This window comes from Bos indicus x Bos taurus, chromosome 15, assembly GCF_003369695.1.
Source record: "Bos indicus x Bos taurus breed Angus x Brahman F1 hybrid chromosome 15, Bos_hybrid_MaternalHap_v2.0, whole genome shotgun sequence".
Lineage (NCBI taxonomy): Eukaryota > Metazoa > Chordata > Mammalia > Artiodactyla > Bovidae > Bos > Bos indicus x Bos taurus.
Window position 1 is genome coordinate 67,246,382 of NC_040090.1, and position 1,153,433 is coordinate 68,399,814.

Genomic DNA, 1,153,433 nt, shown 5'->3' on the forward strand with positions numbered 1-1,153,433 from the left:
AAAGACAATTCCAGATCATCTTGAGACCAAGCCATACTTTATAAAATGGCACAACCAAGAATGCATGGCATTGTACTAGAAGTGAACTCTTTACTGTAATGTGTTCCCATTTGGTGATTAAGCCTGATAACCTCTCCCTACCCGTCTCTTTAACATACAGGTAAAACAATTCATTTGCCTTCTCTTATCTGACTCATTTTAACACCATGGTTTCAGCCCTCCATCACTGTATTTACTTCAACAACTAATGTAAAGGAAGGAGGTGCTTGTGATTTACAGCATTCATTTTTAGCTACTCTCATAGAAACCTTCAGTACAACCAAGAAACTGAACTACCCTTAAATAAACAATCATTCTCCATTGCCAAAATAACATCCTAGTCTTGATTTCAGTCCTCCCAGGCAGTCTGTTCATATGCTCCCCACCACTGCTCTAGTAATTGTCAGAACCAGGTGCCCCGTTTAGATTTTTGGCAGTGACCACTGTGTCAACGTCTTTTGTTCCCAGTCAGATTTGCTTTGTCTCTGTTCTATTACTTGAGTCTTAAATCCTTGTAATCTTTCTGTTTATTATAGTTCTTTGTCTTTGGTCAAATTATAGTTGATTTTTCTTGGTTTAAACGAAGCTGGCTTCTGAGAAACCTTTTGCTACCATGGCTTGATAACAGTTGTTCACTACTCCTAATTTGATTTTAGTACTTAGATTTCTATTTGTTCTTTAAATGGGAGAATATCTGGGATCACTTCAGTGAAGTGGAACTTCCTAAAGGCCTCCATGTCAGCCAGAAGACTTTGGTGATTATGGAACTTTTGAGGCAAGTTCCTGACTTCCAAATACTATTGGTATCTCTTTTGTTTCTGCAAGTTCCTGCTTCCACTATTGCTATCTCCTGATCAAAAGTGCCTGCTATATTAAAGGAATATGGCTATGAGCTTAGTATAGTTCCTTAGGTTCTAGATTCCATTTCTTTAACAATTTGTCACTAACTCCTTTTGTTTCCTGAACTCTCATCCAAGGCTTGTTTAATTACCTTACCCACCTCAACATCCTTGGGTCAGATTAGAACCAATTAACATTATTCTGGGCTTCCCAGGTGGCTCAGTGGTAAAGAATCTACCTGCCAATGCAGGAAACGTGGGTTAGATCCTTCAGTCAGGAAGATCCCATGGAGAAGCGAATGGCAACCCACTTCAGTATTCTTGCCTGGGAAATCCCATGGACAGAGGATCCTGGTGGGCTACAGTCCATGAGGTCACAAAGAGTCAGACAAAACTTAGCCACAACAACATGAAGCCACTGTCATGATACTATTTATAGTCATTGGACTATAAATTGGAAGAGCATTCAAAACTATGGAGGAATTTGTAATAGAAGCATAAGAAATCTGTCAGAGACTCATAAACCCCAAGCAATTATTTTCACAGGCATGGAAAACATTTTAACTTGAGATCATGGTCTACCTTTATTATTGCCTCAATAATTCAGTTTCACTAAGTTTCTTGTTTCATATGATTTTTCAAAGTTATTCCTATTATGTTTAGATTTCATGAAGAGTTCCATAATCAATGCTAATTATTAATTTCTCATTCTGAGAATGTCAACAGGTTTCTTAGAGATGTTGGAAAGATCTAGTTAAATTCTAGGTCTAGTTAACTTTCTACTAACCAACATGGTCCCTGAAGCTATGATTTCAAATTGGTTGAGAAAATGGTGACAGCCAATCATTTATGACACAAACTGAAACAACAAAAGAAAACAAGACAATTAATGCTGCTTGTCTTTTTTGGAAATTAATAATAAAGCATCTAAGCTTTCAAATAAGATTCTGGGTTCAGTTCAGTTCATTTGCTCAGTCGTGTCTGACTCTTTGCAACCCCATGGACTGCAGCACTCCAGGCCTCCCTGTCCATCACCAACTCCTGGAGTTCACTCAAACTCACGTCCATTGATTTGGTGATGCCATCCAGCCATCTCATCCTCTGTTGTCCCCTTCTCCTCCTGCCCCCAATCTCTCCCAGCATCAGAGTATTTTCCAATGAGTCAATTCTTTGCATGAGATGGCCAAAGTACTGGAGTTTCAGCTTTAGCATCATTCTTTCTAAAGAACACCCAGGACTGATCTCCTTTAGAATGGACTGGTTGGATCTCCTTGCAGTCCAAGGGACTCTTAAGAATCTTCTCCAACACCACAGTTCAAAAGCATCAGTTCTTCAGCACTCAGCTTTCTTCACAGTCCAACTTTCACATCCATACATGACCACTGGAAAAACCATAGCCTTGACCAGACGGACCTTTGTTGGCAAAGTAATGTCTCTGCTTTTAATACTCTGTCTAGTTTGGTCATAACTTTCCTTCCAAGGAGTAAGCGTCTTTTAATTTCATGGCTGCAATCACCATCTGCAGTGATTTTGGAGTCCAGAAAAATAAAGTCAGCCACTGTTTCCCCATCTATTTGCCATGAAGTGATGGGACTGGATGCCATGATCTTAGTTTTCTGAATGTTGAGCTTTAAGCCAACTTTTTCTCTCTCCTCTTTCACTTTCATCAAGAGGCTTTGTAGTTCCTCTTCACTTTCTGCCATAAGGGTGGTGTCATCTGCATATCTGAGGTTATTGATATTTCTCCCAACAATCTTGTTTCCAGCTTGTGAGACTCTGGGTACACTATATTTATTGAAGGTTTAAAGTTATACTGTGTAAATTATTTCTGCATGTGTTTGCTTAAGAAATGCAACATTTAAATAAAACATTTTTTCATTTATCATGTCTATATTTGAATCATAGCTTTGGATAGACTTTAAAATATCAGACATTTTCTCTGCAATGGTGTTCCTGAGCATAAAGATTGCAATTAGAAAAGAGGCAGAGCTTTGGGCTGGAGTCCTTCTTCTACTATTAATTATGTGATCTAGGAGAAGTTGCTTAACTTCGCTGAGCCTCAGATTCCATATTTGTCAAATTGAGGACATAAAATTTATTCCCAGGGTTGTGTTTTCTAGGATTAAATAATAAAGTATGTTAAGTATAATATTTGCTGCTGCTGCTGCTGCTAAGTTGCTTCAGTTGTGTCCGACTCTGTGCGACCCCATACACGGCAGTCCACAAGGCTCCCCCGTCCCTGGGATTCTCCAAGCAAGAACACTAAACTGGGTTGCCATTTCCTTCTCCAATGCATGAAAGTGAAGTCGCTCAGTCGTGTCCTTTAGCGACCCCATGGACTGCAGCCTACCAGGCTCCTCTGTCCATGGGATTTTCCAGGCAAGAGTACCAGAGTGGGGAGCCATTGCCTTCTCCTAAGTATAGTATTTAATACCTCACAAAAATGTAGCTGTAGATAGATATGTTTTAACTTATAAAACTGTGCCCTTTTATTCATATAAGAGCACAGACATGAATGTAAATCAGTCTTAAAAACTATTTCCTACTTAAATAGTTTATACAGTTTGTCTTTTAAGTTGCTTTATCTGTAAAATGAGATATGGAAATGTCAATAATTAGAATTATTTTAAGATAATTTTATGGTGTGTCATTGATCCTGTTCATAATGCCCATTGTCTTACTGTTCACACTGTTCTTTGAACCCAGGGTAGGAAAAGCTTGAGCTAAGAGGCTGGAAGAAGACTTGAGGCACTGTAGGAACAGCAGCACATTTATTCTCTCTTGGCTGGCATGGCAGCCATAATACAGCCTCTCTCTGGGCTGATGCAGCAGCTGTAACAGCAGCCATACAAAACCATAACATAACCATAATGTAGCCGTACCATAACCTCATATAACATAACCATGACGCTCCTCCAATGTAGCCTCCATGCAGCAGCCCCCAGGGCTTTTCAGTTGAAGCTTATGTATGCTTTCCAAACAAAAGTAGCCTGTGGCCAAGAGAGTACCTCATGATGGGCAAGCACTATGCTATAAGTGATCTCAGCTGTTACATAAGCATGCAGAGTTACTGTTTACAGAACATGGGGTGAGAGGGCATGAGAGCGTGGGGTGAGAGAACCTGACTGGTGCCATCTTGTTAATTTCCCCACATATGGGTTCTTTAATAATTTGATAATCTGAGCACTGTATCGTCTGTATCTTCTTGGTCCCTTGAACCTTATAAAATTACATTTCATCTGAAATAAAAATTCAAAATACATTAGAAACTTGACAGTTTGTTACTCTGGAACAGATTTTTAAGAGCTCTATGTTGATAATTTTCTTCAATGGTTAGAAGCAAGACTGCTTGTTAAGCAAGAAGATGGTTGGGTGCTGGCCCCAGAGATTTTGAAACAGACACTATAATTCACTGGGGTTCAGAGAAACTACTAAAACATATATTGATTTTAGCTGATTTATTATATCTAACGGGGTATGGACCTCGGTGTTTTTGCAAGTATTGCAGTGATTCTGATGCAACTAGTCTGAGGACCATCCTTTGAGACATAAGCTCAAGTGCAGGCCTCTGATGTGCAGTGTGCACAGCTTAGGTTATCTGGGAAAATGTGTTGGAATTCTACCTATCAAGTTAATCTCTACTCACATTTAGTATACCGGGGGTTTCATTATATCTGCATGTCTGATTGTCACATGTCACAGATTTTAAGAAGTGCTCTAAAAGAAGACATTAGAGTGGGAGTTCGCAGGCAGGGAGGCTGCCTCTGGCCCCTCCCTGCTTTGCTTTAAGCAAGACATGATTCTTGTGCCTGGCAGGCAGGGAAAGCCTTTTGGGATATTATGTATTTTTAGTGGAGAAAATATAACACAGTGCTGAATTTTGTCTTAGAGGAACCAATGAGGTTAGTTCTCATGGTTTATTGGGAGCACCAGAAGTGAGGTGGGCAAGGCAGTGTAGATTTTCCAGCATGTAGACAAGTTTTTCAATTCTCTGAGGTTTTTTTAAAATAAATACCAGATGAGCATACAATTATGTGTGAGATACTGACTATTATCATTAGCATTATTATATAACATGTTTGGACTCCTCTATGCTAGGCATTGCTGTATTAATAAATGCTTTAAAATATTACACGATTTAATCCTCAGTACACATCTGTAGTGGAGAAGGCAATGGCATCCCACTCCAGTACTCTTGCCTGGAGAATCCCATGGATGGAGGAGCCTAGTGGGCTGCAGTCTATGGGGTCGCTAAGAGTTGAAGACGACTGAGCTACTTCACTTTCTCTTTTCATTTTCATGCATTGGATAAGGAAATGGCAACTCACTCCAGTGTTCTTGCCTGGAGAATCCCAGGGATGGGGGAGCCTGGTGGGCTGCCGTCTCTGGGGTCGCACAGAGTCAGACACGACTGAAGTGACTTAGCAGCAGTTGCACACATTTGTAGATTGGTGTGAATGTAAGTAGCTGACATGAGGAGAATGAAGTGGAAGCAGATAAAATAACTTATGATTCCATGGTAAATGCTTATATAACCCCCAAACTATTTCTGCAAAATGGACAAGTGAGTTAGAAAACTGTAAATTCTCTGCAGTGAAGATGAAGATCATAATCTAAGCACAAATAACCAACAGAAAGTGGCAAAATGGATGCTCCTAATAAGAGGTCTCAGTCATCATGTAAGTAAAAGTTAAGGTCACCTAATCAGCTCTAGCAAGTCTCCCCAAAGTAGAACTGATTATAAAGATTATATGAAATATGGATTTATACCCAGGATAGTTAATGATGAAATTGCCCTCTCTGGGCAAGTATCTTTGTATTTTGGGGTCTTTGAGAGATTAATGATAGTATGAAGCCATTAAAGCAGGTAGACATTTTAAAATGAATTGTTTATATATTTTTAAGAGAAATTTTTTCTTGTAAAGACAAACATTACAGAAATTGTTTTATCATAACTTAAAAAAATCATAAATCCTACTCCTTTGGCCACTCTAAAGATTTTCCTGCACCCTGAATTATCTCTCTCTCTCTCTTTTTTTTACAACTTATTTTTGGCTGTGCTGGGTCTTTGTTGCTGCACTGGCTTTTCTCTAGCTGTGGTGAGTGGGCACTGCTCTCTAGTCACAGGTTTCAGTCTTCTCAGTGTGGTGACTTCTCTTTTTGCAGAGCACGGGTTCTAGGACATGAGGGCTTCAGTAGTTGAGGCATGTGGGCAAACTGTTGTGACTCCTGGGCTCTAGAGCACAGACTCACTAGTTGTGACCCATGGACTTAGTTGCTACACAGCACGTGGGATCTTCTTGAATCTGTGTCTCCTGCATTGGCAGGCAGATTCTTTGCCACTGAACCACTAGGAAAACCCTATATCTGTTATGTTTTTACTCTCTTCTACTTGAAAAATATGTTGCAGAAAAATATTCTGGAAGTAAGCAATTTTTCAGCATCAAGAATTAACCATTTTGTGGGGAAGGGGTGGTGGTGGGAGTTGGTCAATACTTTATAGCTAACATATTTTGCAATGGACCAAAACACAATCCTCCAAGCAGAATCTTATGTTTTGTATTACATATTAAAGACTGGCCCCTTTTCTTTTTTTATTACTTTTGCCTCTGTTACTGCATGGCAATACTTTCATCATATGACTTATAAAACTGCAAACTTTTCATTGAATTTTCATCACTATAGCAATGAATAATGCATTCAGTCCTCAAAATGTCACAATGAACATCAAGTGGTTTTAAATAATACGTTCTTGATGGAGTTTCAAGAAGCCAGCAATCCAAGGATGCAGCAGAGAAGGTGAAGTTTGGAAAGTAAATTTCGTATAAATTTGTCAGTTATCCAGGATTGATGAAATAAGTGGAGAGGAAAGACTGAGAAATAAAAATGTTTTTTAAAAATCAAAAATAGGAAAAAGAAAAAAGCAAAATGAACACACTTGTCACTAAGGACAGAGGGGGAAATACAGGAAGTAGAAAAAAACAGATGGTATGCAGTGGGGGGTAGATGGAGGAGGGGAAATTAGCAATCTCATAAGTGAAGTATAGGAATTGAATTTTTTTGAACTTCTTTTTTTGACTTGGCTGGGTCTTTGTTTCTGTGTGCAGATTTTCTCTAGTTGCAGTTCAGTTCAGTTCAGTCGCGTCCAACTCTTTGCGACCCCATGAACTGCAGCATGCCAGGCCTCCCTGTCCATCACCAACTCCTGGAGTCCACCCAAACCCATGTCTATTGAGTCAGTGATGCCATCCAATCATCTCATCCTCTGTCGTTCCCTTCTCCTCCTGCCCTCAATCCTTCCTAGCACCAGGGTCCTTTCAAATGAGTCAGCTCTTTGCATCAGATGGCCAAAGTATTGGAGTTTCAGCTTCAGCATCAGTCCTTCCAATGGACACCCAGGACTGATCTCCTTTAGGATGGACTGGTTGGATCTCCTTGCAGTCCAAGGGACTCTCAAGAGTCTCCTCCAACACCACAGTTCAAAAGCATCAATTCTTTGGCGCTCAGCTTTCTTTATAGTCCAACTCTCGCATCCATACATGACCACTGGAAAAACCATAGACTTGACTAGATGGACCTTGTTGGCAAAGTAATGTCTCTGCTTTTCAATATGCTGTCTAGGTTGGTCATAACTTTCCCTCCAAGGAGTAAGCATCTTTTAATTTCATGGCTGCAATCACCATCTGTAGTGATTTTGGAGCCCCCAAAAATAAAGTCAGTCACTATTTCCACTGTTTCCCCATCTATTTGCCATGAAGTGATGGGACTGGATGCCATGATCTTCGTTTTCTGAATGTTGAGCTTTAAGCGAACTTGTTCACTCTCCTTACACTTTCATCAAGAGGCTCTTTAGTTCTTCTTCACTTTCTGCCTTAAGGGTGGTGTCATCTGCATATCAGAGGTTATAGATATTTCTCCTGGCAATCTTGATTCCAGCTTGTGCTTCCTCCAGCCCAGCGTTTCTCATGATGTACTCTGCATATAAGTTAAATAAGCAGGCTGACAATATACTAGCTGCAGTAAGTGAGGGCTACTCTCTAGTTGCTGTGTGGAGGTTTCTCATTTAGTGGCTTTTCTTGTTAGTTGCCACGTGGCATGTGGGATCAAACCTATTTCCCAGGTGTTGGCAGGCATATTCTTAACCACTGGACCACCAGGGAAGTCCTAGGAATTGAATTTGAAGCTGTAGTGAAATCATATTTTGGAACCATAATAAATATTAACAATTTTCAAGGCTTTGGGAACATTTTCAGTGTTTTCTGAGTGAGGAATCTTGAATGAAATATAATAACTATTAGAATGCTACGTTTGAATATTTATTAGTTGATGAGAGTACTCTTCTTTCTAGCATCCTTTTCTCTTAGGTTTTGAGATAGACCATATTATGATAATACAGCCAAATGAAATTTTGAACCCCCAATGGAGCATGCTGTTAACTGTCTATCCAACAGATGTTCTCTTATTTTTTTCTTGCTATGCTATGCTAAGTCACTTCAGTTGTTTCCGACTCTGTGCGACCCCGTAGACGGCAGCCCACCAGGCTCCCCCGTTCCTGGGATTCTCCAGGCAAGAACACTGGAGTGGGTTGCCATTTCCCTCTCCAATGCATGAAAGTGAAAAGTGAAAGTGAAGTCGCTCAGTCGTGTCCGACTCCCAGCGACCCCATGGACTGCAGCCCAACATACTCCTCTGTCCATGGGATTTTCCAAGCAAGAGTACTGGAGTGGGGTGCCATTTTCTTGCTAATAGACTCCTAATTTTATTTTTCTCCAGATATAGTATCCAGGCCTCTTAATCTCAGGGAGTATGGGCCTCATACCAGCCCCTCAGAATTAATCATCACTAGCTTAAAGTAGTCATGGTAATTCCCCTCCCTTTAGCTAATGATTGGTCTGGAATAAGCATGTGTAATAAGAGTTTCCTATTGCTGATGTAAAAAATTATCACAAATTTGTTATTTCACTGTTACAAAGGCCAGAAGTTTGGGTTAGCTTGCTTGGTCTCTCTGCTGTGAGTTTTTTAAGGACAGAATCAAGGTGTTGACTGGCTGAGCTCTTATGAAAATGCTCTGGAAAGGGTCTGCTTCCACACTTTTCAGTTTGTTGGTAGAAACTAGTTCCTTGTGGTTGTAGGACTGAGGTCCCCATTTTCTTATTAGCTCATAGGAGCCTCTCTTCAGTCTTTGCAGATGGACCATTACATCTCAGAAAGTAGAAGTGTGTTGAATCCTTCACAGTTGAAACTTTTTTGACTTCTTCTGCTTGATCTCTTCTAGCTCCAGCTTTGGTAAATGTTTTGCTCTTAAGGAATCATGTTATATTGGGTCCCTGGATAATCTTCTTAAAGTTCTGCAAACTTTATTATATCTGCATATTCACAAGTTCCCAGGATTAGAGTGTGGATATCTCTGGGTGTCCATTATCATGCATAATATTATATGTAAGCCATATGTAGTCAAAGAAATGAGGGAGATTCCATTTCCTAGATGAAAAGATGGAGACTCGGCTTACTGTACCCAGCTAGAGATGCTAGTGTGTGGGGGAGGGTGGACAAGGTGTCTAGAGTGGCAGCAGCTACCTTGTAACCAGGGGACATCAAGAATGAAGATAAACTCAACATACTAAGGATGGTGGAGCAGGAGACTAGAAACCACCTAGATCCTCTTGATGATATTTTAGAATAGCAGAACCAGTGCCAGTGACTGCTTTTTGTCTGGATAGCTTGTCATTTGAGGAAAAATAACTATTTGTTTACAAGCAGTCATTTCAGTTTTCTGTCACTAGCAACTAAAAGCAATTCTAAATGACATGTTGCTCGTATCCCTAGTTTTTGGAACTCTGCTGTGGGACAGATCTCTACTTTACTACACTGTAAAATGTAGTAATTGACTAATCTGATTAAATTCATTTATACTATAATTTGTAATAAGGGTCTTCAGATTGTGGTGCCAATCTTAGCTTAACCTTGAGACTGTATTCAGGATTATGGAGTCCAGGAAAGAGGATCTAGGGGTCAGCAAACTACAGCCATGAGCCAAATCCTGCTGGCATAAGCCAGGCAGCTAAGAAGGGTTTTCATATTCTTGCTTTTGGCTGTGCCACATGGCATGTGGGATTCTCCCTGACCAGGGGTGGGACCTGTGCCCCTGCATTTGGAGGGTAAAGTCTTAACCACTGGACTAACAGGGAGGTCCAAAAGGTTTTCATATTCTTAAAGCATTTGTACTTGTGGCCCTCTCCCCGACCCCGCAACAACAACAGGAATATCTGACCAGAGACCATATGTGGCCACAAAGCTGAGAGTTTATTATATGGGCCTTTATGGAAAGATCATGCCAACCTCTGCACTAGTCTCACCTATCATGAAATTGAGAATGGGTTTTACTAAGGTAAGTTATTAAGTAAGCGTTTAATACCTTTGAAAAATTATTGTAAATCACTGTGTAAAGCTTTTGGCTCAGGTAAAAATGAATTCTATCTTCAAATTAGGTTTCTTTTCAGTTCAACATTTATTGAATTTCTGTTATTACAAGACTATGGAAGACACCGAAGTTATACAATGAATAAATCAGGGTCTTAATGTAGCTGGAAATCACTTCAGGGAGTAATCTCTGGGAAAAATGATCCATGCAATATTCTGAGCAAAAGATAAGGGCTTGTATAAAAAGTACTGAATAAAAAATTAAAAAAAAATTTATGGAAGGATAATTGCTTTACAATATTGTGCTGGTTTCTGCCATACATTAACATGAATCAACCACAGGTATACATATGTCCCTTCCGTCATAAACCTCCCTCCCACCTCCCATCCTATCCCACCCAGGTTGCCACAGCTCACTGAGTTGAGCTCTGTGTGTTACACAGCAGAGTCCCACTGGCTATCTGTTTTACATATGGTGAAGTATACGTTTCCATGCTATTCTCAATTCTCCCCACCTTCTGCTTCCCCACTGTGTCCACAAGTCTATTCTCTATGTCTGTATCTCCATTGCTGCCCTGCAAACAGGTTCATCCATACTATTGTTCTAGATTCCATATACATGCATTAATATACAATATTTATCTTTCTCTGACTTAGTTCACTCTATACAACAGGCTGTAGGTTCATCTACCTCACAAAGATTGGCTCAAATACATTCTTTTTACAGCTGAGTGATATTCCATTGTATATATGTACCACAACTTCTGTATCCATTCATCTGTTGAATGATATCTAGGTTGCTTCCATGTCCTAGTTATTGTAAAAAAAATGCTGAATGAACAGTGGGGTGCATGCATTTCTTTCAATTATGGTTTTTTCAGGGTATATGCCCAGTAATGTAATTGTTGGGTGATATGGTAGTTCTATAATTAGTTTTTTAAGGAATCTCCATACTGTTCTCCATAGTGGTTGTATCAGTTTACGTTTCCACCAGCAGTGCAAGGGGGTTCCCTTTTCTCCACACCCTCTCCAACATTTATTGTTTGTAGATTTTTAAATGATGTCCATTATGACTGTGTGTCACCTCATTGTGGTTTTGATTTGCATTTCTCTAATGATGAGTGATATTGAACATCTTTTCCTCTAATAGTTTTATAATTTTTGGCCCTACATTTAAATCTTGACTCCATTTTGAATTTATTTTCGTGTATGGTGTTAGACAGCATTCTAGTTTCATTCTGTTACATGTAGCTGTCCAGTTTTCCCAGTACCACTTTTTGGATTGGCTGTCTTTGAATGAAAATTTTTTTCTGTATTGGGTTTCTGTGACAGTCCAGTGGTTAGGACTTGGCACTTTCACTGCAGGGGCCTGGGGTTTGATCCCTGGTTGGGAAACTAAGATCCCTCATGCCATGAGGAGTGGCCAAAAAAAAAAAAAAAATATATATATATATATATATATATGTATCTACTTTTTTTTAAGGAGGAATGGATGGACAACAAGTGGTTGGAAATTTGGGTCTATAACTCAGGATCAGGAGGGTAGAAAAGGAATGAACAACCACTAATAGCTACTTTCTATTTGATAGTCAAATTGTTACATCAATCCCCATTGATTGAAATGGCAAATGTTATTTTGCAATTTCTACTTCAGGTCACACGCTCCAGTGTTCATATTGTTTTTACTAAATCAAACTGCCTCCTAAAGGGAAGAAAGGATTGAAGATAAAAATTAGGAGAAGATTCACAAATCTGTTGAAGAGGCAGACAGGGAGATTGTAGATAAAAGGGTCAAACACAAAACACGAAGGATTGCCTGCATTTAATCATGGAAAGAGAGAGAAGCTAGTGAAAAACTCTGAAAACAAGTGATCAAAAAGTGTAAAGAAAACTAGGAGTTGTTTCACAGAGGCTAAGAAATTCAAGTTTTAAAAGCTCCAGTACCATCAAGCAGAGTGGATATAGAGATGAAATAAACTGAAATTGGTTAGCAGGACATAATGTCATATTTTGTCCACTAGCTAGCTAGCTAGCTCTTCGGAGAAGGCAATGGCACCCCACTCTAGTACCCTTGCCTGAAAAATCCCAAGGACGGAGGAGCCTGGTGGGCTGCAGTCCATGGGGTCGCTAGGAGTTGGACATGACTGAGCGACTTCACTTTCACTTTTCACTTTCATGCACTGGAGAAGGAAATGGCAACACACTCCAGTGTTCTTGCCTGGAGAATCCCAGGGATGGGGGAGCCTGGTGGGCTGCTGTCTCTGGGGTCGCACAGAGTCAGACACGACTGAGGCGACTTAGCAGCAGCAGCAGCTAGCTCTTTACATTTAAATTAGTTAAAAAATCAAACTTAGTTCCTTAGTTGTACTAGCTACATTTGAAATGCTCAAAAGTCAGATGTCACTAGTGGGTAGCATACCAGGCAACTCAAGCCTTTGAGTCATCACAGAAAGTCCTAGTGGTATGTGCCTTTTGCTGTTGTTATTGTTTGTCTGTTTGAACATCCAGTAGAGCAGAAGCAAGAATGCAATGTGAAAATTGAACATGTTTTCTCTTATGCCCTCTACAGTAGTTTGCAAAGTGCAATATCAGCTTGATTTGGTATCTTTAGCTTGATGTTACCTCTTCCCTTTTGCTATTCAGTTTTAGCCTCACCCTCTTTTTTACTGGACTATCGCAGTGGCTGCCTATCTGCCTTTGCATCTTGTTCTTTCCTTTTAATTTTTTCTCCATATAAATCATTCATCCACTCAACAACACTCTTATTAATGCCACTTTTCCTGGGAAGCCAACCTAAGTTTTCTTGATAGTCCACTGTGGTATGGTGCAAATGGGGGCACCACATCAGCACCATAACCCACTCCAGTGCTCCTGCCTGGAGAATCCCAGGGACGGGGGAGCCTGGTGGGCGGCCGTCTATGGGGTCGCACAGAGTCGAACACGACTGAAGCGACTTAGCAGCAGCAGCAGCACCATAAGGAAGTAATTTCTTTTCTACTCCCAAGTTTCCTTCCCTGCACTTACACAGCTCATAATCAATGCAAGCAGAATGGTTATAATACATTCACATCACACAAATAACATTACAGCAGAAACAATAGCTAATCATCATCATCTCCTGGTATCTTTTATTTCTGATCTGTTACCAAATCTTTTCCCTTTTCACTTCAGCACTGCAATAGCCTGTACCTAGTCTTCTTTTAGTCTCTCTTCCTACCTCCCACCAGAAGCTCTGGTCATATTAGTCCCTTTCAGGGATCCCCTTAGGCCTACACAACAGAATGGTGTAAAGTCTTCCATTATATAGGACAACCCATCTTTCCTGTCTTACCTCCCTCAACATTCTTCCACACATCTTTCTGTGGTATTCATCATTTCCCGGACACCTTCATACATAGTCACCTCCCTCTCTCTTGTCCTTGCAAGTCATCTTTTAGACTCCAGAGTCCCCACCCATACCCCTAATAAGACTCAGGAAGAAAGATGCACGCAGTCCAAGGAGGAGGTGGGTACTAATCAGGGCCCGAGGGACACAAACCTGTTTGACCATGTCCATTTGGGAAGCTACTCCAAGTAAGCTGCACTCACAACGCTTACTACACCCCCTCAAAAGACAACGTAATTTTCACTGGACCGGACAGGAGGCAACTCAGTAATTAAACACTCTTGGCAGAGACAGTTTTAGCTAGGTTCTGGGAGGCGAAAGGGATTCTGGGAGCGCCGTTCATCGCCCACAAGGCTCATGGGAAATGTAGTGCAGTTTTTCTCCAACATGGCGGCGCCCGGGTGAGTTGTGTGAGAATATCCGTCTCGGTTTTCTGTGTTAGAGTGGGAGAACTTGGCGAAGGAGAGAGCTCTCGTTTGCTGAGAACCGCTCCTGAGCCAAGGTGGAGATTTGTGGTACTTCTTATTGGTCGGAACGAAGGCTGCATATCTCCGCTTTCCCTTGTTGCCTTTTCCGGTGTCCTGTTTCTGCCGCATGAGCTTCGGACCTCACCAGGGAGAGGAGGGATTGTCCGTGGGCAGTAGGGTGTCTGTGCGTTGAGTGGTTCTGTTAGAGTTTGAGGTGCATGTGCTCCCGTGGTGCCTGTGTCAGTCTTTTTGGAGGGTTTGGAGACAAGCGATTGTAATCTGGGGAGTATTGGTCTGTGGTGTTAGCTTGAGTTTTTCTGATTCCTGCCAGTGCAGTGACGAGAGTGTTGCTGGTGGTCTGCTGCTGCTGCTGCTAAGTCGCTTCAGTCGTGTCCGACTCTGTGCGACCCCACAGATGGCAGCCCACCAGACTCCGCCGTCCCTGGGATTCTCCAGGCAAGAACACTGGAGTGGGTTGCCGTATCTTCCTATGCCCTTTTTTTGAGTAATCCCTGAGACTCTTGTGCTTTTCGTAGTGTGAGCCAATAGTTTTGGCTGATTTCATTTAGCAAATATTTACTGTGTACTTTCTGAATGCCAGACACTCAAATTCTGTGCCTTCAATTAGGCGACAGCCTTCTGGGTGAACGCAGCACACAACAAAGTAGTTATAATATGATGTGAAAATGCAGGGATATAGTTGCACATCATATATTAATGAAAACATTGAAGAGGGCCACCAAACTCAATTCTGAAGAAGAGGTTTAGAACGTAAGATGGCAAATTCAGTAAGTTTAGGCTTACTCAGTAAGAGTTTATCGATTGGCTACTATGTGCTAGGTCCTGCTCTAGGTGCTGGGTGTTACAGGGTGAATAATACAGACAAAAATCTCTACTATCATTTTATTGTTGTTCAGTTGCTCAGTGGTGTCTGATTTTGCGACACCGTGGACTGCAGCATTCCTGGCTACCATGCCCTTCACTTTTGTATAAGTTTTGCTCAAACTCTTATACATTGAATCGATGATGCCATCCAACCATCTCATCCTCCGTTGTCCCCTTCTCCTCTTGCCCTCAGTCTTTGCCAGCATCAGGCTCTTTTCCAACGAGTCATCTTTGTTATAGCTTTTCTTCCATTTTAGTAAGTTAAAGGAGGAAAACAGAATAAACACATTAAAGAGGGCATTAAAAAAGATAGAGTAGTTGTTCTTCAAAGAATTAAAGTGAAGTGATATGACAAGTGATGGGGTCAGTTTTTGCTAATCATTTTTTCCCCCTTTTAAAATTGATAATGCAATTTGAATAGCTACTAAATTGAAAAGTTGCAAAAGAGGAGCTTTCACTCCTTCTCATTCCTGTACCCAGTCTACCTATTTTCCCTTCCTTGAGTCAACCCATATTACTGATAATGTGTATGTCCTAGAAATTTGTATGTGTAATTTGTATATCTGTACTATATACTTTATAGCCAAGCCTCAAATTGTTTCCAATCTTTGCTATTAATTTAATTTATGTACAAGCACAGGAACATTTGTCTATACTACTTGGTTCATTATAGGCTCTTATTCAAGGAGACCATAAGACATATATTATTATTTCCACTTAGGGCAGTATCCAATAGAATGTATTGGGGTTAAACTTTCTTACAGACCAGATGCGATCTCAAAATTCTTATTATCCTATGGGGAGTGTGCTTAGGCCAGACACAGCATGGCTAATATTCTCATAAAATAGTGACCTTGCTCTTGTCACATCCCATAACAGTCCCATAACATGGCAAGGCATGTGCACACCTTTGTGCAGTAGTGGAAATTCCTTGGCCAGGGAATTGGCCTTGTTAGAAAGGGGCCCCTCCAGGTCTCAGCAGCTGGTATCAGTCTTTTCCTTGTTAAGGGGACTCAGACCTGTCTTCACATGTAGTACTATTGCCTGACTGAGGGAAGAAGGGAAAGGGGATACCAGAAATGTGATTATGAGGCTCCATCTGCTGGTGACTCTTAGTGTCAGACTTAAAACAATGTATTCAGATTCTTTTCTTTCTCATTTCTTCCACTTTGCAGTCTTTGCTCATGTAACATATTTAGAAAAAAACTCTTAGTAGATTCATCCCCATTCTTCATTGCTGACTGCAAAAATGGTGATCTTGGAATGGAATGGCAATAAGATAATTCTTTGAGGCCCCCTCAGCTTTTCTTGGTCTTTAAACCAGTCTCATCTGGCTCTTCTGGAAATTAACAGTAATTTAGTAACAGACATATGTAGTCATTTAAGAAAGTTATGAAATTATGTCAGAGATAGCACAGCCAGACATTAGTTAAAATAGTGAAAACAGATTTTATTTAGGTAATTATGGACAGTAGGGGAAAGAGCTAAGCTCTGCTCCAATTTGTTTGTAAGTGCTTAGGGTGTGTGGGGTGCTCAGTAGAGTGAAAGTGAGAGTGTTAGTCTCTCAGTCCTGTGTGATTCTTTGTGACCGCATGGGCGGTAGCCCCGCAGGCGCCTCTGTCCATGGGATTCTTTAGGCAAGAATACTGGAATGGGTTGCCATTTCCGTCTCCAGGGGATCTTCCTGATGTACCAGCTCAGTAGAGTTGGTCAGTGGAAATGCACTTAGGCCACCTGTTTGTTAGCTGGCAGTTATCAAAGTTAGGATTCCATCCTGTCACAAAGACGGTCATAGAGGCCCTGTGCTTCCTGATGATTACATTTCAAAGGGGAAATTCCCTGCCAGTTCAGTGGTTAGGACTCCATGCTTTCATTGCTAAGGGTATGGGTTTAATCCCTGGTCAGGGAAATAAGATCTCACAAGCCACATGGTGCAGCCAAAAAAAAAAAAAAAGCACACCATAACAAACCCAAAATACATTTCAAAAGAATAACACTCAGGTCCTTGAGAGAAAAACTTCTGAATTGTAAGAGATACTGATACATGTTCACAACTGTAAGCTGTTTTTAATAAGTGCCTTAAAAAAAAGGAAGGTCAGAGGCATTGTTATGAGTTGCTAGAACAAATAGCAAAATTTCCTGGCAGCATTTTAAGTTTTCTCAGTCAAACATTTAAAAAAAAATACTTATTTTTAATTGATTGATGATTGGCATATAATATTGGTTTGATTTCTGTCATGCATCAACTTGAATTCACCTTAGGTGTACATATGTTGCCTCCTTCTTGAATCTCCCTCATGTCTCCCACCCATTTCCACCCCTCTAAGTTGTTACAGAGCCTCAGTTTGAGTTCCCTGAGTCATACAGCAAATTCCCACTGGTTATCTATTTACATACGTTAGTGTATATGCATCCATGCTGCTGCTGCTGCTGCTAAGTCACTTTAGTCGTGTCCGACTCTGTGCGACCCCATAGACGGCAGCCCACCAGGCTCCCCCGTCCCTGGGATTCTCCAGGCAAGAACACTGGAGTGGGTTGCCATTTCCTTCTCCAGTGCATGAAAGTGATAAGTGAAAGTGAAGTCGCTCGTTGTGTCTGACTCTTAGTGACTCCATGGACTACAGCCTACCAGGCTCATCCATCCATGGGATTTTCCAGGCAAGAGTACTGGAGTGGGTTCCCATTGCCTTCTCTGATGCATCCATGCTACTCTTTCCATTTATCTCACCCTCTTCCTCTTCTCCGCCACTCTTGTCCGTAAATCTGTTCTCTATGTCTGCATCTCCATCGCTGCTCTGTGAACGAGTTTGTTAGTACCATCCTTCTAGATTCCATATATATGCATTAATACAATATTTGTTTTTTTTTTCTTTCTGATTTACTTTGTATAATAGGCTCTAGGTTCATCCACCTCATTAGAACTGACTCAAATGTGTTTCTATTTATGGCTAAGTAGTATTCCATTGTATATAGGTACTGCAGCTTCTTTATCCATTCATCTGTTGATATACCTCTAGGTTCAGGCATTCATTTTAATGAGAAGCTGGGATCATCCTAAGATATGGCTTTATGCTACTATAAACCATGGTAGAGTTTGGTCACATTTTTTAGGGCAGGGTTTGGATGGAGTTATGTGCCACGAATAGGCACTCTTATTCCTATTTTATAGGTGAAGAAACCTAAGTACAGAAAAAACTTAGTAACTCACACAGGTTCATGATAGCTAATAAAGGGTAAAGCTGAGGTTTGAACTAGAACTTCGACCTCTAAACACTGTGTTATATTGTCTGAGGAGGCTGTGGGGAAACAAAAATATTTAATTTTTGTCATTAAAGAGCTCGTAGTCCAGTGGAAGGGGACAAACAGAACAAATAGTGCAGTGTTAAAAATGTATATTCAGCTATCTCCTTCTTGTCTAATGATGACTCCAGAAACTTTCTTTCTAACCCTATTTCTTCTCCTTTGCCACTTTATATTTTCACCTGCCAGCTAGATATTGAAACTGTGTATCTCACCAGTAATTCAAACGTATGATATCCTAAATCTGACTTATCACTTCCCCTTACTGATCTGCTCTTCCTGACCGTCCTCTGACTTTGCGGTCAGAATTGGGAATGATATTACTGTAGCCTCTCTGTCACTCACTCTGTCCTGTTAGTAAAGTCAAAGTGAAAGTAATAGGCACTCAGTCCGATCTCACTCTTTGTGACTCCGTGGACTGTAGCCCACCAGGCTCCTCTGTCCGTGGAATTCTCCAGACAAGAATACTGAAATGGGTAGACATTCGCTTCTCCAGGGGATCTTCCTGACCCAGGGATTGAACCCAGGTCTCCTGCAAGATTCTTTACTGTCTGAGCCACCAGTCCGATTCTTCTCTTCCTCGTGTCTGAGTAGTCATCACCGCCTATTGAGTAGTCATCACAGCCTAAAAAAACTTATCTTTTGCCCTCTCTCCCTGTTTGCCTTTTCCTTCTTTCTACAGCCTTTACCCTGGATGAGACACAGCATTTCTACTTCTTAAACTGGATTATTGCAAGTCCTCTTGCCTCTCATTTCCCTATTGTGCTGTCCAGCTCGCCTATTGTACTGGCCTTACCTCCTGTCTCATGTGCTACATGTATTATTTAAGCTGGATTACTGCCGTTTTGTCAGTAGTCTCAACATTTTTATTCTGTATATAAAAACTAATAGAGTTTTGACTCTTTAAGAGCCACTTTGAAATTATTTTATTTAAGTTCATAAGTTTATTTTGTTTGCTAGCTTTGAAGGCTTTCAAGTGGGTGAAGAGTGGAATTGGTGGGTCAGCCAGCATTCTCTCTTCTAAAAAATTATGTCGCTACTCAGTGTCTTTGCCAGACACATCCATTTCTGTTTTTAGCTTCTGTTCTTTATTGCCTCTCTGGATCCCTTCCCTTCCGTATGACTGTGTAATCTTCTTGTCCTGTGATACTCATCTCAAGTCCCCTTCTGTTTTGAAGTTCTCCCAAACTTTTCCAGTTAACATCAATCTTATCTTTTTTGTCTCTATATCACTCTTAAAGAACATTAACACTTAATTACTTAAAGATATGTCATATTCTTTCATTGTTTAATGTTTGTCTGTTTTCCTCAACTAACTTATAAACCTGTGTTGAAAGCATAAACCATGTATTGAATTTGTATGCTGTAGAGTGCTGAGTCCTTAAGTAGGCATGTGTGTGTTCACTCATCATTTGTTTATCCCTTTAACAAACTTTTATTGAGCACCTGCTATGTGTTGGCATTCCTGTTCTCCTGGAGTTTACATCCTGATGGAGGAATTAAGCCAACAAATTAAACATCACAAATTTTGTTAAATTCTGTATTTATTTTGCTATAAAACGGGCTTCTGTAATAAACATGGTGCAGGGAGCTGATTTGGATAGTGTGAAGACCTTTTGGGGAAAGCACTCAGGAACTACTTACTGATTGACATATCTTTAAAAAGTGAAAACATAATTCTATGGTTTCTTATACCTGTTATTTTGACAGTTATAGATACCAAATATTTAACATACAGAGTTTATAAAAATAATAAAATAAACACCTAAACCACCACCTAGCTTAAATACTTTTAATACTTCTGTGTGTCCCTTTCATATTGTAGTTCTCTCTTCTCCCCTGAAATAACTTCTCTCCTGTACTTTGTATTTATTATTTCCTTGCTTTTATGCTATATATGTATTTCTGAACAACATATGGCTTACTTTTGAATTTTGAACTTTATATAATGGAATCATACTGTATATTCTACTGTGAATTTTTTGTTTTGTTTCTTTTTTTTTCCTTTCCTAATATTGATGAAGGTAAAAGAGGAGAGTGAAAAAGCTGGCTTAAAACTCAACATTCAAAAAACTAAGATCATGGCGTCCAGTCCCTTCACTTCATGGCAAATAGATGGGAAAAAAGTGGAAACAGTGACAGCTTTTATTTTCTTGGGCTCCAAAATCACTGCACATGGTGACTGTAGCCATGAAATTGGAAGACACTTGCTCCTTGGAAGGAAAGCTATAACAAACCTAGACAGCATATTCAAAAGCAGAGACATCACTTTGCTGACAAAGGTCCATAAAGTCAAAGCTATGGTTTTTCCAGTAGTCATGTATGGATGTGAGAGTTGGAACACAAAGAAGGCTGAGTGCCAAAGAATTGATGCTTTTGGATTGTGATGCTGGAAAACACTGTTTAGAGTCCTTTGGACAGCAAGGAGATCAAACCAGTCAATCCTAAAGGAAATCAGCCCTGACTATTGAAAGAACTGATGCTGAAGCTGAAGCTCCAGTACTTTGGCCACCTGATGGAAAGAGCTGACTCATTGGAAAAGAACCTGATGCTGGGAAAGACTGAGGGCAGGAAGAGAAGGGGGCAGCAGAGGATGAGACGGTTGGATGGCATTACTGACTCAGTGGACATGAGTTTGAGCAAACGCCAGGAGAAAGTAAAGGACAGGGAAGCCTGGTGTGCTGCAGTCCATGAAGCTGCAAAGAGTAGGATACGACTTAGTGACTGAACAACAATAACAAGAACATGTGAGATTTGTCTGGCGCATTTTACTTATGACTTCATAAATAAAGAGATTGGATATGGGAAAACAGCCCACTTAATAGCACTAAAGCACGGACTGTTTTGTAGAACCTACCAGGGATGCTGTTAGATGTTCTTGCTTCTTTGTTACCTTCTTAAATATTCCTTTGTTGTCCATGCATCTGTTTGTTCTCACTTCTCTTGGTTGGTGAAAAGTATAGTAGGTGTTTAAAAATTGTCACATAGAAACATTTATAAAGTATAAAATACATGAACAGTATTATAACTATCCCTTTCTGATTCCTAAGATTGACATTTTGTCCTTTCTTTTTTCCCCCAGGATTGTCATGGATAGCAACCACCAAAGTAATTACAAACTCAGTAAAACTGAGAAGAAACTCTTAAGGAAACAAATTAAAGCCAGGCATACTTTGCTGAGACATGAAGGCATTGAGACAGTATCTTATGCTACTCAGGTAACCTAGAACTATTATTATAATTTGAATTTAAATGTATTGTCATGTTATTGTGTTCTAAGTAGCATTGTTAATAATTGCTCAGAGAAGAAGTTCCATCATGTGTTACAATCTCTGTTAAATGTGTGTATATATATATATATATATATATGATAGGAGCTTCTAACTTTCTGTTTTGGGACATAGCCTAGTATAGTTTGAATTTCCATTGATTGTGTTGTTTGAACTAGAGGAAACTGCAATTCTGCATTAATAACAATAACACCATATATCTATTTACAGTTTATAAAGCATACTTATATTCATTATTATATTTAATTTCCTAGAAGTCATTGTGAGATAGGTGAGAAAACTAAGGTTCTGAGAGGTTGTGATATGTCCATTGACATAAGGTGCTGAGTTGAAATCTAAAGCTAGATCTTTTGTACCCTAATGCAGTCTTCTTTCTTCTATTCCTAACTTCATCTCTATTATAAAGTATTTTGATTATATGCTGTGAAACATTTTTTTATTTATCAGATTTTATTTATAAAACCTTTTTATATTTCTGATGGGCAATGATTAAATGATATATATGTATGCATGTATACACACACACACACACACACACACACAACTCTTCCTGGGCTATGAATGAGGAGAAGTTAGCTTAACTCTTAGCTTCTCCACTCATTTGTACATGAGCAGTACCCTTTGACCTCAGCTTTCTTCATTTGTAAGGACATACTATTACATACCTTTTTATTACATTGGGTTGTTAGATTCTAAAGAGAACATGTGTATGATAGTACTTCCTAGTCATTGAAATACCATATGAGTATAAAGTATTCTTATGCTATTCGTTCTGATTGTAAAGATATAGGATAAGGATAGTAAGGGAACTTACTACTGAGGGCCAAAGACATACAGTTTAGAAGGTGAAGCTGAGATCAAAACTTGGATCTCTTGATTCTCAGACTAGTACTCTTCTGTCACTCTTGTTCTGTCTTCTGTGCTGCATCGCAGTTTAGGAATGAGTGGAGCTTTAGTATTAGCCCTGCTTAGATTTCTTTACATATTAGTAGCTTCAGGCTCACCCACCCGTGGTGTCCTTGCACAGTGTGCCTCACGCCCAGGCTCCTGTACTGTTCCCTCATGGTCACGGGCCTCCAGGTACTCCTGCTCCCGCTGCCTGTGCTGACGATGCTGGGTGGCTCGTGGGCTCCACAACCGATGAAATACAGTTTAATGTAATTAGGTAAGCTGCTTGTGGTGTGAGATGCGTTCCTGTGGCCTGGTTCTGCAGTGGAGAGCAGGAGCGCCAAGATGGGGCTGATAAGAAATGTGCTTTGCAGATGCAAAATCCTTATCAAACACTAAGCACTGAAGAAACAGTTGTAAGGCATCATCTAAAAACCAGCCTAGTGGAGGACTTTTCCTTTCCTGAAGAAGACCTTCGATAAAAGCACACACACACACACAAATTAATAACTTCAGATAATTTAAACCAAATCCCACAAAAAAGGATGGAGTAGATAATAGATTAGAATTAATATATATGCACACACTTACTGCCAAGAGCCACTGCGGCTGTGAGGCTTTCAGAAGATTAATGACATACTCTATTTTCATCAATTCTCAAGCATAACTGGCTTTTTTTCCCCTTACAGGGGTTGTGTAGAAAAGTAGTAAGAAAAGAAATGGGTTTCTTTGCTGCCTCTGAAACTTGTTTCTGGTTGAGATGAACTTCTCTTTTAGATCTTTAGAAGTTTTAACCTCATCTTCATGGCTCCCAAAGTGTCATTTTATTTGGACTTGATTATTTTTTTCTCCTCAGTACTTTTAAAGGAAGAGAAAACATTTGTAGAAGGACTTCCAATTATATATTATATATCTAGAGGAGAACAAATGCTTTTTTTACTATATGTCATAAATATAGATATCTTTGTGGACTTCCCGGTGGTAATAGTGGTAAAGAACCCGCCTGCCAGTACAGGAGTCTTAAGAGACGTAGGTTTGATCCCTGGGTCAGAAGATCCCTTGGAGGAGGCATGGCAATCCACTCCAGTGATCTTGCCTAGAGAACCTGTGGACAGAGGAGCCTGGCAGGCTGCAGTCCTTAGGGTTGCACAGAGTCACACATGACTAAAGCAACTTAGCACGCATGCACGTAGGTATCTTTGTACAATGTTATAGAGATTGTTAGGTTTTTCTAGAGCCATGGTCCTCAACCTATCAGGACTGAGATAACTTTAAAAAAATCTGAATTCTTTTCTTCATATTACTGGAAAAATTGCTTGACTGAACAACTGTTTATTAAAGTAAGCATTAATTGTATAGCCCACATGAAATAGTAAGTAAGTTCCTCCCTTCCTTCCCGCATTGCACTTGTTTTTGTGTGGTTTGACTTTAGCATTGCCCACAAATCACTTGGACAGCATTTCTGAGTACTGCTACTCCTCAGGTCACCTCTCACTGTCTTCCCCAATTCCTAGGTAGGGCTATGGATCCTTGTCAGTTACAAAACTTGTGTGTCCTTAGATTTGGGAATACTGGAAATATTTTTGTATTATGGCTACATATGACCAAAGCTATTCTGGTACTTTAATTTATAATCTCACTTAATGAATCCAGGATAAACCATCTGAGACTAAATTTTATACCATATTTTATAGTATTGTATTAGTATGTTTATTGTGTGTGTGTGTGTATATACTTACATGTTCTTTTGTCATTAAGTCCTGTTCAGCTCTTTTGAAACCCCATGGATGGTAGTCTGCCAGGCTCCTCTGTCCATGGGATTTCCCAGGCAATAATACTGGAGTGGGTTGACATTTCCTTCTCCAGGGCACCTTCCCCACCCAGGGATCAAACCTGTTTCTCCTACACTGCGGGTGGATTCTTTACCACTGAGCCACCGTACATATAAACTATTGGCTGCCCCATAACAGAGCAGAGTTTTACTTATTATCCAATTTTATAATAATTTCTTTTATATTCTTTTAAAACAAGGTTCTAGATATGAACCTTCTCATTTTATACATATGAAACTGATACATTATGTTCTAAACTCCAGCTTCATATAAATCAAGTGTTGGCAGACTACTGTCTTCAGGTCAAATCTGACTTGTTAGCTAAGAAAGAGTTTTACATTTTAAGGGTTGTTAAAAAATTACAACTAAATAGAGACTTAGTAGATGCTGAAGAGATCAAGAAGAGATGGAAAGAATACACAGAAGAATTGTACAAAAAAGATCTTGATGAACTGGATAAGTATGATAGTGTGATCAGTTACCCAGAGCCCAGGGCCAGATATTCTGGAGTGTGAAGTCAAGTGGGCCTTACTTAGGAAGCACTGCTGTTAAGAAAGCTAGTGGATGCGATGGAATTCTAGTAGCTGTTCACAACCCCAAAGGATGATGCTGTCAAAGTGCTGCACTCAATATATCAGCACATCTAGAAGACCCAGCAGTGGCTACAGGACTGGAAAAGGTCAATCCTCATTCCAGTCCCCAAGAAGGGTAGTACTAAAGAATGTTCAAACCATCAGACAGTTGCACTCATCTCCCATGCTAGTAAGGTTATGCTTAAAATCTTGCACACTGGGCTTCAGCAATACATGAACCAAGAACTTCCAGACGATCTACCTGGGTTTAGAAAGGGCATAGTAACCAGAGATCAAATTGCCAACACTCGCCTGATAATAGAGAAAGCAAGGGAATTCCAGAAAAACATCTATCTCTGTTTCATCAACTATACTAAAGCCTTTGACTGTGTGGATCATAACAAATTGTGGAAAGCTCTCAAAGAGATGGGAATACCAGACACATTTAACCTGTCTCCTGAGAAACCTTTCTGTGGGTCATGAAGCAACAGTTAGAACCCTGTACAGAACAACTGATTGGTTCAGAATTAAGAAAGTATGACAGGGCTGTCTGCTGTCACCCTGTTTATTTAACCTGTACGCTGAGCACATTATGAGAAATGCCAGGCTGGATGAGTTATAAGCTAGAATCAAGATAGGCGGGAGAAGCATCAACAATCTCAGTTACATGGATGATACCACTCTAGTGGCAAAAAGTGAAGAGGCACTAAAGAACCTCTTGATCAACCTCTTGATAAGGGTGAAGGAGGAGAGTGAAATAGCTAGCTTAAAACTAAATATTAATAATAAGATCACGGCATCCTGCCCTATTACTGCATGGAAAATAGAAGGGGAAAAGGTGGAAGTAGTGACAGATTTCCTTCTCTTGGGCTCTAAAATCACTGCAGATGGTAACTGCAGCCAAGAAATCAGAAGATGATTGCTTCTTGGCTGGAAAACTATGACAAACCTAGACAGTATATTGAAATGCAGACACATTACTCTGCTGACAAAAGGTTTGTAATAGTCAAGGCTGTGGTCTCCCCAGTGGTCATGCACAGTTGTGAGAGCTGGACTGTAAAGAAGGTAGAACATCAAAGAATTGATGCCTGCAAACTATGGTGCTAGAAAAGACTCCTGAAAGTCCCTTGGACGGCAAGGAGATCAAACCAGTTAATCTTAAGGGAAATCAACCCTGAATACACTTTGGAAGAACTGATGCTGAAGCTGAAGCTCCAGTATTTTGGTCAACTGGTGCAAACAGCCGACTCATTAGAAAAGTCCCTGATGCTTGGAAAAGATTGAGGGCAGAAGAAGAGGGTGTCAGAGAATGAGATGGCTGGATGTCAACACTGATGCAATGGACATGAACTTGGGCAAACTTCAGGAGATGATGAGGGACAGGGAGACCTGGCATGCTGCAGTCCCTGGGGTTGCAAAGAGTTGGACACAACTGGATGACTGAACAACAAAAAATAATTAATGGAACTATGTGACAGAGCCTTGTATGATCTGTGAAACCTAGAATATTTACTCTCTGGCATTTTTCAGAAAAGCTTTGCCAGTGTCTGGTGTAAATGATGAAACTGACGCGGGTAGGCCATTAGTTGTTTACTTTTGTTATGCTTCAGAATTTCAAGATCTTAACATGGTGAAGAATGTTTTTAAGTATAGAGACTATGAGGCTTCAAGCATCAGGATAAAAATAGGAGACCTCTTCCCCACCAAATTCCTTGAGTAAAGTTGAACAGGATTGCAAATGACAAGGAAGTAAGCATGATATTTTCAAAGAAAAAAAATTTAATTGCAAAATGACTGGATTATCCAGATACAGGAAACTTTTCCTAATTCGTATTCAATAGAACTCGTAGTTGTTTTTTTCTTTGAGCCAGTACCTTTACCTTTAGTTTTTAGTAAACATTGTATAATGGTTATATCAAAAAGTATAGATTCTGGAAACTGACAGAAGTAAATTTGAAATTCAACCCCAAACAATTACTACCTTAACCTCATTTTCTGATTTTTAGTTTCTTTCCATATGAAGTGGGGCTAATATTACCCACTTTGTAGGATTATTGTGAGGGCTTCTCAGGTTGTGCTAGTGATGAATCTACCTGCCAATGAAGGAGTTGCAGGGATGCAGGTTCAGTCCCTTGATTGGGAAGATCCCCTGAAGTATTCTTGCCTGGAAAACTCCATGGACAGAAGAGCTTGGTGGGCTATAGTCTGTGGGGCCACAAAGAGTCGATGTGACTGAGCACATACAAGATTGTTGTGAAGATTGTTTTAATGAAGATTGAGTATAAAAATATATAGCACAGTGTCTAGCCAAAAAGCAAGATTTATGTAAATCCTCGTTTCTTCTCCTCTCTACCTCTTCTTTCTGTTTCATTATGTTAAATTTATGAACAGTGAAAGTTATCTTTTAATTTGTGTTTATGGTCACTAAAAGGCTATTTAAAAATCAGTATCATTTACAATATTTTATTTTAAAATGTTATTTAAAAATAACAGGTTGATATCAACTGCTCATATTACTTTCTTTTTTTGTCTTTTTAGAGTCTGATTGTTGCCAATGGTGGTTTGGGTAATCAAGTGAGTAGGAACCAACTGCTTCCGGTTTTAGAGAAATGTGGATTGGTGGATGCTCTCTTAATGCCACCTAATAAACCCTACTCATGTGTAAGATACAAAACTGTAGAAGAATCCAAGAAAGCCTATGATACTCTCAGTGGTAAAGAAATAGTAGATGATTTAGGACAAAAGATCATCCTGTACTTGAATTTTGTGGAAAAAGGTATATCAGACAGGTATCTTTTTAAAAATGTTTTTGCTTTTGTGTGAGTTTTCTTTCATATCTAAGTCGAAAGTTTTAGTTATTGTGAAACAAAATAGGACATCCCATTTTGGGGTTAAGCAAACCCCTCTTTTTTTTAACATTCTTTAAACGCCTAGTATTGTATAGGTATGGGACTAGTAGTTGAAGGGAGATGATTGAGATACAGTTAATTATTTCTGAGGAGCTGGTCCCACCAAGCTAACAATATCTTTATTATATATGTTATTTATTTTGGAACCCTGCTGTCTAATTGTGTTTTTCAGTATTTATTGTTAAGGGTTCAGATTTATTTTACAATGTCTACCTAGAAGCTTTCAATTAATCACTTAGGAATTAATTGTGATCCAAATGATTGTGTGCCAAGGTTCACGATTATGGAGGAACAGCTTTAGCCACCAAAGATGCATGAAGCTTTATAGTGGTGATAGTCAGTTGAACTTTCTGTGTTGGTAGAAATATGTTTATATTTTATATCTGTGTTGTCCAGCATGATTCTGTGGATTTTAAAATTTGATTTTATTTAAATAAATTCAATTAACTAATTTAAATAAAAGTTTGACAGACTGCTTTACAAAATTGCTGTAGGGGTTATTCCATCTTTTCACCACTGACCCATGGAAATGAGATATGTTGAGATGAACTTTGATGTTTAAACATCTCATCTCCTGCTATTATATTCATTTGCTACCTGTTTAGGCAGTTAAACAGTTTTGTCTAGATAAGCTGTGGGTAAGTAAGTGAGTATATGTCAAAATGATGTTTTTTAAAATAAGACTCAAAGGAAACTTTAAATAACTCCATTAAAAATATGTTTTATAAGTTATAATTCTCAGTGTCTATATGTACTTAATTTTAAATCTGACTTAAGCTTTCAGATTTTGCAAAGCAGATTGTTTTCATATTTTGTTTTTGTGGTCAGTTTTTAAAAATTATATGGTTTAAGAATAAATCTTAATCAGAGAATATTATCATTGGGTTTTCCTCCAGCATGTTGAACAGTGTAAGAAATTGCATGAAATGAATTTTGGAATGGTTTTTATTTGAAATCCTATATTAGATCCAGAGACTTTCTTTTTTTTAAATTGAAGTATAGTTGACTTACAATGTTGTATTAGTTTCTGGTATATAGTGAGGTGATTCAGTTATATATATATGTGATATATTTTACACTATGGTTTATATGGGATATTGAATATAGTTTCCTGTGCTACACAGTAGGACCTTGTTGTGTATCCATTTTATATGCAGTAGCTTGCATCTGCTAACCCCAAACTCACAAACCATGCCTCTCCTACTTCCCTGCCCTTGGCAAGCAACCAAAAATCTGCTCCCTATATCTGTAAATCTGTTTCTGTTTTGTAAATAAGATCATATGTGTCATATTTTAGATTCCACATATAAGTGATATCATATGGTATTTGTCTCTCTCTTTCTCACTTACCTTAGTATGATAATCTGTGTTTCGATCCATGTTGCTACAGGTGGCATTCTTTCATTTTTTTATGGCTGAGTAGTATTCCATTATATATATATATGTGTGTGTGTGTGTACACATACATCTTCTTTATCCATTCATCTGTCCATGGGCATTAATGTTTCTTCCATGTCTTGGCTGTTGTAAATAATGCTACTGGGAACATTGGTGTGTGTGTATCTTTTTGAATTATAGTTTTGTCCAGATGTATGCCCAGGAGTGGAATTGCTGGGTCATATAGCAACTCTAGATTTTTGAGAAACCACCATACTGTTATTTCACATTTTTCTATTACTTGACCATAGAAGTAAAAATAAATATTTAAATTTTATATTAAGTATTTAGAATCTGGTTTGTTTATGGAGGGGCATACTGTAGATATGAGAAAACTTTCTTAGATTTAAAAAGTGGCCTGATCGTGTTCAAACAAAATACTTAAGTAAATACTGTTGTATTTGCTATTGGTAATTGCAGTGGATAAAATGTACCATGATTTTTATCTCAGCCTTAATTTTTGTATTTTTAATATGTTGTGTGCTGGGCTCCCTTTGGCAGCACACATACTGACATGTTATATGCCTTTCAACATTATGATTTCTAAAAATGAGGCTTAGAATGTTGACTGAAAAAACAAGTCACAACCTAGAAATTGACAGTTATGTTTTATTTGGTGGGAATGTTTAGGACTTCAAGCCCAGGAGACAGCATCTCAAGTAGTCCTGAGAAACTGCTTTGAGGCAGTGGGGGAAGCAGTCAAGTTATGTAGGAGTTTGCAATACAGTGGGGCAGGTAGTCTCAATGTCAAAGATTACTGTTAATTAGGGAAAATCATATATCTTTCAAGTTAAGGAATTTAACACTTTTCTAAGTTTAGAAATATGCAAGCGTCTGGGTATACTGAAATAATTTCTTCCATGTGAACCTCACCTATGTGGGGCCAGAATCCTGTTTCTTGACTTAAAAAAAAATTTAACTATTTTAATTGAAGAATAATTAACTTTACAGTATTGTGATGGTTTTTGCCATTCATCGACATGAGTCAGCTACAGGTGCACATATGTCTGCCAATCCTGAACCCCGCACTCATCTCCCTCCCTACCCCATCTCTCTGGGTTGTCCCAGAGCACTGACTGACTTTGGGTGCTCTGCTCCATGCATTGAACTTGCATGGTCATCTATTTTACATATGGTAATATACATGTTTCAGTGATATTCTCCCAAATTATCCCACTTTCACCTTCTCCCACAGAGTCCAAAAGTCTGTTCTTTACATCTGTGTCTCTTTTGCTGCCTTGTATATAGGATTGTCATTACCATCTTTGTAAATTCCATATATATGTGTTATTATACTGAATTGGTGTTTCTCTTTCTCACTTACTTCACTCTGTATGATAGATTCCAGTTTATCCACCTCATTAGAACTGACTCAAATGTCTTCCCTTTTATAGTTGCATAATATTCCATTGTGTTTATGTACCACAACTTCCATGCATCTGCCAATGGACACCTTGGTTGTTTTCATGTCCTACCTATTGTAAACAGTGCTGCAGTGAACATTGGGGTACATGTGTCTCTTTCAATTCTGGTTTTCTTGGTGTACATGCCCAGCAGTGGGATTGCTGGGTCATATGACAGTTCTATTTGCAGTTTTATAAGAAATCTCCATATGGTTCTCCATAATGGCTGTACCAGTATGCATTCCCACCAACAGTGTAAGAGAGTTCCCTTTACTCCACACCCTCTCCAACATTTATTGTTTGTAGACATTTTGTTGGTGGCCATTCTGACTGGCATGAGATGATACCTCATCATGGTTTTGATTTGCATTTCTCTAATAACGAGTGATGTTGAGCATCTTTTCACGTGTTTATTAGCCATCTGTATGTCTTCTTTGGAGAAATGTCTCTAGTTATTTGGCCATTTTTTGACTGGGTTATTTGTTTTTCTGGTATTGAGTTGCATGGGCTGCTTGTATATTTTGGAGATTAATTCTTTGTCAGTTGTTTCATTTGCTGTTATTTTCTTGTGAAGACTGCCTTTTCACATTGCTTATAGTTTCCTTTGTTTGCAAAAGCTTTTAAGTTTAATTAGGTTCCATTTGTTTATTTTTGTTTTATTTCCATTACTCTGGGAGTTGGGACATAGAGGATCTTCCTGTGGTTTAAGTGTTCTGTCTATATTTTCCACTAAAATTTTATAGTTTCTGGTGTTACATTTAGATCTTTAATCCATTTTGAAGTTATTTTTGTGTATGGCGTTCGAAAGTGTTCTAGTTTCATTCTTTTACACATGGTTGACCAATTTTCCCAGCACCACTTGCTAGAGAGACTGTCTTTTCTCAATTGTATGTTTTTGCCTCCTTTGTCAAAAATATAAGGTGTCCAGAGGTGCATGGATGTATCTCTGGGCTTTCTATTTTGTTCCATTGATCTATATTTCTGTCTTTGTGCCAATACCATACTGTGTTGATGACTGTAGCTTTGTAATATAGTCTGAATTCAGGCAGGTTGATTCCTCCAGTTCCATTCTTCTTTCTCAAGATTGCTTTGGCTCTTTGAGGTTTTTTGTGTTTCCATACAAACTGTGAAATTATTTGTTCTAGTTCTGTTGAAAATACCATTGGTAGCTTTATAGGAATTGCATTGAATCTATAGATTGCTTTGGGTAGTGTAGTTATTTTCACTACATTGATTCTTCCAATCACGAACATGGTATATTTCTCCATCTATTTGTGTCATCTTTGATTTCTTTCATCATTGTTTTATAGTTTTCTATATATAGGTCTTTTGTTTCTTCAGGTAAATTTATTCCTAAGTATTTTATTCTTTTCATTGCAATGGTGAATGGGATTGTTTCCTTAATTTCTCTTTCTGTTTTTTCATTGTTAGTGTATAGGAATTCAAGTGATATCTGTGTATTAATTTTATATCCTGCAACTTTACTATATTCATTGATTAACTCTAGTAATTTTCTGGTGGAGTCTTTAGGGTTTTCTATGTAGAGGATCATGTCATCTGCAAACAGTGAGAGTTTCACTTCTTTTCCAATTTGGATTCCTTCTATTTCTTCTTCTCTGATTGCTGTGGCTAGGCCTTCCAAAACTGTTGAAAAGTAGTTGTGAGAGTTGGCACCCTTTTTTCCTCATTTTAGAGAAAATCCTTGTAGTTTTTCACCATTGAGGATAATGTTCTCTGTGGGTTTGTCATATGTGGTTTTCATTATGTTGAGGTATGCTCCTTCTATTCCTGCTTTCTGCAGAGTTTTTTTTTTTTTTAATCATAAATGGGTTTCTCTGCATCTGTTGAAATAATCATATGGTTTTTATCTTTAATTGTGTTAATGTGGTGTATGACATTGATTTGTGAATATTGAAGAATCCTTGCATCCCTGAAACAAAGCCCGCTTGGTCATGATGTTTGATCTTTTAAATATGTTGGTGGATTCTATTTGGTAGAGTTTTGTTGAGGATTTTGCATCTATGTTCATCAGTGATATTAGCTTGGAGTTTGCTTCTATTTTTTTGTGTGTGGCATCTTTGTCTGGTTTTGGTATTAGAGTGATGGTGGCCTCATAGAATGAGTTTCGGAGTTTACCTTCCAATATTCTGGAAGAGTTTGAGTAGGATAGGTATTAGCTCTTTACATTTTTGGTAGAATTCACCTGTGAAGCCATCTGGTCCTAGGCTTTTGTTTGTTGGAAGATTTTTGATTACAGTTTCTATTTCCGTGCTTGTAATCGGTCTGTTCAGATTTTCTATTTCTTCCTGGTTCAGTTATGGAAGGTTATACTTTTCTAAGACTTTTGTCCATTTCTTCCAAGTTGTCCATTTTATTCACATATAGTTGATCATAGTAGTCTCTTATGATCTCTTGTATTTCTGTGTTGTCTGTTGTGATATCTCCATTTTTATTTCTAATTCTGTTGATTTGATTCTTCTTCCTTTTTTCATTGATGAGTCTGGCTTGTCTATTTTGTCTATTTTGTTTATTTTGTTTAACGGTTTGTCTATTTTGTTTATATTCTCAAAGAACCAGCTTTTAGTTTTGTTTATCTTTATTATAGTCCACTTCATTTCTTTTTCATTTATTTCTGCTCTGATTTTTATGATTTCTTTCCTTCTACTAACTTTGGGTTTTATTGTTGTTGTTGTTGTTGTTTTCTAGTTGCTTATGTGTAAAGTTAGGTTGTTTATTTGATGTTTCTCTTGTTTCTTGAGGTAGGCTTGTTTTGCTATGAACCTCCCTCTTAGCATTGCTTTTATTGAATCCCATAGGTTTTGGATTGTTATGTTTTCATTATCATTTGTTTCTATGCATATTTTGATTTCCTTTTTGATTTCTTCTATGATCTGTTGGTTATTCAGAAGCATGTTGTTTAGCTTCCTTATGTTTGTGTTTTTTATAGTTTTTTTTTCCTGTAGTTATTATCTAATGTTACTGCATTGTGATCAGAAAGGATGCTTGAAACAATTTCAAGTTTTTAAAATTTACCAAGACTAGATTTTAGGCCTAGGATATGATCTATCCTGGAGAATGTTCCGTGTGCACTTGAGAAAAAGGCAAAATCCATTGTTTTGGGGTGAAATGCCCTGTAGATATCAGTTAGGTCTAACTGGTCCATTGCATAGTTTGAAGCTTGTGTTTCCTTGCTAATTTTCTGTTTGGCTGATCTATCCATAGGTGTAAATGGGGTATTAAATTCCCCCACTATTATTGTGTTGCTGTTAATTTCCCCTTTCATACTTGTTAGCATTTGCCTTACATTATTGAAGTGCTCCTGTGTTCGGTGCATATATATTTATAATTGTTATATCTTTTTCTTGGATTAGTCCCTTGATCATTATGTAGTGTCCTTCTTTGTTCCTTGTCATGGTTTTTATTTCAAAGTCTATTTTATCTAATATGAGTATTGCTACTCCTGCTTTCTTTTGGTCTCCATTTGCATGAAATATCATCTTCCAGCCTCTCACTTTCAATCTGTATGTGTGCCTAGGTTTGATGTGGGTCTCTTGTCGATAGCATATATAGGGGTTTTGTTTTGTATCCATTTGGCTAGTCTTTGTCTCTTGGTTGGAGCATTTAACCCATTTATGTATAAGGTAAATTATTGATAAGTATGATCCCATTACCATTTACTTTGTTATTTTGGGTTCATTTTTATAAACCTCTGTGTTTTCTGTCTAGAGAAGATTCTTTAGCATTTGTTGAAGAGCTGGTTTGGTGGTGCTGAATTCTCTCAGCTTTTGCTTGTCTTTAAAGCTTTTGAATTCTCCTTCATATCTGAATGAGATCCATGCTGGGTAGAGTAATCTTGGTTGTAGGTTTTTCTCTTTCATCACTTTAAATATGCCCTGCCATTCCCTTCTAATCAGAAGAGTTTCTTTTGAAAGATCAGCTGTTATCCTTATGGGGATCCCCTTGTGTATGATTTATTGCTTCTCCCTTGCTGCTTTTAATATTTGGTCTTTGTGTATAATTTTTGTTAGTTTGATTAATATGTGTCTTGTGGTGTTTTGCCTTGGGTTCATCCTGTTTGGGATTCTCTGAGTTTTTTGGACTTGGTTGGCTATTTCCTTCCCCATTTTAGGGAAGTTTTCAACCATTATCTCCTCAAGTGCTTTCTCATGCCCTTTCTTTTTGTCTTCTTCTTCTTCTGGGACATGTATGATTCAGCTGTTGGGGCGTTTAACATTGTCCCAGTGGTCTCTGAGGTTGTCCTCATTTCTTTTTATTTTTCCCTCTCTTCTTAATTTATTTCCACCATTCTATCTTCCACCTCACTTTTCCTCTCTTCTGTCTCAGTTATTCTGCTGTTGGTTTCCTCCAGAGTGTTTTTAATCTTAGTTATTGCATTGTTCGTTATTGATTGACTCTTCTTTGTTTCTTCTAGATCCTCGTTAAACATTTCTTGCATCTTCTCGATCCTTGTCTCGTTTATTTATCTGTAACTCCATTTTGTTTACAAAACTTTGGATCATCTTTAATATAATTATCCCGAGTTCTTCTTCAGATAGACTCCCTGTTTACCTGTTTTGTGTTTGGTTTGGTGGGTTTTTATCATGTTTCTTCACCTGCTGGAGATTTCTGTGTTTTCATTTTGCTTAGCTTGCTGTGTTTGGGGTGCCCTTTCTGTAGTCTGGAAGGTTGTGGTTCCTCTTAATTGTGGAGTCTGCTCACTGTGGGTGGGGTTGGACCAGCAGCTTGTCAAGGTTTCTTGGGTGGGGGAACCTGTGTCTGTATTCTGGTGGTTGGAGCTGGATCTCTTCTCTCCAGAGTACCATGAGATGTTCAGTAGTAGTTTTGGGTTGTCTGTGGGTTTGGTATAGCTTTGGGCTGCCCATCTTTTAATGTTCAGGGTTGTGTTCCTATTTTGCTGGAGAATTAGTGTGGTGTCTTGAACTGAAACTTGCTGGCTTTTGGTGGAGCTTGGTTTCAGTGTAGGTATGGAGTCTTTAAGGTGGGCTCTTGTCTATTAATGTTCCCTGAGTCAGGAATTCTCTGATGTTCTAAAGTTCTGGAGTTGAGCCTCCTACCTCTGGGTTTTGTTCCCAATCTTACTGTAGCCTCACGACTTCTCCATCCATACAGCATAGAAGATAAAACCCCCAGGTTAGTGGTGAAACAACTATGAACAGCCAGAAACACACAGAGAGTTTCACAGAGTTGTAGAGAGAAAAGAGGAGGGAGATAGAGGTGACCAGGAGGAGAAAAGGGAAGAGACAAAAGTGGAGAGAGAAGTCAAGCCAGTAATAAAGTCCCTAAGTCCTCTCCACAGCTAAGAATACCCAGAGAAATTCACAGTTATATAGAGAAGAGAAAAGGGAGGAGGGTGATAGAGGTGACCAGGAGGAGAAAAGGGAAGAGTCAAAAGGGGAGAGAGCTATCAAGCCAGTAATCAAATCCCTGAGTGAAAATGGATATTGAAGATTAGATTCTTAAAGATAGAAAATTAATAATAAATATCAAAAAGCAAAGATTAAAAACTTAGACTAGAGGTTAAACTCCCAAAGATCCAATATAGAAAATATAAAATTGATCACAAAAATTAAAAAGATATTTTTTATCTTTTTATGGAATTTGTTTTTTAAAAAATAGTTTCTTTTTTTTTTAGAAAGGTGACAGTAGGCTATAAAAATGAAAGTTAAAGGAGTAATAAAGAATTCAAGTTTTCAAAAATTGAAAAGTGATAATAGTAAAAATACATGTAGGGATTTCTATGGAGCTGTTGCGGGCAATGTGGGTTCAGTTCTGTGTCAGATTGTGTTCTGGCTTGTACTTGTTCTCCAGGTCTATAGCTGCCCCCAAAATACACAGTATCAGCATTAACGTCAGGGTTTTAATTTGTTGCACCTGTCACTTCCAGGGTGGCTACCCCTTCTTTGTTTATTTTGGCTTGCTCTGTTTGCAAGTATCTTCAGTGTCTTAATTTCTGCCTTGACATGAGGGGGCGAAGATGGCCACTTATTTTGGCTCACTTGTTCAGTTGTGCTGTGGAGAGGGGGGAACATTGCAAACAAATACTGCTGGCATGTGTGGGCAATGCTCGCATTGGATGGACCACCCTGGGTTTGCCACAGCCCAAGGCGGAGTGTACTTTCCGGGTCCACAGTGCTCAGGCTCAGGGTGCTCCATGAGAGTCCTGTCCCAAGTGGATCCTGTGTTTTGTGCACTTCACAAGTCTAAGTCTCTCAGGTTCCTGGGTGCCCCACAAGGGCACAGGCCCAGATGGGGTGTCTGTTTAGTGCTCATCCCAGGTCCAAGCTGCTCAAGCGACCAGTGCTTGGCGAGCCCACGGTCCCAGGTGGGTCATGCATCTTACCCACCTCGCTAGTCCCTGCTGCTTGGTTTCCTGTGTGTGCCACGAGGGCCTAGTCCCATGTGTCCCGTGTGTCTCCTCTGGGAAGCTGATCTCAGGCTGTGACTCTCCTGGTGGATGTGGACCTTCCAGGATCCCAGGAAGATGTGGTTAGCTGGCAGCCTGTTTACAGCTTGGTGGAAGATGCAGTCTCTTGGGCCAACATTGCAGCGGCCCCTTGCCTTGCGACTCTGGCTGTCGCACACCTGCCTCTCTGCCTCCGGGGAGGGAGGGCTTCAAATAGCAGCTAGCTTCCTCTCCTTTGGTATTTGCTAGGATGCAGATGCAGTCTTTTGTTCTGTGAGTGCGCCAGGTGTTACCACGTGGCGTTAGAGCCTTTTGTAGGAAACATCCTTTTTTTTTTTTCATCTCTCTGGCGATCCCATAGTTTTGGTTGCTATGTCACATTAGCCTACTCAGATTGTTCGCAGGTCATCCAAACCTGGTATTTATCCTAAGGACTGATGATCCAGCCTGTGCCTCCCTGCCCAGCCCCCACTCACTGGTGGCAGATGTGAGTATCTGAGCCACTTCTCCACTGGTAGTTGTGGTTAGGCGTGTATTCTGTGGGTTTTCTTTTTTTTTTTCCAGTTATGCTGGTGGCTGAGACTCCACAGCTCCCCACTGACAGCCTGTGAAAGTATTTCCTATTGTGTGGAAGCTTTTCCTCCTTCACGACTCCCTCCCTGGGACAGGTCTCCATCTCTAAATCTTTTATCTTTGTTTTCATCTTTTATCTTTTGTCCTACCTCCTTGTGAAGACATTGGGCTACCTTTATGAGTGTCGGGTGTCCTTTGCCAGTGTTGAGAAGTTGTTTTGTGGAAGTTTCTCCATATTCAAATGATCTTTTGATGCATTTGTGGGGAAGAAAGTGGTCGCCCCATCCTGTTCCTCTGCCATCTTGGGACCACCCCCTGTTTCTTGATTTTATTATATCCTTAGTTCTTCATTCAACATAGGGAGTGGTGACAGCTGACAGTTGCTGTATTGAAGGCATTGTCCTCTCTTTTGGGTGCCCTCTGGGCTCAGCAGTTTCCATTTGGAGGCAAGAAATCACTGATGGTTTTTATATCCTTGATTACTGATATGGCAGGAAATACTCCCATTTCACAGTCTCTGCCCATGGTCGGAAATTTGACCAATATTTGAGAGACATTTCATGACTATTTTTTGTCGCATGGTACTTGGCGGATTATCCCAGATTGGACCAAAGTTCTTTCTTGTTGATATGCCACTTCTGGTAATTTCCAGATTAGACTCAGTTCAGTTCAGTTCAGTTGCTCAGTCCTGTCCGACTCTTTGCGACCCCATGAATCACAGCACGCCAGGCCTCCCTGTCCATCACCAACTCCCGGAGTTCACTCATACTCACGTCCATCAAGTTAGTGATGCCATCCAGCCATCTTATCCTCTGTCATCCCCTTCTCCTCCCGCCCCCAATCCCTCCCAGCATCAGGGTCTTTTCCAATGAGTCAACTCTTCGCATGAGGTGGCCAAAGTACTGGAGTTTCAGCTTTAGCATCATTCCTTCCAAAGAAATCCCAGGGCTGATCTCCTTCAGAATGGACTGGTTGGATCTCCTTGCAGTCCAAGGGACTCTCAAAGAGTCTTCTCCAACACCACAGTTAAAAAGCATCAATTCTTCAGCGCTCAGCTTTCTTCACTCTCCAACTCTCACATCCATACATGATCACTGGAAAAACCATAGCCTTGACTAGACGGACCTTTGTTGGCAAAGTAATGTCTCTGCTTTTCAGTATGCTATCTAGGTTGGTCATAACTTTTCTTCCAAGGAGTAAGAAGCGTCTTTTAATTTCATGGCTGCAGTCACCATCTGCAGTGATTTCGGAGCCCCCAAAAATAAAGTCTGACACTGTTTCCACTGTTTCCCCATCTATTTCCCATGAAGTGATGGGACCAGATGCCATGATCTTCGTTTTCTGAATATTGAGCTTTAAGCCAACTTTTTCACTCTCCACTTTCACTTTCATCAAGAGGTTTTTTAGTTCCTCTTCACTTTCTGCCATAAGGGTGGTGTCATCTGCAAATCTGAGGTTATTGATATTTCTCCCATCAATCTTGATTCCAGTTTGTGCTTCTTCCAGTCCAGCATTTCTTATGATGTACTCTGCATATAAGTTAAATAAGCAGGGTGACAATATACAGCCTTGACGTACTCCTTTTCCTATTTGGAACCAGTCTGTTGTTCCATGTCCAGTTCTAACTGTTGCTTCCTGACCTGCATATAGGTTTCTCAAGAGGCAGGTCAGGTGGTCTGGTATTCCCATCTCTTTCAGAATTTTCCACAGTTTATTGTGATCCACACAGTCGAAGGCTTTGGCATAGTCAATAAAGCAGAAATAGATGTTTTTCTGGAACTCTCTTGCTTTTTCGATGATCAGGCGGATGTTGGCATTTTGATCTCTGGTTCCTCTGCCTTTTTGAAAACCAGCTTGAACATCTGGAAGTTCATGGTTCAGGTATTGCTGAAGCCTGGCTTGGAGAATTTTGAGCATTACTTTACTAGCGTGTGAGATGAGTGCAACTGTGCGGTAGTTTGAGCATTCTTTGGCATTGCCTTTCTTTGAGATTGGAATGAAAACTGACCATTTCCAGTCCTGTGACCACTGCTGAGTTTTCCACATTTGCTGGCATATTGAGTGCAGCACTTTAACAGCATCATCTTTCAGGATTTGGAATAGCTCAACTGGAATTCCATTACCTCCACTAGCTCTGTTTGTAGTGATGCTTCCTAAGGCCCACTTGACTTCACATTCCAGGATGTCTGGCTCTAGATAAGTGGTCACACCATCGTGATTATCTGGGTCGTGAAGATCTTTTTTGTCCAGTTCTTCTGTGTATTCCTGCCACCTCTTCTTAATATCTTATGCTTCTGTTAGGTCCATACCATTTCTGTCCTTTATCGAGCCCATCTTTGCATAAAATGTTCCCTTGGTATCTCTAATTTTCTTGAAGAGATCTGTAGTCTTCCCCATTCTGTTGTTTTCCTCTATTTCTTTGCATTGATCCCTGAGGAAGGCTTTCTTAATCTCTTCTTGCTATTTTTTGGTACTCTGCATTCAGATGCTTATATCTTTCCTTTTCTCCTTTGCTTTTGGCTTCTCTTCTTTTCACAGCTATTTGTAAGGCCTCCTCAGACAGCCATTTTGCTTTTTTCGCATTTCTTTCCCATGGGCATGGTCTTGATCCCTGTCTCCTATACAATGTCACGAACCTCCGTCCATAGTTCATCAGGCACTCTATCTATCAGATCTAGTCCCTTAAATCTATTTCTCACTTCCACTGTATAATCATAAAGGATTTGATTTAGGTCAACCTGAATGGTCTGGTGGTTTTTCCCTACTTTCTTCAATTTAAGTCTGAATTTGGCAATAAGGAATTCATGATCTGAGCCACAGTCAGCTCCTGGTCTTGTTTTTGTTGACTGTGTAGAGCTTCTCCATCTTTGGCTGCAAAGAATATAATCAGTCTGATTTTGGTGTTGACCATCTGGTGATGTCCATGTGTAGAGTCTTCTCTTGTGTTGTTGGAAGAGGGTGTTTGCTATGACCAGTGCATTTTCTTGGCAAAACTCTGTTAGTCTTTGTCCTCCTTCATTCCGTATTCCAAGGCCAAATTTGCCTGTTACTCCAGGTGTTTCTTGACTTCCTACTTCTGCATTCCAGTCCCCTATAATGAAAAGGACATCTTTTTTGGGTGTTAGTTCTAAAAGGTCTTGTAGGTCTTCAGAGAACCGTTCAGCTTCTTCAGTATTACTTGTTGGGGCATAGACTGGGATTACTGTGATATTGAATGGTTTGCCTTGGAAACGAACAGAGATCATTCTTTCGTTTTTGAGATTGCATCCAGGTACTGCATTTTGGACTCTTTTGTTGACCACGATGGCTACTCCATTTCTTCTAAGGGATTCCTGCCCACAGTAGTAGATATAACGGTCATCTGAGTTAAATTCACCCATTCCAGTCCATTTGAGTTCGCTGATTCCTAGAATGTCCACGTGCACTCTTGCCATCTCCTGTTTGACCACTTCCAATTTGCCTTGATTCATGGACCTGACATTCCAGGTTCCTAGGCAATATTGCTGTTTACAGCATCGGACCTTGTTTCTATCACCAGTCACATCCACAACTGGGTATTGTTTTTGCTTTGGCTCCATCCCTTCATTCGTTCTGGGGTTATTTCTCCACTGATCTGCAGTAGCGTATTGGGCACCTATTGACCTAGGGAGTTCCTCTTTCGGTATCCTATCATTTTGCCTTTTCATACTGTTCATGGGATTCTCAAGGCAAGAATACTGAAGTAGTTTGCCATTCTCTTCTCCAGTGGACCATATTCTGTCAGACCTCTCCACCATGACCCACCCATCTTGGGTGGCCCCACGGGCATGGCTTAGTTTCATTGAGTTAGACAAGGCTATGGTCCTAGTGTGATCAGATTGACTAGTTTTCTGTGATTATGGTTTCAGTGTGTCTGCCTTCTGATGCCCTCTTGCAACACCTACCGACTTACTTGGGTTTCTCTTACCTTGGCGTGGGTTATCTCTTCATGGCTGCTGCAGCAAAGCGCATCTGCTGCTCCTTACCTTGGTATCTCCTCAGTGCTGCCCCTCCTGACCTTGAATGTGGAATAGCTCCTCTAGGCCCTCCTGTGCCTGTGCAGCCACCGCTCCTTGGTCCATGGGATTTTCCAGGCAAGAATACTGGAGTGGGCTGCCATTTCCTTCTCCAGGGGATCTTCCCAAGTTCGACCCAGGGATCGAACCTGGGTCTCCTGCATTGTAGACAGACTCTTTACTGTCTGAGCCACTGTGGTAGTAGATTAGACTCATTGACAGATAATAAAATATTCTCTGGATCCTCTATCTTTTAACCTATTAGGATCCACGAGATATTTTCCCTTGCCTGCTTCCTCCCACACCTAGAATCACACTATCACAATTATTGATGGCATATAGAACTACATTTTTGACCAGTTGCTTGAAGTTATGTAATCATCATTACATTTGTTGGATGCCTGGTCACATACTGTAAGAGACAAAAATATTATAAGTAATGTAGCTAGTAACATTGACAAAGTCATAGTGTAGCAGAGAGATAAAGATATAAACAATTTGGAAACAGAAAACAAGTTAAAGAACAAATTATTAGTATAACTAGTTGTAATCAAGTTGCAATACCATCAAGTCCATAGGAAGGCCAGCCGGAGAAGCCAAATCTTGGCAAGGTCGACTGAGCTTCTTCACTCACTTTTCACTTTCATGCATTGGAGAAGGAAATGGCAACCCACTCCGGTGTTCTTGCCTGGAGAATCCCAGGGACGGGGGAGCCTGGTGGGCTGTCATTTATGGGGTCACACAGAGTCGGACACAACAGAAGTGACTTAGCAGCAGCAGGCAGAGAGAATACTGAAAATGTTTTATCTTTATTTACAAAGGCATTCTTTATCAACTTGTAAGTCTCAGCATAAAAAAAAAGTTTATTTAAACAGATTGAAGTTAGTATGTTCTGAAGTCAAAGTTATTTATCACATTTATCAGTTCATTTAGTCCCATGTAATTGATTCCTTTTGATCTGTATGAAGTAAGCAGGTTTTCCATTACAGTTTGTAATTTGTTATACAATTTAGTAGCATCAAGCCTATCAGAAACACATTTTTTTTAAAGTTCTTTCTATGTCTTCTTGAAAATCTTTATTGTGTAAAAGCAGTATAAAATTATGATAGTCTGTAAAGGACAAAACTTAAAATAGCATGGTATAGAGTTGAGTACAATGTAATTAGGAAACTTGGATATTTCTGCAACATATAATATGTTAGTATAATCATTACAATTATGACTGATAACATTATATCAGGACATACCAGATGTTAGGGATGTCATATAAATTTTGGAATATCTGTATTAATGATATTTATCCATACATTACAACCTAAAGTTCATCTTCAATCACTTGAGAATGTTTTTGAGTTGGGGCTTCTCTGGTGGCTCAGATAGTAAAGAATCTGTGTAAAATGTGGGAGACCTGGGTTTAATCCCTGGGTTGGGAAGATAAAAATACCAAATAAACTTAGTTTAATATTCATCTCTGAGATGTCTCAAAGACGCTTCTTCAAAGTATCCATCCCAGAGTTAGCTGGAGACTAAAAGAGCTTTAGTTAGATTTTGATATTTGGGAAGTTTGTTAGAAATATCATAAAGGTTTTAAAACATAACAGGATCATAGGTCAATGAAATGATACCTATTCTTTTAACCAAAGTCACAAAAACTATTAAAAGAAAATAAATATAGATCATTTAAGGGTGCAGAAACTCACACAGTCTATTATAAAAGGAGTGTTTTAACAAATTAAATTCCAGTCCTGTCCTAGCTCACTTAAAGTCCATTTACTCAACAACTTCAGTCTAAATTTGGTTAATCCTGACTGTGTATAGAACTCTTTCCTCAGGGTTTGTTTCCACACTCTGTCATCACTTTCTGTATCCATCCTGTGTCTCATTTTCCATCCAAATAAAATTAACCAGCTCATATTTTTTTTTAATAAAATGTAATTCCATTTCTCATACCTTCGTTACTGAAATCATGCATTCTACTTCTTATTGTATACTGAAATGTTACTGTGTTATTCTTATTCACATTAACTACATGTTTAAATTAGAATCCTCAACTCTTAAAGCTTTGATTTTTAGTAAAGCTAACAAGCAATTATGAACTGTCTTTAAATTGAAAGTGAAAGTGAAGTGGCTCAGTCGTGTCAGACTCTTTTTGACCCCATGTACTATACAGTCCATGGAATTCTCCAGGCCAAAATACTGGAGTGGATAGCCTTTTGCTTCTACAGGGGATCTTCCCAACCCAGGGATTGAACCCAGGTCTCCCACATTGCCGGCAGATTCTTTACCAGCTGAGCCACAAGGGAAGCCCAAGAATACTGGAGTGGGTAGCCTATCCCTTCTCCAGCAGATCTTCCCAAACCAGGAATTGAACCAGGGTCTCCTGCATTCCAGGTGGATTCTTTACCAACTGAGCTATCAGGGAAGCATTCTATAAATTGGTGAGCATAAACACCAGTGATAATTTTTAAAAACATTTGTTTTCTTATAGAGAACATCTCAGGTGATATCAAACATTTTCAACAATATTTCCAACTACCTTAATTTTTCTATTAAGTAATTGATGTCTCAGTATCTTTTTAGCTATTTAATAAACTTTCATCACTTAATTTAACACAGTTCTAGAACTTTAAGTTACCAAATATCTGGAAAGATCATTTTAAGTAGATATTTCTAAAATGTAATTACATTGAAGTTTTTATACCAAAATTCTTATTTCATTTACTTTTACTTTAAAGTTATTTCATGTCAAGTTATTTTTCTTGCAAGAGATCTAGTAAGGTCTTATTTATTAAACCTAGGTTAGGTACAATCGTCTTCAGTTCAGTTCAGTTCAGTTCAGTCGCTCAGTCCTGTCTGACAATAATCTTAACATGTCTTAATTAGATCAACAATCTTAAGCATCAATATCAGATATCAGCCTAATAGTGAATATTTCTCAGTTCACATGAACCTGAAAATCATCTTTGCCATTTTAAATGTAAATGCTTTTTATTAAAATTAAGTATAACTCTTTATAGACTTAATTTTGATAGTACTTTCTAGAAGTAGAGATATCTCATATGTATAATGTGTACACAGACATAAACAGGCAAACTAGAGATCTCATGGCTTTACTAAAAGCTTAGATATGAACCACATATAACAATATAAACTTACTAGTTTACAAACAGAATACATTAAGATTGCTTGCTCAGATGACTAAGGCTTGTTATCTGTAAGTTTGGCCAAGGGAGCATTTCCAGTGGTTTGAATTTTAAAACTGCCATTTTTTCGCCTTTGTTTTAGGTTTTGTGTGCTTGAGTTAATTGGGCTCAGTCTCAGGTCCTTATGGCCTGTATTCACATTCTGGTTTTAGAGATTTGGAAGAGAAAGACAGTTGTTTTTAGCTCCACGAAGAACAGTTCTATCACCTAAAGTTACTGAAATCAGTGACAAGATTTTAATTGAACTGAAATGTATTTTACAAAATTCTGTGTTCTATAATTTTAGAATTTAATTTATCATGCCTTTAAAGGTTTGTATAAAACATTCAGCAAAGACTATTCTGAGTTTATGAGTTAAACTAAAGCAAAATCACTAGTTTTATATTAATTACCCCTTGCATGTTAGTTCCCAGTTTTTGCTTGTTTGTGTGGTTCAGGTAACTGCTGGTTAGTACATTCAGTTAGTATGTTCTTAGTGGTAATCTATATGCCTTGTCTTATAATACCATGCAGGGGAATTATTCCCCAATGGAACATGCCTATTTCACAGTTAATTTAAGCAAAAGAGATGTAACCATCTTGTATAAAGAAGGTTTTACCAAGCCAGGTTTTAACTTTAACTGTGTTTGCAGTGAAGAGCCCCCTCAATTTCCAGGGTGAGATTTTCTCCAATTTCCGATCAAGTAAACACTTGTAAGTTTTGTAACATACATTTGCCCAGCTAGGGTACTAGAACTTTGTCCTTACTTTTTCTTTTATTTTGAAACCTTTGTTTCCCATTTTGAAGTCAGTTTGTCAAGACAAAATTGCTAATGAGGATCATGTGGCAGACCAGCGTGTGCTGCTTGAAGGCTTACTCTTCTGGTTTTGCCTCAGAGTTGTTTCAGCCCCCTCTTATGTGCCTTGGGTATCCCAGTGAAGTATGACTTCCACAAGTGCTCAGATTGGGGAATGGCCCATTCTTATGCACGTCCCTGGTTGAGCAGATTGTTAATTATGTGAGTGGGTTTCCCTGTAGGTGCAGCCTCATGCACCTACAGACCTAGAGGTCTGCCTCTACCAGTCCTGCAAGTTTCTGTCACCTGAGAAAGCCATTGCTGGCTGGAAAGAAGAGTCCCTTTGGAGCTCAGAAGTTCTCATAAGATTTTTATTTTATTTTGAGCCACTCTGTTAAGGTAAACCAAATCAAGGAAAAACAACAAGTCAGTCTTACCCCTAATAACTCAGTCCTACCTTACTCAGTGTTTAACTGAGCAAAGTCTCTTAACTGAGGCTATCTACTCAGTATCCAAACTGAGCCTTCCCAGTGCCTTAACACTGAGGGTTCCCTGCTGGAGCAGAATCTTCCTAGTCCTCTGACTGAGGGTATCCCACCCTGTGTCTAAACTGAGCAGCCAGGTACACCTTGAAACCAAGTTTCGAGGATAACTTCTTCCCCCACTGAATAAAACTTAGGATCATCAGCCAATAATGGGAAATCCTAGAACCAGGAGAGACTCACCCAGATTCACCTGGACTGGCCGAGCAGGCTGATGGGCAAAGGAACCAAGGCTCTGGATCTCTGTAGCATCCAGGTGAAGAAGAGGAATCTGCTCTGGTTCCCTTGTCCATCAGCCAAGTGTCAACTAAAAAAACTAGTCACAGCCTGAAAGTAGAGAGTTTTCAGTGAGAATTCTTGGGACTTCAAGCCCAGGAGGCAGCATCTCAAGTAGCCCTCAAAGCTCTGCTTTGAGGAGGTGAGGGAAGCAGTCAGGTTATAGAAAAGTTTGCAACAAAGAGGGGCAGGTAGTCTGAACATAAAAGATTGTTAATTAAGGAAAACCAGGTATCTCAAGGGATTTAGTGCTTTTCTAAGTATGGGAAGATGCAAGCATCTGGGACTTATTTACTGAAATCCTTCTTTCTACAAACCTCATCTCTCTGGGGCAAGCATCCTGTTTCTTGATTTTGTTATATCCTTAGTTCCTTGTTCACTGTAGGGATTGCTAGCAGCTGATAGCTGGTGGATTGCAGGCATTGGGCGCCCTCCAGGCTCAGCAATTTATTATATTTGGAGACCCAAAATCGCTGATCACTGTGCCATCCTTGTTTACTGATACAGCAGGACATACTCCATTTCACAGGGGTTTTGTGAACTGGTAAAAGGCTAACTGAACAGAATTATTTGTCTATGAGAACTTTAAGTTTTGTATGTTGACTGTTTTAATTTTGTTTCCCACAGCACAGTGGAAAGAGTTGGGGCTTCAAGCCTTGCCTCCAGGTCTCAAAGTAATAGAAGAAATTATTTCTTCTGAGGATGAGAAAATGCTTTTGGAGAGTGTTAACTGGACAGAAGATACAGAAAATCAAAATTGTAAGTAAAACTTTAAATCTGATATTTAAAAGCTTCTGCAAAATGTCTTCTTCTCCTTTGGTTTATTAAATTCTGTTTCCTCAAAATTACTGAAAGTGCTCTGGATCCACTGTTAGGTAAGTCATACTAACAACTCTTAAGAGCATTAATAATAGATAGCTTTTATATATAGGTATCAATTTAAAACTCCAAATTGATGTATATTTATTAGCCAACATTTGTGGAGTTGACAGAGGTCCATCTTGTCAAAGCTATGGTTTTTCCAGTAGTCATGTTTTTCCAGAGCATCAAAGAATTGATGCTTTTGAACTGTGGTGTTGGAGAAGACTCTTGAGAGTCCCTTGGACTACCAGGAGATCAAATCATCAACCCTAAAGGATATCAGTCCTGAATATTCGTTGGAAGGACTGATGCCAAAGCTGAAGCTCCAATACTTTGGCTACCTGATGCAAAGAACTGACTCATTGGAAAAGACTGTGATGCTGGGAAAGATTGAAGGCAGGGGGAGGAGGGGATGACAGAGGATGCGATGGTTGGATGGCATCACCGACTCAAAGGACATAAGTTTGAGCGAGCTCCAGGAGTTGGTGATGAATAGGGAAACCTGACGTGCTGCGGTCCATGGGATTGCAAAGAATTGGACATGACTGAGCGACTGAACTGAACTGTAGAGCTAACATTAATAAGCTGTTTCACATACGTTTGGTTGTCTCTATTCATGGGTTCTGTATGCATGAATTCAATCAACTCTGGGTTGAAAAAATCTGAAAAAGAAGTAAAATTCTAGAAAGTTCCAAAAGGTAAAATATGTTGGCAGTTCATAATATATGAAAGTGAAGTTGCTCAGTTGTGTCCAACTCTTTGCAACTCCCTGGACTGTAGCCCACCAGGCTCCTCCGTCCATGGGATTCTCCAGGCAAGAATACTAGAGTGGGTTGCCATTTCCTTCTCTAGAGGATCTTCCCGACTCAGGAATCAAACCCAGGTCTCCCACATTGCGGGCAGATGCTTTAACCTCTGAGCCACCAGGGAAGCCCAACATATGTATCAGTTCAGTTCATCTCAGTCGCTCAGTCGTGTCCGACTCTTTGCGACCCCATGAATCACAGCACACCAGGTCTCCCTGTCCATCACCAACTCCCAGGGTTCACTCAAACTCATGTCCATCGAGTCGGTGATGCCATCCAGCCATCTCATCCTCTGTTGTCCCCTTTTCCTCCTGCTCCCAATCCCTCCCAGCATTAGAGTCTTTTCCAATGAGTCAACTGTTTGCATGAGGTGGCCAAAGTACTGTAGTTTCAGCTTAGCATCATTCCTTTGAAAGAACACCCAGGGCTGATCTCCTTCAGAATGGACTGGTTGGATCTCCTTGCAGTCCAAGGGACTCTCAAGAGTCTTCTCCAACACCACAGTTCGAAAGTATCAATTCTTTGGCACTCAGCTTTCTTCACAGTCCAACTCTCAAATCCATACATGACCAATGGAAAAACCATAGCCTTGACCTGATGGACCTTTGTTGGCAAAGTAATGTCTCTGCTTTTGAATATGCTATCTAGGTTGGTCATAACTTTCGATATACACAGATATATATTGTATATGCAACTGTTTTACATGTCATATCCATTGTACTAGGTATTGTAATAATCCAAAGATGATTTAAAGCATTCTGGAGGATGTAAAAGATATGTTTAGATTATACGCAAATGCTGCACGATTTTATGTAAGAGACTTAATCCTCCTTGGATTTTGGCAGTCACTCAGTCGTGTCTGACTCTTTGTGACCCCATGGACTGTAGCCCACCGGGCTCCTCCATCCATGGGATTCTGTAGGCAAGAATACTGGAGTGGGTTGCCATTTCCTTCTCCAGAGGATCTTCCCGACCCAGGGATCGAACCCAGGTCTCCCACATTGCGGTCAGATGCTTTAACCTCTAAGCCACCAGGGAAGCCCAGTGTATATATATATACACACATATATATTGTATATGCAACTGTTTTACATGTCATATACATTGTACTAGGTATTATAAGTAATCTAAAGATGATTTAAAGCATTCTGGAGGATGTGAAAGATATGTTTACTTTATATGCAAATGCTGCGCTATTTTATGTAAGAGACTTAATCCTCCTTGGATTTTGGCATCTGAGGGAACCAATTCCCCAAGGATACACAGGGACACATGTAAATTGTCTTATTTGGTTCTCTCTACTCTAAGGCAATTTTTACAATGAGAAATTAGCAGTTCAGTACTCTATGATTATAATGTAGTAAGAACGTCCTAGAGAAATTTACAAAGTAGTTACTCTGTTTCCAGATCATTAGCAGTCATGTGAGCGGCAGGGTATATGTTTAGCTTTTTCAAATTGATTGGGTGAAACCCTTAAAAGATTGTTTCTATTTTAGACTTAAAAGAATAGCAGATATGAAGTAGAATGTTCAATTTTACTGAAGACAATAGTTTAGCAGTTAACAAAAATTACCATTACTAAATTAATCCTTATTCATAAAGTTAACTTTGAAATATATGAAGGAATGAAGTTCTTTTTCTCCTAAATAGTTTACTTCTCTTGATACAGTTCAAAAATCCTTAAAACACAGAAGAGTAAAGCATTTTGGCTATGAATTCCACTATGAGAACAACAATGTAGATAAAGATAAGCCGTTACCTGGGGGTAAGTAATTGTTAGCAGACAATGAGATCTGGTTCAGGAAAAAATATATAATATTAGGATACCGTGGTTGAGATTATTTTTCATTTGTTATTTGTATGTTAACATATAAAACAGTTGATTAAATGTTAAGTCATTTAGATTAAATAGTGTAGTTTTGTGTTAAAAATGTTATACATACAAATAAAGCTAAATTTAATTTCTCTTGAGCACTATCCTTACTCCGATACACCTCTTCAGAAGTAATACAGTTAACAGTTTAGTGTATATTATTTCAATCTTTATAAATGAATTTACATCCAAATAACCTGTTTAAGTATATAGTTGTTAACATGTAGCAGTATATTGTATGTCATGAATTATATATTCATATATTGTCACATTATCACAGTATATGTTAGAGATCTTATACAGGTTTTCATTTTATTGAATATTCAGTAATTGCTTATTCAGTTAGTTTCCTTTTGCTAGATATTTAGGTTATTTCTAGCTTTTGGCTTTTACAAGTTGTGCTGCAGTAATATCTTTGTATACACCTCTTTATTTGTTAAGCAAGAGTTGCTCAAGGGAAATGAAACTGCTGGATTAGAATTCTGTCAAAGTTATGCTCACTTAAAAATGTCAGTAGACACTGACAGATTGCATCCTAAAAGAGCTATACCAACATTCTCTCACAAAGTGCTTACTTCCTTACCCCCTACCTCAGTTGCATGTGAAATATCACTTTTAACTTTATACCCAATTACTAGTGAGATTGGCCATTTTTATTTCCTTTTCTGTGAATTCTTTTTCATCTTCTTTGCTAGTTTTTTCTAATGAGTAGTCCAATCTAATAATAAGATTTTACCATATAATCTAGATATTAATCCTTTGGTAGATGTCTTTGTTGGAATTCAATTTATGTGTATTTTTATGACTTTCATCTTATTTAAGGATTTCCTTTGCCTCATGAAATAACATTTATGACCCCAATAAAAGTAACTTAGTTCTACTTTGAAAAACATGTTTTTTAAATGAATTAATTTCAAACAATTAAATTTAAAATAAATTAATAATTTAATAAGAAATTGGTCAGGCTAGTTTCCATATAATATAGTAAATTTTATAATTTTATTGCTACTTTAAAAAATACCAAAATTGTTGTCTGCAAAATTCTTTTGTATATTTTATTTGATAAAGTTAATAAAATAATTTTAAAAGGTTATTAAGTTTTGTTTTTATTTTCTTTTGCTTGTGAACTTACTGTTATGTTTGGATCTGACTACTAAACTAAACGCTGTGTGATTTTTATCACAGTGACTGTTTTTTTCATTCTTGGGTTAAACATGAAAAGTAAATAATTTAGTATGTTTCACTTTTATCATTACTGATTTCAGGTCTTCCTGACATTTGTGAAAGCATTTTAGAGAAATGGTTGAAGGAAGGATTCATTAAACATAAACCTGATCAATTGACTATAAACCAGTATGAACCTGGGCATGGTGAGTATTTCTTCTTTTACAATTCCAGTCATAAATTTCGTAATTTAGTGGGTTACATAGCTCCCTAAGATCAAAGATATTATTTTTTTGCTTAAATTTACTTTTAGAGTAATTTGCTTATGTCCATTACCTGTGTTGATTTTAATCCCTTTGCAATTTTACACTCAGTTTCTTGAGGAATTTGCATCTTAAGTGTAAACAGATTGACATGTTGTTATTTGTAATATTCTTTTGTTCCCCCCTCAGCATTGTTTTTTGGAGAGGAAGAAGATTTCTTTAAAAACAAAGAAAGCATGTAAAATGGAAGAAATCAAATAATGTATAGGTACCAAGAAGAAGGCTAATTAGTTAGATCATCTTGATCTTCTTATTCTTCTGTAGAGAATGTGGAAGATAATTCTAGGATGACATTTTAATGGAAAAATTTTAGGTTATTAACTTCTTTGCACTTGTCAGCATCTTCATCTGATATTTGTACTAATCAAATGATATTGAGGGCTTTATTAGTGACAAGTTATGGCATTTTTTTTCCCTCTGCATTTATCATGTTTTGTGATAGCTTAGTTTCCATTGGTCTATAAACTCCTTAAAGACAGGGATTGTGTCTTACTAGCTTTATATACTCTCACAATGTAGCAAAGTTTCTTTTAAGTAAGAGAGATACTCAGTCAATGTAGTTTCAGGGTGTATATTGTCACCCTGCTTATTTAACTTATATACAGAGTACACCATGTGAAATGCTGGACTGGATGAATCACAAATTGGAATCAAGATTGATGGGAGAAGTATCAATAATCTCAGTATGTAAATGGTACCACCCTAATGGCAGAAAGCAAAGAGGAACTAAAGAGCTTCTTGATGGAGGTGAAAGAGGAGAGTGAAAAAGCTGGCTTAAGCTCAATATTTGTAAAAAAGAGGATCATGGCATTCGGTCCCATCACTTCACAGTAAATAAATGGGGAAAAAATGGAAACAGTGGTAGACTTATTTTCTTGCATTCCAGAATCACTGTGGACGGTGACTGTAGCCATGAAATTAAAAGATACTTCCTTCTTGGAAGAAAAGCTATGACAAAACTAAACCACATATTGAAAAACATAGATATCACTTTGCCAGCAAAGGTTCATATAGTCAAAGCTATGGTTTTTTCCAGTAGTCATGTATGGATGTGAGAGCTGGACCATAAAGAAGGCTGAGTGCCAAAGAATTGATGCCTTCAAACTTTGGTGCTGGAGAAGACTCTTGAGAGTCCCTTGGACAGCAGGGATATCAAACCAGTCAATCCTAAAGGAAATCAACCCTGAATATTCATTGGGAGGACTGGTGCTGAAGCTGAAGCTCCATTACTTTGGCCACCTGATGAGAGGAACTGACTTGTTGAAAAAGACCTTGATGTTTGGAAAGATTGAAGGCAGGAGGAGAACAGGACAACAGAGGATGAGACAGTTGGGTGGCATCACCTACTCAGTGGACGTGAGTTTGAGCAAACTCTGGGAGATGGTGATGGACAGGAAAACCTGTCATTTTGCAGTCCATGGAGTAATAAAGAGATGGACATGACTTAGTGACTGAAAAACCACAGCAGTGTTGATTGAGAGACTCGTGAAAGAAGCCACATCTTAAATATTCATAAGATTAGTTTTCATGCCTGGCTGTTGTTTTTGTTCTACAAGTACTTGGGAATCCAGTATTCATAGGTCAGAATGACTTTGTTAGTTATCTTGGGATGAGATTTGGGAAATGCCCTGGTTAAGCAGTGACTCTCAAGTCTTGATTTTACAGTCAAGTCACAACGGTGCTTTAATGTAAAGTTATATTTTTAGTTTAGACCTAGTTTAATTTTCATACTGTTCATGGGATTCTCGTGGCAAAAATGCTGGAGTGGTTTGCCGTTCCCTCCTCCAGTGGACCACATTTTGTCAGAACTCTCCACTATGACCTGACATCTTGAGTGACCCTGCACAGAATGGCTCATAGCTTCATTGTATTACACAGTCACCTTCGCCACAACAAGGCTGTGATCCATGAAGGCTGTGATCTGGAAGAGGAGCCCCATGGGTCAGAAAGTGTCCATTATACTACTGGGGAAGAGTGGAGGTAATTGCTAATAGCTCCAGAAAGAATGAAGAAGCTGGGCCAAAGCAGAAATGACAGTTGTAGATATGTCTGGTGGTGAAAGTAAAGTCCAGTGCTGTAAAGAACAGTATTGCATAGGAACCTGGAATGTTAGGTCCTTGAATCAAGGTAAACTGGATGTGGTCATGCAGGAGATGGCAAGAGTGAACATCGACATCTTAGGAATTAGTGAATTTAAATGGGTGAGAGTGGGTGAATTTAATTCAGATGACCATTATATCTACTACTGTGGACAAGAATCCCTTAGAAGAAGTGGAGTAACCATCATCATCAACAGAAGGGTCTGAAATGCAGTACTTGGGTGCAAAACTGATCTTGGTTCTTTTCCAAGGCAAACCATTCAGTATCAGCAATCCAAATCTATGCCCCAACCACTAATACCGAAGAATCTGAAGTTGACTGGTTCTATGAAAACCTATAAGACCTTCTAGAACTAATACCAAAAAAAAAGGTGTCCTTTTCATTATAGAGGATTGGAATGCAAAAGTAGGAAGTCACATGATACCTGGATTAACAGGCAAGTTTGGCCTAGAAGTACAAAATGAAGCAGGGCAAAGGCTAACAGAGTTTTGCCAAGAGAATGCACTGGTCATAGCAAACACCCTCTTCCAGCAACACAAAAGATGAATATACATGTGGACATCACTAGATGCTCAATACCAAAATCAGATTGATTATATTGTTTGTAGCTGAAGATGGAGAAGCTCTATACAGTCAGCAGAAACAAGACCAGAAGCTGACTGTGGTTCAGATCATGAGCTCCTTATTGCAAAATTCAGGTTTAAATAGACGAAAGTAGGGAAAACCACTGGGCCATTCAGGTATAACCTAAATCAAATTCCTTATGATTATACAGTGGAGGTGATGAATAAATTCAAGGAGTTAGATCTGATAGAGTGCCTGAATAACTATGGACAGAGGTTCATAACATTGTACAGGAGGCCATCCCAAAAGTAAAGAAGTGCAAGAAGGCAAAGTGATTGTCTAAAGAGGCTTTACAAATAGCTGAGATGAGAAGAGAAGTGAAAGGCAATAGCCATCTGAATGCAGAGTTCCAGAGAATATCAAGGAGAGATAAGAAAGCCTTCGTAAGTGGACAATGCAAAGAAATAGAGGAAAACAATCAATAGGAAAGACTAGAGATCTCTTCAGGAAAATTGGGGATATCAAGGGAACATTTCATGCAAGGATGGGCACGACAAAGGACAAAAACTGAGGACCTAACAGAAGCAAAAGAGATTAAGAACAGGTGGCAAGAATACACAGAAAAAAAAAAAGTCTTAATGACCTTGATAACTACCTAGAGCCAGACATCCTGGAATGTGAAGTCAAGTGGCCTTGGGAAGCATTACTATGAACAAATCTAGTAAAGGTGATGGAATTCCAGCTAAGCTGTTTCAGATCCTAAACGATGATGCTGTTAAAGTTCTGCACATAGTATGTCAGCAAATTTGGTAAACTCAGCACTGGCCACAGTATTGGAAAATATCAGTTTTCATTCCAGTCCCAAAGAAGGACAATGCTAAAGCCAACTTCTGTACAGTTGCACACATTTCACACTTTGAGCAAGCTTGTGCTCAAAATCCTTTAGGCTAGGCTTCAGCAGTGTGTAAACCAAGAAATTCCAGATGTATAAGCTGGGTTTAGAAAAAACAGAGGAACCAGAGATCAAATTGCCAACATCCGTTGGATCATAAAGCAAGGGAGTTGCAGAATATCATCTACTTCTGCATTGACTACACTAAAGCCTTTGCCTTTGTGAATCACAAGAAACTGGAAAATTATTAAAGAGATAGTTTAATTTATCTCTGACCACCTTAATGGTCTCCTGAGAAACCGATATGCAAGTCAAGACACAAGAGTTAGAACAGACATGGAACAATGGCGTGGTTCAAAATTAGGAAAGGCTGTGTATTGCCACCCTGCTTATTTAACTTATATGCAGAGTACATTATACAAAATGCTAGGCTGGATGAAGCACAAGCTGGAAGTAAGATTACCGGGAGAAATATCAAGAACCTCAGATATGTAGATGATACCATGATAATGGCAGAAATTGAAGAGGAACTAACGAGCTTCTTGATGAGGGTGAAATAGAAGACTGAAAAAGCTGGCTTAAAACTCAATGTTCAAAAAGCTAAGATCATGGCATCTGTTCCCATCATGTCATTGAAAATAAAAGGGGAAAAGTAGAAACAGTGACAGACTATTTTCTTGGGCTCCAAAATCACCATGGACGGTGACTGCAGCCATGAAATTAAAAGATACTTGTTCCTTGGAAGGAAAGCTACGACAAACCTAAACAGTGTACTAAAAGCAGAGACATCACTTTGCCAACAAATGTCTATATGGTCAAAGTGTTGGTTTTCCTGTAGTCATGTATGGATGTGAGAGTTTGATCATAAAGAAGGCTGTGCACCAAGGATTTGATGCTTTCGATTGTGTGCTGCAGAAGGCTCTTGAGAGTCCCTTGGACTCCATGGAGATCAAAGCAGTAATCCTAAATGAAATCCATACTGAATATTCTTTGGAAGGACTGATGCTGAGAGTGAAGCTCCAGTACTTTGGCTACCAGATGGGAATAGCTGACTCTTTGGTAAACACCCTGATGCTGGGAATGTGTTGAAGCCAAAGAAGAAGGGAGCAGCAGAGAATGAGATGGTTAAATAGCATCACTAACTCAGTGGATATGAATTTGAGCAAACTCTGGGCATATTGAAGGACACGGAAGCCTGGCATGCTGCAGTCCACGGGGTCACAAAGAATTAGACATGGCTTAGAGACTCAACAACAGCAGCAACAACAAATTTAATTTTATTTACATTAATCTTAAATGTTTCCTTTACCTAAAATTATAGTAGATTCTTGTTTATCAAATGATGTTTTCACTATAATCCTTGAGGCTATATTTAGAGATGTCTTAAATGTACTAAAAAGAAAAGTGAAGTGACCTGTTACCCTATCTTCAATCTCAGGAATTCCTGCTCATATTGACACACATTCTGCTTTTGAGGATGAGATCATTTCTCTCAGTTTGGGATCAGAGGTAAATTTTCAAACACTTTTATTAGCTATCAGCAAATGTCTTACTTTATGCAATGCCCTTTTCATAGGATTTCTCACATTTCTCATTTCAGATGAATTAAGAGTTAAAAATGCAGTGTAAAGACACCATTAGTATTTAATTTCTTATAGAATGTGAAATTATCACAGTCTCTTCTTTTAGGTGTCCAGAGTTTTAGGTATCAGCTCACTAGATGGCAGGAAAGCCCGGTAATGGTACTTTTGTTAGGAAAAACCGAAATGGCCATTTTACAGTGATTTACTGTAGCAACATTGCCATCTAGTGGCTAAAGATAGTAACTGCAGTCTATAGATAAAACTAAAATGTGTCTGGAATTTTGATAAACTTGTTCACATATATTTAATGATTCAGTCCCATCAAAAACTTTGAACAGTAATGGGTAATGTTGTTTTCTTTACAAATAAAGAAGAGGTTCATGTTTATTCACTGATATATTTTTATAGTATAGTTGTACTTTATTTGATCTGCTATTTGAAAGTTGCTCAGTCATGTTCTACTCTTTGCGACCCCAGGGACTATACATATTCAGTCCATGGAATTCTCCAGGCCAGAATACTGGAGTAGGCCGCTTTGGCATTCTCCAGAGGATCTTTCCAACCCAGGAATTGAACCCAGGACTCCTGCATTGCAGGTGGATTCTTTACCAGCTGAGCCACAACAGAAGCCCTTAAACTGCTATAGAAGCTATCAAAAGCATGATTTAAAGCAATCCATGCAAACTGAAGCTCTGAGGCCTTCCCTCATAGCTCAGTTGGTAAAGAATCCGCCTGCAATGCAGGAGACCCCGATTCAATTCCTGGGTCAGGAAGATCTGCTAGAGAAGGGATAGACTATCCACTCCAGTATTCTCGAGTTTCCCTTGTGGCTCAGCTGGTAAAGAATCCGCCCACAATGTGGGAGACCTGGGTTCGATCCCTGGGTTGGGAAGATCCCCTGGAGAAGGGAAAGGCTACCCACTCCAGTATTCTGGCCTGGAGAATTCCAGGGACTATATAGTTCATGGGGTCGTAAAGAGTTGGACATGACTGAGCGATTTTCACTTTACTTCATGCAAACTGAAGATAGAGTTTTAGATAGAAATCAAAATTTCAAATCTAGAAGAGTCTTTTAAGTATGAGGTTGTTTCAAAATCTTATCTTGTTCCTGGATGTAAATACTGTTTTCTAGTATTTTTTGCATATGCTTAGTTCAGTTCAGATCAGTCGCTCAGTTGTGTCCGACTCTTTGCAACCCCATAGACTGCAGAAGGCCAGGCTTTCCTGTCCATCACCAACTCCCAGAGTTTACTCAAGCTCATGTCCATTGAGTCAGTGATGCCATCCAACCACCTCATCCTCTGTCATCCCCTTCTCCCGCCCTCAAGCTTTCCCAGCATCAGGGTCTTTTCAAATGAGTCAGTTCTTTGCATCATGTGGCCAAAGTATTGGAGTTTCAGCTTCAACATCAGTCCTTCGAGTGAATATTCAGGACTGATTTCCTTTAGGATGGACTGGTTGGATCTCCTTGCAGTCCAAGGGACTCTCAAGAGTCTTCTCCAACACCACAATTCAAAAGCATCAGTTCTTCAGTGCTCAGCTTTCTTTATAGTCCAACTCTCACATTCATACATGACTACTGGAAAAACCATAGCTTTGACTAGACAGACCTTTGTTGGGAAAGTAATGTCTGCTTTTTAATATGCTGTCTAGTTTGGTCATAACTTTTCTTCTAAGGAGCAAGTGTCTTGTAATTTCATGGCTGCAGTCACTATCTGTATTGATTTTGGAGCCCAAGAAAATAAAGTCTGTCACTGTTTTCACAGTTTCCCCATCTATTTTCCATGAATTAATGGAACCAGGTGCCATGATCTTAGTTTTCTGGATGTTGAGTTTTAAGCCAGCGTTTCATTCTCTTCTTTCAGTTTCATCAAGAGGCTCTTTAATTCTTCACTTTCTGCCATAAGGGTGGTGTCATCTGCATATGGGAGGTTATTGATACTTCTCCCAGCAATCTTGATTCCAGCTTGTGCTTCACCCAGCCGAGAGTTTCTCATGATGTACTCTGAATATAAGTTAAATAGGCAGGGTGACAATATACAGCCTTGACGTACTCCTTTTCCTATTTGGAAGCAGTCTGTTACTCCATTTGCTTGGCAACCCACTCCAGTACTCTTGCCTGGAAAATCCCATGGGTGGAGGAGCCTGGTAGGCTGCAATCCTTGGGGTCATGAAGAGTCGGACATGACTGAGCGACTTCACTTTCACTTTTCACTTGCATGCATTGGAGAAGGAAATGGCAACCCACTCCAGTGTTCATGCCTGGAGAATCCCAGGGACAGGGGGACCTGGTGGGCTGCCGTCTATGGGGTCACACAGGGTCAGACACGACTGAAGCGACTTAGCAGCATCGCTAAATTTTGCTTTGGCTTTTGAACTTTTGCTAAGCTTGTGTGATCATGTTGATACTGTGTCTATAGAGCTAGTGTATACGTTTGATAAGGCCAAACCATCTTATCCTCTCCACGTGTGGATTCTTACTAAGTGCTTTAAAAAGTAATGAGGACAGGAAGGGAAAAGAGCTCTTCTCTGTTTTGTTTATTTTCATTTTACCTCTTATCCTGGCTTGTAGCTTTAGGGGAACAGTAAAGAATATCTTTGTTTTTTCCTCCTAACTGTGTAACCAGTGTAGAAATGAAATAAAAGATAAATGAAAACAGAATGTCAGCAGCTGAGAAAACATGAAAGATAATGGCTTTGGATCTGTTGCCAACTGGATTTATTAATACTTCAACTCTGAATTAGAGTTAGATTTGAAAAGTAGAAGAAAGGGCTCATTGAAGCAGGTTTGGCTCTAGGCCAACCAATGAGCTGAGGTGTGCCTTCTCTGTGGAGAGTTGGAAGTAAAGAAATGGAGTAAAACAGGTCTTCCTATTACTTTCACTCTTATAGAAATTCTCTCCATTCCTACAGACATATAAAAAATGGGGCCTAAATATTCCTCCAACACCCTAAAAGGTGATTATATAGTTTTTAACGATAAGTTATAAAGAAGGGGAAAACTTGCCTCTAGTTGCAGTGAAAATCTACTGTAATCATTATCTCCATTTGGTGTCTCTGGAGTTACACACTTTTTCCTCTAGTGGAAAAAAAAAAAAAGTATAATTGCCTTACAGTATTAGTTTCAGTTATACAAGCCAGATTCAGACTTAAATTGAAGAAAGTGGGGAAAACCACTACACCATTCAGGTATGACCGAAATCAAATCCCTTATCACTATACAGTGGAAGTGAGAAATAGATTTAAGGGACTAGATTTGATAGACAGAGTGCCTGATAAACTATGGACAGAGGAGGTTCGTGACATTGTACAGGAGACAGGGAGCAAGACCATCCCCAAGAAAAAGAAATGCAAAAAAGCAAAGTGGCTGTCTGAGGAGGCCTTACAAGTAGCTGTGAAAAGAAGAGAAGCAAAAAGCAAAGGAGAAAAGGAAAGACATACCCATTTGAATGCAGAGTTCCAAAGAATAGCAAGGAGAGATAAGAAAGCCTTCCTTAGTGATCAATGCAAAGAAATAGAGGAAAACAATAGAATGGGAAAGACTAGAGATCTCTTCAAGAAAATTAGAGATACCAAGGGAACATTTCAGGCAAAGATGGGCTCAATAAAGGACAGAAATGTTATGGACCTAACAGAAGCAGAAGTTATTAAGAAGAGATGACAGGAATACACAGAAGAACTATACAAAAAGATCTTCATGACCCAGATAATCTCAAAGGTGTGATCACTCCCACTCACCTAGAGCTGGATATCCTGGAATGTGAAGTCAGGTTGGCCTTAGGAAGCATCACTACAAACAAAGCTAGTGGAGGTGATGGAATTCCAGTTGAGTTATTTCAAATTCTAAAAGAATGCTGTGAAAGTGCTGCACTCAATATGCCAGCAAATTTGGAAAACTCAGCAGTGGCCACAGGACTGGAAAAGGTCAGTTTTTATTCCAATCCCAAAGAAAGACAATGCCGAAGAATGCTCAAACTACCGCACAGTTGCACTCATCTCACACGCTAGTAAAGTAATGCTCAAAATTCTCCAAGCCAGGCTTCAGCAATACCTGAACCATGAACTTCCAGATGTTCAAGCTTGTTTTAGAAAAGGCAGAGGAACCAGAGATCAAATTGCCAGCATCCGCTGGATCATTGAAAAAGCAAGAGCATTCCAGAAAAACATCTATTTCTGCTTTATTGACTATGCCAAAGCCTTTGACTGTGTGGATCACAATAAACTGTGGAAAATTCTGAAAGAGATGGGAATACCAGACCACCTGACCTGCCTCTTGAGAAACCTGTATACAGGTCAGGAAGCAACAGTTAGAACTGGACATGGAACAACAGACTGGTTCCAAATAGGAAAAGGAGTACGTCAAGGCTGTGTATTGTTACCCTGTTTATTTAACTTATATGCAGAGTACATTATGAGAAATGCTGGGCTGGAGGAAGCAGAAGCAGGAATCAAGATTGCCGGGAGAAATATAAATAACCTCAGATACGCAGACAATACCACTCTTATGACAGAAAGTGAAGAAGAACTAAAAAGCCTCTTGATGAATGTGAAAGAGGAGAGTGAAAAAGCTGGCTTAAAACTCAACATTCAAAAAACAAAGATCATGGCATCAGTCCATCACTTCATGGTAAATAGATGGGGAAAAAATGGAAGCAGTGGTAGATTTTATTTTCTTAGACTCCAAAATCACTGTGGACAGTTACTGCAGCCATGAAATTAAAAGATGCTTGCCCTTGGAAGAAAAGCTTTGACAAACCTAGACAGCATATTAAAAAGCAGAGAAATCACTTTGCTGACAAAGGTCCATATAGTCAAAGCTGTGATTTTTTTCAGTAGTCATGTATGGATATGAGAGTTGTGCCGTAAATAATGCTAAGTGCTGAAGGATTGATGCTTTTGAATCTTTGGTGCTGGAGAAAGCTCTTGAGAGTTCCTTGGACAGCATGGAGATCAAATCAGTTAATTTTAAAGGAAATTAACCCTGAATATTCATTGGAAGGACTGATGCTGAAGCTGAAGCTCCATACTTTGGCCACCTGATATGAAGAGCCAACTCACTGGAAAAGACCATGATGCTAGGAAAGATTGAGGGCAGGAGAAGAGGGCGACAGAGGATAAGATGGTTGGATGGCATCACTGACTCAGTGGGCATGAGTTTGAGCAGACTCTGGAGATAGTGAAGGACAAGGAAGCCTGGTGTGCTGCAGTCCATGGGGTCACAAAGAGTGCTTAGTCACTTAGACTGAATAACAACAACAGTTCCCCCACTATTATTATTTTACTGTTGATTTCCCGTTTTGTGGTTGTTAGCATCTGCCTTATGTATTGAGGTGCTCCTATGTTGGGTGCAGAAACATTTATAATTGTTATATCTTCTTGGATTGATCCCTTGATCATTATGTAATATGGTTCTTTGTCTCTTGTAATATTCTTTATTTTAAAGTCTATTTTATCTGATATGAGTATTGCTACTCCAGCTTTCTTTTAATTTCCATTTGCATGGAATATCTGTTTCCGTCCCCTTCTTTCAGTCAATATGTGCCCCTAGGTCTGAAGTGGGTCACTTGTAGACAGCATATATAGGGTTTTGTTTGTATATCCATTTAGTTAGTTGTGTCTTTTGGTTGGAGCATTTAATCCATTTACATTTAAATTACTTATCAATATGTATGTTCCCCTTACCATTTTTTTAATTGTTTTGGTGGATCTTTTTCTTCTCTTGTGTTTTCTGCCGAGAGAAGTTCCTTTAGCATTTGTTGTAAAGCTGGTTTGGTGGTGCTGAATTCTCTTCTCTTTTGCTTTTCTGTGAAACTCTTGATTTCTGTGTTGAATCTAAATGAGATCCTCGCTGGGTAGAGTAATCTTGCTTTTAGGTTTTCCCCTTTCATCATTTTAAGTATATCCTGTCACTCCCTTCTGGTCTGTAGCTCCCAGGTAGGAGGCAAGGAAGGGAAACTGGTTTCTTGTGGTCTTTGATTTTAACTTTTCTTAAAGGTTGGAAACTAAGCAGTCATGTGTAATATAGGTGTGTGTGTGTGTGTGTGTGTGTGTGTGTGTGTTAGTCATTCATTCATGTCCAACTTTTTGTGACCTCGTGAACTATTGTCTACCAGGCTCCTTTGTCCATGGAATTCTCCAGGCAAGAATACTGGAGTGGGTTGCCATTCCCTTCTCTAGGGGATCTTCCCAACCCAGAACTTGAACCTGGGTCTCCTGAATTGCAGGCAGATTTTTTACCATCTGAGCAACCAGGGAATCCCATGTAGTATAGGTAGGAGATTTAAATTCCTCTGCTTTGGAAAAATATGGTATACCAGAAGGCTTCTCTTCTAGGTACTTTTCAGCTTAGGAAAGTATACTTTTGGGAGTATCATCTTTTGTAGAGTGACAAAAAGCTGTATTTATTTTACTAAAAATATACTGAGTTCCTCTTCACCCCAACAGTGGACTAATTATCTTATGATATGGTGGGATTCTGTATTTATAAATCCAGGGAACATGTTAACAGATATTTTTGTTATTGCTGTATTTTTTTGTAAATAATTTGTTTCAGTCTTGTATCTCTGCAGTTGTGTTTGTCTCTTCTTTTCTTTTTCTCCTTTTCTACTTGTCAGGATAAAACAGTAATCTGAGTTCTTGTTCACGGAGCCGAAGAATGAACTTTATAAACACGCAAATAGTCACACAGGCAGGGTTTTATTTTGAAGGAGAGAGAGAAATATAAAGCTCCCAGCATAGACACTGAGAGGGGGTGAAGTGCCCCAAAAGGGCATCAATTATAGCGGTTTATATCTTTACCAGTATTGATCTGTTCATTTTTGGTTGGCTCACATCCCTGATGTATATAATTTCTGACCAATTAGTTTGAAAGTCCCTATGTCTTCCAGTTTTGTTATTTTTATGACTTTTTAAAAAATTCCTCTGTCCTTGAGTTTTCTTAGACATTGGGTCACCATCCTGTGACTCTTTCTCATGACCCCACGCCATCATTTAAGGACCGGATAAGGACCAGAAGTATGGGCTAAGAGTTAATGGTCCATCTAGTGTTTTCCTATCTGATAAGTTGGTCAACAGTTACTGATTGTTCTGTCTTGAGTCTGGATATTTTGTGACCCTCCATGCCAGGGAGACTTTCCTCTGAATGCCTGGAATCTGGAACAACAAGTATAGCTTTAAGTCAGTGGAGCAAAATGTTTATATGGGAGAAGGAGTTGAAGTTAAAAAAATGAACTGAGGTCCTGGCCCTACAGTGACTACCTAACAATTTCTACCTCACAAATGTGGCAGACATGGCCATGATGAGGTATGTGGAATCCTTTGTGTGCTGTTTAAAATAAAAAGCAAACTTACTTACAAGTTGTTACTGAACCAAATTTGTATCTGCTTGCCTGAAAAGAGTAAAGCCAATCTGCTGACACTGTATTGTGGGGAGGAAGAGTGCAGCATTTTTTGTAAAGGCATCAATACAAGAAGAATGGGTGGCTTATGCTCTAAAACCCTGAAGTCTTCAAAGAGTCTCAGAAAATCTTTTTAAAAGGCAAGGTGAGGGAGGGGAGTGTCCCATGGTATGTGATCAGCTCTTGCAGAGTTCTCTGATTGATTGATGATAATCAGTCTTTAGGCACCAGAAGTTTGGGAGCTACATGTTCATAATCATCAAGTAGTTAATTTCTTCCTTTGGTGGTGGTTTTAGCATCTAAAAACTCAGGAAATATGTGTCAGATACTACTACCTAGGTACTACTGAGAGGAGCTAAAACAGAGGCTATGGGGAGAGGTCTGTCCCAGGAAAGCCCAATAGGGTCCTGCCCAGTTGCAGTTTGAATCCCATGGAAAAGTTAGTGCAACTACAGAAGATTTATATTTGGCAGGCTTCTTTGTAGTCTGCTAAATTCTCAGGCATGAAATATTTTCTCCAGCTAAATATATCCTCTCAGCTTTCTGCATTCTCTATGAATCACACATCATTCTTCATGTCTTATTGTCTCTTGTTGATATATCCTTAAGAGTTTCAAAAGGTTAAAGGTCTCAGCCTATTTTTAACCAATAAGGATCAGGATTAAATTTGTCTTCTTTCTCAGAAGTGCTCCCAGAGTGTTATATGTTTTCATTTTCCTGTTTAGCCAGCATGGAGGAGATCAGTGTCATGGACTTTTCGGTTATGCATCTGTCAACTTAAAAAATATTCAAAACCTATAAGTTGAGAGTTACGTTTTATTCTGTGGGAATTTTTAGGACTTCAAGTCTGGGAGACAGCATCTCAAGTAACCCTGAGAGAACTGGTCTGAGGAGGTAAAAGGGGGAGCGAAGTTTTGTAGCCAAAGGCAGTAGTCTGAACGTCAAAAGATTGTTAAAAAGAAAACCAGATATCCCAAGTTAAGGAATTTAATGCTTTTCTGTGTATGGGAAGATGCACGTGTCTGGGCTCACTGAAATCATTCCTATAATATGCATCTTGCTGTCCTGGGGTCAGTGTCCTGAGCTTTTTCACATCCTGAACTTCCATGGGGCTCATTGTAGGGAGTGGTTGCAGTCTGATAGCTGCTAGATCACAGGTTTCTTCTTCTTCCTGAGTGCCCCCAGAGCTTACCAGCCCACATTATTATTGTTCAGTTACTAAGAGATGTCTGACTTTTTGTGACCCATGGACTGCAGCACACCAGGTTTCTCTGTCCTCCAGTATTTCCCAGTGTTTGGTCAGATTCATGTCCATTGACTTGGTGATGCTTTCTAAGCACCTCATCCTTTGTCACTCCCTTCTTTTGTCTTCAGTCTTTCCAGCATCAGGGTCTTTTCCAATGAGTCACTGCAATTGCTGATGACTGTGACATCCTTGTTTACTGATTCAGCAGGAAATATTTCATTTCTCACATCTTATCTTTACTTCAGTAAATACTTGATAACTATGCAGTTTCCTTTCTGTTGTATTTGGTTGTGTTAAAGGTTTTATGAGAGCTGCATGTTTAGGGTTTTTTGTTTGCTTTGAACTAAATATTATCTTTAATCTTGCCCCATTGTTGCAGGAGAAGGGGGTGTGAGAAAACAGTCATGTCCCAGGTCTTGGGTGAGTTCCTGGGATGGCTGCCAAGTGAGGATTCTTGGCTTCATGTGGAAAAGAATTCTAGAGTGAGCCATAGTAAAGTAAAAGATCTTGTAGAGAGATAAACATTCCATAGACAGAATGTGGACACTCTCAGAAGGCAAGAATAAGATTTCAGGCTGTGGTGTATTTAGTTTATGGGCTGGGTAATTACATATGCTAAGAAGTAGGAGGACTGTTGTAACCGTTTGAGAGAAGGGGCAGAAGTTTCCAGGAGCTGGGCCACAGCCCACTTTTTGTCTTTTTATGGTCAACCTGGAACCTGTCATGGTGTCTGAGAATGTGTCATTTAGCATGCTAATGCACTGCAATAAAAGTATAATAAGGCTCAAGTGCTTTTGGAATTCGAATCTTCAGCCATCTTGGGCCACATTGGTTATAACCAGTTTTGTTGTATCCTCAATGGATGTGTCATTGTTATAGTGATTGTATCCTGTTGCCTTTCTTCCTGTCTTATCATGAGCTTGCTGCGAACTTGATCTTTATTGACTCAGAAAATAAAATATGTAAAACCGAAAAGAATAATTGGAAAAACTTCCAGTGGAGCAAAGCTGTCACAGGGCAGAATGATTCAGCAGTTGCTGGCAAGGATTGTTGATTGTGAATCCTTAATAAATATTTGAAAAAGTCTTTTTTTTTTTTTTTTCTTTCTTGGTCTTTAACAAGCAGTGTTTTCAGGAAACATTATAGATTTTATAATATTCCCTCCCTGTTGTTTGACCTGAGACCATGACAGGGAGGGAACACAGTCCTGCCCATCAACAGAAAATTGGCTTAAAGATTTACTGAGCATGGCCCCGCCCATCAGAACAAGTCCCAGTTTCCCCCACAGTCAGTCTCTCTGATCAGGAAGCTTTCATAAGCCTCTTATCCTTATCCATCAGGTGGCTGACAGAATGAAAACCAGAATCACAGAAAACTAATCAAACTGATCACATAGACCACAGCCTTGTCTAACTCAGTGCAACTATGAGCAATGCCATGTAGGGCCATCCAAGACGGACAGTTCATGGTAGAGAGTTTTGACAAAACATGGTCCACTGGAGAAGGCAATGGCAAACCACTTCAGTATTCTTGACTTGAGAACCCCATGAACAGTGTGAGAAAGCAAAAAGACAGGACACTGAAAGATTAGCTCCCCAGGTTGGTAGGTGCCCAATATGCTACTGGAGAAGAGTGGAGAAATAACTCCAGAAAGATTGAAGAGATGGAGCCAAAGCAAAAACAACATCCAGTTGTGGATGTGACTGGTGAAGGAAGTAAAGTCTGATGATGTAGAAAATAATATTGCATAGGAACCTGGAGTGTTAGGTCCATGAATCAAGGTAAATTACAAGTGGTCAGACAGGAGTTGGCAAGAGTGAACATCGACTTTAGAAATCAGTGAACTCAAATGGACTGGAATGGACGAATTTAACTCAGATGACCATTATATCTACTACTGTGGGCAAGAATCCCTTAGAAGAAATGGAATAGCCTCATAATCAACAAAAGAGTCTGAAATGCAGTACTTGGGTGCAATCTCAAAAATGACAGAATGATCTCTGTTTGTTTCCAAGGCAAACCATTCAATATCACAGTAATCCAAGTCCATGCCCCAACCAGTAGTGCTGAAGAAGCTGAAGTTGAATGGTTCTGTGAAGACCTACAATACCTTCTAGAACTAACACCCCAAAAAGATGTCCTTTTCATTGTAGGGGACTGGAATGCAAAAGGAGGAAGTCAATAGATATATGAAGTAACAGGCAAGTTTGGCCTTGGAGTACAAAATGAAGCAGGGCAAAGGCTAACAGAGTTTTGACAAGAGAACACACTGGTCATAGAAAATACCCTCTTCCAACAACACAAAAGGCGACTCTACACATGGACATCACCAGGTGGTCAATACCGAAATCTGATTGATTATATTCTTTGCAGCCAAAGATGGAGAAGCTCTATAGAGTCAGCAAAAACAAGAATGGGAGCTGACTGTGACTCAGATCATGAACTCCTTATTGCAGAGTTCAGACTTGAAGAAAGTATGGAAAACCACTACATCATTCAGGTATGACCTAAATCAAATCCCTTATAATTATACAGTGGAAGTGACAACTAGATTAAAGTGATTAGACCTGATAGAGTGCTTGAAGAACTATGGATGGAGGTTCGTGACATTGTACAGGAGGCAGTGATCAAGACCATCCCCAAGAAAAAGAAATGCAAAAAGGCAAAATGGTTGCCTGAGGAGGCCTTACAAATAGCTGAGAAAAGAAGAGAAGCAAAAGTCAAAGGAGAAAAGGAAAGATATACTCATCTGAATGCAGAGTTCCAAAGAATAGCAAGGAGAGACAAGAAAGCCTTCCTCAGTGATCAATGCAAAGAAATAGAGGAAAACAATAGAATGGAAGAGACTAGAGATCTCTTCAAGAAAATTAGAGATACCAAGGGAACATTTCATGCAAAGATGGGCTCAATAAAGGACAAAAATGGTATGGATCTAACAGAAGCAGAAGATATTAAGAGAGGAGGTAGCAAGAATACACAGAAAACTATACAAAAAAGATCTTCATGACCCAGATAACCAGGATGATATGATCATTCACCTAGAGCTAGACATCCTAGAATGCAAAGTCAAGTGGGCCTTAGGAAGCATCACTACAAACAAAGCTAGTGGAGGTGATGGAACTCCAATTGAGCTATTTCAAATCCTAAAAGACGATGCCGTGAAAGTGCTGCACTCAATATGTCAGCAAATTTGGAAAACTCAGCAGGGGCCACAGGACTGGAAAAGATCAGTTTTCATTCCAATCCCAAAGAAAGACAATGCCAAAGAATGTTCAAACTACTGTACAATTGGACTCATCTCACACGCTAGCAAAGTAATGCTCAAAATTTTTCAAGCCAGGCTTCAACAGTATGTGAACCGTGAACTCCCATATGTTCCAGCTCGATTTAGAAAAGGCAGAGGAACCAGAGATCAAGTTGCCAACTTCTGTTGAATCATCACAAAAGCAAGAGAGTTCCAGAAAAAGTCTACTTCTTCTTTATTGACTACACCCAAGCCTTTGTGTGGTTCACAACAAACTGTGGAAAATTCTTCAAGAGATGGGAATACCAGACCACCTTACCTGCCTCCTGAGAAATCTGTATGCAGGTCAAGAAGCAACAATTAGAACTGGAAATGGAACAACAGACTGGTTCCAAATTGGGAAAGGAGCATGTCAATGCTGTATATTGTCACCTTCCTTACTATTTAACTTCTATGCAGAGTACATCATGGGAAATGCCTGGCTGGATGTAGCACAAGCTGGAATCAAGATTGCTAGGAGAAATATCAATAACCTCATACGCAGATAACACCACCCTTATGGCAGAAAGTGAAGAAGAACTAAAGAGTCTCTTGATGAAAGTGAAAGAGGAGAGTGAAAAACTCGACTTAAAGCTCAGCATTCAGAAAACTAAGATCATGACATCCAGTCCCATCCCTTCATGGCAGATAGATGGGGAAACAATGGAAACAGCGACAGACTTTATTTTGGGGGGCTCCAAAATCACTGCAGATGGTGACTGCAGCCATCAAATTAAAATATACTTGTTCCTTGGAAGAAAAACTATGACAAACGTAGACAGCATATTAAAAAGCAGAGACATTACTTTGCTGACAAAGGTCCGTCTAGTCAAAGCTATCTTTTCTCCTGTTGTCATGTATGGATGTGAGAGTTGGACTATAAAGAAAGCGGAGTGCTGAAGAATTGATGCTTTGGAACTTTCATGTTGGAGAAGACTCTTTGAGAGTCCCCTGGACTGCAAAGAGATCAAACCAGTAAGTTCTAAGGCAAATCAGTCCTGAGTATTCATTGGAAGGGTGATGCTGAAGCTGAAACTCCAATACTTTGGCTACCTGATGCGAAGAACTGACTCTTTTGCAAAGACCCTGATGCTGGGAAAGATTGAGGGCAGGAGGAGAAGGGGTCGACAGAGGATGAGATGGCTGGATGGCGTCACTGACTCAATGGACATGGGTTTGAGCCAGCTCTGGGAGTTGGTGATGGACAGGGAAGCCTGGGGTTCTTCACTCCTTGGCTTTGCAGAGTCAGATGTGACTGAGCAACTGAACTGAAGTGATAAAACTGTAGAGTCTGAGTCTAGTATCTGATGATATTTTCCCATCAAGTGTTTTCACCCAGATTGATTTCATTCCTTTGAGTCATAGCTGATCATGTTTGTGTGTGCTCAGTGCTCAGTTGTGTCTGACTCTTTGCAACCATTTGGACTGTAGCCCTCCAGGCTCCTCTCTAGGGGTTTTTCCAGGCAAGAATCCTGGAGTGGGTTTCCATTTCCTCCTCCAGGGATCCTCCCAACCCAGGGATTTGACCCAGGGATGGAACCCACATCTCCTGTGTCTCTTGCATTGCAGGTAGATTCTTTACCACTGAGCCAAATTAATAATAATCTATTATTGTTTCTTTTTTGTGGACCTTAGTGTTTATTCAGAAAATTGAAGCCTATATGTATGTTTGCTTAAAAATGGGCTACAGTGGTACTTTTCTCCCCTTTTCCCAACATTTAATAATGAAATTTTTTAGACAGAAAAGTTGATCATATTATACAGTAAATCTGTATAAATTCACCACCTAGATACTACGGTTAACATTTTAATATATCTGCTTTATTAAATATCTGTCCATCTATTGATCCTCAGTCTGTCAGCCCATCTTCTGTTAGTTATACATTTCAGGGAAGTTTCAGGTTTCAGTACGTTTCATGTCCCAAACATAATTTATCTACAGTGTTTTTAAAATAGAATGCTTTTGGAGTGTGGAGAGTGCTTTATGGACTGTTTGAAATTATGTGTCATCATTTGGAATAGATAATTGGAAAACTAAATTCTATCATCATACTTTATTTTCTATACTTAATTTGAAAGGGCATATGAGAAAGTGAAAAAGAGTTTTTTAGACCAGTATTATTGTTGTTCAGTCGCTCACTCATGTACGACTCTTTGCAACCCCATGGACTAACATGCCAGAGTTCCCTGTCCTTCACTATCTCCTGGAGTTTGCTCAGACTCATGTCCCTTGAGTCAGTGATGCCATCCAACTGTCTCATCCTCTCTCACCCGCTTCTCTTCCTGCCCTCAATCTTTCCCAGCATCAAGGTCTTTTCCAGTGAGTTGGCTCTTTGCATCAAGTGGTCAAAGTGTTGGAGCTTCAGCTTCAGCATCAGTCCTTCCAGTGAATACTCAGGACTGATTTCCTTTAGGATTGAGTGGTTTGATCTCTGTGTTGTCCAAGGGACTCTCAGGAGTCTTCTCAGTACCACAGATTTGAAAACATTGATTCTTTGGCACTCAGCCTTCATGGTCCAACTCTCACATCCATATATGACTACTGGAAAAACCATAGCTTTGACTATGTGGACCTTTGTTGGCAAAGTGATGATTCTACTTTTTAATGCGCTGTCTAGGTTGGTCACAGCTTTTCTTTCAGGGAGCCAAATGTCTTTTAATTTCATGATAGTGATCACTCTCTGCAGTGATTTTGGAGCCCAAGGAAATAAATTCTGTCACTGTTTTCATTTTTTCTCTATCTGCTTGCCATGGAGTGATGGGACCGGATGCCATGATCTTCGTTTTCTGTTTTTCTTTTAGATCTTAGATTTTTGAATGTTGAGTTTTAATCCAGATTTCTCACTCTCCTCTTTCACACTTCATCAAGAGGCTCTTTAATTTTTCTTCACTTTCTGCCATTCGGGTGGTGTCATCAGCATATCTGAAGTTATTGATATTCCTCCCGGAAATCTTGATTCCAGCTTGTGCTTCATCCAGCCCAGCATTTTGCATGATGTACTCTGCACAGAAGTTAAATAAACTGGTGACAGTATGCAGCCTTGACATACTCCTTTCCCAATTTGGAACCAGTTCGTTTTTCCATGTCCAGTTGGTTCTAACTGTTGCTTCTTGACCCACATACAAGTTTCACAGGAGGCCGGTAGGATGGTCTGGTTTTCCCAATTCTTTAAGAATTTTCCACATGTTGTTGTGGAAAGTCAAAGGCTTTAGCATAGTCAATGAAGCAGAAGTAGATGTTTTTCTGAAATTCCCTTGCTTTTTCTATGATCCAATGGTTGTTGGCAATTTGATCTCTGGTTCCTCTGCCTTTTCTAAATCCAGCTTGTACATCTGGAAGTTCTTGGTTCACAGACTGTTGAAACCTAGCTTGAAGGATTTTGAGCATGATCTTGCTAGCATGTGAACTGAGTGCAACTGTGCAGAAGGGCAAGCCCTTCTTTGGAATTGGAATGAAAACTGACCTTTTCCAGTCCTGTGGCCACTGCTGAGTTTTCCAAATTTGTTGGTATATGGAGCGTAGCACTTTAATAGTATCATCTTTTAGGATTTGAAATAGCTCAACTGGAATTCCATCACCTCCCCTAGCTTTGTTTCTAGTGATGCTTCCTAAGGACTGCTTGACTTCATGCTCCAGGATGTCTGGCTGTTGGTGATTGATCACACCATCATGGTTATCTGGGTCATTAAGACTTTCTTGTACAGTTCTTCTGTGTTTTCTTGCTACCTCGTCTCAATATCTTCTGCTTCTATTAGATCCATACCATTTTTGTCCTTTATTGTGCTCATCTTTGCATGAAATGTTACCTTTATATCTCTAATTTTCTTGAAAAGATCTCTAGTCTTTCCCATCCCATTGTTTTGCCCTGTTTCTTTGCACTGATCACTTTAAAAGGCTTTCTTATTCTCTGTGTGCTATTCTTTGGACTCTGCATTCAGATGGGTGTATCTTTCCTTTTCTCTTTTGCCTTTCATTTCTCTGCTTTTTTCAGCTATTTGTAAGGCCTCCTCAAACAACCATTTTTGCTTTTTTTTTAAATTTTATTTTATTTTTAAACTTTACATAATTGTATTAGTTTTGCCAAATATCGAAATGAATCCGCCACAGGTATACATGTGTTCCCCATCCTGAACCCTGCTCCCTCCTCCCTCCTCATACCATCCCTCTGGGTCGTCCCAGTGCACCAGCCCCAAGTATCCAGTATCGTGCATTAGCCATTTTTGCTTTTTGCATTTTTTTTTCTCGGGGATGGTTTTGATCACTGCCTGCTGTACAGTGTTACGAACCTCCATCCATAGTTTTTCAGGCACTCTGTTTACCAGATCTAATCCCTTGAGTCTATTTGTCACTTCTACTGTATAGTCATAAGGTATTTGACTTAGGTCATACCTGAATGGCCTGGTGGTTTTCCCTGTTTTCTTCAATTTAAGTCTGAATTTTGCAATAAGGATCAATATAATTCTATATAATTTATGAAGAATTTTCATGTGTATCATCTGTTTTACCCAATATTATTATTATTAATAGGTATTAGTTACTAAATGCTTGCTTTGGTGCCTAGTGCTGTCCTAAATTTACCTCTGATGAAGGTATTATGCTAAATAATGTTCATCCCGCTGATACTAACTTGGCATATTTATTTTTCACATGGATTGATTTGTTCACTTAAATTTTTTTTAGCCCTTTGATGTGCCTTTTAAAAATTCACATTTAGAGATTTCCCTTGTGGTCCCATGGCTAAGATGGTACTCCAAATTCAAGAGCCCCAGGTTCAATTCCTGGTCAGGAAACTAGATCCCATGTACTGCAACTAAGACCCAGTGCAGCCAAATAAATAAATAAGAGAATATTTAAGTCTAAAATGTTGTGTCACTTTAAAGGAAAAATGAATTACATGAAAATCTGCATGTAATAGTTACTTCTCCTTAAATTGTTAATTGTTAATATTCTAAAATGGGCTTCCCACATGGCACTAGTGATAAAGAACCCACCTGCCAGTGCAAGAGATATAAGAGATACACGTTCAGTTCCTAAGTCAGGAAGATCCTCTGGAGGAAGGCATGGCAACCCACTGCAGTATTCTTGCCTGGAGAATCCCATGGACGAAGGAACCTGGCAGGCTACAGTCCAGAGAGTCACAAAAAGTTGGACATGACTGAAGTGACTTCGCATATCTGCATATGAATAATATCTACTGTTTTTGTACTTACAATGTACCAGATACTATGACAATCCTATAAAAATTGAGGAAACTGGACACAGAGGTGTTAAATAAGTTGTCCTGAATCATATGGCCAGTAAGTGAAAAAGCCAAGATATGAATGTTTCAGGTTCTAAGTCCTTGAATTTGACTACTAATGTTTTTCATAGTATGAATGCTTCTCTGACCACCTGCATCATAATTTCCTTAGGTAATTGTTAGAAATGCAGATTTCTGAGCCTTACTGTAGACCTACTTTTAGTCATTCAGTTGATTCTTATGTGCACTGAAGTTTGAGAACCACTGTGCTATGCTTTCCTATAAACATTACCATGTTTTAATCTCTATTAGCTTAGAAAGATAGAATCAGTGAATTGCTCTTATCTTTGGAGTGTATGACTTTTTGGGTTGATTGATCTTCATGCTTTTGCCTTTATTTCAAGATTGTCATGGATTTTAAGCACCCAGATGGTATGACAGTGCCAGTTATGCTGCCTTGTCGGAGTTTGCTGGTGATGACAGGAGAATCTAGATACCTTTGGACCCATGGGTATGTACTGAGATGACCCAGATGACAGGATACCTTTTGCCTTGTGGGAGTCTCATTCTTTTCTGAGCCACTGGAACCATGCCTCAGGCTTGCACATTGAGGCTTGCACATGTCCTGGCTTCCCCAGGGACATCTATGGCTTTTTAAAAAACTCTTTATTTTGAAAAAATATCAAATTTAAAGAAAAATTGTAAGCATAATATGGTGAATTCCCTTCACCTTTCACATAGGTTTACCAATTGTGAATATTCTGCTGTCTGTTTTCATTGCTGCCAAAATCTTGTCTCTATGTCCACTGCTGCTGCACAGAAATATGAAGAAAGAGTTTGGAAGAAATAGAAATCTGGCTTTAATCCTCAGCTTTTGAAGCTAAGGAGGGAGGATTGCTTGAGTCCCAGGAGTTCTGGGTAGTACACTATGCTGATCAGGTGTCTGCACTGTTTGTCATCACTTTTTTCTCTAATGTGTTATTGTTATTATTATTTTTGCTCAATCTTTGAGAGGAAGTTGCAGCTATGATGACCTTTTATCTTTACATGGTTCATTGCATATTTTTAAGGAGCATTAAGGAACATTGTCTGTATTAGGGGTTGGCAAACTATGGCTCTTGAGCTAACTTCAGCCCTTATTTTTACATAGCTCTTGATCTAAAAGTGGTTTTACATTTTTAAAGTGTTGTAAAGAACAAAAACAAAAAAGAATAGGTGATAGAGACTATAGATCACCTTCTATGCCTGAAATACATACTATCTGGTCTTGTTACAGAAAAAGTTTTCCAGCCCCTTATTCTACGAAACTGCAGTGTATGCCTCAAATTCAGGAAATTCAACATTGATCAAATGCTCTTATCAGGCTCATACAATCCATTTTTAAAATTTGCTAGTTGCAGTTTATACTACTGTCAAAGAAAACCAGACCTTGACAGTAGTTAGAGCAACAAAAACAGATTTTACTCAGGAACTGTTGGAATAAAGGAAGAGAGTATAGGGGTGGACTCAATTTCAAATGTAATAAGGAAAAATGGAGATTTATAGGCAGGGAGCCTGGGGTTGAGGGTAGGGCAGTGTGTATGGATAGAAAATTACTAACAAGAAACATCAGTAGGAAGGGAAAATTCTGGCTACAATAGGATTCTTCCTGAAGGCAGGCCACAGTGATCAGACATCACCTGGGGGAAAGATAGGTGTAAGGAATTTGGTCAGTTACCAAGGATGATCAGATAATGGAGGATAGTGGATTGTGGCTAAACTGACTTAACAGGATTCTTGCTAAAATGGGGCTCTAGACATGCCTAGGAGAAGGCAATGCACCCCACTCCAGTACTCTTGCCTGGAAAATCCCATGGACGGAGGAGCCTGGTGGGCTGCAGTCCATGGGGTCGCTAAGAGTCGGACACGACTGAAGTGACTTAGCAGAAGCAGCAGCAGCAGACATGCCTAAGGACAGGGCCTATTTGGGCTCAGAGTCACTTTAGTTCAGTAGCTCAGTCATGTCCAGCTCTTTGCAACCCGATGGACTGCAGCACGTCAGGTTTCCCTGTCCATCACCAACTCCCAGAGCTTGCTCAAACTCATGTGCATTGAGTCAGTGATGCCATCCAACCATCTTGTCCTCTGTCACCCCCTTCTGCCTTCAATATTTCCCAGCATCAGCATCTTTTCCAATGAGTCAGTTCTTTGCATAAGGTACCAAAGTATTGGAGCTTCAGCTTCAGCATCAGTCCTTCCAGTGAATATTCAAGACTGATTTCCTTTAGGATTGACTGGTTTGATCTCCTTGCAGTCCAAGGGACTCTCAAGAGTCTTCTCCAACACCACAGTTCAAAAGCATCATTTCTTTGGCACTCAGCTTTCTTTATGATCCAGCTCTCACATCCATACATGACAACTGGAAAAACTATAGCTTTGACTATATGGACCTTTGTTGGTGAAGTAATGTCTCTGTTTTTTAATATGCTGTCTAGGTTTGTCATAACTTTTCTTTCAAGGAGTAAGTGTCTTTTAATTTAATGGCTGCAGTCACCATCTGCAGTGATTTTGGAGCCCTTCAAGAAAATAAAGTCATTGTTTGCATTGTTTCCCCATCTATTTCCTATGAAGTGATGGGATCAGATGCCATGATCCTAGTTTTTTGAATGTTGAGTTTTAAGCCAGGTTTTTCATTCTCCTCTTTCAACTTCATCAAGAGGCAATTTAGTTCTTTTTCTCTTTCTGCCATAAGGGTGGTGTCATCTGCATATCAGAGGTTATTGATATTTTCCTGGAAAACTTGATTCCAGCTTGTGCTTCATTCTTCCAGCCCAGCATTTTGCATGATGTACTCTGCATATAAGTTAAATAAGCAAGGTGATAATATACAGCCTTAATGTACTCCTTTCCCAATTTTGAACCAGTTGGCTTTTCCATGTCTGGTTCTAAGTGTTGCTTCTTGATCTGCGTACAGATTTCTCAGGTGGCAGGTAAGGTGGTCTGGTGGTCTGGGCTCATAAGAACCTGCCAAAAGTTTGGTTGAGGAGAGTCTGTCAGTACCTCATGGTAAGTTTTCCATCTGATCTAGGATTTGATCCATGATCCTGAATTACATTTAGTTGTCAGTTCTCTTTAGCATTCTTTAATTTGAAGCAGTTTTTCAACTTTTTTTTGTCTTTTTGACATTTACACTTTTAAGAATGCCAGTTGTTTTACGTAATGACCCTGAGTTTTTTTAATTGAATCTAATGTAAATAAAATGAGTTATTAATTCTTGGCAGGAATAAATTCTCAGCCTTTTGAGGAGGAAGCATCATTCTGCTAAAATTTACATATATTGTCACTTAAAATACTGCTGAATTCCGAACTTATTAATGCTGCCCTGGTTGGAGATTTTTTTTTTTTGACTCATTTTTTAAAAATGCAGAGAAGTGAGCATTTAAATGAGTTTGTAACGTGTCCTAAATGAACCATAAAGACAGATAGCCTGATTTTGTGCACTAAGGATTACATTTGCCTGATTTTTTTTTTCATATCCATTTAAAATATTTTTCACTTTCAGCAATTGAAAATGGTGATGAGATCCAGCTTCCCTGTAATTTTGAAAATACTAAAGACAAAGGAGAAAAGGAAATATATATTAATCTGAATGTAGAGTTCCAAACAATAGCAAGGAGAGGTAAGGAAGCCTTCCTCAGCAATCAATGCAAAGAAATAGAAGAAAACAATAGAATGGGAAAGACTAGAGATCTTTTCAAGAAAATTAGAGATACAAAGGTAACATTTCATGCAAAGATGGGCACAATAAAGGACAGAAACAGTATGGACCTAGCAGAAGCAGAAGATATTAAGCAAAGGTGATAAGAATACACAGAAGTATACAAAAAAGATCTTAATGACCCAGATAACCAGGATGGTGTGATCACTCACCTAGAGCCAGGCATCCTGGAATATGAAATCAAGCGGGCCTTAGGAAGCATCACTACAAACAAAGCTAGTGGAGATGATGGAATTCTAGCTAAGCTATTTCAAATCCTAAAAGATGATACTGTTAAAGTGCTGCACTCCAACATAAGGAAGTGACTACAGGCTAGCCCACTGTCTCCACTATTGATTCAGCTCATCTCATTTGGGTCACCTCTAACTCCCTCCTCCCTCTTCTCTTCTCCATGTAACCCTGTGAACCTCTCTGAGTGACCCTCACAGTAGAGAAACTTTTCATCTTTAATGTAGATGTTTTATCAATGGTGCTGTATAGAAGGAGAAGTTTTGAAACTACTGTAAAAATAAGACCGATAACCAGAAGCAGGAGACTTAAGTCCAAACCCTGACTCCAGGGAACTCCTGACTCCAAGGAACATTAATTGACAGGAGCTCATCAAATGCCTCCATACCGACACTGAAACCAAGCACCACACAAGGGCCAATAAGTTCCAGGGCAAGACATACCAACAAATTCTCCAGCAACAAAGGAACACAGCCCTGAGCTTCAAGATACAGGCTGCCCAAAGTCACCCCAAAACTATAGACATCTCATAACTCATTACTGGACATTTCATTGCACTCCAGAGAGAAGAAATACAGCTCCACCCACCAGAACACTGAACAAGCTTCCCTAACCATGAAACCTTGACAAGCCACCTGTACAAACCCACACACAGTGAGGAAACGCCACAATAAAGAGAACTCCACAAACTGCCAGAATACAGAAAGGACACCCCAAACTCAGCAATTGAAACAAGATGAAGAGACAGAGGATACCCAGCAGATAAAGGAACAGGATAAATGCCCACCAAACCAAACAAAAGAGGAAGAGATAGGGAATCTACCTGATAAAGAATTCCGAATAATGATAGTGAAATTGATCCAAAATCTTGAAACTAAAATGGAATCACAGATAAATAGCCTGGAGACAAGGATTGAGAAGATGCAAGAAAGGTTTAACAAGGACCTAGAAGAAATAAAAGAGAGTCAATATATAATGAATAATGCAATAAGTGAAATTAAAAACACTCTGGAGGCAACAAATAGTAGAATAACAGAGGCAGAAGACAGGATTAGTGAATTAGAAGATAGAATGGTAGAAATAAATGAATCAGAGAGGATAAAAGAAAAACGAATTAAAAGAAATGAGGACAATCTCAGAGACCTCCAGGACAATATTAAACACTACAACATTCGAATCATAGGGGTTCCAGAAGAAGAAGACAAAAAGAAAGACCATGAGAAAATACTTGAGGAGATAATAGTAGAAAACTTCCCTAAAATGGGGAAGGAAATAATCACCCAAGTCCAAGAAACCCAGAGAGTCCCAAACAGGATAAACCCAAGGCGAAACACCCCAAGACACATATTAATCAAATTAACAAAGATCAAACACAAAGAACAAATATTAAAAGCAGCAAGGGAAAAACAACAAATAACACACAAGGGAATTCCCATAAGGATAACAGCTGATCTTTCAATAGAAACTCTTCAAGCCAGGAGGGAATGGCAAGACATACTTAAAATGATGAAAGAAAATAACCTACAGCCCAGATTATTGTACCCAGCAAGGATCTCATTCAAGTATGAAGGAGAAATCAAAAGCTTTTCAGACAAGCAAAAGCTGAGAGAATTCTGCACCACCAAACCAGCTCTCCAACAAATACTAAAGGATATTCTCTAGACAGGAAACACAAAAACGGTGTATAAACTCGAACCCAAAACAATAAAGTAAATGGCAACGGGATCATACTTATCAGTAATTCCCTTAAATGTAAATGGGTTGAATGCCCCAACCAAAAGACAAAGACTGGCTGAATGGATACAAAAACAAGACCCCTACATATGTTGTCTACAAGAGACCCACCTCAAAACAGGGGACACATACAGACTGAAAATGAAGGGCTGGAAAAAGATTTTCCATGCAAATAGGGACCAAAAGAAAGCAGGAGTAGCAATACTCATATCAGATAAAATAGACTTTAAAACAAAGGCTGTGAAAAGAGACAAAGAAGGTCACTACATAATGATCAAAGGATCAATCCAAGAAGAAGATATAACAATTATAAATATATATGCACCCAACACGGGAGCACCACAGTATGTAAGACAAATGCTAACAAGTATGAAAGGAGAAATTAACAATAACACAATAATAGTGGGAGACTTTAATACCCCACTTACACCTATGGATAGATCAACTAAACAGAAAATTAACAAGGAAACACAAACTTTAAATGATACAATAGACCAGTTAGACCTAATTGATATCTATAGGACATTTCATCCCAAAACAATGAATTTCACCTTTTTCTCAAGCGCACACGGAACCTTATCCAGGATAGATCACATCCTGGGCCATAAATCTAGCCTTGGTAAATTCAGAAAAATTGAAATTATTCCAAGCATCTTTTCTGACCACAATGCAGTAAGATTAGATGTCAATTACAGGAGAAAAACTATTAAAAATTCCAACATATGGAGGCTGCACAACACGCTGCTGAATAACCAACAAATCACAGAAGAAATCAAAAAAGAAATCAAAATTTGCATAGAAACGAATGAAAATGAAAACACAACAACCCAAAACCTGTGGGACACTGTAAAAGCAGTCCTAAGGGGAAAGTTCATGGCAATACAGGCATACCTCAAGAAACAAGAAAAAAGTCAAATAAATAACCTAACTCTACACCTAAAGCAACTAGAAAAGGAAGCAATGAAGAACCCCAGGGTTAGTAGAAGGAAAGAAATCTTAAAAATTAGAGCAGAAATAAATGCAAAAGAAACAAAAGAGACCATAGCAAAAATCAACAAAACCAAAAGCTGGTTCTTTGAAAGGATAAATAAAATTGACAAACCATTAGCCAGACTCATCAAGAAACAAAGGGAGAAAAATGAAATCAACCAAATTAGAAACGAAAATGGAGAGATCACAACAGACAACACAGAAATACAAAGGATCATAAGAGACTACTATCAACAATTATATGCCAATAAAATGGACAACGTGGAAGAAATGGACACATTCTTAGAAAAGTACAACTTTCCAAAACTGGACCAGGAAGAAATAGAAAATCTTAACAGACCCATCACAAGCATGGAAATTGAAACTGTAGTCAAAAATCTTCCAGCAAACAAAAGCCCCGGTCCAGACGGCTTCACAGCTGAATTCTACCAAAAATTTAGAGAAGAGCTAACACCTATCCTGCTCAAACTCTTCCAGAAAATTGCAGAGGAAGGTAAACTTCCAAACTCATTCTATGAGGCCACCATCACCCTAATACGAAAACCTGACAAAGATCCCACAAAAAAAGAAAACTACAGGCCAATATCACTGATGAACATAGATGCAAAAATCCTTAACAAAATTCTAGCAATCAGAATCCAACAACACATTAAAAAGATCATACACCATGATCAAGTGGGCTTTATCCCAGGGATGCAAGGATTCTTCAATATCCGCAAATCAATCAATGTAATACACCACATTAACAAATTGAAAAATAAAAACCATATGATTATCTCAATAGATGCAGAGAAAGCCTTTGACAAAATTCAACATCCATTTATGATAAAAACTCTCCAGAAAGCAGGAATAGAAGGAACATACCTCAACATAATAAAAGCTATATATGACAAACCCACAGCAAACATTATCCTCAATGGTGAAAAATTGAAAGCATTTCCTCTAAAGTCAGGAACAAGACAAGGGTGCCCACTTTCACCATTACTATTCAACATAGTTTTGGAAGTTTTGGCCACAGCAATCAGAGCAGAAAAAGAAATAAAAGGAATCCAAATTGGAAAAGAAGAAGTAAAACTCTCACTGTTTGCAGATGACATGATCCTCTACATAGAAAACCCTAAAGATTCCACCAGAAAATTACTAGAAATAATCAATGACTATAGTAAAGTTGCAGGATATAAAATCAACACACAGAAATCCCTTGCATTCCTATACACTAATAATGAGAAAACAGAAAGAGAAATTAAGGAAACAATTCCATTCACCATTGCAACGGAAAGAATAAAATGCTTAGGAATATATCTACCTAAAGAAACTAAAGACCTATATATAGAAAACTATAAAACACTGGTTGAAGAAATCAAAGAGGACACTAATAGATGGAGAAATATACCATGTTCATGGATTGGAAGAATCAATATAGTGAAAATGAGTATACTACCCAAAGCAATTTATAGATTCAACGCAATCCCTATCAAGCTACCAACAGTATTCTTCACAGAGCTAGAACAAATAATTTCACAATTTGTATGGAAATACAAAAAACCTCGAATAGCCAAAGCGATCTTGAGAAAGAAGAATGGAACTGGAGGAATCAACCTACCTGACTTCAGGCTCTACTACAAAGCCGCAGTTATCAAGACAGTATGGTACTGGCACAAAGACAGAAATATTGATCAATGGAATAAAACAGAAAGCCCAGAGATAAATCCACGCACATATGGACACCTTATCTTTGACAAAGGAGGCAAGAATATACAATGGCTTAAAGACAATCTCTTTAACAAGTGGTGCTGGGAAATCTGGTCAACCACTTGTAAAAGAATGAAACTGGACCACTCTCTAACACCATACAAAAAATAAACTCAAAATGGATTAAAGATCTCAACGTAAGACCAGAAACTATAAAACTCCTAGAGGAGAACATAGGCAAAACACTGTCCGACATACATCACAGCAGGATCCTCTATGACCCACCTCCCAGAATATTGGAAATAAAAGCAAAAATAAACAAATGGGACCTAATTAACCTTAAAAGCTTCTGCACATCAAAGGAAACTATTAGCAAGGTGAAAAGACAGCCTTCAGAATGGGAGAAAATAATAGCAAATGAAGCAACCGACAAACAACTAATCTCAAAAATATACAAGCAACTCCTACAGCTCAACTCCAGAAAAATAAACGACCCAATCAAAAAATGGGCCAAAGAAATAAATAGACATTTCTCCAAAGAAGACATACAGATGGCTAACAAACACATGAAAAGATGCTCAACATCACTCATTATCAGAGAAATGCAAATCAAAACCACTATGAGGTACCATTTCATACCAGTCAGAATGGCTGCGATCCAAAAGTCTACAAATAATAAATGCTGGAGAGGGTGTGGAGAAAAGGGAACCCTCTTACACTGTTGGTGGGAAAGCAAACTAGTACAGCCACTATGGAGAACAGTGTGGAGATTCCTTAAAAAACTGGAAATAGAACTGCATTATGATCCAGCAACCCCACTGCTGGGCATACACACTGAGGAAACCAGAAGAGAAAGAGACACGTGTACCCCAATGTTCATCGCAGCACTGTTTATAATAGCCAAGACATGGAAGCAACCTAGATGTCCATCAGCAGATGAATGGATAAGAAAGCGGTGGTACATATACACAATGGAGTATTACTCAGCCATTAAAAAGAATACATTTGAATCAGTTCTAATGAGGTGGATGAAACTGGAGCCTATTATACAGAGTGAAGTAAGCCAGAAGGAAAAACATAAATACAGTATACTAACGCATATATATGGAATTTAGAAAGATGGTAACAATAACCCGGTGTACGAGACAGCAAAAGAGACACTGATGTATAGAACAGTCTTATGGACTCTGTGGGAGAGGGAGAGGGTGGGAAGATTTGGGAGAATGGCAATGAAACATGTAAAATATCATGTAGGAAACGAGTTGCCAGTCCAGGTTCAATGCACGATGCTGGATGCTTGGGGCTGGTGCACTGGGACGGCCCAGAGGGATGGTATGGGGAGGGAGGAGGGAGGAGGGTTCGGGATGGGGAACACATGTATACCTGTGTCGGATTCATTTTGATATTTGGCAAAACTAATACAATTATTTAAAGTTTAAAAATAAAATAAAATTAGAAAAAAAATAAATAAATTTTAAAAAATGTATGGCAAAACCCACTACAATATTGTAAAGTAATTAGCCTGCAATTAAAATAAATAAATTAAAAAAAGAAAAATGTAAAGTGCTGCACTCCATATGCCAGCAAATTTGGAAAACTCAGCAGTGACCATAGGACTGGAAAAGGTCAGTTTTCATTCCAATCCTAAAGAAGAGCAATGCCAAGAATGTTCAATCTACTGCACAGTTGTACTCATGTCACATGCTAGCAAGCTCATGCTCAAAATCCTTCAAGCTAGGCTTCAACAGTATGTGAACGAAGACCTTCCAGATGTTCAGGTTGGATTTAGAAAAGACAGAGGAACCAGAGATCAAATTGCCAACATCCTTTGGATTATAGAAAGAGCAAGAGAGTTCCAGAAAAACATCTGCTTTATTGGCTACGCTAAAGCCTTTGACTGTGTGGATCACAACAACCTGTGGAAAATGTTAAAGAGATAGGAATACCACATTACCTGCCTCCTGAGAAATCTGTATGCAGGTCAAGAAGGACATGGAACAACAGACTGGTTCCAAATTGGGAAAGGAGTATGTCAAGACTGTACATTGTTACCCTGCTTATTTAACTTATATGCAGGGTACCCATGCAAAAATGCCTGGCTGGATGAAGCACAAGGTGGAATCAAGGTTTCTGGAAAAAATATCAATAACCTCAGAAATACAGATGATACTAGCCTTATTGCAGAAAGTGAAGAACTAAAGAGCATCTTGATGAAGTGTGAAAGAGGAGAGTGAAAAAGCTGGCTTAAAACTCAACATTCAAAAAACGAAGATTGTGGCATCCAGTCCCATCACTTCATGGCAAATAGATGGGGAAACAATGGAAACAATGACAGACTTTATTTTCTTGGGCTCCAAAATCACTGCAGATGGTGACTGTAGCCATTAAATTAAAAGACACTTGTTCCTTGGAAGAAAAGCTATGACAAACCTAGACAGCATATTAAAAAGCAGAGACATTACTTCACTGCCAAAGGTCCGTCTAGTCAAAGCTATAGTTTTTCCAGTAGTTGTGTATAGATGTGAGAGTTGGACCATTAAGAAAGCTGAGTGCCAAAGAATTGATCCTTTTGACCTGTGGCATTAGAGAAGACCCTTGAGTCCTTTGGACAGCAAGGAGATCAAACCAGTCACTCCTAAAGGATATCAGTCCTGAATATTCATTGGAAGAACTGATGCTGAAGGTGAAGCTCCAATACTTTGACCACTTGATGTGAAGAACTGACTCACTGTAAAGACCCTGATGATGGGAAAGATTGCAGGCAGGAGGAGAAGGGGATGTCAGAGGATGAGATGGTTGGATGGCATCACCAACTTGAAGGACATGAATTTGAGCAAGCTCTGGGAGTTGGTGACAGGGAATGCTGGTGTGCTGCAGTATATGTGGTTGCAAAGAGTCGGACATGACTGAGAGACTGAACTCCTGACCGAGCATTTGTATTTTTCAAAAAATTTCAAGATTTTTCTTATATGCATCTGGATTTTAAAAATTGATTACAGATTTTTCTATTAGATCCTAGTTTTGGTCATATAGAGTTCTGTTGTTTTTCTGTTGACCAGTCATGATACAATGGTATTAAGTGAGCAATAGTTACGTAACCACAAGAGTAAAAGATGTTTATCAGTTTTCACAATCAATAGCCAGAAAAAAAATAAAAGTTGCAATTGCAAACCATAATGCAAGCATGATTAACTTAACAATATAAAATAGTTGCATACAATTTGGGAGGGTCAAGCAGAGTAATGTGGTACGTGGAAGTGTATACATGCACATGTTTTCATCCACCCAGCCAGTCTGTATCTTTTGGTTGGTGCATGTAATCCATTTACATTTAAGGTATGTATCAATATGTATGATCCTATTACCATTTTCCTAATTGTTTTAGGTTTACTTTCTGCCAGTCTTTTCCTTCTCTTGTGTTTTCTTCCTAGAGAAATTCCTTTAGTGTTTGTTGTAAAGCTGGTTTGGTGATGCTGAATTCTTTTAACTGTTACTTGTCTGGAAAGTTTTGATTTCTCCATCAAATCTGAAGGAGAGTTTTGCTGGGTAGAGTATTCTTGGTTGTAGGTTCTTTTGTTTCTTCACTTTAAATATATCATGCCATTCCCTTCTGGCTTGTAGATTTTCTATTGAGGAATCAGCTGGTATCCTGATGGGAGTTCCCTTGTATGTTATTTGTCATTTTCCCCTTGTTGCTTTTAATATTTTATCTGTCTTTAATTTTTGTCTGTTTAATTACTGTGTGTCTCGGTGTTTCCTCCTTGGGTTTATCCTGTCTCTGTGTGTGTATGTATGTGTGTGTTAAGAAAAGAGAGAGAAGAAGGGAGAAAAGTGAAGGGAAGAGACAGTGATAGGAACAGAGGGAGACTGACCAAAGAAATGGTGTGTCAACTATTGGAAGGTTCCTTGGAATGTGAGTGGAAGGGAGAATTAATCAAAGAAGCACACTTAATGTACTAAAAATACATATAAACTCTAGAAATAAACTTTGAATTAAAAATATTTTGATCTGTGTTAAAAAGCATTAGAAAGCACCACTGAAGAAGACTGATTCACACAGCCAGTTCAAATACTTTTTTTTTTTGGCTGCACTGGGTCTTTGTTGGTTTTTGTGCAGACTTTCTCTAGTTGTGGTGAGGGGGGACTCCTCTTTGTTGCAGTGCTTGGACTATTTGTTGAGGTGGTTTTTCTTGTTGCAGAGCACAGGCTCTAGGTATGCAGGATTCAGTATTTGAAACTGGGCTTCAGTAGTTGTGGCACATGGGCCTAGTTGCTCTGAGGCATGTGGAATCCTCCTGTACCAAGTATCGAACTGTGTCTCCTGCACTGGCAGGTGGAGTCCTATCCACTATGCCACCAGGGAAGTCCCCAAACACTTTTAATTGGATATAGTTAAAGTTTACTGTTCTAGTTACTATGCACTAAAACAGAGATGGCAGACTGGCAGAACATGAGTCAGATATAGCAGTCAGACTGTTTAGCTGGGGCACTGGCAGTCAACATTGTAATTTTAAAAAATTGGTTGTATATGAATATCAGCAGCTTTTACATGATTCTGAATTTTCAGCTTCTTTTGAAAATTGAGAACATCTGAAAACATAAGACCACAGTATCTTTTGACAGCAGTAGCTGAGACTATCAATGGCCTTCTTTAGGTGCAACTATATTTTCAGGTTCTCTAAGGTTCCTACTGCTTTCTATGATTGCCTGCAGTATGACTGAGTATCAGTTGTCATTTATCACTGCGCTCATACTAATGTTTTTATCTTATAACAGAGTTAAATGAAAATTAATTATTTCTTAAACTTACATCTGTTTTAGAAGTGGGTGGGAAAGCTAGAAGGAATAGGAATGTGTGTTTTAAGAAAAATGGAAGAGAATGCTTAATTTTTTTGAAATGAAGACAGTTCCTATGTGTTTAATGGCAAACAGTGTATTTCTAAAGTCTACCTGCTTCACTCATTTATGTTATTAGACTAGCCTTGGGTTCAGTTAGTTCATGAATCTGTTTGAGCTCTCCTTTTAAATATTTTTGGAGCCCTTTGTGCTAGATACTGTCTGAAAGCTTTACATACATTAACTCATGTAACTGATATAATCACAGTGGAAAGTTTTTTTTCATGGTTTTGTCCACATTTTTAAAGGAAACTGGAGCATAAGGAGGTTCCATAACTTGTACAAAGTTACAAAACCAGTCAGGGACAGAGACAAGATCAGAGTCTGCCTTCAGGATCTACGCTCTTAACCATACTGTTACAGCTAAATTTGTTTGCTCCCTTTCATCTGAATTTATGCAGGTGCCTTGTAGCCTTCACACTTTTGTCAACTCTTAATGGAATAAATTTCATTTTCCTTTCCATTCACTTCTTTTTAACATATAGCTCAACTTTTTTGTTTGTTTGTTTCCTTTATGATGTATAAAGTTTTTTCTGATGACAATAGCCTGAAATAATTTCTCCCTTAACTCCTAAAGACTGTGTTGTCTCCTACTGGCTTGTGCTATCTTTTCTATCGTATTGAACTATCATTTAAATTTATAATAATGTTTTTATCTTTTTATTTAATGTTTTCCCAACTAGATTATAATTTGAGTACAGTGGAAAAAAATGTTCAGAGATACTTAAATAATTATTTTTAACATATAGATTGCCTATTCCCGAAAATCTGAGATTGGTTCCAAAAGCAGTAAGTACTGCTTGACCTTTGCCTAAGATTTAACTCTAGGCAACTGAAGTAGTTGACTTCAAAGAGCCATAATAGAGAACTATTTAGTACCTAAGAGAGAACTGCTAATAAGAGTTTCAAGATATTCATTGTTATAAAATAACTGAATTTTGTTCTTTGTTCAGCATTTTAGTTTCAATCATTTTCTGCTATCAGAGTAACAGTCATATAATTTCAGGCACTGTTTGTTTGTTTTTACTTCTAAAAAATTGCCGTTAGCATGAACTCTTTTAAATGAGCTGTTCTTACAACTTGTTTTATGAAGCTGGCACTATCCTGACACCAAAATTTGTCAAGGACATTACAAAAAAGGAAATTGCAGACCATTATCTCTCAGAGATAGTAAAAGTCTGTGACAAATTATTAGAAAACTCAAACCTACAATATATAAAAATGAAAATACATCAAGACTAAGTGGAATTTATCCCAGAGTTGCAAGATTGTTTAACAGTTGGAAATCAAAGAACAAAAGAGAAAAAATAATCATCTTGATTGATGCAGAAAATATATCTTGAAAGAATTTGGCATCCATTCATGATAAAAACTTGGCAAACCGAATAAGAAGAAAAGTTCTTAAGTGTGATTAAAGAGCATCTGTGAAAAACCCACGGGCAGTATCACAGTTAATAATAAAATATTGAATGCTTTTTCCTAAAATATTGAAAAGGCAGGGATTTTTGTTCTCATCACTTCTATTTAATATTATATTGGACATCTTAGTATGATAATACAAGAGAAAGCAATAAAAATCATATGTGATTGGGGGCTTCCGGTTTAAGATGGTGGAATGGAAGGGTGTGTACTGATCTCCTGCAAGATCACCAAAATCGCAACTGTTTTGAACTCTTGAACAGCCATCGACACCAAAAAAAGATACCCCACATCCAAAGACAAAGAAGAAGCCACAGTGAGATAGTAGGAGGAGCGCAATTGCGATAAAATCCAATCCCATACCCGCTGAGTGGACAACCCAAAAACTAGAGAACAATAACACTGAAGAAGTTCTCTGAGTGTTGTGAAGGTTCTGAGCCCCATGACAGGCTTTCCAGCTTGGGGATCTAACAAAGAATGGGAATCCCCAGAGAATCTGACCTTGAAGATCAGCGGAATTTGATTGTAGGACTTCCACAGGACTGGGGGAAACAGAGACTCCATTCTTTGAGGGCACAAAATTTTGCTTGCACCAAGACCCAGGGGAAAGGAGGAGTGACCTCACAGGAGACTGAGCCAGACCTACCTGCTAGTGTTAGGCAGTCTCCTGTGGAGGCATGGGTCAGCAAGGGCTCGCCACAAGGATGGTGGCACTGGTAGCAGCAGTCCTGGAAGATGTCCCTTGGTATAAGCCCTCTTGGAGGTCACCATTAACCCTACCATAGAGTTCATAGATCCCAGAGCTGGGTCACCTCAGGCCAAACAACCAACAGGGAGGGAGCAACAACCCCACCCATCAGCAGATAAATGGATTCTAGCTTTACTGAGCAAGACCCTGCCCACCAGAGCAAGACCCAGTTTTCCCCACTCAATCCCTCCATCAGGAAGCTTATACAAGCCGCATTTAGCATCATCTACTAGAGGGCAGATAAAAGAAGCAAGAAGAACCACAGTCTCAAAAGCATCACAGAAAGTTAATCAGGATGAAAAAGCAGAAAGTTATGTCCCACGTGAAGGGACAAGATAAAACACCTCAAAAAACTAAATGAAGTGGAGATAGGAAACCTTCCAGAAAAAGAAATCAGAATAATGATAGTAAAGATGATTCAGGATCTTGGTAACAAAATAGAGAAGATGTAAGAAGTGTTTACCAAAGACCTAGAAGCACTAAAGAACAAGCAGACAGAGATGAACAATAGATTAGAAGGAATCAATAGCAGAATAACTGAGGCAGAAGAATGCATAAGCGACCTGGAGAACAAAATGGTGTAAATCACTGCCACAGAACAGAATATAGGGGGAAAAAAAATGAAGACAGTCAAAGAGACTTCTGGGACAATGTTAAATGCATGAACATTTGCATTATAGGTGGAGTCCCAGAAGGAGAAGAGAGGGAAAGGACCAGAGATAATATTTGAAGAGATAATAACTGAAAACTTCCCCAATATGGGAAAGGAAACAGTCAGCCAAGTCCAGGAAGCACAGAGAGTCTCAGGCAGAATAATCTCAAAGAGGAACACACAAAGACACACAATAATCAAACTGACAAAAGTTAAAGACAAAATATTAAAACAACAAGGGAAAAAAATGACAAATAACATACAAGGGAACTTCCATAAGATTATCTGCTGATTTCTCAACAGAAACTCTGCAAGCCAGAAGGAAATGACATAATGTAAAGTGATGAAAGAGAAGAATCTATAACCAAGAATAGTCTCCCAGCAAGACTCTCCTTCAGATTTGATGGAAAAAATCAAAAGCTTTCCAGACAAGCAAAAGTTAAGAGAATTCAGTGTCACTAGACCAGCTTTACAACAAATGCTAAAGGAACTTCTCTAAGTAGAAAACACAAGAGAAGGAAAAGACCTATGCAAAATAAACCCAAAACAGTTAAGAAAATGGTAATAGGATCATGCTAAGTTGCTTCAGTCGTGTCCAACTCTGTGCGACCCCATAGACGGCAGCCCACCAGGCTCCCCTGTCCCTGGGATTCTCCAGGCAAGAACACTGGAGTGGGTTGCCAATGGATTAAATGTACCAACCAAAAGACATAGACTGGGCAGATGAGAACATGTACATGTATGTATTTCAACTTACCACATCACTCTACTTAACCCCCCAAATTATATGTAATTATTTTATATTGTTAGATTAATCATATTTCCTAATGATCTTTTATTTTTTGTCTGGCTATTGATTGTGAAAACTAATAAACATCTTTACTATTGTGATTATGTAACTATTATTCACTTAATACCATTGTATCATGATTGGTCAATAGAAGATAGTAGAATTCTATATCACCAAAGCTATCATTTAATAGAAAAATCTATTATCACTTTTAAAAATCCAGATGCATATCAGAATTATCTTAGAATTTTTTCATAAATACAAATGCCCAGGTTTTGCATTTTTTTTCCAGAGCTCCAGATGTGTTTCTAATGAGTAGCCATGTTTAAAAATAACTAGACTGTATGATGATCTTTTATCTTGTTTCACATTTTCTATTTCATATTCAATGCTCCCATTTCATTTAGTTTGTTTCCAACTTCTCCATCTCTTCTTTTTGATGTTCTTTCTCAAGCCTTTATCAAGCATAGTAGAAAAACCTTTGTATACATATATATATAGTATATATAAGATAATAGATACATTTTAGAAAACTTATGAATTTTTGCCTAGCTAAAAAATTTATGACATTTTGATTCCACTTGCTTAACTTAGTATGAATAGAATGCTAGGTTTCTAATTTTTAAAAAAATAGGCAACAAGCAACACAGGTTTATTGTGTAGTACAGGGAACTATAGTCAGTATCTTGTAAACCTATAATGGAAAAGAATCTGAAAATAATATATGTGTATATATATAACTGAATCACCTTGCTGTGCACTTGAAACACTGTAAGTCAACTATACTTCAATAAAATATATATATTAAGAAAAAAATATCATATGTATTTGAAAGGAAAAAAGTAAAACCCTTTGTGGATTGGAAAATTCTAGCATATCTGCAACAGTGGAAACAGTGGCTGACTTTATTTTTGGAGGCTCCCAAGTCCCTGCAGATGGTGACTGCAGCCATGAAATTAAAAGACACCTACTCCTTGGAAGAAAAGTTATGACCAACCTAGACAGCATGTTAAAAAGCAGAGATGTTACTTTGCCAACAAAGGTCCGTCTAGTCAAGGCTATGGTTTTTCCAGTGGTCATGTATGGATGTGAGAGTTGGACTGTAAAGAAAGCTGAGTGCTGAAGAATTGATGCTTTTGAACTGTGGTGTTGGAGAAGACTCTTGAGAGTCCCTTGGACTGCAGGGAGATCCAACCAGTCCATCCCAAAGGAAATCAGTCCTAAGTGTTCACTGGAAGGACTGATGTTGAAGCTGAAACTCCAATACTTTGGCCAACTGATGCGAAGAGCTGACTCATTTGAAAAGACCCTGATGCTCCGAAAGATTGAGGGCAGGAGGAGAAGGGGATGACAGAGGATAAGATGGTTGGATGGCATCACCAACTCAATGGACATGAGTTTGGGTAAACTCCAGGAGTTGGTGATGGACAGGGAGGCCTGGTGTGCTGCAGTCCATAGGGTCACAAAGAATCGGATACGACTGAGCAACTGAACTGAGCATATCTGAAACATAAGTACTAGAATTAATAACCAAATGTGGCATACAAGGCTGTAACATATAAGGTTGATAATCAAAAATTAATTTTTGGAGAGAGAAGTGAAATCATTTTTGAAACAGCATCAGGACTTTGTTACCAAAGCATACTTGGGTTCGCTTGCCCACACTCAGTAAAATCCAGTCTATTGACTTCAGATTGTGGTGAAGGAAATTGCAGCATTTATTGTTGGGTACTACACATGGAGTCTGGGACAGCTAGTTTTCAAAAAGCCTGAACTCCTCAGTGGGTTTCAGCAAAACATTTTTAAAGTCAGAGTGAGGGAGGGGTCTCCCAGGTTATGTGATGCATTTATGTACAGTTGTCTGATTGGTTGATGTCAGTGAAGTAAATGATGGTGTCACAGGGGTTAATTTTCATCCTTAGGCTCCAGTAGGTCTTGGGTGCTCATGGTCATCAAGTAGTTGATTTCCTTCATTTGGGAGGGGTTTTAGCATCTGTAAAACAATTAAGGAAATTCAAATCAGAAACTATTATCTAGGTACTTTAGAGAGGAGCTAAAAGCAAAGGATTCTTTACCAATTGAGCTATGAGGGAAGCAGAGGATGGGCTTCCCTCAAACCTAGTCAGTAAAGAATTTGCCTGCAATGCAGGAGACCTGGCTTTGATTCCTAGGTTGGGAAGATCCCCTGGAGAAGGAAGTGGCAACCCACTCCAGTATTCTTGCCTGGAGAACCCCATGGACAGAGGAGCCTAGCAGGCTATAGTCCACGGGGTCACAAGAGTCGGAGACGACTTAGTGACTAAACCATCAAGAGCAGAGGATATGGGGGAGGGATCTCTTGGGGAAGGCCAGGTAGGGTCCTGCTTGGTTACAACTTGTAAAATACTTCTTTTCTAATACTCTGAATTAATTAGTTTCAAAAGTAAACAGTTTCAAAAGATGTCAGCCCAGAAGTTCTGATTTTTTTTTTTTTTTTGCTAATCTATTTTTAATTGAAGGATAATTGCTTTACAGAATTTTGTTGTTTTCTGTCAGACATCAATAAGAGTCAGCCATAGGTACACCCTGTCCCCTCCCTCCCAAACCTCCTTCCTATCTCCCTCCCCATCCCACCCTTCTATATTGTCACAGAGCCCCTGTTTGAGTTCCAAGTCATACAGCAAATTCCCATTGGCTATTTTACATATGGTATTTTAAGTTTCCGTGTTACTCTCTCCATATGTTCATCTACATATGGAGTGGGTTGTATTAGTTTCAGATGTACAGCAACCTGATTCCATGTATATATTGCAAAATAGGCAAAACAGTAAGTCTAGTTAATATCCGCAACCACACAGTTAAACATTTTTTTCTTACACTGAAAACTTTTGTGATACACTGTCTTAGCTACTTTCAAGTATTCAAAATAGTATTATTAACTATAGATACCATTACAGCCAGAACTTATTTACTGTATTACTGGAAGTTGTCTTTTGACCACATTCACCTTCTTTTGTTCTATATATTGCATGTAAATGAGATCATATAGCATCTGTCAACTAATTTCACTTAGTGTAATTCCCAGTTGTTTTCATGTCTTGGCTATTGTAAATGCTTCAGTGAGCATAGGGGTACAGATGTCTTTTTCAATTAGTGTTTTTGTTTCCTTCAGGTAAATACCCAGAAGTGGAATTGCTGGATCCTATGGTAGTTCTATTTAACATTTTTTGAGAAATCTCCTTTCTGTTTTCCATAGGGATATACCAGTTTACATAATCACTGACATGTATAAGGATGGTCTTTTCTACACATAGTTGCCAACACTTGTTATTTTTTGTCATTTTTGTAATAGCCATTCTAATAAGCATGGACTGATCTCATTGTGACTTTGATTTGCATTTCACTGATTATTAGTAACATTGAGCTCCTTTTTATGTACGAGTTAGTCATTCTGTATGTTGTCTTTGAAAAAAGTATCTATTCAGATCTTCTGCCTGATTTTGAATGATTGTTTGGTTTTTGTTATTGTACTGTATGAGTTCTTAATTTTTTTTTTGCAGAGGCATATAGTTTGAACTATGGTCAGTTGTTTTCTATTTTCTCTTTAAACTAGAATTTGTGGATAATAAATTTCATCTTAACTTGATCATATTTTTGTCATGTTTGCTTTGTAAACTAGGTTTTATCTTTTACCCTTCCTATGATCTTTATGATCACTACCTCGAACTCTCTGTTGGGTTGATTGCTTGTCTCCACTTCATTTAGTTCTTCTTTTGGGCTTTTATCTTGTTCTTTCGTTTGGAATCTCTTCCTCTGTCACCTCTTTTTGCTTAAATTGCTGTTTTTGTGTCTATGTATTTTTTGGGTTACATTTCCCAATCTTAGAGAAGTGGTCTTATGTAAGAAGTATCCTGTGGGGCCCAGCAGAACACTCTCTTCTGGACACCAGAGCTATATGCTCCAGGGGTGCCCTCTGTGTGAACTGCTTGGTTCCTTCTGTGGGCAGTCTGCTAGGCATAGCTTGCCCCCAGCCTGGTTGTCTGTGAGGCCACACCCTGTGGGTAGCTGCCCTCTGTTGGTGGGTGGGGTTTGGTCCTGGCATGGCTGGCTGCATGTTGAGAATGGTCCTGGTGCTGGTGCCAGCCTGCTGGTGAGTGAGACAGGATCAGGAGGGAGCTGGCTATGGAGCCCTGGGAGGTGTGTGTAGGGGGGTGCGTGTAGTGCTAGTATTGGCCTGCTGGTAGGCAGGGCGGGTTCCTGACACAGCTGGCTGAAGAGCCCAAGGTATTCTGAAGTTGGTGTCTGCTCATTGGTGAGTAGAGCAGGGCCCTCAGGGTCCTGGACTGGTATCTGCCCACTGGTAGGTGGAGCTGAGTTCTGGGTTCTTTGGCTGTGGGGCCTGAGGGCCCTAGAGCTGGTGTTGGCCCTCTGGTGGGCAGGCCAGGGTCCTTGGGCTCCTGGGGCTAGTGCCACCAGCCAGTGAGTAGGGCCAGGTCCTGGGCCCTTTGGTGGGTGAGACAGGATCAGGCTCAGAGGTCCTATGACAGTTGTCCTGCTAGAGGATGGGGCTGTGTTCTCACTCAGCTACCTGCCAGGACTGGTTCATACTGGCTGGAGGGTAGGGGCAGGTCCCAGCCCTAATAAGCAAGAGAGAGGATTCCATAATGGTAGATGCCAGCACCAGTGTCCCCAAGGTAAGTACTAATTGCCTCTGCCTGTCTGGTAGGCTCTTCAAGATTGGTCAGTGGGTCTGACCCAGGCTCCTTTCAGATTGCTGCTTCTGTCCTGGGTCCTGAAGCATGTGAGACTCCCTGTAAGAGTGGAGTCTCTTATTTCCCTTAGCCCTCTGGCTTTCCAGAAATTAAGCCCTGCTGGCTTCCAAAGTCAAGTGTTCTGGGACCTCATCTTCCCCGTGTTGTACCTTCAGGTGGGGAGCCTGATGTGGGGCTCAGATCTCTGGGGTATGGATCCTGACTCTACCACATCTCTGCCCCTCTACCCATATCATTGTGGTTCCTGCTGTATGTCTTTAGTTGTAGATCTCTTCTGCTAATCTTCAGGCTGTTCTCATTGATAGTTGCTCTATACATAGTTGTAGTTTTGGTGTGCTGCTGGGAGGACGTGAGCCCAGGGTCTTCCTACTCCACCATCTTGGCCCCCACCAGTTCTTAATATATTTTGGATATTAACCCTTATCAGATATTTAATCTGCAAATATTTTCTCCCATTCCATAAGAATTCCCATGCCATAGGAATACCATAGGTTTCTTTTTCATTTTGTTAATGATTTCCTTTTGTTGTGCAGAAACTTTTTTGTTTGATGGAGTCCCACTTATTTTTTGTTCTGCTGCATTTGGGGAATCCAGTTCTAGGATCAGGCTGAGTGAACAGTGACCAAATGAAAATTGAAATACATCATATTATTTCATTCTAGGATCAAGCCCACTTTAGTTATATGGTTGATTTTTCTCTTTTCTAGGTGTGTAGTCAACATATTTGTTTCTTGATGTATCAACAACTTTAGTATAAAATTATGCTTTTTAAAAATCTGCTGACATCTTTCAGGCTTGGCACATTCTCTGTGAGCATGAAATCTACTTCTATAGGCATATAGCCTTGCTAAAGTAAATCAAGCATAAAACTTGGCTTCAAATGAGTTAAGTGTTAGGAGTAGATTTAACAAGAGATACACAACACATGTATGCTAAAAATCATGAAACATTACTAAGAGAAATTAAAGAAGGCCAAAATAAATGAAGAGATAAGAGATATCATAATCATGGATAGGAAACTTAATATTGTTAGATAGCAGTTATTCCCAGATTGGTCTAATGATTTAGTGTAATTCTAATCACAATCTTAAAAGGACTTTTTTTGTAGAAATTGATAAGCAGATCCCAAACCATGAACTTCCAGATGTTCAAGCTGGTTTTAGTAAAGGCAGAGGAACCAGGGATCAAATTGCCAACATCCGCTGGATCATCGAAAAAGCAAGAGAGTTCCAGAAAAACATCTACTTCTGCTTTATTGACTATGCCAAAGCCTTTGACTTTGTGGATCACAATAAACTGTGGAAAATTCTTCAAGAGATGGGAATACCAGACCACCTGACCTGCCTCTTGAGAAATTTGTATGCAGGTCAGGAAGCAACAGTTAGAACTGGACATGGAACAGACTGGTTCCAAATAGGAAAAGGAGTAGGTCAAGGCTGTATATTGTCACCCTGCTTATTTAACTTATATGCAGAGTACATCATGAGAAACGCTGGACTGGAAGAAGCACAAGCTGGAATCAAGATTGCTGGGAGAAATATCAATAACCTCAGATATGCAGATGACACCACCCTTATGGCAGAAAGTGAAGAGGAACTAAAAAGCCTCTTGATGAAAGTGAAAAAGGAGAGTGAAAAAGTTGGCTTAAAGCTCAACATTCAGAAAATGAAGATCATGGCATCTGTTCCCATCACTTCATGGGAAATAGATGGGGAAACAGTGGAAACAGTGTCAGACTTTATTATTTTGGGCTCGAAAATCACTGCAGATGGTGACTGCAGCCATGAAATTAAAAGACGCTTGCTCCTTGGAAGGAAAGTTATGACCAACCTAGATAACATATTCAAAAGCAGAGACATTACTTTGCCAACAAAGGTCCGTCTAGTCAAGGCTATGGTTTTTCCAGTGGTCATGTATGGATGTGAGATTTGGACTGTGAAGAAAGCTAAGCACCGAAGAATTGATGCTTTTGAACTGTGGTGTTGGAGAAGACTCCTGAGAGTTCCTTGCAAGGAGATCCAACCAGTCCATTCTAAAGGAGATCAGCCCTGGGTGTTCTTTGGAAGGAATGATGCTAAAGCTGAAACTCTAGTACTTTGGCCACCTCATGCGAAGTGTTGACTCATTGGAAAAGACTCTGATGCTGGGAGGGATTGGGGGCAGGAGGAGAAGGGGATGACAGAGGATGAGATGGCTGGATGGCATCACCAACTCGTTGGACGTGAGTTTGATTGAATTCCAGGAATTGGTGATAGACAGGGAGGCCTGGCGTGTTGCAGTTTATGGGGTCGCAAAGAGTCAGACACGACTGAGCAACTGAACTGAGCTGAAGATTTATCAGGAAATGTGAGTGATAGAGAATAACCAAAACAATCTTGAACATAGGAACAAGGTTGGAGGATTTATTCTACTTGATGTTTAAGATTTACTGTGTATAAAGCTACCTAATCAAAAGAGTATATTATTATTGTACAGATAAATCAGTGAGACAGAATATATTCATAGATGTAGTGTCAGCTGATTTTTGACAAATATGCCAATACAGTTCATTATGGAATGGAAAATTTTCAACAGATGGTGCTGGGAAAATCAGAGATCTGTGTGGAAATAGCATTAACCTTGATATGCCTCATGCCATTCACAAAAATTAATATGGGGTAGATCATAGATTTAAATGTAAACACAAATTATGAGCTGTCTAGAAGCCAATACAAGAGGATACTTTTGAAAATCTGAGGTAGGCAAAGTTTTTTTTTTCCCCCTTGAGAAAGATTTCAGAACACTAGAAGAAAAAGAAGACAAAATAACTGCATCCAAATTTAAAACTTCTGTTTATCAAAAGACAGCATCAAGAAAATGAAAAATCAATCTATACTTGGGGAAGAATATCCACAATACATGTATATAACAAAGGATTGGGCATAAGATCTGTTCAACAGATCCTTTACCAGAAGGATCTATGAATGGCTAAAAAGCACATGAAAAGAAATACAGTATCATTGGTCATCAGATAAATACAAATTATAACTACAGTTTCATATCAATTGCCACTTGCTAAAATTATTAAAATTTAAAACTTACATTGTTTTGGTGAGAATGTCAAGGAGCCTGAAACTCTCATATGCTGCTTGTGGGAGTGTAAAAGTCTGTGCAACCATTTTGGAAAACTGGTATTTTCTTACCCTCTGACCCAACAATCTCACTCTTAAGTATTTTCCCAGGAGTATAAAAGTATGTATCTGAAAAAAATGTATATAAGCTTTATTTTTAATAGTCCCAGACTGGGAATACTAAATATTAGTAAACAGGAGATTTTGGATAAATTGCAGCATGTTCATATAGTGACATTTTGCTCAGTGATTAAAGAAAAACATGCACTACTGAAACACAAAAAGCATGGCTCAATCTCCAAATTATGTGGAATGGGCAAAGCCAGAGAGAAGATAGTGCCAACTATATATGAAATTCAAGAATAGGCAAACTGTGCTGATGGAAACCAGGTTAGTGGTTGCTTTGATTGACTGGAAAAGGTCATGAGGGAGTTTCATGGGTAATTGGAAATATTCTACATCTTGATTGGGATGGTGGCTACATGGTTGTATACATTTGCCAAAATGCATGAACTATACACTTAAGATCTATGCATTTCACTCTATAAATTTAACTTTGAAAAGGCCATTGTTTTTTGACTTTTAGTAAGAATCATACCAAATGATTTCTTTTTTCTATTCAAAAACTTGATCTTGCTTCCAAGACTCCCTTTAAACTTTCTTAAAATTTACAATGGCTTGTACTTTTCTCTTTTTATTTTGCATCTTTGTTTTACTTATTGTATCTGTGTTAATCATATGCTTTTTTGTTCCATTATCTGTTGTTTTCTGATGTTGATGTCTTTGTCTCACAGCTAGATTTCACTTACTGAGAAAGATATATTAGAAATTCCAATGATATTTATGTATTTATGTATTTCTCCATTTAGATTTTTTTTTTTCATTTTTGGATTATATATTTTGAGGATGCCCTATTAGGTGCATACAAATATGTAGAATTTTTATGTTTTTTGTTGGATTGACCCTTTTATCATTATGAAATGTTCCTTTTTATCTCTATTAATACCAGTTGCCTTAAAGTCTACTTTCTGTAGACTTCCCTGGTGGCTCAGACAGTAAAGCATCTTTCTACAATGTGGGAGACCCAGGTTCGATCCCTGTGTTGGCAAGATCCCCTGGAGAAGGAAATGGCAATCTACTCCAGGACTATTGCCTGGAAAATCCCATGGACAGAGGAGCCTAGTAGGCTACAGCCCATGGGGTCGCAAAGAGTCAGACACAACTGAGCGACTTCACTTCACTTCATTTCACTTCTACTTTCTGTGATTAGTATAACTATACCACTTTTTCTCTGGCTTTGCTAAGTATATGCAAAATAATTGTTGTTTGTATGTTGTATTTTTTTTCTATCTGTTTTTCAACCATTCTCTTTCTTTATTATAAGGTGTATCTCTTGTAATCAGCATGTACTTGGATTTTTAAAAAAAATCCAATCTGAAATTGTTTGTTCTTTAATTGGATTTGAAGTCCTTTTACATTCAACATAATTACTGATAATTGGATTGAAATTTGCTATTTCCCTTTTGCCATCTGTTTCTTATTTTTTTTTCCTCTTGGCATTGATATTAATTAAACATTTGTTATTATTCTATTTTCTCCCTTGAATAGTTAGTTAACTGTAAATTCTTTTAATGATTACCCTGGAGATGATTTCCTAAGAGACAGGAGACTTCTATTTCTTTGTTTTTTCTACGATACAGTAATTCAGGGGATCCAATAAACATTTGCAACAAATTCTTGTAGATTTACTGTATTCTCTTAATGTTTTTAAAGGACCTGAAATATTTTTTATGAATACAATGTTAAATAAATTAACTGTTGTTTCTAGAATCACACCCAGAAAATTTGATACTGTTCAAGCATCCAAGGGTCACAAAAGTGGAATTATCACCAGTGATGTTGAAGACTTAACTTTAAACAAGAGGGGAATACGGACATCATTTACATTTAGGAAAGTGAGGCAAACACCTTGTAATTGTAGTAAGTATATAATTTGTTTCTACTGTAAATGGAGTAAATCTAGTTTGAAAATCTTTTTAAGTCCATCAGAACTGAGAAGAGCTTTATCTTAACTCCTGTAATGGCATTTACCATATTCTGCCTTGTATTGTACTTACTTATACTTTTCTTAACCACCCACATTAGAGTTTATATTTCTTGAGGGCAGGAACTGTATCTTACTCATCTTTATTTTCCTTAAACATAGTACTTGAGCATTATTGGATTCTAAATGTTTTATTTATTGTACTCATGGTTAAGAGGACTACAGTTTGGGGGCATTAAAGTATCACTGTACAAAAATAGATTTTTTCGTGAAACAGCTTATCACATTTTTAAATTACTTCTCATTAATGCAACAGGGAAATTTGAGGATGACAAATTGTTCTCTAATAAGTAGATAACTTTAGGGGGATAAAGAGTGGTTTGTCTTATTTGGAAAGGAGTGTTCAAAAACTTGTCAGGAGGATGTTGTTTTGTATTGTCTCTACAAGTACATCATTACCTGTTTTTCTTAGACTCAATAAATTAAAATCCCTTTTTGTTTTATAAGTAATGACAATGATGTTAAGATTCTTTTTACATTTTGGTGGTTTCAGTTATGGAAGGTATCTCAACAGGAGCTTTTGGACTTAGTTATCTTAAAATTATGTTTTAAATTAGAAATCCTTTTTATATGTGCATGATATTATTCTGTTAGGAAACTTGAAAGCTTCATTTTTGATATTGTCATGTTAGTGAAAAGCTTAAAATAGGTTTTAACAGATTTTTGTTTCTTCTGCTAAAAGTGGCAATGAAGACTTAAAATATCACAATTTTTTCATTGATTAAAAATGTTTATTTAGCATTTGATGAATGTCTAACACAGCCATAGATTTACAAGCTATAAAAAAGTAAAGCATGGCTCTGTACCCCAGGAACTTGAAGTCTAGTAGGAGAGAAAAGTTCGTTTTCTTATGCTACTATTTTTCTTGTTGTTAAGGACATTAACTAAGTAATTTTTATTTTTTAAGTTATAAAAGTATGATAACATTTACAGGAGACTTGGAAAATACAGAAAAAGTAATATATAGTTTTACAATATATTACAATTATTTTTAAGTAGATAAATCAAGATTTTTATTTGGAGTTTCATTATCAAACTCTCAAAAAATAATAGAATGAATGTACAGAAAAATAGAAGGATATAATAGACCTGAAAAGCATTATGAACCAGCTCAACAAAATTAAGGATTTATACAAATTTTCACACAGCAGCAGGGTACAAATTCTATTTAAGTTCCCATAGACTATGAACCAGGAGACATTAGAATATCCAGGGACGTAAAACAAGGTGTACAATTTTCATGATCACACACTAGCAAAGTAATGCTCAAAATTCTCCAAGCCAGGCTTCAACAGTAGTGAACTGAGAACTTCCAGATGTTCAAGCTGAATTTAAAAAAGGTAGAGGAACCAGAGATCAACTTGCCAACATCCTTTGGATCATCAAAAAAGCAAGAGAGTTCCAGAAAAACATCTACTTCTGCTTTATTGACTATGCCAAAGCCTTTGACTGTGTGGATCATAACAACCTGTGGAAAATTTTTAAAGAGATGGGAAGACCAGACCATCCTACCAGCCTGCTGTGAAACCTGTATGCAGGTCAAGAAGCAACAGTTAGAGGCAGACATTGAACAACGGACTGGTTCCAAATTGGGAAGGGAGCACGTCAAGACTGTATATTGTCACCTTACTTATTTAATTTCTGTGCAGAGTACATCATATGAAATGCTGGGCTGGATGAAGCACAAGCTGGCATCAAGATTTCTGGGAGAAATATTAATAACCTTGAATATGCAGATGACAGCACCCTTATAGCAGAGAGTGAAGAACTAAAGAGCCTCTTCATGAAGGTGAAAGGAGAGTGAAAAGGCTGGCTTAAAACTCAACATTCAGAAAACTAAGATCATGGCATCCGGTCCCATCACTTCATGGCAAATAGATGGGGAAACAGTGGAAACAGTGACTGACTTTATTTTTTTTGGGCTCCAAAATCACTACAGATGGTGACTGCAGCCATGAAATTAAAAGACGCTTACTCCTTGGAAGAAAAGCTGTGACCAACCTAGACAGCATATTAAAAAGCAGAGACATTACTTTGCCATCTAGTCATCTAGTCCATCAAAGCTATGGTTTTTCCAGTAGTCGTGTGTGTATGTGAGAGTTGGACTGTAAAGCAAGCTGAGCACTGAAAAATTGACGCTTTTGAACTGTGTTGTTGGGGAAGACTCTTGAGAGTCCCTTGGACTGCAAGGAGGTCCAACCAGTCCATCCTAAAGGAAATCAGTCCTGAACATCATTGAAACTGCCTCATTGGAAGAGACCCTGATGATGAGAAAGATTGAAGGCAGGAAGAGAAGGGGACGACAGAGGATGAGATGGTTTTATGGTATCACCAACTTGATGAACATGAGTTTGAGCAAGCACTTGGAGTTGGTGATTGACAGGGAAGCGTGACGTGTTGCAATTCATGGGATCTCAAAAAATCAGACACAACTGAGCTACTGAACTGAACTGAAAGGTTTTGAAATCATACAGAGTCTGTTATCACTGTGGAATTATGTTAGAAATCAATATAAAAAGATATTTGAAAATAACACGCATATTTTCAAGTGCAGTGTGACATTTACCAAGAGAGATCTTTTGCTAGCCATTGAAAGCCTCAGGAAGGTTAAAAGACTGAAAAAACACAGAGAGTGATTGCAGAGAAGAAAGCATTTAAGTGAGCAATTAATATCAATATGATAAATTAATATCAAGGATACTTAAAAATCTCCATGCATTTGGTAATTGTCTACTTTTAAATGATGGATGTATCTAAGAAGCCATAACAAGGAAAGTTGGAAAATATTTGTAACAGGATAAAAATGAAAGGAAAATTTATTTCATGCAGCTGAAGCTGCTCAGTGCAACTAAATACAATGTGGAATATTAGATAAGGTATGAAAACAAATAATGGACACTAGCATAAGTGAAATTTGAACAAAACCTGAACTTTAGTTACTAATACTGTATCATATGGTAATTTCCTTTTTTTTTTTTAACAACATAATATTTCTTTACTTTCAGAATTGGTTTAGAAGTTTCAGGCCTCAATTTTTTTTCAAATATTAATAAAATAATAAGCTTTTAAGACTTTCAACAGTAATACTAGATGCCAGAATAATTGGACCTATATAAAGTTTTGAGTGAATATAAATTAGAAATCTAGCATTCTATTCATACTTAGTCAAACAAATGGGACCAAAATGTCATAAATTTTTTAGCTAAGCAAAAATTTGTAAAGTTTCTAAAACGTATATATTATACTTACTATTTATGTATGTATATGTGTGTGTGTATAAAAGCTTTTCGACTATACTTGATAAAGGCCTGAGAAAGAACAACAAAAAAAGAGACCAAGAAATTGGAAAGCATAAACTAAATGAAATGGGAGCACTGAATTTATTAATTTAGTGTAAGGGATGGTGTAAGAAGCTCTGATTATTCAGTTTACAGATATTTTTTAAAAGTTCAAGGCCAACTTTTAGATACTTTTAGTCAAAATTTGTGGATTTAAGTGATCCTCCCTTTACCTAATTTAGATGTTCATAGTTTCCAAGAGAATACGATTTTTACCAAGACTAGTTGAAAGGAATTTGTATATTGTAGTGTAATTGTAATTCTGTTGTAACTGCCATACTAACCCATCTGTTGCCACATGTATGTTAGAGCCCTCAAAGTTTCTAGGGTTACTCTTTTCTTAAATGTCCACATAAAGTGTTTAGAGCCTCACTTTACTCATTAGTAGGGACTAGATAGTTCCACCCCCATTTAAGATTTGGCATCTTCTAGTTACATTTAGGGAAAATTCCTGAAGTCATCAATGCTATAGCCCAATTCTTTGCTGCCATATGATTTATATATATTGCTTTAAGTCTTGTCTGTGATTTCTGTGGGAACACTCCTTTTTCCTTTATTATCTAATATGCTGCTGCTAAGTCACTTCAGTCGTGTCCGACCCCATAGATGGCAGCCCACCAGGCTCCCCCGTCCCTGGGATTCTCCAGGCAAAAACACTGAAGTGGGTTGCCATTTCCTTCTCCAATGCATGAAAGTGAAAAGTGAAAGTGAAGTCGCTCAGTCGTGCCCGACTCTTCGCGACCCCATGGACTGCAGCCTACCAGGCTCCTCCGTCCATGGGATTTTCCAGGCAAGAGTACTGGAGTGGGGTGCCATTGCCTTCTCTGATTATCTAGTATACTACCCATAAAAAGATGTGTGTCACAGGCTGGCTGAAGATAAAGGGAATTTAGAGCATAGCAGAGAATAGGAAGAATTTGAAATGAATATTAGATGTTATTATAAAGAACAGGGAACAAATTCAAAATTAATTTGACATATTGTATTCTAAATTTCCTCAGTCACCGCATTTACTTTGTGTTCTTCTTATGATTTACCTTTTTTTTTGGAAGGAGGCAGCACAATGTAGTCATTGAGAATGTGGGTTTTGGAGTTTCCATTGCCTGGGTTCAAATCTTAACTTTGTAACTTACCATCTTTGTCACTTTAGTATCATTATTTAATGTTCTGTGTCAGTTTCCTCATCTGTAAAATGAATGTACTGGTTCCTACCTCACAGTGTTACTGTGAGACAATATATATAAACCACTTCAAATAGTATTCATTAAATCTTGTGATTATTACCAAATCACACACAGTTTCTAGGTCTGGTTCTTCTTCTGAGAGTATTAGGGTCCCCAGAACTCCTACTAAGACAAAACCCCTAAATCCTGTTAATTGCTAAATTTCTTCAGGTTAGGCCAGGCCCATCAAGATCCTTTCTTCAACAGGAGGACCCTTAATCCTAAGATGAAATAAGCATCTTCAATATAAGGCATGCAGAATTACAGTCATGTTTTGTTGCAGATGGATTTACCCCTTTTTATATTAGACCCTTCACATATATAACTGGTAAGAACTACTTTTTTAAAAATGATAAATAAGAACCTACTTATCCCTGGTCATCAAATGTGGATTGATTTGCCTTTTCTTTTGTGAAAGCAGTCATAACTTTATTATTCATTTGGATAAAAATAATGGTTTAGGGATTTCCCTGGCAATCCAGTGGTTAAGACTTTGCACTTCCAATGCAGGAGGCCTGGACTCGATCTCTGTTTGGGGGTCTAAGATCCCACATGGCATGGCCTAAAAATAAATAAATGGTTTATATTGCTTTATTTTTTTCATCAGGTTACCCTTTGGTCTGTGATAGCCAGATGAAGGAGACTCCTGCATCATTTCCAGAGAGTGATAAAGAAGCCTTACAACTGGAGCAAGATTATGTCCATCGGGTTTATGAGGAAATTGCTAGGCACTTCAGCAGCACGAGACACACCCCTTGGCCACATATAGTCGAGTTTTTGAAAGCTTTGCCAAGTGGTTCATTAGTTGCTGATATTGGATGTGGAAATGGAAAGTATCTTGGCATCAATAACGAGTTATATATGGCAAGTAATTACCTTTTCTGGCTTTATTTTTGCTTTATTTGTAAAGGTTATCACCTTCCTCATGTTATAATGCTGTGTTTTTAGGCCATTGCAGAAAATTTATAACAGGTTGAAAATTAATGAACACTCTTATTCTTTTTTATTCCCCTAGAAATTTAGAGGCATGCCATTATTTGTAGTTCCTTGGCTTTTTGTTCCCTTTAGATTATGCTTTCTAAGAAGATTACTTTATCAGTAAAACTATCTTATATAACTTTATAGGTTATAAAAAGGATTTTTATTTATAGGAAACATTTTCTTTGCTTAGTTCCTCATAAGAAGTATAAAGTAGATACTTTGATCCATCTTTAATAATTGAAGAAATTGAGTCTCACAGAGTTTTTATATTATTTCCTTGGTATTTTATTATTGGGCTTACCTGGTGGCTCAGACAGTGAAGAATTTGCCTGCAATGTGGAAGACCTGGGGTTTGATCCTTGGGTTGGGAAGATCCCCTGGAGGAAGGCATGGCAACCCACTCCAGTGTTCTTGCCTGGAGAATCCCCATGGACAGAGGAGCCTGGCAGGCTACTGTCCATGGGGTCGCAAAGAGTCAAACACGACTGAGCAACTAAGAAGAAGTGAAAGTCGCTCAGTTGTATCTGACTCTTTGCGACCCCATGGACTGTGTAGTTCATGGAATTCTCCAGGCCTGAATACTGGAGTGGGTAGCCTTTCCCTGTCTTAGAGGAGATAACTAGAACTTGAGCCCATGCCTTATGACTCCAAATCTAGTATTCTTTTACTCATAGTAGAAGAAAAGGTTAGTATTTATTGTCTTTCTGTTGAGAAAATTAAGCCTCAAGTAGATTAAAAATTTGACCAAGGTTATAGTGCTCTACCTAGGATTGAACCCACTTCTCTCTGATGCCAAAGTTTTCAGTTTTTACAATTTCCTTTTCTTAGGGATCACTTTTTTTCCCTGCTATGTTAGGAAGTAGGAAGTTCTCCGTGCATTAGTGTGTTGTTTGTAAATACTCCTGTCAGCACTACTCTCTGAGGACTGGAGCTTCCCTTTCTCAAAGTTAGGGAAGGAAGGACTAGAGTAAGGGGATTATGTAAGGGGAATGAGAGCAGTTCACTCATGGGCTGTTGTAGTATGTCAGATTGCTTGTAATCTTTACCTCATCCTAGATATTATACACCTACATAAAGAAAGAAAGGTAATACTGCAGTTGAGGAAAGGTAGACTTTCTTCATTAAGAGGCAGACAAAAGAATTGCTTTTCATAAAAATAAGACATAAGTATTCATATATTGCCATCATGCTTACAACTAAATTTTAGTTTATAAAGAATAAGGTCTTGTGAATTAACTTTGTTTATATTTAAGAGGAAATAGGTTTTAGATTTGTCACAGCTCTAACCATAGGTTCAAACAATATATCTTCTGATGTTTTAATCTTAAGGTACTGTCCAAAAATGTTTTTCAGTGAGTTCTGCTTTTACACTTTCTTTATGGTAACCTACGGCTTTATCTAGTCAGGTATCATTTGTGACAGTGAAACTAGGTTCAAGTCAGCCACACTGATTCAGTCACAGTATAACATTATCCTTTTACAGTCGAGACAAATGATTTCTTGATAATCTGAACGAAGAATCTAAAGCTGATTCAAGAAGGAATATATTCAGAAGAATTAGAAAATCATAAGTGCCCTCACTCTCCATTATCTGCATTCATTTCATCTGTGGCAGGCTGCATGTATTCTTTTCTTTCTGCTCTTCTATTGCCATTTTCTGACCTTAGAGAAGGCTCGGTAGATGTTGTTCATGAATGAATGAAAACTACTTGTCTGGCTTGGAGTTAAGGTTTTCATTATACAAGAAATGGAATTATGTATGATAAAAGAGAAACCTACTCTTTTAAGCTGCTGAGGCTCCAACCTGGATGGAGCAATGATATTTGAGTGTATTTTGAACAGCATCTTTGAGCATGAAAACACATGCGTTTCTTGACATTCATGAGACGATGTGACCTGAGACATTATTCTAAGTATTCAAATGTAGGATAGTCTCAAAATCTAAAAAAATTATTAGTGTCACTGTTTTATATATTTTCTAACAAAGTATATTTTTTAAATCCTAGCTTGGGTTCTCTTAGAAATAGTTTTATGAACAACTATTCATTTCTTTTAGAAGTAAATCTGTTCTTTTCCTATCTGAGGTATGCATGCACTTTTTCTTTTGCTATTTAACTCAAAAGTTCTATATTCTGGCTAAGAAACACTTCTTTTTCATACTTTTTCATTCTTAGCATCAGCATTAGCTGTTGGCTTTATTTTCAGAGTTAAAATTTACCAAAAAGATTTTATACCTTCAAGAAACTTATGGCCTTTATAATTGTACCAATAATAGATGAGATATGCATACCCAGAGCTTGGCCTAGCTTATTTACCAAGTGATGTTTTGTGCATTGTTCTTAAAGTACTTTTAGTCCAGATGTATTTCTTAGATAAATAATTAATATTTGGTATGAACTTTCTTGGTTGTTATAAATAGTTGAGATTGCAAATTTAATAAAATAATAATAATGTCAGGTATCTATAATGGTAAGAATTGAAGATATGATTATATAGGTTTCTTTTATACATTTCTGTTTTTGTTTGGCTTTGCTTTTTAACTGTTGACTGCCCAGTAAAGAAAGGAACAGAAAGGACCTAACAGTGTCAAGTACCTGCTGTGTGCTAAGTGCTATAATGGGGAAGTGGGAAAGCTGACACTTGATCAGGTTATGACATGCTCAGGATTACAAGGTGTCAGGACAAGTCTTAACCTCATTTCCAACTGTAGAGTTCATACTGTGTGGCATTCTAAGAAGAGAGATACCTTAGAGGCTAGCTATGGTGACAGCATCAGGCTGTTAGCTCAGACACAGCAGGGCTGTCTGATGTCCACTTACTTACACATAAAAGAAACTTATTAATGGTTTGTTGAATAGTGAGGAGCAAATCTGTGAATTCACCTTCAATTTCTTACATGAAATTGAAGAATACCACACCATATATATATATATGATGTGATCTATAATCTTGAAGGAAATGTGACAACCTCAAAATGCATGGTCTTTTAACTCAGTGGGGTACCCTAACTCAGAGTACGTTACATGGACTTCTCTTCATATCTAGAATTCAGGACAAGAATCTTGTGCATCCTTTGTTTCATATAGCAATAATAACTAACATTTGCATAGTGCTTTTATAGTTATTTAAATATTTAATATGAATCATTTCATTTGATTCTCATGCTAACCCTGAAAAGCAGGTATTTTTATAATGAGAAAACAGAGGCTCTGAGAGATTAGCTATTACTCAAGACAGAATTCAGATCAAGAGTTTAATATGATCTTTTCATTGTACTTTATGCCTTTGCTTATTTCTCTGCCCTTTAAACTATATGTTGACAATCTGATTTTCCTATAATTGCATGTTTTCTCAGTAGTTCTTAATATGCTATTTTTAAATTTTATTTTTTATTGAAGGATAATTGCTTTATAGGATTTTATTGTTTTCTGTCAAACCTCAATATTAATCAGCCATAGGAATACATTTATCCCTTACCTTTTGAATCTCCCTCCCATCTCCCGCCCCATTCCACCCCTCTAGGTTGATACAGAGCCCCTGTTTGAGTTTCCTGAGCCATACAGCAAATTCCTATTGGCTATCTATTTTACATATGGTAAGATAAGTTTCCATGTTACTGTTTCCATACATCTCACCTCCTTCCCTTCCCCCATGTCCATAAGTCTACTCTCTATGTCTGTTTCTCCACTTCTGTCCTATAAATAAATTCTTGAGTACCATTTTTCTAGATTTCATATATATGCATTAAAATACGATATTTATCTTTCTCTGACTCATTTCACTCTGTATAATAGGTTCTAGGTTCATCCACCTCATCAGAACTGACTCAAATGTGTTCCTTTTTATGGCTGAGTAATATTCCATTGTGTATGTGTACCACAACGTCTTATCCATTCATCTGTTGATGGACATATAGGTTGCTTCCATGTTCTAGCTATTGTAAGTAGTGCTGCAGTGAACAATGGGATACATGTGTCTTTTTCGATTTTGGTTTCCTCAGGGTATATGCCTAGGAGTGGGATTGCTGGTTTTATTCCTAGTTTTTTCAGGAATCTCCATACTGTCTTCCATAGTAGCTGTATCAATTTTTATTCCCACCAACAGTGCAAGAGCATTCCCTTTTCTCCACACCCACTCCACCGTTTATTGTTTGTAGACTTTTTGATGATGGCCATTCTGACCGGTATAAGGTGATATCTCATTGTAGTTTTGATTTGCATTTCTCTAATAATGAATGATGTTGAGCATCTTTTCATGTGTTTGTTAGCTATCTGTATGTTTTCTTTGGAGAAATGTCTGTTTAGGTCTTTTTCCCACTTTTTGATTGGGTTGTTTGTTTTTCTGGCATTGAGTTATATGAGCTGCTTGTATGTTTTGGACGTTAATCCTCTGTCAGTTTTTTCATTTGCTATTATTTTCTCCCATTCTGATGGTTGTCTTTTCACCTTGCTTATAGTTTCCTTTGCTATGCAAAAACTTTTAAGTTTAATCAGGTCCCACTTTTTTACTTTTGTTTTTATTTCTGTTACTCTAGGAGGTGGGTCATAGAGGATCTTGCTTTGATTTGTCATCAAGTGTTCTGCCTATGTTTTACTCTAAGAGTTTTGTAGTTTCTGTTTTTACATTTAGGTCTTTAATCCATTTTGAGTTTATCTTTGTGTATGGTGTTAGGAAGTGTTCTAATTTCATTCTTTTACATGTAGCTGTCCAGTTTTCCCAGCACCTTTTATTGAAGAGGCTGTCTTTGCCCCATTGTATGGTCTTGCTTCCTTTGTTGAAAATAAGGTATCCATAGGTGCATGGGTTTATTTCTGGGCTTTCTATCTTGTTCCATTGGTCTGTATTTCTGTTTTTGTGCCAGTACCATACTGTCTTGATGACTGTAGCTTTGTAGTATAATCTGATGTCAGGAAGATTGATTCCTCCAGCTGCATTCTCATGACTGCTTTGGCTATTTGGGGTCTTTTGTGTTTCCATATAAATTGTGAAGCATTTTGTTCTAGTTCTGTGAAAAATGCCATTGGTAATTTGATAGGGATCACATTGACTCTGTAGATTGAATTTGATAGTATAGTCATTTTCACAATATTGATTCTTCCTACCCAGGAACATGGAATATCTCTCCATCTGATTATGTCATCTTTGATTTCTTTCATTAGTGTCTTATAATTTTCTGTGTACAGTTCTTTTGTCTCCTTAGGTAAGTTTATTCCTAAATATTTAATTCTTTTTGTTGCAATGGTGAATGGCATTGATTCCTTAATTTCTCTGATTTTTCATTGTTAGTATATAGAGATGCAAGTGATTTCTGTGTATTGATTTTGTATCCCACAACTTTGCTAAACTCACTGATCAGCTCTAGTAATTTTCTGATACTATCTTTAGGATTTCCTATGTACAGTATCATGTCATCTGTAAACAGTGAGAGCTTAAATTCTTCTTTTCCAAACTGGATTCATTTTATTTCTTTTTCTTTTCTGATTGCTTTAGCTAGGACTTCCAGAACTATGTTGAATAATAGTAGTGAAAGTGGACACTCTTGTCTTGTTCCTGATCTTCGACTAGGGAATGCTTTCAGTTTTTCACCATTGAGAATAATGTTTGCTGTAGGCTTATCTTACATGGCCTTTACCAAGTTGAGGTAGATTCCTTCTATGCCCATTAGTTGAAGACGTTTATTCATAAATACACAGAAGAACTGTACAAAAAAGATTTTCACAACCCAGATAATCACGATGGTGTGATCACTGACCTAGAGCCAGACATCCTGGAATGTGAAGTCAAGGGGGCCTTAGAAAGCATCACCACGAACAAAGCTAGTGGAGGTGATGGAATTCCAGTTGAGCTATTTCAAATCCTGAAAGATGATGCTGTGAAAGTGCTGAACTTAATATGCCAGCAAATTTGGAAAACTCAGCAGTGGCCACAGGACTGGAATAGGTCAATTTTTATTCCAATCCCAAAGAAAGGCAATGCCAAAGAATGCTCAAACTACTGCACAATTGCACTCATCCCACACACTAGTAAAGTAATGCTCAAAATTCTCCAAGCCAGGCTTCAGCAATATGTGAACCATGAACTTCCAGTTGTTCAAGCTGGTTTTAGAAAAGCCAGAGGAACCAGAGATCAAATTGCCAACATCCGCTGGATCATGGAAAAAGCAAGAGAGTTCCAGAAAAACATCTATTTCTGCTTGATTGACTATGCCAAAGCCTTTGACTGTGTGGATCACAATAAACTGGAAACTTCTGAAAGAGATGGGAATACCAGACCACCTGATCTGCCTCTTGAGAAATCTGTATGCAGGTCAGGAAGCAACAGTTAGAACTGGACATGGAACAACAGACTGGTTCCAAATAGGAAAAGGAGTAGGTCAAGGCTGTATATTGTCACCCTGCTTATTTAACTTATATGCAGAGTACATCATGAGAAACGCTGGGCTGGAAGAAGCACAAGCTGGAATCAGGATTGCCGGGAGAAATATCAATAACCTCGGATATGCAGATGACACCATCCTTATGGCAGAAAGTGAAGAACTAAAAAGCCTCTTGATGAAGGTGAAAGAGGACAGTGAAAACTTTGGCTTAAAGCTCAACATTCAGAAAACGAAGATCATGGCATCTGGTCCCATCACTTCATGGCAAATAGATGGGGAAACAGTGGAAACAGTGTCAGACTTTATTTTTGGGGACTCTAAAATCACTGCAGATGGTGACTGCAGCCATGAAATTAAAAGATGCTTACTCCTTGGAAGAAAAGTTATGACCAACCTAGATAGCATATTGAAAAGCAGAGGCATTACTTTGCCAACAAAACTTCATCTAGTCAGGTTATGGTTTTTCCAGTGGTCATGTATGGATGTGAGAGTTGGACTGTGAAGAAAGCTGAGCGCTGAAGAATTGATGCTATTGAACTGTGGTGTTGGAGAAGACTCTTGAGAGTCCCTTGGACTGCAAGGAGATCCAACCAGTCCATTCTGAAGGAGATCAGCCCTGGGATTTCTTTGGAAGAAATGATGCTAAAGCTGAAACTCCAGTACCTTGGCCACCTCATGTGAAGACTTGACTCATTGGAAAAGACTCTGATGCTGGGAGGGGTTGGGGGCAGGAGGAGAAGGGGACGACAGAGGATGAGATGGCTGGATGGCATCACTGACTCGATGGATGTGAGTCTCAGTGAACTCCGGGAGTTGGTGATGGACAGTGAGGCCTGGCCTGCTGCAATTCATGGGGTCGCAAAGAGTTGGACATGACTGAGCGACTGAATTGAACTGAATTCATAAATGGGTGCTGAATTTTGTCAAAGGCTTTTTCTGCATCTATTTAGATTATCATATGGTTTTTATCTTTCAATTTGTTAATATGATGTATCACATTGATTGATTTGCATATATTGAAGAATCCTTGCGTTTCTGGAATAAACCCAACTCGATCATGGTGTATGATATGTTGCTGTTTTGATATGTTTTGATATGTTGCTGAATTCTGTTTGCTAAAATTTTGTTGAGGATTTTTGCATCTATGCTCATCAGTGATATTAGCCTGTAGTTTTCTTTTTTTTGTATTGTCTTTGTCTGGTTTTGGTATCACGGTGATGGTGTCCTCGTAGAATGAATTTGGAAGTGTTCCTTCCTCTGTAATCTTTTGGAAGAGTTTTAGAAGAATAGGCATTAGCACTTCTTTAAAGGTTTGATAGATTCTCCTGTGAAGCCATCCGGTCCTGGGCTTTTTTTGGGGGGGAGATTTTTGATCACAGTTTCAATTTCAGTGCTTGTAATTGTGTTTTTCATAATTTCGATTTCTTCCTGGTTCAGTCTTGGAAGATTGGACTTTTCTAAGAATCTGTCCATTTCTCCCAAACTATCCATTTTATTTGCATATAGTTGTTGCTGGGAAAGATTGAGAGCAGGAGGAGAAGGGGACGACAGAGAATGAGATGGTTGGATGGCATCACTGACACAATGGACATTGGTTTGGGTGGACTCTGGGAGTTGGTGATGGACAGGGAGGCCTGGCGTGCTGCGGTTCATGGGGTCACAAAGAGTCGGACACGACCAAGCAACTGAACTGAATAGTCTCTTGTAATCTTTGTATTTCTGCAATGTCTATTGTAACCTCTCCTTTTCATTTCTAATTTTGTTGATTTGATTCTTCTCTCTTTTTTTCTTGATGAAGGCTTGTCAATTTTGTTTATCTTCTCAAAGAACCAGCTTTTGGTTTTATTAATCTTTACTATTGTTTCTTTCTTTTTTTTCCCATTTATTTCTGCTCACATCTTTATGATTTCTTTCCTTCTACTAATTTTGAGGGTTTTTTGTTCTTCTTTTTCCAGTTGTTTTAGGTGTAAAGTTAGGTTGGCTCTTCAGTGTTTTTCTTGTTTCTTGAGGTAGGATTATATTTCTATAAACTTCCCTCTTAGAACTGCTTTTGCTGAGTCCCATAGGTTTTGAGTTGTCATGTTTTCATTGTTATTTGTTTCTAGAGTTAGTAGTGTTTGCTATGGATTAGATGTGAGGTCCCCCAGAGAATGAGGAGTCAGATGCCTGGCTTTATGTTCTGAGCAGCTAGATGGATAGTGCTGTCATCTTTAATGATCCTTGTCAGGTTGGTTTAGCCAGAATGCCCTGATGTTTCCTCTTAGTGATTTTTCATCCACAGTCCCCAACTCTTCTCTGGATCTCGTGGCTGACCATATGGAGAACAGCATCTGAAACTCAGACGTGGTACCTATCCTTCTAATTCATGCTGAGCCCAGTAGAGTGGAGATGGGAGAGGCTGGATGGTCTGTTCCTAGACTGTCCCCACCCCAAAACCAATTTCCCGGGGTGCCTGCCTTGGAAGGGACTGTAGGGACCCACACGCAGAAAACACTGCTTAGTTTGATATTTAAATCTGGCATACCAGAAATAACATTCCTTTTTCCTGCACCACAGTCTCTTAGTCTATGCTCACAAAATGCTGGCTTAACAAAAACTAAGGCAGATTACACAGAAAAGAACCACAGAACCAGTGGGAGCCAGACTTGAGAGGGTGGCTCATGTGCTCTATACTTTTAAGAAATAAAAACAATATAGGCACAACTCAGAAAATGGGTGAAGTAAAATATATTCCCTTATAATCCTAATGCCATAATAAACAAGTTTATTGTGAAGATATCCTTTTAGTGTTCTTTTCCTATATTTTGTTTAATGTAGTCATGAGTATGCATACAATTTGATAACTCAAATATATCACTTAATATTTCTGTCTTGATATGTAGTCTTATATAGTTCCTGGAGTTTATAATATTCTAAGACATGGCTATAACTTGACATTTGGTTGTATTCAGTTTGGAGCTACTAAATAACACTGTAGTGAACATGTATATTAAATACAAATGTGACGAGAGGAAGAACATGAATTTTTAGAGTGTAACAGACCTGGGTTTAAATCCCTGCACCCACTTTACTACTGCTCAACTTAGGGCAAATTACTTATATTCTTTGAGATGGAGTTTTCTCATCAGGAATATGGTAATAATAATATCTGACTCACAGTGTATTATCAGAGTTAAATACATTTTTTTATTGAAGTATAATTGCTTTATGATGTTATATTAATGTACCCCAGTGTTCACTGCAGCACTATTTACAATAGCCAAGACATGGAAGCAACCTAAATGTTCATTAACAGATGAAGGAAGATGTGGTATATATATCCAATGGAATAGTATGCAGCTATGAAAAGGAACGAAATTGGGTCATTTGTAGAGATGTGGATGGACCTGGAGTCTGTCATACAGAGTAAAGTAAGTCAGAAAAGAAAAACAAATATCATATATTAATGCATATATGTGGAATTTAGAAAAATAGTAGATTTGCAGAATAGGAATAGAGATGCAGACATAGATAATGAGCATGTAGACACAGTGGGTGGAGGCAGGGAAAGGGAGGGTGGGACGAATTGGGAAATTAGGACTGACATACATATATATATATATATATATACACACACACACACACTACTATGTGTAAAATAGATAATGGAAGGGTTAAGTACATTGTTTATTTGTGTGTTTTTTAAAAAAATTATGTTGGATTGTAGTTGATTTATAATGTTGTGGTAATTTCAGGTGTAAAGCAGAGTGATTCAGTTATTCATATACATATATCTATTCCTTTTCAGATTCTTTTCCCAATAGGTTATTACAGAGGATTGAGTAGATTTCTCTTGACTGTCTGTTTTATATATATTGAGAGTGTGTATCTGTTAATCCCAACCTCCTCAGTTATCCCTCCTTCCACATTTCCCTTTTGGTAATCATAAGTTTTTTTTCTAAGTCTATGAGTCTGTTTCTGTTTTGTAAATAAGTTTACTTGTATCATTTTTTTTTAATTTTTACATATACATGATATTATATTTAATAATATAATATATATATTTATCTTTCTTACTTCACTTAGTATGATAAACCTCTAGGTTCATTCATGTTGCCACAAATGGCATTATTTCATTTTTATGGCAGAGTAATATTATGTTGTGTGTGTGTGTATATATATGTATATACACACAAACATATTAATATGAGGGATTGCTGGATCATATAGTGGTTCTATTTTTATTTTTTTTAAATAACCGTTATACTCTTCTTGAAAGTGGCTATGCCAATTTACACTCCCAACAATAGTGGAGGAGAGTTCCCTTTCCTCCACACTCTAGCCTTTATTGTTCATAGACTTTTAATGATGGCCATTCTGACTGGTGTGAGGTGATACCTCATTATAGTTTTGATTTGTATTTCTCTGATTATTAGTGATGTTGACCATCTTTTCTTGTGCTTTTTGTCTATATGTATGGAAATGTCTACTTAGATTTTCTGCCCAATTTTTTTATTCAGTTGTTTGTTTTTTTGATGTTGAGCTGCCTGAGAGGTTTGTGTATTTTTGAGATATACAAAATATCTTGTCAGGATTTTTTTTTTTTGAGATATACAAAATACCTTGTTGGTTGCTTCATTTGCAAATATTTTCTCCCATTCTCTGAGTTGTCTTATTTTGTTTATGGTTTCCTTTATGTCCAAAAACTATTAAGTTTAATTAGGTCCCATTTGTTTATTTTTGTTTATTTGTTTGTTTGTTTTCATTATTCTTGGTGCTAGATCCAAAAAGATATGGCTGCAATTTATATCAAAGAGTGTTTTTGCCTGTTTTTGTGTGTGTGTGTATGTAAGAGTTTTATAGTATCTGGTTTTATATTTAGGTCTTTAATCCATTTTGAGTTTATTTAATTGTAGTAATCTGACACGACTAAGCAACTTCACTTTCACTTTTCACTTTTCACTTTCATGCATTGGAGAAGGAAAATGGCAACCCACTCCAGTGTTCTTGCCTGGAGAATCCCAGGGAAGGGGGAGCCTGGTGGGCTGCTGTCTGTGGGGTCGCACAGAGTCGGACACGACTGAAGCAACTTAGTAGCAGCAGCAGCAGCAGCAGCAGTCTCTTAGGATCCTTTGGATTTCTGTGGTATCAGTTGTGATTTTTTTTCCCATTTCTAATTTTATTGTTTTGAGTCCTTTCTCCTTTTTTCCTTGATATACCTGGCTAAAGGTTTATCAATTTTATCTTCTCAAAGAACCAGCTTTTACTTTCAATGATTTTTTTTCTCTGTCTTCATCTATTTCATTTATTCCTGCTCTCATCTGTATGATTTTTTTCCTTCCACTAACTTTGGTTTTGTTTGTTCTTCTTTCTCTAATTGCTTTAAGTGTAAGGTTAGGTTTATTTGAGATTTTTCTCTTTCTTGAAGTAAGACTATATGGCTGTAAACTTCCCTCTTAGAACTGCTTTTGCTGCCACCCATAGGTTTTGGATCTTTGTACTTTGTCTAGTTGCAGTGAGCAGGGGCTACTGTTCATTGCAGTGCACAGGCTTCTCATTGTGGTGGCTTATCTGGTTGCAGAGCACAGGCGCAAGGGCTTCAGTAGCTGTGGTGCATAGTCTTAGTTGCTTTGCAGCATGTAGGATCTTCCCAGACTAGGGATCGAACCCATGTCCCCTGCATTGGCAGGCAGATTCTTAACCACTGACCACCGGGGAAGTGCCTATTGGATGTTTCTTGTATCTTCTCAGTTTGTGCCTCCATTCTTTTTCAAGATCTTGGATCATTTTTACCATCATTACTCTGGACTCTTTTTTTGCTAGATTGCCTATTTCTCTACTTGTTTTTCTCGGTTTTCATCTTGTCCCTTCATCTGGAACATATTTCTCTGCCATCTCACTTTGTCTCACTTTTGTCAACTAGAAAAACATGCACAATGTGAGAATGCAAGTTAGGTTTTATTTGGGGCAAAATGAAGACTGCAGCTCCAGAAACGGTATCTCAGATAGCTGAGAAACTGCCCCAAATTGGTAGTGAAAGAAGCTCAATAGGGCTGCCCTGGTGGCTCAGACAGTAAAGCGTCTGCCTGCAAAGTGGGCAACCCGGGTTCGATTCCTGGGTCAGGAAGATAGCTCAATATATATAATTTTGGTGAAAGAGGAGTTCAGTGCAATCCAGTGCTTACCTTACAAAAGGTTTTCTGCTAGGCATGAGGAGGTGATGTCACCATGAAGGGATTTAGTGCTTTTCTAGATCTGAGGAGATAAGGATCATGAAATCAGTTCTGAAAATATCTATCTAAAGACTTGTTCGCCAGTTTCCTTGAAGCACAGAGTGCCTCACTCTCCACCCTGAATTCCCTTCAGGGCGTGAAAGTAAACAGCTGTAGCAACAGAGGATTCAGTCTCTCCAGAGGCAGATGACAAATGCCCTTTGCAAAGTGCCAATAGAGGACCCCCTCATGGTAATAAGTTTGACCATACTTTGGGAGGCATTTCATTACCATTCCATTCCACATTGCTAGGAAGACTCATTCCTAGTTCTGGAGAAGGCTACTCAGCGTGCTATTACTGGATTTAGGTCTTAATAGTCAAAGATCTCTAGACACTTGTCTTCTAGTTATGGTCCAGTTATGTCTTTTTCCAGTCCTTGCTGCAGGTTGTGAGGCATCTCATCTTTGTCAAAAGATTGATTACTGAGATAAGTCTCAGAAAAAAGCTTAGAATATCCTTTAATAATTCAGTTAAATTTTATATTCAGTTCAGTTCAGTTCAGTCGCTCAGTTGTGTCTGACTCTTTGCAACCCCATGAATCGCAGCACGCCAGGCTTCCCGGTCCATCACCAACTCCCAGAGTTGACTCAAACTAATGTCCTTTGAGTTGGTGATGCCATCCAGCCATCTCAGCCTCTGTCATCCCCTTCTCTCCCTGCCCTCAATCCCTCCCAGCATCAGAGTCTTTTCCAATGAGTCAGTTCATCACATGAGGTGGCCAAAGTGTTGGAGTTTCAGCTTCAGCATCAGTCCTTCCAGTGAACACCCAGGACTGATCTCCTTTAGAATGGACTGGTTGGATCTCCTTGCAGTCCAAGGGACTCTCAAGAGTCTTCTCCAACACCACAGTTCAGAAGCATCAATTCTTCGGCGCTCAGCTTTCTTCACAGTCCAACTCTCACATCCATACATGACCACTGGAAAAACCATAGTCTTGACTAGACGGACCTTTGTTGGCAAAGTAATGTCTCTGCATATGCTATCTAGGTTGGTTATAACTTTCCTTCCAAGGAGTAAGAGTCTTTTAATTTCATGGCTGCAGTCACCATCTGCAGTGATTTTGGAGCCCCCCCAAAATAATAAAGTCTGACACTGTTTCCACTGTTTCCCCATCTATTTCCCATGAAGTGATGGGACCAGATGCCATGATTTTAGTTTTCTGAATGTTGAGCTTTAAAACAACATTTTCACTCTCCTCTTTCACTTTCATCAAGGGGCTTTTTAGTTCCTCTTCACTTTCTGCCATAAGAGTGGTGTCATCTGCATATCCGAGGTTATTGATATTTCTCCCGGCAATCCTGATTCCAGCTTGTGCTTCTTCCAGCCCAGGGTTTCTCATGATGTACTCTGCATATAAGTTAAATAAGCAGGGTGACAATATATATTAGTATAGCATAACAACAAACAACTATCTAGGAAATGAGTCTTAGTAGATACAGACCTCAGTCGACAAACTGGGATTTAACATTCATCAAAATATCTTTTTCTCCCTAAAATTAACCTCGATTTTTACCAAATATAACTAAATTAAGATAAGTCTGTTTGCAAACTAAGCCTGGTTTCAATAAAACTGGCTTGGTGGTTTATATAACCATAACTATCATATATATATATATATATATATATTTTTTTTTTTTTTTTGCTTCACTGAAATTTTTATAAAGAGTCTCAGACTGAACTTAAAACTCTTAGGGCTAGGAAAGTCACACCAAGGGCTTATCACAGATTTTACCTAACAGATCTAGGTGAATTCTTCTCTTCTCCTGATCTGCAGAATTCCAAGATTTCTTTATATGGACCACTTACTGAGATAATTTTTCTAATTTATCTGAAAAAGCTACTGGAAACTTAGAGTTTCCAGTCTCTGGAGGGATAAGGTAGAGAGAAAAGGTAAAAATGTTTCAATTTTGCTTTCTTGTTGTTGTCTTTCAGTTCAGTTGCTCCTTCATGTCCAAGTCTTTGCAGTCCCATGGACTTATAACATGCCGGCCTTCCCTGACTTTCACTATCTTCCAGAGAATGCTCAGACTCTAGTACAGTGAGTTGCTGATGCCATCCAACCATCTCATCCTCTGTCACCCGCTTTTCCTCCTGCCCTCAATCTTTCCCAGCAATAGGGTCTTTTCCAGTGAGGTGGCTCTTCTCATCAGGTGGCCAGAGTATTGGAGCTTCAGGTTCAGCAGCACTTCTTCTAATGACTATTTAGAGTTGATTTCCTTTAGGATTATCTGGTTTGATCCCCTTACTGTCCATGGAAACCTCAAGAGTCTTCTCTAGCACCACAGTTCCAAAGCATTAATTCTTTGGCTCTCAGCCTTCTTTATGGTCCAGCTCTCACATCCAAATATCCCTACTGGAAAAAGCATAGCTTTGACTATACAGACTTTTGTCAATGAAGTGATGCCTCTCCTTTTTAATAGGCTGTCTAGTTTGTCATAGCTTTTCTTCCAAGGAGCAAGCATCTTTTAATTTCATAGCTTCAGTCAACATCTGCAGTGATTTGGAGCCCAAGAAAATAAAGTCTGTCACTGTTTCCACTGTTTTCCCATCATTTGCCATGAGGTGATGGGACTGGATGTCATGATCTTCATTTTTTAAATGTTGAGTTTTTTTTTGTTTGTTTGTTTTTTTTTAAGTTTTTTTTTTTCTTTAATAGAAAATTATTTAATTAGTATACATGTGTTCCCCATCCTGAACCCTCCTCCCTCCTCCCTCCCCACACCATCCCTCTGGGTCGTCCCAGTGCACCAGCCCCAAGCATCCAGCATCGTGCATTGAACCTGGACTGGCATCTCGTTTCATACATGACGTTTCACATGTTTCAATGCCATTCTCCCAAATCTTCGCACCCTCTCCCTCTCCCACAGAGTCCATAAGACTGTTCTATACATCAGTGTCTCTTTTGCTGTCTCGTATACAGGGTTATCGTTACCATCTTTCTAAATTCCATATATATGCGTTAGTATACTGTATTGGTGTTTTTCCTTCTGGCTTACTTCACTCTGTATAATAGGCTCCAGTTTCATCCACCTCATTAGAACTGATTCAAATGTATTCTTTTTAATGGCTGAGTAATACTCCATTGTGTATATGTACCACAGCTTTCTTATCCATTCATCTGCTGATGGACATCTAGGTTGCTTCCATGTCCTGGCTATTATAAACAGTGCTGCGATGAACATTGGGGTACACGTGTCTCTTTCCCTTCTGGTTTCCTCAGTGTGTATGCCCAGCAGTGGGATTGCTGGATCATAAGGCAGTTCTATTTCCAGTTTTTTAAGGAATCTCCACACTGTTCTCCATAGTGGCTGTACTAGTTTGCATTCCCACCAACAGTGTAAGAGGGTTCCCTTTTCTCCACACCCTCTCCAGCATTTATTATTTGTAGACTTTTGGATCGCAGCCATTCTGACTGGTGTGAAATGGTACCTCATAGTGGTTTTGATTTGCATTTCTCTGATAATGAGGGATGTTGAGCATCTTTTCATGTGTTTGTTAGCCATCTGTATGTCTTCTTTGGAGAAATGTCTATTTAGATCTTTGGCCCATTTTTTGATTGGGTCATTTATTTTTCTGGAGTTGAGCTGTAGGAGTTGCTTGTATATTTTTGAGATTAGTTGTTTGTCGGTTGCTTAATTTGCTATTATTTTCTCCCATTCTAAAGGCTGTATTTTCACCCTGCTAATAGTTTCCTTTGATGTGCAGAAGCTTTTAAGTTTAATTAGGTCCCATTTGTTTATTTTTACTTTTATTTCCAATATTCTGGGAGGTGGATCATAGAGGATCCTGCTGTGATGTATGTCAGAGAGTGTTTTGCCTATGTTCTCCTCTAGGAGTTTTATAGTTTCTGGTCTTATGTTGAGATCTTTAATCCATTTTGAGTTTATTTTTGTATATGGTGTTAGAAAGTGTTCTAGTTTCATTCTTTTACAAGTGGTTGACCAGATTTCCCAGCACCACTTGTTAAAGAGATTGTCTTTAATCCATTGTATATTCTTGCCTCCTTTGTCACAGATAAGGTGTCCATATGTGCGTGGATTTATCTCTGGGCTTTCTATTTTGTTCCATTGATCTATATTTCTGTCTTTGTGCCAGTACCGTACTGTCTTGATAACTGTGGCTTTGTAGTAGAGCCTGAAGTCAGGTAGGTTGATTCCTCCAGTTCCATTTTTCTTTCTCAAGATCGCTATTGGAAAATAAGAAGTAAAACCCTCACTATTTGCAGACGACATGATCCTCTACATAGAAAACCCTAAAGACTCCACCAGAAAATTACTAGAACTAATCAATGATTATAGTAAAGTTGCAGGATATAAAATCAACACACAGAAATCCCTTGCATTCCTATACACTAATAATGAGAAAACAGAAAGAGAAATTAAGGAAACAATTCCATTCACCATTGCAACGAAAAGAATAAAATACTTAGGAATATATCTACCTAAAGAAACTAAAGACCTATATATAGAAAACTATAAAACACTGGTGAAGGAAATCAAAGAGGACACTAATAGATGGAGAAATATACCATGTTCATGGATTGGAAGAATCAATATAGTGAAAATGAGTATACTACCCAAAGCAATTTATAGATACAATGCAATCCCTATCAAGCTACCAACAGTATTCTTCACAGAGCTAGAACAAATAATTTCACAATTTGTATGGAAATAAATGTTGAGTTTTAAGCCAGCTTTTTCACTCTCCTCTTTTGCCTTCATCAAGAGATTCTTTAGTTCCTCTTTGCTTTCTGCCATTAGCGTGATGTCATCTGCATATTGGAGGTTATTGGTATTTCTCCTGGCAGTCTTGATTCCATCCTGAGTTTCATTCAGGCTTACATTTTGCATGATGTACTCTGCATATAAGTTAAGTGAACAGGGTGACAATGTACAGCTTTGACATACTCCTTTCCCAATATTGAACCAGTTCATTGTTCCATGTCCAGTTCTACCTGTTGTTTCTTGACCTGCACACCAATTTATCAGAAGGCAGGTAAGGTGGTCTGATATTCCCATCTCTTTAAGAATTTTCCACTCTGTGTTTTGATCCACACCAGTCAGTGGCTTTACTGTACTCAGTAATGCAGAAGTAAATGTTCTTCTGTAATTTCCTTGTTTTATCTGTGATCCAGCAGATGTTGGCAATTTGATCTCTATGCTTTTTCTAAGTCCAGCTTGTACATCTGGAAGTTCTTGGCTCATGTACTGTTGAAGCCTAGCTTGAAGGATTTTGAGCATAATCATGCTAGCATGTGAAATGGGTGCAATTGTGTGATAGTTTGAACATTATTTGGCATTGCCCTTCTTTGGGATTGGAATGAAAACTGACATTTTCCAGTCCTGTGGTCACTGCTGAGTTTCCAAATTTGTTGGCATATTGAATACAGCACTTTAGCAGTATCATCTTTTAGGATTTGAAATAGCTCAACTGGAATTACATCACCTCCACTAGCTTTGTTCATAGTCATGCTTCCTAGGGCCCACTTGACTTCACACTCTAGGATATCTGGCTCAAGGTGAGTGATCACACCATCGTGGTTATCTGGGACATTAAAACCTTTTTGGTACAGTTCTTATGTGTATTCTTGCCACCTCTTCATAATCTTTTCTGCTTCTGTTTGGTCCATACCATTTCTGTCCTTTATGTGACCATCTTTTCATGATGGGCAATTGTCTCTTGTGTTGTTAGAAGAGGGTGTTTGCTATGACCAATGCATACTTTTGGCAAAACTCTGTAAGCCTTTGCCTGGCTTCATTTTGTACTCCAAGGCCAAACTTGCCTCTTACTCCAGGTATCTCTTGACTTAATCCTTTTGCATTCCAGTACCCTGTGATGAAAGAGGCATCTCTTTTTGGTATTAGTTCTAGAAGGTCTTGTAAGTCCTCATAGAACTGTTCAACTTAAGGTTCTTTGGCATTAGTGGTTGGGGCATGGACTTGGATTACTGTGGTAGAAATGGTTTGCTTTGGAAATGAATGGAGAACATTCTTTCATTTTTGAGATTGTACCCAAGTACTGCATTTTGGACTCTTGTTGACTATGAGGGCTACTCCATTTCCTCTAAGGGATTCTTGCTTACATGAAGAGATATAATGGTCATCTGAATTAGATTTGCCCATTCCTGTCCGTTTTAGTTCACTGATTGCTAAAATGGTGGTCATCTCTTTTTGACCACTTCCAATTTACCTTGATTCGTGGACCTAACATTCCAGGTTCCTATTGTAATATTGTTTATAGCATTGGACTTCACTTTCACACCAGTCACATACACACTGTGTGTTATTTTGGTTTTGACTCAGCTTCCCCATTCCTTCTGGAACTGTTTGTCTACTGTTCTCCAGTAGGATATTGGACACTTACTGACCTGGGTGGTTCATCTTTCAGTGTCATATCTTTTTGTCTTTCCATACTCTGCATGGGGTTCTCAAGGCAGGAGCCAAAATGGTTTGCCATTTTTCTCCAGTAGACCATGTTTTGTCAGAACTTTACACCATGACCTATTTATCTTGCTTGGGTGGCCCCCTTCAAGGCTTGGCTCATAGTTTCATTATGTTACACAAAGTTGTGATCCATGTGATCATTTTGGTTAGTTTTCTGTTATTGTGGTTTTCATTCTGTCTGCTTTCTGATGGAGGAGGATAAGAGGTTTATGCAAGCTTCCTGATGGAAGGGACTGGCTGTGAGGAAAACTGGTTCTTGCTCTAGTGGCAAAGCCATGCTCAGTAAATCTTTAATCCAGTTTTCTACTGATGGATGGGGTTGTGTTCCCTTCCTATAGTTTGGCCTCAGGTCAAATTACAGTAGGGATAATGGTGACCTCCTTCAAAAGGATTTATGCCAACATGCCATGCCCTTAGAATTGCTGCTGTCAATGCCCTGACTTGGCAGCAGGCCACTGTCAACCCAGTGCCTCTGCTGGGGACTCCCAAACACTGACAGGCAAGTCTGGGTCAGTCTCTTATGTGGTCACTGCTCCTTTCTCCTTGGCCCCAGTGTACACAATATTTTGTTTGTGCCCTCCAATAGTCTCTGTTTCCCCAGTCCTGTGGACATTTTATAATCAAATCCCACTCACCTTCAAAGTCAAATTCACTGGGGATTTTCAGTCCCTTTGTTGGATCTCCAGGTTGGGAAGTCTGTTGTGGGGCCTAGAACTTTTGCAGTAGTGCCAGAACTTCTTTGGTATAATTGTTCTCCAATTTGGGATTGCCCACCCTGTGGCTCTATGGTGGGGCTAATGGCAACCTCGTCCGGGAGGACTGATGCCACATGCCACACCTCTTAGGACTGCTGCTGCTAGAGTCCCTGTCCCCATGCCAGGCAACTGCTAACCCAGGCCTCCACAGGAGACCTTCAAACACTCACAGGCAGGTCTGGCTCAGTCTCTTGTTGGGGGTCACTGTTCCTTTCCTCGGTTCCTGTGTACACAAGGTTTTGTTTATACTTTCCAAGCTTCTCTGGTGGGTATGAGGTTTGATTTTAAATGCGATTGTGCCCCTCCTGCCATCTTGTTGCAGCTTCTCCTTTGCCCTTGGACGTAGGGTATCTTTTTTTTGTGGGTTCCAACATTCTCCTATCGATGATTGTTCAGCAGCTAGTCCTAATTTTGGTGTTCTCGCAGGAGAAGATGAGCACATACCCTTCTACTTGGACATCGTTGTGTAATGTAGATAGCTCAGCCTGAACTAGGTTGCCTCTGCATGCACCTGGAGGCAAGGCCTCAAGTTGTAAAAGTATAACTTACCAAATTACTCTTAAGTCATAATTAGTTTGAGGGGAAGGTTTTCCTTATACCTGGAAAACACAGTGCAAACCAGTAGTTTTTCAGATATAAACCATAAAAGTTATAAGCATATTCACCTGATCATTCTGTCCTTTTGTTAACCTTTGGGAAGCCATCAGATTTCCCATTAGAATCCTTTAATTTCTTACCTGGTTCAGCATTATGGTCTGAAAGTCAGACTTGTATTTATCCAAAAGTCCTTTCTATAAATCTTCTTGAGGAGGAAGCATTTTTGCAAAAACATCAAAATAAAACCTTAACTGTCTATAATGGCAAAAGACTTTGAAGGCACATTTAAAATCTGATTACAATGCAGTTGACAAAGAAACTTGGTTATGGCCATGACAACACTTTACTATTATAACTGGAATTATGACTGATAACATATTAACCAGGACATATCAGAATTTTAGGCACTCCATACAATTTCTAGGATAGCTGTATTAGTAACATTTACCATAGTATATAATCTGAGGTGATTTATTACTCACTCAACAATACTTTCCATGCAATTCAGCATACCAAATGAACCTAATTAAATATCTCTCTTTGGGATGTTTCGGGGTCCTCTGAAGCATCCCAAAGTTAGCCAGAAATCAAAAGAACTTTAATTAAAATTTGATATTTGGGAAACTTGTCAAAAAGTTTAAAATCACTTGATTAGATAAGATTAGTCATTGTGAGACCATACTTATTCCTTAACAAAAGTTACCAGAGATCTCAAAAGCAAATACAAATAATTTAAAGGCAAAGAAACTCATATCATCTGTTATCAATGTATATTTGATCATATGATTTGAAAATCATATGATCAAAAATGTCATTCAAAGAAAACTTTTCTCTGAACAGAAAGAAAAAGCCAAATCCAAGTCTTAGCTTACTCTCAAAAAGGTTCGTTTACCCAACTAAATTCAGTTCAGTCTTGGGAAATCCTGATTATGCATAACTCTTTTCAGTATTCTTTTATTTCTCACACTTTCTTTTACTGAAAACATAGCTTAGTTTCCTTACAGTTTTTTCTACATTGAGTTACTTGCCTTGTCAACAGATTTTTAACAGATAAGGTTTTATTTGACCACTAGTAAACCTAGGTGAAGAAGGCTGAACACCAAAGAATTTATGCTTTTGAACTGTGGTGTTGGAGAAGACTCTTGAGAGTCCCTTGGACTGCAAGGAGATCCAACCAGTCCATTCTGAAGGAGATCAGCCCTGGGATTTCTTTGGAAGGAATGATGCTGAAGCTGAAACTCCAGTACTTTGGCCACTTCATGCGAAGAGTTGACTCATTGGAAAAGACTCTGATGCTGGGAGGGATTGGGGCAGGAGGAGAAAGGGACGACAGAGGATGAGATGGCTGGATGGCATCACTGACTCGATGGACGTGAGTCTGGGTGAACTCTGGGAGTTGGTGATGGACAGGGAGGCCTGAGGTGCTGCAATTCATGGGGTCGCAAAGAGTCGGACACGACTGAGCGACTGAACTGGACTGAACTGAACTCCTTGGAAGGAAAGTTATGACCAACCTAGATAGTATATTTAAAAGCAGAGACATTACTTTGCCAACAAAGGTCCGTCTAGTCAAGGCTATGGTTTTTCCAGTGGTCATGTATTTCTGCTTTATTGACTATGCCAAAGCCTTTGACTGTGTGGATCACAGTAAGCTGTGGAAAATTCTGAAAGAGATGGGAATACCAGACCACCTGATCTGCCTCTTGAGAAATTTGTATGCAGGTCAGGAAGCAACAGTTAGAACTGGACATGGAACAACAGACTGGTTCCAAATAGGAAAAGGAGTATGTCAAGGCTATATATTGTCACCCTGCTTATTTAACTTATGTGCAGAGTACATCATGAGAAACCCTGGGCTGGAAGAAGCAGAAGCTGGAATCAAGATTGCCAGGAGAAATATCAATCACCTCAGATATGCAGATGACACCACCCTTACGGCAGAAAGTGAAGAGGAACTAAAAAGCCTCTTGATGAAAGTGAAAGTGGAGAGTGAAAAAGTTGGCTTAAAGCTCAACATTCAGAAAATGAAGATCATGACATCCCGTCCCATCACTTCATGGGAAATAGATGGGGAAACAGTGGAAACAGTGTCAGACTTTATTATTTTGGGCTCCAAAATCACTGCAGATGGTGACTGCAGCCATGAAATTAAAAGACGCTTACTCCTTGGAAGGAAAGTTATGACCAACCTAGATAGCATATTCAGGGAACACATGTATACCTGTGGCGGATTCATTTTGATATTTGGCAAAACTAATACAATTATGTAAAGTTTAAAAATTAAATTAAAAAAAAAAAAAGCAGAGACGTTACTTTGCCAACAAAGGTTCGTCTAGTCAAGGCTATGGTTTTTCCTGTGGTCATGTATGGATGTGAGAGTTGGACTGTGAAGAAGGCTAAGCGCCGAAGAATTGATGCTTTTGAACTGTGGTGTTGGAGAAGACTCTTGAGAGTCCCTTGTACTACAAGGAGATCCAACCAGTCCATTCTGAAGATCAGCCGTGGGATTTCTTTGGAAGGAATGATGCTGAAGCTGAAACTCCAGTACTTTGGCCACCTCATTCGAAGAGTTGACTCATTGGAAAAGACTCTGATGCTGGGAGAGATTGGGGCAGGAGGAGAAGGGGACGACAGAGGATGAGATGGCTGGATGGCATCACTGACTCGATGTACGTGAGTGTCAGTGAACTCTGGGAGTTGGTGATGGACAGGGAGGCCTGGCGTGCTGCAATTCATGGGGTTGCAAAAAGTTGGACACGACTGAGCTGAAACCTAGGTACAACAGGAATATTTATACTTAACATTGGTAACTTTAGACATATCTATATTAATCAAACCAACAAGCTTAAGCCACTTCAGTAGCAGATATCAATTCAGTACTGAATATCTCCCAGATCACAAGTCCTAAAACTTATCTTGGCCAGTTTTTTATATATTTAGATTTTATTTGTAAGTACTTACTTTCAAGTCAGTTCAAAATTCCTTTACCTGTTAACTTTTACATGAAGACTGAACCAGAAATCTCAGTGTTTTTTGTGTTTTTTTGCTTGTGTTCAAAAGGATTTTTCCCTACCACTGCCCCAACCCCTCTTTTTTTTTTTTTCCTGAGGGCTTGGGCACAGGAGAGAGAAATACCAATTGCTTTCATGGAAGCATAGTTGAAGGTCTCACAGTGTTCTAAAAATACCCTGGGTGTTTGGGGGGACTGTAAGATGGAACAAAGCTTTCCCATAACAAAGCTAGTCCAAAACGGAAAATCCCAGTGAACTTTCCACCACAAGCAGAACCTGAGTCAATAGGGAAGGATTCCCTGGTGTGGTCACATGTGAGCCCTGTCCTGTTATTTACCAAAGTCAACGTAAGTACCAACACATGTCAACAAACAAACATTAATACCAAGTATTAATTAGATCCTTAGTATTTCCCAATTCACATGAACCTGAAATCCATTTAGCTTAATTTCTCTTGGACTTAGCATTGTTTGATTTTGAAGTGCCTCCTTTTCTTTAAACCAATTAAATATAGCTCATTTACAAATTAACTTCAGCAACAATATCCAAATACAAAGACATACACTGAGATATACATATATCCAAATAGACACAACAAGAGATCTCATAACTTTGTTTTCCAAACTTAGGCATGAATCACATATCACAATATAAAACTCACTAGTTTATATGTAACAGTTGGAATAAGGACTTTTCCATTTTTTTTTTTTTTTCTCAGTTTCAAGAATTAGTAATGATCTAGACAAGTGTCCCGGAGGGCCATGGTCTCAAGGCAAAGGGAGAGAAAAGCATCTTTTCCTAGTAGGAAAATTTCAAAAAAGTTTTAGCCAATTTTCTCTGGAGTCTAAAGACTATTATGGGCACACTATCAAAAATTCTCTTTATATTTCTATGGTCCTAAATTTAGACTAGATAGTGCTCAAATCAGCCCTGATAACAAGGGCAACTAGTCCCATTGGGGACTGCCCCTCTGGGGAGATGAGAGGTCTTCGTTTGACCAGCCCCAGGCTGTTGATTTGGAAAAGGCAATGGCAACCCACTCCAGTACTCTTGCCTGGAAAATCCCATGGACGGAGGAGCCTGGTAGGCTGCAGTCCATAGGGTCGTGAAGAGTCTGACACGACTGAGCGACTTCGCTTTCACTTTTCACTTTCATGCATTGGAGGTGGCAACCCACTCCAGTGTCTTGCCTGGAGAGTCCTAGGACCGGTGGAGCCTGGTGGGCTGCTGTCTATGGGGTCGCACAGAGTCAGACATGACTGAAGCGACTTAGCAGAAGTAACAGCAGACTGCTGATTATAGGGGAAGAGTCCTGAAAGTAAGGCAACTTCAGTCCATTTACCCATCATAGAGATCTAATATTTTTAGGCCATTTTTCTTTGTCATTAGGTCAGAGCTATAGAACAAGTCATTTACAGTTTTTCCCAAGGGGTTCCCAGGTTGGTTGTGGAACCTTAGAGGAAGCATTTCCCATTTCAGCTCAAGCAGTTCATACTGGATGTCTGTGTGCTCAAACCAATCTTTGTGTTCAAACCAAAGTAACTAAAGCAAACCAGAACCTCACCAACTGGAAGTCACATTCCAAATAAAACAAATGGCAAAGAGATGCCTAGAAATCAAAAGCCAAATGGAATAAACAGCAATGTAATACCCCAAAATGAAAGCCGAAAGGCAAAAAAAATACCCCAAGAGGATCCCAAAGAGATACCCATAAGAAAAGCCAAATGTAGAGGGTGGGAAGATTTGGGAGAATGGCATTGAAACATGTAAAATATCATGTAAGAAACGAGTTGCCAGTCCAGGTTCGATGCATGATACTGGATGCTTGGGGCTAGTGCACTGGGACGACCCAGAGGGATGGTATGGGGAGGGAGGAGGGAGGAGAGTTCAGGATGGGGAACACATGTATACCTGTGGCGGATTCATTTTGATATTTGGCAAAACTAATACAATTATGTAAAGTTTAAAAATAAAATAAAATTAGGAAAAAAAAAAATGGGGCAAAAAAAAAAAAAAGAAAAGCCAAATGTGACTTCTCAGTCCTGCTAGATCTGTGACCTAGCAGAGTCAGTGCTAGCAGCCTTTTTTAGTTCTGATATAGTTTAAAGCAATTTCTTGTTGGTTTCCTGTGAAGTTCCTCTATTATTTCCTTTTCTAGAACCTTCTGATACTAAAGTAAGCATTCTATTCGGTGTGTTTGATTTTATGGACTGGCTTTTTCTAACTATGCATGCAAAATATCAATTTTGTAATATCAAAAGAACCTCAACTTTTTCGGTTGATGTCTCCTTCAGTATAATTTCCTCAATTAAGTAGTTACTTGCAAGTATATGTTTTGTGTGTTCATAACCCTGGCTGAAGTGTTAGAAGCTACTTTCTGATGCTCCTTCTTTCTAGGAGGCTGTATTTCCCATTTTAAGTTGAATGTGTTATGGATAAAATTCACTCTTCACTTTTATCCCAACAAATTCTATTAAGGCACCTGAATTGAGGAAGAGCCTTATGTCAGCCTCTTACCTAACTCAGCACAGACCACTCAATCTGCTACAACTGAACAACCTCAGTATCTTTCAACTGACCCTCCCCCAACCAGTACTTTTCCACTGGTGGATTTTTCCTGGTGTCTTTCAACCATCCCTCCCCCACCAAAATTTTTCAACTGGAGGGGTATTTCTTGGTATCTTACAACTGAGCCCCCTTAGCGTCTAGACCATGAGTGGGTATGTCTGAGTAGAGTTCAGCTGGCCGCCTCCCCCCAGTATGTTTCAACTGGGAGGGGCAGGTAACCTGCTCAACTGCCAAATAAAATTCAGTATCATCAACCAATACTGGAGATCAAAGAACCAGCGAAATTCATTTGGACTCCTTGAGGAAGCACATGGGCACAAGGGGCGGCTACCAAAGCTCTGCTTCCTTGTAGAGTGCAGGTGAAGGAGGGAAGTCCATCTGGGTTGCCTCACTGGTTGCCATAAGGGTTGACTAAAATATGATGCACAACATGAGAGGGCGAGTGAGGTTTTGTTTGGTGCAAAATGAGGACTGCAGCTTCAAAGACAGCATCTCAGCTAGCTCTGAGAAACTGTTCCAGAGTGGTGGTGGGGGAAGGTCAATGTATATGATTTTGGTGAAGGGAGAGTTCAGTGCAATCAAGTACTTATTTTACAAATGGTTTTCAGCTAGTTATGAGGACCTGATGCCAGCAGATGTTCAAATTACTGTAGTATTGTACTCATTCCACATGCTAGCTAGATTATGCTCAAAATCCTTCAAGCTAGGCTTCAGTAGTAGGTGAACTAAGAAATTCCAGATGTACAAGCTGGATTTAGAAAAGGCAGAGGAACTAGAGATCAAATTGCCAACTTCTGCTGGATCATAGAAAAAGCAAGAGAATTCCAGAAAAACATCTGCTTCACTGACTATGCTAAAGCCTTTGACTGTGTGGATCACAACAAACTGTGGAATATTCTTGAAGATATGGGAATACCAGACCACCTTACCTGCCTCCTGATCAACTTGTATGCAGGACAAGAAGCAACAGTTAGAACTGGACATGAAACAATGGACTGGTTTAAAATTGGGAAAGGAGTACATCAAGGCTGTATATTGTCACTCAGCTTATTTAACTTATACGCAGAGTACATCATATGAAATGCTGGGCTGGATGATTCACAAGCTGGAATCAGGATTGCTGAGAGAAATATCAATAATCTCAGATATGCAGATGGCACCACCTTCATGGCAGAAATCAAAGAGGAACTAAAGAGCCCCTTGATGAAGGTGAAAGAGGAAAGTGAAAAAGCTGGCTTAAAACTCAACATTCAAAAAACAAAGATCATGGCATCTGACTCCATCACTTCATGGCAAATAGGTAGGGGAAAAGTGGAAATTTTTCAGTGTCAGATTTCATTTTCTTGGACTCCAAAATCACTGTGGACAGTGACTGCACCCACGAAATTAAGACACTTGCTCTTTGGAAGAAAAGCTATGACAAACCTAGGCAGTGTATTAGAAACCAGAGACATTACTTTGCCAACAGAGGTCCATATAGTCAAAGTTATGGTTTTTCCAGTAGTCATGTATGGATGTGAGAGTTGGCCCATAAAGATGCTTGAGTGCCAAAGAATTGATGCTTTCGAACTGTGGTGGTGGAAAAGACTCTTCAGAGTCTCTTAGACAGCAAGGAGATCAAACCAGTCAATCCTGAAGGAAATCAATGTTGAATATTCATTGGAAGGACTGGTGCTGAAGCTGAAGCTGAAGCTCCAATTCTTTGGCCACTAGATGCAAAGAGCTAACTCGTTGAAAAAGACCTAATGCTGGAAAAGATTGAGGGCAGGAGAAGGAGGCAACAGAAGATCAGGCATCATCAACTCAATGGACATGAGTTTGAGCAAACTCAGGGAGATAGTGAAGGACAGGGATGCCTGGCATGCTGCAGTCCATGGGGTTGCAAAGAGTCAAAAACAACTTAAGTGACTGAACAACAACACCACCAACAATGTCACCATGTAGGGATTTAGTACTTTCTAAAATGAGGATATGTAAGGATTGGGATTGTGAAATCATTTCCTGAAAATATCTAACTATCTAAAGACCTGTTCTACCAGTTTCTTTGGAGCACTGAGTGCCTCACTCTCCACCCTGAACTCCCTTTAGTTCAGTTCAGTCGCTCAGTAGTGTCCAACTCTTTGTGACTCCATGGACTGCAACACACCAGGCCTCTCTGTCCATCACCGACTCCCGGAATCCACTCAAACTCATGTCCATTGAGTCGGTGATGCCATCCAACCATCTCATTCTCTGTCGTCCCCTTCTCCTCTCGCCTTCAATCTTTCCCAGCATCAGGGTCTTTTCAAATGAGTCAGCTCTTCGCATCAGGTGGCCAAAATATTGGAGTTTCAGCTCCAACATCCGTCCTTTCAGTGAACACCCAGGACTGATCTCCTTTAGGATGAATTGGTTCGATCTCCTTGCAGTCCAAGGGACTCTCAGAGTCTTGTCCAACACTGCAGTTCAAAAGCATCAATTCTTCGGCGCTCAGCTTTCTTTATAGTCCAACTCTCACATCCATACATGACTACTGGAAAAACCATAGCCTAGACTAGACGGACCTTTGTTGGCAAAGTAATGTCTCTTCTTTTTAATATGCTGTCTAGGTTGGTCATAACTTTCCTCCCAAGGAGTAAGCATCTTTTAATTTCATTTTTCGGCTTCCCTGGTGGCTCAGAGGTTAAAGCGTCTGCCTGGAATGTGGAAGACCCGAGTTTGATCCCTGGGTCGGGAAGATCCCCTGGAGAAGGAAATGGCAACTCACTCCAGGACTCTTGCCTGGAAAATCCCATGGAGGGAGGAGCCTGGTAGGCTACAGTCCATGGGGTCGCAAAGAGTCGGACACAACTCAGCAACTTCACTTTCACTTTCACTTTCATTTTTCAGGGTGTGTCAAACATTAGCAACTGCAGCAGCACAGGATTCAATCTCTGCAGAGGCAAATGCCCTTGGCACGCTCCAATTTGCAGTTGACACTTTCTGTGTTTGCAATCTCTATTCTGTGGGCTGCAGCATTGTAGACTGTAGGCTGCAGGATTGTAGGTGGATAAAGCTGGTCTAGAGGGTTATGTGAATTTCCTGGTTAGAGAGACTGGTACCTGCCCGCTGGTGGGTGGAGCTGGGTCTTGTTCTGCTGGGCTGGGCTGTGTCAAAAGATGTGTTTAAGAGGTGGTTGTGGGCTCAAGAAAACTTTTGGCAACTTGTCTGTTGATGGGTGGGTCTGTGTTTCCTCCCTTTTGGTTATATGGCCTGAGGCATCCCAGCCCTGGAGCCAGAGGCTATTGGGTGGGGCCAGGTCTTGGTGTCTCCAGGAGAGCTCACACCAGTTTGCTGGTACCTCTGCCACCTTCCCTGGTGGCTCAGATGGTAAAGCGTCTGTCTACAATGCGGGAGACCTGGGTTCGATCCCTGGGTCGGGAAGATTCCCTGGAGAAGGAAATAGCAACCCACTCCAGTACTCTTGCCTAGAAAATCCCATGGATGGAGGAGCCTGGTGCAGGCTACTGCCCACAGGGTTGCAAAGAGTCTGACCCGACTGAGCGACTTCACTTTCACTGCCACCAGGGTTTTTATCCCCGCAATGAGCCAGAGCCCTCCCTACCCCTACATATACACACTTGCCCCTGCAGCATACCCTCCAAGACAAACAGGTAGGTCTAGCATAGGCTCCTGCGAAGTCACCAAGTTCATGGGTCTTGGTGTGCATGAAACCTTGTGTGCCCCCTCCATACTGGAGTTTCTGTTTTCCCTAGTCCTCTGAAATTCCTTCAGTCAAACCCTGCTGGCCTTCAAAGCCAAATGCTCTGGGGCCTCCTCCTGATGCCAGGCTTGCAGACTGGGGAGCCTGATCTGGGGCTCAGAACTCTCAGTCCTGTGGGAGAAACTCTGTGATGTATTTTCCAGTTTGTGGGTTGCCCATTCAGTCGGAATGGAATTTGATTGTGTTGCAGATGCACTCTTCCTGCTGTCTCATTGTGGATTCTTCTTATCTTTGGATGTAGAATATCTTCTTTGTTGATTGTTGTTCAGCAGTTGGTAGTGATTTTCGTGTTTTCTTGAGAGTAGTTTGGTGTTTCTGTGAGAGGAGGTGAGCTCAAGTCCTTCTACTCTACCATCTTGTCACTCTCAAGAGTTAAGTACATTAATACAAAGAATGTGCTGTAACATATGGTAGATTTCATTAAAGACAGTTTCATTAGCCTGTTTACCTTTTTCCATACTTTGGATTATTTTCTTAGGATAAATTTTTCGAAGAATAAATATTGGGGTCAAAATTGTGAACATTTTTATCTTTCTTAAAAGATGGTTTGTAAAATTGCTTTTTAAACTAGGTCCAGCCAATTTGTATTAATGAATATGTTATGAGAGGAAGTTACATCACAGTGCTATTACTGTAGTATACTTCGGTTTTGAAATATTTTTGATACTTTAATGGAAGAAAAGTGAAACTTGATTTAGTTCTGTTATTAAGTTGAATGCTTTTTCCTTTTTATCAGTATCTTTAGAATTGAATATTTAATATTACGTTGATGATTTTAAAATTTTGAAAAACCTGTATGCAGGTCAAGAAGCAACAGAACCAGACATGGAACAAGAGACTGGTTCAAAACTGGGAAAGGAGTATGTCAAGGCTGTGTATTGTCACCCTGCTTATTTAATATATATGCAGGGTTCATCATGCGAAATCTTGGGCTGGATAAATCACAAGTTAGAATCAAGATTGCTGGGAGAAATGTCAACAATCTCAGATATGCAGATGATGCCACTCTAATGCCAGAAAATGAAGAGAAACTAAAGAGTCTCTTGTTCAGTCCCTAAGTCATGTCTGACTCTTTGAGATTCCCTGTCCTTCACTATCTCCCTGAGTTTGCTCAAATTCATGTCCATTGAGTCAGTGATGCTATCCAACCATCTCATCCTCTGTCACCCTCTTCTCTTGCCCTTAATCTTTCCCAGCATTGGGGTTCTTTTCCACTGGAAGGACCAATGCTGAAGCTCCAATATTTTTGCCACCTGATGCAGAGTGCTGACTCGTTAGAAAAGACCCTTATGCTGGAAAAGATTGAGAGCAGGTGGAGAAGGAGGCAACCGAAGATGAGATGGTTGGATGGCATCACTGACTCAATGGACATGAATTTGAGCAAACTCAGGGAGATAGTGAAGGACAAGGAAGCCTGGTGTACTGCAGTCCACAGGGTCACAAAGAGTTAGACACAACTGAGTGGTTGAACAAGAACAAAGCAAAATTGAAACATTTACCTTTTCTCTCTACCTGATCCTTCCAGAGATTGGAAACTTTTAGGTTTCCAGTAGCTTAACAAATAAGTCAGAAAAACTATCTTGCTAACTACATATCAAAATGAAGGACATAAAAGCATGGTGTGCTATAGTCATGGGGTCACAGAGTCAGACATGACTTGGCCACTGAACAACAACAAGGCCAATTATATATCTTACACAGGTAACAAGAGCAGTTAATTGGGAATTGTGCCACTGTTTTACTAAAGGACTCTTAGTACTTTTCCATCTTAAAATGTAATCAAAATGACATTACTATACTTTACTTCTAGCTTGGTACCTTTATTATACCTCAGGTATTAATGCAGCTGTGGGCTGGAATACTGAAGCTATTGAATGTTAATTAGAAATTGAGCAAATTCATATTAAGTATTACTGACATGGCAGTGTGACTTGACTCAGAAAGAATTCTTTTGATGAGAAGATTCATATCTTTATTCTCAGATGAACTGAGGGAATACTGATCCTTCAGCATTAATCAAAACTTATCACATCAAAAATTCCAATGAGTAAATTATAAACTTTATGTGGCTACCTCTGTTAGATGAAATCTACTTATATATACATCTCCTCTCTATTGTAGAGATTGGATTAAGAAGAAATATCTGGAGATAATCATTAGTGATTTTTTTTTAATCATTAGTGATTTAACTTTAACCTCCAGTTCCTTCCCTAGTTTATATGTGCACATTGCACGTGCATGCATGCACTTTCTCTTTTTTTCTCTTTCTTGTCTTTCTCTGTTTCTGTCACTCCCTCTATATCTGGTATCTTTAGAACAGCAAAGCTGTGTACAAAACAATAGCAAAACTAGAGAAAAGACAGGCAGTCCTAACCCACAGACACTTGCCACAGTACCAGACATATGCGTAAGGCATGTTAGGCCTCACCTGCTTGGGGAGATTAAAGGATGCTGTTAGCTGCCTTCACTGTTTTCATTGCCATAGAATGGTTTGGTTATACTAAAAAAATTAATTCAATTGCATTTTACAAATTTCAAATGCAACACTGTATTCTTGTCAGCTCAGTTTAGTTCAGTCACTCAGCTGTGTCCGACTCTTTGTGATTCCGTGGACTGCAGCATCCAGGCTTCCCTGTCCATCACCATTTCCCGGAGCTTGCTCAAACTCATGTCCATCAGTGATGCCATGTAACCATCTCATCCTCTGTTGTCCCCTTCTCCTCCTGCATTCAATCTTTCCCAGCATCAAGGTCTTTTGATGCATCAGTTCTTCATATCAGGTGGCCATAGTATTGGATTTCTGTGTCAGTATCACTCCTTCCAATGAATATTCAGGATAGATTTCTTTTAGGATTGACCAGTTTGATCTCCTTGCAGTCCAAGAGCTCTCAAGAATCTCCTTCAACACCACAGTTCAAAAGCATCAATTCTTTGGTGCTCAGCTTTCTTGAGATATACATATTTAGCAGAACAAGAATCAATGGCTTTAAAAAATGAAATAAGTTATTTAACTTTATTTAGGGTGATTTTATTTTATGATGGTGCATGTAATACATCTTGAAAGTATAAAGAAGCAGGATAAAGTAAGCCATCCTCATGACATCTGGGCCATTACTAAATAGTTTATATCCTAATAAGAGATACTTTGAACCTATTATTTGTAGCTCCCCCAAACGACTAAATGTCTTTATTTATGTCATAATTTCCATTTTAAAATGTGTGATATTGGACTTCTCTGGCAGTCAGTGGTTAATACTCCATGCTCCCACTTCATGGGGCACAGGTTTGATCCCTGGTCAGGGAACTAAGATCCACATGCCATGTGGCATGGCAAATAAAATAAGATAAAAAATAAAATATTACAAAAAAATTCAAGATTCTGAATGGTGATCAATTAGATGCCAATTGGAACTTCTCGTTTCCACCAATGGTATTTTTATTCTAGTCATTTGTTTTGATTCACTAATTTGAATTCTGTCTGGTATCTGTTAAAATAATAAATGCTCCCTTGTAAATTATATAAATGATTTTGTACTGGCTGTAAGAACTGATAATATCATAGTCTTAGACCCTTTCACAATGAATATGAAATCTGTCTAATAAGTTTATGGCATTTAAACAAGATGTTTTGTAATTCTTTATCTCTTACAGATTGGCTGTGATCATAGCCAAAACCTTGTGGACATTTGTAGAGAGAGGCAATATCAGGCCTTTGTCTGTGATGCTTTGGCAGTACCAATTCGCAGTGGATCTTGTGACGCTTGCATTTCCATTGCTGTTATTCACCATTTTGCTACAGCAGTAAGTATTGTCTTTTTTGCTCTAAAAACTTGTAACTAAGTGGCAGGAAGCAGGAACAAGATGGCGGAACAAGTTGGACATGGAGTACATCTCTCTGCACGGATACATCAGGAGTGCACCTTCAGACACAGAAGTGCTTGCAGAACACCAGCTGAGAGCAGACAGAGTACTTGACCACCAGAAAAGAATATATAGAACCACGCAGAACTCCATAGGATGAAGGAACTAGGGGGAAAAACAACTAGGGGGAAGAACTGGATCTGCCCTCAGCAGGTGGGGGAACTGAAGCAGGGTCCCCAAGCAGGGGACCCTGATGGTCCCCACATCAGGGCAATTGCTAGGTCCAACAGTTAAGGCTGAGAGTGAAGCAGCTGATCTGTGACAGCCTAAATGGAATGAGAATCAGACAGTCCTTGCTGCAGCCATATGTGCCCCGGACAGGGACGCAGGTCCCCTAGAAGCCGCAGCAGCTGGGAGCTGGAGTGTAAGGGTGCTGGAGGAATCCCAGGGCAAGGACTGCTATTAACTGTGTAGAGACGGACCAAGGGGACATGAGGGAGGAGATTGTGGTGGGACATGCCTGTGGAGAAAGCCAGGCAGCCATGGAAGCAAGATGATACTGCTGAGTCATGCATAGTGGATCAGTCACTGTAGCCTCTCTCTCCCCATACCCCAGCATTGGTAGCTGAACAATAGATAGGCTGGCCCATCAAGCACCTGACACGCAGAACAACAGAATAGGACCCCACCCAGGGTGCCCCTTTAAGTGCCTGACACGCCAGTCTACAGAGCAGGACCCCAGTTGGGGGGCCCGTCTATGTGCCTGATGCCACAAACAACAGAGAAGGACCCCAGGCAAGGACGCCCTCTAAGTGCCTGAAGGGGTGGAAATATGGAGAAAGACTAGCCAAAGAGGCCTTCTGATTGCCAACTACTAGAGGCTTGAAAAAAGACTCTGATAGGGGCATAACTCCTTCGGCTGAGGCAGTCTGTGTCCCTGCACACTTGGTGCCATCAGGGTCCCCTCAACCCAAGCAGCCATGCCACCTTCACACTTAATCCTCACTGGGACAGAGCTGCCACAGGCAAAAAAAGACTTGCGCCTGTGCACATGGGTTCTCTTCAGTTGTGTGCAACTCTTTGTGACCCTGTGGACTGTGGCCTGCCAGGCTTCTCTGTCAGGGAGGGGGTTCTCCAGGCAAGAATACTGGAGCGTATTGGCCAATACTGGTTGCCCTCCCTTCTAGAGCACTATATTTCCTGCTGCCTTAGCTGCCAACTCCCCTGAGTACCTGGTGCTGCCAGAACCCCTGCGACCCAAACAGCTGCACCACCTCCACTCCTGGCCCTCACAGGGGCAAAACCAAGTCCTTCAGGGAAGCCTCAGGAGCAAACCCCAGTGGATGACCCACATGCAGAGGTGGAAATAAAACCACAATTGAAACCCAGGGGCAGTGTGGAAGAAGACCCAAAACCTTCCCACCAGCTGTACCAGCTGCAGATTAAATCCACATGATCAACTAAGCAGACACTGTCTCTATAGAATATATAAAAGGACATTGAGAGCTCCCACAAAAGAAAATGTACTCATTCTGATAGCTGTGGACATTGGAGGCAAGAACACACAGGAGTGGGACCAGATTAGAGTCTGAGCTGTCCCCACAGCAGGTCCAGAGACCAGCACAGTGTTGGAGGGCATCCTAGGAGGTGAGGTGGACTGTGACTCCCAGTGAGGGAAAGGACTCTGACAGCAGTGACTCAGGAAAAACATTTATTATTCTACATTTTGACTTGTTCTTTAGTTTCTTTTGGATTTTTCCCCCTTTTCCTTTTTACCCCCTTTGTTGTAGTTGTCAGTTTTATTAGCACTGTGAGATCTAATTAAGCTTTTGAGTTTTTTTTAAATCACACTTTGTATTGCTGTTATAATAAACCTCTCCCTCTACATTGGTCTTTTGCAGTTCTGTGGAGTTTTCCTTTTTTTTCTCTCTCTTTTTTTATAATTTTAACTTAAAATTTTTTTAACCTATTATTTTTTCTATATTTATTCCTTTGTTTACTTTTCCTATCCTTTTCCCTTTGCAGTTAATCTTTAATGTATATAAATCTTTGTCTACCTCTATTTAACTTTGCATTTCTATTCTTTTCTTTCTTCCCTTTCTTTTTCTCACCATATTTGTTTTGTTTTCATTGCTTTATTCCCCAGTTGACATCTTGCTTTAGTTTTGTTTTCCAGTTTGTGCTTCAGTTAATTTTGTTCTTAACTGGTGGATATCATTTTTGGTTTCCTTTGTTTGCAGGGTCAGTCTATTGTACTTTATTTTTGTTGGACTGTTTTGAGTTTGCTTATGGGTATTTATGTGTATATTCCATTATTTTAATTATTATTTGCCTGATTTTGTAACTGCACTTGTCTGTAGATCATCTTTGGTTTCTTATGTTTGGGTATTTGTTTTAATCTCATTTAATGCCATAACAAACCACCTGTGGAATCTCCATTTCTGCCAAGAGATCAAGCCCTGAGCCTTTGGAGTGGGAGCACTGACTCCAAGACCCTAGGCCACCAGAGAACTCCTAATCCTAGGGAGTATCAAATAGTGAGAACTCCCACAAAGGAAACCACTTGAATACAAGACCCAGCATCACCCAACTACCAGTAGCACCCTGTGCAGGATGCCTCATCCAAACAACAAACAAGACAAAAATACAAACCCAATCATCAGGAGACAGGATTTCCACCTCACTCAGCCCTGCCCCATCAGAGGGGAAAAAAAAAAAAAAACTCAGCACAAATCTCACCCTTTAGGAAGCTTACACAGACCACTGCACCAGCCTTAAGAAGGCAGAAACCAAAAGGAAGAAAGAATTCAACCTTGAAGCTAGGGGAAAGGAGACCTCAAACACAGTAAGTTTGAAAAAAAAAAAAATGATGAAAAGGCAGAGAAATACTGCACAAATGAAGGAATAAACTAGAAACACAGAAGTCCATAAATGAAGAGGAAATAGGCAAACTACCTGAAAAAGAATTCAGAATAATGATAATAAAGATGATCAGAAACCTTGAAAATAGAATGGAGAAAATACAAGAATCAATTAACAAAGACCTAGAAGGATTAAAGAATAAACATACAGAGGCAAACAATACAATTAATGACATTAAAAATACTCTAAAAGGAATCAATAGCAGAATAAGTGAAGCAGAAGAATGGATCATTGAGCTGGAAGATAAAATGGTGGAAATAACTGCTGGAGAGAAGAATAAAGTAAAAGAATGAAAAGAATTGAGGCAGTTTCAGAGCGGAGAAGTACTCCTGCCTGGAGAATCCATGGATGGAGGAGCCTGGTAAGCTGTAGTCCATGGGGTCGCTAAGAGTCGGACATGACTGGGCGACTTCACTTTCACTTTTTACTTTCATGGATTGGAGAAGGAAATGGCAATCCACTCCAGTGTTCTTGCCTGGAGAATCCCAGGGATGGGGAAGCCTGGTGGGCTGCCGTCTATGAGGTTGCACAGAGTCGGACACGACTGAAGCGACTTAGCCAGCAGCAGCATCAGCAGCAGCAGTCTCAGAGACCTCTGGGATAATACTAAGTGGCAGGAAATGTTCATAGATTTCACTGACTTGGACTACATTTCAGCTTTTCCTTTCTTTCCATGTCATAAAGTGTACCCCAGTTTTGAAAGAAAGCCCGTGGACTGGAGATGAGCTACATGGGAGTTGTGCTTTCTTAAACAGAGATCTGTTGTGACTATGCTTTACTGCTGCGTATTTCTGCGTTTTTCCTGCCTGAGTCTTACTCATCTTTAAATGTCTTCCTCAAATACACAGAGTTGCAGAACTTGAGCTATAAGAGACTTTAAGAGATCAGCTGTAGGCCTCTTGAGGATTTGTTCTCTCTTCTCAGCCTCTGAGCTTCTTCTCTATTTCTGTTTCCCATCTTACTTCCTCAGCTGTTTCTCTCATTCCCAAGATCTGAGTTTCTATTTTTCTTCTTTTCATATTCTTTTCTTTTCAAAACTCAAGTATTTAACTGGTAGTGGTATGCTAATGTTTTTAATTAGTCACTATGCTTCTCATTTTAAAATAAGTGAATTTAATATTTTATAGGAAAAAAAATCTTATTACTCCTGAGTACTACTCATTTTCTCCTGATCTAAGCAGTAACATAGATTCCTCTGTGCTGGAGTTACTGGCACCTTAACTGAATTCAAAACAAAACAGAACACCTTCTGTGCCCATTATTGGAAAGAAAAAAAAATTTTTTTTCTATTTATCCTTTTACCCTCCTTGACTGCAGAACACAATTCTTCTTTTTTCCTTTTTTTTTTTTTATATAAGATTTGTCTTATGTTTGATTTTCTGTGCTGTCCATCTTAATTGAAAACAGTCCTGTAGTCAATCATATTTCCCATTTCCTCTCTGTATCTCTTTCTGGCTGATAAACAACAATACAGTTTTGTTTCTTTCTTGTTTTTTTCCACTAGGAGCGTAGAGTGGCAGCTCTCCAAGAACTTGTTCGACTCCTAAGACCTGGTGGGAAGGCACTCATCTATGTTTGGGCTATGGAGCAAGAATATAATAAGAAGAAGTCCAAGTATCTTAGAGAAAACAGAACTAGCCAAGGCATGAAAGAGGAAATCAGCAATGATGCATCAGTGCAAGAGTTGCTTGTGAAGCAGTTGCCTAATGTAGGCAATCAAGACTCAGCACACTCTGTCTCCTCCATAAATGACTTTCAAGATGGGGGATGTAATTCAAAGAATGTTGCTAATTCCAAGTTGCCTATTCATACTAACAGGACTTCTTTTCATTCTCAAGACTTACTGGTTCCCTGGCATTTTAAGGGAAATCCTGGTAAGGACAAGCGTGTTGAGCCATTTGGTCCATTAGGATCCCGTGACCCAGGTCCTGTGTTTCATCGTTATTACCATGTGTTTTGTGAGGGAGAATTGGAAGCTGCCTGCCGGACTTTGAATAATATCAGCATACTGCAAAGTTACTATGATCAGGGAAACTGGTGTGTAATTCTTCAAAAGGTCTGATTATCTCTATGAACATATTATATATAGGGAAGAAGTGCTCAGCGTTTTGTTTTTTTTTTAATGAGATTAAATTACCTATATTTTTTAATTAAAGAGAAAATGTGTGGAAAAGTATCAAAGGAGAGTGCCTGGGAGAAATTTGGAAGTAGAGACTAGTTAGAATATATTCAGTCTACTACTATTGCTGACATCACTTAATCCATGATGGAGGAACAGGGATGGTTTTTAAAGTAATTGAAGTAGTTCCTGAAATATTTGGGATCTTGGGGTAAGAGTACAGCATTTTGAAGATAAACTTTTGTTACAAAGTGTTGCTAAATGAACTAAATTATGTAGAATCTTAACGAAGTAATCACGTAACTTTTTATCAATAAAAAAATATTCCTGTTCAGTAGAAAATTGTCTGAAATTTTATCTGTGATTGTTAGCTCTGTAAAATCACAGATGATAACCACTCTGTCACTGCACTTTACTAGCACAGGCCTTGACACATCATAGGTACTCAGTAAAATTTTAGTCAGTTGGATAGTACCCATACATTAAGGTAGGGGTTTTCATCCAATAAAAGCTTACTGAAATTGTACAATGTACCAGTCACTATTTTAAGTTCTGGGAGGCGAACAGTGAACAAGAAAAATACAAAGTCGATGCCCTTGTTGAGCTTACATTCTAGAAGGAAAGACAGACAATAAACAATACAGGACACCTGGGTTTGATACCTGGTTCAGGAAAATGCCCTGGAGAAGGGAATGGCAACCCACACCAGTATTCTTGCCTAGAACATTCCATGGACAGAGGAGCCTGGTGGCCTACGTAGTCCATGGGGTCACAAGGCGTCCGACGTGACTGCGTGACTTCATAGTCGATTAGCAATGTTGTAATAGTTTCAGGTGAACAGTAAAGGGACTCAGCCATACATATGCCTATATCCATTCTCCCCCAAACCCCTCTGAGACCTATCCAGGCTAGCACATAACATTGAGCAGAGTTCCGTGTGCTATACATTAGGGTTTTGTTGGTTATCCATTTTAAGTATAGCAGTATGTACATGACCTTGCCAGAGTCCTAACTATCCCTTCCCCCTGGCAACCATGAGTTTGTTTTCCAACCCTGTGAGTCTCTTTTTGTTTTATAAGTTCATTTGTATTATTTCTTTTTAGACTCTACATGTAAGGGTTTTCATATGATATTTCTCCTTCTCTATCTGACTTACTTCACTCAATATGACACTCTCTAGATCCATCCATGTGGCTGCAAATGGCCTTATTTCATTCTTTTTAATGGCTGAGTAATATTCCATTGTGTGTATGTGTATATATATACCACGTTTACCCATTCCTCTGTCGATGGAATTCGCTACAGTGCAAGAACTTCCTTGGTATTATTGTTCTCCAGTTTGTGAGTGGCCTACCCTGCAGGTGTAGGATTTGATTTTATCGTAATTGTTTCCCTCCTACCATTTTGCTCTGGCTTCTCCTTTGTCATTTGATATGGGATATCTTTTTTTGGTGGGTTCCAGTGTCTTCCTCTCTGCCAGGTGGATTCTTTACAACACTGAGCCAGCAGGGAAGCCCTGCAGAAACAGTAGTGATCAATAACTCTTAGATGAGATATTGATTACCTTTGTCATGGAATTTCAGTACAAGATTATACATTTGCCCTTTAGATGAATTTGTAAGGTTCATGATATGAGAAGAAAGAATTACAGGCTAAAAATTTAGCCTTCTGATCTCTATGTCAGAAGCTTTATCTATCTTTTTTATACTTTAATAAAACTTTATTGTATAAAAAGCTCTGAGCAATCAAGCCGCATCACTGGCACTGGATCAATTTCCTCATCTCTGGAGGCCAAGAATCCCGGTATCTTTCACAGCTCATCACAGAAACATTTCAATACAAAAGAGATCCTTCCAGAACTAAGAGTCTTTTAGCAGTACAGAGCTATAGATTACAAAATGAAAATACATATGATCCCCCTAATTTGTGTGGCTTCACAGGTGGCTCTATGTGGGTCAGGAAGATCCCATGGAGGAGGGCATGGCAATCCACTCCAGTATTCTTGCCTGGAGAATACCATGGACAGAGGAGCCTGAAAGGCTACAGTATATAGGGTCGGACAGAGTGGGACACGAATGAAGTGACTTTGCACTCACACACCCTAATTTGTCAAGAAATAGCTGGAGCAACAGGCTAATTTGACACTGGAATACAGAATGAAGCAGGGCATAGGCTAACAGAGTTTTGCCAAGAGAACACACTGGTCATAGCAAACACCCTCTTCCAACAACACAAGAGATGACACTACACATGGACATAACCAGATGGTCAATATCAAAATCAGACTGATTATATTCTTTACAGCCAACGATGAAGAAGCTCTATACAGTCAGCAAAAACAAGACTGGGAGCTGACTGTGACTCAAATCATGAACTCCTTATTGCCAAATTCAGATTTCAGTTGAAGTAGGGAAAACCAATAGACCATTCAGGTATGACCTAAATCATATCCCTTACAATCACACAGTGGAAGTGACAAATAGATTCAATGGATTAGATCTGGTAGACAGAGTTCCTGAAAAACTGTGGACAGAAGTTGCTGACACTGTACAGGAAGCAGTGATCAAGATCATCCCCAAGAAAAAGAAATGTAAAAAGGCAAACTGGCTGTCTGAAGAGGGCTTACAAATAGCTATGAAAAGAAGAGAAGTGAAAGGCAAAGGAAAAAAGAAAAATATACCCTTTTGATGCAGAGTTCCAAAGAATAGGAAGGAGAGATAGGAAAGCCCTCCTCAGTGATCAATGAAAAGAAATAGAGGAAAACGAGAATATGAAAGACTAGAGATAGCTCCAAGGAAATTAGAGACACTAAGGGAACTTTTCACACTAAGATAGGCACAATAAAAGACGGAAATTGTATGGACCTAGCAGAAGTAGAAGATATTAAGAAGAGGTGGCAAGAATATACAGAAGAATTGTGCAAAAAAGACCTTCACAACCCCAGATAATCACCATGGTGTGATCACTCACCTAGAGCCAGACATCCTGGAATTCGAAGTCAAGTGGGTCTTAAAAGGTGTTTTCATTCCAATCCCAAAGAAAGGCAATGCCAAAGAATGCTCAAACTACCACACAATTGCACTTATCTCACACGTTAGCAATGTAATGCTAAAAATGCTCCAATCCAGGTCATGAGTAAATGAACCGTGAACTTCCAGATGTTCAAGCTGTACTTAGAGAAGGCAGAGGAACCAGAGATCAAAGTTCCAGCATCCCTTGGATCATCAGAAAAGGAAGAGAGTTCCATAAAAACATCTACCTCTGCTTAACTGACTACACCAAACCCTTTGACTGTGTGGAACACAACAAACTGTCTACAATTCTTCAAGAGATGGGAATACCAGAGCACCTGACCTGCCTCCTGAGAAATCTGTATGCAGGTCAAGAAGCAACAGTTAGACTTGGACATGGAATGACAGACTGGTTCCAAATTGGGAAAGGAGTAAGTCAAGGCTGTATATTATCATTCTCTTTATTTAACTGATATGCAGAGTACATCATGAGAAATGCTGGACTTGATGAAGCACAAGCTGGAATCAAGATTGCCGAGAGAAATATCAATCACCTCAGATATGCAGATGACACCACCCTTATGACAAAAAGCAAAGAGGAACTGAAGAGCCTCTTGATGAAGGAAAAAGAGAAAAAGCTGGCTTGAAACTGAACATTTAAAAAAACAAAGATCATGGCATATGGTCCCATCATTCCATAGCATATAGATAGGGAAACAGTGGAAAAAGTGAGAAACTTTATTATTTTGGACTCCAAAATCACTGCAGATTGTGACAGCAGCCAGGAAATTAAAATATGCTTGCTCCTAGGAAGAAAAGTTATGACCAACCTAGACAGCATATTAAAAAGCAGAGACATTACTTTGCCAACAAAGGTCCATATAGTCAAAGCTATGGTTTTTCCAGTAGTCATGTATGGATGTGAGAGTTGGACTGTAAAGAAAACTGAGCCCCAAAGAATTTATGCTTTTGAACTGTGGTGTTGGAGAAGGCTCTTGAGAGTCCCTTGGACAGCAAAGAGATCAAACCAGTCCATCCTAAAGGAAACCAGTCCTGAATATTCACTGGAAGGACTGATGCTGAAACTCCAATACTTTGGCCACCTGATGAGAAGAACTGACTCATCTGAATGACCCTGATGCTGGGAAAGACTGATGGTGGGAGGAGAAGGGGGTGACAGAGGATGAGAAGTTGGATAGCATGACCAACTCAATGGAGATGACTTTGAGTAATCCCTGGGAGTTGGTGAAGGACTGGGAGGTCTGGTGTGCTGCAGTCCATGTGTTCACAAACAGCTGGACACAACTGAGTAATTGAAGTGAACTGAACCCTAATTTGTTAGGAAATTATTGTCACAGACAATATGAGGAGGGCTGAAATATATGTGCAGGTACAAAATGAACAATGAAAGCAACAAATTTGCACACACCCCCCCCCCCAAACCCTCTGATAGGCAGAACAGATGGTAGACAGGTGAAACAGCAGATATATACAAACCTCTGTCATTCCTGAAGATGTGTTCAGTAAGTGAAGTCCATGGAAGGGCTTGTGTTTGAAGATGCAAGTTTGATGAAAAAGCTGCCTCTAGACATGCCTACACTAAGAAAAATCCCTACCTTGCCCCTGTCTAGATTCCACCACAAAAAAATGGGGTCAACTTCACTCTTCCTAACTAGACACTTGGAAACTGTAATAAAATGGAAGGAACGCAAAGGCAGCCCTGGTGCTCCCGCTCCCCAGGGTGTGATCCGAGCTCACCTGTCCTTCAGTCCAGCTGCCTTTCTGGCCAACAGGGATGCGACGGCTAATGGTAGGGCCACAGAGCTGTGTCTGCTCAAGTCAGGGTCACCCAAATGACCCACCTGAAAGGCTGAAGTCTGAGCCACAGACCACAGATCGAGTGTATGTCGTGAATGTTTGGAGTCTAGGACAACACATTTCCCACCAGAATGGTGGAACCTTGGACTTCAGTCATAGCCTGCTCTATTCTCCCCTCCCATTCATTTGGCAACACTCAACTGCCATCCCAGCCTTGAATCCAGCAGGCTGTTTCAGTCCCTGAGAGCCAGGCTGGCCTTGGGAACCTCTATTCAGGGGCAACGTCTGGATGATCCAGTGCACCCCTACAGGCTGGGTTACGGCTGTGCTGCACATCGGGAAGTGGATGACCACCTGCCAGGTCAGGAGGACAAGAGGCTGGTCCAGACGATGCCCTGGTGCCCGGCAAGTCTGCTTGAATTTCAGTTTCCCCATCTCTAAAAGTCAATGACCAGTTTTCCCAACACCATTTACTGAAGAGCTGTCTTTTTTTTTTTTCTCCATTGTGTGTTCCTTTTATATTTAATTCTGCATTTTAAGGAAAGATGGGATCCTAGCTGTTAGCCTAGCCCACCTTCACTGAAAACCTATCTATAACCCATATTAATGTCATTTTTTCAATTTTTAAACTATATTTTCAGGGTGTGAAATTCATTACAAAGTGTATTCTTATTACATACACCTTTTGGAGGGTGTTTGTGGTGTCTGCATTATGAACATATTTCCTCATTGCTATACAACTTCTGACAGATGATACTTGACACGTGTAATTATTATGTAGGGAACAGAAAATTGTACACATGACAACAGGGAAAAGTAGTGAATGTGATCAAAGAAGCTGTCATAGAAATGAATTTACCCTAGATTTACTTGGGCCTGGAGTGCTAGGCTAAAATGTAACACTCAGTTGTTGCCATTTTCGTCCATGAAATCCTTCTACTGTTTCATTGCAAATTAGGTCAAGTATTAAGAAAAGTACCACCAAAAAAAAAAAAAAAGTATGTAAGTCAGAGAAAGGCAAGTGTATGTTAATGCATGGTTGTGGAATCTAGAAAGATGTGACTGATGAACCTATCTGTAAGGCAGAGATGGAGACGCAGACATAGAGAACAGACTACAGACTTGTGGACACAGTGGGGGAAGAGAGGGTGGGACCAGTTGAGAGAACAGCTTGGAGACATATAAATGAGCTTACGTAAAACCAGAGCAAGTGGGAATTTGCTCTGTGACACAGGGAGCTCAACCTAGTGCTCTGTGACAACCTGGAGGGGTGGGATGGGCACGGAGAAGGGAGGGAGTTTCAGCAGGAAGGGGACATATGTATACCTGTAGCTGAGTCATGCTGATGTATGGCAGAAACCAACACAAGACTGTAAAGTAATTATTCTCCAATTAAAGAAATAAAAAGAAACACGATGTAGTAAACACAAAATTAAAAGCTATTGAGAAAGACAGGCCAGCTTGACTTTCTATCATAGAAAAACATTTCTGGTGTTAACAGCATTTTCACTGCTATGAATACATCTGAACAAGCTTTAAATAAACCCTTTAGACTGACCTTCATATAACATTACAGGAAACAAAAATTTACCTTTTTTTCTTTGAAGATAGTAAAAAGTGAAACTTTATGGCTATATTCTTTAATATCCATAAAAAACGATCAACTTCAGTTTAAATACTTTTTGCTTTATCAAACAAGGTATAAAATACTCAATTATACATATTTAAACATCATTATTTTTAAAATCAGTCATCTCTTCATACAGCATGTTTCCAATGCTTCCACAGTACCATAAATAACTATATCTCTGAAAAATCATGAACTTTGAAAAAATAACACACAAAACAACACAATTTATGCAGTAGGCCATCCTAATGAGGGATGGTGATCCTTGTCTCCTCTAGTGATTAGTGAGGCTGAGCATCTAAAACTTGGACATTTGTGTGTCTTTGGAGAAATGTCATCAACTTGAGAGTCCAGAAACAAATCCAAGCATCCATGGTCAACTCATCTGTGACAAAGAAGGGGAGAATATACAAATGGGAACAAGAAGGTGTCTTCAGTAAATGTCCATGGAAAAATCGGACAGCTACATCCAAAAAATTCTATTGGTTTTTATCTCATACCACCTGAATATCAGTGAAACACATCAACCCAAAGACCGATGTTACGAGATTTCTAGAAATAAGCATTGGTCGTAGGCTCCTTAACATGAGAGTCTCCTTCGCATTTGGCGGGCAGAAGCAGAAATGGGTCTCTCTTCAAGTAAGGGAAACAGGAAAACAAGGTACACCAATGGGTTTCCATCCAATTGAACAGCTTTGCAACAGAAAAGCTAAGCATTCACAAATCAAAAAAATAGTCAACTGAACATGAGAGACTACTTGCAAGTGATGTATCTGATAAGCGGTTCATATGTAAAATAGACTAAGAACAAACAGCACTCAAGTCTCCAAGAAAAAACACACCACCCTTGTCCCTTCCCCCAACACCAACTCCAACCTAAACCCTTTATCTTACTCTACTGCTACTGCTGCTACTGCTAAGTCATTTCAGTCGTGTCCGACTCTGTGCGACCCCATAGATGGCAGCCCACCAGGCTCCCCTGTCCCTGAGATTCTCCAGGCAAGACACTGATGTGGGTTGCCATTTCCTTCTCCAATGCATGAAAGTGAAAAGTGAAAGTGAAGTCGCTCAGTCGTGTCCAATTCTTTGCGACCCCATGGACTGCAGCCTACCAGGCTCCTCCATCCATGGGATTTTCCAGGCAAGAGTACTGGAGTGGGGTGCCACTGCCTTCTCCATTATCTCACTCTAGTTCAGTTCAGTTCAGTCGCACAGTTGTGTCCGACTCTTTGCGACCCCATGAATTGCAGCACACTAGGCCTCCCTGTCCATCACCAACTCCTGGAGTTCACTCAGACTCACGTCTATCGAGTCAGTGATGCCATCCAGCCATCTCATCCTCTGTCATCCGCTTCTCCTCCTGCCCCTAATCCCTCCCAACATCAGAGTCTTTTTCCAATGAGTCAACTCTTTGCATGAGGTGGCCAAAGTACTGGAGTTTCAGTTTTAGCATCATTCCTTCCAAAGAAATCCCAGGGCTGATCTCCTTCAGAATGGACTGGTTGGATCTCCTTGTAGTACAAGGGACTCTCAAGAGTCTTCTCCAACATCACAGTTCAAAAGGATCAATTCTTCGGCACTCAGCCTTCTTCACAGTCCAACTCTCACATCCATACATGACCACAGGAAAAACCATAGCCTTGACTAGACAGACCCTTGTTGGCAAAGTAATGTCTCTGCTTTTGAATATGCTATCTAGGTTGGTCATAACTTTCCTTCCAAGGAGTAAACGTCTTTTAATTTCATGGCTGCAGTCACCTAACCTGTCCCTAAAACCTATCCCTAAGCTAACAATATACATGTGCATTCAAAGGCATCCATCCATCCACAGGAGAGACAGAGAGAGAGAAAGAGGAAGACATAGGCTGAATTCAGAAAGGAAAAGAAAGAGAAACATCTAGAGAGAGACACTGAACAAAAGAGAGGAAATGAGTAGATTTTAGAGACTTTTCATATATCTATCTGGAAGTTAGAAGCAATGACAGTGTCCATCCACCCCAGAACGGGGAAAATGACCCAAGGTTATGAAAGTAAAAGACAAGAATGCAGGGAGCCATTATAAGCTCAGCCACCCACAGAAGCCGAGATGGGGCACTTGAACCAGAATCTCAGTGGAAAAAGAGGACCAGAAAGTTGGGCCCTCTTTTGTATAAGAGAAGGTGACCTTCGAGTCTTCTTTCAGTCCTCCATTGGGGGATCAGGGTCTCGAAATAGGCAGGAAGGGGAGTGCCTTTTCCTAGGTCCCAGAGCCCATCCAGGCCTGTTTCTGCCCCATTCTGTGCTAGGTCAGCCCTGTATTGAATCCTTCCTTTGGGAAGTCCCAGCGCACAAGCTCCATGTGATACCAGCCCCAGGTTGAAAGGCATGGAGGTCTTGTAGGCCGACAGTCCTAGGCAGTAGATGGGAGAATGACCCCCATTCTGCAGAAGGAGAGACTGGGGAAACACTGAGGGGCACATGGCTTGTCCAGAGCCACATCACAGATGAGAAGAAGGAGCCTGGTCTGAAAGCAGCTGTGTCCTCAGAGCTCAGGCCCTGGCTGCACCCAGGCCTTTCAAGGCTGTGGGGTGGGTGGTGTGGGTGTCACTGTGCCTGCACATGGCCTAAGAGGGTGGGTGAACAGTCAACCCAGAGGTTCCCATGGGGAACTTTGTTTAAGGGACCTTAGTAAGAACCCAGGAAATGATGTCACTTCCTGGCAACAGAACCCAACAGAACCCGGAACGTGGGTATCCAGGCCTCCACAGCAGAGAGGAGCCCCCAGCCAGATCGCTTGCTGCCAAGATGTTCTGCTGTTTGCCCCTGCCCAGAGGCCGGGGCCTCGGGAGAGCTCACAGGCAGAGTGTGTGGGAACGTGCTCAACGCTGGCTCAGGCTCCCCCCGAGAGGCCTCTGTCCCTTTGCCTGAAGGAAAAGGAAGGTAACACAGGAGCCCCAGGCCAGGCCAGGTCCCCTCTCCCATCCCATCCAGGTAACCCTGAGTCCTTTCCCTGTGTGCGTGGATGGGGGTTTCTTGGGCTGTGTCTGCCTCAAGCAAGCCCAAGCGGATGTGGGTCAGAAGCCTGTGGGCCAGTTGTGTCCACACCCCAGGGGAGAGCAGGCTAGGCAGGATGGGAAGAATTCAGGCAGGGCCGGCTGCTCAGGCTGACCTCACTCCCTCAGGTGGGTCTCCTTCCTCCTGGGTAGGTACCTGAGCAGACATATGTCTCTGCTGGGAGCAGAAGTTCGAGCGGGCAGAAGCAGCAGCCATACTGGCCAGGCCCAGCTTGGAAAACTCCAAGCAGGGCTGGCTGACGGTCATTATCATTGCAGAGCTTCCCACTGGATGTGGCCGATGAGGGGGACACCCTGTCCACCTCCCTGACGGAGGGGTTGGACCACCACCCCCCTGCCCGTGAGCCCCAGTGCAGGCTCCAGGTGAGTGTGCCCACGGAGGGGTCAGCCCAACTGGGAATGAAGAGGAAGCAGGGAAGGCTGTGGCCCAGACACCACCCAGGACACACCCTGGGGCCCAGTCTCAGGCTCCCACAAAGCTCAGCACATCCGGCTCCAACCCAGAGCCCAGAGAACCCCTGCCTCTGAGGCAGCAGGAGGACCTGGAGCCCAGCACGGCAGAGCACAGAGGTGAGGAGGCTGGCGCTGTGCATGTGAGGGTGTGGGGAGGGGCTGCTGAGCCACACAGGGAGGAGTCCCCTAGAGCTGTGGCTGGGCCTGAAGCAAAGGCTGGCCTCACACCACCCATCTTATAGACTGCAGAGAAGACTCCTATGCTGGGAATTCTTTGGGAATCTCTAGGAAGCTTTAGTGCCCAGTTAGGCACATGGCAAGGTTAGCCTATGGGCAAACTTTTCTCTTCTCCCAGGTCTAGCTCTGACCTTCAAATTCAACCAGGCTCCACTTCCAAGACCTGTCCCTACAGAGGTGGTTGCTACAGGTGCAGGACCCAGGGATCCACTGAGGGGAGATAGAGACCTGAGATTTCCCCTCCCAAAGACACCGGGCCAGCTGGGTACTGGCCAGCACCCTGAGAAGATCGGATCTCTGTGCCTGCAGGACCCCCAGCCCCAGGCACCGATGTCCCACCCCCTCAGAGAAAACCTCCACCTCCACCTGCACCTGTACCTGCTCGGGCTTTGGCAGAAGAACCCCTGTCCGGGGATGAGTTACCACCTCTGCAGGGAGAGCCTGCCCTGGCTCCTGCCCAAGACCCAGATGCCCATGATGACTCACCCACCCCTGCAGGGAGAATGGGCCCCCGCTCTGGACAGAGACCCAGATCCCTTTCTGGAAACACCTCGTCCAGGAGCACGGTTGGCTCTGCAGCGCCTCCATCCCTGTCTGATTCCCATGGTCGCCATCAACTCGCTCCCCACCCAGGGGAAATTGAGTTCCCTTCCCCTGAGCTTATTTTAATCTGGTTTGTGTTTAGTTTTCTTGTGAGGTTTTATTTTTTTTTATGGATTTATATATATTTTTCTGTTAAGTTTTTTTAAATAAATTTTACTTTAATTGATGCAATCTGGGAATCTTAAGGCCTTCACAAAGCTGTGTAACCATCACCAGTGTCTACATTTGGACCCTCTCATTCTATCCCCCCCACTTCTCAGCAAAGCTGGGATTCATGTCAAGCACTCCCTGTTCCTCCCTCCCCCACCTGACAGCATTTAGTCGTCTTCTTTCTCCATTTCTCCCCATTCTTTGGGTGTCCACAATCAATGCCAATCACTGAAATGACAGAAAACTGGATTTTTTTCTGACTGAAAGTGAAAGTTATAGTCGCTTAGTCTTGTTAGACTCTTTGCAACCCCATGGATTTTACAGTCCATGGATTATCTAGGCCAGAATACTGGAGTGGGTAGCTTTTCCCTTCTCCAGGGGATTTTTCTGACTCTCCACATATTGGAAGACTAAACTTGAGAATTCTTGTTTTTATTTCTTTTGAGGTAGTCTTTGGGTATCTGTAAGGACAGTGTAGGTACTTTCAAGATGTCATCTGCAAAACGAAGCCCTTTTGGCAAATGTGGTCAGAATCTCCTGGTAGGCATTGCTGTTGTGTGACATATCAGCCAGAAGGGAGATGCTGAGCTCTTTCTCTGGCACAAACAAATTCACAGAATAAGCCAAGAAAAAGAGCTGGAAAAACGAACCACACCAACAACAGAAAAGCAATCCTCATTGGACAAAGCTAGAGAAAACCCAACATCCTATAGCCCAAAAACCCTCTTGGAAATGAATGTTCAGTAAGGAAGAAAAGAAACATGTGAAGGTCCAAGGACAGGCCATGCCTGTGGCCAGTATAGTTTAGAGACAGTCTGACTGCTCAGATGAAGACACACGCCAGTGTATACCCTTTGCAGACAGCAGCGATGGTCATCACCGTGGTAAGTGTTTAGTCTGGTGACAACCTGCCCCGGGCACCACACAAGGGAGCAGACCTGGTTCTCTTCCTCTGCTCCCACACCACTCCCTCATGAAGGCAGCTCAGGTGCTTTTGGGACCTGCCTGCCTGTCTGGCTCATCCAGGAGCTGTGACCACCTCCAGGGTAGACTCCATCTTCCCTTCTCTGTGCACCGTGAACCTGCACACAGTGGGCCTTCAGAACCTCAAGAAACTCGCCCCAGTGCCACTATAACCAGAAGCCCCCCCAGGCATCAAAACGTTTGCCTGTAGAGTCACTTTGGCCCAAGCCCTAGTTCTGGACCCCTGGAGCCTACTACAGCCTTTACAGCATGAATAATCAGGTCCTTTATACACAGATTCCCAGCTGTCAGATCTGAGCTTTGGCTTCACAGTCAGCTCGGTCCCTCCCGTGGCAGCCAGGTGGGCCACAATGCAGGCAAAGGAGCTCATGAGCTGAGTTTCAAGGGAGGCATTGAAACGACAGCAGTGGATACAACCTGTTGCAAACTGAAGGAGGGTCCCCGCATGTCTCAGAAAAGGCCTCTAGTGTACAAGTGTGGAGGAGGGCCCCGATGGTGAAAGAGAAGAGGAAAGAGGCAAAGGGGCAAAGGCTCTTGGCCTCTGCTGTAGCAGCTGCAGTTGGTATCCTGTGAACAGTGGACAGCCAACGTGGTCACATGAGCATGACTCTAATTTCCTCACAAAGCAAGAGAAAGGGGGCAGGGTGTGGGAGTACCCGGAGGGTGTGGTTGGGTGGATGAAGGGAGATGCCCTTCCTCTCTTCAGTGCCAACTATAGTGCAAATGAGTCTCAGAGCTGCCAGATGGCAGTTACCAAGTCAGGTCCCCACAGCACCCAGTGGGCTGAGTGCCTTAGTCCCTGTCACACGAACAAGCCCCACCATGTGGCCTCCCTGAGTTCTAACAGCAGGATCTGGGGGGGTTGTCTGGCTACACACTTCCCTGCTATAGCTGAGTTACCCCCTTCTTAGAGCCCCAGTTTTGTCCTCTATAATAAGGACACTGATTGCCAGCTTAGCAGGTTGCTACCTTAATCCTGTGAAGACTCTTTAGGGTAATCCTACAATTAGTAGCTGGTCTTAAGAGATGTTGGGCTTCTCTGATACCTCAGCTGGTCTCCTGCATTGCAGGAGACCCCGGTACGATTCCTGGGTCAGGAATCCTGATCCGCTGCAGAAGGGACAGGCTACCCAGTCCAATATTCTTGGGCCTCCTTTATGGCTCAGCCGGTAAAGAATCTGCCTGCAATGCGGGAGACCTGGGTTTGATCTCTCGGTTTGGAAGATCCCCTGGAGAAGGGAAAGGCTGCCCACTCCAGTATTCTTGCCTGCAGAATTCCATGGATCATATAGTCTCTGGGGTCACAAAGAGTCGGACACGACTGAGGGACTTTTCACTTCACTTTCAAGAGATATCACCTGAATCCAGATTAGACTGGAGTCTCCCAGTTGTCATCTGGCATTTCTTCCCTGAAGCCAGCCAAAACCCACACACTAGCATTTCCAGGGTCTCCACTTAGCCCGCTGGACAGAAAACCCAGCGAGGTTCAAACAAGCTCACAGATAAGCAGGAGGACTCACAGGCAGAGGGCTTCCCTCACGTCTCAGGTGGAGCTCCGGGACCACAGCAGGAACCGGCACTCTCAACCCCTGGGCTCAGCAGCGCCCTCATCCTCAGGCTGGCGGCTGTGCCCTGACGGGAGCAAGAAGGTTACCAACCGCCCCAGGCCAACCTCACGCCCCTCCCACTGCTGTAGACTGACCTCACCGGCCCCGCCCCTTCCGGCAGAACGAGAGGTCCTCTTTCCCTTGATTCCAGCTCTGAGTCCGGGTCCTGGACGCCGTTTGGTCACCGCCCCAGTCCTGAGCCAATCAAGGTGGCCATGGAGGATGGGACACACTGATTGGACAGATCCAGGTCATGTGACCATACTCTCCAGGACACCTGTGAGCACCTCACCGTATGTCAGGGGTGAAGACAGTGCAATGCCCCAAGAGCAGGGCTGAGAATCCAGTTACTGTCTCCATGTGCTCAGTGTCCTGGGACCACCGTGTGCATCCTCTCTGCACACCGCTTCGTCCTCTGCAGACAAAATATTCATGACACACCTCTTCCCTTCCAAGCGCAGTTTCACGCACCCATATTCAAGGGAGCAAGGCCTCCTGTTTGAAGATAGGTTTGGGGATCCGCCTCCTAGCATCTAGGCTTCTTTTGTGTGTCATGTTAGAATAATTGATTCAGTCAAAAAAGACCCACGAGCACCACCGCATGCTGCTCTGTGTTTTCAGGATTATTGCCTGTTCTGAGTATTGGACATGGCCCCGGGGACCCTCATGCGGAGTGAATTTTGTCCAAGGAAGCACGTGAAACACTGAATCCCTGAATCACTTTGCTATACACCTTAAACTAACAAATCTTTAAAAATCCATAATACTTCAATTAAAAAGATATTCACTCATCAAAAATAGTTGTAAAATGTGTCAAGTTTTCAAGTGTTGGTTCTTAGTGTGTGTCTAAATGCTTTGGTGGTGTTTTGTGAGGCAGGGATCCAACTTACTTTCCCAATGGAGCAAAAATAGCCCAATGGGCCTCCTCTCTCCATTTACATATTAAGAAGCATTTTTCAAAATCCCAAGTAGCAAGGACTTCAGAGCTTTGGCAATTTGTGGAGCACCCCAGAAGCAGGGTTCCTTTTCTGTGTCTTCTCCTCGCATTTGGCCATTACCAGTTTCTAGTATACAGAAGTGCCATCAGAGGGTTCTCTGTAGTGAACCATGCATGTTTCTTTGAGGACAGGGAATGTGAGCACAGAGGAGGGGCTGAGTCCACAATGACCACCGACCATGCTGAGCAACCCCAACATTAAGTCTAATGTGATAAAATCACATCTTATAAGGGATTTATACCTTTAACATTGAGAACTCCTAAAACTGAACATAAACAACCTGTTCAGAACATGCGCAAAGAAGCTAAATAGACATTTGTCCAAAGACACACAAATGTCCAGCAAGTTAAAGATATTCAGCCTCACTAATCACTAGGGAAGTCAAGGATTGCCCTGCCCTGTCAGGATGGCACACTACATCAATTTTTGTTTTTTTGCGTTTATTTGTCACAGTTCACGATTTTATATATCTATAAAGTATAGTGGTGAGGAGAACAATATAGGGGTGGGGGGAGAAAAAATGTTATTATGGGAATATAGGAGATTAGGTGAAATCACGTATGAACCTTCTGAAAATTGTAGAGCAACTTGGAATTTAAAAAATCTTTCTATAAAAATATTAAGTACACTCTTAAGTATGATATTTATTTTTTTAAGTATTTGGTTTTGTCGAGTCTTAGTTGCTACATGTTGGATCTTCACTGCATTTTGCCAGACGACTTGCTGTGGTGCACAGACCCTCCAGTTTTGTCGTATTGCCTGCAGAGTGTACAGGCCTCAGTAGTTGTGGGGCATAGACCCAGTTGCTTAATGGCATGTGGGATTCCAGTTCCTGAGTCCCCTGAATTGCAAGGTGAACTCTCAACCACTGGGCCACCAGGGAAGTCCCTGGTTTCCATCTTGAGGTGATGAAAGTTTCTGAAATTACATAGTTTTATGGCTATTTTTGAATATAATAAAAGCCACTGAGTTGTAAGCTCTGGATGAATTACATGTTAATGTGAATTTTATCTCAATAGAGCTGTTACTTTAAGAGCCCCTTAAAAGCAGAAGAGCTTGTAGGACATCAAGGGAGGTAGAGCACAGGCCAGCTCCAAGAGATTTCGATGTTGCAATGCTGGATGACCCTGTTCTGTGAGGTCAGTGGGTAGGGGGCACCGAGGCATCCTCCTGGGCTGCACTAAGCGCAGGAATGTCTTGGTTTATTGAGTCTTGAGTTAATGCCTTTCACACATCATTCCCTTGAAAAAAAATTTTTTTTAACAAATCTATGGTTTGTAGCAGCCCTTTGTGGAGCAGGTCTATTGATATCAAAGATCCTTTTCTCAGACAAGATCCCTTCACAGTTTCTGGGGCACAAATCTTTCAGGGACACCATTCAACCTGCTTTCTATATAAAGTGACCCTCTTCTTCTAGGAACTGACTGAGGTCCCATATAAATTGGAACAACACCAGCCATGTGGGTGGGGTTCTGGGGAGAATGAGGACTCTGTGGGTTGGGGCTAGGGGCTAGGCTATGTCCAATCTTATCTTCTGGATTTTCACTCCAGTTCTGGGACCGGGTTGGCCTCACCACTGGGCTTCATTTTTATGCAGTCAGATTATCAGTTTTTGTGGCTTGTAGACTCTTCACATATTTGGAAAGGGCTTCCTAATCTGAGGATGTAATAATTGTTATCCCTTGGCTTCTACACAACTGTTTGTCTCTTGGCTTTTGGTTGCACACCTTTGGGCCAGCTGTAGGGTGTGTGTGTGTATAAAGTGTGAGACAAGAATATCTTTTCCTAGATGACTATCTAGTTTTCTCACTATCAGTCAAGAAAAGATCTCCCTTTCCCAAGCTATGTGAAATATTATGTTAATCTTCTGCTAAAATTATGCATTTTGGGGAGTCTGTATCTGGCTTTTTCATTGTTCTCTGCATCTCTCTGAGAATCCATGCATCAAGGCCAGTCCAAGGCACACGTGTCTTCACACTCCTGAGATCTCTGAATTGGGAGGCACCTAACAAGTCAGAACCTTAATAATTGGCAGTATTTTTAGTGGTGGTTCATGAGCCAGTAATGCACCTTGTACTACACAGTGGCCTGGCTTCTTCAACAAAATGGTAATAATCATGGCTTTAAAATCTGTCTCATCTCCTGGCAGGCCTTATCACACCTTATCACTTGACCTGATTTTTTTTCCCTCAGGCGTTTCCTGAGGTATTCTTGCTCAGTTTTCTGTGTGAAGCTTAGACTCAGTTTATCCTGAAAATCAGTCTGAATGTTATTTAATTAGGATTGCATTAGATGTTAGACTAATAAGAAGTGACATGTCTAACATTCAATCTGATCATTAAGTACACTGTATATCTTCACAATGATTCACGTACTTGCATGTGTGTAGATTTCTCCAGAAAGTGTTGAAGTTTCCTTTATGTTCCTTCTGTTAATACTGGACATCACACTGGAGATGCGGCATGAACAAAGTAGACACGAGTTCCTGTCCTTGGATTTTTGCCTACCTGTGATCATGAAGATATTCCCCTATGTCTTCTTTCAGGTTTTCTTACCTTCCCATTTAGATCCACTATTCACTTGGAACTGACTTTTGTTGGACTGATTTTATTCCATCTACACTGGCAGTTCAGAGAAGGCAATGGCAACCCACTCCAGTACTCTTGCCTGAAAAATCCCATGGAAGGAGGAGCCTGGTAGGCTGCAGTCCATGGGGTCGGTAGGATAGGACACGCCTGAGCGACTTCACTTTCACTTTTCACTTTCATGCATTGGAGAAGGAAATGGCAACCCACTCCAGTATTCTTGCCACGAGAATCCCAGTGATGGAGGAGCCTGTGGGCTGCCATCTATGGGGCCATACAGAGTCGGACATGACTGAAGCGACTTAGCGGCAGCAGTAGCAGCACATGGGCAGTTAAAAAAGCACCACTGACTTAAAATCCACTTCACTGCTGACTGGTACTAGTAGTGTAATAAAGCAAGTACTCATATATGGGTAAGACTAGATACATTTGAAAGACAGAATCAACTTTATTTTTCTTCCATTCATATCTTCGTATCTGGGGTTGATGGAAAGGAAGTAGCCAAGAATGACACTGGTGTTTGGGCCTGAGAAACAAGAAGCAGTGACAACTATGGGGGAGGGCCCCTGGAGGAACAGACGGGAAGTGACAAGTCACGGCTGTGGACCTGCCCGAGCTTGAGGCATCTCTTAGATATCAACATGAAGATGGGAGGTAGGCGAGTGGGGATGAAAGTAACAATTTATATCTCTGAGCACCATTCCCTTTAGAAAATTTAGATATTTGAAAGCAAAAAGTATTAACCCTCCATGTAGTCAAAAATTATGTGTACACTTTACAGTCAGCCCTCTGTAGCCTTAGTTTCACATCTGTGGATTCAAAAACCATGGGTCATGTCATAGTATATATTTATCAAAAAAAAATCCAGGTGTAAGAGGACCTGTGCAGTTCACACCTGTGTTGGTTAAGGGTTACTTATATATGTAATAGATGAATGTATCCATCACCCCAAATATTCTCTTGTCCTTTTCCCAACCACTTCAATCAACCCCAGGCAGCCAATAATCTGCTGATCTCCATAGATTAGATCTACTTTTCTAGGATTTCATACAGATTGGATCATGTATTTTCCTTTGTGTCTGACACCTATTGTTTGGCATAATAAGTTTTTGGTTGCTTTTTGTTTGTTTTTAAATTTCCTTAATTTATTTCTGTTAATGTCCAAGTCTTTTCCTTAAAAAGAAAGGTACCCATTCTTTATAAAGTTCATTAGAAATATATAGATAACATTTTGTTTATTTATGCTGTCTGTGATGTTTGTATTTTTTAATTTGGTTTTTATTTGGTTGCTCTGGGTCTCAGTTGTGGCACGTGGGATCTAGTTCCCTGACTAGTACAGGAATCTGGGTTCCCTGTATTGGGAGCACGGAATCTTCACCACTGGACCACCAGGGGAGCCCTGGATATTCATATTTTTATTTGTTCTTTCTTTTTCCTTATTTCTAATTGTGTTATAGTTATTTTACAATGCTGCATTAGTCTCTGCTGTAAAATGAGTGAATCATTTGTATGTGTACATATACACCCTCCCTGTTGATCCTCCTCCACCCCTCATTCCTCTTTAGCTCATCCAAGAGCACCAAGCTGAGCTTCCTGTGCTGCTCAGCAGCTTCCCACTAGCTAGCATTTTACACATGGTAATGTATATACGTCAAGGCTACTCTCTCAGTTCAACCCTTTCTTTCCCTCCTCTGCTGTGTCCATGAGTTCATTTTTTATGTTTATCTCTATTTCTGCTCTGTAAATAGATTCATCAGTATGATTTTTCTAGATTCTATATATACATATACATATTCTGTGCTTAGTTGCTCAGTCCTGTCTGAATCCTTGTGACCCCATGAACAGTAGGGTGCATGTGTCTTTTCAAATTACGGTTTTCTCAGGGTATTGCCAAGTAATGGGATTGCCGTGTCATAAGGTCCATTTTCAGATTTTTAAGGAACCTCCATACTGCCCTCCATAGTGGCTATATCAATGTACATTCCCAGCAAGAGCACAAGAGGCTTCCCTTTTCTCTATATCCTCTCCTGCATTGTTTGTAGATTTTTTGATGATGCCAATTGTGATTAGTGTGAGGTAATACCATATTTGTAGTTTTGATTTTCATGTCTCTAGTACTGACAGAATAGTGAGTGATGTTGAGCATCTTTTCATGGGTTTTTGGCCATCTGTATGTCTTCTTTGGAAGACATCAAAGTCTTCTTCTATGTTTCAGCCTCCATTGATCTTTACTTCTGTTCTTGTGCCACTGCCATACTGTCTTGATTACTGTAGCTTTGTGGTATAGTCTGAATTGAGGGAGGCTAATTGTTCCAGATTCATTTCTCATTCTTAAGATGCCTTTGGTTATTTCGGTTCTTTTGTGTTTCCATACAAACTGTAAAAATTTTTGTTCTAATTCTGTGAAAAATGCCATTGGTAACTTGACAGGGTTTGCATTGACTCTCTAGATCGCTTTGGGTAGTAGAGTCATTTTCACAATATTGATTCATTGAATCCAAGAACATGGTGTATCTCTCCATCTGTTTGTGTCATCTTTGATCTCTAAGCATAATGTTTTGATATTCAGAAATTTTAAATGTATCTGCATTTCATTCCTTTATTAAGCTACTTCTGCATTGTTCAGACATATATTGTTCATCTGTTGAACAACTGCTTCTTTCCCCACCAAGTTTTGGCTATTTTAAGTAAAACTATTATAAACAGTTTAGTTCAGTTCAGTTCAGTCGCTCAGTTATGTCTGACTCTTTGCGACCCCATGAATCACAGCACACCAGGCCTCCCTGTCCATCACCAACTCCCGGAGTTTACTCAAACTCATGTCTGTCCAGTCAGTGATGCCATCCAGCCATCGCATCCTCTGTCATCCCCTTCTCCTCCTGCCCCCAATCCCTCCCAGCATCAGACTCTTTTCCAGTGAGTCAACTCTTCGTATGAGGTGGCCAAAGTATTGGAGTTTCAGCTTTAGCATCAGTCCCTCCAATGAACACCCAGGACTGATCTCCTTTAGGATGGACTGGTTGCATCTCCTTGCAGTCCAAGGGACTCTCAAGAGTCTTCTCCAATACTACAATTCTAAAGCATCAATTCTTCAGTGCTCAGCTTTCTTCACAGTCCAACTCTCACATCCATACATGACCACTGCAACCTTAAAGCTCCCAAAAAACACTCTGATAGCTTTTCTTCTATTCATTGCAGCAATGCCTCTGGTTAAACATGTGATTTTTCTTAAAGAAATAGGGCATGAGCAACTTTTTGCTAAGAGCACAACTCACATAACTTCTAAGCATAATCAGAGTATTAACTAGGGTATACTACTTACCACACACAGAATATCTTGCTCAAGTGTTTTTTTCATGGAAGGATCTTGTTTGTCCAAAATGCTTTTTCACAATGCAGAAACTAAAGGGAAGCAAACTGTAGAGTCCCTTGGCCAGCGAGGAGATCAAACCAGTTAGTCCTAAAGGAAATCAACCCTGAATATCCATTGGAAGGATGATGCTAAAGCTGAAGCTCCAGTACTTTGGCCACCTGACGCGAAGAGCTGACTCATTGGAAAAGACCCTGATGCTGGGAAAGATTGAGGGCAAGAGAAGTGGGCAACAGAGGATGAGATGGTTGGAAGGACATGAGTTAGAAGGACTCAATGGAAATGAGTTTGAGCAAACTCTGGGAGACAGCGAAGGGCAGGGAAGCCTGGCATGCTGCGGCCCATGAGGTTGCAGAGTTAGGCATGACTTAACGACTGAACAACAAAATGCTGTATGTCAACTAGGAAATTGGGGTATGCATGAAAAAATCAGTTTTTTCCACCCATGAAAGCTAGGTAATTGTGTCCTCAAACCTGCCTGAAAAACACTCTGGTTGCTTGTCTTGTATCCAGTGTAGCAATTTCGCTGGTTAAACATGAATTTTCTTAAGGAAACAGGGTCTTGGCAACTCCTTGTTGCGAGCACACCTCATAGAACTCCTAGTTCTTACTAGAGTAGTAACTTGGGTATTCAACTCACCAAAAATTGAAAATGCTGCACACACAGGTTTCTTCACTGAAGGTTTAATGTGACACAGTTGTCTTTTCACAGCTTGGAAACTGCAGGGCAGGGAAACCGTCTATATGTTTGGAAATTGGGGTCTGCTGGAAAAAGCTGTGTTTTCCACCTGTGAAAGCTAGGTAGCCATGGCTTCAAAGCTCCCAGAAATAAAGCTTCCATGGCTTCTTGTCTTCTATTCATTTCAACAATGTCTCTGGTTAAACAAGTGAACTTTCTGAACTATACAGGTTGCTTGCAATTCACTAGGAGTACACCAAACAGAAATTCTAGGGCTAACTAGAGTAGTAATTCTGGAATGCCACTCACCACACACAGAATACAACCTACACATGATTCATCATGTAAGGATAAGTGTGCTTCCATTGCGGCTTTTCACAATGTTGAAACCAAATATGTTGTTTGTAATCTTGGAAACTGATGGCTACACACAAAAGCAGTATTTTCCATCTATGAAAGCTAATAGTTGCACCCTCAGAGTTGCCTGAAAAACACTGGTTCCTTGTCTTCTGTTCATTGCAACAATGTCTCTGGTTAAACATGTGTTTTATTAAAGAAACAAGGTGCTTGCAATTCCCTTGTAGGAACAGACATCATAGAACTCTTAGCATTACAAATAGTAGAACCTCAAGTACGCCCCTAACTACATACAGAATATCTACACAAGTGAGTTTCTTCATGTAATGGTTTAATGTGTCCCAGGTGTGTCTTTTCACTGATAGGAAACTATGAGTAAACGTGCTGTGTCAAGGGAAAATTGAAGCCTGTTGGTGGAACAAGTATTTTCCACCTTTGAAAGCTAGTTATATGTGGCAAGAAGCTCCTGGAAATCACTCCGTTTGCTTGTGTTCTATTCATTGCAGCAATATGAAATGAGTGAGTTTTCTGAAACAGGGTGTGTGCAACTAGAGATTAGTAGTACACCTCAAGAAAATCCACCTCAAGAAAATCCAAGGCCTAACCAGAGTAGGAACTTGATTATTCCACTCATCATACACAGAACATGCTTCTGCACACAAGTTTCCTCATGTGTCCCAAATGTGTCCTATTACAACTTGTAGACTACAGGAAAACTCACTATACATCAACTTGGAAATCAGGACCTGGAAGCAAAAGCAGTACTGTTTACCATGAAAGCTAGGTGACCGCGGCTAAAAGATGCCTGAAGAACACTCTGGTTGCTTGTCTTACATTCACTGCAGCAATGTCACTCATTAAACACGCAGGTTTTCTGAAAGAAATGAGATGCTTGCCACTTGTTGCTAGTAGTATATTTCTCAGGACTCCTAGGCGTAACCAGGGTAGTAACACAGGGTATGCCACTCCAAACACAGAAAACCTCATGCACACAAGTTTTTCTATTGAAGGATTTAATGTCCCCCAGTGGTGTCTTTTCACTACTCAGAAATACAGAGAAACATGCTAGGTATTATCTTGAATATTGCAGCATGCAGGGAAAACAGGATTCTCCACCTGTGAAAACTTCGTGGTTGTGGCCTCAAAGCTTCCTGTGAGAAACAATCTGGTTACTTGTCTTCTATTCATTGCAGCAATATCCCGATCAAAGAAGTTGAGTTTTCTGAGAGAAACAGGTTGCTTGCGACTGCTTGCAAGTGGAATAGCTCATAGAACTTCTGGGCCTAACCAGTGTAGTAACTTGGGTTTTCCAAACACCACACACAGAAAGCCTCACGCACAAAAATTTCTTCATGGAAGGTTCTGCTGCTGCTGCTGCTAAGACTCTCTGCGATCCCATAGATGGCAGCCCACCAGGCCCCACCGTCCCTGGGATTCTCTAGGCAAGAACACTGGAGTGGGTTGCCATTGCCTTCTCCGATGGAAGGTTCTAGCAGGTCCTAAATGTCTCTTGTCACATCTCAAAAATGACAGGGAAACACTCTGTGTGTTTATATGTAAATTTCAGCTTGAAGGCCAGAGCAATCTTTTTCATTATGAGAGCTAGGTGACCATGGCACAAAGCTGCCTGAAAAACACTCTGGTTGCTTGTCTGATATTCACTGCAGCAATGTTTCTGGTTACACAAGTAACTTTTCTGAGAGAAAAAGGTTACTTGGCAAACTCCTTACCTGTGTGGTACCCTCCACAGTACTCCTGGGCATAATCAGTGTAGTAACTCAAATATTACACTCACCACACCCAGAACACTCCAGGCACATAAGTTTCTTCATGGAAGCATTTAGGGTGTCCCAGTTGTGTCTTTCACAACTCAGATATACAGGGTAACATACTCTGTAAACTTGAAATTTGGGACTTGCAGCCACATTTTGTCTTTTTTACCTGCTACAGCTAGCTAGTTGTAGATTCAGAGCTGCCTGAAAAACATGCTAGTTGCTTGTCTTTTGTTCCTTGCAGCAATGACTCAGTTGAACAAGTAAGTTTTCTGAGAGGAACAAATAGTTTGCAATTCCTTACTAAAGCATACCTCACAGAACTCCTAGGCTTAACTCCTAGTAGTAACTCAAATATTCCGCTCACCACACATAGGAAACCCTGTGCATAAAAGTTTCCTCATGGAAGGGTCCAATGTGTCCTAAATGTTTTTTTTTTTTTATCACAATTTGGACTACAGGGACTTACTATGTGTCATGTTGGAAATTGCAACTTCTAGGCAAAAAGCAGTACTTTCCACCTGTGAAAGTTAGGTAGTGCCAGCTTCAGAGCTGCCTGAAAAACTCTGGTTCCTCATCTTCTATTCACCACAGCAGTGTCTCTGGTGTAACAGATGAGCTTCTGGAAAAAACACAAGATGTTTGCAGCTCTTCACTGGGAGACACCTCAAAGAACTCTGCCTAACAAGTGCATTAATGTGGATATTCCACTCACCAAACAGAGAATTTCATGCACACCAGTTTCTTCATGGAAGGGTTCATTGAGTCCCAGTTGTGTCTTCTTATAGGTCAAATGCATAAGGGAAACGTGGTGTGTGCTACCTTAAAGCTTGAGATCTTCAGTCAAAAGCAGTATTTTCCATCTGTGAAAGCTATGTAGTTGTGGCTTCAAGCTACATTGGTGGCTTGTCTGCTATTCATTGCAGAAATGTCTCGGTCAAACAAGTGTTCTAGAAAACCAAACAAAAGACCAGACTGCTTGTAACTTTTTTATAAGAGCACAACTAACAGAACTTCTAGTCTTAATCAGAGTAGTAAATTGGATATTCTAATCACCACACACAGATCACCCTGGGCACACATGTTTCTTCATGGATAGGTTCAGAGTATACTGTCTCCTCTTACAACAGGGAAAGAACAATGAAGCATGCTGTGTGTCAACTTGGAAATTGGGACTGCAGTCAATCGCAGTATTTTCTACTTGTGATAGCTGCTGCTAAGTTGCTCCAGTCGAGTCCGACTCTGTGCGACCCCATAGACGGCAGCCCACCAGGCTCCCCATCCCTGGATTCCCCAGGCAAGAACACTGGAGTGGGTTGCCATTTCCTTCTCCAATGCATGAAAATGAAAAGGGAAAGTGAAGTCGCTCAGTCGTGTCCGACTCTTAGCGACCCCATGGACTACAGCCTACCAGGCTCCTCCGTCCATGGGATTTTCCAGGCAAGAGTACTGGAGTGGGGTGTCATCACCTTCTTCGTGTGATAGCTAGGTAATCACAGTTTTGAAGCTGCCTCAAAAACACTCTGGTTGCTTGTTTCCTAGTCACTGCATGAATGTCTTTTGTTTAAAAGAGTCAGTTTTCTGAGAGAGAGACATAGCATGAACAAGTTTATCCATTGAAGGGTTGTGTCCCTACTGTGTCATTTCACAGCTCACACACACACACACACACACACACACACACACAGGAAAACATACTCTATCTTACCTTTAAATAAGCACCAAGAAAGGAGATCCTAAAAGAGTGTTTCCTTCAGGAAGCTCACTTATTTGACCAAAGAGTTAACTGCAGTGAAGAGAATCCAAGCAACCAAAGTGTTTTTCTTGCGGTTTTGAGAGGGCAACGTATTAGCTTTTAAGGGTGAACATATTGCTTTTGCCTTTAGACCTTAACTTCCTGGTTCACACAGGAATGTTTCCCTGCAGTTTCCCAGCACTGAAAAGACATGACTGGGACACAGTGAACATGTCCATGAGGTAACTTGTGCGTGCAAGTTGTTCTGTGGGTGGTGATGGGATATCCATCCTAGGCTGCTTTGGCCTGGGGATTCTGTGAAATAAGATCCTAGCAAGAAGTGGCAAGCACACTGTTCATTTCAGAGAACATACTTGGAGCAAAGAGTTTATTGCAGTGGAGAGAAGACAAGCAAGCATAGTGTTTTTCAAGTAGCTATTAAGGGTGAACTCTCAAGCTTCACAAGGGACAATAGTTAACTGTGAACACTATACCTGGGTTCACACACAAGATGTTTGCCTGCAGTTTCTGTGCAAGGTCGAAATACAAATGATGTATACACACTGAATTGCTCCATGAAATAAGTGGTGTTCACAGGTTGTTCTGCTTGTGTTGAGTAGATACCCACACTATGCATTCAAACCTAAGTGTTCTATTAAAAGAGCTCCTAGTAAGGAGATCCCAGCACAGTGTTCCTTTCAGAAAACTCCCTTGTTTGTGCCGAGAATTGACTATAGTGAAGAGGGAATCAGTACCCAAAGTGTTTTCTTAGATTGGTATGACAGTGAAACATTATAGCTTTTGCCAGGAGACCCAAATTACATTCGCATTCAGCATATTTCCTTACAATGTTCCAACACTGAAAATACACATTTGGGACAAACAGAAGCTTTCCATGAAGGAAGTTGTGGGAACTGGTTGTTCTCTGGGTTGTGAGTGGCACACCCATACAATGCATTTTGGACCTAGGTATTCTATTAGATGAGTTCCTAGTAAGGAGATCCAGGCACAGTGTTTCCATCAGAAAAGTCACTTGTTTCCAGCTAGAACTGAGTGTAGTGAAGAGAGAATCAACTTCCAAAGTGTTTTCCTAGGTGGGTTTGAGTGTGAAACATTCTAGATTTCACAGGATGAGAACATTGTTTTTGCAAAGACCCCAGTTGGCAGATTCACACTCAGCATATTACCCTGAAATATCTCAGCACTGAAAATGTATAATCATGACAAACTGAAACTGTCCATTAAGGAAATAGTGTGAACTGGTTATTCTCAGCGTGGTGAGTGGCATACCCATAATGCATTATGAACTTAGGTGTTCGATTAGATCCTAGAAAGGAGATCTAAGCACAGTGTTTTCTTCAGAAAAGTCACCTGATTATGCCAAGGATTGACTGTAGTGAAGACAGAATCAGCACACAAAGTGTTTTCCTGTGTGGGTTTGAGAGTGAAACAGTCTAGCTTTCGAAGGTGAGAACACTGTTCTTGCCAGAAGACCCCAATTGGCAGGTTCATATGCAGCATGTTTCCCCGCAGTGTCTGAGCACTGAAAATGCACACTCGAGATAAACTGAACCTTTCCAAGAAGGAAATTGTGTGAACTGGTTGTTTTCTGTGTCTTGAGAGGCATACCCATACAATACATTATGAACCTAGATGTTCTTTAGTTCTTACCCTAGTAAGGAGATCCAAGCACAGTGTTTCTGTCTGAAAAGTCAGCTGGTTGCACCACGAATTGACTGCAGTGAAGAGAGAAACAACACCCGAATAATTTTCTTAGGTGAGTTTGAGAGGGAAACACTCTAGCTTTAAAGGATGAAAGAAAGAAAGAAAGAAAGCCACTCAATTGTGTCTGACTTTTTGCGACCCCCTTTTTGGCCCATGGAATTTTCCAGGCATGGATACTAGAGTGGGTTGTCATTTCCTTCTCCAGGGTATCTTCCCAACCCCGGTACCAAACCCAGGTCTCCCACAACTGCAGGCAGATTCTTTATTGTCTGAGCCACCAGGGAAACCTAGAAAATGAGAACACTGTTTTTGCCTGCTGACCCCAATTCACATCAGGCATATTTCTCTGCAGTACCCAGCACTGAACACACGCACTGAACACACACACTTGGGACAAACTGAACCTTTCCATGAAGGAAGTTGTGTGAAACTGAAGTTGCTCACTTGTGTCTGACTCTTTGCAACTCCATGGACTGCAGCCTACCAGGCTCCTCTGTCCATGGGATTTTCCAGGCAAGAGTACTGGAGTGGGTTGCCATTTCCTTCTCCAGTTCTCTGTGTAATCAGTGGCATATCCATATAGCACATTATAAACCTAGGTGTTGGATTAGATGAGGTCATAGTAAGGAGATTGAAGCACAGTGTTTATTTCAGAAATGTCACTTGATTGCACCTAGAATCGACTGTTGTGAAGAAAGAATCAGCACCCACAGTGGTTTCCTTGGTGGGTCTGAGTGTGAAAAATTCTAGCTTTCCCAGGGTGAGAGCACTGTTTGTGCCAATAGACCCCAACTGGCAGGTTCACACCCAGCATATTCTCCAGGAATGTCCCAGAACTGAAAATGCACAGTTGGGACAAACTAAACCTTTCCATGAAGGAAGCTGTATGAATTGGTTGTTTTCCGGGTATGTGGCACATCCATACAATGCATTATGACCTAGGTGTTGTATTAGATGAGCTCCTAACAAGGAGATCAAAGCATATATTTTCTTTCAGAAAAGTCATTTTCTTTGAAAAGAATTGACTAGCGAAAAGCAAATCAGCACACATAGTGTTTTCTTGAGTGATTTTGAGATTGAAACATTTTGGCATTTGTAGGGTGAGAATACTGTTTGTGCCAGTGGACTGAAATTGGCAGATTCACAGCCAGCATGTTCCCTGCAGTGTCCCAGTACTGAAAATGCACACTCAGGATAACTGAACCTTCCATAAGGGTGGTTGTGTGAACTGATGATTCTCTGAGTCATTAGAGGCATGCCCATACAACACATTATAAACTTAGGTGTTCTATTACATGAGCTAGTAAGGAGATCCAAGCACTGTGTTTCCTTCAGAAAACTCACTTGCTTGCACCAAGAATTGATTGTAGTGAAGAAGAATCAGCATGCAAAGTGTTTTCATAAGTGGGTTTGAGAGTGAAACATTCTACTTTCACAGGGTGAGATCACTGTTTTTGCCAACAGACACCAATCAGCTTTTTCATGCCCAGCATATTTTCCTGCAGTGTCCAGCACTGAAAATGCACACTCGGGATAACTAAACTTTCCAAAAAAAGAAGTTGCGTGAACTGATGTTTCTCTGGGTTGTTAGACGCATACCCATACAGCACATTATAAACCTAGGTGTTCTAATACATGAGCTGCTAGTAAGGAGATCCAAGCATGGTATTTGCTTCAGAAAACTTGCTTGCACCAAGAATTGATTGTAGTGAAGACAGAGTCAGCACACAAAGAGTTTTTTTAAGTGGGTTTGAAAGTGAAACAGTATAGCTTTCACAGGGTGAGAACACTGTTTTTGCCAGCAGACTACAATTGGCAGATTCACACATTTTCAGCAATGTCTGAAAAATGCACACTCAGGACAAACTGAACTTTTCTATGAAGGAAGTTTTGGCTTCACAGGTGATTTCTACTAAAAATTTAGAAAAGAGATAACGCCTATCCTACTCAAACTCTTTCAGAGTATTGCAGAGGAAGGCAAACTCCCAAACTCATTCTAGGAGGCCACCGTCACCCTGATACCAAAACCAGACAAAAATGCCACAGAAAAAGAAAACTACAGGCCAGTATCACTGACGAACATAGACGCAAAAATCCTCAACAAAATTCTAGCAAACAGAATCCAGCAACATATTAAAAAGATCATACATCATGACCAAGTGGACTTTATTCTTGGGATGCAAGAATTCTTCAGTGTTCACAAATCAATCAATGTGATACACCATATTAACAAATTGAAAGCTAATAACCATGTTATCTCAATAGATGCAAAGAAAGTCTTTGACAAAATTCAATACCCATTTATGATAAAACCGTGCAAGAAAGCAGGCATAGAAGAAACACACCTCAACATAATAAAAGCCATATATGACAAACCCAGTGCAAACATTATCCTCAATGGCAAAAAATTAAAAACATTTCCTCTAAAATCAGGCACAAGGCAAGGATGCCCACTCTCACTGCTACTATTCAACATAGTTTTGGAAGTCCTAGCCACAGCAGTCAGAGAAGAAAAAGAAATAAAAGGAATCCAGGTTGGAAAAGAAGTAAAACTCTCACTGTTTGAAGATGACATGATCCTCTTCATAGAAACCTCAAAGCTACCATCAGAAAATTGCTAGAGATAATCAATGAATATAGTAAAGTTTCAGGATATAAAATTAATACACAGAAATCACTTGAATTCCTATATACTAGCAATGAAAAAACAGAAAGAGAAATCAAGGAAATAATTCCATTCTCCATTGCAATGAAAAGAATAAAATACTTAGGAATAAATTTGCCTAAAGGAACAAAAGACCTATATATTGAAAATTATAAAACACTGATGGGAGAAATCAAAGATAACAGAAATAGATGGAGAAATGTACCATGTTTGTGGATTGGAACAATCAGTATAGTGAAAATGAGTATACTACCTGAAGCAATCTATCAATTCAAAGCAATCCCTATCAAACTACCAATGATATTTTTCAAAGAACTAGAACAAATAATTTCACAGTTTGTATGGAAACACAAAAATCCTCGAATATCCAAAGCAATCTTGAGAAAGAAGAATGGAACTGGAGGAGTCAAGCTTCCTGACTTTAGACTACACTACAAAGCTACACTATAGTACTGGCACAAAGACAGAAATACAGATCAATGGGACAAAATAGAAAGTCCAGAGATAAATCCATGCAGCTATGGACAACTTCTCTGGTGCAGAGGTTAAAGTGTCTGCCTGCAATGTGGGAGACCTGGGTTCAATCCCTGGGTTGGGAAGATCCCCTGGAGAAGGAAATGGCAACCCACTCCAATATTCTTGCCTGGGGAATCCCATGGACAGAGGAGCTTGGTGGGCTACAGTCTACAGGTCACAAAGACATGACTGAGTGATTTCACTCCACATGGACAACTTCTCTTTGACAAAGGAAGCAAAAACATATGATGGAGAAAAGACAGTCTCTCTAACAAGTGGTGCTGGGAAAACTGGTCAACCAATTGTAAAAGAAACTAGAATACTTTCTAACACCATACGCAAAAATAAACTCAAAATGGATTAAAGATCTAAATGTAAGACCAGAAACTATAAAACTCTGAGAGGAAAACACAGGCAGAACACCCTCTGACATCAATCACAGCAAGATCCTCTATGACCTACCTTCTAGAGTAATGGAAATAAAAAACCAAATGAACAAACTGGACCTAATTAAACTTAGAAGCTTTTGCACAATGAAGGAAACTATAAGCAAGGTAAAAGGGCAGCCTTCAGGATGGGAGAAAATAATAACAAATGAAACAACTGACAAAGAGTTAATCTCCAAAACATACAAGCAGCTCATGCAGCTCAATGCCAGAAAAATGAACAACTCAATCTAAGTGAATAAAGAACTAAAAAGACATTTCTCCAAAGAAGACATACAGATGGCTAATAAACACATGAAAAATGCTCAACATCGCTCATTATTAGATAAATGCAAATCAAACCACAATGAGGAATCATCTCACACCAGTCAGAATGGCCACCATCAAAAAGTCTACAAACAACAAATGCTGAAGAAGGTGTTGGGAAAAGGGAACCCTTTTATACTGTTAGTGGGAATGCAAACTGTTACAGCCACGATGGAGAACAGTGTCTGTTCCTTTAAACTTCCTTTAAAAACTGGAACTAGAACTGCCATATGATTCAGCAATCCCACTGCTGGGCATATACACTGAGGAAACCAGAAATGAAAGACACACATGTACCCCAGTGTTTCACTGCAGCACTCTTTACAATAGCTAGGACATGGAAGAAACCTAAATGTCCATTGGCAGATGAATGGATAAGGAAGTACATATCCATAATGAAATATTACTCAGCTATAAAAAGGAATGAATTTGAGTCAGTTCTAATGAGTTGGATGAAACTGGAGTGTATTATACAAAGTGAAGTAAGTCAGAAAGAGAAACACCAATACTGTATATTTAGGCATATAAATGGAACTTAGAAAGACAGTAATGATGACCTTATATGCAAGGCAAAAAAAAGAGACACAGTGTAAAGAACAGACATTTGGACTATGTGGGAGGTGAAGGTGGGATGATTTGAGAGAATGGCATTGAAAGATTTATATTACCATATGTAAAATAGATGACCAGTGCAAGTTCAGCACAGGAAGCAGGGCATTCAAAGCCAGTGCTCTGGGACAACCCAGAGGAATACGGTTGGGAGAGAGGTGTGAGGGGGATTCAGGGTGGGGGAGACACATGTACACCTGTGGCTGATTCATGTCAATGTATGGCAAAAGCCATCACAATATTGTAAAGTAATTATCCTCCAATTAAAATAAATTAACTATATTCTTTAAAAAATTCAAATACCTCAATTTTACATATTTTAAATATTAGCAAAAATAGGAAATTGAAAGAACTTTGAATTTATAAAAAGGAGCTATGAAGAATAAAACATAAAATTAATACAGAAGTGTTAAGTCCCTTTGTAGAAGAATGGTAAAACCAGGTAAGAGAGGGAGGAACAGCAGAAAATGGGCAGCAAAGATCCAGGTGATTTCATTTATAGTGTACAATTATAGTAATTTTTAAAATTTGACTATATCACAGGGGAACTTTTTACTTTATCTTAATTTGCTTCAAGGTAAGTCTTCAACATCTACTCAGTGCACAGGTCAAGGATAGAGGCACGTACTTCATAAATAAATGTACATTCCTGCTAGTTTGAAGGAATGAAAGCCACTTAAAAAAAAAAAACAAAAAAACAAGGAAGATCATACACCAAGAGAAATTTTTTAAAATCTCTATCTTTACTTAAAAAAAACTGTATTATTATTAGAGTGAAAACCTTCAGTTTCTGAGCTTTAATTCTTGCCACCCCAGTTGTAGGAAGTTAAATGGTAGTTAGAATTGAAAGGACCTTTTCAGCTGTATCTCTTCTGAGTGAGAGCATCAACATATAACGTTTTATAGAGGTGGTATGTCAAAGTAATTGATTTTTAATGGACACCTACTGGGATTCTAAATACAATCCTACTTCACTTGCCTTAGGGGTAAAATTAAGATGCATAGAATTATATATTCAAAATAAACTTATCTATATTGCTGTCCTGTTATCATGAGAAGCCCTTTTTCTTAGGCATCCCACCTTGCCATGATGTTCAGAACAAAAGCTTTATGGGTAATTCTATATGCTGTGACCTACTCCATTTATGAGTAATGTTGATTGTTTTCTCATCCCTAAACTGCATAGACAGCAATAAACTCTTTCTAAAGTCCTTGTAACGAAACAATCCTTCAAGTATGCTAAGGCTGAATTTACTTTGCCACATTCTGATATGGTTGTCTCGTGGAGTTGGGGGAAAAGTGAGACTCTGCTGCAAGGAGGTAAATATTCTCTGCCAGTCATCCAGAGAGAAGATGGGGAACCTCAGAAAAGAAACTCTTATGTTTTTCTGGGCGTCAGTCTCTTTGTTTGAATATTTAAAAAATTGAATTACATATTGAGGGTATTTCTATGAAAAACTGAAGAGGTGATCTTCTGACTGGAGGACTAGATGAGAGGTGGACAGGGTGCCACAGAGTTCCTACCATTTGATTCCATTTATACGAAGGTCAAGACAGCTTAAATTAACATGCAGTGATAGTGGTCAGAGAAGTATTTATCCTAGGGTGAGTATTGCCTGGGAAGGGGCACAAAGAGCCTTCTGGGGTGCTGGCAATGTTCTATATCTTGATCTTCTTGAAAGTTTTACAAGTATGAACATATGTAAACACTGATAAAGCTTTAAATATTAAGATTTGTGTGCTTACTAAATGTTACATCTTAATACAAATAAAAAATGTTAAAATTGATGCCAGTAAAATAAAAAAAAAATCCCTTGAGACAAATGACAATGAAAGCACAGCCACACAAAATCTATGGGATGCAGCAAAAGCAGCTCTTAGAGGGAAGTTTATAGCAATACAAATCTTCCTCAAAAAACAAGAAAAGTCTCAAATAAACAACATAATCTGTGCTGTGCCAAGTTTGCTTCAGGCATGTCTGACTCTTTGCAACTCTATGGACCATAGCCTGCCAGGCTCCATGGGATTCTCCAAGCAAGAATAACCTACCACTTAGAAAAATTAGAAAAAAAAAAAAAAAAAAACTAGTCTAAATTCAGCACAAGGAAGGAAGCAATAAAGATCAGAGAGGAAATTAATAAAATAGAGATTAAAATACAGTAGGAAAACAATCAATAAAGCCAAGAGCTGGTTGTTTGAAAGGGTGAACAAAATTGACAAACTTCTACCCAGGATAACCAAGAATAAAAGTGAAAGAACCCAAATAAACAAAATAAGAAATGAAAAAGGAGACATAAAGCAGATACTGCAGACACGCAAAAAATGATAAGGTAATACTATCATTATACAACAACAAATTTGAGAACCTAGAAAAAATGGAAAGTTTCTAGAGACATACATCCCACCAAAACTGAATCAAGAAGAATTAGACAATTTGAACTATTGATCACTAGAAGTGAAATAGAATCTGTAAAAACAAAACACTCCCTAAAAACAAGTGTTTAGCACCAGATGGCTTCACAGGCAAATTCTACCAAACATAGAAAGAACTCATGCCAACCCTTATCAAATTCTTCAAAAAGTGTTGAGAAGGGAACACTCTCAAAGACATTCTATGTAGCCACAATTACCCTGATAAGAAAATCAGACAAAGACCACCACCAGAAAAAAAAAAAAAAATTGGAGGCCAATATTTTTGTCCACATAGAGGCAAAAATCCTCAACAACATATTAGAAAAATGAATCCAACAGCACATAAAAAGATTATACACCATGATGAAGTGAAATTCATCCCAAGATCATAAGGATGTTTCAACATATGCCAATCAATCAATGTGATACACCACATAAACAAAAGACAAAACCCACGTGATCATTTCAATAGATTCAGAAAAAGCATTTGACAAAATTCAACATCCATTCATGATAAACTCTTAACAAACTGAGTATACAGGGAACGTACCACAACATAATAAAGGCTATTGATGACAAACCCACAGCCAATATAATACTAAACTCAACTGAAAACATTATTTCTAAAAGCTGGAACAAGACAAGGTTGCCATTCTTACCTCTTCTATTCAATGTAGTTTTAGAAGTCCTAGTCACAGCAATTAGACAAGAAAAAGGAATAAAATGTATCCAAATTGGAAGGGAAGAGGTAACATTGTCACTATATGCTGATGACATAATACTACATACAGAAAACCTTAAGCATTCCACACAAAACTACAAGATTTAATAAATAAATTCATCAGTGTAGCAGGATATAAGATTAACATTCAGAAATCAGTTGAATTTATTTATACTACCAATTAGATATCAGAAATAGGATGTAAAAAATCTTTTAAAATTGTACCAAAATAAATAATACCTATGAATAAACCTGTCCAAGGACGTGAAAGACTTACAAACACTGAGAACTATGAAACATTAATAAGAAAATTAAAGAAAATTCAAATAAATGGAAAGCTATTCCTTGCTCTTGAATTGGAAGGCTTAAAATTGTTAAAATGGCAATACTATCCAATCTTCTGTGATAAACCATAGTGGAAAAGAATATTTATAATAAGAATGTATATATATATAAAAAAAGAATGTATATATGCGTAAAACTTAGTCACTTTGTTGTACAGAACAGATTGGCACAACATTGTAAATCAACTATACTTTTAAAATTTTTGGCCAATATAAGTAAATAAATACCCTATCTTGTGCTACCTCTTACTACCTCATATATTTCTGAAACAATTATGGATCAAAATTTCAAAATGAAATGTCATGTTATTCCTCATCTTCACTGAGAAACTGGGAATCCTGTATTTAAATTACTGAACATTCAAAATTTAATTTTCCTTCACACGTTTTCTGAGCATGCTAAGCTCTTAGATTCAACTTTTTAAATTCTCTGATCATGGTAATGTTAGTAGATGTTTTGTACTTACCAGCACCATGCTTCCCTCAAATAATGATATTGATAGTAATAATGAAGATAATAATAATGTTAAAAGATAAAGATGTAGGTGTTTACCTACAAGAAAGGAATGCATAAAAACAATGTGCTTGCATACATATGTTGCTTCAAAACAAATTCCTCAGCTGTTCCTTCCTACAGATTGTAAATGCTAACCTCTCCTGTATAGGTCCCAGAGATGCTATGGAAGATAAAACACCACCACTCAAATGCAAACAATTCCAGCACTGGATTAGGGAAGTGTTAAAAGGAAATCATCCTTTCTGGCCAACAGAAGTTATTGTTGTTGCTTTTGAGATCAGCATTTTACTGAAGTCAGTAAAGTCTAGACAATTCTGTGCTTAAATGAGGATCACAGACTGCACCCAGACTTTCTTAGAAACATATTTCTCTTTGTACACAGTGTTCTGGTGACAGGATGTTAAAATGTGAATTCATAAGGGAGTCATTTATACCAGTGTGCAGAACATTTGCTTTGAACAGAAAAAATGATCTCAGAGATCCTTTTGTCGCAAAGTATTTTCCAAACACCTCTTAGCAGACATGTTCCTAGTCTTCTGTATATAAAATTTTTGACACTTCCAGCCTCTTCTTTTAGTATGTCTCTAGAAACACTTGATCCTTCTCGTTCTCTTTGAAGCCCTACAGTTTAATCTGGTTTTAGAATATCAGATTCTTGTTTCAAACTAACATCTCATTGTTATTCTAGATTTCAGAGGAAAGCTTACACTTCAGTTTCTCAAATTTCTATAATTAAAAAGCTGATCTTTTGTCTTTCCTTCACATATCAATACATGTACTTACCAAGAAGCTGTGAAAATTTTAACAAAGAAATTATGAGTTCAAGCAAAACTAGTATGTTAAATTTTATTAATATTTCCATTTGTTTACATATACATAAAGGATAAGCTTTAGATAATAAAAATGCACATGTATCCAACAATCTTAGGATTAACTGAGATTCTGTCAGCATACATTTTTGTTCGATCACTATATTGTGCTATTTGAACTTTGTTAAACTGCCCTGAAGCACTTCAAGAAATTAAAAAATAATTGGAATCACCAAAAATTAAAAAAATAAAATCTGCATTAATATCAATAAAGTTTTAGGACTGAATATGTTGTATTGAGGGCTTCCTGGGCGGCTCGGCAGTAAAGAATCCGCCTATGATGCAGAAGATGCAGCAGACACTGTGGATTCAATCCCTGGGTCAGGAAGATTTCCAGGAGGAGTGTCAGGTTGTCAGGAGGGTATGACAACCCATTCCAGTGTTCTTGCTTTGGAGAATCCCATGGACAGAAGAGCCAGGCTGGCTACAGTCCATAGAGTTGCCCAGTGTCTGACATGACTGAAGCAACTGAGCATGCACACATATTGTATTTGACCTATTTATAATCTGGCTATGTTTGAGTGATGTGTATAGAAATTTGCTGTTAACTAAAATGTTTGATTAAATCATGTGATGTGAAAACAGCAGTGGTAGCTAAAATATTTAACAACCAGTAGAACACAGGCAATAACTCTTATCAGTCATAAAAAACCAGGTAGTACCATGCCACTCAGTTTCTATTATACTTCTTCCTGGAACTTTGACCTTTAACATTCCTCAGCTTTAATAGTAAGCCATCTCCTTTACTACCATGTTACTCATATTAGGCTCTACATATATTACTAAGTGGCACTATGTTTAAACATTTTTGGTGAAAACACTTTAGGATAGTGGAAGACATTTTATAGATCACAGAATGTACTTTGTTATATGTACAGCTATGTCATCCAGTAAATGAAATGTGTGTATAATTTATCAAATGACCTCTAAGTTTTGATATACCAATTAAATTTCCTAATTGAAAAATAAATCCAGAGAAATTAATCAATTTTTCTAACATACTTGAAAATGGATCTAGGATCTTAAGGTGAACTCAGTCTTAAAGTTCTATTTTTTTTTTCATTATATTATCCAGAAATAGAGCCTCATTAATTTCAACTTTGGCAGCAATTGTTTGTTGGGTATCTGCTTTGTGCCAAACACTGGGTGTTAGACACCAAAAAATAAAAATGAGAAAGCAGTTTCCTCTTGAAGCTACTGTGTATTTTGCAAACAAATTATACAATCATAACTCGGTGTGATAGATACTACTTCAGTTCAGTTCAGTTCAGTTCAGTCGCTCAGTCGTGTCCGACTTTCTGCGACCCCATGAATCGCAGCACGCCAGGCCTCCCTGTCCATCACCAACTCCCGGAGTTCACCCAGACTCATGTCCATCGACTCAGTGATGCCATCCAGCCATCTCATCCTCTGTCGTCCCTTTCTCCTCCTTCCCCCAATCCCTCCCAGCATCAGAGTCTTTTCCAATGAGTCAACTCTTCGCATGAGGTGGCCAAAGTACTGGAGTCTCAGCTTCAGCATCATTCCTTCCAAAGAAATCCCAGGGCTGATCTCCTTCAGAATGGACCGGTTGGATCTCCCTGCAGTCCAAGGGACTCTCAAGAGTCTTCTCCAACACCACAGCTCAAAAGCATCAACTCTTTGGTGCTCAGCCTTCTTCACAGTCCAACTCTCACATCCATACATGACCACAGGAAAAACCATAGGCTTGACTAGACGGACCTTTGTTGGCAAAGTAATGTCTCTGCTTTTGAATATGCTATCTAGGTTGGTCATAACTTTTCTTCCAAGGAGTAAGTGTCTTTTAATTTCATGACTGCAGTCACCATCTGCAGATTTTGCAGCCCCCCAAAATAAAGTCTGACACTGTTTTCCACTGTTTCCCCATCTATTTACCATGAAGTGATGGGACCAGATGCCATGATCTTTGTTTTCTGAATGTTGAGCTTTAAGCCAACTTTTTCACTCTCCTCTTTCACCTTCATCAAGAGGCTTTTTAGTTCCTCTTCACTTTCTGCCATAGAATGCATTAGATTTCACAAATCAGAGAAGTAAGGAAACCAGGATACCAGAATAGTATTTACTGCTCCTTATACCTAGGAATTGTATCCTACTCTTTTTTTATTTTTACCCTTAATACATTATTATTACTATATATTTTAAGCAATAAAATTATGCAGAGAATATACAAGGAATACCATGTGTTATTCCAACATTCAGCTTTATAAAATCTTATGATTTTTGCCCTATTCACTTTAAGATCATTCTAAGAGATAAAATATTAAACCATATAGGTAAAGTGACACGTTCTGGTTACCTATGCCTGACCATTTCCCTCACCAAATAGCCAATATTTTGATTTTTTTTTTTAATTCTATTTGCTTTACTTCTCAACTTACTACCTCAATTTCTTTTTAAAATATTTTATGGTTTATGTATTTTGGCTGCACTGTGTCTTAGTTGGAGCACATAGGAAGTTTTGTTGCTGTATGCAGGCTCAGTAGTTACAGCACAAGGGCTCTCCAGTTGTGGTGCGTGGGCTCTAGAGCACACAGGCTTGGTAATTGTGGTGCATGGGCTTAGGTGCCCCATGACGTGTGGGATCTTAGTTCCTCACCAGGGATTGAACGTGGATCCCTTACATTGCAAGGTGGATTCTTAACCACCAGACCACCAGGGAAGTCCTGTGAATTTTAGACTTAACCATATTGATACATGTAATTGTAGTTTTAGCTAATTAGAGTGAATATTGTATAACTATATGACACTTTATTTTTGAACATGTTCTGGGGCCTTTATATATGAATTTCTCCTGGATATAAACCTACATTTGAAATGGTTGGATTTAGGAGATGTGAATTCTAAACCTTTAATTTACCTTTATAGTGCTGTCAAATCTTGTTTTTTAAAATAACTTTAAAGTTTTGCCAGCATCTCGATTTGAAATGGAATATAATTGTTAGTATGCATTTCCATGATTAGTAGTGTTTTAATTCCCCTTTTAAATGTTTATTAGCTATTTGTATTTCTTCTTTTGAATTATTTCCTGCTTATCCTTTGTAGCTTTAGCACCTAACTTCATATTTGTCTGTCCATAAACATTACATTTTTAGATTTATTTGCTTTTGAACTTTATGTAACTAAAATAACACAATATAATTTTTTAAAACTTATTTCTTAGGTCAACATTATGTTTTAGAGATTTATCAATGTTGTACCATATTTATTTCAATAATTTTGCATACTTTGTTTTAGATCATTTTAGGAATATACAATAATTGCCAATCTTTCCATTGCTGATGAACATTTGGATAGTTTTAATTTTTTTTGCTTTAGAACAAGGCCTCAGTAAATAATCTTGAAACCTGACTTCTGGTACACATGGAAAAAAATTGCCTCAGGTATATATGCAATAGTGGAATTAATAGGTCATAAATTACAAGTATGTTGCATATATTCAGCTTTACTAAGTGATGCCAAATTGATTTTCAAAATAATTTTACTATTTTACATTCTCATCAGAAGTGGGAAAACACTTTCATTCCTTCACACACTCTAGCCATCACTTGATTTTGTTTGATTTTTAAACTCTGTTCATCTGAAGGTGGCAATGATGATACTCGGTGGTTTTGATTTGCATATCTCTGATTACTGATGAGGTTCAATATTCTTCATATGTTAAGTCAATTATACACTCTTCTGTGAAATTCCCTTCTTTTTGTTCATTGCTTATTAAGTAGTAAACTATTTTCTCACTTATTTGTAGGAGCTCTTTAATATATTCTGGAAATAAATGCTTTATTGGTTATATAATAAAATATGTTCTTTTGTTTGAGCTTGCTTTCCCATTTTCTTTATGGCTTTTAAAATGAACAGAATTTCATGTAGTTGAATATACCAGTATTTTTCTATATGACTTACACTTTCTGTGTCTCATTAAAAATTTCTTCCCTGGCCAGTAGCATCAAGATTGTCATTCTGTTCTTCTTTAGACATTGTAGAGTCTTCCCTTGTACATTTAAGTCTTTAAACCACCTGGGATGGATGCTTATGTTTTCTGAAATAGAGGGCTGACTTACTTTATATGTGAATGTTATAAGGATCACTAGGAAAAGATTTAAGAGTTTTAAATCATGAAAGTCAATGATATATGGGTCAAAGAACAAGCCATAATGGAATTTAACCAATGTTTAAAGCTAGAAGATGATAATCTTTTGGACTTTATAAAGATATATTTATGGCACCATGTGGTACAATTTCAAACCTATTTTATGAACTTGAAAAGAAAGTGTACTCTGTAACAACTTGGTAAAGGGTTACACAGGGTTAAGTGTATTATTAAAATATTCCATACACTTATGGATATTTTATCTGCTTGATCCATTAACTACTAAATGAAATATCTAAAAAAAATCTTTTGTTATAGTTGTTGATTTTCCTGTTTTACCTCCCTGTTTTGCCAATTTTGTTGGCATATCTGTCTGCATGATATGCCACTAAAATTGGGGATTAGGAATGCCAACCCTCTGTAGAGTAGAAAATATGCATATAATTTTATAGCTGGCCCTTTGTATTATTTTAATGTCATGATGTTCACTTAAAAATACTTTCATTACTTACAAAACCTCAGGTAAATCAATATCTAAATAAAAACCTCTAGCAATAACACAAGGATATAATCTTAAAGCACATAAGGATGTGTAAATGTCTTCCATATTATCTCTGATTAACATAGGCCAACTTATATGCTATTGTTGTTGAATATTCTGATTTTGCCATGTTTTATAACCCTCTAGTATTGTTATGATTGCTTTAAGTGGTCAATTTTTTTTTAATCCACATTTTTTGCTTTCTACTTTTTTTTTTTTTCCGCTTATTGTAGAGTCTCAAGTATGTTTCCTGGGCTTATTTTCCTCTCACTTGAAATACATCTTTTAGAATTTTTTCTTTCATAAAGTTCTACTAGAGACAAATTAGGACCATTTTTTTGTTGCCTTATTAAACATTTTTTATTTTGATGGAAGGATTCAAGAAGGCAGCATAGGAAGCCATTGAGCTCACATTTCAGGGACACACCAAATCTATACATACACATAGAGAAATTCCTCTTGAAGAAGACTTGAGGGCTGATTTAATAGCCACTACACATATAAGGATGATGTAGAAATGAGTAGGAAAGAGAGAGACAGAGTATCCATGGGAATCCCATCCCAATGCAGCAACCTACAGTAGAAAGGAAAGGAATATTGCTGAAGGGCCAGAGTACAGATTCACACTCTTTGGATCCAATAAAAACAAAATTAATTTTAAGGGTATCTAGAATGTAGGGGAAGGAAATTTTTTTTGCTAGACACACAAATTTGGTCAAATGAGTAGTGAACTGATGGAGTCTGCTCCAGAATTGGAAGCACCAGTAAGCATGATTGTTTGAGAGTTCCCCCCACTCCTAGTCTGCCCCTGATTAAGGTGTGATCCAGCCCAAGCAAACCTGCCAAGTTGGTCTCAGGTACAGCATTCCCCAAGGACTACCCCCAGCCTGGACCCAATCCAGCCTCAGTCCCTCCATGAAGGTGACACTGGCATTGTGCTCCCCAGGAGCTGCATCTAGGTTGCGCCTCCTCCTGCTCCAGCCACTCTGCCAAGGCATCTCAGCACAGCACCCCCCAGAACTGCCTTGGCCTATGCTGCTAGGCACAAGCAATTTACACAAAAAATGCTTCTACATAAGCTTTTAGACTACATAATCTTTTAGACTATGAGTAATGGTTATTTCACTTGATTAATAGGAACAAAATCCTAAAGTTAAACAAAATGAGGAGATTGAGAAATATGTTCCAAACTGAAGAACAATATAGAATTCCAGAAAAAAAAAAAAAAAACCCTAATGAAATGGGGATAAATTATTTACCTGACAAAGAGTTCAAAGAAATGGTCATAAAGATAGTCACCAAATATGGAAGTAGAATGTAGAAACTTAGTGAAAATTTCAGCAAAGATTTAGAAATTATGAGAATCAAACATAACTGAATAACACAATTCAAATATACTAGAGGAAATCATCAGCAGATTAGATAATAGAGAAGAATGGATATGCAATCTAGAAGATAAAATAGTGGAAACCGTCCAGTCAGAACAGCAAAAAGAAGATTTTTTTTTTTTAATAAAAGGTTTAAGGGATCTCTGGGACAACATCAAGGATATTAATATTTGCTTTGTAGGGTTACAGAAGGAGAAGAGAAAGAGTAAAGAACAGAAAACATACCTGAAGAAATAAAGGCTGAAACTTCCCCATTGTGGGGAAGGAAACATACATCCAGGTCCAGAAAGCACAAAATCAACTTGTTTCAAACAGGAAGCACAAACACAAACTTGTTTCAAATAAGACAAACCCAAAGAGATTCACACCAAGACATTCTATATTTAAGATAGCAAAAGTTAAAGAGAGAATCTTAAAAGAACCAAGAGAAAAACAACTAATCAAATACAAGGGAAACCCCATAAGACTATCAGCTCATTTCTCTACAGAAAATTTACAGATCAGTAGGGAGTAGCAGGATATATTTAAAGCTCTGAAAGTAAAAACAAGCAAAATACTTAAACCTAAAACACTCTATGCTTCAATCTTATTGTTCAGAATTGAAACAGAGATAAATTTTCCCAGGCAAGCCAAAGATAGAGAAACTCATTACCACTAAAATGGCCTTTTAAGAAACGTTAAAGGAGAAAATAAAAGGCCACACCACAGCTAGAAGTAAGAAAACATGTCAAAGGAAAAATCTTACTGGTAAGGGTAAATATACAGTAAAAGCAGTAGATCACCCACTTAAAAAGCTAGTTCGGTTCAGTTCAGTTCAGTTCAGTCGCTCAGTCGTGTCCAACTCTTTGCGACCCCATGAATCGCAGCACGCCAGGCCTCCCTGTCCATCACCAACTCCTGGAGTTCACTCAGACTCACGTCCATCGAGTCAGTGATGCCATCCAGCCATCTCATCTTCTGTAGTCCCCATTTCCTCCTGCCCCCAATCCCTCCCAGCATCAGAGCCTTTTCCAATGAGTCAACTCTTCGCATGAGGTGGTCAAAGTACTGGAGTTTCAGCTTTAGCATCATTGCTTCCAAAGAACACCCAGGACTGATCTCCTTTAGAATGGACTGGTTGGATCTCCTTGCAGTCCAAGGGACTCTCAAGAGTCTTCTCCAACACCACAGTTCAAAAGCATCAATTCTTTGGTGCTCAGCCTTCTTCACAGTCCAACTCTCACATCCATACATGACCACAGGAAAAACCATAGCCTTGACTAGATGGACCTTTGTTGGCAAAGTAATGTCTCTGCTTTTGAATATGCTATTTAGGTTGGTCATAACTTTCCTTCCAAAAAGTAAGCATCTTTTAGTTTCATGGCTACAGTCACCATCTGCAGTGATTTTGGAGCCCCCAAAAATAAAGTCTGACACTGTTTCCACTGTTTCCCCATCTATTTCCCATGAAGTGATGGGACCAGATGCCATGATATTTGTTTTCTGAATGTTGAGCTTTAAGCCAACTTTTTCACTCTCCTCTTTCACTTTCATCAAGAGGCTTTTTAGTTCCTCTTCACTTTCTGCCATAAGGGTGGTGTCATCTGCATATCTGAGGTTATTGATATTTCTCCCGGCAATCTTGATTCCAGCTTGTGCTTCTTCCAGCCCAGCGTTTCTCATGATGTACTCTGCATATAAGTTAAATAAGCAGGGTGACAATATACAGCCTTGATGTACTCCTTTTCCTATTTGGAACCAATTTGTTGTTCCGTGTCCAGTTCTAACTGTTGCTTCCTGACCTGCATATAGGCTTCTCAAGAGGCAGGTCAGATGGTCTGGTATTCCCATCTCTTTCAGAATTTTCCACAGTTTATTGTGATCCACACAGTCAAAGGCTTTGGCATAGTCGATAAAGCAGAAATCAATGTTTTTCTGGAACTCTCTTGCTTTTTGATGATCCAGTGGATGTTGGCAATTTGATCTCTGGTTCCTCTGCCTTTTCTAAAACCAACTTGAACATCTAAACTCAAAAAACAAAACTATCACAATCAACGATAAATACAGTAAGCAGTTAGGGGATACACAAAATAAAAATGCAAAATATGACATGAAAAACATAAAATAGGAAGGAGAGTAAAAATGTAGTACTTTTAGAATGCTTTTAAAATCAACTGACTATTGGAGAAAGATCAAGATGGCAGAGGAGTAGGAAGCAGAGTTCACCTTCTTTCACAGAAACATTGAAAATACATCAACAAGTGAAATGAGTCACACATAACAGCTTCTGAGCACTGACAGAAGACGTTAGATATATGAAACAACAAAAAAAACTCCTCATAACCGAGTAGGACAAAAGGAAAAAGAAACAGAAGGAATCATAATGGGGCCTGCACCTCAGGGAGGGAGCTGTAAAGCAGGAAAGTTTCCTGCACCTTGGTAAATTTCCTCACTGTCAGGGAGACAAGCCTGGACGAAGGGGAAGTTTGGAGCCCAAGAGGAGAGAATAGTAACCAGCCTGAGGAAGGCAAAACGGAGAGTAACCTGCACAGGAGGGCGGCACTGCCACCGAGTTCTCTCCAACCTGACACACGGCTCTGTTGGCTGGGATGTGGGTCAGGTCCTGAAGTTCAAGCTCCAGAGTTTAGGCCCAGGGAGAGGTGTGGAAACAGCTTGAAGAGGTCACACTGTGGCAACTGAGGGTGTACTTGGAAGAGAAACCTGTGCCTGCCAGACAGGTAAAGCAGCATTATTGGGAGGCAAACACAGAGCGGGAAGGGACCACCATAAAGTCTTCTTTCACTGAGCGCTGCCAGACAATAGGACACTGCCTACAGGTGCTCCAGGTGTGGGTGTGAGTCTTGGGCTTCAGAGGTGGGCACTGGCTGCTTCTTTCAAAACTGTGGGCAGAGGCCAGATAACCTCAATAATCCCACTGGCCAGAAAGGCTATGGACAGCTCCCACCAGTAGGAAATCCATCAGTGGGTGTCAGGATCTGCACCAGTGTCCCAGGAGGTGTGAATAGCTCTCACTACTAGGAAATCCTCCAGCCATTGCTGGGATCTTCCCTGCTGTCAAAGACAGGCATAGATAGCTCCTTCCACTAGGAAATCCACTGAGAGGAGGACCTGAAATCATAGCTGATTTCCAGAGGCTGTGTGCCTAAGGAAGAAGCGCTGAAATCTTTCCTCATTACTGCATGAACCATGGAAGTACACCTTCACCAACGGCTTCCTAAATTCAGGGTCTGCAAAACATCTGAAAGGACAACAAGTCGTCCTGCAGCTGGGACAGATCTTGCTTTAGCAGGTGGGGGCTTTGTGTGCAGGGACATACGGAGGGGGACAGGCCAGAGTCTGAGTCGCATCCATAGCTCCCACAGGGGGTCCAGGTGCATGACTACTGCAGTCCTGGGACCTGACCTCCGTGGATCTGCACCAGGGGCTTAATGAAAACAACGCTTATGAGACACCAGGGCCAACTGCAGGCCTACCCAGTTAAGTGGGACTGAGAGTGGTACCAACAACAGTATACTGTGTGAGCCTGCACAATGAGCAAAACGGGACACAACAGAGCACATTCACAGCTGAACAAATCTAGTGGAAGAATACACAGTGGTTTCTTTCCCAGTGAGAGTGCTACATCCCACCTACCTTGCACTGCAGATCAGAAACACAGCTAAGAAACAGATCTGAAGGCCTCTACTCAAATAACTAGGAAACAGATGCTGCCCCTCTCCGGGCAGTGACAACCACAGAGCAAAGGGGAGGCCCCATTCATTATCTAGTGCAGGCTCTGGTCACCACAAGACCAATCAAACCTCGTTTCAAGGGGATAGTGGCAAAGCCTCTGGACCAACATCATGCACCAGGGGAAGATACCAGAAGCAAGAGGAACTATGGTTCTGCAGCCTGCAGAAAGGAGAACACAAATACAGTAAGTTTCACAAAATGGGGCCAAAAGAAATATGTTGCAGAGGAAGGAGCAAGATAAAAAACCTATAAGAACAACTGAATGAGCAGAAGATAAGCAAGCTACCTGAAAAAGAATTCAGAGTAATTATAGCAAAGATAATCAAAGACCTCAGAAAAAGAATGGAGGCAAGAATCAAGAAGATAAATGAAATGTTTTAAAAGAACCTAGAACAAACAGAGATGAATAATACAATAACTGAAAAAAAAAAAAAAAAAAAACTAGAAGGAATCAGTAACAGAACAAAAGGCAGAAGAATGGATAAGTGAGCTGGAAGACAGAATGGCAGAAATCACTGCTGTGAAACAGAATAAAGAAAACAGAATGAAAAGAAACAAGGGCAGAATTAGAAAGCTCTGGGACAACATTAAATGCACCAACATTCAAATTAAAGGAGTCCCAGAAGAAGAAGAAAAAGAGGAAGGCTCTGAGAAAATATTTGAAGAGATTAAAGTCAAAAATGACCCTAACAAGGGAAAGGAGATAGTCACCCAAATCCAGAAAGCACAGTCTCATCCAGGATAAATGCAAAGAGGAATATGCCAATACACATATCTATCAAACTAAAAATATCAAATATAAAGAAAAATATTGAAAGCAACAAAGGAAAAGCAACAAGTAACATACAAGGCGATCCTCAAAAGGTTAACAGTTCAGCTGATTTTTCAGCAGAAACTGCAGGCCAGAAGGGAATGAGATGATAAATTCAAAGTAATGTAAAGAAAACAACAGAAAATTGAAAGAAAACTCAACCTTAAATGACACAATAGACCAGATGTTAATAGACCAGATGTTAATGGATGTAGACGGATATTTATAGGATATTCCATCCAAAAGAACACACTTCTCAATGGCACACAGAACATTCTCTGAGATAGATCACACCTTATGTCTCAAATCAAGCCTCAGTAAAATTTAAGAAAATTGAAATCATGTCAAACATTTTTTTTCTGATCACAACAATACGAGATAAGAAATCAGTTATAGGAAAAAACTGTAAAAAACACAAATACATGGAGGTTAAATAATATGAAATTAAATAACCAATGGATCAGGGAAGAAATCAAAGAAGAGATTTAAAAAACAATCTAGAGACAAATGTCAGTGAAAATATGACAATCAAAGACATATGGAATGCAGCAAAAGCAGCTGTAAGAGGGAACTTTATTTATAATGATACAATCTTACTTCAGAAAACAAGAAAACCCCCAAATGAACAACCTAACGTTACACATAAAGCAACTAGAGAAAGAAAAACTTGAAAAATTCTAAAGTTAAGAAGAAAATCATAAAGACCAGAGCAGATATAAATGAAATAGATATGAAGAAAACAATAGAAAAAAAATCAATGAAGCTAACTGGCTCATTGAGAAGATGAACAAAATTGGTTAAACTTCAGACTCATGAAAATGGGGGAAGAACTCAAATCAATACAACCATAAATGAAAAATGAGAAGTTACAATGGACATCACAGAAATACAAGGATCAGAAGAGACTACTGCAAGCAACTATATGCCAATAAAATGGACAGCCTGGAAGAAATGGACAAAATCTTAGAAAGATACTAACTTCCAAGATTGATAAAAGAATAATAAAAATTTGAACAGACAAATCACAAGTACTAAAATTGAAACTGTGATTAAAAATCTTCCAACCACCAAAAGTCCAGGATCAGATGGGTTCTCAGGTGAATTCTGTCAAATGTTTAGAGAAGAAGTATTACCTATCCTTCTAAAACTCTTCCAAAAACTTGCAGAGGAATAAAACATTCCCAAGCTCATTCTACAGGGCCACTATCACCCTGATACCATAACCAAACAAATATAGCACAAAAAAAGAAAATTGCAAGCTAATATCACTGATGAACAAGACACAAAAATCCTCCCAAAACACTAACAAACTGAATTCAACAACACATTAAAAGGCTTCTACACCAGGATCTCTTAGAATTTATCCCAGAAGTACAAGAATTCAATATATGAAAACCAATCAATATGATATATCATATTAACAAATTGAAGAATAAAAACCCTATGATCATCTGAATAGATGCAGAAAAAAACTTTAGACAAAGCTCAACACCAATTTATGACAGAAACTCTCAGACATTGGGCACAGAGGAAACTGATCTCAACATAATAAAGGCTATATATAACAAAACCATAGCAAACATCATTCTCAATGGTGCAAAACTGAAAACATTTCGTCTAAGAACAGGAACAAGAAAAGGATGCTTGTCACTCATGTCACTATTATTCAACATAATTTTTGTAGTCCTACCCACATAATCAAAGAAAAAAATAGAAGGAATCCAAATTGGAAAGAAACAGTAAAATATTCACTGTTTGCAGATGGCATGATACTATACATAGAAACTCTTAAAGACGCTACCAGAAAAGTACTAAAGCTCATCAATGAATTTGTTAAAGTTGCAGGGTACACAAAAATCTTTTGCATTTTTATGCACTAACAATGAAAGATCAGAAAGAGAAATTAAGGAAACAATCTCATTTATCATCACATCAAAAAGAATAAAATGCTGAGGAATAACCCACCTAAGGAGACAAAAAAACCCTGTATTCAATAAACTATAAGATACTGATGAAAAGTATCATGGATGGCACAAACAGATGGAGAGTTATACCATATTCTTCGATTGGAAGACTGAATATTGTGAAAATGAATATAGTATGTAAGGCAATTTACAGATTTAAGGCAATCCCAATCAAATTTGTGTTGTTGTTCAGTCGCTAAGTCATGTCCGACTCTTTGCAACCCCGTGAACTGCAGTACACCAGGCTAGTGTAAAGAGTGTCACTATCACATCCAGGCTAGACAGTCCATCACTGTCTCCCTGAGTCTGCTCAAACTCATGTCCATTGAGCCAGTGATACCACCCAACCATCTCATCCTCTGTTGCCCCCTTATGCTCTGGCCCTCATTTTTTCCCAGCATGAGGGCCTTTTTCAATGAGTCAGCTCTTCACATCAGGTGGCATTAGAGCTTCAGCTTCAGCATCAGTCCTGCCAATGAATATTCAGTGTTGATTTCCTTTAGGATTGACTGGTTTTTCTCCTTGCTGTCCAAGGGACTCTCAGGAGTCTTTTCCAGCACCGCAGTTTGAAAGTGTTAATTCGAACCTGGACTGGCGACTCGTTTCATATATGATATTGAGGCTGGTGCACTGGGACGACCCAGAGGGATGGTATGGGGAGGGAGGAGGGTTCAGGATGGGGAACACGTGTATACCTGTGGCAGATTCATGTTGATATATGGCAAAAGCAATACAATATTGTAAAGTTAAAAAATAAAATAAAATAAAATAAAGTAAAAAAAAAAAGTGTTAATTCTTTGGTGCTCAGCCTTCTTTTTGGTCCAACTCTCACATCCATACATGACTACTGGAACAATCATAGCTTTGACTATATATATGGACTTTCATTGGCAAAGTGAAGTCTCTGCTTTTTAAAACACTATTTAGGTGTGACATATGTGTTCTTCCAAGGAGCAAGTGTCTTTTAATGTCGTGGCCACAGTCACTGTCTGTAGTGATTTTGGAGCCAAAGAAAATGAAATCTGACACTGTTTCCACATTTTCCTTGTCTTTCTGGCATCAAATGATGTGACTGGATGCCATGATCTTAGTTTTTTGAATGCTGAGTTTTAAGCCAGGTTTTCCACTCTCCTCTTTCACCTTCATCAAGAGGCTTTTTAGTTCCTTTTCACTTTGTGCCGTTAAAGTGGTATCATCTGCATATCTGAGGTTGTTGATATTTCTCCCAGCAATCTTGATTTCAGCTTATCATTAATTTAGCCTGGTATTTCATATAATGTACTCAAGTTACCAATTGCATTTTTTCACAGAACTCAAGCAAAAAAGTTACCATTTGTATGGAAACATAAAAGACCTTGAATAGTGAAAGCAATCTTGAGAAAAATGAAACAACAGAGTGAGAGATGATAGGTTCTCTGACTTCAGATTGTACTACAAAGTGACAGTAATGTAAACAATATAGTACCTGCACAAAACAGAAATATAGATCAATAGAACAAGATAGAAAGTCCAGAGATAAACCCATGCACCTGTGGTCGCCTAATATACAGCAAAGGATGTAAGAATATACAATGGAGAAAAGACCGCCTCTCTAATAAGTGGTATAGAGAAAACTAGATGGCTACAGGTAAAAAAACATCTCGAACGTTATGCAACAAAAACAAACTGAAAATAAATTAAAGACCTAAATGTAAGCCCAGACCCTATAAAACTCTTAGAGGAAAATATAGGTAGAACACTCTCTTACATAAATCACAGCAAGATACTCTTTGACCACCTTCTAGAGTAATAAAAATTTTTTTAAAATGAATGGGATCTAATAATACTTACAAGCTTCTGCATAGCAAAGGAAACCAGAAATAAAACAAAAAGACAACCTCCAGGATAGGAGAAAATTTTTGCAAATGAAGAAACTGGCAAGGTATTAATCACCAAAATATACAAGTAACTCATGCAATTATATGCCAAAAGAAAACAAAGCAAAAAAACAAAAACAAACCAAAAAATCAAGAAATGGGCAGAAGATCTAATAGAGAAATGCAAATCAAAACTACAATGAGATATTACTTTACACCAGTCAGAATGGCCATCATCAAAATATCTGTGAACTAAAATGTTGGGAAGGGTGTTGAGAAAAGGAAATACTTCTACACTGTTGGTGGGAATGTAAATTGGTACAGTCAATTTGGAGAACAGTATAGAGGTTCCTTAAAACCTAAAAATAGAGCTACCATATTCCCCAGCAATCCCACTCCCTGGCATATACCCAGAGAAAACCATAATTCAAAAAGATACAGGCTGGAATATTGGAATATATTCATTGTGCCACTATTTGCAATAGCCAGGACATGGAAGCAACCTAATTGTCCATCAACAGAGAAAAGGATAAAGAAGATGTGGTACATATATACAATGGAATATTGTTCAACTATAAAAAGAAACACAATAATACCACTTGCAGTGACGTAGATGGGCCTGGACCTTGTCATACTGAATGAAGTAAGTCAGACACAGAAAGACAAATGTAACATGATATTGCTTATATGTGGACTCTAAAACAAATGAGCTTAGTTACAAAACAGAAGTAGAATCATAGATCTAGAAAACAAACTTATGGTTACCAGAGAAATAGGAAGTGAGGGATAAATGGAGAGATTGTGACATACACTACTACATATCTTTTTGTCCTTTTATGCAGTTCTTGAGATTCTCACAGCAAGTATACTGGGCTGCTTTGCCATTCCCTCCTCCAGCGGATCACATTTTGCCAGAAGTCTCTGCTATGACCCTTCTGTCTTAGGTGGCTGTACAGAGCATGGCTCATAGCTCCATTAAGTTATGCAAGCCCCTTTGCCACAAGGCAGTGATCCATTACACGCTGGAATCAAGATCGGTGGGAGAAACATCAACAACCTCAGATACGCAGATGATACCAATCTAATGGCAATGAAGGACAGAGACCCTGGTTCGATTCCTGAGTCTGGAAGATCCGCTGCAGAAGGGATAGGCTACACACTCTAGTATTCTTGGGCTTCCCCTGTGGCTCAGCTGGTAAAGAATCTGCCTGCAATGTGGGAGACCTGGGTTTGATCCCTGGGTTGGGAAGATCTTTTGGAGAATGGAAAGGCTACCACTCCAGTATTCTGGCCTGGAGAATTCCATGGACTGTATAGCCCATGGAGTCACAAAGAGTTGGACACGACTGAGCCACTTTCACTTTCACATAATAATAAAGGGGTCAATCCAACAGGACTATAAAACATTTGTAAATATCTATGTAGACAGATGTATAACCAACATGGAGCACCAGTATATATAAAGCAAATATTAACAGAATTCAATAAAAGTGGTGGACTTTAATACCCCAATTACATCAATGGATAGATAATCCAAACAGAAAAATCAATAAGGAAACACTGATATTAAACAATACACTAGCCTAGATGAAATTAAAAGAAAAAATAATATATAGAACTTTCTATTCATAAATAACAGAATACATATTCTTTTCAAGTATAAAAGAAACATTTCCAGGACAGGTCACATGTTATGTCACAAAACAAGACTCAATAAATTTATGAAGATTGAAATCATATCAAGCATCTTCTCTTTCCACACAATATGAAAGCAGAAATAAACTACAAGGAGAAAACTGGAAAAAAGACAGACACATGGAGAATAAACAATATGCAATTAAACAATCCGTGTGTCAATGAAGAAATCAAAGAGGGTATAAAAAATACTCTGAGATAAATGAATATGGAAATACAACATTCCAATATTTATGGGATACAGAAAATCCTAAGGATGAAGTTCATAGCAATAAAGGCTTACTTCATGAAACAAGAAAAATCGCAAATACACAACCTAAATATACATTTAAAGAAACTAGAGAAACAGGAAAATGTTAAACTTAAAGTTAGCAGAAGGAATAAAAATCAGAGGAAAAACAAACAAAAACAGAGACTAAAAAACAATGGAAAATATCAATAAAATAAAGAGTTGGTTCTTTGAAAAGATAAATAAAATCGACAAATTTTTAGCCAGACTTATCAGGGGAAAAAAAGAAAGCCAAAATAATAAAAATCATAAATAAAAGAGAAGAAATTACAAATGATGGCAGAGAAATACAAAGGATCATAAGACAGTACCATCAACAATTATATGCCAACAAATCAGACAACCTTGAAGAAATGCATAAATTCATGAAAAAATGGAATAAACCAATTATTAGTAACAAAACAGAATCAGTTAAACTTCAATACCCCAAAACAAAAGTGCAGGTCCAGAGGCTTCGTAGGTGAATTCTACCATATATTGAAAGAAGAATTAATATCTATCCTTCTCAAATTATTGCCAAAAATTGAAGAGAAAGAAACATTCCAAACTCATTTTATAAGGCCAGCATCACCCCTATATGAAAACCAAAGACATCATAAAAATATTAACGGCCAATATTCCTGATGAAAATAGATACAGAAATCCTCAATAACATATTAGCGAATTGAATTCAGCATTATATTAGTATTAAAATGATCACACAACATGATCAACTGGGATTCATTCTAAGAATGGAAGGATGTTTTAATATCAATAAATCAATCATGACATGCCTCATTAACAAAGCAAAGGATAAAATTATATGATCATTTCATTAGATGCAGAAAAAGCTTTTGACAAAATTCAACATCCATTATGACAAAAAAATCTCAAAATGCATATAGAAGGAAAATATCTCAATATAATAAAGGCTAAGATAATCACAATGGTGTGATCACTCACCTAGGGCCAGACATCCTGGAATGTGAAGTCAAGTGGGCCTTAGAAAGCATCACTACAAACAAAGCTAGAGGAGGTGATGGAATTCCAGTTGAGCTATTTCAAATCCTGAAAGATGAGGCTATGAAAGTGCTGCACTCAATATGCCAGCAAATTTGGAAAACTGAGCAGTGGTCACAGGACTGGAAAATGTCAGTTTTCATTCCAATCCCAAAGAAAGGCAATGCCAAAGAATGCTCAAACTACGGCACAATTGCACTCATCTCACACGCTAGTAAAGTAATGCTCAAAATTCCCCAAGCCAGGCTTCAGCAATATGTGAACAATGAACTTCCAGATGTTCAAGTTAATTTTAGAAAAGGCAGAGGAACCAGAGATCATATTGCCAACATCTGCTGGATCATGGAAAAAGCAAGAGAGTTCCAGAAAAACATCAATTTCTGCTTTATTGACTATGCCAAAGCCTTTGACTGTGTGGATCACAATCAACTGGAAAATTCTTTAAGAGATGGGAATACCAGACCACGTGACCTGCCTCTTGAGAAACCTCTATGCAGGTCAGGAAGCAATAGTTAGAACTGGACGTGGAACAACAGATTGGTTCCAAATAGGAAAAGGAGTACGTAAAGGCTGTATTGTCCCCCTGCTTATTTAACTTATATGCAGAGTACATTATGAGAAACGCTGGGCTGGAAGAAGCACAAGCTGGAATCAAGATTGCCAGGAGAAATATCAATAACCTCAGATATGCAGATGACACCACCCTTATGGCGAAAGTGAAGAGGAACTCAAAAGCCTCTTGATGAAAGTGAAAGTGGAGAGTGAAAAAGTTGGCTTAAAGCTCAACATTCAGAAAATGAAGATCATGGCATCTGGTCCCATCACTTCATGGGAAATAGACGGGGAAACAGTGGAAACAGTATCAGACTTTATTTTTTGGGGGCTCCAAAATCACTGCAGATGGTGACTGCAGCCATGAAATTAAAAGGCGCTTACTCCTTGGAAGGAAAGTTATGACCAACCTAGATAGCATATTCAAAAGCACAGACGTTACTTTGCTAACAAAGGTCCGTCTAGTCAAGGCTATGGTTTTTCCTGTGGTCATGTATGGATGTGAGAGTTGGACTGTGAAGAAAGCTGAGTGCCAAAGAATTGATGCTTTTGAACTGTGGTGTCGGAGAAGACTCTTGAGAGTCCCTTGGACTGCAAGGAGATGCAACCAGTCCATTCTGAAGGAGATCAGCCCTGGGATTTCTTTGGAAGGAAGGATGCTAAAGCTGAAACTCCAGTACTTTGGCCACCTCATGTGAAGAGTTGAATCACTGGAAGACTCTGATGCTGGGAGGGATTGGGGGCAGGAGGAGAAGGGGACGACAGAGGATGAGATGGCTGGATGGCATCACTGACTCGATGGACATGAGTCTGAGTGAACTCCGGGAGTTGGTGATGGACAGGGAGGCCTGGTGTGCTGTGATTCATGAGGTCGCAAAGAGTCGGACACGACTGAGAGACTAAACTGAAACAAACTGAACTGATACATGATAAATACACAGCTAACATAATCAATGGTGAAATGCTGAAATGATTTTCTTCTAAGATCAGGAAGACAAGGGTGCCTACTCTTGCTACTTTTATTCAACACAGAAATCCTGTGAGGTCTTCTAATTCCATCTTACATGCCCTTTTATTTTTATTTTACATTTTCATCTGTCTCTAAAGCATAATTTCCCTTAATTTCTTTATTCTATCTTCCATTTCACTATTCTTTCTTAAATTGTATTTTCTCTGCTGTTAGGCCTAATGATTGCTTTATTTTTCACCATTTTATTAGGAATTTCCATAAAATTTTCTTACCTTTAAATTGTGCTTGGTGTCTATTCTTACTGAAAAGCCTCTTAAATTTCTTAAAACATATTAAATATACGCATTTTATATTCTGTGTTACATTTATTCCTACATCTGAAAGGTTTTACAATATTAGTTACGCCTCTTTTTCGCCAGTTTCTATCTCATAATTTCTTATTTCCTTGCATATTTAGTTATTCTTATCTGTTAAATATTTACTTTTCTTGAAACTTATCTGATCAAATGTTTTTATGGTGACTCATTGTATCTCATTGTGCACACTCTTCCTTGAACCCAGGAGAGGCAAGGTGTGAGCTAACAGGCTGGAAGAAATTGTGAGGAGCCATAGGAACTGCAATACCCAGCTGTGGTTGTGACTGGTGATAGAAGCAAGGTCCAATGCTGTAAGGAGCAATATTGCATCGGAACCTGGAATGTCAGGTCCATGAATCAAAGCAAATTGGAAGTGGTCAAACAAGAGATGGCAAGAGTAAAGGTCGACATTCTAGGAATCAGCGAACTGAAATGGACTGGAATGGGTGAATTTAACTCAGATGACCATTATATCTACTACTGCGGGCAGGAATCCCTCAGAAGAAATGGAGTAGCCATCATGGTCAACACAAGAGTCTGAAATGCAGTACTTGGATGCAATCTCAAAAACGACAGAATGATCTCTGTTCGTTTCCAAGGCAAACCATTCAATATCACAGTAATCCAAGTTTATGCCCCAACCAGTAACACTGAAGAAGCTGAAGATGAATGGTTCTATGAAGACCTACAAGACCTTTTAGAACTAACACCCAAAAAAGATATCCTTTTCATTATAGGGGACTGGAATGCAAAAGTAGGAAGTCAAGAAACACCTGGAGTAACAGGCAAATTTGGCCTTGGAATAGGGAATGAAGCAGGGCAAAGACTAATAGAGTTTTGCCAAGAAAATGCACTGGTCATAACAAACACCCTCTTCCAACAACACCAGAGAAGACTCTATACGTGCACATCACCAGATGGTCAACGCCAAAATCAGACTGATTATATTCTTTGCAGCCACAGATGGAGAAGCTCTATACAGTCAGCAAAAGCAAGACCAGGAGCTGACTGTGCCTCAGACCATGAACTCCTTATTGCCAAATTCAGACTTAAATTGAAGAAAGTAGGGAAAACCACTAGACCATTCAGGCATGACCTAAATCAAATCCCTGATGATTATACAGTGGAAGTGAGAAATAGATTTAAGGGACTAGATCTGATAGATAGAGTGCCTGATGACCTATGGAATAAGGTTCGTGACATTGTACAGGAGACAGGGATCAAGACCATCCCCATGGAAAAGAAATGCAAAAAAGCAAAATGGCTGTCTTGGGAGGCCTTACAAATAGCTGTGAAAAGAAGAGAAGCAAAAAGCAAAGGAGAAAAGGAAAGATATAAACATCTGAATGCAGAGTTCCAAAGAAACCAAGAAGAGATAAGAAAGCCTTCTTCAGCGATCAATGCAAAGAAATAGAGGAAAACAACAGAATGGGAAAGACTAGAGATCTCTTCAAGAAAATCAGAGATACCAAAGGAACATTTCATGCAAAGATGGGCTGGATAAAGGACAGAAATGGTATGGACCTAACAGAAGCAGAAGGTATTAAGAAGAGATGGCAAAAATACACAGAAGAACTGTACAAAAAAGATCTTCACGACCCAGATAATCACGATGGTGTGATCACTGACCTAGAGCCAGACATCCTGGAATGTGAAGTCAAGTGGGCCTTAGAAAGCATCACTACAAACAAAGCTAGTGGAGGTGATGGAATTCCTGTTGAGCTATTCCAAATCCTGAAAGATGATGCTGTGAAAGTGCTGCACTCAATATGCCAGCAAATGTAGAAAACTCAGCAGTGGCCACAGGACTGGAAAAGGTCAGCTTTCATTCCAATCCCAAAGAAAGGCAATGCCAAAGAATGCTCAAACTACCGCACAATTGCACTCATCTCACACGCTAGTAAAGTAATGCTGAAAATTCTCCAAGCCAGGCTTCAGCAATATGTGAACCGTGAACTTCCTGATGTTCAAGCTGGTTTTAGAAAAGGCAGAGGAACCAGAGATCATATTGCCAACATCCGCTGGATCATCCAAAAAGCAAGAGAGTTCCAGAAAAACATTGATTTCTGCTTTATTGACTATGCCAAAGCCTTTGACTGTGTGGATCACAATCAACTGTGGGAAATTCTTCAAGAGATGGGAATACCAGACCACCTGACCTGCCTCTTGAGAAACCTCTATGCAGGTTAGGAAGCAATAGCTAGAACTGGACATGGAACAACAGACTGGTTCCAAATAGGAAAAGGAGTATGTCAAGGCTGTATATTGTCACCCTGATTATTTAACTTATATGCAGAGTACATCATGAGAATCGCTGGACTGGAAGAAACACAAGCTGGAATCAAGATAGCCATGAGAATTATCAATAACCTCAGGTATGCAGATGACACCACCCTTATGGCAGAAAGTGAAGAGGAACTCAAAAGCCTCTTGATGAAAGTGAAATTGTAGAGTGAAAAAGTTGGTTAAAGCTCAACATTCAGAAAACAAAGATCACGGCATTCGGTCCCATCACTTCATGGGAAATAGATGGGGAAACAGTGGAAACAGTGTCAGACTTTATTTTTCTGGGCTCCAAAATCACTGCAGATGGTGACTGCAGCCATGAAATAAAAAGACACTTACTCCTTGGAAGGAAAGTTATGACCAACCTAGATAACATATTCAAAAGCACAGACATTACTTTGCCAACAAATGTTTGTCTAGTCAAGGCTATGGTTTTTCCTGTGGTCATGTATGGATGTGAGAGTTGGACTGTGAAGAAGACTGAGTGCTGAAGAATTGATGCTTTTGAACTGAGGTGTTGGAGAAGACTCTTGAGAGTCCCTTGGACTGCAAGCAGATCCAACCAGTCCATTCTGAAGATCAGCCCTGGGATTTCTTTGGAAGGAATGATGCTGAAGCTGAAACTCCAGTACTTTGGCCACCTCATGGGAAGTGTTGACTCATTGGAAAAGACTCTGATATTGGGTGGAATTGGGGGCAAGAGGAGAAGGGGACGACAGAGGATGAGATGGCTGGATGGCATCACTGACTTGATGGACGTGAGTTTGAGTGAACTCCAGGAGTCAGTGATGGACAGAGAGGCCTGGCGTGCTGCGATTCATGGGGTTGCAAAGAGTCGGACATGACTGAGTGCTCTGATCTGATCTGATCTGAAAGCTATGTTAGGTTCAGTTCAGTTCAGTTCAGTTCAGTTGCTCAGTCGTGTCCTACTGTTTGTGACCCAATGAATCACAGCACACCAGGCCATCACCAACTCCCGGAGTTCACTCAAAGTCATGCCCATCGAGTCGGTGATGCCATCCAGCCATCTCATCCTCTGTCGTCCCCTTCTCCTCCTGCCCCCAATCCCTCCCATCATCAGAGTCTTTTCCAATGAGTCAACTCTTCACATGAGGTGGCCAAAGTACTGGAGTTTCAGCTTTAGCATCATTCCTTCCAATGAACACCCAGGACTGATCTCCTTTAGAATGGACTGGTTGGATCTCCTTGCAGTTCAAGGGACTCTCAAGAGTCTTCTCCAACACCACAGTTCAAAAGCATCAATTCTTTGGCGCTCAGCTTTCTTCACAGTCCAACTCTCACATCCATACATGACCACTGGAAAAACCATAGCCTTGACTAGATGGACCTTTGTTGGCAAAGTAATGTTTCTGCTTTTGAGTATGCTATCTAGGTTGGTCATAACTTTCCTTCCAAGGAGTAAGCATCATTTAATTTCATGGCTGCAATCACCATTAGATTAGCCCCAACCTAACCTCTTGGCTTTCAGGTGGAGCTTCTATATGCTTAGAGAATAACAGTAGCCCTAGGCCAAGTGAGTATCTTATGATGCATGTGCACAGTGCTATAAGTGTTCTCAGCTGTTACATAATCATTATTTACAAAACATGGGACAAGAGTGAGAGGCTGTGGGGCAAAAAGCCTGACCACACCATCTTGACTAATTTACCCTTTACCTACATATGGCAAATGCAAAGATAAATTCCCCTAGAAAGGTCTTCTGTTTGCTTCTCAGGTGCTTGGGATGCAGCCAGTCTGAAATGACACAAAAAGAATTCTTGCTTTAACATTATTTATTCAACCCATGTAGTGTCAGTTTGGCTCGCACACCAAGCAAGTCAAATGTAGTTATAATTGCTCAAAAGAGATTTTTATTTCCTCTTCCAATCAATACCAATGAATGAAACAGATGTTTTTGTTATTTTCTGGGTAGTAAGATCCAGCACGGGGAAGAAACCACATTTTAGCTTATCCTTACATTAAAAGGTATATATTTGCAGTTTGAGTTCATGGAGCAAGGGCAAGGCCCTGGATTCAAATTCTGCTCTCTAATGAAGATCATGGCATCCTGTCCCATCACTCCATGGTAAATAGATGGAGAAACAATGGAAACAGTGACAGACTTTATTTTCTTGGGCTCCAAAATTGCTGCAGATGGTGACTGCAGCCATGAAATTAAAAGATGCTTGCTCCTTGGAAGAAAAGCTATGCCAAACCTAGACAGTATATTAAAAAGCAGAGACATCACTTTGCTGTCAAAGGTCCATATAGTCAAAGCTATGGTTTTTCCAGTAGTCAGGTATGGATGTGAGAGTTGGACTATAAAGAAGGCTGAGCATCAAAGAATTGATGCTTTTGAACTGTGCTGTTGGAGAAGACTCTTGAGAGTCCCTTGGACTGCAAGGAGATCAAAACAGTCAATCCTAAAGGAGATCAATCCTGAATATTCATTGGAAGGACGGAAGTTGAAGCTCCAATACTTTGGGCACTTGATGCAAGGAGCTGACTCATTAGAAAAGACCAAGATGCTGGGAAAGATTAAAGGCAGGAGGAGAAGGGGTTGACAGAGGATGAGATGATGGATGGCATCACCAATTTGAGGGACATGAGTTTGAGCAAGCTCTGGGAGTTGGTGATGGATGGGGAAGCTTGGCATGCTTCAGTCCATGTGGTCGCAGAGTCAGACCTGACTGAGCGATTGAACTGAATGAACTGAATGATTTGTTGTTGTTATTCAGTTACTAAATTGTGTCTGACTTTTTCTGACCCCATGGACTGCAGTGTGCCAGGCTTACCTGTCCTTCACTATCTCCTGGAGTTTGTTCAAATTCATGTCCATAGAGTCTGTGATGCTATCAAAACATCTCATCCTCTGTCACCCTCTTCTCCTTTTGCCTTCAGTCTTTCCCAGCATTGAGTCTTTTCCAGTGAGTCAGCTCTTTGCATCAGGTGGCCAAAGTATTGGAGTTTCAGCTTCAGTATCAGTTCTTCCAATGAATATTCAGGGTTGATTTCCCTTAAGATTGATTGGTTTGATTTCCTTGCAGTCTAAGCGACTCTCCAAAGTTTTCTCCAGCAGCACAATTCAAAAGCATTAATTATTTGGTGCTCTGCCTTCTTTATTGTCCAACTCTCATATCAGTACACGACTACTGGTAAAGCAAAAACTTTGATGGGACCTTGGTCAGCAAAGTGATGTCTTTGCTTTTAATATGCTGTCTAGGTTTGTTTGTTATAGGTTTCCTTTCAAGGAGCAAGTTTCTTTTAATATTGTGGCTGCAATCACCATCTACAGTGATTTTAGAGCCCAAGAAAATAAAATCTGCCACTGCTTCTACTTTTTCCCCTTCTATTTGCCATGAAGTGATGGGACTGGATTTTAATTATTTGAATGTTGAGTTTTAAGCTCACTAATGATTCAAGTCTTCAACTCACAAATGTTCAGTTTCACAGGGCATAGCAAAGTGTTCAATAGGAAAGTTGGGTCTATTTAATAATATAATTTTATTTCATATGCATGTATGAATATTGTTATATATAAAATATATAAATATAGTACAAATAAAACAGCACTATTTTTTTAGTTTTTCAGAAGAAGGCCCAGGTACATAAACTGCTGTATTTCCAGAAGTTGAACAAGTCATTTCACTTTAGTATCTAGGGTAAAAGTTCTCTTTATATGAATTGGTAATATTGATTTCCATCATTGTCATTAATTACTTCAATATTTGGATCTATTTACATTTTACACTGTATTTTTTAACTACGCCTTTTTATTCTCTTTTCCTATTTCTTTATATTGATCTGTTTCTTTAATCCTTCTTCTCTCTTTTATTTCTTACTATTTATATTTGATAGTTTTACAAGTTATTTTCATTGCTATTGAATTTACCTTTAAATTTTAACAGAAATAAATAATGTAGAAAGTCTAATGTCAAACAACACACATCTTCCTTGCAAACAACATGACATCATTTACTCCCATCTTATGTCATTACTTCTTATAATCTTTCACCTGGATTTTAAAAATGTCTTGAATGCATTATAATTCATCTCTATTTATGTAGCCAATATTTGTTGGGATTTATCAACATATATATTTTTATCTTTGCTCCTTATTCTTTTTACATCTCAGAAAGTCTTTCTGAAATCCTTTCATTTAACATTATATTTTGAAGTCCCTCTTTTGATAAGTTCATATATCCTAATTCTTTAATTCTAAAGTCACAGTCTTCTTCACATTAAGTATGCTTTTTTATAGACTATAGAGAAATGCGGTATCTATCTAATTTTTTCCACTGAAGGAAATATATTTCCTTAGGTTGCTTTTAAATTATGCTCTTGTGTAAAATGGTTCCATTCTGTTAACTGAGATCAATAACACCCCCTTTTCCCTCCCCCGCCCCATTGTTTATTTGCTTTTTCTTGGTGACAATTTTCCCCCTTCTATGTTATAAAATTCTAGATTTGGCAATGCTTTATTATAAGGATTAATTTATTCTGGGTTGCAGGAACTGCAGAGATGTTTTGCATTTTCTTTTGATAGGCATACAAGGAGTCTCAGTGCAGCAGTACAGGAAAATTTTTTATAGTAGTTTAATTTAAAAATATTGTGATCTGTATTTATCAGTTCTTAGGATAAAATTTTGTCCCATGTGAACAATACTGAGACAGAAAAACTTCCAACATTCAACTTTCAAGCAGAAGGTGGATTTTTTTTTTTTTTTGGATTCACTTTTTTACTGACAGTGCAATCCCATGTGATTGCTGGCTTTATCCTTAGAGTATCCAATTCCCTATGGCCTATCCTTATATGCCTATTGGGTGTTAAACAGCTAAAGTCTCTTGTTTAAGGAGAGCCTCTTTGCTTAACCATCTCCTTGTTCCCCTCATACCACCATAGGCCTTCTGCACCCATGTAGGCAGACAGGGTAGGGGGTCTCCAGAGGAAGAGAACCAAAAATGACATCTTTTTTTGATGTAAAATAAGCCATTTTGGTCTAAACCCTTTGTGACCTAAGTGAAAAGAAGTGTTGGTTGCTCAGTCCTGTCTAAATCTTTGTAAGTCCATGGATTGTGGCCTGCCAGATCCTCTGTCCATGGAATTCTCCAGGCAAGAATACTGGAGTGGGTAGCTACTTCCTTCTGCAGGGGATCTTCCTGACCCAGGATCAAACCAAGGTCTCCCACACTGCAGGCAGATTCTTACTGTCTGAGCCACCAGAGAAGCCCTAAGCCTGACTACAAATGCCCGCTCTTGAACAGATTTTGGTAGTTAATGATCTTAAGGGAACACAGGAATGTAAGAACAGAGAAAAAGCAGTCAAACAATAGTGCAATGATAAAGCAGAACCCCTGATGGCTCAGTTGGTAAAGAAGCCTCCTGCAATGCAGGAGACCCAGGTTCAATCCCTGAATTGGGAAGATCCCCTGGAGAAGGAAATGGTAATCCACTCCAGTATTCCTGCCTGGAGAATCCCATGGACCTGACAGAGGAACCTGACAGGCTACACTTCATGGGGTTGCAAGGAGTCAGACATGACTGAGTGACTAAACAGCAAAGTAGAGTTTAGTTCCTCCTCAAGGGATATACCTAATAATATATATTTAAGTTCTGCAGGAACTAAGGCCCTCACCCACCAGCATGATGAAATAATGATGACCTTCCTAATGTCAATCAACTAAGACTTGGGCTTGGTCAACCTTGTCTTAGTTCTATACTGAATTCTCCTCCACTCAAGTCTCTTCATAAATATGCATGTACTCTTACCTTAAAACTCCAATATTGCTATTTGAGAAGATACTGCTTTGGGAGAGACCCCTGGTGTTCTTACTTGATGCAAGTAATAATCAATCATTTCTTCCCCCAGTCTTTGGCTCGGTTATATCTATTGGTCAAATGACTAAGGTGAACCCAGCTTTTGGGTAGCAGAATCAACTCAAATGTTTCTTTTATTTTCTAGTTCATCTTTTTGCTTTTTCACTAAATTATTAATTTTGTCCTTCATTTCTAGCTCTTTTTTAGAGGGGTGTTTTCAGGTTTTCTCCTCTATCACAGTGCTAGAGATACAGGTTTTCTCCCAATATTTTTCTGTAGAATTCCTACCTACCCTTCAGATCTCAGCTCATAAGTTACATCCTCAGTGATGTATGTTTTCATCCCTATCATGTGCTATCACAGTACACTGTAAGTCTTCCACTTCATATTATTTGCAATTTCTATTTATATATTGTACAGCTCCAATTAATCTTTGTGTCCCCTACAATCCATTATGTTGACACTCACACAGGCAGAGTTTGACTTCAGAGAATAGAAGTACAGTGCTCTCAGCATAGACACTGAGAGGGAGGAAAAGTGTCCTGAAACCACAGGAATCACAACAGTTTATATCTTTACCAATATTGACCTGTTCATTGTGGGTTGGCTCAGGGGTCCCTGACCAATGAGCTTAAAAATCAGCATGTCCAGCTTTTAAATTTTGTGGCTTTCTTTGATTTTCCAGTCCTTGGATTTCCCTAAGACTTTGAGTCTCCAGCACCTGACCTTTTCTCATGACCTCAGGCCATTGTTCAAGAACCAGATGTATATATATTTTTTTGAGTTAATGGCCCACCTGGTGTTTTTCCCCTTGATGAGTTGGATACCAGTTACTGATTGTCCTATTGTGGGTTCAACTGTTTTATGGCCTCCGGGCCAGGAAGGCATCCCTGTGAATGTCAAGGAACAGGAACAGGAAGTACCGCTGTAGTTTACTGGAGTGCTGGAGTGAGACACTTGTATGAAAAAATAGGTGGATATTGGAATTGAATTTTTAGGAGGAGAAACCCAGGCCTTATCTCCTACACGGATTACCTAATGACTTTCTATCTAAATAAGATAGGGTCATGGTATGGTGATTCAATGCCTGAGAAGACTTAGAAACTGGGGATCAAAAGAATACATAAAAATGGCAAGTTAAGCATTTTAAACTGATTGGTTAGAAATGACATATGTTAAGGACAAGAGCCAAACAAAATGTACAGATCAATACTAGTCAGGATGTAAATTGCTGTAAGTTCCGTCTTTTGGGGGCACTTTATCCCCTTTCAGTGTCTGTGCTGAGAGCTTTGTACTTTTCTTTATAAATTCTATTTGCTTGCTACTGTGAGTGTTTGTGTGTTCATGAAGTTCATTCTTTAGCTCCATGAACAAGAAGCCAGATTCCTATTTCAAAAGATCATTGGAAATGTAAGCCATCACCTCCTTTAAGGTGAAAACATCAGATAAATTACATGCTAAGATAAGGAAATTTATAACTTCTAAAAGAGCTTTGTCTTGTCATAACAAAGAGACATACTGTTCTTCTCATGTTGGGATTTAGCAAGAAGGATGGGAAAAAAGTTTTCTTTCCTTAGTGGAAATCTAGGCTGAGAGAAGCAAAATTGTCAAGCTGAATAGGAATGTTTTCTTAGTGTTTCCACTAATCACACAGCTGGGATTGGTCCCAGGTCTGTATGTTACCAAGTCCAAACTCGCTCTGCTCATCACACAATAGGTAAATAAATCTGAGAGATGAGGGTTTAAGACAAGGAAGGGACTTTATTTGGGGAGCTAGCTGACTGAGAAGATGGCAGGTTGGCACCTCAAAATAACCATACTGTCAGGGTCTCGATGCCAGGTTCTTTTGTAGAGTTAGAGAGAAAGAAGCAATGAGGAACTGAAATCAAAAGGCAGAATAGAGAGAGAGGGAGACAGTGGGGAAGTAAAATGAAAGGGTCTTCAGTCTTACAAAATTTCTTCAAGGGAATGGCCAGCCTTTAGAAGGGGTGTGCTAAGCTCTTCTATTCACAGGTGGACCGGGTCAGATTATCTCCCTATGAACTGAAAAAGGCACTTTAGTTTACAGTCAGACAGAGGGGAAGAGGCAATCTATTAAGTATGATTATAATAACAAAAGCAATGAAAAGCAAGTCAATAAAACAGTTTCCAACATGCAGTCAAAATTGGTTTCCTCTCTGCAACAGGCATAATTCCAAGTATCACATAATAAAAATAACTTGTGCTTACTTCTTTGCATATATGTTTCTGTGTGTGTGTGTGTGTGTGTGTGTTTGTATGCTGTCACTTTAGTAATGTTCAACTCTTTGTGATCCCAGGGACTGTAGCCCGCCAGGCTTCTCTGTCCATCAGATTCTCCAGGCAAGAATACTGGAGTTGGTTGCCATGCCCTCTTGCAGGGTATCTTCCAACCCATGTCTTATGCCTCCTGCATTGGCAGGTGGGCTCTTTACCACAAATGTTGAGGTAGAAATTGGTAGGCAGTCAGTGTGAGACTCTGAGACTTCTATCTTGTTTTCAATAAACATCTTACTCCATTAACCTAAAACCATATCTTTTGTCCCAAATTCCTGAAATGTGTCCTTGGTCTGATAAATGATCAGCACTCAGATCCCAGAAAAGGCAATAATTAACTTCTGTTCCTTATGCCTGATGGAAAAACAATTGGTGAGTATTAATCTTAATCTGATGCATTGTAAAATGGCCAAGGGGCATGAAAAAGGATGGCAACTTAATCCGAGGATTAAGAGAAGCCATAAAGATGTTAAGTTAAACACTGTGACCTTTAAACTGATTGGTTAGAAATAACATATTTTAAGGACAGGAGCCAACCAAAAATGTACAGATCAAGACTAGTAAGTAAATGTGCTGTGCTGTGCTTAGTTGTTCAGTCATGTCTGACTCTTTGTTACTCCATGGACTGTAGCCCACCTGTCTCCTCTGTCCATAGGGATTCTCCCAAACTGCTGTAGGTCCCGCCTTTTGGGGGGACACTTTACCCCCTCTCAGTGGCTATGCTGAGAGCTTTGTACTTTTCTTTTCTCTAAAATAAATCCTATTCACTTCCTACTGTGAGTATTTGTGTGTTCATGAGGTTCATTCTTCAGCTTCACAAACAAGAACTCAGATTCCCCCTTCAGTGCCACCTGGGAAGCCAGGTGTTTCTGTAATAATAATGATGATATTAATAAAAAAAATAATCAAATAAAGATGTTATGTTTCTATAAGGAACTTCAAATAAAAGGCATAAATTTAGATCTAAATTTAGTGAAGTGTTTCTGTATAACTCTCTATTTTGAGAATTGAAATCTTATGGGTATTGTCTTTTCATAATGGAAAATGTCCTGGGCTTAGCTTGAAGTCCAAAACTAAAAATACAAAAGTGTGTAAAACTTGAACGGTACTGAGATGGGGGATTTCTTACCTCCCTTGTTCTTCCAGTTATTGTAATTCTATTTAAAATAATGTAGGAACCCCTTTTTGGCACTTTGCATATACCAGATTTTCCTTTCAACTAGATCATGTGTCCCTTTTTGCATGCCTGGCACATATGCATTCCTCCTGAGGTATTTACATTATTTTCATCTTGTTATTTGATCATGGAAATGATGACATTTTGCAGTGGATCCTTTCTTGATTATCAGAGTTCACTCAACAGAAATCTGGGAGCCTGGTGGGAATCTGTGATCTGGTCAGTTGATGTCATTGGAGGATTTGCTTGAAGATATTAATCATTAATTTGTTTCGAGTATCTCTTTCCATGAGAATTAGAGAAATAAGACAACCCCACAGTTAATATCAAAAGCATGATTTCTAAAATATTTCAGCTGTTTTAAATAGAGAAACACTGTCTTAAGCTTAAGATGGTTAAGTTTCCCCTAAAAATAAGGTAATAAGTAATGTCACTCTAAAAAATTTATTGTGGCAGAAATATATAATTGTTCATCAAAATTAGTAGATACAAATTGGAGTGTATTTTCCATCCTATCTTGCTGTTAGGTATAACTGTGTAATTGAATTCATAGGCAGGAATGTAAATGAAAGTCATGTATACAGTTATAATGGCTAGCCTATAAAATCCTACCAGGCAAAACGACCATCAAACTGGGTCCCTGAATAACAGCGAGAAGCAGATTTACTATGACCTAGAACCTCTTCATAATGATATATGCAATACACATTTATGCTGATCGATCTTGGGCTGATAATGGCTCAACAAAGCAGTATTCATGCCAATTGTTTTATGGTTGAGGATGACACACTTTGTGCCATCCTACCTCAAAAATGCATATTGTGGGAGAGGGGCCTGGTGAAACTCCCTCAGCCTTGAAGTGTCTCTCTTATCTGATTAATAACTTTCTAACAGACATAAAACAGCCTGCTAAAAACTAGCAAGGGGGCACTTTTCTGTTCCCTTCTAATGTCTATGTCAGAAGCTTTCCCTATCGCTATTATACTTCAATGAAACCTTGCTACACAAAAGGCTAACCCACTCCAGTACTCTCGCCTGGAAAATCCCATGGACGGAGAAGCCTGGTGGGCTGCAGTCCATGGGGTCGCGAAGAGTCAGACACGACTGAGCGACTTCACTTTCACTTTTCACTTTCATGCATTGGAGAAGGAAATGGCAACCCACTCCAGTGTTCTTGCCTGGAGAATCCCAGGGACAGGGGAGCCTGGTGGGCTGCCGTCTATGGGGTCGCACAGAGTCGGACACAACTGAAGCAACTTAGCAGCAGCAGCAGCAGCAGCACACAAAAGGCTCCAAGTAGTCAAGCCTCGTCTGTGACCCTGGATGGAAATCCTCTCCTCTGGAGGTCACGAATCCTGGCATAACATAGAGTTTGCAGCAGCAATCTTTCATCTTGGAGGCTCCTCTGGGATCTTCAAGACAAGGTCAGGATGCTTGAAGCGCTAGTTCTTTGCTCTCCTAGTAAACACGTTTCCTGTTGGACTGTACTAACTCTACACTATGCCTGGCTCTGTAAAAGCAGCATGAGTGAGACGTGGAATTGGCCTGAAAGTGAGCACTGAGCCCTGCTTTGTGGTTTTGTGGTGCCTCATAATTGGAGAAGGCAATGGCAACCCACTCCAGTACTCTTGCCTGGAAAATCCCATAAACGGAGAAGCCTGGTGGGCTGCAGTCCATGGGGTCGCTAAGAGTCAGACACGACTGAGCGACTTCACTTTCACTTTTCACTTTCATGCATTGGAGAAGGAAATGGCAACCCACTCCAGTGTTCTTGCCTGGAGGATCCCAGGGATGGGGGAGCCTGGTGGGCTGCTGTCCATGGGGTCTCACAGAGTCGGACATGACTGAGGCGACTTTGCAGCAGCAGCAGCCAGTGCTAAGAGGCACCCAACGTCTTTGCAAGGGGAGTGGCCAGAAATGGGCAGTGTGTGGACTGAACTCTCCTTTCTCAGTCACCTTTTCCTGGTCTCTTTGACCACTTCATAACTGCCTGAGAAATTAGAACTACTAACCAAACCTGTTGGATCAGAGACTTTCAAGGGACTTCGATCCATGCTGCTGTTGTTTTATCACGCAGACAAGAGCATGTTTGGTAGCTAGGTGGAGCTCTAGCTCCAAGAACATCTCTCAGGCTAGAAGTTGCTCTCTGGGCTGCCTGCCTCAGGGGCTAGCGACCTGAATGTGAGTCTTTATCATGATAGAAGCACTGCTGGTGACCATGAGGTTTTTGAGGACATAGGTTGGGAGTCCCAGGATCTGGTCAGACTGGAAGTGCAGTGGCCCAGACTGGGACCATAACACAGCTAAAGGAAGATGGGATGAGTCATTTTGTCAGACGCACTCTTGAAGGGCTCAGGTGAGCATGTGCTAAGACTTTCAGATCAGATCAGTTGCTCAGTCATATCCGACTCTTTGCGACCCCATGAATCGCAGCACGCCAGGCCTCCCTGTCCATCACCAACTCCCGGAGTTCACTCAGACTCACGTCCATCGAGTCAGTGATGCCATCCAGCCATCTCATCCTCTGTCGTCCCCTTCTCCTCTTGCCCCCAATCCCTCCCAGCATCAGAGTCTTTTCCAATGAGTCAACTCTTCACTAAGACTTTAAACTATGCCAAATTGGCAAACATAGAACAGGAAGAGAAGGAATCACCTGGTAAATTCTGAGATAGACTTTGAGAAGCCCTTCACAGATTCACTGAGCTTGATCCCCAAAGTGAAGAGGGAAGAATGATCTTAAAGAATACGATTTCTCAGTCAGCTCCAGATACCCAGCGCAAGCTACTAAAACAGGCATATGGACCAAATCAGTCTTCAGATAGTCTGTTGCGACTAGCTCAGAGAGTTAATTCTGGCAGGGAATATGAGGAGAGGAAGGAAAGTCAGCGGAAGACCAAGGAACAGACTGAAGCCCTATTAATGGTGGTCAGAACTGTTCTGAGACAGCCTGAGAAAAGTGCCCAGAGGGACCCAGGTGGAAAGGGATGGATTTGCTATTACTGTGGAAAGGAGGGGCACCTCAAGTCGGATTGCCCTCAGGCTTCTAAGCCACTCCTGGGTCCATGTCCAGTCTGCAAAGGACCACACTGAGGGAGAGACTGCCCCCAGAGGTGTAGGCCACAGGGATTGGACTCTCAGGACAGTCAGGACTGAAGGTGGCTAGGGGTCCCCACACAAGCTTCTGTTCCTAATTATACCTGAGGAACCCCAGGTATTAATAACTGTGGGAGGAAAATCAGTTGATTTCCTTTTGGACACTGGGGCTACTTACTCTGTGATTATGGAAGCCCCTGGTCCACTTTCTCCCCAATCCACTACTGTAATGGGATGAGGCAAATGTTAGCATTTCAGTTGTCCTCTAAGCTGCAACTGGACTCTGTGCTGTTTTCACATGAGTTTCTGATCATGACAGAATGTCCCTCACCCCTTTTAGGGAGGGATATACTGAGCAAGTCCATGCCTCTATTTTCATGAATATGGAGGCTCCTCTTTCCCTCCCAGGAACTGAACAAAATGTAAATTCTAGAGTGTGGGTTGATGGAAAAACTGTGGGTTGAGCACAAAATGCTTTTCCTGTTGTTGCCAAGCTCAAAGACCCACACGTATTTCCATATCAAAAGCAGTATCTTCTAAAACCTGAGGTTAAGGAAGGGTTAAAACTTATCATTAAAACTTCAAAGGAACAGGGGCTATTAATTCTCTGTGAGGAGGCCTTACAAATAGCTGTGAAAAGAAGAGAAGTGAAAAGCAAAGGAGAAAAGGAAAGATATAAGCATCTGAATGCAGAGTTCCAAAGAAAAGCAAGGAGAGATAAGAAAGCCTTCCTCAGGGATCAGTGCAAAGAAATAGAAGAAAACAACAGAATGGGAAAGACTAGAGATCTCTTCAAGAGAATTAGAGATACCAAGGGAACATTTCATGCAAAGATGGGCTTGATAAAGGACAGAAATGGTATGGACCTAACTGAAACAGAAGATATTAAGAAGAGGTAGCAAGAATACACAGAAGAACTATACAAAAAAGATCTTCATGACCCAGATAACCATGATGGTGTGATCACTAAGCTAGAGCCAGACATCCTGGAGTGTGAAGTCAAGAGGGCCTTAGGAAGCATTACTATGAACAAAGCTAGTGGAGGTGATGGAATTCCAGAGTGTTTTCAAATCATAAAAGATGATGCTGTGAAAGTGCTGCACTCAATATGCCAGCAAATTTGGAAAACTCAGCAGTGGCCACAGGACTGGAAAAGGTCAGTTTTCGTTCCAATCCCAAAGAAAGGCAATGCCAAAGAATGCTCAGACTACCGCACAATTGCACTCATCTCACATTCTAGTAAAGTAATGCTAAAAAATCTCCAAGCCAGGCTTCAGCAATACATGAACCATGAACTTCCACATATTCAAGCTGGTTTTAGAAAAGGCAGAGGAACCAGAGATCAAATTGCCATCATCTGCTGGATCATTGAAAAAGCAAGGGAGTTCCAGAAAAGCATCTATTTCTTCTTTATTGACTATGCCAAAGCCTTTGACTGTGTGGATCACAATAAACTGGAAAATTCTGAAAGAGATGGGAATACCAGACCACCTGACCTGTCTCTTGAGAAATCTGTATGCAGGTCAGGAAGCAACAGTTAGAACTGGACATGAAACAACAGACTGGTTCCAAATAGGAAAAGGAGTACATCAAGCCTGTATATTATCACCATGCTTATTTAACTTATATGAAGAGTACATCATGATGAACACTGGGCTGGATGAAGCACAAGCTGGAATCAAGACTGCTGGGAGAAATATCAGTAACCTCAGATATGCAGATGACACCACCTTTATGGCAGAAAGTAAAGAAGAACTAAAGAGCCTCTTGATGAAAGTGAAAGAGGAGAGTGAAAAAGTTGGCTTAAAGCTCAACATTCAGAAAACGAAGATCATGGCATCTGTTCCCAGCACTTCATGGGAAATAGATGGGGAAACAGTAGAAACAGTGGCTCTTTATTTATTTTTTTGGCTCCAAAATCACTGCAGATGGTGACTGCAGCCATGAAATTAAAAGACGCTTACTCCTTAGAAGGAAAGTTATGACCAACCTAGACAGCATATTAAAAAACAGAGACATTACTTTGTCAACAAAGATCCATCTAGTCAAGGCTATGGTTTTTCCAGTAGTCATGTATGGATGTGAGAGTTGGACTATAAAGGAAGTTGAGTGCAGAGAATTGATGCTTTTGAACTGTGGTGTTGGAGAAGACTATTGAGAGTCCCCTGGACTCCCAGTTGAAGCTGAAACCGCAATACTTTGGCCATCTTATGTGAAGAGCAGACTCATTTGAAAAGACCCTGTTGCTGGGAAAGATTGAGGGCAGGAGGAGAAGGGCACGACAGAAGATGAGATGGTTGAATGACATCACTGACTCAATGGACATGAGTTTGGGTAAACTCTGGGAGTTGGTGATGGACAGGAAGGCCTGATGTGCTGCGGTACATGGGGTCGCAAAGAGTTGGTCGGATATGACTGAGTGACTGAAATGAACTGAGCTCAACAGTCCATGCAACGCTCCTATTTTGGGAATGAAAAATCAAATGATAAATGGAGACCAGTTCAAGATTGACAAATGTAACTGAGGCTGTGCCTCCTTTACACCCCCTCGTGCCTAATCCTTATACTCTACTGTCTGTAATTCCTGAATGAGCCAAATATTTTTCAGTAATTGATTTAAAAGATGCCTTCTATGCTATACCATTGACGAAGGGAAGACAATTTTTATTTGCCTTTGAAGACCCTATCCAGTCAGCTTCTCAGTTACCCTGGATAGTTTTGTCCCACAGGTTTGTGACAGCCCTCACTTCTTTGGACATAGTTTGTCAAGAGATCTACAAAACGTCAATAGCCCTGAGACAGTGGTGTTACAATACATAGATGATATCCTGCTCGGTGCTGAGACAGAGGAAGTTTGCTCAGAAGCCTCAGAAGACTGCCTAAACTTTTTGGCTGACTGCAACTATAAAGCATCAAGGGAAAAGGCTCAGCTTTGTCAACAATCTGTTAAATCAGATCAGATCAGATCAGACCAGTCACTCAGTCGTGTCCGACTCTCTGCAACCCCATGAATCGCAGCACGCCAGGCCTCCCTGACACAGTGAGGGACTCCTCAGACACACTGCTGAGACTATTCCAAAAGCTGAAAAAAAGTAGGCATTATCATTTCATGAGCAGTTAAAAAGGTCCAATGGAACCAGTATCAAGAGTGTAGTGTGCTCATCCTAGTGCATCTCAGAGAGAAGAAGCAGAAAACTTAGACCTCGACTTTACCGTTTCGAAGGCTGAAAGTCGCAAAATGTGGGTAGTTTTGGTTGGTAATTTCTTGGGTAGAACTGGTCATCCTTTATTCTACTCAGCAGGCTTCTTTCAGTCTTATAAACACCAACACCCGGAGTTCACTCAGACTCATGTCCATCGAGTCAGTGATGCCATCCAGCCATCTCATCCTCTGTCGTCCCCTTCTCCTCCTGCCCCCAACCCCTCCCAGCATCAGAGTCTTTTCCAATGAGTCAACTCTTCGCATGAGGTGGCCAAAGTACTGGAGTTTCAGCTTTAGCATCATTCCTTCCAAGGAAATCCCAGGGCTGATCTCCTTCAAATGGACTGGTTGGATCTCCTTGCAGTCCAAGGGACTCTCAAGAGTCTTCTCCAACACCACAGTTCAAAAGCATCAATTCTTCGGTGCTCAGCCTTCTTCACAGTCCAACTCTCACATCCATACATGACCACAGGAAAAACCATAGCCTTGACTAGACGAACCTTTGTTGGCAAAGTAATGTCTCTGCTTTTCAATATGCTATCTAGGTTGGTCTGGGCCTAAAAAGCTGAGCACTGAAAAATTGATGCTTTTGAACTGTAGTGTTGGAGAAGACTCTTGAGTGTCCCTTGGACTGCAAGGAGATCCAACTAGTCAATTCTAAAGGAAATCAGTCCTGAAAATTAATTGGAAGGAATGATGCTGAAGCTGAAACACCAATACTTTGGCCACCTGATGCAAAGAACTGACTCATTGGAAAAGACCCTGAATTTGGGAAAGATTGAAGAGAGGAGGAGAAAGGGACAACAAAGGATGAGATGGTTGAATGGTATCATTGACTCGATGGACATGAGTTTGAGTAAGCTCTCGGAGCTGGTGATGGAAGGGAGGCCTGGAGTGCTGCAGTCCGTGGGTCGCAGAGAGTCAGACACTACTGAGTGACTGAACTTTGTCACTGAAAGAAAAGTTATGGTCTGGGGAGTTATGGCACAACGCCGAGGGTCTCACCAACAACCTATAGGATACCTGAGTAGAGAATTAGACGTAGTGGCATATGGCTGGCCACACTGTCTAAGAGTAGTTTTTGCTATTGCTTTACTAGTACTGTAAGCTCTTAAGGTTATTGATGGGCCTGATAGTCTATATGGGCCTGCTTCTGTTGACTCCAAAATTCCTGAGTCTGCCATTTGAGTTTGATCCTTAAGGCCTTCCTGTCCTGGCCTCATTGCTCCACTGCATTCCATAATCAGTCTGATTGCTGGGTCTGTGGAGCACACCCTTCCTCATCAGAAGGCTTTCCATCATGGCCGTTTCCACTTCAGGGACAGGACTTTCTCCATGTCTGCAACCTTCACAAACAATTATATGTGATGCCTCTTTTTAACCTAATGACGTCAAACAATCCTAAAATGGACTGGTGATACAGTTTTTACCTTAACTATGGACATAATGTGACTTTTAACTTGGATTATACTTTGTCTTGGTTTAATGACTATTTTGCTACACATAAGAAGACAGATCTGATGGTTTTTTACCTAATGTTTATATAGGATGAGGTCATATGGCTAACTCCTGAAAAGGGACGCCTAATGTTTACCCCATATGCTGGGAACAAATAGAGCCATCCTCAGAAGTTGGCTGACAACTTAATTATAATGAAAGTGAAAGTGAAGTCGCTCAGTCATGTCCGACTCTTTGTGACCCCATGGACTGTAGCCTACAAGGCTTCTCCATCCATGGGATTTTCCAGGCAAGAATACTGGAGTGGGTTACCATTTCCTTCTCCAGGGGATCTTTCCGACCCAGGGTTCGAACCCGGGTGTCCTGCATTGGAGGCAGATGCTTTAACCTCAGAGCCACCAAGAAACAATTGGGGTTTTTGCCTCAAGAAATATGCAATGTAATCATTTCTGTGTTTTCTAACCCCAGTTCAGGTCCTCTTTTTGCCTGGCCAGGCACTGATTGGGACTGGATCCCTCAGTCACACTGGCTTGCTCCAAAAGGGACCTACTGGATATGTGGGGCTCTTACCTAAGGGTGTGGCTTCCCCCTAGCTGGTAGGAAGATGCACCCTAGGTCTAAATTTTAGTCATGGCTTCACATTTGCAGAGCCTCCAGAGAAGCCTGCTATTTTGCCACACCTTAGAACTCATTGGATAAGGTCTGTATTACACTGGTATGGTTATTTGGCTGCAATATTTGTTCCCTCCCTGGGAACTACAGAGGTTATGCTACGAGTTGATGCTCTAACTACTCAACAAGCCTTACGAGATTCTCAAAAAGCTATTTCAGCCCTTAATGCTGAACAAATACAAATTAGAAAGGTGGTTTTACAACAGACTGGCCTTAGATATTCTAACAGCCACACAAAGAGGAACTTGTGCCATTATTCATACCCAATGTTGTGCATATATACCGGGTAGCAGCACTAATGTTACTCACTTTACTAAACACATGAACACAATGATTCAGGCTATGGATAATCCTGAAGCTTCAGTTGCTTCACTTTGGGAGACGTTGACTAGTTCCACATGGTGGAAGACTATCTTAATTGCAATAATTCTGATTTTTCTGTTTTTGCTGTTCGCTCCCTGCATCTGTAACTGTGTAGCTGGATTTGTTTCTAGCTGCATGAAGGCTTTTAAATTACAAATTGTTGTCCAAACTCCAACAAGTGCCACAGCTTCTTCCAACTACTACTTAAGACCTCTGGATCAGAGACCCTCAATATGAGGGCTAGGAGAATATGTTGCCTCACCAATTTAGGCATGACACCCCTTATCAGCTCAGAGCCAGTTATGGGATGAGAAAGCCGCCCTTTCCCTAGGCAACATGATTCTCCTAAAAGAAAAAGGTGGAATGAGAGGGTAACAGGTAGGAAGGCCAGAGGTCCCCAAGAAGTAGGAGGAAGTAAACTGCAAGTGGAAGACTTTTTTTTCCTTCTCTGTTGATGAAACCAGTTCTGCCGAAGACTAACAGTTTTTTATTTTTTTTTCCTTTTCTCAAACCTTGGGCTGATAATGGCTCAACAAACCAATATTCATGTCAATTGTTTTATGGCCTGGGGAGACACACCTTGTACCATCCTATCTCAAAAATGCATATTGTGGGAGAGGGGTCTGGTGAAACTTCCTCAGCCTTGAGGTGCCTCTCTTATCTGATTAAGTTTTCTAACAGACATAAAACACCTTGCTAAAAACTAGCAAGAGGGCTTTGCTCAGATTAATGTCCATTGTGTCACTGATGCTATATACCCATCTCATCCCCTGCTACCTCTTTCTCATTTTGCCTTCAATCTTTCCCAGCATCAGGGTTTTTTCCAGTGAGTCAGCTCTTCACATTAAGTGGCCAAAGTATTGGAGCTTCAGCTTCAGCATCAGTCCTTCCAATGAATATTCAGGGTTGATTTTCTTTAGGATTGACTAGTTCTATCTCTTTGCAATCCTAGGGACTCTCAAGAGTCTTCTGCCAGCACCACAATTCAAAAGTGCCAATTCTTTGGCACTCAGCCTTCTTTATGGACCAACTCTCACATCCGTACATGATTACTGGAAAAACCATAGCTTTGACTATAGGAACCTTTGTCAGCAAAGTGATGTCTCTGCTTTTCTATATACTAAAGAACCCCAAACCCTGCCTCAGGGATTCACTGAGCTTCTTCCCTTCCATCATTTTTTTCTTTAAAGATTGTCATGGTTGAGCAGAATCCTTGGAGATGATTTCTGGAAATGAGTTCACCATCTCTCCAAGTTGCAGACTTTTCTGATTAAAGCATCTTTCCTTTCTATGGACACTTGCTCCTTAAATTATTGGATTTTGAGTGGCAAGCAGCCAAATAAGAATTTGGTAACATGGAGAGCCAGAATACTGTGTATTGGCTTCTTCATCTTGCATTTCATAAAGTACCAAGAGACGGAGTTAAGTTTAGGACAGAACTGTGTAGTTTGCACACAGAATTTGGAGAGGCTAATGACTTCTGCACTCAAAAACAAAATAAAGAAAAGAAAAATAGAAAAAAGAAAAAAGGAGATAGATTGGAAAAGAGTAAGACAAGACTGAAACAAGCATTGGAGACCCATAAAACTCCTCAGTTTACAGAGTCCTGTGGCAAAGATCAAATTAAGAGTACTGCCTTTCCTCTCAACCTTCCCTCTCAAGCCTTCTCTCCAGTACTGTGGACACTGAAGTTCTGGAAGATATTTAATAATTAAGGAGAGTTTTCATATTATAAAAATAATTAAAAATTGGCCTTGCCTGATGTTGTGTCAGTAGCATCATATTTAGTCATAATGATAACACATTGTGAACACTCCATTCACTCATTTACTGGTTCCCCATTCTTTCATTTACTATTCATTCATATTCTAAGTCATTGTCAGTCATGGTATGAAAAAATACACTAAGAAGGATCTATAGACTTGTCTGTTTTGGTATTGTTTATTGATTTAAATATTTTATAAGCGACAGTTTTGACTTATAAGGTAAATAAATGTTTGGTTTAAACAGAGAGTTTTGTAATGAATTATGTAAATATAACACACAACTGTTATTTCTACTTTGTTTTATAAGAATCCCAAATTTTTAATCACTGATTTTTCATATACAAATTTATCTTATTTTTCGGTCTGTAAATACAAAGACATTTTATATAATGAAACATACTATTTACATCATGCACGATTTAGAATAACTATAAATAAGCACAATCAAATGAATAAAAAGTGGTGTTACATCAAAAGCAAAGACGTTTAGAATCCTATAAGTGCTTACATACTTTTACACACACTAGTATTCTTAAACTTCTAGTGAAATGAGACATATTTCATCCTTTCAATCAGAAAGCTTCTCTAAACTTGTACTATTGAGTAAAGAAAAAATACCTTAAAATATAATATGAAACACCAAACTTTTAAAATTAATGCTACATGTTTAAAGGATGCAATCATCTTTAAAATTCAAAAATAGCTTGACATTTAAAAACATATGTAACTTAACCATGCCCTATGAATATATTAGTATATATCTTAGTATTATTTTATGACATTGCAATTTAAGTTTGTGATAACTAGCTTTTTAAAAGTAATGATTTTACAAATTATAATTTGATAATAAAATAGCAAATGGAAAATACTATTTACATTACAGGTCAAACAAAAAATTTAGACACATAAGATTATAGCAAATGAATTGGACAAAACATTAAAACAATTCTGTTATCTGGTTAAGTAAAACCTACCCCATGCAGAGGAACTGAATGAAGGCCTAGCACAATATACTCATGTGATTTTATTAAGTGGGTTGGGGAAACCTGTTTATATTTGTATAGCATTTGAATGTTTGATAGAAATGCATTGGCTACTTACACATTAAAATGAGCAGGCAGATTTTTGTTTATTTTGTTTTTATCTAAATACTGTTAGGGAAATGAAAACCTTTGGCTTGGTAAAATGGGTATTCACAGTTGAAGTGTCAGAATTCAGGTAGATTGATTTTGAAATGAAGAATGATATGTATTATTTCTGAAATACACTTAATTGTCTATGGCCATACCACCCTGAACATGCCCGATGTCTTCTAAAATGCACTTAATTGATAAATTTTAAAAGCATAATGAGACAGCTTTGTCACTTGATTACCAAAATTATAATGTGATTAAAGGCAGTTATAAAATTACAGTTTGTCCAAGGAAAACTTTTCAGGAAGTTTTTTTTTTTTTTTTTTTTAAAGAAAAGCTGTTAATTCAACTCTAAGAAAATCAAAAAGTGGTTTTGCCCATGAACTGTTTTTCTATTTGAACTTGACCTGACTTTCGTAGTAGTAATAAGCTGCCATTATTATGTGAATCAATTTCCACATAGTTGGAATAATTTTTGCTTATTTCTAAATAATAAAAGGAGACAATGACTAGTAGTTGTTATTTTTGCCAGTCTGGACCTTCAATATAAATTCAGTAAGAGGCAACAAAATAGAGGGAGAAAATGGGACTGTAGCTCACAGCTGTTCAAATGTCATCTTATATTTCATCTGTTTTCCTCAACCATATTTCTTCTATTTTTACATTCATTACTGAAAACATTTCCCTCAACAAATAAAAATGACAAAGATACTGAAGGTCATATTTCTTCCAAAAAAAAAAAAAAAGTATTAAGGTCAAGGTTTTCTTAACACTGAAAAATATAGGAAGAAAGAAATTTGCATTTTCATAGATGTCAATTTATATGGAAGCTGCCTATTTTTTCACAATTTCAAAATAAATAAATATCAATGTGGAATAAATAAAAATTGATTGACATAGAAATTCTTCCCTTTGAAGTTTTAAATTTTCTGAATTTTTCATACCCTTTCCTTTGACAGATTACCTGATTTGTTATAGTAGAAGATCCCTGAGGTGTTCAATGAAGTTCAAATGAGAAATAAATACCAAAATTCAAAGGTATTTGACTTACTGAAGCAAATCTTTCCAGAGAGAAAACATAGCTATATCATTTCTACATAATTTGCTGTTAATGAACACAAACAAATGTATGTCCCATAGAAAACTTATTAAAGAGCTTGAATGTAATATTAATACACAACAAAAAATTAATAAAATTTTCAGTTTTAGAGATTAAATATTTTTTAAATCTTGTTCAAGACTTGTTCAAATTATTGTGGTATTAGGGATATCTAAAATAGAAGAACATACTCTCTGTCTTTCTCATTATTCCTTTAAATGAGACGTTTTATTTCTTTTCCTTTATGAATCATATTATCTGCTAGAAATCACTGAATTTCCCTGGAAAAAAATGGTTTTGGATTGGGATTTGTAAATAATTGATCCCTCAATATAACTACCATAAAATGGTCCAACCTGTGTTTTTATACTTAAGATTATGGTAATTTGTTAATTCTAGTGAATAACTCAAAATGATGGTTATAAACAACTATCTGAATACATGCCAAAATTTAAAGGCATAGAGCTAAGAAATTTGGAATACATATTACTTTTTCAATACAGTAGACATGAAATTGATAGCAAACATTTTCAAACCCTCAAAAAAGAACCCAAACACCATACTATGTCAAACTGAGTTACAGAAGAGTATACAGGAAGCAAGACAGTGTATCCGTCATCTCTAGACAAAGAGCCAATAAAATCAAGTGGTACCTGGGAAGTCGTTTTTGAAAAAAAATTTCCCTATAGGTATAAGAAGCTTCTTTTCTATTTTTATCTTTAGCAGTGTGGTACCCAAGGAAAGATTTACCATTTGAAAACAAGAGGATTTTTTCAAATTAAGATGTTTGTAGGAGGAGATTGTCCAAAAAGGGTCACCCTGATATTTCTTGAAATCGTGTTAAAATTCAATAAAAGAAGAGCATTTTAAAAAGAAAACAAAAACTCATGTTTGTCTTAACTGATGAAATGTCATAGAAGCCAAGTTCCCAATTGTCTCAATCATTTCTATACCCAAGTGGTCTGTATCTGAACAGTCACCTTCTTTTCCTTATCTCATGAATTCACAAAGTGTCCCATCATGTGAAAGTGAAAAAGCAATCTCAACCATAATAATAAAATATTATTTTTCCCATACTTTGTAAGAAAAAGAAAAAAAGGAAGGAAGGAAGGAAGGAAGGGGTGAGAGGAAGAGGGAGGGATCAAAGGAAGGAAAGGAGGGAGGGAGAGATAGAAAAGAGAAGCTGGGGATGCTGACAAACTTGAGCCCAAATATTTTACCGCACATAACACCTATAGATACAGCCATTCATTTCACATTCATAACTAATCTTACTCAGAAGTAACATCAAACTCTACTGTTTATTCAAGTTAGAGCCACACTTGATATTTGGACTCTTGCATGGTTTCTTATCAGCATAAAGACTATGCTAATATTAAATTAGATCATAATGCAAATATTGATTACAGACATAGTACCAAATATTCCCAAATTCTGCACTGATGGGCACGTATAAAACAAGATTATTTCTTTCTTTAAATCTTTTTATTCTGATTAGCATATTTCCTGTTTCTTGATCAAAATTTTGACATGCTGAATTTCATGATATTCTGTTATGTATTAATAGTGTTTTAAAAATAAACTATAATCAGTTAGTCTTCCCATTTATCTTCAACTTTCTTCTAAGTTAAGAGGGTTGAGCTATTTAGGCAATTTAATGTAGGCAAAGTGATTTTTGTCTCTTGTAATCTTCTATGTAGGTGTCTTTTTTTTTTTTTGATTGCAGTCCAGCTGAAGTAAAATGGGATACTTCCTATAGTCAGATATTCATTTGCATTTTAGTAGGAGAATTTTTCTTTAGACAGGAAAAAAAAGTATCTTAAGGATTAAAAGAAAAAGCAATGAGTACCAACTGTTTCAGGTCACTGAATTGCATAACAACTGAAAGGGATGGATTTTATAATTGTCTGGTAACATACTTGAAACAAATTAAAAGGATAAGAATAATAATTTTGGCTACCATTCACTAGTAATTATCTTTGTACAACAAGAGCAAAAATATTTTTTTTTAATTCCTTGAATTATTGTAGATAATTATAGTCATCCAGTTTATCTATACGTGCTTTGCTAGAATGAAATCTAACATAAGAATAAATTTCTTATTCTTTTTTTTAAAATTTCTTATTCTTGATAACACTTTCTAGTCAAATAATACAAAAACAATTTATCTGAGACTTCAAGCCAATCTGATTTTAACCTGGTAATTTATATCAATAAAATTTGGAGAGGGAGGTTTCACGTTGATAACATCTGGCCAATCCAACATGGAGTTTTCTTTAACTATGGAGATTTGAACTAAAAAAAAGCTTAAAAATTTGGGGGGGGGGCAGATTTTAAATTATTTTACAGAAATAACTGGTGCAGATCATCCTAGTCTCAGGTATTATATATCATCTCATACTCTCCTGCCAGCCTTCAGCGATAGTGATATTGACCATAAAGGAAAGCTTCTTGGGAGTCAATAAAAATAGAATTGTTCTAGGAATTGAGATTTAATTAAGTATAGAAATGCATACCTTCTTGTTAGTCATAAAACATATAGAATAACATATTTATTGTTCAAAATTTTGAACATAAATTATTTTTCATTTAGATTTATTCTGAGAAGTTGAGATACTTTGCTCTAGATCCATATATAGATGAATGGGAATATAGTATACTTGCCTGTTACCCTTAACCCTCATATTATTAAAAACAGCTTATTATTTTAAGTAAAAGAATGTTGCCAAATTTACAAACCATAGCTCATTGCCAAAATTAATAACTTTGACTCATTTATGACATCTTCTACATCTTTCTTTCTTGCAACAAATGGAAAATGTAGAGAAAAAAATTGAAATGTGATTTGTAATTCTTTGTTATCTTTTTCTTTCTCAGTGCTGAAGCACTTCATACCTTTAGAAAACTTTCAAAAATCTTTAGCATTCTGAAATTTTGCTATAAGTAACCTGGCTTTCAAGACAGCAACTTTTTGTCCTAAATTATTTTTTTTTAACACAGGAAGCTCAACCTGGTGCTCTGTGACAACCTAGAGGGGTGGGATGGGGGCTTGGTGGGAGGGAGGGAGGTTCAAGAAGGAGACAATATATGTAAACTTATGGCTGATTTGTGTTGTTGTTCAGCAGAAACCAACACAATATTGTAAAGCAATTTTTCTCCACTTAAAAATAAATTTAAAAAACAGTCTAATAATTCTGATTAAAAATTGCTCAGGTTTGTTTCTTCCTTTTAAAATTTCAGTTCTAAACAAACTCTGCTTGAATTCACTAGCTTCATGTAAAGTGAAACATCTTGAAATGATGTTTAGAGACTATCTAACCCATTTAATTTTAAAAGACTGGGAGTACACCTTCATCTCTCCTTCAGAACATCATCAAATGTGAGGTAATTGTCTCCCCAGCTCCAGGACGCTGGAGCATCCCAGAATAAGATGGAAAGGCCTGGTGTCATAAAATCTTTTATCTCCTCTAAAGTTGATCACCTGTTTTGCTTGCAGCTAAAGCCCAATTTGAAAGCAATGTGAAGAAGAATATAGAATATAGTATAGATCCCCCAAGCCATTATATAGATGTAACTACACAGAATAAATATTTCCTTATCTTTGTGATTAGATTTTCCAACTAGGGAATGATATAACTTCTATAATGTCAGAACAACAACAACAAAAAATGAAGTACAAAATCAAATTGTATTCTTCTCTCTGAATGTTAGCTCAACCAGACTTGTTATAAAAGGAAAAAAAATATTTTGCTTTAGTATTACTTGAACACAAATAGTCTTTTGTGCTAATTTTCACAGGCTTTCTGTGATATACATCTGATCTGATCTGATCTGGTATTTTTTCTTCTTTGCTCCTCAAGTCCAGATATTCTGACACTTGCATTGATCTTAATCATCGTAACCAAAACTAGCTCTATGTACCACCTTCAGAGTCTCTATATATAGCTTTGTGAGCTTCTAATTCCAGTTTCACAGATGTGTGCCCCTGCTAAGAGGTTGTCACTACCTCCTAAGAAAACTGAAATTAGTTCATGAAGGATTTTTTTCTATTTTCTTTTTAAAATAAAAATGAGCAAATCATTTGGCTTTCACTAAACCACATGTGTCTATTATGAAAACTGCCTCCCTTTAGGAGTATGTAAACCTTCACAAAGAAAAAAATTCAATCTCTAACCAATCTCACCTAAGCTCCTGCTCATCCCAACCCTCCATCTGTCCCTGTGTACTGAGTCTGATGCCAGGCAGCAAAATGGGAAGAACTGTCTTCAAAAAAAGTAGGGAGTATGAGGAAACAATTTTGCAGAATTCTGATTTTATCCCAATTAATACATTACTGTTCTACTTGTTAATTACACTTAATAGCCCACAGTAAAAATTCATTTAGTAGAATCCCTTCTTTATCTCCAACTAGCCAAAAGGCCACAGAGGAAGATTAAATATAAACCAATTCCTTTATTTAAAAAATATATATCAAAAGAATTAGAAAAAAGCTGTTACTTAAGCTCACCATTTAGTTTTTCTTGTCTCTTCTGCTTTCAAATAATTAGCAATAGTACTTAAGTCTAACATTAAGAGTGGTCTGATCAGCAACTACATAACTGAGGAAATTAAATTCACTGTAATTTTTTAGTGGACTCAAATATTTTTATTATTTATTATCAAAAGCGTATTAAGGTATAAGCTTCCAATGATATACTAGAAGATGATCATCAAATGCTTTCTCAGTAGGAAAAAATAAACAACTTTCCCAGTGACTCAACACACCCTGTTTAATTTTTATAGGGGAATTTTATAAACTGTGTGTAGGAGGATGTTAATTTAAGCTTTGATGTTGGTAGTTGAAAGGTAAAATACTAGCAAGTTCACTCACGATTCCAATTGTGTTCAGATTCAAGATTATAAGGGAGTTTATCCATCTAGACAATAATAGAAGCTGTAATTAATGGACAGAGGAGCCTGGCAGGCTACAGTCCATGGGGTCACAACGAGTCAGACATGACTTAATGACTAAACAACATTCTTATTTAGAGGCTTAGGAATGGATTCTGACCTTATATGATTTTGCTAAATAATAATCAGATGATTAGAAGTACCTCAGTGTATCATAAATTTACCTGTTACTTTAATTGTAATCCTGATACATGATTCTAAATGAGGGAGGAACAATTTAACTACTAAAGGACTGATTATTATTAACCATGCTGTATCTGATTAAAATTATATTTTAAGAAAATAGAAATATGAATTAATCATTATTAAGCCTGTGAGATTTAGTGTAATTGTCAAATGAAAAGTACAGGCTATTTAAAATATAATTACACAATAATTTTCAGACATTTTAAAATTATACTACAGGTGAATTTCAACCAATCACATTCTGAAAGCCAAAATATTATTGTAGTTACTAAACATTCAGTATCACAGAAAACAGTGAAAATGACTCTTTAATCTTTCATCTTATCAGACCTAATAAAACCAATAGTTGAATTAATTACCTTATCCCAAGGTGTATCTATATTTTTGCCAAGCCTACACTCTCAATTAGTTCATCCAACCCATTCTATATTTTTGCTCATTTATCTATACTTAAATACGTCTATTTATTATATACTACAGAGATCTGAAAATCTGGGCACAAAACATTCACAATGCTTTCAGAGGAATAGAAATCATATTATGATAGATATCAATAATTATATATCAGAAACAATCTGATCAGAACATATCAATTACTTCATAGCATGTGTGTAAATGAAGAATTTATGAGAGAGATTAAGCATGTTACCTGCTCAGATAATTTTTTATCTATCCCTTGCTGCTCATTTTGCTGTAGTAGAATGGTGAATATCATTTAAAAGTCCACACTACTTATATTATTGCTTATGTAAGACATGTCTCTCTTTCCCTGAACTTGCATAGGAGTGCAAGTTTCATACATCATCATCATCATGGCTTAGATTATTGCTTAAAGGTTGTTATAAAATATTGCTAGGAAATAATTTTTAGATGAATGTATGATTCAATGTGAAAAGTACAGAGTGAGACTAAGCATCACGTTGGTGATGTTTTAGAACATAAAAACCAAAGCATTCAGAAGTAAGGCTGTTACTTTGACATTTACTTCTCTGTCCAAACATTCATAGTTCATATCTTGGTGGTAAGGGTCAGCAAATATTGTGATGCTCTCTGCACAGCTCTGGCAGTTTCTAAGAAAATCTTACTGTGTCTAGAATGCCTAATAGTGAGCAATATTAATCCCTCATGCTTATCAGTATTGACTTAAGTCTATAATAAATTTGAAGACTTATGCTCAAAAAGTGGACTATAAATTTGAAACCAAAGCTGAAAAATTAAAACTTGTGAAAGAAATAATGCTATGAAACCTGGAGCATTTGCTTTTCAAAATAACTACAAATAAAATAATATATTTCTATCTCAGTCAGCTTGTATTTATTCCTAGTAGTTGGGATTATTTGAATATTCTTCAATGATCCCCAAATCTGGCTGTATATTAGCATAACCTAGAGTGATTTTCTAAATACAGATTCCTAGGCCTTCAACCTGAAACCTACTGAATCCAAATCTTAAAGGTAAAGCCCAGTAATTTGTGTCCCTAAAATTTCCTCAGGTCTTCCTTCATAGCTCAGTTGGTACAGAATCTGCCCGTAATGCAGGAGACCTGGGTTCGATTCCTGGGTGGGGAAGATCCCCTGGAGAAGGAAATGGCAACCCACTCCAGTATTCTTGCCTGGAGACTCCCAAGGACAGAGGAGCCTGGCAGACTACAGTCTATGGGGTCACAAGAGTCGGACATGACTTAGTGACTAAACTACTACCACTACTAAAAGCTTCCTAAGGCAGTCAGACACTGCCAAGCGATGAGTTGAAACATTGAACAGGATCATTTCTTAGTAAGGATGGAACTGCCAATGAGGCACGTGGCTGAAGCTGTGGTCTGCGTGTCACAGCACAACAGAAATAAAGACACAGACTTGACTTCTCTATATCCCAAGTCCTTCCAACATGTCATTCCTTTTACTCATGTAATATCTACATTCAGTGCACACAAATGCACATTGTTTATTACTTTATAAAACTAAAACTATTCTATAACATAAGATTAGCTGTGATTCTTCCTGTTTAGAAATGTATCAATGACCTTTTATGAAAGGAAGAAGAAGGAAAAGAAGGAGCAATGACTTTTATGAAAGGAAAAAGGAACAAAAGAAGGAAGTAAACAGAAAGGTAACATAATACTCAGGCTTCAACTTTTTGAATCAAGTATAAGGAATTTTGCACACGGTCTCAAAATGCTCTGACAAAATTTATGTTAGTCTGTATATAACATCAGTGTCTGTTCTTCATTCAAGACCAGGAGGAGCGTGAAACTGAGTCCACAGCTGCAGTCAGTTTATCCATTTACAGTAAAATTTGTTCAATCATGTAAACACAGTTTATGTGCATGGTAAGTCAGCTGGTTGTAAATTAAGTGTATTCATATTAAGAGCAACTCTTAAAGAACCATCATGTAGAATGTAGTATGTTACACTTTAACAATTAAGCCTCTCGTGCATTGTGTTTTTCAGGTTACATCTAATAAGATATGCTCATAGAAGCCTCTGAAATGACATAATTTTTGTAGCTGAAGATCTGCTATAGTTTTCCAGTCACCAAGTTGTGTCCGACTCTGTTACCCCCATGAACTGTGGCATGCCAGGCTTCCCTGTCCTTCATTATCTCCCTGAGTTTGCTCAAACTCATATCCATTGAGTTAGTGATGCATCCAGCCATCTCATCCTCTGTTGCCCCTTCTCTTCTTGTCCTCAATCTTTCCCAGCATCAGGGTATAATCTAAGAGAAATACCCAGGCTATAGTATAGGGCTTAGGTCTTAGACTTGAATTTCTAGGTATTGTTGGCTGAAAGACATCTGGTGCCACCCAGAGCCTATTCAGAGCCACGTGTAATTCATTCTGAAGGAACATTTATTGAAATTGCACAAAGTGCTTAGAGCCAGATTGTATTTTGAAGAGAGCAGAGAAAGAAGCTACAGGTATAAGCAATGCTCCAGCTCAACTAAGAATGGTTAGTTCACTTGATATGTGCTTTGTTACTTGGGCCTGGAGTTTTGTGTATCTTCCAATCTGTCTAAAATAGGCATCTGCAACTGTTTCTATGGCCATGTTAGGTTCAGAGGTACAGAGAAAATGGGGTTTGATGGAACCAAACTTGACTTGGTAAGATGGTTTCCAATGACAGCATGGAGTAAGAGAGGATCTGGGCATGGGTTAAGTTGTGCTGAAAATGCATACAGACAAAAACCTACAAATAGAAGTTTTACTGTCTTCTCTAATAGTCCACAAACTTGCCTTGAGTTAGGAAGACAAGGAATCTTCAATAAATATATTTAATGACATTCATAATATTGAGCTCCCTCTTTATACCTCATGATATCAAATATACCATCTCAACTAATATCAGTATGATTCTGTAGAAAAAGACATCCTGGCAGTTTTCCAAATTCTCTGTGATTTTGTGTTCTCTATCCATCAATTTAATTTTGCTTTATTGCTATAACTCTTTGGAGGAATTTGCCAAATTAAGACTTGTGAATGAGATTTTGTTTAAGTTGTTCTATTTTGCTCCTGGAGAGACACACAACTTTGCACTTTGACACTAAAACGCTATGCTCCTGCTACTATTGTTACTAGATAAGAAAAGTGTGAGATATTGAGAATACATACTTGAAGCACTGGATCCCCCATAAACCCACTCTCAAGTCTTAGGCCATCAGTGCCTGTCTCAGAGTCACCATTGGTCATACACAGCTCACTGGATTTCACACATAATCAGACATTAAAAGGGAAATAAAAATATTTTAAATTTTTAAGAGAAGAGATGAGTATCAAGGCCGATTTTAGACAGTTGGACTAAACTGTTATCTAGAAGTTGTTTCTTCCTTCCCATCTCTACTCAACACTACACAGTCAAGAGTCCCAACTATATGTGTTCTTTAGGCATTGAGCATTATTCTTTTTATTATGGCTGTTACTTATTTATTAAGGTTCACAAAGCACATACTGTACAGTAGGTTTTGGGTACTTATGGGGGGTTTCCTGGCTTTGTTATATAACTCATTTATTTGTAAACAATGACATTCCATTAAAATCATATTGATGCCAACATGAAGGTTTGGTACTGATGGCTAGTCATAAAGTAACTTCTTCAAACCAGTTGCTTGAAAGAATACTGAAACAGAGGACTATAGGTGCCATTTTTTCCCTTAAAGTATCCCCTTTAGAGTGGGTAAAGCCATTTCCCCAATTTAATACCACGTGATTTCTAAAGGGACATTCATTTAAATTCCTTCCAATCTGCCACGCGAAAACACATGATGGATGTAATAGTTTGTCCATGCAAATACTGTAGAGATATTTGTCAAATGAAATACCAAATGCCACCCGTTATTACAATCACAATTGCTAATGGAGGATACATGTATTGTACTCTATAGGACACATAAAAATATAATGCTTTTTCACAGCCTCTAAATTCTATGATTGCAGCTAGAATGAATTGCCATTTTATACCATATTTTGCAAATACATATAGGAAGAGTGTAGCTACAATAAGTCAGCTGTACTAGGTTGGAAAAATGGTGATAGATCAGAATATTGCCTCAGACTATATCTTCAAAGATATATATTGTATGAAAAATGTAGTTTACATCCTGTTTGTGATATTGAATAGATCTCTGGCATATTCTTCATTGTGACATTTGTGACAACGTAAATAGCTACTTTTCTCTAAGTAAAATCATATAAACTAAGAAAGAGCTTATTCTTCTCACAAATTGAATATATACAATTCTTATCCCAAGCCCTATCAGCAACTACTAGATAATGAAGTAGATTGTCGAGGATGCTTTTAAAATATGCTTCCCACAGATAGTTTTAAGTATAGAGAAAATAACCATATGTTTAGAATAGTTGCTTAGACAAATCTTTACAAAAAGCAGAGAAATAGATCGGATGATTCTTGGAAGTCCCTTTCAGCCTTATGGTCACAAAACACATTGGTTATGATTAAAATACTTACAATTTACTATTTCACAATATGCTTTAAGTGACTGTGCAGAATAAGCATAAATGACTTCAGTGAGTTTGGTTCTTTCCGCATGCTCCTGCGCTATAAGAAAACCACTGGCATAGCTAAGGCATTTCCTAGTCTCAGCAGGAGGATTAAAGTGCTCCCAGAGCCTATTCTTTCTACACTGACTGTAAGCTTGCCCTCTATTCCCTATGGAAGAAGTGAGTTAATCTTCTATGCCACTAAAGAAATTATTTTGTGAGTAATTATTCATATGAGAGCACCTTGTCCTCTGCCTCCACAGCCTCCTATAAACACCCTGGCCTTCTTGCTCAGATGTGGTTAAAAACAGAGACTTAGATCCAAGGAATGGAGGGACAGGCAAGGATTCAGAGAGTTCAGGATCTAGGTCCTATCTCCACATGAAAAGTGTTACACTAGTGTCCTCTTGTGCTCCAAGGAGAGACAGAGTTCAATAATTATAAAAATGATAACCATTATAACAAATATTTTGCATATCTAAAAGTATTTCCTAGCTGTATACTTAGGGAGCTTGAAAACACTAATTAATCCTCACAGACTACATTGGACACTAGTTAATATATTCCTTAACTGAGTTATGTGATAAGCAAATCATAATGCAGTCAAAACCCTAAACAGAAAAATGTGTTTTATTTAGTAGACATAAGCTACCAATGAATATACTTACTGGAGTAAGAAATTGGCCACCACAAGGTTTCAAGGAAACAACACTTTCTAACTAATTAGACTGAAGAGAAACTTAGTTTTTATATCTGAACCAAATTAGGAAAATTGTGGACATACTGTGCTCCTAATTTCAGGGTGAGTCTGTAATAATATTTTCATGCATTGTTAATCCGAACATGCAGTGGAAGCCTATTTGTAACTACTGTGATTACTAAGTATGAAAGTTAGGCATACTTCAGTGTTAATGAAGGTGATTCACTGAACTTAAAAGTCACATCAAATAAACTATGGAAGAACAGTAAAACATCTCAAATTCATAAAGCACGTTTTCCCTTGTTTTTATTATGCAAGAATAAACAACATCCTTGGCAAAATAACCTACACTTCTTTCTCACTAATGCCAGTGTTTAGTAATTTATCCCCAAGTGTGGCAGTTAGCCTTTTGGAAGCATACATTGAAGAAGGTGACAGGGCAAGGGGAGAGTTACATGTCATTTAGTAGGATGCTGTTTATTATAATTTAGTATATTGTAAAAACTATGTATATTTAGAAGTGCTAAGTTGAAAGGGTCCAGTGTAGCAAAGCATTTTATTTTCACTGATATTTCTTAGAAAATAGCAAAAAGATCTTTAATCTTGGTTACAGATACATACGTTTGCTATTAGGAAATTCCATTTCCTTTGGATTCTGTGCTACATTAATGAAATCTAAAAGATATAATTACTAAGTAGATATACAATGCTTTCTTGGCATCTGAAATGCTAGGTTATGTTTAAGTCTAAGTGAAACTATATTTAACTTATAAGTTAGAATTATATAATGTATCAACTATACAGTAGCATATTCTGAAAAATCTAGTGCTGCATGAAATTATATAGAGGTATGTATAAAAATAGGTAATATCCCTAAAATATTTTGCAGTTACAGTTTTTCCTGCTGGGAAGTTTACCACACTGCCAAGATATATGTATGAAATGTCTGCTCAGAAAAACAAAATTAGAAAATATTCCTCTCATACCAACTCACTAAATGTAGGAATATATAATCAAAACTGGCTTTCAAAAGCAATACAAATATATAAAGATACCTATATGTGTGACAAACAAGAAAACATGGACTGTTGATTAGTTTTGAATGGGCCCCACATTTGTAATTAATTAAAATACATATATATGTATTATACATATATAATATATATATGACCTAAATCACTCATAAGAACGAATACATTGCCCCCTTGCTCTCCAGGTTTTTTATTGACAGTCATAACCCATCTTTTTCCAGGATTATTGCCTGACATAACAGAAATTCCACTGTTTGTTCTCAACAAAGCAGTGAAAGAGAAATCTCTCTCTTCATTCTCCTGTCATGACCCATGTTCTGGGCTTGTGCTTTTTGGAGGAGTCTTTGATCTGCAGCAGGTCTCAGAGGCTTGTCTCCCGGAGGAACATAGTGCCAATGTTGTAGGAAACCTTTTTTATTTTCGATGAAGAAAGAGAAGGCTTTGGCTGCTTAGGACCAGTTCTTACCTCCAGGAAATAGCAGATACCAGGGATTTCTTTTGGAAAGTTGTCTGGAAGCTCTTCACGGGACCGAGGAATGAATGTGAAACTTTCTTCTCGTTTTAATAATCTAAGAAGAAAATATATAATGTGAATCATATGGGCAGGAGAGATGAGAAAAAATGGACACAAACTTTAGAGAATCAGGAAGCCTATAAAAGACTGCATGCATGTGTGCTTAATAGTGTCTAACTCTTCGTTAGTGCGTGGACTGTAGTCCCCCAGGGTCTTCTGTTTATGGGATTTTCCAGGCAAGAATACTGGAGTCGGTTGCCATTTCCTCCTCCAGGGTGTCTTCCCAACCCAGGGATTGAACCTGTGTCTCCTGCATTGGCAGGCAGATTGTGTACTATTGAGCCACCTGGGAAGCCTGATAATAATGAATTAAAAAAGCAAAGTTGTTCCTGGTACTACTTGACAATATTTGTTCAAAGTTGATTTGATTTTTTGTTTAAAAGGCTAAAGAAACTGCATAATACATGTTTTTATTCAAACACGCAAGATTTACCCTTTCTGTTTTAAAAATCTGCCTAAAGTCTGGAACATTCCTTCAATGTTTTATAGACTCTGAATAAGCTTTAAATCCTATGTGTCATTCATATAAATCAAGTTTTTAGCTTTGTAGAACAGTCATAACTCAATGTGTCTGTGATATCTGGTTACTATTTTCTAGCAATACATATTTTGTAAACTTACCAGCATTTATTTGTCAAATAGATTGACTCTTCCAGTCATAAAGACAATTTTCTAGTATACTAATATTGGAGATTTATTCTTGACCAATTCTAGGAAAGGTTCAGTTTAATAGCCATACATAGACAAGTGTCCTAGCATTTCAATTTTAAAAATTATTTATTTATTTGACTGCATTTAGTGGGTCTTGGTTGCAGCACACACTGCGTCCTGCAGGATATTTCCTTGTGGTATGCAGACTCTCTAGTTGGGACATTCGGACTCCAAAGGAAATGGACCCAGTAGTTGCAGCTCACAGGCTTATTTGCTCCAGGGCATGTGGGATCTTAGTTCCTCAACTAGGGATCAAATCCACATCCCCTGCATTGTAGGCAGATTCATAACCACTGGACCACCAGGGAAGTCCCCAGCAATTCAATTTAATTCAACAACTCTTATGGGTTACAATTATTGCCCTAGAAAAGTATCCTAGATACTGTTGTGAATATAATGATAGGCAGAATACAACAACCTAAGAAGCTTCAAGTTTTGCCAACAGACAAAGACACAGAGAAAAAAGAAACAGAAAGTAAAAACTGAATAAGCAAAGAAAAGTCACAGTAATATAAAAGTAATATAACACAATAGACTAGGGACTTCCCTGGTGGTTCAGTGGTTAAGGATCTAGCTTCCAATGCAGAAGACACAGGTTTGATCCCTACTTGGGAAACTAAGATTCGGCATGCTGTGGGGAAACTAAACCTGCATGCCACAACTTCTGAGCCTGCCTGCCTCAACTAGAGAGGCTGCTCACTGCAAATACTGAATCACTCTGACGCTCATACCACAATGAGAGAGAAGCCCATGTGCTGCAACGAAGAGCCTGTGTGCTACAATGGAAGATCCTGCATGCCACAAAGATCCTAAGTGCCTCAACTAAGATTCAACACAGCCTATATATATATATTATACACACACACACACACACACACACACACACACGGGCTTCCCTTGTAGCTTGGGTGGTAAAGAACCTACCTGCAGTGCAGGAGACTCCCCTTCAATCCCTGGGTTGGCAAGAGCCCCTGGAAAAGGGAATGGCAACCCACTCCAGTAATCCTACCTGGAGAATTCCATGGACAGAGGAGGCTGGTGGGTTACGGTCCCTGGGGTCACAAAGAGTCAGACACGAATGAGCAACTAACACACACACACACACCAATTAATTAATTTAAAATGACCAAAAGGCTAGATGCCATAAAAAAGGTTAATCCACAAAGGTGTTGAAGTTCAGAGAGGGTTTACAGTGGGAGGGCTACTAAACTCTCATGAATGAAATGGTATTTAAAGAGAGGCAGAATTTCAACAAATGAACGTGGGGAACAACATAATCAGATTTAGATACAAGAAAATTATGATCAGGATCAACATGTTCCAATCATCGGATTTTATTTTAGAAGAGGTAAGAATGAGAGTTAAAGCTGAAGCAGTAGGTTAAGACAAACTTTAAAGTCTGGAGCTAAAACTTTAGACTTTATTTGGAGGCACAATAGAGCTAAACCTATCACCCTTTCCCTAAAAACAACTCATTTTCCTAAGACACGTAAATGTTAACAGGAGATTGAAGTTATGCAGGATAAGAGATAGATTGAGAAGAAAGGAATCATTGTGACAGGGAGAAGGCAAAGTCAAAAAAGCAGTTAGTGTGAGGAGAAGAAGCAATGTTTGAAAAATGTAAGATTATTACACAACAATAATAATCTTTATACTAAAGAGGGAAAAACCATGTCTTCTCAAATGTTTTTAATGGATAAAAATATTATTTGAAAACAATAGTTGGCAGTATTAAGAATTCTTAAAAAGTGAGCAATCTATATTCACTTTTATGAATGACAGGTGAAGTATTTTGTCTTGAAAAAGTATTTTTTTAAATATTTTATTCTTATTTGTTCAATTTATTTATTTACTTTAATTTTTATTTCACATAAAAATACACATATAGGGTATAGGTGATTTACAATGATACATTAAATTTAGGTGTATAACAAAGTGGTTCTTTTTCAGATTCTTTTCCCACATAGGTTACAATAGACTATTGAGTAAAATTCTCTGTGCTATAAGTAGGTCCTTGTTGATTACCTATTTTATATACGTAGTGTATATATGTTAAACTCCTAATGTACCAGTCTGCCTCATCACTATCCTTTGGTAACCATAAGATTGTTTTTGAAGTCTCTGATTCTGTTTCTGTTTTGCAGATAAATTCATTTGTATCTTTTGAGTCTACATAGAAGTGGTATCACCTAGATAGCATATTGAAAAGCAGAGGCATTACTTTGCCAACAAAGGTCTGTCTAGTCAAGGCTATGGTTTTCCCAGTGGTCATGTATGGATGTGAGAGTTAGACTGTGAAGAAAGCTGAGTGCTGAAGAATTGATACTTTTGAACTGTAGTGTTGGAGAAGACTCTTGAGAGTCCCCTGGACTGCAAGCAGATCCAACCAGTCCATTCTGAAGGAGATCAGCCCTGGGATTTCTTTGGAAGGAATGATGCTGAAGCTGAAACTCCAGTACTTTGGCCACCTCATGCGAAGAGTTGACTCATTGGAAAAGACTCTGATGCTGGGAGGGATTGGGGGCAGGAGGAGAAGGGGACGACAGAGAATAAGATGGCTGGATGGCATCACCAACTTGATGGATATGAGTTTGAGTGAACTCTGGGAGTTGGTGATAGACAGGGGCCCTGGTGTGCTGCAATCCATGGGGTTGCAAAGAGTCGGACACGACTGAGCAACTGAACTGAACTGAGAAGTGGTATCATATGATATTTTGTCTTTCTCTGCCGACTTCATTTTGTGATAATCTCTAGGCTCATCTATGTTGCAACAATTAGCAGTATTTCATTCTTTTATATGGCTCAGTAACATTGTATTTCATATATTTACCACATTTTTTTAATCCACTCATCTGTCAATGGACATTTAGGTTGCTTCCATGTCTAGGCTATTATAAACCATGCTGCAGTGTACACTGTGGTGCTTGTATCTTTTGAATTATGGTCTTCTCCAAATATATCCCCAGGGGTAAGGCACTGTTGGCACTGGAAGTAGAATCCAGACCTGTTAATTCCTAATAAAGTTTAGTCCTGTGGGCCCAGGAGGGCCAAGTGGAGCTACTCCATGTTCAAGGTCAGGAAGAGCAGCTGTGAGGAGATACCCCTAGTCCAAGGTAAGGACCAAGGGCTGCACTTTGCTGGAGAAGTTGTGAAGAGATGCCCCATGTCCAAGGTAAGAGAAATCCAAGTAAGACAGTAGGTGTTGCGAGAGGGCATCAGAGGGCAGACACACTGAAACCATAATCACAGAAAAATATTCAATCTGATCACATGGACCACAGCCTTGTCTAACTCAATGAAACTAAGCCATGCCGTGTAGCGCCACCCAAGGTGGGCGGGTCATGGTGGAGAGGGCTGACAGAATGTGGTCCACTGGAGAAGGGAATGGCAAACCACTTCAGTATTCTTGCCTTGAGAACCCCATGAACAGTATGAAAAGGCAAAATGACAGGATAATGAAAGAGGAACTCCCCAGGTCAGTAGGTGCCCAATATGCTACTGGAGATCAGTGGAGAAATAACTCCAGAAAGAATGAAGGGATGGAGCCAAAGCAAAAACAATACACAGTTGTGGGTGTGACTGGTGATAGAAGCAAGGTCTGATGTTGTAAAGAGCAATATTGCATAGGAACCTGGAATGTTAGGTCCAGGAATCTAGGTAAATTGGAAGTGGTCAAACAGGAGATGGCAAGAGTGAACGTCGACATTCTAGGAATCAGCGAACTCAAATGGACTGGAATGGGTGAATTTAACTCAGATGACCATTATTTCTACTACTGTGGGCAGGAATACCTCAGAAGAAATGGATAGCCATCATGGTCAACAAAAGAGTCTGAAATGCAATACTTGGATACAATCTCAACAATGAAAGAATGATCCCTGTTTGTTTCCAAGGCAAACCATTCAATATCACAGTAATCCAAGTCTATGCCCCAACCAATAACACTGAAGAAGCTGAAGTTGAATGGTTCTATGAAGACCTACAAGACCTTTTAGAACTAACACCCGAAAAAGATGTCCTTTTCATTATAAGGGACTGGAATGCAAAAGTAGGAAGTCAAGAAACATCTGCGGTAACAGGCAAATTTGGCCTTGGAATACGGAATGAAGCAGGGCAAAGCCAAAAGAGTTTTGCCAAGAGAACATACTGGTCATATCAAGCACCCTCTTCCAACAACACAAGAGAAGACTCTACACATGGACATCACCAGATGGTCAACACTGAAATCAGATTGATTATATTCTTTGCAGCCAAAGATGGAGAAGCTCTATACAGTCAACAAAAACAAGACCAGGAGCTGACTGTGGCTCAGAACATGAACTCCTTATTGCCAAATTCAGACTTAAATTGAAGAAAGTAGGGAAAACCACTAGACCATTCAGGCTGACCTAAATCAAATCCCTTATGATTATACAGTGGAAGTGAGAAATAGATTTAAGGGACTAGATCTGATAGAATGCCTGATGAACTATGGAATGAGGTTCATGACATTGTACAGGAGACAGGGATCAAGACCATCCCCATGGAAAAGAAATGCAAAAAAAGAAAATGCCTGTCTGGAGAGGCCTTACAAGTAGCTGTGAAAAGAAGTGAAGTGAAAAGCAAAGGAGAAAAGTAAAGATATAAGCATCTGAATGCAGAGTTCCAAAGAATAGCAAGGAGAGATAAGAAAGCCTTCCTCAGTGATCAGTGCAAAGAAATAAAGGAAAACAACAGAATGGGAAAGACTATAGATCTCTTCAAGAAAATTAGAGATACCAAGGGAACATTTCATGCAAAGTGGGCTTGATAAGGAGAAATGGTATGGACCTAAAAGAAGCAGAAGATTTTAAGAAGAGGTGGCAAGAATACACAGTAGAACTGTACAAAAAAGATCTTCATGACCAAGATAATCATGATGGTGTGATCACTCACCTAGAGCCAGACATCCTGGAATGTGAAGTCAAGTGGGCCTTAGAAAGCATCACTATGAACAAAGCTAGTGGAGGTGATGGAGTTCCAGTTGAGCTATTCCAAATCCTGAAAGATGATGCTGTGAAAGTGCTGCACTCAATATGCCAGCAAATTTGGAAAACTCAGCATTGGCCACAGGACTGGAAAAGGTCAGCTTTCATTCTGATCCCAAAGAAAGGCAATGCCAAAGAGTGCTCAAACTACTGCACAATTGCACTCATCTTATACGCTAGTAAAGTAATGCTCAAATTCTCCAAGCCAGGCTTCAGCAATATGTGAACCGTGAAGTTCCAGATGTTCAAGCTGGTTTTAGAAAAGGCAGAGGCACCAGAGATCAACTTGCCAACATCTGCTGGATCATCGAAAAAGCAAGAGAGTTCCAGAAAAGCATCTATTTCTGCTTTATTGAGTATGCCAAAGCCTTTGACTGTGGATCACAATAAACTGTGGAAAATTCTGAAAGAGATGGGAATACCAGACCACCTGACCTGCCTCTTGGAAGCAACAGTTAGAACTGGGCATGGAACAACAGACTGGTTCCAAATAGGAAAAGGAGTACGTCAAGGCTGTATATTGTGCCCCTGCTTATTTAACTTATATGCAGAGTACATCATGAGAAATGCTGGGCTGGAAGAAGCACAAGCTGGAATCAAGATTGCCAGGAGAAATATCAATCACCTCAGATATGCAGATGACACCACCCTTATGGCAGAAAGTGGAGAGGAACTAAAAAGGTTCTTGATGAAAGTGAAAGTGGAGAGTGAAAAAGTTGGCTTAAAGCTCAATACTCAGAAAACTAAGATCATGGCCCCATGGGACTGAGATCTACTCTCATCACTTCATTGGAAATAGATGGGGAAACAGTGGAAACAGTGTCAGACTTTATTTTTTGGGGCTCCACAATCACTGCAGATGGTGATTGCAGCCATGAAATTTAAAGACACTTACTCCTTGGAAGGAAAGTTAGGACTCCCTGGTGGCTCAGATGGTAAAGCCTCTGTCTACAATGCGGGAGACCAGGGTTCGATCCCTGGGTTGGGAAGATCCCCTGGAGAAGGAAATGGCAATCCACTCCAGGCCTATTGCCTGGAAAATCCCATGGACAGAGGAGCCTGGTATGCTACAGTCCATGGAGTCGCAAAGAGTCTGACACGACTGAGCGAATGAACTGAACTGAACTGAGATAGCATACTGAAAAGCAGAGACATTACTTTGCCAACAAAGTTCCGTCTAGTCAAAGCTATGGTTTTTCTAGTGGTCATGTATGGATGTCAGAGATGGACTGTGATAAAAGCTGAGCGCAAAGAATTGATTCTTTAGAACTGTGGTGTTGGAGAAGACTCTTGGAGTCCCTTGGACTGCAAACAGATCCAACCAGTCCATTTTAAAGAGATCAGTCCTGGGTGTTTTTTGGAAGGACTGATGCTGAGCTGAAACTCCAATACTTTGGCCTCCTCATGTGAAGAGGCCATTGGCAAAGACTCTGATGCTGGAAAGGATTGGGGGCAGGAGGAGTAGGGGACGACAGAGGATGAGATGGCTGGATGGCATCACTGACTCAATGGATATGAGTTTGAGTGAACTCCAGGAGTTGGTGATGGACAGGGAAGCCTGGCGTACTGCAATTCATGGGGCCGCAAAGAGTCATACACGACTGAGCGACTGAGCTGAACTGAACTGAAGACTAAAATATTTTTTCTTAAATAGTGTTATTGCAGTATAATTGACATATAGCACTGCATAAGTTTAAGGTGATCTGCTGTAATTACTTACACCATAAAGTAGCTACCACAATAAGTTTAGTGAGCATCTTATATATACATGCTCAGTTGCTTCAGTTGTGTCTGACTCTTTTTAAACCTATGGACTGTATCCCACCAGGCTTTTCTATCCATGGGATTCTCCAGGCAAGAATACTGGAGTAGGCAAGAATACTGGAGTAGATTGCCATGTCCTCCTCCAGGGGATCTTCTGGACCCAGGGATCAAACCTGCAGCTCCTGCATTGTAGGCAGATTCTTTATCATGAGCCACCAGGGAAGCCCAGTGAACATATCATAAACATACAAAATTAGAGAAAAAAAAATCCCTTTGATGAGAACTGAGGGTTTACTCTTAACAACTTTCAAATATAACATGCTGCTGCTGCTGCTGCTAAGTCGCTTCAGTCGTGTCCGACTCTGTGCGACCCCTGAGACGGCAGCCCACCAGGCTCGTCCGTCCCTGGGATTCTCCAGGCAAGAACACAGTCCTGTTAATTACATTTTTCGTGTTGTATCTTACATCTTCAGTACTTATTTATCTTATAACTTAGTTTGTCCATTTTGACTACATTCATCCCATTTCTGCTCCCTCCAACCCCTTCTGGTAACCACAAATCTGATCTCTTTTGCTATGTTTGTTTAGTTTTGAAGTATAGTAGATCTACAATATACTATTTTGTTTTCTGCTACACACAGTAGTGATTTGATATTCTATACATTTCAAAATAATCATCATGATAAGCTTAGTTACCATATGTCATCATATAAAGATATTACATAATTACTGAAATATTGCCCACACTGTACATTTGATAATCATAACTCATTTATTCTATAATGAGAACTTTGTTTCTCTTAATCTTCTTCAACTATTTCTCCTGCCCCCAACATCTTCCTCTCTAGTAACCATCTGTTTGTTCACAGTATCCATAATGCTGTTTTTGTTATGTTTGGCCACTTGTTTTGTTTTTTAGATTCCACACAAAAGTGAAATTATGCAGTATTTTCCTTTTCCTGTCTGACTTATTTCACATAGCATGATACCTTCTAGAGCCATCCATGTTGTCCCAAATGACAGGATTTCATTATTTTTTATAAATGGGTAATATTCCATTATATGCATATACCATATCTTCTTTATCTATTCATCTATCAATTGACACTTAGTTTGCTTTCATATTTTTGTCTTTGTTATAAAGTTGCAAGGAACATAGAGGTGTATATCTTTTCTTATTAGTGTTTTTGTTTTCTTTGGATAAACATCCAAGAGTGGAATTTGTGGGTCATATGATAGTTCTACTTTTAATTTCTTTTTCCATTGTAAAGTAGGATAATTGCTTTATAATATTGTGACGGCTTTTGTCACACATCATCATGAATCAGCCACAGGTATACATATGTTCCCTCCCTCTTGTATCCCCCTCCTATCTGCCTCTCCCACTCACCTCTATAGGAGTGACAGAGCACCAGCTTTGGGTTCCCTGTGTCAGGCAGCAAACTCCCACTTGCCACCTGTTTTACATTTGGTAATTTGTATGTTTCAATGCTATTCTCTCATATCATCCCAACCTCTTCTTCCTCCATTGTGTCCAAAAGTCTGTTCTTTATTTCTGTGTCACATTTGCTGCCCTGCACGTAGGATCATCAGTACTATCATTCTAGATTCCATGTGTATGCATTAATATATGACATTTGTCTTTCTCTTTCTGACTTATTTTGCTCTGTATTATAGGCTCTAGATTCATTCACCTCATTAGAACCGACTCAAATGCATTCCTCTTTATAGTTGACAACAGACTGGTTCCAAATAGGAAAAGGAGTACGTCAAGGCTGTATGTTGTCACCCTGCTTATTTAACTCATATGCAGAGTACATCATGAGAAAGGCTGGGCCGGAAGAAGCACAGGCTGGAATCAAGATTGCCAAGAGAAATATCAATAACCTCAGATATGTAGATGACACAACCCTATGGATGAAGTGAAGAGGAACTAAAAAGCCTCTTGATGAAAGTGAAAGTGGAGAGTGAAAAAGTTGGCTTAAAGCTCAACACTCAGAAAACTAAGATCATGGCATCTGGTCCCATCATTTCATGGGAAATAGATGGGGAAACAGTGGAAACAGTGGCAGACTTTATTTTTGGGGGCTCCAAAATCACTGCAGATGGTGATTGCAGCCATGAAATTAAAAGACGCTTACTCCTTGGAAGGAAAGTTATGACCAACCTAGATAGCATATTGAAAAGCAGAGACATTACTTTGCCAACAAATGTCTGTCTAGTCAAGGCTATGGTTTTTCCAGTGGTCATGTATGGATGTGAAAGTTGGACTGTGAAGAAAGCTGAGCGCTGAAGTATTGATGCTTTAGAACTGTGGTGTTGGAGAAGACTCTTAAGGGTCCCTTGGACTGCAAGCAGATCCAACCAGTCCATTCTAAAGGAGATCAGTCCTGGGTGTTCATTGGAAGAACTGATGCTAAAGCTCAAACTCCAGTACTTTGGCCACCTCATGCAAAGAGTTGACTCATTGGAAAAGACTCTGGTGCTGGGAGGGGTTGGGGGCAGGAGGAGAAGGGGACGACAGAGGATGAGATGGCTGGATGGCATCACTGACTTGATGGACATGAGTCTGAGTGAATTCCAGGAGTTGGTGATGGACAGGGAGGCCTGGCGTGCTGCAATTCATGGGGTCACAAAGAGTCGGATACGACTGAGCGACTGAACTGAACTGAACTGAACTGAACTGAATAGTCCATCATGTCTGTGTATCAAAACTGCCTCATACATTCATCTCCTGATGCACATCTAGGTTGCTTCCATGTCCTAGCTATTGTAAATAGTGTTCCAATGAACACTGGGGTATGTGTGTTTTTTTCAACTATGGTTACCTCAGGCTCTATGCCCAGTAGTGCAATTGCTGGGTCATATGGAGTTTTATTCCTAGTTTTTAAAGGAATATGCATACTCTTCTTCATAGTGGCTGCATCAATTTTCATTCTACCAACAGTGTAAGAGGGTTCCCTTTTCATCACACTCTCTCCAGCATTTATTGTTTGTATATTTTTAAATGATGGTCATTCTGACTGGTGTGAGGTGATACCTCATTGTAGTTTTGATTTGAATTTCTCTAATAGAGAGTGATATTGAGAATCTTTTCACTTGTTTACTAGCAATCTTCATGTCTTTGGAGAAATATCTGTTCAGGTCTTCTGCACACTTTTTTGATTGTGTTATTTTTCTTGTATTGAGTTGCATGAACTACTTGTATACTTTGGAGTTAATTCTATGTTTGTTGTTTCATTTGCTATTATCTTCTCCCATTCTGAGGATTGATTTCACCTTTCTCATAGTTACCTTTGTGTGAAAAACCTTTTTATTAGGTCCTTTTGTTTCTATTTCCATTCCTCTAGGAGTTGGGTCATAGATTCTCTTGCTGTGATTTATGTCAGAGAGTTTCTGCCTAGGTTTTATAGTTTCTGGTCTTACATTTAGGTCTTTAATCCATTTTGTATTTATTTCTGTGTATGGGGCATTAGGACATGTTCTAATTTCATTCTTTTGCACTTAGCTCACCAGTTTTCCCAGCACCACTTGTTGAAGAGACTGTCTTTTCTCTATTGTATGTTTTTGCCTCCTTTGTAAAAGATAATGTGTCCATGGCTGCATGGATTTATCTCTGGATTTTCTGTCTTGTTCTATTGGTCTATATTTATGTTTCTGTGCCAGTATCATACTATCTTAATAACTGTAGCTTTGTAGTATAGTCTGAAGTCAGGAAGGTTGATTGGAAGAGGTCAGTTTTCATTCCAGTCTCAAAGAAGGGCTATGCCAAAGAATACTCAAACGATCATATAATTGCACTCACTTCACATGCTTATAAGGTTATGCTCAAAATCCTTTAAGCTAGACTTCAACATATGTGAACTAAGAATGTACAATCTGGGTTTAGAAAAGGCAGAAGAGACAGAGATCAAATTGCCAACATTCATTGGATCATAGAAAAATCAAGGAAGTAACAGAAAAACATCTACTTCTGCCTAATTGACTAATTTAAAGTCTTTGACTATGTGGATGACAACAAATTGTGGAAAATTCTTAAGAGATGGGAATACCAAACCATCTTACCTATCTCCAGAGAAACCTGTATGCAGGTCAAGAAGCAATAGTTGGAACCAGGCATGGAACAATGTACTGTTTCCAAATTGGGAAAGGAGTATGACAAAGTTGTACATTGTCACTCTGCTTATCTAACTTATATGCAGTATACATCATGTGAAGTGCTAGGCTGGATGAATCACAAGCTGAATCAAGATTGCCAGGAGAAATATCAACACTCTCAGATATGCAGATGATACCACTCTGCTAAAGGAGAGTAAAGAGCTAAAGAGCTCCTTTAGGAGCTAAAGGAGGCTAAAGAGCTTCTTGCTGAGGGTGAAAGAGGAGAGTGAAAAAGCTAGTTTGAAACTCACATTAAAAAAACTAAGATCATGGCATTTGGTTTCATCACTTCATAACAAATAGAATGGGGAAAAGTAGAAGGAGTTACAGATTTTATTTTGGGGGGGCTCCAGAATCACTGTAGATGGTGACTGCAGCCAAGACATTAAAAGATACTTGCTCTTTGGAAAGAAAGCTACGACAAACATAGAAATCATGTTTAAAGGAGAAGACATCTTTTTCCTGACAAAGGCTTCTATAGTTGAAGCTATAGTCTCTCCAATAATTATGTAGAGATTTGAGAGTTGGCACATAAAGAAGACTGAGTGCCAAATAATTGATGCTTTTGAATTGTAGTGCTGGAGAAGATTCTTGAGATTTTCTTGAACAGCAAGGAGCTCAAACCAGTCAATCCTAAATGAAATCAACCCTGAATGTTGGAAGGACTGATGTTGAAACTGAAGCTCTGATACTTTGGCCACCTGATGTGAACAGCTGACTCACTGGAAAAGACCATAATGCTGGGAAAGATTGAAGGCAAAAGGAAAAAAGAGACAATGGAGGATGAGATGGTTAGACAGCATCACTGACTCAATGGAAATGCATTTGAGCCAAGTCCAAGATATAGTGAAGAACAGGGAACCCTTGCATGCTGGAGTCCATGGAGTCAAATGTGTCAGATATGACTTAGTGACTGAACAAAAACAAAGTTTAAAGGTGACTTCTCCCAATATATTCTATTTTCTTACCTTTAAAATGTATTCTCATAATAAAAATTATGGTCTTTGTTTGAAATTAAACTCCTTTGTTTTGTGAGGAATTGAAACATACTTATATACTTAATATAACAATCCAATATATTAATAATACAATATAAAATTTTGCAAATTCCTTTAAAGAGCAATGTGCATAAATGAGAAAAAGTGATAAACAGAAATTGACTTAGAAAAGTTTGATTACCTGCCAAATCTTGAATTTTGAAAGAAAAAAAATAAGTTCACAAAGCATTATTATTTTTAAAATTTAGTAAAAATGACATTACAATACATATAATAGCTATGTGATTTTGCCTAGTTAGCTCTGTTAGTTATTTCTTTAAAGATAATCATATGTTAGAAATTTCCTTCTATTCCCACAACCTCAGTCTTAGCTCAAGTCTGGAACTGTAATATTGTCTTTTAATAGTTATATTTCCTCTAGTTTTCCCTATTCCCTCCATGTGAAACATTACCTCTAAATAAGTTTTTCTTTCATCATGTTTCTTGTGGACTCAAATGTATGCAATGGGTCTCTAATAGCATATATCAAAGTTGAAAATAAAATAAATTCTCAGCCTTGCTAGATGTAGTTTATATTGGAATAATTTTAGATTTAGAGAAGTATTGAAAGGATAGTACAATGAGTTCCCCTATACTATTTACTCTGTTTTCCTAGTGTTAACATTTCACATAACTCTGGTATTTATTTGTCATAACTAAGAAATCAATTATAGTATGCTATTAATATTAACTGAACTGAAGGCATTATTTAGATTTTACTATTCTTCCACTAATATCCTTTTTATTTTCCATAATTTAGTGTACAATTTTTGGAAATAATATAGACCTGCTGATTTTTTTCTAACTCATGAGGAAACAGAAGACAAGATTATTCACATGTCTTACCTAGGGTCATAAACTAATTAGAAGCAGAAAATTAAGGTGAACTTGAGTTTCCTGATATTGATATTTTTTTGTTTACCCAATCACTTATTTAATCAGTCAGAAACAATTAAGGAATCTTCCAAACTACGGGTCACTTTGCATCTAATGTATTAGAAAAAAACATTTTTCCAGAAAAGTACACACAATAGTCTTGTATCACTGATCGTGTTTGTGACGCAGATTGCCTTGTTGTTTCTCACTGTGTGCACTGTTCACTGAATGCAGGGTTGGCAAGGCTTGAGCTAAGAGGCTGGAAGAAGACTTGAGGAGCTGTAGAAACTGCAGACATGTTTATTCTTTCACGGCTGGCTTGGCAGCCATAACACAGCCTCTCTCCTGGCTGACCCAGCAGCCATAGCAGCAGCCACAACATAACCTCATATAACATAACCATGATGCCGCTCCAATGAAGTCCTGATGCAGCAACAGCCAGGGCTTTCATGACCAAGTGAGTACATGACATGCATGAGCAGTGTTAGAAGTGATTTCAGCTGTTACACAACCATGCAAAGTCATTGTTTACAGAACATGGGCAAGAGGGCATGAGAGCATGGGGTGAGAGCATGACTAGCACCATCCTGTAATTTCCCCACAAATATGCTTAGAAAATATGTCAGGGAACTCATAAACACGCTAACCTTAATATTTACTTAAATAGTATACCATCACTCAATACCTTAACATACTGTATTTATCTATGTTCTACTTTAGATATTTAAATCAAATTTCACTTAATTGGTTTCATAGTCAAGAAATATTTAAAAATTTAGCTTAGACTTTTTAGCTTAAATGTGAACATCTAAAAAATTCTAAATAAATAATGTTATTTATTCGTTATTAATTGCAAAATAAACATTTACCACCCAGTCACCTACCATGGTGCCATTTTTAGTGAAGAAAAGAAAGATGTGCCTTCGATTTCCCTCTTACTTTAGAGGGAATTATGCTCAATTATTTTAGTAACTAATTTTCACTGCATAGTGATCTAGATAATATGAAGAATTTAGTAAACTTGGTATTATTTGTAAAGATATTTATGGCCAATAAAATAGCTAGTTTTTGTACTTCATTGAAATTCCTCTTTTGTGTGAAATTAATAGATGTCTGCCAAATTAGAGCTATTGACATGAAACCAACTCATGTCTTTAAACTCTGCCCCCTAAACTTGGTAATTAACTTTGTAGCATTACTGTCATGGGAAAAGAGAAACACCCTTCATACAGAGTAAAGAATGTGTCCTAATATAGCAATATTTCTGCATTCAATCTAGAGCCTTATGATATAGACCAAACCTATGCCAGTCAGTCAGACTATCATAAGAATGTCAAAATTGCAAGTCCCACTTTTCATTTCATATCTATGAAAAATTGTTGTTTAGTTGCTAAGTTGTGTCCTACTCTTTTGTGACCCAATGGACTATAGCTCATCAAGCTTCTTTATCTGTGGGATTTCCCAGGAAAGAATACTGGAGTGGATTGCCATTTCTCTCTCCAGGAGATCTTCCATACCCAGGAATTAAACCCATGTCTCCTGCACCGCAGGCAGATTCTTTACCACTGAGTCACCAGGGAAGCACTAGTTAGCCATTATTACATAATACTTACTTATATATTTTTGTATTGATTCTGACAACCATAAGCAATTAGACTTACAGAAGTGAACTAATATATATAACTTTTACTATAAAAATAATATAACATTATATTCTTATCCTCAAAGACTTCACTATTATTACCTTAACTGTGGTGGTAAATATATGGAATGATTGAGGTAGAATATTCCAAGTGTCAAAAAAGTCAACCAGATTGATTTTTTAAAATTAGGAAGCCTTATGATTTCCAATCTTCAGAATTATATTATCTGAGGAAATATGCTATTTGATACATCAAAGAGACAAAGGAAGAAAGAGCAAAATAAAAAATGTCCTTAAGTAGAATATCCCAATCAATTTTGCTCTGTGTGACTTTTATTGACACTTTTAAAAGGATAATGTGAATATTAGTCTTTGTAATTGAAAAAAAAATAGAAATATAATTCTTTATTTTTAAATTACTTAATTAATTTTAATTGGAGGTTAATTACAATATTGCGGTAGTTTTTGCATACATCGACATGAATCAGCCACGGGTGCACATGTGTCACCACATCCTGAACCCTCCTCCCATCTCCCTCCCCACCCCATCCAGAAATATAATTCTTGAGTCACAGCTTAATTTGTCATTTTGGAAACAGTATTGGCATTTGTATTTACTAATTTTTTTTTATTTTGTAAAATACAGTGTTTACTATCTTTGGTGCTTCTCTGAAGAATAAGATGATCAATAAAGTCACTTGAAAGACTTATAGGACAAGAAAATACCAGCCCAAATTAAAAAAAAAATATAGTCACTAGTGTGGATGAGCATTCTGATTTTTTAAAAACCAAACTCTATATATACTAGACAGAATTCTCTGAAGCCCTTTGAATGTATTTCCTCTTATTAAGTATCTATACTAAGAAGCATAGATATTTACAATAATATCTCATGCTTATGTAATAATAATATTGACAAGGAATAGAAGCAGATTTTCTATGTAGTGTTGCAAACCACTCCAGTATTCTTACCTGGAAAATTCCATGGACAGAAGAGCCTTGAGGGTTACAGCCCATGAGGTCCCCAAGAGTCAGACAAGACAGACACACACACTCAGTAACTATTAGCTTTCACATGCAAAGAAAAATATATCCAAGTAGGTTAATCTTTCTTCAGTTTTTCCATGCATATCTCAGTTTACTAGAAACATGCATTCCTCTAAATTGTAAAGTGAAATTCTGAATAGCCTATATTCACTGTGATTTTTGTTATATGCATTAAACACACAATGTTTTAGCATTACAAACAGAGATGGTTTTCTGTTTAATGTGAAAGCCAAGGCATTCTAATTCTGGTTCACTTAGCCACTACTGTATCCTGCTCCACTGTACATCACCTGATATGATGAGCTGTTTATATATCACTGGTTAGAAGGTAACTTGGTTTGAACTGAAAAAGGGGTCTCTCACAGTCATTGAAAAGAGGCATTCTGAAAAGTCTATGCTATGCTAAGTCACTTCAGTCATGTCCGACTCTGTGCGACCCCATAGACGGCAGCCCACCAGGCTCCCCCGTCCTTGGGATTCTCCAGGCAAGAACACTGGAGTGGGTTGCCATTTCCTTCTCCAATGCACGAAAGTGAAAAGTGAAAGGGAAGTCGCTCAGTCGTGTCCAACTCTTAGCGACCCCATGGATTGCAGCCTAACAGGCTCCTCCGTCCATGGGATTTTCCAGGCAAGAGTACTGGAGTGGGGTGCCATCGCCTTCTCCGGAAAAGTCTGTAAGCAGATCACTTGTAAAATATGAGAAAAGAAAAATGCTTAAAAGTTAAGGAAATTTTATATAAAGGAATTAAACAGTCTTTCTACATTATTAGTTTGCACTTAGTAAGGAAATACAATTGATTCTGCTCAGGCAAATAATTTGAGTATGAATACCATTTCAAAATTTGCTGAAAATGTCCCTAATATAAGGAATTATTTCAGTTTCATAGATCAGAAACATGATATTATAGACAATTGCTTGTAAAATGTGGATTATTTACAAATGTGAATCAGTGGGAATAAAGATGAGTGCAAACATAGCATCATTCAGAGAGAAATGAAAACATCAAGCATGAAAAATTCAATAAAAATTTCTTTTTGTCTAGAAATGAAACTGGCAATAAAGTGCTCTAGGTGAAAAAGAAATGATCCTTGAGCATTACTGCAGGCAACAAGATGACTCACACTCAGTCTAAAAAATAAATACTATGATATAAAAGTTACAGTCTTGATTTCAAAATCTTCATTCCTAGGTCAAAATGAATATTGAAGTAAACAATGCCTAATCATTCCAATTCTAGTAACCTAGAGGAAACTCAGTTATTTATATCACATGAAATGTAAGTAGCTTAAACTTATGTAATGATCATAGTGATCATGTCATGTTCATAGGAACATACTTTGTAATAATTAAAAATTAAAAAGAACCTAAGTGTTCATCAATACAGGAATAGATGACTAAAAACTGAAACACAGCACAGTCATACCCTGGAAAGTTGAAGCATGATTAAAATGATGAACTAGAGCTATATACGTCTCAGCAAGGATGGATGCTAAAACATGAAATTTTTAAAAAGGTCAAATGAAGGTTTATAGAGACATATCATTTATGCAAATTAAAATAAAATTCTATTGTTTATGGATACACACAAGAAAGTCAATGTATAAGACACTAGGCTTTGAAAGACACCAGATTCATTAGGGTATTTGTCACAAAGAAAGGAAGGAAAAATTTCAAAGGAAATGTCTTTATTTTTATTAAACAAGATTTGAAACAAATATAAATTCTCAAACCAGTGGTGAAATTATAGTATTATGTTATTCATTTTAAACTTAACACTTTAAAAATATTTCTAAAAGTGTTATTTTCATCAACTACTTAGACATTTCAGGCAAAATATATTTGGAGTGAATTACCCAGAAAATTATTTCAATTTATCATAATATGCAAAATATACACCCTTTCAAAGTTTATGGAATTATATAATCTTTCTAAAAATAAATGAATATAAACTTTTCTGAATGAGGAAAGGGGATCAAGATAGTAGTCTTGATCTTGTCTTACTCAACAGTAAGACATAGAGTTCACCTTTTCCCTCAGAAACATTGAAAATACATCTACAAGTGGAATAATTCACACAGAACAGCTACTGATAGTCAGCAGAAGACTTCACACATCCAGGAAAACAAGAAAACCTCCACATAACTGGGTAGGACAAAAGGAATCAGAACAGAGCTTGCACCCCAAGGATAGAGCTGTAAAGGAGGAAAGATCCCTCCTCCCTGGGAAGTCTTTCCATTAATGGGGAGATCAGCCTAAATAGACGGCGAGCTTCACAGCCTAACAGAAGAGAGCAGCAACAGGTTTATGGAAGGAAAAATGGAGAGTACCTTGAACAGAGATTCAGCACTTCTGCCCTTCAGTTCCCATCCTGAGACATTCCTCTGTCAGTACAGGTGGGGACCAAGTGCTGAAGCTCAGGATCTGGAGGTCAGATCCAGGGAAAGGACTAGGGTTAGATGTGTAGAAACAGTTTGAAGAGGTCAGGTTATGGAAACTGAGGGTATGATCTGAAGGAGCCTGGGCCTGCCAGAGAGGCAAGTCATCATTATTTTAAAAAAGGCTCACAAAGAGATGGGCAGGGCCACTATTATTGGGAAAAAAAAAAAAAAGGCTCATAAAGAGACGAGCAGGACCACCATACGTGCTTTTTTCCCTGTTAGCACTCCCAGGCAACAAGGCACCACCTATAGGGGCTCTAGGGGCAGGTGTGAGTCACTGCTGCCATCTTAGGCTCCAGAGGCAGGCACTGGCTGCCTCTATCAGACTTGTGAGTAGATGCCATGTCCTGCCCTCATTGTCCCAGGAGAGTCCATAGCTTCTGCCACTAGAAAATCCATGTCAGGGGTCAGGTGTCAGGTGTCAGGACCTGTGCCAGCTGCCCCTGGATGGTATGGATAGATTTCACAACTAAAAAAATCTGCAAAAAAAATGGGACCAGAGCTTCCTCCCATAGTCCCAGGATTATGTAGATAGCTCTTGCCACTAGGAAATCCATGAGCAGGAGCCAGGACTTGGCCCCACTGTCTAGGGAAGGGTTGCTGTACCTTAACACTGCATATCAAGGAGATAATGGCCAGCACATACTGAGGAAAGAGGCAGCAAGCATCCAAACTAAAAGCAGCCCCTTGATTCTGGAAAAGAGGACAGAGTAGAAGGATTTGAGCTCATTTCCTCTCAGAAAAATGCCAAAATCAAAACTTCTAAATAACCATCAATAAAAATAACTGGAACTAACCAAAAAGATATTTTACATTAAAAAACTAAGAAGCCACAACGAGATGAAAGGAGGGACACTTTCATGACATGATCAAATCTCATATGCACTGGGTGAGTGACCCATGAACCGGAAAAAAATATCACAGAGGTTCTCCCATAAAAATGAGAGTTCTGAGCCCCACATCAGGCTCCCCAGAGTGTGGCCGTAAGAACAATCATCTCCAAAGCATTTGGCTTTGAAGGCCAGTAGAAGTAGAGAACAGGAACTCCACAGGACTGGGAGAAACAAAGACTCTACACTTGGAGGGTAAAAACAAGGTTTTACATACACTGGAATCCAGCAAAAAATAGTAACTCCACAGGGGCCAGGGCTGTATCTTCATATGAAAATTGGAGGGTATCCTGGAGAGGTGGGGGTTGGCTGTGGCTAACTGGGGATGGGGGCTGTGAGGGGACAAAGACACTGGTGAAGGAAGTCCCAGAGAATAGTGATCACTGTGCTAGCACAAAGACCCAGCCCTAGCCAACATCCTGCAAGCTTCGGTACTAGAACACCTCACGGCACACAACCAGCAGGATAGGAGTACAGACCTGCTTATCAGCAGACAGGGTGCCTGAAGCCATATGGAGCTCACAGTTCAGTTCAGTAACTCAGTCGTGGCTGACTCTGAGACCCCATGAATCGCAGCATGCCTGGCCTCCCTGTCCATCACCAACTCCCGGAGTTCACCGAGACTCAAGTCCATCGAGTCAGTGATGCCATCCAGCCATCTCATCCTCTGTCGTCCCCTTCTCTTCCTGCCCCCAATCCCTCCCAGCATCAGTCTTTTCCAATGAGTCAACTCTTCACATGAAGTGGCCAAAATACTGGAGTTTCAGCTTTAGCATCATTTCTTCCAAAGAAATCCCAGGGCTGATCTCCTTCAGAATGGACTGGTTGGATCTCCTTGCAGTCCAAAGGACTCTCAAGAGTCCTCTCCAAAACACAGTTCAAAAGCATCAATTCTTCAGCACTCAGCTTTCTTCACAGTCGCACTCTCACATCCATATATGACCACAGGAAAAACCACAGCCTTGACTAGACGGACCTTTGTTGGCAAAGTAATGTCTCCTGCTTTTCAGTATGCTATATAGGTTGGTCATAACTTTTCTTCCAATGAGTAAGCATCTTATAATTTCATGGCTTCAGTCACCATTTGCAGTGATTTTGGAGCCCCCCAAAATAAAGTCTGACACTGTTCCACTGTTTCCCCATCTATTTTCCATGAAGTGATGGGACCAGATGCCATGATCTTCATTTTCTGAATGCTGAGCCTTAAGCCAACTTTTTCACTCTCCTCTTTCACTTTCATCAAGAGGCTTTTTAGTTCCTCTTCACTTTCTGCCATAAGGGTGGTGTCATCTGCAGATCTTAGGTGATTGATATTACTCCCAGCAATCTTGACTCCAGCTTGTGCTTCTTCCAGTCCAGCATTTCTCATGATGTACTCTGCATATAAATTAAATAAGCAGGGTGACAATATTCAGCCTTGATGTACTCCTTTTCCTATTTGGAACCAGTCTGTTGTTCCATGTCCAATTCTAACTGTTGCTTTCTACCTGCATATAGGTTTCTCAAGAGGCAGGTCAGGGGGTCTGGTATTCCCATTTCTCTCATAATTTTCCACAGTTTATTGTGATCCACACAGTCAAAGGCTTTGGCATAGTCAATAAAGCAGAAATAGATGTTTTTCTGGAACTCTCTTGCTTTTTCCATGATCCAGCGGATGTTGGCAATTTGATCTCTGTTTCCTCTGCCTTTTCTACAACCAGCTTGAACATCTGGAAGTTCATGGTTCATATATTGCTGAAGCCTGGCTTGGAGAATTTTGATCATTACTTTACTAGCATGTGAGATGAGTGCAATTGTGTGGTAGTTTGAGCATTCTTTGGCATTGCCTTTCTTTGGGATTGGAATGAAAACTGACATTTTCCAGTCCTGTGGCCACTGTGGAGTTTTCCAAATTTGCTGGCATATTGAGTGGAGCACTTTCACAGCATCATCTTTCAGGATTTGAAAGAGCTCAACTGGAATTCCATCACCCCCACTAGCTTTGTTCGTAGTGATGCTTTCTAAGGCCCACTTGACTTCACATTCCAGGATGTCTGGCTCTAGGTGAGTGATCGCACCATCGTGATTATCTTGGTTGTGAAGATCTTTTTTGTACAATTCTTCTGTGTATTCTTGCCACCTCTTCTTAATATCTTCTGTTTCTGTTAGGTCCATACCATTTCTGTCCTTTATCAAGCCCACCTTTGCATGAAGTTTTCCCTTGGTATTGAGAATGTAACAGGCAGGAAGGCCAGGGATCTCCAAACGGAGGAAATAGCCTGCAAGTGTCAGACATTTTTAGCTCTCTTAAGCGGCAGGACGAAACAAACTAGCAATATTTTTTCCTTCTCTATACAAATTTAAAAGGAGGTTTCTCTTAAAATACTGTGTTGCCATAATGACACCTGGTTTCACCTAGAGATAACCAATACATTTTTCTTAAGGAAATGTTTATCTTAAGATATGCTAATATACTATGCATTTACCCCCAAACTCTGTCTTCAAGTCGGTTCCGCCTCTTGGCTCAAAACCTACTTGACAAACCAGTATGTTATACTCAGATATTGTTACCCTAATCTATGTAAATGAAACTATTTGTATGGTGGTCTGCCCTTATTCAAGATTCAAGTTAATCATTTTATGGCCCATAATCCATTTTATGGATAAACCATTTGGTGCCAAGATTACCCCAAAATACATCTTATGGGCGAGGGGCCTGGTGCCATTCTGAATTTTAAGACATTCCTTTCTTTCATTAACAGACTGCTAATGACTATATAACATCCAGCTGAAGACTAGCAGGGGGGTACTCTTCTGCCCCCTTCTGATGCCTATGTCAGAAGCTTTCTCTATCTCCTTTATACTTTAATAAAACTTTATTACACAAAAGCTCTGAGCGATCAAGCCTTGTCTCTGGCCCCAGATTGAATTATTCTCCTCTGGGGGCCAAGAATCCTGGTGTCTTTGCGTGATTCAAAAACAACCTTTCAGTATCTCTAATTTTCTTGAAGAGGTCTCTAGTCTTTCCCATTCTGTTGTTTTCCTCTATTTCTTTGCATTGATCGCGAGGAAGGCTTTCTCATCTCTTCTTGCTATTCTTTGGAACTCGGCATTCAGATGTTTATATCTTTCCGATTCTCCTTTGCTTTTCACTTCTCCTCTTTTCACAGCTATTTGTAAGGCCTCCTCAGACAGCCATTTTGCTTTTTTGCATTTCTTTTCTATGGGGATGGTCTTGATCCCTGTGCCCTGTACAATGTCATGAACCTCCATCCATAGTTCATCAGGCACTCTATCAGATCTAGTCCCTTAAACCTATTTCTCATTTCCACTGTATAATCATAAGGTATTTGATTTAGGTCATATCTGAATGGTCCAGTGGTTTTCCCTACTTTCTTCAATTTAAGTCTGAATTTGCCAATAAGGAGTTCATGATCTGAGCCACAGTCAGCTCCTGGTCTTGTTTTTGTTGACTGTATAGAGCTTCTCTATCTTTGGCTGCAAAGAATATAATCAATCTGATTTCGGTGTTGACCATCTGGTGATGTCCATGTGTAGAGTCTTCTCTTGTGTTGTTGGAAGAGGGTGTTTGCTATGACCAGTGCATTTTCTTGGCAAAACTCTATTAGTCTTTGCCCTGCTTCATTCCATATTCCAAGACCAAATTTGCCTGTTACTCCAGGTGTTTCTTGACTTCGTATTTCTGCATTCCAGTCCCCTATAATGAAAAGGACATCTTTTTTGGGTGTTAGTTTTAAAAGGTCTTATAAGTCTTCATAGAACTGTTCAACTTCAGCTTCTTCAGCGTTACTGGCTAGGGCATAGAGTTAGATTACTGTGATATTGAATGGTTTGCCTTGGAAACGAACAGAGATCATTCTGTCATTTTTGAGATTGCATCCAAGTACTGCATTTCAGACTCTTTTGTTGACCATGATGGCTACTCCATTTCTTCTAAGGGATTCCTGCCTGCAGTAGTAGATATAATGGTCATCTGAGTTAAATTCACCCATTCCAGTCCATTTTAGTTCACTGATTCCTAGAATGTCAACGTTCACTCTTGCCATCTCTTGTTTGACCACTTCCAATTTGCCTTGATTCATGGACCTAACATTCCAGGTTCCTATGCAATATTGCTCTTTGCAGCATTGGACCTTGCTTCTACCACCAGTCACACCCACAACTGGGTATTGTTTTTGCTTTGGCTCCATCCCTGTATTCTTTCTGGAGTTATTTCTCCACTGATCTCCAGTAGCATATTGGGCACCTACTGACCTGGGGAGTTCCTCTTTCAGTATCCTGTCATTTTGCCTTTTCATACTGTTCATGGGGTTCTCAGGGCAAGAATACTGAAGTGGTTTGCCATTCCCTTCTCCAGTGGACCACATTCTGTCAGACCTCTCCACCATGACCAGCCCGTCTTGGGTGGCCCCACAGGGCATGGCTTAGTTTCATTGAGTTAGACAAGGCTGTGGTCTGCGTGATCAGATTGACTAGTTTTCTGTGATTATGGTTTCAGTGTGTCTGCCCTCTGACGCCCTCTTGCAACACCTACCATCTTACTTGGGTTTCTCTTACCTTGGACGTGGGGTATCTCTTCACGGCTCTTTCAGCAAAGTGCAGCCATTGCTCCTTACCTTGGATGAGGGGTATCTCCTCACTGCCACCCCTCCTGACCTTGAACGTGGAGTAGCTCCTCTAGGCCCTCCTGTGTCCGCTTACAGCCGCCTTTAAACATGTCCATTGACATGGCCCTGCCCACTAGATCAACCAGTGAGTGAGCAGGCAGCAGTCCCTCCCAACATGAAGCCGAAACAAGTCTCAGAACCAAAGTCACCCACCAGAGGGCAGATACCAGAAGCAAGAAGAACTATGACCCTTCAGCCAGAAAAAAGGAGAATACAAAAAAAGTTAGAGAAAATGAGATAGGAAAGAAGTAATTTGCAGACAAAGGGACAAGATGAAAACCCATAGGAACAACTAGGTGAAGAGGAAATAGGAAATCTCGGAAAGAATTTGGGCTAATGATAGTACAAATGGTCTAAGTTCTTAGAAAATGAATTGAGGCACAGATTGAAAAGTTACAAGGGTATTTAACAAAACATAGAAGATTAAAGAACAAACAAACGATGAACAATATAATATTGAAGTGAAAATATACTAGAACACTAGGAGAAAACAATAGCAGAATAATTGAGACAGAAGAATGAATAAGTGAGTTGGAAGACAGAATGGTTGAAATCACTGCCATGGAACAGAGTAAAGAAAAAAGAATGGAAAGAAATGAGGACAGTGTCAGAGATCTCTGGGACACCATTAAACACACCAATATTCACAATATAAGGCTCTCAGAAGGAGAAGAGAGAAAGGGTCAGAGAAAATATTTGAGGAGATTATAGTTGAAAACTTCCCTAACATGGGAAAGGAAAAAAATCACTGAAGTCCAAGAAGTACAGAGAATTCTATACAAGGAAAATCCAAGGAGGAACATGCCAAGACACATGTTAATCAAACTGGTAAAAAATTGTAGACCAAAAAAATAAATAAATAAAAAATAAATAATAATAAAATCAACAAGAGTGATGGATAACACATAGAGAAGGCATGAAGTGCTCCAGAAGCCTCAGTACTCCCTGAGTCATTGTCTGGGTGGTAGAGGAGGTTCTGTGAATGTGAACTGCCCTGATCTGCACCTGCATGGCCATGGAAGGGACCAAGAAGCACTCAGAGTGCCATTGCTTCTAGGCCCAGATCCCATCCAGGATTTTGTGGAAACCCCCACCCCCATTCCAGGCCTTCCACAAACTCCACAGTAACAGCCACAGCCACTTCATATGATTTAAGAGACCTGCACTCCTATACCGGAGAAGGCAATGGCACCCCACTCCAGTACTCCTGCCTGGAAAGTCCCATGGATGGAGGAGCCTGGAAGGCTGCAGTCCATGGGGTCCCTGAAGGTCGGACACGACTGAGTGACTTCACTTTCACTTTTCATTTTCATGCATTGGAGAAGGCAATGGGAACCCACTCCAGTGTTCTTGCCTGGAGAGTCCCAGGAACGGGGGAGCCTGGTGGGCTGCCGTCTATGGGGTCACACAGAGTCGGACACGATGGAAGTGATGCAGCAGCAGCAGCAGCAGCACTCTTATACCATATGGAGGAAAAAGCCAAAACTGAGTCCTGTCAATGTCACTGTGGGTACAGGACGCTAGTGCAAGGCCATGGCTGCAGTTCTTTGGGATGTACGTGGAATAACTGTAGGGTACTGCAGTGGGAGAGGTGAAGCTTTTTGATACTGGGGTAAGTAAAATTTCTCTTTTCAAAAGATGGAGTGGTTCACATTGACAGCTGAGTGGACCTTTCCTGCTACCCACCCAACAGAATTCTCCACCTTTCCTAGGGACAGAACCCTATTTCTGTACTAGGGCAGGAATTCATTGATATCAGGAAGGGAAGCCCTTACCCCAGTTTCAGGGACCAGCAAACCTATTTCCTTTTGCTAGGAGTTGGGAATTAGTTTGGGATAAGCATGGGATCCCTTCTGGCCAATGACAGGTACAGGGATGTTTTCTGTCTCGGGATAAAAAGCATCATTAGGAAAATTTTGGGCTTTCCTTATCCTTTCTTGTTTGGGGGATGTTTGTGTGAGGATATGATGCCTGAGCTCTATCAACCATCAGTCTTTCATCAACCATGATGAAAGCCCACATAAATAAAAAGCCAATTCTCTGAGGATGAAGTTCTGGAAGAAAAAACCTGATTTATGAAGCATCATTGAGCAGCTGAGCACCTTAAACAGTGCACATTGAACAGTGAGCACCTACTTTTGGGCTTTTTGTGTGTGTGTGAGAGAGAGAAAAAGCAAACCCACATATATGTAAATTACAGAGCCAGACATGAAAGTCTAGGACATTAAAGAAAAGCTGCATATATGGGGAGATTAGAAAGTGACAATGTATGCCCAGATAAAGGCTCAGGAAAGACCTGAGGAGATTTAAGCTTATGCTTCAACTGATTCTCAGCACAGAGATTCTACAACAACAAAAAAACAACAACAGCAAAAAATAAGAGAAAACTGAAAAACTTGGGGAAGGTTAAGAATCTTATTTCCAGATTTAACATATTATTAGACTCAGATATCTAGTGATTAACCACAAATTACAACACACACAAAGTTACAGAAAAGAATTGCCCATTTAAAGAAAAAATAAATCAACAATAAATCAACTTTGTCCCTGAAAAAGACCTAATGGCAGCCATACTAGACAAAGACTATAAAACATCTGGCTTAAAAATACTCAAAGAAATATAGGAAAGATGTGGAGAAAGTCAAGAAAACAATGCATAAACAAAACGGAAATATGAAAAAAGAGAAAACCTAAAGATAAAAGAAATTCTGGAACTGAAAATTACAATAACTGAAATGAAAAATTCACTAGAGGGATTCAAGTACAGATTTAAGCAGGCAAAGAGAGTCGTGAACTTGAAGATAGGGCAATGGAAAATTTCAAATTTGAAGAACAAGAGAGAAAAAGGGTTGAAGAAAAGCAAACAGAGCCTAAAGGACTTGTAGGAAATTAGTAAGAGGTTCAGTATATACATCATGAGAGGCCCTGAAGGCCAAGAGTTGGAGAAGGGGCAGAGAGGATATCTGAAGTAATAATGACTGAAAGCTTTCCAAATGTGGTGTCAAGACATGAATATACACATTCAAGAATCTCAATGAATTCCAAGTAAGATAAACTCAAAGAGATCCAGACTGAGACACATTATAATTAAGTTTTCAAAAGGCAGAGGCAAAGAGAGAGTCTTTAAAAATAGCAGGAGAAAAACAAAGAATTCCCTGCCAGTCCAGTGGTTGGGACTCTGCACTTTCACTGCCAAGGATGTGCGTTTGGTCCCTGGTCAGGGAGCTAGGATCCTGCTGACATGACAACTACCCATCCTCCCAAGGAACACACAAGAAAATAAAGAAACACATGACCCCACTATTAGCTATCTACAAGAGACCCACTTGAAATTCAAAGACATAATGACTCTTTGTGACCCCTTGGACTATAGCCTGCCATGCTCATCTGTCCATGGAATTTTGCAGGCAAGAACACTGGAGTGGGTTAGCATTCCCTTCTCTAGGGGATCTTCCAAACCCAGAGATTGAAACTAGGTCTTCTGCATTGCAGGCAGGTTCTTTACTTTGTGAGCCATCAGGGAATCCCTAACCAGGTTGAAAGTAACCAAAAGAAATCAGGAGTGACTTCACTAATATCAGACAAAATAGACTTTAAATCAGAAAAGGTTATGAGAGGCAAAGGACATTAAATACTAATAAAAGGTTCGATTTAGCAAGAAGATATAATAATTATAACATACATGTACCTAATGACAGACTATTAATACTTATAAAACAAACACTGACAGGATTAAAGGGAGAAATAAACAGTTCTAAAATCGTAATTGGAGATGTCAATACTCCACTCATAATAATGATAGAACAAGACAAAAGGTAAGTAAGGAAACAGAGGACTTAAACAACACAATAAACCAGCTAGAGTTAATAGACATATATAGAACACCACCCTACAACAACAGCATATACATTCTTCTCAACTATATATGTATCATTTTCCAGGATGGACTATATGTTAGGCATAACATTAAATCTCATTTTTTTTTTTTTTTTTTACTTTACAGCCGTCCATGTGGGATCTTGGTCCCCTGACCAGAAGTTGGGTCCTTTCCCACTGCAGTGGAAACTTGGCATCTTGACCACAGGACTGCAAGAGAATTCTCTGCTGCTGCTGCTGCTAAGTCGCTTCAGTTGTGTCCGACTCTGTGCGACCCCATAGACAGCAGCCCACCAGGCTCCCCTGTCTCTGGGATTCTCCAGGCAAGAACACTGGAGTGGGTTCCCATTGCCTTCTCCAATGCATGAAAGTGAAAAGTGAAAGTGAAGTCGCTCAGTCGTGTCCGACCCTCAGCGACCCCATGGACTGCAGCCTACCAGGCTCCTCTGTCCATGGGATTTGCCTGGGAGAGTACTGGAGTGGGTTGCCATCGTCTTCTCTGAGAGAAGTCTCTAAATAGATTTAAAACTATAGATATATGAAGTATCTTTCCTGATCCATGGAATAAAGTCAGAAAGTAATAACAAAAGGAAAATTATAAAATTCACAATATTGTAGAAATTGAACAACACATTTAAAAAAACCTGATAGATCAGAGAAGAAACCACAAGGGAGATTATAGAATACTTAGAGATAAATGTAAATGAAAATGCAGTATACTAAAATTTTGTGGATGCAGTGAATGTAGTACTAAGAGAAAATATTACAGCAGATTATTTATACATTAAAAAAATTTCAAATCAACAACCTAAGTTTACAACTTCAGGAACTAGAAAAAGAACAAACTAAACCCAAAGCTAGCAGAAGGAAGTAAATAATACAGATTGTGGCAAAGATAAACAAAATAGATAACAGGAAAATGATAGAGAAAATCACTGAAACCAAAAGTTGGTTCTTAGAAAAGACCAAGAATATTGACAAAACTTTAATTAGGTGAACTAAGAGAAAAAGAGAGAAGACTCAAATGACTAAAATCAGAAATGAGGGAGTTCCCTCCAGTCCAATGGTTAGGCCTTCATGCTTTCACTGCAGGGGACACAGGTTTGATCCCTGGATGGGGAAGTAGGATACTATAGACTATGGGGGGTGGCAAAAAATAATAAAACGAAATAAAATAAGAATTACTGCATATTCTACAGAAATGAAAAGCATGATAAGACAGTACTGTAAAAAATTGTACACCAAAAAACTGGATAACCTAGATGAAATGAATAAGTTCTTAGAAACACCAAACCTGGTAAGACTAAATCACAAGCTAATAGAAAATTTGAATAGACCTGCCTGTAACAAGTAAGGACACTAAATCAGTAATCAAAAATCTTTCAGCAAGCAGCACTGTTTACAATAGCGAAGACATGGATACAACCTAAGTATCCATTAAAAGATAAATGGTTTAAGATTATGTGGAATATATATATGATGGAAGAGAACTCAGCCATAAAAATAATGAAATATTGCCATTTGTAGCAACATGGATGGACCTAGAGAATATTATATTTGGTGAAGTAAGTCATCCAGAGAAAGACAAATATTATATATCCCTTATATGTGGAATTCTAAAAATAACACAAATGTATCTATATACAAAACAGAAATAAAATCACAGACATAGCAAACAAATTTATGTCTACCAAAGGAGAAAGGGTAGGAAGGACTAAATTGGGAGTGTGGGATTAACAGATACAAACTACTATACATAAAATAGATAAACAAGGACCTACTGTACAGCACAGGGAACTATATTCAATATCTTGTAATAACCTAATGGAAAATAATCTGAATTATATATGTGTACATATATACACAGTGAACTTTATGCACATTTTCAAAACTTTTCTATCAAAGGATACTATCAACAGAATAAAAGGGCAACCCACAGAATGGGATAAAATATTTACAAACCATATATCTGATAAAGGATTAATATCCAGATAATAGAGAGAACTCTGATAAGTTGATAATAAAATAAAACAACAAAAAACACTTAAAAAATGTGCAAAGAACTTGAATAGACATTTCTCCAAATAAGACAGACAAATCGCCAATAAGCACATAAAAAGATGCTCAACGTGAGATGCTCAATCATGCTGCTGCTGCTGCTGCTAGGTCGCTTCAGTAGTGTCCAACTCTGTGTGACCCCATAGACGGCAGCCCACCAGGCTCCCCCATCCCTAGGATTCTCCAGGCAAGAACACTGGAGTGGGTTGCCATTTCCTTCTCCAATACATGAAAGGGAAAAGTGAAAGTGAAGTCGCTCAGTCGTGTCCGACTCTAGCGACCCCATGGACCGCAGCCTACCAGGCTCCTCCATCCACGGGGTTTTCTAGGCAAAAGTACTGAAGTGAGGTGCCATTGCCTTCTCCGGCTCAAGCATGAGAGAAGTGCAAAATAAAACTATGAGATAACATTCCACACACATTAGGATGGCTGCTATCAAACAAACCCAGAACTATATGCCAATAAAATGGATAACTTGGAAGGAATGGATAAATTCTTAAAAAGGATGATCTTCCAAAATTGAACCAGGAAGAAATGGAAAATCTTAACACACCCTTTACAAGCATGGAAATTGAAACAATAGTCAAAAATCTTCCAACAAAATAAAGCCCAGGACCAGAGAACTTCACACGTGAATTCTACCAAAAATTTAGAGAACAGCTAACACCTCTCCTACTCAAACTCTTCCAGAAAATTGCAGAAGAAGGTAAACTACCAAACTTATTTTATGAGGCCACCATCACCTTAATACCAAAACCAGACAAAGATCCCACAAAAAAGGAAAACTACAGGCCAAGAACACTGATGAACATAGACGCAAAAATTCTCAACAAAATTATAGCAAACAGAATCCAGCAACATATTAAAAAGGTCATACATCATAACCAAGTGGGCTTTATCCCAGGGATGCAAGGATTCTTCAATATTCCCAAATCAATCAATGTGATACACCAGATTAACAAATTGAAAGATAAAAAACCATATGATTATCTCAATAGATGCAGAGAAAGCCTTTGACAAAATTCAGTATCCATTTATGATAAAAACCCTCCAGAAAGCAGGCACAAAAGGAACATACCTCAACATAATAAAAACCATATATGATAAACCCACAGCAAACATTATCTTCAATGGTGAAAAAGTGAAAGCATTTCCTCTAAAGTCAGGAACAAGATAAAGATGTCCAATCTCACCACTACTATTCAACATAGTTTTGGAAGTTTTAGTCACAACAATCAGAGAAGAAAAAGAAATAAAAGGAATCCAGATTGGAAAAGAAGTAAAACTCTTACTGTTTGCAGGTGACATAATCCTCTAAATAGAAAACCCTAAAGGCACCACCAGAAAATTATTAGAGCTAATCAATGAATATTTAAAGGTACAAAATTAATACACAGAAATCCATTGCATTCTAATATACTAATGATGAGAAAATAGAGAGAAATTAAGGAAACAATCCCATTCACCATTGCAGTGATAATAGCAACATACTTAGGAATAAATTTACCTAAAGAAACAAAAGCCTATATATAGAAAGCTATAAAACACTGATGAAAGAAATCAAAGATGACACAAATAGATGGATAAATATACCATGTTTATGCATCAGAAGAATCAATATAGTGAAAATGAGTATACTACCTAAAGCAATCTATAGATTCAATGTAATCCTTATCAAGCTACCAACGGTATTTTTCACAGAACTACAACAAATAACTTCACAATTTGTATGGAAACACAAGAACCCTCGAATAGGCAAAGCAATCTTGAGAAAGAAGAATGGAACTGGAGGAATCAACCTGCCTGACTTCAGGCTATACTACAAGGCTACAATCATCAAGACAGTATGGTACTGGCACAAAGACAGAAATATAGATCAGTGGAACAAAACAGAAAGCTCAGAGATAAATCCACGCTCCTATGGACACCTTGTCTTTGACAAAGAAGGCAAGAATATACAATGGAGAAAAGACAATCTCTTTAACAAGTGGTGTTGGGAAAACTGGTCAACCACTTGTAAAAGAATGAAACTAGAACACTTTCTAACACTAAACACAAAAATAAACTCAAAGCGGATTAAAGATCTCAATGTAAGACCAGAAACTATAAAACTCCTAGAGGAAAACATAGGCAAAACACTCTTTGATGTAAATCATAGCAGGATCCTCTATGACCCACTTTCCCAGAATATTGGAAATAAAAGCAAAAATAAACAAATGGGACCTAATTAAACTTAAAAGCTTTTGCACAACGAAGGAAACTATAAGCAAGGTGAAAAGACAGCCTTCTGCTCAACGTCACTCATTATGAGGGAAATTCAAATCAAAACTACAATGAGGTACCATCTCACACTGGTCAGAATGGCTGCCATTAAAAAGCCTACAAATAATAAATGTTGGAGAGGGTGTACTCTTACACTGTTGGTGGGAATGCAAACTAGTACAGCCACCATGGAGACAGTGTGGCGATTCCTTAAAAAACTGGAAATAGAACTGCCATACAACCCAGCAATCCCCCTGCTGGGCTTACACACCAAGGAAACCAGAATTAAAAAGAGACACGTGTACCCCAATGCTCATTGTAGCACTGTTTACAACGGCTAGGACATGGAAGCAACCTAGATGTCTATCGGCAGATGAATGGATAAGAAAGCTGTGGTACATATGCACAATGGGATATTAGTCAGCTATTAAAAAGAACACATTTGAGTTAGTGCTAATGAGGTGGGTGAAACTGGAGCCTATTACACAGAGTGAAGTAAGTCAGAAAGAAAAACATCTATGCAGTATATTAACACATACATATGGAATTTAGAAAGATGGTAATGATGACTCTATGTGCTAGACAGCAAAAATGACACAGATATAAAGAACAAACTTTTGGACTCTGTGGGAGAAGGCGAGGGTGGGATGATGTGAGAGAATAGCATTGAAACATGTATATTACCATATGTGAAATAGATGACCAGTCCAAGTTTGATGCATGCAACATGGCACTCAAAGCTGTTGCACTCGGATGATCAGGCGGATGAGATGGGGACGGAGTTGAGAGGGGGGTTTGGGATGAGGGGGACACATGTACACCCGTGGCTGATTCATGTTGATGTATAGCAAAAACCACCACAAAATTGTAAAGTAATTACCCTCCAATTAAAATAAATAAATTAAAAAAACCCAGAAAACACGTGTTGGTGAGAATGTGGAGCAATTAGAAACCTTGTGCACTATTGATGGGAAATTAAAATGGTACAGTCACTGGAAGACTGTATAGTGATTCCTAAAAACTTAAAAATAGAGTTACCATATGATCCATCAATTGAACTTCTGGATATATGCTCCAAAGAATCAAAAGCAGGGTCTAGAAGAGATACCACTGACAGGTGAATGAATAAGCAAAATATGGTATATGTGTAAAGTGAAATATTATTCAACTTTAAAGAAGGAAATTCTGCAATATGCTACAACATGGATAAACCTTGAGGACATCATGCTAAGTAAAATAAGGCTGTCACAAAAAGACAAAAACTGAATAATTCCACTTACACAAAGTACTTATAATCATCAAAATCATAACAGGAAGTAAGATAGTGGTTGCCTGGGGCTAGGTGGAGGGCAAAATGACATTTTGGTTTAATGGATATACAGTTTTACAAGACGAAAAGAGTTTTGGAAACAGATGGTGGTAATGGTTGTGCAACATTTTGAATGTATATGTAATACCACTGGAGTGTATACTTAATTGTTAAGATGGTAATTTTTATGTATACTTTACCACCATAAAAATGCCCAATGAAAGTGAAGATAATTTAAAAAAAAGGGAAGCCTAAAAAAAGGGAAGCCATACAAGGGAAGCCTAAAAAATCAGAATTTTTTAGCAGAAACTCTGCAGGCCAGAAGAGAGTGACATCATATATATAAAGTTGTAAAGAAGAAAACCTATATTCAAGAATACTCTACCAAGTAAGGCTCTGATTCAGATTCAAAGGAGAAATCAAAACTTCTTCAGACAGATAAAAGCTATCAGAATTCAGCACCACCAAACCAGCATTGCAACAAATCCTAAAGGAACTTCTCTAGCCAGAAAATAAAAAAACACAAATAGAATCAAGAAAATTATGTGTGGGGAAACTTATTGGGAAGGGCAAATATAAAGTATACGTGGGAATTCATTCACAGAAAAATATGATATCAAAAACAGCAATCATGAGAAGGGGAGAGTACAGATGCAGGAAATGCAGTGTAAACTAAGAGACCAGTAAGTTAAAACAATCTGGTATGTGTGTGTATGTATATATATATATATATATATATATATATAGACAAACACACACAAAAGAAAAAAAAGCAATCTAAACACATCACTAATGCTAGGCATCAAATCACAAGAAAACAAAAAAGGAAAAGAAAAAAGGCCTTTGAAAACCAATTCAAAACAAGTAGCAAAATAGCAATAAGAAAATTCATATTGACAATTACCTAATATATAAATGGATCAAATATTTCAACCAAATGTCAGACTGGCTGAATGGGTCCAAAAACACGAACCATATATATTCTATCTAAAAGAGACACACTTCAGATCTTAGGGACACATACAGACTGAAAGTGAGAAGATGGAAAGGGTATTCCATGAAAACAGAAATCAAAAGAAGGCTGGAATAACAATATTCATATAAGACAAAATAGACTTTAAGATAAAGAATGTTATAAGAGAAAAATAAGGATACTTCATAATGATCCAGGGATGAGTCTAGGAAGAAGATATACGAATTGTAAGTATATATGCACCCAACACAGGAACACCTCAATATATAAGGCAAACACTAACAGACATAGAAGGGCGGCGGCCAAGAGGAGATATCCCACGTCCGAGGTCATGGGCAGCGGCCGAGAGTACCAGACTGCGATGGCACAGGAACGGCCGAGAGGAGCTACCCCGCGTCGGAGGTCAGGGGCGGCGACGAGAGGAGTTACCCCGCGTCCGAGGTCAGGGACAGCATCCGGGAGAAGATACCCCAGGCCCCAAGCCTGAGGCCAGGGGCAGTGGCCGGGAAGACCAACCCCATGTCCACGGAGCTGTGGCTGCACGGGCGCAGGAGGGCCTAGAGGAGCTATCCCATGTTGAAGGTCAGGAAGGGTGGCAGTAAGGAGATAGCCCTCGTCCAAGGTAAGGAGCAATGGCTGCGCTTTGCTGGAACAGCCGTGAAGAGATACCCCACGCCCAAGGTAAGAGAAACCCAAATAAGATGGTAGGTGTTGCAAGAAGGCATCAGAGGGCAAACAGACTGAAACCATACTCACAGAAAACTAGTCAATCGAGAGGGAGGAGCCAAGATGGCGGAGAACTAGGACGGGGAGAACACTTTCTCCCCCACAAATTCATCAAAAGAGCATTTAAACGTCGAGTAAATTCCACAAAACAACTTCTGAATGCCGGCAGAGGACATCAGGCACCCAGAAAAGCAACCCAACTCTTCGAAAGGAGGTAGGAAAAAATATTAAAAACAAAAAAAAAGAGACAAAAGAGGGAGGGACAGAGTTCCGTCCCGGGAAGGGAATCTTAAAAAGAGAGAAGTTTCCAAACACCAGGAAACCTTCTCACTGCCGAATCTGTGCCGAGCTTTGGAAGCACAGAGGGCAACATAACAGGGAGAAAAAAATAAATAAACAATTAAAACTCGCAGATTGCGAGCCCTACGGTAACTCCCCCAGCGGAGAAGCAGCGCAGATGCCTGCATCCGCCATTAGCAAGCCGGGGCTGGGCAGGGAGGCGCGGCGTGGGCTGCATCGCTGAGAGTAAGAATCTGGCCTGAATACCCTGAGCGCTATCTGAGCGAAATAATTTGGGCTAGCAAACCAGACTGTGGGATATCTACCACGCAAAAAGCCAGCCCTAACCTAAGACCGCCAGGCCCGCGCACGGAACAAAGGATTGAACAGAGATAGCCAGCTGCAGATCTTCCCCCTCCGGTGACAGGCAGCCAGAGCCGGAAGGGGGCAATCGCAGCCCCAGAGAGACATTATCTATAAAACTGTAAGCAGGCTTCTTTGCTAACTAAAACTTCTTGGGGGTCTGGACGGTCAACATCTGCCTGAGAAGGTGCGCCGGTTTTACACCCAGATAACCGAGTGGTGGGGAGGCGATAAGTCGCAGCATTGGCACTCGCCAAACACCTCATCACCTGAGCTGCTCGGACCTGGGAAGAGCACAAAACGCAGGCCCAACTGAGTCTGCACCTCTGAGGACTACCCAAGTGCCTGAACCTGAGCGGCTTGGACCTGGGAGGTGCATGCAGCCCAGGGCCAGCCTCGGATTGTTCCCGGCGGAACAACCTAGAGTCCGAGCAGTGTGGACAGGGAGGCTACACGCGCTGTGAGCGGGGGCAGACCCAGGGTGGCTGAGGCACTGCGAGCCCACGCCAGTGTTATTTGTTTGCAGCATCCCTCCCTCCCTCCCCACAGCGCGACTGAACAAGTAAGCCTAAAAAAAAAAAAAAAAAGTGTCCTCCACCGTGCCCTTTGTGTCAGGGCGGAAACCAGATACTGAAGAGACTAGCAAACAGAAGAAGATATAACAGAGGGAAACGCCTTGGAAGCTACAGGCAATAGATCAAAACCCTGTGGTCACTACGGACTACATAGGAAGGGGCCTATAGATCTTGAGAAATATAAGTCTGACCAAGGAACTAGCCAAAAATGAACTGAACCCACAACACCCACAAAAAAACCCAAAAAAGTCCTAGATATATTTTTATTATTTTTACGATCATTCTTTCTTTTTTAATTAAAAAAATTTTTTGAGTCCTCTATTGTTCCTTTAATTTTCACTTTTATAACCTATTACTTTGCAAAAAAAAAAAAAAAAGACCCTATGTTTTTCTTCTTTAGCAAACTTCATATATATATATTTTATAATTTTTTCACCTTGTTTTTTGTTTGTTTGGTTTTTGTTTTTTTCTTCTTTTCTTTAACATTGTACTTTTGAAATTCCAAACTCTACTCTAGATTTTTAATTTTCGCTTTTTGGTATATGTTATCAATTTTGTACCTATAGTTTTTTTTTATATAATTTCTGTGACTTTTTTTTTTTCTTCTTCTTCTCTGTTTCTTTCTCTTCTTCTTTTATATAACATAGTATATCTGAAATTCCAAACTTTACTCTAGATTTTTAATTTATGCTTTTTGGTATTTGATATCAATTTTGTACCTGTATTTTCTTTATAATTTTTGTGACATTGTTCGTATTTGTTTGTTTGTTTTCTCTCTTTATTTTTCTTCTTCTTCTTTTTTTTTTTTTAACATTGTATTTTTGAAATTCCAATCTCTACTCTAGATTTTTAATTTTTGCTTTCTGGTATTAGTTATCAATTTTGTACCTGTACTTTCTTTATAATTTTTGCGACCTTGTTTGTTTTTGTTTGTTCGTTTTTTCTCTCTTTCTTTTCCTTCTTCTTTTCTTTAACATTGTATTTTTGAAATTCCAAACTCTACTCTAGATTTTTAATTTTTGCTTTCTGGTATTAGTTATCAATTTTGTACCTGTACTTTATAATTTTCGCGACCTTGTTTATTTTTGTTTGTTCGTTTTTTCTCTCTTTCTTTTCCTTCTTCTATTCTTTAACATCGTATTTTTGAAATTCCAAACTCTACTCTAGATTTTTAATTTTTGCTTTTATGTATTTGTTACCAATTTTGTACCTTTAAGGACCCAATCTTCAGGACCCATTTTTCACTAGGGAGTGAGATTACTGGCTTGACTGCTCTCTCTCCCTTTGGACTCTCCTTTTTCTCCACCAGGTCGCCTGTGTCTCCTCCCTAACCCGTCTCTACTCTACCCAACTCTGTGAATTTCTGTGTGTTCCACACGGTGGAGAACACTTAGGGAACTGATTACTGGCTGGATCTGTCTCCCTCCTTTTCATTCCCCCCTTTTATACTTCTGGCCACCTCTGTTACCTTCCTCCTTCTTCTCTTCTCTGTATAACCCCGTGAACATCTCTGAGTGGTCCAGTTGTGGAGTGCACACAAGGAAGTGACTACTGGCTAGCCCACTCTCTCCACTATTGATTCACCTCATCTCATTTGGGTCAACTCTAACTCCCTCCTCCCTCTTCTCTTCTCCATGTAACCCTGTGAACCTCTCTGAGTGACCCTCACTGTAGAGAAACTTTTCATCTTTAATGTAGATGTTTTATCAATGGTGCTGTATAGAAGGAGAAGTTTTGAAACTACTGTAAAAATAAGACCGATAACCGGAAGCAGGAGACTTAAGTCCAAACCCTGACTCCAGGGAACTCCTGACTCCAAGGAACATTAATTGACAGGAGCTCATCAAATGCCTCCATACCGACACTGAAATCAAGCACCACACAAGGGCCAATAAGTTCCAGGGCAAGACATACCAAGCAAATTCTCCAGCAACAAAGGAACACAGCCCTGAGCTTCAAGATACAGGCTGCCCAAAGTCACCCCAAAACTATAGACATCTCATAACTCATTACTGGACATTTCATTGCACTCCAGAGAGAAGAAATACAGCTCCACCCACCAGAACACCGACACAAGCTTCCCTAACCAGGAAACCTTGACAAGCCACCTGTACAAACCCACACACAGTGAAGAAATGCCACAATAAAGAGAACTCCACAAACTGCCAGAATACAGAAAGGACACCCCAAACTCAGCAACTGAAACAAGATGAAGAGACAGAGGAATACTCAGCAGATAAAGGAACAGGATAAATGCCCACCAAACCAAACAAAAGAGGAAGAGATAGGGAATCTACCTGATAAAGAATTCCGAATAATGATAGTGAAATTGATCCAAAATCTTGAAACTAAAATGGAATCACAGATAAATAGCCTGGAGACAAGGACTGAGAAGATGCAAGAAAGGTTTAACAAGGACCTAGAAGAAATAAAAAAGAGTCAATGTATAATGAATAATGCAATAAGTGAAATTAAAAACACTCTGGAGGCAACAAATAGTAGAATAACAGAGGCAGAAGACAGGATTAGTGAATTAGAAGATAGAATGGTAGAAATGAATCAGGATAAAAGAAAAACGAATTAAAAGAAATGAGGACAATCTCAGAGACCTCCAGGACAATATTAAACGCTACAACATTCGAATCATAGGGGTTCCAGAAGAAGAAGACAAAAAGAAAGACCATGAGAAAATACTTGAGGAGATAATAGTGGAAAACTTCCCTAAAATGGGGAAGGAAATAATCACCCAAGTCCAAGAAACCCAGAGAGTCCCAAACAGGATAAACCCAAGGAGAAACACCCCAAGACACATATTAATCAAATTAACAAAGATCAAACACAAAGAACAAATATTAAAAGCAGCAAGGGAAAAACAACAAATAACACACAAGGGAATTCCCATAAGGATAACAGCTGATCTTTCAATAGAAACTCTTCAAGCCAGGAGGGAATGGCAAGACATACTTAAAATGATGAAAGAAAATAACCTACAGCCCAGATTATTGTACCCAGCAAGGATCTCTTTCAAGTATGAAGGAGAAATCAAAAGCTTTTCAGACAAGCAAAAGCTGAGAGAATTCTGCACCACCAAACCAGCCCTCCAACAAATACTAAAGGATATTCTCTAGACAGGAAACACAAAAACGGTGTATAAACTCGAACCCAAAACAATAAAGTAAATGGCAACGGGATCATACTTATCAGTAATTACCTTAAACGTAAATGGGTTGAATGTCCCAACCAAAAGACAAAGACTGGCTGAATGGATACAAAAACAAGACCCCTACATATGTTGTCTACAAGAGACCCACCTCAAAACAGGGGACACATACAGACTGAAAGTGAAGGGCTGGAAAAAGATTTTTCATGCAAACAGGGACCAAAAGAAAGCAGGAGTAGCAATACTCATATCAGATAAAATAGACTTTAAAACAAAGGCTGTGAAAAGAGACAAAGAGGGTCACTACATAATGATCAAAGGATCAATCCAAGAAGAAGATATAACAATTATAAATATATATGCACCCAACACGGGAGCACCACAGTACGTAAGACAAATGCTAACAAGTATGAAAGGAGAAATTAACAATAACACAATAATAGTGGGAGACTTTAATACCCCACTTACACCTATGGATAGATCAACTAAACAGAAAATTAACAAGGAAACACAAACTGTAAATGATACAATAGACCAGTTAGACCTAATTGATATCTATAGGACATTTCATCCCAAAACAATGAATTTCACCTTTTTCTCAAGCGCACATGGAACCTTCTCCAGGATAGATCACATCCTGGGCCATAAAGCTAGCCTTGGTAAATTCAAAAAAATAGAAATCATTCCAAGCATCTTTTCTGACCACAATGCAGTAAGATTAGATCTCAATTACAGGAGAAAAACTATTAAAAATTCCAACATATGGAGGCTGAACAACACGCTGCTGAATAACCAACAAATCACAGAAGAAATCAAAAAAGAAATCAAAATTTGCATAGAAACGAATGAAAATGAAAACACAACAACCCAAAACCTGTGGGACACGGTAAAAGCAGTCCTAAGGGGAAAGTTCATAGCAATACAGGCACACCTCAAGAAACAAGAAAAAAGTCAAATAAATAACCTAACTCTACACCTAAAGCAACTAGAAAAGGAAGCAATGAAGAACCCCAGGGTTAGTAGAAGGAAAGAAATCTTAAAAATTAGAGCAGAAATAAATGCAAAAGAAACAAAAGAGACCATAGCAAAAATCAACAAAACCAAAAGCTGGTTCTTTGAAAGGATAAATAAAATTGGGCATACACACTGAGGAAACCAGAAGGGAAAGAGACACGTGTACCCCAATGTTCATCGCAGCACTGTTTATAATAGCCAAGACATGGAAGCAACCTAGATGTCCATCAGCAGATGAATGGATAAGAAAGCTGTGGTACATATACACAATGGAGTATTACTCAGCCATTAAAAAGAATACATTTGAATCAGTTCTAATGAGGTGGATGAAACTGGAGCCTATTATACAGAGTTAAGTAAGCTAGAAGGAAAAACATAAATACAGTATACTAACGCATATATATGGAATTTAGAAAGATGGTAACAATAACCCGGTGTACGAGACAGCAAAAGAGACACTGATGTATAGAACAGTCTTATGGACTCTGTGGGAGAGGGAGAGGGTGGGAAGATTTGGAAGAATGGCAATGAAACATGTAAAATATCATGTAGGAAACGAGTTGCCAGTCCAGGTTCGATGCACGATACTGGATGCTTGGGGCTGGTGCACTGGGACGGCCCAGAGGGATGGTATGGGGAGGGAGGAGGGAGGAGGGTTCGGGATGGGGAACACATGTATACCTGTGGCGGATTAATTTTGATATTTGGCAAAACTAATACAATTATGTAAAGTTTAAAAATAAAATAAAATTAGAAAAAAAAAAAAAGAAGAAGAAAAAAAAAAAAAAAAGAAAAAGAAAGCAACAGTTAGAACTGGACATGGAAAAACAGACTGGTTCCAAATAGGAAAAGGAGTACATCAAGGCTGTATATTGTCACCCTGCTTAGTTAACTTATATGTAGAGTACATCATGAGAAACACTGGGCTGGAGGAAGCACAAGCTGGAATCAAGATTGCCAGGAGAAATATCAATAACCTCAGATATGCAGATGACACCACCCTTATGGAAGAAAGTGAAGAGGAACTAAAGAGCCTCTTGATTAAGTGAAAGAGGAGAGTGAAAAAGTTGGCTTAAAACTCAACATTAAGAAAACTAAGATTGTAGCATCTGGTCCCATCACTTCATGGCAAATAGATGGAGAAACAATGGAAACAGTGACAGACTTTATTTTTGGAGGGCTCCAAAATCACTGCAGATGATGATTACAGTCATGAAATGAAAAGACGCTTGCTCCTTGGAAGGAAAGTTATGATCAACCTAGACAGCATATTAAAGAGCAGAGACATTACTTTGCCAACAAGGGTCCATCTAGTCAAAGGTATGATTTTTTCAGTAGTCATGTATGGATGTGAACGTTGGACTATAAGGAAAGCTTAGCACTGAGGAACTGATGCTTTTGGACTGTGATGTTGGAGAAGACTCTTGAGAGTCCCTTGGACTGCAAGGAGATCCAACCAGTCTATCCTAAAGGATATCAGTCCGGAATATTCATTGGAAGGACTGATGCTGAAGCTTCAACTCCAATACTTTGGCCACCTGATGCGAAGAACTGACTCATTGGAAAACCCCCTGATGCTGGGAAAGATTGAAGGTAGGAGGAGAAGGGGATGACAAAGGATGAGATTGTTGGATGGCATCACTGACTCGATGGACTTGAGTTTGAGCAAGCTCTGGGAGTTGCTGATGGACAGGGGTGCCTGGTGTGCTGCAGCCCATGGGGTCACAAGGAGTTGGACACGACCGGGTGACTGAACTGAATAATGATTATTATTATATTGCATAACTTAGAATTCCAGAGATAATTATAGCTTTAAGAGAGAAATGATCTAGAAACTCACTGAAACAATTTTTTCTCTTCTCTTACCCCTCTGTCTTTTATGGTTTCTATTCAACTTCAAGACTCTCCCCACTAATGATTTTTTAAAAGACGGCCACAATAGTTCAAGACTGTTTCAATACCAACTTAAAGAGAATGTCTGATGGCTCTTACATACGTCCTGGAATTCACACTTTCTCACTACCCTAATTGGGCCAAATATTAATCCTTGAACTAAACTTGATAGTCAGAAGGACGGGGTAAAGTGATGGGATAAAGTGAATTAGGACCCATCTCTGGAACTGAAAATGAGATGAGTCCTGCACAAACCTTATGCATAAAGTGAATTAAGCAAAGGAAAATTAGTGTATTATTGAAAGGAGATATAGGGAATAAATGTGAAAAAGACAATTAAAAAAAAAAAAAAAGAAAGAAAACTAGTCAATTTAATCACACTAGGACCACAGCCTTGTCTAACTCAATGAAACTAAGCCATGCCATGTGGTGCCATCTAAGGCAGGCGGGTCATGGTGGAGAGGGCTGACACAATGTGGTCCACTGGAGAAGGGAATGGCAAACCACTTCAGTATTCTTGCCTTGAGAACCCCATGAACAGTATGAAAAGGAAAAATGATAGGATACTGAAAGAGAAACTCCCCAGGTCAGTAGGTGCCCAATATGCTGCTGGAGATCAGAGGAGAAATAACTCCAGAAAGAATGAAGGGATGGAGCTAAAGCAAAAAGAATACCCAGCTGTGGATGTGACTGGTGATAGAAGCAAGGTCCGATGCTGTAAAGAGCAATATTGCTTAGGAACCTGGAATGTCAGGTTCATGAATCAAGGCAAATTGGAAGTGGTCAAACAAGAGCTGGCAAGAGTGAATGTCGACATTCTAGGAATCAGCGAACTGAAATGGTCTGGAATGGGTGAATTTAACTCAGATGACCATTATATCTACTACTGCAGGCAGGAATCCCTTAGGAGAAATGGAGTGGCCATCATGGTCAACAAAAGAGTCCGAAATGCAGTACTTGGATGCAATCTCAAAAATGACAGAATGATCTCTGTTCGTTTCCAAGGCAAACCATTCAATATCACAGTAATCCAAGTCTATGCTCCAACCAGTAACGCTGAAGAAGCTGAAGTTGAACGGTTCTATGAAGACCTACAAGACCTTTTAGAACTAACACCCAAAAAGGATGTCCTTTTCATTATAGGAGACTGGAATGCAAAAGTAGGAAGTTAAGAAACATCTGGAGTAACATGCAAATTTGGCCTTGGAATACGGAGTGAAGCAGGGCAGAGACTAACAGAGTTTTGCCCAAAAAATGCACTGGTCATAACAAACACCGTCTTCCAACAACACAAGAGAAGACTCTATACATGGACATCACCAGATGGTCAACACCGAAATCAGATTGATTATATTCTTTGCAGCCAAAGATGGAGAAGCTCTATACAGTCAGCAAAAACAAGACCAGGAGCTGTCTGTGGCTCAGACCATGAACTCCTTATTGCCAAATTCAGACTTAAATTGAAGAAAGTGGGGAAAACCAATATACCATTCAGGAATTACCTATATCAAATCCCTTATGATTATACAGTGGAAGTGAGAAATAAATTTAAGGGCCTAGATCTGATAGATAGAGAGCCTGGTGAACTATGGAATGAGGTTCGTGACACTGTACAGGGGACAGGGATAAAGACCATTCCCATGGAAAAGAAATGCAAAAAAGCAAAATGGCTGTCTGGGGAGGCCTTACAAATAGCTGTGAAAAGAAGAGAAGTGAAAAGCAAAGGAGAAAAGGAAAGATACAAACATCTGAATGCAGAGTTCCAAAGAATAGCAAGAAGAGATAAGAAAGCCTTCTTCAGCAATCAACGCACAGAAATAGAGGAAAACAACAGAATGGGAAAGACTAGAGATCTCTTCAAGAAAATCAGAGATACCAAAGGAACATTTCTTGCAAAGATGGGCTCTATAAAGGACAGAAATGGTATGGACCTAACAGAAGCAGAAGATATTAAGAAGAGGTGGCAAGAATACACAGAAGAACTGTACAAAAAAGATCTTCACGACCCAGATAATCACGATGGTGTGATTACTGACCTAGAGCCAGACATCCTGGAATGTGAGGTCAAGTGGGCCTTAGAAAGAATCACTAAGAACAAAGCTGGTGTAGGTGATGGAATTCCAGTTGAGCTATTCCAAATCCTGAAAGAGGATGCTGTGAAAGTGCTCCACTCAATATGCCAGCAAATTTGGAAAACTCAGCAGTGGCCATAGGACTGGAAAAGGTCAGTTTTCATTCCAATCCCAAAGAAAGGCAATGCCAAAGAATGCTCAAACTACCGCACAATTGCACTCATTTCACATGCTAGTAAAGTAATGCTCAAACTTCTCCAAGCCAGGCTTCAGCAGTACGTGAACCATGAACTTCCAGATATTCAAGCTGGTTTTAGAAAAGGCAGAGGAACCAGAGATCAAATTGCCAGCATCCGCTGGATCATCGAAAAAGCAAGAGAGTTCCAGAAAAACATTGATTTCTGCTTTATTGACTATGCCAACGCCTTTGACTGTGTGGATCACAATAAACTGTGGAAAATTCTGAAAGAGATGGGAATACCAGACCACCTGATCTGCCTCTTGAGAAATTTGTATGCAGGTAGGAAGCAACAGTTAGAACTGGACATGGAACAACAGACTGGTTCCAAATAGGAAAAGGAGAACATCAAGGCTGTATATGGTCACCCTGCTTATTTAACTTATATGCAGAGTACATCATGAGAAATGTTGGACTGGAAGAAACAGAAGCTGGAATCAAGATTGCTGGGAGAAATATCAATAACCTCAGATATGCAGATGATACCCCCCTTATGGCAGAAAGTGAAAAGGAACTAAAGAGCCTCTTGATGAAAGGGAAAGAGGGGAGTGAAAAAGTTGGCTTAAAGCTCAACATTCAGAAAACGAAGATCATGGCATCCGGTCCCATCACTTCATGGGAAATAGATGGGGAAACAGTGGAAACAGTGTCAGACTTTATTTTTCTGGGCTCCAAAATCACTACAGATGGTAACTGCAGCCATGAAATTAAAAGGCGCTTACTCCTTAGAAGGAAAGTTATGACCAACCTAGATGGCATATTCAAAAGCAGAAACATTACTTTGCCAACAAAGGTTCGTCTAGTCAAGGCTAAGGTTTTTTCTGTGGTCATGTATGGATGTGAGAGTTGGACTGTGAAGAAGGCTGAGCGCCAAAGAATTGATCCTTTTGAACTGTGGTGTTGGAGAAGACTTGAGAGTCCCTTGGATGGCAAGGAGATCAAACCAGTCCATTCTAAAGGAGATCAGCCCTGGGATTTCTTTGGAAGGAATGATGCTAAAGCTGAAACTCCAGTACTTTTGCCACCTCATGCAAAGAGTTGACTCATTGGAAAAGACTCTGATTCTGGGAGGGATTGGGGGCAAGAGGAGAAGGGGACGACAGAGGATGAATGGCTCGATGGCATGACTGACTCAATGGACGTGAGTCTGAGTGAACTCTGGGAGTTGGTGATGGACGGTGAGGCCTGGCGTGCTGCGATTCATGGGGTCTCAAAGAGTCAGACATGACTGAGTGACTGATCTGATCTGAACATAGAAGAAGAAATCAATAGTAATAATGTAATAGTAGGGGGCTTTAATATCCCCACTCACACCATGGGACAAATCATCATGAAAGAAAATCAATAAGGAAACCCAGGACTTAAATGACACATAGAGCAGATGGACTTAATATATATTATAGAATATCAATATGGACGTAGCTGAATACACTTTCTTCTCAAGTGCAAACTGGAACATTATCCAAGATAGATCACCTCTGGGACCATAAATCAAGCTTTGGTAAATTTAAGAAAACTAAACCATACCAAGTATCTTTTCTGACAATAAGCCTATGGAATTAGAAATCAATTACAGGAAAAAAAAAAAAAACAAAACTAAAAAACACAAACTCATGAAGGCTAAATAATATTTTACTAAACCACAAATGGATCATGGAAGGAATAAAAGAAAAATGAAAAAAAAATACACTGATGTATAGAACAGTCTTATGGACCCTGTGGGAGAGGGAGAGGGTGGGAAGATTTGGGAGAATGGCATTGAAACATGTAAAATATCATGTATGAAACGAGTTGCCAGTCCAGGTTCGATGCACGATACTGGATGCTTGGGGCTAGTGCACTGGGACGACCCAGAGGGATGGTATGGGGAGGGAGGAGGGAGGAGGGTTCAGGATGGGGAACACATGTATACCTGTGGCGGATTCATTTTTATATTTAGCAAAACTAATACAATTATGTAAAATTTAAAAATAAAATAAAATAAAAAAATAGTTCAAGACAAATGACAACAAAAACATGATAAATCAAAATGTGTGGGATACAGCAAATCAGCTCTAAAATGGAACTTGCTGCAGTAAAATTTTACTTCAGGAAATAAGAAATACTGCAAGTAAAGAAACTAAGCTTACATTGAGAGCAACTAGAGAAAGGAAACAAACAAAACCCAAAGGTAAGAGAAGGAAAGAAATCATAAAGATCAGAGCAGAAATAAATGAAACCGACATGAAGAAAATGATAGCAAAGATCAATGAAAATAAAAGCTAATTATATGAGAAAATATACAAAATTGATAAAAGTTTCATCAAACTTGAGAGTGTTAACAGCCTCGGTAGGGAGGTCAGAGGTACCCAAGAGGAAGGAGGAAATAAACTGCAAGTGGCAGATGTTTTTCCCTTCTCTATTTACAACACCTGGTTCCACCTGAACTTAACTTTTCTCAAACCTTGAGCTAACCAATGAGCTATTCTTTGGCATCACTGACTCGATGGACGTGAGTTTGAGTGAACTCCGGGAATTGGTGATGGACAGGGAGGCCTGGCATGCTGCGATTCATGGGGTTGCAAAGAGCTGGACATGACTGAGTGACTGAACTGAACTGATGTTGATGAAACTATGTATTTGCTTTGGAATCTACCTTTCTTCAAATCAGTTTTGCCTAAGACTACATTTTTTTCTTTTCTCAAACCTTGGGCTGATAATGGCTCAATGAACCAGTATTCATGTCAATTATTCAATGGCCAGGGATGACAGACCTTGTGCCATCCTATGTCAAAAATGCATATTGGCCCATTTTTTGATGGGGTCATTTATTTTTCTGGAGTTGAGCTGTAGGAGTTGCTTGTATATTTTTGAGATTAGTTGTCAGTTGCTTCATTTGCTATTATTTTCTCCCATTCTGAAGGCTGTCTTTCCACCTTGCTGATAGTTTCCTTTGATGTGCAGAAGCTTTTAAGGTTAATTAGGTCCCATTTGTTTATTTTTGCTTTTATTTCCAATATTCTGGGAGGTGGGTCATAGAGGATCCTGCTGTGATGTATGTCAGAGAGTGTTTTGCCTATGTTCTCCTCTAGGAGTTTTATAGTTTCTGGTCTTACGTTGAGATCTTTAATCCATTTTGAGTTTATTTTTGTGTATGGTGTTAGAAAGTGTTCTAGTTTCATTCTTTTACAAGTAGTTGACCAATTTTCCCAGCACCACTTGTTAAAGAGATTGTCTTTAATCCATTGTATATTCTTGCCTCCTTTGTCAAAGATAAGGTGTCCATATGTGCGTGGATTTATCTCTGGGCTTTCTATTTTGTTCCATTGATCTATATTTCTGTCTTTGTGCCAGTACCATACTGTCTTGATAACCGTGGTTTTGTATTTGAGCCTGAAGTCAGGTAGGTTGATTCCTCCAGTTCCATTCTTCTTTCTCAGGATCGCTTTGGCTATTCGAGGTTTTTTGTCTTTCCATACAAATTGTGAAATTATTTGTTCTAGCTCTGTGAAGAATACTGTTGGTAGCTTGATAGGGATTGCATTGAATCTATAAATTGCTTTGGGTAGTATACTCATTTTCACTATATTGATTCTTCCAATCCATGAACATGGTATATTTCTCCATCTATTAGTGTCCTCTTTGATTTCTTTCACCACTGTTTTATAGTTTTCTATATATAGGTCTTTAGTTTCTTTAGGTAGATATATTCCTAAGTATTTTATTCTTTCCGTTGCAATGGTGAATGGAATTGTTTCCTTAATTTCTCTTTCTGTTTTCTCATTATTAGTGTATAGGAATGCAAGGGATTTCTGTGTGTTGATTTTATATCCTGCAACTTTACTATAGTCATTGATTATTTCTAGTAATTTTCTGGTGGAGTCTTTAGGGTTTTCTATGTAGAGGATCATGTCATCTGCAAATAGTGAGTTTTACTTCTTCTTTTTCTGCTCTGATTGCTGGTGCCAAAACTTCCAAAACTATGTTGTATAGTAATGGTGAAAGTGGGCACCCTTGTCTTGTTCCTGACTTTAGAGGAAATGCTTTCAATTTTTCACCATTGAGGATAATGTTTGCTGTGGGTTTGTCATATATAGCTTTTATTATGTTGAGGTATGTTCCTTCTATTCCTACTTTCTGGAGTGTTTTTATCATAAATGGATGTTGAATTTTGTCAAAGGCTTTCTCTGCATCTATTGAGATAATCATATGGTTTTTATTTTTCAATTTGTTAATGTGGTGTATTACATTGATTGATTTGCAGATATTGAAGAATCCTTGCATCCCTGGGATAAAGCCCACTTGGTCATGGTGTATGATCTTTTTAATGTGTTGTTGGATTCTGATTGCTAGAATTTTGTTAAGGATTTTTGCATCTATGTTCATCAGTGATATTGGCCTGTAGTTTTCTTTTTTTGTGGGATCTTTGTCAGGTTTTGGTATTAGGGTGATGGTGGCCTCATAGAATGAGTTTGGAAGTTTACCTTCCTCTGCAATTTTCTGGAAGAGTTTGAGCAGGATAGGTGTTAGCTCTTCTCTAAATTTTTGGTAGAATTCAGCTGTGAAGCCATCTGGACCTGGGCTTTTGTTTGCTGGAAGATTTCTGATTACAGTTTCAATTTCCGTGCTTGTGATTTCTCCAAAGAAGACGTACAGCTGGCTAACAAACACATGAAAAGATGCTCAACATCACTCATTATCAGAGAAATGCAAATCAAGACCATTATGAGGTACCATTTCACACCAGTCAGAATGGCTGCGATCCAAAAGTCTACAAATAATAAATGTTGGAGAGGGTGTGGAGAAAAGGGAACCCTCTTACACTGTTGGTGGGAATGCAAACTAGTACAGCCACTATGGAGAAGAGTGTGGAGATTCCTTAAAAAACTGGAAATAGAACTGCCTTATGACCCAGCAATCCCACTGCTGGGCATACGCACTGAGGAAACCAGAAGGGAAAGAGACACGTGTACCCCAATGTTCATCGCAGCACTGTTTATAATAGCCAGGACATGGAAGCAACCTAGATGTCCATCAGCAGATGAATGGATAAGAAAGCTATAGTACATATACACAATGGAGTATTACTCAGCCATTAAAAAGAATTCATTTGAATCAGTTCTAATGAGGTGGATGAAACTGGAGCCTATTATACAGAGTGAAGTAAGCCAGAAAGAAAAACACCAATACAGTATACTAATGCATATATATGGGATTTAGAAAGATGATAACAATAACCCTGTGTATGAGACAGCAAAAGAGACACTGACGTATGGAACAGTCTTATGGACTCTGTGGGAGAGGGAGAAGGTGGGAAGATTTTGGCGAATGGCATTGAAACATGTAAAATATCATGTATGAAACGAGATGCCAGTCCAGGTTCGATGCACGATACTGGATGCTTGGGGCTGGTGCACTGGGACGACCCAGAGGGATGGTATGGGGAGGGAGGAGGGAGGAGGGTTCAGGATGGGGAGCACATGTACACCTGTGATGGATTCATTTTGATATTTGGCAAAACGAATACTATTATGTAAAGTTAAAAAAAAATGCATATTGTAGGGGAGGGGCCTGGTGAAACTCCCGTCAGTCTTGAGGTGTCTCTATTATCTGATTAGCAGCTTCATAACAGACATAAAATGCCTTACTAAAAACTTGCAAGAGGGCACTATTTCTGCTCCTTCTGATGTCTGTCAGAAGGTTTCCTTATCTCTATTATACTTTAATAAAACTTTGCTACACAAAAAGCTCCAAGCAGTCGAGTCTTGTATCTGGCCGCAGATGGAAGTCTTCTCCTTCAGAGTCATGAAGGAGAGGTCAGTATAGCACATGGCTCACAGTCACAACATTTCAGACTCATCAGGAAAAAGAGGGAGAAGATTCAAATCAATGAAATTAGAAATGAAAAAGGAGAAATTACAACTGACACCACAGACATACATAAGATCATAAGAGAATATTGCAGACAACAATAGACCAATAAAATGGACAACCTAGAAGCAATGAATAAATTTTTAGAAAGATACAACCTTGCAAGACTGAACCAGGAAGAAAGAGAAAATAAAAACAGACCAAACGTAAGTATTAATTGAAATTATGATTAAAAATCTTCCAAAAAGAAGTCTAGTGCCAGAGGCTTCACAGGTCAATTCTAGAAAATATTTGGAGAAAAGTTAACATCTATTCTTCTGAAACTCTTCCAAAAAATTGCAGAGGGAGAAACACACCCAATTTCAATCTAGTAGGCCACCACCACCCTGATACCAAAACCAGCGCTGCCGTAAAAAAGAAAATTACAGGCCAGAATCAATGATAAACATGGATACAAAAATCCTCAACAAAATACTAGCAAACATAATCCAAAAATGCATTAAAAGAATCATATACAATTACCAAGTGTATTACCCAGAGATTACCCAGGGATTCAGAGATCTTCAATATTCAAAAATCAGTCACTGTGATACACCAAATTAACAAACAAGGATAAAAACATATGATCATCTCAATAGATGCAGAAAAGCTACTGAGATATTTTACAACTATTTAAGGAAAAGTTCCCCAGATAGAGGGAATAAAGGGAATTTAACATAATAGAGGCCATATGAGACAAGAGATGGGAATACCAGACTAACCTGCCTCCTGGGAAATCTGTATGCAGGTCAAGAAACAACAGTTAGAACTGGACATGGAACAATAGAGTGGTTCCAAATAGGAAAAGGAGTACGTCCAGGCTGTATATTGTCACCCTGCTTATTTAACTTATATGCAGAGTGTATCACGTGAAATGCTGGTCTGAATGAAGCACAAGCTGGAATCAAGATTGCTGGGAGAAATATCAATAACCTCAGATATGCAGATAACCCCACTCTTATGGCAGAAAGCAAAGAAGAACTAAAGAGCTCCTTGATGAAAGTGAAAGAGGAGAGTGAAAAAGCTGGGTCAAAACTCAACTTTCAAATAATAAAGATCATGGCATCCGTTCCCATCACTTACGGCAAATAGATGGGAAAACAATGGAGACAGTGACAGACTTTAGTTTTTTGGGCTCCAAAACCACTGCAGATGGTGACTGTAGTCATGAAATCAAAAGTTGTTTGTTCCTTGGACGAAGAGCTATGACCAACCTAGACAGCATATTAAAAAGTAGAGACACTATTTGGTCAACAAAGGTCTGTCTAGTAAAAACTATTGTTTTCCAGTAGTCATGTATGGATATGAGAGTTGGACTATAAAGACAGCTGAATGCTGAAGAATTGATGCTTTTGAACTGTGGTGTTGGAGAAGACTCTTGAGAGTCCTTTGGACTACGAGGAAATCAAACCCAGTCAATCCTAAAGGAAAACAGTCCTGAATATTCATTGGAAGGACTGATGCTGAAGCTGAAGCTCCAACACTTTGGCACTTTATGTGAAGAACTGACTCATTGGAAAAGATGCTGATGCTGGGAAAGATTGAAGGCAGGAAGAGAAAGGGATGACAGAGGACAAGATGGTTGGATGACATCACTGACTCGACGGACATGAGTTTGAGTAAGCTCTGGGAGTTGGTGATGGACAGGGAAGCCAGGAGTACTACAGTCCATGGGGTTGCAAAGAGTCAGACACAACTGAGCAACTGAACTGAACTGAGACAAGCCCACTGCTAACATCCTTCTCAATCGTGAAATCCTGAAAGCATTCCCTCTAAGATGAAGAACAAGGCAAGTATGTCTATTGCCATGATTTTTATTTTATTTTTTTAAAGTTTTTTTAAATTAATTTTATTTTATTTTTAAACTTTACATAATTGTATTAGTTTTGCCAAATATCAAAATGAATCCGCCACAGGTGTACATGTGTTCCCCATCCTGAACCCTCGTCCCTCCTCCCTCCCCATACCATCCCTCTGGGTCGTCCCAGTGCACCAGCCCCAAGCATCCAGTATCGTGCATCGAACCTGGACTGGCATCTCGTTTCATACATGATATTTTACATGTTTCAATGCCATTCTCCCAAATCTTCCCAAAAAAGAGACACTGATGTATAGAAGAGTCTTATGATTTTTATTTAACATAGTTTTGAAAATCTTTGACACAGCAATCAGAAAAGAAATAGTAGAAATTCAAATTGAAAAAGAAGACGTAAAACTGTCACAGTTTGCAGATTTTTGTTGTTAAGTCGCTTAGTTGTGCAGGACTCTTTGCAACACGATGGACTGCAGCACGCCAGGCCTCTGTGTCCTTCACCATCTCCCAGAGATTGCTTAAACTCATGTCCATCGAGTCAGCGATGCCATCCAACCATCTCATCCTCTGTTGTCCCTGTCTCCGCCTGCCTTCAATCTTTCCCAACATCAGGGTCTTTTCCAGTGAGTTGGCTATTCTCATCAGGTGGGCAAAGTATTGGAAATTCAGCTTTAGCATCAGTCCTTCAGTGAATTTCAAAGGGTTGATTTCCTTTACGATTGGCTGGTTTGATCTTGCAGTTTAAGGAATTCTCAACAGTCTTCTCTACCACAGTTCAAAAGCATCAGTTCTTTGGTGCTCAGCCTTCTGTATTTCCCAGCTCTCACATCCATACATGACTGTTGGAAAACCATAGGTCTGGCTATAAGGAACTTAGTCAGCAAAGTAAGTCTCTGCTTTTTAATATTCTGTCTTGGTTTGTCATAGTTTTTCTTACAAGGAGCAGGCGTTCTTAAATTTCATGGCTGCAGTCACCATCCTCAGTGGTTTGGAAGCCCAAGAAAATAAAATATGTCATGCTTTCCACTGTTTCCCCACCTGTTTACCATGAATTAATGAGACTGGATGCCATAATCATAGTTTTTTTGAATGTGGAGTTTTAAGCCAGCTTTTTCACTCTCCTCTTTCACTTTCATCAAGAGACTCTTTTGTTCCTCTTTGATTTCTGCCATAAGGGTGATGCCATCTGCATATCTGACATTATTGATAGTTCTCTTGGCAATCTTGATTCCAGTTTGTGATTCATCCAGCCCAGCACTTCACATGATGTACTCTGCTGCTACTGATGCTAAGTCAATTCAGTCGTGTCCGACTCTGTGTGACCCCACAGATGGCAGCCCACCAGGCTCCACTATCCTGGGATTCTCCAGGCAAGAACACTGGAGTGGGTTGCCATTTCCTTCTCCAATGCATGAAAGTGAAAACTGAAAGTGAAGTCGCTCAGTCATGTCCGACTCTTCGCAGCCCCATGGACTGCAGCCTACCAGGCTCCTCCATCCATGGGATTTTCCAGACAAGAGTACTGGAGTGGGGTGCCATTGCCTTCTCCATTGATGTACTTTGCATGTAAGTTAAATAAGTAGGGTGACAATATATATGGTCCTGACATACTCCTTTCCCAGTTTGGAACTAGTCTGCTGTTCCATGACTAACTGTTGCCTCTTGACCTACATAAAGGTTTCTCAAGAGGCAGGTAAGGTGGTTTGGTATTCCCATCTCTTTAAGAATTTCCCAATTTGTTGTGATCCACACAATAAAAGGCTTTAGCATACATAGTCAATGAAGCAGAAGTTGATGCTTTTCTGGAATTCTGTTGTTTTTCCTATGATCCAATGTATGTTGGCAATAAGATCTCTGGTTCCTCACCTTCTCTAAATCCAGTTTGTACATCTGTAAGGTCTCGGAGGTTCACACACTGTTGAAGCCTAATTTGAAGGATTTTAAGCATGACCTTGCTAGCATGTGAAATGAGTGTAATTGGGTGGTAGACTGAGCATTCTTTGGCATTGCCCTTCTTTGGGATTGGAATGAAAACTGACCTTTTCTAGTCCCATGGCCACTGCTGAGTTTTCCAAATTTGCTGGCATATTGAGTGCAGTACTTTAACAGCATCACCTATTAGGATTGAAAGAGTTCACATGGAATACCATCACCCCCACTAGTTTTCTTTTAATGATGCTTCCTGAGGCCCACTTTAAATCTGGCTCTAAGTGGGTGATCACACCATCATGGTATCTGGATCATTAAGATCATTTTGTATAGTTCCGTGTATTCTTGCCACCATTTCTTAATATCTTCTGCTTAGTAAGGTTCATACCATTTCTGTCCTTTATTGTGTCCATCTTTGCATGAAATATTCCCTTGGTATCTCTAATTTTCTTGAAGACATCTCTTGTTATTGTTCAGTCTATCAGTCGTGTATGACTCTTTGTGACCCATGAACGGCTGGATGGCAGGCCTCCCTGTCCTTCACCATTTCCTGGAATTGGTTCAAACTTATGTCCATGGAGTCAGTGATGCTATTCAACCATCTGATTCTCTGTTGTCTCCTTCTCCTCCTGCCTTCAGTCTTTCCCAGCATCAGAGTCTCTTCCAATAAGTTGGCTCTTCACATCAGGTGGCTAAAGTATTGGAGCCTCAGCTTCCACATCATTCCTTCCAATGAATGTTCAGGGTTGGTTTCCTTTAGGAGTGACTGGTTTGATCTCCTTGCTGTCCAAGAGACTCTCAAGAGTCTTCTCCAGCACCACAGTTTGAAGGCATCAGTTCTTCAGTTCTCAGCCTTTCTTATTGTCCATCTCTCACATTTGTACATAAGTACTGAAAAAACAACAGCTTTGACTATATGGACCTTTGTAGGCAAAGTAATACCTCTGTTTTTTAATATGCTGTCTAGGTTTGTCATTGCTTTTTTCCCCAGGAAAATGCCTCTTCTAATTTCATGGCTGCAGTCTCCATCCACAGTGACTTTGAAGTCCAAGAAAATAAAGTCAGTCACTGTTACCATTATTTCTCCATCTATTTGCCATGAAGTGATGACATGATCTTCATGCTTTGAATGTTGAGTTTTAAGCCATTTTTTTCACTCTCCTCTTTCACCTTCATCAAGAGGTTCTCTAGTTCCTCTTCACTTCTGGCATAGAGAAGAGATCCCTGGTCCTTCCCATTCTATTGTTTTCCTCTATTTCTTCACGTCGTTCACTTAGGAAGGCTTTTTTTTTAATCTCTCCTTGCTCTTCTTTGGAACTCTGCATTCAGATGGGTCTATTTTTCCTTTCCTCCTTTGTCTTCCACTTCTCTTCTTTTCTCTGCTATTTGTTAGGTCTCTTCAGACAATCATTTTTGCATTTATTTTTCTTAGGGATGGTTTTGGTCACTGCCTCCTGTACATTATACTACATATAGAAAAATCTAGAGATGTTACCAGAAAACTACTAGTGCTTATCAATGAATTTGGTAAAGTTGCAGGATAAAAAGTTAAAACACAGACATCTATAGCATTTCTGCACACCAACAAAAGATTAGGCTCCCAAGGTGGCTCTGAGGTGAAGAATCTGCCTGCCAGTGCAGAAGCTGCAGGAAACATGTGCCTGGGGCCTGGGTCAGAAGGATTCCCTGGTAGAGGAAATGGCAACCCCCTCCAGTATTCTTGCCTGGAGAATCCCATGGGCAGAGGAACCTGACAGGCTACAGTCCATAGTGTTGCAAAGAATCAGATAGGACTGGGTAACTGCACACATGCATCAGCAAAAGATCAGAAAGATAGATTAAGGAAATGACCCTGTTTACCATTGCTTCAAAAAGAATAAGATACCTAGGAATAAAGCCATGTTAGCAAGCAAAAATCACTACTCTGAAAAGTATAAGATGCTGATAAAATAAATCAGAGATGACATAAGCAGATTTTCTTGGATTGGAAGAATCAATATTTTCAAAATGACTATAGCATCTGATGTAATCTATAAACTTAATAAAAATCCTTACCCAAACTCCAATGTCATTTTTCCTAGAACTAGAGGAATTAAAAAAAAAAAAGTTGAAAAAAAGACCCTAAATTGTCAAATCAACCCTGAAAAAGAAAAACAAAGTTGCAGAAATCAGACTTCTTGAATTCAGACTATACTACAAAGATACAATAATCAAAACAGTATGATACAGCACAAAAAAAAACATAAATATAGATGGATGGAATAGGATAAACATCCCAGAAATAAACTCACATCCCTATGGTAGTTAATCTATAACAAGGGAGGCTAGGATATACAACGGATAAGACAATCTTTCAGTAAATGGTTCTTGGAAAACATAGAAAAGTATGAAATTAGAGTATCACCTGACACTGTACAGAAAAATATACTTGAAATGGATTAAAAACTTAAATGTAAAGGCAGATACTATAAAACTCTTAGGGGAAAACATAGATGGAACACTCTTTGACTCTTTGACATAAATTGCAGCAAGATCTTTTCTGATCAATCTCTGATAGTAATGGGCTTCCCTTGTAGCTCATATGGTAAAGAATCTGCCTGCAATGCAGGAAACCCAGGTTTGATCTCTGGATTGGGAAGATCCCCTGGAGAAGGGAAAGGCAATCCACTCCAGTAGATCTTCCTGGAGAATACTATGGACAGAAGAGCCTGAGGGGGCTACAGTCCACCGGGTTGGAAAGAGTTGGACACTGCTGAGTGATTTTCACTGTGAGAGTAATTAAAATAAGAAAAAATATTTCAATGCTATTCTCCCAAATCTCCCCACCCCCTCCCTCTCCCACAGAGTCCATAAGACTGATCTATACATCGGAAATAAATAAATAAACAAATGGTACATCATTGAGCTTAAAAGCTTCTGCACCATAAAGGAAACTGTCAACAAAACAAAAGTATAACCTACAAAGTAGGGGAAAATATTTGCAAATGATATGACCAAGAAGGGATTAATCTCCAAAATATGTAAACAGCTCATGCAACTCTATGTCAATAAAACAAACAGCCCAAACAAAAAATGGGCAGAAAATCTAAAAAGTTTTTGGAAGAAGATATAGAGATGACAAAAAGGCACATGGAGAGATACTCAATATCCCTAATTATCAGAGGAACACAAAATTATAGCGAGTTGTCATCTCACACCTGTCAGAGTAGCCATCATCAAAAAGTCTACAAAGGGCAGAGTCAAGCTGGTACAGTAGGAGGATAAGAAGTTTATATCTCCTCACAATTAAAGCACCTACAAGTCACCTGTGGGTGACCTCAGATATCTAAGGGGATGGGAGGAATCTCTGCATGACCTAGTACAACATGAGGAGGATAAATATTTGAGATGTGAAAGTTCCAATACTCTTGAGGGGCAGATGGGGGCAGTGAGGGTTTTCCATGCTGGGAGGTGTCCACCCACAGTGCTGGGATCAACAGGGAAAGGGAGAGATCTTCAGAAGACTGGGGAATTGGAGAGGAACACAGTCACTGTCTCCCCTGCCTGGTCAGGTCCTGGCAACCCTACTGGGGTCCCGGGTGTGAATATCAGCCCTCTGTCCATACAGGTCCTGGGGGCTTGGGAATGATTTAGAGCTGGATAAATGGAGGCAGGAGAGGACCCAGAACCCCTGAAGGGCAGCAGGGGACTGAGAGTATCTCCCACACTTAGAGGAGCCACCCTACAGTGTGGGAATCAGTGGGGATGGTGAGAAACCTTCAGGGGATCAGAGACTGGAGGGGAACATGGCCAGTGTCTTCACTGCCCACTTGGCCCCAGCGAGTCTTCTAGGGACCTGGGCCTGAATCTACCTTCTGGGGACCCTTATGGCTATGTGGGTCCTGAGCTTAAGATTTGCTCCCTCAGGGCCTCTTTCAGCTGAGAGGGCCCCAGGTCTGAGCCCCACCTCTCTTCACTGCCAAGCCCTTTTTGGCTTTTATTTATTTTTGCTGTTGTGGTTCTGTTTTGCTTTGGCATTTTTCCTTTTTATTTTTTATAATATTTTTTCCATTTTTCTAATTTTATTTTTCGTTGTTGTAGTTCTGCTCCTTTTTGTTTGTTTCCTTTTCTTTTTAGTCACGTTGAGTGGCTTGTAGGATCTTGATTCCCAATCTGGGGATTGAGCCTGAGCTCCTGTAGTGGGAGTGCTGAGTCCAAATGGCTGGACTAACATAGAACCTCAGATCCTAGGGAATATTAATCAATGTGAGCACTCCCTAAAGACCTCACCTCAGCACTGGGACTGACTCTCCACAATTGCCTACAAACTAAAGTGTTGAAAGTCTTAGGAAAAACACCAGCAAGACAGGAACACAGCCCCAGTCATCAAAAGGACTGAATTAAATACACACACACACACACACACACACACACACACACACACATATGGTACAGACAAAGGAGAAGGTAAAAACTTACAAGACCAAATAAATGAAGAGGAAATAGGCAACCTGCCTGAAAAATAATTCAGAGTAATGATAGTAAAGATGATCCTAAATCTTGGAAATAAAATGGAGGCATAGACTGAGAAAATATAAGGAATATTTAATAAAAACCTAGAAGAACTAAAGAACAAACAGTAAATAACAACACAGTAACTGAAATGAAAAATACACTAGAAGGAATCAATAACAGAATAACTGAAGCATAAAAGCAAATAAGTGAGCTGGAAAATAAACTGGCAGAAATAACTGCCACAGAGCAGTTAAGCAGATAAAAGAATGATAAGAAATGAGGACAGTCTCAGAGACCACTGGGACAACAGAAAATGCACCAGTGTTTGAATTACAGAGGTCCCAGAAGAAGAGAACAAAAAGATTGGGTCTGAGAAAACATTTGAAGAGATTATAGATGAAAGCTTCCCTAAGATGGGAAAGCAAAAAACTCACTCAAGTCCAGGAAGTGCAGAGTCCCATACAGAACCCAAGGAGAAACAACCAAAGAAACATATTAATCAAATTGATAAAAAATTAAGCTCAAAGAAAAAAAATGTTAAAAGCATCAAGGGAAAAGCAACAACTAACACAAAAATGAATCCCCCAAAAGTTAGCAATTTCTCCACAGCAACTCTGCAGGTCAGAAGGGAGTGGTGTGATACATTTAAAGTGTGAAAAAAAAAAAAAATAAAGTGTGAAAAAGAAAAATCTACAATCAAGATTACTCCATCCATCTAGGATCTCATTCAGATTCGATGGAGAAATCAAAAGTTTCATAGGCAAGCAAAATCTAAAAGAATTCAGCATCATCAAACCAGCTTTACAACAAATGCTAAAGGCACTTCTCTAGGTGGGAAACACAAGACCCCCCAAAACAAATCCAAAACAAGTAAGAAAATGTTAATAAAAACATACATATGGATAATTAGCTTCAATGTAAATGGTTTAAATGCTCTAACTGGAAGACACACTGGCCAAATGGACATAAAAATGAGATCAGTATATATGCTGTCTACATGAGACCCAGTTCAGATCTAGGGACACAAAGAGATTGAAAATGAAGAGATGGAAAAAGGTATTCCATGCAAGTGGAAATCAAAAGAAAGCTGGAATATCAATATTTATATCAGACAAAATAGATTATGAAAAGAATGCTGTTACAAGAGTCAAGGAAGATGATATAACAATTGCAAATACTTATGCACACAACATAGGAATATATCAATACATAAGGAAAACACTAACAGCTATAAAAGGGGAAATCCAGAGTAACAAAATAATAGTTGAGGACTTCATATCCTACTTACACCAATGGACAGATCATTCAGACAGAAAATAAATAAGGAAACACAAGCCTTAAATAGCACAATAGATCAGATAAACTTAATGGATGTTTACAGGGCAATCCACCCAAAAGCGGCACAATACATTTTTCTCAAGTGTGCAAAGAACATCCTCCAGGATATATCACATTTTCGGTCAAAAATCAAGTGTTGGTAAGCTTAAGAAAACTGTAATCATATCAAATATCGTTTCTGACCACAATACTATGAGAATAGAAATCAATTACAAAAAACAGAACTATTAAAAAATAGAAATACATGGAGGCTAAAAGTATGCTACTAAGTAACCAAAAATTCACCAAAGATTTCAAAGGGGAAATTAAAAAAATAGAATAAAGTGACAAATAAAACATGATGACCCCAAACTTATGAGACACAGCAAAAGGGAAGCTGATAGCAATTCACTCCTACCTCAAAGGAAAAAAAAAAATAAGAAAAGAAAAGAAAATTAACAACCTAACTTTACACCTAAAGCAACTAGAGTAAAAAAGAACAAAAACAACATCAACAATAATAATAAAAGCAAACAAAACAAAACAAAACAAAACCCAAAGTTAGCAGAAAGAAATAAGTCATAAAGATCATAGTAGAAATAAGTGAAATAGAAATGAATAAAAGGATAATAAGACCTAACATAATAAATTAAATATATCTAAAAGTTGGTTTTCAAGAAAATAAAGAAAATTGACAAACAGTAGACAGATCATCAAAAAAAATAGAGAAAAGACCCAAGTCAGTTAAATCAGAAATGAAAAAGAAGTTACAACCGACACCACAGAAATATCTAGGATCATAAGAGGCTAATACAAGCCAATAAAATGGACAAACCTGAAGAAATGGACACATTCTTAGAAAGGTACAAACTTCTAAGACTGAACCAGGAAGAAACATAAAATATAAATAGACCAATTACAAGTAATGAGATTGAAACTCTAATTAAGAGTCTTCCAACAAACTAAAGTCTGAGACCAGATGGCTTCACAGGCAAAATCTATCAAATATTTAGAGAAGAGATATAACCTGTCCTCAAACTCATCTAAAAAATTGCAGAGGGAGGGTCACTACCAAACTCATTCTATGAGGCAATGATCATCCTGATAGGAAAATCAGACAAAGATATAACAAAAAAGAGAAAACTACAGATTAATAACACTGATGAACATAGATACAAAAATCCTCAACAAAATCCTAGGAAATAGAATCCAACAACACATTAAAAGGATCATACACCATGATCAAATGGGATTTATCCAGTGATTCAAGGATTCTTTAACATATGAAAATCAATCAATGTGATACACCATATTGATAAATTAAAGAATAAAACAATATGATCATCTCAATAGATGCAGAAAAAGTTTGGGGCAAAATTCAACACATATTTATGATAAAAACTCTCCAGCAATTGGGAATAGAAGGAACCTACTTCAACATAATAAAGGCCATATATGACAAACCACAGCAAATATCATTCTCAATGCTGAACAACTGAAAACATTTCCTCTAAGATCAGGAACAAGAGAAAGATGCTCACTCTTGCCACTCTTATTCGACATAATTTTGGAAGTCCTAGCCACAGCAACCAGAGGAGAAAAAAAGAAATAAAAAGAATACAAATTGGAAAAGAAATAAAAGTGGTACTGTTTGCAGATGACGTGAAACTATACATAGAATATCCTGAAGATGCCACTAGAAAACTACTAAAGCTAATTGGTGAATTGGCTAAAGTTGCAGGATGCAATATTAATGCACAGAAATCTCTTCCATTGCTATACATTAACAACAAAAGATTAGGAAAGGAAATTAAGGAAACAATCTTATTTACTATTACATCAAAAATAATAAAATACTGAGGAATAAACCTATGAGAGGGGGTAAAAGACCTTTACTAAGAAAACTATAAAACACTGATGAAAGAAATCAAAGACAACACAAAGAGATGAAGAAATATACTATGCTCTTGGATTGAAAGAATCAATATCATAAAAAGGACTATTACTACCCAAAGCAATATACAGATTTTAGTGCAATCTCTATAAAACTACCAATGGCATTTTTTCACAGAATTAGAGCAAAAATTTCACAATTTGAATGGAAACATAAGACCCCAAATAGCCAAAGCAATCTTGAGAAAGAAAATGAAGCTGGAGGAATCAGGCTCCATGACTTCAGACTATACTACAAAGTTACAATAATCAAGATTGTACAGTACTGTCACAAAAATAGAAATAGAGATCAATGGTACAGGATGGAAAACTCAGAGATAAACCCACATATCTAGGCTCACTTAATGTATGACAAAGGAGGCAAGACTATAGAATGGAGAAAAGACAGTTTTTTCAATAAGTAGAGCTAAGAAAATTGAACAGGTAAGAATGAAATTGGAACACTCCCTAACACTATACCCAAAAATAAATTAAAAATAAATTAAAAACCTAAATGGAAGACTGGACACTATCAAACTCTAGAGGTAAAGAAAGGAAAAACACTTTTGACACAAATCACAGCAAGATCTTTTTTGACCACCTCATAGAGTAATGAAAAAAAAAAGTGAAAATAAACAAATTGGACCTAATTAAACTTAAAAGCTTCTACACGGCAAAGGAAACCATAAATATGAAAAAGACAGACTTTAGTTATTTTGCAAACAAAATAACTGACAAAGGATTAATCTCCAAAATATACAAACAGCTCATGCAGCTCAATATCAAAACAACAAAAAACCCAATCAAAAAAATGGGCAGAAGACATAAGTAGACATTTCTACAAAGACGACATACAGATGGTCAGCAGCATGTGAAAAGATATTTGATATCACTAATTATTAGAGAAATGCAAATCAAAACTAAGGAAGTATCATCTCACACCATTTATAATGGTCATCACCAAAAATCTACAAACAATAGAGCTTCCCTGGTGGTTCAGTGGTAAAGAATTCACCTGCCAATGCAGGAGACATGGCTTGATCCCTGATCTAGGAAGAAACTAAGCCCATGCACCACACTACTGAGTCTGTGACCTAGAGCTCAGGAGCCACAACTACTAATCCCATGTGTCACAACTTCTGAGGCCCATGCATCCTAGAGCCTGTGCTCCACAGCAAGAGAAGCCACCTCAATGAGAAGCCCACATACAGCAACTAGAGAAAGTCCAGGCACAGCAACTAAGACCTAGCACAGCCAAAAATAAATTAAATTATTTAAAAAAAAGATATTGTGTTCTTACATTAAGATATTTAATCCATTTTGAGTTTATTTTTGAGTGTGGTGTTAGAAAGTGTTCTAGTTTCTTTTTTTTAATTTTTATTTATTTTTAAATTTTATTTTATTTTTTAACTTTACAATATTGTATTGGTTTTGCCATATATCAACATGAATCCGCCACAGGTATACACGTGTTCCCCATCCTGAACACTCCTCCCTCCTCCCTCCCCGTACCATCCCTCTGGGTTGTCCCAGTGCATTCTTTTACAAGTGGTTGACCAATTTTCCCAGCACCACTTGTTAAAGAGATTGTCTTTTCTCCACTGTATATTCATGTCTCCTTTGTCAAAGATAAAGTGTCCATAGGTGCGTGGATTTATCTCTGGGCTTTCTATTTTGTTCCATTGATCTATATTTCTGTCTTTGTGCCAGTACCATATTGTCTTGATGACTGTGACTTTGTAGTAGAGCCTGAAGTCAGGCAGGCTGATTCCTCCAGTTCCATTCTTCTTTCTCAAGATTGCTTGGGCTATTCGAGGTTTTTTGTCTTTCCATACAAATTGTGAAATTATTTGTTCTAGCTCTGTGAAGAATACCATTGGTAGCTTGATAGGGATTGCATTGAATCTATAGATTGCTTTGGGTAGTATACTCATTTTCACTATATTGATTCTTCCCATCCATGAACATGGTATATTTCTCCATCTATTAGTGTCTTCTTTGATTTCTTTCACCAGTGTTTTATAGTTTTCTATATATAGGTCTTTAGTTTCTTTAGGTAGATATTTTCCTAAGTATTTTATTCTTTTTGTTACAATGGTGAATGGAATTGTTTCCTTAATTTCTCTATTTTCTCATTATTAGTGTATAGGAATGCAAGGGATTTCTGTGTGTTGATTTTATATCCTGCAACTTTACTATATTCATTGATTAGTTCCAGTAATTTTCTGGTGGAGTTTTTACGGTTTTCTATGTAGAGGATCATGTCATCTGCAAACAGTGAGAGTTTTACTTCTTCTTTTCCAATTTGGATTCCTTTTATTTCTTTTTCTGCTCTGATTGCTGTGGCCAAAATTTCCAAAACTATGTTGAGTAGTAATGGTGAAAGTGAGCACCCTTGTCTTATTCCTGACTTTAGGGGAAATGCTTTCAATTTTTCACCACTGAGGATAATGTTTGCTGTGGGTTTGTCATATATAGCTTTTATTATGTTGAGGTATGTTCCTTCTATTCCTGCTTTCTGGAGAGTTTTTATCATAAATGGATGTTGAATTTTGTCAAAGGCTTTAAAGATCTAAATGTAAGACCAGAAACTAAAACTCCTAGAGGAGAACATAGGCAAACCACTCTCCGACATACATCACAGCAGGATCCTCTATGACCCACCTCCCAGAGTATTGGAAATAAAAGCAAAAATAAACAAATGGGACCTAATTAAAATTAAAAGCTTCTGCACAACAAAAGGAAACTATAAGCAAGGTGAAAAGACAGCCTTCAGAATGGGAGAAAATAATAGCAAATGAAGCAACTGACAAACAACTCATCTCAAAAATAAACAAGCAACTCCTGCAGCTCAATTCCAGAAAAATAAATGACCCAATCAAAAAATGGGCCAAAGAACTAAACAGACATTTCTCCAAAGAAGACAAACAGATGGCTAACAAACACATGAAAAGATGCTCAACATCACTCATTATCAGAGAAATGCAAATCAAAACCACAATGAGGTACCATTTCACGCCAGTCAGAATAGTTTCTATCCAAAAGTCTACAAGCAATAAATGCTGGAGAGGGTGTGGAGAAAAGGGAACCCTCTCACACTGTTGGTGGGAATGCAAACTAGTACAGCCACTATGGAGAACAGTGTGGAGATTCCTTAAAAAACTGGAAATAGAACTGCCTTATGACCCAGCAATCCCACTGCTGGGCATACACATCAAGGCAACCAGAATTGAAAGAGACACGTGTACCCCAATGTTCATCGCAGCACTGTTTATAATAGCCAGGACATGGAAGCAACCTAGACGTCCATCAGCAGATGAATGGATAAGAAAGCTGTGGCACATATACACAATGGAGTATTACTCAGCCATTAAAAAGAATACATTTGAATCAGTTCTAATGAGGTAGATGAAACTGGAGCCTATTATACAGAGTGAAGTAAGCCAGAAAGAAAAACACCAATACAGTATACTAATGCATACATATGGAATTTAGAAAGATGGTAACAATAACCCTGTATGCAAGACAGCAAAAGAGACACAGATGTATAGAACAGTCTTTTGGACTCTGTGGGAGAGGGAGAGGGTGGGATGATTTGGGAGAATGGCTTTGAAATATGTATAATATCATATATGAAATGAGTCACCAGTCCAGGTTCGATGCAGGATACTGGATGCTTGGGGTTGGTGCACTGGGTGACCCAGAAGGATGGTACGGGGAGGGAGAAGGGAGGAGGGTTCAAGATGGGGAACACAGGTATACCTGTGGTGGATTCATGTTGATATATGGCAAAACCAATACAATACTGTGAAGTTAAAAAATAAAATAAAATAAATTAAAAAAATAATAAAAATAAAAATAAAAGTCCCATATAACCCAGAAATCCATTCTTGGTTATATATTCTGATAAAACCACAATGCAAAAAGACACATGTATAACAATACTCATTGCAGCACTATTTGTAATAGGCAGGACATGGTGGCAGCCTAAATGGCCATCAACAGAAGATTGGATGAAGAAGATTTGTTACACATACACAATGGAATATTACTTAGCCATTTAAAGGAGCAAAATAGTGCCATTTTCAGAGATGTGGCTATACCTAGAGACTGTCATACAGAAGAAACAAGGCAAAGAGAGAGAAAAAAATATCATACATTAATGCATATATTTGGAATCTAGAAAACTAGTATCAGTTCAGTTCAGTTCAGTTGCTCAGTCTTGTCCAACTCTTTGTGACCCCATGAATCGCAGCATGCCAGGCCTCCCTGTCCAGCACCAACCCCCGGAGTTCACTGAGACTCACGTCCATCAAGTTAGTGATGCCATCCAGCCATCTTATCCTCTGTCATCCCCTTCTCCTCCTGCCCCCAATCACTCCCAGCATCAGAGTCTTTTCCAATGAGTCAACTCTTAGCATGAGGTGGCCAAAGTACTGGAGTTTCAGCTTTAGCATCATTCCTTCCAAAGAAATCCCAGGGCTGATCTCTTTCAGAATGGACTGGTTGCATCTCCTTGCAGTCCAAGGGACTCTCAAGAGTCTTCTCCAACACCACACTTCAAAAGCATCAATTTTTCAGTGCAAAGCCTTCTTCACAGTCCAACTCTCACATCCATACATGACCACTGGAAAAACCATAGCCTTGAGTAGATGGACCTTTGTTGGCAAAATAATGTCTCTGCTTTTAAATATGCTGTCTAGGTTGGTCATAACTTTTCTTCCAAGGAGTAAGTGTCTTTTAATTTCATGGCTGCAATCATTATCTGCAGTGATTTTCGAGTCCCCCAAAATAAAGTCTGACACTGTTTCCACTGTTTCCCCATCTATTTCCCATGAAGTGATGGGACCAGATGCCATGATCTTCGTTTTCTGAATGTTGAGCTTTAAGCCAACTTTTTCACTCTCCTCTTTCCCCTTCATCAAGAGGCTTTTTAGTTCCTCTTCACTTTCTGCCATAAGGGTGGTGTCATCTGCATATCTGAGGTTATTGATAATTCTCCCAGCAATCTTGATTCCAGCTTGTGCTTCATCCAGCCCAGCGTTTCTCATGATGTACTCTGCATATAAGTTAAATAGCAGGGTGAGAATATACAGCCTTGACGTACTCCTTTTCCTATTTGGAACCAGTCTGTTGGTCCATGTCTGGTTCTAACTGTTGCTTCCTGACTTGCATATAGGTTTCTCAAGAGGCAGGTCAGGTGATCTGGTATTCCCATCTCTTGAAGAATTTTCCACAGTTTATTGTGATCCACAGAGTCAAAGGCTTTGGCATAGTCAATAAAGCAGAAATAGATGTTTTTCTGGAACTCTCTTGCTTTTTCGATGATCCAGCAAATGTTGGCAATTTGATTTCTGGTTCCTCTGCCTTTTCTAAAACCAGCTTGAACATCAGGAAGTTCACTGTTCATGTATTGCTAAAGCCTGGCTTGGAGACTTTTGAGCATTACTTTACTAGTGTGTGAGATGAGTGCAATTGTGCAGTAGTTTGAGCATTCTTTGGTATTGCCTTTCTTTGGGATTGGAATGAAAACTGACCTTTTCCAGTCCTGTGACCACTGCTGAGTTTTTCAAATTTGTTGGCATATTGAGGGCAGCACTTTCACAGCATCATCTTTTAGAAATAGCTCACCTGGAATTCCATCACGTCTGCTAGCTTTGTCCATAGTGATGCTTCATAAGGCCCACTTGACTTCACATTCCAGGATGTCTGGCTCTAGGTGAGTGATCACACCATGGTGATTATCTTGGTCCATGAATCAAGGCAAATTGGAAGTGGTCAAACAAGAGATGGCAAGAGTGAACGTTGACATACTAGGAATCAGCTAACTAAAATGGACTGGAATGGGTGAATTTAACTCAGATGACCATTATGTCTACTACTGTGTGCAGGAATCCCTTAGAAAACTAGTATAGATGAACCTATTTGCAGGGCAGGATTAGAGATGCAGATGTTGAAAACAGACATGTGGATATAGGTGGAGAAGGTGATGGTGAGATCAATTGGGAGATTAAAAGAGACACATACACTTTACCATGTGTAAAATAGAGAGCTAGTGGGAACCTGCTCTGTAGCACAAGTTGCTTAGCTTGGTGCTCTGTGATGACCTAGATGGGTGGGTTGGGGAAGGAGTGGACAGGAGGTCCAAGAAGGAGGGGATATATATACCTATAGCTGATCTGATTCATTTTGTTGTACAGCAGAAACTAACACAGTATTGTAAAGCAACTATACTCCAATTAAAAGAATTTGTCAAAAAAATATACAAATAATGCTGGAGAGGGTATGGAGAAAAGGGAACCCTTCTATACTGTTGGTGAGAATGTAAATTGGTACAACCACTATGGAGAACAGTATGGAGGTTCCTCAAAAAGCTAAAAATAGAACTACCATAAGACCTAGCAATCTCACTTTTGGGCAAATATCCATAGAAAACCATAATCCAAAAGCATACATGCACCCCAATGTTCACTGCAGCAGTATTTACAAATAGCCATGTCATTGAAGTAAGCAAAATGTTCATCAACAGAGGAATGAATAAAGAGGTGGTACATAAGGTATACTTACATATGGAATCTAGTTTTTAAAAAGATACAAATAAACTTATTTACAGAACAGAAGCAGGCTTAATGATATTGAAAACAAACTTACAGTTATCAAATGGAAACGTGGGGCATGGGGGAACAAATCAGGAACTTGGGATGAACACATACACTATACTATATATAAGATAGATAACCAACAAGACATAGGAAACTCATAACCAGCAAGACACAGGAAACTATCAAATATTCTGTGATAACCTATATGAGAAAGAATCTAAAAAAGGATGAATATATTTATACATATAGCTGAATCACTTTGCTGTACATCTGAAACTAGCACAACACTGTAAACCAAGTATACTCCAATAAAATTAAAATGTTAAAAATTTTTTTTAAAAACTTGTCTGAAAATTTCAAAATAACCAGCCAATATTGGACACTTTACAGCATTTAATTCAGGAAGTACAATTGGAAATTTCCAGCTCTTAGGAGCTTAATACTTAGTTTTATTTCACAAATTCCTATTTGCTTTAACTTCAGTTTTATGTTTATATTTCCTCATAGGGAATGTCCCTGAAAAGTCCATCAGGCATTTCACTGTGAGTAAAATGGAAAGGGAAGTATACTCTATACCTGTGGATTCATAAGTCACCTATACTATGTGAAATAGAACAATTGTACATAGCTGAAGTGTAAATGGTATGTATAAAACCAAAAGAAAGCACAAATGTGCTTTCTGTATTAGTCACAAATACATCCATAATCTGAAAACCCAGTCAACTGAGATCATATACCTATATTTAGTGTTCTAGAAACGTATCAAGAACCAAAGTAAATTGTTTTTGATGGTTTCCAAGGTGGGGATAAAGGCTTCCCTGATAGTTCAGTTAGTAAAGAATCTGCCTGTAATGCAGGAGACCCTGCTTGATTCCTAGATTGGGAAGATCCGCTGAAGGGATAGGCTACCCACTCCAGCATTCTTGGGCTTCCTTTGAGGCTCAGCTGGTAAAGAATCTGCCTGCAATGCGGGAGACCAGGGTTCAATCCTTGGGTTGGGAAGATCCCCTGAGAAGGGAAAGTCTACCCACTCCAGTATTCTGGCCTGGAGAATTCCATGGACTGTATAGTCCATGGGGTCGCAAAGAGTTGGACATGTCTGAGCGACTTTCACTTTCAGATGAAAATGGGCTTCTCAGGTGGCCCTAGTGGTAAAGAACCCATCTTCCAATGCAGGGGACATAAAAGACATGGGTTTGATCCCTGGGTGGGGAAGATCCCCTGGAGAAGGGCATGACAACCCACTCCAATCTTTTGCCTGGAGAATCCCATGGACAGAGAAGCCTGGCAGGTTACAGTCCATAGGGTTGCAAAGAGTCAGACATGACTGAAGTGACTTAGCACGCAGCATGCAGATAAAAATGGATGTTAACAGTCACTGGTCCAACTGCTCTTCTAAAACATGGGAAGACAAGTTGAAACATCAAATAGTTTGGATTCTAGGATCTCAGTAATTAGCCACATTTCCATCAAGGAAATGAGAATGACTACTTCCTTTCAATCACTGGATTGGTGCCCTTCCTAATCTGTTCTCTTTTTTACAACCTTGGAAATCTTTTTAAAGTACAAATCTGGCCAAGTCACACCTATGCTTATAACTCTTCAATGTCTTTCTTTGCTCTTAGGGTTAAATTGAAACTTCTTAACATGTATTATAGCTTCAGTTGGTCTGATTTCAGTCTATCTCTTTCTTCATCCTTATTTTAGTCTACTCCTCCTCTTATTCTAATACTGTGTTCAGGGTTTCTTGACCTCAGTACTAGTCTATTGTAATAAAGTGTTTACTTTCATACATTTACCTTTTGATTTGTGGTCTCTTCCATGAAGATGGAGATCATATTTATGCTGTTTATTGTTGTAACATTAGTGCCTATCATAGTGCTTGGAATATTAAATAAAGTATTAGTAGAAATTACAAGATTTGGGACCAGTAGGAGACAGTATCTTTTACAGTCTACACAGATGGCAGCCCAATGTATTGATCTATGCCCCATTTATGTTTTTATCAGGGGGAAGTTATTGGAGGTGGGGCATATCATAATAGAATAAAACGTTTCAATGCTTACTATATTTGAAATGATTCAATTTTTTAGACATTATAGATCACCAAGTATCATTACAAACTTCCATCAATGTGATAAAGATTATGAAAATTTAAAGACAGCACCAAAATGCTCAGACTCTGTGTGACTTGTGGGGTTTCCTTTATTAGTTACATGTAAATAAAGCCAGCTAGAGCAATGACAGTTAAGCTTAGGGTATGAGCTCCTTGCATGGTTGATCCATTCTTTACACATCAGTTTTTAAATAATGGAGTTTCTGTAAATCTACACTGACTTATACAAACAGGAAACATAAATATTAGCTCCATGATGGGAAAAATCATAACCATGGTAAAAGGATATATGTTTGGGGGTTGATCTTCAGGAATTTTCCTTACCCTGTGGTCTAGAGCCCAAAGTACACAGATCTAGAGAAGCTTCAGATCAGTGCTGAAGCTTTTGAAGAGATTTAACATGGAAATCTTTGTGACATCATCTATATTATGCCCAAAATTGTGTCAGAAAAATTGGGAGAAACTGAAAAGAGGCAATACCCTTACATAAATACCCTAAAATGACATGTAGTTCTTAGGAAACATTTTCTTGCTTTTATATTTGTAATTTCTTCCCTTTCTCATGTGCTCCTCAGGAATCAGGAAATATTTATCTTTCATCTAAAAAAACTTAATTTCCTTTTATATAGATGTGGTATCAAAAATTTCAAAATACCACCATTTTGTTTCTTATTATAAACCAACATTTATTATATATATATTTAAGCTTTCTGCTCCTGGGATTTTTGCTGTTGTTGTTAACCTGAGTAAACGTGGTAGCCATGTTAATAAAAAATATCTTTGGCACTATTTCTACTTTACAGTTTTAAGAACGTGATATCTGAGTCATTTAAATCATGGAATTAGTGAAACAGTTTTTACACCAAAGCTTACTTAACATTGGTTTTCCCTTGTAGCTCAGCTAGTAAAGAATCCGCCTACAATGTGGCAGACCTGGGTTTGATCCCCGGGTTGGGAAGATCCCCCGGAGAAGGGAAAGGCTACCCACTCCAGTATTCTGGCCTGGAGAATTCCATGCACCATGCACTGTATAGTCCATGAGGTCGCAAAGAGTCAGACACGACTGAGTGACTTAAACACACAGACACACACACACATTACCTAACATTTAGCCAAAACCAATCAGGAGATATTCATACTGCTTTCTTAGTATAGAGATGTTTATCTTACCAATGCATTTGTTCACTAATTTGATAAATATTTATAGAGGGCTCATTATGTGCTAAAATTTTTTTAAGTTTTGGAGATATAGTGGTGAACAGACTTGGTCTCTGCCCATATGGAGCTTAATATCTAGTGGGTGAGATGACATCTACCAGGCACAAAATAAAGTTTATTTCAGCTGTCAAAATGTGTAGAGTTGTCAGATATGACCTTTAAGATAGATAAAGTTTGAAGTTTTACTCTGTACCCAGTATATATTTAGAGTCCCTATTTATATTCACTATCCAGAAAAATAAAAGAGACAAATATCTTTATATCCAAAGTCAAATGACTTTTATAAACATTGAGGAACATTTTGAAAGTATTAGAATTTCCAGTGTGATGCAGACTCTTAATATTTTCTCTCCTGTATTTTAAACAGGAATACCTAAGAAGGACAGAGACTGTGGGAAATGACAAACCTGATCTACCTCTCAATCAAGTCAAGTTTTCTGGGTCCTTTCTTAGGGTGCAATTTAAATTTTGTGTCGTAATATCTATCTTTCAGACTGGATGGATCTACTCATTATTAGAGAATAACAGGATCAAGAAAAAATAGAGTGTCACAAGTGACAGGCTATTAGCATTAGGCAATGGCAAAGAACACTTACTGGTAAGTGGTTGGGCTGACATTGATGCGTCGAGGGTGACTTCCTGATTCGAATTTGCTTGCCAGCGTGACATTATTTCCAAACAGGCAATATCGTGGCATTCTTACCCCAACAACTCCAGCCAGCACAGAGCCTGAGTGAATGCCTATCCTCATCTAAAAAAGAAAAGGAAAAAGAAAAAGGGTATGCTTATGTTTTCATTTGGTATGCAATTATTTTAATGAGAGGTTGTTACTGTTGTTCAGCTGCTAGGTCATGTCCAACTCTTTGTGACCCCATGGACTGCAGCATGCCAGTCTTCCCTGTCCTTCAACATCTCCCAGAGTTTGGTCAAACTCATGTCCACTGAGTCAGTGGTGCCATCCAACCATTTCACCCGCTCCTTCCCCTTAAGCTTTCCCAGAATCAGGGTCTTTTCCAGTGAGTTGGCCCTTTGCATCAGGTGACCAAAGTACTGGAACTTCAGCTTCAGCATCAGTCCTTCCAATGAATCTGAAAGGGTTGATTTCTTTTGAGATTGACTTGTTTGATCTCCTTCCTGTCCAAGGGACTCTCAAGAGTGCTCACAAGTGCTGCAACTTGAAAGCATCAATTCTTTGGTGCTCAGTCTTCTTTATGGTCCAACTCTCACAGCCACATATGACTACTGGAAAAGCCATAGCTTTAACTATGCAGACCTTTGTCGGCAAAATGATGTCTCTGCCTTTTAATACACTGTCTAGGTACTGCTGAACTATTAGACTCCTAGCTTCTCAAAGTCAGGAACTGGGGGTCTTAGTTATTTTTATCAGCCATATCTGGACTATTATACTATCAGTGAACACAGATGTTGTGGGAAAAAAATCAATGAATGGTTTATTATAAGAAAAAACACTACATTTAATTTTCTACATGAATCCAATTGTGTTTTATGTTAAATCAGGTTTATTTGTACCTAATATGCTCTAAATGTTCTCCCTCCAGTTATTCTCACATAAAACCTTCCTTTTTCCTTCATAGCGTTAAACATAATTGTAAATTAAATGTTTATATTTCTTTTTATCTGTTCATTTAAAATATTTTCATCTCTACTTTAGATTTCTATTTCTAAATTTACTAATCTTCTCTTTGTAAAACCTTATCTTTTGCTAATCACATCCAGTGCATTTTTCTTTTTAGATATTGAGATTTTCATTTCTCAACATTCAATTTGAACATTTAAAAAAATCTTTCAGGTGTCAAATTAATTTTTGAACATACAGAATACTAGTAAAATAACTGTTTTAATACTTTTGCCTACTAATTCTACCATAGGCTCCAGTTCTGTGTCAATTTTGATTGACAAATTTTTCTCATTATTATAGGCTATATTTTTCAGCTTTTCTGCCTAGTAATTTTTGGTTAGATAACATGAATTGACTTTGTTGAATGCTGGTTATTTTTATATTCTTATATATATATTTGAACTTTGTCCTTGGATGGGGTCAAGGTACTTGGAAACAGTTTTTCTTTTTTCTTCCAAGTCTTGCTTTTTAAAATTTGTTAGGCAAGTCATGAGCTGTGTTTCATGTGGGACTATTTCCCACTACTGAGGGGAGAACCTTCTGAGTATTATACCAAATGCATATGATTTATGAGGTTTTTCAGTCTTCCTGGTGGGATTAGTCATTTTTTCCAAGTCCTGTGTGAATTCTGGGAATTTTTTTCTTAATCTTTTCAGGTGTTTTTTCCCCACTGGGCTAAGGTAGTTTTGTCACATACAAACAATTATTGGTAATTTAAGGAACATATAGGAGGCCCATTGGAAGATCTCTGGTAGTCTCTGTGCAACTCTCTTAGTGGTACTCTGTCCATGAATTCTAGCTTTCTTGGTCTTCATAGACTCTCAGCTTCAACTCTTCAACTGGGGGAGTTTGTTGAGTTCCTCCTGATTTGTCTTTCCCTAAACAACTTGAACATACCCCCCAAAATATGCCAGGGAAATCATATGTTTCCTCTTGTTCTCTCGACTCTCAGGCATCACTGCCTTCCACTGCCTAATGTCCAACATCATGAAACTGTTCTTTTGTACATTTTGTCCATATTTTTAATTGTTGATGGTGGGAGTAAAAATGCAGCCCCTGTTTTTCCACATTTGGTGGAAGCAGAGATGAGACATATATTATTTTAGGAATGCAAGTTACCTTAAAAATTTAGCCTGTTTCTAATGAGAGATTGTCTATTTGGATTTAAAAGTTAAAAAAGGCAATTGTTAGCATAAGCTCTTATGCCTGACACAAAGTGAGGCTAAACAAACCAAAATGCTGGAGTTTGAAGCAGAGAAAGTTTTGTTGCTGAGTGATGCAAGGAGACAGGTAGCTCATGCTCCAAAAAAATTTCAAGGTCCACAAAATGTTTCAGCAAAGCATTTTTAAAAGTCAGGTGAAGGAGGGGGGTTGCCAGGTATGTGTATGTGATCAGTTCATGCAGAGTTCTCTGGCTGATGGTGAGGTAACAGGGTGGGGTCACAACAGTTAACATTATCAGGCACTAGGAGGCACAGCGCTATGTGTTCATGATCATGAAGTAGTTAACAGCTTCCATTTGGTGAGGGGCAGGGATTCATAATTGTGAAACCCAGGAAATGCACATCAAACATTATTATCTAGGTACCTCAGAGAGGACATGTGGGAAGGCCTGTCCCAGGAAAACCCCATAGGGTCCTGCTCAGTTATATAATGAATGGTAGTATTCCTTATCGGAGAAGGCAATGGCACCCCATTCCAGTACTCTCGCCTGGAAAATCCCATCGATAGAGGAGCCTGGTGAGCTGCAGTCCGTGGGGTCGCTAAGAGTTGGACACGACTGAGCGAATTCACTTTCACTTTTCACTTTCATGATTGGAGAAGGAAATGGCAACCTACTCCAGTGCTCTTGCCTGGAGAATCCCAGGGACAGAGGAGCCTGTTGGGCTGCCGTCTATGGGGTTGCACAGAGTCGGACATGACTGACGCGACTTAGCAGCAATATTCCTTATAAACAAGCATAAAGCACTGTTTTCTAATATTAGCAAGGCATTTTGACAAAATATTATTATATATCTTTGGGCTTCTATTTGCTTTCAGAGGGTTTATTATATTAAATTAATTTTAGGACTGCCTAAAAACATCCAGACCTTAAATATTGTTAAGTTATTGATAATTAAATGTTGACAAATAAAGATGTCAGGTTGGACCTTTGATCTTTTTAAGTGGAAAGACAGCAGAAATTATCAAGTAGACACATTGTACAGCCTCTATATTCTGTGTTTTTAGTCTCAGAAGAAGACTCTATACCTCAGATAAACTATATGGAAGGGTTATATGGTTTCACCTCTGCCTCATTTCAAAAGACCTGAAGCTGTTTCTTGTTTTAAAACCAAATTATCATAATGATAATTATTATAACCAAAAAAATACTGAAGACAAAACCCCCAGTATTCTTGAGAAAGGTTGCTGGAGAAATGGTAATTTTGAAAAACCCTTATCTCTTAGAAGACTACTATAAAATATGCACAAGAATATCAACAAACACAAAAATTGCTCAGATTCACTGTTTCTGTCACTATTTATAATGGAACAGGACTCAGAAAATTATTTACTCTTGGATGTAAGGAGATACCGTTAAGAACTTACAAGCTTAATCATAAGACTCTATTCATTATTTTATTTTTACTTTTCTAAACAACTTTTTGAGATTTCCTAGTAATTGTTATGTTATAAAGAAATCACTGATTGCCACATTCAGAATCTTCCAAAAGCATGTAGCAGGTAGGCAAAGTAGAGAGCTACTTTTAACTGGCAGTGAGGGATTTAGATTCATTTTGGCAAGATTAAACTTCAATTGGTTAACCATCAGTAACATTTGCATCCATCTAGTCAGTATACCCTAGTTAAAGAGGACTTCTTTGCACTAAACCAGTAGTTGTCAACTGGGGCCATCTGTGCCCCTCAGTAGACATTTGACAATGTCTGGAGAGTTTTTTTTTTTTTTTTTTTTTTCACAACCAGGATGGAGAACTACTGGCATCTTTTCAGTAGAGCTAGGACCTCCCTTGTGGCTCAGCTGGTAAAGAATCCTCCTGCAATGTAGGAGACCTGGGTTCGATCCCTGGGTTGGGAAGATCCCCTGGAGAAGGGAAAGGCTACCCACTCTAGTATTAGGGCCTGGAGAACTCCATGGACTGTATAGTCCATAGACATGACTGAGCTACTTTCACATTCACAGAGATTCCCAGGATACCTTCCTCATGTGAAAGAATTTTCCAGGCTAAAATAGCAATAGTGCTGAGATTGAGAAACCCTGCATTAAACAGATATACAATACATGCTTTAATAAGATCAGTGCTTTGGTGAATAACACTAGACTTCACTTTTTAGAGAAAGTTTATGAAAAAAATTGTGCTTGTCCTAGGGATTTATTGAAAAACACAATAACTTTAAGACCTATCTTGAAGTTAGGATATCTATTACTCAATCTTCCATACTTATATGAAGTGTATGAAATAATGCAAAACTTAGAAGTATATCAAAATTCCCAATAATCAAAAGGTCCAGTTATTTTCATTATACTCTACTGATTATTTGCCAAGGAACATAAACAACTGCATTTTAAGATAATATTTCTTTGAAAACTCTTAAAAAGAGAAGACTTAAATAGTTCAACCTCAGCTAGTCAAAACTGTTTTGATTTACTTAAGTAGGAATGTTTAGATTGGGAGGGCAGCACAGATCCATTAGTCTAGCTCCCTCAGTTTATAAATAAACTAAAGTCAAAAGAAGCACAATGAAAAGAACAAATTAGTGTTAGAACTAGCTATGGACCATAGGTTAGTTGACTCAGGGTTTAGTGCACTATAAAAAATACCCAAACTAAATATATATATATATATATATATTCTTGGGCTGTTTTTACAAGGCCTATCAGACCAAAGAAGACAGTAAAAAAAGAAAAAAAAAAAAAGATTTAAACTGGTTTGCCTACTTTACATACACAGAAGGACTAGCGCTTTACAATTGAAACTCAAAAAAAAAATGTTATACATTCATTAAATCCAGGATCAGAAGACTTCCACCCCTCTTCCATCCTTGTTCATGCTTGTGTGTGTGCTCAGTAGCTTCAGTCATGTCTGACTCTTTGCGACCCTACGGACTGTATCCTGCCAGGTTTCTCTGTCCATAGGAATTCTCCAGGCAAGAATACTGGAGTGGGCTGCCATGCCCTCCTCCAGGGGATCTTTCTGACCCAAGGATCAAACCTGCATCTATTATGTCTCCTGCATTTGCAGGTGGGTTCTTTACCACTAGTGCCACGTGGCTTCTCCACACTAAATTTTTCTAACTGGCCTACTCACCATATCCCCCAAATGCCTAGTATACCCATGCCTCTGAGTTTTTACTCATGTTAATAGCCTTACCTGAAATGCCATCCAGATGCTTTACTAGATACTCAGAGTATAAAGAAGAACCAAAAATGTATGTACCCTTTCTTCTGGGAGTTTTCATTTGAAGTAAAAGAGTAGCTAATTGAAATTATAGTAAATGCTAAACAATTGAAGTGTTTTTTTAAAAGCACTTAAAAAAAAGTTTTTTAAAAAAGAAGGCAGTATGTAGACAGTAGAGGGGTAGGGTAGACCAAGTCAGGGACATGAAATCGCCCTTAAATAATCTTTGAGCTTAGTGCTGAAGAAGGAATGATTTTGGCTACGTGGAAAGGGGTGGCAGAGTTGTACTTAGAGGAGTGGGAGGTAGAATGAAAATAACAGGCAAAGATCCTAAAACCTAAAGAGATTTGGTACATTTCAGCACTGAAGGAAGGCAATTCAATGTGGCTCTTGCTTAAAGAAAAAGTAAGAGAGAGAGACAGGGAATAAAGCTGAGAGACTATGCCTGGCAGATCATACAGAATAAGATTTCTCAGTCTTAGTTCTATTGACATTTTGGGTCAGATAATTCCTTTCAGGGAGAAGTTGTATTGTACATTATAGGATGCTAAGAGTCCCTGGCCTCTATCCATTAAATGCTAGCTGTAGGTCGAAAGCAGAGATTATGTTTGGGTAGTTTTGTTGAATAACCCAAAAGGTATAGACTTTATAAGCATTCCCAGTTCCATTATCTACTTAATAGTGGAAAGCATTCTCAAGCCAATAGCACTATGATTTTCTTTAGGCCATTTTCTTTCTCCTACTCCAGGTCCAGGAGTAGGCCCTGACTGGTAAGTGTGTGTCAGTCCTCCAGTGTTAGTAATTAGTTTAAATAATTAATTAAAAAAATTTAAATGGCATTTTAAGTGAGGTCATTAACACGAGTAAAAACACAGAGACATTGGATATACTAGGCAATTTGAGGATGTGGTGAGTAGGCCAGTCAGAAAGATTTAGTGTGGAGAAACATGAACAAATTTAAGCTAATGGGAGAGAGAATCTCAGAAATTATGGGAGAGCTACAAGAAGAGATCTCTTTTCCCCAAGACGGTGTGTAACACATTTTGAACAGAACACAGGGTTCCATTTTGGAACTATGATGCTGAGGCTTGGAGCTTCAGGGGGCCACCTTATGGAACCTGAGGAGGAAACTAACATGGAGTAGGCAAACCAAAGGGAACAAAAGAGAAATCAAAGTCATAGTAACATCATATTTTTAGTTGTCTCTAGCCTCAGGTGAAGTTAGTCCTACCTCTTAGCTTTTCAGTTATGAGTCAATGCATTCCTTAATTGTGTCATCTTTTTTATTCTGTCATTTGCAAAACAAGGACTCAAGTCTTTCTGTTCACTAGCTATGTGGTTTTAGTCAAGTTAACTAGCCTATCAAAAGTTATGTGTACAATAATAACCATAGTACCTTTTCAGAGGGGCTGCTGGCAAAATCAAATGAGGTAAACTATAAGACAACAGTAGGCACTGAAAAAAAATTTCCCTTTCCACACTTGGTGGTAGCCATTGCAAAACTTATGGTGTGAAGGATGAAGTCACGTGCTTATTTACAATTTAGTAAATAGATAGCAGTGGAGAAGACTCTTGGGAGTCCCTTGGGCAGCAAAGAGATCAAACCAATCAAACCTGAATATTCACTGGAAGAACTGATGCTGAAGCTGAAGCTCTAATACTTTGGCCACCTGATGCGAAGAGCCATCTCATTGGAAAAGACCCTGGTGCTGAGAGAGCTAACTTAGGCAGGTTGATAGGCAGTCCAGGGTCCTTTAAGGAGGAGGTGAAGATTCTCCCTTATGCTTTCCTTAAGCCTTGTGCAACAATGTATCTTGCCTGAGAGAACTGGCTTTTCTTTAGATCTGGGGCTAATGAATACACAGCAATCATACATGTTACTCATGGAAAATGCTTTTCTTACACCCCATTATGTTATGCTAAGTCACTTCAGTCGTGTCCGACTCTGTGTGACCCCATAGATGGCAGCCCACCAGGCTTCCCCGTCCCTGGGATTCTCCAGGCAAGAACACTGGAGTGGGTTGCCATTTCCTTCTCCAATGCATGAAAGTGAAAAGAGAAAGTGAAGTCACTCAGTCGTGTCCGACTCTTAGCGACCCCATGGACTGCAGCCTACCAGGCTCCTCTGTCCATGAGATTTTCCCGGCAAGAGTACTGGAGTGGGGTGCCATTGCCTTCTCCGTTACACCCCATTATGCTTTTCTTAATCTATGTTAATGATTATAATGGTAACAAATCTTGCCTGGAAACCTGCTTCTCAGCAACACAGTTATCCAGAACTCATTCCTTCTGGTTAATCTTGTACTAAAGTTGTCTCAGGATGTATGCCTTGGGAAAAGGTCTGGTGTAACTTTTATGACCTTGAGACTTTCTTTGTATCTATTCTCAGCAGCCAGTTGAAAATTATATAATGCCCTGCTTAAACTAGTGAGGTGGGTCCTCTCCTACGTGCTTCCAGTGCCTTTTACTGGAAGATTTCTCTATCCTTTTTCTCCTTAATGAAACTGTTACATGAAACTCTGAGTGACTGAGACCGCATCTCAGTGAATCCCTCTCCTTTGGAGACCATGAATACCGGCACCATTCACCATCAGCTATCAATGCTGGGAAAGATTGAAGGCAGGTGGAGACGAGGGCGACATGGTTGATGGCACCACAGAATCAATGGACAGGAGTTTGGGTCAACTCTGGGAGACGTGAAGGACAGGGAAGGCTGGAGTGCTGCGGTTCATGGGGTCACAAAGAGTTGGACATGACTGAGTGACTGAACAACACCAACAACAAATAGATTTACTAGTTCTGGAATGTCCAAGTGAAACTAAAATCATGATTAACATTATGCTCCTGAAATAGTCCTGCTTGAGCAAGACAAAATACTCAAATCAAAATAGAAAATATGCAGTAGAAAAAGAAGGAAAATTTCTAGCAGAAAATTGCCAGTTAACTGTTTACTGATGTATGCATTTAAGTATGGTCCTTAGATTTATGTGATTAAGATTTTTAGCTTTTAAAAGTGGCCAGATGGTGGAGTAGGAAGACTCTGAGGTCACATTTTCTCATGGGCACACCAAAATTACAGAGCAACTTATCCATGATAAGAAAGACCATTAATGGAAAAGATCGTGTACAACTAAAATATCAAGAAGGAACCACAACAAGACGAGTAGGAAGATCAGACACACAGAACAGTCAAGATCAATACCCCAAGTGGGCAACCCACAAATGAGAGGGTTGTTACATGGCAGAGGTTCTCCCCAAAGAGTAAGAAGTGTGAGCCTTACTCCAGGCTCCCCAGCCTGGGGGTCTTATACCAGGAATGACAAGCCACCAGAATATGTGGCTTCAAAGGTCGAATGGGCTTACTTTTGCAAAAGCCAGAGGGCTATGGAAAATGTAAATGCTACTCTTAAAGGGCACACATAAAATCTCACACACTCTGGGACCCAGAACAGGATCAGTAATTTGAAAAAAAGCCTGGTTCAGATCCACCTACTGATTGTGGAGAGAGGCACAAGGCAACTGGGTCTCACCTTAGGGACATGAACAAACAATGTGGCAGCAATTTGGGGGGATTCTTTCTCTGAGAAAAATGACGGTGCTGGCAAGCAGAATTTTGAGACGCTCCCTCTAGCTTCTTAGCATTAGGACCCAGCTCTGCCCACTAGCATGTCTGTACTAAGACTAGGATACCACAGGACAAGCAGCTACCTGGCCAGGGACAGAGGCCCTCCCATCAGCAGGGCACTGCCTTAAGACCCCCTGTACCCCCAGTCATTGTGGGACCCAGTCCTGCCACCAGCTGGCAGACAACTATTTCAAGACCACCAGGACCCTGCAGCTAGAGACTCTTAGACCAAGCTCTTCCCACTACTGGGCTAACACCAGTCACAAAATTCTCCTGGGACCAAGCCATACCTCTGCCTACCAGTGGACAGACACCAGCATCAAGACGACCACAATCCCACAACTTGCTGTGTCAGGACCTAGCCGATCCACTAGCAGGCTGAATCAGCTCACGGACCCCTTGGGTCCCAGTCTCATCTACCAGCAGGAGAAAACCAGCTCTGGGATAACCTTGGGCCCCACAATCCCTAGGATCCAGTCCTACCCATTAGCAGACTTACACCAGTTTGGGGACACCTGTGCTGCAGCCAGCTGTGTGGGAAATTGGCCCTGCCCAATACCAGGCTGACACGAGATCTGGATCTTCCAATTCCATAACCACCAATCTTGGAACCAAGGTCCACCCTCAAGTGGGCCAGAACTAACCCTGAGGCATCCCCAGGACCCTGTCACTAGCCGCTTTGTGACCTTACCCTGCCTGCCATGGGCTGGTAGCCACTGCAAAAGCAGAGCCCAGCAACTGACCAGAACAAGGCCAATCATGCCTACCAGACCATATACAGTAGTCAGCCAGTCACAGGAAAAGAATTTACATAGCCCACAAAGGGGGCACCCCTAGAGCATAGAGAATTGGTGACCAGAGGGGAGTGCACTGCTAAAGCACATAGAAAGTCTCCTACCATGGCCACTTCCCCAAGGTGGGAAAATGTTATCAACCTACTCAATATTAACACATAGAAATAAAAACAACAAATTAGGCAAAATGCGACAGCAGAGGATTATGATCCAAACAGAGGCACAAGATAAAGTCCCAGAACTAAGAGAAGCTGGATAAGCAATCTACCTTATAAAAAAAGGAATTACTGACCAATATCACTGATGATCATAGATGCCAAAAAAAAAATCAACAAAATGTTAGCATACAGAATTCAAGAAGACGACCCACCAAAAACAAGTGGGATTTATCCCAGGGATGCATGGATGGCTCAATATCTACAAATCAATCAATATGATATACCATATTAACAAATTGAAGAATAAAATCATATAATCATCTCAGCTGCAGAAAATTTTTTGACATAATTCAACATTCATTTATGATGATAAAAATTTTCAACAGAGTGGTTATTGAAGGACCATACCTCAACATAATAAAGATCAGGTATGACAAACCTATGGGTTTTCCAGGTGGTACTAGTGGTAAAGAATCCGCCTGCCAATGCAGGAGATGTAAGAGATGCAGGTTTGATCCCTGGGTAGGGAAGATCCCCTGGAAGAGGGTATGACAATCCACTCCAGTATTCTTTCCTGGAGAACCTGATGGACAGAGCCTGGCGGGCTACAATTCACAGGGTTGCAAAGAGTCAGACACTACTGAACCAACTGAGCACACACACATGACAAACCCATAGCCAACATCATACTCAACAGTGAAAAGATGAAAGTATTGCCTCTAAGATTAGGAATAAGACAAGGATGCCTATACTTGCCACTTTTATTCAACATACTATTAGAGCTTCTAGCAATAGCAATCAGTAAGATAAAGAAATAAAAGGATTCCAAATTGGAAAGGAAGATGTAAAACTATTATTGTTTGCAGATGATATAATAGTCTACATAGAAAATTCTAAAGATGCCACCAAAACCTATATAGCACTCATCAATGAATTCAGAAAAGTAACAGAAGATAAAATTAATGAAAATCTGTTGCATTTCTATGTTCTAAATCACATATCAGTGAAATTAAGAAAACAATCCTAGAGAGGAGGAGCCAAGATGGCGGAGGAGTAGGATGGGGAGAACACTTTCTCCCCCACAAATTCATCAAAAGAGCATTTAAATGTCGAGTAAATTTCACAAAACAACTTCTGAATGCCGGCAGAGGACATCAGGCACCCAGAAAAGCAACCCAACTCTTCGAAAGGAGGTAGGAAAAAATATTAAAGACAAAAAAAAGAGACAAAAGAGGGAGGGACGGAGTTCCATCCCAGGAAGGGAATCTTAAAAAGAGAGAAGTTTCCAAACACCAGGAAACCTTCTCACTGCCGAATCTGTGCCGAGCTTTGGAAGCACAGAGGGCAACATAACAGGGAGAAAAAATAAACAATTAAAACTCGCAGATTGCGAGCCCTACGGTAACTCCCCCAGCAGAGAAGCAGCGCAGACGCCTACATCCGCCATTAGCAAGCGGGGGCTGGGCAGTGAGGCGCGGCGTGGGCTGCATCGCTGAGAGTAAGAATCTGGCCTGAATACCCTGAGCGCTATCTGAGCGAAATAATTTGGGCTAGCAAACCAGACTGTGGGATATCTACCACGTGAAAAGCCAGCCCTAACCTAAGACCGCCAGGCCCGCGCACGGAACAAAGGACTGAACAGAGATAGCCGGCTGCAGACCTTCCCCCTCCGGTGACAGGCAGCCAGAGCCGGAAGGGGGCAATCGCAGCCCCAGAGAGACATTATCTATAAAACTGTAAGCAGGCTTCTTTGCTAACTAAAACTTCTTGGGGGTCTGGATGGTCAACATCTGCCTGAGAAGGTGCGCTGGTTTTACACCCAGATAACCAAGTGGCAGGGAGGCGATAAGTCGCAGCATTGGCGCTCGGCAAACACCTCATCACCTAAGCTGCTCGGACCTGGGAAGAGCACAAAACACAGGCCCAACTGAGTCTGCGCCTCTGAGGACTACCCAAGTGCCTGAACCTGAGCGGCTTGGACCTGGGAGGTGCATGCAGCCCAGGGCCAGCCTCGGATTGTTCCCGGCGGAACAACCTAGAGTCCGAGCAGTGTGGACAGGGAGGCTACACGCACCGTGAGCGGGGGCAGACCCAGGGTGGCTGAGGCACTGCGAGCCCACGCCAGTGTTATTTGTTTGCAGCATCCCTCCCTCCCTCCCCACAGCGCGACTGAACAAGTAAGCCTAAAAAAAAAAAAAAAAAAAAAAGTGTCCTCCACCGTGCCCTTTGTGTCAGGGCGGAAACCAGATACTGAAGAGACTAGCAAACAGAAGAAGATATAACAGAGGGAAACGCCTTGGAAGCTACAGGCAATAGATCAAAACCCTGTGGTCACTACGGACTACATAGGAAGGGGCCTATAGATCTTGAGAAATATAAGTCTGACCAAGGAACTAGCCAAAAATGAACTAAACCCACAACACCCACAAAAAAACCAAGAAAGTCCTAGATATATTTTTATTATTTTTATGATCATTCTTTTTAATTAAAAAAAATTTTTTTAAAGTCCTCTATTGTTCCTTTAATTTTCACTTTTATAACCTATTACTTTGCAAAAAAAAAAAAACCGACCCTATTTTTTTCTTCTTCAGCAAACTTCATATATATATATATTTTATAATTTTTTGACCTTGTTTTTTTTGTTTTTTGTTTTTGTTTTTTTCTTCTTTTCTTTAACATTGTATTTTTGAAATTCCAAATGCTACTCTAGATTTTTAATTTTCGCTTTTTGGTATATGTTATCAATTTTGTACCTATAGTTTTTTTTTTATATAATTTCTATGACTTTTTTTTTTCTTTTCTTCTTGTCTTCTTCTCTGTTTCTTTCTCTTCTTCTTTTATATAACATTGTATATCTGAAATTCCAAACACTACTCTAGATTTTTAATTTATGCTTTTTGGTATTTGATATAATTTTGTACCTGTATTTTCTTTATAATTTTTGTGACATTGTTTGTATTTGTTTGTTTGTTTTCTCTCCTTATTTTTCTTCTTCTTCTTTTTTTTAACATTGTATTTTTGAAATTCCAAACTCTACTCTAGATTTTTAATTTTTGCTTTCTGGTATTAGTTATCAATTTTGTACCTGTACTTTCTTTATAATTTTCACAACCTTGTTTGTTTTTGTTTGTTCATTTTTTCTCTCTTTCTTTTCCTTCTTCTTTTCTTTAACATTGTATTTTTGAAATTCCAAACTCTACTCTAGATTTTTAATTTTTGCTTTTTGGTATTACTTATCAATTTTGTACCTGTACTTTCTTTATAATTTTCGCGACCTTGTTTGTTTTTGTTTGTTCGTTTTTTTCTCTCTTTCTTTTCCTTCTTCTTTTCTTTAACATATTTTTGAAATTCCAAACTCTACTCTAGATTTTTAATTTTTGCTTTTATGTAATTGCTACCAATTTTGTACCTTTAAGGGCCCAATCTTCAGGACCCATTTTTCACTAGGGAGCGAGATTACTGGCTTGACTGCTCTCTCTCCCTTTGGACTCTCCTTTTTCTCCACCAGGTCGCCTGTGTATCCTCCCTAACCCCTCTCTACTCTACCCAACTCTGTGAATTTCTGTGTGTTTCAGACGGTGGAGAACACTTAGGGAACTGATTACTGGCTGGATCTGTCTCCCTCCTTTTCATTCCCCCCTTTTATCCTTCTGGCCACCTCTGTCACCTTGCTCCTTCTTCTCTTCTCTGTATAACTCCGTGAACATCTCTGAGTGGTCCAGTTGTGGAGTGCACATAAGGAAGTGACTACTGGCTAGCCCACTCTCTCCACTCTTGATTCACCTCATCTCATTTGGGTCACCTGTAACTCCCTCCTCCTTCTTCTCTTCTTCATGTAACCCTGTAAACCTCTCTGGGTGACCCTCACAGTAGAGAAACTTTTCATCTTTAATGTAGATGTTTTATCAGTGGTGCTGTATAGAAGGAGAAGTTTTGAAACTACTGTAAAAATAAGACCGATAACCGGAAGCAGGAGACTTAAGTCCAAACCCTGACTCCAGGGAACTCCTGACTCCAAGGAACATTAATTGACAGGAGCTCATCAAATGCCTCCATACCGACACTGAAACCAAGCACCACACAAGGGCCAATAAGTTCCAGGGCAAGACATACCAAGCAAATTCTCCAGCAACAAAGGAACACAGCCCTGAGCTTCAGACAGAGGCTGCCCAAAGTCACCCCCAAACTATAGACATCTCATAACTCATTACTGGACATTTCATTGCACTCCAGAGAGAAGAAATACAGCTCCACCCACCAGAACACCGACACAAGCTTCCCTAACCAGGAAACCTTGACAAGCCACCTGTACAAACCCACACACAGTGAGGAAACGCCACAATAAAGAGAACTCCACAAACTGCCAGAATACAGAAAGGACACCCCAAACTCAGCAATTTAAACAAGATGAAGAGACAGAGGAATACTCAGCAGATAAAGGAACAGGATAAATGCCCACCAAACCAAACAAAAGAGGAAGAGATAGGGAATCTACCTGATAAAGAATTCCGAATAATGATAGTGAAATTGATCCAAAATCTTGAAACTAAAATGGAATCACAGATAAATAGCTTGGAGACAAGGATTGAGAAGATGCAAGAAAGGTTTAACAAGGACCTAGAAGAAATAAAAAAGAGTCAATATATAATGAATAATGCAATAAATGAAATTAAAAACACTCTGGAGGCAACAAATAGTAGATTAACAGAGGCAGAAGATAGGATTAGTGAATTAGAAGATAGAATGGTAGAAATAAATGAATCAGAGAGGATAAAAGAAAAACGAACTAAAAGAAATGAGGACAATCTCAGAGAACTCCAGGACAATATTAAACGCTACAACATTCGAATCATAGGGGTTCCAGAAGAAGAAGACAAAAAGAAAGACCATGAGAAAATACTTGAGGAGATAATAGTGGAAAACTTCCCTAAAATGGGGAAGGAAATAATCACCCAAGTCCAAGAAACCCAGAGAGTCCCAAACAGGATAAACCCAAGGAGAAACACCCCAAGACACATATTAATCAAATTAACAAAGATCAAACACAAAGAACAAATATTAAAAGCAGCAAGGGAAAAACAACAAATAACACACAAGGGAATTCCCATAAGGATAACAGCTGATCTTTCAATAGAAACTCTTCAAGCCAGGAGGGAATGGCAAGACATACTTAAAATGATGAAAGAAAATAACCTACAGCCCAGATTATTGTATCCAGCAAGGATCTCATTCAAGTATGAAGGAGAAATCAAAAGCTTTTCAGACAAGCAAAAGCTGAGAGAATTCTGCACCACCAAACCAGCTCTCCAACAAATACTAAAGGATATTCTCTAGACAGGAAACACAAAAACGGTGTATAAACTCGAACCCAAAACAATAAAGTAAATGGGAACGGGATCATACTTATCGGTAATTACCTTAAACGTAAATGGGTTGAATGCCGCAACCAAAAGACAAAGACTGGCTGAATGGATACAAAAACAAGACCCCTACATATGTTGTCTACAAGAGACCCACCTCAAAATAGGGGACACATACAGACTGAAAGTGAAGGGCTGGAAAAAGTTTTTCCATGCAAATAGGGACCAAAAGAAAGCAGGAGTAGCAATACTCATATCAGATAAAATAGACTTTAAAACAAAGGCTGTGAAAAGAGACAAAGAAGGTCACTACATAATGATCAAAGGATCAATCCAAGAAGAAGATATAACAATTATAAATATATATGCACCCAACACGGGAGCACCACAGTACGTAAGACAAATGCTAACAAGTATGAAAGAAGAAATTAACAATAACACAATAATAGTGGAAGACTTTAATACCCCACTTACACCTATGGATAGATCAACTAAACAGAAAATTAACAAGGAAACACAAACTTTAAACGATACAATAGAACAGTTAGATCTAATTGATATCTATAGGACATTTCATCCCAAAACAATGAATTTCACCTTTTTCTCAAGCGCACATGGAACCTTCTCCAGGATAGATCACATCCTGGGCCATAAAGCTAGCCTTGGTAAATTCAAAAAAATAGAAATCATTCCAAGCATTTTTTCTGACCACAATGCAGTAAGATTAGATCTCAATTACAGGAGAAAAACTATTAAAAATTCCAACATATGGAGGCTGAACAACACGCTGCTGAATAACCAACAAATCACAGAAGAAATCAAAAAAGAAATCAAAATTTGCACAGAAACGAATGAAAATGAAAACACAACAACCCAAAACCTGTGGGACACGGTAAAAGCAGTCCTAAGGGGAAAGTTCATAGCAATACAGGCACACCTCAAGAAACAAGAAAAAAGTCAAATAAACAACCTAACTCTACACCTAAAGCAACTAGAAAAGGAAGAAATGAAGAACCCCAGGGTTAGTAGAAGGAAAGAAATCTTAAAAATTAGAGCAGAAATAAATGCAAAAGAAACAAAGAGACCATAGCAAAAATCAACAAAACCAAAAGCTGGTTCCTTGAAAGGATAAATAAAATTGACAAACCATTAGCCAGACTCATCAAGAAACAAAGGGAGAAAAATCAAATCAACAAAATTAGAAACGAAAATGGAGAGATCACAACAGACAACACAGAAATACAAAGGATCATAAGAGACTACTATCAACAATTATATGCCAATAAAATGGACAACGTGGAAGAAATGGACAAATTCTTAGAAAAGTACAACTTTCCAAAACTCGACCAGGAAGAAATAGAAAACCTTAACAGACCCATCACAAGCATGGAAATTGAAACTGTAATCAAAAATCTTCCAGCAACAAAAGCCCCAGTCCAGACGGCTTCACAGCTGAATTCTACCAAAAATTTAGAGAAGAGCTAACACCCATCCTGCTCAAACTCTTCCAGAAAATTGCAGAGGAAGGTAAACTTCCAAACTCATTCTATGAGGCCACCATCACCCTAATACCAAAACCTGACAAAGATCCCACAAAAAAAGAAAACTACAGGCCAATATCACTGATGAACATAGATGCAAAAATCCTTAACAAAATTCTAGCAATCAGAATCCAACAACACATTAAAAAGATCATAACCATGACCAAGTGGGCTTTATCCCAGGGATGCAAGGATTCTTCAATATCCGCAAATCAATGAATGTAATACACCACATTAACAAATTGAAAAATAAAAACCATATGATTATCTCAATAGATGCAGAGAAAGCCTTTGACAAAATTCAACATCCATTTATGATAAAAACTCTCCAGAAAGCAGGAATAGAAGGAACATACCTCAACATAATAAAAGCTATATATGACAAACCCACAGCAAACATTATCCTCAATGGTGAAAAATTGAAAGCATTTCCTCTAAAGTCAGGAATAAGACAAGGGTGCCCACTTTCACCATTACTATTCAACATAGTTTTGGAAGTTTTGGCCACAGCACTCAGAGCAGGAAAAGAAATAAAAGGAATCCAAATTGGAAAAGAAGAAGTAAAACTCTCACTATTTGCAGATGACATGATCCTCTACATAGAAAACCCTAAAGATTCCACCAGAAAATTACTAGAAATAATCAATGACTATAGTAAAGTTGCAGGATATAAAATCAACACACAGAAATCCCTTGCATTCCTATACACTAATAATGAGAAAACAGAAAGAGAAATTAAGGAAACAATTCCATTCACCATTGCAACAGAAAGAATAAAATACTTAGGAATATATCTACCTAAAGAAACTAAAGACCTATATATAGAAAACTATAAAACACTGCTGAAAGAAATCAAAGAGGACACTAATAGATGGAGAAATATACCATGTTCATGGATTGGAAGAATCAATATAGTGAAAATGAGTATACTACCCAAAGCAATTTATAGATTCAATGCAATCCCTATCAAGCTACCAACAGTATTCTTCACAGAGCTAGAACAAATAATTTCACAATTTGTATGGAAATACAAAAAACCTCGAATAGCCAAAGCGATCTTGAGAAAGAAGAATGGAACTGGAGGAATCAACCTACCTGACTTCAGGCTCTACTACAAAGCCACAGTTATCAAGACAGTATGGTACTGGCACAAAGACAGAAATGTAGATCAATGGAACAAAATAGAAAGCCCAGAGATAAATCCACGCACATATGGACACCTTATCTTTGACAAAGGAGGCAAGAATATACAATGGATTAAAGACAATCTCTTTAACAAGTGGTGCTGGGAAATCTGGTCAACCACTTGTAAAAGAATGAAACTGGACCACTTTCTAACACCATACACAAAAATAAACTCAAAATGGATTAAAGATCTCAACGTAAGACCAGAAACTATAAAACTCCTAGAGGAGAACATAGGCAAAACACTCTCTGACATACATCACAGCAGGATCCTCTATGACCCACCTCCCAGAATATTGGAAATAAAAGCAAAAATAAACAAATGGGACCTAATTAACTGTAAAAGCTTCTGCACATCAAAGGAAACTATCAGCAAGGTGAAAAGACAGCCTTCAGAATGGGAGAAAATAATAGCAAATGAAACAACCGACAAACAACTAATCTCAAAAATATACAAGCAACTCCTACAGCTCAACTCCAGAAAAATAAACGACCCAATCAAAAAATGGGCCAAAGAACTAAATAGACATTTCTCCAAAGAAGACATACAGACGGCTAACACATGAAAAGATGCTCAACATCACTCATTATCAGAGAAATGCAAATCAAAACCACTATGAGGTACCATTTCACACCAGTCAGAATGGCTGCGATCCAAAAGTCTACAAATAATAAATGCTGGAGAGGGTGTGGAGAAAAGGGAACCCTCTTACACTGTTGGTGGGAATGCAAACTAGTACAGCCACTATGGAGAACAGTGTGGAGATTCCTTAAAAAACTGGAAATAGAACTGCCTTATGATCCAGCAATCCCACTGCTGGGGATACACACTGAGGAAACCAGAAGGGAAAGAGACACGTGTACCCCAATGTTCATCGCAGCACTGTTTATAATAGCCAGGACATGGAAGCAACCTAGATGCCCATCAGCAGATGAATGGATAAGAAAGCGGTGGTACATATACACAATGGAGTATTACTCAGCCATTAAAAAGAATACATTTGAATGAGTTCTAATGAGGTGGATGAAACTGGAACCTATTATACAGAGTGAAGTAAGCCAGAAGGAAAAACATAAATACAGTATACTAACGCATATATATGGAATTTAGAAAGATGGTAACAATAACCCTGTGTAGGAGACAGCAAAAGAGACACTGATGTATAGAACAGTCTTATGGACTCTGTGGGAGAGGGAGAGGGTGGGAAGATTTGGGAGAATGGCATTGAAACATGTAAAATATCATGTAAGAAACGAGTTGCCAGTCCAGGTTCGATGCACGATACTGGATGCTTGGGGCTAGCGCACTGGGATGACCCAGAGGGTTGGTATGGGGAGGGAGGAGGGAGGAGGGTTCAGGATGGGGAACACATGTATACCTGTGGCGGATTAATTTTGATATTTGGCAAAACTAATACAATTATGTAAAGTTTAAAAATAAAATAAAATTAGAAAAAAAAATATAAAAAAACAAAAACAAAAGCAAACAAACAAACAAAAAAGAAAACAATCCTATATATAATTGCATTCAGTTCAGTCGCTCAATTGTGTCTGACTCTTTGCAACCCCATGGACTGCAGCATGCCAGGCTTCCCTGTCATGAATAAAATACCTAGGAACAAACCTAACCAAATACTCAGAAACTATGAGACCCTGATGAAAGAAACTGAGGAAGATACAAACAGATGGAAAGATATACCATATTCATGGATTGGAGGACTGAATATTGTCAAAATGATTATCCAAGCCAATTGGATAATACAGATCAATGCAATTCTTATCAAAACACTAATTGCATTTGTGGAAACACCAAAGGTTCTGAACAGCCAAAATTACTGTGTTGTGTGACAGGAGTTTGCATACTGTTATATATATATATATATATATATATATATATATGAGATATTCACTAAACTTACATGTTCACTAAATCATTACAGCATAATGATTTGACTTATGCTGTATCCTTTAAACTTATCAGTGCTGTATGTCAATTATATATAAATAAACTGGGAAAAAAGATTTCAAGCTATTGAAAAGTTTTTAATTGTTACAATAGTAAGGAGATTAAAATGATTATTCACATTCTTAGGTAAGATTGAGGAAAACAAGTACTTCATCCTTATACAAGAATTGGTTAACATTTATTTATTATAAAGTTTTATCATAAAATTGTCCTTTTACCCATAAAATCAGATTAATAAAACTTCCTTTTACATAGTTTTATCTTATTCTGTTGGTTGTAACAGTATATTTATGACAAGAAACAATCAATTAATGTTTTAAGTTCTAATTTCAAAAGCTCAGAATTCTTAGGAACAATGCTATCAACTCACATAATCTATGTAGCTTTTACAATTTCCTCTTGTTTCTCTGATGTGCAAGAAAATGGGGAAATATTCTCTTGTGACATTTTTTTCTTTTGTCAGTGGCCTCAGTCTCCAGTCTAGTGGTATCAACAAACAGCACTTACAGCAAAAGTCTTACTGGGTTCATTTTGATTATTACAGAGGTGCCAATCATAGATAAATTTCACTTTATAGGAAGTATTTGACCAAAAAGTGATTCTTATCACTGGTATGGTAACATACAATTTCTATATTTTAAATAGGTAGGATATTACCCTACGAATGGTGGATGGGACTGCAAACAATATTAGAGACTGCTGGGGGATATAGCAATACGGCTCAACTCACTACTGCCTACTTATAAGACATTAAATATGTATATGTGGTTATTTAAGTATGTATGATACCTGATAAAAGATTTAAATTTGCTCCAACTTGTAAGAGTATTTTATTAAGGCCTGTATGGATGTGAGAGTTGGACTGTGAAGAAAGCTGAGCACTGAAGAATTGATGCTTTTGAACTGTGGTGTTGGAGAAGACTCTTGAGAGTCCCTTGGACTGCAAGGAGATCCAACCAGTCCATTCTGAAGATCAGCCCTGGGATTTCTTTGGAAGGAATGATGCTAAAGCTGAAACTCCAGTACTTTGGCCACCTCATGCGAAGAGTTGACTCATTGGAAAAGACTCTGATGCTGGGAGGGATTGGGGGCAGGAGGAGAAGGGGATGACAGAGGATGAGATGGCTGGATGGCATCACTGACTCGATGGACGTGAGTCTCAGTGAACTCTGGGAGATGGTGATGGACAGGGAGGCCTGGCATGCTGCGATTCATGGGGCTGCAAAGAGTCAGACACGACTGAGCGACTGAACTGAACTGAAGTGCATAGAATCTTGTAGATTTCCTTGTGTAGCATGGTCATTTTGACAATACTGATTCTACCGATCCAAGAACACAGTATATATTTTTCCATGTGTTTGTGTCAGCATCTTACAGTTTTCAGGGTACAGGTCTTTTGCCCCCTTAGGTTTTTCCCTAGAAGTTTTATTCTTTTTGATGAGATGGTAAATGAGATTGTTTCCTTAATTTCTCTTTATAATTTTTTGTTGTTAGTATAGAAAAATAGAACAGATTTCTGGGTATTAATTTTTTTATCCTATGACTTTACAACATTCATTGATGAACTCTAATAGTTTTTGACAGCATGTTTAGGATTTCCTATGTATATTATCATGTCATCTGCAAACAGTGACAGTTTTCTTTCTCCCTTTCCAACTTGAACTCCTTTTATTTCTTTTTCTTCTCTGAGTAGTGTGGTTAGGACTTTCGAAACCATGTTGAGGAAAAGGGATGAGAGCGAACATCTTTCTCTTGGTCCCGAACTTAGAGGAAATGCTTTCAGCTTTTCATCATTGATCAAAAGCTTAGTTGTGGATTTTTCATGTAAGGCCTTTATTACATTGAGGTGTGTTCCTTCTAGGGCCTCCCAGGTGGTGGTGGTGGTGCTGCTAAGTCGCTTCAGTCGTGTCTGACTGTGCGACCCCATAGATGGCAGCCCACCAGGATGCCTCGTCCCTGGGATTCTCCAGGCAAGAACACTGGAGTGGGTTGCCATTTCCTTCTTCAATGCATGAAAATGAAAAGTGAAAGTGAAGTTGCTCAGTCGTGTCCGACTCCTAGCGACCCCATGGACTGCAGCCTACCAGGTTCCTCCGTCCATGGCATTTTTCCAGGCAAGAATACTGGAGTGGGGTACCATTGCCTTCTCCTCCAGGTGGTGCTAGTGGTAAAGAATCCACCTGCCAATAAAGGAGACCTAAGAGATGTGGGTTCGATCCCTGGGTCAGGAAGATCCCCTGGAGAAGGGCATGGCAACCCACTCCAGTATTCTTGTCTGGAGAATCCCATGGACAGAGGAACCTGGCAGGCTATAGTCCACCGGGTTGCAGAGAGTTGGACACGACTGAAGCGACATAGCACACATGCACGTGTTCCTTCTATTCCCACTTTCTGCAGAGTTTTTATCTTAAATGGGTGTTGAATTTTGTCAAAACCTTTTTCTGCATCTATTGAGATAATCATATGGTATTTATTCTTCATCTTGTTAACGTAATATATCACAATGATTGATTTGCAGATTTTGAAAAATCCTGGCTTCTCTGGGATAAATCTTACTTAATCATGGTGTGTGATCCTTTCAATATGTTGTTGGCTTTGGTTGGCTAGTATTTTGTTAAGGATTATTTCATCTATGTTCACCAGTGATATTGGCTTGTATTCTTTTTGTGTGGTATCTTTGTCTGGTTTTGGTATCAAGGTGATATTGGCCTCATAGAATGAGTTTGGCAGTTTATCTTCCTCTGCAATTTTCTGGAAGAGTTTGAGTAGGATAGGTGTTAGCTCTTCTCTAAATTTTTGGTAGAATTCACCTGTAAAGCCATCTGGTCCTGGGCTTTATTTTGTTGGAAGATTTTTGATTACTGTTTCAATTTCTGTGCTTGTGCTGGGTCCGTTAAGCTTTTCTATTTCCTCCTGGTTTAGTTCTGGGAGGTTATACTTTTCTAAGAATTCGTCCATTTCTTCCAAGTTGTCTACTGTATTGGCATATAGTTCTGGACTTCAGTCTTTTGGAAGTTTTTAAATCACAGATTCAATTTCAGTACTTCTAATTCATCTGTTCATAGTTTCTATGCCTTCCTGGTCCAGTCTTGGGAGAGTGTACCTTTCTAAGAATTTTTATATTTCTTCTATGTTTTCCATTTTATTGGCATAAAGTCACTTGCAGTAGTCTCTTATGGCCCTTTGTTTTTCTTTGGTGTCAGTTGTAACTTCTATGTTTTCATTTCTAATTTTATTGATTTTAGTCCTCTCCATTTTTTTTTTCTTGATGAAGCTAAAGGTTCATCAGCTTTATCTTTTCAAAGAACCAGCTTTTAGTTTCATTTATCATTTCTATTTTTTCTTACTCTATACTTCATTTATTAAAACAATCCAATCCAAAAATGGGCAAAAATTCTAAATAGACATTTCTCCAAAGAAGACATACAGATGGCCAAAAGGCACATGAAAAGATGCTCAACATTTCTAACTAGTAGAGAAATACAAATAAAAACTACAATGAGGTATACTACTTTGCACTTGTCAGAATGGCTATCCTCAAAAAGTCTACAAACAATGAATTCTGGAGAAGATGTGAAGAAAAGGGAACACTTGTCCACTGTTGGTATAATGTAAACTGATAAAACCATTACAGAGAAGAGTATGGACATTTCTTAAAAAACTAAAAAATAGAGCTACCATATGGCCCAGCAACTCTTGTGCATATATCTGGAGAAAATCATAACTTGAACAAATTCATGCACTCCAGTGTTCAGTGCAGGAGTATGTACAGTAGCCAAGACACGGAAGTAACTTAAATATGCATTGAAGGTGAATGGATAAAGATGTGGTATATTTATACAATGAAATTTTACTCAGTCATAAAAATAATGAAATAGTACCATTTGTAGCAGCATAAATGGACTATCATACTAAGTGAAATAAGCCATAGGAATACAAATATCATGATATAGCTTATATGTGGAATATAAAAATATATGAAATATAAAAAATGATACAAGTGAACTTACATACAAATACAGAAATAGACTCACAGACAAAACAAACAAAAGGGAGAAAATGAGGGGAGGGCTAATTTAGGAGATTCAGATTAACCTATACACAGTACCATATATAAAATAGACAACCAACCAGGACCTACCGTATAGTACAAACCATACTCAATATTTTGTAATAGCTTATAAGGGGTAAGAATCTGAAAAAAAAAAATATGCATAGCTGTCTAACTTTGCTGTACATTGACACTAATATATATACTGTATACCTAAAAAAAACTGCAAGGATATATTGTACAGAACAGGGAATATAGTCGATATTTTATAGATTTAAATGGGGTATTATCTATTAAAAAACCTTTTAATCACCATATTGTACACCTGAAACTAATACTGTAAACCAACTGTACTTCAATTAAAAAATAACAAATAACTATGAGGTACCATTTCACGCCAGTCAGAATGGCTGCAATCCAAAAGTCTACAAATAATAAATGCTGGAGAGGGTGTGGAGAAAAGGGAACCCTCTTACACTGTTGGTGGGAATGCAAACTAGTACAGCCACTATGGAGAACAGTGTGGAGATTCCTTAAAAAACTGGAAATAGAACTGCCTTATGATCCAGCAATCCCACTGCTGGGCATACACATTGAGGAAACCAGAAGGGAAAGAGACACGTGTACCCCAATGTTCATCGCAGCACTGTTTATAATAGCCAGGACATGGAAGCAACCTAGATGTCCATCAGCAGATGAATGGATAAGAAAGCTGTGGTACATATACACAATGGAGTATTACTCAGCCATTAAAAAGAATACATTTGAATCAGTTCTAATGAGATGGATGAAACTGGAGCCTATTATACAGAGTGAAGTAAGCCAGAAAGAAAAACACCAATACAGTATACTAACACATATATATGGAATTTAGAAAGATGGTAACAATAGCCCTGTGTATGAGACAGCAAAAGAGATACTGATGTATAGATCAGTCTTATGGACTCTGTGGGAGAGGGAGAGGGTGGGGAGATTTGGGAGAATGGCATTGAAACATGTATAATATCATGTAAGAAACGAGTTGCCAGTCCAGGTTCGATGCACGATACTGGATGCTTGGGGCTGGTGCACTGGGACAACCCAGAGGGAGGGTATGGGGAGGGAGGAGGGAGGAGGATTCAGGATGGGGAACACAGGTATACCTGTGGCGGATTCATTTTGATATTTGGCAAAACTAATACAATATTGTAAAGTTTAAAAATAAAATAAAATTAAAAAAAAAGAAAAACATATAAAAAAAGAAAATATTTTCCAAATCTCAATCTGAAAAAAAAAAAAAATAATAATGTTTTTAAAAATTTGAGATTCTCAGATGTACAAGGTAAAAATACAAATAGGTGGAATACTGAATCCTCACTTTAGGATGTTTAACTTCAACTTTCCCCCTTACTAAATATTTTAGGATTTGTTATAAAAAGTGGAATGGTACGTTGCATATTTTAACCTCTTTTTCCTTAGTGTCAGGAAAATATACAATTGCAAAAAAAGTAGAAACAATACCAGCAACAAAGGGCATTAATATTCTAAAACTTGGATATTCAGATCTTGATTGAGTTGATTATAAATACTAGATTATGTTAAAAAATGTTTGAGTAATTTTTCTAATTTCCATTGTACAACATTTGTTTACAATCCAGGAATATTAGTTGCATAAAGAATAACCCAGAATGTAGGATGATTTGTATAATATCCCAAAGCTACCCTGTAGCATTTCTAGGGTATCATCTGGGTGAGCAGTAATTTCTAACTTAGAATTCAGGTGTCAATTTATATGATAGTTCCCTGAACAGTTTAGTTGTGGGTCTAAAATATGGAAGAAGCTCATCAAAGATCATGATATATATAATAACACTGCCCATTTTAGATTGCCCTGAATGCCGTATATTTTGGTTTCTTCTCTGGGCCAATGAGATGGTGATTGAGGCAAGGATGGTAACAATTGCCATCAGAACTTGTTATTTCTTTAAAGTTTCAAAGAATCTTTTATACATTACATATTTCAGATTATATTTGAAACTGGCAGCTTGGCTGAAAAAATAAATAGAAGGCCAAAAAGTAAAATTAAAGTATAATTGATTTACAGTACCACGTTAATTTTGGGTGTACAGCAAAGTGATTCAGTTATACACACTTTTTTTTTTCAGATTATTTTCTATTATACGTTATTACAGGATATTGGATATAGTTCCCTGTGATATACAGTAAATCCTTGTTGTTTATCTATTTTATGTATAGCAGTTTTTATCTGTAAATCCCATTCTCCTAACATACCTCACCACTTTCCTTTCCCCTTTGGTATCCATAGGCTTGTTTTCCATGCCTATGAGTCTGTTCAGTTTTGTACACAGATTCATTTGTATTACTTTACAGATTCCACATATAAGTGATATCATATAATATTTACCTTTGTTTAACTTACTTAAGTAAGCATGATATTCTTTAGACCCATCATGTTGATACAAATTTCATTCTTTTTTACGGCTAAGTAACATACACATATATATGAATATATTTCACATCTTCTGAAGACAATTGTCTATTGATTGGCAATTGGGTTGTTTCCATGTCTTGGCTATTTTAAGTAGTGCTGCTATGAAAATTGGAGTATATGTGACTTTTTGAATTAGAGTTTTTGTCTTTGCTGGATATATGCACAGGAGTAGTTACAGGAGTTACTGGATCATATTACAGCTCTATCTTTAAATTTTAAAGAAATTTCCATTCTGTTTTCCACCCTGGCTACAACAATTTACATTCCCACCAACAGTGTAGGTGTTTTCCTCAATTATTGATTTATCTGGATGGTTTCCACGCTTTAGACTGAAGTTTAGAAGCCACTTCCTCCAGGAAGCCTCCCATTAGGAAGTTAGGTATCCCTGGTATGAACTTTATTCACTGCATTTCCTGTTCCCTAGGACACGACTGAGCGACTTCACTTTCACTTTTCACTTTCATGCATTGGAGAAGGCAATGGCAACCCACTCCAGTGTTCTTGCCTGGAGAATCCCAGGGACGGGGGAGCCTGGTGGGCTGCCGTCTTTGGGGTTGCACAGAGTCTGACACGACTGAAGCGACTTAGCAGCAGCAGCAGCTAATATATTTTAATTTTTTCCCTCTATCTGTGTCCTTTATGTAGTGCTAAGCTCTGAGAAAACAAGGATCCATGTCTTACTCACTGTTATATCCCCAGCACCTACCAGAAACTTCCTACATGTAATAGTGTCTCAACAAATATTGAAGTAAATATAAATGTAACCACTTTTTTTAAAACCTCAGAATATTTTGAATTGGATATTTGAAATATACTTTGTGTTCTTTATTCCTTTTCATAAAAGATATAATAAAAATACATTTAAGCAAAGAATAATTTGTCATAAACTTGCCTAAGGTGTTCCTCCATTCCCTTTCACTACTTTTTCTGTCAAATTAAAGAAAACACATTAACCAAACAAGCCAAATCAGGTTAAATGTGTGTGTCTGAGCAATTGCTCCTGCCCTGTGGGACCACCTAAGTATTTGCGTATTGAAATGCATCACTTTATACTAAAAAATGACTTGCTTTTTTCTTTTTTTTTTTTTTTACTAATACACTTAGCTAACTGAAATAACTTTTAAAATTGAAGTATTTGGCATAATTTTGATAACTGTAGGATATACATGTCTTCCTAAATACCTATTCACACAGATGTCATAATATTTTAGTGGGTAGTGTCAATAAGAGGTAGATATTGGCCTCATTTTGCTGTGTGCTTGGCTTCTGGTATACAGCTCTAACAGGCAACCCTTACATCATTGAGGTGAATGTCTGAAAATGTCTTAGAAAGTACCATACCATAACGAATATGTTCTCATTGAAAGGATTTACAAATATTTCAGAGTACTTTGACCAAATACTGAAAATGAAAAGATATTTATTATTTTATGAATCTAAAAAGTAGTTAATGACAGACATTAGCATGGTTAATGAGATGCCTGAATCACTAGTGGCTATCACAATGACAGCAGTGGCTCCTAGCTTCTTTTACCAGATCATTTTAGTCTACCTTTTATATAGCCATGCATGGACTGGGGAGCAAATAAAGAACACAAGAAGGAAAAGGAGGAAAATGCAAATAAAAACAAATCTTATCAAGTAAGATTCCCATTTTTTTCAATTCGTAGGAAAGGGCAGACCATGGATATCAAGAATTATAAGGACTTTTGATATGATTCAGAAAGCCATCAAGAATATTGGACTTGACCACGTCTATTTTGTTTATTGTGGTAACCTTATATCTTTTCCCAGTGCCTGGTAGAGAAATAAGTGATCAATAAATATAGATAAACTAGCAAAACTTACCTCTAAATGAATCACAGCCTTGTTATGGCACAGGGGCTTGCATAAATCAAGGAAGCTATGAGCCATGCCATGTAGGGTCACCCAAGACAGACAAGCTACAGTGAAAAGTTCTGGAAAAAATGTGACCTCTGGAGGAGGGAATGGCAAGCACTCCAGTATGCTTAGCAGGAGAACCACATGAACAGTATGAAAAGGCAAAAAGATATGATACTCAAAGTGGAGCCTCCCTGGTTGGAAGGTGTTCAATAAGCTACTTGGGGAGAGCAGAGGGTAATTACTAATAGCCTGTGAAAGAATGAAGAGGCTGGGTCAAAGCAGAAATGATGCTAAGTTGTGGATCTCTCTGGTTGTGAAAGTAAAGTCTGATGCTGTAAAGAACAACACTGCACAGGGACCTGGAATGTTACATCCATAAATCAAAGTAAATTGGACATGATTAAGCAGGAGATGGCAAGCATGAACATCGAGATCTTAGGAATCAGTGAACTAAAATGGACTGGAATGGACAAATTTATTCAGATAACCATTAAATCTATTACTGTGGGAAAGAACCCCTTAGAAAAACATGGAGTAGCTCTCATAGTCAACTGAAATGCAGTTGTTGTTGCTCAGTCCCTCAGTCATGTCAGACAATTTGTAACCCCATGGACTGCAGCACGCCAGGCTTCCCTGTTCTTCACTGTCTGCTGGAATTTGCGCAAATTCAAGTCCATTGAGTCAGTGATGCCATCCAGCCATCTCATGCTCTGTCACCCCCTTTTCCTCCTGCTCTCAATCCTTCCCAGCATCAGAGTCTTTTCCAATGAGTCGGTTCTTTGCATCTGGTGGCCTAAGTCTTGGAGCATTAGCTTCAGCAGCAGTCCTTCTGATGAAGATTCAGGGTTGATTTCCCTTAGGATTGACTGGTTTGATATCCTTGCTGTCCAAGGGACTCTCAAGAGTCTTCTGTAGCACCACAGTTTGAAAACATCAATTTTTGTGACCCTCAGCCTTCATTATGGTCCAACTCTCACATCCATACATGACAACTGGAAAAACCATATCTTTGACTATATAGACCTTTGTTGGCAAAGTGATGTCTTTGTTTTTTAATATGTTGTCTAGGTTTGTCATAGCATTTCTTCCAAGAAGCAAGAGACTTTTAATGTCATGGCTGCAGTCATCGTCCTGCTTGCCAAGTCGCTCAGTGGGTAAAGAATCCACCTGCAATTCAGGAGCCACAGGAGACACGGGTTCAACCCCCAGGTTAGGAAGATACTCTGAGGAAGGGCACAGCAACCCATTCCAGTATTCTTGCTTGAAGAACCCCATGGACAGAGGAGCCTGGCAGGGTATGGTCCATAGGGTCACAAAGAGTCGGACACCACTGAAATGACTGAGCACAGTCACTACCCACAGTGATTCTGGAGCCAAAGAAACTTAAGTCTGTCCCAGTTGGAATTCTCTTGCTTTTTGTATATCCAACAGATGCTGGCAATTGTATCTCTGGATCCTCTGCTTTTCCTAAATTCAGCTTGCACATCTGGAAGTTCTTGGTTCATGTACTGTTGAAGCCTAGCTTGAGGGATTTTAAGCATTACTTTGCTAGTCTGTGAGATAAGCACAATTGTGCAGTAGTTAGAGTACATCATGAGAAACGCTGGACTGGAAGAAACACAAGCTGGAATCAAGATTGCCGGGAGAAATATCAATAACCTCAGATATGCAGATGACACCACCCTTGTGGCAGAAAGTGAAGAGGAACTAAATAGCCTCTTGATAAAAGTGAAAATGGAGAGTGAAAAAGTTGGCTTAAAGCTCAACATTCAGAAAACGAAGATCATGGCATCCAGTCCCATCACTTCATGGGAAATAGATGGGGAAACAGTAGAAACAGTGGCAGACTTTATTTTTTTGGGCTCCAAAATCACTGCAGATGGTGACTGCAGCCATGAAATTAAAAGACGCTTACTCCTTGGAAGCAAAGTTATGACCAACCTAGATAGCATATTCAAAAGCAGAGACATTACTTTGCCAACAAATGTTTGTCTAGTCAAGGCTATGGTTTTTCCTGTGGTCATGTATGGATATGAGAGTTGGACTGTGAAGAAAGCTGAGCGCTGAAGAATTGATGCTTTTGAACTGTGGTGTTGGAGAAGACTCTTGAGAGTCCCTTGGACTGCAAGGAGATCCAACCAGTCCATTCTGAAGGAGATCAGCCCTGGGATTTCTTTGGAAGGAATGATGCTAAAGCCGAAACTCCAGTACTTTGGCCACCTCATGTGAAGAGTTGACTCACTGGAAAAGACTCTGATGCTGGGAGGGATTGGGGGCAGGAGGAGAAGGGGACGACAGAGGATGAGATAGCTGGATGGCATCACCGACTTGATGGACGTGAGTCTGAGTGAACTCCGGGAGTTGGTGATGGACAGGGAGGCCTGGTGTGCTGCAATTCATGGGGTCGCAGAGTCGGACACGACTGAGCGACTGAACTGAACTGAACTTGAACATTCTTTGGCTTTGCCCTTATTCGGGATTGGAATGAAAACTGACCTTTGCCAGTCCTGTGGCCACTGCTGAGTTTTCCAAGTTTGTGGGCATATTGAGTGCAGCACTTTCACAGCATTATATTTTAGGATCTTAAATAGCTCAGTTGGAATTACATCACCTCCACTAGCTTTGTTTGTAGTCATGCTTCCTAAGGCCCACTTGACTTCACACTCTAGTATGTCGGGCTCTAGGTGAGTGATCACACCACTGTGGTTACCTGGGTCAGAAAGACCCTCTTTGTACAGTTATTCCCTGTATTCTTGCCACCTCTTAATCTCTTCTGCTACTTTAGGTCCATACCATTTCTGTCCTTTATTGTGTTCGTCTTTGCATGAAATGTTTCCTTGGTATCTCTAATTTTCTGGAAGTGATCTCTGGTCTTTCCCATTCTATTGTTTTCCTCTATTTCTTTGCATTGTTCACTTAAGAAGGCTTTCTTATCTCTCCTTGCTATTCTTTGGAACTCTGCATTCAGATGGGTGTATCTTTCCTTTTCTCCTTTGACTTTTGCTTGTTTTCTCAGCTATTTCTAAGGCCGCCTCAGACAACCATTTTGTCTTGTAGCATTTCTTTTTCTTGGGGATGGTTTTGGTCACCACCTCCTGTACAATGTTATGAACCGACCTCCACAGTTCTTTAGGCACTCTATTAGCTCTAATTCCTTTAATCTATTTGTCACTTCCTCTGTATAATCATAAGGAATTTGAAAAGTAGTACTTCAGTGTAATCTCAAAAATAACAGAATGATCTTGATTCATTTCTAAGGCAACTATTCAGCATCATAGTAATGCAAGTCTATGCCCCAACCACTAATTCTGAGAAGCTGAAGTTGACTGGTTTATGAAGACCTATAAGACTTTCTAAAACGAACAGGAAGAAAAAGATGTCCTCTTCATCATAGGGGACTGGATGCAGCAGTTGGAAATCAAGAGATAGACACAATAACAGGAAAGTTTGGCCTTGGAGTACAAAACGAAGCAGGGCAAAGGCTAACAGAGCTTTGTGAAGAGAACACACTGATCATAGCAAACACCTTCTTCCAACAATACAAGAGACAACTCTACACATGGACATGACCAGATGGTCAATAGCAAAATCATACAGATTGATTATATACCTTGCAGCCGAAGTTAGAGAAGTTAAATATACTCAGCAAAAACAAGATCTGGATCTGATTTTGGCTCAGTCATGAGCACCTTATTTCAAAACAAGCCTTAAATTAGAAAAGTAGGGAAACCACTAGGCCTTTCAGGTATGACCTAAATCAGATTCCTTATGGAGGTGATGAAGAGATTCAAGGGACTAGATCTGGTAGACAGAGTGCCTGAAGAACTACGAATGGAGGTTCATCACATTGTCCAGGAGGTGGTGACCAAAACCATAAAAAGAAAAAGAAATGCAAGAAACCAAAGTGGTTGTCTAAGGAGGCTTTACAAAGAGCTGTGAAATGAAGAGAAGCAAAAAGCAACGGAGAAAGGGCAAGATATACCCAGTTGAATGCAGAGTTACAGAGAATAGCAAGGAGACATAAGAAGGCCTTCTTAAATGAACAGTGTCAAATAGAGGAAAACAATAAGTGGGAAGGACTAGAGATCTCTTCAAGTAAACTGAATATACCAAGGGAATATTTCATACAAGGGTCTGCATGATAAAGAACAGAAACAGCAAGGACTTAAGAGAAGCAGAAGAGATTAAGAACAGGTGGCAAGGATATACAAAAGAAATGTACAAAAAATTGTTAATGACCCAGATAACCATGATTGTGTGTCACTCATCAGACATCTGGAGTGTGAAGTCAAGTGGGCCTTAGGAAGTGATACTATGAGCAAAGCTAGCAGAGGAGATGGAATTCCAGTTGAGATATTTAAGATCCTAAAAGATGATGCTGTTAAAGTGATGAACTCAATAAGTCAGCAAATTTGGAAAACTCGGCAGTGGCCACAGGACTAGAAAAGCTCAGTTTTCATTCTAATCTGAAAGAAGGGCAATGCCAAAGAATGTTCATGCTACTATACAATTGTGCTCACTTCATGTGTTAGCAAGGTTAACTCAAAATCCTTCAAGCTAAGCTTCAGCAATATGTGAACTGAGAACATCCAGATGTATGGTTTGGATTTAGAAAAGGCAGTGTAATCAGAGATCAAATTGCCAACATTTGTTTGATCATGGGCAAAGCAAGGGAAAAGAGAAAAAACTTCTACTATGTTGACTACACTAAAGCCTTTGACTGTGTGGATCACAATAACCTATAGAAAATTCTTAAAGAGATAGGAATACCAGACCACCTTACCTATCTCCTGAGAAACCTGTATTCAGATCAAGAAGCACTAGTTAGAACCGGACATGGAACAACAGATTGGTTCCAAATTGGGAAAAGAGTACATAAAGGCTATATATTATCACCCTGCTTATTTAACATATATGCAGAGTCAGTTCAGTTAAGTACAGCCGCTCAGTCATGTCCAACTCTTTGCGACCCCATGGACTGCAGCACGCCAGGCCTCCCTGTACACCACCAACTTCCAGAGATTACTCAAACTCATGTCCATTGAGTTGGTGATGCCATCCAACCATATCATCCTCTGTTGTCCCCTTCTCCTCTTGCCTTCAATCTTTTCCAGCATCAGGGTCTTTTCAAATGAGTCAGCTCTTTGCATCAGGTCGCCAAAGTATTGGACTTTCAGCTTCAACATCATCCTTCCAATGAACATTCAGGACTGATTTCTTTTTGGATGGACTGGTTGGATCTCCTTGCAGTCCAAGGGACTCTCAAGAGTCTTCTCCAACACCACAGTTCAAAAGAATCAGTGCTCAGCTATCTTTATAGTCTGACTCTCACATCCACACATGGCCACTGGAAAAACCATAGCCTTGACTAGACGGACCTTTGTTGGCAAAGTAATGTCTCTGCTTTTTAATATGCTGTCTAGGTTGGTCATAACTTTTCTTTCAAGGAGTAAGCGTCTTTTAATTTCATGGCTGCAGTCACCATCTGCAGTGATTTTGGAGCCCCAAAAAATAAAGTCTGCCACTGTTTCCCCATCTATTTGACATGAAGTGATGAGGCTGGATGCCATGATCTTTGTTTTCTGAATGTTGAACTTTAAGCCAACTTCTTCATTCTCTTCTTTCACTTTCATCAAGAGGCTCGTTAGTCCTTCTTCACTTTCTGCCATAAGGGTGGTGTCATCTGCATATCTAAGGTTATTGATATTTCTTCCAGCAATCTAGATTCTAGCTTGTGCTTCATCCAGCCCAGCGTTTGTCATGACATACTCTGCATATAAGTTAAATAAGCAGGGTGACAATATACAGCCTTAACGTACTCTTTTTCCTATTTGGAACCAGTCTTTTGTTCCATGTCCAGTTCTAACTGCTGCTTCCTGACCTGCATACAGATTTCTCAAGAGGCAGGTCAGGTGGTCTGGTATTCCCATCTCTTTCAGAATTTTCCACAGTTTATTGTGATCCACATCGTCAAAGGCTTTGATATAGTCAATAAAACAGAAGTACATGCTTTTCTGGAACTCTCTTACTTTTACCATGATCCAATGGATGCTGGCAATTTGATCTCTGGTTCCTCTGCCTTTTCTAAAACCAGCTTGAACATCTGGAAGTTCATTTTTCACATATTGTCGAAGCCTGGCTTGGAGAATTTTGAGCATTACTTTGCTAGTGTGTAAGATGAATGCAGTTGTGTGGTAGTTGAACATTCTTTGGCATTGCCTTTCTTTGGGATTGGAATGAAAACTGACCTTTTCCAGTCCTGTGTCCACTGCTGAATTTTCCACATTTGCTGGGATATTGAGTGCAGCACTTCACAGCATCATCTTTTAGGATTTGAAATAGCACAACTGGAATTCCATCACCTCCACTAGCTTTGTTCGTAGTGATGCTTTCTAAGGCCCTCTTGACTTCACATTCCAGGATATCTGGCTGTATATAAGTGATCACACCATTGTGATTATCTGGGTTGTGAAGATCTTTTTTTGTACAGTCATTCTGTGTATTCTTGCCATCTCTTCTTAATATCTTCTGCTTCTGTTAGGTCCATACCTTTTCTGTCCTTTATCAAGCCCATCTTTGCATGAAATGTTCCCTTGGTATTTCTAATTTTCTTGAGGAGATCTTTAGTCTTTCCCATTCTATTGTTTTCCTCTATTTCTTTGCAGTGATCAGTGAGGAAGGCTTTCTTATCTCTCCTCGCTATTCTTTGGAAATCTGCATTCAAATGGGTATATCTTTCCTTTTCTCCTTTGCTTTTTGCTTCTCTTCTTCTCACAGTTATATGTAAGGGCTCCTCAGACAGCCATTTTACAATTTTGCATTTCTTTTTCTTGGGGATGGTCTTGCTCCCTGTCTCCTGTACAATGTCACGAACCTCCATTCACGGTTCATCAGACACTCTGTCTACATGAAGAGTACCTCACGCGAAATGCCAAGCTGGATGAAGCTCAAGTTGGAATCAAGATTACTGGGAGAATTATCAACAATATCAGACATGAAGTAAAACCACTCCAGTGGTAGAAAGTGAAGAGGAACTAAAGAACCTCTTGATGAGAGTGAAAGAGGAAAGTGAAAAAGCTGGCTGAAACCTCAACATTCAAGAAACTAAGATCATGGCATGAGGCCCATCACTTCATGGCAAATAGAAGGGGATAAAGTGGAAATAGTGGCCGGTTTTCTCTTTTTGGGCTCTATAATCACTGTGGATTGTGACAGCTGCCATGAAATTAAAATACACTTGCTCCTTGAAAGGAAAGCTATGACAAACCACACTAGTCAGCATATTTAAAAGCAGACTTCACTTTTCCAACAAAGGTCCGTATATTCAAAGCTATGGTTTCTCCTGTAGTCATGTACAAACGTAACAGATGGACCATAAGGAAGGCTCTGCCCTGAAGAATTGATGCTTTGGAATTGTAGTGCTGGAGAAGACTCTTGAGAGTCTCTTTGATCACAAGAAGATCAAACTGGTCAATCTTAAAGGAAATCAACCCTGATTATTCACTGGAAAAACTCATCCAATTCTGAAGCTTTGATACATTGGCCACCTGATACAAAGAGCCAACACATTGGAAAATACCCTGATGGTGGGAAGCATTGAAGGCAAAAGGAGAAGGGTGCAGCATAGGATGAGATTTGAGAGCATCACTGACTCAATGAACATGAATCTGAGGAAACTGGGAGATAGTGAAGGACAGAGTAGAATGGCATGCTGCAGTCCATGGATGTGCAAAGAATCAGACATGACTTAGCGACTGAATAGCAACAACAAAGCTAAACTCACACCGGCACACTGGCATGCCCTATTTCTGTGTTAGAATATTATGGGTTACTTTAGAAAGACCAGAAAGACTATATACTAAACAAGTTCTTAGTGGAAGTTGAGTGGTAATGCTGATGGAAAGGAGGGAACCTGTTAGAGAGATATGTAGGTGGCAAGTTGACAAGATTTGGTGGCTGGATGTAAGAAAAAATTAAAAAGAGACAAGGAAGGATGCTCAAAATGCTGGATTAGTGTGCTGTGTTGATGAATTGAAATAAGGGGTAAAAGAGAAAGTATAAGTTCTCTTTTGGTGGGACTAAGATGATAGTTAATTTTGGATGGGAGAGTTAAATATGAGTTAAATTTGATTTGGGAGATATCAGCTTTGAATTGGTTCTAGAAACCATGGCTGTGTCAGACTTACCAGCGTGTATAACATGGGGAAAAAAGAGTTGGGTGACATCACTCATTATCAGAGACATGCAAATCAAAGCGACTATGAGGTACCATTTCACGCCAGTCAGAATGGCTGCAATCCAAAGTCTACAAGCAATAAATGCTGGAGAGGGTGTGGAGAAAAGGGAACCCTCTTACACTGTTGGTGGGAATGCAAACTAGTACAGCCACTATGGAGAACAGTGTGGAGATTCCTTAAAAAACTGGAAATAGAACTGCCTTATGATCCAGCAATCCCACTGCTGGGCATACACACTGAGGAAACCAGAAGGGAAAGAGACACGTGTACCCCAATGTTCATCGCAGCACTGTTTATAATAGCCAGGACATGGAAGCAACCTAGATGTCCATCAGCAGATGAATGGATAAGAAAGCAATGATACATATACACAATGGAGTATTACTCAGCCATTAAAAAAATACATTTGAATCAGTTCTAATAAGGTGGATGAAACTGGAGCCTATTATACAGAGTGAAGTAAGCCAGAAAGAAAAACACCAATACAGTATACTAACGCATATATATGGAATTTAGAAAGATGGTAACAATAACCCTGTGTACGAGACAGCAAAAGAGAAACTGATGTATAGAACAGTCTTTTGGACTCTGTGGGAGAGGGAGAGGGTGGGAAGATTTGGGAGAATGGCATTGAAACATGTATAATATCATACATGAAATGAATCGCCAGTCTAGGTTTGATGCACGATGCTGGATGCTTGGGGCTGGTGTACTGGGATGACCCAGGGGGATGGTATGGGGAGGGAGGAGGGAGGAGGGCTCAGGATGGGGAGCACGTGTATACCTGTGGCGGATTCATGTTGATGTATGGCAAAACCAATACAATATTGTAAAGTTAAAAATAAAATTAAAAAAAAAAAAAAAAGAAGAGTTGGGTGAATAAGTTTGAAGAAAGTAAATATTTAAAAGATTCACAGTCAAACTGAAACAAAGGATCTGAAGACAAGTCAAGAGTCTGAAATTTTAAAGCAGACAGTAGAGTTTGTGGCACCCCACTCCAGTATTCTTGCCTGGAATATCCCATGGATGGAGGAGCCTGGTAGGCTGAAGTCCATGGGGTTGCTAAGAGTTGGACACGACTGAGCGAATTCACTTTCACTTTTCACTTTCATGATTGGAGAAGGAAATGGCAATCCACTCCAGTGTTCTTGCCTGGAGAATCCCAGGGATGGCGGAGCCTGGTGGGCTGCCATCTATGGGATCGCACAGAGTCGGACACGACTGAAGTGACTTAGCAGTAGAGTTTGTAGGCTAGAGCAAAATAGAGGGAATAAACCAGGACTTAGGAGACGCATAAAAACGTTATGAAGTTTTAGACAATGAAAAAAAAAAAAAGAGAGAGACCTCAATAGTAAAGCAAATCTGTTAGGACAATAGTCAGCCCCTTAGCAGAACCTAAGGATCTGGGGAAAGAAGAAAGTAGGTAGAAGGACATGCATGTTATGGTGAGTAAAGTCAGGGGCCTCTCCTAACAAGGAGAGACCAAATTCAAGAGACGTCCTGAGAGGAACAGTCCATCTTGAGAGCGTCTCTGCTCAGAGTCCTCTGAATCAGACTCATTGAGTCTGGCAAAAATAATCTATGTGCTTAGTTGCTCAGTCATGTCTGACTCTTGCTACCTCATAGACTGTAACGTGCCAGGTTCCTCTGTCCATGGGATTCTCCAGGCAAGAATACTGGATTGGGTTGTCATTTCCTTCTCCAGGGGATCTTCCTGACCCAGAAATAGAACCCAGGTCTCCTGCATTGCAGGCAGGAGAAAAATAATCTAGCCACTGGCATTTTTCCACATCAATAAGGCGAGCTTCCCTGGTAGCTCAGCTGGTGAAGAATCTGCCTGCAATTCAAGAGGCCCTGGTTGATTCCTGGGTCAGGAAAAGCCCCTGGAGGAGGGATAGGTTACCCACTCCAGTATTCTTTGTCTTTCCTGGTGGCTCAGATGGTAAAGAAACTGCCCGCAATGTGGGAGACCCGGGTTCAATCCCTGGGAGATATGGGTTCAGTCTCAGCGTTGGGAAGATCCCCTGGAGGAGGGCATGACAACCCGTTCCAGTATTCTTGCTTGGAGAATCCCCATGGACAGAAGAGCCTGGCAGGCTACAGTACATGGGGTTGCAAAGAGTCAGACATGACTGAGTGACTAAGCACAGCACAGCACAAGGTGAGAATATGCAATGGATGACATAAGCTTCTCAGTTTGATGGCCTTAATTTCCTGATCTTGGATGGAAACCACAGACATTCTTAATATCTGCTAATGCTAAGCTGCTAAGACACTTCAGTCATGTCCGACTCTGTGAGACCCCATAGACGTCAGCCCAGCAGGCTCCCCCATCCCTGGGATTCTCCAGGCAAGAACACTGGAGTGGGTTGCCAGTTCCTTCTCCAATGCATAAAAGTGAAAAGTGAAAGTGAAGTCGCTCAGTCGTGTCCAACTCAGCGACCCCATGGACTGCAGCCCACCAGGCTCCTCCGTCCATGGGATTATCCAGGCAAGAGTACTGGAGTGGGGTGCCATTGCCTTCTCCATCTTAATCTGGAGGGTTTGAAAAAATTTAAATCTACTGAACATAGTATTAAGGTCACCTTTTTGTAGTAATCCATTGCCCAGGTCATTTCAACATAATTCAACACAAAAAAGAAACCCATAAAATAGAAACAACTCATATTCAGAAACTGTGAACACTGGAACACTTAGGAAGTATCCTTTCAATTCAACCTCCTGTTTCTCTTTCTAAATAACTTCTCATCTCCATTTCTACTGTTTCAACCTTAGCTGGGGGATCTCATTCTCTCCTTGGACTATCACACTAATCTCCTAACTTGTCTATCTGTCTCTAGTCTAGTTCTTCTTCAGTCTTCCAACATGCAGCTGCAGATGGTACTGTCTAAAATATTTTAATACATTTACCCCAATAAGGTTTTTCCCAATTAGAATTTCTCAATGATTCTTAATTTCCTACTGCATAATATCCAGATCTCTTTGTAAGCACTTCATGATCCCTAATGGCCTGGCTCTTAGTCAATGTCCCATTTCATCTGACACTTCCAAATCTTTATAAATTTTGCTCTTAAAACACCAGATGCCTGTTGCTTTCTAAATTCATGGAATAATTTCACACTTCTGGGCTTTTGCACATGCTATTTCTTCTGTTTGTACTGTCTTCCTTACCTAAATCACCTGACAAACTCCTACTTAATCTATTAATTTTCAATACTCACTTCATATTCCCTCTTAATAAAAACTTCCCCGACACATTGCCTTTCAGCCTCCCACACTTCATCAGCCACAGTGATATTCTCTGCTATCTTGATATCTTTTACATTTCTTTATTTTAACATGCAATAATAGACTCTAAATTCTACTGAAGAGATGAAATGAAGAGGAAATATCTTTGGAAATCCAAACAAATCTTTAAAAAGCTCTGAATTCACAATGCCACAACATCAAAAAAGTTTTTCCCAAAATGCTTATCTAAGAATGAGACAATGCAACCCACGTGGATGTGCAGATGGTAAACAGTAATCTAAGCTCACTGACTAGATCCTTACATTGCAGCATGGGTGATTTAAATGCATCTCTTGGCAAAAACTTTTTTAGTCCAGTTGTGAATTGTTGATACTGTGAATGCAAATTTTACAAAATACCAAGGGCCAGTATTATAGCACTTTCTTGTTTATGCATTTCTCACCCCATATAAATCTACATCCTATGAGGAGGACACTATGTCTATTATTTTTTCTGTTAGAAATAGATTTTCAATAAGTATTAAAAGTATGAATCATAAACCTGAAATTCAGTTACACTATCTAAACAACTACAAAATGTTCATTCCCACCTTCCACGCTTTTGAGATTCACATTGTAACATCTTCCTACTTTAAAAATCTATGATTGCTAGAGGAAAAGATTTACTTCATTCAATAGTGAATTCTTTCACCTATGTATTCATTCACTCACCACATATTTGTCAATTTCTTACTATATGCTACACATTGTTCTATGTTTTGAGGATAGAGGAATATACACAGTAGATGAGGACTCTGCTTTTATGGTGCTTTCATTCTTATGGAGACACACAATAAGCAAATAAATAAAAATCCCATACTACCACAAATTTATATTATTTTAAATGCCTCTTTGTTCTTCTTTAAACTTGGTAATGACTTAGATATGGGGGCTGAAGTTAGCAAGGAAGAACTGGTGTGTCCTGCTCTTTATTGCTGCCACTACATGATACAGTCTTTGAGCTTTGCAATTTCAGAATTTGAAGATTTTTCAAAACTTTGTAGTTTTCTTAACCTGTTTGTATAAAAAGCACTGCCAAATGAATACCCAAAATAATTTTTCATTTATGTGGGCTGAAGGTATGACTTTGCAAATGAGCAACTTTGCCAGAAAACTGATGAGAGGTATATTTTAAAAGGTCTTAGTCTTATAATAGAGACCATGTCCTAACTGAGAAAACGGAAGGGAAAAATATACAGCTCTAGAGTGAAAACTGCTCTTTAGAAGTCAGTAAAATTTAATCAGAGACCATTTTCTGCAATGACATTTGTCAGCCTACTACTGAAAAATCAGTAAAGGAAAAAAAAAGATTCCTTCAATGACAAAAAACCTCTTTTTATAAATTCAGAAAATGTCATACCTGCCAAAGTTGTCACAATTAATTATGGCAGGCTAGGAAGATTAAAAATATCGTGAGTTTCTCATAATTACTCTCTCACTTGGAATAATTTCCCCTCTACATGTCCTTCAAGATCCAGCTTAGGGAACCCATCTTTTGTGAACTCCTTTTCTGAACCCTTTTCTCAAAACATTTACTCTTTCCTCAGTTACTAATGTACTTTTAGAAAGTTCCACTAATTCAAAGAATACATTGCACTTTAATTATATTTTATAAATGTTCCTCCTTGATTGTAATCTTCTTGAGTCCATGTATATCATAAATCTCCAGAAGTTATCTTTCTGCAGTAAATGGAATAAATAATTATAGTCTATTGTCTATATTTGCAAAAGTAAACATATTATTCTAAAGTGATTTTTTTTAAAGTCACTTTGAAAATGGCTAAATAACATTGCTTAATTAAGGTTATATATTTTTATATTTCTATTCTTCGATTTTATGTGGGTAAAATTAACTCCATAAGGCAACATATTTAGGCAATGATAATGACAAAGTATTTCCTTGAAGGAAAACAAATATGTTATCCCTAACAATAAAATACTTAATGGGATTGACAGCAAAAAACCATATTGGGAGCAGGAAATTCTGTAAGCTCTATATTTGGGATGACAACTTGTCTCACTACAGAAAGTAAGAAATGGCAAAAACTGGCTTATTTGTGAACAAGGCAAGTGGATACAGAAATAATTTTTAACTAAACCTAAGTGATAAGGAAGTCCAAGATAAGATAAAAAGACAGTAGAAAAAGGACAGGAAGAAAATACGGACTAGATTTTATAATAAAAATATCCTTACTTTCCCTTCCTCATTCATTTGCTACAAAATCATGTGTAGAAAATTGGTTCCTGAAAGACAAATAACATAGAAATGGAAAATTCAGATTTGGAAAAATCAGACAATTACAGTCTAAGATTATTTGCTATACTTTCTCTTAGCACTGTAATGCTTTCTGGAATATTTATTTTTTAGCAAAGTAACTTATGGGCTACCAAATGTATTTGTGATCAAGCTTGTCAAAAGGACTTATTTTCTAAATCAGTTAAAATTTAAAATTTCTAAATTTTAAACTGCTGGTCTGGGGGTAGGGACTGGGAGGAAGGTTCATGAGGGAGGGGATATATCTATATCTATATCTATATCTGATTTTCATTGATGTATGGCAGAGACCACTGCAAACTGTAAAGCAATTATCCCCCCCAAAAATAAATAAGCTGTTGGTCATAATCTTTGAGTGAGTTGTAAGATTTAGCATTGCTTTATTAATCTTTTAATTTTTCATATTTTATATATACAAATAAACACAAATGTGTGCTCTGTGTCAAATGCATTTGTTTTTTGTTGTTGTTTTGTAAAAAAATTGGGAGCTATCATATTAAAGAGCCTGAGTAATTTGACCATGTTTAATGGAAACATTTGAATTCCCTGAGGCAAGATTAACTCAAGGTATAAATGAACTAAATGAATGCTTATAACATGTTGACTGAAGAATATAAGCAATATTTCCTCAGGAATTTAACTCCTCAAATAGTGGCCAAAGCACCACACTCTTTCCTTAAAGTCTCATCATCAGTACTTGTTTTTTTCAGTTTTATGGAGATATAATTGACATATTGTGTATGTTTAAGGTGTACAATGTATTGACTTGCTACATCTTTAAATGCAAAATCATTACCACCATAGTTTTAGCTACCATTGACATCCCATCACATAGTTACTATTTCTTTTCTGTGATCAGCACATTTCAGATCTAAAAATTTGCCTTCAGTATTCATGGATCAATCAACCATGGACGAAAAATATTTGGAAAAATCTAATTTCAGAAAGTTTCAAATGGTAAAACTTGAATTTGCTATGTATCACTAAAATTAAAAAAAAAAAAAAAAAGCATTTACACTGTATGGTTGCCAGGAGGGAAGGATGGAGGGAAGGGACAGTTAGGGAGTTTGGGATGGACAAGTACACATTGCTTTATTTTAAATGGATAACCAACAAGAACCTGCTGTATAAACTCTGCTCAATGTTATGTGGCAGCCTGGGTGAAAGAGGAATTTATGGGATACATGTATGGATACATGTATTCAAAATGGATGCATGTATATTTATGGCTGAGTCCCTTTGTTATCACCTGAGACTTTGGCAAAATTGTGCATTAGCTATACTCCAGTATAAAATAAGAAGTTTAATTAAAAAGATAATATAAAATAAATAATCCAGTGATGATTTAAAGTATATGGGAGGATGTGCATAGGTTATATGCAAATAGTACATCATTTTATTAAGGGAATTGAACATCCAGAGATTTTATATACAAAGTGGGTCTTGGAAACAATCCCCTGCAGATACCCAGAAATAACTGTACTCTCTTGGAACATTTAAGTATATGATATAGTATTATTAGCAAAAGTCACCATGCTATATATTAGATCTCCATATGTTAATTTTATAACTGTAAGTCTCTACCTTTTGTGCAATATCTGCTCATTTCCATTAATGCTTCTTAAAGATTATTACAAAACTGCTTCAGATCATTTTAAAGAAATAATTTTTACCAAAATAAGATGAATTTTAAGTCTAGTTATGATATTGGCTATTTTATTAATAGTAGAATGAAGCCATAGAAAGACTGGCTTTGAGGGGATAAGAGGTACAGGGCATACATACCATGTCTTCCTAATGAGACAGCCAGTAAGTTGAGTGATGGGGGGCTAGCAATGGGCACTAACTGGGAAAGGAAGAGGAGCTTGGACAGGAAATATGGTCCTTAAAAGCAAGAAGGAAAGAGTAAGGATATAGGGCCAGGAGAAGGAAGACCTTGGCAGTGTGATGCCCAAACTTGAATACTCTAACTTCTGAATACTGAAATGTTTGGCTACAAGTAGTCTGTAGATTATAACTGTTCAGCCATAGTGAATAATTTTAGGAATGATAGATAACAATATATTAATCTCCCTCCACATTATTTCCTCTAGACAAATATACCAGAGTTCCCTTTTTATCTGTAAAACAACAGAAAAAAAAGACCAATATCAGTTAATAGGAAGTAATATTGTAGAGTGGTTTTCTAATGTGCTTTTTAAATAACTACTTTCTGAAGAACATAAAGCCAGTATATTATTACCCCCAGATAAAAATCAGAGTGGTTATGAATCACACAAGTTCACAAACCTAGCAATTACTGGAGCAAAACTAAAATCTGAGTTTTTGCACTCCAAATCCTTTGCACTTTGATTGCATTAACCTGCTTTTCCTTTTGAGAGCAAACAAACAAAAAAAGGTACATTTTGCTTACCTCATAGCTTTGCCTGTGGCCTGCTACAACTTTAGGACATACTAAGAATATCTTATAAACCTGTGTAAATGTTTTGTCCTTTGCTTATTCATTCTCTTTTACTACTGGTTGAAAAATACTGCATTTCATAGAATCAAAGACTCTGCAAATTACAAAATCCAAGGATTAATATTAATTTTGATTAAGAAGGAAAAAAAAATAAGCAATTGACCCACATATAATGCTCTCATATCTCTTAAAATGTCCTTTAACAATTACTTCGAGTTACTTAGCTAACTCTAAAAATCACATTTTTATCACATATTCTCTCAGTTCAGTTCAGTTGCTCAGTTGTGTCCAACTCTTTGCCACCCTATGGGCTATAGCACGTCAGGCTTCCCTGTCCATCACCAACTTGCGGAGCTTACTCAAACTCATGTCCATAGAGTCAGTGATGCCATCCAGCCATCTCATCCTCTGTTGTCCCCTTCTCCTGCCTTCAATCTTTCCCAGCATCAGGGTCTTTTCAAATGAGTCAGTTCTTCACATCAGGTGACCAAAGTATTAGAGTTTCAGCTTCAGCATCAGTCCTTCCAATGACTGACTTCCTTTAAGATTGACTGGTTTGATCTCCTTGAAGTTCAAGGGACTCTCAAGAATCTTCTCCAACACCACAGTTCAAAAGCATCAATTCTTCAGCACTCAGCTTTCTTTAGAGTCCAACTCACATCCATACATGACTACTGGAAAAACCATAGCTTTGACTAGATGGATGGTTGTTGGAAAAGTAATGTCTCTGTTTTTCAATATGCTGTCTAGATTGGTCATAGCTTTTCTTCCAAGGAGCAAGTGTCTTTTAATTTCATGGCTGCAGTCACCATCTGCAGTGATTTTGGAACCCAAGAAAATAAGTCTGTCACTGTTTCCATTGTTTCCCCATCCATTTGCTGTGAAGTGATGGACTGGATGCCATGATCTTCATTTTATGAATGTTGAGTTTTAAGCCAGCCTTTTCACTCTCCTCTTTCACTTTCATCAATAGGCTCTTATGTTCCTCTTCACTTTCTGCCATAAGGATGGTGTCATCTGCATATCTGAGGTTATTGATATTTCTCCTGGCAATCTTGATTCCAGTTTGTGCTTCATCCAGCCTTGCATTTCACATGATGTACTCGACAAGTTAAATAAGCAGGGTGACAATATACCGCCTTGATGTACTCCTTTCCCTATTTGGAACCAGTCTTTTGTTCCATGTCCAGTTCTAACTGTTGCTTCCTGACCTGCATATAGATTTCTCAGGAGGCAGGTCAGGTGGTCTGGTATTCTCATCTCTTGAAGAATTTTCCACAGTTTGTTGTGATCCACGCAGTCAAAGGATCTGGCACAGTCAATAAAGCAGAAGTAGTTGTTTTTCTGGAACTTTCTTGCTTTTATGATGAGCCAACGAAAAGAAGCCTGGTATGTGGCAGTTCATGGGGTGCAAAGAATTGCACAGGACTTTAAGACTGAACGGCAACAGTAAGGAGAGAAAGGTGTCATAAGGCATGTGATCAGTTCATGCACAACTCTTTGTTTTATTGATTGTGAGGAAACAGGGTGGTGCCACAGGGTTTAAATGAGTAATTTTTAAGCTCCAGTAGGCCTGGGTGCTATGTGTTTATGGTCATCACGTATTTAATATCTTCCATTTAGTGGGGGTTTTAGTGTCTCTGCAACAACTCAGTAAATGTGCACCAGATACTGTTATCTAGACTAAAGCAGAGGATATGGGAGATGGATCTATCCCAGGAAGGTCCGATAGGATCCTATTTGATTACATAAGTTCTTGCTTGATTTTGTTAATAGTAAGAGCAGATTGTATAATCTGAATAAAACCCTCTGTAGGTCAGGTCACAAGGCAAAGAACAACAACAAATGGGTGAAGATGAACCTGAGTAAAGGTGAGCACTAATTTGAGAGTGCTTTTCCATTATGACTTCTGACCTCAGAAGTGACTGAGAAGGTGAGAAAGTAAACAGTGCTTTTAAAACAGGGACAAAAATTAGAGTTCAATATTGCCAAGTGGGAGGCCCTAGTAAGAGCCTCCACACTTTGAGATTATTACCGGCAACACTAACATGGATAGAATAGGAAGATAAAATAATTAACTTAGAAACTCCATTAGGGAATTGTAGATAGGGACTCTTTGAGGCTTTGGGAGACCACATTCAGACTAATGATCACTCAAAAAAGATGGGAAAATTCTGAAACAATGTCAGCTTGCTTAACTCATAAAGCAAAAACAAGTCAAGTAAAACCAAAGTCAGATTGGCTTGCTTAACAATAAAATCAAGATAACTTGCTTAGCAACAAAACCATGCAACAGAAGCAAGAGGCATGTCCCAAAAACATAAGATAATGGTGGCATGGGGCCTACATTCTGCCCAGTGAGCTCAGTGAGTTTATAACCACCCGAACATGCTCTTTGGCCCCTAAAATATATTCTTAGCACAGTGCCCCGCAAACAATAAAATGATACTATAAAACAAGGCCTACGAACTGCCCAGTGGTATCATCAAGCTAATGACCCCCAAAACAAGCTCTGTGCACACACAAAAAAACAATCATTTATGGAAAGGTGAGTTTTCAAAATGAAAGACCTGAAAATATTTTTTCCAAAATGCTATGATAGTCCTGGCCTGACCATATAGGGACAAGTAAACTTCCCTGCCCTCCCTGGGGGAGGAACTGATGTTGCAAATGTGACATCTAGTCAAGAAAGACTAAGAAGTTATTCTCCCCCTTCCCTCTCTTCCTTGGATTATAAAATTGTAACCCATTGAGTACTCGGGGAAGTGCAACACTTGCCTGCCTGCTAGTAAACCTTACAAGCATCCTATCCTAATAAATCACTTCTTATCTATCACTTTGCCTCAAGCTGAATTTGTTTCTATGTTAAGACATAAAGGACTGTGGTGCTGGAGCTCTTTGGAGCTCTGAAAGTGACACCTAACAGCTTCAGCTAGTGACTATGGCAAGATTGTGGTAAGATAAGAAGGTCTGAGGTCTGGTCCTAGTAGGCCCATGGGATACCTCTGGCCAGGAGTTCCAGGGAAGATGCTCCACTGATGACAGTCCATTTCACTCCAGCCAGTCAACCCCAAATGCTTTGAGGCTCTGATTGGGTTCCTAGGTACAGGCCAGGGGAATGAAGATATGGATGTTTAAAGATATGGAACTGGAGGAACGATGGCAGTCTGTATGAGTTGCCATAGGAAAGTGGTATGGAAATATGGGAGGTATCTTAGTGCAAGTACAAGAGATAAGGGAAATGGCATATAGAAAGGAAGAAATTTCACTGTTTGGGATGCTTTGATCAGGTTTGAGTCCTGGCTACAAAGATACATAAAAAGGCAGTGGAACAGGTATGTTTGTGCACATCAAACAGCTAGCCCAGAATAAAGCCAGTTGCTGTATGATGTTGCAGGATTTAGCAATCTATAATCTTCTCTTTCACTCTGAGGTTTTCCTTCTACAGTAAGTTCTACATCTGTTTCTGTTCCATTTCTTTTCTTTTAATTCCAAGACCTGTATAATCACCAGAGTGTAACAATTCATTCTTCTTAGTTTGTCATGGAACCAGCTTATAGGACTTAAAGTACTTTTCCATAATTACTAGGAGTGCTCAATTGAGGAGGACCTACCAGGCTCCGATGTCAGTCTTTTCCTCCTTCTGGCTCTTGCAAATGTTAACTCTTTTATATCTGACTTGAAGCCAGAACAATTTCAGATTATTGTTGGCAGCTCTAGGAACATCTTCGGTATATTCATTAGTGCTAGAGCACTAACATCTGGTTGGGAGACTTCTTTGGAAGGGATACAATGTAAAGTCATAAGTGCAAGTCTTGATCAAATTACACACAAACAAAAATTTTGGCTAGTTCAGGAATCAGAGACATCTCCCCAGGTTTGGGTCTAAGATGGGTCAAACTGAATCAATCCCAGTTGACACCCCTCTGGGACATGTACTCCAAGATTGGAAAAAAATGTGAAAAGGAAAAAGCTTACCAGGGTATATAACCAGGTTTGGCTGCAATGTATGTAAATTAAAAAGAATACATTTGAATCAGTTCTATTGAGGTGGATGAAACTGGAGCCGATTATACAGAGTGAAGTAAACCAGAAAGAAAAACACCAATACAGTATATTAACTCATATATATGGAATTTAGAAAGATGGTAGTGATAACCCTGTATGCGAGACAGCAAAAGAGACACAGATGTATAGAACAGTCTTTTGGACTCCGTGGGAGAGGGAGAGGGTGGGATGATTTGGGAGAATGGCATTGTAACATGTATAATATCATATAAGAAATTAATCACCAGTCCAGTTCAATGCAGGATACAGGATGCTTGGGGCTGGTGCACTGGGATGACCCAGAGGGATGGTACGGGGAGGGAGGTGGGAGCGGAGGGGTTCAGGATTGGGAACATGTGTATACCCGTGGCGGATTCATGTTGATGTATGGCAAAACCAATACAATATTGTAATTAGCCTCCAATTAAAATAAATAAATTAAAAAAAAAAAAAGAAAGCCAAGAAAAGTGACCACTGAATGGGTCTCTAAATTGTACTACTATATTGTAATTAAATTTACAGTGTAGAAGGGAATGAAAATGGAGTGAAATACCATATGTTCAAATTTTTATGACCTTGCATTTGGAAACTGTAACAGGAAGAGAATAAAATATATGTGCAACCCAGAAAACTAATTTAAGGAAGGAATCAGAGAACATTTTAGCTGACACAGCTTATGGGGCCATGCAAACACCAGATCCCCCACAGAAAGAAGCTGCTGCTCTTGCAGCAGCAGCTGTCCTGGCAGGAGCCATTCCCCACCCTCCTGGAGAAGCTATTGTGCCAACAGAGGCTCCCACATCTTCAAGAGCTGCTACTCCTGTTGAAGCTAAAATCCCAGAGGAAACTGTACCCAACAGTGAGGAGAGGCCACCACCACATTCCAGAACTCCTTCTCTATATCCTGAGTTATCCAAGGGACCCTATCTCAGCCCAGTTCCACGCATAGTGGCCTAAGTTACCAGCCAACTGCCCGTACACTCTTGCCTCTGAGGGAAGTTCCAGATAGTAATCAAGGAACAATAAGAGTCCATGTGCCCTTTTTGATGTCTGATCTAAGGCTGGCAGAGGATAAATTGGGAAGTTTTTCTGAGGACCCTGAACTTTACTAAGCAGCTTACCAGGTTAATGAGATCCTTTGATCCTACTTGGGGAGATTTACAAATTTTAGTATTCCACTGCTGCATCCCAGATGAAAACAGCATATAATACTAGCAGCCAGAGCTCATCCTGACCAAATGGCAACTAGAGCCCAACAGGGACATGCAGTCTTTCATGTGGGGAATTACACCATCCCTGTGGCTGATCCACAGTGGAATTACCAGATAAATTCTATTGATAGGCACAGATGCAACCATATGACTAACTATTTGAAAGAAGGCATGAAGAAACTTACAGTAAAGTCTGTTAACTATGAGAAAGTAAAAGAAGTCCAGCAGGGACCAGATGAAAATCCAGCAGCTTTTGAAAGGAGATTAATGGAAGCTTTTAGAAAGTATACATACGTGGATCCATCGTCCTCCAAGGGACAGCCCCTTTGGCTATCTATTTCATAGCCCAATCTGCCCCAGATACCAGGTACAAAATTCAAAAGGAGACTTCTAGTCCCAGACACCTAGGAATGATTTGCTCTAATTGGTTTATTCAGCTTTCAATAACAGGGATATGACCAAAAAGGCTGAATGCATGCACAGAGATAAACAAAAGGCCCAAATGAGTGCAATGGATTTTGTCCACTCAGTCCACTCAGGGACCACCAAGGAGAGGCCAGGCTTTGTGGGCCAATCTGGTCATGGTGGGCCACAAGGCCCATGGATCCTAGACAAAATCAGTGTGCCCTGTGTGTATAAAACGGACGTTGGAGGAAAGACTGTGGTCAATACAGTCTTTGCAAACAGCTAAAACATTGGCAGAGGGAATGCCCCAGATGCCAGTAAGCAATGGGGGCCCCTTGGCCACTTAAAATTTCACAGTCAGAAGACTGACAGGATCCAAGATCAGAAGTGGCCCTGCCGAGAGATTCCTTCTACATAACTAATACCAAGCCTTGGGTTATCACTGAAGTGGAAGGCCACTTGATAGAATTTCTTGTAGACACTGATACAACCTTACCAGTCTTAACCCAAATGATTGGAAATCTTAGTGGTCATAAGGCATAAGTTATGAACGTATCAAGAAAAAGACAGGGGCACAGTTTCCTGGAAACCCTTGTGTGCAACATTAATGGCAACAACTTTTACATTCCTTTTTGTTTGTGCCTGAATGCCCTATCCCTTTAATAGGAAGAAATTTATTAATCAAGTTTGGGGCCACTCTGTTCTCAAAGGACAAGGAAAACTTATTCATCATCAAATGATTTAAACAGAGAATAAAAAGTAACAGACTGAGTCTACAATTGAGATAGAAATCTTAGCAAACCCTGAAGTTTAAAACACTGAGGTGCCAGGCTTAGCCAAAGACATTCAGCCAGTAGTTATCAGGCTAAGACCTGGATGGAAATATCCATGTAAAAAACAATATCCTTCAAAGCTAGAAGCCCCAGACAGAAATTTCTCTTGTAGTGAAGAAGTATGTTTCATATGGATTATTGGTACCCTGTCAGTCACCATGTAATACTCTGATATTACTCATTCTTAAAGCCCACTGAAGAATATTGATTTACACTAGACCCAAGGGCTATTAATGAAGCCGTGGAACCAATTTATCCTATTGTTCCTAATCTTTATACTACCCTGAATCAGATTCCAGGGGAAGCAAATTGGTTTATTGTGTTAGATTTAAAGGATTTTTTTTCTGTATCCCCTTGGCATAGGAATATCACTTCCTGTTTGTCTTTCAGCAGACAGACTTCAAAACAAAAAGAAACCTGACAATACACCTGGATCCGGCTTCCTCAAGGATTCAGGAACAGCCCACATATTTTTGGAAATGCTTTAGCACAAGATTTGAAAGGAATAAATTTATTGAACGGTCATTCTACAGTAATATGTAGGATTTTAAATAGCAAGTTCTTTTCATAGCAAATTCTTCAAAAAAAACACATCAAATTAAACTACTGTTAAGGCCCTAATTCATTGGTGGGAAAAGGGCTATTGGATATCAAAATCTAAAGCACAAATTTCTAAACAAAAGTACATTATCTAGGATGCATGCTTATTACAGGAAAAAAATATGTGGCTGTTGATAGAATAATATTAATTCAAAACTTGAAGCCAACCAAAAACAGTGAAACAGCTTACAGTCTTTTTGTGGGTGACTGAATATTATCGGATTTGGATTCCTGGCTATGGGTTAGATGTCAAACCACTGCTAAAAGCTAAAACAAAGCACAGAAACTGGTCCATTAAATCGGGGGAAAATAGAAGAACTGGTCTTTTACACTCTAAAGGAAAAATTACTATACTCCAGCTCTGGGGTTTCCTAATTTAGAAAAAAACTTTTTTTTTTTTTTCTGTTTGTAACTGAAGGTGGGGTTGCAGCTCCCCAGGATGTAGGCCCTACCTATAAACCTGTTGCATATCCATCTAAGGGTCTGGACCAAACAACAAGAGGATGGTCACCTTGCTTACAAGTGGTTGTAGCAACTGTCTTACTAGTAACTGAGGCTACTGAACTGACAGAGGGCAAGAGGATGACAGTATTCACACCCCATCGAGTAGTTTCAGTTTTACAAAAAAAGGGGACCACTGGATGACTGGAGGACACATCATTAAGACCTTGATTGTGCCCTTCTCTTGGACACGCCAGAAGTAAATTTAAAGGTATGCCAAATTTTAAACCCAGTGACTTTCCTCCCCAATCTACATATAGAAGGAGATGAGAAAGCTGCTTCATGACTGTATACAGCCTATTAAACAAATTTATTCTAGTAGACCTGACTTTTAAAAAGCTCCAGTTGATAATCCTGATGTTGAATGGTATACAGATGATGCAGTTTTATTGAAGAAGGAAAGAGAAAGGCAGGATATCCTGTAATGAGTGTTTATGACACTGTAAAATATGGACTTCTTCCCAAGTGGCTTTCTTCCCTCTTTCCAGAGGGCTGAACTTATAACATTAATTATGGCACTTAAACTGGCAAAGAGAAGAAAGCCACAATTTATACAGACACTGTTGTTGTTCAGTAGTTAACCCATGCCCAACTCTTCACAACCCCACAGGCTGCAGCATGCCAGACTTCCCTGTCCTTCACTATATCCCAGAGTTTGCTCAAATTTCGTGTCCATTGAGTTGGTGATGCCATCCAACAAATCTCATCTTCTATTCCCCCTTTTCCTCTTGCCCTTAATCTTGCCCAGCATCAAGGTCTTTTCCAATGAGTCAGCTCTTTGAATCAGGAGGCCAGAGCGTTGGAGTTTCACCTTTAGCATCAGACATTCCAATGCATATTCAAAGTTGATTTCCTTTAGAGTTGACTGGCTTGATGTTCTTACAGTCCAAGGGACTCTCAAGAGTCTTCTCCAGCACCACAATTCAAAAGCATCAATTCCTTAGTGCTCAGCCTTCCTTATGGTCCAATTCTCACATCCATACATGACCATCAGAAAAACTATAGTTTTGACTACATGGACTTTTGTCAGCCAAGTGAAGTCTTTGTTTTTTAATATGCTGTCTAGGTTGGTCATAGCTTTTCTTCCAAGGAGCAAGTGTCTTTTAATTTCATAGCTGCAGTCACCATCCACATTGATTTTGTGTGATAGGTTGCTTCAGTCATGTTTGAGTCTTTGTGACCCTGTGGACTGTAGCCCTGAACTGAATTGGACGGTAGCCCACCAAGCTCCTCTGTCCATGGGATTCTTCAGGCAAGAATACTACAGTGGGCTGCCATTCCCTTCTCCAGGGGATCCTTCTGACCCAGGGATTGAACTCACATCTTCTTAAGCTCCTGCACTGCAGGCAGATCCTTTACCACTGAGCCACAGGGAAGCCCACAGTTTCAGAACTGAAGAAAATAAAATTTGCTGCTCTTTCCACTTTTTTCCCCATATATTTGCCATGAATTGATGGGAATAGATGCCATGATCTTAGTTTCTTGAATGCTGAGTTTTAAGCCAGCTTTTTCATTGTCCTCTTTCACTTTCATTAAAAGGCTCTTTAGTTCCTTTATGTTTTCTGCCATTAGAGTGGTATGATCTACATATCTGAGGCTACTGATATTTCTTGCAGTAATCTTGATTTCAACTTGACTCAGCCAGCCTTGTATTTTGCATGATGTACTCTGCATATAAGTTCCATAAGCAGGGTGACCATATAGAGCCCTGATGTATTCCATTCCCAACTTTGAATTAGTCCATTGTTCCTTGACAGTATTAACTGTTGTTTATTGTCCTGCATACAGGAGACAGGTAAGGAGGTGTGGTACTCCCATCTCTTTAAGAATTTTCACAGTTTGTTGTGATCATCATATCTACTACTGTGGGCAGGAATTCCTTAGAACAAATGGAGTAGCCATCGTAGTCAACAAGAGTCTGAAATGCAGTACTTGGATGCAATCTCAAAAATGACAGAATGATCTCTGTTCATTTCCAAGGCAAGCCATTCAACATCATGGTAATTCAAGTCTATGCCCCAACCAGTAATGTTGAAGAAGCTGAAGTTGGACAGTTCTCTGAAGACCTACAAGACCTTTTAGAAATAACACCCAAAAAAGATGTCCTTTTCATTATAGGGGACTTGAATGCAAAAGTAGGAGGTCAAGAAACACCTGGAGTAACATGCAAATTTGCCCTTGGATTACAGAATGAAGCAGGGCAAAGACTAATAGAGTTCTGCCAAGAGAATGCATTGGTCATAACAAACACCCTCTTCCAACAACACAAGAGAATACTCTACACATGGACACTACCAGATGGCCAGCACTGAAATTAGATTGATTATATTCTTTGCAGCCGATGATGGAGAAGCTCTATACAGTCAGCACAAACAAGACTGGGAGCCTACTGTGGCTCAGATCATGAACTCATTGTTAAATTCAGACTTTAATTGAATAAAGTATGGAAAAACCACTAGACCATTCAGGTATGACCTAAATCAAATCCCTTATAATTATACAGTGGAAGTGAGAAATAGATTTAAGGGACAAGATCTGATAGACAAAGTACCTGATGCGCTATGGACGGAGGTTCATGACATTGTATAGGAGACAGGGAGCAAGACCATCCCCAAGAAAAAGAAATGCAAAAAGGCAAAATAACTGTTTGAGGAGGCCTTACAAATAGCTGTGAAAAGAAGAGAAGTGAAAAGCAAAGGAGAAAAGGAAAGATATAACCATCTGAATGCAGCGTTACAAAGAATAGCAAGGAGAGATAAGAAAGCCTTCCTCAGCGATCAATGCAAATAGGGGAAAGCAACAGAATGGGAAAGACTAGAGATCTCTTCAAGAAAATGAGAGATACCAAGGGAACATTTCATGCAAAGATGGGCTCGATAAAGGACAGAAATGGTATGGACACAAAGAAGCAGAAAATATTAAGAAGAGGTGGCAAGAATACACAGAAGAACTGTACAAAAAAGACCTTCACCATCCAGATTATCACAATGGTGTGATCATTCACCTAGAGCCAGACATCCTGGAGTGTGAAATCAAGTGGGCCTTAGGAAGCAGCACTCTGAACAAAGCTAGTGGAGGTGACGGAATTCCAGTTGAGCTATTTCAGATCCTAAAAGATGATGCTGTGAAAGTGCTGCACTCAATATGCCAGCAAATTTGGAAAACTCAGCAGTGGCCACAGGACTGGAAAAGGTCAGTTTTCATTCCAAACCCAAAGAAAGCCAATGCCAAAGAATGCTCAAACTACCACACAATTGCAATCATCTCACACACTAGTAATGATCAAAATTCTCCAAGCCAGGCTTCAGCAATATGTGAACCGTGAACTTCCAGATGTTCAAGCTGGTTTCAGAAAAGGCGGCGGAAACAGAGATCAAATTGCCAACATCTGCTGCATCATCGAAAAAGCAAGAGAGTTCCAGAAAAACATCTATTTCTGCTTTATTGAGTATGCCAAAGCCTTTGACTGGGTGGATCACAATAAACTGTGGAAAATCCTGAAGGAGATGGGAATACCAGACCACCTGACCTGCCTCTTGAGAAACCTGAATGCAGGTCAGGAAGCAACAGTTAGAACTGGACATGGAAAAACAGACTTGTTCCAAATAGGAAAGGAGTACGTCAAGGCTGTATATTGTCACCTTGCTTATTTAACTTATATGCAGAGAACATCACGAGAAACGCTGGGCTGGAGGAAGCACAATCTGGAATCAAGATTGTTGGGAGAAATATCAATAACCTCAGATATGCAAATTATACCACCCTTATGGCAGAAAGTGAAGAAGAACTAAAGAACCTGTTGATGAAAGTGAAAGGGGAGAGTGAAAAAGTTGGCTTAAAGCTCAACATTCAGAAAACTAAGATGATGGTAACCAGTCCAATCACTTCATGACAAATAGATGGGGAAACAGTGGAAACAGTGGCTGATTTTGTTTTTCTGGGCTCCAAAATCACTGCAGATGGCGACTATAGCCATGAAATTAAAAGACGCTTACTCCTCGGAAGGAAAGTTACGACCAGCCTAGATAGCATATTAAAAGGCAGAGACATTACTTTGCCAACAAAGGTCCATCTAGTCAAGGCTATGGTTTTTCCAGTGGTCATGTATGGATATGAGAGTTGGACTGTGAAGAAAGCTGAACATAGAAGACTTGATGCTTTTGAACTGTGGTGTTGGAGCAGACTCCTGAGAGTCCCTTGGACTGCAAGGAGATCCAACAAGTCCATCTAATGGAGATCAGTCCTGGGTGTTCATTGGAAGGACTAATATTGAAGCTGAAACTCCAGTACTTTGGGCACCTGATGGGAAGAGCTGATTCATTTGAAAAGACCCTGATGCTGGGAAAGATTGAGGGCAGGAGGAGAAGGGGATGACAGTGGATGAGATGGTTGGATGGCATCACCAACTCAATGGACATGAGTTTGGGTGAACTCCAGGAGTTGGTGATGGACAGGATGGCCTGGCGTGCTGCGGTTCATGGGGTTGCAAAGAGTTGGCCAGTCAAAGGCTTTAGTGTAGTCACTGAAGTAGATGTTTGGAATTCCCTTGGTTTTTGTATGATCCAACAAATGTTGGAAGTTGGATCTCTAGTCCTTTGTCTTTTCTAAACCCAGCTTGTCATTCTGGAATTGCTCGGTTCACCTACTGTTGAAGCCTAGCTTGAAGGATCCTGAGCATTTCCTTGACAGCATGTGAAATGAGCACAATTGTATGGTAGTTTCACCATTCTTTGGCATTGCATTTCTTTGAGATGGGAGTGAAAACTGACCTTTTCCAGGCCTGTTGTCACTACTGAGTTTTCCAAATTTGCTAACATATTGAGTTCAGCACTTTTACAGCTTCATCTTTTAGGGTCTGAAATAGCTAAGCTGGAATTGCATCACGTCTACTAGCTTTGTTGGTAGTAATGCTTCGTAGGGCCCATTCGGCTTCACATTCCAAGATGTCTGGCTCTAGATGAGTGACCACATCATCATGGCTATCTGGGTTAAGGCCTTTTTATGGATAGTTCTTCTGTGTATTCTTGCCACCTCTCAGTCTTTTCTGTTTCTGTTAGGTCTTTGCCATTTTTGTCCAATATTGTACTTATCTTTGTATGAAATGTTCCCTTGGTATTTCCAATTTTATTGAAGAGATCTCTATCTAGTCTTTCCCATTCTATTTTTTCCCTCTATTTCTTTGCATTGCTCACTTAATAAGGTTTCCCTTTCTCTCCTTGCTATTCTCTGGAACTCTGCATTCAGTAGCGTATATTTTCCCCTTTCTCCCATGGTTTTTGCTTCTCTTCTTTTCTCAACTATTTGTAAGGCCTCCTCAGTCAACCACTTTGCCTTTTTGCATTTCTTTTTCTTTTGGATCATTTTGGTCATCACCTTCTGTACAATGTTATCAATCTCAACCCATAGTAATTTAAGCAGTCTGTCTACCAGATCTAATCCCTCAAATCTATTTATCACCTCCACTGCATAATCATAAGGGATTTGTTTTGGGTCATACCTTAATGGCTTAGTTGCTTTCCCTATTTTCTTCAACTTAAATCTTAATTTTGAAATTAGGAGCTCGTGATCTGAGCCACAGTCAGCTCCAGTTCTCTCTTTTGGTGACCATATAGAACTTCTCCATCTTCATCTGCAAAGAGTATAATCAATCTTATTTCAGTGTTGACTATTTTGTGATATCCATGTGTAGAATCGTCTCTTCTGTTGTTAGAAGTGAGTGTTTGGTATGACCAGTGCATTCTTTTGTCAAGACTCTGTTAGCCTTTACCCTGCTTCATTTTGTACTCCAAGGTCAAACTTACCTGTTAGTCCAGTTATTTCTTAACTTCCTACTTTTGTATTCCAATCCCCTATCATGAAAAGGACAACTTTTTTTTTTTGGTGTTAGTTCTATAAGGTCTTGTCTTCATAGAACCATTCAACTCCAGCTTCTTCAGCATTAGTGGTTGGGGCACAGATTAGGATTACTGTGATAGTCAATGGTTTGCCTTGGAAATGAGCAGAGATCATTCTGTTGTTTTTGACACTGCACCCAAGTACTGCATTTCTGACTCTTTCTTCACTATGAGGGTACTCCAAATTTTTTAAGGGATTCTTTCCCACAGTAGTAGATATAATGGTAATATGAATTAAATTCTCCCATTCCCCTCCATTTTAGTTCACTGACTCCTACAATGTTGATGTTTACACTTGCCATCTCCTGCTTGACCATGTCAGGTTAACTTGATTCATACATAGGACATAACATTGCAGGTTCCTATGCAATATTGTTCTTTACAGTATTGGACTTTACTTTCACCACCAGATAGGTACACAACTAAGAGTCACTTGCACTTTGGCCTAGGCTCTTCATTCTTTCTGGAGCTTTTTCTCCACTCTTTCCTAGTAGCATACAGACTCTAAGTATTGCTTTTTGATTCTCCATGCTCATGTCACTATTTGGAGGGAAAGGCGCATGCAAAATGCTAAGAAGTCTCTTCTTAAGTATGAAAAGGAAATCCTTAAATTATTAAAGGCAGTATAGGATGCTAAAGAAATACTTGTGGTACACTGTAAGGGACACCAACCTCTAGCTTCTGGGTTAGAAAATGGAAAGGGAAATCATTGAGCTGATGAGAGACAAAGAGAGCAGCTTGTAAGTTAATAGACAGCATTCAGGCAGTTTTAAAATTCCCAAGCCTAGTAGAAGAAATGCTACAAACTTGCTACTCCAAGGAAGAGGAGGACTGGGCTAAAAGCAGAGGATTAATAAATCAAAGAGGATGAAAGTGAAAGTGAAGTCACTCAGTTGTGTCTGACTCTTTGAGACCCCATGGACACCAGGATCCTCTGTCCATGGGATTTTCTAGGCAAGAGTACTGGAGTGGGTTGCCATTTCCTTCTCCAAAATAAAAGAACTGTGATTCCACAAGTCCAACAGTAAAAACTAATTAAGGCTTTACACAAAACTTCCCATTATGAATATGAAGTTTTTGGAATTTGTTAATATATTTGTTTATGGGAAGGGAAATGAAGACTGTGGTGGCACAGATCACCAAATCATGTGACACCTACTTACAAAATAACCCTAAAACTTTGCCACTTTCCCCTGTATTAGTTAAACCTGTTCAACACAGAGGAAGCTATCTAGGAGAGGTTTGGCAGATTGATTCCACTCAAATGCCCAGGTCCCAAGGATATAAATATTTGTTATTGATGGTAGACACATTTACAAGTTGCATAAAGGCATTCCCTATATGAACTGAGTGGGCTTCAAAAGTAACAAAAAATTTACTTAAGGAAATAATCCCTTGCTTTGGTTTACCTCAATCTATACAAAGTGATAATGAGCCCACTTGACTGCCTAGATACTAAGTCACTTCAGTCATGTCTGACTCTTTGCAACCTATGGACTGTAGACCACCAGGCTCCCCTTTCCACAGGATTCTCTAGGCAAGAATACTGGAGTGGATTGCTATGCTGTCTTCCAGAGGATCTTCCTGACCCAGGAATTGAATCTGCGTCTCCTGTGCCTCCTATATTGCAGGTGGATTCTTTACCGCTGAGCCACCAAGGAAGCCCAAATGGCCTGCATATTTCTCTAAAATCACCCAACAAGTATATAAAACTTTAGAAGTAAGGTATTTCTTTCTTGCTGCACGGAGGTCCCAATCCTCAGGAAAAGTAGAAAAGATGAATGAGTTAGCTCACAGTGAAGTGAACTATAGCTGAATTATGCCAAGAGACTGGAGAAAAATGGGTCCAAGTATTAACAGTTTCTCTAATGAGAATAAGAGCAGCCTAAGGAATAACTAAAGGTCAGTCCCTATGAGTTAATGTATGGGAGAACTTTCTTAACAAATGACTTTGTGTTAAATGAAAAAGCAACTGTACTTAAAGATTATGCTATTAATCTAGGACAAGTACAATGGGCTCTAAAAATCATAGGAAAATATATTGTCAGATAAGACAGAGATTCATCAAAACACTGTTAACATCAATCCGAGAGATTGGGTTCTAATTAAAAGTTAGAAAGAGGGGTCATCCAATGATCAGTTATGACCAAGGTGGTTAGAAAAGGTCAACCTCCCAAGATTGAACCAGGAAGAAACAGAAATTATGAACTACCCAATTACAAACACTGAAATTGAAACAGTGATCAAAAATCTCCCCAAAAGACTTTAATGCCCATCTCACACCTATGGATAGATCAACCAAACAGAAAATTATCAAGGAAATACAAACTTTAAAGGATACTATGGACCAGTGAGATCTAATTGATCTCTATAGGACATTTCACCCCCAAACAATGAATTTCACCTTTTTCTCAAGTGGCACACGGAATATTCTCCAGGCTAGATCACAACCTGGGCCATAAATCTAGCTTTGGTAAATTCAAAAAAATTGAAATTATTTCAAGTATCTTTTCTGTTCATAATGTGGTAAGATTAGATGTCAATTATAGGAAAAAAGGATCTTCACAACCAAGATAATCACGATGGTGTGATCACTCACCTAGGGCCAAACATCCTGGAATGTGAAATCAAGCGGGCCTTAGAAAAAATGACTATGAACAAAGTTAGTGGAGGTGATGGAATTCCAGTTGAGCTATTTCAAATCCTGAAAGATGATGCTGTGAAAGTGCTGCCCTCAATATACCAGCAAATTTGGAAAACTCAGCAGTGGACACAGAACTGGAAAAGGTCAGTTTTCATTCCAATCCCAAAGAAAGGCAATGCCAAAGAATCCTCAAACTACTGCACAATTGCACTCATCTCACATGCTAGTAAAGTAATGATCAAAATTCTCCAAGCCAGGCTTTAGTAGTACGTGAACTGTGAACTTTCAGATATACAAGCTGGTTTTAGAAAAAGCACAGGAAACAGAGATCAAATTGCCAACATCTGCTGGATCATCAAAAAAGCAAGAGAGTTCCAGAAAAACATCTATTTCTGCTTTTTGACTATGCCAAAACCTTTGACTGTGTGGATCACAATAAACTGTGGAAAATTCTGAAAGAGATGGGAATATCAGACCATCTGACCTGCTTCTTGAGAAACCTGTATGCAGGTCAGGAAGCAACAGTTAGAACTGGACATGGAACAACAGACTGGTTCCAAATAGGAAAGGCTGTATATTGTCACCCTGTTTATTTAACTTTTATGCATAATCCATCATGAGAAATGCTGGGCTGGAGTAAGCACAGGCTGGAATCAAGATTGCTGGGAGAAATATCAATAACCTCAGATATGCAGATGACACCACCCTTATGGCAGAAAGTGAATAAGAACTAAAGAGCCTCTTGATGAAAGTTAGAGAGGAGAGTGAAAAAGTTGGCTTAAAGCTCAACATTCAGAAAACGAAGATCATGGCATCTGGTCCTATCATTTCATGGCAAAAAATGGAGAAACTGGCAGACTTTTTTTTCTGGGCTCCAAAATCAGTGCAGATGGTGAATTGCAGCCATGAAACTAAAAGACACTTACTTCTTGGAAGGAAAGTTATGACCAATCTAGACAGCATATTAAAAAGCAGAGACATAACTTTGTCAACAAAAGTCTGTCTAGTCAAGGCTGTGGTTTTTCCAGTGGTCATATATGGATGTGAGTGTTGGACTCTAAAGAAAGCTGAGCTCCGCAGAATTGATGCTTTTGAACTGTGGTGTTGGAGAAGACTCTTGGGAGTCCCTTGGACTGCAAGGAGATCCAACCAGTCCATCGTATAGGAGATCAGTCCTGGGTGTTCATTGGTGGGACTGATGTTGAAGCTGAAACTCTAATATTTTGGCCACCTGATGTGAAGAGCTGACTCATTTGAAAAGACCCTGATGCTGGGAAAGATTGAGGGCATGAGGAGCAGGGGACAACAGAGGATGAGATGGTTGGATGGCATTACTAACTCAATGGACATGGGTTTGGGTGGACTCTGGGAGTTGGTGATGGACAGGGATTTCTGGCGTACTGTGGTTCATGAGGTCTCAAGGAGTCGGACACGACTGAGCAATAGAAATGAACTGAACTGAAAGTCAGGAACAAGAAAAGGTGCCCATTCTCACCACTACTATTCAACAGAGTTTTGGAAGTTTTAGCCACAGCAATCAGAGAAGAAAAAGAAATAAAAGGAATCCAGACTGGAAAAAAAGAAGTAAAACCCTCACTGTTTGCAGATGACATGATCCTCTACATAGAAAACCCTAAAGACACAACCAGAAAATTACTAGAGCTAATCAATGAATACACTAAAGTTGCATGATATAAAATTAACACACAGAAATGCCTTGCATTCCTATACACTAACAGTTAGATAACAGAAAGAGAAATTAAGGAAACAATTTCATTCACCCTTGTGACGAAAAGAATCAAACACTTAGGAATACATCTACCTAAAGAAACAAAAGACCTACATATAGAAAGCTATAAAACATTAATGAAAGAAATCAAAGATGACACAAATAGATGGAGAAATATACCATGTTCATGAATCAGAAGAATCAATATAGTGAAAATGAGTATATTACCTAAAGCAATCTATAGATTCAACACAGTCCCTTTCAAGCTACCAATAGTATTTTTCAGAGAAATAGAACAAATTATTTCACAGTTTGTATGGAAATACAAAAAACCTTGAATAGCCAAAGCAATGTTGAGAAAGAAGAATGGAACTGGAGGAATCAACCTGCCTGACATCAGATATACAACAAAGCTACAGCCATCAAGACAGTATGGTACCGGCGCAAAGAAAGAAATATAGATCAATGGAACAAAACAGAAAGCCCAGAGATATGTCCATGCACCTAAGCACACCTTATCTTTGACAAAGGAGGCGAGAATATACAATGGAGAAGAGACAATGTCTTTAATAAGTGGTGCTGGGAAAACTGGTCAACCACTTTAAAAAAATGAAACTAGAACACTTTCTAACACCACACACAAAGAAACTCAAAATGAATTAAAAATCTAAATGTAACACCAGAAACTATAAAACTCCTAGAGGAAAACATAGGCAAAACACTCTCTGACATAAATCACAGCAGGATGCTCTATGACCCACCTCCCAGAGTAATTGAAATAAAAGCAAAAATATACAAATGGGACATAATTAAACGTAAAACCTTTTGCACAACGAAGGAAATTATAAGCAAGGTGAAAAGACAGCCTTCAGAATGGGAGAAAATAATAGCAAACAAAGCAACTGACAAAGAATTAATCTAAAAAAATATACAAGCAGATTCTCCAGCTCAATTCCAGAAAAATAAAAAACCCAACCAAAAAATGGGCCAAAGACCTAAACAGATATTTCTCCAGAGAAAACATAAAGATGGCTAACAAACACATGAAAAGATGCTCAACATCACTCATTATCAGAGAACTGCAAATCAAAATGTACCAGAATGAGGTACCAACTCACGCCAGTCAGAATGGCTGCTCTCAAAAAGTCTATGAACAATAAGTGCTGGAGATTGTGCAGAGAAAAGGAAACCCTCTTACACTGTTGGTGGGAATGCAAACTGGAGAACAGTGTGGAGATTCCTTAAAAAAGTGGAAATAGAACTGCCATACAACCCAGCAATCCCACTGCTGGGCATACACACCAAGGAAACCAGAACTGAAAGAGACATATGTATGTCAACATTCATTGCAAAGCAACCTAGAGGTTCATCGGCAGATGAATGGATAAGAAAGCTGTGGTACATATACACAATGGAATATTACTCAGCTATTAAAAAGACACATTTGAATCAGTTCTAATGAGATGGATGAAACTGGAGCCTATTTTACAGAGTGAAGTAAGTCAGAATGAATAACACCAATATAGTATGCATGCATGCATGCTAAGTTGCTTCAGTCGTGTCCGATTCTGTGCGACCCCATAGACAGCAGCCCACCAGGCTCCCCTGCCCCTGGGATTCTCCAGGCAAGAGTACTGGAGTGGGTTGCCATTTCCTTCTCCAATGCAGGAAAGTGAAAAGTGAAAATGAAGTCACTCAGTCGTGTCCAACTCTTAGTGACTCCATGGACTGCAGCCTACCAGGCTCCTCTGTCCATGGGATTTTCCAGGCAAGAGTACTGGAGTGGGCTGCCATTGCCTTCTCCCAACCAATATAGTATATTAATGCATATATATGGAATTTAGAAAGATGGTAACAATGTCCATATATGCAGGACAGCAAAAGAGAGACAGATATAAAGAAAAGACTTTTGGACTCTGTGGGAGAAGGTGAGGATGGGATGATTTGAGAGAATAGTAATGAAACATATATATTTCCATATGTGAAATAGATCACCAGTCCCAATTTGATGCTTGAAATAGGGCACTCAATGCCAGTGTGCTGACACATCCCTGAGAGATGGGATGGGGAGGGAGGTGGGAAGGGGTTCAGGATGGGGGACACGTGTACACCCATGGCTGATTCATGTCACCGTATGGCAAAAACCACTACAATATTATAAAGTAATTAGCCTCCATTTAAAATAAATAATTAAAAAAAAAAAACTCCCCAAAAATAAAAGCCCAGCATCAGATGGCTTCACTGGGGAATTCTATCAGACATTTAGAGAAGACTTAATGCCTATTTTTCTGAAACTCTTCCAAAAAGTTGCAGAGGAAGGAACACTTTCAAACTCATTCTACGAGGCCACAATCACCCTTATACCAAAACCAGGCAAAGACAATATGAAAAAAGAAAATTACATGCCAATATCACTGATGAACATAAATGCAAAAATCCTCAACAGAATTTTAGCAAACAGAATTCAACAACACATTAAAAAGCTGATACACCATGATCAAGTCAGGTTTATTCCAGGGATGCAAGGATTCTTCAATATATGCAAAGCAATCAATGTGATACACCATATCAACAAATTGAAAGATAAAAACCACATGATCATCTCAACAGATGCAGAAAAAGCCTTTGACAAAATTCAGCACCCATTTATGATAAAAGTGCTTCAAAAAATGGGCAAAGAAGCAACCTACCTCACTATAGTAAAGGCCATATATGATAAGCCTACAGAAAACATTATTCTTAATGGTGAAAAACTGAAAGCATTCTCCCTAAGATCAGGAGCAAGACAAGGGTGTCCACTCTCACCACTATTATTCAACATAATTTTGGAAGTCCTAGCTATGGCAATTAGAGAAGAAAAAGAAATAAAAGAAATCCAGATCAGAAAACAAGAAGTAAAACCCTCACTGTTTAAAGATGACATGATACTATACATATAAAATCCAAAAGAAACTATCAAAAAATTACTAGAGCTAATCACTGAATTCAGCAAAGTCGTAGGATACAAGGTCAATACACAAAAATCACTTGCATTCCTATATACCAGCAATGAAGAATCAGAAAGAGGAATTAAGGAATCAATACCATTCACCACTGGAACAAAAAGAATAAACCTACCTAAGGAGACAAAAGACCTGTATATAGAAAGCTATAAGACACTGATGAAAGAAATCCAAGATGATGTAAACAGATGGAGAGATATTCCATGTTCCTGGGTAGGAAGAATCAATATTGTGAAAATGACTATACTACCAAATGCAATCTACAGATTCAGTGAGATCTGTATCAAATTACCAAGTTCATTTTTTCACAGAACTAGAACAAAAAATTTCACAATTCATATGGAAACACAAAAGACACCGAATAGCCAAAGCAGTCTTGAGAAAGAATGGAGCTGGAGGAATCAACCTTCCTGACTTAAGACAATACTACAAAGCTACAGTCATCAAGACAGTATGGTACTGGCACAAAAACAGAAATATAGACCAATGGAAAAAGATAGAGAACCCAGAGATAAACCCATGCAGAGATGGGTACCTTATTTTTGACAAAAGAGGCAAGAATATACAGTGGGGCAAAGACAGTGTCTTCAACAAATGGTTCTGGAAAAACTGGACAGCTATGTGCAAAAGAATAAAATTAGATCACTACCTAACACCAAACACAAAGATAAACTCAAAATAGATTAAAGACTTAAATGTAAGATCAGTTCAGTTCAGTTCAGTCACTCAGTCATGTCCAACTCCTCATAACCCCATGGACTGCAGCACGTCAGGCCTCCCTGTCCATTGCCAACTTCCGGAGTTTACTCAAACTCATGCCCATTGAGTCGGTGATGCCACCCAACCATCTCATCCTCTGTCCAGAGACTATCTCTTAGAAGAGAACATATGCAGAACATTTGATGACAAATCACAGAAAGATTTTCTATGACCCACCTCCTAGAGTAGTGGAAATAAAAACAAAAATAAACAAATGGGACCTAATTAAACTTAAAAGTGTTCCATAGCAAAAGAAACTACAAACAAAGTGAAAAGACAAGCCTCAGAATGGGAGGAAATAATAACAAAGAAAACAACTGACAAATAATTTCCAAAATATACAAACAGTTCATACAACTAAATACCAGAAAAGCAAACAATCCAATGAAAAAGTAGGAAACGAACCTGAAAAGACATTTCTCGAAAGTAGACATACAAATGGCTAACAAGCACATGAAAAGATGTTCAACATCACTCGTTTTTAGAATGAAAATCAAAACTACATTGAGATACCACCTCACACCAGTCAGAATGGCCATCCTCAAAAAGTCTACAAACAATAAATGAGGAGAGGGTGTGGAGAAAAGGGAATACTTGCATTGCTGGTGTGAATGGAAACTGATACAGCCACTATGAAAGACAGCATGGAGATTCCTTAAAAAGCTAGGAATAAAACCACCATGTGACCCAGCAATCCCACTCCTAGGCATATAGCCTAAGGAATCCAAAATTGAAAGACATGTACCCCAATGTTCAATGAAGCACTATTTACAATAGCTAGAACATGGAAGCAACTTAGATGTCCATTGACAGATGAATGGATAAGGAAACTGTGTATATATGTACATATTTACAATGGAATACTACTGATCCAAAAAAAGGAACACATTTCAATCTGTTCTAATGAGGTGGATGAAAGTAGAGCCTATTATACAGAGTGAAGTAAGTCAGAAAGAGAAATATAAATACCATATACTGACACATATACATGGAATCTAAAGAGATGGCACTGATGAATTTATTTTCAGGGCAGCAATGGAGAAACAGATACAGAGAACAAACCTACGGACATGGGGGTAGGAAAGGAGGGAGAAGGGGAGCTGTATGGAGAGAGTAACATAGAAACTTAAAATACCACATGTAAAATAGATAGCCAATGGGAATTTGCTATACGACTCAGAGAACTCAAACAGGGGCTCTGTGACAGGCTAAAGGGTGGGATGGAGAGGTACAATAGGAGTTGTACCTATGGCTGATTCTTGTTGATGAATGACATAAAACCACAAAATTCTGTAAAGCAATTATCCTTCAATTAAAAAACTAAAAAAAATAAAAATAAAAAGTTATATTAACAAATCCCACTGCAATAAATAATAGAGGGATATTCTTCTTGGTCCACCTCTCTAGAGTTAAACCCTATAACTCAACCAACCAAAATGAGTGCACTTATTCTTATAAACCTGTTAACGATCTTAAGTTTCTGTTTAAAAGGCAATCATAGATGGGATATGCTGATCCTATCTAGGGAACCTACATGGATAAGTGATTTACTTACTCCTTGTTTTATTTATACCTCTCTTCTAGATATTGAGGTGTCACATTTGCTGGAAAAACATCGAAAAATCCCACTCTACAGCCTCCAAAACAGACAAATACTTAGTTAAAATTTCCATTTAAAAAATAAATAAATAAAAATTATAAGATGGTATATGATTATTAGCTTAGTTCACAATGTTGCTTCCATAAAAGCTGAAGAGAGTTCAAATGTTTTCCTACTCTGGGCTAAGTCTTATGCAGATTTTACTGATAACTCTAACTGCTGAATATGTGGTCAACTTCCCCTTTCCAGCAGCTCTGGATTGCCATGGTGGGTCTTCCAACTCCAGCATGCTGACTGGTTAGTTTTAAGACATTTAATTTTAGAAGAAAAAAATGCTAGTATGATCCTCCAAGAGAAAATCCATCACTTTATGGGATCACTTTTCCTGGCCTATAGCTTCCACCATATAAAATCCTGGACATTCTATGCATTTTTCATATAGTAAGACAGTTTCTCAGGCTCACTGGAAAGCCTACCCTAAAGTTAAAGACAAAACCAAAAGTCTATGGGCTGGAAATATATTCCAAATTTGGGACAGGTTTATTTGGCTCATTAGAGGATATGGTAGACTAAATGATAGAACTCTTTTTTGCTGGGAGCAGAAAGATCACTCTTGGATAAACAAAGAATATTTTACTAGAAATATGGGATGGTTACCTAGGGATGACTGTCACCACATCACAGTTCTAAGAGATAATGAATGGTTTAAAACAAACTGGGAAAGGAGGCTTAAAACACGCTCTAGGATTCTCTTGCGCCCAAGGACATATGTTAACTTCTTTGAGTCACTCTCCAGTCAACCTCCTTATGATGTGTGCTAGATGGACTTGCTCTGTCATTCAATAGTATGATCATTTAGCCAACATCCTTATGCCAGGACTAGGTTTTGAAAATGTAGTTCACATTGAGGCTCTAACAAAATTTATTCAAGGAGCCTTCCATGATAGAAATAATGCCAAATCCCTCTAAATGATGAAATGTCTCTAATGAGAAAAGCTGTTCTATAAAAGAGGATGGTCTTGGACATCATTACAGCTTCTTAGGGAGAGACCTGTGCTATCATCAAAACAAAATGTTTCTCTTTCATTCCAGATGAATCTATTAATGTATCTCAAATGTTAAAACATATGCACACACAAAAAATTGAGGCCTTACATAACCCATAACCCTCTTTCTGATTTGGGAACTGTTCTGGGAAAATGGCTTGGATCTCCAAAATCCTGATTACAATCTCTTTTGATGACCCTTCTAATGTGCACTGTTGTGTTTCTTTTGATCTGCATCTTTAACAGACTTATAAAATACTTACAGAGTGCTTATAGAAAAGATAATTTGAGTATTATAAACTGAATAAGTAAAATAGTATATTCTCTGGTAATATTTAAAATTAGAATTTTAGCCAATCAATTTTACACTTATTGATTCAAGGACATAACAAAATATTTGCAAGCAATTATAATTGATAATTCAAGTTCCTATTTCCTATCATGATAGGTGCCTCAATGGTGTGTAAAACCATATAAAATTTGTAATTTGTTTTTTTCAAAATTTGAGAAACTTGGGGAATTTTCCTTTGTCTTGAGCAAGTATTGCAACTCAAATAACTTAAATTTATAAAGCCTAAAAACTTAGATAGTTTGAAATAAACAGTCAACTGATCACATATAAGCTACTGTAACAATCAAACTTGTTTAATGAAAGATTCTTCCAATAAGTTTAGAAACATGCCCATGGAAACAAGTTAGTAGCCAAATCAAAATCAAATAAAAATGACAAAAAGCAACTCTAAACTTTGCAAATAATATAAATTAGTAATGAAGCTAAAATTGAGAGGGACAGAATAAAGAGACAAAGTAGGGTAATCTCACTAGGGGACTATAAGTAAAGGGAAAAAGTATGGGAGACTCCTGTAAGTTGAGCTTTACTCAAGAAAGCAGCTTTGTTTAACCACAAAACCAAGCAAGCTTGCTTAGCAACAAAGCATTCAGCAGACGCAAGAGACATGACCCAGAACAATAAAGTAATGTGACACAAAACCCACATTCTGCCTACAGAGCTCAGTAGTTAATGACCCCTAGGATATGCTCTCTGCACACATAAGAAACAAGACTTTATGGAAAGGTAATATTTCAAAGTAAAGATTCTTATTGTACTGAGACTTAAAATATTTTTTCCATAGTTCCATGATAGTTCAGGCTTGACCATCTAGGGCCAAGAAACTGGTGGAGTTGATGATAGAAGTGTGACATCTATCTACTTAAGAATAAAGAAGAAAGTGGTCTTTTCTCCTTCCCCACTTTCCCTTCGATTCTAAAACTGTAGCCCAGGTTCTCAGGTGCACCCTCTCATCCTCCACTTGTAAACATAACAAACATCCTATTCTAATAAATCACTTCTTATCTATCAGTTTACCTCTTGCTGAATTCTTTCTGTGCTGAGACATAAAGGACTAGAGCTCCTTGGAGCTCCCTGAAATGTCACTAAATGATTTCAAAATGATTAAGGGGATTTTAATATTTTGAATTCTCTGTTTGAATCCTTATTAAACCATTATTGGCATGCCCTCTTCTGATTTGATAAAGTAATTCATAGTCAGACCAGTTTTACATCCCCAAAAAGAAAATATGGATGAGCACACTGTAAAACTCTATTCCTTTGGTTTGGTTCTATAGTAATTTAAGTTTGCTTTGACAATGCTGCATCAATATAAACATTATATCTCCTATAAAAGAAAACCCAACATAGAAAAACAATCCCAAATGATAAATTTGCTGAGGTGGTAGCCTTGAAAATGTAAGATGTGATATCAGTTCAATCTGGAATGTGTATTTTTGCCATTTGCTTCACATTTGAGACATCATTCCTTTTTTTTGTTTGTTTTCCTGGCAGTGGTAGGAGTGTCAGTCACACGTGTAAATACTTCAATAATTACGTTGAGGGAACTTAAACTTAGATTTAAAAAAAATTATTGCTCCATGCTTTTCTGTTTTCACCATTGTTGGGAGTGGTTTGAAAACCGTTTCTCCACATTTAAAAAATTTCAAATGTAAACATACATGTACACATTTAGCGTGTGTTGTGCTAAGTCACTTTAGTCGTGTCCGACTCTTTGCAACCCTATGGACTGTGGCCTGCCAGGCTCCTCTGTCCATGGGATTCTCCAAGCAAGAATACTGTAGTGGGCTGCCATTTCCTCCTCCAGGGAATCTTCCTAACCCAGAGATTGAAACTGCGGCTTGTGCGGCTTCTGCATTGCAGGTGGATTCTTTATTGCTGAGCCACCAGGGAAGCCCCACACATTAAGCATAGTAATAAAATTAATAATTTTGCTATAATCTCTATATATTAATCTTCTTTATTGCATGCTCCTTCATCCAATCACTGTATTTCTTTCCCTAGAAGATAAGCAACATCTTGAATTTTGTATTAGTCATTTCTCACTTTCTACTTTCTCCATCAAGGTATTTCAAAATAACATATTTTTCATCTTTCTAGTTTCTAATTTTAATTCAATAGAATAATACTATAGCATTGTTTATAATACTATAAACAATACTATAGCATTTAGCCAGAAATCAAATTGCCAACATCTGTTGGATCATAAAGAAAGAGAATTCCAGAAAAACATTTACTTTTGCTTCATTAACTATGCTAAAGCCTTTGAGGGTGTAGATCACAACAAACTGGAAAATTCTTAAAGACAGGGGTACACCAGACCATCTTATCTGCCTCTTGCAAAACCTGTATGCAGGTCAAGAAGCAACAGTTAGAACCGGACTTGGAACAAAAAACTGGTTCCAAATTGGGAAAGGAGTATGTCAAGACTGTATATTGTCACCCTGCTTATTTCACTTCTATGTAGAGTTCAGTTCAGTTCAGTTTAGTTGCTCAGTCATATCCGACTCTTTGCAACCCCATGGATTGCATCACGCCAGGCCTCCCTGTCCATCACTAACTCCTGGAGTTTACACAAACTCATGTCCATTGAGTTGGCGATGCCATCCAACCATCTCATCCTCTGTTGTCCCCTTCTCCTCTATGTAGAGTACATCATGAGAAATACGGGGCTGGATGAAGCATAAGCTGGAATCAAGATTGCTATGTGCTGTATGCTGTGCTTAGCCGCTCAGTCATTTCTGACTCTTTGCAGCCCCATGGACTGTAGCCTGCCAGGCTCCTCTGTCCTTGGGGAGTCTCCAGACAAGAATACTGGAATGGGTTGCCATGCCCTCCTCCAGGGGATCTTCCCAACCCAGAGATCGAACCCAAGTCTTCCACATTGCAGGGCATTCTTGCAACCGTCTGAGCCACTGAGATTGTGGGGAGAAATATCAATAACCTCAGATATGCAGATTACACCACTCTTATGGCAGAAAGCAAAGAGGAATTAAAGAGTCTCTTGAAGGTGAGAGTGAAAAAGCTGGTTAAAAACTCAACATTCAAAAAATGAAGATCATGGCATCTGATCCCACCACTTCATGGCAAATAGATGGGGAAACAATGGAAACAGTGAGAGACTTTATTTTCTTGGGCTCCAAAATCACTGTGGACAGTGACTGCAACCATGAAATTAAAAGACGACTGCTCCTTGGAAGAAAAGCTATGCCAAACCTAGACAGTGTAGTAAAAGACAGAGACATTGCTTTGCTGACAAAGATCTATATAGTCAAAGCTATGATTTTTCCAGTAGTCATGTAAGGATGTGAGAGCTGGACAATCAAAAAAGCTAAGTGCCAAAGAATTGATGCTTTCTAAACTGTAGTGTTGGAGAAGACTCTTCAGAATCCCTTGTCAGCAAGGAGATCAAAACCTGTCAGTCCTGGAGGAAATCAACCCTGAATATTCATTGGAAGGACTGATGCTAAAGCTGAAGCTCCAGTACTTTGGCCACCTGATGCGAAGAGCTGACTCATTTGAAAAGACCCTGATGCTGGGAAAGATTGAAGGCAGGAGGAGAAGGGGATGACAGAGGCTGAGAGGTTGGATGGCATCATTGACTCAATGGACAAGAGTTTGAGCAAACTCTGGGAGATGGTGAAGGACAGAGAAGCCTGGTGTGCTGCAGTCAATGGAGTCACAAAGAGTCGGACATGACAAAGTGACTGAACGATGATGATTCTTCCATCACTTGCTTCCTTTGCACAATATTATGTTTTTGACATCCATCCATGTTGATGTTCAGTAGCTGAAGCCATTCTTTTTCCTTGCTGTAATAGTATACCGAGGTATAATGTATCATCGTTTATCCATTCTATTTTTAAATGGATATTTATCTCAAGACTCTTTGGGGCCTTTATGAAAGTATCATTGTGAATAATATTGTGTGTGACTTCTCCTGCATATGCACACCAACTTTCTTGGAGCAAACATTTGAGAGAGGGATTACTGGGTTGTAAGAAAGGCACAAGTTAAACTCTACTAGTTAATGCCAAGCAAATCATACCATTTATACTCCCACCAGGTTTGTATGAGACTTCCTGCTACTCCAATTCCTCAGCAATAAAGTCACTGTCAGACCTTCAAAGTTGTGCCAAACTCATATGTAGGAAAGCTACATTATAGTGTTATTAATATGTCTAATGTGAATGCTGATGAGATTAACCAATGATATTTTATTACTTTTATGTATTGCAAAAAATTATCCTAGCTGTGGTTAACTTTTCATTCTCTATAGGTGTTCTTTGTCAAACAGGAAGGTTTTAGTTTTAATGTAGTAAAATTTATCCATATTTTCTTTTATGGTTTGAAAGTTTTTGGCCTGCCTAGTTTCCAAAAAGTTCTCTGCTCTTATTCAAATTTCTAATTATATCATATTGTATGCAAATGTCAAATCATTATGTAGTACACCTGAAACTGACATGTTTATGTTAATTATAGTTTAGTAAATAAATCACTGAGTTTATAAATTCCTAATTATAAATTAATAATTGTATACTACAGCCTATAATATTTAATCCACCTGTAATTGACTTATGTGCATACACAGGAAGTAGGGATGCAATTACATATTTTTTAAACATGGATAACAAATTGGCCCCCAAACATTTATTGAATAGACCATCTTTTCCCTACTGATGAATGTCACTGTTGTCTTTTATCGTGTCCTCTTTTTCTCTCATGCACTACAGTCTCATCGTTGCTCAGTCACTCAGTTGTGCCTAACTCTTTGTGACCCCATGAACTGCAGCACACCAGTGAGAGGGTAACAGGCAGGAAGGCCAGGGGTCTCCAAATGGAGGAAATAGCCTGCAAGTGTCAGACATTTTTTATCTCTCTTAAGCGGCAGGAGGAAACAAACTAGCAATATTTTTTCCTTCTCTATACAAATTTAAAGGGAGGTTTCTCTTAAAATACTGTGTTGCCATAATGACACCTGGTTTCGCCTGAAGTTAGCTATTCTCGAGCCTAGAGATAACCAATGCCTTTTTCTTATGGAAAGGTTCATCTTAAGCTATGCTAATGTACTATGCCTTTACCCCAAACTCTGTCTCCAAGTCGGTTCACCTCTTGGCCCAGAACCTACTTGACAAACCAGTATGGATATTGTTCCCCTAATCTATGTAAATGAAACTATTTGTATGGTGGTCTGCCCTTCTTCAAGATTCAAGTTAATCATTTTATGGCCCAGGATAAACCATTTGGCGGCAAGATTATCCCAAAATGCATCTTACGGGTGAGGGGCCTGGTGCCATTCTGAATTTTAAGACATTCCTTTCTTTCATTAACAGACTGCTAGTGACTATATAACATCCAGCTGAAGACTAGCAGGGGGGTACTCTTCTGCCCCCTTCTGATGCCTATGTCAGAAGCTTTCTCTATCTCCTTTATACTTTAATAAAACTTTATTACACAAAAGCTCTGAGCGATCAAGCCTCGTCTCTGGCCCCGGATTGAATTCTTCTCCTCCAGGGGCCAAGAATCCCGGTGTACTCGCGTGATTCAACAGCAACCTTTCACCAGGCTTCCCTGTCCTTCACCATCTCCCAGAGCTTGCTCAAACTCATGTCCATTGAGTCAGTGATGCCATCCAACCTTCTCATCTTCTACCACCTGCTTCTCCTCTTGCCCTCAGTCTTTTTGAGCATCAGGGTCTTTTCAGATGAGTTGGCTCTTTGCATCAGGTGGCCAAAGTATTGGAGCTTCAGTTTCAACATCTGTCCTTCCAATGGATATTCAGGGTTGATCTCTGCTAGGATTGACTGGCTTGATCTCCTTGCTGTCTGAGGGACACTCAAGAGTCTTCTCCAGCACCACAGTTTGAAAGCATCAATTCAGTGCTCAGGCTTTTTTATGGTCCAACTCTCACATCCCTACATAACTAATGGAAAAACCATAGCTTTGACTACTGACCTTTGTCGATAAAGTGATGTCTCTGCCTTTTAATATGCTGTCTAGGTTTTCATAGATTTTCTTCCAAGGAGCAAGCAGTCTCACTAAGATATGTCTAGTTTTGTTAAAGTGTTTTGTATAGCAAAGGAAACCTTGGACAAAATGAAAAGACAATCTACTGAATGAAAGAAAATATTTGCATATAATATAATATAATATTTGAATATAATGATTGATAAGCAGTTAATGTATAAAATATATAAACAAAATATATAAACAGCTCATACAACTCAATGTCAAAAAATAAACAATTCAATTAAAAATGGGCAGAAAACTTGAACAGATACACTTCCATCAGGCATATGAAAAAAATGTTCAACATTCCTAGTCATTGGAAAAATGCAAGTTAGAACCACAGGGAGATACCACTTCATACCGGTCAGAATGGCTCTGATCAAAAAGACCACAATAACAAATGGTGAGGATGTTGAGAAAAGAGGACTGTTGTATACTGTTGATGGAAATGTGAATTTGTGTAGCAACTGTGTAAGACAGTTTGGAACTTACTCAAAAAATTAAAGATAGAAGTATCATATGACCCATCATTTCAACTCCTGGTTATATATAGCTAAAGAAAACCAGAACACTTATTTGAAAGGATATGTGCACCTCAGTGTTCATAGCAGCATTATTTACAATTATGAAGATATGGAAATATTCTAAGGGTCAATCAACAGATTGTGGTATATATATACTACAGAATACTACTCAGACATAAAAAAAAATGAATAAAATTTTGCCATTTGCTACAAAATGGATGGACCCAGAGGATATTATACTTAGTGGAATAAGTCATACAAATACTGTATGTTATTACTTGAATGTGAAATCTAAAAATTAAAACAAACTAGTGAATATAACAAAAAAGAAATAGACTCACAGACATAGAAAAAAAAAAAACAAACAACAACTATTGATTACCTGTGGGGAGAAGGAAGAAGGGAAGGGAAAAATAGGGATAGGGGAGTAAGAAGTACACATTACTATGTATTAAATAAGCTGTAAGGGTATAAAGTGGGCTTCCCAGATGGTGCTAGTGGTAAAGAACCCACATGCCAATGCAGGAGACATAGAGAAATGGATTCTAAGCCAGGGTCAGGAAGATCCCTGGAGGAGGGCATGGCAACCCATTCCAGTATTCTTGTCTGGAGAATCCCATGGACAGAAGAGCCTGGCGGGCTGTGGTCAATAGGGTTGCAAAGAATCTGACATGGCTGAAGCAACTTAGGACGCACAAGCATGCAAGGATATATTGTACAGCACAGGGTATATAGCCAATACCTTATAATAACTATAAGTGGAGCATAATCTGTAAAAATTGTGAATCATGTTATATACCTGAAAATAAGAAAATATTGCAAATCAACTGTATCTCAAAAAATATATACATATCCCATTATACACATTGCAGATGTATCATGAAATTAAGTACAAATGAAGTAAAACATTAAAAGTAAACTAAAATACTTTTTATTTAAAAAGTAAAAAAAACACATTAATGTAAAAAAAAGATATAGCTTTGAATTCCCATGATTTCTCTTTTGTAGAATTCTTTAAGATTACTGTGTCTGAGACCTGATTTGTGTCTTTCAATAATTCCAGAGAAATTTTCAAAAATATTTTCTCTATTATCTTCATGTGCAGGTAATTCCAACTGAACTTATAATGTCTCCTATATATTTTACATTCTTTTATTCATATTTCCCCATTTTTAATTCTCTGGACAAATTTATGTATATTTTCTTTAACTGTATCTAATCTGCTTCTAAACTAATCTACTGAGAGTATTTTTGTTTTGGTTTGCTTGATTTTTTATTTTTGTTTGTTTTGGTATAGTGTTGATTGCTTAGAAATTCTCTGGTTCATTTTCAAACCTAGCTTTTTCAGCCTTGGATTTTTAAGCTTCTCTTTATTTCTTTAATTATACTAAGTAATGTCATTTAGATTATGTACAATAATTTTGATATCTGACAACATTCCAGGTCTGTTCTCATCTCCTGTTTCTATTGGTTCTTACTCATAGCACTTTGCTTTCCTATGTGAGTGTGTGTGTTTTTCCCCCTTTGTTTTATTTTGCTTTGTATTTAGTATCAGGCATTCATTTTTCAGAGAACTTTATCTGTGGAAATTCTTTAAAGAGTGAATTAAGGTTGACTTTCCTTGTGGAGGGATAGTGTTTTCTAGTGTCCTGTTATTACTTCTAATGATAGAGCACTTTAATTCACCTCTTAAATTTTGTTTATATATATAACTATAATATATATATGTGTGTGTATATATATATATGTGTGTGTGTGTGTGTGTGTGTGTTCAGCAATATGCTTAGTAGTTTCCAAAAAGCTACTATTTGTAAACTATTTAACACTACATTTTAATAATTTTATTCAGAAGGGTCACTCAGGGTATCTACTTTGCCATAGTGCCAAACTAGAAATGTATTCATATTTTGAGGTGTTTTCTGTATTTTTTGACCCATCATTGATGAACTGTTATTAAAGAGATGGCTTGAATTCAAGGTTACTTTGCCAAATACGAATTTTGGTTTATACATATTCATAGTAAAAGTATTTCTGGGATCTATCAGGTGCTTTCAGAAATATAGCTGGGTGACTTTATCCATTCTCAGATGTAAATCCCAACTGCAGACAGCTATCAGCATCAAAAAGAGTACAATACACTGGAAACTACATTTTCCAGCTTTTGATGTTTCCTCAATCTTGGGCTTGTCAACCACAAGTTGGCACTTGCCACGGGCACTTGCCATCGACCTCTATGAGGACTGAATCATGTGCTGCTGCAGCTGCTGATTTTCAACACTCTCTGAAGAGTTCAGGGTGGAGAGGAGAAACGAAGCACTCTGTGCTCAGGGAAAAACTGACCAGCAGATCTTCAGATAGCTATATATTTTCAGGAGCTGATTTTATTAGCCCAATTCTTGTATCTCATCATATCTACAAAAGCACTAAATTCCTTCATGGTGATGATTGCTCCTTGTGACTAGCAGAAATCATCTGCCAAAAAATATGTGCTCAATTGCATGTATTCCCCCGTCACCAAAATCACATATATACTGACCTTTGTCCCTCCCTATTTGGAGCAGTTCCTCAGATCTATCTGAGGTGCTATATTCCAGTCTACAGTCCTCATTTTGCCTCAAATAAAACTAAACTCACAACTTTCATGTTGTGCTTTTTTTTTAAGTCTGAAGGTTCCAACGTTCAAGCTCTGAAACAAAAAACAATTCAAAAGTAACCCTGAGCCCTGAGCTTCATAAGAACACCTGTACACTATGCACAGGAAGTTGTCCAGGTCCTCCAATTTCTCGCTTCTTATTTCTTGTTCTATGGATTATCTCTCAGGACCAATTCTCATCGTTACCCTTCTTTAGTGGGGGTGAACTGTTCACTAACAGTGGGTTCCTTCCTAGGTTTAATCCTTTAACTTTTTTTCCCCCATGGTAATTTGTCTTCCTCACACTTTTTCCTATTCTGGGTGGGTCATATTTCATTTGTTCCTTTCCTGGATTTGTAAGTTATCTCTAGTAATCCCTCTTTCTTAAGCAACTGGCTTATCTAGATCTGTAAACTATAGTAAGTAGAATTCAGAATGGAATTTCTTGCCTTCTTCAGTTACAGGTGCATTACTATTCAAACAAAATTGTTGAGAGGCTTACCTGAATTGGTCTTCCATCAGGTGTCAACACCTCTTCTGAAAGTTCCATCATCTTCAGGGCCATCAGAGCAATGGGTTTAGCATGGCAAAGGCTTTTTCTGTGGAGCCCTGCAGCAACACAGTATGCATCACCTATTGTTTCCACCTGCAGCAATCAGACAGATTAAATGCAAATGTGTGATAATGAACCAAAACAGAAATATTATCTGTGATCACAAATGTTGCTGGAAAATATATCAGCAAAGCACCAGTAATTAAACAATTAGAAAACCTGAGTGTAATCATAGCAGAGTCAAATACTAACATCTAGAGCTGTTTGTTGATCAACATTATCACCATAGATGATCATTAAAACCAGAAACAACTAGAATATAAAATAATATCCCCCACAAAAATAGGATTGTCACTATTTTGCCTGGAAAATTTCCAAATAATGACATTTTACAAATACACTCTCATCTCCTCAAGCCTTCAAGTAGACCTTCACTGGAAAGTAATTCTCTGCAGTTTTTCCAAAATACTCCACACATTTCTTAGTATTAAAATTTTTTTTTAAATTGAAGTATAGTTGATTTACAATGTTGTGTTAATTTAAGGTATAACTATGTTTGATATCAGAGAAGGCAATGGCAACCCACTCCAGTACTCTTGCTTGGAAAATCCCATGGACGGAGGAGCCTGGTGGGCTGCAGTCCATGGGGTCGCTAGGAGTCGGACACGACTGAGCGACTTCACTTTCACTTTTCACTTTCATGCATTGGAGAAGGAAATGGCAACCCACTCCAGTGTCCTTGCCTGGAGAATCCCAGGGACGGGGGAGCCTGGTAGGCTGCCATCTATGGGGTCGCACAGAGTCGGACACGACTGAAGCAACTTAGCAGCAGCAGCATGTTTGATATATCTATAATTTACTGTCTAGCCTATTCTTCAGTTCAGTTCAGTCATTCAGTTGTGTCCTGCTCTTTGGGATCCCATGCTTAACTCTTAATAATTCTAACACTGAACACTTCTTGAATTCATACTCTCTACCATTAATAGCATCAACTGCTTAACACACTTTATTTCATTTAATCCTCACAAATATCCTAAGTGGAAGAATTAGTATTGGTTATATTCTAGAGATTACAAATTGAAGCACAGAAACCCCTCCATAATCTTACAATTAAAGAGTTTGCGGACACTGTCAAGAGTCTTTCCAGATCCTGTTGTAACTTTTTTAAATTTATTTTTTAATTGGAGGAAAGTTGCTGTATAATGTTGTGTTGGTTTCTGCCATACGTCAACATGAATCAGCCATAGGTATACACATGGGCTTTCCTGTAGCTTAGGTGGTAAAGAATTTGCCTGCAAGGCAGGAGACCTGGGTTCAATGCCTGGGTTGGGACGATCTCCTGGAGAAGGAAATGGCAACCCACTCCAGTATTCTTGCCTGAAGAATCCCATGGACAAAGAAGCCTGATGGGCTACAGTCTACAAGGTCGCACAGAGTCAGACATGACTAAGTGACAAACGCTACTACTACAACTATACATATGTCACTTCCCTCTTGATCTTCCCTTCCATCTTCCACCTCATCCCATCCCTCTAGGTTGTCCTAGAGCATCAGTTTGAGCTCCCTGAATCATATAGCGAATTCCTACTGGCTATCTATTTTACATATGGTAATGTATATATTTCAATGCTACTATCTCAATTCTTCCCAGCCTCTTTCCCATTCTGTGTCTGTAAGTGTGTTCTCTATGTCTGCATCTCTATTGCTGCCCTAGGAATAGGTTCATCAGTATCAGTTTTCTAAATTCCATATATATGCATTAATATACAATATTTGTTTTTCTCTTTTTGACCTACTTCACTCTGCGTAACAGGTTCTAGGTTTATCCACCTCACTAAAAGTGGCTCAAATTTGTTTTTTATAGATGAATAACACTCCATTGTATAAATGTATCACAACTTTTTTACCATTCATCTGTCAAAGGACATCTAGGTTGCTTCCATGTCCTGGCTACCGTAAATAGTACCGCAATGAACAGAGTACAGTTGACTTTTCAAGTTATGGTTTTGTCAGGGTATGTATCCAGTAGTGGGATTACTGGGTCATATGGTAGCTTTATTCCTAGTTTTTAAAGAAAATTCCATACTGTTCTCCATGGTGACTGTATTAATTTACATTCTTAACAGTGTGTTGAGATTCCTTTTTCTCCACATCCTTCCCAGCATTTATTATTTGTAGATATTTTGATTATGGCCCTTCTGACTGGTGTGAGGTGATACCTCATTGTAGCTTTGATTTGCTTTTCTCTAATAATAAGTGATGTTGAGCATCTTTTCATGTGTTTATTAGCCATCTGTATGTCTTCTTTGGGGAAATGTCTGTTTTAGTCTTCTGCCCATTTTTGATTGGATGGTTTTTCTGATTTTGAGTTGCATGAGCTTCTTCTATATTTTAGAGATTAAGTTTTTGTCAGCTATCTCATTTACAATTATTTTATCCCAATCTGAGGATTATCTTTCATCTTCTTTATGGTTTCCTTTGCTGTGCAAAAGCATTTAAGTTTAATCATGATCCATTTGTTTAGTTCTGTTTTTATTTCCATTACTCTAGGAGGTAGGTCAAAGATTTTTCTATGGCTGTGTCAAAGAGTGTTCTAAGTTTTCCTCTAAGAAAATTTTTATAATTTCTGGCATTACATTTAGGTCTTTAATCCATTGTGAATTTATTTTTGTGTATTGTGTTAGGAAGTGTTCTAATTTCTTTTTTTTAATTTTTAAAAATTATTATTATTATTTTTACTTTGCAATATTGTATTGGTTTTGCCATACATGTACACCTATCCTACTCAAACTCTTCCAGAAAATTGCAGAGGAAGGTAAACTTCCAAACTCATTCTATGAGGCCATCATCACCCTTTTTTTTTTTTTTTTTTATGTATAGCTATCCAGTTTTCCCAACACAGTTTATGGAGGAGACTGTCTTTTCTCCATGGGATATTCTTGCCTCCTTTGTCAAAGCCAAGGTGCTCAGAGATGTGTAGGTTTATCTTTGGGCTTTCTACTTTGTTCCATTGGTATATAGTTCTAGTTTTTTGTTTTTTTTTTTTCGCCAGTACCATACCATCTTGATGACTAACCTTGTAGTATAGTCTGAGGACAGGAAGATTGATTCCTCAAGCTCCATTCTTCATTCTCAAGATTGTTTGGGCTATTCAGGGTCTTTTGTGCTTCCATATAACAAATTTATTCATTTTTATGGCTTAGTAATATTCCATTGTACACATGTACCACAACTTCTCTAAACATTCATCTGTCAATGGACATCTAGATTGCTTCCATGTCCTAGCTATTGTAACTAGTGATGCAGTGAACACTGGGGTACATGTGCCACTTAGAATTGTGACTTTCAGGGTATAAGCTCAGTAGTGGGATTGCTAGGTCATATGGTATAATTATTCCTAGTTTTTAAAGGACTCTCCATAATGACTCTATCAGTTTACATTCCCACAAACAATGCAGAAAAGTTCCCTTTTGTCCACTTCCTCTCCAGCAATGACTGTTGGTATATTATTTGATGATGGCCATTCTAAATGGTGTGCTTAATCCTGATTTCATCATCCTCTGTGATTCTTAAATATTGTATTAAATCACGGTTAAAATTCCCCAAATTTCAAAGCATAGAACATGGTATAAAAGTTAGGAATAACTCATTTCTAGAGGAAAGTTTTCTAATTATCAAGGTAAATATGGTGACTAAATCCTAAAAAAATCTAATATTTTAATTAGAGCAAAGTGATGAAATATTGTATTAAACGTCCAGTTCCACTATCACCTTTTCTGTGAATCACTCCACGGCTCTTCCATTAGTTCATAGTAGCAAAACTAATCCTTTCTTTTACTTTCAACAACACTTTCCATACCTCTCTACTAGAGCTGTCATTAATCAATATGCATGTTTTAATCAATATGCATCAATGCATAATCAATATGTATCCCCAGCTACAAAATAAACTCAAAATGGATTAAAGACCTAAACATAAGGTCCTTAAGAAAAGGATCATGTATTTTAAATGTCTGTATTCATAGTGATCATCAATGTGTCTTAAATATAACTATTTAGTAAATATATACCAAAGATATACATAAATTTATTATATTTAACTATCAATATAATTAAAATAGTTCAGCTCAGTTCAGTCACTCAGTTGTGTCCAACTCTTTGTGACCATGTGTACTGCAGCATGCCAGGCTTCCCTGTCCATCACCCACTCCTGGAGCTTGCTCAAACTAATGTCCATTGAGTCAGTGATGCCATCAAACCATCTCATCCTCTCTCGTCCCCTTCTCCTCTTGCCTTCAATCTTTCCCAGAATCAGGGTCTTTTCCAATGAGTTAGTTCTTCGCATCCGGTGGCCAAAGTTATCAGAGCTTCAGCTTTAGCATCAGTCCTTCCAATGAATATTCAGGACTGGTTTCACTTAGGATTGACGGGTTTGCTCTCCTTGCAGTCCAAGGGAATCTCAAGAGTCTTCTCCCACGCTGCAGTTCAAAAGCATCCATCGTTTGTGCTCAGTTTTCTTTATGGTCCAACTCTCACATCCATACATGACTACTGGAAAAGCCATAGCTTTGACTAGATGGGCCTTTGTGGTAAAGTAATAAGCAATGTCTCTGCTTTTTAATATGCTGTCTAGGTTGGTCATAGCTTTTCTTCCAAGAAGCAAACATCTTTGAATTTCATGGCTGTAGTCACCACCTGCAGGATTTTGGAACCCAAGAAAATAAGGTCTCTCACTGTTTCCATTTTTTCCCCATCTATTTGCCATGAAGTGATGGGACTGGATGCCATGATCTTCATTTTTTGAATGTTGAGTTTTAAGCCAACTTTTTCACTCTCCTCTTTCACTTTCATCAAGAGAATCTTGAGTTCCTCTTTGCTCTCTGCCATAAGAGTGGTGTCATCTACATATTTGAGATTATTGATATTTATGCTGGCAATCTTGATTCCAGGTTGTGTTTTATCCAGCCTGGCATTTCACATGATGTACTCTGCATAGACTTTAAAGTCTTTGCATTGGAATTCCCTGGTGGCTCAGATGGTAAAACGTCTGCCCACAATGCAGGAGACTTGTGTTCAGCCCCTGGGTTGGGAAGATCCTTTGGAGAAGGAAATGGCAATCCACTCCAGTACGCTTGCCTAGAAAATCCCATGGATGGAGGAACATGGTAGGCTACACTCCATGGGGTCGCAAAGAGTAGGGCACGATTGAGCAACTTCACATCACTTTTAACTCTGCATAGAAGTTACATAAGAAGGGTGAAAATATACAGCCTTGACTTACTCCTTTCCCAATTTGGAACAAGTCTGTTGTTCCATGTCTAGTTCTAACTGTTGCTTCTTGACCTGCATACAGATTTCTCAGGAGGCAGGTAAGGTGGTCTGCTTTTCCTATTACTTTAAGCACTTTCCTCAGTTTTTTTGAGATCCACACAGTCAAAGGCTTTAGCATGGTCAATGAAGCAGAAGAAGATGTTCTGGAATTCTCTTGCTTTTTCTTTTTTTAAAACTAATTAATTTATTTTAATTGGAGGTTAATTAGTTTACAATATTGTCGTAGGTTTTTCCATACATCGACATGAATCAGCCATGGGTTTACATGTGTCTCCTCATCCTGAAGCCCCCTCCCATGTCCCTCCCCTTCCTATCCCTTTGTGTTGTCCCGGAGCACCAGCTTTGAGTGCCCTACTTCATGCATCAAACTTACATTGGTCATCTATTTTACATATCGTAATACACATGTTTCAATGCTATTCTCTCATATCTTCCCACCCTTGCCTTCTCCCACATAGTCCAAAAGTTGGTTCTTTACATCTGTGTCTCTTTTGCTGCCTTGCATATAGGAACACTGTTACCATCTTTCTAAATTCGATATACATGCGTTAATATACTGTACTGGTGTTTCCCTGACTTACTTCACTCTGTATAATAGACTCCAGTTTCATCCACCTCATTAGAACTGACTCAAATGCATTCTTTTTTTATAGCACAATAATATTCCAAAATGTATATGTACCACAACTTCTTTATCCATTCATCTGCCAATCTAGGTTTCTTCCATGTCCTAGGTATTGTAAACAGTGCTGCAATGAATATTGGGGTACATGTGTCTCTTTCAATCCTGGTTTCCTCAGTGTGTATGCCCAGCAATGGGATTGCTGGGTTGTATGGCAGGTCTGTTTCCAGTTTTTAAAGGAATCTCCATACTGTTCTCCATAGTGGCTGTACTAGTTTGAATTCCTACCAACAGTGTAAAAGGGCTCCCTTTTCTCCACACCTTCTCCAGTATTTATTGTTTGTAGATTTTTGATGGTGGCCATTCTGATCAGCATGAGATGATATCTCACTGTGGTTTTGATGTTGAGCATCATCAACATTTCATGTGTTTGTTAGCCATGTTGGTGATGGACAGGGAGGCCTGGCATGCTGCGATTCATGGGGTCGCAAAGAGTCAGACACGACTGAGCGACTGATCTGATCTGATCTGATCTGATGTCTTTTTCGGAGAAACGTCAGTTTAGTTCTTTGGTCCACATTTTGATTGGGTTGTTCGTTTTTCTGGTATTGAGCTGCATGAAATATCAATTAGGTCTAACTAGCCCATTGTATGATTTAAAGCTGTGTTTCCTTGCTACTTTTCTTTTTTGGTTGTTCTATCCATAGGTATGAGTGGGGTATTAAAGCCCCCACTAGTATTGTGTTACTGTTAATTTCCCCTGTCATACTTGTTAGCATTTACCTTACATATTGAGGTGCTCCTTTGTTAGGTTCATATATATTTATAATTGCTATATCTTCTTCTTCTATTGATCCTTTGATCATTATGTAGTGTTCTTCTCTGTCTCTTATCATAGTCTTTATTTCAAAGTCTATTTTATCCGATATAAGTATTGCTACTCCTGCTATCTTTTAGTCTCCAATTGCATGAAATATCTTATTCCATCCCCTTACTTTCAGTCTGTATATGTCCCTAGGTTTAAGGTGGGTCTCTTGCAGACAGCATATATAGTGATTTTATTTTTGTATCCATTTGGCCAGTCTTTGTCTTTTGGTTGCAGCATACAATCCATTTACATCTAAGGTAATTATTGATAAGTATGATCCCATTACCTTTTACTTTGTTGTTTTGGGTTCATTTTAATAAACCTTTTTTTGTGTGTGTTTCCTGTCTAGAAGAAATCTATTAGCATTTATTGAAGAGCTGGTTTGGTGGTGAAGCTTTTGTTTGTAAAGCTTTTGATTTCTCCTTCATATATGAATGATATACTTCCTGGGTAATCTTGGTTGTACATTTTTCTCTTTCATCACTTTAAGTATGTCCTGCCATTCCGTTCTGGCCTGAAGAGTTTCTATTAAAAGATCAGCTGTCATCCTTATGGGGATCCCCTTGTGTGTTTTTTCTTGCTTTTCCCTTGCTGCTTTTAATATCTGCTCTTTGTGCTTAATTTTTATTAGTTTGATTAATAAGGAAAGTTATGACTAACCTAGATAGCATATTAAAAAGCAGAGACACTACTTTGCCAACAAAGGTCCATCTAGTCAAGGCTATGGTTTTTCCAGTAGTCATGTATGGATGTGAGAGTTGGACTATAAAGAAAGCTGAGTGCTGAAGAATTGATGCTTTTGAACTGTAGTGTTGGAGAAGACTCTTGAGAGTCCCTTGGACTGCAACCAGTCTATCCTAAAGGAGATCAGTCCTGGGTGTTCTTTGGAAGGACTGATGTTGAAGCTGAAACTCCAATACTTTGGCCACCTCATGCGAAGAGTTGACTCACTGGAAAAGACCCTGATGCTGGGAGGCATTGGGGCAAGGAGGAGAAGGGGACGACAGAGGATGAGATGGTTGGATGGCATCACCGACTTCATGGACATGGGTTTGGGTAGGTTTCGGGAGTTGGTGATGGACAGGGAGGCCTGGCGTGCTGTGATTCATGGGGTCACAAAGAGTCGGACACGACTGAGTGAATGAACTGAACTGAACTGGGGTGCTTCACTTTGGGTTTATCCTGTTTGGGACACTCTAGATTTCTTGGACTTGGGTGGCTATTTCCTTCCCCATTTTAGGGAACTTTTGGACTATTATCTCCTCAAGTATTCTCTCATGCCCTTCCTTTTGGCCTTCTTCTGGTATCCCTATGATTTGTCTGTTGGGGCATTTAACATTGTCCCAGATGTCTCTGAGGTTGTCCTCATTTCTTTTAAATCTTTTTTCCTCTATGCTTCATTTATTTCTACTATTCTATCTTTCACCTCACTTATCCTTTCTTCTGCCTAGTTATTCTACTGTTGGTTCTCTCCAGAGTGCTTTTAGTCTCAATTTTTGCACTGTTCATTATTGATGGCCACTTCTTTATTTGTTTTAGGTTCTTGTTAAACATTTCTTGCATCTTCTCTATCTTTGTCTCTAGTCTATTTATCTGTAATTGCTTTTTGTCCTCAAGATTTGGATCATCTTTACTATGATCCAATTCTTTTTCAGGTAGACTCCATACCTCCTCCTATTTTGTTTGGTTTGGTGGTTTTTTATCATGTTCCTTCACCTGCTGAATATTTCTCTGTCTTTTCATTTTGTTTAGATTGCTGTGTTGAGGTGCCATTTCTGCAGGCTGGAAGTTCGTGGTTCCTCTTAGTTGTTGAGTCTGCTCCCTGTGGGTGGGGTTGGACCAGTGGCTTGTCAAGGTTTCCTGGCTGGGAGAAGTTGTGTCTGTACTCTGGTGGGTGTAGTTGGATCTTTTTTCTCTGGAGTACAATGAAGTGTCCAGTAGTGAGTTTGGGGTGTTTATGGGTTTTGCATGGCTTTGGGCAGCCCATCTTTTAATGTTCAGTGTTGTTTTCCTGTTTGGTGGTGCATAGGCGTGGTGTGTCTTGCACTGGAACTTGTTGGCTCGTAGATGGAGCTTGGTTTCAGTGTAGGTATGGAGACTTTTGGGTGCACTCATGTCTATTAAGTTCCCTGGAGTCTGGAGTTCTCTGATATTCTCAAGTTCTGGAGTTAAGCTTCTTGCCTCTGGATTTCAGCCCTTCTGTTACAGTAGCCTCAAGACTTCTCCATGCAGCACAGAAATAACTCTCCACATCCAGGAACATCCAGAGAAATTCACAGAGATACAAAGAAGAAAAGAGGGAGGGAGGAGATAGAGTGATCCAGAGGAGAAAAGGGAGAGTCTAAAGGGGAGAGAGCAATCAAGTTCAGTCGCTCAGGTGTGTCCAACTTTTTGAAACCCCCATGGACTGCAGCATGCCAGGCTTCCTTGTCTATCACCAACTTCCAAAGCTTACTCAAACTCATGCCCATCGAGTTGGTGATGCCATCCAGCCATCTCATCCTCTGTCATCCCCTTCTCCTCCTGCCTTCAATCTTTCCCAGCATCAGGGTCTTTTCCAGTGAGTCAGGTCTTCGCATCAGGTGGCCAAAGTATTGGAGTTTCAGCTCCAGCATCAGTCCTTCCAATGAATATTCAGGACTGATTTCCTTTAGGCTTAACTGGTTGGATCTCCTTGCAGGGACTCTCAAGAGTCGTCTCCAACACCACAGTTCAAAAGCATAAATTCTTCAGCACTCAGCTTTCTTTATAGTCCCACTCTCATATCCATACATGACTACTGGAAAAACCATAGCTTTGACTTGTTGGACCTTTGAGAGCAATCAAGCCAGTAATCAAATCCCTAAGTGAAAACGGATACTGAAGATTAGATTCTTAAAGGTACAAAATTGATAACAAATATAAAAAAGCAGAGATTAAAAACCTAGAATAGACATTAGAGTTTCAAAAATACAATATAAAAATACAAAACAAAACCGATCCCCCAAATTAAAATATATATATGGAATTGTTTTTTAAAAAACAGGGGTTTTTTGGAAAGGTAATAAATAGTAGGCTATAAAAATGAAAGTTAAAGGAGTATTAAAGAACTAAAATTTGTTGATGTATGGCAAAACCAATACAATATTGTAAAGTAATTAGCCTCTAATTAAAATAAATATTTTTCATTTTTTTTATTATTATAAAAAATAAAAAAGCCAGGAAAAAATAAATTTAAATTTAAAAAAAAGTTATGATAGTAAAAATATATCTAGAATTTCTTTGGAGATGCTGTGTGGTGTCAGTTCAGTATCAGTCCCTTGTTCAGGCTTGTACTTGTTCTCAAGGTGTATAGTTGCCCCTCAAATGCAGTCTCAACATCAACTGCAGTTTTAATCTCTTGTACCTGTCACTTTCAGAGAGGTCCCCCCTTCTTTCTTTATTTTGGCTTCTTCTGTTTGCAAGTCTCTTCAGTGTTAATTTCTGCTCTGACATGACGGGGTGAAGGTGGCCACTCATTTAGGCTCACTCGTTCAGTTGTGCTATGGAGAGAGACGGACACTACAAACAAATTCCACTGGCATGTGTGTGGAGTGCTCACATTGGATGGGCCACACTGTGTTTGCCACAGCCCGAGGCAGCATGAATTTCCTGGCTCCACACTGCTCAGGCTCCAGGGTGTTCTGCAATGGCACTGTCCCAAGTGGACCCTGTGTTTCATGTACTTCCCAGTCTAAGCCGCTCAGGTTCTTGGGTGTTCTGCAAGGGCACAGATCCAGATGGACTGTGGGTTTTGTGCCCTTCACAGGTCCAAACTGCTCAGGCAACCAGTTGCTTGGCAAGCGCGCTGTCCCAGGTGGGCCTTGCATCTTATGCACTTTCCAATCTTGGCGACTCAGTTTCCTGGGTGCACCATGAGGGCACAGTCCCAGGTGTGCCATGTATCTCCTCTGGGGAGCTGATCTCAGGCTGTGACACTCCTGGCAGATGAGAACCGTCCAGGATCCCAGGAAGATGTCATTATCAACTCGCAGCCTGCTCACAGTTTGGTGGAAGATGTGGTCTCTGGGGCCAAGATTGCAGGAGTCCCTTGCCTTCCATCTCTGGCTGTTGTGCACCTGCCTCTCTGCCTCTGGGGAGGGACGGCCGTAAATGGCAGTGGGCTTGCTCTCCTTTGGTATTCACTAGGGCATGCACAATCCTTCATTCTGTGAATGCACCAGGAGTCACCATCCTGTGTTAGAGTCTTCCACAGGAAAAGTCCTTTTGTGTGTGTGTGTCTCCGGTGATCCCACGGTTTGGGTTGCTATGGCACATGAGCCCTACAGATTATCCTCAGGGCATTCAAAGGTGGTCCTTATGCTAAGGACCAATGATGCAGCCCATACTTTCCTGTTCAGACCCCACTTGCTGTTGGCAGATGCAGGCATCTAAGCCACTTTTCTGCAAGTAGTTAAGGTTAGGTGCGTGTTCTGTATCCCCAGAACCCTGAGTTATGTTGCTCTCTGAGATACCAAGTCTCTCCACAGACACGCCTGTGAGAGGGTTTCCTACTGTGTGGAAACTTACTCCTCCTTCAAACTCCATTCCCAGGATAGGTCTCCATCTCTAAATCTTTTGTCTCTGTTTTTGTCTTTTATATTTTGTCCTACCTCCTTTTGAAGAGACTGGGCTGCCTTTCTGCGTGCCTGGTGTCCTCTGCCACCATTCAGAAGTTGTTTTGTGGAAGCGGCTCAACATTCACCTGATCTTTTGATGAATTTGTGGGGGAGAAAGTGGTCTACCCACACTATTCTCAACCATATTGGGAGCGCCTCTTCTCTTGCTTTTTCTATGATCCAGTAGATGCTAGCAATTTGATCTCTGGTTCCTCTGCCTTTTCTAAATGCAGCTTGAATATCTGGAATTTCTCAGTTCACATATTGTTGAAGCTTAGCTTGGAGAATTTTGAGCATTACTTTACTAGCATGTGAGATGAGTGAAATTGTGTGGTAGTTTGAACATTCTTTGGCATTGCCTTTCATTGAGGTTGGAATGAAAACTGACCTTTTCCAGTCCTGTGGCCACTGCTGAGTTTTCCAAATTTGCTGGCATATTGAGTGCAGCACTTTCACAGCATCATCTTTTAGGATTTGAAATAGCTCAGCTGGAATCCCATTACCTCCACTGGCTTTGTAGTGATGCTTCCTAAGGCCCGCTTGACTTCATACTCCAGGATATCTGGCTCTAGGTGAGTGGTCACACAATCATGGTTATCTGGGTCATTAAGATCTTTTTGGAGAGTTCTCTGTATTCTTGCCACCTCTTCTTAATATCTTCTGCTTCTTTTGGGTCCATGCTGTTTCTGTCCTTTATTGAGCCTATCTTTGCATGAAATGTTCCCTTGGTATCTCTAATTTTCTTGAAGAGATCTCTAGTCTTTCCCATTCTATTGTTTTCCTCCACTTCTTTGCATTGATCACTGAGGAAAGCTTTCTTATCTCTCCTTGCTATTCCTTTGAACTCTTCATTCATATGGCAAGGCTTTCTCCTTTGCCTTTCACATCTCTTCTTTTCTCAGCTATTTGTAAGACCTCCTCAGACAACCATTTTGCGTTTTTGCATTTCTTTTTCTTGGGCGTGGTTTTGATCACTGCCTCCTGTACAGTGTTATGAACCTCTGTCTATAGTTCTTCAGGCACTCTGTCTATCAGATCTAATCCCTTGAATCTATTTGTCACTCCTACTGTATAATCTCAAGGGATTTGATTTAGGTCATACTTGAGTGGTCTAGTGGTTTTCCCTACTTTCTTCAATTTAAGTCTGAATTTTCCAATAAGGAGTTCACCCGAGCCACACTCGGCTCCTGGTCTTGTGTTTACTGACTGTATCAAGCTCTCTGTCCTCAGCTACAAAGAATAAAATCATTCTGATTTCTGTATTGACCATCTAGTGATGCCTATGTGTAGAGTCATCTCTTGTGTTGTTGGAAGAGGGTGTTTACTATCACCAGTGCATTGTCTTGGCAAAACTCTGTTAGCTTTTGCCCTGCTTCGTTTTGTACTCCAGGACCAAACTTGCCTGTTACTCCAGGTATCTCTTGACTTCCTACTTTTGTATTCCAGTCTCCTATGATGAAATGGACATCTTTTTTTCGTTTTAGCCCTAGGAGGTCTTGTAGGTCTTCACAGAACCATCCAACATCAGCTTCTTCAGCATTAGTGGTTGGGGGCATAGACTAGGATTACTGTGATATTGAATGGTTTGCCTTGGAAATAAACAGAGATCATTTGGTTGCTTTTGAGATTACACTAAAGTATTGTATTTAGGACTCTTTTATTGACTATGCGAGCTACTCCATTTATTCTGAGGGATTCTTTCCCACAGTAGTAGATATAATGGTCACCTGAATTAAATTCGCCTATTCCAGTCCTATTCCTGTGAGTGGTGGCTGTGGCACAGGAGTGGCTAGCAGCAGTTGGGTGGTGCAAGAGCAGCGAGTGGCAGAGAGGAGATACCCCACGTCCAAGGTCAGGAGTGGTGGCCATGAGGACATACCCCATGTCCAAGGTAAAGAGCAGCAGCTGCACTTTGCTGGAGCAGTCGTGAAGAGATACCCCATGTCCAAGGTAAGAGAAACCCAAGTAAGAAGGTAGGCACTGAGAGAGGGCATCAAAGGGCAACTGGACTGAAACCACAATCACAGGAATCTAGCCAATCTGATCACATGGACCACAGCCTTGTCTAACTCAATGAAACTAAGCCATGCCTTGTGGGGCCACCCAAGATGCACAGGTCATGGTGGAGAGGTCTGACAATATGTGGTCCACTAGAGAAGGCAATGGGAAACCACTTCAGTATTCTTGCCTTGAGAAACCCATGAACAGTATGAAAAGGCAAAATGATAGGAAAATGAAAGAGGAACTCCCCAGGTCAGTAGGTGCCCAATATGCTACTGGAGATCAGTGGAGAAATAACTCCAGAAAGAATGAAGGGATGGAACCAAAGCAAAAACAACACCTGGTTGTGGATGTGACTACTGATAGAAGCAAAGGTCCGATGCTGTAAAGAGCAATATTGCATAGGAACCTGGAATGTTAGGTCCATGAATCAAGGTAAACTGGAAGTGGTCAAACAGGAGATGGCAAGAGTGAACATTGACATTTTAGGAATCAGAAAACTAAAATGGACTGGAATGGGTGAATTTAACTCAGTTGACCATTATATCTATTATTGTGGGCATGAATCCCTTAGAAGAAATGGAGTAGCCATCATGGTCAACAAAAGAGTCTGAAATGCAGTACTTGGTTGCAATCTCAAAAACGACAGAATGATCTCTGATCATTTCCAAGGCAAACCATTCAATATTATGGTAATCCAAGTCTATGCCCCAACCAGTAACGCTGAAGAAGCTGAAGTTGAACAGTTCTATGAAGACCTACAAGACTCTCTAGAACTAACACCCAAAAAAGATGTCCTTTTCATTATAGGAGACTGGAATGCAAAAGTAGGAAGTCAAGAAATACCTGGAGTAATAGGCAAATTTGGCCTTGGAGTTCAGAATCAAGTAGGGCAAAGGCTAATAGAGTTTTGCCAAGTGAACACAGCGGTCATAGCAAATACCCTCTTCTAACAACACAAGAGAAGACTCTACACATGGACATCACTAGATAGCCAACACAGAAATCAAATTGATTATATTCTTTGCAGCCAAAGATAGAGAAGCTCTGTACAGTCAGCAAAAACAAGGCCAGGAGCTGACTGTGGCTCAGATCATGAACTCCTTATTGCCAAATTACGACTGAAATTGAAGAAAGTAGGGAAAACCAATATACCATTCAGGTATGACCTAAATCAAATGCCTTGAGATTATACTGTGGGAGTGAGAAATAGGTTTAAGGGACTAGATCTGATAGACAGAGTGCCTGATGAGCTATGGAAAGAGGTTCATGACATTGTACAGGACACAGGGATCAAGGCCATTCCCAAGAAAAAGACATGTAAAAAAAGCCAAATGGCTATCTGAGTAGGCCTTATAAATAGCTAAGAAAAGAAGGGAAATGAACAGCAAAGGAGAAAAGTAAAGATACCCATTTGAATGCAGAGTTCCAAAGAATAGCAAGGAGAGAAAATAAAGCTTTCCTCAGCAATTAATGCAAAGAAATAGAGGAAAACAATAGAATGGGAAAGACTGGAGATCTCTTCACGGAAATTAGAGATAACAGGGGACCATTTTATGCAAAGATGGGCTCAATAAAGGACAGAAATTTTATGGACCTGACAGAAGCAGAAGATATTAAGAAGAGGCAGCAAGAATACACAGAAGAACTGTATAAAACAGGTCTTCACTACTGAGTTAATTACAGTGGTGTGATCACTCACCTAGAGCCAGACATCCTGGAATGTAAAGTCAAGTGGGTGGTATGAAGCATCACTACGAACAAAGCTAGTTGAAGTGATGGAATTCCAGTTGAGCTATTTCAAATCCTGAAAGATGATGCTGTGAAAGTGCTGCCACTCAATATACCAGCAAATTTGGAAAACTCAACCGTGGTCACAGGACTGGAAAAAGTCAGTTTTCATTCCTATCCCAAAGAAAGGCAAAGCCAAAGAATGCTCAGACTACTGCACAATTGCACTCATCTCACACGCTAGTAATGTAATGCTCAAAATTCTCCAAGCCAGGCTTCAGCAATATGTGAACCGTGAACTTCCAAATGTTGAAGCAGGTTTTCGAAAAGGCAGAGGAACCAGAGATCAAATTGCCAACATCTACTGGATCTTCGAAAAAGGAAGAGAGTTCCAGAAAAACATCTATTTCTGCTTTATTGACTATGCCAAAGCCTTTGACTGTGTGGATCACAATAAACTGTGGAAAATTCTGAAAGAGATGGGAATACCAGACCACCTGACCTGCCTCTTGAGAAATCTGTATGCAGGTCAGGAAGGAACAATTAGAACTGGACATGGAACAACAGACTGGTTCCAAATAGGTAGAGTATGTCAAGGCTGTGTATTGTCACCCTCTTATTCCGCTTATATGCAGAGTACATCATAAGAAATGCTGGGTTGGATGAAGCCCAAGCTGGAATCAAGATTGCTGGGAGAAATATCCATAACCTGAGAAATGCAGTTGACACGGCCCTTATGGCAGAAGATTAAGAAGAACTAAAGAGACTCTTGATGAACGTGAAAGAGGAGAGTGAAAAAGTTGGCTTAAAGCTCAACATTCAGAAAACTAAGATCATGGCATCCGGTCCCATCACTTCATGGCAAATAGATGGGGAAATAGTGGAAACATTGGCTGACTTTATTGTTTTGGGCTCCAAAATCATTGCAGATGGTGATTGCAGCCATGAAATTAAAAGACGCTTACTCCTTGGAAGAAAAGTTATGACCAACGTAGACAGCATATTAAAAAGCAGAGACACTACTTTGTCAACAAAGGTCTGTCTAGTCAAGGCTACAGTTTTTCCAGTAGTCATGTGTGGATGTGATAGTTGGACTATAGAGAAAGTTGAGCGCAAAAGAATTGATGCTTTTGAACTGTGGTGTTGGAGAAGACTCTTGAGAATCCCTTGGACTGCAAGGAGATTCAAGCAGTCCATCCTAAAGGAGATCAATCCTACATGTTCACTGGAAGGACTGTACTGAAACTCAAATACTTTGGCTACCTAATGCGAAGAGCTGACTCATTAGAAAAGACTGATGCTGGGAAAGATTGAGGGCAGGAGGAGAAGGGGACGACAGAGGATGAGATGGTTGGATGGCATCACCGACTCAATGGACATGAATCTGGGTAGGCTCTGGGAGTTGGTGATGGACAGGGAAACCTGGCGTGCTGCAGTTTATGAGGTCACAAAGAATTGGATACGATTGAGTGACTGAACTGAACTGATTCCAGTGCATTTTAGTTCACTGATTCCTAAAATGTCAACATTCACTCTTACCATCTCTTTTTTGACCACTTTCAATTTACCTTGATTCATGGTCCTAACATTCCAGGTTCCTATGCTATGTTGTTCTTTACAGCATCCTACTTTACTACCATCACCAGTCACTTCCACAACTGGGCACTTTTTTCGCTTCGGCTCAGCCTCCTCATTCTTTCTGGAGCTATTTCTCCATTCTAGTACCATATTGGGCACCTACCAACCTGGGGAATTCATCTTTCAGTATCATATCTTTTTGCCTTTTCATACTGTTCATGGAGTTCTCAAGGGAAGAATACTGAACTATTAAATATAATTAAAATAACAGAATTATAAATGTAAACCATAATGCATAATATAATTTTAAATGTATAACTATAAAATTTAAAAACAAAGTATAATTAATATAAGTTATTCCAATCATTTGCTCATTTGCTCCATTTATTTTATAAATACAAATTAGTCTTGTGTGCAGTGGTGATCTGGATATGATTAAAAATACCTCTAAATTACTGGAGGTGCTTCTATTATAATAAGAATTATAATATATTCTATTGGTAAGATTTAATTTTGCTGTTACCATTGTTTAGTCACTAACTGTGTCCTACTCTTTGAGACCCCATAGACTGTAGGTGCCAGGCTCCTCTGTTCATGGGATTTCCCAGGCAAGAATATTGGAATGGGTTGCCATTTCCTTCTCCAGGGGATCTTCTTGACCCTTAATAGGAATATATAGATTTCATATGAATACATCCTAACACTTTAACATTAAAAAGCTTATTGCATTAAATTCTATTACATATAAAGGAACATGAATCTCATGAAATAGGGATACCAAAATTATCACTTGATTTTCACAATCATTCAGGAAATATGCATAAAAAATGATTCAGATATCCTTGGACCTATCATGAATTTATGAATCTTCACTTCAAGATCCACTGTCTGATGCTAGAAAATGGAAATTAAGATTATATGATAAGAACAGAGAGATGATGCAGTGTGAGTCAGCAAAAGTTTTGTACTAAACACTAAAATACATTTCCACCAAAGAACTCTCACTGGGGAAGAGTGGCCATTTACCATTTTCCCTTAAAAACTCAATGTCTTTTGCTAACCCCCACATTTATCTCATACCTTTGTATTTCTATACAATTAAAAAACCTAGAATGCTGATAGTTATATAATTAGAAACTTGCTTCTGACTTTACAATATTAGAACATATAGGCAGTAAATTATTTGTATAAATTGAATTGCTCTCCAGTCATTCTGAACATGCATGTTCCTGGAGTATGATCTCTTCATGGAGTCTCTATCATCATCAAACTTATCAGCATCTAAATGTGTATTTCTAGAATTTTAACACAGGAATATATAAAGATTAGTAATAGTATGGATGAGATAGACTAATATGTTACAGAATGATATAACAAATCCAATGAAGTGCACAACATAAATATAAGAAATTCACATCAAAGTCAATATATGATCATGTAAGATTTCATAATATTTAGTTTCCAAATATTTAAAGTCACACTGGCTATCAGAAATAATAGGATCAAGAACTTGGTTTAAGATAGACATTAAAAGCCATATATTCAGATATGAAATTCTCAAAATTACTCTAAAAAGATTATTTATTTATTTATGGCCTTGCTGGGTCTTCATTGCTGCACACGGGCTTTCTCTAGTTCTGACAAGCGGGGTTTATGCTTCATAGTGGTGCTCAGGCTTCTCACTGCAGTGGTTTCTCTTGCTGTGGAGCACAGGCTCTATGTGTGTGGGCTTCAGCAGTTGCTGTCCACAGGCTTAGTTGCATGTGGCATCTTCCCGGAGCAGGGCTCAAACTCATGTCCTTTGCATTAGCAGGTGGATTCTTAATCACCAGGGAAGTCCCACAGTTATTCTTAGACACTCACCATAAAGAAAAAAAAAAATCTAAATGATGTTTCTTCATCATGCCAACCTAGGTAATGCTTCATTGTCAATACAACCTTCAAATCATAATGCACTAAAATAACAAAGGTTTATTTCTGATTGATGTTGCATATTCATGTGTGTTAAAGAAACGGGGAAGAGGAGAGAAATCCGGGGCTGCATTTCTTCACTCTAGAGATAATGCTAACAGAATTTCCTCATCTGAAGTTGGTTGACATGGCTGAAGAAAAGAGGTTCTGATTGTACACTAGCTCTTACAGTTTCCTCCCAAATGTGACAAATATAGCTTTCTCATGATTAATTCACAACAGTAAGTTATATGATGGCCATTTTTAACATAAGAAGATGGGGAAATGCAGCCAACCTTGTGCCCAGAGAAGGGTCAGAAATACTTGGTAACTAGTATTAATGAGAACATGAATGGATATGTAATCTTTTAAAAGTTTTCAAATAAACAGATGTATGTAAAGTGCAAGTAATACATCCTTGTGATGTTTTTCTTTCCTTGAAGATATATTTCGCATTTTCACCTGAAAATCTTGGATGAAACACCTCAGTAACTCAGCTTTCCATTAAAGCTCAATTCTTCTCTCCTCTTCCTTCACATCAGTCAGATCCACACAGGCTCAGCAGAATTGGATACTTATGAAAATTTTAGTGGATTCTCTTCAAAACAATGCCAACTTTGCTTTCACAAGGAACAGGGAAAGTGAAAGAATTATATACCAATTAACTTGATCTTTAGGCTTTTTTCTTGAGTTAAAGTTAAACAAGTAGACATTATAAACATATAAAAGCAGCAACAACAAAAACGGTTCAAATAGATGACTATGATCTGTATTCCTTTATAATTATCCCAGTCTTTCTTAATAGACACATCTAAAATAGTGCATCTCATTTACTTTCAGTATCTCTAACCTGTTCTTAAATGACATTAAATAAAAATAAAGATGACTAACCTAAGTTTGGAGATGGAAAAGATAGTGCTTATGCAAATGTCAGAAAAATCTTACATCCTTCTCTGAACATAAAAGAGAAGGCTTAAATACTAAAAATATTATATAACAACTGCTAGCCCACACATTATTATATTTGCTTTCATCAAATCTTAAATTCATCTATCTCAGTATATTTTCTCAACACTTTATAATCAAAGTCCCCACATTATTCCAGAAATAAAGATGATATAAATAAACTTCTTAGATTATATATTACATTATTTTAGCTTTAGATTAATTATTTAAAATAATTTCTTGAGACTTTCTTTTAGAATATCATCCCCAAGAATGTTCAAGTAATATCTGGGAAATTTCATGGAAATTTGGGCACAGTGGGGAGGAGAAAATGTCATTGGTAATTTGATAGGGATTGCACTGAATCTGAAGATTTCCTTGTGTAGTATAGTAACTTTGACAATATTGATTCTACCAATCCACAAACATGGTGTATCTTTCCATCTGTGTGTTCTCCTTCATCAGCATCTTATAATTATCAGAGTACAGGTCTTTATACCCTTAGGTAGATTTGTGCTGTGCTGTGCTAAGTCACTTCAGTCGTGTCTGACTCTATGTGGCCCTGTGGACTGTAGCCTTCCAGGCTCCTCTGTCCATGGGATTCTCCAGGCAAGAATACTGGCTTGCCATGCCCTCCTCCAGGGGTTCTTCCTGACCCAGATATAGAACTCACAGCTCCTGTGGCTACTGCACTGCAGCAAATTCTTCACTGTTGAGCCACTGGAAAAGCCCCAGGTAGATTTATTCCTATTTTATTATTTTTTATGTCATGATAAATGGGATTTTTCTTGAATTTTCTTTCTGATCTTTCATTATTTGTGTATATAAATGCAACAAATTTCTGTGTATGAGTTCAAGTAATTAAGTGATGAGTTCAAGTAATTTCCTGGTAGCATTTTTAAGACCTTCTATGTATAGTATGTCAATTGCAAACAGTGACAGTTTAACTTCTTTTCAATTTGGATTCCCTTTACTTCTTTTCTTCTCTGACTACTGAATCTTGGACTTTGAAAACTATGTTGAGCGACAGTGGTGAGAGTGGACATCCTTGTCTTCTTACTTAGAGGGGATGCTTTCAGCTTTTCACCACTGAGTATAATGTTAGCTGTAGGTCTGTTTTATATGGAGTTTTTCTTACATCGAGTTATGTTCCCTCTCACCCACTCCAGCATTCTTGCCTAGAGAATCCTGGCAGGCTACAGTCCATGGGGTCACAAAGAGTCAGACACGACTGAAGCAACTCAGCATGCATGCATGCATGTTCCTTCTATGTCCAGTTTCTGGAGAGCTTTTTTTTTTTTTTTAATTATAAATGCTGAGCTTTGTTTTGAGAAAGTTGGATGGCATCACTAACTCAATGGACATGAATTTTAGAAAGCTCCAGGAGATGGTGAAGGACAGAAAAGCCTGGCATGCTTCAGTTCATGGGTTCACAAAGAGACGGACATGACTGAGTGACTGAACAACAACTTCTGCCAGGTAACAGATAAGTTTTTATTCTCACCAGGTAACAGGTAAATTTTATGATTCTCAATGCTGAAGACTTCTGATGTATGATGTGAGTTAAAAATACATAAAATCTGCCCAGGTTTTTTTTAAGTGCCAATAAGCCTTCAGAGTGGAGGAAAGCAGTCCTATTCTGAACTCCAGCCATTCCCATATAACCCTCCTCTGACTCTCACCCTAATCATGGGGGTAAAATCTTCTCCAGATATTTCCTTATTTTTCAGAACTTTATATTAAAACCCCCAGCTGACCTCTCCTCAACCCTACATACACACACACACCAAATGCTTTGAGTCATGTGGCATAGTAGGTATTCAATGACCCAAAGTCTGTTATTAAACACATCCAAGTATGTTCATTGTGCATAATGGTTTAACAGTTCAAATGGACACAAGTTTAACTAAGGACTTACTGATAAAACTACTTCAAAAAACTCATTCGTTAAAAAATCTAATTATACTCATTTTGATTGGTATTTCTGACCCAAATACTACTTCTTTCAAGAATGCCTCGATAGTGCTCAAGTGATACAGCATATTGAAAAAGAGGTCATGGATATAAATAGAACAGTGATTAGCCTGGGAACTACTCCCAAAAGAGGGAAAATGGGTTCCAAATGCCTACCTAACAAAGAAAGCTCTTCTGATAAAACTCTTAGTAGATCTATTAATGCAAATTCCAGTTCCTGTTTAAGAATGTCAATCATGTGGAAAACAATATTGCCAAGCCTTAGACCATTTATCACAAGGGTTATTAAATATCTAGATATGCTAGGATATTCTATATAGATATAGATGGGCTTCCTTGATGGCTCAGTGATAAAGAATCTACCTACAATGCAGGAGACATGGATTTGGTCCCTGGGTTGGGAAGATCCCTTGGAGAAGGAAATGGCAACCCACTCCAGTATTCTTGCCTGGGAAATTCCATGGACAGAGGAAAAGCCTAGAAGCCTATAGATTATGAGGTTGCTAAAGTGTCAGCCATGACTTAGCAACTAAATAACTATGATAGATATAGATGACAGACAGATAGACAACTTTTTTTCTGGTCAAAATTTTCTTGTAAATCCTCAAGTTAGATGTGGCAACTGAAAATTTCTTTCTGCTACATAGTAGACGCTCCTGTAAGATCGTCATTAATATGGCTCTAATATCCTACCCTTACCCATCACTGTCATCCTAATTTATTCCATGCTTCAATTGATATGAATAACTCAATGTTCTTTGCAAACTTTTTGTACCCCCACCACCTACATTTATACCCAGTTATTTCTCTTCCTGGAATCCACACATTCACTGTTTATAACAATTGAGCCTATGATTTTTTAGAAAAGTTTTCCAGAGATTCCTGATTTATCAGAACTTTAAATGTGTCCCCAGAGAATAGTGAATGTCTGAAGGCAGTGGCACCCCACTCCAGTACTGTTGCCTGGAAAATCCCATGGATGGAGGAGCCTAGTGGGCTGCAGTCCATGGGGTTGCTAAGAGTCAGACAAGACTGAGCGACTTCACTTTCACTTTCCACTTTCATGCATTGGAGAAGGAAATGGCAGCCCACTCCAGTGTTCTTGCCTGGAGAATCCCATGGACGGAGAAGCCTGGTGGGCTGCAGTCCATGGGGTCACACAGAGTCGGACACAACTGAAGTGACTTAGCAACAGCAGCAGCTGTATTTTCAGTAAGTACATAATTAGTGCTAAATCATGTTAGTTGATGTCACAAAAGTGAATAGCTTCAAGATTTACTACAAAGCTACAGTAATTTGGACAAGATGGTATCAGTAAAAGGATACATAAATAGATCAGTTAAACAGAATAGAGTCTAGAAGCAGACCCAATAAATATAGTCCACTGATCTTCAACAAAGGGGCAAAGGAAACAATGGAGCAAAGATAGTGTCTTTAACAAATCGTGCTGTAACAACTGGACATCTACATACAAAAATATGAATCTATGGGCGGAGGAGCCTGGTAGGCTGCAGTCCATGGGGTCGCTAAGAGTTGGACACGACTGAGCGACTCCACTTTCACTTTTCACTTTCATGCATTAGAGAAGGAAATGGCAACCTACCCCAGTGTTCTTGCCTGGAGAATCAAGGGGACGGCAGAGCCTGGTGGGCTGCCGTCTATGGGGTCGCACAGAGTTGGACACGACTAAAGCGACTTAGCAGCAGCAGCAGCAGCAGACACCTATCAAAAAATTAACTAAAAATGGTGGGTAGATCTAAATGCAAAATAAAAACCTATGCAACTCCTAGAAGATTGCCGGGAGCCAGCATGAGGAACTCCGCTCGTGGCAAAGGTCATGAGGAAAGAGGCTTGGCATACACAAAGGCAGGATTGAGCCTCAGGAGTCCCCCTGGAAATTCTCGAGCATCTACCCCCAAAACCAGAGTCTGCCTACTTTACTGCTTTGTGCTCTCACCTACACCTCTGACTTTACGGGGGGCTGTCCCCCACCACGTCTCTCTGAAAAAGAGTTGCTGCTGCTACTGCTAAGTCGCTTCAGTCATGTCCGACTCTGTGCGACCCCATAGATGGCAGCCCACCAGGCTCCGCCATTACTGGGATTCTCCAGGCAAGAACACTGGAGTGGGTTGCCATTTCCTTCTCCAATGTATGAAAGTGAAAAGTGAAAGTGAAGTCGCTCAGTCGTGTCCGACTCCATCGACCCCAAGGACTGCAGCCTACCAGGCTCCTCCATCCATGGGATTTTCTAGGCAAGAGTACTGAAGTGGGGTGCCATTGCCTTTTCCAAGAGTTAACTTAGAGCTCCAGTTAATAATAATTCCTGGGCGTGAGAGTGTTTCAACCTACAAACTCCTCTGAAGGTTCTCTAGCCTGCCTGACAGGCTTGTCTGGCCAAATGTGATTGTTCACAGCCTCCCAACGGTGAGAGGCACGAGATGCTTGAAACCTTCTAAAAACAGGTTCTTTAGAGAAGTTAGAAAACTATTAGTATAGTATAGTGGGCTGATTAGAAATTGTACTGGTGAAGGGTTTTTTCATTTGTTGAGCCAATGTTTGCTGCTAAGTCTCCACATCCCCTGCCCTTATACACATTGATGAATATATAGAAGAAATAAGTATTAACCCTTGATATTAATCACATTAGACCTTAGGCTAACCAATTCTTTCCTTAATTAAAACCCACTGCATCCTCACCTTATAAGAATGTAACCATTCTGGTACCTTTGGAAGGTGGCTCTGTTTTAAGAATAATCACCCCTGGAGAAATAAGTGTTCTGGTTGACTGATCACTGTCACAAGGACAGGGTCATAAATTGTTAGCAGGCCCCCTGGCCAGAAGATGATGTAACACCCCTAAGACCTTTGTATACATTTGTATAAAGCACCTGACTTTAATAGAAGTCAGGACTGCTGACCCCGCGTGACTTTTGTATCACATCTCAGTGTATAAAAACAGACCCTGGAAAATAAAGAATGGGATCAGTTCCTCGAAAGACTGGTCTCCTCATGTCATTCTTTCTTTCACCTTCTGGCTGAATTCCCATCTGGAGAGCGGAGGCCCGCCAAGCCTACTAATTATGCCTGGGCTTCTAAGATCTCACCGGGGAGGCCTTAGTTTTTCCTCTCCCTCGGGAGAATGGGAAGACGCCTGTGGCCTATGTGGGTGGTGCAAACTTCTTGTCTTGAAGTTTTATTGGTTTTCTGCGTAAACCAAGTTATTCAGCCTCTTTTCTCCACTGAATTTTCCCACTGAGCTATCCTTATACTATTACTCTTTATATCTCTAATTAATATTTAATTAAAACTATTGTATCCAGTTTGCCAAAGCCGTCTCCCCTTCGAATTCCCTGGATCCACCGGGGCTGGACCCCGGCAGAAGATGACATAAGAGAAAAACTAGATGACCTTGGCTATGGTGATGCTTTTTTTGATAACACCACCAAAGATACAATCTATGAAAGAAAGAACTGATAAACTGGATTATATTAAAACTAAAAGTTTCTGTCCTTAGATAATGTCTAAAGAATTAGAGGACACATCACAGGGAGAAAATATTTGGGAAAACATATCCAATAAAGGATTATTATCTAAAACACTTAAATAGCTCAACAATAAAGAAAAAAATCCAGTGTAAAAATTAGCCTAAGACTATAATACACACTTCACAGAGAAGATATATAGATTGCAAATAAACGTATTAAAAGATGGTCCATATTATATATCATCAAAGTGAAAGTGAAGTCACTCAGTCGTTCTGACTCTGCAACTCTATCGACTGTAGCCTGCCAGGCTTCACTGTCCATGGGATTTTCCAGGCAAGAATACAGGAGTGGGTTGCCTTCTTCTCCAGATCTTCCTGACTCAGGGATATATCATCAGGGAAATGCAAATTTGAACACAGTGAGGTACCATTATAAACTTACTTGAATGATAAAAATCCCGAACACTGACTGATGGTGAGGATATGGAGCAACAGGAACTCAGTCATTGCTGGTGGAATTAAAAATGGTACAGCCTCTTTCCATTGGGAGAAATATCAATAACCTCAGACACACAGATGTGAAGAGGAACTACTCTTATTGCAGAAAGTGAATAAAAACTAAACAGCCTTTTGATGAAGGTGAACGAGGAGAGTGAAAAAGCTGGCTTAAAAGTCAACATTCAAAAAATGAAGATCATGGCATCCAGTCCCATCACTTCATGGCAAACAGATGGGGAAATAATGGAAACAGTGACAGACTTTATTTTCTTGGGCTTCTAAATCTCTGTGGAAGGTGACTACAGCCGTGAAATTAAAAGATGCTTGCTCCTTGGAAGAAAAGCTATGACAAATCTAGACAGTGTATTAAAAAGCAGAGACACTACCTTGCCAACAAAGTTCTGTCTTATCAAAGCTATGGTTTTTCCAGTAGTCATGCATGGATGTGAGATTTGGACCATAAAGAGGGCCTGAGCACTGAAGAATTGATGCTTTCGAACTGTGGTGCTGGAGAAGACTCTTGGACTGCAAGGAGATCAAACTAGTCAATCCTGGAGGAAATCAATCCTGAATATTCATTGGAAGGACTGATGCTAAAGCTGAAGCTCCAACACTTTGGCCATCTGATGCAAAGAGCCGACTCACTGGAAAAGACCCTGATGCTGGGAAAGATTGAAGGCAGGAGGAGAAGGGAATGACAGAGGACAAGATGGTTGGATGGCATCACTGACTCAATGGACATGAGTTTGAGATAATCCGGGAGATGGGGAAGGACAGGGAAGTCTGGCATGCTGCAGTCCATGTGGCTGCAAAGAGTCTGACATGACTGAGTGATGGAACAACAATAACAACAGCCTCTTTGGGAGACAGTTTGGTTCTTTCTTACACTACTATACAAATTCTTATGACACAATCTTTTCAGCAATCAGTATTTACCCAAAGAAGTTGAAAATAGATATCTGTGCAAAAATTTACATATGGAAGCAAGTGAGATATCCTTCAGTAGGTGAATAAATAAACAAACTGGTACATTCAGATCGAATCATGACAAGACAAAGGAATCCTAGATGCATGTAACTAAGTGAAACAAGTCAATCTGAAAGTTCTACGCACTATATGATTTCAACTATACAACATTCTGTGAAAGACAGAATTATGGAGACAACAAAATTGTGTTGCTGGAGGTTGAGAGAGATGAGTAGATGAAGCATAGAGGATTTTTACGGCAGTGGATATATTCTGTACAATACTATAATGATGTATATACATCATTACATATTTGCCCAAATCCATATAATGTACGTCAAAACTACCAACTTGGTGATGATGACATGTCAATGGGTTCATCCTTCGTCACTCATCATTCTAGTGAGTGATGTTTACAGTGTAGAACACTATGCATGTATAAGGGTACTGGTATAATAGGAAAGCTCTGTACCCTCCGCTCAGTTTTATTGTAAAGCTAAAACTACCCTAAAAAATAAAATCTTGTTTTAAGTGAATAGTGTAGACAAATTAGCAACTTCAATGGAAATACTCCACTAAGAATTTGATTTTTAAAAGATAATTAAACTTCTGTAAATCCTACCATCCTCAGATTATCTATGTAAATACTAGCTTTTATCCCCTCAAATTAAATACGGTTTTAAAAAAGACATTTTCCCCAAACTATCTTTCATGAGTCAAACTTGTCACTTCTAAATCCATCTTCATGCCATATCTTTTCTCAAAGTATTTGCAATCCTTCAATAGGATACCATCATTGCTTTTTTTAGAACCCCAATAAAACTTGGTTTCTCCATCTTTTATTCTGCATTCATTTGTGTTCATACTTTCTCTAATATCAAGGTGTCTAGACTGTTAAGTCTAATTTTGAAGGCAGAAACAATGCTTTAGTTATCTTTCATTTTTAAAATATTTTCCTATTTTATTTTTTACTATCAAGACCCTTTTCTTTTTTAGACTATTATTTTTATTGAAGCACAATTGCTTTACAATGTTGTATTAGTTTCTGCTGTACAAGGTAAATCAGCTATATGTATACACATATCCCCTTCTTCTTGAATCTCTCTCTGGCCCCATCCCCCATGCCACCCTTCTAGATCTTCACAGAGCAAAAAGCTGAGCTCCCTATGCTATAAAGCAGCTTTCCAGTCAGTTCAGTCAGTCAGTTCAGGGGCTCAGTCATGTCCAACTCCTTGCGATCCAATGGAATGCAGCACGCCAGGCCTCCATGTCCATCAGCAACTCTCGGAGTTTACTCAAATTCATGTCCGTTGAGTCAGTGATGCTGTCCAACCATCTCATCCTCTGTTGTCCCCTTCTCTTCCCGCCCTCAATCTTTCCCAGCATCAGGGTCTTTTCAAATGAGTCAGTTCTTAGCATCAGGTGGCCAAAGTATTGGAGCTTCAAAATCAGTCCTTCCAATGAATATTCAGGACTGATTTCCTTTAGGATGGACTGGTTGGATCTCCTTGAAGTCCAAGGGACTCTCAAGAGTCTTCTCCAACACCACAGTTCAAAAGCATCAATTCTTCGGCGCTCAGCCTTCTTCACAGTCCAACTCTCACAACAATACATGACTACTGGAAAAACCATAGCCTTGACTAGATGGACCTTTGTTGGCAAAGTAATGTCTCTGCTTTTTAATATGCTGTCTAGGTTGGTCATAACTTTCCTTCCAAGGAGTAAGCATCTTTTAATTTCATGGCTGCAGTCACCATCTGCAGTGATTTTGGAGCCCCCCCAAAATAAAGTCTGCCACTGTTTCCATTGTTTCCCCATCTATTTGCCATGAAGTGATGGGACCGGATGTCATGATCTTAGTTTCCTGAATTGTTGAGCTTTAAGCCAACTTTTTCACTCTCCTCTTTCACTTTCATCAAGAGACTCTTTAGGTCTTCACTTTCTGCCATAAGGGTGGTGTCATCTGCATATCTGAGGTTATTGATATTTCTTCTGGCAATCTTGATTCCAGCTTGAAGCACAACTTGTGCTTCATCCATCCCAGTGTATATCATGATGTACTCTGCATACGAGTTAAATAAGCAGGGTGACAATATGCAGCCTTGACGTACTCCTTTTCCTATTTGGAACCAGTCTGTTGTTCCATGTGCAATTCTAACTGTTGCTTCTTGACCTGCATACAGATTTCCCAGGAGGCAGGTCAGGTGGTCTGGTATTCCCATCTCTTTCAGAATTTTCCATAATTTGTGGTGATCCACACAGTCAAAGGCGTTGGCATAGTCAATAAAGCAGAAATAGATGTCTTTCTGGAATTTTCTTGCTTTTTCAATGATCCAATGGATGTTGGCAATTGGATCTCTGTTTCCTCTGCCTTTTCTAAATCCAGCTTGAACATCTGGAAGTTCACGGTTTGTGTACTGTTGAAGTCTGGCTTGGAGAATTTTGAGAATTACTTTACTAGAGTGTGAGATGAGTGCAACTGTGTGGTAGTTTGAGCATCCTTTGGCATTGCCTTTCTTTGGGATTGGGATGAAAACTGACCTTTTCCAGTCTTGTGCCACTGCTGAGTTTTCTAAACTTGCTGGCATATTGAGTACAGCACTTTCACAGCATCATCTTTTAGGATTTGAAATAGTTCAACTGGAATTCCATCACCTACACCGGCTTTGTTCTTAGTGATGCTTCCTAAGACCCATTTGACTTCACATTCCAGGATGTCTGGATCTAGGTGAGTGATCACACCATCATAATTATCTGGGTCGTGAAGATCTTTTTTGTACAGTTCTTCTGTGTATTCTTGCTACCTCTTCTTAGTATCTTCTGCTTCTGTTAGGTCCATATCATTTCTATCCTTTATTGAGCCCATCTTTGCATGAAATATTCCCTTTGTCTCTAATTTTATTCAAGAGATTTCTAGTCTTTCCCATTCTATTGTTTTCCTCTATTTCTTTGCACTGATCACTGAGGAAGGGTTTCTTATCTCTCTTTGCTATTCTTTGGAACTCTGCATTCAAAGGGGTATATTTTTCCTTTTCCCCTTTGCTTTTCACTTCTTTTCATTTCATGGCTATATGGTATGCCTCCTCAGACAGCCATCTTGCTTTTTTGCATTTCTTTTTCTTAGGGATGGTCTTGATCCCTGTCTCCTGTATCTCCACCCATGACCAGAATATTGGTTTAAAGATTTACTGAGCATGGCCCCACCCATCAGAAGAAGACCCAGTTTCCCCCTCAGCAGCTTCCCACTAGCTATCTATCTTGTGTATGGCAGTATATATATGTCAATCCCAATCTCCCAAATTGCCCCACCACCTTTCAACTAGTCTCTGGGTTCACATGTCTGTTCTCTACATCTTTGTCCCTTTTCCTGCCCTGCAAATAAGTTCATCTGTACCATTTTTCTAAATTAGTTTTAAGATATATTTTAAGTCCAATAGGGCCTAGCCCTTGCTAACATAATAGACATGTAGAGAATTATGATTGAGTCAAATTTCATTATAAATGCTTATAGGAAGAGCTAGGTCAACATAGACAATGTGTGAATTACCTTTCCAAGTCATAGTCATTGTCACATGGCTCTAAAACATTCATTCAATACAGTTTAAGCCTACATAATTCCAAAACAAGAACATATTCAGGTGACCAGGTGATTTGCATGAATGATGAAAGAGAAATACTTCCAATATTAAGTAGACAAAACTGACCACTTACTTCAAGGTTCCAGCACTGACTCTTGTACATGTCTAACCAGTCCAGGTAATGCTACCACCATCCTTCAACTGAATTATGGCATTAATATCCTTATATTCGACTACTTCCCACCCACCCCTCCCATACTATTGTTGAAGTGATTTCTTTTAAAGCACATCTACTTGGGTCACTCTTGTATTCAAGTCTTCAATGTTTTCACCTTGCTTTTATGACTAAGAACATAAACACTGAAATAGCTAAATTTCAGTAAATACCTATACATTCTACTTCCTACCTACTTCTATACATTTAGCTTGTCTTACTGTTCTCTCCGCTTTATGGCCCACTGCCTTATCACAGCGAAGGGACTTTCTTGACTCAATGGAGCTATGAGCAATGCCATGCAAGGCCACCCAAGGTAGACAGGTCATAGTGGAGAGTTCTGACAACTGTGGTTCACTGGAGGAGGAAATGGCAAGCCACTCCAGTATTCTTGCCACCAGAAACCCATGAGTGGTACAAAAAAGCAAAAAGGTACAGCAGATACAAAGATACAAAAGACACAAAAAGATACAAAAAGACATCAGCAGATGAGCCACCAGGTTGGAAAGTGTCCAATATGCTACTGGGGAAGAGCAGATGCAATTACTAATAGTCCCAGAAAGAATGAAGTGGTGGACAAAAGTGGAAATGATGCTCAGGTGTGGGTGTATCTAGCAGTGAAAGTAAAATCTGATGCTGTAAAGAACAATACTGCACAGGAACCTGGAATGTTAGGTCCATGAATGTGGTCAAGCAGGAAATGGCAAGAGTGAACATTGGCATCCTAGGAATCAGTGACTAAAATGGATGGGAAGGGGCAAATTTAACTCAGATGACCATTTTATCTACTACTATGGGCAGGAATTCCTTAGAAGAAGTGGAGGAGCCTTCATAGACAACAAAAGAGTCTGAATCCAGTACTTTGGTGCAGTCTTAAAAACGACAGAATGATTTCAGTTCATTTCCAAAGGAAACCACTCAACATCACAGTAATCCAGTCTATGCAGCAACCACTGATGATCAAGAAACTAAATTTAACCTGTTCTATCTGAAGCTGAAACTCTAGTACTTTGGCCACCTCATGCGAAGAGTTGACTTATTGGAAAAGACTCTGATGCTGGGAGGGATTGGGGGAAGGAGGAGAAGGGGACGACAGAGGATGAGATGGCTGGATGGCATCACTGACTCGATGGACGTGAGTCTGAGTGAACTCTGGGAGTTGGTGATGGACAGGGAGGCCTGGCGTGCTGCGATTCATGGGGTCGCAAAGAGTCGGACACGACTGAGCGACTGAACTGAACTGAACTGATGAAACCTATTAGACCTTCTAGTGGTGGTGGTAGTTTAGTCACCAAGTCATGTCTGACTCTCATGACTCCATGGACTATAGCCCATCAGGCTCTTCTGTCCATTGGATTTTCCAGGCTGGAGTGGGTTACCATTTTCTTCTTTTCTTCTGCAGGGGATCTTCCTGACCCAGAGAACCAACCCAGGTCACCTGTACTGCAGAAAGATACTTTAATGACTGAGCCACCAGGACTTTCTAGAACTAACACCAAAAAAAAAAAAAAAAAAAGATGTCCTTTTCATCATAGAGGATTGGAATGCAAAAGTAGGGGGCAAGTTTGGACTTGGAATACTAATGAAGCAAGCAAAAACTAACAGAATTTTGCCAAGAGAACACACTGGTCATAGCAAACACCCTCTTCCAACAACACAAAAGATGATTCTACACATGGACATCACCAGACGGTCACTACCAAAATCAGACTGATTATATTCTTTGCAGCTGAAGTTGAAGATACTCTTTACAGTCAGCAAAAACAAGACCTGGAGCTGACTGTGGCTCAGATCATCATCCTCTTTTGGCAAAATTCAGGCTTAAACTAAAGAATGTGGGGAAAACCACTAGGCCATTCAGGTATGAAGTGAAGTGAAGTGAATTCGCTCAGTCGTGTCCAACTCTTTGTGACCCCATGGACTGTAGCCTACCATGCTCCACCATCCATGGGATTTTTCAGGCAAGAGTATTGGAGTGGATTGCCATTTCCTTCTCCAGAGTACCTTCCTGACCCAGGGATCGAACCCAGGTCTCCTGCATTGTAGGCAGACGCTTTACCCTCTGAGCCACAAGGGAAGTTCAGGTATGACCTAAATTAAATCCCTTATGATTATACAGTACTAGTGACAAATAGCTTCAAGGGATTAGATCTTATAGATAGAGTATCTGAAGAACAATGGATGGAGATTTGTAACATTGTACAGGAAATGGTGACCAAAACCACCCCCAAGAAAAAGAAACGCAACAAGGCAAAAAGGGTTGTCTGAGGAGATCTTACAAATAGTGGCAAGAAAAGAAGAGAAATGAAAAGAGAAGAAAAGGAGACAAGGAAACAAATACCCATCTATATGCAGAGTTCCAAACAGTAGCAAGGAGAGGTAAGAAAACCTTCTTACGTGAACAATGCAAAGAAATAGAAGAAAACAATAGAATGGGAAAGACTAGAGATATCTTCAGAGAAGTAGAGATCAAGGGAACATTTCATGAAAAGATGGGCTTAATAAAGGACAGAAATGGTATGGGCCTAACACAAGCAGAAGAGATTAAAAAGAGGTGTCAAGAACACACGGACGAACTATACAAAATGATCTTAATCACTCAGATAGCCACAATGGTGTGATCACTCACCTAGAGCCAGATATCCTGGAGTATGAAATCAAGTGGGCCTTAGGAAGCATTACCACCAACAAAGATAGTGGAAGTGATTGAATTCCAGCTGAGCTATTTAAAATACTAAAAGATGACAGTGTTAAGGTGCTGCAATCAATATGTCAGCAAATTTGGAAAACTCAGCAGTGGCCACAGGCCACAGTCATTTTTCATTCCAATCCCAAAGAAGGGCAATACCAAAGAATGTTCAGATACTGCACAACTGCACTCATTTCATATGCTAGCAAGGTCATGCTCAAAATCCTTTAATGTGGCCGTCAACAGAATGTGAACTGAATTTCCAGATGTACAAGCTGGATTTAGAAAAGGCAAGAACCAGAGCTCAAATTGCCAAGATCCACTGGATCATAGAAAAAGCAAGGGCATTTCAGAAAATCATCTCCTTCTGTTTCACTGAGTAAACTAAAGCCTTTGACTGTGTGAATCAAAACAAACTGTGGAGAACTCTTAAAGAGATGGGAATATGAAACCACTTTATCTACCTCCTGAGATCTGTATGCAGGTTAAGAAGCAACAGTTAGAATTGGACATGGAACAAGGAACTGGCTCAAAATTGGGAAAGGGGTATGTCAGGCTGTATACTGTCACCCTGCTTATTTAACTTATATACAGAGAACATTATGCCAACTGCCAGGCTGGATGAAGCTCAAGCTGGAGTCTAGATTGCTTGAAGAAATATCAATAACCTCAGATATCCAGATGACATTATCCTAAAGGAGGAAAGTAAGGAGGAACTAAAGAGCCTCTTGCTGAAGGTGAAAAAGGAGAGTGAAACAGCTGGCTTAAAAGTCAACATTAAAAAAAACTAAGATCATGGCATCCGGTCCCATCACTTCATTGCAAACAGAAGGGGAGAAAGTGGAAACAATGACAGATTTTATTTTCTTGGTCCCAAAATCACTGTGGACAGTGACTGCAGCCATGAAAAGATGCTTTCTCCTTGGAAAGAAAACTATGACAAACCTAGACAGCATATTAAAAATCAGATACATCACTTGTTGACAAAGGTCAAAACTATGGTTTTTCTCGCAGTCATGTACAAATATGAGAGTTGGACCACAGAGAAGGCTGAACACCAAAGAATAGATGCTTTCAAACTGTGGTGCTGGAGAAGGCTCTGATGAATCCCTTGGAAAGCTAGGATTTCAAGCAAGCCAATCCTAACAGAAATAAACCCTGAATATTCATTATAAGGACTGATACTGAAGCTGAAGCTCCAATACTTTGTCCACCTGATGTGAAGCTTTGACTATTGGGAAAGACCCTGATGCTGGAAAAGACTGAAGGCAAAAGAAGAAGGTTGCAGCAGAGGATGAGATATTTAGATAGCATCACGAACTCAACGGACATGAATTTCAGAAAATTCTAGGACAGAAGAGCCTGGTGTGCTGCGGTCCATGGGGTCACAAAGATTCAGACACGATTCAGTGACTGAACACCAACAACAAGATGTAATAGTCCATCTAAAATCATCACAATATTGTTTTATCATTCACTTACTGTCTGACAAAAAATGTGACATAAATGGTATTTCTAAAGTCATTATATAACTACATGGTCCATTGGTTATACTGAGTGACATATGTACTACTTTGATGGTAAAATGAAAATAAAATTGTCCATAAATGGTGTGTGACCAGGAGCACTGTTTAGCAACAAAATAATGCAGAATGGAATGCCCTTCTCCAAGCAATATTTCTCTATCTCTGGGATAGTGTATTTTAAAGATCAGTCCTGTAAAATGACATTTTGTAACCAGGTTTTGGGCTTACTCTTCTGCACAACAGGAAGAGAATCCTTGGCTATGATTTAAGAGTTTTGGGGTTTTCTGAATAATAATCTAAAAGAGACTTCAGCTTCATATCAACAGAAGCATTGCCATCAAACAACAGTCAGCGTATCCTTTGCTGCTTTATGGACTGACATCAACTTTTCCTCCATGCTGGCATAATTTTGGTCTGGCATTTTCTTCCAGTACAACTTGTCTCGTCCACATTAAAAACCTGCTTGGTTAAATACACATCTTAATCAACAATTTCTCAAAGCATTTCAAGAATTCCTGAGCAGCCATCATATCTGCACTTTCTTCTTTGCTACTTACTTTTAATTTGTGAAGTTTGGCTCAAGCCTTAAGCCAATAAAACCAGTCATGGCTGGCATTAAAAAATGTTCCCTCTGATTCTTTGCCATGTTTATTCTTCAAGTCTTCATAAAGACTATTAGCTTTCTCTTGAATCAGTATTAAGCTGAGTGGGACTGATTGCTGATGCTGATTCTGCATCTGAGAACTTTCTCCATCTGCTCCATCATTTTTCCACATTTCATTGATATTATTTTCAACATCATTGGCACAGCAGACTTCACATGTTCCATGATCTTGTTCTTTAGAATCATGCCAATGGTTCAACAATTCATGCTATAAGAATGAGTGATGTCTACCATCTTTCTGCCTCACTTCACTCTCTCAATTATTTCACTTTTGTTTCCATTGTTATTGCTTGGTTCTTCTTAGCAGTACCAGCTATATCACCATTGCTATTACATTTGCTTTTTCACTTCCAGATACCTTGGGCTTGAAGTAAAGATACTATCCTACTGCACTCTATATACTACTGTCCAGTATAGTTCACAAAAGCCCAACCCCTTGTAGAGGATGCATGCTGATACAATGTATGCCAGACACATGAACTAACTTACATGACTGGACATGTGAACACAAATTCCCACCTTTGAAAGTTCACAATTTGAAGATTCATATGTAGGTGATGTACAGTACCAGTGGACAGCTCCTAGGGAGGAATATACAGTGGGATATGCGTGGAGACTAAACAAAATATCAGTGGGCTAACAATGAGATCAAAGAGGAGATCAGAAAATACTTCAAGACAAATGGCAATGAAAACACAACTGTACAAAATCTATGGACTTCAACAAAAGTAGTCCTAAGAGGCAAATTCATAGCAATACATGACTTCTTCAAAAAACAACCTAACCTACAATCCAAAGGATTATGAAAATAACAAATGATATTAATTCAGCAGGAAAAAATAATAAAGTTCAGTAAGGAAATAAATAAAATGGAGGAAAAAAAGCAGAAAAAATAAATTAAAAAGTATATAGAATAACAGAAATCAACCAATCAGAAAGCAGAGAGAAAGTTTAAAAAATGGAAGCAGCACATGAGACCTATGGGATAATATAAAGCATGGAATCTATACCAAGTAGGAATCCCAGAAAAAAGAACAAGAAAATGGAATAAAAAATGACCCAAAGTTGGCTATCCCCTATATACCAAAACCAGGCAAAGATACTACTAAAAAATTAAATATAGCCCCAAATCTTTGATGAATATAGATGAAAAAAGCCTCAATACAATATTAGCAAGCCAAATACAATAACACATAAAAAGGATTATACAGCATGATCAAACTGAATTCACTTCAGATCACAAGGATGGCTCAGTTCAGTTCAGTTCAGTTCAGTCGTTCAGTAGTGTCCGACTCTTTGCAACCCCATAAATCTCAGCACGCCAGGCCTCCCTGTCTGTCACCAACTCCCGGAGTTCACTCAGACTCAAGTCCATCGAGTCGGTGATGCCATCCAGCCATCTCATCCTCTTTCATCCCCTTCTCCTCCTGCCCCCAATCCCTCCCAGCATCAGAATCTTTTCCAATGAGTCAATTCGTTGCATGAGGTGGCCAAAGTACTGGAGTTTCAGCTTTAGCATCATTCCTTCCAAAGAAATCCCAGGGCTGATCTTCAGAATGGACTGGTTGGATCTCCTTGCAGTCCAAGGGACTCTCAAGAGTCTTCTCCAACACCACAGTTCAAAAGCATCAGTTCTTCGGCGCTCAGCCTTCTTCACAGTCCAACTCTCACATCCATACATGACCACTGGAAAAACCATAGCCTTGACTAGATGGACCTTTGTTGGCAAAGTAATGTCTCTGCTTTTCAATACGCTACAAGGATGGCTAAATATATGCAAATCAATAAATGTAGTACACCACATTAAGAAAAGACAAAAATCACAAGATCATCTCAATAGGTACAGAAAAAGCATTTGATAAAATTCAGTATCCATTCATGATAAAAATTGTCACCAAAGTGGGTACTGAGGGAACATATCTCAGCATAATAAAAGTCATTTATGACAAACCCATAGCCAACATAATACTCAACACTGAAAAACTAGAAGCCTTCCTGCTATATTCTGGAACCAAACAAGGATGCCATTCCCATCACTTCTATTCAACATAGTAGTGGATGTCTTAGCCAGAGGAATCGGACAGGGAAAAGAAATAAAAGATATCCAAATGTGAAGGGAAGAGCTAAAATTGTCAGTATATGTAGATGACATGATACGCTATATAGAAAACCTGAAAGACTCCACACAAAAATTCTTAGAACTGATAAATAAGTTAATCAATGTAGCATGATACAAGGTTAATATACAGAAATATTTTGCATTTCTTTGCACTACAATGAAATATTGGACTTCCCTGATAGCTCAGTTGGTAAAGAATCCACCTGCAATGTAGGAGACCCCGTTTGGATTCCTGGGTTGGGAAGATGCACTGGAGAAGGGATAGGCTAGCCACTCCAGTATTCTTGGGCTTCCCTGGTGGCTCAGCTGGTAGAGAACCCACCTGCAATATGAGAGACATGGGTTTGAACCCTGGGTTGGGAAGATCCCCTGGAGAAGGGAACAGCTACCCACTCCAGTATTCTGGCCTGGAGAATTCCATGGACTGTGTAGTCCATGGGGTTGCAAAGATTCAGACATGACTAAGCAGCTTTCACTTTCACAAAGAACATCAGAAAGTAAACAAAAAAGCTTAAAATAAGATCAAAAGTAAAATAGAATATCTAGGAGTACACCTGACCAAGGAGGTGAGAAACTGATATGCTGAGAACTATAAAACATATATAAAGGAAACTGAAGGTGATTCAAAGAAACAGAAAGATATCCAATACTCTTGGATTGGAAGATTTAATGTTATTAAAATGGCCATACTACCCAAAGAAATCTACAGATTTAAAGTGAACCTTATCAAATTACCCATGCAACTTTCACAAAAGTAGATCAAATAATCCTAAAATTTATATGCAACCCTAAAAGAACCAGGATTGCCAAAACAATACTGAGGAAAAAGAACAAAGCTGGATGAAGATCCTTCCAGACTCCAGACAATACTACAAAGCCACAGTAATCAAAACAATGTGGTATAAGTACAAAAACAGATGGATCAATGGAACAGACTAGAGAACCTAGAAATAAACCCACTCAATTAGTCTCCAACAGAGGTTAGAAAATACAATGGAGAATAGACAGTTTCTTCAACATGTGGTGTTGGGAAAACTGGGCAGCTACGGTTAGAACATTCTCTCATATTGTATAAAAAATAAATTCAAAATGGTTTAAAATTGTATATATAAGACATGATACCATAAAACTCCTATAAATGAACATAGGAAAAATGCTCTTCGAGATAAATCTTAGCAATATTTTCTCAGATCATTTTTCTGAGACAAAATAAATAGAAACAAAATTTAAAAATGAGGCCTAATCAAGAGGTTTTTTGTAATAGAGGAAACCATAAACAAAACAAAAAGACAGTCTACAGACTGGGACAAAATATTTGGAAACAATGTGACTGACAAAGTCTTTATTTCCAAATATATATATATATAGCTCATAGAACTATAAATATACATATATAAACAAACCAGTCAAAAAAAGCATGGAAGACCTAAATTGATTTCTCCAAAGAAGACATACAGATAACCACAACATTGCTACTTATTAGAGAAATGCAAATACTTATTAGATAAATGAAATCAAAACTACAGTGAGGTTTTATCACCTTTTACCTGTAAAAATGGACATCATCATTCAAATAATAAAAGCTGGAGAGAGAGTAGAAAAAACAAAACCCTGCTACACCGTTGGTGGGAATGTAAATTAGTGCAGCCACTATGGAAAACAGTCTGGAGGTTCCGTCAAAAACTAAAAATAGAGTTATCATATGATTCAGCAATCTCACTCCTGGACATATACCTGGGAAAGATAAGAACTCTTAATTCAAAAAGCAATGCACTCCAATAATCAGGAAATGGAAGCTACCCACTGTCCACCAACAGAGGAGTGGATAAAGAAAATTTGGCTTATATGCAGGATGGAATATGATGCCATCAAAAGAATGAAATATTAATACTATCATTTGTAGCAACATGGATGGAACTAGAGATTGTCTTACTGAGTGGGGTGAGTCAAAGATAAATAATATATGATATCATTTATATGTGGAATCTAAAACAATAACAGAAATTAACTTATTTACAAAACAGAAATTGACTCACATACCTGGCTTGGTTGATACATTCCTTTGCTGTGCAAACTATTTTAAGTTTAATCATTTGCTTATTTTTTGCTTTTGTTTCCATTACTCTAGTTGATGGATCTCAAAAAAATATATTGCTGAAATTTATGTCAAACAGTGTTTGATGTTTTTCCCTAGGAGTTTTATAGTATCTTGCCTTACATTTAAGAACTTAATCCATTTTGAGTTAACTTTTGTGTATGGTGTTAGAGAATGTTCTAATTTTATTCTCTTACTAGTAGCTGTCCAGCTTCCCCAGCACCACTTATTAAAGAGACTGTATTTTTTCTGTCATATATCCTTGCCTCCCTTGTCATAGATTCATTGACCAAAACTGTTGGAATTTACTTCTGGGTTCTGTATTCTGTTCCACTGATCAATTGTTTGTTTCTGTGCCAGTATCATACACTTTTGATGACTTTTGGAGTATAGTCTGAAGTTAGGGAGCTCAATTCCTCCAGCTCTGTTTTTCTTTCTCAAGATTATTTTGGCACACTGAGGTCTTTCGTATCTCTTGACATGAATTTTAAAATCATTTGTTCCAGTTTTGTAAAAAATGTCATTGGCATTTTGACAGGGATCATTTTAAATCTGTAGATTGCCTGGGATAGTACAGTCATTTTGACAATATTGATTCTTCCAACTCAAGAACATGATATATTTTTCTCTCTATCTCAGTTTCTTTTATCAGTGTTTTTTTATCAGTTTTCTGAGTGTGGGCCTTTTACCTCCTTAGGCAGATTTATTCCTAGGTATTTTATTCTTTTTGATGCAATCATAAATAGGGTTACTTCTTTAATTTCTCTTTCTGATATTTAACTGTTAGTGTAGAGAAATGTAACAGATTTATGTATATTAACTTTGTATAACTTTATCAAATTAATTGATGAGCTCTAGTAGTTTTCTAGTGGCCTCTTTAGAATTTTCTATGTATAGTATCATATCATCTGCAGACAGTAAAAGTTTTACTTCTTTTTCAATTTGGATTCCTTTTATTTCTTTTTCTTATATGGCTGTTGTGGCCAGAACTTCCAAAAATGTAAAAGTGGTGAGAGTGGACATCTTTGTCTTGTCTTGACCTTAAAGGAAATACTTCCATATTTTCACCATTGAGTATGATGTATGATATTAGATCTCGGGTTTTCATATGTGGCTTTTATCATGTTGAGGTATGTCCCCTCCTTGCTAATCTACTGAACAGGAAGAGATATTTTCAGATGATATGACCAATAAGGAGTTAATATCCAACATACACAAACATCTTATAAAGCTCAACATCAAAAATATTAGCAACTTGATAAAAATGGATGATCAACGAGCACATGAAAAGATGCTCAGTATTGCTAATCAACAGGGAAATGCAAATCAAAACCACAAGGAGATATCACCTCACAGAGGTCAGAATAGCTATCATTAAAAAGAAAACAAAATATAAAAGTTGGTGAGGATGCAGGGAATAGGGATCCCTCCTACACTATTCGTGGGAAAATATTGATAAATTGGTGCAGCCACTCTGCAGGTAAACTGGTACAGCAGTAGCCAATTTTGAGGTTTCTCAAAAAACAAAATATAGAATTACCATATGACCTAGGAATTCCACTCCTGGGTATACTTCAGAAAGAAACAAAAAGACTAATACAAAACGATGCTCCTAAAGTTCCTAGGAGCATTATTTATTATTTATAATTGCCAAGGAATGGAAGCAACCTAAAGTGTCCAACAACAGATGAATGGATAAAGAAGATGTGTTTTATGTAGACAATAGAACACTACTCAGTCATAAAAACAATCAAATTTTCCCATTTGCAATAACATGAATGGACTTAGCAGGCATTATTCCTAGTGAAATAAGTCAAGCAGAATAGAAAAATACTGTATGATATCACATATTGAAAATTAAAAATACAACAAATGCTTTAACATAAAAGAAGGAGACTTTTCATAGATATAAAGATTAAACTAGTGAACTAGTGGTTTATCAATAGGGACAGTGAAGGGGAGGGGGCATAATAGGGTTGAGGGTAAAAAAGCGTTTCCTGTGGTATTATATAAAGTCATGTGTATGAAAATTTTGAAAAATTGTAAAGCACTATAGAATTTAAAGAATCTTACATCCAATTTAAAAAAAAAAAAATTAAAAAACTGGCTCTGGTATCATTTTACCTTAAAATTTATCACTAAAATTTCATAAGAAAAAATGAATGTGAGTGAAAGTTGCTAGTCACACCCAACTCTTTTGTGACTCCATGAGCTCTACAGTCCATGGAATTCTCCAGCTGAAGGAAACAAGCATAGCAAATCAGTGATTTAGAAGGGAGAGACTGTGGTTGCAGAGCTTGTGCAGTAGTGCACAAAGTCTAGGGAATTCGCTGGCTACCCAGTGATTAATACTGTGTGCTATTACTGCTTCATGAGTTCAATCCCTGGTTGGGGAATTATGATCCTGCAAGTCAGGTGCCCCCCAAAATAAATAGTGTACACAGTGTGAAGGAAAAATAGTGCTGGAAATTCAGGACAATCTGCTTTATTTTCTGGCATTGACAATGATAGATTCATATGTCTCCATTTAGCATCAGACACTGGCTACTTCTACCATAAATTACATAAAAATAAAATATAAGAAAGTTAATTTATAAAAACTCGTATTTTATATATCAAGGCAAATCCCTCATACATATATCACATTGAATGTTTACTACTCAGAAGAGGCTTTCTAAAATATTTAACATTGGCTATGTATCACGCATAAGTAACCTCTAGTGGCTCAAGTGGTAAAGAATCTGCCTGCAGTGCAAGAGATCAGGGTTCAATCTGTGGTTTGGGAAGACCTCTTGAAGAAAGGTTTAATGAAACTAGTGAATATCTTTCCCTAAAGGAGATATACCTTAACAAAAACACCCTCTGGACCATAATATGAAACTAAAACGTAAAACAAGTTCTTTTTGAATCTGCTTATGTGAAGATCATACTATGAAGAGAAGTTTAGATGATGTAAAAAAGAAAATAAAAATCACTAGTTCAACTAGTTTGTTTTTACTAAAAGTAATGACTGTCCTTCATATTAAAAAAAAAAGTCATTTACTATGTAATCCATGCACAATGTAAAGTCACAGTTATTCATTAGATGGATGGAAAGCTGAATCACTCAAAATATTGCTATAATTTTAATAAATTAAAACCATAATTGTTTTAAATTATGACACATGACCCCCAATGTTCATTGCAGCACTATAAATATCATATATTAACACATATATATGGCATCTAGAAAACTGGGACTGATAAACCTATTTGCAGGGCAGAAATAGAGACTCTATAAACATAGAGAACAAACGTATGGACACAGTGCGGGAAGGAGAGGGTGGGGCAAATTGAGAGAGCAGCACTGAAATACATATATTACCATATAAAAAATAGATAGCTAATGAGAAGTTGCTGTATAACACAGGGAGCTGAATCTAGTGTTACACTGTGACAACCTAGAGGGATGGATGGAAGGCAGGTGGGAGGGAGATTCAAAGAGGGAGGGAACGTATATATACTTATGGCTGATTCATGCTGATATATGGCAGAAACCAACATAACATTGTAAAGCAATTATCTGCCATTTAAAAATAAAGAAAAAGAAATTAATAAGTAGCTCACCAAATCAGGCTAACAAATGGTGACCTGCACACATTTTCAAAACTCTTCCATCAAGTAACTTGGAAAATTAACATGCTTCCAATAAAAATCATTGGTTATTTGGACAATAGCTAGAACATTTATATGCATTTTTTTCAGAATGAAAAGGATCTCAATTAATTCTCAATGAAGTAGAAAATACTTAATATGTTAAGTAATTAATTATTACTTTATAAAGTAAATTATTAGTTTATAAAGTAAATTATTAGTTTATAAAGTAAATTATTACTTTAATTACATTAATAATTAATATGTTTTAACATATACTGCTGTTCCTTTTAACTACCAATATAAAATTTTTAGTTTATATTATAATCCTACTCTTTAAGGAAAATTAATTATGTGGTTAAAAGTTGCCAATATTTCAGCAAGCTTATTTTATCTTTTTGATAATAATGAATTTAGAAGATTAGTTCCATAGAATTTTTCCTTTCTGACAAATATATAAATCAACTCATAGCGAAAATTCACTCAAAGATCAGATATACTTGTATTCTGAATATTTCTAAATGAAAATTATCCATCACTTATTCTTGTTAAATAGAAAAATATATTGCATGCTTGTAATTTAATGAAGATGATAATTTACCACTAAAAATACTTTTATATAAACAACCAAATCCCATTACCTTATAAATATCCAAAAATCCACATTGGTGGTCGAATCTTGTGTACAGCTCATTCAGCATGCTGATGACTTGCATGGGGGTACACTGGGCACATATGGCCGTGAAGCCAACAATGTCTGAAAACAGCATGGTGACATCATCGAACTTTCTGGCCTGTACTTGCTGCCCTTGCCACAACTGCTGGGCTACATCACCAGGGAAAATGGAGTATAGAAGATCCACTGTTTTCTTTTTCTCTTCTTCCAGGGCCTGGTGAGTTCTTTCTAAAGTTGCTTTTAATTTATCCATCCTCTTCTTCAGCCCATCCTGGGCCTTTGCCTGCTCGCCAACCAAGATGACATCTCGAGTAGCATCATGGATAGGGATGTCCGAGAGATGTAGCCCTCGTCCCATAAGTTCATCCAACTTGTCCACACATGGAGAACCCAAGAATAAAATGGAATTTGATTCCGAGACATGGATCATTTGTCCTTTAACTTCCATCACCTGCAAAATTAACACGGAATTTTAGTCAGCACTCTTTACATAGTAGGTTCACAAAAATTAATTTATTATCAGATGGAGAAGAAGACTAAGAAATTAGCCTTACAGACTTTCTCCATATAGACAAATCTAAATGTGATTTGGGGCCAATGTAGAATTTATGATTCTAAATAGAAATATTTGCTATTGTTTCCCACTTGGCCACTTTCTTAAGACAATGATCAAATGAAAAGAGAGATCAATAAGAATTGAAACAGAAAACATTTTCATTCAAAATGAAATTGTACCCAGGTACATCATGAAACTGATTCACCAACCAGTTCAAAAACTTTCAATCTGCTTAGTAATAATAGAATTTGGATAATTCCACCTGTCAAAATACTAGATTTAATTGTCATTAAAATAAAACTCAGAAAATAAGTCCAGGAGACTACATGAATCCAAATAATTGTTTAGTCATATGTAAATCATTTTAAGGTCCATCTAATGAAGGCTATGGTTTTTCCAGTGGTCATGTATGGATATGAGAGTTGGACTGTGAAGAAAGCTGAGCGCCGAAGAATTGATGCTTTTGAACTGTAATGTTGGAGAAGACTCTTGAGAGTCCCTTGGACTGCAAGGAGATCCAACCAGTCCATCCTAAAGGAGATCGGTCCTGGGTGTTCATTGGAAGGACTGATGCTAAAGCTGAAACTACAATACTTTGGCCACCTCATGCAAAGAGTTGACTCATTGGAAAATACCCTGATGCTGGGAGGGATTGGGGGCAGGAGGAGAAGGGGATGACAGAGAATGAGATGGCTGGATGGCATCACCGACTCAATGGACATGAATTTGAATAAACTCCGGGAGTTGGTGATGGACAGGAAGGCCTGGCGTGCTGCGATTCATGGGGTTGCAATGAGTCGGACACGACTGAGCCACTGAACTGAAATGAAGTCATTTTTTTCATCTGTTGTAGTCCTATGAAAGTATATTGATTCTTGCATTGACTAGATTAGTTGATAATTCATTTGGACTTAAAAATAAAAATTTAAGCTAGATTTCATTAATAAGTATTAGCAGAAAATGACTACCAGTTAACTAGCATATTCAATATAAGCTAAAAGTAGCCCCCTCCCCCAAGTCAGGATAGTATTAAAGAAACCCAGCTAGTAAGATAAAAAATCTGAATACACTGTATTGGTGTTTTGCTTTCTGGCTCACTTCACTCTGTATAATAGACTCCAGTTTCATCCACCTCATTAGAACTGATTCAAATGTATTCTTTTTAATGGCTGAGTAACCAATACAATATTATAAAGTAATTAGCCTCCAATTAAAATAAATAAATTTAAATTAAAAAAATTAAAAAATTCTGAATATACAGTAATTTAAATCTATCCCTCCTTTCTGTGCTTTTTGGAGAATTTAGAGAATTGATGTTTAATGAAAAACTTCATGAACACTGGCTCATGTTATCTTAGCTTAATGCTCTAAGGAACCCTCAGAGGGGATGAACATCAGCAAGAAAGGAAGGGAGTCTTAGGCTATATTTATCCAAATACCCTTACTTGGGTTAAGATAGGATATTTCAGCACATCTCAAGCGGAAGCTAGTTGTCATTACCTGCAGAGAGTGCTAAGTGCTAAATTGCTTCAGTCGTGTCTGACTCTTTGCAACCCCATGGACTGTAGCCTGCCAGGCTCCTCTGTCCTCTGTCCTGGAGTGGGTTGCCATTTCCTCCTCCAGGGGATCTTCCAGACCCAGGGATCAAACCGATGTCTCTTATGTCTCCTGCACTGGCAGGTAGGTTTTTACCACTAGCGCCACCTGGGAACCCCTGAAGAGGACTGCTTACAAATTGACCAACTGAGACTGTGTATCAGTTTTATCTATGTCACTTTCTGCAACTACATGGAATGTGCTCAATAAATTTATTTTCTTTTGATCTTCATAGCATGAAGTATAGGTTAGTTGATGAAATTGGAGGCATAGAACAAATATGGGGTAAAACTACAGAGATTTTGTCTTCTAAGCCTGAAAATATTTTACTTTGTTCCACCTGCACCATTTACCACGATCTAGTCTATATAAGGCGGAGAAGGCAATGGCACCCCACTCCAGTACTCTTGCCTCGAAAATCCATGGACAGAGGAGCCTGGTAGGCTGCAGTCCATGGGGTCGCTAAGAGTCAGACACGACTGAGCGACTTCACTTTCACTTTTCACTTTCATGCATTGGAGAAGGAAATGGCAACCCACTCCAGTGTTCTTGCCTGGAGAATCCCAGGGACGGGGAAGCCTGGTGGGCTGCCGTCTCTGGGGTCACACTGAGTCGGACATGACTGAAGCGACTTAGCAGCAGCAGCAGCAGCAGCAGCAGCAGTCTATATAAGGAAAAAATGAATCCTTGCTTCATGTTATAAATTGTATGAAACAAAATGTTCACTTTTTATACAAAGTCTGCTAATGTTCAGTATTTCATTATTTTATATATAATTTATTCATTGAAGTGTTTATTGAGTGTTTTCTATTTATCAGTGCTGCCCTGGCTGATAACCATAAAAAGATAATACAAGGTTCCCCTTTTAAAAGATACCACACTATGGAAACAAGAGACACAACTATATAGCCCGTAGAATAGAATGAAGAAACATTTCAATTCCCTATTTAAGATAGGCTGTCAAAAACTGCAGGCTATGGTTTGAATACAAAGAATGCAATTGTCCTGAAAAGTATTTCCAGATTATTTCATATATGCTGGGTATGCTTTTTTTTTGGGGGGGGGGGGGGTTGTTAATGATTCATACTCATTAGACTATTAGAAGTGTAATAAAGAAGATACACAAAATGTACAACATCATAGCTTGAAAACTAGTATAATCATTTTTTTCTTAAGATTTAAGGTAAAAGCAAACCTCTGATGCTCATATAGTTAGACCTCCATCTGGTCTCTTTCTTTTCACATTTCTTTCTAATCATTTTCTTTTTCTTCTACATCTTGCTTTTTTCTCCCTTCTTCCCTTTGTTCTTTGGACTTAACTCTTTTGTTTTATTTTTCAAACATTCTTTCTTCATTTACTCTTTATCTCTCCTGCTTGCCTGGCTTTCTTTGTCATCACTGGTTACTTCATTTCCTTGTTGGTTTTTCATTTTTGTTTCTCTTTTTTCCCCTAGGTATTAACTTTCACATTTCCTATTATAAATTGACCTTTTTCTTTTCTGCCTTTGCTTCTACCTCTTTTTATTTAAAATATAAACCAGTATATGTATATAGGCATAAATAATATTATATATTATTTGCTATATGTAAAAAATATGTTTTTCTTTAACTTTCAAAGAAGCGAAATGGAATATATTATATTCCATCTAAAAAAACCCATAAATATATTCCCAATTTATATATGGCATAGTTCTTTTTTTTTTTGAAATTTATGACAGAATAAAATATTTTTATTTTTATTTTATTAATTAAAACAAATTTCTGACAGAATGAAATAATTAAAATAAAATATTTAATACTTAGATCACATGTTTTTCTCTTTTAACAATGCCATAGAAAGCTTAAGAAAATATTAAGTATAAGAACTTTACTCAGTTCTAAAGATGGAGTTGAGGTTAAGACAGTTATGGTCTCTGCCCTCATGGAGCTTATATTCTAACAGAGGGGATGATTTTATATATATATATATATATATATATATATTTTTTTTTTTTTTTTTTAAGAAATGGCAGGTTATGGAGGGCTGTGGGACCCTCTTGCTGTAGAACAATTAGATACATATTTTAAAAAATACTTATGAGTCATCTCTTAAGAGGCAAAGGTTTCCAAGTACATCCCCATATACACGCACTAGCAAAAGAAACAAATTAAAACAAGGCAAACAAACAAAAAGTGAAACCTTGATCTGAACCCCCAGTAGGAGCAGAGAGAAACCAGGCTGTCCTAAGAGTCATGTGGAAAGAACACTTTTATTGGAATTCTGAGACTTGGAACGTTTGTAAGATTAGAGAGCCTAGTGAGATTCTTTTTTTTTTTTTTTTTCCTAATTTTATTTTATTTTTAAACTTTACATAATTGTATTAGTTTTGCCAAATATCAAAATGAATCTGCCACAGGTATACATGTGTTCCCCATCCTGAACCCTCCTCCCTCCTCCCTCCCCATACCATCCCTCTGGGTCGTCCCAGTGCACTAGCCCCAAGCATCCAGTATCGTGCATCGAACCTGGACTGGCCACTCATTTCTTACATGATATTTTACATGTTTTAATGCCATTCTCCCAAATCTTCCCACCCTCTCCCTCTCCCTCTCCCGCAGAGTCCATAAGACTGTTCTATACATCAGTGTCTCTTTTGCTGTCTCGTACACCAGGTTATTGTTACCATCTTTCTAAATTCCATATATATGCGTTAGTATACTGTATTGATGTTTTTCCTTCTGGCTTACTTCACTCTGTATAATAGGCTCCAGTTTCATCCTAGTGAGATTCTTGACTTGAAGATTCATCCTCAGAATTAAAGAGGTCCTTAGTCAACTGGCACCTAAAACTTCCCCATCTTAGGCTCTCAAAACTCTCGATATGATTAAGCTCAAGCAATGAACAAAAGCAAATAATGAACACAAGATTTAGATGACAAAAACTGAGTGATGGGAATGTCAACTTCAGAATATACAGCAGCTATTTATTTACAAGTAAAGATACAATTTCAGAGAAAGATTAATGACAGAAATGATATGGACCTAACAGAAGCAGAAGATATTAAGAAGAGCTGGCAAGAATACACAGAAGAACTATCCAAAAAAATCTTAATGACCTAGATAACCACAATGGTGTCATCACTCAGCTAGAGCCAGACATCCTGGAATGTGAAGTCAAGTGGACCTTAGGAAGCATCACTATGAACAAAGCTAGTGGAGGTGATGGAATTCTAGTTGAGCTATTTCAAATCATAAAAGATGATGCTGTGAAAGTGTTGCACTAAATATGTCAGCAAATTTGGAAAATTCAGCAGTGGACACAGGACTGGAGAAGGTCAGTTTTCATTCCAATCCCAAAGAAAAGCAATGAATGCCAAAGAATGCTCAAACTACCGCACAACTGCACTCATCTCACACACTAGCAAAGTAATGCTCAAAATTCTCCAAGCCAGATTTCAATAGTACATGAACGATGAACTTCCAGATGTTCAACCTAGATTTAGAAGAGACAGAGGAACCAGAGATCCAATTGCCAACATCCGCTGGAACATTGAAAAAGCCAGAGAGTTCCAGAAAAACATCTATTTCTGCTTTATTGATTATGCTAAAGCCTTTGACTGTGTGGATCACAACAAACTGTGGAAAATTCTGAAAGAGATGGGAATATCAGACCACTTTACCTGTCTCCTGAGAAATCTATATGCAGGTCAGGAGGCAACAGTTAGAACTGGACATGGAACAATGGACTGATCCCAAATTGGGAAGGACTATGTCAAGGCTGTATATTGTCACCCTGCTTATTTAACTTATATGCAGAGTATATCATGCAAAATGCCAGGCTGATGAAGCACAAGCTGAAATCAAGATTGCTGGGAGAAATATCAAGAACTTCAGATATGCAGATAACACCATCCTTATGACAGAAAGCGAAGAGGAACTAAAGAGCCTATTGATGAAAGTGAAAAAGGACAGTGAAAAAGTTGACTTAAAACTCAACATTCAAAAAAACGAAAAGCATGGTATCTGGTCCCATCACTTTATGTAAAATAGATGGGGAAACCATGGAAACAGTGACAGAGTTTATTTTCTTGGACTCCAAAATCACTGCAGATTGTGACTGCAGCCATGAAATTAAAAGACGCTTGTTCCTTTTAAATTAAAAGCAAAGCTATATATCAACATGACTATAGCTTTACTTTTAATTTAAAAGGAGCAAGCGTCTTTTAATTTCATGGCAAAACCAATACAATATTGTAAAGTTAAAAAATTAAATTAAATTAAAAAAAATAAAAAATGACAAGCAAAAAAAAAAAAGAAAATTATTCTCCAGAAAAAAATAAAAATAAAAGCAAAGCTATGACAAACCTAGACAACATATTAAAAAGCAGAGACGCTACTTTGCTAAGAAAGGTGCATATAGTCAAAACTGTGGTTTTTCCAGAAGTCATGTATGGATGTTAGTGTTGGACCATAAAGAAGGCTGTGTGCCCAAGAATTGATGCTTTCGAATCTGTGGTGTTGAGAAGATTCCTGAGAGTCCCTTGGACAACAAAGATGTTAAACCACTCAATCCTAAAGGGAATCAGACTTTAATATTCATTGGAAAGACTGATGCTGGAACTGAAGCTCCAGTACTTTGGCCAGCTGATGCGAAGAGCTAAATGCTGAGAAAGATTGAAGGCAGGAGGAGAAGGGGGTAACAGAGGATGAGTTGGTTGAATGGCATCACCGACTGGATACCCATGAGTTTGAGCAAGCTCTGGGAGTTGGTGATGGATTGGGAAGCCTGGCAAGCTGCAGTCCATGGGGTTGCAGAGTTGAACATGACTGAGTGACTGAACTGAACTGAACAGAGAAAGATTAGCACCAAGAGACTATGAGGAAGGAGTAGGCAGTTAAAAACTTAGAACAGGTCATAATGTAAATGATAGTAGTATTTAACTCAAATAATTGTAATGAAATAATTACATACAGGCCTGTTTACCATATGGAGTGTGATATCTGTCACAAATGAGCCTTTGATAAATATTAGGTGACCTTACTGTGGGTTTTGAAACTACCTCAAGCCTTCTAAACCAGAACCCCTTGTTGTTGAACTCAGAAACTGATTTTTCTAAAAAATAAGGAGTACATATGATCCTGAAATTTCACTAGACAGGAATTATTGTCTCAAATGTCATCTTACACAATCTAATTGTAAATGAAGTATAAATAAAGAAAATAAGGGATGGAAAGGAAATACAGATTGCATGGAATAACAAACCAAGTTGGTAAAGGGTAAGGACTTGAACCAGAAATCTTGATATACACAGCCACAGTGTAGACTGTCAGAAAGAATATTTGGATAAAACAAAGAGTGAAATATGAAGTTCAGAGATGACTTAAAGCTCAGACAGGAACAAGACCACCAAATTCCCTATGAATATATCAATCAAAGGTAAATCACAAAACTGTTTCAACAAATGTTATAGACGGTTTTGTTTTAACAAGTTTATAAATGACTTTCCTTCATATCTGTGGAAACATTCAAGATGTACAAGGATCCATTACATTTTTTCATTGGCATGGTACTACATTTATGAGAGGAATTATGTAATTTTGTTATCCAATTTGGGTACTTGAGTCTCCCATAAATGTTTGCCAAAGGTCTGCTTGACAAATTCTATTTGTAACCCAATAATATCTCTTAACTGTCCCTTAGTTGGTACAACAAATAACATTTTCAAAATGCTTCCACAGACATTGCTGCATTTTGTCTTCTTGACAGTGTAAGCGGCACCCAAAGTTGCTATAATCGAGGTAGCTAAGACCAGGGAAGGTTGAGTAAGTTGCCAGAGATCACACAGTTGAGTTAGAGAGCCTTGAACTGCCTGACCCAGTGTTCTTTTCATACATAAGTAAAGAGCTGAAAGGAATGAGAGCTTTTGAAATTAAAAATGTTCAGAGTTTAAAGCCCAGTTTTACCACTTGCTGACTGAGTCACCATAGGTGGATCACATGGCCTCTCAGAGATCCAGTAACATCATCTGTAGTGATGTAATGTAATGATGGAATAAAGGTAATTTTATAGAACAGCATTAGGATAAAGTTTAAATGAAATAATATATATATAAAAGTTTAGCCTAATACCCACATTAGCATTCACTCAGTTTCTCTCAGTTATTATTGTTATTGTTATTAATCATTATGAAATAAGATAATGATGATTTGGTTGGTGCCAGAGAGATATTACAAATAGGAAATAATAATAATAATGAATAGGAAATATAATAAATAGGAAATAAACAATAATAATGCATCTCTTAAAAAATATCTAATATGATGTTAGAGAAATCATAGTTATATTTTATGAAGCTATATTACATAGGCATCGTTTACAAATTATTTTCAGTAACAGTGAAAAGCTATAAACAACTTTCATGTTTATAAATGCATTTCTACTTAAATGATTTATGATCTATCAGTTAAGAAAAAAGTTTCACAAACCATACAAAATGCTACAATAATTAAAATATCACAATGCAGGTGACTTTGAATTGGCAAAATGTCTCAGACATGCATTATCAGAATTTGTCTTGTAAACTTCCCCATGAACATGAACAATGTATAAGAATTCCTTGTCAAGACAATAGCATTTAGCTGAAGAAACATGCCCTGGAGGCTACCTATTATAGTGAAAAATGTAATAGCTATTGGAATATGGCAAGGGAAATATTCCAAGATGAGTAAAGGAAAATTCAAATCCCCAGAGAGAAAGAAGAGCATAGCATATTTAGGGCATTTATGAAGGACCAGTATGATTACACGGAGAAGGCAATGGCACCCCACTCCAGTACTCTTGCCTGGAAAATTGCATGGGCGGAGGAGCCTGGGAGGCTGCAGTCCATGGGGTCGCTAAGAGTTGGACATGACTGAGCGACATCACTTTCACTTTTCACTTTCATGCATGGGAGAAGGAAATGGCAACCCACTCTAGTATTCTTACCTGGAGAATCCCAGGGACGGTGGAGCCTGGTGGGTGGAGGCTGCCATCTATGGGGTCACACAGAGTCGGACACAACTGAAGCAACTTAGCAGCAGCAGCAGCAGTATGATTACAACAGAGAGCAAAGGGGCAATGACCAGGGTCTAGTGAGGTCAAGGCCGTACAACTGAGTTATGATAATTGCAATGTGAACCTACTCCTTATAATTCTCCAGTCCTCTCTACTCTTTCCTCTATTACCATGAGAGCCACATGTCAACGATGTGGGAAGCAGAAGAAGGAGCCTGGGTTCTAAAGTCTCTTTTGCAACAAGACTGCTCAAAAGACACCTAACCTGTCCCAGATCTACGATGTGAATAAGAAATATATTTTTACATAGTTAATGGACAGGGATTTGAAGATTCTTGTAGCAGTTAGCATTATTAATCTTGACTAACATACCAGTTCCTGGTAAAAGATCAGTTTCAGCCATCTCCATCACACATTTGCAATGTGGTCTAGACTTACACCTACGTCACACTAGGATCTTGGTGAAAAGAATCCACCGTGATTCTTTCCCATTCAACCCAATTACAGTCACCATCATTCTAATTAACACCATTCCCATTTACAATTCTATGAGACCAGTGAATTACGGATTGGTCCTGAGATCAACACACAGTTGAATCTTTAAGTGTGAATCTAAAGCTTTGCTTAAAGGACTGGTTGGTTTTATGCTTATCCAACTTGAATCATCATGAATTATAACTTCATACATTTTTTTATACTTGAAGCTAAATTACATGTGCATCTTAGATTCCAGTAACGTGATATCAAAACTTTTTAAGTATACTATAAATCATTTTTAAGTATACTGTAAATTATTTGAATGCCTTCTTAGACACAAATGTTCACAAACACTGTAGAAGTTAATACATTCATTTGGGGGGGATATTAAGGAGATATTCCTCCCCAAACTGAAAATCTTCAGTGTAAGTAATTTATTCCTTTTTTGATGTTTATTTTTAAATTTAAATATACCTGATTTAATTATATAAGGTATTAATTTCATTGAATATATAATATATACTCATATATATTAATTATATAATCATGATGGCATGATCACTGACCTAGAGCCAGACATCCTGGAATGTGAAGTCAAGTGGGCCTTAGAAAGCATCACTACAAACAAAGCTAGTGGAGGTGATGGAATTCCAGTTGAGCTATTTCAAATCCTGAAAGATGATGCTGGGAAAGTGCTCCACTCAATATGCCAGCAAATTTGGAAAACTCACAGTGGCCACAGGACTGGGAAAGGTCAGTTTTCATTCCAATCCCAAAGAAAGGCAATGCCAAAGAATGCTCAAACTACCACACAATTGCACTCATCTCACACACTAGTAAAGTAATGCTCAAAATTCTCCAAGCCAGGCTTCAGCAGTACATGAACCGTGAACTTCCAGATGTTCAAGCTGGTTTTAGAAAAGGCAGAGGAACCAGAGATCATATTGCCAACATCCGCTGGATCATGGAAAAAGCAAGAGAGTTCCAGAAAAACATATATTTCTGCTTTATTGACTATGCCAAAGTATTTGACTGTGTGGATCACAATAAACTGTGGAAAATTCTGAAAGAGATGGGAATACCAGACCACCTGACCTGCCTCTTGAGAAACCTATATGCAGGTCAGGAAGCAACAGTTAGAACTGGACATGGAACAACAGACTGGTTCCAAATAGGAAAAGGAGTACGTCAAGGCTGCATACTGTCACCCTGCTTATTTATCTTCTATGCAGAGTACATCATGAGAAACGCTGGTCTGGAAGAAGCACAAGCTGGAATCAAGATTGCCGGGAGAAATATCAATTACCTCAGATATGCAGATGACACCACCCTTATGGCAGAAAAGCCTCTTGATGAAAGTGAAAGTGGAGAGTGAAAAAGTTGGCTTAAACCTCAACATTCAGAAAACGAAGATCATGGCATCTGGTCCCATCACTTCATGGGAAATAGATGGGGAAACAGTGGAAACAGTGTCAGACTTTATTTTTTTGGGCTCCCAAATCACTGCAGATGGTGACTGCAGCCATGAAATTAAAAGACGCTTACTCCTTGGAAGGAAAGTTTTGACAAACCTAGATAGCATATTGAAAAGCAGAGACATTACTTTGCCAACAAAGGTCCATCTAGTCAAGGCTATGGTTTTTCCTTTGGTCGTGTATGGATGTGAAAGTTGGACTGTGAAGAAAGCTGAGCGCTGAAGAATTGATGCTTTTGAACTGTGTTGTTGGAGAAAACTCTTGAGCGTCCCTTGGACTGCAAGGAGATCCAACCAGTCCATTCTAAAGGAGATCAGCTCTGGGTGTTCTTTGGAAGGAATGATGCTAAAGCTGAAACTCCAGTATTTTGACCACCTCATGCGAAGAGTTGACTCACTGGAAAAGACTCTGATGCTCGGAAGGATTGGGAGCAGGAGGAAAAGGGGATGACAGAGGATGAGATTGTTGGATGGCATCACTGACTCAATGGATGTGAGTTTGAGTGAACTCCGGGAGTTGGTGATGGACAGGGAGGCCTGGCGTGCTGCAATTCATGGGGTCGCAAAGAGTTGGACACGACTGAGCAACTGAACTGAACTGAACTGAACCCAGCTTTTTTAAGTGTAAGAATGGAAACTGAAAAAAGTTAAGTGATGTGTTCAAGGTCTGTAGCTAAGGAAACAGAGATGGGACTACAACATGGGTGTTCTCATCTTAGGTTGTATACCCTACATATTTTCCTACATATTTCACTCTCACAATAAAAGGGACTTCTAAAAATTGTAATGAGTACTTGTGGTATTGGAAACCTTCAGGAAATTCTTCTATATCAGACTTAAGAATCTCTGCACTGTTATATAATATTTGCTTGAATGTTTTCCCGCTCTTCAGAAATAAATGGCATGACCAAACTGACTCCACGCTTTTAAAATGGAAATAGTAATTAAATCTACCTAATAATATTATTATTAAAATACATATTGTAAATGTTTACAAAGTACTCAAAATAGTCAACAATATATAATAAACAAGTATATGTTTAATTAAAACTGCCTGGCTTGCAGTTGCTATAAGTACTTTTAGGATTCTATAACTAATCATCTACTATTGTCCTACAGACAATTTAAGCTTTGATTACAACGAATAGAGGCTGTATTAGTTTTCTAGGGATGCTATAATAAATTAACACAGAATGAGTGGTTTGAACAACAGAGGTTTATTGTCTTAGCTCTGGAAACTAGAAGCCCAAGATCAAAGTGTTGGTGGGGCCAGGGCCTTCCCTCTCCTAGCTTTTGGCTGTGGCAGCATAAGTATAACATTCACATCGTGCTCTATATACATGTCTGTCTCTGTGAACCAATTTTCACATTTTATAAGGACATTAGTCAGAAAGTGGCCAAGGTGGCAGAGTAGAAAGACCCTGGTTCACCTCTTCTCATGAGCACACCAAAATCACTATTATGTTCAAAACAATCATTAGTTAAAATGATTGCAAGCTGTGAGAAAAAGTCTTTTAAAACTAAAGACATAAAGAAAAAACCACAATGCGATGAATAGGAGGGGTGGACTTGAGATACAATCAAATGCCATACCCCAAGGTGGGTGACACACAAGTTGGAGAATGATTATATTGCACAGGGTCTCTCACATGAATGCAAGTTCTAAGCTCCACATCAGACACCCTTGGACAATAGGTCCTGCACCAGGAGGATGATTACCAAGAGCATTTGGCTTTGAATTCCAGTGGAATTTAATTTTGAGAGTCCCAAAGGACTGGGAGAAATAGAGACTTCATTCTTAAAAGATATATACAAAATTTCATGCACACTGGGTCTTTGGGCCAAAGCAATAATTTAATAGGAGCCTGGGCCAGATAGAGCTTCTAGACTTGGAATGTCTTCAAGAGAAATGGTGGGGGAGGCTGTGGCTCATACAGGGGACATTAGACACTGGTGGAAACCATATTTGGGAACATGCTACCACAAAACACTACTACTGGTGGCTGCCATTGTGACTCATTAGGGCCCCAACCTGGCCATCCTGAAAAACCACAGGGACACAGTCCAGTCCCACTCATCAACAGAAAGGTTCTTAAAGACTTCCTGACCCCATAGCTACCTCTAGACATGCCCCTAGACATGGCCCTGACCACCAGAGAATCAAGACCAAGTCCCACCCACCAGTGGGCAGGCACTGACACTTCCCTCCTAGAATCCTGTATTAGACACTAGACCAGTCTCACTAAACAAAGAGCAGATATAAGATGCTACAAAACTATGATCTCACAACCTGAGAAACCAGCCCACTCACAGCAGGACAGACCCAACCCTGGGACCAGCTAGACATGGGCCCAGTGCACTAGCAGGCCAATGCAAGATTCAGAACACCATGGAGCAGATACCAAACTGTCAGGAACCATCACTCACCACCACCAACAATCTAAAATGAGCTCTGTGATCCCTGACTCCAGAGACCAGCTCTGCCTGCCAGTAGTCCGACATTAGCCCCAGGACCTGGTTTCGCCTGGCAGTGGCTGAGCAACAACCACAGAATTTTCAAGATCCTGACTCGGCCCAACAGGGACTTAGCACCAGCCCTGGGGCTCTACAGGGTTCTACAGCATCCAGCAGCATCCATACAAGGCAGGACCTGGCATTCCACCCGGCTAGGAGCAAATGAAGACTATTAGACCCCACATATTTAGCCTACCACAACAGAAGGACCCACAGCCCTCTCAAGGGGAATCCCTAGAGCATATAACCTGGTGACAGGAGGGGCGTGCACTGTTGGGAAATACAGGACATCTCCTGCTAAAGGCTTGTTTGCAAGGCTGAGAAAGGTGCCAATGTACCACATACATAAATATACAAATGGCAAATTATTAACAACAACAACAACAAAAAGCAGAAGGGTGCATATCAGATGAAGGAACAATATCAAATCCCTGAAGAAAAGCTAAGTGAAGTCAAGAGAGACAACCTATCTGAGAAAGTGTTCAAAGTAATGATCACAAAGATGATCAAAGAACTTGGGAGAAGTATGGATGCACACAGTGAGAAGTTAGAAGATTTAACAAAGAGTTAGGAAAATAAAAACAGACATGAAATGAAAATGAAAAATACAATAGAAGGAATCAAAATTAGACTAAATGATACAGAGGAACAGATCAGTGAGTGGAAGAAAAGTAGTGAAAATCACTGGTGCTGAAAAGAAAAAGAAAAAAAGAGTATGAAAAGAAACGAGAGCAGTTTAAGAGACCTCCAGGACAACATCTAGCCCACAATCACATTATAGGGGTCCCAGAGTTCAGCACCAGCAAACAAACTTTAGAACAAATTAAATACAAAAATTTCCAGGTGAAAAAGTCCGTAAATAGAGACAAGAAAATGTGAGATGAAAAAGCTCACGGGTAAAAGAAAACATACAGTAAAGTCAGGAAATCATCCACACACAAAGTGACTAGAGAATGAAAAAAGACAAAAGTGTAAAATCATGTATAGCCACAATAAGTAGTTAAAGAAAGAAAGAAAGTGAAGTCATTCAGTCATGTCTGACTCTTTGTGACCCCGTGGACTGTAGCCCACCAGGCTCCTCCGTCCATGGGATTCTCCAGGCAAGAATACTGGAGTGGGTTGCCATTTCTTTGTCCTGGGGATCTTCCGGACCCAGGGATCGAACCCAGGTTTCCTGCATTGCAGGCAGACAGTTTAACCTCTGAGCCACCAGGGACATATTCAAAATAATTGTGTGTAAATTATAATTTTAAAGTATCTAACGTATCTCAAAAACAGTAATTGTAAGGGGAGGACAGTATGAATGCAAGGTTTTTAAAATGCATTTGAAATTAAGAGAACAGTAACTTAATCATGTTTATATATAGATTGTTATACAAAGACCTCATTTCAGCTGCAAACCAAAACTGTATAATAGATACACCTTCAAAAAAAAAAAAAAAAAAATCCAAACCTGACAGTATAGATAGTCAACAAATCAGAAGAGAACAGAACAAAAGAAGAAAAGGGGGAAAAAGCTACAAAAACAAATCCAAAACTATTAACAAAATGACAATAGGAACATACATGTTGATAGTTACTTTATTTATTTATTTTTTTCAAGTTGTTTTCCTTTTTTTTTTAAGCTTTTTTTTGTGTGTTAAATTTTTTTTTTTTAACTTTACAATATTGTATTGGTTTTGCCATAGTTACGTTGAAGGTAAGCCAACTAAATGCTCCAACCAAAAGAAAGAGTATGGCTGAATGGATTAAAAAAAAAAAAATGACCTGCATATATGCTGCCTTGAAGAGAGTCACTTCAGATTTAGAGGCACATACAAACTGAAAGTGAGGGGATGGATGGAGAAAGGCATTCCATGCAAATGGAACCCTATAAAAGCCAAGACAGCAATATGTATACCAGACAAAATAAATGTTAAAATGAAGACTATTACAAGAGAAAATGAATGACACTATCTGGTGATCCAGGAATCAATCCATGAAGAAGATATAACAATTGTAAATATAAATGCACCAAAATATAGAACCTAAATATATAAGGCAAACATTACCAGACAAGAAAGAAATAACAGAGTAACACGATAACAGTTCAGTTCAGTTCAGTCGCTCATTTGTGTCCGACTCTAGGTGACCCCATGAATCCCAGCACGCCAGGCCTCCCTGTCCATCACCAACTCCCAGAGTTTTCTCAAACTCATGTCCATCAAGTCGGTGATGCCATCCAGCCATCTCATCCTCTGTTGTCCCCTTCTCCTCCTGCCCCAATCCCTCCCAGCTTCAGGGTCTTTTCCAATGAGTCAACTCTTCGCAGGAGGTGGCCAAAGTACTGGAGTTTCAGCTTTAGCATCATTTCTTCCAAAGAACACCCAGGACTGATCTCCTTTAGCATGGACTGGTTGGATCTCCTTGCAGTCCAAGGGACTCTCAGGAGTCTTCTCCAACACCACAGTTCAAAAGCATCATTCTTTGGCACTCAGTTTTCTTCACAGTCCAACTCTCACATCCATACATGACCACTGGAAAAACCATAGCCTTGACTGGACGGACCTTTGTTGGCAACGTAATATCTCTGCTTTTGAATATGCTATCTAGGTTGGTCATAACTTTCCTTCCAAAGCGTATTTTAATTTCATGGCTGCAATCACCATCTGCAGTGATTTGGGAGCCCAAAAAATAAAGTCTGACACTGTTTCCACTGTTTCCCCATCTATTTCCCATGAAGTGATGGGACCAGATGCCATGATCTTTGTTTTCTGAATGTTGAGCTTTAAGCCAACTTTTTCACTCTCCTCTTTCACTTTCATCAAGAGGCTTTTGAGTTCCTTTTCACTTTCTGCCATAAGGGTGGTGTCATCTGCATATCTGAGGTTATTGATATTTCTTCTGGCAATCTTGATTCCAGCTTGTGCTTCTTCCAGCCCAGCGTTTCTCATGATGTACTCTGCATAGAAGTTAAATAAGTAGGGTGACAATATACAGCCTTGACATACTCCTTTTCCTATTTGGAACCAGTCTGTTGTTCCATGTCCAGTTCTAACTGTTGCCTCTTGACCTGCATATAGGTTTCTCAAAAGGGAGGTCAGGTGGGCTGGTATTCCCATCTCTTGAAGATTTTCCCACAGTTTATTGTGATCCACACAGTCAAAGGCTTTGACATAGTCAAAAAGCAGAAATAGATGTTTTTCTGGAACTCTCTTGCTTTTTCGATGATCCAGCGGATGTTGGCAATTTGATCTCTGGTTCCTCTGCCTTTTCTAAAACCAGCTTGAACATCTGGAAGTTCACGGTTCATGCATTTCACTTCCTTAGTCAAGTTTATTCCTTTATGTAATTTTAAACAGGATTTTTTTTTTTACTTTTTCTTTCTGATTGATCGTTATTAGTATATAGAAATGCAACAGATTCCTGTATATAATCTTGTATCCTGCAACTTTGCAGAATTCACTTATTTGTTCTAATAATTTTGAGATGGAGATTTTAGGATTTTCATATAAAGTATTATCTGAAATAGTGACAATTTTATCTCTTCTCTTTGCATTTGGATACCTTATATTTTATTTTCCTGTCTGATTGCTGTGGCTAGGAATTCCAGTACTACATTAAATAGAAATGCTAAGAATGGGCATCCTTGACTTCTTCCTGGCCCATAAGTGGGAGGTAGGCAATCCACAGATGGGAGGATTACAAATGCAGAGTTTCTGCCCAAAAAGCAAGGTTTCTGAGTCCCAGACCAGGAGTTTCACACTGGAAAGATCAGCCCTGAGAAAGTTAGGCTTTGAAGGTGAGTGGCACTTACTTTCAGGAGCACCAGAGGACTATGGGAAACAGATGCTCCACTCTTAAAGGACACACACAAAATCTCACACACTCTGGGACCTAGGGTAGAAGCAGTAATTTAATGACAGCCAGGATCCTATCCACCTGCTCATCTTGGACAGTGTCCCAGAGAGTCAGGAGGTGACTGGACCTTATACCCTAGGGACATAGACACTGGTGGTAGCCAGTTTGGGGAAATTGTTTACCATAAAGTCACTGGTGCTGGAAACCACCATTTTGGAAGCATCCCTCTAGCTTATCCCTGGAGCCTAGCCCTGCCCATCAACATGTCTGCCCCGGTAAGTGGGACACCTCAGGCCAAGCAGCCAGCTCATAGGAAAACAGCACTGCTCAACAGCAGGCGAGCTATGTGAAGACCCCTGAGCCTACAGCTTCCTTGAGACACAGCCTTGTTCACCAGAGGGCCCAGGATACAGTTCTGAACACCAGGACACTGGGAATAGGTCGAGGACCCCAGGGCCCTTCAGGCAGAGACCCCCCACATCCATCTGTAGGCACCAGCCCAAGAACCCTAAGAGCCCTGGTCTTGCCCAGCAGCAGTCTAACATACCAACTCCAGAATGCCCAGGGGCCTGCAACCAGAGGTCTCCAGGACCTAGTTACCTGCAATAGAGAGCCAGGACTAGCCTAAGAACATGGCCTCATCCACCAGTGGGCTGGCACCAGCCTTGAGACCACTTTGGCCATGATCCCACCAACTAATAGATCAATACCAAGTCTGGGACATCTAAAGAACCTTAGGCAGCCACCCAGGGACCCTGTCTTACATGCCAGTGAACTGACACAAACTTCAGGAAACCACAGAACCCATAGCCAGCTGTGTCAGGAACCAGCTCCTCCTATCAGAGAGCTGACATCAGCTTTGCAACTTTCAGGGCCCTGCAGACAGAAACCAAATGATATGGATCTACAAACCAGTGATACAGCACTACACCCAAGATCCCTTGGGACTTATCCTTTATCACAACCAGGCCAACAACAGTCCTAGAATATGACTCCCATTCCAGGCCATGGCCCAACCCATCAGCAGGCCAATACCAGATCTGAGACACCTTGGACCTTTCAGCCAATGGTCCCAAGATTCAGCACCACTCACCAGTGAACTGACATGAGCTTTGGGACCACCCAGAAACTGTAGCAATCTGTGTCAAGAGCCAAAATTCCCAACAGCAGCCTGACAGTAGATCCAGGACTCCAGGCACCACAACCAACCACCTCAGAATCAAATCCAGTCACCAGTGGCCAGCCCTAGTCCCAGGACCATTCAGGAAGATGCAGCCATCCAACTTGTGACCTGGCCCCTCCTACCACTGTCTAGCTCTATACACACAAGGCAGGAGCTGGAAACCTACTAGAGCAGAGATCAGCCACACCTACCCTTCCACCCATGGTAGTCAGCCCAACACAGTGGAAGGACTCATGTAGCCTACATGGGCTACATGTAGGACACTCGCACAGCATATAGCCCTCATGACCAGAGAAGAGCGTGCTACTAAGACACACAGGAAATCTGTAATAAGCCACTTCTCCAAGGAAGTGATGTTGTAAGAAATGTAACCAACGTATCAAATATATAAACATAAAACAGCAAATTAGTCAAAATAAGGTAACAGGTAAATATGTTCCCAATGAAGGACCAAGGTAAAACCCCAGAAGAAGAACTAACTGAAGATAAGTGATCTACCCTATAAACAGTCTAAGGTAATAAACATCAAGATGTTTGAAGAATTCAGGAGAAGATTGAATAAAATGAGAAAATTTTAACAGAAAGTTAGAAAACAAAGGAAAAACTAAAGAAAAATACAGTAATTGAAGTTTTAAAAAAATAACTAGAAGAGAAATAGTCCAGTGAGTTAAAAGCAGAGTAATGTGAATCACTGAGTTAAATAGAAAAAAATAAAAATAGAATTTAAAAAATGAGGACAGTTTAAGAAATCTCTAAGACAATGCCAAATGTACTAACATTATAAGGGTCCGAGAAGAAGAGAGAATGGGGAAGAAAATATATTTGAAGACATAATAGCTGAGAATTTTCCTAACTTAGGAAATGCTTTCATAATAGCACCATTAGTGGAAAAAAATGTGTCTGCCAAGGAAATTCCTAAGAAAGATGCTTATTTGAACGTTTGATCCTTTAATGAAAATTCCACCTTATTGTAGTATTTGTTGTTGTTTAGTTGCTAAGTCATTTCCAACTCTTTGTGACCCCATGGCCTGTAGCCCACCAGGCTCCTCTGTCCATGGGACTTCCCAGGCAAGAAAGCTGGAGTGGGTAGCCATTTCCTTCTCCAGGGCATCTTCCCAATCCAGGGATATAATCTGAGTCCTGCAGTGTAGGCAGATTCCTTACCACTGAGCCACCAGGGAAGCCCCCAATTCCTATAGCCATCTCCAAACAGACAAAGCCCTAAAACTTGCCCGTGAGTCTACACAGAGTGCCAGTAGGGCCAAAGGGGACCTTCTGGAACAAAGTCAGTCCTTGATATATCTTAGCGTTTATTGGTGTTCCTAGATCTGCCCTTCTCCAAGCTCTACATCTGGAATAAATAAGTTCATTTGTATCTTTATTTTTCTGTTTTTAGATTCCAAATATGATAATATTTATCTTTCTATGTCTGACCTACTTCACTTGGTATGATATCTGCGGTTACATCCATGTTGCTGCAAGTGGCATTATTTCAGTCTTTTTAATGGCTAAATAATATCCCATTGTATATAAGGACCACACCTTCTTTATCCATTCATCTTTTCCATCTACGTTTTTGCATATAACATTATTTTCTTTATAATAGATGAGTAATATTCCATTGTTTATATGGAAAACATCTTTATTCACCCATCTGTGGATGGACATTAAGGTTATTTCCATTTCTGGGCTACTGAAAACAGTGTTTCAATGAACATTGGGGTGCATGTATCTTTTTAATTATGATTTTCTCTGGATACATGTCCAAATGTAGGATTGCTGGATTATATGGTATCTTTTAGTTTTTTTTTAAAGGAAACCCCATACTGTTCCATAGTGGGTGCACTGATTTTCATTCCTACAAACACTGGAGAAGAGTTCCCATTTCTCTACACACTTCCCAGCTTTTATTGTTGGAAGACTTTTTTATAGTAGGTATGATGACTGGTGTAGGGTGATTATCTTATAGCTTTGATTTGAATTCCTCTAATAATTAGCAATGCTGAGCATTTTTTCATTTGTCTCTTGGCCATCTGTAGGTCTTTTTATTTTCGAGAAATGTCTCTTTCAATCTTCTGTTCATTTTTTATTGTGTGGTTTGTTTCTCTTGATACAGAGAAAAATGAGCATCTGTCAATTATGGAGACTAAACTTTTGTTGGTCGCATCATTTGCAAATATTTACTCCAATTCTGTGAGTTGTCTTTTCATTTTGCTTATGGTTTCCTTTGCTATATAAAACATTCAAGTTCAATTAGGTCCCATTTGTTTTGTTTTTATTTCCATTATTTGGGGAGACAGATCAAAATGGATATAGCTGTAATTTGTGTTAAAGAGTATTCTGCCTATATTTTCCTTTAAGAGATAGAATCTGGTTTTACATTTACATCCATGTTGAGTCTTTTTTGTGTGGAATATTAAGGAATGTTATAATTTAATTTTTTTACACGCAGCTGTCTGGCTTTCCAAGCACTACTTATTCAAGAGACTATCTTTCCTCCATTTTCAATTCTCTTCTCCTTTGTTGTAAATTGACTGATCATAGGTGCCTGGGTTTATTTCTTGGCTTTACATCCTATTCCATTGATCTACATTTCTCTTTTTGTGTTGGTATAATACTATTTTGATGACTGTAGCTTTTATTTTTTAATATTCATTTATTCATAGATTTATATTATTTGGTTGTGACAGGTCCCAGTCACAGCATACGGATCCTGGTTGGGTCATCTGGCATCTTTAGCTGCAGTGTGTGGGCTCAGGAGTTGCAGTGCATAGGCACAATTACCCTTTGGAACAAGAGATTCCAATTCCTCCACCAGGGACTGAACACACATCCCTTGCATTGCAAAGTGGACTCCCAACCATTAGACCACCAGTGTAGCTTCATAGTATAAGCTGAAATCAAGGAGCCTGATTCCCACACCTCCATTTTTCTCTGTGAAGATTGCTTTGGCTATTTGGGTCTTTTGCATCTCCACACAAATTTTAAGACTTTTTCTTCTTGTTCTGCAAAAAATGACATTATTTTGATAGGGATCACATTGAATCTGTATAGGCCTTGGGTAGCTTTCAATTTAAGAATATGGCATATCTTTCCATCTGTTTGTGTCACATTTGATTCCTTTCATTAGCATTTTATGGCTTTTAGAGTACAGGTCTTTTGTTCCCTTAGGGAGCTACATTCCTAGATATTTTATTCATTTTAATGCAATGTTAATGAGATTAACTTATTTAATTTCTCCTTCTGGTCTTTTGTTGTTAGTGTATAGAAATGCAAAGGATTTCTGCGTATTAATTTTGTATCCTGCAACTTTACTGAATTCATCAATGAGCTCTAGTTTTCTGGTAGATCTTGTATCATATCACCTGCAAACAATTACACTTTTACTTCTTTTGCAATTTGGATTCTTTTTATGTCTTTGCTTCTATGATTGTTGAGTCTAGAACTTCCAAACTATGTTGAATAAAAGTGGCAAGAGTGGATACACTTATCTTGTTCTTGATCTTAGAGGAAATGCTTTCAGCTTTTCACCATTGAGTATGCTGTTAACTGTTAAGCAGGCCTTATATAGCATTTATTATGTTGACGGAGGTTCCCTGAATGCTCACTTTCTAGAGTTTTTAGTCATAAATGGGCATTGAGTTTTGTCAACAGTTTGTTCTGCACATGTTGAAATGACCATATGGCTTTTAATTCTTCAATTTGTTGATTTGGTGTATGAAACTGATTGATTTGTGAATATCATAAATCCTTCCATCACTGGGATGAAGCCCACTCAGTCATGACATATGATCCCTTTAACGTATTGCTGGATTTACATTGCTAGTATTTTGTTGAGGATTTTTGAGTCTATGTTCATCAGTATTATTGGTCTATAATTTTCTTTTCCCAGGGCATCATGGTCTGGTTTTGGTATCAGGGTGATGGTGACCTCATAGAAAAAGTCTGGGAGTATTCCTTTTAATGCAAGTTTTTAGAAAAGCTTGAGAAGGACAGTCTTATCTAATGTTTGATAGAATTCTTATGTGAAGCCATCAATTCCTCGACTTTTGCTTGTTGCGAAGGAAGATTTTTAATCACAGTTTCAATTTCAGTACTTGTTATTGGTCTGTTTATATTTTCTGTTTCTTCCTGGTTCAGTTTTGGGAGATTGTGCCTTTCTAAGGGCTTGTCCGTTTCTTCCAGGTTGTTCATTTTACTGGCATGCAGGTACCTCTAGTAGTCTTTTATGATCCTTTGTATTTCTGTGGTGTCAGCAGTAAGTTCCCCTTTTACACTTCTAATTTTATTGATTTGAGCCCTCTCCCTTCTTTTCTTAATGAGTCTGGATAAAGGTTTATCAATTTTGTTTATCTTTTCAAAAAAACCGAAGCTTTTAGTTTCATTGAATTTTCTATTATTTTTTTTTCACATCTACTTCATTTATTTCTACTCTGATCTTTATGAGTTTGTTCCTTCTGCTAACTTTAGGTTCTGTTTATTCTTTCTCTATTTGCTTTAGGTATGAGGTTAGGTGATATATTTTTTATTTTTCTTGTTTCTTGATGTAAGATTGTGTTGTTATAAACTTCTCTCTTAGATCTGTTTTTGGTGTGTTGCACAGGTTTTGGATCATCACGCTTTCATTTTCATATGTCTCTATATATTTTTTTATTTCTTCAGTGTTGTTTAGTAGCATATTGTTTAGCTTAAATGTGTTTGTTTTTTTATTTTTTCTTGTAGTTCATTTCTAAGCTCACAGCTTTGTGGTTGGAGAAGATGCTTAATATGATTTCAATTTTCTCAAATTTACTGAGGCTTGCTTTGTAGCCCAGCATGCAGTCAGTCCTGGAGAATGGTTCATGTACACTTCAGAAGAATGTGTATTCTGCTGCTGCTGCTTTTGGATAGAATGTCCTATAAATATCAAATAAGTCCATATGGTCCAATGTGTCATTAAAGGCCTTTGTTTCCCTGCTGATATTGTGTCTGGATGACCTGTTCATTGATGAAAGTGGGGTATTAAAATCCTCCAGTATTACTGTGTTACTGTTGAGTTTCCCTTTATGGCTCTTATTATTTGTCTTTTATACTGAGGTGCTTCTATTTTGGTTGAATATATATTTACAATTGTTATATAATCTTTTTGGTATGATGACTTGTGTCCTTCCCAGTCTATTCTTTCTGACATGAATGTTGCTAATCTAGCTTTCTTTTGATTTCCATTTGCATGAAGTACACTTTCCATCCCCTCACTGTCGGTCTGGATTTGTTCCTAAATCTAATCAGTGTATTTTATATACATATATTATGTGTATACACATATCTTTTAAACACAATACACACGAGCTTTGTTTCTGTATCCAACCAGCCGGTCTATGACTGTTTTTTGGAGCATTAGTATGTTTTTGTTTAAGTTAATTATTAATATGTATGTTTTTATCACCATTAATTGTTTTGGAATAGCTTTTGTATGGCTGTTTCTTCCCTTCCTCTTTTGTTCTCTATTTATTCCTGTTAATTGATGAATAACATTACTGCTATAACTGAATTCTTTTGTCTTTTTTGTGTGTGTATCTGTTGATTTTCAAGCATTTGTGATCTCTTACAGTTGCTGGTTTTGATATTGTATTTGTGTGTAGATGATTTCTTACCTTACTGTATGTTTTCTTTTACTGGTGCACTTTTCCATTTGTAATTTTTCCTATTTTTAATTGTGGCCTTATCTTTTCTGCTTAGAGAAGTTCCTTTAGCATTTGCTGTAGAGCTGTTTGGGTGTTCCTGAAATCTCTTAGTTTTTGCTTGTTGGTAAAGTCTTTGATTTCTCCATCAAGTCTGAATGAGTGCCTTGCTTGTTTAAAGAGGCATGGATGCAGGTTCTTCTGTTTCGTCACTTTAAATATACATTTCATTCCCTTCTGGTCTGCAGAATTCCTGCTGAGAAATTAGCTAATAACCTCACAGGAACTCCTTTTTGCATGCTATTTGTTACATTTCCTTTGTTGCTTTTAATATCTTTTTGTCTTTAAAAAATATTTTGATTATCATTTTGGCATGTTCCTCACTGAGTTTATCCTGCCTGGGTTTCTCTGTGCTTCCTAGACTTGAGTGACTGTTTCCTTTTATATGTTAGGGGAGTTTTCAGATATTATCTCTTTGAACATTTTCTCAGTTCTTTTCTCTCTCTTCTCCTTCTGGGAGACCTATAATGCAAATGTTGATGTATTCAATATTTATCCCAATGGTCTTTTTGCTGTCTTTATTTCTCTTCAGTATATTCTTTTTATTCTGTTCCATGGCATGGTTTCCACTATTCTGTCTTCCACATCACTTATCCATTCTGCCTCAGTTACTTTGCTATTTAATTCCTCCTAGTATACTTTTATGGAGAAGGCAATGGCAACCCACTCTAGTACTCTTGCCTGGAAAATCCCATGGACGGAGGAGCCTGGTAGGCTGCAGTCCATGGGGTCGTGAAGAGTCGAACACAACTGAGCAACTTCACTTTCACTTTTCACTTTTATGCATTGGAGGAGGAAATGGCAACCCACTCCAGTGTTCTTGCCTGGAGAATCCCAGGGATGGCAGGGCCTGGTGGGCTGCCGTCTATGGGGTTGCACAGAGTCAGACATGACTGAAGCGACTTAGCAGCAGCAGCAGTATACTTTTAATTTCAGTTATTTGATTGTTCAACTCTCTTCATTAGTTCTTGTAAGTGTATGTAAAACATTCCTAGTATCTTCTCAATTCTTGCCACCATTCTTTTTCTGAGATCTTCAATCATCTTCAGTTCAGTTCAGTTGCTCAGTCATATCCAACTATTTGTAACCTCATGGAGGTTGAAATAAGGCCTGCTTTTTAATACGCTGTCTAGGTTGGTCATAACTTTTCTTCCAAGGAGTAAGCGTCTTTTAATTTCATAGCTGCAATCACCACATTCAGAAATTTTGGAGCCCAGAAACATAAAGTCAGCCACTGTTTCCACTCTTTCCCCATCTATTTGCCATGAAGTGATGGGACCAGATGCCATGATCTTCGTTTTCTGAATGTTGAGCTTTAAGCCAACTTTTTCACTCTCCTCTTTCACTTTCATCAAGTGACTCTTTAGTTCCTCTTCACTTTCTGTCATAAGGGTGGTGTCATCTGCATATCTGAGGTTATTGATATTTCTCCCGGCAACCTTGATTCCAGCTTGTGCTTCCTCCAGCCCAGCATTTCTCTTGATGAACTCTGCATATAAGTTAAATAAGCAGGGTGACAAGATACAGCCTTGACGTACTCCTTTTCCTATTTGGACCGGTCTGTTGTTCCATGTCCAGTTCTAACTGTTGCTTCCTTACCTGCATACAGGTTTCTCAAGAGGCAGGTCAGGTAGTCTGGTATTCCCGTGTTTTTCAGAATTTTCCACAGCAGATGTTACTAATTTGATCTCTGGTTCCTCTGCCTTTTCTAAATCCAGTTTGTACATCTGGAAGTTCTTGGCTCATATACTGTTGAAGCCTAGCTTGGAGGATTTTGAGCATGCCCTTGTAGCATGTGAAATGAGTGAAACTGTGCAGTAGCTTGAACATTCTTTGGCATTTCCCTTCTTTGGTATTAGAATGAAAACTCACCTTTTCTCCTGTAGTTGTTCAGATTTCTCACCACCATGTTTTGAAGAGACTGTCTTTCCAAAATTGTGTATCTTGCCTCTTCTGCTATAGATTAATTGACCATAGGTGCATATATTTGGGGGCTTCCCAGGTGGCACTAGTGGGAAAGAACCTGCCTGCCAATGCAGAAGTCAAAAGAGATGCAGGTTCAGTCCCTGGGATGGGAAGATACCCTAGAAGAGGGCATGGGAACCCACTCCAATTTTCTTGCTTGGAGAATCCCATGGACAGAGGAGCCTGGTGGGCTACAGTCCATGGGGTTGGTTGCAAAGAGTTGCACACAACTGAGTGACTAACAGTTTCACTTTGTGTCTCCATAAAATTTTGAGATTTTTTTTTCTAGCTCTGTGAAATGCCATTGATAATTTGAAAGCGACTGCATTATATCTGTAGGCTGCAACCAGTCCACTCAAAAATGGACAGAAGACCTAAATACACATTTTTCCAAAGAAGACATACAGATAGCCAACAGGCACACTAAAAGATATTCTTGATCACTAAGTATTAGAGAAATGGAAACCAAAACTACAGTGAAATATCATCTCACACCACCCAGAATGGCTATCAACAGTAAATCCACAAACCATAAATGCTGAAGAGGCTGAATTCTACACTGTTGATGACAATGTAAATTGGTATAGATACCACGGAGAACAGTATGGAGGTTCCTTAAAAAGCTAAAAATAGAGTTAACATATTACCCTGCAATCTCACTCCTGGGCATTTATCTGGAGAAATACATGATGCTAAAGGATACATGCACCCAAATAGTCACTGCAGCACTGTTTATACTAGCCAAGACATGGAAGCAACCTAAATGTTCATCAACAGAGGAATGGATAAGGAAGATGCAGTACATATATATGATGGAATACTATTCAGCCATTAAAAAGAATAAAATAACATCATTTGCAGCAACATGGATGGACCTAGAGAATGTCACACAGAGTAAAGTAACTCAAAGTGAGCAGAAATATTTTATGACACCCTAAATGTGGACTCAAAAATAGAAATGTTACAAACAAACTTACTTACAAAATATACAGAGACTGACAGATTTAGAGAATGAACTTATGGTTGCCAAGGGTAAGGATAGGGGGAAAGGACAGTTAGGGAATCTGAGACGGACATGTGCATATTGCTACATTTAAAATGGATAATCAACAAGGACCTTGTTGAATTTTTTTTTTTCCCATGACAAATTAAAGTTTATATTATATCAGTGTGCTATGCTGTGCTTAGTCATTCAGTCGTGCCTGTAGCCCGCCAGGCTCCTCTGTCCATGAGGATTCTCCAGGCAAGAATACTGGGGTGGGTTGCCAAGCCCTTCTCCAGGGGATTTTCCCAATCCAGGGATCTAACCCAGGTCTCCTACATTACAGGCAGATTCTTTACTGCCTGAGCCACCAAGGAGGCCCATATATACCAGTAATACAAAGTAATTAAAAATAGCAAAAATTAAGAAATGAACAATCCAAAGAAACAGAGGACAACAATAAAATGGGAAAGACTAGAGATCTCTTAAAGGAAATTGAAGGTATCAAGAGAATATTTTTTGCAAGGACAGGAATGATCAAAGACAGAAACAGAAAGGACCTAACAGAAGCAGAAGAGATTAAGAAGAGGTGGCATGAATACACAGAAGAACTATACAATAAACGTCTTAATGACCAGTACAACCACATGGTATTGTGACTCACCTAGAGACAGATATCCAGGGATGTGAAGTCAAGTGGGCCTTAAGAAGCATTACTACAATCAAAGTTAGTGGAGGTGATGGAATTCCCGCTAGACTATTTAAAATACTATAATATAATGCCATGAGAGTGCTGCACACAATATGTCAGCAAATTTAGAAAACTCAGCAGTGGCCAAAGGATTGGAAAAGGTGAGTTTTCATTCCAGTCTCAAAGAAAGGCAGTGCCAAAGAATGTTCAATTACAGCATAATTGTGTGCAATCCATGTGCTAGTAAGGTTATGCTCTAAAACCTTCAAGGTAGACTTCAGCAGTACTTGAATCAGGAACTTGCAGATGTTCAATCTGGGTTTAGTAAAGGCAGAGGAACCGGGGATCAAATTGCCTACATTTGTTGCATCATAGAGAAAAGAAGAGAATTCCAGACAATACTTCTACTTCATTATGTATGCTAAAGCCTTTAATGATGTGGATTACAATAAACTGTGGAAAATTCTTAAAGTGATGAGAATATCAAACCACCTTGGTTGTCTCCTGAGAAACCTGTAAGCAGGTCAAGAAGCAACAGTTATAACCAGACACGGAACAATGGACTGGTTAAATATTAGGAAGAGAATACACTGTTACCCTGCTTATTTAACTCATATGCAAGCACATCATGCAAAATGCTGGCCTAAATGAATCACAAGCTAGAATCAGGATTGCTGGGAGAAATATCAACAACTTCAGATGTGCAGACGATAACACTCTAATGACAGAAAGTGAAGAGGAATTAAAGAGCCTCTTGATGAGGGTCAAAGCAGAGAGTAAAAAAGCTGACTTAAAATTCAACATTCAAAAAATTAAGATCATGGCATCTGGTCCCATCATTTCATGACAAATAGAAGGGGAAAAAGTGGCATCAGTGACAGACTTTATTTTCTTGGGCTCCAAAATCACTGCGGATGGTGACTACAGTTATGAAATAAAAAGATGCTTGCTTCTTGGAAGGAAAGCTATGACAAACCTAGACAGCATATGAGAAAACAGAGACATCACTTTGCCACAAAGGTTTGTATAGTCAAAGCTATGGTTTTTTCAGTAGTCATGTACAGATGTAAGAACTGGACCATAAAGAAGGCTGAGCACTGAAGAATTTATACTTTCAAATTGTTGTGCTGGAGAAGAATCTTTTATACAGCAAGGGGATCAAACCCATTAATCCTAAATGAAATAAATCCTGAATATTTATTGGAAGGCCTGATGTTGAATCTGAAGCTTGAATACTTTGGTACCTCATGCAAAGAGCTGAATCATTGGAAAAGACCTTGGTGCTGGGAAAGATTGAAGGCAAAAGGTATGGGGACAGTAGAGGATGAGATGGTTAGATAGGCTCACCAATTCACTGGCCACAGATTTGAGCAAACTCCAGGAGATAGTGAAGGACAAGGGAGCCTGGCATGCTCCAGTCCAGGGGGGTGGTAAAGTGTCCAACATGACTTAGTGACTGAACAACAACAACAATTATAAGTGGCACTAATAGACATATTTACAGGATCCAGAAAAAGGTCAGAACATGCTACACCAAGTTAGGCAACATGTTAGTTGCATTAGCCAAAGCTTAAGGTTGAAATGTTCCTAGAAGAACATGATTAATAGGTAAAATGACTGGAATTTTAAGTTTGGAGAATTAAAAGGTAAGAAGAGTCACCTTTAAATATCTGGGAAATGGATATATAAAATGAGGAGTAAGAAGAAAATTAAAGTAATGCAGTTGAAAATATTACCCATGTATAAACATCAGAGGCAGATCTTAGCAAAATATATAGGTAAAAATATCTGGCAATAAGCACTATTCAAAAGTATAATTGCTGTTTTGTGAACTCTGGATGTGATCATGGTATCTGGATTACCTGATTAAGTCTCAGCTCCTCAGAATGGCACATGCACAGATAAAAATAGCCTTTTGTGGTTTAGTCTTTACCATTTCATATCATGTCAATCTACTCATAATTCTTTAAATTTTCTGTGTTCTCTTCTTGTCTGTCTTTGAATATTACCTACTTTACTTGGCATACTCTTCACTGTTATTGTTCAAGGCATGTCTCAAATGTTATTCCTCAGAATGAATTTTCCAGCTTTCACCACATGTGTCAAGTATCCTACTCCAGAGTTGTTATAGCTTGAATATATACATCTATTTTACTCTTTGTTACAGGGTATTGTAATAGTCTGTTCACTTTATTCTTCTTTCCTACTAGATCATGGGCTTCGATGAGAAGAAGATGTTTTGATTCTATCTATCACTGATGTCCAACATAACACTTACTAGTTAATAGGTGATAAAAATATGCTGAATAAATTGTGTCAAGTGTATTCCCCTACTGAATAGAATGCTGTGTTTGAAAATTTTTAGGTGATCCTTAAAATCCAACAGAATGTAGCTTTTGTATATACAGTAGGATTGAATACAGAAACAAAATAGTCTAGGAATTTATTAATACAGAAATAGTAGGTATAAGTGTTGAGGAATAACATTAGTATACATGCAGATACCTGATATTAACTTAAAAGTGGTCTATTTATCCAAAAATAAAATGTTTGAATCTTCCTTTTGCTTATCCCTGTTATTGTCAAATACTTCAAAGCAGGGTAGTTCTGAATAGTCATCTATTGCATGTTGCTGTTGTTGAGTCACTGAGTTGTGTCTGACTCTGTGACCCCATGGACTACAGCATGTCAGACTTTCCTATAAACCACTGTCTCCCGGCGTTAACTCAAGTTCATGTCTATTGAGTTGGTGATGCTATCTGATCATCTCATCCTCTGTCACCCTCTTTTCCTGTTGCCTTCAATCTTTCCCAGAATCAGGATCTTTTCCAATGATTTGGCTCTATGCAGCATGTGGCCAAAATACTGTAGCTTCAGTTTTAGTCAGGATTGATTTCCTTTAGGACTGACTGGTTTGATTTCCTTGCAGTCCAGGGGACTCTCAAGAGTCTTCTGCAGCACCACCCAGCCTCCCTTATGGTCCAACTGTCAAACTATAGCTTTGTCTATACGGACCTTTGTTGGCACAGTGATGTCTCTGCTTTTTAATATGCTGTCGAGGTTTGCCATAGCTTTCCTTTCAAGAAGCAAGTGACTTCTAATTTCATGGCTATAATCACCAACCACAGTGACTTTAGAGCTCAATAAAAGAAAATCTGTCACTGCTTCCACTTTTCCCCCTTCTATTTGCCATGAAGTGATGGGACCAGATACTTTGATCTTATTTTTTTTTAATTTTGAGTTTTAAGCCAGTTTTTTCACTCTCCTCTTCACTCTGGAATAACCATATACTGCACAGCGATAGGCAAAGGGAGGGAAGATCCAAATTTTATATATATATATATGTATATATATATGTATATACATATACGTATGTATACATATATATATGTATATACACAAAAATTTATATATATATGAATTTGCTGTACATCTGAAACATTGTAAATCAACTTAACATCAATTTAAATAAATACATGAATAAACAAAAAAAATAGAATTCTATAGCCTTGACACAACTCTCCCAAAATCACAGAAATTTTAACTCCTTATCCAATTAACTATTTACTGTTTCCAGGTAAAAGTAGTAGTAATAATAAAAACCTTCAGTTAATATGCAATTAAAGTTAATTTTCAGGGGAGACCTTCAAGATGTAGAAGAACAGAATGGGGAGACTGCCTTCTCCCCCACAAATATATCATAAAAATCATCTGCATGGGGGACAATTCCCACAGAACATCTTCCGAATGTTGGTAAAGGATCCCAGATTTCCAGAAAGGCAAACCAATCTCCTTGCAATGAGACAGTGCAAAAGATAAAGACAAAATGGAAGACCAAGGAGCTCAGGACTGGGCCCTCGTCTGGGGGGAGAAAGTCATGAAGGAGGAATACTTTCTGCACACTAGAAAACCCCCTCACAGGTGAGGCCAGTGGGGGGCTTCAGAACCTCAGAGGGGAGCACAGTGAGCAGATGTTCTGAAAGCAAAATGGAGAAAATTCACCACAGAGATCACACCAAACAGCACTTCCCAACCAAGAAGAGGCTCACACACTCATGTCCACTCACAGTGAGATGGAGCTGGGTGCAGAGGCTAAGGCCTCTGGGGTCGGTCCTCAGGGAAAGGACCAAAACTGACTGCCATGAAGGTACTCTGAGGGGGATAATGTGACACTACAGAAGCAGCCCAAGGAAAACCCCGGGACCTCCAGAGAAGAAAAAGATAACTCCCACAGGGAGGCTCTAACGCTTTGCTCTAATTCACATGCTTACAGAACAAAGGACCCTGCCCTAATGAATGCTGAAAGGGGGCAAACTTTCTGCAGTCTATGGAGCCAAAGGCAGAGAAAAAGGTTGTAAGGCCAGAGGCGAAAGGAAGCGGACTGCTATGGTCCCAGCCCGAGATCACAACTACTGCCAAGCTGTGAGTGACTGCAGATCGCCACCCACATCTTCCTGGGGTCCTGAGTGTATCAGCTCTGCCAAGGGTGTCACAACCAGGACCGACTCGCCTGGGGAAGTGCAGGACTCACCTCAGGCTGAGGTGACCTCCTACAGAAACCAGCTGTGGTGAATACTCCCCATACACCCCTTGTGGCATCTGCTGTACTGCTCCCCTTTCCCAGCACAACTGAGCAAGATAGCCCTAAGAAGCGGCCACTTTTGCACCCTCGTGCCTGGGTGGAGAACAGAACACTGTAGAGACTTACAAATAGAAGCAGGCCCAAAACCAGAGTGAAATTCCAGGGGCTGCGTAAGCAAACAAAAGAAGGGGAAATGGCCAAAGAAGTAGCAGGTGCAAAGCTTTAATTTCTTGCCATTAGCCTGAGACTGTGTGCTTTAGGGGAAACTGTAGACTTTGAGAACAAGTACAAGTTGGAGCAAGGGAAGATCTAAGTTTGATCTGACCCACAATGCCTAAAACAGGTTTAGAGACCTTCTTGGATATATTGGAGGACTTTCTGAGTAGGTAAATCTGGAGCAGGAAAATGGAAAAATAATTTTGGCATTCCCCTCACTACCAGTCTATATATTGGAGAAGAAAATGGCAACCCACTCTGGTACTCTTGCCTGGAGAATCCCATGGATGGACCAGTCTATATATAGCCCTTCTTTATTCCCCCATTCCACTGTCCTAATATGGTTCTTTATTACCCTTTCAATTATTTTATAACCTATATTTTCCTTTAAAAACTATTTTAATATAAATTTATTTATTTTAATTGGAGGCTAATTACTATCGTAAAGTAAAAACTATTTTTAAATAAAATTCATGTTTTGTATTTTTGTTTTTGATTTTGTATTTTTGAGAGTTTGATTATTGATTATTGGAAAAGAATACTTTTCCCTTTTGACTCCCCTTCTTATTTTTTTCCCCACTTTTTAACTTCTTTCCCTCTTTTTTCCCCCTATATAAGGGTGTGAATCTCTATGGGTGTTTCTGACTGTTGAGAATTGTTTCACAATTAGTCTATGGGTTTTCTCTCCTATGCTGTGTGGTCTGTAAATTCTTGATGGTACAGTTAAGGGGTCAGGCCTGAATCCCGGAGGCAGGAGATGTGATGCAAGGACTTGGGACCACCAAAGAACTCCCAACTCCATGGAACATTTATAGTCTAAAGCCCTCCCAAAGGCCTCCATCTCAACACTAAGACCAAGATCCACCCAAAAGCCAACAAGTTCCAGTGCCAGGAGCCCCACATCAATCCTTCAAACAGGGACACAACTCTGCAAATTAGCAGACAGTCAGCTCAAAGCCATACCAAGCCAATGGGTACCCCATAATACACCACTAGACATGGCACTGCCCTCCAGGAAGATAAGACCTAGGTCCATCCATCAGAATGCAGGCACAAGTCCCCCCATCCAGGAAAACTTCACAAGGCACTGGCTCAACTCCACCCATAAGAGGCAGACTCCACAATTAAGAGGAACTACAACCTTCCAGCCTGAAGAAAGGAGACTCGAAACACAGTAAATTAAACAAAATGAAAATACAGAGAAGTATGCAGCAGATAAAGGAACATGGTAAAAAAACAAAAGATTAAACAAATGAAAAGGAAATAAGCAGTCTAACTGAAAAAGAATCCAGAGTAATGACAATAAAGATTACCCAAAATATTGAAGATAAAATGGAGGCATGGATAAATAGACTGGAGGCACAGATTGAGAAGATGCAAGAAATGTTTAACAAGCACCTAGAAGAATTAAAGAATAAACAGTGATGAACAATGCAATAACTGAGATTAAAAAGACACTGGAGGGAAGATGGTGGAGGAATAGTATGGGGAGACCACTTCCTCCCCTACAAATACATCAAAAGACGATTTGAATGTGGAGCAGTTCCTGCAAATCAACTTCTGAATGTTGGCAGAGGACACCAGACACTCGGAAAGGCATGTAGGAAAGGTGTACAGGGGTAGGTGTGTCCTATCCCTTTGAAAGGAGGTAGGACAAAAGATAAAAGACAAAAGGAGAGAGAAAGGATTTAGGGACAGAGACCCATCCTGAGGAGGGAGTCATGAAGGAAGAGAAGTTTCCACACAATAGGAAATCCTCTCATAGTTTGGGTCAGTGGGGAACTTTGGAATCTCAGAGGGCAACATTACCGAAAGAAAAAAAAATTACCACAGAATTCATGCAAACTGCAATTACAGCAGAGAAGCAACTCAGATGCTCACAGCCACCAGCAGTAAGTGGGGGCTGGGCATGGAGGCATGGGCTACATCAACGGTCCTTAGGGTAAGGACCAGGCTTGAATGCCCTGAGGGCAATCTGAGGGGGCTCATGTGACATAGGAACCCAAACCATTGAAACACCAGACAAATAAAGAAATACAAAGGACCTTTCCCTTGGGAAGGCTCTAATACCCCACAGTGACCCCTGGCACGCTCACAGAACAAAGGATCGCACCATAGCGAATACCAAAGGAAAGCAAGCCTGCTGCCATTTATGACCTTCCTCCACGGAGCCAGAGAGGCAGGTGTGTGACAGCCAGAGGTGAAAGGCAAGGGGCTGCTGCAATCGACCCCAGAGACTGCATCTCCTGCCAAGCTGTGAGCAGGCTGCCAGTCATTAACCATGTCTTCCTGGGATCCTGGACAGTTCACGTTGGCCAGGAATGTCACAACCTGAGACCAGCTCCCCTGAGAAGACACATGGCACACCTGAGACAGTGCCCTTGTGGCACACACAGAAAACTGAGCAGCTTGGGTCAGGGACATGCACAAGACTCAGGGCCCCCCTGGGACAGCATATTCGCCGAGTATCTGGTCACCTGAGCAATTATTTCTGCTAACCCTAACCAACATGTTACTGAAGAATAAAAAAGCAAATCAATATATGCCTAGAAACAAATGACAATGAAATCACAACAACTCAGAATGTTGGGATACCGTAAAAGCAGTGCTATGAAGGAAGTGTATAGCAATAGAAGCCTACCTCAAGAAACAAGAGGCACATCAAATAACCTAAATTTACACCTAAAGCAACTAGAAAAAGAAGTACCAAAACAACAACAACAACAACAACAACAACAAAACCAAAAAACAAAAAAAACCAATTTTAGTAGAAGGAAAGAAATCATGAAGATCAGAGCAGAAATAAAAAAGAAAAGAAAGAGACTATAGAAAAGAGCAGTAAAACCAAAAGTTGGTTCTATGAGAAGATAACCAAAATGGAAAAACCATTAGCCAGACTCATCAAGAAAAAGAAAACTCAAATCAATAAAAATTAGAAATGAAAAAGTTGAAGTTACAACAAAAAACACAGAAATACAAAAGATCATAAAAGACTACTATGAGCAACCATATCCCAATAAAATGTACAACCTGGAAGAAATGGACAAATTCTTAGAAAAGTATAAACTTCCAAAACTGTAAAGGGATGAAATAGGAAATATGAACAAACCAATCACAAAGATGGAAACTGAAACTGTAACCAAAAATCTTCCAACAAACAAAAGCCCAAGGCCACATGGCTTCACAGGTGAATTTTACCAAAAACTTAGAGAAGAGCTAATACCTATGCAGCTCAAACTCTTTCAGAAAATTGCAGAGAAAGGAAAACTCCCAAAGTCATTCTAAGGGGCTACCATCAACCTGATAACAAAACCAGACAAATATAACACCAAAAAAGAAAATTACAGGCTAGTATCACTGATGAATATAGATGCAAAATCCTCAACAGAATTCTAGCAAGCAGAATCCAACAACACATTAAAAAGATCATATGTAATGATCAAATGGGCTTTATTTCAGGGATACAGCCAATATACACAAATCAATCACTGATACACCATATGAACAAATTGAAATATAAAAACACTATGATCATCTCAATAGATGAAGAGAAAGTTTTAGAAAAAAAATTCAACACCAATTTCAATAAAAATTTTCCAGAAAGTATTCTTGCCTGGAAAATCCCATGGAGCCTGGTAGGTGACAATCTATAGCATCACAAAGAGTCAGAGATGACCAGAGTGACTTAAGCCAGCATACACTCCAGAAAGTAGGCATAAAAGAAACATACCTCAACATAATAAAAGCCATATATGACAAACCCACAGCAAATATTATTCTCAATGGTGAAAATCTGAAAGCATTTTCTCTAAAATTAGGAACAAGACATGGGTAACTCTTGCCTGTATTATTCAGCATAGGTTTGGAAGTCCTAGCCACAGCAATCAAAGTAGAAAAAGAAATAAAAGGAATCTAGATTGGAGAAAAAGAAATAAATCCCTATTTGCAAATGACATGATTATTTACATAGAAAATCCTAAAGATACCACCAGAAAATTACTAGTGCTAATCAATGAATATAATAAAGTCACAGGATATAAAATTAATACACAGATATCCCTTACACTCCTATACACTAACAATAAAAAATAAGAAAGAGAAATTAAGGAAACAATTACATTCACCACTACCACAGAAAGAATCAAGTACTTTGGAATAAACTTATCTAAAGAGACAAAAGTCCTATATTCAAGAAAACCAAAAGATGCTGATGAAAGAAATTACAGATGACAGAAACAGATGGAGAGATAATACCATGTTCTTGGATTGGAAGAATCAATATTGTGATAATGACTATACTACCCAAGCCTATGGCTGATTCATGTTGATGTTTGGCAGGAAACAACAAAATTCTGTAAAGCAATTATTCTTCAGTTAAATAAATCAATAAATTTTAAAAAAGAAAAAAGAAGCAATCTATAGATTCAACACAATCCCTATCAAACTATCAATGGTATTTTCCACAGAACTAGAAATATAATTTTACAATTTGTATGGAAACACAAAAGACCCCAAATAGCCAAACAATCTTGAGAAAGAAGGATGGAGCTGGAGGAATCAACTTTCCCAACTTCAGACTATACTACAAAGCTACAATCATCAAGACAGTATGATACTGTCACAAAACCAGAAATATAGACCAAAGGGATAAGATAGAAAGCCCAGGGATAAATTCACGCACCCATCGGCATCCTGTCTTTTAAAAAGGAGGTAAAAATATATAATGGAGAAAAGACTGTCTCTCCAATAAACAGTGCTGGGAAAACTGGGCAGCCACATGTAAAAGAATGAAATTAGACTACTTCCTAATACCATACACAAATGCAAACTAAAAATGGATTATAAACCTAAATGTAAGGCCAGAAAATATAAAATTCTCAGAGGAAAACATAGGCAGAATACTCTTTGACATAAATCCTCTATGACCTACCTCTAGAGTAATGGAAAGAAAAACAAAAAATAAACAAATGGGACCTAATTAAACTTAATAGCTTTTGCACAATGAAGGACTCTATAAACAAGGTGAAAAGACAACCCTGACAATGGAAGAAAATCATAGCAAATGAAACAACTGACAAAGAAATCATCTCCAAATTGTATAAGCAGCTCATGCAGCTCAATACCAGAAAAAGAAACAACCAAATCACAAAGTGGCAAGAGACCTGAACAGACATTTCTCCAAAGAAGACATACAGATGGCTAATAAACTCATGAAAAGTCAAAGTCAGCTTGCATCTTATATCTTTTGGGTGTCTCTCCTTGACACTCTTCCACATTCATCATTCTATTGCTCTTGCTGAGTTAGTTCCTTCATGCTCGCTTAGGACACTGTGCATATATTTATTCTTTCAGCAAATAAACATCTGCTGAGTAACTATCACTGTTATATCTTTAGTATAACCATCATATATACTGTAATTGATGCTTAAAAATCGGTTACTCATAGTGCTAGAAAGAATATAGATAGTATATTTCCCCATTTCTTTCATCCTTAACGCACTATATAGATATTAAGTAACTGATTAACCAATTCATTATTGGAAGTCTGCTTTACCTACAGTTCAACTAGATGACACATCCAGCACCCTGCTGTCATAGTTCCTTGACTTCATTTATTTCATTGACCTTCCTCTACTTACATGACATCAATTTAGACAGTATTATCCAGAGACAAAGATATCTTTAATCTCAAAATTTGAAATCTGTCTTACTTACCCATAAAACTCCAGCTGTCTCTCAACCACAAAACCTCCACTTAATTGTACAGTCCCTTGATTTCATGCTTTCCCCCAGACACCAAATTCTCCCTTGCTTCTTTTCCTTTATTATCCAGCTTGGACCTCATACCAATCTTTTCAATTCCTTTCATTTTCACTATTTATTCCCAATTTATCTCATCTTTATGTTGTGTCACATCTACCCAGTCATGGCAACTAGTTCAAGTTAATTTGTTTACAATGCTGGGTGCTACTGGGAGAAGAAAAGGTAGCCTGTGACAGAGATGTGGACTTTTAGCTTAAGTGGCAAGCCTCAAGACTAAAGTAAGACATCTCTCCATTCTAAGATATTCTAGGATAGTTACACTGAGTAAAAGCCACAGAATTAGACCCTTCAAGACAGAAGTAATTCCAGCCTTATATTGTCATTATTCCACTAGAGATTTTCAACTACTGCAATTCATAATGTCATTTTTATCTTTTGCTAGTAGGGCCAGAGTCCTACCTCGTTTTTCATCAGTCTCTGAAGGTTATTAACACAGTGATTCTGTATATAAATCACTTTAAAAGTTGCCTAAGGAAGCTTCTCTTTGAAGGGATAAATGAACAAATACATAATCACCTGTGCCTCACTAGTGTGTCCTGAGTCTAATTTGTCTAAAAATGTCTTTTAAAGATGCTGAGAATTAAAACTGATTCTGAATGAGAAATCTATTTTTATTGTACAGGCTTTGAATATAAATTCATCAACACATGCTGTCAGAAAAGTAGCACAATTGTTTTTATTTTCATTATCTTCTGCTTTTTTTTAAGGGCTGTATTTTTGTTTTATAGCCAACAGGTCTTTCTACCACCATCAGTATAATGATTTAGTAAATATTTAATTAATCATTTTTGGTTGCTGGATAGAATGGTTAAAGCAATTACTTCCTTCTCCCAAAAGAATAGTTAGAAAAACTCATTTCCTTGGTGTTATACTCTCTTTGATTGTTGGAAAAGCAACTGATTTCCTTTCCAATTTGGCATCATGATATATACTCCTACTTTGGCCCATTCCCTACTTTAAAACAACCTATTCTTGTAAGATTTACTGAAGACCAGGTAAGCTGTAGATAGTACAAAATGGTTATTCAAAACAGCAACAAAAGTTCTCTTCAAAAGTACAACTTATAAGGTTATACTTTAACTAAGTACTCTTCATTAAAAAAATATTGAAAACTTTCCACTGGATAAAAAGAAATTATGTGCAATGCAGTGTGCCTCTTCTTCACATAATATATATAAATTAAGTGAAAGCTGTATTCCATGAATGTCTTTTTATTGTCATACTTCTTGGCTTGCATTTTTCTATCTCTTATTCTTCTTGATCATTTAAAGTCATTTAACAATATTCTCAGGTAAAATATGCTTTAACTCCTGCCTCTCAGAAGATAATTGCATTTCATGGAAGGTTAGACATAGTATTTTTAGCATTTTTTTTTCTCTAGGATGAGCTTCCATGTGTTCAAAAAGACCCAGAAAGATACAAGGCTCAGAAAGAAGGCCAAATCAGTCAGCAAGTCATGGGCAGAAAGTAAATCACTTGGTCATAACAGATTCTCATAAGCTTCTGAGGAGGTATACATAGAATCTTGGTTTCCTAGTCTTGAAACTGTGTAAATCCAACCTATGTAGCAAGATCTCTCTAATTCTATTTCTAATGTCTCATAGCCCACTTCTGTAACAAGGAAAAATCCAGTACTAACACATTTATTACTTGTTATTGTAATAACTTGTTATTGTTATTATTACTAACACCCGAAAAAGACATCCTTTTCATTATAGGGAACTGGAAGGCAAAAGTAGGAAGTCAAGAAACACCTGGAGTAAAAGGCAAATTTGGCCTTGGAATATACAGGAATACACAGAAGAACTATACGGAATGAAGCAGGGCAAAGACTAATAGAGTCTTGCCAAGAAAATGCACTGGTCATAGCAAATACCCTGTTCCAACAACACAAGAGAAGACCCTACACATGGACATCACCAGATGGTCAACACTGAAATCAGATTGATTATATTCTTTGCAGCCAAAGATGGAGAAGCTCTATACAGTCAACAAAAACAAGACCAGGAGCTGACTGTGGCTCAGTTCATGAACGCCTTATTGCCAAATTCAGACTTAAGTTGAAGAAAGTAGGGAAAACCATTAGACCATTCAGGTATGACCTAAATCAAATCCTTTATGGTTATACGGTGGAAGTGAGAAATAGATTTAAGGGGCTAGATCTGAAAGACAAAGTGCCTGATGAACTATGGGCGGAGGTTCGTGACACTGTACAGGAGACAGGGATCAAGACCATCCCCATGGAAAAGAAATGCAAAAAAACCAAAATGGCTGTCTGAGGAGGCCTTACAAATAGCTGTGAAAAGAAGAGAAGTGAAAAGCAAAGTAGAAAAGAAAAGATATAAGCATCTGAATGCACGAAGAGATAAGAAAGCCTTTCTCAGCGATCAGTGCAAAGAAATAGAGGAAAACAACAGACTGAGAAAGACTAGAGATCTCTTCAAGAAAATTAGAGATACCAAGGGAACATTTCATGCAAAGATGGGCTCGATAAAGGACAGAAATGGTATGGACCTAACAGAAGCCGAAGATATTAAGAAGAGGTGGCAGGAATACACAGAAGAACTGTACAAAAAAGATCTTCATGACCAAGATAATCACAATGGTGTTATCACTCATCTAGAGCCAGACATTCTGGAATGTGAAGTTAAGTGGGCCTTAGAAAGCATTACTACGAACAAAGCTAGTGGAGGTGATGGAATTCCAGTTGAGCTATTTCAAATCTTGGAAGATGATGCTGTGAAAGTGCTGCACTCAGCATGCCAGCAAATTTGGAAAACTCAGCAGTGGCCACAGGACTGGAAAAGGTCAGTTTTCATTCCAATCCCAAAGAAAGGCAATGCCAAAGAATGCTCAAACTACTGCACAATTGCACTCATTTCACATGCTAGTAAAGTAATGCTCAAAATTCTCCAAGCCAGGCTTCAGCAATACATGAATCGCAAACTTCCAGATGTTCAAGCTGGTTTTATTTTATTTTATTTTAATTCTTTTTTTTCTTTTCTTCTTTTATTTTATTTAACTTTACAATATTGTATTGGTTTTGCCATATATCAAAATGAATCTGCCACAGGTATACATGTGTTCCCCATCCTGAAGCCTCCTCCATTCTCCCACCTCCCTCCTCCCTCCCCATACCATCCCTCTGGGTCATCCCAGTGCACCAGCCCCAAGCATCCAGTATCATGCATCAAACCTGGACTGGCAACTCGTTTCATATATCATATTATACATGTTTCAATGCCATTCTCCCAAATCATCCCACCCTCTCCCTCTGCCACAGAGTCCAAAAGACTGTTCTATACATCAGTGTCTCTTTTGCTGTCTCATATACAGGGTTATTGTTACCATCTTTCTAAATTCCATATATATGCGTTAGTATACTGTATTGGTGTTTTTCCTTCTGGCTTACTTCACTCTGTATAATAGGCTCCAGTTTCATCCACCTTATTAGAACTGATTCAAATGTATTCTTTTTAACGGCTGAGTAATACTCCATTGTGTATATGTACCACAGCTTTCTTATCCATTCATCTGCTAATGGACATCAAGGTGGTTTTAGAAAAGGCAGAGGTACCAGAGATCAAATTGCCAACATCCGCTGGATCATGGAAAAAACAAGAGAGTTCCAGAAAAGCATCTATTTCTGCTTTACTGACTATGTCAAACCTTTGACTGTGTGGATCACAATAAACTGTGGAAAATTCTGAAAGAAATGGGAATACCAGAGCACCTGACCTACCTCTTGAGAAATTTGTATGCAGGTCAGGAAGCAACAGTTAGAACTGGACATGGAACAACAGACTGGTTCCAAATAGGAAAAGGAGTACATCAAGGCTGTATATTGTCACCTTGCTTATTTAACTCATATGCAGAGTACATCATGAGAAACGTTGGACTGGAAGGAGCACAAGCTGGAATCAAGATTTCTGGGAGAAATATCAATAACCTCAGATATGCAGATGACACCACCCTTATGGCAGAAACTGAAGAGGAACTCAAAAGCCTCTTGATGAAAGTGAAAGAGGAGAGCGAACAAGTTGGCTTAAAGCTCGACATTCAGAAAATGAAGATCATGGCATCTGGTCCCATAATTTCATGGGAAATAGATGGGGAAACAGTGGAAACAGTGTCATACTTTATTTTGGGGGGCTCCAAAATCATTGCAGATGGTGACTGCAGCCATGAAATTAAAAGGCGCTTACTCCTTGGAAGAAAAGTTATGACCAACCTAGATAGCATGTTCAAAAGCAGAGATGTTACTTTGCCAACTAAGGTCCGTCTAGTCAGGGCTATGGTTTTTCCTGTGATCATGTATGGATGTGAGAGTTGGACTGTGAAGAAGGCTGAGCACCGAAGAATTGATCTTTTGAACTGTGGTGTTGGAGAAGACTCTTGAGAGTCCCTTGGACTGCAAGGAGATGCAACCAGTCCATTCTGAAGGAGATCAGCCCTGGGATTTCTTTGGAAGGAATGATGCTGAAGCTGAAACTCCAGTACTTTGGCCACCTCAGATGAAGAGTTGACTCACTGGAAAAGACTCTGATGCTGAAAGGGATTGGGGGCAGGAGGAGAAGGGGACGACAGAGAATCAGATGGCTGGATGGCATCACTGACTCGATGGACGTGAGTCTGGGTAAACTCCAGGAGTTGGTGATGGACAGGGAGGCCTGGCGTGCTGCAATTCATTGGGTCACAAAGACTCGAACATACTGAGGGACTGAACTGAACTGAACACATTTATTACAGGACCTTTGAAACCTGAAGAAATTTTAGACCAAGGATGAAACATCATTTTATTTTATTCAAGTGCTAAAATTTTTTTTTTAATTGAAATCTCTTCACATGTCCACAAAACTTCTGTATTTCTTCACTGCTGCTATCCAATAAAATCTGGTCATTTTTCAGTATCAGTAACTGATACTTTATACCTGTGACTTTGCATATTTGCTGAAAAGTGTCAAAAGAAACAGAAGTCTGTATTAAAGTTTCCTTAATGCGATAAAGCATATTAATTCTAAACACTGTGTAATTTATTATCTTCAGAGGATTTTTAATGAGGAGTTTATAATTTACAATAGAAAAAGTTACCAAATAAACTAGCTTGCATAAACTTTCATACTAAAAACACGTCACATAAATAAAAATCTCTTAATTTCTTAAACCCTCAATGCTATTGGATACATCTTCAATCACATGCCACAGTTACTTCAATTGTATTTTATATTCTATACATTCTCACCAAATTCATTAATTTTACCCACCTCAGACTGCCTCTTCTATTTGGAATCATCCCAGTTACGTAAAAATAAATTGTCACTTGAACTCCATTGCCATTAAATCTATCACTGTATATTTTGACCTGACTTTAAGGACACAATCTATGAATTAATTATCTGTGACCCCCAATTTATTTGTCTGTGATCCCGTGGAGCAGCAACTGCATGGTGCTGTAGCGACTGTGAGGAGATACTCCATGTCCAAGGGCAGAGAAGCCCCGGCAAGATGGTAGGAGAGGCAAAATCACATTTAAAATCAAATCTCATATCTGCCAGAGACACTCACAGGGCTCAAACATACCTTGTGTGCACCTGGACCCAGAGATCCCACAGAGACTGAGACAGACCTGTGTTTGGGTGTCTCCTGAGGAGGTATAGGTCAGCAGTGGACTGCTGTGGGGGCAGGGGCTCTGGGTGCAGTAGACCTGGGTATGGTATAAGCCTTCTTGAATGAGGTCGCCATTAACCCCACCACAGAGCCACCAGAACTTACACAGGTCTTGGGAGGGCACAAACAGAACCTTGTGTGCACCATGATGCAGGAGAAAAAAGCAGTGACCCCACAAGAGACTGACCCAGACATGCCCATGAGTGTCCAGGAGTCTCTGGTGGAGGCATAGGTTGGTGGTGGCCTGCTGCAGGGTTGGGGACACTGAGTGCAGCAGTGCATGCATGCAGACCTTTTGAAGGTCTTCATTACCTGCACCATAGTTTGATCTCATATCAAATAACAAGGAGGGACACACAGCCCCACCCTTCAACAGAAAATTGGCTTAAAGATTTACTGAGCATGGCTCTGCCCATCAGAACAAGACCCAGTTTCCACCTCAGTCAGTCTCTCCCATCAGGAAGCTTTCATAAGCCTCTTATCCTTCTCCATCAGAGGGCAGACAGACTGAAAACCACTGTTACAGTAAACTAACCAATCTGATCACATGGACCACAGCCTTATCTTACTCAATGAAACAATGAGCCATGCTGTGTACAGCCACCCAAGACGGATGAGTCATGGTGGAGAGGGCTGACAAAATGTGGTCCACTGGAGAAGGGAATGGAAAACCACTTCAGTATTCTTGCCTTGAGAACCCAAGGTACACTATGAAAAGGCAAAAAAGATAGGACACTGAAAAAATGATCTCCCCAGGTTGGTAGGTGCCTGGAGATCAGTGCGTGGTCGGTATGCTACTAGAGGTCAGTGGAGAACTAATTCCAGAAAGAATGAAGAGGTGGAGCCAAAGCAAAACACCACCCAGTTGTGGATGTGACCAGTGATGGAGGTAAAGTCCGATGTTGTAAAGAGCAATATTGCATAGGAACCTGGAATGTTAGGTCCATGAATCAAGAAATTGGAAGTGATCAAACAGGAGATGGCAAGAGTCAACGTCAACAGTTTAGGAATCAGTGAATTAAGATGGACTGGAATTGGTGAATTTAACAAGATGACCATTATATCTACACTGTGGACAAGAATCCCTTAGCAGAAATGGGGTAGCCATCACAGTCAACAAAAGAGTCCAAAATGCAGTACTTGGATGCAATCTCAAAAACAACAGAATGATCTCTGTTCATTTCCAAAGCAAACCATTCAGTATCACATTAATCCAAGTCTATGCCTCAACCAATAATGCTGAAGAAGCTGAAGCTGAACAGTTCTATGAAGACCTACAAGAACTACTAGAAATAACACCCCCAAAAGATGTTCTTTTAATTATAGGGGACTGGAATGAAAAAGTAGGAAGTCAAGAAACACCTGGAGTAACAGGCAAATTTGGCCTTGGAATACGGAATGAAGCAATGCAAAGGCTAACAGAGTTTTGCCAAGAGTACACACGGGTCAAGCAAACCCCTCTTCCAAAAACACAAGAGAAGACACTACACATGGACATCACCATATTGTCAATACTGAAATCAGATTGATTGTATTCTTTGCAGAAAAAGATGGAGAAGCTCTACACAGTTAGCAAAATCAAGACCAGGAGCTGACTGTGACTCAGATCATGAACTCCTTATTGCAAAATTCGGACTTAAATTGAAGAAAGTAGGGAAAACCAATAGACTTTTCAGGTATTACCTGAATCAAATCCCTTACGATTATACAGTGGAAGTGAAAAGTAGATTCAAGGGATTAGATCTGATAGAGTTCCTGAAGAAGTATGGATGGAGATTCATGACATTGTTCAGAAGGTGGTGATCAAGACCATCCCCAAGAAAAAGAAATGCAAAAAGGCAAAATGGTTGTCTGAGACGGCCTTATAAAGAGCTATGAAAGGAAGAGAAGTGTAAGGCAAAGGAGAAAAGGAAAGATATACCCATTTGAATGCAGAGTTCCAAAAAATAGAAATGAGATAAGAAAGTCTTCCTCAGTGATCAATGCAAAGAAATAGAGGAAAACAATAGAATGGGATAGACTACAGATCCCTTTAAGAAAATCAGAGATACCAAGGGGACTTTTCATACAAACATGGGCTCAATAAGGGCAAAATGGTATAGACCTAACAGAAGCAGAAGGTATTAAGAAGAGGTGGCAAGAATACACAGAAGAACTATACAAAAAAGATCTTCAGGACCCAGATAATTACGATGGTGTGATCACTCACCTAGAGCCAGACATCCTGGAATGCGAAGTCAAGTGGACCTTAGGAAGCATCACTATGAACAAAGCTAGTGGAGGTGATGGAATTCCAGTGGAGCTATTTCAAATCCTAAAAGATGATGCTGTGAAAGTGCTGCACTCAGCAGTGGTCACAGGATTAGAAAAGGTCAGTTTTCATTCCAATTCCTAAGAAAAGCAATGTCAAAGAATGTTCAAACTACTACACAATTGCACTCATCTCACACGCTAGCAAAGAAATGCTCAAAATTCTCCAAGCCAGGCTTCCACAGTACATGAACCATGAACTTCCAGATATTTAAGCTGGATTTAGAAAAGGCAGAGGAACCAGAGATCAAATTGCCAACATCTGTTGGATCAGCGAAAAAGCAAGAGAGTTCCAGAAACATATCTACTTCTGCTTTATTGACTATGCTAAAACCATTGACTGTGTGGATTACAACAAACTGTGAAAAATTCTGAAAGAGATCAGAATACCAGACCACCTGACCTGCCTCTTGAGAAATTTGTATGCAGGTCCAGAAGCAACAGTTAGAACTGGACATGGAACAACAGACTGGTTCCAAATAGGAAAATGAGTATGTGAAGGCTGTGTATTGTCACCTTGCTTATTTAACTTATATGCAGAGTACATCATGAGAAATGCTGGACTGGATGAAGAACAAGCTGAAATCAAGACTGCTCAGAGAAATACCAATAACCTCAGAAATGCAGATGATGCCACCTTTATGGCAGAGAGTGAAGAAGAATTAAAGAGTCTCTTGATGAAAGTGAAAGAGGAGAGTGAAAATGTTGGCTTAAAGCTCAACATTCAGAAAACTAAGATCATGGCATCTGGTCCCATCACATCCTGGCAAATAGATGGGGAAACAGTGGAAACAGTGGCAGACTTTTATTTTTGGGGCTCCAAAATCCTGCAGATGGTGATGGTAGCCATGAAATTAAAAGACGCTTACTCCTTGGAAGGAAGGTTATGACCAACCTAGACAGCATATTGAAAAGCAGAGATATTACTTTGTCTAGTCAAGGCTATGGTTTTTTCAGTAGTCATGTATGGATATGAGAGTTGTACTATAAAGAAAGCTGGGTGCTGAAGAATTGATGCTTTTGAACTGTGGTGTGGGAGAAGACTCTTGAGAGTCCCTTGGACTACAAGGAGATCCAACCAGTCCATCCTATAGGAGATCAGTCCTGGGTGTTCATTGGAATGACTGATGTTGAAGCTGAACCTGCAATACTTTGGCCACCTGATGTGAAGAGCTGATTCATTTGAAAAGACCCTGATGCTGGGAAAGATTGAGGGCAGGAAGAGAGGGGCCGACGAGGATGAGATGGTTGGATGGGCATCACTGACTCGATGGACCTGAGTTTGGGTGGACTCCGGGAGTTATTGAGGGACAGGGATGCCTGGCATGCTGCAGTTCATTGGGTCTCAAAGAGTTGGACACGACTGAGCGACTGAACTGAACTGAACTGAATTTGCTTCAGTCGTGTCCGCCTCTTTGAGACCCTATTGGCTGTAGCCCACCAGGCTCCTCCATCCATGTGATTTTCCAGGCCAAGAATACTGGAGTGGGTTGCCATTTCTTCCTCCAGGGATATTCCAAATCCAGGGATCAAACCTCTGTCTCTTATGTATTACATTGCTTCTCTACTCTTTAGGAAATTCAAGATTCTAATTCATTCTATAACTAATATTCACGACCTTACCCATCCACAGAAATTTACAATTTTAGCATTTATATTTATGCTTATGATCCACCTTGAATTAACTTTTGGTTTTTATTTGAGAAGAATGTCAAGATTAATTTTCTCCCCACATAAATAGCCAGTCACAGCAGTACTATTTTATTCAAAGTTCTTCTAATTATTAAATTGCTCTGTTTCCATTATCAAAAATATAATATGTTTGGGCCTATTTCTGATCTCTCAATTCTGTTTCATTGACCTTTTTATCTGTGGCAATTGCTATAACACACTTTACTAACTACAGCCACTTTATAATGTATTGAGTCTGGCATATTCTCCAACTTTATTCTTTTGCTTCCGGATGCTCTTGGCTATTCTAGGCATTTTGTATTTTCATAAAAACTTTAGAATCATCTTCTACAAAAAGTAACTGGATTTTGATTGGGATACTATAGATCAATGTGAGGAAACTGGCACCTATTCATTTATTGTTATTTATTTTCATGTTTCAATGGTTTGCTGGTAACATAGACTTGTCCATGGTGACACAGTAAATATTAACTAAAAATTTAAGGATATTTGACTAATATTAATTCTATCTCTCTGGGCTGTTAATATATTTACAGTCATCATCCTAGATATATGAAATTTAACTTTTATAATCATTTCTTGCTTTCAGACTTGCCAACTGAATACTGAGCTTACTTTTTTTTTTTCTTTCTTTCTTAATTGAGATAAGTCAGCTTTCCCAAGAATATTCACTTATCAAATGTTTCTTTCCAGAAAAGACCAGTAACAATATTTAATGGGTGCTTTAAAAATGGTCTTTTTGACATTTTGAGTATACAAGCCAAAACCAAATACATAATTTTAAAAGACCATTCCTGATATTCTCTGTAGAGCTGGGAACTAGCATTATACATATGATATAAGTATATTGGCTACATGGCATTGTTGAACTCAATATATACAAACTCTCACACAATAAAATACAAAGTAGCGTATTTTTTTAAAACTTCTTCAATATCTGGAAGAAAAGTTTCTGACAAATTCTCTTTATTATTTGTATCCCATAATATCTCTAAGCTCTAAGCCAAATGTGGCATCTACTGAAAAACAAAATTGTAAATTACAACATGAGACATATACTTTAAGGTGACTTAAGGTTTCTGGTGCAGAATACAAAGTGTTTGGAAGTTGTCACTCTTCCCTGACAACATGAAAAAAGCTGAACAAATGGAAAAATCAACAGTTCTGCTTAGATCCATGAAGCATGACATCATACGGCAAATTGCTGCTGTCAAAATTCAAGAGACAGGTAAATACAGAGAATCGTAACAAACCAGAGAAGAAACTCATAAATAGAAACTTCCACCAGAAGAAGTGCCAGAGTTGGAAAATTTGAACTATACTTGACAAATTGCTGGAGACTCAATCTGTTCAAGTCTGACTGATTAAAAACTATGGGGATGGGGTATGCAATTCAATCATGGGCAAGGGAAACATTTTGTGAGCTTTACCTTCTGAAGCTTTACTAGTTTCTCACAGTGAATATCAGAGGAAAATCCCTGGTGCTTTTAATTGGTAAGACGAAAGGGAGCCATTTTGAAACATACCAGAACATTCTGTTCTTTTTAACAAGGTTGACCCACAGGATAAGCTTTCACCTGAGCTTAGCCAAATGAGGTTTTACCAGAGCCTAAATGACCTGGGGAGAAGGGGAATACCCAACTCTAGACAGCTGTAACCTTCCTTGTGGAAAAAAGAGAATGTTTAACTCCTGTGTACTTGAATCATCCTGTCCTGCTAAGGGTAAAGTCAGGGAGACAGAAACTAAGAATTGTGAACTTCACAGTTCAGAGACACAGGTTCACTGAAAGACTGAGATACAATCATAGGAAGATAGAATGCTTCCTCTCTCATACGTTTCCATCACATTACTAAAAGTCTACTTACAGTGGTTCCTTTTATTCAGTGTACAATATCTGTATATCAAGGAAAAACTACAAGGCATACTGAAGGCAAAGAAATCATTATTTGAAGATGCAAAGCAGAAATCATAACCAGACTCAGATATGGCAGAGATTTTGGAATCATCAGGCAAGGGATTAAAAAAAAAAAAAAAAAACTATGATAAATATGCTGAGTGCTAATGGATAAAGTAGATGTCATGCAAGGCCACTACAGATGGTTATGTAAGCAGAGAGATAGAAATTTCAATAAAGAATGAAAAAGAAGTGCTAGATCAACAGAACTGTGACAGAAATGAAGAATGTCTTTGATGGACTTACTAATAGCTTTATTCAGCTTTATCCAAGAGCTGAGGGACAGCTACAAATAGTATAAAATACATGTAATTGGAATACAAGAAAGGGAAGAAACAGAAAAAGGGACAGAAGAAATATTGAAACAATAATAACTGAGAATTTATATCAAGCACAGATCCAGGAAGTTTAGAAAACACCAAAAGGATAAATGCCAAACAATGACACTTAGTCACATCATATTCAAACTACAGAAAAACAAAGATTAAAGAAAAAATCCTGAAAGAAGCCAGAGTGGGGGGAAGTTTTACCTATAAAGAAGCAAAGATAAGAAAAAGATTTGACTTCTCTCAAAAGAAGAGAAGAAACCACACAAGAAAGAAGAAAGGGCTTCCCAGGTGACTCAGATGATAAAGAACCTGCCCACAGTTCAGGATATCTGGGTTCAATTCCTAGATCAGGAGGATTCCCCCAGAGAAGGGAATGACAACCCCTCCAGTATTTTTGCCTGAAGAATTCCATGGACAGAGGAACCTGTCAGGCTATTGTCCATGGGATTGCAAAGAGTTGGATATAACTGAGTGACTAATATACACACATTCTCTCAGGAACCAGGCAAGAAAGAAGAAAGTGGAATAAAATATTTAAAGCACTGAGAGAAAAAAAATCCACTAACCAAGAATTCTGTGCCCTGCAGTGTTATCCTTCAGAACTGAAGGAAAAATAGACTTTCTCTCAGACAAAAATGGGAAACATATGGCCAGTAAATCATCCCTGTTAAAAGAAATCCTTTAGATAGAAGGCAACAAATATATGTCACAAACTTGGGTCTACATAAAGAAAGGAAAAAAATAACAGCAACATGTTTCCAATTTTGTATACTCATTACAGGTGAAATAAATAATAGCAATGACACAAGGAATGAGAGGAAAGAATGAGGAATATTTTGTTATTATAAAGTACTCATATTACCCTTGAGGCAATATAGAGTTATTTGAAAGTGAACTTGGGTTTGTTGTAAAAGAATATTGTAGACTCTAAAGCAGCCACTAAAATTTTCTTAAAACAAAAATAACTGCTATACTAAGAGACAAGAGTAAAATGAAATTACACAAAATGCCCTATTAAAGCAACAAAATGCAGAAAAAGACTGGAAGAAAAATATGAAGAATAAAGGCAACAAATAAATAACAGAAATAGATATAGTAAGTCCATTCTGAAGGAGATCAGCCCTGGGATTTCTTTGGAAGGAATGATGCACAAGCTGAAACTCTAGTACTTTGGCCACCTCATGCGAAGAGTTGACTCATTGGAAAAGACTCTGATGCTGGGAGCGATTGGGGGCAGGAGGAGAAGGGGACGACAGAGGATGAGATGGCTGGATAGCATTACTGACTCGATGGATGTGAGTCTGGGTGAACTCTGGGAGTTGGTGATGGACAGGGAGGCCTGGCGTGCTGCGATTCATGGGGTCGCCACGAGTTGGACACGACTGAGCGACTGAACTGAACTGAAGTATTAATCTAACCATGCTGTGCTTAGTCGCTCAGTTGTGTCTGACTCTTTGGGACCCCATGGACTGTAGCCCACCAGGCTCCTCTGTCCATGAGGGATAGAAGTGGGGTCTCCTGCATTGCAGGCGGATTCTTTACCAGCTGGGCTACCTGAGAAGCCCCAGTCTGACCATATCAACAGTCATTTTAAACATCAGTTCACTAATTAAAACATAAAGGTTGTCAGAATAGATAAAAAACTAAATCTGTGTGTTGTCTACAAGGAACTCACTTTAAATAGAAACATACTGAAGTAAATGAAGGAGAAACATACTGAGTTAACATTATTCAAAAGACAGTAGGAATAGCTCTATCAATTTCAGACAGAAGACTTCATAGCAAGTAAAATTATCAGAGATAAAGAGGGGGATTGCATTGTGATTAAGGGATCAGTTCCCTAAGAAGATATAACAATATTTAATATGTATGCACCTATCAAAAATATGTGAGGCAAAAACTAATAGAACAGTAAAGAGAAATAAATGAATCCACTATCATAGTTGGAGATCTCAAATTCCTCTATTAGAAATGGATTAATTCAGCAAGCAGGTTTGATAGGACATAGTTGAACTCAATAACACTATCAATCAACTAGACATAATTGATATCAATTGATTTCTTCATCCAACAACAGCAGAAAACATGTTTTTCTTAAGCTCACATGGAACATTCACATTCTGAGCCATAAGATACATCTTAACAAATTTAAAATAATGAAAATCACATGATGTCAGCTCTCAGACCTCTATGGAATTACACTAGAAATCAATTTCCAAATCAAATCAACTTGAAAATCTCCAAATGCTTGAAGATTCAACAAAACACTTCTAAATAACACATGAGACAAATGAAAACTCTCAAGAGAAATTTTAAAATATTTAAACTAAATGAATATGAAAATGCAACTTATCCAAATTTGTGGGATGCAAATAAAGCAGAGCATAGAGCAAATACATAGTATTGAATACAATGTATATATTAGAAAGGAAGAAAGATCTAAAATTAATAATCTAAGCCTTTAGTTTAGGAATCCATGAAATGAGGAGCTTATTAAATCCAGAGTTAGTATAAAAAATAAAAATTAGATAAAAAATTTAAATAAAAAATGAAATTGTAAAAAGGAAATCAATAGAGAATAATCAACAAAACCAAAATCTAGTCCTTTGAAATTATCAATAAAATAGATAAGGCTCTATCCAGGCTAAGAAGAAAAAGAGAGAGAATACAAATTATTTATATCGGAAATGAAAATGGAAGCATCACACAGTTCCATGGAAATTAAAAGGATAATACAGAAATACTATGCAAATTTCTATATTTGCATATTTGATAAGTGGTTCATTTCATAATGGATCAGTTCTTTAAACTTCAATTAGAAGAAATATGAAATCTATATGTATTAAAGATATAATGAATAATCTTTGAAAACAGAAAGCACCAAGCCCACCCAGATAAGTAACTGATAAATCCACCAAACATTTAACGGAAAAAAAAAACAATTCTCTACACTCTTGCAGGAGACAGAAGTAGAGAGAATACTATCTAATTCATTCCATGAAGCTGAAGTTCACTAACACCTCCGTATCAGAACTATACAAAAACATTACCAGAAAACTGTAGACCAATATCTCTCATGTTCACACATGCAAAAATCCTCAACAAAATATTAGCAAATTAAATATAAGAATGTATGGCAAGAATTACACACCCCAACCAAGTAGAATTTATAACAGGTATGTAAGCCAGGTTCAACATTTCAAAATCAATTAAAAGGCTACATACAAAGGGAAAAAAATTACATGTTCATATCAATAGATGCAAAAAAAATATTTGACAAAACCCAATATTATTCATGATAAAACTCTCAGCAAATGAGAAATGGAGAGAAATTTTCTCAACTTGACAAAAAAATATCTATAAACCCTTACAGCTAACATCATACTGGTGCAAAAAAGATTCTTTCCTTCTGAGACCAGGAACAAGGGATGCACAGCCCCTATCACCACCCTGTTTCAACATTGTACTGGAAGTCCCAGCTATATGAAATAAGAGAGGAGAAATAAATTAAAAATTATATGGATTAGAAATGAAATAAATCTATCTTTGTTCATAGATGAGAAAACTGTCTATGGAGAAAATAGAAAAGAATTGACCAAAAAACTCCTGAAACTAATCAGCAATTATAGCAAAGTGGCAGGATACAAGGTTATCTCACAAAAGCCAAACCCTTCCCTATTTACCAGTAATAAACAAATGGAATTCAAAATTAAAAACACCATACTTACACTGACACCTAAAAAATGAAATACTTATGTATAAATATTTTTAAAACATACAAGAATATATATGTAAAGTATATATATACATATGTAGTTAGATTTGTGAGGAAAACTAAAGAACTCTGATAAAATACATCAAAATAGAACTAAATAAATGGAGAGATATTCCATGTTTATGAGTAGGATAACTCAATATTGCCAAGATGTCAGTTCCTCCTGAGTTGAACTACAGATTCAATGCATTCCCAATCAAAATCCCAGCAAGTTATTGCTGACCAACAAAATGATTCTAAAGTTTCTATGGAGAGGGAAAAGGCCCAGAATAGTCAATACAATACTGAAGGAGACAAAAAGCTTTGGAAGATTGACACTACCCAACTTTAAGATTTACTATAAAGCTACAGTCATCAGGATAATAAGTTATAAAAGAAAAAAAACAATAAGCAACTTAAAAGTCAATCATAAGGCTACAAATAACCGATTTAAAAATTGGCCAATCCCTTAAGAGATATTTCTTTAATGAAGATGTACAAGTAGCAATTAAGTATATGAAAAGATGATCCACATCATATACCATCAAGGGAATGCAAATTGAAATTATTGATACAATGAGATTACCATACACCCATTTGTTGTTTTTTATTCACCAAATCGTGTTTGACTCTTTTGCAACTAGCCTAAATCCAGAACACTGACACTAAAAATACTAGTTAGATTTGTGAGGAAAACTAAAGAACTCTGATGTTGCACAACAGGAACTCTCACTTATTGCTCTTGGGACTACAAAATGGTACTATCTCTTTGGAATACACTTTGGTGGTTTCTTACATAAATAAAACATAATCTTGACACACACTGATCCCGCAAGCATATTCCTTGGTGTTTACTCAAAGAAGTTGAAAATGTATGTTCACACATAAGCCTGCACATGGATGATTATAGCAGCCTCTTTCATAATTGGCAAGCTGTAGATGCAACCAAGCTGTCCTTCTGCAGGCGAATGGATAATAAGCTGTACTTAATTCAGACAATTGAGAGTTAGTGCCAAAAATATATGAATTGTAAAGCCATGACAAGATGTGGAGAAACCTTAAAGGCTTATTACTAACTGAATGATGTCTATCTGAAAAGGCTACATACTGAAAATTCCAACTGCATGACGTTCTTGATAAATCAAAAGTATGGAGATAGTAAAAAGAGAAGTGGTTGCCAGGGTTTGCCAGGTTTTGGAGGGAGGGATGAATAAGTAGAGCATAGAGGACATTTAGTGCAGTGAAACTACTTTATATGGTCCTATAAATGTGGATGCATGTTGTTATGAATTTGTTAAAACTTACAGAACATGCAACATCTAGTGAGCCCTGTGAATGTGGGATAATGATGTGTCAAGGTAGGTTCATCAGTTATAACAAATGTACCTCTTTGATAAGGGATGCTGATAATGGGGAAGGCTATGCAAGTGTTGAGGCAGGAAGTATATGACAAATCAAGGTACCTTCACTTGGTTTTGCTGTGAACTTAAAAATGTTTTGAAAAAATAATGTGTTAATAAGGAAATACTTCAAGTCATGCATTTAATATGATCAGCACTTTTTAAAAATATAAGTTACATCTTAAAAAAATTTAAATGTATCATGCAATATGTATGTAATAAACACTTTGTAATGAATCCCTCAAAATGAGACATTTTTAAAAGAGGATACCAGGAAATATCATTAGAAAATATACAAACAACAACAAAAAAATGTGAATACATGACAAGGAAATTAATCTATACAATGGAAACCTGACTCATTCAAAATGTGTTTTTCAATACAATTAAACTAGCTTCCCTGGTGGCTCAGAGGTTAAAGCATCTGACTGGAATGCGGGAGACGGGGGTTCAATCCCTGGGTTGGCAATATCCCCTGGAGAGAAGAAAAATGGCAACCCACTCCAGTATTCTTGCCTGGAGAATCCCATGGAGGGAGGAGCCTGGTAGGGGTCACAAAGAGTTGGACACAACTGAGCGACTTCACTCTCACTTTTTCTTTCACATTTTCAAAGAGTTCGAATGAAACAAAATAATCTAGAAGAATATACTGTTAAATATAAAAGAGGAAGTGTCCTACATGTGGAAAATTTAGTATCAGCCTAAAGCATGCTGTTTCCATGGAGCAATACATAGAAGAAGAATGAGTGAATTTCATTTACTGTAAATTAATTCAGACAATTAAAGGACTTGTGCTCTGTCTAAATAATGTCAAATTAACAGTTATAGACAGTTAATTCAAGTAACCAGATGTTTAATCTCTTATATTAAAATCCATATTTTCCTCCCCATAGAGTTCAAATACGGTATTTGTGGACAATTCCATAAATATAGAATAACTAGGAGTACTTCTAGGAAAACTTTTAGATAATCTAGTAGACCTTCACCCCATAAAAATAATCATGTACCAAACTTTTTATATTAGTACTTCAGGGGGTTCAGGAAGCTCTTGAAATACATCTAAATTAAGAACCTATGTTGGGGGGTGGTCCCAAGATGGTGGAGGAACAGGAAAAGAGACCACTTTCTCCCTTGCAAATTCATCAAAAGATCATCTGTATCTGGAGCAACTCCCATAGAACAACTTCTGATCACTGGCATAGGATCCCAGATGCACAGAAAGGAAAAAAAAAATCTCCTCAGAATGAGGTAGGGCAAAGGATAAAGATGAAGAGGGAGACAAAGGATTTGGGGAATGAAAACTGTCTCCTGGGGAGGGAGTCGTAAAGAAGGAGAAGTTTCCACACAGTAGGAGACCTTCTCACAGCGAGGTCAGTGGGGACTTAAGGAACCTTAAGAGGAAGCATAACTGAGAAAATTCACCACAGAAATCATGCTGAATGGCAATTACCAGCTGAGAAGCTGCTTACATGTCCACGTCCACCTGAAGCAAGTGGGGGCTGGATGTGGAGGTGTGGGCTGCATCTTCAGTCCTCAGGGGAAGGACTGGGTTTGAACGCCATGAGGACACTCTGAGGGAGCTAATGGGACTTAGCACAGACAGAATGGGGGAAACCGTGGACTTGACAGAGAAACAAAGATTTCCCACGGAAAGGCCCTAACACCACACTCTGACTCCTGGCCTGCTCACAGAACAAAGGACTGTGCACTAGTGAATACTGAAGGGGAATGATCCAGCTGCCATTTATGGCCCCTGAGACAGAGAGGCAGGTGTGTGACAGCTGGAGGCAGAAGGCAAGGAGTTGCTGCAATCAGCTCCAGAGACTGCATCTGCAGCCAAGCTGTGAGTGGACTGCCAGTCACTACCCACGTCTTCCTGGGATCTTGGATGGCTCAGATCTTCCAGGAGTGTCACAGCCTGAGATCAGCTCCCTGAGGAGACACACGGCCCACCTGCAACTATCTCTTGTGGAACATTCAGGAGACTGAGCAGCTTGGACCTGGAAGGTGCACGCCCGCCTTGGCTGTGGCAACTCCCATGTGGTCCAGCCACTGCAAGTGCTCCTCACACATGCCAGCAGCATTTGCAGTGTCCTTACCTCTCCACAGCACAGGTGAGCAAGTGGGCCCAAATAAGTGGCCACTTTTGCTTCCTCGTGTCAGGGCAGAGGTCAGACACTGAAGAGAGACTCGCAACCAGAGGTGGCCAACATGAGCAAAGAAAAGAAAGGAGAACTGTCCCAGAAATGCAAGGTACAACAGATTCAAATCCTGCAGTTAAACTGAGACTGTGCACTTTAGGGGCAACTGGAGACTTCAAAAACACATACAAGCCAGAGAAGGGAATATCTGAGACTGATCTGACTCCACACTGCCCACAAGAGATCCAAAGACCTTCCTGGGTATATTGGAGGACCTTCTGAGGAGGCAACTAGATTGGAGCAGGAAAAAGAAGGAACATTCATCTCACTACCACCATATATAATTACATACTCTCCACCTCCTATAAATTTTTTTCTTTATTATTTTTTATTTCTATTAATTTTTATGAATTTTATTTTATATTACTTTCTTCCCCCTTTTTTTCTTTTTTCTCCTCATACTCTCTTAATATAGTTCTTTATATTTTTTATAGCCTACTTTTAAAAATATAGCCTACTTTTACAGTATACTAACGCATATATATGGAATTTAGAAAGATGGTAACAATAACCCGGTGTATGAGACAGCAAAAGAGACACTGATGTATAGAACAGTCTTATGGACTCTGTGGGAGAGGGAGAGGGTGGGAAGATTTGGGAGAATGGCATTGAAACATGTAAAATATCATGTAAGAAACGATTGCCAGTCCAGGTTCGATGCATGATACTGGATGCTTGGGGCTAGTGCACTGGGATGACCCAGACGGATGGTATGGGGAGGGAGGAGGGTTCAGGATGGGGAACATGTGTATACCTGTGGTGGATTCATTTTGATATTTGGCAAAACTAATACAATTATGTAAAATTTAAAAATAAAATAAAATTAAAAGTTTAAAAAAAGTACATTATTTTTAAAATAAATTCCATATTTTTCTATTTCTGTGTTTGATTCTGTGTTTTTATATTGTACTTTTGCTGGTGCTAATGGTAAAGAACCTGCCTGCCAATGCAACAGATGTAAGAGACATGAGTTTAATTCCTGGGTTTGGAAGATCCCTTGAAATGGGCATGGCAATCTATTCCAGTACTTTTGCATGGAGAATCTCATGGACAGAGGAGTCTGGTGGGCTATGGTCCACAGGGTCTCAAGAAGTCAGATACAACTGAAGCAACTTAGCATGTACTTTTGAGAGTCTAATTTTCCTTCTTTTTAAATTTTCACTTCTTGATGTCTTCTTATTAATTTTGTATCTTTAAGAGTCTAATTTTTAGTATCCATTTTCACTTAGGGATTTGATTATTGATCTGATTGCTCTCTTCCTTTATAACTCTTCCTTTTGTCCTCCTTGTCACTTCTCTGTCCTTCCTCCCTCTTCTCTTCTCTATATAACACTGTTAATCTCTTTGTGTGTTCCTGGATGTGGAGAGTTGTTTCACCACTAACCTAGGGATTTTTTCCTCTGTGATGTGTGGGCTGAGAAGTCTTGATGCTACTGTAAGAGGTCGGTACTGAAACCCAGAGGCAGAAGGCTCAACTGCAAGACTCCTGATCCCAGGGAACATTAATAGATGAAAGATCACCCAAAAGCCTCCATACATATACTAAGATCAACCTCTTCTAAGAGCCAGCAAGCTCAAGTGCAAGACACTATACACTAATCCTCCAGCAAAACAGGAATACAACTCTGAATATTAATAGACAGGCTGCCCAAAGTCATACCAAACCCATAGACACCCCAATGAATATAGTAAATTCAATGCTATAAAATTAATACACATAAATCCTCTGCATTCCTAAGCATTAACAATGAATAATCAGAAAGAGAAATTAAGGAAACAGTCCCATTCACTTTTGTGACAACAGCAAAAAATAAAATACTTAGGAACAAACGTACCTAAAGAGACAAAAGACCAATATACAGAAAACTATAAAACACTGATGAAAGAAATCAAAGATGACACAAATAGATGGAGAGATATACTATTTTTTCGATTGGAAGAATCAACATGGTCAAAATGAGTATACTACCAAAAGCAATCTATTGACTCAATGCAATCCTTATCAAACTATCAATGGTGTTTTTCACAGAACTAGAACAAATAATTTCACAGTTTGTATGGAAACACTAAAGACTATGAATATCTAAAGCAATCTTGAGAAAGAAGAGTGAGACTAGAGGAATAAACCTTCCCAACTTCAGACTACACTACAAAGCTACAGTCATCAAGACAGTGTGGTACTGGCACAAAGACAAAAATATAGATCAATGCAAGAAATTAGAAAGCCCAGAGATAAATACATGCTCCTGTAGACATCTTATCTTTTCCAAATGAGGTAAAAATATACAATGGATAAAAGACAGTCTTCAATAAGTGGTTCTGGGAAAACTGATCAACTACATGTAAAAGAATAAAACTAGAATACTATCTAACACCATACACAAAAATGAACTTGAAATGGATTAAATACCTAAATGTAAGAGCAGAAACTATAAAACTCTTAGAGGAAAACATAGGCAAAACACTCTCTGACATAATTCACACAAAATCTTCTATGACCCACTTCCCAGAGAATTGGAAGTAAAAACAAAATAAACAAATGGGACCTAATTAAACTTAAAAGCTTTTGCACAATTAAGGAAACTATAAACGTGGTAAACGGAGAAGGCAATGGCAACCCACTCCAGTTCTCTTGCCTGGAAAATCCCCGAGCCTGGTAGGCTGCAGTCCATGGGGTTGCTAAGAGTCAGACACAGCTGAGCGACTTCACTTTCACATTTCACTTTCATGCACTGGAGAAGGAAATGGCAACCCACTCCAGTGTTCTTGCCTGGAGAATTCCAGGGACGGAGAAGCCTGGTGGGCTACCGTCTATGGGGTCGCACAGAGTCGGACACGACTGACGTGACTCAGCAGCAGCAGCAGCAGCAAACATAGTAAAAAGACAGTCCTTAGAATGGGAGAAAATAATAGCAAGCAAAACAACTGACAAAGAATTTATCTCCACAATATATAAACAGCTCATGCAACTCAATACCTGAAAAATGAACAACCCAATCAAAAAGTGGGCAGAAGACCTAAACAGACATTTCTCAAAAGAAGACATACAGATGGCAAATAAACACATGAAAAGATGCTCAGCATTGCTCATCATTGCTGCTAAGTCTGCTGCTAAGTCACTTCAGTCATGTCCGACTCTGTGCGACCCCAGAGATGGCAGTTCACCAGGCTCCACCGTCCCTGGGATTCTCCAGGCAAGAACACTGGAGTGGGTTGCCATTTCCTTCTCCAATGCATGAAAGTGAAAAGTGAAAGTGAAGTCGCTCAGTCGTGCCCGACTCCCAGCGACCCCATGGACTGCAGCCTACCAGGCTCCTCCGTCCATGGGATTTTCCAGGCAAAAGTACTGGAGTGGGGTGCCATCGCCTTCTCCATGCTCATCATTAGAGAAACGCAAATAAAAACCACAAGGGAGTATCATCTCACACCATTCAGAAAGACCATCTCAAAAAGTTTACAAATGCTGGATAGGGAGTTGAGAAAAGGGGATGCAAACTGATATAAACACTATGGAGACCACTATGGAGATTCCTTAAAAAAAAAAATCTAGGAATAAAACTACCGTAAGACCCAATAGTCCCACTGTTGGACATATATGCCACGGAAACCCAACTGAAAAAACACATGTATCCCAATGTCCATTGCAGCACGATTACAATAGCTAGCACATGGAAGCAACCTAGATGTCCATAGCTAGATGAATGGATAAGGAAGTTGTGGTACATATATGTAATGTAATATTATCCAGCTATAAAAAGGAACACATTTGAGTCAGTTCTAGTGAGGTGGATGAAGACAGAGTCTATTATACAGAGTGAAGTAAGTCAGAAAGAGAAAGACAAATACTGTATATTAACTCATGTATACAGAATCTAAAAAGATGGTACCAATGATCTTACATACATACAGGGCAGCAAAGGAGACACACACATAAAGAACAGAGTTTTGGACTCAGTGGGAGGAGAAGGTGGGATGATTTGAGAGTGTAGCATTGAAACATATACATTACCATATGTAAAACAGATAACCAATGGAAGTTGTATGATGCAGGGCACCCAAAGCTGGTGCTGTGTGACAACCTGGAGGGACAGAGTGGGAAGGGAGGTGGGAGGAGGGCTCAGGATGAAGTAGACACATGTCTACCTATGGCCAATTCATACTGATTCATGGCAAAAACCATCACAATATTGTAAAGCAATTATCCTCCAATTAAAATAAATTAAAAAATAAAGGGCTTGTAAGATTAAAAAATTAAAAAATAAAATAAAATAAAAAAGGAAAGAAAGAAAAAATAATAAAGTGATTCAGAAGAAAATAAATAAATAAATAAAAATAAAGGGCTCACCAAAGTGGTATGAATGAATTCTATCAGGGTCCCATTACATCTCTTGGAGAGGTGGTTGGGACTTTTGCAATAAATGTGGAACAGTATAAAAAAAAAACAAAAGGAACCTATGATAAATGTAGTCAATTAATGTATGATATCTGGTAACTGATATAATGTTTTGACAAAAAACCAAGCATAACCAGCTATTAATCTATTAGCCATAATTGCAAGGCTCAATATGGCAAAGAAAGTAGTAATAAAATATCTATATTCAAATAAAAATATGATATCTCTCATAAATCAAAAGGACTGTGGTGTTTCTAAGAAACAATTTCTTTTTTGGATTATTTCTGAAAACATCTTAAACATCTCCAGTTTTTTTCTGCATTTTCCCACAGCACATTTTAAGAAAATGTATGAAGCTTCTTTTCATCAACATTGAAAAAAAAAATCATTATTTATTCTTACCTTTAATCAAAACACTGTGTAAGTAATATTTTTCCAAAAAGGTATTCTAATCCTTCTAAAAGACAAAACTGGAAATTTTAACATTAAAGAAAATAAATAAATATTCCAAGTGCTATGGAATTTAGGAACTTTTGAAACAAGAAATTTAGTTTAGATCAAACAGTTAAAGTAAAAAAGAGTACACCCTCTCTTTTCCTTGGATAAAGTAGGCCTAAAACTGTCATACTTAAAATATGTCCTCAAACACACAGGAATTTTATAAATCATGTCAGGGAACCCATAACATCAAAATTGTTTTTAAAAATAATATGAAGAATTAATTGTGTTTTTCACTGTGTTAACATTTTTACAAAGAGTGCAAAGGCAATGATGAATAAAACTGCCGGTACCTCAAAAAGGGAGTGTCTCCAAACTGTACCAGATGTCTGCAATTTTCCATTATAATCACGAGAGTATTTACATATATTTTTCTTATGAACCTATGCCTGGCAAAGAGTGTTCAAATATAAAAATTAATCCAACTTCCAACATGTGTCCAATGACATTCTGTCCTAAAATGCTGATTTCATTTTTAGAGTATAAACTTCCAAAGGAGAAAAATTAATTCTAATTTATTGTATAATATTAAATAGATGTGACAAAAGTCCCAAGAACAGGAGACTACTAAATAAATAATTAGAACACTCTTTGAAATTATAAAAAAATTCCATTACTGATTTCTGAAGCTTTTCACAGCCAGAGTCAATTTATTCTCTAATGCTGTTTGCTAAGTGGCTTCAGTTGTGTCTGACTCTTTGCAACTCCGTGGACTGCAGCCCTCCAGGTTCCTCTGTCCATGGGTTTCTCCAGGCAAAAATACTGGAGTGGGTTGCCATTTCCTCCTCGAGGGGATCTTCCTGACACAAGAATAGAATGCATGTTTCTTACATCTCCTGTACTGGTAGGTATTTTTTTTTTTCCAGTTTTCTAATTTTTTTTTAATTAAAAAAATTATTTATTTACTTTTTTACTTTACAATATTGTATTGGTTTTGCCATACATTGACATGAATCTGCCACAGGTGTACATGGGTTCCTCATCCTGAAGACCCCTCCCACCTCCCTCCCCATCCCATCCCTCTGGGTCATCCCAGTGCACCAGCCCCAAGCACCCTGTACCATGCATTGAACCTGGACTGGCGATTCATTTCACATGTGATAATTTACATGTTTCAATGCCATTCTCTGACATCATCCCACCCTCGCCCTCTCCCACAGAGTCCAAAAGACTGTTCTATACATCTGTGTCTCTTTTGCTGTCTCACATACAGGGTTATCATTTCCATCTTTCTAAATTCCATATATATGTGTTAGTATACTGTATTGGTATTTTTCTTTCCGGTTTATTTCACTCTGTATAATAGGCTCCAGTTTCATCCACCTCATTAGAACTGATTCAAATGTATTCTTTGTAATGGCTGAGTAATATTCCATTGTGTATATGTACCACAGCTTTCTTATTCATTCGTCTGCTGATGGACATCTAGGTTGCTTACATGTCCTGGCTATTATAAACAGTGCTGTGATGAACACTGGGGTACACGTGTCACCTAAAGAAATAAAAGACCTATATATAGAACACTATAAAACACTGGTGAAAGAAATCAAAAAGGACACAAATAGATGGAGAAATATATCGCTTTCATGGATCAGAAGAATCAATATAGTGAAAACGAATATACTACCCAAAACAATCTATAGATTCAATGCAATCCCTATCAAGCTACCAATGGTAGTTTTCAAATAACTAGAAAAAATAATTTCACAATATGTATGGAAATACAAAAAACCTTGAATAGCCAAAGCAATCTTGAGAAAGAAGAATGGAACTGGAGGAATCAACCTGCCTGACTTCAGTTTCTAATACAAAGCCACAGTAATCAAGACAGTATGGTACTGGCATAAAAACAGAAGTATAGATCAATGTAACAAAATAGAAAGCCCAGAGATAAATCCACGCACCTATGGATACCTTATCTTTGACAAAGGAGGCAAGAATATACAATGGAGAAAAGACAATCTCTTTAACAAGTGGTGCTGGGAAAACTGGTCAACCACTTATAAAATAATGAAATTAGAACACTTTCTAACACCATACACAAAAATAAACTCAACATGGATTAAAGATCTGAACATAAGACCAGAAACTATAAAACTCCTCAGTTAGTTCAGTTCAGTTCAGTCACTCAGTCGTGTCCGACTCTGCAACCCCAGGAATCGCAGCATACCAGGCCTCCCTGTCCACCACCAACTCCCGGAGTTCATTCAGGCTCACATCCATCGAGTCAGTGATGCCATCCAGACATCTCATCCTCTGTCGTCCCCTTCTCCTCCTGACCCCAATCCCTCCCAGCATCAGAGTCTTTTCCAATGAGTCAACTCTTCGCATGAGGTGGCCAAAGTACTAGAGTTTCAGCTTTACCATCATTCCTTCCAAAGAAATCCCAGGGTTGATCTCCTTCAGAATGGACTGGTTGCATCTCCTTGCAGTCCAAGGGACTCTCAAGAGTCTTCTCCAGCACCACAGTTCAAAGGCATCAATTCTTTGGCGCTCAGCCTTCTTCACAGTCCAACTCTCACATCCATATATGACCACTGGAAAAACCATAGTCTTGACTAGACAGACCTTTGTTGGCAAAGTAATGTCTCTGCTTTTGAATATGCTATCTAGGTTTATCATAACTTTCCTTCCAAGGAGTAAGCATCTTTTAATTTCATGGCTGCAGTCAACATCTGCAGTGATTTTGGAGCCTAAAAAAATAAAGTTTGACACTGTTTCCACTGTTTCCCCATCTATTTCCCATGAAGTGATGGGATCAGATGCCATGATCTTCATTTTCTGAATGTTGAGCTTTAAGCCAACTTGTTCACTCTCCTCTTTCACTTTCATCAATAGGCCTTTTAGTTCCTCTTCACTTTCTGCCATAAGGGTGGTGTCATCTGCATATCTGAGGTTATTGATATTTCTCCCAGCAATCTTGATTCCAGCTTGTGCTTCTTCCAGCCCAGCATTTCTCATGATGTACTCTGCATATAAGTTAAATAAGCAGGGTGACAATATACACCCTTGATGTACTCCTTTTCCTATTTGGAACCAATCTGTTGTTCCATGTCCAGTTCTAACTGTTGCCTCATAGGCAAAACACTCTCCAACATAAATCACAACAGGAACCTCTATGACCCACTTCCCAGTATATTGGGAAAAAAAAGCAAAAATAAACAAATGGGGCCTAATTAAAATTAAAAGCTTCTGCACAACAAAGGAAACTATAAGCAAGGTGAAAAGACAGCCTTCAGAATGGGAGAAAATAATAGCAAATGAAGCAATGGACAAAGAATTGATCTCAAAAATATACAAGCAACTCCTGCAGCTCAAATCCTGAAAAATAAATAACCCAATCAAAAAGTGGGCCAAAGAACCAAACAGACATTTCTCCAAAAAGACATACAGATCGCTATGAAACATATGAAAAGATGCTCAACATCACTCATTATCAGAGAAATTTAAATCAAAACCACAATGAGGTACCATTTCACGCCAGTTAGAATGGCTGCTATCTGAAAGTGTACAAGCAATAAATGCTGGAGAGGGTGTGGAGAAACTTACAAAGTTGGTGGGAATGCAAACTAGTACAGCCACTATGGTGAACAGTGTGGAGATACTTTAAATAATTGGAAGTAGAACTGCCATATGACCCAGCAATCCCACTGATGAGCATACACATCGAGGCAGGTATATTCTTAACCACAATATCCAGTTGTCTCAGTTCAGTTGTACTTCCTCCCTATCTTGATTCAATCTAACTTTGATGCTTAGTGAACTGTCTCTAGAGAAACAATAATATAGTAGTTCTTTGTATTACATTTCAGCTTACAGGATCTATTATGGCATTGCATTGTACCAAAATATAAAAGCAAGGCCACCAGTAATCCTATAGGATTTCCCATGGAGGCCAGTACATTTCTATTTACACTAAAGTATTTCTCTTGTAACTTTCTCAAAGTCAATTTGGATTTAATCATAACCAAAATTCCATTACAGACAAAACCATGAACCTTTCAACAGGGTTCATTTTAAACTAGCATATATTTCAGGCCCTGGTGGAAATTGTAACTAACTCCAAATGCAATAGAGGCTTTTATTTCTAGAGTAGCTAGATTGAAATTGCTGTGCTGTGTCCTTAATTGCTCAGTTCACGTCCAATTCTTGGCGATCTCATGGACTGTAGCCTGCCAGGCTCCTCTGTCCATGGGGATTCTCCAGGCAAGAATACTGGAGTGAGTTGCCATGTCCACCTCCAGGGGATCTTCCCAACCCAAGGATTGAACCCAGGTCTCCTGCATTGCAGGTGAATTCTTTACCATCTAAGCCACCAAGAAATTGCTAGATACCACTCAAATGAAGATTTGTGACTTTCCAGACTTATTTTCAGAGTTGTTTTAGGTTCACAGTAAAACTGAGTGGAAGACACAAAGATTTTCCTCATGTCGCCTGCCCCATGGATGCAGAGCATCCCCTGTTATTAGCATCCACTACCAAAGTGGTATATTTGTTATAACTGATGAACCTATATTGACACATCATAATAACTCACATCCATAGTTTCCATTACCATTCATTCTTGGCGTTGTGCATTCTATCGGTTTTGACAAATGCATAATTACATAGGCAATGATTATCATATCATACAAAGTAAATACTCTAAATACCCTTTGTGCTCTACCTATTTATCACTCCCTCCACCTCCCACCACCAAGCACTGGCAACCATTACTCTTTTTATTGTCTCCATAGCTTTGCTTTTTCCAGAATGTCATGCAGTTGGAATTGTTCAGTATGTAGCCTTTTCAGATAGACATCCTTCAGTTAGTAATACGTCTTTTTAAGGTTTCTCCATGTCTTGTCATGACTTTACAATTCATATCTTTTTGGTACTAACACTCAATTGTCTGAATTAAATACTACAGTTTATGGTCCATTCACCTGCAGAATGACATCTTGGTTGCTTCTACATTTTGCCAATTATGAAAGAGGCTGCTATAAACATCCATGTGCAGGCTTATGTGTGAATATACATTTTCAACTCCTTTGGGTAAACACCAGGGAATGTGATTGCAGGATCAGTGTGTGTCAAGATTATATTTATTTATGTAAGAAACCACCAAAGTGTCTTCCAAAGAGACAGTACCATTTTACATTCCCACTAGCAATAGGTGAGAACAGAATTTTTAAAATAAAAATTCTTATTATTGGTACTTCCCTACAAGTCCAGCGGTTAAGACTTCACCTTCCAGTTCCAGGGGTGAGAGCTGGATTCCTGGTTGGGGAGCTAAATCTTATGTGCCTTGTGGCCAAAAAATCAAAACATAAAACAAACAATATTGTAACAAATTCAATAAAGACTTTAAAAATGATCCACCTCAAAAAAAAAAAAAAAGATTCTGATTACGTATTTCATCTAAATAGCAAAGGAGACAAGGAAGTTGCCAAGGGTAGGGAAGGTACTAGAAAATGACAAAGGGCCTCTATTATACATTACTATAAAACTAGAGTCTGGTCACTAGTTTGACAATTATAGACAATTGGGTAAAATTGTCTTTAATTTCTTATAAGCACTTTTGTAAGGACATTTACAACACAGTACACCACAATTGTCAGATAATAATATAAAGATGACATAGTTAATGTGAAATTTTTCCTTAGAGAATAAAAAGCATTTTTCTAATTGAGCATTAGGCTCTTTATATTACCAACTCTAGCTAAATAATGGAAACTGAAGTAACCAGAATTATTTTCTTATTCAAGAAAATATTATAAAATCTTTACAGAATAAAAATATACAAGACGGAAAACTATCAAGTTACTCATAGCTATTATAGTTTAACCTAAGATTATTTCTAAGCAATCACATTTAACTGGCAGTGAACACAGGGCCAGAGCTACTTTAAAGAAAGCTAAACAAACTATCCCTTATTTGATCTATACCATCCTTAGAGGAAACCAGTAGTAATTTTTTCACAATATAGAGTGCAACTCTGCAGGACTTTACCTGTATCTCATCCAAAATGGAGACGAGTAATATCCTGAATGTGTTTATCACAAGTTTTCAGTGCTTTCCTTACTGCCAATGACAATCAAAGTATTTACATTTCTATAATGTTCTCTTAATATTCCATCATGTTGACTAAATAAATGTTTAGAATGTATAATCATGTATTATTTTGTTAGTAAACATGTCTATCTGGTAACTCAGAATTGATCACTGAATTCCTTTGGAAAAGTTTGTCTTAATTATTATTTGAGAAGCACTTTAAAAATCAATTTCAGAATGGTTCAAATACCTACATAAATTAATTTTGATATAAAGGGTTTTTAAAAATTGTTTCATAATTCGTAATAAATATCTATCCATCTATTGTTCTAACATGTTTCAAGCACTGAGTTAGGCATTAGTTAAATAAAGATAAACTTTCTTTTCTACACTTATGACTAAGACTATCTTTTATATAAATTTAATATATCCAAAAATTTAATATATCCAAATTTAATATATCCAATGTAAGAATGAAGTCTCAAATAGAGATTTGAGAAAATATCAGATTACTATGACATATTGCCTTGAGTAAAAAATATGTATGATGCCAACTAATATGGAAAACTGGTACAATTATCTAATTTTGAAGATGACTCTGACTCCTTAAATGGCCCCTCTGACTCAAAAAAAATTAAGATGTATAAGCAATTCTATTTTGGATTCCAGAAGCCCAGCTTATTAAGTGACTCAGGTGTCCTCACTGAATCAGACAGTGAAATAATTTTATATCTGATGTCATAAAAGATAAGAAATGATGTTTTTCCTCTGGCTTACTTCACTCTGTATAATAGGCTCCAGTTTCATCCACCCTATTATACAGACTGAAGTAAGCGAGAAGGAAAAACATCAATACAGTATACTAACGCATGTATATGGAATTTAGAAAGATGGTAACAATAACCCGGTGTATGAGACAGCAAAAGAGACACTGGTGTATAGAACAGTCTTATGGACTCTGTGGGAGAGGGAGAGGGTGGGAGGATTTGGGAGAATGACATTGAAACATGTAAAATATCATGTAAGAAACAAGTTGCCAGTCCAGGTTCCATGCACGATACTGGATGCTTGGGGCTAGTGCACTGGGATGATCCAGAGGGATGGTATGGGGAGGGAGGAGGGAGGAGGGTTCAGGATGGGGAACTCATGTATACCTGTGGTGGATTCATTTTGATATTTGGCAAAACTAATATGATTATGTAAAGTTTAAAAATAAAATAAAATTAAAAAAAAAAAAAAGAAATGACACATAAAGCCTATCCATGATATAAGACACTGAGATGACTAGAAAAAGAGTTGCCGTTACTTCTTAAAGTAGTTCATTATGAGAGGGTTACAGGCAGGAAGGCTAGGGGTCCCCAAATGGAAGAAATAGACTGCAAGTGTCAGACTTTATTTATCCTTCTCTATACAAAATTAAAAGGAGGTTTCTTTTAAAATTCTGTGTTGCCATGATGACACCTGGTTCCACGAGAACTTAACTTTTCTCAAACCTTGAGCTAACCAATGCATTTTTCTTATGGGAATGTTTTTCTTAAGCTATGTTAATGAACTATGTATTTACCTTAGAATCTGCCTTTCTTCAAGATCCATGTCAATTGTTTTATGGTGCAGGATGACTCACCTGGTGCCAATACTATCTCAAAATGCATTTTGTGGGTGAGAGACCTGGTGCCACTCTCTGAGTTCTGCTGCTGCTGCTGCTAAGTCGCTTCAGTCGTGTCCGACTCTGTGCGACCCCATAGACGGCAGCCCACCAGGCTCTGCTGTGCTTGGAATTCTCCAGGCAGGAATACTGGAGTGGGTTGCCATTTCCTTCTTCAATGCAGGAAAGTGAAAAGTGAAAGTGAAATCGCTCAGTCATGTCCACTCTTAGTGACCCCATGGACTGCAGCCCACCAGGCTCCTCTGTCCATGGGATTTTCCAGGCAAGAGTACTGGAGTGGGGTGCCATTGCCTTCTCCGCTCTGAGTTCTGAGACATTTCCTTTCTCTAATTAGTAGCTTGCTAATCAAGCTGGTTTTAGAAAAGGCAGAGGAACCAGAGACCAAATTGCCAACATCCGCTGGATCATGGAAAAAGCAAGCGAGTTCCAGAAAAACATCTATTTCTGCTTGATTGACTATGTCAAAGCCTTTGACTGTGTAGATCACAATAAACTGTGGAAACTTCTGAAAGAGATGGGAATACCAGAGCACCTGACCTGCCTCTTGAGAAATTTGTATGCAGGTCAGGAAGCAACAGTTAGAACTGGGCATGGAACAACAGACTGTTTCCAAATAGGAAAAGGAGTACGTTAAGACTGTATATTGTCACCCTGCTTATTTAACTTCTATGCAGAGTACATTATGAGAAACGCTGGACTGGAAGAAGCACAAGCTGGAATCAAGATTGCCGGGAGAAATATCAATAATCTCAGATATGCAGATGACATCACCTTATGGCAGAAAGTGAAGAAGAACTAAAAAGCCTCTTGATGAAGGTGAAAGAGGAGAGTGAAAAAGTTGGCTTAAAACAACATTCAGAAAACAAAGATCATGGCATCTGGTCCCATCACTTCATGGGAAATAGATGGGGAAACAGTGGAAACAGTGTCAGACTTTATTTTTCTGGGTACAAAATCACTGCAGATGTTGACTGCAGCCATGAAATTAAAAGATGCTTACTCCTTGGAAGGAAAGTTTTGACAAACCTAGATAGCATATTGAAAAGCAGAGACATTACTTTGCCAACAAAGGTCTGTCTAGTCAAGGCTATGGTTTTTCCAGTGGTCATATATGGATGTGAGAGTTGGACTGTGAAGAAAGCTGAGCGCTGAAGAATTGATGCCTTTGAACTGTGGTGCTGAAGAAGACTCTTGAGAGTCCCTTGGACTGCAAGGAGATCCAACCAGTCCATTCTGAAGGAGATCAGCCCTGGGATTTCTTTGGAAGGAATGATGCTAAAGCTGAAACTCTAGGACTTTGGCCACCTCATGAGAAGAGTTGACTCATTGGAAAAGACTCTGATGCTGGGAGGGATTGGGGTCAGGAGGAGAAGGGGACGACAGAGGATGAGATGGCTGGATGGCATCACTGACTCGATGGATGTGAGTTGGAGTGAACTCTGGGAGTTGGTGATGGACAGGGAGGCCTGGCATGCTGGGATTCATGGGGTCGAAAATAGTCGGATACGACTGAGCGACTGAACTGAACTGAACTGAATAGGTATATAACTTCTTGCTAAAAACTAGCAAAGGGGCACTGTTTCTGCCCTCTTCTGATGTCTATTTCAGAAGCTTTCTCTATCTCTTTTATACTTTAATAAAACTTTATTACACAAAAGCTGTAAGCAATCAAGCCTTGTCACTGGCCCCAGATTGAATTCCTCTCCTCTGGAGGCCAAGAATCCCAGCGCAGTTCACAACTCAGCAACAACCTTTCAATTAGGAGTCAGAAAACATGGAAAGATATGACCAATGGCTCATTTGTTATAATGTCAAAACATCCTACAAGAAAAAGGATTTCTAATGGAAAGCTGACTCATAACTCTAACCACCAGGGCATTAATTAATAAGGCCATCACTCTGATGTAAGACTTAATGTCTTAGTCAGCTCAAACTGCCGTAACAAAATACCATAGACTAGATGGCTTAAACAACAGAAATTTATTTTACCATAGTTCTGGAGGATGGAAGTTTGAGATCAGAGTGCCAACATGGCTACCCATTGGTTAAACTGCTCTTTCTGTCTTGCAGATAGCTGCATTCTTGCCATGTGGGTCACATGGCAGAGAGAAAGCCCTAGTGTCTGCTGCCTGAAGGCCAGAACAATTTTGTTTTCACTATGTAAGTTCCTTTAAGTGTACTAGTTATATAACTAAACTACACTCTCATGACTTCATTAAACTTTAATTACCTCCTTAAAGATCCAATCTGTAATGCAGTCATATGGGGGGTTAAGTCTTCAGTCTATTAATTTAGGGGATGGGACACAATTCAGCTCATAACACTTAAGAGAACTGAGATCAAGCACATATTACTGCAAAATGAAGTCCACATTAAGACAAGACCTATTTGTCTGGGACTGTTCTAGCTAAACCTAAGACATACCAATAATTATCTTTATGCAAATAAGCTTATCCACACAATTTCAAGAAAGTGTAAATTGGGTTTCAAACATTTCTGATAGATTTCTATAATTGAGAATTACACAATACAATAATAAGGGAACATTTACAAGCATTAAAACAGAAACCTATGTGTTAGTATCATAATAATCACCTAAGCATTAGTTCATGTACAGTTGCTGCTGCTAAGTTGCTTCAGTTGTGTCAGACTCTATGCGACCCCATAGACGGCAGCCCACCAGGCTCCCCTATCCCTGGGATTCTCCAGGCAAGAACACTGGAGTGGGTTGCCATTTCCTTCTCCAATGTATGAAAGTGAAAAGTGAAAGTGAAGTCGCTCAGTCGTGTCCGACTCTTAGCGACCCCATGGACTTCAGCCCACCAGGCTCCTCTGTCCGTAGGATTTTCCAGACAAGAGTACTGGAGTGGGGTGCCATTGCTTCAGTTCAGATCAGATCAGATCAGTTGCTCAGTCGTGTCCTACTCTTTGCGACCCCATGAATCGCAGCACGCTAGGCCTCCCTGTCCATCACCAACTCCTGGAGTTCACTCACTCACGTCCATCGAGTCAGTGATGCCATCCAGCCATCTCATCCTCTGTCATCCCCTTTTCCTCCTGCCCCCAATCCCTCCCAGCATGTGCTTTAATTTGCTTCCTGGGGGTCCCAGGGGCTGCTCTCCAGACGGAGGCGCTAGGCTGGGCTCTCCTGCAGTGGGCCCCCCACGCCAGCCCTGCAGACCCTTGGGAAGGGTCGTGTGTACAGTTGTATGCATAAAATCCAAAAAAAAAAAAAAAGAAGAAGAAGCATGAATACTAAAAACATCATAAAAGAGACATGGGGCAAATGACACTGAGCTAGAAATTGCCAGGCAGTCAGTGTAGGACTCTGAGACCTCGGTCTTGTTTTTGATACACATCTTACTCCATTAACCTAAAACTGTATCCATTGTCCAGAATTTCTGGAATGGGTCCCTAGTCTGATAAATTATCAACACTCAGATCCAGGAAAGGGCAGTAATTAACTTCTGTTCCATATACCTGAGGGAAAAACAACTGGTGATAAGTAATCTTTAGCCTGAATATCTGGTTGTAAAATGGCTCAGAGGGCATGAAAAAGGGTGGTACCTTAATCTGAGGATAAAGAGAAGCCATAAAGATGCTGTTAAACATTTTGACCTTTCAACTGATTGGTTAGGAATGACGTATTTTAAGGACAGGAGCCAACCAAAAATGTACAAATTAATACTGGTAAGGATATACACTGCCGTCCATCCCATGTTCATGAAGTCCATTCTTCAGCTCTATGTACAAGAACTCGGATTCGTGTTTCAACACCAGGGCTCCTTTGTTAAAGGGATGAGATAGATGGTTGGATGGCATCACCAACTCGATGGACATGAGTTCGGGTAAACTCCGGGAGTTGGTGATGGACAGGGAGGCCTGGCATGCTGCGATTCATGGGGTTGAAAAGAGTCGGACACGACTGAGCGACTGAACTGAACTGAACAGATGCCAGTGCAGGAGATGCAGATTTGATTCCTGGGTTGGGAAGATCCCCTGGAGAAGAAAATGGCAACCCATTCCAGCATTCTGGCTTGGAAATCCCATGTACAGAGGAACTTGGCAGGCTACAGTCCATGGGATCACAAACAGTTGGACACTATTTTAACAACTAAACAACAAAAACAACATACATATATCCCTTCCCTCTTGAACTTCCCTTATAATTGACCAAACCCAGCCCTACAGGTTGTCACAAAGAACTGGGTTGAGCTCCCTGTGTTATACAACAACTTTCCATCAGCTATCTATTTTACATATAATAATACCTATGTTTCAAAGCTACTCTCTCAGTGCATCCCACCATCTTCCTTTTCAGTTGTGTCCACAAGTCTCTATGTCTGGGTCTCTATTTTTGCCCTTCAGATAGATTTATCAGTACCATTCTTCTAGATTCCATATATATGCATTAATATATGATATTTGTTTTTCTCTTTTTGACTGATTTCACTATGTATGATTTCCCTGGTGGCTCAGATGGTAAAGTGTCTGCCTACAATGTGGAAGACCCAGGTTCAGTCCCTGCATTGAGAAGGTCTCCTGGAGAAGGAAATGGCAACCCACTCCAGTACACTGGCCTGGAAAATCTCATGAACAAAGGAACCTGGCAGACTAAAGTCCATGGGGTCGCAGAGAGTCGGACATGACTGAGCGACTTCACTTCACTATGTATAACAAGCTCTACGTTCATCCACCTCATTATAACTGACTTAATTTTTTTCCTTTTTATGGCTGAGCAATATTCCATTCTATATGTACCACAATTTCTTTATCCACTCATCTGTTGATGGATATCTAGATTGCTTCCATGTCCTGGCAATTGTAAATAGTGCTGCTTTGAACATTGGAGTACATGTGTCCTTTTGAATTATGGTTTTCTCAAGGTATGAGGTCAGTAGTGGGATTGCTGCCTAATATACAAGCAGCTCATGAAGCTCAATACTAGAAAAACAACAACTCATCCAAGAAATGGGCAAGAGACCTAAACATACATTTCTCCAAAGAAGACACAGATGGCCAACAAACACATGAAAAGATGCTCTATATTGCTTATTATTAGAGAAACACAAATCAAAGCTACAGTGAAGCATTACCTCACATTGGTCAGAAGAGCCATCATCAAAAAATCTACAAACAATGAATGCTGGAGACAATGTGGAGAAAAAGGAAACCTCTTTCACTGTCAGTGGGAATGTAAATTGGTACAGCCAGTAAGTATAACAGTATGGAGGTTCCTTAAAAAACTTAAAACAGAATTACCACATGACCCAGCAATTCCACCCCTAGGCATATATCCTGAGATATATGGATAATTCAAAAAGACACATGTACCCCAATGTTCAAAGAGCAACACTATTTACAATAGCCAGGACATGGAAGCAGACTAGATGTCCATGGACAGATGAATGGATAAAGAAGTTGTAGTACATATGCACAATGGAATATTACCCAGCCTTAAAAAGGAATGGCTTTGAGTCAGTTTAATTGAGGTGAACCAAAATTTAATCCTTTGCCCATTAAAGAACACCTGGCTTATTTCCAGCTTTTAGCTACTATGAATAAAGTTTTTATGGCAATTCCCATATAGCTGTTTGTATGAAGATAAGTCCTTGTTTCTCTAGCATAATAGTCAAGAGTGCAAGTATTGGGTCATCTGCACATTTATTCCTGTTTAGAAAAAGTGTTCCTTGCTAGAAATTATTTTTGTTTTTAAAATTTAAAAGTAGTTAAAATAGAGTGTATCAGTGTGAAAGCTACTGGTTAGTTTTGGCTCACAATGTTAACCCATGGCTATGGATCCATGAACATTAATTATATATTAAATCTATTCCCCACTTCTTTTCACTCACAGGACTATATTACATTTCTCAGTTTCCCTTGCAATTAGCACAAATATGTGACTGCAAATGTGAATTAAACTTAAACGTACTGTTCCCAGTCCTGGTTCATAAACATGTCCTGCACAACACTCCATGCTTTCTACCCCTCACATGGGCTAAAACGGCAAAGACCCAAGAATCCAGGCATTAGCCTGAGTCCCTTACTAACTATGTAGAGAAGGGACCCATCCTCTTCATTTGCAACATTTATTACCAGAAACTGTTCCTTGAGAAAGACTTCTGCTTTGCTTGAGCTATTGCATAATGGCCATAAAATGTAGCCTACCCTAGCTAATATAACTCTGAGGGAAGAACATTTTATCTACACCAAAGTCAGCATAACTTGCACCTGCCTAGCTTATATGTGGAGTACAACATGCAAAAGGCTGGACTGGATGAATCACAAGCTGGAATCAAGACTGCCCGGAGAAATACCAATAACCTCAGATATGTAGATGACACCACCTTATGGCAGAAAGCAAAGAGGAATTAAACAGTCTCTTGATGAAGGTAAAAGAGGAGACTGAAAAAGCTGGTTTAAAACTCAACATCCAAAAAATGAAGATAATGACATCCACTCCCATCACTTCATGGCGAATAGATGGAGAAACAATGGAAATAGTGACAGACTTTATTTTCTTGGGCTCAAAAATCACTGTGGCCAGTGACGGCAGCCATGAAATTAAAAGACACTTTATCCTTGGACAAAAAGCTATGACAAATCTAGACAGCATATTAAAAAGCAGAGATATTATTTTGCTGACAATGGTCTGTATAGTCAAAAGTTATGGGTTTTCCAGTAGTCATATATGGATGTGAGAGATGAACAATTAAAAAGGCTGAGCACTGAAGAAAGGATGCCTTCAAACTGTGGTGCTGGAGAAGACTCTTGAGAGTCTCTTGGACTGCAAATGGTTCAAACCAGTCAATCTTAAAGGGAATCAACCTTGAATATTCATTGGAAGAACTGATGCTAAAGCTGAAGCTCCAATACTTTCGCTACCTGATGTGAAGAACTGACTCATTGGAAAAGATCCTGATGCTGGGAAAGATTGAAGACAAAAGGAGAAGTGAACAACAGGGGATGAGATTGTTGGATAGCATCACTGACTCAATGGACGTGAGTTTGAGCAAACTCTGGGAGATGGTGAAGGACAGGGAAACTTGGCGTGCTGCAGTCTAGGGGGTCACAAAGAGACAGACACAACTGAACAATAACTGCAACAATGTCAGTCATCTGGGTATGTAAGTCTTAACACCAACAAAATTATTTGATTATGCCTTTGGTTAGCCATGAAAAATGAAACTTCTCCCAAGGCATCCCACTGTTAAGGCATATGCAGACATATATCCCTGGCACAAAGATAAGTATTTTTAAATAAACAGGGAGGAAAGGGGCAAGGAATGGAGGGAGAGAAGAAATAAAGAGAAAAAGAACACTCAGGAAAAGTTAATATGGTACTGCATGCAAACTGTACAATTAAATAGTGTTTACCCAGAGCTAACCTCTATATGAGATAAAAATGCATTACAAAATGTTTTATGTTCTTGAAATGGCCACTTGTACCAAAGACTGAACCAAAGACTACCAGGAAACTAAGCCCAAAGCAAAAACAAATTCTTGACTATCCAGGAAAAGGAGGAACATAAGCTATCTGATAGCCAGAGATCATCTTAAACCCTATTTTATACACTTTTTAAAAACTCTTTCTCCAAATATCTGCCATAAAAATACCTTTTATTTGTCTCTCTTGCTCCTCTAGGAAGACACTAGCTAAAAGTGAAATAAACGATAAACAGAAGCAGCAGAAATTGAAGCATGAGATTTAGATAATCCTCCTATTTGATAATCATCCCTTCAATGCCCAAACATTGGTTTGGCATATAAATTACAATTTGAAAATTCCAAGGGTTATAAGGCTTAAGGGTTTCACAAAATGATAACAAATTGTTTTCAAGAATCTATTTGTTTACCATCAAGAAGAAAAGACCTTAGTTTTTGTACAAATATGAGCTGTTTCAAAAATATTTTTAAATATTCACTTTAAAGCAAACTATGAAAAGTCATACATAATTAAATACATAAAATCAGCTTGAGAATTTAGAGGCTTTCTAATATAAAATTTTATTACAGTATATAATTTAGATTATATTTTAGATGACAAAATAACCAAATATTCTAATATTTCTGGTACTTTAGTTAATAATTTGCATCAAATTGGTTACTCTTAAATCCATATAGAGTACTTAGAAGAACTGATGTGTTTACTGGTAAGAATTAGCCTAAACAGAAATCCAAAATTTCAGGAAATTTGTTTTCCAAAGTCACTTGCCTATTCTTGTTTCTTTAAGCTCCAGCAAGCTAGCTGCTGAAAAAAATAAAAATGAATGCAAGTTATAGCATATACTTCATATTAACTCATAGGTTCTTATTAATTCATACCTAAATTCCACATCAACATCTGTTTTTTAAAATTCAGCTCTCAGTGTAAATCCTTCCTCAAAAAGACTGATTTAATTTTCTCAAAAACAGTTCTCAAAAGAGCTTAGAATACTGCCTCCCACTTAAAAAAAAAAAGTTTAAAATACTTGAGCCATACACTGGTTCATTAACCTTCCAATCATTCTCTAATTACATATGTGGGGAGGCCAAAATTCCATTTAAACTCAAGTCTTTCCTTCTGACCCAGATAGTCTCTGTGTTTAAAATATATTTTCTTTTAAACCACATAATAGCTACAAAGGATAGTGGACAATGTAAACCTCTATTCTAGGATATTTTTCCACCTACAGTCACTCATAAACTAAGTTTTCTTCTTAAATTTGAGATATATGCAATGGGGTGATTCTTTATGTTCTTAATTCTGTGATTCTTTATATTCTTAATTCTGTGATTCTTTATATTCAATCATAATGAAGGCTTGGATGTACCTCAGTACAATCTTTCAATGTAATATATTAAATGATTTCTCTAGGCCCTAAAGCAGTTCAGTTCAGATGCTCAGTCATGTCTGACTCTTTGCATTCCATGGACGGCAGCCCACCAGGCTTCCCTGTTCATCACCAACTCCCGAAGCTTGTTCACAGTCATGTCCATCAGGTCAGTGATGCCATCCAACCATCTCATCCTCTGTTGTCCCCTTCTCCTCCCCTTCAATCTTCCCCAGAATCAGGGTCTTTTCAAATGAGTCAGTTTTTCGCATTAGGTGGCCAAAGCATTAGAGCTTCAGCTTCAGCACAGTCCTTCCAATGAATATTCAGGACTGATTTCCTTCAGGACTGACTGGTTTGATCTCCTTGCAGTCCAAGGGAACTCTTAAGAGTCTTCACCAACACTACAGATCAGAAGTATCAATTCTTTGGCACTCAGCTCTTTTTATGGTCCAATTCTCACATCCATACACGATTACTGTTATGAATCTTTGTCAGTAAAAAATATCTCTGCTGTCTAGGTTTGCAATAGCTTTTCATCCAAGGAGCAAGCGTCTTTTAATTTCATGGCTGCAGTCACTGTCTGCAGTGATTTTGAAGCCCCCCAAAATAAAGTCTGACACTGTTTCCATTGTTTCCCATCTATTTGCCATGGAGTGATGGGAGCAGGTGCCTTATCACTGTTTTTGAATGTTGAGTTTTAAGCCAATTTTTTCACTCTCCTTTTTCACTTTCATCAAGAGGCTCTTTAGTTCCCCTTAACTTTCTGCCATAAGGGTGGTGTCATCTGCATATTTGAGGTTATTGATATTTCCCCCGGAAATCTTGATTCCAGCTTCTGCTCCATCCAGCCAGGCATTTCACATGATATACTCTGCATATAAGTTAAATAAGCAAGGTGACAATATACAGCCTCAACATACTCTTTTCCCAATTGGAACCAGTCCATTGTTCCATGTAAGGTTCTAACTCTTGCTTGTTGATCTGCAAACAGATTTCTCAGGAGACAGGCAAGGTGGTCTGGTATTCCGATCCCTTTAAGAATTTTTCACAGTTTGTTGAGATCTACACAGTCAAAGGCTTTAGCATAGTCAAGGAAGCAGAGGTAGATGTTCTTTGGGAATTCTCTTGCTTTTTCTATGATCCAACTCCAGAGTATCTGGCTCTATGTGAGTGATCGCACCATGTGGTTATCTGTGTCAGTAAGATATTTTTTGTATAGTTCTTCTGTGTATTCTTGCCACCTCTTCTTAATATCTTCTGCTTCCTTTAGGTCCAGACCATTTCTGTCCTTTATTGTGCCCATGTTTGCATGAAATGTTCCCTTGGTATCTTTAATTTTCTTGAAGAGATTTCTAGTCTTTTTCATTCTATTGCCTTCATCTATTTCTTTTCACTGATCACTTAGGAAGGCTTTCTTATCTCTCCTTGTTCTTCTTTGTAACTCTGAATTCATATGGGTATATCTTTCCTTTTCTCCTTTGGCTTTCACTTTTCTTTTCTCAGTTACAATGTAGATGAAATATCATACTATGAAGAGAAACAGCATTACTGAAAAAGAAATTGCTGACTCTGTCCTTTAATGATACTGCTGTTTCTCTGCTTGACTAATGTTATATCTATACAGCATTAGAACAACCAGCTGAGCAGTTGCTCAAATTAACTAACAGTTTGATCTACTTGCTTCCAAACAACTTACACTGACTTCTACCACTGAATTTGTTATAAAAGACAAATATTTTTACATTATAAAGACACAATCTATTTGCATTTGGCTGACACACCCTGAAAATGTTTGACAAACCTAGGATTTGACAAAGCATAGGTACAAGTGAAATGAAAGATAATAACATTTTTAAAAATGAAACATCTGGGTCAGATGGCAGTTCTATTTCCAGTTTTTTAAGGAATCTCCACACTGTTCTCCATAGTGGCTGTACTAGTTAGCATTCCCACCAACAATGTAAGAGGGTTCCTTTTTCTCTACACTCTGTTCAGCATTTATTGTTTGTAGATTTTTGGATAGCAGCCATTCGGACAGGCGTGAGATGGTACCTCACTGCGGTTTTGATTTGCATTTCTCTAATAATGACTGATGTTGAGCATCTTTTCATGTGTTTCTTAGTCATCTGTATGTCTTCTTTGGAGAACTGTTTGGTTCTTTGGCCCACTTTTTGATTGGGTCATTTATTTTTCTGGAATTGAGCTGCAGGAGTTGCTTGTATATTTTTGAGATTTATTTTTTGCCAGTTGTTTCGTTTGCTATTATTTTCTCCCATTCTGAAGGCCATCTTTTCACTTTGCTTATAGTTTCCTTCGTTGTGCAAAAGCTTTTAAGTTTAATTAAGTCCCATTTATTTTTGCTTTTATTTCCATTACTCTGGGAGGTATGTCATAGAGGATCCTGCTGTGATTTATATCGGAGAGTGTTTTGCCTATGTTTTCCTCTAGGAGTTTTATATTTTCTGGTCTTACATTTAGATCTTTAATCCATTTTGAGTTTATTTTTGTGTATGGTGTTAGAAAGTGTTCTAGTTTCATTTTTTTACAAGTGGTTGACCAGTTTTCCCAGCACCACTTGTTAAAGAGATTGTCTTTTCTCTATTGTATATTCTTGCCTCCTTTGTCAAAGATAAGGTGAAGAAGCCAGAATTGAAAGAGACACGTGTACCCAATGTTCATGGCAGCACTGTTTATAATAGCCAGGACATGGAAGCAACCTAGGTGTCCATCAGCAGACGAATGGATAAGAAAGCTGTGGTACATATACACAATGGAATGTTACTCAACCATTAAAAAGAATACATTTGAATCAGTTCTAATGAGGTGGATGAAAGTGGAGCCTATTATACAGAGTGAAGTAAGCCAGAAAGAAAAACACCAATACAGTATACTAACAGATATATATGGAATTTAGAAAGACATTTATATGTCTTTAGAAAGACATATATATAAGAGACAGAAAAAGAGTCATAGATGTATAGAACAGACTTTTGGACCCTGTTGGAGAAGGCACGGGTGGGATGATCTGATAGAATAGCAATGAAACATGAATATTAACATATTTGAAACCAATCACAAGTCCATGTTCGATGCATGATACAGGGTGCTCAGGGCTGGTGCACTGGGATGACCCAGAGGGATGGGATGGGGAGGGAGACGGGAGGGGAGCTCAGGATGGGGAACACATGTAAACCCATGGCTGATGCATATCAGTGTATGGCAAAAACCACTATAATATTGTAAAGTAATTACCCTCCAACTTAAATAAATAAATAAAAATGAAAATCTAATAAAACTAAGAATGTTGTATAGATGTTTGGAATTTTTGAACTGTATTTTGAAGGACAAAGAATAAGTCAATGTACATAAGCAGGACGCTATAGGGTCTTCCCAAGACACCCCCATGTTCTCCACTTGCCTGTTGCCTGTAGAAAACTAGCCTTCTAAGCCTTCCATATTCCAAAGAATAAATTTAGTCAAAGTGAGAAAATGCAGAAACAATGGAAAACAGTCTAAGTAAGAGATCTTTAGTTCCTCCTTAAAAAATTAAAGATAATATAGATAATATTCTGAGCCATATCCTTGAACTACTTAGCAGATACTGAAACTTCCATCAAGTGGAAGAAGTTAACTGCATGCTCATGACCACCAGCACCTAGACTAGTTAGAACCAGAAGGGTGATGCTATTGGCTCACCACCCACCAAGCAGAAGAGTACCCCTGAGCTGATCACATACCCTGTAACTCTCTCCTTCACCCTGTCTTTAAAAACCTTTCCCTGAGATCCATCAGAAAGTTTGAGTCTTTTGAGGAAAAGCTTCCCACACTTCTTGCTTTGTGCCTTGCACTAAATGCTTCACTTTACTTCATCACAACCTGGTGTCAATATTAGATTTACTTCCTGCAGGCTAGTGGATACAAGTTTGATTTGGTAACAACATGGGGACTTCCAGTTTCAGCACTGTATGTAGAGTCTGGAAGTTGCGCTCCATCTTTCAAAAAGAAAAATGCTAGACAAACTGAAAATCAACAGCTTATCTTGGATCAATTGCTCATTTGATTGGATCATTGCTCAAACTACTGCACAACTGCACTCATCTCACACACTAAACAGTATGAGAACCATGAACTTCCAGATGTTCAAGCTGGATGTAGAAAAGGCAGAGGAACCAGAGATCAAAATTGCCAACATCCACTGTATCACTGAAAAAGCAAGAGAGTTCCAGAAAAACATCTATTTCTGCTTTATTGACTATGCCAAAGCTTTTGACTGTGGACCAGAACAAACTGTGGAAAATTCTGAAAGAGATGGGAATACCAGACCACCTGACCTCCCTCTTGAGAAATCTGTATGCAGGTCAGAAAGCAACAGTTAGAACTGAACATGGAAGAACAGACTGGTTCCAAGTTGGGAAAGGAATACATCAAGGCTATATATTGTCACCCTGCTTATTTAATTTATATGCAGAGTACATCATGAGAAATGCTGGGATGGATGAAGCACAAGCTGGAATCAAGATTTCCAGGAGAAATGTCAATAACCTCAGATATGCAGATGACACCACCCTTATGGCAGAACGTGAAGAACTGAAGAGCCTCTTGATGAAAGAGGAGAGTGAAAAAGTTGCTTTACAACTCAATATTCAGAAAACTAAGATCATGGCATCTGGTCCCATCACTTCATGGCAAATAGATGGGGAAACAGTGGACACAGTGTCAGAGTTTATTTTGGGGGGCTCCAAAATCACTGCAGGTGGTGACTGCAGCCATGAAATTAAAAGACACTTGCTCCTGGGGAAAAAAGTTATGACCAACCTAGATAGCATATTAAAAAGCAGAGACATTACTTTGCCAACAAAGGTCCATCTAGTCAAAGCTATGGTTTTTCCAATAGTCATGTATGGATGTGAGAGTTGCTCTGTAAAGAAAGCTGAGCACCAAAGAATTGATGCTTTTGAACTGCAAGCACATCCAACCAGTCCATCCTAAAGGAAATCAGTCCTGAATTTTCACTGGAGGTACTCATGCTGAAGCTGATGCTTCAGCCAATACTTTGGCCACCTGATGTGAAGAACTGACTCATTGGAAAAGACCCTGATGCTGGGAAAGATTTAGGGCAGGAGGAGAAGGGGACGACAGAGGATGAGATGGTTGGATGGCATCACCGACTTGATGGACATGAGTTTGAGTAAACTCCAGGAGTTGGTGATGGACAAGGAGGCCTAGCGTGCTGCAGTCCAAGAGGTCACAAGGAGTTGGACACAACTGAGCGACTGACCTGAACTGATCTTGGATCAAATTATGCAAACAAGAAGAGTAGAATGAAAAACGTGTTGACATATTTTAAAAATCAACCTAGAATTCTATGTTGCAATACTTCAAAACTAAAGAAGAAATATAAACTTTCTGAGACAAACACAAACTCAAAGAATTCACTATCAGCAAATCTGCCCTTCAGGAAAATTAAAAGCTTTTAACTTTAATCTTTTAAAAAACTTAAAAGAAGTTCTTCTGGAGGAAAGAAAATGACATAGGTCAGAAACTTGCATCTATATGAAGGAAGAGCATTGGGGAAGAAAAGAGATAAAATAAAATCCATTATTTTTTTGCCACGGGCGGAATTCCTCATGCTGGCTCCCATTTTTCTTATTCTTAACTCTTCTACTAGGTATCTTTGTTTGACAAAGTAATAATAGAAACATCTTGTGTGACAATAGCACATAAAAAAGAGAAATGAATGACAGCAATGGTACAAGGAAGAAGAAGGAAAGAATGGGGCATATTCAGCTATAATACTATTATATATATACATATATATATACACACTATTATATATATATATATACACACACACACACACACACACACACACACTATTTATAATACACTAATACATATATCGGAGAAGGCAATGGCACCCCACTCCAGTACTCTTGCCTGGAAAACCCCATGGATGGAGGGGCCCAGTGGGCTGCAGTCCATGGGGTCGCTAGGAGTCCGACAGGACTGAGTGACTTCACTTTATTTTTTCACTTTCATGCATTGGAGAAGGAAATGGTAACCCACTCCAATGTTCTTGCCTGGAGAATCCCAGGACGGGGGAGCCTGGTGGGCTGCCATCTATGGGGTCGCACAGAGTCGGACATGACTGAAGCGACTTAGCAGCAGCAGTAGCAGCAATACATATATATTATTTATAATACACTGATATATATATACTATTATATATATACATATATATATATATATTATTACATTTATACACTAGGCATGCATGCTAAGTCACGTCAGTTGTGTCCTAATCTTTGCATCCCTATTGATTGTAACCTGACAGGATCCTCTGTCCATGGGACTCTCCAAACAAGAATACTGGAGTGGGTTACCATGATCTCCTTCCTGACCCAGGGATGAAAGCCGTGACTCATGTCTCCTGCATCGGTAGGTGGGTTCGTTACCACTAGTGCCCCCTAGGAAGCCCCATTCACTATATTACAGACTAAAAATATACATTATAATATTATATTCTAGTCATGAAGCAGCATAGTGAGTCATTTGAAAGTGGACTTCAATTAGTTGTAACTATATATTGAAAAATCTATGGTAACCACAAAGGTTAATTTACAACACATGTGAAAAGCGCCATGTTTATGCAATTGACAATTTATCAATGAGAGGGGAAAAAAATCCTTTGAATGTGTGGCCGCTGCTGCTGCTGCTAAGTCTCTTCAGTCGTGTCAGACTCTGTGTGACCCCATAGACAGCAGCCCACCAGGCTCCCCCCTCCCCGGGATTTTCCAGGCAAGAGTACCGGAGTGGGGTGCCATCGCCTTCTCTGGCATATCTGTGGGCTTAGTATTAATCCTGCTGCCGCTGCTAAGTCGCTTCAGTCGTGTCCGACTCTGTTAGACCCCATAGACGGCAGCCCACCAGGCTGCCCCGTCCCTGGGATTCTCCATGCAAGAACACTGAAGTGGGTTGCCATTTCCTTCTCCAATGCGTGAAAGTGAAAAGTGAAAGTGAAGTCACTCAGTCGTGTTCGACTCCTAGCGACCCAATGGACTGCAGCCCACTAGGCTCCTCCATCCGTGGGATTTTCCCTGCAAGAGTACTGGAGTGGGGTGCCATTGCCTTCTCCAAGTATTAATCCTAGGTAAGGTAAATGCTTATTTAAGAATAGGAAGTGAACACAGTGACTGCCTTGCTCCAGATTCAGTAGCTACTGAAGCATTTCTAAGTCATTTCTGGAGATCACTGAAAGAAGAGATTTCTTGTTTCAGCCCAACTTTGATATAGATGAACCAGGCAAATTGAGTGAAAAATGATTATGCCTGATTTAAGATTCCACACTAATTGTATATTTAAAATCTCACACCTATTTGTTGGAAATTCAATTGGGCATTGCAAGCTGAATTCCATTAAGACACTTTGGACTTATTAACAATGAAAAAGAAAAAAAAAACAACTTTTGGAACCTAACCCAAAATATGGGAGCTTCCTATACCCAGCACATTTTTATATATCATGGTTAACATCACTCTTACTGCAAAAGTATATGGAAAGTGAAAACACTGTGTGTGTGTGTGTGTGTGTGTGTGTGTGTCTGTAGAGATACTGTCTTCCATTTAATAGTATTTTAGAATTTTATTTCATGAAATTAAACTTTAATCTTTTCAAGAACTTCTAGTTTCTACTTTTCTAAAGCTCAGAGTGCTTGTCTAACTCTACCCATTGTTTCTTTTCTAGCTATTATGAACTCTAGGATGATATGATCATGTTCTCCTGAGATTTCTATCATTTACATTTTCACAACCAACCATCCTTGCTAAAAAGAAATATATTCAGAGAATTAATTCATCAATTTCCATAATTTTTTACATGTGTTCTAGAAGAACACATGGAATTATCATCAAAGCAAATAAAAACATTATATCAAGTGCTCTGCTCTCAGCAAAATGCCAAGAGACTGTCAACTGACATCTGGAAAACTAAGGTGCTACATGTATTTTCATTTTGTGTCAACTCAACAATTTCTGTTAGGAAGTTCAGTTCAGTCGCTCAGTTGGGTCTAACTCTTTGTGACCCCCATGGACCACAGCAGGCCAGGCCTCCCTGTCCATCACCAACTCCCGGAGTTTACCCAAATTCATGTCCATCGAGTTGGTGAAGCTATCCAACCATCTCATCCTCTGTCATCCCCTTCTCCTCCTGCCCTCAATCTTTCCCAGAATCAGAGTCTTTTCAAATGAGTCAGTTCTTAGCATCAGGTAGCCAAAGTACTGGAGTTTCAGCTTCAGCATCAGTCCTTCCAATGAATATTCAGGACTGATTTCCTTTAGGATGGACTGGTTGGATCTCCTTGCAGTCCAAGGGACTCTAAAGAGTCTTCTCCAACACCCCAACACCGTAGTTCAAAAGCATCAATTATTTGGCACTCAGCTTTCTTTATAGTCCAATTCTCACATCCATACATGACTACTGGAAAAACAATACCTTTGACTAGACGGACCTTTGTTGGCAAAGTAATTTCTCTGCTTTTTAACATGCTATCTAGATTGGTCTTACCTTTTATTTTATTTTTAAAATTTTTTATTGGAGTATAATTGACTTACAATGTTGTTCTAGTTTCTGCTATACATCCAAGTGAGTCAGATATATGTATACATATATCCCTTTATTCTAGGACCTCCCTCCCACTGCAACCCCTCTATCTCACCCATCTAAGTCAGAACAAACCACAGATCTGAGCTCTCTGTACTATACTGCAGGTTCCAACTAGCTATCTATTTTACACATGGTAGTGTATTTATGTCAAGCCTAATCTCCCAATTCAACCCACCTGCCTCTTCCTCCATATGTTCACACATCCTTGCTCTACATCTGCACTCCTTTTCCTGCCCTGGAAGTAGGTTCATCTGTATCATTCTCTCTAGATTCCTCATAAATGCACTAATATACAATATTTGTTTTTCTCCTGGGGCTTCCCTAGTAGTTCAGCAGGTAAAGAACCTACCTGCAGTGCAGGAGACCCCAGTTCGATTCCTGTGTTGGGAAGATCCACTGTTGAAAGCATAGGCTACCCACTCCAGTATTCTTGGGCTTCCCTGATGGCTCAGCTGGTAAAGAATCTGCCTGCAATGTGGGAGACTTGGGTTCAATCCCTGGTTTGGGAAGATCCCCTGGAGAAGGGAACAGCTACCCACTCTGGAATTCTGGCCTGGAGAATTCCATGGACTATATAGTCCATGGGGTCACAAAGAGTGAGACATGACTGAGCAACTTTCACTTCTGATTTACTTCACTCTGTATGACAGACTGTAGGTACATCCACATCTTGACAAAGGACCCTATTCCGTTCCTTTTATGGCTAAGCAAAGTATTATTCCATTGCATGTATACACTACATCTTCTTTATACATTCATCTGCTGACAACTTAGGTTGTTTCGATGTCCTGGGTATTGTAAATAGCTCTACAGTGAACACTGCATGTGTTTTTTTTTTTTTTTTTGAAGTATGGTTTTTTTTCAGGGTGTGTGCCCAGGAGTGGAATCACTCAGTCATATGGTAGTTCTATTTTCAGTTTCTTAAGGAACCTCCATACTGTTCTCCATAGTGTCTGTACCAGTTTGTATTCCCACCAACAGTACAAGAGGGTTCCCTTTTCTCCACACCCTCTCTAGCATTTGTAGACCTCTCTATTGTTTGTAGACTTTTTGATGATGGCCATTCTGACCAGTGTGAGGTGGTACCTCATAAAACTCTTAGAGGAAAACATAGGAAAAACACTCGTTGACGTAAAACCATCGAGCGTTTAAAATCTACCTGTAATGCTTTCATGTTTTGATTGATTGGTTTACATAGAGATCTCCTTCACTAGTCTTACATCTATTTTCTAAGAAAACAGTTTCCTCTTCCATTGCATCACAATACTGCTAAGTATTAGTGATAGTATTCACAGGACTGTAATGTATTAAGCTTCTTATTTCAATTTATTACTGATAAAATATGTATCAATGTATATCTATTACAGACCACAGCAATTGTTCTTGACTCCTCTTTCCTGCTGCTTTTTACTGTCAGTTATTGTACAAAGGTATTTTCTTTCAATGCCTTTTGATATTTAATTATCCAAACTGGCTGAAGCTTCATTTTAACTGCTATCTTAAATTTTATTTAAAAGACCTCGTGATTAGGTCACTGAGTAGCCTATTAAACACAATCCTTGTAGTCTCCGTGAGCTGTACTCTGTTCCTTTCTAAAACAGAATTCCATATGTCATAAGGCACAGTGTATAAAACACAATCCTCATCCTCAGCACCTTTGTTTATACCTGACTCTTCTCACAATGCTTCCTTTTCCTTTTATAGGCATTGACACTTGGCTGAAGCAAGAATGAAAATAGATTTTAACATATTTACAGTCTTTTCCTCTATGACTTCAATTTGGCTGCCTTGAATTATCATAAATGATCAGCAGTCAGTAGTGTCAATGAATCTCAGGAGGACTATGCACTATTCCAAGCCAAAGCTGTATTTCAGTGTCTCATGACTCTCAAAAGGAAACCACACACCATTATTAGTACCTCTTCATTCCAGAGTTGGGAAAATGATCCCTTACAAATGTTAGCACTCATAAATCCTTCTGTAATTCTATAAGTGAGGGCAGCCAGTATTAGGGCCAAAAACATGATACTACAGCTTATCTGGGGAAATTAATTCAGTTCACTGAACTCCAGCTTCAACATTTGTTAAGGAAAGAAAAAGAATATTTCAAACCGCATAACATTGTGGTTTTATGTGGCAAGAATTAAATTAGTCACAATTTCTGTAGCTACCATTTCCTGGCCCATAGGGTATACTCAGTATATGTTGAATGAACTAAGGGCCTAGCAGGGGGCTATCCTTTAATGATTTCATTCCCTCCATCCCTTTCCTTTTAATTTATGTCACCTACTTCCACTTACCTAACTTTTGTTACAAAGTTGATTCAAACACATGGCTGGTAACTCTCTTGTGTAGGAAGTAATGGCTTACACTTTGGTCACTCAAAAACCTCCCTTGGTGACCATCCCCACAGTGCCTCGGCTGAATTTAGTCGGATGGCTCCCTGAAAATTGCCTGTTTGCTGCACCTGTTTACCACAGGAATGCTGAACTTCTGCGAACACCAGCTTTATATCAAGGTCACAGCTCCTATATGTTAAAGTCCGCTGCTGCTACTGCTGCTAAGTCACTTCCGTCGTGTCCGACTCTGCTACCCCATAGACGGCAGCCCACCAGGCTCCCCCGTCCCTAGGATTCTCCAGGCAAGAACACTGGACTGGGTTGCCATTTCCTTCTCCAGTGCATGAAAGTGAAAAGTGAAAGTGAAGTCGCTCAGTCGTGTCCGACTCTTAGCGACCCCATGGACTGCAGCCTACCAGGCTCCTCCGTCCATGAGATTTTCCAGGCAAGAGTACTGGAGTGGGGTGCCACTGCCATCTCCTAGCCAACTAGAAGTACAGCCTATTTAGGCAAATGCATTTCTTAGAAAGTCACTCACAAAGTTATTCATCACTCTATCCTAACAACTAGCTAGGCTCCTACCCTGTTGACTCCTGAATTAAAAGTCACCATTTTCTCTTTTTTAAATTGAAGTATAGCTGATTCTAAATATAATATTAGTTTCAGATATATGACATAGTTATTCAGTATTTTTATATATTATACTCCATTTAAGATCATTATAAAACAATGGCTATATTTTCCTTGGTGCTTATTTACCTTATACAGTAGCCTGTATCTCTTAATCCCTTAGCCTATCTCCTCCCCCTTTCCCTTCTGTGCTGGTAACCACTAGTTTGTTCTCTATATACATGAGTCTATCTGCTTTATTATTCATTCATTTTATTATTTAGACATCACATACAAGAACGTTGAAGTACACGAATCCTTTAGAATTATAGTTTTTATATTTTCTGGCTATGTACCCAGAAATAGGATGCTGATTCACACGGAAGCTGTATTTCCAGTCGGTTTTTAAGGAACCATTCTATTGTTTTCCATTGTGGCTGCACCAATTTACATTACCACCAACAGTACAGAAGGGTTCCCCCTTTTCTCCACACCCTCTCTGCATTTATTTGTAAACATTTTGATGGTAGCCATTCTGATAGGTGTGACGTGGTACCTCATTTTACTTTTGACTTGCCTTTCTCTAATAATTAAAAATGTTGATCATCTTTCACATGAGTGTTGGCCATCGGTATATCTTATTTAGAGAAAAGCACATTTAGCTCTAGCTGGAAGGATTTTGAGAATTCCCTCATTAGCATGAGAAATTAGTGCAATTATGTGGTAGTTGGAACATTCTTTGGCACTGTCCTTCTTTGGTAATGGAATGAAAACTAACCTTTTCCAGTCCTGTGGCCACTGATGAGTTTTCCAAATTCACTGTCTTATTGAGTGCAGCACTTTAAAGCATCATATTTTAAGATTTGAAATACCTCAGCTGGAATTCCATCACCTCTACTAGCTTTGTTCGTAGTAATGCTTCCTAAGGCCCACTTGACTTCACACTCCAGGATGTCTGGCTCTAGGTCCGTGATCACATCATTGTGGGTATCTGGGTCTCAAAATCTTTCAAGCTAGGCTTCAACAGTACATGAACTGAGAACTTCTAGATGTACGAGCTGGATTTAGAAAAGGCAGAAGTATCGGAGATCAAATTGCTAACATACATTGGATCATAGAAAATGCAAGGGAATTCCAGAAAAACATCTACTTCTGCTTCATTGACTATGCTAAAGCCTTTGACTGTGTGGTGGTGGTAGTGGTTTAGTCACTAAGCTGTGTCCAACTCTTGTGACCCCATTGACTGTAGCCCACCAGACTCCTCTGTCCATGAGATTCTCCAGGCAAGAATACTGGAATGGATTGCCATTTCCTTCTCCAGGGGATATTCCCGACCCAAGAATCGAACCTGGGTCTCCTGCATTGCAGGCAGATTCTTTACCGAGAGATATGAGGGAAGCCCATGTGGATCACAACAAACTGGGGGAAATTCTTAAAGAAATGGGAATACCGAAGCACTTGACCTGCCTCCTGAGAAACCTGCATGCAGGTCAAAAAGCAAGAGTTAGAACGTTACATAGAACAACAGACTGCTTCAAAATTGGGGAAGGAGTATGTCAAGGCTGTACATCGTCACCCTGCTTATTTAACTTACCATGTGAAATGCCAGGCTGGATGAAGCTCAACCTGAAATCAAGATTGCTAGGAGAAATATCAATAAACTCAGATATGCAGGTAACACCACCCTTGTGGCAAAAAGTGAAAGGAACTAAAGAGCCTCTTGATGAAGCTGTGAAAGAGGAGAGTGAAAAAACTGGCTTAATACTCAACATTCAAAAACCGAAGATCATAGCATCCAGTCTCATCACTTCATGGAAAACAGATGGAGAAACAATGGAAACAATGACAGAATTTATTTTCTTGGGCTCCAAAATCACTGTGGACAGTGACTGCAGCCATGAAAATAAAGATGCTTGCTTTTTGGAATAAAAGCTATGACAAACATAGATAGCATATTAAAAAAGCAGAGACGTCACTTTGCCAACAAAGATCTGTATAGTCAAAGCTATGGGTTTTCCATTAGTCATATATGGATGTGAGATTTGGACCATAAAAAAGGCTTAGCACTGAAGAATTGATGTTTTCAAAATACAGTGTTGGAGAATACTCTTGAGACTCCCTTGGACTGAAGGGAGATCAAACCAGTCAATCCTAAAGGAAATCAACCCTGCATATTCACTGGAAGGACTGATGCTGATGGTAAAGTTCCAATACTTAGGCCACCTGACGTGAGGAGCTGATTCACTGGAAAAGTCCCTGATGTTGGGAAAGATTGAGGCCCAAAGAAGGTCATGACAGAGGATGAGATGGTTGGATGGCATCACTGGCTCAATGGACATGAGTTTGAGCAAGCTCTGGGAGATGGAGAAGGACAGGGAAGCCTGGTATGCTGCAGTCCATTGGGTTGCAAACATTCAGACATGGCCAAGCAACTAAAGAACAATATTTAAGTCTTCTGCCCATTTTTTGATTGAATAGTTTGCTTTTTCATATTAAATTGTATGAGCCGTTGGTATGAACTATTTGGGTATTAACCACCTGTTAGCAAAATCATTTGCAAATACTTTCTCCCATTCTGCAGGCTGTCTTTTTATTTTGCTGATTGTTGCCTTTGCAGTTGAAAAACGTGTAAGTTTTAATAGGTCGCATGTAGGTGTTTTTTTGTTTTTGTTTTTGCTTTTATATCTTTTGCCATGGGTGCACCAGTGCACCTTGAGGCTTCATCCATGCATGCTGTCATGTCCAACTCTTTGTGACCACATGGACTGTAGCCCACCTTGCTCCACTGTCCATGAGATTTTCCAGGCAAAAATACTTAAGTGGATTGTTATTTCCTCCTCCACAGGATCCTCCTAAGCCAGGGATTGAACCTGCATCTCCACAGCTCCTGCACTGGCAGGCAGATTCTTACCACTTGAGCCAACTACTGCTATGATTTGTGTCAGAGAATGTTTAGCCTAAGTTACCTTCCAGGAGTTTCATGGTTCCATGCCTTATATTTAGATCTTTAAACCATTTTGAATTTATTTTTGTATAGGGTATAAGAGGGTGTTATAATTTCACTGATTTACATGTAACTGTCCAGTTTTCCCAACACCGCTTATTAAGGAGAATGCATTTCTCCAATGAATATTCTTAGTTCCTTCCTTATAGATTAATTATAGGAATGTAGGTTAATTTCTGGGCTCTCTTTCGTGTTCCATTGTTTGTATCAGTATGCCACTGTTTTGATTACTGTAGGTTTGTAATATAGTCTGAAGTCTAGAGGGATAATATTTCCAGCTTTCTTCTTTACTACATTAATCTTTGGCAATTCTGTGATTCTTATTTGTTCTGATTTTGTGAAAAATGTCCTGGGTATAGAAAGCGCATGAAATATGTAGATTGCTTTACCTGCTATGGGCATTTAACAATATTAATTCTTATAATTTATGGGATTTCTTTCCATCTTTTTAAATCATCCTCAGTTTTAATTAACAATGTTCTGTAGTTTTTAACATAAAGGACTTTCACCTCCTTGGTTAAGTTTATTACTAGGTATTTTATTTTGTTGATGCAATTTTAAATGAGATTTTTTTTTCTTTTTCTGATATTTCCTTATCAGAAATAGACTATTGTAAAAAATGCAATTGATTTAGGTTTATTGTATCCTGAAACCTCACTGAATCCATTGTTAGTTCAAATAGACTTCAGGTGGAGTGTTTAGGATTCTCTATATAGAGTATCATGTCAGCTGCAAATAAAGTCTCACATCTTCCCTTCAAATTTGGAAACATTTTATCTCTTTTCCTTGTCAGATTGCTGTGGCTAAGGTTTCAAATATTAGATTGAATAGAAGCAGTGAGAATGGGCATCCTTATCTTTTTCCTGAATGTAGCAGGAAGGCGTTCAGCTTTTTAGCATTGAGTATAATGTTGGCTCTGAGTTTGTAATAAATGATTTTTATTACGTTAAGATATGTTCCCTCAATGCCCACTTTAGTAAGAGATTTTTCATGAATGCATGTTGAATTTTATCAAATGTTTTTTGTCTATTGAGATGATCATGCGGTACGTCTTTTGTTTGCTAATTTGGTGTATCATATTGATTGATTTCCACGTTGAACCATTCTCACGACTAACTTGATCATGGTGTATAATCTTTTTATATATTGTTGAATTCAGTTTGTTAATATTTTATTAAGGATTTTTATATCTATATTCATCAAAGATATTGATCTGTAATTTTCTTTATTGTTATCTTTGCCTGGTTTTAATATCAGTGTGATTATGGCTTCAGAGAATGAATTTGAGTGCACTCCTCTCTTCAATTTTTTTTTTTTTTTGGAATAGCTCTTTTTTGGAAGGTGTGTATCACTATGAACCTCCTTATTAAAACTACTTCGGTTGTATCCCATCGATGTTGCAAGTGTTTTCATTTTCATTTTCCTCTGTTTTGAGATATTTATTGCTTTATTTCATTATTTACCATTTTTAAATAACATGTAGGTTTTCATGTCGGAGAAGGCAATGGCACCCCACTCCAGTACTCTTGCCTGGAGAATCCCATGGACAGAGGAGCATGGTAGGCTGCAGTCCATGGGGTCCCTAGGAGTTGGACACGACTGAACGACTTCACTTTCACTTTTCACTTTCATGCACTGGAGAAGGAAATGGCAACCCACTCCAGTGTTCTTGCCTGGAGAATCCCAGGGACGGGGGAGGCTGGTGGACTGCCATCTACGGGGTCGCACAGAGTCGGACATGACTGAAGCGACTTAGCAGCAGTAGCAGCAGCACGTTTTCACATATGTGTTCTTTCTCCTTTTTCGCCCCAGTGGTTTATTTCTAGTTTTAAATGGTTGTGATTAGAAAAAAATACCTTTGTTGCCATATTGATCTGATTTTCTGTATGAATAATCTGACCATTAATGTCAGTGGGGTATTGAAGCTTCTTATTATTATTTACTCTTATTGTTAAATTTCTCCCCTTTATGATTTTTAATATTTGTTTTATATATTTAGGTGCTCCTATACTGGGTCCTTGCATGGTAATGAACATAACCTTCCTTTCTTGTATTGATCCTTTAAATAATGCCCTTCTTTGCCATTATGGCATTTAGTTTACCTGATATGAGTATTGTGACCATTCATCAGATCAGTCGCTCATCCATGTCTGACTCTTTGCGACCCCATGAATCACAGCATGCCAGGCCTCCCTGTCCATCACCAACTCCTGGAGTTCACCCAGACTCACGTCCATCGAGTCAGTGATGCCATCCAGCCATCTCATCCTCTGTCATCCCCTTCTCCTCTTGCCCCCAATCCCTCCCAGCATCAGAGTCTTTTCCAATGAGTCAACCCTTCGCATAAGGTGGCCAAAGTACTGGAGTTTCAGCTTTAGCATCATTCCTTCCAAAGAAATCCCAGGGCTGATCGCCTTCAGAATGGACTGGTTGCATCTCCTTGCAGTCCAAGGGACTCTCAAGAGTCTTCTCCAGCACCACAGTTCAAAAGCATCAATTCTTCGGCACTCAGCCTTCTTCACAGTCCAACTCTCATTTTCATACATGACCACAAGAAAAACCATAGCCTTGACTAGACGGACGTTTGTTGGCAAAGTAATGTCTCTGCTTTTGAATATGCTATCTAGGTTTATCATAACTTTCCTTCCAAGGACTAAGCGCCTTTTAATTTCATGGCTGCATTCACCATCTGCAGTGATTTTGGACCCAGAAAAATAAAGTCTGTTTCCACTGTTTCCCCATCTATTTCCCATGAAGTGATGGGACCGGATGCCATGATCATCGTTCTCTAAATGTTGAAGTTTAAGTCCACTTTTTCACTCTCCACTTTACTTTCATCAAGAGGCTTTTGAGTTCCTCTTCACTTTCTGCCATAAGGGTGGTGTCATCTGCATATCTGAGGTTATTGATATTTCTCCTGGCAATCTTGATTCCAGCTTGTGTTTCTTCCAGTCCAGCGTTTCTCATGATGTACTTTGCATGTAAGTTAAATAAACAGGGTGACAATATACAGCCTTGACGTACTCCTTTTCCTATTTGGAACCAGTCTGTTGTTCCATGTCCAATTCTAACTGTTGCTTCCTGACCTGAATACAAATTTCTCAAGAGGCAGATCAGGTGGTCTGTTATTCCCATCTCTTGAAGAATTTTCCACAGTTTATTGTGATCCACACAGTCAAAGGCTTTGGCATAGTCAATAAAGCAGAAATAGATGTTTTTCTGGAACTCTCTTGCTTTTTCCATGATCCAGCAGATGTTGCGAATTTGATTTCTGGTTCCTCTGCCTTTTCTAAAACCAGCTTGAACATCAGGAAGTTCACAGTTCACATATTGCTGAAGCCTGGCTTGGAGAATTTTGAACATTACTTTACTAGCGTGTGAGATGAGTGCAATTGTGTGGTAGTTTAAGCACTCCTTAGCATTCCTTTCTTTGGGATTGGAATGAAAACTGGCCTTTTCCAGTCCTGTGGCCACTGCTGAGTTTTCCACATTTGCTGGCATATTGAGTGAAGCACTTTCACAGCATCATCTTTCAGGATTTGGAATAGCTCAACTGGAATTCCGTCACCTCCACTAGCTTTGTTCGTAGTGATACTTTCTAAGGCCCACTTGACTTCACATTCCAGGATGTCTGGCTCTAGGTCAGTGATCACACCATAGTGATTATCTGGGTTGTGAAGATCTTTTTTGTACAATTCTGTGTATTCTTGCCATCTCTTCTTAATATCTTCTGCTTCTGTTAGGTCCATACCATTTCTGTCCTTTATAGAGCCCATCTTTGCATGAAATGTTCCTTTGGTATCTCTGATTTTCTTGAAGAGATCTCTAGTCTTTCCCATTCTGTTGTTTTCCTCTATTTCTTTGCACTGATTGCTGAAAAAGGCTTTCTTATCTCTTCTTGCTATTCTTTGGAACTCTGCATTCAGATGTTTATATCTTTCCTTTTCTCCTTTGCTTTTCACTTCTCTTCTTTTCACAGCTATTTGTAAGGCCTCCCTAGACAGCCATTTTGCTTTTTTGCATTTCTTTTCCATGGGGATGGTCTTGATACCTGTCTCCTGTACAGTGTCACAAACCTCATTCCATAGTTCATCAGGCACTCTATCTATTCGATCTAGGCCCTTAAATCTATTTCTCACTTCCACTGTATAATCACAAGGGATTTGATTTAGGTCATACCTGAATGGTCTAGTGGTTTTCCCTACTTTCTTCAATTTAAGTCTGAATTTAGCAATAAGGAGTTCATGGTCTGAGCCACAGTCAGCTCCTAGTCTTGTTTTTGCTGACTGTATAGAGCGTCTCCATCTTTGGCCGCAAAGAATGTAATCAATCTGATTTCGGTGTTGACCATCTGGTGATGTCCATGTATAGAATCTTCTCTTGTGTTGTTGGAAGAGGGTGTTTGTTATGATCAGTGCATTTTCTTGGCAAAACTTTATTAGCCTTTGCCCTGCTTCATTCCGTATTCCAAGGCCAAATTTGCCTGTTACTCCAGGTGTTTCTTGACTTCTACTTTTGCATTCCAGGCCCCTATAATGAAAAGGACATCTTTTTTGGGTGTTATTTCTAAAAGGTCTTGTAGGTCTTCATAGAACATTCAACTTCAGCTTCTTCAGCATTACTGGTTGGGGCATAGACTTGGATTACTGTGATATTGAATGGTTTGCCTTGGAAACGAATAGAGATCATTCTGTCATTTTTGAGATTGCATCCAAGTACTGCATTTCAGACTCTTTTGTTGACCATGATGGCTACTCCATTTCTTCTGAGGGATTCCTGCCCACAGTAGTAGATATAATGGTCATCTGAGTTAAATTCACCTATTCCAGTCCATTTCAGTTCGCTGATTCCTAGAATGTCGACATTCACTCTTGCCATCTCTTGTTTGACCACTTCCAATTTGCCTTGATTCATGGACCTGACATTCCAGGTTCCTATGCAATATTACTCTTTACAGCATCAGACCTTACTTCTATCACCAGTCACATCCACAGCTGGGTATTCTTTTTGCTTTGGCTCCATCCCTTCATTCTTTCTGGAGTTATTTCTCCACTGATCTCCAGTAGCATATTGGGCACCTACTGACCTGGGGAGTTTCTCTTTCAGTATCTATCATTTTGCCTTTTCGTACTGTTCATGGGGTTCTCAAGGCAAGAATACTAACGTGGTTTGCCATTCCCTTCTCCAGTGGACCACATTCTGTCAGATCTCTCCACCATGACCCGCCCATCTTGGGTTGCCCCACGGGCATGGCTTAGTTTCATTGAGTTAGACAAGGCTGTGGTCCTAATGTGATTAGATTGACTAGTTTTCTGTGAATATGGTTTCAGTGTGTTTGCCCTCTGATGCCCTCTTGCAACACCTATCATCTTACTTGGGTTTCTCTTACCTTGGGCGTGGGGTATCTCTTCACAGCTGCTCCAGCAAAGCGCAGCTATTGCTCCTTACCTTGGACGAGGGGTATCTCCTCACCGCCATTGTGACCATTAATTTCTTATTATTTACATTTTCAAAAAATATCTTTTTCCATCTACTTTCAGTCTGTGTGTGTCATCACCATCAGGTGACTCACTTGTAGGCAACATATTTAGGTTCTTGTTTTTCATTTACTCTGCACTCTATGTCTTTTGATCTGAGTATTTACTCCATTGAAATTTAAAGAATTATTGATAGGATGTATGTATTGCTATTTTATTCTTTTTTTTCCAGTTGTTTTTGCACTTCTTTGTTCATTTCTTCTTTTTCTTTTTCCTTTTGTTGTTTAACGATTTTCTTTTTCAATTTTCTTGAGTTCTGTTTTTGTGCATCCATGTATATTTTTCATTTGTGGTTAATATGAAGTTCAAGTAATTTGGCCCAATATTATACAGCTTGTTTAAGCTGACAGTCATTCAAGTTCAAACACATTCTAGAAGATATACATTTTTATACTCCCCTCCCCATTTTTTTGTATTGCTTTAAATGTTCATATTTTCTTTTTTTACTCTGTGTTGTAGTTATAATTGCTTTTTAAAATGTTTTGATTGCTTTTTAACTTACGTATTGGCTTATTTAAGTGATCTTCGATTATTTTATATACTTGTCTTTCCTACAGTGACTTTCCTTTTCCTATTTTTTCTAGCACCTTTTTTATATATAAAAGCCCCTTCACTACTTCTTTGAGGGTAAGTTTAATATTGCTGAACTCTCTTAATTTTTGCTTGTCTATGGAATTCTTTCTCTCTCCTTATATTCTAAATGTTAATTTTGCTGGGTAGAGAACCTTTGCTTACAAGATTTTCCCTTTTGATACTTTAAATATATCATGACAATCCCTTCTAGATTGTGATGTTTCTGCAGATAAATCTGCTGGTATTCTTATGAGGATTCCCCTGTAACTGTTTTTCTCTTGATGCCTTTAAAATTCTCTGTTTAACTTTTATGTTTTAATTATGTCTTGGTGTAGGTCTCTTGGTTCATTTTTTTTGCTTCCTTTTTTAGGTTTGGGAGGTTTTCAGTCATAATTCTTTCAAATACATTTTAGATCCCCTTCTCCCTCTGTTCTCTTTCTGAATTATGAATGTTCATGTTTTATCTTATCTCACAGATATCATATGTTGCTTTCTTCTTCTTTTTTTTCATTTGCCTATCTGGCTGCTGTTTTGACTGGGTAATTTCCATCACTCTATCTTCCAGATCACCTGTTCGTTTCTCTGTGTCATTTGTCTGTTACTCATTGGTTCTAGATTCCTTTCATTCTCAGAAATTGAATTATCTGTTTAGTTAATTTATCTTTATAGTTTCCACTCTGCTCTTAACAGTGATCTACATTTCCATGGATAATCTTTCTTAATTCAGTTAGCACTTTTACCACCTTTTGGATGCTGGGTTCTGGTAGATTGGTGAGTTCTGTTTAATTTTCTGTTCTTTCAGAGGATATTCTTTGCTCTTGTCAGTAGAAGTAGGTCCTCTGCATTTTCATTTTACTTAACTTTATCTTTCCATGTTAATTTAGAAAAATCAGCTATCCACTGTGGTTCTAATATGATATTTTATATCAGAGTGCCCCTGTGTATACTGTGAGTGTTCACTGATTTTGGCATGATGGTTACTTTTGATGCGGATACCAATCATATCTTTCCTGAGGGTGTGCTGGCCATTATTCCCTTGATAGGGAATGTGGTTGATGTTGGAGAATCTAGAGCCTGTGCAGGATGTGAAGTGGTACTTTCTCTCTTCTCCCTGGCTGTCACTGCACTGTCACTCCCTAGTTGTTGGATTATAAGCCCTGAGGATAAGGTTTGATCAAGCTCCGTTGCCCTGGAATATGTTCCCTGGTCCAAAGATGATTGCTGAAGCAAGTGTGTCCCAGGCAGTCATAGAATACATCAATTGTGTAGGCATTATGAGATTCTGCTCAGAAGCAGCCTGAGGTCACATCCTTTTCTCTGTTGTGTTCCTCCCAGGTCTAGTGCAAGGTTGCCAAGTAGATAGGCTAGTCCTCAGGTTTGGGGCTTTGAGGCTGCAGCTGCCATTGAGATGTGGTCTGCTTTTGTGACAGTCTTCTCCCAGGACCTTTCTGCCCCAGATCTAGCACTATGCTGTGATGTGGAGCAAGGTCTCTCAGTGGGTGTCTCCTGAGCATGTTGACCATGGCCATCACTGCCCCACCTTACCAAAACCCAGGATATCTGGGCTGTTTCTGCATAGTTAGATGAGTCCTCTCCCAGGGCCTCTTTCCCCAAAATTCAGCTCTTGGCTGCTGTGTGCTTCCCTGGCACTGCCCACGTGAGCACCGACATTGGCTGCTGCTAGCCTCGCCTGTCATTCCATGCACACACTGCCAGTGACATTTGAGGCTCCATTCAGACCACACCCCAGGCACCCAAGTCTGTCTCTGTGTAGCTTGATCAATTCTGCTCACATTTTGTGACAGGCTGTTGTGTGGAGTGAGCTGGGCCAAAGTATTCATCCATTTGGTTTCGAAAGTCAGCAGCGTGGAAGCTGCCAATGCATGACGCTCTCCACAGTGATTACTGGCAAGGCAGTCATGCACCCCTCACAAATAGAGTCTAGGCTTCTTTAGCCCTTCTGTCCATCTCAGTGGGTCTTCCAGCAGGCAAAGGGGCTTTTTTTTCCTCCATTCAGGATCTCATGACTGAGATGTGGATTGTGACCTGGCCTGCTTACAAGACCAAGGGCAAAGGTCTGCCTGGACAGACCTCTTTATTATGGATCCCTCTCAGGGGTGCTGGTCTGAACATGATGCTTTTTATTCCACCATATTCGGTTATATGGAGGGCTTTCTTGGAGTTTTGGTTGTACAGACATTCTTCTGCCAGTTTTTAGTTACTTATCTGTGAGAAGTGTTCCACATACAGATGTATTTTTTAAATTTGTTAGGGAAGATGAGATCTATATCCTTCTATTCCATCATTTTGAGGTATTCTCATAATGTGTTTGTCATAGTATTTCCCTACTATTTTTCTTCCATTTCCCTTATATTCTTAAAGATATCCTAAAATCCATATTCCAGAGGGATATATAATGCAATGATAACAGAATAAATCTTCAAACATATTTTAATAACTAGAGCAATATGCTAAAACTGAAGAGATAAGATTTAACAGTGATAATTTACAGTGATAATTGATAAACAGTGATAATTTACAAAGATGAAATTCAAGGCAGAAGAAATGTTTTGAACCAGCTTACTTTAAAATGAAGAGAATTCCAGAAAAACATCTACATCTACTTCATTGACTACACTATAGCCTTTGATTGTGTGGATCACCACTAACTGGAAAATTCTTAAAGAGATGGGAATACCAGACCACCTTACCTGCTTCCTGAGAAATCTGTATGCAGGTCAAGAAGGAACAGTTAGAACTGGACATGGAACAATGGATTAGTTCCAATTTGGGAAAGGAGTACATCAAGGCTGTATATTGTTACTCTGCTTATTTAACTTCTAGGCAGAATACATTATGCAGAATGCTGGGCTGGATGAAGCACAAGCTGGAATTAAGATTTCTGGGAGAAATATCAATAACCTCAGATATGCAGATGCTACCACCCTTATGGCAGAAAGCTAAGAGGAACTTAAGAAACTCTTGATGAAAATGAAAGAGAAGAGTGAAAAAGCTGGCTTAAAACAACATTCAAAAAATGAAGACCATGGCATCCAGTCCCATCATTTCATGGCAAATAGATGGGGAAACAATGGAAACAGTGGCAGGTTTTATTTTCTTGGGCTCAAAAATCACTGCGTATGGTGATTGCAGGCACACAATTAAAAGATGCTTGCTCCTTGGAAGAAAAGCTTTGACAAACCTAGGCAGCATATTACAAAGCAGAGACATTACTTTGCCAACAAAGGTCCGTCTAGACAAGCTATGTTTTTTCCAATAGTCATGTATGGATGGGAGAGTTGGACTGCAAGGAAAGTTGAGCACCAAATAATTGACGCTTTTGAACTGTGGTGTTGGAGGAGACTCTTGAGTTCCTTGGACTGCAAGGAGATCAAACCAGTCAATCCTAAAGGAAATCAACCCTGCATATTCACTGGAAGGACTGATGCTGAAGCTGAAGCTCCAATACTTTGGCCCCCTGATGCAAAAAACTGACTTATTAGAAAGTCCTTGATGCTGGGAAAGACTGAAGGCAGGAGGAGAAGGGGGCCACAGAGGATGAGATGGTTGGATAGCCTCACTGACTCAATGGACATGAGTTTAAGCAAGCTCCACGAGTTGATGCTCGACAGGGAAGCCTGGCATGCTGCAGTCCATGGGGTTGCAAAGAGCTGGACATGACTGAGTGACTTCAAAATGATCAAGGCATGGTAATTGACTACTAATTCAACATGAACCCAAAGCATATGCTCCTGAAGGGAAAAAAGCTCACCAGTCACATTAACAGAATTCCAGTTTCCACATCAGTCACTCTCAATCCTTTTTGGCCAGATCATATCTAGATTATGGTATTTGATTAATGATGTAATGACAAATGAAAACCTGTTAGAAGGCAAGCTGGAAGAAGCAATCTCAGAAAAACATATCACATGGTCAGGAGCTTTAGAAACTAACAATTCTTTTCAGAAAGAAAGGCTTGAGAGTTACAAACAGCTGCTTTAGTGATCTTTCAACAGATAACTTAAGAATAGATCAGACTGTCCACAGTTACCTAGGTTTAATTCATATACACAGAGAAACTCAAGACAGACTGACAGACACAGAACTTGTCTAGAACTAAACTAATCAGCTTGCAGAAATGAGGAATAATTACTTTACTTTTACCTTTGGAAATAAATAAATCATTAAATCATATCTCACTATTTCAAAAAATTTAATAAATCAATGTGGATGAAGTAGTATAAATTAATTAAATTTTATTAAAAGTATAAATAAGATTGTACTTCACAGCAATTTTAATCTATTAAAAGAAACTTAACCACATTTAATGGCTTAAATACTTCCAATAGTTTGCTATTTATACCACATAATTACATATGACTCATATACCAATTTGAGCAAAGTCCGGTAAGCTGCTTTTGTTAACAATTTGTTAGCAATGCAAGTGAAGAGTAGAACATTACATTATTGATCTCTTTCACAATATTGAATAAAGCTGTATTATTTTTTTATTTGCATTTTATGAGTTCCGCTTACTCAAACATTGTTTTCACTCTCAAATAATGGTACTTCAGGGTTTCCCAGGTGATGCTCATGGTAAAGAACCTCCCTGCCAACACAGAAGACATAAGAGATATGGGTTCGATATCTGGGTTGGGAAGATATCATCGAGGTGGGCTTGGCAACTGACTCCAGTATTCTTGACAGGAGAATCCCATGAGTAGAGGAGCCTGGGGGGCTACAATCCATAGGGTCACTCAGAATCAGACACAACTAAAGTGCCTTAGTATGCATGCATGCAAATGGTACTTCAGTGCTTCAATAACTATGAAACATTGAAAGCAATGACATCACCATAATGAAAACAAATGGAGCCTCTGCTTTCTCAGATAATTTCTATCATATTCAGAATTCTATGAATTCAGAATTCATTTTAATTTTTCTTTTCAAATTTTATGATCAAGTCATAAACATAATACTTGCTAAAGTCAGTGAAATGGGCCTTAGGAAGCATCACTATGAACAAACTAACTGGGGATGATGGAATTCCAGCTGAGTTATTTCAAATCTTAAAAGATGATGCTGTTAAAGTGCTGCACTCAGTGTGTCAGCAAATTTGGAAAACTCAGCAGTGGCCACAAGACTGGAAATGGTCAGTTTTCATTCCAGTCACAAAGAAGGGCAATGCCAAGGAATGTCAAACTACACACAATTGTACTAATTTCACATATTGGCAAGGTAATTCTCAAAATCCTCCAAGCTAGGCTTCAATAGTATGTGAACCAAGAACTTCCAGATGTACAGGCTGAATTTTAAAAAGGCAGAGGAACCAGAGATCAAATTTCCAACACTGGTTGGATCATAGAAAAAGCAAGAGAACCTCAGAAAAACATCTGCTTCATTGACTACACTAAAGCCTTTAACTGTGGATCACAACAAACTGAGGAAAATTCTTAAAGAGATGGGAAAACCAGACCACCTTAGCTGCCTCCTGAGAAACCTATATGCAGGTCAAAAAGTAAGAGAACCATAAATGAAACAATGGATTAGTTCCAATTAGGGAAGGGACTATGCCAAGGCTGTATATTGTCATCCTGATGATTTAATTCATATGCAGAATACATCATGCAAAATGCTGGGCTGGATGGAGTACAAGCTGGAGTCAAGATTGCCAGGAGAAATGTCAATGACCTCAGATATGCAGATGACACCACCCTTATGCCAGAAAGCTAAGAGGAACTAAAGAGCCTCTTGATGAATGTGAAAGCGGAGAGAAAAAAAAAGCTGGCTTAAAACTTATCATTCAAGAAACTAAGATCATATCATCTGGTCCCATCACTTCATGGCAAATAGATGGGGAAACAATGGAAATAATGACAGAATTTATTTTCTTGGGCTCTAAAATCACTGCAGATGGTGACTGCAGCCATGCAATTAAAAGACACTTGCTCCTTGGAAGAAAAGCTATGACAAACCTAGACAGCACGTTAAAAAGCAGAGACATTACTTTGCTGACAAAGATCCATCTAGTCAAAGCCATGGTTTTACCAGTAGTCAAGTATGGTTGTGAGAGTTGGGCCATAAAAAATGCTGAGCACCAAAGAATTGATGCTTTTGACCTGTGGTGTTGGAGGAGACTCTTGAGAGCCCCTTGGACTGCAAGGAGATCAAACCAGTCAATCAACTGGTTTGATTGGAAGGAAATCAACCCTGTGTATTCACTGGAAGGACTGATGCTGAAGGTGAAGCTCCAATATTTTGGCCACCTGATGTGAAGAACTGACTCATTGGAAGAGACTCTGATGCTGGGAAAGATTGAGGGCAGGAGGAGAAGGGGATGACAGAGGCTAAGATGGCTGGATGTCACCACCAATTCAGAGGACATTAGTTTGAGCAAGCTCCGGAGGACAGTAAAGGACAGGGAAGCTGGGCGTGCTGCAGTTCGCAGGGTCACAAGCAATTGCACACAACTGAGCTACGAACAACAAAATGCAGTGAAAGGTATTAGATTATGAGGTTTATTGTTATGTAGTCTGCTTTATTCAGTCCATGTGCGTTAAACTCAACTTCTTTTATCCTGAAATATTCCAAGACTAGAAATTGTATCATGATTTCTTCTCTTACTGGACCTGACCAGAAAATCTGGAAGATGTATCCAGGGACCCATGCCAGACACAAAATTTTCATGACAAAATGTGAACCAAAAAAGCTTCAAAGGTGACTGGAAGACAAAAATTCTGTTTTTACTGAGAATATTCACTCTTTTATTAAGAACCCTAACATTTAAAAATATGTTAGGGTTCTTCCTTGACCAATATGATCAGTTCATTCCATTCCTAAATTCCTTCTCTGATTCTTCTATAAAGAACCAATCAGATACTCTCATAACACAATAGTCTTATTTCTAGCTTTTCACCTCTAAAATGAGAACAGCAATTTGACCTTATAGGACTGATGGAATTATTAAATGAGATTTTGCATACAAAGTATTTAGTCTAAGACTTTGATCATAGTAAGCACTTGATAAACAGTAACTAAGTTAACACGCAAAAAACAAACCTCTTCTATTTAAGCAGCTGCTACAATGTATTAGATATTTACCACAATTAATTTGTTCTCCTTCACCAGGATGGGAGCTCATTAACAACAGATGACTCATTTATTATTGAGTCCTTAACATCCACCACACAGTCACTAGTACAAAATAGGTTCTCAAGAATTAATGAAGCTATTGAATTTAACAAGAAAATTGTTGTTTCCAATTCCAGGTAGAAGCTTGTCATCAGGTATACACTGACTAAACCCTAAAAAAAAAAAAAAAAAAAGCATTTATTTCATAAAAGTTGGAAAATTAATCCCTAACATTCCTACAATTAGCTTTTTGTATAGGTTGATTTCTCATAAAGATGATTTGGGGACAGCTGTCAGCAGACAGGCTGCTAGCAGGCTTCATGCATGCTAAGTTGCTTCACTTATATCTGATTATTCATGACCCTATGGACTGTAGCCCTTCAGGCTGTCTATGGGATTTTCTGACCAAGAATACTGGAGTGGGTTGGCATTTTCTCCTTCAGGGGATCTTCCCAACCTAAGAATCAAACCAATATCTCTTGCATCTCCTGCATTGTCAGGTGGGTTCTTTACCTCTAGCTCCACCTACAACAGTGTATAGTGAATCATCTCTGTCATTTGCTTCCCTGTTTCCTCAACAATAAATTACCTGCCCTCCTACTTTAAAAGGTGATCTTGAAAGAAGAATTTTAATTTATACGTGCCCTTGCAATAAAGGATAAAAATCTTCATCAGTTTGTTCGTTTAATCAATGATTGAATGCCTATTTTATGCCAGCCAGTGAATGGGATACCTAAGAAGTACAAGTAGATAAGATATAGAAGGCATTCTTTTTTTTTAATTGAGGTATACTTGATTTACTATGCCATATTAGTTTCAGATGTATAACACAGTGATTCTAAATATTTTATACATTATATTCCATTTATAGCTGTTATATATTTGTTATATTATATGTGCACTACAACATATCCTTGTAGTTTGTGTTGTGTTTCCAGAAGTGGGCTTTAGGAAGCACCACTTCCAGAAGCTTTGGGCCTTAGGAAGCACTACTATGAACAAAGCTATTGGAAGTGATAGAATTCCTGCTGAGCTATTTCAAATCTTAAAGATGATGCTGTTAAAGTGCTGCACTCAATATGCCAACAATTTGGAAAACTCAGCAGTGGTCACAGGACTGGAAAAGATCAGTTTTCATTCTAATTTCAAAGAAAGCAATGCCAAAGAATGTTCAAAGTACCTACAACTGAACTCATTTCAATGCTAGCAAGGTAATACTCAAAATTCTTTAAACTAGGCTTCAGCAGTACATAAACTGAGAACTTCCAGATGTACAAGCTGGATTTAGAAAAGGCAGAGGAACCAGAGATCAAGTTTCCAAAACCTGTTGGATCACAGAAAAAGCAAGGAAATTCCAGAAAAACGTCTACTTCTTTTTCACTGGCTGCTAAAGCCTTTGAATGTGTGGACCACAACAAACTGTGGAAAATTCTTAAAGAGATGGGGATACCAGACCACTTTACCTGCCTACTAAAACACCTGTATGTAGGTCAAGAAGCAAGAGTTAGAACCTTACATGGAACAATGGATTGGTTCCAAAAGTGAACCAGTACACCTTGGGAAAGGCATACGTCAAGGCTGTATACTGTCACCCTGCTTATTTAATGTATATGCAGAGCACATCATGCGGAATGCCAGGCTAGATGAAGCACAAGCTGAAATCAAGATTGCTGGGAGAAATATCAATAACCTCAGATATGCGGATGACACCTGATGGTAGAAAGCAAAGAAGAACTAAAGAGCCTCTTCATGAAAGTGAAAGAGTAGAGTAAAAAAGCTGGCTTAAAACTCAACATTCAAAAATTAAGATCATAGCATCCAGTCCCATCATTTCATGGCAAATAGATGTGGAAAAACAATGGAAACAGTGACAGACTTTGTTTGCTTAGGCTCCAAAATCACTGCAGATGGTGACAGCAACCATGAAATTAAAAGACATTTGCTCCTTGGAAGAAATGCTATGACAAACCTAGACAGTATATTAAAAAGCAGAGACATTACTTTACCAACAAAAGTTCATATATTAACATCTATTTTTTTCCAGTAGTCATTTATGGATATGAAAGTTGGATCATAAAGGCTGAGCACCAAAGAATTTATGCTTTCAAACTGTGGTGCTGGAGAAGACTCTTGGGAATTCCTTGGACTGCAAGGAGATCAAACCAGTCAATCCTAAAGAAAGTCAACCCTGAATATTCATTTAAAACACTGATGCTGTAGGTAAGGCTTCAACACTTTGGCCACCTGATGTGAAGAGCTGACTTACTAGAAAAGACCCTGATGCTGGGAAAGATTGAGGACAGGAGGAGAAGGGGGCGACAGAAGATGAAATGATTGGATGGCATCATCAACTCAACTGAGCAAGCTCTGGGAGATGGTGAAGGACAGGGAAGCCTGGTGTACTGCAGTCCATGGGGTTTCAAAGAGTCAGACACAACTCAGCGACTGAACAACAAGAATGTAAATATGTATAAAATGGCATGTATATTATTTCACAGAATAATAAATTCATGATAGGGAATTGGTCTCTAAAGACACAAAACAGAGTCCAATGGTAACAAAACCATTGAAAATAATTGTCATAATTTGCTCTTAAAGATCTTATGATTGGAAGAAATCAAAAGCTATGTTGGCAATGCATCATAGTAGCACAGAAACTTTTTAAAGTAAAATGCTATAAGAATTACTTTATAGGCCTTGTTTACTGAAATTCTAACATTAGAGCTACACTTATCATTACATTTCTAACAACATATAATTGAAAATTATGTATATATTTTTTTCATGGAGATAGATTTTCTCAAACCTTTCCTAAAATGGAAAGATTTCTGAAGCTGATATTGAATGACCAACAGACAATTATTCATTCATTCATAATTTTGAGACATAATAGACTTGAAATCTCAGTCCTTTTATGGAGCTGTGCTGAGCTTAGTCGCTCAGTCATGTCTGACTCTTTGCAACCTCATAGACTGTAGCCCACCATGCTCCTCTGTTCATGGGGATTCTCCAAGTGAGAATACTAAATTGGGTTGCCATGCCCTCCTCCAGGGGATCTTACCAACCCAGGGATCAAACCAAGGTCTCCCGCATTGCAGGCGGATTCTTTACCATCTGAGCCACCAGGCGAGACCGTTATGGAGCTGTACACAATATCATAAGCATTCTTAATGCTAACATCACAGATAAGTCTGTCTTCACAAGAAATGTAGTTCTTGACCTCTCCTTCAAAAGAAAAGAATCTGGGGATCAACTTTCTTTCTCTGCTTATTTCTTGCAATAAGATCAGATTTTGATTTTGACTCCACTGACTTTTCATGAAACACACACACACACAGTCTTGAGGGGAAAATGAAAACAAACAGAGACCGTCATGTGATTCAAACAGAAATACCTTGATTCTTCTCTGAAGAAAATGTGCAAACTCTACTCATTCTCTTACAAAATAAGGAAATAATCTTAAACATTCTCAAGGGTTCTGGATCATATTTTTAAGTATGATAGAAACAGGTCTACCTAATAGGAAATTAGTCTTTAACTACTAGAAATGTCAAAACTGACTTCATATTTTCCAATAAGCCTAAATTAAACTCATCAAAGATTCATCTCCTAAAAAGACATGTTTACTATTTCAGAAATTCCCTAAAGGTCCAACTTCATAGATGCTAAAAACCATAAATAGCTTTATTAAAAAGCACTCCTATGAGGTGAAGATATTTTTAAAACAGCCTTTACAATATTTAAGTATTCACAATTGGTCATAAACACCAAGTGTTCATTTCATTTTGAGAAATGGAACTTTTAAAAACAGAGAACCCAAAATAAGTGGCATTTCAAAGCTACTCTATTGAGTAGAATTTTGAAGGGCACCATATTAAACATATGAAAGAACAGGGATTGCTGAATAGAACTTCAGCTTTTACAGTCTATCACATAAATTCTTTTTTAGTTTTTTTCAGATTAAACTCTATCTACTATGAAAATCAAAATGATATAGAAATATTTTTTTCACTGTAGTACAGAAAGTCTATAAAATGAGTACTATTCTTACTACCTGAAAATAGCATTATAAAAACAAGATGATCATGTTATTTACATTTTAAGATTTCTAGGTTTCCTCTAAGAATCTTCAATAAAATATTCAATATCATTTTGAACTTCCAAGTATTGTATAGCTCACTATCTCACAAAGCAGTTCACTCTGTTCTTAATATCACTAATTTTCATAAATTTCCTCTTAATTCTAAACCATATATAAGACAAATGCTAACAAGTATGAAAGAGGAAATTAACAGTAATACAATAATACTGGATGCCACCAAAAATTTACTACAGTTAATCAATGAATATGGTAAAGTTACAAGATATAAAATTAATACACAGAAATCCCTTGCACTTCTATCTACTAACAATGAAAAATCAGAAAGCGAGACTAAGGAAACAATCCCATTCACCACTGCAATGAAAAGAATAAAATACTTAGGAATAAATTTGCCTAAAGTAAAAAAGGCCTGTACATAGAAAACTATGAAACACTGATGAAAGGAATCAAGGACGACATGAATAGATGGAAAAATATACCATGTTCGTGAATTGGAAAAACAAACATAGTGAAAATGAGTATACTGCCCAAAGAAATCTACAGATATAGTGCAATCCCCATCAGTATTAGCAACATCAGCAATACCAACAGTATTTTTCATAGAACCAAAACAAATAATTTCACCATTTGTATGGAAACACAATAAACCTCGAATAGCCAAAGCAATCTTGAGAAAGAAGAGTGGAACCAGAGGAATCACCCTTCCTGACTTCAGACTATACTAGTCATCAAGACAGTATGGTACTGACACAAAGACAGAAATATAGATCAATGAACAAAATAGAAAGTCCAGAGATAAATCCATGCGCCTATGAACACCTTATCTTTGACAAAGGAGGCACAATATACAATGGAGAAAAAACACTCTCTTTAATAAAGTGGTGTTGGAAAAACTGGTCAACCATGTGTAAAAGAATGAAACTAGAATACTTTCTAACACCACACACAAACATAAACTGAAAATGGCTTAAATATCTAGATGTAAGACCAGAAACTATAAAACTCTTAGAGGAAAATGTAGGTAGAACGCTCTTCAACATAAATCACAGCAAGCTCCTCTATGACCCACCTCCCAGAGTATTGGGGGGAAATAAATAAACAAATGGGACCTAATTAAACTTAAAATCTTTTGCACAATAAAGGAAACTATAAACAAGGTGAAAAGACAGCCTTCAGCATGGGAGAAAATAGCAAATGAAGCAACTGACAAAAAAATAATCTCGAAAACATACAATCAGCTCATGCAGCTCAATATCAGAAAAACGAACAATCCAATCAAAGTGGGCTAAAGAACTAAATAGACATTTCTCCAAAGAAGACATATGGATGGCTTATAAAGACATGAAAAGATGCTCAGCATCATTCGTTATTAGAAAAATGCAATCAAAACCATAATGAGGCATCATCTCATGCTGGTCAGAATGGCCATCATCAAAAATTCTAGAAACAATAAATTCTGGAGAGGGTGTGGAGAAAAAGGAATCCTCTTACCCTGTTGGTGGGAATTCAAACTGGTACAGCCACTATGGAGATCAGTGTGGAGATTCCTTTAAAACACTGGGAATAGAACTGCCATATGACCAAGCAATCCCACTGCTGGGTATGCACCCTAAGGAAACCAGCACTGAAAGACACATGTATCCCAATTTTCATTGCAGCATTGTTTACAATAGCTATGGCATTTAAGCAACCTAGATGTCCATCGGCAGACGAATGGATAAGGAAGTTGTGGTACCTAAACACAATGGAATATTACTCAGCTTTAAAAAGGAACACATTTGGGTCAGTTCTAATGAGGCAGATGAAACTGGAGCCTATTTTATGGAGTGAAGTAAGTCATAAAGTGAATTAATGTATATTAATGCATATATATGGAATTTAGAAACATGGTAACCACAATCCTACATGCAGGGCAGCAAAAGAGACACAGATGTAAAGAAAAGACTTTTGAACTCTGTAGGAGAAGGTGAGGGTGGGATGATGGGAGAGAAAAATGTATATTACCATATGTAAATGTATAAAAATGTATATTACCATATGTAAAATAGATGACCAGTGCAAGTTCGATGCATGAAGCAGGGCACCCAAAGCCAGTGCTCTGAAACAACCTAGAGAGATAGAATGGGGATGGAGGTGGAAGTGGGATCAGGATGGGGAGACATATGTATACTCGTGGCCGATTCATGTCCATGTATGGTATAGACCATCACAATATTGTTGTTATTGTTTTTGTTGTTCAGTCGCTTAGTCATATCCAACTCTGCAACCCATGCCCTGCAACACAGCAGGCTTCCTTGTCTTTAACCATCTCCTGGAGCTTGCCCAAACTTATGTCCATCGAGTCAGTGATACCATCCAACCTTCTCATCCTGTGTCATTCCCTTCTCCTTCTGCCTTCAATCTTTCCAAGCATCAGGATCTTTTCTAATGAGTCAGCTCTTCACATCAGCTGGTCAAAGTACTGGAATGTCAGATTCAGCATCAGTCCTTCCAATTAATATTCAGGACTGATTTCCTTTAGAATTGACTGTTTTATTTCCTTGCAGTCCAAGGGACTCTCAAGAATCTTCTCCAACACCACAGTTCAAAAGCATCAACTCTTTGGTGCTCAGTCTTCTTTATGGTCCAGCTCTCAGATCCACTCACGATGACTGGAAAAACCATACTTTTGACTAGATGGATCTTTGTCGGCAAAGTAATGTCTCTACTTTTTAATACACTGTCTAGGTTTGTTATAGATTTTCTTCCAAGGAGTAAGTGTCTTTTAATTTCGTGACTGCAGTTACCATCTGCAGTGAATTTGAGCCCAAGAAAATAAAGCCTGTCACTGTTTCCATTGTTTCCCCATCTATTTGACATGAAATGATAAGACTGGATACCGTGATCTGAATTTTTTGTAACAGAAGTATTTTTTTTTTTTTTTACTTTAAAATATTGTATTGGTTTTGCCATACATCAACATGAATCCGCAACGGGTGTACACATGTTCCCCATCCTGAACCCCCCTACCACCTCCCTCCCCGTACACTGAGTTTTAAGCCAGGTTTTTTCACTCTCCTCTTTCAGCTTCATCAAGAGGCTCTTTAGTTACTCTTCGCTTTCTGGCATAAGGGTGGTATCACCTGCATATCTGATGTTATTAATATTTCTCTCTGCAATCTTCATTCCAACTCTGCTTCATCCAGCCCAGAATTTCACATAATGTAATTATCCTCCAATTAAAGTAAATTATTTTAAAATAAATTCTAAACCAAATTTACTTCCTTAAAATCTACTCTATGATCCTGGTTTTGCTTTCTGAAACAAAATAGAATAAGTAATATTCCTCTTCTGTTTTATAACAATTAAAATATGTGAAAGGAGTTTCCACTACTTATGAATATTTTCATGCCAGGACTTATATTTTTTAAAATTCCATGCACTGTCCTCAGTACCTTGCATGAAAAAAAAATCTATCTGTATATATAGATATAGATATACATTCTTCTAAAACATTAAATAACATTAAGAATTAATGATAACTAAATGTAACAAACAGAGAAGGCAATGGCACCCCACTCTAGTACTCTTGCCTGGAAAATCCCATGGACGGAGGAGCCTAGTAAGCTTCAGTCCATGGGGTCGCACAGAGTCGGACACGACTGAGCGACTTGACTTTCACTTTTCACTTTCATGCGTTGGAGAAAGAAATGGCAACCAACTCCAGTGTTCTTGCCTGGGGAATCCCAGGGACGGGGGAGCCTGGTGGGCTGCCGTCTATGGGGTCACACAGAGTCGGACACGACTGAAGTGACTTAGCAGCAGCAGTAAATGTAACAAAGGCAGTAGGTCTTAATAACTATAGTTAGAATGAAAAATAAGGATAACAACAAAAAATAATTAAATAAGCTTGGTAGTAAAAATGAAACAAATAGAAAATGCATTTAAGAAAGTCAGAAGTATGTGATAGTTGTAAGAAAGTGAAGTTGGCATTTAGAGCAAAATTTTAAAAGTCAAGCTGTTTGAAGCCATTCATTTATTAATGACAGAGAGAGCATTTGAAATTGGGAATATTTTCTCAGGGATTGTATTCATTTTTATCATTTAAATTAATTTATTTTAGTTACAGGATAAGTACAATATTGTGATGGTTATTCCTATACATAAAGATGAATTGGCCATAGGTATACATGTGTCCTCCACCCCCTGAACCACCGCCCCCCCCCCACCTCCATCCAGAACATATCTCTCGATGTTGTCTCACAGCAGTTTTGGATGCCATGCTTCATGCATCAATCTCACATTGGTCATTATTTTACATGTGGTAATATTTATGTTTCAATGCTATTCTCTTAAATCATCCCACCCTTTTCTTCTCCTACTGAGTCCAAAAGTCTGTTCTTTATATTTGTGTCTTATTTGCTGCCCTGCATGTAGGATCATCAGTACCATCCTTCTAAATTTCATGTATATGTGTTAATATACAGTATTTGTCATTCTCTTACTGACTTACTTCACCATTTATGTTGTTGTTGTTGTAGCTCAGTCACTCAGTTGTGTCCAATTCTTTGCCACCCCATGGATTACACCATGTCAGGCATCCCTGTCCTTCACCATTTTCCAGAGCTTGCTCAAACTCATTTCCATTGAGTCAGTGATGCCATCCAACTATCTCAGCCTCTGTCATCCCCTTCTCCTCCTGCCTTCAATCTTTCCCAGCATCAGGGTCTCTTCCAATGAGTCAACTCTTCACATCAGGTGGCCAAAGTATTGGACTTTCAGCTTCATCATCAGTCCTTCCAAAGAATATTGATGATTAATTTCCTCCATGATTGACTGGTGTGATCTCCTTGAAGTCCAAGGGACTATCAAGATCAGATCAGATCAGATCAGTCCCTCAGTCGTGTCCGACTCTTTGTGACCCCATGAATCGCAGCACGCCAGGCCTCCCTGTCCATCACCAACTCCCGGATTCACTCAGACTCACGTCCATCGAGTCAGTGATGCCATCCAGCCATCTCATCCTCTGTCGTCCCCTTCTCCGCCTGCCCCCAATCCCTGCCAGCATCAGAGTCTTTTCCAGTGAGTCAACTCTTCGCATGAGGTGGCCAAAGTACTGGAGTTTCAGCTTTAGCATCATTCCTTCCAAAGAAATCCCAGGGCTGATCTCCTTCAGAATGGACTGGTTGCATCTCCTTGCAGTGCAAGGGACTCTCAAGAGTCTTCTCCAACACCACAGTTCAAAAGCATCAATTCTTCGGCGCTCAGCCTTCTTCACAGTCCAACTCTCACATCCATACATGACCACAGGAAAAACCATAGCCTTGACTAGATGAACCTTTGTTGGCAAAGGAATGTCTCTGCTTTTCAATATGCTATCTAGGTTGGTCATAACTTTCTTTCCAAGGAGTAAGTGTCTTTTAATTTCATGGCTGCAGTCACCATCTGCAGTGATTTTGGAGCCCAGAAAAATAAAGTCTGACACTGTTTCCACTGTTTCCCCATCTATTTCCCACGAAGTGATGGGACCGGATGCCAAGATCTTCATTTTCTGAATGTTGAGCTTTAAGCCAACTTTTTCACTCTCCACTTTCACTTTCATCAAGAGGCTTTTGAGTTCCTCTTCACTTTCTGCCATAAGGGTGGTGTCATCTGCATATCTGAGATTATTGATATTTCTCCCAGCAGTCTTGATTCCAGCTTGTGCTTCTTACAGTCTAGCGTTTCTCGTGATGTACTCTGCATATAAGTTAAATAAACAGGGTGACAATATACAGCCTTGACGAACTCCTTTTCCTATTTGGAACCAGTCCGTTGTTCCATATCCAGTTCCAACTGTTGCTTCCTGACCTGCATACAAATTTCTCAAGAAGCAGGTCAGGTGGTCTGTTATTCCCATCTCTTTCAGAATTTTCCACAGTTTATTGTGATCCACACAGTCAAAGGCTTTGGCATAGTCAATAAAGCAGAAATAGATGTTTTTCTGGAACTCTCTTGCTTTTTCCATGATCCAGCTGATGGCAATTTGATCTCTGGTTCCTCTGCCTTTTCTAAAACGAGCTTGAACATCAGGAAGTTCATGGTTCACATATTGCTGAAGGATGGCTTGGAGAATTTTGAGCATTGCTTTACTAGCGTGTGAGATGAGTGCAATTGTGTGGTAGTTTGAGCATTCTTTGGCATTGCCTTTCTTTGGGATTGGAATGAAAATTGATCTTTTCCAGTCCTGTGGCCACCGCTGAGTTTTCCAAATTTGCTGGCATGCTGAGTGCAGCACTTTCACAGCATCATCTTTCAGGATTTGGAATAGCTCAACTGGAATTCCGTCACCTCCACTAGCTTTGTTCGTAGTGATACTTTCTAAGGCCCACTTGACTTCACATTCCAGGATGTCTGGCTCTAGGTCAGTGATCACACCATTGTGATTATCTGGGTCGTGAAGATCTTTTTTGTACAGTTCTTCTGTGTATTCTTGCCACCTCTTCTTAATATCTTCTGCTTCTGTTAGGTCCATACCATTTCTGTCCTTCATCGAGCTCATCTTTGCATGAAATGTTCCTTTGGTATCTCTGATTTTCTTGAAGAGATCGCTAGTCTTTCCCATTCTGTTGTTTTCCTCTATTACTTTGCATTGATCACTGAGGAAGGCTTTCCTATCTCTTCTTGCTATTCTTTGGAACTCTGCATTCAGATGTTTATATCTTTCCTTTTCTCCTTTGCTTTTCACTTCTCTTCTTTTCACAGCTATTTGTAAGGCCTCCCTAGACAGCCATTTTGCTTTTTTGCATTTCTTTTCCATGGGGATGGTCTTGATACCTGTCTCCTGTACAATATCACGAACCTCATTCCATAGTTCATCAGGCACTCTATCTATCAGATCTAGGCCCTTAAATCTATTTCTCACTTCCACTGTATAATCACAAGGGATTTGATTTAGGTCATACCTGAATGGTCTAGTGGTTTTCCTACTTTCTTCAATTTAAGTCTGAATTTGGCAATAAGGAGTTCATGGTCTGAGCCACAGTCAACTCCTGGTCTTGTTTTTGCTGACTGTATACAGCTTATCCATCTTTGGCTGCAAAGAATATAATCAATCTGATTTCGGTGTTGACCATCTGGTGATGTTCATGTATAGAGTCTTCTCTTGTGTTGTTGGAAGAGGGTGTTTGTTATGACCAGTGCGTTTTCTTGGCAAAACTCTATTAGTCTTTGCCTTGCTTCTTTCCATATTCCAAGGCCAAATTTGCCTGTTACTCCAGGTATCTCTTGACTTCCTACTTTTGCATTCCAGTCCCCTATAATGAAAAGGACATCTTTTTTGGGTGTTAGTTCTAAAAGGTCTTCACTAAAACCACAGTTCAAAAGAATCAATTCTTCAGCGCTCAGTCTTCTTTATGGTACAACTCTCACATCCATACATTACTACTGGAAAAGCATAGCTTTGACTATATGGATCTTTTTTGGCAAAGTAATGTCTCTGCTTTATGCTGTCTAGGTTTGTCATAGCTTTCCTTCAAAGGAGCAAGCTGGAAGAATTTCATGGCTGCAGTCACCATCTGCAGTGAATCTGGAGCTCAGGAAAATAGTCTGTCACTGTTTCCAATGTGTCCCCATCTATTTCCCATGAAGTGATGGAACTGGATGACATGATCTTCGTTTCTTGAATGTTGTTTTAAGCCAGCTTTTTCACTCTCCCCTTCACTTTCATCAAGAGGCTCTTTAAATCCTCTTCGCTTTCTGCCATAAAGGTGATGTCATCTTCATACCCTGAGGTTATTGATATCTCTCCTGGAAATCTTGATTCTGGCATAGGCTTCACCAACCCAGCATTTTGCATGATGTATTCTACATATAAGTTAAATAAGCAGGGAGATGATATGCAGCCTTAACGTACCCATTTCTCAATCTTGAACCAGTCCATCGTTCCATGTCAGGTTCTAAGTGTTGCTTCTTGACCTGCATACAGGTTTCTCAGGAGGCAGGTCAGGTGGGCTGGCATTCCCATCTCTTTAAGAATTTTCCAGTTTGTTGTGATCCACACAGTAATAGGCTTTAGCATAGTAATGAAGAAGTACATGTTTTTCTGGAATTCTCTTGTTTGGTCTATGACCCAACGGATGATGGCAATGGATCTCTGATTCCTCTGCATTTTCTACACCCAGTTTGAACATCTGGAAGTCCTTGGTTAATGTACTGTTGAAGCCTAGCTTGGAGAATTTTGAGCATTACTATTCTAGCATGTGAAATGAGTGCAATTCTGTGGTCATTTGAACACTCTTTGGGATTGCCTTTCTTTCGTACTGGAATGAAAACTGACCTGTTCTTGTCCTGTGGCCACTGCTAAGTTTTGCAAATTTGCTGGCATATTAAGTACAACACTTTCACAGCATCATCTTTTAGGATTTGATATAGCTCAGCTGGAATTCCATCACCTCCACTAGCTTTGTTCATAGTGATGCTTCCTAAGGCCCACTTGTCTTCACACTCCAGGGTATCTAGCTCTATGTGAGTGATCACACCATCATGGTTATCTGTGTCAGTAAGATCTGTTGTGTATACTTCTTCTGTGTATTCCTGCCACCTCTTCTTAATATCTTCTGCCTCTGTTAGGTCCATACCACTTCTGTCCTTTATTGTGCCCTTGTGTCCTTTATTGTCCTTTGCATGAAAAGTTCCCTTGGTAACTCTAATTTTCTTGAAGACATCTCTAATCTTTCCCATTCTATTGTTTTCCTCTGTTACTTTGCACTAATCTTTTTAGGAAGGTTTTCTTATCTCTCCTTGCTCTTCTTTGGAACTCTGCATTCAGATGGGTGTATCTTTCTTTTTCTCCTTTATCTTTCACATCTCTTCTTTTCTCAGTTATCTGTAAGGCCTCCTCAGACAACCATTTTGCCATTTACATGGTTTTGATCACTGCCTCCAGTACAATGTTATGAACCTCCATCCACAGTTCTTCAGGCACTCTCTATCAGATCTAATCCCTTGAGTCTATTTGTCACTTTCATTGTATAATCATAAGGTATTTGATTTAGGTTATACCTGAATGACCTAGTGGTTTCCCCTTCTTTCTTCAAATTAAGTCTGATTTTGCAATAAGGAGTTCATAATTTAGGCCACAGTCAGCTCCAGGTCTTGCTTTTGCTGACTGTATAGAGCTTTTCCATCTTCAACTGCAAAGACTATAATCAATCTGATTTCGGTATTGACCATCTGGTGTTGTCCATATGTAGAGTCTTCTCTTGTGTTGTTGAAAGAGTGTGACCAGTGCATTCTCTTCGCAAAAGTCTGTATAATAGCCTCTATGTTCATCCACCTCATTATAACTGACTCTAATGCATTCCTTTTTATAGATGAGTAATATCCCATTGTGTGCACCACAACTTCTTTATCCATGCATCTGCTGATGGAAATCTACATTGCTTACATGTCCAAGTTATTGTAAATAGTGCTTCAAAGAACACTGTGGTGCTAGTGTCTCTCTCAATTCTGGTTTCCTTGTAGGATATGCCCAGCAGTGGGATTGCTGCTTCGTATGGCAATTGTGTTCCAAGTTTTTAAAGGAATCTCCTCACTGTTCTCCATAGTGACTGTACCAGTTGGCATTCCCACCAAGAGGGTAAGAAGGTTCCCTTTTCTCTACACCCTCTCCAACGTTTATTGTTTGTAGACTTTTTGATGATGGTCATTCTGAACAGTGTGAGATGAAACCTCATTGTGGTTTTGATTTGCATTTCTCTGATAATGCGTAATGTTGAGCATCTTTTCATGTGTTTATTAGTCATCTGTAGGTATTCTTTGGAGAAATGTCTGTTTAGGTTTTTTGGCCCACTTTTTTATTGGGGTCCTCATTTTTCTGGTAGTGAGCTACATGTGCTACTTGTATATTTGGAGATTAATTCTTTGTCAGTTGTTCTGAGGGCTCTTTTTACCTTCCTTAAAGTTTCCTTTGTTGTACAAAATCTTTTAAGTTTAATTTTGTCCAATTTTGCCGGGGTCCAGCCCCGGTGGATCCAGGGAATTCGAAGTGGGGACGGCGTCGGCAAGGATCAGGAAACAACTGCTTAATTAAACTTTAATTAAAGATATAAAGAGTAATGGAATAAGGATAGCTCAGTGAGGAAATTCAGTGGAGAAAAGAGGCTGAATAATTCAGCCAGAAGGTAAGAGAAAGAACAACATGGTGAGACCAAGTTTCGGTGAACAAGGCCCGCACTTTATTTTCCAAAGTAGTTTTTATACCTTAAGTTATGCATAGAGGATAATGGGGGAATGGGTAGAGTCATGCAGCAAGCCAGGCTTTCTTCCTGCAAACTTATCATATGCAAAAGCTTAGGTGATTTGCATCATCTTCTGGCCCGGAGGCCTGTTAACATTTTAAGACCCTTTCTTCAGAAAACTTATTTTTCTCTAAAGGTGATTGGTCAGGAGCCACCCTCCAAAAGCATTAGATAAAGTTGCATTCCTACAGAGCAAAGGTGTGGTGGACTATAACAAGAAAAAGAATTAACTCAAGGGTCCCAGGTTACAAACATTAAAGCTACTACTTACACCAATGCTATTAATCAATACACTGCCAGGGACACAGCAGGTAAGGGACATGGAAACTTAGCAGCAAACATTGGCCCAATAAGTGAAAATCCCTTCACCAATACAATTTCTAATCAACTTTTAACTACTCAAAAGAATCTGTGTTTAGACAGTTTAGAACATCTCATGCCTCTCGCAGTTGGGAGGCTCTGAACAATCACATGTGGCCGGAAAAACCTATTCAGGCAGGCTAGAGGATTTCCAAAGGAGTTTGTAGGTTAAACACTGTCACACCCAGGAATTATTAACTGGAGCTGTTAGCTAACTCTTTTTTCAGAGAGAGGTAATGGGGGACAGCCCCCCGTAAAGTCAGAGGTGTAGGTGAAAGCACAAAGCAGAAAGTAGGCAGACTCTGGTTTTGGGGCTAGATGCTCGAGAATTTCCAGGGGGACTCCTGAAGCTCGATCCCGCCTTTGCGTATGCCGAGCCTCCTTCCTCACGACCTTTGTCATGGGCGGAGTTCCTCACACTGGCTCCTGGCAGTGATAGAATTCCAGTTGAGCTATTCCAGATCCTGAAAGATGATGCTGTGGAAAGTGCTGCACTCAATATGCAATATGCAATATGCACTCAATATGCAATATGCTGGCTCCCGGCACAATTTATTACTTTTTTTATTTCCATTACTCTCAGAGGTGGCTCACACAGGATTTTGCTTGTTCTCCCTATGTTTTCCTCTAAGAGTTTTATAGTTTCTGGTCTTATATTTAGGTATTTAAGCCATTTACAGTTTATTTTTGTGTATGGGGTTAGAAAGTATTCTAGCTTCTTTTACACATGGTTGACCAGTTTTCCCAGCACCACTTGTTGAAGAGATTGTCTTTTGTCCATTGTTTATTTTTGCCTCCTTTGTCAAAGATAAGGTATCCATAGATGTGTGGATTTATCCCCGACTTTCTATTTTGTTCCATTGGTACATATTTCTGTCTTTGTGCCAGTATCATAGTGTCTTGATGAGTGTAGCTTTGTAGTATACTCTCAAGTCAAGAAGGTTGATTCCTCCAGTCCCATTCTTCTATCTCAAGATTGCTTTGGCTATTCAGAGTCTTTTGTGTTTCCATGATGTACTTCATTACTTAGTCATGTCTGACTATTTGCAACCTCATGGATTGTAGCATGCCAGTCTCCTCTGTCCATGGGGATACTCCAGGCAAGAATACCAGAGTGTGGTGCCATGCCCACCTCCAAAGGATCTTCCCAACCCAGGGTTTGAACCCAGGTCTCCCACTTTGCAAGTGGATTTGTTTCTATCTGAGCCACCAGGGAAGCCCAAAAATACCGGCATCGGTAGCCTATCCCTTCTCCAGATGAACTCCCTTGCCCAGGAATTGAACCACGGTCTCCTGCATTGCAGGCAGATTCTTTACCAGCTGAGCTATCAGGGAAGCCCTTGTGTTTCCATACAAATTGAAATTATTTGTTCTATTTCTGTGAAAATACTGTTGGTAGCTTGATAGGGAGTGCATTCAATCTAGAGATAGCTTTGGATAGTCGAACTCATTCAGTCATGTCCAACTCATTCAGTCATGTCCAACTCTTTGTGACTCCACGGACTGTACCCCACCAGGCTCCTCTGTTCATGGGGATTCTCCAGGCAAGAATTCTGGAGTGGGTTTCTATACCCTCCTCCAGGGGATCTGCCCAATCCAGAGATCTAAACGTAAGACCAGAAACTATAAAACTGCTAGAGGAGAACATAAGCAAAACACTCTCCGACATAAATCACAGCAGGATCCTCTATGACCCACCTCCCAGAATATTGGAAATAAAAGCAAAAATAAATGGGACCTAATTAAAATTAAAAGCTTCTGCACAACAAAGGAAACCATAAGCAAGGTGAAAAGACAGCCTTCAGAATGGGAGAAAATAACAGCAAATGAAGCAACAGACAAACAACTAATCTCAAAAATATACAAGCAACTCCTAGCTCAATTCCAGAAAAATAAATGATCTGATCAAAAAATGGGCCAAAGAACTAAATAGACATTTCTCCAAAGAAGACATACAGATGGCTAACAAACACATGAAAAGATGCTCAACATCACTCATTATCAGAGAAATGCAAATCAAAACCACAATGAGGTACCATTTCATGCCAGTCAGAATGGCTGTGAATCCAAAAGTCTACAAGCAATAAATGCTGGAGAGGGTGTGGAGAAAAGGGATCCCTCTTATACTGTTGGTAGGAATGCAAACAGTACAGCCCCTATGGAGAAGAGTGTGGAGATTCCTTAAAAAACTGGAAATAGAACTGCCATACGACCCAGCAATCCCACTGCTGGGCATACACATCAAGGAAATCAGAATTGAAAGAGACACGTGTACCCCAATGTTCATCGCAGCACTGTTTATAATAGCCAGGACATGGAAGCAACCTAGATATCCATCGGCAGATGAATGGATAAGAAAGCTATGGTACATATACACAATGGAGTATTACTCAGCCATTAAAAAGAATACATTTGAATCAGTTCTAATGAGGTGGATGAAACTGGAGCCTATTATACAGACTGAAGTAAGCCAGAAAGAAAAACACCAATACAGCATACTAATGCATATATATTGAATTTAGAAAGATGGTAATGATAACCCTGTATGCAAGACAGCATACAACCCTGTATGCAAGAGTCTTTTGGACTCTGTGGGAGAGGGAGAGGGTGGGATGATTTGGGAGAATGGCATTGAAACATGTATAATATCATATAAGAAACAAATCGCCAGTCCAGGTTCAATGCAGGATACAGGGTGCTTGGGGCTGGTGCACTGGGATGACCCAGAAGGATGGTATGGGGAGAGAGGTGGGAGGGGGGTTCAGGATGGGGAGCATGGGTACACGCATGGCAGATTCATGTTGATATATGGCAAAACCAATACAATATTGTAAAGTAATTAGCCTCCAATTAAAATAAAGAAATTTAAATTAAAAAAATATTTAATCTGTCCCTTCCTTGCCCTAACCCTATGGTACAAATTTACTTTCTACCTCTCTTATGGCATGTATTATTGTTATTTACGTACATACCAATACATTTGTCTGTCTAGGCTGTGAATACCTAAGTGATTGGAATCAAGTCTTACTTATCTTTCTGTTTTTAGTAGGATGGATCAAATGAATGCTAAATGACCTGGGGGCAAGATTATTTATATTTTGTCTTTTTATCCCTTACATCACTCTGCATAGTTCCTCAGACTTAAGAGTTAACTATAAGCATATATTTGTCAAATGTTGTAAATAAAAATATGCTTACACTTGGAGAGCTGAATTTTATTATTGAAGAATTTATGTTATTAAATCATATGTGATATTGCTAATTGTTATTGCTAAGTCACTTCAGTCGTGTCCGACTCTGTGCGACCCCATAGACAGCAGCCCACCAGGCTTCCCCATCCCTGGGATTCCCCAGGCAAGAACACTGGAGTGGGTTGCCATTTACTTTCCCAATGCATGAAAGTGAAAAGTGAAAGTGAAGTCGCTCAGTCATGTCCGACCCTCAGCGACCCCATGGACTGCAGCCTTCCAGGCTCCTCCATCCATGGGATTTTCCAGGCAAGAGTACTGGAGTGGGGGTGCCATTGCCTTCTCCTATGTGATATTAGAAGGCTTTAAGAATTTTTAAAAAAGGCAGATCATAAAATTATATGGAAACACAAGGGATCTAGAACAGCCAAAACAATTTCAAAAAGGAATAAATTCGGAAGACTTAAATTATCCAATTACAAAACTTATTTTGATACAGTAATCAAAACATTGTGCTATTAGCATAAGGTCAGATATTTTAAAATAGAAAATAGGAAACCTAGAAATATTTTAGTCAATTAATTTTGACAAAGTTACAGAGGCAATTCACTGATGAAATAATAATTTTCTCAAAAACTGGTGAAACAATTTGACGTCTATGTGTAAAAAAAAAAAAAAAAAAATTTGGGCACTTATGACATACACAAAATATACCTCAAAATGTATCTGAAATCTAAATGTAAGAGCTAAGATTATAAAACATTTAGATGGAGGAAATATCTTTGATCCTGAGTTATACAAAAGTTTTATTAGATATCATACCAAAAGCATGATCAATAAAAGGAAATAATACTACCATCAAAATTTAAGCTTTTGTATTTCAAAGACAGCACCATTTGAAGTCAATATAATACCCAGAATGTATATTATTTTTAAGAAACTATAATTCAATAATAGGGAGATAAAAAACACAATTAAATACAGAAAAATATTGATTGTACATTTAACAAAAAAAAATATACTACTAGCTAATAAGCACAAGAAAAGATGCTTAACATCATTAGTCACCAGGGAAATGTACATTAAACCCCCTACCACTCAGAACTCACTAGGATGATTATGATCAAAAAGAGTGATAATATCAAGATCCAGTGAGAATATAAAGAAACTCAAACCTGCATACATTACTCGTGAAATGTGAAATGGCATGGCCTCTTGGGTAAACAGTGTGGCAATTTCTTTAAAAACTAAGCCATATACTTAACTTACCACATAGCAATTCCTCTCCTAGGAATTGGCCTAAGAGAATAGAAATATATGCAACAAACTCTTGTATTCAAATGTTCATTGTAACATTATTAATAATAGCCAAAATATGAAAACAATCCAGTGTCCATCAACTCTTAAATAAACTGTGGTATATCCATGCAATGGAATACTGTTCAGTACTAAAAAGGAAAAAATTGCTTATACATGGTACAACATGAATAAACTTCAAAAACATCATGTCATACCAAAAAAAAGACTACATTTTATGATAACATTTATTAGAAATGTGTAGAAAAGGCATCTACAGAAATGAAAGTAGATCAGTAGTTGCCTGGAGTTGGGAGTTAGAGCAGGGATTGACTGCAAATGGGCACAGGATTTTTGGTGTGATAAAGTATTCTAAAATGGAGTCTTTATCATAGTTACACAATTAAATACATTTACTAAAAATAATTGTACCATATACTTATAAAAAATGTTAGTGTGAAAATAGAGAGCACCATTAAAAATCAGGAAGTAGACAACACACACAAAACATCTGTTCAAATTTTAATTTACTGAATCTGAAATCTACCAGACAAATAAAATAATACTGTTAAAAACAAAATGAAAAATTAAAGAAAAATTCTCAACAATTTTTAACTAAAGGGGCTAATTTCCCACTCATCAGAACCTACACTAGAACTAAATATCTGAAAGTAAGGGCACTTTCTTTTGTAATTTCAAAGATGTAGACTTTCTTGCCAACAAAAATAAAAACACAGCAAAATGCATATATTAAGCATGAGGATTACTATAAGGAATATATAATTCACCATGCAATCACCTACCTGTCCTTTAAATATACAGAATAAGTAACTATACAGTAATATAACATACAGAATAAGTAACTATATAGTAATATAACATCTACTATATAGTAATTTTAACATTACTGGCATTAAAAAGAATCAAGAAAAAATACCAGGGTAAGTGTCAGTAATATCTGCATTATAATTTCAATTTGGAAGTAGTGATATCAAGGCGACAGAGTAAGTGGATGTGGCATTCATCTCTCCCCAACAAACACATCAAAAATAAATACGTATGTTGACAAATTCTCACTGAAAACTAACTCTAGACTAGCAGAAGGACTCCTGTTCAAACAAGAGTGTAAGGAAAATAAATATGCAATTGAGCAGGAAGGGAAGAGAAGCAATTGAGTTTGGATTTGTGTCCAGGGAGGGGACTTGGATAAAAAGGGCAATTACATGAGCCGACACTCAGGTGAAAACCCTGGAGAGTAAGCATGTGAAGCCACAGGCTGGGCATCCCAGTCCTGGACCTATGTGGAGAAGATACATCCCCTAGTCTAGGTGCAGGTCCACTGCAACAAACAGAAAGTTAAGAAAAAGACTGGACTCTGTTCCTGAAGTGTGCACACATGCTAGCTAATCCTTGAGGCAGGTCAGAGATAGGTCTGCTCTGCTGGGGATCCTGCAACTGACTCTCAACATGCCCCCAAATAAGCAAAGTGAACACCCTACTCTTGCTTATTCCATGTCACAGCATGGCACTGAATCTAGGGTGAGAAGGACCAGAGAAAAGATTTGACCATGGGACATGGAGGCAACCCAGTCCCAAGAAGGAAGTTGGTGCTTCTTCAAGCAGTACCTCAGAAGCAGCCCAGATATCTGATGGTGAGCACTAGACCACAGCTAACCCAACACACACCAAGAATCCACCTAGGACCCCACTGGCCCAGGAAAGAAGCTTCACAGCAGAGTGGAGATGGTGGAAGCAGAGGGTAATGATTTTCTGTGAGTAACAAAGGGGACTTGCACCAGAGGCTGTAGACACCTACACATGCAGTGCATCAGACCTCTGGGCACTATGCAACTCCTCTGATGCAAAGTTTCTGGCCAGAGAGAGGGGAAATATGTACCTAACAGAGCCACACAGAGAAGGCAATGGCATCCCACTCCAGTACTCTTGCCTGGAAAATCCCATGGACAGAGTAGCCTGGTGGGCTGCAGTCCATGGGGTCGCTAAGAGTCAGACACAACTGAGGGACTTCACTTTCACTTTTCACTTTCATCCATTGGAGAAGGAAATGGCAACCCAGTCCAGTGTTCTTGCCTGGAGAATCCTAGGGACGGGGGAGCCTGGTGGGCTGCCCTCTATGGTGTCGCACAAAGTCGGACACGACTGAAGCGACTTAGCAGCAGCAGCAACAGAGCCACAACAAGGCCAACCTTCAAGGCTTCTGCTCCTGGAACTTGAGACAAAACTTCTACCTCTGACAGAGCAGTGATGGCCACTGAGCAGAGAGGAAGTCCCACTTCATACACAGTGCTGTCTCTAGCCACTCTATCTGGACCCCCACCAGTCATTATATAACAAGGTGATAGACACCAGCACACATCTAGGAAAGATGTGATTGTTGTCCATGTCAAGTTCAGTCCTCCCATCAAAGGTGCTGAGCATACACACTTTGCATAGATATGTTTCCATATAAGAAAAAACCAGTCCATTCTAAAGGAGTGGTGTTCTTTGGAAGGAATGATGCTAAAGCTGAAACTCCAGTACTTTGGCCACCTCATGCAAAGTGTTGACTCATTGGAAAAGATTCTGATGCTGGGAGGGATTGGGGGCAGGAGGAGAAGGGGATGACAGAGGATGAGATGGCTGGATGGCATCACCAACTGGATGGATGTGAGCTTGTGTGAACTCTGGGAATTGGTGAGGGACAGGGAGGCCTGGGGTGCTGCATTTCATGGGTTCGCAAAGAGTTGGAAACGACTGAGCAACTGAACTGAACTGAAGAAAATACCTTCAAAACTGCAATAGGTAACTGTCTCAACTAAAGTCATAGAAGTACAGAAAGGTAACTAAAGTTAAAAGGCAGAGGAACTACTCTTAATTGAAAGTGAAGTGAAGTCACTCGGTCGTGTCCGACTCCTTGTGACCCCATGGACTGTAGCCTACCAGGCTTCTCTGTCCATGAGATTTTCAAGGAAAGAGTACTGGAGTGGGTTGCCAGTTCCTTCTCCAGGGGATCTTCCCGACCCAGGGATTGAACCCAGGTCTCCCACATTGTGGGCAGATGCTTTACCCTCTGCACCACCAGGGAAGCCCTCTTAACTGAAAAGGCCAGAGTAAACCATTGAAAAAAAAATACTGAAACAAACAATTCACCAGATAAGAATCCAAAACATTGATAATAAAAATGTTAACTGTATTAGGGAGAAGAAATTATCTAAACACTGATCATTTCAACAAGGAACTAGAAAATATAAAAAGACCCAATCAGGAATGAATAATACAATAGCTGAAATAAAAATCATACTACAAGGAATTAATAGCAGACTAAGTGATACATAAAGAAAGCTGAACACTGAAGAATTGATGTTTTTGAATTGTGGTGTTGAAGACTCTTGAGAGTCCCTTGCACTGTAATGATATCCAACCAGTTTATCCTAAAAGAGATCAGTCCTGAATATTCATTGGAAGGACTGATGTTGAAACTGAAGCTCCAAAACTTTGGCCACCTGATGCGAAGAACTGACTCGTTAAAAAAGTCCCTGAGGCTGGGAAAGACTGAAGGGGATGACAGAGGATGAGATGGTTGGATGGCATCACCAACTTGATGGACATGAGTTTGAGCAAGCTCTGGGAGTTGGTGATGGACAGGGAGGCCTGGCATGCTGCAGTCCATGGGGTCACAAAGAGTCAGACATAACTGAATGACTGAATTGAACTGAACTGAAATGACACAGAAGGAACATGGAAATGATATGGAAAACAGAATGATGGAAATCACCCAATCAGAAGAGCAGAGAGAAAAAGAAATCTCAGAAAAAGAAATTAAGAGATTTTTAAAACAATGTTAAGCATTCCAAAATTTACACTACAGGTGTCCAGAAAGGAAAAAGAGAGGGAAGGGGATTGAAAATGTATTTGGAGAAATTATGACTGAAAACTTCCCAAACCTATAGAAGGAAATAGATATCCAGGCACAGGAATCACAGAGTTCCAAATATGATGAACCCAGACAGACCTGGACCAAGATATATTATAATTGAAATGGCAAAAGTTAAGGAGAGAATTCCAAAGACAGCAAGATAAAAATAAAGATACATATGAAATATATATATGAAAATAAATATATATATATATATTTATATGAAAGATGTAAATGAAACCCTCATAAGGCTTTCAGCTAATTTCTCTACAGAAATTTTACAGATCATAAGGACTATATGTATGCTGTCTACAAGAAACTCACTTTAGACCTAAAGACTCAGATAGACTGAAAGTGAGAGGATAGAAACATATATTCCATGCAAACGGGAAGCAAAACAAAGCTGGAGTAGCAATACTCATATCAGACAAAATAGACCTTAAAATAAAGAAAATTTCAAGAGATAAGGAAAGACACTACAACATGATCAAGGGTTCAATCCAAGAGGAAGTCATAAAAATTTTCAGTATCTATGCACCCAACATAGGAGCACCTCAATACAAAAGTCAAACACTAACAGACATAAAAGGAGAAATTGACAGTAACACAAGAGTAGTAGGAGACCTTAACACCCCACTCACACCTATGGACAGATCATCAAAACAGAAAATTAATAATGAAACACATGTCTTCAATGATATATTAGATGGGATGGATCTCATTGATATCTTCAGGACATTCCATCCAAATGCAGAAGAATACAGCTTCTTCTCAAGTGCACATGGAACATTCTCCAGGATAGACAACATCTTGCATCACGAATCAATCCTTGGTAAACTTAAGAAAATTGAAATCATATCAAGCATTTTCTCCAACCACAATGCTATGAGACTAGATATCAATTACAAGGAAAAAACTGTAAGAAACGGAAACACATGGAGATTAAACAACACGTTTGTAAATAACCAACAGGTTACTAAAGAATCAAAAGGGAAATAAAAAAATTCTAAAAACAAATGACAATGAAAATATGAGAACTCAAGTCCTATGGGATGCAGCAAAAGCAGTCCTAAGAGGGAAGTTTATAGTAATACAATCCTACCTCAAGAAACAAGAAAAACATTGAATGACAACCTAAGTTTACACCTAAAACAACTGGAAAAAGAAGAACAAAAAAACCCTCAAAATTAGTAGAAGGAAAGAAATCATAAAGATCAGAGCAAAAATAAATGAAAAAGAAATGAAAGAAACAATAGTAGAGATTAATAAGACTAAAAACTGATTCCTTGAGAAGATTTAAAAAAAAAAAAAATGGACAAACCTTTAGCCAGACTCATCAAGAAAAAAAGAGAGAAGAATCAAATCAACAAAGTCAGAAATGAAAAAGGAGAGGTTACAACAGACAGTGTAGAAATACAAAGGATTGTAAGAGACTATAACGGAGAATTCTATCAAATATTTTGAGAAGAGCTAATGCCTGTCCTTCTAAAACTCTTTCAAAAAATTGCAGAGGAAGGAACACTTCCAAACTCATTCTACAAGGTGGATACCTGATACCAAAACCAATTCATAGACAACACAATAAAAGAAACCTACATGCCAATATCACTGATGACATAGATACAAAAATCCTCAAAAAATTTTAGCAAAGAGAATTCAGCAACACATCAAAAAGCTCATACACCATGGTCAAGTTGGGTTTATTCCAGGAATGCAAGGACTCTTATTATATGTAAATCAATCAATGTGATACACCATATTAACAAATTGAAAGAGAAAAACCATATGATAATCTCAATAAATGCAGAAAAAGCCTTTGATGCTATTCAGCACCAATATATGATTAAAACTTCAAAAAATGGACATAGAAGGAACCTTCCACAACACAATAAAGACCATATATGATAAGCCTATAGCAAATTTTATTCCCAATGGTGAAAAGCTGAAAGCATTCCCCCTAAGATCAGGAACAAGACAAGGGTGTCCACTTTCATCACTATTATTCAACATAGTTCTGGACGTCCTAGCTACAGCAATCAGAGAAGAAAAGGAAATAAAATGAATCCAGATCAGAAAATAAGAAGTAAAGCTCTCACTGTTTGCAGATGACATGATATTATACACAGAAATCCCTAAACATAGTATCAGAAAATTACTAGAGCTAATCAGCGAATTTAGCAAAGTTGCAGGATATAAAATCAAGGCAGAGAAATCACTTGCCTTTCTATATACTAACAATGAAAAATCTGAAAGAGAAATTAGGGAATCAATCCCATTCACCACTGCAACAAAAAGAATTAAATATCTAGGCGTAAACTTACATAAGGAGACAAAAGAACTAAGCACAGAAAATTATAAGACACTGATGAAAGAAATCAAAGACGACATAAACAGATGGAGAGATATTCCATGTTCCCGGGTAGAAAGAATCAATATTGTGAAAATGCCTATACTATCAAAGGCGATCTACAGATTCAGTGTTACACCTATCAAATTACCAATGATATTTTTCACAGAACTAGAACAAAAATTTCACAGTTCATGTGGAAACAAACAAACAAAAAAAACCCTGAATAGCCAAAGCAGTCTTCAGAAAGAAGAATGGAGCTGGAGGAATCAACCTTCCTGACTTCAGATTATACTACAAAGCTACAGTCATCAAGACAGTATGGTACTGGCATAAAAACAGAAATATAGACAAATGGAACGAGATAGAAAGTCCAGAAATAAACCCATGCACCTATGGGTACCTTATTTTTGACAAAGGAGGCAAGAATATACAATGGGGCAAAGACAACCTCTTCAATTAATGGTGCTGGGAAAACTGAACAACTATATGCAAAAGAATGAAATTAGAACACTTCCTAACACCAAACACAAAGATAAATTCAAAATGAATTAAAGACCTAAATGTAAGACAAGAAACTATAAAACTCTTAGAGGAAAAGATAGGCAGAACACTCAATGACATAAATCACAGCAAGACCCACCCTCTATGACCCACCTCCTTGAGTAATGGAAATAAAGACCAAAGTAAACAAGTGGGACCTGATTAAACTTAGAAACTTTTGCACAGCAAAGGAAACTATAAGCAAGGTGAAAAGACAACCCTCACAATGAGAGAAAATAAAGCAACTGAAACAACTGGCAAAGGATTAATGTCCAAAATATACAAGCAGCTCATACAACTCAATACCAGGAGAACGAACAACCCAATCAAAAAGGAGATGAAGACCTAACAGACATTTCTCCAAAAAAGACATACAGATAGCTAACAAAGTCATGAAAAGATGCTCAACATCTCTCGTTATTAGAGAAATGCAAATCAAAACTACAATGAGATATCACCTCACACCAGTCAAAATGGCCATCTCAAAAAGTCTACAAACAATAAATGCTGGCGAGGGTGTGGAGAAAAGGGAACGCTCTTGCACTGTTGGTGGGAATCTAAATTGATACACCCACTATGGAAGATGATATGGTGGTAGTGTTTTAGTTTCTAAGTCGTATCCAACTCTTGCGACCCCATGGACTATAGCCTGCCAAGCTCCTCTGTCCATGGGATTTTCCAGGCAAGAATACTGGAGTGGGTTGCCATCTCCTTCTCCATGGACCTTCCCGACCCAGGAATCAAACCAGGTCTCCTGCATTGCAGGTGTATTTTTTACTGGCTGAGCTATGAGGGAAGCCTAGAAGATGGTATGGAGATTCCTTAAAAAAGCTAGGAATAAAACCACCATATGACAGAGCAATCCCACTCCTAGGCAAATACCCTGAGGAAACCAAAATTGAAAAAGACACGTGTATCCCATTGTTCATTGCAGCACTATTTACAATACCTAGAACATGGACGCATCCTAGATAGCCATCGACAGATGAATGGATAAAGACGCTGTGGTACATAAACACAATGGAATATTACTCAGCCATAAAAAAGAATGCATTTGAGTCAGTTCTGATGAGGTGGATGAACCTAGAACCTATTATACAAAGTGAAGTGAGTCAGAAAGAGAAAGATAAATATTGTATTCTAATGCATATCTACAGAATCTAAAAAAATGGTACTGAAGAATTTATTAACACGGCAGCAATGGTGAAAGAGACATAGATAATAGACTTATGGACATAGGGAAAGGGGAGGATAGGGTGAGCTGTATGGAAAGACTAACATGGAATCTTACATTAGCATATGTAAAATAGCCAACTGGAATTTGCTGTATGACTCAGGAAACTCAAAACAGGTGTTCTGTATCAACCTAGAAGGGTGGGATGGGGAGTAAGATGGGAGGGAGTTTCAAAAGGAAGGGATATATGTATACCCATGGCTGATTCATGTTGAGGTTTGACAGAAAACAACAAAATTCTGTAATGCAATTATCCTTCAATAAAATAATAAATTAAAAAGAAAAAAAAAAGAAAGCTAGGGACTTTAATGATAGTCTGTAAATAAAAAAGCAGACTCAAACAACCAATCCTATAGCATTTGTGACAAATAGTCTTCTAGTCATTATTAAGAAGATAAACCCAAATCATATTTCATGATGATGTTAGGCAGACCTGGTACTTCTCCAAAATTATTCAACCTACTGATCTCCAGTACTTACTTCCATAAGGCAAGAGGAGAGGTGAATGGATAGGAAGAATATTACAAAAGGAAAGGAACAATAATTATAACAGTGGTAGAATTAATAATAATGAGCATTTAATCAACACTTAACCCTGAAGCCAAGGATATAAGAATTTTACATGGATTATATCATTTAATCTTTTCAAATAACTCTCTAAGATAGGCAGCCTAAGTTGTCAGGAAATAATTTAACTTAATCTTAATAACAGATTGAGCTCTTCCTGGTTGAAAATCAGATTCCCCTTTGCCTCTCTTTGGAAATCTATTAGATGCCTCTCAGTGACATTCTTGCTTCTGGTAATCAACACATGTCCTTAGACCTTATTACTGCAGAATAAAGATATAAATTCTCTGAAACTAAGATGATGACTACCTCATCAAATTGCTCACAGGAGTATTCTGCCTCTAGCTATATGGTTAACCCTAACTGACAACACAAAATGACAAAGATCATGGTTTAGTGAAAGCAATACAGTTCACTCTGAAAATGATTTACCATCATTCAGCTGTATGATTAGCTCTTGTTTTTTGTTGCTTTCCTTTTTGATGGAAGAGGGTGGTAGCTAACTGATAGTATGTGCATAGCCAAAATAGTTACATTCCAATGAAAGACTTCACTGTAGACTAAAGAATAAATATCTTACACTGTTGAAAAATAGCACTTTCTTATAAAAGTCCAATATAAAACTGGAAACTTCAGACAACTATTAACAAGGCCAGCAATTACAGAAGAAATCATGAATCAAGGCCAAATTTATCAACAGGGTCATCATTTTTAATTCTGATTTTCTTCTTTTCGTGTTTTAGAAAACTATAATTTTGACACTAAAATAACTGAAAAATATTACTCATCTGGTTAAGATTCCGTGTCATAACTTTATTGACTATAATTTTGTTTGGACTAACTGTAGCCTCCTGAATGTCTCATTCTAGCAAACCCAGGTGAATAAGCAGAAATGTAAACAGAACAAGAGGACTGCTATCCCTATTTTAAATAAAAATGCTGTCTATTGCTGGTTTATTTTTAAACCACCACTAACATATTTAAATTATAATTGGATCTTCTTAATGAGCAGTTTCCTATTATTGGAACTTGCAGGGGGCCTTGACATTTGAGTCATCCTCTCATTGTGTCTATTTCGTACTGTGACATACAAATTAAATAGACATACAAGCCAGATGAAATATAGGGGGGAAAACTTGAAGCAGTAACTTTAAATTAAATTAATTGTTCTAAAATCTATAAAATCTATAAAGCAATCAACATTGACAACAATGTATTTTACTTCAAGCACATTTTCAATAATATTAACTTCAATTTTAAGGCCCAAAATGCTTCAAACCCTCCTAGCCAAATACTATACTTCTAGAAAGCAAAACCACAGCTTTAATATTCCTTAAATTTAAAAAATAGAATAATTCCAGTGTATTCTCTCAAGGAGTGAAAATGTTCTAAAGAAATGTTTCTTTTTCAACACTAAAATTTAATTATAAATTTTGATATAGGCACTTAATATATTGTTCTGCATATTAAGAAAAATAGGATGTAAACCAGAGTTCCTAGGTTGTGAAATTTAGAACATAACATATCAAAGTGTAGCTAGCTTTTACTTATATTTATTTAAGGATAAGGCAAGTAATTCCCACAATGTTGAAATGAGTCTTACTATTTCTCTCAGAGCTTGACTCAATCAGTGGAAATATTCGTGGATTTATAGTATCAGGTCTTTAGTAAATCCTATCATTTTTGTAATTACCATGGCTAGTAATAATAAATGTCTGCTTTTTATGTGATGAAATAGATTAATGAAACAGGCAGACAATATGCAAAATGGCTGGGAATAGGGTCAAGTCTTTTTATATATATCCAGAAACCAGTAATTTTCTAAATGGCACTCTAGGTTCTCTTGCCTAAATAATTATAAGTACCGCCAGCATGTAATATACTAAAAGAATTATGAAATCTCCCAGTTCCTATCACCCATATCAACATGGCCACTTACCTTGTCTTTATTCTCAGTGCCAGAAGCCTCAGGCTTGGTCCTAATCACAAATGGGGTGGACAGGCGCAGCAGAACCCTTTCGAAGGTGGCATTAACCTTCGGAGAAATGATCTCAAAGCAGTCCTCAAACTTGAGCACTTTGTGAGTGTCACATCGGAGCTGCTTCCTTAGGCCTTCCCCCAGCTGAAGGACTGACATGTGGGGGTCAAACATCAAGTGAAAAGGGAAGGCTCTGCAGAAGGTGTTGATGCTAATTCTGAGGTCCGCAGGAACTTGGGATGTTCCCTGAGGAAGGTTCTTCGTGATATTAGCATTTTCACATTGTCTGATAAGGAAAGCGAGGCCATTACAATTGCCTGGGTTTGAACCATCAGAGCACAGTTTCTCAGCGACCTGGTTCACTTCCACATCCAGCCGATAGATCTTCTTTCCTGCAGCCTTAATCATTCCAAGCATTGCAAACCCCACAATGTGGTGAGGGTGGAAGTAGTGGAGTATAAGAGTACCTTCACGGAGCTCTTTGCATAGGAATGATGGTGACTCTAGAGTGGCCTGTTTTCCAAAAGAAGTTCTAATATGTTCCAACAAAGCATCAAAGCCATTAAAAAAGTCCTGCAATGTGCCACCTACAGCTCGAAGGACTCTCTCATTGTCATCAAAGCATATATTAAAGAACTCCTCACCAAATCTTTCTTGGATTTCCTCAAACTTCAAACCTAGGGGTAAATGGAAGCAAATGTTAAAAAGATATAATACAAGTAATTGAATTTATAGCTTCTTAAATGTTTATCAGAAGAGTAGCTAGTGACCAAAGCAAGAGAAGCAGTCCCCTTGGGTACACAAATTTCCCCAATAGGTTAAGTCATTCATTTTGATTTAGAGAAAGTAAATTTCAGTTCATCTTCTAGATGCTTCTAAGATGTTAATGAGCATAAACATTTTGTTGTTGTTTGATTTTAAATATTTTTAGAGTAGTTTTAGATACATAGGAAAACTTAGTTGAATATAAATATATTGTCCATGTACCCCCATTCACTTCCTGCACACAACCTCCTCCCCTGGAAACTATTGATATTGTACACTACAGTGGTACATTTGTTACAATCAATGAACCTATATTTATATAACATTATCATCCAAAGTTCATTGTTTACTTTAAAACAAAGTTCATAATTTTCACTCTTGATGTTATATATCCTTGAGTTTTGACAAATGTGTAATAATATGTGCCCACCATTTTACTATCATGCAGAGTAGTTTTGCTGCCTTAAAATCCGTTGTGCTCCACCTATTCATTCCTGGGTCCCCTCAACCCGTGGAGCATGATCTTTTTAAAAGCTGCTAATCTAGCTGTTTTTCAATATTATATCCCATTTTCTGTAATTACCATGAATATTATATTTTACTTAGCAATTTCCTTCACCATTGAATAATTTTTAAGAGGCTATTATGTCCACTCAATATTATTATTTTAATTATCACAATTCATTTGCTAAATGGGAAATATAACCAGAGAGGGACTCTATGGTACACAAGCAGAGACAAGCACCAGGTTATCTTGAACAAACAGAATTGCTTAAGTTACAATAGTAATCTCAAAGAAAACATGCAGGTCAGCTAGACCCCAGGAAGGAAGGGACAAAATAAGGAATTAAAACTGTGGAATGATCTGCATTCATTCTTTCATTCACAAAAACTAAAGCAGACAAAACTAGAAAAGGAATCTGACCAGACAGAGTTAAAAGTCTTTGTTTTCTCAATTCATACTTATTCCCAGATGCCATGGCAAAAGGAAATCTACCTTTTAATAATGGAATTATAATGATAAATAAATATACACAATGCATTATATAGTAATTTCAAGCAGGATCATATATGATCTATCAATAGTAAGATCCACCCTGAGGAAGAACACTGCACAGATGAAAGAGTTGAGTTTGTATCGCAAATAAACCTTCTTTGTAGAGTTACCCTGTTGCTTCTTCTTTGACTTTGGCTGAAATCAGTTATATGTTGTCTACATATACTCATATTTTGTTTCTTATCTATCTCATCTTATAAGGAGGTCCCAAAAATCTGACAGGAAAAGCCAGGTCCCTTTGCTAGGGTCCTGTTAGAATGCAAACCAGTCTATGTTGTCCATGGCTTAGTTTGCTATTCCCTATAAGTTCTCCCCATCCAGAAGTGAGGGGATAAAACAGAGTCAGTAATATAGTTATAAAACATAGTCTAAATATATTATATATTTTTGAAAGCTTACTATAGAGTCTAAATATTGTGAGAGCCAAGTTAAGAGGTTGGTTTGAAAAAGAAGTTCTTAAAATTCATGTTAATCAAGAAGTAGAAAGTCTAAGCTAAAAACAGTATCTTTATTAGTATTTCACATATATTTTAGTTTAATATATTTGACAGAAGCTTAGAAAGTCACCTGCTAGGATAAAAACATCACCACTCATCTCATATTGTCATGTTACAAGACTGAACTTCAACATATGTTGTATTCACTAACAATAATGCCAGTCAGAATTGATAATAATAGCAATTTTCTGTCTAGTTCTCAAGTGTGAATGAAAAAAAACAAGATAGATTATATTCACTGCAATCTGGCTCCTTCTCCAACTGCTCCCTTGAAACTGCTTTTGTAATTAGCTAATCCAATATATCATATTTTGTCCTTATCTTATTTAACTTTGGTTGCTTTTTTTCCCTTTAGTTTGACAGTGTTCATCTTCTCTTCCTCCTAAATCTCTCTTCTCTGTTGGATTATAAACCATTATCTCCTGGTTTGATTACTAGCTGTCTGAAATGCCCTTCCTTAAAACTTCTTGCTAAAATCCTTACATCATCACCACTATACTGTAACTAAAAAATTCTAATACAAATTAAACTTATGTTCCTTTAATGACAATATTCACTGTTGATATTTTTTTTTAATTATTAATTTCTTGTTGTTGTTCAGTCACTCAGTCATGTCCGACTCTTTGTGACCCCATGGACTGCAGCATGCCAGGCTTCCCTGTCCTTCACCATCTCCCAGAGCTTGCTCAAACTCACGTCCACTGAGAAGGTGATGCCATCCAAACATCTCATCCTCTGTCATCCCCTTCTCTTGTCTTCAATCTTTCCCAACAACAGGGTCTTTTGTAACGAGTCAACTCTTTGCATTAGGTGGCCACAGTATTGGAGCTTCAGCTTCAGCATCAGTTCTTTCAGTGAATATTCAGGGTTGATTTCCTTTAGGATTGACTGGTTTGATCTTCTTAATTTAGTATTTAATTCTTATTAAATATGAAATTCATTGTAAATAAAATTGTTATAATCTAACTACATTGCTGAACAACAAAACTCCATGCACCACTGACAATATCCCAAGGCTTTCGTCTATATTTTGAAGATTTGTATCTTAAAAGGACTTAGGGTCTTCATGCACAGGTGAGAAAATGAGAATTTCTTCTAACTTGCATCTTTCATAACATTAAAAATACTCTCACAATTGTTAAGAACACAGATTTTAAAAAAGTAAGCTTATGTCCTATTTCCAATGCCACAGTCACCCAAAATCATCCAGAAAATAACAAGTAAGTATAATTCACTAGAGGCAACAAATTAAAAACTACTTTGTAAGCACAGCGGTCTATGAACTTGAAATTCTTGTTGCTCTAAAAAGCACTTCTGAACTTGAGATACAATGGTTAAGACTCAAATGATAATGTTAAGGACTACCATTGTGCTAACATGACTTGTATCAATAAATAAAAATTAAATTATTTTGAATACTATATGCAAATACTATACATAGCAATTCTATACACACTACCATATTAAATAAACTAATACACGTGTGTGGCGGATTCATGTTGATATATGGTAAAACCAATACAATATTGTAAAGCTAAAAAATAAAATTAAAAAATTAAAAAAAGAAAATACATATGTAAATAGTAAAATAAATAAATAAAAACAAAAATAAATAAACTAATAAATATTTTTGGTTTCACACTTGTTAAACTGTGCAAGCTGATAAAAGAAAAAAATTCTTACAACTTGAAAAATTAAAACTAAGGAACGATCACTTCAGCTTTTGCAAAATGCTATGATCCGTTGCCCAAGACGTCTACATTAAACATCTCAAAATTTAGAAAGCACAGAGCAAGTGGTTTAGTTCAGTGTCACATGCAAGATTCCACTCATGATTGAAGCACACCCTCTAATTATAGTAAATCACTTGAAACATAGAGATAATGCTCATCTACCTATACCATAAGAAGCTAGGACAGTTTGAAATTTGGGTATATAAAAATACATTCCTTAAAGGAGCAAAACTTACAAAGAAACTGTTTTCACTAACAGGTAAGTTGAAAGAATATTTTTTTTAAACTTTATTTATTTGGCTGTGTCAGGTCATAGTTGCGGCACGGCACACGGGATCTTTCATTGCAGCACACAGGCTCAGTAGTTGCGGCGGTTTTAGTTACCTACCCCATGTCATATGGGATCAAACACACATCCCCGGCATTGAAAGACAGATTTTCAACCACTGGACCATCAGGGAAATTCCAAAAATTTTAAATTACTGTTAATTTATCTCTTCAAAACAATGAATAGGCTAAATCTGACACCCTTTAATTGTAAATGAAATAGTACATTCATCCATTGCATGAATCTTATGTTCCTCATCCAACTTCACATTGTGTACCTCTTGGGGCATACATAAGTGCATACTATCACCAGCATAATGCCTAACACAGGGTGACTAAGTATTCATTCATAGAAACTAAACATTCATCTAGAATCAAGCTACACTTGTGTCACACCAAAGGATACCAAGACAACAAGACATAGCCTTTTATCTCATGGGCCCCCACAGATAATTAAGTTACAAATGACTCGACTATAACAGGCACACAGGAGCTATGGAAATATGGAGAAAACGAATGTCTGACTTTCTCCTCAAGGAGATAGAGTTTGACAAGCAATTCGTAGAAAAAGTATATGTTCAGAAGGCCAACAAGGAGAGAACAAGAACTCTAGAAGACAGGTGGTAATGAAATATGAATGAAGCAGGGAGGTGGAAGAGCCCAGCATAGTCAGAGGAGGGCAAGAAGTAAGTGTGAAATGGTTGGGGAAAAGGGGTATTGGGATGAGTTGCTAATTAATCAGCAATGTAGAAGTTGGACTTCAGAGTGAAAAGAGTAGAGTCAAAGATACCAAAGAAATGCTGCAAAGTCTATAAGATTATATTCATTAAATTAGGTAGTTCCAGTAAGAATGCAGAAATCAGTGCCAAGTGGTATGCCAAATATTTTTATAGATATACTTTTAAAAACTCCCATTAAGTGGATACTTTTAATGCCTCTCATTTTAAAAGCGAGGAATGCTAAGAAACTTGACCATGTTCATACAATTGTAGGTAACAGACCCAGGTCTCAAAGTGAAGTCTGTCTAATACTAGATGATGTGTAGTAAACTGTGATATTGTGTACAATATTAAATGAGTAAAACATTTGCATGGCAGAAAAAAATGCATGTCTTGCTCACTGATATATCATCAATGCCTAGCATTCTGCCTGACTTTTGTTGTTATTGTTCAATCGCTAAGTTGTGTCCAACTCTTTACAAACCCATGGATTGCAGCACACCAGGCTTCCCTGTCCTTCACCATCTCCCAGAGCTTGCTCAAACCCATGTCCATCGAGTCAGTGATGCCATCCAACCATCTCATCCTCTGTCACCCCCTTCTCCTCCTGCCCTCAGTCTTTCCCAGCATCAAGGTCTTTTCCAATGAGTTGGCTCTTCACATCAGGTGGCCAAAGTATTGGAGTTTCAGTTTCAACATCAGTCTTTCCAAAGAATATTCAGGGTTGATCTCCTTTAGGATTTACTGGTTTTATCTTCTTGCAGTCTAAGGGTCTCTCAAGAGTCTTCTCCAGAACCACCATTTGAAAGCATCAGTTCTTTGGTGCTCAGCCTTATTTACAGTCCAACGCACACATCCATACATAACTACTGGAAAAACCATAGCTGTGACTATATGGACTTTTATCAGCAAAGTAGTGTCTCTATTTTTTTAATACACTGTCTAGGTTTGTCATACTTTTTCTTCCAAGGAGCAAGTGTCTTTTAATTTCATGGCTGCAGTCACCATCCAGTGATCTGTGTGTATGTGTGTGTGTGTGTGTGTGTGTGTCATTTCAGTTGTATCCAACTTAACAGTCGCTTCAGTTGTGTCCAACTCTTTGTGACCATATGGACTATAGCCTACCAGGCTCCTCTATAGGCTCTTCTGTCCATGGGCTTCTCCAGGCAAGAATACTGGAGTCAGTTGCCATTTCCTTCAGGGGATCTTTCGGACCCAGGGATCAAACCCATGTCTCTTGTGTCTCCTGCATTGGCAGGCGGGTTCTTATCACCAGTGACACCTGAGAAGCCTGGAAATGATTTTTGGAGCCCAAGAAAATAAACTCTGCCACTGTTTCCACATCTATTTGCCATGAAGTAATGGATTGGATGCCATGATCTTAGTTTCTTGAATGTTTCATTTTAAGCCAGCTTTTTCACTCTTCTCTTATCCCTCATCAAGAGGCTCTTTAGTTCAGTTCCTCTTTGATTCTTGCCATTATGAAGATAATACCACAACTGTATTTCAAGTTCAAGAGATTTCAACATTTTAAGGAAATAACTATCTTCTTAAACAATTGTCCCAGCTTTATTGAGATATAAACATGGTGCAAGTTTAAGGTTTACAAAGTGTTGATTTGATAGACTTAAATACTGCAAAATGATTAGCACTGTACCATTAGTTTGAACCTCTGCCATTTCATATAACTACAATTTCTTCTTTTGAGGTGAGAATATTTAAAACAAACAAACAATCATGTCACTTTTAACTAGCACCTGTACTGCTAATAGAAATACAAAGTAGTACACTGGAAGGCAATTTCATGATGTGTATCAAAAGCCTTAATAAAGGACATGCCCTAGCAAAAAAATAAATAAAAAAAATAAAATCTGCTCTTAATTTTCAATGTATAACGCACAATTGTTAACTATAATCAAAATGCAATGCATTAGATCTCCAAAACTTAGTCACCTTCTAACTGGAATTTAGAATAGCTCCCCATTTCCCCTAGAGTCCCAGGAACCACCATTCTACTCTCTATATGAGTTTGGCTTTTTTAGATTCCACATATAAGTGACAGCTTACAGTATTTTTCAAGAAAAATTATTTTATCTAGCAAGACAATAAGACATTTTTCAACTATGTTTGAAACCCAGATGACACTTTTTAAGAATATAACTCTAGTGCCATGACAAGTTACAAATAAATAAGTCTCTACATCCCAGAGTTTAAGGACTGGAGTTATATGTCTCAGACATGTCCACCTCTTTGCGACCCCATGGACTATACAGTCCATGGAATTCTCCAGACCAGAATACTGGAGTAGGTAGCCTTTCCTTTCTCCAGGAGATCTTCTCAACCCAGGGATCAAACCCAGGTCTCCCTCATTGCATGCAGATTCTATCTGAGCCACCAGGGAAGCCCTAAAATTAAATATGCTTGATGCTTGCTCCTTGGAAAAAAAGCTATGACAAACCTCAACAGCATATTAAAAAGCAGAGGAGGAGGAGCTAAGATGGCAGAGGAATAGGACGGGGAGAACACTTTCTCCCCCACAAATTCATCAAAAGAACATTTAAACGCCGAGTAAATTCCACAAAACAACTTCTGAATGCCGGCAGAGGACATCAGCCACCCAGAAAAGCAACCCATTGTCTTCGAAAGAAGGTAGGAAAAAATATAAAGGACAAAAAAAAGACAAAAGAGGGAGGGGATGGAGCTCCTTCCTGGGAAGGGAGTCTTAAAAAGAGAGAAGTTTCCAAACACCAGGAAACATTCTCACTGCCGAATCTGTGCCGAACCTTGGAAGCACAGAGGGCAACATAACAGGGAAGAAAAATAAACAAACAATTAAAACCCACAGATTACGAGCCCTACGGTAACTCCCCCAGCGGAGAAGCAGTGCAGAAGCCTGCCCACACCACTAGCAAGCGGGGGCTGGGCAGGGAGGCGCGGCACAGGCTGCACCGCTTAGAGTAAGGTCTGGCCTGAATACCCTGAACGATATCTGAGCGAAATAATTTGGGCTAGAAAACCAGACTGTGGGATATCTACCACGCAAAAAGCCAGCCCTAACCTAAGACACCACCAGACCTGCGCACGGAACAAAGGACTGAACAGAGATGGCTGGCTGCAGACCATCCCCCTCCGGTGACAGGCAGCCAGAGCCAGAAGGGGGCAATCACAGCCCCAGAGAGACATTATCTACAAAACTGTAAGCAGGCTTCTTTGCTAACTAAAACTTCTTGGGGTTCTGGACTGTCAACATCCGCCTGAGAAGGTGTGCCGGTTGTACACCTAGATAACCAAGCTGCGAGGAGGCAGTAAGTCGCAGCAATCGTGTTCACAAAACACCTCATCACCTGAGCTGCTCGGACCTGGGAAGGGCACAAAACACAGGCCCAACTGAGTCTGCGCCTCTGAGGACTACCCGAGTGCCTGAACCTGAGCGGCTTAGACCTGGGAGGTGCAAGCAGCCCTGGGCCGGCCTTGGATAGTTCCCAGTGGAGCAACCTAGAGCCTGAGCAGTGTGGGCAGGGAGGCTACACATGCCGTGAGCGGGGGCAGGCCCAGTGTGGCTGAGGCACTGCGAGCACACACCAGTGTTATTTGTTTGCAGCGTCCCTCCTTCCCCACAGCGTGACTGAACAAGTGAGCCTAAAAAAAAAAAAAGTGTCCTCCACCGTCCCCTTTGTGTCAGGGCGGAAACCAGACACTGAAGAGGCCAGCAAACAGAAGAAGCTATAACAGAGGGAACCGCCTTGGAAGCTACAGGCAATAGATTAAAACCCTGTGGTTAGTACCGACTACATAGGAAGGGCCCTATAGATCTTGAGAAATATAAGCCGGACCAAGGAACTAGCCAAAAATGAACTGACCCCAGAATACCCACAACAACACCAGAGAAAGTCCTAGATATATTTTTTCTATTTTATGATCATTCTTTCTTTTTTTTTAATTTTCAAAAAAATTTTAAGTCCTCTATTACTCCTTTAATTTTCACTTTTATAACCTACTATTAATTTGCAAAAAAAAAAAAACTCCACTTTTTTTTTAAAAGCAAACTTCATATATATATTTTTTATAATTTTTGTGACCTTGTTTTTTTTTTTTTTCCTTCTTTTCTTTAACATTGTATTTTTGAAGTTCCAAACTCTACTCTAGATTTTTAATTTTAGCTTTTTGGTATTTGTTATCAATTTTGTACCTATTTTTTTAAATAATTTTTGTGACTTTTTTTTTCTTTTTTCTCTTTCTCTTCTTTTCTTTAACATTGCATATCTGAAATTCCAAACTCTACTCTAGATTTTTAATTTATGCTTTTGGTATTTGTTATCAATTTTGTACCTATATTTTCTTTATAATTTTTGTGACTTTGTTTGTTTTTGTTTGTTTGTTTGTTTTTTCTCTTTCTTCTTCTTTTCTTTAACATTGTATTTTTGAAATTCTAAAGTCTACTCCAGATTTTTAACTTTTGCTTTTTGGTATTTGTTATCAATTTTGTACCTATATTTCCTTTATAATTTTTGTGACTTTTTTTTTCTCTTTTTCTCTTTCTTTTCCTTCTTCTTTTCTTTAACATTGTATTTTTGAAATTCCAAACTCTACTCTAGATTTTTGATTTTTGCTTTTATGTATTTGTTACCAATTTTGTACCTTTAAGAACCCAATCTTCAGTACCCATTTTTTCCTAGGGAGCGAGATTACTGGCTTGACTGCTCTCTCCCGCTTTGGACTCTCCTTTTTCTCTACCAGGTCGCCTGTGTCTCCTCCCTAACCCCTCTCTACTCTACCCAACTCAGTGAATTTATGTGTGTTCCAGACAGTGGAGAACACTTAGGGAACTGATTACTGGCTGGATCTGTCTCTCTCCTTTTCATTCCCCCCTTTTATCCTCCTGGCCACCTCTGTCTCCTTCCTCCTTCTTCTCTTCTCTGTATAACTCTGTGAACATCTCTGAGCGGTCCAGTTGTGGAGTGCACATAAGGAAGTGATTACTGGATAGCCCGCTCTCTCCTCTATTGATTCCACCTCATCTCATTTGGGTCACCTGTAACTCCCTCCTCCCTCTTCTCTTCTCCATGTAATGCTGTGAACCTCTCTGGGTGACCCTCATGGTGGAGAAACTTTTCATCTTTAACCTAGATGTTTTATCAATGGTGCTGTATAGAAGGAGAAGTTTTGAAACTACTGTAAAAATAAGACCGATAACTGGAAGCAGGAGGCTTAAGTCCAAACCCTGACTCCAGGGAACTCCTGACTTCAGGGAACATTAATTGACAGGAGCTCATCAAACGCCTTCATACTTACACTGAAACCGAGCACCACACAAGGGCCAACACGTTCCAGGGCAAGACATACCAAGCAAATTCTCCAGCAACACAGGAACACAGCCCTGAGCTCCAAGATACAGGCTGCCCAAAGTCACCCCAAAACCATAGACATCTCATAACTCATTACTGGACACTGCACTGCACTCCAGAGAGAAGAAATCCAGCTCCACCCACCAGAACACCGACACAAGCTTCCCTAACCAAGAAACCTTGACAAGCCACCTGTACAAACCCACACACAGCGAGGAAACACCACAATAAAGAGAATTCCACAAACTGCCAGAATACAGAAAGGACACCTCAAACTCAGCAATTTAAAGAAGATGAAGAGACAGAGGAATGAATACCCAGCAGGTAAAGGAACAGGATAAATGCCCACCAAACCAAACAAAAGAGGAAGAGATAGGGAATCTACCTGATAAAGAATTCCAAATAATGATAGTGAAATTGATCCAAAATCCTGAAATCAAAATGGAATCACAGATAAATAGCCTGGAGATAAGGATTGAGAAGATGCAAGAAAGGTTAAACAAGGACCTAGAAGAAATAAAAAAGAGTCAATATATAATGAATAATGCAATAAATGAGATCAAAAACACTCTGGAGGCAACAAATAGTAGAATAACAGAGGCATAAGCTAGGATTAGTGAATTAGAAGATAGAATGGTAGAAATAAATGAATCAGAGAGGAAAAAGAAAAACGAATTAAAAGAAATGAGGACAATCTCAGAGATCTCCAGGACAATATTAAACACTACAACATTCGAATCATAGGGGTTCCAGAAGAAGAAGACAAAAAGAAAGACCATGAGAAAATACTTGAGGAGATAATAGTTGAAAAATTCCCTAAAATGGGGAAGGAAATAATCACTCAAGTCCAAGAAACCCAGAGAGTCCCAAACAGGATAAACCCAAGGAGAAACACCCCAAGACACATATTAATCAAATTAACAAAGATCAAACACAAAGAACAAATATTAAAAGCAGCAAGGGAAAAACAACAAATAACACACAAGGGAATTCCCATAAGGATAACAGCTGATCTTTCAATAGAAACTCTTCAAGCCAGGAGGGAATGGCAAGACATACTTAAAGTGATGAAAGAAAATAACCTATAGCCCAGATTATTGTACCCAGCAAGGATCTCATTCAAATATGAAGGAGAAATCAAAAGCTTTACAGACAAGCAAAAGCTTAGAGAATTCAGCACCACCAAACCAGCTCTCCAACAAATACTAAAGGATATTCTTTAAACAGGAAACACAAAAAGGGTGTATAAATTCGAACCCAAAACAATAAAGTAAATGAGAACGGGATCATACTTATCAATAATTACCTTAAACATAAATGGGTTGAATGCCCCAACCAAAAGACAAAGACTGGCTGAATGGATACAAAAACAAGACCCCTACATATGTTGTCTACAAGAGACCCACCTCAAAACAGGGGACACACACAGACTGAAAGTGAAGGGCTGGAAAAGGATTTTCCATGCAAATAGGGACCAAAAGAAAGCAGGAGTAGCAATACTCATATCAGATAAAATAGACTTTAAAACAAAGGCTGTGAAAAGAGATAAAGACGGTCACTACATAATGATCAAAGGATCAATCCAAGAAGAAGATATAACAATTATAAATATATTCTCACCCAACACGGGAGCACCACAATATATAAGACAAATGCTAACAAGTATAAAAGGAGAAATTAACAATAACACAATAATAGTGGCAGACTTTAATACCCCACTCACACTTAGGGATAGATCAACTAAACAGAAAATTAACAACGAAACACAAACTTTAAATGATACAATAGACCAGTTAGACATAATTGATATCTATAGGACATTTCATCCCCAAACAATGAATTTCACCTTTTTCTCAAGCGCACATGGAACCTTCTCCAGGATAGATCACATCCTGGGCCATAAATCTAGCCTTGGTAAATTCAAAAAAATAGAAATCATTCCAAGCATCTTTTCTGACCACAATGCAGTAAGATTAGATCACAATTACGGGAGAACAGCTATTAAAAATTCCAACATATGGAGGCTAAACAACACGCTGCTCAATAACCAACAAATCACAGAAGAAATCAAAAAAGAAATCAAAATTTGCATAGAAATGAATGAAAATGAAAATACAACAACCCAAAACCTGTGGGACACTGTAAAAGCAGTCCTAAGGGGAAAGTTCATAGCAATACAGGCATACCTCAAGAAACAAGAAAAAAGTCAACTAAATAACCTAACTCTACACCTAAAGCAACTAGAAAAGGAAGAAATGAAGAACCCCAGGGTTAGTAGAAGGAAAGAAATCATAAAAATTAGGGCAGAAATAAATGCAAAAGAAACAAAAGAGACCATAGCAAAAATCAACAAAGCCAAAAGCTGGTTCTTTGAAAGGATAAATAAAATTGACAAACCATTAGCCAGACTCATCAAGAAACAAAGGGAGAAAAATCAAATCAATAAAATTAGAAATGAAAATGGAGAGATCACAACAGACAACACAGAAATACAAAGGATCATAAGAGACTAGTATCAGCAATTATATGCCAATAAAATGGACAACGTGGAAGAAATGGACAAATTCTTAGAAAAGTACAACTTTCCAAAACTGGACCAGGAAGAAAGAGAAAATCTTAACAAACCCATCACAAGCACAGATTTTGAAACTGTAATCAAAAATCTTCCAGCAAACAAAAGCCCCGGTCCAGACGGCTTCACAGCTGAATTCTACCAAAAATTTAGAGAAGGGCTAACACCTATCCTGCTCAAACTCTTCCAGAAAATTGCAGAGGAAGGTAAACTTCCAAACTCATTCTATGAGGCCACCATCACCCTAATACCAAAATCTGACAAAGATCCCACAAAAAAAGAAAACTACAGGCCAATATCACTGATGAACATAGATGCAAAAATCCTTAACAAAATTCTAGCAATCAGAATCCAATAACACATTAAGAAGATCATACACCATGACCAAGTGGGCTTTATCCCAGGGATGCAAGGATTCTTCAATATCCGCAAATCAGTCAATGTAATACACCACATTAACAAATTGAAAAATAAAAACCATATGATTATCTCAATAGATGCAGAGAAAGCCTTTGACAAAATTCAACATCCTTTTATGATAAAAACTCTCCAGAAAGCAGGAATAGAAGGAACATACCTCAACATAATAAAAGCTATATATGACAAACCCACAGCAAACATTATCCTCAATGGTGAAAAATTGAAAGCGTTTCCTCTAAAGTCAGGAACAAAACAAGGGTGCTCACTTTCACCATTACTATTCAACATAGTTTTGGAAGTTTTGGCCACAGCAATCAGAGCAGAAAAAGAAATAAAAGGAATCCAAATTGGAAAAGAAGAAGTAAAACTCTCCCTGTTTGCAGATGACATGATCCTCTACATAGAAAACCCTAAAGACTTCACCAGAAAATTACTAGAGCTAATCAATGCATATAGTAAAGTTGCAGGATATAAAATCAACACACAGAAATCCCTTGCATTCCTATACACTAATAATGAGAAAATAGAAAGAGAAATTAAGGAAACAATTCCATTCACCATTGCAACGAAAAGAATAAAATACTTAGGAATATATCTACCTAAAGAAACTAAAGACCTATATATAGAAAACTATAAAACAGTGGTGAAAGAAATCAAAGAGGACACTAATAGATGGAGAAATATACCATGTTCATGATTGGAAGAATCAATATAGTGAAAATGAGTATACTACCCAAAGCAATTTATAGATTCAATGCAATACCTATGAAGCTACCAACGGTGTTCTTCACAGAGCTAGAACAAATAATTTCACAATTTGTATGGAAATACAAAAAACCTCGAACAGCCAAAGCTATCTTGAGAAAGAAGAATGGAACTGGAGGAATCAACCTGCCTGACTTTAGGCTCTACTACAAAGCCACAGTCATCAAGACAGTATGGTTCTGGCACAAAGACAGAAATATCGATCAGTGGAACAAAATAGAAAGCCCAGAGATAAATCCATGCACATATGGACACCTTATCTTTGACAAAGGAGGCAAGAATATACAATAGAGAAAAGACAATCTCTTTAACAAGTGGTGCTGGGAAAACTGGTCACCACTTGTAAAAGAATGAAACTAGACCACTTTCTAACACCATACACAAAAAGAAACTCAAAATGGATTAAAGATCTAAACGTAAGACCAGAAACTATAAAACTCCTAGAGGAGAACATAGGCAAAACACTCTCTGACATACATCACAGCAGGATCCTCTATGACCCACCTCCAAGAATATTGGAAATAAAGGCAAAAATAAACAAATGGGACCTAATTAAACTTAAAATCTTCTGCACAACAAAGGAAACCATAAGCAAGGTGAAAAGACAGCCTTCAGAATGGGAGAAAATAATAGCAAACGAAGCAACTGACAAACAACTAACCTCAAAAATATAAAAGCAACTCTTACAGCTCAATTCCAGAAAAATAAATGATGCAATCAAAAAATGGGCCAAAGAACTAAATAGACATTTCTCCAAAGAAGACATACAGATGGCTAACAAACACATGAAAAGATGCTCAACATCACTCATTATCAGAGAAATGCAAATCAAAACCACTATGAGGTACCATTTCACGCCAGTCAGAATGGCTGCAATCCAAAAGTCTACAAGCAATAAATGCTGGAGAGGGTGTGGAGAAAAGGGAACCCTCTTACACTGTTGGTGGGAATGCAAACTAGCACAGCCACTATGGAGAACAGTGTGGAGCTTCCTTAAAAAACTGGAAATAGAACTGCCTTATGATCCAGCAATCCCACTGCTGGGCATACACACTGAGGAAACCAGAAGGGAAAGAGACACATGTACCCCAATGTTCATCCCAGCACTGTTTATAATAGCCAGGACATGGAAGCAACCTAGTTGTCCATCAGCAGATGAATGGATAAGAAAGCGGTGGTACATATACACAATGGAGTATTACTCAGCCATTAAAAAGAATACATTTGAATCAGTTCTAATGAGGTGGATGAAACTGGAGCCTATTATACAGAGTGAAGTAAGCCAGAAAGAAAAACACCAATACAGTATACTAATGCATATATATGGAATTTAGAAAAATGGTAACAATAATCCTGTATACGAGACCGCAAAAGAGACACTGATATATAGAACAGTCTTCTGGACTCTGTGGGAGAGGGAGAGGGTGGGATGATTTGGGAGAATGGTATTGAAATATGTATAATATCATATATGAAACGAGTCGCCAGTCCAGGTTCCATGCATGATACTGGATGCTCGGGGCTGGTGCACTGGGACGACGCAGAGGGATGGTATGGGGAGGGAGGAGGGAGGAGGGTTCAGGATGGGAAACTCATGTATACCTGTGGTGGATTCATTTCGATATATGGCAAAACCAATACAATATTGTAAAGTTAAAAAATAAAATAAAAATAAAAAAATAAAAAGCAGAGACATTACTTTGCAACAAAGGTCCGTCTAGTCAAAGCTATGGTTTTTCCATGGTCATGTATGGATGTGAGAGTTGAGACTATAAAGAAAGAAAGAGCACTGAAAGAATTGATGCTTTAGAACTGCGTTGGAGAAAATTCTTGCGAGTCCCTTGGACTGCAAGGAAATCCAACCAGTCCATCCTAAAGGAAATCAGTCCTGAATATTCACTGGAAGGACTGATGCTGAACCTGAAACCAACACTTTGGCCACCTAATGTGAAGAACTGACTCATTGTAAAAGACCCTGACGCTGGGAAAGATTGAAGGCAGGAGGAGAAGGGGTCGACAGAGGATGAAATGTCTGGATGGCATCGCCAACTCGATGGATATGAGTTTGAGCAAGCTCTGGGAGTTGGTAGACAGGGTAGCCTGGTGTGCTGCACTCCATGATGTCTCAAAGAGTTGGACCCAACTGAGCAACTAAACTGAACTGAACTGATTATGTATGTCTAAATAATAACAAAGAAAGACAAAATAAATCGCACTTCCTAAAGTGTAATTTTAAGGAAAATTGTTTTGAATCTGAGCTATCAATACAGTCTCATTTGCACCTTGGTGAGGTGGGATAAAAACTTTAGCTTGAGTACTTAATATTAAATAAGTAAAACTGTTGGGATAATAGTAAAAAAGAAAGATTCTTATCAATGAACAGTTAATATAAGGTTATGAAGGGTTAAACAGAAAGTTTCTACTATTTTAGGGTAATTTCTTTCTTTATTGTATGTGTGGCATTTCTTTCCATAGAACACAGCATATATCATATATTTAAGTGTAGGTAAACTAAATTTTACTGTATATCTGCTTAAGTTCCTGAAATACAGAGATAAAATCTTTTAAGTTGCAGGAAAGAACAAGTAGTTTTCAAAAACCTTAAAAATCATATTCTTATCTGCAATTCTTAAAGCTACATGATAGTGAAATAATATATTTGGAACACTGACAGAATGTAAATCTAATGTTTCATTACCAGCCAAGATATCTGGCAGATATTCCAAAATAACTGAGAAAACACTTTAACCAAACAACAAATGCAGAGGAGGTATTCTGGTAAAAAACAAGATGGAAAAAGTAAAAACATCAAGGAGCAATGAACCCTGCAACACACAATCTGTCAATGACAGCTTTTTGTTGTTGTTGATAATTTGTAATGTAAATATAAATACAGATTATTGAAATAGGAAGAAAGTGAAACAATTGACAACTACAAGGTAAATTTATTGATAATCGGGAACTAAACAACCTCAGCAATACCCAAGAGTTGGGAGGCTGAGAAAAAACAAAAGTGAAAGTCGCTCAGTCATGTCCAACTCTTTGCAACCCCATGGACTGTATAGTCCATGGAATTCTCCAGACCAGAATACTGGAGTGGGTAGCCTTTCCCTTCTCCAGGGGATGTTCCCAACCCAGAGATAGAACCCAGGTCTCTCGCACTGAAGGCAGATGCTTTACCAACTGAGTTATGAGGAAAGCCCGGAAGAAACAATGGGGAAGGGGGGAAAAGAAAAAGTACTAACAGAATTCTAAAGGCCTCTTATAAATGGGATCTTTCCACAGTTATTGTGATCCACACAGTCAAATGCGTTGGCATTGTCAATAAGGCAGAAATAGATGTTTTTCTGGAAATCTCTGGCTTTTTCAATGATCCAGTGGATGTTGGCAATTTGATCTCTGGTTCCTCTGCCTTTTTTAAAAACCAGCTTAAACATCTGGAAGTCCATGGTTCACGTATTGTTGAAGCCTGGCTTAGAGAATTTTGAGCATTATTTTCCTAGAGCAATTGTGCGGTAGTTTGAGCATTCTTTGACATTTCCTTTCTTTGGGATTGGAATGAAAACTGACCTTTCCCAGTCACGTGGCCACTGCTGAGTTTTCCAAATTTGCTGACATATTGAGTGCAGCACTTTCAAAGCATCATCTTTCAGGATTTGAAATAGCTCAACTGGAATTCCATCACCTCCACTACTTTTGTTCGTAGTGATGCTTCCTAAGGCTCACTTGACTTCCCATTCCAGGATGTCTGGCTCTAGGTGAGTATGAGTGATCACACCATCGTGATTATCTAGGTAGTGAAGGTCTTTAATGTACACTTCTGTGTATTCTTGCCACCTCTTCTTAATATCTTCTGCTTCTGTTAGGTCCCTACCATTTCTGTCCTTTATTGTGCCCATCTTTGCATGAAATGTTCCCTTGGTATCTCTAATTTTCTTGAAAAGATCGCTAGTCTTTTCCATTCTATTGTTTTCCTCTATTTCTTTGCACTGATCACTGAGGAAGGCTTTCTTGTCTCTCATTGCTATTCTTTGAAACTCTACATTCAAATGGGTATATCTTTCCTTTTCTCCTTTCCTTTTCACTTCTCTTCCTTTCACAGCTATTTTTAAGGCCTCCTTGGGCAGCCATTTTGCTTTTTTGCATTTCTTTTTCTTGAGAAACCTGTATGCAACAGGTACAACAGGCTGGTTCCAAATAGGAAAAGGAGTTCGTCAAGGCTGTATATTGTCACCCTGCTTATTTAACTTACATGCAGAGTACATCATGAGAAACACTGGGCTGGAAGAAGCACAAGCTGGAATCAAGATTGCCAGGAGAAATATCAATAACCTCAGGTATGCAGATGATACCACCCTATGGCAGAAAGTGAAGAACTAAAGAGCCTCTTGATGAAAGTGAAAGAGGAGAGTGAAAAAGTTGGCTTAAAGCTCAACATTCAGAAAACTAAAATCATGGCATCCGGTCCCATCACTTCATGGCAAATAGATGGGGAAACAGTGGAAAGAGTGGCTGACTTTAATTTCCTGGGCTCCAAAATCACTGCAGATGATAATGACAGCCATGAAATTAAAAGATGCTTATTCCTTGGAAGGAAAGTTATGACCAACCTAGACAGCATAGTGAAAAGCAGAGATATTACTTTGTCAACAAAGGTCTGTCTAGTCAAGGCTATGGTTTTTCCAGTAGTCATGTATCGATGTGAGTTGGACTATAAAGAAAGCTGAGTGCCGAAGAATTGATGCTTTTGAACTGTGGTGTTGGAGAAGACTCTTGAGAGTCCCTTGGACTGCAAAGAGATCCAACCAGTCCATCCTAAAGGAGACCAGTCCTGGGTGTTCATTGGAAGGACTGATGTTGAAGCTGAAACTCTAATACTTTGGCCACCTGATGTGACGAACTGACTCATTTGAAAAGCATCCTGCATCCTGATGCTGGATAAGGCTGGTGCACTGGGACGACCCAGAGGGATGGTACGGGGAGGGAGGAGGGAGGAGGGTTCAGGATGGGCAACATGTGTATACCTGTGGCGGAGTCATGTTGATATATGGCAAAACCAATACAATACTGTAAAGTTAAAAAATAAAATAAAATTTAAAAAACAAATGAAAAGTCCCTGATGCTGAGAAAGATTGAGGGTGGGAGAAGTGTACGACAGAGGATGAGATGGCTGGATGGCATCACCAACTCAATGGACATGAGTTTGGGTAAACTCTGGGAGTTGGTGATGGACAGGGAGGCCTGGTGTGCTGTGGTTCATGGGGTCGCAAAGAGTCAGACACGACTGAGCAACTGAACTAAACTGAACTGAAATGGGATCTGACAACTAGAGAAAAAATATATTCTTAGTAGGGAAATAAGTGATATTTTGTTTTTAAAAAATGAAGAATACACACAGATCTAACTTTAGTAACAAGAAAGGAAAGCTAACTAAGGAAGAAAGGAAGCCATTATTTATGCATTGCATTAAGTATAAACAAATCAATATGCCAATCAAATGGCAGAAATTTTCAATCCATTATATAAGAATTTCATATATATATAATAACTTTTAAATTAGAGAAAATAAGATGATTTTAAAAAATGATTGAAGATAAATGTTAGACAAAAATTTTCAAGAAACTAGAAGAAGAATAAAAGCACAGAAGAAGAGTATTAATATCAAACAAGGTGAGATTAAGGTTAAAAGTGCTAATCAGGATAGAGCCATTATACAACAAAATCACAACTTACAAATAAGACCTAAGAGACATAAACCTGCAAAATCGTAGGTAAATATGCTAAGCATGAGCAATTAAGAATTGATTGCTAATGAGTATAGGATTTCTTTATGAAGTGATAAAATATTCCAAAATTGATTGTGGTATCAGCTGCACACTTATCTAAAAACCCAGTTTAAATGAGTGATTTTTATTGTATGTGAATGATATTTCAATATGGGTGTGACACATTTTAAAATCTAAACTTAATCTAATGAAAAAACTCTAGAAAACTATAGAGGAAATTTGAGTTGGGTTACAGTGAGAAACTTTAATATATCTCTCTCAGAAACAGATGGATCTGAGAAAAAAGAGCAAAATCATAGAGAAATTAAATAAAAATAAATTCAAGAAAATATTCAATAAAAAAGTTTAATAAAAATAAAATGTCATTAGTAAACTGTAACACACCTCTTACAGAACTAAAAGGATCAAAGATTTAAAAAACATAGTTAAATATGAAGAACTATAAAATTTTAAAAAGTATTGGAAAAATGACATTAAATAAAATTTAGTAACAAAGCCAATATGTGCAGACATATGTATATGTATATACACAGGTATGCATATTTATAGTGTTTGAAAAAATTACAAAAATTGCTCAAGTATTTAGCCACAAAATTTCAATAATATAATTTTAAGTAAGATTTTGCTGATCACAATTTCTAATAATAATATCAATAACAATAATAAACACATTAAAAAGATAATCAGAAAGCTTTATTTAGAAGTGAAACACCACCCTTTCTTGAATTAAAAGCAAAAATTGAAATTATAATTTCTGGAAATCAGTGAAAAGGAAACTGATTCATTCAAAATTCTATGAGGCAAAACAGTCACTGTACTCAAATAAAAATATGTATCATAAATATTTTCAGCAACAAAAGTAAGTAAATAAAATCTTTCAATTAAGAAAATTAATATTGAGCTTAAAATTAAAAGATAAAAGCTGAAATTAGTAAATTAAAACTAAATTAGGAGTGAGAAAGAAGATATAGTTCCTATTAGGGACAAATAGAGGAATCACAGGAGAAGGCAATGGCACCCCACTCCAGTACTCTTGCCTGGAAAATCCCATGGATGGAGGAGCCTGGAAGGCTGCAGTCCATGGGGTCACTGAGGGTCGGACACGACTGAGCGACTTCACTTTCACTTTTCACTTTCATGCATTGGAGAAGGAAATGGCAACCCACTCCAGTGTTCTTGCCTGGAGAATCCCAGGGATGGGGGAGCCTGGTGGGCTGCCATCTATGGGGTCGCACAGAGTCGGACACAACTGAAGTTACTTAGCAGAGGAATCACAAAAGAGCCATACAATGTTCTGCCAACAAATGTTTAAATGTAACATAAATGGATAATTTTCTAGCAGCACATAAATGACAAAAATTGACCCATATGAAATGGACAACCAGAGTTTTGGATAGCCTTTAAAAATATGTAATTCCAAAGTTAAATATTTCCAGGCCATAGAAAACAATTAAAGCTACTCAATTCTTTTTTATTAAATCCACATAACTTTAATGCTAAAACTTGATACAGTATACTATTCAGTATACATATACAGTATACTATACAGTATTCATATTCTCTTATGAATATTCAATATTAATAAAATAGCATCAAATAGAGTTTAACAGTCTATAAAAGAATGATGCATCATTACCAAGTAGTACTCATATCACAAATGAAAAAGTAGTTTAATATTAAAGAATCAATAGGCATAATAAACTATGGTATTTATAAAACTATGGTATGTATTTATGGTATTTATAAATTTATGGTATTTAGAAAATAATATTGTTTTATCAGTAGATTCTGAAAAGTCTGAAACTTAACAGTTCACTCAGTCGTGTCCAACTCTTTGCGACCCCACGGACTGTAGCCTACCAGGCGCCTCCATCCGTGGGATTTTCCAGGCAAAAGTACTGGAGTGGGTCGCCATTGCCTTCTCCGGGGGATCTTCTCAACCCAGGGATCGAACTGGGTCTCCAGCGTTACAATTACAGACAGATGCTTTATCACCTGAGCCACCAGGGAAGCCCAATAGTAAAGAATCTATAGGCATAATAAACTATGGTATTTATAAAACTGAGAAAATATTGTTTTATCAGTAAATTCTGAAAATTCCGAAACTTAACAGTTTCAATAAAAATTTTGAGCAAAACAGGGATATAAAGAAACTACCCAAATATAATAAATGCTGCTATTCAAAAATCAGAAGAACATTCCAAATAAAATCAGAAATGGGCAAATAAGCTTGTTACCACAAGTGTTCTTCAGTATTATCTTGGAGATTCTAGCAGATGCTATGAGATATAAGAAACAATTAAAATCATGTTTTTGCGAACAAAGAATGTACACTTAGAACACCTAGAAAGTCTTTTAATTTCAACGCTCTTTCTTGCATTTTTGTTAAAAAACCACATTATTTTATAAGAAATAACACCTACTAGAGCTAATAAGTAAACATTGTAAGTAGCTGAATATAAAAGAGAGAAAGAATCTATAGCTTTTTTAATATTAGCAGTAAAGACCAAGAAGTAGAAATGTGAAAACAGCCTATTCAAAGCAACAATGAAAGCTATAGAAATCATAAGAATACATTTAATAAGAAAGGCATAGAACTTACACTACAAAAATTATTAAAACTTAACAGAAAACAGAAACTGAACAAATTTTTTAAATTCCACATCAAAATATAAAGACTCAACATTATAAAAATATCAATCCTCTCAAAATAAACATATGAGTTTAATGCATTTCTAATTATAGTCTCAACATGTTTTATTATTAATACATTAAGTTTTAAAATTACTGATTCACATAAAAGAATAAATAATGATAATAAATAATAAATGCCTAGAGTAGCCAAAAATTCATGAATAGGACTACTAAGAAGAATCAGATATTGGAATAAATAAAATGCACTATAATAAAAATGTTTATTTCTATAGAAACAAAGAGATTATTAGGTCAAAAGGAAGAATTCAAAAGCAAATCTGTGTATATAATTTTTAACATATCACAAACTAGTATTTTAAATCAATGGAGAAAGAATGGTCAATTTACTAAATGGCATTAGCCATCTAAAAAACTAAAAATTAAATACCATCTCACAACACTGAAAAAAATAAAATTTAAGATCAATAAAAGTTTAAAGTTAAAAAAATAATGATAACAATAAATATTGTAGAGGGAAATCTAGGAGAAAATTATGTATGCCCTAACCAAAACTGGCAAATATATACACAAAAATACCTAAAGATATATGTGATATGTCATGATAAAAAGCTGTTAAAACTATCAGAATATTGTATAGAACACAATTTTATTTTAGTAAAAATATAAATGTGTGTGCATGTGTTTGTGTGTGTGTCTATGAATGTGTGTGCATATGGTGTATCTCCCCTGACCTTCTTTTTTTTATTATTATTATTGGAGTATAATTGGTTTACAACATTGCATTAGTTTCTGCTGTACAATGAAGTGAGTCAGAAATATGTACACCCATGCTGCTGGTGCTGCTGCTGCTGCTAAGTCACTTCAGTCATGTCTGACTCTGTGCGACCCCATAGATCGCAGCCCACCAGGCTCCTCTGTCCCTGGGATTCTCCAGGCAAGAACACTGGAGTGGGTTGCCATTGCCTTCTCCGATGTATACACATATTCCCTCCCTTTTCGACCTTCTTCCCACACCTTCATCCCACCCATCCAGGTCACCACAAAAGCATGCAGCTGAGTTCTCTGTTCTCTAGAGCAATGCCCACTAGATATCTGTTTTACACATTATAATGCATATATGTCAACCATTAACTACTCCTAATTTGTCCCACCATTCCCTTACCACCTTGTGTCCACATGTCTTTTCTGTAGGTCTGCATCTCTATTCCTATCTTAGAAATAGATTCATCTGTACAACTTCTCTAGATTCCACATATATGCCTTAAAATACATTTTTTCTATTTCTGACATATTTTACTTTGTATAACAGACTCTAAGTCCATCCACATCTCTATAATTGCCCAATTTCATTTTATGGCTGAGTAATATTCCATTGTATATTTGTATCACTTCTTCACTATCAATTAATCTGTCGTCAACAACTTGGGTTGTTTCCATGTCCTGGTTATTATTGTAAGCAGTGCTGCAATGAAGAGTGGGGTACACACATCATGCTGAAATATTGTTTTCTTAGGGTACATGCCCAATAGTGGGATTACTTTTAGTTCTTGAGAAACCTCCATACTACTTTATATGGTATCTGTATCAATTTACATTCCAACCAACAATGGAAGAGGGTTCCCTTTTCTCCAGACCCTCTCAAGCAATTATTCTTTACAGATTTTTTTTGACGATGACCATTCCGAGAGGTGTAAGGTGATAATTCATTGTAGTTTTCATTTGAATTTCTCTAATAATTACTGATGTTGAGCGTCTTTGCATGTGTGTATTGGTCATCTGTATTCTTTGGAGAGTTGCCACTTTAGGTCTTCAACCCATTTTTGATTGGGATGTTTATTTTTTGATATTGAATTCCATGTTGTTGTTCAGACACTCAGTCATGTCCAACTTTTTGCGACTCCATGGACTGCAGCACACCAGGCTTCCCTGTCCTTCACCATCTCCCAAGTTTGATCAGATGCCATGCAACCATCTCTGTCTCCTTTTCCTGCCTTCAATCATTCCCAGAATCAGAGTCTTTTCAATGAGTCAGTTCTTTGCATCAGGTGGCCACAGTATTGGAGTTTCAGCTTCAGCATCAGTCCTTCCAATGAATATTCAGGACTGATTTCCTTTAGGGTTGACTGGTTTGATCTTCTTGTAGTCCAAGGGACACTTAAGAGTCTTCTCCAACACCACAGTTCAAAAGCATCAATACTTTAGCATTCAGCTTTCTTAATGGTCCAATTCTCACATCCATACATGACCACTGCAAACACCATATCTTTCACAATATGGAGCTTTTTTGGCAATGCAATGTCTCTGCTTTTTAATATGCTGCCTAGGCTTGTCATAGCTTTTCTTGGAAGGAGCAAGAGTCTTTTACTTGCACAGCTGCAGTAACCATCTGCAGTGATTTTGGATATACTACTTTCCAAATTTTGAATGACTTCACTGTTCCATGTGAAAGAGAAAGAGAGTTCAAAAAAAAAATCTACTTCTGCTTTATTGACTATTCCAAAGCCTTTGACTCTGTGGATTACAACAAACTGAAAATTATTCGGAGAAGGCAATGGCATCCCACTCCAGTACTCTTGCCTGGAAAATCCCATGGATGGAGGAGCCTGGTAGGCTGTAGTCCATGGGGTCACTAAGAGTCAGACACGACTGAAGTGACTTAGCAGTAGCAGGAGTGAAAATTATTAAAGAGATGGGAATACCAGACCACCTTACCTGCCTCCTGAGAAATCTGTATGCAGGTCAAGAAACAACAGTTAGAACTGGACATGGAACAACAGACTGGTTCCAATTTGGGAAAGGAGTATGTTAGGGCTGTATATTGTCACTCTGCTTATTTAACTTCTATGAAGAGTATATTATGTGAAATGTGGATGGATGAAGCACAAGCTGGAATCAAGATTGCCTGGAGAAATATCAATAACCTCAGATATGCAGATGACACCACCCTATGCAGAAAGTGAAAAATAACTGAAGGGCCTCTTGATGAAAGTGAAAGAGTGAAAAAGTTTAAAAGACTTAAAAGTCAACATTCAGAAAACTAAGATCATGGCATCCAGTCCCATCACTTCATGGCAAATAGATGGGGAAACAATGGGAACGGTGACAGACTTTATTCTTTGGGGCTCCAAAATCACTGCAGATGGTGACTGCAGCCATGAAATTCAAAGATGCTTGCTCCTTGGAAGAAAAGCTATGGCCAAACAAGACAGCATATTAAAAAGCAGAGATATTACTTTACCAACAAAGTTTTGTCTAGTCAAAGCTATGGTTTTTTCCAGTAATCATGTATGGGTGTGAGAGTTGGACCATAAAGAAAGCTGAACACCAAAGAATTGATGCTTTTGAACTGTGGTATTGGAGAAGACTCTTGAGAGTCCCTTGGACTGCAAGGAGATCCAACCAGTCAATCCTAAAGGAAATCAGTCCTGAATATTCACTGGAAGAACTGATGCTGAACCTGAAACTCCAATACTTTGGCCACGTGATGGGGAAAGACCTCATTGGAAAAGACCCTGTTGCTGGGAAAGATTGAAGGCAGGAGAAGGGGATGACCAAAGATTAGATGTTGGATGGCATCACTAACTCAATAGACATGAGTTTGAGTAAGCTCTGGGAGTTGATGATGGACAGGGAAGCCTGGCATGCTGCAGTCCATAAGGTTGCAAAGAGTTGGACATGACTGAGTGAACTGAACTGAACTGAACTGATCTTGCAGATACTTACACCCAAATTCCTCCAGAAAACTTTCCTTGACAATCATAGGCTGAGATGGATGCCTCCAATTCTTTGATTTCCAGAGCACTTCCTAATATTTATCACACAAATATTGGGCTACTAGCAGCCCCCCCCCCCCTCAACCAGAGAATCTCTTTGAAAACAAAGGTTATGTCCTTTTGACTATTCATTACTTTATTAAAAAAAATGATAACATTTGTTCTGTATCAGTCTCAGTGAGCACTAAAGAAACTATGGTGTTCAGAATAGATGCGGATCTTACCCATATTGAGCTATGTGAAAGATAGTATAACCCAGTAATTGTACACATAATCCAACAACTGTACGGAGAAATCACATTATGATAAGTATTAGGATGATAAGGTACAGAATCCTATGAGAGCATATAACTGGGACCTAATATAATCACCGAGTCAAAGAAAACATCCTTTAAAAGGTGGCACATCTGAAAGATTTGTAAAATTCAACTAGGCAGCCAAGAAGGAGGAAAGAAAAGCCATTCCAGACCAAAGGAACATGTACGCAAGCATCTTGGAAGAGAAACTAAAATGACACTTTTGAGAAACTAAACAAAGACCACTATTGTAATCCTAATCCCTGGCACAGCTCCTGTTTCTAGTAATATTTTGAATGAATAGATGAAAGTATCAGTTAATGAATAAACAAATATGGCTGTGTGTGACTGACCACATCTCTATATATAATATATACATATCACATAAGATATATATTATGTAATATCTATAATGAATATAGACGCTTGTTGGGTGCATGGGCATACATATAGCTTTTTCATTGCTATTTTTCATGCCCTCCAGTGTTCACTGGCAGGTATTTTTACATAAGTGTGGGCAAGTTATACTAAATGACTAATTTAATAGGTGTTAATGCTTACTTATCCTTTGACAAATTCTTGTCCCTTTGCCAACAAACAGCCTTAAGTGAGAACGAAGAAATGGACAGACTCAGGGCAGCACATCTATAATCATGTGGCCTTATCAGGGCTCTGTGTTATCCTTGCCATCAGAAGTTGCCCACCTGTCAGGTGATGAAGAGCTCATCACATTTCACAGTCTTCCTTCCTTAGCATCCTGATACGTCACTGTGTAAGACACTAAGCCAACAGTCTCACAACAGTGTGGTACAGATTCAAAAAATGCACAAAGATGAGCTAATTAAGAAGAGGAGTTAAAAAAAAAAAAAGAAGAGGAGTTACAGAAGCATCTGCCTCAGCCTTGTACCCACACCCTGGTCCCCACTTCTGAAATGCACCAGCCACACTGTGAAAATACGTCAATGTCTCACAGGCTTTCAAATCTCTCTCAGAGAGGTACTCTTGGTATTTCTCATGCCTGCACTTTTTACCAGTCTTTTACTTGGTGGCTAAGAATTTAAGGAAGAGAATTATCATGTAAATAAGTGGATTATGATTTCTGCTAATGATAACTGGCCCAATTCAAATTGGAGGCCACAATAAATGACTGTGTGCTTAGATGCTCAGTCGTTTTCGACTCTTTGTGCCCCATGGACTGTAGCCCACCAGGCTCCTCTGTCCATGGAATCCTCTAGGCAAGGATACTAGAGTGGGTAGCCATTGCTTTCTCAAGGGGATCTTCCCAACCCAGGGATCAAACTTAGGTCTCCTGCATTGCAGGTGGATTCTTTACCACTGAGTCACCAGAAAAGCCCAGAAGAGCATAATCTTCACAAGGATGTATCCTAAAAGGGCTTACTCAGAGATGTTCATCACTGTTAATAACTTTTTACTATGCTTTTTATAATCACTAAATTGTGAGTCACCCTCCTCAAATGTCCCAACAGTCTTAGGAGCTATGCCTCTATACAATTTGTGCAGAGAGGATTAACTTTTGGAATAAAAGTTGTATTCTTGAAAATAAATAAAATTAACAAGAATCTGAATTTTTTATAATTTCAAACTGTTTTTCAGTATCATATTTGATTTACCCTGTTCCATTCACACTTTTCATTCCTAATGTCCTTTTGATCACATACATATAAGATGTTACGCTGGGTATGAAAGTAATTTAAGGCTGTGTAAAAAGTATCAACGGCATACATAGGGACTGAACCCATAACCATTGCTTCTTTTGCTTCATAGGTGAGGCCACCCTAGGAATGGCTGAAACTAGCCAAAGCAGAGCAACTGTTCATATGTGTTACTATCTTAAAGTGAATCTGACAGCAACACTGAGCTATGTTTGTCATACCACACCTGAAGATATTCAACAAACAGAACACAGAAGAAAGCCTGAGACATTCAATAATTAATAAAAATGGTAGTCTTTTAAAATTGGGAGATAAAAAGACAACATACACTTGAGTTCTTCTGATACTGTAATGGAAACTACAATATTTTTCACTTAATGGCTTATTTGACAAAAAGTTATGTTCTTATGAATTCACTCACTTTTTTTTTTTTTTGGCCATACTACCTAACATGCAACCAGAGGTTAATGTGTACCCTGCTGCAGTGGAAGTGCAGAGTCCTAATTACTGGATCACCTACTTCAGTTTTGCAGCACTGCTGTGTTCATTTTCCTGTGTCCTCTCCCAATTATTGTACGCACTCATACATATATTCCCTGGAGAAGGGAATGGCAACCCACTCCAGTGTTCTTGCCCAGAGAATCCCATGGACAGAGGAGATCCTGGTGGGCTACAGTCCATGGGGTCGCAGAGTCGGACACGGCTGAGCGACTTTCACTCACTCACTCACTCATACATATATTACAGTGGAATTCATAATATAATAATGCACATGAAACATTGTGTGTTTTTTTCCTTTTGTGTAATATTTCATCTGTAGTAGATTCTGGGAGCATGTGAAGCTATCAGCTCCAGGCTGAGTCTTGCTCTGGGAACTGCTTTCAACTGAAGAGAACTGCCTGCCCCAATGTCCATCCTTTCCCCAGGTCAGCCTGAATCCAGAAGTTAGTTTGGTTTGGAAGGTGGCAAGCTGTAATACAAAGGCAAGATATCCTTGCCTCAGTGGGGGACAATTCTGAAGAGATTAGCTGAGACATTTGCTGTGACTGTGCCTTTGCAAAGCAGTTTAACTTCTCTCCCCCATTCTACTTTCTTCACATCCTGACAGGAAAATAGTCATAAAACTGCTAAGCTGTGAAGACATGCTTTCTTGCATGAAAAAAGGATGACTAAAGGGTGGCGTTATGAACCACAAAGGACTATTCTCAGGTATTGAACCCTACTTTGGTTTGTCTTGTTGGGTCACTGATCCTGAGAGCACTATCCAATAGCCTTTCTGAGCATAGCTATTTCTCCATCTCAGAGCCTGTTTACTGGGGAAACAGACCTATAATAACATTATAAACATTTTCCTATGCTGAAGAATAATCCTGCCACACAGTTCTCAATGAAACAGTTGTTTAATGTTCTTATAAGCCATTTATCATATTTTAATTAACCATTTCCTTATAGCTTGACAGTTGGTTGTTGCTAATATTTTGTCAGAATAAATAGCATTAACTAAAGAGGATCCAGCCATTTTTGACGTTCACTATCTTGGACAGGAAGATCAAACCAGTCAATCGTAAAAGAAATCAACCCTGAATATTCATTGGAAGGACTGATGCTGAAGCTGAAGCTCCAATACTCTGGCCACCTGATGCTAAGATCCAACTCATTGGAAAAGACCCTGATGCTGGGAAAGATTGAAAACAAAAGGAGAAGGGGGCAATAGGGGATGAGATAGTTGGATGGCATCATCAACTCAATGAACTTGTGTCTGAGCAAACTCCAGGAGATGGTGAAGGACAGGGAAGCTTGGCATGCTACAGTCCATGGGGTTACAAGAGTCAGACATGACTTAGCAACTGAACGATAACTTATTATTTTAAGCTATTTCTTTAAAAAGTCAAGAGTGGGCCATTATTAAGATAATTATATAAAGGTTTCCTATTGATATGAAAAGTGAAGTAAACTAAAGTGAAAATCGCTCAGTCATGTCTGAGTCTTTGCAATCCCATGGACTATACAATCCATGGAATTCTCCAGGCCAGAATACTGGAGTGGGTAGCATTTCCCTTCTCCAGGAGATCTTCCCAACCCTGGGATCAAAATCAGGTCTCCTGCATTGCAGGCAGATTCTTTACCAGTTGAGACACAAGGGAAGCCCACTGATATTACAGGATTTATAAATCATAGCATCCCAAACATAAATCCAATAGTAAGATAAACCACCAGAATTCTAAGGAACTCAGAAATACTATTTTTTATATATTGTGTCTTTAATCTAAGACTCAGAATAGGATGCTTGAAAATCCCAAAGAGAAAAAGCAAATAGAATGGTCTATAATCAACTTCTGCAGCTAATTCTCCTGTACTTGGCTGAAGAAATCAGAATCTACACAGTACTAGCACCCAGTATATAGTAAATATTTGTTGAATACATCTATGTATGAATGAGAAATAAATATTCAGTTTGCTTTAAATTTTAATTTAAATTCAGGAAAGCTCATTAATGTAAAAATGTAGAAAATGCAGGTAATGTAGAAAATATGGACTACAGACTGAGAAGCACTTAGCTTTAAGTTCTTAAATCGTCCCCATTCACAAGCAAACTTGATGATATAGTAGCAGTAGTAATATATGTGGGTATGTAGAAGATAGTAGAGGGACTAAAGTGAAAAAATTAAAGAGGAATAAAATAAAATTGTAACTAATAAAAGCACTCAGAGTCAACCAAGAAAACAGTAAGTAAAGTTTATTATTACACCAGGACATATGTCACAAATTCATGGAGAGAAATCTCAGAGACTAGAAGATATTAATGAATATTCAAATTTTAAACTTGGGGCAGATGAGGAATGAGGGCCTGGCATATCTAGCGAGATGCACTGGCAATACTATAGACACAACATAAGATTTATCTCCTTTCTCTCTTAAAATGCCTCAACAAGAATCATTTCTCAAACCAGGCTGTCTCTTCGATGACTCATGAGCACATCTTGCTCATTGCAACATGTGTCCTGTCACTCTCAGTGCCTCTCCTGGTATCCTCAAAAGAGAGCCACCCCCACTGGACAGGCTTAAACAAGGGGACAAAGAGGGGAGGAATCCACTTCTCATGAAAGCGGGGGAGAAAATAATACATCTTCTAGGAGGCTGGCAACAGGAAAAACAGAAGCAGGAGAAAGTAAACCGTACCAAAGGCTTAGTTTATTCTGATAGAGCTATTAATAGCTAATCCTAGAGCCACCTTACCTAGAAGAGATATAAAACAAAAGTGTCTGAATTTGGGTCTTTTCTTTTTCCCACAAACTTCTGTCACTTCTCCAACCCTCTTTAAGTCCTAAAGAAACCAAAAGGTTATATAGGAGATCTTTCATAATATCTGATAGCAAACAAAAATGCATTATGCAAAAGGACAACCACATTCAGCACTTGACAGGAAAAATATACTACAAAGCAATAAGATATTGAATTCACACACAGTGAAAAATGCCCTATTCTTTTCAAAGCACTTCTTTACTACACTGAAGAAAAATCATAATTAAAAGTCAAAACACATGCTGACTTTTCTCAGTCCATTCCCACACCTTGCCGGAATATTGCTGCTATTTCCTTTCTAACTTCCAGAAGAATATTAAAGGTCAATATAGTTCGTCTATCCAACTAACAGTGAAATGATTGGCCAGATGGGCTAGAAGGCAAATAGATATTTGAGATTTTTTTAGCCTTGTGACCATGTTAACTTTGCTCCAAGTGTAAATCTCATGATGTAGGCAGTCTTCTTTTTAAACAATGAGCCAAATTTAAATTCCACTGTCTGCAAAATCTATACTACAGTAACACTTACCACTAACATCTCTGTTTTAGAAATCAGAACTAATCAAAGACTTATATAAATGAGCCAAAAATGAAGACACATGAAGCCAAGTTCCCAGGTGGTAATACCAAGATTTGCTCTATCTCACAAATCCCTCCTATTTGCCTAACATTTACACTAAGGTGAAAGCAGGGACCTCGGTTTGTGAATAGTAATGTTACTTGGCTGTTTGCCTCCCATTAGCAACTAGATTCATCCCATTGTTTAATTAAAACTTTTGTCCCCTCAAAATCAAGATTGTCATTCATAACAGCATGAAAGCATACATTTGAGTGTAGTGCTGAGGGGAGGGGAAAGAAAGTTAAGGGGACATTAGACATAAGTAAGACCTGAGATGGTATCCATCTGCTTCATATGTTTGCTTAAGGTCACAATAAGTTTGAAATTTGAGTATAATTCATTTAAATCCTAATTCAAGTTTTAAAGAATTAAATATGTATATGTATCTAAAATAAAACCATTTTATAAGATACTTTGTCTATTACAATAAGGAAAGAAATGAATATCTAGTATATGCTGGATGCTTTGACCTGATATTAATTCTGAAGTTTGAGCTATGATAATGATTTTAACCATATACAGCTATAGTCACTGGGCTTTCTATCATCTCCTAAATAGTTTGCTTTTAACTCCTATTAGCTCAATTTAAAAAAACTAAACAGTTACTTTAGTGTGATATCTTGCTTTAGATGAAGATTCTACTTAGCTAACTTTGTATAAACTACCATGTAGAGATGCAGAAAGCACTGTTATTAAATATAGAAACACTTCTATAACACACTGCAATATTATCTAATGACTCATGACGACTGAAAAAACATATTTACCTTTGGTATTTAAAATGTCAGGGGAGCAATAAAAAATCAGAATCTAAAGAAAAGATTATGTCAATGAAATCATAACATCATTGTTATGACAAAAATGTCATAATGTAATAGTAAGATGATTATAAGAAGAAAGGAACAGGTCCTAGTATAGATGCCACTCACTGTAGTATCCAAAAATATGTAACTTGAGCAGTAGAAGTAGTCAATAGTTTTATCACTAAGTCAGGTCGTAAGGCTACAAAACTTGAGGAAACTAAAATCTATGGTTGGATATCAATTTGGACATGGATTATATATTAATAGAATTGATGCTTTCATAGATGACATTAGGAAGAGCAAAATATACTCAAGTATAAAAATAGACTACAAAAGCTCTTAAACTTATTAATTTTTTTATTTTAGTTTTAGATTTTTTTTTTTAATTGGGGTTACAACCAAGTAAAAATAGAAGGTCCCTTTGGACCAGTGATCTATTTTAAGTATAATTTTATTCATAGCTTTTAGAAATGTTTTATGTTGATTAATTTTAAATTTAGAGGAAAATTGCAAGATTAGTACAAGAGCTTCCATATTCTTTAACAAGATTCACTGATTTGATAAAAATTTACTCCATTTGCTTTATTATACTCTCTCTCTCTTTCAACCATGTGAAGACATACACATCATTTGAGAGTAAGTGGCAGAAATTAGGAGAAGGCAATGGCACCCCACTCCAGTACTCTTGCCTGGAAAATCCCATGGGTGGAGAAGCCTGGTATGCTCTCTGCGAAGAGTCGGACATGACTGAGCGACTTCACTTTCACTTTTCACTTTCATGCATTGGAGAAGGAAATGGCAACCCACTCTAGTGTTCTTGCCGGGGGAGCCTGGTGGGCTGCCATCTATGGGGTCGCACAGAGTTGGACACGACTGAAGCGACTTCGCAGCAGCAGACATTATGTCCCTAATGCCACTAAATACTTCAATGTGTGTTTTCTTAGAACAAGGATGTTCCCTTACATAAACTCAGTAAAATCACAAAGATGAACATTCAACACTGTTGTTCTTCAGTGGCTAAGTCTTGTCCAACTCTTTGCGACCCCATGAACTGAAGCAGGCCAGGCTTCCCTCGTCCTTTACTATCTTCCAGAATTTGCTCAAGCTTATATCCGTTTGAGAGAGCTAACTCTTAGGCAGGTTGGTAAGGAGTCCAGGGCCCTCAAGGAGGAGAAAAGAGTAAGCATTTTATTCTATTTGTCAGAAGCTTTCTTTATTCCCTTCTTCTCTGTAATAAAACTTTTGCCACACAAAGCTCTGAGTGACTGAAGCTGTGTCTTTGGTCCTGAAGTGAAATGCTCTCCTTCGGAGCTCATGAATCCAACACCATTTACCATAAGCTGTCATCTTGGGTGATCAGGATCTTCAAGACAAGGCAAGGACACTCAGAGCTCTAGCCTCTCTGCCTTCTCAGTATACACATTTTCTGCTTTACTTTACTAGCTCTATGGTGTGTCTGTGTGTGTGATTGATAGCAAGCCCAAGGCATACAAAAACAAGTACAAAAATCACTTTTTGCTCACTGGCCAATCCTCCACCATCTCTTTTGCTATCACATACATTGGTGTGGCAACACTCAGAAGAGACATCTTGGTTTTTTGTTGTTGTATTTGTTGGTCACCCCTTCATGACTCACCACTTCTACTGCAGTCAGGAATATGCCCAGGAATGTACACAGGCACACGGAAGATGGATGTTTCCCCTAGGGGTCTTAGCTTGGGAAACATTCCGGATAACTACTCTGTTATACTCCGGGTAGCATCAGAGGAAAAGGGGCAAATCAAACAGAGGTCTTGATGGTAAAGAGCAGGAAATCAATTTGGGATGCGTCAAGTCCAGCGCCTCAATGGCAGAATGAGGACAGCTGAGGAGAATGAGCACAGTGCCTGCAGGGGTAAGATCAGACTAAGTCTGACCAGAGAAAGAAAGCTTCCATGGGAAGTCTGTCTCCACCCCCACTCCCCCATCTAGAACAGGGAGGGGACACCTCCAGTGGAAAAAAACAAGGGTGCTAGACGTTGCTTTTTCCTCTCTTACAGAAGTTCCAGAACCACCCTTTGAAATGTATTTTAAAAACTGGGTTAAGTTTGATCCCCAGAGCTTAACCTTACTTGGGTATGTCCTGGGATAGAGGCTGTCCCCTCTTTCAAAAACTTGAGTTTTGGGGGAAAGTTATTGCCTATGGAGATGAGTGGCTTGGTAATAAATCAACAAAAAAGAGGGAAGATGAGATGGGCGCCCCTCCCTACTGGGAATCAGACCATCCCCACAACAGAGCCATACTGGGACTGTAACAGGTCGAAAGGAAGGCGGGATCAGAGCCACTTTGCCAGATGTATTCTTGAAAGCCTCAAGTGGGTGCATGCTAAGACTTTAAACTATGCTAAGCTGGCGGACATATAACAGGGAGAGAGGGAAGTTCCTGGTAAATTCCTAGATGGACTACAGGAAGCCCTTTGCAGATTCACCAGGATTGAGCCCAAAAGTACAGAAGGAGGAATGATCTTAAAAGATAGATTTCTCACTCAGATATTCTCTGTAAGCCACTAAAATAGGCTTATGGACCAAATTAGTCTTTAGATAAGCTTTTATGGACTTCCCTGGTGGCTCAGATGGTAAAGTGTCTGCCTACAATATGGAAGACCTGGGTTCGATCGCTGGGTCAGGAAGATCCCCTGGAGAAGGAAATGGCAACCTGCTCCAGTACTCTTGCCTGGAAAATCCCATGGATGGAGGATCCTGGTAGGCTACAGTTCATGGGGTCGCAAAGAGTAGGACATGACTGAGCGACTTCACTTTCACTTACAACTGGCTCAGACAGTTTATTATGGCAGAGAATAGGAAGAAAAACAAAAATGACTAGGGAAAGACTAAAGCCTTAGTGATGGCTGTCAGATTCCTCTGAAATATCCTGAAGAAAAGTGCCCAGAAGGGCGCAGGTAAGAAAAGGGATGGGCTTGTTATTAAGGAGGAGCATCTCAAGTAGGATTGCCCTTAGGTGTCTAAGCCACCCCTGGCTCTATGTCTGGTCTGCAAAGGACTACATTGGAGAAGAGACTACCCTCAGAAGCACAGGCCCCAGGGGTCACACTTTCAAGACAATCAGGACTGAAGGTGCCCAGTGGCCCCCACACAAGCTCCCATCCCAATTACACCTGAGGAAACTTGGGTATTAATAACTGGGGGGCCAACGAGTTGATTTCCTTTTAGACACTGGGCCAGCATACTCTGTGCTTACTAAAGCCCCTGGCCCACTTTCTCCCCAATCCAGTTCTGTAACGAGACTGTCTGGATGAGCCAAACTTTATTATCTAATTGTCCTCTAAGCTAAAACTGGGACTCTGTGCTGTTTTCACATGAGTTTCTGATCATGTCAGAGTCTCCCTCACCACTTTTGGAGAGGGATATACCGAGCAAGGTCCATGCCTCTGTTTTCATGAATATGGAGCCCTGTTGTTCTCTCCCATTAATCAAACAAAATGCAAATCCTAGAGTGTGAGCTAATGGAAAAACTGTGGGTCAAGCAAAAATGCTGTTCCTGTCATTATCAAGCTCAAAGACCCTCACCTACTCCACATCAAAAGCAGTATCCACTAAAACCCAAGTTAAATCACATTAAACATTTAAAGGAACAAGGGCTATTAATTCTCTGTAACAGTCCACACAACACTCCTATTTTGGGTGTAAAAAAGTCAAATGATAAAAATGGAGACTGGTTCAAGATTTACAGACAATAAATGATGCTATGGTTCCTTTACAGCCTGTGGTGCCTAATCCTTATACTTTATTGTCTGAAATTCTTAACTAGCCAAATATTTTCCCCCTACCTATGATTTTAAAACAATTGAGAGTATTTTTAGTCTATGGGCTATTGCCACATTTGGATTCCAAGTTATGGGGAATTCGCCCAGCCTTTATATAAACTTGTAAGTGAAACTCAGTAGGCCCAAACCAACAAGCTAATTTGGTCTCCAGAGAAGCAAAAGGTTTTTAAGCCCAGGTCTGGGCTGCTGTAGAGACTCCAGTGTGACAATGGCGCCACCTTTATTATTATTATTTTTTTATCTGTAAATACTTCATTTATTTTAATGAAAAAGGCAAAAAATTAAAAAAAATAGGTAGTGAATGTATAATAATTTGCTCATTATTCTCCAATTTAAAATTTATTTAATTTTTTTGATTTTTTTTTTCTTTTTACTTTACAATATTGTATTGGTTTTGCCATACATTGACATGGATCTGCCATGGATGTATATGTGTTCCCCATCCTGAACTCCCCTCCCACCTCCCTCCCCTTCCCATCCCACAGTGTCATCCTGGCCAGCAGGAAGCTGTTACAGAATGAGATTGCTGTCTCTTTCCCTGGCAGTCATATTCTCCTAAAAGAAAAACCAGGAAATAAGAGAGCTAATTCGTAGGTAGGTTGACAACGAGTCTGGGATCCATGCAGAAGAGAAAGGGGTCTAGGGCCCTCAAGGAGGAGAAACATACAAACATTTTTCTTTTATATTCCTTTGTCATAGTCTTTTTTTTTTTTCTTGAGCTCTGAGTTTCCTGACAGAGGAACTCTTACAACTTAGAAGAGTACTGAATCCCAAATTTCTTAGTTAATTTGGAGGTGGGGCTCCCAATTCTCTTGAGAAGACTGTCTTCCAGTGGCCATATACAAGCATCATTTCATTCTGCCCACTAAGTATACAAGCTCTATTCCATCTGTCATGTAGCCTTTACATGAGCTTCTAAACTGACAGTGCTAAAAGAGGAGAGATTATGTCTGTCTTCAGTCAGTCAGTTCAGTCGCTCAGTTGTGTCCAGAACTTTGCGACCCCAGGGACTGCATCACACCAGCTTCCCTGCCAATCACCAACTCCTAGAGCTTACTCAAACTCATGTCCATCGAGTCGTTGATGTCATCCAACCATCCTATGCTCTGTCGTCCCCTTCTTCTCGTACTTTCATTTTGCTCAGCATCAGGGTCTTTTCTAGTGAGTCAGTTCTTCACATGAGGTGGCCAAAGTATTGGAGTCTCAGCTTCAGCATCAGTCCTTCCAATGAATATTCAGGACTGATTTCCTTTAGGACAGACTGGATGGATTTCCTTACAGTCCAAGGAACTCTCAAGAGTTTTCTCCAACACCACAGTTTAAAGCATCAATTCTTCAGCGCTCAGCTTTTTTATAATCCAAATCTCACATCCATACATGACTACTGAAAAACCCATAGCTTTGACTAAATGGATCTTTGTTGGCAAAGTAATCTCTCTGCTTTTGAACATGCTATCTAGTATGATCATAACTTTCCTTCCAAGGAGCAAGCGTCTTTTAATTTCAAGGCTGCCGTCACCATTTGCAGTGATTTAGAAGCCCAATAAAATAAAGTCTACCACTGTTTCCATTGTTTCCCCATCTATTTGCCATGAAGTGATGGGACAGGATGCCATGATCTTAGTTTTTTGAATGTTGAGTTTTAAGCCAACTTTTTCACTCTCCTCTTTCACTTTCATCAAGAGGCTCTTTCGTTCTTCGATTTCTGCCATAAGGGTGGTGTAACCTGCATATCTGAGGCTACTGATATTTCTCATGGCAATCTTGACTTCAGCTTCTACTTCATCCAGCCTGGCATTTCACACGGTGTACTTTGCATATAAGCTAAATAAGTAGGGTGACAATATGCAGCCTTGTTGTACTCCTTTTCTGATTTGGAACCAGTCTGTTGTTCCATGTCTGGTTCTAACTATTGCTTCTTGACCTGCATACAGATTTCTCAGGAAGCAGGTCAGGTGGTCTGGTATTCCCATCTCTTGAAGAATTCTCCACAGTTATGTTGTGATCCACACAGTCAAAGGCTTTGGCATAGTCAATTAAGCAGAAGTAGGTGTTTTTTCTGAAACTCTCTTGCTTTTTCAATGATCCAACAGATGTTGGCAATCTGATCTCTGTTTCTTCTGTCTTTTCTAAACCCAGCTTGAAATTCTGGAAGTTCATGGTTCACGTATTGTTGAAGCCTGGCTTGAAGAATTTTGAGCATTATTTTGGTAGCAAGTGAGATGAGTGCAATTGTGTGGTGTTTGAACATTCTTTGGCATTGCCTTTCTTTGGGATTGGAATGAAAACTGACCTTTTCCAGTCCTGTGGCCATGCTGAGTTTTCCAAATTTGCCAGCATATTTAGCGCAGCACTTTCCTAGCATCATCTTTCAGGATTTGAAATAGCTCAACTGGAATTCCATCACCTCCACAAACTTTGTTTGTAGCAATGCTTCCTAAGGCCCCCTTGACTTCACATTCCAGGATGTCCAGCTCTCGATGAGTGATCACACCATCATGGTTATCTGGGTCATGAAGATATTTCTTGCATAGCTCTTTTGTGTATTCTTGCCACCTCTTCTTAATATCTTCTGCTTCTGTATGTCCATACCATTTCTGTCCTTTATTGTGCCCATCTTTGCATGAAATGTTCTCTTGATATCTCTAATTTTATTGAAGAGCTCTCTAGTCTTTCCCATTGTATTGTTTTCCTCTATTTCCTTGCATTTATCACTGAGGAAGGCTTTCTTATCTCTCCTTGTTATTCCTTGGAACTCTGCATTCAAATGGGTATGTTTTCTTTTCTTCTTTGCTTTTCACTTCTCTTCTTTTCACAGCTATTTGTAAGGCCTCCTCAGACAGCCATTTTGCCTTTTTACATTTCTTTTTCACAGGGATGGTCTTGATCACGGTCTTTGTACAAAGTCACAAACCTCCATCCATAGTTCTTCAGGCACTCTGTCTATCAGATATAATCCCTTGAATCTATTTGTCACTTCCTTATAGTATCCCTTATAATCGTAAGGGATTTAATTCAGGTCATACCTGCCTGGTCTAGTGATTTTCCCTACTTTCTTCAATTGAAGTCTGAATTTAGCAATAGGAGTTTATGATCTGAGCCACAGTCAGCTCTTGGTCTTGTTTTTGCTGACTATATAGAGCTTCTCCATCATTGGCTGCAAAGAATATAATCAATCTGATTTCTGTATTCTATCTGGTGATGTCCATGTATAGAGGCTTCTCTTGTGTTGTTGGAAGAGGGTGTTTGCTATGAATAGTGTGTTCTCTTGGCAAAACTCTGTTAGCCTAGGCCCTGCTTCATTTTGTTCTCAAAGTCCAAATTTGCCCATTACTCCAGGTATCTCTTGATTCCCTACTTTTGTGTTCCAGTCCCCCATAATGAAAAGGACATCTTTGGGGGGTGTTAGTTCTAAAAGCTCTTGTAGGTTTTCATATAACCATTTAACTTCAGCTTCTTTAGCATTACTGGTCAGGACATAGACTTGGATTACCATGATATTGATTGGTTTGCCTTGGAAACGAATAGAGATCATTCTGTCGTTTTGAGATTGCATCCATTTACTACATTTTGGACTCTTTTTTTGACTATGATGGCTACACCATTTCTTCTAACAGATTCTTTTCCAGAGTAGTAGATATAATGGTCATCTGAGTTAAATTCACTCATTCCAGTCCATTTTAGTTCACTGATTGCTAAAATGTCAATGTTCACTTTTGCCATCTCCTGTTTGACCACTTCCAATTTGCCTTGATTCATGGACCTAACATTCCAGGTTCCTACACAATGTTGCTCTTGACAGAATCGGACTTTATTTCCATCACCAGTCACATACACAACTGCTTGTTGTTTTTGCTGTGGCTCCGTCTCTTTATTCTTTCTGGAGTTATTTCTCCACCAATCTGCAGTAGCATATTGGGCACCTACCAACCTTGGGAGTTCACCTCTCAGTGTCCTATCTTTTTGCCTTTTCATACTTTTCATTGGGTTCTCAAGGCAAGAATACTGAAGTGGTTTGCCATTCCCTTTTCCAGTGGACCACATTTTGTCAGAACTCTCCACCATGACCCATCCATCTTGGGTGGCCCTAAATGGCACGGCTCATAGTTTCATTAAGTTAGACATGGCTGTAGTCCATGTGATCAGTTTGGTTAGTTTTCTTTGATTGTGGTTTTCATTCTGTCTGCCCTCTGATGGATAAGGATAAGTGGCTTATGGAAGCTTCCTGATGGGAGAGACTGACTGAGGGGAAAATGGTCTTGTTCTGATGGGAGGTGTCATGCTCAGTAAAGCTTTAATCCAATTTTCTGTTGATAGCCAGGGCTGTGTTCCCTCCCTGTTGTTTGACCTGAGGCCAAACTATGGTGGAGGTAATGAAGATAATGGTGGCCTCCTCAAAAAGTCCCATGCATGCCATGTAGCACTCAGTGTCTCCGATCCTGCAGCAGGCCACCACCATCCCACGCCTATGCCAGAGACTCCTGGACATTCACGGGTAAGTCTTGGTCAGTCTCTTGTGGGGTCACTGCTCCTTTCTCCTGGGTCCTGGTGCATACAAGGTTTTCTTTGTCCCCTCCAAGAGTCTGTTTCCCCATTCCTTTGTAAGTTCTGGCGGCTCTATTGTGGGGTTAATGGCAACCTCCTCCAAGAGGGCTTATGCCATACCTAGGTCTGCTGCACCCAGAGCCCCTGCCCCTGTAGCAGGCTACTGCTGACCTGTACCTCCACAGGAGACACTCAAACACAGTTTTGGTTCAGTCTCTGTGGGGTCTCTGGGTCCTGGTGCGGACAAGGTTTGTTTGAGCCCTCTGTGCCTTACTCCCTGTCAAATCTCTAGAACCAGCATAGTCTTGGGTACACAGAAGATGATATTTATGGAATGGTGAACTCTAGTTGGGACCTTTCTCAGCTCAAAATACTATGACACAGCATCACTGGCTCCTTATAGAGGTCGTTGCTACTCAGACAATGGTGGGGAAACTACAACTTTCATTGACCTCCTCCATATTAGATAAATGATGTTTAAAAAGAAAAGGTCCATTTTTTCCCAATGATCTTTGAATCAACGTAGCACTATAGTCATGTATAAATCTATTAGAACTGCTTAAATGAATTTAAATGATTACCATTAACATATTAATCATTTAAGCCCTTCATCACTCTCTCTTATATTCCACTGTCTCATTTTTCTTCATAATGCATCACTCTGATGTAATCATTTGTGTTATTCGTGTTTTTTTTGTTGTTGTTGTTGTTGTTATCTACCCCTTCACTTTCTGTTTTTCTCTCTGCTAGTCACAAGAACCTAGAAAAGTAACTGAAAAAAGTAGATACCCAATAAATACTTGTGCCGATGGAGCAAAGTACTTGAAAACTGTTTCTTTAATAATCAAAACATTCTCTATAACATTATATACACATACCACTGGATTAATAAAATAAACCTTTTCCGGTAGTTAATAATAAGTTTTAGCTCAGCTAAAGCCTTGGTTATCATTTAGAACCTTAAACTGAGGAAATTTTATAGATTTGCAGCAAGTAAGAGTCTCTTGATTACTAATTTTGCCATCTAAAAATTTAAGCTTAAATATGGCATGAAAGCAAAAAGTAATGACAAATTAAAAGAAGCAAATTTTTAAATGCTTGGAAGATTTGCATTTTCCTTTTTATTAATATGAAGGATTGAGTATATGAATAATGAAAAAAGAAAGAGTATGAAAACAAACAAAAACAGAGATAAATGAAAAACAGTCCTAAATACTAGATGTGAATGAAGAGGTGAAAGGTGTCAAATTTTGTAGGAAGTACAAAGAATCAGGAAAAACAGGACAAAAAGTAGAAAAATTATGGCAATCAGGTATTTTCAGTCAAAAATCTTCTATGTGTTACTCAGTAGAGTAATTCACAAAAATCAGGATCATTTGTCACCGCTATGCTTGCTCTTTGGCTGAAATCCCTCTTGATCTTTCCTTTGAAAAAAGCCTAAAATAACTTTGCTTTATGAAAGCTCACAGACAAATAAAAACTTCCCTTTCCCACAGTAGCTGCAAACTCACCCTAATGCCCACTCTATTTCCCCATCTGGGCTAAATCTGTCCTCTGGTCATCAATAGGATTTCTGGTCTGAGTAGTGGTGGAGAGAAAAATGTTACTAAAGCCAGCATTCTACTAAAACTATGAGTAAACAGTCTTTCTGATACTCATTAAGTGACAATCTTCCACACATTTGTGCAAAGTTAAAGACATAAAATGAAGAAACAGAGGGAATGACCCAGAACTAGTTTGCTAAGTTTTCTCATTGGAGAAAATCAGGAAAAAAAAAAAAAAAAAAGACATGATAAATGTGTGGTACAGACAGTAGCAGTCCTCAACATTAAGGAGACTTTGTAAAGAGATAAAGGGCCAGGGTAGGGAGAAACCCTGATTAGAACACAGGGGATCTAGCAGGAGCTATTAAACCTAGAGCCAGAAGACAAAGGGCAGTGAATAGAAGCAGGGCTCCAGTTCCTGTTTAGAGTTCAGAAGCAAAACTAAAAGTCCTAAAGAGAAGTAAAAAGAACCAAATGGTGTACAAAGAAATAACCCACTATCAGAAATAAGATAGAGAGAGAAACCTAGATTCTAGAACCCCTTGTTTCAGAAAGTATAACTTGGTACCTAATTCTCTAAGAATTAAATGAGAGCTTACAAGGCATCCTTGCCAAAGAACAAGGTTAGCTTTGGAGTTCCAGTGTTAAGTTATGGATGCATGCAAAATCTATCAGGGGAGCTTTTTCTCTTCCAGCTTTCTTGAGATATAATTTATGCAGAACACTGTATAAGCTTAAGATGTACAGCATAATAATTTGACTTACATACATCATGAAATGAGTATGACTAAGTTTAATGAACATCTATCTGACATAGATACAAAATTAAAGATAAAAGAAAAATTTCCTTGTGATGAGAATTCTTTCATATCATATGAATATAATTAAAGCATTACTGTTAATTATACTGATCCTGTTGTACGTTACATCCCTATTATTTATTTACCTTATAACTGGAAATTTGTATTTTTTGATCATCTTTCTCCAACTCAGTCTCTCACAAACTGCCACTTCTGGTCTGATACACAAATCTGAACTTTTTTAAATCAAACTTTTTATTTTATACTGGAGTATAGCCAACTGAGAGTCCCTTGTACAGCAAGGAGATCAAACCAGTCAATCTTAAGGGATATCAACCCTGAATACCCATTGGAAGGACTGATGCTGAAGCTGAAAAGCCAGTATTTTGGTCATCTGTTGTAAACAGCGGACATCTGATGTGAACATCAGGAAAAGTGCCTGATGCTGGGAAAGATTGAGGGCAAAAGGAGAAGAGGACATCAGAGGATGAGATGGCCGGATGACATCACCAATGCAATGGACATGAAAGTGGGCAAACTTCGGGAGCTGGTAAGGTATAGAGAGACCTGGCATGCTGCAGTCCATGGGGTTGCAAAGAGTTGGACACAATTGGGTGACTGAACAATAAAACAACATAGCCAACTAACAATGTTATAACAGTTTCGGGGGGCAGCAAAGGGAGTCAGCCATACCAAATCTGATCTTTTACCCTATGAGTTTTTGTTTGCTGGTTTTAGAAGTATAATTGACCTACAATACTAAGCTAGTTCCTGTTATACAAGATACTGATTTGATATTTCTATACATATCAAATGATAACTATAATAAATCTAGTTAAAATGTCACCATACATAGGTATTATGTAGTTATTAACTATATTACCCACACTGTATATTTCATACTTGTGATGTGTCTATTTTGTAACTCGAAGTTTGTACTTCTAAATATCTCTCATCTCTTTCTTTCCTCTGCACACCCTCTCAACAAACGTCTCTTAGTTCTCTGAATCTATAACTCTGTTTTTACTTTATGCTTGTTTATTTTGCTTTTTAGATTCCACATAAAAGTGATATCATACATTTTTTGTCTTTCTCTGTTGTACTAATTTCACTCAGCAAATAACTATAGGTTCATCCATGTTGATGGAACTGGCAAGATTTCACTCTTCTTTATATGGCTAGGGAATATTCCACTGTGTGTGCATGTGTGTGTGAGTCTCACATTTTAATCTATTCATTTATTGATGGATACTAAGATTGCTTCCATATCTTGGCTATTGTAGAGAATACTTCAATAAAAATTTGTTGCTGTTCAGTAGCTAAGTCATGTCCTACTCTTCGTGACAAGATGGACTGCAGCATGCCAGGCTCCTCTGTCCTCCAACATCTTCCAGACTTTTCTCAAGTTCATGTCAACTGAGGTGGTGATGCTATCTAACCATCTGATCCTCTGCCAACCCATTCTCCTTTTGCCTTCAATCTTTCCCAGTGTAAAAGTCTTTTCCAATGAGTTGGCTCATCCCATCAGGTGGCCAAAGTTTTTCAGCATCAGTCCTTCCAATAAATTTTCAGGGTTTATTTCCTTTAGTATTGACTTGTTTGATGTCCTTGAAGTCCAAGGGACTCTGTCTTCTCAGCACCACAATTCTAAAGCATCAATTCTTTGGCTCACAGCCTTCTCTATGGTTCAACTCTCACATTCATATATAACCACTGGAAAAACCACAGTTTTAACTATGTGATGTGCAAAGTGATTTCTCTGCTTTTTAATACACTGTATAGGTTTGTCATAGCATTCTTTCCAATGAGCAAGTGTCTTAATTTTATAGCTATAGTCACCATCCACAGTTATTTTGGAGCCCAAGAAAATAAAATCTCTCATTGCTTCCACTTTTTCCTCTTCTATTTGCCATAGTGATGAGAATGGATGCCATGATCTTAGTTGTTTTTTCTTTTTTAATGCTGAGTTTGAAGCCAGCTTTTTCACTCTCCTCTTTTACCTTCATCAAGAGATTCCTCAGTTTCTCTTCATTTCCTGCCATTAAAATGCACATAGGCAATTGTTGATATTTCCCCTGGTAATCTGGATTCCAGCTTTGGTTCATCCAGCTGGGAATTTCACATGATGTACTCTGCACATAAAATACATAAGCAGGGTGACAATATATAGCCTTGTCACATTCCTTTCCCAATCTTGAACCAGTCCATTGCCTCATGTCCAGTTTTAACTGTTGCTTCGTGACATGCATATAGGTTTCTCAGGAGAAAAGTAAGATGGTCTGGTATTCCCATCTCTTTAAGAATTTTCTAGTTTGTTGGGATCCACAGTCATTTTAGCATAGTCAGTGAAACAGAATTAGATGTTTTCTCTGGAATTTCCTTGCTTCCTTCATGATCCAAAGAATGCTGGGAATTTGATCTTAGTTCTTCTGCCTCTTGAAAACCCAGCTTGTTCATCTGGAAGTTCTCAATTCATGAACTGATGCCTAGCTTAAAGGATTTTGAGCATAACCTTGCTAGCATGTGAAATGAGCACAGTGGTACAGTAGTTTGAACATTTGTTGGCATTGCCCTTCTTTGGGATGGAAATGAAAACTGACTTTTTCCAGTCCTGTGACCACTGCTAAATTTTCCCTATTTGCTGACATATTGAGTGCAGCACTGAACAGCATCATCTCTTAGGATTTGAAATAGCTCAGCAGGAATTCCATCACTTCCACTAGCTTTGTTTGAAGTAATGCTTTCTAAGGCCCACTTGACCTCATACTCCAGAATGTCTGGCTCTAGGTGAGTGAACACCATCATGGTTATCTGGCTCATTGAGACTTTTCTTGTATAGTTATTCTTTGTATTCCTGTCACCTCTTCTTAATTTATTCTGCTTATTTTAGGTCCTTATCATTTCTGTCCTTTGTCATGCCCATCCTCCAGATCTCCAATTTTCTTGAAGAGTCTCTAGTCTTTCCCATTCTGTTGTTTTCCTCTATTTCTTTGCACTGTTTATTTAAGAAGCCCTTCTTGTTTCTCCTCATTGTTCTCTGAAACTCTGCATTTAGTTCGCTTTGTCTTTCCCTTTCTCCCTTGCTTTTTGTTTCTCTTCTTTCAATAGCTATTGGTAAAGCCTCCTCACACAACTACTTTGCTTTCTTGTGTTTCTTTTTCTTTGTAATGGGTTTGGTCACTGCCTCCTATGCAATGTTACAAAGTTCTGTCCATCCATAGTTCTTCTGGTAGTCTGTCTTCCAGATTTAATCTCTTGAACCTATTCAATAAACATAGGGGTTCATATATATATTTTTAATCAGTGGTTTTGTTTTCTTTGGATAAATACCCAGGAGTGGAATCGCTGGATTATATATAGTTGTATTTTTTTAATTTTTGAGTACTCACCATACTGTTTTCCATAGTGGCCAAAAGAGTTCCAACAGAGAATGAAGGTTCCCTTTTCTCCACATCCTCACCAACAATAATTGTTTGTTGTCTATTTGAGAATAGTCATTCTGACAGGTGGGAGGTAATAGGTCAATGCTCTTTTGATTTGCATTTATGTGTGATAGTCATGCTGAACAACTTCTCATGTTCCAGTTGGCCATCTATATATCTTCTTTGGAAAAATGTCTATATAGATTCTCTGTACATTTTCTAATCAGTTGTTGTTTGTTTGATGTTGAATTGTAAGTGTTCTTTGTATGTTTTGGATATTAACCCCTTATCAGATATATCATCTGCAAAGATCTTTCCCATTCGTTAAGTCGCCTTTTGGTTTTTCTGATAGTTTCCTTTGCTGTGAAAATGCTTTTTAGTTTGATGTAGATTCATGTATTTATGTATATTTTGTTTCTCTTGCCTGAGGAGACATATCCAAAAAAATATTACTAAGACTGATGTCAAAGCACATACTGCCTATATTTTCTTCTAGAAAGCTTATATTTTCAGATCTTTAATTTTAGTCTTTAATTCATTATGAGTTGACTTTTGCCTACAGAATAAGAAAACGGTCCAGATTGATTTTTAGAATATAGCTGTCCAGTTTTCCCAACACCATCTATTGATGAAGCTTTACTTTTCTTACTATACATTCTTGCCTCCTTTATCATAGATTAACTGCTCATGTAAATGTTGGTGTATTTCTGGGCTGTCTATTCTGTTCCATGCATGTATATATCTGTTTTGCACCAGTACCACACTGTTTTGATGACTGTAGCTTTGTAGTAGCATTTGAAATCAGACAGTATGATACTTGAATGTCTGTTCTTTCTCAGGTTGTTTTGGCTATTTTGGGTCTTAAGGTGTATACTGTCCTATGTGACAGAATCAAAGGCCTGGGTGGGGTTGCCTGGCACTTCAGCTTCTCCTGGCCTGCAGCAGCAGCAACAGTAACTGCAGCAGTGGAAGCAGGGATACACCATGCAGCAGCATGCAGCACTCATAGCTGGACAGGATCGGCCCTTGTCTCAGCTCAGCTGGGTCCTGGTGGGCTAGTTGGAGGGAGACTGCCACCAAGTGCATGAGAGCCAGAGCCCAGGCTGGAAGGTGACCTTTTCTTTTCCTTTAAATAAATATATTTGTTTTTAATTGAAAGATAATTGTTCTACAATATTGTGTCAGTTTCTGTGATACATCAACATGAATCAGCCATAGGTATATATATGTTCCCTCCCTCTTGAAACTCCCGCCCACTTCCCAGCTCATACCACCCCTCTAGGTTATCAAAGAGGGATGGGATGGGGTGGGCTTGGAGCCCTCTGCATCATAAAGCAAGTTCCCACTGTCTATCTATTTTATATGTGGTAATACATATGTTTCAATGTTGCTCCTTCAACTTATACCTCCCTCTCCTTCCACACTGAACCCATAAGTCTGTTCTCTGTTTACACATCAACACTGCTGCCCTGCAAATAGGTTCATCAGTATCATCTTTCTATATTCCACATATATGCACTTATATAAGATATTTGTTTTTCTCTTTCTAACTTACTTCACTCTTGATAATGGGCTCTAGGTTCATTCATCTCATTAGAGCTGACTCAAATGCATTCCTTTTTGTAGCTGAGTAATATTCCATTGTATATATGTACTACAACTTCTATATCCATTTATCTGTTGATGGACATATAGACTGCTTCCATGTCCTAGATATTGTAAATAGTGTTGCAATGAATATTGGGGCACATGTGTCTTTTTCAACTATGGCTTTCTTAGGGGATATTCCCAGTAGTGGGATTGATGGGCCATATTGTAATTTTGTACAGATGTGAAAGCTGGACCATAAAGAAGGCTGAGCACCAAAGAATTCATGCTTTTGAACTGTGGTGTTGGAGAAAACTCTTGAGAGTCCCTTGGACAGCAAGGAGATCAAAGCAGTTCATCCAAAAGGAGATCAATCCTGAATGTTCATTGGAAGGACTGATGTTGAAGCTGAAACTCCCAATACTTTGGCCACCTGATGTGAAAAAACCTACTCACTGGAAAAGACCCTGATGCTGGGAAAGATTGAGGGCAGGAGGGGAAAGGGGCAACAGAGGATGAGATGGCTAGATGGCATCATCAACTCAGTGTACATGAATTTTGAGCAAACTCTGGGAGATAGTGATGGACAGAGAAATTTGGCATGCTGCAGTCCAAGAGGTCGCAAAGAGTCAGACATGACAGTGACTGAACAACTATAATAATGGTAGTTTTCTTCCTAGTTTTCAAAGGACTCTCCATACTGTTCTCCACAGTTGCTGTATCAATTTACATTCCCACCAAGAATGCAATAGAGTTCCCTTTTCTCCAAACTCTCTCCATAAAATAAAATAAAAATTTATTGTTTGTAGAATTTTTGATGATGGCCATTCTGATCACTGTGAGGTGATACTTCATTGTGGTTCTGATTTGTATTTTTCTAGGATGTGAGAGTTGGACTGTGAAGAAAGCTGAGTGCCAAAGAATTGATGCTTTTGAACTGTGGTGTTGGAGAAGACTCTTGAGAGTCCCTTGGACTGCAAGGAGATCCAACCAGTCTATTCTAAAGGAGATCAGTCCTTCCATCATCAACAGAGGATGAGATGGCTGGATAGCATCACCGACTCGATGGATGATGGGAGGGATGATGGAAGGGATGATGCTAAAGCTGAAACTCCAGTATTTTGGCTATCTCATACGAAGGGTTGACTCATTGGAAAAGACTCTGATGCTGGGAGGGATTGGGGCAGGAGGAGAAGGGGACAACAGAGGATGAGATGACTGGATGGCATCACCGACTCAATGGATGTGAGTTTGAGTGAACTCTGGGAGTTGGTGATGGACAGGGAGGCCTGGCGTGCTGCTATTCACGGGGTCGCAGAGTCGGACATGACTGAGAGACTGAATTGAACTGAACTGAATAATGAATGATATTGAGCATCTTTTCACGTGTTTATTAGCCATCTGTATGTCTTCTTTGGAAAAATGTCTGTTTAGGTTTTCTGCCCATTTTATCAGGTTTTTTTTTTTTTTCTGGTATTGATTTGCAAGAGATGCTTGTATATTTTGGAGATTAATCTTTTGTCAGTTGTTTCATTTACTACTATCTTTTTCCATTCTGAGGGCTGTCTTTTCACCTTGCTTATAGTTTCCTTTGCTGTGCAAAAGCTTTCAAGTTTAATTAGGCCCCATTTGTTTATTTTTGTTTTTATTTCCATTTTTCTAGGAGGTGAGTCACAGAGGATATTGCTGTGATTTATGTCAAGGAATGTGCTGCCTATGTTTTCCTCTAAGAAGTTTATAGTTTGGGGCCTTGCATTTAATTCTTTAATATATTTTGAGTTTATTTTTGTGTATGGTGTTAGGAGATTTCATCATTTATATGTAGCTGTTCAGTTTCCCCAGCACAACTATTGCAGAGGCAGATTTTTCTCCACTATATATTCTTTCCTCCTTTGTCAAAGATAAGGTACCCACAGGTGCATGGGTTTATCTCTGGGCTTTCTATCTTGCTCCACTGGTCTATTTTTCTGTACTTGTGCCAGCACTATACTATCTTGATGACTGTAGCTTTGTAGTCTAGTCTGAATTCAAGAAGGCTGATTCCTCCAACTCTGTTTTCCTTTCTCAAGATTGTTTTGGTTATTTGGGGTCTTTTGTGTTTCTATACCTACTGTGATTTTTTTTTTTTTTGCTCTAAATTATGTGAAAAATACTACTGGCAGTTTAATAGGGATAGCATTGACTCTGCAGAATGCTTTGGGTAGCACAGTCATTTTCATAGTACTGATTCTTCCAGTCCAAGAACATGGTATATCTATCTGTTTGTATCATCTTTGATTTCTTTCATCAGTGGCTTATAGTTTTCTGCATACAGGTCTTTTGTCTGTTTAGGCAGGTTTACTCCTGGCCTTTTTTTTTTTTTTTAATGTAGATAAATCTCAATAACATTTCTTATAAGGCTTATTTGATGGTGCTGAACTATTCTAGCTTTTGTTTGTAAAACATTGAATCTTTCCATCAAATTTGAGTGTAAGACTTGCCAGATAAAGCATCTTTGGTTTTAGGTGTTTCTTTTTCATCACTTTGACTATATCAAGTCACTCCTTTCTGGCCCACAGAGTTTTTGTTGAAAAGTCACCTGATTGCCTTACAAGTGTTTCCTTATACCTAAAATGTTACTTTCCCCTTGCTACTTTTAATATTCTCTATCTTTAATTTTTGCCATTTTAATTATAATGTGTCTTGGTATTTTCCTCTTTGAGTTGATCATATTTGAGACACTCTGTGCTTCCTGGGCCTGGATCTACCCTTTCTCATGTTAGGGAAGTTTTTAGCGATTATAACTTCAAATATGTTCTCTGATCCTTTCCCTGTCTCTTCTCTTTCTCAGACCCGTATAATGCAAATGTTAGTACTATTGATGTTGTTGTAGAAATCTCTTGAATTTTCTCAATACTTTTTATTCTTTTTTTTTTTTTTTCTTTTTTCTGTTCAACTTCAGTGATGTCCACTACTCTTGTCTTCCAGCTTGCTGATCTGTTCCTCTGTATCACCTAACCTACTCTTGACTCCTCCCAGTGTATTTTTTATTTAAGTTATTGTATTCTGCAGCTCTGTTTGGTTCTTTATATTTTCTAACTCTTTGTAAATTTCTAACTTTTCACCCTGTTTATCCAGTCTTCTCCAGAATTCTTCAAATAACTTTACAGTCACTACCTTGAAATCTTTATCAAATAGATTGCTTATCTTCAGTTCACTTCACTTCACTTCATTCTTCATCTGGGGTTTTATCTTGTTCTTTCATTTGGAACATATTCCTCTGTTGCCTCATTTTGCCTAACTTGTTCCAACTTCTATGAATTAGGTAGGTTGTTACATTTCCTGATCTTGGAGAATGACCTTTTGTAGGGGAAGTCTTATGCTTTCCAGCAGTGCACTCCCTCCTGGTCACCAGAGTTATAGGTTCTAAGGTACCCCTTATGTGGGCTGCACAGGTCTTTCTGTTGTTGCAGGCTGACTACTATGGGCAGTCTGGTAGGCATGGCTGGATCCCAGTTGCGTTTTTCGCCATGCTTTGTACAGAGGCAGCTGGCCCCTGGTGGTGGGGCTGAGTCACAAGGTGACTGGCTGCAGAGTCCCAGGTGGTACCAGGGCTGATATTGGTCAATGAGTATGCTGAGCAACATCTCCCATGGGTGGTTGTGTGGATGGGGTTCCAAGATATAGTGTCAGTCTGCTGATGGCTAGGGCTGATGATACCGGACACAGCTGACTGTGGGATTCACAGGGTCCAAAACTGGTGTCAGCCTAATGGTTACTGATCAGGGTTCGGGCCAGTGCACTACAGCGCAGGGCCAGGTCTTAGGCCATCTAGTGGACAGAGCTGGGTCCTGGGGTGGCAGTGAGCTCAGGAGGCCTTAAGGCAGCTGGCCTGCTGGTGGGTGGGCGTGTGTTCCTGCCAATGTAGGCACTTAGGCTGAGGGTAGTACTGGCACTGGTAGACTAGCAGGCAAGGCCAGTTCCCAGTGCTAATAATCCAGAGGAAGGATTCCAGAATGGCACTTGACAGCACCAGCATCCTCATGGTAAAATAAGCTCCCAAAATGGCTGACAATAATATACTCCCAGGGTAAGTTTCAATTTCCTCCTGCCGTTTCAGGAGTGTCTCCAAGATCAGCAGGTGTGTCTGACCCAGGCTCCTTTCAAATAACTGCTTCTGCCCTGGGTCCTAGAAGATGTGAGATTTTGTGTGTAACATTTAAGAGTGAAGTCTCAGCTGGAGCCTATTACACAGAGTGAAGTAAGTCAGGAAAGAAAAACACCAATACAGTGTACTAACACATAAATATGGAATTTAGAAAGATGGTAACATTAGAACTGATTCAAATGTATTCCTTTTAATGGCTGAGTAATACTCCATTGTGTATATGTACCACAGCTTTCTTATCCATTCATCTGCTGATGGGCATCTAGGTTGCTTCCATGTCCTGGCTATTATAAACAGTGCTTCGATGAACACTGGGGTACACGTGTCTCTTTCAATTCTGGTTTCCTCAGTGTGTATGCCCAGCAGTGGGATTGCTGGGTCGTATGATGGTTGCAACCGGAGCTGATTATACAGAGTGAAGTAAGCCAGAAAGAAAAACACCAATACAGTACACTAATGCATATATATGAAATTTAGAAATATGGTAACGATAACCCTGTATGCGAGACAGCAAAAGAGACACAGATGTATAGAACAGTCTTTTGAACTCTGTGGGAGGAGGCAAGTGTGGGATGATTTGAGAGACTAGCATTGAAACATGTATATTATCATATGTGAAACAGACCGCCAGTCCAGGTTCAATGCATGAGGCAGAGTGTTCAGGGCTGGTGCACTGGGATGACCCAGAAGGATGGGATAGAGAGGCAGGTGGGAGTGGGGTTCAGGATGGGGAACACATGTACACCCATGGTTGATTTCATGTCAATGTATGGCAAAACCCACTACAATATTGTAAAGTAATTAGCCACCAATTAAAATTAATTAATTAATTTAATTTAAAAAATTTTTAAAAAGAGTGAAGTCTCTATTTCCCACAGCCCTGTGGGCTTCCTGAAGGTAAGCCTCGCTGGCCTTCAAAGCCAAACATACTGGGGTTTGTCCTGGTAAGGACCCCAAGACTGAGGAATCCAATACAGGGCTCGGACTCCTCACTTTTGGGGAAGAATTTTTACAACTATAATTATTCTTTCACTTGTGGGTCACCCACTAGTATGGGTCTTGTCTATACTGCATCTTAGCCCTTCTACCCATCATGTTGTGGTTCCTTCATTATCTTTAATTGTAGAAGATCATTTTTGATAGGCTTCTGGTCTTTATCATTAATAGTTGTTCAGTAAATAGCTGTAACTTTGGTGTGCCTTTGGGAGAAGGAAAGGTCAGGATCATACAAATTTGCAGTCCCTATTCTAGATATGGTGAATGAGAATATCTAGATATAGCGTGTACAAGTCTGTTTTTTTCCAGATGATCTTTTTTTCAATTCACTAGAAGAATCTACTCTTCTAGGGTCTAGAGTAGAGAAAACTACTTCTGGGGTTAGAATTGAGATCAATAATACCAAAAATAAAAGTCTCTCTCAGGAGGACAAAAGCATAAATTCATAAATGTTAGAATAAATATACATATATTCAAAGTTGGCTTTTCTTCTCTTTTTCTTCATCTAGCTCTGGAAAATGTTCAGTCCTGACCAATATGTATAAGTCAGTAATTATGTCAGCATTCTTGCTTATGAATATCACACTTCTTTGCTTCCTCGAACTGACTGATACACATGCTTCATTGATTTCTTTTCATATCTACCAACAGCACTCTGCTTACATCAAACATTGCATCTCATACAACCAACTATTCATCTCTCCTGTGGGGACTCAGAGCTGGTTATTCTGACTCTTTTTTCCTACATGGGAAGGGACGCTAGTCCTTCCTATCTCCAACCATTCTCTATCTCCCAAAAATCTACTCCAACCAAATCTGGACAACAATAGTGGGGAATAAGAGTGTAGAAGCTGCCTACAAGCCCTACATTAAAATTAACATGTACCACAGGGAAAAATTCTGACTAGTATTTCCATATCTACATACCTTTCTTCACACATGAAAATTGCCATTTCTTATCATAAAGTTATTTATTGATTTAGAAAAGGCAGAGGAACCAGAGATCAAACTGCCAACATCTGTTGAATCATAGGAAAAAAACAGGAGAATTCCAGAAAAACATCTAATTTTGCTTTATTGATTACGCCAAAGCCTTTTATTGTGTACATCACAACAAACTGTGGAAAATTCTTCAAGAAATAGGAATGTCAGACCACCTTACCTGCCTCCTGAGAAATCTGTGTGCAGGTAAAGAAGTAACAGCTAGAACTGGACATGGAACAATGGGCTGGTTCCAAATTGGGAAAGGAGTATGTTAAGGCTGTATATTGTCACCCTGCTTATTTAACTTATATGCAGAGTATATCATGCAAAACGCCAGTATGGATGAAGCACAAGCTGGAATCAAGATTGCCAGGAGACATATCAATAACCTCAAAAACACAGATAACATCACCCTTATGGCAGAAAGTGAAGAATTAAAAAGCCTCTTGATGAAGGTGAAAGAGGAGAGTGAAAAAGTTGGCTTAAAACTCAACATTCAAAAAACGAATATCATGGCATCAGGTCCCATCACTTCATGGCAAATAGATGGTGAAACAATGGAAACAGTGACAGTCTTTATTTTCTTGGGCTCAAAAATCACTGCAGATGGTGACTGCAGCCATGAAATTAAAAGACGCTTGTTCCTTGGAAGAAAAGCCATGACCAACCTAGACAGCATATTCAAAGGCAGAGACATTATTTTGCCAACAAAGATCCATCTAGTCAAAGCTATGGTTTTTCCAGTAGTCATGTATGGACGTAAGGGTTGGACTATAAAGAAAGCTGACAGCTGAAGAAGTAATGGTTTTGAACTGTGGTGTTGGAGAAGACTCTTGAGAGTTCCTTGGATGGCAAGGAGATCAAACCAGTCAATTTCAAAGGAAATCAGTCCTGAATATTCATTGGAAGGACTGATGCTGAAGCTGAAACTCCAATACTTTGGCTACCTGATGTGAAGAAGTGACTCATTGGAAAGACCCTGATGCTGGGAAAGATTGAAGGCAGGGGGAGAAAGGGACGACAGAGGATGAGATGGCTGGATGGCATCACAGACTCGATGGACATGAGTTTGAGCAAGCTCCGCAAGTTGGTGATAGATGGGAAGACTGGCATGCTGCAGTCCACAGGGTCACAAAGAGTCAGACACGACTGAGCAACTGAACTGAATTGATCATAAAGTTAAGATCAGACCTGGTGGAAAAGCATGATAGGCAAGGAATTGGAAGTTTGGGCTCCATCATACTACATTTGAAAGAAATCTCTTATCTCACTTCAACTACCTACCATTACAGGTAACAGAAATAGGGAAAGAGAACTCCAAAACACTTATAAAAATCATCCATAATACATAATCATAGCTCCCCACATGGAAAATAAAACATATGAGAATTTTAACTGAACAGGCTCATTAAAAAAAACAAAGATTAACATTTTATTTTTGAAAGATGAGACTGAAGTGAGATAGTAAGGTGGATACATCATATACAACAAGCCTCAATTTGAGTAACATCTTTATTCTGACTCAGAAAATTCTATTCACCAAATTAAATAAATGGTGATAGAAATGCTGTCAAAAACACTTAAAATTGACTGAACATCTAAACTCAAGGTTAAAAAGAATGACAACTCATCTAGCATAGAACATAGGGTATTTGAATTTAATCTTACTTAAAATTTTCATTAATTTTCAGAATAATTAAGTAACAAATTAATAAAATGTATAGTCCAGTCAAAGTTAGAGATCTGTAGTAAGGAATAATAAGAACACAGAATGTAAGGGATCAAAAAAAAAAAAAAAAAAGTAGACCTAAGTAAAAATTTAATGAATAAAAGGCATAAAATAAAAAGGGGGAAAAAAGGGGAAGAAAAGGCAGTATGTTCATTTGAACTAAAATATTCAGAAGGAATGAACACAAAGATGTTAAATTTAAAAAGTAAATATGCCAAATCAATGTGACTTTTTTCCATCAGATGGTAATAAAAATGAACTATGAGTCTGCCATAGGAAGTGGTATGGGCCCACAACCATCTTTCTCCATACTAAGAAAAGAATAGATTTCTTTCTAACTCAGAGAAAAACCAAAAATTGTTCTTTCATAATAGAAGCAGTAAAGAGGTCAATAAGGAATGCAGCACTCTCTTACATCACAGCCTCACAGACTTCCTACCTTCTCCACATGCCCACGCAAAAAGCCTGACTTAACTCTGCTTCTACTTCTTCTAAGTTACAGATCATTTTTTTCTAGGTTAGGAATTTTCCAATATTAAATGGAAGTGATACTATTTCCTGAGAAAAGAGCAACAGGAGATTGTTTAAGAGGCTTGCAAAACCTGCTTATGAGAATGAAATGAGTAAAAGAAGTTTCCCTTAAGTGTGTCTCACTCACTAGCCACTGATAGTGTTGAAAAGAATTCAAACTGCAGCAATCTGAGGATGAGGGGAGCATAAGCATAATCATAAAGACTTTGTGAATATCTTATATTTTTAACATCTTCAATAAATAGTATTACAAGTTATATCACTTTGAAGTTCCACCTAAATTCCTCAGTAATCATTTTCCACTATATAAGAGTGGCCTACTCCATTCCCAGGGCTTATTTTTACCAAATCAGAGGGAAATATTCTGCCTATTAGCACTATGGATAATTTCTGGTATGACTTTTAATCATACTATGATTTTTAATAATTTTAAAACAGTTTCTAAATTCATTCATATAATCTTAGAAAAGCACTCATATTAAAAAGAGAAAAACAAAATTCTCATCTATAGTTTGTATATGTTTAAATTATAAGGAGATAGTGGGTGCACTTGTAGTAGAATGACTAAATTAAGAAAGAAATCTGACAATACCAGTTTCTGAAGAGGATAAGGAGCCAACTGATACCATCATTTTGGAAGACACTTCAGTACTTTCTTACACAGCTAAACAAAGCACAACAGTCACCTTATTAGGTACTTACCTAACTGATTCAAAAATATGTCTACATAAAACATGCAGGTGAATGTTGATAGCAAGCTTATCCATAATCACCAAAAATGGAGGCAACCAGCTGTCTTTCAACCAGTGAATGGATAAGTAAACTGTAGTATATTATTATGATGATATACTATTCAGAGAGAAAAAAAGGAACGCACTATCAAGCCACACAAAGGCATGTATTAATCCTAAACACACACTGCTAAGCAAAAAAAAAAAAAAGAAAGAAAAGAATGTGAAAAGGCTACATGGTATTTGATTCCATTTACATAACATTCTGGAAAAAGCAAAGCTATAGAATGGTAAAATGACGGAGGCAGAAAATATACAAGATGAGTTTGGAGCATCTTATAATACAAGATTGGAAGTCCTCAGAACACACACACACACACACAAAATAATGATGGACATATGTCAAAGTACCACAGCAGGCAAATGAAAGCAAGCTGACTAGTATTCTTTAAAACCATCAACATCATCAAAAACAAGGAAAGTCTGAAAAACTGTCACAGCCAAGAGGAGACTAAGGAGACCTAACAACTAAACGTAGTATATCCTGAGTGGGATGCTGGAAAAGAAAAAAAAAATATGGGTAACAACTAAGGACATCTAAATAAAGCATGAAATTTAGCTAATAGTAATGTATCAATACTGGTTCATTAACAGGGACCAAAGCACTACATTCATGTAAGATCTCAATAATAGTGGAAATTGGTGCCAAATGTATGAGAACTTTGTATACTATTGTCATACCTGTCCTGTAAATTTGAATCTGTACTAAAATTAAAAATATTATAATTTTTAAAAACATAAAGGGAAAAGAAAAGTAAAAATTTATTTACAAAAAATATTCAGAAAAGAGCAAGAGATGGTCTGAAGAATTAAGGATGTGTGTGGTTGACCTCCCACACAAAGAAGAGGTCCAGGACAGAAAGCTGCTAGTGATAGGGAAATAATGCATTAGAGATAAAGAAGAGTACAAAATAAATAAATAAAAAAGAAAGATGACTGTCACATTTTTCCAGTAAGGAATGAAAGCTTAGTATGGGAAATTTAGAAGGATAAATGGGAAAAATTTCATCAAAAGATTCAGAAGAAAATGCTCCCAAGAGAAAAAAAAAAAAAAAATTGTCTAAGGGAGTAAAGAAAGCTATTTACATTTCATCTCAATAATTTATATCTTCTAAAACTGGCCTGTATAATTTAAGGATCAATTTTTATTAAAATGTCCTATAATTTTACACATATTGGAGGAAGTGTTCACATTCAGTGGTCTCATTCTTTTTCAGGCCTACCTACTACGTCTCATTTCAGAAAAAAGTATGCAAGCAGAGAGCAGAAAACAGAAGTTATTGCTCATATACAGAGAATCACTACTCAAATTTCTATTAATAATTATTAATTGAGGGTGGCGGTCTTGGACAGGTCAAGAGGGTCAGAAGTGGAGGGGTTTCTGAAGAGTCCTGGAGGTATGATGGATTAAAGATATGAGAGGGAGGCATCAGTGGCAGGATACGGTCTGGGAAGAGATCAAGCCCTGAGCCTTTGGAGTGGGAGCACTGAATCCAAAACACTACACTACCAGAGAACTAACCCTAGGGAGTATCAAACAGTGAGAACTCACACAAAAGAAACCACTTGCATACAAGACCTGGCATCACCCAACCACCAGCAGCACCCTGTGCAGGACGCCTCATCTAAACAACAAACAAAACAAAAATACAAACCCAATCATCAGCAGACAGGATTACCATCTCATTCAGCCTTACTCATCAGAGGAAAAACAAACAAACAAACAAACAAAACCCTAAAATCTCACTTTATATGAAGCTTACAGAAACCACTGGACCAACATTAGGAGGACAGAAACCAAAAGGAAGAAAAAATTTCAACCTTGAAGCCTGGGAAAAGGAGACCTCAAACACAGTAAGTTCAAAAAAAAAATAATGAAAAGGCAGAGAAATATTACACAAATGAAGGAACAAACTAGAAACATAGAAGGAACCTTCCTCAACATAGTAAAAGCCATATATAATAAGCCTACAGCAAACATTATTCTCAATGGTGAAAACCTATAAGCACGCCCCCTAAGATAAGGCACAAGACAAGGGTGTACACTTTCACCATTATTATTCAACATAGTTCTGAAAGTCCTAGCTACAGCAATCAGAGATGAAAAAGAAATAAAAGGGATCCAGATCAGAAAAGAAGTAAAGCCCTCACTGTTTGCAGATGACATGATACTGTACAAAGAAAACCCTAAAGATAGTATCAGAAAATTACTAGAACTAAACAGTGAATTTAGCAAAGTTGCAGGATACAAAATCAAGACAGAGAAATCACTTGCATTTCTATATACTAACAATGAAATATCAGAAAGAGAAATTAAGGAATCAATCCCATTCACCATTGCAACAAAAAGAATTAAATATCTAGGAATAAACTTACCTAAGGAGACAAATGATGCTGTGAAAGTGCTGCACTCAATATGCCAGCAAATTTGGAAAACTCAGCAGTGGCCACAGGACTGGAAAAGGTCAGTTTTCATTCCAATCCCAAAGAAAGGCAATGCCAAAGAATCCTCAAACTACTGCACAATTGCACTCATCTCACATGCTAGTAAAGTAATGATCAAAATTCTCCAAGCCAGGCTTTAGTAATACGTGAACTGTGAACTTTCAGATATTCAAGCTGGTTTTAGAAAAAGCAGAGGAACCAGAGATCAAATTGCCAACATCCGCTGGATCATGGAAAAGGCAAGAGAGTTCCAGAAAAACATCTATTTCTGCTTGATTGACTATGCCAAAGCCTTTGACTGAGTGGATCACAATCAACTGTGGGAAATTCTGAAAGAGATGGGAATACCAGACCACTTGATCTGCCTCTTGAGAAATGTGTATGCAGGTCAGGAAGCAACAGTTGGAACTGGACATGGAAAAACAGACTGGTTCCAAATAGGAAAAGGAGTATGTCAAGGCTGTATATTGCCAACTGCTTATTTAACTTATAGGCAGAGTACATCATGAGAAATGTTGGACTGGAAGAAACACAAGCTGGAATCAAGATTGCCAGGAGAAATATCAATAACCTCAGATATGCAGATGACACCACCCTTATGGCAGAAAGTGAAGAGGAACTCAAAAGCCTCTTGATGAAAGTGAAAGTGGAGAGTGAAAAAGTTGGCTTAAAGCTCAACATTCAGAAAACAAAGATCATGGCATCCGGTCCCATCACTTCATGGGAAATAGATGGGGAAACAGTGGAAACAGTGTCAGACTTTATTTTGGGGGGCTCCAAAATCACTGCAGATGGTGACTACAGCCATGAAATTAAAAGAAGCTTACTCCTTGGAAGGAAAGTTATGACCAACCTAGATAGCATATTCAAAAGCAGAGACATTATTTTGCCAACAAAGGTCTGTCTAGTCAAGGCTATGGTTTTTCCTGTGGTCATGTATGGATGTGAGAGTTGGACTGTGAAGAAAGCTGAGTGCCGAAGAATTGATGCTTTTGAACTGTGGTATTGGAGAAGACTCTTGAGAGTCCCTTGGACTGCAAGGAGATGCAACCAGTCCATTCTGAAGGAGATCAGCCCTGGGATTTCTTTGGAAGGAATGATGTTAAAGCTGAAACTCCAATACTTTGGCCACCTCATGCAAAGAGTTGACTCATTGGAAAAGACTCTGATGCTGGGAGGGATTGGGGGCAGGAGGAGAAGGGGACGACAGAGGATGAGAAGGCTGGATGGCATTACTGACTTGATGGACGTGAGTCTGAGTGAACTCCGGGAGTTGTTGATGGACAGGGAGGCCTGGCATGCTGCGATTCATGGTATTGCAAAGAATCAGACACGACTGAGTGACTGAACTGAATTGAAGGAGACAAAAGAACTGTGCACAGAAAATTATAAGACACTGATGAAAGAAATCATGGATGATATAAATAGATGAAGAGATAGTCCACGTTTCTGGGTAGGAAGAATCAATATTACATAAATGACTATGGCTGCTATCCAAAAGTCTACAAGCAATAAATGCTGGAGAGGGTGTGGAGAAAAGGGAACTCTCTTGCACTGTTGGTGGGAATGCAAACTAGTACAGCCACTATGGAGAACAGTGTGGAGATTCCTTAAAAAGCTGGAAATAGAGCTGCCATATGACCCAGCAATCCCACTACTGGGAATATACACCAAGGAAAGCAGAATTCAAAGAGACATGTGTACCCCAATGTTCATCACAGCACTGTTTATAATAGCTAGGACATGGAAGCAACCTAGATGTCCATTGGCAGACGAATGGATAAGAAAGCTGTGGTACATATACACAATGGAATATTACTCAGCCATTAAAAAGAATACATTTAAAACAGTTCTAATGAGGTGGATGAAACTGGAGCTTATTATACAGAATGAAGTGAGCCAGAAAGAAAAACACTAATACAGTATACTAATGCATATAAATGGAATTTAGAAAGATGGTAACGATAACCCTGTATGCAAAACAGCAAAAGAGACACAGATGTATAGAACAGTCTTTGGACTCCATGGGAGAGGGTGAGGGTGGGATGATTTGAGAGAATGGCATTGAAACATGTATATTATCATATGTGAAATGAATCGCCAGTCTAGGTTTGATGCATGATACAGGATGCTTGGGGCTGGTGCACTGGGATGACCCAGAGGGATGGGATGGGGAGGAGGGTGGGAGGGGGGATTCAGGATGAGGAACACATGTACACCCGTGGCAGATTCATGTCAATGTATGGCAAAACTACTACAACATTGTAAAGTAATTAGCCTCCAATTAAAATAAATAAATTTATATTATATACATTTTTAAAAAAATGACTATACTACCAAACGAAATCTACAGATTCAATGCGATTCCTATCAAATTACCAATGACATTTTTCACAGAACAGAACAAAAATTTCACAATTTCTATGGAAACACAAAACACCCCAAGTAGCTAAAGCAGTCTTGAGAAAGAAGAATGGAGCTGGAGGAATCAACCTTCCTGACTTCAGATTATACTACAAAGCTACAGTCATTAAGACAGTATGGTACTGGCATAAAAACAGACATATAGACCAATGGAACAAGATAAAAGTCCAGAAATAAACCCATGCACCTTTAGGTGCCTTATTTGTGACAAAGGAGGCAAGAATATACAGTGGGGCAAAGACAGCCTCTTCAGTTAATGGTGCTGGAAAAACTGGACAGCTGCATGTTACAGAATGAAATTAGAACACCTCCTAACACCATACACAAAGGTAAACTCAAAATGGTTTAAAGACCTAAATGTAAGACCAGAAACTATAAATCTCTCAGAGGAAAACATAGGCAGAACACTTGACATAAATCAAAGTAAGATCCTCTATGACCCACCTCCTAGAGTAACAGAAATAAAAGCCAAAGTAAACAAGTGGAACCTGATTAAACTTAAAAGCTTTTGCACAGCAAAGGAAACTATAAGCAAGGTGAAAAGACAACCCTCAGAATGGGAGAAAATAATAGCAAATGAAACAACTGACAAAGGATTAATGCCCAAAATATACAAGTAACTCATACAACTATTGCCAGAAAAAACAAAGAACCCAATCAAAAACTGGGGAAAAGATCTAAACAGACATTTCTCTAAAGAAGACTAAAGATGGCTAACAAACACATGAAAAGATGCTCAACATCACTCTTTATTAGAGAAATACAAATCAAAACTACAATGACATATCACTTCACACCAGTCAGAATGGCCCTCATCAAAAAGTCTACAAACAATAAATGCTGGAAAGGGTGTGGAGAAAAGGGAACACTCTTGCACTGTTGGTGGGAATGTAAATTGATAGAGCCGCTATCAACAACGATATGGAGATTCCTTTAAAAACTAGGAATAAAACCACCATATGACCCAGCAATCTCACTCCTAGGCATATACCTTTGAGGAAACCAATATTGAAAAATACACATGTATCCCACTGTTCATTGCAGCACTATTTACAATAGCTAGAACATGGAAGCAACCTAGATGTCCATTGACAGATGAATGGATAAAGAAGTTGTGCTTCATATACACAATGGAATATTACTCAGCCATAAAAAGGAATGCATTTGAGTCAGTTCTGATGAGGTGGATGAACCAAGAACCTATTATACACAGTGAAGTAAGTCAGAAAGAGGAAGACAAATATCATTTTGTAACACATATATATGGAATCTAGGGAAATGGTACTGAAGGATTTATTTTCAGGGCAGCAATGGAGAAACAGACATGGAGAATAGATTCATGGACATGGGGAAAGGGGAGGAGAAGGTGAGATGTATGGAAAGAGTAACATGGAAACCTACATTAGCATATGTAAAATAGATAGCCAAAGGGAATTTGCTGTATGGCTCAGGAAACTCAAACAGGGGCTCTGTATCAACCTAGAGGGGTGGGGTGGGGAGGGAGATAGGAGGGAGGTTCAAAAAGGAGGGGATATATGTATACTTATGGCTGATTCATGTTGAGGTTTAACAGAAAACAACAAAATTCTCTAAAGCAATTATCCTTCAATAAAAAAAAAAGAATTACTATTTGAGATACAGTAAGAACATTACTAAACTTAACCATTAAAAAAAAAAACAATAGCATTGTAAATATTGCCTTTTGCAACCTTCGAGTTGGGCCAGTTATGTCTAACATTAAATTAAACTACCAAGATCAGCTTGAATTTAAACTTATGGCTGACAGGACTGGCATAGGGTTTGCTACAGCATAACTATGAATTGACATTTGTGTCATGAGCCAAAGATTGTCACTATTAATTTGTACTGTCATCACATGAACTATGAAAAAAATTTTTTTACTTAGTAATGAACTAAGCAAATGCAAAAACATGACAATTTTCATAATTCAGAGAACTAGAAAATCCGTGTAATTAGCATTGGAGGTGTGATGTAAAATGGTCTCAGTCCAATGACCCTTGAAGGCAGCATGAAGCAGGGAAAGGTATGAAATCAGACTGACCTAGGTTTAAATTCTGCTTTTCTGGCTTGTCAGCATTGACAAAGGAACTTAACAAGTTAATCGCTCAAAATATGTCTCCTTATCTACAAAAGGGAATAATATTTATCTCCTAGTTCTGATACAAACATTATTTTGTGAATATTCAATAATAAGTACAAACACTTGAGCATTTGTTATTTATCAGGTTGCTATAAGTATTTTATATAAATCAACTTACTTAATCTTCCTAACAATTCTTGGAGGTATGTACTTATATTATCCCCATTGTACAAATGAGAAATATTTAGTATGAAAAAATTAAGGAACTTACTCCAGTTCCTTACTGCTACTTACTAGTACTCCAGTTACTCCAGGAACTTACTAGTACTAGTACTCCAGGAACTTACTCCAGTTCCTTACTACAACTTACTACTACTCCACACAACTAGTATGTTCTCATAACTATGTAGTCTGGCTCTAATCTTTGCTCAAAATTACTACATAATAATATCATTATTAAATCAGTTAATAAAACAGTTCCCTTCTAGTCACCTTAACTCTAATTCATCTCATTGAAATACTGACACTATTTACTTCTAATTTACTTTTAATGAAAGAGAAAACTAATCAGTTACCAAGTTACAGTAATAAGAACTATATTGAACTATATTCAACATCCTATGACAAAGCACATAAAAATACATATAAAATAATATAAAAAAGAATCTGAACCATTTTTCTGTACAGCAGTAATTAACACAAGACTGTAAATCAATTATACTTCAATAAAAAATAAATCAAATAAAACAACATTGCCTCCCCTGAAAGAACTATATTGGAAGAATTTGTGTATTGCTATCAATTTTAACTCATCAATAAAAAGATATGTGTTTATTATATCCACTAGCTCTCCAATATGCTAAATGTGTTAATTCTATTCTAATTCACTAAATAACTACATGTTTTAGAGTTATTCTAAGAAAACCTTCAGGTAATCTTAATCCTAAAGTAATGCTAACTCATTACAGTATTATAACCAACTAAAAGGCTGCTAACTGCACAGTCCAAATCATATTAAAACCAAAAAAGTGTATCAAGTTAACATACAAGCAATAAACTATTGTTTATATCAAACAAGTGAAAATAAAAAAAGTTTCATGTCAGCTAGTGATTCTGGAATCAGTGGCACTTTATAGGGAATCAGGTTTCAGAGTATTTCAGAGTCCCTGATACCATAAAAATATTGACACCAAAAGCCATCCTCTGTACCCTCTTCATTAGCATTTTCCCAAGTAATCCCAAGAAAACATTACTCAAATACTGAGTTTAAATGGCACCAAGTTTTAGAGACAATAAATTTCCACTCTAACAGAAAATAGAAATAGAAAAAAAATTCAATGAATATTCTTTCACAATTCATGTCCTTCATTAATTATTTTGAGAGAAAATGCACTTAACAAAGGCAGAACAAATCCAAACTTTTACTATTTTAATAAGCTTATTAAATTACCTTAGATCTCTCATTTCTATCTGATGTCTATCCTACTGAGGAATGACTATCCTACTCCATCTACATATCTATATTTTATGGCTCTTGACACTCTACAATGAAACACCCAGAACCCTTATAATAGTATCAAAACCTTTTAAAACTGAGTATCAAAACCTCATGCTGTTGTTGCTGTTGTTTCATCTCCAAGTTGCATACCAATCTTTGTAACCCCGTGGACTGCAGCCCACCAGGCTCCTCTGTCCATGGATTCTTCAAGCAAGAATACTAGAGTGGGTTGCCATTTCCTTCTCTGAAATCCTCACAATCCTCCTTTATTTTAAATTGTACTACACAAAGGGAGCGAAATTATCCTTCTCCCTTAAGTCTCCCTATTCAATTTTGTCTTCCTTTCCTCAACACTACCCAAATCCAAGATATAGGATCAGGTGACGACATTTCAGCATAAAGTACGGTACAGATCCTTTAATGCTTCATCACAGACACTTCATTATACCAATCAACTGTTAAAATTTTCAAGAAAATACTCAGTGCTGTACCTCATAATGCTATAAACACATTTTATACTTAATTTGAGCTAAAAAACGCACATCATGGCTGGAAAGGTTTACATTTTTCAGACAACTAAAATTAGAAGATCAGGGAGAGACAGGATGGCAAAGGAGTAGGTGGATGTGGAGTACATCTCCTTCCACAGTGCACCAGGAATACACCTTAAGATGCAGAAGATCTCTCAAAACAACACTGAGAGTGGGCAGGAGTCCCTGAACATACGTAAGGAATATACAGATCAATGCAAAACTTGGTAGGACTAAGGAAGGAAGGGAAAAAGAGGAGAGTGAGCAGGACTGGACCTGCACCCTGAGGTGAGGGAGCTGAAGCAGGGGTCAGATCCCCACATTGGGGCAACTGTTTGGGACAGAGGAGAAGCATTTGAGGCTGTTGGAAAGTAAAGCAGCTGATCTGTGACAGTCAGAATGGAGAAACACAAAGACTATCCCTGGTGCAGCCCTACATACTCTGGACAGGAACATAAGTCCCCTGGACTGCACAGTGGCTAGGAGCTGGACTATATGGATTGGAGAGCAATCCCAGGGTGAAGTCTACTGTTGACTGTGGAAAGATGGCCCAAAGGGACATGAGGGAGGAGACTGCACTGGGGAATGCCTTTGGAGGAAAACTGAGCAGCCCTGGGGGCAAGGTGATACTGCTGACTCACACAAGGGGGCGGAGCCATCACTGTAGCCTCTCTCTCCCCACATAACTCCAGAACTGGAGTTATGACTAAGAGAGAAAGACATCAGAGAGGGTAGCCTTTTAAATGCCTCATGCACCAAGCAATAGAGAAGGACTCCCACCAGAGAGGTCATTTGAACACCAGCTGCCAGAAGCTAGAAAAAGGCTCTAATAGTCCCATACCTTCTGCACCTGAGGCGGCCAGCATACCTGCACACTTGATGCCACCAGAGTCCATCCTGCAATCCAAGCGGCAATACAACTCCACACTCGGTCTTCAGTGGGGCAGAGCTGCCAGAGGCTAGAAAAAATCCTAATAACACAGTATCTCCTATACCAATGGCCACCGGCTCCCCTGTGTACCTGGCACTGTGAGGGTGCCCATGATTCAAGCAGCTGTGCCACCTCCCTGCTCGATCCCACTGAGACAGAGCTGCCAGAGGCTAGAAAAAACCCTAAGAGTACCATATCTCATGCTGCCTTGGCCACTGGCTCCCCTGCATACGTGGTGCTGCCAGAGTCTCTGTGATCCAAGCAGCTGCTTCACCTCCACATCCAGCCCTCACCAGGGCAGACCCAAGTCCTCCAGGGAAGCCTCAGGAGCAAACTCGTGTGGATGACCCACATGCAGAGGTGGGGATAAAACCACAATTGAAACCCAGGGGCAGTGTGGCTGAGGAGGAGGGCTGAAAATCTTCCCCAAACCTGTACAAGATGCAGATTAAATCCACATGATTAATTTAGGCAGAGTGTCTATGGAATATATAAAAGAACAATGAGAGTTGCCACAAAAGAAAACGCACTAACTCTGGCAGCTGTGGACACTGGAGGCAAAAATATGCAAGAGTAGGGCCAGATTAGAGTCTAAGCTGTCCCCACAATAGGTCAAGAGACTAGGCCCATACTGGAGGATATCCTAGGAAGGTGAAGGTGGACTATGGCTCAGGGTGAGGTAAAGGACACTGACAGCTCAGATACGAGAAAAACATTTATTATTATGTTTATATTTTGATTTGTTCTGAATTTTTTTCCCTCTAATGCTGCGCTTGTTGATTTTATTACTACTATGAACTCTATTTAAGCTTTTGAAAGTTTTTTAATTACACTTTTTATGTCCTTATATATTTTTATTGCTGTGTTGTCTTTTTAAGGTCCTGTTGGTGGGGGTGGAGGGCAGTTCTGTCTTTTTAAAACTTTTTGTTTCGTTGGTTTTGGTTTTTTGTTTTTCTTATTGCTCTTTTCTTGCTGTAGTTATTCTGCAACACATATAAATCTTTTATATGTACTTCTATTTAACTTTGTTTTTCTATTTTTTTCTATTCTTGATTTTCTCTTTTTTTCCCCACCATGTTTGTATTTTGTTTTCTCTGCTTTATTCCCTAGCTGGCACTCTGCATTAGTTTCATTTTCTGGTTTGTGCTTTAGTTAGTTTTGTTTTTAATTGGGCAATATCATTTTTGGTTTTCTTTGCTCACCAGGTCACTGTCTTGTACGTTCTTTTCTTTGAACTGCTTTGGTTTTGCTCGTGTATGTGTATGGGTATGTGTTTATGCTCCTTGGTTTTGTTCCTATTTGTCTGATTTTGTGTTTACTATTTGTCCTGGTTTGCTTTTGTTTCTTGTTTTGTTTTGTGTTTTTGTATGTTTGTTTTAATCCCCGTTAATGCCATAACAAATGGCTTTTGTAATAATAATACATGTTTTTCTCTTATCTCAGCTGTCAGCGTCCTTTCCCTCCCTATGAGTCACAGCCCCCCTCTGCCTCCCTAGGATGTCCTCCAATACTGGCCTGTCTCTTGACCTATTGTAGAGACAGCTTAGACTCTAATCTGGCCCTACTTCTGCATGTTTTTGCCTCCAATGTCCACAGCTGGCAGAGGTAGTGTGTTTTCTTTTGTGGAAACTCTCATTGTCCTTTTATATATTCCATAGACACAGAGTCTGCCTAATTAATCATGTGGATTTAATCTGCATCTTGTACAGCTGTTGGGAAGATATCAGATATCAGGCCTAAGCCTTTGGAGTAGGAGCGCTTAGTCCAGGACACTAGACTGCCAGAGAACTCTTGACCCCAGGGAGTGTTAATTAGTGAGAACTACCACAAAGGCCTCCACGTGTATCCAAGACCGAGAATCACTCCCCTGCTGGCAACACCCAGTGCAGGACCCTTCACCCAAACAACAAACAACACAGAAACACAAAGCCAATCATCCTCAGAAAGGCTTCCCAAAGACATCAAAACATAGCACTCACACACCCCTGCCCATCAGAGGGGAAAAAAAAAACCCTCAGCTTCTCCCACCAGAACACAGGCACAAGACCCTCCCAACACGAAATCTACATGAACCACTGGACGAACCTCGCCCATTGAAGGCAGAAACCAAAGGTAATAAGGAATGTGACCCTAAAGACTGGAAAAAGGAGACCTCAAACACAGTAACCTAAAAAAATGAAAAGAAAGAGAAATATTTTGCAGAAGAAAGAACAAGGTAAAAACTCACAAGACCAAACAAATGAAGAGGAAAAAGGTAAACTATCTGATAAAGAATTCAGAGTAAAGATAGCAAAGATGACCCAAAACTTTGAAAACAGAATGGAGAAAATGCAAGAATCAACATATTTAACAAGAAAAGAAATCAAGAATAAACAGGTGAACAACACAATTACTAAAATTAAAAATACTCTAGAAGGAAAAAATACCAGAATAACTGAGGCAGAAAAATGAAAAAGTGAGCTGGAAGACAAAATGGCAGATAGAACTGCTGAAGAGCAAAATAAATGAAAGAAAATGAAAAGAAGATAGTCTCAGAAACCTCTGGAACAATGTTAAATTGAATCACATTCAAATTATAGGGGTCCCAGGAAAAGAAGAGAAAACGAAAGGGTATGAACAAATTCTTGAAGAGATTATAGTCAAAAACTTCCCTAACATGGAAAAGGAAATAGTCAATCAAATCCAAGAGGCACAAAGAGTCCCATTAGGATAAACCCAAAAAGAAACACTCCAAGGCACACACTAATCAAACTAAGATTAAACAAAAAGAAAGCATACTAAAAGAAGCATGAGAAAAGCAACAAACAAGGGAAACTCCATGTGATTAACAGCCGATTTTTCAGCAGAAACTCTGAAGGCCAGAAGGGAATAGCAGGATATATTTAAAGTACTGAAAAGGAAAAATCTGCATCCAAGATTGCTCTAACTGGCAAGGATCTCATTCAAAATTGGTGGAGAAAACAAAAGCTTTACAGACAAGCAAAAGTTAAAAGAATTTAGCACCACCAAACCAACTTTCCAACAAATGTTAAAGGGAATTCTATAGGCAAGAAACACAAGAGAAGGAAAAGATCTACAAAAATAAACCCCAAACTATTAAGAACATGCCAACAGAAGCATATGTATCGATAATTTCTTAAAATGTAAACTGATTAATTTAGTCACCCAGAGCCAGACATTCTGAAGTGTGAACTCAAACAGGCCTTAAGAAGCACTGCTATTAATAAAGCTAGTGGCTGCAATGAAATCCCAGCAAAACTATTCAAATCCCTAAAAGATCATGCCATCAAAGTTTTGCAATCATTATGTCAGCAAATCTGGAAGACTCAGCAGTGGCCACAGGATTGAAAGAGATCAATCCTCATCCCAGTTCCCAAGAAGGATAGTACCAAAGAATGTGCTAACCATCGGACAACTGCACTCATCTCCCATGCTAGTTAAGGTCATGATTAAAATCTTGCATGCTAGGCTTCAGCATTATGTAAACCAAGAATTTCCAGATGTCCAAGCTGGTTTAGAAAAGGAAGAGGAACTAGAGATCAAATTGCCAACATTCGCTGGATTATAGAGAAAGCAAGGGAATTTCAGAAAAACATCTATCTCTGTTTCATCGACTACAGTAAAGCCTTTGTGTGGATCATGACAAACTGTGGAAAGATCTTAGAGAGATAGAAATAACAGACCATCTTACTTGTCTTCTGAGAGACCTGTATATGGGCCAAGAACCAACAGTCAGAACCCTGTATGGAACAACTGACTGGTTCAGGATTGAGAAAAGAGTACGACAGAGCTGTCTTCTGTCACCCTGTTTGTTTAACATATACACTGACCACATAACCAGAAATGCTGGGCTGGATAAGTTACAAGCTGGAATCAAGATAGGTGGAAGAAACATCAACAACCTCAGATAAGTGGATGATACTACTGTAATGGCAGAAAGTGAAGAGGAACTAAAGAGCCTCTTGATGAGGGTGAAGGAGGGGAGTGAAAGAGCTGGCTTAAAACTAAATATTAAAAAAACTAAGATCATGGCATACAGTCCCATTCCTGCATGGCAAACAGAAGGGGAAAGGTGGAAGTAGTGTCCGATTTCCTCTTCTTGGGCTCCAAAATCACTGTGAACAGTGACTGCAGCCACGAAATTAGAAGATGACTGCTTCTTGGAAGGAAAGTGATGACAAACCTAGACAGTGTGTTGAAAAGCAGAGACATTACTCTGCTGACAAAGGTCCATATAGTCAAGGCTATGGTCTTCCCAGTGGTCATATGTGGTTGTGAGAGCTGGACCATAAAGAAGGCAGAATACCAAAGAATTGATGTCTTCTAACTGTAGTGCTGGAGAAGACTCCTGAAAGTCCCTTGGATAGAAGATCAAACCAGTCAATCTTAAGGGAGATCAACCCTGGATATTCGCTGGAAGGACTGATGCTAAAGCTGTAGCTCTGGTATTTTGGTCACCTGATGTAAACAGCTGACTCATTGGAAAAGTCCCTGATGCTGGGAAAGATTGAGGGCAGAAGGAAAAGAGGGCATCAGAGGATTAGATGGCTTGACAGCATCACCAATGCAATGAACATGAACTTGGGCAAACACCAGGAGATGATGAGGGACAGGGAGGCCTGGCATGCCGCAGTACATGGGGTCACAAAGAGTCAGACATGAATGAACAACAATAACAAAAAACTGATTAAACACTCCAACCAAAAGACACAGATTGGCTGAACTGATATAAAAACAAAACCCATATATATGCTGTCTAAAGAGACTCATTTCAGACCTAGAGACACAAACAGACTGAAGGTGAGAGGATGGAAAGAGATACTCCATGCACATGGAAATCAAAAGAAAGCCAGAGTAGTAATTCTCATATTGGATAAAATAGACCTTAAAATAAAGAATACTATAAGAGATAAGGAAGAACACTACATACTGATCAAGAGATAAACCCAAGAAGATATAACAATTATAAATATTTATGCACTCAATATAGGAGCACCTTGATATATAAGGCAAACACTAACAGCATAAAAGGGGAAATTGACAGTAACACAATAGCAGGGGACTTTAACACCCCACTTGCACCAATGGACAGATCATCAAAACAGAAAATTAATGACATACAAGCCTTAAACATCACACTATAACAGATGAACCTCGCTGATACTTCAGGACATTCCACCCAAATGAAGAATACACTCTTCTCAAATGAAAATGGAACATTCTCCAAGATAGACCACTTCTTGGGTCACAAATCAAGCCTCATTAAATTTAAGAATATTGAAATCATAACAAGCATCTATTCAGATGACAATATTATGAGACTAGATATCAATTACAGGATTAAAAAAACTGCAAAAAAAAAAACCAAAACACATGGAGATTAAACAATATGCTTCAAAATAATGAACAGGTTACTGAAGAAATAAAAAGGAAAATCAAAAAGATATTAGAAACAAATGACAAAGAAACATGATGATGACTCAAAACCTATGGGATACAAAAAAAAAAAAAAGCAGTTCTAAGAGGGAAACTTATAGAAATACAATTTTACCTCAGGAAATAAGAAAAATATCAAACAGAGAACCTAACTTTACACCTAAAACAACTGGGAAAAGAATAAAAAATCCCCAAAGTTAGTAGAAGGAAATAAATCATAAAGATTAGAGCTGAAATAAATGAAAAAGGAATGAAGGAAACAATTAAGATTAATAAAACTAAAAGCTGGCTTTTTAAGACGATATATAAAATTGACAAACCATTAGCCAGACTTATCATGAAAAAAGGGAGAGGAAACAAATCAACAAAATTAGATGAAATAGGTGAGGTTACAACAGAAAATGCAGAAATATAAAGGATCAAAAGAGACTATTACAAGCAACTATATGCCAATAAAATGGACAATCTGGAAGAAATGGACAGCTTCTTAGAAAAGTTCAACTTTCCAAGACTGAACCAGGAAGAAATAGAAACTACGAACAGGCCAATTACAAGCACTGAAGTCAAAACTATAATGAAAAATCTGCCTCCCACAAAAAAAAAAAAAAAAGCCCAGATGGCTTCACAGGTGAATTCTATCAAACACTTTGAGAAGAGTTAATGCCCAGGCTTCTGAAACTCTCCTGAGAATTGGAGAGAAAGGAACACTTCCAAACTCATTCTATGAAGACACCATCACCCTGATACCAAAAACAGACAAAGACATCACACCCACACAAAATTACAGGTCAGTATTACTGATGAACAGAAATGCAAAAGTTCTCAACCAAATTCTAGCAAACAGAACTCAACAACACCTTAAAAAGATCTTACACTATTATGAAGTTGGGTTTATCCCAGGGATGCAAGGATTCTTCAATATATGCAAATGAATCACTGTGATACACCATATTAACAAATTAAAAGATAAAAACACATGATCATCTCAATCAGAACTACCAGCTGAGGCAATCAGAGAAGAAAAAGAAATAAAAGGAATCCATATTGGAAAAGAAGAAAACCTCTGTTTACAGACTACATGATACTATATATAGAAAACTGTGAAGATACTGTCAAAAAACTACCAAAGCTAATTTTAGGGCCTCCCTGGTAGCTCAGCTGGTGAAGAATTCACCTGCAATGCAGGAGACCCCAGTTTGATCACTCAATTGGGAAGATCCCCCCCGACTCTAGTATTCTTGGGCTTCTCTGGTGGTTCAAATGGTAAAGAATCTACCTGGAAAGTGGGAGAACTAGGTTCGATCCCTGGATTGGGAAGATCCCCTGGAGAAGGGAAAGGCTACCTACTACAGTATTCTTGCCTAGAGAATTCCATAGACAGAAGAGCATGGTAGGCTACAGTCCGTGTGGTCACAAAGAGTCAGACACGACTGAGCAACTTTACTCACTTCACCAATCAGTGAATTTAGTAAAGTCTCAGGATACAAAATCAAAACACAGAAATCACTTGCATTCCTATACACTAACAACAAAAATCAGAAAGAGAAATTAAGGAGTCAATCCTATTTATCATTGTGCAAAAAGAATAAAATATCTAGGAATAAACCTACATAAGGAGACAAAAGCTGTACACAGAAAACTATGACACTGATGAAAGAAATCAAAGATGACATAAACAGATGGAGAGATATTCCATGTTCCTGGGTTGGAAGAAGTAATATTATGAAAATGATGATACTACCCAATGCAACCTATAAATTCAATGCAATCTCTATCAAATTACAAATGGCATTTTTCACAGAACTAGAACAAAACATTTCACGATTTGTATGGAAAAACAAAAGACCATGAATAGCCAAAGCAATCTTGAGAAAGAAGGATGGAAATGGAAGAATCATTCTTTGACTTCAGACTACACTACAAAGCTACAGTCATCAAGACAATATGATACTGGCACAAAAACAGAAATACTGACCAATGAAACAAGATGGAAAACCCACAGATAAACCCACACACCTATGGGAAACTTATCTTTAACAAAAGAAGCAATAATATACAATGAAGAAAAGATTATCTCAATAAGTGGTGCTGGGAAAACTGTACAGCTATGTGGTAAAAGAATGAAATTAGAATACTTTTTAACACCAAAGAGAAAAATAAACTCAAAATGGATTAAAGACCTAAATGTAAGACTAGAAACTAAAAAACTCTTAGAGGAAAATATGGGCAAAATACTCTATGATATAAATCACAGCAAGAGCCTCTATGACCCATCTCCTACAGTAATGGAAATAAAAACAAAAATAAATAAGTGGGACCTAATTAAACTTAAAAGCTTTGGCAGAGTCATGGAAACTATAAACAAGGTGAAAAGACAATGGGAGAAAGGCAAAAGACAATAAGAATGGTAGAGAATAATAGCAAATGAAATAACTGACAAAGCATTAATCTCCAAAATATAGAAGTAGTTCATGGTGGGCTGCAGTCAATTGGGTCGTGAAGAGTCAGACACAACTGAGCGACTTCACTTTCACTTTTCACTTTCATGCATTGGAGAAGGAAATGGAGAATCCCAGGGATGGGGGAGCCTGGTGGGCTGCCGTCTATGGGGTCGCACAGAGTTGGATACGACTGAAGTGACTTAGCAGCAGCAGCAGCATACAACTCAATACCAGACAAACAATCCGATCAAAAAGGGCACAGAAGACCTAAACAGACATCTCTCCAAAGAAGATATACAGATGGCTAATAAACATATCAAAAGATGCTCATCATTGTTCATTATTAGAGAAATTTAAATCAAAACTATAATGGTATGGGGAGGGAGGTGGGAGGTGGGTTCAGGATGGGGAACACGTGAACACCCGTGGCGGATTCATGTTGATGTATGGCAAAACCAATACAATATTGTAAAGTAATTAACCTCCAATTAAAATAAATAAATTTATATTTTTAAAAAAAAGACTATAATGAGGTATCACCTCACGCCAGTCAAAATGGCCATCATCAAAAAATCTGCAAACAATAAATGCTGGAAAGGGTCTGGAGAGAAGGCAACCCTCCTGCATTGTTAGTGGGAATGTAAATTGGCACAGCCACTATGGAAGACAGTATAGAGATTCCTTTAAAAACTAGGAATAAAACTATCATATGACCCATTAATCCCACTATCAGGCATATACCCTGAGAAAAGCAAAATCAAAAAAGACACATGAACTCCAATGTTCACTGAAGCACTATCTGCAATAGCTAGAACATGGAAGCAACCTAGATGTCCATTGACAGATGAAAGGATATAGAAGCTATAGTATATAAACACAATGGAATATTACTCAGCCATAAAAAGGAATGCATCTGAGTCCATTCTAATGAGGTGGATGAACTTAGAACCTATTATACAGAGTGAACTAAGTCAGAAAAACAAACACGATACATTAATGCATACATATGGAATCCAGGTAGATGCTACTGATGAACCTATTTGCAGGGCAACAATGGAGACACAGTCATGTGGACTTGTGGACAGGGTAAGGGGAAAGGAGAGGGTGGAACAGATGGGGAGAGTAGCATGGAAACAAACACTACCATACGTAAAATAGATACCCAGTGGGAATTTGCTGTACAACTCAGGAACTCAAACTGGGGTCTCTGGCAACCTAGAAAGGTAGCATGGTGTGAGAGGTGGGAGGGAGGTTGAAGAGGGAGAGAACATGTATACCTACGGCTGATTCATGTTTATGAATGGCAGAAACCAAGACAATAATATAAAGTAACTATCCTTCAATCAAAAACAAACAGTGAAAAGCAAATAAAATCATACACCTTGGTATGCAAATTATTTACTAAATAAAGCAATACATTTACGATTTCTAAAAGCCTCCAGTAGGGAGGGCATTGTTCACAACTATCTCTCTTTAAATACCCTTTTTACAGAGTTTAAAGTCTCTTTCAGATCAGATCAGTCGCTCAGTCGTGTCTGACTCTTTGCGACCCCATGAATCGCAGCATGCCAGGCCTCCCTGTCCATCACCAACTCCCAGAGTTCACTCAGACTCATGTCCATCGAGTCAGTGATGCCATACAGCCATGTCATCCTCTGTCATCCCCTTCTCCTCCTGCCCCCAATCCCTCCCAGCATCAGGGTCTTTTCCAATGAGTCAACTCTTCGCATGAGGTGGCCAAAGTACTGGTGTCTCAGCTTTAGCATCATTCCTTCCAAAGAAATCCCAGGGCTGATCTCCTTCAGAATGGACTGGTTGGATCTCCTTGCAGTCCAAGGGACTCTCAAGAGTCTTCTCCAACACCACAGTTCAAAAGCAACAATTCTTCGGCACTCAGCCTTCTTCACAGTCCAACTCTCACATCCATACATGACCACAGGAAAAACCATAGCCTTGACTAGACGAACCTTTGTTGGCAAAGGAATGTCTCTGCTTTTCAATATGCTATCTAGGTTGGTCATAACTTTCCTTCCAAGGAGTAAGCGTCTTTTAATTTCATGGCTGCAGTCACCATCTGTAGTGATTTTGGAGCCCAGAAAAATAAAGTGTGACACTGTTTCCACTGTTTCCCCATCTATTTCCCATGAAGTGGTGGGACCGGATGCTATGATCTTCGTTTTCTGAATGTTGAGCTTTAAGCCAACTTTTTCACTCTCCATTTTCACTTTCATCAAGAGGCTTTTTAGTTCCTCTTCACTTTCTGCCATAAGGGTGGTGTCATATGCATATCTGAGGTTATTGATATTTCTCCCGGCAATCTTGGTTCCAGCTTGTGTTTCTTCCAGTCCAGTGTTTCTCATGATGTACTCTGCATATAAGTTAAATAAACAGGGTGACAATATACAGCCTTGACGTACTCCTTTTCCTATTTGGAAGCAGTCTGTTGTTCCATGTCCAGTTCTAACTGTTGCTTCCTGACCTGCATACAAATTTCTCAAGAGGCAGATCAGGGGTTCTAGTATTCCCATCTCTTTCAGAATTTTCCACAGTTTATTGTGATCCACACAGTCAAAGGCTTTGGCATAGTCAATTAGGCAGAAATAGATGTTTTTCTGGAACTCTCTTGCTTTTTCCATGATCCAGCAGATGTTGGCAATTTGATCTCTGGTTCCTCTACCTTTTCTAAAACCAGCTTGAACATCAGGAAGTTCACGGTTCACATATTGCTGAAGCCTGGCTTGGAGAATTTTAAGCATTACTTTACTAGCATGTGAGATGAGTGCAATTGTGCGGTAGTTTGAGCATTCTTTGGCATTGCCTTTCTTTGGGATTGGAATGAAAACTGACCTTTTCCAGTCCTGTGGCCACTGCTGAGTTTTCCAAATTTGCTGGCATATTGAGTGCAGCACTTTCACAGCATCATCTTTCAGGATTTGAAATAGCTCAACTGGAATTCCATCACCTCCACTAGCTTTGTTCATAGTGATGCTTTCTAAGGCCCACTTGACTTCATATTCCAGGATGTCTGGCTCTAAGTCAGTGATCACACCATCGTGATTATCTGGGTTGTGACGATCTTTTTTATACAGTTCTTCTGTGTATTCTTGCCATCTCTTCTTAATATCTTCTGCTTCTGTTACATCCATACCATTTCTGTCCTTTATCGAGCTCATCTTTGCATGAAATGTTCCTTTGGTATCTCTGATTTTCTTGAAGAGATCCCTAGTCTTTCCCATTCTGTTGTTTTCCTCTATTTCTTTGCATTGATCGCTGAAGAAGGCTTTCTTATCTCTTCTTGCTATTCTTTGGAACTCTGCATTCAGATGTTTATATCTTTCCTTTTCTCCTTTGCTTTTCGCTTCTCTTCTTTTCACAGCTATTTGTAAGGCCTCCCCAGACAGCCATTTTGCTTTTTTGCATTTCTTTTCTATAGGAATGGTCTTGATCCCTGCCTCCTTTAAAATGTCACAAACCTCATTCCATAGTTCATCAGGCACTCAGTCTATCAGATCTAGGCCCTTAAATCTATTTCTCACTTCCACTGTATAATCATAAGGGATTTGATTTAGGTCATACCTGAATGGTCTAGTGGTTTTCCCTACTTTCTTCAATTGGCAATAAGGAGTTGACTTTATTATATCACAGTGAATACCAGAGTATCAAAATAAGGACTAGTCTGTACGTAATATCCCTAATTTATAAATAATGAGACAATATAACAAAAACTAGCTTCTAAGTCACCAAAGGAAAATCAATGCAAAAATGCTGATGTCTAGAAATAGTTCTTTCCCATTGCTAAATCGTTTCAGTCGTGTCCGACTCTGTGTGACCCCATAGACGGAAGCCCACCAGGCTCCCCCGTCCCTGGGATTCTCCAGGCAAGAACACTGGAGTGGGTTGCCATTTCCTTCTCCAATGCATGAAAGTGAAAAATGAAAGTGAAATCGCTCAGTCCTGTCCAACTCTAGCGACCCCGTGGACTGCAGCCTACCAGGCTCCTCTATCCATGGGATTTTCCAGGCAAAAGTACTGGAGTGGGGTGCTACTGCCTTCTCCTGAGGGTATAAACCACTCTGGAATGTGCACATTTCCAGGGAGTCCTAGGGAAGAAGCAATGGAAAAATGAATGGGAGAGGCATAACTGGTCCTCTGTAACAATCTTTCTCCTTCTCTTCAGGTTTCTCTTTTTATCCCATGCCATTCACTAATCTCAAACTTTAACCTGAAGAGCCAGTAAATGGTCAAACTAGAGTTTATACCAAGTCGATAGAGATGGTCATTTTGAAAGGACAAAAAATTTGCTATTCTGATCATATTTTCTGACCTATGACTTTAAATGTTTTTCATGACATGTGAAATATAAGTAACATTCATATGAGTGAATAAACACAATTCTAGTCTCCACCATGTGTGTGTATTCGTCGCTCAGTCCTGTCTGACTCTTTGCAACCCCATGGACAGTATCCTGCCAGGCTCCTCTGTTCATGGAATTCTCCAGGCAAGAATACTGGAGTGTGTAGCCATGCCTTTCTCCAGGGGATCTTCCTGACCCAGGGATCAAACCTGGGTCTCCTGAATTAGCAAGCAGATTCTTTACCATCTGAGCCACAAAGTAAACCCCAGTCTCTACTATATTCTCTAATATGTTGAGACAGTGAATGAAATATGTATCCCCTGATTTCAACTCACCAATATTCTAACCAGACTACCCAAAGCTGGTAAATAAAAATCATAGATTTGTAAAACTGTCCTCTGGCATGCACAGAGAAGAGTACCAGGTAACAACATTTTTCTTTAGTTGAAACTATTTCTCCATGCTAAACTCTCCAACTCAAAACAGGTTCATTTTCTTTATGGTGTTTTTCTTTCCAATGAGTTAATCAGTTCTTACCTTTGCATAATCATTGCACAAGAGACTTTAAATGTAATTTTTTTAAAAAGGTAAGATCTAAGCAAACCAAGATTAATCCATACTTCAGTCACTTGTTAAAAATAAAGCTTTCATTGAATATGACTAGTAAAGCTGCTATTTTTGTTTTTAGTCTATATTTCAAGAATAATGAAAGGACATTATTTAAGAGAACAGCTACAGTTTAGGCACATGCCAGCATCTAGTGAACAGGTCACAGTCATTTATAAGATTGTGCTTTATACATTTTAAGAACTACCCATCATTGCTTGCGGGGAAAAAAGTCAGACTTAATATCTCTGTTTTAGAAAAATCTAATGGTAATGAAAATCTCAACGCTGTTACACAGTCCCCTTCTAAATTATACTTACTTATTTAAAAACTACTCCTTCCCTAATATCATCAGGCAGCATACTGCCTATGTTGTTTTCACTCACTAACTTGATCTACCTCATGGCAATTTCTGAAAGGCAACCAAACTGAGCTAGGCCTACAGTATCACCTGGGTGCGTGTGCTCAGTTGCTTCAGTCACGTCTGACTTTTTGCAACTCTATGGACTGTAGCCCGCCAGGCTCTTCTGTCCATGGGATTGTCCAGGCAAGAATTTTGGAGAGGGTTGCCATGCCCCCTTCCAGGGGATCTTCCAGGCCAGGGATCACGCCTGCATCTCTTATGCTTTCTGCATTGGCGCGCGGGTTCTTTACCACTAGTGCCACCTAGGAAGCCCCAACAGAGCTGGGTGTCACCTGGTGGTGACACTGGTGGTTATTGCAACAAATTGTCTAACTAAAATTTCTTGTAGGAATTGTGTACATTTATGTGCAAGTTATAGTTAGAAAGAGTCTTTAGTAATTCTTACATATTCTTCATCTTGTACACCTTTTACTCCCTCTAATAGAAATTCTCAAAGTGGGGAACATAAGGAAAGGAAAGGAGATGTGAGGTTCAGGCAATCATTTAGAACTGGCAAGTAAAGAACATTTTTTCAATATAATAAACATCGCTTGGCCAAGATTCTGATGCATTCCTCATAGTGGGACACCATCTCACCCCATTAATTCAAAAAATCACAATGCATCAAAAGTAATTGATATTGCTTATGAGAGAGTGCTGGGAAATACAGAATCAGAAAACTATAAACAGTTCTTGGGTGATACCCAACCCCATCCCACTCTCAACCCTTATCTTCTCCAATAATAATGTTTGTCTGGGTAGCATTTCACCCATGCAGTTGCACTAAGATCGACATAAGTAAATCTTTGGCCTTCCTTTTCATTGCCCAATACTATCTTGGACAAGCCACTTAGAACTCTATGCTTCCCTCACAAAAGTTTCATATTCTTATTGTAATATTTTATGTTTAAGAAAGTTACCCAGGAAGAAAACATAGTCAGTGTGTAGCTGTAGTCCCAGTTTGAGTGTTAAAGCTAGGTGTGCCTCTCATATGTTTAGAAAACTCTGGTAAACTCATGAGCTGAGGTCACTTGAAATCTGTTTGTAGGAGGGACTCAGATGTCTCCAGGGAAAGCACTTACCCTAAAGGGAAAGAAAGGGAAGCAAGTTTTCCCTAGTCTGCAAAATCTGATTCTGAAAGAGAGGTGATTCTGAGTTTTATATGGAGTCAGTCATTAAGATTTGCTGTTCCACACTACCACTCCCTACAACTCCAGGGATTTCTGTCTGAGTCATAAGACAAAAAGACAACACAAAAAAACACTGAAAGAGGTATATTTCCCCCCAAAAAACTCTGTAAGATATTAGAGCAAAAGGGATTCCTGCTATGTTATCTACTTTGCATATAATAAAATGTAGCTCTCACACACCAAGAACTTTAGATCACAAGATAGTGCATCTCACTTACGGTACATTATGGCCGCATGAATCCGTGCAGTATAACAGTAATCCTTACTGTGGTGGGAGCTTCTAAAAACAGCCTTATATCATAAATATTAGTATTTTGAAGATAGACACTCCTCAACAAGTAGGACACAGAGACTTCCATGGATGACCTGCTTCACTGCCTTTGAGTTGCAGAGCCTACTATGAGTACATGTGAACCACCCTCCAGCACCAACCAGGCTTTCCAGAAATAATGAAATAAATAATAAGAATAAAGCAAAAGCCTTGAGAAAAGAGGAAGATCTCCAGTTTCAACTGAGAGTCAGAGAAATATGGATTACAGGAGGCTAATAATACTAACATATGAATATCTAGAAAAGTTTACTTGGAATGTGTTTTTAACATTATATTTTCCAATCTCTGAGTAAATGGCATGCAGGTAACTTTCATTTAAACATCATCAGAAGTATTGGAATTAAATCACTTAAAGACAAGGTCCTGGTCTCAGTTCACCATAGTCTTCAAATCTCTCTTTAGTGAAACTGCAACACTCTTTTCCTTTCCTCTCCTCCCCTCACTCATTCTCTCTCAATCTTATAAACATATGGTTACTATACCGAGTACATTAGCAGTACACTGAAGAATTCCTGAGACCTCTTCAATGTCCTCTTTGTTGGAATGGTCTGCATAGGAGCATCTGTTAGAGATATTGTAGAAATTCTTTTCCGTATCCCTGTAACTAAGAAGAAAACAAAATTAGCATACAGAGAAAATTTTTAAAGCCTCTGCAAATGCATTCCTATACATATACAAAAGCATATGTAGTTTATACTCTTGGCTTGATGATATTTGAAAATCACTGAAGCTTTAAAACATAATATCTGGCATAACCCATCATTAATATTAGCATAAGGAATGTGGACTTGGAACTGGAAGCAATTATTAATAAGAAAACAACATGTTAAAAAAAAAATGGTGAGAACCAGAAAATATATCAGATTGTATAGCTAATGTTTCTTTAATTGAGTCCTCTGCAGACACTGGCAATTTGTTTCTACAATGAATTTTCCTGGAAAAAGAATAATTAACCATGATAATTTGCATTGGCACTAACCGTGTTGAAAGTAAACACATCTTAACTTCTATCACAGTCAAGAAGATAGAAGTATGGTGCATGGATAACAAGCAAACAAAGTGTTTGGTCTCTGACAGAATTTGAATCACAGTCTTACCTTTATCTGTGAGACTTTGGGCAACTTATATAATCTCTGTTAGTCTAACTTTCCTCCTTATAAAATGGAGGTAACTCCTAAATTTCTTATGAGGACTGAAAGATAAAATGCCTGCATCGACTGAAACTTTTCCAGTTTCCTTTGAATTAAAGCTAAGGCACCAAAGCTGCAGACAACAGTGGTCAGGGTCAAATGCCCTAATGTTCCAAAACAGTAGCCAAGAAGACCAGACATCACCTTCAGAAATTAAGAAGTGACTAAGTGTCACTATCACCTCACCATCAGCATACAAAAGCAAAGGAATAGGAACAGTTTGAAAGAAAATAATCAGAAGAATGAGTTAAAATAATTAGGAGAGTACAGCTGTTCTCCCCATCACACCCTCATACAAACACAAGTAAATGAGAGAAGGAGAATGTTCCCTGCAGAAACCCAGTTGGTGAAAGAGGGATTCACTCTGATAGAGACTGAGGGTTAAGTCCCTCATTAAATATCTGCTGCTGCTAAGCTGCTGCTAAGTCACGGCAGTCATGTCTGACTCTGTGCGACCCCATAGATGGCAGCCCACCAGGCTCCCTGTCCCCGGGATTCTCCAGGCAAGAACACTGGAGTGGGTTGCCATTTCCTTCCCCAATGCATGAAAGTGAAGTCGCTCAGTCGTGTCTGACTCTTAGCGACCCCACGGACTACAGCCCACCAGGCTACTCCGTCCATGGGATTTTCCAGGCAAGAGTACTGGAGTGGGGTGCCATTTCCAAGGTGGTGCAATTTCTGAACATCCTGATATATCTGAATGGAAGAAGAAGACTCCAGAGAGACTTACCTAGGGAAAATAAAGCCATCCTGATATATCTGAATGGAAGAAGAAGATTCCAGAGAGACTTATCCAGGGAAAATAAAGCCAAACTGGGATTTGCCTACAGTCATACCGTTTAATAAGGTAAAAACAAAAAAAAGAAAACATGAGTTTCTCATGGGTTAGGGAAATATCACTAAAGAAAGGTGAGCTGGGGGGGTGTCCCATCCTTATTGCTTTCCCAAACTAGAAGCTGCAGCCAGGGGCAGGGATACCACTAGCAAGACTGTGGAATGAAATCCACAGAGCCAAGAACCAGGGAATCTGAGGCAGTAAAGGCAGAGCCTGTATACATATCTCACTGAGGACATCACAGCCAAGAGAGGATTATTATAACCACCAGTGAAATGAACAAAGGTTCTACTATTTTCCATTTTATTCATGCCTTTCCAGGTGGCTCAGTGGTAAAGAATATAGGAGACACATGTTTGATCCCTGGATATGGAAGATCCCCAGGAGGGGATCTGGCAACCCACTCCAGTATTCTTGCCTGGAAAATCCCATGGACAAAGGAACCTGGCAGGCTACAGTCCATAGAATCACATAGAGTCAGACATGACTGAGTGACTAAGTACGATATAACACATCAGAAGAGAAAAGGAATCAGAAAGGATTGGCCTAAAGCAGAGGATTCAATAATACATGACATCACCTCTACATTGGATTCCAAGTTTCTCACCAAGGCCTGACCCAGGCAGAGAGGGACAGAGAATTAGATAGGATATGAGACTGAAGATTTGATTTGGTCTGGAGTGCACTTTATACTCCCTGAAATTACTTGGAAAACAGAGCAATCTTCTCCCAATCTAGTGTCAAAGAGGGCTTATTCTAACATGTTTGAAATGATTGGAGAGAAAAGATAAAAGGGCTTAATGTTTCTACACCTCACTAAGATTAGATTCCAGTAAACCAGTTAAGAAAAATGCTTACTACAGTTTCTAGAATGCAGGAGTTACTCAGTAAAAGGTGGGATGGGGAGCACAGTCATTAAATGCAGACAAATACAGGTTCATTTTTAAATCAAACTCCACCATTTTAATGAGTGACTTTAAACAAAATATATATTCTCACAATCTCAATTTCCTCATCTTTAAAAAAAATGAAGTTAATACAATGATCCTATGAATTAGATTGTTAGTATTAAATAAAATACAAAGTACCCCATTTGTGTGTGCTTAGTCATGTCCAGCTCTTTGTGATGCTATGGACTGTAGCCTGCCAGGTTCCTCTGTCCATGGGATTATCCAGGCAAGCATACTGGAGTGAGTTGCCATTTCCTCCTCCAGGGGATCTTCCCAACCCAGGGATCTTCCCAACCAAGGGATTGAACTTGTGCCTCCTGCATTGGCAGGTGGATTTGTTACCACTGAGCCACCTGGGAAGCCAATAAAGCACCCCGTATATTACTCCAAAAACAGACAGCAATCAGTAAATATTATCTTTTATTTAACTTATTGTTTTTATTCACTGTTTTATTCTATGTAAATAAATCAAAAAGAAGCTAGATGACTTTTTAGATAAAATAATTTACAGCCACAAAATCTGACCATGACAAACTTATGATATTGATATAATATTAAGTAATATCACTGAAGTTAGTTAAACAGAATAATCAGGGTTAACTCACCCTTATTTTCACTTCTAATATTCTACAGAAATTATTGTAGCTTAATCTTTATTCAAGGGAAGAGAAGAGTTGACTCATTAGAAAAGACCCTGATTCTGGGAAAGATTGAGAGTAGGAAAAGGTAGCAAGAGAGGACAAGATGGTTGGATGGCATCATCAACTCAGTGGATGTGAGTTTGAGCAAACTCCGGGAGATAGTGGAGGACAGGGAATCCTGGTGTGCTGCAGTCCATGGAGTCATAAAGAGTCAGCATGACTGAGCAACTGAAAAACAGTTCACTATATACATACCTCTGTGTACATACCATTAAGGTACAACACATTCGTTTATTCACACTTTTCCATTCCCACCCCCCAACAAAAACTGTTAGTTCTTCCTACATACCAAGCATTTACAAAGATACAATTACATATAATAGAAGTAAACAAGATAAATAACAAAATACAGAAATAATTAAGATAATATAAGCTAATGATAAGCACTATAAAAAGAGATAATATAGAATAATGTAGTAGAAAATCCTTGGGGTAGAGATTGAAGTAGGTGATCGAGGAATACTTCAGATTGATTGTCTTGTCTTCCTCGGGATATGAGATTTAAACACAGACTTACCTGTATAAAGAATAATCCATGCAAACATTTGAGGATAGAGCATTTCAGGAATGTGCAAAATCCTTGGGGCTAAGCAAACTTGGCAAAGTAGAGAAACAAACAGAAGGCTGGAAATGGCTGGAGTAGACTGAAACGTGGGAAGTAGAATACTGTGAAATCAGAGGGGTAAGCAGAGGCCCAGATCACAGGAAGAGCTCAGATTTTATTCTATCACAGTACATTATTGTATGGTTTTTAATGATCCCTGAACCAGCTGCATCAGAGTATTTGGGAACTCCTTAGAAATATCAATTCTTGAGCCCCAGGGCTTCCCTGGTGGCTCAGATGGTAAAGAATCTGCCTGCAATGTGGGAACACTGGATTCAATCCCTGAATCAGAAAGATCCCCTGGAGAAGGAAATGGCAACCCACTCCAGTATTCTTGCCTGGAGAATTCCATGGACAAGGGACCCTGTGGGCTGCAGTCCATAGAGTCACAAAGAGTCAGACACGACTGAGTGACTAACACTTTCACTTTCAGATATGCTTAATCAGAAACTAGAGGAGTAGAAACCAGAAAACTATTAACAGAGTGGAACCTCTCTCTCAAGAGACGATGGTGACAGTGATCAAGAGGTGAAGATTTATTACACTGCATGAATAAATTATTTAAGCACTTATTCTCCCAAATTGAATGATGTCTATGTATGAATAAATGAACAAGTGAATGAATAAGTTGAGGCATAGAAATGTTTAAAGATAAAGTGACTGAAGTACTGAGAGGTTATTTTACTTCCTAACAAGAGCCTCCATCAGCTACTCCCTCCCAATCCTCCATCTGTCTGATCCTTTGAACAGCTGCTCACTGCATTCAAGTCTAGGTCTCATAGACTAAAAAAGCCTTAGAGAGTTCCTATGGGCTACTGGTATTTTAAAAATTCGTTAAGGAGCAAGATTATACAATCCTAGAGCTCTGATAAATAGCACAGACCCAAAGGCAGAATACCAAAACAGAGAAAAAGGATAGGAAAGTTAGAAGTTAGAGACTGAACTAAAAATTAAAAAGAAAATGGCTAGCTCCTACTCTCTGTTATCCACTTTGATTTCTCATCCCAATTAAAGGCACCTAAAAACTGAATTACTTCAGCTGCCTAGACTAGCTTTAGGCAAAGCACAATTTCAGAAATTAGGGAGGGAGATTGGTTCAAGACAATGGAATAGAAGGACGTGTGCTCATATTCTTCTGCAAGAGCACCGAAATAGCTATTTAACAACCATTGACAGGAGAATGCTGGAACCCACACACAAAAAAAGATAGTCCATATCCAAAATCAAAGAAGAAGCCACAACCAGATGGTAGAAGGAATGCAAACACAATAAAATCAAACCCTATGTTTGCCAAGTGGGCAACCAACAATCTCGAGAACAATAATACCAAGGAAGTTCTCCCACTGTTGTGAAGGTTCTGTGCCTCATATCAGGCTTCCCAGTCTGGGGATCTGGCAAACAGACTGGGAATCCTCAGGGAATCTGACTTTGAAGACTAGTGGGATTTGATTACAGGACTTGCACAGGACTGGGGGAAATAGAGACTCTACTCCTGGAGAGCACAAACAAAACCTGTGTGCACTAGGACCCAGGGGAAAGGAACAGTGACACAACAAGAGACTGAGCCAGATCAACCTGTGAGTGTTTGAGGACCTCCTGCAGAGGCACGGGTGGGAAGTGGCCTGCTATGGGGACAGGGGCACTGGCAGCAGCAGTCCTGGGAGATGCATCTTGGCATAAATCCTCACGGAGGTTGCCACTAGCCCTACCATAAAGTCTCCAGAATCCAGAACTGGGTGGCCTCAAGTCAAACAACTAACAGGGAGGAGTGTGATCCACCTATCAGAAGACAATAAGATTAAAGCTTTATTGACCAAGGCCCTGCCCACCAGAGAATGAACCAGTTTTTCCACAGCCAACCCTCCCATCAGGAAGTTTGCACAAGCCTCTTATTCTCATCCACCAGAGGGCAGAGAGAAGAAACAAGAACTACAAGCCCACAGCCTAAAGAATTAATACCACAATCACAGAAAGCTAACCAAAATGAAAAGAAATAGAATTATGTCCCAGATGAAGGAAAAAGATAAATCTCCAGAAAAACAACTAAATGAAGTGCAGATAGGCAACCTTCCAGAAAAAGTATTAAGATTAATGGTAGTGAAGATGATCTGCTGCTGCTGCTAAGTCATCTTGTCCGACTCTGCAACCCCATAGACCGCAGCTCACCAGGCTCCACCGTCCCTGGGATTCTCCAGGCAAAAACACTGGAGTGGGTTGCCATTTCCTTCTCCAATGCATGAAAGTGAAAAGGGAAAGTGAAGTTGCTCAGTCGTGTCCGACTCTTAGCGACCCCATGGACTGCAGCCTACCAGGTCCTCCGTCCATGGGATTTTCCAGGCAAGAGTACTGGAGTGGGTTGCCATTGCCTTCTCCAGAAGATGATCTAGGATCTCTGAAAAAGAGTGGAGAAGATGCAAAAGATGTTTACCAAACATTTCTAAAGAACAAAGAAACACAGATAAACAATACATTTCAATTCAGTTCAGTTCACTCAGTCGTGTCCAACTTTTTGCGACCCCATGAATCACAGCACGCCAGGCCTCCCTGTCTATTACCAACTCCCGGAGTCCACTCAAACTCATGTCCATCAAATTGGTGATACCATCCAGCCATTTCATCCTCTGTTGTCCCCTTCTCCTCCTGCCCCCAATCCCTCCCAGCATCAGGGTCTTTTCCAATGAGTCAACTCTTTGAACGAGGTGGCCAAAGTACTGGAGTTTCAGCTTTAGCATCAGTCCTTCCAAAGAACACTCAGGGCTGATCTCCTTTAGAATGGACTGGTTGGATCTCCTTGCATTCCAAGGGACTCTCAAGAGTCTTCTCCAACACCACAGTTCAAAAGCATCAATTCTTTGGCGCTCAGTCTTCTTCACAATCCAACTCTCACATCCATACATGACCACAGGAAAAACCATAGCCTTGACTAGATGGATCTTTGTTGTCAAAGTAATGTCTCTGCTTTTTTAATATGCTGTCTAGGTTTGTCATAACTTTTCCCCCAAGGAGTAAACGTCTTGTAATTTCATGGCTGCAGTCACCATCTGCAGTGATTTTGGAGCCCAGAAAAATAAAGTCTGACAGTGTTTCCACTGTTTCCCCATCTATTTCCCATGAAGTGATGGGACCAAATGCCATGATCTTCATTTTCTGAATGTTGAGCTTTAAGCCAACTTTTTCACTCTCCACTTTCACTTTCATTAAGAGGCTTTTGAGTTCCTCTTCACTTTCTGCCATAAGGGTGGTGTCATCTGCATATCTGAGGTCACTGATATTTCTCCCAGCAATCTTGTTTCCAGCTTGTGCTTCTTCCAGCCCAGTGTTTCTCATGATGTACTCTGCATATAAGTTAAATAAACAGGGTGACAATATACAGCCTTGACGAACTCCTTTTCCTATTTGGAAGCAGTCTGCTGTTCCATGTCCAGTTCTAACTGTTGCTTCCTGACCTGCATACAAATTTCTCAAGAGGCAGATCAGGGGTTCTAGTATTCCCATCTCTTTCAGAATTTTCCACAGTTTATTGTGATCCACACAGTCAAAGGCTTTGGCATAGTCAATAAAGCAGAAATGGATGTTTTTCTGGAACTCTCTTGTTTTTATTAATTATCCAGAGGATGTTGGCAATTTGATCTCTGGTTCCTCTACCTTTTCTAAAACCAGCTTGAACATCTGGAAGTTCACGGTTCACATACTGCTGAAGCCTGGCTTGGAGAATTTTGAGCAGGAGCTAGCATGTGAGGTGAGTGCAATTGTGTGGTAGTTTGAGCATTCTTCGGCATTTCCTTTCTTTGGAATTGGAATGAAAACTGACCTTTTCCAGTCCTGTGGCCACTGCTGAGTTTTCCAAATTTGCTGGCAAATGGAGTGCAATACTTTCACAGCATCATCTTTCAGGATTTGAAATAGTTCAACTGGAATTCCATCACCTCCACTAGTTTTGTTTGTAGTGATGCTTTCTAAGGCCCACTTGACTTCAAATTCCAAGATGTTTGGCTCTACGTGAGTGATCATACCATCGTAATTATCTGGGTTGTGAAGCTCTTTTTTTTTTTTTTTAATTTTATTTTATTTTTAAACTTTACAATATTGTATTAGTTTTGCCAAATATCGAAATGAATCCGCCACAGGTATACCTGTGTTCCCCATCCTGAACCCTCCTCCCTCCTCCCTCCCCATACCCTCCCTCTGGGTTGTCCCAGTGCACCAGCCCCAAGCATCCAGTATCGTGCATCGAACCTGGACTGGCGACTCGTTTCATACATGATATTATACATGTTTCAATGCCAGTCTCCCAAATCATCCCACCCTCTCCCTCTCCCATAGAGTCCATAAAACTGATCTATACATCAGTGTCTCTTTTGCTGTCTCGTACACAGGGTTATTGTTACCATCTTTCTAAATTCCATATATATGCATTAGTATACTGTATTGGTGTTTTTCTTTCTGGCTTACTTCATTCTGTATAATAGGCTCCAGTTTCATCCACCTCATTAGAACTAATTCAAATGTATTCTTTTTAATGGCTGAGTAATACTCCATTGTGTATACGTACCACAGCTTTCTTATCCATTCATCTGCTGATGGGCATCTAGGTTGCTTCCATGTCCTGGCTATTATAAACAGTGCTGCGATGAACACTGGGATACACATGTCTCTTTCCCTTCTGGTTTCCTCAGTGTGTATGCCCAGCAGTGGGATTGCTGGGTCATAAGGCAGTTGTATTTCCAGTTTTTTAAGGAATCTCCACACTGTTCTCCATAGTGGCTGAAGCTCTTTTTTGTACAGTTCTTCTGTGTATTCTTGCCACCTCTGCTTCTGTTAGGTCCATACCATTTCTGTCCTTTATCGAGCCCATCTTTGCATGAAATGTTCCCTTGGTATCTCTAATTTTCTTGAAGAGATCCCTAGTCTTTCCCATTCTGTTGTTTTCCTCTATTTCTTTGCATTGATCGCTGAGGAAGGCTTTCTTATCTCTCCTTGCTATTCTTTGGAACTCTGCATTCAAATGGGAATATCTTTCCTTTTCTCCTTTGCTTTTCACTTCTCTTCTTTTCACAGCTGTTTGTAAGGCCACCTCAGACAGCCATTTGGCTTTTTTGCATTTTTTTCCATGGGGATGGTCTTGATCCCTGTCTCCTGTACAATGTCACAAACCTCTGTCCATAGTTCATCAGGCACTCTGTCTATCAGATCTAGTCCCTTAATCTATTTCTCACTTCCACTGTATAAAAATAAGGGATTTGATTTAGGTCATACCCGAATGGTCTATTGGTTTTCCCTACTTTCTTCAACACTACAAGGAATCAAAAGCAGAATAACTGAAGCAGAAGAATGGATAATGGACCTGGAGGACAGAATGGTGGAAATCACTGCTACAAAACAGAATATATAAAAAGAATGAAAAGAAATGAAGACAGCCTAAGAGAACTCTGGGACATTAAACACACCAACATTCACATTATAAAGGTCCCAGAGGAGATGATAGAAAGAAAGAACTTGAGAAAATAATTGAAGAGATAATAGTTGAAAACTTCCCCAACATGAGAAAAGAAATAGTTAACCAATTCAAGGAAGGGCAGAGAGTTCCAAGCAGAATAAACCTGAAGAACACATAGTAATCAAAACACATAGTAATCAAAGTGGCAAAAATTAAATAAAGACAAAGATAGAATATTAAAAGCAACAACAGAAAAAGACAAATATCACCCAATAGAAATCCCAGGTGGTTATCTCAAGCTGATTTCTCAATGCAAAGTCTACAAGCCAGAAGGGAATGGCATGATGTACTCCAAGTGATGAAAGGGAAGAAACTACAACCAAGACTACTCTACCAAGCAAGACTCTCAATAAGATTTGATGGAGAAATAAAAGCTTTGCAGACATGCAAAAGTTAAAGATAATTCAGCACCACTAAAACAGTTTTACAATAAATGCTAAAGGAACTTCTCTAGGCAGTAAACACAAAAGAAGAAAAAGTTCTACAAAAAATAAACCCCCCCAAACTGACAAAATTGTAATAGTATCATACATATCAATAATTTCCTTAAATATAAATGAATTAAATGCACCAACCAAAAGACATAGGTTGGCTGGATGGATATAAAAACAAGACCCATATATATATGTTGTCTACAAGAGACCCACCTTAGGCCTATGGACAGTTATAGACTAAAAATAACAGGATGGGAGAAGGTATTTCATATAAATGGAAATCATAAGAAGGCTAAAGTAGCAATACTCACACCAGACAAAATAGACTTTAAAACAAAAACTGTTATAAGAGACAAAGAAGGACACTAAATAATGATCAAAGGTTAAATTCAAGAAGATATCACAATTAAAAATATACATGCACCCAACATAGGAGCCCCTTAATATGTAAGGAAATACAAACAAACATAAAGGTAGAAATCAACAGTAACACAGTACCAGTGAAAGACTTTAATACCCCACATTCCTGAATGGACAGATCATCCAGGCAGAAAATCAATAATGAAATACAGGCCTTAAGTGATACATTAGACAAGTTGGACTTAGTTGATATGTATAGAACATTCCATCCAAAAGCAGCAGACTACACATTCCTCTCAAGTGCACATGGAACATTCTCCAGGACTGACCACATGCTGGGACATAAGGCTAGCCTATGCAATTTTAAGAAAACTGAAATCATATCAAGGATTTTTTTCTGATCACAATACTATAAGATTAGAAATAAACTAAAAGAAAAAAATCTCTAAGATTAAACACAAATACATGCTGGCTACATGATACACTATTAAACAACCACTGGATCACTGAAGAAATCAAATAAGAATTTAAAAATCCCTAGAGAAAAAAGAAAATGAAAGCACAACATCCAAAACTTACAGGATGCACAAAAAGTAGTACGAAGAGGGAAGTTTCCAGCAATACAATCTTATGGCAAGAAACAAGAAAAATCTCAAATAAACAACCTAACCTTAAATCTGAAACAATTAGAGAAAGAAGAACAAAAATAAAATTTAAAATCAGCAGAAGGAAGGAAATCATAAAATCAGAGAAAATAAATGAAATAGAGACAAAGAAAACAATCACAAAATCAATGAAACTAAAAGCTGGTTCTTTGAAAAAACAAACGATATTGGTAAACCTTTAGTTAGACTCATCACGAAAAAAAAAGGGAGAGGACACAAATCAGTAAAATTAGAAATAAAAACAGAGAGGTTACAATTGACTCCATAGCAATACAAAAGATTACAAGAGACTACTATGAACAACTGTATGCCAATAAAATGGACAACCTGAAAGAAATAGACAATTCTTAGAAATGTATTGTCTCCCTAGACTGAACCAGGAAGAAACAGAAAATATGAACAGACCAATCACAAGCACTGAAATTGAAACTGTGATTAAAAACCTCCCCCAAAACAAAATTCCAGGATCTGATGGCTTCACAGGCAAATTTTATCAAATATTTAGATAAGAGGGAACAGTGACCCTTCTGAAATCGTTCCAAAAAACCTGCAGTGGAGGAAAGCTTGCCAACTTATTTTATGAAGTCACCATCATCCTGATGCCAAAACCAAAGATACCACACAACAAAATTTACAGGCCAATAAAACTGATGAACATAGATGCAAAACTGCTCAACAAAATACTAGCAATTCATATTCAACAGTACATTTAAAAGATCATACACCATGATAAAGTGGGATTCAACCCAGGGATGCAAGAATATTTCAACATCCACAAGCTAATCCGTGTAATACATCCATTAACAAATTGAAGAATAAAAACCATATGATCATCTCAATGATGCACAAAAAGCCTTTGACAAAATTCAGCACCCATTTATGATAACTCTCCAGAAATTGGGTTGAGGGCATAAACCTCAACATAATAAAGGCTATATATGACAAACCTACAGCTAGCCTACATCTACATACTCGATGGTGAAAAGCTGAAAGCAATCCATCTAATATCAGGAACAAGTTAAGGATGTCCAATCTCACCTCTTTTATTCAACATAGTTTTGGAAGTCCTAGCTATAGCAATAAGAGAAGAAAAAAAAGTAAGGGGAATACAAATTGGAAAATAAGAAGTTAAACTGTCACTGTTTACGGATGACATTTTAGTATACATAGAAGATTCTGAAGATGCTACCAGAAAACTACTAGAACTCATCAATGAATTTGGTAAAGCTGTAGGTTACAAAATTAACACACAGAAATCAGTTGCATTTCTATAGACTATCAACAAAAGATCAGAAAGAGGCATTCAAGAAGCAATTCCATTTACTACTACATCGAAAATAATAAAATATCTAGGAATAAACTGACCTAATCAGACAAAAGACTTGTACTCCAAAAACTATAAGATGCTGATAAAAGAAACTGAAGAAGTCATAAACAGATAGAAAGATATACCATGTTTTTGGATTGGAATAATCAATATTGTCAAAATGCCTATACTACCTATGGCAATCTACAGATTCAGTGCAATCCTGATCAAATTACCAATAGCATCCAGTATTCTTGCTTGGAGAATTTCATGGACAGAGGAGTCTGGTGGGCTACAGTCCATGGGATTGCAAAGAGTCCGACACAACTTAGCAACTAACACTTTCACTTTCAGAACAAAAAAATCTCAGAATTTTTATGGGGACACAAAAGACCCAGAATATTCAAAGCAATCCTGAAAAAGAAAAACAGAGCTGGAGGAATCAGGTTCCCCGACTTCAGACTATACTACAGTTATCAAAGCAGTATGGCCCTAGCACAAAAATAGATATACGAATAAATGGGACAGGATAGAAAGCCCGGAAATAAGCCCATGCACCTATGGTCAATTATACTATGACAAAGGAGGCAAGACTACACAATGTTGGAAAGACAGTCTCTTCAACAAATGGTACTCGGAAAATTAGACAAGCACATGTAAAACAATGAAATTAGATCATTTCTTAACCCCATACACAATAATAAGCTCAAAATGGATTAAAGACCTAAATGTGAGACCAGACACTATTAAACTCCTAGAGGAAAACATAGGTAGAACACTCTCTAACAAAACTCACAACTATATCTTTTTCAATCTACCTCCCAGAATAATGGAAATAAAAGCAAAAAGAAACAAACGGGACCTACTTAAACTCAAAAGCTTTTTCACAGCAAAGGAAACAATAAACAAAGCAAAAAGACAACCCACAGATTGGGAGAAAATCTTTGTAAATGATTTGACCAATAAGGGATAGGTCTCCTACCGGGGTCCAGCCCCGGTTGGATCCAGGGGTTCCCTGGTGAAAGAATAGCAAAAGGGGAGAGACAGAGGCTTGATCTAACTGGTTTACTCAGAAAGCCAATAAAACCTGTGACATCAGGTTTGCACTGACCACGGAGGCCACAGGCGCCCTCTTGAATAGCTGAAGGTGCCCCGCGTTAGGCACCTTCTCGAGTGGGTCTAAGAAGCCGGCCCCCACACTCCAAATTAGTCATCCTGAAGAAAGAACAGAGAAGAAAAGGAGAGAAAAGGAAACAAGAATGACATGGGGAAACCAAGCTTGATGAGCATGGCCCGCAACTTTATTTTCCAAAGTAGCTTTTATACCTTAAGTTTTGCATAGAGGATAATAGGAGGTGTAGAGTCATGCAAGGTCAGCAGTCCTTGACTCTTATCGAAGCCAGGCTTTCTTTCTGCAAACTTATCATATGCAAAAGGCTTTAGGTGATTTACATCATCTTCTGGCCAGGAGGCCTGTTAACATTTTATGACCCTTTCTTCTGAATAATGGTTAGTCAATCAGAAAACTTATTTTCTCTAAAGGTGATTATTCTAAAGTCAGGCACCACCCTCCGAAAGCATTAGATAAAGTTGCATTCCTATAGGGCAAAGGTGTGGTGGGCTATAACAAGAAAAGAATTTATTAACTCAAGGGTCCAAGGTTGTTAACATCAAAGTTACTACTTATTTTCCCTATATACCAACTATATCAATATACTCCCAAGGACACAATACAGGGGATGTGGAAACTTGGCAGCAAGTATTAGCTCAACAATGAAACCCTCCACCAGTGCTATTCTAATAATTTCTTAACTCCCTGAGAAGCTTTGCACTGTTAGAATATCTTAAGCCTCCCGTGCCTCTCATGGTTGGGAGGCTGTGAACAATTTCATGCGTAGCTGTAAAGAGTCCAGAAACCTGTCAGGCAAGTTAGAAAGCTATCTGAGGGATTTGAATTGGAACACACCTATTATACCCTGGAGACTCATTAACTAGAGCTCTAAGTTGATTTTCTACAGAGAAAGGTGGTCAGGGATAGCCCCCCACCAATGTCAGAAGAGTTGGTGAAAGTCATAAAACAGTAAAACAGACAGATTTTGGTTTTGGGGTAGATGCTTGAGCAGATCCAGGGGGCCCCTCAAGTTCTGATTCGCCTTTGCATGTCAGGTCCTCTCCGCATGACCTTTGTCATGGGTGGGAACCCCCCTGCTGGCTCCCGGCAGTCTCCAAAATTTACAAACAGCTTATGATGCTTAATAGCATCAAAGCAAACAACCCATTCAAAAAATGGGCAGAAGACCTGAATAGACATTTCTCCAGAGGACATACAGATGGCCAATAGGCACATGAAAAGATGTTCAACATCATTTGTTATTAGGGCTTCCCTGTTGACTCAGATGGTAAAGAATCTGCCTGCAATGTGGGAGACCTGGGTTTGATTCCTGGGTTGGAAAGATCCCCAACCAATAGAACTGAATGGCCACCCACTCCAGTATACTTGCCTAGAGAATTCCATAGACAGGGGACCCTGGCAGACTATAGTCCACAGGTTCACAAAGAGTCAGACACGACTGAGTGGCTTTCACACTAGTTATTAGAGAAATGCAAATTAAAACTACAATGAAATATTACCTCACACCAGTTAGAATGGCTATCATCAAAAAAACTCACAAACAACAAATGCTGGATAGGGTGTGTAGAAAAGGAAACCCTTCTACACTGTTGGTGGGAATGTAAATTGATACAGTCTCTATGGAGGACAGCAAGGAGATTCCTTAAAAAACTTAAAGCGCTAACATATGACCCTGCAATCCCACTCCTGGGCATATATCTGGAGAAAAACATGATCCGAAAGGATATATGCACCCCCAATGTTCATTACACCACTGTTGACAATATCCAAGACATGGAAGAAACCTAAATGTCCACTAAGAGAGTAATGGATAAAGAAGAAGTGGTATATACATTTAATGGAATATTACTCAGTCATTAAAAAGAATGAAATAATTCCATCTGCAGCAACATGGATGGACCCACAGTGCCATACTGAGTGAAGTATGTCAGACAGAGGAGAAATATCACATGACATCCCTTATATGTGGAATATAAAAAGAAATGATACAAAATGAACTTACTTACAAAACAGAAAGAGACTCATAGACTTAGAAAACACACTTATAGTTGCCAGAGGAAAGGGATAGTTAGGAACTTTGGGAAGGTCAAGTACACACTGCTATATTTGAAATGGATAACCAACAAAGACCTAATGTATAGCACATGGAACTCTGTTCAATGTTATGTGCCAGCCGGGATGAGAGTGGCATTTGGTGGAGAATGGATGCATGTGTATGACTGAGTCCCTTCACTGTTCGCCTGAAAGTACCATAACATTGTTAATCAGCTATACTCCAGTACAAAATTAAATGTTTAAAATTTTGGAGAAAAAGATAAGGAAAAGCACCTTCACCTCCCCCAGAAACATGTAAGATGTACTTGCCAGCATTTACCTTCAATTGCCTGATATCCCTTAAACTGGAAGAAACACACTCCTTTTCATGGAGTTACAACTGTGTTTCACAAAGAGGAACAACACATATGAGTAAATACATGTTAAATTTAAGTGTTAGTGATCACAGATGCTCTCCGTTTTCATATGGCTAAAGGAACTTGAAAGCAGAAAGATGGACTCTAAAAGGCAAAGAGACAGTTCCTCTCATCAAGAAGCTTGCACAAGCCTCTGAGATAATTTCATCTGCTAAAGGTAAGACAGAAGAACCAAGAAGAACTACAATCCTGCAGACTCCAGAACAAAAGCCACAATAAAAGAAAGTTAAACAAAATCCAAAGGCAAAAGATTATGTCCCAGATGAAGGGATAAAGTAAAACACCAGAAAAACAACTAAATGAAGAGGAGATAGGCAACCTTCCAGAAAAAGAATTCAGAATAATGACAGTAAAGATGATCAGGAACTCTGAAAAAGAATGGAGGGAAAGATTGAGAAAACACAAGAAATGTTTAATAAGCATTTAGAAGAATTATAAACAAACAGGGATGGATAATACACAAACTGAAAAAAAAAATAAACTAGAAGGAATCAACATCAGAATTAATGATGCAGAAGAATGGATAAGTGACCTGGAAGACAGAATGGTGTAAATCTCTGCCACAATACAGAATAAAGAAAAAAAGAATGGAGAGAACCTAGAGATCTTTGAGACAACATTAAACACACCAAATTTCTCATTATAAGGGTCCAAGAAGGAGACGAGAAAGAGAAAAGACCTGAGACAATATTTCAAGAAATATAGCAAAAATGTCCATAACACAGGGAAAAAACAGTCAACAAAGTCCAGGAAGCTCACTGAGTCCTAGGCAGAATAAAAACAAGCAGGAACAGGTCAAGAAACCTAGTAATCAAACTGAAAAAAATTAAAGATAAAATATTAAGAGTAAAAATAGATAAAATATTAAGAAAAACAATAGAATATAATACAAGGAAATTCCCATAAAGTTATCAGCTGATTTCTCAGCAGAAACTTAGCAAGGCAGAAAGGAATGGCACAATATATTTAAAGTGATGAGAGGAAAGAACATAGAACCAAAAATAATCTACCCAGTGAGGCTGTCATTCAGATTTGAGGAGAAAGCAAAAACTTTAAAGACAAGCGAAAGTTAAGAGAATTCAGCATCACCAAATCAGCTTTACAACAAATGTTAAAGGAACTCCTCTAGTCAGGAGACCCACCTCAGACTTAGGGACACATATAGACTGAAAGTGGAGGGATGGAAAAGGATATTCCATGCACCTGGAAATCAAAAGAAAACTAGAGTAGCAGTTCTCAAATTAGACAAAATAGAGTTTAAAATAAGAATATAACAAGAGGCAAGGAAGGACACTATACGATGATCAAAAGATTAATCCAGGAAGAAGACATAACAATTGTAAACACTTATGCACCCGAGTAGCACCTCAGTCTCAATATGTAAAACAAATACTGATAACCACAAAGGGAGAAATCAACAGTAACCTAATAACACTGGGGAATTTTAACACCCCCATCTTTGTCAATAGATCTCCCAGACAGAAAATTAATAAGGAAACATAGCCTTAAATAACACATTAGATCAGATTTATAGAGCATTCATCCAAAAGCACCACAGTGCACATTCTTCTCAAGTGCACATAGAATATTCTCCAAGATCAACCACAAGGCCAGTCTATGTAAATTTAAGAAAATTGGGATCATATCAAACATCTTTTCTGATCACAATACTATGAGGTTAGAAATAAACTATGAGAAAAAACACGAATGGAGGCTAAAATATGCTACTAAATAACCAATATATCACTGAAGAAATCAAACAGGAAATCAAAAAATTACTACAGGCAAATAAAAATGAAAGTAGAATAATCCAAAACCTATGGGATGCAGCAAAATCACTTTTAAGAGGGAAGTTTACAGCAATAAAACCTCACCTCAAGAAACAAGGAAAATATCAAATAAACAATCTAACCTTACCCCCAAAAACAACTAGAGAAAGAAGAACAAATAAAATCTAAAATTAGTAGAAGGAAAGAAAACATAAAGATCAGAACAGAAACAAATGAAACAGAGACAAAGGAAACAATTGCAAAGATCAATGAAACTAAAAGCTGGTTCTTTGAAAACATAAACTAAAGTGATAAACCTTTAGCCTGACTTATTAGGGAAAAAAGGGAAAGGAATTCAAATCACTAAAATGAAAAATGATAAAAAAAAAAAAAAAACAACGTTACAACCAACACCATAGAAATACAAAGGATCGTAAGAGACTACTACAAGCAACTGTATGCTAATAAAATGAACAACCTGGAAGAAATTGACAAATTCTTAGAAAGGTAGTCTCCCAAGACTGAATTAAGAAGAAATAGAAACTATAAACAGACTAATCACAATAACTGAAATCGAAACTGAGATTTAAAAACTCCTGGAGGTAAAACCAAGATGGCAGAGACAGAAGACAGGGAGTTCCTGTCTCCTCACATCTAGGACACTCACCAAACTCTGGTGGGGGACCTCAAACAACCAGGCAGATGGGAGGAACCCCTGAGCAACCAGGTAGGATGTAGTGGGGAGCAAGGGGCAGGAAGAGAAGTGGAGGCTCAACAGGCCTAGCACAGGTGAGGGGTGGCTGAAGGAGTGAAGAGCAGTGGTTCAAGCATCAGAAGAGGCATGCTTGGTCCAGATCAGTGGGGAGGAGGAAAGACCCTCAGAGTAGGTGAATTAGGGAGAACACTCTTGATGTTCCCCCACCCACTTATCCCTGGGAAGTCTTTTAAGGCCCCGAGCCTGGTCCTCCAACCTCTGGGGCACTCTTTGCCCTAGTAAGTCTTTTGGGCATGAGAGTGAGCAGGGAAGGAGAAAGAGCCAAACCAGTTGGGGGAGGGTCCCCCGGGACACCCTTGGGAGGCTCCGTGGTACCTCTGTGTGACCACTCAGTCCCAAGGAGCCTCCTAAGGCTCCAGGCTGGGATCCTGCCTTGCAGGGTCCCTCAGCCTTCCAGGGCCCCTCCACACTTGAGGGCCACCTCCACACTCTGGGGCCCCCTCTGCCACTCAGGTTCCCCTCGATCACCTGGGCCCCCCTCCATCCTTCAGGGCCCCCTCCACCCATGTAGCTCCTGTGTGCATGAATGGAGGAACTGGCCAGGTTTAGGTGGTGTCAGGATGTAAAGGAGCCAAGTCAGCTGGACGATGGTCCCTCTGGGTTCAAGGAGCAGGGAAACTGCCAGGTATTTCCCTACTCCTTGGCCCTGAGGAGCCTCCTGAGGCCCCAGGCCTGGCCCTCCATGCCCTGAAGCCAGAGGCATTCTGAAGGCCCCATTGACTAGGCTGAGCCCGAGTTCACCCCCATCTTCACCCAGGGCTTTTTCTGGGGCATGGAATGCTGGACTCTGACACCACCGAAATCCGGTCATCACCTAAACCCTTCCTCACCTAAACCCCAGCCCTCAAAACACAAGGTTTTTTCTTCCTTCTTTTCTTTTGGTGGGAGGGGTTTGTTTTTTGCTAGTGGAGTTTACTTTCACCCTTCAGTGGTTGTTTCATAAGTAGTCTTATTTTTTCTAATTTATTTGCTAGTTTTCTGAATATTTTATTTTTATTCTATTGTTCTGCTCCCTTTTATTTTTTAAATACGATTATGCTCTTTCTTCTTTGCTATTGGAGTTCAGTTTTATCCTCCACTGCTTGTTTCATATAGTTTCTTGATTTTTTCTAATACATTTGTTAGTTTTCTAAATGTATTTTATTTTTTTCTTCTTTATTATTGTTCTGTTTCTTTTGTGTTGTCGTTGCTGCACTCTGCAGGATCCCAGCTCACAGGCCAGAGATCAGGCTTGAGCTCCCATTATAGGAGACATTAGTCCAAAGTACTGGAGTAACAGATAAAGTCAAGCCCCAGGAAATATGAATCAAAGTGAAGTATCCCAGAGGTCCATATCTCAACACCAAGACCCAGCTCTACGCAACAGCTTGCACATCCCATTGCTGGAAACCTGAGGTCAAATACTTGGGGAACACAGTCCCACCCATCAAAAAACAAAGGCAACAAAAAAATGGGAAAGCAAGGTAAACACCTACAATACCAAATAAATGAATAGGAAATAGGCAACCTATCTCAAAAAGTATTTAGAATAATGACAGCAAACAAGTTCAAAATAAAGTTCAAGTAAAAACCTTCAAAATAAAATGGATAAACTGCAAGAAGCATTTAACAAGGATCTAGAAGAACTAAAGAAAAAACAAACAGTGACAAACAACACAATAACTGAAATTAAAAACACTGTAGAAGGAATCAAGGACAGAATAACTGAGGCAGAAGGCAATAACTGAGCTGGAAGATAGAATGATGTAAATAATGGCCGAGGAACAAGAAAAAGAAAAAAGAATGTAAAGAATTGAGAACAATCTCAGAGAATTCTGCAATGATACTAAACATGGCAACATTTGAATTATAGAGGTACAGAAGAAGGAGGAAAGGGGTCGGAGATAATATTTGAAGATTTACTATATATTTACTATAAGTAAAAAAGTTCACTAATACGGGAAAGGAAATACCACCAAAGAACAGGAAGTACATAGAGTCCCAAACAGGAGAAACATTAGGAGAAACACAACAAGACACATATTAATCAAACTAACAAAAACCAAATGCAAAGGAAAAATATTAAAAGCACCAAGGGAAAAGCAAAAAACAAATACAAGGGAATCCCCATAAGGCTATCAGCTGACTTTTCAGAAAAAAAAACCCTGCAGGCCAGAAGGGAGTGGCAGAATAAATTTAAAGTGAGGAAAGGGAAAAATCTACAGTCAAGATTGTTCTACCCAGCAATGATCTCACTCAGATTTGATGGAGAAATCAAAAACTTTACAGACAAGCAAAAGTTACGAGAATTCAGCATCAGCAAACCAGCTTTACAGCAAATGCTACAGAAACTTCTCTAGGAAGGAAACAACAGAAGCAAATGACCCACAAAAACAAACCCAAAACAATTAAGAAAATGGCAATAGGAACATACATATCATAATTACCTTAACTGTAAATGAATTAAAAGCCCCAACCAACAGACACAGACTGGCTGAATAGATAGAAAAGCAAGACCCATGTATATGCTGCCTTCTTGGTGGTGGTGGTCAATCATTAAGTCATGTCCAACTCTTGGCCATTCCATGGATTATAGCATACCAGTATCTCTAAGTGACTCTCAAGAGTCTTTTCCAGCACCACAATTTGAAAGCATCAATTCTTTGGCACTCAACCTTCTTTAAGGACCAGTTCTCACAACTGTACATGACTATCAGAAAAACCATAGCTTTGACTATATGAACATTCGTCAGCAAAATGTTGTTGTTGTTCAGTCATTAAGTCATGTCCACCTCTTTGTGACTACATGGAAAGCAGCACACCAGACTTTCCTGTCTTCCAATATCTCCCAGAACTTGGGCAAATCCATGTGCATTGAGTCACTGATGCTTACTAACCTTCTCATCCTCTGCCATCCCATTCTCCTTTGCCTTTAATCTTTCCCAGCATCACAGTATTTTCCAATTAGCTGGATCTTTGCATCAGGTGGCAAAAGTTTGGGAACTTCAGCTTCAGGATTAGCCCTTCCAAAGAATATTCAGGGTTGATTTAATTTAGTTTTTACTGGCTTGATCTCCTTGTATTCCAAGGTATTCTCAAGAGTCTTCTCCAGCACCGCAATTTGAACATATCACTCCTTCAGCATACAACCTTTTTTAAGGTTCAATTCTCACATCCATACATGACTACTGGAAAAACCATAGCTTTGACTAGACAGACCTTTGATGGCAAAGTGATGTCTCTGCTTTTTAATATGCTGTCTAGGTTTATCAGAGCTTTCCTTAAAAGGAACAAGCATGGAATTTTAATTTCACGGCTGCAGTCACCATAAACTGATTTTGGAGCCCAACAAAATAAAATCTCTCACTGCTGCTGCTGCTGCTAAGTCACTTCAGTCGTGTCCAACTCTGTGCGACCCCATAGATGGCAGCCCACCAGGCTCCCCCATCCCTGGGATTCTCCAGGCAAGAACACTGGAGTGGGTTGCCATTTCCTTCTCCAGTGCATGAAAGTGAAAAGTGAAAGTGAAGTCACTCAGTCATGTCCGACTCTTAGCGACCCCATGGACTGCAGCCTACCAGGCTCCACTGCCCATGGATTTCCAGACAAGAGTACTGGAGTGGGGTGCCATTGCCTTCTCCAAAATCTCTCACTGCTTCCACTTTTTCCCCTTCTATTTGCCATAAAGTGATGGGACCAGATGCCATGATCTTAGTATTTTTAATGTTGAATTTCAAGTCAGCTTTTTCATTCTCCTCTTTCACACTCATCAAGAGACTCTTCAGTTCCTCTTCATTTTCTGCCATTAGAGTGGTATCATCCACATATCTGAGGTTGTTCTCCCAGCAACCTTGATTCCAGCTTGTGATTCATTCAGCACAGAGTTTTGCATGATGGTCTCTGCATATAAGTTAAATAAGTAGGGTGACAATACATGGCCTTGTCATAGTCCTCTCCCAATTTTGAACCAGTCAATTGTTCTATGTTCATTTTTAACTGTTGCTTCTTGACTGCATACAGGTTTCTCGGGAGACAGGTAAGGTGGTCAGGTATTTCTATCACTTTTAAGAATTTCCCACAGTCTGTTGTGATCCACACAAAGACTTGTATACAGTCAATGAAACAGCAGTAGATGTTTTTCTGGAACTCCTTTGCTTTCCCCATGATCTAACGAATGTTGGCAATCTGATCTCTGGTTCCTTTGCCTTTCCTAAATCCAGCTAGTACATCCAGAGTTCTCAGTTCATGTACTGCTGAAGCCTAACTTGAAGGATTTTGAGCATAACCTTCTAGTGTGTGTAATAGGTACAATTGTATAGCAGTTTGAACGTTCTTTGGCACTGCCCTTCTTTGGGATTGGAATGAAAACTAACCGTCTCCAGTTCTGTGGCCACTACTGAGTTTTCCAAACTTGCTGACATATTGAGTGCAGCACTTTAACAACATCATATTTTAGGACTTTAAATAGCTTAGCTGGAATTCCACCACCTCCACTAGCTTTGTTCACAGTAATGCTTCCTAAGGCCCACTTGACTTCACACTCTAGCATGGCTGGCTCTAGGTGAGTGACCACATCATTCTGGTTATCCAGGACATTAAGACTTTCCTTGTATAGTCTTACTATGTATTCTTGTCACCTCTTCTTAATCTCTTTTGCTTCTGTTAGGTCCTTACCATTTCTGTCCTTTATCATGCCCATCCTTGCAAGAAATATTCCTTTGGTATCTCCAATTTTCTTGAAAATATTTCTAGTATTTTCCATTCTATTGTTTTCATTTCTTTGCATTGTTCATTTAAGAAAGTGTTTTTATCTCCCCTTGCTATTCTCTGGAACTCTGCACTCAGATGGATATATCTTTCCCTATCTCCCTTGCCTTTCTCTTCTCTTCTTTTTTCAGCTATTTGTAAACCTCCTCAGACAACAACTTTGCTTTCTTGTATTTTTTTTTCTTTCAGATGGTTTTGGCCACTGCTTCCTATACAATGTTATAAACTTCTGCCCACAGTGCTTTAGGCACTCTGTCTACCTGATCTAATCTCTTGAATCTATTTGTCACTTTCACTGTATAATCATAAGGGGTTTGATTTAGATCATACCTGAATGGCCTAGTGGGTTTTCCTACATTCTTCAATTTAAGCCTGGATTTTGAAATAGGGAGCTCGTGATCTAAGCCATAGTCATCTCAGAACATTGTTTTTACAGATTGTATAAAGCTTCTTCATCTTTGTCTGCAAAGAACATAATCAGTCTGATTTGGGTGTTGACCATCTGGTGATGTCCATGTATAGTCACCTCTTGGGTTGTTGGAAAAGGGTATTTGCTATGACCAGCATATTCTCTTGACCAAACTTCGTTAGTCTTTGTCCTGCTTAATTTTGTACTCCAAGGCCAAACTTGCCTGTTACTTCAAGTATCTCTTGACTCCCTACTTTAGCATTCCAGTCCCCTATGATGAAAAGGACATCGTTTCTTGATATTAGTTCTAGAAGGTATTGTAGGTCTTCAAAGATCTTGTCAACTTCAGCTTCTTTGATATCAGTGGTTAGGGCACAGACTTGGATTATTGTGATGTCCAATGATTTGCCTTGGAATTGAACTGAGATTACTCTCATTTCTGAGATTACAAACAAGCTCTCTTGTTGTTTATTTCAGACTCTTTTGTTGACTGTGAATGCTACTCCATTTCTTCTAAGGGATTCTTGCCTGCAGTAGTAGATATAATGGTCATCTGATATAAATTCTCCCATTCCCATCCATTTTAGTTCACTGATTCCTAACATGTCTATGTTCAATCTTACTGTCTCCTGCTTGACCACATCTATTTACCTTGATTCATTTGACTGAGCTACAAAGCCCCTTCATGGCAACAAAGCTGAGATTCATAAAGCGGATACGCTGCCTACCAGATCTACTTAAGATCTAGGGACACATTCAGACTGAAAGTGAGGCGATGGAAAAAGATATTCCATGCAAATGTAAATCAAAAGAAAATTGGATTAGCAATGCTCATATCAGCCAAAATATACTTTAAAATAAAAACTGTTTCAATGGATAAGGAATGGTACTACACAACAATCTAGGGATTAATTCAAGAATATGTAACAATTGTTTAAGTATTTATGTAATTAACATAAAAGCACCTCAATACTTAAGCAAATGGTAACAATCATCAAAGGAAAAATGAACTTTAACATAGGAATAGTGGAGGGCTTTAATACCCCACTTACACCAATTAACAGTTATCCAGACAGAAAATAAATAAGGAAACACAAGCATCAAATGACACAATAGACCAGATAGATTCAATTGATTTTTATAAGATATTCTACCCAAAAGTGGCAAAGTACACTTTCTTCTCAAGTACACATGGAACATGCTCCAGGATAGAACAAATCTTGGGTCACATATCAAGCCTAGGAAAAATTAAGGAAATTGAGGTTTATCAAGCATATTTTCCAACCATAATTTCCTACCACTGCTGCTAAGTTGCTTCAGTTGTGTCCGACTCTGTGTGACCCCATAGATGGCAGCCCACCAGGTTCCCCCATCCCTGAGAGAACGTCCCAAGCAAGAACACTGGAGTGGGTTGCCATTTCCTTCTCCAATGCATGACAGTGAAAAGGGAAAGTGAAGTTGCTCAGTCGTGTCCGACTCTTAGCGACCCCATGGACTGCAGCCCACCAGGCTCCTCCATCCATGGGATTTTCCAGGCAAGAGTACTGGAGTGGGGTGCCATTGCCTTCTCCAAACCATAATGCTATGAGACTAGAAATCGAACATAGGAAAAAAAGTTTAAAAAAAAACACATGGAGACTAAAAGTGTGCTGCTAAATAACCAAATGATCACTGCAAAAATTAAAGAAATAGTAAATATATAGAAACAAATGGTAAAGAAAACACAATGAATCAAAGCCTACTGGATGCCTCAGAAGCAGTTCTAAGAGTAAAGTTTATAGCCATTCACTGTCACCTCAAGAAACAAAAAAAAATCTCAAATAAACAATCTAACATTACACCTAAATTATCAACTAGAGAAAAAAGAACAAAGAAAACCCAAAGTCAGTAGAATTAAAGCATAAATATTAGAGCATAAATAAATGAAATAAAAAAGAAGAAAACAATAGCAAAGACCAATAAAGGCAAAAGTTGGTTCTTTGAGAAGATAAATGATAGAACTTCAGCCCGAATCCTCAAGAAAAAAAAAAAGGGAGAGGACACAAACTAATAAAATTAGAAATGAATAAGGAGAAGCTACAACTGACACTGTAGAAATACAAAGGATCATAAGAGATTACTATAAGCCATGACACACCAATAAAATGGATAACCTCAAAGAAATGGAAAAATTCTTCAAAAAGTACAACCCTCCAAGACTGACTCAGAAAGAATCAGAAAATGTAAACAGACTAATTACAAGTAATGAAATTGAAACTGTAAATAAAAAATCTTCCAACAAACAAAAGCACAGGACCAGATGGCTTCAAAGGTGAATTCTATCAAACATTTAGAGACAAGTTAACACTGATCCTTCTAAAACTTTTCCAGAAAAATTCAGAGGGAGGAACACTCCCAAATTTATTCTACAAGGCCACCATCACCCTGTTACCAAAATCAGATGAGGATATTAGAAAAAAAGAAAATTGTAGACCAATGTCAGTGGTGAACATGGAGCCAAAAATCCTCAACAAAATACTAGTAAACAGAATCCAACAACACATTACAAGGATTACACACTATAATAAAGTTGGATTTGTCCCAGAAATGCAAGAATTCTTCAGTATACACAAATCAATCAGTGATGCAGCATATGGTATGGGGAGGGAGGAAGGAGGGGGATTCAGGATGGGGAACATGTGTATACCTGTGGTGGATTCATGTTGATGTATGGCAAAACCAATACAATATTGTAAAGTAATAAATAAATTATAATAAATAAATAAATTTATATTTTAAAAAATCATGATAATCATAATAGATGCAGAAAAAACTTTTAAAAAATTCAACACACATTTATAATAAAAACTCTCCAGAAAATGGGGATAGAGGGAACATCCATTAACATAATAAAGGCCATATACAACAAACTGACAGTAAATATCATACTCAACTGTGAAAAACAGAAAGCATTTCCCCTAAGATTAGGAACAAAACAAGGATGACCACTCTTATTACTCTTATTCAATATAGTTTTGGAAGTCCTCACCACAGCAATCAAAGTAGTAAAATAAATGAAAGGAATACAGATTGGAAAGGAAGAAGTATAACCATCATGTTTGCAGACGACATGTTACTATACGTAGAAAATCCCAAAGATTCTACCAAAAATCTAATGGCCCTAACCAGTGAATTTGATAAAGTTACACTATACAAAATTAATCCACAGAAATCTCTTGCATTCCAATACACTAACAATAAATAGGAAAAAATTCTATTTCCCATTGCAACAACAACAACAAAAAACACCTAGGAATAAATCTTATTTTTTTGTTGTTGCAGTGGGATGAAGCTGGGGATTCCCTGGTGGTTCAGATGATAAAGAATCTGCCAGCAGTACAGGAGACCCAGATTCGATCTCTGGGTCAGGAAGACACCCTGGAGAAAGGAATGGCTATACACTCCAGTATTCTTGCCTGGAGAATTTCATGGAGAGAGGAGCCTGGCGGACTACAGTCCATGGGGTTTCAAAGAATTGGACATGACTGAGGGACTAACACTTCACTTTTCACTTTCAGGGATAAATCTACCTAAGGAAGCAAAAGACCTGTACTCAGAAAACTATAAAACACAGATAAAAGAAACCAAAGAGAACACAAACAGATGGAAAAAATACAGTGTTATTGAATTGGAAGAATGAATATAATACCCAAGGCAATCTACAGAATCAATGCAATTCCTATCAAACTACCAATGGCATTCTTCACAGAATTAGAACAAAAAAATTAACAATTTATATGTAAACACAAAAGACCCAGAATAGTCAAAGTAATCTTGAAAAAGAAAAATGGAGCTGAACGAATCAGCTTCCCTGTCTTCAAACTATGCTGAAAAGCTACAGTAATCAAAGCTGTATGATACTGGCACAAAAACAGAAATATAAACCAAAGGTACAGGATAGAAAGCCCAAAGATAAACCCATACACCTATGGTCAGCTAATCTATGACAAAGGTGACAAGAATATAAAATGGAGAAAAGACAGCCTCTGGAGTAAGTGGTGCTGGGAAATCTGGACAGCAACATGTAAAATGATGAAATTAGAACACTACCTAACACCATGCACAAAAAATAAGCTCAAAATGGATTAAAGACATAAATTAAGACTGGACACTATAAAAATCTTAGAGGTAAGCATAGAGAAAACACTCTTTGACATAAACCAGAGCAAGATCTTTTTTTGACCCACCTCCTGAAATAATGAAAATGAAAACAAAAATAGACAATTGGGAACTAATTAAACTTAAAACCTTTTGCACAGCAAAGAAAATCATGAACAAGACAAAAAGACAACACTTAGAATGGGGGAAAATATTTGCAAATGAAACAACAGTCAAAGGATTAATCTCCAAAATATACAAACAGCTTATGGAGCTCAATATCAAAAAAAAATATCCAATCAAAAATGGGTGGAAGACCTAAAGAGACATAACTCAAAGAAGACATACAGATGGCAAAGAGGCCCATGAAAAGATGCTCAACATCACTAATTATTAGAGAAATATAAATCAAAACTACAATGGGATATCACCTTTCCACAGTCAAAATGGCTGTCATCAAAAAAACGTACAAACAGTAATTGCCAGAGAGGGTACAGAAAGAAGGGAACTCTCCCTTACACGCTGATTGTAAATTGGTACAGCCACTATGGAGAACAGTATGGAGGTTCCTTAAGAAACTGAAAATACAGCTACCATATGACCTTGTAATCCCACTCCTGGGATAAACATAGTCTGAAAGGATACAAGCACCCCAATGTTCACTGCAGCACTGTTTACAATAGGGTGTCAGCAAATGGTGACAAATGATTACATGGAAGAAACCTAGAAATCCACTGAGAGAGGAATGGATAAAGAAGATGTAGCACATGTATACAATGGAATATTACTCAGCCATTAAAAAGAATGAAATAATGCAACATGGGTGTACCTTGATTATCATACTGAGGGAAGTAAGTCAGATAGAGAAGGAGAAATATATCTATGACATCTCTTTTATGTAGAATCTCAGAAGAAACAATACAAATGAACTCATTTACAAAACAGACTTTGAGAACAAATGTATGGTTCCCAGCAGGGGTAGGATGGGAGGAGGGATAGTGGGTGAAAATGGCTACATGTCTATCTATGGCTGAGTCCCTTTGCTATCCACCTGAAACTATCACAATATTGTTATTCAGCTATACCCCAATATAAAAGAAAAAAATTAAATAAAAGGCAAAGAGGGTACTAGACAAGGAAATCATGACCCTTTTGTCTTCAGCAGCATGAGCACAAAAAAAGATCGTGAGTAAAGGTACTTCAAATTCTCAGAGGGTAGCCAACACTTAAGCAAAAATAAGCTACTAGGTCTTAGAACCAGTAGGACATTAATATATCTCTTTATATGGAAGTCCTATACCCTGCCTGTTTTTTAAATACTGTGGCTGCACTAAGCAGAACCAGGGAAAGACCATTTAGGCAATACACAGATTGAAGGGATAGTTAAGGGAGTTATTTAGATAAAGAGAACTCCATCCTACTAATAGAAAAAATAATTTTCTGCTGATTATAGAAATACAGTTTAGTTCTTTTTATCATATTTTTAAGATTCCCACTCCAACTTGCCACAAAGACATAGTTTAGTTCACAAATAAGACTACTTCATCAGTTATTTTTTTATTTCAAAATGGAGAGGGCATTCATAATTTTAGAACATAACTTGCATTTCATTACTGGTAGTTGTTGTTCAGTTGCTCAGTCACGTCCGACTCTTTGAACCCCATGCATTGCAGCACGCCAGTCTTCCCTGTCCTTCACCACCTCCCAGTGTTTGCTCAGACTCGTGCCCATTGGGTCAGTGATCCATCCAACCATCTTGTACTGTCATCTCCTTCTCCTGCAGTCATCTAGCATCATGGTCTTTTCCAATGAGTCAGCTCTTACCATCAGGTGGCCAAAGTATTGGAGCTTCAACTTCAGCTTCAGTCCTTCCAATGAATATTCAGGACTGATTTCCTTTAGGATTGACTGGTTTGATCTCTTTGCTGTCCAAGGGACTCTCAAGAGTCTTCTCCAACACCACAGTTCAAAAGCATCAATTCTTTCTCACTCAACCTTCTTTATGGTCCAACTCTCACATCCATACATGACTACTGGAAAAATCATAGCTTTGACTAGACGGACCTTTGTCGGAAAAGTAATGTCTCTGCTTTTTAATATACTGTCTAGGTTTGTCATAGCTTTTCTTCCAAGGAGCAAGCATCTTTTAGTTTCATGGCTACAGTCACCATCTGCAGTGATTTTGGAGCCCAAGAAAACAAAGTCTGTCACTATTTCCATTGTTTTCCTGTCTGCTGCTGCTAAGTCACTTCAGTAGTGTCCAACTCTGTGCGACCCCATAGATGGCAGCCCACCAGGCTCCCCCATCCCTGGGATTCTCCAGGCAAGAACACTGGAGTGGGTTGCCATTTCCTTCTCCAATGCATGAAAGTGAAAAGTGAAAGGGAAGTCGCTCAGTCGTGTCCGACTCTTCACGACCCCGACTCTTCACGACTGCAGCCTACCAGGTCCTCCGTCCATGGGATTTTCCAGGCAAGAGTACTGGAGTGAGGTGCCATTGCCTTCTCTGGTTTTCCTGTCTATTTGCCAACAAAAGATGGGACTAGATGCCATAATATTCAGGTTTTGAATGTTGAGTTTTAAGCCAGCTTTTATACATTCCTCTTTCATCTTCATCAAGAGGCTCTTCTGTATCTGCCACAAGGGTGATGTCATCTGCATATCTGAGTTATTGATATTTCTCCTAGCAGTCTTGATTCCACCTTCTGCTTCATCCAGCCTGGCATTTTGCATTTGAACAAAATTGGAACCAGTTTCTAATTTAGAACCAGTTTGTTCTTCTATGTCCAGTTCTAACTGCTGCTTCTTGACCTGCATATAGGTTTCATAGGAGGCAGTTAAGGTCTGGTATTCCCATCACTTGAAGAATTTTCTACAGTTTGTTGTGATCCACACAGTCAAAAGTTTTTTCATAGTCAATGAAGCAGAAGTAGATGTTTTTCTAGAATTCTCTTGCTTATTCTATGACCCAATACATGTTGGCAATTTGATCGCTGGTTCCTCTGCCTTTTCTAAATCCAGCTTGAACATCTGGGAGTTCTTGGTTCACGTACTGTTGAAGTCAGTTTACATACTGTTGAAGCCTGCCTTGGAAAATTTTGAGCATTACTTTGCTAGCATGTTAGATGAGTGCAATTGTGCAGCAGTTTGAACATTCTTTGACAGTGCCATTCTGTGGGATGGAATGAAAACTGAGCTTTTCCAGTCCTTGACCACTACTGAGTTTTCCAAATTGTGCAGGACTTTAACAGCATCGTCCTTTAGGATTTGAAATAGCTCAGCTGGAATTCCATCACCTCTACTTGCTTTGTTCGTAGTGATGCTTCCTAAGGCCCTCTTCACTTTGCACTCCAAGATTCCTGGCTCTAGGTATGTTACCACACCATCATGGTTATCTGGGTCATTAAGATCTTTTTTGTATATTTCTTCTGTGTATTTTGCCATTTCTTAATATCTTTTTCTTCTATTAGGTCCATACCATTTCTGTCCTTTGCTGTGCCCATCTTTACATGAAATGTTCCCTTGGTATCTCTAATTTTCTTGAAGAGATATCTAGTCTTTCCCATTCTATTGTTTTCCTCTATTTCTTTGCATTGTTCACTTAGGAAGACTTTCTTATCTCTCCTTGCTATTCTTTGGAACACTGCATTCATATGGGTATATCTTTCCTTTTCCCCTTTGCCTCTCATTTCTCTTCTTTTCTCAGTTATTTGTAAGGTCTCCTCAGACAACCATTTTGCCTTGCAGCATTTGTTTTTCTTGGGAATGGTTTTGATCACGACCTTCTGTACAATGTTACAAACCTCTGTCCACAGTTTTTTTGGGCAGTCTATCAGATCTAATCCCTTAAATCTATTTGTCACTTCCACTGCATAATCCTAAGGAATTTGATTTAGGTCATACCTGAATGGCCTAGAGGTTTTCCCTACTTTCTTCAATTTAAGTCTGAATTTTGAAATGAGTTCACAGTCTGAGCCACAGTCAGTTCCTGGTCTTTTTTTTTTTTTTTCCTTTTTTTGCTTACTGCATAGATGTTCTCCACCTTCGGCTGCAAAAAATATAATCCATCTGATTTTGGAATTGACCATCCAAGTCCATGTACAGAGTCATCTCTTGTGTTGTTCGAAGAGGGTGTTTGCTATGACCAGCACATTCTCTTGGCAAAACTCTGCTAGCTGTTGCCCTGCTTCATTCTGTACTCCAAGGCCAAACTTGCCAGTTATTTAGGTATCTCTTGACTTCCTACTGTTGCATTCTAGTCCTCTATGATGAAAAGGACATCATTTTTTTGGTGTTATTCATTTTGATGTATGGTCATTGCAATATTAAAACATTTAATGACAATAAATATGGGGAATTCCCTGGTGTTCCAGTGGTTAGGACTCTGCACTTCTGCTGCAGGGGGCATGAGTTCAATCCCTGTTCAGGAAACTAAGATCCCAAATGTCAAGTCGCATTACTGATACTGTCATTAAAATATTAAAAAACATAATGATAATAAATATAAGAGTAAACAAGCATGTGGTGCTCACCATGTACCAGGAACTATTCTAAATACATTAACTAATTTAATCCAAACACCACACTTTGAAAGCAGCAAATAAAAGGAGAATGATTGCTTTATTTTAGAGTACATGGGAAGAGATTACTTTACATTATTTATCTCCATTAAAATAAAGCATTTAGACATTAGCCTCAAATTAAAAGCCATTCATGAGTTTAAGTAATGTTTTCCCTAGTACTGCACTCTTGAGGATTGATATGACAAAGTTTCAGGGCAATTTCCTTTGAAACGATACTTAATATACTAATCAAGCACTTAAAGTGTATGGCATTTTACTAGATACTGAGATTATTTTTTCACTATGCTTTCCTCCCTTCTGTTCTGTAGGAAAAAAAAAAAAAAATACAGTACATCCTAATAGCCAAAAATATGTTCTTGATCCCTATGGTAATGGCTATGACCCATAGTGTTATAGCCTTTAAAGAGATACCAGGATTTGAATCTTGACTCTCAGAAGTTCTTAAACCCCTACAAAGATAAACGTACATTGTACATTTAATTTAAATAGCTCAACTACATCAGAAAGTGAATTTAGGCTTTTGGATTTGCCAACTGCTTTCTGCCATAGCCAATCAAAGACAAACCTTTACACTTATTTGGAGGTTTCTGCTTACAAAATACTTTCATTAAAATTACCTCATTTAATAATGACAAATAATCCTTGATTTAGTTATCATCATCATCACCCTTTAAAACAGTAAAGTTACTTTTAAGTTCTATGTCCTAGTGAGGCCTTGAATTCCTGTCTCATAACCTTAAAGCTTCTTACTTTACATCAGACCACACCACTTCAAAAAGAGGGGAACAAATCAAGGAAATTCTGTAGCACAGGTCTCTAACTAAACAAAACAAATACTTCTGACTCAACTATATTCAGCTTATAGTGATTTTGATTAAACTTGACTGAAGGATCCTAAAATTTCCTTTAAAGCTTTACCATATTACAAAGGCAAAATATGAAATTCAATGAATGAGAATGAGAAGCAAGAGCACAAGAAGGGAAAAAAGGAAAAAATAGCAAAAGGGATTTTATTAAAAAGGATTCAACACAAATAATCCTTTGACAGAAATAATCCCAATAAACACAGGACCCCTATGAGCCTCCACTCCACTCTAAGCATAACCACTATGGAATAAGGTTGGCTTGGGTGGCAGAAAACCTCATGTTCCACTACTACATTTGAGTAATTATTCTTTTTTAATTTAGTTATAGTAATTTATAATGTGTTAATTTCTACTATATGGAAAAGTGATTCAGTTACACATATATACATCCTTTATATATATATTATTCTTATGATTTATAACAGGATATTAAATATAGTTCCCTGTTCGATACACTAGGGTCTTGTTGTTTATCCATTCTGTATATAATAGTTTACATCTCCTAACATCAACTTCCCACTCCATCCCTCCCCCAACCCTCTCTCCCTTAGCAACCACAACTCTGTTCTCTATGTAGGAATTATCTTTAACTTGTTCCCAATAAAAACCAAAATCCAATTTTCCTTACCCTGTAACTTGGTGCTCATAATATTGCAGTGTCCTCTTGAGAGTCTGCTGTATCATCTGGGGCTACAGAATAATAATAATACATTATCAGCAAATCAGTGTCATCCCCATTATGAGTATCATAAGCAGATATGTAGCTTCTGAATCATCTCATACGAATTTTCCCTTTACAATATCAACTCATTGTGAATTTTGCCATGTGTTTTCCCCACAAGAATATGAGACACTAGGTAATTACTCCAAATTTCCCAATTTCAAGTATGATAGCATTCCTTAGCCATATTTTCCCCAAAGCTTTTGTATCAGCTATTAAGTTCAAAGAAATGCTCATCGAGTACCTACAATAAACCTAGATATTGGGTAGGGGGGCAGTGGAGAAAGGGTGTTCTAAAGAAGAGTAATGCCCAGGTCAAGCCTGACTTTCTCAAGAGATCTCAAGCAATGGTTCCAGAGCCTCCTGGAGGGGCAAGAAATAGGATCTGCAGAAAATAACTAAGCAGCTCATGACTGAAGTTTATATCCCCTCCTCTTCACAATAGCTGAACACAGAGTTTCCTAAACTCAGACCAAGAATTATTCCAAGACGTATTTAGGCAATGAAGCCTCAACTTGGGAGTCTCAGACCTAGGGAGGCATGAGTGAAACAAAAACCTTAAAGCACAGATTTTATTAACAAATTATAAGAACCAAATCCTCAGTGACAAGACAGTGAATTTGTTAAATAATAAAAACCTTTAATCAATCAAGCAGGAAAAAAAAAGCTTATCAAAACACTGAACCATTATAGCCATGGATGAATTTTATATTTTCTTGGGCTCCAAAATCATGGCAGATGGTGACTGCAGCCACGAAATTAAAAGAATTTAAAAGAATTTAAAATTAAAATGGAGATAGTGAAGGACACGGAAGCTCGGCATCCTGCAGTCTGTGGGGTTGCAAAGAGTCAGACACAACTTAGTGACTGAACAACACAACAAAATGACTCTAACACAGATCCTTCAAGGTATGAGGGCAGCATGGTAGTTTGGTAATCTCATGGTCTGCCACTAATTAGCTCCTTGGAAGAAAAGCTATGACAAGCCTAGACAGTGTATTAAAAAGCAGAGACAACACTTTGCCAACAAAGGTCTATCTAGTCAAAGCTATGGTTTTTCCAGTAGTCATGTATGGATGTGAGAGTTGGACCATAAAGAAGGCTGAAAGCTGAAGAATTGATGTTTTTAAACTGTGATCCTGGAGAAGTCTCTTGAGAGTCCCTTGAACTGCAAGGAGATCAAACCAGTCAATCCTAAAGGAAATCAACCCTGAATATTCATTGGAAGGGCTGATGCTAAAGCTGAAGCTTATTGGAAAAGACCCTGATGCTGGGAAAGATTGAAGGCAGGAAGAGAAGGGAATGACAGAGGATGAGAAGGTTGGATGGTATCACTGACTCAATGGACATGAGTTTGAGCAAACTCAGGGAGACAGTGAAGGACACAGAAGCTCGGCATCCTGCAGTCCATGGAGTTGTAAAGAGTCAGACACAACTTAGTGACTGAACACCACCACAAAATGACTCTAACCCAGATCCTTCAAGATATGAGGGCAGCATGGTAGTTTGGTAATCTCATGGGCTGCCACTAACTAACTACACAAACCAAGGTAAATCTAAAAAAGGTAATCTGCAGGAGGATATAACACAATGCTGGTGCTAAGAAGCAGTTAATAAATATCAGTTTATTTCCCATCTCTAATCCTTCAAACTGATTTTCTTTAAGATATATGATTTAAAGGAGTCTACACAGTTTTTTGTCAGGGTTCTCCTGAAATTCTTCCATGTCTACCTCCCTATGAAAACGTCCAGTAGACATGTAAAAATCTCCCTACTTAATACTCAAAAGTTTCAACAACTTCCTTTGTAGAAAATGGTTATCTTAGTTTCAGGGAAGGAGAGAAAAATTACAGACCTCTTTGATTATCTTTTCTATGATAGGGACCGTGGATTTTGTCTCATTCCCAACCCTTGTCTCTCCGATCTTGTGGCATGTAGCTATAAAAGTATTTAGACCATCTAACTCTCCTGTCACACATTCTTTACGTCCCAGGAAGGGGGTCCATGGATTGCTTCTTATTAGTTATATACAGCATGAGGCCTGAGGTCCTGATCTTGTCTGTGGTGCATCAGTGTCCTAAAGCCTAGGCCTGGCTTTATGTCTATTTTCAATCTCACTTTTGAGAATTCTGCTTTTGTCACCATCTCTCTGCACTGATCTGAAGATTTTGTTGGAAATATTTGTACATTCAGCTTCCATTTTCCTATTTTCCTCCATTGTAATAGGCACCATCTTCTCATTATTAGTCTTAGTGGTAAGTCTATTGATATTTTTAGGTCATGAGGATCTTAAAACATTACACTTGTGGGGTGGGTGTTCTAAGATAAACTTTGTGCTCCTCTACTAGATTTTGAGAGTCTTGAGGTAGGAACCATGTTTTTAGCTGAACAGAGTTATGACTATCATTTATTTAGCACCTACTATGTACCAGAGACTTTATTTAAATTAATTACCTTAAAAATAATATATACATGAGAAATGATTTCAGATAGCCTAAGTAAACTGTCCAAGGTCATCTAGTTTGTGAGTCAGAGTTGGATTTTGACTCAGTTTGATCTTAAATCCTCTTTTATAAATCATCTTTCCAAGCTCCTTCTTAAAGGAAAGGACAGATACAGAAAACAGGAATGGGATTTTAGCCTGTATAAGGTTACATGGAGAAGTTTTTTTGTTTGTTTTGTTTTTTATTTTTTAACTTTACAATATTGTATTGGTTTTGCCATTATCAACATGAATCCGCCACAGGTATACACATGTTCCCCATCCTGAACCCTCCTTCTTCCTCCTTCCCTGTACCATCCCTCTGGGTCATCCCAGTGCACCAGTCCCAAGCATCCAGTATCGTGCATGGAGAAATTTTTTTAAAAAGCTTGAGAAAAGTGAGTTTCAATTAAATCAAGAGCAACCACTGAGAACTATTCTGCACTACCATTTAGAAGAACATCTCATTGAGCAAATCTAAGAGTTCAGACATATTCTTCACTTTAGTCAAGCCATTTCAGAAATTAATTTGAGGAAGAATCTGCCTCCAAGTGTTTGGGGAAAGAAGTACAGGGTAATTTCTTTCAACCTGTTTTTCATTTATACTGGGATAAGATGTTCATGAGGCCTCAAACTCGCATAGATGTTTCTGTTGAACAGAACAGAATCAAAGCAGAAGAACATACCTAGAAAAGATAAATTATTCCTGACCCAAGCAAAGAGGCTCTGGAAAAATCTGAAGAAAGTGAAATAGACATAGCAATCCTAATGCACATGAAAAGTATGTTTTAAAAACCCAACTCATGGCCAACCTAAAGCAAGTCATTATCAGTCACTGGCTTAGAACTTCTGTGATCTGAGTCTCTTGTACTGGTTTGGCAGTTTCCAAGCTAAAATAACTTTCACTTTGACAACATGCTCTAAAAGCAGTGACTATCCACAGAGGGATTATCCTTCCAATAACCTCTAGTGACAAAACCTGGAACATAAAGCAAGAACCAGAGTGCATAGGGACAGTTAAGACCAAAATGACCTAATTTTTGCCAAAGGTCATTTTTTTCCTATAAAGGAATTTCCCAGTCATTAAAAGCAAATGTTCATGAAAGGAGTTAAGCCTTTTAAAGAACCGACTTTTTTTTTTCTTTTCTGAAGCAATTACTCTTACTCCCCAAAAGGAATTATATTTAGAGTTTCCAAATACATTAAATGGAAAATGCTCTCTGGGCACATTCAACAAAGCTTCAACTTCATAAAGATTTATATACTTTCTGCTGCTGCTGCTAAGTCGCTTCATCCATGTCTGACTCTGTGCGACCCCACAGACAGCAGCCCACCAGGCTCCCCCGTCCCTGGGATTCTCCAGGCAAGAACATGGGAGCGGGTTGCCATTTCTTTCTCCAATTCATGCAAGTGAAAAGTGAAAGTGAAGTCGCTGAGTCCGACTCTTAGCTATCACTTGCCAAATCCAATGGGCACATTCTGGTGGTCTGAACTACGAGCAAAGATCCTTGGATCTTCAGTAAGTCAAGGGTGACTTCAATGCAGCCCTGACTCCTCACCATGGATTATAATCATGGATTCACTCCAATTTTCTTCAGAGTTTGCCTATTTATGAGACATCATCACATAATCTGAGTCTCTCTGATATGAATTAAAAAGCACAAAGTGAAGACAAGTGCATGGGAGGGGTGACTTCTGCCTTGAAAGCTGAACAACATTTGCTAAACGTCCATGTATGCCAGTAATGCAAGTCAATGTGGATTAGTGCGAAAAGCAAGGGCTCTGAAGATTTGTGGATCTCCTTTCCTTTTCTTTAAGAATGCAACTCCATATCAGTTTCATCAACCATCTACAGGCCAAAATCGCATTCCTGTTACCTGTATCTATCCTTTCCTTTGGGATTCCCTGATGGCTCAGCTGGTAAAGAATCCGCATGCAATGCAGGAGACCTGGGTTCGATCTCTCAGTTGGGAAGATCCCCTGGACAAGGAAACAGCTACCCACTCTAGTATTCTGGCCTGGAGAATTCCACGGACTGTATAGTCCATAGGGTCTCAAAGAGTTTGACACAATTGAGTGACTTTCCTTTCCTTTAAGAAGTAGTTTGGAAAGACGATTTAGAAAAGAGGATTTAAGATCAAACTGAGTCAAAATCCAACTCTGACTCACAAACTAGATGACCTTGGACAGTTTACTTAGGCTATCTGAAATCATTTCTCATGTATATATTATTTTAAGGTAATTAATTGAAATAAATCAAAGTCTCTGGTAAATAGCAGGTGCTAAATAAATGATAGTCATAACTCTGTTCAGCTAAAAACATGGTTCCTACCTCAAGACTCTCAAAATCTAGTGGAGGAGCACAAAGTTTATCTTAGAACACCCACCCCACAAGTGTAATGTTTTAAGATCCTCATGACCTAAAAATATCAATAGACTTACCACTAGGACAAATAATGAGAAGATGGTGCCTATTACAATAGAGGAAAATAGGAAAATGGAAGCTGAATGTACAAATATTTTCAACAAAATCTTCAGATCAGTGCAGAGAGATGGTGACAAAAGCAGAATTTTCAAAAGTGAGATTGAAAATAGACATAAAGCCAGGCCTAGGCTTTAGGACACTGATGCACCACAGACAAGATCAGGACCTCAGGCCTCATGCTGTATATAACTAATAAGAGGCAATCCATGAACCCCCTTCCTGGGACATAAAGAATGTGTGACAGGAGAGTTAGATGGTCTTAATACTTTTATAGTTACATGCCACAAGATCGGAGAGACAAGGGTTAGGAATGAAACAAAATCCACGGTCCCTATCACAAAAAAGAAAATCAAAGAGGTCTGTAATTTTTCTCTCCTTCCCCTAAACTAAGATTGAGATAGCGACTTCCTACTCTCCTACTCAGCACAAAGAAACAATGCATAAGAAGATAGCTGAGAAGAGAAGGCAGCCATCTGTGTCCTGCACATGTACTGCCTAGAGCGCAAAGAGGAAGTACACAAAAGCTTCTGCCATGTGGCAACAAGAAGCCATCTTCATCTCTAGTCTCATTAACAGCTTCACTCTAGTTAGTCAGCAGGGACAGACCCCCACAAACTAAATGTTATGCTCATGAAAAGTCATGGCATCCAAACAACCAGCCATGACATAGTCCAAACAGAGCCAGAGACATGATCCATGAATGGCAGGAGGAAGAAGTTTTCAGCAACTGGCCCTGCAAGCTCAGACAGCCCCGCAGAAGCTCCCACACAATCCCTGCTCTACATATCCGTAACCAGGCAGTCTGCAGATCAGGCAGGAGGCAGGGAATGAAAACTGGGTGTGTCAAGATTGTGTCTGTGTGTCACATGAAAAGGAGTCAACATCATACAAAGTACACACTCATCTCAACTCTACAGAGATGAAGTTAGGGCTCAAATTGATTAAGTACCCCAAGATCATAAAACTTGAAAATGAATGAGTCACTGCAAGCCAGGATTTGCTTCAAAGTGTACAATCTTTCTACTAGATGCCTTGCAGGTCCTTCTCACCTTTAATATTATGTGATTCTATATACATTTTTTAAATATATATAGCATTTATTATGCCAAAAACAAAAATCCACAGATAATTTAAAAGCAAATAAATTTCTCATTTTTGCTTTATAATACATATCCACAAGCTAGAGAATTAATGGAAACAATAGATCTTCCTTTAAAGAAATATCCAGAAATAGCCATGTTATCTTATTTACTTAAATATGAGAAAAATTATATTTTAATGTCAGAAACTAAATGATATAGATATATATTTAATTACTACAGCCCGAGGCAACATGTGAAGAGCTGATTCACTGGAAAATACCCTGATGCTGGGAAAGATTGAGGGCAAGAGGAGAATGAGGCGATAGAGGATGAGATGGTTGGATGGCATCATCGACTCAATGGGCATGAGTTTGAGCAAACTCCAGGAGTTAATGAAAGACAGGGAAGCCTGGTATGCTGCAGTCGTTGGGGTCTCAAAGAGTTGGACACAACTGAGCAACTGAACAACAAGAAATAGGCCAACAATTTTCAACTTTGCCTACACATTAAAATCCCCTACACATTAAAAAGCTTTTAAAAAATACCAATGCTGAGTACCAGGGGTACCCATTTACTTCGAATGTTAGTCAGGATTGAAAATCTTTCATTTAAGATAAAAACATGATGATCAAGACCAATACTCTATAAAAATTACCTAAATCAGCAGTAATGACAGTAGTTTCAAAAAAGAAGCAAGCTTCTGAAAGATGTTCACATGTAACTGCTAAATCAACACAATTTCACTAATAGTTTAAAATTAAATATTATTTGTAAACACAGAGAATTATATTGCTTGAAGCATTTACATAGGATTTTAAAATTTTTCCAAGTAACTAAGTCCCACACACTTATATCAGCATTCAATTTTGTGCCAGCATACACATAACAACAATTAATACTGTATTGTATTGTATGTAATATTGACTGTTGCACTTAATTTCAGAGAAGGCAATGGCACCCCACTCCAGTACTCTTGCCTGGAAAATCCCATGGGCGGAGGAGCCTGGTAGGCTGCAGTCCATGGGGTCACTAATAGTCAGACACCACTGAGCGACTTCACTTTCACTTTTCACTTTCATGCATTGGAGAAGGAAATGGCAACCCATTCCAGTGTTCTTGCCTGGAGAATCCCAGGGACGGCGGAGCCTGGTGGGCTGCCGTCTATGGGGTTGCACAGAGTCGGACACGACTGATGCGACTTAGCAGCAGCAGTACTAATTTATGCAAGGCACTGGGCTTTAAGCCCATTACAAATATTAACTCATTTGATTTTCATATTAACATTATGAGGGAGATTATTATTTTATAGATGAGAAAACTGAGATACAGAAAGTTTATTCTGTCCTATGTCAAACAAGTAAAAACAGGCAAAGGCAGAGTTGAAACTCAGATAGTCTGTTCCAGAATCCAAACACTTAATCTCCAACCTGAACTGCACATAATATTTAACATCTTTTATTTGGTTGAGCACTTTACATTTCATGTTTTTAATGTACCAATCCAGGGAAATAGACTGATTTTAATATTATCACCATTTGACTAAAAAGGAATAAACGCTAGAGAGATTAGAAGCCCTCCTTTACAAAAAGAGAAATTTTAAAGTTGACACAAGAATGAAGAATTACATGGATTCAAATTAATTGTTTGCTTCTTGAAAGCACACTTAATGTTCTTTAAATCTATGTACACAAAGACCATAGACAAAAATCATGACTGTCTTGTCTTAGATGTACTTTATTTTTATTATAACCATTTTTTAAAATTTTTTCTGATTGTTCAGTCATTAAGTCGTGTCCAACTCTTTGTGACCCCATGGACTGCAGAACACCAGTCCTCCCTGTCCTTCTCTATCTCCCAGAGTTTAATCAGATTCATGTCCATTGAGTCAGAGATGCTAGCTAACCATCTCATCCTCTATCATCCCCTTCTCTTTTTGCTTTCAGTTTTTCCTAGTATCAGGGTCTCTTTCAATTAGTAGGCTCTTTGCATCAGGTGACCAAACTATTGGAACTTTCAGCTTCAGCATCAGTCCTTCCAATGAACAGTCAGGATTGTTGTGGCTAATTTTGTGACTAATTAATTTAGGACTGACAGATTTGATCTTGCAGTCCAAGGTACTCTCAAGAGTCTTCTCCAGGACCACAGTTAGAAAACATCAGTTCTTCAGTGCTCAACCTTTATGGTCCAACTCTCACATCTGTACGTGACTACTGGAAAAACCATAGGTTAGACTACACGGACCTCTGTTGGCAAAATCATGTCTCTGATTTTTAATATGCTGCCTAGGTTTGTCATAGCGTTCCTTCCAAGGTGCAAGCATCTTTCCATTTCATGGCTGAAGTCACTGTCCACAGTTACTTTGGAGCCCAAGAAAATAAAATCTGTCACTATTCCCACTTTTTTTTTTTTTTTTTTTGCTTCTATTAACTATGAAGTGATGAGGCCAGATGCCAGGATTTTAGTTTTTTGAACACTGAGTTTGAAGCCAACTTTTTCACTCTCCTCTTTCACTCTCATCAAGAGGCTTTTTAGTTTCTCTTCAGTTTCTGCCATTAGAGTGGTATCATCTGCATATCTGACGTTGTTGATATTTCAAGATTTCTGACAATCTTGATTCCAGTTTGTGCTTCATCCAACCCAGCATTTTGCATGATGTACTCTGCATATCCTCCTGCAACACAGGAGACCCATGTTTGATCCCTGGGTAGGGAAGATCCCCTGGAGAAGGAAACAGCAACCCACTCCATTAATCTTGCCTGGGCAATCTCATGGATAAGAGAAGCTTGGCAGGCTTCAGTCCATGGGGTCAAAAAGAGTCAGACCTGACTGAGCAACTATCACTCACTCACACCCTGCATATATGGCTTCCCTGGAGGCTCAGTGGTAAAGAATCTTCCTTCAATGCAGGAGAGACCTGGGTTTGATCCCTGGGTTGGGAAGATCCTCTGGAGGAGGAGATGGCAACCCACTCCAGTATTCTTGCCTGGAGAATCCCATGGATAGAGGAGCCTGGTGGGCTATAGTCTCTAGGGTTGCAAAGAGCGGGACACGCCTTAAGTGACTTATCACGCACTCATGCACTCTGCATATAAATTAAATAAGCAAAATGATAATATATAGCCTTGTAGTAATCCTTTCCCAATTTTGAACCAGACTGCTGTTTCTTGTCCAGTTCCAACTGTTGCTTCTCAACCTGCATACACATTTCTCAGGAGGAAAGTTAAGTGGTCTGGTATTCCTACCTCTTTAAGAATTTTCCAAGTTTGTTGTGATCCACACAGTCAAATGCTTTAGTGTAGCCAATGAAGCAGTAGATGTTTTGGGGGGATTCTCTTGCTTTTTTTTTATGATCCAATGGATGTTGGCAATTAGATCTCTATTTCATCTGCCTTTTCTAAATCCAGCTTGTACATCTGGAAGTTCTCAGTTCATGTACTATTGGAGCCTAGCTTGAAGGATTTTGAGCATTACCTTGCTAGCCTGTGAAATGAGCACAAATGGTACTATGAATATTCTTTGGCATTACCCTTCTTGGGGATTGGAATGAAAACTAACTCTTTCCAGTCCTGTGGCCATTCTGAGTTTTCCAAATTTGCTGACATACTGTGTGTAGCACTTTAACTTATATTACTGTGATGTTGAATGGTTTGCCTTGGAAACGAACCAAAATCATTCTGTTGTTTTTGAGACTGCACCCAAATACTGCATTTTGGACCCTTTTGTGACTATGAAAGCTACTTTATTTCTTCTAAATGATTCTTGCCCACATAGTAGTTATATTGGTCATCTGAATTAAATTTACTCATTCCTGTCCATTTTAGTTCTCTGTTTCCTAAGCTAATGATGTTCACTCTTGCCATCTCCTTTTTATTTGGGGCTTTGCTGAGTCTTCAGAGAAGGCCTTCTCTTTGTAGTGATCTGGAGCTTCTCTTGCTGTGGGACATGGACTTTAGGGTACATGGGCTTCTGTAGCTGTGGGGCAGGGGCTCAATAGTTGCTGTTCCTGGGGTCGAGAGCACAGGCTCAACAGTTGTGAAGCATGGCTTAGTTACTCCTCTGCATGCGATATCTTCCCAGACCAGGGATCAAACCCACATCTCCTACATTGGCAGGTAGGTTCTTTACCACTGAGCCACTAGGGAAACCCTTTGATGCACTTTCACTTTCTCTTCCTTAGCTTTCTCTCACCCTCTTCCCTACCCTCTGAGTGTCCAGTTTATTTATGCTGCATTCTGAGAGGATAAATCCCTACCACCATTATCTAAACTCCCCAAAACAGGCCTCCAAAAATCATCATTGCAGATTCTTTCCTTCCTTCATCAAAATTTGAAATGCCCTTAGTACTCTAACCCCAGATGGTACTCAGGAGAAATCTTAACCTTAATATCTTAAAAAACTTGATCCTCAATCCTTACTAAGGTAGATGATAGTATAAATGAGCTTTCCTACTTTACATAAGATGATCTGAACTACTAAATGTGGAATTGTGGTAAATAGGCTTGTCAGTGAGAGATAAATTTCAAAGCAAGAAATCTTTTCATCACCTTCCAAATCACAATCCAAAGATCATTTTCTTTGTAACAAAAGAGCACTTTGCTTATAAGGAATTTGTATATGTCAAATTCCTTCACTTAAAGTGATCAAAATGATAATATCTTACATTTATGGGGTTGGTCCGTGGACACCAATGGATCAAAATATATGATTGGTATTTTTAATAAAACTAGCCAAAATTATAAGTCATTTCAAATAAACAGTGTAAGTATTTCTGAAAGGCATGCAGTTGTGGTAATCATCAGTCTTGCTAAAGATCCCGGCATAATATGAATTTTCCTAGCTTCTGACTAAGCTTACTATACATAAACCAAAAAACAAAACAAAACAAAACACTGCAAATTAAATATAAAACTTTGAGTCAAGACCTCTGTATTTCAAGCCCAGCTGTGCTACTGACCTTTTTTTAAATAAAACTGGCCAAAATCCCTTCACCTGGAAGTAAGGAAACTGGGAAATGCCTCCATTTTCCCATCTAAAAAACACATATAAGAAGTTAATAGTTCTCAAGGTCATTCTGAAGTAAAGAATTGTAAAGTTAAGCACTTGCAAACAGAGGGTCAGAATGTGCCAGGCATTACACCACCTCTCAGGAAACCTGGAATACCATTTGTGAACTACAACACTAGTTTGCTAAACAAAATTGGTAGTACAATTACAAAAATAAAAAATGATAAGTATGCTAAAAAAAAATAAAAGTTGGAGATGCATTATAATATATAGTTCTATACATACTGGTTGAAAATCTGCATGATTTCATCTCGTCTCCACTTTACTCTCCTTGTGAACACAGGTGTACATGTCAGTGCCCTCATGAATGGTTACAATAAAGACTGACATTATGCTAATTGACCCATAAAAGGATTCAAACTTATAGCCTTAGCCTTATTCAAATTATGCTCTAATTAGCAAAGCACAGCGCTCATAATCATTTAATTATTAACTTTAAATTGAATATACTTACGAAGAAGTGAAGTTGCTCCATCATGTCCGACTCTTTGCGACCCCATGGACTGTAGCCTACCAGGCTTCTCCGTCCATGGGATTCTCCAGGCAAGAATACTGGAGTGGGTTACCATTTCCTTCTCCAGGGGATCTTCCTAACCCAGGGATCGAACCTGGGTCTCCCGCATTGGAGGCAGACACTTTAACCTCTGAGCCACCAGGGAAGCCCTTACAGACTTAACATATACTCAGTGTGATAAGGTTTTCTATACAAAATATCTTTGTTTTCCAGTAATTTCCCCTTTGTTACTTTTTTAATGCCTTTCCAAAAGAGCCACTGAATTTCACTTTGACAGGACCTAACACCTGGTGGCTCAGAGGTTAAAGCGTCTGCCTACAATGTGGGAGACCTGGGTTCGATCCCTGGGTCGGGAAGATTCCCCTGGAGAAGGAAATGGAAACCCACTCCAGTATTCTTGCCTGGAGAATCCCATGAATGGAGGAACCTGGTGGGCTACAGTCCACGGGGTCGCAAAGAGTCGGACACGACTAAGCGACTTCACTTTCACTTTGACTTTCACTTTCAACACCATCAATACTGATTTAATCTGAAAACATACATTCCTTGAACTAAAATAGAGCCAAAGGGCTATTTATTAGTTCTCCTCCAACTCAGGAAAGAGCACATTCAAGTAATCTAAGAATTTCTGTTTTCAGTGAACTACAGAAAATAACACCACCTTCCGTTGGTGCAACATTTCACAGTTTACAAATCACTTTTTTTTCCTTCATGTCATTATATATTCACAACAACCTTTTAAGTCTCAGATATAATTATCCACATTTTACAGATGAAAATACTGAGATTTAAAGAGATCAAGGTGTTTTGCTCAAGTTACATGCTGGAAAGAGATGTTAACTAGACAAAAACTTAGGTCTCTTGTGCTTTTTCTCCCACAGGCTGCTGCCTGCATGTTAATTTATCTCACTTTACTGACCATTGGTAAATTATTCCAAATACCTAACTAAAACCTCATTTCCTTTTATTCCTTTTAGTGATGGAAGTGAAAACAACGTTGAAAATTGTTTTCCCAATTTGTACATGTTATTGTTATTTTAAAAGTTCTGGTGGGATCATTAACTAATTAATAGAGAAACTTTAGGAGAAACATGCTTTCCTGGTTACCATCTTGGCTAATTGAATAAAAATTCTGACTTTGAGACAAGATGGTACCACTTCTAGACATCTCAGGAAAATTGATAATTCTTTACTGCAAACCTTTGGAGAAACATGATTTCAGTCCTAAACCCTTAAATCAAACAAGACCCCGCAGATGGCACAGGGCTGACTCAGTCTCCAAAATGAAATAAGAATAAGTCTTCTGGATTCAACACTATAGTATCAGTTAAATGCTAATGTGTTGAACGCTAACTGTCAAACACTTGGCCCAACATGTTACATGCCCCAACTCATTTAATCCCCACAAAAATCCTGTAAGAGAGGAACAAAATATTTCCCCAATTATATAAATGTGAAAACTGAACCCATAAAAGTTAAAAAAGAAAAGTGCCCAAAGTCACTTAGGTAGTAGCAAGTATTATCTATTTAGTGTCTGATCTATATCTGACTACCTCCAAAAGTTTAGCTATTAATTTGCTCCTCTAAACTGAAATACAATGCTCTATATTTACCAAGGTAGAAAAGATTACAGTTGAAAGGGGTAATTAAGCCTTAGCTAGATTATATGACTTTGGATGCAGCATTTATTTTTCTGAACCTCTTTTTCCTTTACTATAAAATTGGGGAATTCCTAGCATAATGGTTTCTCGGGGTTGGTAAGTACAAAATGAAATAAAGCTATTAAGTACTATAAAAACAAATGTTATAGGTTAATTCCATGCAAAAGTCTGTTGATGAGGAACTGGTCAAAAAATTGTTAAATTGAACTAAACTGACCATGTGTAACACCTGGAACTATTGCCAGGCATGCCTTATAGCCCAAAGATTACAATTATATGCTGCAAAGCTAATTAGTGCCACTTCAACTCATGTAGAGCAATGGTCTTCATGTCAGAAAACAATTTCTAGCTTTTAAAACATCTTTGCAGCCTCCACCTGAGCATTTCCAAAGAATTCCCTCTTGTTTTCAGTACTTGGGAGTTACAGTGAGGTGTTTTCTAAACAGGGTCTGGAAATAAGAGAAGTGATATTTCTGTCTGACAGTTGTTATCAAATTAACTCATAAAACAGGGAAATGCTTTGTCAACCATAAATGCACCAGCTTAAACAATAATTTGTAAATGGGTGGCTGAAAATTACCTTCAAATACCAGCCAAGGTATAATAGCTCCAGGCAAAGCGGGCCACTGAGTAACGAAAGTAGGTGAAATTAGAGAGAGCAAACCACAGGAAAGAGAATGGAGGGGAATAGTTTTTTAGAGATATTAGAATATTTATAAGAGATAATAGAAACATTATCTCTAATACTGTTCAAGAGCATATTGGTCCTCTATCACATTAAGAAAAATTATTCTTAAGGTAAGGAAAATTCTTCAACCATCTTAACTAAAATGAGTCTTATGAATGAATGTGGAGCATCAGATCTCATTGTCATTGTAAGACTTCCCTTACAACCAGATAGATCCTTAAATTGGATTAAAGTATTTGGCATTAAATTCATTCTGCTTTGGCTCTACCTGGTCTAAAGCAAACTTTTGGTTCTCATTTGGTTCCTCAAGTAGCCCGAATAGATAAGAAATGTGCTGACCATGCAGACTTTGAGTAATAAACTTCATTTCAGAGTTATCACTCACTGTAAATAAGTAAAATGTCATTCAGACACCGACCAAAGTGCTGGAGACACTTTGTTTAGCCAGTCAGTGGCTAACAATCTGATTATTTCAGGACTCTGACCACACCACGTCCTTGGAGTTTAAAAGTTTGAGATGTTGAAACATACAGAAACCATCAAAATACTACCCAGGGACAGTCTTGCTCAGTTCTACTGCTTCAGTCTCTCTTGGAAGATAAAACTCAGCCAGGTTATAAATATAATCAGATCTAGTATTGACTATAATTCTGATTATCTAAATGGATACAAAATCTCCTTATTAGGCAGATGCTTGGCAGATAGTGACTCCCATGTCATTACTATTTATGATGAACTACATTTCTAACTAAAGGTACAGAATAATCACATTTCTTTCTGAAAAAAAATATGCAAGTCAAAGAATACCAATACTTCATGATATGAAAGTACTTTTATTTTTATTTAAATCTATCCAAGCACATTTTTTAATATAAGTTATTTCTGCTACATCAAGTATTTGAACATATATTTTTATGGTACATTTATCAAGTTAAACACTCTGCAAGCTAAAATATAATAACAAAATAATAATAATGAATGCTCTCACCTTATGTGTAAGATCATCCAAAGAATGTATTTTATTTTAGGAGTAATAGGAAACTGAATAAAGGAGTAACACTATCAGGTTTCAGTTTTAGAAGATTCAATCTGACAGCTGTGGGGGATCAACTATCAGGGATTGGCTGTGGGAAAACTGAAAAAATTCAATGGGTTAGGAAGCTAAGCAGTTCTCCAGGGGAGAGGTGAAGGCTTGCTTGGATTATGGCATTAGTAGTAGAGGTTTTATTTTATTTTAGCATTTTATTTTTAATTATTGAAATAATATAGCTTTACAGTGTTGTGTTAGCTCCTGCTGTACAACAAACTGAATCAGCTGTATGTATACATATATCCCCTCCCTTTTGAGCTTCCCACCTACCCACCTCCAATCCCATCTCTCTAGGCCATCACAGATCATTGAGTATCTGAGCACATTTTTTAACCTAGGTATCACTCCATTTTACCGTATCTATTATACTGCTTCCTCATTCCTTCTCTGCAGAATAATTATATACAATCTATTAAGAAAAATTTATACCCTTATGAATAACCATTTCTATAATAACATGACTTCCTTATTATTCAGAAACCAAATGATAAGTAACATAATCGCTGTTCCCAGATTCTGCAGCAGAAGTTAAGCTGTTGGCAGTGAGGATGGCTTCTGTCACTCTTTGCATAGCTGCCTCACCCATGGGAGCCTGGAGCATGACAGTGGATAGGCAAACTAGGTCAGCCTAGAGGCAGAGCCCTGCTGAAGAAAGAATCCGCTGTCATTCCTAACATAAGTCTATGCTATATGAACTCATAGCACAGTTAGGAACTAAACGATTGGTAAGAGGAGGTAAGGTTCAAGAAAACCAACAGGAAATTTCTATCAGCTACTCCTTAGCAAGTCACAAAGTAAGGGAATGAAATAGCAAATAGGGAGTCTATTCTCAACAATATTATATATTGCTAAATTGAAGATGGAATAATTCATGGACATGTTGCAAGACACACCAAGGTGAAAAGGGCTTAGGACCTGAAACAGGAAAATTTAACTTACACTAAAAGTTAACTATTTAGGTTGGTGCAAAAAGTAACTGAGGTTTTTTACACTGTTGAATTTTTCTGCTTGGTATTGGTATATATTCATAAACAAATGTGGTTATGCTAAACATCATTTTAATGTGCATTTCTCACTTTTTTGGACTAATGACATTATTTTCTGTTCATTTCGTATTTATTTTAGACTAGGGAAATGATGTTAGACAAAAAGCAAATTTGAGTGATTTTCTTATTTGAGTTCAAAATGGGCTGTAAAGTAGAGCAGACAACTCTCAATATCAGCAACACATTTGGCCCAGGAACTGCTAATGAATGTACAGTGCAGTGGTGGTTCAAGAAGTTTTGCCAACGAGTGAGATCCTTGAAGATGAAGACCACAATGGCCAGACATCGGAACTTGATAACAACAGGCTTAGAGGATCAGCTTCGATGATCCTCTTACGACTACATGAGAGGTTGCCAAAGAACTCAGTGTCAACCATCCTATGGTCATTTGGCATTCGAAGCAAACTGGAAAGGTGAAAAAACTCAATAAGTGGGTGCCTCACGAACTGACCAAACATTAAAAAAAATTGTTGTCTTCTCTTATTCTACACAACAACAATGAACCATTTCTTGATTAGATTGTGACGTGCAACAAAAAGTGGATTTTATGTGACAATCAGTGATGACCAGGTCAGGGATTGCACTGAGAAGAAGCTTCAAAGTACAAATTTGCACAAAAAAGGTCATGGTCAATGTTTGGTGATCTGCCTCCTGTCTCATCCACTACAGCTTTCTGAATCCCTCTGAAACCATTACATTTGAGAAGCATGCTCAACAAATCAATGGGATGCACTGAAAACTGCAACACGTTCAGCTAGTATTGGTCAACAGAAAGCGCCCAATTCTCCATGAAAACACCCAACCAGACATCGCACAACCAACACATCATATGTTGAATGAATTGGGCTATGACGTTTTGCCTCACCTGCCATATTCACCCGACCTCTTGCCAACTGATGACCATTTCTTCAAACAGCTTGACAACTTTTGCAGGGAAAATGCTTCCACAACCAGCCAGATCCAGAAAACACTTTCCATGAGTTTGTCAAATCCCAGAGCATGGATTTTTACAGAACAAGAATAAACAAACTTATGAGAGGCCAGAGGTCCTAAGCAGCAGGAGGAAATAAAACTGCAAGTGGCAGACATTTTCTTCCTTCTCAACACAAAAGTAAAAGACACCTGGTTCTGCCTTGAGCTAACCAATGCACTTTTCTTATGGAAATGTTTTTCTTATGTTATGTTAATGAAACTATGTATTTGATTTAGAACCTGCCTTTCTTCAAAATGGTTCCACCTAAGATTAACCTTTTTTTCTTTTCTCAAACCTTGGGCTCAACAAACCACTATTCATATCAACTATTTTACTTAGGGCCTGGGATGACACACCTCCTGCCATCCTATCTCAAAAATGCATATTGTGGGAAAGGGGCCTGGTGAAAGTCCCTCAGCCTTGAGGTTTTTCTCTTATCTAATTAGAAGCTCCTTAAAAGACGTACAACACCTTGCTAAAAACTAGCAAGGGAGCATTCTTTCTGACCCTTCTGATGTTTATGTCAGAAGCTTTCTCTCTCTCTCATACTTTAATAAAATTCTGTTACACAAAAAGCTCCAGTGGCCGAGCCTGGTCTCTGGTCCCAGATTGAAATCCTCTCCTCCGGAGGTCACACATCCTGCCTTAGCACACTGCTCACAGCAGCAACTTTTCACTTACTTGTTGTTGGCAAAAATGTGTTGATTGTAAAGGTTTCTATTTTAATCAATAAGCATGTGTTTGAGCCTAGGTATAATGATTTAAAATTCAGAGTCTGAAACTACAGTTACGTTTGCACCAACCTAATAATCAAAATAAGCCAAGTATCACAAAATTGAGTATGATGATGTGAAACGATAAAGAGGTCACTGTAGAAGAACTCAGCAAAGAATACTAAACTTGCTCGCATTAGAACTAGATTTTTATCTATGTAGTATTTCTTGGCCATTTATTTGTCTTATCATTGTGCATTAGTATACAATATTTGTATTTCTCTTTGTGACTTACTTTACTTTGTATAATAGGCTCTAGGTTTGTCCACTTCATTAGAACTGACTTAGATGCATTCCTTTTTATGGCTAAGCAGTATTCCTTTGTATATGTGTACCACAGCTTCTTTATCCATTCATCTGTCAATGGACATTTAGGTTGCTTAAAGTGGATTAAAAACCTAAATGTAAGACCAGAAACTATAAAACTCTTAGAGGAAAACATAGGCAGAACACTTAATGACATAAATCAAAGCAAGATCTTCTATGACCTACCTCCTAGAGTAATAGAAATAAAAACAAAAATAAACAAGTGGGACGTAATTAAACTTAAAACTTTTTACACAACAAAGGAAACTACAAATAGGGCGAAAAGACAACCCTCAGAATGGGAGAAAATAATAGAAAATGAAACAACTGACAAAGAATAAATTTCCAAAATATATAAGCAACTCATACAACTCAATACCAGGAAAACAAACAATGCAATTAAAAAGTGAGGAAGAAATTTAAAAAGATACTTCTCCAAGGAATACATACAGATGGCTAACCAAACATATGAACAGATGCTCAACATCACTCATTATTAGAGAAAAGCAAATCAAAACTACAATGAGATACCACCTCACAGCAGTCAGAATGGCCATCATCAAAAAGTCTACAAACAATACATGCTGGAGAGGGTGTGTAGAAAAGGGAACACTCTTACACTGTTGGTGGGAATGGAAACTGATACAGCCACTATGGAAGAACATATGGAGATTCCTTAAAAAGCTAGGAATAAAACCACCATATGACCCAGCAATCCCACTCCTAGGCATAAACCCTGAGGAAGCCAAAACTGAAAGAGACACATGTATCCCACTGTTCACTGCTGCACTATTTACAATAGCTAGAACCAGGCAGGCATATCTTGATATGAGTTATAGATCACAAAAAGTGGCTGAATACCATAACTAATGGCCAAAAATTGTTAGTCTGATCTTATTATTAGATTCATATTTATAGATTCACAATTTATAGTTTTATAATTTTAACAATTTCATTGACCTGCATTTGAAAGTGACTTACTCATATGTATCCTTTGAAAAATTATGTCTCTTGGGATTGCTGTTGTTTTTCAGTCACTGAGTGATATCTGATTCTTTGCAACCCTATGGACTCCAGCACCTCAGGCTTCCCTGTCCTTCACCATCTCCCGGAGCTTGCTCAAACTCATGTCCATTGAGTCAGCAATGTCATCCAACCATCTCATCCTTTGTCATCCCCTTCTTCTCCTGCCTTCAATCCTTCCCAGCATCAGGATTTTTTCCAATGAGTCAGTTCTTCACCTCAGGTGGCCAAATACTGGAGTTTCATCTTCAGCATCAGTCCTTCCAGTGAATACTCAGAATTGACTGGTTTGATCTCCTTGCAGTCCAAGGGACTCTTAAGGGTCTTGTCCAACATAACAGTTCAAAATCATCAGTTCTTCAGCACTCAGCCTTCTTGACGCTCCAACTCTCACATCCATACATGACTATAGGAAAAGCCATAGCTTTGACTATACAGACCTTTGTCAGCAAAGTGATGTCTCTGCTTTTTAATATACTGTGTAGGTTGGTCATAGCTGTTCTTCCAAGGAGCAAGCATCTTTTAATTTCATGGCTGCATTCACCATCTGCAGTGATTTTGGAGTCCAAGAAAAGAAAAGAAAGTCTCTCACTGTTTCCATTGTTTCCCCATCTATTTGCCACGAAGTGATAGGACCAGATGCCATGATCCTAGTTTTTTGAATGTTGCGTTTAAGCCAGCTTTTGCACTGTCCTCTTTCACCTTCATCAAGAGGCTCTTTAGTTCCTCTTCAATGATAACTTGTAGTAAAATGCTTTTTCCAATCAAAATAATTGGGTATCTATGTTTTTCCAACTATATATCAATGGAATTGTTAATTTCATTTGTCATCATTAATGCCATTGATTAATCTGATATATCCCATTGCTACAATAAAAATAATTGGGAATCTATGTTAACTATGTGTTTGAAATATTTCTCAATAGTCCAGAATGCTAAGCTAATGGTGAAAAATTACAACTTAAAGGACTATATGATTTTCTCCACAGTCCCCTACTCCCATGCCAAGACTGCAGCTGAATAAGGAGAGAACTGCCTAAGCACTTAAAGCAGCAGCAGGCACCAGTCTCACAAACCGTAGTTCTCACAGTTAGCCCCTAGCAAGCTGTGGATATATCTCACCCATTCTCCTTCAGCAGGAAAGTTAGCTTTGTACTTTGCAAGCATACGTTTGAAAAAATAATTGAATTCAGAACAAAAGGAGAGACTGGTTTCTCTGAAATGTGTTTATAATGGTAATGAGTTAACACAACAGGGGGAAAAGGGGGAGGATTTATAGCCTTCAAATGCTGTCATGTCTACCAAGTGTTTACTGACCTTTGTGTCAGGAGGAAACAACAAATCTTTCTTCCAGCATCCACACTAGAAACTTCCTTATGTCTGTGTGAAGCTTCAAATGGAATTACAATAATATGTAGCTAAATTGTATTCTTTCCTCAGTCTTTGTTTCATTACAGCACAATCTCATCATTATCACTGCTTACAATAAATGCCTTGGGAGGGCAGATTCTTTGTTAATGTGTTAAAAGATATTTTCATTACTGCGGAAAATTCTTTAAAAGACAAAATCAAAGAAATTTTTTCTACTTCAGATTTGTATTGAATTACATTTTTAAATACGGAATCAGATAGAGTAATTTCCTCCATGGCAGATTCATGTTGATATATGCAAAACCAATACATATTGTAAAGTAAAATAAATAAATAAATAAATAAAATCAATAATAGGTTGATGATAGATTTCAAAAATTTCATCACAAATATATGATAAAAATACAATCTGTAAGAATCTCTGTATTCTTTCCTTTCTGAAAACAAATAAATTCCTTAGATTAGAAACCAAAAATTTGTAAGATAATATTCAAAAATCAAGTCATCTCCCACATGTAAATTAAACTGATCACAGGAGGGAAAAAATGAAATTGGAAGACAGGCTCAGAGTAACCCTGTACTGAGAGAATTGGTCAACAAGCATTGAAACTAGATATATTTGTCTTTTTTTGAGATGTACAGAAACTTACTAAATTACAATGACAAGCTTCTTACTAGTGCAGCAACAGGTACTCCCTAAATTTGCTGTTAAGTTAATGTGAATTTTTCTTTCAAAAGTTCTTGCTTCCCTGGGAAAAGTTAAGGTAAGCAAAAACTTTATACAAAATAATAATAATAATAAAGAGGTTGGAAAAAAAAGATAAAACCTTTCTGAAATATTATTCCTGAAATGTTTCAACAGAATTGGAAGAATCACAAGAAAAAATGGTAAGGGGGAGGGGAGCAGTGGGGAAGGTAGATTATAAGTATTTTCTACAAATGAGATATCTCAAATTCCTGGCACAGAAAAGGCCAACAACAAATATTTGCTTAATGTGTGTATGTCTGCTTCGTCACTCAGTGTCAGACTCTTTGTGACTTAATGGACTGTAGCCCACCAGGCTCCTCTGTCCATGGGCTTCTCCAGGCAAGAATACTGGAGTGGGTTGCCATTCCCTTCTCCAGGGCATCTTCTGGACCCAGGGATCAAATCCGTGTCTCCTGCATTTCAGGTGGATTCTCTACCATCTGAGCCATCATGGTAGTCAATCTGCTTACTAACCAATGTTATTTTTTCTTAAATATATTTGGATTATGTAGAAAAAAATTATTCTTTCTTTCTAATATGTAAGTTGACTAGTGTAGCAAATTACAAGGGTATTTAAGGAAAATCCAGTACATTTTATTTTTCAACGCTGAGTTATGGAGCCATTTTGTGTTCCATAGATCTTATGTTTTTTGCTCAGGATACAATAAGTCAAACATGCATAGAAGGTGAATGATAAACATATGATAAAGCATAATAGGATATATAATTATTTACATTTCTATAATATGCTTTGTCTATTTGCTTTTGTTACTGACATTGATTTTTCTAAAATGCATTTGTATTTACTATCCTACTTGTTTCTTATTTGTATAGTATTGTTAGAATAAATATCTTTATATTCACTCTAAATTTAATCACTTAGCAAATGCTTACTGATTAGCTACTATGTGTCAGGCACTGGCAGATTTGGGATTTTGCAGTATATAAAGACAGATAAAAATGCTTGCTGAAATTGAGTAAAATCGCCCCAAAAAATGAAAAAGGAGAGGGCCAAGAAGCTACGTTTGATTGTGTATGTCTTGCTTGGCCTTATTTTGCCTTCCACACTACCTTTCAACTGCATAAAATATATTCAATATAAGAACAAAGTAGACTCCTATTCACTTGGTTCCTAATACCTCAGGAGTTCCTTCCTTTAGTGACTTTTTCATCAATGTCAAAAAAAACTCTAATGCTAAACAAAGTCATATCAGACACAGAGATGGTAGGAATAGGGGTTATATATATATATAAATATGGGTTATAAATATAAAGTGTAAATCAAATTACCTTTAAAACTAAAAAAGAACAAGCTAGTACAAGCACAAATCAAAAGTTTCCTCCACATGGTGTTCAATTTATAAACTCTTATCTTTAGAAGAATAAGAAAAAATCTGAAGTTTTCAAAAAGTAATCTACAATGGAATATACCCAAAAATGTACACTTCATAGTTTAAATATAAAATTTCTAAAGAATGAATTACTAACCTTTCAGACCTCATTTAACATCCCACAGTGAGTGTAGCTGCCACAGCTAAGGTATGCCTGTGCTGTGCTTAGTCACTCAGTCGTGTGTGACTCTTTGTAACCCCATGGACTGCAACCCGCCAGGCACCTCTGTCCACGGGGATTCTCCAGGCAAGAATACTGGAGTGGGTGGCCTTTCCCTCCTCCAGGGGATCTTCCCAGCCCAGGGATCAAACCCAGGTCTCTCGCATTGCAGGCGGATTCTTTACCTTCTGAGCCACCAGGGAAGCATTTAGGGAGTGCATCAATGGCTACCATACTCACAGAAGTATACCTAGAGAACTGCAATTTGAAGTCGAGAGTCATTAAAATATACAAAATTACTGACCTATCATTGAGTTAGAGTGATAAAATCAAGATAAGGCTCTAATAAATTAGGTGTAAATAAAACCAAAATCTGATTGCTGTCTTTGCACTATACCCCTACCATGCAATACTGCATTCCCCTTGGGTGCACAGAAGAGAAGAGAAATAAGTACCCTCATTTTTGGCAAAAAAGCCACAAAATGTCTCTTGCTCAACTCCATCCTTTCCCAAACCCTATGTATCTCACTCATCTATAGCTTTTTTGATGACTCTGTTACCTTCAAACATGAGTTTCCATTTCTTTTTAATAAACTTTGATTTGGCCTCACAGGCCCTGCCAACTATCTCACTTTACTTGTATTGCCAAAAGTCTTAGAAGATAAATGTATGCCCATGATATCCTTTGTTTACTCATCTTATTAAACAGACTTCTATCTCAGCTGCAGGGCTGACATCACTTTTGAAGACCACCAGAAACCTCATTCCTACTGGGTTTGAAAGTAAATTCTTAAATTCACATCATTTTTCAAATATCAACCACTACAATCCTTGCTCCCAGCTGCTCTCCAGCCACCTCCCACCACACAAACAAACAAAAGCATCCTTGCACCATATCCTGCAGATTCCTTTTTGTACACTGCTTCTCAATTCTCTATTGTTCTTATTTTTCCTGTCTTTCAATTAGAGAGGTTGTCAATATTCCAGATATTTGCTATGACCGCCATGAGCTGTCACCCAAACTCCAATCTTAAGTCTTTAATGGTCTGTTTATTGAATGACCGGTCTACAATGTGACAGTCACTATTCAGAGGCTGGTGATCCAATAATAACAAGTTCACAAAGAACTGACAGTCCAGAGCCAATCATTTCCACATAAATTCAAAAAATACAAATCCAAGGTTATCATTATATTCCTTCCAAATACCACTTTTCCATACTACTTATGCACTTGTATCAGTGCCATCACAATTCTCAAACTCACTATTGCAGGCAGGGTTCCCTGGGAAGCAGACTCTGAGATGATTAGCATTCAGAAAGATTATTAAGGGATACTCCAAGGATCAATACCCATGAAAGAAGAAGTTGGACTGCCATGCCATCTCAGTTGAGGCACAGCTGACCCTCCATGGAGTTCTAACTTCAGAGTTGGCTGAATTAGGGCAAAGGGGGAAAGTCTTCATATCCATGTGCTGATCAGTCACTGGAATGGGGAAGTACGTCGGGCAAGGCATCTCTCTTCAGTCCGTGCGTGCGTGCTCAGTCCCTAAATCGTGTCTGACTCTTCATGGCCCCAAGGACTGAAGCCCATCAGGCTCCTATGTTCATGGGATTCTCCAGGCAAGAATACTGAAGTGGGTTGCCAATTCCTTCTCTAGGGGATCTTCCCAACCCAGGGATCAAACCCATGTCTTCTGCAGCAGCAGGAAGATTCTTTACCAAGGAGCCACCTGGGAAGCCCTCTCTTCAGTCCAGGAAATACATATAAGAGACTGACAGTTGAGGGTGACTGTTTGCCGCACTCCTAGCATCTAGGGAAATAAATCCACCATCACTAAAGTACGGGCATCTAGGCAGTGCATCACAGTGTCTATCATACTCACAGAACTGTGAAATATATAAATATGGCAGGAGAAATAGACTTTTGAGCTAAACAGACCGAGATTCTAATCTTATCCCCATCATTAATTAACTGTGGTCACAGGCAAGTTACTCAAATTCTCTCAATTTCTTATAAAAATATTTTGAAAATTCAATGATACATATAATGAAAACACTTAATGCTGGATCCACAGTAGTTGCCTGACACGTGTTAATTCTCCTTCTATGCTGTAAGTTTTTTTTAACTATGCTCTTTCTCTTCCAGGTATTAAGACTTCTTTCAAAATGACATATATTCACTCAGTCAATAAAGAGGTACTGATAACTTGCCTTTAGCCAGAGCTATTGTAGGCACTACAAAGACCACTATGAGCAACTCAGAGAAGGTACCTCCCCTTGAACATCTTAAATTACAATGAGGGAAGACAAATAATACATAAGTGAACAAATAAATAAAAAGATAACTTCTGATAGTGAATGCTATGATGGAGATAAACAATGACATTAAAGAGAATGATTGGTAGAGGAGAGCTATCATCTGTTGAGGTGACACTGAGCTAAAATCTGAACTAGAGTGAGTGGGTATTTCTGACATAGAGGATACAGTAGAAAAGTTCTGAGGCAAGATAATACTTTTCTGGAATGTTCGGACCATGTGTGTGGATTACAGTTCATGAGGTAACGTCAGAGAGGGAGTCTCTTGGTAACTTGTAGACCATGGTAAGGCATCACTCCTACATTACCCTTGTGAGTATGAAAATAGATCAAAATGTATAGAGCATTTAGTACAGTGCCCAGTACATGGTAACAACTTGATAAGTCATCAGTTGTTATTATTACTATCTTCCTCCTCCTCATCATCAAAAAGTTCAGTTTCAACTGAACCTTTTACAAACAGACCCCTCCTTGGTCCATATTTTCATGTGCTAAATAAGGAAAGTTTGGCATAGGATGAGAGAGAGCAACAGAAATAGCTGTTGTGCACATTATTTGCCAATTTTTTAAAAAGGAGTCTTATATTTTTTTAATCCAAACAGATCATATCAAATTTCTGTCTGAATGCCCCATTTCTTGTGTGTATTTAATGCATATTGATTGCATGATAAATGAGTCAATAAATGCTCATTTGCTAAATAAATGCTGTCTGAAAGAATGAATGTGAGGGGTTAGAGAAAGTGAATAAACAAAGTGATCAGTAAGATCACATTTATTTTTAAGATTTCTGGGAGATTTCATAACTCTGAAATGTTATGTACCCAAGATAGTTAAAAATATTTCCTATAAAAAGCAGGGGAAAGCTAAGCAAGAACTATAAAGAAGAAATTTCTACAGGTTTTGGAAAAGATGTGTCTGGAGAAGGAAATGGCAACCCACTCCAGTGTTCTTGCCTGGAGAATCCCAGGGACAGGGGAGCCTGGTGGGCTGCCGTCTATGGGGTCGCACAGAGTTGGACACGACTGAAGCGACTTAGCAGCAGCAGCAGCAGCAGCAGTGGAAGCAACTCAAGTTATCAGGAGATGTGATTTACAATATGCAGATCAGTAAAAAACTGATAAGAAGCAATTAATGAAAGCCACCAAAATTAATTGATCATTTCTGTATTCTGTATTCAATTACTATATAGGCATTATACTTTTAATCTTCATAATATTTTTAATTATCTTCATCTTATAGATAAGAAAATAAGCCTTATAGAGGCTTATCTAAGAATGCACAATATAATGACCAGCATTGTGTCTGACTCAAAGCTATTATTTTCCCAGAATGTAGAGAATGAGGAATCTGAACCACTGCCTTAGTCTTCAAGGAATCAGCATATCAGCATGATGAACAAACAGTTAAACACATTGTCTTCAGTTCACTATTCACGGTTTATGACATATTTACCCTTGAGTGAGATTATTATTATATATGATTTCAGAGATGTAAGACAGAGACAGAAAAGTTATTTCCCCAGAGTAAAATTAAAACGAAAATCAGAATGCAGCATTAATTGCATTGTAACCTCTGCCACCAGCATCCCACCTCCCCACCCATCATGCACACACACATACACTAACAGGCATTTTTCAAAAAAAATAAGACATGCACATTAACCAAATTATAGACAGAACATTAAATATTTTTTAAATCCCAAGCTTTTTCAAATCACATCTAATGTGCCACCTATTGCCTGCGACTCTGATGGAAGAGGAGAAACTGAGCATGCATACTAATTCTTTCAGACCACAAGGACCTCTATGTAGAGGAAATTTCGTATTACAAAGCATTTGGTTATCTAAAACATTTCACTTACATGGTAACTAGCCTTATTGTGGTGCTCATTTTTAAATGTAATAGAAATACCAAATCAATATATTGTATAAAAGGAACCAACAGTGTTGTGGATCAATTATATTTCAAAAACAAACTCTGAAAGAAAGATCAGATTTGTGGTTACCAGAGTCAAGTTATGAGAGGTGGGAGGGAGAAAGATAGTCAAAAGGTTCAGACTAAAAAGCAAAAGAGACACAGATATATAGAACAGTCTTATGGACTCTGTGGGAGAGGGTGAGGGTGGGATGATTTGGGAGAATGGCACTGAAACATGTATAATATCATAGGTAAAACAAATCGCCAGTCCAGGTTCAATGCATGATACAGGATGCTTAGGGCTGGTGCACTGGGATAACTCAGAGGGATGGTATGAGGAGGGAGGTGGGAGGGGGGTTCAGGATGGGGAACCATGTACACCTGTGGCGGATTCATGTTGATATCTGGCAAAACCAATACAATATTGTAAAGTAATTAGCCTCCAATTAAAATAAATAAATTTATATTAAAAAAATAAAGCAAGTACTAGGGATGTACAACAGGTTAAATATAATTAGCACTGCTGTATGTTACATATGAGTTGTTAAGAGAGTAAATCCTTAGTTTCCAAGTATTAGTTTTAACTTTCAAAACATACTAAGTCACTTTGCTGATTGAAGAAACTAACACATTGTAAATCAAATATAATTGAACAGTATGAAAGGCAAAAAATAATAATAATAATGAGAATTGTAACCAGGAAGCTAGAACTGAGTTTCTCAAAGACCAACTAGTTAGCAGTCATCAGTCTTGTAGATGGAGACCTGGGGGACCAAGCAGCTATTCTAAGAGAATGAATAGTCAAAGAACAGGACCTAGATTTATATTAAACAAGCTTAATGTCAGGTATCTGTCTGATACCAGAAGGCTAGAAATGCTTTTGAGTATTATGGTCTGCCCCATTTGATATTCACTCCCATTATTTCCAAGATATAACCTTCCTCTACCAGTTGCTCCGGAGAAGGCAATAGCATACCACTCCAGTACTCCTGCCTGGAGAATCCCATGGACAGAGGAGCCTGGTAGGCTGCAGTCCATGGGATCACTAAGAGTCAGACACAATTGAGCGACTTCACTTTCACTTTTCAGTTTCATGCATTGGAGAAGGCAATGGCAACCCACTCCAGTGTTCTCGCCTGGAGAATCCCAGGGATGGGGGAGCCTGGTGGGCTGCCGTCTATGGGGTTGCACAGAGTCGGCCATGACTGTAGCTACTTAGCAGCAGCAGCAGCAGCTACCAATTGCTCCTTAGTACTTCAAACTGACTTATACAATTTTAATATACAATAAATACTTTCAGCTTTTTATACTTCTCCAAGTCATACTCATCCTCTCAGTTTAGGCCACAGATTCATCATCTCCAACCTCACCTGTGCCCTCAAAAAATACCCAACAATATGTTCCAAGTCATACTAATCCTCTCACTTTAGACTACAAATTCACTATTCTCACCTGTAGCTGGGTCTTCAAAAAATACCCAACAATACATTAACCTGTTCTTGGTCAGTTTTCTGCCTCATTCTTTAAATCAATAATTTCTAACTTACCATTTTTCCCAAGGACTCTAACACTCTAGTACCATTATTACGTCTATAGTGGTATCTATGAGATAGATATGTGTATGTGCTGGTTTGTAGAGATTTTTAATACAATGTTTGATAACACAAGATTTCTTATTATACTGAAATAATAATGAATAGAAAAGCATGATAGAGATACTGTCTCTGTAGTATAAGAACACTTATCAGTGGCAACATAATATGCTCTCCCAAATAGTCACTATGTCTATGGACATTTTCTGATAATCATACTAACCAAAGTTAAAGATAACTGGCAAAAAATCTAATGACTTCTGAAGCTCCAATAAAAATGCCCAATAAGTGATTTTTTTTAGTCTTAAAGCTTTCTAAAAACTGCTTTAATTATCTCTACTCTTATTTGTATCTGAAAAATCTACCAACATGGCAGTTAATCAACTAAAATATGACACCACAAAATCACTGTAGCCTACAGAGCATTAGTAGATATACTACATACTACACAAGAATTTATGCAATTATTTATTCATCCTAATATTTATTTAGTGCCTTTGTAAACCAGACTTACTGCTAGGCATGGGCATGCATAGATCTCTGTCTTAAGAAGGCAGAATTAACCAAAAACACCAGTCAACACAATAAGTCCTATTATACAGATTTGAGTAATAACTTAGTATTCTATAAGGAAGATATGCAGTGACAGAAAATAGGATAGATGTGTATGGGTATGTGTGGGCACAAAACTAATCAGAAAAACCATTCTGTCCCAATATTAAATTGAAGGGCCCATGCATGAAGAAGCATAGAGCAGTATAAAGTATATATAAAGAAGTATAAAGCAGCAAAGAAAAGTACCTTATTAGAATATTTTCATTTTCTCCACTGGGCACAACAGACCCACACATCACAAATATAGTACAGCGAATAGTAAATGAGTCAAGTTGACTTCAAGGACTTGCAACTAAGATAACATCAGGAACTTCCACACAGACAGCCTCCTCCCATGATAGGTTGGTTCCAGATTTCTCTGCAAATGCACATTTCTTCAAATGTTGGATCATGATTTATTTAGAGAGTTCAACTAGACCCCTACCCACCTTAGCCACTGAATGAAAGAAAGATTAATTAGCTAAGGATATAAAGTTTAGTGACCATTATTCAGAAGTTTCTCTGGTGGCTCAGACGGTAAAGAATCTGCCAAAAGTGCAGAAGACCCAGGTTTGATCCCTTGGTCAGGAAGATACCCTGAAGAAGAGAACGGCAACCCCCTCCAGTATTCTTGCCTGGAGAATCCCACGGACAGAGGAGCCTGGTGGGCTACAGTCCATACAGTCCATGGGGTCACAAAGATTCAGACACAACTGAGCAACTAACACACACATTATATCTGTCATATTTTGGTAGAGTTTTAGAGGTGGTTCTATAATCTGATATCTGAAGCTCCTACTGCTTCCTTTCTAGGCAAAATATATATATATATTTTTTTTTTTTCATCTAGATGTTTCCTCTCTCTTCACCTTTAAAAAACTTTCCATTGGCACATGAATTTGTGTGCCACATTACTTCAAAATGATCCAGTTGGCTCATTTGTGAAATGTTATGTTGATCTTGCTTTAAAAAACACAGATACTGATAATAATATCATATTGACAATCATGACAACCCTTCTCCTTTCTTCTCAATTAGCCCCAATGTTTTTGAATAGCTATTTCTTTATTTTGAATAAAGAGGCCACATGACATGTACACCAATGACATGTGACCTATTAAATATAAACTTTAGGGGAGAATCCTCAGGAAAAATGAGAAGAGTCTGTGAATAAAAGTACAAATGCTTAAACTTCAAATAGTTTCTAACACAGAGGCAAAAAAAAATTATTTTGAACAGGGAGGATACGGGAATAGGATGAGGTTGAAAGTCACCTTCTCTATTCTATCCCTATTAGGGCAATAATTGCCTGGGATACCATCATTCCAAAGGAGCAACTTCGAGGATTATTCTTTTCCAAATAAATGAATCTACATAACTCACTGAGCCTAGATCAATGACCCAGAAAGTGTGTAATTCATTAACCTTTAAGCATAATTTTCCTGGACCTAGCAATCACCTGGAGTTTGTTAAAAATACATAGTCCAGGCCTCTTCCTCGAGTTTTTAAACCAGAACCTCAGAACACAACCATCTGAAATCTATGGGACACAGCAAAAGAAATTCTTAGAGGTAAGTTCATAGCAGTACAAGCCTTCTTCAAAAAACAAGAAAAATCTCAAATAAGCAACCTAGTACACTAACTACAATAACTCAAAAAACAACAAACTAAACCTAAAGACATATTTTTTTGCTTTTTCATACTGTAAAAAAGATAAGACTTTAGGTTTAGTTTCTTATGGCAAACTAAACTAAACCATATGGCAGAAAGCAAAGAAGAACTAAAGAGCTCTTGATGAAAGTGAAAGAAGAGAGTGAAAAAGTTGGCTTAAAACTCAACATTTAAGAAACGAAGATCATGGCATCTGGACCCAACACTTCATGGCAGATAGGGAAACAATGCAAACAGTGAGAGTCCTTATTCTGGGTGACTCTGAAATCATTGCAGACGGTGACTGCAGCCATGAAATTCAAAGACGCTTGCTCCTTAGAAGAAAAGCTATAACCTACCTAGACAGCATATTTAAAAGCAGAAACATTACTTTACCAACAAAGGTTCATTTGGTCAAAGGTATGGTTTTTCCAGTAATCTTGTATGGATATGAGACTTGGACTATAAAGAAAGCTGAGCACTGAAGAATTGATGCTTTTGAACTGTGGTGTTGGAGAAGACTCTTGAGAGTCCCTTGGACTACAAGGAAATCAAATCAGTCCATTCTAAAGGAGATAAGTCCTGGGTGCTCATTGGAAGAACTGAAACTAAAGCTGAAACTCCAATACTTTGGTGACCTGATGAGAAGAACTGACTCACTGGGAAAGACCCTGACGCTGGGAAAGATTGAGGGCAGGAGGAGAAGGGGATGACAGAGGATGAGATGCTTGAATGGCATCACTGATTTAATGGACATGAGCTTGAGCAAGCTCCAGGAGTTGGAGTTGGACAGGGAAGCCTGGCATTCTGCAGTCCATGGGGTCTCAAAGAGTCGGACGTGACTTAGCAACTGAACTGAACTGAAACCTAAAATCAGAAGAAAGAAGGAAATAATCAAATAGACAATCTAACTTTATACCTAAAACAACTGGAAAAAGAAGAACAAAAAAACCCCAAAATTACTAGAAGGAAGGAAATCATAAAGATCCAAGCAGAAACAAATGAAAAAGAAATGAGAGAAATAATAGTACAGATTAATAAAACTAAAATCTTTGAGAAGATAAATAAAATTGACAAACCTTTAGCCAGACTCATTAAGAAAAAAAGAGAGAAGAATCAAATCAACAAAATTAGAAATGAAAAAAGAGACGTTACAACAGACAATGCAGAAATACAAAGGACTATAAGAGACTATTATGAATAACTCTATGGCAATAAAATGGATAACCTGGAACAAATGGACAGATTCTTAGAAAAGTTCAATCTTCCAAGACTGAACCAGGAAGAAATAGAAATTATTAACAACCCAATTACAAGCACTGAAATTGAAGCTGTGATCAAAAATCTCCCAAAAAACAAAAGCCCAGGACCAGATGGCTTCATAGGAAAATTCTATCAAAAATTTACAGAAGAGCTAATGCCTATTCTTCTAAAAATCTTTCAAAAAAATTGCAGAGGAAGGAACACTTCCAAACTCGTTCAATGAGGCCACCATCACTCTGATGCCAAAACCAGACAAAGACAACACAAAAAAAGAAAACTAGAGGCCAATATCACTGATAAACATAGATGCAAAAATCTTCAACAAAATTTTAGCAAAACGAATTCAGCAACACGTCAAAAAGTTCATTCACCATGATTAAGTGGGTTTATTCTAGGAATGTAAGGATACTTCACTATATGCAAATCAATCAATGTGATACACCATACTAACAAATGAAAAGATAAAAACCATATGATAAAATCAATAGATGCACAAAAAGCCTTTGACAAAATTCAGCACCCATTTATGATTAAAACTCTTCAAAAAAATGGGCATAGAAGGAACTGACCTCGTTAACATAGTAAAGGCCATATATGATAAGCCCACAGCAAACATTATTCTCAATGGTGAAAAACTGAAAGCATCCCCCCTAAGATCAGGCACAAGGCAAGGATATTCACTTTCACCACTGTTATTCAACATAGTTCTGGAAGTCCCAGCTACAGCAATCAGAGAAGAAAAAGAAATAAAAGGAATCCAGATTGGAAAAGAAGTAAAGCTCTCAGTGATTGCAGATGACATGATACTGTACATAGAAAACCATAAAGATAGGATCAGAAAATTACTAGAGCTAATCAGTGAATTTAGCAAAGTTTCAGGATACAAAAATCACTACACAGAAATCACTTGCATTTCTATACACTAACAATGAAAAATCAGAAAGAGAAATTACGGAATCAATCCCATTCACCATTGCAACAAAAAGAATTAAATATCTAGGAATAAACTTACCTAAGGAACCAAAAGAACTGTACACAGAAAAGTATGAGACACTAATGAAAGAAATCAAAGATGACATAAACAGATGGAGAGATATTCCATGTTACTGGATAGGAAGAATCAATATTGTGAAAACAACTATACTACCAAGTACAATCTACAGATTCAGTGCAATCCCTATCATATTACCAATGGCATTTTTCACAAAACTAAAACAAACAAAAAAAAATTCACAATTCATATGGAAACACAAAAGACCCCAAATATCCAAAGCAGTCTTGAGAAAGAAGAATGGAGCTGCAGGAATCAAACTTCCTGACTCAAGATTATACTAAAAAGCTACAGTCATCAAGACAGTATGGACTGGCCCAGAAATAAACTGATGTACCTATGGGTACCTTATTTTTGACAAAGGAGGCAAAAATATACAATGGCAAAGACAGCCTCTTCAATAAATGGTGCTGGAAAGACTGGACAAATATAAGAATGAAATTAGAAGACTTGCTAACACCATACACAAAGATAAATTCAAAATGGATTAAACATCTAAATGTAAGATCAGAAACTATAAAACTCCTAGAGGAAAACATAAGCAGAACACTCGATGACATAAATCAAAGCCAGATCCTCTATGATCCATCTCCTAGAGTAATGGAAATAAAAACTAAAGTAAACAAGTGGGACCTGATTAAACTTAAAAGCTTTTGCACATCAAAGGAAACTATAAGCAACCCTCAAATTGGAGAATATAATAGCAAATGAAACAACTGACAAAAGATTAATGTCCAATATATACAAGCAGCTCATACAACTCAACACCAGGAAAACAAAGAACCCAATCAAAAAGTGGGGAAAAGACCCAAACAGACATTTCTCCAAAGAAAACATACACATGGCTAACAAACACATGAAAAGATGCTCAACATCACTCATTATTAGAGAAATGCACTCAAAACTACATTGGGATATCACCTCATACAGGTCAGAATGACCATCATCAAAAGGTCTACAAACAATAAATGCTGGAGAGTGTGTGGAGAAAAGGGGACACTCTTGCACTGTTGGTGGGAATGTAAATTGACACAGCCACTATGAAAGATGGTATGGAGATCACTTAAAAAACTAGGAATAAAACCACCATATGACCCAGCAATCCTACTCCCAGGCAAATACCCAAGGAAACCAAAATTTAAAAAGACACATGTATACCACTGTTCATTGCAGCACTGTTTACAGTAGCTAGAACATGGAAACAACCTAGATGTCCATCAAGAGATGAATGGATAAAGAAGGCTTGGTACATACACACAATGGAACATTACTCAGCCATAAAAGGAACACATTTGAGTCAGTTCTAATGAGATGGATGAACCTAGAACCTATTATACAAAGGGAAGTAAGTCAGAAAGAGAAAGATAAATATCATATTCTTATGCATATATAAGGAATCTAGAAAAATGCTACCGATGAATATTTTTGCAGGGCAGCAATGGAGAAACAGACATAGAGAACAGACTTATGGACATGGGAGAGAGGAGGAGAGGTTGAGATGTATGGAAAGAGTAACATGGAAGCTTACATTACCATATGTGAAATAGATGGCCAACAAGAATTTGCCATATGGCTCAGGAAACTCAAACAGGGGCTCTATATCAACCTAGAGGGGTGGGGTGGGGAGGGAGATGGGAGGGAAGTTCAAAAGGGAGGGGATATATGTATACCTATGACCACTTCATATTGAGGTTTGACAGAAAACAACAAGATTCTGTAAAGCAATTATCCCTCAATGAAATAAAAAATTTAATTTTTAAAAACTGAATGAAAAAAATGGCCATTTTGGCGATCCTAAGCTTAAGATAAGAGCTATAGAATCATTTTTAAAATGTAATTTTCTTAAAATTAAATTTAAAAACTTGAAATTAAATTCTGTTCTATCACCATCTTAAACAAAACAAAAAACTTTTAAAATTGAATCCAAAAATAAAATACTTAGGAATAAACCTGACCAAGGAGGTGAAAGACTCACTGAAAGCTATAAAACATTAACAAAGGAAATTGAGGATGATTCAAAGAAATGGAAAGCTATCTCATATTCTTGGATTAAAATAATTAGTACTATTTAAATGGCCATACTATCCAAAGCAATCTACAGAGTTAATGTGGTCCCTATCAAATTACCCATGACATTTTTTATATAAGTGGAACAAATACTCCTAAAATTTGTATGGAGCCATTAAAGACCCAGCATTGCCAAAGAAATTGTGAGGAAAAACCAAAGCTGGAGGCATAACCCTCCTCAGACTTCAGACAATAATACAAAGCTGCTGCTGCTGCTGCTGCTGCTAAGTCACTTTAGTCGTGTCAGACTCTGTGCGAGCCCATAGACGGCAGCCCACCAGGCTCCCCCGTCCCTTGAATTCTCCAGGCAAGAACACTGGAGTGGGTTGTCATTTCCTTCTCCAATGCATGAAAGTGAAAAGTGAAAGTGAAGTCACTCAGTGGTGTCAGACTCTTAGCGACCCCATGGACTGCAGCCTACCAGGCTCCTCTGTCCATGGGGTTTTCCAGGCAAGAGTACTGGAGTGGGGTGCCATTGTCTTCTCCTAATACAAAGCTACAAGAGTCAAAACAGCATGGTATTTGCACAAAAACAGACATACAGAACAATGAAATAAAGAGCTAAAAATAAACCAAGACACTTATGGTCAATTAATCTTCAACAAAGGAGGCAAGAATATACAATGTGAAAAAGACAGTCTCTTTAGCAAGTGATGTTGGGAAAGTTGGACACCTTCATATCAATAAATGAAGTCAGAACACACACCCACCATTCATAAAAATAAACTCAAAATGGCTTAAAGACTTAAATATAAGATATGACACCATACAGCTCCTAGAAGAAAACAGAGGCAAAACATTTTCTGACATCAATAGTACCAATGTTTTCTTAGATAGCTCTCCCAAAGCAATAGAAATGAAAGCCAAAAGTGGGGCAGGGGTGGGAGCCAGTGCATGGGGGCACCTAATGAAACATACAAGCTATTGCACAGCAAAGGAAACCATAAACAAAATGAAAAGACAACCTGCAGAATGAGAAGAAATATTTATGATGCTACTGACAAGGGCTTAATTTTCAAAATATACAAACAGCTCATAAAATTCAACAACTAAAAAAACAAATAACTCAATCCAAAAAATGGGCAAAAGACCTACAGACTTCTCTCCAAAAATAACATATAGATGGCCAATTAGCACATGAAACAATGCTCAACATGACCCTTCTTCAGGGGATCTTCCTGACCCAGGGATCAAACCTGTGTCTCTTATGTCTCCTGCACTGGCAGGTAGGTTCCACTAGCACCACCTGGGAAGCCCAATGATTAGGGAAATGCAAATAAAAACTACAGTGAGATACCACCTCAGAGCAGTCGGAAAGGCCATCATTACAAACAGACAAATTCTGGAGAGGGTATGGAGAAAAATGGAATCCTCCTACACTGTTCGTGGGGATGTAAAACACTATGGAGGTTCCTCAAAAAATTAAAAGTGGAGTTGCCATATGATCCAACATTCCCACTCCAGGGCACATACCCAAACAAAAACTATAATTCAAAAAGATATAAGCACTAGTTCAAGATGGCAGAGTAGAAGGATGTGTATTCATCTACTCCTGCAAGAACACCAAAATTGCAACTAGCTGTTGGATAACCATCAACAGGAGGACACTGGAACCCACCAACAAAAGATACTTCATGTCCAAAGACAAAGAAGAAGCTGCAGCAAGATGGTAGGAGGGGCGCAATCACAATAAAATCGAATCCCATACCTGCTGGGTGAATGACCCACAAACTGGAGAACAATAATAACAAAGAAGTTCTCCCACTGCTATGAAGGTTCTGAATCCCACGTCAGGCTTCCCAGCCTGAGGATCAGACAAAGGAACTGAATCTCCAGGGAATCTGGCCAGCATGATTTGATTACAGGTCTTCCACAGGACTGGGGGAAACAAAGACTCCAGTCTTGGAGGGCACAAACAACATCTTGTGCATACCAACATCCAGAGGAAAGGAGCAGGGACCCCACAGCTGACTGAACCAAAACTGCCAGCTAGTGTTAGAGGGTCTCCTGTGGAGGTGAGGGTCACCAGGGGCTCACCACATGTCACCTCAGGCCAAACAACTACCAGGGAGGGAGTGCACCTCACCCGTTAGCAGAAATCTGAATTAAAGCTTTACTGAGCAAAGTCCTGCCCACAAGTTTAGTTCAGTTCAGTTGCTCAGTTGTGTCCGACTCTTTGCAACCCCATGGACTGTGGCACGCCAGGTTTTCTTGTCCATCACAAACTCCCAGAGTTTATTCAAACTCATGTCCATTGAGTTGGTGATGCCATCCAACCATCTCAATCCTCTGTTGTCCCCTTCTCCTTCTTCCTTCAATCTTTCCCAGCATCAGGGTCTTTTCTAGTGAGACATTTCTTCGCATCAGGTGGCCAAAGTATTGGAGTTTCAGTTTCAGCATCTGTCCTTCCAATGAATATTCAGGACTGATTTTCTTTAGGATGGACTGACTGGATCTCCTTGCAGTCCAAGGGACTCTCAAGAGTCTCCTCCAACACCACAGTTCAAAAGCATCAATTCTTTGGCGCTCAGCTTTCTTTATAGTCCACCTCTCACATCCATACATGACTACTGGAAAAACCATAGCTTTGACTAGATGGACCTTTGTTGGCACAGTAATGTGTCTGATTTTGAATATGCTGTCTAGGTTGGTCATAACTTTCCTTCCAAGGAGCAAGCGTCTTTTAATTTCATGGCTGCAGTCACCATCTGCAGTGATTTCGGAGCCCAAAAAATAAAGTCTGTCACTGTTTCCACTGTTTCCCCATCTATTTGCCATGCAGTGATTGGGCCAGAGCAAGACCAAACTTTTCCCATAGCCAGTCCCTCTCATCAGGAATCCTCATCCATCAGAAGGAAGACAGAAGAAGGAAGAAGAACCACCATCCCATAGCAGCTAAACAAAAACCATGTAACAGAAAGTTAATCATGATGAAAAAGCAGATAGTTATGTCCCAGATGAAGGGACAAGATAAAACCCCAGAGAAACAACTAAATGAAGTGGAGATAGGCAAAACACCAGAAAAAGAATTCAGAATCATGATAGTGAAGACAACACAGGATCTAGGGAAAACAATGGAGAAGATGCAGGAAATGTTTACCAAAGACCTAGAAGAACTAAAAAACAAACAGAGATCAGTAATACTCTGCTGCTGCTGCTGCTGCTAAGTCGCTTCAGTCGTGTCCGACTCTGTGCGACCCCAGAGACGGCAGCCCACCAGGCTCCACCGTCCCTGGGATTCTCCAGGCAAGAACACTGGAGTGGGTTGCCATTTCCTTCTTCAATACATGAAAGTGAAAGTGAAGTCGCTCAGTCATGTCCAACCCTTAACGACCCCATGGACTGCAGCCTACCAAGCTCATCTGTCCATGGGATTTTCCAGGCAAGAGTATTGGAGTGGGATGCCATTGCCTTCTCAATAATACACTAGAAGGAATCAATAGCAGAATGGATAAATGAACTGGAAGATGGAATGGAGGAAATCACTACTGAAGAACAGAACACAGAAAAAAAGAATGAAAAGAAATGAAGACAGCCTAACAGACCTCTGGGACATGAAATGCACCGACATGTGCATTATAGGGGTCCCAGAAGGAAAAGAGAGAGAGAAAGGACCTGAGAAAATATTTGAAGAGATAATAGCTGAAAAGTTTCCAAACATGGGAAAGGAAATAGTCAAACAGTCCAGGAAGTACACAGAGTCCCAGGAAAGATAAACCCAAGGAGGAACACATCAAAACACATAGCAATCAAACTGACAAAATTAAAGACAGAGATAAAATATTAAAACAACAAGGGAAAAATGACAAATAACATACAAGGAAACTCCCATAAGGCTATCAGCTGATTTCTCAACAGAAACTCTACAAGCCAGAAGGGAATGGCATGATATATTTAAAGTTATGAAAAGGAAAACCTACAACCAAGAATATTCTACCCAGCAAGACTCTCCTTCAGATTTAATGGAGAAATCAAAAGCTTTCCAGACAAGCAAAAGTTAAGAGAATTCAGGACCACCAAACAAGCTTTATAACAAATGCTAAAGGAACTTCCCTAAGCAGGAAACACAAGACAAGGAGAAGACCTACAGAAAATAAACCCAAAACAATTAAGAAAATAGTAATAGGATCACACATCTATATAATCACTTTAAATGTAAATGGATTAAATACACAAATCAAAAGATATAGACTGCTGGGCATATGAAAACATTTGCATGTATGTATGCACTTCCACTTACCACATCACAATGCTTGACCCCCAAATTGTGTTTAAGTATTTTACATTGTTAAGTTCCTTATGTTTCCATTATGGCTTACAATTGCAATTACCTTTTATTTTTTGTCTGGCTATTGATTGTGAAAACTGATAAACATCTTTCACTATAGTGATTATGTAACTATTACTCAATACCATTGTATCATGATAGGTCAACAGAAAAATAATAGAACTCTATATATCACCAAAACTACAATTTAACAGAAAAGACATGTGGTGCCAAGAAGAAGGAAGGGTAAAGGAAGGATGGAGGGGGCATTTGGAGTTAGCAGATGAAAACTGGCATATCAGTTCATTTCAGTCATTCAGTCGTGTCTGACTCTTTGTGACCCCATGGACGTCAGCATGCCTGGCTTCCCTCCATTGAGTCAGTGATGCCATTCATCCATCTTATCCTCTGTCGTCCCCTTTTCCTCCTGCCTTCAATCTCTGCCAGCATCAAGGTCTTTTCAAGTGAGTCATTTCTTCGCATCAGGTAGTCAAAGTATTGGAGCTTCAGCTTCAGCATCAGTCCTTCCAATGAATATTCAGGACTGATTTCCTTTAGGATTGGCTGCTTTGATCTCCTTGCAGTCCAAGGGACTCTCAAAAATCTTCTCCAATACCACAGTTCAAAAGCATCAATTCTTCACTGCTCAGCTTTCTTTACAGTCCAACTCTCACATTTACACATGACTACTGGCAAGACCATAGCTTTGTTTAGATAGACCTTTGTTGCAAAATAATGTCTCTGATTTTTAATATGTTGTCTAGGTTGGTCATAAATTTTCTTCCAAGGAGCAAGCATCTTTGAATTTCATGGCTGTAGTCACCATCTGCAGTGATTTTGGAGCCCAGGAAAATAAAGTCTGTCACTGTTTCCATTTTTGCCTATCTATTAGCCATGAAGTGATGGGACTGGTTGCCATGATCTTAGCTTTTTGAAAGTTGACTTTTAAGCCAGCCTTTTCACTCTCCTCTTTCACTTTCATCAAGAGGCTCTTTAGTTCCTCTCCACTTTGTCATAAGAGTGGTGTCATCTGCATATATGAGATTATTGATATTTCTCCCAGCAATCTTGATTCCAGCTTGTGCGGCATCCAGCCTAGCATTTTGCATGATGTACTCTGCATATAAGTTAAATACGCAGGGTGACAATATACAGCCTTGATGTATTCCTTTCACAATTTGGAACCAGTCTGTTGTTCCATGTCTGGTTCTAACTGCTGCTTGTTGACCTGCATACAGATTTCTCAGGAGGCAGGTAAGGTGGTCTGCTATGCCCATCTCTTACAGAATTTTCCACAGTTTATTGCAATCCACACAGTCAAAGTCTTTGGCATAGTCAATAAAGCAGAAGTAGATGTTTTTCTGGAATTCTTTTGTTTTTTCCATGGTCCAACAGATGTTGGCAATTTGATCTCTGGCTTCTCTGCCTTTTCTAAATCCAGCTTGAGCATCTGGACACTCATGGTTCATACACTGTTGAAGCCTGGCTTGGAGAATTTTGAGCATTACTCCGCTAGTGTGTGAATGAGTACAATTGTGCAGTAGTTTGAACATTCTTTGGCCTTGCCTTTCTTTGGGATTGGAAACTAGCATATACAGAATGGATAAGCAAGGTCCTACTGTATAGTACAGTGAATAGTCAATATCTTACGATAAACCATAATGGGGAAGAATATAAAAAAGGACATGTATATATAACAGAATTACTTTTCTGTATAGCAGAAATCAGCACAGGATTGTAAATCAACTACATTTAGATAACAAAGAAACAGGTGGAAAAAAACAACAGGCCCACTGAGAAAGAAGCCCAGTAATCTGCATTTCAACAATCGTTTTTAGGTATTTCTTTTGTTCACTGACGTTTGATAACCTCTAGCTCAAATGAAGAACTGTTTAATAAATCCCAAATAAAGTCTGGGCAGGAAGTGATTTCTCACTGTTCTATTTATAAGAATGTTCACTCTTTCTCAGTTCCACCAAACAGCCATAACAAATCAGTCTTCCAAGATATTTCCGGCTCCCCTACCTCCTAAATCAATCTATGCTGAAATTTTCAATTTTATGAGATGCCCTGAGCTTACAGCACATAAGTCTAGATCTTCAGATCCTGTCCTGAAGTGATATTTAAGGAGTAAGATTTTTTTACTCCATCTAACAATGCATTTTTGGTGACAGTAGCCCATTTACTGACAAACAGTTCCCGCCAGAAAGAGAGCTGTACAGAAAATATAAGCAGACTTCTACTGGAGACTGAGAGAGTTGTTACATTTACCTAATTTCTTAAAATATAAATGGGCTTCTCAAGGAGTTCCAGCAGAAGGATCCTTTTCCATTTCCTTTCATTTTAGCACAACTTCATTCTGAAGTTTTGCTTTAAATGGCAAGAGTAAGTAAAATTCAAGCAGGTCTGCATACTTGAAAGTATCTCTCAGAGACTGGGTATGAAATCTATTTTATTTGATTCAACCAAATATAGCACAGGAAAAAATTAAACAAAAGAGAAATAACTATAATTGGATAAACAATAATAGTAGTAATAAATTATTAATATAATAATAATAATTCTTAAACAAGAACATCTTTCACTTATTCTGAACATTTTATTGAAAATCCATTAAGTATCAGGTACCATAATAAATACAAGATAAAAATAAGAGTATTGAAATGAGTCAGAATTAAACAGCAGAACTTTGACTTTTGACCTAACCATTGGTCTATGCATCAAATAAGGCCTGCAAAGAAGGTGTAGTCCTTAAAGGCCTAGCCAGTTCTTATAAATATTTTCCCTACTTATGCCACATAATGTTTTTCTTCCTAGATGTGTGTGAAATTCACAGTAAACAGTGTTTATATCTAGAGATAACCCACTAATTTTACTACCATATTCAAAAAAAAACATTTAAGTTTACCTTCAGTTCCATATGCTAGAGGCAACAAGATAAAACAAAAAAGGACTTCCCTGGTTGTCCAGTGGTGGAGAATCTGTCTGCCAATGCAGGGAAACAGGTTTGATCCCTAGTCCAGGAACATTACATGTACTGTCGGGCAAGTAGGCCCTTACTCAACAACTACTAAAGCCTGCACGCTCTAGAGCCCATGCACTGCAACTACTGAAGGCCTTGCCACTGCAATAAGAAGCACACACAGCAACTAGAGAGTTAGCTGATGCCTACTCGTGGATGTGTCTGGTGGTGCAAGTAAAGTCTGATGCTGTAAAGAACAATACTGCATAGGAACCTGGGATGCTAGGTCCATGAATCAAGGTAAATCGGATGTGATCAAACAGTAGATGGCAAGAGTAAACATCAACATTTTAGGCATCAGTGAACTAAAAAGGACTGGAATGGGTGAATTTAATTCAGATGACCACTATCATCTGAATATCATTATCATCTTGCCTACTACTGTGGGCAAGAATCCTTTAGAAGAAATGGAATAGCCCTCATAGTCAACGAAAGAGTCTGAAATGGAGTAGTTGGGTCCAATCTCAAAAAATGACAGAATGATCTCTGTTCAATTCCAAGGCAAACCATTCAATATCATAGTAATCCAAGTCTATACCCCAACCACTGATGCCAAAGTAGCTGAAGCTGAACAGTTGTATGAAGACCGATAAGACAGTTGTATGAAGACCTATAAGACCTTCTAGAACTAAGACCCCAAAAAGATGTCATTTTCATCACAGAGGATTGGAATGCAAAAGTAAAAAGTTAAGAGATACCTGGAGTAACAGGTAAGTTTGATCTTGGAGTACAAAATGAAGCAAGGAAAAAGCTAACAGTTTGGCCAAGAGAATACACTGGTCATAGCAAACACCCTCATCCAACAACAAGAGATGACTCTACACATAGACATCAACAGATGGTCAATACCAAAAGCAGATTGACTACATTCTTTGCAACCAAAGATGGAGAAGCTCTATATAGTTAGCAAACACAAGATTTGGAGCTGACTGCCACTCAGATTATGAGCTCCTCATTTCAAAATTCAGATTTAACTTGAAGAAAGTAGGTAAAACCCCTGAGCCATTCAGTTACAACCCAAATCCAATCCCTTATGATTATACAGTGGAAGTGACAAATAGATTCAAAGGATTAGATTTGACAGACAGAGTGCCTGAAGAACTATGGACAGAGGTTCACTGCATTGTACAGGAAGCGGTGATCAAAACCATCCCCAAGAAAAGAAATGAAACAAGGCAAAATGCTTATCTGAGGAAGCCTTACAAATAGCTTAGAAAAGAAGAGAAGCAAAAGGCAAAGGAGAAAGGGGAAGATATGCCCAAATGAATGCAGAGTTCCAAAGAATAGCAAGGAGAAATAAGAAAGCCTTCTTAAGTGAACAATGCAAAGAAATAGAGGAAAACAATAAAATGGGAAAAACTAGAGATCTCTTCAAGAAAATTAGCAATACCAAGGGAACATAATATGCAAAGATGGACACACTAAAAGACAGAAACAGCAAGGATCTAACACAAGCAGAAGGGATTAAGATGAGTGGAAAGAATACACAGAAGAACTGTACGAAAAAGGTCTTAATGACTCGGATAATCACAATGGTTTCGTTACTTACCTGACATCCTGGAATGTGAAGCCAAGTAGGCCTTAGGAAGCATTATAAAAACAAAGCTAGTGGAGGTGATGGAATTCCAGCTGAGCTATTTATAAATCTAAAATATGATGCTGTTAAAGTGCCCTGGTGGCTCAGATGGTAAAGTGTCCGCCCACAATGTGGGAGACCTGAGTTCAATCCCTGGGTTGGGAAGATCCTTTGGAGAAGGAAATGGCAATACACCCCAGTATGCTTACCTGGAAAATCCCATGAATGGAGGAGCGTGGTAGGCTACAGTCCATGGTGTCGCAAACAGTCAGACACGATTGGGTGACTTCACTTCACTTCAAAGTGCTACACTCATATGACAGCAAATCTGGAAAACTCAGCAATTGCCACAGGACTGGAAAAGGTCAGTTTTCATTCCAATCCCAAAGAAGGGCAATGCCAAAGAATGTTCAAACTACCACACAATTGCACTCATTTCACACGCTAAAGTTAATGCTCAAAATCCTTCAAGCTAGGCTTCAATGGTACATGAACAAAGAACTTCCAGAATGTACAAGCTGAATTTAGCAAAGGCAGAGAACCAGAGATCTAATTGCCAACATCCATTGTATCATAGAAAACCCAAAATACCTCGTGCAAAATGCTGGGCTGGATGAAGCACAAGCTGGAATCAAGATTGCCAGGAGGAATATTAACAACCTCAGATATGCAGATGACACCACCTAATGGCAGAAAGTGAAGAGGAACTAAAGAGCCTCTTGATGAGTGTGAAAAAGAAGGACAGGAAAGCCTGATAAGCTGCACTCCACGGGGGTTGTAAAGTGTTGGACACAGCTTAGCAACTGAACAACAACAGCAATCCCTCTCACACACCTCAGAGTACTTCAAGGTAGATAAACTATACAGTAAAAATGATAATATAATTACATTACCTCTACTAACAAACTAATAATCACTGATGTCATTTCCCACAGTCAAAATTTATCTTTAAAATGAAGGTCCAACAACTGAGCTGGTAGAATAGAGTGCCTTATACAAAACATAAAAGTTATTAGTTGGGTAACTGTTGTATCTCACAGCCTAAGCCTTTGAACATACATACAAATTATTTTGAATGCAATGGATGGGGAACTCTTGAAATTTTCAGGCAAGTGAAATAAACAATTTTTCTTTCATCTAATGATTTTTCCTAAGTTAAAAATAATTTGCATTGAAATACCCATATTCTACCAAATACATATGTTCTAGTATTTTTATCAGAGAAGGCAATGGCACCCCACTCCAGTACTCTTGCCTGGAAAATCCCATGGACAGAGGAGCCTGGTGGGCTGCAGTCCATGGGGTCGCTAAGAGTCGGACACGACTGAGTGACTTCACTTTCACTTTTCACTTTCACTCATTGGAGAAGGAAATGGCAACCCACTCCAGTGTTCTTGCCTGGAGAATCCCAGGGACGGAGGGGCCTGGTGGGCTGCCGTCCATGGGGTCGCACAGAGTCAGATATGACTGAAGCGACTTAGCAGCAGCAGCAGCAGTATTTTTATGGAATTTATAGTAATGGTACTCATACTTCCACATAACATTCAACAGTTTGACAGAAATTTTTGAATCTGTAATGATTATACATATTTATGTACTCACATGAGTCACAGCCAGGGAGCCAAAAATGGGCTCCACTTTTAATTTTTTAATGGATAGACTGGGCAATGCCAATAAAATTTACACTGGGCAATGCCTAAAAAATTTTACCAATACGTTTAGGTACACATCATCAGTTGACCAATGAACTCTTTTAATAAGGTTGTTGTTCTTGTTTAGTCTGACTTTGGGACCCCAGGCTGCCAAGCTCCTCTGAGAAATCATGGGATTTCTCAGACAAGAATACTGGAGTGGGTTGCCATTTATTTACTACTGAGCCACCAGGGAAGCCTTTTTTAATAAGGTTATTAATAAGTAAGGTCTTCCCAGGCGGCACTAGTGGTGAAGAATCTGCCTGCCAATGCAGGAGACAAAAGTGATGCGGGTTCAATCCCTACGTCAGGAAGATTCCCTGGAGGAGAGCATGGCAACCCAACCCAGTATTCTTGCTTGGAGAATCCCATGGAGAGAGGAGCCTGACAGGCTATAGTCCATAGCACTCATGCACTGATAAGTAAGTTACTGAGAAAAAAACAAAAAATTATAGATCATTTGGAGGCATTTAAATTTGACTGAAGTTAATGAATCGCAGCTTGTAACTATCATTTATCAAGTTCAAGAAATTTTACAAGAAATATTGCTCCTCTTTCACAACACAGCTATAAGGTAGTCATGATTCCTACTTCACAAAATAGAAAACTAAGGCTCTGAGAAGGTAGGGGTTGGCTCTCCCAGGGTCTTAGATATAGTAAAGGGCTCAGGAAGGAGTTATTCAGATTGTCTGTCAAAAAACATATCCTTGTACTTTCAACTCTGCCAAGCTGTTTCTGATGACTAGGGATGAAGCAGAGAAAAGTAATAGAAAACAGAATACAGAAATATTTCTATAGAAATAGAAAAGGTCATTAAATTCTGATTTCAGATTGTAGTATCTAATTTATACAAAAGTGAAAACATTAAACTACTAGAATACATTTTGTTTCATTTTTAACTTTAATGAATCTATTGCTCAGAAGTTTAAAATCCACATTTAACTTCAAAATCTTAAAATTTCAATTAAAACACATAAATGTGTCAAATACCTTACCTCACAAATATATTTTATATACTTTTAATGATTTACATGTTAGTTACACTTACAATTTCTAAGGTTTTATTTAAGGCCTTATACATCATGGGGTTCATTTTATTTAGTGAGAGGCTAAATACATATTTTTTATGCTCTTTCAATTTTCCATTGGCATATATCAGTAAAATTTCCTTTCCAAAAACAATTTTTCTTTTTTGCTACTTAAATTCAAGCTTCCCTTCCTTTTTCTTTCCTCGCTGTTCTTTATTTCTTGGACTAATCCTCATGTAAGTAGCTTTCCTCCCTTTACATGCCATCCTTGCAATTCTGTTACTTTTCTTCCTGTCATTCCGCTATCTATAGCTTCCGAAGTCTTCAAAGCCGCCTGTAATGTGCCTGGAGGGCTATAGTCCTTGGGGTCACAAAGAGTTGGACGTGACTGAGCAACTGAGCACGCAAACAAATGTTGTAACAGCTAGTAGTGCTCAGTCAAGAGACCTAAGAAAGCCTTGCCCCCAGTTAATTTCTGAGAGTATCTTCACTGATAGGCTGACATTAGCAAACCCCAAACTGAGGTCAAAGTGACAGGGGTCTAAGCAATCATCATTCATAAAAATAAAATGAAAATAAAATGAGATCCCAAATGTACCCTTGACGCAAAAGGTCCCAGCTGTTTCTTCGTATGTGTTCCCAAGTAAATTATTTCAAAATAAATAACATAATAAGTGATTTATACCAGATCTTTAGGATTATTTTTCTCTTTATGGCTGCATCCCAGAGATCTGCAGTGAACAAAACCAACCAAAGTGGAGGATAAAACTTCCCCTAAATATCTCCGCAGCAACCGGAGTTCTTATATTTTCCCTCAATACAGTTTACTTAGAATAAAAGCTATAATTAAAGTTTCATGAGGTTGAAGAATGCGAAAGTTTTATTTGGCATTTGTATCACCAACGCTTTGTACAATACTTGCCACATAGCAGACCCTCAAGTATTTTTTAACAACTAAGTGGAAAAAATAGTACTTTGATGCCCCCACTTGAGAAAATAATCTACTTTCCCCAGTTTTAAAACTCATATGTCCTTGCTTTTTATTTCATATGCCACTGTGAGAGCTTATTCAAAACTTATTTAACTTATATGCAGAGTACATCATGAGAGACGCTGGGCTGGAAGAAGCACAAGCTGGAATCAAGATTGCTGGGAGAAATATCAATAACCTCAGATATGCAGATGACACCACCCTTATGGCAGAAAGTGAAGAAGAACTAAAGAGCCTCTTGATGAAAGTGAAAGAGGAGAGTGAAAAAGTTGGCTTAAAGCTCAACATTCAGAAAACGAAGATCATGGCATCCAGTCCCATCACTTTCATGGCTAATAGATGGGCAAAAAATGGAAACAGTGACAGACTTTATTTTCTTGGGCTCCAAAATCACTGCAGATGGAGACTGCTTACTCCTTGGAAGAAAAGCTATGACAAACGTAGATAGCATATTAAAAAGCAGAGACATCACTTTGCCAACAAAGGTCCGTATAGTCAAAGCTATGGTTGGAGTCATGTATGGATGTGAAAGTTGGACCATAATGAGGGCTGAACCCCAAAGAATTTATGTTTTCTAACTGGTATTGGAGAATACTCTTGAGAGTCCCTTTAACAGCAAGGAGATCAAACCAGTCAATCCTAAAGGAAATCAACCCTGAATATTCAAGGAAGGACTGATGCTGAAGCTGAAGCTGAAGCTCCAATACTTTGGCCACCTGATGGGAAGAGCCAACTCGTTGGTAAAGAACTTGATTCTGGGAAAGATTGAAGGCAGGAGCAGAAGGGGATGACAGAGGATGAAATTGTTGGATGGCATCTCTGATTCAATGGATTTGAATCAGAGTTTGACAAGCTCTGGGAGATAGTGAAGGACAGGGAAGCCTGGTGTGCTACAGTCCATGAGGTTACAAAGCGTCAGACATGACTGAGTGACTGACTTGGTGACTGAACAACAACATTGAAAGCTTGACGATACCTGTCTTCATAGAATGTCAGACCAGGGAGAGGCTTTAAATGTAATAATTTACAGAAAAGAATGATCCTAGATAGTAAAAGTGATATACAGAGTGACATACATGTATTTAGTTATCCAAGGCACAATGAATGAGAACCAGGTCTCCTGAATTTTGTATTTTTTTTCAATTTCATCAATTCAATTTATTTTTATTATTGAAATGTTATGAAGTATCATAACCTGTATAGCTAACATCAATGCAGCTATTAGTATCTCTTAAAATACCAAAAGCCTGAGTTTGAATATTCCATTGACCAAATTACTAGCTGAATTACTTGGCAATATCATAGTATTTATTAAATGTATTTCCATTTCCCTACTTGCAAAGTATTCTGAATAAAAAAGAAAGAAATCTCCAGTGATCAAGACAACATTCCACAATGAGACCACTAAGAAGACAAGAGCTTCCACAGCAATGCAAGAAGGTTTGCAAAACTCAAGAAGGTTTAAAACAACTAGAAATTTCCATCTAAGAATGCTCTGATAATGGCTATTCTCAGAGTTTTTTGGGTTTGGGTTATTTTGCTTGTTCATTCGTTTTTAAGTTGTTCAGCTCTAATGAAAGGACACTGGATAAGTGTTGGACATAAGTGTTTCCAGAGAAGTTTAGAATGCTGACAGCGTAGGAGAACAAATTTACAGTAATTTTTTGAAGCAGTGTTCTAGTTTGCCAAACAAAAGAAAATGCGGGTAGAGAACACAGAGTAGTCACTGCTTTGAAATATATTGTTTTGTGTTACCAAGTCCACTGTTGATATGGTGAGTCAATGAGAACCGGTTTATACATGTCTTCGGAAGTTGGAATTGTTACACTATATTCACCTATATGTTTCCAGCATTATAGGTGAAAAAGCTTTTTCAAAATATAAAAAATTACAGAATGGAAAGTACATACAGCTGTTGCTTATTTCTGATTATCACAATTATTTTCAAATTTGTTATCTAAACACCTGATTACATGTTTTTTTTTAATCTGGCAAAGAGCCAAAGTCATTCAAATTTTACATTTTTTAAAGGGTAAAAGTCAGAGACTGTTTCTTCCCTCTTATTTTGGCAGTAAATAGTAGCATTCAATTTATTTTATCTACTTCTAACATAAGTCATTGAGAGTAGTCTTATGTTAAACTCGCATTACCAAAGGCACTTCCACAACTTTTGAAAAATTTCTAAATTCTGATTTTTAGGGAAAAAAAAAAACAAAAACCCTCCAGAATTATCAAAACAATTCCCACAAAAATCTAATACTTATCTTTAGTAAAATTATCACGTTACATATGAATCTGTTACAATGAAGAATTAGTATATTGCACAAATGTTGCTTTGGGCACTGACACAAAACTACATATGCACAGGATTACTGGACTCCTTTTATAAAGGCTTAAGTTCAACAATTTGCAACATCAAATAGTTCCTAAAAGTGTGCTTCCTCGGAAATATTTGCATTAATAATAGCAAACAGTAGCTAACCTATTTTGGGTTTTGTACCTAGCTTATCAATAGAAGAAGTGGCAAAAGGTAATTGAAGGGAAAATGCACAAAAAAGGAAGATGACTGAGACAGTAGTCTCATTGCTAGAGGAAAAGGCCATACTCCATTAAGGCAACAGCCCCAGGATACTTGTAGGCCTGTCTGGTACAAATCCCCGGTCTCTGGATCCAATTCTTTCTCAAGGTCCTCCTACCATCACTGCAAGAGTACTTTCAAAAGGGAGACTCAAGAGCAGGCAAACAAGTTCAATGTTCAGATTCACTTTGAAAACTTTAAAGAAGTAAAAGTCTCCAAGATGGGCAGCTAAAAGTGCTTTCAGAAGTTGAAATCCTTGTAACCAATCAAGGTGCAAATAAAAATCAGCTTTAGTTTGACAGTGAATCTCTTTAGGATTCTGTCTGCAATGGAGTTCCTTCAAAACAGAGCTCATACAGTCTAAGAAAGACTGAAACAGAAGTCTGGCATTACTGCAAAGATTAAAAGTCAAGAGTAGCTGAAATGCCTGACCAGGAATGAGGCAGAGTGCTCTGGAAAGATACCAAGAATCATAGGGAGTCTGGAGTACACCTGGAACTGATGATACAGCCATCCCTAATGAACACAAGTTAGAGAGAGCTAGGCAGGCATTCGGAGAAGGCAATAGCACCGGGCTGCCGTCTATGGGGTAGCACAGAGTCAGACATGACTGAAGCGACTTAGCAGCAGCAGCCAATACTCTTGCCTGGAAAATCCCATGGACGGAGGAGCCTGGTGGGCTGCAGTCCATGGGGTCGCTAAGAGTCGGGCACGACTGAGCGACTTCATTTTCACTTTCATGCATTGGAGAAGGAAATGGCAACCCACTCCAGTATTCTTGCCTGGAGAATCCCAGGGATGGGGAAGCCTGGTGGGCTGCCGTCTATGGAGTCGCACAGAGTCGGACACGACTGAAGCGACTTAGCAGCAGCAGCAGCAGCAGCAGCAGCAGCAGGCAGGCACTTATTCATTCAACAGATAGTTACGCAGGGCCTAATATAAGGAAACTGAAAAAATGAGGGAGAATGCACTAAAGAATCCAGGGGACAGAGTGTGAAGGATGAGGTAGGGGTGCAAGAAAGAGAAGACAGGTTTAGAAAACCAAATATCCGGGTTACCGACAGAAGAAGACTGAGCCAATAAATGACCAGTAACCAAGAAAAAAATACACGAGGTGGTGAGAAAACAAGAGATGAGAGGGCTCTTCATCAAAAAATTATCTGACAACCGGTCCCTAAAGATTGAGAAAAGGAATGCAACCTAGGAAGGCAGTTAGCTTGCAGAATTCAAATTTGTCAGAGAAGGTCATGCTAAGAGCAAGAGTGTCGGGGGGAAAAAAAGAGGGGAAGAGTTTCCTGGAAGGGAGCAGGGGTTCCTGTGGGATGCTGGAGAAGAGAGGAGGCACAGTGCTTGGAAAAGTTTTGGGGAAAGAAAACAGGTGGGTGAGAAGGAGCCGTCGAGCCATCAGGGTGACTGCGACGAAGGAGGTTGCAAATGCTGGGGGTGGGCAGACAGACCTTTGAATCAGGAGGCCCCCGGAGGAGTGAAGTCTCACTCCATGCCCGTATCCCAGTGCCCCCTTCCACTAGGGCCCAAAGTCCAGGTCTCTCCCGGGGGCCATCGGGAACTAGGCCGGGCTAGGCCCCGCCACCCCGCCCCCCTCCCCACACACACCCCAGCGGCGGGGCTCTTGGCACGCGGCGGGACCAGCCTGGCGCCCACCTGCCCGGTCCGCGTCCTTCCACCCGAGGCTCGGCCCTGCCCCTCGTCTCTACTCACCGAGGGCGCCGTCAGACGGCTGATGCTCTCGCCCAGCGAGTCCAGGTTGACCCGCCTGCGGCGCTGCGCTCGCCTGGCCCCGGCTGTGGCGGCGCTGACTGCGGCGGCGGCTGCTGCGCCGGCCGCCGGGGCTCGGGCGGAGACGTGCGCCGCTCTGGGCTCGGGCAGCCCGGGCGCGCTGCGGCCGCCGTTCCAGCAGAGCCTGGACAACGGGCACTCCGCCTCCTCCTCGGGGCTGGTCTCCAGATAGTCCGAGCCCAGGGAGCTGAAGGACTCGGACGAAATCTTCCTCCGAGACATGCTGTCGGCGCTGCGGCGGCCGAGGCGGCGGCGGCGGGAATACGGGCGGCGGCGGCGGCGGCTGCACCGGCGGCGTTAGGTGCGCTGCGACCGCGGGGAAACGGGGCAGGGCTGCTCGACCGGGAGGGCGGCCCCGGAGCCGCGGAGCCTCGAGAGCCGACTGCTCATGGCGGGAACTTGCAGCGCCGCGCTGCCCTGGGCCCGCGTTCGCCGGCCGCTGCCGCCTCGGCGCGCGCCTGGACGCGTCTCCGCGGCTGCTCTCAGCTCGCGGGGAGGCTGCGAGTGAGAGCCCGGGGGCGGCCGGGCGGGGAGGCGGCGGCCGCGCGGCAGCGGAGGCAGAGGCTCGCGCCGCCCGCGCCGCCCGCGCGCCCAGCTCGCCCCTGTTGCCCGCCCTCCGCCCGCCAGTCCCTCCCACCTCCCCTCGCCGTGCCGCCCGCCTGCTCCCTCCGCGCGCCCCCTCCTCCGCGCCGTCTCTCCGCAGCCGTCACGTGTTGCCTTCGCACCCACTGGAAGTCTCTGCCTCTGTGCTGTCGCCACGCTTCGGGAGCAACGGGGACACTTCGGCGTCCTCTGAGCGCCACCCCAGCTCCCGCCATCCCCACCTCCTCGCGGAAGAGGCAGCTGAGGAGCAGACGGGGCCCGGTGGGCCCTGAGACAGGGGGGCACCCGACCGGGACGGAACACCTGCCTCTGCAGCCGCCTCAGGGAAGCCTGAGGGCGTGGGACTGGGGGTCCATCATTTAGAGTCCATCATTGACCTTTCCCTCCGAGTTAATTTGGGAAGTTCTGAGGCCAGGGGGAAAGGCCGAGGGGTCCAGCCCGCCCATGCCCAAGGAGTCGCTTACAAGGGAAGGGGAGGGCCAACGTGTTGGTACCCACCCTGCTGGAGCAGCAGCTAGTGAGGACGGGTGTTCTCGGCCGAGGCTGCGTGGGCTTGTAGATAGCCCAGAGCCGAGAGGCAGGGAATGAGGACAGCGTCTGCTTGGGCAAGAGCTCTGTTGCCGAGCGTCGGCCTGGCTGGGCGAGCCCGGGCTCCTGGCCCCTCCGCCTCTGTGCTGGTGCTGGACAGCTCCGCTGGCCACCTGCAGCCGCGTTTGCAGGCGTAGTCCTTTCATAGACTCCACCACCTGGGAGCCGGGGAATGACACTACCCTGTCCTTCATTCTCCTGGAGCTTTGCTCCAAATATGCGATCTGTTCGGGCTAAGCTACAAATGTTGCTCGGAAAGCCAAGGGGAGTGAAAGACTTTTCAAACCCCAAGAACAGCGTCCCAGGTTTGCTGTGGAGCTGCTTCATTCCAAAGCTTGTGCTGTGCTGTGCTTAGTCTCTTAGTCGTCTCCGACTCTTTGCGACCCCATGGACTGTGTAGCCCGCCAGGCTCCTCTGTCCATGGGGATTCTCCAGGCAAGAATATTGGAGTGGGTTGCTATGCCCTCCTCCAGGGGATCTTCCCAACCCAGGGGGCGAACGAAGGTCTCCCTTGTTGCAGGTGGATTCTTTACCGACTGAGCTACCAGGGAAGCCCCATTCCAAAGCCTGCCTCTTGGCAAAAGAACGGTGGCGCTTAGTGCCTGTAGTGCCTGTCCCCATTGTGCTTGCTTTAGCTCCAGGAAAGCCTGGAACTTGTTCTAACATTGAGATGGGCAAATAAGGGTCCCCGGCTGTGCTTCCCTCTGCAGCAAAGCACCTGAGCACGCTCCCCACCATTCCCCTTCCCTGGAAAAGAAAAGTTGATAGGTTCTGGCTTTCGCTCCGCTCCGTAGAGATACAAAAGCAAAAGCAGTTTTTCTTTTAAAGGTTCTTCCAAGGTAAAGACAGATAGGTTTCTGGATTATGTCTATTTTATAACTAACAGATAAAACAAAAACCCTTTGCTGCAACACAACCTCAGTTTGCTTTTAATTCTAAATCTTCCCGTTTGTTTATGAGAATGTCTGAAGATTCCTTTTACATTTGAGGAAAATGCCCTCAAATTGATTCAGAGATATGCCTTAATCAGGTTTTAAATAGGTGTTAAAGATATGAACTTGCATATTACCAGTCACATACTTCCCTTCAAATACATATATATGTATATGTGTGTGTGTATATATATATATATATATATATCTCAGTTCAGCTGCTCAGTAGAGTCCAACTCTTTGCAATCCCACAGACTGCTGCATGCCAGGCTTGCCCTTTGAGTCGGTGATGCCATCCCACCATCTCATCCTCTGTTGTCCTATATATGTATATATTCTTTCTCAGTCTGCTAATTGCTAACTACATAGTTTCTCCTCTTAGTAGAGGAAATCAGGCCTCTTTTTAAAAATAATAATAATAGTTATTATTTATAATCATTATTATTATTATTTTGATATTTTGGTGTATCTACTGTTGATTTTCCCACTACTTCGCTTAATTCTATATGCATTTGTTTCCACTGGAAATTAGATACACATTATATTTTTATCATAAAGTTTATTCATCAGTTCTGCTGAAAACTTTCACTGGCCTTTTTTCCTTATTTGGGGGGTGGTACACTACATTATTACAACATTGGGAAAGCTGTTTAATATTCTTGTTGTGCAGTATCAATCATAACATAATGCTGGAATTTTTAGTTCTCTTTTTTCAGTAATAATGATATAACTGTCAAGTTCTTTACAGTCATATAATTTTAGATCTTCTATTCTGGATACTAAACAGCATATGCCTTTTATATTCTTTTAATAACTACTGTAGCTCACACACTCACACAAATGTGCTTTTTTGGTAATGGCAAATAACCTTTACATTGAACTTAAACCAAAACTTTTACTAATCATTCATACTCTTGTCCTCTTGTCTGAAAGTCAAATGCCTGAGTTCAAGGCAATAAATATCATTCATTTACAAAATTTACAGGCAGCCCAAGAGTCTTCTTGTTTACACTGAAAGTTTGTTGCCAGAAAGAATTCTGTACCTATGGGACATTTTTGCTTTGTGTGAACCATTTGAATCAGACTCTTTATAGTATCTAGCCAGAAGAAGTGGGTCTTACAATTTTCTGTATGAATTGATTATCACAATTTCCCCACTGATTTTTAAACTATAAATAAATGGAGGCCTAGATATAAATAGTATATCAATCTATTTTACTTTCAAGGGTTTCCTTTATATTTCTGCTCAGGAGGAGGGTTCAAAACTTGTCTGTATGAACAATGCCGTGTGCTATACTTGAATTAACATCTTTAAAAGATAACATAAACTATTCTCCATAAAACAAAAATTTAAAGCCTTAGAACTATTAAAAGGAATCCAAATATTTTAGAAAAGAGTCGTCCACTGAAAAATGAAAGATTTGTGCTCTGATTTTAGGGGGAAAACTTGCACAGACTCATTCCCACAAATCCAGTCCTGCTAAATATATTGTGTTTCTATAAATTCCTCAAAGTAAAGTATCCTATTGGAAAAGGAAAATGCAGGAATGTACTTGGTTTGTTTGTGAAATTAGTGAGGGCAGTTGAGGCTTCAATTCAGAATAATCAAGCATTGGGAAGGATTCCTTAAGAGAGTAGATTCCTCATCTTAATTAAAATGGTGACTAATTCCCCTTTAAACATAAAAATAAATTGTTGTGTATGTCTTACCTTCATGTACAACATTGCTGTTTATAAAGTCCTTTCACTGTTACATTACCTCATTTGATTTGATTTTCATTCTGTCCAGAAAAGTAAAGAAAAATTACCTCTGTCGAGTTAAAAATGAAAAACAAACTAAAAAACTTACATCAGTCCTCAGTCTCCAAATTCTTTGCAATTCAGAACTTCAAAATCTTTCCTAATTTCTTTTCTTCCTTCCAAGTCTTCAGCAAGAAAACCTGCAACATCTAACTACATAAGTGTTCTTGCTTTATATCAGAAGACTGAGGAAATCACTCCTTGTAGTCAATCTTTACATAAATTTGGCAATTTACGGGAACTGTGCATGTAATAGTAAAGCAAGTTCTTCAAAGAAATATATATAGCAGCTGGTGAATTCTTAAGTAGGACAAGTTTTTCTGTATCCCTGACTTAGAAAATTACTGCACACACACATATTCCATATTTGCAGGTTAACCCTATGTACCTGTTTCCTAAATGAGATCTGTCTATCTCTCCCACTTTCTCATAATCTCTTTTTTATAAGAGGGAAAACATACTTTCTCAGTGAAAGACTGAACAAATAAGAGCAGAGATATCATGCTTTATATTCATGCATAAGGACTTCCCTGGTGGCACAGAGGACTTCCCCAGTGGCTCAGTGGTAAAGAACATCTGCCAGTTCAAGAGATGCAAAAGACGTGGATTCGATCCCTGGGTCGGGATGATTCCCTGGTGAAGAAAATGGCAACCCACTCCAGTACTCTTGCCTGGGAAATCTCATAGGCAGAGGAGCTTGGTAGGCTACAGTCCATGGGGTCACAAAATGTTGGACACGACTGAGCGACTAAATAACAACAACATTAAGTATCAAAATGAGATCAACTATCTGGCATGTTCATATGTAAAGGAATACCTGGAAGACAGTTCAAACCATCATTCTATGATTAAATTTTATCATAATACCTTCAAGAAGTACTTCTTGCTCAAAATAGGAAGGAGACTGGAGGGGAAGGAATAAAGCCAATCCAACACGTGGTAGATTTGTACCCAATAGACACTTATAAGTGGGACAATTGCCTCTTTTTTTATCCTGCCATATCCAAGAAAGCAAGAAAGAGGAAAAGTAATCATTGTCTTTTGGGGCCTCAGACAGGCAACTCTCTCTTCCTCAAGTGACTGTAAATGGCTTTGCACTCTCAGTTATGCACTGCAAAAATCTATCCTCCTCTGAGGAGAAACTCTATAAGTCCGTGTCTCCTACAATTTCCAGCCTTTTTGTCTTCAGAAGTATTAGCTCTCTACACCCTTTATTTGAGATTCTTTTTCATGTACTAAGTACAGATTATATTGGAAGATTATTGTGTTTTCACATATTTTTATAAATCACAGTTTTGCCCTTATATATCTAATAAGAGCAATACTTTGTACTAAGTGATTCAACTGTGGTCCACATAGCCTTTAATCATTTCCCTAAATATTTCTCCCATATTGTACCCAAACCTTTTGCCTTTCAAATTATTTCTGAAGGCTTGCCTTCCAAATCTAAGTAAAGATGAATTAACATTTGTTGAGAACCTACTATGCACTAGGGTATTTTTCCTTTTTGCTTCATTTAATCTTTACAATGACATCACAGGATGCATTTACCCAGTTTTACACATATGAAAATTTTGCACAGAGGTTTTAAATACTTTCCTCAAGATCATGGAGCTGATACGTATTAGTCAGAATTCCTTCCAGTCCTACTCCCAAGCCCATATATTTCTATTGAAACCTGTTTCCTGCCTTCATTTTGTAATTGACCTCAAATGTTTGAAAAATACAAAGAAAAACAAATCTGATTAATTAAAATCACAATATGAGTGGTTTATTGCATTATAAATACATATTGTACATTGAAATTATTCTCTGGAACACAATGTCATGAAAAAGCACTGATCTGTGCAGAAGCTTTACTTAATAGTAACCACTTGGCTAATGACTAGCCATGTGACCCAAAAGCAAGCTGCTTAACCCCTCTAGGTCACAGACCCCACATCTATAAATTAAAAGAGTTGAGTAAAATCTTCAGAATATCATCAGTCCCCAAGATTTAATAATCTCTTTTTCTATTTGTGGAGTTATTAATTTTATTTCCAGATATGTCTTGTGCCTAGAAAAATTTCACCTCACATATTATAGGGTCAGTTCCTCTTTTTCCTCCCTATCACATCCTTTCTGAGAATGCAATTTCTCCTCAAATCCCTTCTTTAATTGCCTGAGAGCTTCTTAAATGAAGCTGCCATGAACATGGTCCACAGAATTAAATGGATAAAAAGGAAAAATTTCAACTCAATTGTATTTGGTTAGATGTTCACCATCTCTCTGTCTTTTCATAACCTAATTCTTCTGTCTGCTTTATTATATTATGGAAAGGAATCATATTTTCCTGTCTGCAACTTATTATGCTTGACAGCTAACAAGAATTAGTATGAATTATCAATGTGTGTCTTTATATAACCTTGTTAATGTTGGTAGACATTTACTTAAATATATTCAACTTGTCATGCATATTCACTCAGTCCATGGGGTCACAAAGAGTCAGACATGGCCAAGCAACTGAACTGATGCACTCTGTCATGTAATCATTATTTTAAATTAATAATTTATTTTTAATCCAATTTTAATATAAATACTAGAATTCTTAAAAGTTTTAGCATTCAGAATGAAATATTATGCTGTTGTCACTAGGCATAAAATAAACATTAGTAAAGGCACTGGCACCCCACTCCAGTACTCTTGCCTGGAAACTCCCATGGACGGAGGAGTCTAGTAGGCTGCAGTCCATGGGGTCGCTAAGAGTCGTGTCACTTTCCCTTTTCCCTTTCATGCATTGGAGAAGGAAATGGCAACCCACTCCAGTGTTCTTGCCTGGAGAATCCCAGGGATGGGGGAGCCTGGTGGGCTGCCGTCTGTGGGGTCACACAGAGTCGGACACGACTGAAGCGACTTAGCAGCAGCAGCAGCAGCAGCAAAGTGTTATTAATGATGATCAAATGGCAGTGTACTTAGATACCTTAAAGTAACTAATAGAAAAATATTTGTTTAAAATTAAGAAAAAAGTCACAATTTATACTCATTTGCATGATAATCTTTGGAAAGGATTTCAGGATGATATTGAAATAACTGATCTCAATAATTAACAGATCAGTTCAAGTCTAAAAAAATTAGTTAAAGTAATTCTAAAATTTTTATCCACCAAAAGACATGAAATTTTAAAGTAAAACATATGTTTACTCATTTCTAACAGTTCTCCTTTTAATGAGCACTATAAGTGTTAATTTCTCTATTGGTATACTAAAATGGACAGGCATTTATACCACCACTGTGAACTAAAATTAAAATGTTCTTTTCTCAAATTCGTACAGGGACTTATTTTGGTCACATAAATAGTTATCCTTGTTTCCAGATAAGTAGTGTGTGATTGCATAAACAGTCATTCCAAAGCCTGTGCACTAAGACCACACAAGTGATTCTGTGTTTCCTTGCGGGTTGTGTAGACATAAGCTGGATCTATCTTTCCGAGTTCCACTTTTTGCCCAGTGGAAAGAAGGCCTTTCTGCTTCTTTCTCAGAGAAGACCCAAATTTTCTTGGTTTTTAGGTTTTCAAATAATTTTTAATAGTACCCTAAACCAAAAGAAATACTTAACAATTCACTGTATAAGACAGTTGTACTGAAACAATTTTATTAGGACTTATGTCCTAGCAACTTAGTAGCATTTAAAATATGTACTTTTTATATTTTTGCCATTTTTGCTAAGCTAGATAGCAATATATACTATCTTGATTCCTATAGCTGTGTAGTATGGCCTGAAGACAAAGATCATGATTCCTCTAGTTCCATTTTTCTTTCCCAGGATTGTATTGGCTATTTAGGGTCTTTTGTATTTCCATACAAATTGTAAAATTTTCTCTGTTGTTGGGAATGTAAATTGATACATCCACTTTGAAGGACAAAATCAAGCTTCCTTAAAAATCTAAAAATAGAATTGTCATACTACTAGGCATATACCCAGAGAAAATCATAATTTAAAAAGACACATGTACCCCAATGTTCATTACACTACTCTTCACAATAGCCAGGACATGGAAGCAACCTAATTGTACATCAACAGATGAATAAGATGTGGTACCTATATACAATGGACTATTACATAGTCATTGAATGAAATGAAATAGTGCCATTTGCAGAGACATGGATAGATACAGAGAATGTCATACAGAGGGGAGTAAGTCAGAAAGAGAAAAACAAATATATTAACACATATCTAGAAAAATGGCATAGATGAATCTATTTGCAGGACAGGAATCCAGAGGCAGACAGAGAGAATGGACATGTGGACACAGCAGGAGTAGGAGAGGGTAGGAAGAACTGAGACAGTAGCATTGAAATATATACAATACCATATGCATAATAGATAGCTAGTTGCTGTACGTCACAGGAAGCTCAGCTCTATGCTCCGTGATGACCTAGAAGGGTGGGACAAGGGGTGAGTGGCAAGGAGGCTCAGGAAGGAGGGGACAGCTGATTCACTTTGTTGTACAGCAGAAACTAACACAACTTTGTAAAGCAATTATATTACAATAATAAAATTTTTTAAAAATTAAAAAAAAGTTTAATGATATAGATGATCTTATTTACAAAACAGAAATAGAGACATGGATGTAGAGAACAAGTATATGGATATCAAGGGGGAAAAAGAGGGGTGGGATGATTTAGGAGACTGGGATTGACATATATGTATATATGTGTATATATATATATATATACACACACACACTACTGATACTATTTATAAAACAGATAACTAGTGAGAACCTACTGTATAGCTCAGGAAACTCAACTCAGTGCTCTGTGGTGAACTAATGGGAAGGATTACAGCTGATCCATTTTTCTGTACACTAGAAACTAACCCAGCATTGGAAAGTAACTGTACCTCAATAGCTGAGAAGAGAAGCAAGAAGCTAAAGGCAAAGGAGAAAAGAAATGATATACCCATCTCAATGAAGAGTTCCAAAGAAGAGCAAGGAGAAATAAGAAAGCCCTCCTCGGTGATCAATGCAAAGCAATAGAGGAAAACAATAGAATGGGAAAGTCTAGAGATCTCTTCAAGAAAATTAGAGATACCAAGGGAACATTTCATGCAAGCTCAATAAAGGACAAAAATGGTAGGGACCTAACAGAAGCAGAATATATTAAGAAGAGGTGGCAAGAATACACAGAAGAACCATACAAAAAAGATATTCACGATCCAGATAAATCATGATGGTGTGATCATCACCTAGAACCAGACATCCTGGAATGCAAAGTCAAGTGGGCCTTAGGAAGAATCACTATGAACAAAGCTAGTGGAGGTGATGGGATTCCAGCTGAGCTATTTCAAATCCAAAAAGATGATGCTGTGAAAGTGCTACTGCACTCAATATGCCAGCAAATTTGGAAAACTCAGCAGTGGTCACAGGACTGGAAAAGGTCAGTTTTCATTCCAGTTCCAAAAAAAGGCAATGCCAAAGAATGCTCAAATTATTGCACAATTGCACTCATCTCACATGCTAACAAAGTAATGCTCAAAATTCTCCAAGCCAGGTTTCAACATTATATGAAGCATGAATTTCCAGATGTTCAAGCTGGATTTGGAAAAGGCAGAGGAATCAGAGATCAAATTTCCAACATCTGTTGGATCATAGAAAAAAACAAGAGAGTTCCAGAAAATGTCTACTTCTGCTTTATTGACTATGCCAAAGCCTTTGACAATGTGGATCACAACAAACTGTGGAAAATTCTTCAAGAGATGGTAATACCAGACCACCTTACCTGTCTCCTGTGAAATCTGTATGCAAGTCAATAAGCAACAGTTAGAACTGGACATGGAACAACAGACTGCTTCCAAATTGGGAAAGGAGTACGTCAAGGCTGTATATTGTCACCCTGCTTATTTAACGTATATGCAGAGTACATCATGAGAAACCCTGGGCTGGAAGAAGCACAAGCTGAAATCAAGATTGCTGGGAGAAATATCAATAACTTCAGATATGCAGATGACACCACCTTTATGGCAAAAAGCGAAGAAGAACTAAAGAGCCTATTGATGAAAGTGAAAGAGGAGAGCAAAAAGCTGGCTTAAAACTCAACATTCAGAAAACTAAGATCATGGCATCCGGTCCCATCACTTCATGGCAAATTGATGGGGAAACAATGGAAACAGTGAGAGACTTTATTGTTTGGGGCTCCAAAATCACCGGAGATGGTGACTGCAGCCATGAAATTCAAAGACACTTGCTCCTTGGGAGAAAAGTTATGAGAAACCTACACAGCATTTTTTTCTTTTTTTTTAATATAAATTTATTTATTTTAATTGGAGGCTAACTACTTTACAATATTGTGTTGGTTTTGCCATACATCAACATGAATCTGCCACGGGTGTACACGTGTTCCCCATCCTGAACCCCCCTCCCACCTCCGTCCTCGTACCATCCCTCTGAGTCATCACAGTGCACCAGCCCCAAGCATCCTGTATCATGCATCGAACTTGGACTGGTGATTCGTTTCATATTTGAAATTATACATGTTTCAATGCCATTCTCCGAAATCATCCCACCCTCTCCCTCTCCCACAGAGTCCAAAAGACTGTTCTATACATCTGTGTCTCTTTTGCTGTCTCGCACACAGGAAAAAGCAGAGATATTACTTTGCCAACAAAGATCTGTCTAGTCAAAGCTATGGTTTTTCCAGTAGTCATATATGGATGTGAGAGCTTGAACATGAAGAAGGCTGAGGCTGAAGAATTGATGCTTTTGAACTGTGGTGTTGGAGAAGACTCTTAAGAGTCCCTTGGACTGCAAGGAGATCAAACCAGTCAATCCTAAAGGAAACCATTCCAGAATATTCAATGGAAGGACTGATACTGAAGCTGAAGCTCCAATAGTTAGGCCACCTGATGTGAAGAACTGACTCATTTGAAAAGACCCTGATGCTGGGAAAGATTGAAGACAGGAGGAGAAGGTCATGACAGAGGATGAGATGGTTGGATGGCATCGCCGACTCAACGGACATGAGTTTGAGCAAGCTCCAGGAGTTGGTGAAGGACAGGGACGCCTGGCCCATGGGGTCACAAAGAGTTGGACATGACTGAAATACTGAACTGAACTGAACTGATACTTCAATAAAAATTAATTTTATAAAATACAGTGTGTAAATATATATATATAAATATATAAAATGGAAATTTGTATTTCATTCTTAAACATTTGTAGTTATTTAGTTATTTTGTAGCTGGGCATTGCACAGTTTCTCAAAACTTGAGATGAGATTGAACATTGCCACTTCATTTCCTGCTCCACACTTTTTCCTGTGGCAGCCACTTCAATAAACCTAGCTTGCAAATGTATGAATTGATCAAAACAATGTAGCACAATTCACTGTTAAACTATAAATCACCTCAAGCTAATATTTTCTCAATTTTCAACAGATGTCAAATTTTACTGTTTCCCTCAAAATTTTAATATATCCCTCTGTACTCCTATGCACTCATTACATTCTCCCAGGCCCTCTTGGTGAACAGTTTGGAAACTGTGACTTTGGTTGTTCAGCCATTCCAAAGTTCTCAAGTCTTTTATCTTAATTACAGAGTCTGAGTAAATAGACAATAAGAGCTTGAAAATGTAAAATGGAAATTATACATTTTAAAGTTATTCTCTATTATAGTAAGTTTGTATACAGGATTCTACCTAAAGTATAATTTATGTAGAGTGCATTGTTCTGTAATTTAAATCTATTTTATGTCTTAACTCATTACTCATCTGTCAATTAAGCTTTGAATACATAATAAGAAACAAAATAATTTGAAAAGACAATAAAATATTTGCTTTTGATATTTCTTATACATATAATCTTTTTACCAAGGGTTGTATTTGCCAAGAATATAGCAAAACAATATTATCTCAACACAAAACTTTTAAAGAGTTTAAAATATTTTTACTTTTAAAAACTAACCCTGAGGAATTCCTGGTGGTCCAGTGGTTAGAACTCCACGCTTCCATTGCAGGGGCCACAAGTTCAAGTTCTGGGGGAACTAAGATCCCACAGGCCACACACGATGGCCAAAAAACCCAAAAACATAAACAAACAAAACTGACCCTGAAATGTTGATGACTATTCTTTGTTTGAAAAGAACAAGAAAGACAAGGGTAAGGTTCTTTATTCCCTATAACTTCCCTTGTCAAGAAAGGGAAAGAAGGCCTTTCATTGCATTTTGTTGACAGAGAAACAGACATCCAAAGACTGCGGGACCTGTCCATGGTCCAACGGTACGCAGTTAATCCCAGGTAGAGCTGTTAGAGCTCTCAGCGGGCTTCCCTCTGATCCAGCTGGTAAAGAATCTGCCTGCAATGCAGGAGACCTGGGTTCGATCCCTGGGTTGGGAAGATCCCTTGGAGAAGAGAACGGCTACCCACTCCAGTATTCTGGCCTGGAGAATCCCATGGACTGTATAGTCCATGAGATCACAAAGAGTCGGACACAATTGAGTGACTTTAACTTTCAGAGCTCTTAGCATGGCAAAATCTCATTCCATATTTCTGTTGTAGAAGATTGTACCTAACAATGACTATCCCTTGAGAAGGAAAAGAAAAAGTCTGGTTCATTATTTGTAAAGAATATCATTTGAGTTGTGTTCTCAGGTAGTAAGAATACCGATTACACATAACCACCATGGAGGAGAAGGGGGACATAGAGGATGAGATGGTTGGATAGAATCACCAACTCAATGGGCATAAATCTGAGCAAACTCCAGAAGAGAGTGAGGGACAGGGAAGCATGGCATACTGTAGTCCATGGAGTCACAAAGAATCAGACACAACTTAGCAACTGAACAACAACAATTGGCTAAGTAAATTCTTCCATATCCATTCATTTCAACACATATTTGAGTAACTAAAAATTTAGTACTAAACCAAGCACAGTAGAGTTTATAAAGATATCATCCCCACTTTTGGAAAATTTACATTAATAAACCTAAGGGGAAGTTCTATAACATCAAAAACAAATGGCCATACAAAATAGAACCAGATTAGATGTCACATGGAAAATCAGTTACAATATTTTAAAAGAAAAACAAATGTGAACTCTATTTTCTTTTGACAGGAATGTGACTTGAATTGATCTTCGAAGAATGGGCAAAATTTGAATAGATGAAAATGAGTGAATTGGACACGGAGAAGAGAGAGAAGGTTGTGTTTGGAAATACTGTGTATGGCATCCAAACTGGATCAGAGAATAAATACTGAGGAATCATGAGAAGTTGAATAAGAAAATAAAGACCAGATTAGACAAGGCCTTTACTATGGACTTTCTCTTGTAGGCAGTGAAAAATTAACTTTTTGACCCGGCAAGTGACATAAAGAGAGTGTTTTATGGGTCAAGATTTTATGCACCTATATACATAAAATTCCTCCATACAGTTGATTATTCCCAAGAACATAAACCAGCAGAAAGACTGCTTCACTTGTCCAAGAAATCTGTCCATACCATTAAAATGAAGGTGTATGGCCTCTTCATGATTCTTCCTCTCCACATACACATACATACACAGAGCCATTTTCTGTATCATTCAAATTTGAGGCATATTTGCTATATATTATGTGCTTATGATGCTGTCCTAGAATACAATTCAAGTCAGTAAAATAAATATATCACTTCCCTATTTCAACTTATAATTTTCTAAAATGGCCAATTTTCAAAGCATATCTATAAGTCATTAAATCAATAGGAGGAAAGATATTCTCTAAAATTCATGTTTTAATTGAACTCCCAAAATATCCAATAAGTACTATCTCTGTGTTTGGGTTAGTGGTGTGTCTTGTACTTAACAAATAACCCCCCAAATCCTTTATTTGATGTCCTAAGACTGTCACTTGGTTGATTCAATGAAGAAGATTCTAAAACAGATTGATCAAGAAAAATCATCCCACTTTGATTCATACAAAATATAGTGTGCTCTTGAATTCAATTGAATACATTTTGTTTCTCTATCAGAGATTTTCAATTTACTACCTTTGTTTCCAACAATTGAAAGAGAATGTTCATCCACACAAACTGAGAAGACTGGCTTTCAGCAATTTCTTGTCAGTTAATGGACCAGACCAAATATACACTTTAAAAGCATTGTCAGCTGGGCCCAAGAGATATAAAGCCAGAGGGGAGATTAGGAAAAGATAGAGAGATAGCTATAGAATATTCAGGGGGGCATATCATGTGGTCAGCAATAAATACAATACTAGAACAAACTGGTCAACAGAAGTGAGGATGCAGTATTTGAAATGAACATGTTGGAATGATACTGAAGCATAAAGTTTGCCAACTGAACACAACATGAAGAATGAAAATTTTGATGAATGAGATCTTTGTTTAGAGACAGCACAACTGAGAATAATTACTAATTGTGTATGAGAAAACAAAAGAAAAATGGTTTCAAAATTAAGTCATCTCCAAAATTTCCCATATTTATTCTCCATTTTTATAAGGCAGTGGCCTCCATTTTCAACTTTGTACTTTTGAAGTACCTCAAAAAATACTTTAAATATTTTGATTACAGTGTTAATGTAAATGCCTCATTCAAACATCACAATTAAATAATTCTAATATTTTTTAAAAATAACTAAAGTACTTTGAAATCAAAGTAGCATAAAAGTCACCAAGGGAAATGCTCAATTTGCTCTCTATCTATAGCTCTTCTCATTGCTCCTATTTGTCTCTTAGTTTACATGATGCTTGTATTTTCAAGAGGTTATTTAACAAACTATAATAAAATTAATTGTCCCCAGACTGATGAAGTCATGGATTCTCAGTGTTCTTGATTTCTAATTACTTTAGCAGAATTCCTTTCTCAGTTGTTTCCTGGTTTATTTGATGTCATATTTATAAAATGAACACTTTTGCTTTTTTCTGTTTGCCTTTTGTTGGTAGTTTTCCATTAGTAAGAAAATCAATTCCTTATTATTATTATTTAAATGGTATAATTTCTGGGCAGTCTGACCAGACTTTTTAAAGACAGATACTAATCACCAAAAATACTATAAATATATAAAATAGATTATAATCTTTTTCATATACTTGGGAATTAAAATAAACATGAGCATTGCCAAAACTTGACTGTCACTCAATTTCATTGAAATTCAGCAGTCAACACCAAATTGATAGTCTAACAACTTGTGGCAAATTCCAGTGTTTTAAAGCAAAGACATACAGTCATTTCACAAAGAAAAAGAATATTTTCCCCCCAAGTTATTGATACCTGGTTCCTAAGATAAAAAATAGACATATTTCTGTTGTGTAAACTGACAATTTGAAACATTATTGATACTTTCATATTTGAATGAACACAAATACAAACAAAGATTTCATGCCTATCATTATATATGAGTTTAAATTGCATAAATCGGAGAAGGCAATGGCACCCCACTCCAGTACTCTTGCCTGGAAAATCCCATGGGCGGAGGAGCCTGGTAGGCTGCAGTCCATGGGGTCGCTAAGAGTCAGACACGACTGAGCGACTTCACTTTCACTTTTCACTTTCATGCATTGGAGAAGGAAATGGCAACCCATTCCAGTGTTCTTGCCTGGAGAATCCCAGGGACGGAGGAGCCTGGTGGGCTGCCATCGTCTACGGGGTCGCACAGAGTCGGACACGACTGAAGCGACTTAGCAGCAGCAGCAGCAAATTGCATAAATAAATATTCTCTATCTTCATTATCCCTTCACTTATTTATATTGAATAGGAAAAAAATAGAAAACCTTTTCTTAGAGGTAATATAAGAATTCTTTTTTCTATTAATCACCATATCATGACTTATTTTTGCTATTCTGTGTAAAGCAATTTCTTTTTAAAACAAGGAACCGTATCACAGATGGAATTAGTTTTCTTTTCTTCAGTATGATAGTTGTCTCTACTATGACTATTATCTAAATACTTAGAGATAATGGCTTCACACACAAAACAAAACAAAAAAAAGTGTTTCTGATTTTACTGAGAAAAATAATAAAACCAACATATATACATAAATTCATTCCTTCAAACGACAAGCATTTATTCAGTAACATTTTGTGTCAGGTACTGTAATAGGTATTTGTGAAGGAAAGGAGCATAAAACAGTTATTTTCTTCAAAGACCCAGTAATAGAGTTAAAAAAGAAATACTTTGGGAGAAACAAACACAAACTGATATATATTTTAAAATGGTAAGCTTAATAATGGAGATATACAAGGGATACAGAAGACAACAAATACAAACTTGGATAAAAAGAAGTTTTAAAATGTCTCTTGGAGGTAAAGATATCTAAGCTGAAAAATAGAATTTTAAGATGTCAGGAAGAAGATGGCAGAGGAGTAAGACAGGGAGATCACCAACCTTCCCACAAATACATCAAAAACTCATCAAGATATGTAACAACTCCTACAAAGCAGCCTCTAAATGACAGCTGAAGACCTCAGCCCTCCAGGGGACCAGGCTAAGCTCCCTGAAACGAGGTAAGAGAGAGGATGAAGGCATAAAAAAAGAGAAGACAGAACTTCTGGACAGGAGCTTGTGCCCTGAGGACAGGAGGGAGTCCTGGAACAGAAGTGCCCGTGCACTAGGAAGCTCTCTCACAGGTGGGCCCAAGGGGGAGCTGTGGCGTCTCAGAAACCCGGGCAGAGCAGGGGTTTAGAGGGCAGAAAACAGAAAACCTGCACTTCCCAGCCCGTGACTTCTCAGCCCTTGAACAACTCGGGGACTGTGGTCCCAACCAGACTGAGGGCTCAGGGAACCGAGAGAAGCCCATAGATACCCTGCAGTACAGAGGGCAAGCCTGGGTAGCCAAGTGTGGCATGGCATACAAACCTGGCCAGTGCACACAACCCTTGTGGCACCAAGGGCAGGCCAGGGTGCCAAGAGAGGGGAGACATACAAACCTCGGGCAGTGCACACAACTCTCACCACACAGAGGGTGGGCCTGGGGAGCCAAAAGAAGAACACACAAGCCCTGAGACAAAGAGGGTTGGCCGGAGAGATGAAACAAGTGCACACAAGCCCTGCAACACAGAGAGAGAGTCCAGGGAACCAAAACCAGCACACACCAGCTCTGCAACGCAGAGGGCAGGCCTGGGGAGCTGAAACAAGTGCACACAAGCCCCACAGTGCAGAGGGAGGGCCCAGGAAGCCGAGACAAGTGCGCACAAACCCCATGACACAGAGGGTGGGCTCAGTGGGCTGAGGGAAGCCCCAAACAAGACACTGCAATGCAGAGGGCTTGGTCGGGGAACTGAGAAAATATCCACACAGGCCCCTACCCAGCAAGCTTCAGCCATCAGTGCAGGGTAGGACAAGGGAACAGAAGCAACAGCAATGATGCCAGGGACAAGTAGGGGGCTGGCGGCAGTAAGACATGCTGAGAGAGCCACTTTGAAGCAGCTGTGGAGATAAACATGTCTAACACTGTCAAAGACAGAAGGACTGCCCAAAGACACACTGAACCCTTTGATAGCCCAAAACCTACTACTGGACACTGCACTGCTCTTCAGAAAGAGAAGACCCAGCTCCATCAACCAGAACACAGGCACAAGCTCCCCCAACCAGGAAAACATCATGGGACACTAACCCAACACCATCCAAGGGGGCAGACTCCACAATCAAGACGAACTATAACCTTGAGAATCATACTTTTTTCTTATTTTTCTTATAAATCACACTGTTTTTCTCCCCTACATATTTCCACCTGAACATTAGCATTTTGTGATGCTGTGAAGTTTTACTCTGTGCTTTTCTTGTTAAAATTTTTTTTTCATTTTGGGAGAGGGAGAGGGTGGGGAGATTTGGGAGAATAGCATTGAAACATGTATAATATCATGTATGAAACGAGTCGCCAGTCCAGGTTCGATGCACGGTACTGGATGCTTGGAGCTGGTGCACTGGGACGACCCAGAGGGAGGATAGGGGAGAGAGGAGGGAGGAGGGTTCAGGATGGGGAATGCAGGTATACCTGTGGCGGATTCATTTCGATATTTGGCAAAACTAATACAATATTGTAAAGTTTAAAAATAAAATAAAATTAAAAAAAAAAGATTTAAAAAATATTTTTCACCCCTTTTTAAATGAATTATTTTTACTGTTTTTTTTTTTTAATATACATTCAACTGCTTATCCTATAGTACTTTATGGTCTGTAGCTATTCCTGAATATATAGAAAAAAATTTCACATATGTCTATTTATCTTTGCTTTTCTATTATTTCTTTTCTTTCTCTTTTTCTAAACATCTTTCCCACCACCTCCTTTTCACTTTTCCCTGCCTTCTCTTCTTTTTCTCTCATTTTTCTTCTCCCCTTTTTTTCTGCACTCTTTCCTTTTTCATCAAGTAAGTTAAATTGATGTGCTCTCTTTCCTATATTCACCAGCTGGCACTCTGCTCATGCTCAGTTTTCCAGATTCAGCATTAGCTAGCTCTGCCTTTAAACTGGTTAATATAAATTTTGATTTCCCTTGTTCACCAAGTCAATCTCCTGTACTCTTTTCTTTAGAATACTTTGGTTATAACTGTATATGTGGAAGTGTGTGTATATGTCCCATTATTTCTGCAGTTACCTGCTTATGCTTGATCTCCTCCCATTAGAACACAGGCACATCACCCCTAACAAGAAATCAACACAAACCACTTGACCAACATTTCCCTCAAGGGCAAAAACCAAAAAGAAGAAGGAATAAAACCCTAAAATCTTGGAAAACGAGACCTCAAGTGGAGCAAATTAGGCAAACTACCTGAAAAAGAATTCAGAGTAATGATAGTAAAGATGATCAAAAACCTTGAAAACAAAATGGAGAAAATCCAAGAAGCAATTAACAAAGACCTATAAGAGTTAAAGAATAAACATTCAAAGACAAACAAAACAACTACTGAAATTAAAAATACTCTAGTAGGAAACAATAACAGAATAACTGAGGCAGAGGAACAGATAAGTGCACTGGAAGATAGAATGGTGAAAATAACTGCTGAAGAGCAGAATAAAGGGAAAAGAATGAAGAATCGAGGATAGCCTCAGAGACCTTTGGGACAATATTAAACACACCAACATTCAAGTTATAGGAGTCCCAGATGAAGAAGAAAAAAAAGAAAGGCATTGAGAAATTTTTTGAAGAAATTATAGTTGAAAACTTCCCCAAGATGGGAAAGGAAATAGTCAATCAAGTCCAAGAAGCACCCTTACTGGATAAACGCAAGGAGAACACATCAAGACACATATTAATGAAGCTAACAGAGACTAAGCACAAAGAAAAAATATTAAAAGCAGCAAGGGAAAAGCAACAAGTAACATACAAGGGAAAACCCATATGATTAACAGTGGATCTTTCAGCAAAAATTCTGCAAGCCAGAAGGGAATGGCAGGATATATTTAAAGTATTGACAGAGAAAACTCTACAACCAAGATTACTATATCTGGCAAAGATCTCATTCAAAATTGATGGAGGAGTAAAAAGTTTTACAGACATGCAGAAGTTAAGAGAATTTAGCACCACTAAACCAGCTTTGCAACAATACTGAAGGGACTTATATAGCTAGTAAACACAAGAGAAAGGCAAGACCCACAAAAACAAACCCCAATTAATCATGAAAATTCCACTAGGAACATATGTATCAAAAATTACCTTAAATGTAAATGGAGTAAATGCACCAACCAAAAGATACAGACTGACTGAATGGATACAAGAACAGGATCCATATATATGCTGCCTACAAGAGACCCACTTCAGACTTAGAGACACATATGGGCTGAAAGTAAAAGGATGGAAAAAGATATTCCATGTGAATGGAAACCAAAAGAAAGCCAGAGTGGCAATTCTTATTTCAAACAAAATAAATTTTAAAATAAAGAATATTGTAAGAGACCAAGAAAGACACTACATAATAATCTGCATAATTTATGGACCCAGCATAGGAACACCTCAATACAAACACAAACCCTAACAGGCATAAGAGGGGAAATTGACAGTAACACAATAATAGTAGGAGACTTTAACACCCCACTAACACCAATGGATAAATCATCAAAGCAGAGAATCAATAAGGAAATGCAAACCTTAGATGAAACACTAGATCAAATGGACCAAACTGATATCATCAGGACTTTCTGTCCAAATGCAGAAAAATACAATTTCTTCTCAAGTGCACATGCAACATTCTCCAGGATAGACCATATTTTGGGCCACAAATCAATCCTCAGTAAATTTAAGACAATTGGAATCACATCAAGTATCTTCTATGACCACAATGCTATGAGAATAGATATCAAACACACACACACACACACACACACACACACAACACAAACTCATGGAGATTAAACAATACATTACTAAATAATGAAGAGATTACTGGAGAAATAAGAAGGGAAATCTAAAGATTTCTAGAAAAAAAATGACAATGAAAACATGATGATTCAGTTCTGGGATTCAGTAAAAACAGTTCTAAGAGGGAAGTTTATAACAATACAATCATACCTCAAGAAGCATGAAAAGCATCAAACAGACAATTTAACTCCACATCTAGAGTAGCTGGAAAAACAAAAACAACAACAACAAAAATCCAAATTCATCAGAAGGAAAGAAATCATAAAGATTGAGCAGAAATAAGTGAAAAAAAAATGAAAGAAACAATAGCAAAGATTAATAAAACTAAAACTTGGTTCTTTGAGAAGATAAACAAAATTGACAAACCACTACCCAGACTCATCAAGACAAAAGGGATAAAAATCAAAACAACAGAATTAGGAATGAAAAAGCAGAAGTTACAACAGACAACACAGAAATACAAAGGATCATAAGAGAATATTATGAGAAATGATATGCTAATAAAATGGACAACCTGGAGGAAATGGACAGATTCTTAGAAAAGTTCAACCTCCCAAGACTGAACCAGGAATAAATGGGAATTATTGTAACAATCCAATTACAAACACTGAAATCAAAACTGTGATCAAAAATCTGCCAAAAAATAAAAGCCCAGGGCCAGATGGCTTCACAGGAGAATTTTATCAAACATTTAGAGAAGACCTATTGCTGACTTTTCTAAACTCTTCCAAAAAATTGCAGAGGAAGGAACACTTCAGGCAGGGACAGCACAAAAAAAGAATTACAGGCCAGTGTCACTGATGAACAAAGATGCAAAAATCCTCAATAAATTCTAGCAAACAGAGTTCCACTACACATTAAAAAGCTCATACACCATGATCAAGTTGGGTTTATTCAAGGATGCAAGAATTCTTCAATATACACAAATCAATCAATGTGATGCCCTATATTAACAAATTGAAAGATAAAAACCATATGATCATCCCTTTAGATGCAGAAAATCCTTTAACAAACTTCAACACCCATTTATGATAAAAACGCTTCAAAAAATGGGCATAGAAGAAACCTACCTCAACATAGTAAAGGCCATATATGACAAGTCTACAGTAAACATTATTCTCAATGGTGAAAAACTAAAAGCATTCCCTCTAAGATCAGGAATAAGACAAGGGTCTCCACTCTCATCACTATTATTCAACATAGTTTTGGAAGTTCTAGCTATGGCAATTAGAGAAGAAAAAGAAATAAAATGAATCCAGATTGGAAAAAAAGAAGTAAAACTCTCACTGTGAAAGGTTGTTGCTGACCCACAAAATGATGCTGGGATTCTTGGCCTCTGGAGGAGAAGAATTCAATCCAGGGCCAGAGATGAGGCTTGATCGCTCAGAGCTTCTGTGTAATAAAGTTTCATTAAGTATAAAGGAGATAGAGAAAGCTTCTGACATAGGCATCAGAAGAGGGCAGAAAGAGAACCCCCCTGCTTGTCTTCAGCTGGATGTTATATAGTCACTTGCTAAGTCACTTCAGTCGTGTCTGACTCTGTGCGACCCCATAGACAGCAGCCCACCAGGCTCCCGAGTCACTGGGATTCTCCAGGCAAGAACACTGGAGTGTGGGTGCCATTTCCTTCTCCAATGCATGAAAGTGAAAAGTGAAAGTGAAGTCGCTCAGTCATGTCCAACTCCCAGCGACCCCATGGACTGCAGCCCACCAGGATCCTCCATCCGTGGGATTTTCCAGGCAAGAGTACTGGAGTGGGGTGCCATTGCCTTCTCCGTATATAGTCACTAGCAGTCTATTAATGAAAGAAAGCAATGTCTTAAACTCAGAATGGCACCAGGCCTCTCATCCATAAGATGTATTTTGGGATAATCTTGGCACCAGGTGAGTCATCCCGGGCCATAAAACAGTTGACTTGAATCTTGTAGAAGGGCAGATTACCATACAAATAGTTTCATTTATGTAGGTTAGGGAAACAATACCTGAGTATAACATAATGGTTTGTCAAGTAGGTTCTGAGCCATTAGGCAGAACTGACTTGAAAACAGAGTCTGAGGTAAATGTAGAGTACACTAACATAGCTTAAGACAAACATTTCCATAAGAAAAATGCATTGGTTAACTCAAGGTTTGAGAATAGTTAACTTTAAGTGAAACCAGGTCTCATTATGGCAATACAATATTTTAAGAGAAACCTTTTACATTTGTATAGAGAAGGGGGGAAAAAATCACTAGTTTGTTTCCTCCTGCTGCTTAAGAGAGAGAAAAATGTCTGACACTTGCAGCGTATTTCCTCCGTTTGGAGACCTCTGGCCTTCCTGACTGTTACCCTCTCAACTGTTTGAAGATGACATGATACTACACATAGAAAACCCAAAAGAAACTACCTGAAAATTACCAGGAAATCTGTGAATTCAGTAAAGTCACAGGCTACAAAGTCAATACAGAAATCACTGCATTCCTATATACTAACAATGTAAAACCAGAAAGAGAAATTAAGAAATCAATCCCATTCACCATTGCAACAAAAAGAATAAAATATTTAGGAATAAACCTACCTAAGGAGATAAAAGACCTGCATACAGAAAATTATAAGACACTGGTGAAAGACACAAACAGATGGAGAGATATTCCATGTTCCTGGGTAGGAAGAATCAATATTGTGAAAATGACTATACTACCAAATGCAATCTACAGATTGAATGAGATCCCTATAAAACTACCAATGGCATTTTTCACAGAACTAGAATAAAAATTTTCACAATTCACATGGAAACACAAAAGACCCTGGAAATGTCAACACAGTCTTGAGAAAGAAGAATGGAGCTGGAAGAATCAGCCTTCCTGACTTCAGACTACATTACAAAGCTACAGTCATCAAGACAGTATGCTACTGGCACAAAAACAGACATATAAACCATTTGAACAAGATAGAGGACCTAGAGATAAATTCACTCACCTATGGGTACCTTATTTTTGACAAAGGATTCAAGAATATATAATGGGGCCAAGATACCTTTTTCAACAAGAGGTGCTGGGAAAACTGGACAGCTATGTGCAAAAGAAGGAAATTAGAACACTTACTAATGCCATCAGTTCAGTTCAGTTCACTCACTCAATCGTGTCCGACTCTTTGAGACCCCATGAATCGCAGCACGCCAGGCCTCTCTGTCTATCACCAACTCCCAGAGTTTACCCAAACTCATGTGCATCGAGTTGGTGATACCATCCAGCCATCTCATTCTCTGTCGTCCCCTTCTCCTCCTGCCCCCAGTCCCTCCCAGCATCATGGTCTTTTCCAATGAGTCAACTCTTCGCATGAGGTGGCCAAAGTATTGGAGTTTCAGCTTTAGCATCAGTCCTTTCAATGAACACCCAGGACTGATCTCCTTTAGGATGCCATACACTAGTTCAATACACAAAGATAAATTCAAAATGGATAAAAGTCCTAAATGTAAGACCAGAAACTATAAAATTCTAAGAGGCAAGTATAAGCAGAACATTCAATGACATAAATCAAAGCAAGATTTTCTATGACCCACCTTCTACAGTAATGGAAATAAAAACAAAAATAAACAAGTGGGACCTAATTAAACTTAAAAGCTTTTGCACAGTAAAGGAAACTACAAACAAGGTGAAAAGACAACCCTAAGAATGGGAGAAAATGATAGCAAATGAAACAACTAACAAAGATTTAATTTTCAAAGTATACAAGCAGCTCATACAACTCAACACCAGAAAACAGACAACCCAATCAAATAGTGGGGAAAAGACGCAAAAAGACATTTCTTCAAAGAAGACATGCAGATGGCTAACATGCACATGAAAAGATGCTCAACGTTGCTCATTATTTGAAGAATGCAAATCAAAACTACAATGAGATACCACCTCACACCAGTCAGAATGGCCATCATCAAAAAGTCTACAAACAATGCATGCTGGAGAGGGTGCAGAGAAAAGGGAACACTCTTGCATTGCTGGTGGAAATGTAAACTGATACAGCCACTATGAAAGACGGTATGGAGATTCCCTAAAAAGCTAGGAATAAAACCACCATATGACTCAGCAATCCCACTCCTAGGCATATACCCTGAGTAAACCAAAATTGAAAAAGACACATGTACCCCAATGTTCATTGCAGCACTATTTATAGCTAGAACATAGAAGCTACCTAGATGTCCATCAACAGATGAATGGATAAAGAAGCTGTGGTACATATATACAACGGAATACTACTCAACGATAAAAAGGAACACATTTGAGTCGTTCTAATGCCTTTGACTGTGTGGATCACAATAAACTGTGCAAAATTCTGAAAGAGATGGGAATACCAGACCACCTAACCTGCCTCTTGAGAAACCTATATGCACATCAGGAAGCAACAGTTAGAACTGGACATGGAACAATAGACTGGTTCCAAATAGGAAAAGCAGTACGTCAAGGCTGTATATTGTCACCCTGCTTATTTAACTTATATGCAGAGTACATCATGAGAAATCCTGGGCTGGAAGAAGCACAAGATGGAATCAAGACTGCTGGGAGAAATATCAATAACCTCAGATATGCAGATGACACCACCCTTATGGCAGAAAGAGAAGAGGAACTAAAAAGCCTCTTGATGAAAGTAAAAGAGGAGAGTGAAAAAGTTGGTTTAAAGCTCAACATTCAGAAAACAAAGATCATGGCATCTGGTCCCATCACTTCATGGGAAATGGATGGGGAAACAGTGGAAACAGTGGCAGACTTTATTTTGGGGGGCTCCCAAATCACTGCAGATGGTGATTGCAGCCATGAAATTAAAAGACGCTTACTCCTTGGAAGGAAAGTTATGACCAACCTAGATAGCATATTCAAAAGCAGAGACACTACTTTGCCAACAAAGGTCCGTCTAGTCAAGGTTATGGTTTTTCCAGTGGTCATGTACGGATGTGAAGAAAGTTGGACTGTGAAGAAAGCTGAGCGCCAAAAAATTGATGCTTTTGAACTGTGGTGTTGGAGGGGACTCTTGAGAGTCCCTTGGACTGCAAAGAGATCCAACCAGTCCATTCTAAAGGAGATCAGTCCTGGGTGTTCATTGGAAGGACTGATGCTAAAGCTTTAACTCCAATACTTTGGTGACTTCATGCGAAGAGCAGACCCATTGGAAAAGACCGTGATGCTGGGAGGGATTGGGGGCAGGAGGAGAAGGGGACGACAGAGAATGAGATGGCTGGATGGCATCACCAACTCTATGGACATGAGTCTGAATGAACTCTGGGAGTTGGTGTTGGACAGGGAGGCCTGGCATGCTGCGATTCATGGGGTCACAAAGAGTCGGACACAACTGAGCAACTGAACTGAACTGAACTGAACTGAATGATATGGATGAACCTAGAGCCTACTATACAGAGTGAAGTCAGTCAGAAAGAGAAATGTGAATATCTTATTTTGACACATATATATGGAATCTAAATTAAGTTGCTACTGATGAATATATTTTTAGGTCAGCAATGGAGAAACAGACATAGAGAAAAGATAAATTTACACAAGGGCATGGGAGGAAGGAGAGGATGAGATATATGGAGAGAGTAACATGGAAATTTACAATGCCATATGTAAAATAGATAGCCAATGGGGATTTGCTGTATGACTCAGGGAACTCAAACAGGGATTCTTTGACAATATATATGGGTGGGATAGGATGGAAGATGGGAGGGAGGTTTAGGAGAGAGGGGACATGGGTGTACCTATGGCTGATTCTTGTTGACATATGACAGAAAACCACATAATTCTGTAAAATATTATCCCTCAATTAAAAATAAAGTTTAAAATTCCACTAAAAAATGATCATTAAAAAAAATAGAATTTTGAAGACAGAGGAGTTAAGGACAGAGGATTAGCCAGAGAAAAAGCATAAATTTGAGAAACAACAGATGTACAGCAAAAAACACAAGGAGTTCAGAATTGCTAGAGTGTGGAGTTAAGGCTCAACAGAATAATGTAAGACGGGTCCCAGATTGCAGAGATACCTCAAGGAGAGTCATTTTGCATGTTAGAAAAAAATCATGTAACTATGTGAAGAACACACTTGAAGAGACAAAACTTAAAAAAGATATGAGGAATTTAAATAGAGCTGTAGAAGAAGCTCAATGCTGTGTTTAAATCCCAACTCACTTCTATGTAACTTTGCACAAAAACCTGATATCACTATGCTTCAATTTTTTATCTGTAAAGTTGGCATAAAAATGCCTACAAGATTATACACTATTGTCCCATTTTGCAAATGAGCAAACTGATAGCTGAAATAAGGATTAGAATTCAGACAGTTTCAGACAAGTATATGGAAGTTAAGTTAGCAGGACATGGTAACTGATTTCATATAGGAACTGAGCGAGGAATGAGATTTAAGAATATCCCCATGTTTCAGTTTTGGAGACTATTAGCTAATATTGAGAACACCGGAGGAAGAAACGATCTGGTGAAAATGGTAAGGTTTATTTCTTATAATTGAATTTGAAATAGATCCAGATGAAAATATCTAGCAAGCAGTTAGATATATAGATGTTGAATACAAGAGAGAAAGCTAGGTAGGAGATGAAAATGTGGGAATCATTGTTGTTGTTTTTCAGTTGCCCAGCCATATGTGACTCTTTGTGACCCCATGGACTGCAGCACGCCAGGCTTTCCTGTCCTTTACTATTTCTCCTAGTTTGCTCAAACTCATGTCCATTGATTTGGTGATGCCATCCAACCATCTCATCTTCTGTCCTCCCCTTCTCCTCCAGCTTTCAATCTTTCCCCACATCAGGGTCTTTTCCAATGAGTCAGTTCTTAGCATCATTAGCATTTAGGTATTCATCAAAACCGTAAGAATGAAGGAAATGAACAAGAGTACAATGGGACTGAACAAAACCACCCAAAGATCTTCACATCTGAATCCCTGAAATTTATATGCTGCCATATAAGGCATATGTCTTCTAGATGTTCAAGCTGAATTTAGAAAAGGCAGAGGAGCCAAAGATCAAATTGCCAACATCTGCTGGATCATAGAAAAAGAGAATTCCAGGAAAACATCTACTTCTGCTTCATTGACTATATCAAAGTCTTTGATTATGTGGATCACAACAAACTTTGGAAAATTCTTGAAGAGTTGGAAATACAGATCATCTAACTTGCCTCTTGAAAATTCTGTATGCAGGACAAGAACCAACAGTTAGAACCAGACATGGAACAATAAAGTGGTTCCAAATTGGGAAAGGAGTATGTCAAGGCTCTGTATTGTCATCTTGCTTATTTAACTTATATGCAGAGTGCATCTTATGAAATGCCAGGCTGGATGAAGCACAAGCCAGAATCAAGGTTGCCAGGAGAAATATCAATAACCTCAGATATTCAGATGACACCATCATTAAGGCAGAAAGCAACGAGGAACTACAGAGCCTCTTGATGAAAGTGGGAGAGAAGAGTGGAAAAAGCTGGCTTAAAACAGCGTTCAAAAAACAAAGAACATGGCATCTGGTCCCATCATTTCATGACAAACAGATGGGGAAACAATGGAAACAGTGAGAGACTTTATTTTCTTGGGCTCAAAAATCACTGCAGATGGTGACTGTAGCCATGAAATTAAAAGATGCTTGCTCCTTGGAAGAAAAGCTATGACCAACCTATTACTTTACCAACAAAGGTCCGTATAGTCAAAGCTATGGTTTTTCCAGTAGTCATGTATGGATGTGAGAGTTAGACCATAAAAAAAGTTGAGAGCAAAGAATTGATGCTTTTGAACTGTGGTGTTGGAGAAGGCTCTTGAGAGTCCCTTGGACAGCAAGGAGATCCAACCAGTCTATCCTAAAGGAAATCGGTCCTGAATATTCATTGGAAAGACACGCTGAAGCTGAAGCTCCAATACTTTGGCCCCCTGATGTGAAGAACTGACTCATTGGAAAAGACCCTGGTGAATGAAGAGTTCCAAGAATACCAAGGAGCGACAAGAAAGTCTTAGTAATGAATAATGCAATGAAGTAGAGGAAAACAATAGAATGGGAAAGACTAGAGATTTCCTCAAGAAAATTAGAGATACCAAGGGAGCATTCATGCAAAGATGGACACGATAAAGATAGATAGACAGAGACTTATATATTTTTAGTGTATATGCACATCTCTTAGCTCAGTCCTCAGAGAAACCCTAGAAGCAATGACATCCCAGTAGAAATAAGCACACCCAGTAGTCAGATCTTGATATTCTAAATATAAGTTTTCAATAAAGGAACTAGGGATCTTTAGAGAAATGGCTGATTCTAGAACTAGTTCAGGGGAAAATGAAAGATGAGCTTATAGGGTCTTCTAGTGCCAGAAAATGAAGCACTTGTGTAAGGTATGTTTGTCAAACATACATCTTCTAGTGCCACAAAATAAAGAAGTACTAACAAAAAAAGTAAACAAATGTATGTTTGTCAAAGGTATGTATGTCAAAAGAACACTGGAGCCAGCCTAAAAGAGCTTCCAATGGTCAAAGGTGGAAGAATATGAAGATTAAATAATGTATTATTAGATATAACCCAATGTATAAAATAAATATCCACTAGTTTATACTGATATAATTAAATTACTGAATAAACAAACAAATGGAGAGAAGACATATATCTTTCTTACAAAAAATTCCAAGTAATATATGTAGATACTCCTTCCTCCATCCTTTAACCTTCATTCTTCCTTTACCCTCACCACAGGCAGACATGTGTTGAGTATGGACCGCACTTCATGACACATTTTCAAAGAATGGAATATGAAAAGGGAAAAACAGTAACCTCAAAATAGAGAAATCTGACAGATACAAATATGACTAGTGATAAGCCATATAGGTATCATGTATCTCTGACATCATGTGATGAGAAGCGTATTCCACCAATGTGGTCTTTATCCCCCAAATCTGTAACTCCAGTTTAATCATTTGAAAAGCATGAAATAACCCAAATTGGGGGACGTTCTACAAAATATGTAACCAAGTATCTTCAAAACTATTAAGACCATAAAAAACTAAAAACAACTAAGATATTGACACAGACATGGGGAATCTAAGGATACATGACAACTAACTTCAATGTGGTATCCTAGATTGACTCCTGAAAAAGACAAAGCACATTAGTGGAGAAGCAGGTGAAATTAAAACAAAGTCTGAAGTTTAGTTGGTAGTAACATACCAATGTTAATTTCTGTTTTAACAAATACACCATGATTATTAACTTGTTAACATTAGGAGAATCTGGGTGATGGGTATATGGGATCCTTGTATTATCTTCATAACTTTTCCATAAGTCTAAAATTATTCCAAAATAAAATGTTTTTAATAAACTTGGTTGACAAATTTTAAAATCCAGAATCTAGCATTTGAGATCATTAAATGCAACCACAGTGATGAGTGATTTTTTAAATGCCAAGACTTAAATATTCATCATATCTATGACCAGTATGTGTCCACTAAAATGTTTTGATGATCTATAGTAACAATAAAATCTGTGTTCTCCTTAGAGTAGTCATTTAGTCCATATTATGATGAGAAGATCAAAGAAAGCCTCCTTTTCCAATTATATTTAAAAAGAGGTTTCAGACTGCAATATTTCATCTCATAAATGATTCTGGGTAAAAAGGGAAAAATTTTATGAGTGATTCTGTGTAAAGAATACAAAGTATGCACCACTTACCTGCTCCTAATTGAACTTTTAATAACTCTTACCTCTTTTTCTTAACTACTTAAAATGAAAGGTCTTGGTTACTTTCAGTCTCACAATATAGTCTCATCTATATTCTACTTGTTTTCTTTTCCTCTCCAAGATTTCTCTTTTTACTTTTTACCTCTCAAATTTTCCCACCATACTCTCTAGGGTTTTTGTAGCATTGTTAATAATTGAGTTAGGTACACATCTTCACAATGAAATACTAGCATTTATATCCACTAGCATGGCTAAATTAAGGCTGGTCATACCAAATGTTGTCCAGTATGTGGAGTGCTGGAAATTCCTTATATTATTGTTGAGACTATAAAATGGTATAACTACTATGGAAAACTATTTGGCAAATTCTTGTAAAGTTAAAAATGTACCTACACTATGCTATGCTAAGTCACTTCAGTCGTGTCGGACTCTGTGCGACCCCATAGACAGCAGCCCACCAGGCTCCCCCGTCCCTGGGATTCTCCAGGCAAGAACACTGGAGTGGGTTGCCATTTCCTTCTCCAATGCATGAAAGTGAAAAGTGAAAGTGAAGTCGCTCAGTCGTGTCCGACTCTTAGTGACCCCATGGACTGCAGCCTACCAGGCTCCTCTGTCCATGGGATTTTCCAATTTCGTTTTTAGGTATACATCCTAAAGAAAGGAAGGCATATGTCTACAAAAAGTGCATACAAGAAAGTTCATAGCATCTCTATTCATGATAATAAAATATTGTTAGTAATTGAATTGATCATCAAAAGTAGAATGGATGAGCAATTTGTGTTATATTTATACAATAAAATGCTTTTCACAATAAAAATATTAGTACATCCAACAACATGGATAAATTTCAAAAATGACATGCTGAGTGAAACAAGACATGCTTAAAAGTACATTCCATTTATATAAAGTAAAAGAAGAGGCCAAATTAATCTATAATGATAGAAATGAAAATGGTTGATGGAGACGGGGGCTACTCAGGGAAATTGCACTAAAGGGGCATGAGAGGATTCCCTAAGGTGATTAAAATCTCATATCTTGACTTAGATATCAGATACATAGTTAATTATTTTTGTCAGAACTTGTCAAAGTAAAAACAGATCTGTGCATTTACAAAAAATGATTAGGAAAGAACTCACATCTGTTTTATTAATACATGCTTGTTGTTGCTTTTGTTCAGTTGCTTTCTCATGTCAGACTCTTTGTGACACCATGGACTGCAGCCCACCAGGATTCCATGTCCTTCACTATCTCCCAGAGTTTGCTCAAACTTATGTCCATTGAGTCGATGATGCCATCCAACCATCTCATTTTCTGTCACCCCTTTCTCCTCCTGCACTCAATCTTTCACAGAAACAGAGCCTTTTCCAATGAGTCAGCTCTTTGCATCAGGTGGCCAAAGTATTGGAGCCTCAGCTTCAGCATCAATTCTTCCAAAGAATATGTGGGTTGGTTTCCTTTAGGATTGACAGGTTTAATCTTGCTGTCCAAGGGACTCTCAAGAGTCTTCTGCACTACAGTTCAAAAACATCAATTCTTTGGCATTCTGCCTTCTTTATGGTCCAAATCTCACATCTGTACATGACTATTGGAAAAACCATTGTTTTGACTATACAGATTTTGCCGGCAAAGTGATGCCTCTGCTTTTTAATATGCAGTCTAGGTTTGTCGTAGTTTTCTTCCAAGGAGCAAGTGTCTTTTAATTTCATGGCTGCAGTCACTGTCTGTGGTGATTTTGGAGTGCAAGAAAACAAAGTCTGTCACTATTTCCATTGTTTCCCCATCTATTTGCATGAAATGATGGTACCGGATGAGATGATTTTCATTTTTTGAATGTTGAGTTTTAAGCCAGCTTTTTCAACTCTTCACTTGCATATTAATCCATAGGCTCTTTACTTTCTCTTCACTTTCTGCCATTAGGGAGGTGTCATCTACATATAAGAGGTTATTGATATTCATCCCAGGAGTCTTGATTCCAGCTTGAACTTCATCTAGTGTGGCATTTCTCATGATGTGCTCTGCATACAAGTTAAATAAGCAGGGCGAAAATATACAGCCTTGACATACTCCTTGTCCAATTTTGAACCAGCCTATTGTTCCATATCCAGTTCTCACTGTTACATCTTCACCTGTATACAGGTTTCTCAGGACACAGGTAACATGGTCTGGAATACCAATCTCTTTAAGAATTTTCCAGTTTGTTATGATCCACAGAGTCAAAGGCTTTAGATAGTAAATGAAGCAGAAGTAGATGTTTTTTTTGGGGGGGGGGGGGGGAGGGGATTCCCTTGCTTTTTCTATGATCCAATGGATGTTGGCAATTTGATCTCTGATTCTTCTGCCTTTTCGAAATCCAGGTTGTATATCTGGAAGTTCCTGGTTCATATACAGTTAAAGCTTAGCTTGAAGGATTTTGAGCATTATTACATTGTTAGCATGTGAAATGAGCACAATTGTGTGGTAGTTTATTGTCACCCTGCTCATTTAACTTCTATGCAGAGTACATCATGAGAAATGCTGGGCTGGAAGAAGCACAAGCTGGATCAAGATTGCCAGGAGAAATATCAATAACCTCAGATATGCAGATGACACCACCCTTATGGCAGAAAGTGAAGAGGAACTAAAAAGCCTCTTGATGAAAGTGAAAGAGGAGAATGAAAAAGTTGGCTTAAAGCTCAACATTCAGAAAACAAAGGTCATGGCATCTGGTCCCATCACTTCGAGGCAGATAGATGGGGAAACAGTGGAAACAGTGACTTTATTTTTCCTGGGCTCCAAAATCACTGCAGATGGTGGTTGCAGCCATGAAATTAAAAGACACTTACTCCTTGGGAGGAAAGTTATGACCTAGGTAGCATATTCAAAAGTAGAGACATGACTTTGCCAACAAAGGTCCGTCTAGTCAAGGCTATGGTTTTTCCAGTGGTCATGTATAGATGTGAGAGTTGGACTGTGAAGAAAGCTGAGCACTGAAGAATTGATGCTTTTGAACTGTGGTGTTGGAGAAGACTCTTGAGAGTCCCTTGGACTGCAAGGAGATCCAACCAGTCCATCCTTAAGGAAATCAGTCCTAAATATTCATTGGAAGGACTGATGCTGAAGCTGAAACTCCAATACTTTGGCCACCTCATGCGAAGAGTTGAATCACTGGAAAAGACCCTGAAGTTGGGAGGGATTGGGGGCAGGAGGAGAAGGTGACGACAGAGGATGAGATGGCCAGATGGCATCATCGACTCGATGCACATGAGTTTGGGTAAACTCCAGGAGTTGGTGATGGATAGGGAGGCCTGGCATGCTGTGGTTCATGGGGTAGCAAATAGTCAGACACGACTGAGCGACTGAACTGAACTGAACTGAACTTGAACTTTCTTTGTTGTGGTCCACACAAAGGCTTTGGCATAGTCAATAAAGCAGAAGTAGATGTCTTTCTGGAACTCTCTTGTTTTTTCCATGATTCAACTGATATTGGCAATTTGTAAATCCAGCTTGAACATCTGTAAGTCCACAGTTCATATACTGTTGAAGCCTGGCTTAGAGAATTTTGAGCATTACTTTACTAGTGTGTGAGATGAGTGCAATTGTGCGGTAGTTTGAGCATTCTTTGGCATTGACTTTCTTTCAGATTGGAATGAAAACTGACCTTTTCCAGTCCTGTGGCCACTACTGAATTTTCCAAATTTGATGGCATATTAAGTGCAGCACTTTCACAGCATCATCTTTTAGGATTTGAAATAGCTCACCTGGAATTCCATCACCTCCACTAGCTTTGTTCATAGTGATGCTTCCTAAGGCCCACTTGACTTCACATTCCAGCATGTCTGGCTCTAGGTGGGTGATTACACTATCGTGATTATCTGGGTTGTGAAGATCTTTTTTGTATAGTTCTTCTGTGTATTCTTGCCACCTCTTCTTAAAATCTTTTGCTTCTGTTAAGTCCATACCATTTCTGTCCTTTATTAAGCCCATTTTTACATGAAATGTTCCTTTGGTATCTCTAATTTTCTTGAAGAGATCTCTAGACTTTCCCATTCTATTGTTTTCCTCTATTTCTTTGTGCTGATGCTGAGGAAGTATTTCTTATATCTCCTTGCTATTTTTTGGAACTCTGCATTCAAATGGGTACATCTTTCCTTTTCTCCTTTTCCTTTTGCTTCTCTTCTATTCACAGATATTTGTAAGGCCTCCTAAGACAACCATTTCACCTTTTTGCATTTCTTTTCCTTGGGATGGTCTTGGTCACTGCCTCCTATACAATGTCACGAATTTCTGTCCATAGTTCTTCAGGCACACTATCTATCAGATCTAATCCCTTTAATCTATTTCTCACTTCCACTGTATAATCAAAAGGGATTAGATTTAGGTCATACTTGAATGATCTAGTGGTTTTCCCTATTTTCTTCAATTTAAGTCTGAATTTGGCAATAAGGAGTTCATGGTTTGTGCCACAGTCAACTCCAAGTCTTGTTTTTGCTGATTGTATAGAACTTCTCCATCTTTGGCTGCAAAGAATATAATCAATCTGATTTCAGTATTGACATATCCTGTTTGACCACTTCCAATTTGCCTTGATTCACGGACCTAAACATTCCAGGTTCCTATGCAATATTGCTCTTTACAGCATCGGACTTTACTTCCATCACCAGTCACATCCACAACTGGGTGTTGTTTTTGCTTTCTCTCTTCGTTATTTCTGGAGTTGTTTCTTCATTGATTTCCGGTAGCATATTGGGTACCTACCGACCTAGGGAGTTCATCTTTTAGTGTCCTGTCTTTTTGCCTTTCCATACTGTTCATGGGATTCTCAAGGCAAAAATACTGAAATGGTTTGCCATTCCCTTCTCCACTGGATCACATTTTGTCAGAACTCTCCACCATGATTCATCCATCTTTGGTGGCCCTACACAGCATGGCTCATAGTTTCATTGAGTTAGATAAGGCTGTGGTCCATGTGATTAGATTGGTTAGTTTCCTGTGATTGTGGTTTTCAGTCTGTCCTCCCTCTGATGGAGGAAGCTAAGAGGCTTATGGAAGCTCCCTGATGGGAGAGACTGACTGTGGGGGGAAACTGGGTCCTGTTCTGATGGGTGGGACCATGCTCAGTAAGTCTTTAATCCAATTTCTGGTGATGGGCGGGGCTGTGTTCCCTCCCTGTTATTTACCTGGGGCCAAACTATTGTGGAGGTAATGAAGGTAATGGAGACCTCCTTCAAAAGGTCCCGTGCATGCACTGTTACATTCAGTGCTCCCAGCCCTGCAGCAGCCACCACTGACCCACACCTCTGCTGGAGATTCCTGGACACTTACGGGCAAGTCTGGGTCAGTCTTTTGTAGGGTCACTGCTCCTCTCTTCTGGGTCCTGGTGAACACAAGGTTCTGTTTGTGCCCACCAAGAGATTGGTTCCCAGTCCTGTGTAAGTTCTCATGGCTCTATGGTGGGATTAATGGCGACCTTCTCCAAGAGGGCTTATGCCATACCTAGATCTGCTCTACCAGAGCCCCTGCCCCTGCAGCAGGCCACTGCTGACCTGTACCTCCACAGGAGACACTCAAACACAGTTCTGTCTCAGTCTGTGTGGAGTCTCTGGGTCCTGGTGCGCACAAGGCTTGTCTGAACCCTCTGAATGTTTCTAGCGGGTATGTTGTTTGATTCTAAACTCAAATTTTCCCCTCCTACCATCTTGCTGCAGCTTCTCCTATGTTCTTGGACATGGGGTATCTCCTCATAGTCACTCACTGTCCTGCCTCCACTCCAGCACCTACCATCTTGTTGGGCTTCTCTGCCTGGAGTTTGGAGAGAAGCATTTGAAAGGTGTCTCCTCTGTGAACAATTTCCTCACTTCTTAACTTCTTAAAGAGACTGGAACACCAAAACACCTGACCTGCCTCCTGAAAAATCTGTATGCAGGTCAGGAAGCAACAGTTAGAACTGGACATGAAACAACAGACTGGTTACAAATCAGAAAAGGAGTACGTCAAGGCTGCATATTGTAACCCTACTTATTTAGCTTCTATGCAGAGTACATCATGAGAAACGCTGGGCTGGATGAACCACAGGATGGAATCAAGATTGCCAGGAGAAATATCAATAACCTCAGATATGCAGATGACACCACCCTTATGGTAGAAAGCAAAGAAGAACTAAAGAGCCTCTTGATGAAAGTGAAAGAGGAGAGTGAAAAAAAATGGCTTAAAACTCAACATTCAGAAAACTAAGATCATGGCATCAGGTCCCATTACTTCATGTAAAGTAGATGGGAAAACAGTGGAAACAGTGACAGATTTTATTTGGGGGAGGCTCTAAAATCACTGCAGATGGTGACTGCAGCCATGAAATTAAAAGACGCTTACTCCTTGGAAGGAAAGTTATGACCAACCTAGACGGCATATTCAAAAGCAGAGACATTACTTTGCCAACAAAGGTCTGTCTAGTCAAGGCTATGGTTTTTCCGGTAGTCATGTATGGATGTGAGAGTTGGACTCTAAAGAAAGCTGAGCACAGAAGAATTGATGCTTTTGAACTGTGGTGTTGGAGAAGACTCTTGAGAGTCCCCTGAACTGCAAGGAGATCCAACCAGTCCATCCTAAAGGAAATCAGTCCTGAATATTCATTGGAAGGACTGATGCTGAAGCTGAAACTCCATACTTTGGCCACCTGATGGGAAGAACTGACTCATTCAAAAAGACCCTGATGCTGGGAAAGATTGAAGGCGGGAGGATAAAGGGACGACAGAGGATGAGATGGCTGGATGGTGTCACTGACACAATGACATGAGTTTCAGTAAGCTCCAGGAGTTGGCAATGGATAGGGAGGCCTGGCTTGCTGCAATCCATGGAGTTGCAAAGAGTCAGACATGACTGAGAGACTGAACTGAACTGAACTAAACTTGAACATTCTATGGCATTGCTTTTCTTTGGGATTGGAATGAAAACAACACTTTCCAGTCCCGTGGCTACTGCTGAGTATTCCAAATTTGCTGGCATATTGAGTGCAGCACTCTAACTGCATTCTCTTCTAGGATTTGAAATAGCTCAGTTAGAATTCCATAACTTCCACTAGTTTTGTTTGTAAATAATGCTTCCCAAGGACTACTTCACTTCACACTCCAGGATGTCTGGCTCTGTGTGGGTGATCACACCATCATGGGTATCTGAGTCATTAAGACCTTTTTTGGTATGGTTCTTCCATGTATTCTTGCCACCTCTTCTTAATATCTTCTATTTCTTTTAGGTCCATGCTGTTTCTGTCCTTTATTGTGCCCATCTTTGCATGAAAATTTCCCATGTTATCTCTAGTTTTCTTGAATAAATCTCTAGTCTTCCCATTCTATTGTTTTCCTCTATTTCTTTGCACTGTTCACTTTAGAAGGCTTTCTTTTCTCTCCTTGCTATTCTTTGGAACTCTGCATTCACATAGGTATATCTCCCCCTTTATCCTTTGCCATTCACTCTCTTCTTTTCTCAGCTATTTGTAAGACCTCCTCAGACAAACATTTGCCTTGTTGAGTTTCTTTTTCTTAGAGATGGTTTTGGTCACTGCCCTCCTATACGATGTTATGAACTTCTGTCCATAGTTCTTCAGGCACTTTGTCTATCAGATCTAATCTCTTGAATATATTTGTCACTTCCATTGTATAATCAAAAGGGATTTAATTTAGGTCACACCTGAATGTCCTGGACTTCCCTCATAGCTCAGACAGTAAAGAATCCACCTGCAATGCAGGAGACCTGGGTTCAGTCCCTGGGTTTGGGAGGATCCCTTGGAGGAGGGCATGGCAACCAGCTCCAGTATTCTTGTCTAGTGGTTTGCCTACTTTTTTCAATTTAAGTCTGAGTTTTGCAATAAGGAGCTGATGATTTGAGCCACAGTCAACTCCCAGTTTTGTTTTGTTTATTGTATAGAACTTCTCCATCTTCGTCTGCAAAGAATATGATCAATCTGATTTCAGCATTGAAGTCCATATGTAGGGTCATCTCTTGTGTTGTTAGAAGACAGTGTTTTCTATGACCAGTGAGTTTTTTGACAAAACTCTGTTAGCCTTTGCCCTGCCTCATTTTGTGCTGCATGGCCAAACTTGCCTTTACTCCAAGTATCTCTTGACTTCCTACTTTTGCATTCTAACCCCTATGATAAAAATGACATAATTTTTTGGTGTTAGTTCTAGAAGGTCTTGTACATCTTCATAGAATTGTTCAACTTCAGCTCCTTCTGCATTAGTAGTTGGGGCATAGACTTGGATTACTGTTATACTGAATGGTTTGCCTTGGAAATTAGCTGAGATCATTCTGTCGTTTTTGAGATTGCACCCAATCACAGACTCCTTTGTTCCTAAGTTGACTTTCATTGACTATTCCATTTCTTATAAAGGATTCTTGGCCACAGTAGTAGATATAATGGTCATCTGAGTTAAATTCACCTATTCCCACCCATTTTAGTTCACTGATTCCTAAAATATTGATGTTCACTCGCCATCTCCTGTTTGACCTCTTCCAATTTACCTTGATTCGTGGACCTAACACTCCAAGTTCCCAGCATGGGTCTTAGCTTTCACCACCAGCCATATCCACAACTGTGTGTCATTTCTGCTTTGGCTCAGACTTTCATTCCTTCTGGAGCTATTTCTCCACTCTTCTCCAGTGGTATATTGGACACCTACCAATCTGGGGTTTCATCTTTCAGTGTCATATCTTTTTGCCTTTTCATACTGTCCCTGAGGTTCTCAAGGCAAGCATGTTGAAGTGGCTTTTCATTCCCTTCTCCATGGACCATGTTTTGTCAGAACTCTCCACCATGACTCGTGGCCCTCCACAGCATGGCTCATAGTTTCACTGAGTTACATAAGGCTGTGATCCATGTGATCATTGAGTACAGTTTTCTGTAATTGTTGTTTTCATTCTGTCTGCCCTCTGATGGATATGGATAAGAGGCTTGTGCAAGCTTCCTGATAGGAAGGAATGGCTGTGAGGAAAACTGGGCCATGTTCTTGTGGACACGGTAATGCTCCATAAATCTCTAACCCAATTTTCTGCTGATGGTTAGGGCTATGCTCCCTTCCTATAGTTTGGCCTGAGGCAGCCCAATCCTAAATTCTGTAGCTCTATGGTAGGCTATAGGCTCTATTATAGAGGTAATGGCGACCTCCTCCAAGAAGACACACCATGCCTCCCAGAACTGCTGCTGCCAGTGCCCCTGATCCCACAACATGCCACTGTCGACCTGGGCCTCTGTCAGAGACCCCCAAACACTCACAGGCAAGCCTGGCTCAGTCTCAGGTGGGGTCACGGCTCCTTTCTCCTGGGTCCTGGTGTGTACATGATTTTGTTCGTGCTCTCCAAGAGTCTGTTTCTCTAGTCCTGTGCAAGTTCTGTAATCAAATCCTGCTGACCTTCAAAGTCACATTCCCTGAGGATTCTCAGTCCCTTTGCTGGATCCCCATGTTGGGAAGCCTGCTGTGGGGCTTAGAACTTTCACAACAGTGTGAGAATTCCTTTGGTATAATTGTTCTCCAGTGTGGGTCACCCACCCAGCAGCTCTATGATGGAACTAATGGTGACCTCCTCCAAGAGGACTTATGCTACATGCCACACCTCCCAAGACTGCTGCTGCCAGAGCCCCTGTCCCAGAAACAGGCCACTGCTGACCCATGCCTCTCAAACACTCATAGAGAGGGCTGGTTCATTCTCTTGTGGGGGGGCTCAGTCTCAGGTGGGGTCACTGCTCCTTTCCCTGGGTCCTGATGCCACAAGGCTTTGTTTGTGCCCTCCAAGTGTCACTGGTGGGGATGAGGTTTGATTTTACATGTGACTGCACCCCTCCTACCATCTTGTTGCAGCTTTTCCTTTGTCCTTGGGTGTGGGGTATCTTTTTCAGTGAGTTCCAACATCCTCCTGTTGATGTTTGGTCAGTAGCTAGTTGCAATTTTGGTGTTCCCACAGGAGATCAGCACACATCCTTCTACTCCACCATCTTGGTATATAGGCTTAATACCTACAATTAAGCAATTTGTACTTAATACTTATTAAGTAATATTTTAATATATAGTATAATACCTAGCCCAGAATCAATTAATAAATAATTGTCCATATATTTTGATTTTCATCAATATCTGGCACATAAGATCAGAATCCAAATCTTCTGGATATATACTCCTTCAACCCAGCAAATTTCTTGTTCCATCTGAAACTAGTTCTATCTTATTTCTAGCCCAGCCTTGCCATTCACAGTGTTGGGAAGAGGTATAGGAAGTGTAAAAACATACTTAGCATGTTAGTCATCTGGTTAAAATGGGAGACATATGGAAAAAAGGAGACAGAAAAAGAAGGAGGAGGGGGAAGGAGAAGAAGGGATAGAGGAAGAAACAAAAACTAGGAAGAGGTATTTTATCCAAAGCAATCCTATAAAAAATTATTTTAAAAGTATCATTGTATGTTATATATGCAGATATATAGTGAATCAGTACAATAATTCAGAATACCTGTATGTCATTAGTCACTCAGCTATGTCAAACTCTTTGTGATCCCATGGACTGTAGCACGCCAGGCTTCCCTGTCCATCACCATCTTCCATAGCTTGCTCAAACTCATGTCCATTGAGTTGGTGATCCCAACCAACCATCTCATCCTCTGTCATCCCCTCCTCCTCCTGCCTTCACTCTTTCCCAGAATCAGGGTCTTTTGTAATGAGTCAGCTCTTCACATCAGGTAGCCAAAATATTGGAGCTTCAGCTTCAGCATCAGTCCTTCCAATGAATATTCAGGATTGATTTCCTTTAGGATTTACTGGTTTGATATCTTTGCAGTCCAAGGGACTCGCAAGAGTTTTCTCCAACACTACAGTTCAAAAGCATCAATTCTTCCTATATAGTAAATGTAAAAACTTAAACTCACTATTTGGTAAGCAAAAAGCATATACATCCATTAAAAAAGACTATCTGGAAATAAAAATTTCTTCCACAGTCATTTCATAAGTATTTTAATTGCTAATTAAGTTTATAAATTTTATATTGTTACAAACTAATTTTCCCTCTCATAACAGCAACAACAGTAAAAATAAAATTAGGTAACTACTTAGTCTGATAGGCAAGAGTTAGCTGTCCACTTTAGCCCCATCTTGTGGTAGTCTAGGAAACTGTGACTAAACTCTCATTTTCTTTTGGAATTATGGTTTACTCTGAGAATATGCCCAGCAGTGGGCTTGCTGGGTCTTATGGTAGTGTTATTTCTAGTTTTTTAAATAAATCTCCATACTGTTCTCCATAGTGACTGTACCTGTTTGCATTCCAACCAAGAATGCAAGAAGATTCCCTTTTCTTTATACCCTCTCCAGCATTTATTGTTTGTAGTTTTTTGATAACAGCCATTCTGACATGACGGTGACTGCAGCCATGAAACTAAAAGATGCTTGCTCCTTGGAAGAAAAGCTATGGCCAACCTAGATAGCACATTAAAAAGCAAAGACATTACTTTTCCAACAAATGTCCATCTAGTCAAAACTATGGTTTTTCCAGTAGTCATCTATGAATGTGAGAGTTGGAAGGTAAAGAAAGCTGAGCACCGAAGAATTGATGCTTTTGAACTGTGGTGTTGGAGAAGACTCTTGACAGTCCCTTGGACTGCAAAAAGATCAAACCAGCCAATCCTAAAGGAAATCAGTCCTGGGTGTTCACTGGAAGGACTGATGCTGAAGTTGAAACTCCAATAGTTTGGCCACCTGATGTGCAGAAGTGACTCGTTGGAAAAGACCCTGATGCTGGGAAAGATTGAGGGCAGGAGGAGAAGAGGTTGACAGAGGATAAGGTGGTTGGATGGCATCACTGACTCGATGGACATGGGTTTGAGAGCAAGCTCCAGGAGTTGCTGATGGACAGGGAAGCCTGAAGTGCTGCAGAGGTCACAAAGAGTAGGACTCGACTGAGTGACTGAACTGGAAACTGATTCTGACAGGTGTGAGGTTACACCTCACTGTATTTTGATTTGTAATTCTCTAATAATTAGTGTTACTGAGTATTTCTCATATGTTTGCTGTCCATCTGTATGTCTTCTTTGGATAAATGTCTGTTTAGGTCTTTCACACATTTTGATTGGGTTTTTCTATATTGAGTTGCATAAACTGTTCCTGTATTTTGGAGATTAATCCTTTGTCAGTTGCTTTGTTTGCAAATATTTTATGCCATTCCTTGGGTAGTCTTTTTGTCTTATATACGGTTTCCTTTGCTGTGCAAAAGCTTTTAAGTTTAATTAGGTCCCATTTGCCAATTTTTTTTTTTCCACTTTTTAAGGAGGTGGGTAAAAAAAGATCCTGCTGTAATTTATGTCAAAGAGTGTTATGCCTACATTTTCCTGTAAGAGTTTCATACTGTGTGGACTTACATTCCTATCATTAATCCATTTTGAGTTTATTTTTTGTATGGTATTAGGAAGTGTTCTAACTTCACTCTTTTACATGTAGCTGTTCAGTTTTCCCAGCACCATTGTTTGGAGGGACTGTTTTTCTCCCACTGCATATTCTTGCCTTTTATGTCATAGATTAGGTGACCATATGTACATGGATTTATCTCTGGGCTTTCTATCTTGTACCATTGGTCTATATTTCTGTTTTTGTGCCAGAACCATACTATCTTGATTACTGTAGTTTTATAGTATAGTCTGAAGTCAAAGAGTTTTATTCCTCAAGCTCCATTTTTCTTTATCAAGATTGCATTGTTTATTTGGGATCTTTTGTGTTTCCATACAAATTGTAAAAATTTTTTTTCAGTTCTGTGAAAAATGCCATTAGTAATTTGACAGGGATTGCTTGAATCTGTAGATTGTTTTGAGTACTGTAGTCATTTTCGCAATATTGATTCTTCTACTCCAAGATCTTAGTATATGTCTCCATTTGTTTGTGGCCTCTTTGATTTCTTTTTGTCAGTATCAAAAAAAGACACATGCACCCCAATGTTCATTGCAGCACTACTTACAATAGCTAGGACATGGAAGCAACCTAAATGTCCATCAACAGAAGAATGGATAAAGAAGGTATGGTATATACATGTACCTACATACAATGTAGTAGTACTCAGCCATAGAAAAGAATGAAGTTGGATTATTTGTAGAGAAATGGATGGGCCTCGAACCTGTCATACAGAGTGAAGTCAGAAAGAGAAAAATGAATATTGTATATTAACACATATATGTGAAATCTATAAAACAATGGTATAAATGATCTCTCAAAACAAAAACAGAGGCACAGACATAGAGAGCAAATGCATGGACACTAAAGGGGGAAATGGAGGGAGCAATAAATTGGGTGCTTGGGGTTGATATATACACTAATGATATGATATATAAAATACATAGGGAGAACTTACTGTATAGTTCAAGAAAGTCTACTCAGTGCTGTGTGATGACCTAAATGGGAAGGAAAAAAGATGGGATATATGTGTATATTTAACTGGTTCACTTTGGTGTACAGTGGAAACTAACACAGTATTGTAAAGCAACTACACACCAATAAAAATTCATTTAAAAAGTAAATTTAAAAATAAGTAAATAAAAGCACTCATTGTCCCACTGTGTTTTTGAAACTTTAAGTGTAAATGATACTATCCTTAGTAATGGTTAGGGCAAACAAAACTGGGCTAAGGTAAATAAGTAGTTGATGAGTCAGTGGTTTCCTACTTCTTAGTTATATCAATAAAACACTCAAAAGTGTTTGTGAACTATTTGGATTGCTTGAAAAAAAAGAAGAACCACTTCTTTCAGTATAATTGTTTTCATAGAAGACTTGTGCTAAATAAAGAAAATCTTCATGTAAATACTGGGTCAGAAAACAAGAAGTAAAAAAAAAAAAAAACAAAAACAAAAACAAAAAAACCCTCAAAAGACATTTTGAGAGCCATTCAAAAAAGAGCAGCATGATGCTGTTCTACCATCTCTATAGTCATTATAATTTTTAAGCAAAAGATAATATACAAAGCTATTAAGGAATATATGTTAGCAAAGATTCATACAGATCAGTGACATTCATGGCACCCCACTCCAGTACTCTTGCCTGGAAAATCCCATGGACAGAGGGGCCTGGTGGGCTGCAGTCGATGGGGTCGCTAGGAGTCAGACACGACTGAGCGACTTCACTTTATTTTTTCACTTTCATGCATTGGAAAAGGAAATGGCAACCCACTCCAGTGTTCCTACCTGGAGAATCCCAGGGACGGGAGAGCCTGGTGGGCTGCCGTCTATGGGGTCACACAGAGTCAGACATGACTGAAGCGACTTAGCAGCAGCAGCAGCAGTGACATTCAGCTAAAAGATGAAGCTGGAATTTACTTCTTTTGTTTCCATTTTATTACCTTCAAAATGATGTGTAAAATATAATTTTTATCTGTCTTTTGGCAATAAAAGCACCACAGTTTTTGGAAGTGCCATTTAGAAATGTCTGTCGCCTGACCTTCAATGCCAAATAAAACTTGCTCTATGCGATTGAAAATAGAATTTCTTTCTATCTAATTTAGACAGTTAACCAGAATATCATTCTGAATATCATGATTATTCATATATAATTATCTAAATGAAAATTACTTGGATACATAACTGAACTCAATTGAATTAGATACTTAGTAATTCACACAGAAAGGCTTTTATTTGAATTGTGTCAGTGTAGTGTTTTGCAGAAAGTTTTGCTTTTGTTTTATGTTCAAATGATTTGTTAACAAAAGAAACCACTCATCACACACACAATAAACAAGTTCAATATTTAATAGAGGGTTGTTGGACTTGATTTCAATACATAGTTACTAAAAGAAGAGAAATAGAAACAATAGAAAAAAGTAACAGCACATACATACATGTCCAAATTGGGCCGACAAACATCCAGACTTGAACAGTACTCACTGGGAAGTCCCTTGTTAACAGCAATTTGGAGCTCCAACTGGGAAACAGACCCAGGTTGTGCTTTCATTCCATTGGTGAAACTTCAAATTGCAATTTTGGAAACTCCAGCTTATAATCTCAGGCCACAAATTAATATCATAATCACTTTCCACACAAAAATGCAGCTGTGGTTTTACTTTAACTCTTTTACAGCTGTTTATTTCTTCTTGTGATTCTCTAAATTTTCCAGAGCCTGGGGGGGCGGGGGGGGTGGTGCTGGCCAGGCCTCCAGAGGCTTAAGAAAATTCCAGGACCCAATCCTTCTCTTATCTAAAGTGCCAGCTGACTTGCTGGTAACAACAGTGTGCTCACCCAGGCAGTGTTCATGCAGGTCAGAACCAGGTTAGAGGTCTACTGTGCTGTTCCTAAAGCCTGAACAAGACTATCTGATTTTAATTTTCTTAACAGTTGGCCTCAGGATTGTTTAGGCTGAAGAGCATAGGAAAAAAGGCAAAATAACATGGGCAGTTTTCTTAGGTCAAATAACAATTCCAAATAGAAGAAACATAATATAATAAGTAAGGGGTTAAACAAAGTATAAAACCATATGTGAGCAGTAGGGAACATGTTGAAGAAAAAGTCCCACCATCAATGAGAAGTATGTTTCTGAACATTAAATCCTATATTCATGAACATATTGACTGTCATAGTAATAAAAACAGAATGTTCAATCAAGGTACAAGTAGATCTATCTATGAACCCTGTAATTCCCTACAAAAAGCTACATAAGGATTCTAAGGAGAAACTAATATTAGAAACAGACAACATAGGGGAATAACATTTGGGTCCACAATACCCGAGTTTTCATAGAGAGAAAGTAGTAAGCGGTCCTTTCCCAATATAAATGATCAATATGTGTTAGACATCTGGAAAGAGGAGATCCTAACTGATACACAGAAGTTGTGCTTAGATTATCAGTCACAATACACACTAATTGAGGGGATATTAAAAAAAAAACATTATAGGATTTAGGAATAACAGTCCATTCACAATGCTTGATGCAATGTTCCAATAAATAGGTCTCCCAGGTGCAAAAAGTTGCTCCACATAGAAGTCCTTCAGTAGTTTTATCACAGTCAGTCCATAAGTGCATGGTATTATCAATTCCAAATAATTTCCAGTAAAATTTAACCAATGCTGTATGGTGTGCTTAGTCACTTAGTCTTGTCCAACTCTTTGCAACCCCACAGACTGTAGCCAGCCAGGCTTCTCTGTCCATGGGGATTCTCCAGGCAAGAAAACTGGAGTGGGTTGCCATGCCCTCCTCCTGGGGATCTTTCCAACCCAGGGATCGAACCCAGATCTCCCCCATTGCAGGCAGATTCTTTACTGTCTGAGCCACCAGGGAAGCCCAAGAATACTGGAGTGGGTAGCTTATCCCTTCTCCAAAGGATCTTCCCCACCCAAGAATTGAACCAGGGTTTCCTGCATTACAGATGGGTTCTTTACCAGCTGAGCTACCAGGGAAGCCCTCAGTTCAGTTCAGTTCAGTCTCTGTCGTGTCTGACTCTTTGCAACCCCATGAATCGCAGCACGCCAGGCCTCCCTGTCCATTGCCAACTCCTGGAGTTCACTCAGACTCACATCCATCAAGTCAGTGATGCCATCCAGCCATCTCATCCTCTGACATCCCATTCTCCTCCTGCCCCCAATCCCTCCCAGCATCAGAGTCTTTTCCAGTGAGTCAACTCTTCACATGAGGTGGCCAAAGTACTGGAGTTTCAGCTTTAGCATCATTCCTTCCAAAGAAATCCCAGGGCTGATCTCCTTCAGAATGGACTGGTTGGATCTCCTTGCAGTCCAAGGGACTTTCAAGAGTCTTTTTCAACACCACAGTTCAAAAGCATCAATTTTTCGGCGCTCAGCCTTCTTCACAGTCCAACTCTCACATCCATACATGACCACAGGAAAAACCATAGCCTTGACTAGATGGACCTTTGTTGGCAAAGTAATGTCTCTGCTTTTGAATATGCTATCTAGGTTGGTCATAACTTTCCTTCCAAGGAGTAAGTGTCTTTTAATTTCATGGCTGCAGTCACCATCTGCAGTGATTTTGAAGCCCCAAAAAATAAAGTCTGACACTGTTTCCACTGTTTCCCCATCTATTTCCCATGAAGTGGTGGGACCGGATGCCATGATCTTCGTTTTCTGAATGTTGAGCTTTAAGCCAACTTTTTCACTCTCCACTTTCACTTTCATCAAGAGGCTTTTGAGTTCCTCTTCACTTTCTGCCATAAGGGTGGTATCATCTGCATATCTGAGGTTACTGATATTTCGCCCAGCAATCTTGATTCCAGCTTGTGTTTCTTCCAGTCCAGCGTTTCTCATGATGTACTCTGCATAGAAGTTAAATAATCAGGGTGACAATATACAGCCTTGACGTACTCCTTTTCCTATTTGGAACCAGTCTGCCCTAATGTAACCAATATTCTTTCTTAAATATAATGGGTAATGTATGAAATTGGCCCATGACGCTTGTGTTAGCTGTATTATACTAATATATGGTTCCCTGGCACATGGTTCAGTGCACTTAGTAATGCCTTCAGGAATAAGAAGTCGGGAGAAGGGAAAGGCTACCCGACTCCAGTATTCTGGCTTGGAGAATTCCCTGGGGTCACAAAGAGTTGGACATGAATGAACGACTTTCACTTTCAGGAATAAGAACCCAATGGTTGTCAGTAATCCATTCTTTAAATAAGTCCTTTCATGCATAGGAATTGAAAGTGAAAGTTGCTCAGTCATATCTGACTCTTTGTGATGCCGTGGACTATAATAGCTTGCCAGGCTCCTCTATCCATGGAATTCTCCAGGCCAGAATACTGGAGTGGGTAGCTGTTCCCTTCTCTAGGGGATCTTTCCAACCCAGGGATCAAATTCAGGCCTCCTGCAATGCAGGTGGATTCTTTACCATCTGAGCCACCAGGAAAGTCCAAGCATAGGCATTTGTAGACACCAAAATCCCTTGGGCTCTATCTCTTTGAGCTAGGTAATATAACAGCTGTATAGAACAAACAGTCCAATCAAACATATAATTAAAGATTAGTTTGGTTTAGTTGAATTATTATTGAGTCATTAATCAACTATAAAAAGTCTTAATCATACCTTAAGCTGAGTTCATGTGGCTTTAATGTGGCATGTTTCTGTTTATCATTAAGGGTTAAGGCCTGGGCTATATCCTTGCCAGCAGTATGTAATCTTGTGGCCAAGGTTTCTCTGTTGACAGCACTATTCATACCCTTACCAGTACCAACCAGTCCTAACAGAATGTCATACCATGTCGTTTGAGCCTACATTTAGGGCAGGCAGGAAAACTAACATTAAAATATGATACAGTCTTGTTCAAGATGGTAGAGTAGAAGGACATGCACTCATCTCCTGCAAGGGCACAAAAATCACAGCTAGCAGTTGAACAGCCATTGACAGGAGGAATCCATAAAAAATAAAAAAAATTAAAAAAACCCATGTCCAAAGACAAAGCTACAACAAAGAAGAAGCTACAACCAAATGGTAGGAGGAGTGCAAGCACAATAAAATCAAGTCCTATACCCACCATGTGGGTGACCTACAACCTGGAGAACAATAGTACCAAAGAAGTTCTCCCACTTTTGTGAAGGTTCTGAGCCTCATGTCAGGCTTCCTAGCCTATGGATCTGGTAAAAGGAATGGAAATCCAAGGGAATCTGAAGACCAGTGAGATTTGATTACAGGACTTCCACAGGACTGGGGGAAACAGAGACTCCACTTTTGGAAAGGGCTCAACTAAAATCTTGTGCATGCCAAGACCTGGGGAAAGGAGCAGTGAGTCCACAGAAGACTGAACCAGACCTGCCTGTGAGTGTTAGAGGGTCTCTTGTGGAGGTGTGGGTCAGCAGTGGCTCACTGTGGGGATGGAGGCACGGGTAGCAACAGCCCTAGAAGGGGCCCGTTGGCTTAAGTCCTCTTGGTCACCATTAACCCTACCACAGAGCCCATAGACTTCAGGGCTAGATTGCCTCAGGCCAAAACAATAACAGAGGGAAAGCAGCTGCACCTATCAGCAGACAATTGTATTCAATTTTTATTGAGCACAGCCCCATCTACCAGAGCAAGACCCAATTTCCCTCACCATCAGTCCCTCCCATCAGGAAGCTTATATAAGCCTCTTAGTCTCATTCACCAGAGGATAGACAGAAGAAGCAAGAAGAACCACAATCCATCACAACTAGAACCAAAGCCACATCACAAAAAGTTAACCAGAATGAAAAAGCAGAGGGCTTTGTCCCAGATGAAGGGACAAGACATAATCTCAGAAAAACAACCAAATGAAGTGGAGATAGGCAGCCTTCTAGAAAAAGAATTCAGAATAATGACAGTGAAGATGATCCAGGAACTCAGAAAAAACAATGGAGGCAAAGATTGAGAAGATACAAAAAAAGTTTACCAAAAACTTAGACCAACTAAAAGAACAAACAGAGATGAACAATGCACTAGAAGGAATCAATAGCAAAATATCTGATGTGGAAAAACGGAAAAGTAACCTGGAGGACAGAATGGTGGTAATCACTGCTGCAGAACAGAAAATAGAAAAAAAGAATGAAAAAATAAAGACAGCCTTAGAGGCCTCTGGGACAACTGTAAACCACCAACATTCGCTTTATAGGGCCTCAAAAGAAGAAGAAGTGGGAGAAAAGGACCCAAGAAAATATTTGAAGAAATAATAGCTGAAAACTTCCCGTAACATGGTAAAGAATGTATTCAACCAAGTTCAGAAAGCACAGAGTTCTAGGCAGTTATGATAAACCCAAGGGGGATCACATTGAGACACATAGTAATCAAAATGGTGAAAATTAAAGACAAAAATAAAATATTAAAAGCAAGGGAAATATGACAAACAGCATACTAGAGAATCCTTATAAGGTTATCAGCTGATTCCTCAACAGAAACTCTACAAATCAGAAAGGAATGGTATATTATTTAAAGTGATGAAAGGGAAAATCCTACAACAAAGACTACTCTACTCAACAAGACCCATTCAGATTTATTGGAGAAATCAAAAGCTTTCCAGACAAGCAAAAATTAAGAGAATTAAGCACCGCAAAACCAGTTTTACAACAAATACTAAAGGAACTTCTTTAGGCAGACACACAAGAGAAAGAAACGACCTATACAAAACAAATCCAAAACAATTAAGAAAATGGTTTATTTTATTATTGTTGTTCAGTTGCTCAGTCATGTCCAACTCTTTGCAACCCCATGGGTCACAATTACAAATTTTTCTATCCAGGACATGGAAGCAACCTAGATGTACATTTCCTTCTCCAATGCATGGAAGTGAAAAAATAAAGCTTTTTAAAATCCAGATGAAGAAGAGAATCATTTTGGAATTTTTTGGAAAATACAAATGCCCAAGTATTGTTATTTTTCTCCAAAGGTCCAGTTGTGTTTCTTTTTTAAAAAATTGATTTATCTATTTTAATTGGAGGATAATTACTTTACAATATTGTGGTGGTTTTGGCCATACATTGACATGAATCAGCCACGGGTGTACATGTGCCCTTCTGTCCTGAACCCCCTACCACTCTCTGTCCCCATCCCATCCCTCTGGGTTGTCCAGAGCACTGGCTTTGAGTGCCCTGCTTCATGCATTGAACTTGCACTAGTCATCTATTTTACATATGGTAAAGTACACGTTTCATTGCTATTCTCTCACATCATCCACCCTCACCTTCTCCCACCTAGTCCAATAATCTGTTCTTTACATTTGTGTCTTTTTTGCTGCCTTGCTAATAAGATTGTCATTACCATCTTTCTAAATTCCATACATATGTGTTAATATACTGTATTGGTGTTAATCTTTATGACTTCACTCTTTCTTATATCTGAGTGATATTCCATTGTGTATATGTACCACAACTTCCTTATCCATTCATCTGCCGATGGACATCTAGGTTGCTTCCATGTCCTAGCTGTTGAAAATACTGCTGCAATGAACATTGGGGTACATGGGTCTCTTTCATTCTTGGCATGTATGCCAAGCAGTGGGATTGCTGGGTCATTTGGCAGTTCTATTTCCAGTTTTCTAAGGAATCTCCACACTGTTCTCCATAGTGGCTGTACTAGTTTTCATTCCCACCAACAGTATAAGAGGGTCCCGTTTTCCCCACACTATCTCCAGCATTTACTGTTTCTGGGCTGGCATGAGATGATACCTCCTGGAGGAGGACGGAGGGCCCTAAATGTCAGCCAGCTTGCTCTCCTTTGGTATTCAACCTTGCGGGATTAGAGTCTTTCACAGGAAAGGTTTTTTTGATTTGTTTTGTTTTGTTTTTGTTTTTGTTTTTTGTCTCTCTGGCGATCCCATGGTTTGGGTTGCTATGTTGCATTAGTTCCCTCAGATTGTCCTCAGGGCATTCAAGTCCAGTCCTTACCCTAAGGACTAACGATGCAGCCCACGCCTCCCTGTCCAGCCCCAACTCGCTGGTAGTGGATACGAACATCTGAGCCCTTTCTCCATTGCTAGCTGCAGTTACATGCATATTTTGTGGGGTTTTTGTTTTTTTTTTTCTCCCCCATGTTATGTTGCCCTCTGAGAATCCAAAGCTCCCCACCAACAGGCCTGTGAGAGGGTTTCCTATTTTGTGGAAACTTCTACTCCTTCACGACTCTCTCCCCAGGACAGGTCTCCATCCCTAAATCTTTTGTCTCTGTTTTCATCTTTTATATTTTGTCCTACCTCCCTTCAAAGAGATCAGGCTGCCTTTCTGGGTGCCTGGTGTCCTCTGCCAGGATTCAGAGTTTGTTTTGTGGAAGTTGCTCGACATTCAAATGATCTTTATATGAACCTGTGGGGGAGAAAGTGGTCTCCACATTCTATTCCTTCACCATCTTGGGAACTGCCCCTCTCCAGATCTGTTTCTAATGAGCAGCCCATGTTTTAAAGCAACTGGAGTATATGATGATCTTTTACCTTTATCTAGGTTGTTTTCCTTTTTCAACTTCATATTCAGTGATCCCATTTCATTAAGTTTATGTTTTACAATTTCTCCATCTCTTTTTGTTGTTGCTGTTTTTCCTTCTCAAGCCTTAAGCATAGTAGAAAAGCTTTTGTATATACACATATATATAGTTAATTGCTCAGCCGTGTCCAACACTGCTATCCCATGGATTAGCCCACCAGGTTCCCCTGTCCATGGAATTCTTCAGACAAGAATACTGGAGTGGGTTGCCATTTCCTTCTCCAGGGGATCTTCCTGACCCGGGATTAAACCGAGGTTTCTTTGTGTTGCAAGCAGATTCTTTTAGTCTAAGCCACCAGAGAAGCCCAATATATATATATATAGTATGTATAATATATATATATTAGAAAATCTATGAATCTTTGCCTAGCTAAAAAAAAATTATGACACTTTGATTTCACTTGTATGACTTAGTATGAATAGAATGCTAGATTTCTAATTTATTTTCACTCAAAACTTTCATATAGTTCCATGTATTTAGGCATCTTCTATTATTACTAAACATCTAGAATATTTATTATCTTAGTGTGCTGGAGTCCAACTCCAGCAACCAGGGATTCAACTTGAAGAGATGGATGGTGTCGGCCAATGAGACAGCCTCTCAGTTTTCTATGGACTGCCTGTTTATTTCAAGTTTAAGATTCTCTTTTATACTTTACAAAAACATTAGGCCAGAGGTTTGACATTTTCAGTTCCCCCTCTCCCAGATTTATTATCTCCATAAATTTTTGTTGCTCTTCAAACAGAGTTCCTGCTTCAGGGATTCTCTCGGAATCAGCCTTATCATCTATTATCTACCTTTTCTAATGTGTCCTATAGTTAACTTGTGATTATATTGTAACTCATGCTACATTCCTCAGTTTACTACTTATCTTCCTAAATCCTGTTTGCCCCTAACGTCCTGAGCTCACTATCTCTTAAAAAGGCTTCTAGCTATAGTGTCTCTAAAAAATTCCTAACTTCTATAAGCTATAGTAAAATATGCTAACTTTACAACATTCCTTAAATCTTTAACCTCTGTTTTAATTATTTCTAAGCTCTAAATTCAGTAAACTCCTTTGCCATAAACTTTCTCCTCACAAATAGGCTTCAGATATCAATCCCTCCCATGGCCTCAAGCTATGGCCTATGTGCTCATCCTGGAACACTCTTTTGTAAAAGTCCTTGAACAAATGTCAGTGATTATGAATTATTTTCTGAGCAATGCTGCAGAAGGCTTTGTGCCTTCTCATGCTCCTCTGAAGACAAATAAGCACCTTAATATTCATTTTCAGTCAACTCAGCTGAGGAGAGGAAAAGACAAGTCAGAATTACAAGGCCTAACTCCTTCATCCCAGGATCCATGCCTGCAGAATGAGAGGGGGCTGGGGACCGAGCCTCCATTTTGTCAGTAATGCCTAATGCGGCTCCCGACATTAGTGATTTTAAAAAATTGAATGAGGCTTGAAATTTCTAATCCAATTCTGAGAATGTAAAGAGAACTGTTAGAAAAAAGCAGGTTATTAAAAAGTGATATAGTATTATTAACTAAAGTACAGATTTTGTTCAAATTTCACAAAAAGTTATGCTAGTGTTCATTATTTGTTTTCATGCCTTATTCAAGACTTTGCAATGTATTTAATTTAATTGAGCAGCTTCAGCTGCATGCAACAAATTCTGGTCAATTCTCTTCATTTTATTCTATTATAAAGATTTTCTAATTTTCCTTGTTATGGCTTCTTAGATACACTTTCATTTAAAAGTGTACATTTAATTTCCAAATACATAGGATTTTGTTTAAAATATCTTTAATATTAATTTCTCATTTTGATAATAATTTCTTGTTTAAATTCTTTCTTCTCTGCAATAACCCTCTGTGTTTTTTTCAGTCTAACTTTATTGAGGCTTTCAATGGCTAAGTCAAAGGTCTTTATTAGTAACTGTCACATTGTACTTGAAAATATGTGGGTGATTTTCAAATATCTTTTGATATTGAATTTGATATTCAAATATCTTTTGAAATATCAAAAGGTATTTCAAATATCTTTTGACATTGATTTCTAAAATAATTCCACAGTAATAACAACATCTGTATAATTTCAAATCTTTAGACTATGAAAATTTTGCACTGTGTTTTTTTGTCCCTAGTCCCTAGTCTCCTATGTTCCAGAGTCTCCTAGTCTACAGTCTATGGTATCTTGAATAAAATTTGTATCCTACTGATCATATAAATCTTAATTGTATTGAATTGGTTCATGGTGATTTTCAGGTCTACTATATCCTTCTACTTCTTTGTATTAATTCATTCTATCAAATTAATTAATTCATTCTATTAATTTTTGAGTTTGATATTGAAACTCCAACTAAAATATTAATTTATCTAATTAAAAATATAATTGCAATATATAGTGGAACTATCTGTAAATTTATTCCATATTTTCCAAGTCTCTTATAAATGTGTTATCATACTTTTATAATTTAAAAAAATGTTACAAATATAATGAAAACTTTTGATAATGTTGAGCTAGTTGTGCACATGGTGAGGAATCTTGACTAATAAGTGGGGCATAACTTTAGGCAGATAGCTTATGATGGTAATGAGATTGCTCAGTGACCTCTTCCATAAATTTGTGAATTATTCACTCATATGAAGACAGAAATCTGTATTAAAGATACATTCTGTGCAGTATCTCCATTGTATAATTGTAAAGCAGTAATGTTTTTATAGGAATTTATACTTTTGTGCATATGGTGAGCAGCAGGATCATCAGGAGGAATTTTTAAGACATTACAGCACATTATTAATGCACAGGGAGTTAATTCAGCTACCAAAGAGGAGGCGTGTGGTGATCACACAGTGACTCAGTCACATATGCTGTCAGGATTTATCCCTGACCAGACAGATAAATTTTGTTCATAGTAAGTTACCATTAGGAGTGGGCAGTGCTGCTTTCCCAGGCAGGTGAAATTATCTTGAGTTTGAACCTGGCTTGCATTTCTCCAGTGGAAAATACTATAGTGGTCTCCTATGTCTTTTCTTCTTAATTGCAGCATCTCCTGAAAGATGGAGGTGTAAATCTCAATACATATTACAGTCAGGCCTCCAAGAATAATCAATTCATGAGAATAACAGTGGGTTAATGGCACATTTTTCCTGTCTGGGGATAATCACTGATATGATATTGTCTTTTCCATGCACAGTGACATCAGCAGCTATAGTAATATTTGTTGGGCTGCTTCACCCAGACTTTAGTTCCAATTGCAGTTATTTCATTTATGGATCCAGACACTCTTTCACCTCTAAATGTTAGTAAGGTAAGAGGTTCTCCTTTTTGTACTTTGCCAATTACACATGGAAAAATCAGCAATTGGGCAATTTGATCATGTTTATTAATAAATGGAGCATCCTTTCTTTCATTTTGTAGAATTACTCAGATTTCTCCTTGGTAGTCTGGGTCCATAACTCCTCATTGACACAGATCCCTTGTAACAATAAACTGTAGCATCCTTTGATTAATTCAAAGTGTCCAGGAGGCATTTGATTCCAATACTAGTTGAAATGGCACATATCAATCTTTTAGTAAGCATATGTTCAGATATAGAGTACAAATCCAGTCTGGTGGCCTCAGGAGTAGCTTGGAAAGGGATAATTTCTTAATTGTTTCAGAATGGAAATCTATTTATTTGGAAGAGTCACTTTCATCAAAAGAATTTCTGATTTTCCTATAGGTCCATTATTTAAAATATTGAGGGCAGAATTCAGGTCTCCCAATTTTTATACAAACCCTCTCCAAGTTCAATTAACTGATGTTTAAGCAAACCCTTCATTTCACTCAAATCAACAGCTTGAGGATAATTAGGAATATAAAAATTCCACTGTATGTTATGTTCCTGGACAAACTCTTGTATTAGCTTACATTTAAAATGTGACCAATTTTCACTTTGAATTTGAAGCAGAACACCATAATATAAATTAATTATCTCCAAAGTTTTAATAGTATTAGTCTGATTGGCTTTCCCAAAGGGAATGGCCACCAAACATCCAAAATAGGTATTCTCAAATATTGAGAATACATGTCCACACTTACTGGCATCCTTTATCTTGAATTAATGGGCCAATGTAATCAATTTGCCATATTTTCCCAGGCAACTTGCCACATACCAATTGTCCTTTGACAAGCCATGGCAAGCTTCTATGCTTAATATATTGACAAAATGGACATTGTAAAGTAACAGATTTAATTAGATTCATAGTTAAAGAAATACCTCAATCCTGGCCCACCTGTATGTTGCTTTTTCTCCCAGATGGCCACATTTTTGGTATGCTCACAAAGTCAGGCCTTTTAAGTCATTGGAGTCTGGATCAGCTTCTACAGCTTGGATTCGGGTTTGTTCATCTGTAATAGAGTTATACCTTGATTCTGTAGAATTTGGAACACTGTGGGCGTATACATGAAACAATGAAACTTTAGTAGTTTGAACAGTTTCCCAAATGTCAGACCATAATTCCTTTCCCCATAGCCCTTTGGATTGAATTTTCCATTATTCTCTACCCATAAGGGGAACCAAGTGGCCAATCAATTGGCTACTGACCATGAATCTGTGTATGTATGACATTCAGTTAAATTTTCTTGCTTTAGTACCTAAGAACACCATAAAACTCAGCAAACTGGCTACTTTTTACCCTCCCCAGTAGTTGTTAGCAATTTAGTAGTGATTGAATTATATGCCACCATTTCCCAATAGTGAGTGGATCCTATATATTTAGCTGACCCATCAGTGAACCACGTTTGCTGTTTTTCTTGTGTGGTTTAAGAGTCAAAGGGCTTTCCCCATTTTATAGGTGACTCAGTTATCTTAGGCTAATTATAGCCTCTTGCTCAAGGCTTTCTATAGGAATTTCAGAAACCTTTTCAGGTAAGGCAGTGACTCCATGTGGTCCAGGTTTAGTTCAGTCCTGAATATACCATTTCCATTTTATTATGATGGGCACTTCGACTTGCCCAATCTTGTGGTACAAGGATGGTACCCAATGGTACTTTGTACCAGAGAAACTTTGTACCATTGCATGATTGGCACTTAAGATCTCAATATTATAGTGTGATATATAGTCAATTAGGGCTTTCCAGATGGCTCCAGTGGTAAAGAACCTTCCTGCCGATGCAGGAGACTCAAGAAACACAGGTTTGATCCCTGGGTTGGGAAGATCCCCTGGAAGAGGAAATGGCAACCCACTCCAGTATTCTTGCCTGGAGAACCCCAAGGACAAAGGAGTTTGATGGGCTACAGTTCATGGGGTCACAAAGAGTCAGACATAGCTGAGCAACTAACACTAATATTAATATAGTCAATTATTTTGTATCAACCAAATGCCAATAACAAACCAAAAACTTTTTTTTAAGGTAGTGTTATTTCTCCTGACCTTTGGAAATTTCTGTTCAAACTACCGCACAATTGCACTCATCTCACATGCTAGCAAAGTAATGCTCAAAATTCTTCAAGCTAGACTTCAATAGCACGTGAACCAAGAACTTCCACATGTTCAAACTGGATTTAGAAAAGGCAGCGGAACCAGAGATCAAATTGCCAACATCCACTGGATCACCAAAAAGCAAGAGAATTCCAGAAAAACATCTACTTCTGCTTTATTGACTAAGCTAAAGCCTTTGACTGTGTGGATTGTGCTTCATCTAGTCTGGCATTTCACATGATGTACCCTGAATATAAGTTTAATAAGCAAGGTGACAATATACAGCATTGCCATACTCCTTTCCCAATTTGGAACCAGTCCATTGTTCCATGTCCAGTTCTAACTGTTGCCTCTTAACCTGCATACAGATTTCTAGGGGACAGGTAAGATGGTCTCGTATTACCATCTCTTGAAGAATTTTCCACAGTTTGTTGCCAGGAGAAATATCAGCAACGTCAGATATGCACATGACACCACCCTTATGGCAGAAAGCAAAGAGGAAGCAAAGAGGAACCAAAGAGCCTCTTGATGAAAGTGAAAAAGGAGAGTGAAAAAGTTGGCTTAAAACTCAATATTCAAAAAACTAAGATCATAACATCTGGTCCCATCACTTCACGGCAAATAGATGGGGAAACAATAGAAACAGTGAGAAACTTTATTTGGGGCTCCAAAATCACTGCAGATGGTGACTGCAGCCTTGAAATTAAGAGACACTTACTCTTTGGAAGAAAAGCTATGAAAAACTTAGCATATTAAAAAGCAGAAATATTACTTTACCGATAAAGGTCTGTATAATCAAACCTATGGTTTTTCCAGTAGTCATGTATGAATATGAGAGATGGACCATTAAGAAAGCTGAGTGCCAAATAATTGATGCTTTTGAACTGTGGTGTTAGAGAACGCTCATGAGAGTCCTTTGGAATACAAGGAGATCAAATCAGTCAATCCTAAAGAAAATCAATCCTGAATATTCATTGGAAGGACTGATGCTGAAGCTGAAACTTCAATACTTTGGCTATCTGATGCGAAGAATGGACTTATTGGAAAAGACCCTGATGCTGGGAAAGATTGAAAGCAGGAGGAGAAAGGGACAACAGAGGATAAGATGGTTGGATGGCATTACTGACTCGATGAACATGAGTTTGAGCAAGCTCTGGGTGTCGGTGATGGACAGGGAAGCCTGGCGTACTGCAGTCCAGCGGTTCATGAAAATTCGGTCACAGCTGCGTGACTGAACTGAACTGAACTGAGAATTTCCTACTCTAAAAGCCCAAAGGTATTCTTTTGTCTTGCTGTTTTTGCCATGAGCTCCAAAGTAGTATACTGTTCAGTTATAGAAACATACAATTATGTGTTGCCAGGTTATACTGATCATAAGTCTAAAGCACGCTGTATTGCATTTAGTCACATCAAAAACCTGTTGTTTCTGAACAGCCCATTGAAATTCATGCTTTTTCCTAGTTTCTTTGTAAAGTGGACTCAATATCTGGCCCAAATGTGGAATATACTGTCTCTAGAAACCAAGTAGCCCTACAAATTTCTGAGTCTCCCTCTTCTTTTGGGGAGTTTTAAATTCCATTATGTTTTGCTTAGCCTTAGGCAAAATCTCTCTGTGTCCTTTAGCCCATTGTATTCTTGAGAAAACTTTACAGTGTGGGTGAGTTCTTGAACTTTAGAGAGAAAGTTCATCTCCCATCATTTGTTTTTTAAGATATTAATACATTGGTTTAGAGTTTTTAATACTATTTCCTCTGTTGGCCTTTGTATCATTTAATCAATATAATGAGATATTTGTACATCATCGGACACTTATAGGTGATCTGAATGTTCAGCAGAAAACTTGTGACAAATAGTAGACTTATGTATACAACCTTGTGAAAAGCAGCTGAACATATATTGTCTTCCTTGCCCATGAATACAAATCAATTCCATAATTGTTCTATGGGTATAGTAAAGAAAGCATTGACCAGATCAATTACTGCATATCATTGTCCAAGATTGCTATTTGTTCTATTAAAGCTATAGTATCAGGGATTGCAGCAGAGGTAGAGTTACTTTGTGATCCTATGGACTGTAGCCCACCAGATTGCTCTGTCCATGGGATTCTCCAGGCAAGAATAATGGAGTGGATTGCCATGCTCTCCTCCAGGGGAATCTTCTTGACCCAGGGATTGAACCCACATCTCTTAACTTCTCCTGCATTGGCAGGTGGGTTCTTTATCACTTACCCAACCTGGGAAACTCAGCAGCCATACAGAGTTATTCAGTTCACTAAATGTGCTTTGTATAGTTTTAGTAATTCAAATTGCCCCGTGGGAATTCAGTATTGCTTCAATTTAACTAATTTTCTAGTGGCCGGCAATTTTATGGGGGCACAACTAAATTTCCCACAGTTTCAGGAGATGCCAGTTTTAAAGCACACACTTCAAACTGATATCTTCTAGCTTCAAGACTGAAAGTCATGCTGGCCAAAATGTCAATCCCCATTTTATATTCTGGAATAGGAGTGATCATTACTGATTAAGTTCTTAAATTATCTTTAAGATAATTGCCCTATTTTAAAATCAATTATAGTTTGTACAACTTCTGTTTACCCCCAAGGCCAGTTATTATAACTTTCACTTTCTGTCCTTTAAAATTCTTGGGATTTCCAAGACAGCAGAGGAATAAAACAGGGAGATTACCTTCCTCCCCACAAATACATCAAAAAATTTTCTACATATGGAACTCCTAGAGGACCTTTGGAATGCTGGCAGAAGACCCCAGACTTCCCAAAAGCAAGTCAATTTCCTTTTAATGAGGTAGGAGAAAGATTTTAAAGAGAGAGAGAGAGAAAGAATTTCAGGACAGGGATATGTGCCCCAGGGAGGAAGACGTGAAGGACGAAAAGTTTCCCCACACTCAGAAACCACCTCATAGGTGAGGACAGGAGGGAGCTTCCAAACTTCAGAGGGGAGTACAATGGTGGGTGCTCAGGAGACAAAACGGAGAGAATTCACCACAGAGATCATTGTCGAACAGCACTTTCCAGCCAAAAGTGGCTCTCACACTCACACCCACAGCAAAGAGTGGGTGCGGGATGCTGAAGCTCAGGCTTGGGTCTTGAACCCAGGGAGAGAACCAGGGTTGGCTGCAGTGAGGATATTCTGAGAGGGCTAGTGGGCACAGCTTAGAGAGACCAGGGAAAATATCGGATGTCCCAGAAAGGTAAGATATTGTTGTGGATGAGACACTGTAACTCCATGCATTCATAGACAGTGGCTGTGTGCCCCAGTGGCCACCAAAACTGGCAAAACCAGTAGCAGTGTCAACAGCAGAATTAGACCCATCTGCAGTTTACAGTCCCAGAGAGGGAAATGTAAGCCACCAAGTAAGGGAAAGTGCCTGAGGCAGCAGGCAAAACATTGCCACTGTGGTCCCAAATCCAGAGGTGGCAGCTGCCACCAGGTGGTGAGCAGACACAGGTGCCACCTACACCTTCCTGGGGGCCTAAGCTTTCCTTAGGGACCCACGACTTGGAGGCAGTTCCTCTGGGAGAGTGCACGGCCCGCCTCAGGCCAAGTCTCTACCATTGCAGGCACTCCTGGTACATCTCAACTGTGGCTTTGATATCCGTCCCTCTTCCCAGCCTGAGTGAGCAAGTGAGCCCTAACAAGCCTTGGCCTCTCCCCCCTACCCCCACCCTCCCCATGTCTGAGAGGGAATAGACACCAGAAGGTGGCCTACAAGCAGAGCCAGGCCCAAAATCAAAGCAGAACATCAGGGGCTGTATGACCAAAGAAGAGAATGGGAGTTAGTAGGTACACTGGATTAAATTCCCCAATTAGGCTGAAACGTGGATTTTAGGGGCAACTGTGAACTTTGGGAGCCAGTAAAAAATGGAGTAAGGCCATATCTGAGACTGAGTAGACCCTACACTGCCCACAACAGGTCCAGAGACCTTCTTAGAAATATTGGAGGACTTTGATATGAGTTCCTTTCAGAATTCTGGACCATTGAATGTTTCTTTCACAAATAGTCTTGAAGTTTTGTCTTCTGTGCTTTGCAGTCTATGAAGTCATTCTACAGTAATGGGTCAGGCTTGAATACCTGATGCAGCAACCTGAGTCCAGGACTTTGAACCACCAGAGAATTCCTAACCCCATGAAACATTAATTGGCAAGAGCTCTTCCAAAGGCCACCATCTCAACACTAAGATCAAGCCCTACCCAAAAGCCAGCAAGCTCTGGGGCTGGACGCCCCATGCCAGTCCTCCAGCAAATGAGCATCACAACCCTGCACATTAGCAGGTAGGCTGGCCAAAGCCATACAAAACCCATTGATAGCCCAAACTACATTACTGTACATAGCACTGCCCTTCAGAGAGACAAGATTCAGCTCCACCTACCAGAACACAGGCACAAATTTGCCAACAAGGAAAACTTCACCAGGCAATGGTCCAAACCCATCCATGGGGGGAAGAATTTACAATAAAGAGGAATTAAGACCTTCCAGCCTGACGAAAGGAGTCTCCAAACATAGTAAATTAAATGACAGGAAAAGACAGAGAAACATGCAGCAGATGAAGGAACACAGTAAAAACCCACAAGACCAAATAAATGACAAGGAAATAGGCAGTCTACCTGAAAAGAAATTCAGAGTAATGAGAGTAAAGATGAATCAAAATTGTGAAAAATAAAAATAAAAAACAGAGGCACAGATAAATAGATTGGAAGTATGGATTGAGATTTGATTGCAGAACTTACACAGGACTGGGGAAACAGACTCTTGGAGGGTGCAAACAAAACCTTGTATGCCCCAGAACCCAGGAGAAAGGAGCAGTGATCCCATAAGAGACTGACCCAGACTTGTCTGTGAGTGCCCAGGAGTCTCCAGGGGAGGCATGGGTCAGTGGTGGCCTGCTGCAGGGTCGGGGGCACTCAGTGTTGCCGTCTGTGCACAGGACCTTCCGAAGGAGGTCACCATTATCTTCATTACCTCCACTAAGGTCTGGTCTCAGGTCAAACAAGGGAGGGAACACAGCCCCACTCATCAACAGAAAATTGAATTAAAGATTTACTGAGCAAGGTCCCACCCATCAGAACAAGACCCAGTTTCCCCCACGGTCAGTCTCTCCCGTCAGGAATCTTCCATATGCTTCTTATCCTTATCCATAAGAGGGAAGACAGAATGAAAATCATAGTCCCAGAAAACTAATCAAACTGAACACATGGACCACAGCCCTGTCTAATTCAATGTAACTATGAGCAATACTGTGTAGGGCCATCCAAGATGGATGGGTCATGGTGGATAGTTATGGGAAAAAAAAAAAAAAAAAAAACGTGGTCCACTGGATAAGGGAATGGCAAACCACTTCAGCATTCTTGCATTGAGAACCCCATGAACAGTATGAAAAAGCAAAAAGTTATGACACTGAATGATGAATTCCCCAGGTCAGTAGATGCCCAATATTCTACTGGATAAAAGTGGAGAAATAGTGGAGAAATTCTTTCATACAGAAAGAATGAAGAGATGGAACAAAAGTGAAGATAATGCCCAGTTGTAGATGTGACTGGTGATGAAAGTAAAGTCTGATGCTATAATGAACAATATTGCATAGGAACCTGGAATGTTAGATCCATGAATCAAGGTAAATTGGAAGTGGTCAAACAGGAGGTGGCAAGAGTAAACATTGACATTTTAGGAATCAATAAACTAAAATGGACTTGAATGGTAAAATTTTAAATCAGGTGACCATTATATCTGCTACTGTGGGCAAGAATCCCTTAGAAGAAATGGAGAGCCCTCATAGTCAACAAAAGAGTCCAAAATGCAGTACATGGGTGCAATGTACTGCAAAATGTACTTTCAAAAATGACAGAATGATCTCTGTTTGATTCCAAGGCAAACTATTCAATATCACAGTAATTCAAGTCTATGCCCCAACCACTGAAGCAAAAGAAGGTGAAGTTGAAAGGTTCTAAGAAGAACTACAACACCTTCTAGACCTAACACCAAAAAAAGATGCCCCTTTTCTCATAGGGGATTAGAATGCAAAAGTAGAAAGTCAAGAGAAACCTGGAATAACAGGTAAGTTTGGCCTTTGAGTACAAAAGGAAGCAGAGCAAAGGCTACCAGTTTTGCCAAGAGAACACACTGGTCTTAACAAACACCCTCTTCCAACAACACAAGAGACGACTCTACACATGGATATAACCAGATGGTCAAAACTGAAATCAGATTGACTATATTCTTTGCAGTTAAAGATTGAGAAGCTCTGTACAGTCAGCAAAAACAGTACTGCATTCCCATTGTGGCTCAGATCATGAACTTCTTATTGAAAATTCAGACTTAAATTGAAGAAAGTAGGAAAAACCACTAGACCATGTAGGTATGACCTAAATTAAATCTATTATGATTATATAGTGGAAGTGAAAAATAGATTCAAGGGATTAGATCTGACAGATGGAGAGTCAGAGAACTACAGACAGAGGTTCATTACATTGTACAGGAGGCAGTAATCAAGACCATTCCTAAGAAAAAGTAATGCAAAAAGGCAAAATGGTTGTCTGAAGAGGCCTTACAAATAGATGAGAAAAGAAGAGAAGCCAAAGGCAAAGGAGAAAAGGAAAGATATATCCACCTGAATGCAGAGCTCCAAACAATAGCAAGGAGAGATTGAAAAAAAAAAAAAGCCTTCTTCAGTGATCAATGTGAAGAAATAGAGAAAAACAATAGAATGGGAAAGACTAGAGATCTCTTCAAGAAAATTAGAGATAGCAAAGGAACATTTCATGCAAAGATGGGCACAATAGACAGAAATGGTATGGCCCTAACAGAAGCAGAAGATATTAAGGAGAGGTGGCAAGAATACACAGAAGAACTGTACAAAAAAGATCTTCATGACCCAGGTAATCAAGATGGTGTGATCACTCACCTAGAGCCAAACATCCTGGAACGCAAAGTCAAATGGGCCTTAGGAAGCATCACTATGAACAAAGCTAGTGGAGGTGATGGAATTCCAGGTGAGCTATTTCAAATGCTAAAAGATGATACTGTGAAAGTGCTGCACTCAATATGCCAGCAAATTTGGAGAACTCAGCAGTGGCCACAGGACTGGAAAAAGTCAGTTTTCATTCCAATCCCAAAGAAAGGCAATGCCAAAGAATGTTCACACTACTGCACAATTTCACTCATCTCACATGCTAGCAAAGTAATGCTCAAAATTCTCCAGGCCAGGTTTCAACAGTATGTGAACCATGAAATTTCTGATGTTCAAGCTGGATTCAGTAAAGGCAACATAAGCAGATATCAAATTGCCAACATCCGCTGGATCATGGAAAAATCAAGAGAGTTCCAGAAAAACATCTACTTCAGCTTTATTGACTACACCAGAGCCTTTGACTATGTGGATCACAACAAACTGGAAAATTCTTAAAAAGATGGGAATACCAGACCACCTGACCTACCTCTTGAGAAATCTGTATGCAGGTCAAGAAGCAACAGTTAGAATAGGACATAGAACAACACACTGGTTCCACATGGGAAAGGAGTAAATCAAGGCTATATATTGTCGTTTTTTTATTTAACTTATATGCAGAGTACATCATGAGAAATGCTGGGCTGGACGAAGCACAAGCTGGAACCAAGATTACTGGGAGAAATATCAATAACCTCAGACATGCAGATGACATGACCCTAATGGCAGAAAGTGAAGAAGAACTAAAGAGCTTCTTGATGAAAGTGAAAGAGGAGAGTGAAAAAGTTAGCTTAAAGCTCAACATTCAAAAAACAAGGATCATAGCATCCAGTCCCATCACTTCATGGGAAATAGATGGGGAAACAGTGGAAACAGTGACAGACTTAATTGTTTTGGCCTCAAAATCACTGCAGATGGTGACTGCAGCCATGAAATTAAAAGATGCTTGCTCCTTGGAAGAAAAGCCATAACCAACCAAGACAGCATATTAAAAAGCAGAGACATTACTTTGCTGACAAAGGTCCGTCTGGTCAAAGTTATTGGTTTTTCCAGTAGTTATGTATGGATATGAGAGTTGGACTCTACAGAAAGCTGAGTGCCAAAGTATTGATGCTTTTGAACTGTGGTGTAGGAAAAGACTCCTGAGAGTCCTTTGCACTGCAAAAGATCAAATCAGTCAATCCTAAAGGAAATCAGTCCTGAATATTCATTGCAAGGACTGATGCTAAAGCTGAAACTCCAATACTTTGGCCACCTGATGTGAAGAACTGACTCATTGGAAGACACCCTGATGCTGAGAGAGATTGAAGGCAGGAGGAGAAGGGGACAACAGAAGATTAGATAATTGGATGGTATCACTGACCTGATAGACATGAGTTTGAGCAAGCTTCAGGAGTTGGTGATGCACAGCGAAGCCTGGCATGCTGCAGTCCATGAGGTCATGACAAGTGGGACAGACTGAGCGACTGAAATGAACTGATGGATCGAAAAAACACAAGCAATGTTTAACAAGGACCTAGAAGTATTAATGCTTTTGAACTGTGGTGTTGGAGAAGACTCTTGAGAGTCCCTTGGTCTGCAAGGAGATACAACCAGTGCATTCTGAAGGAGATAAGCCCTGGGATTTCTTTGGAAGGAATGATGCTAAAGCTGAAACTCCAATACTTCGGCCACCTCATGCGAAGAGTTGCCTTGTTGGAAAAGACTCTGATGCTGGGAGGGATTGGGGGCAGGAGGAGAAGGGGACGACAGAGGATGAGATGACTGGATGGCATCACTGACTTGATGGACGTGAGTCTGGGTGAACTCCGGGAGTTGGTGATGGACAGGGAGGCCTGGCGTGCTGCAATTCATGGGGTTGCAAAGAGTCGGACATGACTGAGTGACTGAACTGAACTGAACTGAGAAGTATTAAAGAATAGACAATCAGCAATAAATAACAAAATAACTGAGATTAAACACACACTAGAGGGAACCAGTAGCAGATTAACTGAGGCAGGAGAATGGATAAGAGAGCTGAAAGAATGGTGGGAATAACTGTAGCACAGCAGAGTAAAGAAAAGTGAGTAAAAAGAAATGAGGAAAATCTCAGAGACATCTGGGACAATATTAAGGGAACAAACATTCAAATCATACAGGTCCTGGAAAAAGAAGACTAAAGAAAAAGGCATGAGAAAATATTTCAAGAGATTATAGTCAAAAATCTTTCCTAAAATGAGAAAGGAATTATCCACCCAATTACCAGTAGCCCAGAGGGTCTCATACAGGATAAACTCAAGTGAAAGATGCCAAGACACATATAAATCAAATTAACAAAAATTAAACACAAAGAACAAATATTAAAAGCAGCAAAGGAAAAGAAACTAATAATATACAAGGAGGTTCCCATAAGGCTAACAGAGGATCAACTGAAGCTCTGTGGGTCAAGAAGGGAGTGACAGGATATACTTAAAGTGCTGAAAGGACAAAACTTACAACTAAGATTATTCAATTAGGCAAGGATCTTATTCATATTCAAAGGAAAAATCAAAAGCTTTATAGATAAACAAGAATTAAGAGAATTCAGGATCATAAACAGCTTTACAACAAATTCTAAACGAACTTCTCTAGACAGGAAACATTAGAGAAAGAAAAGGCCTACAAAAACAAACCCAGAACAACAAAGTAATGGTAATAGGATGCTGCTGCTGCCGCCGCCGCTGCTGCCACTGCTGCTGCTAAGTCGCTTCAGTCGTGTCCAACTCTGTGCGACCCCATAGACGGCAGCCCACTAGGCTTCCCCGTCCCCTGGGATTCTCCAGGCAAGAGCACTGGAGTGGGTTGCCTTTTCCTTCTCCAATGCATGAACGTGAAAACTGAAAGTGAAGTTGCTCAGTCGTATCCTACTCCTAGCGACCCTATGGACTGCAGCCTACCAAGTCTCCTCCGTCCGTGGGATTTTCCAGGCAAGAGTACTGGAGTGGGTTGATGTATCAATAATTACCTTAAATGTTAATGGACTAAATGCTCCAACCAAAAGACACAGATTGGCTGAATGGATACAAAAGTTAGTCCCCTATACATGCTGTTGACAAGAGACCCACCTCAGATATAGGGACACATACGGACTGAAAGTGAGGGGCAAGAAGAAGATTCTACGCAAAGGAAATTAAAAGAATGTGGGAGTAGCAATACTTTTATCAGATAAAATAGAATTTAAAGAGTGTTACGAGAGACAAAGAAGGGCACTATATATTGATGAAGGGATCAATCCAAGAAGAAGATATAGGAATTATAAATATACATGCACTCAAAATAGGAGCACCTCAATACATAAGGCAAATACTAACAACTATTATAGAGGAAATCGAGAGTAACACAATAATAATGGGAAACTTTAATACCCCATTCACACCAATGGAAAGATCATTCAGACAGAAAATTAATAAAGAAACACAAGCTTTAAACGATACACTGGACCAATTGGACCTAATTGATATCTACAGGGCATTCATCCAAAAGCAGTAGCCTTCACTTTTTTCTTAAGTGCACATGGAACAATCTCCAGGACAGATCACATCTTGGGTCAGAAATCAAGCGTTGTCAAATTTTTAAAAACTGAAATCACTTCAGGCATCTTTTCTGATGACTATGATATAAAATTAGGTGTCAATTACAGGGCGGAGGGACTACAAAACCACAAACACATGGAGGCTAAACAATGTGATACTGAATAAACAACAGGTCCCTGAATAACTTGAAAGGAAAATCAAACTATAACTAGAAAATAATGAGAAGGAAAACATGACAACTGGAAACCTATGGGATGCACTAAAGCAGTGCTAAGAGGGAAGTTTATAACAAGAAAAGCTTACATCTAGAGACAAGAAAAAATATCTAATAAACAACCTAACCTTAACCTAAAGGAACTAGAAAAAATAGAACAAAAATCCCAAAGTTAGTAGAAATAAATAAATCTTAAGAGCAGAGCAGAAACAAATGAAAAAGAAATAAAGGACACAATAGCAAATACCAGTAGAGCTAAAAGATGATTCTCTGAGAAGATAAAATTGACAAACCATCAGAAACATCAAAAAATAAAGGGGGGGGGGAATTCAATCAAAATTAGAAAAGAAAAAGAAGATACAGCAGACAATACAAAAGTTCTTAAGAGGTTACTATGAGCGACTCTATGCCAATAAAAAGGACAATCTAGAAGAAATCGACAAATTCTTAGGAGTAAAACCTTCCAAAACTGCACCAGGAAGAAATAGAAAATATGAACAGACCAATTCCAAGCACAGAAGTCAACACTGTAATAAAAAAAAAAGTCTCCAAAAAAAAGCAAAAGCCCAGGGTCAGATGGCTTCACAGGTGAATTCTACCAAAAGTATAAAGAAGAGCTAACACATATACTGCTCAAACTCTTTCAGAAAATTGCAGAGGAAGAAAAACTCCCAATCCCATTTATGAGGTTACCATCATCCTGATAATTAAACCAGACAAAAGTGCCAAGAAAAAAGAAAATTACAGGCCAATATCATGATGAACACAGATTCAACAATCCTCAATAAAATTCTAGCAAACAGAATCAACAACACATTAAAATGATTGTATACCATGATCAAGTGGGCTTTATCTCAGGAATGCAAGGACTTCAATATATAAAAATCAATCAATGTGATACACCATATTAAAGTTGAAATTTAAAAATCATATGATCATCTCAATAGATGCAGAGAAAGCTTTTGATAAAATTCAACATCCATGTGTGATAAATATTCTCCAGGTAGTAGACATAGAAGGATCATACCACAATGTAGTAAAGGCCATATACAACAAACCCACAGTAAATATTCTCAATGGTGAAAAACTGAAAGCATTTCCTCTAAGATCAGGAAAAAGACAAGTGTGCCCACTCTTGTCACTATTATTCAACATAGTTTTGGAAGTCTTATCCACAACAATCAGAAAAGAAAAGGAAATAAAAGGAATCTAGAGTGGAAGAGAAATAAAATTTTCATTCTTTGCTGACAACATGACATTAAACATAGAAAATTACCAGAGCTAATCACTAAATATAGCAGAGTCACAGGATATAGTATTAATACAAAGAAATCCCTTGCATTCCTATACACTAAAAATAGAAAAAAAAAAATCAGAAAGAGAAATTAAAGAAATAATCTCATTTGCCATTGCAACAGGAAGAATAAAATACCTAGGAATAGACCTAATTAAAGAGACAAAAGACCTGTTTGCAGAAAACTATAAGACATTTTTGAAAGAAATCAAAGATGACACAAACAGATGGAGAGATATATATATACCATTTCTTGGATTGGAAAAATCAATGTTGTGAAATGATTACAATACCCAAATCATTCTACAGACTCAATCAATTCCTACCAAACTATCAGTAGTGCTTTTCACAGAGCAAAAAATTTCAAAATATGTGTGGAAACACAAGAGACTCTGAATAGCCAAATCAATCCTGAGGAGGGGAAATAAAGGAGCTAGAGGAATCAATCTTCCTGTCTTCATACTACACTACAAAGCTACAGCCATCAATATAGTATGGCGCTGGCACAAAAACAGAAATATAGGCCAATGGAACAAGATAGAAAGCCCATAGATAAGCCCATGCAACCATGGGCACCTTGACTTTGACAGAGAAGGGAAGAATATACAATGGAGAAAAGACAGCGTCTTCAATAAGTGTTTCTGGAAAACTGGATAGCTACACTTAAATTAATGAACTTAGCACACCCCCTAACACCATACACAAAAGTAAACCCAAAATGGATTAAAGACTTATATGCAAGGCCATAAACTATAAAACTCTTAGAGAAAAACATAGAACACCCCTTGACATAAATCACAGTAGGATACTTTATGATCCACCTTTTAGAATAATGGAAATAAAAACAAAAATAAACAAGTGAGACCCAATTAAATTTAAAAGCTTTTGCACAGCAAAAAACAAGGTGAAAAGACAATCCTCAGAATGGGAGAATATAATAGCAAATGAAACAACTGACAAAGAGTAATCTCCAAAATATACAAGCAGCTGATGCAGCTCAATACCAGAAAAACAAACAACAACAACAACAAAAAAAAACTGGGCTAAAGACTCAAACATACATTTCTCCAAAGAAGACATACTCAGATGGTAAAGAATATGCCTGCAATGCAGGAGACCTGGGTATGGAAGATCCACTGGACAAAGAAATGGCAACCCACTCCAGTATTCTTGCTGGTGAATTCCGTGGACATGGGGAACCTGGCAGGCTACAGTCTATGAGGTCACAAAGAATCACACACAATGGAGCAGCTAACACACACACACACATACACACACAATACACACATGAAGGGATGTTCACCATCTCTCATTATTCAATTCAGTTTAGTTCAGTCGCTCAGTCGTGTCTGACTTTTTGTGACCCCATGAATCGCATCACGCCAGGCCTCTTTGTCCATCACCAACTCCCAGAGTTCACTCAGACTCATGTCCATCGAGTCAGTGATGCCATACAGCCATCGCATCCTCTGTCATCCCCTTCTCCTCCTGCCCCCAATCCCTCCCAGCATCAGAGTCTTTTCCAACGAGGCAACTCTTTGCATGAGGTGGCCAAAGTACTGGAGTTTCAGCTTTAGCATCATTCCTTCCAAAGAAATCCCAGGGCTGATCTCCTTCAGAATGGACTGGTTGGATCTCCTTGCAGACCAAGGGACTCTCAAGAGTCTTCTCCAACACCACAGTTTAAAAGCATCAATTCTTCGACGCTCAGCTTTCTTCACAGTCCAACTCTCACATCCATACATGGTCACAGGAAAAACCATAGCCTTGACTAGATGGACCTTTGTTGGCAAAGTAATGTCTCTGCTTTTCAATATGCTATCTAGGTTGGTCATAACTTTCCTTCCAAAGAATAAGCGTCTTTTAATTTCATGGCTGCAGTCACCATCTGCAGTGATTTTGGAGCCCAAAAAAATAAAGTCTGTCACTGTTTCCACTGTTTCCCCATCTATTTCCCATGAAGTGATGGGACCGGATGCCGTGATCTTCGTTTTCTGAATGTTGAGCTTTAAGCCAACTTTTTCACTCTCCACTTTCACTTTCATCAAGAGGCTTTTTAGCCTCTTTTTAGCCTTTTTCCTCTTCACTTTCTGCCACAAGGGTGGTGTCATCTGCATATCTGAGGTTATTGATATTTCTCCTGGCAATCTTGATTCCAGCTTGTGCTTCTTCCAGTCCAGCGTTTCTCATGATGTACTCTGCATATACGTTAAATAAGCAGGGTGACAATAAACAGCCTTGACGTACTCCTTTTCCTATTTGGAACCAGTCTGTTGTTCCATGTCCAGTTCTAACTGTTGCTTCCTGACCTGTATACAGATTTCTCAAGAGTAGAGAAATGCAAATCAGAACTACAATGAAGTATCACTTCACATTGGTCAGAACGGCTATCATCAAAAAATCTACAAGTAATAAACCCTGGAAAGGGTGTGGAGAAAAGGGAAACCTCTTGCATGTGGGAATGTAAGTGGATACAGCCACTATGGAAAACAGTATGGATATTCCTTAAAAAAACAAACAAATAGTAATCACACTACCGTATGACCCAACAATCTCACTACTGGGTATATACACTGAGGAAGCCATAATTGAAAAAGACGCATATACCCCAATTTTCACTGCAGCACTGTTTATAAGAGCTAGGACATGGAAGCAAGCTAGATGCCCATTGATGGATGAATGGATAAAGTAGTGGTACATACATACAATGGAATAAAAAGTAATAAATTTGAGTCAATTTTAATGAGGTGGGTGAACCTAGAGCCTATTATCCAGAGTGAATAAGTCAAAAAGAGAAAAACATATTGTATATTAATACACATATATGGAATCTATAAAAATTCTACAGATGAACCAGTTTGCAGGGCAGCAATATAGATGCAAACATAGAGAACAGATTTTGGACCCAATGGGGGAAGGAGAGGAAGGTACGAATTTAAAGAGTAACATTGAAACATATACATTACCATATGTAAAATAGATAACAAGTGGGAATTTTCTGTATGATCCAGGGAGCTCAAATCCTGTGCTCTGTGAAACCCTAGAGGGGTGGGATGGTGTGGAAGTTGATAGAAAGGTTCAAGAGGGAGGGGACATATGTATGCCTACGGCTGATTCATGTTTATGTATGACAGAAAGTAACACAATGTTGTAAGGCAATTATCCTCCCATTAAATATTTTAAAAATTCTTGGGATTTCATATATTAAAGAAGCCCCTGCCTCGGTGTTTTTAATGCCCCAACAGTCATTTCTGAGCCATTATCCAAAAAACATTATTACTTTTACATGAGGCTGCCTATCTTTTCTAGCCTAAGAATCTACCAGATCTTGACCTTCTTTTTTTGTGTGTGAGTAAACTTTTTATTTATTTATTTTTGTTGTTTTTTGTTTGTTTTTTAAGTATAAATTTATTTCTCTTAATTGGAGGCTAATTACTTTACAATATTGTATTGGTTTTGCCATACATTGACATGAATCTGCCACCGGTGTACATGCGTTCCCCATCCTGAAACCCGCTCCCGCCTCCCTCCCTATATCATCCCTCTGGGTCATCCCAGTGCACCAGCCTCAAGCATCCTGTATCATGCATTGAACCTGGACTGGCGATTCATTTCACATAATGATATTATACATGTTTCAATGCCATTCTCCCAAATCATCCCACCCTTGCCCTCTCCCACAGAGTCCAAAAGACTGTTCTATACATCTGTGTCTCTTTTGCTGTCTCACATACAGGGTTATCGTTACCATCTTTCTAAATTCCAGATATAGGCATTAGTATACTGTATTGGGAGGAGCTACCCCATGCCCCCACGCCCGAGGCCAGGGGCGGTGAGGAGTTACCCGGAGCCGTGGCTGCGTGGGCTCAGGAGGGCCTAGAGGAGCTATCCCACACTGAAGGTCAGGATGGGCGGCGGTGAGGAGATACTCCTGGTCCAAAGTAAGAAGCAATGGCTCCGCTTTGCTGGAGCAGGCATGAAGAGATAACCCACGCCCAAGGTAAGAGAAATCCAAGTAAGACGGTAGGTGTTGCAAGAGGGCATCAGAGGGCAAACACACTGAAACCATACTCACAGAAAACTAGTCAATCTAATCACACTAGGACCACAGCCTTGTCTAACTCAATGAAACTAAGCCATGCCCGTGGGGCAACCCAAGATGGGCGGGTCATGGTGGAGAGATTTGACAGAATGTGGTCCACTAGAGAAGGGAATGGCAAACCACTTCAGTATTCTTGCCTTGAGAACCCCATGAACAGTATGAAATGGCGAAATGATAGGATACTGAAAGAGAAACTCCCCAGGTTAGTAGGTGCCCAATATGCTACTGGAGATCAGTGGAGAAATAACTCCAGAAAGAATGAAGGGATGGAGCCAAAGCAAAAAGAATACCCAGTTGTGGATGTGACTGTGATAGAAGCAAGGTCCGATGCCGTAAAGAGCAATATTGCATAGGAACCTGGAATGTCAGGTCCATGAATCAAGGCAAATTGAAAGTGGTCAAACAGGAGATGGCAAGAGTGAATGTCGACATTCTAGGAATCAGCAAACTGAAATGGACTGGAATGGGTGAATTTAACTCAGGTGACCATTGTATCTACTACTGCGGGCAGGAATCCCTCAGAAGGAATGGAGTGGCCATCATGGTCAACAAAAGAGTCCAAAATGCAGTACTTGGATGCAATCTCAAAAACGACAGAATGATCTCTGTTCGTTTCCAAGGCAAACCACTCAATATCACAGTAATCCAAGTCTATGCCCCAACCAGTAATGCTGAAGAAGCTGAAGTTGAATGGTTCTATGAAGACCTACAAGACCTTTTAGAACTAACACCCAAAAAAGATGTCCTTTTCATTATAGGGGACTGGAATGCAAAAGTAGGAAGTCAAGAAACACCTGGAGTAACAGGCAAATTTGGCCTTGGAATACGGAATGAAGCAGGGCAAAGACTAATGGAGTTTTGCCAAGAAAATGCACTGGTCATAACAAACACCCACTTCCGACAACACAAGAGAAGACTCTACACATGGACATCACCAGATGGTCAACACGAAATCAGATTGATTATATTCTTTGCAGCCAAAGATGGAGAAGCTCTATACAGCCAGCAAAAACAAGACCAGGAGCTGACTCTGGCTCAGATCATGAACTCCTTATTGCCAAATTCAGACTTAAATTGAAGAAAGTAGGGGAAACCACTAGAACATTCAGGTATGACCTAAATCAAATCCCTTATGATTATACAGTGGAAGTGAGAAATAGATTTAAGGGCCTAGATCTGATAGATAGAGTGCCTGATGAACTATGGAATGAGGTTCATGACATTGTACAGGAGACAGGGATCAAGACCATTCCCATAGAAAAGAAATGCAAAAAAGCAAAATGGCTGTCTGAGGAGGCGTTACAAATAGCTGTGAAAAGAAGAGAAGTGAAAAGCAAAGGAGAAAAGGAAAGATATAAGTATCTGAATGCAGAGTTCCAAAGAATAGCAAGAAGACATAAGAAAGCCTTCTTCAGCAATCAATGCAAAGAAATAGAGGAAAACAACAGAATGGGAAAGACTAGGGATCTCTTCAAGAAAATCAGAGATACCAAAGGAACATTTCATGCAAAGATGAGCTTGATAAAGGACAGAAATGGTATGGACTTAACAGAAGCAGAAGATATTAAGAAGAGATGGCAAGAATACACAGAAGAACTGTACAAAAAAGATCTTCACAACCCAGATAATCACGATGGTGTGATCACTGACCTAGAGCCAGACATCCTGGAATGTGAAGTCAAGTGGGCCTTAGAAAGCATCACTACAAGCAAAGCTAGTGGAGGTGATGGAATTCCAGTTGAGCTATTCCAAATCCTGAAAGATGATGCTGTGAAAGTGCTGCACTCAATATGCCAGCAAATTTGGAAAACTCAGCAATGGCCACAGGACTGCAAAAGGTCAGTTTTCATTCCAATCCCAAAGAAAGGCAATGCCAAAGAATGCTCAAACTACTGCACAATTGCCCTCATCTCACACGGCTAGTAAAGTAATGCTCAAAATTCTCCAAGCCAGGCTTCAGCAATATGTGAACTGTGAACTTCCTGATGTTCAAGCTGGTTTTAGAAAAGGCAGAGGAACCAGAGATCAAATTGCCAACATCTGCTGGATCATGGAAAAAGAAAGAGAGTTCCAGAAAAACATCTATTTCTGCTTTATTGACTATGCCAAAGCCTTTGACTGTGTGGATCACAATAAACTGTGGAAAATTCTTCAAGAGATGGGAATACCAGACCACCTGATCTGCCTCTTGAGAAATTTGTATGCAGGTCAGGAAGCAACAGTTAGAACTGGACATGGACCAACAGACTGGTTCCAAATAGGAAAAGGAGTTCGTCAAGGCTGTATATTGTCACCCTGTTTATTTAACTATATGCAGAGTACATCATGAGAAACGCTGGACTGGAAGAAACACAAGCTGGAATCAAGATTGCCAGGAGAAATATCAATAACCTCGGATATGCAGATGACACCACCCTTATGGCAGAAAGTGAAGAGGAACACAAAAGCCTCTTGATGAAAGTGAAAGAGGAGAGTGAAAAAGTTGGCTTAAAGCTCAACATTCAGAAAACGAAGATCACGGCATCTGGTCCCACCACTTCATGGGAAATAGATGGGGAAACAGTGGAAATAGTATCAGACTTTATTTTTCTGGGCTCCAAAATCACTAGAGATGGTGACTGCAGCCATGAAATTAAAAGACGCTTACTCTTTGGAAGGAAAGTTATGACCAACCTAGATAGCATATTCAAAAGCAGAGACATTACTTTGCCAACAAAGGTTCGTCTAGTCAAGGCTATGGTTTTTCCTGTGGTCATGTATGGATGTGAGAGTTGGACTGTGCAGAAAGCTGAGCACCGAAGAATTGACGCTTTTGAACTGTGGTGTTGGAAGAGACTCTTGAGAGTCCCTTGGTCTGCAAGGAGATCCAACCAGTCCATTCTAAAAAGATCAGTCCTGGGTGTTCTTTGGAAGGACTGATGCTGAAGCTGAAACTCAAGTACTTTGGCCACCTCATGAGAAGAGTTGACTTACTGGAAAAAACTCTGATGATGGGAGGGATTGGGGGAAGGAGGAGAAGGGGATGACAGAGGACGAGATGGCTGGATGGCATCACCGACTCGATGGACATGAGTTTGAGTGAACTCCGAGAGTTGGTGCTGGACAGGGAGGCCTCGTGTGCTGTGATTCATGGGGTCGCAAAGAGTCGGACACGACTGAACTGAATACTCCATTGTGTATATGTACCAAGCTTTCTTATCCATTCGTCTGCCAATGGACATCTAGGTTGCTTCCATGTCCTGGCTATTGTAAACAGTGCTGTGACGAATATTGGGGTACACGTGTCTCTTTCAATTCTGGTTTCCTCGGTATGTATACACAGCAGTGGGATTGCTGGGCCATATGGCAGTTTTATTTCAGGTTTTTAAAGGTATCTCCACACTGTTCTCCATAGTGGCTGTACTAGTTTGCATTCCCACCAACAGTGTAAGAGGATTCCCTTTTCTCTCCACCCTCTCCAGCGTTTATTGCTTGTAGACTTTTGGATAGCAGCCATTCTGACTGGTGTGAAATGCTACCTCATTGTGGTTTTGATTTGCATTTCTCTGATAATGAGTGATGTTGAGCATCTTTTCATGTGTTTGTTAGCCATCTATATGTCTTCTCTGAAGTAATGTCTGTTTAGTTCTTTGGCCCATTTTTTGATTGGGTCGTTTATTTTTCTGGAATTGAGCTGCAGGAGTTGCTTGCATATTTTTGAGATTAATTCTTTGTCATTTGCTTCATTTGCTATTATTTTCTCCCATTCTGAAGGCTGTCTTTTCACCTTGCTTATAGTTTCTTTTGTTGTACATAAGCTTTTAATTTTAATTAGGTCCCATTTGTTTATTTCTGCTTTTATTTCCAATATTCTTGGAGGTGGATCATAGAGGATCCTGCTGTGATTTATGTCCGTGAGTGTTTTGTCTATGTTTTCCTCTAGGTGTTTTATAGTTTCTGGTCTTACATTTAGATCTTTAAGGAGAGCCATAAACATATCTTTTCTAGATACTCTGTTAATTGCTTTTGTTGCATTCCCTGTCTTCCTTTTCTTTCAAAATTCCATTTTCCTAAATCACCCAGTTGCTGGAGTTAATCAATTACTACATTAATGGGAGTGCCCATCTCATTTAACAAAGGGTTAAAATGACATGCTTGTAACTGGGAAGAGCCATTTTAAAGATTTTGTTTCTCATCTGTACTATTAAAAGCATTTGTGACATCTCATCTACATGCCCCACAAAGATAGCACTTTTCATTCATAGCCTCCTCCTTCAGTCTGAACACAGTGGTTTAAAGTATACCAAGGGTGATCACTTCCATCCAAAGTGGATTCTAAAGACTATTTCTTAATGCACCCTTCAACCACTGCTTCTAGAAGATTTGAGTCTCCAGGACTTTTTACTTTTATTTCTAAAAACTTGTTGCACACAAGAATCATTGCTGATAGTGTCAAATTTATTTGTGTCATCCTCATCTATGAGAATTTCAGCTGCCCCAGTATCATATATGCACACTACCCAGGAAAAGAGGGCTCTCCAGACCTGTGAACAACCTGCTTATGATGTCATTAATTTCATGTTGAGTGTAATCCTCAAGGGTGTCTTTCCTAAGTATCATTATAGATCAACATGCATGAGCAACACTGAAACCACAAATCCAACACATACAATAGAGTCACAAAAACCAATACACAATAGACCATTTAGACTTAATTGATATCTACAAGACACTACCTCTGTAAAAAGCAGAATACACATTCTTTTCAACTGAGTATGGAATGTTCTCCAGGATAGACCAATTACTAGCTCGCAAAACAAGTCTCAACAATTTAAGAAGATAGAAAAGATATCAAGTATTGTTCCAGACCACAACTGTATGAAACAAAAATCAACTACAGAGAGAAGAAAGATTTTAAAAATATATATGGAGACTAGACAACATGCTACTAAAAAAAAATCATTGGCTCAATGATGAAATCAGAAAACATCTCAAGAAAAACATCAATGAAAGCATTATTTTACAAAATCTATGTGACATAGCAAAAGCAGTTCTAAGAGTGAAGTTCATAGCAATACATGTGTTTCTCTAGAAACAAGAGAAACTCATACAACCTAACCAATCACCTAAAAGAATTAGAAGAAAACAAAGCCCCGAGTCAGGAAAAGGAAGGAAATAATAAAGATCAGAGAGGAAACGAACAGAGTAGAAATTTCAAAAAATAGAAAAGATCAATGAAACCAAAAATTATTTTTTTGAAAAGATAAACAAAATTGACAAACCTCTGGCCAGACTCACCAAGAAAAAATGAGAGATGGCCCAAATGAATGAAATAAGAAATGAAAGAGGAAAACTAACAACAAATACCACCAACATACAAAAAAAGTACCCAGCAAGTTGGGTAGCCTATAAGAAATGGACTAATTTCTACAAACTTACAGAGTGCTAAGACTGAGTCAAGAAGGAGCAGATAATCTAAACAGATTGATCAGTAGAAGTAAAACAATCTGTAATTTAAAAACCTCCCTGCAAACAAAAGTCCAGGACCAGATGGCTTCACAGAGGAACTCTTCTAAGCACATATAGAAAAATATATACCTATCCTTCTCAAGCCATTTCAAAAAATTAAAAAGCAGGGAACACTATTATCCTGACATCAAAATCAGATGAAGACACTACAAAAAAAGAAAATTATAGCCAATATATTTGATGAGTATGGATTAAAATCACCAAAAAAAAAAAAATCAGCAAACTGAATCAAACAATGCATACAAAGGATCACAAATCATGATCAAATTGAATTTATTCCAAGGTCACAAGGATGCTTCAATTTATGCAAGTAAATCAATATAATGCACCACATTAACAAAAGGAAAGACAAAAACTATACGATTATCTCAATAGATGAAGAAAAGGCATTTAACAAAATTCAACATCCATTTATGATTAAAAAAAACTTTCATCAAAATGGATATAGAGGGAACATAACTCACCATAGTAAAGGTCTTTTACAACAAACTCACTGACACTATAATACTAAAAGCTGAACCCCTTGTCACTAAAATAAGGAACAAGACAAAGATGCCCACTCTCATTGCTTCTATTTAGCATAGTATTGGAAGTACTAGCAACAGTAATCACACTAGAAAAAGAAGCTATCCAAATTCGAAAGGAAGAGATAATACTGTCACTATTTGCAGATGACAGGATACACTACATCAGTTCAGTTCAGTTCAGTTACTCAGTCGTGTCCTACTCTTTGCGACCCCATGAACCGCAGCATGCCAGGCCTCCCTGTCCATCACCAACTCCCAGAGTTCACTTAGACTCATGCACATCGAGTCGGTGATGCCATCCAGCCATCTCATCTTCTGTTGTCCCCTTCTCCTTCTGCCCCCAATCCCTCCCAGGAACAGAGTCCTTTCCAGTAAGTCATCTCTTCGCATGAGGTGGCCAAAGTACTGGAGTTTCAGCTTTAGCATCATTCCTTCCAAAGAACACCCAGGGATTATCTCCTTTAGAATGGACTGGTTGGATCTCCTTGCAGACCAAGGGACTCTCAAGAGTCTTCTCCAACACCACAGTTCAAAGCATCAATTCTTCGGCGCTCAGCTTTCTTCACAGTCCAACTCTCGCATCCATACATGACCACTGGAAAAACCATAGCCCTGACTACATGGACCTTTGTTGGCAACTAATGCCTCTGCTTTTCAATATGCTATCTAGGTTGGTCATAACTTTCCCTCCAAGGAGAAAAGGTCTTTTAATTTCATGGCTGCAATTACCATCTGCAGTGATTTGGGAGCCCAAAAAAATAAAGTCTGATACTGTTTCCACTGTTTCCCCATCTATATGTCAAGAAGTGATGGGACCAGATGCCATGATCTTCGTTTTCTGAATGTTGGGCTTTAAGCCAACTTTTTCACTGTCCTCTTTCACTTTCATCAAGAGGCTTTTTAGTTCCTCTTCACTTTGTGCCATAGGGTGATGTTATCTGCATATCTGAGGTTACTGATATTCCTCCCGGCAATCTTGATTCCAGCTTGTGCTTCTTCCAGCCCAACATTTCTCGTGATGTACTCCGCATAGAAGTTAAATAAGCAGGGTGACAATATACAGCCTTGATGTACTCCTTTTCCTATTTGGAACCAGTCTGTTGTTCCATGTCCAGTTCTAACTGCTGCTTCCTAACCTGCATATAGGTTTCTCAAGAGGTAGGTCAGGTGGTCTGGTATTCCCAATTCTTTCAGAATTTTCCAATTTATTGTGATCCACACAGTCAAAGGCTTTGGCATAGTCAATAAAGCAGAAATAGATGTTTTTCTGGAACTCTCTTGCTTTTTTGATGATTCAGCGGATGTTGGCAACTTGATCTCTGGTTCCTCTGCCTTTCCTAAAACCAGCTTGAACATCTGGAAGTTCACGGTTCATGTATTGCTGAAGCCTGGCTTGGAGAATTTTGAGCATTACTTTACTAGCGTGTGAGATGAGTGCAATTGTGCAGCAGTTTGAGCATTCTTTGGCATTGCCTTTCTTTGGAATTGGAATGAAAACTGACATTTTCCAGTCCTGTGGCCTCTGCTGTTTTGCAAATTTGCTGGCATATTGAGTGCAGCACTTTCACAGAATCATCTTTCAGGATTTGAAATAGCTCAACTGGAATTCCTTCATCTCCACTAGCTTTGTTCGTAGTGATGCTTTCTAAGGCCCGCTTGACTTCACATTCCAGGATGTCTGGCTCTAGGTGAGTGATCATACCATTGTGATTATCTTGGTCATAAAGATCTTTTTTGTACATTTCTTCTGTGTATTCTTGCCACCTCTTCTTAATATCTTCTGCTTCTGTTAGGTCCATACCATTTCTGTCCTTATCAAGCCCATCTTTGCATGAAATGTTCCCTTGGTATCTCTAATTTTCTTGAAGAGGTCTCTAGTCTTTCCCATTCTGTTGTTTTCCTCTATTTCTTTGCATTGATTGGTGAGGAAGGCTTTCTTATCTCTTCTTGCTATTCTTTGGAACTCTGCATTCAGATACTTATATCTTTCCTTTTCTCCTTTGCTTTTCACTTCTCTTCTTTTCACAGCCATTTGTAAGGCCTCCCCAGACAGCCATTTTGCTTTTTTGCATTTCTTTTCCATGGGGATGGTCTTGATCCCTGTCTCCTGTACAATGTCATGAAGCTCAGTCCATAGTTCATCAGGCACTCTATCTATCAGATCTAGGCCCTTAAATCTATTTCTCACTTCCACTGTATAATCATAAGGGTTTTGATTTAAGTCATACCTGAATGTTCTAGTGGTTTCCCCTACTTTCTTCAATTTAAGTCTGAATTTGGCAATAAGGAGTTCATGATCTGAACCACAGTCAGCTCCCGGTCTTATTTTTACTGACTGTATAGAGCTTCTCCATCTTTGGCTGCAAAGAATATAATCAATCTGATTTCGTGTTGACCATCTAGTGAAGTCCATGTGTAGAGTCTTCTCTTGTGTTGTTGGAAGAGGGTGTTTGCTATGACCAGTGTGTTCTCTTCACAAAATTCTATTAGCCTTTTCCCTGCTTCATTCTGTACTCCAAGGCCAAATTTGCCTGTTACTCCAGGTGTTTCTTGAGTTCCTACTCTTGCATTCCAGTCCCCTATAATGAAAAGGACATCTTTTTTGGGTGTTAGTTCTAAAAGGTCTTGTAGGTCTTCATAGAACCATTCAACTTCAGCTTCTTCAGCATTACTGGTTGGGGCATAGACTTGGATTACTGTGATATTGAGTGGTTTGCCTTGGAAATGAACAGAGATCATTCTGTCATTTTTGAGATTGCATCCAAGTACTGCATTTCGGACTCTTTTGTTGACCATGATGGCTACTCCATTTCTTCTAGGGGATTCCTGCCCGCAGTAGTAGATATAATGGTCATGTGAGTTAAATTCACCCATTCCAGTCCATTTTAGTTACACTACATAGAGAACCTTAAAATCTCCACCCCAAAAATATTAGAACTAACACATGAACTCACCAAGTTTGCAGGATACAAGGTTAATATTTTAAAAATCTGTTTTGTTTATACATATTAATAATCAAATATCACAAAGGAAAGTAAAAAAAAAAAAATTCCATTTACAAAAAAAACCTAGGAATAAAATTAACCAAGGAGATGAAAGACCTATTTACTGAAAACTGGACTGGAAGAAACACAAGCTGGAATCAAGATTGCCGGGAGAAATATCAATAACCTCAGATATGCAGATGACACCACCTTGTGGCAGAAAGTGAAGAAGAACTAAAAAACCTCTTGATGAAAGTGAAAGTGGAGAGTGAAAAAGTTGGCTTAAAGCTCAACATTCAGAAAACGAAGATCATGGCATCCGGTCCCACCACTTCAGGGGAAATAGATGGGGAAACAGTGGAAACAGTGTCAGACTTTATTTTTAGGAGCTCCCAAATCACTGCAGATGGTGACTGCAGCCATGAAATTAAAAGACGCTTACTCCTTGGAAGGAAAGTTATGTCCAACCTAGATAGCATATTCAAAAGCAGAGACATTACTTTGCCAACAAAGTTCCGTCTAGTCAAGGCTATGGTTTTTCCTGTGGTCATGTATGGATGTGAGAGTTGGACTGTGAAGAAGGCTGAGCACCAAAGAATTGATGCCTTTGAATTGTGGTGTTGGAGAAGACTCTTGAGAGTCCCTTGGACTGCAAGGAGATCCAACCAGTCCATTCTGAAGGAGATCAGCCCTGGGTGTTCTTTGGAAGGAATGATGCTAAAGCTGAAACTCCAGTACTTTGGCCACCTCATGCGAAGAGTTGACTCATTGGAAAAGACTGATGATGGGAGGGATTGGGGGCAGGCGGAGAAGGGGACGACAGAGGATGAGATGGCTGGATGGCATCACTGACTCGATGGATGTGAGTCTGAGTGAACTCCGGGAGTTGGTGATGGACAGGGAGGCCTGGCGTGCTGCGGTTCATGGGGTCGCAAAGAGTCGAACACGACTGAGCAACTGAACTGAACTGAACTGATAAAACATTGATAAAGAAAACTGAAAATGATTCAAAGAAATGAAAAAAAATATCCCATGCTCTTAGATTAGATTGGAAGAATCAATATTATTAAAATAGGTAAACTACTCAAAGAAATCTGCAGACTTAATGCAATTTCTCTCAAAATACCCAGAAGTATTTTCATAGAACTAAAACAGATAATTCTGAAATTCATATAAAACCTCAAATTGCCAAAGCAATCCTGGGAATAAAGAATAAAGCTGGAATTATAATCTTCCAGACTTTAGGACTATACTCCCAACCTATGGTAATCAAAGTAGGGTGGTATTAGCACACACATAAAAAACAGAACATCAGAACATAAATCAATGGAACAGAAATAGAGAGCCCAGAAATAAATCCACACACCTATGGTCAATCTATAACAAAGGGGACAAGACTTTATAATGGATAAAAGACAGTCTCTTCAAGAAAAGATACAGGGAACGCTGGCCAGCTACATGTGAAACGATGAAATTAGAACTTTTCCTCATACAATATACAATACTAAAGTGAAAATGGTTTAAAGACCAAAATTTGAGACATGACACCATAAAACTCCTAGAAGAGAACATAGACAGAACACTCTTTGACATAAATTGTAGCAACACATTTTCAGATTGGTCTGCTAAGGCAAAATAAATAAAAGCAAAAATAAACAAATGAGACATTTAAACTTAAAAGCACTTACATAGCAAAGGAAATCATCAAGAAAACAAATAGATGATCTATAGAATGGGAGAAAATATTTACAAACAATGCAACCAACAAGGGGTTAATATTCAAAGTATTCAAATAACTCATGCAACTCAAAATCAAATAAGCAACCCAATTAAGAAGGGGGCAAAAGACCTGACTAGACAGTTTCTAAAGAAAACACATAGATGGCTAAGAGGTACATGAAAAGATGCTCAACATTGCTTATATCAAAGAAACACAAATCAAAAGCACCATGAGATGTCACCTCACACTATTCAGAATAGCCATCATCAAAAAGCCTACAATTAATAAATGCTGGAGAGGGTGTGGAGAAAAAAACCCCACTCCTACACTGTTGCTTGGAATATAAATTGGTGTAGCAGTTTGGGAAACAGTATAGTGGTTCCTTAAAAAACTAAAAGTAGAACTACCATATGATCCAGCAATTCCACTCCTGAGTATGCATCCAAAAAAGAGGTTCTCAAAAATGCAAGTGAAGACAAATCTCTGACTATAGCAAACCATAAGCTGATGTCATGTAATTAATTTTATACAGTAATGAGTTTTGCAGCAGAACAGTACTCTAATTTAGTTCTGCCAAAGTCAAGTGAGACCATATCACACCTTCCAATTTGGCCCGTACAAAAATTACCCTCAGCTCCTTGTCCATTTTATAACATCCTCATGCTCTTGAGATATGACAGATCAACAGTGGAACAAACATCAAGGGTAGATTGATTTAGATACTTGCCTCTGACTTGATAGAAAACACAGGAGCAGTGTAGCAAATTACAATGAAACTTCCCAGTCCCAGGCATGAGGTTGGTAAAGCTTCTTTTGTGCTTGCTTTTTTTTTTTCCTGGAAGGCCCTTAAACTTGCACCTGTTCCTTTCCCAAGAAAGCAACACCTACATACCAACTTACTAGGCAAACAGTCATACACGACTATTAAGAAACGGAATGCTTTTCTGTCAGTTCACATGGAGCACTTTATTAATGCCACATTTGAGTCAGTCTTATTAAACAAAAAAACTATTTAAGAGCTCCAGCACAGAGCATCGATGCACTCTGCCAGGTCCATGATTTGCATTTGAAGGATAAGATTCAGTGTTCACAGTCAATCACAAGTGAAACTACTACTTTGAGGGGCATATTAAATACACCAGTAATCTGGGCATCAAGATACTCATACTTTGAGCTCTAGATGTTGTTCTTTCACTGTCACTTATACAAGCATGAAGTCAAACTGATAAGACCTAGATGAAAACAGTCCTTTTATGTGAGGTTCAACAATTTTTATTCATTTCTTTCTAAAGATAATGAGCTTGTAGTACTAAAGACTGATGGAAATTAACAAAACAAAAACTAAACCTGCCTCAGCCACAATTCAGTTTTCTTCCCCAGATTCTTCCCAAACCATCACTATATAAAAGACCCCAAAGAAAAGCTTTTCAAAAACCACTAAAATAACCAAGGAACCAAATCATACTAATATTTTGACTGATTTTAAGGCACTGATCTCAGGAAATCTCACTATTGTTCTCTCTATGCAGATCAAAGCTGAAAATGAGCAACAACACTGAGAAGCAGTATGTGTGGTCAAAACAAAACAAATGGTGAGCAGATCTGGGGCAACAGAGCTTGGTCTGAATATGAAAGTAGAAAGTTTTGCACATTTTAAAATTTTTGGTCATTAATGCATGACAATGATTATATTCTAAAAATCTAGGTTTTCACACAGTAAATCTATTCCCTGTTATATATATATGACAGCACTTGACCTTTCCAGCTAATAATTATACCGTTTTTCTTTATTAATTTGCTTCCTGCTATGTTCACAGCAAATTATTCCCACTTTCTTTTTTGCAATTAATTGTATGATTTGTTTAATTGATCCTTCCCCAGTTTGGATATCTTTTTCCAAATTGTTGCTATTTCTTTTAAATTGTGGTTTAGTATTTAGGAAAATCTTACTTTTCAACTGTACAAAGACAAAATATGATAACTATGTTCTTGAACCTCTTTTTTATTCTTGAACCCAATTCCCACCACATCAAAAACAATTCTAGGCTACTAAGAGAGTGAAAATTCAACTCAGTTCTGACACTTTCTACCCAGAGGCAGCATCACATTCTACAGGTCACGGATTCAAGACTACAAGACTAAATTCAGGTGGAAGTTACATGCCCTAATTGTTGCTATAAATAAGAAATCCCCATGACCCCTTCCTCTGGTTCAATTAATTTGCTAGAGCAACTCACAGAACCCATAGCAATATTTTCCTCACCAGATTACCAATTTATTACAACAAGATATAACTCAGAAACCATCAGAATAAAGAGATACACAGGGCAAGGCACAGAGCTTCCATACTTTTTCCAGGCACTTCACCATCTCAGCACATGTAATCTGGAGGTTTTACAAACACTGTCCTTTTGGGGTTTTACTGAGGCCTCGTTACTTAGGCATGATTGATGAAATCCTTGACCATTGGCAACTAATTCAATCTCCAACTCCCTTTCCCCTCCCCCAAGGTCAAAGGGATGGTGCTGAAAACTCCCATCCACTCCCAAAGCTAGTGGATGTGATGGAATTCCAGTTGATCTGTTTCAAATCCTAAAAGATGATGCTGTGAAAGTGCTACTTTCAATATGCCAGCAAATTTGGAAAACACAGCAGAGTCCACAGGACTGCAAAAGGTCAGTTTTCATTCCAATCCCAAAGAAAGACAATGCCAAAGAATGCTCAAATTACTGCACAATTGCACTCATCTCACATGCTAGCAAAGTAATGCTCAAAATTCTCCAAGCCAGGCTTCAACAGTACATGAACTGTGAACTTCCAGATGTTCATGCTGGATTTAGAAAAGGCAGAGGAACCAGAGATCAAATTGCCAACATCCACTGGAACATCAAAAAAGCATGAGAGTTCCAGAAAAACATCTACTTCTGCTTTATGACCATGCCAAAGTCTTTGACTGTACGGATCACCACAAGTTGAGGAAAATTCTTAAAGAGATGGGAATACCAGACCACCTGACCTGCCTCTTGAGAAATCTGTATGCAGGTCAGGAAGCAACAGTTAGAACTGGACATGGAACAACAGACTGGTTCCAAATCGGGAAAGGAGTACATCAAGGCTGTATATTGTCACCCTTCTAACTTAACTTATATGAAGAGCACATCATGAGAAACGCTGGACTGGAAGAAGCACAAGCTGGAATCAAGATTGCCGGGAGAAATATAATAACCTCAGATAGGCAGATGACACCACCCTTATGGAAGAAAGCGAAGAAGAACTAAAGAGCCTCTTAATGAAAATGAAAGAGGAGAGTTAAAAAGTTGGCTTAAAGTTCAACTCAGAAAACTAAGATCATGGCATCTGGTCCCATCACTTCCTGGCAAATAGATGGGGAAAGAGTGGAAACAGTAACTGACTTTATTTTTCTGGCATCCAAGATCACTGCAGATGGTGATTGCGACCATGTAATTAAAAGATGCTTACTTCCCTTGTGGCTCAGACGATAAAGCGTCTGCCTACAATGCAGAAGACCCAGGTTCGATCCCTGGGTCGGGAATGTCCTCTGGAGAAGGAAATGGCAATCCACTCCAGTACTCTTGCCTGGAAAATCCCATGGATGGAGGAGCATGGTAGGCTACAGTCCATGGGGTTGCAAAGAGTCAGACATGACTAAGCGACTTCACTCACTCACTCCTTGGAAGAAGAGTTATGACCAACCTAGATAGCATATTAAAAAGCAGAGACATTACTTTGTCAACAAAGGTCGGTCTAGTCAAGGCTATGGTTTTTCCAGTAGTCATGTATGGATGTGAGAGTTGGACTATAAAGAAAGTTGAGTGCCAAAGAATTGATGCTTTTGAACTGAGGGGTTGGAGAAGACTCTTGAGAGTCTCTTGGACTGCAAGGAGATCCAACCAGTCCATCCTAAAGGAGATCAGTTGGGTATTCATTGGAAGGACTGATGTTGAAGCTGAAACTCCAATACTTTGGCCACATGATGTGAAGAGCTGACTCATTTGAAAAGACCCCAATGCTGGGAAAGATTGAGGGCAGGAGGAGAAGGGGATGACAGAAGATGAGATGGTTGGATGGCATCACCAACTCAATGGACATGAGCTTGGGTAGGCTCCAGGAGTTGGCCAGACAGGGAGGCCTGGCACACTAAAGTTAATGTGGTCACAAAGATTCAGACACGACTGAGTGACTGAACTGAACTGAGGGGAACATTTCATGCAAAGATGGGTACAATAAAGGACAAAAATAGTATGGACCTAACAGAAGCAGAAGATATTAAGAGGTGGCAAGATACACAGAAGAACTACACAAAAAAGATCTTCATGACCCAGATAATCACAATGGTGTGATCACTCACCTAGAGCCAGAAATCCTGGAATGCAAAGTCAAGTAGGCCTAAGAAAGCATCACTATGAACAAAGCTAGTGGAGGTGACGTAATTCCAGTTGATCTATTTAAAATTACAAAAGCTGAGTGCTGTGAAAGTGCTGCATTCAATATGTCAGCAAATTTGGAAAATTCAGCTGTGGCCACAGGACTGGAAAAGGTCAGTTTTCATTCCAATCCCAAAGAAAGGCAATGCCAAAGAACGTTCAAATTACCACACAATTGCATTCATTTCACACACTAGCAAAGTAACGTTCAAAATTCTCCAAGCCAGGCTTCAACAGTACATGAACTGTGAACTTCCAGATATTCAAGTTGGTTTTAGAAAAGGCAGAGGAACCAGAGATCAACTTGCCAACGTCCATTGGATCATCAAAAAACAAAGACAATTCCCAAAAAACATCTACTTCTGCTTTATTGACTATGCCAAAGCCATTGACTGTGTGAATTACAACAAACTGTGGAAAATTCTGAAAGAGATGGGAATACCAGACCACCTGATCTGCCTCTTGAGAAATCTGTATGCAGGTCAGGAAGCAACAGTTAGAACTGGACATGGAACAACAGACTGGTTCCAAATCGGGAAAGGAGTACATTAAGGCTGTATATTGTCACCCTTCTAACTTAACTTATATGCAGAGCACATCATGAGAAATGCTGGACTGGAAGAAGCACAAGCTGGAATCAAGATTGCCGGGAGAAATATCAATAACCTCAGATATGCAGATAACACCACCCTTATGGCAGAAAGAGAAGAACTAAAGAGTCTCTTGATGAAAGTGAAAAAGGAGCATGAAAATGTTGGCTTAAAACTCAAATTCAGAAAACTAAGATCGTGACATCCCGTCCCATCACTTCATGGCAAATAGATGGGGGAAAATGGAAACAGTGAACAATTTTATTTCCTTGGATGAAAAGCTATGATCAACCTAGATTCCATATATAAAAAGTAGACTTTTTATATGCTGACAACAGTCCATATAATCAAAACTATTGCTTTTCCAGTAATCATATATGTATGTTAGAGTTGGACCATAAAGAAAGCTGAGCACTAAAGTATTGATGCTTTTGAACTGTGGTGTTGGAGAATACTCTGGAGAGTCCCTTGGTCTACAAGATCAAACCAGTCAATCCTAAAATAAATCAGTCCTGAATATTCATTCTAAGGACTGATACTGAAGCTGAAGCTCTAATACTTAAACCACATGATGCGAAGAACTGTATCATTAGAAAAACCCTGATGCTGGGAGAGATTGAAGGTAGGAGAAGAAGGGGATGACAGAGGATGAGATGGTTGGATGGCATCACCAACTCAATGGACATGAATTTGAGCAAGCTCTGGGTGTTCATGATGGACAGGGAAGCCTGGCATGCTGCAGTCCATGCGGTTGCAAAGTGTCAGACAGGTAAGATATTGAACTGGCTGAACACTTAAATTGGTGGACTGAGAAATGTCTATGTTGATAAACATTTATTAGAAGTATTTTTTTTTTCATTTACTCATCAAGAAAAAAATGAACATGAATTTTTTTCTTTATTTTTGCATCTGAGTCACCAGAGAAGCCCCCATACAGCTTTTCAAAACTGGGAGATAGGCAGCTTTAAAGTCATCTTCCTTTTATCTCTACAGCCCGCAAAGAAGTCAAATTAAAATTACTAGGTCTAAGTTATCTGATGTTTTTGATATACAAGTCAAGAATTAAGAGAAATTTTAAGACATTAAAGAGAAATTCTCTTAAGGGAAGAGAATTTAGGACAGGTAAAATGATGTCTGTAGATCTGAGGGTAAAAATAGAGGTAAAACTACTTTTTCAAAAAATTCCCTGCTTACTCGCAAAGAAACACTTTGATCACCAGTGGTGTCTGAAATATACCCACAGACATCTGTAGAATGTGTCAGATAATTTTTAGCAGTACTCTTTGGACTCAGAGAATGTCCAATTATTCATTCATTTATGGACACAAAAACTATTTTAAAGAAACATTTACTAAACATTTTCATTTCTTCTTCCCCACATTTAAAAGTCTAGAACCTCCCTTCATCAGCATTCCCCAACACCACCAGCTAATCTCATGATGGTTTTCAAAGACCTCTTGTATATGATTCCATCCAGCTTTGCTCAACCCAAAGTGCTTTAGGATCTAAATGCGAGCTTCAGTAGCTCTTCCTCAAGACACACACATGTATGCACACACACACACATCCTTCAGCAAGGTATATTTCTCATTAAAAGCAAGTATGCTGTGAATAGCAACAAAAACTTTACCCGTGGGGAACATATGAATTTTTAAATATTAGATTGTGCATTATGAGATACTATGAATAAGGAAATGTAACAAGTATATTCTGTTCTTAACAAATACCACCGACCCACATGCCATATCCTCCATCACGTGCAGTTAAACACACCCAAGTCATTAGAAGAATAAATTTTAGAATTAGCACAGAAAAGTTTTCTTATCTCTAAAATATTGCCAAAATTATTATTTCTAACCGACCTTAGAGTGCTTAGTAGATTTCAGAGTTTTATGAATGATAAGTACGTCTATCTGTCCTGTCTTACAGAGTAATAAATGGGCCAATTTCCTTTGTCTTTGCATATGAACAATCTACACTTTGCCTAATAAAGGCTATGAAAGGAAGTGAAATTCACTGAGAAAGCTTGGGCTATAGCACCTAACTGCAAGGATGGAACTCTGACTCTGTCAGTGCCTGTTAACTTTGGAACTATTCATTCATTCAAAAACATTATTCAGTCTTCAAAATATACAAGCAGCTCATGCAGCTCAGTTTTAGGAAAGCAAGCAACCCAATGTAAAAATGGGCAGAAGACCTAACCAGACATTTCTCCAAACAAGATACACAAGGATCAACAAACACATGAAAAGATGCTCAACACTGCTTGTTATTAGAGAAATGCAATCAAAACTACAATGAGTTATGACCTCACACCAGTCAGAATGGCCATAATAAAAAACTCTATAAACAATAAATGCTAGAGAGAATGTGGAGGAAAGGGAAATCTACTGCCCTGCTGGTGGGAATACAAATTGATACAGCCGCCATGGAGAACAATATGGAGATTTCTTTAAAAACTAGGAATAAAACTACCATATGACCCAGCAATCCTACTACTGGACATACACCCTGAGAAAATCATGCACCCTGATGTTCATTGCAGCACTATTTACAATAACCAGGACATGGAAACAACCTAGATGTCCATTAACAGATATGAATAAAGATAATGTGGTACATATAGACAACTGAACATTACTCAGCCATAAAAAGAACAAATTTGAGTCAGTTCAACTGAGGTAGATGAACCTAGAACCTGTTATATAGAGTGAAGTAAAAGAGAAAGAGTAAAATAGGTATTGTATATTAAATTCTCGGAGAAGGCAATGGCACCCTACTCCAGTACTCTTGCTTGGAAAATCCCATGGACGGAGGAGCTTGTTAGCCTGCAATCCATGGAGTCGCTAAGAGTCAGACACGACTGAGCGACTTCACTTTCACTTTTCACTTTCATGGATTGGAGAAGGAAATGGCAACCCACTCCAGTGTTCTTGCCTGGAGAATCCCAGGGACGGGGGAGCCTGGTGGGCTGTCGTCTATGGGGTCGCACAGAGTCGGACACGACTGAAGTGACTTAGCATAGCATTAAACTCTAGAAAAATGGTACTGATGAACCTATTTGCAGGGCAAGAATAGAGACACAGACATAGGGAAGGGACTTGTGGACACAGCAGGGAAAGGTGAGGGTGGGATGAATTGAGGAAGTAAGTACTGAAATATATACATTACCATGTGTGAAACAGACAGCTAGTTGGAATTTTTGGTATAACACAGGGAGCTCAGCCTAGTGCACAGTGACAGCCTAGGGGGTCAGATGAGGGTGGTGTTGGAGGGAGGTTCAAGAAGGAGGGGATATATGTATACACATGTCTTATTGAAGTTGCTGTATGGTAGGAACCAACACATTTTAAAGCAAGTATCCTACAATTAAAATAAATTTGAAAAATTGTATTCAATCAGTCAAAAATTTATTGAGTGCTAATAGTGTACTAGGCACTATTTTAAGTGCTTGCAATACAACAAAGAACAAAACTAAGCTTCCTAATCTTTTCAAGATTATAGTCTAACAAGAAGAGAGAGAATAAATTATCAGTTCAGTTCAGTCGCTCAGTCGTGTCTGACTCTTTGTGACCCCATGGATCACAGCACGCCAGGCCTCCCTGTCCATCACCAACCCCCAGAGTTCACTCAAACTCATGTCCATCAAGTCAGTGATGCCATCCAGCCATTTCATCCTCTGTCATCCTCTTCTCCTCCTGCCCCCAATCCCTCCCAGCATCAGGGTCTTTCCAATGAATCAACTCTTCACATGAGATGGCCAAAGTATTGGAGTTTCAGCTTCAGCATCAGTACTTCCAATGAACACCCAGGACTGATCTCCTTTAGGATGGACTAGTTGGATTTCCTTGCAGTCCAACGGACTCTCAAGAGTCTTCTCCAGCACCATAGTTCAAAAGCATCAATTCTTTGGTGCTCAGCTTTCTTCACAGTCCAACTCTCACATCCATACATGACCACTGGAAAAACCATAGCCTTGACTAGATGGACCTTTGTTGGCAAAGGAATGTCTGTGCTTTTCAATATGCTATCTAGGTTGGTCATAACTTTCCTTCCAAGGAGTAAGCGTCTTTTAATTTCATGGCTGCAGTCAGCATCTGTAGTGATTTTGGAGCCCAGAAAAATAAAGTCTGACACTGTTTCCACTGTTTCCCCATCTATTTCCCATGAAGTGGTGGGACCGGATGCCATGATCTTCGTTTTCTGAATGTTGAGCTTTAAGCCAACTTTTTCACTCTCCTCTTTCACTTTCATCAAGAGGCTTTTGAGTTCCTCTTCACTTTCTGCCATAAGGGTGGTGTCATCTGCATATCTGAGGTTATTGATATTTCTCCCGGCAATCTTGATTCCAGCTTGTGCTTCTTCCAGCCCAGCATTTCTCATGATGCAGAGTCTGCATATAAGTTAGATAAGCAGGGAGACAATATGCAGCCTTGACACACTCCTTTTCCTATTTGGAACCAGTCTGTTGTTCCATGTCCAGTTCTAACTGTTGCTTCCTGATCTGCATATAGGTTTCTCAAGAGGCAGATTAGGTGGTCTGGTATTCCCATCTCTTGAAGAATTTTCCACAGTTTATTGTGATCCACACAGTCAAAGGCTTTGGCATAGTCAATAAAGCAGAAATAGATATTTTTCTGGAACACTCTCGCTTTTTCAATGATCCAGAGGATGTTGGCAATTTGATCTCTGGTTCCTCTGCCTTTTCTAAAACCAGCTTGAACATCTGGAAGTTCATGGTTCACATATTGCTGAAGCCTGGCTTGGAGAATTTTGAGCATTACTTTACTAGCATGTGAAATGAGTGCAATTGTGTGGTAGTTTGAGTATTCTTTGGCATTGCCTTTCTTTGGGATTGGAATGAAAACTGGCCTTTTCCAGTCCTGTGGCCACTGCTTAGTTTTCCATATTTGCTGGCATATTGAGTGCAGCACTTTCACAGCATCATCTTTCAGGATTTGGAATAGCTCAACTGGAATTCCATCACCTCCACTAGCTTTATTCGTAGTGATGCCTCCTAAGGCCCACTTGACTTCACATTCCAGGATTTCTGGGTCTAGGTGAGTGATCACACCATCATGATTATCTGGGTCGCGAAGCTCTTTTTTGTACAGTTCTTCTTGCCACCTCTTCTTAATATCTTCTGCTTCTGTTAGGTCAATACCATTTCTGTCCTTTATTGAGCCCATCTTTGCATGAAATGGTCCCTTGGTATCTCTATTTTTCTTGAAGATATCTCTAGTCTTTCCCATTCTGTTTTCCTCTATTTCTTTACATTGATCAGTGAAGAAGACTTTCTTATCTCTCCTTGCTATTCTTTGAAACTCTGAATTCAGATGCTTATATCTTTCCTTTTCTCCTTTGCTTTTTGTTCCTCTTCTTTTCAAAGCTATTTGTAAGGCCTCCTCAGACAGCCATTTTGCTTTTAAATAATAGTATAATAATAAATAATAGTTATTATTACAAAGTAACTATACATGGCATGTTATAGTATGTTAAGTGTTTATGGGGAAAATATAGGTAGGATAGGATGAGAAGGATAGCAAGGTGAAGGGACTGTCATTTTTAATAGAGTTGTTTGTAGGCCTTATTGATACTTAAAAATATATGAAGGAGATGAGAAATGTATCCATGTTTGACAAGTTCAAAAATATCATGGAAGCCATTTTTGCTAGGACAAAGTGATCTATGTAGTAGGAAAGAAGTAGGAAACTTCTTTCCATAAAGTAGGAAAGAAGATCAAAAAGGTTAAGGATGGGGTAGCTAGTAGGTGTGTAGATCATGTAGAACCTTGGAAGACACTGAAAAAAGTTATACTCTGTGTAAAATGATGGAAAGTGGGAGACCACTGCATAGTTTTGAGCAGAGGGAGTGATATAATCTGACTAATATTTAAAAGGGTTAGTTTGATTGTTATGTTAAGAATGGACTGGGGTTGGGGGGAAGAATGGACTGTGCGAAGGGGGTGGGAAAGAATGGAAACAGGAAGACTTGTTAGGATATTTCAATAATCTGGAGAAATATGATTATAATACCACTAAACCTATGGTCTGATCCTGAATATATTTTGAAAGAATCAAAAGATTTTCTAAGAGGTTATATATGAAGATAGAAAGGAAGAAAAAAAAAAACATAAGCAACTCCACTTGTGTTAAACAGCTGCTTGAAAGAATAATGTTGCTGCCATTGAAATGAGGAAAGTTATACGTACAGCAGGTTTGGGAGGACAGTGAGTTCAGTTTCAGACATACAGAATTGGAGGCCTCTAAGTGAACATAGCAAGTAAGTAGGTGGAAACATGTGTCTAGAGTTTGCGAGAGAGGTCTTGATTAGAGATATACTGATAATAAGAAATTACCAAAGGAATAAGTGCATATAAAAAATAAAAAAGACAAAGGAACAAGCGATGAGATATTCCAATATCCAGAGGTCAAGAGGAAAAGGAGGATTCAGCAAAAAAAAAAAAAAAAGACTATAAAGGAATGATTAGTGAGGCACAAAGAAAATCAGGATAGCACAGTGTCATAGAGACCAAATAAAGAAAATATAAGAAGCAGAAGAATTCAGTTCAGTCGCTCAGTCATGTACGACTCTTTGTGACCCCATGAATCACAGCACACCAGGCTTCCCTGTCCATCACCAACCCCCGGAGTTCACTCAAACTCATGTCCATTTAGTCGGTGATGCCATCCAGCCATCTCATCTTCTGTCATCCCCTTCTCCTCCTGCCCCCAATCCGTCCCAGCATCAGGGTCTTTTCCAATGAGTCAACTCTTCACATGAGGTGGCCAAAGTATTGGAGTTTCAGTTTCAGCATCAGTCCTTCCAATGAACACCCAGGACTGATCTCCTTTAGGATGGACTAGTTGGATCTCCTTGCAGTCCAAGGGACTCTCAAGAGTCTTCTCCAACACCACACTTCAAAAGCATCAATTCTTTGGTGCTCAGCTTTCTTTACAGTCCAACTCTCACATCCATACATGAGCACAGGAAAAACCATAGCCTTGACTAGACGGACCTTTGTTGGCAAAGTAATGTCTCTGCTTTTCAATATGCTGTCTAGGTTGGTCATAACTTTTCTTCCAAGGAGTAAGCGTCTTTTAATTTCATGGCTGCAATCACCATCTGCAGGGATTTTGGAGCCCCCAAAAATAAAGTCTGACACTGTTTCCACTGTTCCCCATCTATATGCCATGAAGTGATGGGACCAGATGCCATGATCTTCATTTTCTGAATGTTGAGCTTTAAGCCAACTTTTTCACTCTCCTCTTCACTTTCATCAAGAGGCTTTTGCAATTCCAAATATTGATGAAAATCCAATTAAAATGAAGAATGAAAATTGACTACTATTGAATTCAGCAGCATGAAGGTCATTGGTGACCCTGACAAGAGTAATTTAGGTGAGGTAGTGGAGATAAAAGGATGATTAAAATTGGCTTAGGAGAAAAAGAAAAAATAATTGGAAACAGTGAGTGTAAACAGCTATTGTGAGGAGTTCCTGGAAATGGGATGCAAATAATTAGGTTGATAGGGGAGCTTTTCTTCCACTTTCCCATGCTTTTTACAAAAGAAGAAATAACACTGTTTGTATGCTGACAAGAACGTTCCAGTAAAGAGTAACATTTATTATGTAGGAAAGAGATGTTGGACCAATGTCTTGAGTAAGTGAGGGAGGTGACAGTGGTGGTGCCTAGTAAACAACTTGCAAGACCAGTTTTAAATAAGGCCATGGATAGATCAATTATGGTAATAAGGGAGAAAGCAGAAAATGTAGGTTTAAGTGTTAGAAGGTAAATAAATGTGGGAAAGTAGTTAATGTAAGATCTTGTCTGAGTACTTCAATTTTTTACTGAAGTAAAAAAAATAGTAAGCTGAGGGGAGATTGGGGAAGGTGATATTGGATGTTTGAGAAGAGGAAAGGTCTGAAGTAATTGTCTAGAGAGTATGAGAATAAACACACTAGGAAAATATAGTAAGACTGCCAAGCAACATTAAGGGAACACTTAGTGTTTACAGATATGAATTTAACAAGACTCTTAAGAAAGTCAAGGAATATTCAAAAGAGTGACAACAATAATTGGCTTTAAAATGGTAAGCTGAATAAAGAGGGAAAAGAGGACTTAAAGGAGGTGAAGATCAATGATAAAGAGATAAGATCAGTCAATGGACTGGTGATCCTAGTAGGACTAATGAATTCTTAGAATTGGAGTACTAACAGGGATGATGAGATGGCAAGAAAGGATGCTATTGAGATAGAGAGGTTGCAGGTATTAATATAACAAGATCCAGAGTATGGACATTGGAATGAGCTGCTCAGGTAGAGTAGAAGACAAGACCACTGGAAGAGAGAACTTCAAGGAATGATAGTACAGGTATTAAATGGGTCAAGTATATTGAATAAAACAAGGATTATAATGAGACTTATTAGAGAATTCTAATCAGGCAGTAGCTAAAATAACTGGAAAAGGGGGGTGGGGGATGCTTCAAGAGTGTGAAGTTGAAAGGAGCAATGAGTGGTAATAGGTAATATAAATTAATGCCATGATAATCAGGGATGGAAATTTTTAGAAATATCTAACAGTGAAAGGAGTACATCATGAGAAATGCTGGGCTGGAAGAAACACAAACTGGAATCAAGATTGCCGGGAGAAATATCAATAACCTCAGATATGCAGATGACACCACCCTTATGGCAGAAAGTGAAGAGCAACTAAAAAGCCTCTTGATGAAAGTGAAAGAGGAGAGTGAAAAAGTTGGCTTAAAGCTCAACACTCAGAAAACGAAGATCATGGCAATTGGTCCCATCACGTCATGGGAAATAGATGGGGAAACAGTGTCAGACTTTATTTTTTTGGGCTCCAAAATCACTGCAGATGGTGACTGCAGCCATGAAATTAAAAGACGCTTACTCCTTGGAAGGAAAGTTATGACCAACCTAGATAGCATATTGAAAAGCAGAGACATTACTTTGCCAACAAAGGTCCGTCTAGTCAAGGCTATGATTTTTCCTGTGCTCATGTATGGATGTGAGAGTTGGATTGTGAAGAAGGCTGAGCACCAAAAAATTGATGCTTTTGAACTGTGGTGTTGGAGAAGACTCTTGAGAGTCCCTTGGACTGCAAGGAGATCCAACCAGTCCATTCTGAAGGAGATCAGCCCTGGGTGTTCTTTGGAAGGAATGATGCTAAAGCTGAAACTCCAGTACTTTGGCCACCTCATGTGAAGAGTTGACTCATTCGAGAAGACTCTGACGCTGGGAGGGATTGGGGGCAGGAGGCAAAGGGGATGACAGAGGGTAAGATGGCTGGATGACACCACTGACTCGATGGACATGAGTCTGAGTGAACTCCAGGAGTTGGTGATGAACAGGGAGGCCTGGTGTGCTGTAATTCATGGGGTCGCAAAGAGTCGGACACAACTGAGTGACTGAACTGACTGAACAGTGAAAAGTTAAAATTGGATGTCTTTCAAAGATATCGGACTTCACATGCATAAATTGGAACTCTAGGTTTACTCTCCCAAAACACCAACTCCAGGGTTTTTCATTTCCTCATTTCTGTGAGTAGCATGACATCCACCCAATTGCAGAAGCAAAAAACTGAAGACTGGCCTTGATTTCTCCCTATCCTGCAGTATCCACATTCAATACAAAGTTCTGTCAATACAATCTCCACAGTATCTTTTAACCACCCACTTTCCTAGAGCTTCTCTGCTCTATTAAGCCACATTAAGTCAAGCCCCATCATCTCTTTCCATGTAACTGCCACCTAACTAAAATCTCCATATTCACTCTTGCTTTCCTCAAATCCATACATCACACAGAAAAATGAACCAAAAATAAAAAATGAACTTTTAAAATATAAAATCCAGCCATATTATCTCCTTGCTTAAAACTACTCAAAATAATAGTTCTAGATGAAAATAAAGTTTAATTTATTTTATTTTATTTTTATTTTATTTCTAATCTAGGAATGAAGAAGGCCTTTTAATCATGGTTTAAATCTGGGCACAATAAAAAACAAATTTTTGTTGTTTTTGACTACTTGAAAATGGAATCTGGACAGCAAGAGTTTCAAGATGGAAAAACATTTGTTACAATATCATGGGGCATATTTCTCATGATTACAGATGAATAATTTGACAAAGAACTCACATTAATCAATAATGAAAAGAATGATCAGCATAAAAGTGATTAAAATGTATGAAAAGAGAGTCACAAAGGTGCAAATATTAAAAATTACAAGCATAAAGAAAAAACTCAATCCCATTCAAAATGCAAAGAAATTTATTTCAAAGACACTGAGATTAAAATTTTCCTATTACGGGGCAGTCCCAAGATGCCAGAGGAATAGGATGGGGAGACCACTTTTTCCCCCACAAATTCATCAAAAGATCATTTGAATGCCGAGGAACTTCCACAAAACAACATATGAATGCTGCCGAAGGACACCAGGCACTCAGAAAGGCAGCCCAATCTCTTTGAAAGGAGGTGGGACAAAATATAAAAGACAAAAGCTGAGGCAAAAGATTTAGGAATGGAGACCCATGCTGGAGAGGGAGTCGGGAAGGAGAAGTCTCCACACAGTAGGAAACCCTCTCACAGGCATGTCTGTGGGGAGTTTTGGAATCTCAGAGGGCAACATAACTGGGGGTGGGGGGGGTGGGGGGAATCATAGCATATGTGCCTAACCGCACTGCCAGTGGAGAAGCCCAGAGGCTTGCATCCACCACCAGTGAGTGGGAGCTGGGCAGGGAGGGCTGCATCATTGGTCCTTAGGGCAAAGACCAGGTCTGAATGCCCTGAGGACAATCTGAGGGAGTTAATGTGAGATAGCAACCCAAACCGTGGGATCGCCAGAGAGACAGAAAAGGAAAAAAAAAAAAAAAACCTTTCCCGTGAAAGGCTCTATTGTAACACGGTGACTCCTGGCACGCTCACAGGACAAAGGATTGAGCAAATACAAAAGAAGAACAAGCCGGCTGCATATAGGGGCCTCCCTCCTTGGATGCAGAGAGGCAGGTGAATGACAGAGCTGGAAGGCAAGGATCTGCTGCAATCTCAGCCCCAGAGACTGCATCTTCCACCAATCTGTGAGCAGGCTGTGAGGTGCTAACCTCATCTTCCTGGGATCTGGGACGGTTGACATCTGCCAGAAGTGTCATAGCCTGAGATCAGCTCCCCAGAGGAGATACACTGGACACCTGGGAATGTGCTCTCACAGCACACCCAGGAAAACTGAGCGGCGGGGACCCGGAAGGTGAATAAGATGCATGGCGCACGTGGGACAATGTGCTTGCCAAGCACCTGGTCACTTGAGTTGCTGGGACCTGGGAAGAATACAAAACGCACAGCCCATCTAGGCCTGTGCCCTTGCAAAGAACCCAAGAACCTGAGTGGGTTAAACTTGGGAAGTGCTCAAAACTCAGGGCTTACTTGGGAGAGTGCCATTGCAGAGCACCCTGGAAACTGAGCAGTGTAGACCCGGGAAGCACACGCCACCCTGGGCTGTGGCAAACCCAGTGTGGTCCATCCACTGTGAGCACTCCCCACACATGCCAGCAGTGCTTGTTAGCAGTATCCCTCCCCACCAACAAGACAACTGAACAAGTGAGCCTAAATAAGTGGCCACCTTTGCCCCCTTGTGTCAGGGCAGAAATTAGACCCTGAAGAGTCTTGCAAACAGAAGAAGCAGAAATAAATAAAGAAGGGGAAATTGCTCTGGAAGTAACAGGTGCAAAATATTAAAACCCTGCATTTAATACTGGAGACATTTGAGGGGCATATATAGACCTTGAGAACAAGTACAAGCTGGAATAAGGAACTATCTGACTCTGAACTGACCCCAGACTGCCCACAACAGCTCCAGAGAAATTCCTAGACATATTTTCACTTTTATCACTTTTAATTTAAAAAAAAATTTAGTTCTTTATTACTCTTTTAACTTTCATTTTTATAGCCTACTATTACCTTTCCAAAAAAACCTATTAAAAAATTCCATATATTTTTAAAATTATTGTGATTGAATATGATGATTATTACTTTTTATATTGTATTTTTGAGAGTCTAACCTCTATTCTAGGTTTCTAATTTTTGCTTTTTGATATTTGTTATCAATTTTGTACCTCTAAGAATCTACTCTTCAGTATCCATTTTCACTTAGGGATTAGATTACTGGCTAGATTGCTCTCTCCCCTTTTGACTCCCCCCTTTCTCCTCCTTGGGCTTCCCTTGTGGCTCAGCTGGTAAAGAATCCGCCTGCAATGTTGGAGACTTGGGTTCGATCCCTGGGATGGGAAGATCCCCTGGAGAAGGAAAAGGCTACCCACTCCAGTATTCTAGCCTGCAGAATTCCATGGACTGTATAGTCCATGGGGTCACAAAGAGTTGGACATAACTGAGCAACTTTCACTTTTTCCTTCTGGTCACCTTTATCTCCCTCCTCCCTGTTGTCTGTATAACTCTGTGAAACTCTCTGGGTGTTCCTGGCTGTGGAGAACTATTCCACCAATAAACCTAGGGGTTTTATCTTCTAAGTTGTATGGATGGAGAAGTCTTGAGGCTACTGTAGGAGAAGGACCAAAAGCCAGAAGCAGGAGGTTTAACTCCAAATCTTTAGAACATTAGACAACTCCAGACTCCCGGGAACCTTAATAGACAAGATCTCACTCAAAAGTCTCCACACCTACTCTGAAACCAAGCTCCACCCAAGAGCCAACAAGATCCAATGCAAGACACAGCATGATAATTTTCCAACAAAACAGGAATACAACACTGAACATTAAAAGCCAGGCTGCCCAGAGCCATGCTAAACCCATAAACACCCCAAAACTCACTACTGGACACTTATTTGCACTCCATAGAGAAGAGAGTCCGTTTCACACACCAGAACACAGACACAAACTCCCCCAACCAGGAAACCTTGACAAGCCATTAGTCCCAGGGAGCTGACTCCACAATTGAAAGGAACCATGAACTTCAAGCCTGTAGAAATGGCACCCCAAACACAGCAATCTAAACAAAATGAAAAGGCAGAGAGAGTTCCAACAGAGAGAGTGGCTAGAAGCAGATGAAGGCCTTCTACCCTGGGGCCCTCCAGGCCCTCCAGCCTCTGGTCGGTGGGTGAACTGGGGGGTCCCAGGACAGTCTCTGGTGTGTTTTGCAGAGCAGTGGCTGAGGCCGCCAGTTGGCCGGGCCCAAGACCAGAAGCAGCTGCGAACCCCGCCCCATTGGCCGCAACCTAGTGGCGGCGGTCCCTCCGAGCCAGGATCGCTGGGTCTCTTCACCCACGGCTGCAGGGCTTGGGCTTAGGCAAAGCCTCCACTTGGCCACTGAGATACTGGTGCCTTTGGGCATTGGACGCGGCAGGACTAGAAGAATGGCGGGTGCTCAAACTCCCGGAGGTCCCGGGAAGGATTGTGGACGCCAGCTCCTCCACCCTTAGGCCTTGGCCCTGAGCTGATCCGCGACATGAGGTGATGGCCCAGTCCCAGTTGGACGAGACCTTGCCTCGTCCGGACGACAATGGACAAAGGACGTAACGGGGCCCAAGAGGTGAGCAGAGCCATGATCGTCGATGGGTGGAAAGTTAGCGGGCCATCCAGCGGTTGATTCAACCAAGACTTTGATGTTGGAAGATAGAAATGGTAGAATAACGTACCCCTTGTGGCCAACATAAAGTGTCTGCCGCCCTTTGGGAAAATTTACTGGCTGCTGATAGAAGGCCTGTGTATATAATATGAAAAAGCTGTTCTCAGCTTTACCCCCAACACTTCAAAAGAAAACATTAACTACATCTAGGCCTCCTAGATGTAAAGAGGTTGCTGACATATGATAAAATAGTTAGAAAAATCATATGTCTTGTAAATGCCCATTTGTTTTATATATATATATATATATATATATATATATATATATATCAGATAAGATCGGATCAGTCGCTCAGTCGTGTCTGACTCTTTGCAACCCCATGAATAGCAGCACGCCAGGCCTCCCTGTCCATCAACAACTCCCGGAGTTCACTCAGACTCACGTCCATCAAGTCAGTAATGCCATCCAGCCTTCTCATCCTCTGTCATCCCCTTCTCCTCCTGCCCCCAATCCCTCCCACCATCAGAGTCTTTTCCAATGAGTCAACTCTTCACATGAGGTGGCCAAAGTATTGGAGTTTCAGCTTTAGCATCATTCCCTCCAAAGAAATCCCAGGGCTGATCACCTTCAGAATGGACTGGTTGGATCTCCTTGCAGACCAAGGGACTCTCAAGAGTCTTCTCCAACACCACACTTCAAAAGCATCAATTCTTTGGCGCTCAGCCTTCTTCACAGTCCAACTCTCACATGCATGCATGACCACAGGAAAAACCATAGCCTTGACTAGATGGACCTTTGTTGGCAAAGGAATGGCTCTGCTTTTGAATATGCTATCTAGGTTGGTCATAACTTTCCTTCCAAGGAGTAAGCGTCTTTTAATTTCATGGCTGCAGTCACCATTTGTAGTGATTTTGGAGCCCAGAAAAATAAAGTCTGACACTGTTTCCACTGTTTCCCCATCTATTTCCCATGAAGTGGTGGGACCGGATGCCATGATCTTCGTTTTCTGAATGTTGAGCTTTAAGCCAACTTTTTCACTCTCCACTTTCACTTTCATCAAGAGGCTTTTGAGTTCCTCTTCATTTTCTGCCATAAGGGTGGTGTCATCTGCATATCTGAGGTTATTGATATTTCTCCTGGCAATCTTGATTCCAGTTCGTGTTTCTTCCAGTCCAGCGTTTCTCATGATGTACTCTGCATATAAGTTAAATAAACAGGGTGACAATATACAGCCTTGACGAACTCCTTTTCCTATTTGGAACCAGTCTGTTGGTCCATGTCCAGTTCTAACTGTTGCTTCCTGACCTGCATACAAATTTCTCAAGAGGCAGATTAGGTGGTCTGGATTTCCCATCTCTAGAAGAATTTTCCACAATTTATTGTGATCCACACAGTCAAAGGCTTTGGCATAGTCAATAAAGCAGAAATAGATGTTTTTCTGGAACTCTCTTGCTTTTTCTATGATCCAGTGGATGTTGGCAATTTGATCTCTGGTTCCTCTGCCTTTTCTAAAACCAGCTTGAACATCAGAAAGTTCACGGTTCACATATTGCTGAAGCCTGGCTTGGAGAATTTTGAGCATTACTTTACTAGCGTGTGAGATGAGTGCAATTGTGCGGTAGTTTGAGCATTCTTTGGCATTGCCTTTCTTTGGGATTGGAACGAAAACTGACCTTTTCCAGTCCTGTGGCCACTGCTGAGTTTTCCAAATTTGCTGGCATATTGAGTGCAGCACTTTCACAGCATCATCTTTCAGGATTTGGAATAGCTCAACTGGAATTCCATCACCTCCACTAGCTACATATATATATATATATATATATATATATATATATATATATATATATATATATATATATAAATAGAGATGTCTTCTGGAAATGACTTTTCAAATGGAGTTGTTTGATTACCTCTAGAAGCAACTTGCTGAAACTCCAATACTTTGGCCACCTCATGCGAAGAGCTGACTCATTTGAAAAGACCCTGATGCTGGGAAAGATTGAGGGCAGGAGGAGAAGGGGACAACAGAGGATGAGATGGCTAGATGGCATCACCGACTTGATGGACATGAGTTTGGGTGGACTCCGGGAGTTGGTGATGGACAGGGAGGCCTGGCGTGCTACGATGCATGGGGTTGCAATGAGTCAGACATGACTAAGCAACTGAACTGAACTGAAGTGAGAAGCAATTTCCGGAGCCACCGAAGTGGAGGTTTGTTCAGTGGGTTGGAGAATGTAGAATGGAAGACCTTGAGGAGGAAGAATAGAAAGTTCTATGCCAGACTGGTCATACTTAGAAGACATTTCCATATAACCTGTGTTTTGTGTGTGCATTTTATTTCTCACTACTGCATATATAGTTGACAATAAGTACTTTTTTTGAAATATCTAATCTTTCTAGATGCTCTGAAGTGCCTGATATATGTTAAAGTAGAGGTAGTAAAAAGAGATTTTGTAAATATCTTTTTGTTAAAATTCATATGAAATGTTGTTGGGGGTAAGGGGGATTGGCCAGACCACCTCCTGGAGCAGTACACACTGTGTTTTGTGCACTGGTTCAAGGTTGGGGTGGTGGGGGGGGGGTGGGGGGGGGTAGGAGAGGGATGTGCAGACATCTGTGCCAGTGTGTTTATAGTGAGGCAAGATTAACCATTGTCTTTTTCTTTTTCATTGTCTTTTTCTGTTTGTGCATTTTGTTTCACTTTGCTTTATATATAGTGTATATAATGGACAAATGAGTCTTAATTTATAACATCTAGTCCTTCTAGATGTTAAAGAGGTTGCCAGTGTATGACAAAAATAGAGTTAGTAAATAATACATTTTGTATAGTTTTTGGTAAAAGTTTCTAGGAAAGATTGTCTTCTGAAAATTGAGCATTATAGTCTTCTGGGTATGATGGAGAGGGGAGAGAAGGAAAGGGTCTTAGGCTAGAATACTCATATTTTGAAGACAATTTCAGATTATAACTGTTAGATACGGCAGTTCATTCATGAGTTCTCTGTATATAGTGGACAAATTAAGTCCTTATTTGAAACAGTTACTCCACCTAGCGGAGAAGGCAATGGCACCCCACTCCAGTACTCTTGCCTGGAAAATCCCATGGACGGAGGGCCTGGTGGGCTGTCGTCCATGAGGTCGCTAAGAGTCAGACAGGACTGAGCGACTTCACTTTCACTTTTCACTTTCATGTATTAGAGAAGGAAATGGCAACCCACTCTAGTGTTCCTGCCTGGAGAATCCCAGGGATGGGGTAGCCTCGTGGGCTGTTGTCTATGGGGTCGCACAGAGTCAGACACGACTGAAGCAACTTAGCAGCAGCAGCAGCAGCAGTCCACCTAGATGTTGAGAAGTGCCTGACTGTATGTTAAATGTAGAGGTAGTGAACTATCACTTTATAAATATTTTTTTGCTCAAATTCATAGGAAGTACTGTCTCCTAAAGGAGATCAGTCCTGGGTGTTCATTGGAAGAACTGATGTTGAAGCTGAAACTCCAATACTTTGGCCACCTGATGTGAAGAGCTGACTCATTTGAAAAGACCCTGATGCTGGGAAAGATTGAGGGTGGGAGGAGAAGGGGATGACAGAGGATGAGATGATTGGATGGCATCACCAATTCAATGGACAGGAGTTTGGGTAAACTCCAGGAGTTGGTGATGGACAGGGAGGCCTGGTGTGTTGCAGTTCATGGGGTTGCAAAGAATTGGACACGACTGAGTGACTGAACTGAAACTGTCTTTGGGAATGTTAAATGTTAAACCACCTCTGTGACCAGTATACTATTGTCTATACTTGTTCAGTGGTTTGGAGGAGGTGGGAGGGAAAGAATTACAGAAAGTAATATGCTAGTGTGCTTGCACCTGGTCATTTTCAGATGAAACCATTTTTATGTGTTATGTGCACTTTGTTTTGCTGTGTATATAGTGTATATAATGCACAAACGAGTCCTAATTTTGTGACATCTAGTCTCTAGATGTTAAAGAGGTTGCCAGTGTATGACATAGTAGTTAGTAAAATAAGCACATTTTGTACGCTTTGTGTTGAAATTCATAGGAATGCTTGTCTTCTGTAAATGATTTTTTGATATGAATTTATTCAAACACCTCTAAGCTACACATGCCTGTACTTGTCAACTGGATTGGTGGTGGAGAGAAGGAAGTGAGCGCAGGAATGGTTCAGGCCCAAATGGTTATATTTAGAAGATATTTCAAATCATAACCATTGCTACGTGTGCAATTTAACAATACTGTGTACATAGTGCACAAGTAAGTTCTTATATGAAATATCTTGTCTTGCTAGATATTTTGAAGTGCTTGATGCGTTTAAAAGTAAAAGCAGTATAATAATGCTTCTTTTACATAGCTTTTTAAAACTTATGGGAAATACGGGAATTGGAATTGGAATTGTTAAATCTCCTCTCCGAATAGTATACTCTGTACTTTTTCACTGGGTTGAGGGAGGTGGGAGGGAAGTTTGCAAAAGATCTTTTGCTAGTGTGTAGTAGAACATTTCAGCTTACCATTGATTTATATGTGAAGTGCATTTCATTTAACTTTACTGTATATATTATGTATATACTGGACAAATGGGTCCCAATTTTATAATATCTAGTCTCTAGGTATTAAAGAGGTTGCCAATGTAAGACAAAAGTAGGGTTAGTAAACTAACATATTTTGTATACTTTGTGTTAAAATTCATTGAAGGGCTGTCTTCTGAAAAGGACTTTTGGAAGTGAAATTGTAATCACATCTAAGTGATACATATGTTTGTCCTCGCCGCCCACTGTTGGATGGATGGCAAAAAGGAGGAATTGGGAAAAATGGAAGGTTTAGACCAGAATGTTCCTTCATAGAAGACACCTTTGGATATAACTGTTGTTACACGTGTGTATTCAACAATACTGTGTATATAGCAGACAAACTTAAGTACATGTTTTGAAGTGCACAAAATATGTTAAAAGTAGAGGTAGTGAACTAACATTTTGTAGATATATCCTTTTGTTAAGATTCACATGAAATACTCATTTAGAAATGGAATGATCGAAATATTCAAACCACCTCTCTGAGCAGTACATATTATTTGTGTGGGTTCAGGGAGAAACTGCAAGGGGGTTTATACCAGTATGTTTATGTTAGGCAAGTTTAACCATTGTCCCATATTTGTCTCTGTGTTTTGGTTTACTTAGCTGTGTATATAGTGTACATAAGGGACAAACATCCAAATTTACAAGAACTAGACATGGAACAACAGACTGGTTCCAAATAGGAAAAGCAGTACGTCAAGGCTGTATATTGTCACCCTGCTTATTTAACTTACATGCAGAGTACATCATGAGAAACGCTGGGCTGGAAGAAACACAAGCTGGATCAAGATTGCTGGGAGAAATATCAATAACCTCAGATATGACACCACCCTTATGGCAGAATGTGAAGAGAAACTAAAAACCCTCTTGATGAAAGTGCAAGCGGAGAGTGAAAAAGTTGGCTTAAAGCTCAACATTCAGAAAACGAAGATCATGGCATCTGGTCCCATCACTTCATGGGAAATAGATGGGGAAACAGTGTCAAACTTTATTTTTTGGGGCTCCAAAATCACTGCAGATGGTGACTGCAGCCATGAAATTAAAAGACGCTTACTCCTTGGAAGGAAAGTTATGACCAACCTAGATAGCATATTGAAAAGCAGAGACATTACTTTGCCAACAAAGGTCTGTCTAGTCAAGACTATGGTTTTTCCAGTGGTCATGTATGGATTTGAGAGCTGGACTGTGAAGAAAGCTGAGCGCTGCAGAATTGATGCTTTTGAACTGTGGTGTTGGAGAAGACTCTTGAGAGTCCCTTGGACTGCAAGGAGATCCAATCAGTCCATTCTGAAGATCAGCCCTGGGATTTCTTCGGAGGGAATGATGCTAAAGCTGAAACTCCAATACTTTGGCCACCTCATGGGAAGAGTTGACTCATTGGAAAAGATTGATTCTGGGAGGGATTGGGGGCAGGAGGAGGGGACGACAGAGGATGAGATGGCTGGATGGCATCACTGACTCGATGGACGTGAGTCTGAGTGAACTCCAGGAGTTGGTGATGGACAGGGAGGCCTGGAGTGCTGTGATTCATGGGGTCGCAAAGAGTCAGACACGACAGAGCGACTGAACTGGACTGAACTGAGTCTTCCCAGATGTTAAAGAGGCTGCCAGTGTAGGACAAAAACAACCAATAAATACATTGTGTACACTTAATGTTAAAATTCATAGGAAACACTTCTGAAACAACTGGCAGAAGTGAAATTGTTAAAATCTGCTCTAAACATTACAGAGGCTTATTAGATTTGTGCAGTGGGTTGGTAGAGATGAGAAGGGGACAGGTTCTTGGCTAGAGTGTTGTTTAGATGACACTTTTAGACTATAGCCGTTGTATGCAGTGTATTCAGTGCTACCACATGTATGTACAGTGGACAAATTTAAATCCTTACTTGAAACATCTAGCTTTTGTAGATGTGTAAAAGTACACAACCTATTTTGAAAGTATAAACACCTTTTAAGTTTTTTTTTTTTTCTGTAAATTCATAGGAATGGTTTTACTTGGGGAGTGGAATTTGTCTTTGACTATAAGCTGATCTTCATGACCCAGATAATCACCGTGGTGTGATCACTTACCTAGAGCCAGACATCCTGAAATGTGAAGTCAAGTGGGCCTTAGAAAGCATCACTATGAACAAAGCTAGTGGAGGTGATGGAATTCCAGTTGAGCTATTCCAAATCCTGAAAGATGATGCTGTGAAAGTGCTGCACTCAATATGCCAGCAAATTTGGAAAACTCAGCAGTGGCCACAGGACTGGAAAAGGTCAGTTTTCATTCCGATCCCAAAGAAAGGCAATGCCAAAGAATGCTCAAAGTACCGCGCAATTGCACTCATCTCACACGCTAGTAAAGTAATGCTCAAAATTCTCCAAGCCAGGCTTCAGCAATATGTGAACCGTGAACTTTCTGATGTTCAAGCTGGTTTTAGAAAAGGCAGAAGAACCAGAGATCAAATTGCCAACATCTGCTGGATCATAGAAAAAGCAAGAGAGTTCCAGAAAAACATCTATTTCTGCTTTATTGACTATGCCAAAGCCTTTGACTGTGTGGATCACAATAAACTGTGGAAAATTCTGAAAGAGATGGGAAAACCAGACCACCTGATCTGCCTCTTGAGAAATCTGTATGCAGGTCAGGAAGCAACAGAACTGGTCATGGAACAACAGACTGCTTCCAAATAGGAAAAGGAGTACATCAAGGCTGTATATTGTCACCCTGTTTATTTAACTTATATGCAGAGTACATCATGAGAAACGCTGGACTGGAAGAAACACAAGCTGGAATCAAGATTGCAGGGAGAAATATCAATAACCTCAGATATGCAGATGACACCACCCTTATGGCAGAAAGTGAAGAGGAACTCAAAAGCCTCTTGATGAAAGTGAAAGTGGAGAGTGAAAAAGTTGGCTTAAAGCTCAACATTCAGAAAATGAAGATCATGGCATCCGGTTCCACCACTTCATGGGAAATAGATGGGGAAACAGTGGAAACAGTGTCAGACTTTATTTTTCTGGGCTCCAAAATCACTACAGATGCTGACTGCAGCCATGAAATTAAAAGACGCTTACTCCTTGGAAGGAAAGTTATGACCAACCTAGATAGCATATTGAAAAGCAGAGACATTACTTTGCCAACAAAGGTCCGTCTAGTCAAGGCTATGGTTTTTCCTGTGGTCATGCATGCATGTGAGAGTTGGACTGTGAAGAAGGCTGAGCGCTGAAGAATTGATGCTTTTGAAGTGTGGTGTTGGAGAAGACTCTTGAGAGTCCCTTGGTCTGCAAGGAGATCCAACCAGTCCATTCTGAAGGTGATCAGCCCTGGGATTTCTTTGGAAGGAATGATGCTACAGCTGAAACTCCAGTACTTTGGCCACCTCATGCGAAGAGTTGACTCATTGGAAAAGACCCTGATGCTGGGAGGGATTGGGGGCAGGAGGAGAAGGGGATGACAGAGGATGAGATGGCTGGATGACATCACTGACTCGATGGACGTGAGTCTCAGTGAAATCCGGGAGTTGGTGATGGACAGGGAGGCCTGGCGTGCTGCGATTCATGGGGTCGCAAAGAGTTGGACACGACTGAGCGACTGATCTGATCTGATAAGCTGATTGTTCAATGGGTCAGGGGAGGGGACAGGGAAGGAAGTGCAGAGAGAAGGGCTCTGTGTCCATTGGTCTTTAGACAAGTTCAGATTGTCTAGCCATTGTTCTGTTTGTGCATTTTAGTTAATATTGCTATGCATTAAACAACAAGCAAGTCTTAATGCCCAAAGTATATTAAAAGTAGAGGTAGTAAAATAACCCCTTAATAAATGTTCTTTCACTGGTTTTTAGGAAGGGCTGTGTCTTCTGGGAATATCTATGTTAATCCACCTCTTGGAACTAGATGTAGTCTGGTACTTAGTCACTGAAATGCTGGAGGAAGTGTAAGAGGAAGGGTGATGGGAAAGGCTCTTAGCTAACATCTCCAATATCTGGAAGACAGTTTTAGGTTATAACCATAGGTCTGTATGTGCATTTTTGTGAAGTACCTATTATTGAGGACAAGGTTCATTATTTTGCAACATCTAGGCTTTTTAGATGTCCTGAGATGACAGTGTATGATAAAAAATAGAACTCCTTTATTAATCAATTTGTAAATATCTTTATTATAATTGATTTTTTAAAAAAGGCAGCATCTTGGACCTGGAATTATTAAACTGTCTTTAAGCAATGTACATCAGGACTTGTTCATTTAGGTTGGCAGCTCAGGGGTGGAAGGAAGCATAGAGGAAGGGCTGTAGGTGGATGTGTTCATGTTTATCTTTTGATGATAACCATTGATGTGTGCATCCCTTGGCTGTACTGCAGGAATGCACTGTTAAACAACTCAGCAGAAACATACCTCCTTGCTAAAACCTTAATAGTTTAGATCGGATGATGAATCCTCTTAGGAGCACTATACTTTGTGTACTCTGTTGCTTTATGTCTCATTTTTAGTTGAACATTAAGGGAATGTAATATTTTAATCATAGCTCTGCCAATATGTTTATATAGAGGCCTGTTGTCATTTTTGTCTTTGAAATTTTTGTTGCCAAGAAAGGCAAGATTATATATTTTTTCCTTCCAGATTGAGTTGGTGTAGTGTATTCTTGGTTATCAAAATACTCATAGCTTTGGGACTTTGAAATGGACGGCAAGATAAATAACTGTATTATCTTAATTACATAAAAATGGATGCTTAATTGTGAAAATACACAAATGAGACCTAGAGGGACATGTCAAATGGTTAAACTGCTTGTGATTATTAATGACTTTGTATTTTGCTTCTTTTGTTTTTTGGTTTCCTATTATGCACATGTTAACTTTTAAGAAATAAATATTATCTTGAAACCTCTTTTAAAAAGGCAAAGAAATATTCAGCAGGTGAAGGGATAAAAAAAAAAAAAAAAACACCACCAAACCAAACAAAAGAGGAGGAGATAGGGAGTCTATCTGAAAAAGAATTCAGAATAATGATAGTAAAGATGATCCAAAATCTTGAAAACAAAATGGATCTACAGATAAATAGACTAGAGACAAGAATTGAGAAGATGCAAGAAATGTTTAACAAGGACCTAGAAGAAATAAAGAAAAATCAGTCAACAATGAATAATGCAATAACTAAGATCAAAAGCACTCTAGAGGGAAACATTAGTAGACTAATTAAGGCAGAAGACAGGATAAGTGACATGGAAAATAGAATGGTGGAAATAAATGAAGCAGAGAGGAAAAAAGAAAAAAAAAAAAAAAGAGAGAAGAAATAAGGACACCTTCACAGACCTCTGGAACAATGTAAAATGCTCCAACATTCGAATGACAGGTGTCCCAGAAGAAGACAAAAACAAAGGGCATAAGAAAATACTTGAGCAGATAGTAGTTGAAAACTTCCCTAATATGCGGAAGGAAATGGCCACCCAAGTCCAAGAAACCCAGAGAGTCCAAAACAGGATAAACCCAGGGTGAAACACCCCAAGACAAATATTAATAAAACTAACAAAGATCAAACACAAAGAGAAAATATTAAAAGCAGCAAGGGAAAAGCAACAAATAACACACAAGGGGATCCCCATAGGGATAACAGCTGATCTTTCAATAGAAACTCTCCAGGCCAGAAGGGCATGGCAGGACATGCTTAAAGTGATGAAAGAGAAAAACCTACAACCAAGATTACTCTACCCAGAAAGGATCTCATTCAGATGTGAAGGAGAAATCAAAAGCTTTACAAACAAGAAAAAGCTGAGAGAATTCAGCACCACCAAACCAGCTCTTCAACAAATGCTAAAGGATCTTCTCTACACAGGAAACACAGTAAAGGTTTATAAAAATGAACTCAAAACAACAAAGTAAGTGGTAACAGGATCATACTTATCAATAATTACCTTAAATGTAAATGAGCTAAATGCTCCAACCAAAAGACAAAGACTGGCCAAGTGGATACAAAAACAAGACCTTATATATGCTGTCTTTAAGAGACCCACCTCAAACCCAGGGACACATACAGACTGAAAGTGAAGGGCTGGTAAAAGATATTTCATGCAAATGGGGACAGAAAGAAAGAAGGAGTAGCAGATATCTGATAAAATAGACTTTGAAATAAAGACCATGATAAGAGACAAAGAAAGTTAAAATGATCAAAGGATCAATCCAAGAAAAAGGTATAACAATTATAAATATATATGCACCCAACAGAGGAGCATGTCAATATGTAAGGCAGATGCTAAGTATGAAAGGGAAAATTAACAGTAACACAATAATAGTGGGGGACCTTAATACCCCACTCAAACCTATGAATTGATCATCCAAACAGAAAATTAGCAAGGAAACCCACACTCTAAATGATACAATGGACCAGTTAGACCTAACTGATGTCTATAGGGCATTTTGCCTGCCCCCAAAAAAGGTTTTCACCTTTTTCTCAAGTGGACATGGAATATTCTCCAGGGGAGATCACATCCTGGACCATAAATCTAGCCTCAGTAAAATTTAAAAAAAAAAAAAAAATTGACCATTTCAAGCATCTTTTCCGATCCCAATGAGGTAAGATTAGATGTCAACTACAGGGAAAAAACTATTAAAAATACAAAGATATGGAGGTTAAACAACATGATTCTGATAACCAACAGATCATAGGAGAAATCAAAAAGGAAATAAAAACATGCATAGAAACAACTGAGAATGAAAACAGGACAACCCAAACCTATGGGATTCAGTAACAGAAGTGCTAAGAGGGAGATTCATAGCAATATAAGCCTACCTCAAGAAACAAGAGAAACATCACATAAACAACCTAACTTTACATCTAAAGCAACTAGAAATAAAAGAAGAACCCCAAAGTTAGTAGAAGGAAAGAAATCATAAATATCAGAGCAGAAATAAATGAAAAAGAAATGAAGATTATAGCAAAAATCAACAAAACTAAAAGCTGGTTCTTTAAGAAGATAATTAAAATAGACAAACCATTAGCCAGACTCATCAAGAAAAAAAGGGAGAAGAACCAAATCAATAAAATCAGAAGTGAAAATGGAGAAATCACAAAAGACAACACAGAAATATAAAAGATCATGAGACTGCTATGAGCAATTACATGCCAATAAAATGGACAATGTGGAAGAGATGGACAAATTCTTAGGAAAGTATAGCCTTCCAATACTGAACCAGGAAGAAATAGAAAATCTTAACAGACCCATAAAAGAAATCGAACCTATAATCAAAAATTTTGCAACAAACAAAAGCCCAGGTCCAGATGGCGCCACAGCTGAATTCTACCAAAAATTTAGAGAAGAGCTAACACCTATCCTCGGAGAAGGCAATGGCACCCCACTCCAGTATTCTTGCCTGGAAAATCCCATGGATGGAGGAGCCTGGTAGGCTGCAGTCCATGGGGTCGCTAGGAGTCAGACACGACTGAGTGACTTCACTTTCACTTTCCACTTTCATACATTGGAGAAGGAAATGGCAACCCACTCCAGTGTTCTTGCCTGGAGAATCCCATGGATGGAGGAGCCTGGTAGGCTGCAGTCCATGGGGTCGCTAGGAGTCGGACACGATTGAGTGACTTCACTTTCACTTTCCACTTTCATACATTGGAGAAGGAAATGGCAACCCACTCCAGTGTTCTTGCCTGGAGAATCCCAGGGACGGGGGAGCCTGCTGCGCTGCGGTCTCTGGGGTCGCATAGAGTCGGACACAACTGAAGCGACTTAGCAGCAGTAGCAGCAGCAACACCTATCCTACTCAAACTCTTCCATAAAACTGCAGAGGAAGGTAAACTTCCAAATTCATTCTATGAGGCCACCATCACCCTAATACCAAAACCAGACAAAGATGCCACAAAAAAGAAAACTACAGGCCAATATCATTGATGAACATAGATGCAAAAACCCTCAACAAAATTCTAGCAAACAGAACCCAACAACATATTAAAAAGATCATACATCATGACCAAGTGGGCTTTATCCCAGGGATGCAAGGATTCTTCAATATTCACAAATGAATCAATGTGATACACTGTATTAACAAATTGAAAGATAAAAACCATATGGTTATCTCAATAGATGCAGAGAAAGCATTAGACAAAATTCAGCACCAATCTATGATAAAAACTCTCCAGAAAGCATGCATAGAAGGAATATCCCTCAACAAAATAAAAGCCATATATGACAAAGGCACAGCAAACATTATCCTCAATGGTGAAAAACTGAAAGCACTTCCTCTAAAATCAGGAACAAGACAAGGGTGCCCACTCTCACCACTACTATTTAACATAGTATTGGAAGTCCTAGCCACAGCAATCAGAGAAGGAAAAAAATAAACAAATAAAAGGAATCCAGATTGGAGAAAAAGAAGTAAAATTCTCACTATTTGCAGATGACATGATTCTCTACAGAGAAAACCCTAAAGACACCACCAGAAAATTACTAGAGCTAATCAACGAATATACTAAAGTTGCAGGATATAAAATATACAGAAAAAGAAATTAAAGAAACAATCCCATTCACCATTACAACAAAAAGAATAAAATACTTAGGAATAAACTTACGCCAAGAAACAAAAGCCCTACATATAGAAAACTGTAAAATACTGATGAAATAAATCAAGGATGACACAAATAGATGGAGAAATATACCATGTCTGTGGATCAGAAGAATCAATATAGTGAAAATGAGTACGCTACTCAAAGAAATCTATAGATTCAACGCAATTCCTATTAGCTACCAATAGTATTGGTCAAGCAGGTTGATTTCTCTAGTTCCATTCTTTTTTCTCAAGATTGCTTTGGCTATTTGAGGTTTTTTGTATTTCCATACAAATTTTTAAATTATTTGTTCTTGTTCTCTGAACTAGAGGAATCAACCTGCCTGACTTCAGACTATACTACAAAGCTACAGTCATTAAGACAGTGTGGTACTGGCACAAAGACAGAAATATAGATCAATGGAACAAAATAGAAAGCCCAGAGATACGTATTAGCCACAAGGGCTTCTCTTTTGGCTCAGCTGGTAAAGAATCCGCCTGCAATACAGGAGATCTGGGTTCGATACCTGGGTTGAGAAGATCCTGTGGAGAAGGGATAGGCTACCGACTCCAGTATTCTGGCCTGGAGAATTCCACGGACTGTATGGTCCATGGGGTCACAAAGAGTTGGACACAACTAAGCAACTTTCATTTTCACTTTCAAAAAGCTTCAGTCATCAAGACAGTATGGTACTGGCACAAAGAAATATAGATCAATGGAACAACAAAAAAAGTCCAGAGATAAATCCATACACCAACAGACACCTTAACTTTGACAAGTAGGCAAAAATATACAATGCAGAAAAGACAATCTCTTTAACAACCCATGCTGGGAAACTGGTCAAACACCAGTAAAAGAATGAAACTAGAACACTTTCTAACATACACCTAAATAAACTCAAAATGAATTAAAGATCTAAATGTATGACAAGAAACTATTAAACTCTTAGAGGAAAACATAGGCTTAACACTCTATGACATAAATCACAGCAAGTTCCTCTATGATACACCTCCCAGAGTAATGAAAATAAAAACAAAAAATAAACAAATGGAATCTAATTAAATTTAAAAACTTCTGAACAACAAAGGAAACTATAAGCAAGGTGAAACAAGCAGCATTTAGAATGTGAGAAAATAATACCAGAAGAAGTAACAGACAAAGAATTAATTTCCAACATATGTAAGCAACTCACACATGCAGCTCAATACCAGAAAAACAAATGTCTCAATCAAAAAATAGAAGAAATGGGAGTAGCCCACATAGTCACCAGTAGAATCTGAAATGCAGTACTTCGGTGCAATCTAAAAATAACAGAATGATCTCTGTTTGTTTCCAAGGCAAACCATTCAATATCACAGTAATCCAAGTCTATGCCCCATCCACTAATGCTGAAGAAGGTGAAGTTGAACAGTTCTATGAAGACCTATAAGACTCTCTAGAACTAACACTCAAAAAAAATGTCCTTTCATCACAGGAGACTGGAATGCAAAAGTAGGAAGTCAAGAGATACCTGGAGTAACAGGCAAATTTGGCTTTGGAGTACAAAATGAAGCCGGGCATGGGCTAACAGAGTTTTGCAAAGAGAATGCAATGGTCAAAGCAAACACCCTTTTCCAACAACACAAGAGAAGACTCTACATATAGACATCACCAGATGGTCAACACCAAAATCATTTCGATTATATTCTTTGCAGCCAAAGATGGAGAACTCTATAGAGTCTGCAAAAACAAGACTGGGAGTTGACTGTGGCTCAAATCATGAACTCTTTATTCCCAAATTCAGACTTAAATTGAAGAAAGTAGGGAAAACCATTAGACCATTCAGGATGACCTAAATCAAATCCCTTAAGATTATACAATGGAAGTGACAAATATATTCAAGGAATTAGATCTGATATACAGAGTGCCTAAAGAACTATGGATGGAGGTTTGTGATAATGTACAGGAAGCAGGTATCAAGATCATCCCCCCAAAAAGAATCGCAAAATGGCAAAATGGTTGTCTGCGGAGCATTACAAATAGCTGTGAAAAGAAGAGAAGCGAAAGGCAAAGGAGGAAAGGAAAGATATACCCATTTGAATGCAGAGTTGCACAAAACAGCATGGAGAAATAAGAAAGACTTCTTCAGTTATCAATGCAAAGAAATAGAGGAAAACAATAGAATGGGAAAGACTAGAGACCTCAAGAAAATTAGATATACCAAAGGAACATTTCATGCAAAGATGGGCTCGATAAAGGACAGAAATGGTATGGCCCTAACAGAAGCAGAAGATATTAAGAAGAGGTAGCAGTAATACACAAAAGAACTATACAAAAAAGATCTGCATGATCCAGATAACCATAATGGTGTGATCACTAGCCTAGAGGCAGACATGCTGGACTGTGAAGTCAAGTGGGCATTAGGAAGCATCACTACGAACAAAGCCAGTGGAGGTGATGGAATTCCAGTTGAGCTATTTCAAATCTAAAAGATGATACTGTGAAAGTGCTGCACTCAATATGCCAGCAAGTTTGGAAAACTCAGCAGTGGCCACAGGGCTGGAAAAGGTCAGTTTTCATTTCAATCCCAAAGAAAGGCAATGCCAAACAATGCTCCAACCTCCATACAACTGCACTCATCTCACATGCTAGTCAAGTAATGCTCAAAATTTTCCAAGCCAGGCTTCAACAATATGTGAACCATGAACTTCCAGATGTTCAAGGTGGTTTTAGAAAAGGCAGAGGAACCAGAGATGAAACTGCCAACATCTGCTGGATCACTGAAAAAGCAAGAGAGTTCCATAAAAATGTCTATTTCTGCTTTATTGACTATGCCAAAGATTTTACAGTGTGGATCACCATAAACTGTGGAAAATTCTTCAAGAGATGGGAATACCAGACCACCTGATCTGCCTCTTGAGAAATCTGTATGCAGGTCTGGAAGCAACAGTTAGAACTGGACGTGGAACAACAGACTGGTTCCAAATAGGAAAAAGAGTACGTCAAGGCTGTATATTGTCACCCTGCTTATTTAATGTATATGCAGAGTACATCATGAGAAATGCCTGACTGGATAAAGTACAAGCTAGAATCAAGACTGCCAGGAGGAATATCAATAACCTCAAATATGCAGATGACACCACTCTTCTGGCAGAAAGTTACGATGAACTAAAGAGCCTCTTGATGAAAGTGAAAGTGGAGAGTGAAAAAGTTGGCTTAAAGCTCAACATTCAGAAAACTAAGAACATGGCATCCAGTCCCATCACTTCATGACAAACAGATATGGAAACAGGGGAAACAGTGACACTTTATTTTGGGGGGCCTCCAAAATCACTACAGACAGTGAATGCAGCCATGAAATTAAAAGATGCTTACTCCTTGGAAGAAAAGTTATGACCAACCTAGACAGCATATTAAAAAGCAGAGACATTACTTTGCCAACAAAGGTCCTTCTAGTCAAGGCTATGGTTTTTCCAGTGGTCATGTATGGATGTGAGAGTTGGACCTTAAAGAAAGTTGAGTGCTGAAAAATTGATGCTTTTGAACTGTGGTGTTGGAGAAGACTCTTGAGAGTCCCTTGGACTGCAAGGAGATCCAACCAGACCATCGTAAAAGAAATCAGTCCTAAATATTCATTGGAAGGACTGATGCTGAAGCTGAAACTCCAATACTTTGGCTACCTGATGTGAAGAGTTGACTCACTGGAAAAGACCCTGATGCTGGGAAAGATTGAAGGTGGGAGAAGGGGACGACAGAGGATGAGATGGCTGGATGGCATCACCGAGTCAATGGACATGAGTTTGGGTAAACTCCGGAAGTTGGTGATGGACAGGCAGGCCCAGCGTGCTACGGTCCATGCGGTCCCAGAGTCAGACACAACTGAGCGACTGAACTGAAGCATTTTTTATTTTTGTACTACCAGTATGCAATAAAATGCCCTGTAAACAAATGTTTGTTAACACACTCATTAAATAAAGAATGTTAAAGATATCTCTGAGACTTTGTAGCAAGGCCAAAATAGTCTGAAAACAGCAATAAATAAAATTTATACTGTCAATTATCAATTTGATAAAAAAGACTTAAATGCAATTTGCAAATACTGAGAATTTGAAATGATTAAACTTCCAACTTTTATTAAAATTTTAAAACTTGAGATAAAACATAAACATTTCCTTTTTCAAAATACTAAAGAAAGATATCAATATTAAAAATAACTGTCTGGTTATGAGTTACTCTAGAGTACATGTCACATTGATTTTAAATATTCAACATTTCATGACAAAATGTCAAGGTTTGGCTCCAAAAAATCAACATCTTTGAAAAAGGGTGACTACAAAAATATCTTCCATGTAAAAAATAAAGTAGCAACACTCTTGGAGATGATGGCCATGTCTTATACTTATCAGTTTTTTCTCTTCATACCAAGTGTAAGCATAAAAGAATATGAAGAACCTTAGATCAAATGGGACAACAGAATGTGCTCCTGCCACTTAAAAATACACACATTACTTATTACTTAATATTTTGTAATAATCAATACAACCCCAAAATGATGACTTGGCTAAAATTTTTAACTTTCACAGAAACCCCAAATGACTATAAACTGTGATTTTTGGACAGTACATGTAAAATCACCAAAATTCAAACACACTATTTAAAACTGCAGAAATAAAAACAAATTACGAATGTATTATATAATTCATTTAATTATTTATTATTGGAGACATTCTTTTTTCCTCTAATAAAAAGAATAGCAATGATATATATGGTATTGGAAGAAAAGTAAGAGCTTCTATAAAACACTGTGAAAAGAAATTTCAATTATCACTAAATATGCCAAGTTTTAGTTTAAATGCAAAAGAAGCTAGTCAGTAGACTTAAGAAACTTGAAGTAGAGCCATTTCCATTTGAACCAATGATTTGCAATAGTTCCTAGATAATTCTTCAGAAAAGTCTTTCTACAGATTAACTAAACAGTTTAGAACATGAAGACACAGGTACAGAACAGAACATGAACAGGTCACCCAACATAACTGGTCTCCATGGTTACTACAATGCAGTCCACAGGAGCAGGTGGTGAAGGAAACCAATACAGTTCAGTGATGTAGAGTTGTCAGAAACCTAGATCCTGACACTCTTTTTCTATTACCTGATGGTTAGTTGTTTAGCTAGATGCAATGGAAATAAAACTGAAAGAAATCCAAAAAGGAAATAAAAAATGAAAGCTTTGCCTCAACATTTTTTACTTCCGGTGAAGTCAAATGGTTTCCACCACTGAGCAAACTGCAGTGCTTTCTTCCTCTGATCTTCAAAGCTTTCTCGCATCCCTTTCCTCCAAACTCTTGGTTCTATATCCAGCATGCCACCAATGATTTCCTTTTAAAGAATGAGAAAAATACACACACATACATGTATAAAGACTGAAAAATAGGAATCAAGCTATTCCTGTTTATTATGTTACTAAATACAATATTAAGTCCTTCTCTGCAAGGATGCTTACATTTTATATAAATATTAGTTTCAAGTTAAAAACAAACAAACAAAACTTGTTTTCATTTAATTCTAACTATGTAAACCCTGTGATTCCAAGGGTCCTTAGTTGTGTCTCCTGTCAAATAATTTGTCCATTTTGTTGCTTCTTAGTACATCTATCAGACAGCAGCAAAGGGGAAGAAGAGAGAATGAAATTTAATTAATTTGGTCCTTATTAGCTGCTCTGGTAAGAAAGTCTGAAGAAAAAGTTGACCAACATGTAGCAATTATAAACTTGATTGTTCAACTACAGTTTAATCTTAGGCTAATATTCTCTCTACTATCCAATATATTTAAAAGCCAGTTTCTTCTATTAGCTGGAGATCTTTTTTTAAGAAATGAAATCATATTTTAGTACCAATCCATGTAAACCAATAATTAAAAATTATAATCACCTTCATTTAAAAAGCCATATTCCCAAGTCCTGAAATAATATATTTTCAATGGTCTGCTTATTATTCTAGATAATTTCTTTCACGATTGTCTTCCTGTTCCTATGATATCAGCTATAGAGATTAATTAAATTTATGAGAGTGAGTGGGTTTCTCTGGTGGTTCAGTGGCAAAGAACCCTCCTGCCAATGCAGGTGATGCTGGTTTGATCCCTGGGTCACGAAGATCCCCTGGAGAAGTAAAAAGAACTCACTCCAGTATTCTTGCCTGGGAAATCCCATGGACAGAAGAGTCTGGCAGGCTACAGTCCATGGGGTCACAAAAGAGTTGGAGGTGACTTAGTGACTGAGGACAGATGCATGATAGTGAGTATCCATATACAGAAAGATATGGGGGAGATTTATAATGCTTCAAGGAAGAGAAGTATGGTAATACAGGAAAACTCTGGGCTCGAGGTAGAATTCTGCATATTCAGTCTAGGTCTACAGGACTGTTAAGACCTTGGATGTAATTGCTCTAAGACATAGGTTCTTCATCTTAACAAACACTCTATTAATGAAGGGATCTACTATATACAAGCAATGGCCAAATACTGTAGGTGATACAGAAATAACTAACACACATTTCTCTGTCTTCAGAAAACTCATAATAGAATGCAGAGCTGTGGTGGGAGCCACAATAATAACCCAACTACATAAAGGACTGTCTTATAAAGCAGAATAAGGTAAATGCCAAAGTAGACTATATAGAGACTCAAAAAGAAAGGAGATTCTATTTGCTGGATATATCAAGAAAAGCTTCATGGAAAAGGAAATCTCTTCGTTGGGTAAAGGAAGTAAAGGGGCCAAGAGAGACATAGTGTAAAAAGAGGACAAATTTAATGCAAGAGTTTCTTAGCATCAGCCAATCACTAGCCATGTAGTTTAAGAAAGCCTAGCTTTATTGACCTAAATTTTTCTAAAATTTGACCTAAAATTTTCTATAAAACATCAAGTTTTGTCTCATGTGTACCATTAAGGCACACATACTACAAGGATTGATCCTTGTTCTGTTACCAAAGCAAATATTAATGTAAAGAGACCAGTCCTTCTTGCTGTCTAAACAACTGCAGGCTGAAGGGAGTTTGTGCGTACATAGGCTTTTTCTTGGAAAGAAATTTCGAGGAAAATGGATTAGCACTGTAACGCTAACTAAAAGTTTTCAACACTAAAACAGTATCATATAAATCATAACATGTGCATAATATTTGAAGGAGGACAATCTCCCAATTAAACTTAGGCAAGTTAAAAACTAGGTATTTACTTCATTTTTACTAGAATCATTTTTTTAAATAAAAGCAGAGTCATAAAATTTCTGAGTTATAAAACTCTACTGAAATTTAACAATGTTTTTCAGAGTAATGAAAACTAATTTCTTTCTAGTTAACTCTGGGAAAAGATATTCTCTCAGACAAGTTTCTAAAACGTATTTCAACAGTTCATAGATGAACGTGATTTGGAGTCTCTCGTTAGCCTTTAAGGACAACAGTATAAAAAATTATGAGTCCAAACTGCTCACAGGTCCCTAATCATTGTAGAAAATGATCTGACACAGGGGATGAAAGTGGGTAGGAAGAACAGGGAACCATGGACAAAGTTCATCTAGGCTCCTCTAATTTAGAGAGAAAGGCCTGACTTACACTAGATTGAAAGGTTACTTTCTTGAGCTGTTATTGCCCAAACTTCTTTTGATTGCTCCCATGGCTACATTAATTTCATTCTAGGCCCTGATACTAACTTACATACTTCCCAGATATTCAAAAGAACTTAAATTTAAGGACTACACCCCTAGAAGACAATCTGTAGTAATGGAAAGAATCTACTAGCAACTGAAAGATCTACACTCTAGTATCTGACCAGAAACTGTGTGAAATGAGTGCTATATTCTTCTAGGAGCGTACAGTACTTAGTTATAAACGAATCTGTGAGATCATTTGTTTTCTAGTTCAACCAAGAGCTTATGCACCCCTTGGTCTGTCACTTACTAGCACATGATCCTGGGGAAGTTATATTGGTTTCAACATCTATAAAATATAGATTGGTTTCAACATCTATAAAATGAAAGTATAAAATGTCTACATGATAGTGTTATTATGAGCATTAAATGAGTGCTAAGAACATTACCAGGCTCACTGTAAATCCTCAATGAATAGGTTATCATCATTATCAATTATCATTCTCAGCACAAGCCTGGCTGTCTCCACAGGAAAACACTACAGTCACTGCTGACACTGTCAACAAACCGTTTGGTTCCAAAGTAACATTCCTGATTGTTATAAATATCCTGGTATATATTTCTTAATAGCTTCTGGGTACTCCCTCTGAAAACTGGGTTTTACAACAGTCACCAACTTCACTGTACATTGTGCCCAAAGTTATTTCCCTTCAAAAGCAATGTGACAAAATGGCTAAATTCTGAAATTTTACCAATCTGTGAGCATACCTTTCCAAAGTAATGTGGGAATTTGTGCTGATCTTCAATGACATGGGCAAACCCTCCCTGGAGGCCAAAATCCACAGAGAAGTAAGGTAAGCCTTTGGGTACCTAAAAAACAGATAAATCACACTTGAAAACAGCATGAAATCAGGAAGTTATGCTTAATCCCTCTTCCTAATTAAGTATTCCTCAAGACAAACATATACAATGAATTTCCAATTATAAAAATACTTCAAAAAATAATCTAACATCTTAACTAAAACATTTCATTTTGTTGACTTTCGGCTGGATAGTGCTTCATAATATCCAGCAATTATAATCAGAACCAATTATTTTTCTGTCCCTGGGAAAAACAGCAAAGAAAAAGGCACTTTAAAAATATTTAACAACACAATAATTTTCTTTAGACTATGCAAATACAGATTAAGGATATGCTTTCTTGTATTTTTTCTCACAGTGCAGAAAAGGAACTGGGGCTTAGTCATATACTCAGAGCTTTGTTTATAATATCCTGGAACTTTTATTACTACTTATTGATCAAAGATAAATACAAACAATCATAGCTTTTTTATTAACTGGTAAGGTGGTATAGTAATATTTAGTTTATCAATCTCATTTTAAAATATTTCCAGTATTAAGTATTATCTTTCCCTACCTTTTTTCCCTCCCTCTTACTAAACACACTCAAAGACACACATGAACACACACACACACGTGTGCAGACATGAAGTATTTCAGACACTATCTTGATTGGAAAAGGTCATAATTTCTAGCTTTATATTAAGTAGATCTTCTGTCCTTGCAAGTTTTCCCTCCAAGCCCTAATTCTGTTACTAGAAAGTATTCAAACTGGTCAATTTAAAGTAATATTGGGCACTTCCCTGGTGGTCCAGTGGCTAAGACACTGTGCTCCCAAGGAAGGGGGCCTGGGGTCGAACAGTGGTTGAGGAACTAGAACCCACATGCTGAACTAAGAATTTACATGTCACAACTAAAGATGTGGCACTAAGACCCAACACAGCCAAATAAGTAAATAAATAAATTTTTTTAAAAAAGTAATATTGCAGTTGTTCAGTCACAAAGTCGTGTCCAACTCTTTGCGACCCCATGGACTGCAGCATGCAGGCTTCCCTTTCCTCCACTATCTCCCAGAGTTTGCTCAAATTCATGTCCAGTGAGTTGGTGATGTTATCTAACCATCACATCCTCTGCCACCCCCTTCTCCTGCCTTCAATCTTTCCCAGCGTCAAGGTCTTTCCAAATGAGTTGGCTCTTCACATCAGCTGGGCAAAGTATTGGAGCTTCAGCATCAGTCCTTCCAATGAATATTCAAGGTTGATTTCCTTTAGGACTGACTGGTTTGATCTCCTTGTAGCCCAAGGACATCATGTCTTCTCCAGCATCACAATTTCAAAGCATCAATTCCTCTGCACTCAGCCTTCTTTATGGTCCCAGTCTCAAATCCATACCTGACTATTGGAAAAACCACAGATTTGACAATATGGAACTCTGTCAGCAAAATGATGTCTCTGCTTTTTAATATGTTGTCTCAGATTGTCGTAGCTTTCCTTCAAGGAACAAGCGTCTTTTAATTTCATGGCTGCAGTCACCATCCACAGTGCTTAATATCTCTCTCCCTTAATCCCCTCATAAAGTCACATTTGCTAATTTTGGCAGTGAATTATATTTGTTGTCATTCAGTTACTCAGTCATGGCCAACTTTTTGTGATCCCATGGATGCAACATGTCAGGCTTTCCTATTCTTCACCATCTCCCAGAGCTTGCTCAAACTCATGTCCATCAAGTAAGGGATGCCATCCAACAATCTCATCCTCTGTCGTCCCCTTCTCCTCCTGCCTTCAATCTTTCCCTGGACCAGCATCTTTTCTAATGAGCTGGCTCTTCACATCAGGTGGCCAATGTATTGGAGCTTCAGCTTCAGCATCAGTCCTTCTAATGATTATTCAGAATCAATTTCCATTCAGATTGACTGGCTTGATCTCCTTGCAGTCCAAGAGTCTTCTCCAGCACCATAGTTCAAAAGCATCAGTTCTTCAGAGATCAGCCTTCTTTATGGTTCAACTTTCACATCCATACATGATTACTGGAAAAACCATACACTTGACTGTATGGACCTTTGTTGGCAAAATAATGTCTCTGCTTTTTAATACACTGTCTAGGTTTGTCATAGTTTTTCTACCAAGGAGTGTCTTTGGATTTTGTGACTGCATTCACCATCTGCAGTGACTTTGAACACATGAAAATAAAGTCTGTCCCTGTTTCCACATCTATCTGCCATAAAGTGATGGAACTGGAGGCCATGATCTTTGTTTTTTGAATGTTGAGTTTATGCCAGCTTTTTCCCTCTCCTCTTTCACCTTCATCAAGAGGCTATTAGTTCTTCTTTGGTGTCTGCCATAAGGGTAGTGTCTGCCCTAAGGGTGGTGTCATCTGCATATCTGAGGTTATTGATATTTCTCCTTACAATCTTGCTTCCAGTTTGTGTTTCATCTAGCCTGGCATTTCACATGATGTATTCTGCGTATAAGTTAAATAAGCAGAATGACAACATACAGCCTTGATGTACTCCTTTCCCAATTTGGAACCAGTCTGTTGTTTCATCTTTGGTGTTAACTTTTGCTTCCTGATATCCATACAGGTTTCTCAGAAGGCAGGTAAAGTGGTCTGGCAGCCCCATCTAATTAATAATTTTCCATCGTTTGTTGTGATCCACACAGTCAAAGGCTTTAGAATAATCAATGAAACAGAAGTAGATGTTTTTCTGGAATTCTCTTGCTTTTTTGATGATCCATCAGATGTTGGCAATTTGATCTCTGGCTCCTCTCCCTTTTCTAAATCCAGCTTGAACATCTGAAAGCTCTCAGTTCATGTACTATGGAAGCCTGGCTTGGAGAACTTGAGTATCACTTTGATAGCATGTGAAATGAATGCAATTGTGCGATAGTTTGAACATTTTTTGGCATTACTTTCTTTGGGATTGGAAATGAAAACTGACCTTTTCCAGTCCGGTGGCCACTGCTGAGTTTTCCAAATTTGCTGGCATATTGACTGAAGCACTTTAACAAACAGTATCATCTTTTAGGATCTGAAATAGTCTAGCTGGCATTCTATCACCTCCACTAGCTTTGTTCACAGTGATGTTTCCTAAGGCCCACTTGACTTCACACTCCAAGATGTTTGGCTCTAGGTGAATGATCACACCATCGTGGTTATCCAGGTCATTAAGATATTTTTTTTGTATAGTTTTTCTGTGTATTCTTGCCACCTTACTTAAAATCTTCTAATTCTGTTAGATCCATACCATTTCTGTCTTTTATTACGCCCATCTTTGCATGGAATGTTCCCTTGGTATCTCTAATTTTCTTGAAGAGATGTCTAGTCTTTCCCATTCTATTGTTTTCTTATGTTTCTTTGCATTGTTCACTTTGGAAGACTTTCTTATCTCTCCTTGCTAGTCTTTGGAACTCTGCATTCAGGGGGGCGTATCTTTCCTTTTCTCCTTTGCCTTTTGCTTCTCTTCTTTCCTTAGCTATTTGTAAGGCCTCCCCAGAAGGCCATTTTGTCCTTTTGAATTTCTTTTTTCTCAGGGATGGTTTTGGTCACTGCCTCCTGTACAATATCATAAACCTCCATCCATAGTTCTTCAGACACTCTATCAGATCTGATCCCTTGATTATCACTTCCATTATACAATCATTGGGGATTTGATTTAGGTCATACCTTAATGGCCTAGTAGTTTTCCCTACTTTCTTCAATTTAAGTCTGTGTTCGGCAATAAGGAGTTCATTATCTGAGCCACAGTCAGCTCCTGGTCTTATTTTTTCTGACTACATAGAGCTTCTCTATCTTACGCTGCAAAGATATAATCAATCTGATTTTGGTACTGACCCAAGAAAAAGAAATGCAAAAAAGCAAATTGGCTGTCTGAGGAGGCCTTACAAATAGCTGTGAAAAGAAGAGAAGCGAAAAGCAAAAGGGAAAAGGAAAGATATAACCATTTGAATGCAGAGTTCGAAAGAATAACAAGGAGAGATAAGAAAGCATTCCTCAGCAATCAATGAAAAGAAATAGAGGAAAACGATACAATGGGAAAGACTAGAGATCTCTTCAAGAAAATTAGAGACACCAAGGGAACATTTCATGCAAAGATGGGCTCAATAAAGGACAGAAATGATAAGGACTTTACAGAAGCAGAAAATATTAAGAGGTGGCAAGAATACACAGAAGAACTGTATAAAAAAAGATCTTCATAACCCAGATAATCACGATGGTGTGATCACTCACCTAGAGCCAGATATCCTGGAATGTGAAGTCAAATGGGAATTAGGAAGCATCACTACGAATAAAGCTAGTGGAGGTGATGGAATTCCAGTTGAGCTATTTCAAATCCTGAAAGATGATGCTGTGAAAGTGCTGCACTCAATATGCCAGCAAATTTGGAAAATTCCGCAGTGGCCACAGGACTGGAAAAGGTCAGTTTTCATTCCAATCCCAAAGAAAGGCAATGCCAAAGAATGCTCAAACTACCACACAATTGTACCCATCTCACACACTAGTAAAGTAATGCTCAAAATTCTCCAAGCCAGGCTTCACCAATACGTGAATCTTGAACTTGCAGATGTTCAAGTTGGTTTTAGAAAAGGCAGAGGAACCAGAGATCAAACTGCCAACATCCGCTGGATCATTGCAAAAGCAAGAGAGTTCCATAAAAACATCTATTTCTGCTTCATTGACCATGCGAAAGCCTTTGTGTGGATCACAACAAACTGTGGAAAGTTCTTAAAAAAATGGGAATACCAGACCTCCTGAGCTGCCTCCTGACACATTTGTATGTGGGTCAGGAAGCAATAGTTAGAACGGACATGGAACAACAGACTGGTTCCAAATAGGAAAAGGAGTACGTCAAGGCTGTATATTGTCACCCTGCTTATTTAACTTATATGCAGAGTACATCATGAGAAACGCTGGGCTGGAGGAAGCACAAGCTAGAATAAAGATTGCTGGGAGAAATATCAATAACCTCAGATATGCAGATGACACCATCCTTATAGCAGAAAGTGAAGAACTAAAGAGCCTCTTGATGAAAGTCAAAGAGGAGAGTGAAAAAGTTGGCTTAAAACTCAACATTCAGATAACTAATATCATGGCACCCAGTCCCATCACTTCATGGCAAATGGATGGGGAAACAGTGGAAACAGTGGCTGACTTTATTTTTCTGGGCTCCAAAATCACTGCAGATGGTGACTGTAGCCATGAAATTAAAAGACACTCCTTGGAAGAAAAGTTATGACCAACATAGACAGCATATTAAAAAGCAGAGACATTACTTTGCCAACAAAGGTCCGTCTAGTCAAGGCTATGGTTTTTCCAGTGGTCATGTATGGATGTGAGAGTTGGACTATAAAGAAAGCTGAGCACCAAAGAATTGATGCTTTAGAACTGTGGTGTTGGAGAAGACTCTTGAGAGTCCCTTGGACTGAAAGGAGATCCAACCAGTCCATTCTAAAGGAGATCAGTCCTGGGTGTTCATTGGAAGGACTGATGTTGAAGCTGAAACTCCAATACTTTGGCCACCTGATGCGAAGAGCTGACTCATTTGAAAAGACCCTGATGCTGGGAAAGATTGAGGGCATAAGGAGACCAGGACAAAAGAGGATGAGATGGTTGGATGGCATCACCAACTTGATGGACATGGGTTTGGGCGGACTCTGGGAGTTGGTGATGGACAGGAGGCCTAGCGTGCTGCAGTTCATGGGGTTGCAAAGAGTTGGACATGACTGAGTGACTGAACTGAACTGAACTGATGTCCATATGTAGAACCATCTCTTGTGTTGTTGGAAGCAGGTGTTTGCTATGACCAGTGCATTCTCTTGGCAAAACTCTGTTAGCCTTTGCTCTGCTTCCTTTTGTATTCAAAGACCAAACTTGCCTGTTACTCCAGGTTTCTCTTGACTTCCTACATTTGCATTCCAGTCCCCTATGATGAAAAGCACATCTCTTCTTTAGTGTTAGTTCTAGAAGGTCTTATAGTTCTTCATAGGACCTTTCAACTTCAGTTTCTTTGGCATTAGTGGTTGGGGCATAGGCTTGGATTACTATGATACTGGTTGAATGGTTTGCCTTGGAAACGAACAGAAACCATTTTGTCGTTTTTGAGATTGCCCCGAAGTACTGCATTTCAGACTGTTTTGTTGACTCTGAGGGCTACTCCCTTTCCTCTAAGGGATTCTTGCCCACAGTGGTAGATATAATGGTCATCTGAATTAAATTTGACTATTACTGTCCACTGTAGTTCACTGATTCCTAAAATGTCGATGTTCACTCTTGCCATCTCCTGTTTGACCACTTCCAATTTACCTTGATTCATGGACCTAACATTGCAGGTTCCTATGCAATATTGTTAAAAGCATCAGACATTACTTTCACCACCAAACATATCCATAACTGGGTGCTATTTCTGCTTTGGCTCAGCCTCTTCATTCCTTTTGGAGGTATTGCTCTGCTCTTCTCCAGGAGCATATTGGACACCACCAACCTGGGGAGTTCATCTTTCAGTGTCGTATCTTTTTGCCTTTTCATACTGTCATGGGGTTCTCAAGGCAAGAATGCTGCAGTGGTTTGCCATTCCCTTCTCTGATGGACCACGTTTTGTCAGAACTCTCCACCATGATCCGTCCATCTGGGGTGGCCCTACACGGCATGATTCAGTTTCACTGAATTACATATTTCTATTTAATTACATATATTTTGTATTGTGCCCTCCAGAAGTCATGCCTTGGGAAGAGATAGTGTAGTGTGATAGGGTGGAAGAAGAGTGGTCATCTTGAAATAGTATAAAGCAATTAAAACCGGGGCCTATAAAGAGTTGTATAGGTTATAGGAAAAGTGTAAGTTAAACAATCAGTTTACAAAATAGTATATAACATACAATGCAGAGAAATGGTTACTATTCGTGCTTTTTAAAAAATATTTTCACATTTTTAAAGTAAAATTTAAAACACATATGACATAGTTAGCCAAAAAAATAGATAGACAAGACTCTAATCACAGTTCTGTTACTTATAACTATAATTTTAGGCAAGTTGTTTAAGATCTGTGAGTCTTAACAATAAATATGAAGAGCTCAGAAGTCTGCTGTGAGGATCAAATAGAAAAATGCATATTAAGTACACAGACTAATGTTTGGCAAAGAGAATATTATTCAAATATTATTTTCATTTCCATCTCCTACTAACAATGCTTTGTGCAAATCTAGTAGTCAAAAAAGAATGGAAGGCTCCATTAAAATACTTTTTGCTATCTGAAATAGATCAATGTATGAACATGAATATGAATGGCTAAAATTATATTGAAGACTACATGGTAAAGAACAGTACTCTCCAGGAAGAGATCTTGAGGAATCAACTTATGATAACAGTGCCCATGTTTTTTGTTGGTATGATACTGTATTTTGCAGAAAAATGGCTTCCTAAATATGTCAATGCTCTTATTCCCTATTTGCCATAAATAAATTATATTATAAGGCAAAAGGGGCTTTGCAGATATGATTAAGTTAGGGATCTTGAAATGGAAAGATTATCCCAGGTTATACAGGATATGACAGAAAGGTCCGAGTCAGAGAAAGACTGGAAGATCCTATACTGGTTGGCTCTGAAAGAACCACAAGCCATGGAATGCAGGTGACTTCCAGAAACTGAAAACGGCAAGGAAATGGATTCTCCCTAAGAGCCTCAAAAAAAAGCAGGCCTGCTAACATCTAGATTTTAAACCCATTTCATATTTGTGACTTCCAAAATTATGAGATAATAAGTGTGTTATTTTTAAAGCACTAAGTTTGTGGTAATTTGTATATACACAGTAAAGCTCAACAACATATTGTATAATTTCCAAGATGAACACACTGTCACAAGCAACTCTTCTCTCATTGAAGGATGCAAAAGGTACAACCTACACTCTTGCTAGAGTTATTAGTCAGTAGGCACTGCCAAGGCTCCATTATCAAATACATGTACATTTAGTACTCCCCTTTTCCTGCCCTGACCAGCAGGAGTGAAAGAAGTTGGAACTTTGGTACCACCCATGAAGAGTACTGACAGAATTACAGCAAAAAAATTTATTGATCATAGAAAAACAGTAGTATTTGTTTTCCCCTTTAAACATTCCAGTCTTTAATCCTGACTTTCTATAATTGTCCTCATATTTAAAGATCCCAGGGTAAACTCAAATTTCCCTTGAGGTGGACTTTGCTTAGTTTCAAAAGTCAAATCGAAGATGTCTTACATGTTTTTCAACTGCTACAGTTATCACAGAATTAAATTTCAAAATCCTAATAAAAAGTTGAGAAGAATTCATGTGACCTCTCTATAAACTGTCTTGAGAATTTAAAAAAAAATCTTGTGAAAAAAGATCACTTTCTTGACAACTTGCGTGAACATCATGCAACCCCTCTGCAATTAACATTCAGATGTTTTTCCCTTGCATATTTTCATGAACTTCACACTACACTGAAAATAAATTAAAAAACCCAGAGCAAGTAGACAAAATAGACATTAAGAAAAAGTTTATACTCACACAAATAAAAACATAAATGAACAGAGAGTTAGAATGAATTATAAATAGGCAAATCTGTACTAACAGCTAAGAATCTACTATGGGAAAAAAATCACCACCCCAACACACATACAAAATACTTCATGAACTAAGGAGATGGGATAGAGGGCTGCTTTTTTTCTGGACGTAGAGTTTTTTTAAAAGAAGCAAAATGAGATTTCTTCGGAATTAAAATAAAGTTAAAATAGATCAAGATTGTTCACTTCATGCTCAGAAACATTATCATGTTAAAAAGACACTGGAAAGCTTAACTTTGTAAAAAGTGACCTGCTTTGAAATTATTCTTGGACTCAAGTTCTCGTCACAATTCCATCCACATAATTATTAAATCCTAAAGCTAAGAGGGATTTCAAGAGGTCATCTAGTTCATTCCCAAGCTGCTCTGACTTGGATAAACAGTCTCAGATAAAACACTATGTGGTGATTTAGAAAAGAATCCACTTCAAAGTTAAATATGTAATAACCATTGCAAGAAGAATTTGTATGTGTTTCTTACTGGTTAAGTGAAAATATTAACCTCCAGGAACTTATTTCAGCTATATATTCAGATTAAAATAAATAAACTTGCAGTAGATACTAGATTGTTGTTGTTGTTCAGTCGCTAAGTCATGTCCTATTCTTTGCGACCCCATGGACTGCAGCAGGCCAGGCTTCCCTGTCCTTCACTGTCTCCTGAAGTTTGCTCAAACTCATGCCCATTGAGTTGGTGATGCCATCCAACCATCTCATCCTCTGCTGCCCCCTTCTCCTGCCCTCAATCTTTCCCAGCATCAGGGTATTTTCCAATGAGTCGCCTCTTCGCATCAGGTAGCCAAAGGACTGGAGCTTCAGCATCAGTTCTTCCAATGAATATTCAGGGTTGATTTGCTTTAGGATGGACTGGTTTGATCTCCTTGCTGTCCGAGGGATTCCCAAGTCTTCTGCAGCACCACAATTCAAAAGCATCAATTCTTCAGCACTCAGCCTTCTTTATGGTGCAACTCTCACATCTGTACATGATTACTGGAAAAACCACAGTTATGACTACAGCGACCTTTATTTGCAAAGTGATGTCTCTGCTTTTTTTATACACTGTCTAGGTGGGTCACAGCTTTTCTTTCAAGGAGCAAGCACCTTTTCATTTCGTGGCTGCAGTCACCATCCACAGTGATTTTGGAGCTGAAGAAAAGAAAATCTGTCACTATTTCCATTGTTTTCCCATCTATGTGCCATGAAGCAATGGGACCGGAAGCCATGATCTTCATTTTTTGAATGTTGAGTTTTATGCCAGCTCCTTCACTCTCTTCTTTCACCTTTACCAAAAGGCTCTTTAGTTTCTCTTCTCTTTCTGCCATTAGAGAGGTATCATCTGCATATCTGAGGTTGTTGATATTTCTCCTGGAAATCTTGATTCCAGCTTGTGATTCATCCAGACTGGCATTTTGCATAATGTACTCTGCTTAGAAGTTAAATAAGCAGGATGACAACAATATATAGTCTTGATGCATTCCTTTTGCAATTTTGAACCAGTCTGTTGTTCCAAGTCAGGTGCTAACTGTTGCTTCTTGACCTGCATACAGGTTTCTCAGGAGGCAGGTAAGGTGGTCTGGTATTCCCATGTCCTTTAGAATGTTCCATAGTTTGTTGTGATCCACACAGTTAAAGCCTCTTCATTCTTTCTGGAGCTATTTCTCTGCTCTCTCCCAGTAGCTTATCAGGCACCTTCCAGTCTGGGGGATTCATCTCCTGGTGTCATAGCTTTTTGCCTTTTCATACTGTTCATGGGCTTCTTGAGGCAAGAATACTTTAGTGGTTTGCCATTCTCTTCCCTAGAGGGACTAGATGGCTTACCAATAAAATACTGCATATATAGTAGTTATCATGGAGTTCATATCTGTTGACTTATATCTATCAATATATATACTTGTTTTAAACTGATTTTAAGTTCAAAGACATTCTAAAAGATCTATTATTTTTTATTCCCCCTACATATTTTCTATTTTTGATATCATATTTTACATCTTTATGCCTATCCCTTAACTGTTTACTTTAGTTATACTTAATTTTATCATTTTTGTCTTTTAACTTTTCTAATAATTCAGTTTAAAAAATGCTTATTTGGCTGCATTGGGTCTTAGCTGCGGTATGCAGGATCTTTGCTGCCATGCACCCAGGGCTCTCCAGTTGCGGCATATGGGATTTGTCACCCCATGGCATGTGGGAACTTTGTTCCCTGACCAGGGTCGAACTTGCATCTGAAGGTGAATTCTTAACCACTGGACCATCAAGGAAGTCCCTCTATAGTTCTTCTTTTTGATATATATATTTTTTAACCTTCTTATTTTATACTGGGATATAGCTTATTAACAATGTTGTGATAGTTTCAGATGAACAGCAAAGGGACTCAGCCATACATATACATGTATCCATTCTTCTCCAAACTCCCCTCCCATCCAGGTTGTCATGTAACACTGAGCAGAGTTCCATGTGCTATACAGTAGGTATTTGTTGCTTATCCATTTTAAATACAACAGTGTGAACACATCCATCTGAAACTCCCTAACTATCCCTTCCCCCCAGCAACCATAAATACATTTTTTAAGTCTGTGAGTCTCTTTCTATTTTGTAAGGAAGTTCTTTTGTATCATTTCTTTTAGATTCCACATATAAGGGATGTCATACAGTATTTCTCCTTCTCTACCTAACTTACTTCACTCAGTATGACACTCTCTAGAGTAGGAGGGTTCCTTTCTCGCCACATCTTCTCCAGCATTTATTTTTGATGATAGCCATACTGCCTGGTATTTCTTTACTATTATTTAACTTCTCTATGGCTGTTTCTTAAGCTATAAGATAGGGGGAAAGAGTTGGGTAGTTCAAGAAATAAACATATAAATGGCCTGGAGCTACTAAGCACTTAATAAATGTTTGCTCTAAGGCTATCGTGGTAGGTGTTTTAGATAGATATATATATCTCCTCTTTTGTGAAATGTTTTATCAAGTCCTTAGTCCATTCATTAGGTAAGTTTTAAGGGGCTTTTCTATCGATACTTACAAGTATTTTAAATATGAACAATATTAACCTCTGTCTTATCTGCCCCAGTTAGTGAAAGAGAAGAGATTTAACATGAAATCAATGACATCTGCTAACTTTGTGGGCTCTTCTCATCTAAGTTTAAAAGGTATCATTCTTTCAGAAGTCTAGCCAAAAATACAATTCTATTGTGTTCTAAATTATTGTTAAAACCTAATTCTAATTTTGTTGTATACTCTGAAGCCTTGACTTTAGCAGGGAGCAACAGGAGGGGGTAGATGTTAGCTGTGTGTTTTTGTCATATATGGCCTTTATTATTTTGAGGTATGTTCCCTCTATGCCCATCTTCTGGAGAAATTTATCATAAATGAGTGCCAAATTTTATCAAAAGCTTTTTCTGCCATCTATTGAGATGATCACATGGTTTTTATTTTCAATTTGTTAATGTGGTATATCACATTGATTGATTTATGAATACTGAAACATTCTTGGAATTCTGGGTTAAATCTCACTTGATCATGGTATATGATCTTTTTAATGTATTGCTGGATTCAGTCTGCTATTATTTATTGAGGATTTTTTCATCTATGTTCATCAGCGATACTGAACTCTAATCTTTTTTGTGATATCTCTGTCTGGTTTTAGTATCAGGTTGATGCTGGACTCATAGAATGAGTTTAGAAGCGTTCCTTCCTCTGCAATTTTTTGGAATAGTTTCAGAAGGATAAATGTTCAATAGAATTCAGCTGTAAAGCCATCTGGTTCTAGATTTTTGTTTGCTGGAAATTTTTAAATTACTGACTCAAGTTCAGTACTCGTAATTCGTCCATTCATCTTTTCTATTTGTGCTTGGCTCAGTTTTGGAAGATTATACCTTCAAAAGATCCCAAACAACCGAAACAATCTTGAGAAAGAAGAACAAAGCTGGAAGAATTATGCTCCTTGACTTCAGACCACACTGTTTAATACAAAGCTATACCCATCAGAACAGTTTGATGCTGGCATTGAAAACAGACACAGATCAATGGAACAGACTAGACAGCCCAGAAATAAACTCACACACCTACAGTCACCAAAAAGAACCAAGAATATACAATGAAGAAAAGACAGTCTCTTCAATAAACAGTGCTGGGAAAACTAGACAGATACATGTAAAGAAGTGAAATTAGAACATTCTCTAACACCATACAAAAAATAAAAGTCAAAATGGATTAAAGATCTAAAGTTAAGGCCAGATACTATAAAATGCCTACAGGAAAATAGAGAACATTCAGTGACATGAATCACAGCAAAAGTTTTTGTATCCATCTCCTGGAGTATATTAAATAAAAGCAAAAGTAAACAAATGGGACCTAAGTAAATTTAAAAGCTTTTACACAGCAAAGGAAATTATCAACAAAATTTAAAGACAACCTACTAAATGGGAGAAAATTTTTGCAAATTATATGACCAATAAGGGGTTAATCCAACATACATAAACAGTCAATACAACTCAATATAAAAACAAACAAACAAACAAACAACCTAACTAAAAAGGGGATAAAAAAACTGAATACACATTTTACCAAGGAGGAAATGAAGATGGCCACAGGCATATGAAAAGATGCTCAAAATCTCTAATCATCAGGAAAATGCTAATCAAATCCAAAACCACAATGAGATATCACCTCACACCTTTATGGCTACTGCTAAAAATAAAACAAATAACAAAGTCGGCAAGGATATAAAGAAAAGAGAACACTAAAATGCTATTGGTGGGAATGTAAATCGGTGTAGCCACTGGGCAAAACAGTGCAGAGGTTTATTAAAAAACTCAATACACAGCTACCATGTCACTCAGCAATTCCTCTCCTGGGTATATATATCTGAAAAAAACAAAAACACTAATTTGAAAAGGTATATGCATAGAATGTTTATGCTGTTGTTCAGTTGCCAAGTCATGTCCAACTCTTCACAATCCCATGGACTGCAGCACTTCAGGCCTCCCTGTCCCTCATCATCTCCCAGAGTTTGCCCAAGTTCATGTCCATTGACTTGGTGATGCCATCCAACCATCTCATCCTCTGTTGCCCTCTTCTCTTTCTGCCTTCAATCTTTCCCAGCATCAGGGTCTTTTCCAATGAGTCAGCTCTTTGTATCAGATGGCCAAAGTATTTGCTTTTTAATACACTGTCTAGGTTTGTCATGGGCCTTCCTGGTGGTAAAGAATCTGCCTGCAAGGCAGGAGATGCAGGTTCGATCCCTGGGTGGGGAAGATCTCCTGGAGGAGGGCATGGCAACCCACTCCACTATTCTTGCCTGGAGAATGCCAATGACAAAGGAGCCTGGTGAGCTATGGTCCACTGGGTCACAAAAGGACAGACACAACTGAAGCGACTGAGCACTGTTTGTCATAGCTCTCCTTCCAAGAAGCAATCGTCTTCTAATTCCATGACTGCAGTCACCATACACAGGGAGGTTAGAGCCCAAGAAGAGGAAATCTTTCACTGCTTCCACCTTTTCCCCTTCAATTTGCAATGAAGAGATGGGACCAAATGCCATTTTAGTTATTTTAATATTGAGTTTTAAGCCAGCTTTTCCACTCTCTTCTTTCACCCTCATCAAGAGGCTCTTTAGTTCAACCTCACTTTCTGCCAGTATAGTAGTATCATCTGCATATCTGAGGTTGTTGATATTTCTCCTGGTAACCTTGATTCTAGCTTGTAAGTCATCGAGCCCAGCATTTCGTATAATATACTAAGCTAAGCACATCATGTATAAGCTAAATGAACAGGGTGACAATACACAGCCTCGTTGTATTCCTTTCTCAATTTTGAACCAGTCCATTGTTCCATATAAGGTCCTAACTGTTGCTTTTTGACCTTCATACAGGTTTCGCAGGAGACAAGTAAGACGATCTGGTATTCCCATCTCTTTAAGAATTTTCCAGAGTTTGTTATGATCCACACAGTCAAAGTCTTTAGCATAGTTAATAAAACAGAAGTAGATGTTTTGCTGGAAATCCTTTGCTTTCTCTATGATCCAGTGAAAGTTGGCAATTTCATCTCTGGTTCCTCTGCCTTTTCTAAACCCAGTTTGTACATCTTGGAAGTTCTTGTTTCACGTAATGCTGAAGCCTAGCCTGAAGGATTTTGAGCATAACTTTACTAGCATGGAAAGTGACTGCAAGTGTCCAGTAGTTTGAACATTCTTTAGCACTGCCCTTCTTGGGAACTGGGATGAAGACTGACCTTTTCCAGTCCGGTGGCCACTGCTGCTGCTACTGCTAAGTCACTTCAGTTGTGTCCGACTCTATGCGACCCCAGAGACGACAGCCCACGAGGCTTCCCCATCCCTGGGATTTTCCAGGCAAGAACACTGGATTGGGTTGCCATTTCCTTCTCCAATGCGTGAAAGTGAAAAGTGAAAGGGAAGTCGCTCAGTCGTGTCCAACTCTTAACGACTCCATGTACTGCAGCCTAACAGGCTCCTCCATCCATGGGATTTTCCAGGCAAGAGTACTGGAGTGGGGTGCCATTGCCTAGGTTTTCCAAATTTGCTGACATATTGAGTGCAGCACTTTAACAGCATCATCTTTTAGGATTTTAAACAGCTCTGCTGGAATTCCATCACCTCCACTAGCTTTATTGGCAGCAGTGCTTCCTAATGCCCTTTTGACTTCACACTCCAGGATGTCTGGCTCTAGGTGAGTTATCACACCATTGTGGTTATCTGGGTCATTAAGATCTTTTGTGTAGAGTTCTTCTGTTTGTTCTTGACATCTCTTCTTGATCTCTTCTGCTTCTGTTAGGTCTCCACTGTTTCTGTCCTTTACTGTGCCCATATTTACATGAAATGTTCCTTTGAAGTTTCCAATTTTCTTGAAGAGATCTCTAGTCTCCTTCATGGTCACTGCCTTGTCATGTTGAAGGGGCTTGCATAACTCTATGAAGCTATAAACCATGCCATGCAGGGCCACTCAAGACGGACAGTTTCCACTGGAGAGTTCTGACATAATGTGGTCCACTGGAGGAAGGCATGGCAAACCACCCCAGTATTCTTGCTATAAGAACCCCATGAATTGTATAAAAAGCCAAATGTTCATCAGTTCAGTTCAATCACTCAGTTGTGTCTGACTCTTTGCAACCACATGGATTACAGCATGCCAGGCTTCCCTGTCCATCACCAACTCCGGGAGCTTGCTCAAACTCATGTCCATCAAGTTGGTGATGCCATCCAACCATCTCATCCTCTGTCATCCCCTTCTCCTCCTGCCTTCAATCTTCCCTAGCTTCAGGGTCTTTTCCAACGGTCAGTTCTTCACATCAGATGGCCAAAGTATTGGAGTTACCGTTTCAGCATCAGTCCTTCCAATGAATATTCAGGACTGATTTCCCTTAGGATTGACTGGTTGGAAAATGTTCATAGAAACATTATTTACAATAGCCAAGATATGAAATCATCTTAAGTGTCCATCGACAGACGAATGGATAAAGATGTTAAAAAGAACAGAATTTTGCTATCTGCAGCAACATGGATGGACTTGGATGGCATTAGGCATTATGGGAATTGAAATAAGGCAGAGAAGGACAAATACTATATGATATCACTTATACATGGAATCGAAAAAATATAACAAACTAATGAATAAAGGGGAAAAGCAGCAGACATATAGATATAGAGAACACACTGGTGGTTACCAGTACCAATGAGCAGGGGTGATGGGGTGGGGGAGTTGAAGGTACAAACTATCATGTGTAAGATAGGCTCAAGGATGTATTGTATAACATGGAGAAAACAGCCAATATTTTGTAATAACTGTAAATGGAAAGTAAACTTTTAAAATTGTATTAAATTTCTTTTTAATTTTTAAAAAGAGAAAAGACTTATAAATGGTTTTACTTTTGAATTAAAACTGTCTCCAATAATGCAGATTTCAATCTTTTGTCTGGGATATAATAAATGTAATATATTAAAGGTAATAAAGGATATAAAAAGAGAGATTCTATTAGTCACATGTATCAGGAGTCTGGATTTCCAAAAGAAATGCGAGAGAAATATTCTAGTGATATCTTCTATAATAAGGGTCAGCAAAATTTTAAAAACTTATAAAAAACTTTTTAAAACCTATAATAAAAGTTTTAATTTAAATAAAATAATGTGGGCATTGCAGATCATAAAATTTTTATTGTAACTCTCAATTCTGCCCTTGTAGCATGAAAGCAGCCCAAAACAGTACTTATACAAGGATATATCTATGTTACTATAAAACTTCATTCACACAAACAAGGCAGGAGGCTGGATTTAGTACAAAGAATGCAGTTCCCAACTCTTGCACCAGAATATAAAAAGTCTTTGCTCTGCTTCATTATGTATAAATGTACCTAGAACACTGCCTGGTAAATAGCAGGCACTCAAATATACATTCATATAATACTCTTTTCATAGGAAAAAAAAAAAGAAATCTATACTTCTATTATATATCTATTCCATTTAATGTATATTTCTAGAAAAGAAGGAGGTTACTACAGAAGTACTCAAGTGCTCCTTCAATTTAAAACTTGACCTGAAAATCAAGATTAAACTATGAAGCATGATTAGTAAAGACTATAAAAGAAAAATGTATTCATAATCTAACTCAACTACTATTTTAAAGGAACGTAACAGTGAACCTATGTATAAGCCCTCCCTGCCAAAAAAAGGAACGAGAAATAGAGTTTTAAATTCAAAACAGGATCTTTAGGAAAGACCAATGTTTTTCTCATTACAAATTCAGGAACAAGAAAGCATCTTTCCTCACTTGTCCCACAGAGGCTGACAATCTCATAAGAAGAACTTTCACGGCTGAGAATCTCATAAGAAGAATTTTCACGGCAGTCTTATGGCTGTCATAACCAATTATAAGGACTACTGCAGAGAGCCGGAAAATCAGGAATAAATATTCATATAAGCCACTAGACAAATAAGGATTTGCTAGACCAGGTAAGATGAAAGTAATTTCTTCTTCATTTATAGAATTATATGTACTTCACCTTTGGTCACTGAGCCAAATGGTCTCTTTCTCAAATAAGATATGGAAATTACAAAGATTCTAACAGTAGGATTATTTCTTTTATTAAGAAAAAGTAATACTTACAGACTTTCTGATGTCTTTTGAAGAGAGATCAATCAATTTCTTGTTTATAGACCATTCTTCATCAGATTCCATTATGGCTTTCTAAGAAATAACCATTTGTTAATGAAAATATACAAGTAAATACAAAGAAACAGTTTAAAAATAAAGTAATACGGTGAACCAGCTATAGGGTATAATATACATGTTAGGTCATTATTATCAATGAATTAACCCTTTAATTTCTGTTACTTAAAATTGGAATTTCTTGATTTCATACAAGTCTGATCTTCACCCAAATTTATTCTATATTACTCATTCTATATTCCTGTATATAAAAATTCACAAATTTCCTACTCCATTCATAGCATGTGTGCATGCTTAGCCTTTCAGCTGTGTCTGACTCTTTGTGACCCCATGGACTACAGCTTGCCAGGCTCCTCTGTCCATGAGATTATCCCAGCAAGAATACTGGAGTGGCTTCTATTTCCTCCTCCAGGGGATCTTCCCAAACCAGGGATCAAATCCATGGCTCTTGCATCTCCTGCATGGGAAGAAGAGCTGTTTTTTGTTTTTTTTTTTTTTTGGAGGCTAATTACTTTACAAGAATACAAGTAAAGTAATGCAAAAAAAAAAAAAAGAAATGCAAAAAAGCTAAATGGCTGTCTGAGGAGGCCTTACAAATAGCTGTGAAAAGAAGAGGAGCAAAAAGCAAAGGAGAAAAGGAAAGATATAACCATTTGAATGCAGAGTTCCAAAGAATAGCAAGGAGAGATAAGAAAGCCTTCCCCAGTGATCCCTGCAAAGAAATAGAGGAAAACAATACAATGGGAAAGACTAGAGATCTCTTCAAGAAAATTAGAGACACCAAGGGAAGATTTCATGCAAAGATGAGCTCAATAAAGGACAGAAATGGTATGGACCTAACAGAAGCAGAAGATATTAAGAAGAGGTGGCAAGAATACACAGAAGAACTGTACAAAAAAGATCTTCATGACCCAGATAACCACGATGGTGTGATCACTCACCTAGAGCCAGACATCCTGGAATGTGAAGTCAAATAGGCCTTAGGAAGCATCAGTACAAACAAAGCTAGTGGAGGCAATGGAATTCCAATTGAGCTATTTCAAATCCTGAAAGATGATGCTGTGAAAGTGCTACACTCAATATGCCAGCAATTTTAGAAAACTCAACAGTGGCCACAGGACTGGAAAAGAATCCCAATCCCAAAGTAGGGCAATGCCAAAGAATGCTCAATGAGTGCACAACTGCACTCATCTCAAACGCTAGTAAAGTAATGCTCAAAATTCTCCAAGCCAGGCTTCAACAATACATTAACTGTGAACTTCCAGATGTTTAAGAAAAGGCAAAGGAACCAGAGATCAAATTGCCAACATCAGCTGGATCATCAAAAAAGCAAAGAGAGTTCCAGAAAAGCATCTATTTCTGCTTCATTGACTATGCCAAAGCCTTTGACTGTGTGGATCACCACAAACTGTGGAAAAGTCTTAAAAAGATGGGAATACCAGCCCACCTGACCTGCCTCATGAGAAATCTGTATGCAGGTCAGGAAGCAACAGTTAGAACTGGACATGGAACAACAGACTGGTTCCAAATACGAAAAGGAATACATCAAGGCTGTATATTGTCACCCTGCTTATTTAACTTATATGCAGAGTACATCATGAAAAATGCTGGGCTGGATGAAGCACAAGCTGAAATCAAGATTGCCGGGAGAAGTATCAATAACCTCAGATATGCAGATGACACCACCCTTACAACAGAAAGCAAAGAAGAACTAAAGAGACTCTTGATGAAGGTGAAAGAGGAGAGTGAAAAAGTTGGCTTAAAACTCAACATTCAGAAAACTAAGATCATGGCATTCGATCCCATCACTTCATGGCAAATAGATAGGGAAACAATGGACAGTGACAGACTTTATTTTTTGGGCTCCAAAATCACTGCATATGGTGACTGCAGCTATGAAATTAAAAGATGCTTACTCCTTGGAAGGAAAGTTATGACCAGTCTAGACAGCATATTGAAAAGCAGAGACACTACTTTTCAAACAAAGGTCCATCTAGTCAAGGCTACGGTTTTTCCAGTAGTCATGTATGGATGTGAGAGGTGGACTATAAAGAAAGCTGAGCACCAAAGAATTGATGCTTTTGAACTGTGGTGCTGGAGAAGACTCTTCGAGAGTCCCTGGGACTGCAAGGAGATCCAACCAGTCCATCCTAAAGGAAATCAGTCCTAGCTATTCATTGGAAGGACTGATGCTGAAGCTGAAACTCCAATACTTTGGCCACCTGATGCAAAGAACTGACTCATCTGAAAGGACCCTGATGCTCGAAAGATAGAAGGCGGGAGGATAAGGGGCTGACAGAGGATAAGACGGTTGGATGGCATCACCAACTCGATGGACATGAGTTTGAGTAAACTCTGGGAGTTGGTGATGGACAAGGAGGCCTGGCATGCTGCAGTCCATAGGGTCACAAAGTGGACACGATGGAATGACTGAACTGAACTGAATTACAATATTATGGTGGTTTTTGCCATACACTGACATGAATCAGCCACGGCTGGACATGTGGCCCCCGGCTTCAAACCCCCCTCCCACCACCCTTCCCGTTCCATTCCTCTGGGTTGTCCCTGTGCACCAGCTTTGAGTGCCCTATTTTATGCCTCAAACTTGGACTGGTCATCTATTTCACATATGTTAATATACATGTTTCAACTCTATTCTTTCAAATCTCCCACCCTCATGGCAGGTAGATTCTTTACCACTGAGCCACCTGGGAATCCCATTCCATTCACAGACATCAACTCAAATAAATTCAATTTGCTTTATTGCTCTTCTTTGAAATATAAGAAATTATTTATGTGCTTTCTGGTAACCAAATACTTGAACTATTTCTGGTTACAGAAAAAAGGAGCAAAACTGTATGGGAAAAAAGACATAGAAATGGAATTATAAGTCTTATCTAAGCTAATCAATATGTCTAATATGTATTATAAAAAAATATGTAATAGAAAGAAGCACTAGGGTGATAAGTATAAAATACTCTCATTTTATAATAACAGCACTATAATGAAGCAAATTTAAATGTGAAATTAACATTCAAATAAGCATAGTATACTGCTATGTGTTTCTTGTGTTGACACTATAATGTAGTACATTTGATAGACAATTGAAGCCAGATCAAATATATACATCTTTAATGATCATATAAGAGTTAGTATAGAAAAGTGATATATCATTCTTCTAAAAGATGAGACTTCTGTCACCCACCATTGAGCAACAGTAGGTGCTTATGTTGTGCCCTATATACTTCAATACTTACATTCATAATCTAGTACTCTACTGAGGAAGTATAAGAGAAAAAGAAAAGACACTGAAGAAAAGCATAATAATCTCTTTCTCAATTGATTTTGTTTAACACAGGACTGATACAGAGTTGCAGATTATCTGGCTTGTCTGTATTTTAATAGCATGACATTTCAAAGCAAATAATCAGATTGTTTTTCAAAATTTCTACAGGAAAAGTAGATTTTCACCACCTCAGCAACCTTAATAGGTTTTATAATTCTTTTTTAAAAATAATCTTTTTTACTGGGATTTGTAGTCCATATTAATTAAACTTTACAATCCTACACTGTCTAAACTTTGCAAGTTCCTGTATCACCTCAACAAAACATAATCTTTTTTAAATGTAGATGTTACTATTCCATATACGTTCTACATTTACAAATTTATATTAGTCTATAAATTATACTGCACTCAGGTCAGTATTAAACAAAGGTTATTTAGCTAAACCTGCCTGAACATTATGGGCTTTTCTAGTGGCTCCATGGTAAAGAAACCACCTGGCCGAGCAGGAGACCCCTGGAGAGAGAAATGGCAACACGCCTCTGGGAAATCCCATTGATAGAGAAGCCTGGCAGGCTATAGTCCATGGGCTCGCAAAACAGTGAGACACAGCTTAGCGACTGAGCACACACGGATGCATGCTTGAACATTATAATGAAACCTAATTGTTTAAGAACTCTAATCATTTATTGTAATGTTCAAAAATGCACGGCAAGGTTAGATTTTAGTTTCTTTTTACAAACAGCATGATGAAATATTAAATACTAAAACTTACAGCAATAACTTATCTCAGCAATTGTAATTTATACTGTTTGCATATAACTATCTCTGACTCTGATGAACTTCAATGGTAAGTTTTCTAGAGTTATGACTATAATTTTGACTTGAAAGTACTTCAAGGTAAAACTCTGATTTTTCATTTGAGAAATTAACATAGAAATTACAAATTACTATTTGATACTATATTCACACTTACAAATAAGCATGCTTTTAAAGGTCAAAATTTCAAATTTATTTCTTCAAAAATTTAAACAGCAGAATTTTTTGTGCTTTACATCATTTCTTAATGATATAAAAATTGATAAGTATATAGGAGAAAAATATCAGAATAAAGATAACTGTTTTCAAAACCATAATACAATAAAAAATAAATATGTATGTAAAGATTATTATAAATACCTTAAAATAAATGGGAGCCATATCACCCACTTCCTTTGGGAGAGGAATACATTCATAAACCATATGGTACTGTTTCTTCATGTTCATATTCGTTTCTAAAAAGATACAGTCCAATCCTTTCTCTTCAAACATTTTCACCAATGATTTTCTAAACATCTGAAGAAAGCAAAATGGCTAGGTAAATAAAGCAATGATAGGAGATTCAAAAAATGAAAACAATAAAAAGTGTAGCAAATTCTTTAAAAAAAAAGAAATATTAAACAATGTTGGAATTCTATAATGTTACCTTATAGTTACTTTACTTTCTAAATCTACCACATTTCACATAGTTAAGCAACATTTTTTTTAACTGAAACTCACTCTGCTCAGTATTATGTATATATCACAAACAGTTTCAATAAACTAATAAAAGGAAGTGATAAAATCAAAATTACATGGTAAATTACATAGAACTAACAGTAAAAGCATATAAAAACATCCAAAAACCAAAAAGAAAAGTACTCTGAGCAGGTAGGCATCCTTAAATTCAGTGAGACAAGCAGAATTCACTTCCAATTATTTTTCTGACCTCAAAGTAACTTCATTTGCTGGTTCCCTTTGTATGTGTGCTGATCCTTCACTTGCAAATTTTCATTCAGCATAATTTCCTCGAGATTCAACCAGGTTATGTTAAGACCCTGCCTAGTTACTGCCACGTGGAGACAGCAGTTCAGGTTTGCCACTGAAGCCTCTCTTGCCACCCAAAACAGGGAAAGGATACAAATTACTGCTGGGTAGGGGGTGGGAGTTCTAGATTCCCATGAGGTCTCCTCTGACTATTTAATACTGATCCCTCATCACTATTCAATTTTCCAATCCTTTTATATATAAACAAGAGCAAGTAGGGGAAAAAAAGCAAATAATGGCAATTTGACATGAACTAAAATGCTACCTAATAAGCAACAGATAGAGGATTCACTAGTCATTTCTAACCACAGCTAACTGTAAGTTCAGCATAGTCTCTTTACTTCAGATAATTTGCTGCTGAAGTCTTAGCTAATACCTATGATCTCATGGTAGGTGACTGTTAGCTAAATCATTATAGATGATTATAGACAATTGGTTCCCCTTTCAAAAATTGTCTGACTTTGGTATTATACTTTCTAAAATCACATTAATGGAGACAATGTACATACAATATTTAAATTATGATAAAATAATAATAAGATATAGGTATAAATATCTATATGATAAAATCAATTATTTAAATTTTGTACTTCCCATGCCTCCAATCTGTTATCTGTATATAAAAATGCTTCCCCCTAAAGGCTGTGTTCACTAAATTGTATCATTTTTTTCTGCTTGAGCAAACAAGAAGACGAAACTCCCCGTATCTCTGGGACTTAAGTGGGGCCGTGTTTAGTTCTGGGTAATGTATATGGAAATGACATGTGTTACAAGAGTTATCAAAAGGTAGTGTTGTCTTCTCACGTCTATTTTTTTCAAACCAAGGGTCTGAAAGGGAAGAACGGCACCACAGGAGAAGCTAATCATGGAAGAAATCTGAATGCCTGAATTACTTCTTGAAGGCAATCTTCCACAATGGATGATGATATAAGAAATTAACTTTAGCTGTCTCAAGGTATTGTGAATTAGGTGCTGTTTGCAACAACAGTGAAGAAGACACCAATGATATAACTCAAGCTGTTTCAGACAAATCAGAAAATGACAACAGAGAACTCTATTTTCCCACTCAACTATATCCCAGATAGTTATCTTCACATGTCTAATAATACATGCACAAAACAAAAAACAGCCAAATGGAAAGTACGTTTGGCTTTATAATATAGTTTTAAAGATTGTCTTTATTTTGTTAACTTAGAACATTTGTGAATTTTTATTTATTATGCATATTTTCAATTAATTGTTATTTATTGAATAATCGCTTAGTTCTGTGGAGAGAATTTTATAACATTAGAGAGAAGGAAAATAATTACTAGAATGGAACTATATACCTGAAAACCAATTGTTTAAAAAAATGAAAAAGTAGATTAAATACAACAGCAACAACAATAAAAATTTAGATACTCTAAAGATTATCTAATAAATTCTTTACTTCGGATTTTTTCATTAAGTCTTTTCTGGTTTAACTGTTGGATGACTGTTCTAGTGTCTATCTGGACAACAGCAAATAAGACAGACTTAAGATGTCATGGATTATAAATGAAACCTTAAAATCACTAAATTAGTAGTGATGCAAAAATAGTTCAATATTATAAAATGTATAAACATCATACCATTAGCCTCAAGGAGGACACACACACACACTTTTAAGTACTTCTCATATAGATATATATATGTATATTTATAAAAGACTTAAAATATATGAGTTTAATGGTATAATTTCAGGTTCAGTTCAGTTCAGTTGCACAGTCGAGTCTGACTCTTTGTGACCCCATGGACTGCAGCATGACAGGATTCCCTGTCCATTACCATCTCCTGGAACTTGCTCAAACTCATGTCCATTGAGTCAGTGATGCCATCCAATCACCTCATCCTCTGTCACCCTCTGCTCCTCCTGCCTTCAGTCTTTCCCAGCATCAGGGTCTTTTCAATGAGTCAGTTCTTTGCATCAGGTGGCCACAGTATTGGAGTTTCAGCTTTAGCATTAGTCCTTCCAATGAATATTCAGGACTGATTTCCTTTAGGATGGACTGATTGGATCTCCTTCCAGTTCAAGGGACTCTCAAGAGTCTTCTCCAACACCACAGTTCAAAAGCATCAATTCTTTGGTGCTTAGCTTTCTTTATGGTCGAACTCTCACATCCATACATAACTACTGGAAAAACCATACCTTTGACTATATGGACTTTGACTATTACTTTGTCGGCAAAGTAATGTCTCTGCTTTTTAATATGCTGTCTAGGTTGGTCATGGCTTTTCTTCCAAGGAGCATCTTTTACTTTCATGGTTGCAGTCACCATCTGCAGTGATTTTGGAGCCCAAGAAAATAAAGTCTGTCACTGTTTCCATTGTTTTCCCATTTATTTGTCATGAAGTGATGGGACCAGATGCCATGATCTTAGTTTTTGAATGTCAAGTTTTAAGGCAGCTTTTTCACTCTCCTCTTTCACTTTCATCAAGAGGCTCTTTAGTTCCCCTTCGCTTTGTGCCATAAAGGTGGTGTCATCTGAATATCTGAAGTTATTGATATTTCTCCCAGCAGTCTTGATTCCATCTTGTGCTTCATCCAGCCTGGCATTTCTCATGATGTACTATGCATATAAATTAAATAAGCAGGGTGACAGTATACGGCCCTGACATACTCCTTTCCCAAAATTGAGCCAGTCCATTTTTCCATGTCAGGTTCCAACTGTTGCTTATTGACCTGAATACAGGTTTCACAGGAGGCAGGTAAGGTGGCCTGGTATTCCCATCTCCTTAAGAATTTTCCAAAGTTTGTTGTGATCCACATAGTCAAAAGCTTTAGCATAGTCTATGAAGTAAAAGTAGATGTTTTTCTGAAATTCTCTTGCTTTTCCTATAATCCAATGGATGTTGGCAATTTGATCTCTGGTTTCTCTGCCTTTTCTAAATCCAGCTTCAACATCTGGGAGTTCTCAATTCATTACTCTGGAAGCCTGGCTTGGAGAATTTTGAGCATTACTTTGCTAGTATGTGAAATGAATGCAATTGTGCAGTAGTTTGAACATCCTTTTGCATTGCCCTTCTTTGGGGCTTGAATGAAAACACCTTTTCCAGTCCTGTGGCCATGCTGAGTTTTCCATATTTGCTGAGATACTGAGTGCAGCATTTTAACACATCATCTTTTAGGATCTGAAATAGCTCAGCTGGAATTCCATCACCTCCACCAGCTTCTTTCATAGTGATGCTTCCTAAGGCCCACTTGACTTCACACTCTAAGACACCTGGCTCTAGTTGAGTGATCATACCATTGTGGTTATCTGGATCATGAAGATCTTTTTTGTATAGTTCTTCTGTGTACTCTTGCAACTTCTTAATACCTTCTACTTCTGTTAGTTCCATACCATTTCTGTCCTTTATTGTGCCCATCTGTGCATGAAATGTTCCCTTGATACCTTGAATTTTCTTGAAGAGATCTCTAGTGTCTCCCATTCTATTGTTTTCCTCTGTTTCTTTGCATTGTTCACTTAGGAAGTCTTTCTTATCCCGCCTTGCTAGTCTTTGGAACTCTGCATTCAGATGGGTCTATCTTTCCTTTTCACCTTTGCCTTTGGCTTCTCTTCTTTTCTCAGCTATTTGTAAGGCCTCCTCAGACAACCATTTTGCTTTTTGCATTTCTTTTTCTTGGGAATGGTCTTGATCACCATCTCTTGTCCAATATTACAAACCTCTGTCCGTAATTTTTAAGACACTCTGTCTATCAGATCTAATCCCTTGAATCTATTTATCACTTCCACTGAATAAAGGTAACAGATTTGATTTAGGTCATATCTGAATGGCCTAATGGTTTTCCCTGCTTTCTTCAATTTAAGTCTGAATTTTGCAATAAGGAGTTCATGGTCTGAGTCACGGTCAGCTCCTGATCTTGTTTTTGATGACTTTATAGAGGTTCTCCATCTTTGACTGCAAAGAATATAATCAATCTGATTTTGCTATTGACCATCTGGTGATCTCCATGTGTAGAAGGTCTCTTGTGTTGATGGAAGAATGTGTATGCTATGACTAGAGCGTTCTCCTGGCAAAACTCTGTTAGCCTTTGCTCTGCTTCCTTTTCTACTCTAAGGCCAAACTTTTCTGTTATTCCAGATGTCTTGACCTCTTATTTTTGCATCCCAGCCCCCTATGATGAAAAGGAAATCTTTTTGTGATGTTAATTCCAGGAGGTCTTGTAGGTCTTCATAGAACCGTTCAACTTCAGCTTCTTTAGCATTACTGGTTGGGCCAAAGACTTGAATTACTGTGATACTGAATGGTATGCCTTGGTAACAAAAAGAGACCATTCTGTCATTTTTGAGACTGCATCCAAGTACTGCATTTCAGACTCTCTTGCACTGTGAGGGCTACTCCATTTCTTCTAAGGGATTCCTGCCCACAGGAGTAGATACAACGGTTATCTGAATTAAATGCACCCATTACAGTCAATTTTAGTTCACTGATTGCTAAAATGTCAATGTTCACTCTTGCCATCTCCTGTGTGACCACTTCCGATTTACCTTGATTCATGGACCTAACATTCCAGGTTCCTATGCAATACTGTTCTTTAGAGCATCAGAGTTTACTTTCACCACAAGACATATCCACAACTGGGTGCTGTTTCCGTTTTGGCTCAGTCTCTTCATTCCTCATGGAGCTATTTCTCCACTCCTCCAGTAGTATATTGGGCTACTGGACCTGGGAAGTTTATCTTTTAGTGTCATATCTTTCTGCCTTTTCATACTGTTCATGGGGATCTCAAGGCAAGAATGCTGAAGTGGTTTGCCATTCTCTCCAGTGGAACACATTTTGTCAGAACTCTCTACCATGACCCATCTTCTAAAGAGACCCATGATTAGTCTCTTAGGAAGTCTTAAAATGTTCATGGTTTCTAATTAGGGGTTCTTATAACCCCTATTCACTTGTCAACCACTGGAAAAACAAGTGGTTTTTCTCTCTTCCTGTTTTGGTGAGTATAAGGTCTTGAAATCACTTAGCAGCAATTTCACCCATGTTGTGCCTTTCAAGTTCTTGAAGATTCACTCCACACCACACACACAAAATCCCTGAATCCAAATATCAGCCAGGCTATAAGGGAAAAGTGTGGAAATGTAGCCTGATAACAAAATCATGACACTATCACAGTAGCAGAAAATGTCAATGCCATTGTAGGAAAATATAACAATCACTAAGTATAAATCACTATCTTCCAAAAATTACTTTTTATTATCTGAAAACATCCTTCTTTTTGGCTGTAATCTATTAGCTTACCTTGGCAAAAATGATTATTTCATGTTCCACAAAAGCAAATATTAGAAATCTTAAACACTGATTTTTATTTTAAATAAATATAATTAGTTGGTCAAAGTTAATTTAATAGCCAAAAGCTATCAGTTGTATACCTGAAACTAGTACATTATATGACAATCATTACCTCATTAAAAATATTTGTTTAAAGCTTTCAATAAAGTAAAAATGTAGTGAGTGGTGAAAACACCATGACCCACAGGTATACACAACTATGGAAATGTGTATGTGTTTAAATTTAGAATGTAAAATCATTGAATGAAGGTATAAAACTTGTTAGAATTTGTCACAATAGTGTGTAAAAATCGCTATGGATCATAACAAAGATTATGAGCATTATCATGCTGACCTGAATTTCCTCCCAGATGTCTTCATCCAATAAGGTAGCTGCCCTATGGTGCTGCAAAGGGACGATCAAGCAGTGCCCTTCAGTAAGAGATCGCACATTGGGTAAACATAAATAAACCTATGGGGAAAAAAGATGCAAAGGTGAAATGCTCTTGTTATTTATTCTCAGTTCTGAAAGATGAGCCCCTTGTAGGTCAATATGGCTAACCTTTAATAAAATATACCTGGTCATAATATATTATACTTTAATACTTTGAAGATATTCACTATTTAAAATTTTAAAAGCCATGAAGATACCTTTTAATAAACCAGAAATTTATTGCAGAAGTCTCAATTTTGAGTAAGATACCTCAAAGATGAAACTTACCAAAGGGGAGAATGATTGACATTTTATCCTTCATCTGAGAAAGCTACATGTCTTCAGAGCTCATGAAACAACACAAATTTTGCAAGGAAAAAAAAACATACAAGACCTGGTAATGAAATGGAAGTTAAACTGATGCCTATTAATCATTAGCTAAGAAAAGAGACATAACTTCTACATGGCTTTACAGCACTGGTTAAGTTCTATGCATTACCTAGAAGCTGGCACTATTTCTCCATTTTACACAAACTGTATTTTTTTTTTTAAAGTCAAAAAGGTCAATTACTATACATGTAGAAAGCAAAAGGTATTCATAAGGACCATAAATATTCTTCAAACTGGCTTGATCTTATTTTCTATAACTTTTTGGTTAGGTTTTAGCTAGAAAAACTTTATATAAGAGAATTAACTGAATAACATTTATCTATTAACTGATTAATTGCTTTACAAAATAATGCAAATTTTAAATTCTTTGGTATTTGAGTGAAGAACTAGGAGTGTATATGAATATGGCTATATATACTTAAACTTACAGTTAAATCGTAACAATATTCACAATTAAAAGCAGTATCAGGAATAAGCATTGGAGAGGTGACCAAGATGGTGGAGTAGGAAGACCCTGAATTCACTTCCTCCTACAGCCACAACAAAACTACAACTAATTACAGAGCAACCATCTATAAGAACAACCTGAATACTAGCAGAAACAATATTTTGCAAATAAATACATAAAGAAGAAACCACAAAGAGACTAGTAACACGTGAAGGTACACTATCGTTAGGACATACATTCCCAGGTCAGCAACCCACAAACAAGTGCACTTCTCTAATAATGAGCGATGTTGAGCATCTTTTCATGTGTTTGTTAGCCATCTGTATGTCTTCTTTGGAGAAATGTCTGTTTAGATCTTTTTCCCACTTATTGATTGAGTTGTTTGTTTTGCTGATATTGAGTTGATGAGCTGCTTGATTTGGAAATTAATCCTTTGTCAGTTGCTTCATTTGCTATTATTTTTCCCCATTCTGAGGGTTGTCTTTTCACCATGTTTGTAGTTTCCTTTGCTGTGTGAAAGCTTTTAAGTTTAATGAGGTCCCACTTGTTTATATTTATTTCCATTACTCTAGTAGGTGGTCATAGGGGATCTTGCTTTATGTCATCGAGTATTCTGCCTGTGTTTTCCTCTAAGGGCTTTAGTTTCCGGTTAGGTCTTTAATTAATTTTATCTTTGTCTATGGTGCTGGTAAGGGTTCTAATTTCATTCTTTTATACGTAGCTGTGTGGCTGTCCAGTTTTCCCAGTACCACTTATCAAAGAGGCTATCTTTGCCCCACTGTATATTCTTGCCTGCTTTGTCAAAAAAAAGGTACACATAGGTGTGTGGTTTTATCTCTAGGCTCTCTATCTTGTTCCACTGGTCTATATTTCTGTTTTTGTGCCATATCTTACTGTCTTGATGACTAGCTTTGTAGTGTAGTCTGAAGTCAGGAAAGTTGATTCCTCCAGTTCCATTCCTCTCTCTCAAGACTGGTTTTGCTATTTTAGTGTTTCCATGTCAATTGTGAAATTTTTTGTTCTAGTTCTGTGAAAAATGTCACTGGTAATTTGATAGGGATCACACTGAATCTGTAGATTGCACTTAGTAGTACAGTCATTTTCACAATATTGATTCTTACAATCCAGCAACATGGAATCATCTATCTGTTTATGCTGTCTTTTATTAAAAATCAAAGCACTTCTTAAAGTAAAGGATACTGTTAGGACAAGAAGGGGATAGATAATTTTTATTTTTAAGAAAGGAAAAGGTAGGGACAATTTATGATCAGAAACTAAAATAACTGTTTGATTCTAATGAGTACTAATATAGCTTCCTTAAGAAATTTGTATTTAAGACATTAACTTTAAATATTAGACATTCAAGCAGAGTGAGTATGACTGAATTGCTTTAGAATACTGTTAACTATTACCACCTAACACAAAGTAATTCTTCTGAAACTCATAGTCATATATAATTAACTTGGGTAATAACTAAAAGGATAAATATCTTATTGCTTACCCAGATTAATAAAATAATCTACTGTCTACAACAGATAGGATAAGAAGTCAGATACTGTAGGAAACAGATGAAATTACATCAGATCAATATTTCAAACATTTCTAAATTAAAATATTCACAGATGAAAGTCTGAAACTAATTAAGAGACAGTATTTGGTTAGAGCTAAAATAGCACAATGAAACACAGATCAAGAAACAATATATTCAAATAGTGTTAATAACACGATTCAAATAGTGTTAAAATGAAATAAAAATGATACAGCTGGCCCAAGAGGAAGAAACAGATCAGCTGATGCTCAGTAAGAGACAAAAAGAAGATTTAATACCTTAATTGGAAAATTGACTTTATAATTAAAATTTCAGTTCAGTTCAGGTCAGTTCAGTCGCTCAGTCGTGTCTGACTCTTTGCAACCCCATGAATCACAGTGGAACAGGCCTCATTGTCCATCACCAACTCCTAGAGTTCACTCAAACTCACGTCCATCGAGTCAGTGATGCCATCCAGCCATCTCATCCTCTGTCGTCCCCTTCTCCTCCTGCCCCCAATCCCTCCCAGCATCAGGGTCTTTTCCAATGAGTCAACTCTTCGCATGAGGTGGCCAAAGTACTGGAGTTTCAGTTTTAGCATCATTCCTTCCAAAGAACACCCAGGACTGATCTTCTTTAGAATGATTTCTCATGATGTACTCTGCATGATGTACTTCTTTAGAATGGACTGGTTGGATCTCCTTGCAGTCCAAGGGACTCTCAAGAGTCTTCTCCAACACCACAGTTCAAAAGCATCAATTCTTCAGCGCTCAGCTTTCTTCACAGTCCAACTCTCACATCCATACATGACCACAGGAAAAACCATAGCCCTGACTAGATGGACCTTTGTTGGCAAAGTAATGTCTCTGCTTTTCAATATGCTATCTAGGTTGGTCATGACTTTCCTTCCAAGGAGTAAGCGTCTTTTAATTTCATGGTGCAAACACCATCTGCAGTGATTTTGGAGCCCAGAAAAATAAAGTCTGCCACTGTTTCCACTGTTTCCCCATCTATTTGCCATGAAGTGATGAGACCTGATGCCATGATCTTCGTTTTCTGAATGTTGAACTTTAAGCCAACATTTTCACTTTCCTCTTTCACTTTCATCGAGAGGCTTTTTAGATCCTCTACACTTTCTGCCATAACGGTGGTGTTATCTGCATATCTGAAGTTATTGATACTTCTCCTGGCAATCATGATTCCAGCTTGTGTTTCTTCCAGCCCAGCATTTCTCATGATGTACTCTGCATATGTTAAATAAGCAGGGTGACAATCATACAGCCTTGACGTACTCCTTTTCCTATTTGGAACCAATCTGTTATTCCATGTCCACTTCTAACTGTTGCTTCCTGACCTGCATATAGGTTTCTCAAGACGCAGGTCAAGTGGTCTGGTATTCCCATCTCTTTCAGAAGTTTCCACAGTTTATTGTGATCCACACAGTCAAAGGCTTTGGCATTGTCAATAAAGCAGAAATAGATGTTTTTCTGGAATTCTCTTGCTTTTTCAATGATCCAGCAGATGTTGGCAATTTGATCTCTGGTTCTTCTTCTGCCTTTTCTAAAACCAGCTGGATCATCTGGAAGTTCACGGTTCACATATTGCTGAAGCCTAGCTTGGAGAATTTTGAGCATTACTTTACTAGCGTGTGAGATGAGTGCAATTGTGCGGTAGTTTGAGCATTCTTTGGCATTGCCTTTCTTTGGGATTGGAATGAAAACTGACCTTTTCCAGTCCTGTGGCCAGTACTGAATTTTCCAAATTTGCTGGCATACTGACTGCAGCACTTTCACAGCATCATCTTTCAGGATTTGAAATAGCTCAACTGGAATTCCATCATCTCCACTAGCTTTGTTCGTAGTGATGCTTTCTAAGGCCCGCTTGACTTCACATTCCAGGATGTCTGGCTCTAGGTGAGTGATCACACCATCGTGATTATTTTGGTCATCATGATCTTTTTTGTACAGTTCTTCTGTGTATTCTTGCCACCTCTTCTTAATATCTTCTGCTTCTGTTAGGTCCATACCATTTCTGTCCTTTATCGAGCCCATCTTTGCAGGAAATGTTCCCTTGGTATCTCTAATTTTCTTGAACAGATCTCTAGTCTTTCCCATTCTGTTTTCCTTTATTTCTTTGCATTGATCGCTGAGGAAGGCCTTCTTATCTCTTCTTGCTATTCTTTGGAACTCTGCATTCAGATGCTTATAACTTTCCTTTTCTCTTTTGCTTTTCGCTTCTCTTCTTTTCATAGCTATTTTTAAGGTCTCCCCAGACAGCCATTTTGCCTTTTTGCATTAAAAAGTATAAAATTAAAATTTAATACCTTCTAATTGAAAAATGTGGATTACCTCCCAGTAGGAGAGGAAAAGGAATTTGTGTAACAATGTATGGGTTGAAAATAGAAAACGTCTCTTTGCTGGCCAAGAGTTTGTTTCACTAATTGAGAAATGCCTACTATGGGCAATAGTCTATGAAGTAGGAGGCAAACAGAAGTTTTGTATACTTCACACCTCTGTGCCTGTGTGGACCTAGCCTGTCTTCAGTGCATTTGGGAAAATGCAGTCACTGAAAAATACCCAAACTTTTTATACAGAATTATTGGAAACTTTGTTACTTTATGTTTAATTTATTCTTTTCCACTGTTTCCCATCTATTTGCCGTGAAGTGATGGGACCAGATGCCATAATCTTAGTTTTCTGAATGTTGAGCTTTAAGCCAACTTTTTCACTCTCCTCTTTCACTTTCATCAAGAGGCTCTTTAAGTTCTTCTTTGCTTTCTGCCATAAGGGTGGTGTCAACTGCCTATCTGACATTATTGATATTTCTCCCAGCAATCTTGATTACAGCCTGTGCTTCATCCAGCCCAGAGTTTCTCATGATGTATTCTGCTAAGTTAAATAAGCAGGGTGACAATGTACAGCCTCTAAGTACTCCTTTCCCTATCTGGAACCAGTCTGTTGTCCCATGTCCAGTGCTACCTGTTGCTTTTTGACCTGCATACAGATTTCTCAAGAGGCAGGTCAGGTGGTCTGGTATTCCCATCTCTTTCAGAATCTTCCACCATTTATTGTAATCCACACAGTCAAAGGCTTTGGCTCAACATTCAGAAAACTAAGACCATGGCATCTGATCCCATCACTTCATGGCAAACACATCAGGAAACATTGGAAACAGTGACAGACTTTATTTTTGGGGGCTCCAAAATCACTGCAGATGGAGATGTAGCCATGAAATTCAAAGATGCTTACTTCTTGGAAGAAAAGTTTTGACCAACCTAGACAGCATATTAAAAAGCAGAGACACTACTTTGCCAACAAAGGTCCATCTAGTCAATGCTATGGTTTTTCCAGTAGTCATGTATGGATGTGAGAGTTGGACTGTGAAGAAAGCTGAGCGCTGAAGAATTGATGCTTTTGAACTGTGGTGTTGGAGAAGACTCTTGAGAGTCCCTTGGACTGCAAGGAGATCCAGCAAGTCCATCCTAAAGGAAATCAGTCCTGAATATTCATTGGAAGGACTGATGTTGAAGCCAAAATTCCAAAACTTTGTCCACCTTATGTGAAGAACTGACTCATTTGAAAAGACCCTGATGCTGGGAAAGACTGAAGGAGAGATAAGGGGACAGCAGAAGATGAGATGGTTGGATGGCATCACTGACTCAATGGACACGAGTTTGAGTAAACTCTAGGAGTTGGTGATGGACAGGGACGTCTGATGTGTTGCAGCCCATGGGGTCACAAAGAGTCGGACACGACTGAGCTACTGAACTAAACTGAATTTATTCTTACATTTGGTAAAGGTAGGGGCCAGACTGAAGGGGAATGAAATATTTATACAAAATGTCCTAATTATGAAAATATAAATGTTTATTTAACAGTCTAGAAAAGAACATGGGAAAATTAATACAAGTATCTGGTAAGATTGGTTAAGGGTTTTTGATTGATTAAATTTTGAATGGACTTTTTTACTTTTACTTTTTTATAAAGTCTTGGAGAAAGGAATGGCAACCCACTCCAGTATTCTTGCCTGGAGAATTCCATGGACAGGGGAGTCTGACAGGCTACAGTCCATGGGGTCAAAAAGATTTGAACATGGACTGAGAAACTAACACACACACACTTTTGATAAAGTCTAAAGGAAAACAAAGAAATGGAAAAGAAGGGTAATGAAAAATTAAAAGCTAAAGAAACCAAAATTCAAACTGATAAACTGACGGTCTTAATGACCTAAAGGTATTAAAGACTAGAATTGTAATGAAAAAGTCAATACCAGTTCTTTGGCTATGTAGGTGCTGTGTGTATATGTGAAACAAATAATATGTATATGTATATTCTCCACAATATTAGTTTTTGAAACTACCATTCATTCATTCAACTTCTTTTCCTACCACTTTTTCTCACTCACTCCACTCTAGCTACACTGGGTTCTTTTTTTCTGTTCCATAAATGCCCATCTCATGTCTTCACTCACTGATACCTCTTTCTGAAACACTACTCATTCAGATTTTCATGTTGCTTGCTTCTTCTCATCTTTCATAGCTTTACTTTCATACCTTTAAAATATCTCCTCAGAGAAGCCTTTCAGATCAGCTTTTCAAAAAATAACCTCTCATCATTTCCCACATTTCCTCTCTATATTTGTTTTGTAATAACAGTTCCTTAAATCAGGGCAATCATTACTGTGCTCTGTCACAAGTATATTCGATTCTCTACTTTTCCCCAGTGACTAATTAGGTTCTGGCATACATCTGGTACATGATAACTATTTACTTAACATAAGGATTAAATTGCCAAATGCTGAAATAAATGACTATTATTACCGGCTATTAAATAAGTGATATTTAATATTTATTGAGAAGGGGACGACAGAGGACGAGACGGTTGGATGACATCACCGACTCGATAGACATGAGTCTGAGCAAGCTCCAGGAGACAATGAAGGACAGGGAAGCCTGGTGTGCTGCAGTCAATGGGGTGGCAAAGAGTCAGACACGACTGACTGACTGAACAACAAGAATATTTATCGAAAGAAGTGACTATAAACATACATGTTTGAATATAATGGGATATATGCAAGTATACAATGATAAGTAAAAGTTACCTATACTCATGGAACTAACAGACTACTGAGGGAGACACTCAACAAGTAAAACAAAATACAAATATGAAGGGCTGACTGGGACTTGAGCATCTGTGGATTTTCATATACAAGGACTGAAGAACCAATCCCCAGTGGGTTACTAAGCAGAAACTGTACAATAAACTTCTTCAAATTATGAGATAGTCTATAGAGAAATAACAAGATTTTGTGAGAATGTAAGGGAAGAAGCAGAAGCTACTTTAAAGTAAGTAGCTCTGAAGCGATTTTAATACTGAGACTTAAGTGCCAAACATGAAAGTAAGATCACATAGATGGGAAATGGCAGAGCAAGGGTCTGAATTCACGTGGTCTGGATCCAGAGTCTAGGGCCTGAAGCACAACTCAATGCTGCCTAGCTGTAGAGTGGAATTACATGAAATATGAGTTTCATATCATTTGAATATTTATACTCAATCTAAAGAAAATTCTAAGAATCATGGGAACTTAGAAAAGAAAATATATAAAACACAGAGTAAGAGACAGATTACTGAGAACCTTAGAAGCATATGGAGAAAGAAGCATTTCCTTAGGATAATAAACACTGTATTTCTTACCTTAACACCTATTGCAACAATAAGGTGCTTGGGAAACTGAGAACTGTCAAAACAATAAAGACATTTTTCCATTTGTGCAACAAGACTCCGGTGCTCAGCAATAGCTTTTTTCCTCTGATTCTCTCCCTCTTCACCAAAACGTTCTCTCTCAGCTGCTTTGGAGACAAACATGTCATCCAGAGTGTAATAATCTCCATCTGTTTTTCCCATAAACTAAAAAATGAAAATAAAAGTAGTGGAGAGAAGGCAGTGGTTTATTCAGTTTATTGTACAGTGTCATGAAAAAAGTAAAATCAAAGTGTTAGTCGCTCAGTTGTGTCTGATAATACTATGGCATACTGAAGTTACATCTATAAGTTCTATGATAAAACTATTACATGAACATTTTTAAAAAGAAAAAACTGATTAAAATTTAAGCTTGAACCACAGAGGTCAATTTATTATCATCATCATCACAAATAAAGTGTATTGAGTATTTACTATGTGCAATTCTATGCAATTTGACTGTTTTATACTCCTATGGCCTTCCCTGGTAGTTCAGACAATAAAGAATCTGCCTGCAATGCAGGAGACCTGAGTTCGATCCCTGGGCCTGGAAGATTCTCTGGAGAAGAGAATGGCAACCCACTTCAGTAATTTTGCCTAGAGAATTTCATGGACAGAGGAGCCTGGCAGTCACAAAGAGTTAGACATGACAGAGACTGACACTTTTTATTTTCACACTCCTTTGAGGTAGGAATCAGTATCATTTCGATATATAAATGACGAAACTAAATCACAGAGAGGTTAAGAACAACTTTCACTATAAAATTAGCATGCTGCTGCTGCTGCTGCTGCTGCTGCTGCTAAGTCGCTTCAGTTGTGTCCAACTCTGTGCGACCACATAGACGGCAGCCCACCAGGCTCCCCTGTCCCTGGGATTCTCCAGGCAAGAACACTGGAGTGGGTTGCCATTTCCTTCTCCAATGCATGAAAGTGAAAAGTGAAAGTGAAGTCGCTCAGTTGTGTCCAACTCTTCGCGACCCCATGGACTGCAGCCTACCAGGCTGCTCCATCCATGGGATTTTCCAGGCGAGAGTACTGGAATGGGGTGCCATTGCCTTGCATACATTCTATTAAATTTACCACCAATTTGCTAATAAGTATATGGAGAACAATTTTCTCCCTTCTCTTTAAAAAATATTCTTTTAATTTATTTTTATAGAGGTAACAAATTTATAAAATTATGTATGTTTCACGCATACATAATCAATTTCTTTTAATAAGTCTTTCTAATGGTCTCTTATTGAGAATATCCCACAGTTCAACATGCTCTGCATTCTGTTTTGCAGCTATATAATAAACCCAACTTAATTCTGTGTGTCCCTAGTGGTCTTTGGCTAGACACCACTGACATACTGTTCATTTAGGGGTGTGTGATAATGGTGTTTTGATAATGCTAAAAAACTTGTTAAAAGCTTATTTATCTTATTAAAGTGTGGTTGGTTTGCAACATTGTGCTGATTTCAGGTGTGAAGCAGAGTGATTCAGTTATATACATGTGTGCATATGTATGTGTATGTGTATATGTGTGTTCTTTCTGGATTATTTTCCATTATAGGTTATAACAGAATGGTAAGTATAGTTCGCTGTGTTAATCAGTAGGTCTTTGCTTGCTGTTTTGTACACAAGAGTGTGTATATGTTAATCTGAAACTCCTAATTACTTAAATTAGGAATTAAAATTTATTTTTATTAACAAAAATAAATCCCAGAAACTCACCCATGAAAAAAAATGTTTAAATTAGCATGCACTCCACATAGAATATAAAACAGTTTTCAACTGTATCTCAAGGCACTTTCTCTTTTAAACCTTCACAATAAACTGTAGCAAGAGGGATGTTTTTAAAACAAAAATTTTATTTACTTATTTATGTCCTGGCTTAAAATCCTCAAAACACCTTACATTGGAAACAGGATCAAGTTCAAACCATTCTTTGCCCTACTAAGTCATAGATATTGAAAGGTATAATGATTAAAAACGTGGGTTCTATAATCAGAACTGTACAAAAAAGACCTTCACGATCCAGATAATCATGATGGTGTGATCACTCACACTCACCTAGAGCCAGCCATTCTGGAACGTGATGTCAAATGGGCCTTAGCAAGCATCACTATGAACAAAGCTACTGGAGGTGATGGAGTTCCAGTGCAGCTATTTCAAATACTAAAAGATGATGCTGTGAAAGTGCTGCACTCAATATGTCAGCAAATCTGGAAAACTCAGCAGTGGCCACAGGACTGGAAAAGGACAGTTTTCATTCCAATTCCAAAGAAAGGCAATGCCAAAGAATGCTCAAACTACCACACAATTGCACTCATCTCACACACTAGTAAAGTAACACTCATTATTCTCCAAGCCATACTTCAGCAATACATGAACTGTGAACTTGCAGATGTTCAAGTTGGTTTTAGAAAAGGCAGAGGAACCAGAGATCAGATTGCCAATATGCTGCTGCTGCTGCTAAGTCACTTCAGTTGTGTCTGAATACGTGCGACCCCACAGACGGCAGACTACCAGGCTCCGTTCCTGGGATTCTCCAGGCAAGAACGCTGGAGTGCATTGCCATTGCCTTCTCCAATGCATGAAAGTGAAAAGTGAAAGTGAAGTCACTCAGTCATGTCCGACTCTTCGCAGACAAGCAGTACTGGACTGCAACACTGAAAAACCAAGAGAGTTCCAGAAAAACATCTATTTCTGCTTTATTGACTATGCCAAAGCCTTTGACTGTGTGGATCACAATAAAGTGTGGAAAATTCTGAAGAAGATGGGAATACCAGACCACCTGACCTGCCTCTTGAGAAATCTGTATGCAGGTCAGGAAGCAACAGTTAGAACTGGACATGGAACAAAGATTAGTTCCAAATATGAAAAGGAGTATATCAAGGCTGTATACTGTCACCCTGATTATTTAAATTATATGAAGGGTACATCATGAGAAACGCTGGGCTAGAGGAAGCACAAGCTGGAATGACGACTGCCGGGAGACATATCAATAACCTCAGATATGCAGACGACACCATCCTTATGGCAGAAAGCAAAGAACTAAAGAGCCTCTTGATGAAAGTGAAAGAGAAAAGTGAAAAAGTTGGCTTAAAGCTTGACATTCAGAAAACTAAGATCATAGCATCCAGTTCCATCACTGCATGGCAAATAGATGGGGAAACAGTGGAAACAGTGTCAGACTTTATTTTTCTGGGCTCCAAAATTACTGCAGATGGTGACTGCAGCCATGAAATTAAAAGACATTTTCTCCTTGGAAGGAAAGTTATGACCAATCTAGACAGCCTATTAAAAAGCAGAGACATGACTTTGTCAACAAAGGTCCGTCTAGTCAAGGCTATGGTTTTTCCAGTGGTCATGCATGGATGTAAGAGGGACTACAGAGAAAGCTGAGTGCTAAAGAATTGATGCTTTTGAACTTTGATGTTGGAGAAGACTCTTGAGAGTCCCTTGGACTGCAAGGAGATCAAACCAGTCCATCCTAAAGGAGATCAGTCCAGGGTGTTCATTGGAAGGACAGAAGTTGAAGCTGAAACTCCAATACTTTGGCTACCTGATGTGAAGAGTTGACTCATTTGAAAAGACCTTGATGCTGGGAAAGATTGAGGGCAGGAGGAGAAGGGGATGACAGCGGATGAGATGTTTGGATGGCATCACCAACTTGGTGGACATGGGTTTGGGTGGACTCCGCGAGTTGGTGATGGACAGGGAGGCCTGGCATGCTGCAGTTCATGGGGTTGCAAAGAGTCAGCCACGACTGGGTGTCTAAACTGAACTATAATCAGAATAACTGTAGTAGTATTCTAAATAATAATAACAGGCAGTTATTTAATCTTTCTGCATTGTCCCTATAGTCTATTTCCCTACTTTACAATGGTTATAACAATATTATTCATCTAATAAGATTATCTTTCTTAATCCTTTAGCACATGCCTGGCATGCAATAAGGACTTATAAATATGAGTCACCTCAGTCACATGTGATCACGTTGTTGTTCAGCTGCTCAGTCATATCAGACTCTTTGAAACCCCATGGACTGCAACATACCTGACTTCCCTGTCCTTCTGAATCTCCCAGTTTGTTCAAACTCTTGTTCATTGAGTCAATGGTTCCATCCAACCATCTCATCCCTGTTGCCCCCTTCCAAGTAAATCTTTGCCAGCATCAGTCTTTTCCACTGAGTCAGCTCGTCCCATCAAGTGGCCAAAGTAATGGAGTTTCAGCATCAGTCCTTCCTATGAATATTCAGGGTTGATTATCTTTAGGATTGACTGGTTTGATCTCCTTGCTTTCCAGGGAATTCTCAAGAGTCTTCTCCAACACCTCAGTTGGAAGGCATCAGTTCTTCAGTGCTCAGCCTTCTTTATGGTTCAACTGTCACATAATCAATGGAAAAAACCATAGTTGGAGTTTTTAAACAAAACCAAAGGTTGAGTTTTAAGCCAACTTTTTCACTCTCCTCTTTCAATTTTATCAAGATGATTTTTTAACTCAACATTCAAAAAACAAAGATCATAGCATCTGCTCCCATCGCTTCATGGCCAATAGATGGGAAAACAATGGAAACAGTGACAGACTATTTTCTTGGGCTCCAAAATCACTGCAGATGGTGACTGCAGCAATTAATTTCAAAAATACTTGCTCCTTGGAAGAAAAGCTATGACCAATTTAGACAGCATATTAAAAAGCAAAGATATTACTTTGCCAACAAAGGTCTTCATAGTCAAAGCTATGGTTTTTCCAGTAGTCATGTATGGATGTGAGAGTTGGACCATAAAGAAAGCTGAGCACTGAAGAATTGATTCTTTTAAACTGTGGTGTTGGAAAAGACTCTTGAGGGTCCCTTGGACTGCAAGGAGATCAAACCAGCCAATCCTAAAGGAAATCAGTCCTGAATATTCATTGGAAGGACTGATGCTGAAGCTGAAACTCCAATACTTTGGCCACCTGATGCGAAGAGGTGACTCACTGGAAAAGACCCTGATGCCAGAAAGATTGAAGGCAGGAGGAGAAGGGGACAACAGAGGATGGGACGGTTGGATGGCATCACCAACTCGAAGGACATGAGTTTGAGTAAGCTCTGGGAGTTGGTGATGGACAGGGAAGCCTGGTATGCTGCAGTCCATGGGGTCACAAAGAGTCAGATGTGACTGAGCAACTGAATTGAAGAGGCTCTTTAGTTCCTCTTCACTTTCTGCCATTAGGGTGGTGTCATCTGCATATCTGAGGTTACTGATATTTCTCTCGGCAATCTTGATTCCAGCCTGAGCTTCATCCAGCCGGGCATTTTGCATGATGTACTGTGCATAAAAGTTAAATAAGCAGGGTGACAATATACAGCCTTGACGTACTCCTCCCAATTTGGAACCAGTCTGTTGTTCTATGTCTGGTTCTGCTGCTTCTTGACCTGCATACAGTTTTCTCAGGAGGCAGGTAAGGTGGTCTGATATTCCCATTTCTTTAAGAATTTTCCATAGTTTGTTATGATCCATAGGATCAGTCACATGTGATCATATCTCTACTCAAACTCTATATTTTGCCCCCCTATTTGAGTCCCCCAAAGTACTGTTCTCTTCAGGCTTTGCACATATTGCTCTCTGACCAATTTTGTCCTCAATTTCGCCATTCCTACTTCTACTCACTTTCTTAATCTGAAGCTGGTTTATAGGGCTGGCCAAAAAGTTCCTTCTGTTTTAACAAGGGATACATTTTCATTTTCACCAAGAACTTTATTGAAAAAATGTATTCACCAGTTTTTCCACTATCTTCTGCTGCTTTCCTGGCAACTTCACAATTCCATCTTCCCAAAACTTTTTATCTTCATGAACAATGAACTGTTCCAGGTATCTTTTACAGTCTTTCAGGGAATTGAAATTTTTTCCATTAAGAGAATTTTGTAAAGACCAAAAGAAAGGGAAATCTGAAAGTGCAATGTCTGGTGAATATGGTGGATGAATCAGAACTTCCCAGTCAAGATGTAACAATTTTTGCCTGGTCATCAAAACATGTGGTCTTGTACTAACCTGATGGAACATTATGTGTTTTCTATTGAATTATCTAATTGGGAGCAGTACTTGTTGGAATTAACACCCCTTCTACATCATCACTCTCAGGGGATACCTGAGTCCTTTTATTCAACTAACAGAGGCAGTAAGAGGAAAACTAGTTCATTTGCTACTCCCACATTTACAAACCTAGCTGTATCTGTGCCTTACCTACTGGTAGACAGTAACCAGATCCTTTCTAAGACTATCTCTTCACCAACTGTTCTTACATTCACTTTTGAACACATCATAATCAAGCTTTTCTGTTTAGCAGACTAAGGAAACCACACTTATCAAAGTCACAAAGGGAGTTTGCTGGTGGGCCAATGGTTAAGATGCAGGACTTTCACTGCCACGGCCCAGGTTCAATCCCTGCTTGGGGAACTAAGATCTCACAAGCTGCATGACATGGTGGAAAAAAAAAAAAGTCACGAGAAACATTCCCAGTGCCAAATGAATACTCACTTTTCTATCTATGAAAATGCTACTGTCTGTCAGAAATAGGTAACAGTTATTCACAACATCTTTCTTGTGTCCTCTGGATGCTGAAACATCACATGCTGTTTTCCTTCCACCTCACTGGTCGAACCTTCTCAATCCCCTTTGTTGAATTTTTTTCCTTCTTTCAGATAGTGCTCAGCTGCGTCTTCAGATCCTCCTCATAAATAATTTCTTAAGTCCCTGTTAACAGCATCTATATCTATATGGGAGAACCAAGATATACCCAGAGCTCTGTGCACAGTCATTCCACACCATCATGTGAATGACTAATGGGCATACTTAATGTGTTAATAATAGTATTCTTCATCTCCCACCTCCTGAAAGATTTTTTCCCTGCCAAAGTTTTTCTGTTACAATGAATGGCACCAGCATTGCCCCAAATCTTATTGCTTTTCATCAGTTTACCAACCTAACCCAAGCCTCTATCTGAATTAAGGAAATTATCCTCCTAAACATTCTCCCTGCTTCCATTCTTGCCTATCTACATTACATTCTCAAAAGAGTCACCAGAAAAATCTTTCAAAACATAAACCAGCAGTCTCCAGACTGGCATTTCAGGGGCTAGGAAGTTGCCACGCTATCCCAACAACAAGTACAAAGGTGAGCAAACTGAAAACTCGACAGCACTTTTTAGACTCAGGGAAGTAATTGCCCCCAAAATTGGAGAAACAATCAGGTTGATACAAAGAATCCTAATTCAATTTATTTGAGAAAAACCAGTGGTTCTGCGAGAACCAGTGCCAGGATAGGAAAATCTAAACTGCAGTTGATAAATTTCAGGAGGCTCAGTGTAGACAAATAGGCAAGTTAACAATCCCAGGGGAATCCAGTCATAAGGGGCCCCCTCAAAATTTTGTGAATTTTATCTCTTGGAGCTCTACCAGGTCTGCAGAGTAAATATCAGAGAAAAGTCCTCTGTGACTTTCAACAAGGGGAAGGGAAAAGGAAACACCCTGAAATGTACCAAGGCATTCTTTTCTTCTTAACAAGGCCAGCCCTTCAGCAGAAATTGCCACACCAGAGTTTAACCTGCTGGAGTTTTAGCAGAGCCTAATCTACCTGAAAGAAGGGAAACATTCAAATCCAGCCCCTTCTAGCCACTCTATTCTATTCCAACTAAGCGGAGAAAAACTTGTGAAGTACTGGTGAAATTCACAGTCCAGCAGCACAGGCTCACCAAAAACAGATGGATAATGTAAGCAAAGACACAGTACATGTACCTACGATCTCTGGGCCAGGAAGATCCCCTGGAGAAGGGAAATGCCAACCCACTCCAGTATTCTTGCCTGAAAAATTCTAAAGACAGAGGAGACTGTCACATTGCAGTCCAAAGAGCTGGACATGACTGAGTGACTAAGCACATGCACAATGTAAGCAGAGATATGGAAATTCTAAGAAAAGAACCAAAAAAAACCAAAAAAACAAAAAAACTAGATGCTGGAGATGAAAAACACTGTAACAGAAATGACAAATGCCTTTGATGGATTCATTAATAACTGGACAAGGCTAAAGAAAAAAATCCCTGAGCTTGAGGATATGACAACAGAAACTTCCACAACTGAAAAGCAGAGAGAACAAAAACAAACAAACAAAAAGAGCCAAGAGAGAATATTTAAGAGCTATGTGAAAGTGAAAGTCGCTCAGTTGTGTCGAACTCTTTGTGACCCCATGGACTATACAGCCCACGGAATTCTCCAGGCCAGAATACTGGAGTGGGTAGCCGTTCCCTTCTCCAGGGGATCTTCCCAACCCAGGGATCAAACCCTTGGTCTTCCAGATTGCAGGCAGATTCTTTACCAGCTGAGCCACAAGGGAAGCTACGGGACAACAATAAAACACAAAATGAGGTCATGATACTGTCCTACTAAAAACCTTCAAATGGTTCCCTATCATTTAAAACAAACAAGGGCTTCCCTGGTGGCTCAGTGGTAAAATTTGCCTGCCAACACAGGAGACATGGGTTTGATCCCTTGTCCAGGAAGATCCCACGTGCTATGGGGCAACTAAGTCCATGTGCCACAACTATTGAGCCTGTGCTCTAAAGTCCAAGAGCCTCAACCACTGAGCTCATGTGCTGCAACTACTGAAGCCCATGCACCCTAGAGCCCATGCTCTGCAACAAAAGAAACCCACATACTGCAACTAGAGAGCAGCCCTCACTTCCCACGACTAGAGAAAAGCCTGTGGAGAATGAAGACCCAGCACAGCTGGGAAAAAAAAAAAAAGAAAGAGTAGGTGTAAGGCAGAATGGGAAAGCAACTTTTAGAAATAAATAAATAAAACAAAAGCAGAAGCTCTCACACCTTGGCCCCAAGACCTGACATGGTCTGACCATTTCCTCTTCTACACCTCTTTTCATTTCTCCTCTATTCAGAGTCACATGTGTCATCCTGCTGTTTTTTAAAGCTTATAGTATTTGTCTCTTCTTCAGATCAACTGCATTTGTTGTTTCTGCTGCATGGTCTTCCCCTAGATTTTTTATACAGATCACTCCCCTTCACTTTGTTCAGAAGTCTGCTGAAATATCACCTTCACAGACAGGTCTTCCTTCAGCATTCTACTGAAAACACCATCCTATCTCCTTTTATCTTGTTTTACTCTCTACAAAAATATTTTCTATTTTGTGACACAGTATTTATGTTATGTAATTTTTTAATGTTATGTAATTTTTATATCATGCATTTGTTCATTTTATATCTCATCTACTAGAAATATAAGCTCCTTGGGGTTGGGGAACTTTATTACTTCACTATACCCAGCACCTAAAATGGTATCCAGCACAAATTAGATGCCCAATAAATACCTTTTAAAATTAATAAGTGATTTATTTTTAATTAAAAATTCTAACAAGGTTTTGTTTTATTTTCTGTATAAATGTGAATGGATTATAATAAAATTACTAAAACTATATTTCATTCAGACTTCTAAATTTCTGAGAAGGAAACTTCCATAAAAATATGTCCTTCTATCTGCAGTGAATTTCCAGACCCTAGAAGATTTCTAGTATTTCCCCCAAAATAAAGAGAAGAAAAATTAACCTAATAGGCTAAAGTTAAGTTCCCATACAATTCTTGGTGATAATAAACATTTCTATTTAAATCAAAGTATTTTTTACTCCCTCTGACACACATATATACACACTGATATCTTGATTGCCTTTGTTCTAGTTTTCATTAAGTTAATTTTTTCCATCAGGTAAAACATTCATATAGCTAAAAAGAAAAGTCTAACAAGGTATACAGTAAAAAGTCTCCCTCCTATTCCTCAGATACCTAGGTTCAAGTTCCCATCACCAATAGCATCATAAGCAAGGATGGCAATTTGTTCAATCAAGTGCCAAACAGTAAATATTTTCAGTCTTGTAGGCTACAAAGTCTCTGTCTCAACTACTCAGCTCAGCTGTTATAAAGTGAAAACAGCCCTAGACTACATGTAAAGTGAAAACAACCTTAGATTACATGTCAATGAAGCTGTTACAAAACGAAAATAGCCTCAGACTACATGGAAATAAAATGAACATAGCTGTGTTCCAATAAAACTTCACTTGTAAATACAGTGAGATAAATTTTCCCAGTGGAGTCAAACCCTAATTTAAATGTCTCTTTGGACACTGATGTACAGAACAGTCTTTTGGACTCCGTGGGAGAGGGAGAGGGTGGGATAATTTGGGAGAATGGCATTGAAACATGTATAATATCATATATGAAATGAGTCGCCAGCCCAGGTTCGATGCACGATACTGGGTGCTTGGGGCTGGTGCACTGGAATGACCCAGAGGGATGGTACGGGAAGGGAGGAGCTAGGAGGGTTCAGGATGGGGAACACGTGTATACCTGTGGTGGATTCATGTTGATGTATGGCAAAACCAATACAATATTGTAAAGTTAAAAAATAAAATAAAATAAAATTCAAAAATAAATAAATAAATAAATAAATGTCTCTTTGATAACAAGTGTTAATGGCAGTGTTTGAAAGGAAATGCAATGAAGCGTTTGCAACAAAGATAATTATTTGAAATTAAAAAATTCATCCTACTACCCATGAAACATTGATATACTTTTAAAAAGAATATAAAATTTTTATATGAATAGACTTAAGGTTATTCCAAGATGTCTTCTTTATAATATTTTTTATATATTACTTTAATTATACACCTGTGGCATAATTATGAAGAACCGATGAAACATCAAGACAAAACAGACTGGTAATCTAACTAGCAAGTATGTTGTCAACATTAAAAGTCTTGCCCCAAATGTTCTCTTAAATGGTAGAGCAAATATATAATTAACATTTTCATAGACTACATTATAAAATTAACCCAGAATTCTTATTTTAAAAAAAACTAAATCCCTAAAATATACTGCCCAATCACATCAATTCTAAAATGCAAGTTTCTAATGTGTCTTAGAAAGGATTTAATTTAATAAAACAAAGTTTAGAGAGAACCAGCTATCTCTGCAAAGTACATCACTGTAGACTGAGTAGACGGAATTTCTCAAAATTCAAAGGTATCCCAGCAATATATCTTACCTTAGATGTCATTCTCATAAAAAGTTTGTTGTGACTTTCTGCTGTTCCCATCTTTTCATTCTTGACTAAATCATTTAGGCTTAAGTTATCATCATCATGAAAGTATCTGACCCTTTCTTTTCCCTCATGAGTTGAAACCTATGACAAAATGAACACTGTAAGTTTAGTGAAAACACAAGTCTGAAGTATTTTAATAAACTACCTATAAATCTGACATTAAAAGTAAAAATCCCAATATATATCATAATCTTCCCTTCTAGTTTCTTTCTATTCTGTCTGCATCCATGTGGAAGAATTTCCATTAAAATGACACTCCCTACCTCTTCTGTACCATTACCTTCCTCTTCCCAAGGGATGGAAGCATGAAAGTATCTGATTTCTGAGTTTTAGGCAAAGGGCAGAATTGCTTTATGCTTTCTCTCCCCTCCTTGTAGTAAAAAATCCCTAACATTGTAGAGTTAAGTTGGAAGTTATCCAGAGATTGAGAAAGTATATCAAAAACAAAAGTGAGGTTTTAAGCAAATCTACTTCAAACAGCTGTATCAGAAGCAAAGCTGATATTCTGACTCTCATCTAAACAATTCCGGGTTTTCCTTTCAGTTGGTTCCATACCTATCAGTGGAAAAGAAAAGTGCTACGTATTACCTACCAAATCAAATCTCCTCAACACTGATCTCAAATTCCCTTATCCAAATAAATCCTGCTGTTCAACTTCTTTGGAACCACCCTCTTATTTTATGCCCATGTTACCATTCTCATCTTCACAACCTTGTATCTCACGTTCTATGACTTCAATCACTCCTTGGATGCAAATCTCTTTCTGGTCCCCTTATCCTTCATTATACTCAAAAAGCAAACCTCAGTGCCAAATGAATGTGTCTACCTCTTTACTCCTGTACCTAGATTACTCAATAGTAAGCAATTCAAGAACACGACTGAATGCCATCTGGCAATGGGTCTATGAACCCCAAGCCAGTTCTGTCATCTCATACAATTCAAACCTTTACTATTTTCCTATGACATCTTTCTTGCAAAACCCGAATACTTCCCATTTCATCAGAAGAGGTGTCTATCCCATTTCTATTTGCACTCAACAGGCAGATTATAAACATTTGACAGAAAGATTCTAAATGACTCTTTTGTGTACTTAATTACTGCTTATAAGATCTTTCAAATTTGAAACAAAAAATCTAACTTGAGAAAATTGAATATGTTGTTTTTGCCATTTTAAGAGCCTCAAGGCAGTGCTATAAATTAACCGCAGCAGCTAGAAAGCAGAAAACAAAATTAGGTTTATAAAGGATCAAACATAGATAAGAGATGTATGGGACCAAGGTTTTCCCTAAGAGCTATGATGAGTATGTAAAAAGAAGCTAGAAACAATGTCAAAGAAATAAACGTTAAAATTAAGACTTCCTTAAAAATTCAATGTTCACATCTGCTGTTGAATTAGATAACATTTTGTAAAAGGCAAAGGGATATAATTAGAAGTAATATCACTATTTACTGCCTTTTAATGTTTGCATTGGGCTTCCCTGGTGGCTCAGGGGTAAAGAATCCGCCTGCCAATGTAGGAGATGCGGGTTTGATTCCTAGGTTGTTAAGATCCCCTGGAAAAGGAAACAGCAACCCACTCCAATATTCTTGCCTGGGAAATGCCATGGACAGAGGAGCCTGGCAGGCTACAATACATGAGGCTACAAAGAGTCATATACTACTGAGCAATGAAAGACCAACAGCGTTTGCATTATTGAACTACATGTCTAAAAATATTTCAAAGGACAGTTGACCCTTGAACAATGCAAAGGTTAGGGGCAGTGAATTCCTCTTTTCCCCTTTGTATCAGATTATAGTTGATCCTTTAACTATACTCCATATCCACAGGTTCAAACCACCACAGATATGTAGTACTACAGTATGTAATTTATTGAAAAAGTTCTGTGTATAAGTGGACCTGAGCAATTCAAACTCAGGTTAAAGGATTAACTGTAAATCTGATACAAAGGGGAAAAAAGGAATTCTAAAGTAATAAACAAAAGATATATGTTAAACATACATTCTGTCTTTTCCTTCTTCCTTCTTGTTTTCCTGGTGTGTTTACAGGCCAGACTCTTCCGGAATGATCTGTTCTGACAAGGATCACTTCTTCCTGATCTTCATCCTATATAAAGTTTTAGAGGTAACAACTGAAAATATTGAAAAAAATACTGAATGCTTATATTTAATAGCCAAAAAAAGCATAAAATGATTTTATTTTCACATAATATTATGGATTATCTAAAGCATCCTGAACTTTCATTATCTACTATAATGTAAAGTGATCATAATCTTTTCAGGGAAAAGGTGGGAAAAAATATCCAAAGTTTACTTAACTTTTAAAATAATCACAGAAGCAAACTTCAAATTAAGCTTTCATTTAGATAATATAAAAGATGACAAAACACCAATGGTTCAAACAGGCGCTGTATGAGAGTGCCCATTACCTAAGAGCAGATGTTATATTTAACAAATGTTTTTTCAATTTAAAAATCCTGGCTTGTCAACAACATGGCAGAGTAGAAAGAAGTGGGCTCAACCCTTATTATAGAAATTTTGAGATCACAAGTAATTGCTGAAGAACGATTGACCAAAAAAATGCTGAAATCTACCAAAAAAGACACCCTAAACCCAAAGACAAAGAAGCTACAATGAGATGGAACGAGGGGCGCAGAAGCAATAAAATCAAATCCCATACCCGCTGGGTGGGCCAACCCACAAAGTGTAAGAAAAATTATACTACTGAAGTTCTCCAATAGGAGTGAAAGTCCTGAGTCATTAATCAGGCTTCCCAGCCTGCAGGTCTGGCAATGGGAGGAGGAGACCCCAAGAAATTTTGTTTTGAAGACAAATCTTCAATGATTTAACAGTACTGTGGGAAACAGAAATTCCACTTTTAAAGGGAGCACTCGGGGTCTCATGCATACCAGGACAGAGGAGAAGAAACAGTGACCTCATAAGAGACTGGACCAGATGTCCCTATTAATATTAGAGGGTCTCCCAGGGACAGGGGGGTAGGGGGTGGCAGTTATGGCTCAGATTTTCAACAGCATGAGGCTCCAATACTTTGGCCACCTGATGCAAAGAGTTGACTCATTGGAAAAGACTCTGATGCTGGCAAATATTGAAGGTAAAAAAGGAAGGTGGTGGCTGAGGATGAGATTGTTAGATAGCATCACCAATTCAATGAACAAGAATTTGAGCAAACTCTGGGAGACAGTGGAGGACAGAGGTCCCTGGAGTGCTATACTGTCCATGGGGTTGCAAGAGTCAGACACAACTTAGTGACTGAAAAACAATAACAACAGGAAACATGTATCAATAATTATCTTAAATGTTAATGGGATAAATACTCCAACCAAAACAAAGACTGGTTGAAAAACAGATCAGTATATATGCTGTCTACAAAGACCTACTTCAGATCTAGGAACATATACAAGCTGAAAGCAAGAAGATGGAAACAGGTATTCCATGTAAATGGTAATCAAAAGAAAGCTCGAGTAGCAATACTCATATCAGACAAAACAGACTTTAAATTACAGACTGTTACAAGAGACAAGAAAGGACACTACATAATGATCAATATAAATATACATGTACCTACTGTAGGAGCACCCCAATAATACAAATTCTAACAGTCATAAAAGAAGAAATCGATAAAACAACAATACTAGGAAACTTTAACTCTTTCCTCAATTAACAGATCATCCAGACAGAAGATCAAAAAGAAATACAAGCCTTAAATGACAGATTACACTGCATAGACTTAACTGGTATTTATAGAGAACTGCATCCAAAGGCAGTAGAATATATTTTCTTCTCAATTGCATAAGAACATGCCCCAGAAGAGATCACATCGTGGATCACAAATCAAGCCTCAGTAAACTTAACAAAACTAAAATCGTATCAAGCATCTTTTCTTACAACACTATAAGACTGGACATTAACACAAGAAAAAAAATCTAAAAAACATAAATACGTGGAGGCTAAACAATATGTTGCTAAACAACCAATGGATCAATGAAGAAATAAAACAGGAAATAAAAAATATCTAGAGACAAAGGAAAATGAAGCTCAACCATTCAAAATATGTGTGATGTGAGAAAAGAAGTTCTAAGAGAGAAGTTTAAGATAATACAATCTTACAGCAGGAAAAAGGAAAAACCACAAATAAACAACCTAACCTTACAATGAAAACAACCAGAAAAAGAGGAACAAACAAAACTCAAAGTTAGTAGAAGGAAAGAAATAATAGAGATCAGGGCAGAAATGAAAATTTTAAAAAATTAAAGATCAATAAAACTAAAACCTGGTTCTTTGAAAACAAAATTGATAAATCTTTAGCCAGATGCATCAAGAAAAAGAGGGAGTGGGTTCAAATCAATAAAATTAGAAATAAAAAAGAAGAAGTTACAATGTACCACAAAAATTAAAATGCTCATAAGAGACTGTCTCAAGCAACTAGATGTCAATAATATGGACAAGCTAGAGGAAATGAAGACATTCTTAGAAAGGTACAATCTCCCAAGAATCTTCTTCCATTGTAGAAATGGAAATATGAACAGACTAATTACAAGTAATGAATTGAAATTATGATAAAAAATCTTCCAACAAACAAAACTCAGCAACAAATGGCTTCATAGGCAAATTCTACCAAACATTTAGAGAAGAGTTAATATCTACATTTAGAAAAGAGTTAACATCATTCTTCTAAAACTATTTTGAAAAACTGCAAAGGAACAGTCCCAAAGTCATTCTATGAAGCCACCACAACCATCATGCCAAAATGAAACACAGATGACTACAGAAAAGGAGAAAATTATGGGCCAATATCACTGATTAACATAGACGCAAAAGTCCTCAACAAAATACTAGCAAGCTCAATCCAACAAAATATTAAAAGGGTCATATACCATGACCAAGTGGGATTTCTCCCAGGGATACAAAAATTTTTCAGTATTTTCACATTAATCAGTGATACAGCAACAAACTTAAGAACAAAAACCATACAGACATATCAACAGGCACAGAAAAAGCTTTTGACAAAATTCAACACCCATTTATGTTAAAAAACAAGAAAACCTTCCAGAAAGTGGGCATGGATGAAACATGTCTGAATATAATAAAAGCCAATTATGACAAAGCTACAGCCAACATTACGCTTACGAGTGCAAAGCTGAAAGCATCTCCTCTGAGATGAGTAACAAGACAAGGATGTCCACTTTTGCCACTTTCATTCAACACGGTTTTGGAAATCCAAGCCACCAAAATTGAAGAAGAAAAAGAAATGAAAGAAATCCAGATTGGAAAAGAAGAAATTAAACTGCCACTGTTTGCAGATGACATGGTACTATACATAGAAAATCTTAAAGATGCTACCAGAAAACTTGTAGAGTTCATCAATGATCAGTAAAGTTAGAGTATACAAAATTAAAACACAGAAATTTGTTATACATCTACACACTAAAAACAAAAGACCAGAAAGAGAAATTAAAGAAACAATCTCATCAACACATGAAAAAGAAACAAACATGCAGGAATAAAGCAACCTAAGGAGACAATAGATGTACAGTTCAAAAACAAGACAATGATCAAAGAAATCAAAGATTATACAAACAGATGAGAAGATATACCACATTCTTGGTTTGAAAGAATCAATACTGTCAAAATGACAATACTGCATAAGTCAATCTATAAAAATTGAATGCAATTCCTACCAAATTACCAATGGCATTTTTTTAGAACAAAAAGAAGAGAAAATTATTTGTATGGAAACACAAAAGACCTTGAAAAGCAAAATGAATCTGGAGAAAGAAAAATGGTGCTGGAGGAATCAGAATCCCTGACTTCAGACTACACTACAAAGCTACAGACATCAAAAAAATGGTACTGGCATAAAAATAGAAATACAGATCAATGGAACAGGATACAAAATCCACAAATAAACCCACACACCTATGGCCAATTAATCTATTACAACGGGGGCAAGACTATAAGGGAAGGAAGATGCTCTCTTCAAAAAATATTCCGAAGAAAACAGAACAGCTACATGTAAAACAAGGAAACTGGAACATTCTTTACCACCATACACAAAAATAAACTCAACACGACTAAAAACATAAATGTAAGACCAGATTCTATAAAAAGACTTAGAGGAAACCATAGGCAGAACACTCTTTAAAGTAAATCACAGTACTATCTTCCTGAGGCTGTCTCCCAGAGTAATATGAAAAGACAACCAATAGAATGGGAGAAAATATTTGCAAACAATGAAACCAGTAAGGGATTAATCTCCAAAATTTACAAACAGCTCATGTGGCTCAATATTAAAACACACACACAAACAAAATCAAAAAAGGGTAGATGACTTAAACAGACATTTCTCCAAAGAAGACATACAGATGGTAAAGAGGCACATTTGAAAAGATGCTGAACACAGCTAATTACTAGAAAAATGTAAACCAAAACTACAATGAGATGTCACCTTACACTAGTCAAAATAGCTATTATCAAAAAATCTGCAAACAGTAAAAGCTGGAGAGAGTGCAGGCACTGTTGGTGGGAATGTAAATTGATATAGCCACTATGGAGAAAAGTATGGAGATTCCTCTAAAAACCAAAAACAGAATCACCATATGAGCCAGCAATCCCACTACTGGGCATATACCCTGAGAAAACCATAATTCAAAAAGACACATGTACCCCAATATACCCTGCACCACTATTTACAAAGCAAAGACATGGAAGTAACCTAAATGTCCATCAACAAAAGCATGGATAAGACCATATGATACACATATAGAGTAGAACATCACTTAGCAATTTAAAAAAAAATGCAATTTGCAGCAAAACAGATAGACCTAGAGAATGTCATACTGAGTGAATAAGTTAGACACTGAAAGAACAATACATGTAATACTGCTTATATGTGGAATCCTAAAAAAAAAGGGGGGGGGGGCACCAACAAATTTATTTACAAAACAGAAACAGATTCACAGACTTAGAGAACAAGCTTACAGTTACCAGTAGGGAAAAGCAGGCAGAAGGGATAGATTGGGAGCTTGGGACTGACATATATGCACTACTTTTAAAACAGATAATCAACAAGGAACTACTGTATAGCATAGGGAACTCTGTTAAATACTCGGTAATAAACTAAATCAGAAAAGAATTTCAAAAAGAATTGACACATGTATATGTACAAACTGAATCAGTCTGCTCTACACTAGAAACTAACACAACATTGTTAATCAACTATGCTACAATAAAAAATTAAAAAAAAAAAGAATGGCAATTCTATCACAGCAGAAGGAGACTGAAATTCCACATCTTATCCCCTTCAAACCATAACTGAAGCATACTGACAAAGACTATATAGGTTTAAGGTACAAAAAAAGAGTAAAGACCCTACCAAATCTTGAAAGCAATTAAATGACAGAATGAACTTGTTGAATTATCTACCATAATGGTATTCCACATAACTTCTATTCTTTCAATTAACAGCCCTCAAATGATTTTCACTTCTACTCTTCAAAAGAAGTTATTCCCATGAACTTTTATTAAATATACACCCAACTGCATTCTATGATAAAAACAGAATTTTCCTGAAAAGGTCCTAATAAAAAAATGACATAAAGTATACTAGCTAACAACTTCATTAAAAGTCAATTCAAAACAAGACTAAGCAAATTATTTGCATTTCAGTCTATCTCTCCAAAGAGAATTAATTATTTAAAAAACTTTCAATTTCATTACTAGAGATTTACTTTCCCTGTTGAAACAGAAAGGGAAAAAAATGCATCCAAATTTTCGATCTTACATGCACACACAATATTATGTATTTCCACTATTAATCAACCAGTATTAATTAATAGTGTCATATTTTAAAGAATATCTCAGCTTACAGACACCTTCAACCTTGTAGGTGAAGGACAAAAATAAAAACCTACTAGAACAACCAAATAAAGGGAGACAAGAAATTTATATGAAAAAAAATTTAGAGTAATGAAAGTAAAGAAGACCCAAGATCTCAAAAAGAGATGTGTGGGCCTGGCAACCCTGGGGAGGTGCTGCGGGCTGGTGGGCGGGCTCAGGCAGTGGGATGGCAGAATTTCCACAGTGATAAGTCAACAGTGGAAAATCTGAAGAGATGCGAGCAGCAAAAAGAAACTAAACCAGAAGGTTCTGATGCTTGAAAAAGTAACAGTGTGCTCTCTAAGCTGTAACCAAGCTGTTAACACTGGTCTGCTGTTTCAAATCTTTGCTGCTGCAATACAGAACTGAAGAAATTATACACTCCCCTAATATATCTGGTGCCGTGACCTGGATGTAACCTGGCTGAAATAACCTCAGCTCAGCACCTGCAAGGCAGAGACCAAGCATGGCAGAAGCCAAATTTGACAAAAGCTCATGCTATAGAAGCCAAACACAAAAGAAATCCAGCACAGTGGAATTGACAAGAAGCCCAGCATGCTGGAAACCAGGACACCAAAAACAAACTTGGCAAAAAGCTCATGTGGCTCAGTCTCAGATTCCAGAAGACCTCCAGCTAAGAGATCAAGCCCTGAGCCTTTAGAGTGGGAGCACTAACTCCAAGACCCTAGAGTACCAGAGAACTAACCCTAGGAAGTACCAAATAGTTAGAACTTCCACAAATGAAACCACTTGAATGCAAGAACGGGCATCTTCCAACCACCCTGTGCAAGACGCCTCACCCAAACAACAAACAAACAAAAAAAAACAAACCTAATCATCAGTAGACAGGATTACCACCTCACTCAGCCTTGCCCATCAGAGGAAAAAGCAAAAAAAAAAAAAAAAAAATTCAGCACAAATCTCACCCTATATGAAGCTTACACAAACCACTGGATCAAACTTAGGAAGGCAGAAACCAAAAGGAAGAAATAATTCAACCTTGAAGACTGGGGAAAGAAGACCTCAAACACAATAAGCTTTAAAAAAATAATGAAAAGGCAGAGAAATACTGCACAAATGAAGGAACAAACTAGAAACACAGAAGTCCAAATAAATGAACAGGAAATACACAAACTACCTGAAAAAGGATTCAGTATAATGATAGAAAAGATGATAAAAATTCTTGAAAACAGAAAGGAGAAAATGCAAGAATCAATTAACAAAGACCCAGAAGAATTAAAGAATAACCATATAGAGACAAACAACACATGTACTGAAATTAAAAATACTCTAGAAGGAATTAATGGAGAAGGCAATGGCAACCTACTCCAGTACTCTTGCCTGGAAAATCCCATTGACCGAGGAGCCTGGCAGGCTGCAGTCCATGGGGTCGCTAAGAGTCGGGCATGACTGAGCGACTTCACTTTCACTTTTCACTTTCATGCATTGGAGAAGGAAATGGCAACCCACTCCAGTATTCTTGCCTGGAGAATCCCAAGGACAGAGGAGCCTAGTGGGCTGCCGTCTATGGGGTTACACAGAGTCAGACACGACTGAAGCGACTTAGCAGCAGAAGCAGAAGGAATCTAAAACAGAATATCTGAAGCAGAAGAACAAATCAGTGAGCTGGAAGATAAAATCACGGAAATAACTTCTGAAGAGCAGAAAAAATAAAAAGAACGAAAAGAACTGAGGATAGTCTCAGAGAATTCTGGGACAGTATCAAATGCACCAACATTCAAAATATATGGGTCTCAGAAGAAGAGAAAAAGAAAGGGTATGAGAAAATTTTTGAAGAGATTATAGATGAACATTTCCCCAACATGGAAAAGGAAATAGTCAATCAAGTACAAGAGGCACAAAGAGTCCCATACAGGATAAACCACAGGAGAAACACACTAAGACACATACTAATCAAACTAAAAAGATTAAACACAAAGAAAGAATATTAAAAGCAGCAGTAGAAAAGCAACAAGTAATATACAAGGTAAACCCCAGACATTTACCAGCTGATCTTTCAGCAGAAACTCTTCAAGCCAGAAGGAAATGGCAGAATATATGTAAAGTACTGAAAGGGAAAAATCTACAACCAAGATTACTGTACCAGAGTAAAACCAAGTATCTCATTCTAAACTGATGGAGAAATCAAAAACTTTTCAGACAAGCAAAAGTTAAGAGAATTCAGTACCACTAAACCAGCTTTACTACAAATGTTAAAGGGACTTATATAGTCAAGAAATGCAAGAGAAGAAAAAGATTTACAAAATCAATCCCAAACAATGAATAAAATGGCAATAGGAACATATATATCAATGATTACTTTAAATGTAAACAGATTAAATGTTCCAACCAAAAGACACAGACTGGCTGAATGGATACAAAAACAAGACCCATATATATGCTATCTACAAGAAACCCACTTCAGACCCAAGGAGACATAGGGACTGAAACTGAGAGGATGGAAAAATACATTCCATGCGAATGGAAAGCAAAAGAAAGTTAGAGTAGCAATCCTCATATCAGACAAAGTAGACCTTAAAATGAAGAATGTTACAAGAGATAAGAAAGGACACTACATAATGATCAAGGGATCAATCCAAGAGGAAGATATAATTGTAAATACCTATGCTTCCAAGATAGGAACACCTCTACATAAAACAAACACTAACAGGCATAAAAGGAGAAATTGACAGTAACACAAAAATAGTAGGAGATTTTAACACCCCATTCACAACAATGGATATTTCATCAAACAAAATTAATAAGGAAATACAAGTCTTAATTGACACATTAGATGAGATGGATCTCACTGATATGTTTAAGACATTCTATCCAGATGCAGAAGAATACACCTTCTTCTCAAGTGCACAGAGAACATTCTCCAGGATAGACCCACATCTTGGGTCACAAATCAAACCTGAGTAAACTTAAGAAAATTGAAATCGTATCAAGCATCTTTTCTGACCACAATGCTATGAGACTAGATATCCACTACAAGAAAAGAACTGTAAAAAACACAACACATGGAGATTAAATATGTTTCTAAATAACCAACAGGTTATTGAAGAAATCAAAAGGGAAATAAAAAAATTCCTAGAAACAAATGACAATGAAAACACGACAACTCAAAACCTATGAGATGCAGCAAAAGCAGTTGTAAGGGGTAGTTTATAGCAATACAATCCTACCTCAAGAAACAAGAAAAACATTGAATGGACAACTTAACTTTACACCTAAAACAACTGGGAAAAGAATCAAAAATACTCATAATTAGCAGAGGAAAGAAATTATAAAGATCCAAGCAGAAATAAATGAAAAAGAAATGAAAGAAACAACACTAAAGATTAATAAAACTAAAAACTGGTTCTTGGAGAAGATAAACAAAATTGACAAACCTTTAACCAGATTGATCAAGAAAATAAGAGAGAAGAATAAAATCAACGAAATTAGAAATGAAAAAGGAAAGGTTACAACAGAAAATGCAGAAATACAAAGGATTATGAGGCTATTATGACCAACTATATGGCAATAAAATAGATAACCTGGAAGAAATGGACAGATTCTTAGAAAAGTTCAACCTCCCAAGACTGCATCAGGAAGAGATAGAAATTATGAACAACCCAATTACAAGCACTGAAATAGAAGCTGTAACCAAAAAATCTCCCCAAAAACAAAAGCCCAGGACCAAACAGCTTCACAGGAGAATTCTATCAAACATTTAGAGAAGAGCTAATGCCTGGATAGGCATTAGAAGGATTTCTAAAATTCTTTCAAAAAACTGCAGAGGAAGGAACACATACAAACTCATTCTACTAGGGCACCATCACCCTGAAACCAGACAACACAAAAAAAGAAAACTACAGGCCAATATCACTGATGAACATAGATGCAAAAATCCTCAACAAAATTTTATCAAAAGGAATTCAACAACACATCGAAAAGCTCATTAACCATGATCAACTTGGGTTTATTCCAGGGATGCAAGGATTCTTCAATATATGCAAATCAATTAATGTGATACACCATATTAACAAATTTAAAGATAAAAACCATATGATAATCTCAATAGATGCAGAAAAAGACTTTGACAGAAGTCAACACACATTTATAATTAAAACTACTTAAAAAATGGGCATAGAAGGAACCTATCTCAATATAATTAAGGCCATATAAACATTATTCTCAATGGTGAAAAACTGAAAGCATTCCCCATAAGATTAGGAACAAGACAAGGGTATCCACTTCCACCACTATTATTCAACACAGTTTTGGAAGTCCTAGCTATAGCAATCAGAGAAGAAAAAGAAATAAAACGAATCAAGATCAGAAAAGTAGAAGTAAAGCTCTCACTGTTTATACATGACATGATACTGTACATAGAGAACCCTAAAGATAGTATTAGAAAATTACTAGAGATAAAGATAGTTATCAAACAATTATTAGAGCTAATCAGTGAATTTAGCAAAGCTGCAGGATACAAAATCAATACACAGAAATCACTTGCATTTCTATATACTAACAATGAAAAATCAGAAAGAGAAATTAAAGAATCAATCCCATTCACCACTGCAACAAAAAGAATTAAACATCTAGGAATAAACTTACCTAAGGAGACAAAAGAACTGTACACAGAAAATTATAAGATACTGATGAAAGAAATCAAAGATGACATAAACAGATAGAGAGATATTCCATGTTTCTGGTAGGAAGAATCAATATTCTGAAAATGACTATACTACCAAATGCAATCTACAGATTCAATGTGATCCCTATCAAATTACCAATGACATTTTTCACAGAACTAGAACAAAAAATTTCATAATTCAAATGGAAACACAAAAGACCCCAAATAGCCAAAGCAGTCTTGAGAAAGAAGAATGGAGATGGAGGAATCAACCTTCCTGACTTCAGATTATACTACAAAGCTACAGTCATCAAGACAGTATGGTACTGGCACCAAAATATAGACCAATGGAACAAGACGGAAAGCCCAGAAATAAACCCTTACACCTATGGGTACCTTATTTTTGACAAAGGAGGCAAGAATATACAATGGGGCAAAGACAGCCTCTTCAACAAATGGTGCTGGGAAAACTGCACAGCTATATGTAAAAGGATGAAATTAGAACACTTCCTAACACCATACACAAAGATAAATTCAAAATGGATTAAAGACCTAAATCTAAGACCAGAAACTATAAAACTCTTGGAGGAAAATTAGGCAGAACACTTGATGACATAAATCAAAGCAAGATCCTCTAGGACCCACCTCCCAGAGTAATGGCAATAAAAACAAAAGTAAATAAACTTAAAAGCTTTTGTACAACAAAGGCAACTATAAGCAAGGTGGGAAAAAAAAAAAAAAACCCTCAGAATGGGAGAAAATAATAGCAAAGGAAACAATTGACAAAGGATTAATTTCCAAAATACACAAGCAGCTCATACAACTCAATGCTAGAAAAACAAACAACCCAATCAAAAAGTGGGGAAAAGACCTAAGCAGACATTTCTCCAAAACATACAGATGGCTAACAAACACATGGAAAGCTGTTCAACATCGTTCATTATTAGAGAAATGTAAATTAAAACCACAGTGAGATATTACCTCACAATGGTCAGAATGGCCATCATCAAAAAGTCTACAAACAATAAATGCTGGAGAGGGTGTGGAGAAAGGGAACGCTCTTGCACTGTTGGTGGGAATGTAAATTGAGGCATCCACAGTGGAAGACAGTATGGAGACTCCTTAAACAACTAGGAATAAAATCATCATATGACCCAGCAATCCCACTCCTAGGCATATACCCTGAGGAAACCAAAATTGAAAAAGACTCATGTATCCCATTGTTCACTGCAGCACTATTTACAATAGCTAGGACATGGAAGCAACCTAGATGTCCATCAACAGATGAATGAATAAAAAAAGGTTTGGTACATGTACACAATGGACTATTACTCAGCCATAAAAAGGAACAGATTTGAGTCAGTTCTGATGAGGTGGATGAACCTAGAACCTACTATACAGAGTGAAGTTAATCTAAAAGAGAAGGATAAATATCATATTCTAACGCATATATATGGAATCTAGAAATACGGTACTGAAGAATTTATTTACAGGGCAGCAAGGGAGAAACAAACATAGAGAACAAACTATGCACATGGGGAGAGGGGAGGGGAGGGTGAGATGTATGGAAAGAGTAACATGCAAACTTATATGTAAAATAGATAACCAATGGGAATTTGCCATGTGGCTCAGGAAACGCAAACAGGGGTTCTGTTTCAACCTAGAGGGTAGGATGGGGAGTGAGATGGGAGGGAGTTTCAAAAGGGAGGGGATATATGTATACCTATGGCTGATTCATGTTGAGGTTTGACAGAAAACAACAAAATTCTGTAAAGCAATTATCCTTCAATAAAAAAGATTAAAAAAAAGACACAGAAAGGCTGACTAGATGATAAAAGAAGAGCCTACAATAAACTACCTGCAGAAAACCAACTTTAGGGCAAAAGACACACATAGATGGAATATGATGGGTTGGAGAATGACAGCTCATGCAAACATAACTGCAAGAAATCAGGGTACCAATACTCTTCTCAAACAAAATAGACTTTAAAGCAATGGATATAAAGAGAGATTAAGAAGAACCCTATATAATAATAAAGTGAAAGTGAAAGTCGCTCAGTCATGTCCACTCTTTGCGACCCCTACTGGAGTGGGTAGCCTTTCCCTTCTCCAGGGGATCTTCCCAACCCAGGGATCGAACCCAAGTCTCCTGCACTGCAGGCAGGTTCTTTACCAACTGATCCACAAGGGAAGCCCATATAATAATAAAAGGATCTATAAAAGAAGAGGACTTTACACTCATTAACATATGTGCAACCAATATAGGAACACCTAAAGTAATAAACATACTAACAGACATAAAGAGAGAAAATGATGGGAATACAAAAATAGTATGAGACTTAATACAGAACTCCTATTAATGGACAGATCTTCCAAACAGAAAAATGATAAGGCAACAGAGATTCTAAATGATACAATAGAACACTTAAACGTCATTTATGTTTTCAGGACTCTATATAAAAACAAACAAACAAAAAATACAAATTCTTTTTGAATTCACTATAAACTAAGACACAATATAATCCTCAAGAAATTTGAGTATAATAATTATTTCAAGCATCTTTTCTGACCACAATTGCATGAAACTAGAAATCAAATACTGAGTGAGAAACTAGGAAAAAAACAATATGGAGACTAAACAACATACTACTTAAAAACTAAGGGTCATGATGAAATCAAGAGGAAGTTAAAAAATATCTTGAGATAAATGACAATGAAAACACAACCGTAGAAAATCTATGGGATGCAGCCAAAGCACAGAGAAGTTCACAGCAATACAAGCCTTTCTCAAAAAACAAGAAAAATCACAAATAAGGAACGCAACTTGCCACCTAAAAGAATTACACAACAAACAAACAAAACCTAAAGACAGGATAAGGAAGGAAACAATAAAGGTCAGAGAATAAATAAATAAAGGATGTTTTAAAAAATAGAAAAATATCAATAAAACCCAGAGCTGGTTCTTTTAAAGAATAAACAAAATCAACAAATCTCTGACCAAGAACTTTAAGAAAAGAGAGGACCGCCCCCCCTCCCCCGCAAATAATAAGAAATAAAATGGGAGAAATAGCAACCAATATTGCAGAATACAAAAGTACCAAAAGAAAATATTATGAACAATTACATGCCAACAAAGTGTACAACCTAGAAGAATTGGACAAGTTTCTAGAAACACACAGCCTACCAAAACTGAACAAAAAAGTAGTAATTTGGAAAAGACTGATGAATTTCACTAGAACTGAAATCAAATCTGTAAAAATAAAAATCCTTCCTGCAAAAAACAAGTCCAGGACCAGATGGTTTCACTGGGAAATTCTGCCAGATACACAAATAAGAGCTTACAGTGATCCTTCTCAAACACTTCAAAAAGATTGAAGAGGAAGAAACATTCTTAAATTCATTCCATAAAGCCACCATCACCCTGATCATCAAAACCAGACAAAGACACTGCCAAAACAGAAAATACCTTTGATGACTATGGATACAAAGATTCTCAACACTAATTCATATTCCTCTCTCATCTAAACCATCACAATAATCAAGTCAGCTCTCCTTCAAAATATACACGGAAAACATTTATGCATATAAAAAATCTAATTACTTCAAACATTCTTCAGCTACTATCTTAGTCAAGTTCACTGTTCTTTCCTATGTGTATTAATGCAAAAGCTTAACTAGACCCCATGTTTGCCCTATTCTCCTTCAATCTACTCTTAACAAAAAAGCCAGGATGGTTCTGTCAAAATACATTTTCTGCTCAAAAATCTGAAACAGCTTTACTTCTCACCCAGAATAAAAACCTACTTCCTTAACTTTTAAGCTTAACATGATCTGGCCTCCCACAGACTCTCTAATCTGGATCTTCCACTTTCTTCTCTTTCACTCATTTCACTCCAGCAACACTGGTCTCCTTGCTATTTTGTCTAAATACTGGACACACATCCAATCTTCTGTTCCTTATGTCCACAGTGCTCTTCACTCAGATACATAGAGATCACTGTTTAACTTACTTCAAGTCCTTGCTTCATCGTCACTTTTCTAATGAGAATTAGCCTATGCACCCCAAGACACACACACATAAACATACAGCATACCTGACATTCAAGATTCCCTCTACCCTGCTTAGGATATGTAACTTTCTACTATGCTGTATAGTTTATTATCTTTATCAGTTTATTATCTTTCTCTTCCTGTTCAAATAATACTCTGCAAAGACAGATGTTTTTTATCTGTTTTATTGACCAATAGATAGGCAAACGAATCCTAGAACAAAATATTTTACATGAGAGGGATACCAAATTCAAGTGTCTCATTCTGGACAGAAAGAAGTTAATGACCAGTTTGACTTGTGCTAGGTCAGTCAGTAAATGGCAGAGCCTAGAATAAAACCAGGCCCCCTTGACCCTAGACATAGGCTTTTGTCCATCAGGACACAATGGTATAAGATAAGAGAATACATATGAAAATAAATATTAAAAACAAGCAAACAACCATAAACATATACAAACACATCAGTAAGAGATACAGACACATTTAACATTAAATAGTACCACTGCCAAGCACAAGTATTACACAAAGTAATTGGCTACCTATAATCAAACTGTTATTACTTACCTCCACCCTAGATTTTTTTGATGACGTCTGTGTTACAGTGTCTTGGAATTTATTTGCCTTATCAAGTTGGGCTTTAAGTTGTTCAGCTAATTCCTTCAATAGAAAAGATAAGAAAAACAGGTGTGATATATAGTTTAATTCATTTGTAGAATATTTCAAATTCATATGATGATGATGATGTTCAGTCATTGAGTCATGCCCAACTCTGTGACTCCCTGGACTGTAGCCCGGCAGGCTCTCTGTCCATGGGGTTCTCCAGGCAAGAATACTGGAGTGGGTTACCATTTTCTTCTACAGGGGATCATCCCCGGACCAGGGAACAAAGCTGCATCTCTTGCATTGGCAGGTGGATTCTTTACCCACTGAGTCTAATGCATTACTTTTTAATGAACTCATCTGTTTTACAAAATTCTCAAATATTCATGGAAATTGTTTATATTTTGGTAGTAAATAATTACAAGGACATATATTTAAGAGAAGATAAAAGAAATACATATCCTTAAGAAGGGAATTTTTATAATTCCTTAGATACTATAAACTTCCAATGCTCAGAATTTCAGTTATTTATAAAAAGAAAGCCATCATAGTATTTAAAATAATACCTTATTTACTGTTGATAGGTAACTTATATAAAAACTGAATGCATTTCATTTTTATTCTAGGAAATCTATAAAATCTATATGTTAGTATAAAATCTATAAAATCTATATGTTAGTATAAAATCATAAAATCTATATGTTAGTATAAAAAATACTAACATATAAAACAATAAATCACAATGAAATAAATTAAATGAATAGAATACTATGACAAGCAAAGACAGTTTTCTCCACTGCAGTGGTTCCATGAACACAGAACACTTTTTTAACATATGTTAATCTCCTAACATGGTTACCTTCCTTTCACTATTTTAACCAATTTATTTGTGCTTTCAAAACACAAATGTTATTTTCTTGCTGTTAGTGGTGGTCTGTCTCGCTTACTAATTTCTGGGTTGAGCTTAAGTTCAGTGTCATTAAGGATCAGATTCAGAGAGAGTGCAGCATATGCAAGATATGATTTTTATTAGAGATACACACTGATAAAAATAGAAGTATCAGGTTTGTTCACTTTTTGTTCTACTACAGAGTGTCACATAGATAGTGCAACAAAACAGAAGACTACTTAAGATGACTTTTATTTGGATTTGAGATGTTTATATACATATGACCACAAAAGAATCAATTTTTTCAGGACACAGAAAGCTGTCTGACTTTGCCATTCTGCCATGTGCAGTGTAACATGTATTTTGTATAAGAGAAATGTGATAATAATAAATAGATAGATGCCACTCTTACCAAATAATTTCATTTTTATTCAATTCTCAGGTTAAGTCTCAAATCACAACATTATCATGGGAATTAAGTGAGCTACACAAAGCATGTAACCCAGTCAGGCACAAACATGTTGCCTAAAATTTTGAAAAAATTAATTAACCATTCTTTTTAGTAGCTCAATTTTAAAGTTCCTAAGTAAGGGAATTTAAGAAAGTAACACATTATTAATAAAATATGACTGAAAAGTGAAGGAAGACAGTGACATTTCTGTATTTCCCTCAAATATGTTCAGTAAGTTATAAAAAGAAGAATAAAGCAAATATCCAACTTAAAAAGAAAATTTAAAAGCACTTAGTTCCCTAAAATCATAAATTTCAAAAATTTGACTAGTTTACTTAGAAGTAGACAATACTGTTCTTAAGAGTGCTCAGAACTCTCTTCAAAGAATAAATAAGCAGCATTATTGTCAAAAGATGCTACATCCCCATAGCTTAGGAACTGCCAAAATTACTTGTAAGAAGTTAAATATTTAGTAATTATTCTCCAAAAGAACAAAATATAAGCCTTACCATATTTCCCATCATCTCTGCCTTGATAATTTTGGCTCCTAACTTGTTCTTCTCATCAACACTCAAGACGTGGATAGACTCATCCCCTGGACTACTTCTGTTTGAACAGGACAGACAAAGAGTATATGAAATATAAGTACATATTAACAACAAGTAAGCTGTTGTAAATAACAACACCAAGATTCAAATGTTATTTCAAATGACCTTCACAAAGCAATCAACACAAACAGAAATAATAAATATAAAAGCCTCAATGCTTCCCTAAAAATCACTACTTAAAGATACTGTGTTACAATGCCATCATGGCCAATGGCAGTGACCAAAGACCTATACCTGACCAAAGACCCAGTAGCAGTGAGAAAAATAATAAAAGTAATATTCATCATAACTTAATATTCCTGTGAAGTGAAGTAAAAGTCACTCAGTTGTGTCCAAATCTTTGGGATCCCATGGACTATACAGACCGTGGAATTCTCCAGGCCAGAACACTGGAATGGATAGCCTTTCCCTTCTCCAGGGGATCTTCCCAACCCAGGGATGAACCCAGATCTCTCACACTGCAGGCAGATTCTTTACCAACTGAGCTATTAGGGAAGCCCCTAATATTCCCATACTTATTCTAAAAAAAGAAACAAAAATTAACACTGTAATCAGGTCATAATTCTACACATCTAGAGAAATTCTTCTTATTCAATGGATAACTTACTGATAATCTAAGAAACTATAATCAGAAAATTACATTTACCTACATTTGAAGAATAAAAATAGTGACCACGTGCTCTTTTGCAATGACAACCCACAATTAGACAACATAAACCTAATTTACAGCTAAGATGATGTATCGAACCTATAGTGTGCAAGCCTCAAAGAAGAAAAGATAAATTTCCTGCCCAGGTCAGATTCCTGGCATATACAAAGTTCTCCTAACAAACTTTGCCTTACTGCCACAAGAAAGATTTGAGACTACAATACAAGGAGGGTGAACCTACGCAGAGCATGAAGGACTCCTCAATGAAAGAGAAATAGCTAAGAGTCCAAGGCAGCTAAAGAGGGGAGAGCTGCACAGTGAAAGAATTCCAGAGAAGTATAGAGAGTTCCCCTTGAGTAATAATCAGAAACTACCTGTAGTCGTGAAAATAACATCTCAAAGAATTAGAGGAACAGCATTCAGCATTCCTGGTAATAGGAATAGGTCCCAATAGCCAAACTAGGAAAATTCATAATTATGAAAGCAGTGGGTAGAGTATTAAAGGTCCTTTTTCATGAATGGGAAATAAACCCTAGACTAAATGCTGCTCTGGGTCCACCTAACAAATATTAAGGGCAAGAGTCCAAAGGACCAGTTTTAAATTAATTTAACCTTGTCCCAAAACAAAATTTAAGAATACTTCCAGGAATACAAATATATCTAGAACCGAAAAAGTAAAACTCCTTTTTTAATTTAAATTTATTTTTAATTGGAGGATAACTGCTTTACAATATTGTGTTGGCTTCTGCCATATATCAACAGGAATCAAAAGGACCAGTTTCCAATTCAGTTAACTGTCTCCCAAAACAAAACTCAAGAATACTTACATGAACGCAAAAATATCTACCATGGAACAAAATAAAATTCTCAATATCTAGTATCCAATTAAAGACTGTCAGACATGCAAACTAGAAAAAAAATAAAACCCTTAATTAGGAGAAAAAGCTATCAATCAAAGCACTGACACAGATTCAACAAACAGAAGACAAGGACATTGAAAGTTAACATAAATTTATTCCACATGGTTGAAAAGTAAGAGACAACTCAGACATAAAAGAGATTAGAATTTAAATTCTACAAGTGAAAATTACAATGGTCAAAATAAAAACTACACTGAATAGGATTAAAAGAGATTAGACTGCAAAAGAAAAAAATTTAATTGAAACACTAGTTTCCAATGCCTAACTTCTATATAAAATGAAACACACAGAAAAAAAGAATTTCAGAACAGAAAAGAACAATGGAGACGTATAGGACAACCATAAATAGCCTATCATTCATATTACTGGAGTCCCTGAAATAAATGGGAGACAGAAGAAACAAAGGTCAAAGTTTACTAAAGTTAGTGAAAACTAAAAATCCAAGGAGCTTAGAGAATTCCTAGTACAAAAACCAAACCAGAAAACCACATCAAGGCATATCATAATCAAACTGCTCAAAACTAATAACGAAGAACAATTTATAGCAGCCATAGGGGGGAAAAAAGACATTTATGCACAGAGAAAAAAAGGAAGAGCAGATTTCTCATCAGAAACAACATAAGCAAGAAGAGAGTAACAATATTTTTAAAGTGCTTCAAATTGTCAACCTAGAATTCTATATCAAGTCAAAGTATCTTTTTCACTTCAGAATAATGGAAATAAAAACAAAAATCAACAAATGGGATCTAATTAAACATAAAAGCATTTGCACAACTAAGGAAACTATAAACAAGGTGAAAAGACAGCCCTCAGAATGGGAGAAAACAATAGCAAACAAAACAACTGAGAAAGGATTAATCTCCAAAATATACAAACAGTTCATGAAGCTCAATACAAGAAAAATGAACAACTTAATCAAAAGGTGAGCAAAAGACCTAAACAGACATTTCTCCATAGATGGCAGCCCACCAGGCTCCCCCATCCCTGGGATTCTCCAGGCAAGAACACTGGAGTGGGGTGCCATTTCCTTCTCCAATGCATGAAAGTGAAAAGTGAAAGTGAAGTCACTCAGTCCTGTCCGACTCTTAGCGACCCCATGGACTGCAGCCTAGCAGGCCCCTCCGTCCATGGGATTTTCCAGGCAAGAGTATTGGAGTGGGGTGCCATTGCCTTCTCCAAAAGAAGACATACAGATGGATAATAAACACAAGAAAAGATGCTCAACATCACTCATTATTAGAGAAATGCAAATCAAAATCACAATGAGGCATCATCTCACATGGGTCAGAATGGTCATCATCAAAAATTCTAAACAATAAATGCTGGAGAGGGTATGGCAAAAAGGGAACCCTCTTACACTGATGCAAACTTATATAACCACTATGGAGAAGAGTATGGAGATTCCTTTCAAAACTAGAAATAAAAATATCATACAACCCAGCAATCTCATTCTTGGGCATATACTCTGAGGAAATCAGAATTAAAACAGATGCATGTACCCCAAAGTTCACTGTAGCACTATTTACAATAGTTAGGACATGGAAGCAACCTAGATGTCCATCGGCAGATGAATGGATAAGGAAGTTGTGGTCCATATACACAATGGACTACTACTCAGCTATAAAAAGGAATGCATTTGAGTCAGTTCTAATGAGGTGGATGAACCTAGAGCCTGTTTAGAGTGAAGTCAGAGAGAGAAAGACAAATACCATATATTAATCATGTATATGGAATCTAGAAAGATGGTACCAATAATTCTACGTACAGGACAGCAAATGAGACACAGATATAAAGAACAGTCTTTTGGACTCTGTGGGAGAGGGAAAGGGTGGGATGATTTGGGAGAATGGCATTGAAATATGTATAATATCATATATTTATCATATATGAAACGAGTCGCCAGTCCAGGTTCGATGCATGATACTGGATGCTTGGGGCTGGTGCACTGGGATGACCCAGAGGGATGGTATGGGGATGGAGGAGGGAGGAGGGTTCAGGATGGGGAACACATGTATACCTGTGGCGGATTCATTTCGATATTTGGCAAAACCAATACAATATTGTAAAGTTAAAAAATAAAATTAAAATTAAAAAATAAATAAATAAATAAAAATAAAATAATTACAGACACACACACAAAAAAAGAACAGACTTTTGGACTCAGTGGGAGAAGGAGATGGTGGGATGATTTGAGAGAACAGCACTGAAACATATACATTACCATATGTAAAAGAAACAACAGTGCGCATTTTATGTATGAAGCAGGGCACCCAAAGCTGGTGCTCTGGGACAACCTGGAGGGATCGGGTGGGGAGGGAGGTGGGCAGGGGGTTCAGAAGGAGGGGACACATGTATACCTATGGCTGACTCATATTAATGTATGGCAAAAACCACAATATTATAATTATGCATCAATTAAAATAAATTTTAAAATGTAAAAAAAAAAAGGTGAAATGAAGAGACATAAAAAGCTGAAAGAATGTTAAAGAAAAGCCTTCAGATAGAAGAAAAATTATACTAGACTGAAATATGGATCAACTCAAAGGAAGGAAGAGCAACAGAAATGATGACTACAAGGGTAAATATATACTTGTTTCTTATTACTTAAGTCTCTTTAAGATAACTATTTAAAGAAAAATAATAACAAGAGTTTATAACAAGTATAAGTAAAATGTATGAAAATACTAACAGAAAGGACAGGATGGGGAGAAATGTAAATAAACTACTATGAAGTTCTTACAAGAGTGGCATAATACCACTTGAAGGTAGATAAGCTAAAGATGTATGCTGCTGGGACTTCCCTGGAGGTGCAGTGGTTAAGAATACACCCTGCAATGCAGGGGATGTGGATTCAGTCCCCGCTCAGGAAACTAAGATCCCACACGCTATGGGGCAATGCAATGAAGCTACTGAACCTGCATAATCCGGAGCCTGTGTACAATGGAAGGTTCCATTTGCTGGACACAGACTGGCTGGATGGATAGAAAAACCAGAACTGTATATATCCTGTCTTCAGGAGACCCACTTCAGACCCAGAGGCACATACAGACTAAAGCTGAAGGCATGGAAATCAAAAGAAGTAGCAAAACACATATCAGAGGGACTAGACTTTAGAAGAAAAACTGGAGACTTCTCTGGTGCTTCAGTGGTTAGGAAATCACCAGCCAATGCAGGGGACACAGGTTTGATCCCTGGTCCAGGAAGATTCCACATGCCCTGAGGGCAAGCCCAAGACCCACAACTACTATACTCCCTCCCCCAAAAGCAATTCCTACAGTTACCTCCCATCACCCACATCCACAGCCACACTTTCCTCTTCTTTAACATTTGCACTCAGGATAATCCTACCTGCATGAGTACACTGTATCATACATACATATACACTAACTTTGAATTCCTGCTGAATTATCCCATCTATCATCACTCTATATTTTAAGCTTCTTTCAAACTTGATACTGTCTTTTCCACTAATATATAAACATATTCAAGTTTCTGCACCTTAAAAAATATGGGAGTGAGGGAGGCACTTCGTTAAACCCATGTCTCCCACATATACTCTCTATCTCTATTATATCATAATCCACAGTCATAATTTAGTCCATGAAATCTGGTTTATAAATCCTCTTTTACAATGATAATACTCTTGATTAAGTTGCCAAAGATCTCTATTACTGCCTACCCAAAGGCACATCTTTGTCATTTTTATCACTTTTCTCTGTTTTTGAGAAACTTTCATTTTCTCTTCACTTTTCAGTATACAAAGAATCAATCAAGAGACAGCACCCAAGAAGGTATGCGGACTCCAACCAAAACTCACAAGTTTCAAGAAGATAACTGAAATCTCAGAGACCTTTAAAATAGGCAGTGTTCATGGTCCTAAAATTTGTACTCCAAACATTCCTTTTTTTGTTGTTTTGACGGGGTTGTGGAAGGGGTATAATTTCTAACAGAATTGTTTATTAGTGTAGAAATGTAGAACAGGATAAATATGACGATACACAAGAATTCTGAGTATCTCTGGCATTTTCAATATTAACAGATAATTCAACACATAATAGAACAGTAATAGGTATCAAATAAAGACATTACAATGAAAGTTGTTGGGCATCAATGACCAAAGAATATATTATCGTTAATAACACAGTAAAGACATTGCTCTGCAACAAACAGCAGGGACAGACTCTTCCATTTATAATGGAAGACTCTAAGCATTTATAATGGCAAGCATATGCTCTGAAGAAAACATCACCATGGCATCTGCAACTATCCTATAAAAAGAAAAAAGTACAAGCATTTCTCATTTTTCAGGGTTACAGCTATATTTCAAAAGCCCTCGTCAAAATTATTTTCTGAAAAGCAAATCCTATTTTCCCACTTAAATGTATTCTTTTTACAACACACATCCATACACAGACACACCCACAACAAACTCTGGCTCAAACTTTTGAGGAAAATGTAATTTAAAAAGCTCCAATCCAATCACATTTCAGAAACTTTGAGTATACTGCAATTATTCTTTGCCTGATGACAGTGTTCATAGATCCCATCCTTTAATTCTTTTCTTACTACTTATTCTCAAATTTTCTCCCCTAAGGATCTCAGTACTCTTGCTTGGAAAATCCCATGGATGGAGGATCCTGGTAGGCCACAGTTCATGGGGTCGCAAAGAGTCGGACATGACTGAACTGAACTGAACTGAACAAAATCTACCAAAATATTTTATGTAGCGTATCCATTTATAAGAACTATTAAAGCTAAATCTATAAGTTTAGCTTTATAGATTGCAAAAAAGCAACAAATTTTGAGGAAATATTCACTACTGAATTCATCTTTCAGCTTTTTGTTAAATAAACTGAAATGAAATACAATATATAAAATGAAACTACTGAACTGTTAAAGGTGCATATCTTATCTCTTACATCAAATTTAAGAAACAAAATCATAACATATCTAATCAGTAACTGATGCTCTAAAAGTACAGTTCAGTATCTTGAATCCACTGGACCTTAGTATTCATTTACTGGTTTAGAAAACAAAGGACAGAATACCTGGCAAGCGAAGATTTTGTGTCCTGTAGATGTTCTTTTGTCATATAGTCATCTCTCAAGCCTTCCTCCTGTGACTTTTCTCTCACATCTTCTGAAACGTATCCAGGGTCAACACTGTGACTGGTTTCTAGTGGCTTTTGATTTGAATGTTTCCTGTCTCCCCTCCCAAATCGACTCCAGCATGATAAACTTTCTTCACTGTTCTCTGTGGATTTTTGAAAACCACAATGCACAGAATCTTGAGGAACTACCGCTGAAGATGAACTAGATGGTTCAAAATTTCTGTCCTTGCTATGAAATGACACTTCTTCATCATCAGAGGGTCTTAAGAATTTAGCTTTTAAATTTACATGAGAAGAAAATTCTTGATTTTTCCTTGGACTGGGTTCTCTTCTATATGTTTCTGAAAACACAGATCTACCATCTTTTTCATCACGACTAAACTTATCTTTAGTGATACTGTTTGCAATATCTGTTGTATTATATCTACCTCTTGAACTTTTACTATATTTTACCAAGTCTGATTTTCCACTTTCTTGACTACTGTGTGCTCTATCTGAGTCTGTTGGTTTCTTCCATCGTTCTCGTCTACCATCTTCTTTTGTAAATGCAGCTTTTTCAGCTTCTTTTAATTTCAACTGAAATACTTCCATTGACTAGAAAGGAGGAAAAATTCAACAAGATATTAAAAATTAAAAATGGCTCAATGATTTGTACTCCACATGCCACTGTGTCATGATACATGTCATGTAGTACAATGAAAGAAAAACCTAAAAAGGGGGAATGAAAGACCTATACAATCATCCTAAATGACATAGGCTGAAATATGTACCCCCTCCAAAGTCATATGTCAAACCCCTAACCCACAGAACCTCAGAATGTGACATTTGTAGAAAGGATCTTTAAAGAGCTGATTAAGTTAAAATGAGGTCACTTGGTTATGCTTTAATCCAGTATGACTGCTATCCTTGTAATCAGAAGAATGTGGACACACAAAGAGATAAGTACACACAGAGAAAACCCCATGTGAGGACAGAGCTAGGAGGCAGATACTTATGAACTAAAAAGAAAGGCCTCAGAAGAAACCAAACCCTCTAACATCTTGATCTTGAACTTCGATTCTCCTTAACTGTAAGAAAATAAATTGCTGTTGTTTAAGTCACCCAGTCTGTGGAACTGTGTTGTGGTAGCTGGAGCAAAGAAACACATCACTATAAAATGAGTATTTTAAAAAACATGAATAATCCAAGAAAAATTACCAAATAATAAAAAAAATTCTGGGAGCTCAAAAGAAGCCATTTAGACCAAATACCCAGCATTAAAACAAAACAGAATTCAGAAATCAGTAAAAACATAATATTTTAAAAGGTATTTCCTACTATCAGTGAGATTCAAGATGTAACTGCTAAAACAAAACAGACTCTTATGAAAAGAAGAGCAGTTCAAGAGCAAGAAAGACAAAGAAAACTATGTTCTAAGATAGGCAGGTAGTGAGTAGAATGACAGAAAGTATTGAATCCGAATCTGCGAACTCAACACTAGCCTAGGAATTTGCTATACTCGGGAAAAGATGGTAAACAAACATAAGTTATAGCGCAAAGACACATGGACATGTAGTTCTACAGACATGCATATACTTTCAGAAGGAAAAACCAAAGACAGTAGAAGCACTAACAGAAAAATTGCCCCAGCTAATTTTCTAGATCCAAAGGTCTCATCCAACAGGGGGAAGGAAGAAAGTGAAGCATACAGAAACTCATACATTAAAAAATCCTAATTCCTGAGTCTCAAAATTCATGCAGAAAATAAATTTTTCACAAAGATCAGATCAGAGGAAGGAGTGAATGTGAACAAGTAAACAAACGGGAGTTAGGTAAACAACATTCTGCCAACAAAGGAAAGGAAGTTAAGACTGTTAACAACTTTTTACTAAGTGCTAGAAGATAATGAAGTCAAGATGAAATTTTGAAAAATAATTCTAAGGTAATAATTCTAAATAAAGAATTCAATTCAGTCAAATTATCTTTCCTTGACATGTACAGAAGAAAGGCATTTTCCGAAATGCAACATATCAGAAAGTACATTACTTACTAATTCTAGGGGAGAAATTACTCAGAATCATTAAGCCAAACCGTAAATGAATTAGGGCAGGTATCTTTGAAAAAAGGAATTCAGGTCATAAACTAAATGGCAAATGTAATGGTTAAGTCTAAATAACTGTTCTTATAGTTGTGAAGAATACAACTGTCAAGGATAACATGCATATTTTTTAAACTTATAGTAAACTGTAATTAAAACTTTAAAATCTTTCCATAAAATCTGAGAGTTGAGATGGAAAGTCATTACCTTAAGACGAGGCAGGGATAATCCATTATATTTTATCAAATTATTTTAAAAATCTAGGCTTAACATGTTTCTTAAATTTAATGACAACATGAACAGAATGAAAATGATGGCAGTAAAGGGGGATATTTTCACAATTTAAGCATTGTCTCATAGGCAACTTTTTTCTTTCTTGCTGATACATAAATTAACGATGTCTTTATAATCAGTGGCTTCTAAAATTCAATAAAATATGGTAATAACAAAAACAACAAAAACAGTAGCTGACACAATTTATCCAGTGCTTATTGTACTACACTTTTGGATCATTTAAATGGGGTCTACATAGAATGTCTAGGTTCAAATTTATTCATGAATTTCATAATCTTGGTTATTTAAACTCTGCTTCAGTTTCCCCATTTACTAAATAAATATAATAGTACAATTGTGGCTATTAAATAAATTTAATTATACATGATGTAATACAACAGTAGCTGGCAGATGAAAAGCATTCAAATTATTATTAGTGCTCACAACAATTCTATGAGAATGATCCTAATAATCGTGTCTTTAAAATGAAAAATAAAAATGAAGCTTAAGATCACACAGCAAGAGTAACAAACCTCATATTGAAATTCAAGACTATTTAACTACACAGTGAATGTTTTTAACCATTATGTCAAAATGCCTAACTCTTTGATTCTTAACTGTTCCAGAGAATTAAGAAATTATATAAAACTTCAAAGTTTCAAAAATAAACTTACAATAACCCTTAAAAGATAAAAAGAAAAATAAAGATAATATATATATATAAAGATATAAATGCAAAATGAAATATTAACAAATTTAATTCAGTAGTATATTGAAGTAAATGCCATGATCAAATAGGAGTTAAAGAATCCAAGAATGGCCTGAAGATAGAAAATATGTTCAATTCATCTCATTAACAAAAGAAAAAAAATAATTTTATCTCAAAGGATATCAAAACAGTTATTTCATAAAAATTAGATACCCACTCCTAATTTAAAAGCAAATTAACAAAAAAGCACCTTTCAATAAACTGTGAATGCAAAGATACTTTTTAAACATGACAATCTTCATCTTAAATGCACTTAAACACAGAAGAAAGGTGTCTATATCTAAGTCCTGAAATTCTATTTCAAGAATACAAGAAAGTCTAAATATTGTAACACTGAGCAGGAAAAAGTAATCAACATTTCCATGTAACTATTTTCCCAGATAAGCCAGTTTAAAAGAGCTATAGATGTAATGACAAGAGTTAAAAAAAAATGGGCAGACTAATACCAGTCAAGTCAGAAAACATAAAGGAAGAAAGATTCAACATACACTTGAAAAAAATAAAAAATATACTGAGGATAAGGATATATATGTAACAACAAATGGAGAAATGCACTGAAAAGAATAAATGAAAATTTGAACTGACGAATAACCAGTATTTTAGGATGAGAAAATTCAATATTGTTATTCAGTCACTCAGTCTTGTCTGATTCTTTGTGACCCCAGAACTGCAGCATGCCAGGCATCCCTGTACTTCACCATCCCCTGGACCTTGCTCAAACTCATGTCCACTGAGTCGGTAATGCCATCCAACTATCTCGTCCTCTATCGTGCCCTTCTCCTGCTGCCTTCAATCTTTCCCACCATCAAGGTTTTTTCTAATGAGTCTGTCCTTCACATCAGGTGGCCAAAGTATTACAGCTTCAGCTTCAGCATCAGCCCTTCCAATGAATATTCCGGGTTGATTTCCTTTCGGATTGACTGGCTTCATCTCCTCACAGTCCAAGGGACTGTCAAGAGTCTTCTCCAACACCACAGTTCAAAAGCATCAATTTTTCAGTGCTCAGCTTTCTTTATAGTCCAACTCTCACATCCATACATGACTACTGGAAAAACATGGTATCTCTAATTTTCTTGAAGAGATCTCTAGTCTTTCCCTTCTACCGTTTTCCTCTAATTCTTTGCATTGTTCACTTAGGAAGATTTCCTTATCTCTCCTCGCTATTCTTTGGGACTCTGAATTCAGATTAGGTATACCTTCCCTTTTCTCCTTTGCCTTTCACTTCTCTTCTTTTCTCAGCTATTTGTAAGGCCTCCTCAATCATTTTGCCTTTTTGCATTTCTTTTTTTTGGGGATGGTTTTGATCCCTGCCACCTGTACTATGTTACAAATCTCTGTCCATAGTTCTTCAGGCACTCTATCAGATCTAGTCCGTTGAGTCTATTTGTCACTTCCACTGTATACTCATAAGGGATTTGATTTAGGTCATACACCCATGGCCTAGTGGATTTCCCTACTTTCCTCAATTTAAGTCTGAATTTTGCAACAAGGAGTTCATGATCTGAACCAGTCAGTTTTTGCTGACTCCATCTTCCATTCCAAGAATATAATCACTCTGATTTTGGTACTGACCATCTGGTGACGTCCACCACATGTCCACCATCTCTTGTGTTGTTGGAAGAGGGTGTTTGCTATGACCAGCGCATTCTCTTGGCAAAACTCTGTTATCCTTTGCTTGCTTCATTTTGTACTACAAGGCCAAACCTGCCTGTTATGTCAGGTATCTCTTGACTTCCTTCATTTGCATTCCAGTCCCCTATGATGAAAAGGACATCTTTTTTGGGTGTTAGTTCTAGAAGGTCTTGTAGGTCTTCATAGAACCGCTCAACTTCAGCTTCTTCAGCACTAGTGGTTGGGGGCATAGACTAGGATTACTGTGACACTGAATGGTTTGCCTTGGAAACAAACAGAGATCATTCTGTTGTTTTTGAGACTACAACCAAGTACTACATTTCGGACTCTTTTATTGACTGTGAGGGCTACTCCCTTTCTTCTAAGAGATTTGTCCTCAGTAGTAGATATAAAGGTCATCTGAATTAAATTCACCCATTCCAGACCATTTTAGTTCACTGATTGCTAAAATTTTGATGTTCACTCTTGTGATCTCCTGTTTGACCACTTCCAATTTACCTTGATTCATGGACCTAACATTCCAATGCAATATTGTTATTTAAAGCATCAGCTTTTACTTTCACCACAAGACACACTGACAGCTGGGTATTGTTTCTGCTTTGGTTCAGCCTCTTTATTCCTTCTGGAGCTCTTTCTCCACTCTTCCCCAGTAGTATATTGGGCATCTACTGACGTGGGGAGTTCATCTTTCAGTGTCAAATCTTTTTGCCTTTCATACTGTCCAAAATCACTGCAGATGGTGACTGCAGCCATGAAATTAAAAGACGCTTTCTCCTTGGAAGGAAAGTTATGACCAACCTAGACAGCATATTAGAAAGCAGAGATAAAATTTTGTCAACAAAGGTCCATTTAGTCAAGGGTATGGTTTTTCCAGTAGTCCAGTTTTTCCAATAGTCATGTATGGATGTGACTGCAGTCCATGGGGTCGCTAAGAGTCAGACACGACTGAGCGTCTTCACTTTCACCTTTCACTTTCATGCATTGGAGAAGAAAATGGCAACCCACTCCAGTGTTCTTGCCTGGAGAATCCCAGGGATGGGGGAGCCTCATAGGCTGCTGTCTATGGGGTCACACAGAGTCGGACATGAATGAAGCGACTTAGCAGCAGCAGCACCATAGCAAATATAAGTACAAAGAAAACATGAAACTAACAGGAAGATTTATTAAAAGGTCTTAAGTCAATATCCCCAAATGAGTAAATACTACAATTAATCAAATCAAATGGCAAAAAATACATGAAAAAAAGAATCCACTTGATTAGTGAACAAATGATAAAAATAAAGGCAAAGAAAAAAAATCTGCTTACCAATCACAGCAGCATAGACTAGAAAACATAATACTACTATTGAAAATCATAGGAAAAAAAGTAATTTTATTGAGTGTAATTCCTTCAATCCTTCTACAGAGAAATTTTGCAATGTAAATCTCACTGCAAGTATCCATATCCTTTAATTGGCAATTCCACTTATAGTAATTCTTTTAAGAAAATAACCAGGTAAGTACACAACATTCATTGGAAAAGATGGTCATCACAGTGCTGTTTAACAGGGAAAAAATAAAAACATATAAACATCTCTCCACTAACATAAATAAATAATGGGTTGTTGTTCAGTCGCTAAGTCATGTCCAACTCTTTGCAACCCACGGACTGCAGAACACCAGACTTCTCTGTCCTTCACCATCTCCCAGAGTTTGCCCAAACTCATATCCATTGAATAGGTGATGCCATCTAACCATGTTATCGTCTGTCGTCCCTTTCTCCTCCTGCCTTTCCCAGCATCAGGGTCTTTTTCAAAGAGTCAGAACTTTGCATCAGGTAGTTAAGATACTGAAGCTTCAGCTTCAGCACCAGTCCTTCCAAAGAATATTCAAGGATGACTTCCCTTAGGATGGACTGTTTTGACTCTCTTCAGTCCAAAAGACTCTTAAGTGTATTCTCTAGCACCATGGTTCAAAACTACCAATTCTTCAGCACTCAGCCTTTTTTATGGTCCAATTGTCACATCCATACTTGACTACTGGAAAAACCATAGGTCTGATATATGGATCTTTGTCAGCAAAGTAATGTCTCTGCTTTTTAATACACTGTCTAGGTTTGTCATAACTTTTCTTCCAAAGAACAAGCATCAGTCACCTTCCACAGAGATTTAGGAGCCCAAGAAAATAAAGTCTGTCACTGGTTTCATTTTTTCCCCATCTATTTGCCATGAACTGATGCCATGATCTTAGTTTTTTGAATGCTGAGTTTAAGCTAGATTTTTCACTCTGCTCTTTCATCTTCATCAAGTTTCTCTTCCCTCTTTGCTTTCTGCCATCAGGGTGGTATCATCTGCATGTCTGAGGTTGTTGATACTTCTCCCAGCAATCTTGATTTCAGCTTGTGACTCATCTATTCAGATATTTCACATGATGTACTCTGCATTTAAGTTAAAAAACCGGGGTAACAACATATAGACTTGATGTACTCCTTTCCCAATTTGGAATCAGTCTGTTTTTCTAAGTCTGGTTCTAACTTGCTTCTTGACCTGCATACTGGTTTCTCAGGAGGCAGGTAAGGTGGTCTGGTACTTCCATTTCTTTAAGAATTTTCCATAGTTTGTTTTGATCCACACAGTCAAAGGCTTCAGTGTAGTCAGTGAAGGAGAAGTAGATATTTTTCTGAAACTCTCTTGCTTTTCCTATGATCCAGTGACTGTTGGCAATTTGGTAATCTGGTTCTTCTGCCTTTTCTAAGTACAGCTGATATATTGAGAAGTTCTTGGTTTATGTATGTTGAACCCTAGCTTGAAGGATTCTGAGTATTCCTTGCTAGCATGTAAAATGAGCACAACTGTACGGTAGTTTGAACATTCCTTGGCATTGCCCTTCTTTGGGATTGGAATGAAAATTGATCTTCTCCAGTTCTTAACCACTGCAGAAGAACCAAATTTGCTGGCATATTAAGTGCAGCACTTTAATCTAAAAGCATCTTTTAATCCTAAAAGCATCAACTTTTAGGATTTTACATAGCTAGGCTGGCATTCCATCACCTCCACCATATAAATATATTTATAAATATTAAGATATCATTAAAATGTATGTATTTACTGGCATCCAACTATGTCTGCTTGTGCAAGTGAAACAAACAATGTAAACTGTAAGTTTATGCTATGTCTGTTGTCAGACTCTTTGTGATCCCAGAACTGAAGCTCTCCAGGTTCCTCTGTTCATAGAAGTTTTCCAGGCAAGAATAATAGAGTGGGTTGCGATCTCCTGCTCCAAGGGATTTGCCTAATCCATGGATCAAACTTGCGTGTCTTAGGTTTTCTGCATTGGCAGGCAGATTCTTTACCACTGAACCTCCAGGGAAGCCCAGTCCATAAGCCTACTTTTGTAACACAGTGTATTTTAAAATTATATAATAATGAGGAAAAAATTATATATATATATATCAAAATATTAACATATATTCTCTTCAGTTCAGTTCAGTCGCTCAGTCGTGTCCGAGTCGTGGCGACCCCATGAATCGCAGCACGCCAGGCCTCCCTGTCCATCACCAACTCCCGGAGTTCAATCAAACTCACATCCATCAAGTCGGTGATGCCATCCAGCTATCTCATCATCTGTCGTCCCCTTCTCCTCCTGCCCCCAATCCCTCCCAGCATCAGAGTCTCTTCTGATGTCAACTCTTTGCATGAGGTGGCCAAAGTACTGGAGTTTCAGCTTTAGCATCATTCCTTCCAAAGAACACCCAGGACTGATCTCCTTTAGAATGGACTGGTTGTATCTCCTTGCAGTCCAAGGGACTCTCAAGAGTCTTCTCCAACACCACAGTTCAAAAGCATCAATTCTTCGGTGCTCAGCTTTCTTCACAGTCCAACTCTCACATCCATACATGACTACTGGAAAAACCATAGCGTTGACTAGACAGACCTTTGCTGGCAAAGTAATGTCTCTGCCAATAATAATTCTCTCACTTTTTGTTTACTCCTTTCTAAACCTCTTTCTACTGAAATTTTAAAAAACAGGACATCAACAGCTACTGAAACAGAAAGATTATTCACACATTGTGAATGGGGGAGCTGGTTCTAAAATATATTGCTTCATTATTCCATTGTTTTATACACACACACGCACACACATACACAGTAATCATGCCATGTTTTAAGTCAGATCATGTTGCATAACTTCAACTTATGCAGTACTGTATGTCAAGTATATCTCAATAAAACTGGAAGAAAAATGAATAAATATCACTTTCTAAAAGCAAAAACAAACAGTACTTATATCAAAAGATATTCTATGGAGGCTTTCCTATACTATTGAAATTTCTTCACAACAAGAAAATGCTACTTTTACATTAAAAACATACATTCTTAAACTGTCCTTACTTAAGTTTCATATTCATTAAATTTTATATTTAAATATGCTGCACAGGTTTATCTAAAAATGAAATGCAAAACACAGCTTCAGCAGTTGAAGACAGTTAGAAATGAAATTTAATATAGAGTCAATTAAAAAAGGTATCCTAGCACAAAACACTAACAAAGTTAAAGTCAATTTCCATATACCTTTGAAAATAATATTTATCTCCTAAATACCAAGACTTACCCCGTATCTTTCAGCTACAATGTCCTCAAAATTTCTATTTTGTTTCTCAGCTTGTTCTTTCATTCTTTGATAAGACTTCCTTAGCCAGCTTAAACCACCATCTTCTACTGAAATTCAATTGCAAAATTAAATGTCAGTTATATTTTTCATGTGGTTATAACTGCTACTACAGTATTGTACATTATTCTTTGAACATATAAAAATCATAAGTGCATTTAAAATTCAACATATATTTGAGTGCCTATATATGTAAGGCACAGTTTTGCAATAATGAGAAAAGAAAAACAAAAAGAAACAACTGGGAAATTCCATGGTGCTCCACTAACTAATACTCTAGATTCGCAATGCAGAGGGCCCAAATTTGATCCCTGTCAGGGAACTAGATCTCACGTGCTGTAGCTAAGAGTTCACATGCCGCAACTAAAAATACTGCACACCATAACTAAGACTTTGCATGCTGCAATTCAGAGTTTGCATGCCTCAATGAAGATCAAAGACTGCTGCAACACTCAGCACAAATTTTAAAAATAAATATTTAAAACAAAAAGAAATAAAAAATAGAATGACCCTAAAAAAAACTGGAATCTAAGAGAATGAGGATAAGAGGAGATAAATATAACAAATATTACATTTTATCAAAATAGTATTTATCACTATTATAGAGTTACATAAAAATGAAAAAAAGGAGAGAATTATTTCTAAATGTAATATCAGGAGACAATCTCACACACCAGGATGAAAACCGAGTTGGATTTCTACAAAGAGTAGTCAGGACCTGGGCTTTTGTTTGCTGGAAGATTTCTGATTACAGTTTCAGACGGCTTCACAGCTGAATTCTACCAAAAATTTAGAGAAGAGCTAACACCTATCCTATTCAAACTCTTCCAGAAAATTGCAGAGGAAGGTAAACTTCCAAACTCATTCTATGAGGCCACCATCACCCTAATACCAAAACCTGACAAAGATGCCACAAAAAAAGAAAACTACAGGCCAATATCACTGATGAACATAGATACAAAAATCCTTAACAAAATTCTAGCAATCAGAATCCAACAACACATTAAAAAGATCATACACCATGACCAAGTGGGCTTTACCCAGGGATGCAAGGATTCTTCAATATCTGCAAATCAATCAATGTTATACACCACATTAACAAATTGAAAAATAAAAACCATATGATTATCTCAGTAGATGCAGAGAAAGCCTTTGACAAAATTCAACACCCATTTATGATAAAAACTCTCCAGAAAGCAGGCATAGAAGGAACATACCTCAACATAATAAAAGCTATATATGACAAACCCACAGCAAACATTATCCTTAATGGTGAAAAATTGAAAGCATTTCCCCTAAAGTCAGGAACAAGACAAGGGTGCCCACTTTCACCATGACTTTTCAACATAGTTTTGGAAGTTTTGGCCACAGCAATCAAAGCAGAAAAAGAAATAAAAGGAATCCAAATTGGAAAAGAAGAAGTAAAACTCTCACTGTTTGCAGATGACATGATCCTCTACATAGAAAACCCTAAAGACTCCACCAGAAAATTACTAGAGTTAATCAATGAATATAGTAAAGTTGCAGGATATAAAATCAACACACAGAAATCCCTTGCATTCCTATACACTAATAATGAGAAAATAGAAAGAGAAATTAAGGAAACAATTCCATTCACCATTGCAATGAAAAGAATAAAATACTTAGGAATATATCTACCTAAAGAAACTAGAGACCTATATATAGAAAACTATAAAACACTGATGAAAGAAATCAAAGAGGACACAAATAGATGGAGAAATATACCATGTTCATGGATTGGAAGAATCAATATAGAGAAAATGAGTATACTACCCAAAGCAATTTATAGATTCAATGCAATCCCTGTCAAGCTACCAACGGTATTCTTCACAGAGCTAGAACAAATAATTTCACAATTTGTATGGAAATACAAAAAACCTCAAATAGCCAAAGCAAGCTTGAGAAAGAAGAATGCAACTGGAGGAATCAACCTACCTGACTTCAGGCTCTACTACAAAGCCACAGTCATCAAGACAGTATGATACTGGCACAAAGACAGAAATATAGATCAATAGAACAAAACAGAAAGCCCAGAGATAAATCCACACACCTATGGACACCTTATCTTTGACAAAGGAGGCAAGAATATACAATGGATTAAAGACAATCTCTTTAACAAGTGGTGCTGGGAAAACTGGTCAACCACTTGTAAAAGAATGAAACTAGAACACTTTCTAACACGATACACAAAAATAAACTCAAAATGGATCAAAGATCTAAAAGTAAGATCAGAAACTATAAAACTCCTAGAGGAGAACATAGGCAAAACACTCTCCGACATACATCACAGCAGGATCCTCTATGACCCATCTCCCAGAATATTAGAAATAAAAGCAAAAATAAACAAATGGGACCTAATTAAAATTAAAAGCTTCTGCACAACAAAGGAAACTATAAGCAAGGTGAAAAGACAGCCTTCAGAATGGGAGAAAATAATAGCAAATGAAGCAACTGACAAACAACTAATCTCAAAAATATACAAGCAACTCCTACAGCTCAATTGCAGAAAAATAAACGACCCAATCAAAAAATGGGCCAAAGAACTAATAGACATTTCTCCAAAGAAGACATACAGATGGCTAACAAACACATGAAAAGATGCTCAACATCACTCATTATCAGAGAAATGCACATCAAAACCACTATGAGGTACCATTTCACGCCAGTCAGAAGGCTGCGATCCAAAAGTCTACAAGCAATAAATGCTGGAGAGGGTGTGGAGAAAAGGGAACCCTCTTACACTGTTGGTGGGAATGCAAACTAGTACAGCCACTATGGAGAACAGTGTGGAAATTCCTTAAAAAACTGGAAATAGAACTGCCTTATGACCCAGCAATCCCACTGCTGGGCATACACACTGAGGAAACCAAAATTGAAAGAGATACGTGTACCCCAATGTTCATCGCAGCACTGTTTATAACAGCCAGGACATGGAAGCAACCTAGATGTCCATCAGCAGATGAATGGATGAGAAAGCTGTGGTACATATACACAATGGAGTATTACTCAGCCATTAAAAAGAAAACATTTGAATCAGTTCTAATGAGGTGGATGAAACTGGAGCCTATTATACAGAGTGAAGTAAGCCAGAAAGAAAAACACCAATACAGTATACTAACGCATATATATGGAATTTAGAAGGATGGTAACAATAACCCTGTATACGAGATAGCAAAAGAGACACGGATGTATAGAACAGTCTTATGGACTCTGTGGGAGAGGGAGAGGGTGGGATGATTTGGGAGAATGGCATTGAAACACGTATACTATCATGTATGAAATGAGTCACCAGTCCAGGTTTGATGCACGATACTGGATGCTTGGGGCTGGTGCACTGGGATGACCCAGAGGGATGGTATGGGGAGGGAGGAGGGAGGAGGGTTCAGGATGGGGAACACGTGTATACCTGTGTCGGATTCATGTTGATATATGGCAAAACCAATACAATATTGTAAAGTTTAAAAAAAAAAAAAAAAAAGAGTAGTCAGGGTATGCCTCAAAATAAATTAAAGCCAAGAAAGGTACACACATAGAGGGAAAAAAATGACTTCAGATATAACATAAAGAACATATAAGGAGATGAGACCAGTCAAGATGCTGGAACAGAAGGACCTGAGGTTCACTTCTTCCCACAAGCACATCACTAATCACATCTACAAATGAAACAATTTGAACACACCACATGCTGAACATTAGCAGAGGATCCTGGATACATTAAAAGACAAGAAAAGATCCCCAAATGACCAGATAGGATGGAGAGAAAGAGACGTAAAACAAAAGAGGAAACAAGATGGAATCCATAATCTTGGGGTGGTGGAGTGGGGGTGGGGGAGTGGCTGAAGAAGAGGAGAGGTTACCACATCAGGAGAAGGCCCCTTGAATATTTAAGAAAACTGAAATCATATCAAGCATCTTTTCTAACCACAACACTATGAGACTAGAAATCAATTACAAGAAAAAAAAATGTCAAAAACACAAACACATGGAGGCCAAACAATATGCTACTAAATAACCAAGAGATCACTGAAGAAATCAGAGGAAACCAAAAAATATACAGAAAAACAACAACAACAACAACAATACAACAACCCAAAACCTATGGGATACAGCAAAGCAGTCCTAAGAGGGAAGCTTACAGCAATTCAATCCTACCAAGAGAAACAAGAAAAATCTCAAACAATTAATCTTATACCTAGAGCAACCAGATAAAGAAGAAAAAATCCAAAGTTAATAGAAATAAAAAAATTATAAAAATCAGAGCAGAAATAAATGAAACAGAAATGAAGTAAACAATAGCAAAAATCATTTAAACTAAAAGCTGGTTCTTTGGGAAGATAAACAAAATTGACAAACCTTTAGCCAGGCCCTTGTAATTATCAAGTAATACAAAATTAGTGATGTAATTATCAAGAAAAAAAGAGAAAGGACTCAAATCAATAAAATTAAAAAAGAAAACAGAGAAATTACAACTGACACCACAGAAATGCAAAGGATCAGAAGATTACTGTAGGCAACTATAGGTCAAGAAAATGGACAATCTAGAAAAAAAATGAACAAGTTCTTAGAAAGATACAACCTTCCAAGACTGAACCATGAAGAAACAGAAAATATGAACAGATCAATTGAAAGAATTGAAAATGAAAGTATGGCAAATTCTATCCAACATTTAGAGAAGAGACAAAACCGACTCTTCTGAAACTCGGGAAATTAGAGGAAGGAACACTCCAAAACTCACCTAAAAGGCCACCATCACTCTGATATCAAACCAAAGATCTCACAAAAAAATCCAAAATTACATGTCAATATCACTGATGAACACAGATGCAAAAATCCTCAACAAACTTCTAGCAAACATAATCCAACAATACATTACAAGATTAATACATCATGATCAAATGGGATTTATCCAAGGTAAGGATTACTTGATATACACAAATCAGTCAATGTGATACACTGTATTAATAGGCTTAAGAATAAAAACCACATGATTATCTCGATAGATGCGAAACAAATTTTTGACAAAATTCAACACACTTTTATGATTAAGGAAAAAAAAACCTCTCCAAAAGTGGGCTTAGAGGTAACCTGCCTCAAAATAATAAAGGCCATATAGGACAAACCTACAGATAACATCATACTCAGAGGTGAAAAGTAGAAAGCATTTTCAGTAAGATCAGGAACACAACGAGTATGTCCACTTTACCATGTTTATTCAACATAGTATTAGAAGTCCTGGTTACAGCTATCAAAGAAAAAGAAATAAAGAAATTGAAATTGAAAGCTTCAATACTTTGGTCACCTGATGCGAAGGGCTGACTCATTAGAAAAGATCCTGATGCTGGGAAAGATTGAAGGCAGGAGGAGAAGGGGATGAGAGAGGATGAGATGGTTAGATGGCATCACTGACTCAACGGTCCTGAGTTTGAGCAAGCTCTGGGAGATGGTAAAGGACAGAGAAGCCTAGCATGCTACAGTCCACAGGGTTGCAAAGAGTCAGATATGACTGAATGACTGAACTGAACTGAAAGTGGAAAAGAAGTAAAATTCACTGTTTGCAGATGACATGGTACTATGCACAGAAAATCCTAAAAGATGCCACCAGATAACTACTAGAACTAATTCATTTACTAGAATTTGATAAAGATGCAGGATACAAAATTACTGCACAGAAATCTCTTGTATGCATATCTATACACTAACAAAGAAAGATCAGAAAGAGAAATTAAGGAAACAATTTTATTTATCACCACAAAAAAAGTAAAAGAATACCTAGGAATAAGCCAATCTAAAAAGGTAAAAGACCTATACTCTGAAAACTACAAGATTCTGATGAAAGAAATAAAAGATGACTCAGATAGAGAGATACACCATGTTTCTGGTGTATGGATTGGAAGAATCAATATTGTGAAAATGACTATATCACAAATCTACAGGTTCAATGAAATCCATATTAAACTACCAATGGCGTTTTTCACAGATCTATAACAAAAAATTTTACAATTTGTATGAAAACAAAAGAGATCACAAACAGCCAACAAACCTTGAGAAAGAAAAATGGAGCTGGAGGGATCGGGCTATACTACAGGCTGACTTCAGACTTGACTGACTTCAGACTATACTACAAAGCTACAGTCATCAAGACAGTGTGGTACTGGCACAAAAGCAGACATACAGATCAATGGCACAGGATAGAAAGCCTAGAGGTAAACCCACCCACATATGGTCATCTAATCTATGACAAAGGAAACAGGAATATACAACAACAGAAAGACACCCTTTTCAATAACTGGCACTGGGAAAACTGAACAGCTACCTGCAAGAGAAAGAATCTGGAACATACCCTAACACCATACACAAAAGAAAACTTAAAACAGATTAAAGACCTAAATGTAAGGTCAAATACTATAAAACTTTTAGAGGGAACCATAGGGAGAACACACTCTGACAAAAATTGAAGCAGTATCTTTTTCAATTCATCTCCTAAAATAATTAAAATAAAACAAAAATAAATTAATTGGCCTAATTAAACTTCAAATATTTTGCACAGCAAAGGGAACCATGAACAAAACAAAGAGAAGAATCTCAGGATGGGAAATGATATATGCAAATGAGGCAACTGACAATGGATTAATCTCCAAAATATACAAACTTCTCATGCAGCCCAATATAAAAAAAAAATTCCAATCAAAAAAAGAGTGGAAAACTTAAATAGATATTTCTCCAAAGAAGACCTTCAGATGGTTAAAAAGCACATAAAATGATGCTCAACATTTCTCATTATTAGAAAAATGCAAATCAAAACTACAATGAGGTTATTACCTCATCCTGGTCAGAATGGTCATCATCACAAAATCCACAAACAAACAAAAGAATAAAAAACAAAACAAAAAACTAATAAACAAACAAAAGATAAAAAAATAAAACAAAAGAATAAATTTTTTTTTTAAATCCACAAATAATAAATGCTGGAAAAGATTCAGAGAACAGGGAACTTTCTTGCACTGTTGGTAGGAATGTAAATTGATATAGCCACAGTGGAGAATGGTATGGAGGTTTCTTAAAAACGAAAAATGGAACTACCATATGACCCAGCAATCTCACTATGGGGCATATATCTTGAGAAAACCATAATTTAAAAAGAAACATGTACCCCATTGTTCACTGTAGCACTATTTACAACAGCCAGGACGTGGAAACAACCTAGATGCCCATCAACAGACGACTGTATAAAGACGACGTGGTACACACACAATGGAATACTACTCAGCCATGAAACTGGCTCATTTGTAGAGATGCAGCTGTATCTAAAGTCTCATACAGAATGAAGCAAGTTAGAAAAACAAATATCGTATATTAACACATGTATGTGGATATACAGAAAAATGGTACAGATGAACCTACCTGCAGGGCAGGAACAGAAACACAGGACAGAGAGGACACGTGGCCACACAAGGGGAAGGGGAAGGTGGGATGAATTGGAGATTAGGTTCGATATAAATACACTACCATGCGTAAAATTGATAGATAGTGGGAACTTTCTGTATAGCACAGGCAGCTCAGCTCAGTGCTCTGTGATGACCTACCTGGATGGGATGGACAGAGGGAAGTTCAAGAGGGAGGGAATATATCTGTAAATATAGCTGATTCACTTCATTTTAGAAAGAAAGTAATACAACATTGGAAAGCAGAAGGGCTTCCCTGGTGGCTCAGTGGTAAAGAATCTACCTGCCAATGAAGGAGACATGGGTTCGATTCTTAATCCAGAAAGATCTCACATAATACAGAGCAACTAAGCCCATGTGTCACACTATTGACCGTGTGTTCCAGAGCCTGAAACTCAACTGCTGAGTCCGCGTGCCACAACTACTGAAGCCCACGCACCACGCCAGTGGTCCACAAGAGAAGCCACCACAACGAGAAGCCCGTGCACCACAACTAGAGAGGAGCCCCCACTCTCAACTAGAAAAAGCCCACACACAGCAACAAAGACCCAGGATAGCCGAAAATAAAAACTCAAATTATTAACAAGAAGGAACGAGTGACAAGGTCTGTTTGATTGGCTTTTTGGCCTGAAATTCCCTATCTCTGGTGATAAGAATTTCTTTCTACCTCAAGATACAAGGAGTGCATCTTTTATGAGATTTATTCCCTGCTTTCAGGAAGGCAGAGAGGAGGGGTCAAAGTGGCCTTCTTATATCAGCTCTTTCTCAAGTAACTTTAATTCAAAATAATCAATATTGAATGAACTCCTGAGGCGGGGCTCAAAATGGTGGGAGAATAGGAAACAGTTAAACTCCCTTCACAGAAACATTGAAAATACATTTGAAAATATACCTACAAGTGGAACTATTCAGAGAAAGCTACTGAGCACTGACAGAAGACCTCAGACCTCCAAAAAGACAAGGAAAACCTACATGCAACTGGGTAGGACAAAAGGAAAAAGAAAAAGAAGAAATCAGGCCTGCACCCCAGGGAGAGAACTGTGAAGGAGGAAAGGTTCCCGCACCTTGGAAAGGCTCCTCACCAGCGAAGAAATTAGACTGGATAGAGGGGGAGCTTTTGGAGCCTAAAAATAAGAGAGCAGCAACTGGCTTGTGGAAGGCACCACCAGCCTATGCTCCTCAACGTGAGATGCTCCTCTGTCAGTAAGGATGGGGCTCAAGTGCTACGTAAAGCTCAGACTCTGAAGCTCCGTCCCAGGGAGAGGACAAAGCTTAGGTGCAGAAACAGCCTGAAGAGTTCAGGCCATGGCAACTGAGGGTGTACTAGGAAGAAGCCTGGGCTCACCAAAGAGGCAAGACACCCTCACTGGGAGAGGGAGGGAGAGAGAAGCGGGATCACCATAAAAGCTTCATTTCCTGTGAGCACTCCCAAGCAACAGGACTTCACCTACAGGGGCTCTTTGTGTGGGTGCGAATCACCGCCGCTGCCATCCTGGGCTCGAGGTGGGCATGGATACCTCTTTCAGGCCCACAGGCAGACACCAAGCCCTGCCCATGCAGAGCTGGAAGGGCACAGACAGCTTCCAAAACTAGAAACCCCACTAGATGACACAGAAGGGCTAGACTGAGCTACTGGAAATTCCACCAGTGGGCCCCAGGACCTTCCTCCACTGACCCAGAGAGGCACAGACACTCCAGCCACTGGGAGCTCCCCCAGAGGGCCCGGGACCCGCCTCCACTGACCTAGAGGGGCACAGACACTCCAGGCACTGGGAGCTCCCCCAGAGGGCCTGGGACCCACCTCCACTGACCTAGAGAGGCATAGACACTCCAGCCACTGGGAGCTCCCCCAGAGGGCCCGGGACCCACCTCCACTGACCTAGAGGGGCACAGACACTCCAGCCACTGGGAGCTCCCCCAGAGGGCCCAGGACCCGCCTCCACTGACCTAGAGGGGCACAGACAGCTCAGCCACTGGGAGCTCCCCCAGAGGGCCCGGGACCTGCCCAGGCTGTCCCAGGAGGGCACAGACAGCTCCCCAACCAGAGGTCCTGCCAGCGAGGCATAGAACCTGCCCCTGCTGACACAGAAAAGCACAGAGAGATCCAGCCACTAGCAGTTCCACCAGGGGCCCTAGGACTCACCCTGCTAACTTGAAAGGGCGTGGCCGGCTTCCATAACGAATATTTCCACAGGCAGGTCACAGGATCCACCCCTACTGGGCTGGAGGGGCACAAACAGCTTTACCTACGAGGAATTCTCCTGGGGGTGGGGGACACAGGATCAACCCCAGCTGACCGGGAAGGGCACGATCCAGCTACTAGAATTCCACCAGCAGGCCCCATGACCTGCCCAGGCTGTCCTGTGATAATGCATGAAGCTTCCACATGGGAAACGTCAGTGGTTGCTGACACCCACCCAACTGTCCCAGGAGTGTACAGACAGATCTCTCTACTACGTAATCCGTCATTGGGTACAAGGACCTGCCCCTCTGTCCTGGCATGGCATGGATAGCTTTCAAAACTGGGAAATCCATCAGTGGATGTCAGAATCCACTCTGCTGTCCTGGTAAGGCAGGGACATTTCCTGCTAGGAAGTCCACCAGTGGGTGCTACGACCTGCCTTACTGTCCCAAGAGGGTGCAGGTAACTAGCCTCCACTAGGAAATCCATTATCAGGACCAAGAGTTGCCCTGTTGTCTGGGGAGCACACAAAAAATCCTCATTACTAGGAAATTTTCGAGTGGGTCCAGGGATCTACCTCACTATCACAGAAGGGCACAGATAGCACAACCCCCACCCCCACCAAACACACACACACACACATACACACACACACACACACACACACACATAAACACACACACACACACACACTAGGAAATTCACCCAGAGGAGGGGCTGTAAACCACAGCTAAGCCCCAGGAAGTGAAGTCACTCAGTCGTGTGCAACTCTTTGCGACCCCATAGACTGTGGCCCACCAGGCTCCTCCATCCATGGAATTTTTCAGGCAAGAGTACTGGAGTGGGTTGCCATTTCCTGATCCAGGGGAAACCCCAGGAGCTATATAACTGAAAAAGATGAGTTGAAACCTCTCCTCAAGGCTGTGCGAACTGCGAAGTTACACCTCCACTGACAGCTTCGTAAATTCAGCCCCAGTGAAACATCCAAAAGAACAACAAGTACTTTGCAACTGGGATGGGCTACAGCATCTGTGAACTCTGTAGACAGGTACATGTGAAGATAGGGACAAACCAGAGTCCGAGCTGCCTCCACAGCTCACAGTGTGACCAGCTGAATGACTACTGCAGCACTGATACCTAACTTCAGCGGACCCGTGCTGGAGGACATGTGAAACAACACCTGAAGAGTCACCAGGGCCAATTGCAGGCATACTTACAGTTAAGGCGGGACCCAGAGCAGCACCCACAAGAGTGCAAGTTGTGAGCACACAAAACAGCTGAAAGGGGACACAACAGAGTAAAATAACAGGTGAACAGCTCCAAAAGAGTAAAATTCAGAGGCTTCCCTACAAGCGGAGTGCTCCAATCCTGCCTACATCACAGAGCAGATCAGAATTACAGCTGGGAAACAGATTTCGGAAATTCCACTTTAAAAACTAGGGAGGAAACCTTGCCTGTGACAGGGCAGTGACAGAGACAGAGCAACTAGGAGGGCCCACTCAATATCGAAGGCAGGCTCCAATTACTACAGTTCAGTTCAGTTCAGTTGCTCAGTAGTGTCCGACTCTTTGCGACACCATGGACTGCAGCACACCAGGCTTCCCTGTCCATCACCAATTCCCAGAGCTTACTCAAACTCATGTCCATTGAGTCGGTGATGCCATCCAACTATCTCAATCTCTGTCATGCCCTTCTCCTCCTGCCTTCAGTATTTCCCAGCATCAGGGTCTTTTCCAATGAGTCAGTTCTTTCCATCAAGTGGCCAAAGAACTAGTTTCAGCTTCATCATCAGTCCTTCCAATGAATATTCAGGACTGATTTCCTTTAGGATTGACCACTTTGACTTCCTTGAAGTCCAAGGGACTCTCAAGAGTCTTCTCCAACAACGCAGTTCAAAAGCATCAATTCTTTGGTGCTCAGCTTTCTTTCTGATCCAATTCTCACATCTATTCACGACTATGGGAAAACCACAGTTTTGACTACATGGACTTTTTTGTTGGCAAAGTAATGTCTCTGCTTTTTAATATGCTGTCTAGGTTGGTCACAGCTTTTCCTCCAAGGAACAAGCATCTTTTAATTTCGTGGCTGCAGTCACCATCAGCAATGATTTTGGAGCCCAAAAAAATAAAGTCTGTCACTGTTTCCATTGTTTCCCCACCTATTTGCCATGAAGTGATGGGACTGGATGCCATGATCTCAGTTTTCTGAATGTTGAATTTTAAGTCAACTTTTTCACTCTCCCCTTTCACATTCATCGAGAGGCTCTTTAGTTCTTCTTGGATTTATGCCATATGGGTGGTGTCATCTGCATATCTGAGGTTATTGATATTTCTCCTGGCAATCTTGATTCCAGCTTATGCTTCAGCTAGTCTGGCATTTCGTATGATGTATCCTGCATATAAGTTAAATACGCAGGGTGACAACATACAGTCTTGATGCACTCACTTCACAAGTTGGAACCAGCCTGTTGTTCCATGTCCAGTTCTAACTGTTGCTTCTTGACCTGCATACAGGTTTCTTGGGAGGCAGGTAGGATAGTCTGGTATTCCAATCTCTTGAAGAATTTTCCAGTTTGTTGTGATCCACACAAAGGCTCCACACAAGGATCCACACAAAGTTGATAAAGCAGAAGTAGATGTTCTTCTGGAACTCTTGCCTTTTCAATGATCCAAAAGATGCTGGCAATTTCGTATCTGGTTCCTCTACCTTTTCTAAATCCAGCTTGAACATGTGGAAGTTCACAGTTCACCTACTACTGAAGCCTGGCTTGGAGAATTTTGAATATTACTTTGCTAGCATGTGAGATGACTGCAATTGTGCAGTAGTTTGAACATTCTTTGGCATTGTCTTTATTTGGGACTGGAATGAAAACTGACCTTTTCCAATCCTGTGGCCATTGCTGAGTTTTCCAAATTTGCTGGCATGCTGACTATAGCAATTTCACAGAATCATCTTTTAGGATTTGAAATAGCTCAACAGTAATTCCATCGCCTCCACTAGCTTTGTTCGTAGTGATGCTTCCTATGGCCCACTGACTTCAAATTCCAAGATGTCTGGCTCTAGGTGAGTGATCACATCATCGTGGTTATCTGGGTCATGAAGATCTTTCTTGTATAGTTCTTTTGTGTATTCTTGCCACCTCTTCTTAATATCTTCTGCTTCTGTCAGGTCCCTACCATTTCTGTCCTTTATTGAGCCCATCTTGGCATGAAATGTTCCCCTGGTATCTCTAATTTTCTTGAAGTGATCTCTAGTCTTTCCCATTTTATTGTTTTCCTCTATTTCTTTACAGGGATCACTGAGGAAGGCTTTCTTATCTCTCCCTGCTATTCTTTGGAATTCTGCATTCAAATGGGTATATTTTTCCTTTTCTCCTTTGGCTTTCACTTCTCTTCTTTGCTCAGCTATTTGTAAGCCCTCATCAGACAACCATTTAGCCTTTTTGCATTTCTTTTTCTTGGGGATGGTCTTGATCATTGCCTCCTGTATGTTATAAATCTCCATCCATAGTTCTTCAGGCACTCTGTCTATGAAATCTAATCCCTTAAATCTACTTGTCACTGCCACTGTATCACTGTAAGGGATTTGATTTAGATCATACCTGAATGGCCTAGTGGTTTTCCATACTTTCTAATTTAAGTCTGAATTTTGCAATAAGGAATTCATGATCTGAGCCACAGTCAGCTCCCAGTCTTGTTTTTGCTGACTGTATAGAGCTTCTCTATCTTTGGCTGCAAATATAATCAATCTGATTTCAGTACTGACCATCTGGTGATGTCCATGTGTAGAGTCTTCTTTTGTGTTGTTGGAAGAGCGTGTTTGCTATGACCAGTGTGTTCTCTTGGCAAAACTCTACTAGCCTTTTACCAGCTTCATTTTCTACTCCAAGGCCAAATTTGCTTGTTACTCCAGGTATCTCTTGACTTCCTCCTTTTGCATTCCATCCCCTATAATGAAAAGGGTATCTTTTTTGGGTGTTAGTTCTAGAAGGTCTTGTAGGTCTTCATAGAACCATTCAACTTCAGCTTCCTCAGCATTAGCGGTTGGGGCATAGACTTGGATTACTTGGTTTGCCTCAGAAATAAACAGAGATCATTCTGTTGTTTCCAAGGTTTCCAAGGCAAATCAAACTCAGATTAAAAATATAAAGGCATAAGCCTCTGGAGAAACCACACCCACCAGGAAAGAAACTACAGAAGCAAGAGGAACTGCCACTGGAAACCTGCAGAAAGGAGACAACAAACAGTAAGCTAGAAAAAATGAGATGACAACGAAATATGATGACATGATGTAGCAAGATTGAAACATCCAAGAACAACTAAATGAAGAAGAGATAAGCAATCTATCTGAAAAATAATTCACAGTAATGAAAGTGAAGGTGGTCCAAGATCTTGGAAACAGAATGAAGGCAAGGATCAAGAAGGTACAAGGAAATTTTAACCTAAAGACTAAACAGAAATGAGTAAGACAAAAACCTAATTGAAAATACGCTAGAAGGAATCAATTGCAAAATAACTAAGGCAGAAGAACAGATGAGTAACCCAGGAGACAGAATACTGGAAATCTCTGGCACAAAACACAATACAGAAAAGAGAATGAAAAGAATACACTCTCAAGAGACCTCTGAAACTACATTACATCTACCAAAATTCAAATTAAATAGGTCCCAACAGAAGAAGAAAAAGAGAAAGGATCTGAGAAAATATCTGAAGATACAGTCAAAAAATTCCCAGACATGGGAGAGGAAACAGTCACCCAAGTCCAGGAAATGTAGAGAGTCCCATACAGCATAAACCCAAGAATCAACACAAGACACATATTAATCAAACTAACAAAAATTAAATACAAAGTAAAAAATGGTAAAAGCAACAAACACCATATAAGGGAATCCCCATAAGGTTATCAGCTGATTTTTCAGGAGAAATTCTGCAGGTAACAAGAGACTGACAGGATATATCTAAAGTGATGAAAGGAAAAAAATCTACAACAAAGAATACTCTACCCAGCAACAGTCTCATTCACATTCAGTAAATCAAAAGCTTTATAGATAAGCAAAAGCTAAGAGAATAAAGCCCCACCAAACCCGCTTTACAACAACTGCTAAAGGAACTTCTCTAGGCAAGAAACATAAGAGAACAAATGAGGAAGGGAGAAAAAAAAGACTTACAAAAACAAATTCAAAACAATTAAGGAAATGGCAGGAGAAACATACATATCAAAAATTAACTTAAAGGTAAATGGATTAAATACTCCAACCAAAAGACACAGCTGAATGGACACAAAAACAAAATCTGTATATAACCTGTCTAAAAGAGACACACTTCAGACCTATAGACAAGCAAATGGAAAGTGAGGGAATGGCAAAAGGTAATCCGTGCAAATGGAAATCAAAATAAAACTGGAGTAGGAATAATCATATCAGACAAAATAGACTGTGAAATGAAGGCTGTTTACATGAGATAAGGAAAGACAGTACATAATGAGGAAACAGTTAAACTCCCTTCACAGAAACATTGAAAATACATTTGAAAATATACCTACAAGTGGAACTATTCAGAGAAAGCTACTGAGCACTGACAGAAGACCTCAGACCTCCAAAAAGACAAGGAAAACCTACATGCAACTGGGTAGGACAAAAGGAAAAAGAAAAAGAAGAAATCAGGCCTGCACCCCAGGGAGAGAACTGTGAAGGAGGAAAGGTTCCCGCACCTTGGAAAGGCTCCTCACCAGCGAAGAAATTAGACTGGATAGAGGGGGAGCTTTTGGAGCCTAAAAATAAGAGAGCAGCAACTGGCTTGTGGAAGGCACCACCAGCCTATGCTCCTCAACGTGAGATGCTCCTCTGTCAGTAAGGATGGGGCTCAAGTGCTACGTAAAGCTCAGACTCTGAAGCTCCGTCCCAGGGAGAGGACAAAGCTTAGGTGCAGAAACAGCCTGAAGAGTTCAGGCCATGGCAACTGAGGGTGTACTAGGAAGAAGCCTGGGCTCACCAAAGAGGCAAGACACCCTCACTGGGAGAGGGAGGGAGAGAGAAGCGGGATCACCATAAAAGCTTCATTTCCTGTGAGCACTCCCAAGCAACAGGACTTCACCTACAGGGGCTCTTTGTGTGGGTGCGAATCACCGCCGCTGCCATCCTGGGCTCGAGGTGGGCATGGATACCTCTTTCAGGCCCACAGGCAGACACCAAGCCCTGCCCATGCAGAGCTGGAAGGGCACAGACAGCTTCCAAAACTAGAAACCCCACTAGATGACACAGAAGGGCTAGACTGAGCTACTGGAAATTCCACCAGTGGGCCCCAGGACCTTCCTCCACTGACCCAGAGAGGCACAGACACTCCAGCCACTGGGAGCTCCCCCAGAGGGCCCGGGACCCGCCTCCACTGACCTAGAGGGGCACAGACACTCCAGGCACTGGGAGCTCCCCCAGAGGGCCTGGGACCCACCTCCACTGACCTAGAGAGGCATAGACACTCCAGCCACTGGGAGCTCCCCCAGAGGGCCCGGGACCCACCTCCACTGACCTAGAGGGGCACAGACACTCCAGCCACTGGGAGCTCCCCCAGAGGGCCCAGGACCCGCCTCCACTGACCTAGAGGGGCACAGACAGCTCAGCCACTGGGAGCTCCCCCAGAGGGCCCGGGACCTGCCCAGGCTGTCCCAGGAGGGCACAGACAGCTCCCCAACCAGAGGTCCTGCCAGCGAGGCATAGAACCTGCCCCTGCTGACACAGAAAAGCACAGAGAGATCCAGCCACTAGCAGTTCCACCAGGGGCCCTAGGACTCACCCTGCTAACTTGAAAGGGCGTGGCCGGCTTCCATAACGAATATTTCCACAGGCAGGTCACAGGATCCACCCCTACTGGGCTGGAGGGGCACAAACAGCTTTACCTACGAGGAATTCTCCTGGGGGTGGGGGACACAGGATCAACCCCAGCTGACCGGGAAGGGCACGATCCAGCTACTAGAATTCCACCAGCAGGCCCCATGACCTGCCCAGGCTGTCCTGTGATAATGCATGAAGCTTCCACATGGGAAACGTCAGTGGTTGCTGACACCCACCCAACTGTCCCAGGAGTGTACAGACAGATCTCTCTACTACGTAATCCGTCATTGGGTACAAGGACCTGCCCCTCTGTCCTGGCATGGCATGGATAGCTTTCAAAACTGGGAAATCCATCAGTGGATGTCAGAATCCACTCTGCTGTCCTGGTAAGGCAGGGACATTTCCTGCTAGGAAGTCCACCAGTGGGTGCTACGACCTGCCTTACTGTCCCAAGAGGGTGCAGGTAACTAGCCTCCACTAGGAAATCCATTATCAGGACCAAGAGTTGCCCTGTTGTCTGGGGAGCACACAAAAAATCCTCATTACTAGGAAATTTTCGAGTGGGTCCAGGGATCTACCTCACTATCACAGAAGGGCACAGATAGCACAACCCCCACCCCCACCAAACACACACACACACACATACACACACACACACACACACACACACATAAACACACACACACACACACACTAGGAAATTCACCCAGAGGAGGGGCTGTAAACCACAGCTAAGCCCCAGGAAGTGAAGTCACTCAGTCGTGTGCAACTCTTTGCGACCCCATAGACTGTGGCCCACCAGGCTCCTCCATCCATGGAATTTTTCAGGCAAGAGTACTGGAGTGGGTTGCCATTTCCTGATCCAGGGGAAACCCCAGGAGCTATATAACTGAAAAAGATGAGTTGAAACCTCTCCTCAAGGCTGTGCGAACTGCGAAGTTACACCTCCACTGACAGCTTCGTAAATTCAGCCCCAGTGAAACATCCAAAAGAACAACAAGTACTTTGCAACTGGGATGGGCTACAGCATCTGTGAACTCTGTAGACAGGTACATGTGAAGATAGGGACAAACCAGAGTCCGAGCTGCCTCCACAGCTCACAGTGTGACCAGCTGAATGACTACTGCAGCACTGATACCTAACTTCAGCGGACCCGTGCTGGAGGACATGTGAAACAACACCTGAAGAGTCACCAGGGCCAATTGCAGGCATACTTACAGTTAAGGCGGGACCCAGAGCAGCACCCACAAGAGTGCAAGTTGTGAGCACACAAAACAGCTGAAAGGGGACACAACAGAGTAAAATAACAGGTGAACAGCTCCAAAAGAGTAAAATTCAGAGGCTTCCCTACAAGCGGAGTGCTCCAATCCTGCCTACATCACAGAGCAGATCAGAATTACAGCTGGGAAACAGATTTCGGAAATTCCACTTTAAAAACTAGGGAGGAAACCTTGCCTGTGACAGGGCAGTGACAGAGACAGAGCAACTAGGAGGGCCCACTCAATATCGAAGGCAGGCTCCAATTACTACAGTTCAGTTCAGTTCAGTTGCTCAGTAGTGTCCGACTCTTTGCGACACCATGGACTGCAGCACACCAGGCTTCCCTGTCCATCACCAATTCCCAGAGCTTACTCAAACTCATGTCCATTGAGTCGGTGATGCCATCCAACTATCTCAATCTCTGTCATGCCCTTCTCCTCCTGCCTTCAGTATTTCCCAGCATCAGGGTCTTTTCCAATGAGTCAGTTCTTTCCATCAAGTGGCCAAAGAACTAGTTTCAGCTTCATCATCAGTCCTTCCAATGAATATTCAGGACTGATTTCCTTTAGGATTGACCACTTTGACTTCCTTGAAGTCCAAGGGACTCTCAAGAGTCTTCTCCAACAACGCAGTTCAAAAGCATCAATTCTTTGGTGCTCAGCTTTCTTTCTGATCCAATTCTCACATCTATTCACGACTATGGGAAAACCACAGTTTTGACTACATGGACTTTTTTGTTGGCAAAGTAATGTCTCTGCTTTTTAATATGCTGTCTAGGTTGGTCACAGCTTTTCCTCCAAGGAACAAGCATCTTTTAATTTCGTGGCTGCAGTCACCATCAGCAATGATTTTGGAGCCCAAAAAAATAAAGTCTGTCACTGTTTCCATTGTTTCCCCACCTATTTGCCATGAAGTGATGGGACTGGATGCCATGATCTCAGTTTTCTGAATGTTGAATTTTAAGTCAACTTTTTCACTCTCCCCTTTCACATTCATCGAGAGGCTCTTTAGTTCTTCTTGGATTTATGCCATATGGGTGGTGTCATCTGCATATCTGAGGTTATTGATATTTCTCCTGGCAATCTTGATTCCAGCTTATGCTTCAGCTAGTCTGGCATTTCGTATGATGTATCCTGCATATAAGTTAAATACGCAGGGTGACAACATACAGTCTTGATGCACTCACTTCACAAGTTGGAACCAGCCTGTTGTTCCATGTCCAGTTCTAACTGTTGCTTCTTGACCTGCATACAGGTTTCTTGGGAGGCAGGTAGGATAGTCTGGTATTCCAATCTCTTGAAGAATTTTCCAGTTTGTTGTGATCCACACAAAGGCTCCACACAAGGATCCACACAAAGTTGATAAAGCAGAAGTAGATGTTCTTCTGGAACTCTTGCCTTTTCAATGATCCAAAAGATGCTGGCAATTTCGTATCTGGTTCCTCTACCTTTTCTAAATCCAGCTTGAACATGTGGAAGTTCACAGTTCACCTACTACTGAAGCCTGGCTTGGAGAATTTTGAATATTACTTTGCTAGCATGTGAGATGACTGCAATTGTGCAGTAGTTTGAACATTCTTTGGCATTGTCTTTATTTGGGACTGGAATGAAAACTGACCTTTTCCAATCCTGTGGCCATTGCTGAGTTTTCCAAATTTGCTGGCATGCTGACTATAGCAATTTCACAGAATCATCTTTTAGGATTTGAAATAGCTCAACAGTAATTCCATCGCCTCCACTAGCTTTGTTCGTAGTGATGCTTCCTATGGCCCACTGACTTCAAATTCCAAGATGTCTGGCTCTAGGTGAGTGATCACATCATCGTGGTTATCTGGGTCATGAAGATCTTTCTTGTATAGTTCTTTTGTGTATTCTTGCCACCTCTTCTTAATATCTTCTGCTTCTGTCAGGTCCCTACCATTTCTGTCCTTTATTGAGCCCATCTTGGCATGAAATGTTCCCCTGGTATCTCTAATTTTCTTGAAGTGATCTCTAGTCTTTCCCATTTTATTGTTTTCCTCTATTTCTTTACAGGGATCACTGAGGAAGGCTTTCTTATCTCTCCCTGCTATTCTTTGGAATTCTGCATTCAAATGGGTATATTTTTCCTTTTCTCCTTTGGCTTTCACTTCTCTTCTTTGCTCAGCTATTTGTAAGCCCTCATCAGACAACCATTTAGCCTTTTTGCATTTCTTTTTCTTGGGGATGGTCTTGATCATTGCCTCCTGTATGTTATAAATCTCCATCCATAGTTCTTCAGGCACTCTGTCTATGAAATCTAATCCCTTAAATCTACTTGTCACTGCCACTGTATCACTGTAAGGGATTTGATTTAGATCATACCTGAATGGCCTAGTGGTTTTCCATACTTTCTAATTTAAGTCTGAATTTTGCAATAAGGAATTCATGATCTGAGCCACAGTCAGCTCCCAGTCTTGTTTTTGCTGACTGTATAGAGCTTCTCTATCTTTGGCTGCAAATATAATCAATCTGATTTCAGTACTGACCATCTGGTGATGTCCATGTGTAGAGTCTTCTTTTGTGTTGTTGGAAGAGCGTGTTTGCTATGACCAGTGTGTTCTCTTGGCAAAACTCTACTAGCCTTTTACCAGCTTCATTTTCTACTCCAAGGCCAAATTTGCTTGTTACTCCAGGTATCTCTTGACTTCCTCCTTTTGCATTCCATCCCCTATAATGAAAAGGGTATCTTTTTTGGGTGTTAGTTCTAGAAGGTCTTGTAGGTCTTCATAGAACCATTCAACTTCAGCTTCCTCAGCATTAGCGGTTGGGGCATAGACTTGGATTACTTGGTTTGCCTCAGAAATAAACAGAGATCATTCTGTTGTTTCCAAGGTTTCCAAGGCAAATCAAACTCAGATTAAAAATATAAAGGCATAAGCCTCTGGAGAAACCACACCCACCAGGAAAGAAACTACAGAAGCAAGAGGAACTGCCACTGGAAACCTGCAGAAAGGAGACAACAAACAGTAAGCTAGAAAAAATGAGATGACAACGAAATATGATGACATGATGTAGCAAGATTGAAACATCCAAGAACAACTAAATGAAGAAGAGATAAGCAATCTATCTGAAAAATAATTCACAGTAATGAAAGTGAAGGTGGTCCAAGATCTTGGAAACAGAATGAAGGCAAGGATCAAGAAGGTACAAGGAAATTTTAACCTAAAGACTAAACAGAAATGAGTAAGACAAAAACCTAATTGAAAATACGCTAGAAGGAATCAATTGCAAAATAACTAAGGCAGAAGAACAGATGAGTAACCCAGGAGACAGAATACTGGAAATCTCTGGCACAAAACACAATACAGAAAAGAGAATGAAAAGAATACACTCTCAAGAGACCTCTGAAACTACATTACATCTACCAAAATTCAAATTAAATAGGTCCCAACAGAAGAAGAAAAAGAGAAAGGATCTGAGAAAATATCTGAAGATACAGTCAAAAAATTCCCAGACATGGGAGAGGAAACAGTCACCCAAGTCCAGGAAATGTAGAGAGTCCCATACAGCATAAACCCAAGAATCAACACAAGACACATATTAATCAAACTAACAAAAATTAAATACAAAGTAAAAAATGGTAAAAGCAACAAACACCATATAAGGGAATCCCCATAAGGTTATCAGCTGATTTTTCAGGAGAAATTCTGCAGGTAACAAGAGACTGACAGGATATATCTAAAGTGATGAAAGGAAAAAAATCTACAACAAAGAATACTCTACCCAGCAACAGTCTCATTCACATTCAGTAAATCAAAAGCTTTATAGATAAGCAAAAGCTAAGAGAATAAAGCCCCACCAAACCCGCTTTACAACAACTGCTAAAGGAACTTCTCTAGGCAAGAAACATAAGAGAACAAATGAGGAAGGGAGAAAAAAAAGACTTACAAAAACAAATTCAAAACAATTAAGGAAATGGCAGGAGAAACATACATATCAAAAATTAACTTAAAGGTAAATGGATTAAATACTCCAACCAAAAGACACAGCTGAATGGACACAAAAACAAAATCTGTATATAACCTGTCTAAAAGAGACACACTTCAGACCTATAGACAAGCAAATGGAAAGTGAGGGAATGGCAAAAGGTAATCCGTGCAAATGGAAATCAAAATAAAACTGGAGTAGGAATAATCATATCAGACAAAATAGACTGTGAAATGAAGGCTGTTTACATGAGATAAGGAAAGACAGTACATAATGATCAAGGGTTTAATCCAGGAAGAAGATATAACAACTGTAAATATTTATGCGTCTAACACCTTAATACATAAGGCAAGTGCTAACAGCCATAAGAGGGGAAATCAACAGTAACACAACAATAGTGGGGGACGTCAATATCCCAGTTACACTAATGAACAGATCATCCAGACTGAAAATTAATATGGAAACAAAAAGCTTTAAATATTAGACCAGATAGTTTTAACTGATACTTATAGGATATTCTATCCAAAAGCAGCAGAGTATACTTTCTTCTCAAGTGCATATGGAACATTCTCCAGGATAGACTATAGCTTGGGTCATAAATCAAACCCTGGTAAAATTAAGAAAACTAAAATCATATCAAGCATCCTTTCCAACCTCAATGCTATGAAACCAGAAATCAATTACAGGAGGGAAAAAACTGTACAACACACGAACATATAGATGCTAAACAATGTGCTACTGCATAGCCAGTGGATCACAGAAGAAATAAAAGATGAAATCAAAAAACCTAGAAACAAATGACAACAAAAGCATGAGTAGTCAAAATCCAAGTAATGCAACAAAAGCAGTTCTAAGAGGGAACTTTATAGCAATACAATCTCACCTAAAGGAACAAGAAAAAAAATCTCAAACAACCTAAACTTATACTTGGAGCTACAAGAGAAAGAACAAACAAAACCCACAGTTAGTAGAAAGAAATTATAAAGATCAGAACAAAAATTACTGAAATAGAAACAAAGAAAAGAATAGCAAAGAACAATGAAATAAAAAGCCAGGATCTTTGAGAAGATAGATAAAACTGATAAACCTTCATTGAGACTCATCAAGAAAAAAAGTGAGGACTCAAATCAGTAAAATTAGAAATGAGAAATGAAGTTACAGCTGACACTGCAGAAATACAAAGAATACAACAACTGCAAACCAATAAAAAGGACAACATGGAAGAAATGGACAGATTTTTAAAAAGGTACAACCATCCAAGACTGAATCAGGAAGAAATAGAATTATAAACAGAAGATTCACAAGTAATGAAATTGAAACTGTGATTAAAAATCTTCCAACAAATAAAAGCCCAGGACCACATGGTTTCACAGTGAATTCTATGCAACATTTAGAAAAGAATAAACACTTATTGATCTCAAACTTTCTGAAAAAAACTGAAGAGGCAAGAGTACTGGAGTGGGGTGCCATATCCTCATTTTTCTCAGAAGACAGAATAATATGAAAGTGGCAATAAACTCAGTACCAGGAGACCTAGATTTTAGTCTTGTTGTTATTACTAAACAGTTGTAAGCAAGTCATTAACGCCTTCAAACTTTGTCTATCTGTAAAATAAGGCAGTTGATTTAAATTACCTTTTAAATTTTTTCTCAAAAGGTTCTATAAGAGAAAGCCAAAAAATGAAGAGGGAAAAACTCTATTCGATGAACAAAAATACAGAGATTTAAAGCAAGAATTTTTACTCACTACATGGTAACAAAGTCCTCTAATGAAAATTTAGAGTAACTAACCCTATATTAGAATTAGAAAGAAAAGCTGAGTTTAAGTAGTACTCACATGACTATAGGCAAATAACTTGACCAATTTCAGTCTTAGTTTCCTGAAAATTAGATATTAACTATAATCAATTGGGACATCTACTTTGCTACCCTCGCATGGCTATTACTGAAAATAAGCTAATACAGAAATGTGCCATGTAAACTTAAAAATTGTACAAATGTTCCCATTACTAAAATATGACTGAAGATAATTTTGTATGAACAATGAAAACATGCTTACTTTGCCACTTAATTTTCTCTAAGGAAAAAATATCAAGAGTAACATTAATTATTGTATGTATGTGGCACTTCAATCATCACACACACAAAAATCTGTTGATAAAATCTTCCCAAAACATTTCATCTTAAGGACAGTTATTTGACATCATCATTATCATTTACTATGTTCTAGATACTGTGACGGAGAAGGCAGTGGCACCCCACTCCAGTACTCTTGCCTGGAAAATCCCATGGATGGAGGAGCCTGGTAGGCTGCAGTCCATGGGGTCGCTAAGAGTCGGACACAACTGAGAGACTTCACTTTCATGCATTGGAGAAGGAAATGGCAACCCACTCCAGTGTTCTTGCCTGGAGAATCCCAGGGATGGGGGAGCCTGGTGGGCTGCTGTCTATGGGGTCAAACAGAGTCGGACATGAGCAGCAGCAGCAGATACTATGATAAAAGATTTTTCTCATTTAATTCTCACAATAACCGTATAAGACAGGAAATACCATTATTTTCTACTACATTTAAACTGGGCTCAGAGAGGTCAGGAAACATTCCCCAAATCACAGAACGAATAAGTGGAAATGCCAAAATTCTAATCTCAAGAAGTCAAACTCCAAGGTCCAAGTCCTTCGATATAAACACCAGCTCTACATACATTCTTAGTATTACTCTTATAATATGAATACTTTCAGGTGTCTTATAGTTTCAACTCTACCACTAGTCTAAACAGAATGACTACACTACCTGCATATGCAAAAAAAAAAAAACAACAACCCTGTAGATCATTTTTTAAAGCTTAATTTCAACTCTGGGATATGAATGTCTGACAGACATTTGGGGCTTTCTGTCATTCTTCCTCCTAAATAAATATGAGAGGGAAATGGTGAGAATATGATGTGAAAGGGAACAGAAACAGGCTCTCTAAAGCCTTTGTGTAGGTCATTTTTCTCCTACTGCCTTTGATTCTGCTGGATCAGCCAGCTGAAAGATACTACTCAGGGTAGAATTTTGGGTCTTCAATCAGTGAAGAACCTGCTGACTACATATACTCAAGGACAGGATTTATCAATTCTAAGTCTTTCCCATATATGAACTTATTGACTGTTCTCTGAAAACAGGTATTGGTAAAGGCTTTAATCAGTCCTACATAACGGTTCACTGAGAAAACCTATGATCCTCAAACTCTTAAATTTCTAAAACTCAGTATTTCAAAGACACCTTTATATGACTATAGCTATTATTATATAGCCCAGCAGAGACATTTCTGCCCATGATGAAAGGCAATAAAGAAAAGGCTATAATTACTAATAATATCAGTACAAAATAAAAGGAACCTATAAGGTGGCTCCAGGGACATCTCTCATAAAATATAAAGGAACATGATAAATGGCCAAAATAAAAATACACTGTGTATAATAAGAAAGAGAACATTCTGTTGAGATATCACTAAGATGAAAAGATAAAAATTTATAATATTACTATGTGTATACTTGGTTAACTGTAATTAATTAAACTTTTCACTGAGTTGTCAATGTAACACTTAATTGGCATATAAGTATTTTTTAAATTATGTGTGATTATATAGCTTAAGTATTTTCTGTCCATCTGCTGCAAAGTAACAGCACTATCCTAAGGTCAACACAAATTTATAAATGGTGGCAAAGTAAAAACTTCTGAAGATATGAAATCACATATTTAATACTTATACATTATTTTCATGGAACTTCACAACCTTAACACTTTATACATTTTGTAAAGGGCTTCCCAGGTGCCGCAGTGGTAAAGAACCCACTTGCCAATGCAGGAGGCGAAAGAAAGGTGGGTTCAATCCCTGGGTTGAAAAGATTCCCGGAAGAAATGGCAACTCACTCCAGTATTCTTGCCTGGAAAATTTCATGGACTCCTGCAGGCTATAGACCATGGGGTCACAAAAGGGTTGGATACAACTGAGCATGCATACATCACACACAGAATGTAACAAACCAAAACAAAATTATATCTTTACAGAACCATGCTTGGCATTAGTCCATTCAAAATATAAACTCAAATATAAACATGTTATTGAGTATAAAAATATTTGATCAATTTGCTACCATATTCAAGGTAAAATAATCTTGCCAAGTTCTTGTAATTTAAACAAGGTCTTAAAAGACTGCAAATGTTTTATCATTGCTTTCCTATATGTAAACTGAACCTTTAGCAATAATCCATGGATGTTCATAATAGAAAACTACAAATTTCACATCAAAAAATCAATATACATCATTGTTTTGCAAATATATAAACAGACACAGATGTTTTCAGACTTGATCAAAATTATAGCATCAAGCAGAAATATTTAAATAAGTAGTGATAAAATTCAGATTTAATACATCTCAAAATCTGATTTGGATTGTTATTCATTTTTGGAATTCATAATACATCTTGCCAATCTACTAGCAGACTCAGGTCATTCCCTTAGGAATACCAAGTAACAAGAAATGTTTATGTGGCTACAAGCAAAATATAAAGATACCTTTAGTGACTGATGATACATTACAGTCTTCTGGTGGAAGACCTGTCCCACCATCCTTCCAGTATGGATTCAATTCTCTTTCCAGCAGTCTGGACTGGAATAAAACATTTTTAGAGGTTTTAATTTTAAAATAACACCACTATAAAATATATTAATAAATTAAAAATCTGAGACTCAGTTAACAATTGCAACCTTAGGGAAATATTAAAACACTCTTTTTTTTCCCCAATTAACTTATTTATTTTAATTGGAGGCTAATTACTTTACAATATTGTAGTGGTTTTTGCCATACATTGACATGAACCAGCCATGGGTGTACATGTGTACCTCATCCTGAACTCCCCTCCCACCTCCCTCCCCATCCCATCCTCAGGGTCATCCCAGTGCACCAGCTCTGAGTGCCCTGTCTCATGCATCGAACCTGGACTGGCAATCTATTTCACATACAGTAATATACGTGTTTCATTGCTATTCTCTCAAATCATCCCACCCTCACCTTCTCCCAGAGTAATGGAAATAAAAGCAAAAATAAACAAATGGGACCTAATTAAACTTAAAAGCTTTTGTACAATGAAGAAAACTATAAGCAAAGTGAAAAGACAGCCTTCAGAATGGGAGAAAATAATAGTAAACGAAGCAACTGATAAAACACTCTTAAGACACACTTCTTCCAACTTGGAGGAAATAATGTCTAAATTAACATTCACTCAATGTATTTACTGAATCCCTACCATGAATTGGAACTGTGTTAGATGCAGAAGATAAAACAGTCAATACCCTAACTCAGCCCTTGCTAGCTTATAAGATAGTGAGGAATATAGATAATATACAAGTAATTGACAAGTGCTTTGAAGACAGAAGTACAGAGTGCTAAAACCATATACAATTCAAACTCCTCTCATGCTGACAAATCAAAGACTTCCTAGAGGAAGTACTATGAGGAGTATTAAACCTAAGAACGAGTAAGAATTAGCCAGTTTATTTTGTGGGTACCGAGAGCATTAAGATGCGCCAAGGACAAGAATAAAAGCATGTTCATAAAACCCTAGAGGAAAGGAAAAGCACTGCAGTTTTAGGAAAGACAGTAATTCAGACTTAAATAAAACTTTAGAAGCACGAATGAGTAGCAACAAGAGATTAGGTTGTACAATAATCAGAGGCTAGGTCACAGGAGCCACTTGAAACAGCTATTGGAGCTTCATGCTGGGGCAATGGTGAGTCATAAACACGATCAGCTTTGTATTATACAAAGAGCAAACTGGTTTCAGAATGGACAAAAGACTGGAGAAGAGCAACATTAGAGGTAGGAAACCAGTCAGAAAACTGTGGCAGTAATCAGGAGAGAGAGGATAATAACCTAGTAACAACACGGGAGTCTACGATGTTCCAAGCGCTATGCCAGGCACTGGTGGTGGTGGTTTAGTCGTGAGTCATGACCAACTCTCGCGACCCCATGACTATAGCCCGCCAGGCTCCTCTGCCCATGGGATTCTCCAGGAAAGAATACTAGAGTGGGTTGCCATTTCCTTCTCCAGGGGATCTTTCTGACCCAGGGATAAAACCTACATCTCCTGCATTGCAGGTGGACTCTTTACCATTGAGTGATGAGGGATGCTAGGCACTGAGGCTATAATTAACAAGCCAGGCATAGTTCTTACCATCAAAGAAATTATGGCCTTGAGAAAGGAAAAGACAGCAATATTAATATAGATAAGCACTATAAAATTACTACAGAAACATATACTAGGGGTATCCAATTTGACTTAGGGGGTCAGAAAATGCTTCTTAGAACTAAAAATTGCAATTACTAGAAATAATAAAGGCAACTGGATAGAAAAGAATAGAAGGAATTAAATGTTAGTTTCTAGTAATATGAACCAACCTTTGAAAACAAAAATGTTTGGTGAAAATAAAAATTTTAAAGCATTTGAAACATATTCATGAGCTGACAAAAAAGTACAGAATCTTCAATGAACAAAATTTAAGTTAGGGACTTCTCTGCAGTTCCGTGGTTAAGATATCACGTTTCCACTGCAGAGTAAGCAAGTTCAATCCCTTGTCTGATAACTAAGATCTCACGTGCTGCAAGCCAAAAAATAGAAAAAAATAAAAAACAAACAAAAAATTTTAGTTAAAGGTTAACTTGGAGGGATAAACAAAGTAGTATGATTTGACTTCTTATAGTGTATACAAAAAGATTCTGTCACCTCCTTTTTTAGTCTACTATAACATACCTAGTATCTACAATCAAGAAATTCCTTCCAGTGCTCTCAGACACTCAAAGAGATACGCATCAGATACTCAACAGGATAACAAAGACTAAAATTACATACTGAGGTGGACAACTGACAAGTAATACAAATTATGAGATACTACCTGAAAGTATAAAAAAGACACACGACTGAATATATATAGAACTACTATCAGTAAGAAAAAGACAACCCCAGAACAAAAATTAACAGAAAACATAAATAGGCAGCTCATACTATGAGAAATCTAAATGACAGAAGAAAACAATGAAGAGATCTTCCCTAGTAGTCAGAGGAATGCATATTAATGCACAAAATACAATTTCTTACACATTAATCAGCATGACAAAAATTAAGTATGACAATACAGACACTAAGTATGGTAAAGAAACATACATTGTTCAGGGACAATACACAGATACTATGTCTTTGCAAGTGTCTGTAAAGAAAATACATGCATACTTCATAACTTAGCAATTTCACTTCTAAATATGTACTATGGAGAAATTTAGCACTGCTTGTAATAGTTTGTAAGAGTGAAAAACAACAAAAGTGGAATGGAAATTTACAAAACGGCAGAGTTAGATTATCAAAGACTACTGAGTAAGTAAAAGGAATGACATGGAAATAAAATATATCAACAGAATCAATCTCTAAAATAAAATATTGGTCATATCATTTGCAAATAATATTTTTGACAACAGGTTAATATCTAAAATATACAAACAATTCTTACAACTCAATATCAAAAAGTAAACCACTCAATTAAAAAACGGTCAGAAGACCTGAATAGACATTTTTCCAAACGCCTATGTGTGCCAAAACACAGCTAGCACACACGCACAAGACAAAATGCTCAACATCACTAACCACTGTGGAACTGCAAATCAAAATCACAATGAGATGTCACTTCACATCTGTTAAAATGGCTATCATCAGTTCAGTTCAGTCGCTCAGTCATGTCCGATTCTTTGCGACCCCAGGAATCGAAGCACGCCAGGCCTCCCTGTCCATCGCCAACTCCCGGAGTTCATTCAGACTCACATCCATCGAGTCGGTGATACCATCCAGCCATCTCATCCTCTGTCATCCCGTTCTCCTCCGGCCCTCAATCCCTCCCAGCATCAGAGTCTTTTCCAATGAGTCAACTCTTCACATGAGGTGGCCAAAGTACTGGAGTTGCAGCTTTAGCATCATTCCTTTCAAAGAAAACCCAGGGCTGATCTTCTTCAGAATGGACTAGTTGAATCTCCTTGCAGTCCAAGGGACTCTCAAGAGTCTTCTCCAACACCACAGTTCAAAAGCATCAATTCTGCAGCGATCAGCTTTCTTCACAGTCCAACTCTCACATCCATACGTGACCACTGGAAAAACCATAGCTTTGACTAGATGGACCTTTGTTGGCAAAGCAATGTCTCTGCTTTTCAATATGCTATCTAGGTTGGTCATTACTTTCCTTCCAAGGAATAAGCGTCTTTTAATTTCATGGCAGCAGTCACCATCTGCAGTGATTTTGGAGCCCAAAAGAATAAAGTCTGACACTGTTTCCACTGTTTCCCCATCTATTTCCCATGAAGTGATGGGACCAGATGCCATGATCTTCATTTTCTGAATGTTGAGCTTTAAGCCAACTTTTTCACTCTCCTCTTTCACTTTCATCAAGAGGCTTTTTAGTTCCTCTTCACTTTCTCAAAAAGACCACAAATAACGTGTTGGTGATGCAGAGAAAGAAGAATCCTAGTACATTCTAGGAAAGAATGTAAATTGAGACAGCCACTATGGAATACAGTATGAATGTTCCTCAAAAAAAATAAAAACAAAATTACTATATGATCCAGAAATTGCATTCCTGGGTATATATTCAAAGAAAATGAAAGACTAATTCAAAAAGACATATGTACTCCAATGTTCATATCAGAATTGTTCACTACCGTCAAAATATTGAAGAAAGCTAAGTATCCATCAATAGATGAATGGATAAACAAGTTGTGATACACACACACATACTGGAATATTACTCAACTGTATGAAAAGAATGAAATTCTGCCATTTGCAAAAACATGGATGAACCTACAGCATATCATGTTTAGTGAAATAAGCCAAGGCAGAGAAAGACAAACACTGCAGTTATTACTTATGTGTGAAATAAATGAATAACAGAAACAGACTCACAGAACAAACTAGTGTCATCAGTAAGGAAAGGTAATGTCAAGAGGTTCAACAGGGGTAGGGAATTAAGATGTACAAACTACTATGTACAAAATAAACTACAGGACATATTGTAGAGCACAGGGAAGTATAGCCACTGTTTCATAAACTACAAAAATACTGAATCACAATGTTGCACACCTGAAACTAATAATGAATATAAACCACACTTCAATAAAAAATAAAATTAAAGTAAAAGCACAATAAAGCTTTTAAATACCAATTACAAAAATTTTTAAAAATTAAAATGCTAACCATCATCTGAAGAAAGAAACAAGAGACTAACATGATGTGCCAGGCATAACATACTCAAACTGGTCTGTGGATGTTTGAAAACTGGCCAGTCTCACTCATTATCTAGATGATTTACTCCTGAACAATAATCTGAATTTTTACCTAAGCAAAAATCAAAAATTACTACAGGTTATGAAACATTAGGACTAAATCCAGGTATTTACAAGGCAGCAAAATAAATTCATGGGTAAAAGAATATTAAATATTCTTCCCTTTCAAATGTATAAAAGGAATAAAGCAGCACATATAGTTTTCTAAAAAGTGTATAATCTCATAAGGGAAGTAAAATAAGACTATTAAATTAGAGCACTTTATAGAAAACTGCAAGTACTAGAAAGTAAAGGAACAAATAAAGTACTATGGAAACATAAAGGAAGAAGAGATTTATTTCAATCAAGAGAAATAGTAAGAATTTCATCATATATATCAAGTTAAGCCTTGAAGGATAAACAAGATGCAGCCATAGAGACATAGAGGGCATGTACTTAGAAAAATCCAGATGAACAAAAATTCCGAGACAGGAAATTGCAGAAAAACACAAAGTAATTAACTATTTTGGTTGAAGTGCAAATCACCCAAAAGAAAAGAGTCCAATCTGTTTGGACTCCATTTGCAGGCAGCATTTTGAGGTCTTTAAAAAAGAACAATAAATATAGCTCCTTTCTTTTCAATCTAGGCTCTGAGCAAGGTAAGAAACAAACACTCACTCACACACACACAAACATACACACACAAAAGAAAAAGAAATAAAAGACAAAAATCACCTTTATTGTTGCTGCTAAGTTGCTTCAGTCATGTCCGACTCTGTGAGACCCCAGAGATGACAGCCCACCAGGCTCCCCCGTCCCTGGGATTCTCCAGGCAAGAACACTGGAGTGGGTTGCCATTTCCTTCTCCAATGCATGAAAGGGAAAAGTGAAACTGAAGTCACTCAGTCATATCCGAATCCTAGCGACCCCATGGACTGCAGCCCACCAGGCTCCTCTGTCCATGGGATTTTCCAAGCAAGAGTACTGCAGTGGGGTGCCATTGCCTTCTCCAACCTTTATTGTTAATGAAGGCTAAAGTGGAATTTTTCTTTCAGTGGACACCAAATGCATCTGTTAACTGAACCCCGCAATGAGGCAGACTTTCCCAGGTGTAGAATGTGATGAACAAATCACTGCAGATGGTGACTGCAGCCATGAAATTAAAAGATGCTTACTCCTTGGAAGGAAAGTTATGACCAACCTAGATAGCATATTCAAAAGTAGAGACATTATTTTGCCAACAAAGGTCCGTCTAGTCAAGGCTATGGTTTTTCCTGTGGTCATGTATGGATGTGAGAGTTGGACTGTGAAGAAGGCTGAGCGCTGAAGAATTGATGCTTTTGAACTGTGGTGTTGGAGAAGACTCTTGAGAGTCCCTTGGACTGCAAGGAGATCCAACCAGTCCATTCTAAAGGAGATCAGCCCTGGGATTTCTTTGGAGGGAATGATGCTAAAGCTGCAACTCCAGTACTTTGACCACCTCATGCGAAGAGTTGACTCATTGGAAAAGACTCTGATGCTGGGAGGGATTGGGGGCAGGTGGAGAAGGGGACGACAGAGGATGAGATGGCTGGATGGCATCACTGACTCGATGGACATGAGGCTCAGTGAACTCCAGGAGTTGGTGATGGACAGGGAGGCCTGGCATGCTGCGATTCACGGGGTAGCAAAGAGTCAGACACGACTGAGCGACTGAACTGAACTGAACTGAACTGAACCCCCACATCATCTCATTCGCCACACAATCTCTGCAGTCTGTTCCATAAGAAGGAAAGGCAGGGCTAAGCCAAGCATGCCCAGTTTATTCTTTGCAAATTTTCTAATAGAAAAAGTACTTCATATCCTCAAGGACAGAATGAGAAAGGAGGGTAGAGCACAAAACACCACTAGCAGAGCTTCATCTGTGGAAAAGGAAATACTAGAAATGGCAAAGACACATTCTCATTAACTTGAATCACTGAAGACTTCTAAACAGAGTAATAAGACCATGACAGAAGCTGTACTCTGAAAAAGTTAATCTGACATCAGGTGCAAGGCTGCTGGGAAAAAAAAAAGGGGGGGGGGTGTTATTGTAACTGCCCAGGCAAGAGTTAAACCATGGCCTGAACCACAATAATATTTAACCTTGTATGTTTCCTAGTTTCAGGGGCTCTCCTCAGTCACTACACATACTAACTCAGGTCCAGCAGAGAGGACATAAATGAGGCAGAGAGGAGAAGACATACAACTAACAACTGGCATTCAAACTAGAGGAGCAGGAACAGGAGTGAAAACAATGATACAGGTGCAAAAGACAAAAACTACATTATCAAATGAGCAGATCAACAGATGCTAAGTTACTTGAATCAGAGAAGTTTATATATAAGAATTTTTAAGAAAAGATTATATTAATTAGAAAGCCTGTTATTCAGTGCTGCTGCTGCTAAGTCACTTCAGTCGTGTCCGACTCTGTGCGACCCTATAGATGGCAGCCCACCAGGCTCCCCCATCCCTGGAATTCTCCAGGCAAGAACACTGGAGTGGGCTGCCATTGCCTTCTCCAACGCATGAAAGTAAAAAGTGAAAGTGAAGTCGCTCAGTCGTGTCCAACTCTTAGCAACCCCATGGACTGCAGCCTACCAGGCTCCTCTGTCCATGGATTTTCCAGGCAAGAGTACTGGAGTGGGGTGCCACTGCCTTCTCCAAATTCAGTGCTAGAAAGTTGATAAGCATGTCAAAGTACTACAGTTTCTTAGGAAAGGAAAGGTTTTCTGTAATAGTATTTCTAAGAAAAACTAATTACTATTTCGATCTACTTAAAAATACTGAAGAGTTTACTACGTTCTATTGATATAGAGAACAGGCTTGAATACGTGCAAAACCTAAGATCCTAAGCCAGTGATACCCTAACAGGCCAGACTGTTCATGCCTACAAAGAGCAGAGCATGATTTCAGAAGCAAGCATGTAACAGCAATGGGTAAAATCAACTTCCTGACGTCATACAACTCCTCTCTCTTGCTCTACTATCCACTGGATATCTCCCTATGCTACCTTCCCCTTGAGTCCCAACTTCTTCAGGTCTGACTCAGAGACAAAACAGAAATAAAGGTGTTCCAAAAATGCCTGGCCCCGAAGTTCCAAATGGACAGCTCCTTAATTATAAAGCCAATACAGATTACCACACCAACATTTTCAAAATTAAAACAGAACTGAGGGGGAAAAAAAACAAAACAAAACAAAAAAAATTGATCACAGGACTTCACGATCACTCCTTCACAGTTTTCATTTATTTGTGCCTCTATGTGGCATTCAAGGTAAATTCTTTTTTTAAAACTTTTTATTTTGTATTAGGGTAAAGCTGATTTACAAACAATGCTGTGACAAATTTCAGGTGAACATCAAAGGGACCCAGCCATACATACACATGTATCCATTCTCGCCCAAACTCCCCTTTCACCCAGGCTACCATACAACACTGAGCAGAGTTCCTTGTGCTATACAGTAGCTCTCAAGGTAAATTCTTAAAGACTATTTTCTTGTTCTTGTTATCTAATACTGTGTTCAGCTGTTTGTTGTTTGACCATTTACAAGTTTTCTAATTTCAACTCTCATATTTGTCATTTCTACAAGTTCGTACTGGCTCTGTCTCAAATCCATGTTATTAATATTTTATCCCATATTCATATTTCCTATTCCTGCTGTTACTATATAAAGCTATTAAATATTCCAAAAGATAAAAGGTTTTAGATCAGATATGGGGCTGATTCTGTTGCTTAGTGTTTTTTTATTGGTATAGATATTTATTTCTTTTCTAAAAAATCAATGAATTGGAGGATAATTACTTTACAATATTGTGATGGCTTCTGTCATACATCAACATGAATCAACCACAGGTATACATGTGTCTCCCCTTAGCCTGAACCCCCCTCCCACCTCCCTCCGCACCCCATCCCTCTGGGTTGTCCCAGAGCACCACTGGCATTGAGTGTGCTGCTTCATGCATCAAACCTGCACTGGTCATCTATTTTACATATGGTAACGTACATGTTTCAATGCTATTCTCTCACATCATCCCACCCTCGCCTTCTGCCACTGAGTCCAAAATCTGTGTCTCCTTTGATGCCCTGCAAGTAGGATCATCGGTTGCTGCTGCTGCTGCTGCTAAGTCACTCAGTCGTGTCCAGCTCTGTGCAACCCCATAGATGGCAGCCCACCAGCTCCCCCATCCCTGAGATTCTCCAGGTAGGAACACTGGAGTGGGTTGCCATTTCCCTCTCCAATGCATGAAAGTGAAAAGGGAAAGTGAAGTCGCTCAGTCGTGTCCGACTCTTCACGACCCCAAGGACTGCAGCCCACCAGGCTCCTCCATCCATGGGATTTTCCAGGCAAGAGTACTGGAGTGGGGTGCCATTGCCTTCTCTGAGGATTATCAGTACTGTCTTCTAAATTCTGCATACATGCATTAACATACAGTATATGTCTTTCTCTTTCTGACTTATTTCACTCTGTATAATAGGCTCCAGATTCATCCACCTCATTAGAACTAACTCAAATGTGCTCCTTTTTATAGCTGAGTTCAAAGGTCTGTCTAGTCAAGGCTATGGTTTTTCCAGTGGTCACGTATGGATGTGAGAGTTGGAGAGTGAAGAAAGCTGAGCGCCGAAGCATTGATGCTTTAGAACTGTGGTGTTGGAGAAGACTCTTGAGAGTCCCTTGGACTGCAAGGAGATCCAACCAGTCCATTCTGAAGGAGATCAGCCCTGGGATTTCTTTGGAAGCAATGATGCTAAAGCTGAAACTCCAGTACTTTGGCCACCTCATGCAAAGAGTTGACTCACTGGAAAAGACTCTGATGCTGGGAGGGATTGGGGGCAGGAGGAGAAGGGGATGACAGAAGATGAGAAATGGCTGGATGGCATCAACGACTCGATGGACGTGACTTTGAGTGAATTCCAGGAGTTGGTGATGGACAGGGAGGCCTGGCGTGCTGTGATTCATGGGGTCACAAAGAGTCGGACATGACTGAGCAACTGAACTGAACTGAATATTTCATTGTTTATATGTACCACAACTTCCTTATCGATTCATCTGTTGTTTATTGTTTCAAGTCAATCTCATTTACGGACCATCATTACATTTTCATGTATTTTATGATTTTAGCTTATGACCTTCAATGCCATAGAACTTGTTTCTGAGAGACATGTGAGGCCTAAGTTGATAGGGTCATCCCCTAGAAAGGACCGATAGTTACTTTTGCCAATCACTTCAAGGCACTACTAACTCAAGAATACTTTAAATTCTCACCTCAAAGATTTTCAGACCACATATATAACATGGTTCAAGTCCTAAACCCTTATAAATCAAAGCTGTAAACCAAATTCTATACTCAGCCATATATGCCCTAGAATTATAAATACAACATACATTTATACTTATTTCTGGCAAAAAAAAATTTTTAAAGAACTTATATCACATTTCATAGTTGTTCCCACTGATTTTATTAAATACCACAAAAAATAATATCTTACAAGTAAAACTGCATTTATATACATGTGTATCACTTAAAGGCAAATTAGAAAGGTAAAGTATTTTAAATATTCTCTTACCTGTTCAAGTGCCTGGGTTTTCTCTTGCTGTGTTTTCCTTGCAGCTTCCTTTTCAGCTTTGAGTGATGATGACGACACAGTTTTAACAGACATAAAATCAACAGTCATCCATTCATCCCTCTATTAAGAAAAAGAAGTCACTTCAGTATAAATTGATTAGAACAACACTAAACATTTAGTAATAAATTTTAGAGATCCTAGGGGCATTGAAACCTGGATTAAAGACACATGGCTGTATAATTTATTAGCAAGTTTCTTAGTCTCTGTAAGCCATAACTCTTCCCTGTAAAAATGGGTAAAAACACCTACATTTCAGGAATGCTGTAAGGAGTTAACAAGAAACTGACTTAAGGCATCTAGCTCAATGCCTGATACAAAACAGGCACTCAGACATTAGTTCTTCCCACCTTTCTTTCTTCACTGTTGCTAACAATATAAAAATAACAGTCTTCTTTGGCATATGAACTATAACCCAAAACTGTGACCTATTCAACTAAGAGCATTGCTAATAAAATTTTGGCATGCAGTGAAGGGAAAAACTGTGACTTGAACTCCACTAACTATAGAAAGGTCAGATAGATATAACAGTACAAAGCTTCAAGTACATAAGGGGAGAAGTACCACTTCCCTGTCAACAATCAGAAGCAGAAAACCCTGAGAGACTAGACTAGGGATAAATGCTAACTTTCCCACAGGAGAAGAAACGAAGTTCAAAAGCTCAGCAGATTGCGTTATTGCTAAATTACTTGTAAATTTTTACTGTTTACAAAGTCTAATTTTTCTACTGAAGAAATTATACTAATTTCATTTTAACATTAACCTACTCTTGTAAGTTCACACTTGTTTAAAATCAGGTGGCTTACCTGAATAATCTGATTATCTTCTTTTTCTAACTTTTCATCTTTAATCTTCCAGGCCTTTTCCTTGCCAGGAGTCTGGGAGGGAACAGCCTCAACCCACTCATCTTCAGAGCTCTAAGAATATTTAGAATATAAGTAAAATTCTCAAATTTACATAGTTTCATATAAAAACTCTGTGTAGTTGCACTCTTTCATTTTTTCTCATCCCTAAAATACCAACCTTATTTGGGTTTCCAGTCTTTGCCCACTATACTTTCTAATCTCTAAATATTCCTCTTGGGGAATTAAATCCATTCTCATGGCTTAAACTACCACCAATTATGCTGACACCTTTCTAATTTATAAACCCTAAGTTTCAATAATTTAAACAACTGCCTACAATATTTAAATGCCACGCTGAACTCAGTAAGAACAAAAAGTAAACCCAGCATATACTTCTACAATACTTGTGCCTCTTCCTATATATTTGAATTAAGCATCACTACCCACCCACTTCCCCAAGTCAGAAGTTTCAGGATCATCTTGCCCCTGCCATCTAAACCTACTACTGTATTTCGAAAAGATTTCCAAACTATACCATACAGTGAACATCAAATGACCATCATGGGATCCACCTCCACCCCTGGCCAGAACTGACTGTTTCAGAAGTTGTTACCTAAACCAACTGATTTCAATCTTAGTCACTCTCCAGAAATCTGAAATGGTTTACTCTATAACTAAGGAGAACTGGAAAGACTGTGGCAGAGACCATTTCTACCATGAGGCACAGAATTCAGCAAAAATTTATCAGTATCAAGAAAAACAAAAACAGAACTAAGAGGGGAAGAAAAGGAAGATAGAAGACTCATTAAAGCATTCATGACTCTAGGTCCAGGTATTTCCTAAAACCCACCTGCACTGCTATATGTCCTATGAGACTCTGCTGCTTTAATAGTGATGAAAGTGAAAGAGGAGAGTGAAAAAGTTAGCTTGAAACTCAACATTCAAAAAACTAAGATCATGGCATCTGGTCCCATCACTTCATGGAAAATACATGGGAAAAAATGGAAACAGTGATAGACTTTATTTTGGGGGACTCCAAAATCACTGCAGATGGCAACTGAAGCCATGAAATTAAAAGACACTTGCTCCTTGGAGGAAAAGTTATGACCAACTTAGAAAGCATATTCAAAAGCAGAGACATTACTTTACCAACAAAGGTCCATCTAGTCAAAGCTATGGTTTTTCCAGTAGTCATGTATGGATGTGAGAGTTGGACTATAAAGAAAGCCAAGCACTGAAGAATTGATGCTTTTGAGCAGTGGTGTTGGGACTCTTGAGAGTCCCTTGGACGGCAAGGAGATCCAACCAGTCCATTCTAAAGGAGATCAGTCGTGAATAATCAATGGAAGGACTGATGTTGAAGCTGAAGCTCCAATACTTTGGCCACCTGATCCAAAGAACTGACTCATTGGAAAAGACGCTGATGCTAAGCAAGATTGAAGGCAGGAGGAGAAGGGGACAACAGAGGATGAGATGGTTGGATGGCATCATGGATTTGATGGACATGAGTTTGAGAAAACTCCAGGAGTTGGTAATGGACAGGGAAGCCTGGCGTGCTGCAGTCCATTGGGTCGCAAAGAGTTGGACACAAATGAGCAACTGAAGTGACCTGAAATCAATTTACATTTGGTTTCTGTTACCTACAATCAATAGTTCCAACTAATATATACTCTTTCCTCCCCATCCTTAAAGCAACAGCCCTAGATCAGATCTGCTTATTTCTCATCTGGAAAAACCAAATTAGTCTCCATAACCCCTGTCTTTCCTGCTCCCTTTCATTCTCCAACTCCCACTCTAAATACATTTAGAGTAATGTAAAGGGCACATCTGGTCACAGTACTACTCTTCTCTGACTACCTGTCATAAAGACTACTTTTACTCCTCTTCCTTCTGACCAATAAAATTCAATTTTATTTAAAGATGTAACATGCCTCCCTTCCTGGAAAGTAAAGGCTTAATCAAATCTCCAATAAGGTGGAAATGAAAGTATTGTGTAGGACGTTCTAGAAGTTAAGAAAAAGAGGGCATCCTCTCTACTGTTATGTAATCTAAGAGGCACTTTTTAAAGACAACAGCATGACAAAACTAGAAGCCTTGGTCCCAGAAGGCCACACTACCATTAAGTTGTCTACCTGATTTCCTTTACATGAAAGAAAAGTTAACTACTTTTACATTATACATATTTTATATTAACCAACGGCTATTCTGAAGCTCTCTAATAAATACAAATGAATCTAATTTGATGATACATTTACTATTACTACTATAAACCAAACTTCATGGTTTACAAAATCCTATCAACCACTACAGCTTCATCTATTGTTTTATATAAGGCAGAGGAACCAGAGATCAAATTGCCAACATCTGCTGGATCATCGAAGAACCAAGAGAGTTCCAGAAAAACATCTATTTCTGCTTTACTGACTATGCCAAAGCTTTGACTATGTGGATCACAACAAACTGTGGAAAATTCTGAGAGATGGGAATACCAGACCACCTGACCTGCCTCTTGAGAAACCTATAGGCAGGTCAGGAAACAACAGTTAGAACTGGACATGGAACAACAGACTGGTTCCAAATAGGAAAAGGAGAACGTCAAGGCTGTATATTGTCACCCTGCTTATTTAACTTATATGCAGAGTACATCATGAAAAACGCTGGACTGGAAGAAGCACAAGCTGGAATCAAGATTGCCAGGAGAAATATCAATAACCTCAGATATGCAGATATGCACTTCCCTTATGGCAGAAAGTGAAAAGGAACTAAAAAGCCTCTTGATGAAAGTGAAAGAGGAAAGTGAAAAGTTGGCCTAAAGCTCAACATTCAGAAAACGAAGATCATAGCATCTGGTTCCATCACTTCATGGGAAATAGATGGGGAAACAGTGGAAACAGTGTCAGACTTTATTTTTCTGGGCTCCAAAATCACTGCAGATGGTGACTGCAACCATGAAATTAAAAGACGCTTACTCCTTGGAAGGAAAGTTATGACCAACCTAGACAGCATATTCAAAAGCAGAGTCATTACTTTGCCAACAAAGGTCCATCTGGTCAAGGCTATGGTTTTTCCAGTGGTCATGTATGGATGTGAGAGTTGGACTGTGAAGAAAGCTAAGCACCTAAGAATTGATGCTGATGAACTGCGTTGGAGAAGACTCTTGAGAGTCCCTTGGACTGCAAGGAGATCCAACCAATCCATCCTAAAGGGGATCAGTCCTGGGTGTTCATTGGAAAGAGCGATGCTGAAGCTGGAACTCCAATACTTTGGCCACTTCATGCAAAGAGTTGACTCATTAGAAAAGACCCTGATGCTGGGAGGGATTGGGGGCAGGAGGAGAAGGGGACGACAGAGGATGAGATGGCTGTATGGCATCACCGACTCGATGGACATTGGTTTGGGTAAACTCCGGGAGTTGGTGATGGACAGGGAGGCCTGGCGTGCTGTGACTCATGGGGTCACAGAGTCAGACACGACTGAGCGACTGAACTGAACTGAACTGAATCTAACACTGTTAAGTTCCTTATAGTTAAATTTACATACATATATACACAAACATACATGCACACACTTTTATACCATGTTCTTTCTTACTTCCATGCCTTTGCTCTCACAATTCCTTGTGCGCACACACCCCTATGTGCAAGGTTGATTCTTACTCATCCTTTAAATCTCAATTCCAGCGTCATTTCCTCAATAAACCTGCATATAAAATCCTTCTTCCCTAATACCCTGAAATGCCATGGCATCATGAGATTACATACTGAAAGTATGTTTCTACTTAATGAGTTCCCCAAAAGTTCGAACTCTATATATTTATATTCCCCACGTATATGAAAGTATCTGGCAAAAAAGTCAGCATTCAATAAATGTGCATTAAAATTAGCTGAACTGACTCTTCCAACAACTCAAGGTAGAGACTTTGGGCAGCAGCCTGCATCCAAGCATTAAATATCAGGCGCTGAATGAAAGAAGCCTATGTGACACAGCTGACAGTCTTCCTCCTTTATACAACAATGACACATGGACCATTCTGTATAGCTCTCCTGCCTCCATTTCATCTGTATTAATTTTGTTGCTAATTTTCACTCTTATTCACTCACCTCACCACTTCAGCATGATTTATGTTCCCCTCCCCAAACACCATGACCTAAGTTCTCTTGCTGATTTTAATTTCAATTCTCCATCTTACCTTGAAGAATTTATAAACTATCAATGTGACTCTTGACCTAAGAGAGGTCCCAGGACTCTTCTTATGTGTAGCCATCATAATTAACCACACTCCTCTTCCCACCTAACAGTCAAAGCCTAAAGACAGAACCAAGACAGAAAAGTGCCACCAATGAAAATATACATATTTATATATATATATGTTATATATGCACATAAAATTCATAAAATTTATATATGTAAAATATAGGCTTTACATGTAATGTGTATATATATATATATATATATAAATATGTATATTTCTCAAGGTACTTGAGGACTTCTGCATTGGTCATGAAAAAAATAAATGCCACATCAGATTAGAAATATACAGAAAAGAAAACAAAAGTAGAAAATATAAGAAACAACTGTTTCTAGACATTGACTCTCAGTTGTGCAGGACTATGATCACTGAGAAAAGAGAAACAAGTGAATGTTACAATTACACTCTACTGGTTCTTGCGTGCTGGCACTTTCTAGACAAAGGCACAAGGAGAGGTAATTCAAGCACAGTATGACAATCTCACTGAGTTAAAAGAAATAGAATTTTAACTTCATGATGACTGAGACAGAGTATCCATGAAAAGGAACCTACACAGAGAAAGAGTTCTAGAAAACTATATGAGACCCCTGTAGTCTTTAACTCAATAACAAACTGAACACATTTACAATGTAAGTCCATAAGGATACACAAAGAATAACTACCTTGTAAGAAACAATTATTAGAATAACTACCATATAAGGAACAATTATGCTATTTCCGGCAGAACAATGGTAAAGAATCCATTTGCCAATGCAGGAGATCCAAGAGATGCAGGTTCGATCCCTAGGTTGGGAAGATCCCCTGAGGTAGGAAATGGCAACCTGCTCCAGTATTCATACCTGGAAAATTCCAGAGACAGAGAAGCCTGATGAGCTACAGTCCATGGAGTTGCAAAGAGTCAGATACAACTGAGCACACACACATAAGCAGAGAGATCTCCAGAGCTCACAAACTGCCAGATCAGCAGAGAAACCACAAAACTAGAATTAAAATAGACTGGGAAAAAAACCTAGGAAAAAAAAACCGTCGTGGCTCAGCTGGTAAAGAATCCTCCTGCAAGGCAGGAGATACGTGTTCAATCCCTGGGTTGGGAAGGTCCCCTGGAGAAGGGAACAGCTACCCTCCAGTATTCTGACCTGTAGAATTCCATGGACCATGTTAAAAAAAAAAAAAAAAGAAGAATGCTAAAAAAAACAACTAACCAAATGAAGCTAAGAGAAAGAAGAGAAAAAGGAATAAAAACAAATGGGACAAATAGAAAAGGGACTGGCAAGAAGAGAAACTCAAACATATCTATAATTATATTAAACATAAATAATCTCAGCACTGTCTAATAGGATCTTTCTATATCTAAACCACCCAATATGGTAGCCACTAATCCAGCCATAGAGACTTCCCTGGCTGCTCAGATGGTAAAGCGTCTGCCTACAATGGAGGAGACCTGGGTTCAATCCCTGGGTCAGGAAGATCCTCTGGCGAAGGAAATGGCAACCCACTCCAGTACTCTTGCCTGGAAAATCCCATGGATGGAAGAGCCTGGTAGGCTACAGATGTGAAGTCGCAGAGAGTCAGACACGACTGAGCGACTTCACCTTACCTTACCTTAATCTAGCCATATGTGTCTGTGAACACAAAAAAATCTGGCTAGTGAGACTAAAGAAATGATCTTTCAACCTGATAACTTCAATAAATTTTGATTAAAAATTTAAAACTCAATGTGGCTATCACATTATATAGTGGAGAAAATTCCCTAATTTAAAAGGAAGAAATTGATCAGCTAAATAAAAAGGCAAGCCTTAAATATAGACTGTCCACAAGAAATACACTTTCAATGTAAAATAAAGATACATTAAAACTAAAAATTTTTAGTTTATCTTTATTGTATCTTTATTGTATACCTTGATATATCTTTATTTTACATTGAAAGTGTATTTCTTATGGACAGTCTATATTTAAGGCTTGCCTTTTTATTTAGCTGATCAATTTCCACTAATACAGTATACTAACGCATATATATGGAATTTAGAAAGATGGTAACAATAACCCTGTATACGAGAAAGCAAAAGAGACACTGATGTATAGAACAGTCTTTTGGACTCTGTGGGAGAGGGACAGAGTGGGATGATTTGGGAGAATGGCATTGAAACATGTATAATATCATATATGAAACGAGTCGCCAGTCCAGGTTCGATGCACGATACTGGATGCTTGGGGCTAGTGCACTGGGATGACCCAGAGGGATGGTATGGGGAGGGAGGAGGGAGGAGGGTTCAGGATGGGGAACACATGTATACCTGTGGCAGATTTCATGTTGATATATGGCAAAACCAATACAATATTGTAAAGTTAAAAAAAAAAAAAAAAACTAAAAAATTTTTTTAAAAGATATACCATGAAAGCAAAAATAGTAACACAACTAAAAAGGCTTTATTAACATGAGACAGAAGTAGGCCTTAAAGAAGAATATTATCAGAAATAAAGAGGAACATTTCATGATATTATAATCATCAATTCATCAACAAGATATAACTATCCTAAAAGTGTATTTACCTAACAAGACTTCAAAATACATGAGGTAAAACTGACAAAATCCGAAGAAGAAAGACAAATTCACAACACAGAGATTTTACACTATGAATAAACTTTCTCCCAAGTTGACATTCACAGAACACTACAACTATGTATATTCAGTATACAACTGAATATACATACATTTCAATTATATAAGAAATTTTCACCAAGATAGAGCATAGGCTAAGCCATAAACTCAGCCTCATAATTTTTTTAAAAAACTATAAGTTATACATAGTATGTTTTATGACAACTGAATTAAATTTGAAGCCAGAAACAAAAATGAAATGGGTTAAATCCACAAATTACTGGAAAAATTTAAAACTCATACACAGTCTGTAAGTTTAAAAAATAACATAGTCAATTAGAAAATATTTTGAAAAGGATGACGATGAAAATATAACACCAAAATCAGTTACATGGAGATATAACAGTGCTAGGAGAAAAATCTGTAGATTATAAATACTCAATTAGAAAATAAGAAATGTTTAGAATGAAAGACCTATGTACCCACTTCAGGAAGTTAGAAAAAGAAAAGGAAATACAAAATATATAATAGAAAGAAATGGAAATAGAAAGACAATGGAAATCAACAGAATGTACACAAATGGAAAAATCAATGAAACTAAAAGGCAATTCTTTGAAAAAGATGATTAATAAAATTGATAAGCCTAAAACTATACTGACCAAGAAAACAAAGAAAAATAGAAATAGCTAAAATCAGGAATGAAAGGAGGGAACGTAAATTCAACAATTTAGATGACATAAACAAATTCCTTGCAAATCTAAATTACCATAACTCAAGAATAAAGAGAAAACATTTAATACAGATTTTAACAGAATTAAATTTGCACTTTAAGCATCCCACAAAGAAAACACTAGGCCCAAACAGTCTGACTAGTAAGCTTTAACAATCATTTAAGGAAGAAGCCACTCCAATCTTAACACAAACTTTTCTACAAACAGAAGAAAAGGGAATTTTTTTCTAATTCATATGTGAGGCCAGGATTCCCTTAACACTAAAACCCAATATCCCTCATAAACACTGATGCAAAACTTCTCAACCAACTGTGGGCAAATCAAATCATAAAGAAACATATTCAGTAAAATTCACATGTAAATATATATAAATAAAATATTTTATAAAGAAAAATGACCAAACAGTGTTTATCCCAGGAATTCAGCTTCCTGTTACATTAAAAAAGTTAACCTATGTAATTCTTCATGTTAACAGAATAAAAGAGAAAAATCATGATTACATTAATAGATGTGTAAAAGTAATTTGACAAAATCCAATGCTTATTCAATACACCAACTCTTAGAAAAAAATTAAAATAGAGAAGAATTTACTTAATCTAAAAGGGCATACATGAAAAGCCCACAGCTAACATCATGCTTTCAGGTGAAAGATACTTTCCACTTAAGGAACAGGTAAGGAGGTCCAGCCTCATCACTTCTATTGAACACTATACTGAAGTCCTAGCTAGTGAAATAAAATATTAACAAATGAGGTAAAAGGCATAGAGATTGGAAAGAAAAAAAAAGTGTCTTTACTCACACATAACACAATCATATACTAAGAAATCAACCAAAAAAAGCTAACACTAGTACTTGTGAATTTAGGAAGGTGACAAGATACAGGCAAATATGCAAGAATCTATTGTAAAGACATATACTAGCTGCCAATACAAGAAAAACAAAATTTATTTTTAATTCCATTTCCAACAGCACCCCAAGAAAATAAAATATAAAAATATAGCAAAAGATGATAGTAAGACCTCTACACTGAAAATATCAGAAAACTGTGAGAGAAATTTTTAAAAACTTTGAAAGATAGATATACCATATGCATGATGGGTTGCATGACTCTATTTTAAGATATTAATTGTCTCAAAATCGATCTATTGATGCAAAACAATTCCAATCAAAACATCAGTAGCCACTTTTGCTGAAAATGATAAGTGATTATAAAATTTACTTTAAAAATGCAAATATCCTAGAGTACCAAAACACTTTTTAAAAAGAACAAAATCATAGAACTTACACTACTTTATTCCAAGACGTACCCTAGAATTGCCGTAATTAAGACCAAGGAGAGACATGCAAGTCAACGGAACAGAAGAGTCTAGAAATTATCCCACAAATATATATGCTCAATTGTATTTAAAACACAGGAGCCTAAGTAATTTAACAGAGAAAGGTTAGCCTTCTCAACAAATGATGCTGGAACATGTGGAAATTCATATGGAAAAAAATTAAACTTTGACACTTACTACATACCATAAACAAAAATTACTCAAAATGAATTACTGACAAAAAAGCCAAAGCTACAAAATTTCTTGAAAAAAACAAAGGAAAAAATCTTCACAACCTTGAGATGTACAAAAGTTAGGACATCAAAAGCAGTAATGAGGAGAAATTAATGGTAAAAGAACATAATTGATAAACTGGAGTTCATAAAAGAAAACAGAATGGCCAATAAAGATTTAAATAAATGCTCCACATCATTGATCTTCAAGGAAATATCACATGAAATAACTACACACAGTAGGATGGCTAGAAAACTACAAAGACTGAATATTCCAAGTGCTCTTCAAGATGCAGAATAACTGGAACTCTTATAAACTGCTGGAAGGAGTATAAAATGGTCCAAACACTTTGGAAAACAATGGTATTTTTCCAAGAGAAAAACATGTCCACAAAAAGACTTGTAAACATTCACAGTAGCTTTATTCAGTGTTTTTTAGTTACTAAGTTGGGCCCAACTCTTTGCAATCCCATGGACTATGGCTCACTAGGCTCCTCTGCCCATGGGATTTCACAGCAAGAATACCCCCATCTATTTGCCATGAAGTGATGGGACCGGATGCCATGATCTTAGTTTTCTGAATGTTGAACTTTAAGCCAATGTTTTCACTCTCCTCTTTCAGTTTCAAGAGGCTCTTTACTTCTTCACTTTCTGCCTTAAGCGTGGTGTCATCTGCATATCTGAGGTTATTGATATTTCTCCCAGTAATCTTGATTCTAGCTTGTGCTTCATCCAGGCTGGCATTTCGCATGATGTACTCTGCATGTAAGTTAAATAAGCAGGGTGACAATACACAGCCTTAATGCACTTCTTTCCCAATTTGGAACCAGTCAATTGTTCCATATCTGGTCCTAACTGTTGCTTCTTGACTGGCATATACAGGAGGCAGGTCAGCTGGTCTGGTATTCCCATCTCTTTCAGAATTTTCCAGTTTGTTGTGATCCACACAGTCAAAAGCTTTAGCATAGTCAATGAAGCAGAAGTAGATGTTTTTCTGGAATTCTCTTGCTTTTCCTATGATCCAATGTAAGTTGGCAATTTGATCTCTGGTTCCTCTGCCTTTTCTAAACCCAGCTTGAACATCTGGAACTTCTCGGTTCATGTACTGTTGAAACCCAGCTTGGAGAATTTTCAGCATTACTTTGCAAGCAAGTGAGAGGAATGCAATTGCACACTGGTTTTAACATTATTGCCTTTCTTTGGGATCAAATGAAAACTGACCTTTTCCAGTCCTGTGGCCACTACTAAGTTTTCCAAATTTGCTGGCATATTAGTCATATTAGCCACAAACTAAAAAACAACTCAAATGACTCTGAACAGATAAAATAGACAAGCAAATTATGGTATATCTACATACTGTAATATAGCAAAAAAGAGAAAAGAAATACTGATACATGCAATCACTTGAGTTGCAAAAATGTAACGTCAAGCCAAAGAATCACAACATAAAAAAGATTGTATTATAGTCGACCCTTGAACAGTGTGGGGCTTAGAGGTGCCTACCCTCTGTGCAGTGGAAAACGAACATGTAACTTTACAGTTGGCCATCCGTATCTACAGGTCCACATCTGCAGATTTAACCAACCAACTGTGGATTATGTAGTACTATAGTATATATTTCTCAAAAAAGATCCACATATAAATGCACCTATACAATCCAAACTGATGTTGTTCAAGGATTAACCATATATGAATATTTATGCTGCTGCTGTGTTATGCTTCGGAGAAGGCAATGGAAACCCACTCCACTCTTGCCTGGAAAATCCCATGAATGGAAGAGCCTGGTAGGCTGCAGTCCATGCGGTCACGAAGAGTTGGACACAACTGAGTGACTTCACTTTCACTTTCCACTTTCATGCATTGGAGAAGGAAATAGCAACCCACTCCAGTGTTCTTGGCTGGAGAATCCCAGGGATGGTGGAGCCTGGTGGGCTGCCATCTATGGGGTCGCACAGAGTCAGACACGACTGAAGCGACTTAGCAGCAACAGCAGCAGCAGCTGTGTTATGCTTAGTCGCTCAGTCATATCTCACTCTTTGTGACCCCATGGACTGTAGCCCGTCAGACTCCTCTGTCCATGGGCTTCTCTAAGCAAGAACACTAGAGTGGGCTGCTGTGCCCTCCTCCAGGGGATCTTTCCAACCCAGAAATCGAACCAGGGTCTCCCGCATTGCAGGCGGATTCTTTACCACCTAAGCTACCGGGGAAGCCCATGTGAATATTTATATGGAATCCCAATATAGGGAAAACAAATCTATAGAGTGATAAAGCAGACCTATCGTTGGCCAGAGAGGAGGAAGAAGAGGGAGGGTGAGAAAGAAGAGGGAGGGTGAGGAAGAACTGATTGCAAAGAGCCATGAGGAACTTTATGGGGAATGGAAATGCTCTATACCTTAACTGATAGGGCTAACCAGATATAAGAATTAAACAGTAGACTTATTAGAGGATTATTTTATTATTTATAAATTATACCTCAGCAAAACTGATTTTAAAAGTTAAAAAAAAAAAATCAAGAGACTGTGACAGTCAAGACATGCTTTCCAGTCTCACATGGATCTTCAAGGGTTCCCATTTGCTTCTATTACTACCTAAGCAAAGTTGTTTCAAATCTACACAATTTCCTCAATCCCTCTATCCTACTTCTACTCTCAAGTTGTCTTCTCATATGATGATTTTACCTTCCACTTCATAAAGGAAACAGAACATCAAGCATAAATACCATCAATAATCTGTTTGCTTTATTTATCTGCTACTTCCTCTTCATTTATCTGTGTTTATGTACATCTTTATTACTTTCCTGCTAAGAAGACAAGGTGCTCCTCCTTCCATTAAGATTACCCCTTCCTCTGAAACCTTGCTCACCCAAATGCATCATTCTCAAGAATATCTAAGCCTGTCTCCATAAAACATTTTCTCAAAAAGAGTTCCCAACCAACCTGATTCCCCAAACCTTTCCTTTCACTGTCAGTGTAAATTTTTCTTTACTTCTTCAGTCAACCTCAATGTGATGTGGGCACTGAGCATTCATTCAAATTACTCTCTGTAAGGTATGTTATACAACTTTAAAGGCAGTACAAATGTGCATGCTATATGTGGCAACAATAACAACAACAATAGAACAACAACAATAAAAAGAAAACAAAGAATGGGACAGTGAGTCTCTGATAAAGGGAAGCAAGTGCCCTTAATCAAATGGCATAAATGATTAGTCACCCTGACACATATATCCCAGGGGATGGGGATTCTTAACAGCTGTGATACTTGTGTAAATTTCTGATAGTTTTATAAACTCCACTGAAATAAACAACTTTGTATATAAATTTCTTATTGAAGAGAAGATCAGTTTTATCAGATTCTCAATGAAGTCAGCAACTCAATCCCACAATTGTGGAAACATTACCCCTATTTTGCTTTTCCTTTAAGATTTTCCAACTCCCTTTGTCCTGAGCTATATTCAAAAGAATTTTATTTTCTATATAATATTCCTACCATTACAAAACATGCTGGATACTTGATAAAACTATCCAGCTGTATTTCTCACTGTGAATGAAGATGCTTCATTCTCACTGTAAAGCTGTAAAGAACAACACTGCATAGGAACCTGGAATGTTAGGCCCATGAATCAAGGTAAATTAGATGTGATCAAGAAGAAGATGGCAAGAGTAAACATCAACATCTTAGGAATCAGTGAACTAAAATGGACGAGGATGGGAGAATTAAATTCAGATGACCACTGTATCTACTACTGTGGGGAAGAATTCCTTACAAGAAATGGAGTAGCCCTGAGTCAAAAAAAGAATCTGAAATGCAGTACTTGGGTACAACCTCGAAAATGACAGAACAATCTAAGTTCATTTCCAAGACAAACCATGCAACATCACAGTAATTCAAGTCTATGCCCCAACAACTGATGCTGAAGAACGTGAAGCTGACCAGTTCTATGAAGACCTACACCACCTTCTAAAACTAATACCAAAAAAAAAGAGATGCTCTTTTCCTCACAGAGGACTGGAATGCAAAAGCAGCAAATCAAGAGATACCCGGAGTAACAGGCAAGTTTGGCCTTGGAGTAAAAAATGAAGCAGGGCAAAGGCTAACAGTTTTCTCAAGAACACGACAGTAATACCAAACCATTTTCCAACAATCCAAGACACAATTCTACACATGGAGATCATCAGATGATCAATACCTAAAGCAGATTGATATATTCTTAGCAGCTGAAGACGGAGAAGTCATCAAAAGTCAGTCAGCAAAACAGGACCTGGAGCTGACTGTGGCTCTAAGCTCCTCATTGCAAAATTCAGGTTTAAATTGAAGAAAGTAGAGAAAACCATTAGGCCATTCGGGTATGATCTAAATCAAATCCCTTATGATTATACAGTGGATGTGACAAATAGATTTAAAAGATTATATCTGGTAAAGAGAGTGCCTAAAGAACTATGGATGGAGGTTCATAACATTGTACAGGAGGCAGTGACTAAAACCATCCCAAAGAAAAACAAATACAAGAAGGCAAAGTGGTTATCTGAGGAAGCTTTACAAATAGCTGAAGAAAGAAAAGAAGGGAAAGGCAAGAGAAAGGGAAAGATACACCTAACTGAATGCAGAGCTCCAGAGAATAGCAAGGAGATATAAGGCCTTCTTAAATGAACAATGCAAAGAAACAGAAGAAAACAATCAAATGGGAAAGACTAGAAATCTCTTCAAGAAAACTGGAGATATTAAGGGACATTTCATGCAAGAATGGACATAATAAAGGACAGGAACAGTCAAGATCTAACAGAAGCAGAAGAAATTAAGAAGAGGTGCCAAGAATACACAGAAGAACTGCACAAAAAAGGGTCTCAATGACCCACATAAACACGATGGTATGGTCACTCACCTAGAACCCAACGTCCGGGAGCATGATGTCAAGTGGGCCTTAGGAGGCATCACTACAAACAAAGATAGTAGAGATGACGGAATTCCAGCTGAGCTACTTTCAAATGATAAAAAATGATATTGAAAAGGTGTTGCACTCAACATGTCAGCAAATCTGGAAAACTCAGTAGTAGCCACAAGACTGAAAAAGGTCTGTTTTCATTCCAATCCCAAATAAGAGCAATGCCAAAGAATGTTCAAATTACCATACAATTGCACTCATTTCCTATGCTAGCAGAATTATGCTCAAAATCCTTCAAACCAGGCTTTAGTAGTATGTGAACTGAGAACTTCTAGATATACAAACTGCATTTAGAAAAGGCAGAGGAACCAGAAATCAAACTGCCAACATTTGTTGGATCGTAGAAAAAGCAAGAGAATTGCAAAAAAATATCTGCTTCATTGACTACACTAAAGCCTTTGAATTTGTGGATCACAACAAACTGTGGACAACTCTTAAAGAGATGGAAATACCAAACCATCTTATCTGTCTCCTGAGAAACCTGTATGGGAGTCAAGAAGCAACAGTCAGAACCAGACATGGAACAATGGACTGGTTCAAAATTGGGAAAGGAGACCGACAAGGCTGTATACTGTCACTCTGCTTATTTAAATTAAATGCAGAGTACATCATGTGAAACACCAGGCTGGATGAATCACAAGCTGGCATCAAGACTACTGGGATCAACATCAACAACCTCAGATATGCACATGGCATATCTGCCACTTTAATGACAGAAAGTAAAGGGGATCTAAAGAGCCTCCTGATGAGGGTGAAAGAGGAGAGTGAAAAAGCTGGCTTGAAACTCAACATGAAAAAAACTAAGACTGTAGCATCCGGTCCCATCATTTCATGGCAAATAGAAGGGTGAAAACTGGTAGCAATGACAAAATTTATTTTCTTGAGCTCCAAAATCAGCACAGATGGTGACTGTGGCCATGAAATTAAAAGATGTTTGCTCCTTGGTAGGAAAGCTATGGCAAATCTCAGAAGTACATTAAAAAGCAGAGATATCACTTTGCTGACAAAGGTCCATATAGTCAAAGCTATGGTTTTCCCAGTAGTGATGTCCAGATACGAGAGCTGGACCATAAAGAAGGCTAAGCACCAAAGAATTGGTACTTTCAAATTGTGGTGCTAGAGAAGATTCTTGAGAGTCCTTTGGACTGCAAGGAGATCAAACCAGCCACTCCTAAAGGAAATCAACCCTGAACTGGAAGGACTGTTGCTGAAGCTGAAGCTCCAATACTTCAGCCACCTAATTCAAAGAGTCAACTCATTGGAAAAGAACTTGATACTGGCAAAGACTGAAGGCAAAAGGAGAAGGGGGCAGCACAGGATGAGACAGTCAGATTGTATCAACAACTCAATGGATATGAATGTGAGCAAACTCCAGGACATAGTGGAGGACAGAGTCTGGTGTGCTGTAGTCCATGGAGTAGCAAAGAGTCGGATACGACTTAGCGACTAAAACAACAACATTCTTATATAAAACAAGCTTTCGTGAGCCAATTATCATCTCAGGGCATACTGCCAAAATTTAATTTCTGAAACTACAAGAGGGCCAGACTGGACTGACTTTTTGGAGTCCAGTCTGGCCCTCTTATGAAGACTCATCTGTATAATCCTCTGAAGAGCATACCTAGGAGTGCAATTATCACTAAACACCTCCAGCTCATCTCATTAAGCACCACATACTTTTCTCTTCCTGAAAATAACCATGAGGGTTTGCCTTGCTTTCCTTTCTTTTGTGAGTCCTCTCATCCAAAACCTGGCTAGAGACACAACAGATCCAGCATTCTCTTCCTTTCTGTCCCAAAGATAAATATACAAATACAACCCATTTTAAACACTTAATTGTTAATGTCTATGAAATACAAACTGAAAAGTCTTGGTACTCTTTCCCTTATTTTATGGTACTATTTTTACTCCCCTTTCACTCTTTCCTGTTTCTCCTAATTTTCCAACTGCTTCTACTTAAAATCCTTTACTTGCTGTCTGCCTTCTCAGTATTGGTATTCTTCCTTCTTTTCAATTTCCCAAGGCAATTCATCCATTTTAATGGCTTTAAACAGCAATGACTCTCCAATCGTATCTTCATCCTCTAGCCCTTATCTAAAACTTAAGATCCGTATTTCTACCATTTCCTGTACACCTCCAAGTAGATGACTCCCAAGCATTTTCTTGGGAGTGTACCTTCACTAGTAATATTTCCTAAGTTCTCACATGTATTTTAGGTCCCCATATGTTGCTCCTTTATATACTATATTCTCAAGTAGCTTCTTTGGTTAGTTTTAGCACATACTTACTGATGAACTGTCGGTTGACTCATTTTTTTCACACTTTTGTTTCTTGCTCTTTTTTTTCTTCTCTTTCTTTACTTTTTTTGAATGCTTGTCTTTTTTCTTCTTTTTCTTCACACGGTCTTCCTATAAATAATCAGTTTGAAGAGGCAAGAATTTAGTTTTAGCTTACTTTAAAAAGTAAGTATTTTGAGGAAAAGATCTATGTCCTAAAACACTTTAAATCTTTCATGAGAGGAGACAAGGAATATGATTAAATAAATAGCTTCTTCTAAAAAATTGTGACATGCTTCTATAATATATGCACTACTAATAAACCATATAACTAAAATTTCTTGGAAAAATACAAGGAAAGTTTAAATTTATTTGTAAATATATTGACAGACAGATATAATCAAACATATATATGAAAACACAGTGTGTATATATCTCCTTCAACGAGCCCAAGAGAATTTATAGATTATGAACCACATGAAATCTAACAAGACAGCATAAACTGTGGGAAGAGAAAGCAAGAATTGAGACATCCCCCTTTAAAAAAAAAAAGCATCACATTAAGTTTAAAACACATAACACTTTAGATCCATAAACTTAACACAAGTGGACTGGAAACTTGGATCTAAGCTTTCTACCAGCCAACTCAACTAATACAATCTTTCCAATATCATGTCCAAAATATTAATATATACTACTCTAGCCAGAGAGACAAATATTCAGTACTGTCAACTATGTGGTATTCATTCTGTAACTTGTAAAAAAGAGTTTATAAACTTGTTCTTCCAGTATTAACTTGAATAAGTGCAAAAAAAAAAAAAAAATAAGCTTACACCAAGTAAGGCTGCTAGTATTTACCTGTGAGATTTGTTCAACTCTCTTAATCACATCAGGTAGCATCCATGTTTCCTCACCCCGAAGTCGTTTCAGTTCTTTACGCCTTTCTTCCTTTTCAAAATTGGCTTTAGCCTAAAACCGTGAAAAAAATAAAAATTAACAATTGACCCACCTACTTCTCACTAAAAAAGCAAAACAGAAACCTCCCCCACTTTCATGTAAGGCTCACCACAATTTGCTTCTATCAAAGTCTGTGTGCATGTGTAGTAAGACACTTCAGTCATGACAGACTCTTTGCAACCCCATGGACTGTAGCTTGTCAGGCTCCTCTGTCCATGGGATTCTCCTCACAAGAATACTGGAGCGGATTGTCATGCCCTCCTCCAGAGCATCTCCCCAAACCTTGGGACTGAATCCGCATCTCTTACATCTCCTGCACTGGCAGGTGGGTTCTTTACCACTACCACCACCTGGGAAGCCCCTACCAAAGTGTAAGAAAGATTAAAAACAACAAATTCTCCTTCCACATTACCAACTGCATTATCAGTTAGCAATCACTAGTGAAATGAGCCAGACTTCCCTGGTAGCTCAGCTAGTAAAGAATCCGCCTGCATGTGGAAGACCTGGATTCAATCCCTGAGTTTGGAAGATCCCCTGAAGGAGGGCATGGCAATCCACTCCAGTATTCCTGCCTGGAGAACCTCATGGACAGAGGAGCTGGGTGGACTACAGACCATAGGGTCACAAACAGTCAGACACGACTGCAAGAGGAAGCAAAGCACAGTACAGTGAAATGAGCCACCAAGCAAGGACAGAATCTTGGGACCTACTGTAGACCTCTTCCTCTCCCCTAAGCTCCCTACCTCAAAAATGACTTGAATCTCTTTTCCCTTCGATATCCCACTGATAGTGCCTGATACTTCTGTAACTGTTAGGAGACTGACCTCCATACCTTTGGTCTGCAACATCCATAATCCTCTACCCACACCCTCAAAATGCTTCAAAAAGAATCACCTTTCTAAAAACAAATGATCATATTGATAAGTTTTTATCATTCAAAAACAGTCAAACTAAGTAACAGCTTCCTAAGAAGCTGTTCCTGCCTTTTCATTTTCTCCCCAAATTTCAAAGCTAGGATTGGTCCTTCTCAAAATTCTATACATAGCTATACTATAAAATTTATAATAGTTTACAAATCCACTCCCTCCAAAAACTGCCTGAAATATCAGAGACAAGGATGAAGGATATTTATTATACACATATATTACGTATGCTGAAATCAGGGACCACCAACCTTTCACTTCTGTAAGACTTATTGCCCTTTTCTTCCCCTGTAAAATCTGACTGCAGTCATTATAACTTCTTCCTGTCTCCTATACCGGTTCCTTATTTGCATTTAATAGAGAAGGAAATGGCAACCCACTCCAGTGTTCTTGCCTGGAGAATCCCAGGGACGGGGGAGCCTGGTGGGCTGCCGTCTGTGGGGTCGCACAGAGTCGGACACGACTGAAGCGACTTAGCAGCAGCAGCAGCAGCATTTAAATGTGTTTTAAACGGTTATAGCTTAAAAAAGATAAAATAATGATCATCACTTGTTTCACCTTACATTGTTCTCTAACTACAACTTTTCCCCTTCACACTTCTTTTCCCCTGCCACACTTCTCACATCTTATGAGCTAAGTCAATAGTACAGTTTACTTCCTTCCTTCCTTATTTTACCTCTACTCATTTCAATCTTAATGAAAAACACGTTTCTCAACTTTTTCGAGGGGCTAAATTTTTTAGATCTCTGTCTCAATCGCTGTTTGGTTCAGTACGGGTTTGCAATAAGCCGGATAACTGACACAAATAACTTAAAAGGAGAATGAAAGGATCTACTCTAACGTGCCTCACACGAGTTTCTGAAAACGGAAAATTTCATTTCAGATATAGCATGAGGGAGGACTCAAGCTGTAAGATATGCAGGGAAAACAGTGGGGTCCCTCGAAAGTGCGCAGCACAGGTGATCAGGTGCTAGAAATGTCAAGCACGGATGCTTTTAAAGATAAGGAACGTCAGAGGAAAGAAAAGAAGTTTTCTGGAAAAGAATATGAGCAACTGGAGCCTTCCAGAGCATCTAAGAGGCAAAGGATACCCAATAGTGTGTGAGCATCCCAAAGGAAAACATCTATCCCCACACAACTAGATAAGGTAAGATACTAAGGAAATGAATCAAGAAAGGGTGCGGGGAGGCAGGAGAGCTAGACGCCTAACTCCCAGAAGGCCTCCACCGGCAATTCTAAATGATTCCCAAAGCCTCAAAACTGAGGTACCTGGCGCAACACCTCGCTCCTGGCACTTCGAATCTGTTCTTTACGCTCTTCGACGCTACTCTCACTTTCAAATCTAACCCCGGCAGCCGCCATAGTTGTTGTCGTAAAGCTAGGAAGCCGGCACAAAAATCTCGGTTTACGACTGTCGTAATTCAGTAAACAAACCGGGACTTCCGACTAGAGGGAGGAGGGAATCTGCTCCACCAAAAGAGCATGCGCAAACTGTTGCTTATTATTTCGGTTAATATCTAACCCTTAGGTTCGGAGAAGGCAATGGCGCTCAACTCCAGTACTCTTGCCTTTAAAATCCATGGACACAGGAGCCAAGTAGGCTGCAGTTCATGGGGTCGCTGGGAGTCGGACACGACTGAGCGACTTCACTTTCACTTTTTACTTTCATGCATTGGAGAAGGAGGTGGCAATCCACTCCAGTGTTCTTGCCTGGACAATACCAGTGGCGGAGAAGCCTGGTGGGATGCCGTCTATGGGGTCGCACAGAGTCGGACACGACTGAAGCGACTTAGCAGCAGCAATAGCAGTAGGTTTGGAAGAAACAGAAGGTTAAAGTCAAGGAGTTACCCTGAACAGGACTTGTGTCAGCGTACATTTATTACGCAGTTTGCACGGGACTGACGGCATGTCACAGCTGAAGTGAAGTCGCTAGTCGTGTCCGACTCAGCGACCCCATGGACTGTAGCCTACCACACTCGTGGGATTTTCCATGTGATTTTCCAGGCAAGAGTTAAGTCAAGGGGTTACCCTCCTTCGTATATTGGGGTTGCCCTGAACAGGACTTGTGTCCTCATACATTTATTACGCAGTTTGCACGGGACTGACGGCATTTCACAGCTGAAGTGAAGTCGCTCAGTCGTGTCCGACTCTTCACGACCCCATGGACTGCAGCCTCCCAGGCTCCTCCGTCCATGGGATTTTCCAGGGAAGAGTACTGGAGTGGGGTGCCATTGCCTTCTCCTTCAGTTCAGTTCAGTTCAGTTCATTTGCTCAGTTGTGTCTGACTCTTTGCGACGCCATGAATCACAGCACGCCAGGCCTCCCTGTCCATCCCCATCTCCTGGAGTTCACTCAGACTCATGTCCATCGAGTCGGTGATGCCATCCAGCCATGTCATCTATCATCCGCTTCTCCTCCTGCCCCCAATCCCTCCCAGTATCAGAGTCTTTTCCAAGGAGTCAACTCTTCGCATGAGGTGGCCAAAGTACTGGAGTTTCAGCTTCAGCATCATTCCTTCCAAACAACACCCAGGGCTGATCTCCTTTAAAATAGACTGGTTGGATCTCCTTGCAGTCCAAGGGACTCTCAAGAGTCTTCTCCAACACCACGGTTCAAAAGCATCAATTCTTCAGCACTCAGCTTTCTTCACAGTCCAACTCTCGCATCCATACATGACCACTGGAAAAACCATAGCCTTGACTAGACGGACCTTTGTTGGCAAAGTAATGTCTCTGCTTTTGAATATGCTATCTAGGTTGGTCATAACTTTTCTTCCAAGCAGCAAGCGTCTTTTAATTTCATGGCTGCAGGCACCATCTGCAGTGATTTTGGAGCCCCAAAAAAATAAAAGTCTGACACTGTTTTCCACTGTTTCCCCATCTATTTCTCATGAAGTGATGGGACCAGATGCCATGATCTTCGTTTTCTGAATGTTGAGCTTTAAGCCAACTTTTCACTCTCCACTTTCACTTTCATCAAGAGGCTTTTGAGTTCCTCTTCACTTTCTGCCATAAGGGTGGTGTCATCTGCATATCTGAGGTTATTGATATTTCTCCCAGCAATCTTGATTCCAGCTTGTGCTTCTTCCAGCCCAGCGTTTCTCATGAAGTACTCTGCATATAAGTTAAATAAACAGGGTGACAATATATGGCCTTGACGTTCTCCTTTTCCTATTTAGAACCAGTCTGTTGTCCCATGTCCAGTTCTAACTGTTGCTTCCTGACCTGCATACAGGTTTCTCAGGAGGCAGGTCAGGTGGTCTGGTATTCCCATCTCTTGAAGAATTTTCCACAGTTTATTGTGATCCACACAGTCAAAGGCTTTGGCATAGTCAATAAAGCAGAAATAGATATTTTTCTGGAACTCTCTTGCTTTTTCCATGATCCAGCGGATGTTGGCAATTTGATCTCTGGTTCCTCTGCCTTTTCTAAAACCAGCTTGAACATCTGTAAGTTCACAGTTCACATATTCCTGATGCCTGCCTTGGAGAATTTTGAGCATTACTTTACTAGCGTGTGAGATGAGTGCGATTGTGCGGTAGTTTGAGCATTCTTTGGCATTGCCTTTCTTTGGGATTGGAATGAAAACTGGCCTTTTCCAGTCCTGTGGCCACTGCTGAGTTTTCCAAATTTGCTGGCATATTGAGTGCGGCACTTTCACAGCATCATCTTTCAGGATTTGGAATAGCTCAACTGGAATTCCATCACCTCCACTAGCTTTGTTCGTAGTGATGCTTTCTAAGGCCCACTTGACTTCACATTCCAGGATGTCTGGCTCTAGGTGAGTGATCATACCATCGTGATTATCTTGGTCGTGAAGATCTTTTTTGTCCTTATCTCCCCTTAAAACTTTCTGCAGTGTGCTTGGTTCGGGCAGATTAAAGGTACATGTTGCAAGGATTTCTACCAAAGTGCCCTTATCGAGAAAGAGGTTTCCCTGTTCTGGAGGAATGGACTAAAGGAAGGCTGGCCAGAAAGACAGTGCAAGTTAGCAGGAGAGAAGACTTGCTTTGAAGAGTCAGCATTTTGCTTTGGTGGATTTTTTTTTTAAGCACAGTATATGAAAAAGTCATGTGAATTTTGCATTGCACTTCATAATTTATACTTTTTTAAAGTGTAACATTTTTTCTGACCTCATATTGTTTGTTCATACTGTCTCAGTAACAAGTGAAAAAAAAAGGAATGAGTTTTTTTCTTCCCTTTCCAGAGAATAAAAAAGATAAAAGAGAACAGCGAGCAGGCCTGAGTATTCCTAGTTTTGTTTTTTTTGTTTGTTTGTTTTTGTTTACTGTAACAGCTTCTAACTCTGAATGTAACTAAATTTGCTCTTCTGCCCCTTAACTCTGCAGGAGCTACACTTCACACCTATTTTCCTTTGACTCTGTGTTAAATACATCCACTATCTGGTGTGAAGGAGAAGAGGGCATCAAAGGATGAGAAGGCTGGATGGCATCATCAATACAATGCACAAGAACTTGGGCGTGGGAGATGGTGAGGGACAGGGAGGCCTGGCATGCTGCAATCCATGAGGTCGAAGAGAGTAGGACATGACTGGGTGATTGAACAGCAGCATCTGGTGTTTACCCTTACAATACCCTTCCCCTTATAGTTACTTATCAGAAAGAAGGCTGCAGAACCACCCAACTGCCAGACTCAATTGCTGGATTACTAACACCAGCCTATGGCTGAAAAAATGCAAGGAGAAGAAATCTAGATTCTAACACCATTTCCTTTAGGATGGACTGGTTGGATCCCCTTGCAGTCCAAGGGACTCTCAAGAGTCTTCTCCAACACCACAGTTCAAAAGCATAATTTCTTTGGCTCTCAGCTTTCTTTATAGTCCAACTCTTACATCCATACATGACAAGTGGAAAAACTGTAGCTTTGACTAGATGAACCTTTGTTGGTAATGTCTCTCTGCTTTTTAATATGCTGTCTAGGTTGGTCATAGTTTTTCTTCCAAAGAGCAAGCATCTTTTAATTCCATGGCTACAGTCACCATCTGCAGTGATTTTGGAGCCCCCCAAAATAAAGTCTCTCATTGTTTCCCCATCTATTTGCCATGAAGTGATGGGACTGGATGCCATGATCTTAGTTTTCTGAATGTTAAGTTTGAAGCCAACTTTTTCACTCTCCTCTTTCACTTTCATCAAGAGGCTCTTTAGTTCTTCGATTTCTGCCATAAGGGTGGCATCATCTGCACCAAAGAGGCAGCTGGGGGAAGTCAATAGATAAGATTTTGGTGAAGGAGAGTTCAATGCAATCAAGTTCTTACTTCACAAGAGGTATACTGCTACTCACAAGGATCTGACGTCATCAAGAAGCCATTTAGTGCTTTTCTAGATATGAGGAGATGCAAGGATTAGGATCATGAAATCAGGTCCTAAAAATATCCAACTATCTAAAGACTGGATACAGGAGGAGAAGGGGATAACAGAGGGTGAGATGGTTGGATGGTATCACCAACTTAACAAACATGAGTTTCAGCAAGCTCTGGGAGATTTGAAGGACAGGGATGCCTGGCGTGCTGCAATCCATGTGGCACAGAGTCGGACATGACTGAGTGACTGCTACTACTACTGCTAAGTCACTTCAGTCGTGTCTGACTCTGTGCGACCCCACAGATGGCAGCCCACCTGGCTCCGCCGTCCCCGGGACTCTCCAGGCAAGAACACTGGAGTGGGTTGCCATTTCCTTCTCCAATGCATGAAAGCTAAAAGTGAAAGTGAAGTCGCTCAGTCGTGCCCAACTCTTAGCGACCCCATGGACCGCAATCTAAAGACCTATCACCAGATTCCCTGAAGCACAGAGTGCCTTATTCTACCCTGAACTCTCTCTAGGGGTGTTGAAGGTCAACAGCTGCAGCAGCACAGATGGTAAATGCCCTTGTTGTTCAGTCAGAGGCAATGCTTTCGTCTAGTGCCAATTTGTAGTTGACAGGTAAGCGCCAACTTGTATTTGACAACATAAACTATATTGAGGTATGTTGACTAAAGAGTTATTCACAACCTAAAAGTCAAGAGTTAACATTTTATTGAACGGAAACTTGTAGGATTTCAAGCCTAGGAGACAGTATCTCAACTAACCCTGATAAACTGCTCTGAGGAGGCAAGGAGAATAGTCATGATATACAGAAGTTTTGCAACAAATGGCAAACATCAAAAGATGATTAGTTAAAGAAAACCAGATATGTCAAGTTAAGGGATTTAGCACTTTTCTATGTATGGAAAGATGCAGAAGTCTAGGCTCTTGAAATCATTTCTTTGATATGCACCTCAGCTATGTCCTGCCAGTATCTTATGTTTCCATATTCTGAGTTTCCTCAGGATTCACCATGGGGAGCAGCCATGGCCTCTAGATGGCAAGTATTCTTTTCTTCCCAGAGATTCCCTCAGGGTTCAGCAGCTCACCATACACTGTGGCTATAATGTCTGATGACTTCGACCTTCTTTGTTAACTGATATGGCAAGTGATATTCCATTTAACAGGTAATTATGCTTTCTTTTCAAGTTTTATAGAACTGAATTTGTGTTTGCAGGGAACTTTCCAAGGAGTTTCTACTTCACCTATCTGTGAAAATCTTTTTTTTTTTTTTCTTCTTACTTTTTATTTTGTATTGGGGTGCAGGTCAGGAAGCAACAGTTAGAATTGGACATGGAACAACAGACTGGTTCCAAATAGGAAAAGGAGTATGTCAAGGCTGTATATTTTCCACCCTGCTTATTTAACTTCTATGCAGAGTACATCATGAGAAACACTGGGCCGGAAGAAGCACAAGCTGGAATCAAGATTGCTGGGAGAAATATCAATAACCTCAGATATGCAGATGACACCACCCTTATGGCAGAAAGTGAAGAGAAACTAAAAAGCCTCTTGATGAAAGTGAACGAGGAGAGTGAAAAGTTGGCTTAAAGCTCAACATTTAGAAAACTAAGATCATGGCATTCTGGTCCCATCACTTCACAGCAAATAGATGGGGAAACAGTGGAAACAGTGTCAGACTTTATTTTTCTGGGCTCCAAAATCACTGCAGATGGTGATTGCACCATGAAATTAAAAGATGCTTGCTCCTTGGAAGGAAAGTTATGACCAACTTAGACAGCATATTTAAAAGCAGAGACATTACTTTGTCAACAAAAGTTCGTCTAGTCAAGGCTATGGTTTTTCCAGTGGTCATGTATGGATGTGACAGTTGGACTATAAAGAAAGCTGAGCATCAAAGAATTGATGCTTTTGAACTGTGTTGTTGGAGAGTCCCTTGGACGGCAAGGAGATCCAACCAGTCCATCCTAAAGGAGATCAGTCCTGGGTGTTCATTGGAGGGAATGATGTTGAAACTGAAACTCCAATACTTTGGCCACCTGATGCGAAGACCTGACTCATTTGAAAAGACCCTGATGCTGGGAAAGATTGACGGCAGGAGAAGGGGACGACAGAGGATGAGATGGTTGGATGACATCACCAACTCACTGGACATGGGTTTGGGTGAACTGCAGGAGTTGGTGATGGACAGGGAGGCCTGGTGTGCTGCAGTTCATGGGGTCGCAAAAAGTCAGACACGACTGAGCAACTGAACTGACTGACTGTTGACATCTGTATGCCTTCTTTGGAGTCTGTTTAGGTCTTCTGCCTATTTTTTGACTGGGTTGTTTGTTTGCTTTATATATATTAAGGTACATGAGGTTTTAAAAAATATTTTGGAGATTAATCCCTTGTCAACTGCCTCATTTGAACATATTTCCTCCCACTCTGAGGTTGTCCTTTCATTTTTTTATGGCTTCCTTTGCTGTGAAAAGATTTTAAGTTTCATTAGAGCCCATTTGTTTATTTTTTTTTCTACTTTAATTACTCTAGTCAGGAGAATGAAAAAGATTTTTCTGTAATTTCTGTCATAATGTGCTCACTATATTACCCTCTAAGAGTTATACTATCCTGCCTTAAATTTAGGTATTTAATCTATTTTGAATTTATTTTTGTGTTGGATCTTAGAGAGTATTCTAATTTCATTCTTTGCCATCTAGCTGTCCAGTTACCCAGCACCACTTATTGAAGAGACTAACGTTTCTCCCTTGTATATCTTGCCTCCTTTATCATAGATTAAGTGGCTATAGGTGCGTGGCTTTAGCACTGAACTTTATTTTATGGAAGATTGGGATTATTAGTTTTTAACTGAAATAAAATTTATTTACAATTGTATTCTAATTTCTATTGTACAATGAAGTAAATCAGCTGTATGTATACTTGCACACCCTCTCTCTTGGATCTCCCTCTCACCCGTTCATTCTGCTCATCTAGATCATCACAGAACACTAGGCTGAGCTTCCTGTACTTTATAGGAGATTCCCACTACCTATCTATTTTACACATGGTGTTGTTGTATATACGTCAATCATAATATCATAATATGTCCCAATCTCCCCTTCACCTCTTGTGTGCACATATCTATTCTCTACATATGTGTCTCCTTCCCTACCTTCAAAATATGTTCATCTGTACCATTTATCTACATGCCACATATATGTATTTATATCTGATATTTGTTTTTCTCTTTCTGACTTACTTCAATCTGTATGACAGACTCTAGATCCATCCACATCTTTTCAAATGACTCGGTTTCATTCTTTTTTATGGTTTAGTAATATTCTATTGTATATAAGTATCACACCTTCTTTATCCATTTGTCTGTCATTGGACTTGTAGGTTATTTCTATGTCTTGGCTATTGAAAATAGTGCTGCAATGAGTACTGGTGTACGTATGTACTTTTAAATTGTAGATTTCTCTGGGTATATGTCCAGTAATGGGATTGCTAGGTCACATGATAGTTCTATATTTAGTTTTTTAAGGACACTCCATATGGTACTCTTTAATGTCTGTATCAACTTAAAATTCCACCAACAGTGCAGGAAGGTTCCCTTTTCTCTACATTCTCTCTAGCACTTATTGTTTGTGGATGTTTTTGATGATGGCCATTCTGACCAGTGTAAGGTGATACCTGGTAGTTTTGATTTGCATTTCTCTAATAATTAGTGTCTTTACAATTCTAAGGAAAAATCATTTCCAGTACAGAATTCTACATCCAGCTGAAATACCTGTGTGTGTGTGTGTGTGTGTTTGTCTGTGTGTTTGTACATGCACACTCTCAGTCATGTTCAACTCTTTGCGACTGTTTGGGCTGTAGCCCACCAGGCTCCTCTGGATGTTGAACCTCTTTTCATATCCATCTTGGTATATGACTGTCTTCTTTAGAGAGATATATATTTAGGGCTTCTGCCCATTTTTTGATTTTTTTTAATTGAGCTATGTGAATTGTTTGTGTATTTTGAAAAGTAATCCTTTCTTAGTTGCTTCATTTGCAAATGTTTTCTCCCATTCTGAAAGTTGACTTTTCATCTTGATTATGGTTTCCTTTGATGTAGAAAAGTAATTAGGTTCCATTTGTTTTGTATTTTTCATTACTCTGGAGTTGGGTCAAAAAGAACTTGCTACAGTTTATGTCAAAGACCATTCTACCATTGTTTTCCATTAAGAATTTTATAGTGTCTGATCTTAAAGTGAGGTCTTTATTCTATTTTGAGTTTAAATTTTGTATGGTGTTAGGTATTGTTCTAATTTCATTCTTTTACATGTAGCTGTCCAGTTCTCCCAGCATGATTTATTAAAAAGGTTATCTTCTGACCAGTTTGAAGTGATATCTCATTATAGTTTTGATTTGCATTTCTCTAGTAATGAGCAGTGTTAACCATATTTTCATGTGTTTATTAGCCACCTGTCTGTGTTTTTTTGGAGAAATATTTGTTTAGGTCTTCTGCCCACTTTTTTTTATTGAGTTGTTTGTTGTTCTTCTTCTGCTGCTGCTGCTGCTGCTGCTGCTAAGTCACTTCAGTCATGCCCGAATCTGTGCGACACCATAGACGGCAGCCGACCAGGCTCTGCCATCTCTGGGATTCTCCAGGCAAGAATACTGGAGTGGGTTGCCATTTCCTTCTCCAATGCATGAAAGTTAAAAGGGAAAGTGAAGTCACTCAGTCGTGTCCGACTCTTAGCGACCCCATGGACTGCAGCCTACCAGGTTCCTCCATCCATGGGATTTTCCAGGCAAGAGTACTGGAGTGGGGTGCCATTGCCTTCTCTGTGTTCTGCTATTGAGTTAAATAAGCTGCTTGTATACTTTAGAGTGTTCTGCCTGTGTTTTCCTATAAGAGTTTGATAGTTTCTGATCTTACATTTAGGTCTTTAATCCATTTTGAGTTCATCTTTGTGTGTGGTGTTAGGAAGTGTTCTAATTTCATTCCTTTACATATAACAGTCTCAGCACCACTTATCCAAGAGGCTATCTTTGCCACATTGTATATTCTTGCCTCCGTCTAAAAAGAAGGTACCCATAGTTGCATCTGGTCCCATCACTTCATGGGAAACAGATGGGGAAACAGTGGAAACAGTGTCAGACTTTATTTTGGGGGGGCTCCAAAATCACTGCAGATAGTGATTGCGGCCATGAAATTAAAAGACGCTTACTCCTTGGAAGGAAAGTTATGACCAACCTAGATAGCATATTAAAAAACAGAGACATTACTTTGTCAACAAAGGTTCCTCTAGTCAAGGCTATGGTTTTTCCAGCGGTCATGTATGGATGTGAGAGTTGGACTGTGAAGAAAGCTGAGTGCTGAAGAATTGATGCTATTGAACTGTGATGTTGAAGACTCTTGAGTGTCCCTTGGACTGCAAGGAGATCCAGCCAGTCCATTCTAAAGGAAATCAGTCCTGGGTGTTCATTGGAAGGACTGATGCTGAAGCTGAAACTCCAGTACTTTGGCCACCTCATGCGAAGAGTTGACTCATTGGAAAAGACTCTGATGCTGACAGGGATTGGAGGCAGGAGGAGAAGGGGACGACAGAGGATGAGATGGCTGGATGGCATCACCAACTCGACAGACATGAGTCTGAGTGAACTCCGGGAGATGGTGATGGACAGGGAGGCCTGGCGTGCTGCAATTTATGGGGTCACAAAGAGTCGGATATGACTGAGTGACTGAACTGAACTGAACTGAACTGAACAGTTGTGGGTTTATCTCTAGGCTCTTTATCTTGTTCCATTGGTCTATATTTCTGTTGTAGTGCCAGTTCCATACCGTCTTGATGACTGTAGATTTGTAGTATGTTATCTCACAGCAGTCAGAATGGCCATCATCAAAAAATCTACAAACAATAAATGCTGGAGAGGGTGTGGAGAAAAAGAAACTCTCTTGCACTGTTAGTGGAAATATAAATTGATACAGCCACTATGGAAGACAGTACAAAGATTTCTTAACAAACTGTGAATAAAACTACCATATGACCCAACAATCCCACTACTAGGCATATACCCTGAGAAAACTGGGAAGTTTTGAAGCAGAAATAGCCTTTCAGAGATCTCTCAAATTGAGGCAAGGGGGAAGAGTTTTTGAAACCAATCTCAATAATTGAGTGCCAATTGTCCATAGAGAAGGGTCATAACATTGGGTGAAGCAACTTCTGGGAAAGGGCTCAGCTATGAGCCCTGTGAGGTAACACTCCCAACTGGAGAAATGAATGCCTTAATTCTATAGGGGTCTTTAGTTTTCACTAGAGCTTATACTCTTACTGGGGCTTCCCTGGTGAGTCAGTGGTAAAGAATCTGCCTGAAATGCAGGAGACCTGGGTTTAATCCATGGGTTGGGAAGATCCCCTGGAGAAGGAAATGGCTACCTACTCCAATATTCTTGTCTGGAGAATTCCAAGGACAGAGGAGCCTGCCAGGCTACAGTAAGTGGGGTCACAAAGAGTTGGACACAACTGAGCAAATAACACTAGTGCCTATACTTTTATTATTAACAAGATATCAAAAGGCCTTAGAACTGTTTCAAATATGATCTGAGGACATCTGTTCACAGTCATCTATTCACTTCAATGTGGTACACACCCTGGCACCTATTATGTTCAGGTATTTTGCTTAGTGTCATAAAAAATATGAAGATGATTTAGATATAGGTCCTGTATCAAGAGGTAGATATGGAGATGATAATGACCTAATTATCAAGCAAGGCTGAAAATGGCATTTCTAATATGAGGGATAAATGCATGTTCTGGGAATTCAGAGATAAGAGAAGTTCTTTCCATCTGAGAAATGAGAAACTTGCATGAGACTATCCACAGTTGAAAGTGAGTGAGATTTGGACATGTCAAGATGAGTGGGATTAAGAGGGGTATTCCAAGATGAAGAAATAGTGGGATCATAATGAGTGAGAATAAACAACTTTCATTTGATTGAAGTATAAAAATAATGAAGGGATGTAGTAAAACTCCACGTCAAAGGGAGTTTGAGGAAATTTTGCCGAGAGTTGCAAAGGCCCAGAATTAATTCAATAAGCAACAGTGACCTATTGACAATTTGAACTAGAGAATGATGTACCAAAAGTTTTATTTCAGGAAGGTTAATCTGGATTAGAGGAAAAGCTAGACCCCCAAATAACTGTCATCTGCCTCAGGGGGGAAAAAACACCACAAGTATCTTTGTCAGGATTTGTATGATGGATCAGTCCCTTTTTTCCCCATTTCAGTCCTGTATTTTAACCTTCTCTCAAATAGGCATTCTCTTTATTCAAACTACTTTTCCCAGTGATTAGGCTGATAATACCCTATTTTCACTAAGATGAGTTCAAGATAGAGTTCACTCATTCTAGCCCAAGATCTAATAAGGATCAAGGACGAAACTTATGCCTCAAGAATATCCAGTGGGGATAAAATTACCTTCACATGGAAATAGAGGGTTAGGAGAAGAATGAATGAAGAAGACACAGGTTAGATTGCCCCAGACTTACGAGAGCAAAAAAATTTACCATTTCTTTCAAAAAAGAAATCAGCTGTCATAATGATTTTATTAATTATATAACAGAAAAATTCATGATAGACCAAAGCAAAACTATAAAAAGTCACTCTAGCCTAATTTAGTGATGATGACACTTTAGTTTCTATATGGAGTAGTTAGAAATGCAGGCTCTGGAGGCTGATCTTGGTTCTGCAATTTACAATCTATATAACTTGTCCAAATTCCTGGATACCTGTGTGCCTTATTTTTCATTTACAAGCTATATCTATATTGTAAAGATTTAATGGAAAAAACACTTACAAGAACCTGACACAAAGTAGATATCCAATAAACATTAATCATCCTCATCATCATCACAATCATCTTGCTAATTTGCATCACAAATTTTTGTCATGTAGATATATTTTCATAGCTTTGTATCATTTGGTATGTGCATTTCTTACTATCATTCTGTTATTCAGTATCAATGTCTTAGTCAATTTAGTTTCCTTTTTGATAATTTAGACCATTTAAAAATAACATACAAATAAAACTACCTCTTTTTTAACCCTTAAAATCCCTCAGTAGCTATACTTTTAAAAAAATTAATTTATGTATTTTAATAAATTAGAGGCTAATTACTTTACAATATTGTAATGCTTTTCCATACATTGACATGAATCAGCCATGGGTGTACATGTGTCCCCATCTTGAAGCCCCCTCCCACCTCCTTCCCCATCCCATCCCTCAGGGTCATCCCAGTGCACCAGCCCTGAGTGCCCTGTCTCATGCATCAATCCTGGACTGGTGATCTATTTCACATATGGTAATATACATGTTTCAATGCTATTCTCTCAAATCATCCCACCCTTGCTTCTCCCACAGAGTCCAAAATTCTGTATTTTACATCTGTGTTTCTTTATCTGTCTTGCATATAGGGTCATAGTTACCATCTTTCTAAATTCCATATATATGTGTTAATATACTGTATTGGTATTTTCTTTCTGACTTACTTCACTCTGTATAATAGGCTTCCGTTTCATCCACCTCATTAGAACTGACTCAAATGCATTCTTTTTTTATAGCTGAGTAATATTCCATTCTGTATATGTACGACTGCTTTCTTTTCCATTTGTCTGCCGATGGATATCTAGGTTGCTTTCATGTTCTAGCTATTGTAAACAGTGCTGCAATGAACATTAGGGTACACGTGTCTCTTTCAGTTCTGGTTTTCTCAGTGTATATGACCAGCAGTGGGATTGCTGGGTCGTATGGCAGTTTTATTTCATTTTTTAATGAATCTCCACACTGTTCTCCATAGTGGCTGTACTAGTTTGCATTCCCATCAACAGTATAAGAGTTGCCTTTTCTCCATATCTTCCCCAGCATTTATCGTTTGTAGACTTTTTGATGCCAGCCATTCTGACCAGTGTGAGATGGTACCTCATTGTAGGTTTGATTTGCATTTCTCTGGTAATGAGTGATGTTGAGCACCTTTTCATGTGTTTGTTAGCCATCTGTATGTCTTCTTTGGAGAAATGTCTGTTTAGTTCTTTGGACCATTTTTTGATTGGGTGGTTTATTCTTCTGGAATTGAGCTGCATGTGCTTCTTGTATATTTTTGAGATTAATTCTTTGTCATTTGCTTCCTTTGCTATTATTTTCTCCTATTCTGAAGGCTGTCTTTTCACCTTGCTTATAGTTTCCTTCGTTGTATAAAAGCTTTTAAGTTTAATTAGGTCCCATTTGTTTATTTTTGTTTTTATTTCCAATATTCTGGTAGGTGGGTCATAGAGGATCCTGCTGTGATTTATGTCAGAAAGTGTTTTACCTATGATTTCTTCTAGGAGTTTTATAGGCTCCAGTCTTACATTTAGATCCTTAATCCATTTTGAGTTTATTTTTGTGTATGGTGTTAGAAAGTGTGTGTTTCATTATTTTACAAGTGGTTGACCAGTTTTCCCAGCACAACTTGTTAAAGATCATCATTTCTCCATTGTATATCCTTGCCTCCTTTGTCAAAAATAAGGATGTCCATAGACTTATCTCTGGGCTTTCTATTTTGTTCCATTGATCTATATTTCTGCTTTTGTGCCAGTACCATACTGTCTTGATGACTGTAGCATTGTAGTACAGTCTGAAGTCAGGCAGGTTGATTCCTCCAGTTCCATTCTTCTTTCTCAAGATTGCTTTGGCTATTCAAGGTTTTTTGTCTTTCCAGAAAAATTGTGAAATTATTTGTTTTAGTTCTGGAAAAATACCATTGGTAGCTTGATAGAGATTGCATTTGAATCTGTGGATTACTTTGGGTACTACACTCATTTTCACTACATTGATTCTTCCGATCCATGAACATGGTATATTTCTCCATCTATTTGTGTCATCTTTGATTTCTTTCATCAGTGTTTTATAGTTTTCTATATATAGGTCTTTTGTTTCTTTAAGTAGATTTATTCCTAAGTATTTTATTCTTTTCGTTGCAATGGTGAATAGGATTGTTCCCTTAATTTCTCTTCCTGTTTTCTTATTGTTAGTGCATAGGAATGCAAGGGATTTCTGTGTTTTAATTTTATATACTACAACTTTACTATATTCATTGATTAGACCTAGTAATATTCTGGTGGTGTCTTTAGGGTTTTCTGTATAGAGGATCATGTCATCTGCAAACAGTTAGTTTTACTTCTTCTTTTCCAATCTGGATTCCTTCTATTCCTTTTTCTTCTCTTATTGCTGTGACTAAAACTTCCAAAACTGTGTTGAATAGTAGTGGTGAGAGTGGGCACCCTTGTCTTGTTCCTGACTTTAGGGGAAATGCTTTCAATTTTTCACCATTTAGGATAATGTTTGCTGTGGGTTTATCATATATAGCTTTTATTATGTTGAGGTTTGTTCCTTCTATGCCTGCTTTCTGAAGGGTTTTTATCATAAATGGATGTTGAATTTTGTCAAAGGCTTTCTCTGCATCTATTGAGCTAATCATATGATTTTTATCTTTCAATTTGTTAATGTGGTGTATCACATTGATTGATTTGAAGAATCCTTGCATCCCTGGGATAAAGCCCACTTGGTCATGATGTATGATCTTTTTAATATTTTGTTGGATTCTGTTTGCTAGAATTTTGTTGAAGATTTTTGCATCTATGTTCATCAGTGATATTGGCCTGTAGTTTTCTTTTTTTGTGTGTGGCATCTTTGTCTGGTTTTGGTATTAGGGTGATGATGGCCTCATAGAATAAGTTTGGCAGTTTACCTTCCTCTGCAATTTTCTGGAAGAGTTCAAGTAGGATAGGTGTTAGCTCTTCTCTACACTTTTGGTAGAATTCACCTGGGAAGCTATCTGGTCCTGGACTTTTGTTTGTTGGAAGATTTTGACTACAGTTTCGATTTCTGTGTTTGTGATAGGTCTGTTAAGATTTTCTATTTCTTCCTGGTTCCGTTTTGGAAGGTTATACTTTTCTAAGAATTTGTCCATTTCTTTCAAGTTGTCCATTTTATTGGCATATAGTTGCTTATAGTAGTCTCTTATGATCCTTTGTATCTCTGTGTTGTCTTTTGTGACCTCTCCATTTTCATTTCTAATTTTGTTGATTTGATTCTTCTCCCTTTTTTTCTTGATGAGTCTGGCTAATGGTTTGTCTATTTTATTTATCTTCCCAAAGAACCAGCTTTTGGTTTTGTTGATTTTTGCTATAGTCTCCTTTGTTTCTCTTTCATTTACTTCTGCCCTAATTTTTATGATTTCTAATAATTACTAATCCTAAGGTTCCTCATTTCTTCTTTTTCTAGTTGCTTTAGGTGTAAAGTTAGGTTATTTATTGGATTTTTCTCTTGTTTCTTGAGGTAAGCTTGTAGTGCTATGAACCTTCCCCTTAGCACTGCTTTTACTGAATCCCATAGGTTTTGGGTTGTTGTGTTTTCATTTTCATTTCTATGCATATTTTGCTTTCTTTTTTAATTTCTTCTGTGATTTGTTGGTTATTCAGAGGCGTGTTGTTTAGCCTCCATATGTTTGTATTTTTAATAGTAACTATTCTTTTTTGCGTCTTCTTTCCATCTTTTGCTGCCCCTATCTCCTAATTTCCTTTCCCACACTTTGTTCAGAATAAATAGAGCAGATTAGGCAGATGTCATCAAAATATTTGGGTCCCCAAACGATCTGTATGTGCACAAACAAACTGACAGAACTCAGGCCAACAAAACCCCTCCCATACATAATATATACATTATGTAGGACCTCAATAACATTCTACTGAGTGCAATTTCCTTATGTATGGCACTCTTTTTTTTTTAATGGCCAAACCATGACACATGTGGGATCTTAGTTCTCTGGCCAGAGATCAAACCTGTGTCCCCTTCATTAGAAGCACTGAGTCTTAACCACTGGTCCTCCAGGGAAGTTCCCATTGCTTTTTTATATATAAAGAAAAATAAAGTCCACTACAACTAAAGGAAAAATACACACTTTCTTGTTTCCCCTGGTGCTTCAACTGTTAAGAATTGCAGGATTGGATGAAGGAAGATGGAAGGTATGCTTTTATCATTTAATGAGGGTTTAGCAGATCATAGATGAATAGGAAATTAGAAAAATGCTTTTTTGTTTTGTATATGAACTTTTCTGATACTTGGAACTGTGTTCCTGATCCATGTTTGGGGAGTGACATGAGGCTGAGTTTCCAGAAGGTTAATCTAAAAGCAGTGTTTAAAAGATAAAGGGGAAGGGAGAGGCTGAGGGAGATGGTGTCTGTTCTGGAATTGTCTCAGTAAGAGTAATAAGGGTATGGAATGGGGTCATGGCAAAGTAAAAGAAAGATGGGGATGTGATCTGCTTCTGCTGCTGCTGCTAAGTCACTTCAGTCATGTCTGACTCTGCGTGACCCCATAGACGGCAGCCCACCAGGCTCCTCCATTCCTGGGATTCTCCAGACAAGAACACTGGAGTGGGTTGCCATTTCCTTCTCCAATGCATGAAAGTGAAAAGTGAAAGGGAAGTTGCTCAGTCGTGTCCAACTCTTCGCGACCGCATGGACTACAGCCTACCAGGCTCCTCTGTCCATGGGATTTTCCAGGCAAGAGTACTGGAGTGGGGTGCCATTGCCTTCTCAGTCTGCTAATTGCTAGCTGCATAATTTCTCCTCTTAGCAGAGGAAATCAGGCCTCTTTTTTTTTTTTTTTTTTTGCCATTGCCTTCTCCAAGGATGTGATCAGCAGGTATTAATTAAGAAATAATGACAATATTGGAAATCAAGTAGGTATTATTGCCTATTCTATCTCCTGAACCACAGACTCTAATTTGAACACTTACCACACACATAAACCCTACAAAAATTCATAATCCTTATGGGCCACCATAACATCTTTCCTACTTGATGTTTCCACTTGTTTTATGGCTGTGTTAAAACAGTGCCCCCCTCCAAATAAAATTTCTGTAATACTGCTTCTATGATAATGTCAGGGTCTCTTGATTTTTCTACATTTGGTCAATGACAAGATAGCAAAATGAAACTTTGATAAGAAACATGAAGAGATTATAGAACCATTTCATCATGTGTGGAAATGTCAAATTACTACATAGTATAACTTAGACTAAAATAATGTTTTGTGTCAACTATATATAAATTTTTCTCATAAGAGAGATTGCAATAATCTCCCTGTCTGCCTTGTGGGCTTTTCTCTTTTTTTCTCTGACCTCTATCAGATAATAATATGAGGAGTAAGGAGATTATTTGCGGGACAGAGAATTTTACCTCTGGAGTTCAGGCCAGGATGGACATAAAAAGAGAAACACCAGTTTGCAAAATTTCCTTCATGGAAAGGTTCAATTTCTCCCAAGTGTGCATTTTCAGTGCTGGAACACTTCAGAAAATATGCTGGATGTGAACCTGCCAATTGGGATCTAACTTGCAAAAACAGTGTCCTCCCATTTGAAAGCTAGAGTGTTTCACTCTCAAACCCACCTAAGAAAACACGCTGAGTGTTGATCCTCTGTTCACTACATTCCATCCTTGGTGCAGGCAAGTGACTATTCTGAAGGAAACACTATGCTTGAATCTTGTAATATGAGCTCATCTGAGAACACCTTAGATTATAATGTGTTGTGTGGGTATTCCACGCACCACAAGAGAACAGCCAGTTCACACAACTTTCTTAATGGACAGGTTCAGTTTGTCCCAAGTGTATATATTCAGTGCTGGGACACTGCAGGGAAATATGTTGGGTGTGAATGAACCAGCTGGGGTCTGCACACAAAAACACTGCCCTAGCATTGTTTTACTAGGATGTTTTACTATGAAACCCACCTAGGAAAACAATTTGGGTGCTGGTTTTCTCTAACTGAAGTCAATTCTTCAGGCAAGCAAGTGACTTTTTTGAAGGAAACACTACACTTGGATCAACTTACAAGGAGCTCATCTCATAGAACACCTAGGTTCATAATACATTGTATGGGTGTGCCATTTACCACACAGGGAAGAGCCAATTCACACAACTCCCTTCATGGAAAGGTTCACTTTGTCCCAAGTTTGTATTTTCAGTGCTGGGACACAGCAGGGCAATATGTTGGGCAGGAACCTTCCAAATGGGCTCTGTGAGCAAAAACACTGTTCTCCCTCTTTGAAAGTTAGAATGTTTCATTCTCAAATCCACCAGGAAAACATTTTGGGTGCTGATTCTATCTTCACTACAGTCAATTCTGGCACCGGCCAAGTGACTTTTCTGAAGGAAAGCCTGTTTGGATCTCCTTACTAAGAACTTATTTAATACAACACTTTGGTTCATAAAGCATTACAGAGCAAAAGCAGGTCACACAACTTCATTCATGGAAAGGTTCAGTTTATCCCGAGTGTGTGTTTTCAGGGCTGGGACACTGCAGAGAAATATGCTGTGTGTGAACCTGCCAGTAGTGTTCTGCTGGCAAAAACAGAGTGTTCTCACACTGTGAATGCTAGAATGTCTCAATATCTAACCCACCTTTGAAAAAACTTGGGTGGTGATATTCTTCAGTTCAGTTCAGTCGCTCAGTCGTCTCCAACTCTTTGTCACCCCATGAATTGCAGCACGCCAGGCCTCCCTGTCCATCACCATCTCCCGGAGTTTACTCAAACTCACATCCATCGAGTCAATGATGCCATCCAGCCATCTCATCCTCTGTCGTCCCCTTCTCCTCCTGCCCCCAATCCCTCCCAGAATCAGAGTCTTTTCCAATGAGTCAACTCTTCAATGTGGCCAAAATACTGGAGTTTCAGCTTTAGCATCATTCCTTTGAAAGAACAGCCAGGACTGATCTCCTTTAGAATGGACTGGTTGGATCTCCTTGCAGTCCAAGGGACGCTCAAGAGTCTTCTCCAACACCACAGTTCAAAAGCATCAATTCTTTGGTGCTCAGCTTTCTTTACAGTCCAACTCTCACATCCATACATGACCGCTGGAAAAACCATAGCTTTGACTAGATGGACCTTTGTTGGCAATGTCTCTGCTTTTCAATATGCTATCTAGGTTGGTCATAACTTTCCTTCCAAGGAGTAAGCATCTTTTAATTTCATGGTTGCAATCACCATCTGCAGTGATTTTGGAGCCCCAAAAAATAAAGTCTGACACTGTTTCCACTGTTTCCCCATCTATTTCCCATGAAGTGATGGGACCAGATGCCATGATCTTCGTTTTCTGAATGTCTTAACAGTCAGTTCTTGGTGCAAGTGAGTCATTTTTTTGAAGGAAACCCTATGTTTGGATCTTGTTACTAGGAGCACATCTAATAAAACACCTCTGTTCAAAATGCATTGTATGGGTATGCCACTCACCACAAGGAGAACGACCAGTTCACATCACTTCCTTCATAGAAAGATTCAAGTCTAACCAAGTGTGTATTTTCAGTGCTGGGATATTGCAGGCAGTTATGCTGGCTGTGAACCTGCCAATTGGGATCTGCTGGCAAAAACAGTTCTCACCCTGTGAAAGCTAGAATGTATCACTCTCAAATGCACCTAGAAAAACACTTTGGATGCTGATTCTCATTGCAGTCAATATTTTGTGATAGCAAGTGACTTTTCTGAAGGAAACTCTGTGCTTATGTCTCCTTGCTAGAAGCTCATCTCATAGAACACCTAGGTAAATAACACATCATAGAGAACAACCAACATAAAAAACTTCCTTCTGGAAAGGTTCACTTTGCTGCAAGTATTTATATTTAGTGCTGGGACACTGCAGGGAAATATTCTGGGTGTGAACTTACCAATAGGGGTCTGATGGTAAAAAGTGTGTTCTCACCCTGTGAATGCTAGACTGTATCACTCTGAAACCCACATACGAAAACACTTTGGGTGCTGATTCTCACTTCACTACAGTCAATTCTTGGTGCAAGCAAGTGACTGTTATGAAGGAAAAACTATGCCTGAATCTCTTTACTATGAGCTCTACTTATACAACACCTAGGTTCATACTGCACTGTATGGGTATGCCACCTGTCACATAGAGAACAACTATTTCACACAACTTTCTACATAGAAAGGTTAAGTTTGTCTCAAGTGTTCATTTTTAGTGCTGGGACACAGCAGGGAATATGCTGGGTGTAAACCAGCCATTTATGTTCAGCAGGCAAAAACATTTTTTCTCACCTTTTGAAAGCTAGAATGTTTCACTCTCAAATGCACCTAGGAAAACACCTGGGGTGCTGACTCTCTCTTAACTACAGTCAATTCTTGGTACAATGAAGTGACACTTCTGAAGGAAACAACCTGCTTGGATCTCCTTACTAGGAGCTCATCTCATAGAACACCTATGTCCATAATGCATTTTATGGTTATGCCAGTCACCACACAGAGAACCAGAACAAACCACTTCCTTTGTGGAAAGTATAGTTTGTTCCAAGTGTGTATTTTCAGCGCTGGGACACTACAAGGCAATATGCTGGGTGGAAATCTGTCAATTGAGGTCTGCTGGCAAAAACAGTTCACTCACCCTGTGAAAGCTAGAATGCTTCCCTTTCAAACCTACCTAGGAAAAAGCTTTGCGTTTTGACACTCTTCTTTGCATTCAATTCTTGGCTCAAGCAAGTGACACTTCTGAAAAAAAAAAAAAAAAAAAACACGGTGCTTGCATCTCTCTACCGGGAGATCATCTACAAGAATACCTAAGATCATAAAGCATTGTATGGGTTTCCCACTATGCACACAGAGAATAACCAGTTCACACCACTTCCTTCAAAGAAAGATTCAGTTTGACCAAATTGTCTATTTTCAGTGCTGGGACACTGTGGGCCCTACCCACCAGAACAAGACATAGTTTCCCCCTAGTCAGTCTCTCCCATCAGGAAGCTTCCATAAGCCTCTTATCCTTCTCCATCAGATGGCAAACAGAATGAAAACCACAATCACAGAAAACTAACCAATCTGATCACATGGACCACAGCCTTGTCTAAATCAATGAAACTATGAGCCATGCCATGTAAGGCCACCCAGGACATATGGGTCATGGTGAAGAGTTCTGACGAAATGTGCTCCGCTGAAGAAGGGAATAGCAAACCACTGCAGTATTCTTGCCTTGAGACCCCATGAACAGTATGAAAAAGCAAAAAGATAGGACACTGAAAGATAAATTCTCCAGGTCAGTAGGACCCAATATGCTACTGTAAATCAGTGGAAAAATAACTCCAGAAAGAATGAAGAGACAGAGCCAAAGCAAAAACAACACCCAGTTGTGGATGTGACTGGTGATGGAAGTAAAGTCCGATGCTGTAAAGAGCAATATTGTATAGGAAACTGGAATGTTAGGTCCATGAATCAAAGCAAATAGGAAGTGGTTGAACACGAGATGGAAAGAGTGAACATTGACATTGTAGGAATCACCGAACTAAAATGGACTAGAATGGGTGAATTTAACTCAGATGACCATTATTCTACTACTGTGGGCAAGGGAACAATTCATGCAAAAATGGGCTTAATAAAGGACAGAAATGATATGGACCTAACAGAAGCAGAAGATATTAAGAAGAGGTGGCAAGAATACACAGAAGAACTATACAAAAAAGATCTTCACAACCCAGATAACCACAATGGTATGATCACTCACCTAGAGCCAGACATCCTGGAATGTGAAGTCAAGTGGGCCTTAAGAAGCATCACTACAAACAAAGCTAGTGGAGGTGATGGAATTCCAGCTGAGCTATTTCAAATCCTAGAAGATGATGCTGTGAAAGTGCTGCACCCAATATGCCAGCAAACATGGAAAGCTCAGCAGTGGCCACAGGACTGGAAAAGGTCAGTTTTCATTTCAATCCCAAAGAAAGGCAGTGCCAAAGAATGCTCAAACTACCACACAATTGCACTCATCTCACATGCTAGTAAAGTAATGATCAAAATTCTCAAAGCTAGGCTTCAACAGTACGTGAACCATGAACTTCCAAATGTTCAACTGGTTTTAGAAAAGGCAGAGGAACCAGAGATCAAATTGACAACATCCATTCGATTATCAAAAAAGCAAGAGAATTCCAGAGAAACATCTATTTCTGCTTTATTGACTATGCCAAAGCCTTTGACTCTGTGGATCACAACAAACTGTGGAAAATTCTTAAACAGCTGGGAATACCAGACCACCTGACCTGCCTCCTGAGAATTCTGTATGTAGGTCAGGAAGCAAGAGTTGGAACTGGACATGGAACAAAAGACTGGTTCCAAATAGGGAAAGGAGTACATCAAGGCTGCATATTGTCACCCTGCTTATTTAACTTATATGCAGAATACATCATGAGAAATGCTGGACTGGATGAAGCACAAGCTGGAACCAAGATTGCTGGGAGAAATATCAATAACCTCAGATATGCAGATGACACCACCATTATGGCAGAAAGTGAAGAACTAAAGAGCCTCTGTATGAAAGTGAAAAAGGAGAGTGAAAAAGTTGGCTTAAAACTCAACATTCAGAAAACTAAGATCATGGCATCTGGTCCCATCACTTCATGGCAAATAGATGGGGAAACAGTGGAAACAGTGACAGACTTCATTATTCTAGGCTCCAAAATCACTGCAGATGGTGACTGCAGCCATGAAATTAAAAGACACTTACTCCTTAGAAGAATAGTTATGACCAACCTAGACAGCATATTAAAAAGCAGAGACATTACTTTGCCGACAAAGGTCCATCTAGTCGAAGATATAGTTTTCCAATAGTCAAGTATGGGTGTGAGAGTGGACTATAAAGAAAGCTGAGCACTGAAGAATAAATGCTTTTGAACTGTGGTGTTGGAGAAGACTCTTGAGAGTCCCTTGGACTGCAAGGAGATCCAACCAGTCCATCCTCAAGGAAATCGGTCCTGGATGTTATTGGAAGGACTGATGCTGAAGCTGAAACTCCAACACTTTGGCCACCTGATGTGAAGAACTGACTCATTGAAAAAGACCCTGAAGCTGGGAAAGATTGAAAGTGGACGAACAGGATAATAGAGGATGAGATGGTTGGATGGCATCACCAATGCAGTGGGCCTAAGTTTGAGTAAGCTCTGCAGGTTGGTGAGGAACAGGGAAGCCTGGTGTGCTGCAGTCCATGGGGGTCGCAAAGAGTCAGACATGACTGGGTGAAGAACTGAGCAAAAATTCTGCTATTATCCTGTGAAAGCAAGAATGTGTCATTCTCAAACCCACCTAGGAAAACAGTGCGTGTTTGAGAAAACACATGAGTGCTGAATCTCTCCTCACTACTGTCATTTTGGGTCGCCAGCTCCTGAATTTTCTGAAGAAGCACTGTGTTTGGATCTCCTTACTGAGATCTCCTAGATCAACCATCTAGAAGATGTTCATCTCCTAGAACAACCTAGGTTTAAAATGCACTGTATGGTATGGCAGTCACCACACAGTGAGCAACCAGTTCACACCATGTCCTTCGTAGAAAAGTTCTGTTGTTTCCAAGTGTGTAATCTCAATTCTTGGACCCGGCAAGGAAATACATTGAGTGTGAACTTGCCAATTGGGGACGGCTGGCAAAAACTGTGTGGTCACCTTGTTAAAGTGAGAATGTTTCACTTTCAAACCCACCTGGAAAGACTCTTTGGGTACCAATTCTCTCTTTACCACAGTCAATTCTTAGTTGCAAGCAAATGAATTTTCTGAATGAAACACTGTACTTGATCAGGGAAGAAAAAGAAATAAAAGGAATTCAGATTGGAAAAGCAGAAGTAAAACTCTCACTGTTTGCAGATGACATGATCCTCTATATAGAAAACCCTAAAGACACCACCAGAAAATTACTAGTGGTTACTTTAATTAGAGCTAATCATTAATTAATTAAATGTAAGCAATTAAAAATTAGAGCTAATCAATGAATATAGTAAAGTTGCAGTATATAAAATTAATACACAGAAATCCCTTGCATTCCTATACACTTTTGTTGCTGTTGCTAAGTTGCTTCAGTCGTGTCCGACTCTGTGCGACCCCATAGACAGCAGCCCACCAGGCTCCCCCGTCCCTGGGATTCTCCAGGCAAGAACACTGGAGTGGGTTGCCATTTCCTTCTCCAATGTATGAAAGTGAAAAGTCAAAGTGAAGTCGCTCAGTCGTGTCCGACTCTTCGTGACCCCATGGATTGCAGCCTACCAGGCTCCTCCGTCCATGGGATTTTCCAGGCAAGAGTAGCGGAGTGGGGTGCCATTGCCTTCTCCTCCTATACACTAGCAATGAGAAAATAGAGAAATTAAGGAAACAATCCCATTCACCATTGCAACAAAAAGAATAAAATATTTAGGAATAAATTTACCTAAAGAAACTAAAGACTGATATATAAAAAACTATAAAACATTGATGAAAGAAATCAAAGATAACACAAACAGATGGGAAAATATACCACTGTCATGGATCAGAAGAATCAATATAGTGAAAATGAGTATACTACACAAAGCAATCTAGAGATTCAATGCAATCCTTATCAAGCTACCAATGGTATTTTCCACAGAACTAGAACAAATAATTTCACAATTTGTATGGAAACACAAAAAACCTTGAGTAGCCAAAGCAATCTTGAGAAAGAAGAATGGAACTGGAGGAATCAACCTGCTTGACTTCAGAGTATACTACAAAGCTATAGTCATCAAGACAGTATGGTACTGGCACAAAGACAGAAATATAGATCAATGGAACAAAATAGAAAGCCCAGAGATAAATCAACATACCTATGAACACCTTATCTTTGACAAAGGAGGAAACTACAATCTCTTTAACAAGTGGTGCTGGGAAAACTGGTCAACCACCTGTAAGATGAAACTAGAACACTTCCTAACACCATACACAAAAATAAACTCAAAATGGATTAAAGCTCTAAATGTAAGACTAGAACCTATAAAACTCCTAGAGGAAAACACCCCCTGACATAGGTCACAGCAAGATCTTCTATGACCCACCACCCAGAGTAATGGAAATAAAAGCAAAAATAAACAAATGGGACCTAATTAAACTTAAAAGCTTTTGCACAACAAAAGAAACTATAAAGCAAGGTGAAAAGGCAGGCTTCAGAATAGGAGAAAATAATAGCCAATGAAACAACTGACAAAGACTTAATCTCCAAAGTATACAAGCAGCTCATGCAGGTCAATACCAGAAAAATAAACGATCAAATCAAAAAATGTTCCAAAGAACTAAACAGACATTTCTCCAAAGAAGACATACAGATGGCTAACAAACACATGAAAAGATGCTCAACATCACTCATTACCAGAGAAATGCAAATCAAACCTACAATGAGGTACCATCTCACACTGGTCAGAATGGCTAGCATCAAAAACTCTACAAATGATAAATGCTGGGGAAGATGTGGAGAAAAGGTAACTCTTATACTGTTGGTGGGAATGCAAACTAGTACAGCCACTATGGAGAACAGTGTGGAGATTCATTAAAAAATGAAATAGAACTGCCATACGACCCAGAAATCCCACTGCTGGTCATATACACTGAGAAAACCAGAATTGAAAGAGACATGTGTACCCTAATATTCATTGCAGCACTGTTTACAATAGCTAGAACATGAAAGCAACCTAGATATCCATCAGCAGACAAATGGATAAGAAAGCAGTGGTACATTTACACAATGGAATATTACTCAGCTATAAAAAAGAATGCATTTGAGTCAGTTCTAATGAGGTGGATGAAACTGGAGTCTATTATACAGAGTGAAGTAAGTCAGAAAGAAAAATACCAATACAGTATATTAACACATATATATGGAATTAGAAAGATGGTAATGATGACCCTATATGCAAGACAGATAAAGAGACACAGATGTAAAAAACAGAATTTTGGACTCTATGGGAGAGGCAAGGGTGGGATGATTTGAGAGAATATCATTGAAACCTGTATATTACCATTTGTGAAATAGAGGGCCAATCTAAGTTCGATGCATGAAACACGGCACTCAAAACTCGTGCACTGAGACAACCCAGAGGGATGAGAAGGGGAGGGAGGTGGGAGGGGTGTTTGGGACAGGAGAATACATGTATACCCATGGCAAAAACCAACACAATATTGTAGAGTAATTACCTCCAATTAAAATAATTTTTAAAAAGTTTTCAAATCTCAAACCATTTTCCTAATTAAAACTAAAAAAAAAAAAGAAACACTGTGCTTGGATCTCCTTTCTAAGAGCTCATCTCTTAAACACCTAGGGTTATAATACTTTGTATGGTTATGCCACTCTACGCACAGTGAACAACCAGTTCACACCACTTCCTTCGTGGAAAGGTTTGGCTTATTTTCTGTGCTGGGCCATTGCAGGGAATTATTCTGGGTGTGAACCAGTCAACTGGGGTCTGCTAGCAAAAACAGTGCTCAAATAATGTGGAAGATCGTATGTGACATTCTCAAAACCCACCGAGGAAAACACTTAGGGTGCTGATTCTCCCTTCACTCCAGTCAATTTTTGGTGCCATCAAGTAACTATTCTGAAGAAACACAATGCTTGGATCACCTTACTAGGAGCTTTTCTCATAGAACACCTAGGTTCATGAAGCCTTGTATGGTTACGCAAATCAACACACAGAGAAATACCAGTTCACCCCACTTCTATCGTTGAAAGTTTGACTCAAGGGTGTATTTCCAGTGCTGAGACACAGCAAAGAAACATGCTGGGTGTGAACCTGGAAATTGGGGTCTGCTAGCAAAAACTCTGCTCTCATCCTGTGAAAGCAAGAATGTGTCATTCTCAAGCCCACCTGGGAAAACACTTTGGGTGTTTGAGAAAACACATGGGTACTGAATCTCTCTTCACTACTGTCAGTATTGATTGCCAGCTCTTGACTTTACTGATGAAACACTGTGCTTTGATCTCCTTACTACAAGCTCTGCCCATAGAACATATAGGTTCATAATGTTTGTAGTGTTATGTCACTCACGACACAGAGATCAACCAGATCACACCACTTCCTTCGTGGAAACGTTCAGTTTCTTCCTAGTGAGTACTTCAAACTCTGGGACATTGCAAGGAAGTATGTTGAATGAGAAATTGCCAGTTGTGGACTGCTGGCAAAAGCAGTGGGCTCACCCTGTAAATCCTAGAATGTTTCACTCAGAAGCCTCTTACAGAAACACTTTGATTCTCAATTCTCTACAGTTAATTTTTTAATGTAAATTTATGTATCTTAATTGGAGACTAATTACTTTACAGTATTTAATGCAAGCAAGTTTCTTCGCTAAAGGAAAAACTGTGCCTGAATCTCCTTACTACAAACTCTGCTTACAGAATGCCTAGGTTCATACTGTCTTATGGTTTGTCACTCACCACATGGAAAACAGTTCACACTTCTTTCCACATGGAAAGATTCAGTTTCCAAGTGTCCCAACTTTAGATTTCTAGTGCTGTGACACAGCAGAGAAATATGCTGGGTGTGAATCGGCCAATTAAGGTCAGCTGGCAAAAACCGTTTTCTCACCCTTTGAGAGCTAGAATGTCGCATTCTCATAGCCACCTAGGAAAACAGCTTGGATATTGCTGTTCTCTTCACTCCAGTCAACTGGTGCAAGGAAGTGACACTACTAAAGGAAGCAATGCACTTGGGTCTTCACACTGGGAGCTCGTCTCGTAGAACACCAACATTCATAAGGCATTTACTTTTATGCCACGCACGACACAGAGAACACCCAGTTCAGCCAATTCCTTCATGGAAAGATTCAGTTTGTCCCAAGTGTGTATTTTCAAGCCTGGGACACTGCGGGGACCATTTGAGTTATGGTGGCAAAACACAGCTCTCACCCTGTGAAAGTAGACTGTTTCACAGTCAAACCCACCTTTGAAAACATCTGGTGCTGATTCTATCTTCACTTACTACAGTAAACATTTATGGCCAGCAAGTGGTTTTTCTGAAGAAACACTGTGCTTGGATCTCCTTTACAGGGATCTCATCTCCTAAAACAATCTAGGGTCAAAAAGCATTGTACGGTTTTGGAAGCACCACAAAGAGAAAAACCAGTTCACATTACTTCTTTCATGGAAAAGTTCTGTTGGTTCCAAGTAATAATATCAATTCTGGAACCCTACAAGGAAATACATTGAGTGTGAATTTGCCAATTGGGGACGGCTGGCAAAAAGATTGTGGTTACCCTGTGAAAGCAAGAATGTTTCACTTTCAAACCCACCTGGTAGGACTCTTTGGGTTCTGATTCTCTCATCACTACAGTCAATTCTTGGCACAAGCAACTGAATGAGGCACTATGCTTGGATCACCTTACTAGAGATCATCTCATAGAACACCTAGGTTCGTGATGCCTTGTATGGTTATGCAACTCAACACACAGAGAAAAATCAGTTCACCCCACTTCTGTCATCACATGGTTGTTTGACTCAAGGGTATATTCTCAGTGCTGAGACACTGCAAGGAAACTTGCTGGGTGTGAACCTGGCAATTGGGATCTGCCTGCCAAAACTGTGCTCTCATCTTTTGAGAACAAGAATGTGTCATTCTCACACCCATCTAGGAAAACACTTTGGGTGTTTGAGAAAAGCATTTTCAGTGCTGATTCTTCTTCACTACTGTCAGTTTTGGTCACCAGCTCATGAATTTTCAGAAGAAACACTGTGCTTGGATCTCCTTACTAGGAGCTCTGTTTATAGAACACCTTGGTTCACAATACGTTGTAGGCTTAACACCACTCACGAAACAGAGACCAATCAGTTCACACCAGTTGCTTCGTGGAAACATTTGGTCTGTTCCAAGTGAATAATTCCAACTCTGGGATACTGCCAGGAAATACACTGGGTGTGAACTTGCAAATTGTGGACTGCTGGCAAAATAGTGTGCTCACCCTATAAATCCTAAAGTGTTTCTCTCTGAAGACACTTATAAAATCACTTTAGGTGCTGATTCTATGTTCACTACAGGCAATTTTTATTGCCAGAAATTGGCTTTTCTGAAGAAACACTGTGCTTGGATCTCCTTACTGCGATCTCATCTCCTAGAATAAGCTAGCTTCAAAATGCATTGTATGGATATGGCAGTCACCACACAGAGAACAATCAGTTCACACCACTTCCTTCATGGAAAGGTTCTGTTTGTTCCAAGTGTGTATTCTCAATTCTAGGACCCTGCAAGGAAATATGTTGAGTATAATCTTGCCAACTGGGGATGGCTGGCAAAAACAGTGTGCTCAAACAGTAAAAGCACAACTATTTCACTCAAAAACCCACCTGGGAAGATTCTTTGGGATTCTCTCTTCACTGCAGTCAATTCTTGGTGCAAGCAAGTTAATCTTCTGAATGAAACACTGTGCTTGGATCTCCATCTTAAGACTCATCTCCTAGAATACCTAGGTTCATAATGCCTTGTACGGTTATGCCACTAAACACACAGTAAACCACAAGCTCACACCACTTCTTTCGTGGATAGGTTCTGTTTGACTCAAGTGTACATTTTCAGTGCTGGGACATTACAGGGAATTATTCTCGGTGTGAATGTGCCAATTGGGGTCGCTAGCAAAAAACACTGCTTGAATACTATGAAAGCTCGAATGTGACATTCTCAAAAACCACCGAGGAATACACTTTGGGCGCTGATTCTCCCTTCACTCCATTCTATTTTTGTAACTAACAAGTGACTAAAGAAACACCGTGCTTGGATCGCCTTACTAGAAGCTCATCTCATAGAATATCTAGGTTCATAATGCTTTGTTTGGTTACACAACTTAACACAGAGAGAAAAACCAGTTCATCCCACTTCTGTCGTCAAAAGGTGATTTGACTCAAGTGGGTACTTTCAGTGCTGAGACACTGCAAGGAAACACGCTGGGTGTGATCCCGGCAATTGGGCTCTTCTTTGAAAAACTCTGATTTCATCCTGTGAAAGCAAGAATGTGTCATTCTCAAACCCACAAATTAGGAAAACAATTTGGGAGTTTGAGAAAAACACTTTGGGTGCTGATTCTCTCTTCACTACCGTGAGTTATGGTTCCCAGCTCCTGACTTTTCTGACGAATACTGATCTTGGATCTCCTTACTAGGATCTCTGCCCATAGAACACCTTGGTTAATAATATAGTGTAGGCTTATGCCACTCACGACACAGAGATAAACCATTTAACACCACATCCTTCGTGGAAGATTCAGTTCAGAGTGAGCACCTTCAGTTCTGTAACACTGCAAGAAAATATGCTGGGTGTGAACTTACCAGTTGTGGACTGCTGACAAAAACTCTGTGGTCACCCAGTAAGTCTGAGAATGATTCACTCTGAAGTCATAAAAACACTTTGATTCTCATTTCACCTACCATCAATTTTTAGTGCAATCAAGTTACTTTTCTGAAGGAAAAACTGTGCCTGAGTCTCCTTACTACAAGCTCTGCTTATAGAACACCTTGTATGGTTACGCCACTTAAAAAACAGCAAACAACTAGTTCACACCACTTCCTCAGGGAAAGGTTCAGTTTGATCCAAGTGTGTATTTTTAGTGCTGGGACATTGCAGGAAATTATTCTCTGTGCGAACCTGCCAATTGGGGTCTGCTAGCGAAAATCCCATGGACGGAGGAGCCTGGTAGGCTGCAGTCCATGGGGTTGCTAGGAGTCGGACATGACTGAGCAACTTCACTTTCACTTTTCACTTTCATACATTGGAGAAGGAAATGGCAACCCACTCCAGTGTTCTTGCCTGGAGAATCCCAGGGACGGGGGAGCCTGATGGGCTGCCGTCTCTGGGGTCGCACAGAGTCGGACACGACTGCGACTTGGCAGCAGCAGCAGCAAAAACACTGCTTGAATATGGTGAAAGCTCAAAAGAGACATTCTCAAAACCCACTGAGGAAAACATTTTGGGTGCTGATTCTCCCTTCATTCCAGTCAATTTTTGTCCCTATCAAGTGATAATTCTGAAGAAATACCATGCTTGAATCACCTTACTAGGAGTTTGTCTCATACAAAACCTAGGTTCATATGCCTTGTTTGGTTACACAACTCAACACACAGAGAGCAAACAGTTCACCTCACTTCTGTCAACTAAAGGTTGTTTGACTCAAGTGTGTGATTTTGGTGCTGAGACACTGCAAGGAAACATGCTGAGTGTGAAACTGGCAATGGGGCTCTGCTAGCCTAAATTGTACTCCAGCCTGTGAAAGCAAGAATGTGTCATTCTCAAACCCACCTAGGAAAACACTTTCATTACCATCAATTTTGGTCACTAGCTCATGACATTTCTGAAGAAACACTGTACTTGGATATCCTTACTAGGACCTGTTCCCATGGAACACCTAGGTTCATAACACATTCTAGGGCCACGCCACTTACGACACAGAATCAGCCAGTTCGCACCACTTCCTTCGTGGAAAGGTTCAGTGTGTACCGAGTGAGTAGTTTAAAATTTGGTACACTGCCAGGAAGTATGCTGGGTATGAACTCCAGTTGTGGACTGCTAGAATAAACAGTGTGCTCACCCTGTAAATCTGAGAATGTTTCACTCTGAAGCCCCTTACAATAACATTGATTCTCACATCATTACTGTCAATTGTTAATGCAAGCAAGTAACTATTCTAAAGTAAAATCTGCCCAACTCTCCTTATTACCAGCTCTGCTTATAGAACACCTATGTTCATACTGTGTCGTATGGGTTTTGCACTAGCCATATAGAGAACAGTTCATGTAACTTTTTAAATGTGAAGGTTCATTTTGCACCAACTGTGCATTTCTAGTGCTGTGAGACATAAGAGAAATATCCTGGGTGTGACTTGGCCATTTACATTCAGTGGGCAAAAACCATTTTCTCACCCTTTGAAAGCTAGAGTGTTTCACCCTCAAACCCACTTAGGAACACAGCTTGGGTGCATGTTTTCCTTGGGTAATTGATTCAGTACAGTCCATAAGTGCAAGGAAGTGACACTATTAAAGGAAACAACGTGCTTTAATATCCATACTAGGAGTTCATGTCGCGGAACACCAAAGTTCCTATGGTTTATGTTTCTACCACACACCACACAGAAATCAGTTTGACCTCGGCCATTACGGAAACTTCAGTTAGTGCCAAGTGTGTATTTTCAGGACTGGGACGTGGCAGGGAGGTATAATAGGTGTGAATCTGCCATTTGAGTTCTGCTGGCAAAAGGACTGCTCTCAGCCCCTGAAACCTAGACTGTTTCACTCTCAACTCTACGTGGGAAAATTCTGTGGGTGCTGATTCTTTCTTCACTACAAACAATTCCTGATGCCAGCACGTGAATTTTCTGGCCAAAACACGGTCCTCGGATTTCCTAAGAGCTCATCTTCTAGAATGCCTCGGTTCATAATTTCTCGTATGGTTTTGCAACTCAACGCACAGAGAACAACCAGTTCACTCCACTTCCACTGTTAAAAGGTTGTTTGACTCAGGTGTGTATTTTCAGTGCTGAGACACTGCAAGGAAATATGCTGGGTGTCAAACTGGAAATTGGGCTCTGCTAGCAGGAAGTCTGCTCTCATTCTGTGAAAGCAGATACGTGTCATTCTGAAACCCACCTAGGGAAACACTTGGGCTATTTAAGAAAACACTTTGGGTGTTTGAGAAAACACTTTGGGTGCTGCTTCTCTCCTTGCTACCGTCAGTACTGGTCACCCGGCCATGACTTTTCTGAAGAAACGCTGTACTTGCATCTCCTTACTAGGAGGTGTGCCCACAGAATGCCTAGCTTCATAACATGTTGGAGGGTGAAGCCACTCACGGCACAGTGATCAACCAGTTCACTTGTTGTGAACTTGCCGTTTGTGGACTGCTGGCATGTCTGAAGCCTCTTCCAAAAACACCTTGATTCTCAGTTCACGACCATCCATGTTTAGTGCAATCAAGTAAATTTTCTAAAGTAAAATCTGCCTGACTCTCCTTACTACCAGCTCTGCTTAACACCTAAGGTTCCTACTGTGTCGTATGGGTTTGCCACTCACCACATAGAGACGAGTTCACTAAACGCAGTTTCGGTTTGTACTAACTGTTCGTTTCTAGCGCTGCCAGACAGCCGCCGATTACGCGGGGTGTGCCTCGGCCATTTACGTTCAGTGCGCAAACGCCGTTTTCTCACCCTTTGCAAGCTACGAGTGTTTCACTTTCAAACCCACCTAGGAAAACAGGTTGGGTGCTTGCTTTCCTTGGGTAATTGACTTCATTACAGTCCATAAATGTAAGGAAGTGACACTCCTAAAGGAAACAATGAGCTTGGATGTCCATACTAAAAGCTCACCTCATAGAACACCAGCGTTGTTAATGCATTTACGTTTATGCCACCTACCCCATAGAGAGAAATCAGTTCAACTCTGGCCATTATGGAAAGCTTGTTAGTGCCAAGTGTGTATTTTCAGGGCTGGGACACAGCAGAGAGGTATGATGGGCGTGAACCTGCCATTTGAGTTCTGCTGGCAAAAGCACTGCTCTCACCCTGTGAAATCCCCATGGGGTGGCAAAGCGTCCAACAAGAGGAGCGAGTTTCACTTATTATTAGGAGAAAGTTGCAATTTGTAGCACAAAAACATAAGCAAAGAATCCATTAGTTGGAAATCATGAGAGCCATAGTAATTTTTTTTTAAAGTTGGTGGATTTATACAACCTGATTTGATAATTATAAAAAAGCAGTTATCAAGGCTACTGTTGGGACTGACATGTACACATTACTGTGTTTAAAACGCATAACAAGGACTTACTGTTTAAAAAAATTATGGTACTGGTGGGTGAAAATGTAAACCAATAGAACACAGTCTAGAAATAGATCCAGATATACACTAGTCACTTCATTTTTTTGCCCCTTTAAGCAAAGTCTTTATTTTCAAGAAAAAATTACATTTTCTCATTTTCTGTTTTGGCTTAAATTTTAATTATTTCCAGTGGAACCTTTGAAACCATCTAAATCATTTTCAGTGTCATCTAACGTGAACTTCCTCTATTTTGGGGTAAAATATCCATTCATACATGAGCTGTGCAATTCGATCACTCTTTTTGACTTCAAACTTTCCTTTGCTCCATGGACTGTAATCTGCCAGGATCTTCTGTCCATGGAATTTCCCAGGCAAGAATACCGGAGTGGGTTGCCATTTCCTTCTCTAGGGCATCTTTCTGACCCAGGGATGGAATCCACCTCTCCTGCATTGGCAGGCAGATTCTTTATTGCTGAGCCACCAGGGAAGCCCTTTTCCACTGGTGGTACTGTGTAATCACAGGTACTGTACAGGTTCATAGAACCCAGCTGATCCCCTTGTTGGGGCGGAGGCTGGTCTGAGAGCAAGGCAAAGCAGAGGCTGCAGGTCGCCTTCCGATGGACAAAGCAAAACTTCATGGCAGGGCAAAACGTGACTACAAGAGGGAGCAGGGGGAACAAGAGTCACTTCATTTTTGACAAGGATGCTGAGGAATGCAGTGAGTTCTCTTTGTTGGGGGAGGGGGAATTCTCTTAAAATAATCCAGAACAACTGAACAGTCATTTCGGGAAAAATTACTTTATAAACAGCAGAGCAGTGGTTGCTTGGTGACAGATACATAAGTTCAATTGCACAGGGTCAGGAAAATTCTCTTGGAGGTGGTAGAAATGTTCTGTACCTTGACTGCAGTGGTGGTTTTACAAGTATATATTGTCCAAAAGTAATTGAATTCTATACTTTAAGTGGGATGAAGTTTTTAATGCATCAGTTCAGTTCAGTTGCTCAGTCGTGTCCGACTCTTTGCTACCCCATGAATCGAAGCACGCCAGGCCTCCCTGTCCATCACCATCTCCCGGAGTTCAATCAAACTCACGTCCATCGAGTCGGCGATGCCATCCAGCCATCTCATCCTCTGTCATCCCCTTCTCCTCCTGCCCCCAATCCCTTCCAGCATCAGAGTCTTTTCCAATGAGTCAACTCTTCGCATGAGGTAGCCAAAGTACTGGTGTTTCAGCTTTAGCATCATTCCTTCCAAAGAACACCCAGGGCTGACCTCCTTTAGAATGGACTGGTTGGATCTCCTTGCAATCCAAGGGACTCTCAAGAGTCTTCTCCAACACCACAGTTCAAAAGCATCAATTCTTCAGTGCTCAGCCTTCTTCACAGTCCAACTCTCACATCCATACATGACCCACTGGAAAAACCATAGCTTTCACTAGATGGACCTTTGTTGGCAAAGTAATGTCTCTGCTTCTCAGTATGCTATCTAGGTTGGTCATAACTTTCCTTCCAAGGAGTAAGCGTCTTTTAATTTCATGGCAGCAGTCACCATCTGCAGTGATTTTGGAGCCCAAAAAAATAAAGTCTGACACTGTTTCCACTGTTTCCCCATCTATTTCCCATGAAGTGATGGGCCAGATGCCATGATCTTTGTTTTAATGCATAAGTTATACTTTAATAAGTTTGATTTTCAAAAACTGTCATCCAGGGATGACTAATTTCATCCTTTTGTTATTTTCACTAGCAAGGAGGAATATATGAGAACCTCCTCCCCAAATTCTAGGGGTATATCTTCCTGGGGGCTTGCAGAGTGTTGTGAGTTATCAAAAAAAAAAAAAAAATGTCACCAATTCACTGGAATTTTAAAATCCAAGTCCAAAAACCCTTTGTAATTGCAAGGAGCAGATTCTTAATTAAATGATAGAGTAGGAAACAAAATATTTGCCCTCAAATAGTCACTTGACAGCATTCAGCAAATTTGAAAAAGATGGTTTATAGTTACTGTAAGAAGGATTTTGTTGGCTTTTAAAATAATTTAGATCAAGGCTGTCAGAATCTAGAATAGCATACCAAAGTGATTGTAGCATCTACTCCTCTGAAGAAAAAACAAAAATATTTTATCCCAACATTGTTAATTGGGTTTACTCCAACATAAAATAAAAAATTAAAAATAAATAAATCCCAAAATTTTTACCAAAAAAATAACATTAAACATCCCATTGCTTATTCGATTGTCCTATTACTAAGCAGAAGAAAGACTAAGATGACTTCTCGAGATGTGTTTAAAATCTATAGAATTAAATATAGAATGTAAAAGTTAATCCACCCAGATTTTTTTACTAATATACCATTAAGTAACACAAAGTAATATATTAACTTGGGCAATATCTTGTTTTCTTTCCTTGATAAAGAATTTCTGTTTATACATTACATACAATTTTTTACTTGTTACCAGAAAAACTTCGGAGAAGGCAATGGCACCCCACTCCAGTACTCCTGCCTGGAAAATCCCATGGACGCAGGAGCCTGGTAGGCTGCAGTCCATGGGGTCGCTAGGTGTTGGACATGACTGAGCGACTTCACTTTCACTTTCCACTTTCATGCATTGGAGAAGGAAATGGCAACCCACTCCAGTGTTCTTGCCTGGAGAATCCCAGGGACGGGGGAGCCTGGTGGGCTGCCATCTATGGGGTTGCACAGAGTCGGACACGACTGAAGCGACTTAGCAGCAGCAGCAACCAGAAAAACTTAGCCTTGGGTTTTGCCTCCATCTAGTGGACATTTTGGTCTTTCTCATTTAACTAAAATGAAAAAGGACAATAAGGCTTTCTGCTTTTGTTGTTCATTTTTAGTTTTTTGGAATTACAAAAAAAAAGTAAGAAAAAAATGGTAACCACAGTTCATGGATAAAAAAGTACTTATTTTTGTCAATATTTATTCCCCAAAAGATCTCAGGTGGTATATAATTAGTTGCATGCATGTAATAATTGGGAACAGAAAACCAAAAGCCATTTAGGAGAAAGGAGGAAATAAACCACTTAAGTTAATATAGTTACTATAATTGATGATAATTATCTCCAAGTATTTTGGTACTGCAGACAAAAGCAATAATTGGATAATTCTTTACCATTTGATCAAAATAAACCACATTTTCTTATGAGTAAAAAAATTTTCATACTAATTTTTTATAACTAAAATATGCTAATTTTGTATAATTCTATAGAAGTATGGCAAATGCAGTAAAGTTTAGAAATTGATGAATTCTATAGAATGAACAAGTCCATTTCACTACCACCTACATCAAGACACAGAACACAACAGGCAGGGATTCCCTGGGGGTCGAGTTGTCAGAATTTGGTGCTTTCACTGTCGTGGCCCAAGTTCAATCCCTGGCTGGGGAACTAAGACCCCACACACTGTGTAGTGCAGCCACCCCTCCCTGCAAAACAGATCAAAGCCAGTGCCCCAAAAGTCAACCTTGTGCTCCCTCTTTCCATGCTCTCTCAGAGGTAATCACTATTCAAGCTTCCATCACCATCATTTGTTTTGCCTACTTAAATGAAATCATTAATTTTGTATGTTTTTGTTTGCTTCTTTCACTAAACATCACAGCTGTGAGATTCATCCATATTTCTTCATGTAGCAGGAATTTATTCCTTTTCATTGTTGTATTGTTATGGGAATATACAATATATACATTTTAATGCCAGTTTTGAAGCACCTTTGAACTGTTCCCAGTTTGGTATTTTTGTAAATAGTGCTGGCATGATATTCTAGTACAAGATTTTGATGTACATATATGTTAGGGCTGCTGGGATGCAGGGTATACCTATACAGTCAGCTTTAGTAAAAACTGCCAAAACAGATCTTCAAAGTGGTTATGCCAGTTTATAATCTTAGCATCAGAGAATGAGATCTCCAATTGCACCATACCCTCCTCACCCTTCTTACTGCCATGTCTGTTTCTTTAAATAACTATTCTAGTGCATGATGTCCATGTGTAGATGTTGGAAAAGGGTGTTTGCTATGACCAGTGTGTTCTCTATGACCAGTGTGTTCTCTTGGCAAAACTCTGTTAGCCTTTGCCCTGCTTCATTGTGTACTCCAAGGCCAAATTTGCCTGCTACTCCAGGTATCTCTTGACTTTCTACTTTTGCATTCCAGTCTCCTATAATGAAAAGGACATCTTTTTTGGGTGTTAGTTCTAGAAGGTCTTGTAGATCTTCTTAGAACCAGTGAACTTCAGCTTCTTCAGCTTTACTGGTTGGCACATAGACTTGGATTACTGTGATAGTGAATGGTTTGCCTTGGAAATGAACAGAGATCATACTGTTGTTTTTGAGACTGCATCCAAGAACTGCATTTCAGACTCCTTCATTGACTATGAGTGCTACTCCATTTCTTCTAAGGGTTTCTTGCCCACAGTAGTAGATATAATGGTCATCCGAGTTAAATTCACCCATTCCAGTCTATTTTAGTTCACTGATTCCTAAAATGTCGATGATTACTCTTGCCATCTCCTGTTTGACCACTTCCAATTTACCTTGATTCATGCACCTAACATTCCAGGTTCTATGCAATATTGCTCTTTACAGCATCAGACTTGCGTGTTGTTTTTGCTTTGGCTTTGTCTCTTCATTCTTTCTCAAGTTATTTCTCCACACTTCTCCAGTAGCATATTGGACACCTACCAACCTGGGAAGTTCATCTTTCAGTGTCCTACCTTTCTGCCTTTTCATACTGTTCATGGGGTTCTCAAGGCAAGAATACTGAAGTGGTCTGCCATTCCCTTCTCCAGTGGACCACATTTTGTCAGACCTCTCCACCATGACCCATCCACCTTGGGTGGCCATACACAGCATGGCTCATAATTTCATTGAGTTAGACAAGGCTGTGGTCCATGTGATCAGTTTGATTAGTTTCCTGTCATTCTGGTTTTCAGTCTGTCTGCCCTCTGAGGTATAAGGATAAGAGGCTGATGGAAGCTTCCTGATGGGAGACTGCCTGAGGGGGAAACTGGGTCTTGTTTTGATGGGCAGGACCATGCTCAGTAAATCTTTAATCAAATTTTCTGTTGATGGGTGGGACTGTGTTCCCTCCCTGTTGTTTGACTTGAGACCAAACTATGGTGAAGGTAATAAAGATAATGGCAACCTCCTTTAAAAGGTCCTATGTATGCACTGCCACACTAAGTACCCCCAACCCTGCAGCGGGCCACTGCTGACGCACGCCTCGGCCGGAGACTCCTGGACACTCACAGGCAAGTCTGGTTCAGTCTCTTGTGGGATCACTGCTCCTTTCTCCTGGGTCCTGGTGTGCAAAAGGTTTTGTTTGTGCCCTCCAAGAGTCTGTTTCCCCAGTCCTGTGTAAGTTCTGTTGGCTCTGTGCTGGGGTTAATGGTGACCTCCTCCAAGACGGTTTATGTCACACCCAGGTTTGCTGCCCCCAGAGTCCCTGCCCCAGATGGTCAATACTGAAATCAGATTGATTATATTCTTTGTAGTCAAAGATGGAGAAGCTCTATATAGTCAACAAAAACAAGATCAGGAGCTGACTGTGGCTCAGATTATGAACTCCTTATTGCCAAATTCAGATTTAAATTGAAGAAAGGAGTGAATATCACTAGATCATTCAGGTATGACCTAAATCAAATCCCTTACAATTATAGAGTGGAAGTGAGAAATAGATTCAAGGGATTAGATCTGACAGAGTGTCTGAAGAACTATGTATGGAGGTTTGTGACACTGTACAGGAGGCAGTGATCAAGACCATCCCAAAGAAAAAGAAATCAAAAAGGCAAAATGGTTATCTGAGGAGGCCTTACAAATAGCTGAAAAAAGAAGAGAAGTGAAAGGCAAAGGAGAAGAGGAAAGATACACCCATCTGAATGCAGAGTACCAAAGAAGAGCATGGAGAGATAAGAAAGCCTTCCTCGGTGGTCAATGCAAAGAAATAGAGGAAAACAACAGAATGGGAAAGACTAGAGATCTCTTCAAGGAAATTAGAGATACCAAGGGAACGTTTCATGCAAAGATGACCACAATAAATGACAGAAATGGTATGAACCTAACAGAAGCAGAAGATATTAAGAAGAGGTGGCAAGAATACACAGAAGAACTATATTTAAAAGTTCTTCATGGCCCAGATAAACACAATGATGTGATCACTCACCTAGAGCCAGACATCCTGGAATGTGAAGTCAAGTGGGCCTTAGGAAGCATCGCTACAAGCAAAGCTAGTGGAGGTGATGCAATTCCAGTTGAGCTATTTCAAATCCTAGAAGATGATGCTGTGAAAGTGCTGCACTCAATATACCAGCAAATTTGGAAAGCTCAGCAGTGGCCACAGGACTGGAAAATGTCAGTTTTCATCCCAATCCCAAAGAAAGGCAATGCCAAAGAATGTTCAAACTACCACACAATTGCACTCATTTCACACGCTAGTAAAGCAATGCTCAAAATTCTCCAAGCCTGGCTTCAACAGTACATGAACCGTGAACTTTCAGATGTTCAAGCTGGATTTAGAAAAAGCAGTGGAACAAGAGATCAAATTTCCAACATCCATTGGATCATTGAAAAAGAAAACAAGTTCCAGAAAAACATCTACTTCTACTTCATTGACCACTCCAAAGCCTTGGATTGTGTTGATCACAACAAACTGTGGACAGTTCTTCAAGAGATGGGAATACAAGGCCACCTTACCTGCCTCTTGAGAAATCTGTATGCAGGTCAAGAAGCAAGAGTTAGAACTGGACATGGAACAACAGACTGGTTCCAAATCTGGAAAGGAGTATATCAAGGCTGTATATTGTCACCCTGATTATTTAACTTACACACAGAATACATCATGTGAAATCCCGGGCTGGATGAAGCACAAGCTGGAATCAAGATTTTTGGGAGAAATATCAATAACCTCAGATATGCAGATGACACCACCATTATGGCAGAAAGTGAAGAACTAACGAGCCTCTTGATGAAAGAGGAGAGTGAAAAAGTTGGCTTAAAATTCATCATTCATAAAACTAAGATCATGGCATCTGGTCCCATCACTTCATGGCAAATAGATGGGGAAACAATGGCAACAGTGACAGACTTTATTTTTCTGGGCTCCAAAATCACTGCAGATGGTGACTGCAGCCATGAAATTAAAAGACACTTGCTTCTTGGAAGAAAAGTTATGATCAACCTAGAAAGCATATTAAAAAGCAGAGACATTACTTTGTCAACAAAAGGTCCATCTAGTCAAAGCTATGGTTTTTCCAGTAGTCATGTATGGATGTGGGAGTTGGACTATAAAGAAATCTGAGTGCCGAAGAATTGATGCTTTTGAACTGTGGTGTTGGAGAAGACTTGAGAGTTGCTTGGACTGCAAGGAGAACAAACCAGTCAATCCTAAAGGAAATCAGTCCTGAATATTCATTGGAAGGACTGATGCTAAAGCTGAAACTCCAATACTTTGGCCACCTGATGCAAAGAACTGACTCATTGGAAAAGACCCTGATGCTGGGAAAGATTGAAGGCAGGAGGAGAAGGGGATGACAAAGGATGAGATGGTTGGATGGCATCACCAACTCAACGGGCATGAGTTTGACCAAGTTCCAAGAGACGTTGATGGACAGGGAAGCCTGAAGTGCTGCAGTCCACAAGGTCACAGAGAGTTGGATACGACTGTGCAACTAAACTGAACTGATTCTAGTGCGTATGTAATAATGTCTCACTGAAGTTTTAATTTGCATTATTCTGATGATTAATGATGTGGAACAATTTGTTATATGCTGATTTTACATCTGGATCTTCTCTTTTGTGAAATCTTTCTCCATTTTCTTGTTGGGTTGTGTGCCCTGTTTTTATCAGTTTGTAGAAGTTCTTTATATATTAGATATTATTCATTCATCAGAGAAGGCAATGGCAACCCACTCCAGTACTCATGCCTGGAAAATCCCATGGACGGAGGAGCCTGGTAGGCTGCAGTCCATGGGTTCACGAAGAGTCAGACATGACTGAGCAACTTCACTTTCACTTTTCACTTTCATGCATTGGAGAAGGAAATGGCAACCCACTCCAGTGTTCTTGCCTGGAGAATCCCAGGGACGGGGCAGCCTGGTGGGCTGCCGTCTATGGGGTTGCTCAGAGTCAGACACGACTGAAGCGACTTAGCAGCAGCAGCAGCAGCAGCAGCAACAATCGTTCATAAAACATATGTGTTACAAAAATGTTCTCCCAGTCTATGACTTGACTTCTCATTCTCTTAATGGCAATTTTAATAAAGAGATCTTAATTTCAATTACCTCTAATTTATTGACTATTTTTCTTTATGGTTAGTGTTTCTTATTTCATTTTTAAGAAGTTTTGCCTGCATCAAGATCATCAACATATTTTTTCACAGTTGTCTTCTAGGAAATTTACTGTTTTAGTTTCAGTGCTATAATTCATTTTGACTTATTTTTTTGTTTGATTGTGGTAGGAGTGAGTTCACTTTTTTACCTATATAAATATCCCATATATTCAATACTATGTATTAAAAAAAAAAAACACCCCGCACACACACAAATGTCACATGTTACACACCAGTGACAACTGTGCCATGTATTTGGTGATTGTATGTGATTGGGCCTGTTTCTAGACTTTCTGTTTTGTTCAAATTGACCTATCTTTCCCTCAATACCACAGGTTTGATACTATAGCTTTATAGTAAGTTGTCTTTTTCAGCCAGGCTATGTGGCTTGTGAGATTTAGTTCCCTAACCAGGGATTAAAACAGGGCCCCAGCAGTGAAAGTGCTGATTCCTAAGCACTGACCACCAGGGAATTCCCCTATAGGAAATCATGATATGTGGTCATATAAATGTTCCAATGTTGTTTTTATTCTTCAACGCTGTTTCTGCCATTCTTGGATATTTGCATTTGCTTTTCAATTTTAGAGTCCCTTTGTCAATTTTGATTTTAAAACAACCCTGCTAAGACGTAGACTGAGGTTACACTATAGATCAATTTGAGGAATTAACATTATAATAAAGTGTCACAATTCTTGAATGTAATATATCCCTTCATGTATTTAGATATTCATTATTTATTCTTGATAATGTTTTAGAGTGTTCTGGTATTCTTTCCTTTTTAAAAAAAGATTTACCCATGCATTTGCTCACTTTTTATGCTATTGTAAATAGTTCCACTTTTCTATATTTTTGTTTCTATATATCAAAGTGAAATTTATTTGTCTTTATTGGCTATGTGTCCACTGATCCTAATAACTGTATTAATTCTAATATTAATCATTTGTGTATACATTCATTTGCATTTTCTATGTGTATAACCATGTTGACATAGTTCTTCAAAAATTAAAAATAGAATTACCATATGATTGAGCAATTAATTCCACTTCTGAGAGAGAGAGATATATATATAGATACACACACACACACAAAAAGAATTCAAAGAAGGATCTTGAGGAGATATTTGCTTACCCACATTCATTATAGCTTTATTCACAATAGCTAAGATATGGATGCAATCCAAATGCCCAGGATTAATAAATAGGTAATGAATACAGAAATGCAGTGTATATGTAAAATATGATATTATTAAGCCTTAAAAAGGAAGGAAATCCCGACACATGCTACAACAGGAATTAACTTGGAGGTCATTATGCTAAATAAAATAAGTCAATCACAAAAAGACAAACTTCCCAGGTGGCGATAGTGGTAAAGAACCCGCCTATCAATGCAGGATACATGAGAGAGGTGGGTGCAATCCCAGGGTCAGGAAGATTTCCTGGAGGGGTGCATGGCAACCCACTCCAGTATTCTTGCCTGGAGAATCCCATGGACAGACTGGTGGGCTACAGTCCAAAGGGTCACAAACAGTTGGACACGACTAAAGCAACTTAGCACCTACGAACTACTCATCAGTATCAATTCAGTCACTCAGTCATGTCTGACTCTTTGCAACCTTATGGACTCCAGCATCCTAGGTTTCCCTGTCCTTCACCAGCTCCTGGAGCTTGCTCAAACTCATGTCCATTGAGTCAGTGATGCTATCCAACCATCTCATCCTCTGTTGTCCCCTTCTTCTCCTGCCTTCAATCTTTTCCAGCATTGGGGCCTAGAGAATTTAAACAAACTGAGGGCTCTGTCTCTCTCTAGCCTATTTCCTCAGTCATAGTAGGAATGTTACTGGTAGCACTACACAGACTAATGGGTGGAGCCAGGCTTTATAAACTGATATGTGGAAGGGTGACCTTGGTCTTACACACAAAGGAAGGCAGGAAAGGATTGTTAAGTAAATTCTCATATGAGACATCTAAAATATTCAAATTCATAGAAATAGACTGGTTGTTACCAGGGGCTGGGGGAAGGGAAAAATAGGGAGTTGGTGTTCCATAGGTACACAGTTTCTGTTTTGCAAGATGAAAAAATTCTAGAGATCTTGCTACACAGCAATGTTAATATACTCAACACTTTAAAATGGTTAAGATGGTTAAAAAACTATTAGTCATATAAAAAATATAACTGCAATTGTTTGTGATTGTCAGAATGCTTAAATCGTCTCATACATTAATTTTACAAATAAATATTATAATACAGATTTGGAAACTAAGTATTTTTAAAAGATAATTGACCATTTTAACAAAAATACTAACAATTTTTATAGTTTATAGCATATCTAAATGCAAAATATATGTTGTCATTTATATAATACTGGGAAGAGAGAAATGGAAGGTTCTTAACTTATGCCTGAAGCAGTATAATATCTCTTGAAAGTTAACATCATAGTTTTAACATCATAGATTCAATGCAATCTGTCAAAATTCCAGCTAACTTCTTCATAAAAAGTGACAAGCTGATCTTAAAATTCATATGGAAATGCAAAGAACCCAGAAGCACCAAAACTATCTTGAAAAAAAAAACAAAGTTGGAAGCCTCACACTTTTTGATTTCAAAATGTACTAGAAAGCTGTTGTTAATCAAGACCTTGTGGTAATGGCATAATGATAAATGTATATGTGTGTGTGTGTGTATATATATATATATATCAGTGAATGGAATTTTGAGTCCAGAAATAACCCTCACATTATGGATCTTTGAATACTTTTGACAACAATGTCAAGACAATTCAATGGAGGAAAATAGTAGCCATTTCAACAAATGGTGCTGGGAAAACCATGCAACAGAATGAGTTGGGCTCATCTATCATACTATAATGTTAATACAAAAATAAACTCAAAATGATCAAATACTTATATGTAAAAGCTAAAACTATAAAACTTTTAGAAAAACACATATGAGAAATCTTTATGATTTTATATTTGGCAATGAATTCTTGGATATGTCACCAAAAATATAGGCATTAGAGGAAAAATTGAGATAAACGGGACTACATCAAAATTGAAACATTTTTTAAATCAAAAGACAAAGTGAAAAGGCAACTCATTAAATGGGAGAAAATATTTATAAATCATATGTGTGATAAAGGATTAATATCCAGAATATACAAAGAACTCTTAAAACTCAACAAAAAACCCAATCTGAAAATGGATAAAATACTTGAATAGACGTTTCTCCAAAGAAGATGTACAAATGGGCTATAAGCACATGAAATGCAAAGCAAAATCACAAAAAGATACCAGCTCATGTTCATCAGAATAGCTGGCTGTTACATTTTTAAAAATGAAACTAACAAATGTCCACAAGGATATAGAAAAATTAGAACCTTTGTGCATTGATAGTGGGAATGTAAAGTGGTGCAGGGACTTTAAAAAGTTAGATGGTTCCTCAAAAAGTTAAACATCAAACTACCACATGATCCAGTAATTGCATTTCTAAGTATATTCTCTAAAGAACTGATAGCAGGAATTCAAACTGATCTTTTTACACCATTTCAGCATTATTTGCAACTCAAATGTCCACCAGATGAACAGATATACAATATGTTACAACATATTGTGTACATAAAATGGAATATCATTTCAACTTTAAAGAATGCAATTCTGATACATGCTACAACATGGATGAACTTTAAAAACATTTTGTTGGATGAAATAACAACAAATTATTGTTGTTATTTTTGTTGGAGGAAAATAATTTTGTTACTATTGTTGGAGGAATATTTTGTATGATTCCATTTATACAAAATGTACAAGTAGTCAAGTTCATAGAGACTGAAAAAAGAGAAGAGGTTACCAGAGTCCTGGGAGAGAGGGAAATTGAGAATTATTGCTAAATGGATACAGCTTCTGTTTGGGATAATGAAAAAAGTCTGGAAATAGTGGTGATGGCTGTACAACAATGTGAGTGTATTTAATACCATTGCATTATATAATTAAACAGGGTTAAAAGAGTCAATTTTATGTTATGTACATTTTACAACAATAAAAAACCAGTTAGGCCTCCAAAACCCCCATTCATAGCAGCCAGATGAATGACACCCCCACCTCTACCCTAGCAGAAGACTGAGGGTAATTCTCTGAAGAAAGTCAAACAGACTTTCATGGGTGGGAGGTGCTCTTGAGTACCTCAAGGAGCACTCTTGAGGGTAGGAGCACTACACCGAAGTGGAAATTTCATGAATATTTACATTCTTCTTCTTGAGCCTTCACTTCTTTCCTCCCCTCACTTCCTAGGGTGCTGGCACCAGACTGATACTCTCCAGCAGGGAGACAAGACAAGTCACTCTGTGAAGAATCAGAGAAGTTCAAGAAATAAGGCCGTAACAGTGACATGAGGGCTGCCTCCAAACAGATCACCCATCAGTGAAACCCCCAGTCGACAAGTCCACCTGTATGCAGAGAGTCATACTCTCCTACTAGACGGGGCAAGATGGTCAACCATCAATCGAAGCTACAAAGATAGAGGACAAAACAAACCAGAACACTTAACTTGGAGGGTGCAGCAGTTATACAAGGAAAAAGTAATACTGGAATAACATCACTAATATCCTTAGAGAGATAAGATATTCCATCCATGATATAAGGGCAAGGTGTTACACACACACACACAAAAAGAGTTCTGAGAAATTTGGGGGTTGGCCAAAAAGTTTGTTCAGTTTTTTCAGTACGATGACTCTAGTAGCACTGAGTTGTCTTTAACTTCATTCAAAACAATTTTGTTAGACTATTGTGACAGCTGTCATATTAGCTTGCATTTTTTAAAAAACTTATCAAAAGGGGTGAATTTTTGTATAGCCATTTTAATATTGAAAATGGAAGAAACAAGCAACATTTTCAGCATATCATAAATAAAGGTCAATAAAGGTGAAAACACAACTGAATCACAAAATAAAGATTTGTGCAGTGTTTGGATAAAGTGCTCTGATTTATCAAATGTGTCAAAAGTGGTTGGCGAAGATTTGTGCCGGAGATTTCTTGCTGGACAATGCTTCATATTCGAGTACACCTGTTGAAACTGATAGCAATGAAATGGGGACATAAACTGAGAACAATCTCCGTTACACCACGAGGGAGATATGTGACATACTCAAAATATGCAAATCAAGTGTTGAAAATCACCTGCACTAGCTTGGTTACATTAATTGCTTTGATGTTTGTGTTTCACATAAGTGAAAAAACCTTCTTGACTATATTTTTGCATGTGATTCTCTACTGAAATGTAACAAAAATGTTTCATTTTTAAAACAAATTGTGATGGGCAAGGAATACTGTGGATATTGTACATAATGTGGAACAGAAGAGATCATGGGGCAAGTAAAATGAATCACCATCAACCACACCAAAGACTGCTCTTCATACAAGGAAGGTGATGTTGTGTACACGATAGGATTAGAAGGGAACTCCTTCAGAAAACCAAGTGATTAATCCTCAAATGCCCCCAATTAGACCAACTGAAAACACCACTCAATAAAAAGCATCCAGAATTAGTCAATGTAAAATGCATAATCTTCCATCAGCATAATGGAAGACCACATGTTTGTTTGATGACCAAACAAAAACTGTTACAGTTTGAGAAGTTCTGATTCATCCTCCATATTCACCAGACATTACAACTTCAAATGTCCATTTATTTTGGTCTTTACAAAATTCTCTTAATGGAAAAAATTTTAATTCCCCGGAAGACTGTAAAGGGCACTTGGAACAGTTCTTTGCTCAAAAATATAAACAATTTTGGGAAGATGGAATTATGAAGTTGCCTGGAAAATGGCAGAAGGTAGTGAAACAAAATGGTGAGTACATTGTTCAATAACATTCTTTGTGAAAATGAAAATTGTGTCTTAGTTTTATTTAAAAACTGAAGGAACTTTTGGGGCAAACCAATAGAAACATGATAGCAGAAGTGAAAAATAAAATGTTTAAAAAATAATGTTGATATTTCCTAGAAAATAGTGCAAAAATAGATATAAAATAGAAAAAATAGGTCATAAAACTAGAGGACAAATCAGAAAATCTACTAATAATATACAAATGACAGGAATTCCCAAGGGAACAGAGAAAATAAAGATTACAAATAATTCAAGAAAGTCTCCAAAGTGAAGGATGTGAATTTCTTGATTGAAATGAGTTCCCAGTATAATGGTTGAAAATTTAATGATATCAAGGTGCAGTATCATGAAATTTCAGAACAATGAGTGCAAAGAGAAGATCCTCCACGTTTCAAAGAAAGGATGGGTCTTATTCAAGGGGCAGGAATAGAATGACAGTAGAATTCTCTATTGGCCACAGGAGATGCCAAAAGACAATGGTGCAATGACCTTAATGTTATGAAGAAAAATGATTTCCAAATTAGATTATTTAACCAGCTAGACACTCACATTAGTAAAGAATAAAGACACTTCTACACCTGGACATTTTATTTCCCATACACCACTTCTGAAAAAAATCTCCTGGAGGTAGGCTCCACCAAGCAAGTAAACTAGGAAAGTGAGGAAGAGGGCTCCACAAATCAGGGATTCAATGCAAGAGAGAGGTATGATGGTGAAGGGAAATCCTTACACAGCAGCTGTGCACCCACAGGTCTGGAGAGCGACCAGTGCAGACTGGAGCAGATCACAGGTCTCTCTGGAAGGGATCTTTTTTTCAAAAAGATGAAATTGATACAATTCTTCATGTGTTTAAACATACTAAGAGCTTTACACAAAGAGAATTTGGGAATTAATCAGTGATAAGCACATGAAAAATCTAACAAATTAGCAAGTCACCTAGAGATTATCATATTAAGTGAAGCAAGTCAGGAGAAACATAAATATCATATATCACTTATATGTGGAATCTAAAGTAAATGATACAGGTGAACTTATTTACAAAACAGAAATAGACTCACGAAAAAAAAAAGAAAGAAATAGACTCACGGACATAGAAAACAAACGTGGTTAACAAAGGGGATGGAGGGGAGCTAAATTAAGAGTTTGGGATTACAGAGGCATACGACTGTATATAAAATAGGTAAACAACAAGGACCTACTGTGTAGCATAGGGAACTGTACCGTATATCTTGCAATAATCTATAATGGAAAGAATCTGGAAAACAATATATATGTATATATATTATAATATATGTAGTGTATACACTACATATACACATATACATAAACCAAGTCACTTTGCTGTACCCTTGAAACTATCAAAACACTGTAAATTAACTATCAGTTCAGTCCAGTCGCTCAGTCGTGTCTGACTCTTTGCGACCCCATGAGTCACAGCACACCAGGCCTCCCTGTCCATCACCATCTCCCGGAGTTCACTCAAACTCACGTCCATCAAGTCGGCGACACCATCCAGCCATCTCATCCTCTGTCATCCCCTTCTCCTCTTGCCCCCAATCCCTCCCAGCATCAGAGTCTTTTCCAATGAGTCAACTCTTCGCATGAGGTGGCCAGAGTACTGGAGTTTCAGCTTTAGCATCATTCCTTCCAAAGAACACCCAGGACTGATCTCCTTTAGAATGGACTGGTTGGATCTCTTTGCAGTCCAAGGGACTCTCAAGAGTCTTCTCCAACACCACAGTTCAAAAGCATCAATTCTTTGGCGCTCAGCTTTCTTCACAGTCCAATTCTCACATCCATACATGACTACTGGAAAAACCATAGCCTTGACTAGACAGACCTTTGTTGGCAAAGTAGAAAGAAGTGAAAAAAAGAACAAGGCAACTATTAACTCCAAGTAATTCAAAGGTTATGCAAATGAAAAAAGTGACCCTAGGGTATTAGGGGGTGGATAAACTTGTCTGCAATTAGAGTTTACATAGCCATAGTAATGAAAAAACTCTAGGAAAAATTTCAGTTTATCTACATTCAGAGTCTTGAGGTGTAGTAAGTACATGTGAGGTGGGAAGCATGGAAGAGAGCTAAATTCTTATCTCCTATACTAGGAAATCAAGATATGATACCTAAAACGGAAAAATATAAAAAGCGGCAAAGTAAGCATTTGGTTATGTGTTGTAGATACTAAACTATCAGCCCAAAGATGTGAAAAGTGGAGTAAAATGGAGGTAAGATGGAGGCAGTTACATTGGACTACATTCCTTGTAGAACTTTTTAATTCTGCACATTTAGCTTTCATAAAAGTAAAACCACAACATTGTTTTAAATAACTGCAAAAACAAAAGCAACCTCATACTCCAAAAACCCTAGAGTTTCCCATCTGCTATTCAAATTGAACTTTGAGTTTGACTTCATCTGTAAAATCCCTTATTATATGGATTGAAATAGATTGTGAATACAAAAGTGCTTGGACACTACAAGAGTTGTTTAACAACAAGAATTTACAATCCAAAAGTTAGGAATCCTTAATGTTGATTTATTCCATCATGTTGTGTGTGTAGCAAGGAGCCGGGACACAACAAACATTATCACTGCGTGAAACCAGTGACCTTGCCTGAACTCACGTGTCCAGTCCCTGCACCCGCTCTTACCTGTTCCAGGTGGCTATCTACTCTTTGGCCTCTGGGACCAAACTTTTCTGAATTCGGATTCCAGCTTGTGCCACTTCTGGTTGCCTAACTTCAGACAATGTTCTTAGCTTTTTGAATCTCCGCTTCCCTACGAGGCAATAGTAAAGCCTCTCTTGCGAAACTGCTGTGACAAACACATGAGAAATTAACAGAAAGTCCTTTGCTTTGGTGGGTAAGTAATCACAGCTTCCCAACTCCAGCGTCTGTCTTCCTGGGCGCGCGGAACACAGGAGACACCAGCATAATAGAGCTGCTAGGCGGCGGGTGGGGGGGAGGGGGAGGATCCTGTCACCATGGCAACCAGAGACGCCTTGCGTTCCCTGGCTGCCCGCGGCAGAGCAGAGAAGGCCAGCCGGCTGCCGGCCACGAAGACCCCGGCGGCATGAGGGAGGAGGAGGCCGCGGCAGTCGTGACGGTGCCTCAGGCGGGCCGCGATGGCGAGCAGCCCGGGCCTCCCGCAGGCCTGGGGTGCGCGGCGGTGCGCGGAGAACCGGGCGGCGGTGGTCCCCAGGAGTCCCGCAAGCAGTGTGAGTTCCCTTCCAGCCGTCGACACGGTGGGAGGGACGTGGGCGAGGAGAATCCGTGAAAGGCGAACGGGGAAACTGCGGTGGGACTAGCTGAAGCCGCAAAGGTTTTGGAGGGAGGGGTTGGAGTTGCTGTTTTGACAAAGGTAAGGGCCAAAGGCATCTGGTCCATTTCCCCAAGCCCTCCTTCATAAAAGGTTATCTGAGCCCAGGTAGCCTCCAACTTAATGGGCAGTGGCATTGGCCTGGAAGGTACTGAAAAAAATTGTGCACGTATGAATACACATACATATAGTATTCAAAATATTAAATTACAAAATATATTTTAATTAAAATTGTGTAAAATATAAAAATTTGTTTTACATATAAAATATGAAATTAATTTTTAAATACATAAATTATATATACACGCATGGAAATACACGTATCATTTTTGTCAATTCCTTCATTTTACAAACCGGGAAACTAAAGTCTAAACTAGCAGAAAGGATATACCTTGCCCAGCATCACTCAGTGCAGGAGAACGCCTTCAAACACTTAAACTCCCATCTCTTGGATTCTCCGTTCATAAATTATGATTACCTGACCCTTTTAGAGTCTCACAATTATGGGTCACATGTTAACACACTGCTGCTGTTTCCTCCTGCCCTGCCAAACATACAAACAACCGTGCAAGAAGTAAAAAGGAGTTCTGGTTCACAACCAACATAGTTGAAAGTTGAGTCCGCGCCAGGTCAAAGCGCTTATCCATCTTGTTCCATAAATTTACAGATATTTCCCAGCCCCGTGTGCCCCACATGTCTTCAGTAGGTGCTAAGGAATGATGAAGATGAAAATAATAGTCTGAAGAAGGTGAGCAATTCCCAGCCATTCTGCAGAGCCTCGCTGATTACCCCTCTAGAGAGCAAGGGTTGGGCCGAAGAAGCTCGACTTCCACTCCCCCAGGGACCACACACCCCCTCTTGAGAGCCCGGCACCTCCCTAGGAGCCTCAGAACTGCTGTTGCCTGCCTCTTTCCTCAGCATCAGTCACAATATACTTGATTATGATGCCTCATTCTTGTTCTTGTCAACAGCAGGCAGAGACCTTATTTAGAGCGACTAAGTTCAGTGTATATGTAAGTATTCAGTATATTTAAGGAATTCCTTACTCTGACTTGAAATTCAACCTGGAAATTTTCTCATAAGCGACACTAGAATTTAGAGGTTCTTTATTCCTTTTGGCTGTAGGAGTAAAAGGTGGAATTAGCCATTTGCTTGTCAGTTGAACAAATATTGAGTCCTGATTGCGTGCCTTCCATTGGGCAGTTGCTGGGAAATGAGTAATGAATTAAGGCTGGTGTCTAATTTACACAGGGGCTGACAGAGTCAGGGTAGAAACATACGAAGAGTGCCTGCCTCAACCTTCCTGAGCTCATTGTTTAGGGCCTCAGCTCAAGTAGAGACAGATTATTCATACCTGTTAAATTAAATGGGCACAAGTACCTATTTAATTTTCAAAAAAAAATTTTTTTTAAATCTTCAGTCTCTATTTTTTGGAAAGGTCCTCAGTGTCTGTACAGCTTCTACTCCCTAATCACACATCTGCTCCCAAATATACACAGATAAAATGTGGCCCTTTCCCACTGAAACATCTTTGAATTATATAACGGTGGCTATTTGAGCCCCACCAAATCTTTTATCGCCTCAGTGTTACCTTTATTTATTCATTTTAGTGTTATCTTTAAAATAATTTGTAGTGCTCTCACCATGGGCTGAACTATCCCAATATTCTCCGTTTTATTAAATCACTGAATCCAGTATACTAGGTACCATCAGATTAGGGTAGTGTGGTAGGACCATAACTTCGCTTGATCTGAACGTTATACTTCTATTAGGTGAATCTATATAAATTCACAATAGCTGTTTAGGCAGACACATTAGATTCTTAACACACAACAAATGCAATCTATGACATCCTTAGTTTCTCTTTTCCCATCTGTCCAATTGAAAACATTTGACCAAGGCCTTTTCTGTCCTATACTTACGGAGTTCCTCTGTTTAGTTCTAAATGCAGGTCGTTATATTGTCCCCATCAATACCATCCTATGGATATGAACATTTCATTCCAAGTATGGAAGGCCCTTTGAATCCTGAGTTTGCCATTCAGCCTGTAAACCATTCACCAAGTCTGTGTCATTCTCACATTTGGTGAGTTTGCTGAAAGTTCCTATATTCAGATTAACTAATTAAATGGTGAACCCCACAGTCCAAGTAGAGTCTCTGGAAGCCCCTGATCTGTCAAGTAGCATCTTTGGCTGGGCACTCTGCCTCCTATATGAATGCACTTTATCAAATGTCTTGCCGAAATGCAAATACTATACTATGGGTACAACATCTCCTTAATCTAGCCAGTTTAGTAACTTGGTTTGAGAGGGTCAGCTATGTTGTTCAGTCACTAAATCATGTCCGACTCTTTGTGACCCTATGGACTGCTAGCATCCCAGGCTTCCCTGTCCTTCACTATCTCTTGGAGTGTGCTCAAACTCATGTCCATTGAGTCAGTGATGCCACCCAACCATCTCATTCTCTGTTGTCCCCTTCTCCTCCTGCCTTGAATCTTTCCCAGCATCAGGGTCTTTTCCAAACAATCAGCTGTTCACATCAGGTGGCCAAAGTATTGGAGCTTCAGCTTTAGCATCAGTCCTTTCAATGAACATTCAGGGTTTATTTCCTGTAGGATTGACTGGTTTGATCTCCTTTCTGTCCAAAGAACTCTCAAAAGTTTTCTCTTGAACCACAGTTTGAAAGAATCAATTTCTTTTAATTTTTATGACTAGTTTTAAAAACTTTTGAAACTTACTTTCTCATCCATAAGTGAAAGGTCACTCAGTTGTATCCAAACCTTTGCTACCACATGGACTGTAGTCCATGGAATCCTCTAGGCCAGAATACTGGTGTGGATAGCCTTTCCCAATCCAGGGATTGAACCAGGTCTCCCATATTGCAGGCAGATTCTTTACCAGCTGAGCCATAAGGGAAGCCCCTCTTCCATAAAGTAGGAATAATTTTACCTTCCTATAGGCTGATTGTCAAGAAGAAAGATAGTATACATAAGATGCCTAGAACATGGTAGCATTCAATAAACCGTAGCAATTGTTAGTAGCCAGCTCGTTGCTTCCTTCCTTTCTTGTCTTTCTCTTTGTCTTTCTTAGAGCAAGGAATATTTGCCCAAACTAGCTCTTTATGAGTTTCCCAGGTGCCACTGTGGTAAAGAATCCACCTGCCAATGCAGGAGACACGGGTTTGATCCCTAGTCCAGGAAGATCCCCTGGTAGGAAATGGCAACCCACTCCAGCATTCTTACCTGGAAAATCCCATTGACAGAGGAACCTGGCGGGCTACAGTGCATGGGGTCCCAAATAGTTGGACATGACTTAGTGTGCATGCACATGCACACGCGCACGTGCACACGCACACACACACACAGCTGTTTACAAGTCTGTCATTTTTCATAGTTCCTTGAAACCTTTGATGATTTCTTCTGTGAATTCTTGTGAGAGAAGGGCTGAAATTTGTCAAGAGACATCAAATTACAGCAAGTGATCTCTTCATTTCTACTGAGCTATTATAGGCTTTTCCTCTTAGCCAAATTTCTTAAACCCTTTTCTGCCTGAAGATCATGATTTAACTAAATTTTAATCCAGAGTTAAACTTGAGTAATGCTGACCCACATTCATCTCTCATTCATATGACTCTGAATTTGGGGGAAAACAAGCCCAGACCCAGAGAATATCTCACTCTACCTTGTTCATGTCTGAGGGTGTGTTTGGGTCTCACGACCAGGAATGACCTAGACCCGTGGCGAGAAGCATTAGGTCTCTTGCCCCATTTGGGCCAGTCTGCACACAAGTCAAATTTGTTCTTCTTCAGTTGGTCTAGAAAAGAGGACACCTGCCATATCTTTGCCTCGGTCATTGAGATTCTCCATGGCTCCCTGGACTGAGTTTTTAAGCACTAGGACTAGAACTACTGGCTGCCTGCTCTTCACAGGGCTGGGTGGGCAGACACACACACAGAGGAATCTGCGCTCCACCTGATTGAACAATGCTTTGGTTCCACTTGAACACACACTTGTTGAGCATCTATTATTTTTTTAATTTGTATTTATTTATTTTTGGCTGTGCTGGGTCTTCGTAGCTTCACGCAGGCACTCTCTAGTTGGGGCAAGCAGAGGCTACTCTCTAATATGCCGGCTTCTCACTGCCGCGGCATCCCTCAATGAGGAGCACACGCTCTGGGGAGCAGGGGCTTCGGTAGTTCACAGGCTCTAGGCTCAGCAGTTGCGGTGCACAGGCTTAGCTTCCCCGACGTATGTGGGATCTAGTTCTCTGATCAGGGATCAAATTCCGTGTCCTCTGCATTGGCAGGCAGACCAGCAGGGAAATCCTGTTGAGCATCTACTATTATGTCACACTCTGTTCTAGGACTCTGATGAGCTGAACAGACACCTCTGCTCTCACGGTATATAGCCTGGCAAGGGAGACATACGGTACTAATAGTTACACAAATAAAATTGTACATAAAGTAAATGAGGCTGCATACACATTGCAATAAGTCAAATGAAAGCAAAGAGGAAAATACTATGAGAAAAAGTAACCAGGGACATTGTGGAGCCAAGGAAAATTTCCTTAAAGAACTGACATCTCAGCCTAGACCTGACATTCAGGTAGAAGTTACCCAGGCAAAAATAATTATGAGAAGGACAGTTCAGGCAGAGAAAACAGACTGTACAAAAGAGACAATGTGTGGGGATGGACAGAAAGGCCACATGGCCGGAGCTCAGAGAGCAAGAGAGAGAAGGGCTGACAGGAGAGTCTGGAGAGAAGTATGGGCTCAGATGACTCCCTGGGCTGAGCAGAAGAAATGTAGCTAAAGAGCTTAGAAAAAACAGTCCATCCTCAACTATAACAGTGAAGTCTTGTGGGGCCAGGTTTGGAGGTCAGGAAAAGGTCATATGTCCATTACTGACACTCCACTACAATTCAGGTTTATTCTTTTAAAAAGCTGATGAAATACTACTAGACTGTTCTGTATCATGTATCTGGATTGTAGGCTCTATGCATGGAAAGTGAAAGTTGCTCAGTCGTGCCCAACTCTTTCGAACCCATGGACTATACAGTCCGTGGAATTCTCCAGAATACTGGAGTGGGTAGCCTTTCCCTTCTCCAGGGGATCTTCCCAACCCAGGGATCAAACCCAGGTCTCCCACATTGCAGGCAGATTCTTTACTGTCTGAGCCACCATATATCTTTATTATTCACTGCTGTGTCCTCTGCCCCAAATGCCTGGCACAGAGTATGTCTTTAATAAGAATTTATTGAATAAATGAAAGTTTTCTTCAAGTTAATGAAGAAAACTTCATATATTACTTCATAATACTTAAAATAAGTTATCTGAAACTTAACCACAAAATATAAAGTTGTCCCCCGGCAAAGCTAAAAGTTACACTGGAAGGGATCTTTCCAAAATAGAGTCTGCAGGATGAAACACCTGTTATTTGTATGGAAGGATTTGTCTCTTTAAAAAATAGTTATTTATGTAAATAATGGCTAGAAGGTTGGGCAGAATTTATGATAAGTAACCAATTTTGTTAATACCTTTACAGGGAAGAAGTTTTTATATTGTGAACCACATAAGAGAATTAAGGAAGTACTCGAGGAAGAACTTTATATTAAAAGAGATGAATGCCACATTAAACATCCACCTGCAGGTAATCTCAGTGACAAATTAAGTATATTTGCAAAATGGATATAAAATTACCTGTTTGATGGCAGTGATTATTTTATTTATTGTAAAACCATGAGTATTAAAAGAAAAACAGCCCCCTGAGAGGTTCTTGGATAATTTTATATAATTATTTTGCCTTTGCCCAAATAAATTAATGTATTTACATTGCTGTTCCACATTTTTGGTGGATTTATTTCTACTTAATGATAAGTAGAATTTTTTCCAAGTGTCTGGAAAGCACAATAACATCCTCAACCTTTATCAATATGCTGCTGCTGCTGCTAAGTCACTTCAGTCATGTCCGACTCTGTGCGACCCCATAGACGGCTGCCCACCAGGCCCCCTGTCCCTGGGATTCTCCAGGCAAGAACACTGGAGTGGGTTGCCATTTCCTTCTCCAATGCATGAAAGTGAAAAGTGAAATTGAAGTCGCTCAGTCATGCCTGACTCTTAGCAACCCCATGGACTGCAGCCTACCAGGCTCCTCTGCCCATTGGATTTTCCAGGCAAGAGTACTGGAGTAGGGTGCCATTGCCTTCTCCATAAGTAGTACCAATAACCGTGATGCTCAAAGTATTGACTGCATCAGAATTATCTAGGAATTACAGGTTAAAAGCAGACGGCTGAGCCCCATCTAGAGAGTAACTGGCTTAGAAAGTCTGGGATGGGGCCCAAGAATTTGTATTTCTACCAAGTCCCAAGTTGATGATGCTGGTCCAGAGACCCCACTTTGCAAATCACTGACTCAGAAGAATCTAAGTCATTTAAATAGGTCAATTCATCCCAGGATTTTATCTCACATACACATAGTATATGGGTTACATGGTCTGGGCATTGATAGCTCACACTGATGATTCATTTGAAAAAAGATATGCTCTAAAGAGGGTTTCCCTGAGAGCTCAGAGATAAAGAATCTGCCTATCCATGCAGGAGATGTGGGTTCGATCCCTGGGTCAGGAAGATTCCCTGGAGGAGGGCATGGCAACCCACTACAGTATTCTTAACCTGGAGAATCCCATGGACAGAGGAGCCTGGCAGGTTAGGGTCGCACAGAGTTGGATATGACTAAAGCAACTGAGCACACACACATGCATGCTCTAAAGAATCCCTTATAGACATTATTTTGAAACTGCTGGAGCTCCTTATTTTTTATAGTTCCTTCTCTGTGATTACTAGGTGCATATTTCATGTTTTTATTGAAACCCTCTTGGATACCAGCAGTTGCTTGAAGATATAAAAGAAATGAGACATGACTCCTGTACATAGAGAACTTGACGTTTTCTGAGGAGAATTGTTGAAAAACGGGCTGTGCTGTGCTAAGTTGCTTCAGTCGTGTCCAACTCTTTGCAACCCTATGGACTGCAGCCCACCAGGCTCCTCTGTCCGTGGAATTCTCCAGGCAAGAAAACTGGAGTGGGTAGTCATTTCCTCCTCCAGGGGATCTTCCTGACCCAGGGATCGAACATGTCTCAGATTTCCTGCACTGGCAGGCATGTTCTTTACCATAGGTGCCACCTGGGAAGCCCAGGCTAGTGGGACCCAAATTAGAGCAGAGGCTGCAGGCCCAGAGGTACAACTTTCAGACTCTGTGACATAGTTTCACACTTTATGGGGTTTTTCCTATTTCTTCACTCCCTGTTCTGTCCCATTCATCTATTTCAATGCCACATTGATACTACAGCTTTTCATAATGTCTTCTTTTTCCTTTAAGAATTGTTTTCCCTCCACTTTACATTTTAAAACCAGCATAGAAACGCCTTTTAAGGTCTTCTTGCATCACCCATTCTTATGGAAAGATAGGTCAAAGGAATGGCTAATTTTGTTCATACAGTGTCTTGAAGGAAAGTATAAAGTCTTAGAGTTTGAACTCTACAGATGGAGGCAGAATGACCAACTAAATTGTTTCTCTGAAACCCAATCTGCAATTGTATTTGGGTCCCCTTCATTTCAGAGATTACATAAAAGCTCATTTATACACTATTTGGATGGTGTGTTGATTCTTAATGGATAAATTTATTTATGTCAGTCTGAATAATTAGGAAAAATCATTTGGTTTATAAAAATTTATTTTTCTAGGCAATCTTAAATATTGAAAGTGAAAGTGGCTCAGTCATGTCCAACTCTTTGCGACCCCATGGACTATACGGTCCATGGAATTCTCCAGGCCAGAATTCTGGAGTGGGTAGTCTTTTCCTTCTCCAGGGGATCTTCCCAACCCAGGTACTGAACCCAGGTCTTGTGCATTGCGGATGGATTCTTTACCAGCTGAGCCACAAGGGAAGCTCAAGAATGCTGGAATGGGTAGCCTATCCCTTCTGCAGAGGATCTTCCAGACCCAGGAATCCAACTGGGGTCTCCTGCCTTGCAGGTGGATTCTTTACAAACTGAGCTATCAGGGAAGACTTCTTAAATATTTTTCATATGAAATGAAGACCGCATGGGGTGCTGCATTTTTTGTAGCATCCACCAGAGGTCGCACAGAGGTGCTATTTTAGCCTAGAAAAAATATCTCAAAGCTGAGAATTGCTTCTGTAACGTTAAGTTTTAAAGGGCTCTAATGGATAAAAAACGGAAGCCTACTAAATTTTTTCTTTTTCGTTTCTTCTCCTTTTCACGGCTGGAAGCCCCATGTGGACCAGAACAGGAAACTAGCACGTAGGGAGAGTTCCACACTCTTCCAGCCTAGCCCGGAGAGCTAAGGCTGGCAGTGTTCATCAGCTACTGTAAACTGCAAGGTTTACAGTGACAAACTCTTTTAAATATCAGAAGAAAGATACAGCCTCTCTTGCTGGAGGACACACCTTGCCACACACACCCAGAATTCTGCATAAAACTCTTAGGGATTTTTAGGACCTTGAATGTAGTCTTCTAAGGTAGTACAGTAGTAAAGAATCTGCCTGTGAATGAGGGAGACGCAGGAGAAAGGGGTTTGATCCCTGGGTTGAGAAGATCCCTTAGAGAAAGGCATGACAACCCACTAGAGGAAGGCATGGCAACCCACTCCAGTGTTCTTGCCTGGGAAATCTCATGGAAAGAGGAGCCTGGTGGGCTACAGTCCATGGGGTTGCAAAAGAGTCAGACACAACAGCAACTGAGCACGCACACACATGACTTATAAGCAGCCATCCCTAGATGTTAGAAGTTAGACCCATTATTTCTACGTTTTCACTTATTGGCTCTGTCACCCATCCCAATTAGGCCTTTGCTTCCACGCATACAAGGAAATTGTTCCTTTCCAGATTGCAAATGACCTTTGTTGTTAAGGTCAAAGGTAGTGATCTTCAAGGTCAAATCCAATCCACAAACTCAGCTTCTCCACAGCATATGACATAACCATTTACTCCTTCCCCGGAAAACACTTTCTCAGCTCAGCCTCCAGGTCACCATGCTCCAGTCTCCTGGTTTGAGTTGTACCACCCGTTCTCTATCCTCCTTGCTGACTCTGCTTCTTCTATGCTCTAAAATGTGTAAAACTCAGTCATAGACCTTTTTCTGTATCCATACTCCCTCCCTGCAGATCACACTTGGCCCTCTTGTGCTGACAACTCCAAAATTTATATCTCTGCCCTCTGATTTTCAAATTCCCAGAAGCCTACTTGGCTTGGATATCTAAAGGCCTCTCAAACTTAGCATGACCAGAACAGAACTGAATAAAAATCTTTGAAAAATTTTAATATGGACCATTTTAAGTCTTTATTAAATCTTTTATAATATTGTTTTTGTTGTATGTTTTGGGTTTTTGGCCACGAGGCATGCAGGATCTTCGTTCCCTGGTGGTAGTGTTTTAGTTTCTAAGTCGTGTCCGACTTTTGCGACCCCGTGGACTGTAGCCTGCCAGGCTCTTCTGTCCATGGGATTCTCCAGGCAAGAATACTGGAGTTGGGGTGCCATTCCCTTCTCCAGGGGATCTTCCAACCCAGGGATTGAACCCAGGTCTCCTGTATTGCAGGCAGATTCTTTACCGATTTAGCTACGAGGGAAGCCCAAATTCCCTGACCAGGGATCAAACCTGCACCCTCTGCATTGGAAGGTGAAATCTTAACCACTGGACCACCAAGGACATCCCTAAATCCCAGCTTTTAAATCCCACTCTTCAGTGGGTCTTCCCCATCTCAAGAAATGGTACCACCATTCACTCAGTTGATTAGGCCTAGAAGGCAAATCCTCTCTCCATGGTCAGTCCATCAGTGAATCCTGTGAAATCTACATTTGAAAGATATTTGAAATCTCCCCACCTTGCCCAAAACATCTACTTCTGCTTCATTGACTATGCTAAAGCCTTTGACTGTGTGGATCACAACAAACTATGGAAAATTCTGAAAGAGATAGGAATACCAGACCACCCTAACTTCCTCCTGAAAAACCTGTATGCCAGTCAAGAAACAACAGGTAGAACCAGACATGGAACAACAGACTGGTTCCAAACTGGGGAAAGAGTACATCAAGGCTGCATATTGTCACCCTGCTTATTTAACTCACATGCAGAGTACATCATGCAAAATGCTGGGCTGGAGGAAGCACAAGCTGGAATCAAGATTGCAGGGAGAAATATCAATAACCTCAGATATGCAGATGACACCACCATTATGGCAGAAGATGAAGAACTAAAGAGCCTCTTGATGAAAGTGAAAGAGGAGAGTGAAAAAGTTGGCTTAAAACTCAACATTCAAAAAATGAAGATCATGGCATCTGGTCCCATCACTTCATGGCAAATAGGGAAACAGTGGAAACAGTGAGAGACTTTATTTTGGGGGGCTCCAAAATCACTGCAGATGGTGACTGCACCCATGAAACTAAAAGACACTTACTCCTTGGAAGAAAAGCTATGACCAAACTAGACAGCATATTGCCAACAAAGGTCAGTCTAGTCAAAGGTGTGGTTTTTCCAGTAGTCGTGTATGGATGTGAGAGTTGGAGCATAAAGAAGGCTAAGCACTGAAGAACTGATGCTTTTGAACTGTGATGCTGGAGAAGACTCTTGAGAGTCCCTTGGACTGCAAGGAAATCAAAGCAGTCAGTCCTAAAGGAAATCAGTCCTGAATATTCATTGGAAAGACTGATGCTGAAACTGAAACTCCAATACTTTGGCCACCTGATGGGAAAGGCTGACTCATTAGAAAAGACCCTGATGCTGGGAAAGATTGAAGGCAGGAGAAGGGGACGACAGATGATGAGATGGTTGGATCGCATCACTGACTCAATAGACATGAGTTTGAACAAGCTCCAGGAGATGGTGATAGACAGGGAAGCCTGGTATGCTGCAGTCCATGGGGTCACAAAGAGTCAGACGTGACTAAGCAGCTGAACAATAGCAACCACTTTGCCCACAATCACCTGCCCCAAACCCCAGTCGTCTCTTGCAGGCTCAGCAATAGCCCCCAGTGACAATTTCTACTCCTTCCCCCTGCAGTCTATTCTCTTCTCAGAAACCAGAGGCATCTCTGACAAACATAAATTTTTGCCCATCACCGCCATGCTAAAGCTCTCCAATGCCTTCTTATTTTCCTTAGGCTAAATTTCACCTTTGTCGTGTGGCCTGCTCACCTCTGTGAACTCATCTCCCATACTCTCTGACTCCACTTTAGCCACACAGTTTTTCTTGAAATTCCCTTGAGAGTCTTCTCCAGCACCACAGTTAAAAAGCATCATTTCTTCAGCACTCAGCCTTATGTATGGTCCAACTCTCACATCTGTACATGACTACTGGCAAAACCAAAGCTTTGACTATACAGACCTTTGTCAGCAAAATGATGTCTCTGTTTTTTAATATGCTGTCTAGGTTTGTTGTAGCTTTTCTTCCATGGAGCAAGTGGTAGCAATAAGAAAAAAAGTATTTCTGTGGTATCCATGCCTCCAATAAATGTAGAAAAAGAAAAAACTGGGAGAGCCAATTATTTCTTACCTCTAGCCTCCTCTACTTACTTATATTATTTGCCTGGCCCTTTCTCTCTCTTTTTTCTATGTGTATATACACATATGAATATATATTTTTATTTGAATTTAAGCAATATATACTGTTCTTTATATACACCCAGTTCAGTTCAGTTCAGTCGCTCAGTCGTGTCCAACTCTTTGCGACTCCGAGAATTGCAGCACGCCAGGCCTCCCTGTCCATCATCAACCCCCAGAGTACACCCGGGGGTGTACTAAATCCTGGGAATCGTTAACTTATTGACCTCACTGGGCCTCACTTCTAGCGTTGTTTTATTGTTTGGGGGCATGTCTCTTGCTCTTGTTACATGTTGTTGTTGCTAAACAAGCCTACTTGGTTTTGTTGTTAAGCAAGTCTGCTTCCTTCAGTCATCATTAACTTACAGGAGTCTCCTATACCTTTTGCTTCACTTACAGTCCCCCAGTGGGATTAGCTATTTAATCTCCTACTTTGTCCCTTTACTCTTTCCGTATCACTATTCTTCCCATTTTGTAGCTCTAGAAGCTGAGACTAGGGGAAGGTACAGTAACTGTTGCCACTCAGTGGAATAACTGATACATGAATGTAGGTTCATCTGAAGCTGGTATCTTTGCTCTTTGTCACTGGGTTATACTTTATAAGATTATATTTTCTTAGAGGGAAAAAAGATTTGAAACTGCATTGGTAGCGAATAGTATTATTTTCGGTTAACACAAGATTGTCATGATCTTATCCAGGTTCAGGTTCAAACCTGAGATAGAACAGGTTTCAGAGGCTTTACACGTTCTGTCAGATAAGCCATTGGGCCTGGATCTACAGAATCTCACCATCCTGAAAAAAAGAAATGCAGCTTTCTGACCAGCAGTGCAGGAGACCAGTTGTAATACAGAAGTGTGTGTGTGCGCTCAGTGCTCAGTTGTGTCCGACTCTTTGCGACCCCATAGACTGTAGACCACCAGGCCCCTCTGTCCATGGGATTCCCCAGGCAAGAATACTGGAGTGGGTTACAATTTCCTTCTCCAAGGGATCTTCCCAACCCAGGGATCAAACTCAAATCTCTTACATCTCCTACATTGGCAGCCAGGTTCTTTAGCACTAACACCACCTGGGAAGCCCTGTAATACAGGAGATGTGGGTCAATCCCTGGGTCAGAAGATGCCCTGGAGAAGGAAATGGCAGCCTACTCCAGTGTTCTTGCCTGGGAAATCTAATAGACAGGGGAACCTGGTGGGCTACAGTCCATGAGGGTCTGAGCTTCCCTGGTGGCTCAGACGGTTAAGTGTCTGAGTGCAATGCGGGAGACCAGGGTTCAATCCCTGGGTCGGGAATACCCCCTGGAGGAAGAAATGGCAACCCATTCCAGTACTCTTGCCTGGAGAATTCTATGGACAGAGGAGCCTGGTGGGCTACAGTCCATGGGGTCGCAAAGAGTTGGACACGACTTGAGAGACTTCACTTTACTTTCACTTAGCAACTAAATGGCTGACCACCACCATGTAACTTTCTGGATAAGTAAAGAATTTAGCTAACACAGAAGCAGAAGATATTAAGAAGAGGTGGCAAGAATACACAGAAGAACTCTACAAACAAGATCTTCATGAACCAGATAATCACGATGGTGTGATCACTCACCTAGAGCCAGACATCGTGGAATGTGAAGTCAAGTGGGCCTTAGAAAGCATCACTATGAACAAAGCTAGTGGAGGTGATGCAATTCCAGTTGAGCTGTTTCAAATCTGAAAGATGATGCTGTGAAAGTGCCGCACTCAATATGCCAGCAAATTTGGAAAACTCAGCAGTGGCCACAGGACTGGAAAAGGTCAGTTTTCATTCTAATCCCAAAGAAAGGCAACGCCAAAGAATGCTCAAACTACCACACAATTGCACTCATCTCACACGCTAGTAAAGTAATACTCAAAATTCTCCAAGCCAGGCTTTAGCAATACGTGAACTGTGAACTTCCTGATCTTCAAGCTTGTTTTAGAAAAGGCAGAGGAACCAGAGATCAAATTGCCAACATCTTCTGGATCATCGAAAAACCAAGAGAGTTCCAGAAAAACATCTATTTCTGCTTTATTGACTATGCCAAAGCCTTTGACTGTGTGGATCACAACAAACTGTGGAAAATTCTTCATGAGATGGGAATACCAGACCACCTGACCTGCCTCTTGATAAATCTATATGCAGGTCAGGAAGCAACAGTTAGAACTGGACATGGAACAACAGACTGGTTCCAAATGGGAAAAGGAGAACGTCAAGGCTGTACATTATCACCCTCCTTATTTAACTTATATGCAGAGTACATCATGAGAAACACTAGACTGGAAGAAACACAAGCTGGAATCAAGATTGCAGGGAGAAATATCAATAACCTCAGATATGCAGATGACACCACCCTTATGGCAGAAGTGAAGAGGAACTAAAAAGCCTCTTGAAGAAAGTGAAAGAGGAGAGTGAAAAAGTTGGCTTAAAGCTCAACATTCAGAAAACGAAGATCATGGCATCCGGTCCCATCACTTCATGGGAAATAGATGGAGAAACTGTGGCTGACTTTCTTTTTGGGGGCTCCAAAATCACTGCAGATGGTGACTGCAGCCATGAAATTAAAAGACACTTACTCCTTGGAAGGAAAGTTATGACCAACCTAGATAGCATATTCAAAAGCAGAGACATTACTTTGCCAACAAAGGTCTGTCTAGTCAAGGCTATAGTTTTTCCTGTGGTCATGTATGGATGTGAGAGTTGGACTGTGAAGAAGGCTGAGCACCGAAGATTTGATGCTTTTGAACTGTAGTGTTGGAGAAGACTCTTGAGAGTCCCTTGGACTGCAAAGAGATCCAACCAGTCCATTCTGAAGGAGATCAGCCCTGGGAGTTCTTTAGAGGGAATGATGCTAAAGCTGAAACTCCAGTACTTTGGCCACCTCATGTGAAGAGTTGACTCATTGGAAAAGACTCTGATGCTGGGAGAGATTGGGGGCAGGAGGAGAAGGGGGCGACAGAGGATGAGATGGCTGGATGGCATCACTGACTCGATGGACGTGAGTCTGAGTGAACTCCAGGAGTTGGTGATGGACAGGGCGGCCTGGCGTGCTGCAATTCATGGGGTCGCGAAGAGTCGTCAGACTGAGCGACTGAACTGAACTGAACTGATAATTCATGTATTTTTAGTGGTTCCCTGAAATTTTCCCCCTCCTTCCAATTTTTTTAAAAGAAGAGGTAGGTTTATGAGGCATGCATTACAGGACTATTGCATTCATTTTGCCATTGATTTTAAAACAATATCTACATTTCAAAAAATTCTGTAAGAGAACCACACAGGAGTAAATTAATGTACTAATTTAATGTTTTTAAGTTGCTAGGGTTTTTTGTATTTTTCTGGCTAAAACTAGCAGAGTTTATGGTGGTCGTGAAAAATTTGATGAATGAAGCTTACTAGTTTTCTCTTACACAACATTCTATTTCCTGATTAATTTTGGGAGTGTGGTACCAGACACATTCATTTGTGTCTATATGTGCCTGAATGCATGCAAACTTACTTTGAGTCTGGTTTATTATGTTTAGTATAAATTTAAGAAATGTAAAACGTTACCCAGCAATTGCGGATATTTTTGCTATTCATTAACACATTCAACAAAAATGTTTTTGTACCTGCAATATACAAGGAACTTACTAGACACCAAAAGCATGTTAAAATAATTACCAAAAAAAAAAAAGAGATAATTACAGAGCTCAGAAGTCACCAAACAAAAGTTTAAATGACTTGAAATTTTCTTCCTCTGACCACGTTTACACAAAGGAAGCATGGACAGTATGTTTCTAAGCTGGCTTCTCAAGGTCTAATGTTCATTATTCACAGTCTGGAGACAGCTGAAGGAAACAAAAATGTTTTTAAAGGGCAGCCTTCTCTGTCGGACCAGGTCAGATCCCATCGGCCAAAATTTTCAGCATAAAGACTTTGTTCTGTAGCTTTCAAATTCAGGATAAAAACACACCTAAAAAGATTTCTGAGTAGAATAGGCTTGGAGGCAAGAAAAGAGGAGAAAGAAAAGAATCTCTATAATATTCCTACCTTCCAGAAAGGACTTAATTCTTTTCTCCTGGCTTCTCTCTGTGCCTGCTTCTCTTTTCAGGTTAAGCTGCCAGCAGAGGTCTCTCTGGCCAGCTCCACCCCTCCCCCTCCTTGTCTTCCTTTCTCCACCTGGAAAGCGTTTGCCCAGAGCTTAGAGGCTGAAGCTCCCTTTAAAGATGCCGCTGCTTCAATGGGTATTCATACTTCTTGCTCGTCCTCTTTTCCTCCAGGAGAATGTATCACTTTCCATAACATTTTCATCCAAAAATATCCTATCTGCTCAAAATCACGCTATTTATCCCAGCAGCCTCTATCCCCAAGTACAATAAATGCTTGTGACTAACAGTATTCTGCTTTGAGAGTTTTCTTTTCTCACCCAGGTGTTTCTGGGCATATGCATTCGTGTTTCAGGTACTTTCTCTGTTAGGGCTTCCCTGTTGGCTCAGCAGTAAAGCATCCTCCTGCCGATTCAGGAGACTCGGCTTTGATCCCTGTGTCAGGAAGATCCCCTGGAGAAGAAAATGGCAACCCACACCAGTATTCTTGCCTGGGAAATCCCAAGGACAGAGGAGCTTGGTGGGTTACAGTCCAAGGGGTTGCAAAAAATTGGACGTGACTTAGGGAATAAACAACAACAGCAACAGATTGTTTCTATCAAGTTGTGCTTGCATCTGAAAGAGCAAACGAAATTAGATTGGTACAATCTTTCCATCTAATTTGAGATGGGTTTTCTACAGAGTTTTGCCCCCAGATCTTTTTTTTTCATATTTATTTATTTAGCTGTACTGGGTCTTAGTTGCTGTATATGAACTCTTAGTTGTGGCATGTGAGATCTAGTTCCCTGACCGGGGATAGAATTCAGCCAACTGCATTGGGAGCACGGAGTCTTATCCACAGGACCACCAGGGAAGTCCCTGCCTCTGGATTTTTACCTGTTTTCTATTTACCAGACCTTCCCACAATATGGAATAAATCGAAACGTATTTCCTTAGTGTTGCATAGGGTGTCACAGAGAGTATTGAATAAATGTTTGTGGACTCCTTCATCTGAGAGTTTATTACCCTTTTCTATGTCTACACAGGGCAAAAGAGGAAACTGCCTTGATCAGTTAAGAGAAGATTTGGGTTAGATATTAGAAACAGCTTGAATTTTGTAAGGTCTTGGCAGAAGGAAGTTGTGGAGACTTCCTTGAAGGTCTTTAGAAAGGAGGGGGGAACTAATCTTGACAGATAGCTTCAGCCACTCCATTCAGGAGCAGAGAAGGAGTCAGTTCAGTGAGTCACTTCAATGACTGTGCCTCTGGAAACAGAGTCTCAGTCCATGCTTGGACAGGAAAATCATTGTCTCTGTAAAAAAAAAAAAAAAAAGCTACTATTTATTGCGTACAAAGCACTTATGTCCATTTCATCCAAATGCAACAACAATCCTTCAAGGTAGATATTATTGTCATCCCCGTGAGAGGACTGACACATACTGGATTAAATGATTTGCCCAAAGTCATAAAACTGGTAGGTGGTAGAGAAGGGACTGAAACCCAGATCTCCTCAGATCCCAAAGGCTGTGCCCCCAGTCATTACCTGCTATAGACTCCTTTCTGGAGGGGTCATGTCAGTGTGTTTGCCATAGGAAACCTTACGTCTATGGAGAATATTGGATATTAACATTTGTAGCTTCAGAAATGGGAAAACCAACTTAACGGCACTTACCTGAATTCACTTCTTTGTTTAACTTGGGTCACAGTTTTCTACACAGTAAATTCTCACTAAATACTTGTTAACTGACTCCCCAAATGTAAACATGTGATTTTAAGATACATAGAAAAGCCCAGTGCAAATCATTACTAAGCCAACACTTATTGACAGTATCAGGATTTAGGACCCTAACTTGCCTTGTGCAATGAGTAGACATTCAGTTCAGTTCAGTCCCTCAGCCATGTCGGACTCTTTGCGACCCCATGAACCGCAGCATGCCAGGCCTCCCTGTCCATCACCAACTCCCGGAGTCCACCCAAACCCATGTCCGTTGTGTCGGTGATGCCATCCACCCACCTCATCCTCTGTCGTCCCCTTCTCCTCCTGCCTTCAATCTTTCCCAGCATCAGGGTCTTTTCAAATGAGTCAGCTCTTCACATCAGGTGGCCAAAGTATTGGAATTTCAGCTTCAACATCAGTCCTTCCAATGAACACCCAGGACTGGTCTCCTTTAGGATGGACTGGTTGGATCTCCTTGCAGTCCAAGGGACTCTCAAGAGTCTTCTCCAACACCACAGTTCAAAAGCATCAATTCTTTGGCGCTCAGCTTTCTTTATAGTCCAACTCTCACATCCATATATGACTACTGGAAAAACCATAGCCTTGACTAGACGGACCTTTGTTGGCAAAGTAATGTCTCTGCTTTTGAATATGCTATCTAGGTTGGTCATAACTTTCCTTCCAAGGAGTAAGTGTCTTTTAATTTCATGGCGGCAGTTACCATCTGCAGTGATTTTGGAGTCTAGAAAAATAAAGTCAGCCACTGTTTCCACTGTTTCCCCATCTATTTCCCATGAAGTGATGGGACCAGAAGCCATGATCTTAGTTTTCTGAATGTTGAGCTTTAAGCCAACTTTTTCACACTCCTCTTTCACTTTCATCAAGAGGCTCGTTAGTTCTTTTTCACTTTCTGCCATAAGGGTGGTGTCATCTGCATATCTGAGGTTATTGATATTTCTCCTGGCAATCTTGATTCCAGCTTGTGCTTCTTCCAGCCCAGCATTTCTCATGATGTACTCTGCATATAAGTTAAATAAGCAGGGTGACAATATACAGCCTTGACCTTCTCCTTTTCCTATTTGGAACCAGTCTGTTGTTCCATGTCCAGTTCTAACTGTTGCTTCCTGACCTGTATACAGGTTTCTCAGGAGGCAGGTCAGGTGGTCTGGTATTCCCATCTCCTTCAGAATTTTCTACAGTTTATTGTGATCCACATAGTCAAAGGCTTTGGCATAGTCAATAAAGCAGAAATAGATGTTTTTCTGGAACTCTCTTGGTTTTTCAATGATCCAGCAGATGTTGTCAATTTGATCTCTGGTTCCTCTGCCTTTTCTAAAACCGGCTTGAACATCTGGAAGTTCATGGTTTACATATTGCTGAAGCCTGGCTTAGAGAATCCTAAGCATTACTTTACTAGTGTGTGAGATGAGTGCACTTGTGTGATAATGTGAACATTCTTTGGTATTACCTTTCTTTGGGACTGGAATGAAAACTGACCTTTTCCAGTCCTTTGGCCACTGCTGAGTTTCCCACATTTGCTGGCATATTGAGTGCAGCACTTTCACAGCATCATCTTTTAGGATTTGAAATAGCTCAACTGGAATTCCATCACCTCCACTAGCTTTGTTCGTAGTGATGCTTCCTAAGGCCCACCTGACTTCACATTCCAGGATGTCAGGCTCTAGGTGAGGGTGGGTGATCACACCTTCATGATTATCTGGTTCATGAAGATCTTTCTTGTACAGTTCTTCTGTGTATTCTTGCCACCTCCTCTTAATAGACATTACGTTACAAATATTTTGCCGTGATGTTTTCCAGTTAGTTTACTGTTTCAAGGGGAAGATTAACCAGCATCTAGTTTAAAAGATTGTAGGATCTACTGGAGGAGTTAATCTGGTAACTTTAGGTTATGTTATCTTTGGAAATATTTTGTGCTTCTAGAAGTTAAATCAGAATCAGATAAGACTGACCAATGAAGTCCACGTTTTACCTATTACATATTCCTAATTTCTCTGTGTTTTGATGTTGGTTTCTTTAATGACTTTTCATCTCTTTCTTCAGGGGAAGTTAAATTAGTAGCACTGTAGATGTTTAACTGCATAGGAAATAATTGAACAAATGAACTGGAATTACACATTAAACAAATGCTAAAGTCTTTGGGTAGTGTAATTAACTCAAATAAGTCTCCATCCAAATCTGAGAAAAATAATCACCAGGTAAATAGTTTAAAAACACTCTGTGCTAAAAACAGTAGAAACTAATAATCATTATCTTGCTTTTGAAAATATTGACAGTGGCCCTGGAAGGGATTTGGAGCATTAAAAGGAACCTCCCTGTGGGAGGCTTGAAGCCAGGACTGCAGAGCAGGAACAGCTTACTGCCACAAGCCAAATACTATTCAAGGCACGGAGGCCTGAGAAGTAAGATCCTGATACCCTTGATTTCCCCCTGCTCCCTGGTGGCTCAGACGGTAAAGAATCTGTCTTCAGTGAGGGAGATCTGGGTTTGATCCTAGAGTCGGGAAGATCCCCTGGAGAAGGGCATGGCAACCCACTCCAGTATTCTTGCCTGGGGAATCCCATGGACAGAGAATCTTGGTGGGCTACAGTCCATGGGATCACAAAGAGTTGGACATGCTGAGCGACTAACTCTTTCTTTCATACTTGATTTCCAAGCCCAGTGTGGAGGGTGCTATTGCTATGCTGTCCTAAGTCACTTCCATTATGTCCGACTGTTTGCAAACCCATGGATTGTAGCCCACCAGACGCCTCTATCCAAAGGGTTCTCCAGACAAGAATACTGGAGTGGGTTGCCATTCCCTTCTCTAGGGGATCTTCCCAACCCAGGGATCAAACCTGCATCTTACGACTCCTGCATTGGCAGGCAGGTTCTTTACCACTAGCGCTGAGCAGTTTATAAACCAGTGATGTGTTTTATTTATAGTTCTCAGTCAAAATCCAATCTTTTTTTGACTTGTTTCTCTCAGGTTACTTGTAGTTCAGCAGTTCAATTCATTGCTTTATTGTGGAACTTGAACAGTTATAGTTCAGGTAACCAATTTACCCCATGGATACAATAGAAGTTCACACTCCTGAGTTACACCCCTGACTCTTTTTATCCGTGGCACACTTTGCAGCCCACAGACTCAGTGGGTAGGAATCTTGCACTGTCCTTTTCTTGTAGATGGTTGATCTGTGTTTACTAGTGGCAATGAGGAAAGAGAGATGATGAAATTCAGGAAGAATAAGGTAACTGTTTTACTTGGTTCCATGAGTTTTATCCTATTTTAGGTAGGAGGCCAACAGGGTGGCCCCAGTACACTGTTCCTCACAGACAGTATGTTTGGGGAAAAAAGTATTACTCATTCCTCACTCTCCTGCCAGCGTCTGCCAGCAATATTTGTGGCAGGATGTGGAGAAGGCAGGGATTCTCACATGGGGGTACAAGCAGTGTCCAGATAGTGGAGGGACATGCAGTTAGGTCCTGAAAACAGCTCTACATTTTGAGGGAACCCTGGGCTGAGAAGAGAGAAGTGCATAAGTGCCAAGCTTGGGTACTCTTTACCTAAATGTGAGTCATACTGGCAAGTGCTATGGAGCGCTTTGTATTCTAGACCCTTTTAATGTAGTTATCTATTAAATCTTCACAACAATCACATGAAGCAGGTACAGTTCTTTTCACAGATGAGGAAACTGAGACCTAGAAAGCTTGAAATAATTTACTCAAGCCAGTCAGCTAGCGAGAAGAAGTGACTAGACACCAGCAGCTCTGTGAGTCAGCAGTGCATAGGAGCTGGGCTGTCCGCTGGGCCTGGAGGCAGGTGAGGGCTCAGCCCAAGTGCCACAAAAGAAGGGGCTCCCAGGGAGGCGGCCTCTGGAATATGGATTCAGTAGGAGGAAAATATGGAGAAGGCACTGGCAACCCACTCTGGTACTCTTGCCTGGAAAATCCCATGGAGAGAGGGGCCTGGTGGGCTGCAGTCCATGGGGTCGCTAAGAGTCGGACACGACTGAACAACTTCCCTTTCACTTTTCACTTTCATGCATTGGAGAAGGAAATGGCAACCCACTCCAGTGTTCTTGCCTGGAGAATCCCAGGGACGGGGGAGACTGGTGGGCTGCCGTCTATGGGGTCGCACAGAGTCGGACACGACTGAAGCGACTTAGCAGCAGCAGCAGCAGGAGGAAAATACAGCCACTAAAGACTGACACACAAAGTGAAAAGATAAAAACTTGTTACCTAAGGGATTCACGTAGCAAAAAGGAACCAGTAATGGACACCTGGGTTTAATAATAATAACGTAGTCGTAATCACCATTTACAGTGTGCCAGGCATGGCAGCGGGAGTTTTATAGTTATGTAATCTGCAGAGTCACACAAGATGAGGGTTTTAGTCTCCATTTTCCAGGTGAGAAAATTGAGGCTTGGAGACTTTTTGCATTACCCAACTTCCTGTGTCTAGGGAGTAGTGAGGCCAGAACTATAAGCCGATGTCTGTCTCACTTCCAACACTATGCTTCAACCTCTGTGAAACCACGGCAGAGAAATTCACACATCGGACAACAAGGGCTGAATAGCAGTGGTTAAACAGGCTCAAATGCCAGGGCCAAGGAATGCAGGGTTAGGGACCTGGGAGGCAACTGAATGAAAACCCACAGATGTGCGTGTCCTAAAGTACTGCTTGTTCAACCCAAGTCTGGGACACTTGCCCAGCGGGGACTGTTTATTTCAACTTTCCACCCAGTTACTCAGGTCCCAACTCTAGAGGGTAAATCCAACATTCCAATAAAACTCACAAAGCAATTTATTTTAAAGGTGATTTTCTAAGGTCATATTATAAGACCGGTTTGAAGAACAAGTTACCTTCAGCTTAAGACATAGAAGTGCAACAGATTCCCTGACTTATCAATTAAGGGCATATAATAAAAAACATATGTTTGATTTGGACTATAATTACAATACTTTCACCCATACAGTTTAGGAGAAACTTATTCACAGCTCCCACTCATTGATACTCTTCCACATTACCTTCCTAGCAGCCCTCAGCCCTCTATCTCCAGCCCACTGTCAAGCTCTTACAATGATCATGTTACAGTAACTGTTATTGTTGAATGTTTTAGCTACAACTCTGTAAGTTACCAGCTGCATTTTGCCATCTAAAATGCTTCTATCTGCTATACAAATCATAGCTGATGAATCCATAAGAATCGGTTGATAATTGATAGGAAGAATCACTGTCTGCAGTGTAGTGATCACTGGAGTTGTGACTCCTCCAACATTTAACACACGCCATTTAAAATTAGAATCCTTTTTAATTCTAGAATCAATTGTAGTTCTAAATTCTAAAACACTTAGGTTAGACAAGAATACTCAACCCAGCAAGACTCCTGTTCAGATTTGCTGGAGAAATCAAAAGCTTTCCAGACAAGCAAAAGTTAAGAGAATTCAGCACCACCAAACCAGCTTTACAACAAATGCTAAAGGAACTTCTCTAGGCAGGAAACACAAGAGAAGAAAAAGACCTAAAAAAAAAAAGTAATTAATAGTAATAGGATCATACATATCGAAAATTACCTTAAATATAAATGAATTAGATGCACCAACCAAAAGTCATAGACTGGCTGAGTGGATGAAAATGTGTACATGTATGCACTTCCACCTACAACATCACTGTACTTAACTCCCCAAATTGTACATAATTACGTTAAATTGTTAGGTTAATCATGTTTCTATTATGGCTTGCAATTGAAATTATCTTTTATTTTTTTGTCTGGCTATTGATTGTGAAAACTGATAAACATTTTTTACTACTGTGATTATGTAACTATTACTCATTTTAATACCATTGTATCATGATTGGTCAACAGAAAATAATAGAATTCTATATCACTAAAACTACCATTTAATTAAAAAAAAAAACCTGTAATCACTTTTTAAAATCCAAAAGTACATTAGAATTATCTTGGAATTTTTTGAAAAATACAAATGCCCAGGTACTGGTTTTTTCTCCAAAATTGCAGATGTAATTCTAATGAGCAGCGATGTTTAGAAACAACTGGACTCTATGATGATGTTTTGCTAATGCTAATGCTAAGTCACTTCAGTCGTGTCCGACTCTATGTGACCCCATAGACGTCAGCCCACCAGGCTCCGCCGTCCCTGGGATTCTCCAGGCAAGAACACTGGAGTGGGTTGCCATTGCCTTCTCCAATGCATGAAAGAGAAAAGTGAAAGTGAAGTCGCTCAGTCATGTCCGACTCTTAGCGACCCCATGGACTGCAGCCTACCAGGCTCCTCTGTCCATGGATTTTCCAGGCAAGAGTACTGGAGTGGGGTGCCATTGCCTTCTCCGATGATGATGTTTTACTTTTATCTAATTTGTTTTACCCTTTGTATTTCAATTCAGTGCTTTCATTTAGTTTATGTTTTCCAATTTGTGTCTTTGTTGTTGTTGTTGTTCTTTCTCAAGCCTTTATCAAGTGTAGTAGAAAAGCTTTTGCATACATATGTATATAAATGGAGTTTCCCGGGTAGCTCAAACAGTAAGTAATCTGTCTGTAATGCAGAAGACCTGGGTTTGATCCCTGGGTTGGGAAAATCCCTGGGAGAAGGGCATGGCAACCCACTCCAGTATTCTTGCCTGGAGAATCCCATGGACAGAGGAGCCTGGTGGGCTACAGTCCATGGGGTCTCAAAGAGTCGGACACAACTGAGCGACTTACACACACACATACATATATAAGTAATATGCATAATATAATATATATATTTTAAAAGATATAAACTTTTATATGCTTAAAATAACTCAGGAAGGACGTAGAAACTGGTTATAGAAGTTGTCTCTAGGGAGGAGAAAGACACTAGAGGAGAGACCTAAAAACTGAAGCATAATATACATACAAATAAGTTCACATATTGTAGGTGTACAGCTCAGTTTTCACAAACTGAGCACATCTGAGTAACCAGCACTTAGAATAGGAATCAGAGTCTTATCAGCATCCCCAAAGCAAAAAGGGTAACCCTTTACCTTTTAGTTTTTGGCTGTGCTGTCTTCATTGCCGTGTGGGCTTTCTCTAGCTGCGGAGAGTAAGGGCCACTCACTGGTTGCGGTGCTCGGGTCTCTCGTGGCCGTGGCCTGCCTTGTTGCGGAGCATGGTTTCCAGGGCTCACGGGCTTCAGGAGTTGCTGCTCTCGGGCTCAGTAGTTGTGGCCCACAGGCTTAGTTGCTTCACAGCAACTAAGGGATCAGGGATCCCTTCCTGGACCAGGGACCAAACCCATGTATCCTGCATTGGCAGGTGGATTCTTCACCACTGAACCACCAGGAAACCCACTTCTGTTGTTTATGTTCTGGGTGTTTTTTTTTTGGCCATGAGGCCTGTGGGATAGTTTGACAATTTAATTAGTGGGGGTCTCTTTGGGTACATCTTGTTTGGGACTCAGGGCTTCTTGGACTTGGTTATCTGATTCCTTTGCCCCAGATTAGGGAAGCTTTCAGCCATTATCTCTTCAAATAAGCTTTCTGTCCCTTTCTCTTTCTTGTTCTGGGACCTCTTTTATGTGACTGTTCCTCCCCTTGACGTTCTCTCAGTGGTCCTTTTGCTATCCTCACTTTTGTTTTCTTTTCTTTCATGACTGAGATTTTACTGGTTGTTTTGAGGATCAGGACACAGACATTTCAATTTGTACACAATTCTTAATATACATACCGAAAAATCTAAAAAATCATGTAGATGTGATTCTTTCTGAATAGTTATTCCAGTGACTTTCCAGCTGAAAAGGTCGAGGCAAATTTTCCTTAACAGGATACAAGTACCAATATCTTCAAATGTTGATGTGCTGTTATGTCATAAGCTAAGCTAAGTCACTTCAGTCGTGTCCGACTCTGTGCGACCCCATAGACGGCAGCCCACCAGGCTCCCCCGTCCCTGGGATTCTCCAGGCAAGAACACTGGAGTGGGTCTGTTATGTCATAAGTCCCACTAATTCACAATTTGATATTATATACAAAATCTACTCAAGTTTTTCAAGTTTTTGATGAATTCACAGCACATTAACAAAGTTACTAGGAAAATTGGACTACCATGACCAAAGAAAGATGGTACAGAGTGCACAAAATTCTGACCAGGATAGCCAAGATCAAGGAGTGGTTTGTTTTAGGAAATAATTCTACCCAAAATCAACATGGGAAGAGAAGTAAAGTGTTCAGTGAGACTTCCCTGGTGGTCCTGTAGTTAAAACTCTGTGCTCCCAATACAGGGAGCATGGGTTCGATCCCTGCTCGGGGAACTAAGATCCTGCATGCCATGTGCCACAGCCAAAAAAAAAAAAAAGTATTCAAGTTTTGTGCATTAAATGCACAACTGACTCCAAACTGTCATTTGGTATTCTTTGTATCATAGGATATAAAAGCTACCCCATCTATGGAATATTAAGCTGACACCTAACACAATCAAAATTTCCCATATTCAATATCCCACTATTTCTGATTGGACCAAAAAAAGAAACAAACAAAGCAACCAGCAAATTGTTTACAACAGCAACATGGATGGACCTAGAGATTGTCATACTGAGTAACGTCAGACGGAGAAAGACAAATACCATATGATATCACTTATGTGTGGAATCTTTAAAAATGGTACAAATAAGCTTATTTACAAAACAGAAATAGAGTCACAGATGTAGAAAACAAACTTACGGTTACCAGCGGGGAAGGGGGGAACATATTGGGGTTGACAAAGACACATACTTTATATAAAATAGATGACTAATGAGGACCTACTCTATAGTACAGGGAACTCTACTCAGTGCTCTGTAATGGCCTATATAGGAAAAGAATCTAGAAAAGAGTGGATCTATGTATATGTATACATGCATATACACTGATTCACTTCGCTATACACGTGAAACTAACCCAACAGTGTAAATCAACTATACTCCAATTTAAAGAAAACAAGCACTTACACTTTAAAAATGAAGTGGGATTCCCTTTCTTAAAAATACTACTAGAACTGCTAAAAAAAACTTGCATTTACAAACTAATTAATAAAAATATTCATCTGGATTGAACGAGAAGGTAGACAGGGACCACCGATAGGACCCGGTGTGTGATGTTAACCACACATAGCTTCTTTCTTTCCTGCTTCCTCAGAGTCTGGGCTGTCCTCATTTTCAGTTTCTCCATTTTATGCAGGCAAACCTCCAACCAGAGGTTTAGTCACTTCTGCCTGTTTTCCCTTCGCTCCCCCTTTCCGTTTTGTTTGCACTTTTCTGTCCGAAGATGTATCCCATCCTGCTGCCTTTTTTGGCTCTGTTTCCACTTTTGGAGGAGCAGGTTTAGATGGCAACCTCCAAGCTCTCCTCTTGGAGTCTTCCTTTGCTGTCCTCTATGCGGAGCTGCCCTTGTCGGGCGCACACTGTGGGGGCTGAGAGAAATCCAGAAGCTGGGCTGCCTGTCCACTGCTGCTCCTCCTGCTGCCAGAGGAGCTGGGACCCCTCATGAGCCCTCTTCTTATTTATTTTGTTTTCTTTCCCTTTTGCTATTCTGATTGAGTGACTTCTACTATCCTTATCTTCCAGATCACTGGTCTGTATTTTTATTTTTGTATTATCTGATCTCCTGCTGGTTTCTGCTAGTGTATTTTTTACTTCAGTTAATGAATTCAAAACTGTAAAAACTTTCTTTTTTTATATCTTCTGGCCCTTTGGTGAAAGAGGCTTACAATCCTTTTAGCCTTTTGTTGATTCTCTCCCTAAATGCATCCAGTTTTCTACTGAGTCTGATAAACATCTTATGATTGTTACTTTTAATTCTTTATCTGATAAACTTTATCTCCTTTTCCTTTAGCTCTTTTCCCCCCCACCCCCCCTCCCCCCACCCCACCACCGATGTTTTGTCTTATTCTTCCCTTTGAAAGATATTCTGTAGTTTTTTCATTTTGCCTAATTCCATTTCTAACCAGACCGGACATGGAAAAACAGACTGGTTCCAAACTGGGAAAGGAGTACGTCAAGGCTGTATATCATCACCCAGCTTATTTAACTTATATGCAGAGTACATCATGCAAAATGCTGGACTGAAGTACAAGCTGGAATCAAGATTGCCAGGAGAAATATTAATAACCTCAGATACGCAGATGACACCACCCTTATGGCAGAAAGTGAAGAACTAAAGAGCCTCTTGATGAGAGTGAAAGAGGAGAGTGAAAAAGCTGGCTTAAAACTCAACATTCAAAAAATGAATATCATGACATCTGGTCCCATCACTTCATGGCAAATAGATGGGGAAACAATGGACACAGTGACAGACTTATTTTGGGAGGCTCCAAAATCACTGCAGATGGTGACTGCAGCCATGAAATTAAAAGACACTTGCTTCTTGGAAGAAAAGCTATGACAAACCTAGACAGCATATTAAAAAGCAAAGACATTACTTTGCCAACAGAGGTCCATATAGTCAAAGCTATGGTTTTTCCAGTGGTCATGTATGGATGTGAGAGTTGGACTAAAAAGAAAACTGGGCACTGAAGAATTGATGCTTTTGAACTGTGGTGTTGCAGAAGACTCTTGAGAGTCCCTTGGACTGCAAAGAGATCCAACCAGTCCATCCTAAAGGAAATAAGTCCTGAATATTCATTGGAAGGACTGATGCTGAAGCTGAAACTCCAATTCTTGGGCCACCTGATGCAAAGAACTGACTCATTGGAAAAGACCCTGATGCTGGGAAACACTGAAGGCTGGAGGAGAAGGGGATGACAGAGGATGAGATCTGGTTGGATGCCATCACCAACTCGATGGACATGAGTTTGAACAGGCTCCGGGAGTTGGTGATGGACAAGGAAGCCTGGTGTGCTGAAGTCCATGGGGTTGCAAAGAGTCAGACACTGCTGAACTGACTGACTCCTGAACTCTGTTTCTGCATATATCAGCTTCATCGCCCAGTCTTGAAAGGGTGACCTTGTGTAGGAGGTGTCCTATAGGGCCCAGCGGTACAATCTCCCCTGGTCAACACAGCCAGGTGCCCCAGGGGTATCCCCAGTGCAGGCTGCGTGTGCCCTCCTGTGATGGGTGGACAACAGTTGTTGTGGGTGTGATGGTGGGTGAGGTTGGTCCCCAGGCAGGCTTCCCTGTGACTGCAGCAGACATCCTAGTAGGTGGAGTCGGTTCCTGGTCCAAATGTCCACAGACCTGGCTGTGACCACTGTAGGGAGCAGGTGCTGGTGTGTAGGCCTGGCCTCTTGGGTTCTCAGGAGAAAGCAGGGCCAGAGCAGGTAGTGTTAGTTAGTCTTATGGAGACTGATAGAAACGGTGCTCACTAGCACCAGGCCAGCTACGTGGGAAGAAAGTGAAAACAAATGATGCTCGGCAGGCACTTCCGCCCCCAGAGGAGGTTCCACTGGACGCCTGTCAGGGGACGTTCAGCTTTAAGGGATCCAATATGTTATTCTTTTGTTTTGTGTTCCGTTTCTCAAGGATTCTCTATTCCTTATCAGTTCCTGGAAAACAGGAACGAGTAGAGATGCACGCAGTTCTCAGGACTGAGATCATGAGAAGAGGCACCTGCTTGGATTCCTTTCAGTGACTCCCATCAGTGACTCCCTTCAGTGACCTTCAGTTCAGTTCAGTTCAGTTCAGTCGCTCAGTCGTGTCCAACTCTTCGAGACCCCATGAATTGCAGCATGCCAGGCCTCCCTGTCCATCACCAACTCCCGGAGTTCACTCAGATTCACATCCATCGATGATGGATGATGGATGCCATCCAGCCATCTCATCCTCTGTCGTCCCCTTCTCCTCCTGCCCCCAATCCCTTCCAGCATCAGAGTCTTTTCCAATGAGTCAACTCTTCGCATGAGGTGGCCAAAGTACTGGAGTTTCAGCTTTAGCATCAGTCCTTCCAAAGAAATCCCAGGGCTGATCTCCTTTAGAATGGACTGGTTGGATCTCCTTGCAGTCCAAGGGACTCTCAAGAGTCTTCTCCAACACCACAGTTCAAAAGCATCAATTCTTCGGTGCTCAGCTTTCTTCACAGTCCAATTCTCACATCCATACATGACCACAGGAAAAACCATAGCCTTGACTAGACGAACCTTTGTTGGCAAAGTAATGTCTCAGCTTTTCAATATGCTATCTAGGTTGGTCATAACTTTTCTTCCAAGGAGTAAGTGTCTTTTAATTTCATGGCTGCAGTCACCACCTGCAGTGATTTTGGAGCCCCCCAAAAATAAAGTCAGCCACTGTTTCCACTGTTTCCACTGTTTCCCCATCTATTTCCCATGAAGTGATGGCACCAGATGCCATGATCTTCGTTTTCTGAATGGTGAGTTTTAAGCCAACTTTTTCACTCTCCTCTTTCACCTTCATCAAGAGGCTTTTTAGTTCCTCTTCACTTTCTGCCATAAGGGTGGTGTCATCTGCATATCTGAGGTTATTGATATTTCTCCCGGCAATCTTGATTCCAGCTTGTGCTTCTTCCAGCCCAGCATTTCTCATGATGTACTTACTCTGCATATAAGTTAAATAAGCAGGGTGACAATATACAGCTTTGATGTACTCCTTTTCCTATTTGGAACCAGTCTGTTGCTCCATGTCCAGTTCTAACTGTTGCTTCCTGACCTGCATACAAATTTCTCAAGAGGCAGATAGGGTGGTCTGATATCCCATCTCTTTCAGGATTTTCCACAGTTTATTGTGAGCCACACAGTCAAAGGCTTTGGCATAGTCAATAAAGCAGAAATAGATATTTTTTCTGGAACTCTCAGTGACCTTACTTAAATGTAATCTATTCAGTTATGCCCCTCTTACTCAGGATATGGAATGCTTTCTGGCCCTTTGAAGACTGTTATTTGCTTGGCTTTGTTTTTGCTCAGTTTTTTTTACTGTCTAAAGCGGCCTTGTATGAAGATATATAAACATGTGTTTCTGCAAATAAAGCACCCTTGTTTCACTCAAGACTAGGGTCCCCTGCGTCCCTCTTCTCATCGACTCTAGTCCCCAGGTCCCAGTCTACAAAGACTATGACAAACCCCACCCACTCTGGGCCCCGAAATATGTCAAGGACTCCCCATCTTGTATGGCCCAGGAGCTTTTCAAGCTGTTGCCTCTGCACTGGGTTTGGAGTGAGTGAGTTTCTGCGAGGAGTTCTTTAAGAGTGAAGTCTCCCCCCTTTCCCAGGGCATGCCCCCATCCTCGTCCCCCCACTGCCACGCCCCCAGATTTAATCCTTGCTGGTTTTCAGAACCAGCTCTTTTGGGGACTCAGCTTCCCAGTTAGGTCCTGGTGCTGGGGAGCATGATTTGGGACTTGGCCCCCTGTCTCCTCAGGGGGTACCTCTGTGGTTGTGATGTCTCTTGGGGTTGTGGGTTGCCGCACAGAAGTAAAACCAAGGTTTGGTTCTCACAGACCAGGACTCTGCACCTCCTGCCTTTCTCATCGTGGCCTTATCCTTATACCATTAGTTGTAGAAAGTCTGTTGTGCTAGTCTTCAGGTCAGTCCTGAGAGACAGTTGTTCTTTACGAGGTTGTAGTTTTGGTGTGTCCCTGGGAGGAGGTGAGCCCAGGATCGTCCTACTCCACTAACTTGACCTGGAATTTGTGCAAGGCACTACCCTAAGCACTTGGCCCAACCCGGCTCTGCTGCTAAGTGAGCAGTTCCCTGCCCCAACGCTCAGTTTCTGTATCTCCAATTCCCAGATATAGGGACCTGCCCCTAAAAGATCTCAAGAGAGTAGCAGAAAGGAGTACCTTTACTCTGTCAGAAACTCTCTCTCAGATGCCAAACCCAGAAAAGCCAGTTGAAGAGTGACCCTGCTGCCCCTCACTGCCAGCCACCTTCAGATCTGACATAATATTTATAGCTTAGGAAACTTATGAATTTTTGCTTCACTAAAAAATTTATGACATTTTGGTTCCACTTCTTTGACTAAGTATGAATTGAATGCTAGATTTCTAATTTATGTTCACTCAAAACTTTGATATCGTCCCATTTATTCTGGCATCTAGTATTACTGCAAAAAGTCTAGACAGCTTATTATCTTAATAATTTTTTTTTAAACTTTGAAGCTTGAAACTTTTAATCCAATTCTGAGGATACAAAGAAATGCTAAACTGTAAAAATAAAGAAAAGAAAAACAAGAAATTAAGGCAATGGCAACCCACTCCAGTGTTCTTGCCTGGAGAATCCCAGGGACGGGGAAGCCTGGTGGGCTGCCATCTATGGGGTCGCACAGAGTCGGACACGACTGAAGCGACTTAGCAGCAGCAGTAGCACAGTATTATTAACTAAAGTACAGCTTTGTTCAAATTTCACAAAATTTTATGCTAGTTTCCATTATTTGCTTTCATACCTGTTCAAGATTCTACATTGTGTTTAGTTGCATTGAGCAACTTCAGCTGCATACAACAAATTCTGATAAATTATTTTCACTTTTATTCTCATACAATTATTTTCTAATTTTTCTTGTTATGGCTTCTTCAATACACCCATCATTTAAAAGTGGACATTTAATTTCCAAATATATGGTATTTAAAAAATATCTTTGATATCAATTTCTCATTTAAGTGCTTTCTTCTCTGCAGTCTGTGTTTTTTCAGTCTTTTAACTTTATTGAGGCTTTCAATGACTAAGTCAAATGTCTGTCTTGGAAAATGTCACATTGCACTTGAAAATATGTGGGTTATTTTCAAATATCTTTTGATATTGATTTCTAACATAATGTCTCAGTAATAGGAGAACAGACTCTGTATGAGTTCAACACCTTTAGACCATGAAATTTTTGCACCTTGTTTTATGTCCCTGGATATGTTCCAGTGTCTTATAGTTGTCCTTGGGAACTTGAATAGAGTTTGTATCCTGCTGTTGTGTGAAAATTGTATAAATCTTAGTTATGTTGAATCGGTTCATAGTGCTTTTCAGGTTTACTATTGCCTTCTACTTTTCTGTCTATCCATTCTATTAATTTTTGAGAGCTTGATGTTGAAACTCCAGCTAAAAATCTTTATTTTTTTAAGGTGAAGTTTTTGGTTGGAGTTTCAATATCAAACTCTCAAAAATTAATAGAATGAATAGACAGCAAAGTAGAAGGATATAGTAGACCTGAAAAGCACTGACACATGTTGAGGTATGGCAGAAATCAACACAATATTGTAAAGCAATTATTCTCCAATAAAAAATAAATAATAAAATAATTGTAATATATAGTGGGACTATATGTAACTTTGTTCTGTATTTTCCAAATCTCCTATGAATGTGTTATCATACTTTTATAATTTAAAAAAATTTTAAAAACCACTTTAATTAGAGACTGTGAAGTATCTCCTGCTTTCATTATACTAATAAGATTGAGTTATTTACTTGTATCATTTCCTTCGTATTCTGTGGCATATAACTGAACAACAAAACAATAATAATAAAGTTATCTAGCCCAGCTCTTCTCAGGCTTTAATGTGCCTGTAAATTACATGGGTATGTTATTAAAAAGCAGTTTCTGATATAGTCAGTCTAGGGTAGGGTCTGAGGTTTTGCATTTCTAACCAGCACTCAGGTGATGATGCTGGTGCCAGTCCAGACACCATGCTCTGAGATAGGGGGATCTAGAAGACTGAGGTTTCTCCAGTTACTTGAATCTCTTGGGTGATTTACATGCTTTTACATGGTGCTCTGCCCAATGAAACACTGTTGAGAACATTAAATCAATTTTAGATTAAAATGGGGTTGGGACTAAAAAACATTTCCCCCAAAGGACAAACTTGCTTATTTGTCCACTTATTTCTTTACTCTAGGATAAGACGAACAACTTTTCCATTGAGAAGAAACTGCTTTCTCCTGATGTCTGAAAAACAGAAGAAACCCAAGCTTGTTTCACAGTTTAGATGTGTACAAGAAGCATATATTAGCCTGTAATTCCTATTATCAGTATTATTTCCTATCTGTAAATTAATCCAAAGCAATGAAAGACTATTGGTAAAGTTCGCTAAGTACCTGAAAACAATGAAGAAAAATATTATATTTATTTTTAGTTGTCACAGTTAGAATACATTGGATGTCTAATTCAGCTTATTTTATTAAACATGCCAGATACGATAAGAAACAAAGGCATTTTATTGAGTCCTCAAGGTGAATATGTTAACCTTTCACTGTAGCATGATTATGGTCATCCATTAAAAAGAATATCCAGGTAAAAGTTTTATCCATGTAGGTAAAAGTTAGTAAATGAATGGCAAAGATGAAAAGCCTCTGACTCAGAGACAACCATTTTAATGTTAGCCTTGGTAGAACTCATCACTTCTCTAGAATTTTGTCCACTAAAAAGTAAGGAAGTGGGAAATTTATGAAGTGATCTTGAAAACAGGAGTGGGGGTGAGAGGTTTTACAAATACTCAATATAATACTACTGGGCTAAAAAGAGGTTGAAAAGGAGAAAAACAAAAACAAAAACCCCTAACCTTCCTTTCCCCCACAATTGTCAAAAATAATATATATACCATATAGAAAACTGGAAAATAAAGGGGAAAAAACCCATCTGTATTTCATTTCTAGAAATAACCACTGAAAACATGCTTATATAGTTTTATTCTTTTTTCCTATGCATGTTTTATTTCACGTTTGAAATCACATTGTATGGTATATATGTTATCCCTTTTTAACATATCATTCCTATTCATTAAAATATAACTGAATAATTATATTAAAAATCTGTATATGTTTGTACTAATTTTTTTTTGCATTTATTACTCTACTTTTTGGATATTTGGGTTTTTCGGATAGCATCTCCTGCATCTCCCGCATTGCAGGTGGATTCTTTATTGCTGACCACCAGGGAAGCCCAGTTTACTTACAGCCTTCCCCTCAAATTTAAAAAACTTTTTTTTCCTAGTCTTGTGATTACACAACTTTCATTCACTTTCCACTCTAAAGCTCATCTTAAAATTTTCTCCAGTTTATAGTTCTCGAGTTTATTTCTCAGAGTTAATGAAATAAATCAACTGAGGTCAACAAAGATTTGTTGACTGCGTATGTCCCTTCCCTACTTAAAAATATTTATGCTATGAAACAGTCAACAATCTCTTGAGTCAAAATCCAAACTTTTCCAGATTTAATATAAAAATTTCCACTTAGTTAATACACATTAAGAGATCCTACATGTAAGCCAGTTTCAGCCACCACCATGTTTATGGAACTCTCTCATCACTGGATACTTAAAAAACAGTGTTGTGAGCCAGTGGCTAAAATTGGAGAGATTATATCTTCAATGAGCCAAGAAATATAACACCAAAAACTACCTGGAGTTGGGGTAAAGCATTTACTATTCTTATGAATCTAAAATCTTAACCTTATCAAAATTCATATCATCAACCTTTCTGCAACCTTTCAACATTTCTGTGTGTGTATATATACTACTTTTACTAATGTGCTCCACGGCATAAAACATAGATTGCTATTGTTAGTATTCAGAAAATGAATGATGAATGTGACTTTATTCCTACTTATCATCACTGGCATCATTGTTTTGTCAGTTACCTTTTATTCATTATTTACTAGGCTCCAGGCACTGGGGCGGAGAAGGAAATGGCAACCCACTCCAGTGTTCCTGCCTGGAGAATCCCAGGGACGGCAGAGCCTGGTGGGCTGCCGTCTCTGGGGTCCCACAGAGTTGGACACGGCTGAAGCGACTTAGCAGCAGCAGCAGCAGCAGCAGTGACTATATACGGAGAAGGCAATGGCACCCCACTCCAGTACTCTTGCCTGTAAAATTCCATGGATAGAGGAGCCTGGTGGGCTGCAATCCATGGGGTCGCTAAGAGTCAGACACGACTTCACTTTCACTTTCATGCATTGGAGAAGGAAATGGCAACCCACTCCAGTGTTCTTGCTTGGAGAATCCCAGGGATGGGGAAGCCTGGTGGGCTGCCGTCTATGGGGTTGCACAGAGTCGGACACGACTGAAACGACTTAGCAGCAGTAGCAGGCATTGGGGCAAGTCTTATTTTCTTGAATAAAGGAAAGGAAAGGAAAATGAAGGCGCTCAGTCAGTTCCGCCTCTTTGCAACCCCATGGACTGTAGCCTACCAGGCTTCTCCGTCAATGGGATTTTCCAGGCAAGGGTACTGGAGTGGATTGCCATTTCCTTCTTTTCTTGAATAGCAAGATCCTACTTAACAATAAATACATTGCTAATCTCATGTTACAAATCACATACACATATGACAAGACAGCCAAGACTGAGTATTTAGGTAATTTGCCCCAGATCCCAAAACTTGCCCTAATTCATAAGGTGACATAAATGCCAGATGATTAGACTATCCTCTATAAATATTGGCTGAATAGATTTGAACTTTCATGACAAAAGAGGCAGCATCCTTTTATTTCTGATTAATAAACATGTTATATAAGGAAAGATTAGAAAAGAACTTTGAAAACTGTTTTCCTACTGTAATAGAAAAAATGGTTATTAGGTATTCAAGTACAGATACAACACCAAATAGTAATACTCAGAGAAGATTTCTGGGCTCATATACCTTTCCACGTGGCCACAGGCAAAAGGGACCTGGAATGATGTTGTCCCCAAGGGAGCTGGCTGGTAGTTCCATCTAGGCAGCAGCAAGGCTGCTGTCAATGCCAGAAGTCTGAATCTTGTTTCACTATAAGACAGCTCGGTTTCTATTGATTCTACCTGCAGAGCAGATACAAGCCTTGCTGTTAGCTCACAGACCCCAAGTGGGACTCTGTAGGTGACTGACTTTTATTTGCACATGCTGCTCAGTCATGTCCAACTCTTTGGAACCCCATGGACTGTAGCCAGTCAGATTCCTCTGTCCATGGGATTCTCTAGGCAAGAATACTGGAGTGGGTTGCCATTTCCTCCTCCAGGGGATCTTCCCCACCCAGAGATCAAACCCACGTTTCCTAAGTCCCCTGCATTGGCAGGCAGATTCTTTACCACTGAGCCACCTGTTTTCAGAAATGATGTCCTCTTTGACTAGAAATGATGTCCTCTTGCACTTGGGCTTTCAGGGTGACTTTAGAAATATCCTTCCCCGTGTCTGCTCTACTCCTGCCCCCAAACAAGTTCCCCCCAGTTCATCCTCAGCTTTGCGGTCCGGGCCGGGGGCTTCCCAGCAGCCTCTAGCACACACGGCAGCCTTCCCCCTAGGGACTGATGTCACAGCACTATTTCCTTGCTAGGACTCCTCTCTCTTTTCCACTTTGGGGCCTTGGTCCTTTTGGGGTTAAATTCTGTTCTTCACTGCCCCACTGCACATCTTCCAAACCGGTTTCATGTAGAGGGTTTTTCATGTCAGGATTATTTATAATAATGAATAATGTAGAGGATGATTTTTAAAATTACTATATAATATGATGCCTCTTGTTATTTTTTCTTTTTTAAATTTTAAAAGCACTTTTAAATGAAACCTCCTTGGAAGCCAGGGTTACAAGGACATTCTTTCAAATGATAAAAATCTATAGCAATCTTAAACCAATGGCTCTTTTTATTCTTGATGAAATGCGACAGAAGCATTCTTTCATGTCCGACTCTTCGAAACCCCATGGACTGCAGCCTACCAGGCTCCTCCATCCATGGGATTTTCTAGGCAAAAGTACTGGAGTGGGGTGCCACTGCCTTCTCCGATTCTTTTCGAGGAGAGGACAAAAGAAAACTGCTTTTTTCCTGAAGATGCTTGGATCTTGCCCACTTTCTTCCTTCATCTTATCTGCTCCCGGGTCTGGAATTCCCGTGCTTCCTGGGTTCAAGCCAGGGACAGCTGCCATGGGGTGCTGGGTCACTTGAGTCATAGGGTTTCATCCCACTTCCTAATTTGGCCAAAGAGTCTGTCTCTCTCTGTTTCTCTCATTTCTCCCCTGTTATACTCCCTCTCTTTTTCCTTTCTTCTTTCTCACCTTTCTTTCCTTCCTTTGTTTTTTTCTTTCTGACTGTCTATCTGCCTTCCTTTGTTCCTTCCCCATCTAGCCTTTATTTGTTTATGCTCTGGCCAATTTCAAAAGGAGATTTTTCACTTCAGTTTCCTGTACAATGAGATTTAGTCTCCCTACTGTAAGTGTGCATGGATCATTAAAAGCTATGTCTTTTTCCTCCTGATCCTGATCTTTACTTCACTATATTCTTTCATTTAAATTCTAATTTAAAGTTTACCAAGTTTGATCCTGGTAGCCAATATTGAAAGGAAATCCTGATAAGTAAGATAATATTGTTCATAACATTTTTAAAAACTCCCCGGTTTGAATATAAGTTGGATTGTGTCTCCACAAAAATTTTATGTTGAAAACCTAACTCCTAATACCTCAATAAAGTTGATTTTTTTAAAATACTTAGATTAAAAAAGAAACCAGAGCTCCTTGGAAAATGTCTGATTCTAGACCCAAGGCAGGAAATCTCCAATGTGAATTTAGGACATCTTGTTGTACCAGAAAACAGGGAAGTTTCCAAAATTAATAGGTCACATCCAAAGCACTTGGGAGTCACCATAAAGCAGTCCTCTGTCCAAAGATGGAGAAATTTGAGCACAAAATAAATGACACACACTGAAAATATAAAGAGCCATGAGTTCATATGGATATTTTTTTAAATGAAAGAGAATGAAGGCAAATGGCAACAACAGAAACAAAACCCAGTTTCACTAAATACCAACTAAGATTGCAAAGGCATTAATTCTTATTTACAAAGGTAGTAACTGAAAAGAAAGAATCATCTATTATCTTACCTTTTCTGAACAATTTGGTAATTTAGGTACCTAAGAGCCCTAGTAGATTAAGGGAAATCCTCTTTACAGAATTTCAGTTAATAAATGTGGAAAGAATGAGAGATTAATGAAACCATCATTTTATAATCCACAAAGCGTTGACTGACTGTGCTCATCAGTGGATGAAACCATTAGACGAGTGTTGATGGGAGGTTCCTCATTGGGAGGGAAGGCTGGGCACCACCAGAATCTGTAGTTTATCTTCAAATGACACAAGGGCGACAATGGAACACTGAGTGCCACCTGGTGTCAAGTTACCAGGTGGCTTGATTAGATTCATGTAATCCCTTTTGAGTAAGTAGATTTTGTAGGTGGCACAGTCATGAAGGAATGAAATGATATGATAAATGAGATTTACTTGAAAACATAAAAAGAAATAAAGGGAAAGTGGTTAAGTGGAGCATATGTGGGTAATCAATAATTGCTGAATCTTGATGAAGGGAACGGAGGGGCTCATCACCCTTTTCTTCCTATGTTTGTATGTGTTTATAGTTTTTCATAATAAGTTGTTTTACAGTAGACATAAGGAAGCATTTGTTTATGGAAATAATAGACTGAGAAAGTTTCTTCCTTGGTCATCTGTTTAAAATAAAAAGGAAAACAAGAGTCAGACACCTCTTCAGAACTGTTCAGCTCACAAAGGTGTTCATTTCTCTGAAAACTGCCATCCCCACTCCCTTCCCCAGCCCACCCACTGACCACCACACATTTGGACCCTATGCCAGACCATAGCTAATTTCACTAGGTGAACACCACACCCAAGATAGTCCAGTCAGATTCTTGCTGCCAAAGACTTAAAATTGAAAATCAAAGTTGCTTGTCAGACACTACTGTTGGAGAATCATGGAGCTATGGAGGATTATGTTCTGCCCAGCGAACAGGAGAAACAGAGAGCTGATGGGGGTGGTGGGGTGGAGGGAAAGAAGCAGATGTAGAATTCTGACAGCGTTCTCTGTCCCACAGTCCTCCTTTTGGACTTTGAAACCCTTCTCACAAGAGAGTAACTTTTGTTCAAGCGAGCCCCCTGTCACAGATTCGCTTTGGGTGCAGAACACCAAGGCCTTAGCTACCCATGAGTGTCAGGTGAGAGTGTCCCTCAGTGGAGGGGCCTTTGGCCTCACAGATGGCTTAAATCTTTGATCATTTAAGGAAGTTTCTGCTGAGTGACTCTATAACTTAATTACACTAGCTTTCTTGCTATCTTTAATAAAACTCTTCAACTCTTAAAAAAATTAAAAAAAAAGAGGGTCACTATGAGACTCAACAGGTAGAACTGGACATGGAACAACAGACTGGTTCCAAATAGGAAAAGGAGTATGTCAAGGCTGTATATTGTCACTCTGCTTATTTAACTTATATGCAGAGAACATCATGAGAAACGCTGGGCTGGAGGAAACACAATCTGGAATCAAGATTGTTGGGAGAAATATCAATAACCTCAGTTATATGTAGATGACACCACCCTTATGGCAGAAAGTTAAGAGGAACTCAAAAGCCTCTTGATGAAAGTGAAAGTAGAGAGTGGAAAGGTTGGCTTAAAGCTCAACATTCAGAAAACAAAGATCATGGAATCCAGTCCCATCACTTCATAGGAAATAGATGGGGAAACAGTGGAAAGTGTCAGACTTTATTTTGGGGGGCTCCAAAATCACTGCAGATGGTGACTGCAGCCATGAAATTAAAAGATGCTTACTCCTTGGAAGGAAAGTTATGACCAACCTAGATAGCATATTCAAAAGCAGAGACATTACTTTGCCAACAAAGGTCCGTCTAGTCAAGGCTATGGTTTTTCCTGTGGTCATGTATGGATGTGAGAGTTGGACTGTGAAGAAAGCTGAGAGCCAAAGAATTGATGCTTTTGAACTGTGGTGTTGGAGAAGACTGTTGAGAGTCCCTTGGACTGCAAGGAGATCCAACCAGTCCATTCTGAAGGAGATCAGCCCTGGGATTTCTTTGGAAGGAATGATACTAAAGCTGAAACTCCAGTACTTTGGCCACCTCATGTGAAGAGTTGACTCATTGGAAAAGACTCTGATGCTGGGAGGGATTGGGGGCAAGAGGAGAAGGGGACTACAGAGGATGAGATGGCTGGATAGCATCGCTGACTCGATGGACATGAGTCTGGGTGAACTCCGGGAGTTGGTTATGGACAGGGAGGCCTGGCGTGCTGCAATTCATGGGGTCGCAGAGTCGGACACGACTGAGCGACTGAACTGAACTGAACTGATGAGACCTACTTCTTACATAATAGTAAATTTTGTCCCCTACCCTTTTCTTTTTTGTCAAAAGCTGCCTCTGGCAGGCCACTGTAATTGCAACCAAAAGAATCCTTTGTAGTACTGTTAGGGGAAGCACACTGATTGAAATCGCCCACCCTGGCCAGGCACCATAGTAACTATTTGCATTAGTTGTTTTATGACAGGAGATCCTGATAAGGAATACGGAACTAATAAGCCACCACCAACCAGAAGAGTTCGGGAAAGGTCGAAAGGAGACATGGCAAGTCTGTCCACTTCCCAGAATCCCTCTCACTAGCATCCATCTTGGCTGAGCGATGCGTGCGCCACCAGGAAAGACTCTGAATTAGAATAATTGGCCAAAGACCACCCAGAAACTAATCCCCTCACCACAAAACCCGAGACTGCGAGCCACGTGGCAGAGCAGTTCTCCTGGGTTCCCTTACCCTGCTGCTCTCCACCGGGGTGCCCTTTTCCAATAAAATCTCTTGCTTTGTCAGCACATGTGTCTCCTCAGACAATTCATTTCTGAGTGTTAGACAAGAGCCCAGTTTCGGGCCCTGGAAGGGGTCCCCCTTCTTGCAACAGTACAACTGCCTTTAGTTTTATCTGTCTTAATTATAGTGCTTCCTTGGAGCACACCTATGGGCTAAATAGCTTCCTTCTAGTTTTATTTCCACATCTCTATAACTAAAGGAGTGAGAGTAGAAACTTTGGGTGGAGAGACCCACTGTCTACACCCCGCCCCTCACAAATCCTAGCTTCCCTTTAACCTGAAAAATTTATGTGACAGTATGAAAAAATCTTGCTTAACTAATTATAATTGTATATGAAAGAGTTGCAGAGATAGGTGTCTAAAAAAACTTTCCACTCTGATGGTGACACTTGATTAATTCAAAATGACAAAGGACAAAGTGACAAGGCGATCAAGGAAATGTTGCTTCAAGAGGCAAATGGGCAGGGTTACTAAAAGCCTAACACATCACAGCTTTTTTTTTTTTTTTAAAGTTCTGTCTTACAACCTCCAGGTGTGAGGGCAAGCGGACTCCAACGGAGAGGCCTCAGTGGGTTTTGAAAGTGAAAGTGAAAGCCGACTCTTTGCGACCCGGTTGGACTATGACCCTCTCCAGGCAAGAATACTGGAGTGGGTTGCCATTTCCTTCTCCAGGGGATCTGCCCGACCCAGGGATCGAACCCAGGTCTCCTGCATTGCAGACAGACGCTTTAACCTCTGAGCCACCAAGGAAGCCCAATGCGTTTTGGCTCCCTCTTTTTATAAGTTTTTGTCTCCTCCCCAGTGAGCCTGCCCTATGCAAATTAGGGCTAGCCAGGGAAGAGGCGCGTTTTTTCACCTCACATCACAGCTTTTAAAGTCTACTTTTGGATTCTTCAAGTCTGAAATTTCTCTAAAGCTACAATTCACAGTATGGGTTGAATGTGACAGTTAGCATGTCCCACAGGGGTAGAAATGTTCGTTTGTTTGTTTGTTCAGATATACCTCACGCCTGGCACACACTTGACATCCAATAAGTGTTACTACATGAAGTTATAGCTTTTGCAAATTTTTAAACCCAAACAAGTTCTGACCCTAATGTAGCCCTGCAAATATGGAGTTGGCCAAAAAGTTGTTTGGTTTTAAATCAACCCAATATCAATACAGAATGATTCTCAGTGCCATATGGCTTGGAAAACACTTTAGGAATAGCTCTGCAAGCTGATAATGTCAAAATATATCAAAATAGAGAAAAATCACAGCATTTTATATTTTAAAGGAACACAGGCAATCCTGAGGTCATCATACCAAAATCTAACAACAATCCCTAAAGTTCTTTCTCAAACTGTGGACAGGGAAATGGGTCCTTGAGAGCCTGGAGGGAACCCAAGAGGCAAAGCAGCTTTGCAGTGATGAAAAGCGGGCTCTATAAATGGTGGTCGGACAGCATCTCCAGTCTTCAATCACATCGAATTTCTCTTCTCTGACTTTAAGAGGAGCTTCACTCCTCCTACTGTCTTAGATGCTCCTGGAAATTGCCTTTGAACAGTGACTCATGCAAAGAAGTTTCCGGGTTTTTTTTTTGTGTGTGCAGCGTTGTGTGGTGCTGCGAGGCCAGAAGTAGTTCCGGCAATGCAATCAGACAGTTGGCGCAGTGTTTAGTCACCTGTAGATTCTCTTCCTCCTGAGATCAAATGTTTGTTGAATCCGGTTAAACATTGTTATGGCTTCCCAGGTGCAGTTGTAAAGAATCCGCCTGCCAATACAGGAGACTCAACAGATGCAGGTTTGGTCCCTGGGTCTGGAAGATCCCTTGGAGTAGGAAATAGCAACCCACTCCTGTATTCTTGCCTAGAAAATTCCATGGACAAAGGAGCCTCACAGTCTCTAGTCCGTGGGGTCACAAAGATTATACACGACTGAGCATACAGAAATATTGCTAAGGGTAAATTCAGACCCAAAGGTTCTTTTTGGAGTGATTGAAAATAATATAACGAGCATTTTTATTGTGATTTCACCACAGTGAATCGTGCAAGATTTCTGGACTGTGGTTTACCCCACTCCAGTACTCTCGCCTGGAGAATCCCATGGACAGAGGAGCCTGGTAGGCTACAGTCCATGGGGTCACGAAGAGTCGGACACAACTTCACTTTCACTTTCAAGCTGGTCATAAAAAATGTTCTCTTGGTATCTCTAATTTTCTTGAAGAGATCTCTAGTCTTTACCATTCTATTGTTTTCTTCTATCTCTTTGCATTGATTGCTGAGGAAGGCTATCTTATCTCTCCTTGTTATACTTTGGAACTCTGCATTCAAACGGGTATATCTTTCCTTTTCTCCTTTGCTTTTTGCTTTCCTTCTTTTCACAGCTATTTGTAAGCTATTTGTGATGTTCTCAGAGACTCATTTTGCTTTTTTGCATTTCTTTTTCTTGGGGATGGTCTTGATTCCTGTCTCCTGTACAATGTCATGAACCTCCGTCCGTAGTTCATCAGGCACTCTGTCTATTAGATCTAGTCCCTTAAAACTATTTCTCACTTCCACTGTGTAGTCATAAGGGATTTTATTTAGGTCATACCTGACAGAAATGGTAGGGACTTAACAGAAGCAGAAGATATTAAGAAGAGGTGGCAAGAATACACAGAAGAACTCTACAAAAAAGATCTTCATGACCCAGATAATCACAATGGTGTGATCACTCATCTAGAGCCAGACATCCTGGAATGTGAAGTCAAGTGGGCCTTAGAAAGCATCACTACAAACATAGCTAGTGGAGGTGATGGAATTCCAGTTGAGCTATTTCAAATCCTAAAAGATGATGCTGTGAAAGTGCTGCACTCAATATGCCAGCAAATGTGGGAAACTCAGCAGTGGCCACAGGACTGGAAAAGGTCAGCTTTCATTCCAATCCCAAAGAAAGGTAATACCAAAGAATGTTCAAACTACCACACAATTTCACTCATCTCCCATGCTAGTAAAGTACTGCTCAAAATTCTCCAAGCCAGGCTTCAGCAATACGTGAATTGCGAACTTCCAGATGTTCAAGCTGGTTTTAGAAAAGGCAGAGAAACCAGAGATCAAATTGCCAACATCCTCTGGATCATGGAAAAAGCAAGAGAGTTCCAGAAAAACATCTATTTCTGCTTTATTGACTATGCCAAAGCCTTTGACTATGTGGATCACAATAAACTGTGGAAAATTCTGAAAGAGATGGGAATACCAGACCACCTGACCTGCCTCTTGAGCAATCTGTATGCAGGTCAGGAAGCAACAGTTAGAACTGGACATGGAACAACAGACTGGTTCCAAATAGGAAAAGGAGTACATCAAGACTGTATATTGTTACCCTGCTTATTTAACTTATATGCAGAGTACATCATGAGAAACGCTGGGCTGGAGGAAGCACAAGCTGGAATCAAGATTGCCAGGAGAAATATCAATAATCTCAGATATGCAGATGACACCACCCTTATGGCAGAAAGTGAAGAGAAACTAAAAAGCCTCTTGATGAAAGTTAAAGAGGAGAGTGAAAAAGTTGGCTTAAAGCTCAATATTCAGAAAATGAAGATCATGGCATCTGGTCCCATCACTTCATGGGAAATAGATGGGGAAACTGTGGCTCACTTTCTTTTGGGGGGCTCCAAAATCACTGCAGATGGTGATTGCAGCCATGAAATTAAAAGACGCTTACTCCTTGGGAGGAAAGTTATGACCAACTTAGACAGCATATTAAAAAGCAAAGACATTACTTTGCCAACAAAGGTTCATCTAGTCAAGGCTATGGTTTTTCCTGTGGTCATGTATGGATGTGAGAGTTAGACTGTGAAGAAGGCTGAGCGCCAAAGAATTGATGCTTTTGAACTGTGGTGTTGGAGAAGACTCTTGAGAGTCCCTTGGACTGCAAGGAGATCCAACCAGTCCATTCTGAAGGAGATCAGTCCTGGGTGTTCATTGGAAGGTCTGATGTTGAAGCTGAAACTCCAATACTTTGGCCACCTGATACGAAGAGTTGACTCATTTGAAAAGACCCTGATGCTGGAAAAGATTGAGGGCAGGAGGAGAAGGGCACGACAGAGAATGAGATGGTTGAATGGCATCACCAACTTGATGGACATGGGTTTGGGTGGACTCCGGGAGTTGGTGATGGACAGGGAGGCCTGGCGTGCTGTGATTCATGGGATCACAAAGAGCTGGACACGACTGAGTGACTGAACTGAACTGAAACTGAAGCTGGTCATGGAACTATAAAATGTGGCTGCCCCACTTCTTTGGCAATAATTCTCCCTTGCCATGCATGAGCAACATGGATTTACCCTTCCATTCCGATATACTTTCAAAATCATTCATATGTCACTAGTTTTGTTGACTTTAATCCAGCAAGTATTTCCTAATATTTCAAGTTCCTCAGACTCCTTTTAGAAGAAGAATCACAGGAATAAGCGTGATGGAATCTGATCTGACTACTTTTGTGTTCTCAGTGGTTGCTCGAGGGAAATTTGCTGGTCGAGGCGGACTTCCCTGATTTCTATGGAAAATGCATCTCCTCTCCATTTTCTGTAGTGAGGTGTGCCCTGGGTCTGTGTGAGAAGTGGGGTCAGGACAGGGGAAAGGTGAGGGGATTCACCATCCCTTCCTCCAACTGTAAAGAGTTGGGCTGCCTTCCTGAGTTCAGGTCTTGTCTTGAGTTAGGGTCCGATTGCCTTGAGTATGGCCACACATAAGCTCTGATGTGGAGCCGGTACCATAGTAAACCCAGATCAGACCTGTTTGCGATCCTGAGACCGTACAGGATTTGTGCTAACTCATTTGACCAAGGACCCAAGTAGACTTCAGGTGAGCTATGAAGATCGTGCTGGTGAACATGAAGAGGACTTGGGGAAGCCAGTATGATACTCCACGTGTTTACCCTACATTTGTGCTATATTATTTACCTTAGTCATTATTTTTCAGTCCAGTCTTTTCCATACTCTTCATGAATGAACAAAGTGAACTGTTTCATAAGTGCTTCATGAAATGTAAAATTAAAAGTGGGCATTTCCCTGGTGATCCAGTGATTAAGATTCTGTACTTCCACCTCAGGGGGTGTGGGTTCAATCCCTGGTCAGGGAACTAAGATCCCACATACTGAGTGATGCGGACAAAAAAAAAAATTATAAGTGTTTTTCACTCATTCACTCATCTATTCGCTTATGTAACAAATATTTATTATACACCTTACATGTGCCAGGCACTACACTATGTGATAGTAACATGTTCATTGCAATGTCAATGTAATTTTCTATTTCTTTTTTTGGGAGGTAAGAAGTGGGTTTATGTAGAGAGAAACACATTCCACAGACAGATTGTGGGTCACCTCAGAAGGCCAAAATAATTTTCTTTCATGTAAGTCTTGTATTCCATAACTTGTACACGTGATTGCAAATACACTCTAAGAAAGAGTAGTTTAACAAGGAGAATGCAGATGTAAGCCCTACAAACATTGTGAATATGATACAAATATTTCTGACTGTAAACCAGAATTTCACAATGTACCTTTTCCTGAACATCCAAAATTCTTGCATTACCTGTTCAGTCAAGTAAGAATATAGAAAGGACTTGAGTGCATAAGAGTTAAAATCCTAAAGTAAGTGTAATACATTCTCATATTGACTATTCATGACAATCTTTTAGGGGCAGTAAAATTTTGCACTGGGATAAAGACAAACAACCTTAAAAGTTGGTGCTAGTTTTATTTTTCTATCAAGGGTTTAATAGGGCAATGAACAATAACTTGTGGATTGTTATGGAACTTACACAGTCCTTAACAGTTATTAACTAAGTAACTCCATAATCGTCAGCCCAATTATGCACAGGAAAAAAATAGTATCTGAGAAAAGAAATAATCACCTTTCTGCATACGAGTTAGCTTTTGCAGTTATATCTGCTCACTGGTTGCTCCCCATTTCCTAATAAGTATGTCATCCTGGGAGGAACTTTGCCCTTTTCTGTCTTCAATGGAAAAAAAAAAATTGAAGTATACTTAGCAGGTCAATGTTCAGTTGCAGAAATCTCAGATCTAATAAAAAATAGCAACCCATTTGAGGACAGTCTGGTTCTCATGGACCCAGGCTGACCGTGAATTTGGTGCTGGTGGGCAGACCCAGGGCAGTCACAACACATTCTGAGGCATCTCTGGAAAATAGCATCTGTCTCTGGGAAGGAGCAGTGTGTGTGTGTGCTCAGTTACTTAGTTACATCTGACTCTTTATGACTATAGCCTGTCAGGCTCCTCTGTTCATCGAATTTTCCAGGCAAGAATACAGGAGTGTGTTGCCATTTCCTATTCCATGGGATCTTCCCCACCCAGGGATGGAACTCATGTTTCTTGCATCTCCTCCTTTGGCAGGCAGATTCTTTACCACTGCACCACTTGGTAAGTCCTGAGGAGCAGCAGGACAGGCTTAAAATGAACTCTTTCCATGGAGAAGAACAAAGCATGAGTTGAATTTTTAGGAACCACAGTTGGCCTGGTTCTTGCCCCCAGAGAATCCAGTCTCTATATCAAATTTTGGAACTGAATACACCATCCTCGGTCCCATTGTGCATGGATCCCTCAACCATCTTGATAAAGTGAGCCTTGAATTTTGGAGCTCTCCTCTAGTTTGTACAAACCTTTAGTCAAAATTCCTTATTGATACCTGACATTGTCATCATGCTTATGACTGAAATCCAGTTCTTCTTGTGTAATATTTTGTGGAAACTAGGAGGTCTTTAAATACATACAAAAGAAGCATTTGCTTATTGTTACAAAGTCAAAAAGAATCATAGAATATTTAAAGTTCTAAAGTGATTTAGAATTTAGAATTGCATAAGGCTGGTAGACACATGATTTTGGTCTCTGCCACTGTCCCTTCTCTCTTCTTCAGGTAAGAGCACTTCACTTTTTCCTTTGGGGAATTACTTTCCCCCCATTGTTAGTCCACAGTCTTTATATGAGATTGATTCTACCCCCTAGACCCAGAAGAAGGTCTAAAGGGAGTCCTCATGCCCTCACCACAGTGATTCTTCAAGCATAAGTGCCTAGTCCAGGTTGTGCCAGTGAGACCCAGCCTAATTTGATGGAGTTTCTGATGACTGTCCCCAGGGTCCTGATTAATATATGTATAGCATTTACCACTGAAAGCCTAAGGAACTTCTTAAAGTCACAACAAGTCATTCGAATAGCCAGCTTCTCCTGATACTTGCCCACTTTCTAGTTGGGGATCAGTGATATTAACAGAGCATTTTAATAATACAATTAGAGCATTTATTCATTCAACAAGTATTCATTGAGATGATGAATACAACTAGATGCCTGGTTCTGTGCTAGGGATAGAGGTTGACAGAAACAGCCATGATCACTGCCCAATCATGTTCTGAAAGATGTATATAGAGGCACACAGGAGGGGCATGTGACCTACCCCAGATGTATTCATATGGACGTCCAGGAGGGCTTCCTGGAAAAAGAGACTGGCCTGCTACACATCTCTGAATTGATTCTCCTTTAAGTTTAATTTAATCTCATTCTCACAGCTACTATCTTAGTCCAGGCTCTCTTGTTTCACATCTGAATTATAGCAAGAGTTTTCTAACTGGACTAGATACTTCTACTCTTATCCTGGTCCCTAATATCCAACTTCCCTGGTGGCTCAGATGGAAAAGAATCTGCCTGCAATGCGGGAGACCTGGGTTCAATCCTTGGGTTGGGAAGATCCCCTGGAGAAGGGCATGGCAACCCACTCCAGTGTTCTTGTCTGGAGAATCCCCATGGACAGAGGAGCCTGGGGGGCTACAGTCCAAACGGTCAGACACGACTGAGAAACTAAGCACAATACCCAGTTCATTCTTCACTGATGACAGAATGATTTGTTTCTTAGCAACATTTTATTGACATACTATACATACATAAAATTACATATGTAAGCATACAGTCTGATGAATTTCTTCAAGCAAATACACCCATTAACCAGTGCCCACATCAATAAACATGGCCAGCATGCCAGAAGCCCATCTCATGTGTATACACATCTCCTTTCACAAGTGAGCTTTTAAAAATACTAATCTTGATGGACATGTACACACAGCTATATGTAAAATGGATAACTAACAAGGTCCTATTGTATAGCACATGGAACTCTGCTCAATGTTATGTGGCAGCCTGGATGAGAAGGGAGTTTCGGGGAGAATGGATACATGTATATGTATGGTTGAGTCCCTTGCTGTTCACCTGAAACTATCACAGCATTGTTAATTGGTTATGTTGTTGTTGTTTTTCAGTTGCTAAATCATGTCCAACTCTGTGACCCCATGGACTGTAGTCCAACAGGCTTCTCTGTCCACAGGGATTTTCCAGGCAAGAATACTGGAGTGGGTTGCCATTTCCACTTGCTCCTTGGAAAAAAAGCAATGACAAACCTAGACAGCGTATTTTAAAAACCTAAACATCACTTTGCCTACAAAGGTTCATCTAGTCAAAGCTATGATTTTTCCAGTAGTCATGTCTAGATGTGAGAGTTGGACCATAAAGAAGACTGAGCTCTGAAGAACTGATGCTTTCAAACTGTTATGCTGGAGAGACTCTTGAGAATCCCTTGGACAGCAAGCTTAAACCAGTCAGTCTAAAGGAAATCAACTCTGAATATTCACTGAAAGGACTGATGCTGAAGCTGAAGCTTCATTGCTTTGGTCACTTGATGCAAAGAGCTGACTCACTGGAAAAGACCCTGATGCTATGAAAAGATTGAGGGCAGGAGGAAAAGGGGGCGACAGACGATGAGATGGTTGGATGGTATCACCAACCCAACAGACATGAGTTTGAGCAAATTCAGGGAGATAGTGAAGGACAGGGAAGCCTGGTGTGCTGCAAGTCCATGGGGTTGCAAAGAGTCAGACGTGACTGAGCAACTGAACAACAACAAGGGAAAACTGAATAAATAAGCAAGCAGATTAACATTTACCAAATGCCAAACACAGTGTTAGGCTCTGTCTATGATGTCTCATTTTACTGAAGTGGGGGAGAGAGGATGGGCATAAAGGTATAGATTTCCGAATCGTTATAAAAAGAAAACCCAACATGTGCTTTCCTTCCTTTGATTGAAAGGAAGTTATTCATTCATTTATAGTTTTTTCTTTCTAATTAAAAATAAACTGAAGAATCACTGAGATATCTTATTTCGAAGCCCATTTGCTTAACTATTAATATCTTGAAAAGTGATTCTATGGAAAGAAAAACATTATAAAAAGTTTTGGTGTAGGAGAAAGTATCACTAGGTTGATGGGTATAGCCAGAGCACCTAACACTGTTCTTTCAGCTTCCAAGCTGTCAGTGTAGCCAGGCAGGAAGTGCCACCTGAAACCATTTTTATGGAAGCTTTTACAATCTGTACTTGGTTTACAATGAAAAAGTTCTTCACAATAAATCCATACGGCATAACATCAAAAACACCTGTCAGGTTGGCCCCTTCCCAGCAAGTCTATTTCTTCCCTAACATCTTGTAACTTACCTGGCAGTGGGCTGGGACACCACCCACGCACCGCTGGGCTCTAAAAATTCTCTCAAAACAGCCTGCTCTTCTCAGGTCAGCAGCCCACCCATGCCCTATTTAGAAATTTGCTGAAGAAAAGTTTAGTTACATAAATGAAGGTCAAAATCCAGAAATTCAAAATCAAGCCATAGGGAAAAAACTCCTTAAGTCACTGTGGAGGTAGATGCCTCGGTTGCTTCGTTGATCAACCAGAAGGTACCACTGTGATACTTATCCTTTATATCCTAAACTTGGATGCTATGATATTTATCTTAGTCATCATTTTATAGTCCTGTGTTTTGAATGATCTTCCTATTCCTAAGTGCAGATAAGCCGTTTCTTAAGTGCTTAGAATAAAAAATTAAAAAAAAAAAGGTGGCGTTCATTCATCCATCTCATTGAATAGGCAGGGATTTCCCTGAGGACAATGGCCACAAGGGCCACATTTTTACGTTTGGTTTATGAGTTCTCCTAGCCCTGGTACAAAGAAAGTTTTGAGCCAGCAGGCATAAGCGTTCATTCAGTGGCGGAGGGAAGAAACAGAACAATTCCATTGTTCAGAAACAATTCTCTCTCCACTGCTGGAGCATAGGCAAAGCGAAGGTCTTTTTGACAGCAGGCTTTCCTGGAAAACTTGGTTTCACAAAATGCACCACCTCTGTGGCCGCGCCGAGGAGGCCGAGTGCACGACCTGCGGGGGTCGGCGGCAGGTCACGAGGTCTAGGCTGCGCCTCCCTCCGCTCAGCACCTCGGCCTCGCGGGCTCCCTCCCTCCCGCAGGCGTAACCGACCCTGGACAGCAAAAGAGGAAGGAAGCGGTTCCCCGGTCCCACCCCCGGGCCGCCTTTCTCCGGTGCCCGCCTCCTCTCGCGCCGCCACCGAGGCTTCGGGAGGGTCTCACGCCGCCTGCCAGCGCCAGGGGGTGAGCCCGGCCCTCACCCTGGAAGGCAAGCGTCTGGGCCGCCGCGATTGAGGGCTGGGGCGTAGCTGGGAGGGAATATTTCGGGCCGAGACGTGGGGTGTGCGGAGAGAAGCATCCGGAGCCGCGGGGTGGGCCGCGGAGGGGAAATCCAGGAACCCTGGAGGGGCGCAGGAGCGGACGGAGGTGCCGCAGGAGGCGCCCGGGGCCTGGCCGGGCCGGTCGGGCCGGCGACGCGGTGGAGGGGAGGGACCCAGCGGCGCCAGGTTGGGTCGTCGGGTCCGCCCTCCTCACCCTGGAACCTCGCCGGGAGGGGAGCGGCGGGGAGGAGAGCAGGACCCGCGCGTCCTCAGATCCCGGGACCGCCCTCTCGCGCTCCAGGGCGGGGGGCAAGCGCCTAAGAAGGCTGGAGCCGCTGCAGCAGCATGAGAGCGGGCGCCGGCGCTCCACGCTCGCGGCCGCGCGGCGGGCGGCGGCGGCGGCGGCGGCTCTGCCCGCGCTCGCCATGCGCGCGCGCTGGGGCCGGCGGGGCGCCCGGCGCGGAGGTCCGGGGCTGCCCGGCACCCACTTGGCGCTGCTGGCCGCCAGCCTGCTGTCCACCGCCGTGGCCATCTACGTTTGCTGGAAGCAGCTGCCGCCTCTGCCCTGGGCGTCCCCCAGCCCGCCGCGGCCGGTGAACGTGCTGCTGTGGTGGGAGCCCTTCAGGGGCCGACACAACCCCCGCAGGCCGCCCCCCGACTGCCAGCGGCGCTTCAACATCAGCGGCTGCGTCCTGCACACGGATCGCGCGGCCTACGAGGAGGCCCAGGCGGTGCTCTTCCACCACCGAGACCTGGTGAAGGGACCCCCGGACTGGCCCCCGCCCTGGGGCGTCCAGATGCCCCCGGTGGAGGAGCGGGAAGGGCTGGTGATGGACGACGAGGGGCAAGAGGCTGAGGCCGAAACCTCGGCCGCCCTGGGCCCCCGGCCCCCGGGCCAGCGCTGGGTGTGGATGAACTTCGAGTCGCCCTCCCACTCCCCAGGGTTGCAGGGCCTGTCAGGTAACATCTTCAACTGGACGCTCTCCTACAGGGCCGACTCGGACATCTTCGTGCCTTACGGCTACCTCTACCCCAGGACCCATCCCAGCGAGCAGCCGCCGGGGCTGGTCCCACCGCTGGCCCGGAAGCAGGGGCTGGTGGCCTGGGTGGTGAGCAACTGGGATGAGCGCCAGGCGCGCGTGCGCTACTACCGCCAGCTGAGTCAATACGTGACCGTGGACGTGTTCGGCAAGGGCGGGCCCGGGCAGCCGCTGCCCGACGCAGAGCTCGTGCACACGGTGGCTCGCTACAAGTTCTACCTGGCCTTCGAGAACTCGCAGCACCTGGATTATATCACCGAGAAGCTGTGGCGCAACGCCTTCCTGGCCGGGGCCGTGCCGGTCGTGCTGGGCCCCAACCGTACCAATTACGAGCGCTTCGTGCCCTCCAATGCCTTCATCCACGTGGACGACTTCCCTTCTGCCTCCTCCCTGGCCGCCCACCTGCAGTTCCTGGACCGCAACCCGACTGTCTATCGCGGCTACTTCAGGTGGCGCCGGAGCCATGCCGTGCATGTCACCTCCTTCTGGGATGAGCCCTGGTGCCTGGCCTGCCAGGCTGTGCAGAAGGCTGGGAACCAACGCAAGAGCGTCCCCAACTTGGCTGGCTGGTTTCAACAGTGAGGTCATTGTCCCCCTGGGTGTGACCCTGGAAGCCATGTCTGGATGCTCTGCGGTGCCTCTCCTTGACGGCCAAGTCGTGGGACTGCATTTCCTAAATACCCGTTTTTAATCTATGGGAACAAATTGATTTACCAATTAATGTCATTCAACACAAAGACTGGGTGGGAAGTATCCTGGGTGCTCATGGCTTTTGCATAACTCGCGGTTGTCCGAGGGCATCCGAGCTCAGGGATGAAGAAGGGGACGTTTCCTCCTCATTTTAAGGTGAGGAAACAGCTTACCTACAAGAAACCATGGTCTGTGGCTCTGAATTTCCTCATCAGCCACAGGCTATATTTGTGACCTGTGCTGAGTCCAAATTTCACAGACTCCTCCAGTCACATGTCCCTGGGCCAAATGCTGCAAAACCCTGGTTTTAGAAAGAGCCTTGTTGCAGGATAGTGAAGGGACTGTGGCCACCAGGGTCTTACTCTTTGTACCTGGATTCCTCAAAGCCTCATCACCTAAGAAAGGTGAGGAGGGTGATCCAAGACTCCATTGACTTCAGTAACAACTACTGTTGTTTGTTCCCCTGCTTTATGAATGGAAACAAGATGCTGGATTGTCCTTGGAGAAGAGGGAGAGTGAATATTTGGTGTACCTCGCTTTATACAAATGTATTCCTGAAAGGCCGCTTTTTAATCAAATCCACTGTTATAAGAGAGCGCAGTGTTTATGGAACCCTGTGGAGAATCCCTTTACAATGTGAATAATCATCTCCTGATTTCTTCTGTATCCGTTTTTCTATAACCTGGGTTTTTAAAAAAGCATAATTATAGATGTGAAAATAAAGCAGAAGCAACCTTCTTCTCCCTTCATCCCAGAAATCCAGCCTGTGTTTACATAGAAAAGGAAGCCATACTGTCATTTTCCACAGAATTATTTATTTTTGTGTCTTTACGGGAGCTGAAATTTAAACCCAGAAAGTCAGTCCTCCAGGGGTGCTGGCATTACCCCTCTGCAGAACAGAGAGTGAGATTGCACTGTATTATGGAATCATGCAAAAGGAAAAAAGTCTGGTGGCTGTTAATGGCAGTTTTTGACTCTTGTCAGTTTGAAGTTAAATGGTTGCTAGGGAATAGAACTAAATCTGTGCCTGCAGTAAAACTTTATCTTTTGTTACAAAAATCTGCAATTCTGCCTGGGGCCACCGGATTTCTGGTCTGCCCAGTAGTACGTTCGTGGACGTGCTTAGTTGCTCCGTCATGTCTGACTCTTTGTGACCCTATGGACTGTAGCCTGCCAGGCTTTTCTGTCCATGGGATTCTCCAGGCAAGAATACTGGAGTGGGTTGCTATTCCCTTCTCCAGGGGATCTTTCTGACCCAGGAATCAAACCCAGGTCTCCTGCATTGCAGGCAGATTCTTTACCATCCAGATACAAACATTTCTATGGCCCTTGAGACTGTGCTGTGGGACCAACTTTGAAACTATATTCATTGACTAAAAACTGTCGAATGAACAGCATGTTAGGTGTCACCATGTACCTGCACTGTGTGAGACCCTGAGTGTGAGAAAGACAAAAATATGTAAGACAAGGTCCCTATCATTAAGGCTGTTGAAATCTACTTTTGTCAGAAAGCAATTGGCAGAACTTATTTGTTAAAGTAACATTCTTTTTTTTTAATTAACATTGTTGATTTACAATGTGATGTTAGTTTCAGGTATACACCCAAGTGATTGAGTTGTGTATATATATGTAATATATAATACGTATATTATCTATGCATGCTAAGTAGCTTCAGTCGTGTCCAGCTCTTTGTAACCCTATGGACTGTAGTCCTACAGGCTTCTCTGTCCATGGGTTTCTCCAGACAAGAATACTGGAGTGGGTAAACATTCTTTCTGACCCACAGATTGAACCCGAGTCTCTTATGTCTCCTGCATTGACAGGCCAGTTCTTTACCACTAAGGCCACCTGGGAAGCCCTACATTCTCTATAACATATATTATAGGTATATATATTCTTTTTCAGATTCTTCTCCATTATAGCTTATTACAAGATATTGAATATAGTTCTCTGTGATATACAGTAGGTCCTTGTTATCTGTTTTACATATAATAGTATGTATCTGTTAATCCCAAACTCCTAATTTGAAGAGGAAGAATAAATTAGTGACATTAATAATAAATTAATAATAATTATTATTAATGTATTAAATTAATAATAAATAATAAAGTGACATTAATAGTACCATAAATCAATTATTAGAAAGCCAGTTGATTTAAAGCCTAAAATAATGGGCTCTTTTTTTCCTCTTTGATTTATTATAATAAGCACCTTCAGTGACTAATTATTATGGATGAGGTCCAACATTAATTAGGTTTATACAGAATTCTGCTGTAAACAGTCATTTTGCATTTGATTAGTACAATGAGCTGATTCATGAAGTAACTTGTCTGTGAGCATTTGTTGCAGACTTGAAAAACTCACTAAAATCTAGGTGCTTCAGTTCTTCCTTTTCCTTAAAAAGAGAAATTGAAATCCCTGGATAAAATTTCTCATTGAAATATTATAGCATGGGCAGAACTACAGTATCAAAGTAGAGTCATTCAGTAAAGAAGGAAAAATTCTACTCTTTAAATAACTATTTATGACTTACTGGCCAATGATCTTGGGGTTATTGGAAATCTACATGGGACAGTTGGGAGATAGTTTGGATTTTGAAGGTACTCTGGCTTAGATTTGAATTCCAGCCATGTGACCTCAGGCAAATTGGTAATAACCCTGGGCCTCAGTTTTCTCATCTGTAAAATGGTGCAGGAATTGGCTTCATAGCAGCTTATGAGCTGTTCAGAGAATACATAAAAAGGTGTCTAACACGTAGTGGTGACTCAATTGGTGACAGAAAAATAGGGTTTTTTCCCCTTCTTGGAGTGATTTCAGGGTGCCTCCATATCCGCTTATATGGATTATGAAATTAAATCTCAAGATATGTTACAGAATATATCTGAAATAAAAAGCAAGTGACCTCGTATCATGTATTTCAAATGAATCCCTAAAGCTAGCCATACTTGCTATTCAAGATGCATCATTGCTGTTTAGATTGAGCTTGAATTTGCAGGGTAGGAAGAAGCACCTATGCTTTCTTTGAAAAAAATTTTGTTTTAAATTTGTTTTGTTATATTAAGTTTTTGTTAAGTTATATTAAGTATTATTTTACTACTACTCTCTTTAGTATTAAGTCTGTTTAAAACTAACCATGTATTTTTTTATTGCTAAGCATGAGGAAGGTATAATTGCAGTTTTATTCATGGGAAAATCCTAGGTAAGGAAAAAAATTTATTTTAAGGCTAATCTCATCAAATAGCAAGAGAAATGGGCAATTGTTCATTTTATGTAATTTCATTTTTCAAGTCATTCTAAGTTGAGCAGTTTAAAATTTCATATATGTTAGTACAAAAATACATAGAAATAGATCACATTCTAAAATGGCTTTCTTAAACTTTTCTTTCCAATTTATTACAAATTTAATTTACTAGTTTTAGTGCTTGATGACTTTAATTACCAGTGCACCTGGAATGATATTGACAACAGGAAGACAGTCTGACTCACCTTCAGTATTCACAGGTCTTTTCCAGTTTCCAAACCCTTCCTTAGCAGTTATTTAGAAGAGATAGGGTAGCTTCATGGAAGGAGCTCACAATCTGGAGTCCAAACCTGGGTATGTGGTTCTGCCACTGCCTCTGTGACCCTGATTAGGCAAGTTACTTAAATTAACTTCCTCCTTTATAGTGAGTGAATGACCCTTGCAAAACAAGGATTAAATGTGTTGACATTTGCCAAGGTGCTTTGAAATTGTAAAATCCTGTACAGTTTCAGTGTACTCTAAATTTTCAAAGCTCTAAAGCAGGTATCAGGATACATTTTTTCTGTAAAGAACCAGAGAGTAAATATTTCAGGTTTTACTGACAATACAATCTCTATTGCCTCTACTAATCTCTGCTGTTGGTGGTGCAAAGGCAGCCACTGCCTATCTGTAAACAAAGGCGTTGCCATAGTTTGTTAACTCTGCTGTAGACTTTCAGAGCTAGAGGAATTTGAGAAGCTTCCTGATGGAGTTTTCTTAGAAGGGATTTAAGAATTGGCATCTGAGAATCTTGGAGCTAGTTATTCCTAGATTACTACGCCAGCTTTGCAACATTTCCCAATTGTCTTATCGGGGGCAAATTATTTAAGCTTTCTGTGTTTTGATAGTCTCATCTCTAATTGAAGGTAATTATATATAATATATGAAGGTGTTGGGAGAATTAGACACTTAGAGTACTCAGGACAGTATGGGAAACATAGGAAGCACCTGAGAGATGTTAGCTGTGATGATCACCTGTCCATTTTACAGAGAAGGGAGTGGAAGTCCAGATGTAGTTAAGGACTTGTCTAAGATTACAGTAATAGTTGGGGCTTGCCTGGTGGCTCACATGGTAAAGAATCTGCCTGCAATGCAGGAGACCCGAGTTCGGGTGGAATGGAAAAGATCCCCTGGAGAAGGGCATGGCAACCCACTCCAGTATTCTTGCCTAGAGAATTCCATGGACAGAGGAGCCTGGCAGGCTAAAGTCCATGGTGTCACAGAGTTGAACACAACTGGAGCTACTAACACTTCCAGTTTTACTTCACAGTAATAGTGGCAGAACCAGACATGCTTGTGCAACAACCCCTTTGAGCCTTTGTCACTTGAACTGAAAAATGAGGGGGTTGGACAACATCATCTCTCACAACCTTCTAGTTCCATTGCCCTTACTCTACTAACTGACACCCTAGGGCTTAAAGAACGAATTTACCTCCCTAAGTGCCTTCCAGTCTGGAAATTATTTACTATGCAGCATCAGTAAATTGTCACACACACACACACACACAAAATGCAGGCACCAGAGAGGGCGACTCTGATGTGGCATTAATATAAAATAAATATATTTATATAGAATATGTAATTATAAATATTATACATTATATATGTGAACATATTGTTGTTCAGTCGCTAAGTCATGTCTGACTCTTTGCAACCCCTCGGACTGCAGCTCATCAAGCTCCCCTGTCTCCCACTATCTCCTGGAGTTTGTCAAATTCAATGTCTGTAGAGTCAATGATACTATCTAACTATCTCATCCTCCACCAGTCCCTTTTCCTTTTGCCTTCAGTCTTTCTCACCATCAGGGTCTTTTCCAGTGAGTCGATTCTTCGCATCAGGTGGCTAAAGTATTGGAGCTTCAGCTTCAGCACCAGTCATCCCAATGAGAATATTCAGGGTTGATTTCCTTTAGGATTGACTGGTTTGATCTTCTTGCTGTCCAAAGGACTCAAGAATCTTCTCCAGGAGTACAATTCAAAAGCATCGATTCTTCAGTGCTCAGCCTTCTTTATAGTCCAACTCTCACATCTGTATATGACTGCTGGAACCATAGCTTTGACTATATGGACCTTTGTCAGCAAAGTGATGTCTCTGCTTTTTAATATGCTGTCTAGGTTTTTCATGTCTTTCCTTCCAAGGAGCAAGTATCTTTTAATTTCATGGCTGCAGTCACTGTCCACAGTGATTTGGGAGACCAAGAAAATAAAATCTGTTACTGCATCCACTTCTTCCCCGTCTCCTTGCCATGAACTGATGGGACTGGATGCCATGACCTTAAGTTTTTTGATGTTGTGTGTATATACATGTATGATACATCACATGCCTTAAGTATCAGAGAAGGGAGCCAAGTCCTTGGCAATTAGTATGGTAAATAATTGCATTGAATACATTTCAATCATTTTTAAATGTTTCTCAGGGACTTTTAAGGTGCACATTCTAATACAAATTGAGTATTTATGTACCCAAGTTCAGATTATTTTGACAAAATGATTAAAGCAATGAGATGAAAAATGACTCTCTTTTTTTTATAATGTATATTCCCCAGGCACTAGTGAATTCAGCAGTGATACATTGGGTGTTTCTTGGTCAAGGGGTTTCTGTAAGGTCACTGGTAAACTGAAATGTGATGACTTTGATTTTTCTGAACCACACAAGGTCTCATTCAGCTTGCCCTCTGCTCTTTCTTGCCGGCTTCTTCACTTTAACCCAGTGATTCATCTCCAAGGGTGTAAGTAGCATACTCTTTTCTCTTATTCCAGTTTATTTTGCTAAGTGCTCAGATGTCCTCTGTACTGTCTCTAGCTTCTGTGCTCTAAATTAAATAATACCATTTTTAAAAGAGGTGGAATAATGGGAATTATTCCACCTGGTTAACCACCAGTTAACCCTGGCCATCCAGTGGTTAGAATTTTGCACATTTACTGCCAAGAGCTAGGTTTGAGTCCTGGTCAGGGAACTAAGACCCCACAGGCTGTGCATCATGGCCAAAAAACTAAAAAATAAAAGAGATGAACTAAAGTCTAGGAATGTGATGGTGGGCAGAAGTATCTCTTTTCTTAACTGCTGATGCTCAAATTATTAAAAGGGGAAAAGAGGAACTTGGACTGTCCAAGGGGCAGCCCCTAGTTTCCCTTCTCCAATAGACGCACACCGATGTGCTCATTTAAGTACTGAAAACTGATGATGGCCAGTGAGGGTAGGAGCAGGTGTGACAGGAAAAGAGGACTCCATAATGAAAGAGTTACAAGAAATGCATTATAAAGCAGAACTGGTGGTAAATATATGTGAGGTGGGAAGAGAAAAAAAAGATGTTGGGGTAAATGAGTACGAAGTGCTTGAAGAGAAAGTGAGAAGGTAGCAAAAGAGGAGAGGGAAGATACGGTGAGATGACAAAGAAAACAGGATAAAGGAGGAACATGTGTCCGGAGAATGAAGGGACAGTGTAAGATCTGCCATTAAATACCCCTGTCCTCCAGAGAAACCTTCGTTCCCATGTGAAATGCAGCATCCTTTGGCAAATGGGGAGCGAAATCATGAAGTTTAAAATCACTGACACAGTCAGGAACTTAACAAGGAATAAACTAACATTTCAGCAGAAATATAGAAGTGCCCCTTAATTGATTACAACAGCTTCTTGAACTCTTGTGAATCCTTCTTTCTCATCTTGTAAAAAATCACATTGTGACAGATTATTTTATTTTTTTTATTTCCAGTCAGCATGCTTCAACTGTACTCAGAATCTATTTTTAGAGAAATTTATTGTTTTTTTTTAAATAGCCATAATCACCAACTGACTCCATTGAGGAAGAGTCAGAGGAAAACATAGAAGGGATAAAGAACATTTAGTACATTGTTAGTGTCATGGGGAACCAACCCTATTGGAAAACTATTTCAAGTAACTTGTAAAGAATTGTATTTCTGAGATCTTCAATTTAATGTTTTTTGAAAATTACTGAATCTTCCCTAAATATGCTAAAAATGAATGCTCTGTTAGATCATGAGAATTACAAGTCTTAATCTGAATTATTTTATAGGGAAATGGATTTCAACAACATTTTGCAAACATTTCTTGGGTGTCTGCTTTGTGCAGATACTGTGCTAGGACTTGGGGTTGTAAATGAAACTAAGGCAAGGACTCTGCACTCAAAAAGTATATATGTTCAGCACTCTCTGACATAAATCACAGCAACATCTTTTTTTTGATCCATCTCCAGCAATAATGGAAATAACAAAAATAAATAGGACCTACTTAAACTCAAAAACTTTTGCAGAGCAAAGAAAACAGTAAGCAAAATGAAAAGACACCCATACATTTGGAGAAAATATTTGCAAATGAAGTGACTGATAAGGGGTTAGTCTCCAAAATTCACAAGCAGCCAATGATGCTTAACAGCATCAAAACAATCCACTCCAAAATGGGCAGAAGACCTGAATAGACATTTCTCCGAAGAGGACATCAGTTCAGTTCAGTTCAGTCGCTCAGTCGTGTCCTAATCTTTTCGACCCCATGAATGCCAGGCCTCCCTGTCCATCACCAACTCCCGAAGTTCACTCGAACTCATGTCCATCGAGTCAATGATGCCATTCAGCCATCTCATCCTCTGTCGTCCCCTTCTCCTCCTGCCCCCAATCCCTCCCAGCATCAGAGTCTTTTCCAATGAGTCAACTCTTCGCATGAGGTGGCCAAAGTACTGGAGTTTCAGCTTTAACATCAGTCCTTCCAAAGAACACCCAGGGCTGATCTCCTTTAGAATGGACTGGTTGGATCTCCTTGCAGTCCAAGGGACTCTCAAGAGTCTTCTCCAACACCACAGTTCTAAAGCATCAATTCTTTGGCACTCAGCTTTCTTCACAGTCCAACTCTCACATCCATACATGACTACTGGAAAAACCATAGCCTTGACTAGACGGACCTTTGTGGGCTTAACAGCATCAAAACAACCCACTCCAAAATGGGCAGAAGACCTGAATAGACATATCTCCAAAGAGGACATACACATGGCCAATAGACACATGAAAAGATGTTCAATATCACTATCAGATTAATGCAAATCAAAACCACAATGAGATATCACTTCACACCAGCTAGAATTACTATCATAAAAAAATCCACAAACAATAAGCACTGTAGAGGGTGTAGAGAGAAGGGAACCCCTTACAGTGTTGGTGGGAATGTAAGTTGGTACAGCCACTATGGAGAATAGTATGGAGGTTCCTTAAAAAACAAATAGAGCTACCTTACGACACTTCAATCCCACTCCTGGGCATATATCCAGAGAAAAACGTGGTCTGAAAAGAAACACGCACCTCAATGTTCATTGCAGCACTGCTTATAATAGCCAAGACAGGGAACTAACCTAAATGTCCAGTCTCTATAGGGATTTTGCTCTCCTAGCAACTAGGCACACCCCTCATACCCTGTGATTTCCTCCTCCTCATAATGTTAGATAAACACTTTAGAAATTTCTGTTCTACTTCCTGAAACTTAATCTGAAATACAACGAGGCACCACCATCACACTGATCAAACAAAAACATGTTTAGATAAAAATGAGTCACATCTAAGGATTTGTCAAGCCTCCTTCTTTGGGAGATATATATATACACACACATACACATATGTATATACGTACACATTTGTTACTTTTAAACAAGGATTTTTGGCTAGAAATTGTAGCTCACTAATAATGTGTCATTTATTAAGCTCCTAGTATATGCAGGATGCTTTACATATTTCTTTTTCTGTTTTTTAACTCTTACATGTTAGGCATTGTGGTAGTCAGTCTTTAAGATAACCCCCATTGACCTGCAGTCCACACCTTTGTGTAATTATCTCCTTTTGAGTTTGGTCTGGATTTAGTGACTCATCGCTAATGAAGAGATGAATATGGTAGAAGTGAAAAGCTGACACTTGCGAGATTAGATCATGAAAAGCCTGGTTTTCCATTCTGGAGGCCTTTCCTGCTTTATAGCTTGCTTGCTCTGACGGGATGTGAGCTACCCTGGGACAGGAAACAGGGGGAGGCCCTCTGGCCAACCCAGTGAGGAACTGCGTCCTGCCCGCCAGATGCGGAACCTCCAGAGGAGACCCAGGCCTGGCTGACATCTTAACTGCAACCTCTTAAGAGACCTGGAGTCAGAGGCCCCAAGGTGAGGCAAGCCCAGATTCCTGGTCCACAGGATCTGTAAGATAATATATGTCTCTTGTTTTAGGGTTTGTGTAGGGGTATTTGTTATGTAACAATAGATCACTAAGGCTGGTATTTTTCCCATTATAGAGATAAGAAAAATGAGAAACAGGTTAAGCATGTACAGTCCTACAGATAGTACCTGATCCAGGATTCTAATATAACTCCATTTGATTCCAAATCTTTCATTATAGTACCCTGTCTTTAGTTTTGCAGTAACTGTGGGTATGCTCCTCTGTCCTAATTTACATAAGTTTCCCTAATCTTTTGCTGCTTAAATGGGCAATCTTCTCAACTCCTCTAAATTTGAATTTTTCTCATCTGTAAAATATGGAGGCACATGTCTTGCACTGGCTTACCAGGAAGCTTGCTGGGACCTCAGTGTCTGACATTTGGAAAGAAGCAGGAGTCGGGACTGGGAGGGGCTTAAGTTAGTTGCTAAGTCATGTCCGACTCCTTGCGACACCATGGACTGTAGTTTGCCAGTCTCCTCTTGTCCATGTGATTCTCCAGGCAAGAATACTAGAATGGGTTGCACTTTCCTCCTCCAGGGACTCTTTCTGACCAAGGGATCAAACCCAGGTCTCCCACATCGACGGGTTTCAGTTCAGTTCAGTTCAGTCGCTCAGTTGTGTCCAACTCTTTGCGACCTCATGAATCGCAGCACGCCGGGCCTCCCTGTCCATCACCAACTCCCGGAGTTCACTCAAACTCATGTCCATCGAGTCAGTGATGCCATCCAGCCATCTTTGTCATCCCCTTCTTCTCCTGCCCCCAATCCCTCTCAGCATCAGGGTCTTTTCCAATGAGTCAACTTTTCTCATGAGGTGGCCAAAGTATTGGAGTTTCAGCTTTAACATCAGTCCTTCCAATGAACACCCAGGACTGATCTTTAAGATGGACTGGTTGGATCTCCTTGCAGTCCAGGGGACTCTCAAGAGTCTTCTCCAACACCACAGTTCAAAAGCATCAATTCTTCGGCACTCAGCCTTCTTCACAGTCCAACTCTCACATCCATACATGACCACTGGAAAAACCATAGCTTTGACTAGATGGACCTTTGTTGGCAAAGTAATATCTCTGCTTTTCAATGTGCTATCTAGGTTGGTCATAACTTTCCTTTCAGGAAGTAAGCAACAAGGGTAATTGACTCACTAGAGGCAATGTCTTTGGGTGGCAGCCAGTAGCTCTTACCATGGTATCAACGAAAGCCCAGAGACCTTGTGGTGAGGGACAGATTCAAGTTAATAGCAGTTTTGATCTTGTGGATTGACTACGAGAGTGTCCGTGTGGCCAGATGGGTAGTGGTAACCTTGCTGTTTCAGGCAGTCAATCCACGTGCTTTAAAGCAGGATCACAACAATGGGCTGGGAGTGCAGAAGTGGGATTCAGTCCCTAAGTGGATAAGGTTGGCAAGAGCTAGAGAAGATTCCGAGTCTTCTGAGCAGAGCTCGGGAAGGAAACTAGAAAGCATAACTGCTCTTCTTGATGAGTCCATCTGGTGCCAGGTTCCTCATCGTGTCACTAGCTTCTAATTCTTTGCATTCCCAGTGAAGGAACAACAGGGGATGTGGTAACATGAAAGAGTGCTGACTTGTGAACAATGTGGAGCCCTGGCCATTGATTTCAGCTCTTGACTTCTTGTAGCCATGGCCCTGAATTTTCTTAGATGACTCAGTTTATAGCATTTTGTAATGTATGCGTGGGACTTCCCTTGCGGCTTAGTGGTAAAGAATTTGCCTGCCAATGCAGGAGATGTGGGTTCAGTCCCTGGGTCAGAAAGATCCCCTGGAGAAGGAAATGGCAATCCAAGTCAGTCTTCTTGCCTAGGAAATCCCACGGAGAGAGGGGCCTGGCAGGCTACAGTCCATGGGGTCGCAAAAGAGTCGGCCACAATTTAGCAACTAAACAACAACAACAAATTATTTAGTTTTGAAAATCAGTGTAATAATTTTGAGTTGTGGTCACTGAAATAACTATTGAAGGACTTTCCTAATGGTCCAGTGTTTAAGACTCCATGCTTCCATTGCAGGGGGCAAGGATTCAATCCCTGGTGGGGGAACTAGGATCCTGCATGTCACACGGTATTTCTCAGATTTTATCATAGCTTCTAGCTATTTCCGTTTGTCTGTAGCTTAAGTAATATATGTCTATTAGTAACAGAAACATAATTCTAGAACAAAGATGCCTTTGATATAAACATAATTTCAGGGTAATGACACTATAGCAAGAAGGGAAATGGCTGATATTTAAGAGGGGGTAGATAATTCTAGTTTTAGAGAAATTCTTGTAGGAGAAATCCACAAATCCACATTATATCAATAACACTTAGATCAAAATGTTTTACTTAGCTACCAAACTCCTCTGCAAAGTGCCTTTTTATAGTGTTATTTAAAATTTTCAGCTTCAATCCAAGAGAGCATCTTTTGAATAAACTTTTTCCGTCTTGAAACTTCTGATTCTCTAAAAGCAAAGAAATAATCAGGAGCCTCCAGTGCACAGCTCAGCATATCTCCCTGGTCTCCCACTATGCACGACCCTCCCCTTCAAAAAGGAGTTTATCCAGATTGGAATGGGGAATCCACCACAGCTGTCAAAAACTTAATCACCATGAGCAGGAAGGCTGTCCTCCAAAGTTATGATACCCCATTTTTAAATGCAAACTTGAGAAATAAGAATAAATATGCATACATTGCTGTTGCTGTTGTTTAGTTGCTAAGTCGTGTCCAGCTCTTTTGTGACCACATAGACTGTAGCCTGCCAGGCCCCTCTCCCCATGGGATTTCCCAGGCAAGAATATTGGAGTATATTGCCATTTCCTCTGACCAGAGGATCTTCCTGACCCAAGGAACAAATTTGCATTGGTAGGCAGATTCTTTACCACTGAGCCACCAGGGAAGCCCAATTTTAACAATAATAGCCAAATAATATGTTGCATATTTATAGCTATCATTTATATTACTTGGATTCTATATTGGAACCACCTTACTAAATTGAAAAGAGATTTGAAAGAAACCATTGTTATGCCAAAATTACATATGAAAATCACCTTGAAATTTTTAGGTTTTTCCCTTGTGAATAGTTAATTGATTTATTTATTCATTTTGGTCTCATTCATCTAAACCTAGCTCCATCCCCAATAATTATCTAAGCGAACTATATTGTCTTCTTTCCCCCATCTCTGTCACTTCTTCTTTTCCTCAAAGCAGAGTAAGAAGTATTTCAGTCATATTCCAGTTGTTTGTTATTATACTTGAGATTAAATCTGGGCCTATAGAACCATGATCAAATTGGAAGAGTATGTAGGAACGTTGGATAGTCTGATTTGCCTGTCATCTTGATATTGTGTAAGCCGTGACACTAGAATTTCCTGAATGGTGCTGCCGTATGGGTGATCTATAGCCAATCAATGCTCAAGTATGACCCCTCCAACCTGGTATGTAGTATCTTCTCCCACTATTATAGTCTACCTTAATCTGTATAAATTTTGTATCTGAAAACAAAGTGGTGGTGGGAAAACTAGAAATCCAAAGTCAGACAGTCAATCGGATTTATTAACGCACAAGAAATACAGGCACACAGGTCTGGGTCCCAGAGTGGATAGCAGTCTTAGGTGTTCAGTTCACCCTGTTCATCTGCATGCTTGAAGCCTGATGACATTTAGTCAGTTCAGTCCAGTGATTTTGGTGGAATGGCACTGCCAAGGCCACTCCAGGATCTAGAAACCAGGTCTTGTGGTCAAGTACATCACTCCCCAGATTTTCCTCCTACTTCTTCAGACACAACTCCTGCCACTCCAAGCTCTTGACAACCACTAATCTGCTTTCTATTGCTATAGTTTGCTTTTCTAAAATATCATAAATGAAATGGAGCGGTATGTAGCCTTTCTATACGGCTCCTTTTTTCTTAACATAATGCTTTTGAGACTCTTCAATATTATTGTATCTGTCAGTAATTCCTTCCTTTTAATTGCTGAATGCAGGTTTTTATGTCCTAAGAAATAAGAAGAAACTATTGATATTATTATTATTATTTTACTGTCTTTCTTACTTGGTTAAAGGCCTGGCAATTCTATATAATGTACTGGAAAGGAAATGGTTTGATATTCTTACCCAGGAGACTAAAATGGCAAACGTGCCAGCTGTATGTGGTTCCGTCTTTGGTTTTAAGTCAGTACTACTGTTTGAGTCAGAACACATAGGAAGCCTGAAATGAAACCATCCCATACAAGTAAACAGGCAAGTCCTGTTATTCATTGATTGAGAAGGATTCATGTGATATTATGGTGATTAATTTATAGTAGCACCTGCAGCTTTGCTTTCTAGTTTTGTCTGTAAAGCAAATAAGTAAGACTGACCACAAAGATTCCTCTTTATTTCCACTTAGCTATGAATCTCTTTGAGTTTTCAGGCATAGACACTTTGTCTGTAAGAATTTCTGAGTTACAGTTTTAAATGAGCAACTATTTATCATACTCCATCCATAACTGACCAGAAAAGTCTAATTTAGATGCAATTTTGAAAGTTTCCTCTATTCAAATTTATTTGCTCCTTTGTTTTAGTACTTTCCTGTATTATATTTATTCTTTCTACCAGTCTGAACAGATAGACTCCCCTTGAGGCGAAAGGAAATGAATGTCTCTACTCCTTCAGTTCAGTTCAGTTCAGTCGCTCAGTTGTGTCCGAATCTTTGCGACCCCATGAATCACAGCACACCAGGCCTCCCTGTCCATCACCAACTCCCGGAGTTCACTCAGACTCACGTCCATCGAGTCAGTGATACCATCCAGCCATCTCATCCTCTGTTGTCCCCTTCTCCTCCTGCCCCCAATCCCTCCCAGCATCAGAGTCTTTTCCAAAGAGTCAACTCTTCACATGAGGTGACCAAAGTACTGGAGTTTCAGCATTAGCATCATTCCTTCCAAAGAAATCCCAGGGCTGATCTCCTTCAGAATGGACTGGTTGGATCTCCTTGCAGTCCAAGGGACTCTCAAGAGTCTTCTCCAACACCACAGTTCAAAAGCATCAGTTCTTCGGCGCTCAGCCTTCTTCACAGTCCAACTCTCACATCCGTACATGACCACAGGAAAAACCATAGCCTTAACTAGATGAACCTTTGTTGGCAAAGTAATGTCTCTGCTTTTGAATATGCTATCTAGGTTGGTCATAACTTTCCTTCCAAGAAGTAAGTGTCTTTTAATTTCATGGCTGCAGTCACCATCTGCAGTGATTTTGGATCCCAAACAAATAAAGTCTGACACTGTTTCCACTGTTTCCCCATCTATTTCCCATGAAGTGATGGGACCGGATGCCATGATCTTCGTTTTCTGAATGTTGAGCTTTAAGCCAACTTTTCCACTCTCCACTTTCACTTTCATCAAGAGGCTTTTTAGTTCCTCTTCACTTTCTGCCATAACTGACCAGAGAAGTCTAATTTAGATGCCATTTTGAAAGTTTCCCCTATTCAAATTTATTTGCTCCTTTGTTTTAGTACTTTTCTGTATTATATTTATTCTTTCTACCAGTCTGAACAGATAGGCTCCCCTTGAGGCCAAAAGAAATGAATGTCTCTACTCCTTACATATGCCTTATTCTATTTGAGAGCACTTAGTTGCCAGCAGTCCTCCAGAATGACTAATAAAATTCTAAACTTTTTTCATTATTTCATAATAAAATAATTGAGAGTATTATGTAGCACTCAGAAATAGTCGTACTCTGTCTTTTCCTTCTTTAAAGATTTACCAAGTCTTTTATTGCCTAGTAAGTCTGTAAAGTGAGAAAAGCTGGGCTGGAAGAAGCACAAGCTGGAATCAAGATTGCCGAGAGAAATATCAATAACCTCAGATATGCAGATGACATCACTCTGATGGCAGAAAGTGAAGAGGAACTAAAAAGCCTCTTGATGAAAGTGAAAGAGGAGAGTGAAAAAGTTGGCTTAAAGCTCAACATTCAGAAAACGAAGATCATGGCATCCGGTCCCATCACTTCATGGGAAATAGATGGGGAAACAGTGGAAACAGTGTCAGACTTTATTTGTTTGGGCTCCAAAATCACTACAGTTGGTGACTGCAGCCATGAAATTAAAAGACGCTTACTCCTTGGAAGGAAAGTTATGACCAACCTAGATAGCATATTAAAAAGCAAAGACATTACTTTGCCAACAAAGGTCTGTCTAGTCAAGGTTACGGTTTTTCCAATGGTCATGTATGGGTGTTAGAGTTGGACTGTGAAGAAAGCTGAGTGCCAAAGAATTGATGCTTTTGAACTGTGGTGTTGGAGAAGACTCTTGAGAGTCCCTTGGACTGCAAAGAGAGCCAACCGGTCCATTCTAAAGGAGATCAGTCCTGGGTGTTCATTGGAAGGACTGATGCTAAAGCTGAAAGTCCCGTACTTTGGCCACCTCATGCGAAGAGTTGACTCATTAGAAAAGACTCTGATGCTGGGAGGGATTTGGGGCAGGAGGAGAAGGGGACGACAGAGTATGAGATGGCTGGATGGCATCACCGACTCGATGGACATGAGTTTGAGTGAACTCCGGGAGTTGGTGATGGAGAGGGAGGCCTGGTGTGCTGTGATTCATGGGGTCGCAAAGAGTCAGACACAACTTAGCGACTGAAGTGAAGTCTGTAAAGCATATAGCATATACCATAAACCACAATTATTTAGACATCAGCTTTTGCAACCCTGCCGTTCTGCTTGAAATTCTGTTTACATTCCTTTGGGATTATGAATATAATATCTTGCTTTATTTATTGAGCATACTAGTCTAGGACCTAGACTCCAGACAGTGAGCCAGTTGAACTAAGATTTAAGTTTACTTCTGTGTGTTATAATGCGTGAGAATAAATGATTTTGTCTTATGTTAGTATTCTGCTTTCATAACTGCCAAAATCACAGAGCCATTTGGAAAACATAATTAAAGAGTTGGAATAAAACTGCTTTGTGGAAAAGTGTGAAGTGATGGGACAAAATAAACCAGAGAACAAAAAGCGAAGGGGAGTTTCCTCATACTCTTCAGGCATCTTCAGTCATCCAAAAAATATTCCGCCAAGTACTAGGACCTGATCAGTTGCTGGGGTTAAAGATGCCAACATACAAAGTTTCATTCTTCAAGGTGGAATCATATGAAGGGAACAGAAAATAAACAGGTACTCAAACAGACAGAGTAACTTTCCATAATACATGAGGGGGGCTCATTGTTCAGAGTGATATCCCACTTTTTTTTTTTTTAAATCTTTGCCGGGGCTAGAGTAAGAGAAAGCTAGTTCTACAGCATAGGGTAAGAAAGAAGATCCTTTCACAGGAAGAATACATGTATAGCATTGTCCTAAATGAGAAGGGGAGCACAGAGAAGGTGAACTTTATTGAACCTGCTGTATGGCCCATTAAGCTGGTTCACATACATTTCCCACACACATTATCCCATTTTGCAATCTCAGCACTCCCTGGGGGTTGTTGTTGTTCGGTTGCTAAGTCATGTCTGACTCTTTGCAACCCCATAGACTGCAGCACACCAGGCTTCCCTGTCCTTCACTATCTCCAGGAGTTTGCTGAAACTCATTTTCATTGAGTCATTGATGCCATCCAACCATCTCATCCTCTGTCACCCCGTGGGGGGTTACACATTTTTTTTTTAACTACAAGTTCATATTACTTTGTTTTGTTTTTGTTTTTTAAGATTCATTTATTTATTTTATTTTTGTCTGGGCCGGGTCTTCGTGGTTGCCTGAGGACTTTCTTTAGTTTCGGCAAGTGGGGGCTACTCTTCCTTTGAGTGTGCAGGCTTCTCATTTCCGGGGCATCTCTGTCGTGGAGCGTGGGCTCTAGGTGAGCAGGCTTCAGCAGTTGCTGCTCACGGGCTCTAAGGTGCAGGCTCAGTAGTCGGGGCACACGGGCTTAGTTGCTCCACGGCATGTGTGATCTTTTTGGACCAGGGATCAAACAAGTGTGTGTTCCCTGCACTGCCAAGTGGATTCTTAACTGCTAGAAGACCAGGGAAGCCCAGGGGTTAATGTTTATGATCCTCATTATACAGATAACTAAGAGGTGAGTTGCCTGCTTAAGGTCACACCTGCTTAAGGTCACTGCCGAGCTGGGGTTGACTCCCGTGAACTCCAAGGCCACTTATGAAGGTGGACGGGATATTGCCATTTTCAATCTTTAATTTTCTGTATAGGATTGTTTAGGTAGTTTCTTACCCAAAAGTAAGGGAGACGACTGTATAGGTGGCTTTCATACCTTTTTACTTAGGAGCAGAATCCAATTTTTAAACATTTTATTTCACTTTTATTTTTATGTATTTGGTGCTTACTTATTAGGTACATACATATAGGTTTCGTCTTTTTGATCACTCTCTTTGTATCATTATAAAATGTTCCTGTTTATCCCTACTAATATTTTTTTACAGTTTCTTTTGTCCAATATTAGCATGGCCACCTCAGCTTTCTTGTGATTGCCTTTTGCCTGATGTATATTTTTCCATAGAAAAAGATATACCTCAGATTTTAGATGTTGAGTTTAATCTATTATTAATGGAATCAAGTGTGTCTACTGTAGACAAGACAGTTGAATTTTGCTTTCTGTTAACCTTATGCACTTTGACTGACTTAGTTAATAATTTACAGTTAATGTTTTTACTGGTACAGTTGGATTTATGGTGCCATTTTACTTTTTGTTTTTTATTTCTCATGTATTCCCTCCCTCTAATTTTCTTTTGCTGATTTTTTTATTAGGTAAATATATTATACTATAATTTAAAAATATTTATTTAATGATCTTTCACTATGTTTGAGTTAGTTTCTTAATAGTTGCTCTTGCTTTTATCATTTTTTCCCTGCAGGCATTTTCAATTTTGAGATTTTTTTATATCATGTGGTGGCTCAGCACTAAAGAATCTGCCTGCAATGCAGGAGACACAGGTTCAATACCTGGGTGGAGAAGATCCACTAGAAAACGAAACGGCAACCCACTCCAGTATTGTTGCCTGGGACATCCTATGGACAGAGGAGCCTGGCAGGTGCAGTCCATGGGATTGCGAGAGTCAGACATGACTTAGTGACTAAACCACCACCACCACATAATATATATTTACATTATATATTTATATAAAATCCTGCTTATGTTATAGTCTATGTTTCCTAATTCCAATATTGAAGTTTTATGAGCTTCTTTTGACTACCTTTTCTTTCTGCTTGTCAATGGAAACTCTATTAACTTTCAAGTTAAGAAGAAAAAGCACATTTTATTTGAGCCACACTGAGTGTTATAATCTGGGAAGCAGGTTCTCAGAAAGCTCTGAGAACCATTCCACTTGTTAGACATCAAAGGCATAATCATATTCATTATTGAGACAAAGGGTCACACTCACTACTGATGTTTTACATAAAGTCCACCAAGGATACATGGTTCAGGTAAACATGTACAAAGCGAACAGCGAGTCACCATGACCCCTTCAGAGCTGGGGAAAAACAGTATTCTTTTAAGAAGTTACATTGCTAGCGCCAGCAGGCACTCCTATCCTTGAGGGGCTCTGGTTAATGTGTAGTGGATTGGGCTCTAGTTAATGTATAATGGAGATGCACGGTGTATATTAGGGAGGGAGAAGGCCCAAAGAAACAAATAAGGAGAATTTTATATTAAATAATTTCCTTTCCTGCCTTAAAATATAAATAAATTGTATTTTATTATACTGGTTTTCAATCACTGTCTTTTTTCCCATTTGTTCTCCATACATTTCTTGCCATGAGTTGCTCTTTTTCCTGGCACAATAATTTGGCAAATTCTTTGACACTTAGGTTAACTATAGATTTCTGTAGAGAATTTTATATCTTTCTTCCATTTTTTTTAGGTCATCACAAATCCAGGGCCATTAGAATGTAAAGTCAGGGCTTGAGGTTACTTTGGCCCAAAATAGTAAAGCAGATTTGGACTGCAAATCATAGGAGGGCTAGCCCATGGTTGCAAATCTTAAAAAACAGTTGTTTCCTCTTTTTTTTTTTCAAAAGGCAAATTTCTTAAAATACTCTTGTATTAGAGGACACAGCAGATTTTGTTTTGTTTCATCCTTACCCTGAGCATGTGAGTCTTGGATCCCCAGATTTTCAGCTAGAGAATGCATCATATGTTCCCCATGTGGTTGAGCTCTAGGTATCATTTCCTGTCTGTTATAGCTCATGAGCTTGAGAAAACAAAAGCTAAGATTTTTTTCAGATTGGGCAAATGCCCTAAGGATAAAAACAACTTTTCTCTCTTTTCTGTAACCACATAGATATTTTTGGTCTAAATGATTACTCTCTTGCTTGTTTCTTGACTGTATTCTTCTGGATGTTTTTATATTTTGTCTATTATTTCTAGTTATTTTTAGTGGAAGAGACAGCTTTAAAACCTAACCTATCATGTAACTGGAAATGGAGCCCACATTAACCTTTTTTTTTTTTCATTTCTGCTATTTATCTTGCATCAGGACATAAGTACTGAAATATAAATCTACCTAAACCAATGCTACTCTGTGTGTTCTGCAAGCCAGTGCTGTTTTGTGAACTGTTTATTATCAGCCTAAAATAAGATACATACAAGTACTGAAAGTGAGTATAAGCTAGTAAACTTCTACCTTATTTGTCCCAGATTGACAATTGCCAAGATAAAGATGAGCATTTATATCATGTCATTGAATCTGCTAAAAAGGTTGTTTATTAGCTCTTCACAGACCAGAGATTGAGCAGCATGGTGTCTAAACTAGGATGATTTTTTGGACTTTTGCTGGAATCACATAAAAACTGATAAATGTTACATATACTCTTCCTAGAAATATGTGTATGTAAAAATATAAAATTTTATATGAAATCTCTCTCTCTATATATGTATATGTATGTATATGTATATATGGACTTCCACAGTGGCTCAGATGGTAAAGAATCTGCCTGCGATGCAGAAGACCCGGGTTCAATCCCTGGATCAGGGAGATCCCCTGGTGAAGAGAATGGTTACCCACTCCAGTATTCTTGCCTGGAGAATTCCATGGGCAGAGAAGCCTGGCAGGCTATACTGTCCATGGTGTCACAAAGAGTCAGACATGACTGATATCTGAAGTGTTATAGATCTTAGTTTTTTAATCCTAGCAAGGGACAAGGTGCAAAAGAAGATTTTGAGTAATCATTTCATCATTCCACAGTGTCTGTCCACTTATTTGTGAATACAAACTGCAGAAGCCAAAGGCGGACCCCATAACAGACTATCAGGAAAATACATTGGAAGATGTTATTTATTAGTCACTTGTTCATCCAACCAAACTCCTCATCCCCAGAACCTGTACCTTCTTCCCACAATGGAGAAGTTAATACTTACTTGCACACTTAAAGACTCTTGGTAGGAGGCAGAGACCACCTCCTTGCATAAGAGAGGCAATCTCACTTTCCCAAGCGTTCTTGCAGATGGGCAGGACATGAAGCCCTCACAGGCAGGTGACCGCATGCCAGTTCTCTGGCTCAGGACTTGGTGGCAGACAGGTTGGGACAGTGAAGAATGCATTTGGCACAGGCAGCAGGAGTGGCAGTAGTGTTATCCAGTTGCCAGGAGCAACAGAGAAAGCCGTCCTAGGGCCGGGGTGCAGTGTCCAGCATCAGGGGAGTCAGTGGTGTGAACACTAGCATCTGGGCCTAACAGCATGGGCAGTGGTGCCTTTGTGGGACCCGACCTGGGGTGAGATTTTGCATCTAGTTCTTAGCTATGCAGTCTTAAGACTGTTTTATGGCTTTCCCTGAAATAAAACAAGGCCCAAATTCATATGTGTATATATACACATCCCTGAAAAAGGAAATGGCAACCCACTCCAGTGTTCTTGCCTGGAGAATCCCATGGACAGAGGAGCCTGGCAGGCTACAGTCCATTGGGTTGCAAGAGTCAGACATGACTTAGCGACTAAACCACCACCATATATATACACACATATATTTTCACTTATGCTTCAATTAGAACAATTTGGAATCCATTGTTCACACAAGAAGTGAGAAATTCATGTAGGGAATAGTCTCAGAGAGCAAGGATTCTGAGATTTTTTCCCAGATTTATTGAGATATAACATTGTGTAAATGTAAGATGTATAACCTGTTGCTTTTTTTTTTTTTTTTTTGGAGGATAACTGCTTTACAATGTGGTGGTGGTCTCTGCTGTACATCAACACCAATCTGTCTTTCTTGCCTGGCAAATCCCATGGACGGAGGAGCCTGGTAGGCTGCAGTCCATGGGGTCGCTAAGAGTCGAATATGACTGAGCGATTTCACTTTCACTTTTCACTTTCATGCATTGGAGAAGGAAATGGCAACCCACTCCAGTGTTCTTGCCTAGAGAATCCCAGGGATGGGGGAGCCTGGTGGGCTGCCGTCTATGGGGTCGCACAGAGTCGGACACGACTGAAGTGACTTAGCAGCAGTATATATATATATATATATATATCCTCTCCTTCTTGAGCCTTTCTCCCCCAACCAAAGAAGACATACAGAGAGCCATTAAACACATGAAAACATGCTCAGCATCTCTTATTATTAGAGAAATACAAATCAAAACTACAATGAGGTATCACCTCTCCCCAATCAGAATGCATGGGTGCTAAGTCACTTCAGTCGTGTCTGACTCTTTGCGACCCTAGGGACCACAGCCCGCCAGGCTCCTCTGTCCATGGAATTCTCCAGGCACCAATAGATAAATGTAAAAAATATAAAATAAAAATATGAAAATATTTTTATATTAAAAAATATAAAAACATCAGGATCTTCCTCACCCAGAGATCGAAACTGCATCTCTTGTATCTCCTGCGTTGGCAGGGAGGTTCTTTACCACTAGTGCCACCTAATCAGAATAGCCCCTAATCAGAAGCCCCCAATCAGAATGGCCCCTAATCAGAAGCCCCCAATCAGAATGGCCCCTAATCAGAAGCCCCCAATCAGAATAGCCCCTAATCAGAAGCCCCCAATCAGAATAGCCCCTAATCAGAAGCCCCCAATCAGAATAGCCCCTAATCAGAAGCTCCCAATCAGAATAGCCCCTAATCAGAAGCCCCCAATCAGAATAGCCCCTAATCAGAAGCCCCCAATCAGAATGCCCGTCATCAAAAAAACTACAAACAATAAATGCAGGAGAGGGTGTGGAGAAAGGGGAGTCCTCCTACACTGTTGGTAGGAATGTAATTCGTACTTGTTGCTTTGATACACTTACATTTTGCAAAATGACTACCACCATAGCACTAGCTAAAACCTGTCTCATGTTACATTATTACCATTTCTTTTTTGTGGGGAGCACATTTAAGATCTAGACTCTTGGCAACTCAAGAGTTAGCATAAGATTTTTCTTTATGCTGAGCTGATAACCATTTCCTAAATCTTCCAGTTGCCTCTACCCCACAGTAGAGAAAGCAACATACATCTTGTTTTTTTTTTTCCTCTAGAAAAAAAATTTCCATGTGGATTTAAGATCCCTCCCTGCCCTGAGTGCTCTCTGATTTCTGAGCTCCCTGGATCCCAATCTGGCTGGATTATCTGTGGGTTTATTACAAAACATTCAGGCCTGTCCTCAGACCCTCTATCTTAGAATGTAGGGCATGGAGCCAGGAACACATAATTTAACAAACCCTTCATAGGCTGATGCACAGCCATGTGGGAATTCTGGTCTACGTTCTTGCTTCTAAGTGTGTGATCTGAAGACCAGCAGCATCAGCATCTTGTTATGAATTCAGAATCTCATGCTCTGCTTTAGACCATCTAGATCTTAGTAAGATGTCCAGGTGATTCTTGTGCTCAGTAACGTTTGGGACTCCCTTGTCATTGTGCATTTAGATGTGATGTCAAAACTGTGCAGTCTGCTTTTGGTGTGTGGTCTGATGAGATCCCTCAGCATAGGGCAAGGGAGTTCCAGTGTTCAGCCCTGTTCCTTTCTCTTCTACAGTCCTTACACCCTTGGTTAACCTCATCTGTTCTCAAGGCTTTTTTTTTTTTTTTTTGAAAGCCAAGGTTAATTTATTTCAGCATATTAAATTCAATGGTATTTTACTTATTTCCTACCAAGACTGTATATGAAGATGAAGCTAGAATCAAACCTAGCTTGCTTTTCTTTCTCCATCTTATTATTGTGAACAGTTAAAACCTTTAGAAAAGTTGCAATAGTACAATAAATACCAATGTATCTTCATCTGGATATAGCAGATGTTAACATTTTGGCAAGTTTGCTTCTCTCTCAACTTTTCTTTCTCTCCTTTCTCAAGGCCTTAAATATCATTTACATGGTATCACCTCCCAAATTTATTTCTCTGGCCAGGATATCTGCCTAAACACTTGTATCCAACTGCTAACCTCACTTGTATTTTCTAATAGATTACTTAGTTTCAGGGCTTCCCTGGTGGCTCAGATGGTAAAGAGCCTGCCTGCAATTCAGGAAACCCAGGTATGATCCCTTGGTATGGAAGACCCCTTGGAGCAGGGCATGGCATGACTACCCACTCCAGTATTCTTGCCTGGAGAATTCTGGTCGACAGAGAAGCCTGGTGGGTTACAGTCTATGGGGTCGCGTAGAATCAGACGTGACTGAGTGACTATCACATCTTAGCTTCAACTTTACTAAATTAGTTGCCTATGATGTCACCATTGCCACAGAAGTCCTCCTATATTTCTACTCATATTGTCTGAAGCTTTGAGTGTCCTCCTTGATTCTTTCTTCTCAGATTTAATCCATCAGGAGATGCTGTAAAGTCCATCTTTAAATATATCTGGAGTTCAATCACCTTCTGTTATTTTCCTTGCTCAGATCCCAGACAGGCAACCAATATCTCCAGCCTGGACACTGCATCTTACAGTTTCCTCTGCAGGTCACTCAACCTTTACCTGTCCATTCTGTGCAGTGGCCAGACTACTGACCACTGCTTCTAAAAAGAAGTCGCACCAGATCTGTCTTCTGTTCAAAACTATCTGGTAACTTCATGTCTTACTCAGAGAAAAGTCGAAATCTTTGTAGTGTCATTGCGGCCTACATGATCCAGACATCGGACCTCACCTCAGTTCCTCTCTGCTCTGGCCACTTGAGCCTCCTCGCTTTTCTTGAACACACAGACTCACTCCTGCGCTGGTGCATTTGCACTGGAGATTTTTCCTGTCTGGAAAGAACTTCCCCTAGATATCCTCTTGGACAATTCATGTCCTTCAAATCTTTTCTCAGTGGTCATCTTCTCAATGAAAACCACACTGACCACACCAGCAAAACAGCCAGCTACACTGTTCCCACACATTTATACTGAGTCACCTTCCTCAAAATACTACACAACTCTAACATAAGCACCTCCCCATTTACTCTGCTTATGGTCTAGCCTGCCTCTTACCAATAGAACATGCCCCACAAGGTCAGTAATGTTTTTTTATTTTTAGTTCACTGAGGTTTCCTAGATGCAAAAAATACTATGTCGTATATCTGACACCCAACGAATATCAGTTGAATGAATGATTAGTGTAGAGCACCTCCCTATTCTAGAGATAATATCTTTATTAATGTAGCCTTAGGCCAAATATATTGTGAAGCTCCACAGCACAGCAGCCACTCACACTGACATCAGTGCCACCTGTACTTTTCTCACAAGTGCTGCCTGCCCCTCCCTCCATTAAGCATGTCCCTCCCACACCAACCCTCCTGCACAGTAGAGCACACAGTTATATTCATTTATATTTCTCTTTTCAGAAAAGATAAACCTAGGCTTGTAGGTCCCATTTTCTGACCAATTGTGAGTCAAAATCAGACGCAATAAATCCAGGAGTTTGCACTGGAGCCAGAAATCAGATTACTAGAGCTAAGGCAGAGAGAAGGTGCAGATTGCAGAGAAGATAGAAACCCAAGAGGAATTTAATTAAGATGAGAAACTATCAGATCTCTCTTCTCTGCTTGTCTTAAAAAAATACATTGGTAAAGAATGGGAAGAAAAATCCAGGGAACACCCCCAGAAAAAAGGCAAGAGTTGAATTAGTCTGGAATTCATTTCAATCCCACAGAGATGTCTGTGTGCAGGGGCTGCCCTGAGACTTGTGGGGACAATGACTGGCAAAATGAGTCCTGCTTCTGTCAAAGAAATGGCAGACCCACAGGAGAAAGAGACCTGAACTCCAAACACAAATAACAACAGGCATAATCCAAAGAAATACTGCACAGGAAAAATAAACACACAAAAGATGGGAGTCAGGAGGCAGGACCCAGGCCTGAACCTAGGCTGACCCAGCTACCCGAAGCCCTCACTGTCCATGGTCCTGGAAACAGGACAGGGCCTAGGTGATGTTCAAGCCCCTGTGACCACAGGTGCTGGTGGGATAAGGCTCTACTGAAGGGACAAGGACAGAGGAGCAGAGAAGATGAGCCAGCTGAGGCCCAGGATACACTGGGCATTGACTAGGCACTCCTGCCCGTCCTGAGAATGTTCAGGACAATTGGTTTAGATGGAAGAAGCAGAAAACCCAGATATCAGCCTGGACTGGGGAATCTGGTTTAATCTTCAGCTCCTTGGAAAGTTCTCAGATTAAAGTGAGAGCCCATGGTAGGAGGCCCCAGGTCTCTAAGAAAGAGAATACAGACTGCTGGTCCTGATCTGGATAGAGGGTGAATGACTTAAAAATGCTGGAATGAGGCCTCCAAAGGCATTCTCAGGTAAAGAATAGGCCTTGAGAAAGACAGTCCTCGTTCCCAAGCCAGCTGCTAGGATTAAAAGGAACTTCTGATCAGTCATTTCAGGGACCATCTCTCCCTCCATCCTGAGAGACTGTATTCCTTAATAGTCCTTTAAAGAAAGCCAATGTCAAAAATTATATTGTATTTTTTTGTTGTTGAGTGGCTAAGTCGTGTCTGACTCTTTTGAGATCCCATGGATGGTAGCCTGCCAAGCTCCTCTGTCCATGCGATTTCCCTGGCAAGAATACTGAAGTGGGTTGCCATTTCTTTCTCCAGGGGATCTTCCAGGGATCAAACAGTCTCCTGCTTGGCAGGTGGATTCTTTACCGCTGAGCCATCTGGGAAGCCCAACTATTTTGTTTATACAACATTGTCAAAAAGACAAAACGGTAGTTGCTAGAGGTTGGGTGGGGGAGGATGTGAATACAGAAGGGCAGCTGAGAGTGTTTCCGGGGTGAAGGAACTGCTCCATATTGGATTGTGGTGATAGTTGCACTAATCTATACATGTGTTAACATTTATGAAACTGTACATCAGAAAGAGCCGATTTTAATGTATGAGAAATTAACTCTGGTAAAGAATCCGCCTGCAATGCAGGCGACCCCCTTTCGATTCCAGGGTCGGGAAGATCCCCTAGAGAAGGGATAGTCTCCACTCCAGTATTCTTGGGCTTCCCTTGTAACACAGCTAGTAAAGAATCCGCCTGCAATGTGGGCGACCTGGGATTGATTCCTGGGTTGGGAAGATCCCCTGGAGGAGGGAAAGGCTACCCATTCCAGTACTCTGGCCTGGAGAATTCCACTATAGAATCACAGAGAGTCGAACACGACTGAGAGACTCTCACTTTATGAGAAAAAAGAAAAACAAAAATAGAAAAAAGAAAGAAAGGAGGGCCCCTTGGGCCAGTCACTTTCTGGTACAGAAGATAAATGTCTAGACAGAGCGGAAGGAGGGCTGTATTCTGACGCTGATTTCACTTTTCCCTCCAGTGGGAAGCTAGCGTCAGCCCAGAGGGAGGTCGGGGAGATCCGCTTCAGCGTCTCCTTCCAGTAGGTTTCCCCAGCTGTCTTGGGTACCAGTCCACGCAGGATGGCCCCTCCAAATAGCTCCTGTGGCGCTTCGCCTCACCGGCTGCGTCTCGCTCGCGCAGGCGGCATGAGCCACCCTGCCCTAGGCAACCCCAGACGGCGCACTCTTTCGGGGCCAGGGAACGTCGCCGTCCAGGCAAAGCATTCACTGTCCCCCGCGGAGGAGGCGTCTGTCAAACCGCCTCCACCAATCCCTTGCAGGCTCTGAGGCCTTGGCCACGCCCCAGCGGCCAGCCAAGGCCACATAGCACCCCGCCCCCCCCCCCCCCCCCCCCCCCCCCCCCCCCGCACAGCCCCGCGCCGACTCCAGCCTCGCCCCCTGGGCGGTGTCTTGGCCGTGACTGAACTCCGTACTGAAAACGGAACCTAGGGGGAGACGCCCGGGGCCCCTCCCGCGGGGACGGGGATCTTGACCTGCAGCTTGGAGACAACCTCTGCCGGCTGTAGGAGCCGCGCGGGTGTTCAGGCATCTGAAGTACCAGGGCTGCCCGCGACCGGCCGAGGTCCAAGGGACCCCTGGAGTGGAGGAGAGAATGACGGGGTCTGGAGACGGGAAAGGGACAGCGGACCAGGGCGAGGCCGGAGCTTCAGGGGTGGGTGCGAGGAGGGGCCGGGGCACGAGGGAGGGGCGCGGTCCAGGTAGGCGGAGGGTCTGAGCGGGGATTTGGGGGAGGTCAAGAAGAGGCTTTCTCAGGGGGTCCTCAGCTCTGGCTCAGTGGTCCCTTAGCTTTTCCCCTCCAAGTTTCCTTTCTCTCCTGTGCCCGCACTCGCTTCCCAGGTCTGCTGACCATCCCCCCTCCACAGGGCAGCAACTGGAAAGGTTGGGGCGCCATAATAGGGATCCTGGGGGTCTGGGGACAATCAGTCCTGGCTGGTGCGGAATTTTAGCCAGGACCCTCGGTGATCTTGGGCTTCCCGTGTGGCTCAGTCGGTAAAGAATCCGCCTTCAACGCAGGAGGCCCAGGTTTGATACCTGGGAGGGGAAGATTCATTCCCCTGGAGAAATACTCTTGTCTGGAGAATTCCATGGACAGAGGAGCCTGGGGAGTCACAGTCCACAGGCTCCCAAAGAGTCAGACGCGACTGAGCGACTAACACTTTTGGTGACTCGGTTTGACAGCCCCAGAAATAGGACAGGGAGTTAAGACCTGAGGCAAAGTGGTGAATACTCTAGCGGGAGGATCTGACACAGGTTGTAAGAGGAACAAATGAAACTCCTGGGAGACGGGGACACCGTAGCACTGAGCTTCCTCTATCGGAAGCTTCTTCTTCCGCCCTGGAAGCCTGAGACTTGACACCCACACCAGGGCGGCCTGAGGCTTTGCCCTGAGCCCTCTCCTCCTGTCTGAAACATTCTTTGTCACACTGTCACCCTGAGTCCTGCCCCAGGAACTGACTCATCATTCTCAAAACCTTTTGGTTCAGTTTTATCTATCTAGTCTTGGAATTAGTGAGAAAGTGTTAGTCAGTCGTGTCCGACTCTTTGTAGCCCTGTGGACTGTAGCCTGCCTTCCAGGATCCTCTGTCCATGGGATTTTCCAGGCAAGAATACTAGAGTGGGTTTCCGTTTCCTTCTCCAAGAATTAGTGAGAACCCTAAGGATTATTTTTTTTTAATTTTTCATTGAAATATACTTGATTTTCAGGTGTACAGTAGAGGGATTCCAATATACATACACATATCTTTATTCTTTTTTAGATTCTTTTCTCATATAGGTTATCACAGAATATTGAGTAGAGTTTCCTATGCTACACAGTAGGTCCTAGTTGGTTATCTTTCCAAGCTCCTGATTTACCTCTCCTCCCTGTTTCCCCTTTGGTAACCATGACTTTCTTTTTGATATCTGTAAGTCTGTTTCTGTTTTGTAAGTGAGTTCCTTTGTAACATTTTTAAAAATTAGATTCCACCTTTGAGTGATATCACATGATATTTGTCTTTCTCTGAGTTACTTCACTTGGTATGATCATCTCGAGGTCCATCCATGTTAAAGCAGGTGGCATTATTTCATTCTTTTTATGGCTGAATAATATTCCATTGTATATACATACCACACCATTTTTTTTTTTTCTTTTTTTGGTCATCAGTAGCAGCTTGTTCAAACCTGTGATCCCTAAAGTGGAAGTGCAGAGCCCTAACCACTGGACAACCAGGGAATTCCCAGTACATCTTTATCCATTCCACCATTGCTAGACATTCAGGTTGTTTCCATGTCCTAGCTATTGTAAATAGAGATGCAGTGAACTATGTGGGGTGCTACATGGGGGTGCATATACCTTTTCTATTATGGTTTTCTCCATAAATCCAGGAGTGGGATTGCTGGATGATATGGTAGTACCCTAAGGATAATTTTGTTTATGTAGGTTTTATCAAGCAATATTTACCATACTAGGAATAAAACTTTTTTTTTTAATTTTGTCAATTTATTTAGAATGGTATTAATAACCCATTACATTTTTTGATAGATTATTCTTTATTGTAATATTTGTAATAAAACATAATTGCAGAGACTTCCCTGGAGGTCCAGTGGTTAAGATTCCTAGCTTCCATTACAGAGGACATGGGTTGGATCCTTGGTTGGGGAGCTAAGATCCCGCAAGCGGCAAGGCAAAGCCACAGAATAAAATAAAGGTGTAGTTAAAAAAAAAAAAAAAAAGTGGGACTTCCCTGGTGGTCCAGTGGTTAAGAATCTGTCTGCCAATTCAGGGAATATGGGTTTGATCTCTAGTCCAGGAATTAAAATTCCACATGCCATGGGGCAGCTAGGCATGTGTGTTGCAACTACTGAAGCCTGGGTGCCCGAGAGCCCATGCTTTATAACAAGAAAACCCATCAGAACAAGATGCCTGTGTACCACAACTAAAGAGTAGCCCTTGTTTGCCACACCCAGAGAAACTCTGCGGGCAGCAATGAAGAGCCTAGGAGCTGCAAAGAAGATCCAGCACAGCCAAAAGTAATAATAATAGCAATTGCATTTAACTTAACTGCCTTTTGTGATATAACTGATGGTGTAATTGTAATGATTTGGGTGAGCTATTGTTTATGCTTCTCCCTTATGAATGCCAGGCAAAAAGAGTAGAGAGTATTTACAATAAATATATTCTGAAGGAAAAGCAAAGGTATGGCAATTAGGCTTCTGGTGTCAGCTGTCTACTTTGATATTTGCTGTCCTGTTGATCCAAAAAGTGGTATTTTGCAAATACTTTTCTACTTTAAACATGTCCCAGGTAGTACAGGGGGAACCAGTTATAAAACCGTCAGTAAATATTCATCTCTAGTACTTTGACACTGATTTCCCTCTCTCTTTTTTGCAATAACCCCCTATTTCCTTAAGATTTTCATCTCCTCTCCATAGCTAGTTGCCTTCTGACTTTGCCTGTGGGTAGTAGACACTATCGGAGAAGACAATAGCACCCCACTCCAGCACTCTTGCCTGGAGAATCCCATGGACGGAGGAGCCTGGTAGGCTGCAGTTCATGGGGTCACTAAGGGTCGGACACGAATGAGCGACTTCACTTTCATTTTTCACTTTCATGCATTGGAGAAGGAAATGGCAACCCACTCCAGTGTTCTTGCCTGGAGAATCCCAAGGACAAAGAAGCCTAGTGGACTGCCGTCTATGGGGTCACACAGAGTCGGACACGACTGAAGCGACTTAGCAGCAGCAGTAGTAGACACTATTCCAGATTTTTGTAAAATAATTTTTTTTTGTAGCTGAACAGTTGTCAATTCTTTGAACTTATTCAGTGATTGATTCATAGATTCAGGAAAGCTCATGGAACTGTACTTACTTTTACTCTCTCTATTTACCATTCCCTCCTTTCAAATAGGAGTTCTAACTGAAAGAGTGCAGTTAAATACGACTCAGATTGTAGCTTCTCTCACTGTGCCCATGGCAGAGATTTCTCATTGACCCTGGGTCATGGATCTTGAGTCAAATCACAAACTAATACTGTTCTCATGATAGTGCACCAGGAATCCACAATCAGTCGTTAAAAATCATTTTGCCATTTTTGCTTTGAAATAAAAGAATGATAAACATTTTTTGTGTTTCTGCTGCTGCTGCTAAGTCACTTCAGTCATGTCCGACTCTGTGCGACCCCAGAGACGGCAGCCCACAAGGCTCCCCCGTCTCTGGGATTCTCCAGGCAAGAACACTGGAGTGGGTTGCCATTTCCTTCTCCAATGCATGAAAGTGAAAAGTGCAGTTGCTCAGTTGTGTCCGACTCTTAGCAACCCCATGGACTGCAGCCCACCAGGCTCCTCCGTCCATGGGATTTTCCAGGCAAGAGTACTGGATTGGGGTGCCATTGCCTTCTCCACGGCACTTATTCATAGCTGAAACCAAAGACTTGAGATGGGACAGAGAAACGGTACAACGGAGGTGGAGTGGGCAGGAAACAAGACCACTAAAAACACAGGAAAAGGAAACCAGGGTGGAATTCCAGTGCTGGGAGCTAGAGACTCATTCAGAATCCAGATCTGCCAACCATGAGTGATGCAAATAATTCTGCTTTTTGCAATTAGTATGTATTTTATAATTAAAACTTTTAATCCCAAATGTTTCCTGTTTCACAGTTTTGAAGATCAGATGAGAACACTGGTCAAAGTACATGGCACAAAGCTTTTTAACTGGGAAGCTCAACTAGTTCACTAGTTTTTAAAAATGGAGTATCCCCTTAATCAATTTTTAAACACAATTTTGTTAATTTAATTTACATTAACATACATTTTGTTAAGAGTTTTGTTCATGATGATAATGCTCGATGACAGAGAGTGAAGCAAAAAGGTAAACAAAAAAGTAAAACCCTTCAAGTCAGCCAGACCTAAAATCACATTAGGACTGGAGCCCTTGACAGCCTGCCACCCGAAAGAAGTTATTTTATCATCATGGACAAATTTTCATAGGGTGGGAAAGAATAAATGTTAGCGATATAAAGGCCTCATACACTGATGTTCACTTCACTCTTCGTGATCCCTAAATAAACACATTTCCCAGCTATACTGGATGCCTGGGGTCTGGCTGCTCAGCATACAAACTTCAGCCCCTTCCCGGTTCCTCTGCAACGGTGAGAGAGAGAGGGGAGCTTCCATTCCCCTGCCCTCTGGTGGCAGAAGCACGACCTGCAGCCTCAGTGCAGCTGGGACAGGCTCCGCTCCCCAGGAAGGTCTACACTGCTGCCAACAAGAGCGGGGCCAGGGGCAGAATCCTGGCCCCCTGGTCCCACAGCAACTTCTCATCCATTCTGTGACCTACACACTCCCCCGATAAATTCGTTTTCTCCTTAAGTAGTTCCTGTTGTGTGTAAACAAGAACCCTAAACTAAGGACACTTCCTTGCTGCTGCTATCAGTGCCATGAAATTATTTCAGTATCTTTTTCTCCATGGCTGAATATACAAAGATAATGGGGGCAAAGTATTCTTCCGCTGTAAAGATGGGTGGAATAGATCAAAATCCACTTGTTGAATTTTCTGTAAATAGTGCTCCAGAGCAACAGTCTGAAGAAAAGCAGGAAATGCTTTCACAGGAACACTTCTGTGGAAGGACCTAGCGTGCTTTAGGTGCAAGTGTGCCTGGCTGGCAACGTCATATACCACATCTCTCACATTTCTATCTTGACTCTTCTGTAGAAAATCCTCTTGTGTGCTTCTACTGTACATTAAATAATCTTATTGGAGTTTTGTGTGTATTATCTCTCATTCTCACAATAACTGTACAAGATAGATTGTAATATTCCATCCTTCAATTATGGAAATTGAAGCTCTATGGTTTAAGTAACTGAACTCTAAAATGACTCTTTAAGTGACTAAGTCATTTCTGACTCTTTGCAGGTCCATGGACTGCAGTACTCCAGGCTTCCCTGACCTTCACTGTCTCCCAGAGTTTGCTCACATTCATGCGTCAATGATGCCAAATGAAAATGAAAATGAAAATGACTCTTCCTGACCCTAATATCCCTCTTGTTCCAATAAGCAAACCAGTTTGTTTTAAAGGGCCAGGTCTGGGGCAGCTGTGGGCTCAGGGGTTCTTAAGCAGCATGTCTGCTGATGGGCAGGGCTATATTTCCACCTGGCTAGTTGCTTGGCTGGAGGCATCCTAGTACTGGTGCCAGCAGGCTGGTGAGGGTTGTGGGTGGATCCCAATGCTAATAAGCTAGGGAAAGGATTCCAAAATGGCACTTGCCAGCGCCAGTATCCATGTGGTAGAAAAAGCACCCCCAAAATGACTGTTGCTAGTGTCTGAGTCCCCAGGATGAGTTCCAGTTGCTTCCTGCCTCTCTGGGAGGCTTCCTGAGGTCAGCAGGCGATCTGTGTGTGTGAGTGTGTGTGTGCTCAGCCCCGTCCGACTCTTAGCAACACCATGGACTGTAGCCCACCAGGCTCCTCTGAGCATGGGATTTTCCAGACAAGAATAGTGGAATGGGTTGACATTGCCTCCTCTAGGGGATCTTCCTGACCCAGGGATCAAAACTGTGTCTCTTGCTTCTCCTGCATTGGCAGGAGAAGTGGTGGATTCTCTACCACTGCGCCACCTGGGAAGCCCTATGGTCATCTGACCCAGGTTCATTTCAAATACCTGCTTCTGTACTAGGTCCTGGAGCTGTGAGATTTGATGTGTGCTCTTTAGGAGTAGATCGTCTATTTCCCACAGCCCTATGGATCGCCCTAAATAAGCCCTGCTGGCCTTAAAAGCCAAACACTTGAGGTCTCTTCTTCCAGGTGCAAGATCCCCAGGCTGGGGAGCCCAATGAGGCACTTGGGCTCCTTGCCACTTGGGAAGAATCTCTAAAGTTGTAATTATCCTCCCATTTGTGGGTCACCCTGGTGGCTCATACGGTAAAGAAATTGCCTGCAATGCAGGAGACCTGGGTTTGGTGGGGAATATCCCTGGAGAAGGGGATGGCAACCTATTCCAGGATTCTTGCTTGGAGAATTCCATGGACAGAGGAGCCAGGCGGGTTACAGTCCATGGGGTTGCAAAGAGTCGGACATGACTGTATCATGACTCTACCCCACCTACCTGTCTTGTTGAGGTTCCTTCTTTATATTTTTAGTTGTAGAAGATCCTTTATGCCCTTTCTGCCCATCTTCTGGTTTTTCATATCAATAGTTTCTCGGTAAATAGCTGTCATTTTGGTGTGCCTGTGGGAGGAGATGAGCTCAAGTCCTCTGACTCCACCACCTTGGCCACTCCTCAACAGTTCTCCTTCTTGATGAATTTGCAACAGGAGTCGGGCATTTCTGTGTTCTCCTTGTGGGCCGAGCAATGGGGTGATGGCCAGTTTGAAACTTTCTTTCTTTGCTACCATCCCCCTGAGTTCATGAACACAGGCTCTACTGGCCACCCGATCCAGGCAATCAAGGGGCATCTTCCAGGGAAGTACACCCCCCCTACCACCACCACACACACACAACTGCGCACCAGATACATGTACCAGCTGCTGGGACTCAGCAGAGGAGGAAGACTGTGACATAGGACTTGCCCTTTGAGGTCTCTGCATGGATTTACAGTCAGCCCTTAGATGTGTGTTTCATTAGAAGCCTGGCCCTCAGGCCACAGCTGTGCAGAAAGGCTAACAGGCCTCGGGGCTCCTCCCCATGTCTGCTGCCTCTGTGCTGAGTCCTGTGGGTGTTAGCTGTTGAAGAGCTCTTTCCCTATTGGTTACAGTCTTGTGGTATCCATGAGCGTATGCCCCACTCACCACCAGAACCAGGCCATCTAGAAGTGTCTGCTGGGCTGCAGCCACTAAAGTGGAACTCCAGATGACAGTGCAAGCTCCTCTCTGGGAGATATCAGCAGTATGGAGTGAGACTCAAAAATTGGAAAAAAAAAAAAGTCTCTCAGTCGTATCCAACTCTTTGTAACCCCCAAGGACTGTAACCTACCAGGCTCCTCTGTCCATGGAATTCTCCAGCCAAGAATACTGGAGTAACCATTCCCTTCTCCAGGTTTTCTTCCTGACCCAGGGATCAAGCCCAGGTGTCCTGCATTGCAGACAGATTCTTTATTGTCTGAACCACCAAGAAAGCCCCGGAGTGAGACCCAGGGAAAGCACCAAGATAGCACCCAGCAGCCCCAGTCCCTGAAGACTTCGGCAGCCTCTAAATGTGTGCCAAACCAGAAGCCTGCCCCTCAGGCCAAAGCTCCAGGATGAGCAAATAGGCCTCTTTCATAGAAAGGCTGAGACTGTGTTTCAATAAGTGGCCTGTGCTACACCCACGGGTGGTAGATGGCTAAGAACTGCCCCTTTGTTTGTAATAGCCCCAGGGGACTCACAATCTGAAGCTGAGAGGGTAACAGGCAGGAAAGGCTAGAGGTCTCCAAACGGAGGAAATAGCCTGCAAGTGTCAGACATTTTTCTCTCTCTTAAGCGGCAGGAGGAACAAACTAGATATTTTTTTCTTCTCTATACAAATTTAAAAGGTTTCTCTTAAAATACTGTGTTGCCATAATGACACCTGGTTTCACCTGAAGTTACCTATTCTCAAACCTAGAGATAACCAGGGCATTACTCTTATGGAAATGTTTGTCTTAAGCTATGCTAATGTGCTACGCATTTACCCCAGACTCTGTCTTCAAGTCAGTTCCACCTAATGGCTCAGAACCTACTTGAAAACCAGTATGTTATACTCAGATATTGTTTCCCTAATCTATGTAAACAAAACTATTTGTATGGTAATCTGTCCTTCTACAAGATTCAAGTTAACCATTTTGTGGCCCAGGATGAATCGTCTGGTGCCAGGATTATCCCAAAATGCATCTTATGGGTGAGGGCCCTGGTGCCATTCTGAGTTTTAACACATTCCTTTCTTTCATTAACAGACTGTTAGTGACTATATAACATTCAGCTGAAGACGAGCAGGGGGGTACTCTTTCTGTCTCCTTCTGATACCTATGTCAGAAGCTTTCTCTATCTCCTTTATACTTTAATAAAACTTTATTACACAAAAGCTCTGAGTGATCAAGCCTCGTCTCTGGCCCTGGATTGCATTCTTCTCCTCCGGAGGCCAAGAATCCTGGCGTCTTTTTTTCAGCAACAACCTTTCAAAGCTTTGCTGGCCACCAGAGCCAAGTAATCAAAGATCACACGCTGAGCCCCAGCCATAAAACCCCAGGCACAACGCAAGGGTACAAATTCCTTTCTAGATGGTACCTGGTGGCTCAGGTAAAGAATCTGCCTACCAAGCAGAACATACAGGTTCAATCCCTGGGTGAGGGAGATCCCCCAAAGAAGGAAATGGCAATCTGCTCCAGTATTCTTGTCTGGAAAAATCCCATTGACAGAAGAGCCTGGTGAGCTACAGTCGTGGGGTCAGAAAAGAATCAGACATAACTTATGACTAAACAATAACTAGTAAGCTACTACAGAGCAGAGCAGAAAGAGAGAGCTAAAATGGCATGCACCAAGCTCTGTCTTTGGAGACTATTTCAGTAGGCCCCTAGATGTATGTTAAAGTAGATGCCTGTCCCTCAGGCTAATGGTGTAAGCTGAGCAAACAAGCATCTTTCACAGAAAGTCTGGGCACCTTTCAGTCGGCTCTGTGCTGGGTCCTGGGATGGGTGAATCTGCATGGGCAAGCCCTTTAAGAACAGATTCTCAGTTCTCTAGTCCTTGTAGGTCTCAGGGCTTTCAAAGCTATATATTTTAGGGGCTTGTCTCTCAGGTGTAACTCTTAAAAATTGCAGTGCCAATTGTGGGTTTCAAGCCCTTCACTTCTCAGGGAGAAACCTGGGTTTGTGAGAGTTCACTCCTGATTGTCGGTGACTGTGCCAGGGGTGGGGTTTATGTGTGGGCAGGACTGTGTCTTAGCCTCTCCTGACCGCTTCGAAGTGGGTATTTCCCAGTTTGCCTAATGCACAGAAGTCACTCAGCTACTTTCAGTTTCTGGTTTTATTTTACAGTGTCAATTATTCCATATATTCCATATATGCAAGAGGGCATCAGAGGGCAAACACATTGAAACCATACTCACAGAAAACTAGTCAATCTAATCACACTAGGACCACAGCCTTGTCTAACTCAGTGGTGGAGAGATCTGACAGAATGTGGTCCACTGGAGAAGGGAATGGCAAACCACTTCAGTATTCTTGCCTTGAGAACCCCATGAACAGTATGAAAAGGCAAAATGATGGGATACTGAAAGAGAAACTCCCCAGGTCAGTAGGTGCCCAATATGCTACTGGAGATCAGTGGAGAAATAACTCCAGAAAGAATGAAGGGATGGAGCCAAAGCAAAAACAATACCCAGCTGTGGATGTGACTGGTGATAGAAGCAAGGTCCGATGCTGTAAAGAGCAATATTGCCTAGGAACCTGGAATGTCAGGTCCATGAATCAAGGCAAATTGGAAGTGGTCAAACAAGAGATGGCAAGAGTGAATGTCGACATTCAAGGAATCAGCGAACTGAAATGGACTGGAATGGGTGAATTTAACTCAGATGACCATTATATCTACTACTGTGGGCAGGAATCCCTCAGAAGAAATGGAGTAGCCATCATGGTCAACAAAAGAGTTCAAATGCAGTACTTGGATGCAATCTCAAAAACGACAGAATGATCTCTGTTCGTTTCCAAGGCAAACCATTCAATATCACAGTAATCCAAGTCTATGCTCCAACCAATGCTGAACAAGCTGAAGTTGAACGGTACTATGAAGACCTACAAGACCTTTTAGAACTAACACCCAAAAAAGATGTCCTTTTCATTATAGGTGACTGGAATGCAAAAGTAGGAAATCAAGATAAACCTGGAGTAACAGGCAAATTTGGCCTTGGAATATGGAATGAAACAGGGCAAAGACTAATAGAGTTTTGCCAAGAAAATGCACTGGTCATAACAAACACCCTCTTCCAACAACACAAGAGAAGACTCTACACATGGACATCACCACTTGGTCAACACCAAAATCAGATTGATTATATTCTTTGCAGCCAAAGATGGAGAAGCTCTATACAGTCAGCAAAAACAAGACCAGGAGCTGACTCTGGCTCAGACCATGAACTCCTTATTGCCAAATTCAGACTTAAATTGAAGAAAGTAGGGAAAACCACTAGACCATTCAGGTATGACCTAAATCAAATCCCTTATGATTATACAGTGGAAGTGAGAAATAGATTTAAGGGCCTAGATCTGATAGATAGAGTGCCTGATGAACTATGGACTGAGGTTCGTGACATTGTACAGAGACAGGGATCAAGACCATCCCCATGGAAAAGAAGTGCAAAAAAGCAAAATGGCTGTCTGGGGAGGCCTTACAAATAGCTGTGAAAAGAAGAGAAGTGAAAAGCAAAGGAGAAAAGGAAAGATATAAACATCTGAATGCAGAGTTCCAAAGAGTAGCAAGAAGAGATAAGAAAGCCTTCTTCAGCGATCAATGCAAAGAAATAGAGGAAAACAACAGAATGGGAAAGACTAGAGATCTCTTCAAGAAAATCAGAGATACCAAAGGAACATTTCATGCAAAGATGGGCTTGATAAAGGACAGAAATGGTATGGATGTAACAGAAGCAGAAGATATTAAGAAGAGATGGCAAGAATATACAGAACTGTACAAAAAAGATCTTCACGACCCAGATAATCACAATGGTGTGATCACTGACCTAGAGCCAGACATCCTGGAATGTGAAGTCAAGTGGGCCTTAGAAAGCATCACTACGAACAAAGCTAGTGGAGGTGATGGAATTCCAGTTGAGCTATTCCAAATCCTGAGAGATGATGCTGTGAAAGTGCTGCACTCAATATGCCAGCAAATGTGGAAAACTCAGCAGTGGCCACAGGACTGGAAAAGGTCAGTTTTCATTTCAATCCCAAAGAAAGGCAATGCCAAAGAAGGCTCAAACCACCGCATAATTGCACTCATCTCACACGCTAGTAAAGTAATGCTCAAAATTCTCCAAGCCAGGCTTCAGCAATATGTGAACCGTGAACTTCCTGATGTTCAAGCTGGTTTTAGAAAAGGCAGAGGAACCAGAGATCAAATTGCCAACATCCGCTGGATCATGGAAAAAGCAATAGAGAGTTCCAGAAAAACATCTATTTCTGCTTTATTGACTATGCCAAAGCCTTTGACTGTGTGGATCACAATAAACTGTGGAAAATTCCGAAAGAGATGGGAATACCAGACCACCTGATCTGCCTCTTGAGAAATTTGTATGCAGGTCAGGAAGCAACAGTTAGAACTGGATATTGGAACAACAGACTGGTTCCAAATAGGAAAAGGAGAACGTCAAGGCTGTATATTGTCACCCTGCTTATTTAACTTATATGCAGAGTACATCATGAGAAATGCTGGGCTGGAAGAAGCACAAGCTGGAATCAAGATTGCCAGGAGAAATCTCAATAACCTCAGATATGCAGATGACACCACCCTTATGGCAGAAAGTGAAGAGGAACTAAAAAGCCTCTTGATGAAAGTGTAAGTGGAGAGTGAAAAAGTTGGCTTAAAGCTCAACATTCAGAAAACGAAGATCATGGCATCCGGTCCCATCACTTCATGGGAAATAGATGGGGAAACAGTGGAAACAGTGTCAGACTTTATTTGTTTGGGCTCCAAAATCACTGCAGATGGTGACTGCAGCCATGAAATTAAAAGACACTTACTCCTTGGAAGGAAAGTTATGACCAACCTAGATAGCATATTCAAAAGCAGAGACATTACTTTGCCAACAAAGGTCTGTCTGGTCAAGGCTATGGTTTTTCCTGTGGTTATGTATGGATGTGAGAGTTGGACTGTGAAGAAGGCTGAGCGCCAAAGAATTGATGCTTTTGAACTGTGGTGTTGGAGAAGACTCTTGAGAGTCCCTTGGACTGCAAGGAGATCCAACCAGTCCATTCTGAAGGAGATCAGCCCTGGGATTTCTTTGGAAGGAATGATGCTAAAGCTGAAACTCCAGTTCTTTGGCCACCTCATGTGAAGAGTTGACTCATTGGAAAAGACTCTGATGCTGGGAGGGATTGGGGGAAGAGGAGAAGAGAACGACAAAGGATGAGATGGCTGCATGGCATCACCGACTCGATGGACGTGAGTTTGAGTGAACTCTAGGAGTTAGTGATGGACAGGGAGGCCTGGCGTGCTGTGATTCATGGGGTTGCAAACAGTCGGACACGACTGAGCGACTGATCTGATCTGATCTCTGATATATAGATTTTATGTGTCCACTGGCAGAGGTGTGTGAAGGATCCACCTACGTGGTCGTTGAACCAGAACCTATAGTCTTGATAATCTTTTTGTTGTTGATGATGAGAAGGATAATCAGTGTTCCTTATTTGTGTTCCATGAGGGCAAGTTGTGTTTCCTTTTCTGTTTGTTATGCCCTTTTTTGAGCTTCCCTGGTGGCTCAGGCAATAAAGAATCTGCCTGCAATGCACGAGATGCAGGTTCAATTTCCGAGAAGGAAATGACAACCCACTCCAGTGTTCTTGCCTGGAGAATTCCATGGACGGGGAAGCCTGGTGGGCTACAGTTCATGGGGTCACAAAAAATCAGACATGACTGAACGATTAAGCTTTTTCACCTATTGCCATTTTTGTAGGCTGTATCTTCTTTAAGTTTCTGCTTTCTTCTGTAGCAAATCTTTACACTTTTAAAAGCCAGACTCCAATTCAAGTATTTAAACCAATGTTTATTGATCGTTTACTGTGTTTAAGGAACTATTCTAAATTTAGGATGGTATTAAAGGCCAGACTTGTTCCTGTGCTGAAGGAACTCATGATTCTTTAACTTTGAAATAACTTTGAAAAGACAGCCTTACCAATAACTATTGATAATGCATGCTAAGTTGCTTCAGTTATGTCCAACTCTTTTGCAACCCCATGGACTGTAACCTGCCAGGCTCCTCTGTTGATGGTGCCCTCTTCCAAGGGATCTTTCAGACCCAGGGATCAAAACTGTGGTCTCTCACATCTCTTATAATGGCAAGTGGGTTCTTTACCACCAGTGCCACCTAGGAAGCCCAATAACTATTGTGGTCAGCACTAAAAGAAAGACACAAAAAGTTAAAGAAGTTAAAGATTGAAAAATGTTTTCTTGAAGATGCAACAAGCTTTCAAAAAAGAAGAGACATTTGAATTGGGTTTTAAAACAATAAGGGTTTTAATTAGGAAAAGATTTATCTTCTGTATGTTTGTGCATGTGTGTATTTTTTTCTATTTATTTATTTAAATTAGAAAGGGATTAAGTTCAGGAATGTTGGACCTGCTGAAATAGTACATTCTAGATCTTTCTGGCATAACTCATGGAATAATGCAGAAGTAGTCCAGTAAGACACCAGCTTCCTCTGGGCTACTACTGGAACTGTAATTTCTTGGCTCAGGAACCCACTGCTACACAGCAGCCCTAGACACCAGGAGACCAGGGAAAAGAGAGACAGGTCAAGTAGCCCTAACTACCCTGACAAAGTCTAGGATGTGGTTGTTGACAAGAACCCGTGCCAGGGAAACTAGTTACAAAAGTCTTTGAAGAAACTGTTTTAGAAGAGGATGCTATGGCTGTTGGATAGAGGCATAGTGACTCAGATGAGTAAGGCCCTCTTCCTTGAGCTGTTGTTTGTGGGCAGATCTGCATATGAATATGTATGAATATGTCATAACTCTTGGCTCTTTGCTTTGTGTACCTGTTCTTAGTTGGCCAGGGAGAGCTCACTCAGGGGAAGGAGGAATACTACCTCTAGAGTAGTCATGTGCCTCTTTTTTTGATGTGGACCAATTTTAAAGTCTTTATAGAAAGTGAAAGTGAAGTCACTCAGTCGTGTCTGACCCTCAGCGACCCCATGGACCGCAGCCTTCCAGGCTCCTCCATCCATGGGATTTTCCAGGCAAGAATACTGGAGTGGGGTGCCATTGCCTTCTTCGTCTTTATAGAATTGGTTATAATTTTGTTTTTGTTGGTTATAATGTTGTTTTTGTTCTATGTTTTGGGTTTTTGGCCACGAGGCATGTGGGATCTTAGCTTCCTAACCAGAGATTGAACCTGAACCCCCTGCAATTGGAAGGCGAAGTCTCAACCACTGGACTGCCAGGGTTGGACTGCCATCTAAAATCTTATTTCTAGCCACAAGGTTTTGAGTAAGTATTTCTCCAGTGGACAGATGGGCCTGTCATGGTCAGAAAATGGAAGACAAACAGCTAGTTCCAATTAGCCAGAGTTTTAGCAACTTCTTTAGGGCAGCTAGCTCAGTTTAGGATCTCAATGGGTGCCTGGACTTATTTTTCAATATTGCAAATGATAGAACCTTGTCCAGTTCATGCTTATCTTTAAAATATCTGTGGTAAAAAGAATAAGAAAACAAATGATCACATAGAGACATCTTTCTAGTTATTAAAATCCTATCAAAGCATAAGAAGTATAGCAACATCAGCATCACGTGGTTTGAGTTGTTCCCTTTTTCTCTTCCCTTTGATTTACAATTAATTGGACATTGATAACTGAACAGGAGTCTCTGTGCAGTAAATTGGAATGCCGTAGGCTTCCCAGCTGGTGCTAGTGCTAAAGAACTCGCCTGCCAATGCAGGAGACATAAGAGACAGAAGTTGATCCCTGGGTTGGGAAGATCCCCTGGAGGAGGTCATGGCAACCCACTCCAATATTCTTGCTTGGAGAATCCCCGTGGACAGAGGAGCCTGGAGGGCTACAGTCCATGGAGTTGCACAGAACTGGACATGAATGAATCAACTTAGCACCCAAGCAGGACCTCAGAGGGGGCTGCAAATCAAAGAGTCAGTAAGCCTGCCCTACCCTACTCACTGTAATTGGGAAAATGGAAGCCTGGAGAGTGCAAAGCTGGGCTGACACCCACAGGAGATATTTTGTGGAGGTCCAGCTTGCTTGTTGGGAGAATCTGACATGCCATTGGCCCAGGACAGAGATGAGTTTGGCAGCAGAGGAGAAGGAGGATAGGGCAATCCCCTTCCCTAGGGTGACACTGCAGCACATGGCACTGAGCCCCTGCAGTAGCTGCCTCTCCAGCAGAGGAGGTGGAAAGCAAAAGTTGTGAGAGATGGACTTCTTGACTGCACTCCTTGTAGCTGGAGGGACCCATTTCTCTCTAGCAGTGCCCAGATTTCTGAAGAGGGATGGACTTCTGTGACTGGAGTGAGAGAAGAAAGGTGAGGAGCAGTCAGATAAGAATATCAAAGGGCCTTGAAAGAACACATCTCTTGCTGTATGCTCAGGGCCTTCAGCAGGATGTCCACCTCTGAATTCTGGAAGTCCCCTGTGAGGCCTGTGGGCACCCCCAAAGTCCCAGATGCGAAACCCACACCTCTCCCCACTCTGCTGAGGGTTCCTTGTGTGTGCCCTTGAGTGCAGCTCCTAGAACCCACTCAATAGAAATTTTTTTAAATGAGCAATTGCGCCACCTTCTGGAATGCAAAGCTTGAAAATTGGAAAGTGTTAGTTGTTTAGTCCTGTCTGACTATGATGCCATGGACCCACCAGGTTCCTCTGTCCATGGGATTCTCCAGGCAAGAACACTGGAGTGGGTAGCCTTTCCCTTCTCCAGGGGATCTTCCCAACCCAGGGATCAAACCCACGTCTTTCACATTGCAGGCAGATTCTTTACTGTCTGAGCCACCAGGGAAGGTTTCTAATTGTCAGGCTGTTGAAAGTAAGAACCAATGTAAACAGTATGAAAGCAGAAACTCATACTATCAAACACTATGAAGAATAAAGGAAATATGATAATTTTCCTTACAAAAATAAAATGATACTTCTCTAGTAACCAAACTTAAAGACACTGAATATTGGTACCTAAGAGACAGGGAATTCAAAATAGCTGTTATGAAAACATTTAACCAGCTACAAGAAAACTCAGGCAATTTAACGAACTCAAGAATAAAATTATTGAACAGGAATTCTTTACCAAAGAAATCGGAATTATAAAAAAGAACCAAACAAAGATTCTGGAACTAATGAATTCAATGAATGAAATAAAGAATGTATTGGAGAGCACAGGTAACAGGGCAGATCAGATGGAAGAAAGAATAAGTGATGATTCAGTTGGGAGAGGATTAGATTTCTAAAAAGTGAAGAAACTCTACAAGATTTATCAAATTTGATTGGAAATATAGATAAAAGTATAGATGGTTTACCATAAGAAGAAAGGGAGAAGGACCCAGAAAGTTTATTTGAAAATGAGAAATTTCCAAGCCTGGGGAAAGAATTGGACATCCATAAAGTTAATAAAATGCCTGTTTTCTCAATGCAAAAAGACCTTTTCCAAGATTCATTACAGTGAAATTGTCAAAAAGTAGTGATAAAGAAAATTACCTACAAAGGATCACATTAGAGGAGCAGTGAATTTCTCAGAAGAAATTCTGCTGAGGCCAGGAGACAGTGGAATAACATATTCACAGTGTCGAAAGAGAAAAGTTGCCAACCAAGAATACTATATCTGGCATAGTTATCCTTTATGCATGAAGAAGAAATAAAGGCTTTTATTAAAGACAAAAGCTGAGGGAGCTCACCACCACTAGATCTGCTGAATGGAGTTGTTTAGTTTGAAATGAAAAGATGCGAGTGAAAAAAACATAGGAAAGTACACAACATTCTGGTATAGGTGAAAAAAAGTCAAAGTTAGAAAATTGTAACTATATTCAGTTCAGTTCAGTTCAGTTCAGTCGCTCAGTCGTGTCCGACTCTATGTGACCCCATGAATCGAAGCACGCCAGACCTCCCTGTCCATCACCAACTCCCGGAGTTCACTCAGACTCACGTCCATCGAGTTAGTGATGCCATCCAGCCATCTCATCCTCTGTCATCGATGGGTATTTTAACCACTTCATTATAGTAAGAAATTCCCTAATAGATAGATATTAAAGCAAATTATAAACCCATTAAAAGTAAAACATTGCAGAGACGTCCCTGTTGCTCCACTGGTTAAGACCCTGCACTTACACTGCAGGGGGCGCAAGTCAGGGAACTGTAGTCTTGGCACAGTGAAATAAACAAACAAAAACTAGAATAGACTGAAGAATGGAATATAAGATAAAGGAGACTGGTAAAAAGTATTTTTTTGTGCGTGAAAATAAATTTCAGAACTAAATGTTGAAGAACTTTGAAATATGAAAAGGAAAAAATTATGCTAAATATTTGCTTTTTGTTAAATGTAACAAAATACAGATTTTATAACCACAAGGAGTAAAACTATACATTAAAAATGATATAGCCAGACTATAAATCACCAGAAAGGCAGAGATTTTGTCCTAGTCATTGTTTAATCTCCAGAACTTCAAATAGTATCTGGTACCCTGTAGGTTTGTAAGCAATTTACTTTTTCCAAATTAAATCATTTGAGTCCATTCCTTTGGATCAAACATATGCTTTACATTTAAAAAATGGTTTAAAATGTCTACAATTTCTGACCAAAAAGCCGGCTGAATTGTGATAGGGATTACACGCAACCTATTGATCAATTTGGGAGGTACTTCCATCTTAGCTTAGCATTAAGTCTTCTAATCAATGAACATGGGATGCTTTTCAAATTTAT

The 1,153,433-nt window shown here is 39.1% G+C and overlaps 5 protein-coding genes and 1 long non-coding RNA gene across 9 annotated transcripts; 3 read left to right on the forward strand and 3 right to left on the reverse strand.

Annotated features, from left to right (window-relative positions):
- The first annotated feature begins 14,059 nt into the window (after positions 1-14,059).
- On the forward strand, positions 14,060-145,416 carry ALKBH8 (alkB homolog 8, tRNA methyltransferase). Of its 2 annotated transcripts, XM_027563854.1 has the most exons (12): positions 14,060-14,084; positions 21,418-21,553; positions 27,456-27,693; positions 47,122-47,253; positions 49,831-49,926; positions 51,300-51,404; positions 56,516-56,586; positions 74,231-74,337; positions 100,422-100,573; positions 105,866-106,122; positions 139,635-139,784; positions 144,271-145,416. In XM_027563854.1, exons 1-12 carry the CDS (start codon positions 14,071-14,073, stop codon positions 144,826-144,828), a joined length of 2,016 nt encoding a protein of 671 aa, XP_027419655.1. In that variant the 5' UTR covers positions 14,060-14,070; the 3' UTR covers positions 144,829-145,416. The 2 variants fall into 2 exon arrangements, with proteins under 2 accessions (XP_027419655.1, XP_027419656.1); XM_027563855.1 differs by lacking the exon at positions 49,831-49,926.
- An 87,897-nt stretch (positions 145,417-233,313) lies between these two features.
- GUCY1A2 (guanylate cyclase 1 soluble subunit alpha 2) lies at positions 233,314-739,352 on the reverse strand. The gene is made up of 8 exons (XM_027563856.1): positions 738,962-739,352; positions 686,690-686,751; positions 653,114-653,235; positions 569,895-570,610; positions 432,890-433,375; positions 389,095-389,238; positions 310,053-310,207; positions 233,314-237,106 (listed from the first exon to the last, which is right to left on the reverse strand). Exons 1-8 carry the CDS (start codon positions 739,259-739,261, stop codon positions 236,899-236,901), a joined length of 2,193 nt encoding a protein of 730 aa, XP_027419657.1. The 5' UTR covers positions 739,262-739,352; the 3' UTR covers positions 233,314-236,898.
- Positions 739,353-793,641: 54,289 nt separating this feature from the next.
- Positions 793,642-795,244, reverse strand: LOC113905574. Its single transcript, XR_003514687.1, has 2 exons — positions 795,126-795,244; positions 793,642-793,900 (listed from the first exon to the last, which is right to left on the reverse strand). It is a non-coding gene; the product is annotated as an uncharacterized LOC113905574 (long non-coding RNA).
- A 63,744-nt stretch (positions 795,245-858,988) lies between these two features.
- CWF19L2 (CWF19 like cell cycle control factor 2) lies at positions 858,989-1,003,500 on the reverse strand. 3 transcript variants are annotated; one of them, XM_027563860.1, is made up of 18 exons: positions 1,003,384-1,003,500; positions 1,001,093-1,001,203; positions 1,000,247-1,000,366; positions 983,850-983,960; positions 982,987-983,106; positions 972,621-972,714; positions 946,325-946,428; positions 936,922-937,577; positions 930,206-930,302; positions 928,321-928,413; positions 913,189-913,293; positions 911,133-911,270; positions 900,016-900,228; positions 891,879-891,995; positions 885,566-885,721; positions 881,041-881,121; positions 863,288-863,389; positions 858,989-860,258 (listed from the first exon to the last, which is right to left on the reverse strand). In XM_027563860.1, exons 1-18 carry the CDS (start codon positions 1,003,474-1,003,476, stop codon positions 860,115-860,117), a joined length of 2,655 nt encoding a protein of 884 aa, XP_027419661.1. In that variant the 5' UTR covers positions 1,003,477-1,003,500; the 3' UTR covers positions 858,989-860,114. The 3 variants fall into 3 exon arrangements, with proteins under 3 accessions (XP_027419661.1, XP_027419660.1, XP_027419662.1); XM_027563859.1 differs by having other exon boundaries at positions 946,325-946,431; positions 1,003,384-1,003,499; XM_027563861.1 differs by lacking the exon at positions 900,016-900,228 and having other exon boundaries at positions 946,325-946,431.
- A 50,747-nt stretch (positions 1,003,501-1,054,247) lies between these two features.
- Positions 1,054,248-1,088,461, forward strand: C15H11orf97 (chromosome 15 C11orf97 homolog). Its single transcript, XM_027563862.1, has 4 exons — positions 1,054,248-1,054,459; positions 1,060,103-1,060,207; positions 1,074,252-1,074,377; positions 1,087,734-1,088,461. Exons 1-4 carry the CDS (start codon positions 1,054,315-1,054,317, stop codon positions 1,087,736-1,087,738), a joined length of 381 nt encoding a protein of 126 aa, XP_027419663.1. The 5' UTR covers positions 1,054,248-1,054,314; the 3' UTR covers positions 1,087,739-1,088,461.
- A 17,247-nt stretch (positions 1,088,462-1,105,708) lies between these two features.
- Positions 1,105,709-1,108,458, forward strand: FUT4 (fucosyltransferase 4). The gene has a single exon (XM_027563863.1). It carries the CDS (start codon positions 1,106,405-1,106,407, stop codon positions 1,107,599-1,107,601), a length of 1,197 nt encoding a protein of 398 aa, XP_027419664.1. The 5' UTR covers positions 1,105,709-1,106,404; the 3' UTR covers positions 1,107,602-1,108,458.
- The last annotated feature ends 44,975 nt before the right edge of the window (positions 1,108,459-1,153,433 follow it).

What these genes read in the sequence shown, in the direction of transcription:
- ALKBH8 (XM_027563854.1), top strand. An exon ending in CAGTATCTTATGCTACTCAG is followed by an intron (nt 21,554 to 27,455) that starts GTAACCTAGAAC and finishes TTGTCTTTTTAG; the next exon opens with AGTCTGATTGTTGCCAATGG. An exon ending in CCAGTATGAACCTGGGCATG is followed by an intron (nt 51,405 to 56,515) that starts GTGAGTATTTCT and finishes CTTCAATCTCAG; the next exon opens with GAATTCCTGCTCATATTGAC.
- GUCY1A2 (XM_027563856.1), bottom strand. Translation starts at nt 739,261, where the DNA reads ATGTCTCGGAGGAAGATTTCGTCCGAGTCCTTCAGCTCCCTGGGCTCG. An exon ending in TATGAGCACCAAGTTACAGG is followed by an intron (nt 653,236 to 686,689) that starts GTAAGGAAAATT and finishes TTTTCTTCTTAG; the next exon opens with TTACAGGGATACGGAAAAGA. An exon ending in GATTTTTGGATATTTATAAG is followed by an intron (nt 389,239 to 432,889) that starts GTAATGGGATTT and finishes TGATTGCTGCAG; the next exon opens with GTGGAAACAATAGGTGATGC.
- CWF19L2 (XM_027563859.1), bottom strand. Translation starts at nt 1,003,476, where the DNA reads ATGGCGGCTGCCGGGGTTAGATTTGAAAGTGAGAGTAGCGTCGAAGAG. An exon ending in CAAAAGACATCAGAAAGTCT is followed by an intron (nt 863,390 to 881,040) that starts GTAAGTATTACT and finishes TCTGTTTTTTAG; the next exon opens with GTACCCAAAGGCTTACCTTA. An exon ending in TCCCACATTACTTTGGAAAG is followed by an intron (nt 860,259 to 863,287) that starts GTATGCTCACAG and finishes ATTCTTTAAAAG; the next exon opens with GAAATCATTGGTGGCATGCT.
- C15H11orf97 (XM_027563862.1), top strand. Translation starts at nt 1,054,315, where the DNA reads ATGAGGGAGGAGGAGGCCGCGGCAGTCGTGACGGTGCCTCAGGCGGGC. An exon ending in CCAGGAGTCCCGCAAGCAGT is followed by an intron (nt 1,054,460 to 1,060,102) that starts GTGAGTTCCCTT and finishes ATACCTTTACAG; the next exon opens with GGAAGAAGTTTTTATATTGT. An exon ending in CATTAAACATCCACCTGCAG is followed by an intron (nt 1,060,208 to 1,074,251) that starts GTAATCTCAGTG and finishes AAATATTGACAG; the next exon opens with TGGCCCTGGAAGGGATTTGG.
- FUT4 (XM_027563863.1), top strand. Translation starts at nt 1,106,405, where the DNA reads ATGCGCGCGCGCTGGGGCCGGCGGGGCGCCCGGCGCGGAGGTCCGGGG.